Source organism: Corvus cornix, chromosome 3 (genome assembly GCF_000738735.6).
Source record: "Corvus cornix cornix isolate S_Up_H32 chromosome 3, ASM73873v5, whole genome shotgun sequence".
NCBI classification, from domain to species: domain Eukaryota; kingdom Metazoa; phylum Chordata; class Aves; order Passeriformes; family Corvidae; genus Corvus; species Corvus cornix.
In genome coordinates, this window is record NC_047056.1 from 4,724,625 (window position 1) to 5,807,225 (window position 1,082,601).

Sequence of the window (1,082,601 nt, forward strand, 5' to 3'; positions counted from 1 at the left end):
GTTTGTCCCACAGCTGCTTGTAAGGAAGCATTCCACACAGACCCTGGCACTAATTCCTGCTGGACACAGAATTATGCCCACGGCTGGAGCTGGTTTAGAAGAAACATGGCTCTGCTGTAATGACTCAGAGGAAACTCACACAAATTGTAACTGCTCGTGAGCTAGGACTTCATGCAGAGGTCACAGGCCCTGCTAATTAGATACAGCCACAATTAACACTGCCCTGACAGCTGTCAAGTTCTAATACTCAGTTTGACAGCAGGGCTGTCCCAGTCCTTCTCCCATCTCTGGATGGTCCATGTTGCCTCACACTTTATGTCACTGTTCTACCTAGGGACAGAGGCAAGTGGGCAGGGACAGTGAGGCAGCAGACAGCTCTAAAGCCTCTCTAATGGCTTAGTGGCCAGGTGCAGAAAAACCTGCAGCTTTTATTTCTCATGCCTCTTCTTGGGCATGTGAAAATCGTATGTGGAAAAGGTTAAATGTGGTTTGACATTCTGCTGATAGCCCAGGAGATCCATCCCTAAGTATGGAGGGAGACTTCCAACCAATGCTCAAGGCCCACTTAGTGATAAGACATCCTCTGAAGCTAAGCAACACATCTCACTCTGCCATGTGTCTCCCATCTGAGCAGCTTAGGCTACACAGCAGATTTAATCAGTTCCAGCTGGGACATTTCCTGTCTCCCCACAAGCTGCATTAACCCCTTCTTTCTTTCTTTCTCTGATTCAGAGGATCTTAGAACATAGATAGTTCTCCCAAGCATCCCACAAACAGCATTACCTCTCGTTCCTACCATTTTGAACATTCCAGTATCACTCATGGCTCGTGCAGCACAGGTTTAACCCTGATACTGTATAGAGTTGGGCTGCTAGAGGTGTCTGATCCAGGATGAAGTGGACTAGAAAAGAATCTTTCCTGCAAATCACTTAGCTACTAGACATTCCTTCTTAGAGATGGCCTTCTTTTTCTGGATTTATATCCAAATACGTTTTTTGAATTAGATGTCCCTGTTTTTCTCTAAGATACATCCCCAACAACAGAACTAGCCTATCTTAGTCAGAAATTCCACCCTTTGCCCACATCTGCTTCATGTTTCTAGGACCCAGTACTTCAACAATGTTTGCAAGACAGGACACCAGAGAAGTAGGCATACACTTCCTGTGTTAACTAGCCAAAAAACAAAGCAGGGCATAATCACCTCTCTGCTCCCAAGGCACATGTGACAGCTGGCATCCCTATAAAGCTGGTCCAGTCAAATCACACAGAGAATTCACAGGACAGGTATCCAAATGGAGCAGTGCATCACCTTTCCTGAAGTCAATATACCTTATGAGCCCATCTGGCTTCAGGACTAATATTAACAAGCTGTGCCACTCGTTCTGACCTCTCTATGACCACTAATTCCTTCCTATTCTTACTATCCACTCTTCCCAACATGTATTTGCCAGATTTCCCCCAAGCCGACAGGATATACAGAAGTGGTAATCAGCTCCAGCTGAGGTGCCTCCTGCTTCCTAAAGCCTGCCTTGGCTACACTGGTATTTGTCCCGGGGTTTATCCACATACCGAGGCAGCACAAACCCCATGACGCATTCCGACATCTCCGGCGGCTCCGCAGCCATGCCGACATCCCAGAGCCTGCAGAGGACGGCATTTTAAAATAAACACAACTTTGCTTACACTGTATCCTGATCTTTCACCAAGGGCTTGGGCTCTGCCCAGGAGGCAGACAGAAAGACTCAGCTGGGTAGAGAGATGGGCTTGTGGTTGAGGCCCTGGTCTGGGAGTTGACACAGCTGGGACTGGACCCTGCTCCCCCTGCCATCTTCCTCCACGACCTTGGACAAGTTGCTGGTTCCTCTGGGCCTCTGCTTTCTCCTCTTCAAAATGTGATGCAGATCTCTTGGTGCACTTTTCCTGTAGGTACTGACCAGGAATTTAAGTCAAAATGGCACTTTTAAATTGCATTTTAACCACAGTTCCCAACTTTTAAGCTGCACTAACTCATGCAGATCCTCTGGCCTAGGCATTATAACTTAGATGGATGACGTTGCTGCTAGAAGGGAATCTGCCTTGGAGGACAGGCTTAGAATTCCAAATTAAATTAATGAATTATGTGGCAAAAAACAATATCCAAGAAAATTCAGTAAGCGCAATATCTTTGCATGGAAGCAGGAATACTCATTTATGGCTAGAAGAAGAGGTAAGGACTGTGCAGAAGTGCTGGCTGCATGAAGAGAACCAGACTTTTGAATAAATAAAGCCATAACCATCATCCTGGAACATATAACCAGGAGTCAAAACCGTGAGGCATATGAAGTGCCCACTTCATTCAGCTTTTGCAAGACCTCAGCTGAATAATTACGCCCTGATTTGGACCATTTAGAGAAATTCCAGAGAAGAGTCATGGGAATGGTCTGAAGTTCAGAAATCATGAGCTGCCAAAAGAGACTGAGAAACTGGGGTTGCTTAAAGAGAAGAGAAGAGAAATGGACTGCTGAAAAAAGGGGAAAGAATTAATCCTTGGTGGTCAGAACAAATAGAAATATGATTAAGTTACACATATTCAGGAAAACACTGGAAGTAAAGGAGCAGTGAAGCACAAGAATGTTTTTCTTGGACAGAACATCCACCATTAGGAAAATTAAGGACAGGTTAAAAGAAAATCTGTAAGGAGTGACATAGTTCAGTTTGACACAGTCAGAGGATGCCCTAGAAGAACTGCATCCCTCTCAGTTGCATTTTTTTATTATTCTTTCATTTCTGAAGAGATTGGTCACCTATGGAGTACACACCATGGACACATTCATAAAATGGATGTACCTGAAACTTCTCAGGGTTTGGGTTTTCCACAAATCTGGTTCAAGACCCTCAGTTTTGAGGAAGAGTTTCACCACAAGCATGTTCAATATGGGTGTTTTACTGTTACATTACAGCCAGTTATTTTTAAATGTTCGAAAAAATAGATTTTATCTCTCAAGCACCCTTGGTCAGTAAGATGTGTATGTAATCTAAGATGATTTGAGGTATCCATCATATCCACAGGTGTGCCCAGCTCCTTTATTTTTCAAGGTCACATTAAATGCTTTGCCTTAGTGACCTCATGGTAAAAAACACTGCAGAAATTGGGTTTCATTCGGAACTGGCTGATGAATCCATAGAAGGAGACACTGGTTAGCGGGTTTGTAACACCTTTAGCAGAAATTTTCCAGAAAATCAAAGTTTTGGGGTTTTTTTTCAGGAAAACCTAAGTCCCAACTCACAGGCCAGACAATTTCATCATGTTAGCAATATTGAAAGACTCCAACTCAAAAAACAAAAGACTCCACATAGTTGGATCCAAGGAGGGAAATCTGAACAAAGACCTTGAAATTTTTTATAAAGATAGTCATTTATCTGAATAGACAAAAATTCTAGGTATTAATACCTAATACGTCCCCTAGGTGTGAATTTTGAAAGATAAATACATAAATAACCATAGCCCAGTTACTAAATTAGTGAAAGAGAGATGCCCATAGTTTCAAGCACCAAACCCAACAACTGCTCTCATTCAGCAAGTGGGGGAAAACAGAGACAAATATCATCAACTGTGCACTGCTAAGCTGCAAGTCCAGTGCCATGGAATAAAACCTTTCAAGGTAGGTATGTCACAGGGCCATGAGAAGAGATGGTTGCTTCTGCAAATACTTGAGGCAGGTGTCTTTATAAAGAGACAAACCACTGTTCCACATCCCTATGCCTGGGTTAACACAGCTGAAGACAATCATTCTACAGCCTGGAGAAAAGCTGAGTTGGGGGGCTGCAAATCTGGTTATTGCTCATATGGAATTTATATTCTTCCTATCAATGATCTGGTTACTACTCTACCCACTCTTACATTTAGATACTGTCATACATTTTAGGAGTCTATTGGAGAAATTGCTAGATTGAGCCAGAACAGCAAGTGATCTTTGAGCAAGTGCTGAGAACACATCTGTCTGCATAAGGTGCTTGGAGCAACAGAGGAAACCCTGTGATAAACCAGCATGAAAGAGTGTATGTGTGGAATGTTCCCTCTTCCACCAAGAGTCTTGCACACAGATACTGAGAAATGAACTCTCACTGTTAACAGGCACAATGTCACTGCTGAACAATCACTGCTCTCTCATTGTAACACTTCCAGCTTCCTCCTCTGCTCCAGCCTCATCCATAGTTTCTAGACTACCCAAACAGGAGGAGAAACCCTCCCTTCACAACCCCTGCAAGGCCCAGCAGCAGCAGGGAAAGCATTTCCTGCACTGTTGCTGTTAAACCCCATCTGCAGCAGAGTCACCTCATTGCACAAGCTCTGCCTCAGCATCTTAATCCATTTCTACATCAGTTCAGTGACTTTTGGGAGACCACAGTGCTTCTATTGAAACAGGAGAACCAAGAAGACACTTGGATTACTTTATTAGTGCCACTGTGAAGATTCCACAAGGAATCCAGAACAATACCAAACCACACACCAACGCATCTCGACAGCTGCAGCTGTATTAAGTGAGAGCAGTCATATTTGTAAAGCACCAGCAAGATGCCTTCTGGAGGCAGAAAAGAAACAGCCCTTTTAGATTCCAGTAGAGGCTGAAGTGTATATCTGGGAAGCAAGCAGAAAATCAGAAACACAATGAAAGAAGCATAATTTCCAAAGTAAAATAAGGAAAAAGGAGCAAGCACCCCCTTCTCAGGGCATCATAAATAACCACCCCTCAGTTCTGCCGCTTTCCTTCCCCATTTAAAAGAAACAAACATTTTAAAGTTGCAAAATGCAAACCAACCCTGCAATTAAAGGAGGGCCTGGGGTGCAAAGACTTGGATCAGGACTTCTCCCAATACAGAAGTTCAGGCAAGCTTGAACATTGGGGGATCATTTTTATTTATGTGCTTTTTCATTGCCCTGATCTTCAGTTCCCTGGAAAATGAAGGGAGCAGCAGCTATTTCTGGTTCTAACTATATGACTTAGTTCTCAGAAAAAGAGGAAAACTTTTGGGAAAGGTCAGTGCAAGGCTGTGCCTGCTCGGCTGCAAAATGCCTCTAGCCATTTATATGGGTTATATACAAATATTTACTGGGTTTTCAATCAAAAACAAATATTTACTATTCTAACTACAGCAGTACTTGGCAAACACGCTAGTCTGCAAATACAGAGCATCTTCCTAAGGAAATACATCCTCATCCACTGAAGTTAAGGAGGGCAAAAGAAAAGCCTCTCCTCTGAAGACAGGCTGAGAGAGTCGGAGTTGTTCAGTCTGGAGAAAAGAAAGCTCTGGAGAGACCTTAGAAACACTCCAGTGTTTAAAGGGGCTACAAGAGGGCTGGAGAGGGACTTTTGACAAGGGCATGGAGCGACAGGACAAGGGGGAGCTGCTTCAAACTGAGAAAGGGTAGGTTTAGAGTAGATATTAGGAAGAAATGCTTCATCATTAGGGTGCTGAGGCCCTGGCACAGGTTGCCCAGAGAAGCTGTGGCTGCCCCATCCCTGGAAGTGTTCAAGGCCAGGCTGGACAAGGCTTGGAGCAACCTGGTCCAGTGGGAGATGTCCCTGCCCAAGGCAGGAGGGTTGGAACTGGATCTTTAAGGCCTCTTCCAGTCCAAACCATTCTGTGACTTTATGAATAAGGGATGATTTTTATAATTTCATTTCCATTCCTGAATGTCAACCAACTCAAACAGAGTAAGATCTGTTTAGTGCATGCTGAAATGCAACTTTGACCGCATGTCATGAACTGATGGAAAGTTTTGCTTTCCCACTCTGTTCTCTATGGCTGAGGGCACAGAGCACACAGTAGTAGCTTCCAAGACATCAGTATATTAGAAAGGAAACCCCCACATGTTTTAATAACCCACAGCTACAAAACTTCACTTGAAATGGCAAGCGCTGTGATCCTTAATTGACCACGGCAGATTTGGAAAGCCGGAGAAAGTGCTACAACAGTCAGACTGAACTAAAAAGTTCAGCAGTCCTTTTTGTTCTAGCTAATATTTCAATACAGAGAAAAAACTTGAGAGCTCCTCCATTTACAACATCTAACAATTTTTGGTTATGGATGACTAAACTATTGCTTTCTACTCTGGAATACTTGATAATAATGTCTTTAAATATTCAATAAACAGTAAGGTTTAATTTAAAGTGAATACTTTTACATAAGTAATGGAGCACAAAATGGAAGGTTATAAAGAATTAGCTGCCTATACATATTCATAGTCATGCAGTAAGTGAAAAAGTAAATAGTGTTCAGCAACATATACAGACAGGTCCCTGATCATCTTAGTCCTTATATTTTGGGACACAATGAGGTCCTCAGGCTTTGAAAGCCTCCATTAATTCCTTTAGAAGAATGACCTGGACTCCCCAGGTAAGTGAGACAACCCTGAATTAAGGCATGTACCAACCTAATCAATAACTTTTCCAGTTGGTGTGCCCACAGCACATTATCCATCACCAGTAACGGAACTGTGCATAGAGGTTTGAGGCTAGACAGCCTTAGATTTCTTCCTTCCTTCATCTCACCATAGAAATCTCAAAAAACCTGAGCAGAGAGAAGGGGAGGGAGGGAGGGAGTTGCTCACTTTGAATCATTCATTACCATAAACCTGATGACTTGGACTCCAGTTTGGGACAAGTGTGTCATGAGACCTGTTGAAAAAAAGGTCTGTTTCAAAGAGACACACACCCATCGGGATGGTTCTTCTGGTTTTGTCTTCATTTTAGGTTTGGTTTGGCTCTCCTGGTGCTTGTTATTTCACTTTTCAAAAAAAGCTGCCAAATGTGGACAGCGGGTGTGTCCTTGTTGACATCTTGTGGTCCGCACAATATGTCCATTTTGCTGATTGTCAGGGCAATATGATTAAGACCTTAAAATCATGGGAGATTTTAGCCTGTGACATGTGTTGAACAGCAGCAGTATTCGTTGAACAGCAGCAATTAAGCCTCATTTCAACAGTCAAGGATGACCACCTCCATCGCTCTTCCTCAACCACCCTCCCTCAGTCCCCAGCTGTATCATTTGTCTGGGTCCTCCTTCGCCAACCATGATTAGGCACAGCTCCAGCCAGAGCAATACCAGCAACCAGACTGAGCTAAACCCAAGGTCCTTCCAGCCCAGTACCCTGTGTCCAGCCACAGCCAGGAAACAGCTGTTTAGGAACAGAAACAAGGCAAGTGAATTATCCTCCTTGCGGTATGGTCTCCAAGTAATCAGCAGTTTAAGGAAATATTTCCTGATTTCCAGAAGTAGACTGTTCCCACAAGATTATGTGCATCCAAGGCTTGGTGTTCCCTCCAAGCCAACTAGCAGAGGTTGGATCTTCAATCTGTCAACCCTGAAACACTGCAGAATAGGCCAAATTCTCTGCCAGTAAAAAAATCAGTGACATTTCACCAGCGTGAAAGATATTAACATTATATGAGTTCTTTGGAGTCCTATCTGAAAATGAAAGCATCCTCGGGCCCAGTTGTCATGTAGACAGAGGATCTTTAAATCATAATAGAAATAAGGAAAAGATTAGAAGCAATCTGGAATTTTAGTTGGCTGCCCCTGAGGAACCTTAGCCCAAGTTCGAGAGAGGTTTCATTATGAATTCAAAAGCTAATAGATAACCCCCAAACATTAATCTCCTTTTAAGCACCACACATTGGACATAGTACTAAGAAAACCAAGGTTTGGATGTGAATATATAAAAGAAATTAAATGAAAGTGTTGCAACTAACTATCCACATGGCTAAAGTGATTTACAGCAGCCATGAACACAGCCAAGCACTGATAGAAAGAGTAGTAAAATGATATGGTGTGGTATAATATTTATTAATCTTTTCAAGAATTATTTCAGTATAAATGACTTCAATGACTCAGAAAATCCCTGCCAAAGTTGTGTAACATATATCACACACCACACAGAGAGAGAAAGGGACCAAGGTATGGGATACTCTTATTGAAATCACAGAATATTTTAAGTAAGAAGGGACCGCTGGAATTCATCTACTCCAACCTCCAGTTCAAAGCAGGTGTAATTAGACCATGCTGCTCAGAGACTTGTCTAGTTGAGTCTTGAACATTTCCAAGGCCAGAAATTCCACAAAATTTAAATCATGATGTTAGAAAAATCATTCGATTTAAGTCGCAACTGTCAAACACCATTATTCCTCCATTACAGCGTGCATGTTACATTTACTACTTCCCACCATTTCTGTTTCTTATTGCTGTTCTGCTGAGACTCCAGAAAATTATTTGATGAAGAAATTCTTTGCAGAGGCCTCCCTCAGCTTCTGGAGCTGATATGAAGGGGAAAAGGACAGGTTCCTCCCTCAGCATTCGTCACTCGAGCCAAACCATTTGTTAGAAAAAGCATAAGATGAGACAGGATGGGTATATACACTTCTAGTGAAGGATTCAGAACTTCCCAATGGATTGCAGGTGTTGGGATACAGCACCATCATTCGGGAGGGGCACAGGAAGAGGCAGGCAACAGCTACAAGGCAGCCTGAAACTGCACTCCAGCCCACCCACAGCCTGGCTCACACCCGACACCAGAAGTTCCTCAGACCTCTACTGAGATGTTGTTATTGGACAAGCCCTCCTTTTTCTTCAAGTAGATTCAGTGATCTGCAGGCAGAAATGATCTCCTGCTCCAATCAGAGGTCTGTGCGACTCCATCTTAACAGACCACAACATTTTTGTGTAAAAGCAAAACCAAGAAAACCCACACAAAGTCCATCAAGAAGAGTTCAGGAGTGGCCAGAATAAGTCACAAAGTGATACACTTTGGATAATAAACCAGTTTCTAGACCCACATACACACTGCTCAGTGTCCCTGCTGATCCACAAAGCTTCAAAAAACTTCAAAAAGTTCTGGGTCGGATGAACAATTTCTATCCCCCTGTCCTGCCCAAACCATAACCTGTTTCAAAAGGAGGGATTAATTGCATCAGGCATCGCTCAGAGCAGGCAAAACATCCCTAGAATTTCCATTGTCCTAGACATTTGGCTGCACAACATAATTCCTAACACTCCTTGGACCGTGTTTCTCATCACTCTGCAAGCTCCACTGGTTGGGAGGGATGACTAAATACCAGTGGATAACAGCAATTAAATGGAACAAAGAGAAGGAAGATCCTGTAACTTTAAAATGCCTCTCCCATTCGCCTCAAACTCCCACCCCTCACTCTTACAATGAGGGGAAGGGTATCTATGAAGCAGAAGCCAAAAATTAACTTAGCAATGTATTACAGAGTTGCAACAAGAATCAGGCGGAGGAAACACATCCTCAGCTCAGTATGTGAAAGGCAGGGAAGGACTCTGGTGCCTCCCCAAGCACAGAGACAGGGAAGGCTACTCAGCTCATCAGTGCTACAGCCACCACCATCACTGATTTGATTACACAAAATTTTCCAGTCTCTCATTTCAGTCAAGTTCCCTAACACATGGCCCAAAGTCTTGCTCAGATCACAGATTTCACAGAATATCCTGAGTTGGAGGAGACTCCAAAGGATCACTGAGTCCAACTCTTCAGTGAATGGCTTGTGCAGGGATCAGAGATTGAACCCACAATGATCAGAGAGAAGGGACTTTTGCAAGGCAAAAAAAGATTTTTTGTGGAATAACAACCCATTGGCCATCACTTTGCACATCTTAATTAACCTGGGTAACTAAAGAAAAATGGAGTTTTACATCATAGAACAAAGGATTTCAAGCCATTCCTTCTGGCCACTAACAACAGCATGTCCCAACATCTGTCTTAATTCTTCAAAGCACAACAGAAACGAAGGTCAGGCACTTGACACTTGCAAACTCATCTGGACCAATAAGTGTCTGCAGATTTTGGTGAACCTGCTTAAAAAGCATGTCTAAGTGATGTCACCCTTTCCCTGAACCTGCAGTATCCCGGGATTTACAACATCCTCCTTGTACTGGAATCAAAGCACCACTGCTTGTTCTGATAAAAGCTTTAACTTCACAGACATTACCCCAACAACATGCCATCAGTTTAACAAAAGGCTCAAATATCAGACTGCATCACAAGACTCAGCCTCATGTTTCCTTCCTGCTCAGCTGCAGGCAGCACTCACTGGTGAGCCACAGGCAGAGGGCACACAGAGCCACTCAGAGCAGGCTGGCAGGTTCACCACAGCTCTGCAGGGGTTATGTATGATTATTTATGGACCCCCTTGTATACACGGGCATAAAATAAAGCCATCCAGTGCCCATCATCCCAGCCAAGGGATGATGCACTACTGCATACAGTGATATCATCCCAAACAAGTCTTGGGGCTCTAAGAGCCAATACAAGCCCCCTAAGGCTCACTCTCCATTCTGAATTACCTATTAGTGCTGCATCACTTCCAGGAGCTGAAGCAGATCTCATCTGGGAGCCATTTGTAGACAGGTAACAGCAAATGGCCTAATCAACACCCCAGACTTTCAAAAGAGCATTTTCTTGAGGAAAAAGCAACCTCTGATCTCTCACCAAGTCAGCAGGGTTTGGTTTCTCTCCTTGCTGCCTTCCAGTTGCACCAGGCAGAGCTTGCCAGGCCTCATTCCTCTGCCTCTGAAGACTCACTGGACAACCAGGGCTGTAATCACATTGTCAAGTCTTTCATTCTTACTCCTTGCTCTCAGTAGCCTCCCCTTTTCCAAAGGGGAGAAAGTTCTGAGATATCAAGAAACCTTGTGCAGAGCAGCTGAACTCCATTCCTCACTGCTTCCCCACACTACTTCCTCTTCCTCAGGAGGCACCTTCACAGCAGCAGCTTTCATCCAGGCACTACTCCTCAGTTTAACATCATCACCCCATAAAAAGGTCTCTACCTCAAGCTCAGAAGTGCTCCAGCTTACTCTCATAGAGCAGTATATTCCCAATTCAGCCTTTCCCCAGCTTAAAGCTCTCCATAAAAGCAGCATCAGCACACTACTTACACACCAGCCTTTCCCTACAAGCCCAGCTCCTTCCTAGTGCAGGTGTGGCCAACTGAGCAGGGCTGGCCACCCTTAAAAGGTGCAAACACCTCCCACATCCTAGCAGTGACTACAGGGGGTTTGCTTTCAGATTGCTCTAATACAGCTGCAATAAGGAGAAGGAAAAAAAAGTGTATTTGGATATGTTTTAGGCAGCCTTCTGCCTAAAAGAATCAAAATTATTTTTAGAATGTTCTTTATTTGAAACTGGAAAGCTCCTTTATTTAACAGCAGCAAAGAGTCAAGAACAAACATAAACAGCTGAGGGAAAATTAGGTGGTGATGAACACAGTGTTTTTAATTACATGGGACAGGGCTGAAGTAGCCTGTTGTAGCACTTAACTAAAGGAGTATCTTCCTCTCCTTGCAATGTGACCTGTTAATATGGCATTTGCAGACGAGATGGAGAAATCATGTGTTCCCTATTAACTGTACTAAGAGTTTTGATGGGTGGCATTGGAGCAGGCTAATCCATGTGCCCCAGGCCTGGGCTGCCAGAACTGCTCATCAGCCTTCTCATGGGCAGGGCTCTACCCTCAGGGCCTCCAGACAGTGACAGTAAGGAATTATTGAAGCCATTTTGCCTCTTTCTAGGAGGTTTGGCCACACCAAAAAGGTGTGGAAAAGGCTTTGTCACTCACAGGTGAGAGGAGTGGCACAGCTGAGAGGAGTGGCACAGTCACTGCAGGCTGCCTTAAAGTCTCTTCCCAGCTGTCAGACGCAGTCAAACTCCATACCTGCACCTCTTATCCCACCCAACAACAGCACAAGCAATAAAGGGAATGCTTGTGATTTTAAAGGATTCATTTCTGCTGGAAGGTAAAACAGGGAGGCAGAATTGTTTAATTATGGCACTCAAAACCAAGCTTAACAGGAGCTGATAGAAGTCTTCTCATTGACTTCACTTGGCAGAGAATCAGGTTCATCCTTAGACGAATTCCTTGTTTTCCCTTCAGATCCCTTAGCAGCCTTACAGCATTAGAATGATGTGTGTAGTAATATCTTTGCCTGTACACGATCAATTCATGCTGCCATTAAGGAAATGTAAATTAGGAAAGGTGACAGAAGAAATCAGACTTTCTGCATGTTCCATAACACAAATCCTCTCTGTAGCATTCTGTCCTTTTTCGAGGTAAGAACCTGGACTCTCCTATGGCTGCTTTTTCCCAAAAAATAGCTCAAACTGGCGGATCAGTGCCTAAAGTAGGACAAAATCCCTGAATACCTGCGTGACTTTTAAAACCCAGGCTTTCAGGGGTCATGGCAACACAAATGCTACCTGTGAGTACCATCGTGCTAAACCCAAGAAAGGAAAACATTTAAGGTTTTCAGTTTGCACAAACAACCTTCCATCATCTTGGCAACTTCATTCCATCTGGAACATCCTGTCTTCATATTTCAGAAAATACAGAATGAGGGAGGACAGGAAATATTAAGAGTTCACAAATGAATTTTTGAAAGTTCTTTGCATCAGAATGGAAATAATCTTCCCTTCCACTCCTTTTTGCCCCCTCTACCACCACATGCTACAGTATTTTCCATCTCATTGTGCTTTGTATTTGACCTCTTGGTGAAAAGTCAGGAAACATCATCCACCTAATTGTGAGCACCTGCACAGCTGCAGGTGTGAGGGGAAACACCTCATTGAGTGGGTCAAGGAACTCTCTGCTGATTTACAATATTAACACCCGTCACATCCAGAAAAAGCAGTCTGTGTTCATTGTTAATGCAGTGGAAGAGGGACATGTTAGAAATGCTACTCGTGGTAGTAAAGGTGGTAATGGCTGCTTCATTTCTGAGAAAGGAGGTAATCCTTAGCTTCAGGGCTGTCTGGTTTGTATTGTCAGCAAACTTTGTTCTCTTTTGAAACCTTCCACTTTTTTGCCTTGACCTAGACCAAGGGGAGTGCACACACACGTTCACTCTGAGTGCACGAGACACACTGCACTGCCCTCGGCAGGACTGACCATGTGCTGCCTATAGTACATTTGCAGGGCTTTTTCTGTTTAACTTTTAAACTGGACTCATATGAGACTCTCCCCAGCCAGACACCTCATTAAAGCTGACAGATTTACAATCCCCAGCTTGCAGTTTCTGGACCATGGGTGGCCTTGGCCAACTTGCGAAATTTTGCATGCCACCATTTTCCAGTTGTAGAGAAGGAAGAAGAAGAATCCTCCTTACCTCCCATACACAGCCTTGCTGCTCAGAGTAAAGCACTAATATTTCAAAGAGGACCTGCCTGTTATGACATGTCCCTCCACTGACTGTAACAATGGAACCCCAACCACAGCTGGGGCTCCTAATAAAAATAAATTAGTGCTGTTGCTGCAAAAACAAATAAATAACACTAATAACTTCGGGAGAATTCTGTCAACACAGATGATGGGCAGGGCTGTGACAGTATTTATTTACTATGTTTCCAGAACTTTGCTGTTGACCTTTTACCTTCTAGAAACAGCCATGCTACAGAAACCTCCCTGAAGAACAGTCTCTGTCTCCCCACACAAACAGCTGAGAACCCTCTGGAGAGCTGCTAGTGAGATATATGCACCGTCTGTCAGTGGTGAAGGAGTCAATTCAAGCCCACGATTCAAACAAATGCACTTTAAGAGCATCTAATGTTTATATTGGCTTTGTGTCTGCAACGCTATTTTGAGAATGGTCCGCCTAAGGCATTTTTCTCATTTCCAGACTGAAAGGTACTTTAATGGGGCCATGCCTGCAATGGTTTAGTTCCTGTGTCGGGCTCCTTGCCGAGGCTTCCACCTGCTTGTTTAATGGCAGAGCTTTTCAACTGCTCTGCACGGGGTGATATCTGGACTTTAAGGACTCTGCAGTGATGGTGCTGCCTGGTATCGTGTGCTGCACCCTCCTCCTGTCCCCAGGCTGAGAGCAATCAGAGCTACGCAGAGCAGGGAAGGAGTAAGAAAAAGCAATATTTACACAGTAATCTTTCCAAGCATTCAAGAGAGAATGGCTTGCAGATGTATATGTTTAAATGACATTTACACTCCCATTGTTTCCTTTAACTTGGTGCTCATCTTACTCTGGGTTTCTTTGGATGAAAAAAACAATACTGCTGAGAGCTGTGTTCTTAGCGAGAAATAACACCCTTCCCCTTCCCTCTCAGATGTACTAATTGCTAAGGAAAAAAAAATCAGCATTGTGGAATTGTGTGTTTAATGGAGAGGTCTCCCTCAGATATATGAGCTTAAGTCAGTTGGGTCCTTTTCAGCCAGAAGACTTCATGTACTCAGTACAAGGGTTCAGAGCAGAACATTTTAGATCACCCACTCCAAGGCTCCAGAGGGAAGGACAAAAGTAAGGAAATCTCAACACAATGTAATATTCAGGCCCATTTTCCCCTCAGCAAAGGCATACAGCTGAACCAAACTTCCTAGTATTTCTTTTCTAAATTGGGGGTCCAAGATTTCTACACTCTTTTCTTCCTCAGTAATCTTGGTCACATCAAGGCTAGGCAATGAAAAACAGCATCTTACAGCTCTGGTAGTCAGCAGACAAAATAAAAGCAATTAACTTCTTCAATTGTTGACTGCTTATTTTTGGAATACATCTGCGGATATGGGACACTGCAGTTATATTAAGTCACATCACCCTGACAGCGGGCCAAGCACCAGGAATCAGCACTGCAGGCAGCAATAGCTCATTACTAGAAGCCAGTGCTGGAGTTAAGCACTGTTTTCTTCCACATGTGCAGCAAGGAGGGCAAGGGGAAATGCCACCAGACACTTCCAGTTTCGTCTGTTTTAGTGCTTTCGTTCTACACAAATACCTCATGTGTGAGGGCTGACAATCAGCAAGTGAAAATCAACACTTGAGCAAAGGTCACTGGGAAAACATAATGCTACCTTTTCCATAAATAATTAGGATATTGTACAGCCACTCAAAGTCCAGTCTATCACTCACCCAAGCCAAGGACTACAGAGACTTTTGCAGGCTTTGCAGCACCCTTGCCATTTGTTAACATCTCCACAGAAAAATTCTATTTCATTCCCAGTGGTCTCTTCCCAGATGCAATGATACTTTGGCATCCCACTCTGCAACATCTCTATTTTTGATTTTCTGTCTTGGAAATTGGTTTTGTGGTTGAACCACATTTTTTTTTCACTTCCTGTGATTGACATATAATCTGAGCTTGGCTAGAGGAAAGGGACATTGTGCATAACACATCATCAAGAGAAAACCTGCCCCAGACAAGGAATTTGTATGGACTTGGTCTGACTGGTAAAGAAGGTCAGAATGAAAACAGACGACATGTAGAGAAACAGCCCTATGAGATTAATGTGAAGGCAGGAAGAGAAATCAGATGTCTATTGCAATGTAGTCCTGCATCTGGGGTACTTGGCACTCCTTGGGGCTTTGCTGAACTGGCAATCTGCACACCAACCCCATCTGAAATACCTTGCCAGGGGTCACCTGGGTACTGCCCTGCCCACAGAAGGTGACAAGTCACAGCCCACAGTCCTGCTCAGGCTCCAGCTGAAGAGTGTGAAATAAGGGCTGAGGTGTCTCCTCCCATGGTCACACGTGGGATCTGTCTGTCCTGAGATGGAGGGTGAGTGATTCTGCTGATATTTCTAATAAGCCAGCTCCTGATGCAGTCTGCTCCTCTTGGTGCCATGTTGAAATCATTGCAGAATTACATCACGGAAATCCAGAAGTACTGATTAAGTACATGTTGGTGCATGATTACAAACCAAAATACGACCAGGACCTGTAAAAGTCATTCCTTTCACAGCTGAGGAAGCTTTTTATTACTCTCATTCAAAATCAGTATCACACCATGTGGACCTGGATTACACAGTGCCAGTGAGGGAAGAATTGTGCCCTCTGAACCCAGCAGACCTAACCAGGACTCCTCAGGACTGCTTTTAGTACTTTTTTTTTTCAGATGCCTTTGCAAAATAGCAAGTACCTGGCACAAAGAAAGCAATAATATGCTGAGAATCAAGTTCAATCATTCCTGTGAAGAACTTTCATAGGTATGTATTTAATAAGCATCAGGAGGGAAAGATCACACTGGAGTCACTGCAGATCAATATTTCTGCACACACGTGAACTGCTGAAAGTACAGTGCACAACCCAACTGTGTAACACAGCAGAAAACCAGCTCCACTTGGTTCATTTTACAAATTCCAAATGTTATTTTTCACCAAAACCTTCTTCTTATTCTTTTTTTCTTTTTAAACGAAACTGTCATTCACTACAGGACTGAATGGAAATGATCAAACTGCAGTCACTGGAAAGACTTCTGTACATGTTGGATTGGATTCTACTGGAGTAGCTTGAAGCAAATGTTTATATATACTTCCAGTGAGTTTATTTTCTTAGGGTGAATGAAAATAGAAACTTCTTGGAGCAGGGAATGGAGAAAATCAGCTTTCCACGGAAACCACAGCTGAGAAGAATTTGATAACAGTTCAGAATAAGGAGTACTATGATATTTTAGTTTCACTAGAAACTTATCTTCCTTCAGAAATTTCTCACACCTTATATACTTAAAACTGGTCACCCACAGGTTGCCTTCATGTGAGCACTCTGAAATACTGATTTTAGCAGAGGTATTTTGATGTTTTACCAGCATCTTGGGAAACCGAGTCTGAGCTATTTCAGGCAGAAGTCAAAGCAACTTCATTTCCAACGCCTCAAGAAATAACAGAGCAGCCAATTATTTCCCTCTCCCCCTTATAGCACATATGAAATTAGCAATATCACCCAATCGCATGTCAAAGCCACAAAACCACTTTCTAAATGGATTCAATATTTAGCTAGGACTGCAAACATACCAGAATAAAGGAAGCTCAAGAGGACTCATGCTATGTCCAGCACTTTGCCCAGTTTCAATAATTCCATCATGTCCACACAGAAAACAGGCAGGTATCATGTGCTGTTGGCTGATGAGGAGTAAAAGATGTGTTCTGTGAGGCTTCAAGGCTTGATATAGAGGTTTTAGTGTTCCTTCCTAAACCTAAAACATCTTTTCACCCTTCCCTTTAAGGCACACTACAGCATCCTTGCTCAGTTCTTAACAATGTGTCCCTGACACAAGGAACCAGGAAGGAAACTTGACAATCACTAGACCAAACCCTGTTGTTTTCTTCCACTGAAGAGTTTCAAGCATTTGGGATTCCTCACTGAGAGGGACACAAAGAGAGGGTTCTACCTTGACAGAAGAGAGAGACATCAGCAGGAGCATGAAACAGTTGAGGCAATTTGGATTGGCCAAAAAACCAATGTCATCAGATGGATGTGAGAAAACTCCAGTGCAAAGTGAAAATTTGAGAAATAAGAAAATGTCATTGAAATCAGTTTATTTTAAATAAATAAAATTTATTTTACCTAAGACTGTAGAACACCTGGCGCAAATGCCTCAGTTTCTGTTACCTCTGTAACGACTCTGAATCCTGCTCTCATAGACTCCTTTCAGGAAGGGAATGTAAAACGCCTACATGTCCAGTCACTCCCAAACTTTTCCTTTGGTTCTCACTGAGAGGATGCAAAGTGCCCAGGGAAGTGACCCCCAAACACAGATGAGACCCATAAGAGTGACTGGAATCCAAGGAGAAACAAATCAGAAAACACCCCAAAGAATTTCTTCTCCTACTGAAAAATAAGCAGTAATGTAATAAGAATTACATTCTTACTATTCTACAGGAAAAAAATTGATTGCCACAGAATTCTCACAAGGAAAAAAAATTACATCCAAATACTTTTTTGGATGTCGATATCCATGTTGGTTAATAAATCAATCCCTTCTATGGTTGAAGGTGAATAGCTCTGGGTGTCTTACAGCATCCGCCTTGCTAAAAGCTGCTTTTCTTGCCACACCTCACCACTCATAAAACAGTGCAGTATCAGAGCAGCCCCTGCAGTGCAATTCAGACACCAGTCAGGTCCTGGGGGAGAGAATAAAACAGGAGAGGCTTGGAACTATGGGTCCCATGGGACAACACCACAAAACAGATGCAGAGATTTATTTCTGTTGTAACAAAATCCCATTTTCTGATGGGGAAAGATTTGGTCTGGACTGTCTTTTCTGGCCTCATTTATTGTTTGAGTACCAAGCTACAGGAGGAATCGCATTCATTTGTTTTAATACATCAGAAGCAAAAGGCAATACACCATTGGTCTAGTTTCATTTCATCTGTTTAAGAGAACTTTTTGTACTGTCAATAAAGTATCAAGTCTTGATTTGTGCCAAGTCATAATAAAATTGCAGACCGACAACACTTCTGTTTGGAAATAAGGTCAAAGGTGGGAATGACAGGCATGAAAGGACACATCCACAAAGTCAAGACCATGACTTGAAAAGCAAAATAATAAGTTAACAGCCCTGAAACCACAGCTCTCCATCACTTGTGCACAGTGTGTGGAAGGACAGACTGGTTTTGACTAAACTGCGTCACTCTGCCAAGGAGTTATTTCTCATGAAAACCCCTCAGAGCTTTTCAACCCACAAAAAAACTTCCATTATATTATCTTTTCATTCAGATTTGGAACTGAGACAAACAGCAGTTTGTCAGGCTTTTTCAAGATGGAAATTCTGGGGAAAGTTGCTCGGCTCTTTTTGTCAGCTGTCATGGAAGATAAATGATTGTCTAAGCAGAAGTATGCCAGGGCTTCCTCCGGGGTGCTTTGGCTGAGATCAGCTTGAGGATTGTCTTCCTACCAGGCACTGTCACAAAGCACCTTTGTGATTTCTGCTGGACAGCTCCAGAGGGCCAGCAAGGAGAGAGGCAAAACTGGGAAAGGTGCAAACAGTGGTACAGATCCACATACAGCCAGTTCTGCTGCTGCTAACTATGACAACACTGAGGAAATTCCTCTGCTTCCATGAGATCCTATAATGGCTGTGCAGCTTCCATAGGGTCAGGCATAATTCTGCAAACAGGCTTTAAAAAGTTCAAGTTGTTCTATGCATGCAGGTCACAGCCTTTGTAATTTGTTCATTTATTTTATAGTAAACAATATGTTTTCTAAGTTATTTACCAACAGTTGCAGAAGCTGCTTCTCTGTGCTCCCCTGCCTGAAGATCGGGAGAGGTCATCACATGTTTGTCACAGATTTTCTTCCTGGATTATCTGTAACACTCTGTACAGGCTTCCTTTGATAAAAAATGACCATACAAATGGGCAGCACAGAGGTGGCTTTATTGATCCATACTGCACATCCCTAGAGGAAATAACCAGATGCTTTTTCATTGGGATTCAGTGAAGGAGAACCATTCCCAGAAGCTTCACACAGCAGACTGGGTACTGATATCCAGACTGGATACTGGATACAGACCCTGTGCCTGTGCCTGCCATGCACACTGGAAGTTCTGCCATCAGAGTAGGCAATTCCTTTGTGTGAAAAACAGAGTGGAAAAAGGACACCAGAATCACTTGGACTTTGGGCGTGGTTCACCTCCAGAAACTGCTGTGTTCAAATTTGCCTTCTCCAGGATGTTAACCTGCCACCTGATCAGCAGCTGCTCCAGCTGAGAGGAGGATCATGTCTATTTATACAGAGCATAGCAGACACGTCTAGAAAAACACAGGCATGGCCAAAACTGCACATGCAGAAAGGGACTTCCTTATTCCGCTTCCCCCAACTAAAGATATCCCCAGTGTCAGCAAGCTAAATACTTTCTTATTCACATTGGGGACCTTCCTTAGACCTTTCTGTCTTCTTCAAAATTATTCTTCTTTCCCTTGTTGACAAACCCTTTTCTGAGGTTGTTTTTCAGCTGTGGAACAAGCAATGAGATTTACTTGTTTAACAGCACTGTACACAAACAAAACCCCAAGCCATTTGCACAGTCCCCCTTCTCTCCTTGAGATCTCCTTCAAAGTACCCCAGGCAGGGTACCTTTTTGAGAAGATGAGATTCCACTTGCAAAGCAGGATGCAAATATGGGAGGAGCAAAGCACGGCACCACTCTGTAATACCCTGGATAACACAACAATACTCTGGATAACACGACTGTTCTCCTTAACCCTCCCCCTCTACATCCACATCACAGCCATCTCTTTCAAAGTGCAGAGTTTAAACACAGCTGCTGCATCTGTCCTTAGGCCAAGAGGCTACATCTGGCAGAGCAGCTCTACATGTCTCTGATTTGGGCATTCCCAAAATAATGTCATCTCCTCTTGGCCTCTGTTCCTGTCACCACCCGAGTGCAAAAGCTCTTCTGTTTCTGTGTAACTCACAAGGAATCCTGGTATCAACTTCTCTTGTGATCATCACTCAGAACCAGGAATCCAGGCCATTCCAGCATCCAGCCTGGAAACTGACTTGTTACTAGTGACTGATCCAACTTCAGAAATAACTTTTGGTCTCTACTGTAAGTCCCAGGACTATTTTTCAAAGGATTATTTCCTTTACACACCCACTTGCATGCTGAGAATCTAACATTCCTTCCTATCAAAATCTGGGCTGGGCTCATAACCTTCCAAACAAATCATCTCCAAGCTCCTGCTAATCATTTATTTTTCATCTCTACCATAGAGGTTAGCCCTCCCTGGTAATTTGAACCTGGATGACACAGAAATTTTGAATAGATTTAATTTCATTTTTGCTCAGCAAGTGTCTTGTCCATGGCTGGTGAGAAGATGGGTGAGTTTTTCCAAAGTGCAAGATGTTACATACTCTTGTACTTATTTAAATGAGTGCATCCACTGATGATGCCATTTTCCCAGGATACTAGGCCCCTGAGTATTTATTTTTCAATCACAGATGTCCCAACTATTTGCATGGAACACACATTGTAGCAGGATGATCTCTTGGCATAGCTAGTGACACTGATTATATTTAACTATTTTTTCCAGTTCTTCCTGGTGGCCTAAATAGCTCCAAGCTGAAGATTTCACATGAAAAATGCAGGATGTACTTCACATAACCCTGTGAAAACATGATGCCAGTATCTGGATGCCTATCCAACTTGCCATTCCCTGAAATCACTAGAAGAGTGTGACAGAGTACCCCAACCCTCTAGGCAAGACATCACATGACAGATTAAATCCTTGTCTAGGGCAGAGAGCCACTAGGGAGGTTAAACTATTCAGACTGCTTTATAGCTATTTCCTGCCTCCTTCCTCACAAACTGACATGAGGGCTTTAACAAGGATGAAGTTCTGGAGCAAAGATGAGACCTTATCCTATACAAGAAATACGCTCAGAGTTCTCTGGTATTCCAAGCCTTCACTGTATTCAGTTGCCATGATTCCATCGTCCCATCCTATGCAGTAGCTCAGACACACTATTCCTCATCTCCAGGAAATCCAAAGGATATTGTAGAGGATGGATTTGTTGGCTGTCTCTCTTCCCAGCTCCTTCTGTAATACTGACACATTTTCAGCATTATTTCTGCCAGGGCTGTTACTCCCCAGCACGGGTTATCCTGTGCTAAGCACTGACACACTCACTGAGAGTCTCTGGAAAACATTCACAATCCCTGCAACAACTTACTGAACTCATATAAGCATCTCTTGAGTGACTCTAATGTTAAATTTCTTACATTGTTGTCTGTTGTCCTTCAGTCCTATTTTTGGCATTCCTGAAATATATCAATGTAGTGACACCAGAACTTACTCCTCAGTAGGGCAAATACTTCATGAGTAGATGACAGCACTGGCCAGACACAGTTGGCTTTGTACTTCCCATGAGATGCAAAGAGTTTCCCGGTTTGACTATGAGCAATAAGATGATACCCCTTCCTACCCTTCCAAATCAATCCCTCCCTTGAGAAGATCAGCAATCAGTTCCTCTGATCAGGTTAATACTTCAAACTGTTAATATAACCCTAACCATTACACTATCTAAAATTGCAAACCTATCTTGTCCTCTTGGTCTTTGTCAGAGGGTATGGATAATTATCCAACTTGCATTTAGTACCTGCAGTCCCTTACTGCCTAGGAGATTTTATTCAGTCTCAACATCACTAAAAAATGAGGTTTTTTACTTTTTTACTAAAAATATGAGGTTTTGCTCAAGGCGAAATTCCTAATGCTTTGGGCCACATCCACTTCCCCTTCTGCCAGCAATTGTCTTTGAATTCTTATTATCTCCACATACTGAACTACACCTCTAGGACACTTCTAAAAGGAAAATATTCATCTCATCTATTTTAGCTCCACCACAGCCAGAGGGGCATGGCCCAATGTCCACAGCAGCACTCCCTGCAGAGGCTATTTGCAAGATGTATCCCTTCCATGCCAACACACAAAGCCACATCCTGGACTCCTGGTGGACTGCTTCCTCACAGCCTTTCCATTCCTACACCCAGTTCTGGCCTGCAGCTGCTCCTTGCTAGTCCCTGCTGGCCTTCCCTGCCTCACTCCAGCCAAGTGGGAGGTGGCAGGAGGAGCAGCTGGTCAGGCAGCCACAAGGCCACTGCTGCTGTTAGCACAGAGAGCATGAGCCTGTCAGGCCCCAGGGAGGCTGGCACAGCCAGGGGCAGTGACAGTGTCTGCGAATGAAAAGTCATCTCACCCCCTGCCAAGCTTCCTGTGACTCTTCTGGAGGTGATCCAGATGCTGCCACAGCCCTTGCACAGTTCCCCATGAGCCAGTTACTGTCCCAATGTGGTGCTTCTGTGCTAAATCCCCATCCCATGCCAAGACTGCCTGAGCAGATTGCTCCACAAGCACGAGCTTTGCAACCCACACCCCACTGTGACTTCTCAGCTGCAACCACAGCCAGAGGTCACAAGCCATTGTACAGAGCCACCTTCCCCAGGGATCTGTCTCATTCCTGGAATCACTGTCAGAGCATCTCTTGCGTTAGGTCACAGCAGTTCAGTATGGCCAGCCTGAACGGGAGGGCACAATTTCAAGTGGACTAGAGAAAAGATGAGGAGGTGCTGTGGAAAGTGATTGGTCCCAGTCATGAGCACTTGGCAGAGTGTCAGGCTCCAGACCTGTGTCACAGCTTTGCGGTCAGGGCTGTGCCCCAGACAGACTGGTCAGAACATCAGAAGGTCACTTAGCTACGGTCCCCATTTGCACAGAAACACAAAATACACTCACTAACCCATCTGCCAACACTTGTTCTGGGCTGCTGGCAGCACTGCCCTGTGCCACATCAGGGCCACTGCTTGTGGAATCGCCTGCCAGCGTGGTCCATGCGGCTCCTCTCCTGACAAACCAGCTGTTCCTCTCGGGCAGCCATTTGTTGTGGCATTTGGTGCTGCTCTGTCAGGTGTCTGCTTGCACAGATATCACACATTGACCCGAAGTGGCATAACTTCCATTCTTAATCACAACAGCTCATAGCGTCTGTGAGACTTTTACTCTTCTGCACTAAAATTCTGCTGCCCACATTATCCGAATTAGTTGTAAAATGGCTTCTCTCCCACACCACAGAGCTGGAATACAAATCTGCTCAAAACATCACCCAAACCCTGCGAATTGCTGTCTGGCATCCTGGAGTGGAACCTTGATCCAGGTCAGAATCAGAACCCACTTTGAAGCTGTCCTGCTCTGAGCAAAAGGTTTGACCAGATGACTTCCAGAAGACCCCCTGCAGTCAACATAATTCTGTTGTCTAGACAAGAGAGGGGAGGGTCCAACTCTCATCTCTATTTCTGCTCACAAGCAGATACACCCATATGAGCACCAGGATGGAAAAGACAACATAGTTTTACTCCTGTGGTTGACAGTGCAGCTTCCACAGGATACTTCTGTCTCCATCTGGACAAGGAGATGCAAACTCACCTGCCTGTGCGCCAGGAGTTGTGACCAAGCACATAAACCCTCTCCCTTAGCAGTTGGACAGAACTGTCTCTTTAGGATACATGATATTTCACTGTCAGCCTTTTTGTTTAAACAGGCATTTGCATCACAAATTGTCATTTAGCTCTGGAAAACAAAAGCTTTCATTTAAATTCTGACAGAAGTACAACTTCTGGCTGGTTTTGCTCAAAATTAAGTGTAAAAATCAGAAACTGATTGAAACATCTTTGAAGCTGTTCTGGATCGGAAAAAAATCAGAATCTCCAAATTATATTTTCCTCAAAAATTCCTGTCTTGTCCTCTTCTTAATTGATTAGGGTTTTTTCAGCTTTTTTTTTTGGACTATAAGGAAAACAAGCATGAGCGGTCTCTCCTTTGTATTAACCTGGAGCCCACTGAAGATCATATCATCCTTCCAGTACCTGAAGGGAGCCTACAAGAAACGTGGAGAGAGACTATTTACAAGAACAGAGAGGAATGGATTCAAACTAAAAGAGAGTAGGTTTAGATCAGATATTAGGAAAAAGTTCTTCCCTGCGAAGGAGGTGAGGCTGCCCAGAGAAGCTGTCACTGCCCCATCCCTGGAAGTGTCCAAGGCCAGATTGGATGGGGCTTGGAGAACCTGGGATAGTGGAAGGTGTCCCTGCCCATGGCAGGGGGTTGGAACGAGATGGTTTTTAAGGTCCCTTCCAACCCAAACCTTTTTATTATTCTGTGATTCTATAATTAGAGAACCTGCCTGGAAGCTTAGTGGGTTCACTTCAAATGGTAACTTTTAAGTTGTTTTTGCCAAGAATACATGGGGATAGTAAAGGAGTCTGCCAGGTAAGTTTGTCAGGGACATTTGAACCTTAGGCAATACACAAGGGCAGGTGTGAAGAAAGAGCAGCAGATACACATCATGCTTTATGGTGATGGAGCTGAGTGAAGAGGTTTTAATTGCTACTGTGCTTGAGAAAACTAAGCCTTCTCCAAAGCCTGTGGTAAGCCTGGAGAGGATTTCACTTGTTCTTTTCTTAAATTACATTGCTGCCAGTTGATACAGTTTTCTCAGAACTTAAATATCAAAGGAAAACATGTTCCTGTCAATGAAGTAAAAAGCCATATTTAAAAAAATCAAGGCTTGATGTTCTGTGTTCTCACTTCCGCAAAAATCTGAGTGACTTCAATGGTATTTTCAATTGAATAAAGAACATAAACTAAAGCCCAACATTATTTGTGTGTGGATTTTTCCCCATAATTTTTTTGTTTGTTTTAAAGCAGTTGTTAAACATGTAAGACATTTGATTGATTAAAACTCACTTCCCAACAGCAAATAGTTTTAACAATCTTATTCTTATAACCTTGTTTGTGAGCTGAAGAATAAGATGAAACAAAAAAAATCTCGTGACAGGCCAAGGGGAAAGGCACAAATGGAATGGGATATAAAAGTCCACTAACACATTAAAGATGTATCAAAGAATGTGATAGAACATATCTGTGGTCAGTTGAAGATGCTTTGAGTGGAGATAATTTCCCTGAATTATTATGTGATAACATTCTTCATCCCAGTACACAAAGCTCAAAGTTAGGATTCAGATTATTTTTTTTTTCTCTGCAAAGGCAAAACATTTCCAGGCCTTTTAACAGCATTCAGCTTGGTTTTTCAAAGGAGCACAAACAACCAATTTGGTTGGAACAGGGGGATCAAGACTAGAACCACAAAAAGGATGTAAGCAATTAACTTCCATTTGACCTAAATTTTGTGTCAAAATTCATGGTCAGATGACAGCTCATCCCACAGGTTTGTAACACTCCGTTACCAGCTCCTCTGTGTGTCCAAATGTGTGTTGCCAACATGCATAGTCATGACAGTGACTCGCAGAACGTGTTGCTCACAACTGACACTGAGCTGGGCTATTTCTTCTTGGAAAATGCAACCAGAGAGGCTTTAATAGCCACACTTGAAACAGAGACATCAGAAAAAGGGCCACAGTTGGCAGAAGACTAAAAAGACCAAAGTCAGTGTAGAAAAAGCTGATTATTCATATCATCAGAGTTGCCTCCTTCACTGTCTGTGAAATACACTATTGTCCATCATCAGGCAGTTACTGCCTTGAAGTTCCTACAGTTTTCCTGTCCTATTTTCCCTTTCCACCATGAAGGCTTTTTTTCATGTCAATCGATGTGCACCAAAAAAGCTGGGAGGAGAGAAAACTTGCAGCTGGTCACTTCAGTCCCCTGGTTTGTGCAGCAAACCTCCACCTTTGAAAGGTAACCTGCTGACTCCTGGCAGCCATGGAGCTGATTTGGGATCAGTCTCCCGTTTGTATCATGATGGAGTTGAAAATGAGAGTTGGTATCACGGGCATCAACAACAAAGTTGAGCACATCAGAAGCACTCAGGGGAGAGTTCCTGCTCTAGAGGAGCAGTTCATGTCTTTCTCTGGCTGTACAATCACTAAGGAAAAGTCACGAGGTCAGACACCTCCTATGTTAGAATCAGTGGATTAATGTTGCTGTCACAAGGGGAAAACGGGACTCAGGATTCCACCAAGAAACCTCTACATCTCAGCGGGAATGAGCAGCTGCTAGTTTGGCCTTTGGTCTCAGTTTTATTGCCAAGCATATAAAAAGAAATGTTCCAATCTTTTATTCCTTTTTCCCCCCAGCTGCTGACTCAAGTAACTTCCACCACCACTATTCCTTTTTTGCTATCCTATAAAGCTCTACACAGATAATAGCCTGATCTATAAAGTGAGAGCAACCCCCCCCTCCCCAGTCACCCAAGTATCTTAAGAACAGGGCATTCAATACATTCAGCCCAGATTTAGTGAATTACGTTTTCATAGGAAGAACTGAGTATAAAGCAGACAGTGCAGGACAACAGCTGCACTAATGAAATCTTTAGTTACACCAGATGTCAGCTATGAAATGTAAAGGAGAGACACTTGCATCTTATTTTTTTCTTCTTTTCTCTGTTATCTGTGCCCTGCATTTTATTGTTTAAATGAAATTTCTGAATCATCAGGAGATTTTTGTGGTTGTATAATGGCTGGAGCCCGTTCCTACCACCCTTGAATTTCACTGCAGGCATCTGGCATGAGCAGCAGAGCTCTGGAAGAAGTCTTCTGGGTTTAAGACCACCAAAGAGACACAGGCTGTAAAAGAGACACAACTACAGCTGGAGACCAGTGAAAAGGAAATAGTATTAGTGGACATTTGTGAAGTCCTTTTTCTTCGGTCTGACTGTAAACCAGTATCAAACCTACTTAAGAAATGAAGATTTCAAAGTTCAGCTTCAATAAAACCAGCTTTTCCTTGGTTGCATTTAGGACAGAGAGGATCATGGAGAAAAGACCCAAGTTAGGAGGGTTCAATACGTTGTTCAAGTGTGAACAGTGTTTTAGCAGTCAGCAGAACAAGTAAGTTGCAATGGATAGGTTTCATTGGAGACACCTCCTTGGTGGCTTAGGTTGAAGGAAGTGAGAAGAAGCACAAAAGAGGTACTAACACAGGGGATATTCTCATTTTAGACTCAACAGAGAAACAGTGACTGTCCAAAGGAGTAACAACACATTTCATTGCAGACACGTAACCCAGCCAGAAGTGCAAATCCAAATAAGGTGCTTAAAAAATGTTTGTGAAACATTTGGAAGAGATGGCCAGAATATTTTTCACAGAGCTTTCCTTCATAAAAAGATACAATTCTGTTAAATGTTCCACGGAAAGAGATTTTGATGGTAATATTCCTAACATGGAGAAGAGCTCTCTAGACCCTTTCAGGAAAAAAGAATTTGATCAAAAACTTTGGTTTTTCAATTTGAAACAGAAGTCATTGTGTTTTGTGAAAACACGTGAAAGAGCCACTGGTTTGCATGGACTTGTCTTCATTCCAAGGCAGAATAAAGAGCAATTTCAGATACCTGGAAATTGTCATGAGATGGAGGTGTCATTGCTGGGACAAAGAAGAAATAACTCTTGAGAGCAAAACCACACCCTACCCCATGACAGCCTGTAAGGAGGAGCCCCATGGAATCCCTACTACTTCCCAGCCAACTTTACAGTTTACCAACTTCTTTCAAAAATTCACTGGGACTGATTTGTGTTTTGGTGAAATGCACAGTCATGCCCACACAGGTGAGAGAAGGAAGAAATGCACTTTTCTTTTTTTTCCCAACAAAAAATTCATTTTGAAAAAAAAAAAGGATAAAAAAGAAAAATCAACTTACAGAGGCTGCTGCAGTGCTTCAAAAGAATGGCAATGTAGGCTTATTGGTCAAAAACTATATTTTTTTTTTTACTAGAATATTTCAGTCTAGAAGTAACTATTGGCTCCAGAATGGGATACAGGTGTGCTTTTTAAAGACCAGTAATACCCAGTACATCAAAATAGTGATTTTCACAGGTTTTTCTGACCCTCGGAAGCCTTCATCTATGCTAAAAGGCAGCACTACAAATTTATCTCATATGAGTGAGAGCACAATAAAATAGATAGAGGAGGGTCACGGATGAATTATTCCTCAACAGGAAATTCGAGTGATCCTAAGATTAAGAAAATAAAGTCCAGCATCTTAGAAAAGGAGAGTACTCTTAAACAGCTTTTTTTAAAAAAAGTCCTCAAATGAAAACCATGTTGATAATAAGTAGCATGCTGGTGCAAATACTCTGCCTAACTTCTTCTGTGCAATTAAAGACTGTGTTGAAAAGCAAACTTCTGCTTTGCAAAAGACAGATAATTTAGACCATGCCTCTGCATCCACATTCCAGAGTCTTTGGCTTCTCCATGAGAATGTGAATGAGGAACAGCAACTGCAGAGGCAACTGTGACAGTAGTTGTACTGATAGATGCCTGGCCATGAGAAGCCCATTGAGTCCTCCACTTCTCTAAATCCAGGCCTTTGACCCAATGGAAGAATGCAAAGATCCCTCTGGGCCCTGCCTGTAAATATCACCCAAACATTCTCAAATACTTTTTCAAACACTGTTTTAAAAAACCTTCCATATTCTAAACTTATATGGGACAGCACTGGGTCTCAGCTCCAGTTCTCTAATCCTTAACATTTTGACGAGCAAAAGTTCTAATCCTGTACCAAAATGTAGTGTCCAAAAAGTTTTAAGCATTTAAGTTTTATATGTTCTTACAGTTTACTTAGGATTAATGTAAGCATCGCTTCTTATAAACATTTACATACTTTGGCTCTGCTAATAAAGTGTATCCTCGCTCTTTTTTTTTTTTATTGGGGACCTATAAATTTGTAGAGAGAGAAAAAGCCTACAACAACAATGGGGGTAGCGTGACCCAAGCCAAAGGAAATTCATATATAAGGAAACAATGGGAAGTTGGCAAAAACGACGTGAAGAAAAAAGGGAAGTTTATTGGATACACGCAAAGAAAAGACCACCCTATGTGTGTGGTATATATTTGTGCTAAGTCTCACATCTTTTCTGTGATATTTTTTTTTTACAAGGTTCTAAGCTGTTTTTTATGAGATGAATAAAACACACAAGAGCAAAGTCTCCAGCAGTTAAAGGGCAGTAGATGTCTCTGCTATGCATTTGCTTCTAATAGAATTCCCATTCACTTTCCTTGAGCAAATCAAAATTGTTATTGGAAAAAGTTCTTTGAAAACCAATGATCCAAATTATCCTCTCCCAAAGGAAAGAGGTATTCAAAGCTTGGAAATCTGCCTCCAAACATATACGCACAAATGCAGTGTTGAGCAAATGAAGTGCACAATAGTTCCTGACCAAATCCTGTATGATCCTGAGGCTCAAGCTGAGAGACTTCAAAGGGCCTCCAGGAGAAACATGCTCAAAATCCCACACTGCCTGCCACCATCCCATGGGAGTTTGCTCAGTTTACCTTGGAGGTGCAACATTCTCCCTCATTTGAGTCCAGGTAATTGATTTTAAGTCTTGTCAGCCATTTTGAAATCATGTTCCCCCAATATTAGTGAGAGGCCTAGCTCTTGTCTTGTTCTCTTCTCATACTATTTAGCATCTCAGATTTGAATCACCAGCTACATTCTCCAGCCCAACTTCTGTATTTTTCTCCTCTTCTGTTTTGCTCTCCTGCTCTCCCCTCTCTGTGAGGGCAGCTTTAAGTTATGCACATGGTGACGTTCTTCTAAGGATGTGGTAAATCCAACAGGCTTTGGTTACTTCTTGTAAGGCCTCGAAACCTGTCAGTGGTGAGGGAAGGATGCTGGCCTCCAATGTGTGGGAGAAATGACTAAAATTAAGCACATGACAAAAATTAGCAGAAGAAAAAAGGAAGCTTCAACACATGGAAGGAATTTTGGTGGAACAAATAAGATTTGCTGGACCCTTCTCATATGATTCAATGATTCTGTTGTTACACTGCAAGTTGCAGTAATGGAAAACAGAACAGTTAGAAGGTGGGAGGTAAACTGAAAACAAAACAATATGTTACCTTGAAATGCAGGAGAGGTGAGGGTTACATGTTTATGGTGCACTAAAATGCATCACTCATTTGTCAAGATAAAGTCCATCTTAAAACCCTTTCATTCTTGTTTTCTTACATTTAAGGTATTAGCATAATTCTGCATTTTACAAAGTAATCCTAGATTTACTCAGAAGAAAGGATTGCTGTCCCTCTTTGTCCATGAATCTTCAGATTCACAGAGTCTGAGCAGAAATTCAACTTAGGCAAATGTCTACAACAGGTTCAGGGTGCTGTAAACTCTGCTCCTGCATGGTTATGAAGAAAGCATGTCACCACATTTCCTGAAAGGAGGGTCTCAGCTATGAATGCAGCTGTAATTTTCTACAGCAGGGTTCGTTAGCTTTCATTTTACTACATTTGTACCACTTTACAGTTTACATTTCCCACCACCGTGTTAGGAATGCTTCAATATTTGTGGTTCTTGTAGAAAATATTTGGCTCTGTCAGTCAAAGACACTAAACTGCTATCAGACCTCTTACCTTAAAGGTAAATATTTCTAATTATGATAGCAGGAAAAATTTTAAAAATCATTGAGAACTGAAGATACAGGCACTAATTGGGCACTGGGGAAAGCTTGCTGTTCCTCTTATGAGGGATCCTAAATGCATCCAGTTCCAAAAGGATTAAAACAACACAGAATGAGCCACCTTCAAGTGAAATGGATGAGAAATCAAATTAAATAATTCAGTGGTAATACTGTGGTTTTCTCTTTTTTTATTTAGGCTGGCATTGCTAGTTAGTGAGCCTGGGAAGACAATTTTAGAAAAATACAGGATAGCCATTCTTATCCTGCTATGTTTGTGCAGAGCTGAGACCTCACTGGGCTCCTGTGTTTGTTCCTCTGGAAGCAGCTCTTCCACAAGTTCATTGTACTCCACTGAACTGAGTGTGCTGCAGTTCTGTGTCTGTTCCTGGCTTTCCTACTGCATTCCTGAGGCACCAAATCTGCAGCAGACACCCCTCCTGGCAGGACAAAACGTGGCAGTGAAAGCAGAAAAGCATACAGCTTGAAGAATCTTTCATCTTTGTCTTGGAGATGGACAAGCAAAACAAACAAACTAATCATGTTCTGAGCACAGTCTCTTGCCCGTTGTTCCTCTCTAATGTCTTTCTCCTTAGTGTCTGGACAGGCAGCTCAGACATGCTCTGAATTTGAGCAAGAGTATTGAGGAGTGTACACAAGTTCTTGCAGCTCATGGTGTCTTTAGCAAATAACAGTCCCTCGTTCTCAGTCTTCTCTGCCCTTCCATGGCCCCATGCTCAGAAGCTGTGCTGTTCCACAGAGCGGGAGCTGTGTGGGTTTGTTCCAGCAGGAATTCCATAAGGAAACAGCAGAGCTGGGCACCACTGTGCCAGCTGGCATTGCTGGTGCTGAACTCACGCCTTAGCTTCATGTACAGTGAAGGTGAGGGAAAAGAAAAAAGCAGAGCTCTTAACCTGAGATCTCTAAGAAGGCCTGTGCAAAGCTGTTAATTGGAGAGGTGTGTGAAGCCCTGCCTGAGGCTGGGTACTCCATGGACAGGTGCAGTGCAGCTCCTCTGTAGGAGCCAAAGGTCAGACTGAAGTAATTTTTTTGCTGTTACTTATTTAGTTCAGTGTTCTGTAAGGACTCTCTGAGTGCTCTACCTTAGCTAATCACTGAATAAAAAATAAAAAAAAATATGACCAAGCCCTGGCAGAGATGGTGTCTCTCATTCTTAGCAAAGGGTCTCTGACCCCTCCTGTGTGCTTTCTGATCCTACCCACTTGCAGTGCCTGGTTCAGAATGAACTGCAGAATGGCACAGAGGCTCTTGCATCCATTCAAGACTTAATAACCTACAGAGCCCACGTAGCCCACTTCACCCAGTGAAGCCTACAAAGGCTTTTCCACTGACCTCATAAGAAGCTGGAATAGCCCCATAGGAAAGGCTTCAGCACAGCAAATATAATTTCTTGCCATGATTGTACTTGGTTTGCCAGAGAGATTAATTCCAGACATGGTGGGTTAGTCAAAATTTGGATTTCCACCGCACCCACGCAAAATAAATGGTGAGAGGTTTCCTCCTGTTCCCCCTTCCCTGCCCAGCAGCACTGCCACCTGCAAGAGGACAAACCTTGAACTAACACAGACACAGTTATATAAACTGACATTCCAGTTAATAGCCACTTTAGAAATTCCCAAGCTATGAGCTGTCCTGCAATCTAGAAACTGTGGTTTCCAGACATGAGCTAAAATCCCAAACCACTGCACAAGGAGTCATTGCGAACATTTCTGTGTCATTGTTTCAAAACAAAGCTTGTAATATTTTAATGCCATGACCACAAGAGCTTGTCTGCTGCAGCATGTAAAGACTATCCAGTGAGTTAGGAAAGCACTCCGGCTTCCAGCCTGCTCCCACTCATTGACAAGTCTATTGGGAATACTGGGAAAAGAGTGCCTCAGTGGGCCAGCTACTGGCTTACCTAGAGGAGTAATGATAAATATGCAACGATGATAAAGTCTCCCAGGAAACAATACCTGCCCTTCTCACAGGTGACACCAGGATCACTATCTGCCCAAAAAGTGGGAGGCACAGGCTCTCAGTCTTCTTCAGTCTCTTGTTAAAGCTTGCATTCCCACTTAGCAGCCAGGATTAACTCTCCCTGTTTCTGCAGCCATGCTGTGGTGCAATGAACAATGTCAAGCTCTCTGGGACTTCAGGACAGTGAGCAGAAACACCACCTGTACAGCCTGCAGAGGGATCCTTGTCTCTACACTCTGAACATTTTCATCTCATCTTAAAACTCAAGAGGTCACAATTGTTCCCACCCAGAATTTTATAGCCACCAACTCTGACAGGCAGGTCTGCTTTGATTCCTTTTGCTATTTTTTCCTGTATCTCACCTTCTTCAGTGTTAAAAAAGAGCAGGTTCCACTTTGCCATCTGGAGTGACACCCACCTGAGACACAGACCGCTGTGACAAGGACTGTCACTTGGCTGCCCCACTTCATTCTCCTGTAACTCAGTGAACTCACAGGTTTCTTTCCAGAAATTCCACTCCTGATGTCTTCCCTTAACAACTGGCTTCCTAAACTGGGACCTCTGAGAAGCAAGGAAATGAGGACATTTTGGATGGCCATTTGAAATCTGAAGATCTAGCATGGATGGGTGAAAGGATCACCTATATATTTTGTTGCCTGATGATTATTCCTAGCTTGAGTCAGGAAAGCCAGAACCCTGCAGAATTCATACACCAAGGTAAAAAGGGAAGGGCCAGAATACAAGAAACTAATCCAAGAACAATTATTTTGTCTGTTCTTTCTGAAGCAATAAAATACAACTAAAATTTTCTCACATTTAATTCCACAGGAGAATGCACATGTCTGCAAAAGTAAAAATACCAAAGTATTTCAGCCCACAAAGATTCCAGGAAAGTGACAGGAGTTTGACTGAGTCAGGATAACAGAAACTATTAACTTTCTGGAGTTTCAGGACATAGAGAGAATTCCAAATTTTGCTTGATCAGCTGAAACAATTTAGGGAATAAGTTTCTGTAATTTTATTGCCAGAACTTTAGTGAAGAACTTCTTGTCAACATTAAGTAGAGATAGAGCTGTATAATAGAAGACATTATGAGTCCTCCTCCATGGCTTTCCTAGTAAGGTGATACCAGCCTTAGAGAACAAGGCATCTTTCAACTTCATAGAAATCTGGAGGCTAAAAGAATGCTAAAGATTTAAAATAGATTCAGGGAAAAAAGCAGGTTGAAACAGAAGCTTTATTTGTTTTCATATTAGAGCTGCTTTTCTCACTTTCCCCTTCCCAGGTTATTTCTTCCAGATCCGTTTGCAAAGCTGAATTAATTTTCTGCAGGGCAACACTTCCAACTTACGCCATATATTTTATATGCTTTCATATTGAAACGTATTTCAAAGACTTATGGCGTTTTTTCATGCCAGTTCATGATATTTATGTTTACCTGGAAAAAACAATTAAGATCTGCTTGGAGGGGATGGATGCTCCTGTTTCATTCTGTTTAACAGAAAGAACTCAGCAGCAGTCAAGTGAAAGAATATTGCACAGGCCAACTGTGCCTACATACAATGGTATTTGTAATGATTTGCATGGGGCAGTGGGGAGAGCTTTATATAAGTAATGTCACTATAAAAATGCATCACAAACTGAAGAAAGCAGATTTTGGCAAGTAACATCATCCTTAAGGAAACTTTTGCTGACTATGCACGGTCTCATTGGGATGGATGTGGTTGACCAGTACGCCCAGTCCAGTCCCTGACGATTGTCCCGGGTTGGAATCTGCAACTATTTAATTCTTCTTTTACAAAAATGACAAAAATGCTTTAAAGCTGGAGACTACAATAATAAAACCATGTAGGTTTCTACAGAGAAAGTGTGTTTTGGGGGATCCTTTGATATGCTTTGTTTATTGTTGCAAGCAGTTGCAAACCACAGTCTATTTTGGTTTTTGTCTGATCCGAGTTGCACATCTGGCTGTCAGGGTTAGTGTCAGCTTGGTGGGGGACTCCTCCAGAGATGTATGCAGGAGAAATATGTGTATCCTGCAGCATGGTGTGCAGGTCTGGGATTTCTTTCCTTCACCTTTCAACCTCACACTGAAGGAAGGCTCTTAAGTAAAGCACGGTGGCTCAGTAATGACATCCAAGGTTTCCAGCTAAGCCCAAAGCTCCCCAGTACTCACAAGACTTCCAGAAAAGCTAGCATGTTGGTTTGGTCTTTAGTAACCACTTTGACCAAAACCTTATTTGTTTGCCCATGTCCAATCAAACAGCACATTTTAGTGGTCAGCCCTACTGTTGTGTCCCCACAGGTCCTGTGGAAATGTCGGATGCACAGAGGGACCTGGAGTGTCTGAGGATTCGCAAAGGGGCACAGCCCACAAACAGAAAATAGTGAGCGGCACCACAGAGACACCAAGAGCTATTTCTAGAAAAGTAGTTACATCTTTGAAGTCTGGAATTCAAATCTGAGTCCCCAGCTGAGAAACTCATTTTGAGAAGCTTGCAATGAAGGTTGCAAACCTGCACATTACCTCTAACCTTCACATTGCCCTAAATTTCCTGAGCTCTCCCAGTGCTCCAGGAAGGCCGGGGACCCACACCCACCTCAGTGTGCCATGAGTACACTGTAATTCTGGGAACTCCTCTGCAAACAAAGATGTTGGTTTCTAAGGAGAACATTGTTGGTTTTGAAACCTGGGCTATTATATTCATGTTTAATACACGGATTTGGAAAATGGAATTAGACCAAAAACGTATTTTGAATGTGCTTCATTTAGTTTTGCAGCTCCCTGCAAACCACACAATCTGTTTGGGGTTTATAATACAAAATCTGACCTGAGGATCACAAAGTACTTAATACTTTGTGTATGCACAGATGAGCTGTAAATAGGCCCTTTCTTTCTGATGAAGGGTTCTTCAAGTGCTTGATACACCTTCTTTTTTACTTCTGTCAATATTTGTAACTCCTAAATTTTGGACTGTTAGAACTATCTTTTTATAGTAACCAGTAGAAATTAATGTCTTCTATATTCAGATATGAAAAGCAAAAGTAGTGACACATTATGAAAAATTTCAGTAATGCATCTTGAAAGAAAACTATGGAAATGGCAGAGGATGCTGGCAGCACCAATGCCAGGGTGCTCTAGACATCCCAAATTCTCTCCCATTGAGAGCAAAGAGAGAAAGGGTGCACAAGAAATCTCTGTTATCCCTTGGATACTCTGGTGAATGTTGTAGGAAGCTGGGCCTTGCAAAGACATCTTTGAGTACAGATTTGCCATCCCTGTGGCAAGGAACACCTCAATATCAAGCAATCACTAAATCACTCATTAATTAAAGCCAAATTAAGGTGAAATGGAAGTAATAGGATGTATTAATTGCATCTGCAATTGATTATGCTCTTAGATGTTTGCAAAACATAAAGTAGAGAAATGAGAAAAGAACTCTATTTAATTGACAAAATTGACTAGATGAAACCAAAAGGGTTTTTTACCCTTTAGGCTACTGCCAGTGACAAGAGAACCACAGAAACATTAACAAATAAGCCCCTTTGGTTCTCTCTTGTATATTGAACCTGTGACTGTCTGATTCCCTTGTTCCACCAGATGAGTTTCCCACTAATATTGCTGCCCAGGAGTATTTTGTTGTGAGCTCACAGTGAGAGACATTTAGGCAGAACAGAAGTTTCTCCCTACAACTTGGTCTTTACCCAAGGGGAGACCAGAAATAGGAATGAGACAGTGTTCCCCCTACCCTGTAAGAATTAAACATGATCCTCAGCAGCTACTGCTTCCCTTTGGAAGCCTGCTGCTCACAGGAAGGGAAGGCTGGTGGCATTTTCATAACACTTTTTGCACAATCTGTTTCCACTTCAGGATAGAGAAAGCACATGATGAAGCAGAATACTCCTCCTCATTCCCAGTGAGGCTACGAAGAATGATCCTGCTGCTCTGAAGGACTGCAGGTCATTGTCACAACCTAAGACTTAGATGTGGAACAAAAAAAGGTCCAAATTGTTTTGATTTTTCAAGACAGGAGTTGCATCCTGGGGAAGTGAATGAGTTTTCCCATCTGTGAAATTCAAGGAACAGAAACACTTAACAGTGGCAAATGGGTATTTGTCAATGCAAGATGAGCAGATGAAAGTGTTTGGTAAGGCATCTTCATTTAATATCATTTAAGTGCAGTGTGTAACAGACTTAAGTGACTTGCAGTAGTTTCTTGGTCCCTTTTGGATCTGTAACCACCCACCTAAAACCAGACCTGCTGAGGAGCAAATGCTAAGCAGAAACCAACAATTCCATTTTGGCATCAAAACCTGGAGACAGCATTCATCCCAAGGAACATCATTTGTCCAGGGATTACACTGCTCTGCACAAAAACCTTTGCAAAAATCAGCATGAGACAATGAAAGGGAAATGAAGAGAGGTCCAAATAAAAAACATTTCCTGAAACACTGGAAATTTTAATCTTCCCTAGAACATCACAGCTACTTCAGCAAAATTTTAGCTAAGAGAACAGCTGTGTTAAGTAAGACTCAAATTAGACTGGAACTTCATTCACACCATCAATTCTTTTTCCCCTTTAGTTTGGCTTTACCATCTTAAGACGTTACTTTTGCAATGTAAAGATGAAGCAAAATCCCAGCAAAAGTGTAACAGAGACATTGCCAAGCCTAGCAATGTTCAATGAATCCTGAAGCTTTTTCTGATCCAATTCCACCTTATAAATGGCCAAGGCTTTGCAAATTTTATGGGCCATCTGCAGGCCTAAGACAATTTATGTCCTCAGAATTACATCAGATATTTAAACACCATTTTCAGGAAAATAAAAATATGTATAAAATTTAGGCTTAGCAAACTTCTCATACCCAGTTATAGCAGCAAAATCAACAAAAGCAGGTGTCTTTCACACTTCCTAATATGTGGTGAGCTTTCACTGCTCCACAAAGCACTTAGGCTTTTTTAATGTTCTCTTCTCTGCCTCTTCCTAACCTCCTCTCTATCTCAGCAGAGAAGCAGTGAATAAGGTCTGTTCAGGGTACAGTAAGAAATGACCTGGACATTTATCCAAACCACAAGCCAAGATGCCTGTGGCTTGACAACGTCTGGTTAATTTTTTTTTCCAGGTTTTGACTCACATTGGAAGTAAAAGTGACAAAAAATCTACTGAGAGAAGCCCTTTCTTTTAAGATTCCCTTTCTGACTTTGTGCAGGTGTGAGCTTCAGATTGCCCAGATATCCTATGCACCCAAGGGTTTGTGTAACACAGCAAATAAAACAGGACACATCTTGTTTCTTCTGAAGTAATCCCCAAGGGGTCAAAATCCTCAGCTATAAAGCACAGTTTGTGTGCATTGCTCAGTACAGGCCCACACTCAAAATTCGCAATTGCCTCAACAGTACAGCAGTTTAGTTTTATCCTAAACTGGTAGTTTAGTTTTATCTTAAAATCAACAGTCAGAATGGAGTTTAGATTTTTGTTTTTCAGGCATGTCTCCCCTTTCCCTAGTGAATATTCTGCTTTCATGACTTGCTTTTGCTTTCAATTCCAATAATTTTGGTTAAAGGAATTGCAGCATGTAAGTGCAAAGAAGCCTCGTTCGGTCAAACACGGTATTTATTGGCATGAGGGTGCCACCTATTGTCACGACAATTGATGTGAGAAAACCTTCAGCAGACGTTTTTGGAAAGCATTCCCTTCCTACTTTAGATCACTTTCAATCCTTTAGATGATTCCATTTTGGCAAGATTATGTTTCTGTCTAACATGCACAGTCTGTACACACAGGGATTGCTTCTTCCACTGTGTTAATGCCGTGGAATATGGTGATTGTAAGATCATACAAGTATCAAAGTATAACTGTCATACTTGACCCTCAGGCATTGGTCTGCTATACCCATCACTAGGATAACAAATCAGGTCCCAAAAGCACCTGTATTTAGGATTTTTCAATACAAACACATGTATTTGGCAAAAAACATATATAGCACTTCACAGTTTTCATGATTGCTGAAGTCTTAAAACTTCAATATCTAAATTCTGTTAGGTACCCAGTTTGGGGAGGCCAGGGACAGGCTTAGCAGTGGGAATAGCAAGAGAACAGTTCTACTTAAAAACCTGAAAAGAGCACCACTACTCCACCTCTGGAATTTTAAAGTGCTTCCCAAAAGGATTGTTCCATTTCTTGGACCACCAGCAGTTTTTGTAACCATGCAAAGTGTAGTTCTCAGCTACAAAAGTGATGATAGCTTTCTATAATGCTGACATCATGACAATAACAACAACAACATACCAGTTTTCCTTTAGTCTTTTAACTTTGAAAACAAGTTCTCAGTTTTCCAGCACCTCAAATTATTAAATATTTCACATGGAAACTACTCCTAAATATGTAGGGAAACTAGAAGTTGTATAAAGAAGTGCAATGTATGAAGTGCAAGCCCAGGAGTTCACTTTTGTGGACACTCACCTTTAAGCAGTGGTCTTCAATTCAAGGTGTGGACACTCACCTTTATACAGTGATCAGAAGTCAAACCACTCAGCTGCTGCTTCAAGGAAGGAAACACCAGTTTCTAGGCCTGCTGTTCTGAGGCCTTTTATGTTGACAAGAAAAAGGCAAGATACACACTGTACTGTGAGTCAGTACATCTGTATCGGCTTCTTTTGGGGTTTTTTTAACACTAGCATTATCTTTAAGCAGATATGTGAGAACTGCAAAAGCACCAAGACACCATAAAGCTGGTCCTTCATATAAAACAGACTCACTGGATTGCTGTCCCAGGATATTCCAAGCTTTTGCCATTTTTTGGAGATACCTGGATACAGATGGATCTACAGATTTAATTTGGTTTGGTACAGATTCATGTTAGGTTTGAGTTTTCAGCTTAAGGCTTTTGGGTTTTCCCATCCCAAAGGAAACTTACCAAATCAGAAGTGATGCGGGGCTGTCTTTTCCTGGGCATGCAGGTAAACAGACCACCAAAGGTAGAATCAGCCTGGAAAATACAAATGGCACTGATGTTAACATGCTAGTTGAAGATCATTTGAGTAGACGTGACCCTAAAAGACCACAGCTCTCAGTTTGAAATGCCAAGTCTGTGATTTCTGTCACCACTTTTTCCTCCCAAATCTGAATCCCAAAGACCAGCAAGGCTTTGGTTCTTACAATGTGCCAGCTATAGTTACTGTAAATGGAATATTTGTTTCAGCTTCATGCCCAGTGTGCAAAGAAAAAGAAACTGAGTTAATCTTCAGAGTAGCAGGAGAAAGAAGAAAACACTGTTGTAATTTGGCTGCTGTTTGCATAATTGCTTTAGAATTTTTGAAGCCTTTTTACATTAAAAAGGGGGGGAAAGGAGAGTGAAAAAAAGAAATCCCTAGTTCCAAGTTCATGCTCCCTCCAATCCAACTGAAACTGGTAGAGATTACTGATAAACCATAACAATTTTTACCTGTGAGCTATACCATTTTCTTCACATACAATGGCAGATGAGACACAAAATGAGTCTGGGATAGGACCCTCTTCACAGTCTGGAGAACATTTCTAAAGCAACAAAGAAAAATCCTTTGTTTTGACTAAGCAGCAGCAAACACACTTTTCCTCAGCTGGTAACACCTTCAATGAACTTGCTGACTTGTCACTGATCAACACATTAGATTAAAGGCTTATTTGTTGTATCCTAAATGAGTGAGTTTAATAAAAACAGCTGTTGTAGTAACACACCAGAACCTTTTAATTTGAGCAGCTAATGGGACTCCTAAGGCAATGCCAAAGAACACATCTTCACTGGAGAAGCCACATTGCTTCTTTGTAGCCACCTCTCCAAAAATAAAACAGGGATTAAAATAATCAGATTGAGAACTTTGTCTAGGTTCCTTGGTGCCAACAGAAAAGCTCTATGCATGCTCTAAAGAGTCAAAAATAGATTTTATTTTTTTAAACCTTTATAGAATAAGAGTTTGTCTGTCAAATTCAGTCTTCAAAGAGGTTTCCAGGTTAGAGAAAAAAAAAGAGCTCAAAGATTCTGAGCCTTGTCTCTCAGCATCTTACAAGAAGGCTGTACCCATGTAACTGGTTTAAAGTTGTCTCCACAGTGACTCAAGCGGCTGCAACGGGAGGAGCCAAGGGAATTAAGACTGACTTATGTTGCTATGGGCAATCCTTTCAGGAAGAATCCTTCCAGAATCCTTCCAGCTGGTGTCCCAGGTAGAGACATAGAGAAAAAGGTCCAGTTCAGGTTCCCAGAGGCATCCAGTGTCAACCTCACTCTTGAAAATTGTGTAAGAGATGTGAAAGCAGATCAGCTGCCTGTGCCTACAACTTCACATAGCTCAAACATCTGCTGAAAACTCAGCAGTGTCCCCACTTTCTGTCCCATTTTTTGCTTTGACAAGTACTTGAAATTCCCAAAGGGGCTCAAAGAAAAGCTGATGCCACCTCTTTACACCAGTAAACTCACCTAGGTTTCCAGAAGCAGATAGAGGTGACCACAGTGTAGAACAACAGGAACAAGCATATTCCACTAAGATATTCCCAAGGGTCCCGACTCCACAGCTTTTCTAGAAGGGTCACAAGGTTTTCAAAACAGCATTGTGCATTTAGGTTTTAATAATCAATAAAGGTATATCAGCAAAACAAATTATATTGGAATTTATCCTGGCATAACTGGATCCACCTTGCTGAACTGTGGAGTTGTCACTGAAAATGTATGTGCAGAGAACATCCTAAAGCTGGGCTCAGTGGTAAGGCTTTATATGAAGTCCAACAGCACAAGGTGCTTGGTCAGATGGACCTTTGCTTTAGGACACTTTTCCTCTGTAGTATGCCTAGCTACGTCACTCCCACCACCCAGGAAACCACGCATCCTTTCAACAGAATTAAATATTCTTGGTGCTGCAGCTTATAATTAGCAAAAACATTGAGGGAAGGAAAAAAAAAAACCTAAACCAAAATAAATCTAGCCAGCAGCACTTGGTAAGAGATCCATATTTATTTAGCGTTCCCTTTGTTGGCAGCTAAATGCATATTATTGTCAGGTAGTGTCCATGTGTCTTTTGCTTTATCAGTACTGCCAGCTCTTTCTTTTCCCCATCCTAAATTCCATTTTCCTCTTCAAGAGAGCACGGAAAAGAACATACCAAGAAAGCAAACATGGACTCTGACTCTAACAACATTTCCGTCCCTTGACATTCAACATTCAGTTGTATATGATTGGGTTTCCGTTTGCACTTGAAGTTATTCTCTTGGCAAAGGCCAAGGAGCTGGCTAGTGAAAAATCTCTCCTTCGCTCTGGTTTGCCCACCTCCTTGCCTTCAAAAGCCAAAAATCACCATGTTCTGCACAAAGGGCACCCTCAGTGGCTCCAAGTAGCCTGCCTTCTCCATTTATTTGCACTGTATGTTCTCCCTGGAGGCTGAGCATGGCCATCAATTCCCCTCCTTGTCTGGTCTTTCTGCTTGACTGACACGGCAGCGTGATTGCCACTGGCCATTGTCCACACCAAAATGAACAGACATGAAACGACACCAGAAAGATGCCTCTGTCCAACATTTCCAACTAGAGAGGGGGAAAGAATGGCCTTATTCTTGCCCTAATTCCGGACTGAAAATGTGACCACAACGTGTCTGAAAATACGACCACAGCTTGTCTCTCATATAAATACCACTTGAGAGCTGAAAGCCACCTGGCTGAGAGCCACCTGGCCAAGGACCTTTTACAACCAAAGAACTAGAAAGAGTTGTAAATGCTAAAAATGCAGTAATAATCAATGGAAGTGACAATACCTAAGCATGTGGAAGCTGTAATCCTGGCTCCCTATAGCCAGCTTCCTCATTTCTGTGTGCAATAGTCACCCTCTGTGCTCCTTCCAGGTCCATGTTTAGCAATCTGACATGGGAGACAGATTGCTCCAATCTACCTTTGCTGGACTTGCTCCATGTCCAGGAGCCAGCACCGGGCCTTTGTGTCAGGTATGTCCACAGAGCAGGGCCAGGGGAGCACAAGTGGGAAGGGAGACAATAGGTACCCCAATATGGATGCCCATAGGGCAGAATAAACATTTCCATTGGGATGTCTGACACTGGCTGATTCTCCTGCTGCCTGGCAGCACTCAGAACCTCTGTACCATCAGGAAGTCATTCATTCTCACAGGGGAAGTTTTCCCTTCACAAACTGGAAGCAGGTTCTAGGAGAAAGGCACAGAGCGACACGCCGGTGTCAGTCCTGATTTTAGTAAAGCCTTTGTTTGTACTATTCACTGGATACTCTCCAGTGCTACTAAAGACAGCAGCAAACCTTCTTTTGCCATGCCCAGGTATTCACTCTGCTCTAAACTCACGTAACATCAAATAAAAGCATCCACACTGGGTCTGACTTCTGCTGCTCCCAAAGTCAGTCACAGAAATGGTCCAAACCGGAGGGAGAGGAACCTCACTTGGCAAAATCCCCTCTGTCTCTCATTAGGTATATTACAACCTTGCAAGACATGATAAATTGTCTTCACATAAACGGTGAATGATCTGCTTAGCAGTAACAACAAGAAATGCAAACACTCCCTTAGCCAAAGGCAGACTAATACTGTGCTGGCAAGCCCATCTCCCCACCTTAGTTTGGGAATGGTTAAAACAGTATTAAAGTGTAACACCAGTGGATAAAGCCTGTAGCACGCTGTACAGCCAAGAAGTAATATTTTAATTCATGTGGGGAAACATTTTTGTGTGTTGCAGAGACCAAAACTCAGCTCTAAAGCCCCACGGGAGAGCTGACCTGGAAAGGCTGGATAATTCTGTCTTCGTTGCCTCATGGAGCTGGAGTACAAACAGGTGACGTATTGTGTGTTCTGGACTTCTCTTTGGAAAACTGGGCTCTGAACCACAAACATTTGTACACAGTCTCACCCTCTCACCAGGGCCATCAACTGTTTAAAAAACATAAGTGCAGGAAATTTGGTGTGACAAGAGGATTGTCACACTCATGTTTTTTTGCTACTTATTCTGATACTGAGTGGGCATCTTCCAAAAAAAAGGCAAAAAGAAAAAAAAAAGGGGAATTTTGAGAATTTCAGTGTTCCTTTAGATCCACAGAGCTCTCAGTTCCTTTAATCCACAGAATGACAACGAAAAACTTGGAAATATGAACCCTAAGTTATTTTTGCTTAAAAGTATTTTATAACTGCCTTTACTTTTGAAGCCTTGGTTTGATTTGATATTGCAGAGATCAACTTGTGATTTAAGAACCCCTAGAAGTACCAAAACTGTAGATTGCTCCCCTGCATATTCCATAGGCTATGATCAAAAAACTACATTTATCCAACCCATGTATTATTTTTTATGCAATATTTTTTTGTGCCTGGAAAGAACTTTCATTTCTTTATCTGTGAAACTTTTTCTATAAACAGATACAGTGAGAACAAGAATTAATTTTAAAGACAAACATAATTTTCCTGGGGAATTCTCTGTTTGCTTGAGTACTTTATATAATTAGACCAGCCAGTTCAAATTGTGCAAATTGTTTTACATATACACAGTTGCCCTAGTGAGTAATATGGATGTAATTCAAGTTAGAGAGCACACTCAGTGCTGACTGACAGCCCAGTTTTCACTGAGTTTTGTTTTGTCGTGGACATTTGCCCTGTGTGAATTGCAAGCCATACACAGAAAGAACATTTGTTTAAAGTTGAGAAATTATCTGCAGATTTTTAACATCCCCTGTGGCTCAGCAAATGAAAAGACTCTACACGGGTTGTCTGGCATTCCCTGGATTTTGCAGTTTGTATGGAGTGCATTGCATCCTTCTCCAGAAAGTACCACACTAATGACCTTGCCTGCTCATTCCTGCCAAGTAGTAGTTGGCAAGTGAGGAGCACGCTTCAGTGAGCAATGCCTTTTACTGATGACATTTTTACCCTTAAAACTACATTTTTTACATGAATTGAGTTGACCAAACAAATCAGTATGGGAACAAGAACGTCAGTCTGGATGTTTCAGCGTAACATCACAGCAAATAGGGACCTGCACATACGTATCCAAGCTAAGTCTGGAGATTCTCACTTCATTCCTAAACCTTGTAAGCAGCTCCCAGCATTTAACACCTAACCAGCAAACCATTCCCCTTGATGAGTTAATTTCCTGGTTTTTGTAATAAGACTATTTTTTAACCACAGAAAGGGGATCACAGCCTGTGTGCAAAGGGATCTCTGAGACACCTTTGGGATCTGTGTTACCTGTGAGGCCCATCCTACATGAGCCTATACTGGAGCAGTGCTGGCAGCATGTGGATTACCTCCTTCCCATGGCTTTAACCCTGCTGTGCCATGGACTGGCAGGAGTCAAGTTTGAGTAGCAGGAGCTGCAAGAGTCCCTCCAGGTCTTGGGGCACAGATAAAGCTTCATTGAGCAAACAGTTCCACGTGTTTTAGGATTTTTTTATTGCAGAAGTGTTCCTTCAGGACACTTCACTAGACGTTACCAACATCTCTGTGATTATGAATACCTGCCTACATCCTCTGCTTCTTTCTTAGGTGGATGGAAATCCAGGTGATCGTGCCAGGTTTCAGTGGTACTTATCTCTTCTAGGCTGGCTGGATCAAAAATGACCCTGTGTGTATACCAAAATTCCATTTTTCACCTGGTCACACCAGCTTTAACAGGCTCCACCACTTAATCAAAGTCTTACTGTAACTGATTTGCCATTTTCTTCACAAATCCTCTGGCATTTGAGAAAGATGGTTATCTGAGCTTTCATTTCTGGACTTCTACCTTGAAATTAAAGTACACTCAGAAATTTATACGTATTTAGAAGGGAGAAAAAGCTCATGCTAATTTTGAATCCTGCAACTGCTTTCCCATCTGCTTGTATTTACTAGCGTGCCATTCCCTGGAATGAGTGGATTCCAGCAAGCTGGCGTTAGTGGCAGCAAGCTGAAGCCTGCTCCAAACTGTTTGCAGGATGAGGGCTTTCTCCTCCTGGAATGCATCACTGTAAAGGAGCACAGTTTTCAAATAAGGCATCTCCATTCAGACACTGACACTCACTGGAGACTCTTAAATGCTTCTTTTATGTAACTAAAGGTCAAACTGAACCTCCAAATGTGGAATTTCTGACATCCAATTAAGTAGCCCACATTAAAAATTGGGCCAGTGTTTAATTACGTCTGGAGAATACATGAGTTCAGCTGAGACAATTCACACTCACCTCATGTGTTTCTCAGTGTTTTCGATGGTGGAACTGAATAAATATTCTTTTGCTCCACAGATGCACTGGATCAAGGTTTAGCTTGTTACACATAAAAAATAAATCAGCTCATATTTCCTTGACTTCATTTTTCCAGCTTTGTCATTCTGTCTAGGAGCACACTGCACGGTCAAGCCAGGCATGGCTATGCATGTTAATAACCCTTGGAACACTACGGATATTTCTGTGCAAACCCCTTTTTATTTTTTCCAAATAAATAGTCAAAGTGCACCTGGTGAAAGATACTTTTCTCTCTCTTTTTTTTTTTTCTTACTAAAGCCTGTGTTTCAAAAACCCTAAGTAGAACCACAACTGTGGTGCTGCTTTTCAAATCAAAAGGACAGTACAGGATATGGCTCCCAGCCAGTTGTTTAATGCTTGTAGGTCAATATACAACCAACTCAGCTCCTGCTGCCTAATTGACAAACCACATATCAGGCACAGGAAGGTTAACAACTGAGCTTTCTTTCACCTAAGATCCTCTGTTGAGTCTCTGGGCCCTCAGCCCCCTTTTATTTTATCATTCACAAATATCTACTGTGAGCTCCCTCCAGGCACAACAGACGAGCTGCATACCTGGAAAAAAAAGGAGAGCCCTGGTAAAGCAGTGAGTGTCTGGTCACTCAGGAGCCAGCCTAGCTGTTCATCATGCTTCTCCATTCAGTCTGCCAAAGAGGTTTAGACCCACTGCTCCCAGTGTAAATTATTTGTGCATGAATGAACCAGGAAGAATTTCCTCCAAAATATTTTTGATTAATGGAGCTGTGACACCACATGTCAATGCATCACCAAACAGGCTTGATATAACCCAGTCCCCTACTCCAGCTTGTTTGTCAATTGTCAGTGTTTTAAGGTATCTCTGCAAAAACAAATGTTAAAAGTCTTTGCACAAAAATGTTTCCCAAAACACCAAAGAAGTAGCCTTCCTTTTACTGTGGTTTTTTTTCCCCTGGTATTATTCCTTGCCTGTTTAAAGGAAAAAAAAACCTACTGGTAAGGGAGTTTTTCTGGAGGGGGACACCTGAGAAGAGCAGAGAACACAAATATCTACCAAGACCCCATGCTCACTAGTGCTCAGGAAAATCCCCTGATTATATCACCCCCTCTGTCCCTCCACATCATGGTAGTCACACATAAGGGAAATCCATGGAAAAACACCAGGCCTCAGCCAACACTGCAATAACTTAGGATAATGAGATATATCCCAGACTAGATACATCAGCAATAACAGAGCATGAGAAGCTACTAATATTATTCCACTCAATATTCTTGTCCAGATTCTTGGGGATGCTACCCCTACCCCATCATCATAGTAATACCTCGTACTTCACTCTGACAAAGCTGCAGTGAAGTCCAGCAACGTAAGCACAGAGGTTTCAGCTCTGTCTTTGGCCATAAGACACCCTACAGTGACATAAAACATCTCTGTATGTGCTGATCCCAGTAACACTGTCATCTGGAAGAGAAATCACCTGGTGAAGGCTAGCAGCTACTTCTGAGTACAACATGGATCCAGTCCATGCAGAGTTAGTCCCTCAGGGTTGAGTGCTGATTGTCTGAATGACTAAACCCTTATATTTATCCATGAGTATGATGTGCACCTCCTTAGAAGGAGACACTGAGCAGATCCATTAGCAACACACAGAGCTGCTTCCACCTGCTTTTTGTTATGCTGTTGTTAGCTATTACTTTCAATGTTTCCAGGTGTTTCTGACCTTTGCTTGGTTTGATGGTGCTGAGCTTAAGTGTAATGACTTATTTGCCCATCCAACAGTCTCAAAGTGACAGACTGACCTTTCCCCTGTAGCTTGATGCCTTAGGTGTCCATAGAGGACACGGATAACTTTGCAAGGATGCAGAGTCTGGGTCTGCAGTTCTATCAGTCTATGTGAAATAACCTTCCCTGTGTTGTTTGTGAAAAGAAGATCCCTCTTAGGCCTCCTTTCTTACTCCTAGTGTTGGTACTACGGATGGAAAACATCAGAATGGCTCTGTCCCATCCTTCTGATGCCTTTTCCTGGTCTTAAAATCAAGAGTCAAACACGGTTAGAAGGGGAAAAGGGATTTTACCTTGGTATTTATTTTAAGGATCCTTAGGTGCACACGTCCAGGTCAAATGCACCAAAATGCACACTGCAATGCACACCCACAAAAGATCTGGTATATCATTACAGGTCTTACTAATTAGCATATCTATCAAAGATTCCCCAATGAGAGGCTCGAGTGAGCCCCCTCCCCAAGGAACCTTCCCCTGGATGGTTCTATCTTAGTTTACAGAATGTGTTCTGGAGAGGACCTTGGGGTCTGGGGCACACTGATCCCTAGCTACGAAGCTTCTCAAATGTTTAGTCTCTCAGCTTGACAAACAAGTCCAAGAATGTAGGCAAAAAGCACTAAGAATACAGAAGTTGTAAAAAGGTATAACAGGGGTATGAAAGAAAAGGCAAAAAAATCATCATGGCATCACTTCCACCCACCTCTTTCAGGCAAACCATCCATTTGTTACCCTCAAAGGCTCTTGAAGAACATTCTGAGGATATCACCTTCCAGCACAGACCTCCTCATGTGAGCAGCACAGGTGTGAATGTGTACCAAAGCAACAGCAGTAAGTCAGCCCATGCAAAACAAGGCAAAAGCAGATACAATACTGCAAAACCAGCACAAACCAATAACCACTGCTGTTCAAACACTTGCTGAGCAGCACACAACAGACAGACAACAGAAGCTGGGCTTTGTGTCTAAGCTTTTCCTTTATCTCAAGAGACAACCCCTTGCCTGCTTGAGGATGTCTCTGCTTCCCCCACAATTCCCAGTTTTCCTCCAATACGCAGAATGGTATCTTTAACCAGGTCTTTAACACAGTACAAAGGGCACAGATACAGGAGTTCTAACTTTACGTCACAATGATTTCTGGCAGGAAGATTACTTCAACTTTGGAAACACACATGTATCTTCAAAGATTTGAGGGCCAGTTGCTGTTTCTGCATGTTTGTTTCTTTCCCTTATGTGACACTGAGAAATGCAATTCCTCCTTTAAAGGGGGAAAATTCCAGTATCCATCATTTTGAAGGATTACAGTCAGTGCCATTAACTTGTGAATGCAGCTCTAGTCTAAATTACATTTTCTCTTAGGGCACTCTGAAAGTGAAACTGAGCATGAGGCTTGAAATTAAACTGGATTGGGAACAGAAAGCCTGGGAACCTTCCCCCTTTCTATAAAGTTGCTGGAGCCATTTTACTTTGCAACAGCACTGTATAATATATTTCCATTGGCCTGGAAGACAAAGCTCAATTTGTTTGAGTAGCTTGAAGAAACTGAATTGCTACAATTCACAAGGTTAAGTAAGAAGTTGAGTTTGATGTTCAAAAGCCAGCTTCAACCTCACTTAGTTTAATTTTTCAGGTCTTCATATACTTTTGAGCAATTTCATTTGCATAGGGCTGTGCTGCTTTTCTTCAGAATTAATCAGGTAGAACTGTCACATCTACTTCTGCACACGTGCAGGACTTAATACGTCTTTCCATCTTTGACATTTTTCACAGAACTGAGATTAAAAACTTACAGTTCCATTTTCAAAATAAACTGCAGACAAGATTTTCAGAAGTGCCTCTGTATTTCTGCTCCCACAGAAATCAACACTCGAACACTCAATTTTCCTTTCCTGTAATTACAAGCAAACCCATGAAAATGTAAGCTGATGCACTGTTATCTTCTCTAGCCTGTAGACAGCTTGAAACAATGTCTGAGGGATGTGAACTCCTGTCTCTCATCCTGGAGGAGTTAATCTGAAACCAGAAGTTGACAGTCTGTGTCAACATTGTTAATGCTTCCCCAGCAGAGGATGTCAGCAGAAATGCTCTGCTGAACTTCTGCAATCTCCGCCTTTTTCACTCAGTGCCTTAAAACACCCCAACCTAAAATCCTAATATGTACCCATAATCTGTCTGTGCAACTCTTTCAGGCTCCAGAACTCCTCCACAACAGCATCTTCCTCTGCCTTGTTCCTCTTCCAAGGTCCTCCTTGCTGCCACCATGCCTCAGGCTGAGGCATGAGGAATTCCAAATGTCCAACAGGAGAAAGCATGCTTCCAAGACCACAAAAACCTTATTCCATACCAATACCAAACTCCTAAACCAGACAGGAAATAAAAATAACTGAAAGACATTTATTTGAAGCTCTTCCATTTGAAACCAAGTTTAAGATTTATGAAAGTATAAGATACGACTCGGGGGGATATTAAGGTTGGCAGGACTGGATGCAGAACTGTTGTGCTGGGAAGGTACCACTTCCACAAAGGACAGCAGAGCTCTGACAAACTCTATTCAGCAGCTGAGCAAGAATTCTTGATGCTCTTCGTCAAAACTGAAATAGCTCCTAGTTAGGCCATGTAAAGCCACAGCACTGTCCTCAGACGTACTCTCCCTAGGATTTCAGAAGTTCACAGGTTATAAATACAATTGCATCAGGATACTTCCTCTACTTGGACAGAAAGCTTTGTACTCCTAAACTGCCTCCTTCTCAGATTGCCCACTTGACTTTTATGCCATTCTTGCTGCCTCTTACTCAGCTGACACAGTGCCACAATGGTAGCATTAGAAAGGCTTCTGCTGTCACCCTAAAAATAATTTCACAACTCCAGTCCGGGCAGATTTACAAGCAGTTAAGAGTCTGATCATTTCAGTGCATCACATACTTGGTAGGATTTTGGAAACATGATCTATTTGTTTTCATTTTAGCTTTTTCCTCTTTCGTTTTTTTCCGCATCATTTACTCTCACCAACACATCTGTTGAAATGTAAATCAAATCTATTTTATGTAGTAAGCTATTTATGTTATAGCTTTTGCAAACCCCAGCCATCAGGTAAATATTTGCAGATATTCTGTGGTTTAATTAATTGGCTATGGGCTGCTGCAAGTGTGTGCACAATGCTGGTCTATTTGCAGCACAACACCACTAAGGAATGCCTGCTTGTTTCTTCTCTTTTGCATACATAGTATATACCATACCTGGTATTTCAGATCAGGAATGCTGTAGGAATGGACTGATTCTGGCAATGAAGTTTGGAAGTAACTGTGTAGATCCTGTTCCTCACATGTCTGTGGTAATTCATGAACACTATGGCCAGCCTCAGTCAATTTATGCCATTTGCAAATGAAATGGATGTTTTTTTTCAAATTGCTGAAATCTGTTTTCTTTCAAAAATCATTTCAGAGTACTCAGAGAAATTCAGTCAACTTAATGAATGTCATTTAAAGGATGCCCAATGCAAACACAGTTATTCAGGGCCAGTGTTTCCATATTTGGACCAGTACCCCACTTCTATGCATTGTTCACTTCTACACTGATTTTGTAGGGGAGGGCAAGGGGGAGGAGTGGAAAGGCTGCTGTAATGAAATTTTAAATAACCCAAAGGTCCTTTGGCAGTTTCCTTATTCCCTGAAAAATTAGTGCATTGCCTGGAAAATTAAAAAAAACCTAATCTGTAACTCCAGTGGAAACCACTTGTCATATATTGTCCAGCTCTGAGAAATGTTACTTTTCCTTTTCCAGACATGCTGCAAGCAGAAATCCAGCTGAATGCTTTGCAAGGACTGGAAGGCCACTGGAGACCAAACACAATCATCTACCTTGGCTTCCTGGATGACACAAGCCATGGAATTTCAAAGCCTATAACTCCTGCTGTAGCAACAAGCATGGTCATCAGAAAGACATCCACTCTTGATTTAAAGACTTCCAGTGATGGAGATCCACAATGTTCCTGGGTAATTTTTTCCAACCTGGTTAAATAAGCTCATTGTTCAAAATGCAGCCTTACTCCTGGTTTGAACGAATCCTCCTCCTTCTGTTTGTTGGCTCCTGTTACACCTTCATCTGTCAGAGCAGAGAAAACTCCACAGGCACAATCTTCTGACTGTGACAAAACTGTACACAATGAACAAGGCACTTCTCAAAGTGAAGAGCCTGATTTTTTTCATCTTTTGATGCAAAGGAGTATTATTTATTTACACTAGTTTACCTTGCTCTTTAAATAGGGTATGGAAATAGTCTCTATACAGAGATATATGTGTCAAGCTTTACCACAAGGACAGCTGAGATCTGGTTCAGACTTTCCAGCCTTCAGTATTAGCATTATTATTATTTTAAGAGTTAAGAATGGTTCAATATTCTTCAGCTCCATCCACCATGCCATAACTGAGCAGATGAAATACCAGTAAAGGTCTCATTCATCAATACCAGAGTGACATGACACTTGCAAACATTGGATTTCACTTTCAGGAAACATCTTTCAATGCAGGAATACCAACAATCTACTTAAAACTTGGTATTCCATCCTGTTTGGAAATTAAAATTGCGAAAGCAAGAAGTGGCTGTTCATTTTCCCAGCCTTTTGGACAGGAATAGAGTTGAGCAGTATGATAAATTTCTTGGGAAATCTCCATCTCTTTTCTTCTGTTTGTGAGTAGCTTGAGATATTTTCAGATTTATTTGAAAAGACTTGTGAACTTGTTTTCCATTTCCCTCTCAAAATAACTTACAAGAAGTTTGCTGTTGACATTTTATTATTTAATTTAGGATGCTGCATTGTGTCAGTTGCTCACAAAAATTAGTTATTACCTTTTCTGTCCCATGGTCGGTTACTCTGAATAGATCTGCAAAGCTCAAATTAGGAGCTTAACACAGAAATAAGAAATGTTTCAGCCAGGGCTTGAAAAGCCACACAAAAAATGATCTTGTGAATTTTACAGGGTAAGTGCTACAAGAAAGATCAGAGAGCAGGGCAGATAAGCTTTGGGCTGGGACTGTAAGTTCAGGGTGGAAAGAGATGAGCAGTAGAGCTGCCTATGCAGCTGCTAAATAAATGAAACCCCACTTCCTCCAGCACCTTCCTGGTTGCTGCACCACCCATAGTTGTTACACTGTGAATACTCTTGCTGGTTCATGCACATTCATGAAAAAATGGATGCCAAGACCTTCTGAACAGGCCTGGATCGAAAGTCACCCAGATATCACCTGCTCAAGAGGGACAGGATGTGGAGAACCAGCCGGCACTTTTAGGAGCACCATTGAGCCTGACCTTAGACTTCCTAACTGACACCGTGGTAGCTCACACCCGTGGGACCAAGGGAACAGAGCCATAAATGACACTTTCTTCTGCTTCCTGAGAGTTTATAAATTGAGGGTATCACCCTGTATTTCTTAAGTAGAAGTACCCTTTAAAGATAGCACTCTTTCAACATTTAGAGCTTATTCTGGAACTCTCTTAACTAATGCCTGAATCCAGTTCAAATCCAGTCCCAATGCTGACATTTGTGCATGCTTCTATCCAGTATTTTCTCAGGCAAAACTCCATTGGCTTTCCAAAGCATTTTGCTTGAGCAAGAACATCAGGTTTGACCTTTCAATTGCACAGTGACAATTAATAACAGCTCAAAACAGAGATTTTTGTTTTGTTTTTTTTAAAAACACAATAAAAAAATCCACTCTATTACAGGATATTTGCTGCCTCTGAAGCTCTCTTCTCCCAAAACCAACAGAAATGAAGTGCTTTTTTCCAAAGCTGCTTCAACATCTCCTGAAGAGCCTCTACAGAGTTCAAGAGCTGTTAAATCAGCACCTTTATGAGTGCCCATGCTTCCATCAAATTCAGCAGCTGATTCAGTCTCTGTTTCCCATATATGTAAGTGCTACAATTCCTATATATATATATATAAATATATATATAAACCAGCTATACATACAAGTATGTCTGTGAGGGAGTGGGAGAGAGAGCTCAGTTCCCATCCTGTCCTCTATCTATTCATAAATGGTTTTTTCCCCTTTTAACCCTATGACAAGCATGGGATATGCTGTGGTTTGGAGTCCAGTATAATTTATCTCCTCCGTAAATCTTGTGAATTGCTATCTAAACAACTGTTCTGTAGAGCAAACCCTTTGACAGATTGGTCCCATGTGTCATAGGGCCAGGTCAGATAGGTGCCTCTTTCCTTACTCCATGAATGTGAGAGAGGCCAGCATAAACTTCATGCCAAATCTGTGTTTATTTAATTACAATATTAGCTACAAGTGACAACAAAACCTGCCACTGAAAGGAAGAAGGTGACATTATACTGTGGAGGAGACCAGGTGAGTAACTGCAAATGTATGAGTTACTCCATCATCTCATTCCATTCATTTATCCACTCACACTTTTTTTTTTTAGTTCTGACATTTAAGTCAGAATCCACTTTCCAAAAGCTCTCTCACCTTTCCAGTGGCTGGAGAAGAAATACTGAATTATGCCCAGATCACCCAGCTTAGCCCAGTGACTGCCTACACAGTTGAACAAGAGGCACTTTTCCTTCTCTTTCAGACTTGCCTGCTCTTGAGTTGTGGGTAAATCTTGGCCCCGTGGAAAAGAAAAATTCCCACTAATGTCATCAGAACCAAGGTTTCCATCTTCAAATGTCCTAGCCAGAAAAGCTTAGAAAAGGAGCAGTTCTGAGTAGTTTGGTGTTTCTTTCGATCTACATTCTCTTCCAAGCTTGCTAGTATTTTCTTTAGAGTGTGGCTATACCTCAGATGAGACCTCCACTCCAGAACCCATATCCTTGAGATGGTACTAGGGAAAGAAAGCTGAACCTGTGGAGAAAGTGTTGCCCAACACCTCAAGCACTGCTGGTAAAATACCTGTTTCTGCTCTGCTTTTTAATCTTATTTTCCTGGTCTATTTTATGATACCAAATTTTGGTAGCACGTGAGTGATACCCTGATGCATCAAATTGACCAGAATTGAGAGTACTCACAGTGCCCAAAAAAGACAGGTTTCCATCTGCCCTGTCTTTGGGAGTTACCAACTCTGCTTTGATAGAATTTTACCCCAAATGCACTGATTTGTGATTTTAAGATAGACTTCATGTCTTTTTGTTGCGATTTAGTATGAGGTAGATTGGGTTTCGGCAGGGTTGGAGCCTTCAGAGGACATGGTCATTATGGTATAAGGGTCACAAGTTTTTCAAAGAAACTTGTAGTGTTTCCCACTGATGGTCAGACCCTCTAATGCCTTTGGAAGACCTTGCATGGTCAGATCCTTTTGCCAAATAATAGTTTATTTTTCAGCTGTCTCTTCCCAGCTCCACAGTAATGCAGCTATAACTGCCTTTATTGGCTTCAAAATGAGCCCTGTGTGTCCACAGCCTAAACCAGAGGCGGTTGCTCTCCCTATTTTGATCAGCATCGCTTAGAGAAGTTACCAAAGAACAGACCACCCCTGTGTGCATAGGAACTGTCAGCACCTAGTACAGAAGAGCTCTAGAGACCATATCCTATTGTCACTTCTGTAAAGACATTGTTAATATTTTTTAAATCAAATCAATTTAATCTGATTATTTCTATCTCCCCTCCACACTGCACAACAGTGAGCTGGCAGTGGAAGAAAAGGGTTTTTAGAGCTAACAAGTGTTACAGTGAGGACAGGCTTGCTGGACTGATGGACTTACAGAAAGCACAGGGTGCCTAAAATATTGCTAAATCAACATCCAGTCTGAAATTTTCTTTTTGACTTTTCTACCTTCCACTCCAGACTATGTTCATCTTTATGCTTGCTGCTGTTCTATCTTTTAATCTTTTACCAGCTCATTGTAAATCTTGATATCATTCTAATAACAGAACTGAATCATGCTAAGACAAACATCTTGGCAGGACCGAGAGCTCCAAAACAGGAAGTCTTTAAGATAAGTTCATAGCTCAGAAAGTATCACACAGAGGCCCTAGTAACTCCTGAGCTGTAGAATTACCAGTTTTGCCAAAAGCAACAGATTTCCTTCTGATCTCAGAGCAACTGTTTCCACACAAATCACATGTGGAGACATTTTATAGGGGTTATGTTATCCATGCCTCTTCTGTTTTCTCCTTGCATAGATTCTTGTATTTTGACACTACTTCTCCTCCCATATAAATGACCTTGTAAATTAAATTTATAGCTTCACAACTGGGGTCAGATGAGTACAGTTTGTTCTAGTTTGGAATATGGAATAGGAAGGAGTGTTCTTAATGGGTTTAGGATAGACATTACTGCTTGGGAATGGAAACAGACTCCAATCATTAGAACAACAAACTGGGAATTGGGAATCCCTTATTCCATCTTGGCTGGCTAGGTGAACAAATCACGAAGCCTTTCTGTGGCTCCAGTTCACCCATCAGTAAAGAGGAAATTTGATCATTCCTGTCCTCTTTAGAGAGAACTGATCTGCATTAAGCACTGACGTATTGACATAGAAATGACTATAAACACATAAATCTAGGTCTCAGTGGTACATGGTAGTGGTTAAATCAACTCACTGTTCAGGAGAATGACTCTGAGGCCAACTCTCCTGTCATGCTCTGGGCATGCTGATCCTTACCTGTGCAGTACTTATCAGATACATCCTTGGGGCTGGCAGGCTTTGCTTTGTTCCCGCGTGCTCAGTGTGCTTTATCCATTTCCTACAGGGAACACAACGAGTGCTGCAGATCCTGCAGCATTGTTCCCTCTCTGAAATGGAAAAACAGCCCTAATAAAAGATTATGGCAGCCACTGTACGTGTTGTGTGCCAGCATGTAAAAGCTTCAGGAGAAGGGACAGAACTTTTGTCCAACTCTTCCTTAAAAAGATGGTTTGCCAAGCTTCAAATTTACACCCCTTCAGCACTTCAAGATGCCTGATTTCATATATTGCTACTGGGTGGTTAATACTATTTGTTGTTACACAACAATCCAGTAAAATATCTGACTGTACAGACACTACGCAGAGAGAAATGCGGAAATAGAGGGAGTGTGAGAAGTGAAGATGCACTAATAAAGTTGTTAGGTGCAGAACTCAACAGACAGAAACTGCACTGGCAGTTTTGTCACTGCTAGTGACAGATCCAGAAAATTACAGATTCATAAAAAGCTGAACATGCTTTTTTCTCGGTGTCTTTCTCAGCCCTGTTCCCACCCCAGACAATTGCAGCATTTTGGCTGCCATTTTCCTGCTACAGGAGGCAAAGTTTAGTAAGCCGGACACAGGATCAGGAGTCAGCACACTTGGGCTTTACTCTTGGCTATGCCAGTGACCTGCTTGGCCTTTTCCATCGCCTCATGGAAACAACCAGCACCTCTGCGAGTCCTTATTTCTGTTCCTGCACTTTGCAAGTCCTATGAGCAGAGCTGTCCCTGCATGTGCAACACGTGCAATGCATAACAAATCCCCAGTCCTGGCCAAGGGCCTCAAATACTAAAATAAATCAAATTATTGTTACTAAATGTCAAATAATGCACTCTCAGAAAAATCAAATGGTTGGCAGAAGACCTGTAAAGAAATGTCATTTTTTTCCATTTTCATTCCTCTCTTGTTCAACTTTCAACTTTATATGTTAATCTTACAAATATTCATCCAAAAAATAAGAGTCATTCATTGCTTGTCTTTCAGGCTTAATACTGGTGCTGTCCTAACTCAGGTAGTCGGTCCATTTTCTAAATTAATTTGCTTTTTTGAAGACCCCATCATTTTTTTGAAGACCCCATCATTCTCAGTGGTTAACAGATCATGCAATTTACACTGATAAAGGACCAAAACCAAAAAACCAGAGAGCAGTCCAGTACCTTACATCCTTTTAAGTGTTCTTCTCCTGCTTTCCTCTGCTAGGCTTCTTTGGCTCTTATTTTCAGTGCCTCAGAATAAAAAATGAAACACTTAAAACCTGTCTGAACAGAATGGCCAAAATAATAAGGAAGAGATATCACACGACTCATTGGAAAATTCAGTTTTGTGACAGTTACACCTAAAGCTCAAATCTGTCCCTAGCTCAAATCTGTCCCTAGAATATACCCTGCAACACAACAGGACTGTCTGGACTGTCTGCACTGCAGGAAGCTGTTGGCACTCCAAGCCAGGGTCACTTTGGCGCACATTTGGAAGAAAAAAGAAATCTTTGTTGCCATTACGATTGTTTTCATTAAATCTGATAGAAGTCTAGACATATTATAACTAACCAGGGGGAAGCAATAGGCAGAATGCAGTTAAATCAGTCAAGGGCTGTATGGCATACATTGATCATCCATAACCTTCTACATTTCATCACAGGGAATATGAATAATGTGTGTGTTCAATTCACAAACCGTATCAAATGGACAGGCTTGAGTCCTTCCGCAGCATGGAATGTGGGGCAGCAGCACCAGCACCCTGATCCCCAGACCCTGCCTTGTGGTTGACTCCTGGTTAAAGCTGGACTAGAAACAAACAGGGCTGAAGGCATCTGAAAAAATACTGTTCCTCAGCAGTGAGGTCATCTCCCACTCAATCTGCTAGTAGGTAAGTTGTGCAACAGGAAAATCCAAGCTGAAATGCTTCAACTGCCAAAGATTATGAATTCTTTGTTTTGCTTTGGAAACAAATGCACAGTAGAGACCAGAATCACAGAGCAAGGAAGACAAAACAAAGGCTTTGTTTGTAAGGGGATGGAACCACTGCTCTCTGGTCAGGGATGAGGTTGGCTGATGTGTTTTCCATAATAGTCAATTGAACAATCTCAGCTCTCACTCCCAGCCAAATACTAATCTGCTGAATTTATTACATTTGGGGTTTCAAATTAAAATTGCCATCTGTAACTCGTGTGGCAAACAGCACAGAACATGTGACAAGAGAAAAAAGAGAAAAAAAGCACCTCATGACAAGGTGGGCAAATTCCAGTTGGTTTGAGGAGCCCAAAGAACTGGGACACTGCACGATGAACATTTTCTTGCTGAGCAAAAAGTGTAGCAGTTTAATGAGGTTATTTGTTAAAAACCTCTCTGTTCACCTCGGTAATGGGCTGTGCAGCCCAGACCTGGAAATGTAGTTGGTTTGACCAAAGTGATACTATCAACTCAACAAAGCCAAATTGCAGAGGAAAAATGACATGGTAGCCAGAAATAATACGTATGTACATAGAAAGAAGAAAATCCCAGCTTGGGTCTGGGGGGCTTTGTTTCGAAGATTTCTACTCTCACAATCATAAACATCCTCAGGACAACAACAGCTGATTCAGTGTTGCAGCTACGCTGTCTGAGCTGGGTGAAATCCCAGGCCACGGAGCACAGGGTGTTCGGAGTTCTGCAGGCCCACAGTGTCACCCAGCATTTCTGGCCAATCAAGCTGCTGGAGGTGACTTTATGGTCTAATTCTTAGCAAGGCTGAGGGCTTGAACCTTTTTACTCTTGCACCGCTACTCTGAGACAAGTGAACTTTGTAGAAAAGCAGTCTGCTGAAAACAGCAGGTCCATTCATCTCCAGTTGAATAAACTACAAGGTATGAACTCCACTCAGGTACCCACCCCATTCTCTCAGTGTGACTGGTGCCAAACCATGTGTTTGATAGGATTTCTGTACAGAAATGCAGATGAGTCTGGGCTTAGTGGAAATGTCACAGGCACAAGCACACAGAGGTGCAAATTACCTGCAAAGTGATGCAGAGTAAAGCTGGCTTAAAAAAATGTTTTCAGAACAAGTCTGTTGCCAGAAATACTTTTTTATTAACCTTTGTCCAAGTGCCTGCAAATCATACTGATGAATATTTGAATTCCTTTTCTAATCAGGGTACCATACAGCAAGTGATCCTGTCTCACTAACCCCTGGAGGGTAGGAGTCTTAGGAGCTACTCAGATGGGGTGTTCTACCCCTCCCATCATACCATTGCTTCCAGTTCGTATTTCCCAGTAGAGATAAAACCAGAGCTGGAGCCCAGACATGCAAGGGGCTGTACAGAGAGTTCATGCTTACAGTCCCCTGTGTAGGCATAAGGCATTGACTAAGGGCATCACTCTCCTTGTACAGGTAAAGGAGCTGGGCACATTCAAATGACCTCAATGGGATGGGATGTAGGTGCTCACCTCTCTTTGCTCTCTAGGAAGATATTAACTTGGACAAAAACATTATTTTTTTTCAGTCTTTTAGGGTTTTAATGATGACAAGAGCTAGACAAGAAAAATCCAATATGTGAAGCTAACAAAAGGAGACTTCCCATCCTCATTCTGCAGAAGAGAATAAACAAGGCTAAAACAAAATCAGTCCCTTGATCAAAAGGGATGTAAAAACTTATTTTAAAAGCTAGAAGTCAAAAGTTTTTTTTTTTATAGTTCAGCCCTTCCTTCCTCATGGTGAAGTATGCAGGAAAAAGGCTCTCAGTGCTTTCCAGTAAACAGCAGTGGAAAGATATCATTGACTTCTTTCACACTTGGTAATTCCTGTCCATTTCTCTGGGAAAAGAACACTGTCCCTCTTTTCTTTCTTCCTGATTTAAGTCAAACACAGAAATCTAGGTTACTTTTCCAGTTTTCTTGGCATTTATTCCTCAAGACATTGTTTATGTTGTCAATTTCACTATGGCCTGATTATTCAACTGAGATTTGAGCAAGATTTGCAACCAACTTGACTTAATTCAGACAAGGTCTCAGACATTACTGCTTCCAGGCAAGAAGTAAAAATCATATCAGAGTTTTTAAGGGGAGGGGTTGTTCAGGTTTTTCCAAGCCTCTAATGTGAATGTTTCACACAAGTTTTTCTCTATTTCTGCATTTAACAGGTTAATTTTACATGCAAAATATCTTCAGATAAATATTTTTTCTCTATATAAACAGGAACATTAAGTTAAACAACTAACAAAACATTTTGGTGGTCTTTTTGTGCATTATAGTTTTAATTTCAAATTTTATCTAAATGCAATCCAGGATGATGAACAAGCAAATAGTTAGTAGGTAGTTAGTGAAATTAAATATATTCTTCATCCTTTTCTAATAATTCAAATTCTACCAAATTTTGATGGTTATGAGTCCTAATGTTCTGTTAAATAATTGCTGTATATACACATAGGGACAATACTATAACAAAAGAGGTCAGGACCAAGGATAAAATTTAGTAGAAATACACCAGTGAACATCAAACTTTGAAAGATTTAAAGGTAGATATGGAACAAGGCTGAAGTGGCTCATTCAGCAGGTTGTTGATCATACTTAAAACCGGAAAGGAGATCTCTGCCACCCCCTGCTTTCCAGCAAGCAGCACAGACTCTCAGGCACACAGCAGAAGTTTCCTGCCTTCTCAACTCCTCAGAGGTAGAGAAGCACCTCTGGGCATTTCTTCCTGCCCAAAAAAGAACCAGATTGAGAAAGTACAGTTCAGAGAGCTTCCAGTCTACACGTTTTCCTCACTCCATCTCTGGTGGTTTTTGATCACATATACAAACATAGTTGTCCTTCCTCTCTCATAAACCTAAAGATTTGTTCTCCCTTGTCTGTCATGCTGTTTCAAACATCTGCCCTGCAGCAATCACTCCCCATCCCAAGGAAATCTCAGCAGGAGTCAGAGGAACTTTTTCATTGCCACTGCCAGTATTTCACATGCTTTTGCTAGCTGTTGTTTGTTTGTAGCTGCTCTGTGGAGCAGAGAGAGTTACCGAGATTGACATTTGTGTTTTTAAGTTGCCGTTAACATAATGGAAATGGTGTGTAACTCCCATCTCCCCAGCCATCAAGGGGCTGTCAGCCTTAGTCAGTGTCCCAACGCCCTCTCACTCATCCTCCTTAAAAGCAAATGAGTGGTTCTGCGTCTGTTGTTTCTTCCAGAGGCAAGCCCGGCAGGGTCCTCCTTCCCTATAACTCGCCCTCATCCAGAGGTTTGTGTTTTAGTAACTTGAAACATCCTGTAAAATCTATCAGGATTAGTTTCCAGTATAGAAGCACTTGTACTTGATCCAAGCCAATCAAATGTTCCTCAGATACCAAGCCCCAAGGTTTAAGGGAGCACACCCAACATATTAAGCAAAAATGACCTTCTTAATGCGGCTACTACATTCTCCTTTTTGACCCCTTTTGACACAATTTTGGCTGAGACAAGACAGAGAGTTAAAGGCATTGTGAATGGGCCAAAAATAATATAGTAAGAGTGTCTCTGATGTCACCAGGATGTTATATGCTTAGACAAAAAAAGCAGTTTTTAGATGGAACTGGACATTTCTTACATATTAGTAAAAGGGGCTTTTTAGTAGATAAAATTTTGCTTTCAAACTCATTTTTCAGTCTTTCCCAATGAAATTACTAGCCAAACTAAGGGGTTTAGGAGCTCCCATTATAATAAAACACAAGCCAGAACTTACAAGCTGTGTATGACCTGGCAGTCCAGAGGTTATGGTGAGTAAGAAGGTAGACCACAGAAAACCAAAGAACAGGAAACTTTCAGTCTAGTGTTGATGGAAAAGCTTTGGATTACATGGATGCAGTACTGAGTAACTCATTTCAAAGCAAACAGCTGCCAGAAGTTTCTGCCCCTTTTATGGAGGAAAGGCTGAAGATGTACGATGTAAGAATTCAGGAGTTACATTAAGCTGCAAAGTCTTATTTTGAGTTACATACAGCAAGAACTGGGTTTACACAACTCCATGGAGTGACTTCCCCTTCTGCCATCCACAGGCTCCAGTGACTGACTGACTTCCTCAGTTTCAAACCCCAGTACTTATTGTTCCATCAAAGCTGGTTTGATGCTCAGTTCATCTGTATGTACAGGCAATTTAATGGAATTTCTGGAAGGCCACAGATATACAATACTTAAACAATTTGGTACAGTCCTCTGTCAAAATCACTCTTTCTGTGCAGCCATGGAAAGAACTTCTTTTTCCTCCAGTGGCAATTTCAGAAACATCCAGATGCTGACAAGTTCAAAAACCGCAAAGCTTTTCAGTGGGATTAAAATCAATCTAATCCAATATTTCCCCATTCTCTGGGAGAGGGCTTAAAACTGGAATATTGCACATAAGCATGAGCTTCTCTTGCTGACAGATATTAAGGGGCAATAAATGAATGGCTCAGAAATGCATGATCCCACAGTCAGTTATCAGACTGTGTGAGGCTGTGCTGCCTTAGTTTCAGTATTATCGTGGATCCAGGTAAGCAGGTGGCTAATTTTAATCCTGACCACTAAAATGCAACACAACTTGTCAAAGATAAAGGAGGCATGGCTAAAAACAGGAGGTGATTTCCTTGAGTGAACTTAGACTTGATTAGATTTCTGAAAATATAATGTAACACTAATGACAAATTTAAACTTTGACCGAGGTTAGCTCTTTAATTTCCACTGGAATAAAGGCAAACAGATGTCTCCAGAATAACACAAACAAAACAAAAAATGCTATAAATTTGACAAAAAGTCCAAATCTCACTGGGGCAGTTGTACATTCAGTTTCCATTAATATTAATTGTAAGCATTCATTTATGAAAACATGTGTCATCAGCTGCTACAGCTCAGCTGATGAGTGGCAACGTGGTGACTTGAGGCCAAAATCTACTAGAGGCAGCCTCTTTGTGCTGCCTGATGTTTAAAAAAAATGTGGCTTTCAATTAATATTGAGGGACTTAAAGGTTAAAGGTTAAATATTTAAAACAAAGCTGACAAAACTCAAGACACATTCATTTCAAGGAGCAGAGTCCTCACTCTTTCCATTTTGCATAAACCTGCTCTGGTTACCTTTAGGCTTTCACTGACCAGGCTCCTCATGGCAATGATGTAAGAACCCCAGCTCTGCCCTCTCTATGAGGTAGAAATGAGTTACCCGAATTCAAAAGAATCCAGTCCTATCTAAATCCAGACTAATATCACAGAGACATTTCAATCACTCCCACAAAGCTCAGACTAACACATGTTGACAAAACTGGGGACCAGGGAGAGATAAAAGAGGCTTCCACAATGTCTTGCCTGAGTCCTTATCACTATTTAACTTTCACATTCTTAAGAAAACTCAGTCAAAAAGACCAGACCACTAAATGGCCAGATGCTCTTCTGGTGTGAACTGGTAAAGCTCAAACCCATGTACTTTTTAATACATGGCTTTTTAATAACAATTCGGGTACAAGACATTTGAGACCTGATTCCTTATTCCAGGCAATCACTAGATCCATATTACCATATATTTACAATAATATCTTTTTATTTTAAAATATTTTAAGATTTTGGTCCAAGTGAAAAAAAAAGGGAGGGGGGGGGAAGTGTTTTTTAATTTTAAAACCTTCATGCTATTTTTCTGGTCTTAACTTTGTGGTTTTCTGACATGACATATATTCCTAGATATCAGACGCTGAGAAACATCAGATCACATTGAGAAGCAAATTAAGTTGATTTTCTTCCCAGATCTAGATCACCTGACCTGGACCACAATTACTAAAGCTAATATCCTGTTCTATCATAAAGGTCAGTATTTGTCGATTACACTGATTTTTGCCATATTCAGCCTACAAAACTTGCTTTAAAACCTCTGAGAAAACACACAGCTTGTTTGGAAACGTAGAAATTACATACTTGGCTGTAATTTCTCTGAGCCTAATTTATAGATTAATTCGAATATTCTGGATGACTCCTTGCTTAAAATCTTCATCAGAGCACAGCAATAGTGCAGGAGGCGTTGGGGTGGGAGAGACAGTTGGACCAACACCATGGCACAACTGAAAGCAACACAGGGTTATTGTTTGGAGGAGGGAAAGTTTAGTGCAGAAAGGGAATGGAGGGCAGCCTGGAACAGGGATTGGTGTCAAGGGGGAATCCTGCTGCGAGAAATGTACTGAGCCCAGAAACTGTCTCTGTTTTTATTACTATTTATCATTATAAATAAATGATGGTAAGCTTTCAAACTTTCCTTTCACAGCAAAATCCCAAGGTCATGGGAATCACCAATGCCACAAATAGATGAGTGAAATGAAAACATGAAGACCTGCCCTGAACAAGGCCCGTCAGCTACAGGCTCCCATTCCTTCACCCTACGTCCCTCTCCTCCCAGTGCTCCTCATCTCCACTGGACAAATTCACCGTAAGGTGGGCACTACCTCAACACTATGCTCCAGCAGCACTGGCAAATTTAAGAGTAAGCCCAGGTTCACCATGCACCGGGGCACCAAGCTTGCTGCTTCCCTGTGAGATCCTTTGGGTTAGTGCAGCATTCATTGGAGCTCCGCTCTCTGTGTTGACAGCGATACAACTGCAATTGCCGCGAGGCTCTCTGTCGCCAGCCGAGGCTGGGATGGGAGCCCAGCACAGACAGCACATCCTGACGAGAGCCGTGCCTGGAAGAGCACTTCAGCTGCGGCCCTCGCAGCCTCAGCGAAAAGGGGAGTAGGCCAGGAGAAAGAGACACGTCTGCTCTGAGTGATGGCAAGCAGAGAGAATCAGCAGAAAACAACCATGATTAGGACAGCTGGGCTTCCCTGATGGACTGTCTCCTTTGCTGCCCATCACCTTTCAACCCTTTTTTCCTGCAGATCCCAATCTTTTAAGATCTTCACATCTTACATCATTTGCACTCCAAGACTTCCCCAGACAGCCAAACCAACCCTTTCTCCTGCCATGTTCTGCTTGCTGCTGTCCTAGCCACTTCCTTTCACATCCACCTTCCTCTTTCTCTGCCAAAGGGAGGTGCAGCTGCCAGTCATACCACACATCTCCTGTAAGCTCTAAGGAGTTCTGTCTTTGCCAGTATTTAAATGTGAAAAATCATTCTGCTGGAAATTTGGGAACCATTTAAATTTGAATGAGAGTAAAAGCCCACAAACTACCTTCAAATCATGTAGAAACTCATATAACTTGGCTATGAATCAGTTTCATTCTTTGCAAAAACAACCAGAGCTTTTTTTACTGCAGGTCCTCGGCAATCACAGCTGTTAGATCACACAGCTCAATACAAGGTCTCACATTACAAGAGTTATTATAGATAACAGTAAATTTATTATTGAAAACAAGGTGTTCTGTGGCTGCTCCTGCACAGCACAAGGAGTCCTGGAATGAAAATTGCTTGTCTAAAAAATAATTTGAATTTGGACGGCTTGCAATGAACACAGCCACATGTCAATCCCAGGGTGCTCTGCCTGCAGCAGGATTACTGAAATAACTTCACTGTCACTTGGGAAGCTCATTGAAACACAGTTTCTTTTGAATGTGTGGAGCTGGTAGGAAATTTTCCCATTTAAAGCAACCCGTGCGTCCCTCAGTACGGTCCCCTCCAAAGTGGGGCTTTACTTTCCACAGAAAACTGCAACTTTTCATCAGAAAGGCTAAAATACACCCAGCAAAAAGGTTTTCAGCTTTTCAAAGGACAGAAGTTTCTCAGAAAAATAAAATGTTTTCAACATCAGCACCAGGTACAAATTGCCTGGAGCCCCAGGACTAACTGGGCCACTGTCTCCTGCTGTAGTCATTCCCCCTCTGGACCACTAATCCTCAACTGAGCCTCGAATTAAGAAGCTGTAACACCCACCACGAGTAAGCATTATAGCCGAGTGAAAATTTCCCTCAGCATTTGTTCCTTTGTACATGACTAACCAGGATATAACTTAAGGTATTTTTCCTACCCTCTCTTTTTACAATGCAGGCAGCACAGACAGTTACATTCTAGTGGAAACAATACTTAAGCCACTACCCTCACCAGTAAACACACTTGCTCCTTTCCTCTGATCTGTCCTGAATGGAGCCATTTACCAGCAGGTGCCTCTGATTATTTTGTCCTTGGAGCTGCATCCAGCTATGAACCAAAAACTGACACAAGTATCAGCACAACCACCAAATCCTAAGTCAGTATTACCTTCTGTCAGAAGGATCTCTCTAGAGAAAAAGTGCCAACGAGGTGCTCAGAGAGAGATTAAGGATCACCTTCTCAAAACTGTTTAAGCACAGGTAGGCACTTAATGGGGTTCTCAAAGGTCCCTACAGAGGTTAAGGATCCAAATCCCTTAGGTAACACAAACATTTAGAACACCTAGATCGCTACTGAAACAACAGTGAGGCCACAGAAGCATTCAGGAAGGCACGATACCTTTTACTGAAAGTAACATAATACTACTTAATCCCATATAACAAGGTCATATAGTTAAAAAAAAATAACGTAGATGTCATTTCCACAGGAAAAAATTATCTACCTTCTGTAATCTTGGCAGCCAATGATGCACAAACACAGAAAAGTAGTGTGATCTTTCTTACATGACCAAGAGACGCTCAACTCTTATAAACACTGGAACTCTGGAGATATAGAAAGTGGCATTTGCTGTAAAACTCTGCTGCAGAATCAAAGTTTATGATAATGGGGTTTTTGTTTCTGTGGCTACAAAAAAGCAGATTCAAAATGTGAACTGAACTCAGAAAACAATTTTCATTTTGTCAGGACTACAGATTTTGCTGTTTAATTCCACATTCAATGCCCAGTTGTAGCCAAAGAGAAACAACTCTGTATCTTACTGTTTGTGGGAACACGCACAGAGCAGTGAGCTATCTCTGTTCTTTCCTGTATCTGAGGTGCTTACTTCAGAAGCACCATTCTCTCCATTATACAACTAAATTCTCTAATGTTTTCCCCCTCTGTTCCTTAAAGCAGGGTTTGGAAAAGCAAGCCCCTAACTGTGCCATCCGCAGTGGAGATGCCATCTCAGCAGCCAGCCAGCTACACTTGGGCCAGGCGGCAAACACCACCTAAATGCTGCCTTCAAACATCTCTCACTCTATCCAGGGAGCCTTTTCCTCACACCAGATAAAATTCTGGGCACAGAAAGGGCCTGGCTGCGGGAGGGAAGGAGAAATAATATGGGATTTCCAGTTTCTTTTTCAGTTACTATGAAAATATCTTTTGAAATAACAACCTTTAAGGTGAAAAAACATTTTTACTACTCCAAGATGTGATTCTTACTTTTTTTTTAGTTTTTAAAGCAGAACAGAACTCATGTGTGCTTTGGTCATTTGTGAGCCCTGGCAGGTTTCAGAGAGGTTCAAACCCATGGAATATATAGTTTTAGCCCTGTGTCTGGAGGCTTGCTGCTGGGAGACCTCTGAGAGCTGAGGGGGCCTCCCCTGTGCCCTCATACACAGTCCAAGCACTGGAGTACCAGGGAACTTGGAATTGTGGATGCTACAATTAAATCAAGTTCTCACTTCCCAGACACACAAAGCCCAGCCACGTCACAACTGAACAGCCTGAATAAAATCTGTGCTTCTCAGACGACAGGAGACCTTCCTGTACAAGTACCAAAGCCTTAGTAGTGACTTTGTTTTTCTCCATGTCAGCCAGGAGCTGACCCATCCATTAACACAAAGGACACTTATTCAATGTTGATGGAGAAGGAAGTGTACCACCTACTGAGTCACCCATGCCACATCCTAACACCTGGCTGTGGCCTTGCTGGGCTTCCACTTCAACATGAATCTACCCCACGTACAGATGTAGAAAAAGTCTATAATAAAACCTCAAACCCCACGAGACTTTCCTGATGGGAGGGTATACTGTGATCTCCTCAAGCACACGGACTCCCAGAAGAAAACTGAAATTAATCTGCTTTGCTTTTGTCCAGTTTCAGGGGGAACAACTGTGCATGTCACATCCCAAAGCAAGGTATAAAATGAAGTTTCCTTGAAATCAGACACAAAATCATGGCTACAATTTATTTTTTCTTTCAAATTGACTGCACAAAACTATAGCAAATCTGGAAAGGTGTTAGAAGCCTAATCTACCACTTACCTTTACCTCTGAAAGCTCATCCAGCATTATCATCATTCTCATAAGACTTTTGAACACAAAATACAGGATTTTTTTAAAGCTAAACTACAGACATTTCTTACAAATTAAATTCTCGCCTACTGGGCAATGAATCACTCACCATCCACAGTACACCCAATAGTTGACAAACAAAACAGTATTTGCCACCCCATTGCAAAACATGGCACGTCTGTATTTCGGGAAATGATTCTTCACTAAAAAAACATTGTCCATTGCAGTACAATCCTACAAGAGTCCCACAAATATGATGCTACATCCTGCGACTGGCTCTGAAACAAGCGTGAAAACAGCCACGTTTTGGGGACTGGTGGAAGCACACTCTTTTCCAGGGAACTTCAGCTCACAGGTGGGCTCACTCACCTTTGGTCTGTCCTCAGTCAGACCACAACCCCTTTAACCCTATGCTGAGGAGCTCAGCCCCTTGGCAGCTCTCCCACAGGCAGGATGATCCAGCCCCCACCTTTCAAAGGCGTTTTCTCCAAAATGCTGCCACGTGGTTTCCCCCACAAAATCAATGTTTACCTACCTAAAGCTTCACGTCCTTCTGGATCTTCCACATGAAGAAATGAAACAGCTCCGTGCTTGAGCTCAGGTCCCAAAACCGTAAATGCGAAGTATGAGGGGAGGAAGAGGTAAGCTCGGGAAGAGAAGAAGGAGAGATGTTTCTCTAATTAGCATCCTTTTTAAATCTGAATTTCTTGCCTCTTTTAAACTAATGTTTGCAACGTTTAATTTTGAAAAACCTTGAGTGCTGGAAGTATCTGCAACAGCTGTGCTTCTTCATATACAGAATATCAAGAGAATCACCCAGATTGGTGCATCACTGTACATGAGAAAACACAGACAGTTCCAAAAGAAAAAAAACACCTCAGTTCATATGGCTAATAAAATTGCTACTAATGCTTCACTGAAAATAAACTTAGGTCTTCTGGGATACTTACTGAATTTCCCCATAACTTTCCAATTTTCTCACAGAATAATTATTTTTATTGTCACTCAGACAGCTGTATTCTGAAATATAAATGTGACAAGTTAAACAAATTATTTGTTCTATTGCACAGAGGTCACCTTCTTGAAGTGCTCAAGGCCAGGCTGGATGTGATCCTGAACAACCTGGTCTAGTGGAAGGTATCCTTGCCCATGGCAGGGGGGCTGGAATGAGATGGTCTTTAAGGCCCTTCTCAACACAACCATTTTATGCTTCTGCAAACCCTGCACATGAGGGGGCCCTGCAAGGACCCATCCTTTCACACTCTGATTTCCAGCTCCTCAAACCATTTGGAGTAGAGATACAGACAGGCACACTGTAAGAGGACAGAAAAATCACCTCACAAAAAGGTGCAAAAGGAACACCAGCATCCATTCCCACACAGAGGTTAAATCAAAATCTGCATCATACATCAAATCCAAGGGTCTGGCAAGGAGGAAAGGGTGAGATTATTTGGCAGGTTTTGTCTGAGCCACAGCAGGCACCTCCAGTAGGGCTGGCAGGCCATGACTTCATGAGGCTGCTTATGAAATCCACCTTCTACCTGCTAAATTAAAACATAAAGACTACAGCAGAGATCTCCTAGTTTTATGTTTGTAATAGGAATGAGCCACTTAAACAGCTCCATTTTCTCTAGGTTATGGACTAACTTCAGTGGCTTTGGATGCAAAGCCAGAGCAGCCTGGCTTCAGGGGAACTACTTCATGTTTCAGCCTGATGCCTCAGACTGAATTCAAGTTGAGGGGATGAGGCTATCACGTCAGCAGCACTCTTGCTTAATGTTTTGAGTCACATATTGTATTAGTCACAAGACACAGTAATTGTCTTGCCATCCTTTTTTTCTTACCAAGATGAATAACCTCTCTTATGGAGCAGGTTTTCCTAGGTACTTTTGATTAGAAACAAATGGGTCACCTTCCCAAAAAGCTACTGAGCAGATTAAAAAACCCAACCAGAACCCTATACACACACACACACACACACACAACTCACAAAGATCAAATAATCCTGCAGTAAAAAGAAAATTTTACTATTTACTTGTGAAAGGAATGTCAGCGGTCTTGGCCCTGGGAGCTGCAACTGCAGTGTGTGGAGCATCAGTGTGTAAACCTCTGGGTACAGCACCACATTCCCTGGATGCAAATCGCTCCAGCAAGGCCCCTTCTCTTGCTCCCCTGCTGTCCAGTAAATCATGCACAGGTTATCCTTCTCATCCCACCTCATTATTAATTCTTTTAACTAAAAAAAACCTGAGGGCCTTCTCACATGCAGCCTCCACACTGAAATAACCTCCACATTTTGGATTACAGCAATGAAAAGATGGGAACAGCCGGGTTTCTGTCCTCAGCTCAGTCTGGTGCAGTTCAGTGCCAGAGGGATCAGGGAAAAGGCTCCACACTCTAAGTGTGTTGTTGCTCTTCCCTTCCACTTCTGCAATATTAAGCCATCCAAAAAAACCAGGGCGGGGGGGGAAGTTCAATTTTACAGCTCGGTGGTATAACAAAAACAGCCGCGCAGGGTTGTCCTGTGTCCTTCCCTAATCTGTGCCTCCCTATTTGTGCCTTCCCTCCCTGCTGCTTGCTGATGAGCAGCTCCTCAAACCCTTCTTCTCACAGCACATCATGGGTTTACAGGTGCTGGTGGGACAATCTCACAAATGAACACTAAATGTTTCAAGAAGTTGCCTTTTTATCACATAACTCTTTCTATTAAAAATAAGGCATCACTTAGTTCACCGTGCCATGTTTTGCAGAGCTCCTACACGTGAGCATGCCCTGCTTGCTTATTGTCCTTGCATGTGTTTCTGCACCTCAGTCCAAATTCCCCATGGCTCTCTCCCGCCCTTTTTTTGGGAGGGTTTTCCTCACTATTTTCATCACAGAAGCTGGAGGCAGGTGCTGGAGGCAGGTGGTGGAGGCAGCAATTGGGTGGCCCTCAGCACCCCAAGATTCCTGCTGGGCTGGCAGCAGGGCTGGACATAAATTCACCATTATTTCTTGGGAGGTTGAGGTTTTTTGGTGGGTTTTGGTTTTTTTTGGTTTGGTGTTTTTGGGTTTTTTTGGTTTTTTTTTTTTGGGGGGGGGAGGAAAAGCTGGCCTTTACTTATGCCCCAAACACCAAGCCCCGGGCACGAACCCAGCACGGATGAAAGTGGAGGGGAGGGAGTCAAACATGGCCGCCCTCCCTGAGGGGAGCCCGCCAAAACACCCTGAGGGCAAAGCGCCGGGCCTCATGGCTGCCGTGCCGCCCCCACAGCCCTCCCCAGACACCTTCCCCTCAATCCCAAAGACCCTTCCCCACCAGAAACTTCTTCGGATATTTGGAAATAACGATGGGGACATTCGCCCACCTCGGGAGGGAGTGGAGCTGCACCGGCTGCGTTTCCAATTGCACTGGGCTGCCGTGGGGGGAAGGCGGGAAGCGGTTTCCCTCAGGGGCTGGAAGTAGCCAGAGGCAGCCCCGAGTAGATCTAGACCAGGTTTTCCCTTTCCAGGGAAATAAATACTCGGTGTATTGCAGCACCATCTGCTGGTTCTTGTAGGTGGGACACACAGGGATCTCCCAACGGGGTAGGAAGGAATAGAAGAAAGTTGAGAGGGGATTTTGAGTGGATTCTTACGCGTGGTCTTTTCCTGAAGATTTTCCTTCTTGTAAAGGCATTGAGATGTCTCTAAATAAGCAGTATGCGAAACGCCACCACCCAGAAAAGAAAGCGGATATATTAGTGCCAAGTTCAGGGATTTTTTTCTGAAGAAGTACAATAATCAAAACCCAGGTTTTTCCCTATTCCTCTGAAGCAGAGGGTGGTCAATCTGCAGAGCCCTTGGGGAAGGATTTTCTGAGGTGACCAACTGGTTGTGGAAGGATTTTCTGAGGTGACAGCTTTTATTTTTCCTGTATATCTAACTCAGGCTGCTTGCCCTTATTTCTTTATGTTTGCATTTCATGAAGCTCTAAACCTCCGACCCTGTGGTCCTGTGGAGGGGCTGAGCCCACCCGCAGCCACCATCACTTTGCTAAGCCCTTACTGCCTTCCAGTGGTTCCTTTTTCCAGCCGGTTTCCTTCCTGGGCTTGATCCATCCCAACGGTGAAGTCATGTTGGTGAGCTTTACTGAAAGTTGTTCCTTGCTGTTAATTTACAGCCTGGTGAAGGCAAAAGGAAGAGGTTGGGATTTTTCCCCTCTCAGTGGTTGATTTGAGATAATACAAATATTAAGAAACACATTACTTTGAAATTTTGTTATATAGAGAGGAATGGCACTCACCTCTTTTGCTTCTTTAAAATTCAAGTACAATACTAATTAAACCATGACTAAACAAAAGAAAACTGGTCCACCCTATAGAGTATTTGAAAAGAAAAAAACTTCCCTTTACAGGGCCCAGCAAATGTCCAAGGTTCAAACAAAGTACGAGGTGCTAACGAACAGTCTTGACAAACCTTGTTTTCCTGCACAGGGGCTCAGTATATAATGATTTCATTCAGCAGCTACTGTTCAAGCATGGAAAGTGTTGGTAAAGAAATCCCACAGAGATCAGACAACCATTTTCCTTACTTAAGCTTCCCCCTCTGCTCCTCCCCCGTTTGCCTTTCGGGCCTCTGCCAGTCATAACATAAATATTCATCAGCTGATATTTGCAGTAGCTGTGAAGTTATGAATGAGGCCAAACGCCTTTCTCTCCTGCCCCATCTGCAAAATGGCAGCTTCTGGTCTTAGCTCATGGTCAAATGACACTTTCCAAAATCCCCAAAGTGCACTTGCAGGCTTTTCAAATTCAGTCGGGCTTTTAATGCACGAAGCAGAAATGCTGTCTACCTAATATTTACCCTGGGATTACTGAAAAAAAAAAAAAAAAAATATATATATATATATATATATATTACTTCGCTATGCTTTAAACTTTGCGATGCCTTGACGTAATAGACAGAAGTGTTGGCAGCTCAAAATGTTGGTTGGTTTATTTCAGGGGACATGACTGCTGCAGGTTTCCTTTCTGAATCAAATACCAGACACTTGAACCATTTGTTGTGCAGAAAAGAGAAATGGCTTTTATTCTTAATGCTGGTTTCTTAACCACCTGGGTGCTGTCAGAAGGAGCCACATGCACTGGAAAACACTTTTAATAAGACTCCTTTAAGCCTGTCTTAAACCCTGGATCCTGAAAAATGGAATCCCTACTGCCTGTCATATGTGTTTTCTCTCTGCAGATTAGTGAGGGGCTGCTGCTTTAGAAATGTTCCATTCTCACAAAGCCTGGAATTATGCTCTCAAACCTACCATGGGTCAGCAAGACAGCGAGACATCTGATGTAGCTACACCAGCAAAGTGAAAAGCAGAGATGTCAGAGAAACAAGGTGACAGTGCAGAGATTTAATGAGTCTAATTCAGCAAGGTATCAACACTGGATTTTAGAGGATTAAAAATCCTAAATGCCCAGAGCCATTGGCAAGTCCTGATAAAGAGGCTCAGCACCAGTCAGGATCAGGAAACTGGAACACCTTTTTGTAACTTGGGTTGCACAAATCAGTCATGCAAACTATTCTGTCTTGTCTGCTTCTCATAGATTCAGCCATAAATAAAAAAAAATTACTGCCAAAAACAACACCTTCCTAAAGGAAGGTGATAGACTTAGAAAGTTTTAAAGATGTTGCAATCATCCCATTTGATTTTGACCATGAAAAAGCCAGAACATTTCAATCAACAAGTCTCCAATATCTTTTGGCCAAAATAGATCATATCTTCTCAAAAAAAAAAAAAAAAAAAGTTTCATTTAAAGACTACAAAGGACAATTTACCACATCCTTTGAGAATACTCCAACACTCAAAATCCTTGTTGCTAGAAAAAAAGCTCCCATGTTTTGCTTTTAATACCTTCAACTTTCAGCCACAGCACCCTGTATGTCCTTTTTAGAGATGAAAGAGCCTCAAAATCATCTCACTTGCACCTCCAAACCAAGACCAAGTACTCTCTCTATCTTTTTAGTAATCAGCTGTAATCACACTTCTTGGAATATTTACACGGGCAAAGGCTGCAGAGGTGTTGGGTCTTGCATGGCTTCCCCCTACAGGCAAGAGGGTTTCACCTCGGGGAAATCAGACACAGATTCACCATCAGGACATAAGTGAACTCCAAAAAGTCGTGATCAGGGCAGGAAAAATTATAAGGCAGATGTTGGATACACACCTTAGCATGGCTCCTCTGCTCCCACATACAGGTAACTGCTTGGGGTGTGACATTACACATAAGATCAAAAGGCAGCCCCTTAGCCAGACACATGAGCAAAGTTTTGTTTTACAGACCTAAATCATGTGCTGGAATGGACTTAGGATCACTTGATTTGGGAAGTTTAAATTCACAAATAGAAAACATTTTACTAGGAATTTCTGCTTTTGACAATAAACATCCCTTGAAGTTACACTCTGTTTTTTTGCACTACACCCAAAAATCCAACATTCTTACTAGGCTGATGATCCTGTTTTTATCAGCTTATCAGCTGTTTACATACTGCTGTGCTGCTTAAAAGCATTTTCTTGGGGCAACAGAAGTGTCTGTGTGACAGCACAAGTGAAGAGGAATTAATTGACACACTTCACTGAACATACAAATGTTGGGATGAGCTGTTCTGGCATTTACTGTGATGACACGGCACCACAGGATGGAATAACTATGGCCAGCACTGCAAACAAAAACAAGGGGGGAGGAAGGATTAATCACAGTGACACCTCCTCACACCCACTGAGGCAGTGGCAATAGAGTCTGTGCTAATTCCAAGTTGAAAAGGAAAGAGAAACTTCAAGGAATTTCTCCATAGCCATTTTCTCATGAGAGTGGGAAGGTGAGACTGAAAAAGGCTAGCTCACGATGGTCTCTCCTGCATTCCCATATATTAATATTCATAGTAATAGACATATTACTTTTCCCGTGTTAACAACCAAAAAGCACCTCAGAGGCAAAAAACATCCTCCAAGGTAAATATCCAGTGCACAGATTCAGTCAGAATTGAATGATTGTGCTACTGATGCCATGAAGATTTTTTTGCCTTTTCTTTCATACCCCTGTTATACCTTTTTTCAACTTCTGTATTCTTAGTGCTTTTTGCCTACATTCTTGGACTTGTTTGTCAAGCTGAGAGACTAAACATTTGAGAAGCTTCGTAGCTAGGGATCAGTGTGCCCCAGACCCCAAGGTCCTCTCCAGAACACATTCTGTAAACTAAGATAGAACCATCCAGGGGAAGGCTCCTTGGGGAGGGGGCTCACTCGAGCCTCTCATTGGGGAATCTTTGATAGATATGCTAATTAGTAAGACCTATAATTATATAGATCTTTTGTGGGTGTGCGTTGCAGTGTGCATTTTGGTGCATTTGACCTGGACGTGTGCACCTAAGGATCCTTAAAATAAATACCAAGGTAAAATCCCTTTTCCCCTTCTAACCGTGTTTGACTCTTGATTTTAAGACCAGGAAAAGGCATGACTACAGCCACAGCTCTAGAAATCATGGCAGCAGCCACAGTGTTGGCTGAGACACACTTTATGTTGCAGCCAACATCTTTGCTCATCACATAGTACTGAAGATTTCCAAACACATCAGTAAACAGCAACATGGATTAATAAATGAGCTCAGGGGCTGGATGTGCTCTACAGTTCCTTGTTCTTTGGATGCACTCTACATCCTCTATAATAACTTCACAATATGGTCCCATCCATATCAGAGCAATAATGGAAAAAGGATTCAGAATCAAAAGGAATCATTTTTTTAATCTTTTTATCTTTATGGTAAAAGGGCCTTTCTGCCATAGATCAAAAGTATGGTTTTGTGCTTGCAGAGGGGACACGTACACCCAAACCCAACACACTTGAAACTGATAAAAAGCAGAGCACGCAGATGGTTGAACTGTCTGGGTTGATGCTCATTAGCATGCCAGTAAATTATTTCGGGCGGGTGTGGTTTTGTAGTCTGTTATGCAGCAGTTACAAACCTACACATAACTACTTGCAAGTGACTATCCCTAGACTAACAGGAGATGATGCCAGAAGGTCTCCCCAGTGTCTCTGGCACCACTGAATAACCAGAACATAAGCTGGAGCTGGAACTATCAGAGATGTCTCTCAGACCTCCTGTACAGCTATGGCAGTCTTCCAGATTAGCAGGGAACACACAAAAAACAAAGGTTGGAAGGCTGAATCTGTTTAAGGTATAGTTTATGGATAAATAACACAGAGAGTGAAGTACAGAGATCATAAGATATTTGGGTTATTTATACATTAAAGTGTGCATGTCATACACTGGGGCTGTTCATCTTTCCGTTCACAAAAGATGGGTTGAGTGAAGCTCTGAGCAACCTGGTGTAGTGGAAGGTGCCCCTGTACATGGCAGGAGGGTTGGAACTAGATGAGCTTTAAGGTCCCTTTCAACCTAAGCCATTCCATGATTCTATGATTCAGCACCAACTCTGTAACAGTCTGGGAAATACCAGCAGCATTTAGAAGGTAACTGCACAGGCCTTGCCAAACTAAGAACGATCACCACAGCAGCCTTGCCACAGAACTTGCTGCTTTCCTCCAGCTGTGGCCTCAAAATTCCTGATGAAAGCAACCATCAAGCACCTCACATGACAGCTGCAAGTCCCACCAATTCAAATACTGTGAGCTTGACGGGATACACACAAAACTTCAAGTGAAACCTGTGAAAACTTGGGTGTCTCTTGGGAAGGTAGGGAGAACTGCACGTGTAGGTTCCCTTGAAGTTTGCCAGTCTCCTTTTTAGATTTCTTACCATGGCTATGGTGTATGAGAACCAGGGACTGGGTTCCTCTGCTGTGAAACTCAGTGCTTTCTCTACTGATATGTTGATGAAGCACCACAGGCCACCAAAGTCCCGCTTATGCAAGTCCCTTGTCCCATCTGGCAAACCTTCAACTTTAATCCGGGGTAGGGGGCTCTTGAAAAATGAAAATGAGCCCCTACCTCCTCACCAAAAGCCCCTCAGCAACATCCACACCTGTCCACGCCTCATTTCCAACTATTCCCAAAGGACAAAGACTCTGCCCAGTAGTCCCACGCATCTTTCTCATTCCAGGTTCCCTGGGAGATCCAACCCAAGGACGTCACAGCAAAGGCTGGTGTGGACAGGGCAGTAAACACGCAGGATGCGCTGAGGTGCAATGCCACAACCAAGCGGAGATGGATGCTGCCACCCCCAGTCCTGCAGCCATGGATTAGGAGCTGTGGAACAAACTCCCCAGTAGGCAGTAAGGAAATGAGGTGGATTAGTGCCAACTCTTTAATTGCAGATATATTCTGTCGGTCACAGTCTCAGGAAAGCACAAGTTCCCTTTTCCTAATATACATTTCTGTGTTTGTAACTCTTTCAAAGAGCTTGCCAGGGGAGTTTCTTGTATTAAGGGTGCTGCTTTAGTCTTTCCAGGTTCATGGGTAGAGACATAAGCTTGTTGAAAGGAATTTATACCAAATTCAGCGATTTTTGCTGCTCGTAACTACCTGAAGGGAAGGCTGCAGATGTGTAACTCCTAAGTCAGTAGCAATTTGTATTAAAATTATAATAGAGACCCCCACCTACACTCTTCAACCTGTCTCTTTGATAGGATATGTGCACAGACCCAGAGGAAGGAAGCTTAGATATGGGAGATGATCCTGCTGTTTGAATTCTCATCTCTGATCAGCATTCAGGTCTCACCTGTTAGGAAGACTTATCTCACTCCCATGCTAGGTTTCTGGGTCCAGTAACAGAACATGCTGAACCAATTTGCTGACCATTCCAAGTAGAGATGTGTACAATACACATCCTGAATTTGTGTGACAGCTCAGTTTATGCCGTGTCACCTTATTGAAGCATCTTCATGCCTTCCTTTGAAGTCTTTGTGACTGTTCTTGGTAATTAGACTCATCTCACATGAAATAAACCTAGCAGTGAATACCTGCTCTGTGGGAACCTTTTTAATGACAACTAAGTGTTTAAAATCCACTACTTCCAGTTCTCCTAAAAGGAAAATCTAATTAAGCACAGTGCACAGAATTGAAGAGGTTAGCATAGCACAAAAAGTGCTTGGGAAAAGTGAACCAAAATCATGTTATGCTATCGAATTTTAGAAAACCAGGGAGAAATAAGAAGTGTTCCATTCCCATACTGCAAAGCCACCACAATCAGATTTTACTTGGCAAAGTGGCGGAGTCTCAGTTGTATAAGGAGCTTCACCTTCAGCAAGGAAAAATACACAGGCTAAAGGCTCTGCTGTGCCCCAGCTCTACCTCTGCTCTGTTCACCTGTGGACCTTCCCCATGGTTGTTGAGTATTTGTGGTGTGCATTGTCCACCCCAGAGTTACCTGCCTTAGAGAGAACAGTGAATTAAGATAGTGGAAGGGAAAGTTAAAGGACTTAGCTGGGGGAATCAGTTTGTTCCTGCATTTTAGAGAGAGAATTTCTCTTCCTCTGCCTGTCAGTTTACCCTTCTGACTCTGTTGAGCAGAGACTGCTGCCTGCACAAAAGCATCTCAACAGGCACAGTGCTGCCTTGACCGTCACTGGAATTTAACAGCTACTGCTGTCATAAAATAATAACCAATATTAATCACTGTCAGTCTAGTTATGTGAATGTCTTCCCCTTGGCTGAATAATCCATCTGTATGCACCTCCCAGCCTTCGACACCATAGAGGTGCCCACTGATTACTCGGTCGGGGTAATTACCTGAGCATCCTGCAGGATTTTGACAGAGGAGATGTATTGATGGTCCCAGGGCAGTCCTACCAGGGTGCTCTCAGACACAATTCATCCTGCCCACCTGAAATGATGACTTAGGAGCTGGAAATCCCTAAGGGGGAATCAGATCTTTGAAGTTCCCCTGGGACAGCCTCTGGGTGTCCCTTGCAGAGCCCCAGGCCCTGGGGAAACACAGGGCTGCCCTCGAGGGTGTTCTTATGTTGGCACATAACCAGCGTACCTATGCAAAGGAAGCAGCTGAGCTACAACACAAAGGCATTTTGCATCTGGAGGACATGTTCTCAGTGCAGCAAAACATCTTTGTTATGAATGTAACATATGTGGTACTCTTCCTCTGTTTGGCAGGAGATAAGAAAAACAGAAGCAATGCAAAAATGAAAACAAAATGAAGCATATAAGCATCGTGAAGCAATTACAGTGCTGCATCTCATTAGGATCTAAATCTGGGATTGCCAGTCTTGTTTTAAAAACAGTTTTGTTCAACACCCAGTGACAGAATTTAAAAGCTGACATATCTTGCTGTAATTGTGGGCCGCAGTCACAGCTGGTGTAAATCAGTATAAACTAATGAAGTCAATGGAGCTTCTCTGATTTACACTAGCTGAGGTTATAGCTCAATAAGGTTAGGCTTGCTTTCTAGGAGTGTTCAAGGAAGCCAACTTCTGTGTGTCCTGTGATGAAGTGGTTATTTATAATGGCCTTCAGTGTGGTTTGGAGCCAAATTTCCACATCAAAAGTAGCTTTATAAGAGATATCCTTACAGTGAGGTTCAGTGCAAAATCATGACTTCAGAAGCCAGCTTTCCTCATGCACTCAAGTATTTGATTTCAGCCTGAAAACCATTTGAGAAGCCAAGAAAAGCAGAGCCATTCCTGCCTACTTCCCCAGCTCTGCTTCATCTTTGAGTCGCCTGCATATCCAGCAGGCCCCGACCTACACTGCCCATTTATCAAGGCGAGTTACTCTAAGTGTCTGTTTATTTATGTTCAGAAATTCCATGTAAGACAGACAAGTTTCATGCTTAACCTGAAAAATTGGGGAGGGGGGTGGAGTTCTAACCAGTTCCAGAGCTATTTGTTTGACTTGGCCACTGGCGAAAATAAAACACAATAACATGTCCCAGAGTCACAGCGAGAGGTGGAGGTCACAAGAAAACAGATCATGTCTTTCACAGCTCCTCAGCTTCAGTGCACTGAATTATGACTCCTATTATTTACTTACTGGATTCTCCACCCTGCTTGCAGGCTCCAAGCATTCGAAAAGCAGCAGGTCTCTGCTTCAAAGGACTGACAGGCAAGTGAGAGAGGAAAATCTGTCCTGAAGCTACAGTAACCTCCTCCTCCACGTTTGATCTGAAAGGTCAGATGTTCTCACAACCCTCGGCTGACTCCTGCCATCTGCTGAGCCACGCCTGCAGTCCTGCACCCCTGTGCTCTCCTCTGCTGAATTAAACTGCCAGACTCTCACAGCAAAGATGTTTCCAGCACAGCCAAACCTGCTACCTGCTCAAGGTGGGTTTTTCAAAAGGATATTGTTTTTTTTCTTAGGAGGGCTTTGCTCCCTGCATGTCCGTCCTCAATGTGATCTGTCAGCTGTCCAGAAAATATCACAGGCTCTTTCACTGACCTTATCACTTTGAAACAGATTGATTTGTTTAGAACTTAGTGCTAAAAATGCATGTTTTGAGTCCAGGTGTTGAGATCCCAAACCAGGGCTGAAGCCTCTCCAAACGTCCTGAGTGGTTTCTATGCATCCTCTGGAGAATGCCACACTCTTCCACACACTCTTCAGTGGGTTTAATCCTTCACTGGCACTAAGCAGACAACTTTGTGGGGATGCTTCCCAAAAGGGAAACTTCTGAACTGCCAGCAGCAGAGAAATCCACACACAGACTGAACATGAAACACCAGTATGTAAGAGCCTGCCTCGCATCTTAACCTCTTGAGAGGTACCACTTTCTCCTAAAAAGCACAGGATCCTCCTCCTCTTTCATACCCTCAAGGTTTTGCTTTTGGTCTCTTCTCTCTTCACAAAACATCTGATAAATGTTTTCTCATTAAGAGCTGCAATCTCCTTTTCCAGGGAAGGTTCCTGGTCCATTTTGGGAGGTGGTTAGAGTACCCCACTCAGATCACTTTCCAGCCTCCCAAACCAGATGGGTTTTTTCTCAGTACCAAGCACACCAGTTGACTGCTGTCTTTCTGGGTACAGAAATATCACTCACTGTTCTACCCTTGCTAGGTTTTTTCTATGTAGACATTTTTTCTCTGTATCTTTGACTTCATATGGAGCCAAGGTCAATACAGAAGATAATTTCACAATTAAACTCACCATGTTTGTTATTTGACATTTGGGTAGGCAGTTACATGAAAGCATCATAAATGCAAAATACTTCTGCTCCCCTCTACTTCTGTGCCTTGACTGTGACTAATTGTTCCTAAGAGTTTGTTGGGTTCACTTGTTGATTAAGACAAATTATTTTCTACTTAACCTATTTTACAAAGACCTATTTTTTTTTGTTATATTACTTATGTTCTTCTCAGAAACACTCTCACAAACCATAGAAAGATCCACTACCACCTGTGTGCTCTGTTTTTTTCTCAGCTCCTCCAGATGAAGCGAGTGTGAAGATAATTTTTTTCTTAGCCTGGACATTGTTTAGCTTTTTAAATGGTTGAGGGCACTCAGTCTTTATGCTTTTTAACCCAAACCAACAGAATTCCTGCCTTTTTAAAATTTAATAATTTCAAAAAGTAGTTCTGTTTGGCTGTCTCAAAATCAAAAGAAATTCTCTTCACTGTGGAATATTTTAAAAACAGAATTCTACCAAATTAATTTACTTTCTGTTAACAGTTTCACAGCCTGTAAGTATTTGGCTCTAATTTTGGTTTTTAATGCTTGTCTAGTCTTACTAGGGTTGAACTGGAAGGCAATCAGACGATTCTCAGATAACAGGCAGGAAAAAACAATGTAAACCCCTTATCCCAGAGGAACTAGAAACAGTGAATTACGCACAAGTAACGAGACCAGTTTCCTCACCATTGGAACTTCTACTGAACCACAGAGTTTCAGAACTTTCCTTGAATCTGATTGGGGCAAAGACAGGAAACTGCATCTTCTGAGCTTTAGAAATAGATCTTAAACACGTAAACATAAGATATTATGCCCCTATCTTTTAAGTAACATTTATATTATCTCAAATAAACAGTCTTGCCGAAGTTAGTCTGTAATTGACATCTGACACAGTCCACATTGCAACAGATATGATAAGTGCAGTAAACAGCAGAAATTATGCTTCTCTGTGCTCTGAGAAACATTCATATTTCCTTGCACAGATAAACTTTATTTTGTTGCTACGCAACTCTCACACAACAGACCACATTCTGCAGTAAATAAGAATACAGCTTTTACAACTGGAGGGCAAGCATGTGGCCTTTTGGGTTTTCTCCCCATTTCAAGTTCCAGCCCCAGCTTTAGTTCACATTATAATATTCCATCATTTCATTACAAAGCTGCCTCTAAAGCTCAGTAAGGGATATTTCAAACCCTGCAAAGCAGGAGAGTCAGAATGCACAAGTCCTTCTGAGGCTGATGGGAAACAAATGGTGGAGCTGGTGACGTCAGTGAAACCATGAAATTAAGGGTTTTTTCTCTTTTCTAGTCTTCTTTAAAAATGAACATTAAATTTTCACAGCATGATATTCAAAACTTGTGTGGTCTCTCCCTGCTCCCTGTAAAACTGCCATACCTGCAAGGGAAGTGAGACAGGTGAAGAGCTACCCTTGGTTTTACCCAAGATGAGAACAGTACATTCTTACCTCCTTTGTTCTTTACAGTTGCAAAATTTCTCCTGAATTCAATGGCTATTTGGATTGTTTAGAGAACAGAGGCACAGATCCTGCGTGTCTCTGCATTCTCATCATAAGCAGAGTGAAGAACACTAAGATTTATCTGACTTGAGGGTGTGCATGGAAACTAAATAGAGCCATTAGGCTCTTCCCAAGTCATGGGTTAATGCCTCAGTTATTCAAGTGTCCCTTTTGTACATGGCTGCAAATTCTACAAACTCTCTCAGGTAGCATCAGTCTTCCCTTGCCACCGTTAGCAAATCAACCCAGGTGAAAAATGTGACTTGGAGCTCCAGGTGGATGCAGGTAGCACAGTTTGGGCTACAGGGATTTGCATTACCTAAGGATCTGACCTACATCCAATGCACATGCATAACAGTTGCCTGATTGCAGAGGGGTTTGTGCTACTTAAACAGCAGAATTTCCTCATTTTTCCCCAATTTTGCTTTGTTCTTTAGTTCCTTACAACAAAGAGCCCCTTGGGCTCCTACAGCCTACGTGCCACAAGCCCAGATGCTTATAAAATCCTGGCACAGAGTCACTAGGGAAAGGACACTCTGTTATAGGAAAGCAAGATTTAATCTCTGCAATCTACAGTCCAGTTTCTCTAAACAGTGAGCAAGAAGTATCTTTTGCATTTTAAATTTCAGCATTTCTGTTTGCTATCAAAGCATTTGTGTTTATAGTTTCATTTTAAAAGCTAAATTAGTCCCAGGCATGGAAATTAATATCAGCATTTTTTGCAAAACACATTGAAGTTTCTACACTGGTCTTGTATAAAGACCCATCTCTAATCACACCTCCCAGTGGAGCAGCTTTCCTTAAGAGCCTGAGAGATTTGGAAACACCTGTAAAATTTACTTCGAGTCCTCTCTTCAACAAGTGACCTCCTACAGAGCAGAGTGTTCCCTCAGTCAGGATTGCAGGATGAGGCCCACAGAGGGAATGCAGTTGGATTTTGTCTGGAAGCACAACAGGCAATGCACAAGGCAAGAGTCTTCAGACCTAAATCTTGGAAAACAATACTTGATGTCTTCGTATCAGTGTCCTGCCAATTTCTTCTACTGTCCGGCATCCTGGAGGAGAAATTGCAGATCAGTTCAAACCCCTGATTTTCCAACCCACTCTAAGCCTTTTCTTTTTCTGCCTCATAAAAATCTACATTCTGTCAGATGAAATCCACCCCTTAGCAACCAAAGATTTGCCCCTACTTTTCGCTGGATTTATTGCTCTCCTTGTGAAAAAAAAAAAAAACCAAATAATTTTTCACTTAATCTACTCAGTTCTCCCTTTATAAGGCAGGGATAACAAGTCCTTTTCCCATTTCTCCACAGACGAACCTGTTTAGATTGCAAACATTCCCCTCATGCAAGTTGCTATAGCATCTTGCCTGGGGCAAATGAAAGCTCTGAGAAAATGTGATTACGGAGAGGAAATGTTGAGGTCCCACCTGTCAGTGCCATTGCCAGGCGAAACTCTTCCTTCAGCATCTGGAGAACTTCTTTTGCTCCTTCTTCACCCTGGGAGATTAGGAGACAATGTGAACTATTACGTGTATGTGTACGTGCGTAGGTACAGACATGTACACGTGTGCCAAGAAAAGTTTTATGCACAAACATAAATCCTGAGTGTTTGTCGTAGCAAATCTTACATCAGATGATCTGGATGCACACAGACACCATCACACACGCTCCTCTGCGCACACAGACACACATGTGTGCATATAATAAGGCTAAACAGTGAGTCTAGGGATCTGAATTTGGATGATCATGCATTTGAGCTTTTCCTAACTTACTTGATAAGCCAATCCCCAGAGAAGAGGTCTCCCAATGAAAACAGCTTTGGCACCAAGAGCCAGTGCCTTGAGAACGTCCGTGCCTTTTCTTACACCACCATCCAGGAACACCTCCACCTTCCCCTCCACAGCCTCCACGATTTCAGGCAAGACATCAATCTAAAAGAGAGAAACCAGAAATACAGCTTGGTTGCTCCTGAAACCCTATTACAAAAACCCTATTTATTTTTTGAATGAGTTCTTACACAGAGGATCCAAGCTTTACAGCAGCATAAGGAGCAGTTGCATGCCTAAATCTATACCCAAATAACACAGCTTTGTATTGACAACCAGCAGTGACTTTGCAGGGGAGAAGGTACATACAAAGGTCAAATTTATTTGGAGAGTCACATAAACAGAATGAGGATCAGCAGGGTCTCACAAAACGGCCATCTGACCCCATGACACATATCTGACACAAGCCAGTATCTGATTTTTATGCAGAATATGAGAAACAGTCAGCACTAAGGAAGCCTTTTGGTGGTGTTACCTCCCAAACTGCCAGTCTTCGCTAGTTTGGGGATGAAATTGAATCACTGTCCCTTTTTAAATAATCATCTTTGCTTCCCTGTTTAAATTTACCATTCATTTATCCTGAGGGCCAGCTTGGGAGCCCAGAGGCAGGCACTGTACCTATAGACAAGGAGTAAGAGAAACACATGCCTGGAGGAACTTCAAGTTGGCTGAAAAATTTTAATTAATGTATTTTCCCTTTGAAAATGCTTCTAATTACAGGAATGACTGTAGAGAAAAACGTCTTAATATAAGAAAAAAATGAACTTTCCTCTAAGTTTTGAGCAAGGTGGGAAATAATTTATTTTAATGCACATGTATGTTGCTTTCACCAAGCTCTGCTCATCCCCTTTCTCTGCTTAACCCCTACACCAGTGATACAAGAAAGGGGGGAAAAGTATTTTTACTGTTCTCAAGTTACAAGTAACCAGGGAATTAATTTCTCTTGCCATGCAAGAGGTCCCAATGAAAGGATGAGCCTCCTGAATTCAAGCCTGGAGCATTAATTACAGGGCAACTTCTCCTATAAGGCCACCTAAATAGTTCTTATTCATGAAAATCAGGAAAGGAACACCACCAGAAGCCAAGTATTAAGGAGACTGGAAACAGTGTGTGGAAGTAAGACAAAAGACACACAAATTCACGTCTTTCAAATACGGATGTAATTCATTTCCTTTCTAATGGATAAAAATGACTAGAAGATGGGGGAAGAAAACTTGAAAGTGCAGTTTGTTTTTAGATTTGGATTAAAATTTTCTTGAAGTTTGGCACTTGCTGTGATTTTCCCCCTCCCTTTGGTTTTGCTCTCTTGCCAAACATATTTTGGATCTATTTCTATATCCAGAGACCACTTTCTACATCCTGACAAACTGTACCAACATTAAAGTGCTCTAATAACTAAAGCATGATGCAAACCATAATTAAAACATAGATTTCCTCAGTGTGTAACTAGACACTAGAAATATTGACCAGCTTGGGTTCAGCTCACGATCTGAAACCCCATGAAATTGAAGCAAATTACTATGTTTCTAAATCAGAAACATTTAACATGATCTGATACAGATACATTATAAAAACAGCATTGTGAAGTGTTGTTCCTTGTACCATAAATCCAGGGAACGCATCAGCTTTAGCAGTTCTCCTCTGCCCTGTGGTGCGGCAAAGGAGTAACCCCGAAAAGGGAGTTCGCATATTTCTGTTCTGCTGCAGCTGTCAAAAATTAATTTGTGTTTCTTGAGCTCTCTCATTCCTCAAAATGATGTTTTTAACATCCTTATACATTGTTGCTGTTGGATTACCTCACACACAGGCTTGCCCAAGAGTTTTAAATACTCTCAGTGAAATTAAGGAATACATTCCCAGGAGGTGACAAGAGGACCTGTTCCCCTCTCCCTTCAGGGAACCATCATGGAAAACAGGAGGTTTTTCATCGAGAACATATTGGAAATACTCAGAGAGGCACAACTGGGCTTTGATTCTCCTCCCTTTCATTCTCTTTTTATTTGTGCAGCTTTCCCACACCAAATGAAGCAAGATGAGTGATGACTGGAATTTTGGGGTTTTTCCTTCATCCTGAGCACATACTTTTTCATTTTCCTTTACTTCTTTCTTTTTTGCCGACCAAGAAATTCTCAAATCCCTTTCACCTTTGGAAAAGGCATGGGGTAGCATGACAAGGAAAAGGAAAAAGGAAAAACTGTAATTTAACCACTCTCTCCCTTTTCCAAAGGTGAAAATATTTGAAAGGAGAAAAATGGAGAGTTTTATTCTGCCTTTAGCTGTTCCTTAACTGTAATTTTTCAGAAGCCCCCAAAGAACATTAAAAGGGAAAACTTACTCTAATACAACCTTCAGTGTGCTGCAAATGGCAAGAAGCGTTTTTCAAAAAGGAATGAGAAAGAAGAAATTAAAGAGGAGACTGGAAAAAATTTCTGAAAGATTTTCCGATTTGAAAGGAAATTTTCCAATTTCCAAGGAAAGGCTGTGTCTAACTCAGAGTACGATGTAACATACATAGAGAAGTGGAGAGAGGTTAAAGCATGGCTTAAAGCATAGAACAGTTACTCCAGGTTTTTCCTCCAGCTTCCACATGTTCAGAGAAAGCAAACAAGAAGCCAAAAGGCAGAGAAAATTAGAGATTACTGGAGTGTATTGGCATCAGGACTTACAGTAGCAGGGACCCCATCAAGCTGTCGTGCTCCGTGATTTGACACCAGGATCCCATTTACCCCAATCTTCACAGCTTCTTTGGCATCATCGTCTAGGAGAAAATCCAAACAGGAAATGCCTTTCCGTAACTGGGGGCTTGCAGACACCCCAATGAGGGAATCACTAAAAAAAACCACTGTCAGCTCATGCAAAGCCACCTTGGGGCTTCAGCCTTCCAAAGCCTCGCCTCAACACAGAAAAAGGTTTTATCTCTAAGTAATAAGAGCAGAAAAGTAGTTTGAAATGTTGGAGCAGAACATTTTATCCCTTTGGATCAGCCACTTCAGTTGCTAGCCTTTATTTTCTCTATTATGTTCCAAAACCCATCAATAAGAAATTCTTTTGCTGAACGATTTTGTCCACTGCAAAATTATTGGCATGATCACATTAATGGTGGTGGTGGTGGTGACAACACCAGGCACTTATTTAAGCAGCTGCTTCCACAAACATCTTCATTGCTGGGTTCCTAAGGGCGCTTGAGGAAGTGACAGCTCTTCCCTCGCCTTTCCCTGGGAAGCAGCAGCGCTACACACCCCTGAGGATCCCTTTCAGCACGATGGGCAGTGAGGTCAGCCCCCGGAGCCACTTGATGTCCTCCCAGTTGACACTGGCATCAATGGCCTCAGCAACGTACACAGCCAGGCCGCTGTTCTCTCCAAAGTCTTTCCCCGAGGAAAATGCCAGGTCATTGCTGGAAAAGTTTCTTAATCTAAAGTGACAAAAGACATAGAAAAATAGTCTGAGAATGATTCACTGTAGCCACGATCAGTCCCAAATGCCAGCATTCAATATACCTGAGTTAAAGCTTTGCTGCACTGCAGGGCAGGAGCAAAACCAGCCGATGCCAGCATGTGAGATCCCAGTCCTCAGTGAGCCAGAAGCTTTGGCTGGCAAAGTGTTTGATAAGCAGCATAAGCATTGGATCTTTAATGTCCCTTCCAACCCAAGCCTTTCTATGTTTCTATGATGGCTTTGTGATAACTTTGGGGCAAATTTCTCTAGCCCAAGATAACAGTCCGACTTCTACAGCAAAAGAAATAGGGTTGGGTTTTGTTGTTTTTCAAATCCAGGGAATTCAGCTATGAGAGGAATAGGGGATTGGGTAGGTAGAAGGGAGAAGGAGGAAATGAAGTTTTCTTAAGCTCCATGAGTTAGATGGATGTGCATGAAGCCTTGCAAAGAATTCAGAATTTTCATCTGTCCAATAAGGCAAACAGCCAGCCTGTCTACCTTGTGTCTCTTTTGTACATTTCCTTGTAAAATGTAGGGAGGAAAGGAAGCTCATGTGAAAACATTAGCTGTTATTTGAGTTTTTCAGCAGCAAAATCTCACAGGTTTTAGCACATCCATGTCCCATGTGAGACCAATTGCCCTGTTCTTCGGAAACTGTGTCCTGTTCCACATTGGGCTATTTAATACTCACATTTCACATTTTGGGAAGTGCATGAGTGTTTTTGCATGGAACCTGGCTGGTTTCACTGCTGATTTCATGCCTGCAACAAGCAGCATTTCACATGGCTTTTCTGTTCAGCTCCAGGCCCAGAAGCAAATGAGAAAGGAGCGGGCTCTCAGCAAGATCCAGCTTTTCAGCTGTTGGTTTGTGGAGGGTGGGGTGCCCAGAGAAAAACAGAACCATGGATAAGATTATATAAATAACTGTTGTTTTTCTTGGCCTGGGAAATGCAGATCAACACTTGGATGAATGTTGCCTTACATACATTTCGGAGCACAATGGCACCTTGTTGTTGCTTTGAAACTTTGTTGAAAACCTGAAGCCAAGAAAAAGTTATCACGTAAATGAGCAGAGCCCTGCGCTAGGAGAGTTTCACCGCGGCCTCTGCAACAAAGCGCTGCCCAGGCGGCGCTCGGGAATCTGCAGTGATTAATTGGAACCTTTAAGGATTACTCCAATTTCATATGATTTCATACGGTTCACTCGAAACCTTGTTATGGTTTGGGCAGGTGGGGTCAAAGTGTTTAAGAAACGCTCTCCCTCTTTCCTCAAATGTCTTTGGGTTATTGGACTCACATTCAAGACCTCCTCAACCCTAGGCCTTAAAATTCTATTGCCCCTAAAAAATAAGCTACTTAAATAATTGTTTGATTTTATTTTTAAGAGTAACAGGTCAGTGTATACTGATAATGCGTCAAACACAGATCTATAGCACGACTACCACACAGGGCATACACATCCCAGTGTGGTATATTTTCATGTTAGGGGCATAAGGGTTTTTTGCTTTCTGGTGCCTTCCTCCTAAAACTGTTCTTCAACACAGAAATCAGGGCAGAGTTGGGGTTGCTCTGTCAACCTTCATCTCTTAGCTTCAAGCACAAGTGCATGGGGGAGAGCCAACACCCCAGGCTCTGGAGGGGATTTTGCCAGAGAGTTAGAGAATGAGATTCACTGCAGAGTCCCAAGGCTCATCTTCCTTTTGAATAGTATGGAAATTAAGAAAAACCTCCAGATGTGATTCTTGCTAAGGGCATGTTACATACAATGTGTATATAGTGTAACACAACAGTCTGGAGACACAGGAAGAGCAATTCAATTCCATTGATAAAACTCAAAACTAGCTTTCACCCAGAACTCACCTCAAAGTTTATCTGCTTCGAAATACATCAAGCTGTCTTTTTTTTTTCTTTCCCTATCCATTTTTGTGTTCATTTGCAAGCTCTAAGTAATTTTAACATGTGCCATGGTAGACTGTGGTTGTTACCAAGCTCTACATGCAAGAATCTCGCAAGATTTTTAACTCCAAGTCCTGGAGTTAAATTATTCTTCCAGGCAGTCCTTGGCTGCTAGAAGTGTGCCAGCACTTCAGCCTATGTTTATCAGGGGGGTCTCTACAGTCTATCAATTTGTATTTACAAAAGGTCAGGCAAATCAGCACCCGTACAACCCCATTGTAAGGTTAAAATTCTGGTTTAACTCTGTTGTAATTTAATTCCTCATTGGCCCTGCAGTGTGGAGGAACTAGAATTAGTGCTGAAGTCAATCACGATGCCACAGATTCTGAGACATAGAAAATGTCCCAAAACACACTTTGGGGTAAAAATTGACATCATGGAGGATTTAGAAAGACTGATACCCATGTGCTTCTGTATTTGAGTAAAAGAAGAGTTGAAGTTGCTCTGAAAGAGGCTCCGCAGTCAGTAGCAACAGGGCTCTGGACCCAGAGCAATGTCATAGGATAACACACAAGGAACCATAACGTCTTTTGGAAGGGAGTTTTGGCCCACAAAGTCCAGGCCACTTTCAGAGCACAGCCAACTCTGCCACTGGATCCCAGTTCAACATCAGTCACTTCGGGCTGTGCACAGCTGAGCTTTGAAGGTAGCCAAGAATACATTAACACATGTATAGAGAAATGCCCCATGTCTCTTACTTCAGCAGCCTCACATTGCCTGGCACAGTACCTTTTAGAGCTTCGTTTTGACCCAAAGCAGATCCCAGCCCAAGCACAGCACGTGATACACACACAGATCCACGGAGCTGTTGCCCAGGACAAACTTCTCCCCCACCAGCCCGGGTGCCCATGGCCCTGGCACAGTCCCACGCCACACCCAGCAGCAGATGTACCTGAGGTGTGGGGGCAGCTGGAACTTGTTGCGCACGTCGGCGACGCGCCGGCCGAGGTACGGGGTGTCCACGGTGACGAAGATTCCTCTGTACCCGGCTCTCTCCGCGCGCCTCACCAGCGACTCCGTGACCTCCCGGTCCTTGTACACGTACAGCTGCAGCCAGCGAAGGCCAGCCGGAGCCGCCTCGGCCACCTCCTCGATGGAAGAGGTGGCCCAGGAGCTCAGCATCATCCCTGTCCCCACGGCCTGGCAGGCTGGAAGAGCACAAATTGATATTCTCTAAACAGGAGCATTCAAATAATGCATTTGAGGCTTCCAACTTTTTGAACATTGCCACATTGCCTCCCAAAAATCGCCCTCCCCAGGCTGACCTCATACAGATACATTTCTATGAATCTATCACTTACTCTTTTCGATATAATCTGTCACTTATTGTAAAATAAAGGAAAACATGCCGTAAAACTCCAAAATATTATAGAAAGCCTTGTTTTCCTTGGTCTACCACAGTAGGCATATTTTTAATGTAAATGGACCTCTGTTTCAAGACGTCATCCCCAGCCCATGGAGGAATTAAAAAGTGGTCTTTATGACAACATTTTATTAAGTAAGGATTACAAACCTCTTGGAGTGGAAACTTATGAACAGCTTATTCAAACAAATTGGTTACACCCTCCCAGGGCCACCAGGCAGTTTTCCCTCACTGGAAATACAGCAGCAATCACCCAAACCACTCTAGTTCGTAGCCATTCCGTTCCTCTCCTTGAAATTACTGGACATAGTTCCCTCTATATCAGGAATGAGCGGGAGGGCTGCGAACCCAGGAATTGCAAAACCCTCCCATCAGATAAGGGAGAAATGTAAATGTTATGGTTCAATCTGCCTTTAGGTATCCATTTCTTTCCATTTTTTCCTTTGATTCCCAAGTCTCTATGGCTGCAAAAGCAAAAATTAAGTTAGGAACTGCACAATAAAACATTTTTGGTGAAGATTTAAATCATGGTGTATCACCATCTCCTTTCAACTTAGCTGCATATGTAGCAATAGAGAAAATAGCGCTTTTCTCTTATTTAAGATTAGATTTAAGCAGTTTGGTTCAATCAGAGTTCAGCCATCCCAAATGGGGTTATGGCATTTTCATGCAAGCATGCTCACAAAATTCCCCTTGCCTCTCCTATAAAGTTCACAGCTCTCTGGTGAAGCACCAGCTCAACACACATAGTTTAGATCTCTCAGGCAAATCCAAAGTTCACAGACAAAATTTTTCAAAGTTTTGGAGATTCCCAGTTCCAGTTTTGGTCGATCTGTACTTGATCTTGATCATTTTAAAGCCTATTTTGACAATTTTCTAGACTTTTAAAACCATGAGATACAGAGGCCTGAAGTGCTGCCAGGTTTGGTTGGGGTTTTTCTTCTACCTCAAATTAGGTTTTTCTAAAAATACACTTCTCACACATTTAGCTGCAGTTAAAGAAAACAGAAGCAATTCATTTCCTCAAACAACCGTATTTTACACTTCACTTTTGGGGTGCTGCAAATGATTTATTATTTCAAATCAGTCCTACTACAGCCACATTCCCACAGGACGCTCTTGCTGCAATACGTGACATTTGCCAGTTTAAGCATCAGATGTTTTTGTAAACCAGCCTTTCCTCATGCCATTTCAGATTGCTTTTAGTTGTTTGTTTTTTGTGGGTTTTTTTTCCCAGGTCTTCTTTTAATCCTGAGCATTGCCCAAAGGACACATTCACCCTTGTACACCCTGCAGGCTCCTGCTGGGGTCCAGGGCAGCGCAGAGAGCACGGCAGGAGCCACACACACGGAGCTGGGGAAGTCCATGGGAACACACAATGGTAAAGAATCTCTTCCTCACATCTAATCCAAACCTGCCCTCTGGCAGTTGGAAGCTATTCCTTCTTGGGGAACGCAACTGAAGTATTTTACATAGCAACAAATGCGACAGGACCCACTTGGGAGCTTCACTGGGGAACAGAGCAGTGACCTTTTTTAGCCCTTTTTTCATCCTGAAGCCTCAGAGTATCCTCCCCCCATCTGATGGGGCATCAGCTCCTTACGTGGTTTGCGAAGGGTATGGAATATGTCCCTGTGGGCAAATCAGAGACAACAGACTTCAGGGAGGACACTGGAGAGGAGCCCAGTTCAAGCTTGCGTATTTTGTCAGGGTTACCTTGTATGGGAATGGGAACTCGCTTTTTTCCTCTAGCTGAGCAAATTCCCATCATTTCCCTTTTAGGGGCATCTCTGAAGCACAGCAGCCAAACTGCCCCACTGCAGGCATGTTTCCCTGAATCCACCAGTGAATCCACTGTCCCCAAGCTAAGGGCCAGAGGACACTCCTTGAGATCAACACGATGTCCTTTTGGCACAGTGGTATTTCTCAGGAGCAGCAGCCGTGTTCTTGGAGCTGCATCTCCCGAGAAACAGAGTTGTTTAAAGAACTTCACGTTACTCTCTTGACAAACCACACTTGGCTGAGAGCTCCCTGTCAGCCTCCCCTTCCTCAGCCCTTACAAAACCCTGCATGCGAGTGGTGTCTGCTGTCCTCTTGTTGACACAACATGTTTTGTCAGCTGTGCAGGAAGGCTGCAGAGGAAGGGACACGTGGCCAAAGCGGATCTGGGATCTGGCTGGCCCACGAGGGATGGCATGCCAGGCTGCCTGGGCACACTTGCAGCACAGAGTCCCCCTGCCACGCCGCTCTCCAGGGGGAATCCAGGCCAGGTCAGCCCAGGCCACATTGTCCCATGTGAATATTGTCCTGTCCATGACTCTGGATTGACATTAATTTTCATACTTCAAAATCAACCTCATCTTTTGATCACCACATAGGTAACAGGTGGGTTCAAAGTCCTGCGGTTTTCACTGAGCACAAAATGTAATAGGTGGCCAAATCCCTCCTTCCCAGTCACAACCATGTCTGATGGGGACAAGAAACCCACATTTCAGTGCTCAGCAGCATCATAGAGAGCAAAAGCACAGTAGCAGCCTGTTAAGAGCCAAAGGAACAAAGGTGTTGCTCCCTCTCTAGTGGGAAAGCCAGAGCTGCCAGAAACTCAACTAAAACGGGGGGGGAAAAAGGCTTTTCAGTGAATACTCCTGTTCTCCATTTGGCAAAGCAAACGGTGCAGTCACGTCGCAGGTGATGGTGAAACACTTCCTGCGTCAGCAGCAGCTTGGGGAGTGGTTTGAGTGCAGCTGCAGAGGGCAAACACAAAAACTTCAGCCCTGAGCTGAAGTCACTGACAGTTCTCAGAAGACCTGGCCAAGAAAACAGTCGGGTTCTCAGCCTGATTTGCAGCCATTGATGGAGAAGTCAGGTATTCCAATGCTGCTTTAGGGTGAAAACACGGGAGTTTGAGGTACTCAGTAAGTGCAATATGGAATAAGCAGGAATATAAACAGAAGAGAAATCTCAATAAAATAATGCTACAAGTCTGTTTATAATCAATTAAGGTAGCAAAAAATTGCTGTTTCTTGCTGTGCAGCTGGATGGTGCACAAGATTTTGAGTCAGTGTACTCGAGGTGGGTCCTGTTGACACGGGGATCATGTTGGTTTGCAAGCACAGCATGAAGTCAGGATGGTAAATGAATGCCTTGGCATGGAACAGTGAATCTTCTGATGGACAAGCAAGAAAAAAAGATCCCATAGAATCAGAAGGGTTCTGTTGAATAGAGAACAACCTTTTGCTCTTTAGTGGCTAAGATTATTCATCGAATTTGGCAAATATTTTTAGTCAAAGAGGTTGAAATTGGAGTGGGAAGGATGAGAAAAAAACACCTAAGTCAAAATGTCATGTGTTGATCTTTTCAAAATGGAAATGTTTTCTCCTGAGCTAACACTTTTGTTTCAAAACAGAACTATAGCTAAAAGCATTAGCCAGTAGGAAAATGAAATAAAACATTGTGTTTTGGATCAAATGAAACATTTCAGTTAATCCAAAACAATTTTCCTCCCAATTTTTCAGTTTCTACTGAACAGAAAATCCATTCTTTGGAAAATTGCCACATACACTGATGAACTACAACGAAAATGCCAGGGAATATACTTGAAGGAAGACCTAGAAAAACTGGGAAAACTGCCAAGGTGCATGAAATTGTTTCAAGGACAAGAGAGCTTTTTCTGTAAGGAAGGACTCCTGCTACATTCAGACATGTCAAAGAAAACTGAGCGGCAACCTTATTGCAGCCTGCATAGACTTTTTAAAAATTCATCTACGATTTTAAAGTCCAGCTAACCCGAGTACAAGTAAATCCAACACCTGGATTTGAGGCTGTGCAAGGTTTGACCATGACTGCAGTTGATTCTGATCAGAGTGGGGTTACTTAACCTTTGGAATAACTTACATTGTGTTGGCTGGCCTGTCACCAGCAACTCTTAAAACTACAAATGGATGTCTTTCCCAGGAAAGATCCTTTACTCATGCAAAAGAAGTGTCCATGAAGGGGTGTCTAAGGTGAGAACAGCCCCTGCCCTGTTCCAGGAAGGTGCACACTCCTCTCCACCAGCTTGGTTGCTGCGGGAGAGCATCCTTCAGGAAGCAGCAGCCCCCAAAAGGCTGACAAGCCCCAGAGCAAGGGGGTTGTGAGCACAGGGAGTTCTAAGGGACACCATGACATGCCCTTGCTCCTAGAGGGGACATCCACCCTACAACACGTGAGCAAACCTGCCAGGAGAGCAGAGCAGTTCCAAGCAAGACACTGTTGCTCAAGGAAGTTCCTCTGTGGGATCAGGCATTGTTCTCAAAACACCAGAAGTTAAGAGAAGGAGCTGTCATTGCTCTCTTCACCACCCTGCTCTGCAGGGCAGCGTGGTGTGAACCAGGATTATCTCTTGGGGTTCCAGCCCAGCCAGGCAGATTCGTGGCACACAGGGATGCTCCTCTGGGAGCTGTTCTGCCCCCAACACGAGCCAGGGCACAGGCTGAGAAGGGGCAGGACTCAGACCATGCTGTGCTTCTCAAGGATCACGACCACAGCAGAGACACCACCTCATACAGTGCTTCCTGCACACCTGAGCCAAAGAAATTCAGGCTTACGGAGCACGCCAGGCTTTGCAGAAGCCACAGGACTATGGATCAGACTTCCTTGGCTTGTGCAAACTGGTGTGGCTGAAGCAGAAGTTGAATTAAAGCAACCAACAGTTTGCTCACTTAAAGTCTGTGCTACCTCTGGAATAGAAGTTGGATGTGGCAAACCCCCTGATCCCGAGTGTCCCAAGTTTCAGGGAACCTTTAAGCCAAATGTGTACTTTACAGCTAACTCCTGTCATCTTATAAGGTCAAACCAAAAGCTTGGCACTGAGTGCCCCGCTCCACCTCTAACAGCACAAAACCAAAGTCATTTTTTTCTCCCCCCAAATGCCAATGGAATATAAAGTGTGTGATTTTAATACTGCTCTCCTTTGAAAGCATTGAAAAATTCACCAGCTCCAATGGATGTTTTTTACTGGACTGCACATTCTAACTGGTGCCAGTACACCGAGCTGTCCTACCTAGCTTGAAAACCCAGGAACACTAAATGTAATAATCATGTGTTAAAGTTTGAAAATGTAAGTGCACAAAAATCAGGAAATTCCAGAATTAAGTTATTACCACAACCATAACTCAGCCCTGGTACTCAGCCTTATTGTACCACTCAACTTTGCATGCCACTGTAGATTTATGCCTTAAAATGTGGCCAGGCTGCAGCATCAGTGGGAACTCTTGCTAAGAAACATTCTGAATTTGGTGTGTTTCAAATCTCGCTCTCACCATTGCAATAATGTGTTTGCACTTAACAGGGTAATGCTTCAGAGTTTCCTCCCAGCACAACCTGGCCCAGAACTGATCCGCGAGAGTTGCCAAAGGATGGGACAGCACCAAGGCCTCCCCCGGCCCTTCCCACACCGATTCGAGGTGCTGGAGCGCCATCGTGTGGAGCACCCTGGCACTTACAAATAGGCAAAAAAGCGTCAGCTGTCTGATAAAGCTCTTAGGAAGGGAGAAAACGTGGCCCCAAACATACTGTAAAGTTGGAGAGATGTGTTTTTCCAAGCTAGCTCTGGAGATGTGCTGTAACCCATCCCCGTGCACATCACAGCGATGAGAACTGAGAGCAGCTCCCACTGCAGGGCTGAGAATTCAACTCGCTTCACACCAGTACCTGCTGCATTGGGCATGTAAATGCTGTTAGATGAATAAGCCAACCATGCACAGGATTATTTTTTTTTAAAATATCACCTATTTAGGGTTTGTATCCTTCTTCTTTCAGTGCTGGAGCACTGAAATGCACAGCCCAGACCTCTTCCTCAGATTTGGTGCCATTCTGCAGCTTGAGTTAAAGGGGTAGGAGACAGTTCCCCATCTGAATTCTGGTTAATATCCTTCGAAGCAGCAGCCTCTGTGCTGGCAACATCTTTGTGCAGCTTCTAGCCCAGAGGGGCCCTTATCTCACTGCCTCCCTGGGATGCTCTCAAAGAATCCTCTCTTCAAAGCAAGGATTTTTCTCAGGCAAACAAAGGCCTCGGAATTTTTAGAGTCAATTCTCTAATAGGAAGACTGTTGCTGTGACATGTTTATAGTTATATAGAATGTATGGGTAGGTAGATAGATGTTTTCAATTTTCTATGTGACAAATTATTCCCCTCTTCCATACTTTGATTCCCACCCCTGTTTCATGGAGAGAGAAACCACGCTCAGACAAGTGAAATGGTAAAAAACAAACCCAAGAATCAACCTGATTACTCCGAGCAGCAACTCAAACTCCCCCCAGGAGCAAGAAACCAAGCTGGGATGCCCAGGCAGCAGGCACAGCGCTGCCCTGTCCCTCTCCACGCCCTGCAGGGGGACGTGGCTGGGCTCACGCCCTGCAGGGGGACGTGGCTGGGCTCACCCCTGGCGGTCGCCGTCTCTCCGTGCGGATGAGCCATGCGCTGCATCGCGGTGGCGGCGACGCACACGGGCATGGTGACCCTCTGCCCCAGAACAGAGGTGGACAGGTCCATCACCGACACGTCCCTGAGCACCCGGGGGTACAGCTTCCACCTGGAACACACACGAATAAACTGAGTTTCAAACGGCTGCAGCAGGGGCAGAATTTACAGTTCCCAGTAGGCAAGAGCAGGTTTTCTTGCTGTGAACGTGGTGAAAGCTGTGCTGGGGCTGGAACAGAATCCCACTGTGTGATCCAGAGCTGCAGCAAAACCCCTGCAGGGCACAAAATCTGGAGGGAGCAGGCAAGGAGGGGCCAAAGAGCAGGGAGGGTGAGGGAGGCAAAGACCCCCGGGAACATTATTGGCTGGTATTATTTGAAAGGAAAGACAGGAGCTGTAAAACAGTAAGGTTCATGGTGAGCTTCAGCCCCCTGAAAGCCTCGGGGCAGAACTGAGGGACAGACACTGTGTGCAAATAGGAAAAGTCATCAGCTACCCTCAGTTATTCCTTCGATGGACTAGGGAACCAAAAGACACGGGATTCTTGGATAACACAAGCCTGGCCTGCATGCTTGGAGCTCCCTTTCCCAAAGCAGGGCAAACTGAACCACACTTAATCTGAAATTACAGTTTACTGCAGCCAGGCTGGACACCACATGTCTGCACACACAGAAATTTATCTTATTTTTTCTCCCCCCACAAAACAGCATCACAAGATCATGATCCCTATCATGGGATCAACTGGGCACCATAACACCCAAGCCTTTATGAAGGGGGTTGCATTCCTGGGGATACCTGTGCCGTGGGACTTTTCCCCACCATCCAGGTGTTGTCACAGCACTGCCACCACTAGAAGCCACAAGAGGGGGTGCAATACCTGGGGCTGGCTCTTGTGAGCTCAGCCAGGCCAAAGCCTCACTGCAAGCACCAACCTCTCACTGAGGCCTGCCTCCCTCCCTCCAAAAGGGCTCCCATGGCTCCTGAACTGTAATTACAGAGAAGAACTAAAAATGTGTGGTCTAATACTGCTGAACCTGAGCAACTGCTCAGCCCCAGAATGCTCAAGACTGATAATATAATTACCAGCACAGAGGTAGAACCAGGGCCACTGCTACCCTCCGACAGGGAGTAGGGGTGAGATTGAGCTTGTGTATTAAAATAACAATTCAGGGAAAGAAAGACAAATTCTCTGTTTTATAGAAAGATCAAGAGACATTTCCCCAAGAAGCCTGGGGCAGAGCCAGGACGAGACCCACCTTTCCGAAGGCCTGGCGCCATGCCAGCTCTCCAGGCAGTGCTCCCCAGGGAGGAGAAGGACAGTTATGATGCTTGGAAGGAGATGTGTGGCTGTGGAAGTCAGCTGTGCTGCTCAGTGCCAAGACACACACGGCAAGAACATCTCCTCACACTTGTTTTCATGCCATTGTAACAGTTTGTTATTTTTCAGGGGAGGATGGGCTGAGGGTGGGACAAAGAAAACATGACTTCTTTCTCCCCCTTTTCTTCCTAATCCTCATTCTGAAGGCTTCCACTCTGCTCTGAGGCATCTTTCCCCAGCAAACAAAGAAAACAAAAATCCCTCTGTAACCTTGCCAATTAATACAGTCAAACCCAAAAGCATAAAGGCTGTGGAGCATCTCCCTCTTCCCCAGGCTCCTGGTTTCTCTGACCCGTCAGATTGTTACCTGCCACTGCCATGTCACAGCCAACCTGTGAGGGTCCGTCCTGAGGTACAACATCCCTGTGGTGCTTTTAGCTGGGAAAAGAGACAGGAAGAGGCAAAATATTCCCAGCAGTGCCTGCAAGAAAAATGATGCAGTCCCAAGCAGAGATACCTTATCAGGTCACATCCTCTCAATCAACATCCAGTCAGTGCTCCTGACCCAGGATTGACTGGTCCCACTACCTGAGTATCATCCTCTTTTAATAAAACCTGATCTTGCTTTGGAAACTCGAGTGTTTCCAGCTTGAGCTTGACAGACTTTGAAGCCAGGCATTTTCTGGATGAGCCATAGGGAAATGCCTTTATCAGCAGCAAGGAAACCCCACGGGCAGCGTTTCCCTGTCACCAGGGCACGCGTTCATTCGGCTGCCACACAGCACCTGCTTCCTCCAAGTCTTTCAGTGAAACATTTCCTGCATATTTTGGAAAAAACTTGGAATTTTTTTTATTTTAATTCATCATCTCATCACCCACATCTTTTTCCAGCCAAGTCCACGCTTGCGTGCTGCAATCAGCAGCTGAGAGTGAGTGCATCCTTCTTCCCAGCTGGAAGTGGGAGATGCCGCAGTGGGGAAGGCAGCGAGCACTCCCAATTTAGGCAACTTCAGCTAAAAGCTGTTTTGAAGGAAGGATTAAAGGAAAGAAAGGGGGATTAATCTTTTGGGTTTTTTTCCTTTTTTCTCCATGCTTAAAAAAATTTCTGATTGGAAATTATCTTGCAGTGGGATAAGAGGGAAGCACTGGCTGCTTTCAGCTGGGAAAAACACTAAAGTTTTCAAACTGCACCACATTTTCAAGCAGCTTTTCTTGTTCCTCTCTTGAATCCCCTTGTGCTGCAGGGCAAGCAGCACATTTGGGAAAAGACACACTGATCAGGCAATCCATCCAAACCCCAACCCAGTTTGCTGGCCCTCTCCCCTACAGCTCCACTTCCCTTCAGAAGGGGCAGGGGCTGGTGCTGTGCCAGGCTAAGCAAGAGCTGCTTTTCCTTGAGGAAAAGTGATCTTCCCTCCCAGGATGTCTTGCCATCCACACTCTTTTCGCAGTACCCTGCTAATCCGAGGTGAAAGACATCACAACAACGTAACGAAATTATTTTTCCAAGCATTCCTTTCCTTTTCTCGCCCACAGCTTTCCAGGTTGTCTGACCCAGTCCCACTCCCAGCCTTGCTTTTTAAACCAATATTTAAATTAATTCTGTGGCCATTTTAATGCCTTTAATTGCTACAAGGTAACACCACATTTGCAGAAAGCCTGTGCTGATGCTGGCACTGCTGAAGCAGCAGCTGCTGTGCCTTGCACACGACACAACAAGGCAGCTTCTCCCAAGGCCTCTGGGAATTCTGTGGCTAAGCACGTCAGGGCGGATTAGCAGGAGCCTGTTCCTACACACACCGATGTCCCCCTTCCCTGGTGTGCCAAGAGGGGAGACTCCAGATTGATTTCCTGAATGCCATCGAGCTAAAGGCATCCCAACCTTGTCACAAAAATCTGTTCTCCATTCAGGCCCCTCAGTTCTGTGACAACTCGAGAGGGGATTTCAGTGCCAGACAGGGCTGGGAGGACACTCAGCATTCCGGGATGCAGAGCAAACCCAAGGTGAAAGCAGTCAGACACCACAGGGAATGACATATGCTCTGACATCCCAAATCATCTCTTCTGGCCTTAATGCCTCACTTCTGCCAGGGCCATTTGAGAACCATGAATAAGAAATACTCATCCAGCCTCAGCAGGAACATACTGATGTCAACACCCGAGTGCTGGTTCTTTTCTCAGTCCTAGAAGAACTGGGAGCTGGGGGAGAGTTGCTGCACCTGGTGTTAAACTCATTTTAAACACTGTCCTTGTGGAGACAGTTTATACCCTGGTATCTGAAGATCAAAAGGCCAAGACATTCATTTTATAATCCAATTAGTATGAATTGTGCTGCTCCAAAAATGGCATGGGGTGTTCCAAAGATACTGTAGGATCCAGCAACACAACCATCCACTGGGGTTAGTTTTTAGTAACAACAATAATATTAGTCCTCAATAAGATCATCTATTTATTTCTCCAGAAATGAAACCATTTGCTTGCCAAAAAAACAAAAATAAAGGACTCAGGACTCACAGATGAGCCCAGCACTGGTTTTCCTCCCTCACACCTCACCTGAATAATCCTGCACCACACAAAGGTACAGGCTAAAAATTCCTGCTTCTGGTTCAGTTTTGTGCTTTCTCTGCCATTTAAACTTATACATATATAAATACTTAAAAATGGCAAATTTTTAAAATCAAACTGAACCCTGCAACTAAGCTTCTGACAGGGGAAATCAATGGGAAATGAAGCTGAACATATTCCTACCTTTCACAAAATTATCTGACTTGGTGATCTTTGTGCCTCGGGGGTGTAAAGTCCATCTGACTTTATATTTACGCACAAGCTGCACTCAGGAACAGGCAGAAACACCAGGACTGTGTGAGGGTCAGAGTAACAGCTGGGCTGTGCTTCTCCCCAACAGCATCCAAGGGAAAAAGAAAGGTTTTTCCAAGTCCCTTACATCAACCAGATCTTATAAACCAAAATATTGTCAAATCTTTATAGCAGGTTCTGGCTTTTAGAGATGTATTCCAAGGAAGCCATTGCAAACATGGTCTAATGACTGTTAATGGCAGGATCCCACGTGCTGAGAAAATGGGATCTTGTTTTATTTCAGATAAATATAAAAAGAGAGGGGGAGCAAAGACAGAAACACCCCCTAGCCCCTTCATCCCCACACTGCGGAGGGGCAGGAACCCAACACAGAGGGACTTCCAGCCACACCAAAATTTCATTGATTTCTTCTAATGTCTCAGGCCATTCAAGGCACTGCTAAATGAACATCTCCTCCAGTTCCAGGCTGCTTGCAAATGCCAGTTCTGAACACCTAAAACTGGAGGTTTTTATTGAAAATCTGATGGAAGATGCAGGAAAGATGAGGTAAGCCTGAACCCCACAGGCAACCAGCCCGATGTGAGGAGGTCTCTTATCAGAGCAGTCCATCCCTGTGGTGGGAAACAGCTTCAGAGCAGAGCTGCCCTTATCTCCCAGCCAACACCCAGCTCTGCTGATGGCAGCACAGCAAGGGACATGCCCAGCTCTTTGTTAGCCTGTCTCTGGCAGCTTTAGATCCAACCTCATCATGGTTAGTTCCAGCAGTTACAAGTAAAACGTTCACTGCTCCGCAGTTTATTGCCTGCAAGCATTTCCTTGGAGTGTCCTTTCCTTAATGTCTCATTTTGGTTTTATGAGGGCAAGTAGCATCAGAGCATCTGGAAGCATTAAAAAAGATACAATAAAAAGAGGTGAGCACTACTCCAACCCCTCCTGCTCCTATCTACTCCTCAGGGCAAGCTTTTGGCTTGTGTTTGAGCAGGGAATGGCAGCTTCTGCATGGAGCTCGGAGGTCTGGAATAAGCAGCGGAGGTGAGTTGTCTTCTCTTGACATTATAAAGCTTTTCTATGTGCATCCTTAAAATTAAGGTTCTGGGCCCATTTCTGCAATCTGACCTTTGAGATCCTGCTAAATGAATAATCACTGAGTTTTCTACAGCCTTCAACTTGCATGAGATTTCCAGCTGAATAGCCGATAGCCTATGAAAAAGCAACTGGAGCACTGAGTAGGATTGCTGCTCTGTAGCAGAAAAGCAAAGCAGGGAAGGAGAAAGACTAAAGATAAAATGGGAAAAATCGTGGTTTGGTTTGTTAGACTCAGAGGAATTAAAGACAAAGCCTTTGCAAAGACAAGTGCGGGGGGTTAAATGTCTGCACCAACACAGCCCTGAAGGAAGGAGACATCAGCAGCTGTTTGAGCAGCTCCATCGGGCTCAGCTGGGCTGAGGGGAGCAGCTTCCAGTTGCCTCCTTCCCTCTGCCCTGCTCAGGGACATTTGGGAGTAGGAAACCAACTGATGTGATGTGAGTTGTGACACTTCTAATGAATCCCACAGCAAATGCCAACTGACTGTGCTGACCTTGTCCTTCTGAGGCTAAGGGTGACCTGAGCCCAGGTTTTGACAACAGTTCAGGGGGTCAGTCTAAATCAAAACTGGTTTAGAACAGTTCCCAGCATTTACAGTTTCTACTGGTGAAGGGCTGACCTCCTGCTGGAAACCCCCTGAGCACAGCTGGGCCACCCAGGACTGAGCCCTGGCTTTCCTGGCTCGCCCCAGAGCTGGGAAATGCAACTCCTTCCTGCAGGGCCCTGCAGCTCTCATCTGGGAAGGCCACGGAACGTTTAGGAGAAATAAGGAAAAGGCAAAACTGACTCAGGACCTAAAAAGTAAAACCCCACCACAAGAACCCCTTGCTGGCACCATAACCCAAAATGTTGAAATTTCAGTTTCATTGGCTGATTAAATATTGGAGCTGAAGGACTCTGGAGAGAGTTTCTGTTAACAAAAGAACCCAAATGCAGGCAAAGCTAAAAAGGTGCTAATGGATTTTAGGGACTGCTTTTTGACAGAAAATGTTCAGTGGAGGAGTGAAAGGGGAGAGAGTTGTCCTGAAAATCAGTTCTTTGAGAGTCTTTTTGCTAAAATAGAAAGAAGTTGCAGAAAATTTGAGTTTCGTTCACACAGGAAAGTCTAAAATTGCACCACATCTACCAATAAAGCAGAACTGACACCCCCTGCCTCCCGCCCCAGCCTTCAATCATCCTCCTACCTGGAAAACGCTGCGACATTATCTGCCAGGGTTTCCTGGTCATCCGCTCCGGATTGGTAATAATCGTACACGGACTTGGGCAGAAAGGTTTTAGCATACTCCTCAAAATCTGCAATGCATGCTGGCTTGCCAGACATGTTTGCAGATCTCACTGGGCTAGTTTATTCCCACCTCCCACTCTTTTAAACTCTGGAGTTTTGCCTGTAAATCATTAATATGGGACCTCATCAGGACTCAACTTAACTTTTCCCCCCCCCCCCCCCCCCCCCCCCCCAAAAAAAAAAAAAATACACCAACTTGTGTCATACTGGACTTCAGCACCACCTTTTAGTTCATGTGGTCAAGGCCAACCTAGGACATAACAGAATAAAATATGGTAAAAAGAGAGAAAATGAGTAAGCAAGGAAAGAAATATGTAGTTAAACCTGCAATAACAGGAATGTACATTCCCCTCTGTCATCCAAAATATCCAGGAGACTGAAAGCAGAAAGAGTTTGCTTACACCCAAAAAGCAAAATCTTGATTTAGATGATTTCTAAAAGCAGGTCCCAGCCTGGACATTTAGGGTAACACCTAACACAGGTGAGACTGCAGTTATTTCCACTAAAATCCTGGACACCGAGGCTAGTTGCAGGGACCCAGCTGCCAGAGATCCTTGGGCAAACGGCTCCTGATTTTCAGGTAATTCCAGCTCCAGAACCCAGAGAGCTCTCGTTATTCTTAAAATGTTAAGGAGTCAGATGCACTCACCAGCTGGAAATAAAATCATCTTGTCCAAAAGATGACCTTCATCCAAAGTGTAACAGACTTAGTTAACACTTCTTGATTTCCACTCGTTTTCAATTTTAAAAAATATGCAGAGTTTGCAACAGGTTTACAGTAATTGCTTGACAGGGAGAACTTAAGAGTATATCACCTGTGTATAATTCAGTTTTCCAGCTGCAGACTGCACATTAATATCAATTTACACACAATTACACCACAAGGCATTTGTCACATATCAGTGTCAGAAACAATTCAAATGCAAACTGCTTTAACCTTGGCATTTCACCGCGCTCGCAGCAAAAAGCTGGGGACATGTCTGCTTGCATTTATTTAAAGTTTGCATCATCTGTGCTAAAAACAGGTATTTATCCTGGAGCCTGAGACAGAAAGTGCTGCATGATAGCTGAACATTTTAATATGTGCAGCTGAACTCAACCTTCATGAACTCAAAGGGTTTTCATGTTGGGAGGTTGCAAATATTTCTGGAGGCAACAATAGCGTTGCACCACTGTTCCCCTCTCCCTGTTCTATAGTGTCTGTATTCTTCAAAACTCTTCCCACCTTGGTACTTCTCTTTCCACTTACCTACTTCTTTGCCACATTCACAGGATATTGGTGATTTACTTTACTGGTCATTATTTGCCACTTGGGCTAAAAGTTCCTCTTCCCTCCCCTGTTGTAAGGTTGCTTACCCTTTATGGATCCTTCCAAATGTGCCTGTCACATCCCTAGGCCCCTCTGGGATCACTGAATTCCTGCTGCAATCCAGCCAACACACCTTGGGAAGCTCCACAGAGCTCAGGGATCCAGCTAGAACTGGAGCCTGCAGCAGGATCCACCACTTCCCATGCTGGCCAGTTGCTGAGCTGTGGTGAGGTGGAAGGTGCCAGGATCAGCACAACGGAAGCAAAGCTGAGGAAAACATGAAATGTAATGCTAAGGTCTCCCCAGCACACCTGACACCAAGGCACAGAGCTTCCCTCCAAGTAATTGGCTCCTCATTATAATGACTCTCTCTGGATGAGGTTTCATCTGGCTGCTTAATGAGGCATCAGCTGTTTGACCTTTAACCCTGGAGCCAAGGAACGACATCTGACTGAACAGCAAAGAGCTTGCCCGAGCAGCCACACAAACCTCACTGCCACAGTCGATGTCGAAAAACCCAACCAAGTCAGGGTAGTGTGAACATCCCGTCCCACATCTCCTGCTTCTGCCTTGTTCCTCTGGCAGGAACTACAAACAGAGAATGCTGTCACACCTGGAGCTCAGCTGAACCAGGCTCTGCAAAGGAAACTTTTCACTGTGGTTCAAAAAGGTCAATCACAAATTCCAGACGAAAAACCCCACAGAGGATTATTGAACAGAAACACAACTTGTGGCTTAGAAAGCTCTACTGGCAAAACCCAGAAAGACTTCAGAGGAAAACCACAACGTGCTTGTCCTGATGCCTGTTATTTGCTAGAAAGGGAGATTGTGCACAGCCTTCCAGTCTGGACCTGTGTCCTGCTGCAGGATCAGAGAGACAACACCAACAGTCTGCTGTCAGCACACTAAAACCTCTGCAGGAGAAAGATGACCCAGCTGGGACTTTATCCCTTCAGTTAACTGAAGTAAAGATTTACTGGAAAAGTTAACTGCAGCATAGAATTCAAATATTTTAATGTTCAAGCCATTGTCCATTCCTCAAGACTGTTGTGCAAAGCTGTTTTATCAAGTACCTTACATAAGTAAAAGAGTTATTTTGGCTTCCAGATTCCCCACAAACAATTTCTCCAAATAAAGTCATAAAATACCCATTTTCTAGAGTGGTTTTGGATAGCATCTCACATCAGTCAAAGCTGGACCAATTCACCTTGTCCCCTCCAAGTCAGTCAGAAGAACCAACAGAAAATATTTGTGGGGTTTTTACCCCAGCAGCCATCTGGCAACTCCACCATGGGAGTCAAAACCAATGGACGCTGCAGGGATGAGGACAGTTCTTTGGCCATTCAGCAGTGAGCAGGTGGCTGGAACAGGCCCCTGGATGTCTACTTTGGGAAGTCAGCCGGGAAGTCTGGAGGCTGCTGGGATGGCAGAAGAGTGGAGCATTGAGTAGAGGACTGATTCTCCTGGGAGGAGCTGGATGATTCCAAGTACAATGAAACCAGTCCATGGCAGATTCACAAAGAAGATCTGTGTTACTTTTGTCCCCCCAGCCACAGCAACAAAGACATAAAAAGTGCCCTTATCAAGGGTGATCTTTTAATTTCCTGATGTAGGACTGACACTTGGAATAGCCACTGTCCTTTCTGCATCCTCTGCAAGCACGTGAGGCACTGGCACAGCCTGTGCCAGGAAAATCCATGGTGCCCAGGTTCAGCTCCCACACTCCCCTGGAATCCAGATTAACAGATATAAAAAGTCTGAAGTACCAGCAGGCTCCAAGAAACTCTGATGAGCCACAAAAAAGCCTTTCCATATAAAATGGAAATTTAAGTTAAAATATTAGGATAACTAAATCCCCATTTGTTCCTGTATGTTTAAATATGGAGCTTTCCTTTCTCCTCAGGAAAGATGAAGTGAAAGTAAAAACTGAGTGTTTTAAGTGTTTTTCTAATGGGAGAGGAATGAAGATGTTTGGTTAAAAATAAGTAATCATTACAGTGCTCACTGAAGTGAAACACAACTTATTCCCCAGTAGGGAAGGGAATGACAGCACACACTGCTAGGCAGCTGCATTCCCAGAACTGGTCCAGTTCTAGACAGAAAAACCAAGCTTTTCTACCACTTTAGTTCAGCCACCAGACAGTATCTTCAGTATTTCCTCTAAAAACTAGAGCTTGGATTTCTCTGATTGCTTAACCAAAGTAATTTTCAAAACCTGATCAGATTTTGCCTGCAGTATTCCACGTGCTGTTTTCATTGAGAAGACTTCATATTCTCGCGTCACAAAAGAGAACAAGAAGCAGCTGATGAAACAGCAAACAAAATGCTCTCAAGGCTTCATCTGATACCATTCCAGCTTCCACTTTGCATTAGGAAATGAACACAGTGGAAAAGAAGGAAACCAAAGTGAATGGCAAATAGCCCAGGCCCTGCAGCTGCTCTGTTCACAGGGAGAGGCAGCTCAGGTAACTCACCTGAGCGGAATGAACCCAGGTGCCAGATCCAGTGGCAGGTCACACCATCCAAGGAGGTCGCAGCGATGGTTCCTGGCAGTCTCTTCTCCCTCTGGCACAGCTGCCCCTACAGCCTATTCTTGCAGCACTGCCTGGAATGTGAGCCACAACCTGAGGATGGCTCCTTTAGGTCTGTACACTTCTCCTTGCCGACCTCCAAATCCCAGAGGGAGTCAGCACAGCTTTGGCAGAGTTAGGGGATTTCCCAGGGATGGTAAAGAACTACCTCATGCAGAAGGTAAAGCCTTTAAGGGTTCAGTTACGTTGTTGCGCAGCAACCTAGCTACCTTGTGTAGCTCTAAGAGCCCTGATTACTGCAGGAAAACCCTCCAAAAGGAAACACTTCATTGATGCCCAGGTTACCTTTAAAGATTTTTAAGGAATTTTCACAAGTCACAACCTCTATGATTAATTGGAAGATCAGCATTATATAAAAAAAATACCTTTTGTTAACAACACAGATGAGCCAACTCCGCACCGAGGAAATGAAAATGACTCCAAGCAGGTCATAAATACAAAATTTATGTGGCATTTCAGTAAAAATACGCATAAGTATAAATTTGCAACACTTTTGTGTAACAGACAACCCTGTGTAACATTTCCAGGAAGAACGCCCACATAACACATGCCACCCCCACAGGGGCAGTAGAGACAGAGCATTCCAAGACATGCATAGAAGTTTCACACAGATCCCAAGGACAGGAGGTTTGGAATGCTGGATGGATAGCCAGCCTCTTGAAAAAGGAACATGCCAGATTTTTTTCATGACTTGCTGTTAAGAATTCCCATTCCAGTGGCAAGCAGCCCAATTGATATTTAAATTGCTTCTCAACAATCTTAAATTAATTTTGACACACAGCTCTAGTTCACAAGCCTTAAGGGCCTGTCCTTCATCAAAACATTTTGAACAGTGCCAGCAGCAGCTCCTCCAAGGCCCTTTTGTCTATACTGGGGTTGCAAGAACAAGTTCCATTTCTTTATGATTAATCCTTACAGAACAGAGATAACAGAACACCCAGATTGCACAAAAGGTTGATCCTGACTTTTTGGAAACACACCAAGTTGAATACTATTGTAACAGTCTAATTAGCACTACTCACATGATTCAATTAAAATGTGTTTTAGTGGAAAAAAACCTGATCCTGGAAGGTATATTAACATGACACTTCTACAGCTAATAGTTTTTCTGTTAAACACAAATTTAGCCTTTAGAGTGTTTGCTGCTTGCTGTTTTCCAGATAAACATTAGTCAAAAATTAGTATCTCCAGTACCACACTGCAATAATTCTCCTACAAATGTAAAATTAAGTCGGAGAGATCAGTGGTTGCACAGTATCACCTTTTCTATGCAAAGCCTTACTCACAATTTAGTGATCTTTGTAATAAGATACACCAATACATGTCAAATATGGTCAAACGCACTCCCTACTTTATTAATGAAAACTCAGGAACAACAACGTTCATCCTATGCTCAAGAACCCTCAGGAGCCTGACCAAGCTCATTTCCAGATTCCAGATTCTCCAAATAAAGACAGATCTACACTGCTGTCGCCTACTGCCTGCTTACTTAATCCCTGTTCATCAGTGATCTCACAGTTCAGTCTATCATGATGGAAAACCCTTCCTATCTTCGGTTTAAATAACCCAAACCCAACTGTGACAGGCAACAACAGAGGAAATGTGAGCAGACACTTCAGACACACCACACAAAGGGACTTCTGATCTCTCCCACAGAGAGATCCTCACGAACCACGCGCCTTGTAGGACAAAGTGCCATTTGTGGGTTTGTTTGCTTGTGAAATCCAAAGACTCCGCAGGGAAATCCAACTCTTGTGAGAACACCTTACTGTCTTCCAAGTGCACAGTTCTTCCCTTCACACTGCAGCGGCCACAGAGTTTTTTTGATTTTTGCAGATAGAAGTTTAGCTTTCAAAAAGCTGCTGTGTGCCTCACCTACTGCTGAGTTCTGCTGCCTGCCAGCTTTATAATTGCTCAGTTACACGGGACAACACCCAAACACCACAAACTATTCTCAAGATAGTGCAATGTATAGATATTATCAAGTCTGTGTTTTCACCTGTGTGAAAGCACATTTACAGGTGTCCACTATATGGAACTCAAGCTCCAGACTGGGAGTATTCCATAAGAAATTTCAAATTCAGGATATGCAGTGTAATTTTCTTCTTTGAGGAGCTCTAACAGACAAATGCAAAGTTTCTAACATAGTTTCAAAACATATGTGACAGGACATAGATGGGAAAGTTGAGCTTTCTTAGCAAGTATGTTCTTTATGAGCATTAAAAAACAACAACAAAACAGCTTTCAACACACATTGGCCCTATTAATCTCAGTCTCAAAGGAAACCATCATTTTGCACTTGCAACTTCTCTGCTAATGAGAGATGATCTCATCTCTGACTACTCTTCATTCTTGAAGAACAAGATGAAATTCATGCATGCTAGCAAGGTTTATGCAATATATAGGGTTTTTTTTTTAAATAATATCAAGATTAGGACACATCTTACGCTCGTGGTCATACATCAACAAAGCAGGAACACAGAGGATCTCACTGAGGGTACTCCTTCCCAAAAAAGACTTATATATTAACCCAAAGGAGTGATACACGAATATGTTTCATGACCCAAGTCTAACCACACCTAATGCTGTCTACCTGACAAGCCATTTTCACTTTACACAGTCCAACACACACACTTTTATTCTGATATAAAAAGCAAAACCCAAAGCTTCTCCCCACTACCCACATGTGCCCCTCTATTTTCCCAATGTGATGGTTCCAAAAGTAGAAAAGTGATCAAAGGTAAAAGCCTAAGTGCCTCTTCAGATAACATCACTAGAGCAGCTTGAGTTCTGCCAGAAGCATTCCGAGGTGGAAATGGCAGGACAGCACTGCATGTGACAAGCTTGGACTGGCAAGAAATATACAACTTCCTGACCCCAAAGTGAATATTTCCTGCTAAAATCTCCTGCTAGGAACAAATTACCAAAAGAAAAAAAAAATTTCCCCTGACCAAAACTATTTCCTTTAAACCTTTTGAAAGTTCCAACATATTTTAAACATTTAGCTGCCACTCTCTTTCTGCCTGAGGTTTTTAATTACCCCAACTCCTTGGCTCAAACAACTCAAGCTGCAAAGCCTCAGGATCACCAAAAACTGACACACCTGGGGGTGAGCTGCAGGATCAACTTCCAAAACAAACATGAATAGAAATGGAAGAGAAAGGTGCTTGAAAGTGATAAAAACAAACCCATGGTACACAACATTTTTGATAGAAGACCAGTAAGGTGCCCCCTTTCACTAGTGAATCGTCTCTGTGCTTCTGTGGCATTTGGGAACAATCAACATTCAGAACAAAAGTCACAGTCCTGCCAAGCTACTGTGGAGTTAAAAGTCCTGATCTTGCCCAGGTCAGTCTTTAGAGGGACACACACACACAGTGTTCATTTCACAGCTGGTGAACTGAGGCTGACACCCCCTTTTTCTCTGAGAGGACATGGAACAGGTAAGACACTGATTTTGATTGTCACAGCTAAAGTCACACAACACACAGCCAATGTGCTTATCAAAGAAAGTAAGCAAGTACTAAGCTTAAAAAAAGAGGAGCCTGCTGGCAGAGCAGAGCTTTGCGTAAACACCAATGACAAATCAAGTGTAAGCTCCAGCTTCAGACCCTGAGGGGGTCTGACACTTCTTTGGTCCAAGTGTACAAAATACAACACTGGGAAAACTATAGTTCCTTCTCAGCCCCCTGACTTTTCCGCTGTCTCACTGTGCTTTCAGTCTCTGATTCAGCTAAAGGTTGTTCACTTAAGTCTTCCATTTCTTCTTCCCCTGATTCTTTTCCAAGTGGTAAATCCTCCTCCAACTCGTCAGCACTTGAATTTGCTGCATCTTCTCCATCTGAGAGATCTTTCACATCTGCAGCCTCTTCCGCCTCATCTGCGGAAAGCTCTGCAGCCTCCTCCGGCTCTTCCAACGCCGCGTTCTCCACGTTATCCTTGGTAATTGCTTCTTCTAAACAAAGCAGAGACTGCAGTTAGACTGAATCTCACAACAATGCCTTTTAAAGTTGCATCACCAGGGACATACTCTGAAATACTGATGAACATTATTACTGATTAGGATTATTATTCCAACTGCGATTGGAACCAGATGATCCTTAAGGTCCCTTCCAACTTGAATCATTCTGTGGTCCTGTGATTGAAAACTTCTCCTTATCTTTCAGTTATTTCATTAAACCTTCAGTAGTATTTCTCCTCCACTTCCATTTATTTTCCTTGCGTATCGGGCACAGACAGGCTTTCATTTTGTTCCACCAAGTTACAAACCAAAGACAAACCAATTTTACTTGGCTCCTGGATTATTGGTACACGCCTACGGTCTGAACAGTGTATTGCCCTCTCTCCTACAAATTTACATTTTAAACTACAGCATCTCACTCCCTTAAGAGCTCTTACCAGGCGTTTCAGCTCTGTATTTTGACTTGGTTGGGCAAAGGCAGTCTGAAATCAAAACCAGGATCTGTGGAAAGGAAGAAGGCATTTATTAGCAATAATAAAAAAGGTATTTATTAGCAATTGCAAGAGTCCCTGCACTCATTCTTTTTAGATAGATAAACACAATAAAGTTTACAAAATTGTATTATCTTGCTTAGAGATAAGAGCTAAATAAAACCACAGAAAAAAGTGCTTTCTCAGTGTGTACTAACCAGCATTCCCTGCTTTCTACTACCCATTTTCTGCCTCCTACTTTCCTAAATTTATTCATTACTGACACTGCTTCCATCTGAAGAACAGTTCAGAACACAGCTGAGGATTTTTACTTTTTGAAAATCTATGAAAAAATATTGGTCAAGATTTTCTGTATTTTGGGATGTTATTCTATTCCTACCCCCAGCTCCCCTATACAGATGTGTGTTCCACCTTTTGTGCTTGTTATTTAACCAGCCCAGCACAGAACAAGGACACTCAAAATGCAAGGAAGACATTTGTGCCTCACTGTCACATGCTAAGAATAGTGCAAAGAAAAAGAGAGAGCTGACACCATGTGAAAGAAATATATTTCAATCATTGAAAAGCTTTTTGGAAAGAGCTGAGAGATTAACTTCACATTTTTTCAGGTTTTTCAGTTTGGGCATTTTTTAGTGAAGGAGTAAGAAGGAAAGTTTCTTTCAAAACATGATATTCACTTGCTCCTAGTTATACTAACTTGATTTGCACTCGTTTGGTGAAAATCTATCATCTAGAAAAACGCAGCTGTTGAAAATGAATAATCAAAAACATTTGCTTGTATACAACAATTCTGTACGCACATCATGTATAAAAATGTGGTTTTGCCTAAATTCAAATTTCAACTGCATTGAAATCACCCCCCAGTACTACTGAGAAACACTCTCAAAATTTTTCTTTATTTCACTAAGATTTGTGCTGAAGGGCAGAGATCCAAGTCCCAGAAACAAGCTTTAATCTTCCTATGAGGAATAGTGACTTAGCAGCAGGTTAAACCAGTAACTAGCAGAACTGTTTAAACCATTCTTGCAGTTGCAGAATGCACTTGTGGAACGGGCAACTAATCCGAACTTAAACCCCCCAAATCTTCAAAGCTTTAAAAAATATTTTTATCCTTTGACTTTGAGTAACAGAGTGGCAGCACCCTTACGTTGCTGACTCCTACAAAACCAATTCCTCTCTGGTTAATAAAACCTCCACAAAGCCTGTGCTCTTAGAAATTTGGATTCTTGATCCACTGACCACACACATTCAACCCTTAAGTAGAACAGTCGTAGATACAAAAAGGCCAATACAAGAATCACTCATTTTAGTGGATGGACGAAACAAATCTAAATTGAAGCACGGAGTTCATTAGAAGGTGACCTGATTTGTATTGAGGGCATTGTCCAAATGCTTCTTAACCAGTGACAGGCCTGGGACACTGACCACCTCTCTGGGGAGCCTGTTGCAGTGTCTGACCATGCTCTGCTTCCTAATGTCCAGCCTAAACCTCCCTTGGACAGCTTTGAACCACCTTAACACATTCTGGATATCAGGGAAGAGATATCAGTATTTTATAATGTATTATTAAAGCAAGGCATATTTAAGTATATCTTATGAGCAAAGTTGGTTTTATTTTTTTCACATGTTTATGCAAAGCAAGAGTTCTAGTTAACTGGAAAAAAAAAATAATGTGTTTTCTTACCAAACCCAGCAACAGGCCAATCAGTAAGGTAGCCAAGATGAAGATGGCATAGGAAACCCAAACGTGAACTCCAAGAGTGCCAGTGAGGTAGTTATGAATTTGCTGGAAATGACAAGAAAATACTTAGTAACTTCATACCTAAAACCACTTAGGAGTCCTACTGCCAATACCATTACATAAATTGCTGTCTGATTAAGACCTTTCATTTAACAGTATTTATACCGAAGTCTTCCCCTTTTGACACCATTAAATCTCGGGGTTTTGTACCAATCTGTTCACATTAAAAGGCTTTTTAAGCAGAGGATGCACAATTCCTTCTCCCTGAGATGCTCAGCATTACAGATGCCATACACAACCTTACTGCAGATGGGTGTATGAGGAGCCTCAGAGGTGGCAGGAAAGTATCACAACATCCTTGATCTCTCTGTGCCAACTCTTCATTAAGTAGAATTAAGCCATTTAGTTCTTACTGAAGCTTTTTAGCTCTTAAAAGGACCCACACACTCTAGGCATACACTGAATAAATGATTTCACTTCTAAATTTGAATATAACAATCCAAATACAGTATTAAGATTTCTTTCAAACTCTAGTCTGTTCCTCAAACCTACAAATTCAACTGGCTGAATCAAGCAGCACATCGAGTCAGATGAGCTGGTAGGAAGTCAATTATGACATTAAGTCTCTTTCAAAACAAACCGCAATCAACATTTACAAGAGTTTAAATACAGAGATTCCAAGAGTTTTCTTTTAAATGTCAGAACATCTTCCGGTATTTATCCAAGCATAAGACAGCAGAGCAGGAGGAATGAGGAAATGTACAGCTGAAATATTCAAAGTGGAAAGCAAATTACATGTTTCTTCCCAGAACAGTTAATCTTTCAGGAAGGAAACTACAGTGAAACAACACCAGTACTGAGCAACCATGGAAGAGAAACACCAGAAGTCTATAAAAAGTAAGTATTATCCAGTGAAAGAATCAAAGATACACAACTCAGAGCTCTGCTGTGATTCTGTGTTAGTTTGATGCTCAGTAGAAGTGATACAAACTGTTCTAACTCTCAACTACATTTCTTTTCTGAAGCACATTTTACAAGAATAATATATTTTGCTGCAATCAAATACAGTCTCTCAATCTCAGTGACACTCAAAGGTTTTAAGAGGATGTTTTCTGACCAAAACCAGAAAGGTCTGAAATTTCTCAGTATTTGGATGTCACGGAAAAACCTGGATAGCTCCCAAATGAAAGCATCTTGAAATATTTTAAAGTAAAATATGCTTTGATATTTTAAAGCACACTTCAGAATAGCTAGGCATTTCTCCTTTACTTCTGATAATCACTTTATTATCCAAATTCATCATGTTCCTGTGCAAATGGTGTTGTCAGTTTGAACCCCAGATGCAGAAATTATTACTAAAAAATAACCCCCTTGCCCTCCCTTCTGTGCAATACACAATGCAAACAAATTGCAGAGGAGCCTCATTCACAACTCTGAAAATGAACCTGGGGATTATCTTTAGCAATAGCATGAAGTAAGAGAACCTGGCAGATATTTAACATATTGCTGCTGTTTACAACCATTTTTGCAGCAGCTCTCAAAAAGCTACTTTATAGCCTTGAAGATTCTCTCATTCCAATCAGTATTTTCATCACGGATGACAATCTTTACAATCAAGCTGCCATAGTTGGCATAGAACCCTGGCACTACAGACTTAAGAGTGCAAAGATATCATACAATCAATGTGCAGTAGATGCAAGGCAAAATGAACTCTCATAAAAGGATAATAAAAATATTCAGTTATGTTTTGACTTTTAAACATATTATTATTCTAAACATAAAAAGGGAGTATGGGAAACACTATGCAGTTACTTACCCTGATCCATCCTGAGAAGTGAAACAGCCCTGCCATGCCATGCATCCTGGAAAACAAGGAAATGGAAGGACAGGTTCACAGTAGCCCTGTAGCTCGTCTCCCCATTCCTAAATATCCTACAGCTCTTCCTCCCTCTCACATGAAAAATAAGGACCCTCCTCTTTGTGAATTTACACATAATAGCTTCAGCCAGAATGAACTGCAGGCCACTCACATCTTTAGTTCATCCTGTCATGCAAGCTTTCTACACTATTTCTAAGCAAATCCACCTCCCTGAAAACAAATTCTTATGTATTCTGTAAGCACTACACTGTTTGGTATTCCAAAGGGGGACAAAAGACTCTCTTGTAAATAAATAAACAAGAAATCCTTAAAGCTGAAGGCTGCCCAGTAGCCAGAAGTCAGGAAGTAATAATCTACATAAACACACGCTTGATTCCAGGCCGCAGCAGATACTGGAAATGCCACTTTACATAATGCTCACTGGCTGTATTTTTTTTTCCTTAATCTCTTTTCAAAGATGACATAAACAAGCCTTAGCAAGCACAAACAAAAGCAAACGCAGAAAATAAACTGCCTTTAAAGGTGAGAAGCTGGGAATCAGGCTGTCAATAATGATTGCTTCTGCAAAGCCTGCAAGTCTAGGGAATAAAGGCCTTTTGTCTAAACTATCAACACAAGACCCTTAATGAATAATGAGCTACAAAACATAGTTCTTGTTAATAAAAGCCAAGTGTTACATTATAGAAGAGGGAGACTTCCATCCTGCTACAGGCTCCACAGCTTCCCATTTCCTCTCTAAGATGTAGCCTTGAAGATCTTCCAGGGTCCGGGAGCCGCGGTATCTGCGGAACACTCCATCGTTGGCACTACAAAACAAACTCCCATCAGCACAGACAGCCCCCAACCAAAACCCCCACATACATTATAGATTTCACTTGCTGGGAGCTGAAGGTTTGGGAACTGTAACCCATGATGGAAAAATCCCAGTTTTTAAACAGCATGAGCTTTTGCTGTTTATAAAGATGCTATTTTTCTTAAATATTCTCTGGCACTACAGTAAATGCAATACACTACACAAAGCACATGAGGTTAACAACCAAACCATTTCTAAATACAACTCAGAATTAAAAGTTTACATATATATGTATTTGTTTGTATATCTGCACGGCTCATAATGCTCTGACTTAATGAACAGTTCAATATTTTAAGGATGATATCATCTCATTGGAGAAGAGATACAGCAAAAGTCTTCTCTGATCCATTTTTAATTAGTATGGATAACAGGGAAACTTAGTAAAGTCACTTAAACTAAAGAAAAGCCTCAGATAAGGATTTTATCATGCAACCAAAGCTACAATAACCTGAGCTGAAATCAGAAGTCACTCTTCTTTCATGTTCCCCCACATTTCATTTACAGATTAAATCAAGTGACAAGTAGGAGTCAATAGCTGCAGTTTCCAGTATGACACACTTACTGGTAGATTGTAGGAAGTGTTGTGACAAAGAAACGACCACTCAAGCCTAGAAAAGGAAGAAGACAACACAAACAGATCAGTAACACTGAAATTTCTCAGCATTCTGACTTATCTATAAATACCTACGGATCCGTATTTTAGACTTGCGAGCAGCAGGCTGCACAGCTTTCACCACTGTTTTGTAAATACAGGTTAACAGTTTGTCTTCAGATATGCTACAAACAGGAACAGATACTAAATATTGGTAACAAATTAAGGAAGAATGTTTAGCTTGAAGAATGTTTACTGAGAGGTAGTTTTCCTCATCAATGGATTTGTCTCATCAGTATTTGCACCCAGCTGAAGTTTTGGACCAGCCCAGCATTAGATGCACTCAGAGTCCATTAGAAAGGGCTGAATTCCTACAGCCAGCAACTGCAATTCATATAAAGTACCAGTGTAAAGAGTACAGTTATTTAACTTTGCCTTTTATAAAATTCTGTGAAAATCTTTTGGGAAATGAAGGTCTTATTCAGCCTTCAATAAAGCAAACAGCTCTAGGCGCCAGGATTAGCCATGGAAAAGTATTGTAGCAAGAGGGTTTCTGCCTTTAGAGACAAAGATGAGCCATACTGAAGTAAGCCAGGTATTTTTAAAAGTTTCAGTGGTAATGTTTTCCCTAGTTTGAATTCCTCTATGGAATAGGCATCAAAGGGTTGTGGCTTTTTTCTCTGCCTTTATTGCTACGAGAGGCAGGGTGATGAAAAACTTTCTGAAACAGCTCAAAGTTGTGCCAGCACAGGGAGATACAATGCAAACAAACCCACAAGTGTAAGAGCAGAATGAATAAAGCAGACAGCACAGCTGCACAAGGAAAACTGGGTGGAGAGTCATAAAGAACATAATTAGCTTAAGAACAGAGAAAGTCGTGGGAACACTGACAGGCTCTCTGAAGTTCTTACAAACACCACTCAGGCAAAGGAAACAAAACAGCTCAAACCTCTTACCTGTGGCCTATCCTAGGGTGAACACCTCAGAAGCAACACTGAGATCTAAAAGTTACGAAATACATCTAAGCATCCCCAACGCTTTAGGTGGAGGTTTGCTGGTTATCTAAGGCACCTCCCTAGATTGGTAAAACCAGATGTGAGTCAGCTACAAAATTTAAGAACACACTGAATTGTTTTGGTGCCTGTTTAATGCAAACTTGAACTGACTACTAGTTCAATCTGAAATACAGTTAGGCATCTGTCTCTGTTTGCAAATCAAAAACTGACATCCATTATGAAAACAGCTAATCAAGAATAATAATTAAAAAAAAATCTTCTATTTGCACATGCACGCCCCCGAAAATGTAGAGAGAATAGAGATGTCATCTAGAACTCCAGCTGCTTTCAGCCAACTACTCAAAGAAGACACAGAAGATCCATGGAGTCTTGTTTCAATTCAGAGGTAAATGTTGTGATTGGGAGCTTAAAAAAGGCACCACAAATAAGCAGAACTTAAGGATCCAGAAGCATCTCCACTATTTGCTTGTTCCACACTGAATGTTTCAATGGAGAAGATGAGGCAAGAGGAAGCACTTTAAGGCTGGAACATCAAGTGACTGAAATCTGCTGTGAAGCCATTAAGGCTCCAGTGGGTTTATTCTTCAGGCATCTCCTGCAATTAAGCACCATGAATGTCCACTTTCTCCTGCCGGTTTGGAAGTGCAATTTTATGTAACTCTGCACTCATCTCGTGGTTTTCCCCTAATTTAACACATTTTGACTACTTTCAATTCAATTCAATGAAGGGGTTACATAACTAAGACTAATTAAAGTACCATTGTGCAAGCAAGAAAGGAGACAGAGCACTTAAAACACAACTGAAAGGCTGATGCAAAGCCCACAGTAAAAATACCTCAGTAACTTTGGAAAGCTCCATAGAAACTCACGTATCTTCCAAATTACATCAGCACCAAAGGTCAAATATGTAATAAATGTTTGATTTCCAGTTTGAGCATTCCTTAGTTTTAGAAATGCCTACAGCTTTCAGTGCTGAACTGGATGCTGTAGGTTTATTACATGAGCTTTGGTACAAATTCATGTTTTGGTCAGTCCTTAGACTAGCAGAAGTTAGCCATGCTTAGGGATCAGGACTCTCAGCAACATTAGAAATTCAAGTATTAAGTTTACATCTATTTAAAAAAGGTTTCATCTATTTTAGAAAGGTAATATTAAAACTCATCTCTTTATTACACTATATAATGATTAGTTTATGAAGCTTTTTGATACAGGATTTTTGTATACTTGTGAACTTTTAACAAGACATGAACCTACACAAGGTCTAGAACAGCTAGCATTTTCTTGTCAGCTTAGATTGCTGATTCTGAGACAAGGGTTTTGATACAGTAAATCTGTTCAACATGTTTGCAACTAATAAAATGAACACATTTTTCACACACTTTATAAAGCAAAAAGAAAAATCAGAAAAGCTTGGCCTTCTTTTTCTAACAACATCTCATCTTTCAGTCCTTGGATACTACTGATAAAATCCTTTATTCCCTCAAAGCCCAAACAAGCACAGAGCACTCCCAGGAGATGCAGAGGTTTATACAATATTAATATTGCTTGTACAAAGACACACTCAAAACTCTGAAAGGAGTCACCAAAGGAATAAATTAGATTGCACTCGTGCCTCTGTAAATAGTTAGGAGAAGTGTTTTTATAAACATATTTGCATATGCACATCACCAACAGGAAACAGCTTTCTAACACACCACCACAATTAAACCAGTCGACAAACCAGCACCATGCTGGAAACGGTTAAGGACTTTTAATTAAAGAAGGCTCCCTCTACCATACCCTGAAATTCTCCTAACGGCAGGCTACAGAATGGAATCTTCTGTGGACAGGTTGGAGGAATGAGACAGGCAACAGCTTCCAGTGAAGAAGATTTAAATAGAGAATAAGCCTCTTTTAATTCAGTATTAAGCCAGATCACTCCCTCAATTCTTTAATCCTTCAAATTGAGTTTATAAACTTCAGTTCAGAAATATGACTGTATGGAGAAGGAAAGTGTGGATAACATTATTTTGACTGTGAAGCCTAAGAAGTAGTACCTGGTACTTATATTGAATAATTGCTGTTATTAAAACAGTCTGTTTCATGCTATACCTGGTTCTTGAGTGACATCCACTTTTCCAACAGTGATCCCGAGCCGTTCGCTCTCCTTTGCAAAGCTCTCCCAGGTCGCCTCAATCTGCTGACAGGCTGGACACCAAGGAGCGTAACTAAAGGGGGAAGGCAGTGTAAATATTTTAATACTCTTAAAGACATTCAAATTGATTCATTGTACAGAGAAAATACAAACACATCAATCACAAAAGAAAAAAAACTACAGTTTTTCTTAATCAGGTCTACTGAATCAGACAATCAAGAAAGCTTTTTTATCAATCCCTGTGCTCTTCCCCATATTATTAAAACAAATCACAGATTTGAGAAATTCATATCCAAATTCCTCACCACTTGTGATTTATTCTGTTTACATAGGAAATAAAATCCATTTCCATGGCAGCTACCTGAATTATTGAACCCAGGCTGTCCTCTGAAGCAGCATCCCTCATCACAACATTTTGTATTGATTTCCCACACCTCAGAACTTCCCAAAATTGCATTTGCCTTAGCCCACTACTCCATACATCACAACATGCCCTTTTTGATAGCAGTCATTAGAGACTTAAAAGGAGCACACATCAAATTTCTACTGCTCATACTTACTGTCATGTTTTTTCCCAGGATTCATTTCAGAAAAACAGGAGTGCATGTTTCAAGAGCTGAATTTTCTACACTCTCAATCAGAATAATTAAACCAATTTTGCACCTACTGGTAATATCAAACAAGAAACAGAACAGCTAATATGAAAGGATAATAGCAGATAAAGCTGCTGATAAAACCCCTTTTGCCACTTTTATTTATTTTAGCCTAACTTGGTTGGCCAAGTCTGCCTCACACTTGTGCAGCTTGCCATGGCCTGTCACACACACAACAAGGGAACCAGGACTGGTAGGTACAGCCTGTGACTGAGCTGGGGCAATTGCCCATGCACAGACTTAGCCTTTTACTAATGAGGAGAGACCTTTATGGGCTTTAATCTGATTTACCACGGGGATGGAGGTTTCTAAAAGCAAAAGCACTGAGTCTAGTGACACTCTCCTTGTCACAGTGCTCCACAAATGCCACCACGCGTCCATTGCGAACCATAGAAACACATTCCCTCCTGGGCAGAGTCCAAGATCCTTAGCACAAAACCACCACTGGGAACCTTCACAAGGTTCTCTACTACTTCGGTTTGTCTGCCACCACTGCTATCTGACCTAGGGACTGGCAATTCCTATTCTCTGGCTGTCAGCAGGAATGCTTACTTAGTGGCTGCAGACTGAGATATCCCCAGCCACCCCCAGATGTTTCATATCAGTAAAGCTTAATGTAAAACAGGTCATTTCTCACAGAAGAGGTGGAATTAAATTTACTCTGAGTGCTTTGTACTTTTAAATACTCCTGTATTTAAAAAAATGAAATCTTGTCACTTGGCAGATAAAAGGACACAACTTAAAAATACTTCTTAATTTAACTGTACTAGAAATTCATTATTCTAACTGTGAAAGCCCATATCTTGTCTTTTTAAGTCAATATCATTCTGTGTGAAAGCATCTGAAAAAAAGGACATAAATCTTATCCTGCCAAGAGACAGACCCTCAGTATCTTTCAAAAAGATGCTGGAAACAAGTCTCACACGCAGCACTGCTCTCCATTGTGCTGCTGGCTTGTAGAGAGCTTTTAATATCAGTCTGACGGATACTGTACTTTACAAACAGGATTATTTTATTATAGGAGCTTGACCGATAAATAAGAAACTGCAAACATCCATCAGATAATGCAGCTGACGTTGATCTAAAATGAAAGACAGAAATTTGACTGTCTTCTAAATCCAGCTTCTCTAGATGTGTCAAATTCACACCATGAGATTTTTGAAATTTAATACATCCTTTAGCCTGTTAAATCTGATTTTGGAATAGAAATTTAGACCCCATCAAAATTTATATTTACATTTGACATGCATGAGAATTTCTCCCGAATGAAATTAAGTGGAATATTTAATACACGACTAACAGTCATATGATTGAAAATATTTCATTTAGTTCAAAGCAGTATTAAAATCTACCCACGTCAGAGTTTAGAAGTGACAGGACATAACACTGAACTTCACAAAAAGCTGTAGTTGTTGGCTGCCTGATTTTTAGTATCAGTATTGGGCATGGGATGGCAATAGATCCATACAATGCTACAAGATCCAGCCACTCCAGCTGAACATCAGCACAGACAATCAGGATTAAAATACTTGCTTTACATTCCTGAAATTACACATCCAATTCTTGCCAGCCGGGAAACAGTCTGTTCCCACATGTTCAAGAGAGAACTTGCAATACACATCAGATTTCTGCAAGAGTTACCACTGCTGTTCACCTCAACACCCTCACTTTCCTGAAGCTTTCATGTCTGCATTTGTTGTGCAGCATTTGAGGCATCAAGGAATTCATGACTGCCTCCTGGAAATAACAAAATTATATTACCCCAACAATTACCAAAGCTTAATTGTGTCTCTTTCTCAGTCTTAAAATGATGCAAAAGAAAGTGTAAGGGGAGGTTAAGTTACTGAAGATTAAAATACTTGACACTTACATCATCTTTATCAAAAGTTTCAAAAAACTTCCTGCACCCTGAAGGACTGAGGGAAGTACTTCATTTCAACAGGGTCTTCTAATGAATCCTTTAGAACTGTGGCTGATTCGTATTTCCACAGAAGTTATGGTACAACTACTATTCTTAAATTCCTAGAAAAAAAATATAATTGTAGGAGCAGGGAAGCAGACCCCCATGTCTGCGGTGGAACCAGTCTTTGCTACTTTTCAAGGCACAAAATGCAAGAGCAGGTCCCTGGCAAAAGCAGATGTAACCAAATTTCTTCTGCCATGCTCCAGGCAGGCCCGGAAACAATTAGCACTTTGTCAACACCACCAAATTTAGGGCTGTTACTCCCATTTCTTCTCTCTGTGCACAAGGGGGTAGCGCAATTAACTTGGAGGGCATAGGGTGCAATGCAAGCAGGCGTGGCAAGAAAAAAGGTCTTTCCAAGTTAAAAATCAAAGTTCACTGGAATTTAAATCAAGACTTGGGCACTCGGTTAAGGAAAGAAAGCTTTCAGAAGCCTGTTACACATTAAAAGGCAATTTGCTGATCTTCATCATTCAACAATCAGATTGAAAACACCCCAGAGCTAAAAGTGAGACCCTGCCAAACTATTCACTGCAAGCAGGTATTGTATATTGCTCAACACACACCTCATTCCTGATCCTTCCAGACCTCTTACATAGCACAGTTTTACAGCTGAAATGCTCTCACACACGATCAGCCCTCCATAGATAAGGCAGCAAACATCTATCACTGCAACGACGACTGACCTCAGTGAACTAAAATCACTATTTCCAAGTATCCAGGTGTTTTCTCCTGTTCCTACTCCATTACAATACCTAAAGCTTTTTGCAGAGGGCATAAAGAAAGCAATTGAAAAGCAAAGTTTGAAGCTCTCAGACACAGACTTTGCTTTTGACTTCTGTTTATCTCTGATCTAAAGCACAAAAGAACAAGCTTTGGATTTCGAATACCAACAACTTCACTGAGGCAATACAAAAAACCTCATTCAAGTTAAAACCAGTTTGAGCAAAGGTGCCATTCTGCCATATCACCCCGAGTAGATCAGTAAACACAGAACGACTTTGCTAAGATGTGCTGATACGCTGATACACAGTTTCCAGCTCCAAGCCACTTATCTCTCCTTGTACCTGGCTGGTTACTGAATTCACCAATTCACTCCTTTTCAAGTACATTTAACTGACTCTTTTTATCTGCCTTTTCACTACCATTACCAACAGTATCAGTGAACAGATGTAACACCGAGTACCATTCCACACTTTGCTCCAATGGCAATTTCACCAAGTTGCAAGAATCTAGGAAAAAGGAAAAACAGCTTACGGGTAGAGGCATGAGAGTATTTGCTGAAGAAAAAACAGCAAAACTTGCTTACCCTAAGCTGCTTGATGGAGCTCATATTGGGAGTACCATCAAAATTAGAGTGAAAGTGTTGAGACAGTATCCAACAGAATGGTAAAAGCAGTATCAGAATTAAGTTCTTATTTTTAGTCTTCTAAATAGTTTTGCCTTACTGCTACAGATTTCACAAGCATAAAAGAATGAATAAAAAAAAGACAGTTTCTCAATACAGATAGGTCTTGAGGCAGGATAGGCAGCTTTGTAATGCCAACAAAAGAAAAGCCCCGCATCAACGGTGTAGTTTTAATGACTTTTCAAGTGAGCAGGTGGCAGCCAAAGATACAGAAGTTGGTCCCTGTCATTTACCCAGATCTGTATCACCACAACACAGGCCCTGGAAGCTGACAAGGAGCTTCCTGCAGAGTGCCAAACCCCTCCAACCCAGACAAGCCTTTTTTTTTTAAACACGGAGAAATTATTTTTAAAATAGAAAGCAAACCAATCAATGAAAACTTATGTGAATTTTCAGAGCTTCAGCAGATTAAGCTCCATCATTCTACGTATTTTTATGTCCCCTTCTGCACCTGTTTTGTTTTGTTTCTTCTACAAAGGAGGGTATTTCACCATCGCATTTTTGCAATTTTTGTTCAGCCAATGCCCAGCACAGCACTCAGCTGTGTGTTCAGTTATTAAATAAAATGTTTGGTCACTTCCTCTGGACCCAGCCAGCAGAGCTGCAGAGGCTTCAAAACCAGAACAGAGTTTTGATAACTTGATTTTTATTCCCCTGGCTTTTTGGTTTTTATTGGGTTTTGGGTTGTTTTGGTTTCTTTTTGTTCAGAATAGGACAAAGAAAAGCCTGGATACTAACACGAAATAAGAGACTAGACACTCTTAAGTGACAGAAAATTCTCAATCTTATTCAACTCCTAACCTAACTTACAGCAATTGTTAAATAGTTTAGCAAATTCTTTGGGATTTTATTTACACAAAGTATTTCAAGCCATCTGATTAAAAGCATTAAGCCATCTAAATACCAAAACATTCAGCTTCATTTTAAACACATTCCCTTGAAACTACAGACAAAAGGTGGGAGGGCTGAACCCTTGCAATCAGCTGTCCAACGAGATAGTAGGGAAAGTTTAATGATAAATGACAATGAAAAAGTAAAAAGTATGGGCCTATACTATAAATATAACAAGCTAGCCTTGGAAACATGACTATTAACCTGTCTCCTGATTTTCACCTGGCTCGAATTAAAATGGACAATGAAGACATTCTTTTTCAGGTACACACAGCAGTAAGTCTGTGCTGAAACAAAGGGGAATCAGAACACTTAACACCCTATATGCGAACAAGCACATAAAGTACTACAGATGCACCAAGAGCATAAATAGTTTCTTTTGTAACCAGAGGCATGAAGACTACAAGTGCATTGATGGGCTGCATTTTTTTGTTTCTTTGCTTGTTTGAATTTACTTAAAAAGAAGAGGATGTTAAATTAAGATAAATCAAGCTCGGAACAAGTGTTGTTTACAACAGTAAAATGCACTTTTAAGTAAACAGACCAGAAATAAGTTTTCTGTGTTCCAAACAGACACAATATTAAAGACAAAAAGAAAACTCCTCATATTAATGAATCGTTATCTCACAGCGACAGACTAGAGATAAGGAAGTAGGGAAACTTTTTAACACAGCTCATTCCAGCATCAGACTCACAGCACTCCAGCCCAGACCTGTGTGCTGTGATAGTAACAACATCCAAAAAATGGTGCAATGTCTGGCAGATACAGAACCTTCTCCAAAACATTTTTATCAAGAAAATGCAGCAGCGCTTCCAGAGCCTGCAATTTTTCCAGCTATGAATAACCAAATATTTACAAAAAACCAGCCGAGTACACACACCTCAGCTAGGAGGGATGAAGGAAGAAAAATCCTATTCCTGCTACAGATCCCACACACAAGTAATTTCAAACTTAAGTTTCTCTATTTGTGCACCTGGGAACAACAACAAAGTGGAATTACACAGTGATTTTCCACCTTCCCAAATAGAAAAACTGGCATAAAACAGCATCTGTACCTGTTCCTACCAGGGCAGGAGGCTGCAAAAGAGCAGTTGATGAAAATAAATATTTTTTTCATGAAGATGCTATAGTAACAATTGCATTAATAAAAGCACTGCTTGGAAAACAAAGGTCTTATAAATAAATAGGAGGTTCTTCAAACAAATGAGGTTTTCTTGAACATTACTGCAGTCCTGCCAAGCAGCCTGAGACAGTATGGAAGGAATCCATGGACTGACATTCAGGATTCCTGTCTGGATCACCAGCTCTAAACCAGATACAAATCAGTGAAGCCAAAATCCACCAGCATAGAAACTGCTGCAAGAATCGGATTTGTCTGTGTTCGCTGTTCTCCTGACTGAAGCCACTTGGGCTGAAAATTCTCACACGGAGTTTCTGCCACAAGCCTTATCAGGAATATTTAGGCAAGAGGGAAGCCGCTACCGCCCATGGAAAAACTCACTGGCTGTAACTGAAAAACTCACTGCGTCCAACCCCTGCCCCAGCTTCACTTCCAAAACAAAACTGAATTTCCCCCCTTACTCCTCTCCTCTTAGAGATATTTTGAGGATGAGGGCCGGGAGCAGGGATGGAGGAAAACCCGGACCGGATTTCATCCGGAAAGCGGATCGGGGGAAAACCCGGACCGGATTCTGCTCGCAAAACATTAAAAAAAAAAAAAAATCAATCCTAGAGCTCAAACTCTCACTAATTCCACACCAGCAGCATGGAGTTTTCATCCTCATTAAAGACAAAGGCTCCTCCTCAGGAGAAAAGCAGAAAGCACCAGTAGTGCACCACAGGAAACAGCATGGAGACCCGAGGATCTTTCACACATCAAACACTGCATAAAATTAATTAAGAGTCTCATTTAAGCAATGCAGAAACACGTACCATGCCCAGCTAACACTAAAACCAACTCTGCCACCACCGCTATTGTCAGCTACCTCTCACCCTAAACCAAAGAGCAATTTTTCAAAAGGAGAAAAGGCTTCCAAATGATTTTAATTGTTTGCTATCCCAACCACTTCTGATTTCCAGTCAGTTCCTCTCTTTTTTCTTCTTCAGAGGCATGCACCACTAGTTATTTAAGTATTTTCTCTTAGAAATAAAAACCTTGAGTGGCCATAAATAATCTTCCTCCTTAAAACTCATCACCCTGTGTATGAATCAGTAACTTTTATACAATTGCTTCCACATTGGACTAAGATAGCCCAAGAGAAAAAACTTCAATTTAAAACATAATCTCGCAGTGTGAGAAAACAAATTTATTTTTCCCCCGCCTTTTAGATCACAATAAATGAAGTGAGACACAAAATCCATTCTAAATCCTCAACCTCAACAGTTGGTACACCTGGGTCACTATCAGCTGTTTCAAGATTGTTCCCACCTATTCACTGACTAACACCAGGGTCCAGTAGGATCCTGAGCACTAAAGCCTTAAGAGAATTGATAGTCCATCCTGCTAAGAAGAGACTAGAGATAAACAAAATACAAGAGCAAACCGAAACTTGAAGTAGCTAGCTAACTACTTAGGAGGGAGAGCGAGTTCAGATGTTCAAACTGTTTCAAACACTTGCACAGAGTAGCACATATGCCACAATAAAATCCTATTTCGTAGCTGCACAGCCCACAGGTACCACGTGACTATACTGCCTACTTAAACTACTTTTTTACTCACTGCCGTCTTAAAAAAAAAACCCACAAGCTCCTACAAGCAGGTGAGCGACAGTTCCAACAACAAAAAAAAAGAAAAGTCAGGCGCATTTCAAGAACTGTGTCATGGCACAAGCAAATCCACCACACCACTACAGTCAGTCAGAAGTTAATGAAATCTGATGCGTCTCCCTTGAAGGAGAACTCCGAGCTCAAGTCGGCTTGGAGTGAAGGCAGGCTAGGACATTATGTAATTCTGCTTCGGAAGCCTACTCCTGCGAAATACTCCGTACCGAACTCAGCCCTCTTGGAGCTCACACAGAGCCCAGTGCCAGCCCCTGGTGTGGGAGCAGGACAAGGAGCAATGCCGGACACTATTCCCAGTGGGGAGCTGGCTGGAGTGGCCCGTTTAACCATAGACACTCGGACAAGAACCTGAGGGACAGCTGCTTCACAGAATCACTGAATGGTTTGGGTAGGAAGGGCACCTTGAAGACCATCCAGTTCCATCCCCTGCCATGGCAGGGACACCCTCCACTAGACCAGGTTGCTCAGTGCCCCAACCGGCCTGGCCTTGAACACTTCCAGGGATGGGGCAGCCACAGCTTCTCTGGGCAACCTGTACCAGGCCTCACCATCCACACAGTACATAATTTTTTCCCCAATATCCAATTTAACCCAACTATCTGTCAGTTTGAAGGCACTCCCCCTTATCCTGTCATGACACGCTTTTGTCAATAGTCTTGCCCCATCTTCCCTGTAAATTTCCTTCAGGTACTGGAAGGCCACAATTAGGTTACCCAAAACCTTCTCTTTTGCAGGGTGAACAAACCCAATTCTCTCAGCCTTTCCTCAAAGGAGAGGTGCTCCATCCCTCTGATCAACTTGGTGGCCTGCTGTGGGCTCGCTCCAACAGCTCCATGTCCTTCATTCCATACCCCTCGTTCCCCTCTGCCTGGAGTGACCCATTTAACCTTGGGCACTCTTACCCACACAGTATGGGACCCAGCGGGGCAGCTCCTTCTGTCAGACAATTCCTTCCGAGCGCGGGGTGTGCCCGGCGGCTGAGGGCGGGCAGAGGGGACCACGGGCACCGCCCGCTGCCTCCCTCACGCCGTCCCCGGGCAGCCACCGCCGGGGCGGGGAAGCTGCGCGGCCCCTCTGCAGGGCGGGAAGGCCGGACCGGCCCCCTTCTCCCCACAGCGGGGCTGGAGTCACCGGCCATGCCCGCCCCTCGCAGGGAACCCCCCTCACCCCCCGGCCATACTGCCTCCGAGGCGGGCGGGAAAGCGACCGCTACTCACAACTCCAACATCCACTGGCCCTGCAACACCAGGCTCCAGTTGGAGCCGCACAGCACTCGCACGCTGCTCCGCGGCTCGCCGGGGCTGTAGAAGGTGGAAGACAAGCAGACGGCGGGACCCAGCAGCGCTACGAGGAGCAGAGCGCAGAGGAACGGCCCGCCCTGGCGCCAGCGGCCCGGCGCCATGTTCGGCCAGCCCGCCCTCAGGAAGTCGGGGCGCGAGCGGCCGCCGCGGGGGCGGAGCCTGCGCGGGCCAGGGGCGGCTCCTCCCTCAGCGGCCCCGCCCGCACCTGCTCCCGGCGCCCGCCCGCCCCTCACGGCGGGAGCCGCCCGGGCACAGGCCCTGAGCTGTCCGAAGCCCGGAGTCCTGCTCCAACAGGGCCTCAGGGCAGCTGCTCCGGCCACTCTCCAGTGCGCTCGGTCAGGTTTTCTGACCTTTCTTGTATTGGGGCACATAGCTGGGAGGCGCGCTCGCGGCGCCGTGTTGTGGGAGCCGCTTAAAAAGCGCTAATGGCTTCACTGGGGTGCTGGGAGGCACCAGCTCTGCGGGATCACGCTAAAACAAGTGTTCCCCGTTCCAAGGGCCTGCCACGGAATCACAGAATCCCAGAATAGTTCGGGTTGGAGCAGACCTCAGTCCAAGCCCCCTGCTAAGGCAGGGTCACCCAGAGCAGGTGACAAAGGAACACGTCCAGGTGGGTTTGGAATCTGTCCGGGCAGGAATACTCCATGACCTCCCTAGGCTGCCTGTTCCAGTGCTGTGTCAACCTTAACGTGAAGAATTTCTTCCTCATGTTGTGGTGAAACGTCTTGTGTTTTAGTTTATGGCCATTGCTCCTCTGTCCTGTAACTGGGCACCACTTCTCTGCCTCAAGCAGGCAGCCCATCCGTCCCAATGCATTCTTTACCCCATCCCAGGCACATAACTCTGTGTTTTCCTTGACTTCAATGAGATTCCTGTCAGCCTCATCCCTTTGGCTTGCCCAGGCCCTTCTGAACAGCAGCCCTGCCCTTGAGTGGAATGATTATACTGTCAATTAATGGAAATTAAGACAATCGACTTCTTTAGTTAGCCTGGTAAATTGACCACGTAAAAAAAAAAAAAAAAGAAGAGATCACTGTACAGGTCTGGGCTGCCGTCTTGTCTGTTATGAAAGTCCCTGTTCGGCTGGAGATTATCTTGGCATGGAAGTAACTTGTGCTGAACAATTTTCTAACAGTTACTGCAACACAGCGCTGATAAGTCCTGTTGGTAAAACATTCACACTTTTTTTTCCCTTCAGAAGAGGAAATAGTAGCATTTACCACCTGTGAATTTTGTTGCACTTTACCAGTTTATTTAATGAGGCTCCTTTACATCACTCCCATATTTCCCCATGGGATTCTGGGCTTGATCAAACCATTCCTTACAGCCCAAGTATTGGTCTGCCCTTTACTGGCACTGAAGCAGACTCAGGGTTAATATTTGGTAACAGAAGCAGAAGGTGCCCCTAGCACCACTCTCACTATGCAGAAATGGAACCATGACAGCAATTTTCCTCTTTTTTCACTCCTCAGGAGTAATGAGACCTCTCCCAGTGACTCAGTGATACTCTCATCACCAGGTATTCCAACAGTACCTGCCCTTACCAAAGAAGAGTTTTGCTGACAGCTTCCCAGCACTGCAGAGATCCCTGACTTTCTGAGCCATCTTGCCATTTGCACTTAATGCCAGCTGAGGATTAAATAAGTAAGACCCTCTCAGAACACGATTCTTGTAATATTTTCTGTGTGATACACGAACTCAGAGTCTCTATATTACAATTTTTCTAATCCTTTTGTGGTTTGTAAAAGAAAAAAAAAGTTTCTCTAATTTATCATTGCCCTTCCTAAATGGATAGTGTAAAATTGGATGGTTTAGCAATGTTTAGACCTGGGATGGGTAGTGAAGAGAAAAAAAAATACAGCAGTAGAAATTATTTGAGAAGACACACACTTGGCTGAAGTTCCCTTGTGAGAAGATAATACAGAAAGGACTTTTTTTCTGCTGCTGGTAAGAACTTGGGAAACTTGAGGGAAACGTGCTAATCTTTCTATAGATTCTCTAGGGAAGGAATTGGCCAATGCAAAAAGAGGGTTGAGATCTGGTGGAGCCAAATTAAGAGCATTTATGTGACAAAGAGCTGATGTGCAAAAGGGAAGGCTGAGGAACGTTTTATTTGGTGGTGGCACAGGGTGGTGAATAATTTTAGTTGTGTCATTAAAGAACATGCAAATGAAGGGGCTGGGAAGGAACAACATGTAAAATGATGGCTCCAAATAAATGGGAGTGTTCCTGTGAATTCTAAAGAACAAGGAAAGAAAAACTTACTTTGTAACTAATTTAGCAGTAATTTCTAGCCACTTTCAACATAGAGGAGGTTTGCATTTCAGGCAAACATTGATCAGGAACAAGGCAGAGTTGGTTTCATTCCTGAAAGAGAACAGAATGTTCCTAAACCAGGGGAGACCTGTCATGGAGCTGCTAATCCCTGTGAAGTAGGTCAGGCTTGCCAAGATGGAGAAGGTACAGCTCATTTGAACCTGGTTAGGAACATCCATTAGGAAATGGATAAAAAGAGAAAGCAAGGAGAGCCAGTTAGAGAAAACAAGTGTCTGGGCCAGACCTTCTCTTGCTTCTGGGATTACTTCAATCACTCTGTTCCTTACACAGTTTACTCCCCTTTAGCTTCAGTGGGCTTCTGTTAACCTGTACTGCTCCAACTTTGACACTGTATGTGTGTGGTGCTCTGTTGGCTTTGCACAAACCTTGAGAGCTACAGTTTTCCAATTGCCACACTCCCACTGCTCCTACAGAAGAGATTTAGGAATCAAGCTGTCACTTTAGGTTTCCACAGCTGTTGATAGAAGTGTAGTGATGAACCCCAGGTAAGTTTTAGACAGCATTTGATTTTAAAAAAGAATTCTAGTCTGTAAGTGTTTGTTTTCTTTTAATCTTGATTATAAAATGTAAAGTTCAACTACAGTGTGGAAAGAACAAGTGAATCTACATGAAGGGGAAAATGTCTTTCTCTTGTTCTGGGACACTCACCTCACAAATATTTCCGTGCTGGAATGATAATTTATCGTGGCGACCAGCCCTTGCTCTGTACAGAGGACACCACCAAAATACATTGTTTCCTGGACTGCCCCATCAGTAATTTCACTGTTTCTCTTGAAGGATGTGAGGAAGACAGGGCTTTGTGTTTTCCCACTATTTTCTATATAAGGAGGTTGAAAAGGTTCCTTCCCACTCAAACTATTCTGTGTCTTTGTGTTAACTGAACTAAAATTTTGCCTCCTCTGATAGTGTGGTTTTCTAATGGAAAAGTAGGGAGTTAAAAACTTAAAGAGATTTTAGGTGTGTGGTACAGAGGATGAAGTTGGAAAATTCTTTCTGTAACTTGGTTTCTATCAGGTTTATTTTCTACTTTATTGAATGTTGTCCTATTATTAGTTTGTGTGGGTGTCTCGTGGTAAGGAAAGGTATTCCAGCATTCTTGACATGTTTTCTTTCACTGTGTGCCATGATGGATTCATGACACTGCCTAGAGCAGAATAAATTACTGCAACACTCATTTTCCTAAAATACACTTGATATCACCATCTACGTAATTTTTTCCAGTTCTCTACTGGATTTCCAGAACTACCCTCCTAAACTTTTGGCATTTGTTCTGGCTGGATTGTTTGTAAAACTAGAAAATAAGAGGTTATCATCACACAGACAATAGCAATGTTGGTATTTCCAATTTTAATTTATACATGTGTCTAACAAAACAACACAAATAACAGTTGCAATATGCTTTTCACTATGTGAATGCTAAAAGAGGTTTATAACAAATAGTGTAGTAGGGAGTAAACAAGATGTGAGCAAAAATACATATTCAATGCATTTTCTCACATGGGTTTATTAATCATGAAGCTTGTTAAATTTAAGGAGAATGGTTTAGTTTAGAATAGATAAATCAATAAATACACAGCAGTGTAGCTGTTGGGAAGTCACCATGGCTCTGTCTTTGATAGACAATTAAAATGAACAAAAGCTTTTAAATAAAACTTTGACTTTTGACCTGGAATGTTCATATTTGTGCTTCAAAACTAAGACTGAAGAATTCCTTGGAATAGTAAAAGAATATACATAAAGAGCTTTCTTGTTCATATGAGCCAACTTAATGTGAATTTAATGACTACTCACCAAAAGGTAGGTATGCAATGACAGGAGGAAATCATATTTACAGGATACTGTCCCCATAATACATCCAGTTGAATGTGACATTCAAGAACATCTCTGACTAACTTTGAGTTTTGCTGTCCTCCAGAAATGTGAAGAACTAGTCCTGCCAAGATTTGGAGACAAGTTATCAAGGGCATTCAGCATTAAAAAATATATCTTATTATCAAAAACTATCACCTCTCACTTTTATGCTTGTTATACAGAGAAGCTGATGTGCACCAAGAGTTCTTCCCTACCTTCCTGAGTGGCTCTTCTTTATCTTGTAGTATTAAAAATCTGCTTTCACCTTGCCTGCATGTCCAGAGGTGGAGTTTGTCATCCAAAGACTGAAACAGAAGCGCACCAGAGTACAACAGTGCTCAGTGTACTTCCTGCAGCCAGAGGTATCCACAACCTCCAGGGAGCAGGGATAATACCAGAGTACACCTTGTCCAGGAAGCATAAATGCCTGCGTGGGAGCAAGAGGAACAGCTTGCTTGCTGCCTCTGGAGAGGTGACTGCTCAGCAGGGGAGCTGGCACAGAAAGAGTGAGTGTGCAGTCTGCAGGGCAGCCTGTTCCTGGTACAATGCCTCTGTGTTGGCATCTTCACTCTCTCCCAAGGTTCCAAAGGGAGGGAGAGGAAGTTATTCCCAAGCCTTATGTAACCTTCAGTCCTGTAAAGAGGTGCATGCTGGGGGCTCCCTCTCCCCACACAGCTCCCCACCATGCAGGCACGCCTCCACACCCTTATCTTTGCATAAGGCAAGAGAGACCTCCCACAAGATCATCTCCCACCTCTGCTGTGCATCTGTTCATTTTCTGCATGTCAAGCCTTTTCAGAATTTAAAAGATCTTACTAGAGATAGCAGAACAAGCTTTCAGGTTTGAGTGCATCAGATCTGGACAGATCTGATATCAAACGTGAATTTTTATTGCTTGGCTTGTTTTTCTTACCTTTTTCTTTCCAAAGTGGAAAAGAGAGAGAACTGCTGTGTAAGGAATTGTTGCTTGCAATATATTTTTCTCAGCAATAAAAATACCTTCAAGACAGGAGTACAATTCTCTTTTTAGGCTTGACACCTCCAAAGCCTGATATATGTGGCTGAGTTAGATGGAAAGGTATTATTAGGTTTTTATTAGATTATGATGCAAGCTCAAGCTGGCTAGGCTCATCAGGCAGTAAATCTAGTGCCAACAGCTGTGGCCAAATTCTGTTCCTGTACCTGTTGCTGCTTGTGGTCATTTTTCCTCTGGTTCCCTTCTATCAGTTGTGAGAAGGGCATGGGTGTACCAGGGCAGGATTTACAGTATAACCTGACATTGACAGAGTAATTGTGATTGCACTCCCTAATTAAATCAGAAATAATTCTATTGAAGGAAGAAGAGTTATTCTTCCTTACACAATACAGGAATCTAAAATTCAGGCTGTAATCACACAACTAAGACTTGTTAGATATGTCATGGGTATTATTTAGAAATGGCTTTTACTATCAGTGACTTCTTGTTTCAACAATAACCTTTTTTCAGCTCCTGTCTTGAAGCCACATGTGTTAAAGAAGTGAATCAAACTGTGTTAGTCAGGCAGACCTGGAGATCTCCTATTGCACTCAGCAGGGACTGCACAAGAATTGTGTATCCAAAAGCTGCCCTGGCTCCTGTGAACACAGCGAGTGCTGTTTCCATTCCAGGCAGTGCCACAGTCCCACGTCAGGAATGCCAAACTCATTTGAAGCCTGCTTGGACTGCTGCAGGAACTCAGCAGTGAAACAAAGGTGCAGATGGAAACCCAGGCCAAGCTCACAGACGTCCTGTGGCAGAAGAGCTGCTGTGCACTCTGTAACACACAGAATAGATGCTGTAATTTTAAAGGTTGCAATACATTAAAGCTTCCTGCAGAAAGAATTAAAGCTCACCTGACAAGACAGCAAGTTTGAGAGAATGAAAGCTGTTGTGTCCTAAGCCAAATCCTTGCTTGTAGTCAGTTTTTGGATAAGCATCTCAAAGACATATTGCAGCAGAGCCACAAATCCAGATGCCCACTGCATGTTGCTCTCAAGCAAAGCTTCCAAAAATCCCAACCTTTGCAAATATCCTTATTTATTTATCTGAATTTGTGCTGAATTAAGCAACTTCTGATGAAAGCAGCAGGGTATACAGGAAACAATATATATTTTCCGATGTATTGCTGTGTCCACACTACCTTTTCAGAGTGTGTAGCTATTCTCTCCCCCACTAAGAAAATATGTCTTCATCTAAAAGCAGTGAAAAATAATATTTCTGCCCCCCATCTGAACAATTAATGGATATTCTGCCTTGATATGTATTCCAGTCTTCTGAGGCTGCTATGGGGACAGTCTTCTCTAATAATTTTCAAGTTTTAGAAAGTAATGTTCATCTCCAGGTATTTCAAAACAGGTATAAAATCCTTATCCTGGACCTACTGTTTAACCAGATCTCCTGTTCCTTTCCCACTTACCAGGGCATGATGTGGACCAAGGACAACTAATGCTCAGCCTGTTTTTTTTCTTCCTGGCAACCATTTAAACAACGTAACAACTGCACAGGGTTGTTGCAAGGCACTGGAAAAACCTACCTGTACAAAGAAACTTCCTGAAATCCCCACTGGATGTTAGAAATGCAATTTATATAACTATATTGTGCCATAGCTTTGCCACTGTAATTCTCCTCACTCTCCCTTTCACAGAGACTGTTGAAAATAAGTTATTTGAAAGAAGAATTACATGCAATATAATCTGAGTTTAACTCAGCACTTATCTTGCATCAGTAGTGTCCAATAGACATTTCAGGCTATTTATTCTTGGGACAATGATCTCAAATTGTTCCTGAAATTTTAAGAACAAGATCATTTGCAGTTAGAGTCTAAAATCAGGGGGGTGATTTTATGATAAATTAGTTGAGTGAAAATTGGAGTCAATCAAAAAAGTTTTCTATACTGCAGTGTAAAGCAGGTGGAGTTCAAAGTTCTTGGTCCAGAAAAATAACTTTTTCATAATGAAAAATCCAGGTGAAAGAAGAGGCAGCTGAACAAAGGTGATTTTATTACCAGGCTGCAGAATTCCTATGAAATGGAATGTAAAGATTGCTTACACGTCATGGTAATTTATGTGGTCACAGAAATACCTCTGCTCCAAAAAGAGGTACAAAAGTACAGATTAATAAGCCTGGGCAAGGGTGCATTTATGAATCCCCTATGCTGTTAGTGTAATTTATGAGTCCCCTCTGCTGCTGGTGACCAAATGCCTCTCTACAGGTGCCAAGGAAAATGGGCCACTCAGACAACTGCTTGCAGGCCAGGCTCCATCTGGTACAGAACATTCCCAGAGCTCACTGGGCAGCTGCTGGGGCTGACAGTTGCCAGAGGCCCAAACACTGCTGCTGTCAAAAGACCCTTTTAGGCAGTTTGTCACCTGGGGTGGCACTTGTCTTTCAGGTAGTAGGACAGTGATCATGGGCCTGCTGTGGCAGTCCCTGTTCTGCAAAGCTGTTGGATTTGGCAGGAGTCTTGCTTGAGGAGTCACTGCTGGATTAGGCTGCAGATTGTTCCACTGAGAAACTGTATCTTGTTGCTGAGCCACATGAAAGCAGAAATATTTTAAAATGCAAATTGTCTGCAAAAAAAAGAAAAGGCTACTCAAACTTACAGGAAGGTGAAATTCTAGACTTTTGTTTGCCAAGGCCACAGAAATCTTCACATATACAATCAGCAACCCATAATTAAGTGCAGCTTCCAGAGTGTCCATAAATATTTAAGCCTATTGCAACTTTCAGACATACGGTTTGATAATTAAGGTGATCCCCACAAGGAAAATCATTGATTTCGATCTGGGGGCGTTCCTGAGCAGAGCACTTGTGATCCAGCCCTAGAACCAAGAGTCTCAGGCACAAAGTAAAGATAAGACTTTCCTTTTAAAAGAAAAGGAAAACCATAGACAGTGCACATTTATCTGAAGTGTGGGCTGATGATATGGGCTGATTTAAAAGTTTCTTTCAGAGCTACCCTTTTGCCAAAGAATGCATTAGCAGATATCTAGAAATAGCAGGCTTTATATGGAATATGTTGAAGTTGGTAAGTGCTCAGAGTGTCATTTGCCATCCTTCTCCTGTTAAGTACTGTTCAGCTCCACAAGTGGACAATGTAAACCAGTTCTAATAAGTGGATTATGTATGATAACAATCTAATGGGTATAAATACATAGTTTTATATGGCTTATTCTGGGAGAGCCCTATACTGAAAGTGATGGATATTCTCTAAGCTGATATTTTACGTTTTGTTGTCCCATTTCTGTGACTTTTTCCATGATAAATGAATAGGAAAAAATGGGAAAGCCTAAGAAAATTATGGCCTTCTCGGTTTATGTCTCAAATCCCACAGGCAGACGTTTTTCTTCTGTCTTGGAGATGCACTTGTGAAAGAAAACCACCAAGAGAGCAAACCTGAAGCCAAAGACATCTTGAAACAAGCCACGTTCAGTGGCTGATCAGACACTGACACTTGTAACACTGACAGAGCCTTGGCCACAGAGATAGGAAGATTACTTCCTGATTTGGCTTCATAAGGCATTGTACTTTTGGCAAGCTATAACTATAAATTTATAGTTTCATTTTGATTTAAACACAGATCCATACGCAAGAAACATGTCCTTTTAAATCACAGCTTCTGACAGCACTCCTGGTCCTCCTTTCACACTTGTTTAGGAAGAAGCGGAATTAAATGCCTCATTGAGGTAGAAGAAAAGAATACTCTGTTGCAGTTTAGAGAAAAGTAAAAAATATGTTAAAACTAATGAACCTTCCAAGCAATTTCTTAAATGCAACCGAGTGATTTCTGTTGCAGAAAGCAAAAAAAAAAAAAAAAAAAAAAAAAAAATAGCCATAAGGATCTGTAGGGAGTCAGGCAAGTCCCACCACACCCTAAGAAATGAGCTCTGCTGTCATTCTCTAAAACAGAGGGCTGTCAATTGGAAACGTAACAGACATTTTTGTAAGTCCTCTTAACTGTGTGCCTACCATTTGCTGCTACTTGTGGTTCAGTATTTCCCAGTAAAATCCATGCTGTGAACAAAAGGCCAGACAATTACAACTTTTTTGGCTGGTAACAGCTACTGGCTACTTCTTTTGCCTAAGAAGGATTATGTATTCTAGGCCCAGAATTTCTTTTGGGGTTCAGCACTATCCCTTAACAAAAATACCAAGCAAAATATCAAACCTTGGGGGACTGCAAAGAAAGTGTAACCTCTCCCTTGGGGTTACTGCAGGATCAATCTGCTATTTCTACATTGCATTCCTATTTTCTAAGAGTCTCTAGCAAAAGCACTAGATAGCTTTTAAATAATCTGTTTCTCAGCAAAGTAAGAGCCAGAACCTTCTTTAAAAAGAAAAAAAAAGGTATGCTACAGAGGGGACTTAAAATGAAACAGCAGCACCAGAGCCCTGAGAGCGCCAATCAACTCTGTTGGTCCTGATCAGCTTCACCTGGGCCCCCACCCACACCTTTCCCACAGGTCTTTGGGCCATATTTAAGCTCAAGCTTGGGGCTTGTGTGGTGACTGGAGTTGTGCTATAGGAGTGTTGGTCTCTGGCTGTGCTTTATATGTCTCTTCAGTGCCTAACCTGCAATTTTGTTTCCTGTTGCTTCTGTGATGATGGCCCATGTGTCTGGTTCATCCTCTTGATGTGCTTGAGGTAGGTGATGAATTTTGTGATTTTTAACTAGTATCCTGTGAGGTGTTGCTCTGGTTAGATCTATGCTGGGATTTTCCTCAGATCCTGCCTTAACCCTGCTCAAGGAGTTGCACAGCTTTTGCTGCTACCTACTGTGAGAAGAAGGATAAACAAGGGGGTCAAATGAAACTGTGGAGGACAAGAGTGTAAATTTGAAAAGCTGTTTTTCTGACATTTTAGTAACATGGGGAAGCATCTGCACTTGCTTTAAAATTTCTGGATGTGGGCAATTTGCATTAAGTTTTTTGTTTGGGGTTTTTTTAGTTTAAGGGGACAAAGCTTCTCAAATGGCAGCTGCTCCATCCTGTTATACTGGGATGTGTGCTTGTCACAGGCTCCTGTCACTGAAACCAACAGGATTAGAGAGTGGGATTTGCCTCTGTACTTCAGAATAGGCTGTTCAGAGGAACAGATTACTGCAGGCCAAACTAATCTTCTGAAAGAACCTACTCTCGGCCTGCAGTGGAATGGTGATTACTGAGGGTTCCTCAAGAGAAGAGAGCTGAGAAGGGAGATGTTTAATGCTGTCAATAGTCAGAGTTTCTTGTGTGTCTTGTATGTTTCCTCTAAAAGTATGACTGCAGGTGTCATATTCATCTCAAGCACCCATTTGCAGAGCAGCGAATTTCCATGAATTATCAGCAGGTTCCTGGAGAAATCAGATAAGGAATGTGGATGTATTAGTACACCTAGGCCAGATGCAGTTAAAGCTTCTGGAAGTGTTGCAGTTTCAGCATTCATCTGATTCACCCAGCTGCTTATGGTTGGATTCTAATTAGCATCACCTTGTATTTTTCTGCAGGGTAGCATAGCAAACCTGGCATATTTAATAAGATTGCCATGCTGCTTTCACAGCTTTGGCTGTCAACCTGCTTTTATTCTGAGGAAATGGAACGATTGGTTGGTAAAATACACTCTAGAAGGAGAGAAGTTAGAGAGGAGGTTTGGACTTCTGAGCTTTCATGAGGCATGAGAAAACAATGGGAGTGTGTAACTCTACTTTATATGGATAACTGCTCAGTAAAAATATTTCTTCAGATCAAAAATTTCCTTCCTTTCTGATTGAAAATTAATACCTTTCCCTCTGCCAGTGCCTCTTGCTGTTTTGTAGCAGTTTGCAATATGTCTTGCTATGTTTGAACTGCTTTGCAGTCTCAGTTCAGTTGTTGGTGTCTCAAAGCATCCAGGGGAGTGTATCATTATGAGGGGCTTAATGTTAATGAAGATAAGGGAAACCAAACAGTTTCTTTTGCAGCATCTGGTTTTAAGAGGCTTGAAAAGGTCCATTCTTGTACAAAATAGGCCTTCTTGTACAAAATACTATGTGCACACCCCAAATATACTGTTGTCCTGAATACCTCACTGAAGGTAGTGAAGCTGATGCAAATAGAGAATGACTGGTGTAGCCCAAGGCCTTCAAGCTTATCTGAGTAGAGCAGAGTTAAATGTGCTTCCTTCACTGGGTTGTTCTAACAACTCTGTTGTGTTTTCTGCATTTCATCTCAGTGCTTTATTCATTTGGACACAGCAAATACCTACTGCTCTTCCATTTCCATTGGCTAGTCTTCATGTGAGGAGAAATGTTAGTGTTGTGTTTGCTAATAGGAATTTTGCAGCCTGTTTTTTATTTGGAAAGATTTCCCTGACTGAGGCAGGGGGCTGGTTGGAGACACTCTGGCTTTTTAAAAGTTTATTTTTGTGTTCAGATGTACTTGACAAGCTGTATGACACTAAACAGAAGCTGAGGGATTTTTCCAGTATATTCCCTTTATTCCTACTGGTCACTAATGCTGTATGCATCACTGGTGCTTTGTACAGGTGAGTGCCTTTGAAAACATTTGTGTATCAGAATACCCTAGTGAGGAATGTTAATATTACTGCTGTACTAATTGGAAATTACAGCAAATACCCTGTGCCAACTCATCCTGAATTAATGGCGTTGAGAGAAAAAAAGTTGCTAAGATTAAGTGAGTTTGTGGAATTTTCCTTAGTTCCCTCTTAGGACTCTCAGACCAGGTTCCTCTTTCTCATCTGACTAAACTTCAATATAAGAATTGCAAGGCTGGATCAGACAAATTTCTGTCAAACTTAGGGTCCTGTCTCAATGCAGGCTAATAATGATTTCTTAAGGAAAGAGTACAAGTTTGGCCTGTGTGTAATATTTTGTAGCAACAGGGGTTTCTGGAGCATTTAATTTATCTTTAATTATCAGCAATGGACTTAAGTGAATTTTTTCTGTGTTTGAACTCGTTCGTAGTTCTTGGATCCTTTAGCAGAAGATTCCACCACTGAAGTGAGCTTAATATTACAAATGTAGTTCCTGCTTTTGCTTAAGATCTGTGGCCTCCTAGATCTAGTACTGCAAGAACTTGATAGCTCCTTTTTTTTTTTCCCCCCCTCCTCTCTTTTAGTATTTTGTTGACCAAGTGCTGCTCCACTGAGTGTGGTGGAAGCTGGGCTGATTTATGAAGTGGAAGTAAATTCCTGCTCTGCATGTACTTCCTACCCCTCTCCCAGTTAGCTGGCACTGTAGTATGTTAATGACAGCTTGGAGCAGGTGATTTCCATTTGTGTGATGAACCAGTTGTGTACTTAGCCTTTGCAAATGTGATGACAGATTAGGAATGCATCCAGCTAGACAACCCATGTCCTCCTCAACACTTGCTTGTGTTGGTGGATGCTGAGCTCCAGTCAATTAACAGTTTGTCAACAGCTGATTACAGCATGGCAAATTGAAGATAGAACCTCCTGCTAAGTGGATTTTGCCCCCCTTAGGCTATCAGCCCCCTGGTAATGGCATTCTGTTTTCAGGCTGAGCTTGGTTTCCTTGCTGGTGCTGCTAGAGAGCCACAGTTCAGATCCTGAACAGCAATTTTGTTGAAGTCTTGGAAACTCTGAAGGTTTTCTCAATTTTTCTTCAAAGTGACAGGGAAGCAACACTGGCATTGAAATGTCTTGGTGACAAATCAAGCCTTAAGTCACTGTGGAAAAATACTCTGCTTCAGAGGAGGTGAAGGGGCTATTTTAATAATTGAGTCATAGGAGAGATGAGGTGGGAAAGGCCCTCAAAAGTTCCAGCCTGTCATGGCAGAGGGAGCAGAGACAGGATCATCAAGCCCCTGTCCAGCTGCAGCTTGAAAACCTCCAGTGATGGTGTCCACATCCTGGGGGCAGGGGGGGGAACTGATCTTGGCTGAGCCTTCTTGTGTGGTGTAAGCTTATACGTGAGTGTTGGATGTGCTTCCTCTTTAGCAGGACTGTGGACTTTGGAGAACTTGCTTGTCCTACTCTTCCCAAGGCTTTATTCCCAAAGGTCTCTTTAACCTGAAGCACATCTATAGCAGCAAGTAGAGTGGCTGGCTCTGTCTCCTTTCACTGAGGGTTTGCTTCCAAATATCTGTTTAGCCATATCCATATTTCTAGAGACCCTTTACATTATCCTTCAGCTGTTTTCTGATGCTAAGCTGATGCCTGGGGGGGGTGGTTTCAGTATCCTGTGTTTATTTGTAGCATTTTAGGGTGAATCCTTACATTCAGTTCTCTGCAAGGTACAGGTACCAGGCAATTCATGCATTTCCTTAGCTTGTAATGAGAGACAAATAGAAGTGCAGAGTGCTTCAAGGGTAAATGGGTAAATAGTAATAAGCTTTCTTGACATTTCCATTTCTGCACTTAATGGAAGGCACTGAGAGCTGTATGGGCTAGTGCTATGGCAAATATATCTGTTGATGTGGGGGGGGCGGAAACACCACCAGGTCAGAAAGGCAGCATTCAGTGCTCACTGTTTCCAGGAGTGCATAAGTGCCCAGGCTTCCTGAGAGGATAATCAGTCTGGGAGAACATCGTTATCTGACTGTGTGTACAAAGTGAAGGTGATTTTCTCAACTTGCTTTATGTTTGAAATTGTAGGTCACCGGCATAAATGGAGTGCAGAGGCTCAAGACGAGATCACTGCTTTTCTACCCTGCCTCTTCCATGTTGCCAGAGTAAAAGTGGGAGGGAGCAAACTTTAAGCCTGGAACTGGTATGGCAGAGGAAGAGTACCCACAGAGATGTCCTCACTGTGAAAGGAAGGATCACAGGCTGGAGGCAGAATGCTGAACTTTAAGCATCACTCCAAATCATATTGTGGTTTGGAGATACTGCTGGAGTTCAGGCAGCCTCTCAAGGCCAAGTTGCCTAGAGAGCCTTTTCACATCCATCCTTTCATCTCTGCGAGGCTGAGGCAAGAATTGGGAATTGTCATCTGTGTGATTGTTTCCTTTCACTATTCATGTGCTTATCACCTTTACCTGACTTGTTCAATATAATTTGCACTCTGCTTTAGTTCGGGAGTAGTACAGGGAAGAGAGTCTGGAAGGAATGTTGAAGGGAAATATGCAAAGAGTTCATTTATAGTTCACAAAGTCTGACCCAAAGTGTTTTAAGATTTATTCAGAAAGCTTAACATGAAACAATTAAAAATGTAAGATCAAGATGCCTACATGAAAGTGCATTAAACAGATTTAAGTGTACTCTCCTTCAGGGATAAAAACCCCTAATGTGGGGCTAAACCTCTTTCAAGATCCATCAGCTCCAGAAAATACAGTATCATTCTAAGCATTCAGATATTTGACTTGAGTTTTTTAATGTTTGGAAATTTTCTGCCTTGACTTTGCTTTAGTAAGAGAAATGTGTGTTGGTGAACCTTATTTCACTTGATAAGTGTGCAGCCCAGTGATACTCTTTATTGGATACTTGAGTGGTGTCTCTCCCCTTCTCTCCCCCAGTTCCTTATGGCAGAAATCACTTCTACAACTTGCTTTAATGGGACTCTTCCAGTCCTGAGACAATTGCTATAGGACAGTGTAAACTTGAATGATCTGTCATGCTGAGTCCTTGATGAACTCTGTTCAGAGACACTTTACCTTGGCAGAGTTTCACAGATTGCAGTGGACTGGTTTCTAACATTCCCATTTTTAGTGGCATCAAAGCAATGGGCTCAGTATCATTATGTACATTAGACTTAAATTTTCATTTGGATTGGATACTTTTTTCTTTGTTTTTTTTTAAAACCACATGTGTTTTAAGAAGTTGGAACTTTAGGGGACAATTCCTTGTAGGTCTTGAATTGCAGTTAAACTTTGACTTCAACCATGAGGAATGTGTCTTACTAAAACTAAATAGTGTGTTAATAACCTGCTGTTTTTGTCTTGGGATATATTTGAGCTCAGTACTGGAGTCTTGGTGGCTGTTACTCCAATGCATATTTAGAGTTTCTTTTGCGGCTTCTAGAGAAGTAATCAACTTGTCACCTTGTGCCCTTGTATGCATTATAAATGACAATACAACCCGAAGTGAAACTATTAAAATTACAAACTAAATTATCTGCCTGCATCTTCAGCAGCATTTTTAGTTAGTTTTGAAAACAAGGGGAATAAATCAAATATAACAAAATGTGCTGTGTCTGGATTTTGGAAGTGACAGCTTTTGACAGTCAGTCTGCTCTCTGCCCAAGAGAAAATTCAGCTGTACATAAACATGGGAAATAAAATTACTTCTTGGAGGCCCTGGTGTTAAACAGTCTTTGTTGGCTGAAACTTGGCAGCATCAGCCTTTTCACCTCATTTATGGAAACAAGATCTGTCATTGTACTATATGAAAAATGAGCTCTTTCTGGAATCATCTCCATTAATTACCAGGTTAAGGATCAGATTTTCTTGCTAAAATGAATTTGGACTTTGATAATTACTTTAAAAGGAACAGTTCTATAGTCTTGTCTTGACTTTTCTTGTCAAAACACAGCTTCTTAATGCTTTACTTTTATTGCAGTAAATTGAAGGGGAGAAAAATGCTAAAAAAGGACATGGAAGTTGTGCAAGGCATGGTGACAGGTTGAGATTTTAATTATTGTACATTTTTTGGAAGGAGTGAAAATGCCTGTGTCACTCTCTGCCACCAGAGAGTAATGGATGCACCTGGAAGCATGGAAAAGGCATTCCTGCCTGCTTTTTTTCTTTTGGGGTGACCAGCCAGGGGCATGGAGAGAATAGGAACAGCCAGACCTTCAAATTGCTCTTTCACCTTCTGGCCCAAGAGTGGGTGAGCAACCAGGAAGCTCCTATTGGAATAAACTGTGGTTTTAAAATGCCCTGTGAATAATGAGCACTTTGTATCCTGCATCTCCTTGAAACTCAAGAGAATTAGGCTCTTTGCCAGGTTTAAAAAGGTAATCAGGCTGAGCATTGGAAATCAAATGTTCTCCTCTGTGAATTTGGATTCTGAATTTTATTTTTAAATCAAGCACTGTTGACTTTGAGTCTGTTACACAAGGACACAAAGGAGAAGGAAACATAAAAAAATACTGGAGACTTCAATAAGTTCTGAGCTGTAAAGCTTCTGCAGGCTACTTGTCAGGCATGTTCCAGCTGTAAAATAAGTGTTACTGAAAATATCTTAAGATCACTGTATAATTTAGTCAGCTTTGAATGTCAGATCATACAATGGAGCACATGTGCATGTCTTAAAAGAAGAGAACTGTTAAAATTAGCCTGTTTCTGCTGAGATACTGCTTGAAGAGATGCCTGCTTTGAGTTGGCATTGCCTCAGGTGCGTGGCTGGGTGAGGAGGAAGGGCTCTGCTCCCTTCTGGCACTCAACAATTCCCCTCACATTTGCTTCCCTGTCTGTAAATGGATGGAGGAGCACTGATAAAAAGCTTTCTCTAGAAGATAAATAAGAGAACTATTCTATACTCCTGAGGGTTTTACTGTTGTATTTGAATATTTTTTCATTAGGAAAGAGGGTTATTGATCAGCAATGACATGGCCACTTATCATTTTTAAGGTAGATACATATGTTCCTTCAGTAGTTGTGGTTCTGTGGGTACCATCCTAATTCAGCTCTCATTGTTCTTGAAATACCTCTATAAGAAGTTATTTTAAAAAGCTTCAGTACAGAGTAACTTTATTTCAATACTTGGAAAACTACCTTTTCTGTTTTGTTTTATTGACATACAAGTACTCAAAGCATCCTGTGGAAATTCATCATTTCTTAAAAGCAGCTTTCTCCAAAAACTGTGCTCAGTTTTTGGGTAAATGTAATAGCACATTTACTGAATGACAGTGTTAGACCCCATGTTTTCTGAAAACCAGAAACTCTTTGAAAGAAGCAATGAGTTTTTATTGCTTCTCTCCTGCAAATGGATGGCACAATTCATCCCAGACTGCTCCAAGTGATCCAATTTTCATTGTTACTAAAGACAAATAGTCACTAGTTCCCTTTGTGGTGTGTTCTCAGATGAGCAATCTGGGACTGATAGTCATGCTGATATGCTGGGTTCATGGGAGAAAAGAGAAATATCTACTCCAGTGAAATCCTGGATGCAGATGTTGAAATGAATGGAGTACTGAAAAATGCCAGTGCTTTCCTTTTAGACTACTTTTTGCATATTCTATCAGTTCTGCTTGATTTGCTGATGAAAACAAGTTCCTGCAATACACACTGTGGATAAGTACTTAAAAATGAATAAATATTGGAAAGAGGGATGTTGCCTCTGAACATCCAAGGAGAAATGAAAGCCAGCAATGCAAATCTGTCCTATCAGAGGCCTTGCTGATGAAACAAGAGTTCTTTTTAATAGATCACATTATCTTTAGAAGGATAGTGGAACTTAGGAAACTATATTTTAACTGTGACTATATTAATTTATGGGCACAAAGCAGTTGCTTAAATGGGAATATCCAGGTATTTTTTGTCAAATGTAAGTGAATAAATGCTTGTTTTTAATTAAGGGATTTGATCCCAATTCCATTCTGCCAAGACTGCTGTGTATTTTAGGAAAAGGAGAAAAGGACTCAAATGGTGTGGGAAAAACAAAACCCCATAGCACATGGAATAGATTTTATTTAATTCTTTGGATATTGGATACTTTTGAAGATTTGTGTGGGAGAAATAGGAGAATGAATTCTAAATGCTCAACAAATCTCAAGAGCCAGAGATTTAAGAGAAACCAGGAGTGGAGCATGAGGATAATGCAGGCAGGAGGGATCAGGGTCAGATCAGAATTCAGCATTGTATGTCTTAGATAGGAATTAAAGCATCCAGAATATATTTCCTACCTTCAACGTTTGTGTATCCACAAACATCAGTTTAAATTTTTAGCAGTTGCTACATTCCTGTGAGTTTCCAAAGATTTTAGTATTTTGGATGTGACTGACAAACTGCAGGTGATATTTGCAGCTCTGCCTAACTGGCCATTGCCCTGCCAGTGTTTTAGATTGCAGTTCACCTAAATAGTCACAATCTGCTAAGACTGAAGTGTGGCAGTCTTAAATGCAGTTTTTAAAGCTTTGAACTTGTAATCAATTAGACTTATAAAAGAAAAATATTACAGAATTATTATAAAGTAGTGTGGAGCTCAAAAGTGAGTTTTACTGGGGTGTTTTTGATTCAAGCAGAGATGATAATGATGAGCCTCTTAAAGTTCAAAAATTCCTTTATAGGAAATGTACAGGCTGAAACTATAATGATTGAAATTAGTGCTTTGAAGGTCAGTAAATTAGGCCTATCTTCACAAGGGAAACTGAGATTTGATAAAGGCAATTCATCCCTAGGTGACGTTATTTCAGCTATGAATTGTCATCAAAGTGCCTCAAAGTCATTTCTCCCTGGTCTTTTACATAATCAGAGGTGTGTAGTGGAACTTTCTCTTGTATTTTCATTTTGGGCTTACAGTGATCATGTTTCAGGCATTTAGTGCTTATTCAGAAACTGACATTTCTGCCCAAAGGTCTCTGTGGAAGGTTTCAATTAAAGATCTGGCTTTTCCTTGAAAACTTTACCTTCTGATGGCTTTTCTCCCAGCTCACGAGTCACAGCAGCTCTGTTACTTCTGGATAGTGACACTATTCAGTGTTGCATATTTTTGTGATAGTGTGGACTTTTTTAACTACTTAGGCCACTGCAGTTGGAGTTGAAGGACTGTCATACCTAAAAAGAGGAGAATGTTGATTCCATGAGTTTGAATAACAATTAGGAATTCTTGTATTTCACCTGCTCACAGTAACACATGGAGAAATGCATTCAGGATTGGACCTAAATGCTTAGAATAGCTCAGAGTGAAAGTACTAAGGCAAGGTAGCTCTGTGTGCATTAAAGGAAGAGAGACCACTGAAAGATGTCTTTTAGTGGCAGCTTCCCAGAAGGAAAACCTGTTCCCACTGGTGTGTGTGTAGCAAACCTGAGGGACAACAAGTGGTTCAAGTGGGCCAAGAAAAAACAAAGGGACTTAGAACTGGAAGCAGGCCAGCAGAATAATGGATAGCTCTGGATTAGTCAGTACATGGAAACATTTGGCATTCATGTAGTCTTGAGCCTCAAAGAAGAACCACAATGTTCCCTTGGGAGATTATTTTAAGATCCCAAAGAATGTATGTGCCGTTCCTTGGTATCGAGCAATTTCATCATGTGCTCATCCAGCCTGGGTTTTTTAATTTAGGAGCGAAGTGCAGAGCATCCCCTGGATGCAGAGCTACTGCTGTTCTAAGGGGGGAGAAAAAGAAAAAAGTATCTCGTTTCCATATCCACAGTAAGTTATTTTCCCTCAGGATCCATTTTGCAGCACACTACAGCCTTTGGATCTGTCACTTATTTTATAGTCATGAGCTCTCTGCCCCTAGAATAGGGAATCGAGATCACATTTGGCATAATGCCATTTAGAGGAAATTATTTTAGCTGCTAAATAGAAACCTAATTCAAATTAATTGTAAAACTGTTTTCAAGGTTAACTTTCAAATAGGTTTCTTGAGGCTTAACTTTAAAAAGTGGGGATTTTGCTGGTTTTGTTGTTTTAGGAATAAATTACTCGCATAATCAAACCAAAATGAGGTTTGAAGTGCAGCTGTACATAATGTTGGCATGTGGAGGTGAATATCTAGACATGTGATATGTGAAATGTCCCTTTCTTGTGCAATATACTTTCAATAACAGCTTTATAGCTAAATTAATTATACCAACAACAGTCTATTAGCATATCAAAACTACAGATTATTGTGGAGATGATGCAAAAATAAATAAATAAAATATTCCCTAAGAAACACCCAGAAAAGTTTGTTCATCTTCTTGCAGGAGTCAAATGAGATGTAGAAGCAAGCATTAAATGTTCCTCTGAGCCATGCATGTTGTAAGCATTGTTCTACCTTCAAATACGCCTGATTTCCCCCAAAAGGATTAGCAAAACCTTTAGTCCCCACAGAGCCCACACTTCAGTTTTGGGAGTTTGCCTTTAGGTTAAAATTTGGCAAATGCGCACACTGTTCCCTTTCCTTTCTCCACTGTTTGTTCAGATTTAATAACTGCCTGTGCCTTCTCCAGCAAGGGAGGGTTCCAAAGTGTGTGGTGATTCTCTAAGTGGCTGTATTTTTAATGTTCTACTGCTGTGAGTGCCAGTGGCTTGAGCAGAGGAATGGTGTTGTTCTAGGGAGGCAGTGCACTCCTCAAATGCAATGTGTGATTGAGATGTGGATGATATAATTCCAGCACAGCTGTGCTAATTTCCAGGTGCTGAATAAACTTCCCACTCTACATTTCAGTAGGTGAAGGCTCTCTATGCAGGACAGGTACCCAGTGGAGACAGACTGTTCTAATTTTTGAAATCATGAAAGGCTTTTGACACTTGCTCTATTAATTTTCCACTAAGGATAGTGAGTCCTTAAAATAACTGTTTAGCTAACCTCTGTGTGGAGGGGCTCTGCTTGTCCCTGCTAAAATTGGAAACACTCATTGTACTAATGGATTTTGGCTCTTCTCTGCAGCTTCACCTTTATCTCTAAAGTGTAGATGTTATTGTTTGAACACCGGTTTTCTGAGTAAAAAGATAAAATGTGCATTTTAAATTCATCTTTCTTATCCTCTCTGCTGTCCTTTTCCCTTACAATTTCCTCTTGGAAGCTCAGAAGTGCTGAATGACAGTGCAGTTGCTGTTGTGAGGTCCTGGCAGCTGAAACACCGCCACAGAGGCTTTGCCTGGCTTTTCCAACATACCTGTCCCTAGTCTGGGGCATATTTTAGTTTGATTTCTGCGTCTTCACTTTAAGGACATACCTTTATTAACCCAGCTCATAGAGTCCTCTATTGTGAATTATGGAGAGGTGTATGGGCTCAAAGTTTTGTGCTATCAGTGTATTACCAATTACTTCTGTGTCAAGTATTTTATCCTGTTTTGATTTTTCCATTCCACAAGTTGAAAAGCTCAGTGTGACTGCTCAGGGCTGTTTTGATGGACAAAGTTAATCATGTTGTGATTCAAGCCTCACACCTGATACATCAAGCTTCAAAGATGTATTTACTTCCCAACCTCAAATCCTAAAATGCTAACTGAAGTATTAACAGCAACCTTCAAAGAAATTTCCTGACTACCTAGCAGGGGGCAAAAATCAGTGCAGCTGTATACAAGGAAGTGAGCTGAATCTTGGAATGGTTACACATTTGCATGTGATTAATTTTCATCAGATTTAAGATCTCAAAGCTTTTGAAAAGCAAAAAGGTGGCCCTTCAGAATTTTTTAATAAAATTGCTTATCTTCCATGTGTCTCTGTGAGGGGGAGAACAAGTGTTCTAGAACAATCTGAGTGTATTCTCTGAAAAAACCTGTATGAAGCCACCCTAGCATGGCATCATTCATGCATTGCACTCAAAAGATAGATAAAAATACAGAGTATGAATCTGTAGTACTTGGATTAATGGTTATCTAAACTGTATTTTAACATCATCCATTTGGAATTGAACAATTTCCCAAGGTGTAGTAACTGATGAAAAAATCTGAAATGAAGTTAATGCCTGCAGTTCCTGGTGCATGCTCTGAGACTGTCTCAAATACTCTTAATGCTTTTTTTGTCCAAGATACCCACTTTGAAGGTGCTCTCACATTATGTCTGACAAGCTTTTTTTCCTCCCTTTTTAATGAGCCTTTAGTGCAAACAGTAATGTGAAAAGTGTTGCTGTTTCTGTCTATGTTGAGGCCCCATTTTTTCATTTGTTGTGTCACTCTGGAATTTGTCTTCTACACCTGGTAGTACTTAGACAATCAGCACATGGCTGCTGCCTGATGGATTTCAAAGTGTTGATATGAATCTTTTGGGGTCTTCTGGGCCTATTGCTCGCAGCACTGATTGGCTTTTACACGGTGCTTATGTATGCACCTGTAACATCTCTAGGTATTGCATACAGGACGTTCCCAGTTTCTGTGTGGATGGTGCTGTGATGACCCAGTGACTGAGGAATTTGCATTCCTCTTCTGGCACCCATGGTGATTTTGACAGCACAGCCCTCACCTTTGTGTGTTCAGAATTGTAACAGATCTGAGGTGACAGGACATTTAGCACTTGTTGAAACTCATGAAGACCTTTCCATGACTTTCAGTGGAGGTGATGCTAAAATCAAATGGGTGCCTATATAGGATTTACTGATAGATCCTCTGTGATTTCAAGAGGATCAGTGCAATAAAACAGGACTTGCCAAGCTGTCTTTGACCAGATTGCCACTGACAAAAATGCCTAATCTGAAATTGCTGCAGTATCTGGAAGGGGCAAAGGCTCACGACTGACTTATGTGGGCACTGACAGGGGACCCAGACAGAGGTCCCTGTGTAGATGCAGCAGGGAGCAGTGTTGGGATAACCTGGACCCTCTGGAGTACAGGTGCCTTGGCCATGGATTGCTATCAGGAAGTGGAGAGTCGGAAAAGCAGGTCCCTTGAGCGAGCTCCCCTCTGGCTGCTGTGAGGTGCTTGTCATCAAATCCTGCACTGTGTGAACAGAACCAATGCAATTTATCTGGGCTATGAGGGTATTGACTTGTTTTAGGTGTGGAATGAGCTCTCGGTTTCCAAAGTGAATTAGAGTGCGTTTCAGCAGTGGTAGGCAGTCCCTTACACACTATTTACAAAGCCTGCAGCTTCTGTGGTACTCTCCACTGTTGACCCCTCCTTTTAATTGTGCTTTCCCAGCTCTTCTGTGATAAGCAAGAGCTGAATATCCACTGTTCTTCCTGGAGTAGAAATCATCTGAGAAGGTTGCAAGCAAACTGCCTAAATCCGTGAGCAGGAGAAAAAGTACTACTGGCATTGAGTAAAGAACTGCTTGACTTTTCTCGTGCACAACATGTTTTGAGAAACTTGGTTAGAAAGGCAAACAGAAATGGCCCCATTACAGTGCTATTCATTCTGAAAAACTCTGCTGTGACCCTGATGCACCAGGAAGAGCAGCTATTTTAGAGTGCCTTGCCCACACAACTAAAGCTAATGGAAAGATGGCTTTCTTTAGAATAGAACTGCTGCTGCCTGCAGTTCAGATGGTTGATGGAGTGGATGTCATGTTTTGACTGCAAGTCACAATAGCTTTCCACTGGAAACAAACCCAGCCTCCATGGTTTTGTTCTGATAGGAAATAAATTTTAATTCTCTGTAAGTTTTAATTCTCCAGGTGGATATATTAAGATGCTAAGAGTTGCAATTGAGCTACTATTTGATTCTCGAAGTTTAAAATCCCAATTAAGAGGTACATGCCTTTGCTCCTTGGGTAGCTATACATGTCTATATAGCGTGCTTTTTAGTTTTCTTACTTTGAGATTTTCTAGAACATTTAGGAAATGTCTATTTCCCAGTACATAAAGTTGTCATACAGTTACTAAATCTAAATATCAAAGTGCAGTGTGGGCTGATGGCTGCCTGGGGAACCAGGAGCTGCAGGCTCTGGGCATTCCTTGTCAGCCAGGCCCTGCCTGTCCCACTGCCTCTGAGGACGTCAGGTCCCTCTGGGGTCTGGCCAAGGTCAGCTGGGATGTCAGTCTGTGGATCAGGGTTTGGATCAAGGGGATCCACAGCCAAGAATGGGCATGGTCGTGTGACACAGCTGAGACAGACCCCAGGCAGGGGGTGAGGGTGAGAGCCTCAGCTTAGAAGGGAGCTGAGGGCAGGAAGGGGGGGAGGGGGGGAACCTCTCCCCAAGATATCTTAGCAGAGCTACTGAGGCAGCTCCAGCTTTATTCACAGAGCTGATCAGCCTTTGGAAGTTTACGGGGGAGGAAGATGCTCTGGGTCATGACATCAGGGACCTGTGCAAATAGGCAGAAAATAAGAAGCAAGAAGATCCCTGGGATTCCATTGTGCTTGCTCCTTGCACATTGTGCAGAGCAGTCATTAATCCAGTGTTACAGGCACTTGGGCTGCAGAACTTTGCTTTGCTGGCATTTACTGTACACTAATAATTGTTTTAGTTGCACTAATGAGCTGCTTAGTTCATTAGTGCAGATAAATGAATTAATTAGCTGCCCAGTTGATGGCGGCAGCTCACATGGCCTGGGCAGCACATTGACTTCCAGGATGGCAATCCCATTTGCTTCAGGGATTGTCGCAGTCAGAGAGGCTGGAGGGGAGCTCAGAGTGGCAGTGACTCCTAACTGATAGCGGTAGGTATGACCGGGGTGAGAGGAGTAGGAGGGGTTGGAATTAGCACATCTGACTGGTGATACAGCTGTTGGATAGGCTGAATGGCTCCTTTCAGTGGGACTGTGCTGGAGCCAGGAAGGGAGCTGGAGCCTGACTGCATTTTATCTACACTTCCCACCATATTAAGACTATTTTGTGTTTGTAGACCACACAAGTGTTTGACAAGTGTGTTCTCAGGCAGTACATCTCAAAGTACACAACTTTATAAATAAATGTGCCATATGGTTTGTCAGGAAGGTCTCTGCTGCCTCTCACGCATGCTGAGTCAGAAGGGTATTGCATGCTACCCTTGGCACGTGACAGGAGAAGCATCTGCTTTGTGACATAAAGTCGTGTGAAATGTAAGTAAATCACTTGGGTTTGTATTACTGGAATACCCATTGGCCCTGTTTGTACATTGGAGCTGCACTCTGCCAGGCACTGCACAAACAGAACACAGAGTTCCAGACCCAAGCACTCAAAAGTCTCTCCATGCTGGATGGGAAAATGTACCAATATGAAAGTCTGTGTGTAAGGAAGAGCCCCTTGCATTACTGCACTGAGATCAGCTCAGAGTGCTATAAAATACTCAGATATTCTCATCTGCTGCAAACCTGGCTTAACTCAATTGAAAGCAAAGCTATCACAGCAAGGCTGATCTCATTAAAATCAATGCTTTATTCTACTGTCCAACCTCCTCTATGTTGCAGCCAGCAAGTCTGCAAAAAAATATTGAGAATCAGCCTTTCCTTAGTAAGCCTTAAGGAAGCAGCACAGTTGTTTTAGATGTTATTTATTAAATATGGCTTAATTAAAAACTGGTTTAGCTGAGTTTGGAGCCTAAAAAAAATTCCCATTAATTCCTTTGAGAATATTTTATTCAACTTTATTAGCAATTAAATCTAGCCCTTAACCCTTTGGAGACTGCCAACAAATTGCATATTTAGGGAAAGCAGCTTAGTATTCATTGGTCAGCTGTCTGGAGACTGCAAATGTTCCAAGGATTAAATAGACACTTTTATTTTTGCCACTGGGCAAAGTTGTCTGCCAAGTTTTCACCAGATGCCTGTTAAGCTGGGATTTATAAACAGTTCTGATGAAGGGATCAGGGCAATCTGAGTGACTCAGCTGCTCCTCTTAGCTCTTATTTGAGCTGAGATGCATGCTGTAAGCAAATTAAAGTATTATTTGATAGTCTTCCCTGAAAATAGCGATACTCAAATCCATTCTCATAGCTGACAAGAGGCTCATCTCAAAGGAGCTGTGTAGTTGGCATTACCTGACTTTTTTGGGAATCCTCAGTGAAGCCAAGGGCCAAATAGTCATGAAGGATTAATTGCCTTCATGGCAGCAGCAGTGTCCAGCTCAGGCTGCAATGCATTGCCAGCAGCAGATGGGAGAGGTGGTGTTCCTGTCTGCGGAAGGTGCTCTGGGCGCTTGGGGTGACAGTAATGGGGTGAACATTCCCTTCGGAGCACAGCAGTCAGGCTCGAGTGGCGTTTCCTTTGCTAATGGCTGCAGACTGACAACACCCTGCAAGTAGCACCAGCCAGCTGAAATTTAGCAAGAGAAGGATAAGCCTGAATAATTCTGAGACAGATAAGCCTAAATTCTGCTCTTAAGGTTTGCCACCCTGAGGCTGAGCATGTAGCAGCTGTTAACTACAGTTACAAACAGGGGAGCAGGGAAATTTAGGAGGTGTTCAGGTTCCTTTCCAGCCCATTTCTCCTGACAGGACAGTAAATGAGCAGGTGTGCATGGGGTATGGAAGGTAAGGATGGGAGGAGGACTCCTGTATCCTGTTCTTCCTTTTCAGCACTCAGAATGCCTGAAATTCATGAGATGTTAAGTTGTAGTGGCAAAGATGAGCCTTCTGTGACTTTGTGCTCTTTTTAATACCGGTGTGGATGAGGGTCCTAGAGAACTATCACTCATGGGAAGTAGTCCAGAGCTGAAGCAAAGTCAAGGAAATCTTCCCCCAACTCTCCTGCCAGTGATAGATGCCCAAGAAGAGAAATTTAAGTTGGTAGAGGAAATACTGCTCCTCTGTGGCTCCACAAATGTTTATGGGCTTATTTTAGAAATGGAGTCCCTCCCAGCAGCCAGAGTTCTTATTGTCTGCAAATATAAACACAGAAGTTACTGTGCGTGATTGAGGCACCAGATTTTGTGTTATCATGCAGGTGAAATAAAATCAGGGCTTCCAAGACTATGCTTCCTTTCTTCCTGGACTGTTATTTTTTTTAATTGGCCTTGATAGTCCAGGGAGCCCACTCCTGGAGACTTCTTCCCACAAACATTTGTGTGCCTGTTGCAAATCCATTCTGGTGTGTTTTGTCTCCTTTACTGCTCCTCCACTAAGTTGTCTGCATTTTTAATGCTAATAGCTACGTCCTTCAGAGCGATGTGTCTCCATGTGACCATTGTGGAGATGTTAATTCTTGACAAATCACAAGATACAACAATAGCTGTATCAGAAAGGAAATCCTTTTGATAAGAGCGAGCTGGAGGTGTGACTGCTAAACAGCAATTTATGAGACTGAGTGTGTTTCTAGCGCAGTCTGGCCCTTTATTTCATCTTGGGCAATTTAATTCACTTCATCATTTCTTTTTGCTCCTTGCAAGTGTGGGGATAATGCCCAATCATGTGGTAACTTGTTAACTCCTATATGGTTCTCAAGCTGTGTTGTTACATAGTATTGAAGTAGAACTTATATGATCAGAACAGCGTTATTACTCCTATTATTAACTATTTTTGCATTTTGTCTAAACTGAATGAAAGCCAATTTAGTCTTGCTGCATGTGAGCCTTTCACAGTTCATACTCACATAATGCATAATTCATATATTAAAGAAGCAGCTTTTATTACCATGCTAAGTGCAAGCAAAGATAGGGGAGAACAAAGATACATATTTTACAACCTATTAATTCTGGGCCATTTTAGAGAGCAAAATACTGAGTGGATTACTTAGGCCAATATCTGTTCTGCAGGCTGCTCAAGGTCATATATAATGGATGATGGACCTTTCTGTGTACAGTATGCATTATGCATAGTTTTTGGACAAGTTGTAATCAAGTCTAGGAATTATGCCAACTCATTATTGGAGAAATTTATGGCATTTAGCGCTTAGGTAGCATTTTACACTTTTCAAGGGGAATTATAACTAATTAACCCTTGCATGTCTGCAGAGTACAACTGTCACAGGTGTGAAATACAGTTACAAGAAGTCATTTTTGAAAGTTAATACCAAAATCAGAATTAAACCTCAAATTGTTTACCATTTGTCATGTGATCCATTTAATAGGCCTTCCTTTATCTCCAAAAAGGAGCTCCTAAAATAAGGAGTGGGTTAGTAGAATCCAAGAGTATTCTGGCTTATTGGAGGGCTTGACTCCCTAGATATTAATATGATGCTACAGCATCATATTAATTAGGTGAGCAAGTAAACTTTAAATGGATGCATCCTGTCATTGGGTCTTACACTAAGAATACCCTGCTTAGCAAGGACCCCCACAGCTGCCAGGGGAGTGGGGGGTTATTTTTTTATAGATTTACCCCTTTTGATTGACTTGTGGACTCCAAACATGAGACCATGAACTGCAGGTGGCAAGAGTGACTAGTTGGAGGCTGCACAATGTGTAACAGAAAGGAGGGATGAAAGAGGTATAGAAAGTTTCTTGGCTAAAAAAGTTGTTGTTATGAGTCATTATTGCCTGCGCTTGCCAAAATGTTCTGACAGTTTTCTGTTTGCTAATTACCTATGACTGGAGGAATGCACTTCTTATAAAGCCAGTTTCTCTTCTCTTTCCTGGGAAAATAAGAGTTATGGACTTACTGAACAAACTTGTAGTGCTGTACTACAGAAATGAGAAAGAAGAGCTTTAGATGAGGATCCTTGATGCTCTATTTTTCTAGTGCTCAGCACTAGCAGCCCTGCCTTTTTAAAGGAGTACATGGAATGTTCTGAAAACCCTCTGGAGCTTGTTGCTTAGCTCATTTCTCCAAAATGCCCTACTGTAGGACTGGCATGGCTGTAAAAATCTGACTTTTCCCTCTTTGTATGATTGCACTTGCCAGTGGCATTACATTTTGTCACCCTCTATTTCTACTTGTTTGTAAATGCTGATGTTTTATCATTTGTGGCTGCTCTGATTCTTCTTTTCATCTGTGAAATCATGTGAGAAAAGAGCTTTTAGGGAAGACTCTCAAAGTCTTTTTCACTTTTAAGTCAACGTATCTTTGGAAAATTGAGGCAGCACAAACCAACTACATTGGGATCTATTTCAGTGTTTTAGTGAGACAGGCACTACTTCACTCTGGGAGGACATTGGATAAATGGCTTTTCTTCATAAATGCTATTCATTCTAGTCAACATGGCTGTGGCTATTCCTATTCCCATTCAAGTCTAATTCCTGTTTTCTTACAGATTACATTTTAGAGTGAATTGTATGGGCTGAATAAACCAAATTGTAATGACAGCCAAAAGGCTTAGGTTCTGATGTGCATTTGAGGTCACTCTAACCTGAGGTACAGATTTCAAGCTTGAACAATGAGAGAATGACAGGGTAATGTTACTGTGAGAGCATAATTCATCTGGATATCTTTCAGTTCCCCACACTATTAGGCCTATTAGGAATCTGAAACACTCTGAAGAGGCATTAAAAACTGTTGATGAGAGAAGTTCCTATCAAAGTCCATTAGCATAAGTGAGTGGTCAGAGTAGCTGGGCCTGACATATTTCATATTCTTTTGCTGCAAGAGTAAGTCTGAATTTCTGAAGAGCTTTCAGGCTCAATCTTATTCAAGATGATCTCACATGGCACTTAGCATTCCCATTGCTTTTCAGGCACTTGTGTGAGGAGCATGCATTCTGAGAACAAGGCATGCATTCACTTCAGTAGATAAAAGGAAGGTGGGGGGAGGGAAAAGACCTGAAGCATGGCTGCAAGGGAAGACAGATTCCTGGATGATCAGCTTGGCATACAAAAGGACCTCAAAATGGTCACTAGATATTCTACAGAAAAGAAAGAAAAGCTCCCTTTCTGCTGTCAGAACTAGTAATAGATCCTTGGGTATTGAAACACCACATGGATGCAGGAAACATCAGAACTTTGTTGTTTAATAAATCTGATATTAGGCATGGCTAATAGCAGTTCAAAGCAGGCTACACAGGTCACTGTGGAAAATCTGTAGCTTTTTAAAGAAAAAAATACAAATTAGACTAACCAATCATAATATTGCCCATTCTTGCCTGCAATATAACCCACCTCAACCAATTCAGCTTTGTTTATAAATGTCTGTGTCCACAAAAAGTTACAAGAACACGGTGTTCTGGCTCAGCCTGCCCATGGCAAACAGCCTGGATGCTCCACCTGCCAAGGTAGGAGCAGCACCGTCAGTGGGTGTGTGGCTGGGCTTCCCAAGAGAGCTCAGAGCGCATTAGTCCCAAACTGCTTTTCTGGAAGTGAGGCAGCATCCACTCAGAATGACTGGGAGATTTCTGAAATAAAGGCTGGAAAAAACAGTGTTTAAACAAAAGCATAAAAACTTGCAACAGTGTGGAAGAGACCCAGAACTAGATTTGGCACTGCCAGAAGCTTTCTTGTGGCATCAAGACCTTCCCACCTGTCCCTGGCCAAGCATCCTCTGGTGGGCACCAGGAATATCTTCCAACGAGGTAGGGCACTGTCAGTTCAGGGTGTGGCAAGTAGAGATGCTCCCAGGTGGATGTTTGCACGTTGGGATGTGTTCAAGTCCTGCATTGTGGTGTTCTGGTATCACCAGTGAAAACACAGCCACTGGAATGTGGAAATCAGGAAAAGTATTTTTAGAACAATTCAGTGCTTTAAAGCAAATTTAAGTTGAATTGTAGCTGCTTGTTCTCATCTTTGAGGTGGGTAGGATGTTAAATCAGATGTTGAATAGTTTATTTAGCTCCATTTTCAAATAATAGCTCAGCATGTAAAGCAGAGTTGATTTCTCCATGCAGTCTAGGGCATGGAGAAATCTAGTTAAATATCTAGTTAAATACCTAAATACCTGGCTGTGTTTTCCTTTGGATATTTTGGCATTGAGTGTTCAGGAAGATGTGGACCCTCCTAGGGGATCCTGAACTGAGTGTCAGAGGTCTTGGGAAAATCTTGGTCAAATCACAAGCACAGGGCATGTGCTGATGCAGTCCAGTGCTTACTTAATCCCATTTAGCTACACATTGGCAGATCATTATTTTGAGCTGCTTTAAAGTAATTTCAGCAGGTTTTGTGCTTATTTAAACCATGTGAACAAATTCTAGAGGAAAATTGTCTCTTTAAATAGCATATAAATGGATTGTGAAATCAATCTTTTACTTTTTGTGATATAAGTTTAGAAGTACCTAATCTAAAGAAACAGTCAACATTTAACTGTGTATTTAAACTGTTTATACTCTAAGCAAATGTTAAATGCTTACTTGTAATTACGTATTAAAATTATTTGCTTAAGGAGGAGAAAGGTTAAATCACTGCTATATCAGAATACATTACTTATTCGTGTCAGTGTAAAAATGCAAAGTAGGGAATAAAACTGTATCCTTGATAGCTGACACCAGAACAGGATCATCTGTAATGATGCTCACATTTCTTTGCCAGTTGGTCATATCATTCTGATAAATACCATTAAACAGAAGCAGTATCTTCTATGGATTAGCCACTGACTAATGTCTCACTATTCCATATGAGCATGGATCCTTGAGAGACATATTCTGCATTTTCAAAGGGATGTCATAAAAATGACAAAAAAGCAATATCAGTTACCAAATGTTGTTTCAAACTAGGATGGTCATCAATATAGATAGTTTTTCTTTCTATGTTAACCTAAATCTCTAAACTTATGTCATCGCAGAAATTGTCCCTTCAATGGTTCTGTAACTTTTAGTGTGTGTTCTTCCAAATGTAATAAATGAGTAAAAGATGGGCTAGAACTTGCCTTTATCTCATCCTTGGTCACTGTTTCCCCTTGCATCCAACAAAGGATGGAGATTCTCCTTTAGCATTGCTCTGTTGCTTTGTACCAGTTCATATCACTTGGTTGGGTCTTGGTTTACTCCTAAGTGGCAAATTAATGGTGAAAGATCTAACATATTACAGGAGGAGGACTTGGGGCAAATGCTTGTCCTCTCACCTCTTGCTTTCCTCTCTAAGAAATTCTGAAGGCTGTACATGCAGGCATTTCCTAGACATACTTTTTCCATACATCTTTGCTCTTGCCATCTCACAATCCTGCAAATTGTGCAAACTATTGTCCTGAAAGTAACTGTTCCTTTTGCATGAGTTCTATCTCTACAAACACCATTTTTTGTCATTTCCAAAATACATGTGTCAGGAGTTTGTCATGTGAAGCCACTTGGGGTACAGCCTGATTAAACAGTTAAGAAATCTGTACTGTTAATGGAAACAAGCTCTGGTTATCCATCTTTTTGTTCTCACTTCACACTTCTCCTATGTAAGACTTGTCTGCTGTCAGTCAACAGGCACTTAAGAGTTTTCCACAGCAGACTTGTATTAGCTTCTGACTGTGTTTTCCTTAAGGAAGCTTTCAGGAGAAAGTGATTTATGAAAAACACCAAGGCTGAACCTGGAGTAAAGCAAATGTGTTGTAAGTGCAACCTGAAAATAATATATGTTAGAATTACCCTACAAAGACTTTGATTTGAGAATAAGCTTGACTGAAATGCAGGTGCCATTGCTAGGAGCCTTATTTCTGAAATACACTAGTAATAATTCCTTTTATATTTTAGGAGTATGCTGTAATTAGTAAGGGTCTTTTTCTTTTACTCTGATCTATTTTGCTCAACTAGTTATATGTGTAATACAATAGTTGATGAATATTCATATGTGACTCCTCATAAAGTTCTCTTAAAATCAATGCTAAAAGGCTGAAATTGTTTGAGAGGTGGCAATTACTGACTGCAAGGAAATTATTCTCTACTGAACACTTGCAATAAGAATCACTGCCAAAATGCTGCTGATGGAAAGAGTATTAAATAGTGAGTGTAAATCACAAAGCTATTATGGTGGTTTATATAAAATAGTTCACTAATGGATCACAAACCGTGGCAGTTACATTTATAACAAGCGGATTCCTGAATTTAGACAAATAATAGGGTGTTTTATTGCATGAGGGTTTGAAGATCACTATATTCCTTTATTACTGGGTTATTTAACAGTTACTAGTAAGCCAGTGAATTGTCTTCACTGCATGAATACTCCCTTGCCTTGGACAGTACATTTGACTGTGTTGTTAAATCAAGCACATCCTTGAGACTGAACTCTTGGGGGTCTGATGCAGCAGTGTCAGCTGGATGTATTTTTAGGAATGCACCAGAGCTGTTTGGGCACAGCCAGCCAGAATGGTTTAGGGGGCCTGTGGGGCAGAGCTTCCAAATGCAGCCTCCCATTTATCTGTGGACATCCAAGCAGTTGCTGTGTGCTGTGGTGGGTTAAACTGGTACAGAAGAACATAAAGGTTTCTCTTCCTCACTGATGTGAGGACAGGCACATGGAGGTGTGGGGATGCTACACAGTTTCCTTTAGAGCTTCTGGCAGCATTCCACATGCACTTTGCTTTGTAGCCTCTCTTTGTTCTATGTGGGATTTAGCTGTGTTGGAATGGTTGGCTTTTATATTACAAATGGAGGTGGAATGTGAGTGTATTTTGCAGGCAGTCATATCTTATCTGCAAGGTTGCATACCTGAAATATGAAACCATTTTTGACTCAGATGTGTGACCCAGGTAAAGGAAGCAGAGCTAATCAAGAATGAACAGTAATGCCATGGGAAATGAAATTGCTATATTGCATTTGTGAGCCTAGTGTATCTGGGGAAGTTCATTTGTATGCCATGGCACAGACAAAGCACCCCTGGTTTGCCCCTGTGTCAAACTTAGTTAGCCCTTGAGAGCCTTCATGGATTAAATACTGCAGTAGAACAAATCCATGGAGTGCAGGATGGTCTCTATGCAGGTAGCACACCCATTTCTGAAAGTCTGCCTTCAGGAAAGGTACAGAAATGTCTGTGTTTATTGCAAACAACTAAACACCTAAGATCAGGGAGTTAGAAAGAAAACATGTCTAAAGACATAAGGGACAGCAACTCCATTAGCTCCACAATGTCTTCAGTAGATACAGTTCCCTTTGATAATGTCATTATTTTTCATGCACAGCTGATCTTGCATCATTTGGCATTAAGGGACACATAATAGCCCTTTAAATATTAAAGAGTATTTTCATATACTGAAACCTGTTGGTGATATTATATATTATGCATAAAGCAACCTTTCCTTTTTCATTCTCTACCTCTAAAGATGTTTTGTACACGTTTCCCCCTCTCGAACTTGAAATGACAGGTTTTTTTCTGAGTAGCTGTAGATATAAAATACCTAGCAGCAAGATGGCTTTTAACTCATTTTTATAGCACTGCAAGGCAGTATCTTCCTAATAGCCTTTTCTCAGACACAGAAATGCTGCCATTAGAGGAGGGCTGTGGCTGTCTCTCTTAGAAAGGAGGTTGTCTTTCATAGGGGTTAAGACTCTTCGTTAGAGTATGTAACTTTATATATTCAAGCAAAAATGAAGTCCTGTCTGTTTTCTAAGCTATGAGATATTTTAAAGAAAAACGTCATGCAGAAAAGCCTCTTGAAGCTAAACTGTTAAAAGCAGTATGGGCCAAACCCAAATAGCTGTTACATGTGGTAGGTGCTACCCAAGCACAAATCTTCCACTTTTGCCAAAATGTCAAGTAACTCCAAATGCATTTCCCGGTTATCTTAACAGGCAGCCTCTCACTCAGACTTTAACTTGATTGGAGAAACAAAAATACCTTTATTTGGGAATACAGGCAAAACTTTCCAAATAAACAGCTGTGCATTGCTAAGATGAAAACACAACCTCCTGGTGACTTGGAGAGGAGCCTGAGAAGCGATAGGTGCAAGCCACAGAGAAGAGGGGGCCATGGCAAAGGGTTAATTGCTGCCTCCTGACAGCCAGGAGGGAGTAAAAGAAGAACTGATGAGTTTTATTTCATTTGGGAGGTGGTGGCTCGTGGTTTCCTAAACTAACAGCCTCATAAGCTGCTCTCAGCTGTGATTTATCTACTGGTCTGTGCTGCAGTCTAGCTGGCTGGTTCTTTAATGGCAGAAATGAGTTTTAAGAGGTTGGCAAAAGCAGCTATAATTGGGCTTGAGGATTTAAGTGTTGCAGAGAGGAAAATAAGTGTTCCTTCTGTTGGAAAGGGATAATGTTGCAAATAGCTTGATTTAGAAAATGAAGAAAAATTTCAGTGAGATGTCTAGTTTGCCAGGAAGAATACTTGTATGTTGTGCTGCAAACAACATTTTTAGTTAAATGTAATTAGGCATGTGTACATGAATAGATGACATACCTTTAACACTTATTTTATCCATGTAAAGGGAAAAAGCCTACCAATTCCTTTTCTCATATCTCAGAAAACTCCACACCCAATGTTCTTGTAAAATAACTAACAACACAGTATGCTGAGAAAATACTGTCCCAAAATGCTTACATTCTTCTTACATTCTAAATTCTTACAAAAGATGTGTGCCTGAGAACAGCAGATTTTAAAAAAAATTGTTCAGCCACCAGCAGTGTCTAGTTTTTTTTGAAATGCTTTTTATTTTAATGGAGGAATAAACTGTATTTGTCAGATAATTACACTTTTATCTTTGGTGGAACTAGATGGTATTTAAGGTCCCTTTGAAGCCATTTTATGAATCAGAAACACACAAAAGTAGATGAGAGTACAGAATACTCTGCTTTGCCAGAAACAAACCATGGGTCACACTGGAAATCTGCTGCCCAGGCCACTCAGTGCCTGCAGACCAGTGTTCCCTAAAGCTCCTCAAATTCAATGCCCACCCTCCCAGAGAGACAAAAGGCAAATAGCAAATGCAAGTAAAATGTTGCTCAGGCTGGTGCAGTACTGAAGAACAGTGATCTGCCCACCATGTGAGAATGGAAGATTTTAAAGCTCTTCCTGTTGAAATCTCTGGAGATCCATTATATTCCAAAACAGTTCAGGAAGGAAATTAAGGAGACTGGCACCCCTGTGGCATATTGGAAGTCAGCCATTTCCTACCAGTGAGTGATAGGATGTTAGAGCACTGCTGGATTATCCTCCTGGGGATCTGAGCAATTTCTGTAGTCTTGGATCTTTGCAGTTTGGTTTGAACTTGCTAGGTGACTCCAAAGGTTTTCCATGCTCCCACACAATAGCTGGAATTATTCCCCTATATTAACAATCTGGTATTAAAACACTTCTATCACAAAGTGAAATGGTCTTGTGCCAAATATTGGGGCATGGGCTGAGGTGTACATGAACTTCCCCAGTGTAGGAAGGCGATGAAAAATTAAGTAGGGAGGTTTTGGTGTAGAGACTTCACCCACAGAAGAGACAAGGCCACAGAGCTGATCCTGAGGGCGTGGAACCTGAGGATTGAGTTCCTCACCTTCCCACTTTATGTAAATGAAAGGCCTGACTATTTCTGCTAAATGATCAGAGGGAAACAGTTTTCTACCAGGGAAGCAAACTAGTCCCAGATCAATGCCTGTGTCTCCACTGCCAAAAGTCGCTGTGTTTTTATATTTTTCTACAATAAAGCTGGCAATTTTTAGCAATATTCTATGGTGCAATTACATATTCATTACAGCTTGCAAGATCCTTATCAGGTAATAGCCATGTCCATTTTTTAGGTGAGTGAGGAAAAGCTTTTCGCTGATGAACAGCGGTAGAGGAAGGCAAGGAGCTCTGACTCCAAAATGGCTGTTTCACAGACTGTAGAGCCTACCTTTGTGAGGATACAGTCATATGGCAGCATTTTGCATCTCCTGAAAAAAATAGATTCCAATCATTAATTTGCATGTGAAAAGGCCCATGTGAAGGGGCTCTTGAGTTCATATGTCTCATTTCTGTCTGTGAAAATCACCTTTTCTGAACTGATCCTGAAAAGAAATCAGTACCTGCAGCTCAATGGAAAGCAGTGAAGTGCCAAGGAGGATCAGTGCTGTGTGTGATCAGGCACTTGGATTTGAAGCAAGACTGACACTGCTCTGGCTCTGTAGTGATGAGCTCACATTATTGAATTTGTGGTGACTTTGTTTGAAATGCCAAGCTGAAGTCACATTGCTGTTTCCCTTCTATTTTAGGTGGTATTTCTGAACTAGTCTGCAAGGCAGCTATGCTTTAATTTAAATCCTTCTTCAATAATAGCTCCTATTGTGCTGGCTTTGAGATGGTATCAATGACTAGAATTTTATTGACGGACTTGGCACCAGTATATATTAAACACTAATCATTGATTGATATTTATATAATGCTTCTCACAAGATCCTTTCCCTACACTGCTCTGTTGATTCTTGCTATTGTATCATATCTAAAGCATCTATTTGGGTTTTTTTATCAGTGTTGAGGCATGGAGGAGAACAGAAAAACACTACTTAATTAGGTTTCTTGGAAATGTGGACTTGGGTCTCAGCTTATCTAAGACTTCTTGTAAGATCATGGTCTCTTAGGGCAGTGATAATCCTTGCTCTGAGCATGCTTCCTTTGTGTCACTGAGATGGTAACAAACAGTCCAAACTGCTAAAAATGTGTGTGCAAAAGGAGGCTGCACTCTTGCTTGAATCCCTCGCGTATTACAAGTTTAGTAATCACTTAACATCTTCTTGGCACTGTAAAAGCAAATCATGTCTATTATTCTTTCTTTTCTTAAATGAAAAGATACTTTAATTGGCATCTACATTCAGATTAATTTTGTAAGCAGACAATCTGCTTGTAGATGATCTGAGATTTCACTGTGGTAACACTGGTGGGGGAATGGTAATTCAAATGAGCACCTGTGCCAGGTATTCCTTATGATTGCTGCAAATCTCATTGTGTAGAGAAGTCAAGAGGTGTTTTTTATTATAGCCTGTGATGCACTCAGCTTTGTTTTGCTCGTAGTTCTTTAGCTGCTGGCTGCTCTGAAACATGAGGTCTCCTTACAATAATTGCTTTTCCTTATTTGAAATTATATGTCGTGACCTTTTATGTGTTTACAAGACTACTGGGAAAATTAATATTGAAACCTAGATTCATCATCTGCTGTTTCATCAAAACTGTTGCATAATCTCAGAAGAAAGCTAATTGCAAGATAATTTATTATTTGCTTTCAGAGGGCCTTTTTGAACTTGCACCAAAGCCCATGGATTGACTTCAACCCAAGTATGATTGGGCCCTTTCAGTTTGACCTACTAGTCCTTTTCTTCTTACTTTTCCTGGAACAAGAGGACTTTGGGTATTGTGGAGCTGAGTATCTGATACAAAATGTGAGTGAGGCAACCAGCACTTTGGTGATCTTGCAGTGCTATGGAATAGACACAGCGGCTGTTTCTCCCTCTTCTCTTCCTCCTGGCTGTGTTTCACTGATAAATATCAAGATGTAGCCCATGGTGGCCTCATAAAAGGCATTTTTCCTCCCCCATTTAACATCCTCCCTTCCTCTGACAATGTCTCTGTGCTTCTAACAATGTCTCCTGGTTGGGAGGTTGGTAAATGTTGTTTCTGATTGCTCAGCAGGCATCCTGTTAGAGCAGATTGCTTCCCAGACAGCCAAGTGCTGTAGTTAGTGCTTTCCCTTGCCACACAGTGACAGGGCCATCAGCACAGCCATTCCTGAACCTGCATTTGGAGCTTTCTAGCTCTCACCTCAAATCCTAGAAAACTGTTAGTTCCTGTTGAATGGTACTCTATTTTTTTTTTCTAGAGAATGAACTATATATTGGAAAATGCTTATTGTAAATATTAATAAGAGTATAAGTTTGGATAGGCCATAATAGCTTTCAGTTTATTTGGTTCAACTTGATGATTATGGAGGACACTGTCCTTTGTTAGACTGACACTGGAAGTTGGGCTGAGGCAGCGCTCAGACTGCAGGAGACTGAGTCCTTTCTTCCATTAGACATGTTATTAGTGACCAGAGTTTTATTCAGATGAGCAATATTAAGAACTAAATTAGATTTAGACCAGCCTCTCTGAAATGTAACTGGGACTTGGGGGGTTTTTTTGTTGTTAAGAGTTAGGATTCATTCCAAGAGGTGGGGCTCAAAGACCTACATCACAAGAAAATTGCTCCAAGTTTTAGAAACACAGTTGAAAGCAAGTGTTTTCAGATATGTAAATGGTGTTCTAGTGCTTTGTGAGTAAAGTTTTGTCAGTTGTGGAATTCCACCCTTTACAACTGCAGGTTCTGTAAAATAGCCAGAATGGTAATGAAAGTGTGATGGTTCAGGAGAGGGTATTATAAGAATACTTCTGAAATGAGCTTAGAGAGAAGTGGTAGTGGGCAAGGCATAAAGTTTCAAATGAGCTGCTTCAAGGTAAGGTCTACCATCAAAATCTTTTTGGATCAATTCAGGAGTATCAAGAGATAAAACAGCAATTGGGAAATCTAAAAATTCAAAATATGTCAAATTTCCTATGCAAGAAATTCAACACAAATTTTCTCTTTAACTTTTAGCATCTGAAAGTGTTATAAACTCTTTTCTCTAAATGTTCAATGGAAATGAAATACACCCAATGGTGTATAGACCCTTAATTTTCAGAGTACTTAAACCAAGCCCTGGTGATCTCCAGAATCCAGGGTATGTGTATGCTGGGCTCTTTGCCTTTAGCAATGAAATGGGTGAGAGCCATCTAGAAGGACCTGAAAGATGAATTTGTTTGAGTTTAAGGAAAGGGGATTGGGCCAGATCTGGGAACAGAATTCACTTTTTCAGACTCATAATCTCCCATCTTTCTAAAGACAAACCATCCTGCTGACAGCTTTAATATATATCTATATTTTTAATTGTACCAAACTTGTAAGCTAGGCCTAAATGAATTAGCTACCATGGGACATGACTCCACCATGATAATGGGAAATACAGCTGAGAGCTGTTAGTTAAATATTGCTTTGTCATAGCAATTCATGCAAAAGCTTTGTGGGAATTACGGATGGGAATCCAGAGGAAGTGTATGCTGACTCTCATTGTGCATGCTGGGCATATAACTAATATGGAAACATCTTTGTGCCTCTGAAAGATACCATTAGATGTCTAATTTTCAGACACTGCAAGAAAAGCACAAACCAGCATTCTTCTCTTTGCATGAAGCACAGAGGTCCCATTCATGCAGCAGCTACCTCGTCCAGAGCACGTAATTTCTGCTCTACAAAAAGGATGGGGATTTTCAAGGCAATTCCTGCTTTGCAGCCCATTTAATATTTCTGTCTTTTAGTTCAACTCACAGCTCAACTTGGATGTAAATTAAAGCAGGTGAGAGAGTCTGCTTTTGAGTTGGTTCTAATCTGCATATACAGCTGGGACAAAAGTTGAGCTAGAAGAGAATAAAAAAAGGCGAAGGTGCATACATTACACTGGGACAAACAAATGCACAGCTTTGAAGTCAGTGGACCCTTGGCAGTTTACCCCACATGTGATTTAACAGACCTGGTAGGCCATGAAATCGTTCATAATTAACTTCAACATTCTTAAATGTGTTCTATGTTTTATGGACTGGTTTTAACAATCTGTAAAAAAATATATTATGCTGTAAATTTAACAGGGAAGCAAGAACAGGTTATAGTACATAAAAGGTGACTTAACACTTCCTAGGGAATGCATTAGCTGACTTTTTAACTTGCCATTTTAACTGTTGCAAGTATGGCAATAACTTTGTGTTCTTCTGGTAATAGTTTGGGGTTTTTTTTAGCAGAGGTTAAGTAGGCAGAGTGTCAGGGCTCCCTGGTGGCCTGGATGCTGGGGGACATGAAGAGGGGCCCATGGGATGAAGCCGCATCAGGGAAGGACCTCGCAAACCAGGGCCCATCCCCAGTGAAAGAGCAGGGTAGGAGGGCTCAGGTCTCAGTGAGGGAGGAATTCTTTTAGCAGCATCTTCTGTCCAAACCATCAAGGGTTCATTCTTCCTCATGCAGGGTGTTGTCTGCAGCATTGTGGACTGTTCCTGGTGACATGCGGTTCCACAGGTGCCAGCTGTACATCAAGCCAATCCATCCAGAGTAAAATATGGTCCCAGTTGAGTGTAGCAGTGACCCAGCCACTTCATTTACACAAAGACGCTATTTGTGTCATAATTTCCATCATTGTGCGTTAATCTTTATTCTCCCAGTATTTTGGAGACATTTGTGATTCCGATGTGAGGGGAAAAATTAAAATTATTTCAACAGGAAATGGACTTACGAGATTCCCCTCCCCTTCCAATTTCTTTCTGTGCAGCAGCTGCTGTTGCCAGGCTGTCTTTGTTGCTATGGTGGTGGTTTGTGTGCCAGAATTTTATATTCACTCTTCAAGAGTCACCTGATTGAGTGGCTGTGTCACATAAGTTATCAGGCTCACTTGTAAAGATAAAAGCTGTGTCTGACTGCTGTTCTGTATGTATGACATGTCGTAAAGGGAGCAGATCAAACATAAACAGATTCCAATGGCCTCTGGCCATGAGTTTAGGGAAGAATTAGCAGATTAATTCTCTCAGTAAATGAGTGGCTACTGCATTTGGAAGGTGTCATCTCTTAACACACAAGGCAGCTTCACCACACCTTGTGGCACTGCTGTCGCATTGATCAGGTGTGAGCTTTGCTGTCTGCATGATGTGAAAGGAGCTTTTTATCAGAAGGACTGATCTTTTATCAAGAGATAGGGTCACATTTTCTATATTTCTTTTCTGGAGTTGTTCCATAGAATTTAATGATCCTGCTCCCACTGATAATTGAAGTATAATTTGACCCAATTTAAAATGCAGTTAGGATGATATACTTCTGGTGAAGCTGAGTTTATCTTTAATCCCAAATCCTGCAAACACTATGTTTAACTCTTAGTATGTTTCTCCCTCTTCTCTTCCTCCTGGCTGTGTGTGCTCTTCACCATTGCAGTGAAGCATTTTCAAGGCTGAGGCGACTGCTTCTTTTCAAAAACTAAAATTACACCAATAAACTCAGGATAGCAAGTGAAATAGAGTTCTCATATATATTTCTCTGAAACCAAATTTAAAATAATAAATTTAGGTTTTGGTGCATTTCTGATATCACTTCATATACAGTGTTTCTGTGTAGCTTTTGCCATGTCTTCATTTGACCTGACTTTGGTCAAAGCCATCTGTTATTTAAATCAGTTATTGCTCCTTTCCTGATTTGTTTACACACATTTCCAGATGTGTATCTAAAACATCGTGTATTCAGTCATTCCTCTGGAAATGAAACATTGGTACCTAAGCCCCTTGTATAAAAAATAATGCTTTATGGGTATATTGCATTCAAATAATGTGTATTATCTATGCAAGGCAATCACTTTACTGTCTAGGCTGAGATTTTTGAACCTAGAGAAATGAAAACATCCTGAAATAGTTCTTGCAGCAACATGAGACCAGTAGGTATCACATCTGATTTGTATGATTTGGAATAACTACCTGAGTAAGTCCATTGCTGAGGTGTTTGTTTTTTTTTTTTTTTCCTAGCACCACATCTTTCCTTCACCCTTGGAATTGAAAGGGGCTGAGAGGAGAAAAAATAGAAGATAAGCATTTAGATGTTTCCTGAGGCTTTGGAGGAAGGTGCCTGGTTCTTCTTTTGCCATGCTTGGTCCAATCATTTAATGACAAGACCTTCATACTCTTTCTGGGTGTAACAATCCTGCTGAGTGTAGATGGTTTCCAGGTCACTGATCCCATGCTTCATGGAAAAGGAACTAGATTGAGACACACACTGAATTTGTTTACAGTATGTTCTAGGTACCAAGAAATGTGCTCCTTGCTGGAGCAGATGCTAGTTAAGCAATAGCAGTAACACATGAGCCAGCTATCTGGGTTGAAACTAAAATTCCCACTGATTTCACAGAGCCCAGGATTTCAGCACAGGCTGAATCATAAGCACTTTCCAGAGCTGTTGTTTAAAAGGCACAGGCATAATGCCACTTCCTTTTGTGCTGCTTCTTCCTTTTGATGCAAAATCCATTAGATTTCTGCCATATAAAAGGGGTGTTTCTTTTCAGACAAGTACTATCAGATTAAAATAGTCAAATCTGAAAAACCACGAAACTGCTCCAGACAAAACTTCATATCTGAAATGACAGGGACCAGTATCAGAGCCTATCCTAATCCATAAGCCCGCCTCTTCCATGTTCAGATCAATGGTTGCTGGGAGCCTATGGCATCATCAGGAATCCTGAGATATCATAAATTGGGATTTGTTTTTCCCTAGCAAAGACTCTAAATGAGGCCAGGCCAAGTGAAAGTGGATTGTGGATTTGTTGAGAACTGCCACAGAAATGCCACCATCGCTGGCAGGTTTACATTTTCCCAAGATCTGATTTTAGTAGGCTACTGGGAATGCAAGTACTTAAGGGATCATGAGTAAGTATTGTAGCATCAGTATTCTCTGCTCTTATTTTCTGGGGATTTTAGTATTATTTTCATTCTTCTGCATGCTATATGAAATGAGATGAAAAGGCAGTTGTGAAAATGGTCTTGAAAATCTCTCCCTTTTCCCCCATCATGGAGCAACCCCAGGCATCAGTGCAGCCAAACTCAGAATTGGTTATTGGTTAAGTCATGGCAAATGGCTGGGAATTAAAGCACAGCAGGGAGAGAACAGGCTCTCATCCTGACTGATGCGACACCCATGTTTGCAGGGAAGGTTAATAAGAACAAAAAAAAGATCAAATGGGTTAATTGACCTTGAAATGCGTATGCTGCGTGAATGGGCTATCGTAAAGGAGCAGATTCACCTCCCACTAAAGGCAATCAAAAGTTTTTTGTTGAAGGGGAAGAATCTGGAAAAGGACCAGAGGAAAAGCTTTAGCAACTCTTTATAGTGAGAGCAAATCAGCGATCCAATATGCCAATTTTGTAGCTTTTTAATTAAAGAAACAGAGCCAACATCTCCACTCAGATTGAAGAAAAAATACTTAGTTTGGAGGAATGATATTTCAAAATTGTACTAGGTTAAAAATACATACAAAGACACTTTTTTCTGTCATTTGCTTTGTCTGTAGCAGAAGTTTGGCCTGCTGCTCCTAAATCCCAAGGGTCAGTTGGAAACCCGTACAGAGAAATTAGAAATCTCATGCACTGTGTCATCTGATGCTTTATCTCTGTGACTGCACAGAGACTCTATCAGAGAGAAGGTCATTGGCAGAGCACATATAACTCTGTTCTTCAAAAAGATTCCCTTAAAACTTCTGGATTTAGAATTTTGCTGGGTGAGAGGACGTTTTGCCATCTTTATGCCTTTTGAGTTGAGTATACCTAAAACTGACTTAAGGTCACATGCCTTTGTTCTGAGGAAGCCTCTTCATCTTAAAAAGCTGTGGTAAAGCAATTTCTGTGTATTTAAAGCATGAAGCTTTGATGGGAATTGTTTGTGTCGCTCTTTCAATTAAAAGTTGTTCCTCTTTTGGCATCACTGTGCAGGCTCAGTGCTGTCCCTCTGCTCTGCTTTTGCCATAACTACTCCCTCAAAACTAAAACTAAAAGATAAGAAGTTGCATTCAACATGAGGGAGAACTTCTAATGTTGAAGGTGGCAGAGCACTGGAACGGCTGCCCTAGAGTTTCCCTCTCTAGAGACATCCCAAACCCACCTGGATGCGTTCCTGTGTCACTCCAGCTGACCCTGCCTTGGCAGGGATGTGGGACTGGATGATCTCCAGAGGTCCCTTCCAGCCCCAACCATTGTGTGATTCTGTGCTTACCCCCTTTGCAGCCCGAGAGACCTCTCCTGGTCGCGTCTCTCAGTGGGACGAGACGCGTGGACACTCACCCTCGCTCCCTTGGCGGGCATTTCGGTGCGGTACCGGAGCCCCACGCGTGCTTCCCGCGGAGGGAGACGGATCTCCCATTCCCAGCGTCTCCCTGCCGTCCTTCTGTCTTCCGGAGGAGCCGAGGCGGCTGCTCGGGGCTTCGCTCCGCGGAAGGCAAGTGCCGGGCGGCGGTGGCCAGGAGCAGCGGGCGGCGGTGGCCGGGCGGTGGCGGTGGCCGGGAGGTGGCGCCGCGGCGCCGCCGGCGCTGCCCTGGGCGCGGGGGAACCTCGGGGGCCGAGCCTGTCGGGGCGGGAGGAGGAGCGGCGAGGAGGGAGGGAGCGGAGCGGAGCGGGCAGCGCCGCGGCTCCGTGCCCTGCGTGCGTGCGTGTGTGTGAGAGGAGCGGGCGGGCCGGCGGTATATAGAGGATGTGCCGCCGCATGGCTCGCCCCGGCCGCTGCCGCGCCAGCTCCTTGGGCCAGCGCCAGTGAAGCCTCTCGCCCTCGCCGCTCGGGCAGCCGCCTCCTTGCCCGCTCCAGGCGCCTCTGCCGGCCTCTCTCCCGGGTTTCCGGCGCCCCGGAGTCCCTCCTGCAGCGGCCGCTTCCCGCGGCTCCTCCGCGCCGGGGCAGAGCGAGCGCGTCCATGCGGTGCAGATGGCCGGGGCACAGCCAGGGGTGCACGCTCTGCAGCTCAAGCCCGTCTGCGTCTCCGAAACCCTCAAGAAAGGCGTCAAATTCGTCAAGTGGGACGATGTGAGTAGCCCCCGCTTCCCCCGGCAGGGGCACGGTGGGGTTACGGATCGACCGGGTGGGAGGGCTCCGGGCCCTGCCCTGCTCGGTGCGGAGGGCAGGTGCGGGGCGGCGGGGGTGGCGACAGATGTGTCCCCGCCGTGTGCTGCCCGAGCCGAGCGGCGGTGTTGAACCGGCGGCCGTATGCCGGGCAAACTTTCTCCGAGGGCTCTCCTGTCTAATTGCGCTTGGCCGGTGCGAGGTGTGTTGAGCTGGCTCCTTTCGCGAGCGTCTTCTCCCGCCTCCCGTGTTTTACTGTGCGTGTTGCCACCTCTGTAACATAGTTGTTTCAACCTGTTCTCTCGTTCTATCTGCCATCTCCTCCTCCCAGCCTCTCCTTTTCCTTCTGGCTCCTGCTCCTCTCGCTGTCTCTCGTTTTGGTGGGGTTGTCAAGCCCTGGATATGTTCTCCCAGGGCTTACAGTTAGGATACCCTTGGTCATCTTACTTCCTCTGCAGAAGACACTCTTCTTTCTTGGCTAATTCGGGCATGAGACTTGCCTCAACATCTCATCTGCTTTCCCTTACTACTTGCTGCTTCCCAGCCCTTTACACTTGTGTTGCCTCACATAGCAAAGGAGTGTGGTTTCCACCTCACCTTTGGTAGAGCAACTATTCGGTAGCTGGGATTTCTTTCTTGGCATGCTGGCTATGCCCGGGACAGTTTGAGAGGAAAGGGAAGCTAAACAGAAGAGTCGCCTTTTTCAAAGCCTGCTGTGCTGCAGAGAAGGAAAGCAGGATGAGTGCTCTGCTAGCTTTTGCTCCGGCAGTACAACACTGGGTGTTGGTGTCTCAGTTGTGTGTGGAGGAGCAGGTGCCCCAAAAAGTATGTCTGTGCGTGGTGTCTGGAGGCAGAGAGGCATCGTGACACTTGGGCTGTGGTAGAGAAATGGTTGGGAAAGAAGGCAGGCAGTCTGAATATCAGCAGAATTGTTGAGAATGACTTGTTTTCAGAGCTGTTGTGTTTTTGCTGTGAGCTTGGCTGTTAAAGACATCCACAGCAACAACTGGAGGGACGGCAGGGAGGGAGAAGGAGCAGTTCATGTGTAACCACTGTTCTTGGCTTATGTCTCTCTTTTGCCGTTGCTCTCAGCCTGTCCAGCAGCCAAATGTGTGAGCCTGACCCCTGTAAACCTGCGATAAACACTCTCAAGGAGAGAGAGAACATCAGAAACCAAACAGCTTGTGGTGTGAAGTTTTATTTACAGTAATAAGCTTACACATATTTTTAATAGGCTCGGCAAACTGACCTTGTCCGCAGTACCAAACAGTGGCTTGATACATGTTATTTATGTTCAGGAACTAGGCTTGAATGACTTCCCTGAGAAAATGCTTTCTTTTGGTTGACATTTTCCTTAGGATAGGAAAAGGCAGCCTTGTCATTGCAGTTATTGTTTTATTTTTGGTAAGCTACCAAGGAGTTTCCGTGTGTATACGCAGAGGTCAAGTTAATGATGATTTAAGTCTCCAGACTGAAAGTCCAAGCCATCAGGCAACAGTTTAAAATTATTAGTTTGACTGCTATTTCCCGAATAATAATCATATAGATAGAATTAGAAGATGAAGAGGTGTTCTCTATGCACAGCAGATGTTCACTGGATAACCTGTCTGCTATAGGCTAGTTGGTAAAAAGATTGTATACCTAAAGTCTGCAGTAATAAAACATGGCTAAATTCTGGAGAAAGACGTGCATTTTAGGTTAAAGGTGTTACTCAGCAGGCCACAGGTGTTACCTGGACTGTGTGACTGAGATGAGTCCTGTCGTGTTTGAGTGCTTTGTTGGCAGCCTTGTGAAAGTTGATGCCTATTTAGCCCCACTGTGATGAAGAACTTTAGTATTAACTCATTGTTGACTGTGCATTGTGTGTGTCTGCACATTTCCCACACCTCAGCTCTCCTGTCTTGCCTATAATGTTCTCAGCAGTGGAAGCCCCACAAAATCCAAGGTTTCAAGGGAAGTGAGTCTCTCCTTTGCCACTCTGGCTGTATGTAGGCATTCAGACAAATGCATGTTCAGTGACTTTGAAAAGCATTTGCCATTGAGTAGCCATTAACCACTTCAGAGTCTTAGTTTTCTGTGAAATTAATCTGCTGGAGAGCTTTTAAAAAGGATGTTGCTGAATGTGAACCTCTGTGGTCTCTCATGTAAACAGGCATGCACAAACTCGCTAGCGAAACAATAGGCTCTAATAAGGAGTAGTAAACTACAACATGTAACAGTAAAACACAATTGACCATAATGAGCACTTTGGCTCTGCTGTGCTACCAGGGCTCTTCAGAAAAACACTATTTCTTCTCATGTTGTGTGAGAGTGGGAGTTCAGTTCTTCCACATTGCCTGTGCACTGGGGCAGCCTCTGTCCTCTCCTTGTTGGTCCCTTCCATTTTGTGTTGCAGTTTAAATATGGTCCTACTGACTTTTGTTTGCATTTTGTGAAGCAGAAGTGGTTGTTGTGACTTTTTATGACTTGTACCAAGTTTCAGCCCAAAGCAAAATTTTTTCTAGCTGAGCTTTAAACCACAGAGAATTTTAAATGGGAATGCTGGAAGCATTTAAACCAGAGCCTGAGAGGCGTTTGAGGAATTTCATGTTGTGTAGAGTAACGTTTGTTACAGAAAGTATTTGCCAGCTTTGAGAAGGAGACTGTCACTAGGTGGGCAGAGCAGTCTGACAAAAGCTGTGGTGATACAGACTTGAAAACCAGTCCATGCATGGACTTCCCATCCTGAGGCTCTTGTAGCTCTGTACCTGATCAGCAACTGATGTGCTAATAGCAGATGTGGTACAGACAATTCACATGGACCCTCTCTCTGAGGAACAGCACTGACATCTGCTGTGTGTCACCCGTGAGCCTCATCCAGTGCCTGCTGCCCCTGCACTTGGGGATGATCCAGCTGGAAAGAGAAATGCGGTGCCTGAGCTTGGGGAAGTGGAGAGGAGGAGGTCACATCAGCTACTCCAGATCACATACAGGCAGGTGGAATTCTTGGAATTCCATTTCCTCTGCAGACCATCTTCAGTTTCTAAACTGAAGAAGCATTAAGAATCAATTAAGAAGTTTTGGCTTTGCAAGACGAGTCACTCTTTTGTGCCTTTGGATTGGATGTAATACTGCTCCCACCATCCAATGCCTAATAGCCTGTTCACAAATTCCATCTGGGATCAGGGTGTAAAGCACTAAAGTCAAAGATTATTGTTGTCCCGTAACTTATGCTTTGTTTTATTCTGTAAGAGTATTACAGGTCAGAAAGCAAATATTAGAATGATATGTTGCTCTTGATGTGTAGTTTTGGATTCACAAGGCACTGAGCAGAAGCAGAAGTAGCTGCTCTTAGAATCTGTGAAAGATAAATGTGGCTGGTTGCTTAGGTCTTTTTTTGTGGCTGTATCCATGTGTGTGCCTGGTTTCAGATGGTGGTTGGCAGAGCACTGGCTTCCTCAAGTTGTTTCTTGAGTTGAACCTCTATAGCTACTTCTCCTTGACTGCTGGGAGAGACTGAGTCTTCTGGCTGCTGTCTGGCTTTGAACAGCTGTGCTCTCATACTCCTAGACAGAAGTGAGAGAGAGGGAAGGCTTGGGAAGAGCTGGCTTGATTCCCTCTGCTGTGGTGGTACCCAGGTGATAGCAGCTCTTCCTGGTGGGAATTTTAAAGCAGTTTAATAAAAAAAAAAAGGATGTAATTAAGTCCAAAGGTGAAGCCTTTTTTGGTAGGGGGTTAAGCTTAATGTAGCAGAACGTGTTTCTAGGCTGAGAAGGGGAATGAAACCTGAGTATAAAGAGCAACTTCTCCCAGGAATTCTCTCTCTTAAGGGCTGAAATCTGCCCTGGCTGATTTCTTTGTTTTTGTCTGGCCTGTAGCGGGAACAAGATAGACATAACGGAGTCTTTAAGTAGCTCAACAGCCAGAGCACAGCTGAGCTGATATTTTCTGAGAGCTGTAATTGGCACACCGTAACAAGTTAATATGGTGGCCTATGTTCACAAATAGGTTTGTTTTCATTTCTTGCTTAAAGGCTTTCTTATCTTCCCTAGTGATAATATGTACTATGCATAAAGATTTTGACTGATCTCTCTGTGCCTCACACTATTTACTTTCACTTTTAAGTTAACTATATTGCTAAGGTGAATTCTACCTAAATTGAGGGTCAGGATTCCAATTTTCTAGCCATGTGTTTTTTTGTTTTTTTTTTTTTTTCCCTAAGCATTGGATTAATGCAGCAAACAAACCTCCTGATAGGTAGCATTGCTTAGTGGCTACAGCACTTCCCCAAGTGAGCAGCAAAAACAAACTCAGGTCTTTTAATTTCTCTTTGAATGACTTTCTCTTAGAGCACTTTGTCTTAATAAAGCATTTTTGAGCTCAGAGTGAATGCTTTGGAAATCTGCAGGCTGCTTTGTTTAGAATTCTTTTAAAGAAGATTATCAAGAGTATCCCCTTTGACCTTACAAGTAGATGTAACAGAGTATCTTTATTACGGATGAGCTGAGATGAAACAAATAAACAACTTGGAATTTTTCAGAAGTTATTTTAAGTAACTTTTCCCCCCCTGCCTTTTTTGTTTGTTTTTAAGCTGTGCACAAGCCTGCCACTCCAGTACATTAGTGAGGACATGAAAAATGAGCAACTGTTGTTCTGTGTATATAAAACTAAAACAATAAGCTGAAGAGTTTATTTTTTTGTGAACACTTTCAGTTTGGAGGGAAGAGGTCAAGTCCGACGTTCTAGAGTTTTTGTTGTTTCTTCTTTGTTGCTAATCTTTATGTAGTAAACAAGTATCAGCTCTGGGCTATTTAAAAGTATTTTATTTGAATGAGTATAAGTTGTGGTTTTGGTCTTTTGCAACATAGGAGACTGAGTTTACCATTTTAAAGAGTTAATATTTAGTAAATGGGAAAGCCTGAACTTGGTTAACTCCATTGGAAAGCTCTTTATAACTTAAGGGGGGGGTGGGGGGCAGGAATAAGATTTGGATCTGCTGCAGATGGGTTAGATGCCTGCCTGGGAAGCTCTGATGTTTAAGTCATAGATGACATCTCTGTTAGTGTAGTTTTGGAGCCCTTTGGAGTGTTGGTGGGTACCTGGGAAAGTCAAAACCAGAAAAGAACTCCTAAATAAAAGAGCATTCTTTGGGAAAGGGAAGTTTGACTGTGAATTTGGGTTGTGCACTGTGTGCTTTCTTTGCTTTAGTGTTTGAATGCTCAAGACTTTATTTTTAATGAAAGCTGTATTGAAATAGTTAACACACAGTTAACTACTCACTGTGGAGTCTTTTATCTATTATAAAGTAACTGCTTCATAAGCACTTTTCAATTTATTTTCACAAGGCCCATCTTTTGTTGTGAATTTTGACTGCAGCTGTTTCTAAGAAGCATCATCATTATCTATATGTGATTTATTAAATGACAGAATGCTTCCAATTGTACTGTTGTTGGTCTTTTTTTTGGACCTGCATTAAAAATCTGCTAACTTTTAATCTGTGATTAGATAAGTTGGACCTAGTTTTCAGCCTGCAGAACCATAGAGTCAGATGTTCAGAATGCTTCCCCAGTGACTTAAGATGAGTTTGGGCTCAGCATCTCTGAAAATTAGAAAATGAGATGTGGAAATATAATTCCAACGTTCTCTCAAAATCAGAATGCAGCATTTATGCTGATGAGCAGACTGGTTTAAATGATTTTCGCAGCATCACACAAGAACTTTTTGGCCAAGATAAAAATCTTCCTGGCTGTCATTTGGCTGCTTTTGCTCTGAAGTTCTCCCTTTGTTCTGTCTTTCTTGACTGTTTAGCTTGCCACATTTAAGGACTCAGGCAGTAAGAAGATCCTCAGCTTGAGTGTGGGGACATCCTGAGAAATGGGTTGGGGTAGGACAGACTTCAGAGAAACAAATCCCACTCAAGGTAGATCTTTGAAACTTGCAGTCTTTGATCAGCAGGATGATGACTTCTGTTCTGTGGTGCCATCACCAAAATTTCTTCAGGGTTTAGCCACTCTGATAGTGAAGGATATTTTCCTGCATGTTCCTGTTGAACAAGTGGAATTTCATTTTACAGTTCTGTAAGATCAATTCAGTTTTGATTTTTTTGGTCCTTCCAGCCTCCAGCATTCATTTCACCTTCCCCAATGCTTTCTTCTTGCAACCTGTTAACTTATGTGGCAGATCTGGTTCCCCTGCCCTCAGTAAAATTCTTTGCCCTTCCAGATTATTTCAGGGGGTCACTGCAAATGGGATGAGAACTTTCTCCCTTTCACTTATAGTTCAGCTGTCAGCCTGAAGAAGTTCATAGTTCTGATTGTTTGGGTAATCCTGTTTAGTTCCAGTCTGAGTACACTCAGTGTATTATGGAATTTACAGCTAATGTGTCTGCTGACCCTGTGGAAACTGCTATCCCTTCTCCTTTACTCCTTCTCTGCTTCCCTCAGGCCTGGAATCCACCTGATTTGTGGGGTGGCAAGATAGCTCTTTTTAGGGACTGTCCCCACATCTTACATCATTGTTCAACCAGAGTTCAAGCCCTTTTCCCAAAGTGAAAGAAATGCTCAAGAATATTTTGCCTCTGCCAGAAAGAGTCCATATTTCTTAGCTTTGTGTTTCAAAGCATTTTGGCAGAAATTTTCCAGAAGGTTCAAGCAAGTGAAATAATGATGTGTAAAAGTTTTCAGGTTATATTTGGAGATGTTCAGTGTCTCTGAAAATCCGAGGTGAACCAAGGAAAGAACAGTCAGCCTTAATAAGGCAGTGTCATGAGCCCCATCTGTCAGAAGAGCTGAGGACAGAGGCTGCTCTGCTTTTCTTTTAAAAATCTTTTGATGTGAATTTTGACTGCAGCTGTTTCTAAGCAGCATCATCATTATCGATATGTGGTTTATTAAAACACAAACTTATCTGGCTCATGCTTAGTAAAAGGCTCCATCTCTTGTGCACAGCCAGGTCATGGTGGTGCTCTGATATATCAAGTCAGAAAGGAGCTAAACCAAAGTTTTCACCCTCTTCATTGATTTTCTTTGTTTGATCATCTTTATGGGTCAGTAGTAATGAAATGGAGGTGGCACTTTTTGCTCACTGATGTTAGGTGTAGTCTGAGGGACCCACTCTTAAAATCAGACCTTGAAGTAATTATCTGGCTGTCATTTAATTATGGACTTGTCCATTGGTCCTCTGTGCTTGTGTTCTGCTGTGCCTGGCTGGTAAGGATCCCAAAGTTCCTTGTGGCCCTTTCTGGGCATAAAGTTGAAGCCTCTTTGTTTAAAAGTATAAACCAGAGAATATTGCTAATGCAGGATCTGAGGTTGGACAGCCAATTAAGAGGCAACTTAATGGAATAAGTATAGAACAGCCACATTACTCATTTGACGCTGTGATATTGGAGGAAAGTAGAGAATTGGCCTGAAGTCAGCAAATAAAAAAGTGGAGGACTTTTAAAGGTGAAATTAAAAGCCCTTCAAGAAAATTATTCACTTAAGCTGAGACTGGTATGATACACAGCACACCAGGACTGTCAGGTTAGGGCCACTCTTTCTTTCAAGGAATTTGCAGAAGGAATCTCTTGGAAACCAAGCTGCTGCTTGGCATGAGCATCCACAGTGGCATTTAAAGAGTCTGACAACCCCCAGTCATTTGCATGATTGACTGGGATGCTCTCCTTTTTTTTTTTTTTTTTTCCTTCTATCCCTTCTGGTCACAGCTGATTTTTGCTTTGGTCATCTCCTCCTGTACCTGTTTTGTCTGCTTGGAATAGCCCCAAGAATCTGGCCTGCTGCTCAAAGGGCTGCTTACTTTGTTGATATCCAGAGGAATGGGTATAGGATATAGGCTGTACTCCTACTACACATTTAAATGTGTTAATTTCCAAACCCTTCAGCTTTAGAGATGGGCAACGCATTTTTTTTCCATTTTATTCTCACTTTTGGATCTGAATGGGTTAGAGGCGATACAAAGGTCTGCTCCTGATTTGTTTGTCCTTGAAGTTTTGGGTCTTTTCTTTACTCCTTCTCTACTGTCTCCTGTCCATAACCCTCTTCTTCAGAATTGTGTGTGGTTGGTCAGTCTGTTCAGGAGAGTTATGAGGTCAGCTCTTTGAGTGAGGGAGCTGAATTAATGGACTTCAGGATACTCATAAATGACTGCAGGTGTGTATTATGGGTCATAAACCACAGCTATTCCCTTATAGTACAATAATGTTTGTAAATAAATGCACCAGACGATTGTTGGTTGAAGCAAATTTCTATTTCAGAGCCTTGAACTGCTGCTTTTCTTGAATGCATATTCCAAAAAGGGTTTTTCAGGTGTCTTTTTGATTGTTTCCTGCCTTTGCAAGCCCTGACTGCAGAGTAGTATAAAAGCAAGAGACCTGTTCCAGGTGACCAAGGACTCTGCTTTACTCTGGAGTAGGGGGAAGGACTTGCGGAGCTGACTCAGAAAGTTTCTTTCTATTCCTCCACACCCAGAACGGAGTGTGGCATTTGTCAGGGATCTACAAGAGTGATAATTATCTTGTAGGACACAAAGCATTATGCATGTGGCTTTTATTGCTGCTGCTGACTGCATGGAAGAGTTCCTGAGACACGTGTTGCACAAATACATGTACAAAGTTATTCTCAGATCCTGTGACAGTGTGGGGTTCTCGTGTTCATCAGCACATTAATTGTGCTGTGCCTAATGTTAGAGTAGTACAGTTAATTAAAAAACCAAACCCAACCAAACAAAAAGCCTAACACAACCAAACAGCTTTCTGGAGCAGAGATTCCCAGACTAAGACTCATCCTGTCATGATAAAGTTTCCTTTATGCCACCTCATCCTCCGCTTTCTTGAGTCTGATTTTAATCAACATTTTACAACCCACATCTACAAAAGTATTACTCTGATAGCTGTATGTCATCAAACACATGTTGGTTTGAAGCAACTGATTTGAAATGATTAACCAGCAAAATTAGCTAATCCTAAAGCATAATTGCTTTGTGTCTGTTTTCCATCACTTCCTTCTCTTTCCCCCTGAAGTTGCTTCTATCTCTTCCAAAGGTAGAAGGACACTTATTCTTTACCTTTCCTCATTTTGTATTTTCACACACAGGCTGCGTATGACACAATGAAATAAGCTAAGAAAGGAGAGTTTTATTTCCAAAACAGGGATTTTTCCTGTTTTTGAATGGTGGAGGTCTAAGAGCCCTTTTGTAGGTGCTTGTGGATACAGATTGATTTCTTCAGGACCTGATATATTTTAAAACCAAATTTGCATGTTGTATCACAGAACCCAACGTTCAGGTGTCCAGGATGCTAGAAACTATAGAGAAATGAGAGGAAAATAGATTCTACAAGTTCTACATGTCTGTTCTCTCAGGGAAGGGCGGTGTTTTAATGAAGGGTCAGTGGTGCTTTATGACAGCTCTGAGCCCACCTGGGACATTTCCATGGCACTGGCACAGCCACACTTCCTAGCCTCTGAAAACTCCTGTGACACCATTTGGGTGTCAGTGCACCTGTGGACAGATCCAAAGCCTGGATCTTCCAGTTACAAAAAGGCCTTCTACACTCATTAAAGGGTTTGATCTTGTATTTTCTCTTTGTTTAGAACTTGCCCTTCAGTATGTATTTCTCTTGTGCTGAGATAAAAATATGCTTGATGGCATTTTATTCTTTCACCTTGTTCTGCTGTAGGCTCCTGGCTGGTGCAGGGCCTGTCACTGAGCTGCTTTGGGTCTCATTTTTTTCCTAGCTGTGAACTGGGAGCAGTTCAGCTTCCCTATTTCAGGAATGCCAATTGCTGGGAGTGCTGTGTCACAAAGGATTGTACTGATGACATATGGACAAGTGTACTTGCATCAGAAATGACACTTAGAGAAGTTAAGTTTTATTTATTTACAATAGTGTCACTTCCATCAACTTTCCTTGCACTTAAACTCTGCACTTAAATATGTTTGATTTAAATTTGAACCTATTACAGCCCATTTTTTTTCCTCCAAGCAATATAGACTGACCTCACACATTACTGCTTTGGAAAGAAGTGAAAGCTAAAGCTGTAAAATACCTTTAGCACTTCAACAGCAATATAAATCCTTTCTGAGGAAAAGCTGTTTAGCCTGGGTTTCTGGGGAGCTGAGGCTTAGGCAATTTTTCTGTCCCCTTGTCTTTTTCCCTTTTGTGCCCCTTCCATAACTTCTAAATTGAGTCTGGAAAATGGGTAGAGGTCTTGAGACAGCAGTGTCTTTACAGATGTCATGAAAAATAGAAGAGAAAGAGAGGAGAAATCCTATTTAGGAGCAGGCTGTGCTGGTGTCAGTTATTGTTAGGCACCAGGGAATCCTGATGGGGAGAGATGTGATGAACTCCCACCTGCAGAAAAGGCTTGGCTTAGAGCTTGTGTCTCCAGAGTCAGGAACTGCTGTCAGTCAGAAGACATGAATTTGTAGGTAACAAGGCTGCCTTACTCAGTGTACTAAGAAATGTGCCTGGTTTTAAGTGACTTTGAGCTATGGATGTTACCAGACTAGACAGGTTTTCAACCAATTTGAAAGTGAGGTGGAATATAGACATACTCCCATTACTAAAATTTTCATGGTTTGATTATTAAAAAAGTTAAATTCTAATGGAAAGTTACCGACGAAAGTCTTAATGTAAAGAATGCTATTCGTTGTTTTCTAGGCAAGTTCAGCCTTTGTAAAAGTAAATTTTATAGGTATTTAGCTCATGTTGATACCTGAAATTGAAGTCACGTTAAGGTAGGCAGCGGACTCCTGCTAACTAGAATGCTTTACTGTGTGGGCTCTAGTTTGACATTCAGGGTGTTATGCCTAACTTCATCTACTTCCAGCTCCTCTGGATTAACTCCACATGTTGTCAGGTCTGGAGTTATTTGGTGCTGTCTCCACAGTAATGGAAATACGTTATGTCAGAAAAATGGAGATGAGGCAGGTGATACTAAATTCTTTTAGTGACATGTTGCTAGTGATACCTTCAGGGTAATTTCTAGATGTTGCAATTCATTAACACGGATGGCAAAGCAGCTTGTGCATAATTATGTGTTCTGTGTGCTGACATGGATTTTTTGTTTGTTGTTTCTCTGCCAGGACTCCACTGTTGTGACTCCAATTATCCTCAGAACAGACCCACAGGGATTTTTCTTCTACTGGACAGATCAAAATAAGGTAAGAGAAAAGCTTCCAGCTCCAGAATGGTTCTTTCTTTGTGGTGTGACATGCAGTCCTGGCACAGCAGACAAGCATTTTATCAGCATATCTTCCTCTGCTCTTCTGGAGAGCAAAGGCAACAGGCCTGTGGCTCATCCCTGGTGTGCAAATCTTGGTGAGATGGGTGGAAGATTTGGTAAATTCCAGCCATGTTAATGCTGTGATGCCCAGTGAGGTGTATACTTGTCCTGGCAAGGACAGGAAAGATCCATTTGGGATGCTCTTGTGGTTCATAGTTGGCTTGTGGTTTCTCTTGCTTTCCACAAGAGGATTTTGTCTGTGGTGCATGACAGGCCCAGAATTCCTGGAGGCCATAGCTCCCTTTGAATTCTTCCTCCTTAATATCCATGTGCTCCCTGGCCATGCCTGGTGGGTCACGTCACCAAGTTCTTACTAATCCTCACTGGACACTTTCAAAAACATTCTGGTGTGCTGAGCTCACTGCCGTGGCTGGGGAGAAGTTGGGAAAGCTCATGGCCTGATTCATCGCTGCTGTGCTCCAGTTCCACATCCACGTCACCCCTCAGAACCACCGCTGTCATGTTCCCAGCTGTTGGAGGCTGGAAACTCAAGGAAACACAGGGAAAGAGGTCAGCACCCTGAGCACTTGGGTGCAGTTTGTTTCATAGACAGATTTATAATAGAGAATTAGTGTTGCAGTCATGATAGTAAAACACTGCATCGAAACTAGGAATTGAACCAGTTTCTGTTTTCATACAGATGAATTTTCAAGTACTTATCAAGTAAGTGCTTGTACTGGCTCCCTGTTGAAAATAGTGTTGAAGTTGGTAGTGCTTGAGCTTTGGCCTTGTATGAGAATCTGCCAGAAAGACTAAATGTGTGCTTGTGGTATTCTGGCTGCAGAAACCTGGTTTACCAGTTGTGTAGCTGTTTTTCAGGAGTTCCTGTTGATTTTATGTTTAGATACTGGGGCAAAAATAGCTCGAGGAGATAGCAGACATGAAATGTGCAGGCTGAAGAGGCAATTTGCTATTACGTTAGATCGTGTTTATCTTCCTATGTTTGCTTTTGAGAGGAGATGGAGCACAGTTTTGAGTGAGTATATTTGGAAATCATATTGTGGAGTTTATAATGAAAATCTTGTCTTTGCCTGTGCTTGTACAAGATTGTGGTGGGTAATAGCGAGTTCATCTGTTGACAGTGCAGAGTTGTTTTAAATTACTGCCCAGAGCAGCCAAGTGAGTGCCCTCAGAAGTTGAAGGCTGTGACTGATTTACACTGACCCAGTGGCTGTGCCAGGATGCAGTGCAGCCTTTTGGCTTGTTCCTTCCCTTGCATAAACTAATTGTATAAGCTAAAAAATAATGATGAACTCTGTAAGAATAAGTGGAAACCCAGAGTTGATTGGAGAGTTTATTTCACTTTTAATATGTTTGGCACTAAGACCTCCTTCAGTTTCCTACTGTTGTCTGTAAAAACAATGTCTTAAAGCAATTCTGTGAAGAATAGCTATTTATAGAATTGTTGTTCTCATATTCATGAAGAAATGTATTTATAATGCTCAGAGCATTTTTTTTAAAGGTTGGGTATTTATGCAAGAAGTTTAAGTGTTAGTTTGATTTTTAAACTTGCAAATCAAGACTCTGTAAAGAACAAGAGGGATTTTTCTGGTTAATAATTCATGACAACTAGGTGAAGCTTGTTTCTAAACACCATCCTAGCAGTGCCTACTTAAAGAAAGTAAATGTATATCTGCTGGGGTGCTGATAGTGCAAGGACTGGGAAGGAAATGCCATTTTCTGCTTTTACAGAGTATTTGGGTTCATGTTTATTGTGAAATTGCAAATACATGGAAAAAGGAGGTTATATAGGAGATTCTCTTTAATATCCTTCTCTTTGTGTGAAGTGATCCTGTGATGATAGCAGAACTATGTGGAGAAATACGAGGACAATACAACCTCTGTGATCACTTTCTCTTTTTTCCCCATGTTATTTTTTTAAGCAATTGCTTTTGTCATGAGTAAGGCCTGTTATTTTCTGTGTGTGGAAAGATAAGCCTTGCTAAACAAAGTGATGAACTGGGAGAAGCCTGCTGCCAGCTTCCTTGATCAGGCATGTTTTCCTGGGAGCTGACTACAAAAGGTGTGGAGATGAGGCCTGAGCAGCAGCCATCTCTCAAGCCATTTGTGTGTCCTGTTTGCCACTGTGTGAAACAGTAAATGGTGTGGTGCTTAAAACAGCAATCTGCCTCCTTTGCCTGCTGTTGCCTTATCAGTAAAGTTACACAAAAATTACATGAATCACTGGGAGGGAAAAACAAAACAAACAACCACTCCCCTGTGTTAAATTTTATTTAGCTTAGGGAACTGGTGGTTGTAGCTCTGCAGCTTTCCCGAACTCATTGGCTGGTTGAGCTGCTTCTGGCATTGTTTTCTTGTTCCCTTCCTTTTCTGTTTCTTCTCTGTTGCAGGGAAAGGCAAATAATCTGTAGTGTCTGCTGTCTAGCAGTGGGTCTGGACAGTCCTTGAGATTGCTCTTTGTGCAGTCAGAGCCCAAAGCTCTGGTGAAGATGCCTGTGGAGAGCAGCCCTCCCTCGGTGTCACTGACCCCATCTTGTAGCTCTCCATGAGCCGCCAGTGCTTGCAGGGTTTGCAGCCCCGTCAGTGAGTCTGGGTAATGCTGCAGTGGAGCAGATGAGGCTCCAAAAGGCTGCTGAGGGTCAAGCTTTATATATATGACCAGTGTGCACTGTTCACTTGCTTTCACTTGTAGCTTTCTGATAAGTAAGTTAGTACCAATTTCCATTGTAGTCTCAGGAGCTATGTGCTCCTCATAAACAATCCAGGATCTGTAGTTTCAGGCTCATGGAGATCCTTCCCACTTAGGATATGCCACACGTGAAAGACTAAAGGGTGGCAGTTTTTGTGGTGTGAAGGTCTGTTAAGTAATTTCATTTAAGCTCCAATCTTGCAGTTAGGTAATAGCCGTGTGGTATCCTGCATTTTGACACGCTCACTGTGTATTTGCATATTTCAGCTTACATTGCTGTCATCAGGAAAGGTAATCCTCCAAAATCAAGGCGTCCATAGCATTTCCCTATTTTCTGATAACAGTGAGAACGTTTGATACCTTTTGTTTTTAACAGATGGCAGGACAGCTTTCTGATGTTAATTGTATTTTTCAGTATGAAATTTTTTTGTTGCTGAAGATACTGGAATATTTTCTTCATCTGTGTGCAGAGTGCTGGCTGATTCCATATTATTACTTGAATGGTTCTCAACGTGGGCTTTAAAAAGAAAAATTAATGTGATAAGTTTTTGTTACTTACCTTATTGTTTAGGTAATGTTTCTTAACTACAGCAAATCCAGACAATATTCATTGTGGTGTTGTGTTTTATGACCTGACTGAAACAGAACTCAATTTCTTGATTTTTTTTTTTTTTTTTTTTTTTAACATGGAGTGCAGTTTCTTCCATTTGTTCTTATTTTGGTCGTGAGCATGGAAGAAAGATAAATCAAAATTTAACCAGGTGAAGAGAGTCTGCTGGAGTAAAAAGGAGTGATAATCAAAAGCATTTCTCAGGAGATGAGCAGCAGCTGGAAGCATTTGGTGTGTTTAGCCCAGCTTGCAAAGAAAAGCCAGACAAAGACTGGTTTCTGTCTATGCATAAATGTATTAATGGATGCATAGGCAGACTAGGAGAAGAAAAAGATATTGTCAGGCAGTTTGTGCGTTATTACTCCTGCATCCTTTGTCTGGAAGTTGTTATGCAATCAAAAGGATGTTGGGAGAAGGCACTTAGCCATTGACTCAGTGCAATTCTAACACTGCAAGAAAAGGAGGGAAAGGAGGAAAGCAGATACTGCTTTTGTGGTAGATCCATTTAGGAGTTTAAAAGTCTGAGGATGGTTAATATGCTGTCCTCTCTCTCACTAGCAGATACTGATTTATTCTCCTTTATTTTAAAAGCTGGGCAACAGCAGTGACATGGCAGCACACAGAAAACACAGAGGATGCAGACCCAGTCTCATCTGCTGCACCACAAAGAGATTTAACAGTCTGTGTTGTGAAACACAACGTAAGTGCCCAGTTCCTGGGAGTCAGCAGCAATTTCTAATGCCTGTTGCAAACAGATGTTGATCTTGTTTGTCCAAAGGAAGTGTTTGTTGAGAAGCTACTGGGAGTGCTGAGATATCCTCTGGGAGGGAACGTGAGGCTGGAGGTTCCCTCCTCAGCCCCTTGCAATTTGAGCAGCAGCACAGCCCAACCGAGGGCTTCAGCTACAGGGAGAAGCAGCTTCAGGGAGTGCATGGCACCATTCCTACCTCAAGATTTTAAATGTATTTGAGAAGATGGGGTGGTGAAGCCACAGAAGTACTCACAGGCAGCCATTCCTGGCAGACTGACAGGCTGAGGGTATCTCTATGCAGAGAGACTTGCACTGTACAGTTTTTTAATAACAGTTTTGCAGTTTTCAAGGGAAAGAGTGGGGTAGTTTCTCCTCTTCCAGGGACAGGCCTGTTTCCATGTATGAACATCACTGACCGTGACACTGATTGTGCTGTAATCAAACCCCTCCTGATGGGAGAGTTTTTAAAGTCCTTGCTAGGGGTTCCAGAGACAAATGGGACTCTCAGCCTTTGCTGCTTCTTGATAGTTGTTTATTAAGTCTTATCAGAAAAGGAGTCACTAGTGTGATCCAGACAGCGCAAAGCAGAGGATACAGGAGAAAGCTGAATTATCAAGATTACATGGCCTTTTTAAAGGTAAATCAACCAATGGTTACTAAAAACGTACATTATTTTTACTCTTCTACCAGTTATTTAGTAACACAGCCAGGAACTGTGGACTTCTTTGTCCAGTCATCCCAAACTACTTTTACTGCAGAATATGGAGTAGTAGAAGGAGGTTTGGAGAACAACAACAATCCTCCATTTTGATGTTTTTTTTGCTTTTATCTATTTACTACATTAACAAACCCAAAACATCTAAATTTTTTGCCCTGTGACAATCTTACATAGTAGTCTATCACCTAATTTACACTAGTGTAGTTTCTAGCTCTTTTCTAATAGTAGGCAGTTTTTTCCATGGACAGAGGTCAAAAGCTGTGTTGTTCAGGGGGGTGAAACCCCTCAAAACAGGCAGAGAAATATTCTCTGCACTCTGGGTTCCCACATGACAGAACTGGTGCCAGCATGCTGCAGCTCAGCCACAGGATGCGAGCTTGATACAAGAGCCTGGAGCAATAATCTTGTGCCTTGAGCTGGAGCTCTCTTGTGCCATGCGAGTGCATGAAGTGGCTCCTTATGATAAAGATGAGAGGATTTTTCTGGCTTGGAAGGTCCTCTCCCTTCTTGTGTCCTGATGTGGTCCTGAGTTCCTTGGGGCCTGGAAACCCAGCACAGATGACAGTGAATGTGGGCGGTGGAGCCCGTGGGCTGTAGGTAGGATTCGGGAGGATTAGGTTTGGCTTCAGCATATCTGTCAATTCTGTGGCAATCCCATTGCCCTCATCCAAATGGAAGATGATGTGGCATTTTTCCAGCTGGTGGGAATTTTGCCTGTTACGTAAGAGTTCTTTTGTGTCTCTTTTGAAGCAGAGCTTTAAAACAATTGGGTCAGTATTTGTATTGCCCTATGGGTCAAAAATGTTTACATTAGGTCTGTATATGCTTTACAGTACATTTGACAAGCATACAATAAAGACCAAAGTTAATATATCAATATGTGAAATACACCTAGTAATTTAATGAGAATGGAATATTTACTAGCACCAGGTTTAAAAATACCTGCTCCAAACCTCAACTGTGCGCCTTAATTTATTCAAGAGCAAGGTTACTCAGTTGTGTGTCTCAGCGCTGAAAACATCCAAGAAGTGCTTCATTAAACATGTATTCACACTTCCCTCTCTGGCGTGTAAACAAAAAAAATGCCAAATAACTTAAACCCTTAAACTTGAGACCATAAATGCAATTAATTGAATGAGAAAAAATAATGCATAGGTGTCCTTATGAAGGAGTATTTTAGTGTGTGCAGTGAAAATCTCACTTTTCCTGCTCATTCTTGTAGCATCCTTATAATTTCATCAATCACCATCCCTTTCTGTTAATTCTGTTTCATAATGAGGATTGGGCCTCTATCACGTTTTGCCACATGAACAGGTTTGCCTTTGCTTCAGCTGTAGGACACAGGAGTTGGAATTACTTGGGTCTGTGTCCTGGCATTCTACCAGGTGGGTTTTTTTGTTGCTGCCTTTTTTTATTCTGTATGAGATGCCTTGTGTTCCCAGTGCTCTACTACTTCAGATGCTTATCCATGGACTTCTGCAAAAAAACCCAACAAACTCTCATTTGCGTCTGCACATTCTCCAGCGTCAGACAGGCACAAAGGGAAATAATACGAAAACTGGGGAAGTTTTATATCCGTAGGACCCTCTGGATATCAGATCATAATCCTCTCCTTCTGAAGGGAAAGTAAAATGGATTAATGAATGGTGTTGCTCTAAACTTGCTCTATTCCTTTATCCTTTTCCTGCATCTGTGAACTGAGTGTGAAGCTGAAAGTGGATTGTCCCTGATTTTTGAGAGCAGGGGTTGGGTTGCTTGTTGGATTTCAGTTGGAAATGTAAGGATAAGGGGTTTCAGGCTCTGGAAGGTGGGGGTGGTCCTGTGGAGGTCCTGCTCATCTTTTCACTGGAAATCTGGATGAGGACTTCCCTGGGACAAGGAGTTGTGGTGATGTGAGGTTTTGCTTCTTAATGACACTGGAAATTGGGAGTGAACCTGAAGCAGACAGTAAAGTAATAATGGTGGCACAGCAAATAATCTGGGTTTTGCAGTCTTTGATTCATGAATTTGAGGTGTAGCATTAGGAGGCACCATGGTGGCATTAGGAACTTGAGAACAGCTCATGTTTTTTTCCCAACCACTTAAAAATCTGCATGTGAGCATAATGAAGAGACAGGGAAAGTGGTAGGGAATTGCCACAGACAGCCAAAATGGGAGGAAATATTTCATGGAGGTCAGCTTCCCACCAGGCTGCTGATTTAAAGGAAATCTCTCTGCTTTCAAAACATGGAAATTGTTCAAGGCCCATTAGGGAAATGGTACTACATCAAACACAGATCTCTAATAAGCATTTCCCAATGCTAAATATCTCCCTTCTTGTGAGGGAGGCAGGAATAGAAAATGAGGTTTGTGGTTTAATCCACAACACAGGTCCAGTTTATGAAGTGAGGAAGCCAGAGAACCCCAGAAAGTGAGGATGACTCTGGAGTCAGCCGAATTTATGTACTGCTGAGTTCTTGGGCACTAAGAACAATCCTAACCTTTTATATCATGTGAGAATATTATCCTTGCTGTCTGTTGAGCATGGGTTATGACTTTCCCATAAAGATGAGATTTGTAGGTTGTCTTTTGTTTAAAAGGACTGAGACTTTGTAAGCTTTGGCTGTAAATGGGTGTAAATGTCAAATGTTACAAAACACTGAAAACTTAAATTTTTATGCAAGAAGATTTTTATGATCTGCCTGCTGGAGACTGTTTTGCTGTTACAATTTTCAGTTCAAATATCTCAGTAAAGAAAGCTTGTGTCCAAGTTGACCAAAATCCACCAAAGTGCCTTCCTGGGCTGGTGTCTGTTTTCTAGCTGAGCAGGGCTTGCAGTAAACAGAACCGCTGGTGTGTCATAAGCCAGCCTGCAGTCTCTTTGTTGCCTCCTTAATTAAAAAAAGTCTCTTGTGTTCGTGCCTGCAGCTTGTACATAGATTTGGTTGAATGTGCAGCATCAGCTTTGCTGACTGACCTATTATTAGCATAGTTCAAAAATTGGCTCCTAGCACATCAGCCTTTCTGATCTTTGGAAGGATAGCTGATCTCCTGGTGTGCCTGTTGGATTGACTTCTCTGTAATGCTTCATATCCTGGCTGTTTCCTCTCCCTATTATGCTTTGAGAGGTTTTTTTGTGTGGTTTTTTTTTTTTTTTTTAGCTGTGTAGAGATAGTGCTTCAACAGTAATGATCTTTAAATAAGATATATGCTGTCTCCATACATGTGATCTTCCCGTGTGAACATATGTGCTCCACTGCTAATCAGTACTATGGGGGAAATGGGTTAGCAATTTGGGGCTTTTTTTTATTATTTGAGGAGTTTGAAAGATGCTCTAGAAATACAGGAGAGTGGCAATAAATGTCAGTTTTGCACTAATTCTTGCCTTGTTTACCTTTAGGCTTTTTACCACTAAAAAAGTGAACTCGACTCTGCTTCCCCCTCCTGCCTGTTCCTGCAATTTTGGCATTTTACACACTCATGCTTGCAGCTGGCATCACGCAGAGCAGAACTGCCCCTGGCCTGGATGATCAGTGGTGACAATGTGCTCCATTGTTCACTGCCTTCCTTTTTGGTTTGGGGTTAGTGTGTAAGGACAGAAGGCACTCTGTAGCTTCCTTTCCTAGGGAATCATCTCAGTTCTGTCTTTTTTTTTTACTGACAACTTGTAGTAACCCAGCATTGGGCAAACACAGTAACAGCCTCAAATGCCACAAATTATAAAAGTTTTAGGTTCACTGTGTGTGTCTTTTTTGAATAATTCTAACTGCACAGATGCTGTTTGCATTGCCAGTCTCCTGCAAATATTCCACTGGATTACAAGGGATGTAAAATCCATGGGCAGACTCCTGGTCTTTTGTGCTGCTGTATCTCCTCCCTAGGCAGCAGCTGTGCTGCTGAAACTCTGAGCAAGCTATGGAGGGTGCCAAATCCCCAAAAGAGGGGGGAGACTGTGCCTTCCCCTGGCTGTGGTTTGTGTAGGTGTGCCGTGTGTGCTGCCAGCAGCAAACCTCCTGTCTTGCCTTTCCACAGTGAGGGCTCTACACCAGGCAGCAAGTGAGAATTCATCTTCATTACTGCTTCTAGTTAATCTTTCCACATAGGCACGTTTAGCAGTGTAACGTGACTTCCTGACATCCATCCTTTACTTGTGAACAGAAACCCCAATAACAGGGGCATGTTCTCACCTCTGAGACCCAGTTTGTGATGTCATAGCTCTCTGATGCTGAGCTGTTCCTCATGCACTCAGTGTGGGCAAGGAGCAGGGGCTGCAGTGTAGAGGATGTAGATTTGTCTTCATTCATATCCCAGGAACGTTTGCAATGTCTGGATTTTTATTGTGGAGGATGCCACATGCCCTTATCCAAGGTGTACTCTGCATCATGTGAGGGGAACGGGGTGTTCTGCTGTCCCAGAGAACTGTTGGTGGCTGGAGAATGCCTGTAAATCCTGACTCTGGCGCATGTCAGACCCTGGGCTGCCCAATTAACCCAGTGCAACTGGGAGTGTATATATAGCACTGCTATTTCAGGGCTGCACTTAGTGAAATTCTACCCCAATGCCACATTGCAAAGAGCTCTTGTGCTGTCTGAGGCTGGGGATTACCAGAACCCTCCCCCTGATCCCAAGGCTGGTCACAGTGTGCCTGCAGAGCTTTACTGAGCCTTTTGCCTCTGCCTGTGCAGGTACCATTGGGGTGTGACATCCCTGGCTGCCCTTGGACTGGGGTGTGACATCCCTGGCTGAGGGGTGACATCCAGGTGACAGAGCCTACCCCAAAGCTGGAGAGCTCTGTGGGTTGGGAACTGTTTCAGGTTCTGTTTATTGACAGCCAACTCACCACTGACTGAGGTGAACAAACAGTGAGAGTTTTAATGTGGTTACTGCACAATATTTCACACTTAAGAAGCCTGTGGATAATTTGGACAGGTGCTTTACTACCCAGGGAGCTGGTTATCTCTGACTGATAAACAGCAGTAAGTGCTGTAATGTGTCATAATAAAAATATTGATTAGCAGGGTACAGCTGCTTGGTACTGAGTGATGCTTGTTGAAGCCTTGTTAAAACCATAATGAAATTCTAAAGGAAGCTCTTTTTCTTTAATTCTAGCTGCTCTGTGTTTGCTCAGGACAGTTAGACATCGGGGCTTATTTAATAAAAGGTATTATGAAGTGGAACACTAATGCTTGGAAGTTAGGTATGGCCAAAAAGTATGCAGGGAGTGCCATTAGAGAAATTTAGGTAGTCTGTCTTGGCACTTTCAACTTTGAGACTAGGACAAATAAAAATATTCTGTAGTTAAGGCAACTTTTAGAACAAGACAGTGATGGCTTTGTTCTTTAACCTCCCTAAAAATGGAGATAAGTAAAATAAAGGTGGGTTTTCTGCTTTGAATCCAGATTTGCTTGCTAACTAGTAAAGCCTAGGGCCATGCTGTTCACATAGAAAATTCTTCTAAATTAAGGTAACACCGCAGTAGAGAACCAGGCAGAATCATTAAAAATCATAAATGCTTTCCCTGACACAGGGTTATGATGATTGTGAAATCTGAAGATAGCGGAACTTTGCCTTTCAGTTCCCTGCTCTCAGGGCTTTTCCCCTGAAGCTGAGGGGTTTTTTTAAGTGCAGATCCTCAATTGCTCTTTACTTTAAAAAAAGCATTTCCTTAAAAGCAATGTGATTTGTTATAATGCTCCGATGGTCTGTAATTCACTGAGGTGTTTGATGAGTAGCTGGTGCTTGACAGCAAAGGAAAACGCTTTAGCAGCTGTTTTAAGTGCTTCGTGTCTGTCAGTGCCCTGTGAAAAGGGTGTTCAGAGGAGCTTAGCAGGCAGAGTGCTTTCTGTAGGGGCACAGTGCATCACCACGCTGCAGTGTTTGGCTTTGGGTTGGCTGGAAAATCCATGTTGCAGAGTAAACTGGATTGTTCACATAAAATGTTATCAATAAGTGTCATGGTTTAAAATGATAACTCTGTGGCTTTGCATCATTTCCTGTTGGGGACACCTGAAGACACAAACTTATAGACATTTTTGCCAGTGAAAATTATTGGGAAGAGCTTGTCAGAGATGCTGCAGTAGGGCTTTGTGAGCATAATGATGTCATACGTGCTGGATGGGTGAGGTGAAAAACTCCTCTTGTTAGACTTGCATGCAGTATATTTTAAAATATGGAAAAATCAGTTTGAAGAGTGGCACTTTCTCCTGCCAGAAGTAGATTTTTTCAGTGTACTGACTGCAAATTTATCTTGTCACTGACAGCTCATACCAGTATCTTTTGCATATCTGTGTGTTGCATACCCAGATTTAGATCCCTCTTTCACATATATTGGACTTTCAATCAGTGTTTCTACTGAAATCATGGACCCAGGAAGGGGGCACAGATAAGGTAAAGAAAGCTGGAGATCAACTCAGCTGTTCTGACTGGCAGACTGAAATATTTGCACTTTCCTCTGTGGTGTGCCTACATTTCACCAAATTGTTTAGACTTTGCAGCCTTTGTGTAAAGGGAAAATTATCTCCCCTTTTGTAGTCACAGTGTGTGTGTAAGTATCTAAAGGCTTATCTTAGTCCTGTTGCAAAGCTGATTGTTGAAACAAGATCTCTTCCTTGAAAATGCTTTTTCTCTTGCCTGGGAACTGACATAAGGCATTTCATAATGCTGAATGAAACTTTTTTTTTCTTCTCTGCCTCCACTTTTCCCTGGCATTTCATTCAATATTTGCAGGAGTTCAGGCTAAAATTGGGGGTCCTTCTTCCTCTTTGCCCCTCCTACCTCAAATTCTGCTTCATACAGAACTGACAGGATTAGCATACACAGTTCTGTCTGGAGTGATATCTGAGTTTCCTGGGCATGCCCTGTATCCTCGTGAAAGAATTTTGCCACTGCCAAAGGATGGCTTTTGGCATTCTTTCATTTCTGGAGTTGCTGTACAGTGCACACAGACTGTGCCACTCTGATACATTCATGTTATATTAAAACAGCTCTTCACAAATTACCTTCAGAGCAGGTTTAAGATGTGACAGAGACTTGGGTATGGTTGGACTGGCAATTACAAGTGTAACTGTGTATGGCATGTCACTTTGTGTCACCTTCTTTGGAGTGCTCAGACACATGAATAATATTGTGACTAAAAATGTGGGCCTGAAAATAACAATGTAAGCCTACTACCAGTGAAGAATGTAGGAATTTAGCCCCAGCCATCACTCCAAATCCTTTGGATTTATGCTGGTACTTTGTCATGGCCACTCAGCAACTTCCCTGGATTTCTGCCAGGAAGATGGCTAATGGAACAATCTTTTTATGATCTGTTTCGCTAAATGGTTATAATAATGTGGGATATTAGAGTTACAGATGCTGTTGACCATCCTGCAGTAGATCAAAGTTTGCATATACAGGAACTATGCACTTCCTCTCAGAGTCATGCATATAATTTGGAGCTTCTCATTTGTTGCCATGGTATTATATTATCAGAACAATGAGAAACAGAAGTGGTGATTTTAATGAGCCAAGTCAAAAGTGCCAGTCTGCAACAGTCTCAGCTCAGAGCCTAAGGAATGGTTCTTGTGTGCCAGTAGTAACACAAAAGGGTGCTCTGTAGGTGGCTGTCAGACACTGGTGGCATCTGAGGATTTCCGAGGCTTGAAATACGAATCCAGGCTTGCTAAAACTGTCCAGTGTCATAAGACTGGAGATATGTTTGGCTCATATTGCTGTTGCAGTTTTATGTGACCTCAGACTGTGGCCCCTGAAGGACAGGTGGCCAACACCTGGAGCTGGCATTTGCATCCTGGGATTCATGGGCTTGAGTCATTCAGCTTTACCTGGCCCGTGCAGAGCGTGGTGGTGGCTGGCAGGTCACTCACATCCTGATTCCACAGTGGGCTTGGAGGTGAAGAGAAAAGGGTGAGATGGAAGTGAAGCATCCAGCTGGTGACTCTGACTTGACTTGCTTCTGGGAACCTTTTCATGGAGACAGAACAAGGTACTTTAGTTTTCCTGTTGGTTAAAATAAGTGTGACTGACCAGTGTGAGATCACTCAGCATCTGGAGAGCCTTAAGCCCCAGTCTCCCTCTGCCTGATTCAGAAGAGGGATTTGAAGCACATCCATATCTGAGATTGGTGAAACTGAGCTGTTTCAGACTAATTTTGTACATTTGAATTTAATCTACGTGACAATGACACCAACATGAGGATAATCTGTGAATCATGAGGGCATTATAAGTTGACAGTAAATTCCCTAGAGACTAAAAAAATGCCGATTATATGGGCATGACTCAAAGAATAAGATCTAGGGGAATAAATCACACAGTCTTAATGGACTGTTTCAGAAATTGTAAAATCTACTCCATTAGTGTAATATCCTACTGGCATTCAGTAAGTTGTGTAATTGGCTTGGCTTTGTTTGGAATATAGACTGTTGGGTGGTCTAAACTGTCATATATTGGTATGATTAATTATGGTGCACATGATTTACAGAATTAGCTTGAGAACGTGGAACAGGCTGTTATGACCTAATAAAATTATATGCCAAAAAAAGAGAAAATGGCATCATTTCAAGTCAAAGACTCAAACTGAAAAGGCAGCTTTTGTCCACCACTGAAGGTCTAGTGTGGATGTAGGACACAAACTTCATATCATTTGAGAAAGGGATTGCTGAGTGAAAGCCTGGCTGGCTTTCATCTGTGTTTGTTACCTGCAAAGGTGGAGAGCTCTCCTTTGGCTGGCTGGGCAGTGAATGAGCTGTTCATAAACAGCCTTCTCATGTGTGGACTTCAAGGGAATTTACCAGGCTTGTGTTGCTACGTGAGTAACGAGGACAAGGGACCAGGCTTTTGTAGCTCTGTAACATCTGGAAAATGTCAAAACCCAGATATATTCCCTTGATTTCATAGCTGGGGTTTTTTGAAAGTATTTTTTAATACTTGATTCTGTAGGTATGTATAAAATAAAATAGGCGAACTTGTGGAATCAGACTCGTTACTCTGAGCTAAGGAAGCTGCCTTGCCCCAAATGGAGTGCTTTTGGAAGTCCTGAATGTCATGTTTGACTTCAGTTATAGTCATGGGGAGTAGGAATAGACATTAGTATCTGCTTACTGTCATGTAAGGAGAATGAGCAGTTCTGGTTTCAATCCGAACTTACTTGGATTTTGTTAAAGACAAATAGGATGTTATTTTTATCTTCATCTGTACTTTACCCTGCACTGATCAGTTCAGGTGACAGTGCAGTATTCTAACCTGAATTTGCCTGAAGATACAAGCCATACTCTGATGTGGATTAATAAGTTTATGTTCTGTTGACTCTGGAGATCAGTCATATCTCCTGTGTCTAAATGTGCCTGGTTTTTTTTTTTCCCCCAGAGGCTGTCTAAAAGGAGTTTCTGGAGTTTTAAATGTGCCACAAACACAGAGCTGCGTGCATGTGCTTTACTTTTTTGTTGTTGTTTTTATTTTCCCCCCATCCTGAGCTCCCAAGAAGTTAATATACCTTGAAATGTGTGATCTGCCAGGGGAGGCCTGAGAGTGTCTTTGACTGATATTGTGATAGGAATGGCAGTGTTTGCTCCAGAGACTCAATTCCAGTCAGACAGCTACTGATGAACAAACCACTCCACAAATCAACAACGTGAGAAAAAATGCAATATATTGCAAGGTCCTGTGTGATCTGGAAACCTTTAACTGTGTGTTCTGTCAAACTGATGTATGCTGATACCAGAGTGAATGATGTGCATTGCTTGTTGTGTGTGCAGAATCTAGAAAAGCCTTTTCTCATGACATAATGGTTTCTGGACCTCTCTTCTTGAATGTTTTCTGTATCCTTGTGGGGTTTTTTTCTATCTTACTTACAGAGCACGTGACTTAGTAATGGTGTATCAGAGATGCTTCAGTAAGTCAGAAACATGTTGGAGTTGTGGAGTGACACCTTGGTGCAGTGTTGGACTGCTGGTCTTAAAGTGCTGGTGTGCAGTGTGGAGAGTGGGAGTTGGGGATGGAGGAGCCCTGCTGCTTACCTGGCAGCCTCAGAGCTGTAAGCAGACTTCTGCTTTCCAGTCACTTCAAAATGTTACACTGATGATAAACAGCTTTTGAAATGGAAGCCTTAGATCAGGAGGCAAATAACTAATGAATATTGCATTAAAGTGAAAAAAATCCTCTCTCTGCAAACCATGGGGAGATAGCTTAGAGCATTTCGTTTGAACTCCAGAATCTTTTTCACTTAGACCATTTTCTAAGCAGTCAAGCTAAACTGTGTGGGTTTTAGACTTCAGAGTAAGTTACACAGCTGGGCATTGGAAATGTCCTTCACTGAAGGAGGAAAACATGTTTGTTCTTCTTTAGTTTTATTTATTTATTTTTAGCAAGAAGCATAACTTTGTCTGAAAATTCAAAATCATGCAGCATTTTTTAAAGTGAGTTCATATTGTGCATGCTGTCAAGATAGAAAGCAAGCCAGTTATAAAGCTCGGTCTTTGAAGCTAAATTGATTTTCAGCAATGAGCTTTTATGTGTTGTCTTAGCTTTGTGCCCAGGGAATTTTTTTCTAGCAAGATACCTTCTTAGGAGAAGATAACTTAAGTGATAATTCATGAGTATCCACATCACCAACACACACTGGGATAAACATTTGGGTCCTCAGGCCTTTAAGCATTGTCCAGCCTTCTGTGTAAGTGAGAAGAGTCACATTTGGGGGCTTCTGGCTTTTGCTGAATTTGGGATGTTATTTTGGTGTCCTGGCACAGTAGGAGGGTTCCTGTTTCATGGTGATTGTTTTTATGAAGTTTACATGGGCTGTCCCTCCTCTCAGCCCTTGCTGATGTCTTCCATTCTGTGAGGTGTTGCTGGTGAGCTGCTGATCCTTCAGCTCATCTGTGCAAGTTCATTCCTGGGGCTTGGGGGAAGCCACCAAGTGCTTCCACCAGCAGGCTTTACTTCAGGGTGACCCTGAGGCCCAAACAGCTCCCTACAAACTCCCCTGGGGTATTGGAGCTGGCAGAGGGAGAACAGCCTTGGGTGATGCTGGCTCCAGAGGAGGTGACATGAGGGAGCAGGGAGACTGTGTTGGTTCTGTGACTGTCTAGATGTGCTGCTATCACATCCACAACGGGTGTCTGATAGGTGTGACACTCTAAAATGCACTTATTTTCACAGGATCACATGGAATAGTTAGGGTTGGAGAGGGTTTTGATGTAGATAAAGTTCGAGGTGAGTTTTTAAGGGGTCTCATACATCAGACAGGTGGTGATTTCTATAAAGCATTGTGGCTGTGCTGTGCCACACAGAGCCACCTGGGCTAGCTCTGATCTGACAGAGCTGAGCTGCAGTTAAGCAAGCTCTCCTGAGCACCCTTTTTCCTGATGGTAGGAAAAAGTAAATCCTTCAGTGTACAGCTGTATAAAAGCAGGATTTAGTGCTCTTCATTGTTTGGAGAGGGAAGAAACACTTGCTATTTGGTGCCTACTTTTAAATCCCACATCTCAAGGCATTCTCTGCAGTGTGCTTACCCTGTGTGTGAGCGAGGCTGCTTCTTGTTGGCTGATACTGTAGCTGCTGTTGGTTTAACTCCTGCCTCTGTCAATGAGGGGGGTTCTTCTCTGGATCTGTTCTTTTGACAGCGGCATTTTGCTCCTTGATAATTTAAGAGTCAATTAAAAGAATGAAGATATTGATGTACATTTCCTCATCACCTGTAGCTGCCTAATCCTGGAGTGACAGATTAAGTGGTGGCCTAAATAATTTGAACCTTCCTAGAATAACTCTCAAAGCAATGGACTAAACTTCTTTCCTTCCTCGTAATCCTACAGCAGATGTAGCAAAGGGAAAGTCTGGTAAGACAGTATGGAATGTATTTAAATATTGGTAGGTTATTTCATCCTGATTATGTGTTTGGTAGGCTTTTTTTGAGTTTTCTGAAGTTAACGTAGTCATTTGGGAGAAAGGTGAGATGGGCCACCAGGTAGCCTCTAAGAGAATTCCCAATTTCTCAGCCAGAAGCTAAATGTAGTTGTTTGCTGGTGGCATCTTCTAGGAGACAGTGCTTATCCTCCTACCAAAGAATTTCTGTAGAGTGAAGCTTTGTCCTACTGTCTGCTGTGTCTGCACAGAGAGCCTTCCAGGCTCCTGGGACTGGGAAATGAGATTTTCCTGGGATCTCAGCACCAAGTAACTCTTCAGTGTCACTGAAGGTACTGCTGTACCACTGCTACAGGAGCAGGCAGTGTTGAATAGTCTGCTGTGAGCACAGTTGCTCCAGGCCCTTGAAGGGTGGGTATAAATGCACTTATAGGAAGTGGAAATGAAGTGTGTGCTTGGGCAGTGCTGGTCTGAAGCCGTGTGAGGCGCTGATATCTTCCTAAGGGGCTGTGTTGTTTGACAGGGTCTGTTTCCTGGCCCTTTCACACCTCTGTGGATAATCATTAGCTGTGTCTGAATCTTCTCCCGAGGGCATTTGGCTTCCTGTTCCTGCAGGTGAATAGCAATGAGGCATGATTGAGCCGAGGAAAGGCTTGTTGCCAGCTGTGGAGAATCCACACCTGTTGCTACAAGTGTAATCATTAGCTTGGCCTTTTAAAGAAACTGGAAATAATTATCAGGATATGAGGTGCTAAGAAAACTTCCAGGCTTCTTTTGGAGTGGTTGTGTGGCTGATTGTGTGTAACCCTTGAGAGGCGTTGAAAAATTGTGTATTGAAGGACTCCGAATTTTTCTCTGCAAGTGTGAAAGCCAAACACGGAATCTTGTAATCCAGAGACTGACTTCATCTGGTTCTTTGTTGTTGTTGCCAATACAACTTGCTCTACAGTTCGGACAATTTCCTTGTGTAATTCTTTGCCCTCTCATGGAAGGTGGAGTTGGGGAGACGACAAAACGCACAAGCTGTTATTGCATGACCCTTGTTTGCAGTGAGCAAAGTGAAGTGTTTGGACGGGGGAGTACTGCAGCCTCTTCAACATCCACGTGGAGTTGCATTTGGCAGTAAAAATGTGCTGAAGTGATGCCTCTCTAGCAGAGGTATCTGCTGATGGTTTGTCCAATGAAATAATGCTGTATTTTAAGCAAAACTAGCAACAACTCAAAATTTTGAAATAGAAGTGTAGCTATAGTGGAAGATGCAGTGATTGTAGCTTTTCTGATGTCATGGGGAAAATAAAAAGAAATGTGGGAAATGCCAATGAATTTTTATTGGGTTGTTGTTGTTTGGCATGTATGATTACTTTTTTAAAAACAGGGAGAACAGGTTAAAATTCTGGGTTGAGGTTTAAATTTTGTTCATAGTTTCCCCTCTGTTAGTATGAGGGGAAAATGACTTAACTGTGTGATTACAGAAGCAGTTGTACTTGCTCAGGATGTATCTACTGAAGGAAAACTTTGGAATTAATGAGTGTACTTGCTTATTTTTTTTAGGAAGAATGACCTGTTACTTTGCTGTGGGTAGGGATACTAAAACTGAAGCTGCCTTCTGGTGAAAGGGAAAACTGTTTGAACTGTGGAGAATTGGGAGAGGAGTTTTGTGAGTGAGCCACATCTTGCTGGATTCCACCTTTTCATGTCAGTTTGGGACAGCATCAATTCTAATAACCAAACCCCAATTCTGGGCAGTGCCCTGACATGTAGGTCACAGGGCATCACTGTGAGATTGGTGGTTTGTGTTAACTTTGTGTATTTGGAGACAGTAATTTCTCTTGAAAGCAGACTTGTTCCACTGCTTCAATCCATGTATTCAGTGAAGATAAATAAAAGTATTAGGTAGAAAAGTTACTTTTTCCTTTTTGATTGACTGGAGTAATTAATAAAAATAATTCTCTAACATTAAAGCTGACAGAAATGTAATCTGATGTCTTGTCAAGTTCACTGGCATTACTTTGCAAGAGTGATTGACAGCTCTGGGGGGAAAAAAGCTGTAATTTTATTCATATGGAACCTACAGGATTTGTCTTTAACTCATCAAGCAAAAGTTACTGAAAATGTCCATAGACCTTTCTACAACCCTTAAGGTTGAAAGGTTTTTGTATTTTTAAGGTAAAATGTCAATATAAAGTAATTTGTTATCTTGGACATGCAAAAGTGAGAGAGTTCATGGGTGCAGCTGAATGAAATTGAAATTCTTCAAGGTGCTCACAGAATACAGCTATTGTGGCAGATGTCACTGTGTCCTTGTGAAATCTTAAAGCTTTGATAAATGGATCTCGAAGAGGTAGAGCAGCAGAATTGAGACCCTCTGCTTTTTGAGGTGAGTGTTGTTCTGATATTTGCAGGTGCTTCAAAAGGTAGGAAATGCTTCTAAAAGCACCCCTTTGATTTCAGTGTGAGTTATTCCATTACTGTGTGTTGGCTGCTGGCTGAGATTTGGGAAATGTTGGATTTGGGCTGACTCCTTCCCTACTTTGTGACAACACAGACCTCAGGTAACCTCAGGTGACAGACCTCAGCTCAGTGGTACAGCACTGAAGAATTTAATATAGACATTTCAGAGTATTTTTAATAGAAATAAGTGTTTTGTAAGATCTACTTTGTGTTCTCAACACCAGTGCTTTGAAATACTGTCCATTACTGTAAATTTCTGATTTTTAATGAAGTTCTGGAAAATTCATTGCTAACCTTTACTCAGCAGAAATAAGATGGAGCCTGTCCCTAATACAGGTTCTGTCTTTCAGATGAAATATTAAACCAATGTTTCTCTTGATGTAAAGAAATAGTCCCTTTGGAAATGGGGAGTGATAAAGTTGGTGGATGGGCCAAAAGTCCCCCTCTGTCAGGTTGTAGCAGTCAAGGCTGCCTGACAAATAATACAGTGCTGTTCTGCTGCTTTCTTCCAGTTTCAGCCCTAAACTAATTGGGAGAATGGGATCCTGACCTGTGACTGGGCATCCTGCAATCCCAATAATCTGTTTTTTTAGCCTCCAGTGTGTTTAATACTTGAATCCTTAAGTCAAATGTAAAAATCTCCTTTAATAGTTGTCCTTTAATAGCTAAATACTTTTTTGTTGGCTGTTATGCTACTTCTCACTAGACATTTAGAAACCAGGGTAAGTTTAGAATGAGGTTTGTATTTTTAATGCCTACCTGAAAGAAATTCAGTAATTAGAAGATGTAGTAGTGTATGTTGTGGGGGAGAAACTTTAGGACTTAGCATTACTTCACTGATATTCTTTGAAGAATGAAAGTGCTTTTGCAGTTCATGCAAGACTTTTTCCACTCGATTCAATAGCTATTTCTGATTGCAAAGTATGCTCTCTTATTTTGCACATAGAATAATAGCAAATAAATTTCTGTTGCCTTCTGCTGTGTATCATCTCTGAGTTTCAGCCATTTGAGCCCTCAGCTTGTTGTATTGCATGCATTTGCTTGTATTGAATGTGTTCCAGCTCTTCATTTCCCAGGGCATGTGAAATTGGTGAAATTCCATGGGAAAGGATTGTTTTGGGCATGTAAACATAGTGTCAAGACTTTTTAAAGCTCGGGAAGTGCAGGCACTTAAAAGTTGTGGGAGTTAAACACATCCATGTATTCTCGTGCACATTTCTCAAGGCAATGTGTTGTGCTGGGACATCAGAAGATGGTGGTTTTTTTTGAGATTTAGATTTCCCCCAAGAGTTTGATCCATGTAAAGGAAGTCGGGAGAAAACAAGCCTGCTGTTATTTCCTGGATTATATGTATTTACCTCCTAGAAAAGTTATGCAATAAATAAAGGCTTGGCCTGGCTGAGGTTGATGGAAAGTTCCAAAGGAAATGTCTGTGCATGGTTAGTGCTTTTGTTGAAGCTCTTGTTGCACTTGCTAAAAAGAGAAGTAGACCTGTAAACAAACAAGACAAGCTTAAGTCAGGCTGAACATAGAGATTTATTTCCAATTAATCAGATGTTGTTATGAAATGTGTAATTTGCAAGTCCTTCTTGCAAGACAAACAATAACGGCTACAGAAAACAGCGGATTTAAGTGTATTCACCGGCGTCCCCAAACATTGTTTCCCAACTTGCATCCTGTCCTTCAGCCAGTAACCAAACCTTAAAGTGATAATTGGAAAATGTTTTGTCTTCTCCCTGTTCAGCTGTTCCTCAGTTTGGCCGAGCCAGCCCACGTTTTTCCTGTGAGTCTTTTGCATGTGGCTGTCCAGCCAAGCTCTGTCTCCAGCCAGCCCCTTCAGGCATGAGCAGGTGTCCCGTGGGTGGTTGTTGAGATTTCCACCGAAATTCTCAGTCCCAAGTACTTGAGGGATCAGAAGGGAAGGATCCTTGTCCCCGAAGGCTGGATCTGTGACTGACAAGCAGAACAATTTAGCTTGTTGAGTTGAGGGGCTGCCAAATCACTGAGAGAACAGGGGTGGTATGTGATGGTGGAGGGATTATTTGGGTGTAGAGGTGATGGGCACAGGGGCTGTTGGATTGTTTGCTTTGATTAGTGGGGGAAGGGATTTGCAGGAAGGCAGTTTGTCTCACAAAAAATTGCTTTTGCTGAGAACCCTGTAAGAAATTACCATAAAAGTCAGTGTGCTGTGAAGTCCTCCTCCTTCCCACCATCCTGCTGCCACTTTCTTATATTTATAGAGCCTTTCCCAAGAACCTTTTTGTAGTCCCACTCCTGTGTGTGTAAAAGCGCTGGAGAAGCAGCACACACTGCTTTTTGCTTCTGTACCATCCTCAGTAAGAAAAGGAGTTTTTTTTTCATGTGGCTTTGATAAGCTTTGGGAAAGTTTTGTCCTTGCTGGTGTCCTTTAAAATATTTTTTTCTGAGGGAGTGAACTTTGAAGTAATTAATTGGACCTTGAAAATCAAGCGATTATCTTCCAGATAGCATGTCTGAGATGTATGTCTGTGTTCAGAGAGCAAAGCCTCAGATGCTTAACATTTCCAAATGCCACTGTAAGTAAACAATCCTTGGAAGTGTTTGCTGGAGATGTCACTGCCAAATTAAGGTAAAAATTGTGGAATCATGGAACAGGAGCTTGTGGAGTACCATGAAGAGGGAATTTCTTCTGGAATGTTTTCAGAGGGTTCAATAGGCTATATAGGGATTTTCTGGGGGCAGGGGGAAGGGTGGGTTTAACAGGTAGGATAGCATAAAAAAAGTTAAAAAAAGAAAAAGCAGAATGCATAAATAGAGATGAATGGAGGCTGGGATTGATCACTGGAAGAGCCCAACACTCCTAGTGTAACTTTCTCAAGCGACAAGGGTGGGGAAATGAAGTGACAGGTGACAGAGTCCTGACATTTTGCAAAAACTTGTGTTTTTGACCAGCAGAAAGTGCTGTTTGTCTCTTGGGTGGTTTGGGGACGTGTCAGATCTGTGCAAAGAATTTCAGCAGGTATTTTTAGAACAGCCACAAGGATTGATGGCAGAGCTTTTACCTTAAGATTTCCAGGTTACTTTCCATGTCGAAATGGTAGAAATAATTCTTTAAGACAAAATTGCTGCTATTCTTTTGACAGCTTACTCATGAATATTTTTGGTCATCTGATAGCTCAGGTTAGAAACACCAAGGCTTGCAAAGCTCTCTTACTGCTTTGAGTTGTCATTTGTGTCTGTAATCCTCAACAGTGCCAGAATCAAGTTTATAATATGCATCCTCAAGTACTTTGAGCAATGTTTGAGCTCTTATTTACTGGAAGATAAGTGCTCCTTGAGTGTCTCCAAACTTGGACTGGCTGTGGAGTACCAGATTTAATGTGGCCTTGTACCAACACTAATAATGTTGTTGAACTACTGGGCATCAGCAGAGCTCAAATCCTTGCTCGTTCCTTTCCTGCTCTCCCTACAGCACAGTAAATGTCAGGAATTATCCCCACATTATTTTAAATGCCAGTGCTAAGGCCAACTGTCTTTAAATGCCAGTTCTACTTAAACTTAGATATTGTCATTATGTTTAGGCTAGAAGGGATTTTAATGAAACAATGACCTGTAGCTCCATGAAAGCTTAAATAAGTGATTTTCTTTGCCAGTAACAGTCTCATTTACCCTGATGTGTGATTCCAAAGAAATATTAATGCTTGCATTACAACTTTTAATACAAGTTTTGTGCCTTTATTGAGGTGTCTATTATATAGATGAGAAAATAATGATTTAGAATGGTAAAGTCAAATCCTCCAGGTATTTTAGAAGTTTCTTTCAAAACTGCCATTCTAAGTTTTAAAAATAAAACTATTGTTGTTGAGGAAAAAATAAGCTAAAATAAATCCTGAGCAGAATTATGTGGGAAGCAAGCCATTGGCTATGTTCAGTCATCTGTCTGGTGCCTTTGGTCTATCCAACAGGGTGTTGCTGGAGTATTTCCAAATTCTGGAAGTGTTGTGATCTTTTTCTACATGAAAAATGCACAGATCACTTATCTGTGTGTGCTGCTTTTCCTCAGCCAAAGAGGGCATGACCTCTTCTAGTGGATTGGGTGATTTCATGGGATGTGTAGGTTCAAATTTAGGAGACAGTGCTTTTAGGGAGGAAAGACAGGTAGGGTATTTGTTTTCTTTGGGAATGTGGGCCCTGTAAGATGCTGGTGAGGTCACAAAAGAATCCCCCGTTTCTGAGGAGCAGTAGGGATGGAAGGACACGTTCCTTTGGTCATAAGGACAGCTCTGCAAGCTCTTGTCAGTTGGAGCAGCAGTGTCAAAATGCACATGGAAAATGATGTTGGAATTTGTGTAATGTAGTAACAGGCTGCAGTGCTTCTGCTTCACTCAGTAGTCAGATGCTTTTGGCAGAATAAAATAACTTTCCTATCATTAATGTTCTGGACTAAAAATGTTATTACTTCTTCAGCAGCAAGCACTCTCGGATTTTTTCTATATACAGTCCAGGTGATAAGGTGGAAGAGGAAGGAAGAATTGGCACAAAATGTGGAGTGTTTGGTGTGCTGGTAAGGCAGATGTGTCCTGCATCTTACCTGATAAATTTGTCTCCTGACTGTCACAGATACTCTCTAGGCCAGTCTACATTTGAGTTTCAGTTTGTATTCTCAATTTCTAGGAACTATTCATTCCCTCTGGACACAGACCAGTCTTGACCTTTTAAATGTAGCTATTTTCAGAAATTAAGTTTTCTTACTAGTTTTTCTTTTTATTTGCTCCCTGGCCTACCTGGCACTTGTAGGCCATAATTTAGTTCTTTCCTGTTTTAGCAAAGAATCCAAAGAATGACAATGTTCTGGATGTGGTGTGAAATCCTCTGCTTTCTTTTGCAACTGCAATATAGGTAACACAAAGTCCTCAATTATATCAGATTGATGAATTCACTTCCACGATACCATAATTTTAGATGAGTCTGATGCCCAGAGGAAGGACTGGAGAGGCTTGCAAATTTGGTGTCCAGTCATTGTGTTCAGAGGGATGAGGTAAAAGTGTTCTCAAAACTTGTGAGGTCTTGGCAGGGTGGTTGCATGTGGGTTTACTTGGGCTTGCTTTGCTTGTCCCCATAGGTTCTCAGAGCAGCCACATGGCTCATAATGGGCCCTGGGTGTCATTAGTTCATTGCCCCAGAAATGCCTTAAAGGACATTTTGGATAGGGACTGATGACAGCCCAGTGGCATAGCAAGAACTAGGTTTAAGCCTGACCTAATGTAGTTTTAAGCACAGGAGGTCATTTGAAGCCAGTGCTACAGTATATGTGTCCATTGCTTCCTGGGATCGGTGAAAAGTGACGAGTTCCTGGTGTTGCCTGTCATGAAGTGCTTCTTCCTGTGCCTTACCCTGCAGGGAGCTGATGTACCTGTGCAGGGTTCAGGGTCTTGCTGCTAGGGCCTGACAAGCCCCTCACCCTCAATGAGGCTTTTCTGTTCTGAAGCTGATTTCCACACTGAGTTCAGCAAAGAGAAAACCCCTGAGTTCCTTTACTGCATGTAGAATTCACGCTATGCATCCAGGATCCAGTCCAGTTGCTTCAATGGCATGTGCTTATCAAATTGTTAATTGTCTGATAACTTCCAAAATGCTTGCTTCAGAGGGAAGTTACACAAGTAGGGGATTACTTCCACGAGTGTCCTTCCTGGTGGCGTGTTGGTATTCATTCTGTTTGCATCACTCTGAGAAGTGACTGTCTTCTGAGCCACACACAGCTCCGTCCTTGAGCTAAAATAAAATGTTATTTCCAGAACGTCTGCTGTACTCAAGGCTTGACATCACCAGAAAAAGAAGTTTGCATCCACAGACCTAAATATTGGCTTTCACCTCAGTTACATGACATATCACGTGAATGGTTTTATGCACTGAAATTTGTTCTGCTCCTTGGTGCTGACTGCTTAAAAGATCATTTCATGACATTATCTAAATCGCTTTTCCCTGTTGTCTATCCCCAGCAGACATGCATTCTCTTGCTGAAATGGCATAAAGGTCTGAGGGGGAACTTTTGAGAAGGCTGGAAGGAGGATTTGTGCTGGTAGTCTGTATTACAACTGTTCTGTCTATCTTTGCTTTGCAATGATTAAATTGACAGGCAACAGTCAGTCAGCTGACTCGGCCAACTAACGAACATCGTACAAATCGCAAAAGCTGAACTGTTTGTTCAAAAATTCCAGTTTCATGTAACATCAGCATGAAATTTGCTATTGCTGTCTCTAAGGTTGAGTGCACCATGGATTTCAGACGGTACTGGCAGTAAGTGATCATCAGAGATTAAGAAATATTTTTGAAGTGTGACTGAATAAATTCCTGCCAAAGGCATTTCTGTTATTTTGTGGCACTTCTGATCTCTGCTTAATTAGAAATACTGAACTGTTCTGGTGTATTTATGAGCAGACTCTCATCATGGAAGTCTCTTTTCCTGACATCTATGTTCCACTTAGTGCTGTTGTCTCTGTAATATAAGGAAAATTGGTGTGAGAGCAGAACTGGGTTTCAGTGTTTTTCCAATTTCTACTCTCTGATACATGCTGGTCCCTCAGGTATGTAGTAAGTCACATTCCTTATAGCACAAGAAATAAGTAGTGTATTAACCATTAATCTAGAATTGCAGTTGAGACATTAATTGCCAACTATGAGGATTATTGGATACTTCTTTTAAGCGCATCAAATATTGTCCTGTTTTGGCAGGAAAGACATCTTTCCTTTGTATTGTGCACAGCCACTATAGCTGCAAGGACAGTGTAAAATCACATTTTTGAAATGTGCTTTAACTCCTGTAGCTCACACAGGCAAGGCTTTCTTACATACTTGCAGTGGAAAGTATCTGTCGTGCTAATCTGTCAATGAAACGATTATTAAAATGCCCTGTTCGATTAAAGACATTCTGATTTCAAACCAGTGTTTGTAAAAATAAGTCTTAGGCGTGGAGTTGCCTCCAGATCAAGAAATATGAGCCCAGAGTTGGTTTGCGAGAAGCTGACTTGAGTGATTGTTTATTTCTGTGAAAATTGCTTTTTCTATCCCATAGACACAATTAAAGCTGCATTTATTGGAATGAACAGCCTTGCTGCCGTACAGGTGGAAGACAGATTATAAAGACATATGTGATACTGTAGTGAGGCCCCCGAGAATGAACGATCTAATCAGGATGAAATCAAATTGTCTGGGTGCTGTAATGAGAAGACTTGGGTTTGCTTTTATCCCTCCAGCTAGCTGGGAACACTCTGGGCTGCATTTTGCAAGGGAAGATTGTGCTATCACTTGGAGATCATTATAGCAGCAACAAAGAGAATGTAAGCTATCTCCAATTTATTTTGGCCCACTTAGTCCAGCATTTGATATATCTGATACATTGTTTACACTGTGAAGTTTAAATATTTAATCTGTTACATTTAAATGAAAATAAACAGCCTAAAAGGAGGGAAAAGGCGTGATAAGTAAATACTTGGGGGAAAATATTCCTCTGTTCTTACAGCACTTCAATAAGGAAGGAAAAAAATAATGCCTGTAATGCATTCTTGAGATGTTTCCTTTATACTTTTTAGCTCCTCTGAAGAACAAGTTAACACAGTGCCTAATTCTAGAATTCTACAGCCCATGGATTAGGGGAATACAGGATTTTCCATGCTCTCAAATGGATTTAGCCTACAGCTGTGACAGTCCTGTAGCACACGTGTGGGCCTTTTGAAATGTAGGTGCCAGCTGGATCCACTCTGCTCCAGGAGCCTTTGCAGGTCAGGGCCTTGCTCTGCCTTTGCTTTGGCAGGAGGGCAGAGATCTCAATTCCATGGCTTCAACATGGAATTCCTGCCTCTCAACATCCTCTGGGTGATCCCAGTGGCTGGCCAGGCTCTGGGACCTCCTCTTGGCCTGTTCAGCTTCTGTCCCCAGGCAAGGGGGATCACATGGGGCCAGCCCTGCTGGCTGTGCAGCTTCTGTTGTGAGCCAGGACAGAAGATTTTTAATTGCTGGCTGTTGACTCTGGAGGAACTAACATTTAACGGCTTGCACTGTAGGAATATAAAGAGAACTCATGGAGAACTTGGATATTTGTACTCTTCACAGCTTCTGAGAGTTGTAACTTTCAAACAAGTTCCTTTCTTTCAAGATACTGAATTATAAAAAACCCATCCCATCTAGTGTTAATGTGACGTATTAGCTAAAATTTAAGCATTTAAAACCATCCAGGACTGTCATATTGAGAATTCTCATTTAAGTTAAAGTGTTCATGTACTAACCCTTAGTTGTTACCATTTTCCATATAAATTTGTGAACACATGAAACCAGGCACTTAAAAGGCAAAATGAAGTCTGGATCCTGAGGTTGTATGGATGTAGGACTGCAGCTTAACGTTTTGAGATAAAATGTTACTATTTTTGGAGTCACTGCACTTTCCCAGAAGCAGAAGTTATTTAGTAAGCTATGAAGCCATCAGGTTTATAAGACTATCCAAATCCAACTCCAGTTTTTAAATACGCTGTTTGTTCAGCTAGAAAGGCTTCAGACTCTACTGGGAATACTGGCAATGGCTTCAGTGCCAGGCGGGCATGGGCTGAGGTTTGCCTGGGTATTTCATGCGTGGCCTAAAAGCCTTCGGGGTTTTATGTGCTTGTTCATGGCCCTTAGAAGCCTGTTGGATTTATTGCTGCCAGGTTCTCTCTGGTGGAGTCTTTCATACCAGGCTTCTGGAAGACATCATGCCTTTTTCACAACAGATTTCAGAAATGTGTGAGTAATGTCTGTGGTGCTGAGCACCACTCTTGTCTCTAGAATTGCCTGCATACTTTTCTGAGGAAAAAGTGTTATAATCTTCAGAAGCCACATGTCCCTCAAGCTTGGAAAGAAATGGCTGATTGCAGTGATGGGTTTTGCTACCAAAACTTCTAAATACCTGCAGACCTCTCATGTGTGAAAATACTTGGAGCCAAACCCCTGTAAGTCATTCCAAGTGCTTTCCTCAGTGAACCTGGCTTGCTTTTCTTTTTAAGACCAACATCAGCCATAACAGAGAATGAAGTGCGTATGTTTTCAAATTATTGGATGGATAATTTCTTCAATGACTGTTAATGAGCAAAGTGTACTTAACATCTGATGTTCAGGCTGCGTTGGATGTGTAGGGCCTCTGTTTTGTAACTGTTCTCCCTGTTCAGGTGAATAACTCCTGACACAGCTGGGTTTTGATTCAAAGACTTGCAAGTTCAGGTCTCATTTTCAAGAATCTCCAGCAATATCACTTGAATTCAAGATTTCTGTTCACTTCAAGGTATATAAATCATTCTCCTGAAGTGCTCAGGGAAAAGGCAATGAAGGCAAGTTCACCCTGGTCCTCTGAGCTTGAGAGAAGAGTGAAGGGTGTATTCTTGCCACGTGGGCAGATGAACACGGGGAATGAGTTAGAATTAAACTTCATAGTATTGCTACTGCTAAGGGATTGTTGCTGTCATAGACACTTTGTGGTGCAGCTCTGGCAAGGTGATGTCTGCTCAGTCTTTGAGTTACTCAGAAGACTTAAACTGTGGCTGGCTTTTGTTGAGCCTAAATTAATCAGCATCTCTGAGAGACACCATGTACTTGCCTGGGCTGGGTACAGCACTGACAGAAGCGAGCAGGATGCCCTCTTGGGAATGCTCTGGAGGCTCTGTAGGCATCCCCTCATCACTGACCTTCCAGGAGGGAGGAAGGAACCACTGGGGAGATGAAACACATCTTTCTGCTCTTTGCTCCTAAAGCTTAGCAGACAAATTCAGTGCAAATTCATGTTACACTCTGGAAGACCTTGAATGAGTCACCTCAGTTCTTTAGCTGATGGTATTACATAAGGATGGGACTTGGAATGGGACTTGGTCTGATTGTTGCACAATTTCATGCAAATATAGAAGTTTGTTTTGATTTAGCATCTGTTTCTTTTTATCTGACACTCTTGTAAAACATTTATCTACAGTTACTTCAGTTTTCTTTTCTATGCTTGGTGACTGATTCCAGTGATGCTGCAACACTAGAGCAGAATTGTTTTCTGGTTGACCCTCTTCCCACCTGCACTTTATTGCTTAAATAATAGTAATGAAAATGCCTGAGCATTTGTATAGTATTCTCTGAGGAACAACTGGTAGCTTAACACAAGATCTGGGGAGTTCCCATCTTTTGGAAGGATGTAGGGATCTGACTTTACCTTGCAGGCAATACTTGAATGCAGGAAATCCAGGCTGCAAAATGACACAGAGTGAATAAAAGATGAGTGCTAACACACCTGATGGTGTTTGACAGGCTGTGTTGTTTTTGTGCCTGGAGAGGGAAAGAAAGTAAAGACAAAGTCAGAAATGGGCTGCAGTAAGTAAAGGACAGCAGAGTGAGTGATGTCTGTGATATCAACGCACATCTTGAACTTGTTTATTTATAGCTTGCATGTGTCACGTATTTGGAAATAGAAGAGCTATTTGGTCCCAGCCCTGCAGTGGCGCATGCTTGGCAAGGTGCAATAACTTAGTGCTTTTATTTTTTTTTTTAGTATTTATTACTTCTAGTAGTTTATAGCAGTTTATTAATTTGATTCTTTGAAGATGAGTGCCTCTATCAAGACTGGCAGTTGTATACCATTTCTAAATCATCCAGACACAAAGCTATCATTCTTAATTTTCTGGCCTAAACTTGAGATGTGTTTTAGCTTTGGCAAAGGGATAAATTCTGGACTGAGTCCAAAGTCTCAAGATTTTACCATATGTGGATGTCCCCTTGCCTGTGTTTGTTCTCCTTTGGCTTTCATCTTCCATCAGCTCACTGGCAGCAGTGCTGAGGGAAAGGCCAGTCTGAGTGACAGACATGGAGTGTTCTCAGTCAGGGCTCCCTGAAGGAGCAAGTGCGACTGTTCGCACTGGAAGGTTTGCTTCCCAGAATTTGCTTCCTTTGTTTGGAGAACAAGAAGGGTGGTTCAGTGGCTGTGTAGCTAATTAGAGGCAACTGGGGCTACCCCAATTCAGAGCTGGAGACAGCTCTCAGTTGCCAAGCGAGTTAAAACAGATTGTTTGCCGGCGCTCTGCTGATTTGATTAATGACCCGAATCAGCTGGCTTGGAGCATATCACTGCCAGAGTTTGTTAAACAATGAAAACAGGAAGCTTATGTGTCTTGAATCTCTGTGCTCCCGTGGTGTCACCAGACATAACAAAACGGGGGCTTTGCTGCGTGTGGGGAAGAGGAGGATATTTAGGAACTGATTATGCCCCAGCCACACCCAGGCCACGGACTGCGCTGGGATGTGGGAACTGGCAGTGGCCTCTGAGGAACCACCTGCTTCCTTCAGATTGCAGGGAGAGATCTCAGCTCCTGCTCTCTGCCCCAGCATGTGTTTCCTGCTCTTGGGTCTGGGCCTGTGAAGAGAGTGTGGCTGGAGGAAAAGGAATTTCAGAGGTGCCCTTGGAGTGTCTTGAGCTACGTATCAAATGTGCAGGGCAGCTGGGCTCCCTTCTTCTGCTGTGCCAACAGGGAGGAGAAGGGGAATAGAACGTAACAGGAAAGTGCCCTAGTTGTGGCAGATACTGGGAACAAGTGGCAAAGAGGAGGAGGAGGAAATCAAGTGTGATGGGGAATATTCCTTATAATTTTGGTTGTGACTGTGTTAGAAAATTTGCACTAGCTCTTATGTAGGCAAACCTTTTGTGAAGCATCCCACTCTTCCCAGGACAGCGAAGGGTGTTTGCCTCCTCCCATGGTTGCTTCACAACAGAGAATATTCAATGTTAGCTGAAAACTTTTACCGCTTTGTTGTAAGTGGCTGAGACTGAAGTTGTTGTCGTCCATAGCTATGGCTTTCACAGAGAGCTTTTGCAAGGGTGATGGAGCAGAAATGAGGGCGGGAGACGACCCTTCTGATCCCTGCAGCTCAGCATTGTCGTGGTGCTTTGGGATGTTTGCTTCCAGCTTTATTTGAAGTTGCTGTGAGTAGAAGGCAGAGGATACTGTGTGTGTGAGTGGGTCCTTCTTTATCTCCTGTGATATCATTTTCATCTGTGTTAAACACTATCACCAGCTTCTATAAAATACTTTCTATTAAAGCACACTACTAAATGCAACAAGGGTAAGCCTGAGAAAGTTTAAAATTTTTGTCAAATAAACCAACATACAGAATTAATAAATTATTCTTATGTAAACATCTGAAAGTAAGACAAATACAAACAAGTCTGCCTGCTGATAAGCCCAGACCAATGAATTAATGAAAGAACTGCTCAGCCTGTTAGTGCAAGTACACTGAGCACTTTCTTTTCCCAGAGGAGTCTTTTTGTGGGACCAATTCACTGACTGAACTGACCAGCATTTGTCTTTCTGTGCACAGTAGCAGCAAGCAAGGTAGCAAAGTTATTTTTCTTGGTACCAGGCTGCAACATAACCAGGTGAAAAAGTTTTATTTCTAGGCTTTTAAGCAAAATATTCCTCCATTTTAAGTTTTAAGTAAACATTTTCATTTAAGCTTTAATAGGCTTACTGTTTGGGGTTTTTAGCTGAATAAGTGGGTAGTTTGGATCGGTATTTTGCTTGGATACATGTGGCTTAAATCAATGAATGTTTTCTAGTATTCATGTTGGGTTCAAGAGCAACCCAGGCAATAAAGCAGATTGTTGTACAGGATCAGGTGGAGAAGATTTCCCCATTCACTATTCCAAAAACACATTCTCACAATTCTCCTGGTAGATGTTTTACAGCTGTGTAAATACTTAGTTTATGTGCTGCTGCTTATCTTGCTTGCTTGCTCCATTTTTAAAACCATAACATTGCTCTTAATTCTGTGTGTAATATCTTCCTACCAACTCAAATAACTCCTTCCGCTGGGTTCATGTTTCTAACTGCAGCTTTAGATCAACTCTCTTCAATGTAACATTCTTTTCCTTTTGATCTTGATGCTGCTTCAAACATGTTGTAATTAAATATGCATCTGCCACATCCTAAGCATTCAGTCTGGAGAACTGCTATAAAGCTGAAATTGCTCTCTGTTCTTAGTTCGGTGAGCCAGGAAGGTCTAAAGAAAAGCTTGTGAGCCACTGATTGTATTCATACTGTTATTTGAGGTGTTACAACAGTTTTGAGCCTGCTAGTTTTGTTGTTTTAAGAGCTATGAACTTGTATCAGACTGTAAGGGAAGTTATGAAAGCGCTTAAATAACTTGTGGATCTATCCAACAGCTTAGTTTTGGATGTGGCTGTTATGTCAAGATGTAAAGAAAATGCGGAGTTGTGGGATGTACCTAATTCTGTGCCTCATTTCTTCATGATGCATGAGTGCCTGACTGCAAGATCTTCATCCCAGTAATGGTGGTTCTGGTTGTGTTCTTCTGGGAGCTGGATGTCCTGATCCAAGCTGTGCCTGACTCCTTGTTCAGGAGTGCAAGGAGTGATGGGGAGTCATTAACTTTTTATTACGTGCTAAGACACCTGAATGTCTGCAAAGCACTTGACATATTCTGGTGCAGGTGGAGATTGACAGATGCACGTGGTGCAGTAAGGTACTGTAACAGGCATTTATATGCTCTGCATGCTTAAGATCTGTCCTGGGAAGAGATGTTACCTTTACAACTCTGCTGAGAGACCTCTCCATCTTTAGTGCGATGGTGTCTGCAGGGTTTCTGTGCAAACGTGGCAGAAGGGCTGAGGTTTAAAGCTGTCTTGGAAAAAGCGATACTTTTGGAGTGTTAGAGATTACCTGAGATGTTATTCTGGATTCTTCATCTTCATTCTTTCTCTGCCAGAAGGAGTTATAAAATCCAGTGTCTTGTCTTGAGATAGTACATGTCAAAACATCCTTTCATCCTTACCTGCCTTGTCTTTTCCTCGGAGATGTTTGATAATGAGCCATTATTGTTTGACTTTGCTGAATTGGTTTGTGTGAAAGGCTGGATAAGATATTAGAGGTCATTTAGAGATGGGAATGTGCTTTATATATGGATCATGGAGTGTTGTATATGAAATATGTCTCTGCTAGTGAAGTTACTTGGCTTTAAAGCAAAACCAAAAGGTACTTCAGCCCCCTCCCCCTTCCCACCCCCTCAGATGCTGCATTTGATGTCACTCACTAAATTCTAAAAAAAAGGGTTTTTCTGGTCCTTTAGCATAACTCACTTAGATGCCACAGTAAAAATACTTTCCTCTGAAACTGGATGACTTTTCCAGGGAGCTCATTTTAATTTAGTTATTTCTTCACATTAGCAAGTAGAATGCTGTAATATGAGAAAGTGAAATTTCACTTAATCAGGTTAATAGTGTTATTAAAACTATAGCCTTACTAAAGGGTTAGTGAATGGAAGAGCACATGGGAAAACTAATAGAAGTTAATTTTTAAAGCAGCTTGTTGCACTGCATCAAAACTGTGTGGGTGCTTTTCTTCACCATTAAAGTGACCTGATTCAATTAAGTTTACTTCACTTCCAAACGTAAGTAATGAAATCATATTAAAGTCACTTTCCTTCTGAAGGAAGGCATCCACGTAGAATTTAACTAATCTTCTTTAAGTCCTATGTTAAACTAATGCTAGTTGACTTCCCAAAGCATCCCTGCAAAGTCATGTCCTGGGAGCTGGAAACCTTGTCTGAGAGCTTCACTCAGCTTCAGTGACAATTTTATTTCAGATAAATGAGGCAGTCAGGCCACTCAGTATAACTGTATAATGTGACAAAAATGCAAATATGTAGTTAATTTCTACCCTGTAGATATGCTTGCTATATCCTAATTTGGTTTAATACTGAGTTAATGAAGCTCTAAAGGAATGGTTTATAGTAGGATGTTATAATTTGTTTCATCATTATGCATATTGACTATTGCAGCCTTTTGAAATAAAGACATGCAAAGTATTTCAGGTGCACTTTACATTTCTGTTACAGGTGAGAGAGGGTACCTGTTACTGGTTAGAATGTAAAAATTGGGATTGGTTGCTCTAAAGTAGCTGTTTCTATGATTGATTCATAGGTTTTAAAAATAAAATTAACAAATTAATAAGCATGTTACAGGCTATGAGATACCACTTAATAAATGCACTCATAAATATCTTCTGCTGGTAGAACACATTGTGTGATTAAGTCATAATCACATAATTATGTGATACTATAACTTTGTGATCCAAAGTGAGAAGCTTTTTCCAAGTATTGGTACTGATGTCCCAGAAATTTTTCACAGAGGACAAGCACAGGTTTGTATCAAAGTCATATGCAAGTGTTCAACTTTTAGTGTTTTTCCTAAAGTCTGGAGCTGGAGCTTAACAAGACTTGCATTGACCTCACTGGTGTTTTTGAAGCAGACCTCAACCCTCAAGAAAAATCCATATGTTTTGATACATTCCTTTCAGCAGACTCCAGAAGGAAATAGCTTGAGAATATCTTGGCAGATAAAAATGTTAGAGGTACATAGAATGAAGCCTCCAAGAAATCCTGCTCCGGCTGAGCTGGCATTCTGTTTGGCAAGCAGGAGTCCAAGGATTCACATATTCTGTGTGCCCTGATCCCAACCACTTCCGACAGCAGCTATAGTTGGTCTGGTTTTTTAGGTTTGCATCATCCTGTGTTACAGGTCCCCTCTTTAAGATTGTTGCAAGTGATCATCAGAGGAAGGGAAGGGTGCTGAATTCCCAGATTGGAAATATTTACAGCAATGTTGCCTCTGATTCAGTGTGCTGGGATTGGGGCTGTGTGTGGAAGTCAGCGTTTGCGAGGCACCAGTTGAATTGGCCCATGAGCTACTGGTGCTTCAAGAGCTCAGGGTACTTCTGTTAACTTGCTGACTGTCCAGGGCAAACACTGGCAGTGAAATTGGTGAATTTGGGCCCTAATTTACCATCTGGGCTGATTTGTGAGATGTTTCAAAAAGTGAGAGACTATCCTGGAGATGAGTATGTGGCTGCTGTGTGCCGCAGGGTTTGCCCAGTCTAGAGGCAGTCATAGCACTTGATCTCTGACCTGAGAAGAGAATTTACAGCCTATTAATATGTGCTAATTGCAAGCATCAGCAATTGCAGCCACATCCATAGGTGACATGGTGGCCTTGAAATCCTGAAATGGGTCAAGAGCTGTGTCACATAAAATTGTCTTTGAAAGTGCAGAGCTGTCTGGGAGATTTACCAGGCAAGTGGGACAGAATCAGCATCTCCTCCTGACTTAATCCACCCGTGCACTGGCTTATGGGTTGGAAAAGTCTTTCCTTTTTTAATAGGTTGGTTACCTTGACCAGAGCAGACCTGATCCAGCTCAGCCCTGTCTGGCAGCTACTCCTGCTGACAGTCTTGTCATCTCTTTGAAGAGAATCCTCTCTGTCTTGTCATGATGGGGATCCTCCTCCCTGCATTGCCCCATCTGTTCATCACACTCTCACCCACAGATCCGTAATTTTGTTTGCTTGTTAAAAAATTGTTCCGGCGTTGTCAGTGGAGAACTCACATGTTTTATTACTCTTGGAGTTGGTCAGTTGTTTCCTGATGTGGATGGTCAGACAACAGGGACTCTTTCAGGCTTATACAAGCCTCCCATTTCTCCAGATTCTGTTTCCTGTGTGCTTGTGCTTGTCGTGTTTGAAATACCTGTTGTTTCCCTGGGCTGTTAATGGTGCCATTGGCAAGACTGGATGCCAGAGTGTAATTCCTTGCTATTAGTGTAAACGTGCATGATACTGGTATTTTGACTTCTAGGGAGGTTGCGTTTCCCCGTAAAATAATGAAGGGGAAGAATGTTTAGCAAGTGATTCATCCTTTGCCGAGATGATTATGTACCTTCTCTTCTTCAAACTCTTTATCTGTTGTGAGGGATTGTCATGCATCCCTCTTGATGAAAGAGGAACCTTCCTAAAATAAAAGGCAAAGAGCTAAAATTGTGCACCTTCAGAAATGTGCTCTGCCAGTGTGGAGGGGTTTGGTCTTGTGGGTCAATCCCTGAGAGAGCTGAACCGACAGCCCTGTTTTCATTTCAGCTGCAGAGCTTTGGCCTTACCTTCAATTCACTTTATCTGTGGCCTTTTTCCCAAGAGGGGAGCAAAAGTAACACTTTTTTCCTTCTGTAATTCTTGCTTTGATTTGTAAACTCCTCAGGGTAGGGGGCTGCTCAATATCCCACCCAAGTCAGCACTTGCTGCATTTGTCTCATGAGACAGAGATAGAGCACAAGGATCCTTGACTCTGTTTTATCTTATACTGATGAAGCCCTGACAGACGTTGCTATGCTAGCTTAAAGATGTTTTGTTTAGTTTTTCTTGGTACAGCTCGTTTTGTCTTGCTGAGTTGACAAAGCTAACCCATAAATAGTTACAATAAGTTTGTCTATAATAAGCATATTTCTTGATGAGTTGTTGTGGCAAAGTTTATTAAATGTAGTCTTACTTCATTCCCACATCTACACAGGGCTGAGAGCAATTAAGCTGTGTCGTGGGCAAAGCCTTATTATAATAACATAAAATCCTGAGGCTGCTCTTGCCTTTAAAATTGCACAGCCATGCTGAGCGACAAATAATCCACTACTTCACTCCAGCTGAGGTGTTTACCCAGCCATCTTCCCTTCTCCACAAAAAACTTTTTAATGTGGATGTGCTTTGCAGTCTGCCACCAGAATTGACACAAGCAGGAGGTGTCCTGTGGTGCGAAATGCGGAGGTAGTGGGTTCTCCCTGAGAGCATCGTGCTGGCAGCATGCTCTGCCCTCTGTCATGCTGCAGTCCAGCTTGGTGACCTTTGCTTGTGCACAGACAGGAGTTTAATCACATCTAGTCTGGTCCCAGCTGGTCACATCTCTAAATAGTTGCTTAGTGCTTGGCTGGAAATAGTGCTGTTCAGAAAGGAAAAGTTGTTTTTTCCTGGTTCAGTGGGACACTTGCTGAGACACCAACCAGATTGTGGTGCTGGGAGCTTCTGGGAACAAGACCCTCGGGTCAGGCCAGCCTGTGCTGTTCCAGTGCATTCCCCAGGCAGCTTTTCCTAGCTGTAGCCCAAAGATTGCTGTGCAGAGCTGAGGTGGAGGCTCTGGATATGAGCCTTGGAGGTGACTCCAGAACACAGCAACCTCCAGGAGCTGGGAGCAGGCAGATGGTGTTTGTTGTGCTGGGAGCAGGCATGGATGTGACTGGTGGGTCAGTGGAATGTGACACAGGACTCTTGTTAGAGGCAAACAATCTCATGCTTCAGCTGGAGCCTTCACACATTTTATTTAACAGTACCCACATGGGAGGGGAAAGTGCCATCTTTTGCTCTCCCATACTGCAGAGGGGAGGTGGAGCAATTCTGTGGGTTTACTCGGAGTTGTTCCTTGTCTGTGTGGGTGGTGCAGACAAACCCCCCCTGCTTTTGAGGTAATTTAAATTATTTGTTTCCGCTTTGTATCCAAAGCGGAGAGAGAAAAGGCTGTTAGTACTGCTGGGAGAGCATAAGCAATTTTTCATAGGGCTTCAGTGCTTTCTAGCTAAAATTTCTGCTGGAAAATTCAGTGTGCTTTAAGTAGGTCTAGTACTAAAAAGAAATTAAAATGTTATACCAGGGTAGGAATGTTGGTTTTTGTATTAGACAGCATTATTGTTCCTCACCTTACAAAAGCCTTTGGAGTTAGTTCTGAATTTTCTTCTGTGCTTATCTACTGCATTCAGCTCACCAGAGCAATGCTGTGCTCTCGTTTCTAAAATTGGGCTTCACTGACATCCCTTGGAGTTCCTGCGTGTGCTGCACAATTAGCTCAGCAATATGCAAGGCCATACTTTGGCTGGGAGTATTTTCTTTTCAAGAAAGACCTGATAAGATCTAATTTCTTTTATCAAGTCACAAACCACTATCTGTTTATTCATTAAAAAATGAGCAGAAAAGATTGAGGCTGAAGGCTTGGCTACATGACAAAACATCCCGTACAGAGAAGGTAGTGCCTGGAGCATCTGCCAGTTTATTGGGAAGAGCTGGAGTCCTGAATGCCTCAGGGCTGTTCATGGGTTTCTGGAAACCCCTGGCGTTCAGAGGGGCTGGGCTAACCCAGTCTGAAGGAAACAAATCCCTGACCTGGTGACTGGATAGAAATGCCCTGAGCTGCCTCTCCAGTGTCTGCCCCCCATGATGGCGTTTTCTCCTCTAACTGTACCTCTCTCTGTGGCAATGCCATCTGCTCTAACCCAGTTTGCCTAATGGAAACAGGTGGAATTCTTTCTTTAACGTGTTTGGCATTTACATTTTTGAGTGGCTAAATAATTTCTGTGGCTTAGGGTTTTTGCACGATAACTACATGGAATCTGACAATTACTGTGCCCAGTGTAACAGACCCCACGGCAGACAGACCACGGTGCTTAGTTCTCCTTGAATGGGAAGCTCAAAATGATAATTTCAATATTGCACAGTCTTTAAAAAATATTTATTTGGACTTAAGCTTCAAAGTTGAATAGAACACGTGTGAGTGCAATGCATTTATGCAGTAGCTTTGCTTTGAGAGGGTGATTAATGCTAGATTTGTGGAAGGAGAATGAATTCTTCCAGTGGCTTGACTGTAATAACTGAGAAGAATAAATGTCCTAATTTAATATTTATGTAGGTGTCTCAGTAATAGGCATCCTACATCCTAATTATGTAAGAAAGAAAAGTGTCGGTGCTGACATGAGATCATACATACTTGTAGGATAAAAAAGCACAGATAGATTATCTGTCCATTATTTTACCATCTTTCATTAAAACATCCTGAAATGAATTAAACCTGGTTTATGATGCATTAAATTACGGTTGTTTTGTTAAATAAGAGTGGGGTATTTGTTCTCAGCATTTCTCAGATAGCTCACAGATTGCACTGCCTTTCTTCAGCCCTCCAGGCTATTTTTGGAGAAAATACTTATTCATCAGGAATTTATCTTAACGCAGCTTAATTTTGAAACTCTGATACTTTTGGAGTTTTGTTTCATGTTGGATTTATTTTTTCTAATTTTCTTAATTTTACAATATTTTTGATAGCCAGAAAATAACTCCCATCCTGTATTTATGGATAAACCAGAAAATAATTAGCTATTTTCTATTGATTAATTTTGTACACTAAGTTTGAGAAATATTAGACCTCTCCATCTGTGTAGGAATGCTACTAACTTCAGTGTTGTCCAGTAAACTGGAAGGAGCAAGCATCTCTAGAATTAAAGTTCTAGATGTAACTGGGCATGAATTCTTAAGTCCTCCTGAATCAGAGATCTTTTGAACTTTATTCATTGTGGCCATTTGTTTTAGGAAGAAATTTTTCAAGGCACACATGGCTGTTTTCTAGGGAGTGCAGGCTGTTTAAATGTCCTCTTGTGCCTTTGAAACCTCTGCTAAAGTTTTTATGAAGCATAAAACAGAGGGAATGCAATTAATTAGTGCAGTCTCTTATCATTCAGTAGCAAAGAGGAACCATTAAATGCTTTTAGAGCACTACATTATAATAGAAAATTATTGTTATTCTTTAATACCAAGCTGACAAATCAGAGAATGCAAGGACTAATTATGAGGGATGGAAAACAAACACACTTTACCAAGCCTTTGTTCGTGGCACAAGTTTGCCTGTCAAAGCAGACAGGAGAAAGCAACTGAATTATGTAGAATCTTTTGTGCTCTTAGTCACCATTTTTTTTTTTTTTGGTTGGAAATGGATGCTTCTTTGTGATTCAGATAATTCCTTTAAATCTCAGGTGCTCTAAGAAGTTGTCTTCCTTTTAAGCACTGCTTTGCAAATTAAAGTCTACCCAGTGGTGCAGAGCAGCTGGAGGGTTTGTTGCTGTTAATGAAAATAGGCAGAAATCTTAATCAGGGGACAGTCCCTGTCTGAGTAAGGGTTGATGCTTTGACTGTTGTGTTTTTAGAAACTGTGATGTCCTGATTCAGAAATACTTTCCAATGTTGGGGTGTAGACAGAAGTTGTAATCTGTTCAACGTGTTCCTGGGTAGGAATGGAGTTGTATCCGTGCATTTCCCTGGGTACAGGCTGAGAATGAGGGGAATACAATTCGCTTTAACAGGTCCATGTAATAAGCCAAGCCCATGTCACATGGAATAGTTCCAGTGCATCTGTTTTGCTCACGGCTAAATTACAATTGTAAAAGAACAAGCTAATTTGTCTCAGAGTTCTTTAGCAGTAACAGTAGCAGTTGCTTTCTAAGCCACGTCCATCTGTTGATTTTGGAGGAGCTTTCAGGGAGGTAAGAGATGATCAAATGCTGCTCTGTAGCTCAGATTCTGATGGTGCCCCAGTCTTTGTCAGTGCTGAGAAGTTCCTGAACATGCTATAAATATACTCTTCTCCCATGTATGCTTTTAGCACACCTAGACTGCAAGGTTAATGCTTTGGGTTGGATGAGAATAAAAATGAATGACAATAAAAAGAAACTGGGAAATGTGGATGCATTAGGGGTAAGGTCAGGCTCTATTCAAGTCAGTACCAAAATTCCCACGGGCTTTTCTGCTTTTTGTTCACAGTACTTCATGTGCACCTTGGTACAACAAAACTTGGGGCTGAGACAGGAGTGTTTGCATTTTAAATAATTTGTGACCAAGTGGGGCTTTTCAGTTTAAAAATGCAGTGGATATGAATGATCAATGTCAGTATAACATATGAAGGGCAATACCTTTTCATAGTGGAAGGAAGCCTTGAACAACTGTTCTCAAGTGGGACTGTGGTTCAGATGCCCAGCTGAGCTCTGTGTCACAGTGGCTGAAAAAGAACTCATGTTTGAAATGTTGTGCTCCAGATCATTTGCTTTAAACAGTTTTACCTTTTGAACCAGCTGTAATCCTAGCTTGGACAAAAATGAAATATACAGTTCTCTCTCCTGACTAATTTTTGTGAAATTTAATGTTCCTGAATGTGATGTTCTGTACATTTGAAGAGCTTTTACTGTGAGGTTACTCTGCCTTTAGGGGAGCTGGTAGCAGATGTTTTCTCCAAGTGTTTAAGATGGTAATTCTTTTTAATAGTGTTTGCTTAGTTCATCAAATAGCTTGTATAAAGCACTTCTGTTTTCATAAGAAATATGTACAGTTACGCTGGAAAACATGGAGCTCTTCCTTTTCTGGCCTGCCAAAGGGAAAATGTTTCCTTTTTCTGCAAGAAAATATTTTTTTTATAAAAGCCTGACAGTGTGTTATTCCTCACCAAAATTTCCTGTGAGAAAAATTCCTGCTCATCAACTCTTCCCCTAACCCAGGGAAGGGACTTCTTGTGCTGCAGCTTCTCCTTGTGGGTGCAGCCTGGGCAGAGATGTGGGCACGTGGTGGCCACTGAGCCATGGTGATGTTCTCCTTTGGAAAGCAAAGGTTTGTTTTGGCATGTTGGGAAGGGACAGGCTTTTTGGGGCTAAGTTTGCAGTGACATCTGGCAGTGGAATAAAAGGGTATGGTTAAAATCCACAACAAAGGATGTAGTTGGTTTAGGAAGGGTTTGGGGTTTTTAATTTTAATTCTTGTTTTAATCTTTAGCGCTTTCTGATCAGAAATGTGCTTTTCCCATCTTTCCCTTTAAAAAAGACAAGGGAAGAGCAAGTAATTCACCACCAAATCACTTTTTTCCATGCAGAAAAATCTGTTTTGTTCTTGCTCTGACTTCTTTATTTACATAAGAAAATAAATATGGGATTTTATTATGGCAAGTGCAAAACAGAATTTTTTTTTTTTTTTCTTCAGATGGGTACTGGCAGGTTATTGTTGGGTGGTGATGTTGAAAATAAATATTTAAAATGTAGAAATAATTTCTTTTTAAAAGTTTGCTAAAAGTTTTATGGTCTAACTTTGATTTTACTTTAAAATGTCTTTTGTTTAGATGTTCTCACCCAGGGTAGGCTGGTTTGGGCTGCAGAAAGATGGGGAGAGTTGTGAGGGAAAGGCTGATGCTGATTTTCCTGAAGAAGTTTATTTGGGTTTTGTGAATTTGTGTTGCTGACAAGATAGTTACCTACACTGGGTATTAGAATTGTATTTCACATCGATGCCTTCTGGGTGTGAGAGCTATTTAAAGCCCGTGGAGCTCGCCATAGCCAGGCTTTTATGTGCTGTCTGTAAATCTGGGTATTAACAAAACAGGAGGTGGCTGATGGATGGGCAGAGGGCTCTTTCCCAGCCCCCTGAGCCTTTCCTGCTGCCAGGGAGAGAGAAAGGGAGGCCCAAGTCTGTAGGCTGGAGGTTGACTCTTCTGATTCTGTTTGCTAGCAGGAAGAATATTGTCCTTTTTTATTTTTTTTTTTCCGCTATTTTGAGTCCGAATTCCTGTGCACTTCTTGTGCTGCTTGTTCGTGGTTGGTTTTAGAGATCAGTCTTGTGAGTGCACCTGAAGAGCTGATGCAGGGATGCTCTGGCTGCTGATGCTCTGTGTTTTGGACAGGTTCTGCTGCTTTGGAAAGGCTGGAGTTACCTGGCAGATCAGGTGAACTGCATTTCTCAGCTTTTCAGGTGAAGTCACGTTGTTTTCCTGTACTTTAAACTATTTTTTGAACCTATTTAATGAAACTAAAGTTTTGTAAAAAGCAGTTGATGGTTTTTGTTTTTCATTAGGTGAGGTAGTCCCAAAGGGATGGGGAGAAGCGGAGACAGAAGCTGGTGGCTGTGAGGAGAATGAGGAATTCCTGAGGAGTATGATGTGATGAAGCCTAGATGTGCTCTGCTCTGAAGATACAGTTTCACAGGCAGCTGTAGATTCCCCTCGAAATTCACATCCACTGTAGTTACTCAGATGCTGTCACTAAAACAGTTTGTCAACAATAGGCCACCTCATGGAGTGCAACATGTAGTTCCTTTATTTTTTAACATTCTCTTCAAAATGCCGCCTTGAAAAGTAGTTACTGTCTGGTGTTCTCCATCCCTCCATATATTTTACATTTATCCTTCTATTCAGAAGCAGAGACTGGGACTGAGATCATTGTTACGTAAGTGGCAGTCATGAACTTATTTTCAGATGGTGCCTATCAATAAGTCCATTTATTAGTAGACTGCTTGAAACTGCAGAACTTCAGAGATTACTTCTGTCTATTCCCTTTCTTTTTTCTCTTTTCAGTGTACAGCAGAGCTTGTAGGTGTTTAATGGCTTTTTATAGTTTTTTCTTTTTAAATGTACTTAGTATCTTTTTTAAAGAAGTGCAAGGGAGTATAAGCAGTGAAATTGCTGGAGTGTTTGGAGCTTTTATTAACATGCTCCATCCCACAGATGAGAACATGTCTTCAAGTTCTTAAGTTCAAGTTTAATCTGGGCATGAGACCAAGGACTTCAAATTTATGTCCAAATCTTGTATCTGATCCTATGTTAAACACATCCAGATGGAAGGTGATATTCTAATGTTAACAATCTGCTTCCTCTCCCTCTGCTGCCTTTCTAAGAAGTTGCTGACAAGTCTTTCTGACAGTCTTTTTTAAGTAAATGAGATCAAGTATGTTGAAGGTCTTTTATAGCAACAACCTCTGAGAAAGATTAGACTTTGCAGTAGCACTGCAGAATGTGGATTTGCTGATATTCTCCCCGAGTCCTGGATGGCACAGCTCACCTCAGGGCTCCCAGAACTTAAGGCTTATTCTGGTCCTTCCCTTCCGTGCATCCCATGCAAATGGATACCATTTGTATGCTTTATTGTTAGGAATTTGTAAGAATTTAATAGATAAATTTTAAACTTTTCTTGATAAATCCATACAGCTTTTCATCTGCTCTGTTGAAAAACAGATTTTTTTCTAAATTGTGATTTTTGGGTCATCCCGGACATGATGTCTTATGCAGCTTAAGTGATGTTAAAGTTGTTCATTGAAGGATGTGGAGATTAAACATTTCTCCTTTATGACCAGAATAGAAGAGATACAGTCTGCCTTTGACAGAGGTAATTTTGTTTTCATCTAATTAAGTGCTGATCTTGCTGCATTTCAGCTCTTGAATTCCTTATGTCTCTGCAGTTAATGTGTGTTATATTTCCTGTTCAGAAGAATCTGATATGTAGATGCATGTCAGAAGAGCTGCATTGGAATTATTTGGGATCACTCATAGAACCAATTGGTTCTTTGTGTGTAGGATCAGTCTGCCTCCCATCCCATCCAGATTCATCCCACTGTGCAGTTACAAAGCCTCACCTATCCTCATCCTTCTTGCTCTGCAAGTCTTCAGGAATCCTCTTCCAAGAGGCAAACAGTGCTTGGGTGGAGGTTAGGTTGGATGAGCCTTTGCCTGTTTTTTGACCAGCTGTGCTAAAAAGCATCAAACCCCCTTAGGGAGTCCATGTGAGATTTTTCAGAGCTGATATCTTCTGCCTTCACTGAAACCATTTGTAATGCTGCATAAAAGCCCTTCTTTACCTTGCCAAGCACCATGTGCAGTGCTGTGAAAGCAGTCCCAGTCCTGAGCTGATTGGCTGGGGAACCATTGTGTGCCTCCTGCTCTTATTTCTTCTGGAAAGAAATATGTGGTACCATTAATCTGTAAAAGTACCAGAGAACAGATCCTGCAAAGGAACATTTATTAAAGTGTGCTTCCTGATGTGTAAAATTTGCGTTGTTGTGTGGGAATAGAATTCCGAAGGAGTTTTTCCAGTTGTTTTATAGAAATATTTAGAGGTGTTTAAATCGACTCGTTTTAAAATGGCACTTTGCATACCTTGGAGTCTGACTTGAACTTTACAAGTGGTGATGCCTGGAAGTCTGCAGATGCTTCTTCACTGCTGCCGGACTGTGTCCAGCTGTGATTCTGGCTGTGTCCAGGGTTTCCATCCAGCTGGAGAAACAAACACTGATGTTGGCATGGGAGCAGAGCTAAGAAGCAATTTGGGATATGCCCTGACCACTTTCAGGCATTCAGCAGATCCCAAGTCATTACTGTAACAGATGCATTCCCTGGTCAGAGTGTAGAACCTGCCTTTATAATCCAAGTGCAGGTATCTCCACACACACAAAATATTTTAACTTGACAATGTATTTTGCATAAATAAATAGACATCTCCCTGCTGGGATGACATTCTCAATACGCTGCACATAAAGATGTCGTGTCGGCAGCAGGGACAATGCATCACGTGAGCTGGAGATCTCCTGCTTTTACTTTGCAGCCTGAGCACCCTCTGTCCCCAGACTGGCTCCTGCAAACCATGATGTCAGGCCAGCAAAGAGTTAAAGGAATAAGTGTTTATTCATTTCTGTCCTCCCGGGGTGAAATTGACTTGCCTGTTCAACTAACAGCAACTTCTCACTTTAGAACTAATTTGTATTGATTGAATTTCAGCTTGGTGCTGTGGTTGCCTTGTAAAGCTCAAAAGCATGCTAGAACTCGAGAATGTTATGCTTTCATGATGGAATACAGGCAGTAGGTAATGCCCAGGAATTTTTTGTGATCATTAGGGAGAATCTCACAGCTGCCAGCACGCAGAGCAGTCTGTTTGGCTCCTGGGAAGGTGGCTGCACTTGCACAGGGCCCTGAAAGCTCTTCAAACTAATTCACATTACTGTGATCATCTATCTAATTGTCTTTCCTTTAACTTTCATTAGCAGGTTCTGCATCGTTCCATTTGTCTCCCTGAACAAAGATGAAGATAAATTCAGTAGAGTTACGACAGTGCAGCAAGAGACACAAGCTGCATGTACATGATGTGGAGAGATGATGATTTATTGGCCTGTGCGGTGGCAGGAAAGGGTGTGCTGGGCAAGGGCCAGAAAAAAAATGCTTAAAAAGATCATCTCAACCAGCTTTTTCATCTATTCCTTTTTTTTCCTGTGTGCATCTGCACTCTGTCTCCTGCTATGAAAGATGTGCTGATTTGCCTGCGTGCAAGCATCGAACTAAGATTCCTGTAAGCTTTTATTAGTTGGAAGGAAGTCTGTTTTGTGACTAGAGGCCGGGCTGGAAATTAGGAGGAGACTTGGACTTGTCTTCCAGGCTAGATACAGACTTCCTGGGTAAACAAAGAAGGTTCATTTAATCTTCCTTTACTTCAGGTCTGGATCTCCAATGTGGGGATTAATAGTACTTCCTTTGTCTCTTCCTGAATATCCACTCTGTTGATACCTCTTTGAGATCCTTTTGATGATGTAATTGAAAATATCTTGTGGGGTTTTTTTCATTTATTCCATAGTCTTAGGAAAAAATTGTCCTCCAGTTGTTGTGGAGAGGTAGAAAGTTAAAGCAGGAGCAAGACAATCTGCACCTGCTGCTGTTCTCTGAGCTGTGGCTTGTTTTACTGATGAAACACAGAAATCTGGGTAAATAGAGGCAAGAGAATTTCAGATATGATACCAAGGCCAGCTAAAAGGTGATTTGGAGCAGATGCTTTTGATCTGCAACACATTTGAAGAAGCCTTCAGGAGGTTTTGAGGATGGAATATGGCTAATGCAATGCTGGCATTGAGCTTTAATGAGTTGTTGACAGCTATGATAGGAGGAGAGTGAGAGGCTTCAGCTGCTGCTGGTGAGAGTTCCTCTGCAAATGCTGGCAGCTCCCAAAGCAACATGCCTGGGAATGTGCAGAGCAGACAAATGGGGTATTTTGGCATCTTGTGTGGAGAGCAGTGTTGTACCATGCTTGTACTTCTGGCTTCTTCAATATGCCAAATTCACATGGGTGTGAAACTTTCTCAGCAAGGTATAAGCATGGCTGGGGTCTGCATGATGATGCAAAGGGCTAAAATAGTTTTTATTGTGTTAAACTTCTCATTGCTGGTTAATAGTGGTATTCTAGCAAGGCTCTGTGTCTGCTGCAGTTCCAGAGCTTCATCCCATTGCACTTCTCTCCATGTGGAACTCTCCTGCCTTCAGAGTGGAGGTAATGCTAGACAACCTTTGTCAGAAGTCACGGTGTGTAAAACAGCAGTCCTCCTGGTTCAAACTGATACATGTGGAGAGGGAGGTGAGGACTTCCTCCCTCCCATGGTGCTGCCTGCAGCACAGGAATGTGGAGGCTCCAGAGGAGCCATGTAATTCAAACCACTAGCAGGTAGCAGCACGGTCTGCTGTCAACTGCCCAGGCTGGATTAGCAGTGACTGCCTGTGAGCAGAAAGCTCAGTGACTCATCTTCATCTCTTGAGCCTTCTGACTTCTCACCGTGTTCCTTGCAATTGGGCTTAAATTAACTGATCATAATTATTTCAGGATCTTTCCTTCCTCTGAAAGCTTGCTTTTACCTCTGCAAACACACCAACAATCCTGCGTCTTTAGAATCTTCTCCAGTTTACTGGAGAGGAAAAAGGGTGAATTCAAAGTGTTTACTTTAAATTCCTTCCATAACACCCCTCAAAGCATTATTTTTGTCTTTACACGGTGCGTTATCTTAAATCCTTCTTAGAGGAATCTGTCCAGTGTTTAATTTCCCTTCCAGTTCTGAGTCTGAGGTGGAATAAGATTCACTTAGGCTCAAATTAGTGGTAAGGGTATAAAACCCCAAGTATTAACCAGAATCAACCTCTGCTGCTGTCTGTCAGACCTACAAACTAGTCCAGCCTGAATTCTCCATGAGATATTCCTGCTTCCTTTTCATCTGGATAGCACTTACAGGTCAGTGGTGCCGTGTGGGTTAAATACAGGCTGTGAGTGAGCCCAGCTCAGGGCAGGGGTTGTGTGTGACCACTGAACACCATGTCACAGCTGGAAGGCAAGGACTGAGCTACTTGGTGCAAGGACAAAGAGCCACTACCAGAAGCACTCGAGTTTCTTCCAGTCTGCAACAACCAGGACATCCATCAGCCAAGGTAATCCATCCTCCCTGACTTTGCACACTTGTCTCCTCCTTTGGACTTTGCCAAAGTGCTGGCATAATACTTCAAAAATACTTTGCGCTGTGATCAGCAGGATTGAGGAGAAGCTGTTTGCCCCTAGCTCTCCTTGTCCTCTCGTGTCCTTTGTCACCTGTCACAAGCAATCAGTTTGCTACAGTGATGAAGTCAGGGCTGAAGATGCTGAAGGCTGCACTGGTTGTCTAGGGATAGAGGCTGGATAATTTGCATCCTGCCAGGTCACTCTTACTGGCATCTACTGGCCTGACTAAGGTCTCTCTCCAGAAGGAGGTATCTTAAAGGTTTAGGAATTGAAATATAACCTTTTTCTTCTGTTCTTTTTTCTTTAAATACCTCCTTTTAATTCCTCCTATGCTACCTGAATTTCTGCCAAACCATTTCTTATTAATTCTGTGGAGTATAGACAATCTTGAGAGGTGACATTTCATTGCATATTTTAAAAATGAGATTCTTTTCGTGGATTGATGGAACTTCTGACTTATTTCAGACTTGGGCAGTCACCGGATTTGCTGAAAGTTGTTCTTTTCTTTTTTTCCTTCTCTGTCCAGTGTTTCTTGACACCATGGCTACATTTGTTCCATTCATAAAAGTGACATGGTGGTGTGCTGCTCTCAGTTTGCAAAATTCGGGTAATGTGTGTATTGGTGATTAAACAGGAAATAACTGAGGGGGAGAGAGGCTCGGAGAAAGCTTGTGGTGCCAAATCAACATTTTACATCTCCAGAATTTTGCATTCCAAAATATGTAGGCTTCGTATCTGTTTAAAGTGATGCATCAATCTGATGGTGCTTGACTGTGTATAGGAGCTTGGTTGATGTAGGATGGTACTCAGTCAGTACAACCAATTCTCCATTGCCTAGCAGTCTGTGTTTTTTAAAAAGAAAGGAGGATGACTGTGAATCTCTCACATTGAATGTCCTTTCATGCTCCAGATTATTTAACTGTCTTAAAGGATGAAGGTAGGAATCTACAGCCTTGAAGGATGTGCAGATCTGGGGCTCTTTATGGTGGAAGTTTTTGATGCATCACCATGGAGTTCAGCTCACACCAGTGACCCCAGGCTGTGGAGGACTGTGGCAGGACAGGAGTGGTTCAGCAGCAGTGATGGAAGAGGGCTGGTGCAGTTGGCAGCTGCTCAGCACGGGCTGAGAGTGCCTTTGGCACTGGGGCAGAGCACAGAGCTGCACGTTGTTGCTGAGCAGGCTCAGACAGATGGGACACCTCCAGAAGTTGTGGGGGAATGCTGAGATGAGGAGCAGAGGCACCAGCAGCCAACACATTGTACTTGGGTCCCTTGTATGGTCATACTCCTGAAAGTCTGTGGAAGGCAAATGTGGCAGTAACACAGGAGGTTCTAGGTGGAGATTTGGGCTGGTTTTTTCTCAAAACTGCTCTTTCTCAGGAGCTGGAGGGAGCTCCTCTCTCAGGGAGTTTTCGTGTGCTCCTATGTATACCCCTGCTGCACTTCCCTGCCTTGCAGATGCCTGTAGTCCCCTTCCTTTGGACTGAAAAGTGCTAAGAGGGCAGCTCATCAAAATTGGCATTTTTATGGCTGCATGGCACAGCACAGAGCAGTGTCACAGTTTGCTTGGTCCCCAGCCTTCCCATGCTCCACTCTAGCAGTGCAACTTGGAGTTTTGAAAGGAAGGAGGGTTGGGATGCCAGAAATCCACCTCTGCTTCCCATGCAACTTTTCACTGTTGTCCTGTTGTGCGACCCTGTTCCAGCCTCCCCGTGACTGAGTGATTGCACCGTGATCTGGTGATTCATGGGCAGAGCCATCCTATACCAATAATTGCCTGGCCATCAGTGCAGTCACGTCTGGCCTTGGCCGATGTTTTCATGTCAATAGCCCTAACACAGACAATGAGTTCCTCCACCAGTTGTGCAGGGCTGAGATGAAAGGCTCTGACTTGGCTGTGGTGTGTGGCGAGTTCCCGGTGTTGCTAATGGAAGCTGACAGTCTACATCCCGCTCCATCTGCTCCCAATTTATACCTCAAGATTTATTGTCTCTGGAAAAGGTAAAATAAAGACTTGTGGAACAGAATTAGTAGTTCTGAAAGCAGTAGGGGGGGGTGTAGCATGTCTCTCCTTCTGTACTTTCAAAGATAGAAAGAGGAAGAAAGGCATTTTTAGATCAAAGCAAAGCTCCCTCACAGGGTTTCCTGGGATGGACCATAACCTGTCCCTCAGGGTGTGTAGCTGTCATTTGGTCCATGCTTGGCTTCAGCAACAGAGGGACTTTCAGGTCGCTTGTGTTTCTACAGCCTGAACTTGAGGATTTGTTTACAGCCATAAGAGATGCACGAAGTCTCCTGGCCAGACCCAGAAGCCCAGATATTCTGGGGAAGATGACACAGCTCTCATTTCTTTGCCAATTCTTCTCCCAGAAAGGGCTTGAGCCCTGCAGGTATGGAGTGATGTAACATCATACCGTCCTTTATGTCAGTAAGAGCCACTGCCCTTGTTTGGGGTCGAAGGAAAACCTTGCAGTGGTCTCTGTCAGGAAACAGCAGTGCTTGGAGTCTGGCTCCTGTAGCTCTGGAGCAGAGTCCAGCCCACTGTGGACTTTCTTTTTGTCAAGAAAAAGTTGATGGGACCTCAGCAACAGGGTGGGCCCCTTGGGAAGCAAAGCAGCTGCAGCCAGGAAGGGTGGAAGCAGCAGAGGCTGCTTCAGGGGCTACTCATGGATTTGAGGGAAATGGGGGGGGGGGGGCTGAAAGTTTGCTAGAAGGCTTTGATGCTCTTGGCAGGCTTATACTTCTGCAGGTCACCTAGTTAGTGCTGGTTCAGCTGGGGACTTGCAGATGTGGCAGTCACAAAGTGGGGGAAGAAGCTCTTTGGTGGGCTTGAAGGAGTTGTGCCAAACTGCTCCAAATTCTGCTTTTCCGGTGGTGCAGAGGGGGAGGGAAGGGCAGCATTAATCATTGAGGACAATGGACATAACAAATGAAGCATGAATTGGCGTGTCAAGGGAAAAGATGACATGAGAGAGGTTATTGTGAAAGTTCTCATGAATCTCACCTCCATTTTACCTCCTTATCTGTGTGGTTGTGCTTGAAAGTTTGATTTGTTGTGCCTTTATAACAGAAGAAACAACCTAAAAATAAAAATCTGTCAAAGCCAAAAAGAGAGGGTAAAAAAGAAGAAAATGTTGGAGTAACCACTTTTGTGTTTTTCTCTAAAAATCAAAGAAATCCAAGAGGTAGCATCTGGGTTGTAGGTATTTGCAAGTAAAAGCTATTGGTTTTTTGCAGCCTTTTGGGATAGTTCAAAGACAGAGAATTGAGGATATGGGTATGACAATCGTCAGTTGTAGAGAATGAAGCTGAGAAGTGTCACGTTTGCTGCTAATGTGCCTGGAAGTTAATTTATTCATTGCCATCTGAAACACCTGAGGCTGTCTCCTCTCAGTGCAGGGCTTGGGCATTTGGAGAAAAAAGCCTCAGTAAAATTACTAATCTACAGCTGCTGAATGACCAGGGAGGAAAAAATACAAAGGAGGACAAGTGTTTGTCAAAATTTCTGATTTGTAGGAAATGTCAGAAATTTGCTGTTTCTATCAGAGCTATGTGTATTCAGCTCTGTTGAGCTGCTTGTATTGCATTTAATGTGTTTATACTAATAATTGTCCATTATTAAATGGCACAATTTAAAGTTGATCTATTCTGCTGTAGGAAGTGAGCAAAGTTTCTATAAATAAAATGTTAACATTTTTATTGGCAGAACAGCTTAAACTTTTTTTTCCTCTAGAAACCCAAGTGTTAAATGTGCAGCTCTGTTTTTAAAACCTCGGGACAGAAATCTGCATTAAAAACATGAAGCTTCTTTAATGGCTCTGATCACAACTGATTGATAGCTTTTCCAAACTCTGTGGTATTCCAGGTGAGATAGATGTGTTTAGTATTCTTCCTTGTAAAAAAAATCGAGACTGTCTGACTTTGTTTGCAAATAGAAATATAAAGTTTGTTATTCTTAGCCATGTACTTTTAGTAACATGGAAAATACCTTCAAATTTTTCTGTTAAACTGAGAGATGTGCTACAGGACACACTTTCTTATCATTGAAGAGTTTTTGAAGAAGTGATGCTTTTGGAATGTAACTGAGAACAAGCTGATACTTTATTTTCATATTCATCTTGTGGATGAGCAAGATCATCCAATTTACAGCTCATATCCATCAGTAACATAGGAAGTAAGGAGAGTGCTGGGCTTCTCCAGACCAGGCAGCCTGGTTTTTTCAGGAGCATCCCAGCTGGGCAGCTCTTGGCCAAATAAGCACTGCTCGTGTCTGTGAGCTGTGAATTACAGAATCTGGGAACCTTGGGCTGATAAAGGCTGAAATCACTTTCCGTTGGCGTCAGGGGAGATCTGAATCAGTCCTATAGTGAGAGCAAAACAGGAAATCACCAATTCAAAAAGCCAGATTTGTTGAGTAATGATTGAAATTTAGCCACTGGTCATTTCACTGTGTACTATATAAACAGAAATGGTTAAAAGCCTTCTGGTGCAGTTTTTAGATAAACATGTTATTAGAGAGTGTTAGGAGAAGGAGGAATGTAGCTCAAGTGGCAGCATCACCCTTTTCTTTTGGGTTATGGTGAAAGACTGGCTTTCTTTCTTTTTTTCTTATTGGGCTGCTATAATTTGCAAGAATAGAGAAAAGGGAGGGGACAAACCTCATTCACAGAAATGGAGGTTTTGACACAAATACTTGTTCAGGACCACATAATGAAAATGCCTTCATTTTCTTTTGTACCATAGTTCTTCTAATTACTGCAGGTGTGCTCTGGGGTTCCCCCCCTCCCATGCTCTCTTTTGTAGATCATTTTCAACACCTGCTCCAGGTAACCTCTGTGACAGGTGCTGTACCTGCAGGATTTCTGGGTGTTTGTGGGTCAGGTGTGCTGGAGCCCAGCATTTGCTTCCCTCTGGAGAGCCCAATACTGGTACAGAGTTGATGTCTGGGTTTCCTTTGGCTCCTTTTTTGGCCATCCAAAGTATTACAAGTGTCCTTTGGAAGTTGAAGACAGTAAATGTCTGGATTGAGTTGGCTCAGATTAGACGTTTTAGGAAAAAATTCTTGACCGTGGGGATGGTGAGGCCCTGGCACAGGTTGCCCAGAGAAGCTGTGGCTGCCCCATCCCTGGAAGTGTTCAAGGCCAGGCTGGATGTGGCTTGGAGCACCCTGGGACAGTGGAAGGTGTCCCTGCCCATGGCAGAGGGTTGGAACCAGATCATTTTAAAGGTCTCTTCCAGCCTAAACTATTCGGTGATTCTCTATATATGCAGCATCTAATTTGAAGACAAATTTTCCAAAAACATAAAAGGCTGAGTCCTTTAGGAATTCTTACCACCATGCAATAGCACTGGTAAAATAGCAGTGAAAAAGCTCTGAGAGGTGTTATATGGCTGGTGTTATGGCTAGTTTCTCTGGTATTTTTGGCACGTGTGTGTTCATTAACGTTTTAATGGTGAGAAGATTGTGAAACATTATCAAATAAATAAGGCTAGACAGGCTGGATTGCTGCAGCTGCTGTGGGAACCCACTGAGCTCAGAGCGAATTTGTGATGTCTCTGTACTGAAGTGGCACAGTCGGGCTCTGGCCGATGTCCTTCAGGAGACCTCTGTGGCTCAGGGCCCCACTGATGGCAGAGCAGGTGGAAAGGCTGCTGCAGGTCAGTCTGGCCTGAGACCTAAAATTCATCTTCACCTCTGGCTTCAGGCCCTGGGTTGTGCCTCGAGTGTGGTGTCTCACTCCTGTCCTCTATGCAGTGCCCTGTTAACCTCCAATGGAGCAGACATCTGTGGAGAGTTAGGTCTGACGCATCCATCGCATGTTTCACTGGAGAACATCTGGCAGAGCCCTTGCCTGCCTCTTCAGCATATGCTGCCTCTTTATCTTCACTTCCTCTCTATGGTGTTTACCCCTCTCCCGTTCTGATGGTGTTCAATGCATGCTTTGCAATGCCGAGCGTGATCAGAAGCGGGGCCGGATGATGGAGGAGCAGCATTCCCTGAAGTTGTTGGTCAGATGCAGGAGACAGAAGCAGATGTTTGCATCTGTGTGGAGCTGGAGAGGGAGGCTGTCCTGCTGCAGAGTTGTTTGTAGATCTGCTGCAGAGGATACTGTTTCCAAGTTTGGGAACAAGTGGTTTGTCTGTTATTAAGTTAGGGCAGTAGTGCAATCCACAGGCTGCCCGTTTTCTTTTGCTGGGAAACAAAAAGTATTGCATAGGAAGGTGTAAAATTACAGGCTATAGGAAATAAGTAGAAATGGCTGTTGAAGTGAAGAGATAAAGCTAAAGCTGAATCCTTTATTTCTCCAGCCTGCAGGTCACGCCACCAGCCTTCGTGTTATCTGTGTGGGCAAGTGATAATGTGGTGGCTAATGATGAAGTAACACATTTCTGTCCAGCTTTTTAAATACCATCCTGCAGTATTAATGTGAGCTGCCCTGTGAAATGCAATCTGTGTCAGTAATCCTGCTGACAGCTGTTTGCCCCAGCCCTCGATTCACTGCTCATCTGGTGACTGCCGATTGCCCATCCCACCGCACTGGCATCTCTGTTTCCATGGCACTGCTTTGCATGTGGAAGCAGTGCTGGAGTGTGTGCCTGGTGCATTTTACTGTCTTAATTGTTCTCATCTGGGGAAGAGGTATCAGCTCAACTGGCTCAGTGAAGTTTGTCAGAAATGAGGTATGAATCAGTGACTGCAGCTACCCAGAAGCCTGATGCCGGGGGCTGAAGACTTTGCTGCAGCATCTCTAAAAAAAGTGAAAAGTAGTTTTGTCTTACTATGAGCCTTGTTTTGCTCTTTCCTACAGTTTGGGGATTAAGCTGTAAATTTTGGATAATATCTTCAAGAGTCTTGATGGCTTACAAGAGTAAATTCCAGTTTTAAAATCGATTTTTTTTTTTTCCTGCCAATGATTCAGAGTGTTGTCTGTGGTGCTTTGATGAGAACAGCTGCTGTGCTGGTGGGCACATGCAGCAGATAGAAGGGGATTAAAACTTCCTAGGGAAGTATTTGCCATGGATACTTTGTGGCTTATAAGTGGACCCCATGTATTTCATGTAAAGAAGGACAACTGCCTGACTACTTATGAGTCATGTTAATTGTCTTGAGATGGTTTTACCTGGCAAACCTCACTGTGGTGTCAAAGAGAACCCCCACAAAGATTTGATCTCTGTTTACTGCACTGCTGTCATGCAGGAGATGTTTCCACCTCAATTGCATTTTAAGAAAGTAAGGCACAAAGTAAGGAGGCAGAATGTGTCCCTTGACTTTGACACCTGTAGGTAGGATTATTTTACAGGTGTCTTGGTTTGAAAGACTGTGAAGGAAGGTGGGAACCTCCCTTGGAATAGATAATGTGAGCCCTTTCCCTCTGTTATTATAACTCCAAAATTACAGGGCTTTCAGGCAAAGATATGGGAAAAGGAATGGCAGTTCTTTACTAATACATATATATATAAAACAAGGCAAACAAACGCCACCAACTCTGGCAGCAGCAGCAGCAAACAGAGCAGCAGCCCAGCACCAGCCTCTCTCGGCTGCAGGCGGTTTCCCCTTCGGTGCAGTTCCGCTCACAGCCGGCAGGGGCGCTGGGGGCTCCCGGCCCGGGCAGGGCGGCTGCGATGGTTCCCCGCGCCTGCAGGGGGCGCTGTGGCGCGAGGTAATCGCCTCACTGGGCAATGGCGGGCGGGGTGGAGGGCGAAACGGGCTGTGGCAGGAACCTCGCAGTGACGGCCACAGTAAGGAAGAAGCAGGACAGGGCTGGGCTCTGGCGGTGGAAGTAAATTCTCCCCTCAGTAAGCAACAGCTCGACCGTTCTCCTCCGATGCCGACAGCGAGAGGAGCCGAGCCCAGCCCCTCAATGCCCCGGCCAAAATCTCGAGGTATTTCTGCCTTACCAAAGAGAAAATCCCCCCAGGTGAGAGAGTAGCCACCTGCGCCCTTCCCCTACCTTGGCCATTTCTTTTGTCTCTCTTAAGTACTGGTCATTATTGTCTCCTATTAACAGATGGGACATAATTCTATGAGAGAAGGAAACAAAAGGAAAAAATCCTAATCCCTGACAACAGGCTTCTTGAAATTAGGCAGCATTTTATATGCTTCAAGCACAGTTACCACTGATTCTAAAGATACTGGCCCTGCAGCAAATCGATGTTAGGGGTTCCTGCCATGCATCCTCTCCCTTTTCCCTGAAATGGGGAATGCATTGGAAGCCTTTTGTGCAAGGATCAAAGCTCCCTCATTGCAAAAGTTCTGGGGTGTTCGGCACCCAGGCTGCAGGGCTCAGATGTGCTGAAACCCCCGTGTCTTAATCCCTGTGCCCCTGAGGGTCTCCATGGTAGACTGAGCCCATGAATGATGGGATAAATGCTCACCTTTCCTAAACACCAGGGAGACTGGGGTAATGAGAGGGCTAATGGATGTCCCTGCTTCTCAGGGGACTGGGTACAAGCCAGAATGGAAGTGGATTTTGGGCATGTGCCCATTGTGCTGCCCAGCCAGCTCACCAAGGTCACACAAGGGTTGTGGGAGTCAATGGGCTGGGGACCAGCCTCTGCATACTGGGCTGGAATAGCTTGGGTACCCAGGCCTACCCAGAGAGACTGCCTGGCTGCTCCAAACAACTCTGGAGAAAAGAGGACTGCTGAGGGCAAAACTGGGATTTTGACCATAGGACTCTTGCTTGTCTTCCTGTATTCCCCGGCCTAATTTCCCTGTTTTCTTTGAATTCCCTGAATAAATGAAGCACATATCAGCAGCTTCTGTCAACTGCACATCCCCTGGGTACAGGGGGTCTTTTTTTGGGACAGTCTGGTTGGCAAATCCTCCAGTGCAACCTGTGCCTTTTGGGTGACACAGACGCACAGAGCTGTGCTTCCATAGGATTTATGGGAATTGGTCAGGAGTCTTCAGCATCGACAGAAGAGTTTGTAGTTACCCTCCTCCCCCCCCCAAAGAAAGGAATTTGTAGAGAAACCTGTAAGTAGTGTTCTCTTCTCTAATCAAAACTACTAGTTCTGCATTAAAAATGTATTAACACAAGGAAAAAAAGGCATTTGAAATGCCTTGCTCTCCTTGTGAGATCGCCCTATAGATATGGTCCACTTAATTGCAGTGCTTAATTGAGACAGCCACTTTTACTGGGACATCTCCCAGGGAGCCATTGTAGCCTAATGATTATCAATGCCAATGGTTGTTGCCTAATCAGGTCAGTGCCATAAATCCCTCTTAACAAGAATACATTCAGTAAGTATCAAGTGATTAAACAGTGTTTAAACAGGTGTTAAGTAAGTGTGGGAGGCCATGTTTAAACACAGGGAAAACCAGAATAAAGTGGAAAGCAATAGGTGTGAATCTCAAAAATAGTAAGTGCTATTTTTGTCCTTTCTTTTCATTTAGTGCAGGGCTTTCTCTGATCAGTCTCAAACCTCACTTGGAATTTTTCATCTTTTGTAATGGGATGAAGAGTCCTGTGAATGAAAGTTGGCCAGAGGCTTAAGGAATCAGCACTAACTCTGCAGGGCTTCCCAGAGATCCTTAACTACTCTAGGAATTTCTGTACATACTCTGGGATTGATTTCTTTTTTCGGGGGGGTGGTGGCGGGGATGGGGAGTGTTTTTTTTGATAGTTGATACAGCATAGCTGTAAAACAGAGTGATAGAGATGCTGCTGGGACAGCTGAATCCTTCTGTTGCTATTGATTTACCAATCTTAGGATAATGTAGAAAGCCAATAGTGTGTGTGAGCTGCCAGAATGCTTGTGGTCGCTGTGTTCTGCTGCTGTTCTGAATACAAATGGCAATTGTCCACCTCCCTGGCCAGAAAAGCACCTCCTTTTCCTATGGCACAACTTACCCTGTAATGGGAAGGTTTGCTGTGTCAGGATTCTGTTGTGCAAGTTGTGCTCTTCTCCATTTTTGATCTGATTATGTGCCCTACAGTCCCTATTGATTTATAACAAGATCCAGTTGTGACATATTTGATGAGCATGCAGTGCTGAATTAAATTTGGGAGAGAAGCTTAATCAGCTCTCTCTGTAAAGATCAAGAGGTGTGGGCATTTTCTAACAGAAAACTGCTATTCAATACCTGATAGAAATGTCATGGCATCAAAGTGAAGCCTTTGGAGTGTGGGGAGCTTGCTGGGAGCCTGGAGGCTGAGTCCATCCCACTGGGTGCCATGTGAAATCCATACAAGTGCCCTGTGTGCCCAAAACAGCTGCTGACAGCTGCCTTTTCCTCATACTGGTTTTCTAAGAAACAGGTCTGTTTTCTGAGCATTTTCATGGCCCTGATTGCTCTAACATTTTGTTTGCAGACTTCTAGGTTTTCACAGCTGTTTTCCTAGCAACCGTGTGCTTGAGAGAGGAGTCATTTCATGTTTTGTTCACTTGCAGTGCAGGGAGAATCTTTGGAACCATTGCTGCAGGTTGAAAGGCAACTGTTTTGTTACTGTGTTTATTTTGGCATGAGGTCAGATCCCAGTGCAAAAGAGCTGTAGTGCAAAGTAGTACCAGCTCTGTTCTCTCGATGCACTTCCTATTTATTAATCAGCAGCTGGAGTTCTGCTCCTTTTGTGGAAATTTATTTTATCTTTGAGTCTGGTTTTGTTTTCTGCTTGGCCTTCAATAATGTAGAAAATCAGAAAACATTTGTCTTTTACCGCAGAACAAGTTTTATGCATTGAATTGCTCTGCTGTACTAGAAGAACCTTTTTTAAATTCACAAAAATGTCATCTGAAATTTGACGTAAGGTTTGGAAAATTTTTTAAAATTACACTCTAGCTCCTATTGATGTTTCTAAAAATAAACAGCAAAAACAACACACTTCCCTTCTCATGCCATACCTTCATTTAATGGATCATTAGGAGTTTGAAATACAAATAGCCCTGTGTTTTGTTACACAGCAAGCTCGATGTCCAAAGATATTTTGGAACTCACAGGAAGCATGGCTGGCATTACAGCAGCTACTTGATTTTTACAGTGCTTCTCCAGCTTTGCACTACACAGCCACCAGATGCAAAAGGACAGGTTGTGATAAATCTTTAATTAGAGCCATATTTAATATTGCAGAACTAAAAACTTCCATAGAAATGGTAGAGTTGTTACTGGCACGTATCTACAGCATCAAGGTATGTTCCCAAACTGGGTGAATTTCCATTCCGGCACAAAATTGAAATCTCTGTTGTTTAAAGTGTTCTAGTAAAGTACTGAGATATGCAGCTTCTTTTGAATTTTTTTTTCAAATTTTGCATTATTTTATTCATTCGTAGATAAAGTTCCAAACAAGCATAGAATTTAGCCCTTATTCTGGAAAAACAAACAGGCAAACTCATAAATAACAAAGTAAAGTCTGGAACAGAAGAAAATACTATTATTATCATTTTCATCCTGTTAAAGTGAGTCTGAAACATAGTGGAAGTTAGTAGTCTGGTGATGGTCCTACCAGGGCTTTAGCAAGGACAGAAAATTAATGTCAGTCTGAGTCTTAGTCTAGTGCTAGAAGTATAAACCCAGCCTTCCTTTTGAACTGGAGGTCAGTGGGAGTTAAGGTGTGAGTGCTTCAGGAGAGCTTGTCTGGCACTGCATCCAGCCCAGCTGCAGAAGTACAGAAGGGAAGGCCATCAGAATTCACTTTTGGGGCCCCAGCCTCCTTGCCAGCCTTTCCAGAAGCACTCTCTTCCTTCCACAGCACACCCCACTAAACTGGACATCCTTTGCCTTCCTCTGTGCTAGAGCCCACCATGCCTCAGGCCCTGCAGGAGCACAGGAAGGAAACTTGCAGAACTTGGCACTAAGGACAGGCAGTCCTGTGTTTTTCTGTTCTCACTTCATTCCCAGTACAGTCATTCCTCCTCTCCTCCTGCTGTGCCCCAGGTCTTGACCAGCAGAAAGTCATTCCCAGTCTGCTCCAGAGCAATGCAGTCATTCTTTATGCATCAAAATCCTCCTTTCCCTGTTCCCTCCCGCAGTGCTGGTGTACAACAGGACTAGGCTGGGTTAGACCTGTCACATCCATTCATTATGAGGTGACCACTGAGGGACTGTGTGATGGGAGAGGTGAAGATTTGGGAAAGACAACACAAACCTCCCTGAACTCTGCTGCTACTTGCACAAGCCACAAAATAACCTCTTGAAATATGCAAAAAGGTCAGTGAGATAATGGAAGGATTCTGCTACCTGAACACCAGAGGCTGTGCTCTATTAAAAAGGAAATAGGGAGGGATGGGTAAGCAGTTTGCCTTGGCTCCCCTCCAGAGCTGGAGCACACATGAAGTGAAGGAGAGAGCAGTACTAGCAACTGGGAGAATGACTGAGGATGTGAGACTGGGAGCAAAACAGCTGTGAAGGAGCTTACAGGGAACATTAGCAGAATGCATATTGGGCATAGCTGAAAGATGAGGTTGAGTCAACAGACTCAGGAGAGAGGCAGAGTAATGGCAGAAATATAAATTAACACCAGATTCTTCTTAATAGATAATAGCGTAGCTCACTGCCACACGTCCAATTCTTTGTAAAATTTGGCTACTTCCTTTCTTGCCCAAATGGGAATTAACTGAGCCCTTTTTGAAATTTTGGTCCCAGTGATGAGCTGAATACTTTTGAAGTAGTGGATGGGATCAAAATGCTGTAATTTATTCCGAGTCTGAACTCTTTCCTTGGAAGCAGCTATCCTTTGGGGTATGGCTGACTTGTTTTATTCCCCGCCATCCTGCTGGTCCCTTGCTTTTCTGTATTAAGGCTGGTTTGGTTTGTAACTTATTTTAAGGGCTGGTTTGGGCTGTTATTTGGTTCCCGTCTTAGAGGATCAATGCAGTTAATCCAAATATCAAAACCTATTTTTTTCTTGGCCTTTCCTCTTTGTTTTGTTTTGATTTTTTTTTTTTTCCCCCTGTATGAGGAATCAAAGAGATCTGATGACACTGGTCTCCCACAGCAACATTCTGTTTCTAGAGCAGGAGAGAGGTGATTGAAGGCAAAACTCAAATAAACCAGACAAAGCAAGAACAAATCCTCTGCCCCCAAACCTTGCAGAATTTCAGGGCTGTATGCCTTGGGACCACGTAGATAAGAGAGGAAAGGCACTTTTTATTAAAGGAAGGAAATCAGCTGTTTGGATGACTAAAATAATGCCAAAGAAAGCAGATGAAAGGGTAAACAGAAGAAAGAATAGGTGCCATTGATGTGGAGGAGTAACAAATCCTGGGAATAGGAGGCTGGAGGTGCTTGGTGGAAACAAACACAGAATGAGAGGAAAATGGAGAAAAGACAGTTTTCTCCCTTCCCTGGAGCTTGATGAACCTTCCAGTCTGTTAGCTGCCTTTCAGAAAATCTAGAAGGATTTTGGCACCCAAATTTAAGGCTGGATTTTCAGCATTGCTTCCCTGGCATCCCAGGTTTGCCTCCATGGCAGCTTCTGTGAGTGGCTCAGCGGCAGTGGCTTGGACATGAAACAACTTCAGACCAAGTTCTGTCCTCATCTAGACCTACATCTCCCCCCAGCACCAGGCTCCTGTCCATGTCAGATGAGGCAAGAAGAAGGTAGGATTTACAAGTTGTAGTCGTTAGTGGGTCCCACCAGCTCCAAAATCAACATTTTCAGAAGACCTTGGTCTGCTAATGGGGAACACACCTTATGAAAATAATCTTAAAATTAGACCTGAGCTGTTTTGAAAGTAGCTTTTTCAGTTAGGATCTTGTTGAATTTGTGTATTTGAAGACTGGTCTGAGCAGGTTACAGGTTCATAGGCATCTTCTCACAGTGCAGATACTCATTGTTTATTGAAACCAGTGCTCTTTATAGACTCAGTGTTCTGAGCCGTGTGTATTTATGTACCAGGCTTTTGTCTGTAGCTCCTTGGACATATTTTGACATTGTTCTGTGCCACTGACAATGTGGAGACGTGTGTTTGCTTTGTTCTCACTTGGTGCTTCCTGGTCAACAGAAATAAAAAGCTGGTTGTGTTAACAGCCGACAAGGTAAACTGTGGTACAGGGCCAGCAAGCTGGGTGTTCTTCTCTCCTGAAAGGTGTGCTCCACAAAATGCTGGCTTCAGTTTTCTCAGTTCAATCCCTTCCTTTTCTTTTTTCAGGGAGAAGTTCTTGACTTGCACTTATGAGTTTAATTGCCTTTGACAGAGCAGTTGTAGCTCTCTTTTCTTGCCAAGATGGCTTTTTGCATGTGCTTTATAAACCGAAAACTGAGCAACCCAGCTGGAGATGTAGTGAATTCCTCAGGAGTGTCTGTGTCACAGGAGGGGAGGCTCGAGGCAGAACACAGCCGAAGCCTGGTCTTCTTGCTGGCAATGCCATGTTTGGAGGGAATGTGGAAAGGTGTAGGAGAAAAGGGGGAGGGGGAGAAAACAGGTCTCTGGGTTAGAGGTGAGAATTGAAAGGAGCAGGAAGACTCACTGCTGGAGCTGGTGGCCAGATTCCACTTTCATAAGGTGCAGATTCATCTTCCCTGTGTTTCAATCTGGATTAGAAAAAATCTGAACAGTGTTCAACATAGCCCTGTTCTTCCTGCATTTGAAACAATTCCCTTTAATGGGGTAAACAGCAAATACAAATCAGTTGTCTCTTTGGTGCATGCTTAATGCTCTGCCTTCCAGAAAGCCTTTCCATACTTACGGTAGCAGGTATAACTTATTCTTAGCCATGGAAAACCAGAACTGGGAGGCTAATGTCATCATCTCTGCAGTTCTTTCTGTATTCAGTTTCCTGCTTTTTCAGATCTGTTTCCAACCTGTCTGTCTCCAGATACTTCTTCCTAAAATAATTCTTTGTGAAGTGACAGGCACACAGGGACCTGAAAAAGAAAGTAAGCTGAGGATGACTGAAGGTGCTGATGAAAGGCAATCAGCTGGAGAGAGCAAAGCATCAGATGTGATCTGTCTGGCATGTGCCTAATTATCCTGTGCCTTCAGGCATGCAGCCGGGCAAGAGCCGGGAAGTTCACTGAGCAAGTTCACTTCATTTCCCTGCGCTGCTTTTCACACATAGGAAAAAAAAATGTTCCTTAGGATAAGCAACAGGACCATAAGAGACGATGTAGAATGGAAAAAGGCTTGACTGGTGTAGTGAAGCATATAATGAGGTAATTAGAACTGTGAAAATTTGACAAAGCACTAGACCAAGATGAATTGCATCCCCCACGTGCTCAGGAGATGGGCAAGGAACTAGAGCAGCCTCCCCAATGAACTTCCACAAGTAGTCCTCATTACTGTTTTTGTCCTCTTGAAGTGTAGAGCTTCTGTGGGGCTGGAGGGGGGTTGGCATTATGCACACAGTTTACAATGAAAACAAGGAGTAAAAATAATATAGATGGCTTTGCTAACAATGAGGAAAACTAGGGAGGGAGGACATTGCTTCAAGTTGGTGGCAAGATTTATTTGCTGGGAGTGGTAGGGCTGCTGTTGAGGTAGCTATAAAGTCAACATTTAAGTAAAAAATATTTTCATTCCCATTCTGTATCCAATTGGCAGCGATTAAATGAGCATCCCTGTGATTTGTGTCCTTGTGAGGAGGGTCTGTCCTGCAGCGTGTTTGTGTTAGACCCAGCCAAAGACAACATTGATCCAAATAATAACCACCCTGTCCATCCTTGCAGCTTTTCCAGATGTGCTTTTGGTCTGATGCAGCCTTCCCTTCCTCCCATCGCCTTGCCATTATTTAGTATAAAAACAAGGAAAGCTGTAAAACAAACCGGTTAAGATTTATCTGTGGGGATGCTGCCACTTGCTGCCCTTAAGTGAGGGTAACAAGAGAACACAGGAGTCCTTTGTTGTAGCCAGAATCCCAGTTTGTGTACCTGTTAAAATCCATCATTTGTAGAACTTGTGTGGAGGAAAGCATTGTTTCCTTTATTTTTCCTTCCTGTAAATGGGTGCCTGAAACTTACCAGGTGTTTCTGCTTGGAAAAAGAGGCAGTTTCTTTAGCTTTTCTTTTGAATACTGTATTTCAGTTTCCTTACATTGAGAAAATGAATAGGGCTTTCTGTGACACTGGAACACTGCACTGCCCTGGAGTTCTCTACACGTATCCCATGCATGCACATGCGTTCTTGTCAATACCTGCTGAGGTTTTTTTGGATTTTGTATGATTAATTTAGTTTGAAGATAACACTGAAAAAAGTAGAGTAAGGGACATATGTCATTGGGAAATAGCTACATAAGGCATTTCCATATGAAAATATCCTCACTGGTTGTGTATTATTTTCTTCTGACCTGCCTAATTATTGGTGTGCTAAATTGTCCTAGGACTCCTCTAACGACAGCAGATACTTCTGTGAGGCAGAACTAGTGGAGGGTTTTGCATTCTGGCATTACAAAAGTTGATTCAGGTTCATTAAGATGAATAGAAAGCCTGCCATTGATTTTGGTGGAGTTGAATTAGGCTCATATCCTCAATCTAATGAAAAACATTATCCTCATGACTCTCATTAACTCTGTTTGCAAAACAGACAGTGAGATATGACTCCAGATTTCTTCTGAGACATATGATGATGATGATCCTGTAGAACAGACAGAACCTTGTGTTTAGAAGAGAATGGCTGCCTGAATTTTGCCTGAATTTGTTGCCATTGCACCTGCTTTGTGCTCAGGGCTTTTTCATGTGGTGAAAATGATCTTTCAGGTGGCTGCTGTGGAACACCCTGTGGAAATACAGATGCTGAGCTGCTGCTTTGGGGGTCAGCACATCTCCCTGGCTGTGCGGGGTTGTGGTAAAACGCAAATGAATCACCTGTCAATTTATTTTTAAATCAGAAGAGTGACCAATGTATGCACTTTTGGGAAAGCTACTGCAATACTTCATTGTGATGTTTGTTTGGCAGTAGGATATCTCATTTCCTTGCATTTTTTTTAACCTTGAAAACTAATTTACAAATTGTGGCTCGCAAAAGGAGGGCAAAATGCCAAGGCATAATCGACTGACACAAAAGAAATTAAGTTTGGGCAGGCAGTATAAGAACCTGGTCCTGTTGAAATCAGTAGTGCAGTTCCTGTTGTTATTTTTACCTTTGGTTTCACTGATTCCTTTAGCTGTTCATAGATCCTCTGAAGCCTAAACCTCACCATGTTTGGTGTTTTGTTAGAAGTCTTAATTTCTACAGTCCCATCATGACATGACAGATTTTTTCGCTTGTTTTGAGAAAGGAATTTTCTTGCTCTTGTAGGTGAAATTTTTAAAGTAGGTTAAAAAATGGACCAAGAGCATGTAACAAAGAAGCTTAAATGCATGACTTAAAGAATCTTATAACACATAAGCTTGTTTAAATTTGTTGTTGTTGTTTTGGATCACTGGGCACACCTATAAAACACAAGGTGTCAAGTACATGATGTGTCATTTGTATGCACATGCCCTGAATGTGTATTTTTTGATGATGTGGAGAATACCCAAATCAGCATTATTTTTTCCAGGTAATCTAAATGGTATTATGGAAAATTTAGGTATGACTTGCCGACTTTAAATACTGAGCTACAATTCAAACAGCATTGAATGTCTTTTGAAGATGGCAGAATCTGTCAACACTGTAGGTCTGCAGACACACACACACACACACATGCAAAAGCTTCACTGGTTATTTTTCTGCTGTTGATGGATCTCTTAAGTATCACAGCAACTCTCAATTTATTTCTGCAAAGGGAGGAGATGTATGGGCTGCATGTCCTCGTTTGTTATTTTGAAGTGGTTGCCAAATGTTCTCTTCAAAGGTGGTACATTTTAAGGAATTTTATGCTTGTTTGGTTTTTTTTAATGTTTATTTCCTCTGGGGCTTACTGTTTGTTTGGTTTTGGGTCTTCTGGTGTGTGTGTGAGGAGGAGTGGGTCTGGAGGAGTGGAGGGGGGGTTGTTTATTTTTCATTTTTACTGCAAAAAGTAATAACTTCCTCTTCTCCCTTGTGGCTAAACAAGCCATCAAAGTCTAGGAGGAATTGAAGCTGATGATCCTTGACATGCGCTGTTGGTTTAAACAAACCAAAAGTATGTTTCCATGTATATTTTTAAACACATGTGTGATTTAAAATTATCCCCCAAATAATTTTGGCTTGCCTGGTCGTGGGAGGACAAACACGGTTTCCTTTTTTCTTAGATTCCAAGTACAGGCACATGCTGTTGCTTGCTGTAGGCTACCAAAGACAAATTTTGTGAGTCAATACCTATTATTTCTGCAAGATAGCAACTGGAAGGAAATTAGCTTTAGAGAGGCAGAAAGGAGAAAACAGGGTTAATTTTCTTCTTGTAGAAAGTGTTTAGTCAGCATTAAAAGCAAATGTCTCAATATCTTTATTTTTAAATAAAGTCTGCTTTTGCCTTGCCCTACCTGTTTTCCAAATGAATGTTCTGAAATCAGCTTCTTTTTCTTCTTGCTCCAAACTCAACCCAAAGCAGGAACTATGGGAGAGGGCAGGTTTGGGAGATTGTCTTCCAACAGCCTTGTCTTTTGTCTCTTCTCCCACGTGCTGGTCAGTCAAAAGCTGTGCTTGCTACACCTTAGTGTGTAAACATGACTTTTGAATAAACCCCAGGCACTTCATTATGGCCAGAGCAACCATCCTGAGCCTGAAATCACAGCATGTTGGGGATTGCACGAGGAAGGAGATGTTACTTGCAGGAAGAGTAGTTTGTGAAATCCTACCTTGCATGGATGACCCCAGGCCGGGCTCCATGCAGCCAAAATTGCTGGCAGAGAACTTCACTGTGATGTATGGAGTGATGATGTGAGGGCTGCCAGCAAATTTGTTTGGCTGCTGCACCAATGTCTCCACCTGCATTTGGATAGCCGAGCTTCCAGGCTTAATCCAGTCCTGTGAAATGTGTGAATTATGCACAACCTTCCCTTAAACCCCGCAGGCAGCAGCTGGCTCCGCCAGCTAGTGCCGTGTGGGGACAGAGGACGTGAGTGAGCAGGAATAGCTCAGGAAAGAAGAGTTCCCATGCTAGCAAGTCAGGCTGATGCTACAGGCAGCACTGAGAAGTGTGTGTTTGTCTTCTTGCTGTCCCTTTGTGTTGTCAAGGTGACTTCTACAAGAGGTCACGAGGTCGCTTTTGTAAATGCACAAAAAGCTTGGAATAGACAAGTGGTGGCTTGGCAGGGTTAGGAGATGGCAAGCCTGAGGAGGGGATGCCAAGACAGAGAAGTCTTTGGAGGAATGAGAGGAAAGGATGGAAGAGAGTAAATAATATCTGAGCAGTTCTGCCGGTGGCAGTATGGGCAGCATCTCAGGGATGCTGTTAGTCAGGAGGCAGAGCTGGCAGGGCTACTGGAGTTGGATAGGGAATTTAGTCTTTTTGACCCTTAGCATTTTCTCACTATTCAGCCTTCCTGCAACAAGCCCAGAAGTATTTTACCTTTTCTTGGTAGCTTTTTTTTTTTAATACTCCTATGCAGACAGCAAAAACTCAATGAAAGGAAATGGTGGGATCTGTCGACTTAGCATGCCAACAAGAGCCCGCTCAAATGCTTCTCTCCCTAGATTGTGTGAACTTTTAATTTCTCCCATTGGAGTGGGACTGAGCTCATCAGGTTATGTTGCCTGCAGAGGCAGGGACAGGGGCTGGTGGGTGCTCTCATCCGAGCTTGCAGCAGAACTGGCAGCCTGTGGGTGTGCAGCCACTTCTTTCCCAGCCTGGATTAGGTGTCTTGCAGCCTGGCTTAGTGGGAACATCAGCCTGGGTCTGCCATGGCTGCAGGAGCTGGTCAGACATGGCACTGGGGAGACACACGTGAACAGAGCAGGAGTTCCATGCATCACTTGTTCAGCTTAGGAGAAGCAGAACTGGTACAGGGTTTGTTGAGCGATCACTGCACTACGTCATTCCTGTGCTTGCTGAGGAATAGGGTTTTTTTCCAGTTTTCCTTCCTATAAATCCTTCATGAACAGTGCATGAGGCACTGAACTCTGCTGCCTCTTGATTATGTAGCAATCGTCAAGTTATTTGTGTTGGTGTGTTAGTCTGCAGTGGTTTTGCTCAAGGATTGCAAAAACTGGGCAATACCTGATCCTTCATCTTTTGTAGAGATGTGCAAAAAAAAAAAGTGTTGAGAGGGTTTAGAAGTTATCTTTTGCTTTTTGGTAGAGTTGCATTTCAGAACAGAATGCACGCTGTTGTGTACTATATTTAGTACACAGCCAAATTATATTGCTGAAGCTTTTTTTGGACTGCCATTGTTCATTTGCACTAATTTGGCTAGCTTAGAAAGAGATGTTAGAAGTGTAGTTTTGCCAAAGCTCCTCTGTCCTCCAAGAGTCCTAACAGGATAGGTAATTCAGACAAGCTCTTGTCTCAGAGGAACCATTCTTGGCTGCCCTCCTCCATTAGCACTGCTACTGCTTATACCATTTATTCCAGGGGGAATTGAGCAACTCCCAACACTCAGTGCATTTGCAAATTCCAGCCTGCAGCTTCCTCTTATCACTTGCTAGAAGATGCTCACAAAAAGGAGCGTGAAAACAAGGGAGGGGCATCAAGATATGGTTACTTGCAATGAGCCCTGAAAGCAAGTACAGACAAGAGTGTATTTTGTCATGTGTTTGATATTGAAACTCCTGTGGCTCCCCCCTGCCTCTCCTTTCCACCTTTCCGTAGAAAATATCTTTGCTGTCCCAGGAGCAGAAGAGAGAAACTTGGATGTAGCTGGATACTGCTGATCTGCCCTCAGCTGTTCAGAGGGAAAGTTCAGGACCTCTGGCCATTAGATGATTTTGTCACATGATAAATTTAATCAGCTTTACAATAAGTTTATCACTCTTTTGAAATATCACATCAAAAATTTGTCAGCTGAAAGAAACTCCATAATCTGCTCAGCTGAACTGAATCAAGCTGAGTTTAACTTTTGAACTGTAGCTTTTGCTGGCAGCAGGTCCATGCTTACACCAGGTCCTGTTCCCCAGCCAGGAATGCCATCCCAGGAACATGGGATTTTTGTTTAAAGCATGGGTGTAGGGGACTCCAGTTATGTTGTGGGTGTTGTCCTAAGCAGGATCTGTGCTGTGGGGTGGTAGGAGTGGGATTTTGCAGTGCAGGTCCAGGCAGCTGCTGGTCACTACAGATCAGGAAAACAAAGGGTGTAGAATTACTGAAGGAAACGTGAACAAAGAAGGGGCTTAGCAGAGGTTTTTTTAGTGCTAGTTTATACGTTCTGCTTAGAGAGATGCATTGCAGAGTGCTGTTAGGAATGTAATTTCATACTGGTATTACTTTCCTCCTGTGTCTTCCATCCGCATCACTTACTAAATGCATTTTGAATAATCATATGGCAAAGTCCTATCTGGACTTGACAACTGGACAGAGATACTGCAGCAGAAACACACATACAAAAGCATAATTGTAAATAATGGATATTGACTGGATCTGCCAAAAGTTGCAATAAAAAAGCCTTGCCTCAGGTCAATTGTTCCTGGCATATGGATGAAAAAAGGAATCCAGAAGTGTGTTATAACATGAGCGGCTGTACATCAACATTTGCCAGCCAGGCTTTTTTTTCCTCCTTGTTTTTTAGCTTCTCATGGCGCTCATATCTATGACAAAGGTAGATACAAGCTTTTCAAAACACTCTACACTTCTGTACTGCTTGCTTGTATTGGGGTTTTTTAGTTGGTTTTTTTTTAATAATGAAGAGTGAGTAATAGAGATAACCAGCTGACACTTGCTGTTCATCCTTCTCCTGAAAATCAGAGCTTTGTTGTGACTGTTGTTGGTCAGGACTGGTGTGTCACCCATAAGGTTACACCTGAATAGGGAGGATCTCTTCACAATGGATCTGTGGAGCTCTACAGGGCAGGGACACTTTCCCCTTCACATCCATAACTCCGTCCCACAGCCAATCCTTTGCCACAACAGCTGCATCCCAAAGACCTGACTGCTCTCAGCTGCTTGCTGGGGCTGAGTTACACTGTGGAATCAGAAGTTTTCTAATGAGGAGCTATCCTGTCATTTCAGCTGGGAATTGGCCTTCAGCTTCTGCTCAGACTCCTGATGTAGCCAAAGGAGAACAAAACTCGGAGGAGTCTTGCTGGCTGTGCGGATTAAGGCTATCATGAGCTACAGGAGGTTTTGCAATTGTTTATGCCAGTCCTTGGAGAATAAGTGTGAAATTAAGATCGTGGTCTGATTTATATATATAATTTCCATGATGTGCTCCTGTGATGCTGCAGAGCCAATTATAGATAACTACAAATATGCCATTGGGAATCTTTTAAACATTTATTTTAGCGCTTTTGAGGAAGCCAGTACTAAGTTTAATAGACTGTGGTGAATTATTGACCGAACAAATTATAACCATGGACTAGAGTATGGTATTGACATTAGAGATTGTACTGTCATCTTTAGGAGTTGTTACAGGATTTAATTCAGGGCATGCTGAACTTTGAGATTTACACTGGGTGGGATATTGACTCCATAATGTGAGAGACATATGTTAACCTGCATGCATAGCAGTCCATTGTTAACATCTATTCCATAAAAGCCATAAAAATGACATAATAAACTCAAATCAGATTTTCCCCCCATCTCTTTATGTTCAGGGAGCTGTAAATGCAGATGTAGGAAGGTCTGTGGTGAGTGGCAGTTACTGCCATAGAAATACATCCATTTTCCTATCAGGTATTGAAAAAAGTTTTGGGTTTCTTTTTTCCTTTTTAAATAATCTAAAGCATTCTGGAAACTAATTTTGGGATTGAAAGAGAAGAGAAATAGGGACTTGTTCCATGCACATCTAAAGGGAGAAATGATGATTATGCACAGGGCACATTTTATTACCCAGTGGGGGTTGGTTCCTGGACTTGTAAAGCAGCAGAAGGCACAGGATGTGTTTGTTTCCCTGTGCTCGGAGTCTTCCCAAAGGCTCGTGGCACTGCAGGGAGTCCCAGCAGGAACGAACCATGGAGCCAAGTGCAGGCACTCGGCGTGTGCAGCTAACAGCATCTGCACTTCCTTTTTCCACGCAGCGGGGTTTTGTATGGGATGGCTCGGGAGGAATCCCTGCGTCCGGTCCTGAAGAGAAACCTGTTCTGCAGCAGCTGCCAGAGACACAAACATGCTAAGATGGTCCTGAGCAGCATTTCTGTATTCCAGGGAAACTCTAGGAGGGCTTATGTAGCCAAAGTAAATGTTGACTCTCTGGCTATTTCCAAAGTTTCCTTTATAAATCCATTTGGGAAACAATTTTTCCTGTTTCTTCACAGTGTCTGGTGTTTAGTTTGCTTTGGAATCTGATGGAGCAAAAACCCCCTTCAGAAAGCAAATCCATCAGGCAGTCATGGGTGTCGAAATCTATTCCCTACATTGGTGATGTCTTCCCTTGGGATTTATTGCTGGGGGGAAAGACAACGTGCAGATTCCTGTCCCTATGTGGCACGTGCAGGAAGAACAAATGTCTCCAGTATTTCTGAAGTGAACAGAGTCGAGATGCCCAGCTTCATTATTACGAATTTTGGAGGGAGGGAGACAATATGCCATCAATTGAGTAGTAATAGTTCGTTATTTAGGCTTCTGCTTGGTAATGGACCATTCAAACTCTTCTGAGAATCAGAGGTGAGCAATTATTTATGAGATGATCAAATGTAGATTCTATATCCAGGGCAATAAAAGTCGAGATCAGTTGATTTATTTGGTGAAGGTTGGCTGTGCTGCTCAAATATTGATAGGATCTTCCTGAAGCACAAATGAGTCTCTTAAACTCATAACAAAAGTTACACAAAGTAGTGGAAAAAGTATTAAAATATAATTTCTACTGGTGCTTTCCCAATGCCTGAATGATCTGTATTCCTCCTTCAGGGCCAGAATTACAGGGACACCCAGGATTGTGGCTGCTGAGGAGTTCTCCCATCTTGGGCACGTACTTGTTCAAGAAATTAATCTCGTGTTTAATCTGGTTTGAGACTGTATCTTAATTTGTTTTGCTGCTGCAATAATTGGCTAAGGTTTGTTTATCCATAAGGGTAATTTCAAGTTTAGTATAAAACCCCAGCTCCTTCATCTTTTTAATTGGTCATATTATGTTCTTCTTTAATTGAAGTGGTAAACAATCCTTTTGAAAGACTGAGGCTGCTGAGAGACACTAAGCCTCTGCCAGCCTAAATAAAAACTTATTCTAAAAAACAGATACCCATGGTTAGACTGTAAGAGGCCTTTCTGTACAGAAAAAGGTAAACTTAGATCTGGGCTGTCAGTAAAGCCAGATTTTCAGAGAAATTAAAGCTGTATCTGCAATTTTTTTTATGAATGGAAAATTTTATTTGCTGTGGGAAAGGAAGTGGGAATGCCATTACATTGTCATATACCCACTGTCCCAGAGCTGTTGATACACAGATTAGTGTCTTGAATCAAGTTTGGAAGATCCTGGAGATAATAATACAGACTGAAAAAGAAGTATAAAATATTACATCATGCATCTGAGGGGGGATTTTCTTTGTTACAGAAGAGAAGTTTTGTAACAGGAATATATATAAAGGTGTGGAAGCAAAAGGGTAACAAGTTCCTGTGTTTATTTGCTTGTTTTTGACAGAATTGCACAGTTTCTACCGGTTTTGTATTTGCCCATTATTAAGTAAAACATGTTTGTTGTGGTTACCCTGACCCTTCTATGAGATGCTTTGTGGATTTTCATATAAAACATCCTGCAAAAAGTAGGGGAAGGTGGTGAAATGTGACATAAGAGTTTGCTTATCCTGGGAAAGGATAATGAGAATTTGAGAGTCTGGTTTAACTGGATAAATATTTTTTATTGGGTACACAGGCCAGGAGATACGTGCCTAAAAAAACTTGTGTGTCACTCTACACATCCCAATCTATGTTTAATCCTGTAATTCTCATACAGGACCTTGGACTCACAAATACTAGTAGGGGAAAAAAAAAAAATCACCAAATATAACACTAAATATCACAGTTGTCATTATAAGGCTGCAAGGGTTGACCACAAAACATTACAGACATGACCTTCTAGCAAGTTCCTGTTTATTTGCTCTCTCTCCACCATGTGTCTTTTACCAGGCTTAGCTGTCAACCAGGTTCTAAGTTTGAGTGTCTTGTCATCACCCCTCCTGTCCTGACTGCCTGGCTGCATCTTGTAGGAGGGATTTTTGACAAGCTCCAGTTAAATTCTTATCCGTAAAATCCTGATCTGACATGTCCATGGCCTAAAATCATAGTCAGTGATGCCCCTGACCCCAACATGCGCCCAAATGCTGCTCTCCTTGTTCTCCTAAATAGATTTTTCTCATTGTTGGTTTTCAAACCACCATTTTTCTGGGGGAAAAAAAATTAAAAATGTTGTTTTTCTCATTTTCCCCTGTTTACTTTCCATAACTTGAGAAGTCTCTTTGAAGATGCTGACAAAAATAGCTGTTTCTCAATCCACGTAATTACGGAAAAAGCATTCCTTTTTCTAAGTGTGTGAGCCTTTTTTCCCCCCGAACTATCATGCTTTTTACTCAATAATAGCACTTTCTGGTGTTGTTTTAGAAGCAGCCTAGCCTGCTTCAAAAGACATGCTAAATCATACCCTTGATTCCTAACAATAATTTCATTACATGTGACATTTTATTTAGAGAGAAACGAGACACTTGTTAAGACATTACTTAGGCAGCAAACTTAACCACTTAAATGTTATGAAATGCTAGACTAAACATTTTAATTTCCCTTATGCATTTTGAGAACAGTATGCATATATATTCTGGGTTTTTATGTTCATTATTGAAAAGGAGATGTTTCAGTAGCTTGTCTGAACTTGGCTGTAATCTCACAGATGTGGTAGCGACAACCTTACTGACTGTTGAAATCCGAAGGTATTTTTCCAAGCAGGAAGGCATTAGATCTTCCCACATACAAGAGTTAGTTGGTATTTTAGAGCATGCATGGAACATTTTCCAAAGCATTTTAACTCCCATTCATCTCCTTCGCTAGGATGTGCCTTATTTCAGAAATTGCAGTTTCATTTGAGGAAATTGGTGAAATCACCTTGGCTGCTACGTTAAGAATAATAACAACCAACCCACCCCAGCCCAGGCAATCATCCAGCAGGATTATTTCATGCTGAGTGGTTCAAGTTTGGAAAAGAAATGCAGAGCTGACATCCAGATCGTGTAAGGGAGAGCACTGGAAAAGCGAGACTATCTTTCTGATAGTATGAGATGCAAATGATTCACACCAGCATGTCTGGGTGTTAAATACCCTTCAAGCTTGAAGGTTGGTTGTGCCATGAAAAATGCCCTTGAGGTTTTTAAAAATTGTGCATCATACAGGCTTGGGGGACCTGCAAAGTATTTAGGTCCTCTCCTTTTGCATTTCCCTGCCAGGATTGAGTCCTTCACTACTTTCTTCAAGTCGTGTTTCAGTCACCTTCAAGAACACAAACTTTCTTTTGGAAAGTCAAGAAGTCTTGGCGTGCTGCTGGTGGGGAAAAGGTACTTGGAATAATTATGCTCCAGAGAACAGAACTGAGAACATTTCTGAGGGAGAAAACAGCAACTGCAGTCAAACAAGCTGCTAAATAAGGAAACATCATTAGACAACAGGGCTAACCTTGGGTTTGCTGCCTTGCTTTTTAGTTCCACATAGTAGGAGAACATATAAACAGGAAAGAGCCAGAGTGCCCTGATAGGAGAGAAAAATATCATCTTGTGCCTGTGCTGCCAACGAAACAGAGTTAGCAAAAAAAAATCCCTACCTTGTAACAGCCCCGAAGTGTTGGGTTCAGGCAATGGAATAAGATGCAAAGTTTGGAGTGTGCTGAGTGTAGTGCTGAACACAGCCAACTATTGGCACAGTTCAGGTGTTGGCTGAAGTGAGTCCCTGTTAAGAAGAGTGTGTTCTTTAGCTTGATGAACGATAAGAAGAGCTAATCATCCATCTTTACAGGTTTTTTGCTGATTTACAACTTGGTTCTGTTTTGTGTATGTGCCTTTGATGCTCAGAGCAGCTGGCTCCTGCAGGAGAGAGTAGCTGGTAATTGAGGCTTGAATGTGGTGTAGGGCAAAATATTTTGGGAAACGGGGCTTGGCAAGAATTCAAGGTCTTCCAACAAGTTGCCATTGACTTCATCTCTGTTGTGTTTGCAGAATGACCCGTATTTCCTCATTCAGTGTAAATTCCAATTTCAGGCACAGCTGCCAAGACTAAAAGAATCTGAGGCATGCGCATGCAAATACTTCAATAAAAATAATTTCCCAGCTCTGTCTAGAGATTTATAAAATTATGGTGAAGAATATTATGCATTCAGATTAATAGCAGATGAATGTAAATTAAATCTGTAGAGACTCACCCACTGATTCTGATCTGGGGATTCTTTTTTTTTTTGCTTTGATTTTTAAGATGCACTTATCCATAAACCCTGGGAGCATGCAAAAATAATAATGATTACATCTTGTAAGGAATAAATTAGCAAGAAATTCTTACTCCCCTCTAATTAATTCCCCAATAAACACCGAACAAATAACTGTTTTAAACTCACTTATATTTACAAGGTAAGCAGCAAATAGAGCTAATAAGGGAAATTAAAGTGACAGCAGCAGGTGAAGTGAAAGGGGCTGTGGGAGGACGGAGTGAGAGTTTGTGGCACAGCACAGGGAGAAGAACATGGGCAACTGCTGCCAAGTTCCTGCACTAAGGACTGTGCATGTTTGAAGAAGCAAAATATGATTTCCCTTGCAACAAACCAGTGCTTCCTTCCAGATCTGTTGTGCCCTCACCTGAATGTTTCTCATCTCTTTGGTGTGTGTGGACATCTTCAGCTGATGCTGTTTGTGGGCTTCATCCTCCTTGAGAGCAGCAAACAGTCAAGGATCTGGCTGGGAAAAGCTTTTCCAGCTGCATGTGCAGCTTCTGCTGTCTTTTTCTGATGTTCATATAAAGAGCCTGGAAGTATAAATCTCCAAAATTGTTGGAGTATCAACACCTGCCAGATAGGTCACTTACAAATTAGTAGTTAATGAGTTATTCTCTGAACTATCCAGTGGTAACTTTGTAGATAAAGCTGCGGGGTGGTTGGAGTAGTGAGAACTCAAAAATTTAGCTGTAAATAAATACAATTCCTTTAGATCACTACTGTAGAAAAATGTTTTCTGCGCTCTATGTTTATGGATATTGTGTAGTGCATGTATTATTTTAGTATTCAGACACACATCAAACCCCTTTGTAAAAGTGATTCTTGCTTTCAATATCTGAGGAAAAATAGTCCTAATTTTGCCCACACTTATTAGAATCCATATAACTCAGTTCTTACTTCTTTCAAGATTGAATAGCTTCTCTTCCTCTCAGCTGATTATACAATGCATGTATTTATAGACAATAATCATCCCCCTCTTAGCTGTTTGGTGGAAGCCAAGCTCTCTGAGTCTCCTCTAACAAGAGCCTACTCTGGAATCTGTGATCGCTTCTGGAACCTTCTCTGTAGCTCCTTAAAGTTAAATTAATCTCTGAGTACTGGTGACCAGAGTTTGGGATAATGACTTGTCAATTCTGGCTCATGTCATTAATCAAAATTCAGGCAGAGAAGATCTTCAAAGTTTCCTGTGCCAAGGAAAAAAAAAAAATATCAGCTTAGGTATGATCTGGCTGGCAAGCTCATGTGGTCTCTTATTTTTTTGTTGTTTTACCTTCATGTGATTAATACTCCTTTCATCATCTTATCCAAAGCTGTGCCTATCCCACTAATGTGCCTGCAGCTGCTGGGGTTATTTCTCCTCTCTTTTCCTAAATTGTAGATATTTTAGGTTTTTTCCAGTCTCCAGGTTTTGCAGGTTTTCAGCTGTTGTTGTTAGTGCTCAAGCATCATGTTATAGCTGAAGTCTGCAGTTGGATTTGTGCCTGGACTGTGGATTTTCCAGTTAAGTAACACATGCCAGGGCTGTAGCTAGAGGACTTGGCAGGGGTATACATTCTGCTTCCATACAGTTTTTAGTTGATTCTCTTTATCCATCCATGGAAGTGGCAGGCGTGTAAGTAGGGCATGCGTTGCTGTGTTTGTGCCTTAACATTAAAGCTCCCTTTGTTATGTGGGGAGCAGAGCAACTCCAAGGTCCGAATCTCCCAGTTGTCGTAAACTTAGATACATAAAGAGCGTTTATTGTTTTAATATAGACAAGCCAAAAGCCCTGTACTGTTGACCTGAATTTGCAGTCTCCAAATCCCTCCACAAAACCCAACTAGTTAGAAGGAAAACTGTTCCAGAGCAGTGGAGTTCTGCCAAAAACACCCTCACCTGCTGAAGTAGTTTCTAAAATCATACAGCCAGAGCTATTAATGTGTTGATATTTGTTTAGATGCCTCCAGCTTATGCTGCATGCATTAAAAACGGACTTTTCTAAAAGTTCAAAAGACCTGATCTCATTCAGTCTTGGAATAACCTTCTATTGATGGACAGATTTTCCTGAGGAGGAGCTGCACTGTCAGGTGTGGTGGATGCAGGGGTTGTACAGTGCTTTTCCACGTGGGATGAAAGGCTCTGCTCCAGCTGTTTTCTGTTTGGGGAACTCTGTGGAAAATAATACATTTTACTTGCTTCAAAGGAAAAACCATAATAATGCTCTCTGTGTAGTCTGTGATCCCATGGCAGTGGAAAATAATGGCATGAGAACATCACCCCCAAAATATGGTATGTTCCTTCTTGGACAGGCATTTAATCATCATAATCATACATGTTGTGATTCGAAAGGAGAAGTTTCTTAATAGAAATACTACTTTTTTGTTGTTTTTTAATATACTGCTTAAAACTTCAGTTCACTGTATTCTTCCTTGTGACTCTAAGGCTACAAATTGCCATCTTATTCTCAGTTATGTGAATAAAAATCAATCAAGTACCATTATGAAGGCTGCCTACAAGGTGCTTTTGTATTTTCTTCTGGAGCAGGTCCTCCCCCAGCTCTTTTCATTTTTGAATATGGCTGCACCTCATGAATTTTCCTTTTCCTCCTATTCTTCCCTGCTTGTGTGAGTGGGACGAGCAGCGGTGTGAGAGCAATTTTAGAAGAACCAAACCAGTTCCAACTAGGTACATTCAAGGTGTTCCTGTCCATACAGTTCCCACTGCCAGCTGCAACAGATCCAAGTTGTTTGGATGAGAAACTTCTGGGTTTGAGTGTTCTTGTGGTGGAGCCTTTCCTGGAAAGGAAGAGCACTGGCAAAGGCAGCAGTGGGACAAGGAGTCACCATGTTAATGGGTGTGGGATTAGGATAGGGAGGTACTTCTCCAGTTTTGCCACTGTTTTCCTCTGTTCTGCTGGGAGATCACAAACCCATTGTTCCTTTCATTCACTGATTGTCTTGTGTGTGGAGGCTGTAAGATTAAGGATTGTGGCTTGTTTTTTTGAGCATGTACTGACACTGACTAACAGAGGTAGTAATGATTTTTACATACCAGGCTGAGTTTATACCCTATCAAGCACTGGTGACTTTGGATTAGACCTGTAGCATGGCTGAAGTCTTACCTGGTATGGAATTTTTTCCAGTGCATCACCTGGGATGATGGCTGATCATAGCACACTGAGTCTTCCCCATGTCCTTTGCCTATTTGTGCAGGTTAATTTGCTGGGATGGAGGCAGGCAGCAAATCTTTACTGTGTTCTTCTGCTTCCTGTTTCTTTGCACTAAGAGTTGTATTGTTAAATCTCTGTGCCAGTTTCTAGACTGCTCAGCCACAGCATCTGTAAATCCAAGCAAATGAAATTTTCCTTTAATGAAGCAAAGAACTCTATGCATAGCTGCAGAAGAATTGTTTCATTTTCATTATTAAAAGGGCACTTAGCATGAAAATTTCTCCTCATTTTTTTCCTAATAGCTCAATGTTTTATGCTTTATGTAAACCACAGATCATTTTCCCTGTACTAGAAAATGTTGCTGTTCTTACAACTCCAGGGATACATTGAGAGACTCTGTGTTAAGATAGCCAAAATTTTTCAGATTGGGGCTTATTCTTCCATAGGAATGCCTCCTGTAATGGCCTTGCAGAGAACGGATGTCATGCAACTTTGCTTGCAGGTTCTTCTTGAAGTGCCAGGAAACCTTACAAGGTGTTTGGAGCTCATTCCCAGAGCAGCCGAGTCAAATCATAGATGCTGCTTCTTGTGTTGCTAAGATCCTTCAAGTCTTTTGGAATTAAGAATAACTGACCACCCAGTAAAGTTTAGCACAAGTTCAAATTTACAGATAATACATTTTGGGTAGTAAGAAATCATTCTGTTCTCATTCTGTTCAAGCGATTTTTTGAAAAATTTCCATTCCCTGTAATATGAAGCCCCATGGTTTTGCCAGTTGTTCAGAAATGCTGGTCCAGGCCTAGGGAGCCATGTGGTCAAGGCAGTGTTTAAACCCATCACTTCTTGCTTTCCAAGTGCTGCTCTGTGTAAGAGGAGCACATATCTGTCCTTTCTTCCATCTCTGTCACTCCCTGCCTTGGGAGATGTCCCGTGTCACCCTCAGGGGATGTCCCTTGTTACTGCAGGTCACAGAACAAATGGCAGCAATGCTTCCCGAACCCCATGGGGAGCTGTAGCGGTGCTGACGACAAACAGTCTCCTCTGCTGGACCCTCCTCTCTGGGGGTTTGGAAATTCCCCTGAGTGTGTGGTGAATTGTGCCCAGCCTCATGCTCAGAATGGGGCTGGTGTGGATGAGGCTGCAGTGATTTTCTGCCAGTGCTCATTGGCCAGAAAGGAACAGCTGGAAAATAAGTGATTTTTGAATGAAGCTGTGGAGGCAGCAGAGTGTTTTCTGTCTCTCCTGCCCATCAGGAACAGCTGTGCCTCTCACCCAAATTTTCATTTCATGTGCCAGGATGGTGGATTTGTTTTGGGCTTTGAATTTTGTAATAGATGTTTAGAACGTGGAGAATTCAGAAGCCACTTTAACCAAGTTAAAATTTTGTGTGTTTAATTGACCCTTGAGAAGTCAGTGGCTACTCCAGGAATATAAGAGCTTAACCTGAGCCTTTGTTCCATCCTTTGAGTGCCTCGCTGCTGCTTTATCCATCACCTGCAAGGAGCTAGAAGGAGGTCTGGTTGTTTTGGGCAGGTTGGCAAATTTAGCATTGATGAAAAAATTTTTAATGTTTTTTCTTTGAGAAGGATGGATGGGAAGGTAACAAAATACTTTGAACTAGTGAAGGACGACTGTGCAGAAAAAGACTTCGCTGCTGTTGAGGAGAGTTCTCCTGTTGATTTGAGGTGTATGTGCTGTTCTGCTGCTGCCTTATTGACACAGCCCATAATTTTGATGCCCGATAATTGAATTGTGTCCATGCCAGGAGGAAGCATGGAGACAGCTTCTTCAGGGACTCTCTCTCTCTAGTGGGATGCAGCTTACCAATTATATAATGGGACTTTTGGGGAAGCACAGCACTACTTTAGCACAGCTCCAGTTACAGTCATTGACAACCTTGCTGTTCCTACCTGTAGCTGTCGGTGCAGGTTTCTGTTAAATCAGTCTCGCCAGTCCTCCACGGTTTTCCTTTGGGATGAGAAGACAAATTGCTGTGTTTCATTCAATTTAGTCTTAATGATAATAAGGAAAAATAGATACGTTCTTAACAGAGGAATGATACATGACATCCTCTAGCTGTGCAAGCAATCTTTTGGAACTGGTACTAAGGATTTACTCTCACATGGAGATTTTAATCTGAGTGTGGCTGATGGATCACTGTCAAAATCCCTGAAACCTGAGTGAGGTGTATTCCATAGATGGCTGTAAATTGATGAGTTTCCATACATATTTACTCTGAACCTATAGGGCCTAAGGTAGTTCTTTAGCAGAGCTTGCAATTTCTTCATAACCTGTAAATTCTTCACAGAAAGGGTGATTTGACATAGGAATGGGCTGCGCAGGGGGTTGGGGAGACACCATCCCTGAAGGTGCTTCAGGAAAGACTGGAGGTGGCACTTGGTGCCATGATGGTATTTGGTCAAAGGTTGGACCAGTGATCTCAGAGGTCTTCTCCAACCTAAATGATTCTGTGATTCTGTAATTGTTCCCAATCAGTTTCAAATATTGGTCTTAATATTTTCTTTCTAGCATGTTGTTAGGACAGTAGTCCTGTGGTTTTATTTAAAACAACACTTTTAAAATGCTGAATAAAAATAAGTATAGCACAGAACTGCATATGTTTTTTTCTTCCAGAGATATTCAGCGCTTTCATGTCCAGAAATGATAAAATAGTCTTACTATATTAAAGTACCATTTCATTTTGATTAATTACTCCCAAGAGAAAATGTTGTTTGAGTCTCTGTTTGGAGTTTTTTCAGCAAATTGGCCTTCTCTTTGAAAACTTTGACCAGATGTTGCCATCCAGTAGCACTAAATGGTGCTTGTTTAGAAAACTGGCTTAGTCTTCCAAAGTTTATTTTGCTAGCACTGTTGGGCAAACCTTGAAGGCAGTCTTGTGTCTTCTACTAGACTGACTGGCAATATTTAGAAGAATTAGATAAGCTTTCAGCACACAATTTCTTCTTCAGATTCGAAACTGTGAAGCCACAGGTTTTCCAGCTAAGTGGAAAATGAGTTTACAGAGTTTAATTGGTTAGAGCGTCTCCCAAAGTGGCGCTGGCTGAGAGCTGTGCCATACATTGGGGAAAAAAGAACATCCAGCCAGAAGGGACATAGAAATGGAGGTTGAACAGTTGAGGTCAGTGCAATACACGACTCCTCAGCCACAATGAGTGCTTGCAGAAGAGTGGAATTATTTTTGTTAGGGATGTCTGTAAAGCAGTTGGCTCTCTGGACTAATCCGTGTAGCTGTGGCAATGCACACCTGCTCTTGCTGGGTCTCCTTGACACAGTTTTGGGTGGTTCTGTAGGACAGCTGATCCTGCTCTCAGCCTGCCCTGCTGCTGATGGCTCTCCAGCAGGGCGGGATCCATGAGGATTCCTGCTTTGTAGCTGGGGTTATGTCACAAGCACATTCCCAAGGCACCATGACTCAGTTGGCATCATTTTGGGCAGTTTAAAATAGAAGTGAGCCAGGTCCTCAGCTGGCATAAATTGGTGTTATTATATTAAATTCAGATGGGCCTAATTATAAGTGCTCTAGCAGACGCTGAGGGTTGCACAATCCATTGCTTTTGTGCGTGTGTGCTCACCCATAAAAGTGAGATTGCACAATGCAGCCCTCTCTGAATGCATCTCTGTCTCAGCTGCTAATTGAAACCAAACATAGTAGGATTAATAATTCACTGCTCCGGAATTCTTGTATTAGAAATTATTGGAGGGATCTATCTACCACTTGCATTAAGAGATGTTACTCTATTGCAGGACTAAGTCTCAGCAGCAGTGACCGGAGGTCTCTAAACAGGGAAAAGTTGGACTTGCAGAGGGTTTGGATTTTTTTCTTTCCCCCCAGTTGCTATGGCTTCTGTGCCTCCTGCTACACAGGGTGCATTTTCCAAGCGTGCATGGAGGAAGACGTTAACAAATCTCCTGTTGACTGAGGTGGGGGACGGCTTGGGCTATTTTGCTGTGCAGGAAATGGGGCATTTCTTTGGCCACTGTTCAAGTGTATTTTCCCTTTACAAAAATCGACCCACATTTTGCAATAGGGAAATAGGAAATTGTATTTCCTCTGACTTCCAAGGAAGTTGATCTCTGCTCTCTTAATTAGTTGTTTGAAAGATGAAAGCAAGTGCCTGGGGTGAGGGAATTCCAGGAGGTTTTTTTTGAATCAAAGTACTAAGAAATGGCCCATTATGAATTCTGATTTATCTAAACCCCACTGAATGCTGCCTACAGAGGCACTTCCATGGATGCAGGTCCTGCTCTTGTTTACTTACATTAAATGATGTTGTCAAACACGGATATAAAGGATTCTAGGGATAGGATTACAAACCCTGTGTTCTCTGTCAGAAAGGTAACAGGGCAGGAAGGCCATGAGGTGCATGTTCAGGGGTCAGCCATTCCTACAGCCCTGACAGCTGGGCTGGCCAAGTAGCCCCACAAAATTCCACTTTCCCCTTTTTCTTAGACTGCCCTTGCCATTTCTTGGGTCCTCAGGTGGTCACATTTTCTGCATGTGGCTTGGTGGCATGCAAGCAGATTGAAAGTAGTAGTCAAAGCTCCAAACCAACCCTATACCTGCTCATCCTCCTCCATCTGGGAGGATGCAGAACTAGGCAGGGTTGTTCAGGTCCTTGGGAGTGCTGGTCATTGCCTTTTCCTTTTCTTGTGTCTCTTTTTAATGTGTGTTATTTCACTTAAAAGGGTCTTTTTGTGTTTGTCTTACAGAAGGTCTAGTTGCACTTTCGTAAGTGAATAAATTACTAATTCTGTTTGTTGTTCTTCTCTTTTTTTTAAAACCGAAGTACCAGACAAATAAAATAAGCTTTGAAATTCACTCTGTGTGGCTCAGCATCTCAGTGCAAGATCCATTTTTCTTCAGCATATTTAATTTCCCTCATGTGTTTGCTGTTAAAGCCTTTATTTTTAGTGCTTGTTAGTCCTTTCAGTTGGTGAAATCTGATTTTTATGACATGGTCTGCATGTGCCTGGAGCTTCTGTGGAACATTTCACAGTGGGCTTGAGACCAGTTCGGGGTGTGGGTATTGTTTGGTGTGGTAAATATAACTCCTGTTTCCCACCTGAGTTCTTGCTCTGAGTGTGATAAATTCATGTGTAGCTCTGCCATATTCCATTGTTTTCATTCCTGCCAGGATCTTAATGGTCACATGGATTAACACAAAAGGACTCAAAGCCCTCCTGCTTGTAATTGTAATTTTTTTTTATTTATTGTAATTAATTGTAAACTGTTTTTATTTAAAGTTCCACCTACACTGTCAGAAGAGTGCTTGTGTCCATATGCCCTGTATAGTGGTGGAGTTTGGGTTATTTCCACCTTTTATCACCCTGCCAATGATTCTTTCAAATCTTGGCAAGATTTGATACCCTTGTACTCTTTCAGGGAAGTAAGGGCAAAAAATAACCCTCTAAAAAGTGCGAGTTTCCCTAAACAGGCCACATAAAGAGGGGAAAATTTGCTCATGGACTTCAGCAAGTATTAGAACTGGAGGAATTGGGATTCCTAGGCGGGGGCAGAGGAGAATGTGATGAATGTACAGTCATATGAAAACTGGTTGGTAGAGCTGGTCTTAGTAGAAAACAAAGGTCTACGGAAGTTGTGCAGGAGTGGGTTCCTTAAAAGGAAAGGAAAAAAAAAAAAGATCAGGATCCCAAGTAACCCTTGGTGAAATAACACGCCCATCAATTTATTTTTTTCTTTATTCCTTGGAATTAGAAGAAAAGGAGTAATGGCTTTGTCCCGGACAAAGATACCAAGTTCTCTGCACAGCATTTGCAGTTACTACTCTGGAAGGCTGAAATGCTTGGAAGTGGTGTGGCTCTCCCTGAAGTGTGGTCACACTGCTGCTGAAGTATTTCAGACTGCTGTCGGCAGCTGGGAGTCACACTGGTCCCATCTCCAGCGTCCATTCTCCTTCCAAATCGTCAAATCAGGGAAAGGGGATTCTTCATGTTATGTGTGTGTAGGGGAGGGCAGGAATTTGCCCAGCAGAAGCTGTTCTCATGTGCCAGTTTTATTCCAAGCATGGCATGTGTTGTATAACCCCGTAACTCAAGAGTAGCACATGAACTCTGAAATGCTTGTCAAAAAGTGCATGTTGTTTTACTGAGTCACTAAAATTGTTGAACCTTGTTATCGTTATAGATACAACACTTTGGGGGGTTTATGTGCACTTCCCAAAGTGTTCTGGCAATAATAAAGCAGGTTTTCTATTGCAGAGGCAGGGTTTTCTGATTGTAATACTGCCTTTTGTCACACTATGACAAGCATCAAAATGCTAAAATTGTATTAAAAAGATTAAACCAAAAGCACAGCACCTGCTACTTAGCAATCCAGAAAATCAGCTTGACTCTTATGGCTCCTATATATTATAAATATCCTAGGAGACCTGCACAGCATTGCTGTTGGAATTGCCTGGGTGTACCTGAGCTCTCCTTGAAGCTGATCTTACTTTGGACAAACAGATGTGGGAAGTGGGACACTGATAACACAACAAGGCTTCTTGAATAATGTAATAATAACTTGCGTTGCAATTTTTCCTTCTAGGAGACTGAGCTGCTGGATATCAGCCTTGTCAAAGATGCCAGATGTGGAAAACATGCCAGAGCTCCCAAGGTAGGAATTCTTGCTGCGTGCTTCCCTGTTACATTGCTGACCTTGATAAAAAAGAATGGGAATTATATGCAAGAATTGAAAGGAAGAAAAAAAGTTCCCATCACTAAGTAGTAGTATTTTGCCTTTTCTTTGTTTAACACTGTTTCTGTTGAGAAGTGTTGGGATTGTTGAGCCGTTGTCTTTGGATTCTGGGTGTAAAATCCTGCTGGAAGCTCTGCTGGCAGCCCAGGAACAGAAGTCTTGGTTTGTCAAGGTACGCTTACAAGTTTTTGGCTTCCCTGATGGCAAGGGGCTGATAGTTGTTTGAGTCCGTGTTGTATTTTCTGCTGGTGATTTTCCTCTTTCAGTGCCTCTTGAGGCCAGAAAGAGATTGTTTGGATTTTTTTTTGTTATCGGAGAGGTTGGGATATCAGCTCCCTTTGGGTTTGCCCTGATGTATTGTGCACTCCTTTATAGTCTCTACAGACAGTAGGTTGTAGATGCAAGTTCTCTCTGGTGTTCTTGTTTGGGCAGACACAGCACATCAGAGGAAAAACCAAAGCACTCAGCTCTGGAAGCAAGAGAGTCCCTCAGGGAATCCCAGGAGCGATAGGAAAAAATGAAATATCCCCGGGGGCTGGAAAGTGTGGCCCCGCAGCTGCTTAGCCCTGGTTGAACAGACCAAAAGAATGTTTCTCCTCCTCTCATCTTGGGGAAGGAATATGCCTGGGTCTGGGTGACCTCTCTTCCTTGCAGCCAGCCCTGGGCCCAGGCACTGCCCCAGGGGCTCCTCAGCCCCCCCCCGTGGGCAATTAGGAATGGAAAAGGTTGTTTTTCTGTGCCAGAAAGCAGTTGTAGTTATCTCTGAACAGATTATTCACATTTGGTTTTCAAAGCTCTCCATGTAGTGCTGGCAGCATTTTAAAGGCTGAGTTATAATTGAAATGCAACAGAAGTACTTTATGACATCCACATTAATACCAAATGAGTTCACCATGATTAATGGTTCTATGATGAATAGCAATGAAGTATTAACAATGTCTAGAACATTATTTTAACATGCTACCCGCTTTACAGAGGACATTCATGTTCTTCTAACAAAATGTTTTTAGCTAAAATTTATGCGTAGCTATTGCCTTGGTGACTTTTTTTTATTGGGTTACGTAAAGGCTGGTTTTGTTACAGCACGTTACAGATTTGACAGCAGTGGCATTAAATGAAGGGTAGGAGAAAATCCGGGCTCTCGGGGTGGTGAAATGCACCACCTGTGTGAATGAGTTCGCTTTTTGTCATTGATTTGTGTGTGGGCAGCAGGAAAACAGCACCTGGGTTGGCTGCTGATGGCATCTTGCAAATGGTGTGAAATAAAAGGCTGCTTTTGGGGCCATTTGTACCAGTTTGCTTTGATGCATGTTGTAGGGGTGAGCAGAGGAGCATCGGCTGCAGGTGAGCGGCGTTGCAGAGCCCTGTGCACGTCACTTCCACAGAGGATCTACACCTCAGCTTTAGGAGGCTTGGCTCCAAGTCAGGCAGTAGCAGCTGGGATTGCACAGAGGTTTCCAGTAAAACCCCTGGGATTTTGGCTGACGAGAGAGCACTGGGAATGGAGGATACTCACCAAAGCTTTTCAGGGGCTCTTTTCCACAGCTCTGCTTCCAGCTGGGAGCACCCCTTGCTTTCACTGTAAACTAAGAGGCTGAGGTGATCTTCTCTACATCACCCCACCACCCCTCCTTCTGCCCATAGTTTTGCACAATTTTTATATTGGGGACTTCTGCCAGTTTATGCAAATTTTTAAATCTGTTTTCAGAATTCTGAGAGTAGATTTCACCCATGGGTTGTCATTACCAACTTAATGGGAATCTTTAAACCTCATTTGGTGTATTTCTAATCTACTGCTGCTTTTTGATAGAAATAAGTGTCTTTTTTAATAAGCCTTAACTTCTCCATTAAATAAAAAAGCATAATTCCTTTTTATTTTTATAGAAAGCTAAGTTTCAGTGTCATTAACTTCACCCACGGTAGGCTACCAGAATGTGTGAGGTGTGCTGCTACACAGAGCCACCAGCAAGTAAGGATTTTAGAGGACTGTAGGCAGTCCTAGTTTCCAAAACTCAGTCTGTTCTCATGCTGCATTCAGTGCACTGCCACGAGTATTCTTCATTTCTGAAAAAGGACTGAGAAGCACAAGGAGTTTTAAGGTTTCTCTTTTAGCCTTTTTGGTTGATACTCAGTTTTCGTAGTACTTTTCTGTAAGTCCAGTCCCATATATTTTGTGATTGCTCTTGCATGTTTTTTGCATCTTCCTGGGTTTCTCATCCAGCTGGTCTGGTTGCTTTCTCCATTCCCTCAATGTTTAGCCTCAAAAGTTCCCTTGAAGGCACAGAAGTGCAGCTCTCACCCTACAGTCATCATGTTAAGGTAGCACAAAGAATGAGCTGAGAACACACTTTTGGGTTCTGTAATGAATTTGTGGCTGCCCCTGAGCAGTGCTGTTGTCATGTGGGCAGGAACTTGGGTTTCTAATGATGTAGAAGGGAGTTTTTAGTGGATACCAAGGCACTTGATGCTTGGGAGATGAAAAGCAATCTACTCAGATGACCCTGAGTTTCTGAGAAGCTCCAGCATCGCCTTCTTTTTGCACATTGTCAGGGATGGCTCCTTCTGTCTTCAGCTGCTATTTTCAGAAATGGTGACAGGGTTTTCCATCTCAATGCAATATACGTGCAAAGGCTGATTCCTTGGTAGAAAGGCAGACTCTCAGGCAGCACAGAGCATTGCAGCAGAGCTCTACGTGAGAAAGAAAATGAAAGTCATGTTCTGAAGGGAACAAGAAAAGACGCATTAATTGTGTATGTCAGGAAAAGTGCCTCCATTCAAATGAAATTTGTAAAGAAGTGAAGGAATTATAAAATGATTATCAGGACTTTGCCTTTTTAGTTGGCATTAGAATCAGGTAGGAAAGGGAGCAAGAGGAATTTTGAGAACAGGAGAAAATCATTAGTTGTGATGAAGCAATGATTTATTTCCCTTTATTCACACATTACCTGGTAACCCGAGCTTGGTTTTTATGTGCAGACTAAGAGACATCTTTTCCCTTGTAAAGTTCAGTGACGAGGTCTGCAAAATAACACAAAATGTGCTTTGGTACAAGGAGCCGTAGGAATAGCTATGAATATTCACATGCCTTCTGGAAAGCATGGAAGTGCCACTCAGCAGAGTGTCTGTGCTCTTTGAAGGGAGCCGCAGCTAAAAATGTCAGGCACCAGTAAATACTGGGAAATGAATGGTCAGGTGGTGAAAATCTGGCAGCTGCAAACATGCTCACAGGACTGGGGAGGTCACACTTTTTACCATCTTGTATTTACTTTAGCCAATAACAGTTTCTATGGAAACTAAAATCTTTAGCAACTATATAAATGTTTTTACTAGTGAGAAGAAATATCAGGATGACTTGACAGGGAGAAGGAAATAACCCCATGGTAAATGCTCATATTGAAAACTTTTGATGCATTTGATCAGTCTATTTTCCCTCAGCATCCTGTTTTCCCTCATAAATCATTCAGCAGGAAATGAATTTCTTTAAATAACATATACTGTGAAACCTGTAGGAGATGAAATTATGAATGATAGAATCGCTCTCATGCCAAGATGTGTTTAGAGAGTAATCCCCAATTTTAAAAAATCTCGTGGCTCCCCTGCCCCAAATTTTTTCACTTTAACAAGCAAGCTCTACAGAGAAAAAAAATTCAGACGTTTGAATGTCACAAATTTGCCAAGACCCCAACTACTATTTTAATATCAGCACCAGCCTCTCTGTATTTAGTGGGTTTTCTTGAAATGCTCAAGTAGAGTGAGATGATTTTGGACCTATCTTAGTTGTACTCCAAAAGCTGCTGTGGAAGGTTTGCTGGCTTCTAACACATCTCTAGAGGAAAAGCAGCATTTCCTGAACTAGGTGGGCTCAGGAACTAAAAGGAAAACTAGCAAGGAAAGACTAAATAATTCTTTAACTGAAAATCAGGGGATTTGGGGGGAAATGAGGATGTGCAAGTCTGTTTGAATTGTCAGAGCTCTCTGGAGTGCAGTGTTTGCTGCTGCACTCCATGGCTCTGACTGAGAGTCAGTAGGACTGACAGCAGGGACATTTAGGTTGCCTTCAGTAACACCCTGGTTAGACTGCCTGTGGGAAATGGCAGATTTATTGGGTTTTTTTACTTTTTGTCCACTCGGTCCATTCCCCGGAAAAGCCAGCTGTGTCCATGGATGGCACAGGACAGCAACACACCTGCTGCTCTCTGCAGCACCGACTTCTGTTGCTCTGCCCGTCTCAAACGCTGCTGTTGCTGTTATTTTTGTCTGCTGATAGAAATGCACGCTGCTTTCCCTTCAACAACCTTGATGCTAAATTAGAAAATGTAAATTATGCCTAAGCACTGTTCTATTTCTGCCAAAAAGAAATAAAAATGGAATGTGCACGCAGCTCACCTTCTTCCCACTCACCTTGGGGGATAGCAGCAACAGCCACAAACATCCGCCCCAAATGTGTTTGTTCTTTTACATAACTGCTTTTTTTTTTTCATAATGATGATTGAGTTGCATAAAAATTTTGTCTAGGTTGAGTTTTACTTTATTGAGGAAGGTTAAGATGCATTTCTTTGTATGGTATTTGGCCAGTGCTCATGTGGAAATGGAAGTGGTTTAAATTCTGCCCAGAGTGTGGGCCCTGAGAGTGAGGGGGCTTTTCCTTGGACCCTTCAGTGGCCCAAATTGGTGATTTTCTTCAGAACCCCTAATGCTTAGGGAACTGGGACCTTTTCAGCAGTGTTATCCACTGTGTAACTCACCCCTGTCTGGGCAGCTTGTTGGAATCACGATTTACTAACATTCAGGGCATGGCAGAAAGCACAGGGTTTTTTCTAAGGCTTTCACTATGAATCATTGCCAGGAGGATTTAATTTTTTTTTTGTTCCTACTTGCTGACTGTTTCAGTTAGCTTTCTGAGCTGGTTGGTTTTATACTTTTCTTTGTTGTATTTATAAAGCCTCCATCTTCTTTTTGTTTGCCAGAGTTCACAGTGCAAAGCCTGTAATAAGAAATTCCATATTTTAAGAAGCACAGAGGCATCTTACAACTGTAATTTTAAAACTTGACATTTAAATTTGAAAAGGTAGGCACTGCTCAATTAAATACGTGATATTTGAGTTCCTGAAACCACCAGAAATTATCGGTAAAGCCGTGCTTTAAATGCTACTGCTGCTGGTGCTTTTGAATAAACCTGTGTAGATGCACGCTTCATTTTTTTTCCTTTGCCCCTTTTGGTATGACCAATGTTGCTGCCCAGCAATCCAGGACAGGGATGTCTTATTCCTGCTTTCACAACTAATGTTAATGATGTTAATGAGCTGAGAGTGCAGCTGGGACAGCATGTCCCGCCACGGCTGTCACAAACCCCAATGTTCTGTCACTTGTGATAAACCTCAAATCTGACAAATGGCATTTTTGCAGTGGCTGGTACAAAATTTAAAAATTGGTGGGATGACAAAGTTATTTTGGAGGTACTTTTAGCATTGCTAAGATGTTGATACTGCCTGTCAATGTCCAATATTATTTGTTTGTTACCTTGCAGATCCATGTGTTCTTTTGACGTGCACCAACATCACAAAGTCTTGTGAAGTACAGCCCTAGTGCAACACTAATACAAAAACTAATAAATAAAATGTTGCTATCCATAAAAATAAGGAATGCTTCATTCAGCCTGTGTCATGAACGCTCAGTGTGGAAAGAATTTCAAAGTTTTTCACTGGAAAATGTAAAGGTTCTCAATAACTGAACCCTGCTCGTCTTCCCTTCGGAGCCATAATCTCCATCTAGAAATAGTTCATAAATATTAATGCACGTATTTTAGCAGTAGAGTGGAGAGATCTGACGGTAGTGCAGTACCCTGAAGCTCCAAACGTAGGATCAACAGGCTCAAGTGAAAATATCACAGCAGATGCATCTTTCTGCAACTGTTTAGAACAAATGATTAAAATTTTCCTCATTTATTGGAATCCAGCTTGGTGATTTGTCATTACATCCCTCAGCTTGTAAACAGCCGTTTGGTGAAAGCTGTCAGGTTTTAATCAGTTGCAAAGGTTTGATATGCTTGTTATCATCTGCATATCAATGGGTTTTTGGGATCTCGTGATGGAGCTGTGAGGCTTTTTGGTCTGTGTGTGTCCCAAGGTGTGGCTGTGCCACTGGCATGCCCCAGCTGCACCAGAGACCTTGTAGGGACACAGGTGTCCTGCAAAGAGACCTCGGCCGGTATTACAGGGAAACATTTTATTAGGAATATGAGAGCAGGACTTAAAATTCAGCTACAGGTAGGGTCGGTAATGGGAACAGATGGAAATAGCCAGAGGTCCATGTGAACTATGAAGTAGCAGAAAACTACGGAATTCCAGGGTAGTGACATCAGTATATTCATGTTAAATCCATGTTACCATTTTTCCAAAGCATCAAGCAGAAATGAGACTGGCTTCTTTTGCTTTGTCTGCAGTGGATGTGCAAGAAAGTATAGGCAAGGGCATCCAAATATCCGATAGTTTGGGGTTTTTAATACCATAGGTTGTTTCTGAAACCAAAACAAACCAAGCTCCCTTCCTATTTAATTATGAATAGGATTATGCTACCAAGTCAGACATACAAATACTTCATTCTTAAATAAATCCTGGGCAGTATTTCTGTGGTGATAACAAAAAACCTTACAGCTGTATTGAGTGTTAGTTGCCTGTCTGTGGCTTTCTCAGCTCCGTTACCTCCCAAACTAATCCTAGTTAAATAAACAAAATTATCAGCTGTTGCCACTGGGGAATTCAGATGCTCTTCCACTCCTGGGCTGTTAATGAGCCATTCGCAGGGGTGTTCCTGAAAAATGCATGGGACAGGGAAGCAAAATGGTTCTCTGTAGGCCCGCGCTACTAGAACATTTTCTGAGGGCCAAAGGTTGGCTTAATGCATTTTTCAACCCATTGTGATTCATGAGACTAAAGAGCAGTATATTTCTGGTGAAAACTGCGGTATGTTAAGACTGATACACAGCTATACATGATTTAGCGAGGTTTTTCTTGCTGTGGAGTGCATTGTGGATTGAGTCTTTCCAAAGAGAAGCATTTTCACAGCTACACACTGGCTGAGTAAAATTTGCACAGCTGCTCCTCGATGTGGCTGATCTGTGCTAGCATTGCACAGAGACAGAATTAGGAGCAGTTTTCTGCATTTGGATCTTTCCTGTGGTTAATAGCATTGGGAGTGTCCAATATCCTTCATAGTTTGGCTATAGATGGCAAAAGTCAGGTATTCCTTCTTGAGAAGGTTGATCTGCAGACGAATCTTGTTTGTGAATGTACATACGTGTCATTCTTGGTGAACAGAAATTATTTTAGGGGCTGGGTAAGAAAGCAGGTGAATTAAACATTTCCCATGCTTAGCTACTCTTGAGTATGAGCTTGCCTTCATACCCCTCAAGTGTAGGTTGAATTATTAACCAGCCTGAACTGTGAAGACTCTTACAGCAATACTGGCAGAAATGTATCAGTGCTCTGGGACTGTGGCGTGTCCCAGAAAGAGCAGGTGCAGAAAGGGACGATTTCATGCTGATCTTATGCTAACGTTCAGGTAGCTCTGGATTTAGTTGGTACCACAGTCCTGAATTGCCAAACAACACAGAAGACTCCTGAGTGCGTATCTGTAAAGTGCAGCAATCTGTTGAAATGCAGGTTCGCTCTTTTAAAGACATGCTCCATATGGTTTAGGTTTGTGAGCTTCTGAGTGACACTGCTTATTTGGAAGAATTTGGATGAAAACACAATAGCCTTACTTTGGAGAAGAAATCCCCTTGGCTGGAAGTTTCTTAGGAAATTCTTGGCTGTGATATTTTGCATTATCCAGTTTCTTTGTTGTCTTCTGGAATCAGAGTGAACTCTGAGGTGTGATTTAGAATCAGGCCTAGATGGAAGCTGATGTTTTCTCACCCTTTTGTGTGTTGTCTTCACGTCTGGGCTCATTCCCATCAAGGGAGACTGGTTTCCACATACCAGACTTCCAGTGGTGGTTAATTACCATAACACCTGTTAAAAGAACATGTCTTTTCCGTATTATTTCCAGAAGGAATCATGAAACAAGTGCCAGTATGACTTGCAAATACTAATATATCACAATCTGGGTTGTTGGAATCCATGAAAGTTGTGACCAGTCCTGGTGCTTAGGACAGTGTTAAACATAGTTTACTGCAACTGGTAAATAATTTGATTTTTTAAAAAAACAGGTCAGAGGAAGTGAGATCTTTCTGTTGTGTTGAAATGCAGAAAAATTATTATTATCAGTAATTTTTATAAAAAATTACTGTGGTGGAAGGTTCTGGTAGTTCAGGGGAGCTGCACTGGTGGTGGGTCTGATTTGCAACGCATCCCATGCTTATTTTCTCTTTTCTGAAACACATCCTATATTGATAATGCCATAACTGAAATTACACAATGATTTTTTTTGTTGTTGCCGCTCGGAGTTAACCTCCTTCCTCCAAGATTAATGAAATACATTTAAAATAATTTATATGAGAGATTGTGTGCTGTAGTTGGGAATGTTTAGTGTAAATGGCTTCAAAATGGTGTTTGCTAATGAAGTGGCAGAAGCAGAACAGCCGTGCTAGGTAAGGTCATGGTATAAAGGGGAAACATTAATCTCAGAAATAATGGTTGCAATTTGCATGTTGTTAAAATGCTTTAAAAAAGGACAAAACTGAATTCAGGTAAACTAAAGCATCTGTGTGAATGGTTACCTGCATGTTGAGACAAATAGAAGCTAATGTGTGTGGGGATCATTGATAGAGCTGTGGCAGCAGATCCCAGCCCTCCAGGGCAGGGGGACTCTGCTTTGGCTGTTGCAGAGAACCAGACTCCCTTCAGAGGGTTAAAGATCAAAGCCAACACAGGAAGGTTTTCTGCAGCAGGTTTTTGGTAAAAATTTATAAACCTCAAAATGGTTATTTGGAAGTTTGAGAGGGAAGGCTGATTTTATGCTATCCCAGTTAGCCCAGATATGCCTTGATAAGAACAAAGATCCCTTTCTGCCCTTGCTCCCAAAGCTGGCTCTGGGGATCTGCCCACGCTGCTGCTTCCATGCCCAGAAGCCTTGAGCTGCAGCCCAGAAGTTTTCCCCCTTCCTTCTCTGTGTTTACACACCCCTCGGACAACACTGGTTTTGTAGGAGAGACTGTCACCTTCTTCTCCAGAAATACTTATATATGTTTGGTTAGAACAGTGGTAAAGTCTTTCTTTATAGCCGTGGACTGTTGCTACCAGGGTAAACGTGCAAGGTGTTGGAGAGAGGAAGGGCAGGACAGGAGCTTGTTGAGGTCTCGTGGTGTGTGTGTGTGTGTTTTACAGGTGAGTCCATGAACATTTTCAGAACTGCTGCAGGGCTTTGGGTTTGCTTGGTTTTGGCTGAAAGAAGAGGAGAATTTCTTTTGGAGTTGCTTTCATACTGTCCTTCAGAGTGTTTGTGCAGTGGCCCAAGGCTCTGGGGTGCTTTGGGAACTGAGGCTGCCTCATGGTGTAGAATGAACTTGAATTTGAGGAAAGTAGAGTGTTCAAGGCCAGACTGGATGGAGTTCTGAGCAACCTGTTCTAGTGGATGTCCCTGCCCATGCCAGGGGGGGTGGAACCAGATAGTCTTTAAGGCTCCTTCCAACCCAAACCATTTTACAATTCTCTGATGTCCTTGGTTGCAACTTCTCGTAATTGAGGTGTTAATCATTGAACCATGTTTGTCCCTGTACTGCAAAGTGCATGTTTCAAAGGAACTATTGCTGCTGTAAATTCTTCTAGGCGACACTTAATATTGTCTTGCTCATTTTTCAGACGCTGGTAAGTTTGTGGCAGTATTTCAGTTGTGGGAACTGATTTCTTTTTTTAAGACTGTTTTGTTGGTTTTTTTTTTCATCCTGCTGGAGTCAGGAGAGTTTCAAACGGTGGGAGGAAAAGTGGAATTATTTAACTGTTACTTACATAATAAAAAAGGAGAATTTGAAAGCAGTGCTTAGGTCTCCTCATATTTTGATGATGCTCAGCTTTTCCTTTTGGTTTATATTTAAAGTGTTTTCTCTGAAAGCATAATCACTTGATATTGCTAATTTAAATGTTTGCATGTGACACTTGCAAATTATGTAATTAAAAGGAACCCTTTACTGGTGTTTTTAGGCATCAGATACCAGCTTGATTAAGAGCATTTAAATGTTCCTGTGTTTGAAAGGGAGGTGTACCGTGTTTTTCTACTTCCACTGAAAACTTCTTTGGGCAAATTACGAGCGCAAAGGTAAAATTTATCAGGCTGTAAACAAATGTTACACAATCTCTGTTAGCTTTCTGTCATCTGGCAAAACCCAGTGATTCTCAGACAGTCTTATGCTCTTTACAGCAGTGCTGTGCTTGGCAACAGGGAAAAAGCTGCCCACAGCTGGCAGTGCTGCCAGGGGAGGAGAAGGTGTGGTGGAGGAGACACAAGTTCTTGTCCTCTGAATCTCTGCGTGGATGAAAACAAGCCCTTATGCTTGAAGGGGATGGGGATGTGAGGTTCCCTCCCCCTGCTCCCAGACCATATGCCTGCTGCTGGCACTGTGGGTACCTGCCCATGGCTTTAGGAAATTTCATTTTTTTGAGCTGTTTGAATATTTGGAATAATCTTCAGCTTATCAGTTCAATATCTTTAAGCAAACTGAAGAGCTTGTGCAACTCCACAACAGGGAGGACTAATGTGAGCACCCCTAGTGCTCCTATACAGGTTTGTTCACCTTTATTTACAATTCCTGTAATAAACAGTATCCACTGTGAACTCCCTTCCTGATGGGAGCCAAGGAGTGCGGACGGGGAATTGCCTGAGCTGGGATTGCATGTCCCATGGAAAGGAAGTGGATTCCTGCCCTGCCTGTGGAGCCTTATTCATCAAGGCACTTGGCATGTGCTCCAGAAGCCTGTAGGAAGAAACCCTGCAATGATCAAGTATTTGTTTAGCACATCCAGGAAAGGTGTGATCCTAGGATAAGAGAACTGGGAGACAAAGCATCATTTGAAGAGAGTTCTATATTAAATAGCCCAGAATTAAGACGAATGATGAGAATGTAGAAGTGTTGTCAGCAGCTTTCCCCTGAGTAGGAACTGTGCCTGTTAGTCATGCCATTTATCCTGATGATAAATTCAAAACTATTTGCAACATTATTTAGAGTATGAGGAAGAAAAAAGCATTTTCCTTTACTCTTTGAGCAATGTCAAATGTAATATAAAACTATTTGATCTAAATTATTTCAATTGCAATTGAATATTAGAGACATACTTAGAATTCTAATGTGCTTATAAACCAGGAAAAAAGATGAGATGTTTTTATTTGCATGAAAATACTGAACCCTGATGTCGATGCAGATGGATATTTTTCTTTAGGTGCACATTGTCTATTGCTCCTGGGAGTACAGAATTGAATTGCATGAATACATAGTTCAATCTGGCCAGATGAGCGTGGTACAGTTGCTCTACCTGTTGCAAAAAAGAGAACTGGAGGTAAAAAATTTAAGAAATACTTGTGTTTCTCTGCTTTTCTGCATGGGATTATGCTTGAGAATTGCAAGGACCACCGTGCAAGTGCTAATATAGGTTCTGTGGTTTTGGCAGCATGGACACAAAATGCAAAAGCTAATGGCACACAGCAAAAGCCCTGCTTGGAACCCATGAGCCTGCTTTTTCAAGGAGGGCACTGAGGAGTGGATTTCATCCTCTCTTGCACCATGGAGACAGTTGTTTACACAACCAAGCTGTTTCAGAGTAGTGTTTGTCACAGGCTTTTAAACCTAGAGCTTATTTACATCAATTGCTGCAAATCAGAGCACTTGGGCAAAGCCAAAATCTCTTTATAGGTCACTTATCAGTACATCTCGTGTTTTCCAGTTCCCTCAATGGTGGAGTGAGCCCACCCCCCAGTGAAATAAAGAAATGCTTTTCTAGCTGGGCCTGTGAGCAGAGGCAGCAGAAACACAAGGCTCCGTGTGCTGCCTCCAGTTCTTCGCTCTCTCATCAGTGGATGATTGCAGTTTGGGGGGGTGGATTGATTTTGTTTGGGTTTTGGGAAGTAGAAGGTGTAGAAATTGTCTCCAGGAAATGAAAAGGTAATCAACAGGCAAATCACCAAAGGAAAGGGGGGAAAAAAAAAGCTGTGTTTCAGTTATTTATTCTTGAGATGTGCAGCAGGGTTCTTTAAAATTCCCATCACCCAGAGGGAGCTGATTGGCTTCCTTCTAAATTTGCTTCAAATAATAAAATCTTAGTTTGAAAAGCCAACTTGAGTGGGCTCTGCTCATCCAGAATCTCTCTTTCCCAAGTTGCTCTTGATACTGATTAGTGGATATAACAAAGAAAAACCTCATCACATTGCAAAAAACTGGGCTGGCTGGTCATGTCCTGTAAGAGAAAATAATGTTCAGGCTCAGAACAAAAGCACTAATGTTTGAAACCATGGCTGGGAAAGAAATATGATGGCTTACTGTGTTTGAAGAGCTTTCTTGAAATGCAGGGATGAGTGATGTGGGCAGCAGCTGGCTCTGGGTTTAAATTCTTCTGCAAACTCTGGGCTGGGAGGGCACAGTTTAGTCTGGGCACACAGAGCGAGCCGGGCTGGTTTATTCTGCTGGGTTGGTTTGGTTTTCAGCATAATTTAATGTGTGCATTCAGATTTCTTTGTATGTCTGCATTGGGAGCGTCATTAAAAGTTGCATTTTCACAAATATAGAGTAAATTTTATTTCTTACACATGAGACGGGAACGGTACAAAAACAATTCTGATGAGCTTTTCTAGCAACCAGCAGTATGAGGGAGACATGGAGGAAAATTTCCATGTAAAATCATATTTAGTCTAAAATTCCATATTTTAGAAACAGTAGTTATTTAAACTATTAATTTAAATATTTTGCAAATATTTCTGCTTGTTTTCTCATTTGAAATACTTGATATCAGTGGAAATCATCTACATTTTGCTAGACCAGAGATAGATTTCTATTAAAACAAATAGTTGTTTTCTAAATTTAAAAAAATCACATAACGGGTACAGTTGGAAGGGACCACAGTGGGTCATCTGAGCCAAGCACAATCTTTTCTATTTCTAACTTGAAATCTGTTTCTATTTGTTGTTTATAGATACATTACAGATAGGAGTGCTGTTACAAAGCATGAACTGTGCTGTCTAAAATAGACTCCTTTAGAAATGTGGGAAATGCTTTTGTCTATTTTTTAACGTGCTGGTCATCTGTTAAAAGTGACTTTTTCTCCTGAAGGGAAGAGCTGGGTGGTGGTCACATGCCTTGTCTGGTAGGAATGAAGTGTCAGCAGCTGACTGCAATTACATTGTCTTGGAGAGGCCACCACAGACCAGCCAGAGGACATTAAATTGGAGTGACTGTCAGCCAGGGGAGGTGAAATGTGAAAATAAAGATCCCAAGGAGAGGGGCAGAGCTCTGAAATCACATTAGGATGTTGTGAGTTGGTGCCAGCCCCACAGCACTGCAAGCACTACCTTGGCCACGGATTCTCAGCCCCGTGCCAGGACATGCTATAAGCAAAGGCATGTGAGCATGGGCACAGAGCACCAGGGAACCCTCAGGGTCTGGGAAGCAGGAGAGATGTCTTCTCCAAACAGCATCTGGCAAAGCCTGGACAAGATGTGGGGGCAAAGAGCTCCATGTGCAATCTTAGCAGCTGTTTGGTTTTTGTTGGGAAACAGCTAAGCCAAGAAAAAGTCCAATAAGCAGCAATTAGTAATGCTGGTGCAGTTTTAGTGCATTGATGTATTTATTTTTCTACTCTTTCTACATCTGTATTTACTTAACTCCTAGTTGGAACCCAAACAGTTGCTCCTTTGAAGGGGTTTGAAGTGTTGTGTGAAGCACCTTCAGTTATGAAGTTCAGCTGATGTTGGATTATTTCAGAATCACAGAATCATTGCAGCTGGAAATGACCTCTGAGGTCATTGAGCCCAACCTGTGGCTGAACCGTCACCATGTCAAGCAGACCAGAGCACTGAGTGCCACATCCAGTCATTTCTTGGCCAGGGATGGTGACTCCATCACCTCCCTTGGCAGTCCATACCAATGTTTAACAACCTTTTCCATGAAGAAATTTCTTCTGATGTCCAAGCTGAACCTGGTGTAGCTACACCCAACCCAGCAAAGCATTTTTACTTAGTGATATTTCATTTTTAGTGCATTTCTCCCTTTTCTTTCAGTAAGTTTCTTTGCAGTTAGTCTTGTTTCTTGAAAATTGCATGTGAAGTCCCCCTAAACCAGGAGCTCAGTTCAGTGATATTCAGCCTGCACCACTGCATGTCTTTGGTCTGGATCCTGCAGTAACCTGTAATCAGTTTAAAAATGGTTTATAATCTATTTAGAATTCCATTCCTCTATCTAGGGCATGTTTCTTTGAAGAAGAAATTGCATTTGACAGCACACTTCATGTTTGAGCATTGAAATCCAATTTGTCTGATCCTAGAAAGCTGGCTCCCATGTTTCTGTTAATGAAAACCCTCACGTCATCCTGCTGTCCAAATCAGCAGGAATGACCACTAACCATCCATTACCCTCGCTCAGCACGTCACAGCCAAAGCACCAGACAGGTGGGAAGATGGATATAAACAAATCCCTGACCTCCTGCCAGTCTGATCTTCTCTTTCAGAGCATTACAGTCTAATTCCATAGATATTTTCACGTTTTTCTCGGTGTATTTAAAGCCCAAACCGTGTTTGCTTCTGTAGCTGCAGGGCTATTTATTGACATTATTTCAGGGATGAAAGAGCTGACTTAAAGTGAAGGATCAAGATACGTTATCTGCAGTACTATCAGTGTAGCCTTTTTGCTGTGCTTTATAATGAGCTGCAGGCTGGCAGGCACAGCATAGAGAGTGTTTGCAAATGTGTATGTTTTGTTTAAAAGCTGAGGAGCAGAATAGTTATTACTTTGGGATCTGTGCCTAATGCAATTTTCCAGTAGTAACTAAATCAGACAGTGCCCTCAATATTTGTTTGCTTTTTTTGCAGTGAAGTAGGAATAGTGTGGATATTGTAAAATGGGAGTGAAGCACTAAGCAGGAGCAGTATTTACAAAGGCATTTGTATTTGTGTTATTCAAGTATTTCTTCTCCATTACACTTCACTAATGACCTTTCAAGTCCTTTCCAAGTTTACATTTCTTCAATTTTATGAATCTTATTTATAAAAAATAAGCTCTCATTCATTCTTTCCTCCAACAACCTTTAAATTATGGAAGAGTACTTGTAATTCTAAGTAAATGTTGGAATAGTAAATGGTTCTAAATTGATGATCTGGTGTAGAGCTTAACCTTGGTGATCAGTGAGGAGTTTATGTAACATCTCATCTGTTTCTCCTAAACCTGGGAGGAAGATCCTGACAGCCTTGTCACATTTGCTTTCCTAACCTGGAATATCTCAATCTAATTGTGCATCTCTGAATCATCAGTTACTTTTTTTTTCTTGGAGAAGCAGAGATTGTTCTTAACTGTCAACATCCAGGGAAATGAAACGGGAAGACCAAAGGTTTCTAAAGCTATGCAGGAGGCATAAGAAAGATTATCTGAATAAACTTTCTTGCTATGTGCATGTCTGATAATTGAGGAAGATGCATCTGCTGCCACTGAATTGCTGCTCTTGGTTTGCACGACTGCTTGGCTTTCTGTTCTGAATTGCTTGACATCAAATATAGACATCTTGGAAAAAGGGCTGGCAGGAAGGCAACTTCCCAAAGGCATTGCCTGACATGGGAACACTGGAGTTGGTGCTGTTCTAGTTCCAGCCTCCAGCTCTGAGGATCTGCAGCAGCTGGAGATAAGTAAATGGTGCAGTGGTTCCTGTTCTGGCACCGAGGAAATGAACATCATGTAAAATTTGTGTCACTTTATCCAGAATGTAAAATATTCTGGAGCTTTGCCTGTTACTTAGTTCATGCCTGGGAAATTGTATTAACACAGAGATGCTGGATTTTCTGCTTAAAAAAAGATGGCTGAAAAGAGGCAGAGTTGAAATGTATTTCTGGAAAAGACACTGAGTGAAGTGGACTGGAGCTCAATTGCCAACAGAACAGAAAACTCTTGAAATCGTCAGCCTGAGAAGGTGTTGGACATGGCACTGTTATATTATTTTCCTCTCCACCTTCAGCTTACTTGGTCCTGTCTTGAGCCTCCTTTCCTTGGTAGAGGTCTCGGCACAGGTGTAGAGTAAGTGTCTTCCTCCAGCAGCTCGACTGCAGCGTTTGTGGGAACACCACCCTTCCTCGTCAGCTGAGACCACGTTCCTTCTTGACAGAAGATCATAGTGCCTTTAATAAGCCATCTCAGTTGAGCTGTGAAGTTTAAAACAAGGTGATGAGACTGTACCTGGAAGCAAGTTACAAAAGGGTATTTCAAAACCTCTTGAGTGAAACAGTGGCTAAATAAACACTGCCCTGGGCATAGAGTTAAGGGCAGTAGAGAGAGTCCTTTCTGTAAATGCTTCTCTCTCTTCTAAGGTGCATGGAGGCAGTTCCCCTTTGTATACCTGGGTAATCTCTGACTGAGGGTGCTGGTAATTAAACAGGGACTCTCTGTTCGTGAAGCATGTGCCATCAAATGCTAATTGTGCAGGAATTAGCAGCAGTGGAGGAGGCCGTGTGGAGAGCATGTCATACATAAGGTTACACTGCCTGGCAAGAATAAAATTATCTGGTGCTGAAATCTGAAAAGCTGAGCAAGTTGTCGAGAAGCAGGTGGGGTCTGAAGAACCACGTGTGGAGATTTGATTTACAGAGAGAGGATGCAGCAGGAGTTTCTTCGGGAAATGACAGCAGCTCTCTGCTTTTGATGAGCCGTTCCAGAACATGGGAGATGCAGCTGCCTGGCCCCCTCTCACATCCAGGCTGTTGAATCACAAGCAGTTTAATTTCTCTTGGTGCAGTGACTCTCTGTGTTTTAAAAGCCAAAGACACGAAACATCAGCACTTTCAACACAGCTCTGATTGCATCCTTGCATTTTGTTCTGCCACGGTGTGTTCTCCTTGGAGTGCAGTTCTGGAGCTTTGGAGTTTAATTGCTTTTAATTGTATCTAGAAATCAAGCTCTTAAAGTACTAATAGGTTGAATAAGAGCTTCTTTTTTTTTAAATTTAATTTCAAAGCACTTGTTTTTCCTTACTGAATTTTCATGTTAATGGCTGGTGGTTTAATGAAAAGATCTTTGCTAAGATTTACAAGCAAGCCAAAGTTTATCATGGAAGTTCAGATAAGCAGCTGAGCCACAAACTTTGGATAAAATAAATGCTTACAAATCAGCTTCATTTTGTTTCTGAGCCCCTGTGCCAGCTACAAGAATTCTCATCAAAACTATTTTAACAGAACTCAGAGCATGACTAATACTTAGTGGGAAAGATTTGTGCAAACAAAAATGGCCCAAGGAGTTCAGATCTGCAACAAAATATTTAACAGAATAAAATCCCAAACTTCTCATGCATCAAGTTACCTTTTCCCCCAAGGAGTATTATGGCTTCAGTGTAGAAAGTGCAGCACAGCCTTTTTGAAGAACATCAGTGACCAAAATGTTCTACATATTGGAGACATCTACAGGGAATGTATTTTTTTAAATCGAATTATCTTACTCATGCAAACTGCTTCTTCCAGATAAACAAAACCAGACAGGCTGTAAGCAGATTATTAAAATATTGGACAATTAAAGCAAACTCTTGGAAATACAAACAATTTTGTGTGTTCTCAGTTTTACCTAAAGGCTGCTACCATAAGTATATGTAAACCAGGCCTTGTAAACACCTCAGCTACAAATGTTCTAGTACCCAGAGGCAATTACTCAAGACTTAACCTCGCATTAGAATAAGGTTTCCATCTAAACTAGATTGAGGACTGGGAGCTGAAGTCGTTCTGCACCTAGTCAGGAGCACTCAACATCATGGAAAATCAGTGCTCCCAAGCAGCTGAGATTCCATGAGTATATTCCTTTAATCACAGAGGTGTTTTCTCTAGTTTATGCATTGTAAGGAAGCCAGAAGGAGAGGAAGTAATGGTTCTGTAAGTATCCAGTGTCAGGCTCTGTATCCAGCACTGTGATGTGTTTTGAAGTGGATATGGCAGATAATGACATAGAAATAGAGTCTGCCCAAAGCACCTTTATAGCCATGTTCATATGAGCTCAGGGAAGGAGGAAAGCAGCACTCCTGTGGGAATTTATTGTATAGAGGTATGTCTATTAGTCTGTGGGATTTGCCCAGTTGTATTTTATCAAATCATCCACATTTCTGTGTAGCAAAGCCATTTCTTGGGGTTTTTCTGTCTGTATAAAGTACAGGATTATGATATAAAACAGTGCTGATGCAGTTGGGTTTGTTGCTTGATTTTGGTTTTAATAGAGACAATTTAGGCTTTGCTCTTGCTGTTATTTTGGCTGAATGTGTGTGCGTGTTTATGCTGTCATTCCCTCTGAAAGAATTGGTTTAATCTCAGTTTGCCGTGTTTCCAGGACTTAGCTGGAACTATAATACTGCTTCTCGTGGTGCCATTATTCCCACCTGCTGGGAATTGCAGGATGCATGACTCCACAAGTGGCTGAGCCTCATAGAAACAGGGAAGTGAGTGTGCTCAATCCTTCATATACCATTCCTCCAAAAAGGAGTTAATGCTTCCCTGTGGGCATGACAAAGGAGCTGTGGAGTTACATTTGCCAAGAGCCCTGGGCTTGGAAAAGTTTCCCCTCGGGCCTCCCTAACTCTCAGCCCAGTAATTCACCTGGAAGCACAGCTCCTCAGAAACCAGAGGGGAGATTCAGCTCTTTGGAGCCTGATGTACTTCTAGAGGTTTTGTACAAAAACTTGAGTAGTAAAAGCTCTATTACAAACACAACCGTAGAAGCAAATCAGTTCTTTTACTGGCAGGAGCTTGTTTTCTTTGGTGAAATGGTTTTATTGACAACTTAATGTGAGCATGAAACTGCCTGCACTGAGATGTCTGCTGGTACCTTCCAGTGAGGCTCAAAGATTGGCAGACCTTGAGTTTTGGGTAGGGAAGAGCCACCTGTGACTGCTGAGTGACAGGAACTTCGAATTAGTGTTCCCAATATACAAAATAGGAGGTTGTGATTGATTGCTGCTGTCAGTTAAATAAGGAGGAAGATTCTGCAATCCACACTAATGGACTTGAGATACTGAAATTAAATTTAGGAGTGAAAAATGCCCTGGCTCATCCACTCAGTTGTAATTGTAACTTGCAATTCCTTCATCTGGACTGGACCTAAAATAAGTACTTTGGTGATCAGATTAAATGAAATTTTAATGATCAGCTGGGGTTATACAAAATGCTAATTAAACCCAGGGAAGTCTATTAATATAATTACCCTTGAGACAAAACAATTTAAGAACTGGAAACATTATTTGTAGAGTCCTGTCATTTCCTAAGTACAATGTTTGAGTCTGGAGACAAGAGACAAAAAGTGGAATTCTTTGTGTAGAACTGAGAAGGGCTGAATGTATTTTTTACATGTTTTATACTTCCTGGGTGTCTTTAGTTCACTCTTGACTTCTGGCACCAACATGAAGTAGCCCTGTACGTTTTAAGCAGCACAAAAAAGAACCCCCATGACTTGGTTTGAAGAAATGCCCTCTTCACCAGCAAAGGTGCCTGGAAGTTGAGTGGACATTGGAAAACAAAAGAAGGACTCAAGTACCATTTGGATTTATGTTTAACTCTTCTCCTGTCAGATTATATGCTTGAAAAAGAGCTTTGTAAAGCATGGGGAGAACTGTTTGTGCCTTTTCTGGACCCCTGTTTTTAATGTTGGTTGGATTTCCTGTCCTTCGAGGAGGACACGTCAAAAGCAAATTTGTATTTACTTCATCCTATTTTTTATTCTATGTTTTAGAAAACATTTTAACTTTCAAATATCTAATGAAATAAAGAGAAGAAAATGCTGGATTCCTTGTTTACTATTACTTTGAAGGCCTGGTGGAGGATGAATTTGTCTTTTTGGGTTCCAGGAGTCGAACACAGGCTCTTTGGTGTTAAAAAGAAAATCAATAATTTAAAAAAAACATTAAAAGGATGGTAAGACCAAATAATCTTCAGGTGTCCCAGACAGCACTTGCAAACAGGTTACAAAGCTAGAGTTTAAACCTGTAAATAGTGGTTTTTTTTCTTCTACAGCTCTGACAGATTTGAGGTCACCCATCTTGTGACATGGCAGGCATTTCTTTCTGTCAGGTCAATACCACTATGAAAGTGTTCACATAGCATCTTTAAACCCCTTTGGTATCTTCTTCTGGTCTCTGATGCAAAAGGCAAATGCATGAGGCATCTTATCTGAGCTCCTGCAGATCATTATAAAACATTTTATTTTAGCAGTATGAAATGTTGTGTCCTTAAATATATGTGTGAATTGTACTGAGGCAGTTCCGGTCTCTGTTTTTAAGCTGAGATGATTCAAATTGGAAAATTCCATTTTAGGAACTTCAGATAAAGTTTGAAAAGCATAGAGTTACTTGCTTGGAATTCACATTTTGAAATTGAGCAGAATGTAAAGATTACTCCAGGATTAACGTTATGAATTCAGAACAGAGTATCAGTGAGAACTGGTGTTTTTTTCCCAAATTTTTCATCTTTAATACCTCCATTAGATCTCATGGTTAATTTAAGAATTCTGTCTTTGTAAAACAGCTCAAAAATGTCTTTTAATGAGGGCATACAAGGGGAAAACATCCACAGCTATGTCAGTTCCACATAAAAATTAACACTGTTTTTACACAGCTGAATTATTTTCTGACTGCTGTCCCTCTGCTAGTTTTGGTTTGATGTACAGGTTTGCATTCTGCACTCTGAAGTGCTAATGAAAGAGTGAGAAAGTGAATTTTGGTTTCTGTTACAGACTGACTTCAAACCGTGTGATCCGTGTAAGCCCTTTCTTTGTCATTAGTTGACCATAGGATGAAGCTGCAGCAGCAGAGGAGCTCCGTGTTCCTTCGGGAAATAATGCTGGACAGGCACCCCTCTTTCATGGGGCTTTGTAAACATAGCCAGGACTTTAATGGAGATGCTTGGTCTGGTTAGCTGGTGATTATTCATTTAAAAGTAACTAAAGTTGAATCTCAGAGACGAGCAGCCACAGAATCAAAAATTCACCAGGGGTCTTCACAGCAGGGTGAATAAATGTGCAAAACCAGCCTCTTGTGGAGGAGTTTTGTGCTCTTATTGCTCTACCCCACCAGGAAATGCTTAACACTGTTGAACTGTATTAAAGAAGTGTATGAAGAAATTAGGGAAGTTTAAAACCAAACAGAAAAGGAATGAAAAGGGATCTCCTGAGCCAGATGTGTCTGTTTATATTGTAATTGCTGGATGAAGATTTGTGACTTAATATAGGTTCTGTTCTTAATATAGTAATTGATTATTAAATTTGCCCTTTGTGGAAACCATTCCTAAGGGAGGAGGAAAAAAATAAATCAAGACCATGCTCATCCTCTTTGAATATCAACAAAAGCGAGTTTGAGCTGTCGGAGTATCTGTGCCTGATGTTCTGGGGACCCACCATAAATATATATATTTAAAAGCTTTTAAAACATATTTTTGGTGTGTGTTAACAAGAAACCACTGGCACAAGAAGACTAAAGCACTTGTTCTGCAAGGGCTCTGCTGCTTCTTGTGATGCTTTGGATTTATTATATTAAGTGTAAAGCTTGGGAAGGGTTTATCATTTCTCCTGGTCACCCAGGAGCTGGAAGCTGCTGCTGTCACCAAGGCAAAAATAACGGTACAAGATGGATGAAGATGGTACCAAGAAGATTTTTCATGCTTTATCTTCAAAGCAATGATTGGCATTTGCCAAGAGTTACACAAAACTTTTGTAGGTTTGTTGCGCAGAAATTAAACATACAAGATACTTAAAATGGAGAAACCCCACCAATTTACCATGCAGGTATAAGTTTAGGTGCTGGTCAGCATGAAAAATTAGTTGGTATTAGGATCAGGTTAAGCAAGTCTCTGAAATTAAAATGGTAGGTTTTTTCTTTGTACTAGTAGTAATGACTAAATGTTGAAACTTGTTTAAAAAGGATGTCAGAGAGCAGTAATTCTGAGAAAAATCTGGAGGCTACAAGTCTAATACTGCAAATTGTAGGTGTATGTGACTAGTATATCTAATGTATAAGCGTATATATATATCTGTAGTGTTAATGGACGCACACACACACTATACATTGCAAATTAAAGGGAGTTTGGGGAAGTACAGTACAAATTATTACAATGGTAGACACTGCTTTATGCAGAAAGCAGGAAATACTTCCTTTTCATTCATCTGAGTAATGGCCAAGAGCTGTGACAGAGCAGAGTTTATAAAACAAGAAGAAAAACAATATCCTCTGCAGCCAAAAGAACCCAAAACACGCCTTATCTTCCCTGCCGGGTTCTGGGGGAGAACAAGTGGCAGCAGCCATCAAAGTAGGCAGCGCTGGCTGTGGACAGGATGTGGGTGATGAAGCGATAATTAAATCCCTTTCTCTGGCTGCCTGAGCCTGCTCTCAACTCCACAACACAGATAAAATGTCTTGCCTTTGCAGAAGCTCAGCCTGGTCTCTGCTGTAGAAACCCAAAACTTTGTTGCTGTGAAAGCTTTCTTTCCCAGACAAGTCTCCCAAGTAGTTCTGGTTTCCTCATCTCCCAGCTGCGGATGCATCTCACTGGTGCTTCTCCTGACTAGCGCATGAAGACTTCAAGCCAGTCAGCAGCAGTTCCTTTCTGTCTGCAGGCAGGTGCCCAAGGACCTGAAAGTCCTTTACCCAAATTAGCTGTTACCTTGAGATGCCCCAGACGTCTTCGCTTGCTGCTCATCCAAGTGAGTTCTTCCCTAAGCAATTCCTTTGGGAATTGGAGATACCAATGTCTTCCCCTGGACTACATAAAACATGGCGTAAGAAATGGTTATACAGAAATGCAGTAAATCTCACAGTTTTTTGTATCTTTCATGGTTTTATTTAATTAAGTGGCACTATTCTAATCATCAATTAACTGCCTGAAGTTTGGATGGTACTTCATTGACTCAGGGCAGCCTGGTGCTGGTTTTTTTTATGTTACAAATGTAATTGAAGTTTTATCATGCAGAACTTAGTTCTCTCTGTAAGGGAACATCAGGCTGTGTGCTGAGCTTTCTCCTGACATTGGTCCCAAGAGAGTTTCCCTGGACTGGCTGTCCTGAGTCACTGCCATGTGTTGAGAATTCTCTCAGGCCCAGCTCCAGGAAAGCACTCAGGCATGTATAGAACTTGTGATTGTAGCTTCAATTGGTCATTGACATCAGTGGGAATACTGACGTAATAAAAATTATGCACATGATTAAGTGCTTGGCTGGGCAAAGGCCTGAGCTAATTCTCTTTTGTAAGCAGATTTGGACACAAATTGACACTACATTTCTGTTTTCTTTAATTTATTATAGGAATTTAGGGTGAAGATAATTTAATCTCCCATCAAAGACTTCAGCAAACACAAGCATTAGAACAAAACATTTTAAAGTAATTATAATAGAGCTTGTCAAAACCATTTAGCATCATGTAGCTAAGATGTTACTGGGCCCAAGCTCTCTTTGTTTAAGTTACCTGAGACCTCAAAGGGGTGCTTGAAAGCAGATGATTAAATATAAAATAGCACCAAAAGAATGCTTTCTTATTTCTGGTTATTAAATTTAGGGAATAATGTATCTGCATGAAGAAGCAGAACTGTACTCACATTATCCATCTACATCACAAGTCTCTGTGTACCTTTGTGATCAAATCACCTTTCCTGGGTTAGGATCAGGTGTAAAACTAACCCACAGCTTTGGAGCCAGCTGAGGGTTTGCTATGTATTCTTTACTTCTGTCTCTGAAACTGCTGTGCTGCGTGGAGCTTTTGGCATCTGAGTGAAGTGTTGGAGCCTGGATTTAAACGTTGGTGCCCATATTTGAGCTGACTCCGATTTGCTCCGTACGTATTCCGGCAATGTGAAGGTGTTGCTGGTGGAGGGAAGGAGGAGATGCCTGCAGATTTGATTCAGTGCTTTGTAAAATGGCCACGTTGCTGTGTCTGATTGCTCTGTGCAGGGTTATGATTGTGTCTGAGATGCTTTCATTTATTAAATGGGTGTGAGCTAGCGTTTATAAAAATAATATCTGCGTGACAGGCTCAATTTTCAAGGCATACAGGCAATAATTCTGTACTAAAAAAAAGGCTGGCATGGCTGTCTTGGGTAAATGCTTATTACTAGAAAATGCTAAGTGAACTGGTTGGCTTTCTTTCAAAACTTAAAAGCAGTGGTGGTTTGTATTGAAGCGGAACACTTGCTAAATGATTTTTCCTCTGTTTCACTGATGGCGAGAGAAACAAGAGCTGTATTCTCTCTTCACATCACTTCTGTGAAGCTTGTGGTATTATTTCAAATAGGATGTTTTTTGAAAACGGTGCAGTTGAGGCTTTCTTTGATTTTTTTTTCAATAAATATGTATTTTAAAGTTGCCTTTATTCATGGTATCATTTTTTATTTGCCATAATTCCCAGTAGTGAGTTGTCCTTCATGCAATACAGGAAGTTTTCTGGCTACCTGAGGTGGCTGGAGCTGGTGTCATGAGCACCAAGCAGGTGCCTCATTTAGCTCTTTTTCTGTTTTGGTACTCTCACTTCATCATACACCAAATCACAGAACTGTTTGGATTTGAAGGGACCATAAAGACCACCTAGTCCAACTCCTCCTGCCATAGGCAGGGACATCTCCCACTATCCCAGGTTGTTCCAAGCCCTGTCCAACCTGGCCTTGGACACTTCCAAGGACGGGCCTATCCGCACCTTATCTGGGCAACCTGTGCCAGGGCCTTCCCACCCTCACGGGAAAGAATTTCACCATTGGTTTTGTGAGAAGAGGACATTTAAAAAAAAAGAAATCTATTTCACAGTAGTTTTGTAAACAGAAGTATAGGGTGAAAGGAGAAGCTATTGACAATTTCTACCCTCTAAAATACCTGATTGAGCTTTATACCCCAGTCGGTCCATCCAGTCCGTTGTAAAGTCTGCTCTGCTGCCCCAGAATTTCTCCAGAGTGCTCTGGAACTCAGCAGTCGTGGTTCTCCAGGTCCGCTCCATCCATGTGGTACCACAAGGTGCTCTGTGAGCACCTTGGTGGTGGGAGCTCTGTGCTGTTCATCCCAGGAGGAGCTGTGGAAATCCGGCCCACAATTCCCCAGCCAAATTCACAGTTGAGGTGGATTATGTGTTTGAAAATTAGTTTGAAACTGAGTTAACTCAGTAGCAAAATTGTCTATCAATATTAAACTGAGGAAGTTTTGGTATTTGTGCTCGAAGAATGGATCGAATCCTTGAATAAGTCACTCTGATGGTTAATTGCCTGCAGAAATAAAAGGCTGTGACCTTTTCCAGCTCTTGGTTTAGCTTTGCTTTACAGGCAGTAGTTCTTGTGTAGGCTTCTGTTTGGACAGCTCTTGCATTTTCTCCCAATTAATTCCCATCCGGGTTGCTGGAAGTAATAAATCAAGCTTTTGGAAAACCAAGCAATATTAGTCTTTTGGGGAGGAATGAATAAAGTGAGGTGGTTATTGGATTTACAATACAATTGCTATCTATCTCCTGCTCTGGCACATGGAAAAATGAGCAGAGAACCACATTTTTCTATGTAGCCTTGTAAAGCACACTTAGCCTGAGTACATGAACTTTGGTGGACCCAAAAGTTTTGGGAAAAGAAGGCTGTCAGTTCTGTACCAGACTAGCAGTACCTATTAGTGGGAATATAACCAGCTCCAGAGCTTGGGTCAGCACAACTGGTTTTCATCTCATTTCATGGAGCAAAAGCCATGTGTACGTTCCCGTTGGAGCTTTTGATTTTTTGGAAAATGTTCTGTGCTTTGTGCTGTGCACTTGCTGTTGCTTTTTTTTGAAAAATAGCAAATAGCAAATGTGGTTTGAAAAATTGCAAATAGCCACATTCAATCTGTGAAATCTCTCTGCTTGCAACAATTTTATCATTATGTCACCTCCTAAAGACTTAGTTGTTATTGACAGCCAGAAGGACACAGCCTTAGTGTTACTTGGGTGATTTTGAAAATGAGATATTTGTTTTTTTAAAAACAAAACACTTTTCTAACTGAGCTCAGCACCAAACACAGATTTTATTTGCTACTTCAGTACAGAAACAGTTGCTGTGTTTGCCGGAGGACAAGATTCATCTCAAAGATGCTGATTATAAATGAGAAGGACATTTTGTTAAATTGGGGAATGTTTTTTTGCTGATGGAAATATTACACACTGTTGTCAGTGGAGGGAAGACAGTTCGTGTGAGGGAAGGAATATTCAGTAATAACTTGAATCCCCTTGGGGTCAGTTGGAATATTTTACAGTACAGAGGTTCTGACCCTATCATGAAAGCCTCAGGTTGCACTGACTTTTGCTCATATTTCTCAGCAGTAGTACACAGAGGTCAAAATATCAGATCCTGACCTAATTACTGAAGAACAATATTACATTTTCCCCGAGGTACCTCAGGATCAGCTGTGTAGTTTTTAATGGGCAAATATTTCAAAGAGATGCTAAGTTATAAACTTAACACTACTAAAAAACCACCCAGGTTTTCACACAGTGCCTACACTGGGGCTTCCAAGTGCCTGAAATTTCTCTTTAATTGGTGTAGTGGCAAAAGCCTGTGGTTCAGGGGAATGTGCTGCTGCATTGTGCGACTGCAGCTAAAGTTCATGGAGAATTTTAATTTGTTTCTTCGTGTTATCTCCTTGCTTGGGTTTCATATGACCAGCTCTTTGCCTGCCCAGAAGTGTGGTTGTGCTGGACTTACTTTCAAACTTTAAAGCTTATGACCTATGTACTATGTTAGCCTGAATTCAGCTTAAATAATCAAAATTGTGCTATTTAATACAAGACAATAATTTGTCATAGCTCTTTTGGAGTAAAAACTCCCAATAATTTCTAGAACAGAGTTACAGAGAAAATGAAATGTGCTTTTTAGGCAGGTAAAAAAAACCCTGTGCGATGTTTTCTCTTCTTTGTGCTCCTGGTCATGAGGTGGAGGTGGGCACATCTCAGTTTACAAACTCACCACTGTCATGAATCCATCCAGCCTTGCCACAAACATGGACACAGAGTCCTTTCTGGATGGAGCAACACTGTTGTCAAATTCTGTATAAACAGCCTTAATGAATGTGAGTCACTTTATTCTTGGAATTCATTTCTGTGCTGCAAATGGACATAATTATGTGGCTAAACTGAGAGGAGCCCTAAACAAAACAGAACTGTCAACCAAGTCCTGCAGGAAGCGATGGGCTGAGAGCCTCACCACTGTCAGCTTGTGGAAAAAGGGCTGCCAGGAGAGTCAGGGGAAGCAAAGACGGGATGGGGAAAGACCATCTTGGGCTCTGTGGGCAGGGTCAGCAAGGAGGAGCTGGGGCAACAGCAGCTGCCATCCATGCAGGAATGTAATGGGCCACCTGCAAGGCCTGCAGCTCCATGTGCACCTTCAGCCTATGGGTTTTCCCTTGCCTTTACTCCACAAGTTCTACCAGGAGATTCTCCAAGTGGGTGCAATTCTGCCTCCCACATCACAAGGGTTTGGTCAGCATGTCATGGGATATTCTGGAAGTGGCTGAGGCATTTAGAAACTCAAATGCTGTTTGTTGGTTCACCTGCTTTACCTGAGCGCAGAGGTTGCTTTTTAATTGCATCCTGTACAGCTCTGTTTTTGCAAGGTGACTTCAGCCTTTTCATGAGCTTTCAGGGTGGCATCCAAGTGCTCAGTGTGGGTTGTGGGAGACCTTTAAACTTGTCCCTGTACTCCTCTGATAAATGCAAGAGGGCAGGGGACAGGAAGGTGTGATAGAAAAAAAGCAGGGACAGCTGAAATTGGGATCCTGTTCTATACTCCAGGATCACAAGAAAAAGGAGATTTGTCACTTTTAGGCAGCGGAGCCCTGCAAGCAGAGAAAGCAGTGCTGCTGAAATGCCTGTGCAGTCCATCTCAAACTTCCTCTCCCCAGCTCCTCCAGCAGCTCAGAGGAGGCAGGGCCAGAGTGTGGCATCTTTCCATGCATTTATCTTTGCATGGCCTCTTCCTTCATTTCCTTGGATCAACATATTGGCAGCGGCCGTCACTCATCCTACCCCAAGCTGGCACTGGCAGTGCTGGGAGGGCAAAGGGGCGCTTGTGCTCCCTCCTTCCCACCAGCTCCTCTGCCAGGCCGGCATTCAGAGCACTACAATGGGATATTGTGCCGCCGGGATTGCGTGCTGCTGTTTGGATGGGGTGGGGAAGGGGTCATTATTTTTTTTGTACAGTGGGAGCCAGCAATCTGGAACAAACTGCTTTAGAAAGCGCCCAACGTGCCTTTCATTATTACCAAAATAAGAAATGCATTATCCGGCAAAAAGACTCCATGCTGCTTATGTTGTGAAGGGGTTTTTTCTTCCGCCCTTTTGGGATATTTTTACCAACCAAAAAAGGCTCAGGAAACCCTTTAAGGAATGTTAGTGTTCAACCTTTTGTGGGGGAAGGATGTGCTACTAATGGTTGGTAATTATACCTTTTTTTTTCCAAGGAAATTCACAAATTTGACTTCTTTTTCCTTGGGAAGGCAGCAGTCCCTTTGTGTGTGGTTAAATGGCTGTTTTGCTTCAGAGCAAGCCTGCAGAAACATTGTTTGGAGCCAGAAAGAAGTGAAAGGTGGCAGCGTAATTACTGAGCTGAGGTGCCTCTAGAGACAAGTGAGGTGCCACATAGCTTTCTGAGGGAATCAGCCCATTTAGTTCCAGGAACACTCGGGAACATTCAGTGAAAACAGAGATATTCTAGAGTTTGAGCAATCAGAAGAGGAAAATCAATATTGTTTATTAAGGATACTATCATAAGTAGCAGTGAATGGTTGTCAGGTCCTGCTGTGCAGTGTTCCTGTATCAGCCAGGCTTTGGCTGGGATGCCAGCAATGTCCACATCGGGGTTTCCAGTGCCCAGACTTCCCTTCAGAGTGTCCAGAACTGATGGTGCAATTGACCCTCGTCCTCCCCTCCCACCCCTCCATCATCCCCACGTGTAATCGCTTCAAGTTTCCTCTGGCGAACTCAAAGAGGAAGCAATAAAACAATTCCAGCACACCTTGACCTTCGACGGTCACACAGCACAGATTCACTGTTGGGGTTTTGTCTTAGTAATTGGCCTGAAGTTTCGCAATAACTGTTGTGATACAGGGGACTTGGTGTAGCTCTGTTTCAGACATGTAAATCAACCCTCTAGTTTTTTCCCTTCCTAAATTTGAGATATTCATGCATTTACATAGTTTTGATTAATCTTCCAGTGGTGTGACTACTTGGTCTCTGGCCATGGAGATTTGAGAGAAATTCTTCAACATCAGCAACACTTCAGATAGTTGTTTGTCCTGTGTCATTTTAGGAATGCTGTAGTGCCATTTCACCAATCTTTTCTGTATGTTAGTAAAACATAAGTCTTGTAAATATACAGAATTGTGGCATGGTAATGGTTCGGGATTTTTTTTTTTAATGTTCGGGGTTTTTTTTTTTCCTTTTAACATTACAGACAGGTGTCCAAACCCTTTTAGGCTTTTACGAGCTACGTTATGCTCTACAACAGAGCCATGTGTTGAAGCTGTTCTCTGTGCTGCCCATCACACAAGAAGCCAGGAAAGGACAGAGCTCAGGGGAGGCTCTTCTCTCTCCTGGTCCTGCACCCCAAGGCAAAACATCATTACGATTTCATCTGAGACTCAGGGAAGGAAGTAAAGAAAACAGAAATAGGTAATTTTGACATGTTTTTGACATGTTACATAAAATAACATACTCCTGCGTGAGCTGCCAGGTTTGCACTTGTCTTCTCTATATTCAGCTCTTTTTAAGAGCAACTAAGTGTCTCTGAATGCTGAACTCCTGCTGGCACTTGTTCAGGTGGGCCTTTAACTTTCCCTGCGCGCTCTTGCATTTGTTTGTCCGTACACATAACCCAGCGTGGCTCTGTTTGCACACCTCGGTTCCTGCTGCCCCGGTCACCCTTAAACATCAGCACACACTTCCTTTGTGTCTGGGTAGGGGAACTTCTTGTAACTCCAGGTGTCAGGTGTCACTGGTTCTTGGCTGAGGGGGCACCTCAGTCTTGAATAATGCTGGCTTTGTATTGGCACCTTGGTTCGCTGCTCATTCCCTTGTTCTCCAGAGCGCTCCCATTGTGTCCAACTCCATTCTGCCTGCAGCCAGCAGCCTGTGCTGCACAGGATGCTTGGCCAGCTCCTGTCGTGCCAGAAGAGGCACTCTGTGTGCTACAGGAGTGTTCTTTTGAAGCAAACCTCCCATTTCACGTGGCAGAGCAGGTTTAGCATGCTCTGGGATGAATGGGATGAAATGGGATGAAACTCAGTTTGGAGTTGTGCTTCAGGAGCATGCTAATGGACTCCTGTTCCTGAGTGCAGCAGATCCACTCCTCACCTCTGACATACATCAGTCAGGTTTTCAGCAGCAGCAGATCTGCTCCTGCCATCCTCACTGCTGCTTATGTACAGGAAGCCAGGGATATCTTAAACTTTTCCACTCCTGATTTAAGTTATGGCATCCTGTGCTGAACTTGTGTAGTAAGTGATCTTAATCTCACTGACAGAGCCTGTATCTTTTTGCTGGCAGTGTTAGACACACTCAACTTGTAGTCACTGGACTTTTCATTTAAAGCTACTTCAAGATTTATTGTGCTTGACCTGTGCTTCGTGGGAAGGTCGAGTTGGGAGGGATTTACCAGGTCTTTAGGTCCTGGATCCCCTGGTCTCACAAGCTTTGTCCTAAAATCCTATTCAGAGACTTCTTAAATTCCTTTGATTCCCCAGTTACTCTATGAAAGGATTTAGGTTGAGCTGCCCAGTTCTCCATCCCAACCCTGACTGGCACTGAAGTTTATGGATGTGGTGTTTTGTCCAACTGGCATCTGAGCCCTTCACACCATAGGCAGAAATAGGGAGAGAGATGGAGGTGCTTCCCATAGAAGTGAAGTGCCAGGAGAAGTGACTCTTGATTTTGACATCTATTTTTCCTTGAAATGTTTGTCTTTCACTCCATAAGCACGGAGTCTTTTGAAGAAACATGGTAGTGAAATATTGAGCTGGAAAATTGAGCTGGAAGTGCAGGTTGTGCCAGTGGATGGGTGAGCCCTGCCAGAGTTCAGCCTGGACCTCTCCTAATCAGATGTTCCCGTTGGCTTGGGAGGATCTTGGTCAGTCTGCGCAAAACTCTCTTTATTCCTGTGGAACATTATACCACTGGCCAGTCTTGGAGTACTGGGAAAACCATTTCTTTTCCTCTGTCTCGCTGGCTGCTCTGCTGGTATGGAGGAGGAGGGGCAGATCATAGATTTTTTTTCACTTTGTGGGAGCATTATGATTTGGTGCCTGTTGGAGTAATGAAGATGGCATTGTCTTTTCCTGGATTTATGCTGACATGGGATAATTCCCTAGGCGGCTTCTCTGTCAAACCCATTGCCTTTAGAAGTTCTTCCCTGAGGAAGCCCAACTTCCCCCAAGTAGTTCTGTGAGCTCACCAGCCTCTCTCATGTCCCTGTAGATGTGCCATTTTCCCATGGGTTTAAAACCGCTTTTCTCCTCTCCATTTGCCAGCATGAAATAATAGGATTGTTCCAGTGGGAAAGGAAATGTGTTTTGACACCATTGTGTCAGAGTGCCACTTTGAGGGTGATTTGTTTAACTTGTGCTAAGTTCCTGTTGGCATTTCTTTGCGGTTATTATCATTTTGTAAACATTACAGAGCAGGCTGCAGAGTGCCAACTGCTTTATGTTTTCTGTTAAATCAAACACAGAGAGCAGCCTATTCACATGACCTAATCCCCTGTGCCTGAGTTGTTTTGCATCTCTGGGACCAGATCTCCAAAAAGAGTGACTTTGGAATACAAAGCCATAAGGCTGAGCTCATCCCAGCAGAAACGCAGGTCCTGACATCCGCAGCGACTCAGGTTGGCAGAGGAATGATTCCCTCTCCTTCCATGCAGATCTGTGGCTCAGAGTTGTAAAAAAAATAATAATCAGGAGTTAGGGAATCCTTGGGTTTGTGTTATCCCACCCACTAGGGGCTGCTATCTTCAGGTGTTACCTCAAAGTGAGAAAATCCCTAATTTTTACATTTTTAAAAATAATGTACTTAAGTTTTTCTTGCCCATAAACACATCCAGTATCTATAGTGAATGGTAGGGATCCCCGAGCATTCCTTTTCCCACCCTGAGCCCCAGCAGCAGCAGCAGCACTGGGCTGGCTCCTGGGTGGACTCGTGGCCCCAGGCTGTCCTGCCCTGGGAGGCCCCTGCGCAGCCGTGCTGGGCAGGACAATGCTCACTCCTGGAGTGCCAGGGCTCCACGTGAGACATGTGGGAAGGTCACTGTGTGTCCCTGTGCCAGGAGCTGCCCAGAGGTCACATGCCACGGCAGTTAGGATCCCGGCAGGAGGGCAGGACCGAAAACGAACCGTGCCCAAGTCATTGAGCATCAAAGCATTTACAAGGTACCGCATTTTCCGCTGGAAAGCCAATGTGTCCTAAGGAATGACAACAGGCAGAGGAGGTTATTTTAGTTCTGGGTTTTTAACAGCTGTCCCTCCCTCTCTTCTTGTGGTGGTCAGCCTTTTCAGCCAGATGGACCATGCAGCCCTTTCCAGAGGCAGGGACACGCGATGCTCTTCTCTTGTCCCCTGTAACTTGTCACGCAAGGCTGGCAGCTTTGTTCCTGCACACTGAATCCAGTGCTTCTGGGAAGCTTTGGACTGAGATATATTACGAGCTCGATAAATTAGTTCTGCCTCCCCCCTGCTTTATGTCATATAATGGTGACAGAAAAAACACCAGTAGGAAAAGGCTGCTATTGTTAAAATAATTAATCTGGCTGATAGCCTCTTCCTAAAGGGCCCTTGGGAAAGAGGACTGCCAAAAGTAGGCTGCAGCCTGGGCAAATTTGCATAGTGTGAAAGGTGGGACATTTAATAATAAATCTGTATTTGTTGTCTTGGCCTTTTACAATGAAATGGAAGTACCGCCAGCGCTTTGACGTCCAGAGTAAATACCCTACAGTATTTACTAGGCAAGGCTGAAATAGGCTTTTGTGGGGAGGTTAAAATAAAAATGAAAAGCAGAGTATTGTGAAGTGAGTTTTGAAATACTTAAAATGATGAGTTTCTCTGGTTTGGGTTTCTGGAACTCTTGAGGAGATTAGCATAAATTTAGTTACGTGGAGGATAAAGCCTGTTGTTAAAAGTGGTGGCAGTGAATCCAGCACAGCATAAATTTAATAATCTGCTTCTGCTGGTTTTCATCTTTTTCGTAATGTTTCCTTGACAGAATTATCTGCTCTGAATTTAAGTCTAAATCCACGGATTTTACGTCTGTCACTGTTTTTTGAGCATAAGTGACCATTTAGAAAGGTACCTAAACTTCTCGTAAAAGTGCTTAACAGTGGCATATCCATTGTGTCCCGGGGATGTGACTAAGTGCCCCTGAACATTCAGTATCATGCCATTTATCACCCATGAATGCAAGCTTCATCTCTGGATAAATGCTAATTGATGATTATGTCGTGTAATTAAAGTTATTCTTTACCAGTAGCTGGGCTACTCAATCTAATGGCTTTTGTAGCTAACAAGTGACATACTGTGAGCAATAGTTTTAAGAGGCAACATTGCCGAGCTGGGTTAATGTGGTTCACTTCTTCAAAAATGCAATAGCTCCAGTCTCCTGTTTTCCTGCAAATGAAGCAACAGGAAGGTGGCTGCCAGCAGCACATCTGCTGTCAGCACAGGGAAAGGTGAGCTTTCAGCACGCAAAAAGATACTGCTGACGTGGGACACTCTGGGAAACAGTTTTTCCTCTCCTCCTGTCTTCTGAACTCACTGAAGCGTTGCATGGAATGCTGGGGAAGGTGCTTTGTTTAAATTTGAAGCTTTCCAGTGCTTGTGGTGCTGTGGAAGCTGCTCTGTTGCAGTCTATTAACTCCATATCAAGTGCAGGGGTTGTGGTGATTACACCAACAAATGGTGTGCGGAGAACAAGCAGAAACCCAAACCATGGCTGGGGATGGCCACCCCCAGCAAGCACGTGCAGGTCTTTGGGAGGATGCCCCAGTTGTTAGCAGGGATGGGCTGATTCCCAGCCCTCAGCCAGGTTGCCCAAGGCCTGGTGCCACGTGGGAGGAGCTGGTCAAGTGCAGCACACAGAGCGTGATCCAGGCATCAGGGAGGTGGTTTAGGACTGGACTTGTTCAGCCAAGATGCCCATGAAAATTGATGTCTTAAAATCTTATAAAGGCTTTATCCCACTCTTCAGAATATCCACTCTCTTGGTTTCAGCAGTCACCAGCTGTCCCTGTCTGCTGTAGGGAAGAACAGTGGTGCTGACTCAGCCCAGATGCTTAAGCACAGTTTATATACAGGATCTGCAGCACAGGGTTGGGAAGGGAGGGCTGTAACACAGCTTTTGGTGCAGTAATGCCGTGCCTGGAGAGTTATCAGATTGCTGTCTGCTTTCCTGCTTGTTTCTTTACTTACTGTGACTTTCCTCCTCCTTTCCCTATCCTCCTGTCCCTGCAATTGCCCAACACGTTGTAATTATCTTGTGATTCTTCAGAATCAATGCCATCCCATATATATGTCTGTGGTTCCCTGGCTGGCTTCACTGGCAGATGCTTAGGGGTAAATCTTCAGCTGGTAAAAATAGAGCTCCCTGCAACTGTGATAATTTACACCAGCTGACAATTGGCCACTTGTGCTCTATCTTAAAAATATCCATCTCTGAGAAGCAATTTGTTACTTAATGAAGAAAATGCTCCTAGTCATCTATTTCTCATTTCCAAACGCCATGGATATGGTTGGGATTTTTTTTTTTTCTTTTTCGACTAGGCTTTGTTTTTAATAGCAGCAGTGTTGTGTAGTCTGGACTGTAACACATGTTCATGAAAGTGTCTTTCAAATATACATTTTATTTCTTCTTAAAATACTTTAAGAAAAGCATTCTGTATTTTGCTATGAGATATATAAATGCTACATACCTGCCAAGTCGTTCTGTTTGGGAAGTATCCGTTCCACATTTTGGCAGGAGAAGTGTCGTTCTCCCCTGCCCTTTTTCAAAGTCCTCTCTGAAGCCAGCTTATTTTTCTGACACAAAACATATTCTCCATTTTAAAATGTTGGCAGGTGAGATAATTTTGTATTGTAATATCTCTTCATAGAAATTAATGGATAAAAATACAGCCTGCAACTCTATTTTATAAGCCTCCAGTGTCAAGGAGTGGACTATAGCTGGAAGATCATCTTCCTGTTAATGTGTGTGTGCTGTGGTTCCTCCTTGTTCCTACGTGTTCAAATCAACCCCACACCAAACTGCAAAGCTTTTTTTTTTTTAGAGTAAAAAGAACTCTTTTTTTTCCTCTTCTTTAAAGGACAAAACATTTGGGTGGTGGCGCTCCTTTCCTTTCTTAAACTTTGTTGGAGGAAGCTGTAAAGAGTGGGAGAAGTTCATTTTTATTGTTTAAAGTAGTACGGACCCCTGAGGCTGACCTTCCTTTAGGACCTTAAAATGCTCAAAGTCTTACACTCCACAGACTCTCCAGTGGGGTTCCCAGTAACGCCCAGTCTCTGTGTTCATTTGTTATCTGTGTAAATATGAAGAGATCATGTGTTTCTTTTAATACCTGGATTGCACGGTCATATCTTTAAAAATATAAATAGAGAGGCCTATTTCAAGTAGGAAAGCTGTAGAGTGAGATAGTGGAGAGATGGATTTGGGGAGATTTGGTACTGTTCAAGATGCTTTTATTGCATTAGGTGATGTCTGGCCTGCTGCATAGTGCATTAGAGCTGCCAGGCTTGCTGCTTCCTTCCAAGGCATCTAAATTGTGTTTCAATTGCTCTATGGAGATAGAAGACTTTCTAAAGTGGGAGAAGTTGCACTGGTTTCATTGCAGTTTAATTTGGGGGTTTTCTGTGAAGTTTTTCATTCAGTTTTAGGGGGTTGGATGTTTTTATTCCGTTTGGTTGGGGGTTTTTTCCCCTTTCTTTTTTTCTTTTCCCCACAGCAGTGAGTTGCATCCCTCCATGAAAAGCAAACGCAAAAAAAAAGCGCAAATGAAGCACCTCAATGCTGGATTTTCCAAAAGGGTGATTTACAGGATTTCTCAGCATTAGCTCATAGAAGCAACACTGGGAATTGTGCTGCTGAAAGAAGAAAGGAGAGGAAGTTGTTACTGCTCCTGAGTATGATGAGTGACAATGACTGTTGTGTTACTTTTCGTCACTGCTTGTTCCAGCTCATTCAGACCTCTTTGATAACTGTAGTTCCTTCTAAGAGAGACCCACCCAGCTATCACAGCACCGGTGAGCTGACTGCAAACCTTCTCTTAGAGCCCGCTTGTATTAATTCAGTTACTCTTCAGATTTAGCATGCACGTGGGAATCTGTTTTAAATGCTTCCAAGGTTGATTTCTTCATTTTATACGAATGTTTCAAACAGTAGCTAATACAAATCATTCACCAGTGAGCTACAGAGCCTATGATTTACTAGAGACTATTAGAAATTATGAGAAATTTGAAACAGAATAGCTCTATTCCAAAGAACTGCAGCATGGACAGCCTTCTTTTCTGGCTCTGGCACCTGGCTACAGGGATGTAGCCGAAAGGATTCCATGAGCTCCCCACTGATTAAACAGGGAGGAAAAGGTAAAATTACAAAAATGGAATGGCTCTTAAGTGTTCACTTTTTTGTATGAGGTAAGGGCAAGGTATAAACCATTGTATGAACACTGTCTGCACTCTGAGGTGAGGAGAGACCCCATAAGGAAAGACTCTGTCCTCTCCTTTTCCTCCTTTCTTACACTGGCCAGAATTTGCATCTGACTGGGTATTCTGCAACAGGTTATTTAATTTATTTCCAGCATTCATGCAAGTGGAAAGCTATTTCTAGGCTTCCCTTTGCTGAAGAATAGACGTCTTCTGGTCTGATGATCTGACTGCAGCAGAGAACAGTCCATAAGGTCTGGCTCCTGTTCCCAAGTGCAAAGCTAGTGCACTGAATGTGAGCGTTGTGGTCAGGCAGGTGGTTGGAAATCAGGTTGTTATGGAGTCAGTGCCTGAGTTGTATATGACAGTCCCATCTTGGTGTTATTTTGCTGGGCATCATTAGCATGCTGGGCATCATTAGCGTGCCAGCAGAGAGCTGGGAGGCAGCTGGGGAGCATTAATGGACAGCACGCAGCCATCCAGCAAAGCAGCAGCAGCTTCTGAATGGAAATGACGGTGTCTAAGCCATTTGGTAGGAATTGTCCCGCAAATGAGAATGTCTGGCAGAGCAGGCAGGACGTGATGTCTTTTTCACAGGAGAGGGTTTGCAAAGGGTGCTGCACCTCCTGCATTCGGCATTTCTTCCTCTCCTCTGCTGAATGCTTTTGTTGCAGCAGTCTCTTAAGTCAGTTCTTTGAAAATGTCGTTCTAAGCACAGAGTGTAAATTCCAGGCATTTAAATGGAAATGGGTTTGGTTCCCTTTTATTTTTTGTCTCACATGGAGTACGTATGGTTTTCTCTCATTGATGCTGAACAAATCAACATTTAGGCATTACTATACCAATAAATCTACTGCTGTGTCTGTTCTTTTCTTTCAGGTGTGCATTCAGAAATTGGCTAACGAGGCTTGTTAATTCATAAATTCAGCGTGTGCAGGAGCTCACAAAGCCAGAGAAATGGGTAGTTTTGCAGTCTGTTGGAAAGACATTGTGCATTCAAATGAATTGCCCAATACATGTGACCCAGACAATTTTCCTCAGTGGTTTTTTATTTGAGGGGCAGTACAAATGATCACATTCTTAGCCTAAAAGTTGCTGAGGACAAGTTCCTGAGAAATGATTGAAAATGGATTCTCTAAAGATTAGCAGCAGTAGAAATATTAGGAGAACAACATTTCTTTAATGATGTTCTTGTTTACTGGTGGTGTCTGCATTTCTTAACCCTTTGTTTATCAGACTAACACTTGTCCCAAATCATGAATAGTAGTAAATAACTACCTAACAGTGTCATCAGTGTGTGGGACTCAAGTTTTTAAATCAAATTCAGATAGGAACACCCAATATCAATGCTGTGCTTGCTCTTAGGGCTCTGGTGTCAATCAGTTTAAAGTTGTGTTACCTAATGTAAAACTTTAAAGTTGCTTCTGAAGCTAAAATGCCAGGTTTGCATCTTGTGAAGCGTTGCTCGGGCAGAACTGTCCTGCAGGTGAGATTGTGTAACTGGGCATCTGCACCTTGTCTTGGCACTGAAAATAAATAATTAAGTTGTAAATAGTAAATAAAGAGAGAGAACACACCCATTTAAATCCTGGATGGCCCTGCTGCAGTAAGTGTGGAAGTGCTCTCAGAGTGCAGTGACTGATTGCAGGACTCAATCCTTAATTTCCTAGTGATGGTCCTTCTCCCATCCCAGTGAGGAGTCAGGCAGGGAGGCAGGGTAAGGAATTAGCCTCACAGTTGGCAGCTGTGGTAATGCAGAATTCAGCTGCAAACCTCTCCTCTATACGTGTTAAGCTGATTCAGGCCAGCTCACTGCAGCAGCAGGACTTGAAATAAAAACTGCTTGCTGCACTATATAGGATTGGTTTAGTTGTTTTCTCTGGTTGTTGTGGGAATAATTGTCACCTACTTGTGTTCTCTGTGCTGTTCTGTGATGTTATTGACCACTTTCCTAACATCCATTTCACTTCCAAGCTGCAGACTTCTAGACTTGGAGTTATTTACCTACTGTCTCTTCTGCAAAACTTGTCTCAGACTTTTCCTTCTAGTTGTAGTGGGGAGTTTCGAAATTTTAGTCTTTAATTATTTAACATCTTAATTTTAATATGCATAATCTTTGTTTCTTGATCGTTTTGTTGACAGTGATTTGACTTTTCCCTTTCAGAAGGTAAAACCATTCATTTGCCATGTGAATATCAAAAATGAGACTTACTGATAACACAAAAGGGGAACTTACTGGAAGAAACACTGCAACTTTCTTTTAAAATTCTTTCATTTGTATTTTAGTATTGATATTACATGGTGTCATAAATTATACTGCAACCTCCTTTCTTTCCTTGCCCACACAGAACGTTTAATAAAAGAAAAGAAAATGTCACTGGATCTGTGAGTGTCTATATGTATTTGTCAGAACACCACAGCAGAGTGGCATTGTGTTGAGGGCCCAGTCAGGGTGGTAATTATTCTCCCAGCAGTTTAAGGCTGTACCTGTTCCCTGCATTTTAAGTGCCTGCGGGAGAACAAGGCACCGCAAATTGATTAAGTATTAATTGTGACATTGAAATTTTCTGTCACGTGGCGTTGAGCTGCATTGATCTGTAAGCTGCATTTAAACACCGTGATGCAGCTGCTTGAATACGATGAAAGTGTACAAGGTGGCTTTTTATGGGAAATCCATCTACAGCTGTGTGGAAAAAGACGTTTTTGCCTTTAAGGGTGCCTTGGGAAATTGTTCCATGTTAGTTCTGCATACAGAAGTAACGGTGAGGTCAAATGAATGTTTCCAGACTAAAGGGTTTATCTTGTAGATTAGTGGAATTTTGGTAAGTGAGGCTTTGGTAGCCTTCACAGGAGGATTTTATTTTGATTACAAAGATGGGTCAGTGCAAGGCCTCTGCAAGAAAGAGTGTGTAAGCTGCCACAGCCCATCTCCTGTGCTCTCTGAGATGCCTTTTGAAGCCATTTCCCTCCTTACAGAGACACAGTTTAATCAATAAAGGATATTATCAGGATTTGTACTCTGTTTACAAATCTCCACGGTTTCTTACCCCTGATGCTTAACATACCACAAGTGCAGTCTCACACCAAAGGAGATATTTGCTACCCCTGGTAAATCACCACAACCTTCCTGGTCTTCTGCAGCCAGAAATACTCCAGCCTGCAAGGGGTGCTCTGTGCTGCCTGTGTGTCTGCCAGGGACACACTTTTCCTTTTATTTAAAGAAATTCTCTGAGTTTTTGGTTACTGCAATGACACAGATGTGGATTTCCTTTCCGCTGCCCTGCAGCTCAGTTGCTTTAGGAAGTCCTGGTCCCTATGCATGAGTAACCAACAACTCCTCCACTGTGGCTGCTCCTGAGCAGGCTGCAGGTGTGAAAATCTCCATCCATCCATCACTCAGGCACCTTACCCAGGCTCTCCAAGGGTATTTTGGATTAATTTTCGACTTGTACTTTCCCAAAGTCGACAAAGTGCATATTTAAACCACAGCAATCATCAGTAATCAGTTTACTATAGATTTTAATGGATGCTAATACAGTTTTCCCTCCAAGTGGAATAAAAATTACTCTTAATTTGATCTTGCCATCAAAAAAGCTTTCCAATGTTTTGATTTTATTTGGTATATTTTTAATCACTTCCCATTTCAAATGCATTAATATACTACTGGGGAACTTGTTCTGTCCTAAAAGCATTAGTTGTTTTAATATTTAAGTGTTTCACTTGGTGCATTTCCACTGGAGATTAAGACATTTCTCCAATTTTGGCACGTTTCATACTTTGAAAATCCTTACCTCAAGATGTTTTCCTGCTTTGTTTTCTCCCCTGAGGCATTTCACGTGATGAAGGGAATCTGCATTTTGTGAATTTTTAAAATGCTCTGTGAAGATTTGGTTTGGAAGCTCCAAGATGGGATAGCTGACAGACAGGTGTCTGTGTGCCTGTGTAAATATTTCACTCATTTCCATCTTCCTGATCTCACATTTAATAATTACACAGGCAAAGGACACAATATAGCTGTGAGACAGAAGTGCAGAAATTCAGTGCTTACTCCACAGTATCTGATTTGAAGTGCTGACCCTTCAGTTTTGCAGTGCCCAGTCTGTTTAAGGTACAACCTATTCTGCAGCCCCAGCTCCCTTATTCCCAGTATTCCATTGATTTACTTCCATCCTTTTCCCATTTGGTTTGAACTTCTAGTTTAAATGTCACAGCTGAAGTTTTAAAGGCCTGCCCTGTTACCTGGTTTGTCGTCCTCACTGCTGGAGCCTCACATTTATAGACCTGCCTGTTCTCTCTGTAGGTTATGTGGCACTCTCTGCAAAGGTACAGGAAGGTTTCAGGGGAGGTGCTGGGTTTTATTCCTTCCTCATCTTCCTCTGGATGTGCCTCCACGCCAGCACTGCTGTAGCCTTGTTGGTGTTTTACAACAGAGGCCCTGGCGGGAGGTGACAAGATCTAGGGGAAATCAGAGAATATTCTCTGCACCCTTCCATGTCATGTCTTAGTCTTTCCTCAGCTGCCCATTTTCCACTGTGTTCCCTCTTCCCTAAGTGTTGGTCTATTCTCTGGAGTGGGGAATAAAGGTGTGAATTGTGTGGTGCCAGCTGAGCTCCTGAGATAAGGAAAAATGTCCATTCAGACAGCTGTTGTGGATTCAGCAGTCGGGACACGCAGCACTCACCTCTTTTATCACCTGATTTTGTATTTTCTGTGACTGAAGCTCTCTCAGCTGGCCAGCAGCTTCACCCCTTTCTTCTTGTAGATGGTCTCTGCTTTGCAGCTGCCCAGCTGGCCCTGGCACATGGTGGCTGATGGTTATTTTGTCTTCACTTAAGGCCAGTGACCCTCCAGTTGTTCTAGGTGTCTATTTTATGCAGCTCCTCAGCTGCCTAATGTAACCTGTGAAAGTTAATACTCTCCTTAATAACTAAAATCCTCCTGTCCAGGATGGGATTTTCATAGGTCAGTGGTGCTACTGAAGTCATCACTAAAGCTTTGTTGTAATCTCAGCTTGTACAGATAAAATGCAACTTCTGATGAAAGAAGAAATATAAAAATAAGCTGTTCTTCTGTTTTCTTATCACCTCTTTTTTTTATTTGACTAAAACTGGATGTTTTCACCCTGTGTCTCTTCCGTTCTGCCAAAACCATCATCAAATCAACTACACAAAAACTAAACCCTAGTTTTGGCAAAGCAGGATAGACCTTTTATTAATTTAGTGTTCCCAGGAGCTAAGAACACGAGAATATGATAAAATAAAACTGGTTTGGGAACCAAATTGGATACTGAAGTTGCTCCCATATTGGCTTGTCTTAACTGAACCAAATGGTTTACCTAGTTTGCTTCCCATATTGTAGAATGTAGAGTGTACTTTGTATTTTCTTTGATTTTTCAAGCCTGTTTTTTTGTTTTGTTTTGTGTTGTTTTGTTTTGTTTTGTTCCTGAGGTGGTTATAGGGGAAATGACCCTCAAAGAACTAATTTCTGGACTTTCTTCTGACTGCAAAGCAAAAAAAATTAATTTCTTCCCTCCCCCCCCCCCCCCCCAATAGATGCAAAACTTTTGCTGTCTCATCCATGGGCTGGGCTGATGTCAAGCAAGACGTGGACCCTTCTCTGTTCAGCCCAACTTGCTCATACAGGATCATCCCTTTTCACTGCTCTCTGGAGAAGAAGCTTCTTGCATAGATCTGCCCCTAACGTGCTACTAAAAGTAGGGAGAAGACAAGGAGGAGACTCTGAGTAAGAAGAGCAGTGTCTTTGTGTACGGCCTAGAAGGACTTTCTCATAAATATTAGGTGCTTCCGATGAATTTCCTGCCTGTTTTGTTGGCCTGTGTGGAACAGCTTAGAAATTACAGCATAAGCTGCAAATTAAAGACAGTTTAAAAAAAAAAGCTGGTTTAGAGCTAGTAGAGCATGCTATGGTAAGCCTGAATTAGCCTCACTTTCTAGACTGATATTTGCGGATTATGCTTTCGTGGCTCAATCCTTGAGCTACTGAGCAAATCTGGCTTTATCCACTTAGGGCAGGCTCTGCTTTAGCACGTGCGTGGTCTCCAGAAGTGCGGTGCTGTTTGCTGGAGGGTGTTGGTGCCTGTGTCCTCAAAGCCTCCTGTGACACTGCAACACTCATCATTTTGTAGTGTCTGACATCAGCTGAGTGACTTGATTCATTTAGGCTCCATCTTTCAAATAACCTGGGAACCCAAAGCGTGGCTTTTAGGAGAGAGCTTGCATCAGGTACCTCTCTGAATGCCTTCAGCAGGGCCTTATTTCTATCTAGGATAACTCCAAAGCTTCTCATGAGCTGCAGCACAAATCTTTGCTGTTGTAGTTTGTGTCCACTGCTTCTTGCATGAGGAGAAAAACTACTCCTCTCTCACCCCCTGTTTATTCAGTTTCCTTCTTGTTTGTCTCTCCTTTAGTATCAGTACCCTCAGTCCACATCTTCAAGTGCACTCAGCTGTGACTCTGCAGAGGTGGGTGATTGCTCTGTGGAGGCTGTGGTCCTGTGTGTGTGTCCCAGGTCGGTGTCTGTCAGCTTTGCAAACAGCACAACAACGTTCAGCTCCTGATGCCTTCAACAAACAATGAAACACTGAGCTCTGCCTGGTGAGGTTCCCGGGAGATGGAGGGAGCCAGGAGAGGGGCTGGAAAACTCAGGAGGAAGCTGAGTATGGGCAGGGAAGATGTTTCAGGTGCTAATCCTTGATCTCTGGCACCTCTGGAGATGCTAAATACCCTCACCTCAGCAGGATGCTCAATAAAAGCATTCACTGGAGACTAAAATACCATCAGCTTAAGAGAGGGTGAGCTGGTCACACTCTTTATGCCCCTATTTGTAGTTGGTAAACTGATTGTATTAAAAAAAGATTAGGAAAAAAAGGGAAAAGGTGACTTTAAACCAAAACTCTGCCTTTTTTCCTTGCACTGGATCCCTCCTGAAGGCCCCTAAATCCTCCCCATTCCCCAGGCAGGTATTGAGCACAGCCCCCTCCAGGCAAGCCCTGGGCCCGCACAGCCTCCCCCAGCAAGTGTAGCATCCTGGGACCACACAAAAAATTCCTCCCCTGCACAACCCGCAGCTTTATTTTGGCACAAGAATCCCAAAGTGGCAACCCAGGGGGAAGAAGAATTCAAATTCCAGCTTCCCACACGACAATACGGAGACTTACCACTGAGTCACCAAAGCTGCTTAAGAATATCGTTATAATATTTCCTGGAAACAACATTCCTACCTGGTAAGCTGCAAATTGTTCAGGCTTTATGAAATTCAATTCCCTGCCTAAAGTGTCCACATGCAGCTGCATTTTTTTCACTGAATTTAAGAGACCTTGTATCTCCAGTAAAGTGGTTTTCAGCCAGAAGGTGTAACTCAGGTGGAAGTTCATTTTACGGATCAGCTTATACTCAAGCTTCAGGTGCTTGAGAAGAACAAGTTACAAAGCAAAAAGGCTCTGTTTAATCAGAGGACATTTAGTTCATACGGTCTTTGCAGGACAAACAATACTAAAGAGAGTGTTTTGTTTGCATCTAAGATGGAGAAATCACAGCATACATTATGCCTCATCCTGGTATCACTAAATGCATTTCATATGAATTCAAAGGAAAAATTTAAATGCTTAATTTCATTGTCTCAGAAGTTTCTCAGGGTTTGATTAATGTAATGCATTTGTTTTGTGTTTTGCTGTGCAAGAAAAAATACAAAAATGGAGCAGCGTCGAGTGTTCACTGTTTTCAGCAGTTTAATTGTATTGTGCTATGAGATCTGGGGTGGTAATGACTGATAATAGCAAATCTGTACTAAGAAGTATCACTTGGATGTTTTGGGAATGAGCCTGAAGATAAATTCCCTCTGGTGCTCTGAGCTAGGACTGTCTATAATGAAATAGAGAAGATGGTCCAAGACATTGCTGAAATACACTCAAAATGAATATCATAACTACTCCTGCAGGAATCAAAGACTGTGCTTAAATGTTCACAGGACTGATGCTTTAGCTCTTAGGCAAAGTTCATCAATATGCCTGTTTTGAAGGTATGGATCTCTGAATATTAGAATACATAAATCAGGAATCCATGATTCTAATCTTAAGCCCTGGTGCAGAAAATTGTAGTTTGCAGCTTCAGACATGGGCATTGTCAGTTCCAATCTGTGCCAATGTACAGAGAAAATTTTGAAAGAAAAGGGTGGGGGGAAAACAAAACGTCAAGGAATATTTTGACTAAATCATTAATTATCAGGATTTCAGGATTTGTGTATCTGTGGGGGTTTTTAAAACTGTAGTTCTTGCTGGAAAAGCCTTTACATGTTCTCAGAGTCTCAGAATTCTTTAGGCTGGAAAAGATCTCTGAGATCATGGAGTCCAACTGTTCCCCCCGCACTGCTAAGGCCACCACTAAACCATGTCCCCAGGCGCCACATCAATTACATACCTCCAAGGAGGGTGGCTCTGCCACTTCCCTGGGCAGCCTGTGCCAGTGCTTGGCAAGCCTTTCTCCTGTTAATTTCTCACTGAAGTTAATTTTGCCTTGCATGACTGACCTTTATCTCTGAGGACAAACACATCCAGAATTTCCATCCCACTTAGAACTGGATTCATTGAATTAGACCTAGACCTAATTGCACCATGAATTGCAAAACACAGCTCTGTCTATGAGATGCTTTCATATTGTGGCCTCATTATAATAAGGTGTTAATGGCACAGTGCATTGAATTGATCTTAGTAATTACATTTCTGCTGTTCCACAGAATCTTGCTGATTTTTTAGGCAATGCAAAGCAAGCTAGTAATGAATAAATTTAAACTGTGTAGTAATAATTACATTGCTCTTGTATGCATGTGATATTTGTACTTTACATTGGGAAAATGGAAGATTTGTAGTGTTTTGTTCCTATCTTTTACCCCATGTTTTCATATCATCTTCCACTGCCAATTATATAACTCCTTCCAGATCCCTAACAATGATCTCTGACTTTCCCAGGTACCATCTTTTCACAAAAATTGAAGAATAATGTGTTATTAAAGCTAGAGTTCATATAACTGAATTTATTTATAAAAAGAAATTGGATGCACATATCCTTGGATGCCATGATTATAGGAATTGCTCTTGGTTTGATGGAAGCAAGCGCAGCTGCAGGTGTGGAAACAGCCGCTCTGAGTGGGTTTGATTTTGTCTGTTTCCCAGAAGTGTAAAAGAAATTCTTTCCTCTTCCATATCTTGGTACCTGACCCACAAGGGCAACCCTGTGGAGCGTCAGGTTTTGGGTATGGAGATGATTTGTCTAAAGATTAAAACCTAATATTTTCAGAAGATCCTGAGGATTTTGCGTGCTGAATTCCACTGAGATTGTGGTGGAAGTTGACTTCCCAAATCATTAATTCTTAATTCTTTATCATCTACATAGTTTGTTACCAAACACAGAGGTTATGGTCACGAAACAAGTTGGAAAAGTCAGAAATGCCACTTTTATGATGTTTATTGAGCCATGTTGCTGACATTCTCCTAAGAAGTAAAATGATGATTATTTTAGCACTTCATAATTTAACTGAATCTCACTGAAATTCCATCAAAAAAGTGTGAAATATTTTTGAGACTTAAGGAACATTTCCCTACTTTTTGTGGGAAGCTTTATGCAAGTGATGGAGAGCATCAGTACCTGGAACAGATTCCTGTAATTCGCAAAATAGGCTCCTCCTCTAACTGGAGAGATTCTGGGGTGGTCCCTCATGGTTCAGCCACATTTATAATTCTGCAAGAGCTGGCTATTGCAGCAGCTAAATCCAGGGAAAACTGTTAATATTTTACATGATGAAAATTTTAGGTTACTCTCAAAATTTGGATTAAAAAAACTAAAATCAGTTGAACTGTGAAGAAGCAAAGACAGGTCCTTTGTGGGATGAAGTTAATGATTCCCCTGTGATTTCGGGGGTTGTACAGTCATTTATAACATCTGAGGGATTCTAGCCTGCAGTTTTTAGGTAGTAAACTTGGAATTTTCCTTATATTTGGCTGCTCAAAGGGTGTAATCTTAATCAGGCTGTACATCAGTGAGCATGTGAGAATGGGAAAATGGGAGCGGGGTGATGCTAAAGCAGGGAGTAGTGGTAGCTGGATTTACGGTAGTGCTCCTGTCCTTGAGGAACTGGATGCTTGTGAATGTCAAATCTCTAAGTAATTGTCCTTCAAATTATAAAATAATTTTCTTTTTGAAGTGCCTTATCTGCCTAGCTCTTCTTTGCTTGCTTTGTGTGACAGAGATCTTTTTTTCTTGCCTGTTTCAGGGAGAAAATCAGTCTGCTCTTCTTTAGGGATTTAGTGTGTTAACTATGATTTCATGCTTTCTGTTGGAAACTACGCTCTCATGCTCTCCTGTGCAAAATAAATGAGTGAACAAACCAGAAATTGCCTAGGGGCTGAGCCTTTTTGGTTTTATTTTTTATAAGTGTACTTCTAAACAAATCCTGTATGCTGGTTGAGAGACTTCCGTGGCATCCCTGAGGAACTGCTGGGATTTCTCTGCCTGTACAGGGCAGGGAAAGTACCAGGCCTGAGGAAAGTTACGTAGCAATAGCACCATTATTTATCATTATCTGTAGGAGTGTGGGACCTGGATCAAATTGTCCTAAACTCTGGCTCAAATGACCAATGTGTTATGTGGAAGCAAATGAAATGCCTGGAAGTTTTTAAGCTGCTGACAGGATGCTCTCTTTTGCCAGGAAGTTTTCTTGCAGATGAGCTAGATTTATTAGATGAAATTAGTACATACTTAGGTAGCTTGTTTTAGATCTGTTTTATCCCATACAAGCTGCAATAGGGCATGTTCTTGGCAAGGCAGTTGCCCTGCAACTCCTTGTGTCCCCCCCAAATCTCCAGGCAGACTCCAGACATTTCCATGGCGTTGCGCAGCGGGTGACATTAATGTGTCCTTCTCTATCAAACACATCTGAGCATCAGTGAAGGGAAAGGCTTGTAGATAAAACAGGCAAGCAGCCACCAAGCAAACTCATGTCTTAGTGGGCTTTTGGCTGTCTAATATTTGTATCAGGGAAAAAGGTATTTAAATGTTCTCAATTTGCTTGGCTTTGTCTTGGCTGTGAGGGTTGTTTATACTGTTCTGTAGAATCTGTAAAGGTAGTATAAATGTGCCAAATGGCGCCTGTGGCCCCGTTGAAGCTCTGCAGGTTTTCCTGTTTCCTACTGGATGTAGTTCTTGGATATAGAGTGGGCAGGTATCTGTAGAGAGGAACAGTAATACACAGTTTTGCTTAAACTGTCATTTTTAGGGGAAGATACTTGGTCAGCATTAAAAAGGTCCTATTTGTAGAGATTAAAAAATAAAATCCATCAACAGAAAGGTGACAGTCCTTCGAGGCAGAATGGGAATTACAGAGCCAGAACCACCACAGAGAAAGTTTATCTTAAAAACAAAGTGCCACTCCTGACCTAGGCTAAAAATAATAAATGTTTTGTAAAAAAGGATCAAGAATGCACATTTGTTTTGTTAATGCCATAAGATACGTGGTCCTAATTGTCATTTTGCCTCCTGTCTTTATTTTCTTTTGAGACAAGTTTCTTCACTAAGGCCAATTAAAGACTGAACCTTGCACCTGGACTCCTGTTTTTCAATTATACCAAACAAAATAGGTTTGTAGAAGAGGATGAGACAGTGGAGAAGGCAAAAACTCATGTATTTGCATGGGTTTCTTCTGCTTTTATTACATGATTTAAATATTAAATTTGCAATTCTGGCTCTCCTTGAATATCAAAATACTGATAGTGGCAAAGCGATGGAGTTTACGTTTTGCCAGAATACCAGGTTACAGCAGAGGGGCTGTATACAAGTTTTTCTTTGTTTAATAACCTTAATGAAGTTTTATTGAGGGGAAAGAATGAGAAATAGTTGAAAAAATCAAGAAAATTATATGGCATGCATTATAAAAAGATTAAGATTGAGAAGGAGATAATAATTTTTTAAGGAAAGTGATGAACCTTCCCATGGTGGTTTGGAGACCATCCGTATTTTATATGAAAACTTGAGATAGCTAATTTGGAGTCTTTTATTTGCTCATTTCAAATTGTTATGGTGCCACTGAAGTTTGTGAAACTGCTTTGCCATAGATCTTCCAAGAGATTTTATTGGTTGCGGGTATTTTTTTCATCTCACTCACCATATGCTCCTGCTTTGCACTTGCTGATTCAGCTCCGTTTTGAACTTTACATGTATCAGTTGTTGAGAATGGTCCTTCAACATAGGACCTTTCTAAATAAATAAATAAATAAATTTGCAGCTGACAGTCTTGAAAGACAGCCCTAGTTTTCATCTGGGGTGTGCACAATAGGAACTTAATGATTTAAGTTGACTCTCACGCCCAGGGTTGTGTTGCTCTTTGTGCTGCATTACCCTTCTGTCTTACAAAAACTGCCTGGTTCTCTCATCTATTTGCTGTAGTTCAAATAATCCATAAAGAGTCCTTTCTAAAACTCTTGTGTCTCTGCAAAGGGACTCCTTCAAGCCGTTTCCACGACCATTGTCATACATGGTCACAACTGCAACCCTTAAAGAATTAAATTAGTCTTGGTTAGGCAAATTTCCCACATTGTTGATATGGAATGCAGATTTTGATAAAGCGTGTTATCAAATGTGATGGTTTGGATTGGGTTTGGCAGTAATTTCTTGCACCCAGGTTTCTAAACTGAAGATTTTAAGTAAGGAAAATGGTGTTATCTCTTGTAGGACATCTTTTGGGGTTGTGTAAGCAACAAGAAGGTTGGGTGAAGCGTCTTGCTGATGGGTTTTTTGCCACCCTCAGGATTCATTATCTGAATTTTAGACTCTTTCACCTTTTTATTTCTACTAATAGAGCTCAGTAAGTCTGTACTTCAGGCTCCTTCTTCAACTCAAAGCAATTTACTTTTATTTTTAAAATTAATGCAAAGGCTGTCAAGGAGCTGGGGATGATGAATAATTTATTTTTTGAAGTTTAGAGCCACCGATAGCAGAAGATATAAGAAAGCTTTACTTACAGGGTTGTGTGTGTGCTTCCTTACTAAAAATGCCATCCATTTCCAGGCAGTTTTTGTTACTGCAAATATTTCACCCATCTAACCAGGAGAGTTTGTAATTTCTTGTCATCTTTTCCAAATGTCCAAGTCATTTCCAAGCCATGGGCAGGGGTTACGTGCTTGTAATTGGCGAGAGTTGTCAGTATGGTCAAGTAAGTTATGTGAAAATTAATTCTGCTTTTTTAATCCCTTTGTGCTGAAGTGTTGGAGCATTTGAAGCTTGTGGAAAGCAGAATGACCCTATGTTCCTGAGAAAACAGAATTAGCAGGTCTTCAGCATGAGCTTTGTTGCTAGATGGATGAGCAGCCCTGGAATCACTGGAGCTGTGCTGAGTTATCCTGGCTTGAAGGTCTGGCCCTTGTGGTTTTGACTTTAATATGAATTGGTGAATACTTCTTGTGTGGACCTCTCCCAAAGTCCTGGCAGTCTAGAAATAATCAGGAAGGGTTGCTCAGAAACTAATGTTATAAATATGCACGTGGCAACAATAATGAAGCGTCTATGGAGAAACTGAGCTCCAGCTTACACATCTCAGTTCAGCTTTGCCATAGTTTAAGAAAATATTTCCAGTTATTACGGGGCTGCTAAAGAATAATTAAGAGCCAGTTGACTGAAGTGGTTCAAAGGTTCAGTTTTGCATGTAATCATTAAATGAATTAAGTTCTGGTGGCTGAATAATTTGAGAGCTTTAAATAATCCAACTTCCAACAGATACGTAGGTAAATGAGAGGTAATCTGCACTTTTAATGCAGAAAGAAATTAAGCTAATTTCTTATGAATTTGGGAGATCATTCGAAAGAGGGAATAACTCCTGGGAACTAGGAAGGAGTGTTGATGCATTACTAAAATGAACATATGTGGTTGTTCTATATTTCAGAGCCAAATAACCAAAGAAGTTGAGCTGAATTTGGATCTTTCTGGTGTTTTATTCTTCTGGGGAGAAGGCTGGTGCTCGGAGCCATTCTCACAACATGTGTCTTATCAATTACAAGGGTCCTGATACTGAGGGTTGTGGGAAAAGGAAGGAAACAGCAAGGTGGCTGTGCCTGATCCCTGTGCCAGGAGAAGGGATTTCTCCTGGAGCAGGTGGGAACACAGGTGTCCGTATGCTCGCACAGTGTCCCAGGAACTACAGGCTGCTTGTATAGCAAGTTTTCCAGCTGTTTTTCTAACTTCATGCTGGGATTCAACAGGATTTGGCCCCTGATGCACACAGAAGTTTAGCCATGGTCTTGTCTTGTCTTTTCTAATAGCCATTTGTGATTGCTTTGAAAAAGTGCCAGTTTTTATTTGTCTGACTCTGCCAAGGAAGCTTGATCTGAAAATCTTTTAGCTGAGATCTGGAATCTTCTCTTTTTCCTTCACCCCCCACTTCCATGATCTCCCACATTTCACAATGCTGTGTATGCCATCAGTTTGAATATTTTTCTGATAATGAGGCAATTTCTGCCTTGCTGGAAAGCTGTAATCATCTAGACACATTTTGAAAGGGATGCATAGATGGCACAATGTAAAATGTGCTGTATCAGACATTTATATCCTTTCCAACTGCATCAATTATTCTAATAAACAATATTATTTTCCCTGCAGACCTTGCATGCCTCATATCTATCATGGCTATAATTATATTAAATTTTTACATAATCATAGAATCACTGAGTGCTTTGGGTTGGGAGGGACCTCAAAGCTTATCTTGTTCCAATCCCCTGCCATGGGCAGGGACACCTCCCACTATCCCGGGTTGCTCCAAGCCTCGTTCTGCCTGGCCTGGGACGCCTCCAGGAATGGGGCATCTGCAGCTTCTCTGGGCAACCTCTGCCAGGGCCTCACCACCCTCAGAGTAATTTTTTTTTCCCTAATATTCAATCTAAACCTACTCGCTGACAATTTAAAGCCATTTCTCTTGTCCTGTCACTCCAAGCCCTTGTGAAAGGTCCCTCTCTAGCTCTCCTGGAGCACCTTTAAGTACTTGAAGAAGCTCTGAGGTTTCCCTGGAGCCTCCTCTTCTCCATGCTGAACCACCCCAATTCCCTCAACCTGTCTGGGAAAAGTGCTGCAGCCCTCACCCCATCTTTGTGGCCTCCTCTGGTTTCAGATATTTCATTCAACCTGCTTAAAATTCTTCCTTGGTTTTCATCATAGGGTGCTATTTTCCTCCTGTCCAAACTGCATCATCACCTGCTACTCCTCTGTGTGCAGCACCATCAATATTGTTTCCTGCTGTATTGTGGTTTTGCTCAGCCCTGGCCCCGTGGCACAGACTTGTTGATTGTTTGGCAGAGCGTGGAGCAGAAACTGTGAGGAGTTTTCAGGTCATAAATAAAAGATGCTGCTCACTCTTAGTTAAGCACCCCAGAAAGGCTCTCTGCGGTAGGGAGAGGGACAAGAGAAACTGAACCACTGAACCACTTGAAAGCAATGGGCAGCCTTTCAGATTGACAGTGATTTCCATAAATTTGTTTATGGATACCTGACTTTTTCAGAGGAGCAGCATCCCCTTTGGAAAGTGCTCACCCTAAGCTGGGATCTGGTGTGTGCTGCTCTCAAGCCCCCATTTGCAGACATTTTGGAGACTGCTGTTAGTGCTGGCTGAGTCACACAAACACCACGAAGAAAGAAAACAAATCTTCCAGAGACTGTCTCTTTTATTTTGTCATTCACATTTCTGGAGAAGGGAAATACCGTCTAGTGCTCTTTTTGTTTCAAACAGAACATTCTTTTTTGTCTAAATAAAGTAGTTGGATTTTTTTTTCCTATCAGTGAGTCATAGAAAACATAGAGGAAAAGTTACCTAAAATGATATAAATGCTGCTGGGGTTTTACTGTTTTGGTAGTCCAACTCTAGATTTTGAAATATTGTTTTCTTAAACTGTATAAAGGTCTTTTAAATTTCTTGAAATTTTGCATGCACTGGAGGTTTTTCCTACTTCTCTTTTAGTTCTGGAATTTGCTTGATAGCAGACCTGTAATGCAGGTGGAGAAGGGACTAGAAATTGTTTCCATCTGGGCATTGTCGGCTCCTATGAAAACAGGTCCTGTTTACTCCATGGCTGACTGTGTTCTTAAAAGCTTTATCAACATGGACCTGTCACTTGAAATCCGTTTTAGTCAACTGGTATGAGGCAAGTGGAAGAATTTCACTGAGTTTAATCATAAAACTCCTGATTTCTCATTTTTTCCTTATTCCAGTGCAGAGTTTGGAGCATAAGGCAGAGTTCTACTGTGAAGTTATTTAATGCTTATTCTGCCTGATTAACTATTGATATCTTGGGTTTACAAGCACTTTTTGGAGAGTAGTACTTTAGTCCTCAGGAATAAAGAAAGTTACATCATTAGTAGGAACATAACGAAAAATAATAAAGTTTATTCTTTGGATTAGTCACAGAATTAATTTGGTAGACTATTCTTTTTAAAGTGCTTTATAGTAGAATGCTTTCATTCCCACTTTTGATACCTTATTTACAAACTAAAAAGACAAATCCAGAAATGCAAAGAATGATCTTCATATTAAATTATACTCTTAAGAGAATCAAAAAAACCCCCCAAAATAATTACTTTGCTTGGTGATTTGTTAATGAGATTGTAATATATACACTACAAGGAATATTAATGAAATGTCCTGTTAAAGCTCCATAGCTCTTTTTTTCCAAAAGCTAACAAGTCATTTTCTTTTTTCTGGGTTTTAACAGTGGCAATAACATCCTCATAAGGAGTTTGTCTGGAAACCCTCAAAGCTCAGTTTGAGTTACGACAACATTGCTGAGAACTCTGAACTTCCACAGTCTCCGCAATAAAAACACAATGTGAATTTAAGCAGAATAGTAGTACTTTTATGAGTAAAAGTGGTAGGAAAATAATCCTGTTTTGCCAGGTGACAAAGGATTTACAACTAGCAGAGAAATGTGCATTTTATTTTCAAGCTCCTTAAAAGCTGCTACACATAATGAGCAAACCCACCATGGATGGAGCAGGATTTGGCACCAGGTGGGGTTTAGGAGTTCTCAGTGGGGAGGAACTGCTGCTTTAAGGGACTCACAGTCCCTTAATTAAAGTGTCATATCCTGACGTCGTTATTCCCTTTGCACTGCCATGCCTTTCCAGCTGGGTAATAAAGGGAAAGGGTGAATTGTTGCCCTCTCTCCATTGTGCTGGCGATGGAGAGCAGGCAGATCCATGGGCCAGGGAGCTGCTTCTCCCCCTGGCTGGTGAGATCCCTCTACATGCCACTGTTTGGAACAGGGATGGGTCATTTCCCTGTGTTTTTGAGCTAAATTCCAAATTCTTCTTGGTGCTTTGTGGGTGTTCAAATCTTCCTGCTGCCTGTTTTTGCAGTTCCTGACAGTGGAGCAGAATGAGCTCCCAGTTTATTGCCTGTCAGCGAAACCTCTGTTTTTAGTTGAATTTCTATTGTTCTAGCTGGGTAAACAGGACACAAGTCTCTTACAAGATTTAAAGCTTGCTTTATATCTACCTTGAAAAAAGACAAACAGAACTTATTCCAAAAAAAAAAAAAAAAAAGGTAGATATTTTTGTTGTTGAAATAGTTGTGGCAGGCTCAAAACAACTGTCCTAGCTGGAGACTGGGGCTTGAGGCTCCGGAACTCTTGTTTTTACCATTTCCAATGGAAGGTGCTTTAGGAGCTCTGTGTTTCCAGAGACCCTGGGTATTCACACATTGTCCTGAGATATGTGATGCATCCTGAACGGTGTGATTCAGAGTGCCTAATTCTGGAAGGCTAAATTCTCCATGTGTCAAAGAATACACATGACCTAGAGGCAACCTGGGCCATGTCCCTAAAATGAAATCAGGATGAATTATCCCACCCCAACAGCTAAAAAATGCCTTCATTGCTCATTGGTTATTTATTTAGCTGCTTGGAGGGTTCACAGGACTTGACACACGTTTTAAAAATACTTCCAAAGAGTTTGGGGTTTTTAAAACAAATTTCTGTTCCACTGTTTTGCTTTCATAGGCTTTTAAAGCTAATTGTCAAAGACCTATTTGGAAAGAAGATTGGCAGCACCAAAACATCCCCAGAAATTCTCATCAGGAAAAAGCCTTCCAATCCTTATAAATAACACTTTTAACAGAAGCAGCGTTCCTCAACATGTGAGCAGCAAATCTTTGCTGCTCTTGGAGTGATGCACGGAGAAAGCAAGAAATAAGAGGTGCAGGCATGGAGGAGAGAGGGAGGAAAGAAATAAAAATAAAAGCTATTTTAGGAATAGACAAGGCCACAGTTGTGAGCTGGGGCAGAGGTCCAGGGACTCAGAGTAAAAGTGTTTATTACCAAGTTGCACTGGCAGAGAGGCACTGAGAAGGTTTTGCTGAGAGCATTTTGAGTAAGGGAAGGAAGAGGGAAGAGAAAGACTAATAGGGGTGTTTGGCAGCTGGGCAAGAGCTTGCCATTCTTTTTGCCTACTGACCCGATAGGATTTTGGAAAGGATGTTGGAGGAGAGGCAAAAGGCTTTGAGCGGGGCTGTGAGAGTAACTGGGAGAAGGACTTGGCTGCTGAAGCCAAATTTGGGACAGGGGCTGCAGGAAGGGGATTTCTCCAGGTGCTCCTCTCCAGGAGAGAAACGGTGGCTCAGACCAAGAGCACAAGAATTGGCCTTTGTTAACAGGGGCAGGAAGGAGAGCTGAGTTCACCTTGCAGTGTTTGTTGGCAGAAAAATTCCCATACTGAGATGTCCTAGGCACAGTCAGGTGACTCCCTACTGTGACTTTTCCCTTTGCCCTCTGGAATCCTTGCTCTTCCCCCTGCAGTGAGTCTCTCCTACCTCAGAGTTAGAGCCTTGACCATCTTTGCAATATAGGGACATTCAGAGCACACCACCTACAGAAATGGTACCTGTGGAAGGCCTCGTTTTACCTACTGATCATGATGGTTTTGTACCATCACACATTTTGTGTCTGATTCCAGTGTAAGCACCACGATGGTTCCCGGTAGTGCTTTATTTACAAGTGTTTTTAAAAGTGTCTGAATTAACTTAAATATGAAAAACTGCAGACATCATTCTGTATCATACACTTCTGGAATGAGCCCTAAAATATGTTTTTCTCCCACAGTTGAAAAGGTAGGTTCTGCAAGGCAATTAGGGCCCTCGATTCAAATGCATTTAATTGCAGTTGACATTACTATTGCATGGCTAAGTATCAGCATCTTAAATATTGTCCAGTGACTTTGAAGCTTCCTCAGCTTGGCATATATGGTGCTATTAAATCCAGAGGGAAGCACATGCCTGATCTTCTGTTCCCACAGCCAGCAGGTTTCCAGGCTGCACATAGCCAGGATTTTAGTGTCCTTTGGGACATGAAGAGCCAGTGTGCTCCCCTCTTTGGAGAGTTCAGCCAAAAGTCACTGACTAACTTACTTTGTCCTTGTTCCCCATAAACCTCCTGACATTATGAAGGAGCCGCCACCTTTCACCACCTCTGCACCTTATTGTGTGAAGGAAAAGCCAGGAGAACTGGATATAGTCCCTGCAGGGGTGTGGGACTTCGAGAGAGAGGTGGTGAGGTGAATATGTTCTGCTTTTAATGACTGTGGATCAGTTCAGGGACACATCTGGCACAAAGAGAGTTTTGGAAAAACCCACATGGGTGTCATGAGCACAGCTTTAGAGATACCTTCAGCAGCCTGCAGCTCTGCAAGGTATTTCACTGAGGCTGTGCACAGCAAAACTCTTCTCCTGATTGCCACCAGCTGTCAGGGGATGTTGGTGAGGAGGAGAGAAGTTCTATTCACCCTTGCCCAGCCAGACCTCACTACACTCTCCTCCTGGCATCCATTCCCTTTTCAGCCTTCACGAGGTGACAGCTGAGGCAGCATGAAAAGCAAAAGGATGTATTTAATAGAAATTTTCTGTAGAAAGAAGTAGTGCAAGGCTTGCTTTATATTTTTCTTTGGGAAATCCAGTTTTTTTTCTTCTTAAAACTCTCTGTACCAATAGTATTTATTTGTTCTTTCAGCAGCCTTACATCCTGCAGCTTCAATATTACCACTTTGTGGCACTTGCTTGGTGGTTTGTACCCTTCTAGCTGCTGGCAACCATCAAGCTTTCAATATATAATAACTGAGCAAGGTGGTTTTCTGAAAGAAAATAAGCAGATGTCAAGGTTGCAGTTGATCTTGGGACGACAAGTCCCTGGTAATAAGCAGTTTGTTTCAAAAGACACACTCAACAGTTCTGTGGGAAATTTTAGCATTCAGCCTTCTGTTATGAGTCACAAAAGCTTTTGTTTTACCCGAGACAGGCGAGCTCAAAGCTGTGTTATTTCCTGGGCACGGCACCAGTGGGCTGGGGATTATTCGGGGGTTTCAGGCTCGGGGCAGTTGTGGGGGCTGAGGACTCCATGAGGTTGTCATTTCCAACTCCCACCATCGCCGCGGTCTTTGTTTGCTGCAGCACTTTTTCTTTGCACCAAATCCTTCACTGATGTAAATTAGGGAGGTTTTTGTAGGTGTCATTGGTTTGTGCAGGTTTTTGTATTTTTGCTGGTTTTATTCCTTTCAGAAGTGTCCAGGCTGGGGTTTGGGGTTGATACCTGGGCACACCCAGAGCCGGGTGCTTTCATCTCCTCTGGATTTTGGAATCAGGACAAAGACCCTCAGGAATTACCTTGGAAGAGCTTTCTTGCTGTCTCTCCGTTTCTTCCCACATGTTCACCCCTGAGCTGCCTCCTCCCTGTGTCTTCGTCCTACTCGCAGCCTGTAAATCTTGTCATGCTGTGTGTGTGTCTCAAATCCCACACAGCCAGAGCTGCCAGCTCCGCATCCCTGCCCTGCCAACGGCAGCATCCCCTCCTTCCTGCGGCTGCCAGAGCTGGATCCTTCCCTTGCAAGCAGAGAAATCTCCTCTTAAGTTACAACCCAGCGCAGCCTTCCCCCCTCCAAACATGGCAGTACTTACATACATACTTTGTTGGGGTGTTGGTGAAGTTGTTTTTTTATCAGCATCCATTGTTTGGCTTCTTAGGAAACATTTACAAAATATTTTATGCGTTTTGGAAAGAAGCACTGAACAAGATGGAGGTTGTTTGGGGATTTTTTGAACTAAATACAGAAAATTCAGTAAAAACTGTCGGGGGGGCGGGGAAAGACATTTTTCATTAAATAACTTTTGGATAAAACATTTCAGCAAGCAAGTTTTGTGTATTTTTTCCAGATTCAGATATGGAACTATGACAGGACAGGCTTTTAGAAATCCCAGCTGCGTGTCATAGGAAAGCTAATTTTAGGAAAATAGACAATTAGGTACACACAGGTAAAGTACACACTGTTTTCTAACATACTTGGCAGTCAAGTGGAGTAGTTTTCTTCTTTTTCCAATATAATTACGCCATAGGTGAGTGTCATCTTTAGCACTAGATTCTCACCTGTCCTGTAACAGTGTAAATCCAGGGAAAACCTGGATGTGATCAGTGTGGTGGAAAGTTGCTGTACTCCTATGAAAAATTGTCTCTGCCTCTTTCCCTTTCTTGTTCCTCAAAAGGGTTCCTCCCCTTAACAAAACCTCTAATGAAGATCCTAACTCCCATATCCCTAACTTTTTATGAAGATACCACATTTCTCTGTGAACTTTACCTGTCACTCCAGACCACGTTCCCAGTTCCGAAGGATGGGTTTGAGCCTGAAGGATGGAAAAGCAAACAGGAGACGCAGTCTGTTCAAAAGAGGTCACTCACTGTAGATCTGTCATGAACCATGTTGGTTTGGAAATAAGTCTGAAAATAGTTAGGAAATAACTCAAGGAAATAACTCTCAAAAGCTGGCCATCCATTTCTCGGCAGCAATTTGCTGTAGGTGAACTTTAAAAAACTGGATTAGAATTGCCTTTTAAAAGGTAGTCAAATATCAGAATTGTTACTCTGTGAGTAGGGAGTTAGATCTGATTCTTTTTTCTTCTTGGCTGGAGGAAAAATGCAAGAATACATATTAAATTTTTATATAGAGAGATGAACTACTTTTTCTTTGCATTCTCAGTTTATTAGAGAGATGTTTTCACCACTGTCTGATCTGAGCATGGTGTTTTGGTCTGCTAAAATGAATCAAACTGTTTAAATATAATTTGTTATGAAATGATACCTTGGTAAAAAAAAAAAATCTTTCTGGAGCCACAATTTCAGTGATTTTAGAGGTTACCAACATGTTCTCAGATAGTATCATGAAATGATTCATTCTGAGTTTCTTCTGCTATTAAGGCAAAAAAATAACCTTCTGGTAAAACCCTGTTTTCCATCCAGATGGATTTATGTGCTTGGGGGTTTTCACTGAAGTCCACTGGACAAAATAGATACCTTTTGAGCTAACTGGTCTGAGAACAGGGACTTGGGTTGAAGATGTTGAGACTTATATATAAGTACAGATTTCTTTGACTATGGGTGTGGATGATGAGAAAAAGCTGGGTCCAGCTCTTCCTTTTCTCCATTTTTGTTTCTCTGATTTAAACTTCAAAATACAATTGATGAGGGAGAGAAAGCAGGTGAGTCACTGTCCTGGAACAGAGCTTTGTAGCTCGAATTAACATCTGGTGGTTTCTTTGTCCGCGGTGCCATTTATCTGAGACCCCGTCATAGACGGAGCCATTAACATGCGGGGAGCTGAGGAGCACTAATTACTTTGGCAGTGCTAGGATTGGGAAGGGTAGTTCTGCAGAAGACCTCCAGGATGCAAAACCAGGAGTAATTGCCCATTTTCCAGCTGGATTCACAAAATGCTGGTGCTGCAATAGCTCTTTCAGAGAGCTGAGAAGGTGCCACCATCTGCTTTGTTTCCTGTGAACCTCCTCACACTGCTTTCCTTCGCATGGTCTGATATGAGCAGTATATCCCACACATCCCTCTAAGTGATTGTGTATTTTGCTGATTTGACAGTGCAAGAACTGGCAGGGTGGGTGCTTTCTATTATAATTTCAATTATCTTGGCAAAACTTTCATTGTGCAACATGGTTTGTGACATTGGGGAGTGATGTTTTCACTTCTGAACTATATTTTAGATTTCCCTGCTTCTAAGCAACCAATAAATATGTTAAATAATTTCTGCCCCATCTGGAGACTACACTTAATGCTCATCTACATCAAAACCACAAGACACCATCACCTTTCCTTGTGCAGTTTGTTTTGGAGTTGGTGAAGCCACGATTTGGGATAAAGTTCCATTTAAAGTATTAGAGCTTTTCAGTTATAATTGCAAAGCAAACCAGTCCTGCTGACCTTCTTCTGGCAGATGTAGCGTGTAAAGGATGTAAATGTTGTTGCCATCTGTGTTGCCTAATTGCTGTATTTGGTGGGAAATTGACATGATTCAGGTTTGCAAAGCTGTCAGTTGTGTGCTTAAACAGAGAAATCTGTGAACGTTGAAATTGTGAAGTTTTATCCAGGGAATACAATATTGCAGTCAGTGCCTTGTCTGGGCTATCCTGGGACAAAAATTTCCCTCGAATTTTCACTGCCTGCTTGTAGCAGAGGGGTGTGTGATGCATTACCTCTGTCAGGAAGCCAGACATATAAAAGAATTTGATTTTAAAACTTATTGGGGTGTGTCCTCAAGTTTGAAATAACGTTACTGATTCATTTGTGCACTGAGAGTAGAGACTTAAACTTGTCAGTGTTATCAGGTGAAGCACAAAAGTAATCCTACTTCCCATTCCAGATGGGAACACTGGGAGCATGAAACTGTGTTGTCTAAATTTCCAAGGTTCTACAGGTGTTGATTTTTTTTTTACTTTCAGCTTTCTGAAGAAAGCTTGAGATTTCTTAATAGGGCTATAGGGTTTCAGACAACAGATTCATATTGTTTTAGGTGATGTATGGAGAGACTGCAACTGAAAAGTTCCTTTGGGAAGAATTACACAACTCTGTTAAAACCAGGCTTTCACTCTTTGGGGTTTAAAATCAGCCAAGAAGCTGAGGAGAAAGTCTGTGTGTGGAGAGGATGGGGGAGCACAGTCAGTAGGAACACAAACTGCAAGTACTTTGTGCCATTTGGAAAAGTCCCTTGGCAAGCTGGCATCTGCCCACCTCCCATTGCTCTGCAGTGGAAAATAATCCTCCTGCTTCTTTTGGTTATGATTGTCATCACAGTGCTGCACATTTATCACCAGCTGAAGTTTTGTTACACCTTGATTAATCTATGACAGCGTTCCTACATCCGTTTGGGTTTGTGGGGCTTTTTAACTCCATGTGAGGTGAATTCTTGGATGTAAGTGAGCAAAATGCAGCGATTTTGTTTAGTCAGTTCAGCCACTTGCTTACAGGTACTTCTGTGAATGATACTTAATGGGATTGATTTCCTAAAGGACTTCAATTGGAAGGGCAGAAGTCAAGTTTCTCTGACTGATCTATATTTAATGGAGAGGTTTGGGTCAGTCATCTTCATCTTGCTGCCTGAACTCTGACGTGCAGAGTGACATTTCAGCAGGTGAGATTTGTGTTAAAAAAATGCCATCAGTGTCTCCTCAGAAATATCAAAAGCAGTATCAAAAACATAGTTAATGAGAAAAGATCAGCCACTTATAGGGAGGGGCCTCTCCCCCTGGCCTCACTCATTTGCTTTGCAGGTAGAAGATTTATCCCAAGGCAGCAAAAAGCACGGCAAAAACGTGTGAAAAAGGACTAGGTCTCTTGCTGTGTGGTCAGAAGAGGTTTGAGAAGCCCTGGAAGGAGACACCCAGGTTTGTTGTGTCTTGAGAAATGCTTTGCCTGTGGGTCAGGGTGTTAGGCACTAAGGAGTGGTTCTTACAGGGGCACACTGCCTGCAGTGGAGCTGTCACACCAACCTTGTAATTCTGTGCCTCTCCCCAGTTTCCAGGTCTTACTTCTTCCAGAAGAAGTGACAGGGCCATAATGTAACTTTAAGTAACTTCAAAGTGTATTTTCAAGACTTCTTAATAACACAGTAGAACTTATTTAATGCTCCAGTTATAGAGGAGTTACTATAATAAGAACTGTTCAAATGTGATTGTGCTCTGTGAAGTATCGTCCCTCTTAAATCAGTGGTGTTATTACGGAAAAGGCTTGTTCGTACACCCAGTGCATTACTGAAAATTGCTTTTATAATTCAGGTTCCAAGTAAATCTACCAGGATGGAAGAAAATTATTACTAATTTCCTGATCATAAACACCACAAAGCAGCGCAGTTCCGCTTACCTGCCTAGTTCTGTAGAGGTCCATGGAATACTTTAGTATGTAAACAGAATAGGGGTTAATATCAAGTCTTCAATATGTCTTAGAAATGATGAGCTTGGCCATCAATGCTGTCATGTGGTTTATAGTGTGTCAATGTTCTTGATAGATTAAGTAATGCACAAAAGCAGTTCAAATTTGTTTTTACTTCGTGGAGTTTAGAAACCTGAGCTACCATGGTACAGCTGAATGTGAACAGCTTTTCACTATCTCATGCCAAGGTGATGTTCCTGGATCTCAGAGCACCGTAAAAGTTGTTGCTTTTGGTTTAGATCCACTTGGATCTGCTCTTTGCTGCACACACAGCTTGCTGGAGTTCCTTCTCCCCTCCTTGCCTATGCCTGGCATCGCAGGGCAGCCTGTGAGATCCATTCCCAGATCTGTTTTTTCAGGAAGAGGAAAAGAAGACAAAAACAGAGTGCCTTTTCCTGGGAGGAATTGAAAAGTCCTCCCAACAGCACTTGTCACTGGAGTTCTGTTGTTTTATTACTTTTTTCCTAGTTTGTCTCATAGAAGAGATTGTTACATCTCTTCCTTCAAGAAATGGAGAGGTCAGTAGGCCTGCCCTGATTTCAGAAGACATCACTGCTGACTGTGCCAAGGCTGGCTGTTGATACAATGGTGCTGGAAAGCCTGCAGTGGCTGTGGGGACGTACTCAAAGCTTCTGCAGCCTCCCAGAGGCAGGTACAAAGGAGCTGTTGCCAAACAGAGCCCCAGGACACTCTGGCAGAGCTTCCTTAAATGTCTTTTATCAGATGCCATCCCTGTTACATTTCCAATCATTTGATGAGACAGGCCAGAATGGTTTCATTTCAGAAACCATTTCAATGGTTTCATTTCTTTCATTCCAGAATGGTTTTCATTTCAGAATTTCATTTAATTTCATAATTTTTTTTGGCTGTCCTTCAGCTGATTGTGATTTGTGGGGCTGTAATTTCATGTGCCTTCTGAGGTTAAACTTTTTAAGTACTGCATTACTGTGATCAGCACTTAGTGTTGTGATCTGTTGTTTGGGTTTATCTGGAAAATGATAAGGAAAAGGACCTTGTCTATCTTCCAGCTTCACTGGGATGAGTGTTAATCTTCACTAGAAGCTCATGAATAAATAAATGTTTTTTGATGGTGCCGTGAAGAGCACATAGGATTATTGGAGCAGCGCTCTTAACTCGGAGGGCATTGTCATCTGTTGGTGCTGTGTGGTAGATGGGTGTTACCTACTGGGAATTTTGTCAGCCAACCTTATGCAGGCCATTAAAAAGTCAGGTTTTGTCAACAGCTGACAGCACTCTGGATGAAAGAAAAAAAGTAGTGATTTTATGTAGGAGAGAAGCTGTGAAATTTTGTAACTTCCATTAATCACAAAATTTACCAAAAACTGACCTCTCATTACTTTTGGGATTCTTTTGCTTTTATGTGCAGAAATGCATCATGAAACAATCTATATGTAAGTATAGGACCCACTTCTCTGGCTGGGAGCAGCATTGAGACGTGTTTGAGACACATTTCCCCCTCAAAAAAAGTGCTTAGAAACTCCAGTTTCTAAATGTTTTCTCTTCATTTGCATTTGTGCAAATTTTGGCTGGGGGGGAAGATAATTTCCAGAAGAGTTAGAAGTAAAGGTAGATAAAAAGATTATTGAAGGTGATGTTATGTTCTTGATGTGCATGGCTGAAGATTTGTATTTTGGGGGCTGCAAACTTTACATGGTGGAAGCTGCTGGGAAAAAATAGCTATAATTGATAAACTGGGTTGCCAGGTTGACAGAGAATACATAAAAATCACTGCATGAATGGAGTTGGAAGAGACAGGAAAAACTTTTTATTAGTAGAACAAAGTATCATTTGATTGTATGTTTGGCTCCATCATTAGGATCTTTCTATTTCCCAAGATGTATTTAAATTGTTTACTCCGTTGCTAAAAAGTCTTGTCACTTGATAGCTCTCAAGGTCAACATGACCTTTCACATCAGGCCTAATCCTTTATTCATAGCCAAGCAGTCAAAGATTGAATTATAAATGCATTAAGCTCATTGGGTGCACGTTAAAGTGAACAAAGGACTATATTGAGGAGAAAAACTCCAGTTATCACTGTACAAAAGAGCTCCTTGTTTATGATACCGTGGGGTTTTGCTGTCCTTGCTTGTGTCCTCATTAAAAAGTTTTTGGTCACTCTTATGTTCCAGGTGTTACAATAAATGGCTCTTCAGGCTGATGATAAAGGCCTTGATTGATTTTGTAGGACCTGAATGAGTGACTTTGTTCAGCTTCTCCAGCCACCATAGGTGTTGGATTTGGTGTAGCCTGAGCAGCAGCTTCCTTTGCTGCAACAGGATTCTGTAGCCTCTGATGGATTCCTTTCCCTGAAGAATGGCAAGAAGGAAAAGAAAGCAGGGGGAAAGGGAAGTCCACTGGGAGGTGCCCAAAAAGAGAAGAACAGATTGTAGGGGCTGGATGTAGTCTGCTGCTCTATCAAGGTGTCTTGTGAGAAGGGATCAGTAGAACAAGTAGGCAACAGGAAAAGAGATAAATGAAGTAGGAGAGCTAAATCAGAGCAGAACAAGGTGCTTTGGAAAAGTCTGAGATGTTTTAGAGTGGCCCACGGCAAAACACATAAATTTATTATTACTATTATTATTATTATTATTAGTTTGGACACGGAATACCTGGAAATGGGAGAACAGCTTCATAACACACTGTCCCTTGATACAGCAGGTCTGTTACAGGGGTTTATGCTTTTGTACCTCCTCTGTCCACCTTTGTCAGAGTCAGGCTAAGAAAGCAGAGCTGAGCTGCATAGGGACAGAGAGGAGGGAATAAGAATGTTCCCTTTCCTTACCCAATTTGCTGCCTTCAAACATTGCATTTTGAAAGCTGAGAAAATATCATTTAATAATTTTTGCTTTCCTGCACATTTCCCAAAACACTTGTTATTCTCTCGAGGCTGAAATAAGGTTGATCATGTGGAAAAGGGTAAAACAGAAGTGTTTTATTATAGCTTCTTCTTTTACTAGCCCATGGAGTGAAAAAACCACAGTGAGAGCAACTGAAATACCAACTTAAATTTGTGTTTGTTCTTGGCCTGGCACTATTTACAGGAGAAATTGTGATGTTCCTTTCTGAACATTCTGGTAACTATTACCATGAAGGATCATGGACCTCAATTAATATTTGTAAATTCCTGCTAGTAAGTAAAAATAGCCAGAAGTTATTACTGTCCTCGAAAAACAAGGTTATTGACGTCAATAAAAGATGTAATAACATTATCCAGGAGAAATATAACATCCCACAGGCAGAATGTCAGTGGTGTGAGCAGGAACCACAAGTGAATGTGTGTGTTTCTCTCTGTGTGTTAGAAGTTAAGCAGCCTCAGTGCATGTGCACACAGTGAATGAATTGTTGTAATGATTGTTATGGCTTGAAACCTTTCTGGTCTTGATAGGCAGATTTTTATGGTTAGGTGTCTGTAAATTTACTGACTTCTCTGCAATTTTAGAATTAGAAGATCTAGGCTGCTTTTACACCTATTCTGGTCAAACACAGCCTTTGCAGGGGAGCTGCCCAGGACCTGCTGAGGGAATTCTCCGGTTCTCTGCCGCTGCCACTGGAACTGATGGCATCAGATAATCCCTCTGTGCCAAAACCAAACAGCCTCAACAGTAGTGCAAGGAAAAACGCTCCCCAAAGCCTATGAGGAATTGATAAAATATGCTTTTAAAACATAAAAGTGGAAAAGGTGGTATTTAGACACTACTGTTGTGATAGCTGAAGTCTTAAGATGTTGGTTTGGATCCATGCTTTACTTGATGGGTTGGTGGCTTTTTTTTTTTTCTTCTTCCCGCCCCCCCCCCCCCCCCCCCATCTTTATTTTCCATTTTCAGTATGACTGGCTGGCACTGCTGTATTTTTATACAACTTGAAACATTTATTTTCATTTTATATTTGTTAAATTGTGACAGTTTATGTACCCTGAGAACTTAACTCCATCTTGTACATCACAAGGATTTCTTACATTACTCATTATATCCGTTGGGATTTCGTGGCACAGACTTTTACACTTGGCAAGTTCTCCTTTTTTTTTCTTTTTTCTTTTTCTTGTTTTGGTAGGGGAACAACTGTGAGTGAATGGATGTTTAGTGCTAACAAGTGCATAATAGCTTTTTCCTTTGTTATTTTCCTTACTTTATTTCCATCATCGCCTGCGTTTTAATGGCCGTACATCTCACAAAGTGGATTTAAGCTCTTAATTCCAGCTTTTACACATATATACAGCTGTACATTATATTGTAATCCTGCAAATACTTCTATGCCCATTCAAGGTGCAGAACTATAAAGTGCCTGTCACTGCGGTGATAGATTGCAGGGTCAGTCATGCAGCTTTTTTCAGGACAACAAGTTGAAAAATAAGGAGGAGGACAATGGAGCCTCTGCTAACATGCAGGCACTAATGTGAAGTTATCCTAGGGACACCTTTAGTTTTGGAGACTTTCTTGGCTTAAACTCAAGGGATTTTTTTCCAGACACAGCAAAACACAGCACCTGTCTCGAGTGCTATCTTCTTCCCTTCATGGCTGGAAGTGTTACAGCCACCTGAGCATCACAAATTTATAACATCAGATCCTTTCAATATTTTTCTGCTTTTCTGGACAAAATCCCCGAAGAAAAGGAAAACCTATCTGTGGCTCTGGAGAAGGTACAGCCGCTGCCAGAATGTAGCAGGAAACAGAGAATTTGGTAATTCAGTTTGGTGTCATGGGAGCATCTTTAGCCTTGTGGCATTTGGTACACCAGTAGCAAGAGATGTTTCAAACAGGAATTCATGTTTCACTTACCAACAACACTTTCTCTCCTATTTAAAAACATATCACGTGCAGCATTTGTTGCTAGGTGCCTGCTTGGCCAAGTGCTGGTTTCTAAGCATGCTTTTATATTTAACTAACCCCTGCACAGCTTGTGAAGGATTTTGCCCCATGAGTTCTAATTTTCCCTTAGCTGTTTTCTGTATTTTTGGGTAAGGAAAATTCCTTCTTTCTCTTCATGAATTTAACCGAGATAATGTCTCCCAGCTAAATATAGGAGATTTACATCTCCTCCTTGGAACTAGAGAAATTGTCTGCAGAACTAGTACAGCTGGATTGGGGCTGCTATCAGAAAATATTGTGAAAAAAAAATCAAATTAAGCATTATTTAGTTTTTGCTCTGTAATTTTTAGTTTTGCATCACTTAAAGAACTTTTAAAAAAAAAGGTAGAGAATTTATTGCTATTTGCTCATAATTGATGCAAACAAATTCCACAGAGATTCAAGGGAAAATAGTGGTAACAGAGGGTCACAAAAGAGGCCATGTACCTTTCCATTGATTTAAAATAAGCACGAATTAGATCAGAAGTTCCTTTAAGTTGTTTAACCAACCTCCCTAAGAGGGGTCTCCCTTCAGGGAGTTGTTAATTTGGGTCTGTCTCTGCCAGCACAGAGTGTTCAAGCAGATGCTGAGGTCCTGTGGGAGGGAAATGCCCATGGTTTGTTCATAGGGATGGAGAGCCTGACTCCTTCTGGGGCACTCCAGTTTGGGGAGGAATGACATATTTCCGGTTGCTTTGCTTCCTTGCTGCTTTTTGTGGGTTTTTTTAATCAGAGGGGGGAAGGATGTTGCCTGAATGACACATAAAGACACTCCACTTACTCTGAAACAGCAGCAACTGAGAACTATAAACCCACCAACCACACCTGCCAATTTTTCTTACAGAGGCTGAAGAAAAAGCAGAATTGAGGACAAAATGTTGGCATAACACTCCGAAGCTTTTGAAGTTGTTCTGTCAGCATTGTATGTGTGACATATTAGCCAAAATTCTTTGGGTACTTCTGGGCTTTAGGGGCTGCCCTTGGAGTGTATCTGCAGCACTGAATTGATCAGATTGTATTGCCAGGATATAAAGGGTGATCAGAGAAATCTCTTCATACCTGGTATTATGCTAACAACAAGGCCATTTCATTGCTTTTCTGTAAAGGAAAGGATATTTTAACAAGGGAGAAGAAAATTTAGGGGCTGAGCTTTCCTATTTGGAATTACCATGAAAAGTTGGTTTCATTTCCCCCAGCAGCACCAATAAAATCAGGATAAAAAGTCAATTGCTTTTACTGAAGCAGCAACAGTCTGAGTAAATTGTTTTACTAAACTTCTACTAAAATAATTTAAAATAAACCCAGATATTTACTCTCTGGAGTTCGTTGTAACAAGATTCTCATTTAAGGATAAAAAGTGGTGCTAGTTATGCAGTGGGGGATGAATCTGCTTGACTTTCAGTGTGATGTGCTCTGGAAATCGTCACAGAGTGTCCCCAGTTATAAGTACTGCAGGCAGCTAATTCTTGTTCATTACTGTGATTTGTAGCTGGTGCTGGAACAGAAACTGCCCTTTCCTTGCTCTGGTCCAGATCAGATCAAACTGTAGTAGCTACATAATTAAATGTGAGTACATGTTAAAATGGAATTTACCTTTGCTTCCATCTCCCTTGCTTTTGGTACAGCATGGAAAGCTGGGGCTGATTTCTGTGGTCTCATTACAGCACTTTCCCTGATGTTTATGGAGATATACTGACTTAAACTAGCTCAAAATGTTCTTCTGAGATCAGCTTCTTGCGTTTGTCATTGAAAGTTCATACTTGGTCTCCATCTCCTATTACAACATTTTTTAAACTTTGACTCTTTCTGATGAAGTTACAAGATACGCTGTGTGATTACTGAAGGATGTAGCTCACTGCCATTTACTTATTGCTCTGAAGGAGAAATCTGCTGAATGCGATATATATTGCAATTATTGTAGTCCTTTTATTCTAATTTTCTCTTTTTTCCCCCCTCTTCTTTTTTCTTTTTTGTTTTCATTTTCCTCTTCTTTTCCTCTTCTTTTATTCTTCTTTTCTCTTCTTTTTCTCTCCTGTCTCCTTTTTCTCTCCTTTTTCCCAACTTTTCCCCCTCCTTTACCCTCCTGTTCCCCCCTTTTTTTCCCTGCTTTTCCTCTTTCTTTTCCCTTCTCTTCTTTTTCTCTTCTTTTCTTTTTCTCATTTTTCTCTGCCTTTCCCCTTTTCCCTCCCTTTTTCCTTCCTTTTCCCTTCCTTTTTACTTCCTTTTCGCCCCTTTTTTTCCTCTTCTTTGTCTCTTTGTTTTTACTCTTTGCTCTTGTTACTCCTTCAGGTATGACCACGCCTCTGTTACATTTCACATGTTTGCAGTCAGAAATTGTGTATGTGTGGAATCAAAAGTGAAGCCTGTGCCTCACTGATGGCAACAGCAGCATTTTGGTGGCATAAGCAGGACTGAGATTTTATATCACAGGCCACTTGTTGCCTTTTTATTTGACCAGCCACTGTCAAAGGAACACTGTAGGACTTTCTCAGCTAAACCAAAATCTGTGTGGAATACGCAGTAAACATGAATGAGGAGTTAAGGAAGAAGAGAAAGCCACCTTTTAAAATGCTGCAGCTTTTATAACTTGAATAAATTTTCTTTATTGGGACATGAATTGTAACAGATCCTTCCTTCACTCTCCACTGTTGAGAAGGACAGAATTTTTTTCAGGTTTTAGCAGAAGTAGAGGCTTGAGCTCTCCGTCCAGTGTTGCCATCTGGAAATATTTTGAGGCTGGGAATATTTGGAGAGTCTGGATTTTGCCAGGAGGCTCCTGGGTCCTGCTCCAATACTTGTGGTGCTTGTGTATCTCCACAGCCATGGTGGGGCTGGTCTCAGCCGTGGCCTTTCAGTTACTGGAGACTGGACAAAGGCCACTTTTGTGAAACACATTAAAAGATTCTTGCCTGTAATTTCTCCTGAAAGTCTGGAACGTGTCTTGGAACACCAAGGCATCCAAGCCTTTCCTCATGTCAGAGTCCTGTTCTTTCTAAGGTTAAAACAGTGTTTTTGGAAAGCGAGATAAAGCTTTTCATGGGTCCACACATCAACTGGCAAACTGGAGCCAAGTCCCTCAGCAATATAAACATTAAGCTGGACTCAGCCAAGTTCCCTTTTACAAGGAGAATATTTGGCTCATTCCTCTGTGTTTCCCAAGGCCGGAGCTGCCGGGATTAACTCACGTTCCGATTTTGTGCCTTGGCCCTTGCTCAACTCCTGCTCATGCATGGAAACACTCAGCTGGGAAGGGCGAAGCCTGGGATAACCTGTGCAAAAGTGGATTGTTGGCTTCATTCCAGAGTTCTCAGGGCACGCTCAGGCACGTCCTGGTTCACTATGCACCGTGCATACTGGCACCTTCACTGGATTTAAGCCAATTCTAGGAAAGGCCTCTGGACTTTAGGGTATTAATAAGAACAAGGGGATGTTTAGAGAGAGTTGTGCCCCGGGGAAATGGTGCTGCTTCATCCTTACCCGGTCCTGACCGTAGCCTTCCAAATACCTGAAGCAGGCATGAGGAAAAGTCTTTCATTTTCTCGAAAGGAGCAAGGCTGGAGTTTTTTTCCTTTTCCCTCATTGCTTTGTGTGTTCCCTCAGGGCTTTCTTGGTTTCCCTTTGGGAGCTTCGTAGCAGTTTTTTGGGTCAAGCAGTGTGGCACTATTATCCAGACAAACTTTGCAAGAAAGACTGTGTAACACCTGAGCATGTGTTAGCTTGGCAAAGGTGCATCTAAACCCCAATTTCTCAGTTACCTACTGCTTCACTACATAAATAATGCAGGATTCTTTCCAGCTTGCATCACTCTTCCTTATTTAACCTGGAGGGAGTTTGGGATTGAGAATAACACTGATAGGAAAGATTCATCACCATGGGTAACTGCAGTATGTTAGAATTTCATTTCTCATATTTCCCAAGACTCAGCTCTTCCTGAAATTTATACCTGTACTATTTGGAATGTATTAGGAAGAATGAAATTTTACATTTTAAACTATTTGGGCTTAGCAAAGAGAAAGCATCATTTGTTACCATAAAATAGTGCTCAGTTTTAAGTCACTTGTAAGAGCTGTTTTCACCTGTGAAGCCAAGATGATTTTCAGACTCTTACGTCTATTCTGATCCTTCCTGCTGATACAAAACCTGCTCATGTCCACTCTGCTTCAAGAGCTCCACATTTGAAACATCCTAATCCAACTGACACTGTGTGGTGTGTGGTTCAGCATGGGGCTTCACCCTCAAACCATGAATATAAACCTTTCTGTTGTATGAGATGCTCACGAGGCTTTTATATCTGTCTGCAAATAGAGAAAAATAAAGAATAAAGCATGCAACTCGATGTTTCGTGGGGAGAGGTGTCCTTCCAGTGGTAATGGAAAAATAATATTTGTTGTGCCCAGGTGTAAGCAGACAAACAAGGCTTGTTAATGTCCGTGCCTGATTCATATCCATGGTTCCATCTCTTTGTCCTGATTATTTCAGTTCTGTTGCCCACAGATTGTTTCCACAATCCCTTTAGTGATAACACCAAATTGCAGATCTCATAGGATCATTGTTTTGTATGTTGATGCACATTTTCTTGGGGAAGAGTCAAAGCAGTGCTCAGGTAATTTGTTTGCAGTGCTGTGTATAATGTGAGAGCTGATACAGGCTTTGAAGGATAACCTGGTTTTAGTGAGACTTGATTTGGCTCAGTCCATAGGAAACAGAAACACCACCTACAGCAGAACTGGCACAAGGCTGAGGTTGCAGTTCTCTTCAGAAGGCAGATTCTGCTGAATCTGTTCCACAGCTGCTTGCGCAGTTTTCAGTCCAGTAAGGCTCAGACATTTCCTCAAAAATACTCGGTACACAGAGGTGTGGTTCAGCTGGGTGGTGGGCAGCTCAGCTTGCATATTCAGCAAGATTGCTCAGGATTAAATATGTTTTATTCTCTTAAATTAGATGGTACAAGAACCTTCATCAAAATTAATAAATCATACATTGTGTTTTTAAGCCAAATGCTGCTGTGTTCACAGCATGCTTCCTTCTTCCTCCCCCTGGGATGTTAAGCCATTAAAAGAGTCCAAGATGTGTTTCCTTGTATTCCTTTAGACTTTTTAATGCTTTTCTGTGTATGCAATCATGTCACCGCAGGCAGGTAATCAATTACAAGATTACACCTGAAAAGTGTATTAGTATTTGTTATTTGTCTGGCCAGAAGGATTACTGTCAAAAGGGACCCAGCACTGTTACATGCCTGGAGAGCTGTCATACCCTGTTGTAGATGCACCCATGACTCCACAGTGGTTTAAAGAGCATGTGGAGCATTAGAGAGACTTGGATGGTCCTGAAAAGCTGTTGAGATGCAAACCCAAAACCATACACCTGGGTGCCTTCATAATTGTGTCTGCCAGATGTGCCATGGTCCTGACCTGCAGGCAGAGAAGAGTTTGAGGGGATTGGGAAAGTGGGTGCAAGGAGAAATTATATGAGGGGATGGACCGTGACTCTGCATCTGTTTGCCTGTAGCCTCCTCGGTGAGGTTGTGATCATGTGCTCCAGCCCACAACCCTCAGAGAGCAAACAGAGCACCTGAACTGAGGCATCAAGCAACACAAAATAATGCAAAAGGCAATAGATGAGCAGCTTACTCTGCTTGGTTTTCTTCCAAGCTTGTGCCCCAGCAAAACAAGATGTCATTTTTCTGCTGTCTTCTTGGTCCCTTTTCTGTGCATGGTGTGTCTTCAGCAGAAACACTGCTGTCATAGTGACACACTAACCCACTTCAGCCTCAGGTCCTTTTTATGTGGGGTGGGGAAAAGCACAGACTGTGTGTGCTTGTGACAGTACTTTGTGATAGAGGGGACTGTGTCTGAGCCTTTGTGCAGGCAATCCTTGCTGAGAGGGGTGTCCTTAAAAATGTTAAATATATGGAACAGGATTTTGTTAATCATGGATCTGAATTGCCTGGCATTCCTCTAAGGTTTTGCAGGCCTTTTATAGTCTACTGAAAGTCTCGTGCACATTTAATTAACCCCACTCTGGGTTATTTTGCACAGCATAAAGGTATTTCTGTGTTTCTAACAGATGACACCTGGGTGAAGCCTAGTCTAGACACTCCTTAAAATCTTATCTTTAGCAAATGGGTTTTCAGCTTGAAGTAAAATCTCAGTGGAGACCAGGCTACTTGTAGACTGAGCATATATTGGCCACTCAAAACAAACTGTCCTATACTGTGGAAGAGATTAAACATCTGAAAACCAGAAACTTTCCCATCTTCACTAGGCTTTGATCCTGTATCAAACACCATGTATTAGTTAGCTGTGTAAAGATTACTCCTTTAATTGCAGGTGTTTATTCTGGGTTGCCTTTGTTCATGATTTACTCTAGAAATGAGTAAATTAGGTATTTCATTTGGTGCTTTACTTGGATAAGTTAAACACAGGAAGCAGTCTTAGAGGAAATCTGTTAATATTCAAAAATTAATTCCTCAAAAGTGTGGGAAAGGCAGAACTAAGGCTGGCTGTGCTATCCAGGCATATAGGAGAGGTGGGAGGAGATGGTCTGTGTATGTTCTACCCCTTGCCCTGCCACTGTGAATGTTTTTAAACTGCTCAACAGGAAAGGGAGCCTCAAGAAACTGCACTGCTAAAATTACCTGCACTTCGTTAGTAAGCGCAGAATCCATCTCGCAAAGCTCTGGCTTTGCCGGAAAAGATGTTCACAGAAAGAGCTGGAACTGAACCCCAGCAAAGTAGGCCAAGACTAAGATCCCAAGCCTTAGATGACAAATGGATTGGGTTCAAAATGATGGCACCAATGGCATATTCTCAAGAGGGTCCCCACACATGGCAAATTTGAGTTCAGATTTGCTTGGGAAGGAGAAAATTGTACTCAGGAGAGCTCAGGCACCTTTTCTACAACGTGGCACCTTCCTCCTCCCTCGGTTCCCATTACGCCTCCTCACTCTGACAGACAAAACCTTTGTTGACGTTCAGGCTCACAAAATCTCCCACTCCTTTTAAAATCAGAAGATTGTTACCTCAATGGGAGAGAGCCAAGTCTGTTAAAGCAGCAGCACAAGATACCTGTGAAGTCCCTGGTTTCATGCTTGAGTGCAGTTTCTTCCTCAGTATGTCCTGCCACTCCAGAGGGAGTCAGTGCTCCTTTATCAGACATCCCTGGCATAAGATCGATCCTCTGAAGGTTGTAGCATTTTTAGAGAAGCATAAATGCATTGCTGAACTGACAGCCCCTTCCACAGTGCAGTATATGGCTTTCAGGAAGACAAAAAATTGGCCATAATGGAAAGATCTTCCACGTCCAGCCAATTCCCTGATCCAGGTCCCTTAGAAAGGTGTTAAAGCTAACAAGAAAGGTGTCTAACAAGATAATGCCTAACAAATGTCTAACAAGGTAATTCTAAGCCACATATTTGGTTTACTGTATGTATGTGTATATTGTATGTGGAGAGTTTTAACTGGTTATTTTAATCCACCATGACATTTGCTTGACTCTAGAGAAATCATACAAGCTTTGTATTTGGGCCATTCTTCCTCCTTCTCCTCATTGTCTTTCTGGATTTCCTTGTTCTTTCATCCTATGATTCTTTTTTTCTCGAGGTGTGTTTCTGTGGGAGCAGTGGAAGGACATGTAGCACAAGTTGTCAGCGAGCTGCCAGGTTGTTTATCCCGTTTCCTTCAAGCAGTGTCATGGGTTGTTTTCATGTTTGGCTCAGTCATGCCAATAAACATTTGCAGATCACAATGGTGTTTATTCAGAAAAGATGCCAAAGGTCTCAGACTCAGAACATAAATAAATGCAAGGTCAGTGTTCTTGTGCTGAGCCACTGCTTTCAAATTCCTATGAATTATTCTGGATTTTTTCCTACTTCGGTTGGCTTCAAATATCTTTTTGAACATATCTATTCATCAGCATCAAATCAAAAGCTTGGCAGCTATTTCTTGATTAAATAATTATTCCCAAACTAATAAACATCACAGCAGGGTTTAATTAATATATGTCAGTCATACGGCTTTTTTTTCCTCTCTCTTTTTTTTTTTTCCTTCCTAAAAATACCATGTTCTGAAATTAGTATCTGCAGAATAAAGGTGTGGGCTTTTTTCTGCAGTGAGCCGTGGGAAAGACAACTAAAGAGTCTGTTGATTGCATCCACTTCTCTTTCTGTTTGGGCATGGATGTCTCATTTTTGTAAGTTTCCTGCTAGAAAAGCTGCAAAAAATCTCATCAGAAACCCTCCTTGCCCCTGTAGGATTGTTATTATTGTAATAAAAACAACTCTGCTGCAACTTTATCTTTTATGAAAAATCTTCCACTAACAACTCAGTTTTATTAACCACCTCCCAGACCAGAACCCATGGAGAGATTGAGGCAGTACTGGGGATAAAACGTCGTAATTTAGAAATATTAAACCCCAACGGCTGCCCAGGATTGTGTGTGTTGTAGTTAGGCATTTGAAGCATCTGAGCAGCTCTGGATGTGCTGCCTAAGGATGTCAAGTGTGATGAAAAGACATTGATGTCTTTGACCCTAGATGAGATAGCAGCAATTAAAAAACATAATTGCTTGTTTTTGTATTTAGTTCTTCTTTTGGTGTTGTTGGTAATGAATCTCTCCATATGCATGAGCTTCAAATTAACTTCAGCTACTAAGTGAAAAGTGTGTTTTAATGTAAAAAAACAGACAAAACTCCTTAAATTAGCCTAACGAAACAAACCAGCCTTTTAAATTAATGGGTTCGATGTAGTTTTCCTACTTAACAACCTGGTAGTTTCAGCATGTTCTTCGTGTTCACACTTAGCAGATACTTATGGGGCAATATATAGAAATCAGGCTTTAAAATGAGCAAGCAGTCACAGTCCCTCAAGTGGATCTCACTGCCTGACCTTGATGAAATGAATATTTCTAATGTGCTGAAGGGATGGATAATTATTACCATATTTTGCAAGAAGTACGGTCTGCTTTGAAGTTGGCAGAATCTTTTCCTGGGGACTTTGTAGGATTAGACTTTCTACATGAGCAAAATTGCTTCCTTTAAGGAATGTATTTCCAGATGGAGCGATACTCGGCTTGTGCATACTGGGATGCAGAATGACTTCAAACAGCCATGAGATATAATGAAAAGTGATATTATTCATAACCTCATCAAGAACTGCATCCATGGAGATTATGGAACGACCTCATCTTTTATTCGGACCATGTCACATATTCTGCCTTCAACAGGGGGCCCTGGTGAAACACTGGCTGAGCTGATTAATTTATTTTCAATTTACAGGAAGTCTTCCATGCTCATAAATATTTTGAGGTACATGCGTAACTTTGCGCTTAAGTAATCCCTTTGAAGGGAATTGGAGAAATTATTAGTTCATTTTGTTCAGGAAAGAGTATTCATAAAAGTTTTGGAGTTTAATCTTACTGTACGGCTTCTTTGGTTGCCGAGTCCTGCTTGCACTGCATCCTTTGTTCCAGTGGTTTCACAGGTCTAATCTTTGAAGAGGGGAATATTATTTGGCATTCTGTGTATGCTTCACTTTATATAAATAATCTGTTTTGATTTTGCTGCTATTGCATTACTTGAGTACTTAATTAATAGCAAATGTTCGAAAACATTTGATTTCTTCCCATGAGGAAAATAATCCCAGGATTTTAAGAAGACTGAGTTTCCTATCTCCTGTTGAATATGCATTTCCAAGTGTGCTGGATGGTTGACTGATGTGTTTTTAAATGAATACATATGCTTTATGACAATTAGATAAAATTTGAACAAAAAAATTGTCAAACAAGGAGGGCAGCGAGAAAATCCCTGTGTTTGTGGTAAGAATTTGCTGCCAAACTTCGTGATGTGCTGAAATGCCAGGAGAGCATCTGGGCTCCAGTGATGTGTGCCTTGCTATTGGGAGAGACCTTGGTGCCTTCCCATGTGGAGGGGAGATTTCTGAGGCATCTCTAGAGCAGCCCAGCTCCAGGGAAGGCGCTGCCTGCCTCGAGTGTCCTTCAGGGATTTATGAAGTTAGTGGTCAGGGTAACTCCTGTTGGGCAGTGCTGAAAGTTCCACTGTGGAGACTGGTGAGACCTTTGGGGATGTATCTGAGGAGGTTTTTACCTGCAGGGCCACGGAGGAGAAGCTGTGCCTGAATTTACAGCCAGGGATTCTCGGCCAGCTGGGCCACTGCAGCTGGGAAAGCCAGGGGCCTTCAGGAAGCCTGAAATCAGGAGTGAGTGCAGACACAAGGGAATGGTGGTGTGGCTCTGAGGCCGCAGGAGTGGAGCTCTCAGCACTCTGTGCCCCGCAGCCCCAGGGAGGGGCTGCAGCTCGTGGCTGGGCCCAGCCGCTGTGCTGGGTGTGTACTGCCAGGCAGGGCTGCACATGGAGCTGTGAGTATGAATGAGCTGCTTCTCAGGAGGCAACATCTGAAGAAGCTGAGGTCTTATTTAACCCCAGTCCTTCCTCCCAGGAGAGGATAAACTCCACCCTGCTGAATGCAGCATTGTTCTCCTCGTGGCCAAGCTTTATGGAAAACCCCCACAGGACAGCTCGGCTAAGCTGAGGGCTGGGGACATCTGTAAGCCTATTGTTCCTGGTCTGAATTCCTTGATAAAATGTCTCTCTTGGGTTTGCCGTACACAGCTCTCAGCACCATTTCACTGGCAGGGGATGGGCTGAATTTCTCAAGCTCTTTAAGTTCTTCACAGCTTGATCCTGGGATGATTTTTACAAGCAGATAGAAATGTTTGTACTGGCAGAGAGGCACAGATCTGATAGCACATCTTGCCTCCCAAGATTGTAGATCTTGACTTGCTGATCAAATGAGTTTACCTGGGTGTAAGTTTGGGTATTGTTCTGTATTTTTTTCTCTGTAGTAGTGTGGGAGACTCTGTGTTCAGTACCAGCCATTGCTGGTCAGTGTTAGGGAAAGTCCAGCCTGGTTCTCAGGAAAATGTGTGGCACTGGTTTTCTTTTTTGCTGTAACCACTTTACTACATAATATTAGACAAAATTCTCCAGGGTGTGGTGTGTTAAAGCAGCGTGAAACCCATTGACTTCCTCTCTTCAGAAAGTATAAATATAGAGACAGCTCTCCAAGCAGAGCACTTTTCCCAGAGTAGAAATAGATGAAATACGAGGGACCTACACTGCAGAGTGTTTTGGACAGCCTTTAATGACCAGCAGTCATTCTTGTGCTAATCTGTCCCTCTCTAGGAATATTTCCAGTTACTCTTCAATTGCACAAATTCATTTTATTTTGTTCCCTCTGCTGTCAGGCTGTTGCTTAATATCAGCCGGCAGGTGAGAGCTCTCAGGGCTGGGAGGCAGCAGAAATTAATACTCCACTGGGAAGGGAGACAGATGTGTGATCACTGCGTCAAGTTAAGGAGGGCTGGGGAAGAAGGTGTCGTTTACAAACACCATTAACTTTGCAAGTACTTTCTGCTCTACAGGTGAATCTGGACGTTTTCATTACATATTAGACAATGAATTGGGTCAGCTGTGTAATACAAAAACATTTGGGAATACTTTAAAACATTATCTGATGAAAATTTTTCCAAAGAATAAAAACAAACCAGATCCAAAGAGCATTTGTATGAGCCATTCTTCATTAAAACAAATAACATTTGTCTCTGTTCAGAGCCAGAGGAGAGAGCACTTTATTTCCTCTTTGCTGATGGGGATTGTCTACTTTTCCCTGCTTACAACTCTGCTGTAAAATCATGTCTTTTCTTTCAAAATTGTCACTGTTGTAATAGGTTATCCAAAAAAGTAATTGGTAAGCTTTCCCTGCTCAAAGCCACACTGTGAGTAAAATATGAAAGGGCTGCTTTTTTAATATAATTTCTAGTTACTATTTTATTAAGCATGTCAATTTTAGCATTAAGCAATTTTTTGTTGTATTTTATTATCATAAAACTCACAGATTGTTATCCATGTATAAAAGAATAGCTAGAAAACCTGAAGTTTAAGCAATCCTATGGGGATATAGGGCAAGTCATAATAATGGCACAGTTTGCACTCTCTGCAGCTCATACATTACAGTATTAATGTGCACCTGCAGCTTTTATTCTAAAAAATGATTGTGAAGGCAAGATTGCTACACTCCCTTTACACAGGTGCCTGTGGCAGTGACTGGATATGGTTAAATGTCCCTGCTGGGAACATGAGCATCAAGAACTCACTTATATTCAGCTATGAAGCGTGGCTTTTCTTATTTTAATGTTTGATGGCACAGACTGAAATAGATGCGTTATGTAATGCTAAAATAGGAGAGAAAGTTGAAGCAGAGTTGAGAATCCAGCCACCCCCACAACGTAGGTGTCTACGAGTCTGGGGTTGCATCTGAATCAGATGATCAGAGCCTGAAGTTTTCCAAAATGTCAGAAGTCCCAGTACCAAAATTAAATGCAGACACACAGAGGGACTAAGTCAAGCATATGGGGGAAATGTGACCCTGGAAACTTTATTCCAATTTAGAGCTTGGAGAGTAGATCTGGAAAGGTATTTCGGTGGTGAAGGGAGGACGTGCTTGCAGGAGTCCCAGCGGGCACCTGTGGGCAGATACAGATTTTTGTAAAGCCACCAAAAGTCCCTTTAGAAAACGTTTATTATTTCTTTTATCAATTAGAAAGAAACTTCTGTATATGAAGCCTGTACCTGATCTATCAGGTGAATTTTAGTGCATGAACCCTCCTCAATGTAAAACAATAATAGCAAAAAGTGATAAATAAAAGTATCTGATAAAAAGGTGAGGAGGCAAAGCAAGGATTCATTCTTGTGGCTGGGTCTTGCTTGAGGTGTGGTTTGGTTTTCTCCAAGTTGCTCTTTTTCTGTCTCTTAATTGATATCCCACTTTGATTAACTCATGGAAATGCAAATGCATGTTACATAGGATGAAGATGTTTCACCAAGAAGATTAATTCATTCCCGAGGCAGCCAATTAATAGCGCTGACTACAAGTACACAGAGCAAGAGATGGTTTATGTGCAGGATTAAACTGCAGCACCATATCCAAAGTGAGACACACTCTTGCAAAGCCTGTATCCAAGTACACAGACATCTCCAGAACAGAGCTGGACACCGCTGCTGTTCAGAGAAAATGTTCAAGAGAAAATTCATTAAGGCATGTCTGTTTTGTAAAAAGAGAAATCACATTGCTTTGGTGTTGCATTTAATCTGCTTTTGGCTTCAGCCACAATTTTCTTCATAAAAGTAAAATCCTGTCAAATGTTACTGTGGCTGCCTGACTGATGAAATGGTGCAATTCCCTGCCTTGGAGCTCTTCCCACTCTGTTCTTCTGGAAGCAGTAGCTACCTCCTTCTGTTCCCTGAATGTCTGATCCTAAATATTTTTTTAAGCCAGACTTTCAGGTCTTGCTCTCTTCTCTCAGCTTCACGGGCACTGAGGTTGCACAGCTGGCAGTCGGTGCTGTGGGATCAGTTTAGCACCTGACACAAATTAGGCTCACGTTTTAGTGCTGCTCCTGGTGGAAAAGGTCTTGCCTCTGTCCTTAGCTCCTTTGAAACGTGCTAATTGCTCCGTGGTGTTCAAGTGGATGCAGCGGGTGAATGTTGCACCTGCAACCGGGCTGAATTTTCTCCCCACTGAAATCTTCATACATTGCTGCAGAGCAGTTCCTCCTGAGCTTGATTTCCAGTTATCAGTGGGGTTTTACTCATCCATAAACTTCAGGATTGCTTGATATTTATGCTTTTCAAATGACTAAATATTGAAAAATACTTCACACATTGCTATGCATCACAAGCACACCTCATGAATATAATCTTGTATACCAGAACAAATAGAGGTAGAACAAATAATTTAAAAGAATTTGAATATGTAGAAAGTTCATTAGGAGTAAAATCTCATTTTCAATGTTACAAAACAATTCAGTGTCATTAGTGTATTGTTTATACGTACTTGTGAACTTCCATCAGATATTTATATTGGCTTAATTTGGAGCTGACACTCAGAAGACTTCACTGATTATAGCAATGAACCCAGGTAAATAATTCTAATCTAGTTGTATGAAAATTCATTTCTGTAGTTAACTATTACTTTCCCTTGAGAATTTTGCTCCAAGTTTCAGTGTGGATTCCAGCCTCCTTTTGCTATCTCTTCCCTTTCCTAGGAAAAGTGTGGAAGGTGCTGTTACCATGTCCGTATCCAGCACCAACTGTTTATAGTTATGCTGTAATTTTAGTTTCTGTGAGCAGCTCTGGGTGTGTCTTCAAGCCCTGCAGATATGTTTTACAAGATGAAAGCAAAGCATTTTCACCAGAATGCACCCTGGTAGATGCACAGTACCCTCCAGGGCCTGCCTGCCAGCTTGAAGTGGTAACAGTTTGTATAGAAAGCCACATTGTTATGCTTTTAAATACTCATCTATGTAGTTGTGTTTCAAGTAAGACTTAAGTTCTGAAAGGCGTTTGACATGGATGTTTGCTCCTTGAGCTACTCCTGGTTGGACTCAAAGAGCAAAAGCCTTTCTGTAGCCAGATCCACATGTGGGACTCAGGTCTCCGTCTTCGTGTCCTGGGTTTTAGCATCCATCCTCCTGCTTCGGACCCAGGGCTGGAGCTGCTGCCTCAGCACAGTCCTGCTTTGAGGGACTTTGAAACGCAGTGGTTTGTGGTTTGTTGATGTGCCTGTTAGTTGTGAAACACATCGCTCTGGTTTATCTGTCCCCTCAGGGATCTCTTGCTTATCATCCCTGCTCCCATTTCTCTTCTGATCTTAATTAATCTCTGTCAAGCGAAGGCACAAATTACTTGTCAATGACTGGATTCCCCTTGCTCTGCCTTGGGCTTTCAGGAAGAAAGGAAATCACTTACCCTGGGTGGATTATCAGAGTGGATTATTGTGGGTTCTGCCACCAAGAGGAAGGAAAATCTGATCTGGCAGCTGCAGGTCAGTGTATGCTTTATATTGAGCTGTAGGGAATGAAATCAGCTGCTAAAGACACACTTGAGTTTGGGAGGTAAACAGGAGTCTGAAAAGCATCTGAGATTCCAAGCTGTGTACTTTTTTTAGGCATTTATAACCAGTTGCACATATTAAGGCTTTGTCAGGCTCGGGAAGTTGGTGCTCAGGATATCCAGTTTATTAAATTGGAGTTTATTGAATTTCCTCCGAATTCCTTTGGTGATGTAATGTCACTCTTGTGCTTATCGTGTGTGGCTGGCTGTGTACGGGGGTTGTGTGTGCAGCAGGGAATAAATGCTGTGGTTTGGGTGTGTTGTTCATACCTAGAGAAACACAAGAACATGAAGGAGATGCCTAAACATTCATCTTTGGGAAGAGGTCAGGCACAGTAGATCAGAGGAAATAAGAGTGAAGGAAGGCACGAGTGGAGGTCTGCAGGGAACATCCAAGAGCTTGGCTTTGTTCGTGTTATTTGTAGCCCTCACAGGAGGGTAACTTGGTTTGCCTGTATTACTCCAAGATCTTGGTCTGAAAAGATCAACAGGATTTTGGAACACTGTGAAAGCTTTGTTGCTGTTGTTGACTTTAATCGCTGCAGCATAAATTTCTTGTCCCTGGGGCAGAATTTCTGTGCAATATCTCTGTATTTATTGCTAAAAAGAAAGATTCTTAAGTTACCGGTTATTAATTCTGTCGTAGGCACTTGCTGCAGGATGGAACTGGAATTTAGCAAGGTCTTGTCTTTGAAGTGTCATAAATGTATTTCTGCTACATTTTATTAACCTTCCTCTGTAATTAAAAAGGTAATGGCAGCGAGATCTGAGAGTGAGGTTGGTTCAGGTAATTTAGCTTTCTGTTTTTGTAGTTAGTTCTGATTGGTATTGAATTTCATTGCAGATATTTGTAGGATTCTTCCTACGCTTTCCTGGGTTTAACCAGATGTTTATTTACAAAGGCTCAAGGATGAACTCGGCAGAGCTGTTTGCTTCGTCCTGTTCGTACTTCTCTGCTGTGCCACATGTGTTTTGCATTTCTCAAAGTTTTTTCCCTGAAAATAAATAAATTCCACTCACTTTCTTCATGCTGCCAGCTCCTCAGGATTTCTTACGGATCTTGGACTTCTTGATAGTTGCTAAGCCAGTGTGTTTATTTTATAATACTTTGGATTGACATTACCACTCTCTGCAGGTTGTAGGAGCTGCTACAGCCTCTTTGTACTTAAAATTGCTTCCACTGACATCAAATATTGCTATTCATGTTTGTTACTGCCTCAGTTTAATCAGACAATATCTCTTTAAGGTCTATTTGATTCCTCTTCTAGTCTAAGTAAGTTTTTGTTCTCAGTCATAAATTTGAGCTGAAAGCCTTCCCCCCCCCCCACCCCCCGCAAATATAAGCATTATACACATTTTGGAAGGAATTCAGAGGTTTAAAGATCTGCCAATTTTCAAGGCCAGTTCCTTTTCTAATATTACAGGTTACATCTCTCAGTGAGGATCTTCCAAAGCACTAATGCTAACTAGGCACTGTTTTCCCTGTCAAGCAGCCTTTCAGTAGTTCTGCATGCAGAGCACTTCCACCAGTGAGCTTTAATTTCTTTGCTGTCTGAGAGTTGTATGTTGCAAATATGCTATTAATTTCATTACCAATATACTGCTCGAGAGAAGGTTCTCCTGTTTGCAGAAAGCAGTGATACTGCATTTTTTTTCTCTAAATTTTACCTTTTATTTTTAATTTTTTTCCTTGCACTCAGCAGTCACTTCTTGGGGAGCTGACAGTTTGTTTTGTAACCATGGGGGCAACTGCATCTGAGTTGGGATTTATTCACTGGGAGGGAAGGGAGTAAGAACAGATCATGAACCACTGCAAAAACAAACAAACCTTATCCTCTCTGTGTGGGAAATCAGTCCTGTGACAAATGTCCTTATTGAGGAGGTCTTCCAGAGGGCTGTGCTTGCTGTGTCACCACATCCCCATGGCTTTGGGAGCCTGGTGAATGGCTGGAGCAGCAACAGCCTGGAAAGAGTTTTGACAGCAGGATGAGGCCTACAATGGGAAGTCCACTCCCTGCTGATGCTTCTGCTTTACAAATGAAACCCTTTATTTATAGGAACAAATCTGGGAGGCTTTCCCTTAACCATCCTTATGAAAAGCTGCTGAGAAGCTGCTGTCAGCTTGCTGATAGAGCCCTAATCCCTGCAATGCAGCTCCAAGCCTCTCTTTATCCTGAAATCTGGTTTGCCTATTAAAAAAGAACTTCCCTCCTCAGTCTGTGTGCTGAGGCACAACTGTCACACTGGTTTAGCAGCAAAGTTTACAGAAATAACGATCTAATGTTTTTATTGCTGTTTGTATTGCTTTAAAGTACCTGATTCGTGGCCAGTGGACAATTTTATGGCCTTCTGTGAGCTTTGTGTCTGAGGCAGAATGGTTTTGTTATTTAATGGTCACTGGTGATTTTGGGGAAGCACCTCCCTTAGATGTTGTCCTACTAAAAGAGAACAATCCCTTAAAAAGCCACAAGGGTCTTAACTCTTGACCTTTAAGACTTGATGGCCGTGGGTCCAGGAGTGCCCAGGGACTTGAGCCACTTGGCAGTGGCATGCCAGGAAAACTTCAGCTCCGATCTGAAGTCATTGGAGCTCAGAAGTGAGTGTGAGATCACCCAGAAGGTTGTTAGCTTCTTGTGCCTTTCTCACCTCAGCTTTAGATGTGGACTCTAAAGGCACAAAGAACATTGTTTTGGTAGTTGCAGATGCTCTCGGCACTTCCATGTGCATCTCCACCAGGCTGGAGCATCTCCACAGTGAAATGACAGCCAAACTGTTGGAAAAAGCTGAGCTGTAAAGTGATGCAAGACCCAGCATTAGTCAGGTGTTGCATGGACCATCTCTGACTGGTTTTCCTCTGTATTAATTGTAATTTACTTACCTGAAGCCTGGGCACCCAGCCAGGTTGTGTCTCTTGGCACAGCTCCAGCAGCAGCCATCTCCCTCTGGAAGTGCCTGTCTTGTTCTGTTGGCCAAGAGAGGATTTACACAATGAGTTTGGGCAAAATGCCAAACTTCTGCTTTTGGGAAAGTGTGCTGAGTTGAAGCCCCTCGCTGGATTTTTGTGATGGTTTTCCATGCAGTGTCCCAGTTATTATTCCCATGCTCTTTGGTTCTTCACAACCAAATACTAAGCCAGGCCACTCCATTACTCTGTCTTTTTGTAGACAGAGTAGACCTTTCCTTGTCCAACCTCTGCGTAAGGCCCAGGTCTTCACAGAAAAGGGAAATATCATCTTAAGTTTCACGGAAAGTTTCTTAAAGTCCATTCAAGCTTCTGTAGTTTGCAAGCACGGCTGGATGGAAGAGTTGTCTCTCCATGTGCTTGTTGTAGTGGTGAAACAGCACTGGGTGCAGTGAAAATAAATGTTTGCTGGCTGTGCTACCTGGAATGAGCAGGTGTTTGTATTTAATCCAGGTCTCATTTTCTCTCTGGAGCGGCCTAGCATTGAGCTTTGGAGGGAATTTGCCGTAGAAATGTAAGAACAAAATGATGTTGGCCCAATGGGGGATGTGTTTTACATCTGGCCTTCTACCTCTGTTAGTTTGTACTGAAACATCATCATTATCAAGGGGCTTTTTTACCTGCTGGGAAGCATCATAAGTAGGGGTCATTCTCTGTGTGTCTGTGCTGTTTACAGTATACCTTGTTAGCCCGTATTTAGAATTTAAATGAACTAATTTAGTGCAGGCAGCTCCTGTAATTGCAAGGAAGCAGCCCCGGTGCTGCTGCTTGTCATACCTGAGGATCAAGACACTGAGAAATTATCTCCCCACTCCTTTTCTCTGGTAGCTTTAATTAGCTGGTATTTTACAGCCTGGGCTGAGCTCGCTGGGCTCACAATTAGTAAACCCAGCAGAATGAACAAACAGCTTGGAAATCTGGTGAAGCAATAAGTGCGGAGCCCTTCATGTATCATGGGAACATCATGCTGCTGCTAAATCCAGGGACAAAGCCTGGGCTAGAAAAACCCTCGGGAGGCAATTTCCACAGCCACTTAAAATGCCAGTGTGTTGGACTGCATCCTACTGCATGTGCCATGTAATGACCATGGGATTGCCAAAATCTGAATTGAGTTATAAAGTTGGAATAAAGTGGGTTTGTGAACTTGGGAAAAGGAGAAATGAAAGAATTCCAGTCAGAATTAGAAGTGGTGTCAGGATTGTCACGTTGAGCTACCATGTACAATTTAAAGTAATTTCTTAAAAATGGGTTATTAAGGGGATATTTGGGGGAGCAGAAATGTTCTTTTGCATCCCATGAGGAAGTGAAATGATCATCCACGGACAGAGCCAGTATATAAGGAGTTGCAGGTTATCTCTGGGATTCCTGAATGGATTGGACATGGATTAGACCTGAATACTTTACAGATGCCTCTGGCTGAGAATCTGCCTGATGTATCTAGTGTGGTTTAATAGGAAAGGACTGGAATTATTAACAGGAAAGGAAAATAACTGTAGGCTAACAGTGAATCGGATTTTGTTTTTAACATTGAAGCCTCTTCTGCTCTAGATCAGTGTCAGGTTATATCAGGAGCTACTGTGATTCAAACAAGATGAGATTCTTTGATCACAGATGTCCTTGTCATTTAAAATGTGATTAATACAATTATGGATTAGGATGTGATTGTGCACTAAGAGTATTGCATGGCTTTTTAAAATAAACAAAGCCACTAAAGACATTCTGAATTAATAAAAACTTCCAAAGCGGATATTGCAAATTTAAATTTGTTTTTGTTCAGATCAAAAATTTCCAGATATTTCATTGGGGGAAAAAAAAGAATATTATTGTCTTTTTTTTTCTTTCTCCAGGAAGTTCCTACTAGCCATGAACTGTGGGTTATCCCACGGGGAGGCACCCTCAGCCAGAACAGGGCTGCCAGGACTGGGGTGTTCTGGGGTGAAGCTCTGGGAGGTGGCAGGTGACAGGGCTGCATTAATGGCAGCAGGTTGTACAGAAACAGCACTTTTGCAAGTCCAGGTTCGATCAGGCTTTGGTTTTCCAAGCTTTCAGGAAGATGGCTTTTCTCTTGAGTTTTATTAGTTGTTTGTTTGAGGTTTCTTGTTTTCTTGTGTTCTGGGTTTTTTTTTAGTTGCAGCAAAGTTACAGCTTTTCTGATAGCAAGGAGTTTGTAAGTTGAAAGCTGAGGAAACATCTTAGTTTGGGGCATTTGTGGCTCCCATGGACCAAAAAGGTGATGATTTTGGTGAGGATTTTTCAGGAGTTGTTGATCAGAGCCTGAACTTACAAGATGCTCTCCAGACTTTAAATAGGAAACACTTGTGATTTCTGTTTTGCTTCATAAAATAGTGGTGAGGGTCATCTTGCTAACATTTTCAGAGGGGAAAAATCCCCCAGCCAACAAGAGAACAAAATAACACACTGTGATTTCCATAGGCTTTCAGGGCATAACATTATTTCTATTCCCTAACAAAAGTGAGATTTTAGAGACTTTGCTTTAATCCTCATATTTTTTCCCCATTTCTCTTTTGCCTCAGGAATGTGCTTAGCAATAGCAGGACACACTTTTTAGTATTTAAAAATCAGCAATTATCTGGAAAGGCATCCTGCCAAGGGGAAGGGAGGCAGCGTACAGGCTCCACACAAAACCTTTTCACCGTTCAGGAGTTGAAATTTATTCTTACAGTTTGATCTCAAGATACGTCAGCGTGTTAGCAGGAGAACAATCGTTTGTCCGGGATAAATATTCCTGAATTGCTCACTGGAGCATTTTTGCTGGCAGAAAAAGTCAGGGCAGCTTTTGGTTACCTGTAAAAGAATAGCCTGTGTTGTGCCAGATGCTGATGAGAACTTAATCAGCTTTTTGTATGGATACAATCATTGCTAAAAATAAGAGATTAGAGTACAATGGAGGCATAATTGCTGTGCTGGGGAAGAAAGTCTGAGAACTGCACCTTGGATAATTTGGTGCTTGGCCAGGTATTTTTAGGGACATATGGTTTACTGAATGAAAAGTTTCTTGTTCTTGTGCTTGTGTTGTGGGCTGTCTAATGAGGAATTCCACTGCTTAATTTTAATGCTGTTTCTCACACCAGAGAGACATTTGAATTCGAGAGCCTAAATTTCCATTATTTAATATATATTGCTGTCACCTATATAGAAAAAGCAGCATTTCTGTAAGATGTCAAAAGCTAATTTTGGAATGGATCCCTAAATATCTTTATGCAAAATCTGAACAGCAAATCATTGCAGTAAAATTGCTTGAAAAAAAAAGCTGTGTTTTTCTCAAAGTCTTAATTACCTGACTTATTCATGGTTTTTGTTCATATCTGGCTTTCCTGTTCAGTGTTTTCTGTAAACATGAGCAAAATTGTACAGGTATGGGAAACTTTCTGGTGCACAAATTGTGCCTCCAAGTTCTTTTTCCAAGGTTGTTAAACATTTGAGAACTTCAGTTCTCTTTTCCTTGAAATTAAGTTCGTCTCCTATAATTTTAGCTGTCCAGCAGCTAAACATTGAGCCCAGGGATATAATCCAGGCTCTTTCAGTAGCATCAGTAGCAGTGATCATGTATCTCCTGGATTTTAAGCAGCTGTGTTCAGTGAAAGGGAGGTGACTCACGGCTTTTTTGCCTACTTGGGGTTGACAGTGTTGTGAGTATGGAACTACAGGAGTGTTAAACAAAGACTGAGCGTGGATAAATAATAGCAAATGGCATTCTAACAACTTGGTACACTTTGATGGAGTACTTCAAAATTCATATTCTCCTTTTAGAACTTCGGTAAATGTACTAATTTAATCTGATAGTGACTAGGAGCACTTAGCTGCTGAACCCTTCTTTATCCCATGTAATGGCTGTACACAAAACTCATCTTTTGATGCATTTCTGTTTTGCAGAGCTGAACAAACACTGCATTATTTTATCAAAAACAATTACAAGCCTGTTAACAGCAAATAAAACCCAAGCTATTACACCCGAACAGTTAGGACAAAGGAAAACTGGAGCATATGTAGGCTGATTAAATGGTGTATATTTAATTTTCCTTTCAACCAAAGAAAATGAAGGATGTCAGCTGCTGAAATTCACAGAAGACAGAATACAGTGAGAGCCACATGGGCTGAAACAATGATCCAGGGAAATCAACTATGTGGGGGCTCTTAAAAGAAATTTGAAGGAAAAAGAACTGAAATACAGCAGAGTAGGGATCTCTTGGGGGAAAGAAAAAAGAAAATGAGAAAACACATCACCCTGAAAGCTTTAAATTACTGATGTTACATCCATGGTACCGTAGATGATGGTGTTATCTAAGATCTACCACTTTCTCTCATAAGGTTGATTTCAGAATTGATATCTTTTGGCAAATGAGGAATTTCTATGGCAAGAAGTAGTGATACAGAAAGAATAATGGAACGAAAAGGTCCAGAGAGATTGAGAAAGACTTTCAGGTAAACAACTGGCAGCCACTGTAAAAAAATTACTCTTGAGAAATGTCCTAATTGGAAAAACTGTCTCAGGTGTGTGAGACTTCTTCTCCATCCCCTTTTCTGCTGCTTTCTTCCCAGACACCGGGGGGTTAACAGAAAACACTTCTTTATCTCTTAGGAAAGACTTCTTTTTTTGTGTTATTTTGGGAAAATATGGAGAGACTTCTTGCTACTTTAAAGTCTGAATACATAGAAAAAGGCTTGGAAAGGGAAAAGCAAGTGACATTGTCTACATTGTCTTATAAATATCAAAGCCACTTACTTGTTTTTTCTATTGCCTGAAGAATAATCAGTTTTTTAAAGTATTTTGTGCCTCAGCAATAGAATTCTTCAAAGATTTTAAGGGCTTATTTTCAGCTCCTTTTGAATCAGAGCTCTTACAAAAATCTATACCCTTCTCTAAATAGCATTTCTTTCTTCATAAGCCCGTGTTAAAATGTCACACCTTTCCAAAAGAAATATGTCAGAAACAGGTGCATTAAAGCAGGAAAAAAATCCACTTCTTCTTTTTTTTTGTGAAAGTCTGTAGTGTAAGGAGTAAAAGTAATTGAAGTCCTTGTAAAAGCCCAAACAAACCCAAAGTGGAGTTTCTGGGCACGTTCCTGGTGAACCTACAGTGCACTGATTTTACCAGGGCTGCTCAGGTGCCTCAGGTCATTGTCTGCCCCAGTGTTTTGCTCCCACCATGGATGGGAGTTAGGCCAGAAATTTCGGGGTAAACTGCAACCCATCCCACTCATGTCTTGGCTCATTTCCCTCTTCTGCAGAGCTCCCACTAAAGATCACCAGAGGAATCAGCTCCATGGAAGCACGAGGAGGAAGGGGCATCACTTTGCTTCTTGGTGGCTTGATTTAGTATTGCCAGATTAATTACTGCAGTGTCCACGGGCAGCCTTTGCCCCAAGGATATTTCATTAAAGCAGCCCACACCTATTTAGCTCCTCCTGTATTCAGTGAGCATCTGCTTTTCTTTGTTGTCTTGTGGATGTGGGACTTTTCATGCTACAGTCGATGGGATTATTCACAAAAGGAGGCATTAACATCGTGTTCCCGGTGGCACAGCTTCTGAAAGAGCAGCAGCAGAGCTTATCCCAAATGCTCTTTTACTCCCAAAGTCCTGAGCACAGCCCTTTCTGTCTTACATTCAGCATCTCCTAAGTCTTTTTGCATAGTGCTTCCATTAATGGCACTAATTCAGTGTTTGGAAGCTTTTTAAAGCAATCTTCATTGTAGAAAAGTCTGTCCTATTTTGCTTTTCTTTTTTCCCTTTTTTTGGTATGTAGCCATAGGGGTTTTTTTTAAGGGAAAAGAGAACTTGCCTGACACCTGATCTAATAAAATATGCTCTGGTCAGGTATTTGCTCTGCTGCTGCTGACACTTGGTCTGAGGGGAAACAACATGTTGAGCTGCTCTGAGCTTTAAAAAAATAGGATCTTGTTTTTCAGTATTTGTTTTTGTACTTCATTGGGCAGGATCTTGCAGGGGGCCTCAAGAGAGGCAGCAGCAAGCTCATGTTGTTGTGTCCATGGAAGTGTTTCTTCCTTTCCTCGTTTTTTAAGGTGTGAGATTTAGGCTTTCTGCTCATCACAAAGTTAGCTGAGATCCGTTCCTAGTTCCTGCAGGACTTCCTTCTGGAGCAGCTCACTCATCCCGAAGGCAGAGCTTGTACTGAGTCCACTAAAAAGCAAATAAATTTGTTGTGCTCTGTGCTTTCCTTATCCATCTAATTAATTCCTTTCACTGGAGCACAAACGTGCAGTTACACTTCCAGGTTTCTGAAGGAAGGTGCAGGATCTCCCTCCATGTGTGGCACAGTCCCCAAGAGGGACTGATCTGAGCCAAACCTCCTGAACCCAACAGGGTGTCCAGGGAATGGAGGTCATTCAGATATTACCATATAACACTAAATAACAGGGAGAACCCTCTCGAAATTCCATGCCTTGTGGGTTGTGTGAGTGTTCCTCTCACAGTCTTAGACCAACAGCTGAGAACCGGGCCATGATTTTCTTTGACTTGTAATATATAATGGAGGATAATGTAGGTGGATTTATTATCCCAAACATCAGAAAGGCAGAGAGAGATCCAAAGAACAAAGCCTAAAGAAATGGAAACAGCAGTTAGAAGAGGCACTGGCAGGAAGATGGAGGAGGGTATTATTAGATACTAGATTTGTCAAGAAGAGTGGAGCTTTGCCTTGGAAGGTGTCAAAGCCAGACTGTGGATGGCACTTTCCGGCTTTATGAAGATCACAGCACCCCTGACAGAAGATGTGGATATCATCAGATGTCTTCTACACGTGGAAGAAGCAAGAAAAACTTCAAATGGCAGGAGAAAAGATCAGGCACTGAGGCAAGAACTCACCCAATACATGGAAATATTATTTTATTGAGGGCGAGCATAGAAAAGCTGTATCAGAGTAGGGTATAACCCCTCTGATGGTGCTAAACACATTAAGGTGTGTTTGATAAAGATCCCAGAAAACTGATTTGAGAGCAGTAAATTTATTTGTGTCAATTGTCCTTTCTATCAACTTTCTATATTTTTTAAAATTTTCCCCATTATAATTTCTCCATTCCTTTGTATTAACACTGAAAATCCCAGCAGTAGTAGCTTGGGGGTCTTTTGGTTGTTGGTTTGGTTTGTGGGTCTTTTGTGGGTTGTTTGTTTGTTTGTAGGGTATTTTTTGTTTTGTCTAGTCTGGTCTTTAAATTTGATTTTTAAATCCATTTGAATCATGAGTGCAATTCTGGTTGTGGACAAGCTCCTGTAGTATCTCATTAGAGCTGCAGTTCAAGGTCTTGTAGGTCACATTTCTGGGTAGATAATATCCACTGCAGCCTGAAAGTTTCTGTCTCCATAGTGAATTTCCTACCATTCAGGAGAATCACGCCTATTCAGTAGCCTGGTTTAAAAAACTGATTAGAAACTTGATAAGCCAGAAATAAATTTCTGCTGGGAATTCTGCCCAGAGGGCTGCTCAAGCACACTTCCATTCACCGTTTGTTTTATTGGCACAGGTGGTTTTTCCAGGGGAAGGTGTAAGGCTGTACTTTTATTCCTGCCCAAATTGTACATTTCCCTATGTTACATTTATCCCTCTTTCAAAACATACTGTTGTTCCCTTCCTCCAGGAGCTTAGTTATGAGCTGGGATGAAAACCAGAATCAAAACAGACATGCAAAAAATTTACTGAGAATTGATTCCCTGTTGTCAGTCGTGCTTGCACAGCCACAGAAAGGGGCAAATGCCACAAGCACCACCACCATGTACAAAGAGTAAAACCAGATGGTGGTGCCAATATAAATTATGTTATAGAAATATAAAAAATTGTATTTGTTATTTTATATATATATATATATTATGTAAGAAATGTGCTGTATTCTCAAAGGATTACAGATTGCTAGACAGGATTTTTTTCAAATAAGCCCACTGAGCAAATAAAAGAAATCCTAACCTACTGAAGTGTCTAAATTATATGGAAAAGAGGAAAAAAAGGTCCATAGATGACTTTGACCCTGTGTTGCTCACGCTCTGTAGTCTCAGGTAGGTGCCAGTGTATGCCACGTGGCCTTGTCTTGCTGCTATTTTGGGGAATCATTAATTTAAGCATTCAGGCTGACTCCAGGCTCTATTGATCTCCCTATTTATAGCACCAATCCATTACACACAAGGTTTTTATCTGGAGGGGACTCACACTGGTTTGCAGGGGTTGGGGGTCACTGTCAGTCCAGGCAGCTTTGCTGGGAGGGTCCCATTTCACAGGCTTGGGAGATTTCTTCAAAGCACTGTTGGGATTCAGCTTTCTGTAATAAAAACAGTTGAATACAGCAGGGAATTACAGAAAGCCTCTATAGGCATTTCGTAGCTACAAAAAATATATATATGTATAATAAGCCATTCCTTGCTTGCTGTGAAACAACAGGATAATATTGAATATCCCACTGCAAAGGATAGAAAGGCAGTGCAGCACCTTAGCTCTGAGGATCCATTTCTTCACAGTAATAAGGCTGCACCAGAGCAGCCCAAATGTGCAATTCAGTGCTGCAGTGATTGGAGGCCCTGACCTGGGGCAAGCAGCTGCCATCATTTAACACCAGCTCCTTGGCTTTGTATCCACTCCGTGGTCAGCCACACACATCTCCACAGAGCTGAAACTGGCATCTTCATAACTCTTCAAAGGCTGCTGAAATGTTCAGCAGACCTAAGGCACATTGCTGCTCCCAACAGAGGAAGGCAGGCATCACCTGTGGATTGGCTTGGGAGACATTATACATTGAAATCTAGAGGGAAAAATTATACAGCAACACCTCAGTGACAGTGCTGGTAGGAGAGGCTGCTCTGGAGGGGGCCGGAATTACAAAAACCCCAAAGTATAAATATGGGTGTAGATGGCATGACAGAACCCCTGCAGCTGCTTGGTGGGGGATGGCCAAACTGCACCCTCTGCTCCCAAACTCCTCCCAGACTCCTTGCACAAGTGGCCAGTGGGAAGCTCTGCCATGCCGCCAGAATTATTACCCAGGGGTATTTGATGCTTTTAAATTCCAGGAGGTATAAATGTGTAAAGGGAATCGTGCCATTTTCTGTTGCAAGATCTCCTCCTGCTGTAAGCCAGGATGGGGGGATGGTTCTGGTGGCTTTTCAAAGCAGCATCTCAGCAACACAAGCAGGCAAGGAACGGAAAGTCTTAAGTCTGCTCATGTGAATGCAACGAGGTTTTGTGCTTCATCACTTCAGAGTTTATTCAGATGTCTAAGTATGAAGCATACATTTATTCTTCCTTCTAAAAATCATTCAAAGGCAAAAAACCCGACTTCTGCTGTGTTAACACTCTCAGTGAGGCAAGAGCACTTTATCAGAATATATGAAAAATGAAATTCAGTAGAATTTAGAGAAGAGAGAAAAACTCCGTTTACAGAGGGAGGAAATGAAGAAACTGAAATTCAGGATTTTTCACCTCTCTTATCACTAGAGATGTCCAGGTTTTGTCTCCCTATTTCCCATTAAAGGATAGCAGGGAGGGGAAAAGAACTCAGGAACTGCAAGGTATTAATGCATCTTTATGTGAACTGTGTATTTAAAACCCAGTGTCAAATGATGTTGTTTTGGGACAGTGACATTTAGAATATTCTCATATTTGCAGAGTATCCCTTTCCAAACTGCGTCCATTATAACTATTTGTATTCCCAAGGATATATTGGAAAGGATCCAGTTGGAGGAAGTGTACCCTCAGTGCCATAATCTTATGTGCACAAAATATTTGTAATTCCCTTTTCAAAAAACACTGAACTTTGTAACCTTTCAGAAATATTTTGGTCAAACCATGGAGTTCATAGTTTTGCTAAGTCAAGTGCTCCACTGGGGATCTTTGGGAAGTGCAGCAAAGAGGGGGAGCACAAAGTGTGGCCTGGAGTTTGTGCTGGACGTTTCCAGCCTCCTCTACTCTTTTCTGGTCTCCTTTCTCCTGCCAAACCTGTTTACTCAACATCCCCCAGCTAAATTTTGATTTTTATAATTAACTATCTGCTTGGGTAGTTTACACACATCAAAGTGTGGTTTATTTTCCATTGCCTTTAACGCTGTTTTATCCTTCAAGCTGGAAAACTTCTTATCTAGATGAAACAGCCTTAAATGGCTGGATTTAGTTCATTAAATTCTTGGATAACTGGGAGTCTCTCTGGCACTTAGCAAGTGAGATTTGGAAGAGAAGCGCTGATCTACTTTCTGAATGTAAGAAATTGGATTCTTTGTAAGATGTCATGGTTTGTATAAGGTACTTCAAAAACAATTAATGACTGTTAAACTTCCTCTGCCACTTTTTGCCCTTTCTCAACTCCTGTAAGCCCAGGTGAACCTCTTTGAATTGAGGAGAGTTGTTAAGTTTGTGCATTAGTGCAGAATTCCCGTTATCTCTTGATTTCAGTGCATCACCTGGTGTCGGTGCTTAGTCAAGTATCCTGTGAGGTTTTGGAGTGAAAAATATCCTTTGACTCCTTGCACTTTCCCAGAGTTTAATTATTTCTGCTGTGGAAAAGAGCCATCCATGGATATCAGGGATGCAGAAGTGTTCACTGAGAAATGTCTGCTGTTTAAAGAGCAACACCTGCTGTCCCTGTTGCTTTCCCTATGAGCCACGAGGAAAGCTGATAGAAATGGAGAAGTTTGAAAGACCAAGTTTGCTGTAGTTGTCTGAGTGTTCTGTATCTGCAGATGTATAGGCAGAAACATGTATTTATGAGTGAATTTTGGTTCTAGAACACATGTGGATAATTCAGATGCCCAAAGCTGCTCACTGAAAAGTTTGCATCTGGATTTTTTGGGACCATTTCCATCACTTTCTGCTTGAACTGATCTTTCCTCTCCTGTGTCTCGGTATTCTCACATTGTTTGGCTGCTCACAAGTATGTGACACTCAGGATTTTCATCAGCAAGTTGATGTGTTGTGTTCTTCGAGCCTGATTTAAAATTGATCCAGCCGCCCTTTTTATATTCCCTTCACCAGTTAGTTCTCAAAACAGTGGAGTACAAAACCAAGGGCTTAAAATAATGTCCATGGCATCCCTTGAAGAATTCCTCTCTGCAGCTGCTTGCCGAAGACATCAGTGTTTGCATGTCCTTTTCCTAGCAGTGACTGAATGTGTTTCCTCTTCTTTCACAGGTGGTGAAATTGATCTGTCGTTAAACCACCCAAATCCAGTTTCTGCATTTATTCACTGTTGTCTCTCTCTCCTCAGCCAGAAAAACATATTTGTGGTTCTTACTCATACTCCTTGTAGATTTTACTACTTTTGTTTTCAGTAGTCATGTTGTCTTCTAAACCAGGAACCTATTTCTGGTCATTTTTTTCTGTTAGATACTTATTTTAAAAGTTAAAACGTACTTAGAGAAAATCGTCCTCTCTGGAGTAAGTTGAAGCTGACCAAGTTTTAAAACAGAATTTTGGTTTTTTTATTCTATGTTACTATTTCTCTATTAACTTCACCATCCGAGGCAGTGATATCTGCCATATGATTTTGCCATGTGGTTTTTAGCTGATTTTATGGATTGTCAGAGTCAAGTCCCTTGGCTTTGTGGTATCCTGGCTCTGATTCCCATCAAGCTGTGTTGTCACCAGGAACCAGGACAACTCCATCAAGATCTGCAGGAAATAAGTTCATCTATGCTGGCTAATTTGGCACCAGTTTGTAGATGTCAAGTGTCTGCATGTATTTCTGCTTCTGAATTGTATGTACTAAGGAGCAGTGAAAGTTTTGTGACATGTGACAGTGCAGGACAACTCGTCATTAGCCATCAATAATTAATTAGATGTGCCATTAAGAGCCTGTTCTGAGCTCACGGTCTGATTTGCAGGAGCTGAGTAGCTGCTACAGCCCAAGGAGGAAACAATTTCAACTCTTGTTGCATCATCATTGAAATGGTTTATTTTTCTTTCCTATGCTGCAAATGAGTTTCCTAGAATTAAATACTTAAAGGTAATGGGAACAGTGAGTGTTTACAATAATTAAAATCAGGTAAATTGAAACCTTTAGCATTAAGCATCCCACGTGACTTTGTAGTTGAAAAAAATGACACCAAAATGCATCTCTCAGACAGGTAAGAGAGAACAAAATACTGCTGGCATGGCATGCAGGCTTTTCTCTTGTTATTTCTTTGGTTTTTTTCTCTGCTGATGAGTGTGTCTGAAATGTTGCAATAATAAGCAGCTCGTTAGTCAGATGTTTTCAATTCTGGCTTTCCGTGTTTCATCTGTTCTGTTTGTGTGGGGTGGGTAGTTGGTGCATTCAGCATTTCAGGCCGTCTGGATGTACACATTTCCACCAGCTAAAAAAAATAGTGCATTAAAATGCAAGTGATTGTACTGCAGCCCTTGTGGAGCACTCCAGAGCAGCGTGGTGGGATTCCCACTATACTTCTCATTCAGCTTGTTTCAAGCATCTCAGATTTTTACAAATGCCAGATAAATGAGGAGCTGATTGTACCTCAACCTCTGAAATAACCCTATTAAAATAACTCTACACAGCAATTCCGAATTGGAAGAACAATGCATGTGAGATTTATAGATAAGTGAAAATTAAGCTGCTGTTCCAGCTATTCCTGCCCTTAGGTGCTGTGCAAGTTGCTGTAGAAATCATTTAATTTAAAGACTTTTTATAGGTTTTTCAATAGCCTCGTACAGACCAAAGAAAATGAGTTCATAAAAGTCACATGAAAATGAGACAAGTTTCTTTTCGCTGCACTCTGTTCATCTCTTCCTTTAAAATTAAATTGAAGAAAATCTCATGGAATTTTGAGGAAGGAAAAGCAGAGAAAGGAAGTGTGTGTATTTAAAGGTCATCTTTAAAATAATGAGCCATCTGTAGCTGATAAAAATTGGTAAAAAATGTTCATGAGTTAGCAAACACCTAGAGGAAGGTTCTGAACGGTTGTAGCTGCTTCGTATTCGTCACCTTTTTAGAGTTGTCATAGAAATTAAGATTTACACTGTGACATGTAAAGTTTTTTCATGTTAATCACTACCACAGCCAAAAGCACTGAAAAACACCACATTTGGTCTGATTTTACTTAGATGGTTTATACTGTCACTTGTTTTTTGTTAGAACACACAGTCTTGCAGACAATTTAAAACTCAGGTACCATGAACCTAGAAAAAAACATCTTGAGAAATACGAACACTAAGATGGAAAACTAAAAAAATATCCAGGCTGAATATTTGCTTAATGTTCTGTCATGAGAGCATGAGAGACCCAGGGAAGCTGGATTTGGATCACTTGAACTGTGAGAAAGGTCAGAAAAAGAGGAATGAGGTGGTCCTGGTTTTGTCCCTGGCTTTTCCTCAGCACACACACTTCATTCTCTTTGTATTTCAGAGAAAATCCTGGTTTCACTGTATATGGCATAGATATCATTTGGGTATCTCTCTCCCTTTTCACCCAGAAATCGATCTGATTATGTACTGTAAGTAGTATCTTCACCAGAAGTGGCACTGAATATCCATCAGGGAATTTATAGTTCTGGCTCCAGTAAACTTTTGCAGCACATCTGGTACAGAAATTGTGGTGTCATTGAAAATTGCAGGTTGAAAGAGAGCTGTCAGCCTGGCTGCCCAGCACATCAGCTGCTGCCTCCAGCTTGGTGTGCTCTGTGAGCTTCCAAAGGATGTGTTCTGTCCTCCTGGTGTGGTGGCTGACAGAGGACTTGATTTTTTTGGGGGGGGATGTCCCTAAGTATTATAAAAATACTGATTACTCACATTTTATGTTTTTAAATAATCCATGTCTTGCAGTGTGGGTATTGTAGAAAGCATGAATTCATCCTGCATTTTCAGAGCTCGCAGTTGGAATTATATTTGGAAATGCCTATTGACATAGTCCTCTCTTTTCCAAAGTTCATTTGTACAGGCAGAGATTTGCTCCCTGTTATTCCTTTGCCAAAGAAAAATATGTGTTAAGCTGGCACATACTCTCTCTTCCTCAAAAGTTGTACATCACAGAAAAAGAAGTATCTTTACTCTTCCTCATAACCTGATCCTGGTAAACTTGAGGTATTGATGCTCTTACTTCAAGCATGGAATTGGATGAAGCTATTTTAGGGCAAACAACCGTTGTTCTGGACTAGGTGTTTCATGGAGAAGGTTAATCAGCATTGGCTGTTTGAGGTGTGAGTTAGGGTCTCCTGTCCTCCCTGACAATATCTGTGGGAAGAACAGATATTTCAGTTTCATCTGAGGTATCTGGGGTTGCTGCATGTACCAGATCTGCAGGAGTCAGTGGATGCCTTGGATCTCCTTCCCTAGGGACTGACTAAAGCATTTCTGACTCCTTTTACCTCATACTGTGTTATATGTCAGAAATATTCCACTGTACTAACTGAGCAGATGGCCAAATTGAGACCGGTTCAGATGATTGAGAGCATTTTTTAAAGAAAATTCCTCTTGTTTTGTGCACACTGACTTGCTTTGCACAGAAATGGTGCCTGGATGACTTGGGTGTTTAAACAAGATCCTGGCTCTATTTCTGTGGATAGGTAGCTATGGTGATATCATGACAAATTTGGAATCCATTCTGAAACCTTAGAAAGGAGAAGACATTTATTTGCAAATATTTTGGTTATGTATTGATCTGATACTCTTTTGTGAGATGTGGGAAGACATTATTTGCAATAAAACCATACTGCAGCGTTTATTAGGCGAAATATATTTCTGGTTTAATGACAACAATTTTGGTAAGGATAACTCGATATTAGTAAATCCATTTAACTATCAAGCTTCCTGTGTATTCTGTGTAATGAAAGAGAGTTTGGAGAACACTGTTTGGAATATCTTTGATGTAGTAATTGGAGTGTATTCATTTCACGTGACTGTCATTAAGACAGACAAAATCTTGTCACTGAGTTTTGTCGATGTAGTTCCCATGGATGGATATTCTCCTTAATCAGTGAGAGGGATTGCTGAAAGATAAACTTGAGAGTTTTGTATTTGTTCTCAACAAAGGAGGGAGAGAAGAAAGATTTCTTTGAAGGATGAGTCTGTCATTGCACTTGATGGGAAGTTCTTAGTGATGTGTGACACAAAGGGTGTTGGAACCAGCTGTGAAATCTTCGTGGGGATTGTTAGCAGTGAATTTCAGCCAGTTAAAGAAGGACATTTTGTTTCTGAGGGTCAGGCTTGTGCAGACACAAAGATGAGAAGCAACTCGTAGGTATCATCATGGACCTAAGAACTGTTGCAGACCAGAGCTGCGTGCTTCAGGTACCACAGGTAGTACAAAATCATTTCGAGAGCCTTAGAAAGCAATTCCTACCTTTAGTAGTTGTTCTGTGCTAGGCAGCTTGCACTGAGGAGTTTGGTTGGGTCAGTGCAGCAGAGCTGGGGCTTGGGAACTCAGCTGGAATCCTTAGCTAGCCACAGGGGTAAGTGGTTTGATTTTAGGAGTCACTCAGTGTTTCCTATTTTACTGCCCCTAGACCAGCAACTTACCTGGTGCTAAAAGTGTGAAGAGCTGGTATTTTGAAATCTGGGTCACATCTATGAGAGATCCATGCAATCTATATATATGCATGTATTTACATTTTTGTTGATAAACACTGTGATAAAGAATTCTTGAAGACAAGACGTTATTCTATTTGTAGAAAATCTGTGGGAGTTCAATGGAGTCACAATATAAAGTCCTAATTTAGCAAGGTTCTTTGTTTAATTTAAGCCTCAACCTCAAGTGTTTCCTGGAAAACTCTTTGCATATGTAGCTATCTAATTATGCTTCTTTCCTCCTCTATATTCCCTCTTCTGGGATGCATAAAGAGCTAGAAAAGTATAAATGCATTCTTGAATGCTTGGAAATCTCACTTTGATGAGCAGGAAACTAAGATGAAAGTCTGTGCCATTTTTGCTTCAAATCTCTCCTGAAGTTATCAGACATAAATACAATGATTTAGGATCATGATAGTTACAGGTATTCATACAGGCTTTGATAGTAACAGTCTGGAGAATTCTGAAGTACCCTTATGGCTCTGTAAAATAGTTTTGAGAATATTTTGCATTGTAAATTAAATGTCTTCACCAGAAATTTCCGATATTTAGTTGCACACCTGTTCCAGCAACCCAAGTTGTTCCGATTCTCTTGATAATCATCTGGTTTGGCCATCACGTTTTCTTTAACTATCAAACCCCGAGGAAAATCTTAATCTTTAGCATTGCACAGATTCCTTTCCTTTTTAAAGGGATCAGAAGCTGCTCTCTGAGATGGTGCTGCTGCTTTGAGAAGCATCAGTAAGAAAAGGGGCCTGACCTGCTGCTCCCTGGTGTGATGAAATCAGTGTTGAGTGCCACAGAACCTCATGGCAGCCTTTTATAACTGTGGATGAAAAAACCAGAACATTTCCACAGACAGATGGTGTGTTGCAGGTTTTCAGAAAAGAAGAAAGTTTAAAGAGCTGGTGATACTAATAAAAGATGTTACGGTATTTGCTGAGCTGTGCAGAGCACACACTAATTGGGATTTCAGGGTTAAGACTTACATTTTAATAACACCAGTCACAGTGAAAGCAGAGATTGTAATGTGGCTGAGGTGCCTCTCTAAGTTTATGTTATTCTTAAGATTGGCAGCGAAAGAGAAATACAGCGGGAGAAAGTTTTGGAAGTCTGATTGAAATCTGTTTTTGTCCATCTGTCTACAGGACCCTGGTTTCTAACAAAAAGGCATTATTTTGCATTTGTTTGTGAAAATTGTAGGAATTCCATAAGCTTTTATTTATTTCAATTTTTTTAATGTTTCTAGTGAGTTTTTTTACTATTCTCTATTTCCCACTGATTTAAGGTATATTTTCTTGGATAAGCCAAATAGGGAAGGTTTTTTTTCCCAAATGAGCAGGTAGTCCTCTAGCCAAACTCTAACCTCAATTTAACATGACTAATTTGATTTTTGATAGATTTTAAAGCTCTTTGTGCTGCCAACACCATCCTTATCACCACCTCCATATTTGCCTGCTCACAAATTCCATCTCCCTCCAGGAATTTAAGCATTGTCCCAATCAAAACACTGATTTTCCTGACCTGATCCTGGGGCAGTCTTCAGGCACTTCCAGTGCATGAGCTGAAGCTCCTACTGGACTCCAGTGGAAGGGGAAAACCAAGCTGACCCCTGGGCCTTTTGACTGGAAGAAGCAAAGGGATGGCTCCTTTGTCAGGAAACATGAAAGACTTAAAATGTTGAGCTACAAAGGGAACTTTGATGAGTTATGTGGGTATTGCCAACAGCTGCTGTTTATTGGCCATCCCATGGGCATGTTCCCAAACTTCAGTAGCTCAGGTGTTCCAGAAATTGCTGTGATCAATATTAAATAGGTGTAATTCTTCTGAGTGTCCATCAAAGAGCTCAATATGTTGCTAATAAGGCCCCAGTGTAGCAAAGAGCTTATCCCAAGCCACAGCTCGAAACAGCAGCAGGCTTTTAGGTGTCATTTCCTAAAATGGAATTATCCAAATCAAAATAATCCATTTTACTTAAAAGAAGCTAAATTTGGTCTTGCTGCTTGGTTTGGCTTTTTTTCCCGTGTGCTTTCCTGCCATCTCCACAGGAAAACCTGCTGACATTTTAAAAAGAGCTTTGATTCATAGAGCACTGATAGTCTTCAAGATGTTGATAAAAGGATATTTTGCTCATCTCCTTAGGAGTGTTTGCAGCAAAGGGTGGTAACAAGGGAGCAGAGCTGTTCATGAGGAATGTGGGAGCTGGCAGTGGGCTTTGGTGTATGAGAACTTCAGATCTAAGGACTAATTATGACCTAGATCATCAGCTAAGGGCGAGGTTGTCACTGACAAGTGCATCTGTCACCTCTCAAGGGAAAAGACACCCAAGGCAGGGGTCAAAGAGGGTGTGAATCATGTTAACATCAACATTATTCTCCTGCACTGAACTTAAAAATATAAAATCTAAAAAATATATTTGAAACCAGCTATAAAAATACGTATTTTGAGTCTATGGAGCACATAGGTTGCACTGAGACAGCCCAGGACATGTGGTGTATTCCCTTTATTAACAGCTGCTGGATGGTGGCTGGATAATGCACTGCAGTAATGGACTGTGTGCTTCGAACTTTGCTAGACAAGTCTTAAACAGAAAGAGAAATTCAATGTTTGTCATTCAAACACAGCAACCCAAAGAGGATGGTCTGCCTAATTGCTTGCCTGTAAAACCTGGTGAAAAAAGTCTTTGGTTTGTAAAATCAAATTCATACTCACATTGCTTGATTTGCCACTTACTTTGCGCTTCTACAAACCTTACCGAGCCAGAGCTAGATAATTTCTCTTTTGATGAATTTGCTTGGAAAAGGCATCTCATTTCAAATATGTTTCTTTTTTTATTCTGTGGTGCGTGGCTAATGCGTATCTTAGTCTAACTGGGGTGTGATTCATCACTGAGACATCCCTTGGCCGACTGTAAATACGAAAGAAAAAGGTTATCTTCTCTCTTCTTTTGTTGCTACGATTGCAGTTCATCATCCGGAGTGAAACTGTGAGCAGGAGGTTGAGCCAAGGAGAGGGAGAGAGGAATGACAATGATGTGAAAGGGAGTGAAGGCAGATAGACAGTCCTGTTCTGTCTGAGCCCAGAAAGAATGATGCTGTTCCCAGACAGGCCCTTGAGCAGAGGCATTTATCTGTCTGATTTGGGGGTTGAAACGGTAGAGGGTAAAAAGGAGATGGATTCTCATCTCCCGGAGACATAAAACAAAGCTTTGTAACATCCAGCCTGTAAATAAAAGAGAAAGTAACCCATCTAGTAATACACCATGACTGACTTAGCAACTGCAGGGCATTTCTTTAGCTCTTCTCCTAGATCTAAATGATACCATTTCTTTGTCTTTCTCCTTTGAATCCTCATCTCTGAAACATAACTACTATTTTTGTATCCCTCTCTTGTTTTTCTCTCCTGTGAAAGCCTGTGATTAACTTGTTTACCCACGAAAGCATCTTTGTCTCAGAGCACAATGATATTCCATTTACAGAGCCCTTAAATAGGATTATTCTGTCTGTTTTCCTGCAACATTTGCCATCATACCAAGTGTTAAAAGAGACTCACATTTATGATAGACAGCCTTGTACTTTCTTTCCAGTTTCTATCTCATGCTCCAAAAATGCTTTCCTAAACTTGGTGAAGTGTTTGATGAACACACATACAGCTCCATTGCCTCCAGGAAGATATGATACCAGTCAGGTGATGCCCTTTAGATTGATGTCCTGTTGGTACAGGATTTCCTGCAAGATCCCTGAAAATTGGCCCTTTTTGTCATCTTAATCTTGTTATATTAAATTTAATTGGTATCAATTCGTGGAAATTCAGACACTTATTCAAAAAGTTATTAAATATTAAGAATACCACAAACACTGAACATATACAGGCAGTGGGGGGAGAAGGTTCATGGGAGAGTGAAATGTAAACTGCAGTAGATTTTTGTGTCAGTTTTGAAATAATTTGATCTCTACACAGAATCTGTCATCCCCCAGAGATTCTGTTTGCTGGCCATTTTTTAGTTTTTGCAGGAGACTGAAAAGTCTTACCTTCTAGGAAACCTGAGCTTTCACATTATACGGGCCCTTCTCAAAGGACTGAACCCAGTCATGCAGGGCAGCTTTTCATCTGTCTTTATAAACTTCACCTCGAGGCCAAGGACCAAACAGTTTTCTTAGTTTAAAACACAATGAGTGCATTTCTGGGAAATGGTGCAGTCTAATAGAACCGAGGAGAGTCACCGAATAACCTGAGGGTTTTACTCACAGCTTAGGTTGCCAATGAAGCTGAGGTTCAGGCTGTTAATAGCTGATAAAAATCATTGAATGTACCTTTCCTTCACAGAAGTGTTAGTCATTCTTCTCTCGAGGCTGGAACAAGGTGCCCATGGGAGGGGCTGAGTCAGCATCCCTGGAGGGGTTTAAGAGAGGTGTAGATGTGGCATTTGGGGACATGGGTTAGTGGTGGACTTGGTAGTGCTGGGGGAACAGTTGGATTCGATGCTCTTAAAGGTCTTTTCCAACCTAAATGATTCTGTGATTCTGTATTAGATATAAACTGGGGGGAAAAGGCTAAAAGCTAAATCTAAATGGAATCTAGCTAATAATTTAAATAATACATGACCTTTTGAACATGAAGAAGAAAGAGGAGGGCAATGCTAAAATTCCATTATTCATTTCATAGTGTTTAAGAAAGTTAATTCCAGAAGTCATCTTTATTCCTTAGGAAAAACTGAGTTCTCATTTTCAGTTTTATTTAAAATTCATTAAAATCACAGGGAATCTCTCTGTTGAGGCCAGTAGCCTTTGGACAGATTGTGTTGTTCTGACAAGCAACACAGTTTGTGTTTGCTTAACTTCTGAGGCAAAATAACTGAAAATAGGAATGTGCAGCCATCAGCTGGACAGCTCTGAGTCTGTACAGCACCAATATAGAGCTCAAAGGCTTTGAAGGATTTACAGCAGTGATTTCCTTTTTATTCTGGGTTAATAACTGTAAATATTTTAATGAGCCATTAACTGGATCAGAACCTAGTGCCGTCATGTTGAAAATGTTCAAAATAACACAAGTTTTCAAAATGGAAGTATTTGCAATTTTTGCACCTCTTTTAGTGTAATACATTTGCAAAAGGTTTTTAATTATTTCGTCGTTATTTCACCTGCAGGATCCGAAGCTGCGCGAGCTGCTGGATGCTGGGAACGCAGGAGGTCGGCTGGAAAATCGGATGATAACTGTTGTGTATGGCCCAGACCTGGTCAATATATCCTACTTGAACCTGGTGGCATTCCAAGATGATATAGCAAAGGTAACACATCTTCATCTGTCATATCAAATTCGGGTTTGGGAAGTATTGTTTCGAGATACGGATAAATGAGATGAAAGTGGGAATTGCTGTGAAGTGAACTGCAGTTCTCTTCTGGAGCTGTACCACTCAGTTCCAGAGAAGAAATGTGCAGTCTTTTTGTGTTTTGGTTTTTTTTCAAGGAGTTTATTCAGCAAGATTTATGCCCCTGATAAGTGTGCTCATGTTCAGAATGTTGTTTGTGAAGCCCAAATAATCACTGTGAAAATAGTGGTGCACACAAATTTTAACTTGGGTACGAGATGTTACCCTGTGGCTCCCCAAACACACATCAATATATTTCAGTAGTAGCATCCCATTTTGCCTGCTGAGAGCCCTTGATAAGACTTGCGGAGTCAATCATTGCCTTAGGAAAGTACTTTTTCCATGCTGGTCCATCAGGTCCCTCTTTCCAACTCACAACATAAAACAGTGGTGCATGCCACTACAACGGAGATTAGTACACATTTTGGGCTTGGGTTTTTTCCTTCTACTTCCAATTTCTCTAGAATTCAGTACTGTTTAATGAAGTGGGAGCTCTTTGCTTTATCTATTTCAAACAGACATTCCAAAGCTTCTCCTCTTTCTACTTCCACTCATATGGGTATGCTCTGATCCCAGCCTCCAGACATCCATGCACAGAACACTTTCCTACGGGCATTTTTACATCCTGGAGTTCACTAGCTTGTGCTAAAAAGAGATTCTCTGCAGCCTGCTGTAATTTAACAACAGCAAGGAGTTATTTTGTCACCTCACAGGCAACAAGGATTGTTAGACCAGGTGCAAAAAGGTCATAGGATGAAAGCCTTCAGCTAGGAGGGGACATTTTTGCTTGCCAAATTTCTGTTTCTGCTAATCTTCTTTAGCCAATTGGACAGCTTGGCACAAACATGATTTCCAATTTTTTTTTGACATGGAAGAATAGAAACAAAAAGAGTTTGTGGTGGTCCATGAACAGCTGAGAAGGAAGTGCTGTCCTCAGACTTGAAAGTGCACAGCTGTACTCCACAGGGGTGGTGAGAAACCTTAACACTGCAGAAATGAAAGTGATTGAAATAACTCTTCAGGAAAAAAAGGAGCTATGTTTATGGTGGAAAATGAAAAGGTATGCTAAAGCTTTACCAGCAGAAATTGTTGTCCCTTATCAAGGAGCAGGGAAAATCACCCAAATCAGAAGCTTATGTCCTTCTTTTTCACTTTCCTGTCTTGCCAGCGGTCAGTGAGCCATAATCTATTTGCTAAAACAGCACAGAAATGGGTATTTTAGGGCTATTTTCTGTTTGATAATGGAACCTTAAAATACAGTGGATAAAATCATAAAAGCTTGGCTGCTCTAAATCTTGAGTAAGTCCTACCATCCGAGTAACAAAAAATCTGAGTCTTCCTTTTTATTTGTAAAAGCAATAGAGCAAATAAATTAATATTTGATCAGTTGGGCACTATGGCCTGGGGATGCAGTTTTTAAGGCATTGCAGATTAACTGTGCTTGCTTTGAGGTCACATTAAGTGTCCTGATTGTTTGAATGAAAACAGTTTTGATCACTGTTGAACACATCTAAAAATTCCTCCCTTTTTAACCTGTTTTCCAACTTCATATGACCCAGAACACAGAATCTGGTCTTTATTGGTCTTTATATTGAAGTTGTAATAAGCACATCAGGCACAAATCATCTCTTCAGGGAGCTCTGAGGAGGAATGTCAGTACAAGACGTTTTCAATGCCACACTTGCAAATTTTGACCCTTCTGATGTTCTAGGGAAATCAAGTGCCAATGGAAATCTCCCCCACCTTTCCTTCTCAGTGCATGAATATTTTTTGGTTAGCCTTTCATTTGTGATACCTTATTCAAGTTGTGTGGCAAATGTTGACCAGACCTCCCTTAAGGAGAAAGGCAAAGTAAACTGTAATGGTCTTAATGAGGCAGTTAAAATTACTCAGTTATAGGGTTTTCTCCCTTTGCAGAGGGCTGCCTTTTCTGCTACAAACTCTGCTTGTCACATCCCCTGGCCAAGTTATGGGGAAATTAGGAAAATGCAGGTCTTGGGTTATTCAGCTTGCCTCAGATGTGCTCAATAGAAATGTCAGTGTGCTGGTTTCTGTTCATTCCTCCGGGAGAAGCTAACTGGTGTTTAAAGCACATCAGTGGTGAGCTGAAGGGCACCAGGTTTGTTCAAGGGATGCAGCTTGAAATCCATCAGGCACTGGTCTGAAGGGCAGGCAGGAAGGTGTGTCCTGATGGGGAAGAGAAGCAGCACTGAGAGAGCGCTCGCTCATTGTCATTTGAGAATGCCTGTCTGGGGTAGGATTTATTTGTGAGCATCCACAGAGTGCTAGAGAAGCAGCAAAGGTTTATTCTCAAACCCTACTCTGAGCAAATGCTCTTTTTCTCTGTCTCCATTCCCAGCATTAAGAAGTTTAACCTATCAACCTCTGTCTGCTCTAGAGTAGTTCATTCTCTTCCCAAATCCAGTAGCTTCAAAAATGAACATCTTGTTTTTCCCATCTCTTTCCTCTCACTCTCTTTCATGCTTCTCGTGCCAGCTCTCTTCTTTCTGCACTGCCAATCCTGGCCATACAGGCCCCTGTCCAGAGCCCAAGGAAATCTGTTTCTCCTCGGTTTGATGAGCTTTGGGTAAAAGGCATCACTAAGAGCTGATGAATTCCTCCATAAGTAAAATGATGTCATCAAGGATGATTCACAAGTCACGCTATACTATTCTTTCCAGCATACATCTTTATTTTTCTAGCTTCCCCACTGTATGTAAGAGCTTGATCAGTAGAATAAAATGCTAAAGCAAGCCACATAAATTCACATCCATTTGATACGGGGTTTTTAAAATAAAATTCTGAAAGTTTAGAGTTTCAGCAGCTTGCTTTGTTAACCTCCCACCAAAAAGAAATGTGCGAGGAACATTGCCTTCACACATAGTCAGTCCTGATTTGAAGGAAGTGTTTTCAAGACTGTGCTGCCTTTTCTTATAAAAAAGGTCTCATCTCTTCTGTTGCACTGAGTGTTTTATGGAATCCTTATGCATGCAGTGGAAGAGGGATTACTTCACTGAGCAGCACATTTCCAAATGAGCTGCTGCTCATGTGCTACCTGCCGAAGCACAGAACAGCTGAATTATTCGTTAGCAAAATTCACAGGAATGATAGAAGATGAACTGGCATGACAGGACGGAGCCAAGAGGGGATCAAGTTCAGGAAGCTCTTATCATGATGGATGTGACTTGCTCGGAGTTGAAGATCAGAAGGCTGGGTCCTTCCGCTCCCGGATGGGATCAGTGCCGGGTTTGTTGGCACTGCTGCAGCCCTGTTCCAAAATGCCACATTTATATTTTCCCATTGTGTCACATCTGTACAGAGGCTGCAGCGTCGTGGTGATCCGGAGGCTGCTGTAACCTTCCCACAGTTGGCTGTTTTCTCTCCACACAGAGCAGCTTTCCATCCCTTGGAGTGCTCTCTGCCAGCGCTGTCTGCTGGAATCGCTGGTAAAGAGTTGGAGTGTGGGCTCTGCTCTCTGCCATGCAGCAAACCCAAGGAAATGGAGCCATTTGGTAGCTGAAGCAGCAAGGCACATCTTGACTCTCAGCTTGGTGAGAGCCCATCAAAGTCAGTCCCAAGCATCTCTCTTTTTTCAGCTCTGTCCTCAAGGCTGTTGTTCCCCCTCCTGCCAAGGGTTCAGATCAGCGGCTGGAAAGATGATGTGATCCTTGGCAGATCTTCTGATCTTGGCTTTTTGGCTGTGGCTCTGGGGTGGCTGGACCCTAAAATGGGAGAGACAGTGAGCAAGTGTTGCTCGTGACCTGGTTAGAAATGGCTCAGCCTGCAGGTAGCCCTCGGAATATTTGGCAAGAGCGATGGGATTGCCTTGGAGATCCAGGAAAGGAACAAAATGGAACAAATGGCAAGACTGCTTATATAAATAATGTGTGTGACAGGCACATAATAAGCGAGTTCCCCTTACATTCCTGTCAACAAGCATTCGGACAAAGAAAAGGAAGAGCTGGGCCTGTGGGGTACTCTTGAAGCGCCCTGCCTCTGTTTTATACAAAATATTTCAGCTTCAAGCCCAGCAGAAGCAGCGAGATGAAAACAGTCTTTCAAGATCTGTTAAAAGCCAGCGTATTTTCAATTTCTAAATAATATTTTGTGTTGCTGTTAATCTCTGCAGCCGTTAGTGTCACAGGGAGAAGTTTGAGCAGCTATTATTAGTGCCTAAACAAAGCAGTGTTTACAAGATGAGCCTATTTTGAGCCTGGAAAAATGAGTTGCCAAGAAGAAAAACAGATGCTGCACTTAATACGCTCTCTGTTCCAAGAGTCACAGCAAAGCAGTTGTGCTGCTAACAAACCGGACTCCTCCTCCTCTGCCTTCTCACACTCCTGATTTATCAAACTAGACCTAAGAAGGAAAAACAATTTAAGAAGAAAAATGGCAGTGGTCTTGAGAAGGTGGAGGGGAGGACTATCTCAGCAGCACTGATTTGCCTCCAGAACAAGTCTCTGTTCGAGGGAAGAAGGCTTCTCTTCCAGAAACACCAGCCACAGGAGAGGTGTTATGTCAGCTGCTTAGGGATGAGGTGGTGGAAGGGATGGACTTCAGGATCCGAGAGCTGAAGGATATCAAAGGCCACTAAAACACTGGGCATACAGGCAGCCTTATCTATTCCTCCTTGGGAGCAGTGGTGCGAGACCAGTTTCAGGAACAAGGTCTGATAACGTCAGGGAAAAAACCTTCGCACATAAAAACGATGGAAAAACCCCCCAGCTTCTGAACCTCTCTCAAATCAATCTCCTGGTCATGTGGAAACATGAGGCTTTTTAGATAAAACAAGCTAATAAGCTCCAGAGAGACACAGGAACGTTTGTTTCATTGGAAGTCAGTGCTATTTCCCATCCCTATCCATTTTTGTCAGAATGAAATCTTCCTTCTTTTTTTTTTTTTTTATTTTTCCTCAGGAAAAAGAAAAGCCAAGGAGAAGGGAATACTTCCCAAAGAGTGTAGCAGTGGGAATCTTGGATTTGGACTGTTACGAAAGGAAGCATAATTTTAGTTTGGAACAAAACTCAGAAAGCTTTGTCAACTAAAACAAAAAAATCACATTGTTTGCAAAGGCACTGCTTGTTTTCTTCCCTTTCTTTTAATGGGGTGAAACGAAGCCAAGCCAAAACTGCAGTTGTGATTAAAAAGATTTGCAATTAAAGATTGTGAATAAGCACCGACTCAGAAAGGAAAAATGCACTGAAGTTGTCAATGAAAAGCTGCAGGAGAGACTCTGGGAGTCTAAACTTTGCATTATAATCATGGATCAGCCATGCTGGGACCCCAGGAAAGGTGCAAGGGAAGGAATTGAGCAATGTGAAGCAACCTGGTCTAGGGGAAGGAGCCCCTGCCTGTGGCAGGGGGTTGGAACTGGATCCTCATGGGCATCCCTTCCAACCCAAACCATTCCATGATTCTATGGCATTTCTTCCCTACGTTGGGAAGAGGGAAAAAAATTTAGTGAGGGATAGGACCACAGTGTAAGGATGTACAATCAGGGGGAAAGAGCTCTTTGGAGCTGCATGTTCCTTGCACACCAGAGTAATTGAAATGTATTCCTGTATATTTCTGCTGGTTGGGAGTTCTTTTAAGCTTTTTTCTTATGTTGGCTGGTAAGATCTTGTATAGAGTCAGTACTTTAATTTGTAACGGCCTTCATTTTTTTTGCAGCATGAAAGAATCAGGTCTCACAAATGAGGAGGGAAGCTGTAATTGGAAAAATCAAGTTTAGGTTTTAATTAGGCCCTTTTCTTTGAAAGCATAATTAAAAAAAATATTTTGCATTGTGTCAGTAAATATCTAAACGGAGCCTCATTTATTCACTTTTTCTCTTCATAGGAATGGTCAGATGAAGTGTTCAGTTTGGCAACAAATTTGTTGGCACAGAACATGTCAAGGGACGCGTTTCTGGAAAAAGCGTAAGTGGCCCTCGCATGTCACGCTGTGGGTGTTGCTCTTCTCTCTGCGTCATTTTCCTCCTTGCTTCTTACTCACCTTGTCATCTATTGTTTCTGCTCTGGTGACTTGTCACTTCTGTAAACACAGGTCCTTGTTCTTACGGTTTTAAAAAGCCTGTTATCTAGAAGTCATCTAAACAAAAATCCTTTTTAGGGTTCTCCTTGCAAACTTAAATCATTGCAAAGAAACCCAGAATTAAATTCTCCCTGCCCCTTGTATAGTGGTAGCTTCAGCTGTGGGTTGCAGATCTCCATTTAAAAAGAAAGAATATTCTGGACTGACTTGCTTCTGGTTTGTTTTCCTTTTTGGATTTTACTGATAACAAAAAAAAGAGAAATGCCAGAAGTCCCTTTTCCTCATTCCGGTCTTTCTGATTTCCATGTGATCCAGAGAGAGAGAGGCTGGGATTCCATTCCTCTGGATTGCTTGGCAGAGTGGGCAGATTCTGAGTTGCTCTCTATGAGGTAGAAAAGCTGTTTGTCAGAATGTTTGGGGTGAAATACACACCTAAAAGGGAAGAGAGCTAAACTTGAGGTTAGCAATTCTCAACTGATGAGAAGTGTGTGGGCTGAGGCAGTTTTGTATAAATGACAGCTTTGAGAGCAGCGTGGCAAAGCCTGCCGGAAAGTGCTGGTGTTGAACTGGGTACTCGCTGGCCTTTCGGGGTTCTAAAAGAGGGGATGCACCTTCCCCAGCTTAGGAGTTAGCTGCTTAAAGTCACCTTAGTGTGTCCCCCTAACACTTTTCCCTGCTCACAGGCAGGGGCTCAGTCCAGCTAAATACTAAACTTAGGTTCCTAAAAGTTCCTTCCATCCAAAAAGCAAGTTAACGCCCCCTTTTCCTGGGCTTTGTGAGGGTATGAATGGCTAATTTCATTAGCTGCACCATAGTTGGTCAGAGTGTTCCGAAGTGCTTAACTTTAATCCCACAGAATCATAGGTGCCTGTTCTGGGGAGGAGGGATGTGCACATGTGGGTGTGTGTTTCCTTCTCACAGCGTTTGTCCTGGAGCAGCTGGAGTCCACAGAAATTCTTGAGGCAGCTCTGAACAGTGGATGTGGCTGGAACTACAGCTTTGTGTCTGATAATGGTTTATTGGGACAGCAGGGATGTATTAGGCAAACAAAATCCCAGATGGATTGGAACATTTAACATTTCCTAATGGCTCTGCATGTTGGCAGTGGGCGATGCGCTCACCTGAGCAGGTGACTTCCTTCAGCTCCATAGGTTGGAGATGGGTTTTAACAGTGATTTGGTTCTACAATTTCCTTGCCCCTCAAATCCGCAGGTGGCCGCAGGGCTCTGCTGACAGGTCTGTGGTGGGGAGGGTTGGGGCTGTACCTAATGGGCCTTTTCCTGCCCAGATCGGAGCAGAAATGTGTCATCACACAGTACAGTAGAGCCAGTTTTGTTTGGAGCTATTCTTTGGCAGTTTTTCAAGCCATATTAATTAAAGATGAAGTCACTGGACACACTGTGTAGATTCAGTCGCAGGCAAGCATGGCATTCCTGTCTTTTTCCGCTAATTAATAAATCACTTGGAAACTGTAACATTTCCCAGCTCCCCTGCACAGATGCAGTCACTTAAGAAATCTATGACTTTGAAGATGAAATTATTTCCCCTTATATGTAGTGTACTAAGCAAAGGGTTGCTTGGAGTCCTTGTCAGAACCCTTTTGTTGAAATAGAAAAACAAATTGCATTAGAGCAGAGTGAAGGGTTTTTTCTTTATGACATTCAGTTCCTTGGAGCATTGGAAGTACAATAATAAACAGCTTGAGAAGCTTTTCCCCATCTTCTGTTATTTCTAACTTCCTTGGCTGTAGAGGAAAACACTCAATGTGACCAAAATATAGTTAAAATTTTTAAAAAACAGAAGGCAAAATAAAAGAAACTTCTTTTTTTTTTTTTTTTTTTTTAAGTAACTGCTGTGACTTTTTTGTTTTAATCTGCCTCAGTGCTGGGAGATGTGTTCGGTGACACAGTAGCATGAAAGACTTCAGTTTCCAGAAGATGAATGTGAGGAGTCAAGGATTTGGGGAAATGTTCCTATCCCAGTTATTCTAGTATTAGCATGCACTTTGTCTTTGAAGTGGTTGCTAATGGCATTTTCTGCTGGGAAGAAAAGGAAAGTTTATTAGAACCATGCAGCTTCTTCTTCTTTTGGCAGACCAGTGGGTGAAGTGAAAAAGCTGAGTTTTTTAACAAAAAACCAAAAAATCCTCTTAAATATTTAAGTGTTGCCACATTTTTTACCAGATGATGTTACTGCAAAACTCATTTACAGTTACCTCAGGACAGACAGTTGAAGGTTTTTACTCAGCAATGATATCCCAACAGATTTTCATACTGAGAGAAGGAGCTGAGTGGAACTTGCACATGATCAGAGCACTAGCCCTGAGCTAGAAAGGTGGAGAGGTACTTCAAAATGCTGTAAAAATAAAGCAGGATGCTTTTCTCTCCACAGCTACACAAAACTCAAGCTGCAGGTGACTCCAGAGGGGCGCATTCCTCTGAAGAAGTAAGTGCTGGTCCCTTCCTTACCACGTGCTCTCTGCTGACTTTGGGGTGTGAATATATGCTTGGGATGAGCATGGGGCCCCTGTGCCTAGAAGAATAATTTTACCATCTGTTTATAGCATGTATTGCAGGAAAGAGTGGCCAGTGATACTCAGGATGTCTCTGTTCAAATGCCCTTTGGGCACAGACATTCTGCCTCTCTGCCCTGGTTCCTTCCACTTGTGAAAATAAAAAAAACCACCATAATTTCTTTATCTCAGGGACGTGTTGTTGGGAGGATAAACAGATTGAAATTGCATGTCACTGGTGGAATGAAGAGACCAGTGATAGCTGAAATAAATACCTGCTGAGATAGGGGCTGGTGTGGGGTCGAGTTAAAACTGTGAGCACTTTTTAACTCCCCTCTGTTACTGAGCAGCCAGCAAATGGAAATACATAGCTAAAGATATAATAGGCTGCTAAGAGATACTCACTCTTTGAGCCACATGGGCCATCAAGGCATGTCTTTAAGCCAAATCCCTCTGTTTTGTCCTCGTTTTGCAGCATATACCGCTTGTTCTCCTCCGACAGAAAACGGGTAGAGACTGCGTTAGAAGCCTGTAACCTTCCTTCTTCCAGGGTAAGCATGTGCAGATCAGCACTGCTTGGATTTTGTGCTGTTTCCTCTCTACTGAGTTTGTTCAAGGCTGATCCTGCTGTGCTGGCTTTGCTGCTGGATGGGTCCTCAGCAGCAGCTCTGGCTTTCCCACACAGAGGTTCCTGATACCCATCTGAGTACCTTTGATTTGAAGTTGTTCAGGGACCAGGAGCACCTGGAAGAAGCCTGAAAGGATTCAAAGAAAGGGCGCAGAGTTTGTGTGACCTGTCCTGGAGGAATCCTGTGAGGCTTTTTAAGAATAGGTGACTGTTGCACAATTTCCAAGGCATGATTTCAGAGCAGTGTTAGCCCAAGGTGTAGCTAATGATCTACAGATGGAGATAAGTGACAGGCTAAACCCACCATGGCTTATGTGAAAGGTGCATGAAGTCAATGTTGAAATGCTGTGGTGGGAAGCTGTTAGCACTGCAGGGATGCAGCCATTGCATCCTGCTAATCCAGGAGCTCTCCTCAGCCCCCAGAGCATTTCCAGGATGGTACCTCACCCTCAAGAAGGCTTTTTTTCAGAAGAAATGAGCTCAAGCATATGATTCCAGTTAACGCTGGAGTCACAGAATCACAGAATAGGTAAGGCTGGGAGAGACCACAGTGGGACTGTCCCACTTCCCTGCTCAAGCTGGGTTTTAATCCCAGGAAAGCTTCTTGCAGGATAATTCCTATGTTCAGGGGTCCAGGAGGTGGGGCAAAACTGTTCCGTAGCAGAGGAGAGCCTGCATCTCCTGATCCCTCCCTCGACTTATACAAAACTCTGTGCTGTGAGGTTTCCTCAACATTTGCTCCCCCAGTGGTTTAATAGAGCCCATTCCTGCAGCTCCAGAAGAACAACGGAGCAAAATCTTCACCAGCCAAACCTCAGACACCCCTTACATAGAGACTTTCCTTTGTAGGTTTGGGAGCTTAATTCCATAAAATTCCAAGGAATGCCGGCAAAGTAGGTATAAAATACTGTAATAACCTTACCTAAAGTAATATTGTGAGGTTAGAAACATGGAGAGAATAAAGATGAGTTTCCATTTAATTGACAGCATACAAGAAAAGGCGTGCAAAAAAATCTGAGATGCTGCTTTCTGAATTAGCTGATTTATTTCTTCCGTTTACTACATGTCTCTGAAAAGAAAATTTAAATATCATTTGGGTCTTTGGAAGAAACTGCAGCCTTTTTCTGCTATTTATCTAAGTAGAGCCAGTTTTACATACACACTGCTGGATGCTCGTTGCTGGGATACCATCTTGGAAATTATTCGGAGTATAAAGTAGATCCTTTCTTTGCTTGGGACGAAAGAGAAATACGCTGCATGCACCAAAGAAAACTGTGTTGATCATCTTTGAAAAATATTGCAGAAGGGCAAAACTGAATCTCATGGAGGTAACAGAATGGAATAAAAGCAGAACTTCAAGTACGGCTCTTTTCCTTTGTGTTCCTGTTTATTTGAACAAGTGAAATTCTTAGCTTCAACTTCCAGCTTCTCTGCCCTATTGTAGTGCAGGACAAATGGTGTTCCCATAAAGCCTTGGAGCAACAATAGACTCCAGCAGCATGCAAGGCATGGATATCAGGGAGTCTTGCTCAGCAAAACAACACTGAATTAGAGAATTCATGAAAGTCTCTCATGGACATTACCAGTTTAGGTTCTTTGGTTCTTCATATTCATGCCTCTTGAAGGTCCTCTAAAGATTTTCTCCTCGAGTTTCCACACTTCTCCTTGCTCGGGGAAGACACAGAGCTTGTTAGCCATGAGCTTCACATGATGTTTTGCTGCAACTCTTGGAACTTGGGAATGAATCTTCAAGCCTGGGACAGTCCCTCATCTGCCTTTTGCAGTGACCTGGGCACAGCTGCCAGGGGAGAGTGTCCCTGTGTGGACTTTTCTGTGACAGGACAAACACCCCCATCCCTCAGCCCCGCTCTCCGGGGAATTCTCTGTGTATGTGTTTGCTGGGAGACCTCGTGGCATGACATGCAGGCACTGCATTTAGTTCAAGAGGAGGAAGAGTTCTCACTGCCTGGATAATTGCTTTCATTCTGAGGAATAGCACCAGAGAGAATCCTCAGAGTTGCTGAAAATAATTCCTTTATTTCATATTTAAGGATCTTAATAAGGGTGGATTCTCTGCAGTGCTGAGCGCTCCAGCCCTGATTCAGCCGAGCAACAGAGCATGACCACAGTGGGATGACCCATGGACCTCAAGTCAAGCACTTTTTCAAAGCTTAATTAATAGCTTTATTTAATCTCTCTCTTTCTGGGTCAGAACTGGCCTGTGTAGAGTCTTGCAGGACCAAGCCTTGATTTTTGGAACAGTTGTCATCCAGCAGATCTGAAAGCAGGGGAATCTTCAAATAAATGTTTAAGCAAACTTTTAAAATATGCCAATGAATTTCTGAGTTTGCCATCTGATTCTCCTATGATTTTTATTAAAAATCTTGTCTGCTTTCTGGGAGTGGGGTTGCCTTTTTGTCATTGTTGGATATTTTTGGGGTTTCTGGGTTTGGTTAAAGGTACCTTAAATAGAATTTGAAAGGTTTATTTTAGCTGCCCCTTTGGCTGTTAAGACTGGTTTTTGCCTTCCAGTTAATGTTGAGGTTCACAATGAAGCACCAGGGAGTTTGACTGTTAAAATAAAATAACCAGCTCTTGAGTCCAGTCTGTACAAATAATCTGAATTAGCTCTTGTGCTGCCAAATGTGTAACAGACTGGATACAGATGTTATAAAAGCAGGCAGGTTACCAGGCAAATGATAAATCAACAGTGCTTGAAATTAGTAGAGAGTCTTAATCACAGAATAAAATTGAATGCCAGTATAAAGCCAGGCTGGAAGCGAGGGATGCTCTCGTGTGGTACAGGAGGTTTGTGCTTTGTTCATTGGTGTCAAAAAGGAGATGAGCCCATAAGGTGTGTGGGTGGTTCCTCTGAAATGGGGATGGCTCAGACCAGGCTGAGTAAGGGGGCAGCATATTTTAATCCCTTTGGGCAGACAGGCTTTTGGAAGCCAAATATAGTTATGTGAGGTTGTGCCTGAGGCAGCTCTCAACTCCCATCTAGATATTTGTGTTTTGTAGCCCACTGATTATAATACTGGTAGGAAATGCCTGTTAAAAAGTTCTGTATACTTACGCCTGAAGGCTCATGTTGGTTATTCTCTTTGCAGTGGGTGTTTGGAGATGGGGGGAGGCAAACCGAGGTCTCTTAATTGGATCTGAGTGGCAAATCTGAGCCTGGGTCTCAGGTTATTGGAAGAGATCCACATTTGTTCAGCTGAGCACCTTCAAATCCCCGTAAAGCAAAAAAAGAGTAGCTTGATGGGGGGCTGTAGTTCTGTGGTAATTAGAGAATCATTGAAAAGCCCTTGGCTGAGGAGCAGCATCCTGCTGGACAGGGTTATAAGCAGAGGGAGCAGGGGAGGGCGGGGTGCCAGCTCTAACCAGAAAATTCCCAAGCTTTGAGAATCCCAACCTTAAGGAAAACACAGGTAACCTTACTGAGAGCACCACAGCTCGGATTTATCGAAGTGTTGTGGGTGCAGGTTCAGGGTCACTGAAAGGAGGTATTTCCATCTTCTACTTTCAGCTTCCCAACTTCTCCATCCACCCTTGCACTGGATTTAGCAGCTGTGCCATTGGCGAGTTGCCTGGCTCAGGGAGTAATCCCATGTGAAATACCCAGGGAGGTTTTGGCTGGGGAAGTTTTGAACCAGTTCACCCTGCAGCCACTTGCAGTTTGCCAAAGAAAGGAGGGCTCACCTTAGAATGTTGGAGTCTGGAGATGGTTATCCAGGCAGAGGAGAGCAACAGCCCAGCTTGGTCAATCTGCTCTTGTGGACAGAAACACAGAACACAACCGTCTCGAGCCTCTGCGGGTTTCAGATGAAAGGAAACAAAGCGACGCCTGTGGTATCATTTATTTATTGTAACCTAAAGCAGGAAAAATATAGAAAAGTTTCCTTGTGTGTGACAAAGGCTTGAATGGATGCTTCTGGTTCCCTTGGCAACGGTGTTAAACAGGCAGAATAAATACAAGCACTGATTGCCCCAGCAGCAGCTCGCTTCCGAGACAGCCGGGTTCCAGAGACCTACCCAGCAAACAGCTTTGTGCCCAAGTCACAATTTTCCTCCTCTAGTTCATTGTATTTGGGAGTGTGGAGACGCATCCTGTGGGCCCGTGGTGCTCCCAGGGACCACATGTCAGAGCTTTGGATGAAGGACTCTCAAGCTTCATGTAAAGGGCTTACCCAGTCCAGTAATTGCCTCCAGTAATTTGATTTTTTTTCAGAGAAAAATGTAGTGAGGATGATGAAATTTTCATCTAGGAGTTGGACTAAATTTTAATTGCTCTAAATTGTAGAAAATGTAAGGAAGAAAAATCCCGGCATGTCTTCTGCAGGAGAGCATTTTTATCAATTCCTCTAGAAGAAATCTGATTCCCAGATGTGTTACACTGAGTGTTTAGGACAAAGATGGATGGAAAAGCTGTGCTGCTTGAGTCTTGCCCAGAATTGTGGCATCTTGAACATGTATCTTCAGGAAGGAAAAGACAAAATCGCTGCTGCTGTCAGGGAACAAGTGTATTAGTAATGACACAGTGACCCAGTTTGTTCTCCACTTGTGTGGCAGCTTTGGAAAGATGAGTGACATCCTCATCCTCTGTGATGCTGCTGTTCTGCTCGCTCAAAAACACAGGCTCAGCACTGCTGGGGGTGAGCTCAGAGGCTTCATCAGGACTTACACACCTATTTCTGCTGTAGGTGAGGGGGTTAGATGGGGAGCTGTCCCTTCCTCCTCCTTCACAGGTGCTCAGAGATGAGATAACTGTGCCTTATGGAAGCTGATAGATGTGTTCGTATGTGTTTTTTAAGGATGTACTCTTTAAGCTGCTCTGTTATTTGGGGGAATTTATAATCCTGCAGAACCTGGGCTCCTCTAGATAGCAGCGAGGAAATCAAAAGCAGCCAAAAAGTGAGTGATCTGTTTGCAAAGAACATATAAAAGTGTTGTATCTCTCTCTCACCGTTTTTTCCCCATTTCACAGAATGATTCAATCCCTCAAGACGACTTCACGCCAGAAGTGTACAGAGTGTTCTTAAACAACCTCTGCCCTCGGCCTGAGATCGACCACATCTTTTCCGAGTTGTAAGGAAAGACTCTCATTGGTTTATTTATTTCTTTTTCCCATTCATTGATTTTCTGGGCCAGGGATGGCAAAGTAGGTTATTCATACTATAGCAGCATGCAGTGCTTGCTAGTAACAGATTTAGATGTCAAGCAGAGCTGTTATTTAACCTTGGATCAAGGGTTCCTTCTCTCCCAGGCTTTTACCTACACTTCTGATGGCTTGAGTTTTAAAGGAATTTGTTCCTAGAGGAGCAGAACTTCCAGGTCTTGTTTTTCTGTATTGATCAGGATAGTTTAGGCTTCTAAGAAAGTAAAGAAAGAAGAATAATAAGCAATAACAGCATGGAATAGGCTTGAGAATATGTATAAGCACCCCCGAAAGCTTAATTAGGAGTTGCAAAAAAATGCAGTAACTTTTAGGATTTGTGTATGATGAATTCACACTGTGAAATGAAATTAGCAGCCTGCTACGACTGATTTCATACATTCAGTTATGAGCTCTGTAACTGCTGGTGTTTCTACCCCTTGCAGCAATCCTTGAACTTCCAGTTTCAGCAGAGCCTGATCAATGGAGTCAGAACGTTGAGCAATATGAGAGGAAAGCAGTTTCCAAAATACACCCCACGACCACCAAAGCAATTGGTGAATGTATTGTAGCAACACGGCCGTGCTCACAGTCCCCTTTTGGAGTTGCTGTCTCTAAGGCTGGGGTTTCAGAGGAGCACAGCCCTGTCCCAGTTTGCTCTCACTGCACACAAGAGAGGCTTCCCTATTGCTCCCTGGCAGAGCAGAACTAGGCCAGTCCTGAGTGCTGTAGACAACCCTGAGCTCATCACCTGGCTCGGAGGCTTCCTGGATTTCCATCTGGGCACAGCTTGTACCCAAACTCAGCTCTTTTACTGACTCTCTGAATAGGCATCTTTTTGCTTGCATTACAGAGGGCCTCGCAGCTTTTAGAAGGTTTATAAAAAGAAGACCCACACAAATTACTAGAATAATGAAGTCAGGGCTGCTGTTATTCAGGAGTAAACCCAAATAGCTGGGCCAGGAATGCTAACAGTGTTCGTGGCAAGCTCGGGAGTGAATTCCACGGTTGTTTTCTCTTTTTAAAATAGCTGAATTTCAAGAATGCAGAGGAATGAAAGGCTTTTAGCATTGCTTTAAATCTTCTATTGATGCTTGTAATGCTGAACATTGTCAAAGATCCTCCTAGATGTCTGATGAAGAATCTTTGGCAAAATAAATTAGTCCAGAGACACAGTGGAGTGATGTTTTTGTTGTATGACAGTTTGAATCTTGTTTTGATTTCCTTGGGAAGTTTCAGACATGGAACAAGGTTTCAAGGCAGTGTATTTAAATGACTTTGTTGTTGCTTTAATTTTCTCCAGTGGTGCCAAGAGCAAACCCTACCTTACTGTGGATCAGATGATGGACTTCATAAATTTGAAGCAACGGGATCCACGATTAAATGAGATCCTTTATCCACCACTCAAACAAGAACAAGTTCAAGTGCTGATTGAGAAGTACGAACCCAACAGCAACCTAGCAAAGAAAGGTCAGTGGTTTTCACACTCTTGCTGTACTCAGTTCCTGATTTGAAACAGTAACTCAGTTATCCTACATGCTAAAGCAAAATTTGGTTCAAAATCCAATTGCTTTCCCAGCTCTCTGCTTTTTGGATCATACAGGCCTGTGAGCTGTCATGTGGTGCATTTTTAAATGTGTTTGGTTGGTATCAGGTTAGGAAGGATGGGGCTGGTTTCCATGTTTGCTTTGCAGTGTGTGTGATTGACAGAAGAATTGCTCTGGTATGTGACCCTCAGCAGAAACCTGACTATCACAGTGGCTGTTTACCAGCATCTACAATGTAAAATTGAAAGAAAAAAGCCAGGGACAGCAGAACTAAGAGCATGATAATTCTATCATTTAATGATACTATTAAGTCTAGCCCTCTGCTTTTGGATAAAGTGGCATACAAAGCAAGATGTGAGATCAGCTCACTGTATTTCGTGCTATAATCACAGAAAATTCCCTTTTGAACATCTCAAGTGTTGTGACTTAGCTGGGCTTTCTGCCAAAACCAGTGAAAGAACTCCTGCACAAATCTCTGCAGGTTTTTGCTACCACCACAAGTCTTAAAAAATAGCATTCTGTTTGTGTCTGCATCCTGTTTTATTCCAATCCACACTTCCTAATGATTAGCCCAGGTTTTAATGTGCTTACACCTTAGAAATTTTAGAGGCACGGGAGTATCCTGCAAAACAGGTCTAATATGGAAAAGATTGTTTGGTCCAGAGACTGTGAATCAAAAAAGGCACAAAAGTCTAGAGCTTAACTGAAGGCAGTCCCTCACTTCTCCCTGGAAGCCTTCGCACCTTGACGTCTTCCTGAAGGAAATCGATGTCACGGTCAGTGTTGTCTCTCAAACACTTCTAATTTTTCCCTTAAGTCTTCTTATTTTTCTAGTCCAATCAAACAGAGTGTTTCCAGAGCTTTTGCTGGAGGGTTAAATCCTGCTTCTTTGCCATATTTATGCAAACCATCTTCTGACGTCAACAGGAACAGTACCTTGAGTCAATGGAAACACGTTGTGACCTCCTTTCTCATCTGTACAAATATTAGAACAGTACTCTGTGCTTACCTTATTTCTCACCAACAGCAGGAAAGTCTGTTACCTAAAAGATCATTCTTGTTACCCAAATATTAGCACTTCATATAAACCAAATAAAGGATTTATTAGAAGGAGGTGTGCTGGTGTGCCAGAGTCAAAATGGAATCACCTTCTGACTAGCAATAAGGAGGAAGCATGAAACAGAGCCCAGGAAGAAGGATGCTGTGGTGGTGTTTGCTACCACCCTCCAATGGGATTTGTGGGACACCTCCAGCTTTACCCTGTTTACCTTTCCTAGGTGCCTCTCTTCCTGGGTGTGATTTATCCTGCTCTTAAAGAATCAGTTCTCTCCCAAAATGCTGACTTGAACAGGGGAAAGGCAGATCACAGAGAGTTAATTCCTTTTGTGGGATTGTTGTGGGGTTTTTTTTCCATTTTCAGACTTGTGCACTGGGGTCCAGCTGGCACAAGCTGAGAACCACCTCTGTGCTGAAGACACCACCTCCCTGTCTGGCAGCTGAGTTGCAGCAACTGGCAGCAACTCCAGTGTAAATCCCAAGCTTACTGCCTTAAAATGACAGGAATTGGCTAATCAGGAATGACATGGGGACACAATATTTTCTGTACATCTGCTCTGAGTTGGGAATGCAATTCACTGTATATTCAATGAAGTGTAGGTGTGCATTCATTTCTACACTCACAGAATAATCGTCAAAAATGCTTCATGTCTATAAAATGTCACCAAAATGGAACCACACTTTTAAAACAGTGATTTAATCTTTTAATATGGTGTCCTGTAAAAGGGATGATCACCCAGGCTTCCTGCTGCCAGAAAGGGCAATTCCCGGGGTTGTTGAAGTGAAATTTCCAGACAGTTTCTGGCCAGAAACGTGAACACAGGTACCTGGGCAACTTCCGAAAGTGTGCTGCACATGCTTCTTAGCAAATAAAATTTCATGCATTGAAAAATTCTTTTAAATAAAATCAGGGATTTTTTTCCTTGAAAATGTAAATCCAAATTCATAAAGTGGAAGCTGTGTACAGCACCTGACTCCTTGCTCCATTTGGACAGTTCTAGACCTTCACTCATCTGATGATTGTTCCTCCTTATTTCCTGTCTGTGATGCCTTGAAGTGGCTACCTGAAAACAGAGGCTAGACAAGATGAATAAAAGCAGGTATGTATTTGAAGGGCCTTCAAAGGTGCACCTTGGGCAGTCAAAAGTCTCTGAGGGCCTCCACCCAAAGTGGATGCTGGGTCACAGGTTTTTCACACTTTTATAAGTTTGGTCCATTTGCATATCAGGGTGAATTCTCCAATTATAATTTCAGTTAGTGATGTAATTACCCCAAGTTTACTCCTCCTGTCCAGAGTCTGAGTTTACATATTTCAGGACCTGGGACAACAAAGTGTCCTTGAGTCCAGGCCCAGAGAGAGTTTGTTATGTCTAACCAAAATGTGAGAACAGTAGCTAAGAGGCTGTATGAAGTTTCAGAGTTACATACTAGGCAATACAGGATCTGAAAAATATAAAAGCTAAAACCTAAGACATCACCTGAGTTCATTGTCTGTGCACATACACCGTACTGCAATATTCTCTTCTAATTATCCTCTCATAGCTAAATAAATGAATTTCTAGCAAGGTGTTGTGCTGTCTCTTGACTTTCACAACACTATTCAAATGCTTCTGGGATCTCATTAGTGCTCTGGTCACCGTCATAGCCCTTTTGTTGTCCCTGTTGCTACTCAACTACACTATTTTGAACACAGTAAGCAAGAGCTGTCCATAATATTTTAAATTTTTGCAGCTCCTCAGGTACCTGGTAAAGTCTAACATTGGTGTTGTTGCTGGTGAAGTTCCTTAGGTTCCAGAGTTCTGAGAGAAAGGCTGCCCATGTTCCTGCTTGTAACTGATTTATTTTAGGTGTATTTATTGCTGGGATATGGTGGAACTTCTGCACAATCAGCAGATAGGTGGGCTTGACATCTGCATAGGTTAAGCATCTGGAGTAGTGTTTTATTGTGGTTCAGGTAAGCTGCTGTGATTAATGCTTTGTGTCATGCAGTGAAGGAGATTAATTCACTGTAGAACGTGCTCCCTTATCAGGTGGAAGCAGGAGGAAGTCCCTGGTAGTGCTGAGCAGTCTCTCCCTGTCAGCAGAAGTGTGCTGGGGGGCTGTGGGGGCTGGAGAAGACTTTGCCGTATATACGTTTCTCCCATTCTGCAGAAACATGCTGGTTCTTCCTCTACTTAATGATGCAATTCATTTCTAAAAGTTTCTGAGTTCAGAAGGAGCTTTGAGAGCTCAAATCCCAATATCTCAGTTTAAACATTTCATTCTGAAACCAGGTAAGTGCTCTGGAAACCACTGAGCCACAGCCTTGGCTCTGGGGGCATCCTGTGTCACTTCCACATCCCAAGCATGCAAGAAGAGCTGTACCCATGTACCAGACTAGAAATGAAAGCAGGGAAGAACACAAAACCAAGGTCTGCTAGGGAAAGGAGGTGTGAAAAAACTGAAGCTATAAAATCCATGCTTCCGCCATTGTCCTTGGAGGGAGCCGTACAAGGGTTAGCTTATTATCAGCCTTTATTTTTAGAGTGGTTTTTGTGGTGGAAGATTTAAAAATAGAATGTGAAAGTGCTTTAAGTAATGGCATAAAGATGTTGATTTTTTTTTTCCCTCTTAAGGATGCATTTATTTAAATATTATCACTGCTTATTTAATTTTAAAGGGCCAAACCTTTAGATCTGCACAGAGGAAAAGAACTTTGGTCCTATATTTCACAGTGTTTCTTTTTCCAGATTTTCTCTGTTTCTATTCTCTGTGTGTCAGCTTTGGTTAGACATGTACTGAGAAGGAATGTAGAGGAGCTGATTCCCTGACTCTGCCCATGAATTCCAGTATTAATTCTGTTTTGCAGTGCACATCTATTGGTAGTCGTTTTGCTGAGTTTTTCTTAGGTAATAAAATAAATTAAGCAATTATCATTAGATTAAGAGATATTTAATTTTATACAGCATCTATTGTATGTGTTTTTCCCATGGCAGCCCTAACGCCAGGCAGTATTCACTCCAGCATAAATGTGTTTTTCCTCCTTTAAACTTCTATGCAATTTAAACATTTTCATCCCACTGCATTAAATTTGCCTTTTAGTAACTGCTTAAGAATAATTACACATTGGATTTCTTTGATGGCAGAAGGGGGTCATTTCCTAGGCAACAGATTTTAATGGCACAAACAAGCACTGTGCAGCCATGGCTCTACTTCTAAGACATACTTCATAATATTTAAAGCATAAATTCTGATGTATAAATCATTCAGGCAAATGGTCAGGCTTTCTGGCATGAAACATTTGTAGGAAGTATTACAAAACAGTTGAAAGTCTTTGGCCTCCCAACTGTAACACTGGAAAGTAAGCTTACTTACCCAAAAGCCCATTGACTTTGGGATTGTCAGTGTTTTCCAGTATTCCAGTTGTACAAGAGGAGAGTTCTCTGCACTGTTTCCGTCTCAAATATTGACAGAACAATGGATCCCAGTACTGATTTATTACTTTTTAAAATGTTTAAGCCACACCAAAGTTGTAGTCTAGCCCAGGCTGTCAACAGTGAGTGCTAAGTTGGGTAGCTTACCAGAAAGCCTTCTTAAAAAATTGTTTTAAAAAGTATATATATACACATATATATCTCTATTTGTGCACCAAATGTTAGTATGGATAACGTGTCAGCATAAATAACTTAATGGAAACTGTTCGTCAAAAGGAGCGTGTAAAATACATTTCTGTAATACACTGTAGGTTGTTTTTTCTAGTTAAGCTGTAAAATTAATTTCAGATCTTTCAGTTATTTGGAACATTGCACCTCAAGTGCAAAACTAAATATAAAAATCTTCTGGAATGGAAAGTCCTCAATTATAAGGATTTTTTGCATCTGCTTTACAGGTAAAGTGTGTCATCTCTGTGAACTATACCAACTGAAACAGTGATGTGGACTAGTGATAATGGATTTTGCAACACTGAACACTGCTGTTGGCAGTAAAGTTAATGAAAATACCAAAAATATATTTAGGGTTCCAGGGAGGTTAAGTTTCGTGGTCTTCTGTGTATAATGCAGAGACTTTGAAAGAAGCATGAGCTTTGCAGAAATCCATTTTGGAACCGGTATCTGATACCAGGAATAGCTCCACTGGTATCAGTGAAACAGTGCTGAATGTGAAACAGCCCAGACTTACTGTGGAATTCGTGTCTTTAGAGCTGCAGAGCATAAACTAATAGTGATAATTCACGTTCTGTAGCCAGCCCAGCCCTGTACTATCAAACATGGAAGTCACCACACCAGTGACTCCTGTCCCACAACCTGGAATCCAGAGGGACCACCTGTTGGGCCCTGTGCTCAAACCCTGCAGGCAGCCTTCAGACCTGTGTCCTAACACTGAAAATGGGTGAAAAACTTGGGGTGACAGGACCACAAAGCAAACATGGTTTCAGAGGTTTTAGAGATTTGTTCCCTCCAGCTGGAGCCTTTGCTCAGAGATAAGGGACTCTTACGTCAATACTGTGTTTATGGGGGTTATGGAGACGTATTTTTCTGCAGTTGTGTGCCTGTATTGTGTTTGACTTGTCCTCAGACTATCAGAGCCCATAAATAGAAAACTTAGTCTAACAGTAAAACTGTTTCTTTTGTGCTTGTTGCTGCCTCTTCCATGGAGCACAGGGAAGTATTCAATTTTAGATGCAGGATTTATTATTTGAAGATGATTGTTAGATAAAGTTTACTTCTGAAAATATAGAGGAGCCTGGACTCAAGTGCTGAAGGAAACAAATGTAGATAAAGTTTGGACAAACATGGCATGTTATGACTTGTACAAATGTAGTGCTTTCAGCTGCAGAGGGCCCCTGAGGACAGAGGGAGTGAAGGCTGCTGGGATCCACTGGGTAATATCTAGGACTGGTGGCAGAAGAGCCACAAATGGGCTCGCTGCCATTGGGCCATCCCCTTTTGTGTGTCATTTTTGGGGTTTGCCTCATCCTCTGGTCAGCTCAACTCAACAGACAGTCAGGAGTTGAGGAGCCAGCCCTGATCCTTGAGTGTTTTGGGATGTGTGGTATCTGTCAGAGCAGGGCTCTCAGCAGTGCTGGAGCCTGAGCACTGCTGGAATGCAGCATCCATATGAGGAAGTTTCCCTTCTAATGTCAGATGTAATCATCTAACAATATCCTTTAGCTGGAATATGCCTATAAATACAGCGGGGTTAAACGCTAGGGAGGCAGAAAGAAGTGGTAAACTAAAGGACAATGTTGGCACAAGAACACAGAGGGGTCAAGTGGCCTTGAATAAATTTAGGCTGGAAATTAGGAAGACTTTCCTAACAATATGGTCCTGGCACAGACTACCAGAGGTAGTAAAGAGGGCAGAAAAAGCAATTGTTATTAAGAGAGAGCTCAAGTTGTTTATGAAAGGGATTGTCCACTGCAGTGCCTGCAGCTGTAGAACCAAGTTTAAAGAATAGATAAGGAAGGCCCTTTAAAGGGACTAAATTCCCTTCTTTTCAGTTTGTTTGCACTGTCTTTGCAGTGCCACCCCTTTATTCTTTTTCACTTCTCTTTAATATTAATCTTTTTTCAGCTGCAGGAGTTTCTGGAAGTAAAAATGTCACCTGTGATTTTTCTCTTTCAGATTTTTTTCACCACTTCACAGCACACTGACACTCTTCTCTTATCTCTTCCCATTATACTACAGGACAGTCTTTTTGGCAAGTGCATTAATAGCTTATGTAGAGAAGAATCACTTAGCAGAAAAAAATATGTATTCTTAGATGTCTTCTAGTGCAACTTAGCAATTGGAAGTAAGCCAGCATTTAACATTATTCCTTCTCTCAGGATCACTCTGAGGCATTCTACAGAGGATGTTTTTGAGAGGTTTGGCAAGACAGTGACATATTCCAGTGGTGTCCCTCTTTCTGTCAGAAATAACTGTAGTATTGCTGGGATGAATGGTGTTTTTATCTGTCTGACTGAAATCCTTTCCACTCAGCTGCCTTAGGAATCTGCCATGTTGCAAAGTGCTCATTCCACTGCTACCTAGGGACTGGTGTGAAGGTGATTTTGTAGTGGTTTTGTGGATTTAGTCTGAACTGTCTTCTGATATCCTGTAAGGGATATCCTGTCAGAAAGAATTTCTACTACATCTCTGCTGAGAAGTCAAGAGCAGAGAATGGGCTCATGTCTGTAAAACCCTGCTTCAGTCTTGAGACCTAGGAGAGATTGGTTGCTTGGGGTTTTCCCCAACTCCTTAACAATTACTTGTTATTCAAGTTTGTATGTATCTGCCTGCTAAAGTTTTAGAAACTGTTCCAAGACTTGTTTTCCTTACCATGAAACCTCTGCTTACCAGAATCCCTGAACTGTGACCATGCATTGTAACAGCAGAAGGTTTTAAAACTGTTGCAGACATTTAAAAGATCAATATCCATCAAAATAAATGTGTTTCCAAGGTATAAATTTTGAGGAAGAGAAAATGTTGAGTGTTTAGAATCTTCCCTGCTTCAGTGTGTGTTTTGCTGTTTTCTGCCACTACTGGAAAAAAAATACATCCTTTTCATAGGCCGTGTAGCCCCTGTGGGTTAGAGCCCTTCCTTCCTGGGAACTTGAAAAGGGCTGAAAAAGCCTGTGACTCCTAATAAAATAAATTTAGTAAATAAATAGTAAATAAATACCATGCTCAACATTACACAGTGGCTTTAAGATCTTGTTAAACTTGGATGGTTCGTGCCTACAGGCCCCAGTGAGATTTGGAAACCTGTTTTTTTTCTCGGGTGACACTCCATCTTCCTTTCTCTTTGGAGATGGCAGTGTCCTTGGAATGCTCCCAGAGTTTTGATTCTGATTGAAGTAGGAGATTTGCTGTTTGGCATGGCTTGCCTGGAAGCTTGTAGGAAATATTTCCTCCCTGGAGTGAATTAAGTGTCTTGGGCTGCAGTGCCTCATCTTGATACTTCAGAGAAGTGGTTTTCCATCTGAAAATATTTTCTTGCCCCCCTCCCCCCCTCAAAAAAAGGTAAATAATTGTGTCCACTCTTGGTTTTCTCTGTGCACTTGTACAGATGATGAAGTGGATACGATAGCTTCATTAGAATGTCAAGCATTCCTGATTCAGACATACTGAAGTCTGCTTTACTTGGTTGATGAGCCTTCCTCTGCTCAATGCTCTGGATCTCGGCGTCCTTGGGCATGCGATATTTCCGCGTGGATTGACGGATACTGAGCAAGCCCTTTCATGTAGGCTCCTTAGGCACAACGTGTTTGCCTTCCCGTGTTTTCCCTCACCGACTGCTTGTCATTCTGTAAGCGTTCATTCTGATCTTGTATCAGAGTTACCATTCTCTGTTCACATTCAGATTTCCCTGTGTCTTATTACACTGCACCCATCGAGGCTGGAGCAAGGAATCTTGCTCTGTTCCTTTCTTACTGGGTTTTCCATTTCTGTTTCAAGAACATGTTACCAAAGACAGCTTGTTTTGGGTTGTGGCCAGGTAACTGTCTAATTACAGAAGGTATTTGAGTGAGTGTAACTGAGGGCAGAATTAGATCTATTATGTTTCCCTCCAAGTTGAGAGAACGGAAATAAGATTTGAACACAACAGGATATTGTCCTGCTTTGATTTTAAAGGATTTAAGCAATGAGACAACCAATAAATCCACTGCATGACTGTTTCCTAGCACAGTTAGTTGAAGCACTGCCAAGCTTTTTCAGACACTCACCCCAAGTTTTCTAATGCTTACTCTGATCTCATTACCTGTTTAATTCCTTTTTCTTCTGCACCTTTTTTGATGCAGTTTCTTATACAGATGGATTGCTGTTCTCTGCATCTCATCTGCTTCTGATAGATTTCTAGGCATCTTCTTCCCTATTCACCTCTGTATTTTGGGTATTTCTTTGCTCTAGTGATTAGCTACGTAGCTGGAACTATTATTTGTGTGGTCTCATTTGATTTGTGTCCCACATACCTGGTTCGTTACAGCTTTACCCTCTTGTTTTGCTAACAGCAACCAGAGAACTGTCTGTTCTTTAAACCCTGTGTTGTTGATTCTCCTTTTTCACATTATTAAGGACTTTATGAAACTAGACCTACTGCTGATCAGTGTTCAGCCTCTGAACTTTTTGTGCAGTTCAGCTTTCAAATTCAAAGAAACCCTGATCTTTTAAGCTGACCTCAGTTTATTTCTATCTATGCTTTTTTGCAGATTAGTTTTTCCAGTTAGGAAAAATGTGAATTTAAAACTTCATTAAATGCTTTACTGATATCCAGATGTAGTAATTCAGATATATTGCTGTTCCTCTGCTTATTGACTTGATAAGGCTGTCTGGCTAGTATGAATTTTTGCCCTTACTGATCATTGAGAGAACTGCTAAAATGGAGGAGCTATGACAATTTCTGCATGTGGTGTGTAAATGGTGGTTGGTACTTTGATATTTTGATATATCTGCAGATCCTGACCTGAGGCCTGAGAGTCTTTGGCCCTCAGTGTTTTTTCTAAAGCAAAGCAGCACTGAGATTCCTGGGGTAAGGTCTGGTGCTCCAGTTGTAGGGTTGGGGGTCCTTTCAGTCTGGGCTGAGCTTGTACCGTATTCTCTCCTTGTGATGACTTCACTATTAAGAGGATCTCCTTTGGACAGTGCAACAGGACAATTGTGTCCTGCCCTGGTTTGCAAAACTGAATACAGACAGAAATTCCAGTTGCCCCATAGCAATATAGTAATAGAACATGTGTCTGGAAAGGCAAGCAGATTTCAGCATCACTTCCCAAATCACTAGGATGCAAATGCTGCAAGTGCCACCAGAGCGGCTCTGGCACATTGTGTCCCACACCGTGTGATTTTATAGAAATTCATCTTGTGAGCTTCTCTGCTGGCTCACAAAGCTAGAAAGCACAGAGTAGCTAATGTGTGCCCAGTGTCAAGAGACACACCAGGACTATGTGCATCCTACTCCACACTGTGCATGAAATTTTAATACCTAATGAGCTGTAAATTGCTGTGCTGGTTTGTGAGAGAAAATTCCCAATGAGACACAATTTACAGATCTCTCACTGGATTATCAAGTATCTGCTTTACGTGTCGGATTCTTATCTTTGAGTTGAGAGGACTGCTCAGTTGTGTGGGATTGCAGCAAATGTGATTATTGTTACAGATTGCGTTGGAATAGACCTGATTTCACCATCAGACAAAATGCTATTGTAATTCTGTGCTGCTGACTGGGAGATAAAAGGTGCCAATTAATTGTCTCACTTCCTTTTTTGTTTGTTTTCTTTTTTTGCTTTAATAACAACTCTTGGCACAATCGTGCTTTCCAGCTACATTATAACTGAGTGGATAACAGCACGGGTGTAAACAAATGGAAAGCACTATGAAGTTTGCAAATATTCAGAAAGAAGTGTTTAAGATCCGTGTGGCCAAACCTGTTGACTGTGTACAAGTGAATGCACATTTTAAGTGTCATACAAAACATCCACAACTTTTAGGGGACAAGTGAAGGCTGTTGTTAAAGTTGCAAGACTGAAGTGCAAAGAAAAGTGGCAACATAAGTTGTCTTTTCCGCTGGCTGCTGTGCCTCTCTTGTTTTCTGTCCCAAGACTTTTCTCAGAGGACTGGAAGGCTCCTGGGAGCAGGCTGGGCAGACCCCAGCGAAAATTAAGTAGCTGCACATCCAACATACCAGCCAAAATAAGGGGATGAAGTTTAGATCAAGCAGCTGTTGGAGAAGTTCTCAGGGTTAGCTTCACTTTTACATTTCCACCAGACTACTGCAGTACTGATATTTTGGTCTTGATCCTGGACCTCTGCAGGGGGCACTGAACGGGGGGAGAAGCTTCTTTTGGAAGCTCGACCCTCCTTTGAACTTTCAGCAGGTATTGAGTAAGCGGGGGTTTGTTTACACCCTCAGGTTGAGGAGCTGGCAAGCTCCCAGGGACACAGGAGCATTTCTACATCCAGAGCAACATGCTGGTCATGCTGGCTGCTAAAAGGGTTGGGAAAGCAGGATCTTGTCGAGTTACCTGCGTCTCATTAGGCAACGGGAGAAGTATTTCTGTGTCGTAAGCAGCCTGTGCTTTTTCCAGCTCTGGAAACTGCATGGGAACAGTTTTCCATGAGGCTGTTACTTGTGTCTGCCCCTGGCGCTGTTACACGCCCCGTGCAAGAAATATGCTGGTTTCTCTGGATTTGGTCAAACAGGACTAAGAACAGCCTTGTGATAACGCAGTAAGTCTTCAAATACAGGAGCCTCTGAGAAGTATATTCACAAAGTACAGTCTATCCTATCAACCATTTCAGCTGGCTGGAATTCCTGCTTCATGGTAAATCTGTGGACACCATCTCCCAGGAATGGGGATATTCCAGATCACATAAACTGCAGAAGAAAACATTTTGATTGATGAATCCTGACAAGGTCTAAGAACCATAAAAAAGAGGACTCACTTTATTACCCCTGTAAATTCTGTGAATTTTCAATAGATCATTTGCCAGAAGTATGTCACTTGCCTGAAGACTGCTTCCGGGAAAAAGGACCTGGGATAAAACAGAATACAAAATACAACAGAAGTGACTTCTGTTGTTTTTAGAGCTGACTAATGTTGACTAGAAAAGAGCCTTGATACTTGTGGACAAAGCAACAGTTATATTTTTATGTGGTTTTCTCTGAACCAGGAACATAACAGAATCACAGAATAACAAGGTTGGAAGAGACCTCCAAGATATCGAGTCCAACCCATGTCCTAACACCTCAACTAGACGAGGGCACCAAGTGCCATGTCCAGTCTTTTGTTAAACACATCCAGAGACGGTGACTCTACCACCTCCCTGGGTAGACCATTCCAGTACTTTATTATTCTTTCTGTGAAAAACTTCTTCCTAATATCCAACCTATACCTTCCTTGACACAGCTTGAGACAGTGTCCTCTTGTTCTGCCAGTTGCTGCCTGGTGGAAGAGACCAACCCCCGCCTGTCTACAACCTCCTTTCAGGAAGTTGTAGAGAGTGATAAGGTCACCTCTAAGTCTCCTTCTCTCACACATTCATGTGTTTGATCCATTGTAATAGATCTTGAAAGGTATGGGATGATGCAGCTGGAGTTAATAAGGAATTATTGTGAAATGCATAGAACTTGCCTCTTCATTCATGCCTTTTTTCTTCTTTTTCCCCTCCCTTGTAGCTATTTTGGAACAATCAGGTAGAGCCAGGGATGCAGAAAAAGATCAACCTGCACAAACGCTTCCTAAATTTCATATAATAAAGCTGATCACAGTCAGGAAATTCAATAGAATCTCTCAACGTATTACGCTTCTAGTAGGAAATTACTTCTCCTTCCTACCAAATTTTAATGTAAAAATGCCGAATACGGGTGACTTCACATGGTTCCCAGTGTGGTCGTTCTTTTTGATTCTGCATGAATTTCACCTCCCTGAAGGTTGTATGGAGCAGCAGTTTGAGGTGTTCTGTGGAACCATTTGCTAAGAAACTGCTTCACACTTTCCTGCACATGTGTACAAATGGAGAGAGAGGCATAGAGAGACATTTCCAGATTTACAGCGCCGTTCCAAACTCTTGAAAGTTTTTAATTCAGGTACATTTCTAGAGTTAGATCAAAGTCTATATAATCTTTACCCAAGTGTGCAGCTACACATTTCTAATCTTGAGATATTGAGAATGCCTGTGACTAAGAATACATTAGACACTTTTATATTTCTCGTCCACACTTGTATTTTTCAGGCCCGTTCCAATGCACATTAAAAACATTAAAATTGATCTGTTACTTACTTGGCTGGCACCAAACTTTAGCTGGCCACTTATGCGTGCTTTGGGAATCGAGTCAAAAACGTGCAAAGTGTGAGGGGAAAAAAGTGTGGAGTATGAGAGAAAAAGAACAGAAGTGCAGAAAGAGAGAGTGCAAAGTGAGGGGAAAAGTGCAAAGTGTGAGGGGAGAAAGTGCAGAGTAATGGGAAAAGTGTGAAGTGTGAGGAAAAAAGGGCAGAGGCAGGAGAAGTGCAGAGTGTGGGGAAAAGTGCAAAGTGTGAGGGGAGATAGGGCAAAGTGTAAAGGAAAGAATGCAATTGAAAAAGTGCAAAGTGTGAGGAGGAAAGTGCAAAATATGAGGAGGAAAATGGAAAGTGAGAGGGGAAAAAGTGCAGAGTGAGAGAAAAAGGGCAAAGGTGCAGAAAAAAATGCCAAGTGAGGGGAAAAGTGCAGTGTGAGGGGGAAAGTGCACAGTGTGGGGAAGAAGTGCGAAGTGTGAGGGGAAATGTGTGAAGTGTGAGGGAAAAAGCAAAGTGAGAGGGGAAAAAGTGCAGAGTGTGAGAGAAAAAGGGCAATGGTGCAGAAAAAAGTGCAAAGTGAGGGGAAAAGTGCAGTGTGGGGGGAAGAAGTGCACAGTGTGAGGGGAAAAGTGTGAAGTGTGAGGGAAAAAGGGCAAAGCGAGGCAGGAAAAGTGCAGAGTGTGAGGGGAAAAGTGCAAAATGTAAGGGAAAAATGGAAAGTGTAAGGGGAAATAGAGCAAAGCGTGAAGGGAAAAGTGCAAAATATGGAGAGGAAAAGTGCAAAATACGGAGAGGAAAAGTGGGAAGTGTGGGGGAAAGAAGCACAAAGTGTGAAGGGAAAAAGGTTCTGAAAGTGAAGGGGAAAGTGCAATGAGGGAAAATGTTCCGTGTGTGAGAGAAAAATGTGAAAAGTGGGAGAGGAAAATGTCCAGTGTGAGGGAAAGTGGACAAAGTGAGAAGGGAAAAGGGAGAGGCCTGAGGGAGAGAGGAGGATGAGGAGCTCTTGCCTTCTTCAGCGGGAGGTGTCTCAGTGGCACTTGAGTGAGTTGTGTTGAACATTTAAATTGGCCAGATACCTCAGGAAAAAGGAGGTATTTTTATGTTTGGCTGATTTTAAGTGTTTTAGTAAAGCACTACCGTGTGACCCCATAGGGAGGGAAATTGGAATTAATCAGATAAATTAGAGAAGAGGTGTTTGAAGGGGAAAAAAAAAAAATTTCTTGTGCTGGCAAGAAAAAAAGCCCTGCAGAGAGAAGGGTCTCACTGAGGGCTGTAGCTGCTGACATGCCTTCTGCTGTGCTTATACAGATGTGAGTTCCATCCCAAGAAGAGACATCAGATCAAATTTAACATGGCAGTAGTGAGTGAAAAAGGCAAGCCAATTAACTCTACAACTTGAAGTATATAAAGCATACTAGATATTTTTGGAAGTTTCATCAAAATTTTAGGGCTAAGGTAATTTTAATTTAAAAAAGCCAAAAAAAGGAAAGGAAAAAATGTGAATTTGTCATGTCTCTGTGTGTTTGCATTATGTGTCTCTTGTCTCTCTGACTTTTTATGCCTAAACACATCATTAAATCTTTCTATTATATATCCAAGATAAAAGATGACAACTGTAATGGAAACAACTGATCACATATTACTTTTTTCTTGCCAGTGTCTGTGTAAATGTGTAATATGTTTAAGGAAACAGAGAACAAATCTTAGCACTTAATTGAGGCTATTTTTTTTTTATGACTGTCCACCAAGGATCATCCTCTCTGCAGTTGGCCTCAGAATATCATTGACATTGGTCACAAACAATCTACTCTTTTAATATCCAGGACACAAAGCCCCTTTGACATCTGCCATCTCCGTTCTGCAGACAAACTCTCACGGGTGCAATATAGGCTGTAATTGAACTTGCTAATTGCTTCACTTTCTGAAATGCTGACTGCTTAATTGGGATAGGGGAAATAGCGTTCCAGAGCCATGGGCTCAAGCAAGTGTGTAACTCAGAAGCTGCCTAATTATACGTGTGAATAATGCTCGCTGTGATTTATGATAATACCAGTGGCAATGCACAGGAGGACCGTCTCCATCAGAAAAACAAGGCCCCTGTTTGTGAGGTACACTCTGAGGATTGAACACACAGAACACTTTGAGAACCTTGAAAGTGACACCTGCATGAATCAGCCTATCTGTATAACAAAATGCAAGTAGCAGCTGTCCTGTTCGGATCTTAACTGTTCTTTCCTCTGTTGTTTTACTTGGTATGGATAAACACCACATGCTCTGCCTAGTCCCAGTATACTTGGTGCAGAGTGTTCTCTTAGGTGGTTTATAGGTCAAGCTAACTCCATTATAGCACCTGGTACTGTTGGCATTCTCTGGTAGATTCATGCGGTAGAAAAGTTGTTCCTAAACCTTTAGTTTCATGAAAAACCTCAGTGGTGGGGTTTTCTTCCTGATTTTCACCTACTTGCATTTTTCTTGTGGAAAGGAAAGTACATGGGCCTTCATCTCTGGATGATTAGTTTCCCTGTAACAAACCAGCTGTGGATTGCCCTCATATTACAGCCTTAAAGTAGTGGATGGACTTGATGTTTTTCTTTCCAACCATCTTACAATTGTTGTCATAAGAATGAATGGTAACTGCATTGCTCTGTATTGTCACTGCCTTTCTTGTCATATGAATAAGTTCTTTTAGTGCTGCCAGCCTTGGGTTGTTATGAAAATGAGGATCTGCACTTAAGACTGTTATATCTTTTCCTCTCTGAGCAAGAGGCAAGTCAGGTCCAAGCACAGATTTTAAGTAAATGCTTTACATGCAATATTTGCATCATGTGATTACAAGCTTTAAAAAAACAAAAAACAAAAAACAAAAAACAAAAAACAAAAAACAAAAAAAAAAAAAAAAAGAGCAGGGTTGTCTGCTACTTTTAACATGCTAGGAAAATATGTGTAAGTTTGTATGTTTTAGTATAAAAAGGGATTGATCCTGAAAGGAAAGAGTAGCAGAGTCAGGAGTAGAACTGAAATCTTCAGTTTTTCAATGCTATCAACAGGCAAATGAGATTTTGCTTTAACTGACTGTGTAGAATATTTTGGGTTGGGCACAAGAGGTATGAAATTCTCATTGTTGGGAGTCACCAAACATGTACGTCAGAGATACAGAAGATCTGTTTTACTGTAGGCAGGAGCTGAAATAACTAAAGATATGTGGTTGAGTAAATCAACAGATGAAACCTAGACAAAATAGCAAAAACTATCAGGCAAAGAAAAATGTCTCATATTTGTTCAGTTAAGCAATAATCTTCAGTTATAGGCTACCGGATTTCTTTTTAGTCTAAATGTACAAATTGACACCCTAAAGTCAACTTTGTGCAGAAGGCTTGACAGCAGAAGTCCTCCTGATGTAATAAGAGCAGCTCCACTGAGATCAATGGGGATATTTAAGCTGAGGATAGGACTCAGCTTTCTAATTTGACAGCAGCATATGAAATGATCATTTCTGCTGGCACTCCAATGAGATATGAATTAGGAGACAAATATAAAAATTACAAAGCAAATCTAAGTTCCCACTTGAAAGGTAGTTCATACACATGCTGAACCAAACTCAAAAGAGATCAGAGTTACCTGTGTTTGTGGCCCTCTACAGGTTTCTTGGTTCCCTCTGGAAAGAGTATTTTGTTTTGTCCCCCAAAGACCCCTTTCCTTGATGGGCTTAGATTTATTTTCTCTGTTCTTTCTGTAATTCTGATTCCCCCATGCCCTTGATTTTCTGTAGATGCTGATTATGAAGTGATTTATCTTTGTTACAGCTAAAAGGCTATGTGTTACCTGCAACTTGAATGGCTGAAAATGAGGTAGTAGTAACAAAAGAGTATTTGCATAACTAGGTGAAGGCCAGGCTGATGATTATATGCTCTTTCACATGTGCTTTTGTGTGAGTGTGTATTGAATTTATCTGCATGTCACAAAATCTGCAGTTGAAACTAATTGGTGCTTTCCCTGGGTCTGTGTTTCTCTCAGGACAGATATCCGTGGATGGATTTATGCGGTATCTGAGTGGAGAAGAGAACGGTGTCGTTCCACCTGAGAAACTGGATTTAAATGAAGATATGTCTCAACCACTGTCACACTATTTCATCAACTCCTCACACAACACCTACCTCACAGGTACAGCAGTGTTGGAGATATCTAATTTCTTATCTTACAGAAATTCTGAGCATATTTTCAGTGGTAACATAAAATACACTAAAAACATCAACATTAAACAGATGATGGAGTTTAGTTTTCAGGAAGACAAGGGTGGCACTTGATTTTTGTTGTAGCTGCAACACAACTGCATCAAATACACTTTTTTTAACAGGTGAGCAGCAGTTGCATTATTCAGGTAAGGCCTGGTCAGAAGCCCAGTGAAGTCGCTGGAAAGTTTCCCTCAACTTAGATAGGATTCCAGATTAAGGTCCATCTTTAGGGAGGAGAATGAACATTGTACTTTTTATGACAACAAAGATAGCCAGACAAGTGTGCAAAGCAGAATACGGGAAACATCTCTGTAGCTCATAAATTTGCCCCTAAACATTAAATCTGGCAGTTTGTTGTGCTCCATGAAATATGCTTTGATTCAGAGGTTAGGGAGGTTCCAACATGGCACATAACTTTCTGACAGCCCATAAATGCAAGGAGTGGAAATCTGTTCCCTGACACTATCTAACATCTGAGCTGAAATTTTTAGGTGCTGTCATGTTTTTAAAAAGGCTGAGCACCCAGAAGCTCCCGTTAATTAGAGTTACAGTCTGAACTGTACTGACTGCACAGCAAGGTTATCAATGCTTTAAGACTCAGAAAAAGCCAAGGCAGTTTATGAATTCAACTTTTGGCATTCATTTTCTAGTCCAAGGTTCTGTTAACTTGTGAGAAAATAATTGTAAATTTACTATTTTAGTTTGGTTTACATAGGAACAAATGTTTGGGGCAAGTAGATGTGCACAGGGAATTCTCTCCTGTTTGATTTGATGTTTGCTTTGTCTTGTCATGTTTGCTGGTGACTTAGCATTATGTTGAATTTTAAAAAATGATGCTGCACTGAGTGCTAAAAATGTGGCTTATGCATAACGTAGGCTTTTTAATGCTATTAACAGACTGGCCTTAACTGACCAGCTCCTTCAGAAAGCCAGCATGCCGAAACATAAACAACGGCAGGCAGTGGTGATGCCCAGTTTAAACAGACCTCATGGGAGTTATTTTCATCTGCTTTATGTTTGTTACAGCTCTTTCTCCAGCACCTTCGCGTGCTTTCAGGGAGTGAATGAACTGTCATTGTTTCCATTAGACACCATTTTTCAAGGGTTTATATCTCGGCTGTAAAATGTGTTTTGTGCTAGAACTTGTCACATAAGTATTTGTTTTGACAGCTATTTTCTTTCTCTGAATTAAAAGAAAACAAAATCAGTGTGGTCGCTTTTAAGTTATGATTCCAATATGCAGAAATTTATGCTCTTTGGTGGAGCAAAGACATGGCCAAAGCTAAAGTAATTTTTAACTATGATGTTTTGCAGACCTCTTACCTCCAATATGGACTTCATTCTGTCACTGAGTATTAGTTGGTGCTTAAGCCAAATGCTGCAGCTTTATACAGATATTCTGGAAGAAAACGGTAAAGCTGTAGTACGAAAGTGAGAAGCACAGGCCCACAGGAGGTTTAAAGACAATGCAATTTAAAGTTGATCTGAAGAGATAAAAGACTGCTCTCTCCTCTACCAGCAGGAATTTATAGCCAGTTCCATACTGCAGATTTTTATCAGGGCTGGTCAGGACAGAGATGTATTCCAAAGGTCTGGAGGCACAGAAGCCAAACCCCAAAGAATTAAGGATGGGAATTCATGATTAGTCCAACCTATTCTGATTTTTTTAACTGCACTACGAGTGACCTCACATGCTTAATTATTTACCTTGACACTTGCTAAATTTGCTTTGACTTGTATGTGAAAATCTGCAAATCATCCCAGATTGCATCTACAGGTTTCTTTGCCTGCATTTCCAAGTAACTTCAGAGGCTATATTTGGAAACATGATCTTCAGTCTTAATTTGACAAAATATTCCTATCTTAGTAAACTGGGGGGAGTAAAGCAGGGTAAACTCAGGAAAGAAGTTTGAAACTCTTTCCAATTCCTTGTCAGAGTGCATGTTTTCACATTTACAGGCACAAACCACAAGCCCTTCCCTTTTAGTAGGTTCATTATCTTCAGTGAATGTGTGGCAGCTGGCTGACAATGGGATTAATGATTTGATTTTTATCTGTGCATTACAAGAACTGAAAGCCTTGGATTTTGCTCTGAGCCTAGATCAGATACAGCAATCACATTCCCATTTGCTTTCTTCCAGCAAGGAAGTAAAATTAATAAAATTAATGGTGACAGGCTATTCCTTTTCCCCAAAAGACTTTGAAGGATCTGCTCAAGTGCTCATGGCTTTGGAAGGGAAGCCTTGGAAGCACCTTTGCCCTGATTGAGACCATGAAATAGCAACTAGTCATGTCATAATTACCAGGACAATAAGAAAGCCATTCAGTCTGGCAATACTTTATGATTACTGTGCTTAATGCCCTACCAATTATCTTTCCCTTTGTTAGTTTTTTTTAACCCAGAAAAAGCATGCACAAAGAAGCAACATTATAACATAAAAAGAAACATGTGCACACTCTCAATTTATTTTTAATTATGCTGATCATTTTCCTAGCCTTTAGTAGAAACCCTTGGCAGTACATCAAGTCCTGATTATTTATTTAGAAGTGTTACTGCTTTCTTTTTCTTAGGGAAATGTAATTTTTAAGACCAAAGGTAAAAATCCACAAAGAAAGAAGTGATTTGTAGCGAACCTGGGCTAACTTAAAGAAATGTCATCTTTTAGAAACTTTTTTTACTGTCTGATCATTTTTTCTCACAAGTATCATATTTATTTCTTTTTTCCCTTGAACGCTTAAAGTGCAACTCTGCTTTTTTCTGGCATCTCACCTCCGGTTTCTGCTGTGGTCACAGTGCGGAGTGACTTTGCAACATTTCTTTCAGCAGCACCCAAAAGTCAGAGACAAATGATGACATATCACACTCAGCCTTGCATACTTTGCTGGCTGTGCAATTTGCTGTTGTATATGGGAAATGCAAAATATGAAAATCACACGCCTGTAACACGTTTGGCTAAAAGGAACAATGATATCAGCAGTAGGTTGCTGAGGTATCCGCTGAGCACACACAGCCAATGTGGGACTATCCTGTTCACCCTCAGCATGTGCTTCCCTGCTTACAATCTGGTATTTCAGTTCTTTCTAGTCTCATGAGGGGCATGTTCTCTTTGTTGCTGTCTGTGACCTCTCATCTACCATCCTCCAGCTTTTCTGTTCTCAGTGATTCCTCAGTCCTCACTGTTCCTGCTTATTATCTGCATTCAGCACTTCCTTGAAACCTTCTTCACCTCCAAAGCTTCCAGAACAGTTTCCAAGCTGACAGCACCATATGGAAGGGATGGATGGCTGGGTGATACCATCGTGCTGCCGGGCACACATCCTGCTTTGGTCCAGTGTAAAGTGTTAAAAACAACAGGCAGGGCTGAGAGCCTTATTCTGACTGACATACAAGCAGGAGCAGAGTATGTCACAGTGTGGGGTCTGATCTGCTTGGCCTGTGCATGGTGAAATAGCTCAGGAGGAAAATAAATTCAGATAAATGTGCTGTGTGTAAAACAATCTCAGCTGCCAGCACCTTGTGTGGCTGCAGGAGTGAGGAGCCAGGCTCCCAGCAGTTTGGGGCTCTGAGTTTGCATACTGCAAACCCCAGTGTATGATCCAAGGCACTGATTGCTTCTCCAGGACTTGCGTGGAGAGAGGAGATTCAGCAACTCATGTTTGTGCATGGCAGAGGGAGGATACAGGCACCTCATGCTGGGAGAAAGTGCTGGGAGGGAGGGAAGAAGCAGCCTCTGGTTCTAGAATAGTGAAGAGTCAGGTGATTCCAAATACCTGGATCCAAAAATCCCCCAGTTGGGGAGGAAAGATATCTTAAATAGATTGCAACTATGTTTTAAGTCCTTGTATTTCAAATAACTTTCGCTTGGAAAAACAGTGGTGGATGAACCCATCAAGGGTGCACTTCCTGAGAAATGAGCAGCTTAAAGCTGTAGAAGTGTGGAACTGTTCTGTGTGGGGAAACATGGGTCATGTCCTCAGCTTAGATCAACCAGCACTGGCACATTTTGCATAGTATCCTGTCAGGTATCATTTGGCCAATTATATTTTTCAGAAATGTGAATTTTTCTCAAAATGCATTTCTCCTTAGCCCATAGAGAATGATGGGATGCAAATGTTATCTATGGTATTACTGTAGACACTGCTTGTATTGTAGAAGGGAATACATAATGCTTTCAATTTCCAGTATTAAAAAATTGATCTGTACTCAGGCTATTAAAAATAGACTGGAAGTGTTCCCTTTGTGTCTGTGTTATCACATTTTGGAATACAAAAGGGGTATTTTAAAATAAATGCAAATAGCAACTCACACAATGGAAATTTCTAAGTAATATATGCAAAAAAACGTTTGAGGGAACATTCCTCATATTCTGTATTTCAGAAAAACAAGCTGTTGGGACTATTAAAACATGTGCTAGCATTTTACACTCTGCCTGGGAGTCTTTCTGAAGATTTTATGGTTCAGAGGTTGAATATCCTCTTATCCTTTGCAGGAATCCTTCCAAAACGTCTGAGCCTTATTAATAAGGTAGTGTGGGAAGTGTCATATGGCAAGTGATGCATGTCATGATTTTCTTAAGCACTTTTGAAGGTGAAGGATCTTGGAGCCCAAAACACTTAGCAGTGATAACCACCAGGAGTCTCTCAGGAAATAGAGTTTGTTAATCATAGAATAGTTTGTTAATCCAAACTCAAAATGCTCTGAGGGAAAAGAGAGACAACATTAGAACAGTTTTCTAAGTGAAAGTGATTTTTTAGGCAGTAGAGTTCAATGGATCCCTATGAGAGCCAGGATTTCCTAGGCAGATGCTTAGGGATGAGTACATGGAAATGTGAGTTGTTATTCTCTGATCCATGCTTATGCTTGTTTGCATCCTGCAAAGAAAAAGAGCCACTACTTAACCCAGACATTGGAATTGCACCAAAAAGGCTTTTGTGTGAATAAAGATAATCTTCCATAACCAAAGGTGAAACAGGAAAAAGCTAAATTCCAAAAACAAAAAAAAGAGACTCGTCACTTTGCTGACTCCATTTGGATTTTCAGAGCTTTCCAGCACTGGCCAGTTTCTTCTGTTATTAACAGATATTTGCCATTGGTTCCAGCAGAAAGTGAGAATTCTTATGGATTTCAACAGGAGTAATGTTAATACCTGGTGGAGTATGTATGATTGCTCCAGCTCATGTATCAGACAGAAACTGTAAACAGGGATTTTCAAATAAGAACGGTTCTGTTACAGTTTTAGTACAAGGTAAAAACAGAGCAAAGGCAGACAATGCTGTTTTGTGAAGCAAATCCCAAAATGTGTATTTCCCAGCATAAAACCTAAACATGGAATCGCAGAGACAATAAAATGAGGATTAATCTGCATAATATTATATGCCAGTCTAGATGAAGTATTTATATGTCCCCAGTCAGCAAAGAATCTTTGCTGTAAATGAGCTCACTGCCTCCTTAAAAAGAAAATTAATTTCCTTCAAGAAATCCGGGAAGATCTTCTCAGGAAGTCTGCTAGAAGGCAGGAAACTGCATCCATTTTCTTCACATCTCATAGAAGCACAAAGCCATTCTTCCATACTGTTACCTCTCTGCTGCAAGAAATTTGTGTCTGAAGGACTGGAATCAAACCTGTTGCAGCAGATGAAGACAACCTGGCTGGATATCCTTCCCTGAATCCCACTGGACTTCTTTGTTGGCTTGGGTTGAGAATTTTTTTTTTATGTTTCTTTTTTAATACTTCCCAAGCTTGGAAAAAATGAATTTTCCTTCTTAATTTTTAGATTTACAATATCTCATTATTGGAAAAGGACAGTTTAATTGAATTTCTCTCTACATAATACAGTATCACATCAGGAAATTTAACTGACCAACTCATTGCAGTGGTTAGCATATTAAATATTGATTTGAGACCTAATGATGGTGCCATTAGTGTCTGCAGGGGGTTTGTTTCATCTTGTACTAAACTGCGTTGCATGTTGTGAGAAAATGTGGTCTTGGTCTCCTGAGTTGCCTCTGAATTTCACACTGCTTGTCAAGGGATAAAATCTCATAGAACTAAGCTTTTTTATTATTATTATTTTATTTCATGTATTTGATGCTGCTCGTCAGAAGCTTTTGAGCTGGCTTCAGCTGGGTTATTTCTCTGTTTGACTGAGGGCAGGATCCGAACCATGACACTGACTGTGCCAAAGTAATTTCCGTTGCGTCTTTGTGTTCCTTGGAATGTTACTCCTCTCAGCCGAGGGTAAAAGCTGCTGTTAACTCTGATTATTGTTAGATCAGTTGTATCTATTCCTGAGGCCCAAAATGACTTCCCTTTCTTTGTGTTCTGTCCCAGCTGGACAGCTGGCTGGCAACTCCTCGGTGGAGATGTACCGGCAAGTGCTCCTGTCGGGCTGCCGCTGTGTGGAGCTGGACTGCTGGAAGGGACGCACAGCAGAGGAGGAGCCGGTCATCACACATGGGTTCACCATGACAACTGAGATATCCTTCAAGGTACAGCACTGCAGCACACTGATGTAGCTGGTTTAGCTGGGGAGGGCTCTTTTTGTGCAAAACTATCACAGATATATCACTGCGAAGGTGGGAGGGGCAGAAATGTGAGGGCAAAAAGATGCTGTAAGAGGAATTTACAGAGCAGCTGCAGACTTGTTGGAAGAGAAGAGAAGAGAGGAGAAGAGAAAAGAGAAGAGAGGAGAAGAGAGGAGAAAAGAGAAGAGAGGAGAAGAGAGGAGAAGAGAGAAGAGAGAAGAGAAGAGAAGAGAAGAGAAGAGAGAAGAGAAGAGAAGAGAAGAGAAGAGAAGAGAAGAGAAGAGAAGAGAAGAGAAGAGAAGAGAAGAGAAGAGAAGAGAAGAGAAGAGAAGAGAAGAGAAAAGAGAGAAGAGAGAAAAGAGAAGAGTTGCAGCATTTGGACCTTGCATGGGGAGAGAGGGTCCTTGTGGTCATGGCAGTGTGAGGAAAAGGGATTATGTGGTGTGATAGCACTGCCATCTGGGGACTGGGCTCCATGCCCAGGTCCATGGTTCTGTGCACGTCCCTGCAGCAAATCTCACAGGGAGAGAACCAGCCAAGGCCAGAGCCAGGACTGAAGGACCAGGCACAGCCACCACAACTGGTTCTGCGCAGAGACAAATGGGGGTGTGAAGGCATTGTTGGGTTACATCTCCACAGGACAGAGCTGGAGGCCACAGGATTTGGACAGCAATAACCAACACATCAGTTCACTCCTTCTCTCTTCTCTGCTTGGTCACTGGGAGTAGGAGGTGAAAGTCCTGAACTGAGGCAGGAAACAGCAGCTAGATCTCAACAATTTGCAAGCCTTTAAATTCCTGTGGGCAGAGAATATGGTGCTCACGGCCAGATGGGCAGGCTCCATCCACAGGACCCAGACACTCAGCATTATATTTAGAAAAGATCAATAAGTGTATGTGCACTGTTATCCTTATCCCTGGTACTTGGGATCAGATCTGAAGCACTGGAGGGTGAAAAGGAAAAATTAGTATCTTTGGAGACTGTGAGGGGATATTTGTGTCTTGCAAACCCTAAACAAGTCATCTTTATTATTGAATTCCGTCTTCCATTTCCTTTTCTACAGTATAAGGTAGAGACCTTACCCTTAGCAATAACCTTAGATTGTTATCATCTTGTTATTCTTAAAGATGTTTTTGATCTGGGGTGTTAGAGGAGCACAATGGAGGTGCTTTCCTGTAGTGTTAGGATTGGTAGTCAGCACAGCTTATAATGATACATCAGGAAATAATTTCTGAAGTGTGAAGAAATAATTCTTCTTCATCTGAGACACTAACTCACCATGGAAATACATTTCTAGACTTAGCCATGTGCAATAATATGTGGGAAAATGTTCATTACTGACTTTGGTTATGTTGCAGGGATTACGTGTGGCTTGTGTGCCAGCTACAGCTTTGAGACATTTCTCCCATACTTGAAACCTGTTGTTGGGTGGTTTTTCTTGCCTTCTAGTGCCTTTCTTCAGGGAAAAAAGCGAACAGTTCTGCCACAGACAGAACACCAAATTTCACTTGTACCAGAACACTCCTTTTTTTTCCAGTTTGCTTTCTCTATAATTCTTCCCTGATTGAGTTAATCACAGAAACACGTAAAACAACTTTCTTGCACGTTTGTTACTAACTTTCCAGTTACGTTTATGTGAAGCCAATTATGTTTACAGGCATGGGGTTTGATTGCTGGAAGTCCTTTAATTAAGGAAGATGGCTCTCGACTGCTTTGGTCATGAGCAGGAATTTAAAACAAAATTAATCTGATTTTTAAAAGGATTATTAGCAGGAACAAGGATTATCCTTGGTTATTTAAATGTTCAACCCTTGGCACTGTGCTGGCAGGAGAGATATTGGGAGGTATTTTAAACCTACTCAGGAGTATTTCATCAGTCATTTCAGGGCAGGCATTTTTTAATCCACACAGAAAAATGTGAAAAACATCTCGACTGCCGATTTCTTTTCACCACTCAAAAGTGTGCTGCTTGGCTGGGGAGGAGCAAAATGGCAGTGAAATAATGTGTCAGGAGTGTGAGAATCAATTCATGTCTTGAATGCTGAATCATTTATCAGCTCACACTTTTGCCAGGACCACGGCACAAGGATTCTGCTCAGTCTGCCAGCTTTCACAGCCTCAGACAGATTTCCCGAAGTGCAGAGGCAGCAGCACTGTATGCTCCTCATCATTATGTTCCTGGGGTTTTTGGTTCCTTGGTTTTCCCCTTGCTCCATGTCTCAGAAATCCGTAAGGTTTTTCTCAGCTGAGGCTTGTGAGCTGCTGCTGGGGGGGATCCTACAGGGAACAGCCATATATGTCATGGCATACCCCGGAATCTCTGTGTGTGTAACCATATTTACACCTTGGAGACCGCTTCAGGTGAGTCATTCTGCAGCTGGAGAGAAGTATGGAACCTGCCAGCTTGTTCCTCTCTGACCATGGAGCATTTACCTTCACTGAACCAGTGTCTGAGCTTTTCATCCTCAGATCTCATCACTTCCATCCTAATTCTACTCTTCCAGGTTGTTTTCCCCACTCATGCAGGATTCCATCCCCTTTTGCAGTGGGAAGGCAGTTGAAATTAAATGTGCCAAAAGAATGTACCAGAGGCTCAGTTTTTGTTTTAGGAAGTGGATTTCTTACTGATACACTTCTTAGTTGAGCCTCTAAAGTACAGAAAATGAACAAGAGGAATCCCCAGAGAAAGCTTGTTTAAAATAAATACGTCTTTTAGGTTTTAGTCATCCTTAAGATTTGGCATGGCAGAGACTTATGGGTTCTTAGAAACTCCGGAGTTTGCCAGCAATGCATATGAAAAGTCTTCAGTGTTTTTTGTTCTTTTGGAAGAGAGATTTGTTCCAAGAGGGAAACATTTCATTATTTGTAACAATGAGTGCATTTATTGTGCACCCCACTAAAATCATCATTATCAAATGACTTTTTTACTGGATTTAGGGTTTCCATTTTCCATAGAGCTGAAAGGAAACTTTACGGAAGTTTCCTTTTCTGAGTCCTCTGATAATTACCACAGAACCAACTGTTTTAATTAAGTAAAGATGTCTTTTTCCCCTTTTTTTGCTTTAAAGGGATTTCTGTTACCCAAAAAAAAAAAAAAAGAGAGGGAACTAAAAAGTGAGTCAGAGGAGCTAAGGATTTTATGGATACGTGCTTGTGCTGATGATGTTTAGAAGATCTGCCTTTGTCCGAGCATGTTTATTATTGCACAGAATAGCACATGAAAGCCATAGCTGCAGGCATGGAACAACTCCACACAAAACCCAAGATTTACATTTAAGCTATTGATTTTGGCAGACATAGGTCATTTCTTGAGAAATGTGGTGCTTGAGACTCATCAGATGTTTTGGAGATTTGATCATAGTTCAGGTTGAAAAAAGTGGTTGTGGCAAGAGCACATCCAGAGCTTTTTGGGATGTTTGGGAAGGAAGGTCTATCTCAGGGAATGATTTCAGAGCTCACTGGGTCTTGCCTGTCTTCAAAGAATAAAACTCTCCTTCTTTAGAGAGGTAAATTTGTAACTGTGTTTATTTTGATTCTTTAGGAAGTAATAGAAGCTATTGCTGAATGTGCATTTAAGACATCACCCTTTCCAATCCTCCTTTCCTTTGAAAATCATGTGGATTCGTAAGTAATTACCACATTTTCTTGTCTGATGTTTCATTTTTGATAAGGTCTAGGCCTGGAATTGTGTGTGTGCACTTGTGACACAAACAACAGCTCTTATCCAAAAATGAACTTGTACCAGCCTCAGTAACCGCGATGATCAGAATGAATTGGGCCTGTTCTTAAAAACCTTCCTGAATCAGAACCTCTTGTATGAGAGAGGAAGTTTGATTGTGAGAGGTATTTTGTTAATGTTTCTGTCTCAGTGTGTCCTGCTGGAATGCAGCAATACTCCAAAGAAAACGAGGCAGTATTTCACCTGCTTGTGACCCTATTCTGTGCTATAAACATATTCAGAATTTGGTCTGTGTCTTGTGTCAGAAGCAGAGGCCAGAACCATGGACTTCCAGGATTGCAAAATAGGTGGCATGGATGGCCAGGAACTGTTCATTTCTGCCAAAAAAATAACAGTTTGCATAAGTTTATTTCATTTTTTTTTTTTTTAGTTACAAGAAAAGTTACAATTTTTCCATGTAAGAAGAGAAAAATGAGAACACTTCTAGCTTTGTCCCAGTGATCTATTTTATTATTACAGTTCTGATTTTTTTTTTTTTACATTAACTTTGGTTTTGAATGCAGAAACCAGGTCTGCATGTTTCAAACACATAACATGTGCCTTAACTTGAATCGCCTTTTCCCCTTCTGTGTTTTTTTTGCTGTGAAAAAATTTCCAACACTTCTGGAGGCAGTTTAGACTTAGAAACTAATTTTTGGAGGTTTCTTGTTTTGTTTTGGGTTTTTATGGTTGGTTTGTTTGTTTGTTTGTTTTGTTTTCTTTTTTAATTTTTAAATTTTTTTTTTCAATGTAAAATAAAAATATTCCTTGGGGCAGCTATGAATGTTTTTATACAAATCAGAAAAGATGGCACTTTTGGCACTTTTGTTTCTGAAAGAGGAAAAGGGTGAGGGCTAGCTGCTTTTCCATTGTTTTAAGAAGAACATTCTCGTCATAAGGGAAGGAACTGGTAGAAGAAGCTATGTAAGAATGGTTTTAAAGAACAGATGTGACAATACTGATCAAAAATTATGTAGGTAGAAAAATCTAAAATCTGAGAGCTGAGGTCCACTACCTGTATACCTCAGAGTGTAAATTTACCTTTTGTGGGCAAATATGTGTTTGCTCTGCACACATTTCGAGGCCACATGGTTATGATTCAAACAGCTACCTCTTAAATCCTGCTTAGTTATTCCTGTCTTCCTCTGAAAGACCACACAGATGCTGGGTTTAATTTCCTTCTCTAATGGCTCCCTCATTTCTTTTTGGTGTATATTGTGTCCCTTTGGACTTGCTTGCACTCACCTACTCCTGTAGGTTTGAACTCACAGTGCTTCCAAATGCAACTTCTGGCCTTTAGGAAAGATCTCAACCATCATTTTTGAATGTATTACATTTCCTACTCATTCTTCTGGATTTATTGTAATATACATTCACTGTGTTACTATAAGGCAAAAAAAAACCCAGCTAAATTATTTTAACCACAAGGGTTACATTTTTCTTCCTTTAAAGTCATTAAGACTTAAATCTTCAACTGTTCCAGGGTGATCTGTTCTATTTTAGGAAGATAAAGAACTAAAAAGATTTATGAAATAAACTCCTGTCAGATGGAAGTTATATACAAAAGTGGCTTTAAAATTATAAGATGAAACAGTGTCAGAATTAAAGGCTGTGTGACACAGCAGGAATGTGACAGAAAAGGAGCAGAGTTCCTGCTGCACTACTCTGTTATTTACAGTTTGCCCCACAGAAGGCATTCGACCTTTCTCTCCAGAAACCTCCAGCCATGGAATAACGGATTAACCTTATGTGTATTCTCTGATATTCTTTTCCACACACTGCTAAGACACAGCTTTTTAGCAAAGCAAGTTTGCAAAACCACTACCAAATGTTTTCTCTTTCTGAGGCTTTCCTGCTAGTGATTATTCTCTGCTATAGTAGATGATCAGATTTAATGGGTGTGTTTTCTGATTTTGCTTTGGCTGAAAATAATTTCTAGTTATTTTACCAACTGCTACAATTATCCCTTCATTCCTTCACTAGTTGCTGCAGAAATCTGCGATTAGTCATGCCACTCACAGAAAACTTCACCTAATTTCATGGAATGCTCCTTTTGTCTTTTCATTTACTTGGAATGTTGTTTTTCTCCTAGATCTTAAAGCTGGGATTTGCCCTAAATGTTAACAAAAAATGCTGATGTTTTTATAGAGTTGCTGTCAAACAAATCCTTCTTTATCAATTCCTACTTCTAGAGGACCAAACATTTTTTCTGATTTTCAAGCTGCAAGAGTCGTTTGTGAAATTCTCGTCCCCTAGAAATTTTGGCATTGGCTTTAACAAAAATATGGTTTTAGCCTGTGTTCTGTATTCCTGGCTTTTAAACAGACTGCAATTATCAGAGGTAAATATGTTTCACATTACCACTGTAGAGATGACAGTGCTAATCACCACTGGACTTAAAATGCAATTTTTCTTCCTTCTGGTTTATGTTCATGAGAGTATTTTGGACACTCTCTGTCCACCTAGGGGAAAAATCACTTACTAGCACATTGTGTAAATCATCTCATTTGCTTTCCTTTGGTGTTTTTCCTAAAAGGGCTCCTCTCCAATATCTTTATGGCACATTAAGGCTTTTTATTTTCTTTACTATAACTCCACTATTAGTGTATTCTTTCTTGTCTGTTTATATGCAATAAAAACTTTCGAAAAGGAGCAAGCATGTAACTTTTAGACAACATAAAATATTATGTGTGCCATCATTTATAGTGAAGTCAAAACGTGCACACTGAAAAAAAGACCACTAAGAAAAGCTGTGGTTCTGTGAAAAAAACAGAGAAGTGGCCTGAAAATGTTGAAAAGACCTCAAGAAGACCTTGACGTTTGAAATGGGGCTTGCAAGACGATAAGCAATCTGCAAATCTGAAAGCAGACACTCTATAATTAGAAATGCACTGATGACATAGCAAAAAGGTTAAGTGATCCTTGAGCAGTATCCATATAAGATTGCTTCCAAGATTAAATTTAATTACAGTTATTCATACTGCTGGTTGCTGGCTGGAATTGTCGCTTCAAATATTAACAGGATTTTTATCACTTTTTCATCCCACACTTCAAATTATTTTAGACTCTTCTGGGAAGCATCTGTGCCTTTGTCTTATGCAGGGGAAGTATCTCTGCAGAAGTGATAAAAATGTAATGTTGGGAGCAGTAGTTGTGCCAAAGAGCCTCTGTGGTTGACCTTTGTAATAGGCACGATACAAACACAGTAAAACAAAGTGCAAGCAATACAATAATGGTAATGAAAACATTTCTTAATCTTCTTTATATTTCTGTATCTCCAGGTATCATGTTCCCCCTCTATCTCCCCTGGCACATTTTGGGGGCATATATAATTAGTCTCTGTGCTACCTGTCCATGTCCACACAGGGAAAATCATAAAGCAGATAAAGTCAGCTCTTTTCAGACAATCAATTTTCACTACAATGCATGAATGCTGAGAGAATTTCTAGTAACAGTAGATGTGGACCAAGAAATACCTGGGTTTTGACTTCATAACTAAATTGGGGGAATGTACTGATTTAGAAAATTTGGTATTTCTGTTGCTCTGGTTCATAATTTCCAAAGAATGGAAAATAAAAAAAAAATTGGTATTCCAACTTTTTTTAAAAGACTTCAGTAGGGCTATGGAATCTGCTGTTCCTAATGATCTCTCCCTTGCAACAATACATACATAGATATGTATATTAGGGAGAGAGAGAACACAAAAATCTACCACACAGTTAAATGCTGGTACTCCTAAATATTTTTTTATTCCCTCTTAGGAGCTTTTTAAAGTATCTGTACACATAGTCCACTTCACAAATTCAAGTAATTTTGTAATGTCACGATTTTCCTCCTTTGGCCTTGTTTAGTACCTCAAGGGTTTTTTATGGTATTAAAACCCATTAGTTTTTCACGTAATTTTTCTACTTTCTGCCTCTGGGATGCAGTGACACTGGAATTTATACGCTGAACCAACATAATGTTGCATTTCATTTTTCTCATTTGCAAAAATGAAAGTTCACACTGTGCTCTCTTTGAGGTAAACATGTAATTAAACACAGAAGATCAGAAGAATTTGTTCTAGCTGTGGTAGTAGCTGGAAATTTATTAGGTTTAACTCTTGCTTTTTATTTTTTTTAATTCCTATTGAGAGTTCTTTTTGGAGTTGTGCCCATTTAAGGATGATGATGTCACATCTAATTACTATGGTTTCAATAAGTGCACTCTTTTGATTCAAGGAGGTGTCCTTTGAACTTTCTGGGTTCTGAGAGCATGGATCTGTTCAAAACACACACTGGTGGAGAAGACTGAAATAAAACTCTTCCTAATGACCCTGGATTTATGGCACATCCACACTCTGCTGGCTGGAGTGATGCCTTTATTTCCCTTCGTAGCTGAGGGTTGGAAATATCCAACACAATGTCCGAGCCTGATCTGTTCTTCCATCACCTTCTCCTGTGTGGGTTCTTCATTCTGCTGCCTTGCTTGTCTTCGTCTTTATTTTCCATCCTCGGCTAAAAGTGCCTTTTAGCTGTTGTGCAGAATTCGCTGCATGCAAAAGACAGCACTAATGAAATGCTGTCAGCATTTAAACTGCATGCAACTCTTGCTTTGGGGAATAATTTAAAGCCTCCTCGCAGTATTTTTTGTCAGTGACTGAGCTAATGAGTGGTTTACCCCCTATCTGCTTCCAGGGGCATCCAGGATGCTGATCCCAGGGAAATTACATTTTCTGAGTGAAATGTCATTTGGCCACCCAACCTTTATCTCAGCCCTGGTTTGGCCACACTGACCCTGGGAGATGGTAACCACTGACCAGTTGGGCACAGCTGGGGTTGAACTCCTGATTTGCAAGAGAAAAATGAGCATTTTTTTTCTTTTTTTTTTCCTCAATACTCAGCTCTACTTTGTCATGAAAAGTAGCTCCATGGTAACATAACGGCTTATAGCATCCCTGTCTCTTCCATGATATGCAGATCCTAATTAACAGAAGCTGAGGAAGTTATATTAAGCTATATAAACCTGTCCTTTAATCGAGACTTCCCAACAGAGTGTCAAAAAAGGAAACTTTGAACGATGCCTCAGCTCAGATGCTACGCATTTTAAACAGGCACATATAACAAAAATACTCCGTTTTCTAAAATTAGAGAGTGCCTGTGGTACCGAGCTGCATTTTGAGATGATTGGAGTAATATTTCTGAGCCATATAACCTATCTGCAATCCTAAATCTTCCATCACTGATATGCAGGAATTATTTCATCTTTTGGTTGCACTTCGGGAAAATTGGTTATAAGCAGAGTTTGCCGAGGTTCAGTTTATTTACAGAGGATGTTGTGAAAACTGCTGTAGTGCAAGCAAAATGCCAGGCACATGTATAAAGTGACATGAGGGGGGCAATATTTAAATTCCGAATAAAAGTACTGCCTGAAAGAGGCAAATTCATGTTATGGTCATTTCACTGTTATTCAATTGACTTATGCCTTTACTTTTTGTGTGTTCCTTTTGATGAACTCTATCAGAGGAATTGAAATAATTGCATGATATATGTAGGTCTCACTGAAAAATTCACACAATTGGATCAGGAAATTATATCTAGTTTAGGGCTATTAGATACTCCGTTACTGCTGCTTTCACTCTGGAGCATTAGTAGGACTCATTTCTTTCTTTCTTTTCTTCCCTTCAGCCCTAAACAACAGGCAAAAATGGCAGAATACTGCAGATTAATATTTGGAGATGCACTGCTTATGGATCCATTGGAAAAATACCCGGTAATGTGGCTTGGTGTTTATCATATCACAAATGTCTGTGTCAATTTTTATTTAAGTGTCTCAGTCCCGCCTCATTCTTCATGTAAAGCCTTTCAGCCTAAAGGAGGGAGTTAAGCAATGTGAGCTGTTGGTGACTTAAGCATCATTTCTGATGCAGAGATTGCCCTGATACAGTGAATTGTGATCTTCTAAATGCAATTGATCCTCATAGCTGCCATTTTATAACGTAGAGTCTCATATCTGAGCTAATACTTATTTTGGTTATTACTGCAGACATTTCATAAGGCATTTTTCTTCCTAAGTGCCCTCAGTAGCGCTGTTTCATTTACTGTTGACATTGCCTCTTGTGCAAAATCCATTTCATTTTAACAGGGCTTACAAAGGTTACAGAACTGTCTTGTACCATGTGGTCCCTAAGAAACTGCCATAAGCTTGTTTCTTCTGTTCTAACAAATCTCTCCTTTTTCTTCCTGTAAGCTGGAAGCTGGGGTTCCTCTCCCAAGCCCTATGGATTTAATGTACAAAATCCTGGTGAAGAATAAGAAGAAGTCTCACAAGTCAGCAGATGGGAGTGCAAAGAAGAAGCTCTCGGAGCAAGCTTCCAACACTTGCAGTGATACATCCAGTATGTTTGAGCCTTCCTCTCCCGGAGCAGGTAGGACTTGGATCTACTGATATTCTCCTCCCTCAAGCACAAATGCTTAATTACAGCTCCAGTCCCATCCAACTGCAGTGCTCCAGCAAGGTAAAGGTGCACCAGTGCGGGTTGCTCAGCAGGAAACAACGCGAAGTGTCATTCATCCAGGCGTCTGTTCTGTGAGGGCTTGTGGTTGAGGAATCCTTAGGGAATGACCCAAGGCTCACTGATGTGTGCTAACATTTGTCTGCACTGCTTATTAAGGAGAGGGAGCTGCCAACTCCTCCACCCTTGGCTGCCTTTCCTGTGTGCCCAAGCCCAGTATCAAACATAAATGTTTTCTTTTTCCTGTCGCCTCTGGGCTGTGCCTGCCATTTGGTGCCCTTCCAGACAGAACCCATTGCCCAGGAGAGCTGCAGAGGGTCTGCAGTGCCTTAAGGTTTAGGATAAAGGGATGAGATCCCTGTTCCTCAGGCAGGGAAGGCTCAAACTTCTATTGTCCTGCATTAGTTGGGAACATGTCATGGACCCCTATTTAAGGTACTATAAGATGTTTTTCTGTTCCAGAGATGGAAACACACAAAACCAACAAAATCTGTATATCCTGCTGTCTGTTCCCTGCACTGGAATTTCTTCTCCTACAGAGACTGAAATTTTGTGTTCTTGTAAGGACAGACATTTATGCCCCAGCAGTAGAATACTGACAGAGTAAATTGGAAGCTCTGCTGGAATATAAGTTCATTGCCATTTGCTATTAAAAAGTTTTTTCCCATTGGTTGTAGTTTTTTCTAAACTCTGATTAACTGAGCTGAAAATTCTCATCCTGGCAGTTTCCCCAAGCTGAATTAACAAGAAAGAAATCCTGCTTCATTTGTGGATAACATTGTTTATCCTATTAGCAGCAAAGAAAGAGTTTTCAACTGTTGTTTTTAAGAAACTATGAAAAGGCCACGCTTTGGAGTAGGCTTTGGATTTCAAAGGAAGATTCATCCTGGTGTCAGGGATGACTTAATACTATTTTATTGATTTGCTTTAGACAAATCCCAAGCAGGAGAAAAATAAGTGTGTGTTCCAGCTGCCTCCTTTCCAGCATTTGAAATCAGCCCTGGGTTCCTAACTCCCCATTTTTGTTATGAGCACATGGTGAGGACAGTGGCAAAGAACACGTCCTTGGCTTTCTGAGGGCCTGGGCTGCATAGAGCACAACAGCTTTGTCTGTCAGGAGCCCTTCTAGGAGCTTTTCTAGGAAGAGACCCGGGCTGTGAATAAAGATGATGATGATGATGCAAGGCAGAAGGGTCAGTTCCATAATGGAGTGTGTAATTCTACCAACTAACTCTGACTGTTATGCCTGTATCACCTCTGTAACAGCCTCTGATTATGAAGATGAGCACTTACAAATTAGAAAATGCTGGAACTGAGGTTGCAAAATTGCTGTGGTCACTTGGTTCATCTGTGACTGCCAAAACACATTGCTTGTAATCCTTGTGTCAGCCTCTGTTTCCCCTTTAGGACTTGTGCTTCTTTCTGAGAATGCAATTAGTCAATATTTTTCCTCTCTCTGTCATTCAATACTTGATCCTAGATAGAGCATCCTCAGTGAGTGTCTGTGGGGGTATCCAGGCTGCCTGTGAGCTCCTGACAAACAGCAGTGAATTTATCTGAACAATACCTGTGGGAAGTGCAATAATATTAAGCCAATTTAATCTAAGGACAGACAAATCTGACAGAACTTAAGAACACTTTAGGGATGACTGACGAGGAGCACCCAGGATGTCATTTTTCTAGAGTACTTTGAATTTTTAAGCATTCAGAGCACAGCTCCAGAGATAATAGCTACAGCTTACAGCTATGAGAATGCAGCATTTCTGTAAATGAGGTGTCAGTTCTCTGTCTGCGAACAGTTAAAATTATTCACCATATTATAAGAACATTGTGGTAATGAAGAGTTTCCACATGGCAGAGCTCAAGAGTCACCATGACACCCCTCCTTCTCACATCTCCATACTGGAAACATGTGGTGCTGGAGCTCTGCAAGCCTTGTGCTCCTCTGCACCCAATACCAGTTTCTTTGTGGAGTAATGCAATTAATCATAAGCCTGATTCTTAACATTCCTCAAAATGAAGTGTTTCAGTACTCCAACGTTAATATAATCTTTACATTTAGCAACTTGGACATATTTTTCAAACTACTCTATTGGGTTGTATAGCTCCTGTCAGAATGGCTGCTGATCTCCAGGAGAAAGTTGTGCTGATTTAGCCTTCTGGGGATTCTAAATGAGTTTTTCACAGCAGTGCAAAAAAAAAAAAAAAAGTGGAGATTCATATTGGCATTGATATCAAGCTTTGCTGTGTCTTAAGCTGCTTGAGGTCAGATTTAAACCCAAATAAACCCATGTTTTTGATATATTTATAAGACCATATGAAAGTGGGGTGATGGTGAAATAGTAGCAATAATTAAAGAAAAGACTTCTGAGCTTTGTGGGATGCCTTGCAGGATGCCCATGAAACTGATGTAGGAAGTAACTTCCATACTGGTCAGTGGAAAAAACCTTCTCTAAAAGTAGACCAAAGCTGACAAAGCAGAAGAATTTCTGAGATAACTCTTGCGAGATAGATTGTAATTTTGGTAAACAAGCATCTTAGACCTGGCTGGTTTTGCACAATGAACAGAAGAAAACAAGCAAGATTTCCAAAGAAGTTCCATCGCAGTGCAGAAGGAACAGCGGCAGTTCTGCTGGGATGTGCATTTCACCAAAAGCAGGCCCATACTGAAAGGAGCTAAAACTGGCTGATGGAGCAGTATTTAAATATTGTTCAATAAGCAAATTGTTCGTTTCTCACTGATAGGATGATGTTTTTGTCAGAGCAGTGGGTGCTGCAAGGAAAGAGTCATGGGAAGACAGAGAGAGAGGGCAGAATTGGCTCCATAGTTTCATGATGTCTAAAAAGAAAACTGGATAAAAGGTTTTAGGCTCAGTGTATGTAACTGCATTAGTACATGGCTGCTGATGCCAGCTGAGGCCGTGGCTGATTGCTACAAAGGGCTACAAAGAAAAATGATTTATCAAACTGAATAAAGTTTATTTTTCCCTTTTTAAAAATCAGCAAGTGCTGATGTACAGTGGAAAAAACTCAAAAGGTGATTCCCCCCCGGGATGCTGCTGGCTGCCCAAATGTTGCAGAGTTAACAAGCTGCACCAGCAAGTACCACATTCATAATTCATCCTGGCTGTTGTTTTGAAAGGGTCTGAGAAAGCAGATTACCAGATTCCTCTGAATTTCAAGCACTGTCTAACCTTTGCTTTTATTAGGCTCTCAGTATCTGTCAGGATGATGAAAATGGATAATGTTTAGCATGCTGCTTCCTCGACCCAGGGATTTGGCTTGTCATTCCTGATTCCCCTGATCATCCTCCATTCAGTATTACTGTGTTGAACCCTTCTACCCATCTGCTGGGATTCAGCCTCCTTTGTCCACTCCTCATTTTTCCCAAGGAGCACTTTCATGCTTCCCCCACACTGCCCCACTCACCAAGGACTGCTCCTTGAAAACATCCTTAAAGCTGCCCTGTTGTTTCACTGGAGTTTCCTGTGCTCTTCTGTGGATACAATATTGCTGCTAGCAAGAATTTTTCTTGCTTCTTTCCAGTGCCGTGAGATACTTTTCTCTCTCAGGGAAGATACTAGTAGAGTTCTATAAACTATGAACACCTGTGACCTTGCAGAGCTTTGTTTATGGTGCAGTAGAAAAATATTTTGACAATGGATGTTTTAGGATTTTAGCCAATCACCCCCAAGGGGTGGCTGATCCTTTGTCCAATTAGACTATGAAGAAAAAAGTCCATAAAAGAGTTTGTAAAATAATTAAATAAATCAGTCTTGCTGCACAATTCCTGCCTGTTGGATCTCTCTTCTCCTCCCTGCCACTGTGGGATATCATAATATTCTTCTGCCTGTGAGTGGTTGGCAGTATCTGTTTCATCTTGTGGTCAGGAGCAACATCCCCTAATTTCTCGACACTCTTCTGTCTTTCTTGGAGAAGGGCTCTATTTTCACTGTATTTGTGTGCCACATAGCATTGAAGAGGTCCTGTGCTGACCTGGCCTTGTAGTCCCATCTAATTGCAGATAGTGATGATGGCATTACAGCTAATTGTCCCTTAGACAGCCTCAGGGTGGCTTTGTGTCCCTGCCATGAATCAGGGAGAGAGGGCTGGGTGTGAGCACAGGCTGTGCTGCTGAGGGAAAGGCAGTGCAGATGTACCACACCTCCTGAAACACTTATTTTGATTCCATGCTGGCAATCCTGTGTGTTGCTTGTTCTGGTTTTGCTGTCTGATGCAGAACTTGAAAATGAGATTTGATCTCCTTGGGAGTATTTGTGTTAAGTGTTTTTAAATAAACAAACTGTGTGTTGCATACTTTCCTCTCTGGACACTTCCAGCAAGAACAGGCTATCGTGTACCTCTTATCTCAGAAGTGCAAGCTGGCCAAAATCTGCCCACCTCCCCCTTCTTGTGGACTTTGCAAAGTGTTATTTTGCCAGTCTGGTTAAATCAGTTGAGAGCTTCCCATCCAAAGATTGTCAGTGCAAATCCTGTGAGAGCTTGGCTGGCTCTCTGCATTGTGCTGAGGCTCCCTGAGCCATCCCTTGAGCTTGTTGAGCAATCATGTTATTTTCTTCAATGAAATGTTCAGGAGGAAATGTGTTGATGAATAAAAGCTTGACATTTCAACATCTGCATATGGAAGGAAATGCAGGCTGGGTAGTCATCGTTTGGTTGTGAAAGGCACACTCGTGTGTGCTCTCCATTCTCAGAAGGGGCTCACTGGGCCAGATTTGAGGCCTGCTGGAACAAAGAGGAGTTTCTTTATTGACTCAGTGGACTTGGGAGGAACTGAGACTGAATTACCATTCTCTGGAGAGTTTGGGAATGCTGCACAATAGTTAGAATTTTGAGCTGCCACTGCTGAAGAAAGCTGGAAGGCTTGTGGAATAACATCTTTAGGGAGAGCTGTCACTCTTACAGGTGTGGATAAGTGACCGCAGTACAAGTAAATCTTCTTTTCCAGAGTCTTAAGATGCACAGGGTACACTTTGTGACAGCCAGGCCCACAGCAGGAATTTCTTAAGTCAAAGATAAGCTTGATATTCCTTAATGGTTTAATTTCAGATGCAACCAAATCAAAACACTTTGGAGGTGAGGGGAGCCCTTCGTTAATTAACGTGAAGGAATTTACGTCTTGCCCGTCGAAATTTGATGAGCGCACTGCAATTGGGAGCGAGGCAGTAAATGTGTTTTATTTGGTCCCATTTACTCCGAGTCCGTTTCCAGGGAAAGGATGAGCCTTAGGCATCTCCTCCCATTGTTTGGTTCGCACTGCCCTCAGCTGGCGCGGCTCGGCTCAGCTCTGCTCCAGAGCCCTGAGCGAGGCACCCCAAAGTGCTCTGCCAAGGGAATTGCTGTGGAGCTCCTGCCGTTTGGCTCCTGTCCCAGACCCTCCCAGCTGTGCTGCCTCAGCGACACATCCAGAACAGATGGACTGTGCTGAGCAGACCTCGGTAGCGCAGCACAGGAGAAGCTCACTGATTTTGATCGTGGTTTCTTCACTCTGTGCATGCTGTTGCTTCCTGGAGTGGGTGAGGCATTCCCTGGAGGTCCTGCATGGATCCTGCAACAGCAGGAGTTTGAACTCACATCTCCAAACCCTGGGGCTGTGTCCCAAACTCGGGAATATCTCTCAGAGCAGTCTGTGATACTCTACCCCACACACTGAGCACACTGCACAGTGCTGATTGCCAAAGAATAAGCATCAAGCAGCTGCAAAGGAAGAGTTCTTGTTTGGTTGGGCAATAAGAACTTAAATCAATGCCGAAAATGGATGAGTCCCTCGAGAGCAGTGAGTTTGATTGGTGCTGTGACAAAAAGCACATGTACAGTGCAGGCTGCTCCCAGCAGTGCTACTTGCATGTCTTTCTTGAATTTGTCACTGGTAATTGTGACTGTTTCCTCAGCCAGTAACTATTTTCTGCTTGAAACTTCTCAGGAGAAGCAGAGATGGAGAGCGACGATGATGATGACTACGATGATGACTGTAAGAAGTCGTCGATGGATGAAGTAAGGGCGGAGATGTGTTTTTGGGGATTGGGTCGGCTCCAGCAGCTGCGGGTTCACGCGCGTTACCAGGAGTGGGGCTGCCATCCAGTGGAGAAAGGGAGGCAGAGCGCCGGGAAGCACAGCACCAGCTTTTCCAAGTTGGTTGTTGGTCGGTTTGGAAGCACATCTTTGCTTTGTTTATTTATACTTTCATTTTCTGAAGATTAAGAACAAATAGCACCACAGCAGATCAGTTTTAGGCAGCTGCCTGTGGTGTTTTTAGCATTGTTGGAAGAAAACTTGACATCAAAAACGTAGAGCTTTATTTATTATTTGTCCAACACTACTGATAAATGTGCTCAGCGCTGTGCATGGGTAGAGGTAATGCATTCCCTTCCCTGGGAGCCACGTAAAAAGAATGAATAGAGCATCAGTATAATATAAACATTTACATCTTACAGCCCATTTTGTTCTTTCCTATGTGACATTCCCTATATGAAGCATTGCCTTCGCTAGCCAGGGGCAGTGAAAGACACCACAACTGATGGAAAACTGGGCTTTGGTATTTGTGGCCTCTGATAGACAGACCCAAACTGCAGCATTTTTCCTTCTCTTCCCTAGGGTACTGCTGGAAGTGAGGCTATGGCCACGGAAGAGATGTCTAACCTGGTAAACTACATTCAGCCTGTGAAGTTCGAGTCATTTGAAGTATCAAAAAGTAAGTAAGAAACATACTTAAAATTACCTGGCAGGTGTTTGGCAGAGTTCTGCAGGAGTGTTGCTTGGCTTCCTCTCAGTTAGATACAGGCACACAGACAGAAAATGTTCCCTTGGTATCCAGCCAGATAGATCCATTTGTGTTTTGAAACCTCTTTTAGTCTAAATATCCAACTTCTATCAACAGTAAATGTGCTGACATTTCAAAAACAGTGTTGAAAGTTATGTGCTTACATTGTCTTTGTTGTCCATGACTGAAGAGTAACTTCAACAGTTTGAGAAAGGTGGTCCTAAATATCCCTACTTTCATTTTGCCTCTGGTACTTCTACAGAAGATTCAGGGCAAGCAGAGTCTGCCCTTCTCCACATGCAAATTCACTTTCCTGCCTCTCTGTGTTGTATAGAAAGGGCCATAATTTCACCCCCTGCTGGCTTTTACAGAAGATGCCTTGCTGGGATGCACTCGGTGCCATCCTCAGTGAGCACTGCAGCATCTCTACCTTCCTTGATGCACACCCCCCCACTGTTTGCCTGCCCTTTTTCACTTTGACAGGTTTTAATGTGCTTTTGGAGCTTTCTTAGTTAAAGAAGTGTACAGCATTTTAATTTATTCCAGAATTGTGGTGTCCTTGGCAGAGGACAGGTAATTGCTGCCTAAATCCATGTCTCTGTACAAGATTTGGCATTTGCTTGTGATGAATAATAAACATGTAAGAAGTTCCCCAGTGTTCATTTGTATGTGGGTATTTATACAGATACCACACATGAGCAGTCACAGAATCATGCAGGGAGCTGTGCTTGTTCCCTGTAGTAGTGTCCCTTTGGGTGTTTATAATCTCCTCCAGCTCTAATGAGAGTTACAAGAACACAGTGGGAAGGAGATGTGCCTTCTGGAAAGGAAGCCATGTGAATCCTAGCACTACAAGTTGATGCAGCTGTTATAAAATTGTCTCATGTAGGGTTTTTTTTTTTTTCCTGTTCACATGTCTTTGCCTTTCTGTGTTTTGTTTTTTGTAAAGATCTGCTACTGTCCAGAATTTTCTCCTAGGTCTTGATGTGACCTTTGATCAATAATACTGTTTCAGTGAACTCATATTGTTAAGGAATTAAAATTTTGGTGTTTGTGTCAAAAAAAATCAGTATGTGATAAATATGTCCCTAGGTGGTAAATGTTGCTGGCTGGCTAAAGCATGACTTGGGTGTTCTGGTCTTAGTCTTGGCCTGGACTCACTGCTGGATCTTCATTAAATGAGCTGAATAAAGAAGGGATTAGATGAGGATTAGTTTTCAATTTGCTTTCTATCCAGCTGTTTCTCAAAAATTTTATTTTTGTTCACTTCACTTTCTTAATTATAGAGATCTATACTTGTCTTTTATACAGTTTTATTGTTTCAATGTTATAGCACTTTTCTAATATATAATTTTTTATTCAGATTTTTTTTGGATTTGTGATCCAGACCTCCATGGTGATAACAGTACCTCACCACTTGTCATTCAAACGTTCTAAAAGTGCATTTTCTGGTCTTGCATCCAAGTTGTTAACAGAAATATTAAATAGCCGTAGATCTGTACCAGTCCCCTGACAGCCCTCACCAGAAACATTCCCTCTCTCTGGCAGCAAGTAGCTGTAACTGTACTTTTCCACGTTTTTCAGACAGCTCTCAATGAGTTATTTGTTCACTCTGCTGTAATTTCCTCCTGATAAGGTAGCAGGGTGTCATGTATCACGAGGGAGAAATGTCTCTCCTGCACAGTCTTTTCTTCAAAAGGCAGGTCCCTTAATCCTCTCCAGATACTACAAGGAAATAATTGTTCTTATTTTAATTATGAGTGTGATTAAGCTCTGGACAGTTGGTAACCAAATCCTTTAACACCTACCAGCTCTGGTTTCCTACAAATACTCTCCTTTAAGACAAGGCTGTGAGATAAGAGTTTATTACTACAAGAAATACTAGCCCCTACATTCTAAATAGGATAAAAGCAGTATACATGTGTGTTGCTAGTGCTGTGCCATCAGTAGGAGGGTAGCTGGAATAAGAATAATCTCAGTGTCTTTATGAGAAGCTGAGATGGAGGTGAGCCAGCTGGAGAAAGAAAGGATATTTTGTGTTAGAAAGGAAGAGGGAGTGGTAGGAGAGCAGCCTCTAGGGAATAACAGGAATCTCGAGCCATTAGGAGATAACAGCTGTGAATAACAGCAATAGCATGATGGTTGCTAATTAGAAATAGGGACCACCATAAGCTCTCCTAGAGGCAGAGGATTACCTTTGGAATCCCATGTTCATCCTCTGACTCTTCAGCATGGACTGAGAATGGTTTGTAGTTCCCAGGCTGGCAGCACATTTTCCTCTCACACTGGCCAAAACAATCTAGTTCCTCATTTCTTTGGATCCACTGCTTCCTTTTTGGCTCCCTGTGAGGACAGTGCCCACCTGTTTCTGTCCTGCTCCTCTCTGCTTTTGTTCAGTTTCATCCCTCTCCTGCAGCTTCGCAGTTGGACTTTCGGGAGCTGGCCAGCCCTGCCTCCTGGCCATCTCTGGATTGCTGCAGCACAATTATAATAATTTCTAAACCTCGATGAGGTCGGGCCTTTTCTCTGCCTTACTGTTTGCTTTCAGTAAAGTGATGAGGCTGGAGAGATCTTGCTCCAACACAGGCACTGATCCCCTCATTTTTAAACAGATCAGTGCTGAGTGAGTTAATGGATTTGACCTCCAGGGCTGTGGCTCCTTCTAGGCAGCCACACGGCTGATTGGGGTGAAGTGGGAAGCTGTTTACAGAAATCCTTACCTCTGAACAGAAGTAAAGGTACTGAAGCTTGCAGGGTCTTGACTTAGGCTCTCTGCTGCATCCTGATGCTTGGATGCATTAAACGGCTGTGCCCACATCAGGCAAAGGTGAGTGACAAATGGCGCACAAATTAATGTTTACTCCAACCGCCTCAGACGCGGAGGAGGAGCTGTTCACCACTGGCAGATCAGAGGTCATAAAGGCTTCCTGTCATTTGGGAATTAGGTCTGAATCCCTGCTGGGACACTGGGAGTGCACCTTCAGGGGTGATTGGATAGTGGTGTTTCGTGGCTTTGACAGCTGTGACCATACCCTGATGTACCAAGAGCCACTGCAGGCACAGCACTGCTCACTTTAATATGATATGGATATCGGTTATTGCAGCTCCCAGCCCACACACCTGCCTGCAAAGACAAGCCAGAGATCCAGCAGTGCCCCCAGCAAGCTGCTGCAGCACCTCTGTGCCACAGATGGGATCTCTGGGCTCACCTTCTTGAATACATCCACACAGTGTTTTGCACTGACCATTGCCTGCAGCTGGTCCAGCATCAACCTCGGGCAGCACCAGTGTGGGCAGTGCTGATGTGAGTGCAGATGGAGCTTAGAGTGTGTGCAGAGTGAGGTCACTGCTGTCAGCAAACCTGTGTGTAAATTCCTTGGGATGAGGGTGAAAAGAGCTGGTGAACTGTAGGTGGGAGAAGGGGGCTGGGACTAAGCCACGTGAGTTCGTGCTCTAACATGTCACTGGTTTTATCTCCCCTCTAAACCTGCAGAACGCAACAAAAGCTTTGAAATGTCTTCCTTTGTGGAAACCAAAGGGCTTGAGCAACTTACAAAGTCTCCTGTGGAATTTGTGGAGTATCCTTGACTTTCAGGAACCTGCTTCCTAAGTCTTGCTATATCTGAGATTTGCTACAGAGCTTTATTGTAATTCAGAGACAGGAGCTGGGGAAATAGGGAACCCAAATGAAATTTGTAGATTTGACTGTCTTTCTAAATGAATTAATTGGCCTGAGTTCTGATGAGCTAATTTAAAAACTGGCATGAATCCTCGTGCTGTGGGCTAGGACTAGAGGGAATAGGCATAAATGACATATTGAAGACCTAATTCTTTGTATTCTGATTGTTATATTTATCATCCTGTATGGAGTGGTAAGAGTTATGGTGAACAAATTGTCAAAATGTGGCTGACTTTTTTGCAAAGTTACATGAGAACTCGCTTTCCCATCATACCTCTACTTCTCAGAGCACTGAGCTGGTTTATTGCCACACAGTTTCTTAATTTTTTTTTAATAACTTCTAAAGAAAAGCTAAGGAACATTCTGGTTAGACCTTTTGATGTTTCTCAGTATGTCTCCTCATGGCTGCAGTTAAGAATGAATGAGATAAAATAGATAAACAGATAAAACAGTGCCTCAAAGGAGATAAATGGAAAGCTCCTTCCACAGATCGCCTGCAGCACGTTCTCATCTCGGAGATTCGTAGACTCAACCGTAAGATGTATACAGTCATCATTTCTGTCCATGTAGAGGCCAATTCCAATCCTCATTCCAGAAAAACACTTTTTAACTGAACATCTCTCCCTGCTTCAGAGGAAGGTTCACTGTTTGCAGGGGGAAGATTCACTGTTTACAGCCAACTGGCTGTAAACATTCTATAAATGTAATCCTAGGAAAATCCCAAAGTAGGAACCATAAAGATAAATGGCATTTTATTAATATGATCTTCTTAATGCATCTGCCAGTGCTCTTTCCTTGCTTATTCTGAGTACTCTATGCAGGAACAAGCAGCACCTTTAATTGCCCCATATTTATCCTATCTCCTACAAAACTGTGGACATCTGGAAGTGTGATGGCTACAGAAATCCAATGAGGAACCCACTGCCATTCTGTAAACATCACCTGTGTTTAACCCTGCAGTTGCACTTCTCTGCCAGGTGATTTTTGTCATATATTCTATACCTTAACTACTCACTGTTCAGATACAACAAAATGCAGCTGAGCCGGATTTACCCAAAGGGAACACGAGTAGACTCTTCCAACTACATGCCACAAGTCTTTTGGAATGCTGGCTGCCAGATGGTTGCCCTCAACTTCCAAACCGTAGGTAAGTTATGCTGTTCTCTGGGTTTGGAAAGCTGTACATGTCCACTTCTCTGATAGAGTTGCTGATTCATAGGTAGGAAAGGTTTTATTCATCAAAAATTATCTAGGGATTAAATTATACTATAGAGCTGTTAATTAAAATCTTTAACCCAGGCTTGTACTGTGGCTGTTACAGTCAGTATGAAATTACAGTATTTGTTTTTTTTTTTATTTTACTGCTTTTTGAAATTTTTATCTGTCCAGAAGATAACTCTTACCAATATTTTTAACATCCAGATTTGTCTATGCAAATAAACATGGGAATGTACGAATACAATGGCAAAAGTGGATACAGGTTAAAGCCAGAATTCATGAGAAGGCCAGACAAGCACTTTGATCCATTTACTGAAGGAATAGTGGATGGAATAGTAGCCAACACTTTGTCTGTCAAGGTACGTATGTTGCTGGTGGAAGTGCTCTCATGGCAATGCCAGAGCATGGATGTATTTGTATTTCTGTGGTGCAGTGGCCTAGAAAATGACTATATTAAGCCAAGAAAATAAAATAAATTTCATTTCTTGGAGTGTCATTTAATTCTGCCTCATGTTTCATATTGTAGGATAAATCAATATGTTTTTATTGTATGTATTCTTTGCCATAGAAGTACTGACAGAATCACAGAATTGGGAAGTGAATGGATTTAGGATCAGTTTGGCAGTGTTTTTAGAAACAAAGAGCTGGATTTAAAACATGCTGTTGTGAAGTGGGAGGTTGGACTGGAATAGCTAGAACTCTACATGCTCAGTATAAATACATTTTTCTGGTTTTCTGAAAGTTCTCCAGCAGAACTGTGGAACCATAAATGTCAGCTGCAATTCATTGCCAACTTGTTTTTTCTTGTTCCTTTTTAAGGACCCCTAATGAAGTTCAGGGACTGCCAGGAACTTGCAGATTGAGAATTACCTGTGTGAGTGTTTAGGGGGATAAGATTGCATTGGCTGTGACAGGGGGACAAATTCACTTGGTGTATCTCCAGCTAGAAAACCATAAACTTCCTGGAGTCCTGCTACTACTTTAATGGTCTTGTCCATTAGAACAGCCTCTGTATTATAGAGTCCACCTGCAGAATATCCTCTGTTTTCACTGAGGGAAAACAAGTATTTCCTCTCAGGCTGCAGGCAGAAGAGCAGCAGAGCCATGCTGGGAGGGATGTGGATAAAGGAATAGTCTAGTGACATGCACAGTAATAGAAGAGGATGTGTGGGGTGACCTTTCATGGTGACCTGCAATCATGGAAGCTTTCAGGCCCCTCCTGTGGGTTTAGAGGCACTTTCTTCTGCAATTAGAGCAAATGGAGGTGGAAGTCGTTCAGCAGCTATTAGGAGATGCACAGCTTTTAACAGGATGAGCATCCAGGAGTCAGCAGACAGCTGTCAGAAGGCAGCTGCCTCTGCCTGCTCAGGGAGGGCTCTGCTGGTCACAGTGTCAGTGCTCACACAGGCAGAGCTGGCACTGGATTGAGATTTGCTGTAGGCAAGCCTCAATTTGTTAAGGTACAGTGACGCTGCACCACTCCTGTGCTTCTTCAGCGTTCTGAAGTAATTGCAGACCTTTCTTTCATTTTTTCAAGCTGAGAGTTGTGCTGCCTGTTAAAAATAAGAACTAGGAAACATCAGCTATTTTACAATTTATTTTCATATTAAAACTCCTCTGTGAAGAGCCTTTATTAGAATACAAACTTTTAAGATTGTTTTCTCCCTCACAGCTAAAAGCGTATATGTCATTTCTCTGCCATTTAAACCTCTGTTTTTTCAAGCATTTTTTGAACCTGTTGTTGAGACTAGATAGAACTTCAGAGTTCTCAGGAAATAGGCATACAGATTGAGGAAGAGATCCAAATGAGTATTCCTGCTGAGGGAAGGGCAGCAGCATGATCTCAACCACATTATCGCTCATGGGGGAATTCAGGACCACAGGGTCACAGGAAACCAGGCCTCACAAGTTGTTTTTCTGTGTCTGCAGTTAAATATTGGGGGGGGGGGGGGGGGGGTTGGTGTCTGTTTATTGTGGGCTTAGTGTTGTTTTGGTTTTATTTTAAATGCACTCTATCTGATCATTAATGAGAATTATGCATCTGCATTACAGCCACTTCTTTCCTAATCCACCACAGTGATCTCTAACGATGCTCCTTTGTTCTTTGGCTTTAGATAATTTCAGGTCAGTTCCTTTCTGATAAAAAAGTTGGTACCTATGTGGAAGTGGACATGTTTGGCCTGCCTGTGGATACCAGGAGGAAAGCTCTGAAGACCAAGACCTCTCAAGGCAATGCGGTGAATCCAGTCTGGGAAGAGGAAGCCATAGTGTTTAAGAAGGTTGGTGTAACACTTGCTTCCCAAAAGGGCATTGTGCTTTTTTTTATCCCTGTCCAATGGGGTCTTTCCATGGCTTACTGAACTTTGCACTTGTTAGAAAGCAGGAAAAGAGATTCTGAATAGTTATTTCATAGTTCAGCTGCTTTTGCTGAACTTCGGCTGCTCCAGTTGTGGCAACTCCTGCTGAAAGAAGTGACTCTGAAGTCCCCTTGGTTGTTTCAGTGGCACAGCTGGAAGCAGCAGCCATGTGGCTGGGATGGACAGCAGGCACAGATCCCAGCAGCAGTTCAGTGGAATGGCCATGGCACTCTGCCCTGGCTGAGCAGCCCTCCCAGGAACCTGAGACGAGGACAATGGAAATGCAGCTCCAGCAGCCTGGCTGGCTGAGCTGGCACAGCCAAAGCAATCTGCTGTCCCTGCTTATCCCTAGATTGGGCTATAAAATCACTGCCCAGGTGATGAAGACACAAATCCCATCCATTTGAGATGAGACATAAACTTCTGAGCTACTCATGCAGTATTACTCAGACTCAATTCTCTAAGCTTCTAAGGGGGCAGAAAACACGGAGCACATTTTAGGACCATGCATTGTGAATGTTTTACTGCGCTTTGCAATACACCTGCAGCCAATATTTGAACAGAACCTCTGGGTTTTGCTCACTGAGCACCTTGGTTAGGTATATCCTGAGTCCAGGTGCTCGTGAAACAGTTTCTTTCAGATTTCTCTGAGCAAGTGTAGCTCACAAGGATGTTTATACACTTGTTACTTGCAGCAGTGCTCTTTTCCCTGAATACTTGGCCTTCTGAATGGCTTTCCTTTGGCAGCCTGCCAGAGCTTAAGTTTGGAAACATCACTAGCATTTTTCTTCTGTAATGAACTTGTAATTAGTGTACTTCGTTTCTCTATTTAGTTAACGATAGTGCCTGACTGCCCCCATGCTCAGAGAAGCACAGGTTACTATTTTTAGTAGGTTGAAAATAAATCAGAGAAGCTCTTAGGTTTGGATTGTTGCTTTTTTTTTTCTTTCAATGACTAGATAAATTTTAGCATGTATTCTGTGCAGCCTATGGAGCTGCTTCATCCAGAGCTGAAAGTTAATAATGCAACAATATTGCCTTCCAGGTGGTTTTACCTTCCCTGGCCTGTTTGAGGTTAGCAGTGTATGAAGAAGGAGGGAAATTCATCGGCCATCGGATATTGCCGGTCTCAGCAATTCGACCAGGTAAAACCTTTATCCCCATCCAGACAGACATTGTGTGGTTAAAAGAGACAGCAAGGCAGAATCTCAACTGCTCTAAATCAGCAGCCACTCAGCAGCCTCATAGCAACTGAGGACTTGAATAATCTATCTTGGGTTCAAAAAAGAAACATACCCTATTTCACCAGAAATTTAAGTTTTTAACCATCCAGGAAAACCAATGGAATTAAAGCATTGGAGGCATAGTTGGCACTTCCTTATCTCCAGTACACTGACTTCATGCTCACAGGTTTATGCTAAAAAGTGCAACTGCACACTTTTAAGAGGAAAAAGGGCAGCAACAGCCAATTTTGATCTGTCATCTTTGTGAGAATGGGATGTGGCTGGGAATGAAAGCAAAATCTGCTCCTCTCAATGTAGTTTCTACATGCATGAAAGACTGACCTATCTCTGTATATCTGTATATAGCTGTTATATCTCTGTAACACCTTTAAATCAATCCAAAATTACTTTCATTCTCCTTGCTGAAAATTAAAAGAAAAATATCAGTATTGGCCTCTTCTAAGTCATACTATTTCTGCTATAATTAGTGGCCACTTAAATGAAAATTGCTTTGTGCGACAACTCCGGCCACATTTTCCAGGCCAGAGACTTGTTAGAGATCCTGCTTCAGAAAGATGCAGTGACATTGGCAGTTTGAGCAAGGGAAGTGTTCAAGTTCAGTGCCAGATTTTCCAGTGAGGAGAGGAAGCTGAATTAGGGCAAGCATATGGGCCATGAACATGCTCCCAGCTTCACTCGCAGTGGAAGAGGAAGAATATCTGTACCTACCCTGTGCCTTATCCAGCCCAAAGCTCACATGTCCCCATATCTGACAGTTGGCCAAATTACTCCTGAAGAAGAATTTCCACACCTGTTTCATGAGCAAACTCTGTTTATCAATCCAGCAGAAACCTTTTTTATGCCAGCTGCATTTTCTGCTGGATTAATGGATATAGCTGTTTCCTGGAGGATCTGCTGAGTGCCAGAGGAAGGTAGATGGGTGATGGGAGAGGAGAAGGGGGTGGGAAGGATTTCCCTTTTCTGGTAAGTGCAGTCTTCTCAGAGCTGTTCCCCACAGGCCCATTCTCTGTCCTTGTGGCTCCAGCATCATCACTTTACAGCATGTGATGGAGAACAGCCTGCTGCTCTGAGTTTGTGTCCATGCTGAAAACTTGCTGGAGGATGTTGAGAGAACTGAGAACCATTTGTAATATGTAATTTCTCTCTTTTCTGAGATGCTATTGAAAGTTATATCATGCTGTCCATCCGCATACTTGTCACTATTCCCAAAGCAAGGGTTTAACCATTACTTGGAGAGAGAGTTGCTCACATCAGCCAAGTGAGGATTCCCCCAGATAAATGCATCCTGCTCCTGACTTGGATCCTGACACTTCCCTCATGTGTGGCTCCCAAACTGGACATGGCACTCAGTGCCACACGGTGATCAGTCAAAGGTTGGACAGCCAGCTTTCAAAACAGTCTGGAATTTTTCTTTTTACAGAATTATTTCTAAGGATGGTCACACAATAGGATTTATACACACAAACACACTCTGTAGCCATCATGCCACATTGTGTATTTTTAAAATTAGATCCTGTGTGTGGATGGGCTGTTATATCTCATTTTACTTTGGCTGTTCATATTGCTGAGTACTACCAGAGTCACTTTTGAAAATGGAATAAGATCTACTAAACTAAAAAAACTCCAGACATAGGTAATAAAACAGAATACATGAAAAATTTAAATAAATTACCATTTTTAGCATCAGTCACATATGTAAGAATAAACAGAACATACTGTTTTAAACTACAGTGCCATGTGCCTTTCCAGCAGTCTGTACACTTATCCCTGAAACCCTTCAGGTAAACCTTTCCCTCCCAGAAGTCCCTGGAGCTGCTTGGTCAGTTGGAGCCACACTATAAATAACAAATGATAGCAGAGATGCACTGGAAATGCCTGTGGAAGGGTTTATGCTGTGAACTGGTTGTTCCTTACTTTGCAGGCTATCACTACATCTGCTTGAGGAATGAGAGGAACCAGCCTTTGACACTGCCAGCTCTCTTTGTGTACATAGAGGTCAAAGACTACGTACCTGACACTTACGCAGGTAACTCTGTAGTATGCAGGTAATCTTCCTACTGGGGAATAGAAAGGCTAATTGAAACACAAAATGCATGGAGTGTGGATGACTTGCCAGGCTGGGATAACAGTCCTGTGAGCAAAGGTCTGCATCTGATGGATCACTCTGTCTCCTCACTCCTAGCAGATGGCCTGATCTACAGTGACTTGCCTGAGGCTTAGGATTAGGTCCAACTCTTACTTGCAGCAGACTCCAAAGGAGGAAATACCCCAGGCATTTGCCACTGGAACACAAATGACACTTTGCATGCAGGACACACGAGTATGTAATTGTTTCCTAGGCAAAGTGCCATGCTCGAGGGAGAGAAGTGTGTATAGCTATTGGCTCTTAACAAGGCTAGGTTTAAATGCCATGCAGTGAAAGACTGTCTTCTGTGAAAAACACTGTTCTGCCTCCTTCTTAAAACCTGAGGAGTGCTGCGGCAATAACACCAGGGCTTTGAAACTGAAATATTTGCCTTGTTCCTAGATGTGATTGAGGCCTTATCCAATCCAATCAGATATGTAAACTTGATGGAGCAGAGAGCTAAGCAGCTGGCTGCACTGACTCTGGAAGATGAGGAAGAGGTCAAGAAAGAGGTAAGGGAGGTTTCTGAGTCTCTGGAAATCATGCTACAGTATTTAAAAGCACCTACTTTGCTTAGAAAGACAAATATTGAAAATCCCTGGGGACTGTACATGTTGATTACGTGAACACCTGTAAACATCTCACCATGGACGAGACTGGGGCACACGACACCCCAGCAGCATTGCACTGTGAGTGTGGTTTCACTGAAGGCAGCGTGGTGTGCATTGGGCAGGTTGCTGTTCAGGGGTGAAAGAAATGAAAAACTGTGTTATGTGTGTGCTGTGCAACTTTGCTCTGTAGCAACTGAAATCTTTGTGAGTCAATGCCTGTTGTTTTCCAGTGTGCTACTGGTTCCCCTTGTTAAAAAGACAACTCTGTGTCAGGAGCTTTTCCTGAAAATACTAAAAATTTTACAGAATTTCTGACTGTCTCTGGAGAGGTCATTCTGTTGAGAAACATTTGTGTGTCTCAGTTTATGGTGTCTCTATAGATTATCTGTGAGCAAACATGTCCTAAAGAGACACAGGGTAATCATGCAATAATTTAGGTGGGAAGGGGCCTCTGGAGTTCAACTCATCCAACCCTTCACAGATGTTAGAAAGAGCAATGAAGAGGGAGGAGACCATGGAGTAAATAAATGGTCAGGCCTATTGTAGCTGAGCTGAAAGCTATTGGAGCTACAATTTTAGTTGTTAGGTATCTGGATTTTACGGTTACCTGCTGCTGTGAACCCATTTTTCTGTATGATTGAAGGTGGTGTGCACTGAAATGCACAGATGTTCTGAGCATAACTGGGTTCAGCCGTGGCTTCTGATGGACTGTGCACGCTCAAACATTCAGTCTCTCTGTTCCAGACACTCACTGGGGCTTCCAGCAGTGTTTGAGAATATCAGCTTTGTCTGTCTAAGGTGGCTGTGCCAGGTGTTGTGCACACCAAGTGATCAGAAGGCTCTCAGCACAGTCTCTAGCAAAGACAGAGAAATGCTTTTTAATCCTAAACTGCCCTCTGCTCTGGTGCCTGCCTTCTGCAATTCTCAGATGTGCAAAACCTCGCTGAACTAGATTTTGTAACCAAGAATACATTCCCAAAGCAGACCAGATGAGTGAAAGTCATTACAATTCAGTAGCCAACAATTTACTCTTTGTGCAGTGTCACAAGTTCTGCTGAATGAGGACACTGAAATGCTCAATAGTATCTTAGATATTTATCTAGGACACGCTACACATGAGATTCTATATTAATAGCAAAGCCTTTTTTTACCATAATCCTTTAAATACCTTAGAGGTCATTTTTACTTTTGAAAAACTACACATTTTCCTGGTATGTACAGGCTTATTTGTTAGTTAGAAAAATTCTTGTCGTAGAGTATCTTCTGCAGTGAATGGAAGATAGATTACTCTGTCGAGGGGCTTGGAAGCTCATAGAATAAAGGAGCTTGTTTTGGACAAGCACAGAAATACTTTGTAAAAGAAAACGGTAGTGATCATAGTGGTGCTTTTGCTAAAAATATGTCATGGTTGAGTTAGCTGCAGCACCAAGGTACAGGGACAAAACTGCCACTGGAAGTGTCGTCAACCTGAATTCACCACTGTTACCTTCTATTTTAACGGCACTTTTTGGGTAAGATATTTTGGTCTGTACTTGGAAATCTTGAATTCCCTGACCATGTCAGTCTGTTTTCTTCACTTTTTTTGGCCCACGACAATCACACCAATTAATAATTGTAAGTACATTCACTGGCAACACAGCTGAACAAACCCAAGTGTGTTTGCCAGAAATGAGCACCTAATTGCACCTGGATTCACATTTCCAATGCCCAGTTCAAGCTTACACACTATAATTGATTGTGTGCGAAGCTGAGCTGTCTCCCAGCACAGATTCCACTCCCCATACTTCTTTCCTTCCCTTCACACACATTTCTGATCTGAGCAGCTGTCAGAGGAAAACTGAGAGGTTTTTGCTTTGCTTTCCTTGCTGTAGAAGTTTAAACTCAACCTCTTTAGGAAGTTCCCCAGGCTTCTCACAGAACAACAGTGAAGTAAGCTACCTAATAGTGAATTGTTTTGAACAAATAAATCAGCCTTTCTTCAGGCTTCACATTACTTTGTCTGTTAATGGTCAGTGTAATCACATAAACAAAGAATGCTGAAGAACCGACAGAAGTTCCAGCATCCTTTCTGGATTTATTTACAAAGTTCCCATCATAAATATGACAGGAATTCCTACCTTAACCTTTCTGGTCGGTTCTTGCTTTCCAGCCTGGCCTGAGAAGAGCTGGTTTTGGGGAATGCAATGCCTGCAGCGTGGGTTTTGCACCTTTAAATGAATACATTGTAAATCTCCAAGAGCATACAGGTAGTGAAGGTTGCCCTCTCTTCCCTTGCCTGCTGTCCTTTACAGACAGGAGGAACAATCCAAAGAAATTGGCAAGGAGTTCCTTGGTAAGAACTAATCCCAGCCTGAAGTAGCATCTTTTCTCTGTAGAAATAAAAATAGACCATATAGATTCCTCTGTGGGTATGCATCTCTCTGCTTAGTAAATGTACTGTATTGCAAAAGACATGGCAACGTGAAATAGAAACCAGTTTATGTGAATATTAAAACTCTAAATTAGAAGGCTGGGTTACATCATGTTTTAAAAACAGCCTGAAAGGAAAAATCCTTTTTTTAAGGAAAAATTGTGTTTATTTTAGCATTCTTTTAGCATAGTAGGATGAATTATGGGAAGAGAAAGTGCTTTTTAATGAGATTAGATTGCTTGATGTAGTGAAAATTATTCCATATTTACTTTGTGATCCTGCCTCACATTTCTGCTTCAGTTTCTGAAAACAGATGTTTTATGTCCTAGACTGGCAGGTTATATTAATAGTTCCTCAACGAGCTGAGATGCAGCATCTCACAGCACATAAAACCTGGTCTCAAAAGAAGGTAATACCCACTTTCCATGCAGTGGGGCACAGTGATGCCAGAAGTTAGGAATTCTGCCTTTATTTGTGTTAACTGTTGATGATCTGTGTAGCAAACGTTGTTTTTATTAAACTAATGAACTGCAGCTTGTGGAGAGCTGAGAGGATAACCACATCTGTGTGTGTTTGTCACAGCTACAGCTTTTGCCTGTCACATTGTTCCTCTGTCAGAAATGTTGGCTAAATCATGTTTTTCCATATTTTGTTGCAGTCATTCCTGTTTGATATAAATGAAGTTGTTGGCATTGGTTTTCGATTGCATCGTGTTTCTGCCTACAGTATCTCCCTCCTGTAATTCTGGTAGGAATAGGCTGTTGAGACAGGAATTGTTTAGCAATATACAGTGTAGTGTCAGGGTCAGGCTGAAGGAAATCAGCGGCAGGAGCAGGGCAAAACAGTTGGATCAAAATGCATTTTGCCTCTATTGATGCAGCACAGGCTGATATTTTTCAAGTGGGGAGTAATCACAGGGCAAAAAAACCCAACAACTGTGGTATCCTGCCTCTGCATGTAATGTGATTACCATCAAAGAGGGAGATGGAAGCAGCTGAAGGAACAAATCCAAAACTTCCCTGGGACACCATGGCAACTGGCCCCTTGCAGGGACAGCAGGAAGTGAGGCCTGGCCATTTCAAAATAAAAATTGCTTTGAATGACCTTCTGTTTGCTGAGTGCCGGGTGCCTGCTTAAAACCTGATGGTCACAGGGACCATTTCAGATGGTCAGTGTGTAGTACCATGCACGCTGCAAGCCTGAGCCTTGAGGAGACTGGAGAGAGGGAAAAGATGGTGGAAAATGCTTAAATCTTTGGATACCACAGATGTGTTCATGCAGCAGGATGGAGGTACTGTTTACATATTACCCTTGGAGTATAGTTACAAGAAGGTAAGATCCTGGGAGTCAGAAGGATGTCTCTTCTGTGAGAATGGTGGAAAATGGTAGTGCCGTGTGTATCTGTGAAATTTAGAAGCAATTTTGTGCACATGTTTTGTTCACAGCAGGGATTTGAGGAGCATTCTCCTGCCAGCATCTACATTATTTCTAGAAAGATTTTGTGGCTCTTCACTAAAATACAGCCTTCACATCTGGTGCAGCTAATATATATTGTACTGAAAAATGTCCCTGATGAGTTGTATCTGCTTAAAATACTTTTTCAGAATAATACATGCTCTATTTCTGCCTGAAATTTACCCTGCACAAAGGAGCCACCTGGGTTACCACAGCTCCTCAGGATATCTTCTTCTGTTGTTTTCTTTTAGAATGATTTTTAGATACAACATTTGCAGAATTTTACATTTAAAAACCAGGCTGAACTGGACCTGCAAATAGATTAAGTCTGCTAGTTGGGAAGAATAATGTGAATTATCATGTGGTTTCAGATTGACCACGGGGATGCACCATCTGAAGCTAACAATGAACCCAGGCCAACACCAGCAGAAAATGGGGTAAATTTCACTGCCTCCCTCACACCGAAACCAGCAACTCAGGTTGTCCACAGCCAGCCAGCACCAGGTAAAAAAAACCAAACAACAAAACAAAGGAAAAGAAAAAAAAAGTCCCATCTTTTTAAAATAAGTCTGGATAATAATTTTTGAAGTGCTTTGTGTTTAAAGAACAAAGCTGGGAAGTTGTGTGTGTTTGTTTTGTTTGTCTAAAATAGGTGGAAACTTTCCCACCACTTTTCTCTGCTGTTGGGGCAAATCTTCAAATATACAAATATCTGCTACTTAACAGTTGCTCTAGTGGTGGAAATGAAGTTCATTACAAGCAAGAAAACATGCTCAGGTTTTTTTGTTGATGTTGTTGCAAGTGCAGGAATCTTTTGGAATTGTTTTTACAGCTGTGCCTAATTTATGCATGTATTTATACATCTTATTCCACACACGAAACACAGGCTTAGGCACTTCTGTATTTTGTATTGACACATATGCTAAAGGAAATGCTTGTTAAACACAGTGTTTATAATTTTATGACTGCAGTCTCTATAGGCATGATCTGACTGACTTCCAAGGAGCTGGATTCATCCTGTGTGCAGGAATTTGGCACTGACATCATAATACGTAATATAGTTGTACTGTCAGCCTAATGCCACTCAAATGACTTGTGTGAGTGGTTCAATCCTCCTTATAAGTAAAACAACACAGCTCAGGTGGGTTTTTGGAAGGTCACCTTTCTGTGTTGGGTCACAGATGTTTTCCATGTTGCTCCTCTCCTGCTCAAAAGATGCATTTTCTCCAATGAATAACTGCCATGTCAAGGTGTGTCCTGGGTCACCTGCCATGTTTTAACCCTCAGTCAAGCAGCACAGTCATGGCTGATGTTTTAAAAGAATTGGAATTGAACATCTCTTTTACCTCTAGGTTCGGTGAAAGCACCTGCAAAGACAGAAGATCTTATCCAGAGTGTCCTCACAGGTAATAAATACACAGGTTACACTGCACAAATGATAAGCTTTTTGTCAAGAAAAACATCTTTTTTTTATGAAATAGGCCACCTGGCTTAGGCATTTCTTCCAAGGATTAGCACTGCAGTAACTCCTAGAAAATGCACATGCCAAGTGTTCTTCCTCAGGTTTGCAGTATTCAATGTTTGGGCGCATTTCATGAGATTGGGTGCCAACAGGGAATTTTTAAAAAATTGTTGTAGTTTCACGAGCTCCAAGTTACCATCTAATGCAGAAAAAAGAGCAGCATTATTGTGAGAACAGAAGCTAAATTTGTTCTGAATATAGTGAATAGTAGAGGAACCATTTTATCACAGTGCTTTCTATCCAGTTAGCTTATTTCAGGTAAAACTACTCAGTTAGTTTGTGCCGTATTCCCTTTACCCACAGTAGACAAGCAGGTTTTGTTTCATTCCTGCTCACGGCAATCCCTGGCTCCTCTGACTGAAATCCTACACTGCTGGAAAAGTGAAGTGACTTTTGTTATTATCATTGCAGAAGTGGAAGCACAGACCATTGAGGAGCTAAAACAACAGAAGGCCTTTGTGAAACTTCAAAAGAAGCACTACAAGGAAATGAAGGACCTGGTGAAGAGACACCACAAGAAAACCACCGACCTTATCAAAGAGCACACGGCAAAGTACAACGAGATCCAGAACGACTACCTGCGGCGGAGGGCGGTGCTAGAGAAAACTGCAAAAAGGGACAGCAAGAAAAGGTGGGTTAAGCACAGCCTGCCTCAGCAGTGTGCTGCTGGAGATCTTTACTGGGCCTTCCCTTACCGTAGAGAACTCATAGGGAGGTGACAGAGCACAGAAAAAACCAAAAGCAGCACATTCCTCGTTAACGGTGGATGAGAGTATTGGCTCCCAGTTAGAGCCTTGGAAAAACTCACACTACGGTTGAAGGCATCAGGTGTAGAATTAGGGGAAAGAAACACCTGGAGATTATAAACATCTGACTGCTGTTTAAACCATGAGTGATCCAGAACACTTGGGGATCTCTTAACGACTGCCTGGCTTTGCCTCTGCATGAACACCCCTTCTGTGCTTTCTCTTCCCAAGCCTTGCACCCTGTCTCTTTCTCTGTGCTGATACAATTTTTATATTATTTATTTACTAATTATCTGTTATTATCAATTTAAATGCAAAAACGGCAATGACTTCTTACTACCCTTTCCACAGTTATTGCCTTGTTCCTATGGTAAGGAACTGCATGTTAATAAAGATCAATTCATAACTCCTGGCAAAGCATATGCACACACAGAGCCAATCAGGGTCAGATACTCTTGCAATTGAACTTTTATTTCTCCCATTGGTGCATCCTGTTTGTCTTAGCATCATTTATTTTTTAAAGTAACTAGATAAGCACAAAAATCCTCTTAATTTTATGTGAAATTGATGCAGCTGCAGTTCTTAAATACGATGATATTGAATGAACTTTAAAAAAAATTACTTTTTGGTAGGAGATGATCAGAGAAAAAAGCTGCAAGCCTGCTCTGGCTGCCACCCTTGTTGATAGTACCTCTAAATGTAAATGACTGGGACTCAGGCCATAACTTGTCCCTGGGCAGGAGCTTACTCATTTATGCTTTCCTGATGACAGAATGTCATTTGGCTTAATAAGAGTTTGACACTCCCAGTATATCTGTGTTCAGCTGGCTTAAACTGTTGCCAGTTTTCAGGCTTCCAGGTTCTGTACTTGAGTTTAACAAACTCCCTTAATGACTGGCTGTCATCTGCAAGCACAAGGATATTTTATCTGCAGTGTTTTCCATCACCAAAGCGTGTGACAGACAGTGGCAGGCAAAACAACAGCACATTTCTGTCTTTTCTCCTATTCACATTTAAGCAGAAAATCAAGCTGAATAAATAAAATGACTCACTTGTTTTTGAGCAAAAAAGGATTTGGGTTTTTTACTGTGTTGTGATCTGACTGCAAACTATTCATGATGTCAGGCAGTAAAACCCTGCAGTCTCCTACGTGGAGCTGCCACAGTGGTGTCGGAGATGTGAAGTTTTACGTGCACATACAGACAAAGTCTGGAGGTTGAATTTTAAAAAACGCAGGAATATATTTTCAAGGATTTTCAAACTTGCAAGTACATATTATCTCAAGCAGCAGACTTCTAATAGAACACTACATCCCAAGGAAAAAGGGGATTTTTATCATTTTAAATTATTGCTGACACTCTTTGCTTGTAACTGCCAAGTACAAATCACTACTTCACCGCAGTCCCTGTATCAGATGGCCATAAAAATGTGTTGTCTCTGGTCAGGAGCAATCTCTGCTTTATGCCCTTGTCTAAAATTGAGCCAAGATTCAGTAAAGCCATTGTCTACAGGAAGGTTGAAATATTTATTTATACACATGCACAAGTGTTTTGTTGGTGTTGCTCTGAAGTTTCTTTAATGATCATGTTCCATAAAAAGCAGTCAGTATTTTAGCCAGTGCTTAGAAATAGGCCTGATTTCTTTTTTCCAGAAATACAAGAGAAATGTCAGCTTTAAAATATGTATTGTGTAATGGCATCATATGCTGACTGTAATATTCATTAATACTGTCTTCTGGCTCTGTAATATTTAAATTACCTTCACCCATCACACTGACACCACTTAACCTCTTAGCAGAATATTCAAATACAATAAAAATACAAGAAATAAAACAAGGCTACCTTGGGATTCGTGTCCTCTGATGGATGAAAGCAGGATCACATTATTTCGGGTGAAGTAACTCTAAGTGACAGCAGCTGCACACTTGAACCTGGGAGAGAGAAGAGAGGCAGAGCCAGTTCTCTGCATTGTAATCTCGGCACATTTCTGAGGAACAAACTCATTTTTCTCCCCATGCCAACCCTCCCTATTCAAGGTTTTGTTGTTTTGTCCATCTCCTGCGCTGTTCTGAGGTTTCCCAGGCAACTGATTTAGCACCTGAGCATGGCAATAAGCACAGCAGCAGAGCAGGGACAGAGCATCATCTTAGTTTTTAATGTATTTTCCTTGGGTTTGGTTTAGTGTTGGCTTGAGAGTGATACTGGGTTTATTGCTTATTTTTCTCTTGAGCAGTTTAGTGTCATCATATCTCCTTTCACAGTTACATCCATCCTTCCTTCTGTCTTAAGAAAGAATAAAATAGACCCAAGCTGTTCCTTAGAGTTGCTTTTTAGCTTCCTTACTGCGTTTCTCCCTTGCTCCTGAGGGTTGCCTCCCTGAGGTTTGCTCCCCACTGGGGTGTGAACTTCCCTTCTGAAGTCAGCAGCCCATGAAGCACTTTCCTGTGTGTGCTATGCATGGCATTTCCTGAAGGGGGGACAAAACACCAAATAAAGGGATGTTCCTACCATGTGCAGCATTTTGTAAGTGCAGATGTAAAGTTAAGCTCTTAAATTTATTGCTGAGTGCGTGCAGGGATGACTCGGTTTCCAAAATATTCAGCATTCACCCTTTCTGCTGAGAACTGTGCATCTTTGAAGTTCAAGTTATGTCTGGAAGTGGGTAAACAAGTTCCATGAGCATCTGTTCGTGGGAAATCTTGGCTGTTGCATTTATAGCTCACTTACACTAAGTCTGGTTGACATCACCCTGGTGGGTCAGTGAAATGAGGTTTAAAAGCAGTGGCCATCCCATTAATAAATTGCTAATAATTTTGAAAAAAATTAAATTATTGAACTTACTAGGGCTAAAATCACCTGTCTTCTTGCTCTGTGTGTGGTGCTGAGGAATTTATTAATGGACTAGTTATAAATATCTGACTTAAAAAGGCAAATTGAAATAAATAAAGGCAGGGTGCAGATGCCGGGTGACTGAGACCCCTCGGGGTGTGCTGTGTCCTTGCAGGTCTGAGACGAGCAGCCCCGATCACAGTTCTTCCACCATTGAGCAGGAGTTGGCTGCACTCGACTCCGAGATGACCCAGAAGCTCGTGGAGCTGAAGGAGAAGCAGCAGCAGCAGCTGCTGAACCTCAGGCAGGAGCAGTATTACAGTGAGAAGTACCAGAAACGAGAGCACATCAAGCTGGTAGGTTTGTGGTGTCAGGGTCGGGGTGAGCACTGACGGCACCAGGACAAATTCTCATCACCTGGGGCTTTCTCCTACTTGGAGTCCCTTTCAGAGCTTCACTTCCCTGAGTTCTGCTGCAGCTTCAAGGGGCTGTTGTGTCACTTTGTCACTAACACTTCCAACAGCTTGGAAGGCTTTGGGTGGAAGGCACAAAGGCAACAGGATTACTGCTACCTTTGGTTACATAACTCTGGCTTTACTGCAGCTTTTGGATGATGTTCCTGTTTTGTTCTGCCACTGTTTCCAACCTGAAACACACAGGGAGGCAGGATTAGCCAGAAAATGAATCGAAACACCATGAAAACAGATTCAAACGTTCCCCAGGACAGAGGGTTGTGCCAAAGAGTGCTCCTGTGGCAGATGAATGCTTTAAGGGGACGCAGGACATATTCTGTATATGGTGAAGAAATAGTTCGCATTCATTGGTCCAAGCCAAGCTTTGTTTTTACAGCTGGAGTCTGGCTGACAACTACAGCATGATCATAGGCCCTCTAAGCTGAAATAGAGGAGCTTGGGCAGATGGAAGCTGATGCTAATGGATGTTCTTAGGCAGGAATGACATTTTTAAAGGGTGTTATGGGAGTGCAAACTCTTCCTCAACTGCAAACAACTCCCTCTTGCATTTTTTTCTATTACCTGACATTTTGCTTCACTCCCGTTGGGTGAAGTGATTTTTCTCCTCTGCCCTGCCACCCAAAAAGAGCAGGTCAGAGGAGTGATTTGTGTGTGGATATTGCTCAGCAAGGCCTCTGCACAGATTCATTCCTGTGGATCAGCACAGAGCTGCGGCTCCCAAGTGGTGCCATGTTTTTCCCCATCCCTGTGTGAATCACAGCTACTCCAGGGTGCCTGTAGGGACACAGTTACCTGCACCACAGGGGGACAGTCCCCATCCCAGTAACAGCTGGTGGCTTCATTTCAGAGATTTGAATTTTTATAAAAAAGAACCATTTTAGACCCACATAGTTGGGCTTATCTTGTGAGGTAACTCATTTCTCATTCCAAAATGGGAAATGGCATTTCTCAAAGCAAAGTTACATTTCTGGCATTATCCAGTTAGGTGGTGGCAGAGCAAATTTCATTTTTTAGCACAGAACTTTCAGGTAGTTTTCTCTCTGAGCTGTGCAGGAGTTAATGTTGCAATTAAAATTTGCCTTTCAGCTGAGAGGTTCGTTCTGATGGCTTTCTTTTAGACAGGAGCCTATTGTTGGTACCTCTCTGCTTTTATCGAAGGAATGAAAAGTTGGATCAGACCAGCTATGCCTTGTTATACATTCCTGGTTCATCACCCTGAGAGGGTGATTTTACAAAATCAGACTTAAACTAGAAGGGTGATCAAACTGAATGGGTCCCATTTCCCACTTCATTCACTGTTCATTGAACTGGCACAGACGCTCTGCCCATGACTCCTCTCCTGTCAGCATCCCCACCACAGGTGTGGCTTTTGTTACTGGTTTGGGCACAAAAGAGATGGACCCACAGCAGATTTCAAACCAATGACTCAGATCTTTTTCATTCTGTGATCAAAATGTAGGTTATGCTTCTCCGTGCTTGGCTTTCATAGCTGTCATGCCTGAATTTTCAATGTCCCCCTGACCACCCTGAAATCCAAACCATTCCTTGTAATAATCCTCATTACAAGAGGGATGTTTTCAGCCCTCACAGAAAGCCTTGAATGTTCAGTGACACAGGAATTCAGTTTGCAATTAGCATTGTGTAAATTCAATTCGTGACCCCTTATGATTTATCACAGGCATTTTCATTCCTAGCAAAGGTAAAATACTTGAAATATATTTTGGTTTTACATTTAATATTGTGAAAGTGTATCACCTTGATGTACAGAGAAGTAGCAGTTTCTGGGTGAGTTGGATATGCACCAGTCTGGCTGAACTCCACAAGTTAATAATGTGTTTACACTGATAATAATGTTTACTGACTTTTGATCGTCGGTAATTAATCTGGGAATGGCGTAACACTGCCATCTCTGCTGCAGACTTTTGAGGAAATTTAGCTGCCTCTATGATATTTAGCTGAAAATACGTTTTTTTTTTTCTTGGGATTTTTTTTTAGCTAATTCAGAAGCTGACAGATGTAGCAGAGGAGTGTCAGAACAACCAGCTAAAGAAACTGAAAGAAACATGTGAAAAGTAAGTGCTGTTCCCTTTATCATTGATTGCTGTTCCTTGTGAGATTTGTTTAGATACTTTTTGAACTTCCCTTTATATTTTATATTTTAGAGAAAAGAAAGAACTGAAGAAAAAAATGGACAAGAAGAGGCAGGAGAAGATCACAGAAGCAAAGTCCAAGGATAAAAATCAAATGGAAGAGTAAGTCTATCCCTAGATCCATATCCTTATACAAGATTTTTCACAGCTGGTAAATCAAAGGAAGGCGTCGATGCGAAATACAAGGCAGGCTTTAGTCAGGCCTCACCAGAGTCCTTTCCCTGATAATAATTTCATTCCCTGGGGCTAATGCAGTCGCCTGTTCCATGAGCAGGGAGAGCCTGGGCCAGAAGCAGAGGTGCTGCTGTGGGGAGTGGGGATGTTCCTGGGAGCACCTGATGGAGCAGTTCCCCAAAATGCTGTTCATCCAGGCACTGTTCCTCTAAGTACAAATAGCTTTAGTGCTCCCGTTCCCGCGGGGTTTGATTTCATTTTAACTTGGATTTCTATTTGTGAGTTGTCTTTCCTTCTTAACTCCATTAAGGCTGCTCTCCAGAAGAAGTGGCCACACCACACTGGGAGGTTCACTCTGCTTTTGGGATAAATTCCCCTCAGACACTGCTAATGATCCAGTGACAGTGGCACTCTGGGGGGGTGACAGGGGAAAGCTGAGCTCTGAGGGTGCAGTGGCCCTGCGCAGGCACAGCAATGCTAATTCCATTTATGCACCGCCAGACAACACAAACTGTACTTGTGCAAGTTGATTATGTTCTTCCCAAGGGCACAGGATCTCGGTTTGTTTGTCCTCCTTCATTTGTTTTGGCAAGCAGCTCCAAAAGAAAATGGAGCATTTTAATCTTGCACTGCTATTCTTGTTACCAGTCTTTACTTTAGAGCAGTTAAAAATACAAGAGAAACAAACAAAACAAAACAAAAAAAGAAACCCTCTAATGTTTGAGGTTTACCATGTAACAAAGGCATAACTGTGTTTGGTTTTCTGCAGGTAAAAGGGTTGATAGAGGTTTTGGAGCCTCTCAAGAGAGAATCTGTGTATTTGGTAACACTGAAAGGAAATCACACACACAGTGAAGTGTTTCAGGTAGTTTAAGAATCAACACATTAAAAATTTCAATAAACATCCTATTAAATAAAAAAAGACGAGAATAATTTATTATGAAAAAGAGGGAGAAATACTTAATATGGTTAGAGCTGGTCAGAGGGCATGGAATTCATATTAGAAAAAAGCAGTTGGCCATTACGGAAATGCTGCAGCAGTAAAAATCAATTGCAGTAGGAAATGATTTGCTGAGAGGTAAATGAGGCACTAGTGAGAAAGGCTCAGGGACAGACAAGTAGCAGTTCTTTTCTCCTTTCCTTTTCATTTTTTCCCTCATTTTTCCCAAGGACTTTCCTCTGTCAGGCTTTTCAAAGAGCTCTTTGGAGAGGTGAGATGGGAACTCCATGGGGAAGTCAGCTTTCCCCCTGTGTCTGTGACACAGCTTGTCCTCACTCTGGGAGTAGGGCAGAGAGGAGTGAGACCTTCTGGTGAATCCCTTTTGAATCACTCTGGCTACACTGTTGTTCATCTAAAGCTTTTACACAAATTTGGGAAAGAATATTGCACAGAGATAATAATCCATTGTTTTAATTGTTCTTACTTAATGTTTTTACACCCACCCAGGGCTTGCCTAAACCCACGTGATTTTAGTGCCACCTGAGGAGCAGTTCACTGGTCTTGGCTGAGGCAATCAGTGATTTGGAGTAACTGTCCTGCAACTGGTTGACTGAAGTAGCCACAAATTGTTATTTTATGTGCATTTACCACTTTGGGCGTCTTGTGTTCAGCCTCTGACCGATGGTTACCAAAGAACTGGCTCAGAGAGTGACATAAAGTTCCATTTCCCTGAGTTCAGCTCTGCCTGGGGGCCAAGCCGTGCCTGCCCTGCTCCTGTGGGAGCTTTGTCCCTGCATGTCACCAGCAGTGCCTGCTCTGGCAGAGGCTGTTCCTCTGCCACACCGTGGCACTGTGCCTCTGCTCATGGCGCTGCAGCTCCCACACTGACATTTGAGACTTTGGGAACACCACCAGCACTTGGAAAACGTGGCATTACCCTGTGGGAAAAGCCTGCTGGGGGAAGAGCAGGGGGATGTTGTGCAGTTCATGGGGAAGTTTGAGCCCTTCATGTAAGAAAGGTGTGGTCTGGTACAAGGACCAGATCAGAGAGTGCAGAAAAGTTAATTAGGTGGGTCCTTAAACATGGCCTTGATTTGGCAAAGAGTTGCAGGGGGTTAAAATACATTGGTGTGATGTTATCGACTCAATAACTCGTGGAATGCTTCCCCCAGGGAGAAGACGGAAATGATCCGGTCCTACATCCAGGAGGTGGTGCAGTACATAAAGAGGGTATGTCAGGCCAGGGGTTTATTCTGCACCTGGGGGGATAAAATGTCACCTTTCACCTTTTAGATTATATTCAACTGCAGATTCTAAGCTTCAGCATAAAGATTCCACACCTGCTGACTTTTAGCAGATGCAGTGTAGACTTTGCTTCACATTCCAGTTAAAGGAAAACTGGGATTTCAGAGAGCTCCTCATTAATTGTTAGTCAGCATTTGGGGGATGGTGCTGAGCAGGGCAGATTTTAATACAATTTCATCTCTGAATATCCTGTGTGTATTCATGGAAAATGCACCCATTTTTTAAATGGGCTTGCTGCTGTGTGCTGAATGCAAAGATTGCATAAGGAAAGTCAATGAACTTTTAATTGCAGAGTATATTTTAACTTTAATTGCGTTTGAACAGTTACTGAAATGTAAAAAGCATTCTGTGAGTTCTGTAAATACAAATCAAAGAATTCCATTACAGTTGCTAGCTTTTCTGCAGCTGCAGGTGGCTCACACTGGGCTGAAATTGTGCACTGCAGTGCTTTGGAGTGTGAAATCACTATGGAATGTATGCAGCCACTGAATTCTCCTCTAAATTTCAATGCAAAGGTAGTTAGGTTCAAAAGTTGGCCCGTTTTTGCTTAGAAAAGCCTTGATTTAGGAAGCAACCTTAAGAATTAGCAAATTAAGTAGGTTTTATGTCCGAGTGCATTATTAAGTGAAGCCCAAGATTTATAATTTAATAACATTAGAAGTCTGCAGTAAGTCCTTTAGGCATTTCTGATCCTCAACCTCAAGTATGAAGTCTGAGGTTTCATGTCCACACCCAACTGTTGAACAGTCGTGCTCAGTGATGCTTGAGGCAGTGGTGTGTGATTTTATATTGGAATTGTTCATAGTTTCGATGATAATGTTTTAATTTTGATGGGTGGAATGTTTGTTGGGTAGGAGGTGGGAGAGTGAGGATGTGCAAGCTCTGAAAAAAGATTCTCTGCTCTTTTCTGACAGCTAGAAGATGCTCAGAGTAAAAGGCAGGAGAAACTTGTAGAAAAACACAAGGAGATCCGTCAGCAAATATTGGATGAAAAGCCTAAGGTAAAGAGTTTCTGAACATATGTTACACTGCTAAAATTGTCCTTCAGGAGAGAAAGAGCTCTTGCAGCAGGTAGGCTGATGTTTAAACATGAGAGAATCCATTGACAGCATCAGAGCCACGCTCACTGAGACTCAGGGCGAGAGAAGTCAAGCAGCAGCCTGGTGTGGGCACCACATCAGGTCCAGATGGGGGATGAGGGTTATTTTTCAGTACTCTGGTTGTTCAAAAGCTCTCAGTGTAAAAGGTGCTGTGGCCAGCAGAGTGTGCCCTTCCCTCCCCTGTGCCTGAGCTGCACAGAAGCAAAACACAGTTCCCACTAAAGGAAAAAGAGATATCTCCTTAGCATGCTGTCCCCAGGTCCTGGTGTCCATCCAGCAGGATGGGTTTCTGTGGGAAACATGCACTTTTTTACAATAATAGTGCTTTATATTCTACCTTGCTTGCTGGATTTCCTCTATTTGATTTAATGCACTGCATCTACACGTAACATTTTGGAATGCATGTCTTGATCCTTAAGCCTGGGGGCTCACTCTTGCTCCAAGTGGAGCTGGTGGCAGTTTTGCCACCAACTTCAGTGGAGAAGGTTCAGAGTCCTGCACTTGTTCTTGATCTTCCTGTAGGAAAACCTAGGTATAATCAGACTTCCACATGGAGGGAGACTTGTTAGCAGCAGCGTTCCAAGTGTAATTCTTCACAGCCCACTGTGTCATGTCTGCTTTCATTTTTTCTGCTCTTGCTCAAATGTGTGTCCTTGGCTTCAGTTCTCATTCCTTGTCTGTGTCCACAGTCCCGATGGTTCTGTGCCTGTATTACAGCTTGAATTCTAGCACTGGCTGTGAGTTAATCAGTGTTTTCATGTCATCTCTGTGAAGTAGCCAGAGAATAGATTAGGCTAAGGGCTGAATAGCCAGAAGTTTACAATAGTTTGGGAAAATAAAAATGTTTGCACTTCCAATTTTCTACTCATCTTTTTAAAATCGTGTTTATAAATAAGCTGGAACTTTTTGATGTTGTGGGTGTCTGGGTGTAAAGACTATACATATTATTATGTTTTATCTTTGGTGCTGTAGGATCATGCGTTTATCAGGCTTGTGAACTGGAATTTAAACACTGGAATTTAAAATTCCAGAGAATAATCAGTTAATGCTTCTAACACCAGCTTGTTTGGGATCCTTGGGCTCTTGGTTACTTCTTTTTGGCTGTGTCCTTTCTTCTTTTTTTCTTGCTTTTTATTTTTAATTTATTGATGTACTGAGGAGTAGCATAAAGTACTGGAACTTTGTCACTGAGGACTAGAGCTGAATTTTGGAAGGTTGTGCTGGGCCAGCTGTGTTTGACTCTTCCATCAGTTCTTTCTGCCTGGCACGGAGCAGCTCCAGATCCCTGTCACCCCCTGCCTCTGGCCACAGTGCCAGCTCCTCACCCTGCCCTCTCCATGCCTCCTGAGACAGCCTCTGCAGGGATGTGCTCACAGGGCCTGGCTCCAGGGCTTTTTCCCTTTCCCACACACTGAAACGGGCACTGTGCTGAATTTATGATGTTAGTGCCTCCTGCTTGCATGAGAGGGTTTAGGGAAAACATGATTACTCATTTTATTAAGTCTCTTTTTATGTTTTGCTCTGTGTCCATATTTCATACCCATATTTGCCTCCTCAGTGACGGGGTGGATGGTATAAAATAGATCAAATGATTTCCCAGCTGAGCAGAGCTGATGTGTTTTCTGCAGGCAGCAGCCTTTCTGGGGGCTGCTTTTTCAACAACCCAGGCTCTCCTGCTTCAAACACCCACTGAAATTTATGCTGGCTGTGTTAAAAGGCTTTTCTGGCAGCCTCAACTCGGCCCCAAACAATGAGTTTAATATATTAAGAGGGAAAGAATTTTCAGTATTCTCCCCAATAATTCCACTGGAGACAGATCTGCTGTCATCCATCACTGCCCTTTCGTTATTTATTCGTGCCTCACAGTTTGTTGTGTTCTGACTCTGTGCACAGAGCTCTTTCCCAGCCAGGAGGATATCGTGTCACCAAGTGTTGCCAACACACTGCCACAACCTCTCACTGTTGGCTTTCCTCAAAGTATGAGTTTGCAGCTTCCTCTCTTGTGGTGTGCACAGGGCACCAGGAGAAATTTTGCCTTAGAGTGCTGTCATTTTAGACAACAGGTTTTAGAAACTGCACACACTGGATGCAAAGTAGTTCCCTGTCCTGGAGGCTTTTCTGTTTTGTTTTGTTTAAAATACCATGTGTTTAGCTGAGAGTGCTTAACTCAGGAGTGATTTAAACCCTTAAGCTCTGCCTCTCCCTCACATCTATAATTTCTTTCTAGTGTTTGCATGTGAGACTGTTCTGCAGCTTTTATTTGCAGGTCTATTGTATTAGAAAAAGGTTTTTTGCTCCTATGAGAGTTGGAGACTTCCTGAACTGATACTTCTAGGCAAAAGGTTGGAAACAGCTTCTTGTGGTCCTGCTGGAGTTAGGGCAGGCATTGGCTTTAGTGGGCCCAAAAGGTCGTTCTGTGTCTGTGTGGGTGATGACAATATCTTTGTGACAAACTGAGTGTTACAACCAGGTCTGTGTGTGTAGGGAACCAGACCAGCCCTTCCCACAAACATGCTTGGGGGAGGAGACTATCACCTGTTAAGAAGTCAAATGCTGCCTTGACTCTGGGTAAAAACTCCCTAACTTGCTATTTTAGTGAAATCTTAAGGGAAACAAAGTTGATTCCCTCCTGCTGCTTTTTCCTAACAGCATCATTACCAAGCTAGGCCATACTGTATTTTCTTTTCTCTCACTACTTGTTTTCTCCTACATTATCTACTGGCAGCTCTATATCAGCAACAACTTGTATTTTCATTCTCTCCCATTCTACTGCTTTGTCTCCTCCTCTTAGTCACTGATACACATTAAGCTTGTCCTGTCCTTATCTCCTTCCCCTTGGGCATCTCTCCTGCCTGCTGTGGAGGCTGCTGCAGACAGCAGCTCTGTGCACTGCATTATGTCAGAGTGGGGTGTGATTTTGGATCCTGCACTCCAGCACGTCTGGCACACGACATCAGAGCAGAGAGAGTATCAAGGATGGGCATGGCCATGGCATCTCAATTGCTTTGTCCTTGACAGCTTGTGCATCAAATTAAACAGGAATCAAGTGCCTTTCCTTCCCCCTGCACCCTCGCCTCCAGTTCTGTTGTAATTACAAAAATCAATACACGTGAGACATGACAAGGAATTAATTATTTTTCTGAGAATCGACTCAGTTACAGTAAATAGACCAAAGCATCCTCTAATTGGAATCAATGAGACTTTTGTTATCCATGCTCGTGGGTCAGAGCTACACTTAAATCTCAGTGTAATACTGAGACTCCTGTGCTCTTGCGCCCAGCTCCTGCTCTCAGCTGAGTTGTCTGGATTCTTTTGGCTCCAGTGGACCATGTTCTTACAGCCCCAGTTGCCAAGGAAGGGGTAACTCCTGTGGTTCCTCAGTTTGCAGCCCATGTTTCTGCTCACAGCTGCTCCACTCTTCACAACCCCAGTGTAGCCAAGGCCTGCCAGGTGGTCTGGGCTCCTGGAGGGATGTGGGAGATGGCACAACGCAGGGTGGGGCTTTGTGGGAAAAGGTCCCACAGATCTACAGAGGCACCAGGAGCTGTGCAAACTTAGAACAAAGTGTTGCATCTCTCTGGTCTTTCAAGTGAATGAAGAGAATATACAGCCTTAAGGCATGAAATTCCTTTTTCTCTTCAAAAAATGGAATGAAAACAATTTTTTAAAATTATAAATCTGTTCTTGTTAATGGAAAATACAAGCACCTGATGCATACTAACTTTTATACATTTATTTTCTCCCAGTTTGGCACCTGTTAATAATTGCACCCTGTGGGAGTTGACACTTCCACGTCCAATCAAAAATTAATATTAACACTGTACCTGAAAAACAGAATGATACATAGTCAAGTTGCAGAGCAAATGAACAAGATGCTGATCTTTCACAGCAGTAGAGCCTCTCGAAACTGTGAGGCTGCAGCTTTGGTGCTTTAGGTGAAACTCTGTGGTCACCTCGTGCAGGTGATGCTGTTGTGCAGGAGGGTCAAACAGCAAATGTGTCCTGCAGCACTTCTAGAAGGTATTTCAGCTGCCCTCAGCACTCATCTGGAAGGGAGCAGCCCTTAGGAACTTTGATGAGTATTCCAGTGTCGCTTCAGCTCCCTGTTAACTCACAACAACAATGCTCTGTCCACCACAATCCCCTTTTTATCCTTTACACCTCTGCAGGAAGCCAAGCTGTCTTTTGGGCAGGCTGCACTTAATTCAAACACTTCCAGATGCATTCCAGTTCAACCACAGGCAACTCTTCAAGAATTTTGGGGAAGGAGTTTGGAGGAAAAGGTTATTTCAGTTTACTGGGTTTCATGGGACTTTGCATTGCCTGGATTTGGACTGGACAGGGGAAAGTTGTCCTCCCAAAAAATGAGTATTCAGACTCATTGCAAAAAAAACCCCATAAAACTGATTTGATAGCCATTTGAAAAGTTCTTCTTTTATTTTCTCCCTGTTTAGGTACAATTTTCTTTTGTTAGTTCATTCAATTTTAACATTTCCAAAGTTTAAAAAGAAATCTGTCTTCAATCTGTGGCTGCTAAGCTAGAATGACTTATGGCATTATCTGCCAAAAAAGCAGAGAATTAAGAGGATTGAAGTAATTTACTCTTTGTTCCACCGTTCAGCTTTGGGTTTTGGTGCTTGTGTATTCATCAGAGAGAATAATGAAATACTTCTTTACCACATTAAGTGGGCAACAGCATGGAGAAATGAATGGAATTTTCATAGCCTCAGTGACCAAGAAATATTTAAAAGAAAAAAAATAAAATACAGAGTGAGATTTACAAATCTTCCCGTGACTTGATCTGGCCTCTTCCCACTTGTGGATCAGAGCTTGTGTTTAAATGTTGGGATGCAATATTCATGGCCCATTCCCTGCAGGATCTTGGCACTTTGCTCAGCACCTCTGAGCATCCAGCTATGACAGTGAGCCCAAACTTTGAACAGCTGAAGCGCTGATGGGTTTGTAACTGTATTGGTGCAGTTGCTAAGCAGTGCCCAGTTGCAGAGTATTATTTTGGGGAAGTTAGGGTGGTCCCTTTTTTTCTGTTTCTCCCAGTGGGATAAATGCTGCACAGTGCACTTTCAGCCTGTAAACTGAGTAGTAAATAATGTCGCTTCACTCGTTAAAAATAAATAGGCTGACCTTTATCCTATGCCAGTTTTATAGCAATAAAACTTCCTTAAGTTCTCTGAAGTGACTGACACGTCACAGGCCTGAGATCAAAAGAATTCAGTCCAGTAACAGGGTGCTCAAAGGATTATTTTCGATTTAGGCCTTGCTTGTTTACGTTTTTCTTCACAAATCCACATTTTAAATGGTTGTTTATTTTTTCCAGCAGAATAAATGTTGCAGTGTGAGAAATGGGTATCAGGTCACAAAAGATACATCTAACAATTTGAGGTGATATTTATTGTGTTAATTGAATGTCTTCAGTGTTACTCTTACACATACATGTTCTTGGAAACATTAACTTTTAAATCAACAGCATCACTTTCCAGTGTGAATATGCAGAATGCTTTTAAATTTTTTTTATTGAATTCTGATAGCACTTTCTTTTAAATAAAAATGTCACAAGCTCAAGTAGGAAGAATGTAAATGTAAAGAAATACTTTGATGAATGGGACACATGGAAAAATATGATAAATTTAAATTGGAGTTTATTGGTAGAGGGAGAGATTTTTCTCACATGGGTCATGGAGACCGGAAGCCAGAGAAAATCCTGGGTTTGCTCTGGAGCTGCCATAAAAGGGAAAATAAATTACTTGAAAGGGCAAACTTCTTTCAGTTTTGCAGTCGTGTAAATCAGCAGGAACATGACCAAGTTACCAGTGTCACTGGTGATTTAAAGATACTGGTGAAGGCAAGCGTGTGGTCCGTAATGAAGGGCATGTGGCAGCCAGACCTGGTTTGTGAAGGTTACTGAGACGTTCCTGGATAACATGCTAATAAATGAGAACTGCGAGGGTGGTGGTGGTTTGGGGTTTTTTTAAGAAAAGTGATTTTAGAATCCAGCTATGCTCTGTGGACAAAACAGCTCACAGAAAATTACTTTTTAAAAAAGGTAAAAAAAAGGTGAGAATTCTTCCTGCAAAAAAAGAAACCTCACAGATTTTTTTTTTTCTGATTTGCAAAAGTGAATCTGTTCTGTATTGTACCTATCTCAGATAAGCACATTTCTCGTGTCCTAGGCCACTCTGATTAGTTGGTTAATTGGCCTTCCTGATACAAAAAGGATGAAATCCAAAGCGGAGCTGAGACTCTCCTGCATTCCCAGCTGTTCCCCAGGGTGTCCAGCTTTGTGTGACACAGCCAGCACCTCGAGAGGCCCCTGCTGCTCAGGAGCTCCCCATGGCTGGAGGCAAAGCAGAGGGAACTCCCCATTCCCAGAGTCAGAGGCAGCATCCCCCGGTTCTCTCCCCACTCAGCAGAAGGTGCAGCTGCAGCCGGGGCAGTCCTGCCTTGGGACAGTGCAGGGGTGAGAGGCAGAGAATGGGCTGGGTTGGAAGGGACCTTAAACCACCTCATTCCACCTCCTGCCATGGGCAGGGACACCTCCCACTGGGCCAGGTTGCTGGAATCCAGCCCGGAATCCAGCTTTGCATCCAGCACCGGCCGTGGCAGCACAAGGAGCGTATCCACCCTGCTCCTCACCACCCCTGGTGGCTTCTGCACAGTCCTGGAGGTGCTGGGTGGCAGCACACATGAGCCCAGCTGTGTGTGACTAATGAGCAATAAAGGAGTCGTTATTTACCATTATGCAGATAAAAAATGTGTGTTCCCAGCTCATGAAAGCCCAGTGCTGTGAGGACGATCAAACTGAGGGAACAGACCCTGTTCCCTTGGAGCTGGGTCATTGTTCCAGAACAACCCCCTGTGCAAACAGACCCACTTGTTAAAAGCAAGGGAAGTGCTTCATTTGTAGGGTAACAGATTTCACAATACTGCACTACTTTTCTAATTCTTAATTTGAGTCAGAAAGCAGATCAGTTAAAAGGAGAAAAGGGAAGTTGTGAATTGCTATTAAAATGATCAGCTGTGTAGTAAACACCAAAAACTGAAAACTACCTTTTCTCCCTTTGTAACACAGTCATAGAATGGTTTGTGTTGAAAGGTTCCTTAAGGACCATCCAGCTCTAACCCCCTGCCATGGGCAGGGACACCTCCCACTGTCCCAGGTTGCTCAGAGCTCCATCTAGCCTGGCCTTGGACACTTCCAGGGACCCAGGGGCATCCACAGCTTCTCTGGGCAGCATCCAAACTTCTCTGGACAAGTATAATTTCCATAAGCAGACCTAACTTCTAATTTTAACATTTGTGAATAGCTGATGCCTCTAAAAAAAAGTGAACTTCCTATGCAGAGAGCAGTGCAGTGTGTGTCTGCATAGACTGAAGATAAAACTGGGGAAAAGGTGTGAAAAATGAATATATAGCTTCTTTCTGCAAAGTCGAGTTCAGGATGAAAACATTCTTGGGAGAGCACGTTTTCTCTGCAGAAGATGCTCCTCTAGGTACTACGTGGTTAAGGATGACAAGAAAATGCCACCCTGGAGTGAACAGTGTAACGCTGAAAGGCCCCTTATGTCTCCTCTGTGGCCTCTCAAATGCTTCCACCTGCACTGTCCCATTCCCTGCCCAACCACAGAGCTCCTGTGTTGGGGTTAGGGCTGAATGCCAGCTGTCACTCAGTCCCTGCACTCCTGTGACCCCCTCCTGCCCTCCCTGTCCTTCCAAATTGATTGCTTTCCACAGCAAAAATTCCCAGAGCGGCGACAGGTGGCCAGCCAGGTAGAACTGCCTGTGAGAGGAAAGAGCACAGAACTAACTGGTGTGTTAACATTGTGGTCTCTGAGGAGAAAACAACTGAAAGTGATGCTAAAAAATTTAAGAAGCCAGGGACTGCAAACGTTTTGTGTCAGGTTGTTTAGCTTAGACTGCACAATATTTAAACCTGCCCAGAGAGGTCTGTGCTGTGGAAATATTTGTGATTCTGCAAAGGCAAGTGCTTTGCATGCTAAATCTCAGGGAGCAACAGGGCATCACAAGCTGTTGATTCCCCTTCCTCTCTTCATGAGCTAGGCTGGCACTCCAGGAAAACCCATGATAAAACACGGGCTGAATTATGCATGGGGTGTGCACAGATAGTGTGTTTGGAATGCATGGCAGCACACAGAGCCACTTCACAGTGCACACACAGCACCATGGACACGCTCATCGCTCTCAGACTGAGCCAGAAACGCCACAGAGGCACAACCAAGTACTCCTGTGCTCATCATTACAGCAACAGCAGCAACATATTTCTTAATTATCAGACCTTCAGTGCACCATGACAAATGGCACGAGATTCAGTTTGACACAGCTAATAGAAAAGTGTTGAAAGAAATATGAATGCTTAGTATGTGAATTCATTAGAGAGATGTTTTAAAATGCATGAAATGGGGGGAAAAATGTGTTCTTTAATGAACAGAGAAATAAAACCAGTGGTCCTGCAAAGCTTGTAGTGTACGAAGAGCTTTGTGTATGCAAGTCATTTGTCAGGAGAGTGGCAATGTTTTTGTGCAGAATCACCCTGCAAAGCAGAGGCACTGATGAAAATAATGCCGGGTGTCTGCACAGGAGGGAGTCGTGCAAGTCGCTTTAACTGTACCGTCCTGACAAGGTGGGTGATGGGTTCATCTTACACTGAGACCCTTTAGGATGATAAATGTACTGTTAGAAAGGGTAACAGAAATAAAAAAAAAACTAGTGCTAGAGTTTCAAAACTGTACCTGATTTAAAGAGTGTATTAAAAATCAAGTCTAGCCTATTTTGGGGAAGGATTTTTCTTTTTAGAAACAACAAAAATAACAACAAGAAAATGCTGTTGTTTTGAGATGCAGTCTTTTTCCCAGGAGGTTAAGAGTACTGAGCTTGGTAGGGGAAGCAAGCCCTGCACATTCAGAAGGGAGAGAAAGTGGCAGGGAAACATTTCAGCCCCGTTTCCACGTTGTTTCCCGTGCTGCGTGGGTGAGCTTTCAAAGGTCTGGCAGCCCTCTGGAGTCAGTAGCAGCATAGCTGGGAAAGATGTTCCCTGGAAAGATTACTTTTCATTAAATTTCTCCTGTGACTCACTTGCAACAAATCAGCATTTTCTAACAGAGGAGTTCCACAGGGTTGCTGCAGTTGCATAATCCAGGAGCTGTGGGTGATGACAGTCCATAGGTTGGACTGGAGTGACTCAGTAAACTCCCATTATTCAGCCCTTGTTTGGAAGGAGGTGTTGCCAAGAGAATGTGGAGTGTGACTAAGCACCTCAACTGCAGCTCTGTACCTGAAAATGATCTCTTCTGTGGAGTCCCAGAGATATGTAAGCTTTGTGTGGAGTAAATGGATGTGCCTGGGAAGGGGAGGCCTAATCCAGATGTGTTTAGATCGGGAGCCCCGACTCCAGAAGGGTCAAGGCAAAATTTAAACTTTTTAACATTATCTTTTAACATGGTAACCAAGTCTTGTAACACTGAGTTCGCCAAGTCATGGGGGTGGTGAAAATTCAAGATGTTTGTTCTTTTTACCTTACTCCCTAAAAGAAATGAAAGAAAAAGCCGTTTTGATGTTCACGTGCTAGAAGAATTCTTCTTTTTAAACTTACTGAGTATGGGCCAGGAAATCTCAACCTTGGTTCATTCAATCAACTTTGCAGCTCTCCAGATTGGCTCCTGGTTTATAGAAATGAAGTCATTCACTAAAGAGGGTTATCAGGCATAGTGTTACCCTGCTGATAATGGAAGGAGGTTTCTCAGCCTTTTTTATTTCTCCTTTTATCTATTTCCCCACTTTACTCCACTATTCCTTCTCTCCTACTTGTCCTTCTCTACCTTGCATCAAGCTTCTTTTCACAGTATGTAATTTCTTTCTCCTACTCTTTCTATAGGCTTTATTTACTTACGCTTCATCCTCCCTCTTCCTCTTTGCCATCACTTGCTGCTATTAAATTTCAAGGAGTATCTCCAAGTACCTGTGGGAATGGCGTCTCTTTCGGATTAAAAATCTCATTTGAAGGAGCAGCCTGAAGGGGAGAGGTGTTAAAGAGGTGCTATGACGTGGTCTGCATATTTGTGAGCTTCACTGGGGAAATCTTCCATCAGATAAGAGAGATGATACACAGGTTACAAAGATGTGTGGAAAATATCCCAGGCATAGAACAGCTCTAGTTCCAGAGACAGGGAGCTGCCTAATCCAGATCAGCCCACTTCAGAGTGGCTGGGCCACTTTCCCACTGCACAGGAGGCAATTTAGTCTCATTAGGCAGAGCCCAAGCTGAATATCCTGGGCACAAAAGCATTGGGAAAAGGCTCCCCACTGCTGTGCTTTTGTTTTCAGAGGGCCAAACACACACAAAGGATGTTTAGACAGTAAAGACCGAATTTCATCGAATGCAAAACTTCTTAGTTTATATTTTCAGCATGCCTAAATCTAAATGTCTTTATATCAAAATCCTTCACTGTATATTTGAGGTTTTTTTTCCTTTTCAGACCTGATCAGCCATTCACACAGTCTTATTCATCATCAAAGACAGTCTCCAGTAATACTCTACATTTCCTTTGATTTCTTTCACTCATTTCTTAAAGCAAGGTGACTGCTGACAAGCAATTGCATGCCAGTTTTAGTGCAACAAACATCCTTGATTTATACATCAAGGAAGCCCAGACCTCACTTGGCAACAGAAACAGCCCTCAATTAGGAAGAGATAAAACGAGGAAAGCTGATTTCTGTGGTACCATAACATCATCCACTTTCTTTTTCCCTTGCAAAATGTGCTCTGCAAATGCACATTATAGAACAGACAAAATGTGTGTAGGAATGTGCAGATACCCTAAAGCACATCACAACAGCAAGGTTTTACAGTGCATCCGATAGCCAGTTACACTGAGAATTACATCTTCAAAGGTGCTGAATGGGCCCTCAGGTTTGTGATCCAGGACACTGATTCCTGGTCCCCACAGGGCAGTTCTGACATCTGAAGATTAATAAATGGAGCATTACTTAGGAGCCAAGCTGTTACCTCAGTAACCCCTCCTGGCCAGCGTGAATTTTAGTCATATTAGGAGGAAATGGAATAGATATAATCCATTTGTTTATGTCGATGAATAAATGTGGTTTTACATATGTAATAGTAAATGTTTGATTATGTGTACATATGTGCACATGCTCACTAGCTAAATTAAGGACACGCAGATGCTATAGTTCTAGAGATTTAGTTTGATATGTACATTTTGGATGCATCTGTTAAACTACAGTTATTCACAGCCTTGCAGGATGGAAAATTCAGTATCATAAAATTATATTAGCAATTTCCAAACTGGCATGATCACCTCTCTGTTAATTATAGTGGGATTCAAACCTTTTTTTTTATTTTCTTTCTTTTTTTTCTCCTGTCCTGTAAAATTGCCTGCTTAATATTCTGGTTCCCTTCTGGAAAGACAACAAATGGGGAACAAATTTTGCCTGCCCGTTGGGAGCCTTCCTTGGCTGTGAATGCAGCAAAATGGCACAAGGAAAGGGACCTCAGGCAATTGATGGGAATCAAAGGTTTGGTCAAGAGAAGGCAACACAGAACACTGAACTTGCTTTTCACAGCTCAGGAAGGAGCTGTGCTGGAGCATGTCTGGGGTAGCAGCTGAGCAGTGATTCATGCACTCATCTCCTTCCTTCCACCCTGTAGAAAACACAGAGTATCTGTGTACCAACCTTCCAGCTCCAGTAACACGAGTTACCATCATCCCTGCTTATCTCTCATGAAACTGCCCTCATGCTCCTTGAATTATATTAGGGCTTTGTTAGGTTAAGCACACTGGAGGTTTTGAGGTGTTCAGATAATAAGGGGTATATAAATGCAAATTAGACAGTAAATATAGGAGGAAGTTATGGAGGGTTTCACTGAGCATTATTTGCTAGATAAATTCTCTTCTCAGCAAACTGCAGTGGCTCTTCCCTCCAAGGAGAGGCTCTTTGCAGTGCTTAACAGGTACCTGCTTCTCAGAAAGGGTTCAAACAGATTTATCTCCTCACCCCAAAGATTAACACATCGTCAGTAGTGACAGATTGCAAAGCAGAGAGATGGATTGGCAGGAGAGAAGACAAGTGAAGCATCAAAATGTCATCCTGCATTCATTATGTCTGTGGCTTCCCAATTAATGCAGAGAATCTCCTCTCTTAATGGAATCGTTACCTCTAGAGCTGCATAAACCATTCTGCCTAACACTGTTTATTTTTTCCCTCCTGTTCATTGTGAAACAAATGTTCCCTTTCTCCCCATCACATTCCTCTTCCATTTTTCTAATTGGAAATGACATTTTTAATTTGCCTTCATGTTTATTATTCCAGCATTCCTGCTTCCTGGGATTATCTGGATGCCTTTGTCTCCCCACCTGCCCCATCTGGTGTGGGGGATAGGGAAAGCTCCATCACTGAGAGCTTCTTGTACCAAAGTTGAGATTAACAGTGATAGTTTCACAGTTCCTCACTCTTTGTTGTGTTGATACAGTAATGAAACATTTTCTGTTCCTGCCCTGAGTTTTCTGCTGTATTCTGCTGTATTCTGGTGGGCAGCTCTTGCTCGTGCAGACAAGATGTACTGACTGCTTGCTGCCCCCGTTGCGTAATTACTCTGTATCCACCATCCCTTGCTCAGCTGTAGAGTTGTGTAAGTACACTTACAGACTGATCAACACCCTCCAGTGATTTGAACTCCTGTGTTTTCCTTTGATTTTTATCTTTTCCTGAAGGGCACCCTCCCAACATTTTTATGTTCTTTACACATGGAGTACAAAAGCTTCGTAACGATCACCTTGGCTGTAATGCTGCTGTGTCAGTGCTCCCCCAGTCACCCCTCCCTCACCCATTTCAATCAGATTCACTCGCTGTTTGGTGTATCATAAAAAAATAATGTGACTTTCTAGCTCAGACAAATTGTTACATTTAGAGCTGATAACATATTGTGAGAAAATACATTTTGTATTGGTTTGTTGGGTTCATTGTCTGCCTCGCTTACAGATGATGTTATTCATTGTGCAGAGGGCACTGAGGAATGTTCTTTCTGTCCTGACTTGCTGATTGTTTTCCACCGAAAGCAGTGTTCTCCAATAACTTTTGTGGTGGCTTTTCAGGTCAAGGCTTCTGTTTCTCCCTCTGAGAGCTGGGCAGTTATTGTCTGGTGCACAGGCCTGTGACAAGATGCAATATTAATAACACAGCAGGGAAAATCAGAAGTGTATTATTCATGTCATGTGAAGAGTCACAGCTTGGCCTATGTTTTATATGAAAAGCTGCCTTCAGAGCAGTAACTGATCCCACTCCATCTTTTGTCTTACCAGATTTACATTTTCCTGAGCAAGTATTTGGATAAGATGATCTCTACTATCCTATACTCTGTGCAACCCACTGTTACTGTGATATGTGAACCACAAATTGCTCTTATTTAATACCTTCATTTCCCTCTCAGGAGTTCCCTCTCAGCAGACACAGGATTCCACTATATTCCTCAGCTGGCCTGATCAGCCATCCTATGCAATCCTATCTTGCAGCTCTTGCTCCTCTTCCTGTCACTCACACTTGAGTCCTTCATCCACAAACCATAATTTTCCTGAGTGCCTGTGCAGTCCTGGCTCGTTAGTTACTACAAGGGTGGCTCTTGGGACACCAGCTCTCAGGGGAGCCTTCCCCAGCATCCTGTCAGGCTTCCCATCCCAGCTCAGGAGAAAAGGGAGCAATATCCGGCAGCAGTTCCACATTAAGCATTTCTTACTCGTTCCACTTCATAGCTTTTAGAAATGTTTTAAACACTTAGCATCTTCTGTTGCAGTTATGGGGGTCCTTAATATGCAATTAGATGCAGAATTTTGGGGCATTCTTTGTCTCTTGAGCCTGTTAATTAGTAAAGAAAATTTCTAACCCATCTTTTAACTGCCTCTTTTAACTGCCTCTTAACCAACTTTTAACCCACAATTGTATCATGTCTCCCCTCATTCTTTTTTGCCCTGTGTGTTGCACTTCCCTCTTTGATTCAGAATACAATGTTGGAATTTACACAAAAATGTTGTCCTTCACCTCCCTGTGACTCCTTAATTCCACTGAAATTGCATACTTGTTGTTGTTGGGTTTCAGTTTCTCTTATCCATCTGTAAAAACCTAGGACTCAATTCCCTGGAAGTGACATCTGGGGATCATTTCTGTGGAGTTATGTTCAGTTATGGCATTGATCCCTAGCAGTCCATTGCACATTGCAATGTTAATACTTGGGATCAGCTTGTGGCCTGAATAGAAAGTAGTCCTTTTTGGGGGCTCACCACTGAGACAGAACGTGGTAGTTTCCCTCTTTCCTTTACCTGCTCTGCAGCCATTTCTTTTCCAATGCATTTTCCTTAAGGATTTTCTGTCCCTGGCCTGTGCTTCCTCAGGACACTTAGCCAGAGGCACCAGACCACCCCGGTGCCTCAGTGAAGCTGCTCTGCCTTGTTCACAGAGCTCAGAGCAGCCTGAGCTTTCCCTGGATCTCAGCCCATCAAATGAAGCAGTTTCTCTTCTGAGCTGCCAGAAGTCAGGCTTTCCCAGTTTCCACTTTTTCCTTGTCCTTCCCCAATTTGTACTTTTTCACTGCCAAGCTCTCTTGGCAGCTCGAGGAGAAGTGCTGTTGAAACATCTCTGTTGTTACAGGCCCCATGGAGTGGTTTGGGTTTGCCTCTGTCATAATGCAGCAGCAGAAGAGTTTCAATCATTTTCAGGGTGTTCTTGATCCCTGCAGCTGGTGCTTCCTGTCTTGCAGGGATATCTGAACAGGCCACAGGGATTTCTCAAACAACAGTAACAGGGATGTGCCCACAGGAGAAGCAGTGTGAATGATGAAAAGCTGCTGGAACAAGGAGACTGGATAAACAGCTCATAAATGGCAGCAATTTCTCCTGGTTTTTCTATTTCTACATAGAATATTTGATGGGGAGAGTGTTAATTTTTTTTTAATTAGTATTTGGAGATAGACGTTTTATCTTTTTTACTTTAAATCGCTGATCAAGCGCAATAATTTTCAAGCTGGTATCTGTCCTTTTAATACACTGAGCTTTCTATTTGTTGGTTTAGGCTACTATGCTTTAAAAACATCCAACATAACAAATCAATCTTTTAGAATAGTTGGGTATTTGGGCTTATTTAGACTGAAAATTTGATTTCTAACACCATAAACTAAAGAATATGGTGCATAATTCACCATGTAGGTCAGGTGGTCAGAAGTGCTTTGTTTTCCTAATGAATCCATCCTAGCATAGAGACCTGTAGAGTTCCTAAATAGAGAAAGGTAAAATTCTAAACTCAAACACCATCTTCGAAGTACTTCACTGAGTTTTGCCCTTTTGGAAATGTTACCTATAATGACGTCCAGATTCTCCATGAGGTGTTACTGTAGTGTTCTGGATGTTGAATATTCACCTTTTTTATAATTCGAAGTTCAGCTGGTGTCATAAACAGCAGACAGCTGTGGGATGTAATCATCCCATTCTGCATTTCTGAAAGGTTTTATTTCATTTTAGTTAGTGGCTGAAATCATGCCATCCTCTTTTTCTCATTTTTTTTTTAATTTGGTGGCATTCTTGGGGCACTGATAGACATCATCAGTGTCTTTGCTGAAAATGGCTGTTATTTAACGTGTGTTTTTGTGCCAGGGTTTCCTTCAGCTTCCTTTCTTGAAAAAAAGGCTGTTGCAACCTCAGAGACCGAGTTTTGGTATAAAGATAACATTTCACTGCCTGGTGGGGTTTTTGGGTCTCAGTCTTGCACTTACATGGAAGGGTAGAGTGTTCTGCAGCTCATTTGTTAAAGTTTAATGCTGCTGCTAACTGGCAGTGCAGGAGTATTGCCATCCAGGGAATACTTCACCCTTTTCACCTTTTCCTGCTTTTGTGTGGATTTGTGCAAATGTGATGAGTGCCACCTGAAGGACTGGTCAAGTGGGATGCTCTAATTGCATTTCCTCAGACTTTGCATTTCCAAGACTTTCATCTTTCCACATTGCTGCGCTGTTTAATTCACTTGAATTAAATGATGAGTCCTAAAGTGAATTTTTATTAATTAAAGGGGCCATGAAATAATGGAACTGAAGAATACTCCAAGGGCAGTAGGTGCAGGACTGGAGGTAAGGCTCATCTGCTCTGAATTTAGATACCTACAAGAAACCTGGGCAAGTCTCAAGTCCTTCAGGGGAGGGAAATGGTGCTGGGGAACACTCAAATAACCCATTTTTTTGTGCCAGCTCTGTGAGAAGACCAACACAGAACCCACAGAGATTCCAGCAGGACCTATGGCACACATTTTGATTAAAAATTAGACTGAGGGTGAGGGTTTTAAATGGTGTCATCAGAACTGACCCGAACTTCTCTAATGAAAGAGACAGGCATTACATTTCTGAAGCAAAGGATGAATTGAGATTAACTCTTCTGACAGGTGTGAAGCTTTCTTGATGCACGTGAAAACAAATATGGGATACACTCCAAATTGCTGCACCTAATTTTTGTCTGTGAGATGGGTCTCTTTAGGAGAGTAATTCTTGTGGTTTAGATTAGCTGTCAAAGAAGATTCTTAAATGGCTCTTTACAACAAAAAAAGTTATTTATCTTGGTTTTTGTTCTCTAAATGAATACAGTAACACTAGATTGCAGTAATTGCAAGCTTTTCAATAAACCCCACAAGGCTCTCAGCCTCCCCTTCTAAATGGCCACCTAGCTCAGGTTTAGGCTATTCCACAGTAGCTTCAATTACCCCAGACTGGTGAATCTAAAGTTTAAGTAAGATTTCTGAGTGGCACTGCGTGCCTTCAAATCAGAAGGAGTAATAGTGAGTTCTGCTGCATTCATTGCAGATGCACATAGATCTTTATACGCATATTTAATAACAAAAAGCAAGGAAAAATTGTGAAAGTTCAGACTAAATGTTTTACATTTGTATTTCATTAATTCGGGAATGTTTTTTTGAAAAACTAAAAATTTAAAAGAGAAATTTAGACTGTAATCATGATGATAAATTATAAGCCAACCCTCTTTTAAAGAGTGAAATTTGACATTCTAGTAACCACTCATCTGCAGAAACAATAAGTGAATTTTACCTTGTGTACCATCAGCTGAAATTACTTTATTTTATGAGACTTATTATGAGAAGAATGATTCCATTTGCACAAAAGGCTCTTGGGTATATTGAGGTGTTTCCTGACAGACAGACAAAGGTTTATGCTTCAGATGTGTGTTTATTCGTTCACATCTGAGCTTTACTGATGGCCATTTCTATTGCATTCCTTTAGCATGGAACAGCTCTGTTTTTGATCTCTACTAAGATTTTAAATCTAAAATTTGAAGAGTAACTAAGTAGGGGATGGTAGGTTTTATTGTCAGTTATTGTCAAGAAGAAAGGCAGCTTGTATTTCGTCTGTGGTTTTGGTTGTGAAAACAAGTTAAAGCTAGGTATAAATTCAAATTTTGCTTTTTAATGCTGTAAGAACAAGGTTGAGTTTGTGTTGCTCATTGTCTGCTTCACCTATAAACTGGATGATGAAGGTTTTACTCGAGGGAAAAAAAGCAACTAAGAAAAACTTCAACTGCCTTTGCTGCTAATCCATGGAAAATTGGGTGGCATCACTTTACCGGCAAAGCAAAGAGAAGGGCTGGGATGTGGAAGTATAAAATGGCACATGGACTGGAAACTTGCTCCCAGTCCTCAGAGTTTCAGTTTCCAAGCAGAACAGGTCCATCCCTGGCAAGAGCTGTCCTGCAGCCTGCATGGTACATTGGACAGCGCTGGGACCTGCCGTGGGTCCCTCCCCGCGGGTCCCTCCCTGCTGGCCCCGTGGCTGTGCAAAGACCCAAATCAAAGCCATTCTCCTTGGCTTGTGGAGAGAAACATTCCCTGCTTCCCTGAGCAGAGCTGTGCAGGGTGATCCATCACCCCAGCTCACGGCTGATGGGAAATGACAAGGTGTGAGAGGGGAGGGAAGTGTTCTGTGATTACAGGTGAAACCTGCCTGGCGCTGGTGCTTACAGGGACGCAGTCACAGCACTGTCAGTTCCCTGGGAATAGCAGAGAGACAAAGCAAGAGGAATCTTAAAGTAGTGCTTATGACTTAAAAGAATCACATGGTACACAGGCCACGTTTTTTGGTTCTATAACCATTACAGAGAGAGGAAAAACTCCTCTTGTTGATCTTCCCACTTGCCTTCATCCTTCACTATCCTATGGTTTTTAAGGATTTTTTGCAGACTCACTAAACGATACTTTTTCCAGGCACATGCTCCCAGACACTGGGTTTGATTGTGTCCTTGTTCTCAGCCATTTCCAAATTGGGAACTGTTTGAAATTCCTGCTACTCAGCTGTGGGACTTTGGGCACTTTTTTTTCCCCCTTTTGGCTTACTCTTCACTATAACCCTAAAAGCACATCCAAACTTGTGGTCAGGGGAGCAGTTCTGAGCAGAGCTGGCGTCAGGCATGACAGCTCCGGAGCAGTTGTCACTGGAGTCAGGAATCTGGGAAGAGCTGTTTATCTCCAGTGTGATTAACAGGGTGATGCTATGGACTGCATGCCCAAGCAAACGTTTTGGATACTATAAATTTTTTTGCCCCCGTGACTTAATTTAGATATTCCATGTGGCACTTCAAAATAAAGAATTCCCTAGAGTACCATTATGGAAACAGTTTCTCTTGGCCTTTGCCCAGTGTTACACCAAGGGATCATTTTTAAGGACATCTATTGTAGCTATTGCCTAGAAAAAGCAGTTCAGCTGTAATAGGTTGGTTGTGTACGCTTTCAGCAAACCTTTAAATATTTATACTTCCTAATTTATGGTGTGTGCTCCTTTCCTTAAATAAAGAGCTATCCTGAATATTATCCATCTAGCTCTTCCAAAAACACAAACTGGAGCACTAACCCAAACAAAACTCTTCAATTGTTTTGCTATTCTTAGTTTACCCCAGTTCCATACTATTGAAGAGATTTTTTCCCTTTTGTGATTGTTCAGTGCAGGCGAAGCAGTTGCAAACTCCTGTTTGAAGGATCTAAAGAGCACGCAAGGATGAGTTTTACTAAATTTATCTCTTTTCTTTAGAAGACAGACTTATCCCCCAAAAGACCTTTTTGTTCAAAGTATTGTTAACGTAACGGTAGCAGCTTGTGTTTTCTATGAAAGATAATTAATTCTTAAGTTGAACCAAAGAGAAAATAAACATCCATGGACTTGACAGCAGAAGGATCAGGGGATGTAACTTCTAGTGAAGCATCTCTGTTTACTTTGTTCTCATTTAAGGAGGCTCTCTTCAATTATGTTTGGTTTTTTGTGGCATCTTGCTTATAAACTGCAGGCTGTACCAAGAGCAAACAATTTCCCAGCACAGCGCAGTGTCACAAGCACCTTTGGCCCCTTTCCCACACAACAGCAAATCAAACAGACACTTTGCCCCCTCCCCAGACTTCAAAGTCAAAAAACAACCAGACCCAGCAGAGGAGGGGGATGCTCTCTGCTAAGCAGCCCAGGAGAGCCTCTTTGATTCACTCAGCGGGTGCTGTCAGGGCTGGGATATGTTTGTGATGCCACCGCTCAGCCCTAATGGACACAAGGCACTGGGCATTTTAATCCAGTAAAGTGTTATGTATCCCGTATTATGGTGTCCAACAACTGGAAAAGTAATACTGTGTGCTTGCAATAGGGCTGTTCCTGCAGCAAGGTCAGGTCATCTCTGGTTCTCATCAGAGTCTCTGTCTCTGCAAAGCTGTGGGAGCTTCGCTGTGGGCTGAGGGCAAGAAGGGACCTTAAATTTGTAATGGGGTTACTGCCCCAAACCAGGCTCCAGATGTGCATTTGGTGCCTGTAAGTGACGACATTCGGTACAAAAAGTTTTACGGGGAACAGGAGCTGTGGAATCAGGTCCACCAGATGGACATAGTGATGGAGTTTATACCTGTACCATGAGGATCAGCTTTTCCCAGAGTCTGAGGCTGATTACTGCTCAGGACAAACACTTGTGTCTGGTATGATACAGTACTCCTAATATTATATTAAACTTCACACAAATACTTAGTAAGTGTGTTTAGAACAAGCTATTGTTCTGTGGATAGTAAAAGCTCCAATTTATGCATGAAGATTTGGCTTAAAATCTATGTTTGAGCTTCCTTTGATTTAAAAGGAAGAAGGGATTTCTCTGATTTTTCTTTTTAAAAAGTGGTGCTTGGTATTTTTTCCAGAACTGTTGTGCTTTCCTCAATAATGACATAAGCACTTTTTTTTTGCTACTTCCTTTGGATTATTTTGTCTCTCCAAACTTAATTTATGGCAAAGGAACAGAACTTTAAAATATATCACTTTCCGATGTAGATCTTTTCTGTAAAGCATAAAAGAGAAAGTAACAGAAACTCATGAGCTTTTTTCTGTTTGTTTGTTTTGATTGTAAAATATTTCTGTTTTCTGTTCCATCCACAACTGGAATATCCTCTCTAGTCATCTTCCCAGTCCTGGGAACTTCTTGGTGAAGATAGCACCATGGCTGGCACAGAGATAATGCAATGATATATCCTGAGTGTAGCCCTGCAAGTCTTTATTCAGTAATAAAATATTTGGTTTTGTTTTTTTTTTTTTAGTCAGTGTCCTGCCAGTTATTTTCACTTACTCTGCTACCTATAATCACCTCATTAGCAGTGCCTACACTATGATACAACTGCTTCTCCCTGTGTTTGGCTTTCCCTTCTCATTTCCTCCCAAATAAATAGTATTAATATGTGATGGGACCATTTCCAACCAGGATCTGTCACCTCCTCCTCAGTGTAAAATATGTCAGACTTGTTTCTCTGCAGGCTTTTTGGGTTCTGTTTTCTCATGGCCGGAAGGATTTGTGTTTTAACAAGCATTCTGTTTTCATTTAGGAGAGTTACTGAGTTGTGTGTGCCCAGATTCACACACCACTGAACTCTCTGAGGGTCTGGTGGTGAACTTTCACAAGAGGAGCTGCTGAGCACTTGAGACTTTAGCAGTTCCACTTCATTTATTGGTGCCAAGCCCTTGAAAAATCTGTCAAAAGCTGAGGAGATTCAAAATGGGATTGGAGACCACTTCAGAAATTAAATGGTTTTGGCACTGAAGTTTTTGTTGATTGATACTTTGACAGGAACTCAAACTTTGCTAAAACTCAAGCTGCAGGACTTAGGCCAGGGTTCAAGTACCAGAGATCAGGACGAGGAAGGTGTGCTAGAAGGTGGGAGTTGTTTTATCTGTGTCTGCTCTAGAACTCTTTTTCCTTTGGACAGCATCTAGTGCCAGCCAAGGGCAGAGGCAGGGTGCAGGTCTCAGTCAGCCGTGGGTCTGAGCCAGCCTGGCAGTCGTGGCACTCCGAAAGCCCTTAGCAATTTGGGGAATCTGGCCTACAATGACCAGATGTCACTTCCATTATTCTCACATGCCTTCACACTAGAGTTAATTATTGCAGAAGTTCTGTAGTCCTGCTGATCCTGTAAATATATATGTGACTTTGAGCACGGACAGAGAGTTTCCCCGTGACTTTCCACGGATTTGATTAGGAACCCTGCGTGAATTTTGTCTGTATCGTGTCTTTATTCTCCTTCTCTAGAGCAGACACGTTACTGCCGTCACTATTTCTTTATGTGGTGCCAGCGTGAGAGTGTCTGGCTCTTCATTAGCTGTCCATATGTAAACCAACAACTTGTAATTACTTTTGAGAGTGCCTTTAGGAAATGAGGAAGTGACACTTACACATTCACAGGCCCTGTTTCAGAAGGAAGTCGGAGGCATCACGCGACTGCCCTGCTGGAGCAGATGTATCTGGGATACAAAATGTACATGCCACATGTGGGCCAACTATGAAACAAAATTAAAATTTTAATCAAAGTCTCCGTGCATTTCCCAAGTATTAGGCAGCAGATTGTTGGGAGTGTAAGTAGGTCACACGTTGTGTTGAGCGATTGTGCTTTGTCCTTTGCCATCTGGCAACATGAATCAACGTCAGCTGGATGCAAATAGAACTCTGCAAAGGTGACCTTGGCAACAGGAGCGGCCCGCTGAGCCGGGACTGCAGGAGGCTCACCTGCAATCACAGCAATCCTGGCAGGGGGAACCCAAAAGGAAGGGGGGGTTGGTTCTAGGAGCTCTGACGGGCACTGCTGCCAGTTTGGGAGTCAGCTGTTTGTCAGTGGAGCCCATGGAGTTCCAAGTCATGGATTGCTTTAATCTCTCCGTGGATACTCACATTTCAGTGAATGGCCAACAATCCACTGGAGTTCAGAGCAGGTGTAAATGAGATGGAAGATGCCAAAAAACCCCTGGTCATTATGGTCAATTATTCCTAGAAAGAGAGATTCCAGATATTTATTACCTTAGGATATGTTTTTGAGGAAACCTAGCTTTTGAAGCACCCTGCTTTTAGAAGTCTCTGAAGCTTAACCCAGCAAACAGAAGATATTTGTAGCTCAGTTGAAATGACACTGTCAAGACAAATTCAGCTGTGAGCTTTAAATGTGTGCGTCTGAAAAAAAACCCAGTAGACCATTCCAAAAAGGAAAACGTTGTATGATAAAACTTCCTTGTGGTGCTTCCAACTCAAACCAGTACCACCTTTTTGTGTATTGAAGGCTTTGTTTGGTTAACTTGCATTTGGTGCCTTACTTTAGATGTCGGTGTTTGAAATCTTTGGCTTAAGCATCTTTCAGAGCAAATTATCTGCATGACAGAATTAGAATCCAGTTCTGATGGTTCCCAGTCCTGTTTTGAAACCACCAATCCCAGAAAGGAGGTTTGTGGTCTACTCTAAGTTTTCCTAGTTGACTGCATTAACAATGAAGTCAGAGTTTCCCCTGTATGGAAAACAAGAAAGGGGAAAGGCAGATTTATGGATTCCCAGGTTCCGTGCTATCTGCAAAATGGATTTAACACATGCCAAACCTACAGCAGAGAGGTTCCCTCATACCTTGTCCTGGACAGAAGCAGCACTTTTCCTCTGACATGAGGAAATGCTGTGGAGCATGGAAGCCATCAGGTTTCCTCAGCTGCCTTCCCAAGCTGTGACTCATGCGGTTAAAAACACCACTACAAAATCAGAATACAATGCTGCTGTCTGCACACAAACACACTAATTTAAAATGTGTGGGGACTAATTGTCTTCAAAATCCAGAGGCATTTGGTTTCTCCAGTTACAGCCAGGCCCTACTGGAGTTTATAGCTTCTTTTGTTACCACTGTTATTGTTATTATTATTATTATCATTATTATTTCTGAAAGCATTTTATAGGAACATAGAAACTACTCGTCTTGCACAGCAAATATATCAAAGCACATTTATCTGTTTCTCCAGTACTAAAGCAGGGCAAAGGGCTGCTTAAAAGTGTGCTTGAAGCTGTTGTAAGACAGTCAGGATGTGAGCAGGAGGTAGCCAGGTGTTTATACCTGCTAAATATATGGGAAATATATTCCCATGTATTTTCAATATATGAGAAAAAATGGTATTTTAGTACTGAAACTGCTAAGAAGTACATTCATCTAAATTACTGTGTCTCAGAGAAAGCTTGCAATAACTCACTGCATATGTCCACAAAATATGGGGCAAGTAGAACATCTAATTTTGCTTTAAGCTTATTTTATTTTTTATTTTACATAAGTATTATAAATTGATCTGCGACTCCAGGCTGCCTTGGGTATATCTAGATTTGTGATCAGTGCACAGTGTAAGTTATTTTTAGATGTGAAATGCTCTTGCATCCACAAAGAGCGTGGTTATTCACTGCCATAAATGCGCTGGGGAAATAAGTAATTTCAGGGCTTTAAAGTGGTTTGCAACCATCTTCTTTGACTGTATTGGATTTAAATATTTTCCCAGTTCTCGTGAACTATTCAGTGGGGTGAGTCTGTTTCTAATTGATCACCAAGTCAGACATGACAATGTCGTCTCTAGGTTCCAATTCCTGTGTCTGGTTTAACTTCAAAGACAGAGTTTAAAAGCCTTACACAAACTTCCTTAAGGGGATTCAAGACAAAACCGTGGTGCCTCCTGAAACTGTGAAATCTTTCTAAAGTTCTCAGTCTGAATGGCAGAGGTTTGAATCAGTGCAGCAGCAGGCATTTCCTGGGATATTACTGAATTCTTGCACAAATTCATGAAGTTGGATCATGGCGGAGACTCTTGTTACAGTTTCATATTCAGAGCAGAGCTCCAAACTCATTAAAGCCCATGGTCTGAAGTGCAAGCTTCCATGGGAGTGTTTGCTCACAGCACTGTCTAACAGGCACCAAAGGGAGCAGCAATTCCCTAAGAATGTTACAGACTTTGGAGCAAATGTCATTGTTTCCAAAGCAGGCAGGAAAGGAGCAGACGTTCGGAATGCCAGACAACATCTGTAACACCTGGAGAATGGAAGATGGGCAACATTTCTGATCTGGCTTGTGTAGGCGTATTCTCAGTCATTTCCCAGAACCTATTCATTTTGGGGGGTTTAGATAATGCTATTTACAAACCAATTGAGTCTAACTTTTACTTTTAATTAAGAAAGTTAATTGGAAAATGTCCTTAGAAATTAGGTTTCTCCCTTGACATGCTGTAAATAAATAAGTTATGTTGCCAAACAAGATGAAGATAAACAAAGGGCTGTTTCAAGCCTGCAGAAAACAGGAGCAGCTTAGTTCTCTGAACAACAAAACTACATTTCATCATCTAAATATCAACACATTAATATTTATATTTATCATTATTAATTTGATTGCATTCTTTTAATAAGAAATGCAGATAGAATAAGTGTTCCTGCAAATATTTGCTTGCATTCATATCACTTCCCATTATTTCTGCATGTTGTCAGTGGTTTGTGCTGCTCAGCAGCTCAGAACTGACCCCAGTTGGGGCAGCTCCCCAGAGCCTGGGGAAAGTTGTCATTAAACAGCTTCAGACTTCCAGCCCTTCTCCAGCAGGGCTCAGGTTTGCCCCAGGGGGAGGGAACTGCCCCGTCACTTCATAATTCCCTTTTTGACAGTATCAGCACTGCTGGTTTTATCAGCTTGCCAGGCAGGTTGAACTACTGGAATAAATGAGACTGAAGGGAACCAAAATGTTGCTTTTTGGTCAGAAGTGACCAGCAATCTGCGGGTTCTGATTCTTTGATCCTCAGAGAATGTGTCCCAAGCTTTCTGCCCTTCCTTCCCCTGCAGTGAGATAAGTAACCCCAGCTTTCTTCCTATTTGTGGTCCTGCCTGTTAATGTAAATTCCACTTGGCAGCAGATTACATGCATGCACTTAATTAATTTAAGCTACAGCAGCTAACAAGCAGATGCAGAATTTGGTCAGCCATGCCTGCAAGAATGGTATCATCTTGAGGAGAGAAAACGAGGATTGCTAAGGATGCTGTCTGCTTTTGAAGTGAAGTCTGCCATCTGTAAAAAGCTGGGCCCTGAGTCAGTTGGAAATACAAGAGCATTTCAGCCTCCTTATATTTTTCCAGGTATTAGTAGGACTCCATCTCTTCAAGAAATGATAATGTTCATGAATTTGCAGTAGCTCAGTGCAGGAACAAAGACCCTAAAACCCTCGGCTGGTTCTGCAGGGGCCTCTCACAAACAGTCCCTGCCCAGTTGCTTCTTAAGCACAGGTTTCAACCAAAAGAATTATGTAAACATTTGAGCAGGAATTAGACACTTGTACAGTGAAAGACAACTTGAAGTACTTCTCACTTATTAAACGTAGTGAATAGATATTCAGCACAATTATTTCATTAATTATACACCTATTCTATTTTTTGCAATGTTATTACTATCACCAAGTACTGTTTAAAAAAATAATCGAACTAAGAAATGAATAGGAGACAGACTGGGAAAGCTGTTTGAGTAAGTATTCTTGGGGTGTCAAAGAAAATGCTAGTAACAGAGTTGGACGCTCATAACTGCTTTTGAATGTTACTTCCAGTTCCAGAATGATCTTTGGCATCTTTCAAAAAATGGGAAAACAAAGGATAACATTAACAAAAGTTCATGTTATTTTTCATAGTAGTTAATGGTTGGAGTTTAAAACTGTGCCACATGTGCAGTGCTCAGGCAGCTAACTTATCTGGGGGCATGAAGTAAAACTTTAAAGGAGGTGGATCTGTGTCTCACTGAGGTTTTGCTGGATTTGGTGTCAATAATGAAGCATTTGTTGGCACCTGGTTTGCCAAAGTTCTGGAGAGATGCCTGTCCTGAGGTCTGTGGGGCTTCTTCCTAGGCTTTTACCTTTCTTTGTCCCTTTTGACATATCCTAAACTCAGACTTCTGGGTGGAAACGCAATCCAGACTGCTGTGAGTGATTAAATCACCCAAGATGAGCCTGAGCAGATTTTAGGCTCTTGGAGTGGGAATGAGGCAAAGATTTTTGGAGGAAAAACAAAGAAAGGTCGATTTATTAATATGCATTTTCTTGCTGTAAGTGCATCTTCTGTCAGTTTATGTGGATTAGGGAGACAGGGATGGCACAGCCCTTCTCCGTGCCCTCTGGAAGTTTGGTGTCACGATGGAGCCCAGCAGGTGCTGCTTTCCTGGGAACTGTGCAGTTCAGGCAGTCTCAGATCTCAGGGACGTGAATGCTCTGGAGCAATGTACTGAAAGCATGGGGTGGAATCGTCCTTAATTCAGGACCACTCCAATATTCCCATTTTTCATAGCTGTTCCCAAGCTTGTGTGCTTTCCTGGCTGAACTGTGTTCCAGAAAAGAAAGAATTGGCCTCTGTCTGCCCAGCACAATCAGTTGAAAACAGTTTTGTATGGGCCTGACAAGAGAAGTGTGGGTGGATAAGGTTAAGCCCAGATGCCACCTGCAGATATCCCCTTGGCACACAGCTGGAGTATTATTCTCTTCAAGGCCGGAAAGGGCTGGAATTGAGGCAGAAAGGCTGGGTGGTCCCCAAATTTAATGTGCCAAGGGAGAGTTCAGTCTGTGTGCTCTTGGTACCTCAGGGTGCAGATAAAAGCACAGCTGAGCCATTCTGCACTTCATAACGTTGAGAAGACAAATCTCAGCCATTGTTTCCTGGTTTCCCTCCTCACCTGACCTCCCTCTGGCTGATTTGTCATTCCTGAGAGCAGTTGTTCTTATAAACCTCGGAATAAGGTGGTAAATCTAGATCTAGTGCCCCAGCTGAGTCAATAGCACACTGGGCTGGAGCTAATTTTTCAGGCTTATATGCTGTTTGGAACAGGAAATCCGTGATTTTAATTAGCAATAAATAGGAAATAGTCTGCTGCGAATTGATCTTAAACAGGTACTGCTGTACTAAATTAGTTCAAAATAAGCAGGATTTTCCATTCAGCAAATTGATATTAAGACATCTCGGGTTTATTAGCAGCAGCTACATTATCTGTCTGAGGCTAACTTTGGTTTCAGAAAGGAACGAAGCTGAAAATCTGTTCTTAGACACAAACAAATGAGCTTGTCATAGAGTACAGAGCATCAGGACAGAAGGGATTTCCCCCATGTAGTCATTTGAAGAACTAATTGTCATATGTATTCTGTCTTACCAAGTAAATGAAACTAATAACAATTTGTCAAAAAAAATCCCAACATTTTTTGCTTGTGTAATTCACAGTCATTTAATGTTTAATGAAATTTTGGGAGATGGCGTTTTCTTGATGTGTTTGCGCAGAAGATCCTTTCATCTGACACTTCATTAGGGAAAGGATTTGGATTTTGAATGTTCTTAGGAAATATATCTCCTTTTACTGCAAACTGTGCAATCTGCTATATTTAATACAGAGAAAGCCCTAAAATTGCCTAAGCTATCAGGCTTGTCTGTAAGACAAGACCATGCTATTGCTTTCAGAGTCTAATAGTATTAAAATTTGAACCAGTAACTTGTATTTCATGCAGTTTTGCAGATAGGACAGTTGAGAGGTGAAATGGGTTGGGGTAAGTTGCAAAGGAGATCAGTTTGTGGGTAAGACAACTAAACTATTTCATTTGTACGAGGTGCTGAATCAGTGAGATGTCCGTTCTCAGCCTGATGCTTATCTCAGTTGCTGTGGCATTTGTTCATAATCTTTTCAGAGATGTTACTGGAATCACTTTGAATAGGTACTGATGTAATATAGAATGATATTTTGGGATAGGATGAGAATTTTCTTTAATTTGCAGCCCTCCAGTTTTGAGTATCATTTCCAGAAAGGCAATTTCTGAGACAAGGAGCTACTGGAGAGGGTCCAGTAGAGGCGACAAAGATGATGAGGGGTCTGTTTTGAGGAGAGACTGGGCCTGTTTAGTCTGGAGAAAAGAGAACTGAAAGGGCATCATATGAATCCACATAAATATCTCAAGGAGGAGCCAAGGGAGGTGCCAGACACTTTTCAGTGGTGCCCAGTGACAGGAAGTCATGGCCTTAGAGGAGTGATGGCCTTGGACTGAAACACAAGAAGCTTCACCTCAGTGTGAGGAAGAACTTCTTTACATTGAGGGTGGCAGAGCACTGGAACAGCTGCCCAGGGAGGCTGTGGAGTCTCCCTCTCTGGAGACACCCCAAACCCACCTGGGTGCGTTCCTGCGTCACCTGCTCCAGGTGCCCCTGCCTTGGAAGGGGTGTGGGACTGGATGATCTCCAGAGGTCTCTTCTAACTCGAGCTGTTCTGTGATTCTGTCTCACCATCAAGATCAGAGGACCAGGTCCTTTACATTCTCTCAAGATAATTTAATTTCGCAATCCGTGTTACCACTTTACACTTTAAAGCACTGAAATGCAGTGGAACATTTGCTGAATTGGGGCAATAAATACGTTTCACTGGAAAACTTTCAGGCTTTCCTCCCTGTGACCTGTTTACTCTGAGGACACAGGGAAGGGGGAGCATGGCAGGACACTGCTGCAGGCTGTGTTCTTGCAGAAGTAACTGGGATAGCTCATGCTTAGCTCAGCCATCAGACAAGCAGCTCCAGCTTTGGGTACTGGGTACCTTATTTTAAACTGATGCAGTGTATGGACAGAAGGCTGGGTTTAAGGTGGAGCTGAGTTGATCTCTCCTTATTTTATGGTTCACCTCAGAGGCCAGAGGTCCTCCCTGGTCCCTGCTATGTTTTTGTACATATACATATATAAATGTCTTTGTAACACTCAAATGCTGAGTGAGAATTTGGCACTGCTTACCATGAAATATTGAGAACCTTCACCTGTATCAAAGGAATATTGGAATGTGTGCTCTAGACATTCCGAGGCTTTACGAGGGGAGAAGTGTCCTCAGTAATGCAGATTCCTGCAGGAAGTCTGGGACAACTGAGTGCTGTCCTGTGATGAAGCAGGTTTGGCACTCGAGCTTTACAGTAACGGGGCCATTATAGGACAACTAAAAGGTTTCATTGTCATATAAGGGAGCAGTCAGTAGTTCCTAAAGCTCTTGGTGGCTGTGTCCCCATGGCCAGGGAAAGAACTTTGCTTATTTTAGTGCTTACTGAATTATAGCAAAAAATGTTTCTGCCTAGTGAAAATACAAAATGCTTCTGTGTTGCCTTTCTTTCTGTAGCCTGCTCTCAGTGGTAACCTAAGTCCCTTTGATTCCTTCATTCCCTTTAGCTGACCAGATTGGAAGGCCTGCTTTCAAAACTGCCCTAAAATAATCCCTTGCCAACCTGAGGTACTGGATTAGCTGTAGAAATATTGGCTCCCCTTGCGTTCTTTCAATTTTTAAAGTAATTTTTACTCCTCTGATGAGTAGCTGATTGACAGGGGTTGCTGAGCTACATCTCAGACAAAGGCAATGTGCCGAATGCAATGGGGAGCAAACTTTTAATATGCTCTGACTGGTATCAATAGCAAAATTCAGACTGACTTCAGTGGAGTAAACCTGTGTCCCGAATGAGTAAACCTTTGAGACTTTCAATTCATGTCCTCCAATGAGACTTCCACAAAAATCTGGTGGCCTCATAACCACAGGGCATTAACTCTTCCTGCTGGACCAGAGGAACACGAACTCTGGGTAAGAGTCCCAGACTGGACTTCTTGTGTCTAACATTCATTGTATTAATGGAAATACATTTCTGAGAAATAAACTCCATTCTCTTGATCTCTGTCTAGCTTACAAGTTAGTAAATGCTACACTACATATGGTAAAGGTGATAAATAAAATTTCTTGTACAGACATAATTTCAGTGATGTTCTGCTTGGATCTTGTATTGAGGTTTGGGAGTTCTGTTTTGAGCTGAAAGATGCATATTCTGGCTTAATCTTCTGGCATTTATGAAGCTGCTGTATAATAGTTGATTTTTTTTAAAAGGTTGTATCTAAAGTAATCCATAGGAAGCAGGAATGGGAATGTTCTTTGCCCAGGATGAGAAACAGGAGTGTATCTGAAGACTGTTCTTGCTGCAGTTGGACTGTGTGTGTGTAACTTAAGGGTGGAATTGCACAGGGATGGGTTCCACACATCTGTGGAACCAGTGTTGCTGTTAAACCAGTGATTTTCACTGACATGCAGTAGAATTAATCTGAATAATTTTTTTTACTGGTTCACTGACTAAGATCAAAGCCAGGACCAAGCTCTTCCTCCTGCATTTTTTCCTGTGCCTACAACACAGTCAGTCTTGGATCGACTGATCAGCAAACCTAGATCTGTGTTGTCTCTGTGATAGGGACGTGAAGGATCTTTTCTGGTCCAGGGAAGATGAGACTATAACTGGATTTCACAGCTTGCAAAGTATGAATACAAGTTGCTGCCTTAAATGTTTTGCACTGTTTCTGTGTTGCCATGAGGTAGATTTTGTCCTAAGTCTCTGTTAGTGCCACCCTGCTGTAGATGATACCCATGGGAAAGCACATCCCCTGCCTCTGGCTTTTCTGTTCTCTTGGTCTGGCAATTCATCTTCTGTTAGTAGATACCTAGAGAAAAAGAGCCTAAAGCACATCTGGCATGTTCTATTGAAGATGAACTCCACAACATACAACACAGCTGGAAACAAAGTTTGAAAAGGAGTAATGGCTTAGGAATTTAGGCCAGGGCTGCTTCCATAAAGAGCAAGAAAGTTTTGCTTGGTCCATTGGAGAGAATGTGCTGTTTTCCAGAGGGCCTGGGCTTTCCCCCAGTTTAGTGGCCAGTGAGCACTGCTTGCTTCTCCTTCAGCTGGCCAGAGTGTCAGAAGAGTTGCCCTCAGAGAAGAGGAATCCTTTAGTTAGCTGGACCCTTGGTGAGAGCAATACAGTACAGAAAAAGGAGAAGGCACTAGGCAGGAATGCTTCATTTCTAAAAATCATAACTCACTTTGATTGCACCATTGCTTAAAACTTTTCCATTTCCCCTCAAACTATTCTTACAAATCTTTCCTGCTCTCTCTAGCGTGGTGGCTTTGTGCTGCTGTGGTCTCAGAAAACCCTGTGTGTGTCTGCCAAAGGCAGAGCCAGCAGCAGCACCACGTGTGAGTTGCTGAACAGCTGAGAGGTGTGTGAATTATTGAAGGAACTGAACGATGTGCTGTGAGGCAGCTCCTGTGGATAAGCACTATTGCCTTTTTCTTGTCCCTGATACACATTTCTTCATTGTGGTTTTAAAGGTTCAGAATGGGTAATTGTGAAGAGCAGTCATGTTAACAAGAGTTGATTAGAGGTGTTAGAGCAGCATGATTTATTGTGGTGATTGACAAGATTCTATGCCCCATTTCTATGTGCCAGCAAGAAGAGAAATGCTGACTAATTATGCTGTAGTTCTTTATAGGAATGGCACAGTAACTGAGAACACAACACAGCTTTTTATGACAGCTTAGAAACCAGAAATACGAAGTGCAGCTTTTTTTGGTGGCCCTTTGCACAAGTGAGGACACGTCCAGGACTATCAGATAAACCAGACTATATTCAACTTCAATATTTTAAAAGCTTAAACTTTTACTGGATTGATTTCTGGACTTTCTGGCGTCTCCAGAAAGCTTCTGGGAAACCAGCATTAGGTAGACAGTGACTATGAATAGCAGATAGTGTTTTAACACTCCTCCCTGCCATCAGTGTTCTACAGTCTGGTTTCTGTGTGTGTCTTCCCTAAAATGTTGTCTCAGCACCAATAAAAGCAACAGATACTTGGCTGCTTTATGATTTGCGAACGTGTATGTATTTTCTGTGTTTTATTATCTCTGTGTTAGAGATTTCACAAAGAGCTGCTTAATGCAATGTCTGTACAAACAGAAAGATTCTGCTCACACTGGAATCAAGTTGCTCAGGCATTTTCAAAACCATGCAATTCCGGAAGTACAGTCATGACCATCAGAATAGAAAAGAGCTTGAAATTCAGTGTTTGTTTTAATCCCTGTGTTTCTCTCTGACTTTCTCTTTCTGACGCTGCAAGGCCATGCCTGGAGCTCCCAAACTAGTGAGCACCCGTGTGGGAAATATCTGACAGATGTCTGCTGCACTGCCACCATTTGGATCGGGAGCATCCCAGTGGTGCAAGTGCACAGACTGTGTTGTTAAAAGCTCAATAAAAAATACAGGTTTTGAGTGGTGCACACCCTACTCGCAGCTAAGTGTTTGTATCTGGTAACCCTAATTTCCTCTGCCTGTGGGATTCATGCTACCCAGATATCTCTGTTACTTTCCATGGACTGTGTTTTGATAAATAATCAAGGAGAAAATCCTCAGTTTGGTTAAGTAGAGCGGAGTTTGTTACCATTTTTGAATGTTGCTTTTGTTGAAATGTTTACTTATTTCTGATGTTCATCCTGCAGGTAGGTAAAATCTGGATACTGGCAAATGTGTGCCTCCTTTGCACACCTAAATCCTGGCGTGTGAGCACAACACGCCTCACACAAAGTACACACACCTCTTCCCAAACCAAAACGTGTCCTTTAGCAGGGAGGCTGGCTAAAAACGGTGCCAAAAGAAAGGAAAAGTATTCGTGTTGCACAAACTGAGGAATCTAGCAAGAGGATGCTTAGTAGTGTTTTCCAAGACTGGTTTTAAGGGATTTTTTAATCAAATCTTAACCGGCTTTCAGTAGTTACAAACCTCACTGAAGTAACTAGGCCAACATCTCCAGCAACAAAATGTTTGTGTGCTGCAAACTTATATGTAATTTTGTAAAAATTGCCAATTTTCTGTGAGTTGCTTTATCTGATTTGTCAGTCAGTGGGAGCACAGAAACTGAAGTACATAGATCAGAGGGACAGAAAAATGAAGTTTATCAGGAGGAGTGATAAGGAACTATGCAAAACAAAGTAGCTTTCTTAATTCACTTTACATTTCACCTTCTTGCTACTACCTTTTTGTCTGCTACAAACTGTCACCCTCTGCTTCCTCAGCTAATATTTTAGGTTCATTTTGCATGTCAAGATGGTGCAAGCTGCCACAGCCAGTGGTACCCATTCCCTGAGCCCCACATGTATCTCCTAACACCATTTGTGACAGTGTTAATGCTGTAGCTTTACAGCCCACTGCTGCCAAGGTGAGAAAGAGAGAAAATAAATAAAATTCTTCAAGGAGAAAATAAATAAAGTTCATTTCATTCATTTGCTGCAATCCATCATAAGAAGGTGGCATAGGTTCCCTTACACAGCATTTCAATCAAATCCAGCCAGTTGTTAGCTAATGATATTTTCTGCCTGCATTGTGACTCAATTAGAAGGCCTTTATGAATCTGCATGAAAGTAAAATGAGGACACAGTGCTCAGACATATTGTTCTGCTTCTTCACCCATTACCAAGGAAGTGACTCAGTAATTGTATTCAGTTTAAGAAAATGCTTTGAGGAAATGTTTTGTAACAAATATTAAAAGTACTACCTCACTTTCTAAGCTATTTCATCTTTACATATTAAATGAGAAGCTTTATTTTGTGTTATTGTCTGTTTCTATTTCTTTTTAAAGGTTTCCATTTTCCGTTTCATTTGTAACAAACCTGACACCTAAGACAAAGCACAGGTTACCTCAGTGAGCTCACATGCAATTATTCCATGGCTGGCTGTCACCTGCGTGTCACCTGCGTGTGACAGGGGATGCCACTGCAGCTCTGGCTCCTGGACAATGCAGATACAATACTGTCCAGAATACATGATAAAGTATAAAGTAGATGATGTGGGAAGTGTCAAGATTTTGGTGGCACCAACCCTGTCATGACAGAACTGTGATTTAACTTCTGCAAACAGAACCAAGTTCAGCGATAGACTCATGCGATTGCTACCGTATGGAGCAGTAAATCACTTAATGCTGAAATAACATTGATTTTACAGTAAGACAAAACAGTTGCCACACTAATTTAACACAACAGAGAAGGAAACATGCTGCAGCCACTTGAAAAAGGCAGGGCAATGATGTTTAAGGACTGCACTTAGCAACAACCAAAAAGTCACCCATTTTTTTTACTTCTGGGCTATAATTTCACAGCCATCTTCTAGTAACTGCAAAAACTAAGGAACAAACTTAGGTCTTTTTGGTTGCTGCTGGATTACCTTCAGGACTTCTCTGCTCCAGACCTTAGACCTCTCCAAGAGAGAGAGTTTGAGTTCAGGGTGCTCAGAGCGGTGCATGATGCTGTCCCAGTGAGTCAGGGACGGCACGTCAGGGGCTTCGGGCCAATCTGACAATCCTGGAGCACGTCAGGGGCTTCAGGACAATCTGACAATCCTGCTGCTCTTTGAACTGCCAAACACAAGTTTCAGCTCCAGAGATAAACAGCAGCTCGGGACGAAGGCGAGAGAACAGTGGTAACACCTCCAGGAGCAGCGTGTCCCTCACATTTCCTGCTCAGGTACTCGTGCAAGACTGACTCCAAGAGAATAGGCTGGAGCAGCACCACTCCTGTAAGCACTTGCGGATGTCCTTGGAGGTTTTCCATCCAAACTGCCCTGAGTTCATGACATTAGGCATGATTTCAGTCTAAGGCCAGAGGTATCTCTTCCAGCTCATACTTCAGGTGGCATGGCTGATGCTCATTTCTTCCTTCAGACATGCTTCCTTCCCTTTCCCAGAAAAAAGGTGACTTTTCTTGCAACCTGCGTAAGCTGCCACTTCAACTAAAGCTGGATCTCCTTGTAACACAGTTGAAATATTGTCCTCTTGTAGCATGGAGTGACAGGTTGTGATAAATAGACTGTTTCTCTGACTAACATGTACCTAGTCAAATATTAATGAGCCAGCACACAGAAGCATGAAGTCATCTTTTGTTTTTCATTAAGTGCATAGATTAAAGAGATGTTGCTTTACTGTAATGCACAGAATTATGTCATTTCAGCTTAGAGTAATTGTTAATCACCTCAAATTGAAATGATCCTTGGTTTTGTTTTAAAGAGCATAGAAGAACAAGAAGTAGAGGAAAAACAGAAGTAGAAATGGAATGTGAGACTATAGTGAAAGTGAGTGAAAAATTCCCCTTTTTATCTAGTAATGCTGATGTTGTTTTTATTTTACATGTCAAAACCAAGTCAGGATCATCCACAATTTACTGCCTGGTGGTTTTTCTGAAATCCTTGAGCTGTTCTAGCCCTGATTATTACCTGCTAGCTGCATTACATGAGCTGCCACTGACCATTACATCCCTTCGATACCGCGAAAGCAATTTGTGCCTTCTTCGGATCATACCCCACCCCATTGTCTCCCTGCCTGTTTTACTTATTGCTGCTTCTGCCCCACCTCAGTGCAGCCATTAGGGGCTGCGTGTAACAGCATGATTGTCCCAGCTTTCTTGCCACAGCCCTCTGGGTCATCGGGATATCCTCTGTTCTCTGCTCACAGTAGCTGCAGTACTCTCAGATCAGAACACCAGGCACTATGAAATTTCTCACTGAAGTGGTAAAGAAGATTGATTAATGTGGGGGTAGGAATTGAGAGCATCTGAATGTAGAAGTGGGAGGTGGGGAAAGGTGTTGAAGGTAGGCATTCTGGGTACTTCTGAAGATTAAGCTTACCAAGTAGATAAATTAGGGTTTTGTCATCTGGGACACCAGAGTACGGGATAAAGAAGGGATTAACCAGGGCATCACAGCAGAAGGAAGAATTGGGGTACAAAGAGAAAGAATTGATGAATGTGGATCAGTAAAACAGGATTAGTGAAGCCTAAAGGGGAAGATTTAAAGGTAAGAGAGTGAGTTTTTCAGGGAGGAGGAAGAGAACAGAAGACAACTGGGGAAAGGCAGGCAAAGCCTAGAAGAAAGATGAAAGTAGAATAAAGTAAGGGAGTTTTTTTCACTGCTTTATGGAAGGGCCAATGATGACAAGATGGTGATGGAATGAAGTACTGTTTCAGGTGTGTCTGCTATCAGGAGACACAATTATATACAAGTAAACTTCTGTATCCTCCTGCAAACACAGCCATACCAGAAGGTCTTGGGCTTTCATTGTCGAGGGGGTAGCAATAAGCCACACACCTTTGTCACTAAATCAGGGAATCCTGCTTGCTTTGTATTTTTATTTACTATTTCACCTTCTACTCCTTTCTTCTGGATTGCTTTGATTTGCTTTGCATGTTTGGGGAGAGAACCGCCATGGTTCTAAGTGAGGGCTGTATTTGTTCTCTTAGCCTGTCTGGGGTGGTTGTTTGGTTTTTTAAATACTTATCATGTCTTTTTCCATGGACATGCACTGGCAAGGAAGAAGGAACCAACTCTGGGTGTTTGATCAGTGCCTTGCACAGTACAGATTGACTTCTATGCTTTGCAGAAAGGCAAAGTTTGATTTATGAAGTGGCTGTAACTTGGTTTGTCAGGGTTTTTTTGCTGTGAATCACCTGCCTCTGCTCACACAGACCCCAGCATATTCCTCACGTATCGATTCACATCATTACGTGCTTACAGTTTATTTAAAGGTTTTTGCTGTTGCATAGTAAGTGAACACTTTTTTCAAATGCTTGTTGAAAATAACACAATTGCAAATATTGTTTAATTCTCTTATTGTGGCAGGGTTAGAGATTAAAACTGAGGTGGGGCCTTGATTTCATGAGTGCTGTTTTCCTCTTGGACACAGCAAGGGAACTAAATGTGTGTTTCCTGAGCACAGTGGTTGTGACAAAAGAAAGCAGAGCCCATAATGAATATGTTGGCACCTCCACAGTATTCAAAGGAGTGACTTACTGAAGATGGCAAGATTAAACTGGCAATTGCACACTAGGGGACTGGGATTTCTTTGTTGTTTGTGTTTAAGTGACAGGAGAATATCAATTTCTGTTCCTGAGGGATGTGCTGTCTTCCTTTCCTGAAAAGCAGGAGGATGGGAATAGAGATGAGCTGCCTTGAAACAACTCACTGAACATTCGAAAAAACAAAAAAAACTTGTTTTAACTCTGTTCTTGTCATACATCACTTACATTTTAAATAATAAATATGAGGCCAACCTTGTATCACCTGCCTGGGTCAAGTTAGGATATCTTGGGAGGATGCTCGGAACCTTGGCAAATCCAACTGATCCTGCACAGTTAAAAGGAAATCAGACCCCAGAGAAGAACCTCCCGTGGTTGCAAGTAACCACTTTGACACCACTGGAATTATTCTTTCCTTGGCTTCATCCTGCTCTCGGAACTTGAGCCTCACAGACTGTGTTAAGGGAGCGGTATTAGGAGAAGCTGTGCGTGGTGGAACTGTGCACCCTACCTGTGCATGAAAACTGGGAAACAAAATGAATTGGCACTGAGTACTCAGGGAGTTCCAAAATGGGTGAAGGAATCCATCACTCCAAAGCAAACAGGAGAATGATGCGATGTGAAGAAACATTTGTTTTCACCCCTTTCTGCTCTCACTGCTGCATCCACAGGACAAGGCCTTTGGAATGCTCTGAAGGACCAGGATAGGGCAGGGCAGGCAGAGCAGAAGGAGAGAGTCAGTTTTTCCTGCATGCTAGAAAGGAGTATCTCAGCTCCTGCTCTGGTGGAGTAAACCGCTGGCTTTGGGCTGAAGAAAACTGATCACCTTAGAGAATATTTCTGCACAGGAGAGGCACAGAATCCTTCTAAGCCACAATAAAAGCTATGCAGAAATCTAGAAAAATTACATACATTACAGCTTCATTCAGGAGCTGTTTGAATCCTCTAGTGACTAAATGTTAGATAGCTACAGGAAGAACTCCTATGTAGTTCACAGTTTTGTTTGTCAGCAGTAGATAAAATTTTGAAACAGAAAGGAAAGAATGTAGACTTACAAGTCCAGTCTTTTAATTCTGCTTTTGCACTAGGACATTTTTGCTGGATAGGGATGGCTCTTAAGAACTCTAAAAAGTAAGACCTAAAAGCAACTGCTGCACTTTTCCCATCCTTTAAGCTGTGTTTCAAATGGACACTGAAGTGGATGAGAGAGTTTTTCAGTGAGGCTTCAGCCATATGCAAGTGTTGTCTAGGATCAAGCTGTCCTTTTTCCTAAACCTGGAATTTTGTAAGTCTTTTGGTAGCTGTTGCACACATCCAGAATTCTGCACAGTACAACTTCAGCCTCCAGGTTCAGCTACTGCATGGCCTGTGGGTGTGATACTGCACCGTGGTGCCTCTCATCCTGACAGCTTTATTTTCACAAAGTAGGCGTTAATGCCTGAATAAAACATATGGCGTGGAGCTTATAGGGCAAATTATTTCACAGCCTGCTGATACTGAAGGTTAGCATTTCTAGAAACAGCTTACAGTCACTCATCTGTGGTCCTCCTCGAGATTATTTCTATTAGGAGATGTAGAAGTGCTCAGGTCAGGGGTCAGGTTTATTCTGCAGGGTGTTACATAGGTCGGTGAGATCTCAGTGTAGTATTTCTGCTCTCAAAATGCTCCTTGCTGCTGAAAATTTTGCAGGTTCAGTTTTCAGAGCAGAGGTTGAGTTTCAGAAGTCGGTATTCCTGATGGGATTGACTTGCAGCAATTAAATGTTTCCCTGTTATTTCAGTAATCCACCTTACTCCACATAGCCTGGATGCTGCTGGAGGTGGGAGAGACCAGCCTGTAATGCCAAGTGGCATGGAAACTATAGGAGCTCCTGGGAATGATAACTCACTGTCAGTCTTTCTGTCAGGGATCACTGTAATTCTGAGCAGGAGCTCATGCTTTCCATGCCATAAAGGAATAAATTCTGCGGTGACTTCTCCCCAGTTCCATGTCAGTGTTAACGCCTCCTCTTGGCCTGGAGTACCCTTCATTCCCATTTGTATTCAGACAGGCACTACTGCAGCTCCCACTTGAAAATACTAATTGGTTGAAAATTAATTCCAATTTTTAAATTATTACTTAGCTTTTTTACTTTTGAAGTGATCTTTTTTTTTAAGACTGGAGTTAATTTCTTGTAATATCAGCTGCCATGTAATGGTTGCAACTCATAAGCAGATTTAATTCAGTGATATAAACCATGTTTGAGGATTTACATAGGCCAGGATCCTCTCTGTTGGCTACTGCAGGAATTGATTTAATGTGGAAAAGCAATAAACCTGCTCACAGGTCCACATCCTTTATGGGAAGAGATGGCTGTTTTCCCATCCAATCACCAGTAGAGAGGACAGATTATAAATATGGATGTTGTCTGCTCAGAAGTTGAAATATTCTGTGCCCTCCTGAATTCCTTTCTGAAAAGTTTTCTGGGCAAGTAAGTACAGCTTCAGCACGCAGTCATCCGTCAGAGTGCCCAGGGTGTGTTTTCATGTCCAGTTCTGTCATTGCCCTGAGACCCTGGGCAGGTCCCTCTCCACAGTGTGCTGGAGATCACAAAACAATACAGGTCTTTGATAGATACCTCACCAAAGATCCTTTTTGTACCTGTCCTCCCTGAACAAACTGCATCTTTTGTATGAATATTTCAGTACATGATTTTTTTCCCACAAAACCCATGTTTATGTCAGTGGAGTCATTATATTGATGTACTTAAAAATATTCAGATGTCTTCCCTTTTTCATGTGTGTGTATAGCATCCACAAGCACACAGACCTGTCACAAGAGGATTGACTCAGTATTCACCCTTGTGTGCTCCCTATAGCTTATTAGTATCAGGAGGAGGATGCTCTGCCTTTCCTTATTTAAAAGTACAATTAACCATAGGATGCAGGAGACAGGGAACTGCAGGTGGAGCTGGCAGAGGCTGACAGGGAGTGAGCTGCTGATTTAAAGAAGTCTCTCTCCCAGCTATAGTTCCCTCCATCCGAATATTTCAGCTGCTTTTATTCTAATTTCTATGGCAGGAAGATGCCATTCCCAAGATCTCTTTGAACCAGCTGACGTTATCTTTGGCTTCTCTGCGCTGCAGGCATGGAGGATTTAGGAAAACAACACCTACCAAGGAATGGCTGCACTTTCTAAAGTAACCCCATTCCCTTGGTCAGTGCTGCTGTGCCAGACATGGCAGTTCCTGCTGGGCCTCTGACAGGTGCCAGCAGGAACCAGCCCAAATGGGACAAATGCCAAAGTGTAGCTTCAGTGTGTCCATGAAGCAAAATAAGACCAGACAAGAGAAATTCAGTTGTCCTTAGATCTGCTCTGCAAAGACTTAAAAGCGTGGGTTGGAGGCTTCTTGGAGAGCCTTGAGCCATAACAGCAGGGGAAATTAAAATTGGTGTCTTCTCCTGCTGTATGGCCCAGATATTCCTCTGCAGCCTGCCTCCCCCTGACTTCTGAAAGAGTAACTTAACAATTTAAATTCCCCATTGGTTGCATTTGTAATTATCCTGTGCAGAATCTCCTGAAGTAGCTCTCCTCCAGATTCTGTGTGGTGGCTGCCTTTCCTTTGCATTAATCATGGGAGCTCTTTTCCCTTTTGCCTGAGAGCAGCCGTGCCAATCGATCTGAAAATGGATGCACTGGAAAAGCAACACTGCAAGTTCAACACAAAGATTTTTAAGCTTATGGCTTCCACAGTCTGTGTCAATGTGTGACAGGAGAGAATTGTAAACTGAGAAAGAGTTCTCCTGTGAATTCAGTGCCCCCATTATCTCCTTCTCTATCCGAAGGGCTGAGGAAATCTTTTTTGTTAGCCAAGACAGCTTGGTGCTCCAGCTTAATTTTCATTGCATAATTTTAAATACAGATCGTGCCAACAGTGCTGCAATTAATGGATAGCCTAAAGACTTATTATTTCAAACTAATTGATATGTAAGAAAGTTTAAATAACATAAGTGATAAGAATTTTTTAGGAATAATTCTGTAACTAACTCAGAATAATCTTTTTACTGTTATTTAGAGTAGTAGATGACTTTATTATTCACTCACCATCACTAAATCTAATGTCTGTCTGTACTTCTCTAGTTCTAAATAGATTTCCATGAGATGGGGAAAAGATGACATTTTATAGTCCTTGTTCTAAAAGTTGTTTCTGCAAGTTAATAATCTCATTCATTTCCGATACCATAATTTGAAATAAATACTCCCTAAGTTCCAGATGAATTTCTGTTATCCCCAACAGAGATGTGTACTCTACACATTTTTAAAATAGGGCTCTAAAGCGAGAAATGTGTGTTTTTAAAGTACTCTTCTGCTTCTTCACATCACTTGATCACTTATGAAAGGTCTTTATTTTTCTAGTGGTTATTAAACTTATCTTCAACTAGATCGTGATCAGAATTGGCATCAGAGAATACACTCTAAAGCTGTAAGACCTCTCAAGAACTTTTTAATGCTTTTGGAAGATGTCAAGTACCGAAATAATAATAAAACACTGATAGAGCACTAAAAAGATAAGTTCTTGTAATGGAAAGAGGTTTTGTTCTACTGCCAATGTTTTTTTCTTAAATAAGGTTTTGCATGGTGCAAAACTTTTCCAAGAGAGAAGCTACTGATAGTGATACCCATAAATGAAATCAGATTAAAAACAAAGTGGAGCTCATGGGGGATCATGATAGACATTTTGATGGCATGCCTCTCAGTGGAAAAAAAAGCAAAGGGCTTAGTGAAGTTCCATGAGATTCATCTCAGTTCAGGCTTGACCTTCTGATGAACTCGACTTCGATGAACTGTATTAACTTCAGGAGGAGAGAAGCCAGGGACCAGATCCAGCTCACAGTGGAAAAGCTCATGGTTCCTGTAGTGGGCTTGAGGCGTGGGGGAGGCCCCAGTGTGACCTTCTCATGCATGAGCTCGGTGGGGACAGGAGGCACCAGAGGAACGCATTCTCTAGGTAGCTTTAAGTTGTGGTGTCCCTTACCCTCCTGTCTCTGCTGGCTTCTAGGGAATTAGTGTATCCCTTTTCCTGGCAACAGCAAGGTCTGGCCACAGAAGTCAATGGCAGTATCTTTAAGAGATATGTTCAAGAGGACTTTCAGATGTCCGGCTGCTTGGCAAGATGGAAAGTGTTCCATGGCACAGACACACACAGGCACTGTGACACACATTTTCTGTCACAGTGGCTCACTGAACATATCCCACCACACCAGAGAAGAGGGTGTGAGGCTGCTTGGGCTGCAGCATGAGCAGGGTGGCAGTTCCTCACCCAGAATAAGCATTAGGAGGGAAAAACACCCTCAGCAGTTTCCTTTCCTCATGGAGCTCAGGTGCTGGACAGAAACCCAGATCAGGTTGTACACAAAGAGAGCAAGGTCTGGATGTGAGAAAGACATCTGCCCTTCTCTGTGTGAAGTTGTTACCTCTTGTCTGTTGGAGCAGGCTTGGATTTTAAGCAGCAACGTGGTCCCTTTTCCTAGACTCCTTCGCGCCTTGCAGTTTGCTTAAATTGAAAAAGAGAGTGATTTTCAGGTGAAAACCCTGAGCCACTGAAACACAACTTCTGCACCACTTATTTTGAGGCAGTTTATTCCCAGATCTCTGCTGGGTGAGGAGCAAGCCCTTCATGCCCTTTTGTGCCAGCAGTTCCTTCACTTGATCTGGTCAGTTTGCATCTGTACTTGTGTGGTTGTAGATCCAAACTGTAGGTCCAAACCCCATTAAAGCTAGTCACTGTGCTGTAGACTGAAGTGAACTTTGGGTATGTGCTTTACCAGGCATGAGTTCAAGCTGCTCTGGGCAGCAGTGGGATGGGCTTTGTCCTGTTGGTCTGGCTTGATGAAATTACCTTATATGTCAATTTTTGCATTGTGGGATGCTTGCTGAACATCACTGAAATAAAGTTTTCTGCATGGGTCATTTAAACTTGATGGGTAATTAGAGAGTTGCCTAAGTTTGCAGCAGTCAGCATTAATATGAACTTTGGAGAAAATGTTTAAATGAAAACAACTGAACTGAAATATTAATCCCTTGAACTTCATCATGAGGATGGCTCCATTAACCTCCCATTGCATAGTACTGCCTAATCCAGTAACAGCAGTACAGACAACAAGAGGAGGGTTTTCTCCTTTAAAGCTCGTTGTAGTATCAGGAAGTAAAAACCTTCAGGCTGTTTTTAATTAGGTTGAACCTCTGGGCAGAGTCACTCTTACGTTAAGCTCTAAAGTTTGTAATAGTTGCAGTTAAAATTCTACACTAACTTCGCTTCTCAAGTAAAAAAAACCAAGTGTGTTGTGTAATACAGCATGAAACAATGAGAAGTGTGGATATATGGATGAAGTCATGGTGGAAGTAGAGGGATAGGAAGATAATCACAGTATATAAACAGAGAGCAGCCATGAACTTACCAGACTCAGAGTCCCCAGCAGCAATGATACATCTCCATTTGATGGTCATTAGATAATAATGAACATATACATCAGCACGTAAGTTTGAATTGGGTCCCAGCTTTTTGTCATTGTTAGCCTCAAAACTTCCCTGACACTTGGAAGTACAAAGGCCAAAATACTAAGCCATCATTTCTGGAAGATGGAAAATGAGGGATAGCGGCTCTGTCTCTGCTGTTAAACATCTGCCAGGTTCTGAATGGATTTTTTTCATTAGCCTGGTATGTTAAAAAATAATGGGTCAGTCACTAAAGTGGCTCATTATTTGGGGAGAGTCAATGCAAAAGTCCCTGCAAATAGTAAAGAGGAAGCCAGGTTCATGTTGTTAATGAGTTAGGAAATATTTTGGAATAGCCTTCGTTGTTACAAGGGATTACAGAACTGCAACTACTTGAAAAGATTTTCAAAGAAACTTCTAAGGCTTTGATCTTTATTCAGAGTGCGCTTGCTTTCTAGTCTAAAAACATTCATTTTTAACAGGATATTAGGAGAAGGACTGGCTGCTCAGTAATTTTCCAAGCAGACTTTTCAGTGAGGCTCCATCCTGCAGAGGCTCTCTCGCATGGAGAGCTACAGTCACTGCAAGGTAAACTTCAGAGTTGCAGCAGAGGCTTTATCAGTGTGATTATTTCTGAGCTAATGATGGCTTGCTTCTAAACCTCCGTGGAGCTCCCTGACAATTATCAGTGAATTACAGTGAGTGTGTACCTTAAGAAAGGTGCTGTCTCAAGATGCACAGCCCTCAGTGTGTGTTTGGAGCTCTTATTACTCGAAACAGGCTCGAGAGTCGGGGCCGAGCAGGAAGGGCAGAGCAGGGTATGGCAGTGAAAGGAGGTGCCAGACTTAATCACAGGGTGAACTGTTCCTTTTCCTTTGAGGAGCACAGTGATGCCCCTGGAGGGAGACAGAGAAATAGATTATTTACTTCCTTTTCATTGTCGTACTGGAGGAGAAATCTCTGTGCTCAGAGGGAATTTTCTTAGATAATGATGGGACCTGTTAGAGATGTCCTGCCAAGAGTCAGACACAGGCAACGCTGTAATTATCTATTAGCAAGGTGGATATGAGAGACTGGACAGTGCTTTGTTAAACTGAACCCAGAGTTCAGTTTAGGTGAGGATCCAAAAGCTGTGCTGGGAGTTCCACCACCTTCTTTTTCAGATCTGTACTTCAGCAGCTCCTGAGCCCTCACACAGGAGGCCTTAAGCACTTGAAACTTTCTTTTCTTGTCTCTCCTCTTTCAAAAATAACCAGAATCTTTCACTTTGAGGGACAACACCACTTTTAGGCAAAACACAATATATATTAAGTGGCCCTGCAGATTCCATGGCCCGTTGGGGACATCCTGCTCTGCTGCCGTGGTGCTGCACAGCTCCGAGTCCTGCGTTCTCTGATCCATACGGGGTTTGAAATATTTCTGGAATATATTGTTGCTGTTGTAACCTCAAGATGTCATTTGAAATGAGTTTCCAAGGGACTGTCATGACCTCTTGAGATGACAATTACAGTACTGCTACTCTTGGAAGGCCTGTGCTGTTGGACAGTCAGCTGCCTGTTTACAGGCTGCCTTGGAGGCATCGTGGAAGTGGAAAAAAATCACTTGTTAGACAGTAATGGCTGCACTGATTTTTTTTGTTGTTCGTTTGTTTTGCAGTATCCAAAATATGGTCAGCACTTTAGGAAAGGACCAGTTAAAAGCTCTCTTTGAGCTCTGTCACTCCAGCTATTTACCCTGGATCCACCCCAATAAACTAAGGGCAGTATCTGCCGATAGATGAGACTTCAGGGGAATTTCTCTGGATTTACTGCATTGAAACTGAGGAGATTCTCCTTTGCTTACAGTGAAGATAACTTACTCTAGTGATGATGAAAAAGAACAGAATCTCAGAATCTAGCCTTAAAACGCCCATAGAAAGGGGATTTTTTTCCTGTTCATTCTAGCTCAAATTATTTTTATTCATATGCATCATGAGGTGCACAGGTCACACATTTATGGAATCACCTAAGAGCCACTTGACAGCTTAAGAAAGCATTTTATCCAAAAAAGCAAACTGTTTCATGAAATAATCATCAGAACAAGGAGTAATTCCAAGTATGCAGCTTACAAGGCACAGAGCAGGGCTTTGCATGAGAATAAACTACCGTACTTTTGAAGAAACGGGAAACAAGAGTTACTGTGAAGAAAATCCTCCTACAGAATTCAGAATTTCTTTAAAGAAATTGCAAGAGATCTGAAATTGCTGCTAATAATACAATTGCCAGAAGGAAAAGATCACCGGTTTAGGCTTTTGCTGTAAGGACCTTCTCTAACCCAGAAGGTTTCAGCAGATATACTGAACAGGTGTATATGTGTATAACCTGGGCAGCACTGATGGGCATCTCACCACCCAAACATTTATTTTGAATCAGTTATTGGAACAAATGTTGGTTTTCTATACAGAAGGTAGATATGAGTTGCCTTATGAGAGTGTTAAAATCCAGGAGCCCGGGTCCCAGGTTTCCTCGCGGTCCCATTGGTTTAATTGAGGTTGCAGTTAATAAAGGCGGAGACACAGATTGATGGAGGCCCCAAGGTTACAGTCTAGTGCCTTGAGACAGCAGATATTAAAGGGACTCATTTATGTGGGGACTTGTTGTACCCTCGGGGAGGCAGAGCAAATCACCTTTGCTTTAATAGGAAGAGACACTGAGCTGAAACATGGCAGATAAGGGAGGCAGTGGGAGGGGGAGTGTCTGTACAAGGGGAGATAACACAGGATGTGTTATCCTCTCCGTGGCTTGTGATGCACTTCAGGTGATTGCTGGTGATTTTTTCCAAGGAGAGTGTCTGGACTGTGCAGCTTGTTGGCATGGGAAGGCAGAGGGGCAAAAGCAGATCAGTCAAAACCATGGCTGAGCCAGCATCCCTGGTCTCAGGAAGACAGCACGGAGACTTTGTGGGGCGGAGAGATCGGCCTGATGGGTTTGACCTTGTGGGAAGGGCTAGGGGAGCATCACCTTCAGGTGGGGAGGCAGAGAAGGAATCTGGGAATTGGTGTGCCTGGTGCCTCTCATGGTCTGGAAAGTAACCATTGTTGGAAAATGCAGAGATGTCCTTGTCTGAGGACAGGAGTCATTAACCAGAGCTTTCCAGTCAGCATGAAGACATTTCCTGCTGTTGTTTACCTGGTGCCGTGCTGTTCCTCATGCCACCTCAGATACCAAGTGCCCTTAGGCTCTCCTTAATGATTCCGCACTCCCACATCTCCTGAGATAAAACCCTGTCTGCCTGAATACAGGGTTAGCAATGTTGTCCCAAAGCTTTGTTAAGCCCAAATGTTAACATGGTGGCAGGTTCCTTTATGCACTTGCTTGATGTCACTGGGAGAAAAAAGGAGCATTTAGGTGCCCTCAGCACATGCAGAATTAACTCCTTTCCCAGGCCTGGGCAAACAGCCTCCCGAGGACCTGCTGTTCCCAGCTGCTGTCTTAGGGCCATTCTGACAGAGGGCAGAGATGGGCATGCCAGTTGTGGCAAGGTCCTGCAGGGGAGTCCTGGGTCCCCTCAAGCCCCACATTCTCTCCTGAAGTCCCCGTCTCCAGCCAAGTGCTGCAGAGGAACTGTGGCCTTGAGGCATGAGGACATCTGAGCAGTGGTTACTCCTTTGCCTTCCCAGCACAAATCTGCTTAGTGGAGGGAATAACATGGTCCTTAATAAGGAACTCCTACTGTTTCCAATTAAACAAAAATTGCTGCCTATAAATCACTTGATCCCTGAGCTCTGTTCCTCAATTTCACTCTCCCTGTTACTGAGCCTCCATCTGCTTTTAACAGTTCTTGCTACTCATATGTCTTGTAATGCTGTATCCCTCCAGAATGGCTTTCTAATTAAGTAAGCTCTGAAAATGAAAAGCAGAAGAACAGCAGCCTTTTTACTCTGTACCCTTAATCTGGGAGTCCTCTATGTGCTATTTTGGAAGCTAAATTGAGGTCGCTGACATTATGCATATTTGTTGTCTGATGCAGGCTTAAAAGCCCCAAATCCTCTATTTAAAATTATCTTTAGGCACATGGGTCAAATATTTGCAGGAAGAAAAATAAGTATTTGTAGCTTTACTAGATTTAGAGAAGGAGGGGAGGAGTGAGAAAGGGGCCCCAATCCCAGCCCAGTGTTGCTTTTGCAATGTGGATTCACTGCCCACTGAAAATATCAGTGTTGCTGGTGTTAACAAAATAAACATTTCCAATGACACGTGATAAGGAAAACGGGAGCTTTGCTAAACAGAAATTCCCTGGAGAGGTCGCAGCCCCCCTTTTGTTACAAATGGTGTAGTGACCAGTTACTGCCTCTTGTCAAAATACATTCTGCTGAAATTGCACAGAGGAAATGAATGCAGTTGAGTTTCTCATCAGGAAAACAAAAAGAACAGGCACTGTCTATGTGGAATTAAATAATATCCTGCATGTGGGTAGTGCCAGAGTAATTATAGATACAAACGAGTATCACATTTCAACTGGTGAATAAATGCAACAATCAAATACCAAAAAGAGTAATTTTTTATATATTCTGCTGCGCTCTGCCCCAAGGGGAAATAGCACAACTTTAAAATGTCTCACATTTGAAATCCTAACTCAAAAATAGTGCAAAAAGCTTGAGAATAAAGAGTTTGCTGTTGGAAATGTCAGAGATTGTTGGAGATACTGAACTATTTAGTCCTCAGAGTCTATTTTTACCTAAATTGTTGAGCCAGGATATTTGAATAATTTTCCATTCATAATTCACTGCATCATTCAGGGAAAGAAAGTGATCAGGAAAACAAAATAAGATAAATTTAAAAGGAGATATAACAGAAACAAAAAACTCAAATGCTGCCCTTAGAGAAAAACTCCCAGCAGAATGGAAAAATCTGAGACTTAAAAAAGTGACTGATTTGGAGCCATATCAAATTTTTGCAGTGGGAGAACTTCATCAGAACAAATAGGGCCATAATTAATGTTTTTGATTCAACAAAACTGTATTTTGGTGGGGTTTTTTCACCAAAATGTGTAACCAGTTGTATTTCGTATATAACTTTCTCAAAACATCTTTGGCTGAAGATTAATTCTCGGGATGCTTTTTAAGTAGTGACCCTTACATTATTTTTGAATTGCAAATATATTTTTAAAAACCCATGTGAGCTGGAATGAATCCCAGTGCGGGTGGAAGTGGGTTGGTTTTGCATCAGATAAGATGTTACAGCAGGAGAAGGATGCTACGAGGCCACAGGCCAAGCATGCGGTGTCCCAAGCTGTGTGGGGACGGAAGAGAGGGAGAACTGTTTGGAAAGGCCTTGGATTGGTGACTTCCAAAAGGCCACTCTCAGGGTGCAACGGGAAGGAACAGCAGCGCTCACAGTAAGGACTTCAAAGGTGTTGCAGGAAGGGAGGCGGGCTGGACGTGTTTCCCCCCAGTTTCCCTTTCCCTTGGGCTGCTGGAGTGCGGGGAGGAGGTGAGGGGGAGCCGGGGCTGTGTGGGCCAGCGGGGTGTCCACCTCTTGCCTTGAAGCCCTCCTGGTCGCTTGTGCTGGCAGCACGCCGCGTTTGCCACGTGACCGCTTTATTTCGGTTCTTGGTAGAAACAGAAGTTCATTGGATCACATTGTAAGCATGCGAGAGTTTACAGGGGCTTGGTCAGGAGTGTCTAAACCCACAACCTCTGCTGCTGTAATCCTTTATTGATCACAGTCTGCTTTTAGTGCTATTCATGCTGTTCATTTGGTAGTTCTAATAATAACAGCTAGGTATAAATATAAATGTAAACAGTTTTAATAATACCATCTGTTTTCTTTTCTGAGTGTGTTTTCTTTGCTTTAAGCTGAACAACCATAATAATTTTCCCCTCCCACATTCCAAGGAAGGACTGCAAGGCCTTTCCCTGACTGATGACCCTTTTTGGAAGGCGGCTGTAGCTGAGGATGCTGAAGAGCCCTTTGAATTGGGAGGGAACGTGAGTCCATGAGCTGGGCAGCTGGCTGGCCACCAGGAGCCCTGCTCACTTGTAAAGCCCTGCTCATGTCCTGCCCCTCGGCTCAGGGCTGTGTTGGCTGTACTCGAGGTGCAGATGGTGGTGTTTGTCCAGGGCAGTTTTTGTGCAAAGCTGATGTGAGCATCAGCTGGCATTTTTTAACTTGTGCTGTCAGGTAAAAAATTACAGGGCAGGTAGATGGAAGCACACATTCAAGAGCTTCTGGCCACAGCCATCAAGAGTGACTGACACATTCATCTGTCCCCAAGGACCCCACTGCAAACACCTAATGATGGCTCTAAATTTTAAAGTATTAACTCACTGCCTGTCACTAAAGTACATGGGGGTGAGATCTATCTGAACAAGAAATAGTGTCCAACTGTGGGACACTAAAGCTACACGGAGGTGACATTCATGTTGTTTTTGCTGTGGGTTAGAGAGAGGACAGAGGATCTATAAGAGGGCAGGTAGTGAGATAACAGAAGGGAGAAGGCTGTTACATGTTAATGAGGACAGTGGTCCAGATAACAATCTGCCTGTCTAATCATCGGTCTCATTCCCCCCCCTTGTGTGACTCCAAAATCCTAACAGCAAGTGTAGGTCACCTTGAGTAGCTAGAGAGCAGAGGAATTGGGGTAGGTGGACTTGTGATGGGAAGCAACCCAAGAGGACAGGAAACTGAGTGGGAAGGCCACCCTGGGGTGGAGTCTGGTGAGGAGCTGGTTGGGCAGAGAGGTTTTTACTTTCACACTAATGTGGCACCTTGTCTTGCCATCAGCAAGCCACATGAGAGATGTGTGTGGCTACTGCTGCTGCTGGGAGGGCAGCTTTCCATTCACTGCCATGAACTGTAATGTCCCTGTAAAGCCACAGAATAAATAGGATACTGAGGCTTTTAAAAGAAAAACAGCTGGATTTTTTAGGCCAGCTGGTTTTAAGCAGTCAACCTGTTTCTTTAACCTTGTGTGGTAGCTTGGGGGTCAGGGAATGGATGGGATCTGAGGGGCTTGTCAGACGCTGAGCAAGGGGAAGAACTGACAGTGCCTTTGGAATCGAAAAGAAAACTAATTTTTACACACTGATGCAGTTTTAATCAACCCTCCTTGTCTGCTGTCTGCTCCTGCTCAACTAACTTCAACCTTCTCATGATTAGATATCTATATAGACTGACTGTGGAGACAGAAAGGTAGCTCCAGATTCATGTCATTTCTATAAAATGCTCGACTTAGGGGGGATTAGCCACTGGAGGCACTTTAGGAGGAGAGTATTAGACACAATTGTTATCTAACAACATGCTTATGGTTGCACTGGGTTCAGATAACATTCAGTTTCTGAGGGATTTCAAGTATTTCTTTTGCTCTTAAACCTAATTAAGCAAATCGAGATTCTGAAGGAAGTTGAGAGCCATGAGACTTTTTCCTGACTTACATTACACAGCTTCTTCTATACCTGAGGTGTCTAAAATTCACAAATTCAGTAATGCCATGTACTACAACAAGGTGGGGGAAATGCAGCAGCTCATCTCTGGCTTGGACACTGCTGTTTTTTAAGCAGTGCAGGTATTTAGCCATGAACTGTAACCCCAAGCACGACTGCACCATGAAGGAAGACCTGTTGCCTAGAATTGAATCTTTGGGTTTGCAGTATGACCTATGTGAGTGCCGTGCTGCCGACACTCCAGCCAGTGTGGATGTGATCTCTCAGGAGTGAGGAGCTCCCTGGGCAGCAGGAATGGAGTCCTGGGGCTGTGGTGAGCAGGGCAGTGAGGGATGATCAGCATCATTTTTCAGTTTCCTCCACCAGCCACCCTATGGCACTGTTCCTCTGATGATGCCTGTACTTGTGGAAGTGTTTGCAAAATGGAGACAAAAGGAGGATCCCTTTAGAAATTTGTGTCTAGACATAAAGCCAGGACTCAAAGGGGTTCAGGAAAAGAAGAAGGGTGTTATGATAATGATTAACTACCACAGTGACAGTGATGTATTTCTAGTTGATAGAAATACAGATTTAGAGGCAGGGTGTGTTTTAGTGGAACCATTTGTGCCTCAGACCTGGTTTTTATCTGAGGTAGAAAACCAAGGCCAGGACATCAGGAAAACTGCCAGAAAGAAGGCAGGAAAAGAGCTTTAGCAGGGAAGCCAAAAGGAAAAAGACAGATCTTAGATCTTGAGGAAGAAAAGCTGCAGAATTTGTCTAATTAAGGAATGTAGAACTAGACCGGGTGAGCTAAGGACATTGATTTGCACATCAGGAGAAAGGAGAAGAGGCCTCACAAAAATAAAGTCAGAGATGCAGGATGAAAACCAGGACAGAAGCATGGGGAATGGGATTGGCAGGGCTCAGAGGGAGGGGTACTGATAAAGTCACATGGTGTGTGTGGACAGGTCAAGGATGGTAAGACTAGGATAGGACCTAATGTGCAAGTGAGAATTTGTGTTGCCTGTTGAGAGCTGTTGCAGTGGGGTGAAGGAGACCTGAAACTGCATAGGATAGACTCAGGCCTAGAGCTGAAGGATCAGAATTCCTAGCACCTTTATCCTGGAAATCCTGGAAAAATACATAGCTGAGAACACAACTGCCTAAGAAACTATTGCAAAACTGCTGCAGCTACAGTTAGCAGAACCTGACTCCCTCTTTTTAAGAAGGTGGGTAGATGGATGGATGAACGGACAGACGGAGCGGGTCTGGCTTTGGAACTCACCCTTTTTGCTTCCTGCTGCCCTCATACTGGTCATGATGAAAAAATTGGCTTTGTCTTCAGTTGAAACTTTCATACACATTAATGTTTTTTAAATAATGGATCGTGCAGATCCTAATATGGGCACTAAAAACAAAGGCTGTACAAATAAATACTGGGAAAGGACCCACTGCTTCCTGAAGACTGATAGCCAGATTTCTTTCTGCATGCCTTTTGCATCCTGTTGATGATATGACACTTTTTCCCCAGTAATGTCCAAGACACGTTCTGCATTAATCCGATAATGTAACTTTCCATGATCTAGCCCTAAGAAATGCAATTTAACTTGTTTTCCCTCCCTCTCTGACTCCCTTTGACAACTGACTTTTTCCTAATGGTTTCTCCAACCCAAGAAATCTGGCAAAAGTTGTTTTATTGTTCTCAGAGCAATGTTTGTGGTGTGTTTGATGTGTGATTAACTACCTGAAGCTCAGTGAAGGCCTTGCTCTTTCAAAGGCTTATCCGTGATCCATACTACACCTGAATGGGGTCTTGTCAAAGCCAGTGGGAGTATGGACACCAGTACGGTAAAATCCACATGTATCCGAAGGATTTGGGTACCCAAGGATGGTACCCAAAACCAGCCTTATGACTGCACGTTCCTTCAGCTTTGCAATGACTGCATGGAAATTAATAGGCACTTTGGATGCGTGGTGCCAATATGGGAAAGAAGGGAATACATTCTTGAATTGTGCAGAAATGCCTTGTGATTCCCCTCCTGCCTGGTGTGGTACTTTCCCCATCCTGTAGCGCTGGTCACATTAGATACACCTGAAGACAGCTTTGTCTCTTTTGTTGTAGTTGCAGGTGGAACTTGATCAGGAATATCAAGACAAATTCAAAAGACTGCCTTTGGAAATTCTGGAGTTCGTACAGGAAGCCATGAAAGGGAAAATCAGTGAAGATGGAGACCACAGTTCTGCCCCCTCTTCCCTGGCATCTGACAGTGGAAAATCAAATCATAAACCTCCACAAAGTGAAGAGGAATTGGAAGAAGATAATCAAGAAAAAGTGTTTGATACTACTTTTTAACTGCCCAAGAAACAATCAGTGCGCCAGGGCGCACCATTCCCAACTGCCCATCTCTGCTCTCCCGGGGTCAGCTGCCACCGGAGCGCTTCGGGAGGCAGGAGGAATCTGCATTCAAGTGCACATTTCCCCAAAGGAGCATTTTATAAAAAGTATTCTGCAAAGGTCTTCATTCTCATTCTTCATCTGATTATTATTCTAAAGCTTAGTGCAGTTGTAATGGGAAAATTAATACCTTACCCTCCCTCTTCTCTTTATTTTTCTTTTTTTGGCTTTTTTTTTGTTTTGTTTTGTTTTGTTTTGGGGTTTTTTTTGTTTGGTTTGGTTTGGTTTGGTTTTTTTTTTTGCCAATTTACAATGGGTAATTTTCTGGCCACGTTCACTGTTAAGAATGTTTAATGAAGACCAGTGTATTGTACAGAGACAAATGTGTGCAGATTCCCTTTTGGAGTGCCAGTGCAAAGTGCTCCAAACTTATAGAGATCCTGGCGAATATTACCACAGTACTTACTCATATTTTGTTTCCTTCTTTATAACTGCACCTTGACAGCTGTACCATCCTTTTACATTTGCACTGAAACATTGGATCCTTTTTAGCTCCGCAAGCACTGGTGGCTTGCTGTCTTGAAATTATGTTTATCACATGGAGAGACATATATTTGCTGCTGAAACTTCTTGGAACTGTGGGGACGAGAGGAAAACGGAGCGAAGAATCCGCGTGGAGGTTGTCGGTGTCTGTGTACGTCTGTGTCTGTTACGCTGTGTGAGTGCATATATGTTTGTATATATATATATAGCTATATGTGCACACACATCTGTCCATATACACACACAGCATGCTTCTATTTGAAGTTGATGTGGTCTCTTGGCCAAATGGAATGTTTCAGGGATCCGTGAGTAGAGAGAATCTTTCCGAGAGCTAACATCTGGGTTTTACTGCTATAGAATAATCATGGAATCATAGAATTCTTTTTGTGGTGTTAGTGTTGTAAATCAAAGTAGTTTTAGAATATAAATTTGATATATATTTTGCAGACTCGAAAGTATTGATTTTAAGTATCATATTTTAATCTTACTGAATTTGATAGGATTATAAAATGTTTAGGACTACAGTATTTGAAATCTAACAGAATCTTCCATTATTGTTAAGACTGATGTTCAGTTTTACTAAGGTCTAAAATTTAAAAGCAAAGTATAAAAACCTGACCACTGTTATTTAAAAATGTGTATGAATCTGTTTAACTGACTTGTTAAAGTAAGAACAATCAAAGTTAGTGTACTGTATGATATGCATGAGAGAAGTAACAGCACATTCTGAGAAATTTCTATCAGACGACAGAGAGACGTTGTGAAAGTCAGGATATTTGAAAAGGTAAAGACATGCTGTTCTCTGGATTCCCATCCCAACAGAAATAGGAGTTATGAAACATCTCAGATTCGGATTCCTACTGGGGCCAGTGCACGATCCTTCCCTCGGCCGTTGGTGGAGGTGCCTTAGGGCAAAGGAGAAACCAGCTCAGGAGCCCCAGATTGGCCTCAAGACACTTGATCCTGCAAAGTTGTGTTTTCCTGCACCGCTGGGCTCAGGAGCTGGGCTGGGAGTAACATTCACATTCACATTTGCAAGATCGGGGCCTTACTTAGCATTAAACAGCAATCGGAGAAAGCAATCAGTTAAGAGGGAGGCATCTTAACACATTGTTAACAGTTACCTTACTTCCATTCCCTCAGGATTTTAGTACTTAAAGTAACTTATTTTATTTAAATTTAAGCAATAAAATACAAACCAAGGTTAAGTTTTCAGTTGAATAATGGTGTATATATATATAAGTTCAAATCTTGGAAAACAAGCAGTATTTTGATGTTTCCTTTTTAAACTTAGAGCAGAAAGAAAGAAAAATTGCACACTGTTTGGAGATCATATTTTGAATTAAACTGTTCTAGTTTATGATGATGAAATCAGTGCACATGAAATTCAAAAATCTGACTTTCATCTTAACGCTAGGAAAGGTGACTCCTCTGCTAATCCTAGTTTTGCACTTTGAAATCAATCTTAATCACTCATTGAAAATGTAGAGTCGAGATTTAATGCTGCATTTTATAAAGTTAAAATGACGTATTGTCTAAATTATTACGGGAATAAACTGATAGCAGTGTTCATGCTAAAACTGAAACTATTGCATTACAGAAACCGTTGTACAGTGCAGTCTTTTTGGTAAAATCGTGGCTCCTCTGAATCTCAGTGCGACGTTCCTGTGGACTTCAGGGGAGCCAGGACTTCGCCACAGTCTTCAAAGAAACTTGGGCAAATAAATACTAATTAACCTTTTATTTATATTTAATAAGAAATAAATATACTGGTTGGGTTAAATATACTATCAGCTGTAGTCATTTTACAGTACGTTTGTATTTGACCATTTCCTGTCCTCACATTTTTTTATATCTGTACAGTGCCACTTTCTGCAGGTGTAAGGTAGTGTGTAACCCTGTACATCTTGCATCGTTCAAACTATTTCAGTGAAACCGTTATCATTTAATATTGATATTACTTGAACTAGAGTAAGATAATGAAAAAAGGGTCTTTATGATGTGCAAGTCTTGTGCCTTTTATGTATTTGCCTTGTTCCGTGTTGAATGTGTGGAAATGCTGTATTGTGGACTTTCTGCTGTATAGAATAGAGCTGTCTATATTAAACTAGGTTGTGCACTTCAGATATCTTTACACTACTGAAAATAGCTTGGTTTTGGCAGTATAAGCAGAATTTTAAAAATTCTAATGAAGGCCAGACATTTTAGATTTAACATGTTCATAATTATGTTAATTAATGCTCATGTATTAGCTAAACATTCACTGACAGATAACTAAAGGGACATCATTGCTTGCCTTTCTTTGAAATCAGTGTTGCTCTTGTACATTGTATTAATAGTGTCTGTGATTGATTAGTCCTTGATGATTTGCTTTCAGAGTAGGATGAAATATTCCAGTTAACATGTACATATTTTTTCGGTTCCTCAATCTATGATTGTTTCAGAGGCATAATTCACATTTTTGTAAAAATTCTATGCAATTTTGTGGCATGATGTTTCTTCCACTTGTAATTTTATGTGCTTACATTACAGATCCAAAGGACAAATAAAAATTTCTTAACACAAGACCAGTTTTCTCTGTTCATTGACTCGAAAACCTCAGTTGACTCGGGAGACCTTACCCTGACCCCTTCGCTGACGGGAGGGGCAGTGCCGGGAGAAGGCAGGGAAATTTCCCTGCAGGCTTTTGTGTTCACACCAAGAACAAGAAATGGCACATGCCTGTGCTTCCAGCCCCTGCCCCTCCCAGAGGCACAATGTGCATTTGCTGGTGCTCTGAAACAATGGGAAACAAAAAGCAGCGTGCCAACGAACTGGTAAGAAAATGTGTTGGTTTACAGGAAGCCTTTTGCAGAAGAGCTGGGAAGTGATTTCCAGCCATACCAGTAAACTGCCTCGACAAATTACAGCACCTTGATTTCTGTTCCACTGCCCCAGCTGCTTCACTCATCATCTGTTCAATTATATATGTGCTGTGAAATGTACCTTTGCAGGGCCTTCCACAGAGAGCACTGAAAAATAAACCTATTCCTTTGGCTTTTGACTTCCCTTCCCCTATTGAATTTACAATGTACAAAATTATCTCTGGGAGAAGAGATAAGCAGGTATATTAATCCACTGTACTGAGGGATATACCTGTTAAAATAAATAGTCTCCGAAGCAGCTGGAGTCAAATCACCCACTAGAAGGGAAACGGGGTCTGACACACGGGATGAGGGCGGGCAAGGAAGGGAGGAACAGGGCTGAAAGCAGAGCCATGAGTCTGACAGACTGCAGTAAGACTGGGATGGAAATGGAGAAGTGGGGGGAATAAAAAAAAATTGATACATTTCCTTCCCCAAAGAGGAGCAATGGGGTGTGACATCAAGAGTGGGTTTGCGGAGATGGTGATGGTGATGGTGAGCACAGAGGGAAAAGCCAAGCCGCCACGGGAAGGATTGGGAAACAACCCTTGGCTCCTGCAGGGCTCAGTGAGGTAGGATTCTCACAGCTGGCTGAGCAGGCGACCTTGGTGCTTGTACTTGGGCCACAGAAGGCTGACTTGGCTGGGAGAGAGGAACAGGTTGGGATGTGTGGAAAAGCTGTTTGGAGGCCGAGCACAGGGAGGTTGATGTTGCAGAGGCCAAGTAGTGGGACCTGAGCTGCTTTGAGAAGCCCAGTGGGCTGTTGAGCTTCAGGTGGGTTCTGCGAATGCTCCTGGGTGATGGCCAGAAGAAAACTAGTCCCACCACAGCAGCAGAAGCCTGCTACTGCCAGGTGGGGAAAGTGGCTGAAGACTTCATTTTGCCCTCAGAATTTATGCTTTGAGAACTAGTGCTAGTGCCAGGTTCTGCCAGGAGTAACTCGGCAGCTTCCTGACCTTACACTGTTTCCTTCACTGTGGGGCAGCTTCCAGGAGAGTACCAGGTCCAACTGAGATGTTGGAATGAGCACTGGGGAACATTGCTGAGAGGGGCAGAAAGAGTTTGGAGTGGGTGAGCAGGCTGAAGGGCTGGACAGCCAGGCCCCCTAAAACCTGAGCATGCACTTGAATCCAAGGAAGTAATTTTGAGGTAAGCAGCCGTGCCTTTGAAAGACGTGAGCGGGTGTTTAAAACCCCAAGGACTACATCATACCCTTGGATTTTGGAGAGCCCTGTGTGCAGGAGCTGCACGTCAAATCACCCAGCCTAAACCCACACAGCAGGATCTCCTGGCCGTCACCAGACTTGGTCCCTCCTCAGAGTGCTGGCCCTTCCCTTACTCTTCAAGGGCTCTTTTTTCAAGAGCTGCTTAGCAAAAGGGCCAATGCAGGAAATCAAAGCCATGTGCAAAAGGCAGCAGGTGATGGTCACTAGTGAAGTTAAGGAAGCCAACTGCAATAAGGCAATCTGGGTTTAAAAAGGGCCCTCTAAAGAGAAAGTATCTGCCAGACAGCTGGAAAGGCTTGGGGCTTGTGCTGCTTTCCCAAGTGTAGCTCCATTGTACTTTTTCTCATTGGGACAGTTTAGAGGTTCCTCAGGATCAGTACCACGGGGGTAGCATGATCAAAAGGAGGATCTGAGGGAAAAAACACTGAAGAAATGAAAGATCCAAGTGTTCAGCCTGCAGACAGTAAAGAAGAAAATACGGGAGGTAATCTATTAACTACTATATAATTGATATGATTCTGTAAGGTTGGGGGTTTTGGAATGATGGGTTCCAAAACACAGTGGGAAGACTGTGGCAAGAGGTGCTAATCCTTATGGCTGGATTGCCCTCCAGGTAGAAAGGCTTTAAGTAGCACTGGGGAAGCCAAGCTCTAATTCAGAACAAATTGAAGCCTACCAGATGAATATGAATGTGAAGAGAAGAAATGTAAAGCCTGCTGCTGTATCAATGGAGGAAGCCTGGCTAATGAGTGGGAGAGCTTGGCGACTTCCCCTGCTGAGAACTGTACTGTAATTAGTGTCATGAGCTGCTGTGGGATAATTGGCCTGTTCAAATAAGTGATTACAGGCTGGGTAAGGGGGATCAAATAGTTTAAAAAGAAAAAAAAAAAGCAGGGAGGGGAGAGATGTGAATCAAACTTTGCTCTGTTCTTGGGAAAGATGAAATTTAGCTGGCAAGTGTTGCTGCACTGATCTGACCCACGGATGGCAGAGGCTGTGAGCAGGGCAGGTGAGTTGCCTTCAGCTGGGAAACACCTCGTCCAGGCTTTGTACCACATTTTCAGGAAAATGCAGAGGAAAACTGGCCCTGTACAGTCCCTGGGCTACAGAGCAATAGCTGAAAGCTGGGTTTCAGAGGAAAACCACCAGAGGCAGGTGGAAAGGCATAACACCAGCTGCCAGATGGACACTGGAGGCAAGAGAGTTAGAGACACACCAAAATCTTCTTTATTTTCTCCCTTTCTGCATATGCACAGCAGAGATGATGGACTGTAAGCACTGACAGGAAGAGGGGATGGTGCTGCACGGGATGCTGCCACACCAGGTACTCGCACCCAGTGGTCAGTGTGGATGCCACAGAGTGGACTGTGATGGACAGACCAGACCAGATGATCTCACAGCCTCTCCTGGCCTTGAGATCTGTTGCTCTTAGTATAACATTCTTTTCTTCGAGGGTTTTCTCCCCCCCCAGGAGGGCACTTTCCCATGTGATCACCCAAGGCTGTGATTCCCTTTGGAAAGGCTTTCTAATGTCCTCTTAATTGCCAGGGTCAGTAAAGTAACCCTGAGCATGGTGATTCAGCCATATGGGATGTCTCCCAGAAAACGAGTCACCTCTCTCCAAGGGTGTAAATCAGTAAAACTGTGGCATCCCAGGAGCCCTCAGCAATAAATAAACTCAACCCAAGTGCTCTTGCAGCTCGCCACCAGCTGAGCAGAGCAGATGAACTCCCTGGCTGGAAGCAAACCCAAGCTGTAAAGCCTGTGGTAAGATGTATCCCTGACTCATGGAGTGCAGCCTGTCAGCCTCGGGGCAACAGCTGGAGACAGAGCTCCAGCGAGGAACAGGCAGTGGCTGTGGTGTGCCACGGCTCCCATCCAAAAATGCAATGATCTCAGGAGAGAGCTCAGTTCCTCTAGCTAGGTGAAAAGCCTCTCCTGATGAGAAGGGACTTGTAGAAGTAGGAAACAGCCTGTGTTCCTTTCAGTAAATAAATATTACACTCTGCTTTCACTTTGCTGCTGCAGAGTGCTCCCTCTGATCGTTAAGGCCGAGACCGCAGCCGGCCGTCAGCAGGGCTGTTTGCTGCCCTGATTTATGGGCTGGAAGAGACCACAGAGCCCCTTCATGCCACTGCTGCCTTCCATGCCGTGCTGAGAAACCTGCAGGCAGCTGCCAGGCCCAGCTGGAGAGGAGAGGAGGGGAGGGAGAGAAGTCCTTTCCTGCACCCCAGGAAGGGTTTTCCTGCACCTGTGGAAGTGCAGGGCTGGCAGCGAGGCTGGGCACCCCTGGGCAGGGCTGGGGGTAGTGCAGAGTGGCACACGCTGTCCCGTGTAACCTGGCTGGTACCACACGTGGAGTGATGCCATGAAATGCCACCGTGCTGTGGCACCCCAGGCCTCTGCTCTGCACTGCTGAGAAACCCTGCATGGCCTCTTGCACAGGACCTGATTTAGCGTTCACCAGTGGGTGTCTCCTACATCTTGCTGCTATTAGCTCCTTTTATTATATTAGGGGACTAGAAATAGGAAGAAAACACCCTGGTATCACCTTGGTAGCAACAAAATAATTGCTCTGCTTTCCCTGAGGAAATCCAGCTTTGGGCATTCGCTCTCACTTTCCATAAAAAGCAACTGTTTTCTGTTGCCATAATTTAAAACCCCTATCTGGCTTTACAAATTCCTGTTCCCTCAGACCAGTGACAGACTGGGGAGCTGTGATAACTTTCTTGTGTCAAGGTAACAATTGAGAAGGAAATTATCTGTCTCTCCATGGAAATGCTGCTGTTCTCAGCTACTTGAGGAAAGCTGCAGCTCCTCACCTGTACACCCATACCGGGACTGGCTGTGGACAGGGGCTGCCAGTGGTGCCAGACAGGGTCCAAGGCACAGGGACAGGCATTTCCTGATGGTGGTAAAAATCTTGGGCTTTAATTGGCCCTGCTTCGCTATGGGTTAAGGTGAATTTGGCACAATTATCATTTTCTTGCTTCATAGAGTTAATACAGTTAAAGATCTCTTTTATTCATATTCCAATCACTTGCAAGCACTGAGATCATTGCAGCAAAGCCCTGTTTGTCAGAACACAGCACTGCCTTAAAAACAGTTGTATGAAAACCAGCACACGACCTGCATGTGAAATGAGGAGTTTGTTTCTATACAAACTGATTCCTCCAGCAGGTTCCTGCCTTCCCCTCGTGTTGCACTTTCATTTTCCCAGCCTTTCCCACCCACTGGCACTAGCTGCCGCTCTGCAGCAGCCTCGGCAGACACCAGGCTGGAGGGGACGCGGGGCAGCCTGGCTGTCCCCAGCAGAGGACAAGCGTCAGGCAGGACCAGACAGATCCAGTGGTTCCCGGTCCTGCTGTGCCCACAGGCAGAGAATCCACTCACACCTTCTGCCTGAGTGGCTCTTCTCAGCTCATCCCAAAATGCATGAGAGCTGTCTGGTGTTTGATCTCCTCTGTTTGCAAAGCCGATGCACAGTGCACATCCTATTTCTTCCCTGTTCACTTGGTTTTTCAGCACTCTGGAGCACTGCCAGAAGTAAAGAACCAGCTCTACAAAATAACACTTAGAGCTTTTTGTTCCAGAAGGCAAGTTCTTCAATATTTCTCAAAGAAATACAAAGGGTAGTTCTTGAGCAGTCTGTCTAATCCAATGCACATATCAAGGTGCTCTCGATCCCCTCGTTAGCGCCACAGCAATTAGTACACAGTTTTGTGACCTCTTTGTGCTACAAACTTCTTTAAGTGTCAGAATTCACTAGCCAGGTATTAATATTGACTTTTAGCCTGTGTGGAATAAAGAATGAAAAATCCAATACTGTTTTTTATGAAGAGCCATTTCATACTTTCATAATAGACGTCATAAAATTCCATCAATTACTGGGGTCTCTTCAGGGGAGCTAATTATTGTGCTATGCATACCTAGTCTGAAAACTTAATAATATCTCCAGATGCTGCTAAAAGTCCTTTGGAGGTCTTACATTCCACGAGGGAACCCTCTGCTCTGTTTGGTTTTTTTTCTTTCTTTTAAATGAACGATCAAATGTTCAGTGAGGGAGACGAACCGGAAACACTGCATTCACACAAATTCAGGGTGGTATTGTTCCTGTAAGGCAGGGAGGGACAGAGGGTATTTATTTTATTTCTTAAAAATGAGATCATCTTGGATTTGCCTTAGGTCAACTATTTGATGGTGACTGCCCAGTGTCACACGCTCAGGGAACTGCAGATAGATCCCTCCATTCCTGTAGGAATTGTCACTGCTGTAGCAATTAATAGGCAGTTTTGGGGTTGCTTTTTGGGGGGGAGAGGTTATCCTAGCAGAAGGTGAATGCCAACAGAGGCAAAGCTATCTTAGTCACTCCTTGCATGAAAGCAACAAGATCCTGGGGGAGCACTGGGAATTTTTTATACATGGGACTGCTTGACAAATGCCCAACAGAGCAGCAGTTCCACCCCAGCACAAAATCATTTTGGATGATTGTGATCACACTGGGTAAGGTGTTCCTGGAGTATTCCCCTCTTTCAGAGCTCCTGGCACAGAGGCCTGTTGCAGTCCATGGCACTGTGTCTCAGAGAGAAACAGGAGAGGTGCAAGCTCCCAGCACAAAAGGCAGCGCTCAGCCCTCTGCAAAGGCCAAGGTGACATGTGGCCCATGAGAAGACAAACCAGAGCCACGGAACAAGCTCCCATCTTCCCATTTGCACATCCAGATGGCTGTTATGAAACAAGGAAACATGATGTGCCTGAGTCTGTCTCAGATGATGAAGCCATGCTGGTGGATCACGCTAATCCCTTCATGTCAGAACCCCAACTTCTCTTGGGTGCATTACTCATCCCTGGCTCTCCGAAGAACTAGATTTTCCTTTAGATGTCTGATTTTGCTGAAAGATCTGAGAAGTGCTCAAGGGCATAAATTATTCTTTTCATAGCCTATGATAATGTATGATTCTTAAATTGCCACCAGATCTGCCTCCGTCAGATAGTGGAATGAAAATAATGCTGTGCTTGCCCCGAGCCAAGAGGAGGATCTGGTCCAAACCACGTCATCTTTCAGCAACCCAGCAGCATCATGGATGCAGATGGTACAGACGCCTGGAGAAATGCAAGTGTTGGAGGATCAGAATTCAGTATCAGCCACTCAAATTAGTTTCTTATACCAGTCCTCAGAATTGGGACCAGGTTTGCAAGGATGCTAAGTCTGTCAGCATGGTGTAAATCAGTGTAGCATGTATGCTGCGGGGTGATGAAGCACTGGTGTCGACTAGGGCAGGAGTTGGTTAGTTGGTTTGTTCCTCTGTACTACCACCCACCCAAAACCTAAACTGGGACATTCATAAAGTGTCATTTAAATAAAAAACTCATTTTCATTTGTAATTATAAGAATTATCCTCACTAATATTACTGGTGCTTACAGCAGTTACCAGTTGCATGCATGCACCTTCCTGATGTGAGGCCCTTCCTGAGCTGTGAAATGGAAACTTTTCACATGACCGAAGGAGATGATACTTCCAAAAAAAAATCAATAAACATCATAGCACCTGCAGTAAAATCAGAGTTAGCAACCCTAAATCAGTGAAGGCTGCAAAACCACTAACACAGGAAGATGTAGAAGACAGGTAACTGATTTAAAGCATGCAGTATTTATATAAAATGGGGGGAAAACTAGTTGGAGGATGTTTCTATACAACCATTCTGGGTTTTATGGCTAACATTCCTTACCAGCAGAAATACAGGCATCAGCCAACAGCGCCTGATCCTGCTTTTCCTGGCAAAATTGCAATTTGCCACCAGTTAGAGAGGGAGCGGGACTCGTCTTACAATAGAACACATCCATTTCCCAGGCAGCTTTCTATGGGAGCCCCACTGTGGCTTTGATTGCAGATGGAGCCTATCCAGGCACACTGACAGCCAGGCACTCGTGATCACGGTGGCTGGATTCGGGCTAAATCCCTGCTTACCCTACAGGAGACTTGTAAGGCAAGAAGCACAGGCATCAACACACACTTTAGGCACAGGTCTGCCAAGACCTTTCTTAGTGCCACAAGGATATTTCTGCCATATGTGAGCCAAAAAAAAAAAAAAAAAAGCATATTAATTTAATAGTGGAGTAGTGATTGTACCCACACTCATTTATTGTAACTGATGAAAAGGCTGTAATGCAAATTGTTGTGCCAAGTTGCCTGTGCTAGCCAACATTTTGGCATGTTACATTCCTATCTAGGCAGCTTTTAATTATTAATCATTTCAAGTGTTTTGAGAGTTGAATTTCAGCAGATTTTAACTGATGGGTTATCATGGATATTAAACACTGAGCCCAAGTCTCAGTGTGAGGGTGTTGGCGGTGATCTCGCACCGTTACTTCCGGCTGTGGGTGGCTGCAGCGGATGACAGCTGAGACTGCAAATGTGAGAAACTCTTGAGTGTGTATCCATATGGGACAGGCCCTGTGGGTTCACATTTGTGCTTTGCTATCCATTACAGGAATTGACTCTTAGCCAGTGTCCTAGGTTAGAACAAAACGTCTGCTTTTCCCACGTTCACTTGTAGAGGTTTCGAGATGTGTGCACGATCATTTCCAAGAGTTTATTGTTGTTGGCCAAGTAGGACTTTCCATGGATGAGAGAAGATACAACTGGAAACAGAGAGCTCCTCGTTCAACATGAAGTGATTCCAATAACATGGGTTAATTTCAAATGGATCTCAGTGTGAGTTGAGCCAGTGATCCCGTGCCCGTACCCTGAGACAGTGACTGATCCGAAAAATGATACATCCATGTAACCCTGGGATCAGAAGTGTTTGCATGGACTATATTTTGAACTGTTTGTCCAAGCTGAACAACACCGGCTCTAGCAACTATTGATAGAATATGATCATTTCAAAAGGGAAAGATTTTGCAAGTCTTTTATACATGCATTAATATTAAATCCTCTGGAAAATTTCAAAATGTGACTTTGCACCGAGTCCCCCGTGACAGGACATCCCCCATGAGAAAGAACGAGAGGGGAGAATGTAGCTCAGCAAAGCTGACAGTTTAAACATCCCCAGAGAAAAATATAACCATGGAAATTATTTTTGTGTATGTGCTGGGCTTGGGGGAGGAGGCTGGGTTTGTTTTATTAAGCAAATGACCCATGGCACTTCTGCAAAGAAGAAGGCAGATTTTAGACAGCAAAACTGTGCATCTTTCTTGGAATCAGTGGTTTATCAAGACTGTTGGAAGTTACCACTTTTAGAAGATGCTTTGGTCCTGTGTTCAGTCCAGCTAAATGACTTGAGCAGTCAACCCTGGGACTTTAATGGATAGATGGATGTCGTGAGGAAGAAAAGAGCCTGGACTTATCTACAGAGACTTGGAACATTTGGGGCAAGTGTTCCAAATTAAGAAAGAAAACATTCCATGATTTACGTCAAAACTATAAAAATAAGCATTTTGCACAGCTCATGCTCTGACCGAAGTCAGCATCCAAAACACGCAAAAATTACTTTTAATTACTCCAGCTCATGACAAATGAAACTCTCCTTGGTGTTCCATGGCTGAAATACCTGTCTTGTCTTGATTTTTCCTGTAGCCATTCCCAGACACAAGAGGTGCTGTGTAGAGATTCAGAACAATGCCATGATATCCATGGCAGAGGACACAGGAGAGGGGGAAGGGAGAAAGCAAAAGGCATTATTTGTAGTTGTTACTATATTAATACAGTAATATTAATATATACTATGAGCCTCCCACAAAGCTCCAGCTAAGCCTGTGGCCCTAGAGGACTAAGTGCTGCCTTAGAAATAGAGGACAAAAAAGGCAAGGAAGGGACAAGGGCTGTTCCTGTGATAATGTCCTTGTGAATGTGCTGTTTAAGCACTGAAGTACAACTGCTTGTATCAGTACCACTACTCCAGCTGCAAAATGTGGGCTTGGAAGTCAAAAATGGGCATTGAGCCAACACACATCTGCAGGCAGCTCCTGAGGCCACCTGGTGCAGGGGAGAATGAGTCAGGTGGGACAGGGTGGAAGGATTGACCCTCATCAGCTCCAGATGGGTACAGAAAGGCAGCTCCAAAGCCAGGGTGTGGTCACCATCCCAAGGAGAGGTTGGGCTGTTTTGCAGTGGTCATTTGTCCTCCGTGGCATCATGAAAGCTCCTGGATATGCAACCTGGATGCAACCACACAGCCACATTAATGTGTGGTTTTCAAATAAATGAGGGTAAAAATGAATGAAACTGTGTTTTGTTTCAAACTCAAATCACATTCTGCTGGCATCCAGAGTTGTTACAGTAAGATGCAATGTTACTTCCTACATCTGATCTCCTGTGCAAGTGTTTAATGGTATCACTGGTTTGTAAAAGGAAGAAAGAGAGCGGGTATGTCAGTCTGTGTGGTAGTCACAGCTCCTCGAGGCTGCCGGTGAGGATGTCTCCTGCCAGCAGTACTTGGGTGTTGCTCCTCAGGCTGAAAACTTTCCCTTTTGCTGCAAGGGCTCCTCAACAAGAAGTGCCAGGTGCAGTGAAGCCCTTGAAGGCATTCCCTTGACAGAAGGGTGATGCTGATTGAGAGCACAGCACCAATTTGCAGTGTACTGCCTAAGAGAAAAGGCACTTCAGCTGGGAGAATAATTTGCAGTAACGAGAGTGAAAGCTAAACTTTGCAGCATACCTCTTGTCACACAAAAACATACCAGAGTCTCAGTGAATTTCTGGAATACTTGACAGGAATTTCTTCTGGGTAGGGCTCCATAACACACACACACTTCACAAGCCATTTGTTTTGCCTTGCAAACTGTCAGTGTTGAGCTAATGCCACCAGAAGTTGGAAGGAAACGTGACTGGAGCTCCTCCATCAGCACTTCTAATTTCCTTCCCCAAGGTGGGAGGAGTGGCACATAAAGAGAAAACTTGTGCGTGTGTCTCTATGGAGAACGCCAACGAGGCAACACAAATGAGCAGGATTGTTTGTGCTGGGTTATCAGATGGTGTTGCTACAAAGTACTGTGTGTGGTTAGAAGAAAAAAAAGAAGAAACTTTATACTGAATTTTTGGTGATGGAGTGGCTGGGTGTATCTGCTCCTGGTGTGTTGTAGGATTAGGAAGGTGCATTCCTAGCACCCACAGGTATGCAGAGCAAAGACCTCTTCTGGTGCCCAAGCCCTCGAGGTGATGCTGCAGGCTCCTGAAGGAGCAGAGCAGTGGGAACACGTGGCTGGGGTCCCAGCAGGGCCGCCCTACTGCAGCTTGTGCTGGGCTGAGTGCACGACTCTATTTGCTATTGCAGAGGTGACTCCAGAGGTCCATCTCTTCCGAGGGCTGCTGTGTTTTCATATGGGATGAGCCTTGGCCTGTACAGGATCTCACAGTTCATTAAACCAAGAAATGCACCTGCATTCCCAAAATCCCTCACTGAAATCCGGGCATGGACACGCACAGCAAGCAGCAGCTTGGATTTTGTGTCAATGGCACCCGGGGTAGGAAATCACTGTGGTATCTCCGACAGTCTGTACTACTTCATGTGGATGCAGAGTTGCACCTTAGCTCTGAGCACAGCTAGTGATTCCTGGGATAAGTGTCTTTGGCTTTTCCCTAAGAAAGGCAGCTTGAGAAAGGGCTGTTCATCCCTTTGCCTCAGCTGGGGCTGAGATCTGCATGCTTGTATGAAAAATGAATTAATCTTCTGGGCGAGAGGGCTGCTTTGAAATAAACATCAGATGCATCACCCACACAGACTTGAGAGGACAGATAGTGGTTTGGGGGCGAACAATAACCAGCTGTGGCCGAAGAAAGAGCCGGGGAAAGATCCCATTGCAGATCTTCACTGGCATCCCACCCTCTAATGCAGTGAAAGCTGGCATATTGCAGGACAGATGATTTCCCTGCCTATTTTTTATAGTGCTTTACACTTCCCAGGAGTTGTTTCTGTATGACTGTAATAGAGCTGTCAAAATAACAGCTTGTGGTGGAGGATGCAGTCGCACCTCTCGGCTCCATGCTGCCCTTCTCCTGCAGCACCTGCTTTCAGTGAATGGCTGAAGGACGCTGCCAAATGAAGGTGACACTGGCTGTGGGTGCAGGACATGCCTCAGTGCTCATTTGGCTGACCTTCCCAGCAGAGCCATGGCCTCAGGCCTCTCCATGCCTTTTGCACTGTAAGCCTGGCCCCTACGATGGTCTCCTTTGCCCCATGACCTGTAGAAGGTATTTTGCACCTTCCAGCCTCACAGTCCTGCATCCTGCCCTTCCTGCCCAGCATTTTTGATCTTACCACACTGTGCAGGCAACACATGGAGCACAGCCCCAGGAGCAGCCAGCTGATGATGTGGGGTTTGGGCAAGTATTATTCCACTGCAGCTTGACAGAGCAATGAGGGTGGAGATGGGACAAGATCTAGCCCCTATCCACTGCAAAATGGCTGTTGAGTAGGCTATTGGATATATCTCAAGGAGGAATTGCCTTAGGACTACCTGGCAAGGACTGCCTGGAGAGAGGCAGCATCTTGGTGCTGGGGTAGTGACAGCTCTGCCATGCCCAGGGAAAAGAGTGTTAGGAAGTGTCCAGCCCTGGTCAGTCTGGGAATAATTGTGTAAAGCCAAATGGGTGGCAATATCAGAGCAAAACATTAATGAAGGGACTGGGGTTGCCATCCATCAATGTCCATTTGCTTGGAGGCATCAGCCTTTTTCTCCCTTCTTTTATCAGACAGCTTCAGTAACCTACAGGTGCCTGCTTGCAAGGTCAGCATTTCCTATGCATGAGAGCAGTGGCTCTGCAGTCTGAAGCTGAAGGCTGCATAGATCCAACGCACCAGCTCAATCAGATGTTTAAGTATCTCTGCAGGAATGATCACTGCCATTTAATTTGCTGATTAGTGTTGTCATATCTATTTGTAGAATACAGTATAATTTATGGTGAGATCCCTGGAGGATCTTCAGCAAATGCTACAAGTAATTGAATCTGCTGATTTCTAAAGGTCAGGTGAAAACCGAGCATTATTATAACGCAGATGAGGTGATGATGACACCAGGTAGCATTACATTCCCAATGTAAAAACTTGTATTTACTGATCATTGCTGTATCCCATCACTGTGGAAGATGAGTGAATAAGACAATCAAGAACCATAATGTCCATTTTCAACCCTGTCAGTAAAGCAATGTAGCTTCTGAAGAGAAGAAAAGGGACTTCCTTTTTCAAATCAACGGGTGGGAGGGGGAGAAGAATTTCAGAGAGACGTGATTAGGGAAGCATCAGGAAATTGTTTGGGTGGTTTTACTGAAGAAGTGGCTCACTGATGAACTCTGAGGCTGAGTGCTGCTATTTCCAGTCCTGGCTGAGAACAAGCCCCTGAGCTGGCACAGCTACTTCCCGTCTCTCTTCCAGCAAACAAGCGGATTTCCCTTATCAGCAAAACTAATTTTGTCTGGCTGACAAGTTACAAAAATTAAGTCTTTTAATTTGGATTGTACAGTCTAGAGTTCATTTCTGCAGAAATGAGGGAGAAACAGAAGGAAGGTGGTCTGGCAAGTGGCAGGGACAGTCAGACTAGAGCAGCTCACTGAAGAAATGGTTTGGCCAAAGAACAAAGCTGATGGAGGGCACCAGTAACACAAAGCTCAAGATGGGGTACTGGTTTGCACTAAAAAAATCTGTGTGCTGATAGTAAGTTGAGATTTTTTCACACTGAAACCAAACTTTTCTCTGTTTAAAGAAGAAAAGTATTTTTTCAGAACTAGATTTTTGTTGTCAGACTTGTCTGGGCCCATTAGAAATTCCCCCAGCCTTCTGGAATAACACTAGTTCTCATCTGCTTCCCTCAAAGCAACAAAGTCAGTGGAGAGCTTGGCAGGAACCAAATTGGCAAGACAAGGAGTAGGTTGACACAGTGACTAAATTTGGGATGTGTCTATCCCCATGAAGCTACTGCTAAGCCAGCACCCTGTATGGTGTCTAGCAGGCATTTATAGGCCATGCACCACTGACTTCTCCTGCAGCAACTCCTGCCTACAGGTGCTCTGCACAGGGCAAAACTCTGCTGAGGCCATAAATTTTGTGGCTGAAATGCCTAATAAAAAGGGTAAATGCACATTTACTTGTAAAAGCCCTTCCCCAGAATGGATTAAACAAGTTATCCTGTGCTTTTTCACTGCAGAAATATGTGTATGCTGCAAACTTGCTTCTTTAACTGCTCTGTAAATCATCAACCTAGAGCACTGCAGGCTACAACAGCTGCCAGGACAATAAACTGAAGCTTTAAGCCCAGGAAAGACTTAAATACCCACCTTACTTTACATAGCCTGGTGACAGCAATATGGATGTGCCTAAGGCCAAGTGCTCCCATGCTCCGATGGATCAGGGCCTAAATACACATGGACATTTCAAACAGAGGCATCTGTCAGCAAAAACTTCCTCTCCTCGGGAGGAGGCTTCTCTCACGGCTCCTGCGTGGGTGCTGGGGCACATAAATCCCCCAGACTTTGCTGTTCTGCCAGCAAGCAGGACAGGAGAGCAGTAAAAACCTGCCAGGTCAGTTAGAAACAAGCTGAGTGATAATGCTGCAACAGGGCCACCTGAAAATAAACAGGCCAACAATAAAAGATGCACAAGGGCCAAGTCAGAAGCCTGACTCTTTGGGTGGGTGCAGGTTTGTGTGCTGCAGTGGCTCTGGGACTGTGGATGCTCCCTCCTGCTTCCCTGCACACCTCCCTTTGTGCAAACCCAGGGCACTGGCAGAGCTGGGTACCCCATCACCTGCCGTGTAGCACACAAGTGGAGTTGAATATTTGGAAAAATAACACCAGAGCAAGGACCCTACATGATACCTTCAGCATGAGCCCTTTCCCTCTGTCCCCAGCATCGTTTCCCTTAGGGTGACAGCGGGCACCACTGATTACAAGGGTATGCCAGCCCACGTGTACCAAATGGGGACCCGTTAGGTTATTTTGGTGCTCTCCGGGGAGAAAGCGAGGGCACGCAAACATGGATAAATAACCGCTCCCGGTTCTGGGTCTCTTATATAAGGTGATGATTATAGAAACTACGGTGTATGAGGGGGTGGAAAGGGATGCAAAGATCAGAGTTTTTAAAGGAAAGTAGGTCTGGCTGTTGAGGGGGGAAATGGAAATTACCAGCCTTCCTTGAGGTTTGACAAAACCAAAGAAGGTGGTGCTGTATTGTACCGATTCCTTGGGCGCAGACAAGACACAAGCGTCCTGTGCTGGGGAAGAGCCACGCAAAGACTTTATATAGATCTTCTCTTCGGGATGAGCTGATGTATGGGACTGTCAGCTGAGCACAGTGCTGGGAATAAATGATTTAATAGCACAAATGGAGCTGGGAGAGCATTGTCCCAATGTAACCAACACTTCACGTTCCTTCGCAAGCACAAACGATATTTGAATTATCGCAGACATGTAGAAAGCAATTTTGTAGTCATCCTGACACTAATGTTGGTTGGTTGACTGGTTAGTGAAGAATTTTTCACTATATATTTTCCTTTCTTTTAATCTTCCTGAAAAATGCAGGACTTCTGATTACGATACTTTTTAATCCTAATCAGAAACGAAGCTGCTTACAAACTAGGTTTAGGCACCTTTAAATCCTTATCGTAGAGGGGCTGGGTTTGGGCTGTGTTAAGGCAGGCTGCTACTTTATTCATAACTGTTTGGAGAAAAATAGGGGAGGGTTTCATAAAGCACTAAACATTACACACAGCTATTTGCCATCTCCTCTTTTAAATACAGAGTGTAACTCGCCAGTTCCCTATGCTGCAATTTATTTTCTTACAGCCAGGTTGTGAGAGCTGTGGGAATGGAAATGATCCATTGTTCTAATCTGTAATGAGAGTACCAAGCCCCCCTACGTCTTCAGCCTGATTGTGGCAGCAACATGTGCATTTACAGATTCATTGGTGAGTGTCTGGAGGTTACTCTTCACTGAGTGCTCTTTATGATCTGATCAGAGTCACACGCTAAAAAGTAGACATCTTGCAGCAATGTAATTCTGAGTTACGCTTCCTGAGCTGCGTTTCTCTCCCTGTTGGGTTTCTGATTGCTGTACCAGAAACAGCGTCACAACTTCTTTCATGAAGTAGGTTTTGGTACATGGTCACTGGGAAGTCTCCTTTGGAAAAATCGTTGTGCTAATGTAAGACACTGGCTTGAATCAGGGCTGTAACACAACAGGCTGGATCTAGGAAAATAATCAGTGTACCGCACAATAGGGATATTGCCAGGATGCCATTCAAACTTCGGTATCTCTCATTCCTAGCACGTATCCATGTTTGGCGTATACTCCACAGGTGAATTCACACAAGGACGCAATTCCTGCCCTGAGAATCCTCTTGCATGTTTTTGGTACATCCCTTCCTTTGGGCCAAGCCCGCTCTCACTGTAATTAGCAGGAGCTTGTGTTGCAGCTCTTGTGCGTAAGCCTTGCTCAGCCAAGCAGTCTCCCTGACCTCAGCGGGCCTCCTTGTGTGCCTAATTTAGGGCTGGAATTTGCCAGTGGGTCGGCACCCACCAGGATGCTGATAAAGTAAGACCTACTCAGTCTATAGACCTGCTATTTTAGATCACCCCAAAGACTGCCCCTGATGGGCACTGCCAGCGGGAGCCCACAACACAAACCAGCTCCAGATCTGCTGGATTGTCCCAGTTGTGTGGTGTGCCCCATTCCCTGGGCATTTAATGGGCCAAAGGGGCATTCATGCTTCTAGTGACAGCATATAATGACTGAGAGATGAACCTGTGTTTACGGCACATGTGTTTATGGCAAGAGGCAGGATTGATAAATGAGAAGCAGAAGTCTCTCTGGGGCACAGGCAGAGGTGCACTGACACTGGTCTTACAGGTTATGGGTTGCAAGGACCCTGACTGTCTCCCTTCCCTCCTGCAAGGCTGCAAAGGGAAGAGCTAAGGCAGCAAATCCTGCTCTTGTTTTGACTTCCTTCACGTGCCTGCTAAGGCGTTGCTATGTGAAAATCCTGGCAGGGGGTGGGAAATGCTGTGTCTCTTGGAGCTCAGTAAGTTCCTGTGTGTTTAGCAGTTGTGGCGTCCTTGTTTGCTCTTTCTTGCCAGGCGTGTGAATGGAGACCTTTGTACACCAGGACATGTGGTAGTGCCCAGGTACTCCTTGGATATAAAGGAATATTTGTGCAGTGGCAGCTGAGCCATGGAGATGGTAGAAGCAGGTGCCTTGTCTACATCTCATAGGAAAAAGGAGTATGTTTTATTGAATAAATCAAGGCTTTGTTAGCTAGGCCACCTTATTCCTGCAGGGAATCCGTAGGAAGGATTTATATTAAATGTTCTCTGATGATAATGATACTTTTAAAATAGAATTCAGAATATTATGCCACCTAAATCTTGATAGCCCATTCCTTCAGCTCAGAAATACTAATGCAAGGTGTATCTCATACTCCGTATTTCGTGGCTGTTCCAACTTCTTTTCTTTTTGAGCTATGTATTAAAGTGGAGTTAGAGGCTTTATCTCCACAGCTACACAGTCCCCCTCACAAGCCTCTCCAGACATGCAATTTAGCAAAAAAAAAGCTTGCTTTGTTCCTAAGCATTATATGGTGTAATCAGAAGAATGAATAGAGATGCCAGAAAGATTTATGACTTGATTTTTTTCAGAGATGGAGAGGACAACTAATACACAATATTGATTTCATGAGAAACTGGGGATCCTCAGATCAGAGAAGCATTTTTCTCAATATCCACTTCAGAAATATCACCCTAAATGAAGTGGGGTTTTTGAGAAACTAAAGGATTAATAGGAAAAATTTTCAAGATGGATTGCTTTTTTCTTTTTCAAAACATGAAGAAATGCTTCGATAATCTAGAATACAGTAGGATTTGGGATTCGTGGAAAGTCCTACCCAATGTTAATCCGTCTTTCAGAAAATGTGCCATAACCTCACTACCCCTGAAGCATCATTTCACTGAAAATGTTGCAAAAACCTTTGCTAGATTTCACCGACTTTTTTTTTTTTTTTTAATCACCTAAAAGTGGAGCATTTATGGACACTCATAAAACAAACCAGAACACAGCATTTCAGTTGCAAATCAAACTTGTACCTGGTTTAAACTCTCTCTTTCAACAGTGCAACTGAATACAGTTTGGTCTTTCTAACTATCCTAAATTGAAATGCAACCACTTAGTGACATCTCTTTTTTTGGCTGGGTTTGTGATACTTCTTGAGATCAGCTTTTGGTTCCAAAGGGGTGGTGAGCTTCTCTGCTCTCACCCCTGAGATACTGAGCCTGAAGTCTAATTACGCTCTTTCCATCTTTCTTGGTTGTTCCCTGTTACACTGGTGACAAATTTAGCAAAAAACCTCCAGCTGTGCTGAGACTGTGGAAGGAGTTGAGGCTTGGAGTTAGATCTTGAATAGCATGTAACCTCTTATTTTCTACCCTGTCTGGCTCTGAATGGCAGCTATGCAAATTATATGCGTGAACTTTCTACTGTAGGTTGGTTTTATGGGGGCTTTCACTGCAGTAGATGAACTTTGAACAAATAATTTTAAGCTGGTAACTTTACTCAATGCAATTTTTTCTCCTTTTTTTTTTTTCCTCGTAAACCCAGCTTCTTTGTTGTCTCTTATAATTCAGCACTAGTTAAATACTGTTGGTTTCCTAGGGAAGATCTGCTATTGTTTAAATCAGAAAGGCAAATACAAATATAGTGCAATATCCTGTCTACCCAACGTGTGGGACGTGCAGATGAACAACTCGTCAAGCTTCAAATGCAACTTAGTCTCCCATTATTCTTTGAATTCCTGGAAAGAAAGATCTGCACAAGAATGGGGCTCTTAAAATCCCAGTCTGAAACCAGTTGCAATGAAAGTCAGCTACTGTTCTATAGCTCTGGACCTCTGCGCCTTCAGAAATTAAAAGCTCCAGTCCTACTGATTTTTTAAAATTAGTATTTATTAATAGTAAAAGCATGATTTCCATGTCAGAAGAGGGGTTCTTCCTAACGAAATCTTTCTTTTGATGCAACTCGAGGACTTGCCTGGATGCTGCCCAGAGCCATGGCAACACCATAGGATCCTATAGCATCTCCTGGCTTCTGGATCCAATTGAACCACTTGTTCTCTCCCTGGTTTGTGTGTCCTGCATACACCTTACCCAGCCTCATATCCCAAATCCTGGGGCACCCAGCACCAGGGAGTAAGCCAACACACCTTTGTCCCCCAGTCTAAGCACAACCATAATAATTTCTGTGGTTTATACCTACTTTCTAAAAATATAAATAACTGCTATCAGCTCCTGGGTCTACAGGACAGCACAGCAGAGTGCTAATGAGACCTGCGCCTTGCTACTAGCTCAGCCCTGCGTGGGCAAATAGGTGCTAAACTGAATTTTAATCTGCTGGCAATGAACATCGTATTATATAGCTGTGCCTAAGGGCTCAGCAGGTTTGTGCACCACACACAGTGTGTTCAGGTGGAAGCTGCGCTTGTGGGTGAGGATTTAAGAGAGAAAAGACAATTCTCAGCTTCTGTTCATTGCCAGCAATGCAATGGACACCGAAGCTCTTTTTCTCCACCATCTACATGTATACGTACTACCACTCTTCTTGCTGGGATGAGCACCAGCTGGAGGATATTTCTGTTTGGATGGAGAAGTGGAGAGAAAAAGAAAGAAAGGAAGTGCCAGCCCCCAAAATGTGCTTCGTAAAAATGTGCATACAGCACACACACCAGATGCTTGTACCACAAACTGGTGGTCCTGCCAGCTGTGCTTTGCCATCCCAATGATGTCAATTTGAAAGGAAGATGCAAGGGACACAAATTTTTCCTTTTGTTGCCTTTATCAGGCTTATTTTAATCTGCTTGCCTAAATTAGCCAAAGGTGTTGTTAGTCAGCAGCACAACATCAATTTCTGTGAGCAGGGCCTTGGGGCTTTCTGTCCTTTATCTGAAGAAGGGCACATTAGCATGAGAGATACATGGAGTTTATTAGATACTGATACTTCATGGTTCTCTCCCAGCTCTATCAGTAATCCTGTCACCAGCTCCTGTCTCTCCCCTTGTTCTACAATTTCACACACTCCTGCTATTGTGTCTGCTGCATCTCTGATTCACAAAGCTTCTTCCTTCAACTTCAGATCACTTTTGCAGAGTAACTCCTGGTAAGGAAATCTTTTTAACCTATTTAATAAGACTGTGGCCAGTGCAAGTGTGGGGCAACTAATGTTTAAGGGGAAAGGAAAAAATAAAGTTTCAATATAAAGAGAACCCATCAAAGGTTCTTTAAAAGCAATTGTTAAAGATGTTGCACAACTGACTTACTGTACACTTCTGTGGTTTTTAAAATTGTCTTTTATGTTTTTCAACAATATTTCAATTAAAGCCTTTATTAGCAAGTCCCTCATTTAAAATGACTGCCACTTTTTATTATTTTCTACTTCATAATTTTTACAAGCGACTTTCTACAAATGTTTTGCTCTAAAAAGGTCATTCTGGAAGAAAGCAAGAAGGAAGTAACTGTTAAATCAGTCATGCAAAAGGTGTGATGTGAGACATAGCTTGTTGTAATGAATTTTGTTCACTAAGTGAGTCTAATTTCTGGTCACAGCAATTTTGGTGTATTGATTTCCAGCCCCACACTTGCCTGGTAAACAAGATCTCATCACAGGCCCTGGTTTGTGTCAGTAAGTCCTTTCTGCTCAGGCAAATCAACGATTTTAATCTCCAGGTCCTCACAGCTTTTGTGCTCGATTGCACGCAAGCCTCTAAATGCAGAGGCTCCAAGCTGCAGATGCAGGGCTGGGGAGGGCAGAGCCTGAAGGTGCTCACGTCCCCATTAACGCTTGGGAGCTGCTGGCTCCTTGTCCCAGGTGCCAGATGTTTGCAGCTGCACAGCGTCTCCCTTTGCACCTGGGCAGTGTCAGCCTGGGCTTGTGCCTGGGCTGTGGTACCAGGGGGCAGGAGAAAGGCTGGCTGCAGCAGCAGGGTGCTCAGGGCAGGCCAAGCTGTGTCCTAGTTCCCAGGCTGCTCCAAGGATGGCTCTCCTACCTCCAGCTTACTCTGTGCTCACACCTAGGCTGCTGGACTGATGAAGTTCTAGCCTTTGCTCTTTCACAACACTCTGAAGACTTTATATAATTTTCAGACATAGCAATCAAGCCACTGAGCAACTGGACTCAAAATTTTAAATTTAGATCTGATGGGGAAGCAAAATTCTGAATACAAACTGCCTGCCACTGCTTGGTTGCTTGTGGATTTAGATTGCTGTCTTTAGGTGTCTTTGCAGGTCACTCACAAATTAACATAAGCTATAAGAAAAACCTCCATACAACCTCAACAATAAGAATAAGCTCATGTTGTGCCCAGTTTAGCCCATCAGTGCTGCTGATTTACCATCTTGTGGACAGCTGTCCCAATGACTATACTGTGTGTACTGAGCCAGTACTGATGTCTCAGCTGTAAGTAACGCCCAGTAAGGGAGCACTGTATATATTTAAAGTGTGTAAGGACCCAGCAGATGTTGTGCCAAGATTAGCATATAACATTTTTGTGCCTATCTGAGATCTCCTCCTTGGAGGATTTGTTCTTGAGTGTTGTATAACACCTTTCCTTCAGCACTGACCTCTGAGATAATGTGCATCAGGAACGTCATATTGTCAAGAGAGCCAGGCAGCAGCTGGGGAGTTGGTACAAGGGCACATGAATAATGGCATTATTTCCAATCAGAAAATTGCTAAATTTAAGTCTGTTACTGAATCCAACAGAACACTGTGCAGCTTGGCACCTTATGCAGGGTGTGCACCTACATAAGATTATGTTCATAACAGGAATCAATAAGGTCCAAAGAAAAAGCTGGAAAAAATCTCCATGAGCATGTGGAAGGGAATACGAAATGTTTAGTCATATTTTTAGCTGATCTCTTGATTTCAAAGTTCTTTTTACTTCAAATATCCTTCCCTAACAAAGTGAAATAGTAAGCTACAACCTGAAAAAAACCCGCAGGGATGGGAAAAATTCATACCAGGTTGGAGCTGGGCTTGTCTTTAGCTGAGATGTTTCATGCAGGGAAAGGGGAGCTCCTTACACCTGCTAAAGCCATAGACCCGTAACAGAAAGGGACAGACGCAGTCCTTTATTTAAAACTAAGCCCTGTGAGGCTATTGCCATGGAGCAGTTGTGTGCAGCTGAACATAAAAGTCCTTAAAATAATCTTTCCTCACACAACTGCCACCAAAAGTACTGCCAACAGAGGTAACTGCTCTGCTGAGGGGAGATGGTTCCCTCTTCCAGCATCTGTGAGTAAATGTGGCATCACTGGGTCTGTTGTAAGCAAGCCTGTCAGTACCTGTAAGGTGACTGTCTGTGCCTTAGAACACAGAAGCAATAACCTGCAAAATTAAGACAGTGCAGATCCTAACATTTCCCAGGAGTGTCTGACTTTGCAGCTTTAGCAGTGCTGGTACAAGGCAGGGTTTTTTTTTTTTCTTTTATGGTAATATATTTGATTCAGCATTTACAATCAGGAAGTTCTAAAAGTAACAATGCTAATTCACTATCAGAAAAAAAAATTAAAACGGGGCTTTCCTATCCAAACAGCAGGAAGATGAGCCAAAACTAATAATGATGGTGGTGGTTTCTATCTTGTGTTTCTATGGTCAAAAACAGGAAGCTGTCTGACATTGATAAAACTGCTCTTGAAAAGTTGTCATCAAAGGTCTAAATTATTCATTTGAATGCATCGTTACTAAACGCATACTAAACAGGAGCCAGGCTCTTAAAAGACAAGCTAAAAAATACTGGGTTTGCATGTTTTCTCTTTGTTGATTTTTTCTACAATGGAGAGAGGAAGAGTAATGATGTGCTGGTTTTTACGCTGCATTAACTAATTATAGACATTAAAGGCGAAAAAACACCTATTATTTTATTTAAATCTTCCCCTAGCTGTTGTCACGGCTGACAAATCCACTTCTCTTTAAACACAGTTTTGCAAACTGCTCTTTCCTTGTACGAGCATGCTTCACAGGACAAAACCACCAGAAAATAATGAGTAATGGAATTCCCTTACCTGTCTAGGCCATGTGTTCTTGCAACTTCAAAGGTCACTGAGTTGAGAGATCCTCTGTGGGTGATGCTTTTATTTACTGTGAATGTAGTTTTCTCTCGCTCTCGTCCGCAAGCCCCTCTCCATCAGGCTTCTCCTGTGGCGTCTGCAAAACACAATGCATCCAGCGTGAGCACATGCTGTGTTGCAAAGGTAGAATCACATGGAATCACCTGGATTTTGTTAAAAGAGGAGTCCAAGTAGACTCACAGTGATAGAACGCTGCATGTGTGAATGTTTTCGCTTTCGGACTTTACACACTGTGCCAATATTGGGGGGTGGGAGGTGACAAGTAATATATTTTTCACTATCCCAACTGTTTCAGCTCTAAAGGGAAATCACGCAAAAAGCAGGCTAGCAGAAGTCACTCACTGCATGAAGGGTATGGAATAAATAATATAACATACTTAATTACAGCATCAAGAAAGGGCTTTTTATATACTAAAATCAAAAGAGGATTTGACCTCAGTCTAGGGTGATGAAACCTGAGCGCAGATTTCACTAAATAACTGAGATCATCATATGTGCCCATTTGTATGTTCTCAGGACAATTATGCCCTGATTCCTGCATGTGTATGCAGCTTTCCTGAGGCAGCAGGACAAGATGGCTGAGAGCAACAAGGTCACCCAAGGCAGCGAGGGAGGTGATCGCTCAGATTACAGGATTAAAACCTGACTGAGAGAAGGGTGACATCAACTATTTCCCAGTTCCCCTCTTCCTTTTCAAGTCCCAGAGGATGAGTTTCTTTCTAAGGGTCAAAGACACCCTAAGACCAGTTCAGACAAAACACCTAAGTCGACAGCTCACACAGCCTGGGGACTCATTTTTCCTTTTTGCAGAGTCGATGTGACCTTTTGCATCCATCACCTTGGGTAACGAAGGGCTGAGATTCACCCTATAACTGAAGCACCCGACTGCTGGCAGCCTTTAGGACTAAAAGCAGGGAGCACGTACAGAAAGCTTCAATAAATGCAAACAGGCTGCTCTGCTCTGATGAGAAAAAGAAATCTCTGAAGTATTACTGCACCCGAGGTTCCTGAAAACGCTTCTTGAAACTATTTACTTGGGCAAGCATGTGGTTGCTTAAGTGAAGATGACACATCAAAGCCCAATTTTGTCAGTTCTTGACTTTTTAGTACCTAAGAACCCAGGATGAATTAATACTGTAGTAGAGGAATATGACTTCTGCAATTCTGTGTTTCATTATGTTAGCATAGCATTAAAAGGAATTATTTTCTGGTTTTGATTTTGGGTGTACTCCCTTGTTCCCATGTAAACGTGAGGCAGAATTGCACCATTTAATGGCTAAGAAAAGAAAGGCAACACCAGGAAAGCTGGTTTCTCACCTATGTCTGATTGCTTGGCGTTCTAAATTAATTATCTCTCTTAAGGGAAAATGGATGTTGAATAGGGAATAAAGCACGGATGTTGAAGCAGAGTATAAATAGGAAAAGGTTTTAGAGGGGGGAAAAAAAGGTGCACTTTGAGCTAGACAGACAGATTGGTAAGGCAGCATTGCTCTTGGATTTGGACTATCGGGATGAATTCAGCACTGAGATAATGGACATATCAGGGCTTGGGTGAGATGCCATGGGATAACCCTGCTGTGCAGCCCATGGGACTTCAGAGAGCAATATCCCATATGAACACATGTATGTGGTTAGACAGATCATTACTTTGATAATATTCTTGGACAGCTCTTTTGGCACTGTATTGCTCCTGTTTAATTTCAGTCAGCAGCAACCACTTAAAAAGTCTGTATAGTTCACCTGAACTGAATTAAAACAGGACTTTTTCGTTCTGGAAAAATAGTCTTTGTTTCTCTCTCAGTATCTCACTACTCAGAGCATCTGAATTGCCGCATGAGAAAAGAATCAGATGTGGGCCAAGCAATTAGCAGAGTTAAGCAACGCTGGATTCTTCAATTTATGGCTCCCCAGATATGATAAAAGGAGAGGGGAAGTCTCACAAACAGGGAAAAATGATTTTTTTTTTTTTAGGCATGTGAAGTTTGGAAAAAAAAATCTTTTAAGGCTTAAAATAGTCCGAGAATATTGTACCACTGAGTTTCTTACTAACTTCTGAAGCAAGTAGAGTTTTCAAAACTGGAAAAGTTCACATTGTTTGTATGTGAATGTCTCCTTTCCTCTCTGTCTCTCCAATGTTTGCTAATCTACTACCCACCTTAAAGAAAGCTTCCTGTTCCTCCTTGGAATCTAAGCAGAAAATCAATTAACTATAGTATTAATGAGGCCTCATTACAGATTTTCCCCTGCCTGTTGTTGTCTTCACCTCCCTTTACTGCCATTACTTAACTAGGAATTCCGGGCATACGAAAAATCTTATCTATTCCTTTCTTTCACCAAACATTGCTGATTGGAGTTCCCACTTTTATGACTTCCCTGATAAACATAATTTTAGATTAGAGTGTTTGGAACAGGCCAGCTTAACTAGGAACTGCTGGGACAGAATTCCGTACTAGCACTGTCAGTGCTCATTAATGGTGTTTATTCAGGATTATTTGTGATGGAGATAAATTCTAGATTCAGGGGGTTCCTTCTTCCTTATTGGCATACAAAACATCTTCTGTGATATTCCTTCGTGGGATATGTGAAAAAGAATGAGGTTTCTCTCCTTAGTGTCTTATGAATCCAGCATAACTCGAAGTTGTCTCCTGGGGTCAGATATCCGAGCCACTCCTTTACTCCATCATGTGGTGGTACCACTTTGCCTTGAATGCCAGATTGGCAGCCTTGTGGCACCTGCTTGGGAGGGAGCTGGCCAAGGCTGCAGTCTGTTTCAGGCTGTCATTGATCAGCTGCAGCTGCATTACATTCTTGGTTCAGGAGGTACAAATCTTGCTGCTTGACCTCAGGTCTGGCATCTGGACAGTAAATTGTCTCCCACGTAGAAGATGGTATTGGGATGATTTGGGTTATCTATCCTCATATACAGGTCCCAGCCTGACTAATATGAATTATCCACACTTTATGCCTCTGGCAGTCTTTCTTCTGCTGAAGGCACAACCGAGTGCCAGAATATCTATACAGGTTGATCAATAAAGGCTTTTGGCACATGAACAGGCCCTGGACAAAGAAAGGAGAGTGTTTGTGCTCTAGGCAAAGCCATCCTCTTCCAAACTTTGTGCACATACCCAGGTCTTTGACTGGAAAATAGCTAAAGCCTGGACTAACAGGAGGTGTTAGCAGAGATTTGGACCCCCTGGAATAGCTGAAAGAAGCATGAAGAGGAGCATGGATGGGGAAGGAAGGGGGCAAAGGAATATGTACCAGTACATGAGGATTTCAGGTTGTTTCTTTAGGGAGGCCAGCCAAAGGAGGCAAGCCAAGCCAGCCTGCTCCTGCTACTGCTTCTGAACTGTGAGCTGAAAACCCATGGCATGGGTTTAGGCTGGAAAAGGGTGAAGGACTGAAGAAAACCTCAGTGTGAGCAGTATTGTTCTGGCTTTTTGGGACAGGGGCATCTTTCAAGGCTGTAATTCTGTCACTATTCAAGAACTGAAGCAGAAGGCAAGAAAACAGGGAAAGAAGGAAAATATCAGAGACCAGGGATGCTGGAGGAGGAGGAGAAGGCTGAAGTCTGATGCAGCAAGGCTGGGAATTGAGCTGGGAGAGCTCACCCTGGGCAGGAATTACAAGACATCCATGCATTTCCAGAGAACAAATAAACACAATTGCCACCACCCATGAATACCAGCACTTCTTTTCTTCCCCCATGGTATAAAGACCTTTTGCAACTCTTTAATTTAAACCAGTGAAATTGGAGCAACATAAAATTAATTTCTCTGGGTCCTGTTCTGTAAGCATCAATTATAATGTCTAATCTACATGAAGTGCTGCTAAGTTTAGTAACCAGCTCTTTATTATGCAGCACCCAAAAGCATTCAAATATATTCACATTAAGATGTAAGATCATACAAACATTAATTGTAGAAACATCCAAATGTTAACAGTTGGTTTTTTGCCTCCTAAGGCTATAAACAGCTATTTTGATTGGATTGCCATGTTCCTCTAAAATACACACTCTCAGAGAAAAATGTCTCAATCGGAGCTTTGACAGTGGGCACAAAGCAATGTACTGTCAGAAAACAGAGAAAGCTTAGAGGACTAGCCTTTATTTATGACAATGGCATTGGAAATCAAGGTTTGATGCTTGCTGTGGAAGAATTTCACTTGGTGGCAGAGGAAGGAGGGAGGCAGTGCTGTGAACATGTAAATCATTTATGCTCTCAATTAAAAATTTACTCAACACCTACAGTTTCTGCCTGAGTTATGGCTGGGAAAAAAACCCCTGAAAACTGCTGCCTCTATTCCAAGGTCATGTATCTTGTCATTTAAAGGAATATTCAATTTTGTCCTATATTTGACACTTTATTGGCCTCTCAATTGGTTTTGGAATAAAATTGTGTATTCTTCTGACTTCCTTTTCAGTTTTCTCTGCAGTCCAATGATTTTCTTTCCCCTATAGCAGATTATTGTGTACCTTTTTCTTCAGTATTACAATTTTTGGCATCTCTTATTTTTCACTGTGTGTTATCTTTCTTTCTTGTCATTATTTCTTCTTCTGTGTCCTTTCATTCCTCTGCTTGTGTTGATTTCTTTCCCACAAAAGTAATCTTTCCTGTCACAGCTCACTTGTTAGTCTCTCTTTTCATTCACTTTAATTCACATTCAATTCTCCTGACTCTATTTTCTTGCTTAGGTGCCTCAAAAGGACCACTAAAACAAATCATAACAACAACAAAAAAACCCCACTGTCCAGAAAATGAAAGGAATAATACGGTACATAAAGTCATGTCAGCAAGAATAAATAATTAAAAAAAAAAGAAAAGGTGTGAACATGGAAGAAATAACCTAATCATTTACTTAAAGCAGTTTTGATTTTGTATGAAGGCAGAGCTGGCACATATTGTAATACATAATGTCATAAGGTACAGTGCACCTGGGCCAGGATCATGGCATATTGCAAAGGATTTTTTCAGAAGGCATTTTTTATCACTATCTCTTTTTCTTTTGATGATTTGACCTTTTAATGTCATGGCTAGTGAAGCTGCCTCTGTCTCTTCTTTTGTACCCTAAGGTTATGACCCTACGTCTCTTTTACAATTTGGAGACAAGGGAAAAATCACATTACAAGAAACTATTATGCAAAGAGCACTAGGAAGAAGTAACGGGTTGTAACAGTATGGACCATACCTTGGCATAACTACAAACCTCACTCATCATTCAGGAATCATTTACTTTTCATAGTGTGCCTTCATCTATTAGTTAAAACTCATGTTGTAACCTAAAAACTTTAAAATTAAATAAACAACTAAATTACCCTTACAGTACTGGAATAGCTGAATTGCAAACAAACAAATGAGCAAAAAAAGACTCCAAAGCTTTCCAGATGGCTGGTTCCCACTGATGTACATTTTTTCTCTGGAGCTTCAAAACATGTTTAAATTATGAAATTTGGTGTGATTACAAGAACTTGGCAAGCACTCATTAAGGTTTTAGTCTGAGGAGTGATACTACAGAGCTGGAGAACAGAAGATGAGCAATTACGGAGCTGCATGGCTGTTCTTGTGTGTGCACAGCATTGCTAGTGTGGCTTGTAGAGCTCAGCTCTCTGGTTCCCAGGGTCTGACTTTTTCAAGTGCTGCCCTCCTGCTGCTTCCTTGGGCCAAATCCATCCTCAGTAGAGCTGGTGAAACTGGTGAAATTGCATTAATTTATTTGACTTCATTTGCTCAGAACTGCTTGCTTGGTATCCCCTGTGCTCTATCCCCAGCTTCTGCTGAGCCCTGATGACTTGGTACCTGTCTCTGCTCCTCACAGCCAGTGAGTGCCTGGTCTTGTGTCAGTGGTTGAATGTCAGACCCAGACCAGCAGGGCACCTGAGTCGTTTATTCAAAGGAGTGAGCTGGTTTTATCCACCTTTCCAAGGCACACTATTTCCTTACATGGTGGGACCTATCCCGTGTGGCCACATCAGCAACACACTTCATAAGGGTCTGCGTGTGACACCTCCTGGCCCCAGGGCCCGGTGCAGAGCAGCCTCAGTGTGCCGCCATGTGCTCCTTTGTTCTGCCATGTGCCTCTGCAGGCAGGTTTTACAGCTCACAACCCAACTCTACCTTATAATTCCCCATAATTCCCCCTTTTCTGTTTTATACAATTAAGAATTATGGTAGTTATCAAACAGATAAAACTTTCAGAAACAATGTAAAGTTGTCTAAAACTTTTACCATCACTCAGAGTCTGCAACTGCTGGAAGGTCTTGTTTCATAGTGAAGACTTAGAAAGTCTCTTCTAGGCAAGACTTTCAAGTTTACTTTGAAAGAAGGTCCAGCTTTTTTAAGATCAAATTAGCAAGTCAAAATGACTTGATTACACTTTTAGGGCAGAAACACCTGGGTCTGATGGTATAATTCCTTAGTCAGCCAGGGCTAGGGCTTGGCCAGAGCCTCAAGCCTTGGCTGAGAAGGTTTCTCTAAAATACCTACAAAATTGCTTTAAAACTTTATTGATATCATTCTGAATACAACTGAAAAATTAAGAACATATAAACTTCTTTACAGTCTTTTTGCTGGGGGCACACCCTATCTCTGCATCCCCCCCTTTTCTGTTTTAGCAATATGTAACACGAACATCTTTCAATTTACTAAATTCAGGAAAATGTGTAAGATAATACGCAGTTTTCTTACTATGAACAGTAAAATAATACATCTAATAAAACAACAAGCACTCACCGAGCAAAAATAAGCAAGGTAGTTATCTTCAACTGCTTAAATACTTCATTGTTTCACAGAATACATATAAATCTAGGTCTTGCAAAATCAAAATTATAGTAACATTAACTCTCTAAGTGGTTTCAGAAGGTTTCAAAAGGTAACAAGTCTAATTCCTGCTTAAAAAACTAGCTTACAGACTATAATTATTACAGGAGCATTTCTAACAAAAAACAATTAGAACAATGAGGGATCTAAATCTAGGCACTGGAAAATTACAATCAATGTGGCAACATTTTGAATAACGAAAACAGAGTTCTATGGACTAGCTGCAGGAACAACATGCCTAGCTTGCAGCCATTCTCACACAAGCTGGTGCAAATGCTGTATGCTGCAGCTTCCCCCAGCCTTCTGGGGAAGGGCTATTGGTCCACTTAGTCTTTTTGTCTAGCACAGTATCAGCTCTCGAGAGTCCACAGTGAACGGGGGCCTTGGCTGTAACAGTGTGGGCCTCGCTGGCTCGCCTCTTATGCAGAGCCCCTCACAGCCTTCGCCATGAGCTGAGCGGAGCCCCAGCCCCCCAGCTCTCAGTGCTGCTGATCCCGCCCATCCGCGGTGTGGGGGCGGCCGCCGGGAGCGGCCACGGCACAGCTGTGCCACGTGCTCGCGCTATGGCTCGCTGCCGTGCGCTCACCGCCGTGCGCTCACGGCTGCAGCGCGGCTCTGCCGTGTGCTCCTCGGCGGGGCTGTTCGCCGGCGCTGCGCCCTTGTGGCACCGCACGCTCTCCCCTCGCCGTGTCTGCCGCCGCCGCTGCACTCTCGCAGAAGGCAAACGGAGAGGGAACACGCTCCCCCCGGCTCTAGCCACTCGCTGCGACCCAGCTCCAGCTGATGCTGCATGGTGCAGCCAGCACGAGCTTTTTCACGGTACTGTCCGGCTTCCCTCCAGGGTCAAATGGGTCGGGGCACGAGGGGCCATCTCTTCCCACAGCCCCAACAGACTTACTGTCACTCACTGGCAGCGCAGAAGGGCTCAGCACGGCTGCTGCGGTGGCACAAGCGGCTTTCTTTGTCCGGTCTCTGGGTGCCGCATGCACTGAGCGCCTTACACACAGCCCTCCACGGACACAAAAGCTTTGTCAGTGCTGCTTCTAAAGCATCCCATGTCCGAGGATCAAAAATATTGGTCTTATCTAAAGTTGAATCACAGTTCTTTGCACAGAACTACAGTCTGATCAAATCTGTAGACTCAGCTTTCCTGCCACGTTTCTTTAAAATCTGTTTTAACGTCTTTGGAACATTCTGTTCCTGGGATACTCTATCCCCTACGTCCCCCACGGCTCAACTTGTAGGGGATTATCGCTGGCCAGCGTTCCTGCTTCTTGCAGCAGCCCTTCAAGTCCTATGGGGCTCACCAAAGGACGCACAGGTAGGCGTATAATAAACCCCTCACACAGGGCACCATTTGTCAGCAGCTGAATCTCGGACCCAGACCGGCAGGGCACCTGAGTCGTTTATTCAAAGGAGTGAGCTGGTTTTATCCACCTTTCCAAGGCACACTATTTCCTTACATGGTGGGACCTATCCCGTGTGGCCACATCAGCAACACACTTCATAAGGGTCTGCGTGTGACACCTCCTGGCCCCAGGGCCCGGTGCAGAGCAGCCTCAGTGTGCCGCCATGTGCTCCTTTGTTCTGCCATGTGCCTCTGCAGGCAGGTTTTACAGCTCACAACCCAACTCTACCTTATAATTCCCCATAGTCCTGCTGCTGCAAATCCCTTTGTGCTGCTGAGGCAGACCCACCGCTCCACAGGGAGAGCCCCTGCCTTTTCTGGGAGAGCAGAATGTGGGGAAAGGCTTGTGGGAGGCTGCAGTAGCAACAGATGATGGGAAAGAAAGTGAGGGGGAGTGGAGGATGACAGAAAAAGAAAGACAGGAACAGTGTATTTACTATCTGTTTTGAACAGTTCTGAGGCTGGCAGAGCTGAATTTTAATGAGTCTTTTCCACCCTCCAGCTTGGGGTCAAGCTGACAAAGCAGGATCAGACCTTGTGCCCCAAGTGCAAGGAAAACACACCCCAGTGGGGCAATGGTGGGGATGAAGACTGGTGAAGATTGTGCCTCTCCCAGCAATTTGAGAGAAGCGGGAACATCCCTTTACATGTCAGGTCCTCCTGGCAGCAATCACAAGAGCCTCTTTCCAGCTCCTTCAAGCCCATCCACTGCCAGCTCTTTAGGGCCAGAGGATAAAACCCTGTCACACAGCCTGAGGAGATATCCAGCACCTCCCTATTGCATGCCTGAACAAAGCTGTTAGGAAGGACACCACATTTTTTCTGATGCAGCTTGTTGTCCAGGTGATGTTTGAAGGATGTTCCTTACTAGCCTGACCCTAGAGACTGCTCCCCTCTTTATGGCAAGGGCAGGTTGGTCAATGATACCTCAAGATCCACGGGTATGGGCAGTATTAGTATAGAGAAGGGAGAGAGCAAAGAAACCCCAAACCAACCAAACCCAAACCCCAAACGTGGCTTTGTGGTAAAAAAAGTTACCCCGAAGTTATCAAGAACATTACCCCATTGTTGTGTATTGTGTGTTGCTGCAGTCATCCCCTGCTCAGCACCAGACAATAGACAATCTGAATAGACTCTGAATAGTCTCTGAATTATTCAGCTGTAGTTTAATTATTCAAGAAGAGGATGTGGCAACGTTTCATGTCAAAAGGAGGGAGGAGGAGGGTAACTGCAGTTCCCTGGCGCTAACCTGGTGGACCTTGTGTGATCCTCACCTCACTGGTCTCCAGGGTCTGGCTGCTTTGGCAGGGCACTGATGTTGCATTCGTGCTGCCTGACTAAGTGCGTGCCCTGCAGCAAGCAGGTACATAAGCATTCAAGTGACCAACCTGCTCTGTACCTATCAAAGTGTGGTTTGCTGTCTGCTCCTCAGATTTATTGCCAAAAGACAGTTCCTTTGGGGCTCAACCAGCTGCTGTCTTATGCATTTGTGGACTCCTGCCATGTGTCACTGTCAGTATATGAATTAAAAACAAATGCTGGAAGTACAGTGGAGAGATAAATAACAGCATAGCAGGAGGAGATGTGCTTAAGCCCACGCAGTGGACTTGGTGTGACTCCTTTCTAATAACTGACTGTCCATCAAGTCATGTAATAACCTGCAGACGGCTCAGCAGTGGGCGGCATTAATATCCTTGGGCCCCTCTGGCACACAAGTGCCATGCCCTGTCCTTCCACCCTCTCCTTTCACCAGCAGACAGCCTTGCCCCTCATTGCTGTCAGGTGAAGTGCACAACAGGAACTCACTGTCACACAAAACACAGCTGGCTTGCTCCCAGGGGGCTTGTCCCCCTCCCCTGGGTGGGGAGCAAAGACAGGAGAGTGCACCTGACTTTTTGCAATGGTATCAGAGCAGAAACATGACAAGTGGCAGAAGAATTGAAATATCACGGCTATTCAGACAGTGTGCTGATGTGATTTTTTTTGTTTGTTCACTGTTCTAACCAGAATCATGGTCTGACTACACACACTGCCTCTTTCAAGGGCCATCTCTGATGCTGAAGCAGTATGGAAAGCCTTTGGGTACTACACATGCACTTTAACTTGCATGGTACAAATACAGACTCAGGTGACATTGAAATACTTACTGCACCTTAATAAGATAAATTGCATCATCCAACAACTCCAAGAAGTTTTGAGAAAGATAAAACAACCTGAGCCCTGGAAAAGGAAGAACAGGAACATGTCTGTAGGAGGGAAACACACAGAGTAATGTTATTGGTTAAATTACTTTTCCTAGAAGATCTAATGGAAAATACAGAGAAGCAGATACACAAAATGTGTACAGACATCTGGAAGGGACCTTCCACTGCAAGCACTGTGTCATACAATCCACGATAAAAACACAAACCCCATAAGCTGAAGAGTCCCTAGATTTCACTGTTTACATTGAAGGGCTAAGGCAAGAACTTGCTGCTGATGTTAGAGAGCACCTTTGGACTTCCCACTGAAATTCACTGATGGTGAATTTACCTGCATCATTATAAACAAATCACAAGTGGTTAGACACTAGGAAAATGGGTGTTGAAAAGCATCTGATGGGACTGAAAACAAAGGATTGTCAACTAGTGAACTAAAAGTCACAGAAGAAGGTTGAGGGGTTGGACTGCTTTTGTCTTTTGCAACTTCTTTAAAGTCTTTCTCTAGACAGAAAAATCCTGAACTGAAAAATTCTTGCATTTTGCATTAATATTTAAAGCAGAGTACTTCTGAGTGAGCACAGATTTGTTACAGTTTATTATTAAGTTTTCCTTTACGATTTTCAAAGAGCATTTTTTACATAACCTGCTTGGCTTTCTAGACATCATTTACAACACTGAGTGCTGTTGTTTCAGCCTGGTTGTGCCGATACTCTCATGATTTCCTTGCAGGCAATGCCAATCCCCTTCAGCTCTCCTGAACACTTAGACAAAAGTCAACTTGATTTGCACCCCTGCAGACACTCAGCTGAGGAGGGGGAGCAGAAGCAGGTTTGAGAGCTCAGCAGGCAGCCTGAGTCTCATTGGCCATGTAAATACATGGAGGGTGAGACTGGAGGTGAAATGCACTCTCCACACACTGGGTGAGTGAGGCTTTGTTCTTCTACAGACAGGAATGAGGAATGAGCTCTCAAAAGTGAGAAAGGAGCCCCAGGGCTCCCTCCTTGGGCTGCTGAACCTAGCACGTAGGCACGTCAGGCAGCAAGAGATCTTGTTCAGGTCATGGAAGATGGGGACAGGGATGCTGATGAAGGACAGAGCCCCTTGTCTTGCACACATAAACCCCATAAACAGTGACTGGCTCCTTGGCTGAAAAGTTGAATAGTACCGTGCTATTTTTGCTATGGATGCCATTTCTTTGGAAGGTGGAGATACTGGTACCTTAAAAGACAAAAAAGTATTGTTCAATGCTAAATTTAATTTCTTGTCATTAAACCAGGCAAAGAAACTGAACCTTTTTTTTCCCCTCTAACATCCAAACGGAAAAACACAATCTTATTAGCACAGCATTACCCTGAAAGCTCTGTTTTCCTCCCTGCTGCATTATGCAGCTTCTGGAGGAACTCTTCTCAAGCCTTGTGCTTCTGTGGTGCTGCATTCAGAAGACCTGGAGCACAAGCCTGAAGATAAATATATCCCAGCATAACAAAGAGACTAATTAGCATCCTGAATAGATCCACTATGGCACTCTTGATTAGTAATAGTCACTCCTTTTAATAAGAAAGACCTCAAAAATAATAATTGCTATGTCTGTCATTAATATTATATTGCGGGCAGAGGAAAAACATTCCCTTTGCTCCCACTCATTCCTATTATATCAATCACTGTATGTGTAGCTCCCTGAAAAGCCTAGGAGGAATCTAACAGTCTTTTTGAAAGATGATCACAGATCATTTTATTTTATAATGAATCAAAGATCTGATACTGGAGGTAATTTTGCTTCTTCAGAGAGCTGGCCTTCAGTAAGGTAACCTCAGCTTTTCCTAAATCAAAGCATTTGATGGGATTTGGGTGCACAAAACAAAGGCATCACAGCTGATACAAATGATTGGGACCATGAAGGTCTGGAACAGGATGGTATTTACAGGTGTGGAAAATTAAAAACCCTGGGCAAAAAACCTACTAAAAAGGACAGCTTCAAGACTAACATCTCTTTCATTTTGCTGTGCCCTGCCTAACCAAAATATTTGTGTAGCTGAACATTTTGCAAGGGAGAGCTGGTAGAGAAATCTACAGTTAAAACTGCCAAGACATCCAGTATTTTGCCAAAATTTTAACTACCAGACTAAAATATTCCAAGCTTGCTGTCTGCCTCAAGCTGCAACAAAATAGCCCAGCAATGTCCACAAAACAGTTATGAAAAAAACCAGAAGTATTTTTTATCAAAATTATTTACCCCAGCTCTTTTTTTAGAAGTAGACCTGAAATTAAATGTCTGTCTACTTCAGTCTGCAATTTGCCCCTTGAGTGACCATTTGACTGCCTTTTTGTATTGCAGATACTCAGACCTGGCTGCAGTGTGAGACCTGGAAAATCACTGCTCTAAGTGGATGCTTTGCTATCGACTCTGCTGATCCCAGTGTTTTCCCCATCAATACCAACCGCAGCACCATTAGTTGCAGATGATAACACATCCAGCAGAGCCTTGTGGCAGCAGGGACAGCAGCCAAGCTCTCCCTGGGGAGAGTGTGGATGTAAGTCCATGTAGCTACATGCACTGGAGCTGCTGTGTACAGCACCTGGCCCAGGTTAATAAGCCACACTTACAATGTGTATAACGCACGTGAAACTTACCTTAGTATTCAATGTCAACATATTTAACTAGAACCATCCGTGGTGAGAAAAAAAAAATCAATGGCCTGACCAAGAGGTGGCATAAATCAGTGAGAAGCACACACAGGTTATATCAACAGAGAATCTGTCAGAGATTGTCTGTGAACTAATGGCATAGAACCACAGCTTCAACATTCTCACTGAATTTTGCAGGTTCAGACCCCAATACCTACCATGTTTCTGTGCCTATTGCCTGCTTTCAATCACTGCACATGCTGATGTCCAAGGAGAATTTTGCCTTACACAGCCCGAAAATAGACCACTGAGAATAAACTCCTTTGGGTGGATATTCTAAGACCTAGTGGGGCTGTGATTATAAAATGTCCTGCACCCTTGTATCAGAGAAGAAAAAACATGGGAAAATCATATTACTTTACCAAAATTTCAATGTCTTTGGAAAAATATTTTTCACTCTGAATATGCTGCAGCTTGAGTGGGTTCCTGTGAAGGCAGCTCCAGTTTGTTGCTGACTATCTTCAGGTGAGGTGGCACTCTACCTCTACGAGAGGCAACCATTTAAAATGCACCAGGTTTCAGCCGATCGCTGCAGAGGTTAGGATTGTTCTGCTGTGTTTCCTGGGTCATACTGTTTTCACCTGACATGAACTGTTGGCACGGTTCATCTTTCCCTAAATCCTTTTGCTAAGCCATGAGGGTGAAATCTTTAGCATTTGCATACGTTTGTATTTACTGCTCCTAAAGCTATAACTACCAAATGTCTTGTTGGAAGAAAATGAAACAGGACTGCTGCATGTTGTCCACAGCAAGGCAGCAAGTCAACCTAAGAAGTAGCTGGAAAATAGGAGGTTCTTGGATTCACTCCTTCCTTATCCTAACAAGCTAAGTCACACTGACTGCTGAAGTCAGGACGGAATCAGTGGAGAAACAAAGATCAAATTGTTGTCAACAGTTATGCTGTGTTTAGAAGGCCAAACAGTATAAAGAGTCGTACCACAACAAAATTCACCGAACTGGGAATTAATCTTGATATGGGGCCTGACCCAGCCTTTTACAACTGTGTGGGGAGTTTCAGACCCTTTGTATGGCCCTACTTTCCATGACTTCGAACACCTTCTAGGGTGAAGTACCCTTGCTGTTAAAACTGACAGTGTCAGTAGCTCTGTTTCCTCGCAAACCCAGGGTCCTGACACGGGTTCCTTCGATGACTGCCCTTCTTTCAGTGAACAAGCCAGGTCAGGGAGTGACAGCGGAAGGGGAAGGACTGTCTGCGAAAGAACAAAGAGCAGCTTTTTCTAAAGAAACTATACTTCCACTAATTCTGAGATGCCAATATTTGCCTGCATTTCATGCAGTTACCCAAACATTTCAGGTCCCTACATTTTGCTAAAACTGTTTTAAGAACAATAACGAGGATAATAGGCCTAGCTTTACCCTGGAATAAAATCTCCTTGCACAGGCACGCAGCCATGACCTACAGTCATGTAGAAGCCATTTTTGGTGAAAGGAGATAAGAAACCATGGGAAAAGCCAGATAGAGTTATGGACCAGAATAACAATGTCAGTGCTTACAGACTCTGCAAGCTCTAGACGTCTGAAGAGAAACCACACAGGGATTCCTAAGGAGAATCCAATACTGTTTGCTAGCGAGTAACTGATTATGCCTCACTGGAATTAAATATTTTTTTGTTACTACTTATATAATAATTTACTTAATTTACATACAGCCCAATGGCAAAAAGAAAAAACAAATTAAAGGAAAAGAAAGCAATGAAAAGGACGTGGAACACTTCATTTGTGTACCCACAAATGTATCCATCTCCCATTCATTTAGAAACAAACACTTTGGAACCACAAACAAAAAGCTCTCCACTAACCCCCCTCCATCTGACATTCAAGCTGATACCCTCCATCTTTAATGGCTATAATTGCTGCTCCCATATCCTGTTAACTAGATCCCTTTGGCCCTGCCAGCAATACTGGCCTTCATCCAGCTCACGTGCTTCTCATGCAGGTTCCTTTGTTATTTCCTTCCTTCACCTCCTTTGGCGTGATACGCCCACCCTAGCCTTCGCTGCAGCTTTGCTGCACTTCATGGATTTCTAAAGCCCTGCCACCGTGCCCATGAGAAATTTCTACCTGAGGAGACATAAGCAAACACAAACATCTGCTTAACACAGCACTTGCCTCGGCACAGGAACCCCTCAGACTGCAGGTCTGCTCTGCTGACAGGCTGTCCCTTGAATCACGTGTCATCCTTGCTGTTGTTCTCAGTCCCCATTTGCTTATTTCTTTGATAGAAGCATGGTGGCAGCTCTTGAAGGCAGAATATTTTTTTTAATCACATCCTAGTACTGGTTTCGGGATGGGGGCTCTCATTCCAAGCCTGGATTTGTGCAGTTTATGGTATAGGATAATATAGCCTGAGATCTTGGCTACTGCATTACTGGCTCGAGTAGTTCATGGCAATGCAGTGCCCTTTTTATGACCAGCAAAACTGTTTCAGATTTTCTTCCCCTCTTTCCTCAACTCACTCTGGATAAGTTTTTATCTGTAGCTTGCTGCCTGTCTCGACACCAGCTCCGGTGTCCCCTCGGAGCGGTCCCAAGTGTCCAAACTCCGCAGTTCACTAACAAAGTCCAAGAGGGCGGGCTGCAGGTGAACAGGGATGAGGAACCTGCTTCGGCTGTAAAGCTCAGCACTTCGGGTTTGTGGGCGTTTCACGTTTGTTTCTTAACGCGGGGGAAAACATATCTCGTGAAATCATTAGGAGAGGGGGAAAGCTGAGACCGGGCACATGGTGGCAGAAACAGGGGAGCACAGGGAGGGCACAAGGCACAAGGGCAGTCATGGCAGTGGTTTGTAGACAGTCATGAGCTGTGAAAGGGCTGGTCAGGGGATATCGGGAGAGGGAATCCCGCGCTCCAGACCGCCCGTGCTTCCTGTGCGCTGAGCTCCTCCACAGCTCACTCCAAATAAAACTCAAGGAGTCCAACTGTCATTTTGAGACGAAAACTGCGAGACTTTGGGAACCCTCCAGCGGCCTCCGCAACAACCCCTTTCTCCCGTCGGCTGCGTGAAAAGCAGCAGGCCTGGCGGGAGCCCGGGAGCACATGGGGGAAGGGGGATTTCCTCCTCACCCTTTTCCAATACGTGTAGTAAACAGAGGCGCGCCGGCGCGGGCATCCTCCGGGGGCACGTGTGCGGTACCTGCGGGTGCCGGCCAGCGCCGCGGTGCCTCCGCGCCCGGGGCCGTGCGGGCGGAGCTCCGCGCCCGCGGCCCCGCCGCCCCACTTGCCATGCGCTGCCCGCAGCCCTGCGCGGCGGCGGGGGGAGCCGGCGGCGGCCCGGCGCGGCCCGGCCCGGCCCGGCCCGCCCAGCACAGGCGGCGGCCGCCCTGGGGTTTCCCCCGTCCCTGCCGCGTCTCTGGGCGCTGCGGGGGTTGAGGCGGGCGCGGCGGCGGGGGAGGAGGGAGGGGAAGGGAAGGGAGGAGGAAGGAGGAGTCGCCGCCGCTGTGGGGCGGGCGGGTCGCGCACACACACATACACACACATACACACACGCGCACACACACACACACACACACACACAGAAACACTGGCACAGCGTGAGGAGGAGGAAGGAGGAGGAAGAGGAGGAAGAGGAGGAAGCCGCCTCGGCGCCTGAGGTAAGATCGGCGGGGCGGCCACCACTGAGGCGGGGGGGACGGGGGGCGGTCGCGGGTCTGTCCGCGGCTTCGCGCCCTTGGCGGGGAGCGGCGCTGCCCGGCCCCCCCCGCGCGGGCCGTAACCTTGGGCTCCCCCGGCCGCGATGGACGCGCGCGATCGTGTGGGGCTGTCAGACGTGTGGGGCTGTCACCAATAGGGTCTGTCACCGTGTGGGTCCCTCACATCCGTGTGGGGCTGTCATACGTGTGTCTGTCATACATGTGGGTCTGTCGTACATGGGTGTGTGCCACATAGGTGTGTCTGCGTGTCACACATGTCTGTGTGTGGCATACATGTACGGCTGTGCACACACGAATGTGCTCGTGTCACATTCACGTATGTCTGTGCACACACGCGTGTCCGTGTGCTCCATGTGTGGATCCCTGTGTGGATCCTGCTGTGTGTGCGCCTGGCGATTGGAGTCTTCCCCTCATCCTCGCTGCTGTAGTTTGTGAGTGTATCCGGATTTTGTCAGTGCTGGGCGGTATGACAAATGTTTCTGTGTAGTAAAGTATAACTTTCTTGCAGCGGGATTTTTTTTTTTTCTTCCTTTTTTTTCTTTTTTTTTTTCCTTTTCCTTTTTTTTTTTCCCCTGGGAGGAAGGCAGGCTCACCTTTGAAGATTGCTTGTTTTCTTTCATATATATCCAAAGGTTTCTGGGGATACAAGTGCTCCTGTTGCCTCTGTCTGTGGGGTTATAATTTACAAGACGCTTTTAAATCACTTAGTGGTAATTTTCAAAGCAAGGTGTAAAAGCAATGTTTCCATTTCTATTCCATAGCCATTCCAAGACTGTGCACTGTATTCCATGCACGGCTTTGAATTATGTGCAGTCAGACACCTGTTACTTAATCCTGCTTATCCTTTCCAGTTACAGTTATCCAGCCTTGGCTTCTTTTTTTTTAATATCGCAAAATAAATTACAAATATTCTTTTGTGCTGGCATCTAGTAGAAACCCAGGAATCTAATGCGCTTGTGAGGTATTTAGTGTGTGTTTGTTAGGTAATACTTTCTCAAACGCAGATGATTTTAGAAAGTTATGGAATAATCTTTATCTCAGGGGGAGTTTATATAATGTTAAAGTGTCCATGGGGATGGATCTGTAGGAAAGGTGGATGGTAGGGGCTACACAGAGTCAAAGTCTTACACAGTATAAATCTTCAATAAAGTGTGCATCATCCTCTCTTAATACGTCACTAACATTTGTGTTTCTCGAGCTTTGCTTGCTGTTGCACCATGGAAATTTCAGTTTAATAATTGGTGCTAACGAGGGTCCTCAGGAAAACGTCGCATTTCAGATCCTGTGAGAGGATGGAGAAGATTCTTTCGTAACACGTTTGTGTTCAGAGTTGTATTCTGTAGTTTACCTGAGCAGTGTTAGCAAGCTGATACTACTCACTTCAGGTTAATTTCTCCAACTTCTGAAAGTGTTATGGCCACTGTACTTGCAGGCTTTCAGATCAAGGGTACTTAATAGTTCCATGTACCACAAAATAATTATTGTTATATAGAGCCGAGCAATTTTGTGTTGTACAGAGACAGTTTCTAAATATGAGCTGGGAACAGATTTATTCCTCCCTGCAACTGGTAGGTTCATGAAGTAATTAAAAATAAATTACAGAGCTCTAGGATGAGAATTCTCTTCCACAATCATTAATACCATTGTGCCTTCACGTGTCAGTTTTGATTCATCTCGTGATGATATTGCTAAAAACCAGGTATTGATATGAAAGTCAAACCTCTGGTGAAAATATAACTGTGTAGCTGTCAAAATAAAATGTGAGGATCTGATTTGATTGCTGTCTGTGGATATGCACTTGGTAGAGTAACAATGCCTTTTATTTTAAAGACATGCACCCACGCACAGGAGCTTTGTTCTAAAATAGTGTTTTCTGTCATGAATTTGTGCATAACTTAGACTCTCTGCTTTTTCTTAGAATGCAGGGAAGACAGAACCTTGAAGGGGAAGAGAGAAAGACCAAAAGGGGCAGGAAAGAGAAGTCATTTGAATTTCCCTTACTGACAGAGGACATACTTCTTTGTTGTTTCACACAAAATATTGTGCTGTTTTCACCTTTTCAAAAACAATGGCGAGTTGTTTGGGCTTGATATACACTGCTGACTTCTGTTGCAGACTTTCGCCATTTGTTCCAGTAATATCTGGCTGTGATGATGAACTTGGGGCCATGCTGGAAGTCTGTCAAGTATTTGTTACAGCTGTGTAGGAACTGATGGCTTCATTTTCACCAGGCTTAGGTACACTGTGTTGAAAACTTGTAGGGGTATAAGTTTTGTGCTTACTGAAATGACTTGGTTTATATTTCTTTTTCATTTTTTATCTTGTCACTTTTTGTGGTCTTTTCGAATTGTTCAGTGGTTTGCTTTCCTTGGTGGTTTTAACAGCTCAATTGCTGTTCCTTCCTGTTCATAATTTGCCAGAGACTGAAGTCTGAAACTGCTGGTTTAATATTTTCCTTAAAATTGAATTAATCCCTTTTCTAGAGGAAAGGGAGGAAGTAACAGAGGAGTACTTAGGAGAATTTTAGAAACGAGAACCAAAACTTAATGCAAGCATCTTACCTAAGAGAGACTACTTACGAAAATTGTACCTCACTGATTTCAGAGAAGGCTGGTTTCCTCTGTAGTTTGAATCATCTGTCCCATTAGATTTTGGGAAGTGTTGTAAATTAGTTTAGAAGTGAAATTTTCCAAGTCATAAAACCTCTGGTTGGTTGTTAGTGGAAATCATTACGAAGGGTTGCATAAGCATTATTTGTAGGATGGCTAATCAGCAGCCCAGGCTTAGTTCCATTCTCTAATAAATAGATGCATTGTGCTACTTCAAAAATTGCAAAATTGATGGCTTGAGTACATTTACTAATTTTGCAAGATACGTAATGCATCTGGTTTGGGGAAGACTCTTTGATGTCTGCAGAAGTTGCACACGGTGGAGGTGTTTATGATCCAGCCTGTTAGCTCCTCAAAAGTTTTTTGATTATACTGTTTAGGACATCTTATTCTTATGAAAGATTCATGCATAGCACCACATTAAAATTACCTATGTGCATGCATCAAAGGCTCAGATAAATTTTATTTGGCAGGACTTTCTGGCAGCAGGTTTTGTGGTCCTCTTGCTTCTGCAGAAACAGAATGTGATTTTTTGGCTTTGTATTCTGAAGAGCTGACCTGTAGAAGGTTAGAATACATGGGGATATCAATGGTATAATTACCAAAGATACTGTGCTTTGGCATTAACTATCCTGCTTTGCTTATGTCTTGCCCTGTGAACACTAAATTATGAAAATCTATCTTGTTGGTCTTCACCCATCTTCTTACGGTGGTAGTGGTTTCTGGAAGTTTGGTAAATATGGGTAAAGAGGCTTGTGAAACTGTGGAAGAAGACAGATTCTCAGCCATTCTGGAATTAATTAATTAGGCCTAGTAGTAAGTTCCTTGTTCCAGAAAGGCATGCTAATGTATCTGAGTGCCTGGAACAGGGTGGCACAACATGGGAACAGCATCAGGCCAACCCTTTTGGTGCTGTCCTCGGAGCACTAATGCCAGAAATCTGCAGTTTTCAGGGGAAGATGCTCCCAAGCAGCTTATGCGAGTCACAGGGATAGATGTTGTAGCACAACTGTGGCTTTAGAGATTCCTCTCCAGCAGACTTCTGGGTGATGGGCTGCTGATATTTTCCCTGCGAGGGATCTTGGAGGAAAATCAGTACTTGCACCCCTCCTTTTGAAGACCAGCATCAGCTTGTATGAGGTAGTGAAGTGCTGTGGCTTCTTTTGTCAATTTGTCTTGCAAGTCATTCTGCGTATCAGCCACTGAAAGAAGTACTTGTTAAAGTTGTACTTGTGCAAGAGCAAAAGAATCTTGATTTTTTGGATAAGAATGAGACAAAACCTTCATCTTCCTCTCCTCTGAAGAGCCTCCTAGCCTAATATGAAGTCATAGTGTCCTGTTTCCCGTGTTACTAGTCTTGGATAAATGGTATTTGTGAATGGTTATAATGTTTCATTTCATCCTTTGAGTTGTAGGAAGCACCAGTCAGTCCTCCTGTGAGAGAGAGCCTGTTCCTGGGGAGCAGTGCGAGTGTCACTGGAAGGTTAGGTTGCCCTACTGTAGTGTACCTGCTCATGAAAAGGGAGAAGTACAAGGTATCCAGCTTTTAAGGCCACTTGCCTTTTGCACAGTTGAGGGTTCTGTGGCAGATGAGGCTGTTCCTTTGATCTCTTTGTGGTTTCCTGTTCTATTCCATTGCCAGTCAGTGTTGTTAAGCTCAGTCGTGATCCTGTCCCACCTATGACTGATAGCTGGTCATGGAACAGACACCACTGATCACAAAGACCATGGATATGGCGTGAGGCATCCCTTGTCCTCCCCTGTTTCATGACCACCTCGTAGGTGAATCCATAATCTGACTTTATGCAATTGCTCCATGCTGCCGGGTAAAAAATCTATAACCCACAAGTGCTCCTAATTCCTCATAGTGTGTCTCTCACCTTTCTTTTTGCAATAGCCAGGGATCAAAATGTGAGTTAAGAAGTTGGTTGGCAGCTGTCATATATCCAAAGTTAGAACCTTGCTTTCAATTTTATATGGGAGGTATAATTGTACCACTATGAGGCCCTACACCTGGAGATCTGAGAGTCCCTTGTTTGATCTTTGCTCAGAGTAAGAGCCTGTTCTTTCCTCGGTAACAATAACTGGGAGCTTTAGGCAAATGAGGTGAGACAACCTGTGTGGAATGTGCTCTATTGTAAGGTCTGTTTGCAGAGTGGTGGAAATCGGTGTTGCTGAAGTAACCACGTGCCTTTGCCCTCTCGATTCTGAAGAAACTGGTTCTGTTCAGTTGACTTTGGGGCTCTCAAATTGTAACTTCTTTGTGAACCAGCCTTGCAACCTAGAAGACCTTGAGAAGATGTGTAACATTACAAATGCTGGCTTAAAAAGGGACTGTTCAAATTAAATCCTGTTCCTTCTCAGATGTTGTACCAGTAGACCATTTACTTGAAGTCTTAATCTAGGCTTGGTGTTGCTATTCTGTTGTTTTTATGCGTAACACCTTTTGAAATTATGAAGAAAAAAAATTTACAAATGTCATCCACCTATCAAATAGTTACATAAAAGTAATTTAGGTCTGCAGTTGGTTTAGCAATATGCCAGCCAAGACAGAATATATTCAGCTTCAGAAATGTTTGGGTGCACTTTATTAAGGAGGAAATGGGTATGAGAAAGGTGTTAAAGAGCAGGCTCTTTATTCTTGAAGTTACAGATAAATTTCCTTTTCTAACAATTTCTACATTCAACTTGAGCACAGTCCTGAAGACTGGAAGCAATCAGCCAGGAGGTCAGTAACTAATAAAGGGGGCAAAAGAGAGTAAGGACTTGAAAGGTTAATGAGGAGCATCTCTTGGATTCCAGCGATCTAGGGTTTCCATGATCCTGTGAACACTGGTGATGTGGAAAATAACAAGTAATAAGGGAGTTTTCTGAGATAAGTTTTCTGAGATATAAGCTGTGGTCTTGAACAAGATAGGTCGAAGAAAGAACTTCTCCTACCAAAGTGGCATCTTTTTCCTCCTTGATCTTGTAGACCATTCCAAAACTCTACAGCTTTTTCTGTTTCCATTTTTCTACTTCTTGAACATTTTAATTTCCCATGCCTGAAATTGCCACATCTCTCACATTTGCCTTTTGGTTTTCTTTCCCAAGCTTTTGGGGATGTTGCTGCATGTGCTGTACTTGTTGCACGTACAGATGTTCTGTACTCTCAGCTGAGGCTGTGTGCTGGATCCAGGGTGCTTGTCTCCATCTCTGCCATTAGACTGCTGCTGCCACTGCTAAAAGGAGACAGAGGAAAGAAAGGAGTTGATAGCTGCAGTGAGAGCCTGTTTGTTTTGAAATATACAAATTAGGATAATTCATACAGAATTCTTCTTGGTGAAGTGTGAGTTGAAATGGAATATGAATGCCTTATTGGGAAGTAGGAAATAGAGCCATGGAGTGGTTTCTTTGGCAAGGCTAACGTGATCTGTTGAACCCAACAGAATTGGTGTAATTTTTTCTATGAAGGACTGTGATCATGGAAATAAAAGCATTGCTGAAGAAGGCGGGGAGAGAGGCTGCTGAATTCTCTGTAGGTTTGTTTGCAGAGATGAGAAGGAAGCACAGATCTGTTAAAAGAGAGGTTGGGTAGCATGGTGACTGCAAGGCAGGCAGGGGCTGTTGGATGCTTTGATTTTACTATTTGTTTTTCAGATATAGTTCTTGAGGATTAGTGCAGATTAATTGGGTGCTCTGGTGGATTTGGAGAGAGCTGTGCTGCATATCTGACATCAGCAAAGAATAGACTGAGTAATTACTGCTTTCTGGTCTTTCAGCCTGTGTTATTTGTGTGCTGCTTCCCTAGCAAAAGATACTTAGAAATAGTTGTCATACATTAAATGCCAAGGGAAGATGGAATGTGGTTGCAGGTATATCAGAGCAGATTGCAAATGAGGTGCTGCAGTCTGGCACAGGAGCTGTGAGTTGCAGGTAACGTGGATACTTTGGCACCCCTGCTTGGCTTGTCGTTTTCACACTGGAAATCTCCTGTATCCGTGGATGCTGCAGGTGCGGCGAAGCTCTCGGAAATTCCCCTCAGCGTGTCTGCCATCCCTCACATGATGCGCTTATCTGCTTTGATTGGAGAGTTCCCGGGCTGGAGGAGAAGGTGGGGGCTTCGGGGGGCGGGGAGCGGTGTGACCTGGGAGAACAACAGAGGGCTCAAATAGGGCAGCCCGGGCGGGAGGAGGCTCAGCTGCGGCTCGGTGTCCCGGGGGTGCTGCCGGTGCCATATTCCCCCAGGCACAGCAGCTGGGGCTCGGGGACCCTGGTGGCCTCCTCTGCTTGGTCTGGGGCTGGCAAGGAGCAGTCCCCGCTGTACATCTGCGTTTGCCCAGGGGAAGGTCCTGGAATCTCTCTGCTGCAACTGAACTGATACAGAGATTCATTTCTTTTTTTCCCCAAGCCCTTCAAATCTGGCAGTATGTAGCAGAGTCTGGCTCTGGCTGTTCTTTTTGCTGATGCTCTCGGTTTTGGCTCTGAAATACAGAGTAGCTTTTTGATGACCTGTGCCTGTACCAGGTGGCTGGGAAGAGATAGTGCTTCTGAGAAGACCTTGGCCCAGGTGAGGACAAACAGCAAAGTTTTTTTCAGTGGTACAGGTTGCTGCTCCTCTGCGTTCACACATCACTGGTATAATTTTGCTTTTCTCAAGCAGACTCCTGTCTACTTGGATGCGTCCTGAAGTATTGTGTATGTTTGGCTCTGCATGCTTTTAATTTTTTGTTTGTTTTTCTTTAGAAGCTGAGAAAGTGCTGGAATTGGCATATGTGTCAAGCCTGGTAAACAGATGTTGATAAAATGGTCTCCTTTGAGATATCCTAATGAGAGCATGAGCTTAACTAGAAAAGCCATATGAAAATAGTTTGTGTGCCATTTCATCTGTGTGTCTTTATGCAAGAAAATGTCTTAAATTAGTCTTTGCATCAGGTAGTGGGAGTATTTGCACTGCTTTTAAGGGAGTAATACTATCTCTTCCCTGTGGAATTAATGAAGACTGGCACCTTGGAAGAAGCATATGGTACTTAACTGGCCCTGCCCCAGGGAGAGTTAATAAGTTGGTGTGGTGCTGGTGGGATCTGTGAGCTGTACTGGTGCTTTTGTGAGTGGATGTATGGATTGCGTGCTTGGGAGACAGTACCTCCAATGGCACTCCTGTGACCTCGGCTGCTAATGATGATCACAGAGATGCCTGTGGATCCAGCAGGGAGTGAAGATGCATAGAGGCTTAGAGAGGTAGGAAAGGATAACAGCAGGATCAGTCCCTTACATTTTGCCTTTATCTCTCTGGAGAGCTGGGTGATCATTACTGTGGGGAAATGCTGGGTGTTGTTCCTATTGCATGTTTGTGTTTGCTGGGTATGGAAGGGATAAATCTTCAGCTCTGCTGGTGTGGTTGAGTTCATTTGGAAGAATTCTTACTAATGAAGTTTGTACTGCAGAATTGTGGTCCCCATGTGGATAGAGGAATCACAGCTCACATAGACCTTTATCTGGTAGTCCAAATCATGTGAAAAAACTAAATATTCTCTGCTGCATCTTCATTTTAGGTGCTGATTCTTTGAATTGCAGTCTCAGAAAAAAGATGATCTTTTGGGTTTTGGCTAGAGTAACAGTCTACCAGTTGATTTATTCGGGGTTTGGAGGGACATATTTTTGGTGGGTTTTTCTTTTTTTTAAAGACTTGAAAAAGTTTGTTCTTCTTATTTGTAATGATTTTTTTTGTTTGTTTTGTGTGGATTCCTGTGTATTAGTTTCTTACAGCTTTTTCCATGATGAACTAAAAGCCTCATGTAACCTAATTGCATTTCCAGATGTGGGAAAATCAAAAGTATATGTTTGCAGTAATTCTTTGCTGTACAAACACATGTATTTATTTTGTAAATGCTTTTTGTATTTTAAAACACATGAGGTGAAAGCAATACTTTACAGGAGTAGCTGTGAATTGGCATGAAATAGGTTACTTCTGAAAAAAAAGGTGAGCTTTATTGCTGGGGATTTTTTTTTTAATGAAGCCTGTGACACTTCAGTTTTCAAAACTGAAGCAATCTGCCAAGAAATACATGCTCTGATTTATATACCTTTGATTTAGTTATGCTCAGTTTGTATACAGTGCCTGGTAATCTTCCCTGATCTCATCCTGCTTTAATTTCTAATTTACCCTTGAAAAGACACTACTCACTTTAATCTGGAATAACCACCTCCCCTCCCCACAGTGGAACAACTGAATAATAATATTGTGAAAACAAAGACCTAAGTGCAGCTCTCAGATACCTGACACATTAAAAACATCAATTGAATTGATCTGAAATTATGTGGAAAAACATACAGGTATGTTTTCAGGTAATTTTGAATCATCAGATGATTGATTCCGTGAGTGGTTTTCCATGATTCAGGTGCTGAGCAATGTGGCAATACTTTTAAGGCTTTTGAAAACTGGAAAACAGTTTTTGATTCTCACAGGTAGAAATGGCAGAGGAAATTGCATTGCTGTGTTAGCAGTTACATTATTTGGTTTTAAGGAATTGGCTCCATCCCACTATAGTTTAGTGTCAGAATGTTTGCTGGGTGTTTTCATTCTCTTGTTTTTAAGTGGAATTGTTTTCTTTACAGAAGACAATAGTAGTACAAGATATGAGACTTTTTTTTCTAGTTGTGTGAAACTACGTTAGCCTTTTTGTGGGTTTCCTTTTTGAATTATTTAATTTTCACAGAATCTTTTAGGTTGGGAAAGATCTCTCAGATCATTAAATCCAACCTAGGACACAACACCACTGAGTGCAACGTTGAGGCTCTCCTTAAACACCTCCAGGGGTGGTGACTCCACCATGCCCCTGGGCAGCCTACTGCAGTGTCTAATCAGCCCTTCTGTGCCTAAACCTCCCCTGGTACAGCCTGAGACCATGTCCTCTTGTCCTGCCACTGGTTTCCTGGGAGAAGTGGCCAACCCTCACCTGGCTACAGCCTCCTTTCAGGGAGTTGTATTCCCTTAATATAAAAGGATGCATCTAAAAGAATAGTCCATACCTTTAACAGCATTTAAATGCTCATGAAGACCTTCATGAATAATTTGAAATTTTAACCAAAACTTGCATCTTGAAGGTATTGCTTTGTCTGGCTCCTTTAAAAGATCTGTGGAAGTATTTCTTCAAAGCATTACTGGAAGTAATGATCAGAGCAAGGTGTCAGTTTTGTGCTTGTTTTTTGAAGAGCTATAAAACTATATACCTAAAAAGTTTTAAAATTGTGGACCTATTTTTTTCAGGTAAGCTACATCTCCTCCTTAAAAAGTGATTGTTAATTTAAATTATAACCACTTTTCTGGTAATATTTCTTGATTTCATAAACTATTACCTAAAATCTTTCAGTTACTGAAAAGCCAATTTATAGTTTCAATTAAAAAGAGCTTCTGTATACATGCATAACACATTAATTACACAAATAAATTTCTGGCTGCTTTTCTTCTTGTAGAAGTTGATGAAAAGATAATGCTTCTCAGTTAATTTTAAATCATTTAAAGCAAGTCTTATTTAAACATCACTGAAAGTGGATTAATCCTTTTCTTCCTTCCATCTCTTCCTGCTATCATCACATCTTGGGTTTTAGAAACTAAAGAATGTTGTCTAAAGGGCTTTGGCAGGGAATGTTTTGCTTATCTCAGTGGTCTTCAGTCCAGCTGGTAATTAGCACTTCTCTTAGTGACTGAAGCATAATTTTAACAAGATTTGGCTCTTCCTTTTCAGCACTGTCTATTGACAGAGCGTGGGTGTTGCAAGCAAGTAACCGGAGTTCATTTGAGCCTTGCATCTCAAAATTCAATTCAAAATCATCGTGCCTCATCTAAGGGGCCTTTTGGATGGTTGTTGAAATTTATCTATTCTCTCTTACTGTAATACTGTTGACTGGGTTTGTGCATCTGCAGTTTTATCAGGGATGATTCATAGGCCAAAATGGTGTTTGTCCACTTAATGGTTCATTCCTTCCCCCTTTCAAAAGGAAAATAATGGAAAAAAGCCATTCTATCTGATAGATAATAGCTTCTCTTTTATTGTTTGGCAGTGTGTGTTTTATTTTTTTTTTTTAATCTTGAAATTTGACCTGATGAAAGAAAGGTAACGAGAATCCAAACAGTGTCAGGACTTGGCAGGGGAATATGTCATGTATGAGAAATAAAACTGACCTGAGTACAGCACACTGCAAGTGCACAAACCCTTCAGTCCTTCAGAGCTGGAGATTGATTAAATCAGTCTGTAGTTTTTGCAGGTGAAATAGTTAATTTGGCTTCAGAACTTTATTTGTTCCCTATGGGCTACACATCCAATGGGGCTCCATCTATCCCTTCCAAAACAAAGTGTATGTCTACAAAGCTGGCCCAAGCCTTCTTGTTTGTAAGATCAGATGTCAAAAGATTTCACTTTGTCAGGATGGAGAGATACTGCTGGAATGCTAGAGGATCACGCTGAGCCTGATATAATTTCAAAACTAATTTTTAGCTCAGTTTCAGGAGAGCATGGAGCTGCTGTTAGGACACATTTGATCCTGTAGGAGCAATGGTAATATTCCTGGGTTAGAACAGGTAACCCGTTGTGACACAGGAGGAGAGGGGCCCAGCCTGAAAGCTCTTTATTTGTTACTTGGTATTGTTTTGGTAATTCCACCACCTAGTCCCCTTTCCCTCTCCCCATGTCTTTTGGGCATGGGCAGAGCTGGTTGTAGTGCCCTTTAAAAATCAGATTTATTTGTTCTAAAGCTCGACTTGGGTTAAATACAATAAGACACAAACCCTCACCCACAGTGTTCTGATTAGGTATTTTTTCAATATCTACCTTAAATGTCACGATAATGCCTGACATGAAGGCTCATTGTGAACCACGAGATCCAGAGCAGCTTTCAGCAGTGCACATCAGAACAAGTGCATAGTTCTAGCCTTGAAAGTATGAACTGAAGTACAGCACAATGTAAATGTCAATTCAGGAATGTTAGGTAGGTTTCGTATGATCCCTTAAGGATTCTTTGTTCATGGCCTAAATTGCAAGGTTTCTGGGGCAGGGACTATCCTTGCATTATTTATTTTATGGCATTTATTACATTGCAGTCTTTATTATTTTTTATTCAACCTGGCTGGTGCCCATTTGCTGATACTCAGATGAGAGAATACACTGCAACACAGCATTTTTAATTAGAATATATATACAAAACTGATTTATGCAGATTAAAAAGAAATGGCATCCATGTTGTTCAGTTCAACATGCTGAAGTATCTAAAGGTATAAAGCAGCTTTCAGACAATTTCATCTCTTTGTACTCCAATTGTTGATACCTTTTTTAGCGTGGTGAGATGACTTCCCCAAAGCCTGCAGCCCATGTGTGTTAGCAATGGGGATCCTGGTGAATTACTTCTTGACCTTGACTTGGAGATCAGAATGTAGCAAATCAGGAACATGGACACGCTCTACCTGGATAAACTCCCAGGGGTGCAGGTTAATGTATGGAGCAAGGCATTGCTTACACTGCTCCCACTGATGTGCCATGCAGTCTTAGAGGCCATTATCTTTAATACCTTTGTTATGCAATAGATCCAGTTTTGATTTTTAGCCCAGAAAGAGCAAAGTTTCAGTTTTAGAAGCACAGTCTGTTACAGGATATTTGTCAAGCAGTCTTTTTGCTTATGGACATTGACAGCAGTCTTGCAGCAGAAATGAAAATGTGTTTCTTGATGTTGTTTCTGAGTTTGAGGATTCCCTATTTAAATCTTTTAAGTCAGAACATATCTCAGGAACACCTTTTTCTTCTTTTTTTTTCTTCCTTTGGCAATGGTATGGACACAGTCTGAATCAGCAAAGCTGGCTTAAAGGGACACTCAAGTCAAAACCGTATGTACATATAAAAAGGAATTTTCTTTTGCAAAGAATCAAAGTAGCTGCGGACATCAGGCCTAACGTTGAATGTTTTAAAACTAATTTATATGGGTCGTGTAATTTCTGTTTCCTCCCTCTTTCTTTGTGTTCTGTGAAAGGCACCAAACAGCAAACCCTGAACAAGCTCAACTGCACAGTTGGATGAGAAAATAAATAAAGAGGCTGGGCAGAAATTGCAATCTTACAAAGCAAAGACCTAGAAAGATGTTTCAGCTATGCTAAAAATTATTTACACTTTGCAGTCTTGAAGCTCTCAGTGATCTAATAGTGCTTCTGGAATCTCTTTTTTAGGCGTTGTACATATTTGTTAAAAATGCTCCTTCACCCAAAGAATTTATTCCACTCGAATAGGAGGAGCCAAAAGCTGAACACAGTTTTTTGGTATATAAGCAACAGAAAAGAAGTGTGAAACATTTCCAGCTACATGTGGTTAAGATCAGCCTAAAAAATCAAGCTGCATGTTTTAATAATTTTTGATCAAGTGGGACTTCAAAGATTTTGACTTCCCTTTAAAGTGTAAATTTTTGCATTGGACAATGTAGCACAAACCAGCGCTGGCTGCCATCAGATGAGATTTGCTTCAGTGCAGCCAGCAGCATCAGGCCCAGGATGTTTGTACAATGAGGCTTTGTAAACCTCCACTGCAGAGCTGCAATGCTTTGATCTGTTTACTGGACAAATCAAAATTAAACTGATGTCTCCCTTTTTTTTTTTTTTTTTTTTTTTTCTTGGGAGAAACTAGCACTCAGGAAATCTGGCTGGCCATATCAGATTTTGCCCCAAGAAATTGCATTAGTTTAAAAAAGAGGCATTGTACTCACAGCTTAATGTTTAACCTCAGTGTCAAAACGTTGGGGCAGAATAATGCACACCGATAATGCAAATGGTTTTCTTGGGTGGGTTTCAACTCCTGTGCTAGTATCTGGGAGAATATGTTTACTTTCTTGCATTGAAATACCACGCTATTTCCATCACGGTAATGCCACTTTCAGCTAGCTGGTTGCAGCCAGGTTCTGAGATAAGAAATCAAAATTGTTTTGAAGTGTATCTCTGTTTATTACAGTGTAACTTTTCTTTTATACTTCATATTATCCAGTGACTAAACATGTTTACTTTAAACCGGCTATGTGTTCCAGGTGGGTAGAAGCAAAACAAAAGTGCATTTGAGCCAGTTGTAATTAAATTTCAGCTCTGTACATTTTGTCAAGACAAGAAAAGCTGCTGGCATTTAAACCTTGCAATGCATTATGGAGTGACTACCAGTCAAATCCTCCTATGGAATTAAAACAAATTGGAAAGCAGAGTGAGAAAGGGGAAGAGAGGTTTGTGTGAATTAAATGACTATGGCCTGTGGTTTGCCAGGCTCTCTTGCTTTTGTCGATGATGTCTGGTTATGTAAACTTCTTCCCACCACTTTCTTCTTGAACTTGCAGCAAAGCAGTTTTGTGTGGTGTAACATCTGCTGGCATAAAAGTGGTTGTAAATAAAAAAATCTTTACTGTGCAGCCCAGTAGGAAGGAAAGAGAGTGTGGAAAGGAGCATTCTCTAGAAACACAGATGGCTTTAGATATTAATAATGTTTTGTGAAATAATTTTAAAAATATGATTGCCAAAAGAAGGGGATTATATGAAGAAGCTGAGTGCATCTATTTGGTACATTTGGAAGAATTTGCTGTTAAACTTTCCTGGAGGAGCATGCCCAATGTGATCAGCCATGTACTCTCCCAAGAGTGATGGGACCAAGAGGTTTCCATAGAATGACGGGCCCATTCTGTGTTATTTTGCACTGTGCAAAATAATCTTGTATTATAGTATGGTATGTAATTATCTCAGTAAATATGCAGGGAGAAAAATAATGCTGCTTAATCCCTTTCTCTTGCTGTTGAGGAGGATTGGGATAATAAAAGTGTAGATCACAACATGCTATGTTAGAGCTGCTGGCCTACATTTCAGAGCGAGATTGGCAAGGAGCAGGCTCCCAGTTTCTGGAACACGGAGTACATCCCAAAAAGAATGATTAGGCTGTGGTAGGATTTATGTGATGATGCTGAGCTTTCCCTGGAGACATTAGATTTTATCTTAGCGATATGAAGTGCTGGCAGCTGCTGGCTTGCTGGCCTGAAAGGAGTATCCATCCTCTTCCCATCTTTTCACCTGCTGCATGTTCCCAGTGCCTGCATTAGGTGTCCGGTTTCTGTTTTGGAGTCTAGGATTGCTCTTTCCTTTCTGTTCTCTTTGAATTATGGTGAGACACCCTTAAACTTTACTCTTGGTGGGAGTGCAGGTTTTCATGATAATAATTCATTTCATTGGCCCAAGCAGAGTAAAAGCATTTACCCATAATTGACCTGGATTCCTTGTAATGCTGTAAATGAAGTCCTTGGATTGTTAATACTTTCATCAGCAGTGAGTAATTTCATAGATTGAAAGCCTCTTAAACTGCAGCATGATGATTTTGGTTCCAGAGAATTATTATAGGTGACTAAAAATTGAGTACTTTTTCTTCACCCCCCCCCTAGAAAAAAGAAGAAAAAAATAATAACATTCCTAAACCATAGGTAAAATTCCCTGCAGGAGCTGCAGGATAGTATATAATTACATCCAAGACATACTGAAATTCTCTGAGTCAAATTGCAGATTGTGTTTCTTAGTTCTATTACATTTGCATACTGATAAGAGTTTGTAGTAACTGTTCTATATTGCACAAATGCTGCTGTTGTTTATTGCTTGGCTTAAATTATGTGGGGTTTATCTATAGATATAACTCATTCTCTGTACAAAAAGGTCTAAAAGATTCTATTATCTAGAAATTGTTTTGGAGGGTGCACTTTATTATCAATTGATATGCTTTTCATGAAAGAGAATCTCTGGGCTCCAAGTACTTGACATCTCTGTGAAAATAGTCTGCCTGTTTCGGGAGTGCAGTGTCCTGAATCTTGCTCAGCAAACATCAAGGAGTGATTTTACCTTTCAATTTAGTTATATGCACATTGATCCGGAGTCAAGAACTTCCTTGACTCATGACTTCATGGCTGGAGGCAGATTAGGACTTAAGGGTCAGTTGTATGTGGTATTATTAGCAGGAGGCTGTATGCTCTCTTTGATTAATAAGTTTCTGACTTAGTGAAGCTGAATGCAACAGCCCTTGAGAGAATTCTGTGGTTTATGAAAGTGATTTCCATTGTGGTATTCCTATGACCATTAATTGTGTTTAACTGTGTGTGGTTACCTGCTTTTTTTGTCTGTTTTGGGAGTCATACTGCCAAGGTTTTCTTTACTTGGGATAAACAGCCATCTGTGCCTGTAGTCAGTGCCATCCAGGTCAGAGTCAGTGCAGAAAAGGTGCAGAGCTATCTGGTAGCTGAAGATGCTGCTGATCCTGTGAGTGAGTACATGAAATGTTCCAGAAAGACATGCCAGAGGCTCAAATTATGTAATGCCTCGAGCAGGAAGCCACCGAATTATGTGTGGAGTGTGTCAGCAGCAACAGACTGATGTCCCTGGCAAGGCTCCACTCCAGGAAGGAGCTGGGGTTTCTCAGAAGCCTCACATGAGAGCGAGAGATGTGGCAGTGAGGCCCTGGCTGGAACAGCCTGGCCCCTGGAAGGCAGGAGCTGCTGGGAGGCAGGGTGCTGACACCACATCACTCAGTGTGGTTTCCTGTCCCCAAGTGCGAGAATGACAGGGAATTTTTCAGGTTTTCCTTTTGCCTTTGCGTGTTTGTGGCTCTTCTGTTGTTTTGGGGTTTTTTTTCCATACTCCTAGATCCTGAAAAAAAACGTAAAAAGAAAGGATCTTTTTAGAAACTACACATCCAGACTAGGGATATACAGGCAATTCATGTCTGAAAAATGTTAACAGTTGTGTGTCTAAAATTACCTAATGAACTATGGTTGAAGTTCCTTTTTGGCACAAAATGAGTGAAGGTTTGGTAGGTAATGATCATTTCAGTATATCGACAGACTAAAATTGTCATGTTTAAATTAAGACTCTAATGGTGTCCAATTTTCTAAACTGGGCGCTTGTACTTCGCTTTTAATTAGAAGGAGGCAAAAGGTCCTTATTGGAATTCTAAAGTTATACTCTGGGTTAACTCAAGGAGGTGATTATCTGTAACCAAGTATCCATCAATGGGAAAGTCACAGACTTGCAGAAGTGTGTTGCTGTCAGGTCATTCTCTCTGAGCATTTCAGAGTGATAGGTGACAAAGAAACTTGAATGTTAGATCCCTGTGGATGAAAACTTGTCTTCTTCTTGAAAATAAAAATAAAATTTAAAAAAGCTCCACTGACAAGCCCAGAGTCTTGATGAAGGTTGTCCATCCTTTTGCAGGATCATTATGATTTAGCTGGGTCTTTTGCAAAAGTAAGTGCTCTCCTGGTAGGTTAATAGGGGGTTAAGTCATGAAGAGAGAGGAAACCCATGGGGTATATTTAAGGTGACAGTAAAGGTCAGGTGACAATTGAAGAAACACTTCATGCTTTACTGAACAGTAGTGAAGAAATGTGTGTTGTGGCCAGAATGAACACTGGGTGCATCAGAATTTGATGTCTCCACACCTGCCTTGGTGTTCAGGTGCAGCTGAAATCTTGTGATACCTGGCCAGGTGTCCAGGAAGTGAGGAACATCAAATTAAAGATCCTTTACAAAATAAAGCAGGCATCAAGGTACTTAAGACCAGTTTATTCACTTAAAAAAAAAATTCTTTTTCTTTAAAACATGAGAAAAATGAAAATTGTAGGGTTTTCTTTATTTTAGCATTTACACCCAGTTGTGGAATGAAGGACAGACCTGAGGCTGCAGCTGCTGTCCATTCCCCCATCAGTTGTTCTGTTACTGTGAATTACAAGCTGCTCAGTGTTTCTGTAACTGAGGCTTCACTCTGGCTCTAAGCATTTCCCTCAAAGAATTTACAGTCTCACTGAAAGGGCCACTGGAGATTTTGGACACAAATAAGCTTCTGAAGAAATACTTAACTGGTGAAAAGAGAGAGAGAGATTTTTTGGTATTTGCATGACTAGAAAGAAACTGATTTTCTTCATTAAATTTATGAGATTGTACTCATGTGTTTACATGGAACATGAGAGATTTCAGGGCCCAGTGGCCATTCTGCCCAGAAAGCTGTAGATGATTAAAACCAGTTGGGAAGCAGGTTCTGTTTCTGTTATGTGCATTAGGCATGGTGGGATGCTTCTGATTCCAGTGGAGCTGGGCTGGATTCGGTGCTGATGTAACCGTGTTGAAATCTGACCGCAATCTGCAAGACAACAAAAATGTCTGAGGTGTATCTTCTATTGCAGACTAACAAAGTAGTTCATATGCTTGAAAAGATTCTTGTCATGACTTTGTTTTCCCAGCACAGACTGGGAGTTTATTTTAGCATTAAGTTGGCTCTAGCTGACCCAGAAGTAAGTGTAAGGATGCTTTTGTATGAAGCTGACAAGTCCTGGAGACCCAGTGATGTCTTGTCATGTAATTATGAGCTGCTGAGGTCAGTCTGAAAGTGCACCAGCAAAATGAGAGAGTTTGAGGCATTAAAAAAAAATTTAAAAAAATAATGGAAATCACTGTGTAGTCTCTTACCAGAAGAGCGTGCTGTCAATATTTAATGAGAACAAAGTATGTAGCCATCATCCTCTCAGCATTGCTATTTATGATTTGGAACAACTTCTGTTTTAATAGACATTTTTGGCAACTTTGGGCGGATTAGACAGAAGAGGAAACTATTTTCTTTAACTGCCCTCACTGCTGTAATTGTGATTGCTGTGGTTCTCAGTCCCTCTGGTCTCGTACTCAGGGTGTTTTATGCACTGTGAGTTCTCAAAGCAAATGCTAGACCCACAACATGCTCTGGCTTCCCTTGGCTGAGACACTTGTTTTCTGCAATCTGTTTCTAATATTGAGATTTTTTTCGTTCTTTTTTTTTTTTTCTTTCTTCTTCTCATAAAACTTAAACCTCATAAAACTGAAAAGTAGCAGGTTAAATTTAATTCTGCGTATGCACCTAGTGCATATTGAGATGTTCTCAACTTCAGGCTTCAATTTATTTTTTCTATAAAGGAAGAAAGAGGAAGCTTGATGGAAGAGAGAAAAATACAGCTTCTGATCTAATGTGCAGGAGCTCTTGATAGAAATTCATTTGAAAAAGCAACAGTCAATTTCATATTATTTTCAATAATGCTGAAGACATTTGTTGGGTTTTTTTTAAATAAAATACTGTCTCTTACAAAACATGGATTTCTAATCTGAATTCAGATTTGACTTCATTTTTGAGCACTCTTTTGTCATTTTCATTCCTGTTTCTGTAAACCTGCTGCTTTGCTTGCTGAGAGACTTTTGTGCTCATGGAAATCAATTGGGTCTGTGCATTTTAAAAAAAGAGGGGTAAACAGTAACACCCCCAAAGCAGCCCTGCCCACTTGTGCTGCTCAGAGGTACAGAAGTGTTGGATACCCCTGTGCTGCTCCTTCCCCTCCAAAGGTGGGGAAAGACAGAAGAAGTGGATGCTTTCATCCTTCCAAAGTGTTGGCAAAAGCAATGGAGCAAATATGTTTTAGCACTAATAACAATGGCATCATTTACTTTTTACCCAAAGCTGGGATGATAACGAGACCTGATTATATATCTCAAAATAAAATATTTTATTTTCCCTGCTCCTGACACACTGCTCCATCCTTGGTCTCCATTGTGTTGCTTTCCAGTTTTAAATGCTTGGAAGAATGGGTACCATGTGTTCATTTCACCTGAAGCTATGATGCTTCTGCTTAAATAACAGGACTCTCAAAATAAAATGAACTTCAAACAAAAACCCACTGAGCACACAAGATTTATTTGCTATAGTGTAAATATTCTGATCCATAAGGAGAAATTATTTCTGGGGGAAAAAGAAGGTCTTGAAGTAGTTTACTGTGATTTTATTAGGTAATTAAATATGAATATGCACAATTAAGCCTTTTTTTTTTTTTTAGGGAAAGGAAGACATTCTCTACAATGTGAATTTCTATGGAGTAATCTCTGATTTTCAAAAGGTATGCATTTTCTGTTCTTTGAACATTTTAATTCTGTTTTTTTACCAGGTTATTTACTTCAAGTTTAAAATACGGTTTACTGTTGCAATGCTGCACTGTCCGTATTAGTAGAATGAAAAATGTGTTCTGAAAAAGCAGCAGTTGGGGTTCATTAGAGGAGTGAAATTATTAGAAATTTAGGTCATAACTGCAAATTCAGAGGGTGCTGTGCTCTCCTGAAACCAGATATCCTGACATTAAGGAAGCATGTGTGTGTGAGGTTGATCAGACACAGACAGATGAGGATATTCAAAGTTCTCAGAGCCCTTATCCTTTTGAAGTCTAACATTCTGGGAAGTGTGGATGAGTAGAACTTGTGTGTCCCCCAATCAGGCCCAGTAAACTCCAGTGATAACCATTCCTAAAACAGCTGCAAAGGCAACTTAAGTGCTGGAGTTTGATGTGGTTCCAGCAGATTCTTCTCACCTTGAATTTGTGGAGAACAAGTTTTTACTTTTTTTGAGTACTCAGAGATGGGTCACTTGCACACCAATTTATATTCTCTTCCTAGTCTGAGTGAAGTTTTATCCATCCTGCTGGCATAAAGGATTCTTACCCTATTGGCTTCTGCTGTCTGAAAACTACTTTTCCTTCAGAAGCACCAAGCTGGCACAAAATCCCAATTGCTTTAGCAATCCAGGCCTTGAGCAGGCTCAAAAGGTTGTTGTGGCAAATGTTAGTTTCTGGCTAATCCTGACTGAGACCTCAAGCTTAGCTTAGGTGAATTCTTTGATTCCTGTCCTACTGCACAGGAGCAGAGCAGGACACAGACCTCATGCATGACTCTTCCTACTGAAATTTTTGGAAGTGATAATGATGAGATGGTGTATTTGCTTTTTGTTGTTCATCTAAAACCATACCTAAATTTGCCTGAAAATTCTGCGATGTCATCTGCAATGAAATCACATGAGAAATCTCAGATGAGGATTCCAATTGCTGATGGATCTGCTTTAAAGGGATCTTTAGTAGGAAAATTTCAGTGCAGAAAAAGTCATTGACACCAAAGGATATGGTTGTGGTGTTGATCTAGAATTGTAGAATTAGAAGTAATGGTCCAATGGTTGTAGGCAGTGCTTTACCTATCCTACCTTGGCATTAGTCATTAAAACACACTTGTTTTCCTTGTTTTTCACTCCTGGATTGCTTGTTTATCCATGTAGTGTATGCCACAAGCATTTGGGAATCTGTTGCACTGTGACCCGGTGTTCTGTCACAGTTGGTTTGTTTATTTGTAACTGACAAAAATAATTCTTCTGTGGGCACAAGTACAGTTTAAAATAATTTAAAAAGAAGAAAATAAGCCTACGTTGGCCAGAAATAGCTTTCTTGGAAAGTAGAAACTTCTGTAAATATCTTCTTAGAGCAATGGTCTGGAAATACAGATAGGGCTGACTTTTTATCCAGGTGCAACAATAGAAATCTTACTAGTAAGAGACTTAGAATGAATTCCCATTAATGGCAGAACTGTTGGTTCATTTGTTAAAACTGATAAAGGAATGGGAGATGAATGAGTTTACCTAGAGTGTCTATTACATTTGATGCTTTCAGAATAAGAGTTAATAATAGACGGAAAAGCCACTTTGGAATTAGTGAAGGAAGTTAGGGATGTTGCTTTCTATTTTCCACTGGAACCCTTTTTTACCCATTTAACCATAGCATGCAGAAGGATGTGCCATAGGCTTTACACACCACCCTGAAAGTCGAAGACCTCAAAAACTTTGTGAACAAAGGAATAGTCAATTCCAGAATTTCTGAATTTTTGAATTAAGTAAACATGAGGAGAACTTGGCTCAATAACATAACAAAAGTAGCCCCAGGCAGTCACAATTTGTACAGCCAGTTTTAGGGTCTGTGAACAGCATGCTGCAGTTAATACTGGTTGCATTGAAGATGACTGGGAGAGGTTTTCTGGGTAGAAGCCTGTTAAAATATCATATTGTTAAAGATTAAGTGAGGCCATTCTGTGCTATCCTGTGTCTCATTACAGTGTGATTCCAGGCAGTATTTCTTCAGGAGATGAGGTCAGCCAGTGCGTCCTTAAAGGTTTATTCTGTTTACACAGTGGTGGGTGGGAGGACAGGGGTGTGCAAATGGGAGATGGTGCCTTTATCATAACACATCATTTACCTGTAATCATGTTCCCCTTAGGAGAGCATTAGTCATGTTATTGAATAATCAGGAGCTGCAGGAACTTTGACCCCTCTCCTACTCTGAAAGAGATTGAGCCGAAGAGAAGGCTAGCCAAAGAAAATCCTTTAAATAAACTATGGTTTCCAACACCGTTTAAAGGAGGGAGGGCTGAATCCCCGTTCAAGTTTGTAGTGTAAGACTGGGCATGATGTTCACTGGGCATTCCTGATTGGAATAATAATTAAAACAATGTACTGCTCATCACAGTTAGCTCATTGATTTTATTCATCAACACTTCGTAGTTGATTTTTATGGAAGTGAAATAAGATCCCTGTGGTATATTTACAGAATTGCAGGGTTTTTTTGTAAAGGACAGAGCCTGAATATTTGGCATGTGCATTTTTGGTCAAATTACCTGTGCCCTTGTGGGTACTTGTGTGTCACTGTATCTCTGAGTTGGAGAGCTAAGAGCAGCATTCCTTGGCCAAACCTTGATGAAGTTCTCTCTGTGTAATCTGCCTGCTACAATCACAGAAATATTTTGCACTTGTTTTTCTTGTGCCAGTGTGGAACTCTCACACCTGCTGAGCATAATTTAGGATGAGTTTTAGTCCCAAAGTATTTGCTGCCTGCCCATTATAAGGGGCATGGTAACCGGTCCCAAAATGGAAGTGGCACTTTGTAGGGAGGAATAAAGAAAAGTTGCCCTTCTTGTTAGAGATCAAGGCCATTTGCTCAGATTGCTGTTGTCAAAATAAAGAGGTTTCCACTCCTAGCTTTAGGCTGTGTCTCCACTGGATATCTTCTTACTGTCCCTGATAAACACAGCAATTAACGTATTTTGTGAGGGTATTTTCTCACTGGGCTGGATTTTCTATCCATTTTAGCCATGAATCCCTTGTTCTCTTAATCAAGTCCATTGAATCCTACAGCCTATCTGACCCTTTATCCATGTTATCTGTGTCTTCTGGAAATTGAGTTCTTTTAGTCTGAGAACTTATCTGCTGTTCATAAGCAACATGCATAGCTTACTTAGGTGGGGTATACACGGAGTTTCCCTTCAGATGGCCAATGTTTTCTTTATAATAAAGTTCTCTTATTCTTAGCACATTTCTAGGTCAGGAATGCTTAAAATATCTTCGGTCATTAAAACTTGGAGTCAACAGTATAAAACAAAAATAGAGAGGCAAAAGAAAAATAAATGAAGCTTACTGCATTCAGATGAAGTATTGTTTTCCAAATATTCCCTGCTGCTTGTGATCATGTTGTTGTCTTTGTGCTTTCCTTTGGAAGACTGTTCTGTTTAATTACAGCTAAATCCAGCATTGTGCAGACCTTTATGGTGAGAGAGGTGAGCATGGACAGGGCAGAAAATGCATGTAGTGGCAAAGGTCTCAGCCTGAGAAAGGTTGTTGGTTCAGAGAGGAGGCAGAGCTCTGGGAGCTAAAAAACAAGCGATAACAAAAGGATACTGATAATTTATGGCAGTTGTTACTGTCTCGGTTGTCGGGTTCTCTGCAGTTGCATGTACATTTAAACTGATAAAGAAAATAGAGGCTGGGAGTGAGACTGGAGACTAATTTCTTATCCCTGTTCACACCAATAGCCTGTGTTAGGAGTGAAGCAGGGACTGAGCTGGCCCAAAAGCAGACCTGATAAATAACATTCCAAAAGGTCATTTCTGATCTGGAGAAGAGAAGGCTCCAGGGAAATCTTATTGCCACCTTTCAATATTTAAGAGGGTGTTAAAGAAAGATGAGGACAAACTTTTTAGTAGGATCTTTTGTGACAGGACAAGGGGTAATGGCTTTGAACTGAAACTGGTTATATTTCGGCTAGATATAAGGAAGAATTTTTTTTACAGTGAGGGTATTGAAAAACTGGAACAGGTTTCACAGTTAAATTGTGGGTGCCCCATCCCTGGAAACATTCAAGGTTAGGCTGGATTGGTCTCTGAGCAACCTGGTCACATTGAAGATGTCCCTGATCATTGCAGGAGCTGTTGGACTAGATGACCTTTAAAGGCTCCTTCCAACCAAAAGTATTCCATAATTCTGTGATTTTTTTTTTATCTGAGTTTTCATTTTTTCTGCCAGAGCAGACATTAGTGGTGAAAGAATGAGTGACTGGTGGACTTCTGGAGAGGACTCCAAAGTTTATCAGACTGCTGCCTTAAATTGGTCTGTGGTAGGTCTGTCTTAAACCACGCCTGAATCATCACACATTCTAATGCAGAAAAAGGGAGGAAACAAATCTTGGCTCCTGTAAATTTTAGTTGTTTATGATAAGAGTTGTCTTAGGCTGAGAAAGGTTGTTTTCTTTGTCTGTGTATTTCTTTAAGTGACTGGCTTGTAAAACTGTCCCCTGAAAGATTTATCTGCCATTCCCTTGGAAGGAAAGACTATTTGCTGTTTTTTGAAAAGGTTATGTAAAGAACTAAGTCATGGTGTTGTTTTATTCAAAGTTTCTGTTTTATCAATGCCTGAAGTTAAACCTTCTTCTTTTAAAATGTGTGAAGACCTAGGTTTGTATCCAAAAATGCAGAGTGCGGGAAGAATGGATCAGAAAATGAGAGGCACAAAATGGCACCTTGTACTGTTTGGCCTCAAGAAACCCTGAAGGAAGTGAAGTTCTCGCAAACCATTTTGTTCTGTGCAGGTTTAGCTCTCTAAAACATGTTGGGGTTCTTTATGGCTTCCCCTCTCCCCCTTCTTTTCTTTTTTTCTGGTTGTTTTCTTAGTGGATTGAATTGGATCCAGGAGCAAACCAGAGCACAAGAGTCTGCTGTAATTATCCAGCATGAGTGTGTGTCTGGAAATGGAGAGAGTAGAATAGAAGGGAGTGGAGGAAGGAAACTCTTCCCTTTCTTGTTTCTCAGCCTACACGAAGTTGGCATGACTCAGTGCCCAAGCTGGAGGGCAGTGGTGGCAGAGATGGTGAGTGACATTCCCATGTTCCCGAGGGATCCCTCTGCAGATAGATGAGTGGGATTTTTGCCACTGACTTCAACCGAGGCCAATTATGAGAGAAATGGAGAGGGAAAGAATAAGCAGAATGAGCTGAAAAGTATGGGGAGAGCTGCGAGATGAGGGAAGCAAGGTAGCAAAAGTGGGAAATGTAATACTAAAACTGTCAGATACAGGAAATACTTACGTGGTGGGGAAGAAAGCAAGAGGTCATGTGCACAGTTGAGTTTGGGCAAAATGTTGAATTCATTTCTGACTCTCTTCTCCTGTTGAAACTATCTGCCAAGACCTGCTATTGATACAGCGAGATTACTGGCCTGTTGGATGCTCTCTGTTAAACTGATATGTCTTCTTATGTCACATTAATAGTGCATTCATCTTTAGCCCTTATTGTTTTCTGGTGAAGCCAAAAAGGAAAATTACTAAATTATTGCCAAAAAATGCATTGTATTAAGAAAGATTTTTTTTTTTTTCCTTCTGGCATCTTGAACTACTCTAAACCCTAAAATTGTAGAAAATTTCAGAGGGATGTTTGCTCTAACTGCTTTTGTGGTCTGATATGGAGGAGCAATGTTTGGTTGAGTGTAAAAAAAAATAAAATATCTGTAAACAGATGCTAATGGAAGGCAAAACTCCACAGTATCTTACGGCTTTTCCAGAGCTTGCTTTTGTTCTACTGTTCATATCTTATCTGTTGTAATTATGTTCTTAAAATGAGTATTGCAGTAGAGAACAGGGAGTGTGTGTGTGTGTGATGGAGTCTGCCCTACTGCAGCTGTTTACCCAAACAAGTCCCTTTTGATCACAATACCTGTGAAAACTGCAGTCTGAGAAGGTGGCATGTGCTGTTCCACATCAGAATGATTTCTTGGAGGTAATGGAAATACCTGTGGCAAATCGAATTTACATTCAAAACTTCATTTGTAATCATTGCTATTATGATTTCCTCTCTCTCTGTGCACATACTTTGGATCTACTAAGTGTAAATTTTCCAAACTCGACAGGTTGCATAAGCCAGAAAAGTAGGAAATAACTCTCAAAAGAACTGCTGCCAGATCTCTGAAGCACGTATTGAGTTGTTTGATCTGAAACACAATGTGTAAAAGTTGCTGTGCCAAGTTTTGAAAGGTACAGTATGTGGAGTGATGAGACTGCTGTCTAGTTATTTTCTGTACCCAAAGGGGAAAGACAGACAAAGAGGGAATGTTGTTTATTGCTTATTGACACACATGCCACTTTTCAGTTGTTTATATTTGAGCTGTTGTTTCTTCTTCTCAAAACTAATAAGACTTGTTAAACATCACAATGAAAAGCAGCAAGTAAATCTACTTAGATTTCATAACTGCACCTTTTGCTCTTTGATCTGTACCAGACTGAAAATTTGGATCGTAAACAAGATCACTATGAGGTCTTTTGCAGTCTGGGTTAGCAGTTGGGAGGACATCTCTGGAGCTACTGTAGATGCTACAAGTATTTCTTGTGTTGATGTATATACTGCTTTTTCGAGATCTGCAGCACCCTTATCTTGGGCATTTGTACAGTTGGAAGACTTTGCCCATTTATGCTGGGTTTGCAGTGGGTGTTTTTATAAAGGACCTGATGATCAGATTCCTCCCTTACAAAGGAAGCAGCCCTTCACTCACCTCATTAAATCAGATGGGCAGACGGTTATCCAGCTCCTAGTTGTGAACACTTGGTCACACAAGCCCGTCTGCAAGTCATCTGGGTCCGTCTGCCTGAAAATTAGTTGGATTCTTTTTTTTTTTCAGTACAGGCCTTTATGGCCTGCTTTTGTGTCAAGGCATTTGTTTTTAAGGATGTAGTAAGCAACTAGCTAGATATTCTGAAAAATCTAAAAAATAAACTTCGTGGTTTTAAATTCTTTTTTTTCAGGCCCTTTTCTACATATCTTAATTGAACAATTTGTTGCCTGGATTCTATAGAATATTTTTTTTTCTCTTTAAGTTGTGTTTAAACAGAGTTGGTGAACTGAGAAGTTTACCCTTTTAAAATGTTAAGCAGTTTGAGGCAGTTTCCAAGTGCATGTTTTGAAGGAAATCAAAGGCTTTCCCCTGTTCATCACTGATATATCAGCATGGAGGCTATTCTGTTGTCACATACAATTTGGAAAGAGATTTTTCATTATCAAGACTTCTCTTTTCAGTGTTAATTTGCGCTGAATTTGCTGTGAAGGTGAGGCTGTGCTGGTGGGAGGGCAGTTGTTGTGCCTTCTGCCCAGTTAGTGTGTTCAGCAGTTTTGGCTTGGCTGTGCTTTCCCTGTCCCTCCTTCTCCTGGCAGTGCACGTGAGCTGGCAGCAGGTGACACAGGACAGCAGGTGACATGAGAGCAGGAAATGATGCCATGGAAGCCACTACCTGTTGCATTTGTGGCTGCAGCAGAAGATGCTGAAGTCAGTATTATAAACCCAAACCCCAAGCTCTTTGACAGTTTACTGCTTATCTTTGCTGTGCTTTTTATTTTTCCTTAAGGACCGTGTCCAGAACATGAGGTTTGTTTCCTTATCTTGAGTATTTTTGCTGGCACTTGATGTGACTTGATATAAACAATGTGAATTCAAGTCAAGTGGTTAAATGTTAAAACAGCTTCCCACATGTGTTGGTTTACTGTCGGGGAAAGAAATACAGCAGAAATGCTGTGTTTGACCACTAATCAAACATTTATTATTGTTGAAAGAATGACCTGACAAGGATAGAGCTGGACTAAAATGTACAGGTTGTATTCCATGGAAGTGAAAAGCTTTATTAATATTTGAGGAATGGCTTTAATTAGTCTGACTGTTGGTAGGTGTGTTCATTTTCTCAATGTACATCTGATATAGCATTTTTCACCAACTTATAATTGGCAGTTTCCCATAGGAAATAATCATTATTGGTATTATAAAAGCACTTTGTATCTATCACATTTGGGAAATGAAAGTTTTGCAGAGGTCAGAATAAAGTGTGCCCCCAATTATGCTAATAACTCATACCAGAAATGATCCACCAGAAGGTTTAATAGCTTGGTAGTCCTCTCTAGATTTTCTGAGAACGGGAAGAATTAATATTACGTTTTGACACTTTACAGAAAGGTGAAAAAAGTAATCTTCCTTCTCTCTAGCTGTGGAAGTTTGTACCTGAACTCTCTCAGTTGCTTGAGAATCTTGAAGTGTTGGGTGGGTTTCAGCTGGGATTATTTTGGGTTTTTATTAAGAATTCTTTTTAAAAGCATTTTGTTCCTCTTCACACTGAAGTCGGTATCTTTTTTTAATGATCCCTTGGTTGCAAAAGATAGCATGTTTTGACATTTGGAGTTGTCTGTAAGTTTGATTTGGAATTGACAATATAGTCTAATAGACTGATTCTTTTGCTAGATTGCTGAAATAATTTAAAATAATAACTTGATAGGAAATATTAAAAGTTGTTAAAAAACCCTCTTCAAAAAGAAAATTTTACTGCAAACTAAATTTTAATTTTGCTTTACACCTGCCAAAAAAAGAAGAGAAAATTTCCTTTGAGGGGTATTGCACATCTGCATTCAACACCAAAGACTGGAGTAACTAAATCATCCAGAAGTTTTCCAAACATCACAACAAATGTTCAGGATATAATTAGTTAGAAATTATTGGATCCTGGGTTCTCTTACTTGTGTAACATGTCCATCAGACAGATTTCCTTAGAACCAGGAGCTATGTGTTGCTTGAAATGGCTCTTTCTGTTTGTCATTTTGAGGCTAAAACATTACTAAAAGGCTAGATGAAATAATTTACTCCTGAGAGTGATTATCCTTATACATCCACAGTTCCTGTGCATCTCCTGAGTTGTTAAAGAACCCATTAGGAGGGCAGTCTGAAAGCTAACATTTACAAATGTCTGCAAATTGAATTATAAATGTGTCTGGTAAACAAAATGTTTGCTGCACTGTGTCAGCTCCACTTCGAGGTCTGGCTGTACCAGGTACGTGTGTTCTGTAAGATACTTCGGGAAGATATAAAAGGCAATGCAATAAATAGCTCAGATCCACTCATCTCAGGAGTTTTTTTAAGTGTAGAAACATCTTTCATGGCATTCTTTACTTTAAACTATTGTCCCTTTTGTAGTGAAGTGTTTTCTGTAAGCTTTACTTAAACAGAGATGCAGATGGTTTATTACTCCTTTTAGAGGAGCCATAAATGGGGAATATTGGCAAGTCTGGCACTGAAATAGGAGGCTGTTAGAAATTTGCCTGCCCTGATTTTATGGGCTGCACTAGGAAAGCTGCTGCTTCTGCTTTACTGGAGGTGTTGTTTTGCTGCTTGCAGCCATTAGGGTTATAGCAAGACTGCCTTCATAAAATGTCTCTTACGGGAATGTTCCTTTAGGACAATTTTTCGAGAAGCAGTGCCAGCAAGGCCTTTCTTGCACAAACATTTCTGTACTGAGGGTGTTCTGGTGCAGCTGACCACGCGTGTAAGTAAAGAGAAGGACAGGAGCAGGCTCTTGGTGGATGTTAAACTTCAGTCTTGGTTTTGTCCTCCTGGGAATAGTTTCCTGTTTTGGCATTTCTTTATTTTTCCATTGTCAGTTGTGATAAATGCTTAATACTAAGTGCAAAGACCCTTTGTCTCAGCTGGCTTTTTATACTCAAGTTCTCTCTACAGGCAAATTACTCTTCTTCAACTTACACACCTCAGTTCAGTGAGGGGACATTATTAACTCCAGTCAAGCTGTCTTTACCTAGAAGATTATTTCTATGCAAATGTTGTGAAGGAGGGATAAAGGCAAATTTGTCAAACTTACCTGGTAAAACTCACACACATGAGATTCCATGAAGGATTCTGTTTTTCATAGCCTGCACGGTACAGTCCAGAACAAGTTTCCCAGAGCAAATCCTAAGTTGTGAGTATGGGGCACGCCACAGAAGGTAAAGTTAAGGCCCAAGAGTATTTTTATTCAGCATATGTAATGAAGTACATGGCAGTATTTACATTTGATTAGGTGTGCACTGCTCTCCTTACTCGGCTATGGTTTCATTAAACATTCAAAATGGTGTGGGTTTTATTCCATAACTGTGTGAACAATTAAATCCTCTGAAATTTTTCTGACTGTCCTAATTATTTTTTCTTCCATCTGAAGCTTTGCTAATGCAGGTCTCATCACTGTTCACTCTGCCAGAGAGTCAGGTATGTCTCCTGATGGTAGTTGTGCTTTTAGACCAATGGGGACAAAGTGATCCAGTTTTTCTTTCCTTCCAGGTACAATTATGGGTCCCAATATAATAAAAATAAAATGATTGAATATCTACAGAGGTTCATATGGCATATTTTCCATTTATTTTAAGTTGGGAAGCTAAAATATCTTAATTGACAATCCCATAAGGTTTATTTTTTATGAGCTCTCTTTTCTCTCTGTGGTTCTATATTTTCAGGGTATTGCTAATTCTGTAAATTTAGCTATCAGAGTATTGTAATTTAAGGCCAAATCCTTTTCACAGTTGAAAGAAAAAATTGAATGGTTTTATTGGAGTAGAATCAGATTTAAGGGGCAGAGCCTGAATAGTTTTTAATTATTCTAATCCCTGGACAGCTTTTCAGCCAGGACACTTCACAGGCACTAATAACATTTTCTATCAGTTGAGTTCCCCCTGATGTAAAATATAAAGATCATGAGTTTGCTGTATAGCCTGCTAACATCAGTGGGACCGGTTTTTCTAGTTGCATTAACAGGCTCTAGGAAAGAAACCATATAAATTTGTATTGTGGTGGTTTTGTGGAGTTTTTTTGCTTGTTGTTTTTTTTGACCTTTCTTTCCCATGGGTCACTTCAATTTATTAACTTAGTTGGCGACTGTTGATATGATCAGGTCTTTTCACAAAGTCTTGCAGCTCCTGTGGCAGGTTGTGGTTGAAATGCTTTATTTTGGTGCCTGAGTGTCTCGTCTTCCTATCTTGTACTGATGCAGGAAAGCAGAGCATAAGAAGAGTGATGCTGGTCAATCACAGTGATGGTTTTCTTCTTAATAAGTAGTTAATTCTTTAACCAGGCAGGTGTTGCCATTCCCACTCCAGTTGTACTGAGCAATTTCAAAAAGTGGCAAAGTTTTGTTCACCAATCAGCAAATAAATATGAAAAGAACTGTGGTAGAACACAGTACTGTGGTAATGGGTTGGGCGTTTGTGTGACTCTAACATGCCAAATTAATATTTCCATTTCTTAAAAGACATGAAGAAATATGTCTCAGGATCTTATCTTGAATTTAGCGTGGTTGCAGATAGTCTTGCCGTTCTTTTCTCCATTTGGCTTGAATGAGAAGAAATACTTATACCCTGCTTTTGTTTAAGAGAACCCTGAATTTGCCCTGTAACAGAAAACACCAATAATTGAGGAAGCTGTATTAGGTCCTCTTATTAGGTGGCAAAGGAGATTTTGTTCCTTTCCATGCATGTGCAGAAGGACAAAGAGAAGTTCCTTCCCTATGGCTTCTCTAATGAATGATAAATAATGCTGAGCAAGTCAGAATTTCTAAACCCTGTTGAACCAAGCAAATCATGTGGTCACTTCTTTTTTACTCTATTCTGCTTTTAGCAGGGGGTACAAAAGTAAATAACGTATTTATTTGCTACTACGACAACAGATAAAATTCCTGATCTTCTTTTAACGTGAAGGGGAGCATTGCTCTTCTAGTTTGGCATGCCAGGATTTCACCAGCTGTGCCTACTGGCTGCAGAAGTTGAACTAATTAAAAGCTGATTCTATGTTACCATTGGGCTGGTGGTGCTGGAAGTAGTACTTGGCCTTGTCATGGATAATGTGCTTTTCATCACCAGTGGATTCTGCTCTCTCATTTTTACTGACCACGTGCAGTCACTGCTGCTACATGATGGTTGTTCAGCCCTTTTGCAGCGAGGTGCTTTCCCATACTGTATGAATTTGCTTTTTGAATTATGGGAGATATTACAGGCCACTCCCAGGGGTCAGTGAATTAAAGCATTCCTGCAGAATTGCTGAATAACAGGGTAGAGCAGTGTGTAGGTAAACATCTTTTGGAGTCACTGGGGTAGATGTGTTGGACCACAAGAGTCAGTGTTCAGAGCTAAATTAAAGGTCAGCAAAACACAGAGTTCCTTCAGAAGTCCAAAGCACCATGTGTGTTTGAATCTGGTTTTGTTTCTGGAGACATAAAAAGAGATGCTCCACACCCAGAAAAGTAGCTAAGAAACAGGATTTGCCAGCTAAAGGGTGTGAAGGGGAAACGCATGTATCTTACACCCTTTTATTTTGATTTTTGTGCTGATATTAAACATACAAGTGATTATGATGTACAATCTAACCATGGCATGTACTATTTTGTACAGAGGAAGGAAACATCACTTTTAATTTTTTTTTTTTTTACTGCTAATGATTAATGTTTCTTAAAAATAACTCAAACCAGAATACATCAAGTCTAAAATGGAAAGCTTTGAATCTCTTGAGTCGGTTGTCTCAAGTCCAGTTTCTGTCTCACAGGTAGGTCCATGTATATGTGTGAACAGCAGGTAAGGAAGGGCTGAAAATGAAACTTGTGCATCCTTATTGATGGAAGGAATAAATGCTGGTCTGCAAAGACACTCTTTATGTAGATCATAGGAAGAAGGAGGTTACATGATGTAAATATATATGTATAAAAATGTGCTTGTGACCCATGATCTGTTTTTTTCCTCAAGTCCACAATGTGCATCTGAGCTTTTGTGCGTGGATAAGGGCCCTGGGGGTTATTGTGGTGCTGCTACCATCTCCTTTGCCATTTCTCTCTTTTCTGACAGATGGGAACATCTTTTTCTCTCTCCTCAGTTTCCCTTTTCTTCTGCAGCAGCATTGAAGAATAGAGTATGCTCTTTTCACAGAGGCTTCTTGGATAATGTGAGGCTGAAGGATATTTAATAATCAAAGAGGAAAAGCTGAAAAGTTTTACTTCAAATAGTCTTTGGCTAATATGGAAGAAAATGTGTAGTGCAGGCTTATCCAACGGAAGGAGCTGTAGCTGATCAGTTGTTAGGGAGTTTGACTTGGTGACTGATGGTTTCTACAGTATTTCAGTAGTTTCAAGGTATGATTTCTTAAGAACTTCATTTGGCAGCACTTAAAAGTTCCCCCTTATAATGCGTGAGAAGACAAAACCCTCTTGGAGGCTGGCCATAAGGTTTATTGTACACTTTTCATTTAGAAAGAGAAGTAAATTTGTCTGACACTATAAAAATCAACTTTGTGTGCTGTAAGCTGTTCCCTATTTGGTGTGGATGGAAAATTCTCAGTCAGTGGCAGGTAAGGTCAGCATGAACACAGCCTGCTCCCTAAATAATTTATCATTGATATGGTGTTTAGTTCTGTACAAAAAATAAACAGGGACATTCCTTTTTGTTTACATAGAGATTTAGAAATAGTTAGATTGCCCTTCATTCTTCTAGGTTTTATTAGAAAAGACATTGAAGACAAATAGAACAGTGACAAAGCTAATAATAGGTCTTTTATGGAATGTGACTTATTCTGCCAAACTAGAGCATTTTTACATCCTTGTGCTTTTAGGCTGACTCTTTGGTAAAAGTGGGAAAAGGGCAATACAGCCATTTGATTTAGATTTTATTTCAGCTGTGCTGAGTCAGAGCTGCTTGTTGTTTTCTGTTAGCTCCATGGATAGTTTTTATTGTATTTTTATATTACTTGTTTTTTTGGAGTTGAGATGAACTGCTGCTTCTGCTTTTCCTCCAGTCATGAAACAACCCCAGAGAAGTTCTGTCCAGTTTGCATATTTGCTTTCTCATTGTTTGTGCTTGAATATGTTTATGTGCTCACCTGCAGTCGCAGTTCTCATGTCAGGTGTCAAAAGGGACTTGGGTGTCCTGTAAACCAACAGGCAAAATGCTGGAGCCTCAGGAGCTGGGAATGGGGCCCACTTGTGCCTGTTGCTTTACCCTACAGGGTTTGGTTTATATCCTCACTTGCGTTATGCTCACACTGTGTGTATGAGAGATTTCACACACAAATATTTGCCTAAGCAATTTTTAAGAGAAAGTACTTCCAAGGGCAGGATGACAGCTCTTATCTTCAGAGTCCCTCCAGTGTTCCTTGCACAATAGGAACATGGAGCTGGCTATGAATAATTGAATGTCAGCAATTAGAACTGTTATTAAAATAGGAAGCTACTGTGACTGTGTTTTCTGCTCATTGTCTCTGTGCTAGCTGTTGATCCTAAAAGCAGTGCTCATGTCTGACAACTGAAAGCTAAATCTCTCTTGCTTCCTTTTGGTATTATATTTCATCCCACACAGCAGTGGCATCCCACAAACAATAATTGCATAGGTAGAAATGGTCTGCAACAACAATAAGCACCAAAATACCTATCCCCAGCCCATGCAGCTGTTTGGGAATCCTTGCAGTATGGTTCTGGATTGCCTTCCTCTCATCCTCATGAAGGAGGGATTCACCTTTTCAAATATAGAGCAGTAACCTTCTTCTCCCTCCTTCCACTTCTCTCAATTATCAGGTGTGCACTATATCTAATTCTAAATTAACTTGTCACCCTACATCCCATCTGTAGGGGTTTACAATTTTAAACCAATTGCCTTTGAGGTGACTTTATATACTGTTCCATTAACATATACATATCAATTCTAGGGCACTTACAGACTACGGAATAAAATCCCCTCCTGAGCAACACATCTTCAGGGAAAAGAAGCAGCTTGCATTTGATTTGCTGTTGAATGAGAGCTGTGATGTGTCAAAACCTAACATTGAGCAGGGCAGCTGAATGACTTGAATAATTGTTTTAATACAAGACAATTTAGGGTAATCTTAGTCTGGATACTAAGTAAAAGATGGATTTTTTTTCTTATCTTGGGAGTGTTCCATTATCCATGGATATTTTAGTACAATGTAGGAGAGAGTGAAACTGTACTTGCCTGAATTTGTGAGCATATGCATGACCACCCAAGGTATTGAGTTGTCCATGAAAGCCTTTCTACATTCATTTTATTAAAGAATTCCATCCACAAAATGATGGGAGCTTAGATTGTATATGGGACTGTTAAGCCCCTCGATTTTGTGTTGGGTATCAGGTTGTTATCAGTGGCATGATTCAGAGAGTGGCACTGCTGGGCTCACACTGTCTCAGCTGCAGGAAGTGCAGTATTCCCACTTGGCTCATGGTCCAGAGGCTGCTGTCACCTGGGACAGGAAGGAGCTTTCTGTGGCTGGAAAAAGCACTGTTCAATTTTATAGTGCAATCCAAAGTCTGTGCTTCATTCTTTATCCTGAGGAAAATGGCATTAGTGGTGTGATACAGAAAAGTCACTTTCCTTGAGAAAAGACATTTTTCTTCCCTTTTCATGCTGCTACAGTTGTATTCCTGCCAGCAAAGATGAAGTGATTTGGCTTTCCAGAGGTTGTGACATAACTGATAGTTTCTTTTATAGCAAAGGAGAGCCTCCCTTGCACTTCTGTGACAGAAGAACTGAGACATGAATAACATGAGTACCAAAAATCGGCAGTCTCTAGCCCAGTCCCATTAGCCTGCAGGCATCTGCCCCTGGCAGGCTCCCTTTTAAAGGAAAGGCAACTCAGTGCTGAGGGGTCACTTGGAAATGGCAGCCAGGAATGGGGAACTGCAACAGAGGCAAGGAGGAGATGCTTGTGAGGGAAGGCAGGGAAGAGATGAAAGCGTTGGGCAGAGTGAAGGCAAGGGCGATGGCAGCTGCATCAAATACCTGTGTGTTTGGGTGGTAAGAAGACTGGAAATGACTTACCCCAAAATAGCTACAAGGACCTGAATGCAGATCAGCCATAATTTGAACATAATTTTCAGGAATTTATTATGCAGGCCTTATTTTCAAAGACAAATAAAGGGAAATGCTGTATCTTGGGATCAAAGGGAGTAAAGTGCAGTGAAATGTCGGGTTATTGTCTCAGAGAGAGAGAGAAACTGAGCCTCCAAGGCAGACAGACCACGCAAGGTGCCAGAGGCAAACCTGCAGAATGAACTCAGGGAGGCTCTTTAGCTCAGTGATGGTGGAGTATTTTCCACAGCTGTGCCGTAATAGCTGCAGTGTGGATCTGGTTTTATTTTGTGAAGGGATAAAAAGGCAACCAGGAGGTGGCAAAAAGAAATGTAAAAATGGTAGAGGAAATAAAGCTGAACTATTTTAGAACTCAATTTTTTTTTTCTCTTTTCTCCTTTTTTTTTTTTTTTTTTAAATGTCAAGAAATAAATCAAAATATTCTTTCAGTTAATTGCAGTGTGTATCACCCAGCTCCGCCTGGCAGAGAAGGGTGGAGGTCTGGTAAAACTTTGGATTATGGCTCAGCTCTCCTCGCTGTTTCCTACCTGATTGCTATGCTGCAGTCACTAAGGCTTTGTCTAAAAATCCTTTCTCATGCTATTTCTTTGCTTATGGCTTAAGGAAAGTAAAATCTCTGACCATACAAATGTGCTCCACATTAATCCAGTGTGCACAGCAAAGGCAGTCAGTGAGAGAGAAGTCTTGCATCCTTGGTATTTGCTTATTTTTAAGTAAATGCATCTCTTGGACTGGCATTCACCTTTGTGCTTGTGGATCCAAGCAAAAATGCCAACTCTTCCATGACACAAGTGTCTGTAATACTTAAACTAATAAAAAAGCCAAACCAACAAAAGGTTCTAGAGTATATGTTGCTGCAATATTTTTATTTTATTCTTCCTGTCTCTCTATCTCAGAAAAACCTTAACAATGAAACACATGCTATCCATTGAAAAAAAGGGTTCTAAAAAGTAAATAACTCCCACCTTGGTTTGATTTCCTGCCCTACTGCCCTGAGTTGGATAAGTTGTATGTTGCCTGGATGGACTACAAATGCTTCATTCTAGGAGGGAGAAGGAAAAATATACAGAAATTTTTGTTACATCTATCTGTGTTTTCCTTGTGTCTGTCTTACCTGCAAATAGCACCCATCCATATGGGTATATAGAATATATAACTGTAAACAACACATTCAAAATATTTATAAAATAAAATTATAAAAACTTAGATAAAATAAAAATTACAAATGGGGACTTGTATAGAGTTACGTGCATAGTCGTAGAGGTACCCTTCTAGAATACAGGAAAACCCCATCTTCAGACAGGAGGGAACAAAAAAGAAAAACCCACCAAAATATCCAAACAGCAAATAAGCAGTTGTTCCATTTTAGAACAAAAGTAGTCTGAGGAGAATGTAATGCAACAATTCCAATGTTTATTTTTAGTAGTTTCAAGATTGAGTTCTCCATGCTCAGGGACTGAGGTGAGCTCTCCCTATTGGAGCTGCTGAATCCAGCCTGGGACCTGGAGGCTGTGCCTGTACTGAGAGGGACCACTGGAAACACTTTATGGGCGTTGGAGGACACCAGGCAGGTTTGCTTTCATGGGAGGTTGGTTGTTAGGCACATGAAAACTGTGCTTGAGGCAAAACTTGCTGACATTGACTTTTTTCTATAAAACACTATGATTTTTCAGGAATTGTCACGTGACTTTGGAAAAGTATCCTGGTCAGAACACACAGTGTGGATTCCATGTGCAGCCTTGCTGGCTGGATGGGCTGAGAGAGACATGACCTAGCCATGGTTTTCCTCAGCTTCTGGAAAACTGCAAAACCTAGGAAGCCAGTAATGTTTCAGACCAAACTGATGAAACCTTTTATTTCTCCTTAGTAACATTTAACACACTGTAAGTCCCCTTCCAACTGGTAGCTTTCAGCTTTGCCCTTTATATTTATCAGAAGGCGACCACAAAATAAACAGTGGTATTTTTTCTGTCTTTCCCCGGTTTACTTTGTGCATTAGACAGTGCTCTGTAAATTATAGCTCCACTTTTTCTCTTGAACAGTCAGTCAGGCGTGTTCCCATTTCACTTGTGCTGGAGATCCGTTTAAAGGTTATTCAGTCCTAGGAGAGAGAAGTATGTGTTAAAAAAATAGAAAAATGAAATAATAAAATGAATTGCTGAGGGAGAAACAGGGAGAGGACAGTAAAAAGTTTCTTGGCTTTGTTTTGTTACTTGCTTTCAGATCGGTAATGTTCTTGTTTCTGATGTTTTGTCCATGTCACTTACAGCTTCATGGAAAGTCATAATGAAAATAACATGAAATTTATGCTGGATCTAAATGTAAGAAATTACTCCTTACTGGAATAGCAGTTTGGACGGAAGGTGAATCCTCCAGTTATTGGGGGCTGTGGTTAATTAAACTGGGTCTTAAAAATGCGGTGTCCTGCTTAGTGGGATGCATTATTTGTGTCCTATTTCAAGAGCTTGCTGCTTTTGTTTCTTTGTTTTCTTTCCCTTCCTGTTCTGTTGGGGTGTGGAACTGAATCAAGTTTGGGGATAACTTTTTGGTAGCAAATGGAAAACAAAAGGCTGAGATGCTGATGTGTTGTCTGAGGGAAATGTGAGAAATTTGATTTATAAAGGTGGGTTTCCCCAGGTGCCAGAATATAGTTTGGAAGGGGTGTGAAATACCTCAGTGCAAAGAGCTGGCAGTTCTGTGTATTCTACAGATAAATTTGTAATTATTTGTAGGCAGTTCTTCTGTTCAATAAGCAGAGTTGAAATCTATAGAAAGAGGAGAAAATAGATATGGGAGGGAGCAGCGTATTCCAGCACAGGAAGATGTTTTGAGGTGTTAGCAGGTATTAAGCCTTTTATTCCTGGTGCTGCCACACAGCTCTGTGTAAGGAACAGTTCTGATTTTTCCCTCTTCCAGTGAATTATAGTGCAGGCTTTAAAGGATAGTTTCTTGGTCATGACCTGTAACATTTTTTTACTGTAAAACTGAAGATTAATCTTGGTTTATTATGTGGGTTTTTTTTCTTTCCTTATTAGTAGTTTAAATTTTGGAAAGTTGAGAGGGCATGGAATTTTGCCAGTGTTAATGAGATACAGTTTTCTATTTTAGTTTGGGAACTCAGCAAAAGCAATTCATGGAAAAATTGTGTTTTGTAAGTATGAATAGTGACTGTTTTGCATTATTTAGATGCTGTTTCATACTGCCCAGCTCAAGGAAGGACTCAAATAATAGGATTAGCAGTAGATTTATGGAGGAAAAATTGCTTCTTTTAAACATATAAACTTGTATAAAAATGAAAATACACATCTCTGAGACATGCTTAATATTTATTGTACAATTACATAAGTTTAACATTATATTTATTTGTTTGCTTTAATAAGATTTGCTTCATATTTCTTTGTACTAAGATGTTTCTCTTGGATACATCAGCTCTTTTCATTCTTCTTGAGTAAAAAAAATTGCTTTTCTGATAGCATGCTAATAAGTGATTCTCTTTTTGATTTGTTAAATGTAGTAATGTACACTATAAACACCTCTACTGTCAATTTAAGGTTGAAAAGAGAACAGATGTCAAGGTTTGTGACAGGTACATGCAGCTGTATAGTTTCACTTCTTGTAAACCTTGATTGTACTGCAGCACAAATGCTTTATGAATATTTATTAGGGCACTGTTCAAGCCTAGCCAGTCGTATTCCTACACTTTGTACATTTGTAGGATATAGGAAAAGAGGACAAAAAGATCCTTCTCAATACATTTCTGTATTAGTGGAGTTACGTCAACTCAAGTTGATGAATGTTTAGTTTTCAGCTCTTCGAGAGAAGCGTAGTTTTTCCCAGATCAGTGTTCACAGTAGTTTATTGGTTTTTAAAATAAATAAATACTAATTAATCTCGCTAACATCAAAACGTAAAGTATTTCATTCCCCTCAGAGGTTTTAAAATAGGCTCTTAAATGTATTTTGTTCAATGGATGATTTTACAGGAAGAGGATTTGGTTTGTTAAATGTCATGCAGTGTTATTTGTGGGATTGTTTGCATTAATGGCGGTGTGAGTAACAGCTTTCCTGAATTTATTCCTGTGTTTGCTTTTGCTGAATCAGAATTTAATAAGCTCAGTCTGTGGAAAACTGTTGTCAGTCTCACTTTTGGGCTTTGTTAAGGAGCCTGTGCTTATGAAAATAGAGATAAACCTTCTGTTAGTCAATGAGGAACATTTGGGAAATGAAGTATGCAGCAATTTTCATCTGCTCTTTTAACTATGAGCTAAAAAAAGTAGAATAGCTCTGAAAAAGCTTTAAACTCGTACCTTTTAAAAGGACTACTGCAAACTCCGTCTTCCCTCACCTTTACTGAGTCCATGCATTTTGCCTTTTGAAGTAAAATGCAATATATTTTTTTATTATTTTGTCATTTGTAATTTTATTATCTTTTATTTTTTTGTTATTTTTCTTTACCCCTCCCTTTTCTACAGTGAAGGGATGGTTTTGTTCTGGTTTTGTTTTTTAAACATTGATTTTCAGAATTTAAATTCTGCCTTATATTTTAAAAACAATGCTACATGAAGGTGGGAATTCAGTGATAACCTGATATAACATAGTTTATATCAGTAAGAAATATAAAAGAAATGTGAACTGTAATTGCAGTCATCAAGTGCCCATTGCCATTGTAGAGGAAGAAGAGCTGGCACAGTCTTTGCTGAGAAGCTCCCACAACTTCTGACAAAAGGCTTTTCCAGAGGCAGGGAGTGTTTGTTCTGTGGTTCAGGTCATTCAGCTGTTCCTTCTCAGTGATTAACTCAGCTCAGTCACTGCTGAGGAAGTTGATTGAGAACTGCAAACCGTACCTTGTTTGACCTTTGTGTTCCTCTGTGTGAAAGGGAGGCTTTAGGAGAGAGCTGAAGTTACGCAGCTGAAGTTTTGCAGAGCATGGTAAACAAAGCCATCTTGTTCTGTTCCTTCTCCCCAGCTAGTACCTTTTTTTTTGGTGAAATCAGCTACATCTCATCTATAGAGTAGAATACCTGCTGCAAATTTAGATCATCTAAAATCAGTAGTTCCTGCTAACTCCCCCAAAACAGAGATGAAAAACCAGATACTGTATCTCTCAGTTCTGAATTTAGCCCCTTTTTTGTGTTTTTTTTTTTTTTTTTAAAAAGGGGCTCATTTTACATGATTACTAACACACCTATGAAGACCAGCCTTTCCCAGGTTCTGCTCATGCAGTCTGATATAGGGGATGTAGTTTTGTGCCTGCTCATGAGGAGGAAGCTCTGTGCAAAGGCCAGGCAAATCTGCCTTTGGTTAATCAAGCTGCCCTTGGTGTCAGGGCAGCAGCTGTGCACTGGGACCAGCAGAAGGCATTTTTGAAATACTTTCCTCGAGAGCCTCAGCCCTGTGAAAAGGAAGGTTGCTTCAGCTGCTTTGTACATGCTTAATGTCAGGAAGAGTTGAGGAAATGCTGTGTGACCAGGGAGGTAGTAGCCTGAGAGCACTGAATTGTTCTCTTATTTATATCTAATATTGTTGCCAGTCCACGGGTGCTCGCACTGGGCTGCTGTAACACCCAAGTAGGTCGCTTCTTATACCTAAACTGCTTAACAGCCTTTTTAGGGTCAAGTCACATTGGTTGATGTAATACAAAATTACACCCTTCTTGGTTTAAAGCAACAACAACAACAACACTACTACTACTACTACTATTTTTGAAGTATTTGCTTATTAAGGAATATATTCTTTAATATCTTTACTTTTCTCTCTCCCCTTAAAGCAAAAAAATGTTAGCCCATATCTTCAGATGCCATAAACTTCAGTAAAATTTCTAGTTTTCATCAGACATGCATCTGTTCTTTCCCTTTTTCCTACTTATGAGGGAAGATATTTATTCTAGCTGTGCTCTCATATAATTACATTTTCCTGGTATTCAGTGGGTAACAGCAGCTGCCAGTGATCACTTATAAAATGTTCCATATGAGTTAATTTCTGTAGTTAACTTACATGGTGATTTTGTAGTAATTCAAGACCTTATACTGTTTGCTGGTTTTATTTTCATTTGACTTTAGAAATTATCTTTTCATCTCTACTTTTGGTTGAATTGAAGAATGGCACATCAAGGGAACATAGTCATAAGAGCTTAAAAAAAGCCCTAATCCTCCACTCTCCTGAGCCTTCTGTAGTTCTCTCCCTACATTTTTGTACTATTTAGGAAAGAGCTGTGACTGATAGTAAGCTTTTTGTGATTAGTGACATTCTCAAGTACTCATTGCTGCACTGATTGAATTTTGTATTGTATTTGCCTTCCAGTAAAATGCAGTATTTCTAATGATTTTATAATTTATTACATTGGGGAAATGAGGTGAAACTTTGCTGGAACAAGTTAATTAACATGTGTAAATAAAAGCTCTCAACATTTCTTTTTTGGATGCAGAAGTTTTTTCATTTTATAAAGTAAACTTACAATGCAGTGGATGTTTTTAAGAATCCCTTCAGTTTAAGGAGTATATTCTAAACTGAGGTTTCCACAATTTTAAACCCCAAAGGCACCCTAAAACCTCAGGAGCTGCGAGAGAGAAATGGGAGAGAAAATGTTTGCAGAAGGTGGCATAAAACCAGAAGTTGGTTGGTGCATGAGTTAAGCAGAAATGAAGTATTAAGTTGCCATCCAGAAGAAAGGGCACATAAATGGCGATGTTTATGTGCACAGAGAAGTGTAGATACAGTTTTAGGAGATAATGCTGTCTAGCTCTACAGGTAGGATTTATCTTGCCTGGCTTTGGCTGCCTAAAACAAGGCATCTGTTTAAACTGTTGTTTTGGCTCATGAAGTCACAGGAGAGAATAAGGCATCTTTGGGGGAATGATTCATCTGCCTTGTTTCAGACAAATACCCTAGGACGTTATGACTTGTCCTCTGGAGGTGTGACATGGTGCATTGATTAGAAAGCCAGACAGATAACTCAGCTTGGGCACAGAGCTGAGGTAGGGGGGAGCCATTCCAGCTGCATTAAAGTCGTGTTCCACCTCTCATTTTCTCTACAAAGCTAACCCTGCAGTTAAAGGGATTTGTAATTCTTTGTTTTTACAGTTACCAACCTTGTGCTGTTGTCCAGGGTTTACAGAGAATCATTTTTCTCTTGTGCTGTTGTTTTAGTTCAAGTAGTTGCTTTTACAACTGTCAAGTGCACAAAAAAAAAGTTACTTATATTGAGGTGATGCAGTGTATGATCTGTTACTGAATTTTGTTCAATGTTATATAAGTTAACACCTTGTGGTTTATATAATTAGCGAATGGAAATAGTAGGTATTTATTTTAGTTCTAGAATAACTGGAAAAGACTTTATTTGATTTGGTTTTTTCTAGACAAGCAGATAAAACTAACTGAAAACCACACTAACACAGCTTTGTTCCCCAGTGACAGTGTCTGCAAAAATATCCATTTGGTCTTTATCCTCAAACATCAAAATATCATCTGAGGCTATTCACTTGTCTGTGGCCTCCATAAATACTGTAACAATGAAGGGGAGAGAGCTCTCTGTCATGTTCCTAATGGATTAAGAATTTATCTCAGTTTTTTGATGAGAAAGGTCGTGATTACTCAGATTGAACAGAAAGTCATTCTAAAGGTTACAGAACAGGAACCAAGTCTCAGCAATGACACAATAGTCTCTTTGGCCTTTATATAGTTTGTAACCATGTCCTGCTTATTGACCTTTGCAGATTAAATTTTATTTTAAGTCTCAAAAATTAATACCTTCTTTTTATTATATAAAACTGTCATAAATAGAAGACAGCACAAGTGTTATGCCTCACACAGTTTGCTGATACGGAAGGAAGCTTTCTTTTCCCTCCATCCTGCTGCTCTGCAGGCAGCTGTCCGCTCATTGTGGTGGGTCTGCTGAAGCCTTTCAGCCTCAGATGGGTGGGAGGGGACCTCGGTTCTGCTGCACTGTTTGAGTGCTGGTCTGTGTTCAGGATCCACAGCCCCTTCATCTCCATCCCATCTTCCTTGCCCACCTGTGGCCTGCTCGGCCTCATCCCTTGTTTTTAGAGTGGCCCATTGGGATGGGAACAGAGAAGTGAAGGCCATAGGTTTTCAGCTCCTCCTCCCACCTAGCACCACATGAAGAGCCTGGTCCATCTCCTCTAACACCACCGTAGGTACTGGTGGAGCTGCTGTTGGGTGTCCCCTACCCCACCCTTCCTCCAAGGCAGACAAGCCCTGCTCCCGCAGGCTCTGCCCCCAGGGAAAGCGCTGTAGTCCCTGGCACTCTCGTGGCCTGTGCTGGGCTTGCTGCAGCTGGTCCAAGCCTTCCCCGTGTGCGGTCCCAGATGTGGCCTAACAAGCACTGAGCAGGAGGAGGTAAAACCCCTGCCCTGCCCTTTAGCTGTGGCCAGGCTGCTGCTGCTGCTCTCTCCTGCCAGAGCACGCTGCTGGCTCGTGCTCTTCTCGCTGTTTGCTGCCAGGACCCTCAGTCTTTTCTGGGAACTGCTGAGCCCAACCACCTCGTTGTTTACCCACCTAATTGGCCACTTCTCCAGATGTAACATCCCAACTGGATAGAAGGAGTGGGCCCAGCTGTTCATTAGCTAATAAACTTTGATTTGTTTTCTCATATTAGCATTAAACTTGTGCAAGCCTTGTTTGACAGTGAAACCTCATTCTTGCTTATTCATCACTCCATTGTAAATGGCTGAAGTAACCCCCAGTTACAGGTGATTTGCTGATATTCTCACAGCCTCCTGACTCCCATGAGAATATGGTACAGGTGTTTATGTTCTTTCCATGCCTATATCCACAGCCTGCTGCAGACACTGGATTTTCTCTTGCCCCTCTGACAAGAACGGATGAAAACTTTGCTTCTCAGGAAGAAGCTTTTTCTCAGTGTATGTTGACCATCACATTCCTGTGAGCAAAGTGAAATCAATAAGAATCCTCATCAATTTCGGTAAATCTCACTGGTTTCTTAAAAGCAGTTTAAAAGCTAACTGATTTTTCAGTCTTTAGTATTCAAGATTTGAAGTGGAAAAGCAGTTATTTGCATATTGAGAGGGTGCAGCATTTAACTATAAATGGAAAGGAATGAATTGCTGATGATCACTGCTAGCATTTTTAGTTGTATTTTTGTGTTGAAGGCAAACTATGCTCATAACAAAAAAAGCTGAACTCAAAGTACTTTGCTTTCTCTTGAAATACAATGCTGTATAATAATATCAGGGTTTCTTTGTCTAACTTTCTCATTTGGTTTTCTGAAACTTCAGAGACTATCTGAACAGGGAGAATTTATTAAATAGAGCATTCTGTACTGAGGTTTTTAGTGCAGTGCTGCACATCCATATTGGTATAATCTAGAAGGGTGTATCTAGATGGGATTGTAAAATGGAATAATTGCAGTAGTTCAGAGTAAAGCCATTGTTTTGTGAAATCAGAATAAAATAAGGGCTGTATGATTTTCATGTGAAAATCAAGTCCCAAAGTTTGGTTAGAGGTAATATGGGGGCAACCCCACCTCCTTCCCATCTGTCATGAGAAGCCTTTTTTTGGAGGGGAAAGATGGCAATCCCAAAAGAAAAGCCCTTTTTATACAACCACTTTCTCCTTCTGCAGAGAACTGATTCCACTGTTACTTTATTGCTGTTACCCCCTTCCATCTAGAGGTGGAAATATTTTGAGCCCTCTGCTTGTATCTACAGATACTTACCAACTCTATTTTTTCGGCAAGGGCTTTTTCAGAAGCATTGAGAGCTCCTAAAATTCCGTCCAGTGCTTAACATGAGAATATTCCTGTTACATTTATTGGAGCTTTTAGATACAAATAACTTAACCTGTGTGGGAAAGTCAAATAGGTTCCTTTGTCACAGAGCCTGAGATCATCTGAATAATTTGCACAACCTTTTGGATGTTTGTGTGCCCCACGGGTTTTACATACATGACACAGTCTGGCGGTAATTGATGGGAGTGCCTGCTAAGGGCTGTAATGTACAAGAGTTGTGGATGATAGTTAAAATAGTGCCATAGAGCTGAGGAAGCTGAAGTCTTTTGTGAGCAGTAATTAATTAAAGCTCAAACCAGTCCCATGAGATGACATTATCCCCTGTTTTACAGATGGTGGAACACAAAGGATAAGTGTTTTGTTCAAGGGTGGGTAGCCAGGCGTTGTCAGATCAGAGATTAAACCCCAGACCTCCTTTTTATAGGACCATGTTCTAATCCACTTTGTGCTTCCAGTGCTTTGAAATTTGCTGATACTTATTCTGTAAGGCAACTTTTTCATCTCATTTGATCTCTGCTGTATGAGATGATTCTTGGGAAAAAATGGGGCATTCCATCGATCTGCTTTTGTTGTAAGTCTCCAAAAGGGATTAGGTTATAAATTCTGTCCCTTTAGTACTGTCCAGGCTAACTCTAAATGTAAGCACATCCTTTTCTCTCAGATCACAGTATTTTATGCTGGTGCTTTGCCTGTAAGAACTAGAACAAGATTAAAATGCCACATTTTCTTCTTAGTGTGGCCATTAGGGATGGGGTGGGAGTGGGTGTTCTGCTGCTCATATAGAGACAGCATCAATGGGGGAAGATGGGAACAGAAAGACTTTTGAGCAGTTCAAGTGTCATTTTAAGCTATGTTGCTACTTAAAACTTCTGCTCGTGGTTGTATAAAGAGTTCCTCCTGTTGGAGGTTGAATGATGTCAAAGACTTTATCTCTGTTTTGGCATGGGGTATCACACAGCAGCTGAGGCTCTTTGGTTTGTGGGATTTTTCCAAGTGGAAGAGGGAGCACATGTTCCAGTAGGAATTTCAGCACTGGCGTGTGTTTCCTCTGGAGGTGATGAGGATGTCGTGTTGCGTCCGGAAGGCAATCTGGAATGCTGCCCTCATTGAATTTCTTTGCAAGTCTCAGTGAATGAAATCATCTGCTTTCTGTCAAAGGATCTGAGGGGAAGGAAGAAAGTTGGGGTTTTTTTTTTTTGAGTAACAAAGTACTGTGTAGTAAACTCATTGACAAAATCCTTGTTTGGCTTTGTACTTGTTTTAAAAGCCTTCCTAAAAACCTTGTCTCTGAAGTAGTCTGCAATAGGTTAAAGTATATTAAAGTATGCTTCCGTGTGAAACTCTTCTAACTTAACTGAGTTTGCTGACAGCTGTCTAGTGCATCCACAGAACCAAAATAGCATCACTCCTGAGAATTCCACTGAGTGAGATAAGCCAAGAGGGTCATCTGTGTTTTGCTTTTATTTGGAAAGAAAACATTTGACAAATTTCCTTAAGCATTTGTCTTTGGGTGTTAGGAAATAACCTGAGGACTAGTGAAGCTGGTATTTCCTGTTTTAGTGTAATTTATTGCATTTTATGTTACTTTTATGCACATCAGCTTTTGCAGAGTGTCTTAGTAAGGTGGACTGGAAAACAGCTGTGGTGACAGACTTGACAAAAGTTTTCACGTGGATGGATGCAGTGTGTGAGGTGCCAAGCAGACAAACAAACATAATGGATGCAGACTCCTCACCCAGAAATGTGTGAAACTAAGCTCATCACAAGTTGTTTTCCCTTCAGAAAAAAAGTTGGGGTGATAATATCAGTCTGATGATGACAATCCAAAAACTGAATCACTGAAGAGAATGGGGGTCAGGCAAAATTTAATGTAATCAAATACATGTTTTCCATAAAATCTCAGTTTTGAGTGGAAAACTTTAAACCAGCCCTATTAATAATCTATGTGAAAGTAAGAAAAGATTGAGTGAGGAAGAAACTATGCAAAGAGTAAGTGAATTTAGCTCAGAGTTAGTGCTGGCTGCTGGCTTTCAGCAATTTATTACCATTTCAAGGTAGTATGGTCAATATTGTTGTTTTGAGAGTGAAGAGTGAAAAAGGTGAGTGGCAGAGAGAGAAAGAGAGTGTGTAATAACAGAATGTTGATGGGATAACATGGACACACAGGGCTTTCCTGAAGGGTGTGACAGCTTGCTGGTAGAAACAGGGACGTAACCTGGATTGCTTGCTCTCCCATGCAAAATGAAGATAGGAAGAGTTTGGTAGGGCATTTCCCATGTGGTTGGAGTGTAAGGGGAAGGCTCATATTCACCCTTGCTTCAGTAGTGTTGGTCCCTGCCCCATCCTTTCTCCTTACTGTGATACTTCTGCTATCAGGTAAGTGTTTCCATCTGCTGAGACAGGGTGTAAAGCTGGGAGCAGTAGGAGGTTTTATGTCTGGGCCCTGTGGTCTGGAATTGCCCTGTTTGCTCAACTGCACTCTCCGTGCTCCAGTGAATCATGTCCTTCTCTTTTGAGATGACAGCTTGCTTTACAGAGCAGGTTTCCTGTTACAGAGCAGAAATTAGTGGAGGTGAGGGAACAAGAAGCTCTGCTGCTGGGATCCTAATGGTCCTAACTGTGCCTGTTGATTACCCTTGCTGACTTTGGAAACTCGCTGTTCTACCCTTCCCGCTCTGCATGTGCGTCCTCTGACTCCTGAAATGAGTCACATCTCCCCTACTTTCTTTAACTTTCATTCTTGCACTGTGTTCCCATAACTGATGCCTTGAGAGGCCACCTAGAAACAGAGACTAGACAAGAATAAGGGAACAAAGGTAGGTATTTATTTGAAGGGCCTTCAAAGGTACACCCTGGGGAGCCAGAGGCTACTGCCGAGATGGACCCCAAGATGGACGACAGGTCACGAGTTCTTCAAATTTTATAGGTTTGGTTCATTTGCATATCAGGGTTAATTCTCCAATTAAAGCTTCAGTTGAATGATGTAATTCCCCTCAGCTTTCCCCCCTCTCAGAGGCTTTTGGTTTATACTTTTTGGGCCTAGGACGGTCTGGGTGTCCTTGGAGAGCAGGCCTGGAGAGGCTTTGTTATGTCTGCCTAGCACGAGAGAGCAGAAAGTAACAGGCTACAAGAAACTTCAGAGTTACACACTAGGCAGTACAGGATTTGAAAAATGTAAAAGTTAAAACCTAAGGCATCATAACTACATGTTCTCTATCTTCCCCACCCTCCCATGAGCTCCCACCTGAGGTGTAACCTTCTCTTTGTGCTCTCTGCCTCCTTCACCTCCATACCACACCCCCTCCCTATGTAGCCTAGGAGCTTTTACCCTTCATCTCAATTTTTCCTGCTCCACAGCCACAAGTTGCCACAGCCCTGAGCAGAGAGCCTGGTTCCTGCCTCTGGCTGGCACAGTGTGTACAGCAGGGGGAAACCAACTGGCTTCACAGGGCTGAGCTGCCAGCTTCCATTTTCACATGAGGCTGTAGCAGCAGCAGCCGCAGCTCTAGACCTTGCCTTACGTGCAGGATCTCGCTGGGGGCAAGATGGACTTTGTGATTCCCTATTACATTTTGTGTATGGAAAACTCAGGAACAGCCTGCACTGAAAATTATCAACATAGCTCTCTAAGAAGGTTTACCTGCCAGATTTTACCAAAACTTAGTTTGATAATGTTAAAAATTAACCTTTTCTAAACCTGTCTTAAATGAGCACTGGAAGTGTCAGATTGTGAACTGATTTAAATCCTTTCTCTTAATCTGTTTTTTTAAAATTTTTTTTTTATTTTTCCTCTCGAGTCAGTGGGTTTGGTTTTCATGAAGGGGTAGAATTCTTGAAGTGTTTCAAGTCATTAATGCAAGGACTATCATAATGGGCAGACACAGGGCATGGGCAACAGTTTGCCCTCCAGAGCTGCTGCTGAATACTCAGAGACACGCTAGGAGTCCTTGTGGGTGTTAGACACACATTTTGTGCTCTGAGCTTGCGGAGGCTCCCCACACAAGATAACGTAGCTGAGACAGGCTTTTGTTTGACTGCCTGTTAAATAAATGCATTATTTAAAAAAATTAGTACTGTTTTTTTTCCCCTGATATTATACGATAATTAAACCCAAACATTATTTTTTTTTCTTGTGTTTCTGCTGAAATGACTTGGCACTAGAATGGTAATTCTTGTATGTCTTGGGCTTTAGAAGTTGAGACCTGAGTTTTGTCAGAAGTTCTTAATTCTTGACTCTTCCCTCATAAGTAATTGGTGAGATTTTGAGAAGCTTCCTGATCCCTAGTCAAACAAGTCCCATATTTTCAGGACCATTCAGTATCTAACAGTTCTCACTACAAACAATCAAATTATTGAATGGTGTTGCAATCATTTTAACAATTGAGTCACGTAGTTGCTAGAATTTCACAATAGGTATTTAGTTCTCAAACCATTAACAGGCAATGCCTGGAAATGAAACCAGCCTTCCCTTTTTTGTTGTGTAGAATGCTTTTTGAAAGCAGTATATTCAAAGCTTTCTGCTTTTTAGCTTAAATGTTAACTTGAATATGTTATGAAAGGTGAATAGAATTACCTGTTGCTATTTTGCCCTCCAAGGCCAATGGCTTCTTCATGCTTTTGCACTTCATTGCTAAAATTCATTTTTATTAAAATGAGTATGAGAAGTGTATTAGGAATGGTGATAACTTGCATGTGACAGAAGGAGTAACCTGAGCACAGACAAGCCACTGGGTTGTCTGCCTAGCATGACCCAGGGTGTGCGTAACCCTTTGAGAGATACAAGTCCAATGTACAACTTGAATTGGATATGAAGACCTGAGACAAAACCCTGTTATTGCAATGACTGAAGAGAAACCATGAAGCTTGAAATCTCCTGTAAAAACAACAACAAAACTCTCAAGATGCCAGACTCTGCCCTTATCTCAGGTTCTGGTTTGCCGGTTCAGTTTTCCCCTGGACTCTTCCATGGTTACAGAGCAGGAGCAGAAGTTCTTCTGGAGGTGTTGCTGTTTCAGCTGCTACTGACACCCTGTTCTGCTAAAATGTGTGTGTCAAGTTTGTGAAAGATCAGATGAGTTGTTAGTTAACATGGGGCTTTCTGATTTTTCCCATTAGTGAGGGGTAGTATATTTGGATCTCTTTATATGGAAATGAATCCATGTTCTATTTACAGCCATCTAGTAAAGACTCATATTATGAAGAGAAAATTGGGTTCTGGGTAGCCAGAAAGATTTAATTAAAAAGCATGGTATAAAATTAATGCAGGCCATCTTCAGCTTCGTTGCAATCTGAATAGCTGTAAACACGGGGCTCTAACTGGCTCTGCCAATGGATTCACGGAATTAGTGTGCTCTGTCTGTTTTCCAAGTATTGACTGAGTTTTGAGTTATGTGTCCAGATACTCTCATGAGAGCTGTTCCCATGCCTGAGGGCTAGAAGACTTGAATTCTTTTTTTCCTCCAATTTGCAGTGCCCGTTGGGGCCAACACACACTCATATATTCTTAGTATTGCAATTTTTTTCAGTTGTGCTTGTCTCTAAACACAACAGTAAATCGAGACATCTCTATTTTCAAGGGAAGTATAATCTCCTGGAATGCAGCTCATTTTGTGGGGCTGGCAGTGGCCCTTTCTCCATAGTAGCAGAGGGATGGTGGTGCCATAACTGCAGATTTCTTGCTCTTGGTATCTGAAAGTACTGGGGTGACCTTGGTTTTATTTGGTTTAACTTGGAACCAGGTCTTTGCTTTCTCCTCAGGGTTTTCATCACAATGGGACCTCTGTGAGAAACATTTTAACTCAGCTTTTATTATGTACTGAAGGGGCTACTTCAACCTTTTATCAGTAGAAGTACTACACATCAGACTTACTGAAGGCCTGTATTAAAAGTTTGTTTTCATTCAAGGTTTGTTTTTCCTTTCTTTTTTTTTCCTGGTAGTGCTGACTACGCCCACATTTACACCTCCCAAATACTATTTGCAAGGCTGGTTGTTTGGTTTTTTTTTTTTAAATCTTAAGCTTTTACTGCTTTGCTAACTTTTAAAAACTGTGTGTCATTCTGTTTGACAACTCTTCAGTCTCTGTGTGTCACCAAGTACTGTTTGAGTAGTAAATGATGGTTCCAAATGTAAGAGCTTCAAATTAATGACTAGTGTGAAGCAGCAGAATATCTTAAATGAATGAAAATGTATCTTGTATTGTCAAGGTGTGATTGAAGAAGTAGCTAAAATTATGTCCAAACGTGAAAAGAAGTGGAATAATTTGTTAGTGCTCTGTTCCCTGTTCAAAAATTTAACTTCTCTCAGCCTAATGAATGAGTGGTATCCTGGATACTCTGGTTTCAGTAGCAGTGCCTCACTGCTAAGTGTGTGTTACTCACGATTTGTTTTGGTTTGGGTAAAGGTTAAAGCTGGTTGAGTATAAACTGACAGTAGGACTGGTTTTTACCCCCACCCTCAGCCCTCAAGGCTGAGCTGTCAGTCAGGATCCATGGTGAATGTCAGCATTTCAGGAGAGGTTCCATCTCAGGTGTGCTGTCACCAGAACCTGCTCTTCTTGGTGTGCACAAGGGTTTCATGCTTTGTGTGCTCATCACCCGTGAAAAGTAGGGATTTTGGGGTGTCTGAGTGGATCTGGTTCTACTTATGAGCACACAGTGTGTATTCATCAGCTGTCCTGTTAGACACGTTAATGCAAGTCTGTGTAGAAAGCTGAATGTATTTTAGCTGGCAATCAAAAGAATCAATCATGTTTGGCCTTATTTCTGGTGGATTTTTATGAGATAGAGCTTTTCTTTTGCAACTTAGTCATCTTCTCACCTCACTTTTGTATTGCAGCTATCATGAATTCTTTCAGATTGAATTACTGTCTTCATTTTAAACAAATGAAAGCATATTTCAACGTTTATGATTTGTTGAAGCAGACAATTGGCAGAGGGAAATTGAAGTTTTGGGTGTAAGTTAGAAGAAGTTGGCAGGCAGAATGCTCCAATGCAGAACCCAAAGCTGCAGTAGAGGTAAATATTCACAGAAAAATGTAAATTGATTGTTTGCTACTCTTCCATTACACCAGTAAAGATTTAATCAGCTTCAGGTGAGATTTTATCCATTATAGTTTTATAGTAGTGGTTTAAGTAATCAGGCCGGGCTGAAAATGAGATTTTAAACCTTTGATACTATAAGATATTTTATCCTTCCAGGCACAACGTTTAATTATACCAGCCAGAGTTTGCTTTGGCTTTAATGAACAGCTGTGTCTGGGTAGACCAGTTGGGTTTAAAGGAGAGGAATTCACACAACTGCCCCAAGCTGGAAGAGCACCTTCCATGGGAAAAACCCTTCAGCCTCTGTGGCCTGCACTTCAATCTGTGACTGAAAATCCTTTGTGTGAGGGACAGGAGTAAGTGATGTGGTGGTTCTCAGATGTGACCTGAGGTGAGGGTGTGGGAGGGGGAACAGCTCTGCTGGTGTCTGCTGAGTGCCCTTTAGCACCAGAGCCCTTTGGTGACCTTTGGCAAATCACATAAGCTGTCTGCACCTTGTCTTCTGTGCAAAGAGAATTGCCTTCTTCACAGTAGTGTTTTGAGACCTAATTAAGATTTTCCAAGCGCTTCCAGAACCTCAGATGAAAGGCATGCACAGAAAGCATTATAATTAACAGGAGCTTATCAGCTGAGCTTTACAGAATTAATTCTCATAAATATAAAACTAAATGCTTTGTAAGAAGCTTTTCTCTACGTTCCATCCCTAAAAAGCATCATTTGTGGATATGATATTTTAAGATTAGTAAAAAGAAATGTTTATTTTCTTGTACTGGGATATTCTTCTGAGTGCTCTCATGCCTTATTGTGTTAGGGATCTTGAGAATTGGGAGTGTGTGCATTGCTCCAGGATACATCCACATAAGGAGAAAAATTGATTAGACTGTGTTTGCAGATAGTTTCCCACTTCTGCTATAAACACAGGATTGTTGTCAAATTATTTTCTATTTCTTGAAGACAAAACCTCAACAAGTTAAAAATTAATCAATTTTACTGCTGCTTCCTGTGGATTTTCTTTTTCTACATTTGGCATATTCAAATACTGCTGCTGCCAGAGGGAGAGGTGGAGCTGCTGATGACTTGTAAGGCCATTTTGTTACTCCATCTATATGGTAAACATAGGAGTGACTGGACCTACATCAGAATCTGGATGGCTGCATGACTGGTATTGGAAGGAAGTTGAGGCTCGTGCTGTACCACTGGTCTGCTGCCAGTACTGGGTAGTTACAGCAAAGACAAAGCAAGGAACAGGAGTGGTGGGTGCAGTCCCACTGCTCCACAGTGCACACTAACGAGTACTGAGTGTTCGTGTATCGGTGAGCTCGTAGTGATTCTTGTCCTTACTTTAACGTTAGCATAAGGCCCAGTTCCTGCTCTAGACAAACACGGAATTTTACAGATTGGGCCCAATCCGTGACGACTGTGATTAGGATTTTTTACTCTCTGGAATTTAAACCATAAAAATTTTGTTTCCAGAATGGATCTGATCTGCAAATGTTTTCAGGGAACATGCAGTAGAATAGTGTTTAGTGATCTGGGTGGTCTGCTGGGCAGGGCAGTTTTGTGTTTGTCTATAAAATCTGTTACCAGCCGTTCTTCCACAGTAGTCTGTTGTCTGGTAGGAAATGTATGTCAAGCAGAATCAATATTATTATTCCTTTTGGCTTGTCTCTGCTTTTAAGGATAACTGGAAAATAGTCTGTGTGGTGGGGCACTGAGACTGTTTGTCACAATGCTTTTATTGTCCTGCTCAGCTCCAGTGTAACATTCATTTAGTGCTCTCGGAGCGTGGCATTTCCGTTTGCAATGCAGCACAAGGGAATTCTGATTTCATTTCCTAGAAGATTTTGGCAAAATTAGTAGGCAAGTAACTTATCTTTGTCATATTTTGGCTGGATGTTTTCTTTCCTGTTTTCTTTCTTTTTTTTTTTTTTTTTTTCCCCCCTTGGATCAGCAAAATGGAAAACAACTGCAGAGGCAGCACTGGATAATTTGGTTTCTTGGTTAGGTGGTGTTCAGGAGCAACAGGCAGTGATGATCCGGTGTCATGATGATGTTGTGATGATGCAGACACAGGTACTTATTTACATTAAGCTGTGATTTATCACAGTATTTTTCTGTCTTGAATTTAGCACTTTGCTTGCAGATTTTAGGCACAGCTTAGCCTGTCTTTAATGCAGAGACTGTGCCTGTTAAAGCACTATTGGCTTGCTTAAAAATGTATCGAGAGATGTAGAAAGGGAGAGGGTTAGTGTGGTAGAATGGCATGTGGTTACAGTCATTTCCCAGGGTTGCAGCCAGGGCTAGCTGCGTGCCAGGAGGGCAGATACGATGGATAAGGAATGCCCTCTGTTTCCAAGGGTCAGCCTCAGCCAGAGCAGAGACTGGCACTGGATCCACAGGTGGAGCTCCTTGGTAAGAGAGGACGAGGCGCAGAAGTGCAAGACCTTGGGGAGGCAAAGAGCAATGAATTTTCCCTCTTTGGCTTCTTTCCTTTCCTCTCTTCTAAGGACAAATGGTTCTGGCATAATGATTTTGTCGTGGCCAGCAGTCTAGGGTGTATCCTTAGGAGGAGGGTTGGTTTCCCACAGGGAGAGCAGCACCATCAGAGCTATGCCCTTGCTGTGGGTGTGTCGTGCCCATCCTGTGGCATCAGGAGCTGTGTTTGAAGTGGCTCAACCCGGGGGTAAAAAAACAAGCAAACCTTTACTTACCCAAGCACAAATTCATGTAATTAATGGTTCTGTACGTTGCTTTGTGCAACTCAGACGTCTTTGGATAAGAAATATTCTTTCAAATTTAGTTTCTGGTTGGTTTTGATAGTTACGATTCAACTCTCACCTGAATTCAAATTGTATTGATTCTGATTTTGCCAGCTAATATTGTAACACGTTTATTTATTTTACTGGCTAATGCGATTGAACCAGTACAAGCCCAAGGGTGAAAGCAGCCATCTTAGTAAAAATCGATTCATCTATTCTACAACAGGATATGTTTTTGTATCTCAGTGATGCAAAACTGATAGAGCTAAGGTAAATCAATCTTCCACTGCCCATTAGGCCTCAGGGTGGAAAAAGCTATGATATTTGAGAAATAAAAGCAGCAAAGAAATATTTAAGTTCTTTGAAGAAGTATTTTAACATTTATGGCACTTTCCTTGTTATCAGACTCTTTTTGCATCCTTCAGAATATCTTGAGTTATCTCAAAGGTTTACAAGGCTGTTTCAAGCACTCCTGGACTAGCATTAATATGCTGAAATTGAAACACAGCAGAAAACTCCCAGTGAATTACAGAAGATTTTTACCTTTACACTGGTTAACATTATTTTTAAGGTCTCCTTTATGCATTCAGTCACTTAGGACCTGTCATCCTTTATGAGCAGTTGCACTGTGTGAAGCTGTACTCTTGGTCACTTTTATTTTTGTTATTTATTTGTCTGATTTATTTTTAACTGGAGAACATTTATGGGAGTGACAGTGGAATTTTCTTTCACTCACGCAGTAGCATGCAGGAACAGCACAAGGCATTGGAAAATATTGCAATAAGATCAAAAAAGAGCCAGCAGCTGGATAGATTGAAGCTGTAATGATGGGACTGTTATTGTTTTATTTGAAATGCATCAGATTCTAAGTCAGCGGTATCTTCCTGAATTAACAGCCCTTCTAATTAAGGGAGAAGGGTTAAATTGTGGTCTTGCAGTGACATAAAGTCAAAAAGGTTTGTACAGATGGGTGGAAGGCTGCAGACTGCACGGAGAAATGGGTGATATGAATGGATGGCACGGAGCTGCTGGTAGGGGTGGCAAATTGATGAAAAGCAAAGGTTCATCAACTTAGAGGCCGCCTGGATGATTTATGTTAAATTAAGGTGAGTGCAGTTGGGGCATGTGTGAGACATTTTCCTTTTTAAACATAAATGAAATAAACCATGTACCAGCTGAGTTGCATTAATCAATTGTGAAACATTTGTATATTCAGTTCTGTTTTGTAGCACTGCAAGTAAGATGGGTACACATCCACAAATAAAAGCAAAACTAGACTAATACACAGTAATTCATATAAAGCACCATTTTAATTTGAAAGTGCAGCTGGAGGATGTCTTACCTGTCAGATAATAGCTTACATTTTCTTTTTAATTGATTATGCACCTAACAGATTCTGACTTTTTGGCAGAGGATTTGTTGGCTTTCTGTGCCACAGATTTATGCCACAGACTATTACAGTGTAGAAAATTGGAATACTGAAGGATTTAAGAGGCTTGTTTTCTGTAAGTTCTTTCTCTTCACTTCTGAAAAAAAAATTGCCATAAAAGTGCACAGACTGTCAGAAATGCTGTCAAATGTAACAAAATACCATTTTTTCTTTTTTTAACTTAACCTATAGAGTGAAATGAATCACAGAGTGACCTGGGTGGGAAGAGACCTTAAAGATCATCTTGTTCCAACCATGGGCAGGGACACTTTCCACTACACGAGGTTAATCAGAGCTCAATCCAACCTAGCCTTAAACACTTCCAGGGATGGGGCAACTACAGCTTCTCTGGGCCGCTTTTTCCGGTGACTCACAGTCCTCTTAAAATGAGCAGAATGGTTCAAATACCTACAGAAAAGTTATGAAGTGTTGAAGAACCTTTTAATAAATGCTAAGAACAGAAACTTTACATTCAAAGCATGCAACAGAATCTGGTAAAGCATCCCCTCTTCAAAATTCCCTGTTGGAAATTTACTGGAAGCAAAAGCCAGGGATTTGCGTGAATGGGAAGAGATATCCCAAGAGTGGGGAGTTCTTTGTGAGGAACTTCCAGTGTAAATGACCATTTATGTCTGTGGTGTACGGAAGGCTATCCCATGGAGCCTGTAAATCCAGACAGGCTCCACTGTACAGCCAGGGATAGCTCTGGGATTAAATGTGCTGCTGAACCGAATCACGCTGGGGATCTCAGCTGCCTATGTGAGGTCTTGTGCTGACCAGGAAGCCCTGGATATCTGGTATGGGATGCTCAGGTCTAGTTCTGTGGATAATTCCCTTTTCTCCTCTTTTAAAGCTCTTTAAAAGCATCTTTCATCTCCTATATTCATGATCAGATGCTTTGAGCCAAGAAGCTCTGTCTTTAAAGTGTCAAAAATACATTCTTTGTATAATTTCCTGTCACTCCTATTTCCAGACTTCATCAAGTCAATCATTTTGACAGCCTGACACCAGCCAGATACACTACTGGTGAAAATTTACATATAGGAATGTTCCTGGGTTTGCATGGTGAAACAACTTATTAGACTTTCATGCCTTTTAATTTTATTATTATTTTAATAAAAATGTTATTTTGTAAGGAATTGAAAAAAACTGAGCTCGAGTTTATAGCAGATACATTTTGGAAATATGGTGAACCAGGAAGCTGCTAGACAATTTTCTGGTTCTTTCAACAGTCAGACTGTATTTCACATCACAGTTTACATTACGGATAATGTTAAATAGCATATGGGTAACATTCTTCGGATTAAATCCCAGTTCTTCCTAAGTTAGTGACAGAATTCACATCGATTTCAAAATTACACTCATTGCCTAATTCATAATGAATATTCTTCCAAAAAATGGTATCCTTGGAAGAAATTTTCGCCTGCAAAAAGCAGGAATGGAAGTTGTTACTAGAGTCTTGTGGAGAAAGCAGAGAGTGAGCAAGTATTAACTATTTCCTGCTGAGCAGTTTAGCTTGGCCAGTAAAGGCTCAGAGCTCAGTTCGAAAAAGCTGGTTGCAATTCTGCAGCTCAGCTGTGGTTTTTAAGCTGTCACGATCCATCTGTTGTAAACAGTGACAAATATGAATTCATTGCTTTCTTTCAGTATTCTTAATTTTTGGCATACATAAGTGATCAGAGAGAGATTTGGTTGGCTTTAAACAAGCAAACTGATGCAACTGGGTTTGTGACGCTCTCGAACCGCAGAATAACAGTACTGAAAATTATTTCATGTGTTTTCCCTGAGCTCATTCCATCCAGCTTTGTAATTAGGTCCGTGAGGGCCGAATGCAGGCCAGATGAAATCACTTGCATTCCACCTGCCTGCACTGGAGCAGACTTTGGACTATATATAATATGTGGGAGTAGGTGATAAGATCACCATGAATAGTCCCTCTGTTCAGTAATGATCATGGGGAATTCTAAGAATGTCTGAAGAGAAGCATCTTTCTTTTGGAAGGAATTTATTTGTAGCTTTAGGAGATTTAGGTTACAAGGAGGTTTTAAAGTGCCTATGCCTATGCGTGTATTTTTATAAGTAAAATAAAACCCCAAATTGCTGCTGTCAAGCTGTTTCAAGTGGAGCATTTCTTTCATGAGTGATAGTAAATTTACTTTGAAAAGTATAAAAGTGTGCCTTAAAATTTTTCCATAGCAAGCTTCATTGAAGTGAGCACAATCCCAGGATTAAATATGTGCAAGATGAAAAGATCAAGGCCTTTCTGGATTGGGGTGCAACTTTACACAACCTCCACGTGGTCTTCATAGAAGTCCTAAGTGAAATTCTCATATAAGCCTTTTGTTTTGAGAACGCACTGAGCTGACAACATAATTTCAATCAGGATGCTTTGGACTGATAGTTTTTTTATTTCTTTTTCCAGTGTCAGTTGGAAAGAAGTGCTTGACAATCTACCTTTTTTAAAAAATTATGTTGGGTAATCTTTTATATAAAACTTCACAGAAAATCACTGTAAATAAGAATGATCCATGAAGTTTTGTGTGGAGTTTCATAGGAAACCATTACAAAATTAAACAGGGTTAGCATAAAGTTTGATTGATTATTTAAACACTGAAATTGATTAGAAGATTTAGGTGATGAATTAAAATCTTTGCCAAAACTGTCATATTAAACAAAATCCAAATTCAACTGTTTACATCATATAGTCCAACCACTTGGATGAATGTATATGCTTGTCTCTCTGCAACTTTGCATATTTCCTTTATATATTATTCTTGTTTATTTAATATTATTATCTATTACATCTCTAAATACATCAAATTTAAAATGTCATCATAGTTTTTTATTGTTTATACTAGAAATGCTTAATGCTTTTAAGACTGGAAGGTCTTTGCTCCAATCCTGTATTAAATGTCTGTATATGTTTTTATTCACTTCTAACCAGGATCATTTGACCATAGTGAGATCATGAATATTTGTGCATGTTCATGAACTTTTCTTTGGATAAAAAGTTTCCAGTGCTGAAACCATTACCATTCAAATGACGTGCAAATATGCAAAGCTCATTTATCATGTATAAGCTCCAACAGGAATGGTTTTTAAAACGGGAAACAGCAGAAAGTTTAGTGAGTTCCATAAGTCCTGTGTTGCTATAGATGCATCTTGGGCCAACAGAGTTAAAATGAAAATATAAATAGGACAGCACAATGTGCCTGTACATGCACACGTGTAGATTCTCCTGGCACTGATGACCCTTCAGCCACTGGGTCAATAACAAACTTCAAGTTGACTTGAATAAATCACCACCTAAGTGGTTTTAAAGGACAAAAATGGACACATACAGCTCTCCAAAATCCTTTATTATGGACCCAGAGAGTTGTAGTGAGTGTTACAAGTTATTATTTTTTCATTTATGTTGGTGGTGGAAAAGGATATGGAGGAGATCTGTTTTGATCAGTTTTATGAAGAAAAAGGAAATAACACAGAGACACTCAATGTAAAATATGCTACTTGTTTTATTGAGATTATATTATTTTGCCTTTATTTATTTATATTATTTTATACTGCCAAACTGTCCCCATCTAAAAAACACCATAAATAATTCTGCAGCCATACTAGGGCCACCTTTTTCAGTTTTCAGGTTTAATCCTTAAGAACACAAGGTGAAAGTTTTGGGAATCATCACTTGGTATTTCTGCTTGCTATTTTTCCTTTGCAGTCCTTCACAGAATTGTGCTACTCGGAGCCCACAGCTCTCACCAAGTATAAATAAATTTCTCTTTCTATTTTCTGTTTCTGTTCTGTTTTCACTGGTTGCAGACTAGCTAGGGTTTAGCACTTAATTTCTGTTCCGTGTATATATCTTCTACCTTTTGAACCCAAAACTTGGGTCCATTTGCAAGAAATCCCCGTGTGTTTTACCGCTTTACGACTTTCCTTTGTGTGGCACTCTGGGAAGGATATCCCTGGAACCCTGCTGTGCTTGGGAGCCATGGAAAAGGTCTGAGGGCCTCCCTAGTGGCATCTTCTGAGTGTGGAGAAGGGAGTGCATGTCCAGTTTTAATCCCCCGATTTTGGCTGATTGTTTTGGTGCAATGATTTCGGTGTTCCTGCTCGGCAGTGGCCGGTTTTTACTTCTCCTGAGCCACCGGGGAAGGAACCAGGGATGCCTCAGAAGCAAACTGTGTGTTCCACCAGGGTGAATGAGGCAGTTACTGCTGGGATCGAAGTATTTTCTTAGGTTTTTCCCTCTGTTCCTGCCACAGCCTGTTTTACAGAAGGTTTTTGTTTGTTATCTGTGGCAACCATGGGCTTGTGTCAGAGCATTCTGCAAATCTTTGCAGCTGGTGTATGGGTATATGTTGATTTTTTTATTTCTTTATTCCATTAAATGGCTTTGTGGGTTTGGAGATCTTCCTTTAATATTCTAAACTTGAACGGGGGAAATAATATAAAAGGTTGAGTGCTGTGGGAAAGAGGAGTGATGTGTAACTCTGTCATTTCAGCACGCAATCAAAATCTTATCAGATACAGAATCTCAAAATTTGGAATACTCTCTTCCCCACATCAATTTGGACATGGCTTTTACTGCTCCTCTTACAACCCCCTGTCGACAACAATGTTCCTTACAAAAGCAGCTTGAAATCATAGCCTTTACATCCCTTAAAACATTAATCCCTTGTTCCAACACGTTGTAAAATGTCAACTGCTTGTTAGCATGATGCAATTAAAGCAGTGAAGAAAAAGACAAATGTTCTGACCTGCATGATACAGAAACAGAAATAGAAATGTGAGGATGCAGGTCCCTGTTGTATTGTCCTGGGTATAAAGTTGTCATAGCTTTCTTAGTTGGCTGTTCCCTCAGCTGTGCTCGTGTTTCTGCTTGTCAATCCAAACTCAACCCTCATCACTGAACTCATAAGGAAAAAAAGAGGTTTGGTTAGGGTTTTTTCCCTGTTAAAACAAAGACGTTGTAAAATGTGTTTGCCACTGGGAAATTGCAATGGGCAGCTTAAATTGTAGTCCTTGTATGAGTTCTGTGGTCCCCGTGCAATCCGTGTATATGGTTTGAAGGCCCTAATGCAGCTGTTTGCACTTGGATGGACAACCCCCCCACTTTCCCTACTTGATTGCTGTGGGATTTTTAGGAATGTCTCTAAGAACATGTCTTCTTCCTGGTGCCAGAATTAGGATGAATTGATCCATGTGATTTGGCCAGAAGCATTTTGTGGTCTAAAACCTATCAAGACAACTCTCCAAGAAAAAAACAACAGTACTGCTCTTCCCTCTCCCTCTTTGCTGTATCCCCATGTGAATGCTGGCCTTCTTATTTGTCTTCCAAATGGTCTAGCAGTCCTTGTATTAAGGCAGAAATTACTGCTCTGCCTGGAATTCTACTGCAGTGCTTCCAGTCACAAAGTTTTTTGCTACAGCAAGAATAAAATATTTCAACTTTTAGCATACTGTACAGCTGACTATCCACACTGGGCACCAGAGAGGTTCATACTGTTGGCTTTGGCAGTTGCTAGATCTAAATATTGCTCCATTATTTTTTTATTGTGTTCTCTTATAGCAATTGAATGTTTGAGTTGTTAGAAACAAACAGAAAATGTTTGCTATCCCCTCCCTTTGGGGTTCCTTTTCCTGGCGGTGCTCTCGCAGTGCCATTCATGTGTTAGCTGTGTGTGGAACCCCTTTGTTGTTGTGGTCTCTTTGCTGCCCAGGCTTCAGGAGCAAGGTTCACTGAGTGCACAGGTGCAGAGGCTGTGGTGGGAGCAGGACATCTCAGGGGCAGCTGTGCATTTACTTATCATGGATTTTTTCCTTGGCTGCAGCTTTAGGTTAGAGGTAGACAAGTAGAATTGAAGCAAAGGTGTGTGTGTGTGTCCCTGGTACAGCAATGGCGAGAGGGGATTTATCCTGTGCCTGTCAGGGGTGCATTGCTGGGGTGCAGTCCATGCTCAGCTGGGAGTGGGGATGAATCCTGTGCTCTCTCATCCTCTCTGTTACTCAGCTGCTACACTGGAAGCAGTGTCTGGCAGTGGTAGTTTCTTTTCCTGTGATCAGCATGATCGTTGGTGCCATTTGTGGCTTTGCTATGATGCTGATTTGAAAAAGATAACATGTAAAATTGTTTTAAATAACAAAGGGCTTAACCAGCTCTTCCGCGTTGTAATTTACATCTAGCGTTATATTTCTATCAAGTATCAAGTAATTAGCATATTCCTTAATAGGCTTAAGGGCCCAAGAACCATTCCGTGGTTTCCACTGTGTCTGGAAATTAGTTGAGTCCTGGCATGCATGGTGTAATCAGCAGGTTTCAGTGTGGTGATTTATAAATTACACAACATGGTTTAAAGCTCAGCTTCACAAAAATGAGAGAAATGGATTGCCTGATGTGCAGCAGGCCAGCAGTGTGATTGTACACTCATTTCTGTGGCTGCAAACTGAAACTCACCCAGTACTTCAAGCCTGCTATTGTTGATAAAATTAATCATATACTTTGATGTATTATCCTGTAAGTATGCACAGAATTCCCATTTGACAATCTATTTGATAGCTTGAGGAGGCCCTGGACTCCAATTAGCACCATGTGATAGAGTTAGGCCTCAGTGCCACCTCTTCTGAATCGCTAGTAAATGTTGCCAATCAGCTGCTTATATATAAAACATTCCTTTTTTTTCTTTTTTTTTAAGTTAAGACGCAAAACTGGTAAGAGCAGATGATATCTTTTATCAGGCTGACTGCTGAGATCAGCCACTAAGCTTTTGGACACAGGCTCTTTTCCAGGTCTCTGAAAAATAGCTCTGATAATGTCACCTCATTATGTGTATGGTCTTGCTCCGAAAGATTTGCAGTGCTGCTATGGAGGTTCCAGTTCTTTCCTTGTAAAAAGGTGACTGGAGATGACTTGTAAAGTTGTGGGAGGAAAAAAGAATTAAAGTTTATATAAAATGTCCCTTTTGTTGCTTGTTCTCGCAGGAGTGTTACTGGGATCTTTCTTCAGTGAACAAGGCTAGAAGCAATTCCATTTTTGTGCCTTAGTTTCCTATAAGCCTGAACTTGCTTCTTCAGAGGATGTTCAGAGAAGAATGAGATGTCAAAGCCTGTCCTAGAACAGTTTTTAGATCCCTGACAAATGAAGCTGTTCTTACGCTTGACAGGCTTCACTGCGTGTTGCCTAATACAGGAATCCATTTTGTGCAGGACCAGAGTTTGGTTTTTTCCTGTTTACAGAAAAGTTTCAAATAAAATTCATAGTTCCAGCTGGAGTTATTAGAGTTGTCCAGCTTTGTTTGGAATCTGGATATGAGGTAGGGCTTGTGTTGGTGAAGTCCATTTATAGACTTCCTCATGGCAATAAGAGTGATACCAGTTGTCTCTGCAGATCTTTTTATACATCACTAGTGTTCCCTAGCTCTTATCTCAAAGTATTGCTTGTTCTTTCCAGAGATCAACAGGCTTCTGATAACTAATTCATTTTCTTAAAAGAACTCAGAAAATAGTATAAAATTTTTGCCTGTGCTTCTGTGAAAAATTTCCAGATGGTGTTAGAATGTAATGCAGAATGCAAAGTGTGGAGAATGTGAGCAACCCCTCTATGAGGTTGTTAAATCAGGTGGAGTTTGTGTTTGCCTCGTGCTTGGCTGATCTTGGCAGATGGTTGGCAGCAAGCTGGGAAGGATTTAACTTGTGCTAGCCATGGGCAGTGTTGTCTTATCTAAAGGCAGGAAAAAGAGTGACAAGGTGTTGCAGCTCCTTCTGCTGACATGGTATGGCTGTCCTACTCCTACAGACTCAGCTCTGGTGGGTTGTCTATCATGACTTTACATGAAGAAAAGGCTTTGTGCCTTCATTTTCAGAGTCGCTATTTTAATTAGCCCTTTAAAGGTTATTTTTTTCCTCTTATCTCACAGCTCCACCTACTGTTGGTGCACTTGGTGATACTTAATCTCTATCTTTGGTTTTCTCTTAAACTCACACACACAGTGAAGAGCTGTTTTCCCTTTTGTGCACTCTTGGACTTCAGTACCTTCTTTGTCCTCCCCAAATTTCTCTGTTGCTTTCCTCTTGCCCCTGATTTATTGTAAATGCTGTGAGCAACACGGGACACTTCTCTGAGTGACAATTTTATTAGTTATTCAGCTCTTTGGTTCACGGACTGAAGACTGCTCCGTGAGGGGGTTGCATGGCAGATGGCTAACATCTGCTGGAAAGGTCTTATCTGTGCACACATCTAATTGTTATGTTCCTGTTACTGCAGCAAACTTGCCTTGATAATTGCAGTCTTACTTCACCATATTGAAATGGTTTCATGGGTTTTTAGCCTCTCTCTCTCCTGGCTTCTTGTATGTCAAACATAAGCTCTCCTTTCGTACTTCCAGGGCTCTTCACCATGATTCCTGTGACCCTTGCTGTTTCTCTTGCTAGTAAATAACATACTCTCACCTCTGATCAGTCCAGGACCCAACCCTTTGTTGTTCATTTTTTCCATTCTCAACTCAAGACCTATATACTCTTTTTGTGGCCTCTTGCAGCAAAAGATGCCACCACAACATCTGATGATCTGCCTCATTATCCTTCTTCAGTGCCTCATCTAAAATCTCTTTTCTGTAAGCAAGGCACAGTTTTGAGGCTTTAGAGCAGGAAGTTTCCTCCCTGCTTCCAAGGAGCCTTCAGTTTAGCTGTGTGTATCTCTGGCAGCACTTCCCATGAGCTCTTTGGGACATGGAATAACTCTGGCTCTGTTTTGGTACAATGCCAGACAGAATGGCATGTGGCCTGACAGTGGTACTAACATGCCCTTGCTAAACATCTGAGTTGCAGTAGGTGAAGCCTGGCCACATGGCAGGCAGGATGTTTAGAAACCTTAGGAATGGATGTGCAGGAGGATTATTATCCTTGTATTTTGTAGCTCTCATGCTGTACTCCTGTGCTAATGGAGCTTGTCTGTTACTCATTCTGGAGTGAAATCTTCCCAAGTTTATGTTGCTCATCTAAGGAAGACATGAAACACAATTAAAATCAGCTAGCATTTATTCTGGGAAGATATAAATGTGGCAGCACTGTTCAGCTGCTCCTTTGTGATGATTATTAATCATCATTCAGGATGCTTTATGAATGTTAAAAGCTGTCCTGGTGTGGTGCAGTGGGGAATGGGATGCTTCATCCACAGCTTCCAACACTCCCAGCTACAGCTAAACCTCTGTGCAAAACATTTCCCATGAAGGATTTAGCAGTGGCATAATCAAATCCTGTTCTCAAGTGTTTGTCTGGGTACTGTGCTTTTGTGGACTATGGGAGGGGTGTTTTTGCAATATCGAGATCTAGCAGATAACACCAGGTCTCACACTGACCATCTTGTTTTGTTGCTTCACAGAAGGAAGAGTTTCCCAGCACATCAGTCTAATTAGACCATTGTTTATCCACCCAGTGCAGAACTCCTTTGTAAGTTCCTCACTCATGAATTAGGGATCACAGCTGAGTAGCATTTGCAAATGTGGTGCTAATGGAGACTCTCCCTCTCTCAATGCATCAGTTTAAACTCGTGCACAGATACATATATGTATATATATAGGTATATCATTTCATATATTATCCTGTAATTAGTATGATGAAATTTCTGAAGAGTATCACAGTGCAAAGTGACTTACTTCAGCATGTAGTTTCTAGGTTTTATGTGTTTCACAGCAGTATTGGCTTACAGTGTTTCAAAACGTCAGCCTACCACCATTTTCATTGCTTTCTGTGGAAATGTCAGGCTGTGAACCTCATCAGGAGCCAATTTTGTCCTTAAGAACAAAAGGAAAGATACATTTTTTTTGTTCTGTGGTGTATTCACTGCGGGAGTATTGCAGAGACATGAACAACTTGCTGGTGTTGGGAGGGAAGTCAGGGAGCTGGGAGTGCCACTGAAGTCTTTGTTAGCTTAAGACAGCCAAGACCCAAAAGAAACACCTTTATAACTGAGGAGAAAGCTTAGGGAACAGTGGGGAGCAACTGTAAGGTGTGGGGTATGGGTTGTTGCTGCTGGGAAACTGGTGTTTGGTAAATTCGGAGAGAAGGGTGTTATTTCCACAGTTAGAGCCTGCTCAGTTTGTGAGGGAATAGTCAGGGGTTGTGATATATAAATGACCAGCTTGTGAAGAGGAACTCTGGGGAGAAGCAGTTAGAAACTGCTTCTGTGCAGCAGGGCTGCCTAGGCAGCTCTAGGATTTCGGAAGCACTCCCAAAGTGCAGCTTAACAAAGCCTTTTGGACTTGCCTCGCTCTCTTTGGGTCCGTGCTAACCTCAGTAATTGTCATGACAAAGCCAAGCCAACAAAAAGATCAGCCAAATGCTCTGTGTAGTTCTTGCTCTCACTAAATAGGAGACTTCTTCATTGTTGAATTTTGAACTCTTTGGCAATGGATGAGTGTCACACAACACTGGCAACTGGAAACTGCTGCAAAGCCTGCAGACTGGTAACAAATATTGGAATCAGTGACCCACACTGAGAAGTACTTCTTTTTCATCCAGAAAATCCAATTTTTCAAGCCCTGTGGGAAGTAATTATTCCTGCAAACAATTCCTTGTGGTACACCTCTGGATGTCTTCCTTCTTGAAGCCTCTCTGTGTAGTGTGGGTCTCTAACCTGTTAAATTCTCCTGGAGAAATGAGGGTGGGGTTCAGTGATGAACTGTGTGACAATCACTACAGAGTGGCCAGTCTACCTAAAAGCTGTCATCTCCTGGGCCAGTGTCACCAGGGGCTCTGGATTACCCAAGCGAATCTCATAGAGGGCAGTTGAGAATGTTTCAGTCTTTTTCTCTGCAATCTCTACTACGCAGAGAAGTCTACACATAGAAAGCAGCGAGGGAGAAGGGAGTACTACCTTCTACAGGGATTACCTGGAATTGCCTTTTTCACTCATAAAATGGGTTTAGCTCCAGGCCAAACAACTCACATTGTCTCATCTCACATTCTCAGCTCCATGTTCTCTCTGGATATACCAGAGTATTGCTGTATCTTGGCTTTCCCCTTTGCCATTGCATGTCATTCAAGTGTCACTGATTATCCCTAAACTGAATCTGTTTGTTACTAGTAATAACCAGTGGTTAGAATACTTGAAAAATATTACCATTTCCCTGAAAATAAAGCTAGTGCTGGGCAGAACTTACTAATGCAAACTTGACAAATTGTGGGTGGATTTTGTATTCTCAAAGGGTGAAAAATAGTTGACAATAGCATGGCAACTGATAAACAGCAACACAAGTCATTTCTGGCATTCATATGGAGCCAAGGAGAATACATGCTGTTCAGAAATCAAGTGGATAATGAAGTATTTGGCTATGGCAGAACAATAATATCCAGGCTGTCCTGGAGTTCAAAAAGCATTTGTAATGTTACAGAGCTGCAGTGGTGGTTTGGTGCATGTGGATGCTTATGTGTGTGTGTATCCTAAAAAAGAAAATGAGTCTCCAATTATTTAAGATTCAAAATGCCAAAAATGATTAGGTTGTGTTTGGACTTAGTTTTAAGGTGCTCTTTAAGAAGTATAAATAAGCATTCATTTTAAACCAAGCCAAACTTCAGCATTGGAATTCAGTGCCTGACCTGTAACAAGATTCTGTGACCCATGAAGGCTCATCTTCACCAACTGCATTTGCTTTCTGTAATTAAACCTTATGATGGCCTTGCTGGCTTTCCATATTTTTTATGTAGCTTGGAAGCTTGTTTGATCCTCTCTTGGAGTCCAGTTTTTCTCACAGCAATCCTGAAAGTAAAAACCTGCACTTGAGGTCCTTGAAATAAATGGTATTAGAGAACTTTCTCTTATTTTAATTAAGTACATAAGATTGCACAGTGGATGGGATCTGCACAGGAACTTGCTGGAAATTGTGGGAATGAGACCTCGTATTCAATAAGCAATTTTTAAAAAATACGGGGTTTGTTTAAAACATTTCAGCTGTTGTTGTGTCTGGTGCTTCTATGTGTAATAGAATGACACAGTGACTTTACAGCAATTAATAAACTCCTTGTTTTGATACTTGCTGGTGCTTCAGTGTGAGCTGCTTTGCAATGTCAGGCTGCTGGTACAGCCTGAGCTTTTGCCTCACAAAGATAATACGTCACCTTTGTCAGATGTTGCCTCTTTTGGTCCTCAATCTGTTTCATAAGTGCTTGGAAGTTCAGTTGTCTTTTGTGGATGTCTTTCTTTCCTTCTTCTCCCTGCTGCTCCTGTTTGTTAGAGTTAATTGTTGTAAGACCAGAATGAGGCACTTTATTGTGGAGAAGATGAATAACAGACGCAACCAGGACATGTTGTCTTTACAAAAACTTGAGGACCCCCTTTGTGAAACTTAACATCAGTTAAAAAAAAAGAAATTACTTGCCCTTTCATTTTGTTCTTCAAGTATTTCGTACCTTGATGTTCTCTGCTACAGGCAGTGTTTTGTATTCTGTTTGCTGAGCTGGTGGAGTCTGAATGTTTCATAAAAGCCTCTTTGGGAGAAAGAACCAAGCAATTTCCCCTTTATGCGAGCAGCAGGATTATGAAGGCTTCATAACTTCTCACTCTCAGAGGCAGAAGCCAGAGAAAAGGAAGGTGGGCCAGACTTTCAGAATTAGGGAAAAAAATCCCCCACAAGCAGCAATTTATTACTTTAGCTCTAAGCTAATTTACTGAGTCATTCTTCTGGTTTAAAGGTTTTGTATTCTCATGCTGCACTGTGATTCCATGGTTCTGAGGTCATCATAAAGATGGAGACCTGGAAGAAAATACACAGAGGCATAGGCAGCAATCCTACTGCTGTTTCTCCTTGGACACCCGTGCCTGGGCTTTTAATCAGAGTTAGCAGATCAGATTATGTATCTGTCAGCTTGGTTTCCTGTTATTTAGAGCTTGTTTTTATGAATTTAGTAAGTTGATGGTACAATGAAAACTCATCAAGAAAACCATTTAACACCAAAATACTGCTTACAGCTCAAAGCTCCTGAGAAGCAAACTGCAGAAGAATATTCTGAGAACAGTGTAGTTGCATGCTTGGTCTGATCAGGTATGGCCCCCTGGGTTTCACCTCATCGCCACCATTGGTGGCAGAGTCTTTGACTGTACTTCTTTAAGAGTTAAACTCCAGTGTTTGTTGCTTCCCTTCTTTTTGAGGCAAAAATCCAAACTGTGCAGGTGCTGTTACATTGTTAGCAAGTAAGTGTGTAAGGCACAGCACACGCCGAACTACAAGAACTCCTGGTGGGAGCAAAAGATGGGGCTGTCAAGCGTTTGCTTTCCTCTCTTGTTGTATTAGACAAGCTCTGCTTGTTGGCATCCCGTTGACTCTATCCCTGTAATAAATACTGAGCACAAAAACAGGGGAGTGTATTTTGTTCCTCCACAGTGAGAGAAAGGTAGAGCCTGCTGTGCCACATGCTTGTAAAGCTGGCGTCATTCAGGCTTTAGGTATTGATTAATTTGCCTCTCTTTCCCCAGGATGTCCCCCAGTAACAAGGATGCCACCATGCAGTTGCCTTGTTATTTCTTCTTGTTATTTGGAGAAGGGTCAAAATTGGGAGTGTGTGGCTTTGAACATGTCAGGTACAGCCTGAAGGTCCCAGTCCAGGGGTGTATTTATGTCCCCTTAGGAATCGATGTGGACTTCTCTGCAGTGTGGATCTCTGGAGTTTCACTTAGCAGCTTACTCATTAACAAATGAACTCCTAAATTCAGTGTAGATGGTATCAATAAGTCCCCGGCCAAGTTCAGCCAGTTCTGCCTAGCACACATCTAAATGCTGCTGAGATAAAACAAGCAATCAAACAAAAAAACCCAGACTCAACAGTGTGCCTGGGTGATATTTGCCATCAGCAGTGTTACTCAAGCTGGTGAGACTGTCAACAACCCCATGCTAAGAAATTTCTGTTCTACCATATGACAGCAGTAGCTAAAATAACCCAGCCGTACAGAGAGCCCCAGGACTTTATTAGCTTTGAAAGTGGACAAATATGCAATAAAACAAAGTTTCTGCAAGAACAGAAATAAACTCTGATCATGGAGTGACTTGTAAGAGTTAAACTTGGGAAGATCAGATCTGAGGAATTAGAGATTTCTTGTTTGTTTTTGTTGGGTTTTTTTCTGGAAATATCTTAAGTACTTGCAGCTGTAAGTGGAGGCAACTCCTTTCAAAACTGTTGAAAATGAATAAGTACAAATCTTCATATACTATTTTAATTCCCCCCTTTGTTTTCTTTTGTCTCTGTCTTTGTTTTATTTCTTCCATCTCAGAAAAATGTATACAGCAATTTGTTAGTTAGCTCTAGAAATTCATAGCAATGACTGAATTACATTCAATAAAGCAAGTTTTAGTGCAGTGTGACACACACAACTGTGCAAGTCTCAAATTCCCTTTTTCCAAATGACTTTCTTAGTTTTGGTCTACAAGAAGCCAAATTATTTGTATATCTGTAAAACATATTATGCACTGGTAGACACCCAGGCAGCATGTTTTCCTTGTAGAACCAATTTGTGTACAGGGCTTCTTGCCAAGAAAACAGCTTTGCTGACATTTAGTGAATCTCTGAGTCAGTTTAACTCAGCTTGCAGAGGACCTGTTAGCTGGGTAGAACATCTCTGAGTAACTTTTCTGACCCCATGCTGGGGACAATAAATCAGAGAGAATGGCTTCATTGGTATGGAGAAGGAGAAAGAAAAACCCAACATGACCCATCTGGTTGCACTCCACTTGAAATAGACATTTAAAATAGACAATTTCTCCCAAATGTAAATTTTAATAAATACCTTTAGAAAAATCTCTTGGCTTTGCCCTGCACCTTTCTTGCAAGGGGATAATGCTGTGCAGAGATATAGAGAATTTTTAGGAGCCTGCTCTCCTAGCTTTAGTCATCTTGTAAAATTCCATATAGACACATCTTTTGGGGTTTTTTCAAGTCTGCATCTTACTCTAGAAGTAGGTAATCTTTGAATTTCCGTATCTCAGCCTCAGCTGAAAAAATAGTTCACTTTATATATGTTCTGATTGTTAGGAATGAAAGCTCTGTTTCAGAGTGGCTGCAGGAATTATAACTCTTCAGCTGTGCTGTTCACTGGTAAGAATGTACAGCCAAAAAAATGAGATATAAGATCTTTTGCTGGACTACTTTTGAGTTGATCTGGGATGACAGAACCTATTTCAGGCCAACAGTTATTCTAAGGTTTCCATGGAGATTAATGATGTCAGAGGAGCAACATCTGAGTGCAGTTTGCTAGAAAACAAGGCTGTAATGTAGTGGAGAAGTCAAGTATTTGCATTTTAGTAAACTCACAGAATAGTGAAGCACGTTTTCTCAACGGATTGCAGTTTGCTTTTGATTTGTGCTGAATGTGAGCTGAAGTCATGCTTTTGCAGTGTGGCGTAAGGGAGGATTTCAGTACTGCCTCATACACCATCTCTTAGAGCTTCTAGTGCTGTTCTCCTCACCTGCATATTTTATGTATTCTCGTATTACTTCATTAAACCCTGGCATTTTCTGTCTGCACTGAATTGCCTTGTCTTAAGGGTGATGCCCACGTTTCCCTGAGAGTATATTTGCAATGGATGAGTGAGTATCAAAACTAGAATAAGTTACAGCTCTGCTGAGTTTTCTGAAAGGTACAAAGACAGTGGAAAGTGGCAAAGCAGGAAAATACAAAAGGTTAACAGAGGCACGAGCCTTAGGAATTTGAAAATTGTTACCATTATAGAGACTAAAACTGCACTGCAGAGACATTGCTGCCCAAGGAATTGACTGTGTTAATAATGAAGGTCTTGCATTTTTGCACAGGGCTCTTGCAATGGGAGGGATTAGAGGACTTAAGGTGCCTTGATACCATGGAAATTCTGTAGCTTTTTAGCAATTCCTGAATGGGAACCAGGCTCTGCAAGCAGTGCTGGTTCCCTGTTATTACCTAGTGTGTGTTTCAGTTCCATAACTGCGGTTTTGCTATTAATTGTTTAAGGGGTTCTTACAAAGATGTTTGCCAAAACAGAAGTCAAGAAGCAGTACTTGAATTTGGCAGAATATGGGGGAATAAAGACTTTTTCGGAAGTAAAAAAAATGGAGGGGAAAAGTTTTAAGATTTTTATGTATAAGTTGAATTCAGTTTTATTACTAAAGCACTTGTTGCCTCTATAGAAGCAGCTGTCTGTAGAAAGGAGCTCATGCATAGGTGCACATCTATTGCAGAACAGTCAGAAGAAGAGTAATGATAGTAAACAATGTCAAGTCTTAGCTTTCCCTGTTTTTGTCAGGGGATTATTAAGCAGAAAGCAGTCTTTTCTGGAGCATCTACTGTGTTTCACTCAGTAAATTTGGCTCTTGTTTCTTAACTGTAACAACAATTGAAACAACTTTGGTGTACAGGATAGCGCCAGACTATAGAAACTCGCTTTTATGACTTGCAGAAGTTATCAAAATGTACTCATATTTTAGAGAACTTTTTTTTTTTTGGAAAGCAAAGTGGCAAAGCATCTCTGAGCTCGGATCCTTTTATGTCTGAGTTCAGCAGAGAAGGACTTATTTTTTCCCCCCAGGCCAGTTTCTGAATTCCTGAAATGCAAAGCTTTCGCAGGAAGAGAATGGCCTACTCTGATACAAACCGACTGACAGCTCCTCCTGAAAATCAGGACAAGTTAATACATTCCACATGTTCCCTGCCCCAGTTTTGCAAATTGATTATTTTGAAAAGCTAAGTAAGCCTATCTTTATTTTGCAGGAAATGTTTGGTGCCATTAGGCAGCAACGCTGTTGAAAAGAACAAAGCTGGAACAGCTTTTGATAATGTCCTCTGAGAAATGGCCAATTGCTGTACAAGTGATACAGACAGGACTGTTTGTTCTCACTGGGTGCTGAGCACTTGAAAGTTCACACACTTCATCATGAGCCTGAAAAGGAGTGAGATTCTTTTGAAGCCTGCAATACTGGGCCATTTTGAAAATCTGCCCCTGTGTCTGTAATCTGCCCCTGTGTGACTGTTCTACAGTAATGCAGTTCTAAGTGCTTGACGATTACCTGGAGGGTGGCAGCTCTTGTGCATTACTTGATTTCAAAAAAGGGAATATTTGTTATGGGATTATGTCCTATGAAGCAATAGTCTTTTTGCAGGTCTGGGCATAGCAGGTTAGCAAGTTTCATACACAGATAGCAGGAGTTATCTCAGCGTGGGAAGTGAAGCCTGGGTGTAACAACTGCAGGCTGTGATCTTGTTATTTCCTGTGAGCGATTAAGGTTTAATAAAATGTTCTGTAATCCATAACAGTGTTGAAGCACCTTTATGTTTGTTAAATGGACAGAGAAAGTTCAGAGTAGAGGGAAGTTACTGAGAAATATTATTGTTCCATATATTTTTAAGCACATTCCTTCAGGAGAATAATCTTTCACATCTACTGAGTCATGCAGATGGTTGCATAATTGATTGATGTGTTATATTCAAGTATCCTCCCATCCATCTAAATTTCTCCCTTCAAACAATGCCTTTTGACTCGGTTCTGTTACTGTCTAACCATGTTTGGCAATGTTTTGGTATGCTGAGTTTACTTGACCAAATACAAAGTTTACTTAACCAAATATAAAGTAACAGCCTGACAAACACAGAGATAAGAATCACTAAGCTTGCAGCAGTGCATAACATCTTTTTTAATATTGCTGGGGGTTTTTATACTTTGCTGTAAAAAAGAACAGTCAGATGTCTGCTTCTATCTCCTTATCGTCTGATGACCTGTCACCCCTTCTCTTTGCCCATTGTGCCAGTGGTTTTGGCAATGAAAGAGCCTTTTGTAGATAACAGGCCTCCACTGGTGGACTGTTCACTAGTGGGAGGCCCCACCCACTGTTGGCAGCAGCTGATCTTGGACAGAAAAAGAAGAAAAGAGAGGGAACTCCATGGCCAGGTCATACTTAGCAAATCCTTCAATGCTGCTTTTTGTTTTTAACAATTGCTTTCTCTTTCCCCCCAAACTGGAAAGGCAGATGCATAAAGCACAAAGTAAAAAGGAACATCAGACCACTTGCTATGAATCTGTAGCAGTGTCAGATCTTGGTTGGCAGAAATAATTGGTCTAGGAATGAAGGCTGGGACTTCTACTGGTGGATGTCTCACAGTATGAGGCTCATCATTTCAGTTTTTCACTGCAGGGATGTGAGTGTTGTGCCCTTCAAGCCCGGCATTTCTGCATGGAAGTGGATGTTTGGAAGTGCACAGTTTGCAAATAGCTGCATGGCTGACTCCTTGTTTACCCTCAGCATGAACGTCTGCATGCAGAGTCCTGCAGGTGCAGCCAACACACAAGCAATTTTCCCACGCTCTGCAGCCATCCCATCATTCTAGAACAGGGCCCTGTAAGTTAATATCTGATATTTTGAAACTTTGGGGGTTTTTTTAATCAACTCTGCCACCATAACACTGTTCATTTGCTGCAGGAGTTTTCACTTTTATGATCAAGTAAATAATTTGGTCCACGATTTTTGTATTGTTTATGTCACAGAGAATAGCAAAGACTAAAAAGTTGCCAGTTCTTTACATATTCCTAAGAAAATATTGGTTTTAATTAAGTGTTGTTTCATTTACATTTTGGTGTAGCAACATAAAACATCCTGATGTGTCTGTGTTCTTCAGTTTATAAAAATGAGTGTTTTGCTTCTGCACAGGAAAAAACCCTGAAGTTAGTAAAAAAGTTACTGCTATAATTCTTTCCATGTTAAGGGCCTTGAAGGTGCTCCATATTATGCAGACAGAAAGGTCTCTGGCTCTTACAGAAGAGGGAGATTTTGGGGGGGGGGGGGGGGGGGCGTGGGAGGGGAAGGTGGAAGGTGCAGTGAGAGCACCAGGGGCTTATACACACAAAGCTTGGGAAGAGGAGAGGAGAGCTGCCTTACATAGTGACGTCTGATAACAATGATTGGAAAGTCGTTTCCATCAAGCTGGACTGGTGGTTAATCACAGAAGAGTTCCAGCAGTTAAGCCAGAACATTCTTCTGTGCAGCTGTTTTTGACGCTCTGGAGAATTGCTTCCTTCTTCCCTGGGATTGTGGGGGGTGGCTGCAAATGTTGTCAGAAAGATCAGAAGATCAAGGGGAAAACAATCCCTCTAGCTTCAACTTTGCTATTTCTGTTTCAGTCCTAAAAACATGGCTCTGTGTCCAAAGCTTGTCTGTTTTCTTTTCAGCTCTTCTCATTTAGTCACTGGGTAATTAACAGCTGTAAACTTGTCTCACCTAAAGTGCTGTACTAGTTTTATCACTGAACCTCATGCATAAAATCTGGAACCTTAGAAACTGGTAGAAATATATAGCTTTTTTCCTTCTGCAGTGCATGTTTTTTAAAATTTATTTAAAATCCATGTGTAGACTTTTTTTTTTAAACTCTATGGGAAAACTGAAGAAAACAACAGGGCCATGTGAGGGAATTCCATATTTGCTTTTGGCATTTGATTTCCATAAAGAGGAGGATCCTGTTGACGCATAACATTTCTTTTTTTTTTTCTGTTCCAACTTGCAAATGTTATGAAAGCATTAAAAGTTAGTTCCTTGTTGTCAGGGTTCCAAGATAGATGTTTGCATAGTAGATTAGATGGAATATTTGTGGAGCTTTGAAAACGGCATTTGGGCTCGTGTTTCATTAGCAGGATATGAAGCTGTATCATCAGAAAGGGTATTAATTCTCAAATGCACATTTCATATACAAAATTGATGAGATTATAGACAGATAATGTACCACAGTGATTGCAGAGCCATGAGCAGATCATTAGTGGTGTAAAAGCAGAGGAATGTGCAGTTATAACTTGTTCTCGCTGTTAAAATGGTTCATTGTACCTGAGACCTTACCGTGTTTTTACCATTGCAAACCTTGGAATGAGATGGCTTAAAAATGGAGTTTGGGAGGGTAAAACATTGAATACAGGGAAGGTCGTTTGTATTTCAAAATAAAACCCCGACCTCTACTATCTGAAAATCTGTAGAGATAACATTTACCACTTGTAGGTAATACCATCACAGCATCCATAGAGCCTCTGTGCTGCTCCGTGGCACCTAAAGCCTTGCCTGCCCTGGTGTTTCTGCTGGTCACAATCCCGAAGATAGCTGGATAAACCCAGGAATAATGCCAATTTTCCTACAGGGATACTGAAGTGAGGGTTGGATTCACTGCTTCTCTTGATCCAGCTTTTGCAGTCCCCTTAAATGGGACAGTGATTAGACTCTTTGTGAGGAAATTGCATATTTAACTGTCAAATTGCAGAGATGGAGCTATTTTCAGGCACCCAACTGCCCATCCTTGTGCAGCTAAAAGTGGCTTGTCTTGCCTCAGACAGTGGGATGACAGGATGTGTGCAGGCCAACGAGCCAGTTGGGCAAGGCTGTCTTGTCCCTTCAAGATTGTACTGCTGGAATTCTTTTAAATACTCTTCAGCACAGAGTTCATGTAAATTAGCTAATTACCAGCCTCTGCCCAGGCTTCCATGAGTGCTGAGTAGTGGAACAGAATGATTTAATTTCCCTAACATATTCTCTTGGCACTTTTGCATGCGGAATATGTTGCTCTAAAGCATCCCTTGATACCAGATCCTTGGCAGTGCTCCAGAAGGAGTTCAAGTTAAAAACCATTCAGCATAATTCCAGGGTTGGCAAACCTAGAGTTGTCACCTTCCCTGCTTCCTATAATTTTGCCGTCTGTAATGCAGGTTTTCCTCTTCTCTCGCGGAAGATGATCTTGCGTAAGTGTTTAAACTGTGAATCAGGGATTACAGCTGGCACTGCTTATGCATATGATATTCTCTTGGGAGAGTAATTAAGCTGAGGTGAAGTGATCACATGAATCTTAATATTTGCAAATTCATTACACTTAAAAAAGGACGGTAGAGTTCTCGGTTACATTGGCAAATGAGTGTGATTGCCTTCCACTGTAATTTTCAGCTTTGCCTTGTGCTTACTCTGAAATGTTTGCTGCTGTCAGAGGCAGGAGTAGCGTATTTTAATTTCCCATTGAAATTCTTGTGAAAGAGTTTGTCTCTAGGGTACAGGAACATTTTGACTGGCTGAGTGTAAATTATTTAAATCCCAAAAAGTTTTGGGATGTGGCCAGATTTATGCTAACAGGAAAAGGAATTTGGTCAAGGTTCTGTTCCTCCTCAGTAGTTGGGTCCAAATCCTGGAAACACTCTCGGTATGTGTTCACTCATTAATTGTACTGCAACTATCAAATAAATCTAAATATAGATGTAAGTACTGGCAAGTATTAGCCAGCTAGTTCTGTTAATTGAAACATGCTGATGTCATTGAAAATTCCTTAATGGTAGCTGCATTCTTTAGCTGTCTAGATACCATTAAAAAACAAAACATGTTTTAATCCTCAGACAGGAGGAGTAGTGTCTACATCTTATTTATATAAGCCTTGGCAATCAAGAGGAAGTTGTAGATCTACTAATTATGTGTTGCTGATTGCCTGTCTCTCATCTTACTACGGTGTTTCAGTGGCCAGAGATACCACCGTTTCAAACTCAGAAAATGGATTTCATTTTCATGATGCTTGATAGTTAGACAATAGCGTTTGCTCCCCATAAAACGGCAATCATAGAACAAAAGTACGAACTGAAAGTTCTGAAGATCAGTGTGTTGCACGTGTTTCTTTGCTCAGTAGAGATTCCTTTTGCTGTGTCTTTCCAAACTCATGGATTAAGGCTCCATTTTGATTTATTTCAACAGCATCAGTCTCATAAATACCAGAAGACACCCCCCTCCCATGACACAGAGTAGATGCCGAATGAAGCTAGCTGTAGTCAGAGTCATTAACCCTTTTTAAGTGTTGGTAGATCACAGGATTGATGTTTCAGTTGGACCTTGCTACTCACATCTCTTTTTAGATGGGACAGCATGGAAATCTGTCTCAGAAAGCTCATGTTGTTCTCATTCTTCCTTCAGTCCTTGCATCTTTTTAATCCAGGATTAAAAGAAGCTGGATTGAAAATTTAAGGTAGTAAATCTCATGCAAGTACTATAATTTGTTTTAGTGACCTAAAAATGGTAACAAGGATTGTGTGGAAATGTGCTTTGGTCCCTCATTTGTTTTCTATTTTAAGCAGCTAAAAGCAGCAGTCTGGCATGAAGATAAAATCCAGTTTATTTTGCAACCCTTAAAGATCTGTGTTCCTATTTACTGGGCATCCTTATTTTTGTAATAATTAATTTCAAATTAGACTAAATTGACAGAAGAAAAGTGTTTCAGAACTGTGTAAACTGGAAACTATGTAGCAAAAATATTTACCACTTTTCTTTCAAACTTAAAATGGCTTGTTCTTTAAGCAAAGTACTTCCAGCCAAATTGCATAAGTTGGGAAGCCTTTCAGGATCACTTCTGTCCACTGTCCATGGGCTGGTATTTTATCTGTCACATCATGCATGTTTTGTCATTTGTCAGAGTCTGCACATCTGAATTCCTGATTATAGGTCATAGTGGAAATCAGTATTTTTAATTACTGCTTGTATTTCAGGGAAAAAAAAAAATCATTTAAACTACTGAACTTGCCAGAAATCTTAAATTAATACCTATTACTGAGTTTTCAAAGAGCCTAAAGGGAATGTAGCTTCTCTAGGTGTCTTCAAGAAATGGATATAGGTTTTAATGCAAGTCCAGCACTAAAGCTAAGTCATACCTGGTGTGGTTTTGCTTTGGATTGGGGTTTTTTATTGTAGTCCTCTCCCTGGCTCCTGAAGGAATGGTAGTTACTGGGTTTTGTGAGCTTTGTAATTGTTTATGGCAACAAAATGCTGTGAAGGGTTTGGAGTACCCAGAGCTGGGCACACAGCCTCAGGGGAAGTGTGATCCCTGGACCACCTGGTCTCTTCATTAGTCATCTTTTACATCAGATCATTTTATCAGCTGAGTAGCTTTTAGACAGATTACAGTTTCCAGGATTGATCACTGGGAAATTGATCATGGCTTAACAGGGGCTTTTAAAATATTTGAGAGGTTTCTGCAAAGAGAAAAGGGAAAATCCGTACGCTGTGGTGTCTGGGGTAAGAAATATAGAAATCTTTGAAGTAAAGATTATTTAGAGTTGGAAAATCTTTTCCAGGGCAAAGGACAGTGAAGCCCTTGAATAGGTTGCCTGCAGAGCTGGTTGCCTCTAGAGCAATAAAGGTGAAAATTTGTCACATGTATCAGAATGGAATGGATTTGACCCTTCCAGGGCCTGAATAATGGAGTACATGACTTTTATGAGACTCCTCCAGTTCAAAGGCCTAACGTTGGGTTTGGGGTTTTTGGTGGTTGTTTTGTATTTAGGGTGGTTTTGTGCGGTTTCGGGTTGGTTTTGGTTTGTTTGGGGTTTTTATCTGTAAAGATGCACAGACCTTTTATGAACATCTTTCATGAAGCTAATGTCGTGATTTAATTTAAGAAAAGATACTGGAGTTATTGTACATTAACATTGAAAACTGCTTGAAATCAGACATTTACCAACTTACTGTGATTTACTCTTTCAATAATTTATTAAAGCTAACATCTATGTCCCTCTGCACAAGATTTGTCATCTTTGAATCCTTTTGAAACAATTAAATTTTGCACAAAAATCTAAATATGTTTAGCTAGCAATGAGGTATCTCAAAACAGTCTCTGTGCATTCAAAAATGTATGTTTTATATATATATAAACTTTTTGTACATATGTGTACATTTGTGTGCACATATATTTAAAAATCTTAAATCTTAATCTTAAATCTTAAAACCTGTTAAAGCACAGGTTATTTTGAATGAGGTTGGCAGCACATCAGAAGATTAAATTTTCCTGGTTATTTTGGATCTTTTAGTCACTAAATATTGAATTTAGAACAGCTTGCTCATTTTATAGAGAGAAATAATTTGAAGTAAAACTACCCAAAAGGCAAGATCTTATCTAGTAGCGAAAGCTGTGCTTGTTAATGTTTCCAAGCATGTAGAGCACAGCTGAAAAAAAATCAGATTAAAATGAAGCCAGTATTTATTCTGAAGTGGAGTTCACCACTGGTCACACCTTTTGCAGCTGCCAGTCACTCTGATGTGCCACTATACTTGATGACATCCTCATACTGATTTTAGTCTGCCCAATCTATTTGTATTGTTTCCCTTGTGTTGAGGGATCACTGTGAATAGGAGTCTTGGTGTCTTTAATATGACTGAAGCCATAGTTTCCAAGAAATGACCATTCTGGTAAAGCACTCACAGTAAGAGTATCTAATAAAGGTGATTTAATAGGGGGAATTACAAAACTAAGCAAAGTTTAAGTCTTACTATAAATTACAGATTCCTCTGCAGCATTTAGTTTGTGTATATTTGGAATGTACCTCAGGGAAATGGTTTTGGATCCAAGCATATTCAAAGCATGGAAAAAAGAACAAAAAACCTGCAAATTAACTGAAAATCTTGCAGATCCTACATGATGAGGTGATAAATTTTACTCTGGCTCGATGACCATTAGAAATGTTGCCAGCTCTGATTGAGGAACACCAAAATGAAGTAGAAGCAGGGTGCTTATTTCATCATTAGCTTGTGTGGCAATGGAAATCTGGTAGAGACTTCTGTGGGGATAATTCTCAAAATAGCTTGGGATAAATCCCGTGATGACAAGAAGCAATAATGCACATGTTATACTTGGAATGAACTTCCAGGCTACCCTGGAATAGTTTGATAGGTACTGTGGCAGCATGTGACTCTGTGACTGTCAGAAAGCTGACCTTACAAACAAGTCAAAAATCATAGGAAAATTATTAGTGACCATTTAGTGATGTTCAGAGGAGTGGACTGGGAGATGCAGGTAGAATTTTGACCCCAGGGAGAAAATGCCTTCAGCAGAACCAGACTTTGAGAGACTTGAGCTGTGCTTTGACTTCACATGTTACTTGGACCAAGTGTGCAAGTGTATTTAAACATTTAAATGGTTCTCTGGAGTTCACAGAAGGGTGTGAGTTAGCTGAGTCTCACAGGTGTTTCTGCCCACATCAATGAACATTTCATCATTATATCCCCCTGCTCCTCTGGAGTGTCCATGGCTTTCAAAACCTTGACTTGGAGTAGCTGAGCAAAGCTCTCCCATCCCACCCTGTTAGGATGTTAAAGCACAAATGTAGTCAATTGTGCAATGTCAAATTAGATGTTCTGGTGAAAACTGACCTTTGATATATAAAATTAATACCACTGCTCATCTGGAGAGTGAGAAATGCAATTATTCTCTTAGGTCATCTCTGTTTTCTGTCATTCATAGCCTTTTTCTTGTCTGTGAGAGAGGTCTGTTTTTCTGGGGAGCTTTCCAACCATCTGATAAATAATGCTGTGTACAGCCAAGTGTCTTGCTGTACTAGAATTTAATTTTATAATCCTGAAGAGATGTAAAGATGAATTTTCCCTTTGTACCTCTTCATATTTGTTTTTTTTAAAAAGACAGTTGTTAGATTATATAGCTGAATGTATGTACAATATGCTGGAAATTAAGGTGAAAGTATCAAACAGTGCTCTTTTAATTCAAGATCATTGATCCCTCCAGATGTACACAAAAATTTTAACTTCAAGAGTCTGATTAGCTCCATGTCAGCATATATTAAAGAAAAGTAAGATTAGCAGTCTGTGAAAAAGGTAAAATCATACCATTTACTATAAGATTTTGGTGGAGAAAATGTTGTTGAAGTCATATATGCTGTCTAATATTTTCTCTTCAATTTAGTTTTGGGGTTTGGGGGTTTTTTTTTTTTTTTTGCTTTACCCCTTTTTGCCATTGTCAACCCATCAGAAATCTATTCAGTGTTTTTTCAATAAATAAGTACAGATTTTGTCACTATGTATTGCTATGAAGCAGAAGAATGTTACGTTTGTTATACAGGAGTAGGAAATGAAACAAGTTGGCTTTAATTTTTCTCCCTGCTTTCTGTTCTGATGTAGTGCACAATGCACAGAAACCTTCCTTAAGTATTCTCACTTCCAGTTAATTCCACCTGTATCCCTCACTGTTCTTCTGGTTTTCTGCCTATTTAGGTGGTTAACATTGCTATTAGCAATATCTGTACCTGTTGCATGCTCTTGACTACTGGTTATGTGCAAGAAAATAGCTCCCGAGGTTGTATTTAGCAGAAATAGAAACTCTAGGAACTGTTCATTTTGAGGTAACATTCTATTGCATTCATCCTACACAAAACAGGCAATGCAATTTAGAAAGGCTTGCTAATAAACATAAATTCGAATTCATTAAGCAGGATGCCCTGGAAGGAAAATCAAAAGTTAGACCAGGTCACCTGGTTCTTCATCAAGGTGTATGTCCACTGAGTTTGTAGTTTCTGTCATCTTTTAAGACTGTTTGCTTGTCATACTTGGGTTCAGCATCAGAACACTATTTTTAAAGTATTTATACTGAAACCATGCAAAGACCTTTAGAAATGCTGTATAATTAAGAGCTGAGCAAAATGCTCACAGCCAGACAAATGACACTGGCTAACCTTAACCTAAAGATTCCCCAGGTTAGTGGTTCTGGATCCAGCATCCCTCTGCCCTGACTAGATCTCTATTTTCTTTTTTAAATATTTTTTCTTTTCTAACCTATAAACTCTTCTGTGGGATTCATTCTGCAGCCATCTCAAACATTTGGCAAGCACCTTTTTTTCCTCCTTCTCCAGCAGAAGATGAGTAAGATACAATTCTGCTGGTGCTTCAGATGGTTTGTATCACTCAAGACACGCAAGGTGCCTCTGAGTACATTACACTGATGAGAAATGTCTGTTCCTGCTACAGCTTCAAACCCTTCCTGCAGCCATGGCTCCCTGGAACTGTGCACACTGACTGCCCAAGGAGTATCCAAAAGGAGCAACTACATATTGTGTGTTTGCATTCAGTTATTTGTCTCCAACCTTAATGATGTTTCAGAGAAAACCGAGTCACATTTCTAAGTTTTATTTGTGTTTCTCAAGCTGCACCAGGGGAGGTTCAGGTTGCACATGAGGAGAAATTTCTTCACAGAAAGAACGAGTAGACATTGGAATGAGCTGTCCAGGGAGGTAATGGAGTCACTGTCCCTGGAGGTGTTTAATTGCAGACTGGATGTGGCACTTGGTGCCATGGTCTGGTTGACACAGTGGTGTTCAGTCAAAAGTTGGACTCGGTAATCCCAGAGATCTTTTCCAACAGAATTGATTCTGTGATTCTCTGTGGAAGACGGATGCAAAGATTCTTGTTTAGCCGTGTGCTGTCAGGGGCTTTGGGAGAAACAGAAAAAGTTGTGAAAATTGTGATGAACTTGTGTGTCTCACACAGGGTGATACTGGCTGATCCTCTGCCAGCAGAATGCCTGGAGCTTGCATCCTTGGCATCTCCCAGGTGTCCCACCATCCCACTTCTCTTTCCCACTGTTTACAACAGAGCCACTGGGCTCTTCCCCGAAGGCGACACAGCAGTTTTATGTCATCCCTGTATGTTCACTGTCACCATTTATCATTGTTTGCTTATGTCTGTTACAGAGTAAGAACAAAATAGGTTTGACATGCCTTTCGAGGTGTTCTTGAGATGGGTCACTTGAGTCCAGCCAGTGGATTGTTAACATTGAAGCACTGCTTGCAAATTCTTGCAAATGCTTGTGGGGTTCTCTTGGGTCCTTCCTAAGCAGTGGTGCATAAGCTGAGCACAGGTCAGAGCCGGTGGGGAAAAATGCCCTTTTTTCCTGGTTCAATTTGCTTGAGTTTCCTGAGTTTCAGTTTCAATGTAATCCTTAAACAATGGATTTATTGAAGAAAACTTTCAATTTTAAAGGCTAGAGTACAAAGCTGGGGTTTGGATTTCACCCATGCTTGGGCTGTAGTAATCTTACCTTTCAGTGCACCTGCTTGCAGGGGCTCATAGTTGGAAGACAGAAATCTATTAGAGAGCTGTGTTTTCAGTGCCTTGCTGTGTTACACCGGAGCAGGTATTCATTTGCATTCACATAATCAGTATTAGAGCAACAGAGTGATTTATGGAGGTTTCAGTATCTGCAGGCTGTTCTTCAGAGCAAATGTTACTGGAGAGTCTTGGAGAATAGCAGTCTAAAATCATCTCTGATTGCTTTGTGATATTTTAAGGCTTTCAGCCAACCTGTTTTGGGTGGCTGTAAATGCACTGCGGAGCAGCGTTCACACGAGTGTTGCAGCAGAAGGTATGGCGGCCCTACATCCCATAACGGGTAGAAATTCCCAGGATCCATGGCAAGCACTATAAATGAGCTGAAAGCAGCTTAGCTGTAGTAGCAGGCAGCTGTGTGTGGCTGAGGAGCTGCCTAAATCAGCAGGCACAGTGAGGTGGTTCTGACACCCCAGAAAGCAGGTAAAGCACAGCTGGCTTGGAGCTAACTCACACATCTGCATGGCGTAAATGTGCCTGCTGAAGGTTTGAATAAAACATTCCTGAGCTGCTGGTTCCCTGCTACCAGCTCATGTCTCATGTGCACCTGGTCTTTGACCAACATTGGCACTCAGGGACCGCCTCGTTCCAGCTGGAAACATCACTTAATTCATGCCAGAGGGTTTCTGTGTGTGAACAGAATGGTGGATTGAGGCGTCAAATTCTCCAAGAATTCTCTGTACTCTTGATGCAGGAAAAAAGGGATGTCTCTTAATAACCACGTACGTAAAACAAACCAAAAAACCCCTTAATTTTTACACTTTTTGTTTGTTTGTTTTCTTCTTTAAAACACTGACTGAAATTTTAAAGATGTAGCACATGATTTTTTAAGAATGTTTTTGTAAACAATATTGAGTACACTGGTAAAGCAGGTCTGTGGGGGCATGCCTTGACTCCAGCTGCAGGTATGATTGCAGACTGGGTGGCTTTGCTCTGCAGTGTAGTATTGCTGATGGAATTTCCTGATGGAACTCAAGTTCAGTTTGTGGCACATGCAGTCAGAGGGGTTCAGGGAGCATGTCTGGAGCTCGTATTTACAGCTGTGCCTTTTTGTTAGCTTTGCATCAGGTAGTTTTTATCTCTGTGTATCAACCTGGTTTCTTTCCTGGTTCCGTACTTCTGCTCCAAAACACAGCCACAGCTGAGAAAGGCAGGTTTGGATAGAGATAATGTTATCTTGTGTCTGTCAGGACCAGGTCTGAAAGCAAAAGGAAGTTTTATTTCTTTAACTGTAATGGAGTACTGTCCGTTGCACAGCTTGAAAAGAGCAGCCTTTGTTTCCTAGATCTGATTGTTCTGCCACAGTGATAGGTTTGCCTGAGTAACTTACTCTTCTTTATCTTGTATGTGAATTTGGATTTCCAATGAAAAGTGTGGTTTCCCTGCTTATCACATCCAGCACCTGCAGGATCTTGTATTCAACCTGATTTTCAAGTATTGCCATTCTGAACTGTAACATCAGGTAGTTGTTTACCCATAGCTTCAAAAACAAACTAAGAATCAATTTTTTCCATCTTTTTTCTGCTCAATAATTCTGCTGGTTTTGAGTTCAATTTATTAATAAATAATAGGATTTATTAATAAATAAATAAATAGGCTCTTGGAAATGTTTCAGCTTACCAGCTGTGGTAGTGGTTGGCTGTGGGTTTGCTTTTTATCATTACTCTAAGCAAGTTCTTGAATGGCTTTGTAACCAGGTCTTAAAGCCAAGTTTTCAGTATGTTGTAAAATTTAAGAAGTGGCAAACTTGCTTTCGGATTGGGAGATTAGATCAACACTCCTGGCAAAATGGGCTGCTGAGTATCAAAGCTGAGAGAAATTATGCTCAAAGTCAGCCAGTTTTCAAAATCCTAGTGGTCTTTCCCAGTAGTGTGTGTGAGATGCAATTTGCTGCCACCTAAAATTCGCTCCTCTTGCTTCTGTCTGTGCTGCCAGTCTGTCCTTTGTGCTGGTCACAACGTCACTCTTGTGTGACCTGGTCACTGCACGAGAGCAGCAGAAAATACCAAGGACTTTCCACCAGTGTGCAGCTGTGACCTGCTTGAGATGGGATCACTTGGGCTAGCAGGAATGGGATCATCACAAAGGAAGCAGAAGCAAGGGGTTAGGACTGCTCTTTTCAGTGAGAGAGAGTTGGACTGGCTCCCTTTCTTGCCCGTGATGGCTCCAAAGGGGCTCCATTTTTGCTGGCACTCTGAGCAAGCAGCTGTGTGCTGCGTTTGCCGGGGGTTTCTGCAGGGAGGTTACTCCGGTTGCCCCTGATAAGGGGTTGTCTCCAGCACACACTGGTAACGCTTAACCTGGGGACACTGGTGTCCACTACCCTGCCTGTTTACTGAGCCAATCTGTGCCCTTAGTGTGGTTAAACCAGAACACTCAGTTCACACTCTCTCACACACAAATCTTGGTGCATGTTAGTTTGCACCCAGCAATGAACAGTATTATTGGTTAACCCTTAAGGAGCCCATGCTACTGAGATTTTGGAGAAAACAGTAGAAATACAACGTAGAAAGGAAAGCTGTAACGATGAAATCTGTTATTTCTGTTTTCATGCCAGCCACTTCTGTTTCAGGAGGAGCAGTATCCTCTCCCTTCCCTATGCTGCTTTTATCTCCCATCCAAAAAAGCTTTGCCAACAACCTGGTATCTCGGTTAAGCACAGCCTGGTTGCCTATCTTCAGGAGGCTGCTGCCAGCTGCTCGGCTTAAAAAACTTGCAGACCACTCTCAGCGTTCCTGGGGATGGCAGGGGGCTTTCCAGAGAAACACCAGCTGGGCCTAGTCCCTTTTCCCTCCATGTGCCATTTCACTCAGGTACCCAAAGAACACAAGCATATATGGAGCAAAGAAGGGATTTAATTCAGCTGTGCCGTGACTGTGCAAAGCACCCTCTGACATGGATGAGGACTGTACAGAAACCAAGATTTCAGGAGAGTGTGCTGACAAAAGGAAAGATTTATTGATCTAAACCCTATATTAAGAAAGCAAGCAAACAACAAACCCACAGCGTGCAACCTCCCTGGTGCAAGCTTTCAATTTGTGCATGTAGTTATTTCGCAGAAGATTCATTTTAGACATTGACATCTTGCTTGGTCTATTCTCCACTGTACAGTGTAGCTGCATAGTATCCAAGTGCTCCAAACCTAATGAAATCACCTTCCCTGGTGATGCTGAAAAACCACATTCTTTCTTTTAACAGAGGGGAATACTATGACTTACTCAGGAAAAGTGGTATCTTAAGGAGAATGGAAACCAGAAATGCTCAGTCCTTACCTGTACTGTACAAATCCTTTTGCCCACGGTTTTTTGATGTGGAAAAACTGCCATTTTCCTCCCCTGAAACAACCTTCCCATAGATATTCCCAAGCCCTGAGTTGTTTTCTTGCAGAGTGTGGTCAGTTGTTTCTTTTTCAACTCCTTTGACTGGCAGTGCCCTTTATGGTCCGATCACAGAGAACAAGAGTTAATTAGGATCTTCGAGGGGGATAAAGAGCATTTTAAACAAAAAACTATCCTCAGGATGTTAGGACTGCTTTGGGAACAAATAGGGTACAGGAAGATGGGAAGTGGGACTTTGATGCATGATTTGACAGTCCAGTTGTGACCGGGCCAGAGTGATGTTCCTCTCACATCATGTTGTCCATTAATTCTTTTGGCAAGGTTTATTTCCTATGGGAGTTGGCCACGATGAGTGGTGTCCAGGGACAGTGTTTCTTCTCAGGCTTTTTCCACGGTATGCAGCTGATTTTCCACCATGCAAGTCACACGTGCTGACAAGAATCAGATGCACCTGTTCCTTGACCACAGCCCTCTCCACAGATGCAGATTTAGAGCCTCTGAAAAGAAAGGGCTGGAGGGTGTGGACCAGTTGAGCTGGGTAATTTCACTGCCAGAGGTATTTTTAGTATAAACTGTGTACTCGCATCTAAGTTTAGAGTGATTGTAATTATGTTAGAAGTTTTGTTATACAAAAATAAACAGCTGCTGGAGACTGAGGGCAGCTCGGGACCACAAAGCATTGAATGCACTGATTCACACGTGGCAACGCTTTTTCTAATGTGCCCATTGGGATTCCTTGACTAAACTCTACTGCCTGCTTCAGCAAAGTGTTTTACTCTTCATCAATTTCAGCAGAGCATCTTTGGTTATTTTTTGGGGTTTTTTTTGCTGTGAGAGGTGCTGTCATCTTCTCCTCAGCAATGCCTGTATTTGATGATAAACAGCAGATTTTTCCTTGCAAAGAAACACTATATTTACATATGTACTATGTTGTACCTGTATGCTTCGCATTTCCCTGGGCTGGCCTCTCAAATCTCAAGATTTCTGAAGATGCCTGCAATGGATTTATTGGATGTATGCAGGAAGTGTGGGCTGCAGAAGGACAGCATTCACTTTATTGTGCTTACAAGGAGTTTGCTAGCCAAGGGCAAAGAACGCTCTTCCTTAAGCTTTCAGTCAAAAACCAGTCTAGACATTTTTATCACATTAAACAGTCTGAAGCATTTAATAGGTATGTGACAGGAAAAAAAAGCAGTCTGAACTAGCTGACCAGTTTTCTTGTGGGAAAAGCCTGCTGGGCTCAAGTTTTTATTCTTTGCAATGGTAATTATTATGCTGGAAATGCTTAACAGTGATGAAGACAAAGCTGGTTTTAGACATGTAAAAATGTTACCTTCACTTTCCATGGGGTCTGCTGTGCTTTGGGTGTGACACTGCTCTTTATTTTGATGGGCTTTGCCTTTCCTGAGTCTGTGTGCCACTTGTTACTGAGCAGTAGGAGGCCAGAATGGATGGTGGCAGCCATAGTTAAGCACCACTTGAGAACAGTTCATCCAGCCAGTGCAAATGGCAAAACATTTCCTTTTTGTCTCTGTGAGGGTCCCTTTATCAATTTTTATGGTGTAACTGGTTGCATCTGTTGATTCCCACTGCATTTGCTGGCTTCTTAACAGACTGCTCTTTCTTTGACCTCCACCCTCATGTCTAGAATCCGTTCTTTCACCTTTCCAGGCTTCTTCCCCATTAATCCCCTGGTCTGTCTGCAGCATGGGGCAATACTGAACTCCTCACCACCAGGAGCCCTGCCATCCCCACTCGTGAGCTGTCACAATAAATGACCCCCCCTCTGCTCTTGCCTGGAATGTTGGCAGTGTTCTTGCCACTTCTCTCCTTTTCACCCCCACACGCAGACACCAGCGTTTTCTTTTGTTGGTCTTTCTTAGTGTATATTCCACCCAGTTCCTTCCTTTCCAGCCATACTTCAGTAACCCAGCTTCATACTTGGAATAATCTCTAAAAATAGCCTTGTCTGTGCTGTCCCAAATAATTTCCATTTCAGATTTCCCAGACTATCTGCTGTTCTTTCCTAGCATGGTGAAAATGTGGCCATCTTCCCTTTTGATTTTAGCTGTGTTGGTCTGCTTGGGCACTTAGTCATGCTGTCTCAGCCCACATCAGTGCCAGACACCCCATCCTTGCTTCCTTTATCTTTTCCTGTTGTTAGTTCCTTCCTCCTCTTTTCAATTCTTGTGCTCTGCCCCACACATCCGTTTCACTTGTTTCTGCCCTGTTGGTTGCCTGGAGTCAGGAATGTCCTCCTGTTCCAGCATGATGTGCATGCTCTCACTTTTCCAGGGAGAGAGGAGAAGGTGCTGCTCATCTCCCTGCCTATGTGAGTGTGTTCCACATGTACCTGTGAAGGCAGAGGTATCCTCTGCTTGTGCTACATGTGTCCCTTTCCTCCTCAGCAGCAGGTGGCAAGAAAGAGCATTGATGAGGAGGAGGAGGAGTTCAGAGAGGTATCAGTTCCCCCTCTCCTTCCCTGCTGCTTGACACTGAAATTACATCTCAAAGTTAGGAATTCAGAGAAAGTGAGTCCCCTGGCTCTGGTGTCGCCAGTTGGTCCAGAAAAATCTGAATAAATGGAAGTTCTCAGCATGCTGTAAATCCTGCTGTTTATTAGGAGCTGTCAAAGAAGTGTTCCAAATGGGCTGTGAGGGCCAGCAGGCCATACCAGCACTCCTGACTGGCAGCCTGGCTCTCCTTTCCGTCTCCATACTGCACAAATAGGCTACATACCAACACTTTTATTTTTATCCCTTTAGGAATACTGTGTCAAATCATCCACTTGGAGCAGTCAAAAACTGAGATGCCTTTCCTTCAGAAATTTCATATATATATATATATATATGTATATCTTATGAATAGTTGAACAAGCCAAAATGCATCCAGCGGGAAGATTTGGAGAGGTTGCTGGCTTGGAGCACTCTCCCACCCCTCTCTTTAATAGCTGACATGCCTGGTTTTACCCCATTTCTTAAACAAGCCATACATTAATATTCAGAGGGACATTTTAGGGGTGTTGTTCTTAAGGTATGTAAACAGCTGAATGCCTCAATAATGACTATATTAGCACCCTGAACTGTTTCATCAGATAAAGTTCTGAGTAGTCTCACACAGCCTCCCTTTACCCCAAAGAGACAACAGCTGTCAGTTCGCTAGCGACTGCTGTGACAGGAAACAGAGCACAATGTCAAGAGAGTTGTTTTAATATTTGATTAGTAGAAATGAATATGCAGATTGCACAGGTTCTCTGAGGCAGGGATTAGTGAAAGAGACTGTGATGCCATGTTTTTTATGCATTCCCATTTTCTGCTTGTGGTTAACTATGAGCTGACCAGCTCAAGGACTGCGGGTATTTTTTGTTTATCCTTGCCCACATTATCTGCACAATCTTTCTTATTGTTTTCAGAGCTTCTGGGCAGTGGCACAACAACTATTTAAAAAGAAATGTGGCTGAAACAAACTGGCAAGAAATGCTTACTCTGCCACCTACCTACCATAATGAAGGAGCAATAACTAAAAGTTCAGAACCAGTTGCTTTTCCTCTTGCTTCTGTAGAAATTAAAGATATAAACAAGTGATAACCCAGTATATCTCCAACATGGCTGTCTGTATTTGTCCTGCTGGAAAGAGGGATTCTGGATTTTCAAATTATACACAGCAGTTTATTTTTAGCCTTGCCTAGTTGTGATACACTGTGTTTAGAACCGGGGCAGTCTCATCTTCAGCAAAATGCCCAGCTTGTTAATGAGTTAGCACTGGGTGTTATTGGTGATGAAAGGTGTACTTAGCATCACTAAGTCTGTAATTAAAACAAGTCTTGCTAGCCTCATTCTTCAGAGGGAGGAAGAGGAAAACGGGAAATAGCAAAATGTCCATCCAGGACTCCAGAGCTGTCTGGCTCACCACCGCCTGCAACCTGCATCCCTTGACTCCTACAAACCCCAAAAGGGATGTGTTTTTCCTGAACAATTGATGATGAGTGTTGGTTTTGCATACAACAGGCAGAGTGACTGGGGGTGAGGAGAATAGACAAGTTGAATCTCTGCAACAGTGTTAAGGCCAGACAATTGCTATTATTTTTTTTCCCCCAATCCATTAAATGTCATTCTGATTCCCAGATCTGTTTTTTGCACAGGAGTGTTGAAGTGCACACTGTGAGCCTCATGTAGTTTCTTTTCCTGATACTGACTGGGAGACTTTTTTCTGTGATGTGAACTTGAAATCTTGGCAGAAAAATAAAATGAAACCAGCCAACTAAAATCTCCATGGGGAGCTGCAGTCTGCTCCAGCCACACTTCAGCAAGGGCAGCTCACAGCTCTGCTGCTGTGCTTACTTGAGCCTGGGTCTGTCACAGAACTGAGTAGACAAAAAAAAAGCTGCACCTAGGAATCTCTCCTAGCCAGGGTTTGCATTTACTGCTGGCCTGGGCAGAAGGACAGTGGCTAATTTCCATTCCAGCCAGCTGATAATGCCCTGCCTGCATTGCCCTAGCTCTGAGATGTGATTCAGGGGTGCTGATAAAGGGAGATGAAAACAAACAGGCTGTCGGGTGTGAGGAAGGAAGGAAGGAAGAAAGGAAGGAAGGAAGGAAGGAATGCACTGATCAAGTGCAGATGCCAGGTCTATGCTTCTTGCTTTTCATTCCATATTACCTTCTCCAGTTTAAAGAAGGGAATGTGAAACCCTCTGTCTCTAGGGTGGAAGGTGGGTGCTGAGATGGAATCTGAGCAGCTTACATCTTCTGATGTAATGAAGATTTTGATACCAAAATCTTCTTACCAATGTCATGGGTTAAACTGCACAATGGCAATCTTAAAAGTATAAATGGCCCTGTGCATTTCCATGGTGACTGTAGTTCACAGGCTTTATCCAGGTCCCAAGAAATTTGTAATCAGTTTAAACTTTCAACAAATACCTATTTTTAACACACTGCCAACTGTCAAATAATGAACGCAGCTTTTTGATATTAATGCATTTTAGACTGCTGGAACAATTGCCAAAGATCACCTTAGCTTTGTCTGAAATTTTAAGCCAGCAGTGTGGGTCACTCTTGTTTTCTCAGAAATCATCCAAAACCCAGCAAATTATAATGTCACTTTCCTAATTTTAGATTTTAAAGTAACTTCTATGTTCCTCACAGCTTATTAGTTTTTAATATATCTGTATATTTTGAAAAAGATCCTAATAAATCATGTCCAAACTTTAATAAAGTTTAGTTTGAACTAAAGTACCTGACCATAGGAGGGATTATTTCAAACACGCAGGGATTTAGAAGTTATTACGAAAATATGATCTTGACCTTTCATTGCTTTTTATTAATACAAAGTCTGTGTCAGTGTTTGGAAACAGACAACTGTGTCCTCAGGATGTGGTCACGGAGCAGCTGATAGCTGTAGTTTGTTTTATTTTTGTTTAAGGTACTATATTGTGTTCTTTCCAACACTTTTCCTTGCACTTAAAAAGGAAAGACTGCTGATATTAATGTCGTTTGGAAGTTTGTTTTCATGGTATTTGTAGCTAATAATTCGGTCTTAGAATCTTGCAGTTGTTTTATGTCCTTGGACTCCCAAATTCTTGAATTTGTAACAGGAGTGATGCTCACTTAAGGTTGTTTGCTGTTTTTCTGTACTCCCACCTGAACTCTTGCTAGAATTTTAATTACAAACATGTATTTATCTCTTCCTATCATATTAAAATACAGAAATCACTTCTGCTTAAGACCTTTTAGAGCACAAAGCTCCAGAATGAAGCTAAAAAGTAGAGACTGAAGTTCTAAGTGTCAAAATTGCCCATGATTTTAATTCAAATAATTTGCACAAATACTTTGTACAGGTGTACCTAAAAGTGAGAAACTCTGCTCACTGACTTAAGATGTCTTGTGTTACCTGTCAGCAGCAGATTAAACAACAGCAGAAATTAAGTATGGTATTAATTGCCCAAAGATCATATTGAAAACTTGTTTTTTAATAAATCTCCCAAATCCCATTCCTTTGAGGTTCGTTGCTGTAATGATACAAGGTGTCAGAGTTTACAAAACTGTAAAGAGAGAGTCTGGGCTTCAGTAAATCAGAAAATACTTGAGATGTTTTGCAAGTGCTACGTGTTGGTTGCTTTGTTCATTTGTTTGATTATTCCATGAGGTCGCCTTTGCTTTATCATTGCTTTCTATTGAAAGCCCAGAGTGAAGTAATTAAACTTAATAAAAGTCACTGCTGGTTAAATCCAGATACACTGTATGCATCTATCACGTGCTATAGCAATCCAGAAAGGATCTTGGCAATGATTACACAAACCATTGTTTTCATCAAAGTCTAATTTGCTCTCTATTACTACCTGGGGACGAGATGGGTTCCAGGAAATGGGACACTTGACATTAAACTAAATAAATCCTGAACACCTCTAAGACTTCTCCTTGACTAAAGATAAAAATGTAGCTTCTTCCACATTTTTAGACAGCTTAATGTTTTATATGGTTAGTGTTTATTATTGGAATGAGACAAAACAGGGAAAGTTCTCGGGAATGGTTCATCACATGCTCACGTTACGAAATGAAGTTCACTTGACAGATCAAAAGCAAAATGGTACTGTTAGATGCATACTGAATAATAAGTGTAAATGAAAATCAGTGGTTATTTACTGTCTTTTGATGAGTCCGATTGCTAAATCCTCTGTACAATTCACAGCATTATGAGTATTTTCTCTCCTGAAATAATCCCTTGGGAAGATCTCTGCCTTTCCCTTTGCCTTTCACCTCTGCTGTTACAAAATCGAGAATGTGAACACCAAATTTTCTATCACCAGAAGGAAAGAAAAGTAAAACCAACTTTCTTATTCAGTGAAGTTTGTAGTTTTCTATGTATGGTTTATTATTTTTTAATAAAAAATAAACTTAAGTGTTTAGTAACTTCCAGTTATGATAGCTCTGCGTTGTGGCTCACTATTCAAGTCATACCTTTTTCTGGGAATATGTACAGATTCTCTTAGTGCTTTAGGAGTTTCTTTGAGAATGAGTAAAATTTTAGCTTTTTTTGAACACTTTGGTATTGAAATTGCCGAGTTACTTTTGTTTTTCCAGGCATTTCAAGTGGCATCTATCTGAAGGCTCATTTTAGTCAGCAAGTGAAACTAATAAAGTTGGTTTACAATGGTGGCACACAAGGACCAATCCCAATCCTATCAACACTGTGTGACAAGTCCAGATGACTTTGGTGATCCATTTGGATCCATTCAAAAGGGAAACTCTGCTCCAGTGTGTCTGTATTGCTGCTGAGCAGAGAAATAATTTGCTTTCTTGGGACTACAAGTATCTGTAATTTACAACTTTGTGAGGAATTAGACCTGAGTGAATCATCTGAGAAGCTTTCCATAATGGCTTGATTTAAATGTATTTCTCACTGTCAGAACAGAGTCTTGTTGGAAATCTACCAGAGTAAGTTTATTTACAAAACCAGCATATCTCTTTATACACCATTCACTTCTCATAAAGGCAGATGTTCTCTCCTGAAAAGGATGGGTGGTAAGCACTTATGTCAAAAAATGAGAATGTTTTTGAATGAATAGGAAGCCGGGGGAAAACTCTAGATATGAACAAACTAGGAAGCCATTAGGACAAAAAGAAAAAAACGTGAGGAAGCTGGGAGGTGCTGTTTGAGTCCTGTGTTTTATCCTAGGAATTACTTTTTAGAAACAGGCTGTCATTAGAGGAGGTGACTGAGGCAGAGCTGGGACCCGAAGGCAGGACCAGGAGCGGGTACACTCATTTCTGAGCCCTGCACTGGGCAGCCTCACTGAACTGGGGGAAATGCTCACAAGATTGGTTCAGAACAGGCCCCTTCTTGTTGTGGTCTAACCCCTCAGCTGCCCCTGCATGCCAGTGCATTCCAGCAATTAAAACGAAATGGAAAAGGAGACAAAATGGAAATTGAGACCGCTGCTAGACGATGCATGCTCAGGCGCCTGTTGTATGTCTGTTGTTGATCCTGGACCTTGTTTTGGGGAGAACTGTTTTAAGTTGCTTGCATTAGCTGTGGGAATAATGGGTTTAAAAATAGCCTGCTGAAAAAATGCACTTTTTAAAAAGGGGAAAAAACCCAACAAACCAGCAAATTTTGACTGTGGAAAAGCCTGGAGAGCTGTGAAATCTTGGAATTGTTTTATATATACACTGCAGAAATTCAGCAGTGTGGCTCTCCCTGTTTCTTTTAGGATTCACACTATAGTGGCTTTTATTTTCTTAAAACTTAGTCTGAATTTTAAATTCTAGTGTTGAAACCAAAGTTTCAGGTTTAAAAAATACCCTGCCTCTGTGTTTTGCTTATGTTAATGTCACCTTTATGACCAAATGAGTTTGACATTGAGGAGTAAATATATGAAGATCTGACTTTTCTTCAGGTTTCTAGAAACTACTGTAGTATTTGAATATGAAAGTACTTCAAAGCCTCAATAAAAAATGAAAGGGGCTTTTTTGTAAGAATTTCTGTGCTGCAGTGCCTGTTTAGTCATGGACAGCTGGATGTTCACGCCAGTACACAGCTCTGCAGGTAAACTTGCTGGACTGGGATGAACTCCATAAAAAGACCCCAAAAGTTAGAGAGGTCTGCTGATCTAGATCTGGTTGTCTTTGTTATGAAGAATCTTGTTCACTGAACAGGAGTGGTGGTGAAGGTTATATGTACGTCAAGGTGAGAGGAAAGAGTGGGAAATAGCTTTGTTTTTTGGGTTTTTTAGTTGCTTCCTTCTATCTGTAGGAAAACGTATGTTCCTGGGCAAGATTACTGAACTCAGCATAGTGTTGAGTGGGTGCTGCACTTGAAACCCACACAGACAATAACTGGAGCAAGTTTAGGGAGTGTAATTCAAAGAGGTAAGTGGTGAAATGGCAAACACAGACTGCAGAGCTTCCTCACCTCTCACTCAGCAAATAGGGATTCATTCCAGAGGGAAAAATACTAATTACTAAAAAAAAAATTGACAGGTCCTGTTACGATACTCGGGGCTAAGCGAACTGTGGAAATTATGAGTTTCTGTGTTTGAAACTGGGGGGATCAGCTCTAAGGAACTCTGCTGTCCTTTCCAGCAGTGTCTCAACATTGACAGGATGTTTATGGGATCCAAGGAGTATCCTATCCATCACGCTAGCCAGCCCTGGGGATTAGTTTAGAATATCACCTCTTTCCCCAAACATTTGTCTCCTTCGTATTAACAGAATCCTTTCCTTCTCCTGTTCAGCCACACCTTGTCCTTCTTTTGGTCAAAGAATGAAAAAACCCAGGATTTATAGTCACACACCCCAGATTTAGTTTAGTACAGCCAAGCTTACAAAAGAGGAAGGCTTTTGTGTTCATTAATGCTCTTCTGGATATGGTTAATTTTGTGTCCTCACTCTTTGGATACTCCAGGTTAATTCCATGTGATCCAAATCATGCCTTCAGGCATAAATCAGTGTTGAAAGAAAGGGAGATACCTCAAAAGGCATTCAACTACTGCACTTCACAGTGCCTCTCCCTTGTAGTCATTAATTAAGTCCTGAGGTGCATTTATGAGTGTTCTTTCTGCTTTTGTGAATGGTATTCAGAGGAGTTGTTTTACTTCAAGAAGTCTTAAGACAGTAAGATTTGATTTCAGTTTTTAAAGGCGGCATAAAAGTTTTCAAATGAAAATTTTGCTGCCTTTAAATTTAGTTCCTTAACCTTCTATGTCTCCCAGTTGAATCTTCACACTTTTCATTGTTATTAAATGTCTCTAAAGAGAGTTAATTCTTGATTCTCATCATAGTGAGGATATATGCATGCATATATTTGCAGCCATATGAATGCTACAATGTCATGTTTGTTAGGATTTGCTGGTTGGGATTGGTTTTGGTTTTCACTCTCTTCGAACTACTAAAAAATTAATGAAGGTTAACAGAGATCCAAAGAGTCACAGGGGAATATTTTGTATTTTATTTTGGCGATCTTAAAAGCTAACAGCGTTAAGAAAAAATGGATTTTTGAGAGCAGTGTAAGAAATGTGAGAGACTGAAAAGAGCTTTTCTAAAGCCAGAGAGAATTTTCCTCACCTTCTGCACAGCTGCCAAAGCATACGGCTTAAAAATGTTGTTTGTTACAATTCCTCCAGCTCCTCGCTGTGTGTACTCAAGCTGTCTTTCCCTCACACTTCATCTGTCTCAGTTCATCTGTAAACTGAAGTGACCTGAGAGAGCAGAGCTAGAGAAGAGATTGGTAAGGTGGTAAATAACAACGAGCTGGAGTCCCCGAGACAGAAGTTGATTGCTTGATGAGTTACGAGCAATCGGGCGTGTTTTCTTGCGGCTAAACGCGAGGTTATGCAAATAAGATGAAAGGCTGTAACCCTGGTTCCTCTGACAGGGGGTGGTGCTGGGTTACTGTGTCCTGGTCCAGACCCTTGACTTCAGAAAGGCAGCTGGAAAAGTGGGGAGGGCTCAGGCTGACTGCAAGGTTTGAAAAATGCGCGTTGCCGCAGAAACTGAGGAGCTCTTTGTATTTAATGTCTCAGCGATGAAGTAACAAGTTCATCAGACTGTGTGAGTACCAGATAAGGAGAAGACCCCTGTGAAGGAGGGATTTTACAGAGCTGTATTTCTATGACTGGATGGTGAGCTGAGCCAAGCTAACCAAGTGCACGTGTGTAGTGTTAAGGTAATGAGTCTTTCTGAGAGTTAAGTGTCTGCTCAAGCACTCTTTACATCCAGGTTTCAGAGTGCCAGATGCTGGAGGAAGCATTAGGATGTGTTTTACATGGGAGTTCAGAGCAGTTGAAGAACTTGTAGGTTTTCAAATCTGGGTTTGTGTGGGCTTCAGTGCCAGTATAAAAGGCTAAAAGCCATTTATATAGGTTTGGGACTGTGGAGGAGTATTCTCGACAGCCTTAAAAGTGCCACCACATTTCTGATGTTTTAGCACAGAATGTGTCAGCTTTTCCCAGAGGGATGGGAGCATTTATTGCTGCATGAACTACCTGTTGTATTTGAAGGAACTTTTCTTCTTGAGAACATTCTGATAGTAGAAGACATTTAAATAGATAGGGGAACAGCCACCATGCCATAAAAGTAGTGGTTGTCACTTCAGGTGTGTATGTTTTAAGTTTCCTTTGCTCCAAGAACAGCCCCTAAGTTTCCAATTTGTTGTGATTATTCTGAGCTAATGTGTGAAGTCCATGAGCCGTATAGAACGTGACCCCCTTGTGCTACTACAGTGGGGTGGCTGTCCTGTTATCCACCTTCCCTCATGAAATGAGGGAGAAGCAGCTCTAGGCTGATCTAAACTGGAAGACACAAGAGAATTATAAGCATCTTCAAAAAAAAATAATAAAAATTAGTAATTTGCCACGTTCCTTGAAAGGTTCTCAAAATATCTCGTAGTCCTCATGAATAAGATATTATTCCTTGTTTACAGAGTGGCAAGGGCCAAATGCACAAGACTGGCAAAAAGAAAGGGGGGCTTTTGATAACATATTGGATACAGATGGTCTGTTTTATTCAAAGTATCTCTTCATTGGGAGAAAAGAGGTACAGATGAGTAGTTTAAATATCATTTAGCTTTTTTGTTTTTTAGATTAGGAAGCAGAGCTATTATTTTGAATTTTCATCCCATTTTCAATGAGAATGAACACTTAATGGTGACATGTATTTATAATTTCAAATTGTATTTTTGATTGTTGTAGAGAGTGAATTCACTTATCTTATTCCTCAGGCTTTGGAAATGTGATATATACTTTTGATATTTCTGTATCAATGACCAAAACAGGGCAGGAGATGGGTTAACATGAAGATGTGCTTTGCATCTTTTAAGTAGTAGGGTTATTTTTTCAGTAGAAAATTATCAGAATAACTGTTCTTAAAGCCAGTGTTGGACAGTGACTTTTAGCAGTTCTTTTGTTCTCATTCTTTTTCTTGTTAGAAGATGTTTTATGCAAATGAAAACAAGACAGAGGAGGGCAACACTACAAAGTTCTTGAACTTTTTTAAGCACTTGCATTCATTCTGGGTTTAAAATTCAGTCGAAGAAGATGTTTCTGTCTGCGTGGATTGCCCGGGCTGTCATACTCTCCTTGGAGTTTCACGTAGGCTCTTTATTCTTCTCGCTTGGACAAATTTTTCCAGGCCTTGTGCCTGTGGTGCAGTGGATCCGGAGCTGAGCTGGTCACACTTAACTCGTGTGGTGCCTCTGGGGACAGTCAGGAGTGGCTGAGCATCAGCAGTTGTCAGGGCAGGGCTGGGACAGGCAGGACAGGGTGAGGTCAGTGGTGTGGCAGTGTCCTGCTGTCACCCGGGCTATCCCATCTCGCAGGGTGATTTCCTGACATCCAGCACTCAGGCTTATCTTGCCTTGCTGCTGCCAAGGGTAGTCCCACTCTTTCTGCTCCAGTGTGTAAAGGGATAGTCAGGGTACTGTGTGTCCTGAATGGCATTATGAAGCAGGAGCAATCACTTCAGATTAAATGAACTTCAATATTTCAGAGTGTTTAGTTGGGGCATTTTCTGGTCTAAAGTTCAGTGTAACTGGAAGACGTTGGAAAGGTACTGGATAACTTGCTGTCTTTATTGTAATGTCCATAAAATATGACTTCTGTGTTTTATCTTAAATTAACAATTTTGTTCACATTTGTTCTCTTGCAGAAGTGCACAATACAACTACCTAGTTTTATTTAATGCCCTATATCTCCAAACAGTATTTTTCCCTATCAATTTTGCCATATGTATTATTCATATCTCGAGGTATGGATAAAATATGACTGAAAATACCCTGGACTTCATTTAACATAAATGAAATTTGAAACATAAAATGTATTTTGCCTATGTAGCATACAGTTTAGGATGTTAAGAAAAAATGCAGTCTTTCTCTGTATCATCTGATGTTTCCCAGCAAAAAAAGAAGCACTTATCTGTGTTACAGGTTGTGGTATTCTGTCACCTAGAGCTGGGTTAATCGCAGCCTCATTGTATTCTAGAAGTTACAGTGCAAGTATTTTTCAAATTATTAAGTCCCTACACACATTTTACAAGTGTTTTGCATTTTAAAGTACTCCTAGGAGGAAAACACTTGATTTGGAAATGCACTGTGACTTTTTAGTACTTCTGTGTGAAAGGAAAAGCTAAAAGTCACCTTTTTCCTGCTTGGCCTTTGAAATACTCCTTTTGAAGGACAGTAATTGAACTGTGCTTTTTCCGTTCCATTTCAGGTTTTTCTTCCGTAATCATGGCAAAACCTTACGAATTTAACTGGCAGAAGCCAGTTCCCTCTTTTATGCAAGATGGAGCTGTGTTTGATAGATATGAAGAGGTAAGAGGCCAGTTGCCTTTCATTTGCTATTCTTTTTTAAATATGCAGAAGTTCTAGAATATTTCATGTTTTGCTTTCATTGTACACAAAGAAACTTCAATTTTTTTTCTGGTAATACCTCCAGAAATGTCTGTGGGGAGGCAATACCAACACGCTTTATTGCTATATGGCTTTTTTTTTCTTTAAAAAGAAATAGCTTTAAAATATATTTAATCCCTCTGATTTGAAATAAGCCCTGAGGAAGAGAAAAGGAAAATTGGATCAAAATATCTGTAACGTGAATAAAACTCTCATCTTTGCAGATTCATAAAGCACTTTATTGAACAAAGTGAATCCGTGAATTTTTTTGTGCTATCTATCAAATGGAGGGAGGGAGAATATATTGCTCTTTTATTTTTAATGTATAAACTGAGGACCTGCCTATTACAAGTGAAAGTAAGAGAACACAGAACATTTATATTCTGATTCAAATGCATCATTTGAGATCTGGAGTGGTTTTATCTACTTTAGAAAATCAATCTGCACTCTATCTGAAATATGATCACTATGATCCTGCTTTCAGCTGTGCTTTAATCCACATTTATTAAAGGAATGCAAAACAGGGCATTTTACACAGGCAGCTGAAATAAAGTGCTGAGAAGTTTACCTTATACTCAGCACTGATATGCTGGTAAGAATAATTTTATCAGGATCTATTTTTAATCTTGTTTGAACAGAAAATCTCTATAAGTTGAAGGTAAGTGCCTTCAGGGATATTCATATTTTCTTATCTTTTGAAATATAAGTAAAAGGTATTTTTTATCATGAGGCCTGCCAAGATGGGGATAGTTGGTTTACCCTGTATTTCCAGATTTGTGGCCAGATAAATGAAGTAGATACTGGTGGACATGGAATTCCTTAGAAGGGCGGTTCAGAAAAGCTGTATTTTCCCTCAGCAAACACTGCTCCAGAAACAGCCTGTGAGGAGCTGCGTGAGGGAGCACGGCCTGCGGTCATTCTCTTGCACCTTCAACGAGAAACAGAGAATGGGCAGACACAGGAGTGAGTTTTTAGTGCTCAAATATTCGGTGTGATACCAGAGACGCTCGGTGGGCACCTGGGCCTTGGATGTCATGACAGGGACAGTATCAGGCACGGTTTGTTCTGTTCTCAGCAGGCACCTCTGTGAGACTCTGCAATCCTGGGCACACGTGGGGTGAGGAGCTGGCACCAAGGTCTTGCTCCTTTGCAGCTGAATTTGCTGCCCTCCAAAACCCCACACAAAGGGGGTCCTGCTCTGCCCCTGTGGAGCAACAGGCTGTTTGTCCATCCCATGATCCTCTCCTGCTCCGAGAGTTGCTGCAGTTTATTCCAGGTTTTCTGTGGCACAGTTGGGAGCCTGGTTTGTTTCCTCACAGAGGACTCTTCTCACAAGTGCTCCTTGCTTTTCAATTAAGGAAGTCAGGAAGTTCTGGATCCTCTTTTTCTTGAAGAAGTGATTGATTCTGCACACTGTTTTCCTGCATTTTAGCTTAATTTATGATGCTCTAATTGAGGCTGGAGGTGTGTGGAGGAAATTTCTTTTTAAATTCAGCTAATCTGATTTTTTGCCTTGCCTGGTCTCTTTGGAATGCCATTCTTTCCTGATTTCTTCTACAAATCAATATCCTTCAAGCTCTGCTTGTCAGATACTCTGGCTGCAAAGCACTCACAGCATGTACACTGCCATAGTCCAACAGAAAAGTGCTTCCCAAATTCTGAATGTTAAAAGGAAATGTGGCTGTTTGATCCCGAAGGTGGCGTTGGCAGATTATATATTTTTCACCTGAAGGCATTTAATTTTCAGTAATTTTTTTGAAGATCCGTTTCATTAAGATTTTTTATTAGGTAAGAATCACTGCTTTTATTAAATAAAACTGCCTCATAGTTGCAATGAGGTAGGAAAATATTAATTATGTGCATTCCAGTGTCTCAAGCATCAACAATAAGACAAATCATTAAAAATTATCTCTTTTTTAGAAGCCTGCCTCCCTTGTTTCTGTTTTCTTGGGAACAGCAAATTCTGCAGGAGGGTCTTTGGGAAGAAACAGAACAATCCTTTATTTTCAAATGATAAATAATTGATATTTGTCAAACTGACTAAAATAATGGTCTGTATTTTCTTTTCTATAGGAATCTTTTGTCTTTGAAAGCAACTGTCTCTTCCAAGTGGATGAATTTGGGTTTTTTCTGAGCTGGAAAAGTGAAGGAAAGGTATATTACAATTATGTCAGGAGTGTATATTATGTATTATTGCACTTGATTTATATTCTGGTTTTCAAAGATCTAAAATACTGTGTTAGTTTATTTCCAAAACTAGTCTTCATCCTATTCTTTTAGAATTGACAGAAGTGAAGCATTTAAGAAGGAATTAACTGATATTAAGGGGAACTATACTGCTTAGTGTTTATTACCAGTGTTTGCAAATAAAATTCACTGTTTATTTTTGCTGAAATTCCCAATGGAACCCTGTCTCAACAGACCTTTGAACCTCATATCCTTTTTGTCATTTCAGGAGGGACAGGTATTAGAATGCTCCCTGATCAACAGTGTTCGTTTTGGAGCTGTACCAAAGGTACTCTATAGTTACTTTAAACTCTTCATTTCAACAAAGACTATTTAAACTGAAGGTGAAATGCAGGATGGCATTCATTCCTTTAAATAAAACTAGTAACACAACTTTTATTTTGCAATCATAGCCTAAAATGTTAGGTTTTGAAGTGATTTGTTGTGATTGCAGTGGGAAGGTTCAGTCATCTGGTCTTTCTGACGTGCTGCGGGATTCAGGATGCAGTGAAAGGTGAACAGACATTAAGAGCACATATCAAGAGTTTTTAATTATCTTGTAACAGTGTATTGTGATACTTGTTTTAGGGATCTGGGAAAAAATGTTTCATTTTCCAAATTTTGTTCCTATCTGTTTGAATTTATTTTATCTTCTTGCTCCATTGGCATAAAATGTAAAAAGATTTGTTTGCATCCCTCTTTATGCACATAGGTGCTCAGAGAGGGCAGCTGGTCACAGTCTGCCTTTTTTAAGAGTATCAGCAGAAGTACTAACTAGGAGTTCTGGAGAACCCCAAAACTTTGGAAATCTGCTCAGTGGTATTCTTCAGAATATGTGGGTTTTTCTGCAGTGATTTGTGGCTCTCCCTCCTCCAGGCCGTCAGTTTAGAAGATTTGTTGTGAACTCGGCATTTCCACTTTCATGTCTTAAGTGGTTTTGTGTTGACTGTAGGTACCTGTCTCTTAGAAATTCTCTTGGGAATCCACAGAGCGAGATCTGTGCCCCACAGAGAAGGGACATGAGATGTGGTGATGCAGACAACCCCATGTTCCACGTGCTGACAGCCACACCAGTGTGCTTCAGACTTCAGCTCTGTCTTTAAAAAATATGCCCGTTAAATCTCTGGCAGCAGAGACAGCAGCTTGTGTGACACGTCGCTAAGAAACAGCCAAGAAGTCACAGAGATCATGACTCTCAGGAACTACGGACTTAACTGGATTGGAATAATTAATTTAGAGATTAGTACTGTTCCTCTGTTTCCAGTGCTTGGAGTGATTAATTTGTCTTTTTCATGATGAAAATATGGGTTCCCACAATCATGTTCCTAACTGTTAGAATATATTGTTATTTCAGGTTTGCACACAATGTTTCTAAGTGAAAGCACTCATTTAAGATGACTGGCAAATGTTTAAAGGTGTCAATGTAAAAGGAGGTGAAAATGCATTTTTACCATGGTGCATTGCATAACAGAAGTGTTGCAGATGTAACAAGTTCTTTATTCTGTTTCACAGGATCCCAAAATACTAACTGCACTTGAGGCTGTTGGAAAATCAGAAAATGAGTTGGAAGGACGGATAGTGTGTGTTTGCAGTGGCACTGATCTGGTCAACATCAGCTTCACTTTCATGGTAGCGGAAAACACAGAAATAGCCAAGGTATTTCACAATTAAACAGTGTGTGGGAGTTAAAAAGGAGCTCATCAGCAGTGCTCAATTGTTTTTACTAAGTCTGCCTGCGTGGCTGACTGAAATACCTGGTTTTGTGTCTGCTGCCTGACTATTCCAAAGGACAGCAAACATGCATGTGGAGCATTCTGTAACAGGTCTGTGTGCTGCGGTGAGAGGAAACAGTGATTTTATCAGCCTGTGCATGCCCAGTGATTTTATCAACATTAGACACTGAGACCATTATACAGGACAGAGCATTCCCTGAGCTGCTCAGTGTCTCTGTGTGGGGCTGGTTCAGCAGATAAGGTGGTGATGGTGCAGTGGGTCTGTGATGGGGATGCTGAAGGGAAGTGCAATTGCTGCCATTTTCCTGGTGGGTGGAGTTCAGCCCTGCAAAATTCTGTTCAGCAATAACCTAATTGTACCGTGTGGTTCATATTATTTGAAAAGACAAAAGCAGGGAAGAAAATTCTCTCCAGTTAAGGGGATCCCAGTGCACCCAGGTTCTTTTCTGCTTCCCGCTGACATGGAACAGTCTTAAGGAAACAATGGTGCTTTTTTACATGTCATCCTTCCTGAGAGCTTGAGATTGCAGTTCACATTCAAGTTCTGGGCTCCACCTGCCCTGGTACTACTCGGCTGTAAACTGCTCTGAGAAACCTGATCAGAGTGCTGATGGTACACTGCTAGCTGAGATCCAGACATTCATGGGCTTTTAAAAACACACACTCTTTCCTTTTCTTTTCTGATTGGATGTATTTAGGATTATAATGTTTTGCCTGTGAGATAGGTATTAAATAGTGATCAGTATCACACACCTGCTAAGTCCCCTCCTTTAAAACTGTTTGCTGAATGCAGCATCACTAAATCCGTTGGCAGACATGGTTTATTCTTCATTGTTTTGGATCCATATCTTTGGAAACACTGGCAATGCTGAGTAAACTCCTTTATAGGAGAAATACTTTTATAACTTACATGGGTACACTAAATTGATTTTACTGTGTGTATTTTCAGCAGGCTTTAAGGGAAATAATGTGTCAGAGTTATGTTTTGAAAGCATTTGAAAAAAGAAGCAAAGCAAAGGAGATGTTGGCAGCATTCACTTTTATACTTAACCCAGCAGTGTCTCTGACTTACTGTGAAAACGGCTGCAGTTAAGTTTCTTAGGCACCTTAGATCTCAATAACCTGTATTAGACTAATTGGTTTGTGAGAATGTTGGCCTATTACACAGACTGTCACAAGAGATGAGCTAATTATGCTGTCGAAAAGATCTACTGCTCATTAACAGCCAAGCCTTACAGAACTGGTGTGTCATGCTGCAGTGGGCAGGCTCTGAGAGCCCATGGATGTCAGAGTCCTGCATTTGGGAGCCTTTCCACCAAAACATGTATCCAGAACTGTCAGCAGTGATGATCCACCTCATCTGATATGATCTGTTTGAGGCACGAGGGAGAGGATAAAGCAGATCAAGCCAAAAAAATCAATGTAGAGCTTTCTAAGTTGCCTTCACTGGGGAATTTGGCCCGTACTGTGTTGACCTTTGGTATATGGTAAATACATCAACTTGCTACTGTACTTCTGTGCTAAAATAGAATTTTCTAGGAGTTATCTGCACATAGAAGTGCTCCTGTTTAATTCTTCCTGTTTTGTTCAGGAGAAAACATCTTTCTTGTGGGACAGAGTAAATCCCCTCTAGAAGAAGCAAGCCTTTCCATGGCATTAAGTAGCTGTGCAGCTGCTAACTGCGGTTTAAAATAGGCCTTGATTTAATCCGTGTTCAAATATAAGCCCCTCCTTTGAAATGTCAGAGGCAAGAGCTAGGAGGAGAAGGGGCAATGACTGAGGCTTAAACAGCCCTGGTATGTGTGAGGGTTGTAAAATAGGTGTAAGAAACCTGAGGTTTCTGCTGTTCCCCACTCTCGCCATGAGGAACAGAGCATTACTCTGTCCCTTCCTGAGATAAACCAGGGTCAGGATTGATCTGTACCTGATTGGAATACTTAAAAATGAGGGATTTGAGTGGCAGATTCAAACACAAAAGCTCAGAATCTTTCTGCCCAAAAAAGTTCTGTAGGTGATAATTTACAGCTGGAGAAGAAGCAATTGTTACTCCCTGAAGGATGGGTTAAAATGGGACTGAGGAACCATGACAAAGAAAATTGGTGAAAATTCCTGGCTTCTTCAGCCTATCCACGCAAGGAGTGGTACTGGTGGGAAGCAGGTTCTGCCAGATCCCTGGCACAGGGTGGCAGAGCAGGACAGTCCCTGGGGGTGCCCCCGCTGTGGCAGGTGGGCTGGTGCCTGCCGTGGGCAGTGCTGAGCCCTCCAGTCCAGGCCCATCCCAGGCTGCCCATTGTCATTCGTCATCACCTGTGCCCAGCGGCAGCCCCATGTGGCCCTGGTGCTCAGCAGGTCTGTCTGAGGCATTGCTGAGCTCCAAGTATAGCTATTCCAACAACAAGAGTGTGTTTATTATCTCTCCACTTGTCTCCAAGCTCCAACTCTGGTATTTACATTCTATCTACTTAAATTTTATTGGTGTTTTCAGCTGAGAAATTGGTTTTCATTTCCACTCTTAAAACAGCCACAAAATAGGGTGTATTCTGTCTCTGATTGCAAGCAGCTGTCGTAGTCCACTCCTAAAGCAGCTCCACTGTGGTAGTAGGGAGTAACTGTAAAAGGTGGAATTTAAAACCTGATGTTTGGAATCCTGATTAAATCAGGCTATATAAATTACCCTGAGCTAAAATTAAAAAACACACACACATGCATAGTAGAGATGAGAGCGTATGTGTGTATTTTTCTTTTTCACTTCCCAGATGGACTTTCTGTGCCCTAGTAACTGGATAATCTGTTTTCCTCAATCTAGGATATTTGAAAAGGCCAGTGAATATTTGGGGGTGAATTTCCTTAGGGCAGAAGAGATGTAGTGCTGATGTGAGGCCTCAGCCCTTGGCATGTGGGCTGCCTATCCAAAGCTGACATTAGTCCGATAAAGCTGCTGTACTTCAGTGACCCAAAATCTCGACTTCTTGTCTTCTTTGCTCATCTACTCTTATAATGCATTAAGGAGTTTAGCTTAAAAGATGACCCTAAGTCATCTTCTTTAACATTACTTAATTTTAGTGCATATCAGGGGTAAATTTGCCCTGATGGTTGTACTTTCCCAGCTCCAGTTGTTTTGTTGGAAAGGACCATCTCTCCAGCTCATAGATTTTGCCCTTCTGCCTGAAAGTACTGTTCCCCATGCCCTGCTGGCAGAGGAGTTCAGTGAACACTCCTAATTCAATTCAATTCAATTTAAGGAAGAGCCTTAATGTTAAAATCATATTTAGAGGCAAAGCTCCCACCAGTGTTTAAGATAATGTGGCTTTGGGAAGTGCTGATGTACACCATTCCTCTGGCAGTAGGTCTGGGATAGGAACAGCCACAGGGGAGACAGGGTGGGAAGGAGAGTGGAGCAACCTTTTACACTGGTTTTACACTTGTAGTTGGATTTGATGGAAAATAGATGTATTCTGCAGGTGTGTTACTGAGACAGTGGTTCACACACTGGTGACTTAACCTGTGAGGCACCAGAATGAACAGAATGTGCTAAAATGCTTAATTACACACTGGCAAACAACATAAAGGTAAATGCAGGCTATATCATACAGCTAACAATATTCATGGCATGGCATTTTCAACTGCAGTTGAAAACATTTCATTTTGACATTGTTAAACTTCCCAGCTTCTCAGCTGGAATGAGAATTTTTTTTATTTTTCAGTTTGTTTAAGATGTTCTGGTAAGACGAAGCACTTCAGGTTGATCGTTTTTGTTGGTGTTTCTACTAATCAAGCTCGTTTTGATTTACAAAGAAAAGTTCTGTTTCATAGAATCATAGAATGGTTTTGGTTGGAAGGGACCTTAAAGACTATTCAGTTTGAACTCCCCTGCCACGGGCAGGGACACCTTCCATTAGACCACGTTACCCATCCAGCCCGGCCTGATTGACCCTGATGTTTTTCCCCTGAAACAAGGTATTATTTGCCCAAATCATATTGTTAAGAGTAGTAGAAAGTAGCAGAAGATTCCCATGGGAATAATCCACAAATACATTACAGAAAAGTTCTGCTTTCTCAATGCTTTGGTTTGTTTTGATGTTTCAAAGTAAAACTTTTCAAGGAACCTGCAAAACACTCTTGAACAGATCTCTAGAAGCCTCCCTGCTGTTCTCTGTGTCCCACTGTGGAAGTATATGGCTTATGTCTCTTAGCCCACATGATAAACATTTCTATCTCATCACTGCCTTAAATATATGACCACTGCTTACCTGTGCCCAGGATGTAATGCCCTGTTCTCTAGAGAAATCTTCATATCCCAGCCTGCAATTAACTGTTGGGGCTTTGCATGTGCTTTTCTGCCTTTTCATGGACGTTCTTGGCTATGCCACTGGGGAATTGTCAGTAAACTGACAGCTTTAGCCTTGGTTCTCCATAGCCAGGAGGTCGATTTCACTGTGCAGAGCTCCGCTGTGTTTCTCTTAGTTTGCATACAAAAGCAGCCAAAGTGATTCTTCCAGCTCCTTTCAGAGTAGGCCCCTCCAAGGCTGGAAAAGCCACTCCAGGCTAGGAAGCTTTGTTGCAGTGTGGTAGCAGTCTGGACACATCGGGCAGCTCCCAGTATGGAGCGTGTGAGCCTCAGCTTTCCTGATGGAACATTTGAAAGTCAGAAGGATCCCTTTTATTTTTGTGCCAGTATTTTCACAGCGATATCCTGCAAAAATCAGCGCTGCGGTCAGTCAGGTAGGGAAGAGGTTTGGCACTGCCACTCCTCAGGTCTCCTTGCTGTGGCTGGCTGGAGTGAGAGGAAGGGTGATTTTCGTGGAGCAGAGAGGAGTTTTGAGATGTCTGCATTGAGAGAAGAGGGACATCTGCTGGCTGAGGGCAAGTGCCAGTGATTCCTGCCAGCCCACGGCTGTCTTGGGAAGAGGTGGGAGACAATTCTCTGTGGGCTTTCTGAGCCTTCAAGCTACGGAGCCCTTGGCAGCCAGTCCCAGACACTGAACACCAAAATCAGAGGGCAATGCCTTCTTGCCTCCCTGGCTTTCCTGATGCCTGGAATAAGTGGAGTGCAACTCTGGAGAGGCTGCACTGGGCAAGGGAAGGTAAAATCTCAAGAGGTCTGGGTAATACTGACCCCGTCGATCAATAAGCCATACATGGCCTTGTCTGGGATTTCATGAGCTGTAGGCCATGGTGATTTTTAACCTTTCATAATTCTTGTCCTTTTCAACCCTGCCTAAATGAAAGGTTGATGGCTAAAATAGAGCTGAAAGGCCAGACTTATTTGTGCACCCTGCCAGTGCTGCCCGTGTTTCATCGGTGAACCTCAGCTAACACAGGGTCACTAAGTGCCTCGGAAGCATTTCAGTCCTACAGCAAAAGCTAAGAGAGTGCTTCTTTGATTGATTTTTCTTGCCCCTTCTCCTTCTAGAGATGTTTGACAGTGTTTGATCTCATCAGAGAAAAACAACATGCTGCTTGTTCCAGCCTGCAGCATAGATTTTGTCCTCTTCTGTCAGCCTAAGGGTCTGAGCTTAGGTGCGCTGGTGTTTGTTTCTTTTCATGACTGTTGATTTTCTAGGATTAGATAGCAGGGCCCAGATCCCTCTGTGAATCTGGAATAATATTTGTATATAGGGAGCCATTCAAGAGCTACCTCGACAGATTAAAGGTACTGAATCATATTTTGAAAATTGGAAATTATTCAACCCTAGCGTCAGTGAGAATCCAACATACCCTGATTTCTATCAAAAACATTTTTTTTTCTAAGACCAAAATGTTTCCTATCTACCTCATTTCAGAATTTATCTTGTTATAGGATTTTCCTCCTTTGCAAAGGTAGTGATTTGAAAATGCTGAGCGTGAAAGAAGAGAACTGAGGGTCTTTATCTCTGTTACTTACATAGATTTACAGGTCTTTCAGCTTCATCTGTAAAATAAGGAGTGCTGTCATAGAATACAAGCGAGGCTGCTGCTGTATTTGTCTGTGTGTTAGTTGAGAAAAACCTGAGCCCTTCTTTCATCCCTCCTGCAAGGTCATCAGACAAGTGTACATTAAATCTGAGAATGTTTTGTTGAAGGAAAGTAATATATTGCCAGCTTGACACTGAATTTTGTGAGTATCTGTGCACTGGATCACAGTGCCTTAAAAGCAAGTATGAAGACAGTTAATTGGAGACTATTCTGGCTCAGATGGACAAAAAGTCTGACTGCATTGAATGTGTTGTTGAATTTGGTTTTTTGTTGTCTTCCTGGTTAATGTGGGGCCAGCTGATAGCCGTGGGCAGCATCTGATGAAACGCTGCAGAACCTGCTCTAGCCCCAAAGCAAAGGGCAGGCAGCCAGATGCTGCACTGTGGCGTGGAACAGATGGGCAGACGTGGCTCTGGAACTGCCATGTCCTGCCCAGGGCACATCACGCCAATGTAAAGATGATTCTGAGCTGGACAAAGGCTCTTGGGTCCCTCTTTTGCTTGCTGCCAGCAGAGATGTGATGCTTTTGTGGCTCATCAGTGTTTGGTTGTAGGTTTGTGCTCTTTTGCTCCAAGGGAGTGCAGTTCCTGATTTGTCAGCTCTGTTAGGGAAGGGCATTAACACTGAAAAAAGGTTAGGGAGGCCTCTAAAGTGGGAACCATCAAGACAACTCCTGCAAAAAAATCACTTGGGAAGTGCTTAGTGTATTGATTTCTCTCTTCACTTTTTTTTTTTTTTCTTGCAGTGTTCCTTTTTGGCAGCTTTTCTAGATGTGCAGAAGTAACTCCAGAGCTGAGTGCTGGCAAACCTTACTTTTAAATGTTAGTTTTTGTTGTATCTGGTATAGTCGTAATCCACTGCCTTCAAATCAGAAGGGATCTGTAGGTGTTTAGTTCCAAATGAAATGCTGATATTATCAGTACTGCACCAGTGGTGGTTTTTGGCAGAGAAAAAAGGGAGAAAGACTGCAGTTTATTCACAATGTGCATTTGGTGTAATTTAATTTTGCAAGGGCTTTTTGTTTGCAGTGAATGTGCCATTGAGTGGTTGGGTCAGTGTTGGAAGGCTGGGGAGTTTGGAAGGGGACAGACCAGTGCAGACAGTACGAGGACAAATGTTTGTATACCTGTGATAGTGTTAATGCAGCAGGAATGTTACAAAAACAAGCACCCAACCAAACAAACCAAAAAAAACCCAACCCCAAAAAAACCCCACAAACCCTCAAATGTAGGTAGTTGATAGTAATTGAATTTCTAAAGTTCTAGGACATGGAAGTATACATAAGATTTGTTCAGGCATTTAGCATGGAATTATCTCAAGCACCATTCCTTTATCATCTGAGGTGAGGGAATATTTGTAGGAAAAGATAAGTGTTTCCTAAATCCGTCAGTAGCTTCTAGTTATATCAGTTCTAATAAGTAATATTATCTTAGCCCATGAACCTTGCTTTCTTTATCTCCCTAGGCAGTTCCTTCAGCCTATGAGTACAAAGCCATCTTACTCATGCAGCTGGAAAAAGAGAGATGGGAGGGCAGATTCTTACTGGGAGGGTGTTTTCAAGCCCAAAAACACACCTAAGAAAACCCCAAATACTACTTTTCCTCATAAGTGAGAGTTCTGTTTTTCAAATGATTCCCAGACAGACATTTGATCTATTTGAATCTTATGCAGTACTTATTTAAAAGTTAACTTAAAAAAGAACACTTAAATATTAATACATATCTTAATAAGTGACTACTTTTCCTAAAGCAAAACAGATTTAATATTTCATGAGTACAAGGGTCTCCTTAAGTATGTTGTTTATCTGTTGAATTGACACCTCAGACCTTGTTTTAGCCCGCAGGGATTTGCTGCCTGCAGTTTACAATATGCCATTTCCCAAAGATGTTAGTGTTCCTCCAATATAAATCATGATTTTTTTCATCTGTCTTGCAGATGTACAGCACTCATTCATGAGAAGAAAAATACACTCATCTCCATCTATTTATAAGTGTCATATTCTGGATCCTGCCCAAGTCAGCTCAAGCTGCATGCACAGCATTTGGCCAGAAGCAAAAAGCTCCTTTATTCATAAGGTTAATGTTTAGCAGTGGACCAAATCCCATCTCTGTTCCACCAGTGTAAATTATCTGTTGAGTAATCCTAGTGTTACAACGGCATAATTGAGATTGAACTTGGCTGGTAGCACTGCCATTTTTTCCTCTTCCCATGGCTTTTTCCTAGCAGGATTCTTGCTGAAATCAGTGAGTGTTCATGTTCGGGCCTAAGCCTTAAGCTGCTTCTCTACAGTTCTGCAAAATCTGGGTGCAGGCTACAGCAGAAAAATAGTTCCCTAAAAGAGGAATTACATAAATAAGCGCTGTCATGCTGCTCTTGGCTGGAAGTTATCCCAGTGGTTATTTGGAATGTTGTGCATTTTAAGGATGAAAACAAGAAAACCCAGCAGGACTTGACTACGTAGCAGGGTGTGAGATGAGGTCAGCGTCACTGAGCAATTGTTGTGCCTCCCCGTGGTTTGCTCTAGAGTATTAATATTTCATTTCATTCCTTTTCTAAACTGGACCAGTTAAATATGTCATCACCCATTGGATAATGGTGCTCAGTGATAGTTGACATTGCCCCCCACCACAGGAAGGGAGGCAGATGTTCATATGGGGCTATAAATGGAGGGCTTAATAAATCAGTCAATGGATCACTTGCCTCGGCTGGCAATAAGCTGATTTATTAGTGCTGCTGATAGCACGTGTAGCATTTGGAAGAGTGGAAAGCACAATCCCTTTGTCCAGTGGAGGATGAAATAGTAATGGATAAAATGTGGCTGGACTTTTCCATGGTATGGGCTGTGAAGTGGGTAGTTTTTTTCCTCAGCACAGGTTATTAATATTATCCATGGCTGCAAGGAGGAGCCTTCCCCCAAGACAAACTTTCCTACTTCTTCCCTCTTCAGTTTCCCTGATTCGGTGTTTCGGTGTTTTTGTGTTTTTCAGCAATGGGTAGAAGGGCTTGGATCCATCATACATAACTTTAGAGCTAACAATGTCAGTCCAATGACGTGTCTCAAGAAACAGTAAGTTACTTGCTTTCCTCCCCTTTCTCCTTTATTTTCCTGTCCTTGTATTTTCCTTGTTGGAATTGGAAAAAAAACCCAATTGTTATTCATAGTTTGACATTTACAAAACAGTGTCATAAAGAAAATGGTGTTAAATGAGTTAAGAGTTTGTCTTTCATTGAGATCAAAGATGTCTCAAGGCTATATTTGGCACCTGCCCAGGAGAAATTATAGGAGAATTTGTAACTGCTCATTTGATTTATCCTAGTGTATGTTTTAATTATTGGCTGGTTTGTTTTTTCCTTGATGCATATGCAAGCAAAATCCCATGAGACTTTCTCATCTTCATACTTGTGTTAATTGCTGTACTGATTTTTTTGGGCTGCTTTTTGCCTTTACAGTTAAAGAGTTGCTCTGTCTCAAGCACTAAAAGGTTACAGAAAAATGTTTTTATTGCGGAACAATGATTTGTTTGTACTCATTTTGCAGACATGGCAATAAGTTAAACTTAAGTATCTAGACCTCAATTTTAATAAATAGTATTTTAAAAATATTTCATTCCTGATTTCAGCTGGATGAAGCTGGCCTTTCTAACAAACACAAATGGGAAAATTCCAGTTCGGAGGTAAGCACAGTTGGGGAGCTCTAGGTTTTTTCAGTTCCTAGTTCTGTAATTTTAATAAAATTCTGTCACCTAATAATGGAATATAATATCCATTTTATTACTAGTATGTATGTAAGAGTAAGTACGGAACTAGGTATTCTTATCTGACCTCCTTGGTAAGCTAGGCAGGACTTCTTATCAACCTAGTAATTTCTTTATTTTTTTGCAGTCCATTGTAATGAGGATATGAGTTCTTGTAATAGTTTCCAAAGTCACTTAGAGTTAAGAGCATCAGATTTCTCAGCCTAACACTCCTCAAACCCTGGGATGGGTTTTTCAGTTGTAAAATTTGATAAAATACTTTAAAAAAAGAACCATAAAAGCTTGCAGGCCAGTAAAGTAGAGGACAAAAAGGTACTTTTAAGCTGTAATTCCTTGTTAAAGAGACATATATGTGCCTGCCAAAAATGCTTCTGCTTTTATAGGAACCCCCAGGACAATATTTGGGTTTGCCCACGCGGTAAATGAATTGTTGGGTTACTTGTTGTCAGGAACAGCAAAGCCAGAACAGTATCTTTCTTTCTGTGCAGCTATTAACTATTACAAGTTACTGATTTTCAGTCCTCTCTGGCTAGGCAGTAATACTCCCCCCTCCTGCTCTAGAACTTCAGTCATGCTCATACTTGAGCTGCTCTTCTCTTCATAAAGTACATGCAAACCACATTTTTGGGGCATGCTGGTTTTTCATAAATAGAAACTGGCAGAAGGGAGCAAGAGGAAGGACTTTGTAAAATAAGCCTCACACAACCATTTTTTTTCCAAGGGAGGAAAAGAGGTTTTTGCATCTATAGAATGTGCAGGAGGACAAAGAGCCTGCCATGCTGCTTTCCATGTTTCTTTAGTTTCATGACTCAGGTGATGCCTTGACAGTGTTAAAGCTGCTTCAGTGTATTAATCCTCCAGTTCTCACATGGCCAAGTCCCTGCTTCTCTCTCAAATTCAGCTGCCATGAAGCACCTCCTGTGCAGAAGTCCCAAGAGGAATATCATTAGCTGGATGAGGGAACAATACCACAGGGACAAATTGATTTTCAGGACTTTACGGCTTTGCCTGTGTTCGAACACAGAACCCTATTCCACAGTGTGAATTTATAGTGTGCTAGCTTGTCTGAAACAGTTTCTGCCTTTAAATATTTCAGATCACATTTAGTGAGGCATAAATTCTGTTATGCTCCAGCACAGATTTGTGTATGCAGACAAGCCTGTCTGTTGCTTAAAAGTCCAGTTCACTGGGTCCACTGTATTAAGTCTTTAAATTTGAATTTGCACTATTTACAGGTTAACATAAATCAGTCCCTAGCAGTTTAATTTATTGTGAAAGTAGGTTGCTTACAAATTCATAAGGGATCTACTATTCCATGGAGCTGAATCTCCTTTACATCTGGATACTCCAAGGAATGTGGTATCTTGGTGTGAGTGAAATGTGGAGAATTTTTGGGGCTCACACGAGAAGTGCTGTGTCACCCACTGAAAGGATGAGGAGAGGTGTCAGTGAGGAGTGTGAATGGGGGAGAGAAAAACTCAGTCTGCTCTGCAGAGCTGCGTTGGAAAAGAGGGGGAATCATGGCCCTGATGTAGGATGGCAACACCATGGGATTGGCCTGGTCCAGCAGGAGCTGCTGATAATGAAGTGGGACACAGGCACCAATGGGTCTCAGCACTGGGCAGCCTGGGATGGGGGGAATTTCACTGCTTCCCCCTTTCGTCCGTGAACACTTAGTGCAGAGAAGGGAAGTGGAAAGAGCAAAAGGAAACAGGAGGAGGGAGATGCATAAGGAGAGGGACATGTATATGAGGAAGGCAAGCCAGGGAGCACTGGGAAATGTGAGCTGAATGGCTCTGCTATGCAAGGGGCACCAAAGTTTCACATTTCCTACCCAAGCTTCTCCCCCAGTACCTCTTTCACTGGTTTAAACCACTGGTGCTTCCCCTCCAAGTGACCTTTCCATTTTACCTGTTTTAAATCCACTGTTATTTATTCAGCCCTGCTTCCTCACCCTCCTCCTGCTGCCAGGGGCTTCTGTAGCAATTGCTGTAGCTCTGGGGATACAGATGGGAAGGTTTCTCTCTCAGAAACAGAACGCCCAGCAGGTCTGTTCAGCTGTAGGAATGCTTATCACAAATGCTCCTGTATTTCATTTTTACACAGAAGTGCAGTAAAACACCGAGGGAAAAAAAAATCTCCTCTGTAGAATCAGAGCTCCTTGCACTTCCTCCCAAGTTTGAAACAAATTTTGCGGCTATCACATTCTTCATAGGGAATGATCAGCCTTGAGAAGGTGACACTCCTCGGGCTGTTGGTGGTAAATGCCATAAATATTTGTGACTCTTGGTTGCACAGTTGGGAGTTTCAAAGTCACAAGCATTTTTCTCGAGCTACTTTTGGATTTTAATGTATTTTGGGGCATAGGTCTGTTGCTGTCGATGTACTGTGTTTGGGAGAGAAGGAATTCTGGCAGTTAGCAGTGTGAAAACCTTCAGAGAGTAGCACTTTTGCCTTTTGGGCTTTAATAAATTTTAGCAGTCTGAGTCTAGAATTACATTTACAGATCTTGCAAAGACACGCAATTTGTAAGTCATTTTGTATGTTCAGATTTTAACACTGCTGTAATAGATGAGTAAACAGGTCAGTGTTTGTTGAGAAAAAAAAATCTACTTGGTTTCTTCAACTTTCTGTTGGCAGAAAATAGATTTTCTATATGAGCGAGTTGCACTTGCTCATTTAGAGCCTGGTTGGAAATTAGCTTTGCTCAGTCTATGCTTGTCCCTTTGTATAACTACATTTTAAAGGATTTAAGCAAGTTTAGGTTCTAACTATGAAAATGTATAGGAAAAAAAAGGAAAAGCTAAACTATGACAAATGAAGCTTAAATCTGTTTTGTAGTATTTTAATTAAGTGAATTTGAAAGTAGAGGTTTTTTAAGTGTGTTTTGTATTGATTACTCCAGAGTGTCTGGAATCTGTTTCAATACTTCAGTGTTGGTTGGAAATCAAAGTTAGATAATTCCTTGTACAGCGTAGGCAGTACTTCCAGGTCAAGCCAAGCTGATAAATTCAGTGGAGCCATGGCAGAAGATTGATTTCTACAGGTTGTGCTGGCTTGATTTTTGAAGTAATGGTTGGAAAGTGGTGCAGGTCTGAAGTATCCAAGTCCTTTAATCCACCAACAAACACAATAGAGTCATATGCCTCAGTTCCAGAGTCGGGAAGTATTTTCAGTATTTATGAGGAGGTACACTGGCATGGAACCATAAGCCCCAAACCACTGTAGGTGCAACATGAGGAGTAAACACCTGTAGGTGTCAAGATGAATGTAAATCTGCTAGGATGAAGTCTCTTCTGAGAGAGGGAAAGGCAGTTTTATTTGCAATAGCCTTAGCAAAATGAGTGTGTCACACTGTATTTTTACAATCTTTTTTGATTCATGCAATCTTCTTCACACTGCTGCTCTCATTACAAGTTACTGCTATGTTTGCTGTCATCTTTTGTGAAAGAAAAAAATTTGTTTGGCATCAAAAATAAGTTCCCTACAGCCATGGAATCTTGGCACACATCTGATTAATTACTTACACCAATATTACATGTTTTACAGGACATTTATTATTGGAGCCCGATTCATTACAACAGACATATAAATTTATAGGGCTGGAAATAGGTTGTAAATTGTAGAGCTAACATTACTCTGTGTTTTAGAATTAGCAGAAAAATAGATGCCTGAGTATTTTTTAAAGAAACAAGTGCCTGAAGTTAAACTCAGTCTATATTTTAGTGAAAATATCTTGGTACTTATCAGCTTTGGAAAATCAAACAGCTAACTTAGATGCCTAAATAGGGACATAGAAATCTAAGTGTTGTAAGGAGCCAGTAAGAAAGAAAAAAAAGGCTAAGTTTTGTTAAAATATTTTTTTATCATTTAGATATTTCACTTCCTGATCTTAATTTTATTAGTATGAAAATATTTTTATGGGCCGTTTAGAGTGTTTTGGAGAGCAAAACAACCGTGAATTGCTATGGCAACAATTTGTTTCACGTCTCTTGTCACGTGCAATTATTTATTATGCATGAGATTAACTAAAAGTCTCAGCAAATGTTTGTCTCACTTGATGATAAAGAACAACGAATTCTTATCAGTGTTTCCCAATGTACAGCTTTTGTTAGAAATGTGTATTGGATACAGACTTCAGTTTCTCTCACCAGACGAAGACACCAAGACCAAGGGGTTGTGGGACACACCATTTTAGCTCAAACCCTAAGCAGAAGGCAGGAGAGCTGTCAGGTTTGGATCCCTGTTTCCAGAGCCAGGGGTTATTCAAACTCATCTCAAATGGAAACAGAACTAGACCAAACACTTTCATATTAATCATATGAAATAGGTACATTTTTGTGGGATTTATCTCATTCCAAGTGAAACCAGTTTGTCCGTTATATGCATGGTGAAGTCATGCTTTGGGAAGGACAGGATGCTCATCAGTTTGGTGGAAATATTCCAGTGGCAACTGAGGCCTACTTAAAAGGATTTGTGTGTAGTATGACTCGGACAGGATATTCTCACTGGCTGTGAGGTGAGGGAACATCCAGAGGGAGGGATGTGCACCGCAGAAGGGAATGGGATTTGGCATGTGGCTGGGAGTCTCTTGATAGCAGCAGCTGCTTGAAAAGGAAAGAGGAAGGAAGCTGCCATGGGGAACGGTCCACACCTACCTTATGGGTGACCTGGGAGGTGCAGGTTAATGCCTGGAATGGAAGGGAAGTCGCCACAACCAGTTAGGACCAGAGATACGAGTCTCCTCACTTGGAGAATCTGCTGCTTTCTAAACAGTCATTTATCTCAGCACACAGCTTAAAAGAGCGAAGAGAAGAATGCTTTGCATGGCTCTGTATCCCAGTGTATTGGGGGAAAAAACCCCCCTCTTTTGTTCTGTTTGCAGTTCATTATTTTGATGTATTTTCTAATGGCTGGCTTGCAGGCAGAGCAGCGCTGCTCTGTGGAGCTTAGAGCACTTCTTCAACTGCACTATTACTTGGAAGCTGCTTACATTCATCAACTGAAGCCAGGGGAGAATGTTGGCAGTAAAAGCAAGAGAGAGAGAGAACTGACTGTTTAAAAGCGACTAACATTTCTCTGATTTTTTTTTTCTCTCCACTGTTTTTTGTTTTAGCATAACCAGAACCTTTGCATCAGGTAAAACAGAAAAAGTGATCTTTCAAGCACTTAAGGAATTAGGTCTTCCCAGCGGAAAGGTATTTAGTGGTTTTGAATGACTGTTTTTTGTGTACTAATAAATTGATGACTCATTCATGTTTGGAGCTGTAATCTAAGTCATTTGCATCACAAAAAGTGTGCCTATTGCTTGTTACTTACTAATCACTGGAGGTTGTTTACTAGAGCCAAAATGTGATTAAATTTGTATGACACAGGGGTCCTTAAGCCTCTTAGAGGAGGCTTCCCTTCTTTTCTGTCACAAACTACCTTTTGTTCATTTATGCAAAATATATAAGCACAGAATATGCATGTAATGCATTTTTTTTTTTAATTTCTTGTCTCCTTCTGCTCTTTGCTCCCCTCCTTTGGAGAGCTGCTCTCCATCTCTGTCCCACTTGCAGCGGGAGCCCCTGCCAGCAGCCCCAGAGAGGCGATGGCTTGAACTACTTGAGTTTGGGGATTTTTTTTTTAATGCTTCAGAAGAAAAATAGACTGTTTTTCAGCTCTGTGTTTATGTAGAATTAATGTTACTGTGAGGTTAGAATACGAGCACATCAAACTATGATGAAGGTGATTTAGAATTACTTTGCGAGAGCACAAAAGACACCAGGTAAATTTATACTTGTTAAGGAGCTAAACCAGTTCTCAGTTGCTTTTTTCTGATACAAAATAATCTCTTGGGAAAAGAGCACATAAGCTCTCTTGTCTGGATAAATGTACCTTTGCATTTTGTTGCAGAATGATGAAATTGAGCCTGCAGCTTTTACTTACGAGAAATTTTATGAGCTCACCCAAAAGATATGTCCCCGAACTGACATAGAGGACCTCTTTAAGAAGATGTAAGTTCAAATTTAAGATAATCTTGCTTTGAAGACATTTTGCTGTGTTTTTAGTCCATAACTAATAGTGAGAGAACACTGTAAAATTGATCTACCCTTGAATCTTAGTAGCACCAGCAGTACTTTAGCACAAACTCCAGTCTGTGTTTTACCCCTTCCTCCCCTCTCAGACTGTTAATGTAAAAGTTCACTCTGTATTTTAGAGCAACTTTTACATGAGTTAAAGGAAGCACCTGGAACTCTTTTTTTTTTGCATTGGCTTTACTAACTACTGTAATTTTTAACTTGCTCCTCTAGGTGATTAACACAGTATGTGAACTAATTAAATTAAGTAAGGAATTGGAAGTTTGGAAAGTTTCTTCACTCAGTTTATTCTCAGCTGGAGGACTTACATGTTGTTTTATGGAGTCATGTTTGTTAAGTGATAGGAAGATATGTTGTGGGAGATATACTGTGCCAAGCGTAGACAGCTAGTGTGTTTTCTGTGACTGTTCATTGTGAGATTTTAGAGCTCCTTTACTATAAGTAGAAAATAGTAGGTGGTTTTAAAAGTATCAACAATGTCAACATGTAAATCATACCTACTGTAGCATCGTGTATAAAAACTTACATTCTCTAATAAATTTCTTTTCAGCAATGGAGACAAAACTGATTATTTAACGGTAGACCAATTAGTGAGCTTTCTAAATGAAGTAAGCTTTTTCATACATTAACTACCATACGAGTCTGTCTGCAGTGGCTTGCTTCTTCCAATCTTTCCATTGCATGTCCCATGCCATTATTTGCTACGCTTCTGATCCGCTGATCTTTCCATTATGGTAACATCCAGGTGCAAAAATCAGCTCCAGCTGTGTGTGGTGTTGTGCTTTCTACGTGTTGGCTTTGCAGTTGCATCTGTTGATTACTTGCTGCTGTGTTATGGAGTGTGTTCTGTGTGTTTTGTATTTTTTATACTGTTACATTTGAGCAGTTTCCACTAAAATACACCCAGTATTTTATTGCAGGCAATTATTTCACCTGCAGGCCCCAGCTAAATATATCTGCTAATCCTTCTAGAATAATAGAAAAACTGAAGTAGGCTTTTATAAACAGGGATTTGATTCTCCTCAACACTATTACTTCAATCTGTTACAAATCTAAGAGCTAAGAGGATATTTTAAGAGTTTGTATATGATTTTTAAAATACCATGTGTGCAGAATAAGAGGAAATATTTTTATTGCTGTATTTCCAGAATGCAGTTGTTGGCAGAAGTATTTAGTATTCCTTAAAAGCATCGTGAGTGTGTGAAGTAGTTCAATAAACAGTGTGGGGTTGGTTCTTTTCTATTCCTAAAGCACAGTAAGTTATAGAAAACTGACTCATTTGGAATTCCAGCAATAAATGCACTATGTGGATTTGACAAGAACACACCCATGGAAAATAGACACATCCTACTTGGTTTTGTACCAGTAGATTATTTTCATCTGGAGCATGGGAAGCTGCTGGCCTCACTATGTGACATTTTTGGCTGCATTACCAAAAAATATCTCTATCTAAAATTGTTTTACTAGTTACAGTTCAATTTTATGTATGTTTTTATATATATATGTTTAAATATTGGATACTTCAGTATGAAGTCCAAGCTTTAAGTTTCCTATGTACCAAATTTAGAATACAATTTCATTTTTCAGGACGGAATGTGTGCCTTACTCTTCACTAAACCTGAATTACGTGTAGAAAGGGTATTCGAAAAGAAAAGACAGAGGATTAACAGCTTGATTACATAATTGGGTTACATACTTGGGGTTTTAGTTCATATCTAGTGGCAAATTGAAGCACAGGCTTGATCTTGCTGCTGTGAGACATCCTTTTATCACAGCTAGTTACCCAATTCAGTGTCTAAATGTTTGCAGGGCTGGGGTCAGAGCTAAGGCTTGTCATTTTTGCTTTTCACTGGAGAGAGAAAGGATAGTGTTGTGATTTAAATTATCCCTTTAAAGCACCTCAGCCCCCAGTTCACCTGTAGTGATAGATACACTTCAGTGCTTGAAGCGCACAGCCCTATCCCCCACCTTAAACCATGTTAGCTTCTGATTTTTTTAATGTCCGTCTTCATTTTCAGGTAAATTATTATTTTATCATTATTTTAAATTTGATCTCTAATTGTTTTAGTTTAAAGTGTAGTTCCTTGGGCCTAAATTTCTGAAGAAAAGCTGCCAGCATTTGTAAGAACCCCCTATCTCCAGTAACTGATTGAAAAATTAAAATTGAGTTGTTGTGCTCTCAATTTTGTGCTGCTTTTGCAATTCTTTTTACAGAATTAGGAACCTTATTTTATAGGTAGTATTGGGGGGAAATGCATCTTGTTGGCTATGTTCATGTTGAAAAAATACATTTTGGAATTGGAAATCTTGTGGTTGGCCCTCTAGTTGGTGACCAGAGCTGGGAAAAATGACTCAAGTATTTTTTATAGAGTAGGACATTTATTCTGATGACTGAAACCAATGCCTTTGGTCTGTGCTGGAGGTCTTTTGGTTTCCAAATAGAGCTTAAAGTTTTGGTCATCATTTGAAAAGCACAAAATGAAAGGCCCAGAATGTGCCTCTTGAAGGGATCATTTCTGTCCCCTTGGCAGCTGGCCAGCACTGCAATTAGCAGTGGTGTCTAATGCCGGCAGATAGAAAAACATTATTATCATTAGACAGGAGAGGGGAGTTACTTGGCAGAGCAACTCTTCATGAGACTCTTTAACTTAAATTATTTTGAAGTAACCTCCAAGGCATGCTGCAGAAGCCCTAAGTGTTACGGGTTTTTAAGAGAGCATGAGGACATGTTACTGGGTATGAGAGGAGAATGAGCAGCTTTCCTGGAGTTTTTCCAAACTCCTGTCTCTATTTGACTTTTAAATGCAGCTGGCTGACAGATGATTTAATTGTGCTTTAGTATTAAAGCTTTTGGGAAGTTTTTAGGAACTTAATTATTGTCGTGCACTGAGTATTTTGTCTAGGTCTCCTATTTTTAAAGCCAAATTTTGGGGGGGGAAAAAAGGGAACTATAGTAGAAAAAGGACTGAAATCACACTGAGATTTGCTCCTGCAGTTCATTTACAGCAATAAAATAACAAGGCAAGGAACAATTAAAATGGAATTTTCAGTAGTCTGACCAGGACTCATCCATTCTTTTGGGAGGGAGGTATTGGGGAGATCCTTTCCTCTTCCCAATTCCTTGCTCTTCCACCCTCTCTCTCTCTTCCACTTGTTTCCTCTCCCTCCCTCCTTCCCATTCACTCTTCCCATCCCCCAGTTGTTCATCTCCCCAAAAGGACCTTCTCACCACTCCCAGGGCAAATTCAAGAGGCAGAACTGGTTTTAGCGCACTTTCAGCTGCTGCGTGTCTCAGTCTGTACCCACTCCAAGGTGCTGGAGGCAGGCTGGGGAGGCTGAATGAGCTTTTCTCTCTTTGCAGAACCCTCTGGGCATCATTTCTCCTGATGTTTTTAGTCAGTTCACCCTCACATGGTTGGGAATGCCTGCTGTAAGGGTGTCCTGCCTGGCAGGGTAACTAGAATAACCAAATACAACTTCATGGGACATAGGCAATTAGCCCTGAAGTTAGTCTTTCTAGATGCAACTTCACACTTCAAATTTTGGTCTGCTTTTGTGTCACAAGTTCCCTGTGCCACCAAGCTCCATGGTGCAGAACATTTCCCCAAGAGACGCTACAGAACATTCTCACTTTCTTAAAGTAGATCTTTATCAGTTGCCAACTTTCTTTTTTTTAAAAAGTGAACATAATGACACACTTTTGTTCATGTGGAAAATTGATAATCAGCAATGATCGTTGCTGATAGAAGAATATTTTGGTCTTAGCTCCTTCTAATAACTCTGGGACTTTTTCTCATGAGGAGACTTTTTGCTTTATCCCCATTTATTTTCTTCTGTTTGCTCATGACTAACTGTAGAAGAAAACAAGTAGGGAAGAGCCCTTTTCTTGAGTGAAGAACCTTCCCTGCTATTTCTTACAATTCTTTGAAGTGGTGTATTGTCACTAATGGTATAAAGCCTTGTCATTTGCCACCGTGGAACTGTTGCATGCCAGTGTTGTAGTGGTGTTGGTGTGTGCTGCTGAGCAAGTCATGTCCTGCATCCATCTGCTCTCGTGTCATGTTTCATCTGAGTTTTACTGGGGCATCCCAACAGCCGATCTGGCCAGAACAAACCTGCTGTGTTTAGATGCTGCAGACTGCCAGAAGCATTACTTGAAAGATCCCGCCTTAATTGCATGACTGAATTGGCATTGGTTGTAATTTCTTGGAGTTAATTAAGTACATGCACCAATGGATTGGTTGTAAGAAAAGAGATTGGATTGGATATTACTGTTCTCATGGAAAACAAAACAAAAAAGGTCAAAAAAGTTTCCACATAAGGAATTACAGCAAATGCTGATAGTGCTGTGTAACCCGTGTCTACACCATCCTGTCCACTCCAAATTATTGATGGCCAGTATGGGGGTGGCCTGTTACATCTCTGAATTCTGCTGAAACTAAAGCTTGGAAACTGTGCACCTTCTGGGGTAAAAGAGTGTTTTCATAGTCATATTTATTTCTTTGTTTTGTTGCATCTGCTTACATGCCACTACTCCGTCAATTCTGGTTTAAATTTTCTTTTAATGGAGAATCAGGCGCACAGTGTGCAGCTCTAATCCAGCACGGAGAAAAACCAAAATTACATAGCCCACTATAAAGTGAAAACATAAAAATTCTGGATTTTATTAGTCTGTTAGAAATCACTGCTAAATTGTACCTAAACATTGCATACATTATGAAATCCTACTATTGTAAATTATTGTGAGTTCAAGAGATGATGCTGTGAAATTTTTGTGTATATTTCTTCTAAGAACCTGTGCTGGTTTTTGAATAGTTAAAAACACGATGTTTCCACAATTCACAAATAATCATCCAGTGCTTCCCTATTTCTAGACCCAGATTTCAAAATCTGTATTTATAGTATAGCTTTATTTTACTTTTTTGCTTTGTCTGTAGATATTCTGTAAGACTTGCATTTTTGCAGAGGTGGTTACAGTGCCACCAGTCAAGTCTGTCAGTTTACCAAAAAAAAAGGATTAGAGAGAGAATTTACAAAGAGACATTGAGCTATTTATTTTCAGCATCTCATTTGCACAGATGCCACGTGCAGTCATTATTTTCATGAATAAGCAAGAGTATTATCAGTTATATGATTGCATTGGATTTTTCTTTTCTAAAAATATTTTTGTGATCAAACTGCCTAGGTTTCCTATGAAAGATAAAGTTCATTTTCTACCTAATGCTGAAGTTGCTGTTGAGTAGTCTGTAAGTTTTAGGGCTGCTTTTTTTATTTTTTTTTTAGACGTCCACTTCTTTCTTTCTCATCTGCAGTAATGAAATGCTCTTGGATGATAGCCATGCACTATATATTGTTTTGCTGAATTCCGTTGTTTTCTAACCTTAGCATCAACGAGATCCTCGGCTCAATGAAATTTTGTTTCCCTTTTATGACACAAAAAGAGCAATGCAGATAATTGAGACATATGAGCCAGATGAAGACTTGAAGAGGAAAGGTAAATGGGGGAGGGAATTCAGTATTCACTGGGTTTAGGCATTTGGGGAGTTTGTTGTGGAGCATCCAGACTTTTAAAAGGGAGTTTACAGTCCTTGTGGGTCAAGCACTTGTGTGGCTCCCAGGGTACTGGACCAGGAAACTACTCTGCTGAAAAAAATACCTCCCCTTCAAAATCAGATAATTTTTTAGAAGGATTATTTCCCTGATCCAGGTTAGAGTGTGGCTACAAATCCTGGTAGAAGAGGGAGAGGCTGGGATTGAGTAAATACAGAACAACACCGGAGGCTCCTTGCAGCAACAAGGCAACGTGCAAGTGGCTGTGGTCAAGGTTTCAGAGAGACTGCAGAGCTCTGCAAAGTACAGATATTGTGCAAAAACTTCAAAAAATTGCCATATGCATCCACCTTCTTATAGTATAATCTCTCTAGTGCTTGAGGGCAGCAGCCTGGCACAGAGCAGGGTATTTTATGTGGATGGGTTGAAAAATGTTCTCTCCGAGCAAGGCTGCAGGAAGTACCTGCAAGCCATTCTTGGACTGCTCATGTCCTGAGCTGCTGTGAGTGTAGGAGGTGACAGTGGCTGAACTTTGTTCCCAGTTCTTACCCATTTTGCTGCAGTAGCTGTGTTGGGATCAACTGCAGAAATGAAAAATGTTGCTTTCCCCATCTATGTTCCCTGCCCTTTTTGCTGAGATTTGCTGTTGTAGCAAGCAGAGAGGAGACTGCAGCTTTGTAAAGCCCATCCTAACAGGAATCCTCTTTCACAGACATTTAGGCTCATGGATCAAGGTAGAAGTATTTACACATCCAGCAGAGCTGCAGCCTCTGCGCGTGAGTGATGTGCAAAGCAGGCAACAGAAGGAGGCAGCATCTAAAGCTGCCCCAGTAAAGCCTGAGGCTTTCCCTCCCTCTCCACATGAACTCTAATTATTAATTACTTGAATTTTTGTCAGCTCTATCCCATTTTATTTATCATTTTAAAGACACTCGTCTTTGATTCTTGGTGCTAGTGCATTTTAAATATTTTTCAACATGAGGAAGGCACACTAATAAGGTGTAAAAACATATTTTCTGAAGGTGGAAATAAATCTAAAATTGAAAAAACAAAAAATTCAACCTTGGCTAATTATTTAGTTTCTTTGATTTTTGTTTCTATCAGGTTTTCAATAAATGCAGAAAACCTCTTGCAGGGATGGGGTTATGGAGAACAGCATCAAAACAGCAGAAGTCCCATCTCAGTGTTCCTCCAGGGATCTCAGCAGTGGCTGTTCTCTTCAGCTTCTTTCCTCTTCTTAGATAAAACTTTGCTGTTGAGCAAAATACTTGAGGACAACCCTTCTTTTGTGTGTTTTCTTGCTAAATGGCGTAGTTTAGGAAACAAGGCTGACATACAAAAGGCAGTAGCAATAAGCAGCTGACTCTTCCTCAGTCACATTTCAGTGACAGGAGTGAGTAAAGCTGAACAAGTTAATGCTGGGCAGTTCAGTAACCAGAGTGTGCTTGGGAACACTACAAACCCCAATTCTTCCACCTGGTAAGTGCAAGTCAAAAACAAACACTGAGCTGTTGAACACATAGAGAGCTCTGCTCAGTTGCTGAGGTTTCAGCTGTGGTCTGTCTAGAACATCCATCCAGCTGTGACATTTTTCCACAAGATGATGCACTAGAAGTATGTATCATCTGAGATATGCTGCGCTGCTGCTTTAAAGTACTTGGTGATAACAAAATAAAACCATCCTTCAATTGAAAATTCCATTTTGTCGCCTTTTGTCCCCTTTCTTTCATACTCAGAATCAGCTGAGAGGACTTGAGTAAAACATTCTGGAACAGTTCACCTCTGGCTGACACCAAGCACAGAAAATTTAAGCTCCAGTAGAGGATTTTTTCAGAAAGTTAGGAGTAGAATGGAAACTGGATTTCATTTCTCTGTATAAGAGAAAAATAGACTTAAAGAAAATAAAAATAGGGCTGCTGCAGCCTTGCCTTAACCATAGCTGAGTGTTCATAAATTACTTCAGAGAAAGCAATGTCAAAATTAGTGCCAGGTAACCATTCCCTGCAGGAGCTCTTTGTGAGTAATCCTTTCTTCGCTACCACAGATCATTTTCATTTTTCAGACTTTTGACCTCTTAAAAACCGATATTGCCATACTGATTATTCTTAATTTGGTTTCATTAAACCCCTTGATTTGTATTTTTTATACTTTGTTGAAGCACAGACCAGCAGAGAGATGAGAGGTGTTACAAAATCTGTGTTCTGAATTCCTGTATGTTCCATGTTCATTGTAGATTTCTGTTTTCACTTACAAAGGTATGAACCTGCATTTCAAACAGTAAACTGTTAGGTATGTTAGATTTTCCTAATGTTTTGTAAATGAACCCATGCAAACATTTTTAGACACACATCCCCATGTTTTTGTCAGTGGGGAACAGTCTCTGTACGAGCTGGTTGACAGTGATGTAGCACAGGACTAAATATGAAAGAGGAGAGGAAAGGGCCATAGAAGCCTGGTCCATGCAAGCTCACAATTCCTGACTTAAAAAGTCCCAAAGATCGAAACTGTTGGGAATGTTCTGAGGAGATGTCACTACTTATTTGCCTTCTTCACATCCTTTTGCTGCCTTAGTTCTGCTGATGGTGAGTGCTGGGCATCAGGTGTTGAACTGGTGGGCACCTGATTTGTGATCTGGTTATTTGGGAACATAATGGCACATTTTGCACCAGTTGCTGGTCAGCCTGGAGCTGAGGAAGGGGAGAGCTGTTAGTTTGCAGGAACCTGTGTAAATAACAGGTTTTGTGCTAGGATTCCTACTCTGTGGGATGGTTTGATTTCTGATGACTCTAATTTCTTGTAGTAATTTACCATGCCTTCTTCTTCCTTCTAGGTGTCATATCCAGTGATGGGTTTTGCAGATACCTGATGTCAGATGAAAATGCCCCAGTTTTCTTAGACCGTTTGGAATTATATCAAGAAATGGACCATCCTCTGGCTCATTATTTCATCAGTTCCTCTCACAATACATATTTAACAGGCAGGCAGTTTGGTGGCAAGTCTTCAGTGGAGATGTACAGACAAGTGCTTTTGGCTGGATGCAGGTTGGAAGCAGGAGATAACAAATATTTGTGAATCTGATACTTTAAACCTACTTAATATACCTTGCTGGTGATATATTGTACAATTGAACGTATAAATACGTTAGTGTGGTAAATGAAAACACATTTATTTGTTTATGAATCTTATTTTTCTCACAAAAGTAATTCCAGGCAGTGGAATGTAGAAGTTGATATAAATGAGAGAAATTTAAGATAAGTTTGATCTCAAAATGACAGCTGGAGAATTTCAGAGGGCTTTCTGCTTTATAATTACGAAGTTTTATGTTAATGAGAATCAGGAAATTTATGAATTCCTGCTTAATTTCTTGATTTACTAGAATGAGAGTAAGAAGAGTGGCATAGTGCTAAAGATGATGAAAACATGTTGACCCACACATGCCATGTTTAAGGTAGTTTATCCAAAGGTATAGAAGAACCCTGAAATAATACATGTACAGCTTAGAAAGAGTTCTGTAATGCCCAAAACTGATTTGCAACTTACTGCTTTGACCATCACTGCTAAAACATGTCCCAGGTAGCTCACCTGTAATGAAACACTAAGTTAATTTTTTTTGATCTCTAGGTGTGTTGAGCTGGACTGTTGGGATGGCAAAGGTGAAGACCAAGAACCAATAATAACCCATGGAAAAGCGATGTGCACAGACATTCTCTTCAAGGTAAGTGCCTGGCCTCTACACCTGGCAGCAGACCCCAGGAGAAGGCCTGGACAAGAATCCAAGCAGGGCACCCTCCCCTCCTCAGCACTGGAATGCTGCTCCCATATGATGGACTGACATGGGCAGGATTTCTGGCCCAGACCTTGGGGTTAATTTCTGACTTGCATCATACGCCCCTGTGCTCCATCTGCCTTTCCACAGAAACTGCAGGAAGCAGGCTTGCTGCCTGGGGCTCTTTGCACCACAGAATTAATATCTTCTTTGTTGTCTGAGAAGTTCCCTTACTGTGGAAAAAGCCTGAAGATGCAGGAGTTTCTCTGGGAGTAGGAATTCTCCCTGGCAATAGGTGATAGCAGCAGATCTATTGATGGTTGTGGGTGAAGGTGCCATCCTGCTGCAGGTGCAGGGAGGCTCCTGTTGGGGAGTCTAAGTTCTTGTGGGGCATGAGGAGCACACGGTTTATTCTGCTTCTCTCTTCACTTGCACATTTAAGACACAGCCCTGTGTTTCTCAGGGTGGGGTGTATAACAAATCCCTTTTGTTACGCTTTTTATTTGATCCGCTCTAACTTGAATCCCATTGTTGGATTTTTATAGGATGTAATTCAAGCCATTAAGGAAACAGCATTTGTTACATCAGAGTACCCTGTCATTCTTTCATTTGAAAATCACTGCAGGTATGTAGTGCCCATTTTTAATTTTTAAATTGTGCATTGTGTGAGAAAATGATATAGTTTAAAATACTGTGTTATGATACTTGAAAGCTGGGGGGGTATGCAGGCATACTGAATGTCACTTAATGTACTATTAATATACTAATCAATCTTTATCTAGCTTAATAATGGCAATATTTTTGTCTGTGATAAAGCTGTGAAATGTATTTGGATGTTCCATTAGCTGTGTGAGATTCAGTTATTCTACTTTTTTGGTCTTGTTAAATTCATCTGTGTCAGATAATAGTCTTTTATTGACAGTATAATTACAGTAAAGTAATACTTCTCAGTTGCAACAAGTGGGCAGTATATAATTTGGGATGTCTACATTACTTAGTATTATTCTTTTGTGCTGAGTGATAGTGATTTCTTTTTTTATATTTAAAAATTAACTGACATCATCTTTTCCAGCAAATACCAACAGTACAAGATGTCAAAATACTGTGAAGATCTTTTTGGAGATCTCCTGTTGAAGCAGCCTCTAGAAACACATCCAGTATGTTTTATTCTGCCAGTCTCCTTTTTTTTTATATTAGCTTTATTTAAAAGAGATGATAAACTGAGATCACCTTTAGTGCTGTTCGCTGCCAGTCCTGTGCTTTCAGAATTCACTAGTGGTTTTGGGTGGCTGTGCTTTTTGGTACAAACTTTTCTTTATCTGATTTGTTTAATCTCTTCTGTACAGGGCTCTGGCAGGCAGCCTGGGGAAATGCCCCCCCCTTGATGTGTGATGTAATGTTGGCACCTACATAAAATACACCACATACATTGTCTTTGCAGGTCATTCCCCACTGAAATTGCCAGTCACTGTTGAAAAACAATTAGTCATAAATTGCATTGTCTCAGCTGAAGAAACCTCTTCTTTCAGCTGCACGTTGCATGTTTCATGCTCCAGGTCAGGTCCTGCAGTCTAGGTGGCCCCACTACTGCATTAAGAATCAAATTAAGCACCAGGAGTTTCCTGCAGTCTCGTTTGGACTCTTGAGTGCACTGTAATCTGCATGCACTTCACTCTCCTGCATGGCAGGAAATAACAACAGACATTCCTTTACAAACACAGTATTTGAGATTTCAACAGCTCGCTACGCAGCGCCTGCAACTCCTCCTCCAGACCTTCCTTGCTCCTTACAATGAGCTCACTGTGTGCCAGCAATAACCTAAAGCTTGCAGATGCTCTGTAGTGCTGTGGGGGACCACAGCAAGGAGGATTCTGCCTTTCCTTTCAGCTCCATGTGACCCTGGCAAAGGGGGCTCCTGGCATTAGCATCCCTAGAGCTTTGCTTTTCCTGGCTTTCCTTGCATGTTTCAGGGGCAGCAGCACACAAGGTTTGATGAAAGTCAGGTGGTTGCCCTGAAAAGTGCATCCCAAAGAACGAAATCTGCAGTGTTGCCCTGTGATGTTTGTAGCACGCTGCCACATCCCTCACAAAAAGGTGCTTCCAGCAGCTCTCTGAGAAGCCTAAAATAGAGCTGGCCAAAGGCTGCCGTGCTTCTACCTCAGGGTGCAGTATTTAGCCTCAGCTGCCTGTGCTCTGTAGCACTGCTGAGCCTTCTGCATTTTGTGTCCTTTCCTCCTCGTGGGTGAATTCAGCCCCCAGCTGCTCCCAAAGCAAACACTGCAGAGATGGCAGGAGGAGCTTGGAACGTGTCCTTTGCAAGTGCTTGGATCTGGATAACCTGGGCTAGTGACTGACGGGGACAGACTTAGGAGAGACATGGTGCTTGGCTGAAGCAGATTTGGTTTTAAGAAAAAAGCAAATATTTGTCCAAATGGGCATCCAAGTATGGTCTTGTTAGGGGATACAGCCTGGCATCCTGGAAGCCTGGCATAAATGAGCTCTGCGGCACTGACATCTAGTGGAGTTACAGCCCCAGTTCTGTCGGGAGCAAATGTGTTCTCTTCATCCAACTTGCTTAAACTCCCTGCCTGAGCCAGCCTGGTGGGTGTGGAGAATCCTTACCCTCCCACAAGGAGGTTTGCACCCATTCGCCTGGGGTTGGCTTGATATGGGTTTGTTTTTTGGGTTTTTTTTGCTGGGTGGTTATTTGTCACCTCTGCTGTTTTTATTTGGTTTCAAGTCGTGGTGCTTTGTTTTTTTGTTTGTTCACCGGGAATGCTGCTTCTCTGCAGCTCAGATTTGGATTTAGAGATAAGAATATCTGAATAATTCTTGTAAGAATTGTCACTATTTATGGAAGTACCTTCAGCTCCTTCATTTAGGCTTCACTGAAAAACCCCAGTCTGTTTGGTGCTAAGAATGCCAGGTTGTGGGTTCAATCTGTGTAAGGGCCATTCACTTGAGAGTTGGACTCAAATGATCCTTTCGGGTCCCTTCCAACTCAGAATATTCTGTGATTATACCAGCAACTGCCTGAATAATATTCTTATCAAGCCTGAGGTGGAGAGGGTGCTAATTACCATACCCAAGTGTCTGTTTTGTAGCCTCAATGATGTGATGGGGCTTAAATGAGAGGATTTAGTACTTTTTCTCTGCTCTCAATCTTCTTCTCCTTCCCCACGCTGGAACAAGCTTTTAGTAGAACTTCCTTGTGTATGTGAAACTTGCCCTTTGCCTTTCACAAATACTGAATTTGTGACCCTGCTGGCAAACCCAGTCCCCATTACGTAGCTGAGGACTGGGTAGTTTTCCATTCCCCAGTGCCAGTCCATTTCCACTCTCCAGGCGTGCATGGGCTGCCTCACTTGGGTTACTGCAGCTTGAGGGGACCATAAAAGGTGACTTATTTAGAGATCAACTGGTAACAGGCTAAGCTGTGGCTTGGGCTGTGTGAGCCATAGGGAGGGAGGGAAAGCAGGAATTCCTGAGATGAGGAGCTGCAGGTCACATCCACACCCCCTGCTAGGCAGGAGAAAGGGGAAAATGTTTAGAGCAGTGCAGCAGGGGCTGGCACAGGCTGGGGACCCGAGTACTGGCTTCATCCAGCAGCTTTACCTGAGCACAGCTTTCCCCGGGGATAGGGGAGAAGCAGAGGAAACTGTGTAACTGCAGGCACACAACCTCCTGGGGTTGTGCCTGAGGTGGCACTGCTTGTTAACTGCCCCATAGTATCACTGTCCTACAGTCCAAATCCTAAGCAGGGATACAGAGAGGCCAAATAGCTGTTCTCATCAAGCATTTTCTTTGAATTGTTTTACAGCTTGAACAAGGTAAAGCCTTACCATCTCCTAATGACCTCAAAAGAAAGATTCTCATAAAGAATAAAAGGCTGAAACCTGAAGTAGAAAAGAGTAAGTAAAGTTTGTCAAACAATAAATAAGTGAAACTCCAGATCACTACAAACAGACTTCGTTACTAGAGTTTCCAAATTGTTTGTACTTTAGTGTTGGAAGAATATGAATTACATGTAAATAACATCTTGTTTGCCCTGGTGTTTCATGTGAGTGCCAGAGTCTAGGCCTTGATATCAGCATGCTGCACAGGCACAGACAGACCCAGAAATGTAATCCTGGGACTTTATCAAACTGCTGGTTGAGCTAAAATATAAGGCAGATAGAATCTCTTGTAAATTCTGCCTACACTGGTCTGGTTGCATTGCTGTGTTTTTTCCAGGATAAGCATGAAATGAAATGGAATTTCAAATTGCTCTTCTTGCTGTTGTTGCCAGTTCTGATATTTATCTTCTTTTCAGTAACAATAATGTTGCTGTATTAGTTTCCAGTATGGCTGTAATGATAAACCCTGGTCCTTCTCCGTTCAAAGATAAGCACCCCGACCTTGCACTGGCTTCAGTCATACGTGGCTGTGCTCCTCCTGTCTAACTGAAATGCCCATGGAAACACAATCGAAAATCCAAGCACTTTGCCTCCATTTGCATGGATCAAGCACCGAAGAGACAGCTGTCTGTTTATTCTGTGAGCAAGTAATGTGCTTGCTCCAAAGACCTTTGAAGTTTGTGGAAATTTAGGAGGAATTTCTTCACGGAAAGGGTGATTAGGCATTGGAGTGGGCTCTCCAGAGAGGTGGTGGAGTTACCATCCCTGGAGGTGTTTAAGGAAAGACTGGACGTGACACTCAGAGCACTGCTCTGGTTGATGAGGTGGTGTTGAGTCAAAGGACTCGATGATCTCAGAGGCCTTTTGCAATCTCATTAATACTGTGCTTCTGTGAAACATTCTCCTTAACTTCAGTGAGCTTTGGATACAGCCCTTACTGACCACTTTTCATACCTAACATCAGTCTGTGTTTAATGATGCTCCTTGCTCTGTAAAATTTTATTACTAATTGAAAAGTCAGAGAACTCATTAAATAGAAGTAGATCTGAGGCTCGGAGAATCATTTGTGATGGTTCTCTTGTATTTCTTTGTGCTACAAATAGTTCATGTCACGACTAATTTGATTTTATTTTTCATATTAACAGAACAGCTTGATGCTCTGAAAAAGATGATGGAGGCTGGGGAAACTGCAGCTCCTGTAAATATCCTGGAGGATGATAACGAAGAGGAAATAGAAAGCGGTGAGAATTTCCTGGAGAAGGGCTCTCAGACATTGCCTGTGGTAGATCAGTGGGTTGGGTGCACCTTACCCACGTGCCTGTGGTCTGTGGCAGCAGCAGCATGTCTGGGCTCCATGCAGGACCATTTGTACAGACCCCAGCCTTGCCACTTCATCCCAGACAATTTCAATTTCCATTTACTGTTCAGAAGTTATATTAGAGCACCAACCAAGTCAGATTTTCATTGTCTGTGAGAGAAAGACTAAGAAGTTGTGATCTTTGCTATGAAAACACATACTGTCACTGTGTTTAACACTTGTGTCAACATCAGCGGGGATTATTGCATTGTAGTTTCTAAGGATAAAATGAGGAGTAGGGTTTTTCTTGCCAAACCTCAGATATCTTCAGTGTAAATGTCTGGCTCTGAGCCAGTGATATGGCCAGCAGAGAAAAATACACCTGTTTAGGGTGTGATCCACCCTGTCTGTTTTAAATGTCCAGCTTCAGAAGATGTAAATCATGTGCTGTCTGCAAGTGTCTGAACCACAGAACTTGTCTGTGACCTCTGTCATAGTGAATGTCCCAGCTTTAGCCTACCACTTGGTCTTCTCATATATTTTATATTTTTTTTCCTTTACTTTTTAGCTTCAAGTACTGTAGGTTCTAATGGAGAATCACCTTAAAAGCAAAAGAGAACAATTCCCTATAGTGGGGGCACACAAGGAGTCTGACAGTGCGCACCAGAAGCCCGGACACTGGCATCTTCTTAGATCTTTGTTTAAAGAACTCTCTCATCAGTTCTTGTTATTTCCCCAAGGCTATTTGCTTTTTTTTACACTTTTGCTAAGCAAGTTACTGATTACTTCAAAAATACAGCAAATAAGATTTCTCTTACTAACCATCTCAGGCCTTAGCTGTAATTTACGACACTTGGAAACAGTTAACAGTAACTAACTCTTAGAAATCTAATACCCTCAATTTTATTCCTGTTTCTAAAAAATACCAAACCCAAACCTGTGAATTCAACTGTCATTTGTTTCATGCCTTGCAAAAAAACCAGCAGTTGCTGTGGTTTTTGCACTGATCCTTTTTGTTTTCTGTGCAGCTGACCAGGAAGAAGAAGCTCATCCCGAGTACAAGTTTGGAAGTGACCTTACTGTAGATGATTACAGTCAAAAAGAAGCTGTTGCCATCAGTGTCAAAAAGGTAGGATTGCTTCTTTCATATATATTCTTATGAAAACTTTCCATGGAGGTTGTTGCAAAAGTCACTCTGCTTTTTGGAAACATCAGAGCACTTGTTGTCAGAAGATTCAAACCTGAGATCTTCACCAGGTGCCCCTTACCTTTAGGTTCATGAGAACACAAAGCTTTGTAGCCAAAAATACTCTCCCCTTGTTCAGACAGGATATACTCATTGAGGAAACAGAATCAGTATGTAGGAAACAGCATACAGGTGGGGGGTTTAATCAAAAATACTAATTAAATGCAGCAAGCAGTTTCCTGCTCCAGCCTCTGATATTTTACTTTGCATCTCAGGTGCAGAATCCTAATAAGAGGTGGAACATCAGCTTCCTTGCTCAGCAGTATTTTTGCGGGGCTGCATTCTGTGTCTTCATTGCAGGGTTTTCCTCCATTATTTTTTGTGGTTAACCCTTAGGGTAGGTTCTCTCTTCCACCCACAGCAGTGAATGCAAAATAGGACAATAACTCCCATTGGGGTGGTGTGGCAGGGGGGCTCTATCAGGCAGCCAGCTGGCAGACAGGGAAAGAGTTCTCTTTATTCCACTCATACCTGACAATTGCAATTTATCAGTCTGTGCTCAGTAACTTGAATATTACTTGATGGTAATTAGATACAGAATATTAGAATTCAGAACTCAGCTGCTCTGGCAATGAAGGCATTAGTGCTGCTTGCTACAGAGAAAACCCCACATGTGAGGGCTAAGGTACCTTAGCAGATCATGCTCCTCTGTCACTCAAGTATTTTGGCCACTTCTTCCCTCCTGCTTGGTTTCCTTTGGATCTTGCTCCAGATAGAAGTGTAGGTGTGGAAAATAGCAGTGTGTCTGTAGCAGTACCAGAGACATCAGACCTGCTTTCTGTGTATCTCTTCAAGTCAACATCTTTGCTTCTTCAGGACTTTCATGGATCCTCCCACTGAAGTATCTTTTCACTTCTTTCCTTCTTTAGGACTTCCATGGATCCTCCCACTGAAGTATCATTTCACTTCTTTGCTTTAGGGCAGTTTCATTTACTAAGTCAGCTGGTCCTTAACTATCTGGATGTTTTGGGGTGTTTTGGTTGGGTGGGGGTTTTTTGTTGTTGTTTTGAGGATTGGTTTTTTGTTTCCAGATTAGTCCCTCATCCTCAGCACATGTCCTTGGGTAACTTCTCTGCTTCTTTGCTGATCAGTGACTTGATCTTTATTCTGTAGGAATGTACATTCAGTGCCAAGACAATATTTATCTAAGATTCTAAGTAGTGGTAGCTTTTAACTGAAAGCAGACATCAGACTGCGCTGTTACAAATAACATCTTGAGACAGGCCTTCTCCAATGTGGACATTTCAAGCACAGTTTACAGCGCTCTTAGCCCTTCAGTTTTCAGAGCCTGGCAGTTTGCACATCTAGATCAGATGATCTTTATTGTGGTATCGTTATCTGGGTGTGTTATTCCTTCATTCTTCTCTGAAACTTCCTGTCCCCAACATCTAGTGATAGCTCTGGTTTACGCTTACCTGTCTGGCATCCTTCATCCTATTCCCATGGCTAGCCAGCTGTTGAGTTTCATTCTTGTGTACCCAAATTTGGAAGAGACTACAAATTTTTGAAAGTGTATGAGGCAGATGAGCCATGCAGGAAGGTGGAAAAGGGTTTACTTTTTGCTAAATGCATTCATTTTTTGAGGGTTTTTTTCTCCGTACTGTGAGTGTTTCCTGTTGCTTTTTCTTTGGGTAATGTATATATATTTTTTTTCCCTTAGGCTGTTGAAGATTCTGAGCAAGAAAACAATAAAAAGGTGACACAGGATGTTATGTAGTTTATTTTATTGCTTTATATTTTATATATAACATGCATATTACTTACCATGCATTTTCAGTGGTTTAACAATTTTAAGCTCAGTTTCACTGCACCTAGTTTTGAAAGTGACTCTATCTCCTTTTGTCCTCTAGGGTTTCTTCTGCTATATTTTTATACTGGGGTTAGGGCTGTCAGAAAATTTGGGGACAGAGAGGAATGCATGACCTTTGCCTGCTTAGAAGTGTCTGATCTCAGTCTCCGGTGTCATGCACTGGGAACCCAGTTCTCTGAATGGTGTTGAGATGTATCATCCCTGCTTTATTTTTTCCTCTGCCCTTACCCTGACTGCACTTTGTTTTCCTCTCTCTTTTTCCTCCTTTTGCTTTCCCTTGGGACTTCTGCATTTATCTTCTCCCAGGAATCCCTTCTGTAAGACTCTTCCCACCTCTTTCCACTCTCCTCCTCCTCCTCTTCTCTCATTCAAGCTGCTCCTGTTCCTAACCACACTTTGTTTCAGTCTGTGTTGTTTTCTAAGTGGGTTCTGCTTCTTTTCTTGAGGGATGGGGAGGTGTAAATAACATGGAGATCAACTTTTCCCTTTTGTCTTCTCTATCCCCTAACAGGGTCGTGTGCTGTTGTAACCATTCCTTTGTTTCTGTAGGCTTTAAGAAGCATTCCATCCTTTCCCCTTTCTTAATTCATAGTTTTAAAGTTGTGAACAGGGCAGAGTATAGCCCTACTCCAAAAATGAAGGGTCTGCAAGTGAGTAAGATAAAATCAATGGGTAGTAAGTACATTGTCTTGGGACACTGTCTTTTGAGGCAAAGTGTCGCTGGTGCAGTCATAGAGCTGTACCTGCAGGCTACCATTGCCTGGGCACTGAGGCATCATAATCCCTTTGACTCCCTTTTCCCTGTGGTTCCTTTAGGTGTAGGTGTGGATGGATCAAGATAGGCAGATTATGATCAGCTGTTCTGAGCAGTCAACAGGAGGTACATTAAAGAACCCTGGGTTTTAGAAGATGGGTGGTCAGTTCTTCCTGAGTTACTGGCCTTTCCAAAGTTAAGATGGTGAAAAGAACTGGTTTCATTGAGTAAATTTTGCCTGAATTTGACCTAAGTTCTAGTAACAGCTATTGACCTAGCAACAAAAAAATATGCCTGTTTTCTACTAACACAGGGATGTACCCCTTGGCATATTTTGGAATCAGATCTGTGAACCCTCAATATGCACATTTCTGAAAAGCAGTTGGGTTGAGCCCTGATGATCAGCATTAAAATATGGTGTCAGTTTGATTTCGTGGGCTGCTGGAAGTTTAATTCCATCTAAAATGCACATACAGCAATGTGTACCTGGACTTGTTCTGCTAGCTCAGTAATTCTATGCAGTCAGAAAATTGTGTTCCTTGTGACTATAATCATCTTATCCGAAGGCATAAATGGTTCCACTTCCCATGGTTTGCATTCTTTGAGATGTGTCTGCACTGTCTGGCAGGCAGAGGTGCCATAATGCTGGCAAGTGGGTTCATTTTCCTTTACTCTCCCATCTCAGGGAGTAAACGAGTTGCTGTAGTGTAGGTTCTGTGAGCTGCATTATCCTCCAAGCCCAGAAAGGGCTTGGTGGCACTGCCTCTTACTGACTATTTCCTGAGACAGTAATGAGGGAGAACTTGCTGGCAAACACGAGCTGCAGTCTGAAAATAAAAAGCAGCACTGTACAAATTTTTGAATACACTTCGTACTTTCCAGCAGAAGTTCACTGTCAGCCTACAGTCAGATTTTTTTGGTCACTGGTTCACTGGTAGGAGAACAACCAAAAATGCATGTGTGGGAAAAACATGAATTTGCAGAGATTGCTTAGCTTGACAGAGATTTTTTGTTTGCTTTTTCATTTCAGTGAAAAGAATGTGTTTCAAACTGGTTTAGGGAAAGGAAAATGTTGGACAGGTAGATCCAGTTAAGAAGTGCTTCCTGATGTGGGTTTCTAGCAGATGGGATACTTGTAGAAGACTTGAAGTTCTATTATAAATAAAGTGCATATTTGTATAGGTGATGGATTCAGATTTTTATCAGTTGAAGTGGATAAGAATATGAACTTGGTACTGTGTCTCTTGTTGGTCTTGTGACATCTGTTTGTCCAGTGAAGGATGTCATCTCTACATTTTGGTTTGCTTCTGTTAGTAAAGTTTAATAGCGGAACCTTATTTGTGTTTTGATGTTGAGGAAGTTCTACTGAGCGCCAAGTATACACAGTTTCTATTAGAAAATGCTTATTAAATCACAATTTTTTGGAATTTATTTGACAAAGATGGATCGTTATCTCCCAGCGTTGTTCAGTCTGTTGGAATATTTAGCTTTTATCCCAGTGTTATCCTACTAACTTCATGTAATATTTACCCACTGCTTAGGAGCTTTTCTATCATCAGCCCTGTTGCATGCATCCTGTAACATTGAGAGTCTTTTATCAGCAAGAAAATAAATCTTAACTTTTCACACTAAACTTCCACTTGTATTAATTTGCACTGTCTTTAACCTTCTGCAGATTTGGGTATAATTTTGTCCCACCTTTGAAAAACCCAACAACAGTGTTTGCACACAGAAATGGTGATTGTTCTTTTTAATGTGTTTTCAGGGTTTAGTAACTGTGGAAGATGAACAAGCGTGGATGGCATCTTACAAATATGTAGGTGCCACAACCAATATACATCCATATTTATCAACAATGGTCAACTATGCTCAACCTGTAAAATTTCAAGGTTTCGATGTAGCAGAAGGTAACATAAAAGGTTGAATGAAATACAAGTATTTGCTTAACCTAGGTAGTTTTTTAATCTCTACATTTCTTGAGTTTAGAAATAAAGGCATAAGAGTCTTTTATAGTTTAATGACCATCATCAGTATGTTTGTAGACCTGTTTCCTTGAATGTAAAGTTAGCATGTTATTCCATTAGTCATCCACACGGAGTCGCTAAATTACTGGGAGAATATGAAGCTGTTGAGGTTGGCTCTATTCCGTGGGCCTTTCCAACTAAGATGCTTTATTTTTAGTTCCTCTTTCTCTGCAGTAAGGTGAGCACGACTGTCACAGTGATCAGCAGTGAGCTGATACTGCACACCAGACCATTTATCATTCGGTTTGCCTTATCTACCACACAATGCAGGCTCTGAATAACAATCTTGTCCTAAACAAAAAATGAAAGTTTTGTTGGTTTCCCAAGAAGTGAAACAGAAAAGCAAGTCAGAAATACTATGAAATTTCTCATCACTGTAATTTGATTCTGCAAAATTTCTTATCACTATAATTTGATTCTATTTGATAATGGAGAAAGAGACCAAAAATATCCTGCTGTTATAGTGCATGATTTTGAGTTTTGATTTGTCATTACAGAGGTGTTTTAAAATGTCTTGTCTTCTCTTTCTAGAGCGCAATATTCACCATAACATGTCCTCTTTCAATGAATCAGTCGGACTAGGGTATTTGAAGACTCATGCCATTGAGTTTGTGAAGTATCCTTTCACCTCCTCATCCCACTTTTCTACCAATCCTAAAATAAACCAGTGCACCTTTCTAGATTTGGTGTTGCATGTCTACAAAGGAAAAGGGGAAGTACCTCATGGAAGGAGAAAGAGTAAGATTAACATAAAGAAGTGTGTTTTGATGTTGAAATACTGAAGATACCAGGACACGACTCTACATTTCTATGATGTTTTTATTTCATTTTCCTTGATGAATTCTATAGTTACAATAAACGACAAATGAGTCGGATATACCCAAAGGGAGGCCGTGTGGATTCCAGTAATTACATGCCTCAAATTTTCTGGAACGCTGGCTGCCAGATGGTCTCACTGAACTATCAGACCCCAGGTACGCAGCAATGACCAGTGAACCTCAATCCTGAAGAATGGCTTGGGCAGTAACTCTCCAACAGATGCCATGGATTTGCTTCTGGCATTTTTTGAGGAAGCAGACATATGGCTAAATAATACAGTGGGGTGGAATTACAGAAGCGTAAGACAAGGAGCAGTAAAACCAGCCATACACAGAAGGAAAATTCAGTCCCCTTTATTGAAAAATAATGGAGTACTGCATCTTCTCACAGAAATGGTTTTTATTAACAAAAAGTGTTAATTACAGGGAAATCAGTGCCTTCGCAAGACAGAGGTCTGGCACAGTTGGGTGCATGTCCGCAAAGCAAAGATGGAGTGCAGAGATTAAGATGGTAAAGAGTAATGACTGTGTGACAAATGCATCTCTAGTCCAGTTATTGGGAAGTGTTAGGAGTCATGTGCTCAGCAGCAGAGGATGGGGTCTGAGATCCCAGTTGAGGGAATGATGCCAGGGAATGGGAATGCCTCTCCGCAGGGTGGTCTGAGAGGAGATGCATTGTTCCTGTTCAATGAAGGTGTGAGTGTAGCAGGGCAGGCTTTTTGTTGTTTTGATTGGGTTTTTTAATTTATCTAGGAATGTCTTGAGTCATGTATATGTAACAGACCAGTTTTCCATTGCCTTTTTCTGGCTGTGGCAGTGCTTTTGTGCTTGCTTCCCCCTCCCTGCACTGTGTCTTTGGTACTGCAGACACTTCTCATGGCCATACCCTGAGTTCTGTCCTCCAAAGCTGTGCCCCAGTTTCACCAGCTGAAGAGGGAGGAGAAGGGATACACTAGAATACACTGTTTTAGAGCACTCCACTGGACATGATAGGGAGGCTGGAGCAGAAATACAAACCTCACTCTGCTCCCAGCACTGCCTCCACCTACTGCATGTCATTTCCAACCCCTTTATGTTGCAAATTAAGAGTAGTAATTGTATAAGTGGAAGTGAGCAACTTTCCTGTACTCCTCTTTTGTGATCCAGCTGTGTTGTCAAGATGAAGATGATTGAGGAAATAAAAACTACAGCTGCCCAGTAAATCCAGTAATAACTGGTATAGGCATATGACAGTCTTGTATTTTGTGTATCAGAGAACCAACAGAACAGATTTTGTTCCCTTTGAAGGTACAGTCCATTGGGCAGGAGAAAGACCTGTTTTATTGCTCTAGTGTAAGTAGAAACCTGCAGAAAAGCATTTATTTTTTACGAAGTTCTGGAGAGGGTTGGATGAGAGGGAGGTTATTACAGGTTTATTATACGTCTTGCTATACAAGTGCCGTAACAATGCACTCACTAAAACTCACATGCTTTAAATGTTGAAACTAAGCAATGCTGCTGTGATCTTTGTGGGGTTTTTTGTGTGGTATTTTATTCAACTAAGTCCACAGAAAACCAGTGGGATATGCATCTCACTTTCTTTAAAACAGGATACAGACAGCTTCATCAGAGGTAGTGGTCTGTGGTCATTGTGAAGAAATACATTCTTCAAAGATGTCTCCTCTAGTATATTTTTTATTCTGAGGTTATTTGTACTGTTAAGGCTCCTGTATCCCTCTGTTATGCAAAGTGATCTGCAGTAATGGAGACATCTGTAGTGTAGATACCAAAAGTTAGATGATGGAAATCACATCCCGGGCGCTTAACATGCCCACAGTCTGTTGCTTCCCTGCTTGCCAGGTGTGTTTGAATTCAGGGAAAGACTGTTTCCTAAGCACAGCATGGACTTCAGAGTGCTTGGTAAAGCTGTTATTCCTGTGAAGAAATACGAAGTTTTCCCATTGCTTCCTTTTATTTCTTGGATGTGTTTTACATGCATTAAATTTATTTTTTATTTAAACTGATTTTTCTGGACAAACAGTCTTATTTTCTGATTTAGTTTGTGATCTGCGTTATTCAGCAGGGAAGTTAGTAAATTTTCTCTCTTGGCAGATTTAGCAATGCAGTTGAATCAAGGAAAATTTGAGTACAATGGATCGTGCGGGTGAGTGATATGGTTTAAACTGTTGTCACTGTGTATCACAGTCCTTTACGAAGGTTTAATAAAATTTTGTCACTACTAATTATGTGTTGCAAAAGGAAAATGGGATGCTAGGTGAAGAGTAGAAATTAGCAGAGTTCAGGGAGAATTATCCCCCATAAGGAGGTATTCTAATGAAACATGCTTTTAAGTATGCCCAGTTTTTAAATGAGCAAGAAGAGGCTTTGCATTCATATTATGAAGATCATGAATACACAGTTATTTAAATACATCTCCACCTTCTGTTCTCAGCCTTTCTTTGAAGATATGCCTCTGAATGGAGATTCATTGCACAGTTCACGGAACTGCCAAATTTGCTTGGACAAGTGGAGTCTGAATACATAGGGGACATTTTTTTAGTCTGTGTACTCTTAATTGGAGTACAGATTTCACGGAGAATACTGAAGTGTTTCATCTAAGTTCTTGGTCATGATTTTTGCATGACAAAGGACGTTCAAGTGATGCTGATGGATTTTTCTCAAATGTTGAGTATCTACCTTTATAGGACAGACTGATCATTAACATCAGGAAAAAAGGAGAAGTTTCATAAATCACAGGAAATGACAGTCCAGAAACGTGAAAATCTGCAAACTCATCCTGGGAAGGAGCTACTCTTTTACTACTGCAGATCTTATTCAGAAAGACATCTGAGTAGATGAAGCTTGGTAAAATTCCTCATTTGCAGAATGGGCACACAGTGCTTGGCCATTCCATGCCTTTATTGCAGTTGTGAGCACCCCAGAAGAGGCTCTTAGGGGGGCTTTGACAAAGATGCAGTCTCTCTAATTTCAATCAAAATAACAAGAATAGAAGAAAACCAAAGCTTTCTTCTGGCAGAGTTTGGTTCCTTTCTTGTTGGACCCACCAGCTTAGTAAAAGACTACCTGCTTGCTTTGGCCAAATTCTCTGAAGGACAGGCAAAATTATCAACTAAATTCCTGGATTCTTACATCAGTTTTTTGATACTAAAGCAGTGTAGTGGTAATGCATGGTAATATTTTAATATGCATTGGAAATGTGGTGGTGTTTCAGTCACAGAAAGGAAATGAAAAGCTGAACATTTCCTTCTGCCTGTACTCCTCTTTTCTCAGACCTGCAGCTTTCGTGCTGATGAAACAAGATCAAGCCACACTGGTTTCAGCATTTTTTTATTTCAGCAGGCTGAAAACAGAGGCTAAGGATGTTTCCAGTAATTGCCTTCTGCCCCAACCTACTTTAAATTAACAGAATACTAGGAAATCACATTCCTAATGGAAGAAAAACATTTTTAATGGAAGAAAAAGGAGTAATACTACTTTCAAATAGAAAGCATGTTATTACAAAACGGGAGAAAACATTGACATTCTTTCCACTGGAATTTTTCTAGCACATTTTAATTCTGAATTCTGTCTAGGCCTTTATAATATTGTGTACCAGTGATTCACTGGAGAGACTAAGGGTGGATAAAAATTAATCTTCCAGCAGCTTTGTCTGTCAGGGTTGCAGAATTAGCAAGATTTTTCTAGTTACACATTTTCTTCCATGAGTGGAAGGGAATGTCTGTAACGTGCAGCTTTTCTGTGATCAACTGCTGTTTCATTTTGATGGCAGAATCCTTGGGTTTTGGTGCATCAGAGCACATATTGGCTTCACTGATATGTTGATCTAGTGTAAGGTACTCAGGGAGGTCTCGTAAGTGTTATTGTGGTGGTACCTTTCATGCTGCTATAATTAACAATCTGTCAGCACTGACATTATCAGTTGTTTCCCCCAAGGTTTCATAACCACAATGAAAAAATTAGCTTCAAGCTGAAATTCAGTGTATGAGTCTTGAACTCTAAGGAACTGCTTCACTTGGAAAAATAAAATTGAAAAATTCCTCTGTGTTTTTCCAAAGTGTTAAAGTATTAAAACAAATGAGACCATCTGTGTTTTATTATATGGTAACTCCCTGTATATTTAAACTGTATTATTCAGTTGATTTGAAATGTCCTTGACTGTATTACATTTATTTTTATCTTAAAATCCAGGCTTGATTTCATCTCTCAGTAGCTGGTAATTCAAAATGAAGATTAATATTTATCCATGTTCCAGACAACCATAATACTTCCTTTTACTTCCTCACACTTGCAGCTGGGATGAGTCTGTATTTTACAGTGCTGTAGGAGAGTTCATTGTTTAAAGGCAGAACATCCATTTCATTTGTATTTAATACAATTTTAATTTCCACTCAAGAATAATCTCCTTTTTTTCCTTGAAATAAGGTATCTACTAAAGCCAGATTTCATGCGTCGACCAGACAGGACGTTTGACCCGTTCTCTGAAACTCCTGTAGATGGTGTCATTGCTGCAACATGTTCTGTCCAGGTAAAACAGCCACAGACAGCTGTCATCACATCCAAAAGCACATTTAAAATCAGCAGAAACAGGACATATACAGTGAATGTGCTTGGGCTGTGTAGATTTCAGCAAATTGTTTCCGCTGGTTTGTTTTTTTTATTGCTGGCTAAGATGCCTTTGTTTACCTGATCTGAGTGGAACATGATAGAATTAGAAATTATGTGTTATTACACATTGTCATATTCTAACAGCCTTCATGGTCTTTTTGAAATATATGAGCCCACACTAATGGATAAAGGAGTGAAGTTCATTCCCATGTACAATGTGAAATTGCACAACATCACTTGTCACCACAGAGCAGGGAGGAATCCAAGCACACATGGACAGGATTCTTTCAAAGTGAGTAGAGAAAAATACTTGATGTGAGGCAGGCCCTTACTTTGGAGTTATCTATGAGTAACAAAGTCCATAAAGCTCCTCTTGTAGTTCTAAAGCACGGTCAGGTATCAAATTTTGGAAGGAGACTGATGATTGTAAAACCTGTTTTGTGAGCAAGAGACTTCAGCTTTCATTTAGCATTTTCCATGTGCTGCATTTGAATGTCACACCCTCTGTGGCCAAGCATTCCTCATGAATTCTAGATGTTGAACTAAGTTCCATTTGCGCCTCTAGAAGAATAAACATGTTTTATTAATGCTGTTTTTCTTCAATGGTAATGAAAGCACAGTCCCTCCAAGAAGGAATCAGATAATTCCTGGGCCATGTATTTCGACAGTTACTTTTCTTTTGTGACTAAAACTAGTATAAAATTCCATATGAATTTTGTAGTTAAGTAGTTGACCAAAAGCCATCAATGATAGCCCTCAGCCACATAACTCTTCAGATCTATTATCCAGAGTGTTCCCTGGAAGGATGTTAGGTCATGGAAACAAAAGGATTTGGAATGAGCTTAGGTCTGTGAAATCATGTTTCAGGTTTTTTTTCTTCCCTCCTTGATTGTAGTCATGAAAACAATAGCTGTATTTTTAAGTAATAGATCATCTTGATGGAATGAAAATTTTCCCTGGAGTAATCACCTGCTGTGGCTAGATTAATCTTGGAGCGAAATGGCAACAAATTTTTATATATATAGCAATACAGAGGAATCGTGTGGGTTTTTTTGTTTTTTCACTTTTTAAGCATCCTGTACTTTCCAGACACATTCTATGGAGTCAGACTGACACATGATTAGTTTCAAACCCTGAGTGAAAGCAGAGCAATAGTTTCCTTTCACCTCTTGTGGTCAAGATGTATAATAGAAAAAAGTGCTTCTGAACAGAATGTTTGAAGTTGTGGAATAGCAGTGCCAACTCTGGTTGTTTTCTTCAGTGTTTTCATACAGTGAATGCATCTGTGAGACACTGGCTGTTTGGGATGACTGACAGCTGGTAATACCATAGCACAGTCATTTCAGGTGAAGGTTATATTTATATATCTGATCACAAAAGCTTTTCTAAAGAGGTGCAGTTTGAAATACACCATTTTCATATGAAGAACTAAACGCATCTGTTAGCTATAAACCATTTCTCAGAGTGATGTCAGTGAAAAATGACCACTGTTTCCAATATTCTTTCTTTGTGTTGCTTTTCCTTACTCTGTTACTGTGTTGCAGGTGATATCTGGCCAGTTCTTGTCAGACAAGAAGATTGGGACGTACGTGGAGGTGGATATGTACGGGCTGCCCACGGACACGATACGCAAGGAGTTCCGCACACGCATGGTGATGAACAACGGCCTGAACCCTGTTTACAATGAGGAATCCTTTGTCTTTAGGAAGGTAGGATACAGGATCTCTGGAAAGCAGTTTGTGGTTTGCCAGCACTTGTGCCCGTGAGCTTCCCTGCCCTCCTGAGCCAGCCCTTCTTGCTTCGGCCTGACTGCTCACACGGATGAGTGCTGCTCCCATGGAAAAGGGTTTGTAGGGCCCCTGTTTACTGCAGTAAACAATGGAAAGCTGAAATCAGCTTTCAGGAGGCTGCTTGGTTTTGGTTTGTTTTGGTTTTGTTTTTTTTGATTTTGCTTTGGTTTTGTTTTTCTAATGGATAACCTCTGTAGCTATCACATGATTTTTTTTTTGTTGTTTTTGTTTCCATTTGGCTTTTCCCTCCCCTTTGCTTCCTCCTCCCACTTGGAGGTAGCCACCTCCTCTGTGACCATGCCTGTGTTCAAGGTATGCAGTCTGCTCAGAATGAGCCCCGCTGGTGGACACCATCATTCCCTGGAGATTTCTTCTTCCCTGCCCTGGCAGTGGCTGCTATCTTGCACTGTTCCTTCAGCCCAGAGGGCAGGTGAGATGCTGCATCCAAAGCTAAGGTCAATGTCATTACATGGAAAAGTTGGAAGGGTGCTGTGTTCCTCAGGCGTGTTGCCAGCTCCCTCCTTCAGTAGTCCATGTGCATCATGTACCTTTTTCTTTTTTTTTTTCTTTTTTTTCAATAGCAAAAGAAAAACACTTTTTTTTTCTTGGCGTGGGGGATTTAAAGAGAGAGATAATTTGTCCGTGTTCAGTTTTTATCTCTCAGTCTTTATATATATATGATACACACATATATATATTTATTTTTTTCTTTTGCCTGGAGTTCCATCCAGACTACATGTGTTACAGTGCTGTCTTTGATAACATCTGTTTTGCTTACACTTGTTTTGTTGTCATGCAAAATCGTTGCTCTTTTATTCTAAAGCTCCGACTTCTATTGCAAAGTTCAGACTTTGCCGAGTGGTGATAGCACTTCACACTTGGGTATATTACACACTTAATCTGCTTTCCTAACAGCATAGCCAGTTTTTAATAGAAATTTAGTTGATGCAAGAGTTTTTTCTGAACTCATAGTCTGGAATGAATGTGACTTCAAGTGCCTTTCTCTGTGTATGAGGAGGCACAGGGAAGATGCTTAGGTACAGGCAATTCTGCTGCCTATGGCTTGCTGGCCATATGACCAGCATCTGCTGCTGTCTGATTTCTTACATCAAAAGGGCCATAAATTCCAGGGTGCACAGCTCCAGTCTGAAAGGGGGGGTACCTGTGTGTTGGGACGTGGGTACAGAGGCTGATGCCAATATTTCTCATTACTACTCTGCAGGGAGCAATCACATGGTCACACGTTCTCTTGAGCTCTTAGGTCAGCCAAGAAATTATTTTTCTTCACCTCAGGCCCTTGTCATATCTTAGCATTGTAATTAATGTACATTGAAGATCAAGCAGGTGAGTGGCATAAACACGGAAGGAAGGATTCCTCTAGCTGGAGATACTGAAGGCACAGTGCTAAAATGTCATGAGAAGGTGGAAGTGCCTACCAGACCAAATTAATGGAGAGGGAACAATAAACTTAGTCCCCACTTCTGCTCCCTGGCAAATCTATGTCAAAGACCATCATGTAATGAAAGATGTGCTGATCTGTGACGTGTAGGGGAGAGATCTTACCTGCCCTGTTTGGGTTGCAGTGTTCTCCTCAAGCTGATGGTTTACCCTACGCAATTGTTCTCAGGTACTGTGTTTGATTGTTCTTCTGTCATGTTTTCTCGTTTTTATTTTAATTAAAATAAAGTTTCAGTCATTCTAACCTGGGTTCTGTGTTGTCCCTCTGTTGTGTGAGGGGAGGAGGGGGTAAGTGCTGGTGGTGACCTGTGCTGGGAGCGCTAAGCTGTAGTCGAGTAGAGCAGGATATCCGTGAACTGCTCACATGGGTTCAGAGACCAAAAGCAGACTTTATTTTGTGCTCCCCAAGGCTGAAAATGGAAGTGGCAGGGGGAAAGTCTAAGGAAGAAGGCAGACACAGTTTACTGAGGTCTTCTCTTTTGTCCCAGAGCTGTTGGTGAATAGCACCAGGTAGGGAAAGAGTGGGAAATCTTTCCCAGCGTACAGTCAAGGTGGGCTGGCAGTGGAGCTGCACCTCTCTGTTAGTCTGTCTCCTCCTCACTGCTCCATGCACAGAGGCAGCACCTTTGCTTCAGGGAGGGCAGGAGATCTCTTTGTTACTGTTCTGGTCAGCCCAGGTGGGGACTGGCAGATGCAGGGGGCTGCAGCATCCCTGCTCCCTGTGCATGCCTTGAACCCCCATGTCCTGAGAGCAGCACACCCACCTCTGCTGGCAGCACAGCATTTCAGCACCTCAGACATCCCCATCAGCCTGTGCTTGCACTCTCCTTGCCCTTTTGGATGCATCCCAAATCCCATCTGTCTGTCATAATTCCTCCTGATCCAGCACTACCTGCCCTTTGATTGCTGCTGTATCTGTCATTTCCCATGCAGTATTTACCTGCCTTCTTATCAGTGTCACCAGTCTTCAGTAATGAAAAATAAACATGCAAAATATTTAGCTGGTGTAACTGTGAGCTGCAGGATTTACATAATCTGAAATCTACCCGTTATTTAGGGTGAAAAAAGCTTTTCTAGGAAAGATTAATTTTGAAAAGTGGGGTTTGCAGGGAATGACCTGATCTTACAGTGATGATAGTTTCTGGCACACAAAGTTCACACATGGGAGGCGGGGTGGGAGCTGCTGTATCAGTGTCATTGAATGTCTGCATTTTGTGGCTTTCCAGGTTATCCTCCCTGATCTTGCTGTCCTGAGAATAGCAGTGTATGATGACAATAATAAGCTGATTGGTCAGAGGATCCTGCCTCTGGATGGGCTACAAGCAGGTTACAGACACATTTCCCTTCGGAATGAAGGCAACAAACCACTCTCTCTTCCAACGGTTTTCTGCAACATTGTGCTTAAAACATATGTGCCTGATGGTTTTGGAGGTGAGATAAGCCTTTATCTCGGTGTGCGAGTCCTAAAGTGCTTCAGTGTCACTGTGCCAGCCAGAAGCACACGTGCAGTGCTGGAGGATGGAAAGATTCAGTATCTTAGCTCCTTGGAATCTCTGGATATTGAGTTAAGAAATCTGCTTTTTGACCAAGTGCCTGCCTCAGTGTTAATGATAAAAGCATATATCTACTAAATAACAAAATACTGTGGAAAATAATCTACTACTACTTAGCTCAATTTGATTTTCTCTGTTGACAGTTTAGAAAGAGTCTTCTTTTTGCTTTTTTTATTACATGTTGTTTGATATAAATATCTGTAGGGTTAGGATGTACTTTATATTGATGGGCCTATAAGTATAAAAAACTATATGCAGAAATGTAGTTTTTTCACACAAAACCAATTCTACATTCTTGGGAATATTGGCATATTGTTAGAAATGGCCAGTGAAATAATTCAGCATCTCTGCATTTTTCTCTCCCGATTTTGCATGGTTTTGGTGTGGTTTAATTGGTTTTGGGATCTCAGGACAGTTTTTTTTAATGTGAGCCATTTCCATGATCAGCTGTGGTCATTTATACTGTGGCAAATTGCCACGTGTGTGTGTGTGTGGGAATAAAGAGCTGAGAATAATGACTACACCACTAAAATCAGTGTACTGGGTGAGTTCCCCCTGAGGGTGTGCCTCAGGGAAAGGGCTTCTTCACCCCCGATGAAATTTGCTTGTACATCGGAGAATACATGAACAATTTAAAACTCTAAAATAGGAATTGCACTAAATGTTAGTGCTCTGACTCTGCAGAAATTACCTTGGGGGCTATTGGTGAAAGATTATAGATCAAACCAGTGTTTTTCTCTTCACAACACCTATTTCAAACCTGCTGCCTATGCAAAGAATGGCTGCAATTCTCTGAGTGTGATCTCCATGGTACAAACTGAAGGAAGGGAAGGTTCTCCTAACCTGTCTTCAAGTCTGTGTTTGCTGGTGTTTATCCAGACTTTAAGAAATCAACAGGCTGAGACTTCAGGAACAATATTTTGTGGGAAAAAAGTGTTACAAAAGCATTTGTGTTGTTCACATGTGAAATCCTGGTTTCTGGCAAGGCAGCTGGAGGTTTGCCACGGGCCTTGGAGCACCACCATGCCATCATGCAGCACGTTTCATCGACAGTATTTAACGGCAGGGACTTTGTCTCAAGAGAAACGTAAGCTTCTGCTTAAACTTGAGATCCTCAAGGGTAATTGAGCCATCAGTCTAAGAGACACATTTAGGAGTGTCCTTTAATTCTTACCTGAACTGAAGCTTTTGACAGTAAATGACTCAGTTAAAATATTTTCTCAGCTAAGGACGTGCTCCTGATTTGGGATTGATGTTTTATGATACCAGACTTTTTCTAAGAATAGAATTTAAACTTAGCACTGAGTTTGATGTGGCTTGAGCTGCTGAGTGTGCTGGACCCATAAGGAGAAGAGATTTTTTTTATTTTTTTAAACTGCATTCTACACATAGAGAAGTGAAAGACTTGTTTTTCAAAGAGAATTTCAACAGCAGTTTAGAATTTGCACATTGTGTGCTACACTGTCAGCATTGCTGTAGATGGTGTATTTGATAGAGGTAGGAAATCATTGCTACCCCTAAGTAACAATATTGTTACAGTAAAATGCTGCTAGAACGAGAGAACTGGTTGTTGTCGTTTACTGCCAGCAGTGGCAAAAACAGACTCCATATTAATAGGAACTAAGTGAGTTCAATTATAGTTCTCCTCTCCCTTCCCACATAGGTTGGATGTGCCTCATGTATTTTCCTCATTGATATAGAACAGCAGCATGATGAACAACTGGGAAATAACTTCTGAAACTCAGGTGGAACCATTAGTATTCTGCTGGCATGTGGTTTTTAATTACTTATCATCTGCAGTGAACTTCTCATTGTTTTATGAGCTATCATTAGGATCTCCATGGTTGTTTTAACAAACCTGTAGGAAGGTAGAGCTCAAGTCAGTAGCTGCCTACTTTCTTTTTTCTCTTTTTTGTTCTTTTAACCTGTATGAATAAAATTTTAAAATGTGCCCTGAATAATAACTAGAATGGGTGATGCATTGTAGGCTTTAAAAGATGTGTGTTCTTTTTTTTTTTTTTTATGGCTTGGTAATTTCTTGTGGTTTATTTGCATCAGCCTCTCTGTTCCCAATAAAACACAACAATGGCACAAATTGATGCAAATGAAGCAGCAGTCTCCAAAGAGAAGCTTCTATAATAGAAATCTCTAGTGAGTAAGCCTGGCTGCTCAGGTTAGTGGTTGGTGTCCTCTGTAATGTACTCTTTCAGTGATTCTCAGAGTTTTATATTTAATTGCAGTTCTCCCACAAAATGCTGCTCCCCACCCCCAGCTCAGCTCCCTGGGGAGAAAGGGAAGCGTAAGCAGAGGACAAATGACAATGTGAGAGGCAGGGATGAGTCACATCCCCCTCAAAAGTGCTGAGCCTTTGGTGATGTGCTTACTTAGACAACGCACAGAGGTCCTGCTCTCCCAAACACGTTAGTCATTTCTACCTAGAAGCTCGTGATAATCAGGTTCAGTTTTCAAGTGACGCATCGTGCTGGCAGGGTAGCCCTGGGTTTTCATTGAAAAGTGCGTGCCAAGGACAAAAAAGACATCCTTAATGAGTTAGGGAGAGGAGAAACAGTCGGTGCTGAGCCACAATCCATTGCCGTGGCTAAAAATAAATTCTACATGGCTTTTGTGAATGTGAAGTAAATTTCAGAAGACATCAGTGGGTCACAGCAGATATTGGAGATGACGTATTTGTGTAGATAAACAGAGCTTTCAAGGGTAGTGCAACTTCTGTGGGAATGGGAGACCTGTCTGTGCTGTGGCTTCAGAGGAGCATTCCACAGAACAACTCAGGTTGGGAGGGAGATGATACAGCCCAGCCCCTACCTTGCACAAGAAGTTTCTTGCCAAAACTTTTAATGGGTTGGATATTTTCACTTTTTTTTGACTGTTGGAGTTAAGCATGGAAAGGGATTATTCGATATGCAGGTAAAAAATTCCTGGGTCTTTGTCATCCTATGCTTGCACATTTATCACTGCATATGGAAAACAGATTCAGTAATCTGTCTGGTACCCAGGGCTGTGATACCACTGGTGGTACTGTGTCATGTGCAAGATTCAGATGCTGCTCTTTCTTACAAAAGCCATTTCACAGCCTGTCATGTTCCAGACATGGAATATCACAAAGGCCAGTGAGAATAGATTTACCTGATTGCTTTAACCCACCTGAAACTGCTCTTTAGCTAGGAAATATAACAGCATTTTCTGCAATTCCCTGCACTCCCAAGTCAGTCAGCACCCCCTCAAATAACCAAGGGACAAAGTTAGTGCTTTGTGGCTCAGGAGATCCCATTCTGGTCTCAAATTCTACGGTCATTAACTGAGAGGAAGTTAGAGCAGCTTCAGTCTGATGGAGTCACTGGATTTTTCCTAAATAAGGTACCTAGATTAATACCACGCCTTGGTGCATTATGAACTGATCCATGTTCCAGGTGCTGTGGAAATAAGCACTTCCAGTCCTGCCAAATTCACTACAGAAAGCTGGACTCTTGTTGCGAGCCATGTCTCAAAATAACGGGGACAGAGTAAAGTTTTTGTAAAATACTCATTTCCAAATGCCTCCAAAGCTCACAAAAAGTTGATTTTTTTCTTTCTTCTTACAGATATTGTGGATGCTTTATCAGATCCAAAGAAATTTTTGTCTATCACAGAAAAAAGAGCAGACCAAATGAGAGCTATGGGTATTGAAACAGTAAGTAGAATCAATGACAAACACAACCCGTTTATGTCCATGCTGTGTTTTTTATTTAAATTAAACTGGCCCTTCTCCATCATTTCACTTTGTCATTTCTCATTTTCAAATATAAGCTTCTTTGTCTTGCTTTTGTCATTTACTGAAATACTGGCTTTTCATGGATCACATTAATACATCCTTTAGAAGGAGAAATTTCAATAAATGGGGGCAGAGTTGTATTTTAGTAAGTAGCTATTTGAAATAGGTTACAAAGGATTTCCTACAGTGTTGTTTGAAAATACGTTGCAATTATATTATGTTTAAAGTAAGCAAGTTCAGAAATTTCCCCAACTTTTTACACTAAAGGTAAAAGAACAATCAAGTAAATATGATGTGGATGTTTCTTTCAGAGTGATATAGCTGATGTACCAAATGACACTTCCAAGAACGACAGAAAAGGAAAAGCCAATAATCCCAAAGCCAATGTAACACCTCAGAGCAGCTCTGAGCTTCGACCAAGCACCACTGCAGGCTTTGGGTCTGGGACTGACGCCAAGAAAGGTACACAAAAACCACTCCCTCTGTTCTGAAGTGATTCAGACAGTCACAGAGAAACACTGATTCAAGCTTAGTTTTGTAGTTGTATTCGCTCTTATCATTTTGCCATTGGGAATTGTCTTCGTCTAATTGCAAATCAGTTTTGTCTATCACTAAAATGACTGTATAAAGGTAAAACAGCTTTATTTCACCAAGTGACCTCTTTCTGTAGCTGTACACCTATAGTGCACAGATATATTGTTTAATATATATGTATATGTTACTTATAGCCTGCATGACTCTGGGAATGGTTTACTAGTAAAGATTCCTGGAGGAGTGCCAACAGGAGTGACTGTTATCTGGCATAGCCCACAGAAACACTTCTGCTTTTTTTCTTCCCTCACAAATCCCTTGGCAGAGTTGCAGATTTAAGTAATTAAAGGTATTTAGAATTCACTCGATTCTGTAGAGATTTCCCAACAATTAGAAATGTTTTCACATTGTGGTTTTACTCTGAATAGTGATTATGGAAATGGCATGTTTATTGAAAAAAAAAAAAATTAAATGTGCTCATTTATAAGGAAATAAGTATTTTTTCCTAACTCTTCACCATTCACTCTACAAAGTCATTTTATAGAGTCACATGGGATTATTTGTTTCTCCCATGTCATCCCAGGTAATGAAGATTAAGTGAGAAAACAAATTTGTACAGCTGAATGAAACACAATAAATATTTCTTCTAATGGGCCACAAGAATTAGAACGTGGTTCAATCACTCATCCACCTTGGCCCAAAGGGAAAAGGAACACGGAGGGCTCTTGTTCTTAAATTTAAGCACACATGGCTGAGTACACACTTGTGGAGGGATCTCTTGAGAACCAGAATGCCATTTCTCTGGACTCACTTTTGGCAATGAATCAAATGTTCAGGTTGTCTCTGGCACCTGGGCTCTTTCTGAAGTTCTTCCCTGGTGTAAAGCCCAGGTCACTTTATGCAGCGAGGTGTTTTCTTACTTCATGTATCATCACCAAGATGCACATGTGTTGGTTTTATTGTGCATTCATTAGGTGTGAAAGTTGCTGGGGTTGACAACTGATTCCTGGTTGCCATGGAGTCAGACCTGGACAACTGAGGAGATGTTCTATGTTGTAGTTCTATGTAGTAAATGTTTTAAAATAAAATCTTCAGAAAGTCTGTTTAAACACCACAGCCTGATGCAAGCCTGCTCTTAAACTGAGATTTCAGTACTTAGCACTTTCCTGTCTGCAATTTTTATCATTATTCTTGCATGTTATAATAGAGCTGTTCATTTTGATATCCCATGTAATGATTCTCATTTTGTATTTCTTACCTCTATGATTTACTAAGATCTGAATCATTCTACCACTGTTAAAATATGCAACTCATCTTGCTATTAGAAATTACTTACCCAGCAAAATGGGGAAGGCTTTCAAATGCACAAGAATGTGGGGGTTTTTTTGGTCTCAGATTTTCAGTAAGAGTTAAATCACTTGTGGTTTTGAAAACTTCAGCCTCTATCTGTGCCTACATCTGTTCCTGTCTCATTTGCTAGACTAATGTTGATTCCATATACTTGAGCAGCATCTTATGCTTCTAAGAAAAGAAAAAATTCATATTCCCTAAGGAGATTGCCTACCTCTTCTGCCCCTTTTTTTGTTTCCTTTTTTACAGTGTCTGAGCATTTTCCAGTTAAATTCACCTTAAAAGCCAGAAAGTCCTTTTCAAGGCAAAGGAAATCTTATAGTCCACAGGCACTATTAAGAGCAGTTAACTAAATATCTTTGCAGTGTGTTTGTACACAGGCAAACATTTCTGTGCGAAACCTCAGAAAAGCCTAAAAATTACAACTCTTGTGCCATTGTATTGGCATTTTTATTCACACTTACATGTAGGATGTGCTTAGTTTTTAAAAACCCCTTAATATGTCACAAAGCTTTTATTAAAGCATAAACATTAAATGGGATCGGGTTTTGTTTGCATTGCAGTTAAAGTGATCAAAACATATTTTCATTCATCTACATAGTACTGTTAAGTCTTGTGTCATTGAAATTTCATTAGAATTTTCACTTCTTTTGGTTTTCTGTTTCCCCTTCATTTTTTAAGCTCTCCTTTAGTCTTGGAGTGCACTTCTGCTCCTTTTCCCATAACCTGGTATTAAGCAAAATGCAAGTTTTAGTTTTGTTACTGCACAGGCTGCAGGTAAATTTTCTCTGCTGTGTTTTTACCTGACGAGAAGCACACCTAGCCTCAGATAATCCTTTTGTAGTCATGTAGAACCCTACCCAAGAAACCTCCCCACTGAAAGAAGTGGTGCCAGTGCAATCTCCAGCTCGGGACCAAAATTCTGAAGTTGTTTAATATTCATAAATTGTTTGCTGTGTTTGCTGAGAAGGAGCTTTTTTTCAGTTCTCAAATTGCTGTGTTTTGACACTTCAGTCCAGAACTGTAAGGGATTAAAATACACTCATTGATTCCGTTCTTTTTCCACAAGGCAGTTGATTGAAGAGTGCATGGGAAAAGGAAATTAACTGTATCTTGATAAATAATTTTCTCATTAACCTGTGATTTTTTTTTTTTAATGTCGTGAAAAACATTAATTAATTGTGAAGTTAAATGTAGGTTGCTGTGGTAAAACCCAACTTTTAAATATGAGATATACTAGTATGTATGAAATTTTACATAAACTGTATCAATACCTTCCCAGGTATAGACCTCATTCCTCAAGTGAAGATAGAAGATTTAAAGCAAATGAAGGTAAGTATTGACACAAGCTTTCCAGGGTGTGCTCCTAATTTTTTTGTTCTAAGTAGCCAGGATTTTACCTAGTTAAAGTCAATATGGCCACAGAAAAATTGATCCAGCTTCTCTTTTTTTTAGGCTTATATAAAGCACTTAAAGAAACAGCAGAAAGAGCTGAATGCCTTAAAGAAGAAACATGCCAAGGTAGGATCATTAAGAGTTCTCTGAGCCTAACTGAAAACAGTTGCTCACTAGCACAGGCAGTTCCTAATTAAATTATAGGGAAAGACTAAGGAATGGTAGTTGGACTCCCAAGAAAGGCATATATGTTTAAAATATACTGAAATATGCTGCAGTGAGCACATTTTCCCTGTGGCAACCCTTTGTATGTCTGCCTGAGACTCAGTGCACATTTGTTTGACCCATATAAACATCCAAGGCTCACCTTTTTCAGGTAATGATTTTATCTTGCTCCCTCTTATTATAATATTATTATTATTGACAGGTAGCATGGGAAAACAAGGCAGTAATGATGGGAGGTGGTGCTGCACTTAGGGCAGGCACTGGAGAAACTGCAAAATCACCAGAGAGGACTGGGATGTGTAGCTGAGAAATGAAGTGTCCTGGTCCTCCTCGTTTATATCTGTGTTACAGCTTTTTCCTGGCACTGGTACCACAATTACATACAACACTACCACAAATACACTTCATGTTAGAAAATCACAGCCAGTTTTCCTCTGCCCTCTGTCATTAGAAAACCATTACTCTTGTTACAGAATGAGTTATAATAAGAAAATACCTCAAGTTCTGAATTTTGGCAAACCTGTAAATCCATTCTGGGCTTTTGGGGCAGTTGCCGCCTTGCTGTCTTTGCTTACAAATTTCACTGCGGATCTCATGTCATGTGGTTGCCTGGGCATTTTTAATATCAGTCCTTGTTTTTATTTTCATGGCTGTTGTTTGGGCCTGGGACTCTGTACAATGAAGTATGGAGAAATTACTTTCAATAATTGGCACTTTTGTGGGGCTCTTAGTATTGAAAGCCATATAATAAAATCAAATAGTTACATTTCAGCCTCCTTACTGACTCTGTGCAGAGGGGAAACGAGTGATTTCTGCACTTTTGTGTTGTGTACAAAGCCCATGCTCAAAGAAAAAGTGTCTGTCACCAACACTTTTTGATATCAACAGTTTCTAGACCTTCATAGGGTCAATCTTTTGGAGAGCTTCTTATTTTTAGACACTACTTTGTCATTTCATTGGCCAACAGCCAGCAGTTTGCTACAGAAATGGTCCTGTGGTTATGTAGAAAACAGACATATTCAGGGGTGTCTCTCCCTCAAACACGTGACCCACCGGATATCTGAGCCAAGACTGTGCTTGTTAATATTAAAAAAAAATGATCCATCTCTTCAGGCTTGCACCTGCTTCCTCTAATCTGAGGAAAAAATTGCCAGCCATAATCTAAAAACACCATGCGCTCAGAAGGGCTTTCAGCATTAGCTCAAGCACAGCTATTTTATGTCTGAGCCAGCCTGTGTCCTGCTGGTCCTAAGTACAGAGTGCAGGCCTGTCCTAACAGCAAAGTGCCTGCCTGGGGCATGCCTGCCTAAAGGCTCCAGTAAGGGCGGCTCCTGGAATTCAGAGAGTCTGAGCAGGAAAGTGCAGCCATGTTAGCTCAGAGTTGATCTCAGGGCAGTGCTCCTCGCTGTTCTTAGTGCATTTTATCAGCTGGGATGGAGCAGGAGAACTCTGCAGTTGGTTATCCATGATCAGCCTCAGGAAGCCTGTGTTTGAAGCAGACGGAACCTAAAAGCTCCAGAAACAGGCTGGCTCTCATTTAACCATAGACACTCCAGAGATCTGGAGGACTAAGTAAGCAGAAGGGAACTGTTCATGATGCTTATTAAGGAAAGAAAAGTCTAATGCTTTTCCATCTAAACTTGGCTTTGGAAAATGCATTATGGAGAGCAAAAATTAAGTGGTGCCAGGCTTCCCAGCACACAGCACTCTGTCAGTGGTGTTCTTTGATGTTACCTTTCATTTATTTACTTCTGTTCAGCATCTCAGCCATTTTGGCTCCAGCAGCTACAGTAGCATTCTCCAAAAATCCCTGTGTTGGGATTGCTGAAGAGCAGATGATTACTCTTGGGAGTGAAGAACATGATCCAAACCTCAGTCCAGTTGGAAGCTATCAGCCTCTGGTGCTGTAGTATTCCTTGTGTTTGACTTTTGAAAAACAGTGGCAAATTCATATACTTGTCACCATTTAAAAAAAACTCCTTGTTAGGAATAACTTCTCTTGAATCTTAGCTCTGGTAACCTGTGCTTTTGGTAATTTTAAAATAATATGTCCAGTCACTTCTGCAGAGTGCAGAAATGCTTTTCTTAAACAACACATCCATGAAAACACCTGCATTTGGCTGCTTTTGAGGTAGAGTATTTCCTGCCTGCATTCCCTGAAGTAACTTTAATCTCCCAGTATGAATATTACTGTGCAAGTGCAGAACAGCTGATGTCTGAATGATGTCCTGTGGTTTATATTTCTTCTTTATCAAGTTATATCTTGAGTACTGTTAGGTGAATGATCTGGGGTGGCATCACAGGCAGGTGGGCTGTAAGGGCAAAGGACATATCTCAGTCACCAACTTCACCTCTTAGCAGCCTGCTCTTGTGGGTCCCTGCTTCACTTTATTATTTTTCAGGGCTATCAGGTAGTGTCTGTGCTTTTTGGGCTAGACAGAAGAGGAAGGATAGTGAAGGATTACCTTGATATATATTCTCTACCAGCCCAGCAGCACAACAGAGGATTGTGGTGTACAGTTCTGGAGTTTTCAGACACGACAGGGATAGTTGCAAGTGCCCCTTGAGGAATTTCATATGGTTCTAGACAGTAACCAGAGCTGCATAATTAATATAAATCCCCAAATTCATCTCCTGCACTTCCGTATTGACATTGAAAATACTGTTTGGATTAAAGCCTAGTAAAAAAGAACATTAAAAAAAATCTTCATTTCACAATGCAAAAGCAAGAGTACAAAAGATGATGGGGCTGTAGATTAATAAAGTTCTGCAAAATGGATTTTTGAATTGGAAGTGTTAGTTCCTTTTTTTTATTTCCTCATCCTTCTATTCTGTAATAAGAATCCTCCAGACCTCAGTTTTCAGTTGTACACAGTATTTGTGTTGCTTTAGGGAGATACCAGGCAGGAATAACAGTTTGTATAATGGGAATTTATTTCCTCTTCCCTTTAATAGACTGAACTGTGATTTCTGCCCACACACACACCCCAAAGGAACAGTATATGACTCTTTATTCTTTTCCCATGGATACTCTTGCTGTGATTTGAGTCTTTTTGTACCAATTATGTGGCTTCTCAGAACACTGGCAGATCTGTGGCTTCAGTCTGTAATGACATGTAATTTGTGAATGTATTCATGGAAAGGTGTGCAAATTCAGTGGGATTGAGGAAATCATGAGAACCTACCTGAGGGGACTTTTACCTGCAAACATGTTCTGAATCAACCTAAAACACGTTACCAACTGAAACTTTGCATTTGAAAACAAAAGATGCTACAAAAACCCATTCATATTTCTTAGAATCTTGACAGATGTTTGGGGTGCAGTATCAAGGTGTGATGGATTTTCTTTTGAGCACAGACAGAAAATCAAACTTGTATAGCGAGGAAAACCAGGGAAGGGAATGAGGGGATATGGTCCACAATATGTTTCAGATGCAAGACTTTCATATGAGCAGGATGTAGCAGTAGAGGGGATCTGCAAAAGATTTCAGTGTCACAAAGACTGAGGGCTTAAATGATGGTTGTTGTGAGGGAAAAGCAGGAATTCTAGCTCTGCATGATGTGCCTTTTTAGATCATGGAGTGGGCAGGAGTCTCATGCTTTGCAGAATTTGTGCTTAGTCTTTTATGGCACGAATTGGACAGTTCTGCTCATTCAGAGGGGAGTGGGTAGTTTGAGAGATGCTCTCAATCACTTCACCTGTGGCTGGCTGGTGCTGTCAAGCTTGAGTCATTCTTTTCACTGCCCCTATTTTTTCCCTGCCTGGTTAGTCAATGTAAACATCCCCTGGTGAGGCTGGCATGTTTTAATATTGACAGAGTCTATTTGTTTACCTTTAAATCCTCTGTGGAAAAGCAAATTCAGTTCCCCACTCTGAATACAACACTTGGAAGCTGTATGTGTTCCCTAGGGAAGTGCTTGGCAGATGCTGGCGTGCTGGGGTACAGCCCAGTACTAGATTTTTAAAAGCATTGCAGCATTTGTATTAATGTTTTGGTAAAAGTGAGTGTAAAAGTATTTAATTAGCATTTTTAGAGGAAGAAACAGTGATAAGGCAAAGGTGTGTAGAAAATAATAATAAAGAGCAGTAGAACAGCAAGTGTAGAATAGATGCAAAAAGAGCTGTAAAAAAATAGAGATAAAGTCCTGGATGAAGCCATATTAATTAATGAGGTTCTTTTTGCCACGATTAGATAAAATGCAGGGCAATTGGGTATTAATAAAATAACATAAATGAAAGAACCATTTTTCCTACTGTAGTGTAAATTCAATATTTGGTGCTCTCCGTGCTGGTCAAATATTTGCATCATTATGAGCTGCTGTTCAGATAAAGGAGAATATAAAGTTAAGTTGTATTGCACAGCTTGCTATTGCTTGCTAAAGGAAAAGCTCTGCCACAAGGTGGGATTTCTTAATGATAAGAGTGCTGCAGTCACTGGGGGCCATGGGCCAGGTCTTCAGAATTGCACTTAAATGGACATTTACTCCAATTTATTCCATTTATTCCTTCTTTTCCATCATTACTTTGTCTCAAAATGTACCATATTTTTATGGTTCACTGCAGGTTTTAATTTTTCTAACAAAGAAGAAATGTTTTGGTGCTTGTGGTGGAATACCTGGAATGTTTAATACCACACAGCTAGACCAGATTAAATTCCATTGTCAGAGTTGTCTGTTCATACATACACTGGTATTTCTTACACTGATATTTCTTTCTTATAAGAAAATTGAACGTCAAAAATCTAGCAACCTAATGGTAAGGTCCTACTGTTTTCCAGGAGCACAGCGCCATGCAGAAGTTGCACTGCACACAAATTGACAAAATAGTGGCCCAATATGATAAAGAAAAGGTATCATACGAGAAAATGTTAGAGAAGGCGATGAAGAAGAAGGGGTAAGAGATTATATTAAATTATTTTTCTTTAGACTTGAAATAGATTTGATATCTTATGCTTTGTGGTTTGGAATAAAGCATTCATAAAAAGCATTCATTGCAGCTTGAGTCAGCATCCTACATCAACCTGAGAATGAGCCTAGCTCATAAATATGGGACTCACTCTGCCTTTCTCTAGTCTTCTGCTATCAGAATTTTAAAATTAAAAGCGAAGGAGTTGTCGCAAATTTTTATTTCTGTGGTCTGATCTGGTCTGGTCTCACTGCACTCCCCAGGGAATGTCACTGTCGTGTTCCATGAGAGCAGAATAAGGTCCTCAACAGCCCTAATGACCAGAAAGCAGCAATGATTTGATTTTAGGGGAAAAGCTGGCTTTTAAATCTTGAATGTTTGAAAATAATAGACTTTTGCCGTGCTGTTGAGTTGAAGTTTCTTTTTGACAAAAAACCTACAGATGCTCAGGTGGGATAAATCAGTCTTACTCCTTTGACTTGAGTAGAGCTGTTTTGATTTGCACAAGCTGATGGCCTGGGATATTATCTGTGTGGATCTCCTGCTTGTCCCAGAAAGGTTCCTGGAAGATGCTGATGACTTCAATAAAATGTCTAATTCTAATTTGGAATTAAGTAGCAGGACCTGCTGTTGCCTTGCTGCTCATCTGGCAGCAGTTTCTCCTCTCCACCTTTCACCCTGTCACTGGAATTTCATTGAGACAGCAGGAATTACTTTAGTTCCATATCCAGCTATGCTAATAGTTGCTCTTAATTTCATATTGTTGTCATCTGGCAACAACAGCTGGCAGCAACTCACTCACTGAATACTGAACATAGCTGCCTGTTTGGCCTTGAATCTTCCAAGACTACTTTTTCTGTAAATTATTTGGAACGGTGGTGGGTTTTTGAGTGTGCACGTTGCAATCTGGCAAAGGAACAGAAACAGAACTGTCAGAAGTAAACAAGGAAAGGAGAATTCTCCTCACTAAATTACTGAAAGCTCGCAGTTCATGCTGTACTTCTTTTTGTCCAAGACAGGAGAACTGTAAGCACACAAATACTTCTAATCCAAGGAGCTTCTTCCAGAAAATTACCACTACTCCAAACAGAGAGGGGAAAACTGCAGGACTGATAGATTTAATGTGGCTTTGATTCAATTTCATAGAATACAGCACAGCAGAACGTTACTGATATAGCTGGAGTTTTAATTACAGTCAGGTTATTTATTCCAGGGGCAGAGAAGTGAACTCTGGGCATTGCACCATAATTCTTGTGGGGGCAGAAAGGTTTCCCTGTGCTCTGGTATTTAAGAATCTCAGTGCTCCTGTTGGCCTGAGAAGGAGCCAATGCCTCTGCCTGTCCAGACTAAACAGCCAAGGAAGGTGTGCCAGGAAGTTAAAGGTGGAAATGGCTGGCTCTGTGCAATAAATATTGGGAAGCTCTGGATAACAATGCTGGCCAGAGTACCCCAAAATGGGACAAGTATCAAAGCAGTTGATAATTTGATTCCCAGTTTGAGGTCACTTCATTGGCTACTTGCAGCATCTTTTCTTAATTTTATAACGCTTCTTCCATGGACACCAAAGCCTTTATGATAAGTTTCCTGTTATGAGTTAAAATTGGAAATGACCACTCCAGAAGCAGCTCCAATGCAAAGCCAAATACTGTTCCTTACCATGGTTCCATAGTTTCCATGGACTCCAGAGCTCTTAGTCACCTGATGGCTCTTCAGTGTTACAGGACTACCTTTTGGCATCTAATTAGCAGCCAAATCAAAATCAGTATCAACACAGACTTCCTGTGAAAACCCTTTTTAATGCCATAGCAAAATATTTAAAGGGCTTCCTTCGGGGTGAGCCCTAAAAGCCCACTCTGCAAGGTACTTATGCCCACCCTAGCTGTGCAGTGTGTTAAAGGACATGCGTACAAGTGAACACATTGGTTGACATTTATAAATTTTACTGAACTTATTAAATGCTCTGATGAAGCCAGAGTCCTGGGTTCAGTGAGTACAGGAAAAGCTCCATTTCCTTGGCTATCATTCCGGAGCATTTGCAAGCAATAAAAGTTTTAAGAGAACTTGTTAAACGTGTTTTCAAGGCATTCATATTGAAATTGTCAGATTATTTCCTGACAAAAAGGCCTTTGATAGGTGTAAAGACAACTTTCTCTTCTGATCTTGTCGTGCAGGTTTTTTTGTGGTCCATTTCTGCCACATGGTGTGACAAATGCCAACTGCATATTGTTCAGCAAAGTAGGATTTTTTAATCACATGCTAATTCACTGACAGATGGACAGGGTTTTGCTCCCTGTGCTATTTCTGTCATACACTTCAGATGCTTGCAAATCTCAGAGAGGCATATGGGGATAGGTATGGTTGTGTTCCCACTCTGAATTAAAATCAGGGCACATAAAGATCCTTCTGATTTATTGGGACTGTTCAGAAATCCAAGTGTATCTGTTTGTGTGAGCATGGGTAGGTGACACTGGGCTGGGCTGTCCCTGGGTATTTGTTCCCAGCTGTGACTCCATGGTTCAACCATGGACTCTGCCACTGCAGCTGGGGGCAATTCCCATTATGCCCAGTGTCCAAACTCGCTGGAAGTTGCCTTGGGATATGATGAAAGCTGCGTTTCCAGAGAAGGGATCAGTTTGGATGTCCGGTATTCTGAAGAGTCCAATGATTGAACTAATTAGGCTATTTTGGGATAAAGTGTGTCTGATTCACGCCAAAGAATCAGTGTCTTTCATACTGATCAACAAATCAGATATTGCATTACAGCCGCACCCTGATCACAGTGTGATCAAAGAACACATCTCTTTTAGCTGTTGGGTTTTTCAGGCAGTGGTAACAGCAGTCAGAACCTCTCTCTCTGACTTTAGATTGCTTCCAAAGTGTCAAATCAGTGCTAGAAACATCTACACAATTTCCCTTGCTGTGGCTAGAAAATAAATGACTGCTGGACCTTGGAAAACAAGACACACCACACTATTTTCAGTAAGGGCTTTCCTGGTGTTGTTTGATGGTAAAATTTTCTGCTAATTTCCGTAAGTTTAGCAGTACTTTGATATGAAAATAGGATTTAAACTTGTTAAGAGTTTCATAAATCTCCTTTTCTGGAGCAAACATGGATTAATGTTCCTGCAGTCAAGCAATGACCTTCTTATTAGGGCCAGCTGCAGCTGATAAATGAACGTGTCCCTGTCCAGACAGTGGAGCTGCATCACTTTACATTAGTGGATAATCCAACACAAAAACGTTACAGTGGTGTCCAAACAGAGGTCTCTCAAGATACTGTTTTATTCCAGGCCCCTCCTTTGCAGCCCATTCACCTATTCTCACAGAGGGACACTTACACTTTCTATAGGTGTTCAAATTTAGTACACCCAAATCACCCTGGGAGGTAATTATTCAAATGACTTTGTTTCCTCTGCCTCCAACTAAATATAAGTAACAAAATTACTTTTAAAACAGAGTCTAAAATCATGGCAAGGCACTGAATAGGCCTGTAAGTTTTCAGGCAGAAACTGGTTTCTCTTGGCAAGGTATTTTAAGCCTGGAAAAGGAACCGAGTATCATAAATGGAGATGCCTGACACATCCTCAGCAACAGAATAATTGCTGGGCCAATCTAGAATTAATCATGTGGTGTTTGAATTGAATGATCATTAATCCAACAATATTTTGTAAGTTGTGAATGAATTGCCAGAAGAAATAATTTCATTCCAATACTGTGCAGCACTTCAACTTTGATTAACATTTTAATTAGTAAGAGCTGACTGAATGGGGAGATGTTTAACTTGTGGCACACATTTGCGATTTTCCTTTTGTTTTTAGAGGAAGTAATTGTGTTGAATTGAAGAAAGAAACGGAAATTAAAATTCAGACACTAACATCAGATCACAAATCTAAGGTAAGCAAACAGCCAATTTTAACACATGCAACTTCTGAAAGAGAGATTTGAGACCCAAGTGGTAGTTAATTTCCTTGGAAGCATATGAATCATTTTCAGCAATAATAACATGTTGAAAAGAATGGGAGTAATTGAGTGTCTAAAAGTGTTCCTTAAAAAATTTTTTTAAAGCAACACGAATTTCCTGCTGTTTTGAAATTTTTGAAGAAAGAGTCGTATTTGTGCCTCGTGAAGTGAAACTGGTCATTTGTGTCAGCTCTAGTTAAACAAAGAGAATGTGTGTTATATGAAATTTGGATGCTAAATACATTCCCAAAATACATACATAAAGAAGCTTCTATTTCATTTTCCGTCATTGTCGCCGTGGCCTTGGTAATCTGTTTCTTAGGGAATGAGGACTCCAAGTTGCTCTTGAGCCAAATGCCTTCTTACTTCTAGTGGGGATTTTTTTCCCCATTGCTTCGTTGCTTTGTTTTCTACAAGGTCCTGGAGAATAAAAGTGCCCTGGGACTCAATCTCAGCTAATTTGGAAAAGCTGGTCTCAAGGTCATGGCTCACAGGAGTTGCTCAGAGCTGTTTCCTCTGTACTTCCATCCCACTACTGTGTTCACTGACTCCCTATTTCCTTTGGAAGTCTTATCCAGGACTTTTTGACATGTTTTTGAAAGCTATCCAGACTAGAGGGTGGCCGGGACACCAGAAGGCTCATCCATGTACAAAATCATCTGGAGAGAGGGCAGTACTGGAGACTGACCCCAGTGAAATCTATAACCTGTAAAAAGAATCAGACGAGAACAGAAAATTCACACAAACACAGCCATCTTTGAGGCTAGAATAACTTTTCATCTTGCCTTCTTTTAACTTCAGTCTTTGGTTTTATTATTTCATGTTTGCGTTCTTGTTGCTGCCCTCTCAGTTGTAGATGTAGCAACCCCACCCCCAGGAATAAAACCTAAAGTACTGTCTTATTCTCCCTATCTTCTTCCCCTATGAAAAGTCCAGAACCCTTTCCTAAAATAAAAGTTAACTTAAAAAATAAAAAATTTATTCCTCTCTCAGTGAAACAAACTCTCTGAGGAGCACTGGCTCCCAATCATCCAGACATAAGCTCCAAAACTCATTTGAAGTTACATTACATAGAAATGTCTTTGCTCTGATCTCTCTCTCACCTATGTCACTCAGAGTCTGGAGTTAAGTGTCATTTGTACACAAGGAACATCCAAATGTTCATTAATCTTCCAAATCCAATAAATGTGACTTATGTTCTCCCTTTCCACAAATATATTCTGTTTCTGAGCCCTGTTCCTTTCAAAATCCTGCTTTCAAACTGGTTGCCTTCAATTTAATCCATACCTGGAAAAAAAGATTGATTTTCTTGTCCACTCCCATGTCAGGTTCTAGGATGACATCTTGAAAGGAGACTTAACGGTAAGATTTGAACTGTAAGACTTCAGTGTAAGACTTGAAATTCCAAGCTTCTGATTATTGGATAATTCCCAAAGAACTCCTCTGCAAGTCATCCCCCTCTGAAGCTTCCTCTAATGATTTTCAATGTCCTGCTCACTGTGGTTCCATCAAAATTGCCCAGATTATTTACCAACCTCTTTTGTTTCAACTGCTGTGTGTGGGCCCTTGAATTATTCCTGGAGATCATTCAAAGGTTTGCAAGCAACAGGTTGGAAAACAGTGCTCAAGACCATAGGGAAATTAACTTTTATCTTAGATGAAGGTAGGTGCAATTAAAGTAGATTGAATTCTGAGATGCTGAATGCATTACACTGATATACTAGGAGTTTGATTAATTAACAGTTGTTCAGCATTTCTCAGCATTTGGCCCACTAATTTTGATATCAGATTGGAACATAATTCATCTTTAATTACAGCTCATGTCCTCCAGTACAGCTCTGTGCCACAATGTGCCTGTACACACCTTTGGCACCAAAGAGACCTTTTCATCTACAAAACTCCTCCTGTCATGAGGAAACATCCAGCCCGAGTTTGACATAGAATATTGAAATTAAATCTGAATGTCCCAACGTGTACTTCACACACAATTAACCTAGCAAATGCAAATTACTCCCCTGCATTAGGAAAGTAGGTCCCAATATCAAGCAGGCAGAGGATGAAAAGAAAATAAAGGAAAGATTACTTCAAAGATCATTCCTGCTTGAATTTAGTTGCTAAACAAATTTCTTGCATATATGCTGTGCAAAAGAAGGTTCCTTATCAGGATTTTAATTAGTCTCTTAGGCCCAGTGTAGGAACAGATGAAAGGACAGGCTTGCAAAGACAGTCTGCAGAACAGGAAAGAGAGAAGTTAGCTGATGGTTATTTTTCCTATCCTTTAGGACGAGCAACTCTGCCTTAATAGGAGAAAGTAGGACAAGAGTGCAGCCCAGTGAAAATTAAATAGTCATTTCAACTATGCTGCTAATAAATCGGAGAAAAGCAGAGATATTCTCTGAATTTACTACAGCTGAACTTCGAAGTGTATCACAGATCTGCAGCAAAATTGGATTTCAGATGATTTAATGGCCATGAGTTCTAAGCTGTTCGGAATCTGAGTCAAATTGGGTATTTAAAGTCTGTTGCTGGTGTTTGGTACATCCCTTACAGCCTTCTCATCAGGTTATATCTTGCTGTACCTGAAATGAGACTTCTGCCTTGGTGGATGTGTAATAAAAGAAACCTTCTCTGTCCCTCACATCCCTAGAGAAAAGCTCGTTTTACAAGGAGGTGTATCTGCTTCTTAGACGGCCTGCTGCTTCTGGAATTAGCAGCACATCACAGCACATCTGTCCATGAACACAGGCAGCGTGTTTTTCTGATTATTACTTCCTTCTTAGATTAAATACTTTATCTAAGTATTACCACACTGTCACCTTGCAGGGTTTTTCTTCGGGAATTAGACTCAATAATTCTATGAGATGTTACATGATTCTTTGGTATCAGTGTACTTGAGAGTCAGAATTCCTGCCTTCAAGTTCCTCTGTGGTTTATAGCATTCACCATTTAAAAACAATTATCACATTATTCATTTGCAATGTGCCCTTGAGTCTTTGTTCCTCTGTGTTTGTTTGGGCTTTGTAAACTCTTTGCAACAAAGTCACAAAATACTTGCTTTCACCATGGCTTCCAGTATTTATTTCACTATTTTATTGTCATGCTTCGTCTTTCATGCAAAGTTCATTTTGCATTTTCTCTACAGCGTAAGGAGGCTTTAAATAAAAGCAAACTCTTCTTTGTTTCCTGGAATGCCTGTGGTGGTGGTGAACACTTGACCTCCTGCTCCCTGGGCCACGTCACAGCACTTGTCTTTTTGAAATATTAATAATTTCTAACACTGTGACTGTGGGAGTTTTCTGAAGGCACAGTCCCTTTGCTGCTGTGCTCCAAATTACACCCAGGATTTTGGACTGATCTACCTACACCATTTTTTATTCAAATTGTGGATAGAGCTGACTCCATCTGGAAACTCTGCATTGAATATAAATAAGGAACGTGTTTTCCTAAAACCTTCAGCCATGACTTCTAGCTCTCCTAAGTTCATCCTAGGTCTCCCTGGGGGTTGGTAAGCCAAATGAGGTCTCACTGTTGAGAGGAGATTCATGCAGCCTAACTCAAGTGTCTTGGTGCTTGAGGCCCTGCAGATATAAGAGAGGCAGAGAGTATCTAAGTGATAAATCCTGCTTTGGAATTGCTCACCTTTTCACACCCGTGGTTCAAGGAGCTTGGGCTAAACTTGGCCCAAACTAAAGTGCCCTAGGTGGTGCCAGGGGTGAGCTGGAGTGTCTGTCCCTGAGCCTCTCAAAAACTCCACCTGAAAAGTTAGTCTTTCTTCCTTCACAACATCCAAGCATTTATTTTTACTCATTTTAAAACTGAATCCTCGTATTTTTCTGGCTCTGAAGGCAGTACTTACGAACACCTTATTAAAAATACTACTCCCACAAACTGCACCACATCCTTCATATAATTTCATAGTTGACAGGCTCTGGGCTTAGTAGTATACTTCCCCACATGCACAAAAATAAGCATGGCTCATTTTGCTGGAGGCACACTGACTCTTAAACCCCCTGATGGAATTGGGCCTGTCTTAGTCATACCAACTTCTGCCTCACAAGGCTTTTGTTGTTCTCTGTAGAAAACTCCAGGTTGCTCTCTATCAGCTGCATGTATCAGTTTTGATATGAGACCACAATTTAGCTATAGTTAAGTGCAGATCTGGCTTTCAAGTAGTGGTAGTCATCCTGATCTGTTCCAGAATTACTCACTTCTTTATTTCATTAGATTCCCTCTTTATTAAGCAACATGAGCTTTAGGTAAGAGGCATCTCAGGCATCACCTTCAGAGGAGCCTCTCTGGGGCAGAATGGAAAATGGGGCTGATAAAATCTCCACTTTTTTCACCTTCACCACTGTGTGCAAGACAATCTGTTCCTCATTATGCAAACCCCAGCTAAAATACTGGCATCATTCTCTCACTTTCTAAGCAAAATTATGGCAATTTTTGATAGAAAGGATCCAGTTTGCTTTCGCAGAAGATGACCCAGATGTTATTGGTTGCAGTTGAAATGAGTGCCTGAAAATGGATTTATTGGGGGGCACATTTTGTATACCATTTATGGAAAAGTAGGATAACATGTCAAAACACCCAAAGATAATTATTAAAGGTTAATAAAACATATCTTTCTATTAGCTTCTTTTCAAAATCAGTGAGTGTGATATATTATTATAATAACCACTCTGGTGATTTAGACTTCTTAATACTGTCTCTTGGGAACATTCCAAAACTTTAATCTCATTATTCATGTGAGTCTTGGGAGATAAGCAAGAGAAGAATACTTGTCAGATTCCCTGCTGACTTAATGAATATAAAACAAAGATACGTAGACCATCTTCAGAGTCAGGTTGTACTAAATACAGGATTTCTCTGGAAACGCTCTGTTTGTGAAACTGTCTCCACAAAATCAAAGGCTATCTTTAAGCCCTCAGAGAAATCCTGCTCACTAGGTTTTGCCATTGTTAAGTTCAGTACTTTTAAGATATATATATTTCTTGGCAACAAAAGTGTGAAACTGTTTTATTATTAACTCGGTGTTAGAGAAGGTTTTAAAACAATGGTAGTACAGTGAAGAGCCTATTTATTCAGACAGTCTATTCAGGGCACTTTAGATAATAGTGTCCTAATAGTAGGGTTTGGTTTACATCTGTTTTTTATACCACCCAGCAGTGTCCTCAGTGGCTTTGCTATCTGTGAAGCAACTTCATTTATGCAACTTCCTTTTTCATAATTTAGCTGTGTTCTTTAGAACCGTTTCATGATTGTCTTTACATCACCTTCAGCAGCAGGAAGAGCTGCTCCATCTGGGAGCTTCTAACAAAGCTGGTGTTACCTTCCCACAGGTCAAAGAGATCGTGGCTCAGCACACCAAGGAATGGTCGGAGATGATCAACACGCACAGCGCCGAGGAGCAGGAAATCCGCGACTTGCACTTGAACCAGCAGTGTGAACTACTGAAGAAACTGCTCATTAATGCTCATGAACAACAAACCCAGCAGCTCAAATTTTCCCATGACAGGTGAGCAGGGCAGTGCTGCCTAATAATGAGGGCTTGGTTTAGGTTTGCTCTGTGTAATGCTGTAGTTTTTTGCATTGACAGCTCCTGTACTGCTGCCAAAGGCACTGGGCTGAATGCACGATAGAAGTAAAAGAAGTGACCATAGAAGGTTTAGGTAGTGTCCTGGTTTGAAAGACAGGTGTCTGCTAAGGAAGGTGAGAACCTCTCTTAGAACAGAAAATGTGACCCCCTCCCCTCCAAATTATTATAACTCTGAAATTACGGGGCTTTCAGGCAAAGATATGGGAAAAGGAATGGCAGTTCTTTACTAATACATATATATACAAAACAAGGCAAACAAACACCACCAACTCTGGCAGCAGCAGCAGCAGCAAACAGAGCAGCAGCCCAGCACCAGCCTCTCTCGGCTGCAGGCGGTTTCCCCTTCGGTGCAGTTCTGCTCACAGCCGGCAGGGGCGCTGGTGGCTCCCGGCCGGGCAGGGCGGCTGCGATGGTTCCCCGCGCCTGCAGGGGGCGCTGTGGCGCGAGCTCGGCCGCATCTCCCTCATGGGGTAATGGCGGGCGCGGCGGTGGAAGAGATAGAAAAGGGGCTTCCTTTATAAACTCACGGTGGGTAGCTGGTCCCGATGCCCCTCCGCATGGCGAAAATGAGCTGTAGCAGGAACCTTGGAGCAGCGGCTGGAATGGCAGAGGCGGGCACACCCGGGGTATCAAAGGGGATGTATCAGAAACTCCACAGCTGTAGCAAGAGCGGTGGGGTGTCCCGGCAGGCAGGGGGTGCGGTGTTATAGTGTAGCCAAAAACCCGGAGCAGCGGCAGAGAAGCAGCGGGGCTGGGCAGTGGCGGGAGGGGCTCAGGGTCCCGGGTTTTCCCCTGAGGCACCGCAGTAGGTGGTGAGGATCCTTTCTAGTGAGATCGGGTGTTCGTAAGGTCCCAGTGCAATGGCCGCTCTTACGAGCGGAGCTTCACTCATGGTAGGAGAGGACAGTAGGAGACGGAACCCCGCAGTGGTGGCACATTCTCCCCACAGCAACCACAGCCTGTCTCCCCTTTGATCCCAAGAGCGATAGGAGCCAAGCCCAGCCCCTCACCCTCCAGCCAAAATCTCGAGGTATCTCTGCCCTTCCCAAGAGAAAAGCCCCATAACTACGAGAGTGCAGCTGCACCCTTCCCCCCACCTTGGCCGCTTCTTTTGTCTCTCATAAGTACGGGTCGTTATCGTCTCTTAGCAACAAATGGGACAAAATTCCCTGAGAGAAAGAAAAAAAAGGAAAAATCCTAACCTCCAACAGGTAGATGTAGGAGTGGGCTTCTTAGCTGGTTTAGATCATCTGAACCTCATTAAAGGCAGCAGGGGTGATGAAGCATTGGTAGTTTGCACTGGCTTTACCCAGGAACTTCAACTGAAAGGCTGGAAACTGAGAAGTATCAAATACGGAAATATCCTTTGGAGTTGCTGTCAGCTGTGGACTCATGTTTATAGCACTGGCGGCTTATAAGACAGATCCATGAAAAGTGAGGTCTAAAGGGTTTGCAGGATAAGCTACATTAGACTGATGTGTTATCTACAATATCCTGCCATAATCACCCAGAAGATGCTACATGACACTACTGCTTTTGTAATTAACCATCCTGCCTATTTGAAATCAAATAAAATTAAATACACATCATAGTCACAGTGCTGAAAGTGGTGGTAAGTAGAGGAATCATTTTTTTGTCCTATATTCTATTATTCAGAGCAGCCTAAAAGCGTATGAACATAAAATTTGTGCATACACATATATATTCATACATATGTAGATTCATAGGTAATTGTCTTCAGCACCTTTCACATAAAAAGCATGGGGGAAAAGAAATAAATAAATCACATTTGAAGAAGGAATTGAAATTATTTTTTTAAATTCCTGAGTGAAAAAACAGCTTATCTTTGCATCAGAGAGAACACATGCTGGGACCTGCAAGCTTTCCATCCAACAAATTGTCCCAGCAAAAGGCTTGTACTGAGTTCATCTTTATGTTAATCTCTGTGTTAGCCTATCTATTCAAGCTGACCTGCAAAACACATCCAGTCAAATATGAAGTCCAAAAATTAAATTTTTAATTATTAAATTATTGTTAAAATTATAATATTAATTATTGTTAAATTATTATTAAAATTTATCATTCAAAAGTTATTAGCCAGAGGAAGGTGCAGTCCTTGGTGCTGTACCTCTAAATCATACTTGGCTGCATCAGCCCAGGAAATCACATCACTTTCTTTTTTGAGTCTTTTTTTCTATCCTACTGGAAATTCATCAGAATGCTTGGAAGATAATTTACTAATATATGGCCTGGGAAAGTAAATTTTTTGTTTTCCATATGTATTTCCATGTTCTCTTAACTTTGCTAGAAGCTGTCATTAGATATACATTAAGGCAAAACTTACATTTTTTTATAAGTTTTTTTTCCCTCACAGTTTTAGTATTTGGGTGTAGAATTTCTGTATCTGTATGTTGTTTAAACAGCCCTCCATCATTTCTTGTCTATGATTCTTATATTAGCAATGGATTTTGCTTTCGTATTACAAATCATCTGTGTTCAGTCCATATATTGCTCTGTGTTTAAAGCTACTAAGAACCAGATCTGAAAATCTACATCCTGATAAATCCTGAGAACTTCTTTTGCTCAGCTGTCCCAGGAGTAACTACCTTCAATGTTCTTTCTGCTTTATTCATTGCAATTTAGTGTGTTCCTGCTTATTTGGGAGTTTGTGTGGCAGTCCTAAATGTGCAGACAGGGGACTTTCCTGTTTAAAACTAATTTAAGACTGTGTCTGAATCTATGAATATTTTAGGAGCATTTGGACTGTGAAATACTGACATGTGAATAATAATGCCCCAAAGAGACTTCACACTTCATAATTTGCAAACTTTTTAATGTAATACGTTGTGTGTAGGAAGACATAAATGCATTTATCTGTAGAGGCCAGGAGACAATTCAGGTATATCCACAGGAAAAAAGGGATCTGTGTGAGGGCAGTGTGGGAGGTGGAGCAGGCTCTCAGCAGGCTGTTCTTACCACTTCCCTCTCTCTGAGCTGGGTAATGAGTTGGATATCACAACAGAGGGCACAGGGCTGGTAGCAGAGATCAATAATCTAAAATGATGCAGTTGCCTGCTGTAGGGAAGGTGCTTTCCCTCCATGTGCAGCACAAAAAGCAATTACTGTCTGTGCTTTGAGCTCATTTAAAAACAAAGCAGAAGGCAGCAGATACTGCTAAAAACCTGAAGCTTATTGAGCTCCAGGGGTGCTGAGCCCCCTGCCTCCCCAGCCTGAGTTACCTTGACTGATCTGGATGTGGTGATCCTGCAGCAGTTCAGAAATTGGGGACATGAGGCTGTTGTTCACAAGCATTATGTACTCCAGATAAAATAACCTGAGAGAGAGAAAAATTGTGTAGTGGGTTTTTTTAACAGAAGAAGAGATTTCTATTTATTCAAACAATACTGGTGTCAGAAAATAACATGTTAATGCACTTCGATGTCATCTAAATATGTATATATAAATTCCAAGGATAGACTTACATGCTTAAAGTTAAGTATCCCTTCAAAATACATGTTTGTATAAATTTCAGAGGTGCAGTCACTATGACCCAGTGGGGAATCAGCAGCTAAATCTTGCAGTGCCACAATTTCAGAATCCTTTTTTTCTTATTTTCTTTACCATCCTGGCTTATCCACTTCTTCCAGTTACCTCTGGCTCCAGGAATCACCACTGCTTGTGGGAGGGAGAGTGTTTTTCCTGGAGACAATGTGATTTGTTGGCCCTTTCAGCCACCTCCGTGGCCAGTGCCTCATTTCTAAATCATCAGTGATGCACAGTAGTCCTCTAATCCTCTTAACTTCTTTCACTCTAAAATTGTATCTGATGCAAACAGGCTAAGTCAGTTTGAACACCTCCACCAACTTTTTTCATATCCTTCAGCACAGTAATCAAAATAAATTATTTCAGCACTCCTCTTAAGACAGTGTGCCTGAAAATCACTTCAATTTCAGTATAGAAAATAAAAGCTTTTATTTGGAGAAAGAACTGTTGGAATGAAATGTGCTCTCAACACATCATTTTTTTAGAACCCAGACTAATTTTTGCTGTGATACCACTGCTTTTAACTCTGTGTTCAGGAAATGCTTCGCCTTATGAACTCTTGGAGGCAAAAAACAAAAAAGGCATCACACTTCTTTAATAAAAAAATTTAAAAAGCTCTCTCATTTCACAGAAAAGGCTAAAAGGTTCACTGAGCTAGAAGGAGAAATGAAACACCAGCCTGACCATGGCCTAAATCACTCTTTTCAGGCCCAAAGGGCTCTCCTCAGGCCCAAAGTAGAAGATTTAAAAGGAAGTCTGTCAGCTCATAGCACAACTAGCAAATATTATTACTGTTGATACTGCTGACACCTTCTGAGTGCAGGATTTGTAAATTTTTTAGGCAGTTCTAAAAGATAAATTGCATTTTCTCAGTATCTGACAGTAGCTCATATTAGGACAACGTGTATAATAGGGAGAAAAGAGAGTGGTTTATACCCTTTTACTATATTCAAAGTGTAAAAATGCTTTAAATGGGTCTTTCAGATTATATTCCCTGGAATAAATGGAGATTTCTGGATGCCTGCTCAAGCTGTGTAAATTCCCCCCAAAGGAAGGGAATTTTCATGTTGTTTGTTTTTTCCTCTTCCTTAACTCGTCAAGGAAAAAAGTAACCACAGTGTAGAGGAACCCAACCTCCACAACTGTTGTATCTTAAGCATTAATGACTTTGTTTGGTTTTGCCCAGGGAAAGCAAGGAGATGCGTGCCAACCAGGCTAAAATATCGATGGAGAACAGCAAAGCCATAAGCCAGGACAAATCTATCAAAAACAAAGCTGAAAGAGAGAGGTGAGTATCATTTCCTGATAAGGGAAGTAATGGGTTAATTCTATTAAAACCATGCTTTTATGTATGGAAACAAGGTCTAATGACTGTGCTGGATATATTTTTAGATGACAATTTTAGGAAAAAATGGTGATTTTCTCATAGTTATCCTTTTAATAACTCTGAGGCCCAGAACATCTTTGACTAACTAGAGTAGGTCTAATCACACTATTACATTTAAATTATTGTACTTCAAAAGCATTATACTTTCCTGCTTTTTCAGTGAAATGAGGGCCTGACTGAGAAGGGAGTAAAAGCAGAATGTACACGATGATGTCTCATAAGCCTTTGGGGTTTCCCCTTCACTTTGGCCTTGCCATCTGGCTCATTCTTTCCCTTTTTACATCCCTTCCTTGGCACTGGGCTATTTTGATACCAAAGCCTGAACCTGTTCCGGCTGAACCAAGTCCCTTGAGTGCTGCACACTCCCAGCTCATCAGGAGGATGAGTTGTCAGAGCCCTTGGTAACTGTTTGCTTTGTTGTGTCAGACCTCACTAATGACTCCAAGATAAATCTGTTCCCAGATCCGAAAGCAGTTCTGGTTTGCAGGCTGATTCAACTTTTTGAACTGTTTTTGTTCTCTTTCATGGCAGAAATCTTAGGAAGAGATGCTTCAGTTATTTTATGTAACTATTAATTGTATATTTATATTTTTGCTTAAATAGCAGCTTTAAGAAGCTTGCAGTATTGATATGTGTAACTTTGCTTGTGATCATCAGATTATTTTTTTCCATTACCACTCCTAAGACACACAGCACTTTTTGTATTCCAAAACTGACAGCAGAGTGCAGCAAGGGATGCACAAATTAATGAAACAAAATTTTTTGACGTTTTCACCACCACTCTTGAGTAAGGAAAGCAAACTTCATTCACAACAGTCAAGTCTTCAGTCATACTGCTAATTTACTTGGAAATCTCTAAGTGTAAAGTTGTGTAGCCAGGGGAATGTACAATTTGCCATTAGTCCCACCTGGTGCAGATAATCAGAAGACAAAAGACGCCTTGAGAGTTTGTGATTCTCTCTATTGTAGCTTTTGGGTTTCTTTTTTTCCAATGAGTCTTCATGGAGAACGTTTGCATTTTTTCAGGCGAGTCAGAGAACTGAACAGCAGCAACACAAAAAAGTTCCTGGAAGAGAGAAAAAGGGTAACTATAACTTTGACAAGTCACTGAGCACTGTTTCTGCATATTCTTTTTCATTCCTCTGTGGTGAGAATCCAGCTCTAGTAGATTTTTGTCTTTGCTTTGTTCTACGTACTTGTAGCATAAAAGATGTGACATCTGTACAAGATGAAGCTATTTTGAATTAACAGAATTACTGTTCATTCCTGTGTGTTTGCCAAGTCTGTGTGTTATGTGCAATATGTATATATCAATTAATAAAGAATTAGTATTAAGCTTTTCTTAAGATTGGGTGGTATACTAGGTGTCCTCTGATGTTTCATGCCATCTAAATGGGGCAAGACACCATATATGTGTGTATCTTCCAAGCAGGTTTTTATTTTATTTGTTAATAATGTGTTATATTCTCTCCCCCCCCCCCCCTTATTTTCTCTCAATTACAGCTGGCAATGAAGCAGTCAAAGGAAATGGATCAGTTGAAAAAAGTTCAACTTGAGCATTTAGAAGTCTTGGAGAAGCAGAATGAGCAGGTATCTTGTTTTAAAGGCTTAAGAGAAAAGCAAGCTAGAGAAAACAGTAACCAGAGTCAGACTGAATAGAATCCTTCTGAATGTAAGTCTGTACCAAAATGGGGACTTTTCATGATCACTGCCTACTTTGGTAGTCAAAATGAAGAGATGAGGTGGCTTAAATGATGATACAGCACCAGATTTGTTTCAGCTGAGCCTGTGGGAGCTGAACTGCTCAGCCAGAGTGCCCTTTCAGCTGTTTAGCCACACTGATACTCGTTAGCTGGATATGACAGTCATTAAGGACCCAGCATATCCATTTTACTTACTCCCCAAAAGTAACTCAAGCAAATCAGTTTCCTTCATTTTGGAACTTACATGTCTAGTACTGATTGAAAAATTAGAGGTGAAACGTACCCAGAGCATCCCTGAACTCTGAGAGACACTGAGTTTGGACTGAATTCTAAAGATGTACGGTAGCATGGGGAGTTTTATCTGTACTAGTACACCCTTTCCTAATTAAAATATCTTATTATTTTCTGCTAGTTTATAAGCCGTTTTTTTTTTTTTAATTGAAAAACTACTTGGCAAGGAAAGGAAAATTATAATCTTATTTCTGGTGGAAGCAACACTCTGTTCTGAGCAGATCCCTTGCTGAAAGGTTGAGCCAGAAGAGCTGGAATAATTGCATGGACTTGCAGTACTGCACTTAAAAATGTAAACTGCAAGGGGAATATAATATACCCAGCAGTTCAGTGAGGTGAGAGAGAAGGGGAGCATTTAATAGCCACTACTTTCTGTTTAATACCCATTACTGTCTCAGGTTATATACTCACTTCTTTGTTTGTTAAATGTTCACAACTTGAACTCTCTGGAAGACACCATAATACAAATTAAAGCCATCTTGCAGAGGGGTAGGAGCCCCTGGTCAGCCTCGTTCCCCATTGGTTGGTTTGTGTTCCCCTGCGCAGGCAAGGACCCTCGGGTCCCGTGATTGAGCAGCTCCTCGGCAGAGCCCCGGCCATGTGGCTGGAAAATAAACATCTCTCTGAAACATCTATCAAGAATCTGTCCATATATATTTCTTTTCCACGGGCCTCGTTGTCTGATACACGTGTTGCAGTTTCCCCACTGTAACAGGTAGGGAAGGGAAGAGTACAGGCAAATCAAGTATTTCCACTGTCAGAAGAGAGTCCTACAGGCCCAAAGCTGCAGCCTGGGTAACTCCCAGGGGATGACAGCTCTGTAAGATCTCAGGTGGCTGCTACCACCGAGCCCCAGCCACCACGGCTCTGCTGATCACTCCACCTCCTGGGAAACAACCACAAGTCCCACTCTGATCCCTGACAGGGTTGCTGTAGATGCCATCTCCAACATCCAGCATGAATGAATCACTCAGTCAGTCTGCTCCTGAGCAGCATCTAAAGGCAGGGAGGCAGGATCTGGGGGAGGCAGGACCTGGGGGAGGAAATTAGGTTATGGCAGATCTGTAGCATCACTGTGATAGCTGACAGAAAATGATGGGCTTGATCTAGAGCTATGGTGTTATTAGTTCTTTCTTTCCATTGGCTTCAGAGAGCTTTGGATCCATTTTTTAAAAACATGCAGAGAGGAGAGAACGATTCTGGTTGTGCTTTTGACCATAATGTGATAACCACGTTCTGTATAAGGGAGCTGGGATAAGTGTGAGTCACTGAAGGGTCACCTCTTTGAGCAATTAGATGCTTCCTCACTTGGGCTTACAGCTCTGCAGCTGAGGGATGGCAACAGCCTACGTGAGTTTGCTCATTTGTCATTTGAGTCAGCTTAAATCATCAGATATTAAATGGAATAAGCTTCTCCATGTGCTGGTTATCACTTCTGTGTGGGCATGTGGTGGCCTCCGCCACAGGGGTTGTCCTTAACAGCTTTTTAACTCACTCTAATTTGATCCATCAGAGCATGTATTTCCATGTGTGCTGTTTGGACCATTTCCTTGTAGCCCCAAAAGTGCACCATTGCAACCCCCAGCTGGCTGTGGTTTCATTGGTATATACATTGATGTATCAAAGTTGCATCCAGGTGGTATTTGTTTAATGAGAATTTCAAAAAGCTTTTTTTTCCTGATCGAACAAGGCAAGAAAATTTTCATACAAATATACAATGGAGAAAAGTAGAATTATGTGTGGAAACAGCCTTCAGTACAAACTGTTATGAATTTAAATTTGTTTTGTTTTATGTATGTTTTCCTTGCATTAATTTTTCAATCTCACTTCAGTTTTCATTCATTTAATTTGCTTCTTGTTGTATTACTCGATTTTGACATTTTTATTTTTGTACAAACAGCTTTTGAAATCCTGTCATGCAGTGTCTCAAACACAAGGTAGGATGGACGTATAATAAGCAAATTATTATTTCAGTGTGCTTTCCTTCTAAATTAAATCATTATCATTGGAGCCCTCCTTGTAAATGCAACCATTGGGAAGTGCCATTGACATAGTGAGCACAGTGTTAATCTTGTTTGCACACAGATATTTGAGCCTGACACAATATTAACAGTATTTTGTGCTTTAGCATCTGAAATTCAGATGAATATGAACAGCAATGTGCAGAGGAAATATTTAGAGATTAACTTGTACATTAGTTGCTGTTACTGGAAGATCTGGTTAGGGTTCCAAACTGTCTGTGAGAGTGTCTATTGATCTAAAAAAAGTAGTTTAGTGTTAACACACATGTTTAACTGCTAATGCTGATAGTCAGACAAAGGGTATCCACATATTTTAGTATGGTAATAAAATAAGTAATTCCACTCTGAGAATAGCGAAATACAGAATAGATGGCTGGAAATAGCTACCTAGTGTCTGTGGAAGAGCACCTTAAAATTCACTTCAAATTGCAACACGTTACAAGCTCTGGCAATTACACTTTATGATGTGGCTGTGCTGCTGTAGCTTCCTAAATAATCGTTACTCCAAGGAATCTGTATTAACCCCTTTCTTGCCAAGGGAAAGAGCTGCACTGGGCTGGAACATCCCCTTGTAGAGCACTGCCTGATCTGAATTACTCCCTTGAATTGGTAACATCTTGCACCACTGACAGCACCCACTGTAACAACATTTATTTATTGACACTAATAATGAAAAAAACCTCTCATTAGGCTAGGGAAATTTTTTTTTTTTTTTCTTTTACTGTGTGTGTTTCCTAGCCTGTCTGAGATCTCGGGAGAGCATCCTGAAAGCAGAGTCCCTTGGCTGCCCCTGACTCCATGGATCCACTGTAGGTTCCAGAGGCTTGTCCTGTTGCGCTGGTGCGTTCATGTCAGAATGCACTGTCTGACCCAGCCTCAGAACGGCACAAGCAAGATCCTGCTCCTCTGCTAGGTGCTAATGTGGTCTTTGAGGCCAGGTTCTCTAAAAGAATTCTGTACACAATACACTGGGACACAGAATATTTATAGGACTCTGTGCCTGTAGTCAAGTCACAAGCCTGAAACGTGAAATGTGTGAGTCACTAAGGAACAACCACAGGGTTTTGTTTTATTTGGATGTTTCATTTCACACACAGGCAAAATCCAGCCAACGTTTCAGAAGAGGTTGTCCATATTGATTTATTTATTATGTTTCCATATTTTCATGTTAAAATTATTTCTTCATTACTTTCAAGCTTTTAAGTCATTTAAATGGAGAACATTGATTAATTTTTAATCATATTTATGATGGTTGCTTTGCTGTTATCATAATTACTTTTTTTCCCCAAAAGATGATGAGGATGATTAAGCAAGCGCAGGGCTAGATTTTTCAAGAAGGCAGGTATGTTACATCTGCATAAATCCACATTTATCTTGCAAAAGGAGTAGAGGTGCACCCTCATTTACTTTCAACCTACATCTGCCCATTTTCACTGATGCAAATGTGTTTGCACATCCAGAATAGGTGACTCCATAAGTAGCAGCTTGTATAGCAAAATTCCCTGTCTAAGCAACTCTTACAACTTCTGGGGGAACATAGTTAATATAAATCAAGTCCCCGAAGCATTATTCCCTACATGATGGATATACAGCAGTTAAACCAAAGAAAATAGCAGCTTGGATTGTCTCTTCCTGAAACTTGTCCTAATGCTCCTGAGTTTGTATAGATGGTTAGATTGCCCTCTGGGTCAATTTATTCAGGGTCCTTGGGGAACGATTTAAATAACTTCCCAGATTGAGAGCCCTTGGGGAAAATGGAGATGCTGACTCTCAGTTGCTTTAAACTGCGGAGTTTCACACCAAAACATGCTAACAGGAGAAGAGAGTGTGGCTGTGTGTGCATCAGAGAGGAAGGGAATTTAAAAAGTGCCCTCCCCTCTGAGAGGGGATTCCCAGGTCAGTCACCATTAACACGCAGAGCTTTAACTCTGCCTGCAGAGCCCGAGGCAGGCAGAGTTTATAGTGAGGTCTGGCATGTATTCATTGCTGAATTTTGCATAATGCATTTGGATACAGTTTCAGGTGCATTCACAGTGTGTGATTCCATGGAGCATATAGCAGTATTCTAATCCTGAGGTGAAACACACTCGCTCTGTAATCATAAGGATCTCCAGATCAGACAAAAATTACTTTTTAAAAAGATACTGTTTTTTTAAAAATACTGCTTAAAAAAACCTGCCTACTGCAAGGAAGATGTTATACTGGTGGACTTTAGTCATTCCTTGTCTTTATGAAAGAAGTAAGTCCAGATTATAGATGAATTTCAGGCATTAACACATTGCAGTATTCTCACAACAGCAGTAACAATACATTCCCAGATATTTCCTATCTGGAGAAACAGTAAATTGGCATCTGCCTAGCTTCTTCCCCAAAACTGGGGCTTCTGCATTTTACCACATACTTCTTTAGAAAGTCAACCCATGGCTCCCAGAATAGAATAAAAACACATTTCCTAAGAATTTGTAGATACAAAGATTACATCCGATTTTGAAAAAAGAGTGACATGGGGTGGGGGGACGAGGAGTGTCCAAATAATGTTGTTACCTATCTCTTCAGTGTGTTTTGCCCATGTTTCACTCAGACGCTCTCATGTGAAACGTGCGTCATTGGGAACAAAAGGTCTCATGCAACGCTTCATGCGGTTATTTTGGATTGCAGGCAAAGGAGATGCAGCAGATGGTGAAGCTGGAAGCAGAGATGGATCGCAGGCCAGCAACAGTGGTTTAAAGCCTCAACAAGCAAATTGAAGTTGGAGAGCACAGCATCCTTAAAATGAGAGCAAAATTCAAAATGACATTGCTGAGGTTGAAGAGTGGGATTTTGTTTTGATTTGGTTTTGGCAGGGGTTTGTTTTGGATTTTTTTATTCTTAATATCAAGTGTAGCTACGGACCACCAAGTCTTAAGGTTTGCATTGTTTCTTTTTTAACACTGGGCACTGAATTTCCTTTGTTGGATTTCCATAAGAATTTCCTTTGTTCAGAAAAACCCTGACCCAAAGATGAAGAGTTTTTTAAACCCCCTCCTGTTTTCCTTTCTGTATCTCACCAGGCACATTGCCTATGTCAGAACCACACAATCAGAGCCTTGAAACACAGAAGATACCTTTAATATCATCTCAGATGGCAAAAAAACTGTAGTTCAAGTCGTGTAATTTCCCATTTGTGTTCTCATGTGTGATCTGCTGTGCAGAAACCCCACGCTGCCAGACACCGCCACGCCACGCCTCGTCAGATGCTCGGCACCTGATGTCCCTGAGCCCACTGAACTGGACCTTATGCCAAGTAATAGTTAAGATAGTAAGGCGTTTAGTTTGGGTGATTTTTAAACTGTGTTTCAAGTGGGGTTTTTTTCAGGCAGCAGACAGCAGGCAGTTTAAAGGTAACTGCGTATATTCAAAAGTACAGTGTGTGCAAAGTCATCGACTAAATTCATCAGCTGCAGCAGTAACTTGACAGGGTATTTCTGCAGCCTGATGATGTCCTTCACAAGTGCCATATCAACTCTATCATGTCTGAGGGGAGCCAGTATCCTGTAGAAGTTACTGCAGTGGATAACCTGAGGGAAATACAGTGTATTCGTGCCAAAACTGATCAGTGCTCTAAGGAATTATGTGTTAGGCACTTTAAGAAAAGTTTACATCCTACATTGCTTGTATAGAAATTGCATTTTGATCCTGTTGCTGCAGATCCCGGATACTACAGTTCATTTTAACTTAAAAGATTGTTTAAATGGCTTTTGGCAAAAAGTTTGTAACTGTGAAAATGTAAAAAGTATTTATACACTTGGGAAACACAACATTGTAGAAAATCACATACATGTTGCCACGTGATAAAATTAGTAAACAGAAATGCTAAGAGTATGTTTGCATGTGATACAAATGCTACTAAGGCTGTAATGCCTACTATATGACCACAGTCATGCTACTAGCTGGTAAATACTGAGTAAATGTATGGCACAGAATATTGTTTGATTAATTACAAAGACTTTTAGCATTACAAGGTCTCTATATATATGTGTGTATATTAATTACGTGGGCATTCTTGATACTTGTAGTAAAAGAGAAGTACATAACTAATTTAATTTTACACAGAAGTATTTATGCAGATTTTCAGAATTTCATATCAGGAATAACCTTTTTATGTCCATTAGATATAAAACCAATTTGCTAATGTGTTAATTTGCATGTTTCCAGAGCTTGCTGTAGTTATATTGCAAACAATGCATGTAAGCATTCGGCTTGAAATTTGTCCATGCTGCCAATTCAAAGATGACTGCATGGAAAACTGGTAGTTTAGAACAAATCAGATTCCTGATTTCAATGTACTAAGCACCAATTACTTTGTTGTATATGCTTGTACAAACAAATTCTACATATTCCTATAAACAAAATAAATGAAGAGAGATAATTATGTTATTGTCAGTCCTGAGATGAAACTTTCAACTTCTCTAATAAAAACCTTAAAAATTCAAATCCTTTAGTTCTGACTGCAGTGAATTGCAGGGTGGTGGCGTTATTAATTGCAAATTTTTAGCAAGTTGTATTTCCTGTAAAAATGCGCATAGTGTAAATATATTTCTATCACAGTTTATTTAGTCAAAGGAGTCTTTTTTTTTTTTTTTTTTTTTTTTTTTTTTTAATTTTATGTAAGTGATAGAAGCACAATGCAGCGCAAGAGAACTGCCCCAGTGGAGTGTAGCAGCACAACCTGGAAAAGCAGCAACCTGAGTGCAGTTTAGCAGCAATGAGACAGAGGTCAGTGATTCTTTAGGTGTTTAAAGCAGGGTTCAAACTTGTGGTGCATACTCAGAATTCCCATTCTGATGCCACAGCCTATGGAGGCATCTCCTGGTCCTTGATGATCCATAATGTTTTAAAAGACAAGTTGTGTACTGAGAGCAACTCCCCCTGCTCTCTAAGCCTGGCTCAAGTGCTGGATGGAGCTGGGAGCAAAAGTGTTTCCAGAGCATGCTGCACAGGACTTTTATTATGATTTTTCCTTCAATTAAAAATGTCCTCTAAAACACAGCTGGTGGAGACAGTGCTGTGAGCTGGAATTTCATACTGTTGCCTACTGCAGTGGCTTCTAGCCTGCAAGGAGAAGCAAATGACAGACCAGGTATGGAGGGAACTGGCTGGTGAAGCATCTTAGGCTCACTTAGAGCATGGCTGGAAAACCCTGCACTACCTGTTAAAGAAACCACTGGGAATGCAGGGCTTGGGTTCAGCCCACGGCCCTCTCCGAGGGAGATGAAACTTGCCTATTTAATTCCTTGGTGAGCATTCCAGCCCTCAGGGGAAAACACAGGTTTTTGGAAGGCTAGAAAATACTGTCCAGAGCCTCTGTCTGAGTCTGTGCTCCCTGCTCATCCATCAATTCAGAGAGAAAAATGGGCTTCTGTGAAATGGCCAAGTAGGAAACGTCAGCTCCCAGGCTCAGCTCCCCACATGGATATGTATTTCATCCGCTGACAATTTAGCATAAAATGCAGGCAGTAATTTGAAAGTAAGTGATGAATTTTGTCAGTTAAGTGTTTTGAAATACTGTTTAAGTAGTATTTGATTCAAAAATTATTTGAAGTTTGGCCGCTAATGTAATGAGGTGAGAATTTCCATTGAGATGAAATAGGCTAATCAATTTGAACATTGATACTGAGTTAAAGCAGTTTAAAATGTCATTGCCTGCCAGGGTGATGGATTTCACTTCAGTGAAATTTCATTGAGGGAAGTGGCAGATTCTTCCCCTCTGAACCTCGTCAGATAAATTCAGCTTAGCTGTGATGGGGAGGGTCATGACACCCTGGCCTCAACAGGCAGCCTGCTGTTCTTTCACTTCCAGTAATTTGGGGGTTGGTCATTAACTTGACTGTTTCCAGGTGGGGGCATATTTAACCCCTGTACCACCTGAGTGCAGTTAAGCTGTATCTCCAGAGACCCAAAATACCCTTCAGGGGCTGATCTCCTTGCAGACTTCAGGTGCTGTCGCCCAGGGGCTGCCTGTGACACCAGCTGCAAGAGGCAAACACAATCAGCTGGAAAGCCCCGTTCCTGCTGGATGTGCCAGCAGTGGTCCTGGCTGTCACCGTGCTGTGTGCTCCTTCGAGGAGGCTGGTAAGAGTTGTTACGTCTGGTCATTGGGGGTAGCAAGGGGGTTCAGCCTTCAGAGATACCCAGGCAGTCTCCGGAGCTGGGGGTAAGGGCAGATGGCAGGGCTGCTTCCAGGTGGTCTCGACTGGGACCATAAACTGTCCCTGGTGACAGCATTTCAGGGTGGCTGATGCTGCACTGGCTCCCTCAGGTGAGACCTTTCTGCTCTGTCAGTGTTTTGGGGGTTGTTCCGTGCTAGAAAATCTTGGCCCTTTCCCTTTTTGTGCCACAGAGAGCAGGATGAATGCGGCTCTGCAGGCTGGAAGTGGCAATTGTCACTGGAGCTGAAGGCTTTGTTGTTGTACTGTGCAGCTGGGGGAGCACAGTTCTGTGCCGTGGAGCTGTGGGTCAGCCTTTCCCCTGTCTTCAGTGCAGCTGCTCTCTCTGAGCTGCTCCCTAGACCCTCTTGCACAGGCTGGATGCATGGGCAGCTGCTCAGGATCGTGTATTTCAGGGCTTGGAATCCACCTAGAAGCCTCAAAAAGCCAAAAGCCTCAAAATTTCCAATGAAATAGTGGACTAGAGGGGGAAATAAAGGGTAGTTAAACACTGAGCTCATCAGTGTAGGACCTGAGAAAGCCAGGCACAAAAATCACCACAGAAATACAGCCTGTTACAAAGTTATATTTTATAGAAGATGGTGTTTTTTCCTTTGTATAGTTCCCTGAAATTATTATCATAGGTTAATCCTGTATCACAACCGACACAATCTGACTCTATTGGGGGGTGTGCAGGAATGGCTTTTTATCATGAAACAGGAGAGAGACGAAATGGTCAGAATATATTTAATAGTTAAAGAAAGTAGGAAAGGAATTTCAACATTACAGTTACAAAAATCAGTATGTTCCTTCAGTATCAGCTTTTATTATTTAAAAAAGCCATTTCCCAGCAAGAAAGCTCCTCTCTGCACTTGTGTGCCCTGGCAGAGAAAGGGCAGCTGCCTACAATCAAAACTCACCTTGCAGTATCTTGTTTTGCAAAACCCTGGACGTTTCCTCTAGATGCCTTTTCCTGAACTAGAAATGTGAACTGGTAGTGAATCCACGTAATGCCATCACGGATCGCTGCTGTCCCTTTGGCTTTTTACCAAAAAAACATCCTCAGTGTAGGGCTCCTCATCCCCGCTGCTCCTGGGACTGGTGTCGCTGTAAATCACAAATATTTGGATGTGCTCCTGGTCCCGGGGCGAGAGTGGCAGCGCGTTAAAGCTCCAAGAAAAGGTCCCGATGAGAGGTGGGAAGAAATATTTCAACGTCGCACCAGGCGGAGTGAGGGAGCAGCGCAGGAGTCGGCCGCGCTCCCACCTCGCAGCCGGGCAGGGAGCGGCAGCGCAGCCGGCGCTCCGGGCTGGGAACGCCCGCTCCTCCCGCAGCCCCGCTGCCGCCAGCCTGCCGCCCCTGCCCCGGGCTGAGAGCGAGGGAGGCGCTGGGCTGACGGGGACTTGAGGGCCCCCGGGCAGGGCAGGGGGCGGGCAGCCCTCCCTGCCCAGGGAAGGGGTGCGCTCTGCTCTCACCCCGCCTCGCAGCCCACTCTCCGCTCAGCGCCGGGCCTCGCTCTCCCGCATCCTTGACCCGGCTAGGAACAAACCCCCGAGTGCCCTGGCTCAGCTGGCACCTGTCCCACCTGCGAGGGGCAGGGACAAACCCCCGAGTGCCCTGGCTCAGCTGGCACCTGTCCCACCTCCGAAGCGCACCCCAGGTATGACCTCCTGCCTGTCTCCCCTCAAAAACGCCCTGCACAGGCACGGCCGATGTTGTTTCTGTTTTAATGCACCCAGCTGGGCCTGTTGGGTTTTATGTTACGGTGCGTGTTGTGGTTTGTCACGACATCTTAGAGCTCAGGTGTGTCGATGGCCGTTCACAGAAGGAGGCGGGTTTGCTTCTGACCTTGCCACACAAAAATAGCTGCACATTTCTTCCTGAATTAACACGCGGAGCAGCTGTTCGCCTTCACCGAAATTAGTGACGCTCAGTGAGCAGCCGGCGCTGGAATAGATATCCCCTCCTCCACCCCCCGGCCTCTCCGGCAGCGATGGACGGCGCGACCCCGGGGCGAGGGGATCCCGGCCCCGCTCCCAGCGCCGACCCTGCCGGGGGAGCGGGAGCGCTCGGCGTGAGACCCGCTGGGCTCCAGCGCCACGACGGGCGGCCCGACGTCCCCGCAGGGGATCCCCGGCAGCCCCTCCGCGGGTGCGGCGGGGCGCCGGAGGGGGGGAATCCCTCCTTCCCGCCTCCCCGCCCGGCTACGCGTACGCCCGCCCCGTCCCTCGGCGTGGGCGCTCCATCAGCTCCGCCGGCATCTCCCCTCCTCCTCGCACACCCACACACTTTCCCCGTCCCTCCTCCCCGCCACTCCGCAGCAGTGTGCTTTTGCAGCCTGTGCGGCTCCTGAGAAACGAGGTGTGCGGCTTTTTTTTCATCCTTTTTATTTTAATTTTTTTTTTTTTTCTTTTCTCCGGAGCGGACCTTTCGGAGGAACAGCTGCAGCAGCCGCGGCCACGCCGGGACCGAGCAGGGAGGATGGCCGGGGGGCGCCTCCCAGGGCTGCTTTTCATCTTGCGTGAGTACCTGGGGTGGCGAGTCGCGACACGGAGCCGTGTCGCGACGAGGCAGCCGCTGGCGCTGACACAAACTCGGCGCTGTCACGGCACCGGTCCCGCATCACCGCCACTGGCTGCCTCATCTCCTTCACCTGCCTCTGTCGCGACAGGGAAGCCCCGTCGCGGTAGAGTCGCTTACTCCAGCGGGCTCGGGGGTGGCGGGGGGTGTTAGGGTGGGCGGCACAGGCTCGGGGCGCCGGGCCCGGGGCTGCCGGCTCTTAGTCCCGCTGTGCCCGCAGATGCCGCGGCTCGCCTGGCCGCCGAGCAAGAAGTTGAAAACCTCTCCGGGCTCTCCCCTAACCCCGAGAAGGACATCTTCGTGGTGCGGGAAAACCGGACGACGTGTCTCATGGCCGAATTCGCCGCCAAGTTTATCGTCCCCTATGACGTGTGGGCCAGCAATTATGTGGATGTGAGTGGGGGCCGAGGGCGGCCCGGGGGGCACACACACGCATCCGCAGATACTTTTGGAAAGTCCTTTATCCCCTCCGAGGATTTTCAGCCGGGGCAGTGGGGGGCCCGGGGACGCCCAGGGGGACCCGGGGGTCGCCTCACTGAGCTCCGCTCCTTGCTTGCAGCTGATCACGGAGCAAGCCGATATCCCGCTGTCGCGGGGTGCCGAGATGAAGGGCAAGTGCGGCATGAACGAGTCGGAGCTGGAGCTCTCGTGGCTGGACCAAGCGTACACCCTCAAACTATCCTTCCTGAAGGTATGGGCTCCCTGCACGCCGGGAGCTGGGGCGGGGACGCGGCGGCTTCGCGGGGTCCTGACTAGCTCTGCCTCGCCAGGAGGGGCACAACACGTCCCGGGGGCCGGAGGCGTCCTGGAGGCTCAGCCGGATCCAGTTCACCTACGACACCTCCGAGCGCACCTACTTCAAGGATGCTGTCAGTCGTAAGCGCCCGAAGTCGGGATTTATAAGGCAGATCCCGGAGGGCGAGCGAGCGTGATGCTGGGCTGGGAGGGGAGCACCCCCGGGCTACTTGCTAAATTCAGCTTAGGGGAAAAAGGAAACCACAAACACACCCGACAAAGCCCGGACCAGCTGCCGGCTTTAAACCGCGTATTATTTTTTTTTTTTTCTTCATTGTTTTTTCCTTGGTTTTAATCACCGCGGTTGCCGTGGGAGGGAGAGCCTAGCTCTGCCCGTTTGCTGCGCTGCCCGGGCTGTCGTGTGGGACCCAGGGCCTGAGGGGGTGGGGCAGGGAGAGACACCTGGGCTGGAAAAGCTTGTTTCCTTTCCTGTGGGAGATTGGTTTTAAGGTTAATCCTGATGGTGGTTGAATAGGTGGGAAAGCAGCAGTTTCCCAAGATAACTGAGATTGACATCAGTATCATACCCCTATACGCCTCCACAACCAGCAGCCTCCTCTTTTCTCTCTGGGTTTCCATTCTTTTGGCTTTCATTTTGTTTTTATTTCATTTCTGCTCAGAAATGTGTTGCCTTGAATTGAAAAATGAAATACTGTCGTTTGCAAATCATTCTCCCTCAGGATTTTCCAACTCTAGCGAATAGGGTGTTTAGGGTTGTTGCCATAAGACACACTGGTTTTGGGGCTGTTTTTTCCACTGGTGTTTCCACTGTTTGAGTCCCCAAAACACAGTGGTGGCTGTACCTCATCAGCCCCTGCCAATGCGAGGTACTGATTGCCTTTTTGTGCTGCTGGAGGGGAACAAAGGGCTGTAGAAGAGCGGGAGGTGGAAGATATTCCTCATTCCACCTGGCTCAGCCACATTTGGCCTTTGCTTGTAAAACAAGCTTGGTGTGATGGGAAAATATTTTCTCGTAATTTATACTTGGGTGAAATGGTCATGTTATATTTTCAGGAAAGGTTTTATGGCCTGTCTTGCTTTGTGGTGTGGTCCCCGATGGCACTGCTCCTTCCCACCTGGACTGAGAGCCCAAGTGCATCCGCAGAAATGGTTGTTTCCCAAATGTAGGGAGTATCAGCACAGTCCCAGGCTGAACCCTGAGTCTGTATGAATGGGAACCATTTCTCCGACATTGTGGACTCCAGGTGCTGTGACAGGAGCGGAGCTGGTGGCAGCAGAGCCAGCTCTGCCCTTTGTGCCGCAGGACCGTGTGCTGCAGCCGTGTGTTCCTGCTTGCAGGAGGCAATCCCGGTGTGGGACCTGCCCTGGCTGTGTGGGGTGTCACACCAAAAGCAGGGTCCCACCCCGGGAGGACACTCCAGAAGCAGCTGGGCTGCTGCCGCATTGCACCCCAGCCCGCGTCACCCACACCGTTCGGTTCATTGCCTCTGTTCATGGAGGCCCCTCAGTGCCTGGGGCCGGGGCCTGACCTGTCTGTGTCCCCTGGCCAGCCGGGAAGCACACGGCCAGCTCGCACCGGCTCTCAGCCCTGGTGACCCCCGCTGGGCGGTCCTACGAGTGCCAGGCGCAGCAGACCATCTCCCTCGTCTCCAGCGACCACCAGAAGTCTGTGCAGCTCCTGCTGTCGGAAGTGCGGCTCCAGCCCTTCGACATCCCTGCGGATTTTGTCTTCAGTGAAGGTAAGGAGCAGGAAAGGCATGTACTGCATTCCCGAGGTGCTGATGCTGCTGCAGCCTTTGGGGATGTTGCAATGTACTGAAGGAATTTGGGTCCCACCTTTTTCAGAGCAACCTTCCCCTCATTCCAGCCTGTTACCAGTGCTCCCTGCAGTCCCTCCAGCCCATTCCTTGCCTCTGTGGTCCCCAAAAAGGTTTTTCAAATTCAGCCCAGCTACCAAAACGCGGGCTATCTCATTGCATGTATGTTGGCTTCTGTAAGGACTTGTAGAGTCAGATTGCCAGCAAGCCCCAATGCAGCATCCCTGGGGAGTCCTGTAAGGCTGAGGTGTCTCCTCTGCAGCACAAAAATGCTTCAGCACAGCCCCAGGGTCTTCTTAGGGCTGCTGCACACTGAAAGAAGGCTTGGGGCTGCAGTGGTAAAAGACGCTGGGGGTGCATGTTCCTGGCTTCAGTTTGATTAACGCTCGTTGTGAGGGTGAAGGAAGCTTAACAGGGACTTCAGTGAGGCTACTTGAGCACCAAAAACATGGGATGCCATTCCTTTTCTGGAATTCTCCAACATCCGTGGTGGATAAAAGAAAACCTTAGGTGAAACATGCTGTTTGTGTCAAAGGGTTGCACTGGAGTCAGCAGCTATGCTGCTGTGGGACAGGATTCCTGCAGTTTTAGCTTCCTTCGTCCTGGGGAACCCACGGTGCTCCTTGTCCCTGGCTCCCCCTTGGCTTTCCCATCAGGTTGAATGAGGCAGTGTAAACATGCTCATCTGGATTAGGTGAGACCAGTCCCATCTCATAGTGCTGCCTTAGCACTACAATTAGTCAAGCCCTTTGTTGTAACCAGGTGCAAATAAAGTGTATAATAGCCAACTCTTTTAATAATGAGTTAGAAAATGGTGGTATTGAAGCTAGCATTAAAATTGTGAAGCTTTATTATTTTGCATGTGGGAAATATTTTGGAACACAATAAAAGCCAGCAGTGACTGCAGAGCTGAGTGGTTGCACTCACGACTCGCATCCTCTGACTGATGTAGTAAATTCATGCTGTTGCATGTGCTGGTTCTGGAAGAGCTCTGCGTGGTTGAATTACTCATGGCAAGGCCAGTGTAACACTGAGTAGGTTTTCTCTGTGGGCAGAGTTTTTTTGTATCAAAGTAGTACCACATTTTTTCGTAGATTTACAGGGAGAAAAAAGTAGATCCTAATAGTTTGGTTAATTTTTTTTGTTGGCGTATGTTTACCCTCTCCTTTCTCCTGTGGATCCAGGATTCCTGCACTCAGGGTTTGGGTGGGCAGAGCTTAGAGGCTGAGAACAGCATGTTTAAAATATGCAAGTCTGTGTCTCTGTGATACCAAATTTGTGAAGTCTGAGAGCTCCCAGTTAAAACAACCAAACTCAGAGCTCATTGTCAAAGGAATCTACCTGCTGTTTTCATGATATGCTCATTTCTGTCAGGCAGTAAATTTGTTTCTATTTTGTTTTCTTTTTGTTGCTGTAGTTGGGTGGTTTTTTTTCTCTAGGACACAAAGAGTTGATGTTGGTTTAGCAGTTTTTAAACACATGGAGGGAATTCCTCCTCCAGAGGACAGCATGGCTTCTCTCTTTGTTAAGCTCAATGGGGTTTTTTGTTGTTGTTGCTCTAAGTATTCAATTACACTCCTTTTTGTTGAATTCCACTGGAAGTTAAGCAGCAGAGAGCACCTGGAGAGGGTGGTCAGAAATCCTGGGAGGTGATTTATCAATGGAGCTCTATCCAGGGCTCTGCCGCTCTCCCAGCGGCATGTCCCCACCAGCCGAGCTCGTCCTTGGCACACACATGGCAAAACGGGATCCTTTGTGGGGTCTGAGAATCACTGCCAATCTTAAATTATAGTAATTAGCCTTCTCCTTTTTGGTTCATTAATTTCCTATTAGGTAAAATTCCTATTAATTATGAACAAGCTGCAGAACATTTTAAAATATTTTAGAGTAGAGAAAGAGACCTGCTAGAGCAGAAGAATCGCTGAGACGCAGGAGGATCGAGGCCCTTTTTCCACAAAGAAATGGGGAAAAGGTTTTTTCATTAGTCCTGACACTGTCCTGGCAGGGATAGGTTAAAAAGCTTGTAGGGAGCGATTGGATTGTTTTTGGGTTTTTTGAATGCTTAAACTCATGTGCTAGAGTATTTTATTTTTTTTTAAGACACTGCTTTCAACCTTCACAAATCCATATATATATATTTGCAATTTTATTTTTCAATACAGAAGCAACAGAAAATTTTTTCATTCAGAGATCACAAATTTTTTTAATAGGGAAATTGTGTGTATATTTTTCAGCTTAGAAGATGAGTAAAATGAGAGCTGGTTCAAGAGCGTGTGAGATGATTTAAACTGACAAAAGAACTCCAGAGAAACTGTCAGCTCTTTTGATTTTATAGGTAAATATCTGAATATAAAGCAATATGATGAAAAATACAAATACAAAGGGATACAGTTGAGAATTAGGGACTCTGGGGTGGCTCAGAGTGAATTGAGACCTCCCAGCTGAGGGCCACATTTTCTCAAGATTCCTTTGAACCAAACTATGTGGCCACTTTTAAAAAAGCACCTGATGTTTCTTTTCTTAATTTTTTTGGTAAGCTATTTACTTATAAACACCAATCTCAAAATCTCAAAAATCTTGTCATGTCAGACACAGCTGAGCTGTTTTTCCACCCCTTTGGACAATCGCTGTGCTGATGCTCAGGCTCGTGCTCTTGCCGGCGGGAGGACACTGCTTTTTGCTGGGTTTTTTGCCGTGTTTGCTCTGCAGAAGGATTCTGGAAGAGGAAAATGAGCTCTTAGGTGGTTTCACAGCCTGGTACTGGAATTGGACGAGCACTCACCATAGAAACCGTGGCAGTACACGAGTCTGGGAGGAGGCACAGCACAAAGGAACAGTAAGGAATGTACCTAAACACCTCCTGTGTATCTGTCGGCAGTTGGGGTTCCATGGGGCAGGGACTGGGGGTGACACCGCCCTGGCAAAGGGGTGACCCCGCCGTGTTTGGGATGCAGCAAAACTCCCGGCATCACCTGAACTTTCCCCTTTTTATCAGGGACCTTTTTGCTTCCCTGGACTAAGGGTAAATCCCAGCAATTTGGGAAATTCTGAGATGCCTGCGACCTGGAGTGAAATACTGGGGAAAATTTGAGAGAGAGGGCTGTTTTCCTGCAGGATCATTAATTTTGAAATCGTAGCAGTTCCCAATGCTTTCATTTGTCAAGCATCAGCCTGCCCGTACTTGATGGGGTTCAATGTCCAAATTAGTCTGCCATGGACATTATGCAAACCCTTCTCCCCTCCTGCTCCCCCTTTGCCTTTTCCTGTGCTGATGGACAGGAATGATACCAGCTGCCTGCCTGCCTCCCTGCAGTGTTGTGGACCTCGGTGCCTTTGCTTTGAATTCTTGGGGTGAAAAATGCTGTATAAATGTTAAAGTACATTGTTATCCATGTGAAAATATTTTTGTCATAAAACTATGTGGTTTAATATTAATGTTAATGTTAAAATAGAAAATTCATCCTCCTAGCAGTCAGCACCCAGAGAGCCTCACTTCTGCTGCAGATGTGTTTGTGCTGAGCCCTTCCCAGTGCTTTTGTGCTGGGTCCTCCCAACCCCATTCCCATTCCCCCTACATTCTCCAAAGAACCCAGGCTTTGGTGTCTCCTCCAAAAGGAGAAAATGGATGTTTCTAGCAAGGAGAAAGCGTGGGTAGGGCAGAGGCAGCTGCTCTGCCTGCGGAGGTGCAGCAGGTCCAGCTGGATTTGGGGTTGTGCTGCTGGAGACTGACAGATTTGTTTGGCTTTTTCTTTCCTGTTGGCTTTATTTATTTTTTAATTTTATTTTAATCCTCTTTTAAAAAGTGTCAGGAAAAAGAACTCTCTTCTTTGGCTGCTTGCAAGAATTGACACCTTTTTGAGTCATGACACAGACACTTAAACACAGCCGTGGCTTTCTGTGGACCCCGGAGCTCCGGCCACATCCTCTGGTGTGTTTTGTGCCCTGCAGCTGGTTTGCTTTGGCAAAAGCTGGTGCAATTCAAATGTTACAAGTGGGGCTTCAGAGCTGGGTCTGTTCTCTGCACTGGTGCTTTTAGCTTTGCCTTCTCCACTGGCTGCAGCCCCCCACGTCCAGCCCGTTCTCCTGCAAACGCTGGATCATTCCTGTTTAGGGAAAGGTGCACGGGCAAACCTGGTGTGTTTGAGCACAGGGGAATCCTCTCAGTTGGGTTTCTAGCAGTTTCTTTCCATCTTCTATAGGGTTTAAGCTAAGCCACTTCCAAAGCAAAAATCTGTGTCCGGCCACTGTGATCTGCTCATTGGCACCTCAGCACACTGTCTGTGGCCATGTGGGAGGGTGCACAGGAGCTCCTGGAGCATGGATCCTTCCCGTGGGAAGGGTGCTGCTTTGTACCAGTGGGGAGTGGGGTCAGAGCAGCCCTGGCCCCACAGCACTGCCCTGTGCGTGGCTTTTCCTGCAGTCAGCTCAGCCTGGGCTGTGTCCCTATGAGCTGCTCAGGCCTTCATATCCTTAACTGGGAACCATTCCACAGAGCACTAGAAACCCAATTTTGGGAGCTAAATAATAATCAGGATTTTTCCCCCCCATTCTCCTTACTACAAACAAACAAAACCCCTGCATTGCAGCAATTGCTGAATCGCCTGTACCACAGTCCTGGTGATTAATCACTCCTCTGGTGAAACAGTGAGCAACTGGAACTGAAAAGGACATTCTTTTGTGTTAGACTACATTTACTTTTGCTTTTTTTTGTTTCACCTCATTTACAGCTTGAAATGTTTCCTTATGGCATCGCTGTGAGCCTGGTGCTGGGAGGAGGCTGTACTCCAGGACGCAGTGAAGCTCCTGGAGGTGCTGGCACCACTGGAGAAGTGTCCCTGCTGTCACCTCCTGCCTGGGCCTGGGGGTCTCTGGGTTTTTCCTGCTCTTTGCCACATGCTGTTAGATTTGTGGAGCATTTGCTCTTCGTGATTATTGCAGATCTCTGCAATCAGCTGCCCAGGGAACCCATCTGGACAGTCTTTACCAAGGGGGGGAATTCATGGTGCTCTTTGTGTTCACTCACCTAATACACAGCCTTTCTATTTTCCATGGGTTTTTTTTCCTTAAACTTGTCATTGTTTTCAGCACATTTCTAGTGCAATGAAGAACATGAGCCAGAGAATTGTTCTTCCTGTATCATGTAACCTTTTATTTTTTCTCCAGAATAGGCATTTTTCTTCTTTTTAGCCTGGCAGCCCCATCTCAGCAGCATGGGCTCTGCCTGTCCATCAGCATGGAGAAGCAACAATCCTGTGGAGAAAAAAGTACATCATGATCCTGTCACTCAGGCCTGCAGTAGACTCTGGGAAGTGTAAGAGAGCTGAGCCAGGATTACCAGTGTAACACATTTCATGACCTTAGTGGTCTTTCCAAGCTCAATAGAAAAGTGTTTTCCCATTGTATCGCTATTTTCCAGCGGTTTATTAGGCTAAGGCAGACTCATCAGCCAGAGAGAAAAACACTGGCACAGCTCATGTTGCTTCTGCTCCTCCTTTGCTGTACTTGATGGACCATGTGGGCTGCTGGGGTGCTGTGTGACCCTGTGCTTTGCCAGGGCTGTGTTTGTGGGGAGCTCACAGAGAGGGGGGAGTGATGCTGTTGGACCTCTGCCAAATTGCAGATAGAGGGGAAATCTCTGAATGATGTGCTGGGTGACTCTGGTGCAGAATTAAAGACTTACTGATGCTGAGGCCTCTACAGGCTCTATAACTGAATCAACAAAGCAGCCCTTCAGTCAGTCAGGAAACCCAGGTTTTGGCCGCCCCATTCCCAACAAGGCCATTGATGTGTGGCAGAGAGGGCTGAGCTTATGGGCATGAAAGTGTTTTTCCAGTGCGTGGGCTGGTTTGATGGATGTTGCCTCTCCCTGCATCCCTGCGTTGTGACTGATTCCACTTGCTCCAAAGCAATTGATTTTCTCCCCAGGGCTCCGCTGGCGGCTGCTGCCGCTCCGTCCTGCGTGGAGCCGTGTCTGGGGAGCCACCACGGCAGCAGCTCAGGCTGGCAGCGTCTCAGTCACGTCCCTCTTTCCCCTCTTTCTTTCTCTGCAGAACACAAGTGCCCAGTGGACCAGAGGGAGCAGCTGGAAGAAACCCTGCCCTTGATCCTGGGACTGATCCTGGGGCTGGTTATCGTGGTCACTCTCGGCATTTACCACATCCACCACAAGCTGACAGCCAGCCAGGTGCAGATCCCTCGGGACAGATCTCAGTACAAACACATGGGATAGGGAGCAGGACCAAGCAACCCGAGTGTTTATCAGGTAGAAAAAGCACTTTTTTTCTGTGGGCGAGGAAAGGTTCTGGAGGGGCAAGAGATGGTATTCACAGCACCTAATCCTGAGTATTTCATGGAGACACTCAAGCTGAGGCTTGGCTTTAACAGACTCTGTAAGGAGACTCGGTGTCTGTAGGTGGTTTGAATACCTTCTTAAGCAGCTGGGCTGATCATCTGGAAACAGAAATGCTTCACATGTCAGAGTTTCACACTGGGAACAGAATTAGCTTTTTTATTTATTTTTTCCCTTTTTCCCGTCTCAAGAGATTCTTACCTCCCCCTGCATCACCTTTGGAGCATTCAGCCCTCCACGTTCCTGTCCATGCAGGAAGCAGGGCTGGGAGACAGAGCCATTGCACAGGGTTCATTCAGGCCCTCTAATGAAGGGACTCAAATCACATCCTTAAGTTTGCACTCATGTTAGGAAAACATGGAGGCAAATGCAGGTGTGCTTTGAAAAAAAAAAATAGAAATTCAAGGTCAGAAACTCCAATGGAGCAGATCACAGCTGTGGAGCTGACCCCACACACTTGAGACTGAGTGAAGAAAGTTTGTTTTTGCTTCTTGAGCCACATCTGAACTAAACTTAAAAAAGAAAAAAAAAAGAAAAAAAAAGTATTGATACACAAGTTATAAAGTGCCGTGCTACTGCAAGTCAACTGAGAAATGCTTCTGGCTGGGCATCCTGCACGTATTGTGATTGTGGTTGAGATGTTACATTGCTACCTGCAACTGATAATTTTCAAAACAAAACAAAAAAAAAAAAAGAGAAAAAGAAAACAGTAATGTTAAAGTTACTATGCAGATTATTCAGGTTTAATCTAATGTAACAGAAAAATACTAGGGAACCCTTGAAATCTATCCTTAAATGTAGGTGATTTTTAAAATTAATTAAAACATGTGTATATATATATAATACTTGATTTGCCTTCTTATTTTGAAATGATGTAATGCTTTGCACTCACTCCATGGTACCAAATGGAATTGGAGCACAAATACATCATCTGAGTGGATGTTACATGTAGGATTTATTCCAGCAGTGGTTTTGCTGCAAATGGCTTGGTGAAGACGTGGTGGTTCAGTATTCTGTGATTTGTTGGTTGTTTCTAATATTCTTCTATCTCTTGGTTGCTTTTCCCGTGTGTTGTGTGGGCAGTGATGTGTTTTATTCTGGTACCGTCCAGTTCCCACTGAATCCTTTGACTCCCCTTGGCTCTGGTGTTACCTCAGCAGGATTTAGTCCAGGCCTTGTCTTAATTTAGGGTATGGAAAATACTTCCTTGCTCTTAAACTGATTTAATTCAAACAGAGGCTTGACTGTTTTCTTTCAGCTTAAAACTCAAGCAAAGAAAAATAGTAATTTCAATGTTGGGAAAAGGCAAGAGAAGTAACTTACTTAAATGTTTTTTAATGCTGTAGTTTCCTCCAAACTGTATGGGTTTTTTTGATGAAGGTGGATGCAACACAAGCCTTCCTTCAGTCCTGTCTTATTTCTGGTCTCATTTCAATGTTATGCTCAGCTGTTTCCTCATTTGGATGCAAGAAGCAAAATTATGGCACTAATGATGATTGTGGCTTTGCCCTTTTCCTTTAAAACTCCAGAGAAAGGGTCTTAGGTGAGCTTTAGGCTGACCAAGTGCCACTGTGTACAATGAGCTGATAATTAACAAAGAAATAGAAAGGTTCTTTTAGAGGCAGTTAGAAAAAGCCAGAGGTATCAGGAGGGTGAATAAAAGGATTAAAGGTTCATCCTTAATAGAGAGGAGCTTTGTCCTGCCTCACCCGTGTCTGCCCAGGGGCCAGGAGGGCTCTCCCGGCCAGCTCCCATCAGCCTGGCACATCTGCTACTGTGACATCCCAAAGAATGATTAAATAAAGAAAGGAAGCCGACAGCTGAGCTGCAGATGCCAGAGGAGCCCCTCCACTGTCATTTGTCTCCTGGATAGGACATTCTGGCAAGGTGGCTGTGGAAATGATGGGAGAAATTGCACCCAACTGGAGCCATCCTGGTCCCTAAGAGGATATTCCCACCTGGCTGGCTTCCTCCCTTGGAAGAGGGGCATGTTCAGGGGGTTCACATGGAGCTGTAAAAGGCAGCAGAACCTGGGGCTTGGCTGAGCTGCTGAGTATTAGTGCAGGATGGGCAGTAGCCAGGGACAGAGCTGCTGCCTGGACACCATTCCCAGGCTGCTCTGGGAGGTGGCTGTACCTTGTCCAGGTAAAGCTGCTGGTGGGTCTCAGTCCCTTGGCGTTGCTTCTTCTGTTGCACCCGTGAGCAAGACCTGCCTGGTGTAACAGGGAGATGCTCCCAAACAGCTTTGTGGATTTAAGATGGAGAAAAGGCTCGTTTATGGTGGACTCTGTGAACTGTTTTTAATTCACCCTGCACTGACCCTGTCAGGGCACTCACAGAGACTGTCCTTGCCTGATCCTGGTGCCTGTGCACTGGCCAGAGCACTGAGGTGGTGGCCAGCGGACGGGGACAACCCCCCCGCCCCCAGAAGCTGATGCAGGTCCTGTGCCCACAAACTTGAAGGACATTTGCTGGTTTTCATGTCAGATGAGGGTTTCCCTTAGGAAGCACCTGGCATCACCTTCAGGGGGCAAGTGTGTCTGTAAGCTACTAGGGACTGGAGTTCCAGGAATAAAATAATTAATTTCTTGATTTTCTGAACTGACAGAAAATATTGGTTTCTTGTTGGACTGAAATGTTTTTCCTTTTTGGGGAAGAAAGGAAAAAGAAACAATAATTTCAGGTCGGTGAGTTCGTGTCCCAAACTGATGTATCTTGGTTGAAAAAAAAAAAAAAGTTATTTCCGGTTTTGGGTGAAAACCCTTTAAGTCTTTTAATTCTTTCCATCCTTTTGCCAAAACTTACTGAAATTGACCTGATTTTTCCATTGCTTTAAGCTTTTCAAGTCTATTTATGAAAAATTATTTATGAGAGAGATTATGTCCAGCTTCCCTCCTGCCTGTCAAGCTGCAGCAGCATCTTGAGGACGGCAGCACTTTATTGTGATTTAATTTTGTATTTAGCTCTCATTCATTGATGGCTTTTTATGGGTGAGTTGCAAATTGAAAGCTTTGCTTTATAGATGTTTATGAACACAGCAGTAGAAGGTGGATAAATACACCTTATCACCCTACTGAGCTCTGTAAGAACCTGTAATAATTAAGCACTTACTAAAGCAGCTGCTAATGACTTACAGAGTACTTGTGATTAGAACTTTAATTATAATTTACTGATGTATTGCTGAGGAGGGGGCTGACATAGTCAGTAAATGTCCTGGCCTCTGCTACTATGAGTATTTGGGAATAGTTTTAGAGCTGTGAGCTCAGAAAAAGCCATCATTCCTTAGTGACAGGTGGGAATATTTCATTGGAATATCCCACCATACCTGGAGCACAGCCTCAGCTTCTGAGTGATTGGATGCTCTTAACATGCCTTGTTTGTTTGTTTGTTTGTTTTTAGGTGATGGCATTACATTTTTTCAATGTATTTTGAAGTATTTACTGACGTCAGCACCCAAAAGTAATATAAATCCTCATTTGCTATCTTCAAGTCTTACAAATAACATTGTAGATTCATCAGCTGACTGATGCTACTGGGGGAACGGGGAGGAATTGCTCTCAGTAGGTGTGAGAGATCAACAGCTGTGAGCTAAAAATTAGGGATGTGTAAGGCAAAAAAAGAAAGGGATTATTTAAGGGGCAGAGAAAGGAAGGTGGAAATGCACTGACACTTAGAAATCACTTGAGGCAGCTCTATAAATCACTGTTTATATACATGTATCTATTTATTTATATATGTATGTGTATCATATAGATATATAAGAACACACTTTTTTTCCTTGTTATCTGCTTGGTCCAATACTGTGGGACTGAGTCAAATCTATAAACTAGAAAAAAGGCATGGTAAAAAAAACCCACACTGAAACTTAAAGTGTTTATTAATTAATTTATTTAACTTGCATGTGCATTTGTCTCACCAGTAGCTGGTGTTCACAAAAAACCCCCTTCAAAATCGACAAAACTCTCAGTAAACTCAATGAACACTGTTTAAAGTATCTAATGATAAGAAAGTTGCAGAAAATTCTTCACTTGTACAGCCTAAAATGTGCTGAATATTGAAGAAAAACCCCCCACCAACCCCATTTTTTTATTCAAAGATGGTTAAAAAAGTTAATTTTGTGGCTAGTATTAAGTTGTGCCATATGCCATTGCCTGGACTGGTGCAGCCTGGTTTCCTGAGTTGTCAAGACTACAAAAGAGAGCCCTGGGAGGCTGTGGGTGCTGCTCCCGGCCGGGTGGGCTCCGGGAGCTGTGGGGCGGCGGGAGCCAAACACATTTTCTTCAGTGTCTTCTTAGAATGTGCAAACAGGGTTGGGAAGAGAGAGCAGTGGGGATAAGACACAGATGTAAGAACATCTATTCCATGTTCCAGCTCATCTTCATCTCCTTTTTTCTCTCTTTTTAAAATTTCTTCTCTCCCTCCAAATACTCTTTAAGTTAAGGGCAGAACTAAAGGAGCTTCTTTACTATTGGCAACTCTTTTCTTCCAGAGGAAGATCTTTAAGCAACAGCTCCTGCCAGGTTTAGATGTTTGGTTATAATTTACTACAATAAATAACAATTTATTAACTATGAAATTCCATAATAAGAAAGAAACTGTGTTTTCACAAAGTTGGCTTTGTGGTTCTTAAAGATACCATAAAATGAGGTCAGTAAGAAAAAAAAAAACAAACTTGAAAAACATGGCTTTTGTATTATACAGAATTAAGAACAACTAATCATTTAATAAATAAAATTAATTTCTCATTGAAATAATTATGAAGCACTTCTAAAAATTTTAAAGGCAAATCTATTAGGCCTACAGTTAACATGCAAAGTCATCCAACAAATAACACAAAATTGTACCGCAGTAGTCAACTGTTGCATCAACATTCAGAAAGGTCTAGACAGCAGCACGACTTCTCCTCTACGGCAAACGCCTGGCAGCGCGTCCCATCCCCTCCCATCCCCCGGCTCTGCTGGAACTCCAGGATCCCGCTGGGATAGGAGGAAGGGCTCCTGCCCTCCCTCTCCACTGCCAGAGCATGACAGAAATAGTGGAGGCTTCTGTGGTGGCAGAACTGGCTGTGTGGTGGCAGAAAAAAAGAGGGATCACCCCGGCCTGGGAGGCCCCTTGGGCCAAGGGGGGAAAGGGGAGCCCCTGACCACAGCTGGCCCTCAGCAGAGCAGGGACTGCCACTGGCACCCAGTGCCCCAAACCAGGTGCTCCCACCAGCATCAGTGATCCTTTGCTCTTCCAGCTTCTGTGAGGGCGGGATGAGCCCCCTCCTCACCCCATGGGAAATCTGCAAAACCTTACAACTTCCTAAAGGTGGTTGTGGTTTCTTTTTTTTTTTTTCCTGTTTTCAAAAGGGTTAAAAAAGTAGGAAACTTCATCTTCTCAAATTCTTGCTAAGTTACACTTATTACTTCAACTAACACAACAGTTACATGACAAAGTACTGCAAGTTATCAAAACGTACTGTACAGAAAATTACAAACTTGTTGCAAAATACATTGCGCTGCTCTGACTGAGATAAAAAGTGCTTTGTTTTGTCAGAAAAGTGTTCTTCTAAAACAGAAGTGCTGTAGCCTGCACTAAAGTTCTGGTGTTTCGCTCTGGCTGTGCTCTCCTCTGCTAAAATTACCTTTCCAACGTTGGCATTTGGTGCCTTCTGCCTGGATGGCCCAGCAGACAGCAGTGCTGGGAGCCTGGCCGGGATTGCTCCCTGTCCCTGGCACACAGGGAGCACAGAGGGCACTGCCTGGGCTTTGGGGTTCTTTAAACACCACGTTATTTCCGCAGGGCTGGTTTCCTTCACAAGGTTTTCCTCCTCCCTGCCTGCGGATCCCACACAACTGCTGGCATTCCCACATGGCCATGAGCCAGGCTCTGCACTGACCTCTTCCCAAAAAGCTTCAGCGATGCCTGTGCTGCCTCATGAGGGGCACAATGCAGGAGGGGGGCCCAGCCAGTTTGAGAAAGGGGTGTCTCAGCAGTTCCTGTGCCGTGGCTCTCTGCGAGGGCTCCCGCACCAGCATCGAGTCCAGGAAGCCCCGGAGGACCGAGGACACCTGAAACACCACACTGGCATTAGGGGTGGACAGAAACACCCAGTTCCAGCTAGGCTAGCTCTGTGCATGCTGGTTTCTTGGGAAGACAAGGGGACACTCTGATCTTCCCTATGGCAACAGCTGTGCTGAGCTGAAGGGCTGTGGGTCTTTGATGTGCTGCTAATGTTTGAAGTATTTGGGTACCACTGGGGTACCCAATTAAGCATTAAGGTAGGCTGAGGGCTCAGGTCTGATGGAAACAACACCCAAACTGGGAGGTGCCCAAAGGCTTTGGCACAGGGCATGGATGTACCAACCCACCTGCAGCAGGGCCGATGAGCTGATGTACTCTGGTCCCTGGGCAGGGTGGGAAGCACAGGGAGCATGAGGCTCTGCCTAGCTCCCTTTGCCACCACTGGCTGCAAAAGCAAAGCCAGAGTCAGGCAGAAACAAGGCCATGACTAATGGCTTTGGCCTCACTTCCTCTCCACAGGAATCCTGTGTAGGATCCCCGGCTCAAGGTGGGGCCTTAGAGATCTAAGTTATCATTTGGGCATGCAGATGTGTGCCTGCAGTGTTCCTGAAGACGTGACTGTGCAAACCCCTGATCCCCACAGGAAGCCTGACCTTGTGCATGTCCTTCACGCGGGGTGGGAGGTTGTCCCGGATGCGGCGCATGGCCTGCAGCGGTGGCTCGTTGAAGTAGGGGGGTTCCCCATCAATCATCTCGATCACCATGATGCCCAGGGACCAGATGTCCACCTGGAACACACACAGGGGCCATGAACACTGCTGGCAGAGCAGGGGGGCCAACAGGCTCAGCACATGGGACCATGCAAACCCCGGAGCCAGCTCATGCTGCTGTCTGCTGCCAGTCTAAGCCAGCAGACTGCAGAGCCAGCACCATCCATCTTTCTTTTTTAACCAGCCAACCATGATTTTCCTTTGGAGCACTGAGTGCCTCGACAAAATAGATTAGCAGGGATTTATAAACCTGGGTCTGTAGCTGGTTTAGGTGCTGGCCACTGGAAGCTCTGTGCCTTGGAGAGGCTGTGTCCTGCTGCCCTGCATTCCAGTTGCACTGATTTGCACCCACTGAACACCAACCCCAGGCTGGCTCTGCAGCTGCTGGAGAGCTGTGAAATCACTTTATTCCCCTGAAGCTTAAAGACTACAGGAACTCCGTTCAAGACCCCAAGGCAAATGCAATCACTCACTACACCCAGGCCTGTTTACAGCCAGCACAGGTAACACAATATATAAGAACTCTGGAAAGTGATTCAGCTCCAGCTCCAAAAAAAAAAAAACAAAAAAACCCAACTTTTTTTCTTAGTTCTGGCCTGCTGCAGAGCTGCTCCAGAATCCCAATCCTCTGTAATTCCTGTCATTTGCCAGCCCAAATACAGCCAGGGCCACTTCATTCTGCTTTTGCTCTTTTGCCAACACTATCCTTTAGCTTTAAATCCTTTTTTTCTTTCCCTTCTGGTGGGGAAACTTAATGTAGCCCTAAGTTCAACCACTTCCTAATCCTCCCAGAGCTATTAATGGGCTAATAATAGTTGATGCTATTATTCCTGGAATGTCTCCTACAACAGCACAGAGCAGTGTGCAGAGCAGTGCCTGCAGGGTGCTCTTGCTGTGCCGTGCCAGAGCAGCATGAGGATGGAGCAGCTCCTGGCTCAGCTCATCTCCCCTTCCCTGTGTGTATCTGTATTTCTATATACCTACACTCTATATAGGTATGGATATGCGTACCCGTGTGGAAACATATCCGTGTTCCTGGCTCTGTCTGCCTGGCAGGGTCGAGCTCTGCAGCTGTTCCTCTCAGCACTCTCAGGCAGCAGCTCTGTCCCCACACAGAGGAGCAAAGGCAGCCGTGTCCCCGCTGTGAGTCACTGTCACGGCTGAGCGCGGCACAGGGGATTGCTCTTCCCAGGCTTTGCAGGGCAGGAGTGTCGTGACTCACAGCAGCCTAAAGGATGGGGTATGGCACTGCAGAGCTGCCGGGTGGCCACACCTTGCTGGACTCCTCTGAAGGCTTCCAGTAAAAATGTGCACTTTGCCTTTCTCAGAACATTTGGCAGCGCTTGAAATAGCTCCCACAGAAGCGGTTTTCCTACCCCTGTCTCTCAGCTAATGACAGCCATGACTGCAAGGAATGAGCCCATGCGGAGACCAATCCTACCAGAGAGGGTGGCAATGCAACCCACCCAGCTGGCCCTGGGGTTTGGGACCCTACAGGACCTGTGATTCTGCTGGCACTGCTGCAGAGGAAGGGAATGGCAGGCTTTAGCTGGATGAAAGCAGACTGGCTCTATGCAAATGCTGATGTGACCGGGCTGTGCAGGGAGGGCGTGTGAGGAGGCTGCTGGTTTGGCACATGCAGGTGTGCACACCTGTGACCAGCTCCAGCCTGCAGGCTTGATATTAAAGAGCAGCACAGGGCCTCTCACAATGCGCAAATGAGGCCAGTTTCCTTTACTGCAGCACCCCAAACCGAAGTATGTAAAGGCATTACACTGCTCAGAGCACTAAATGGAGTTGCTAAATGACTTCATCTTGGGGAAATAACTTTCAAACCAGGCGAGATGTAGCACTCGGGGGCAAACGTAATTGCTGCTATTTAGCATACCTGTGTAAGTGCTTCCGAACTGCACAGCTCTGACAGAGCTCCATGGGGCTGGGATATCCCCTCTGGCAGTGCCCGCTGTGCTCACCTCGGTGCCACAGGGAGTTGGGATATCCCCTCTGGCAGTGCCCGCTGTGCTCACCTCGGTGCCATAGGGCAGGCGGGGGATATCACCTCTGGCAGTGCCCGCTGTGCTCACCTCGGTGCCATAGGGAGTTGGGATAGCCCCTCTGGCAGTGCCCGCTGCGCTCACCTCGGTACCTCGGTGCCATAGGGAGTTGGGATATCCCCTCTGGCAGTGCCCGCTGTGCTCACCTCGGTGCCATAGGGAGTTGGGATATCCCCTCTGGCAGTGCCCGCTGTGCTCACCTCGGTGCCATAGGGAGTTGGGATATCCCCTCTGGCAGTGCCCGCTGTGCTCACCTCGGTGCCATAGGGCAGGCGGGATATCCCCTCTGGCAGTGCCCGCTGTGCTCACCTCGGTGCCATAGGGAGTTGGGATATCCCCTCTGGCAGTGCCCGCTGTGCTCACCTCGGTGCCATAGGGCAGGCGGGATATCACCTCCGGTGCCATCCAATAGGGTGTCCCAACCAGGGACTTCCTCCTGGGGACCTCCTTTGACACTTGGGCGCAGAACCCAAAGTCGGACAATTTTATCTGCAAAGAAGAAGTAAAAGCCCCTCCTGAATAACAAGGCAAACTCTGCCAAGACACACCTCAAGCTGCAGCTGGAGGGACAGGGCTGGAGCTGCAGCGTTTTCCTGGGACAGGACAGCAGCCCAGCTCTGAAGGAATGTCTGGAGATGGGAGCACAGCCTGGGGAACATGCAGCTCATTAAAATGAAGGCAAGGGGAGATGTAGGAGAGTGGCAGAGCTGCTCATTCCTGGTATCATCTGTCACAGCCCATTGCCTCTCCACCAGCAAGGGATGCAGAGGTGATAAATGGCTTGTAACACTTAAAAATGGAAGGAAAACAAAATATTCCAAATAGAACCCCCATGTTTGTAGTTCAACATGTGATATCCAGTAATACACATATTCCAAGTGAATAGGTGTATTACCCCTCCCACTCCTTGTTTGTACAATCTCTGAGTTTGCCAGAAAATGTGGGAAACAAGTGGCATTCACCCCCATTCCCTTTTACCACCCACAGAAAATAAAACCTCTTCCAATGGTTTGTCAAGCCCAGGACCTCACACTGTGGACTATCACTGAAGAAGCTGCCATCTCTGTGTAGCAGGAGAGCTAAGGTGGAGAAGGCAGGGAAGGGTACAAGACTCCTTGCAAAAGACTTAACCTGTTCCCTTTGCTTGGGAACTCAGGAATTAGTACTGTCCTTGAGTAGCTGTGGCAGTGACCTGAAATAGAAGTAATGGGATACACAAGCACTCCAGAGAGCAGCTCTTGCTGCATCATGTGCCTGGCTCACACTTTTATGACAGTTTTTTTTAACAACAAAAATTATGGAAAATTATCACCTCCCCCTCCCTGTCGCTGTACAATGCCAAGGTGAAAATTCCTCCAACCTCCAACCACAACAAGCTGGTCTGAGGATTGGTGACATCACCCACTTCCAGAAACAGCTTGTTTTCTTAAGGCTAAACTATTTTTTTTAACCCTCTGAGTACTTACTTAGAGGCCTGGAAACTACCAAAGGGATTTTCCTGGACATTTTCCTAACCCCCATCACTGCACAGTTCAGTGGTTACCCATGCCCAAGGTCCACAGGCTGTGTATCCCATCAGTGCCTGGGGATACAAAGTGAGCCCAAACAAGACAAGTGGAGTGGGAAGCTGCATAAATCCCTGCATTGTGTAGACTCACTGTCAGCACTCACTTATTTTCTTTTGGATTCAGCACAGACATTACTTTTTTAAAAGTTATGGGTATTATTTTTAACAGAATTATGAAATGATTGTTGGTACTTCTAAAACAATGCCAATAATAGCCAAGTTCTCCCTGCTAAATGTATTTTTCAGTTTACACGATGAGGAATGGAAGAAATAATGCATATTTTGGAAGCAGAGCCCAGTCTTCTTTTGTGGGAGCACAAGAGGTTTTGCATATCTATTGCTCATTCGAGTACATAAAAGACGACGATTTTCTAAAAAAAGATAATTGCACAACACAGCCATGAAGAAATCTGCAATGCAGATAATAAGGGCTGGAGTAATGAGTATAATGAGGCACTGTATGCAGATCCCGAGCGCAGATCAGATGTTATTTCAGCAACATGAACTGAAATCACAACTGAGAAACTCCTACACACGTGGGATTTTCTTTCCTTGACAGGATTAACAGGAGCAGCCTGTGACTGCTGCAGGAAGAAATTCCCTCTCCCTTGGTGAAGTGGGCATCAAAGTAGACAGACAAGCCTTTGGCTCAAGAGTCAGACCAGGCCTGGGAAGCCAAGAGCTTTACCTCTGGAAGGGGAAGGTCTGGATCTGCTTCCAAACCAAAGCTCTTGAGTTTGGAAGCTCAGTCCAACCCTCCACATCTTGCCTTAGACAGGTGTGTACTACCAGTGGAGCAACCCTTATTTTTTTATGTGCAAACTACATTTTGTTTACTGAGCAAGTCACGTGCAGCATTTTGTCCCCTTCTCCCTCTGCTCATTAACAACACAAAGACACAGCAAGTCACAGGCAGCAGCATCTCATCCAAGTAAATGGAAGCGTGGGACAGATTTCATCAAGCATCTTGGAAGTGTGAAAGCTACTCTCACCATCTGGGGAGGGTTTCAGCAGTAATGCAGATTATTTGCTATTTGCATAGATTGATGCTGGCCTCCTAAGCAGCTTGGAGAAGCAGAGCACATGTACAGAACTAAGTATAGTAAAAAGGAAGTGTTTTTTGAGAGGCATCAGAGTAGGAGTGGTGCAGCCCAGAAGGTGGTCTCCCATCACCTGATCATCACCCTTGCTGCATGGTTTCCTCTGCCACTGCCTTCTGACAGCTCCAATCCCTCCCCAAGGACTCTGCCTGCAGCACAGATGTCAATCACTGGCCAGACCAGGCCTGTGTTTTTCAGATTCAGCTCTCAAATTATTCACAGGTCACACCCCATTCTTTCCCCTGCCTGGATTCTTTTTCTCCAGGCAGTGCCACTTTGTGCACAGGTATTGTCCTGGCAGCCCTTGGGGCTGGGAAGGCCGGGTGCTCACCCTGCCGTCGCTGGTGAGCAGGATGGAGTCGCTCTTGATGTCGCGGTGGATGACGCCCTGGTTGTGCAGGTAGGACAGGGCTCTCAGCACGGACAGACAGACCGTGGCGATCTGCTCCTCGTTCATCCTGCAACAGCAAGGGGAAAGAACAGCTGAGTGTTGGGGAAGACAGGGGAAAGGGGATGTGGAGAGGCACAACTTCCTATTCACACCACAATACAGGACACCTTTTAGGCAGTGGCTCTGTGGGGTGAATCTCTGGTCCTATTTCTGTCAAAAAAAGGGAGATGAGGAGTGGGGATCAGCTCTGCAGCAAGCTCTGGATCAGTCTCCCTGCAGCACTAAAAAAGCCGAGTGTGCCATGTGCTGTAGCCTGTTTCCCTCTGGGAAATCACGGAAATGCCTTATTTACAGTAAGCTCACTGCTTGCCAAGCAGGGCAAATCACTACTGGGATGGAAACAGGCGTGGAATAAATATGAGAAAAAACACCCTTAATTCTGTAGGCAAAACATCAGGCCCTGGGTTGTAGCTCTTTGAGAGCACTTTTATGCCTTCTATAAAAATATTCTGGGTATTTCAGCAGAAAAATAAGCAGCAAGAGTTCTCATTCTGTGCACAGTTGAAAAACCCCATTCTGGGGTCATTCTATCAGCTACAGTGCAATGCCTGGGATGGGCTGTGCACCCTGGTGCCACTGTCCCATTGCTGATGTCCCCAGCATCTCTTTTACCTGAGCAGTAAAACACCCATGGAAATTTCTGCTTTAACTTTGTGTGCCATTTGCAGTATTTTAGCAAAATCTTTGAGGGAAGGTCATGCAATGTAAAAAAAACACCCCAATGATAAAGAAAAGACTATTTTGAGTTAAAAAATAGATGACAGCTCTTAAGAAGTAGTGTCCTGGGAACATCTGTTTGCTGTTAAACTTCTGTCAGACACATCTAAGATAGAGCTTTTAATGGTTTGGCAAATACTTCCAACATTGTGATTTATTCCAGCACGTAAGCTAAGGTAACACTAAAAAATAAAACATCTGTGTTACAACTCTTGGTAGGATCGAAGAGCATCATTAAACTAGGAGAGAAGACAAATTTTCTAATTTATAATTCCTTGCTTTTGTTCTTGTTCCCCTTAAATACTCTCCCACTGGTTTGGTGTGGAAATTTTAATTTTCTTTCATTCAACAGGAAGAAATTAAATAAAGAATCCCATTTTATCCAGCTTATCAGAAGCAGATGAGCAAAGAGCAGATGTAAAGAGGGCTGTAAAATACAATGTCTCCCCTCAGAAGAGGTAGAACAGTTCCATACACTGCAGCTTTTGTGCTGGCTAATTTCCTACTGTGTGTAGGTGTGATATTAACTGAATGTGCTCCACCATAAGCACAAATATTCTGATATAAAAATACTTCTCCCCATATGTTTTAGGGTTGGTTTGCAGATAACCTTTGTGAGGAGAAATTAGCCTTACAACAGACGTGGTTATGACAGCAAACCCAACAATACAGATCACCAAACAGGGAAAAGAACTTTTTTTTTTTGCCATTTTAGGACTTGTGTTGCTGCTGAAGTGCCTCCTAAAGTGTTAGCAAATCCCCATCTACCAGCAGGCCCTCTAGGGTATTGCTTTCCCTTTGGTTTAGCGAATGCTGGTATCAACAGGAGTTCATCTGCAATTCTGGCTTATCGCTGATGGCAAAGCCAGCATGATACCTGTGGGTTTAACTGTGTGTACGCCTAACATACGTGGGTATCTATTCTCCATGCACGTATCTTTTCTGCAGTTTTGTGGTTTTCTCTCTGTATTTTGTACACCCCCCCCAGCCCCCAGCCCACCTGGTGTGAGTCACGATGTCTGTGAGAGCGCCGCCCTCCAGGAACTCCATCACGACCCAGAGCTCGTCCCCGACCAGGTAACTGTTGTACATGTCGACCACGTTCTCGTGGTGGTAATCTCTCATGATCACAACCTGCAGAGGCACAAAGGGACGAGCTGGGAATGCTACAAGCCTTATCTGACACTTGTTTTGACCTTCTTTTTCACTGTACTCTTCTCCTGGTGTTTAGGAAAGGTTCTGCGATGAATCACATCCTCCCTAATCCTTATGCCAGCGCATAAACAAAATCAATATATTTACATAAAAATATCAGTCATCATAAATGCATCAGGAGGAAGAAAGAATCTCTAGTTGATAGAGTATAAACAGTAGATAATTGCTTTATTTCAGCCTGCAGGAACAGAACTATTTATTTAATTGGTTTTTTTTATTGCCAGTTGCTTTCAGTACAACAGATTTTTTTTTTAACCTGATTAATTGCTCAACGCATCAAAGTCATTTTTATCACGTACCAAATGGTGCTTTGCACAGAATTCCGTCAGAATGCTGGAGGAAGGCCCCAGAAAACTCACTCAAAGACACTTGTAAAAGGCTTACTGTTTGTTGTGTACTCTGAGTTAGACACACTGGAGAAATACCGACAAGTTATTCTCAAGAGGTCAAACAACAAAAAGCTTTACTGGCAACTGGCAATCAGAGAACTTCAGCAAAAGGCTTTGTGCAACATTGAATCCATGTAAAACACTTCTCAAAGCCCATTAACTTGGCCCGTTCAACTTGGCAAAATCTAAGCTTTTAATTTGATTTTAAGTTCAATTTTAAGTTACTCAAAAATTCTGAGAAGAGGGAATTAGAAGAAGGAGAAAGAGAGAAAGATAGAAAATATATAGAGAAGGACACATGCAGCCACCAACCCCTGGGTTCCAGCACAGCTCACAGAAAGTCCAAGAGACAGTAGGGTCAAGACAAGTGCTTGCCTCATGTTTGGCCTGAATACCCCCTGGCCTTCCTAGGCCCCTCCTCTGAGTGGGATTTACAATCATGTGGCTACTCTGGGGCTGGATTAGGGCTCCAGGGGCAGGTGTGGAGCACTGCTCCCAGTGTGCCAGGAACTGGCACCATGCCTGGCTCTAGGGGGGTATGGAGCAGGGCACTGCCCCTTGTCAGGGCAAGGCCCAACGTGCCCCTGCGTGCACACAAATGCACCCCAAAATGTCTGGAGACATCAATCTCTCCAGTCTCTCACTGCTGGTGATACAGGGGATGACTCAAACCCTGCACCTAAAAGGGACTGCACAGAACTGGCACCACAGTGAGGGCAGCCCAGCCAAGACAGTGTCCATGACCAAAGGGTACTGAGGGGTGTCAGAATGGCAACCAGGAGAGGGAACAACAGCCAGGGAATGCCTCATTACAGACAGAGGGATTTCATCACTGCTGACAAGGGATTTTCAGATGACACGAGTGACTGGAGCGTGTCAGGGAAGCAGCTTGGTCCTGCACAGCACGTAGGACCTGCTTCAAGATGTTCCTGTTCAAGAGACGCTCGGTTAGAGCCAGCACAGCCTCCAGCAGAGGCAAAGCCAAGCCCAAATAACCAGGACAGTCATGCACTGGGTAAAGAAGAACTGCATGAAGTTTGTTAAAAACGAATATTTTAATTTAAAAGTGTTAAGTTTTTAAAGGTTTTAAAGAAATCAGTCTGTCATGTGCTGAGGGAAGACCAACTTATAGTTAGAACACAGGAAACAAAAGGTAGAATTAAAAGGTTCATTTTCACAGGTTTTCCTGGGATCCTGCAATGGTTTTGGTATTGATCAGGATATTTACAAGCGATCTCAAAAAGGGAGCACTGAACACACCCCATCAGCTTCTTTAAGAGAGGTAGAAATTAAATAAGGACTAGCTCTTCAAGGTGCAGGAGGTACTCTCATCCCCAAACAACTGAGTGAAAAAATGGCAAATGAAAATGAGTGTTCTAAAATTTAAAATAACGTACATGGGGAAACACTCTCCCATAAACAGCTGTGGGCTTTGAACTGGCTGCAACCATTCAGGAAAGGAGATGTGGGAATTAACACAGACGGTTCCATAAAAAAGGGACTACCAGCTCTTAGCTTAGTAACCATCAAGAAAACAAAGGGAGTGCTGGTGGTTAGGAGAGGAAGAAGGGAGGAAACAAAAAGCACGTATATGCCAGAATATAGTGCACATGCTTCTTGAATAGTCTCGTTAAGTTTGGATCCTCCCTCTTGGAAGAATAAACTGTGTCAGGACAGTCAGAAAAAAGCAGCTGGGCTATGTCTGAGCACCTGATACACTGCACGGACCAGCTCACACATTTCTTAGCTGTTTCCTGGGACAACATAATAGTTTAAAGCCAGGAGGAGCTGTACCTCACTTGAAACTGGTCTGGCTATACAGTATTTATACAGCATAGATGTGTGTGGGACTCACCACCTCTTTTAGAAAGATTAATTTGGCTCTTGATGGTGGCATTTGGCCCATGTCTCCTGTCAAACCTGCTGCCTAAAAAACCTGTTGCACCACCCAACCCACGTACCTCATTGAAGAGCAGCTCCCTTCTCTGCTGTTTCCTGAGGTCCATCTTCTTCACAGCGACCTGCTTCCCCGTGTGCTTCTCGGTGGCGATGCACACGATCCCTGTGGAGCCCTCCCCGATCTTGATGAAGCTGTCCAGGTACTCCCGGGGGTCTCCGGGGCTGACCACGAGCTGCAGGGCAGCTCGGAACTGTTCGTGGGACACCCTGGAGGGCTGCTGGTCCGAGGAGGAGCCCCAGCTGGGGGGAGGATAAGCACTTGACGTGATACTCGGGGAGCTGGGGTAGGAGGCGGTGGAAATATAGGGAGAGCCGGGCTGGAGAGGCGGCTGGTGATAGTGGGGGCCTTTGTGGTAGACCAGGGGGTACTGGTAGCTGCTGCTGGAGTAGCTGACTTTGCTCTGACTCTGAGGTAGCTTGACTGGGCCCCGGGGATAGGTGTCTGACCCCGAGAGCGGTGGGCTGACAACCAGCTGTGCTCGGTCATAATCCATCTGCAACACAAACACAGAGGGTGAGGCTGAGTGAGCAGCACCTTTGTCCCTGCCCCTCCACTCCGTTCGTTTCCAGCACCGCCGGAGGACCCAGCAGAGCTGGCACAACGTGCTCCCTCATTGTCCCCGTTCTGCTCAACGTGGCACTGCTGCCCCTGTCTGGGCAGGGATTTTCCGACCACTGGGCTCCCGTGCCCTCAGCACCACTGACATGAGGCCGGGGAAGTCCAGATCTTTCGTGCATCTCAGGTGCATTTTTCTGTCCAGGTACCTGTTTGTACATACAACAGTCTTTGCTGAAACGTAGAATGGCCCTGGTTGGGAGGGACCTATGCTTCAGGAAATGTATTTGCTCTGCATCTGCAGTGCCCTGCAGGCTCTCTGGGCCATTTCCTCCAAGAATCTATCCCTGTCACATCCAAGGATGTGATAAAAATTTGCCCTTTGGCAAATTCCAATTTGTGTCTTACCAGTACCTGGATTTTTATTCTCAACTTTTAGCCTTTTCTTATGTTTTTCTCCAGCAATTTAGGGATAACCCACCAACCTCTTCTTGTGGAGGTGGTGGTACCCTAAAATCCCTGTCATCTCTTGTCTTGCCGTGCTACCAGCTGTTGTTTGAGTGACTGCTTACGTGAATTTGATGAGGAGCCTAATTCAATTCAACATTTCTTAAATCATTTTCCACAGCGACACACTACTTAACTGCAGTGTCACAAAACTGCTAATTTTCATCTGAAATCAGAGAAAATCACAAAGGAAATTATCCCAGTGGGAAGCCCTGTTCATTTGTAGGTTCCTTTCTATTTTTTTATTTTCCAAGCTTCTCTAAGCTTCTTACATTGAAGACTAACGAATACTTCACATTTACAAACATAATAGTTTGCTTCTATCCACACTAAAACCCCCCAAAAGATGCAGAACAAAAAAACCCACCCCAAAATTATATTTATTTCCTCTGGAAAAGAACATCTTCACATTTACAGTATGTTGCTCCTGACGATGTGTGGAGCATCTCGGAGCAGGGGGTGGTTTGACACAGGCTCATCATGTAGCACAATTACAAATAATTATGGCAATGAGTTCATTTAATCAATCAATTTCAGTGGCAGTGCACAGGGATGGACAGAGCAGCAAACTCTACACAGCCCACGGTTGCTACTATTACTGCTGGCTGCCGGCCAGGAGTCCCTGATCCATGTTAGTTAAATGCACATTAATCTGAATTTGGCAGTGTAATCAAGGACCCAACTGAACTGTGAAATTGAATTCTGCGGTGGAACATCATTTGACCATTTTATGCTAAGACTGCAAAAAAAAAAAGAAAAAAAAGTCTGCCGCAGCATCGATTTATCACCATGGGCTCTGCACAGCGAGGAGGAGTTTGGAGCTGGAGTCGCCTCGGTGTGGGCAGAAAAGCCTCCAGTGCAATTTTATGTTGGCGCTTTCCCACCTCCCGCGTGAGCCAGCGTGCCTGGCCTTTCATTCCACAAGAGCTTTAGCGGGGAAGAGGGAATGCCTCTCCAGAGGGGCTGCTCAGAGGCTTCCCTCGGAAAAGCTGGAGTCTGCTTCCACGCGAGGCTTGCACGCTGCCAGCCACCCGCCATCGGGAGCATCCGGCGAGCACGAACAGGGCTGTACAGCCGCCTCCCAGGATGCCAGGATTGCTTAGGCAAAAATCCACATGATTACAGCCATCCTTCCCTTCCTCCATCAGGCAGGGGCAGCCATAAAATAGAAGGGAGTCAGAGACATCATGAATTTCATGAAGGACATTACATCTGCCAAACTAATTAATGCGGAAAAGTGCTCAGATGGTTTGGTGGAGGGAGGGAAACTCAATCTAACCCTGTCCTATATATCCATGTATGTAGAGGCAAATAAATTATTGCTTTGGCTGAAAATGCACCATTTTCTTTATAACCACTGAGATGGGGAAAACCTGGTCTAGAAATTCAAAATGGATAAATCCACGCCAATGAATTATTCGAGGCTTCATCCATGTCTGAGTATGCCCTAAGCTTAACACACTGGCAAAAGAATATTCTGCAGTGAAATTTTAGAATGAAAATTCAGGGGTTCAGTGTGCTTGCTAAGAATTTTTGGAAGCTTTCTGAGGTTAGCATTGCTGTACAATGTAAACCCACTTCCTGAATCCCAGGAAATGTTACAAAAAGTCAGGAGCTATAATAAGTAAATCAGCTGAAGCTCTCCTCCGAGGCTGTGTCCTGACGCAGTGCTCCACATCACAGCAAAATCAAACATACTTTATTCCACTAATAATTCTATTTCTGCTACTGAATGCAGTCACCTACTGAAAGGAAAGCTTTTAAATACTACAAAGGGAAGAAGAAAACAGTCCTGCGCTCATTCAGGATCAGGTCAGAGGAGCAGCCGAAGCTCTGACACAACATCCATCATGGCACAGCGGCATCTCCCGCATCCACACACGGCCACATTGGCACTCGGGTCTTTTCACCATTAAAGCATGGACGTAACACCGTGTCTAAACTCATTTTACTGCAAGCAGAGGGAACACCTGCTTGCTCCTGAGGGGTCCCTTCCCTGTGAGGAGGCTGCCTGGGCAGCCTTTCAGCCGAGTGGGTGTCCCCGCACGCTCTGCAGTGGGACTGCGGCAGAGCCACAGCCGCAGCCCTGCGGCCAGAGCCCACATCCTCGAGTCCCGGTGGGATGGACTCGCCCCTCCGTGACATACAGTGGATTTCCATTTGATCAGGTTTCAGTTTGCCCAAGTCAAAGGTATGGAATGGATGGTCTGTAAATCCCAGGGACATGGCAAAGGCAAAGGTTACTGTCCGGTGCTTTGCTGGTGGAAACCCCCAAGACTCCCTGTTCCACACACAGAGGTGGCAGGCAGCACTCATGTACAGCTGCTGGCATGTGAATGGGAAGACAGGGAAAAAAAGAGAGAGTTCCTGACAGCAAAGGCTTGGCCCTGCCTTTGCCAGGCTGGAAATGTCCTCGTGGTGCACAGGGACACAGAGGACGATGGTAAGAGACACTTCTATGTTACAGCAGTATGAGGTAGCAAAGGGGAGAGCAGACATCATGGGCCCTTGGAGGAGGAACAGGAGGGGGTCACGGAGAGCTCCTACTGGAAAACAACAGGGAAAAGAGTTTTGAAACAATAGAGCTTGGTGCCAGAAGTTAAGAGGGCTGCCTGAGATGAAGAGGAGGCAAAAAAAATCCCATGCAGTACAGAGTGGCCAAAAATAAGCCAACCTGGCATGACAAATTCGGTATTGTGCGACAATACTGAGGTGGGACATCAACTCTGTGTGGTGAGGGTAACAGAGCAGACTCTGCAACTCCATGCCCTAGAGTTAGTGTGCAGGACAGGAGGGCAGGTAGGTAACACAGGGGTGGGTCAGAGGGTACCAAATCTGAGCCTCTGGCTTCCTTCACCTCCACGGTCCCACTGCACAGCAGTGGCCAAGCCCAGGGCAGGGCAAGTCGTCTGATGTAATAACTCTGATGTCACTGATGATGAAACAGGGCAGACATTTGATTTATCTGACACCTCTTACCTGCAAAAAACACTGAAGTCAGTCATGTTTACAAGCCAAAATGAACATCCTTGTTAAACGAACTTCGATGCCACGCATTTTGCCTGCAGATTTTTCGCTTACTTTTTCACCCCTTTTAATTATACTTTAAACCCAATCTCATTTGTAAAATATCTGACTTGAGATCTGATTCTCATTTAGTAAGCCCATTTGATGAACCATTATCTTACTAATGCCTCCTTGAAAAGAGGATTCTTCAGCAATCATCCAAGACAAGAAACTCCTATTCACTTCCAGGAACTGTGGACGGGTTTGGGAATTGAACTGCTGCATTTAACAGTGAATCATCAAGTTTCAGTACACCAAGGTTGTAGGAGTGGTTTTGATGCTCTGAGGAGAGGAACAGCTCACAATGAATCTTGCATGGAAGCATAATTTTTTTTTTTTTTTAATAAAAGTTGTTACTGCCTTTTAATGGATATTTTTCAAACTGCTGGAATCCTGTAAAAAACACCTCTGTCTTCTTCTGCCCTACTGAAAGGTGTGAAACTGGCAGAAGCAGGTGCTACCAGGCCTCTGAATTACTGCATTTGTCCTTCTCCTTTCTAAACGCTGACAAAATGACTGCTTTCAGTAAAGGAAAGGGCAGCTACCCCATCCCAGATTTTCCTCACAACTTCCAGAATCCACACCAAATGCCACACCAGCACTCAGTTAACTACCACACACACTCCTCCCACCACACCCTGAGCTTTGGAAAGGCACCTACAGAGACCTGTAACTTTTCCACTCCCCCCAAGATTTCTCCTCAAGCTCCAAAGCCCAGCTCTGTGCTTTAATGCAGAGGGATGAAAAATGCATCGCTCATCCTTCCCCATGGGTCACTGCACCATGGTAATGGCAAAGCAGCCAAAACCTAAGGAAGCACGACACACACAAACCTCCAACACCGGGGTATCAGGGATCTGCAGAGACCTGGGACTGCAGCAGGACACAACCACGTTCTCAGAGCACACGGCCAGCAAGCAAATGCATGTTCAGGTATCATCAGAGAGCAGAACGGATCTCACCACTGATAGGCACCTACCTCAGCACGTGGAACGTCACATCAACCCCAGCCTTGGAAAAATGATCATCCCGCTGCTCGTTGCTAGGGGAACTCAGTGATGTTCAGTGCAAGCTACACTGAAAAAGCATCTCTTGCAGAATATTAGATGCTTAAGCAGGTCATCATGGTTATGTGACTAGAGGTGTGAGAAAAGCACTCTGAACTGAACTGAATGAGTTCAGCAAACTGTTGCAGGCAGGGCAGGAAAGCTTGTGTAGGTAATGTACCTCATGTGGCAGAGCAGGGACAGATTTGTGTAGAGGAGCTGCCTTTAGATAACATGGCTAAAAAGCTTTCTAGCACATCAACCCTTTTTTTAAACTACATCTAAAATGCCTTGGGTGAGATCAGCTGCTTTGATTTAATTTCAATGCTTAAAAACAAAGCAGAAAGGGGTAAAGCCCCTACTCTCCTTCGCAGTGAAGAGTTAATAAACCTTGTACTATAAAAATGGCATAAATACAATATAAACACTGAAGCACAGAGGTTTCAGCCTTGCACAACAATTTGAACACAGAAGTATCTGATATACAAACCAGACCAGCGTCTCACCTCCTGCTGAGATCTTCTCAGGCATACAGCAACCCCCGAGGATACAAATAACTGCCAAAGAACTTGGGCTTGTTGGGAATTTCAAATAAAATCCCCAGAAGATGGGCATCTCCAAACCTGCCTTTTGGTAACTTAAACCCCCGGGTCCCTGACATCCATTTTCATACACCCAAGTAGAGCAGGTGGGTTTCCACACCTGCCAAGGAGCAGCCACACAACTCTTGGGGACGTGACCAGCCATGTTTGGCATCGTGTGCCCAAGCATGGCTCCTTGCCCTTAAGTTTTTACTTTTCGCACTCCCCTTCTGGAGAGGCTGATCCCTGCCCTGGCAGCACTGTCCCCAGGCAGGTCAGGTTACCTTGGGAATGCCTGCTGCAGTTTCGGACAGGCGGGGGTAGGTGTAGGAGCTGTAGGAATGTCCTTGCTGGTGTGCTTTGAAGGCGCTTGCTCCGTAGGGCATGGCCGGCTCCTGCAGGCCGGAGCCTGACCTGGACCTCTGCCTCATGGCTGGCTGAGGGCTCGCAGGGTCCACATAGGATGACTTAGGCCTCTTATCATAGTCATCCTTGCCCAGGCTGTGCCCCCAGTCACTGTCACCGTACTCCAGCCTCTCCTTGGGGCACTCGCTCTGCACTGACGCTCGCGACGGGGCGTAAGGGAAGGAATCCCTGTAGTCCAGGGAGGATCCGCTGGGGATCCGCTGATACTCCAGCTTTAGGCCGCCATATTCCAGCGGTTTGGGCTTGGCCTCCAGGTGTGCATGGTAATCCGGGAGGAACCTGGAGAGGTCTGACTGCAGGGGTGTCACTTCTGAGTAATAGATGTCCCGGGACGTCACCTTCATCATGTGCCCGTTCTGCTTGGCGGCGTAGCTCCCCTTGTAGTACCTGTCCAACTCTTCCCCATACAGAGTCTTGTCCCGATATTTCTCCACGACATAGTCTGTGGTAGTGTCTGACTCGCTGGAGTACTGGGAAAACGTGATGTAGCCATTTTCCTCCTGGTGCCTTGGCACATGGTTGGCATTTCCTTGGTGGTGGGTGGGAGGACTTTCCTTCCGCAAGGAATTGGATCGTGTCACTGAGATATTGTCAAACTCCTCCAGCAGGCCGTTGATTGAAGTATCCTTTCGAGGCTTGTTTCCTCGAACAATAGTCTGGGAATAAAAACATTGCTTTGATTAAATACTGATTTTTGTTTAGTATTTCACCAAAAAAAACACCAGAAAGGAAAAAAGTCTGTGATTCAGCCAGAAATACCAGTAGCAATGTGTTATGTTCTTCAGTCATGTATCTCATTGCTAAAAAAAAAATCTCAATAAATACTTACAGTAGGACATGAAGAAATGAAGAAACATTTAAATTCAGTGTAGATCGCAAGCTGGGATTTGACAGGCAACCCCAAGACACTCTCAAAAAGCCCAGTTTCAGAGGTGGGTGTTCAGCAGCCAACAACAGAGACATTTAAACCCACTACTTATTTTTTATTTGTTGTTATTCAGTTGTCTACATCAAGCCAAACTGGTGGGCTGAATCTGATTTACAGGGCATGGATAAGCTAAAGGAGAATCATTCAGTGGTGACTTCCATGTGTTATTTTAACAAACTGCTGGAATGAAAAGTTAAGTGCACAGTTAAGTAGGCACTGAATTTTTTTTTTTTTTCTTTTTTTTTTTCCACAAAACAGTATGTTCCTGAGTAGCAGAATCCCCACTGAGGATTGCCTCTTAGTTAACTTAGCATAAAAGACACTCAGGAAAGACGGAAAAATACTCAACTCCATCTCCTTGCAACGCACAGCATCCAGCAAGCCACAGTGCACAACCCTGGCTCTGGGACACCCACATCAGGGATGCCAAGTGCTGGCCCTGTTTGTGTCCCACGATTGCAAAGCCTTCCAAAGATCCCCCTGCCCATCCCTATCCCCTTCTGTGCAAAATACCGGTGCTCCCGGTAGGATGGGAGGTGAGCAGAAATCTTCAAGAAAGATTTTATTTTTTTAGCCAGTACCACCTGAAGGCTGTAACACGTGGCTGCATCCATTTTTCACCTGGGGACTGCCATTGAGCACCACTTCACGTTTACAAACACCCGACAAGAATGAGATGTACAGATCGGTGGCCAGGGCCATAAATCAGCCAGGCTCTACTGAAACCACATTTGCTTTGCTGATTTACTTTGGCTAAATATCTCTGGCTGCATCTTAACTCACTGAGCTTCTCAACGGAGTAACTGTGGTCACCCCAAGGAGATTTCCCTCTGTGGGCTGCAGCCTGTGCTGCACACTGACCGTGGTGTATCGGGAACCAACCAGGCATGTCAGATGCTGAATGTGGAATACTGAACACCAACCACGGCATATCAGATCCAGGCCGGTCACTGGCCCTGTACTCGTATTGTTCCAAGCATGGTGAGGCTGCTCAACCCCTGCTTGAAAGCACTCAGGGGTTCAAACTTCGTCAAAAAAAGCATTTAATCACTAGTAATATCACAAAATTAACAGGAATGTGCCTCTCTGTCTCCCAGCAAAAAGGCAGCTGAGAAAAAGCAGGTGAAAAACAAAGCAGTCCTGACCTCGCACTGCTCCCTGCTCTGATTTATGTCCGTAATTACTCGCCTAGTTTGCTATTTTGAAGCCAGTGGTACTGAAACAATAGGACAGCAAAAATAAGGGACAACAAATAGATCACTCCTTTCGCCTCCAAAGCCATTCAGCAGGATAAGAGGAATTGGTTTCATTCTGCTACAGCCTCTTTGGCAGGATGACTGTGCGATCATTCACATTTAATTATCACATAATAAACCAGCAACATTCAACAATGAAATGCTTATAATTGAAAACAAGATTGAAATACCCAACTGCCACCCTGCTCCCCTGTGCAAATGCCTGCCGAGGAGGAAAACGCCAATTTAACACTCCCCACGGGACTGGCCTTCACAAAGGAGGGGTTTCCTGGAGCAGCCACGCTGGGTCTGCACAGAAGGGCCTCAGAGTCACAGGGAGCCCCTGGAGCAGAGTGGCCTCTTCTGTTACAGCAAGAGGAGTTGTCTCTCTGCTCCTCCCGGCACATGCTGTCTGGAACCAGGATTTTCAGACACCTTCAGAAGGAAGATTTAGAAGAATGCAGCTGAGTGTTTATATGTTAGGGAATTCATTGGTGACAAATCCCTGCAGTTCAGGGATTTTCTGCAGACAGGTGCATGCGTGGGAGCAACCTTTTTGATTTATGAGGATGTAAAAATAGTACTAATAGTAAAATGATCTTACAGGAAATTCTGATTTTTCAAAAAAAGCATTTGCCACCAAAGCCCCAGCCTGATGAAGCTGTCTTAGATAGCTCTGGGACCTCAGTGCTGTCTCATCCTGACTGATGAAGTTAAGGGGATTAAGAACCAAACCCCTTTTCTTTTATCCCAGCATTTTAAGGATGATCACTGGCAAACAGTGACTTGCAAGTGTGATGGCTGCAAATCCTACTGGCTTCAGATTCTTTTCCATGAGAAAATGAAAATGGCCAGCACAAAGGGAGGATAAAACTTACCTATTCCAGAGGCACATTTTCCACTGAATAGTCAGTGCTTTGTGATGAATAACAATTATTAGCAATTATGACACTTATTTATTGCTAATAACAACAACAATATTTCTATTTGCTTTGGCTTGTTTTAAAATTTTGCATTTCCCTTATATGGAAGGACATAGATTTGGTGAGATGCCCCCTGCCCAAATCAGCCAGCCTACACCAGGCTTGATCTTTTCCAAGGAAACATCTAGCACCATTCCTATCAAAAGAACTGCAGTGTCCCTGGAGAAGAAAATTTGGGAAGTGTTCCACCAAGACCCCGTGCAATACTCCATATTGTCAAGTGTTTTGCTATCTGGATAGAACTTAAGATGTTTATACACAATTCTGAAGTATACTGTGTAACTCCCTGGTGGGCAGAACCATTTACCAGGCTGAAAGAACAAATGAATATCCCAAAGAAGGATTGGTCTGAAGAAGTAATAGAAGTAATTGCTCTGTAAGGATGAGCAGAGCATCAAAATTAAAAAATAAAATCAAGCAAGATGTTATAAATAAAGAATAAAACACATGATGTACCATGTTAACTTGTCCTGAAGTGATTTACCAGAGAGAAAGTGTGTGCTGGGGGCTCACCAGCACCCACAGCTTTCCTGGGAAGTACAGTATGTGCAGAAAGAAGCCTGAGATTGGGAGCTGCCATAACCATGGCCCAAATTCCCAAACCTGAAAGCCTGCAGGGAGTGAGTGCCAGGCCCACAGGGAGTACCCAGGTATTCAATTCCAAGGAATGACTTCAGTGGAAAAGCTGGACTTACAATGTGGGGTCTTGGTTTGGGACTGTGGACTCCAGTTACTGGGCACTGTATCAGTGAGCAGAGGGAAAACTTCATGGGACAGAAATACAACGGGAGGAATCACAAATGATGGGAAATTCGAGCTCTAACTTAAAAAGCAAAACAAAAACCTTGAAAGAAAATGTAACAGAAAAAGGCTACATGGAAAGTGATATAAACACAGTTATCCTGGTCATTAGTGTCATAGGAACTAGACTAGTTTGTCTAATTTTAAAGGCTTTACAAACTGAAAAAAGTGTGCTTCCATAGGAGGAGGAGGGAATTCTCTCTCTGTACTCTAGACACATTTACAGAGATTGTTTTCTGAATTTTTTTTAACCACTGACTGGTCTCCATATTTTTAAACTTAAGGAATTTTCAAAGCTGCTGCAGGCAAAGCAGATAAAAGCAAGGTATTCTTTGCAAAGGTTGATGGGCTAAGATTTCCGAGGCCTTTGTTCTGTCCGTTGAGATCATGTAATGGAAAGCCGTACAACACCTCGGCACGCATGGAAAACCGGGACCGAGCCCTTCCGCGGGCGCAGCTCCCACAGGGCTCCCCAGGGCAAGCTGGCCTCGGTGCTGGTCGATACTCCATGTTTATTAAAGGACGTTTTCCAGCGCCTTGGGCAATTGAGGAGGGATCAATGGGTCCGCAGATGAAGGAGTGCCGGTGAATTTTACGCTACCGTTCCCCTTGTACATTAAATCAATGGGGCGCAGTCTCCGTGAATTAAGGCTGGAGCTGCAGCTCCCATTTCACTGCCACCGCTCTCTGGACAGGCTGGGCGCCGGCTCTGGAGCCTGCTGACAGTAGCCATCCTTCATGGCGCTTCTGCAGCGGCCTGTCCTGCGGTGATAAGCTATAATGGATCTGTCTGTGAGAAAGGCTGTCTCGCCTTGTTTCCAAGAGGAGATGAAAAACAGCTCCTGCGCTCAAATACTGTATTAACCTTGACAATAATGAAGTGGGTAATTAACTGTTTTGCCCTAATGTGACCTTGCATTTATTGTCTTTAGAACTACTATACTTTACACACTCGTTAAGAATATATCATCCTTTGTCCTCCCGGAGCTGTGTTTTCAGGAGTCAATGAGGATTTTAAATCTCTGTGATGTGCAGGGTGAAAGAAAAAAGGAATTTTAGGGAAAGGTCACCCTTATAAACAGCCAATCTAAACTCTGATTTTGCCTCTAGCTAGCTTCTCCGCTCATTTGCATTATACATGAACTAAAAGCACAGCCTATGCACAGCTGAAAAGCAATTTTTTTTCTTAAGAAAAGGTGCATAAAGCACAGATGGTCAGAATAATCTGTGATGGATGTGTTGGTAATTTATTTTCTTGTGTTTCAAGACACTCAAAGTATTTGAAGCTGTGTTCATGACACCACATTTTACTCCTCAGTGTAAACAAATATGAACGGCACTTGGAGAGAAAAAGGGATCCTTGTCATCACTTCAGAAGGAAACTCCGGCTTCCCTGTAAGTAAAAGTTTTACAGCTGCAGCCAAAGGTGTCAGGGGTCTGCATTTTACTCTTACCAGAAGCAAAAGTACCTAGAGGAGGAAGAATTTGCTGTGCAGGTGCCCACACAATGGAGTACACTGCCCAGAGAGGCTGTGGAGTCACCCTCACTGGAGATACTCAAGAAGTGTCTGGTTGAAATCCTGCGCCATGTGCTCTGGGATAACCCTGCTGGAGAAGGGAGGTGGGACCAGATGACCCACTGTGGTCCCTTCCAAACAGACCCACTCTGTGATTCTGTGACCCCAAAATAGCTGGAGTCTTTTAAAACTCCTGGAAAGAGACAAAAGCATGCAGCAAATGCCTGCTTTTTCCAGCAGCCCAGGGCCAACATGAGGTGGATCCTTTCCCTTGTGTGTGAGGCTCAGTTTAAGCCTGAGGTGCCATCCTGAGGGCTGACAGCAGGACCAGGCTCAGGGGGGAAGGTGGGAGGTGAGAGATAAAAAGACCGGCCCATGTCTCCAATGGCTGACTGTACATGGAGAAGTAAAAGTGGTGCCAGGGAGGAAAAAGGATGGCAGCTGAAGGCCCAGTGCCCGGAGAGCTCAGCCAGGAGCCGGGACTGTTTCTCTCAGGTAAGCAGCTCCACTGGGCACTTAAGGCTTTTCCCTGTGGAATACTCACTTGAGAACAAGTTCAAACCTCTGAGTTGCTTTTCCAAATGACAGTGTCAGAGTTATCCTCCCAATCCTTCCACATTCCTCAGAACTCATAATGAGTTCTTAATTACATCTGAATGGAGAAGCTTCATGAGAAAGGACTGAAAAAAATTTCTATACCTCCATCCCCTCTTTCCCTTAAGTGAGAAGTTTACAGCACTTGTGCCATACAGATTAACCTGGAAACAAGCCTTTTCGACAGCAACTCATCAGACACATAGTGAGAAATGATGCTGGATGGGGTAAGAGGTAATTTATCACTCTGCACCCTCCAGTAGTGTCCTGTGGGATCTGCTCCAGTTTTGATCTACAGCCTGTCTACAAAACAGCTATTACTCAGAGTTAGTCACAAGGAATACACAACAGACAGGAAAGTGTGTCAGAACATCCCTTCCTGAAGCCTGTAATTTAGAGCTTGGTTTACACCTGGAAGCCTCAGAGTTTATATCACTTCTGTTACGAATTCCTTCCCAATGCTATAAATTCTCATTCTCCCCATAAAAACAATATTAGAAAAAAGTAATAGTTTTGGTATCCCACAGGTCCTTCCTTGGGGAAGGCATTCTGCAGATTGCACTGGTGTTGGATGACTCAGCTGGGCCAGGGTTTTGGGTCTCTCCTCCCTGGACCAAACATGCACTTTACACCACAGAGTCCTGCCCAAAGCAGGAGTGGGAGATGGTGTCACCTGCCCCTTGCTGGGAAGTGTCAAAGCACATGAGCCACAGCCCTGTCCCATGAATTGCTCTAATCCCTTTCTGGGAGATCCATAAATCCCGGTTTGGGACAGCTCTTAGACAGGACCTTTCCCCTGCACAGGAGATATTAAAGAGAAATGCAAACCCCCAAAGTAAAACCCAGCCAAGTCAGCCTTTGGGAGGGCAGAAGCCCCCAGACAGGAGCCCATGGGGGCTGCAGGATGTGCCATGTCTGGGACGTGCACGTCGCCAGAGCTGACTCCAAATCACTGGATCAAAACAAAGGTACAGCTTCAGAGCAGTCTAATATGCTTAACAACACTAGTGCCAGCTGTTTAAAATTCTTCAAAAGCAAAATAATGGAACACTATAAAAAAGGGCTCACCAAAACGGCACCATGTAATTTCTCACCCCGCACAGCAGTTTTAAAAGTTGGTTTCCATACCAACAAGAGTAACGTTTCATTATAATCACATTCACCGGTAATTCTTTTGACATTTTAAAATACAGCAACTTTAACAAAACATTTAGTTTTAAAATATCACTGAAATATCTGCATTCTAGTAACTTTTCCTTTTTTTTTTTAAATACACAAAATGCTTGTTATATGTAACTTGAAATGCTATTAGAGAACATTAATAGTTAAAAATAATTACTCTAGGCCTACTTAAACCACATCTGATCTGTGCAATTTTATATGTAATACATACACAGATCTCTCAGACACACAACAAATGAGTGAAATGTGACTTACAAGCTTTAGTTTGAAAGAGAAAGTGTATTTATTACTGATGGGTTAAACAGCACTTCAGGGAGAGGAGAGGAGAGATCTCAAACCAAACAATTTCTCCTTCATAGGACTTGGGACCCTTCAAAATTTTCTTTTATCCAAAGATGGAAAGGAAAAGCAAAATGTCTCACAAAATTAAATTCCTCAAAAACATTAGCCACAGGAATGTTAACTGCCCTCCTAGTAGTGCTGCATTTTCATAAGGCTGGTGGCAATGTTTTCAGCACAACAGTGCACAGAGAGGACCAACTAAACTAAAAAGCTGTATCAAACCATACCAAAGATTGCAAGATTGTTTTGTCCAAATTCTGGAAAAAATCTGGTCATCAATGTAAAATTTTCCTGTTTTGTCAAATCAACATTTTCTGGCAGGAAAAGACAAAGATCAGTGACCTGGGAAGCCTGATCAATCAGCAGGACCAGGTTCTCTCCCTTTCAAAGCCATGTCATCTGTCAGTGCCTCTGTGTTAGAGGAATTGTTTAGGGATTTTTTTTCTCAAGGAAGTTGCAAAGCAAATTCAGTAAGATTTACTGTGGTACAGCTGTGGTCAGAAACTGCTGGTGCGGTTTCTGCACCACACAGGATCCCATGGCAGTGATGGGGGAAACTGCAGCAGCACCACCAACAGCTGCACCAAGAAAACACCAACAAAGCAGCAGCTTTCCAACTGGGCTGACTCCAGAGCCAGCTAAAAAACACAAAGCAAAGTTGGGGACATTTGGGGAAGATGACAGAAATCCCTCCCTCCAAGAAACACAACGCCACTTTTAGTTTTGTAACACCAAGACAGAAGCAGACTGGAAGCTCATGACAGGTCACGGGTCCAGGACCAAACTTTGCCACAGGCGGGGCTGTGCGTGACTTAAACAGGGTTTTGTCCAAATAAAAATAACAGAACTAAGGGCAGTTCATATAAAGCACTGAGGCTCCAGTCTCTCTGGTACCTCTGAGATCTGGGCCTGGGAACTGGTTTGTGCCTCAGTTACTGGTGCACTTAGGGAAAGAACAATGCCTTCTGTACTACAGCTGCTCATCCTCAGCCACAATGCAGACAACAGGAGACAAAGCAAGGGCTGGTGGCAATCCTGATGCCTCTTTCAGTTCTGGCATCGCCACTTTCAAAGGAAAATGCATCGCAAAAATGTGTCTTAAACCAGGCATGAGCGGACTCTGCTGCCCATCTGAACTTGGTGCAAGCACTCCCCAGGGAAACTGCAGGGAGGTGGGACAGCAAGAGGGGACCATGGGGGCCTGGGGCTACCCCAAATGGGTGCAGAGTTCTCTGCAGCCACATCACAATCATCATCAACCTTAATGTGTATCAGCCAGTCATCCTTACATCTAATATCTGCAGCCTAGACTGTTATTTTGGGGGGGTTTTACATGGCGGTGATGTGAGGAAAACAAAACCCCACTTTTCTCAACAAATGCATGAGGAATTGCAAGAATTAAACAACACTTCACCACCTGCTCCCCAAATACTTCAACTTTGATAACACACTGCTTCACTCCAGAGCAGCCGTGGGTCTCCCACACGGTGCTGACACTGAGACACCCACTGCCACTGTTTTTAGGGCACAGAGTCAGCATTTTACACCTACACATGATTGCTGCTGGGAACTGGTGGGGCACAACACCATGTGAGTCTTCCCAGGGCTGACAGGCATTTAGAAGAAGCCTTTCTACAACCAAACCTCTATCACAGATTTTATTCTACAGGCCACAAAAGGGCCGGGGTGGGATTTTTATGGGGAGAGGAGCCCTGCTGTAGGGTGGGTGGTGTGAAACCCAGTGCCCCACCTCGCAGTCCTGCTCAGCTGTACATTTACCATAATGACCACCGTGGCACAGGCCACTGCACACGGGGAATGCAGTCTGCTCTTGACCAGCAGCACCAATTAAAAAAAGCTGAGGAGAGGGACAGCCTGTAACTCACAAAGTCGCACTGCAGCATAAACCATCTTTGTAGCTCGGATGAAATTTCCCTGCATGAGGTTCCCCTCGTGCCCTAAACATGCCCATTAACAAATGCAAGGTTGATGGAGCATTAACCCAATTAATGATCCCGGTGCTTTTTTTCCTCAGTGAAAGATTTTTGTGGCTGCAGTTTGATTGATCTTTCTGAAATATTTAAGTCAATTCCAGTGTGATAAAATTCTATGCTCGGGAAGTAATTGCCTTCATCTGACAGCTCTGACAGTGGGGCACTTGCTCAGGAGGGCAGAGGCTCTTGGGTCACTCCGCTGTGGTCACGGTCATCTCCTGCTTTTAATTAAAATGAGGATTTTGACAGTTTGTTAATTTAGAAGAAACAATTTGAACTGTATTACTTTTGGCTGCAATCCGCCACAGCAAAGGAAGCTTTATACACAGCAGATGCTTGAAGACAGTTAACATTTCTGTTTCTGCGTGTGTGGGGCCGGCTCGAGGAGCTCCTGGTGTTCTGCAAGCCGTGGCAGAGGGTTGTGAATTACTTTCCCACTCCATAAATCATCAGGCAGAGGAAGAGAGTGGAAGATGTTGGTGAGAGCTGAGTGCCTCAGTCCCCAGCACTGCAAATCGATGGGGCTCGCTGCCCACAAGCCCTGCTCGTGGCTGGGACAGTCCCTGCAATCTCAGCCCAGAGAATTTGGGATTAACACTCTGAGGAAGGGCAGGATCATGTGTGCAGAGCACTGCCCATGTTGGCAGGGAAGGCACTACCAAGGTACAGTGCCAAAAAATGCCTCAGTCCCATGGCCTTAAAACAGTCAGAAAGTTTCAAGGTTCTTCCTAACACACTAAAATTGTGCATTCCTGGCCACACACATGCAAGGGGCAATTTTAATCTGGCTGCTCTCTCTGACTACTTTGGACTTCTTCATCCTCTCCTGAAAGCTCACTCCTTAATTTCAGGGAATCCAGGGATTTGTACTGGCAAAATAAAAACACAAAATAATTTCATCTGCATTGTAAATTGCAGCATTCTTTCCTTCAAGGAAATATATTACTCTTCCTTTTCAAGGACACTATCAGATGGGAAATGCAGCCATAGGAATGTTCTAAGGAAGTAGGACTGACTCCCACTGAGTGGTTTTCACCTGCAACCATGGACATGAAGCAAAAAGTGCTCCTGTGCAGAAATCTAATGGGTAGGTCAAATTTACAAGGCAGGTGAGACAAAAGACACGAGGAGCTTCCTCAGCTGACATTTTAATTATTCCCTCTTGTAAAAGAGAAGTGCAAATCAAACACCTTCTTGATGGGAACAAAGCGAGGCAGGAGATTTCAGAGGATGCTCTGCAGCAGAGGTGAAGCCCAGCCCAGCATGACAATCTCTCATGTACAAGAAACTGCTCAAACATTTCTAGGCTAATCTCGATTTGATTCGATTTGCTGGGCTGCGTCGCCACCAAGTGCACTCTGTCCTCGGCGGCAGATTGGTCCTGACACGCTTAATAAATTAATCTGCCTGACACAGAGTGGCTCCCTCCCCCCTCCAACCCCGCCAGACAGCATGGGAAGTCAGGGAGAAGGAAAAGGGCAGTACAGATGCTGCTAATAAGAGAGAAACAGGGCTGCTTCCCCTGGCCTGGGGTGTGGGAGGGAGTCAGACCTCATCTCCTGCTCCAGAGCATTTTCCCAGGGCGGTTCATTAAAACCACGGTGTTTAAACTAGATTTCTACACCTATATATGCCAACACTCCTGGAAAATGCTACTTCATATGGAAGCATGAGCCTTAGCACTAAGGATCTTCAATTGCACTGTGCTCAGTGAGAATCATTAAATGCAATCTAGGACACAGATACCAATTACTGTTCTGCCCAGACTACAAAACTGTAAAATTCAGTAAAATTCACAGTCTCATGCTATCCTTTTAACTGTGCGATCCTGATAGTTAACTACTAACATCTGTTGGATCTCAGCAATTTCTGCAAAAAAAGCAGAAATGCTCATCCTAAATACTTCCCTTTCGTTCACTTTTCTCTCTCCAGAGATCTGTATCTGAAATGCCCTTTTTTTCTGCTGGCCCACACAGTTCATCCCACAGACAACAGAAAAGGCATTTAAAAGTCTCTGCAGGTAAGTCAGTGCTGTTCCCTGGTAATACATAGCACTTGTCTGGTGTAATTGGGTCCTGCATGAAGGGGAAGACAAGAAAGAAAGCTCAGCAAAGCACTTTCAAATTCTTAAGAGAGGCACCAAAGCCCAGATCTAATCATGTCAGAGCAGGAGATAGAAAAAAGCACATTTACACCTGGAGCTTTGGCTCCACAGGTAAGTGAGCTGCTTGGCAACATTTTTTTCCCTCTGATTCTATGACTGTTGAACTAAACTGCTGGGATTGAATAAATGTGGCTGTTTGGTTATAATTATAGAATCACAGAATGGTGTGGGGACCTTAAAGATTTCTGTTATACAGAACACAGTTTAATGGGACTGTAACCTGTCTGGCTTCTGTTCTGGACTACAGTGGCTCAAACCAAGTTCATCAGCAGACCTAGGGACAAATATCTCACTGAGCTGTGCAGAATGTGCAGTGACTGAACAACTGCTGTCACTGCATGGATGAATGAAATGGAAGGAGCAAGCACCCTCCAGGAAGGAGGCAAGCAGATGTGGACTGCAGATGCTGCAGGACCAATTTTATGTGGAAATCCCCTCCACAGACCTGTTACTACGTGGACTAAAGCATGTGCCTTAAGCAAAAGCCATCAGGATGGCCAAGCAGATTTCTCATTACTTCAGCTGTCAGGGTCCGCCTACGACACGCATGGATACGGACTTCCAGAGATTCCCTGCTGCCACCTAGTGTTTCCCACGGCCGACCACCGATGAAACGAGCAGAGAGTTTTCTACCTCAGCTTTCGATTGAGGGACTTCAGCAGCACCACTGGAGGCTCGGCCAATCCATGGAAACAAGGTATCTCCCAGCGTACTTCACTCCATTTTGGCTTTCTCAGCTGAGCCAAGCGGGAGCTCGCTGGACTGTGTGACTGATCTTGGTAAAACACACCCAGCCTTCCCAAACATTCACTGGGGAAAGCATTTACTGCTTACACTTCCCTGTTTGTCTTTCATGCTTTGCTCTGGGGGACCATGGCCATGGAACAGGTTCCAGGAGGACCCCGAAGCATCACCTCCACCTGCCTGGTCCTTCCCAGGCCCAGGCCCTGCCCCTGGCCCCAGGGAGAGTATGGTCAGTGCAGGGAAGGCTTTGGAGTAAAATGCTGGGCTGAACAAATGAGAAGGAGCTACAAACCATAACCACATCAGCAGTGATGGAGGCCTCCACCTCCAGGCAACAATCTGGGAGCATGGCTCATTTTTCAGGACAGGCAAGCCAGCCAGAGGAGTTCCTGGAACAGTGTCCTATAGATTTGTCTTCAGGGACCAACTTCCATGTTAAAAAAAGAACGTGATTATGAGTGTCCTTGCTCAGGATCTAACTCCTGGCTTGTTCCAGGTTATAAAGTGCTACCTGGAGAGTATTCCCAGTCTGGTGTTCCCAGAGGAGAGCAGATTCAGTTTCTGAAATGCTGACACAAGAGTTTGAACCTTTAATGCACAGACCAATAGGTTAACGTGGGTTTTGAGCTCTAAAGGAGGCTGCTCTGCTTCAGCAGCTGTAGACTGTGAACTTTATTTAGTGCACTGCAAAGTTCTGCTCACCCACATAACCTTGCCCTTGCAAGATTCCTCCAACACTAAACATTACTTAAAATCTCAGTGCTGATGCATTTAAGAACATTCTTTTACTAATTATATTGGAGACAATTTTTACCCACAGAAGTCTGTAATCAATAATGATCTGTATTATTGTCTGTGACTGCTGCAGACCCAGGTAAGTAACTCCTTTGTCATGTGAGTGGACCAATTCAAATCAGGACTGTTGTATGGGCAAAGGTTGCTAAGATGATAAAGGATTTCTGAAGAACTTCCTTGGATCTCCTCACTGCAGACAGCAAACTCCAAGACTCAGGGAAGCACTCAGTGAGCTCAGAGGGACTGTGCAGGTGTAGGTGTGAGCCTGCCTCCAAGCGCCTGCAGGAGGAGAGTATTGGCAGCACAAGTTCTTCTGGGGATGTCAGGGACCTTTCAAATGAGGGACATGATCAGCAGGCAACCAATTGTCACTCCTCCAAGGCAGAGGGGCAGAACAATGGATTAAAGGCTTTAGTGCAGTGCTGAACTTGTCTTCACAGTCCAGAGCAGAGCAAAGTGGAGTCCCACACCCACTGTCAGCTACAGCTACCACCTCTGAAAACCACATTCCTGCAGGCATTGTTCCTGCTTCATCTGAGCACATTTAAAGGACAGTAGTAAGATGGAATGTGAAAAACCTTATTTTTGCCACTTACAATATTTACTCTGTCTTCTAGGAGAGGGTTTTTTACTGGCAACCTCAGTGTTTCTCTCTAGGATAGCCAGGCCCTGCTTGTAAACCCCGGTGTTGGTGTCCATAGTCCAGCTGCAGACAGACTCCAAACGTACCTGGCTGAACCTGGGGGCTTGTCATGAAGAACTAGTATCTTGGTCAAAAAAGGTATGTGAATAATTCATTTTCTGGTTCATCAGTTGAACTGAAAAACTGAGGAATATCCTGTGTTTTGAGTCAGTCTGAAATTATGATGATGCTGGTTTTGATTCTCCAAATGAGGCTCTAGAAAAACAATGTCAAAATCAGGCTGGATGAAATGTTTCAACAGCATGGAACACAACTGAATGAAAGCGAAAGAGCTGCTGATCAGGAACTCTGTTGTTCAGAAAGCCAGAAACTCAAAACTATAAAGAAGCAGCCAGAAACTGAAAACTATAAAGAAGAACTGAGAATGTATCAGTTAAAGCATCATGGGGGAGGCGCTTCCTTTAGAATGGAATGGAATGGAATGGACTATTTCAGTTGGAAGGGAGCTACAAATCCAACTGCCTGACCAATTCAGGGCTGACCAATTTAAAAGCATGTTATTGAGGGCATTGTCCAAATGACTTTTAAACACTGACTCTATTGCTGAAATCAATTTCACAGGCAACAAAAGTATTCTTCTAAAGGACTTACATAAACCCTATAATTTTCTGAAATCAGACAATCCGAAATAAGCCCGAAGTTTCCTCTGTACAATGTAGAACATATGAGAACATATTAACCTAGTGATATGATTCTAAAAAACTTCTGAGCTGTGTACTTCTTGCACTGATTCATACTGTGGCTCATTTCTATTTGTACAGTGATTCATGTCCTGCAAGATTACACAGAATTATTTGGTAACTTGGCTCTTCTCACACCGTTAGACACATCGATGGACACTAGATGGCATATTTGTATTATATCTGTACAGGGTGGAACAGAGGAAACTGAAGTAGCCTTGTCACTTATAGACACATAAAACAAATGGCACTCAAGGGTGAAGCATTATCCCTTTGAAAGGAAAGCTTCCACTTAAATGTGGAGCAGTATTTTATTCCAGGAGCACGTAGCAGCAAATGCATTCCTGTTCAGTGATCAAATAAACTGCAAGCGGGGCTGCCTTACAGGACAATTGCAAATCTGACGACGATCACTTGCAGATGAAGATAATCACAGGAGAATGTTGGCTGGAAGGGACTTCTGCCTCCAGTGCACCCTCCTGCCCAGAGCAGGGCTAACATCCAAGTCCAATCAGGCTCAAGGGCATTGTCCATAAAATTCTGCCCTCTCCTTTCCAAAGGCTGACATCCCACAGTCCCCCCAGCTGCTGTCCTGCTGCTCAACCACACTCCTTCCACCCAGAACGTGCTATGCTGCAAGCTGCTGGCTCCTCCTTTCTAGAGACAGCCCCTCCACCCTCTCCCAACTGAGCAAGCACCAGACCAAATGTGCCATTGCAAAGTATGGAATTAAGAACCAAGAGTGACTTTACATGATGTGGTTACAAGGAAGGCCCACAAGATGTCAGCAGCCTTCCAGGTCCTGTCCTGGCAGATGCTATCAAGAAGGAGAAGTAAGAATTTGGGAGGGTGAGGAAGATGGGTCAGGACAACACTGCTTTGTCCATGTGCCCCCATGCAGCGGGCAAAGCCTTTGAACAGCTCTTTATTCCCTTTTTCCTGGTACGGCAATTCCACATGGGAGGAGAGGGCTGGGGATTTTCTAATGAAATCTGGATGTTTTTGACTGCTCAAGTCCAGACAAGGACCCTCATTCATCTCCTCCCTGAGGTCTCTGACCCCTCAGCATCACTGTGCACAGTACCCTCCATCCAAGCAAGGAAGCATGTAAATGTAGGAAAAAAATTATGCCATAAACCAGGCTTGAATGTCATTGTTGGGAAAATTTAAGAGGCCAAACAAGATGGGGAAGAGAAATACTTGGTTTTTTTCTTCCGTCTTCATGAAGAGTAAACAAAAGCTTTGATTTTCATGTCAGAGCTATTGAAAGGGCCACAACCAGTAACTCATTTTCTGATTGTTTGTTTCTCTCTGTAGGAGAGAGGCTAAAATGTATCAGTAGAAACTTTGAAAAGTTTTAAAAATTAAAGCTGACTCACCAGGATCGAGGTCAAGGCTTGAGGCAAAAATGAGAAAAGCTAAAATTTTAAGACAAAACATGTAGACCACTGAGATATGAGGGTGAACGGCTGGGAGAAAAGCTGGCAACCCTGTGGTCTGTCCCCTACAGAAATTGTCAGCTCTGCAACACCCGTGTATTGCAGGACACCAGGTAAATGATCTGCCATGGGTTAATGGCACAGTCAGTGTGCATCTCAAATTAATGTGCACCTCAGCTCAGACATGGGGCATCCAAGAGCACTTTGGTGAAGGGATGGAAAGGACAATGTTTCCTCTGCTCTGAAGGCAGCCCAGCCCCCAGGGCACAGAAGAGGCTCCTGCCATTTTCCTGACAATACAGCATCGATGTCAAGCTGAGGATCTCGCTCTGCCTTTGCTGAACACTCTGCATCACCCCTCTGTGCTAGTGCTCATCTCAGAGCATGGCAGACACCACGGGGCAGCGAGAGCCCTCATCCCCTTAAACCTGTGTTTCAAGGGAAGGAAATGGGGGAGAAAATTCAGGGAAAGTGAAACTCCACCACATGAGCATGGCTGGATTTACTGCAGTGTGCTCAGGGGAGAAGGTCATGTGGAGGTCCCAGCAGACAGAATTCTGTTTTCTTGAAGTCTCTACATATTTGGCCACTCAAACACTGACAGCTGCCTCCCTCCTTTCTCAAGGACAAACCCAGCACTGTATCACCCTGAAGTTGGGAACCTTGATCTTGCTGAAGGTGTGAATGGATGAAACTACCCAAAGCACCAAAAAACCGTAGCAATGGAGGCTTGATGCATGTAGCAGCACAGACAACTAAAGAATAACCCCAGTACGGTGGTTTTTTTCATGAACAAATGGCATTTTTCCCTCCAGTAACTTGACAGAAGTGAGGATGCTCAGCTGTTCCCTGCACTGGGAAATACGGGAAGGGATTTTAACAAGTCTTCAGTGCCACCCTGCTCCCACTGACAGCAGCAGGCATTCAAGAATGTTAATGGAGCATCTTTACAAAGCCAATGATGAGCTCTTTTGGCAAAAATCCCCAGAATAAAGGTTCTGGTGTCTGTTTTCCTGGTACTTTGAATGGAGTGGAGATGCATTTGCTTAGTTATTGATTCTGAAGCTTTCCAAAAATCAAAGGGTGGTAACAAACTGGAGCTTCTGTGTAGCATACGGGTGAAGACGAGCCAAGCATATTGTGTGCTGAGAACCAACAGCAAACCATGAGCTCCACGTACGCATGGAACAAGTACAAAGTACTGAAGCAAGAGGACCAAGAGGCCTGGCATCAGGATGTCAGACTTTATGAAGCCTATTTTAAGTACAGGCAGACACAGACTGTTCACATTTTTCATGCAGGGATGTTTTCAATGAGAAATCAGCCTTTTTTCATCCCCTCCTTGTCTCTACTCCTCAAACCTATCAAGATCACTGCTGTTCTATTTTTCATAAAGTTTTCTGCTGTGCTATACTTGGGCTTGCACCTGAAATACACAATCCTCTGCTGGTATCTGGGTCAGCCACACTGAGAAGGGAAATCCCATTATTGTCTCCCGTTGTTTTTGAAATGAATGAATTTGTACAGCCAGCTCAGGTTTGGATTCAAAGGCTGATACTTCCACGACGAGCCGCCGCTGCCACCCGTGTGCCAAAGCACGAGGAGCCTTTCATCCCAGCCAGCACAGAGGCAGGGGGATGACATCCCCCAGGATATCTGAGAGCCGAGGGCGCTGCCTCGTCATCATCACTGCTGCTGCTGCCGCCTTTGAATAGGGATGGAGCAGCGAGAGCGTTTATGATTTACTGGTTTTACCCAAAGGGATACACTGCATACCATCAGCTCTGCTTTGCAGGCTGAGAAACAAGCAAACACCACTAACTGAGAAATCTGCAAAACCTACAGAACTCAGAAAAAGTCTTTGCCTTCCTCTGCCTCAGCTCTGGTGAAGTCTAAAGCAAGCAAACACCAGTTGTGTCTCAAAACCAAGAAATGGTGCTGTCAAAGCTGGTCTCTCTGATCTGTGCTACTCCTCAGTCACGAAAGAGCACCAATTAGGAGGAACACTTCTGCCTCACACCACAAAGACAGTCAATACTGAGGGAATTAAATGGAAAATAAATTTTGGAGCACATAAGAGCAGAGTTACAGAGCTGCTGTATGACCTGAAACCACAGCATGAACTAACTCTGGCCAAATGCCTCAGCCTGATTTAATACTGTGACTGAGGGAACAACCATGAATCTTCTGCTGCTACACGTCAGTGCATTAATTGAACTATCAGCTGGGTAGAAAAGAAAAGTTGTAAACAATACCAAGATCTCAGAACCTTTGGTTCCTGTCTTCATGAACTGCAAATGCATTTTAAATCTTCCATTCTCAGTGAAGTTATGAAATCCTCAGTGCCAAATACCCTTTAAACACTAAAGGTACTGGTGCAAGTGCACACATAAAAAACTTGTCTAAATTAAATGTTTATGCTGAACTAGTTTAGCAACATTAAATATTCTTAATTTTAAAGTGACTGCAACTCAGCTTCTCTCTGTAGGTTAAGATGTATCAAAACAAAGCATGTTAATTCTTAACAAATATACAATAAAGTGGTATCTAGCAACAGAGACAAAAGCCAATTCTCAGCTGATAGTCAATGCCTCTTAGTTGCTATTCAAACTTTCTAGCACTATTATGGAGGCCCATTTCAATTAGCACACATCCATTTGCAGGCCAAGGCCCAGAGTCATATCCTTAGAATGCCAAGAAAATTAATGCAATTTAAAACTTTTTAAGCTTATGGATTTATGGCTCCAGAACTGCAGGAAAGAGAGGTTATTTCTGCAAGATAATAAACCTATTTTTTTTCTTCCCCATTTTAAAACATCTTCATGTATTCATGTCAAAACACCCAGAGATTTTTTTGGTGTTAAGAAGGGCTGTGGAACGAAGTTGCTCTCCTCCACTAGCAGGAAAAAGATTACCTACCTTTTCCCTCATTATTCTGGGCCACTATTATCAGTAAGATATTTTATTACAGCAAAAAAATGAAGACCTTGGTTTTATCCCCATTGTCCTGTAGCAGCACCCAGCAGAGCTGATCAGCAAGTGATGAGTGCCCTTCTGGAGCAGGCAGTAAATGTAAATTTGGCAAAGAGCACTTATCAAATATAACTAAAGGGTCCATGCTCTCAGGATTATCTGATTTTCCCTTGTTGCAGAAAAATCCACAGGCAAATGAAATCCTAAATTTACTCTGCAGCTGCATGGCAGGGAGAGGTGTGTGGCTGGCAGGGTATAGGCCACCACCATCGCACAGGTGCGATTCACTTGGATGTCAGGATGTGCAATCCCAGACAAAGTGCACAATCAGGGTCAACTGGTCTATCAGAATCCTGAGCCTGGAATCCTGATGGCTCCCTGTCCAGTGCTGCTCTACCCTCTAAGTTTTCTTCCCAGGTGTCCAGCGTGAGCCTCCCAAGCCATGACCTGGGGCTGTTTCCCCTCATTTTCCCACCCATCGAGGAGCTCAGCTTCATCACCATGTCCTACCCCTGCAGGCAGTGGTGGGTGGCAATGAGATCCCTCTCTGAGCTCCTTGCCCGGCTGAACAAGCAATTTAATTTCTTTCCTTTGGTGTACTTTTCCCTCTCTCCCTTGCTCCAAACTGCCTTTGCCTAAAGCACTGTTCTTAAATTAATTATCAAGGAGCTTTATGCTGCAGAGGAGCAGCGTTTTGGGCCTCCACTGGGACTTGTGGCTTTTTCTTCTGCAGCCCGGGAGCGCGAAGGCTCGGCCCCTGCCAGACCCGTGACTCGCACTCTTCTGAGACACTCCCACAAGTTTTACACACAGAATTCCTTTTTTCCTTGCAGCTCTGCTGTTAAGTGTTTGGATTTGCAGCTCCCTCCCAGCCGTGCCTGCCTCCCGGGACAGCTGATATGCAATACCCACACACTGCTGGCATTGCCTCATTAAGACGACATGCAATTCAAGGCAGTCTGAGGGATTCCAAGGGACTCTGCATGGTACCTTCATAGGAGCCAGCTGGATGGGAGTGATGCATGAGGGATCCACCATGGGCTTCGGCCGGTTGGCCGTGTCTGCCAGCAAACTGTGCCACTGCTGAGGCAGCCCCGTGAACTTCTGCTCCCGGTGGTCGAAGCCAGTGTGGACCCGGTGCTCGAAGTTGGAGGGCCCGGAAATTTCCAGCCGTTTCTTCTTTTTCCCGAACATGGTGGAAAGATCTGGAGAAGTCATGGGGAAACAGGGAAGAAAAAAAAACCACAACTTTACACTCTGTTGTAACCCTCAGCCATTCTACTTCATAGGGAATTTTAGTAGATGTCCTTAGCCAAATACCTGTATGACCTTCACACACTGAGATCTATGCGAGGCAAGCATTTATCTGACCTCCTTTCTGGGAGAAGATTTTAAGAAATTAACTCAGTCTCTTACTATGTATGCTCATAATACTGTATGAAACAATGAAATTCCCAGGAAAAAAGCCCCAGGTCCTACTTTCTACTCCTCTCTCTGCTCATGCTGCAAGCTGCACCCCCATGGAAGCTCCGAGCCCAGAGCAATGCCAGCAGCAGTGGATGCTTTGGTCCAAGGACACAACTTGGGGTAAGTGGTGAGCTGCGCCCTGATACAAGAGGGGAGCAAACGCACCTACATCTTTGCATCCTAAATCTATACCCCAGATCCTGGACCGAAGACAACCCATCTCCCAGAGGAGAGCCTGGCTCTGCTGCGGTCAGATGTAGGTCTCACACAGCAGCAGCCAAAGGGGAATTCTTCCTGAGCCGTTTCAGCGATGAAAACAAAGAGCTCAGATGTAATTCTAACGTGGTCCAAGTGCCATCATCTGCATTTGTGGAGGGTTCTGCTTAAAAAAAGCAACAGGTATCAGCTCCTATAAATATCATGGCCTGACTTCTTCAGGAGAGAAAAGATTTGCTGTGAGAGCCACATGCCTAAAGCACCTGGGTTTATGCCCAGGTGGGCAGAGGTCCCTGGCTCCTGGCCAGCAGACTTGGGTGGGATTCATTACATCATGGCCCTACTCCTTTTAAGGTCCAGGAAGGAGCATCAGCTCTTTTGGTTTCTGTGCAGGTGGTGTGGAGAAGAGAGAGGAGTCCCTCCACTGCTGTACAAGAAAGGAGCTGGAGGCTGTTGGAGGAAATGTGACCTTCCCAGCTTCTCCATCACTGGATTGACCTGGCTGCCTGGTAAAGCTAATTGTTACAGGTCCTGCTCTACAGTAAGCGAATGGTTTTAGTCCATTTAGGTAGGAGTGGGTTGATTTACCTTCCTCCTGTCTGTTTTGCCCCCCCTGAGAAGGCAGGAGGGTTTCAGGGCACACAAGAGAACATAGGCTAATAGATTAGCTGGAACAAGAGAAGTTTCATTGGCAAGGTGAAAGGAGGCATGAGCTGCAAACTGAGAGGGATAAAGGTATTTGTTCACTCTACTGGCTTAGGAAATAGCCAGTACACTCACAACCTGCATTAACCCTTGGGGTTGGTGGGTCCCACCTTAAAACGAAGTGCAGCCTGACAGTTCTATTGAAGCAAGTTCAGAACTGATTTTCTGGAGCACTCCAGAAATCTGCTGTGCACGGCAAGGACAAATTCCTGGTCCCAGGGAAACAGAGAGAGGTCCTGTTGCTTTTCAGTGAAATACTGTCCTGTCTCAGAATAGTCCTCCACCTTGCTCTCTGGGCCATTTCAAGCAGGGCTGGCTAAGCACTTGAGCAGCACCTGTCTGAAATAGCAGTGGGGTGAGGAGGCTGGCAGCTGTGTAAAACCTCTTCTATCACAGCTGTAAAGGTGCTGCCCTGACTTTGATTCAGGAGGCAGAGAGGAGAAGCTCAGAGAAGAAAATACAGTTGTGTTACCGCACCAAAAAAAAGATGGGGTGATAAATCAGGTATTTATTCCACCCTCATTGCCTTTTACTAGTTTGTCTAAAGATCAAGTCCATTATTTGAAAATTGATTGCTGGCTGCTTTGTAAAGCACTCCCCCCCGTGTACTTGTAGGTGATTGTCTCCCTTATGCGTATTTCCTTTAGACAAGGCAGACTTGCTCCTGTTGGCCTCTCTCCACGGGTCTCATCTTCCATACACCTCTCTGGCTTTCTACCCTACTCTGAACTTCCCAAAATCTCCTGCTCTTTTGACAGTGCCTCTCCAGCTCTGTTAACTTGGATATCTTCCTCACCTTCCTCTCCCAAAACCTCCTACAATCACTTTGATATGTGGCATTTCTCCTTTTTCAGCATCATAATTGTTTTATTTTTCTTTGGTGCATTTGGGTACCTTGTGGCATTCCCAAACATGCTTCCAAAGCCACCACGGTTGGTCTCTGCTCAGAGACTGTCCATTTTCCAGGCTCAAATGGAAGCAGTCGCCAGGTCAGGCAGTAGCTCCCAACCAGAGCTCCACAAATCGCAGCCAGCTGCAGATCAATGGCACTGCATCGATTTCACTCACCCTCGGGGATGGGAATCCATGAGACTATTGGAGTAACATTTTAAACCATCAGCTCTAGACATGTATTTTTTCCTCTGATCAATGCCAGGGTTTCCTGCAGGACTCGCATCCCAAGGCAGCTGCTGGATGCTTGAAGTCCTCCCGAGCTCCAAACAACATTGGATAACTAAAAGCACATCAGCTGGCACAGTGCACATTGCTTTTTAAAATGAACAGCACATTCACTTGACAAGACACCAGTCAGCCAGTTACCTCCATTTCACTGCCAAGCCAACCTCCCCTTAGCACAGTCCCTCCAAAGAACTGTAACAGACACAGCAGTCACAAGGAAGCTTTGTTTTCCCTCATTTCTCCATTCTCAAGAATGGAAATGATGCTGCTTGTTTTCTTCAGCTGTCTGAGGATGGGGGTTTGGGGCAGCCAAGTCTGTGAAACTTTTTGCTCTGGGCTTGTAAGCGTCCTGATTCAGTCCCCACTGCTATGCTTGTACCTCATACCTCATAAAAAAGGGAGATGATTTAATTTTTCCCATAGCTCTACTGATATGACACAAAAAATAAAGGACTTATTTAATCAGGTGTGGAAGCAGAAGATATCCTGGGTAAGTGAATACATGTTCTCCAAGACATATAAAGCTCTTTTAGGAATAAGAGGTACCTAAGTGCTTTGAAGAGAAATGATGGAGCTTTCCAGAATGCTGGATAACGTGTGTGTAGCAGAAAACTTACGAAATTTGTATCAAGAACACAAAATGTATGAAGTTCATTCAGGCACCTGCCCATTCACACAAAACAGCAATCCTCTCACAGTTATTAAGAACCCCTAATTTCCTAATGGGATTACTTAGGAAAACATCCCACAGACAATAGGGCAGCCTTTATCAGAGGCACAGGGAGCTGGGAGGCTGCGGGGCAGCTCTGCGGAGCTGCCTCTGTGCCACCCCCACGCCAGGGCACTCACCCTTAACTTAATTCTTCCTGACAGCTTCCAACGTAGCCCTGACTGTGCCAGGGCTCTCAGCAAATGCCATCTCCCTGTGCAGCTCCTCCTGTGCTCAGCCCCACAGAAGGAGAGGAAATGAGAGGTATTGTACTCGTAATGTGTTGCTATTTTGGTGGGATGATCACAACCAGGATGTCTGTCCTCTCCCTGCACGTGCTTTGCCAAGGGATAGTCTGGCTGATTCCAACACCTCATGCATGGCACAAGGTGACACTCGACACAAGGGGGCTGGGGAGCCTGTGCTAACAACAGCTACTGCTGATGGCAGGGGGCTTGAGCTGGCTTTGGGGGGAAGAGAAAACAGAACTCATCATTTCATTGCTTCAGTGGGGCATTTCTACAGAAATATTTCCCCTGCTCTTACACTGAAATGATGCAGCACATTAATTTTGGGCTTCTAAATGTGAGGTCTGAAGGAGGCAGTCCTTTAGTGACAGCAAACAATGAATTCAGGAAGCAGGACAGCACGACACCTAAAGCAAGTCTGCTCTTCAGCAGGAGAGCCAGGAGCTGAGTGTTCAGCTCCAGGCTGCCATGCCAAGGTCTCCTCAACCCACAGTCCAATTGTGGCACAAGAGTTAGAGATAAGGGACTTTCTTTGCCAAAGCCATGGTGGAAAAAAGATGGACATGACACTTACTAAAGGAAAACACAATACTGGTGGGGAAATTCAGACTATTGCACCACCTCTCCTCCTGAGCAACCCACAGCAGTGCTGGTCTGAGATGCGCCTCTAGGGAATGGGGAAGGAACAGGGACAGCAGGAGGAACGTGTGAGCTGCGCTCTGTAGATACAGCAACCCGAACACTTCTGTAATTGCAGTGTTTGTCTTTCTTTGTCTCTGCCAAGAAAGGAGCAGTGCCAGCTCTGCTGGTGCCTGCTGAGGAGCCGTAACACAGCTCCACCCGGCTGCTGCAGGCACGAGGCAATGCTGAGAGGGTGCTATCAGGAGCAATCACTGCTTTTGCTCTTAATGCTGTTTACTGTAGTGCCTAACAAATCGAATTACATGCTAATCAGCACACCCTGCCTGCTAGATCTATGCCAGCCCTGGCTCCTTTGCATTGCACTCCTTTCTGTGCACAGCAATAATTCACTGAGCATCACAGTGCCATAGGCTCCCAGGCTGGTCCAAATTTTAACCATGTCCCTCAAGGACAGATCAGGTCCCCACAGAGGAAATTCCCTCAGATAATGCCCATGCAAGGTGTGTGATGCGGACCAGCAAAGTAAATCCACTCTGTCAGATACTGCACTACCATTGTGCCACCTCCCAGTCACAAATGAAGGGGTTTTTCCAGCAAGAAGTATCCTACAGTCCCACACTGGAGCCAGGAGGGTGGCAGTACTATTCTGGGTGCCAGACTCTCCCATGGTGGTCTGTGCTCAGGATGGGATTTCCAGCAATAGCCTTCCCACAAAAAGTTAAAGCCCTGCCAGCTCACACCCCATAGCTCACACAGAGGTCACAGAGCTGTTCACTTTCATAAGTCTGGCCCCATCCTGGGGTTTTTATGAGTTGTTCTTCTCCTGTATGTGACATCTGGGGACACTCACAGACTGATGAACTGAAAAGCTGAAAGTCCAGATGTATGTTACTGCCCTCAAAGAACAAATTTTTGCATTTACAACAAGTAAAATCCAAATTAGGTTTTGGAATAAATTGGAATAAAAGGCAAAAAAGGATTACTTCAATCCTAAGGTTAATAGTATTCTGTATCTTTTATCATATCCTAAGAGAAATCCAGTCAACCTACTAAATAAGAGAGAACTCTGCTTAACTCTGCCCCATTTTCTGTTCCCAATAAAAAAGTCAGAACCATTTTCTGCTTCCCCTCCAAATAGCTGGTCTTTTAAATTAAGACTAAAAAAGTTGGAAAGCTCTTTCCTATTTTGTAATCTTGAAAACTACCAGAGTCCCAAGTGCATCCCTTAAGCAGTGACAACAGCCCTTGCCATCCCAGATGTCCCCAGATAACCCTGAGCAAAGGTCTGTGAAATTCTGCCACACATAAAAACATACAATAACCTTACAAAGTTAGTACCTAGAATAATGAAGTGGAACTTTTAATGACTCTGTACTATAGCTATGTAAGCCCTATTTTTTTTACTGTGGTATTTCAGCAGCCAGATAAAGTGTCCCACTACCCTCAGGAAATCATGTGTGGTCACCATGACCCTGAGCCACCCTGGGAAGCCTGCAAGGATTGCTTACACACACCTCACTGCTGCTCGAGCACGAGCTGGGCTTAAAATATTCCCTCAGGAGGGGCTCCGTGCTGTCTGCCTCAGCCCAGCAACATGTTTGCTTTCAAACAACCAGCAATTAGTTCATTTTCAATTAGGAAGTGTACACTGCATTAAGCCTGTGAGCCTGTATTTTCTGCAGGGATTCCCTGTGGCTCCTCAGCTGAGCAAGCAGGAGCAGAGCCCTTTTCCCCTGGGGATGGGCATGTTATTAGCATCTAAAAATTGCTTTCATGCATGCTGAGTATCATCTGTGAGCCCAAAGTGGGGGGCAGCAGTAAGGGCTGTGAAAAGGTCCTGTGAAAAGGCACATTTCCTCCCAGGTCAGCCACACAGCCAAAAAACCTGGTTACAGGCAGGAGCTTTAATAAAATACTTCATTTTTAAGAAACCTGACAGAGACACAGATTGCAAAATGGGGAGATGGGTGCAGGTCGCTTTCTTTTGACAATTTTTACTTATTAATAATAGTTTTCTGTAACACAAGGACCTCAATTATTCCCCTCCAGAGCAACCCAAATGCAGTAATACATCATTAGCTTTGGTGGCTTCTGTTCCCCCACTCTGATTAATTGTAACCTTTCCCAATATTTGATCGTAAATGAGAGAGTATGAATTGAGAAGCACAAATTAAATTAACGTGTCAAGGCAGCCTGCAGAGCCAGTGCTCCAGACAAATGTGAGCTGGGCTGAAACTCAATCTTGAGGAGAAAGGAAATGTCTGGGATGGACTGATGGCAGCATAAATTGCTGAGAAATCCTCCCTCCTCTGTGAAGTGAGAGGTAAAAACGATGTTGGTTCTCCTTCAGCTCACACTGGCGCAAGTTCCTGCTCCTGAGGCAAGTGGAAGGAGACCAACACATATCTGTGTATCTATATACCTAATATATATTTAACAGATTTACTATATTTAATAAAACTATTAAAAATGAGGAAAACTGTTTGGTTTTTTTCTTTAGCAAGGAACAGCAACAGCAATAGTTTTGTATTTCCTTTCTGTTTAAGGATGGTTCTCAGCTTCTTGATGGGGACCCTCTGCTGGCTGCAGTCAGAACCTGAGTTTCTTTTGTAAAAAAAAAAGAAGCATGCCCTGACTGCAGGCTTACATTTTTAAGAAGAATTCATCTCTATTTTTAACTGAAAACACAGAGAGCACTACCCTGTTTTTCAGGAGATAAAACCAGAAGCTATACCTGGAAAAGCAGAGTGAACTGAATGAGAAGACAATAAAGTTCATGGAAAGACTCTTAAAAACCACGCTGGTTTCAGGTCAGGCCTGACACACTACTTGACAAAAGGAGAAATCCTGTTTGACTTTCCAGAGACAATATTCCTAAATACCTTCCTAACTCCCAGGGTATCATTCTGGATGGATAAGATGGAAACAAATGGGAGACACCCAGGAACCAGGGGGCAGCTGCCTGCAGAGCATCTCAAACCAGAGGTAGGTGAGTCCTCTCTTGTATTTATTTATTCATTTACTGGTGTTATCTACAGGGAGATCTCATTACTTCCTTAGAGACAAGGTTTTTGGTTTTGTCACAGGAATGGACAACACCCCATGCAGGTGAATACCAGGTTGGCTCACCTGTCTAATGAGAGACCCCATTTCCCTTGATCCCTGCTTATCCCTCTGCTCCTAATTATGACTTGAGCATTTCGATTTGGGAACAATAAAGTAACACCTTGGAAAATGTTCTCACATACTCTGCTAATGATGATTTTAAACGTTGACCCTCTGGCAGCATCAAAAAGGACCCACAAATCCTGAATAAACCAAGTCAGCTCACATTTTCAGTCTTTCACCATTTTGCTAAGCTCTTCTGCACACAAATAATGTACTGATAGAAATTAATCACCTGTGACCACATCATTTTTTCCAGGGTATTTTTTCAGTTCAACCAAAGTACAGAAATACCATTTTCAGTGCATGCCTGTATGAGTTTTAGAATGAAAAGCTTGATGATCAATAGGATTCAACTTACTAGCATGGATTTTCAAGCTGTCTGGTATTTTTTTTTTTTATATGGGACAGTCTTGTAAGTCATTTAACCACTATTAAAATACATGCCTTAATCATGGAAAGAGAGGTACTGATGGACTAGTCCAACAAAAATGCCTCTTTCCCAAAGCCCCTCATTTACCCTGCAGCATTCTGCTCATTTCAACCTTAGGTGAAATCAGCAAATTGCTCTCAGAGTTTCTGTGTCACTGTGCAATACAATAAAAATACATTTAAACAACTACAAAGAGTTGTCATTGTCCATGACTCTTTTCAATCCCACAGTACTTCGTTTATGGTTGAAAATGCCTTCATTTGTCACAGCACAGCGGTGTGTCTCTTGATAGCTCGCCCATGAGACATATTTAATAGAAATCCACAACTGAACAAAAGACAGGAAAAAATAATAACAAAAGCCAATGTATGCTTCCAGAGAAATAGTAAAAGCTGGTACAGAGTGGCCAAACTAGGATTGATGTACTCCAGGGAACAATACTCATTCTTCTTATTGAAAGCTACTCTTGTACAAGGACTCATTTCCACACACTGACTGACATGTGCTTTCCTAATTTAGAAGTCTTGTGATTCCCAGTGGATTTTAATGCTCAGTAATTTTCAGCTGAGTAGCTTAAACGCATATATTGTAGTCAGTCACTCTCTATTATCTTATACACATGCACACATAAATAGCAACATGGACACGGAGGTTCATGCAGGGAATTAGTCTGAAACAGCTCTGGGCAGATTAAAGAGGAAACCCCCCCTCAGCCCCCTGAATCCCTGGAGATAACTCTAATAATTTCTATCCCTAGCAAGTGAAAAGATTCCAGATTTGCAGAAGCAAATAGTCCTCTGGGTGCTCAGCCTGAGATAATTAATGGTATTAACTTTGTTAGGAAATGCTGGACATCCACAGGGAGAGGGGATTAAATGAGACACCCATTAAATGAGACACCCTGAGTCTCAAGTTACTCCTGGAACTTCTGTTGTAAATTCTTTTTTTCTGAGTTGATATTAGCACTTTTTAAAGACAGCTCTATACTGTTCTACACCAATGGATGCAGGTACTCTATTTCTGTGTTTTCAATTAGAAAAAAAAAATCAGTAAAAGGAAATACTATCAAGAATGAAAGTGATGATACATCAGTAGAGAAGACAAAGTAAGCAGAAAGATCAGACAAATCTGCAGGAAATACCAAAACCAGAACTGTGAAACAGTATATAATTCTGAATTTTAGTAAATATGGACATTCCTATTGGTTAGGTAACTGCAGGATAAGAACTGCAAGGATATGAAATTCTGCATTTATCAAAAGACTTAGCAAAGTGCTTGAAAAACACTTGGAAAATTGTTCTTATCAATCGTGCACCAGGTTACACCTTCTTTGCATTCTGGGCACCTCAGTGGGGTCCACTGGCAAAGCCTCAGCAAAAGAGATGGACTGGCCCCAACTGTAGCACAGCACAGGGGACACTAAAACATCTTGGGTTTACATGTAAAGCTTTAGTTTTAACTTTCTGAAACTGAGTTTCCTCCCCAACACTTGATGGTAGCTGCAAAGCTGGCATTACAAACATACAGAATCCCAGAATGAAGGCTGGAAGACACCTTCAAAACCATCTAATCCAACCAACACTTCCAGAGACGGTGACTCCACCACCTCCCTGGGCAACTTACTCCAATGCCTGACCACTCTTCAGTTAAAACATTTTTTCAAGTACCTAATCTGAACCTCCCCTGGTGCAGCTAAAGGCCACTTCCTCTTGTCCTTTCAGCTGAGATACGACAGAAGAGACCAACCCCAGCTCACTACAAACTCCTTTTGGGTAGCTGTAGGAGTAATAAAGTCCTCCCAGCCATGCCAGGTCCCTCTGCCTCTCCTCCTAGGACGAGTTTTCCAGGGCCTTCCCCAGCAATGTCCTTTCTGAAGCGAGGAGCCCTAAACCGAACACAGCGCTTGAGGTGCAGCATCATCAGTGTGACCTCAACAGTGACCAAAGCACGGTATGCTGCAGTAGGGATTTCCCACAGCTCCCTGAAGGACTTATCCCAGGACTGCATGGTTTCTCACAAGTGCCTGTAATTACTGTGGATGTATGCTGATAATTTTTAATAGACAGCTTTCACTTGGAAAAAAAAGGAGGCAAAATGTTTTCTAGGTCTAGAAACCAACTGATTTTCAGCTGGTTGCATCCATGAACACATCAAAATTGCATCAAGTAGGGGCTCCAGTGGGGCGCCTGCCCCAGCACAGATGATTTTACAGCCCCCAGAGAGTGTCATAGTGACAAGCACGAATGGGACTGGCTGGGGACACACCCCTGTGACAGCATCACGCGCCACTGGAACAAGGTAATGACACCGGGGCTCTGGAATCGACCTCCTGCCACAACTCCTCACTGGTATGTTTGCATTCAACACACTTCATTTTCCTACAATAATAATCACTGCATTTCTTACTTTACTTCTAAAACAGTACAGGCTGTGCTGGCTCTGAGGAATTGCTCTGTTACCATAACATTTGTAAAAAAACGTTGCTTTCCAATGAATGATCAACAGCAACAGATGCTTCATTATTCATTCATTATTAATAGCAAGCCTCTCATAAGAATATTCTTTAGGATGAAACACAGGATCTGACCTGTGTTTGCCAAGAAATGGTGCAAAATCAGTTTATTTGGAATGTCAAAATACCTTTAAAATGCAAACAAACATATCTATAGATAAATGTATCCACACCAAGTGCCTGCAAGATGAAAATCATGCCTGTTGTTATCACTGCAGGTTCCCTACCTTTCTGTCTGGTTTTACTCTGCATTGCTGTAACATGTAATTGAAAGGAAATATTTCCACAGTCTACAATAAATCACAAATGTGTAGAGTCTACCTTAAGTTTTTATTCCTTACATTATTTTCTTGTCTTTTTTTTTCCCCCACACTGCATTGTGCTGGAAAACTGGTCTGAAAGTCAATTCTTACCCTGTTACCTACTGAGTTGCTGTCAGGCCATACTGTTTCCACATTAAAAATGAGAACTGATCCCTTGAAGAGTTACTAGAGCTTACTATTTATTACCTCCTTCAGGAAGTTTAACATAAGCTCTTTATACAGAACATGGAATGTTTATAAAGCAGTGTCTGCTCAGTCCTCCTCCCTCTGGATCATCCCCAGCAATCAATAATTGCATCTGAGGAATTCCTCAACACTGATTTTTTTTCAGAGCTAAGCGACCCTGCCATGCAGACTTTGTGTTTTCCCACCTTCAGACAGCAGTTCGGAAATGATGGGTCTCACCTGCCCTCTACCTGGGAGGTAATGAAGACTCTTTACACCTTATCTCTGAAGCTTATATCAAAGTTTTCAGACCAGCCACAGAAAAGCAAACCAAAACTACAGTAAACTGAATGAAAGAACCCACACGTTTTTATCTCTGGGAAATCAGTGCAAATCCAGAAAGATGAATGATACTGGGAGGTTTTTTATTGTTTTCCACCTTTTAAATACCAAAAATAGAAATGTTTTTTGACTGCAGGAAGGTTTTGAGCAACTGGAGAGGTTACTGCATCTCAGATGGCCACCACTGCCATCCTCCTAGAGATGCTGCCTGCTACAGGAGGTGGCTCCCATCCCTTCCTTCCGAGGAAGGATGCACACACATGAATCACTACATTTTGCTGGGCCCATCCATACCCTGTTTCTGGGAAGGGCCTCTCCAGGCCCTCTCCAGGATGAGGGGTTTAATCTAAAATGGTCCAAAAGGACACTTTTAGCCTCGCAGAAAAAACAAAAAACCAAGGAAAAGAGTTTGCCAGGTGAGTAAGTGAGCAGCTAAGATGACTCCCAGAAATCTTGCTCTGGAAACAGCATGAGAAGCTGCCATGTGACTTTGTGTACGAGCTGATTCAGCTCCCAAACTTTTAGACAATTATGTTAAAAAGCCACTTCTCTCCCAGAAGAAACACTTCTGCTGGAACAACATGGCATCGTCGTTCCCCAGTCTGCACTGACTGATTCTACAGCAGCTCTCAAGGCTGTCTCATCGGGAAAACACCATCATAACAAGGAGTCTGTGAGAGAAGGCAAGATCTTCTCCAAGTAATTTCTGATAAATCTTATTTACCACTCAGGGCAAGATGCTGAGGCTACACAGCAGTGAAGAACTTGGCCATTGTCTCTCAGCAATCAATGGCTCACAGATCCCCGAGGTTCCCATCCTGCTCGGTAAAATGGCACCAGTGACCCATCAGACTCCAACCCCTCTGTTTATACTTAAATATATACATGTATATTTAAAATTAGCATATTTAGATCTGAGATTGCAAGTCCTTCTTGAAGGCTCAGCATCAAAAATACACTATCAATTAGAAGATAATAATTAACAGAAAAGGACATCTCTGCATGCTGACTCTGATTGCATCCACTGCTGTTTCCAGAGGCAGGGAGATTCATTAATTCATTCATTCCCCACTTCGTTACGGAATGACTCCAACAAAGCTGCTGATACAACTGGGAAATCAAAAGATGAGCCAGGAAAGTGACTGCAAAAAAATGCATTAAGGGAACATGTGTGGTTATGTCAAGTGGTGGGGCCAGAGTCAGCACTTCAGGAAAAAAGGGACTGCAGAGTTGCTGGCTGAGAGGAAAATTAAATGTGCAGAAGGAGTTCAGATCCTAACAGAAATATTTTCTTACCAGAAAAAGACGATGGTTTCTGTTCTAATGAAATATGCTATCCTACAAAATCTCTCATTTAATTTTCACCGTTTTCCTCTTGTACTTAAATACGGAATCATGTAAAACTCAAAAGCTATTTAAGATACAGTTAACCCCCCAAAATGTCAATTTAGGCTTTTTCTCAAGTTTTGAACATAAGACTCAATAAATACCCTGGTATTTTCTGTTTCAGCTGATCTGAAGGTTGTCGTGCTCTAGGTGGGCATCTGAGATGACTTGCTGTTTGCTTCATGGGGCAATAGAAGGGCTTCAGAAAGATGATTTTAGAACAGCCATGAGACTCAAATTGCTTTGAGACACCACAACTGGATGACCAGAACATCTTTTTACACCCTACCCCTGTAATTCAGTCTCTCCACTCCTTGCATCTGCACCCTGTGCACCCACCCCGGTGTGTGTAACTGAGCCTTGAGCTCAGCCATACTGACAATCCTGGCTTTCTAAATTATTTCTACCTTCTTCAGGATAAAGGCAGGAAGATGTCCTGAACTGCTTTTAAAATGATTATGCAAAGCACAGTGGGCTGTATAATACCTTTTCCAATAAAACTCCCTTTTAGTACTCTGACAGCAATCAGCTGTGTTATTATAACTATTCTTTCTCCTTGTAACACTCAGGCTGAATGTTTTAAATGGAAATTACATCATCTTGTCCCCCCGTGTTTCTTACTTGTTGCGTGTCCTTGCAAGTAACCAACGCCCAGGATGCCAAAAGCTGAAGGCTCAGCTCGCCCACGTAAGAGATGTGATATGAATAAATCAGTGCAAAGTCCATGTGAGCTCCTTCTCTCTCACTAGCAGGGGCTCAGGCTGGAAGACTTGATATGCACTGGAGCTGCCATGCAGCCTTTAACTACCCATGGTACCATTTTAAAACATCAGTTCATTCAGGGTATGGATTCATTTTTTAGAATAGCAAATATGCAGCTGCGTACCTACAGTGAAATGAAAAAAAGACTGTATTTACTGGGGTGGTGTGACACTTCTTTTATAGGGTTTGACTTACTGGAAAGGAGTTTTGAAACTCAAAGGAGATGCCAGAATGCTAAGAGTTCTATTGTAAGTGTCACTCTCAGCCTGGTTAGGGCAAATCTCACTCCTGAGCACCTGGATCACAATCAAACCCAGAGCAGAGCTGGGCACCTGCTGCTGTGCATTTCATATCTCCCCAAACTCATCTTCAAAGCTCATCTGTCTTTTCCCCACTGCAGAGCTGTGTCATCTCAGTCTCGGGCTTTCTGGAGCATCATTTGGTCCTGATGCAACTGCTCTTGGCTTCAGGGGGAGGGAGAACTCTGACCCAAGAAATAGCCACTTTTTCTCTGTTTCCCTCTCCTAAGATAGGAACAATTGAAAAAATAACCCTCCCTGGTGGCAGTACACCCAAGAGGAGGGGAGGGGGCACACAGCTGACTTTATTTAAGAAAGCCTCTTTCCTGCTCCCTTTCTTTGCAACAGAGGCCAGAGGAGATGTGGCTTCCCTCCCTCTCCTTTGCTGCCACTATCTCCCATTTCCCAATGGAAACCAAAGTGCCCTTTTATCAATATTTCCTAAGCCAAGATTTTCTAAAGCTGGAAAAAGACTGAGCTTCACATTATCTGGTCTGAATCCAGCAAGGCTTATGCTCATCAGAAAAGGAAAAGGAATCAAAGTTTCCGACTTGGAAAACCTCTGAGCCAATATTTGTAAATAAAGTCTAATTTAATTACCAATAGATGTATTTTTCAGCTGTCCAACTCAGAGAGAGCACAATCCCACTGGGATGAAGCAATCACGCTGTTTAACATGCAAAATCACTGCTCGCCTACCAGCTTATTAATAGGCAGTTTTCTAATTCAGAGGAAAAGGCAAAGGAGAAGGACAATAATCTGAACATGAGCATCTGAAATGATCCACTGAACTCTGCTCCAGCAAGAAAAGACTTTCTTCTTTTTCTCCCCCTCCAAGGACAGCTTTCCAGTGCCGCTGGCATCCATCACGTGTGCAGAGGCAAATGCTTCCACACTTGGTAATAATCAGAGCAAGGGAATTATGGATTGGAAGGAGGAACTGCAGGGTTTCTTTCTCTTGGCTAAAGGCATATTTCAATCTCAAAAGCTCGAAGGGAACTCAGTAGTAGCTTCCTTCTCCATTTCCACTTTCCAAGCAGAGCCAGGACATTCTGCAGATCTTCCACATCACCCATTTTTCCTGGGCTCTCAGTTTTGCCATGCTTCTGCTCCATGTGCTGAGCTGGGGCTGGCTCCCAAAGGACTAATTCCATCAGCTCCTGCCTATCCTTTCCACACCACTCCTTCTTTCCCTGCTTATGCAAAATAACCTTCCAAACTTTATCTCAAATCCACCTTCATCACTAACTCTGTCCCTACCTACATTGTCACCTCCGGCTATCAAAAACAAATTTATCCCCCTTCTCCCTTATTGACTCGCAGAGTTTGCTGGAAAATAATACAAGATCTAAGAACTATCCTCAACTGAAATTCCTCATGGTAGCAGATAAAAAGGATTTTCCTTAATGTAATCATGAACTGAAATCAATAAATACACAGCAAGGCAATACAGAGGCAAACACAAACGTAAAAGATACAACCAGAATAGAACATTAATAAATGATTAACATGGCAGGTTTTAGGACAAGTGTTACAAATTCTGTATCTCTATAAAATCAGCTTTTGAAAGTCTAAGACATTAAGGCTTAATCAGAGTACATTGTTTTACAGATGAGATATCACCAGTCAGTTAAATTGCAGGAATGAAAGTGGGGGTTTAATTCAAGCTTCCCTAGGGAAGAGATTTGTTTGAAAGAGGTCAATTAAGCCTTCCACTCCAGTTAATCCCTTCTGTTTATTTTAAAAAATTGGGAATAAGGAAAAAAATTACAATAGGCCAGCAAAGCAAAATTTTCCTATAGATGCACCAAAACAAAAACCTGCAGGTCAGCTTGCTTTCAGCTGGGAGAAACACAGGCAGAAATTGCAATCAGTCTGCATTTCATATGGATGCATCACGTGGAGATGATTCAGACCGAATTATTCTCCAAATTAGCTTTATGAAACACTCTCCTCCAAGGAAGGCAGCAGTGCTTGAATTGGTTTTGGTAGAAGTTAATATTTTAACTTACAAGTCTCTTTTGGAATGAGTCTCTGTGGGGAAGGACAGAGGGCAGAAGAGAGTGGACCCTCAAAGAAACTATTTCCATTATTTTGCATTTTCCTTCAGAAGTCAGCAGCCCCTTTTCCCCATAGCCCTCGAGCTGTTAATGGCACTATTTACATATATTTCCCTTAAGCTTCTGAGTCACCACTGGTCATTTAGGTCAATATATTTGTTTTGTCTGCTCTTCTGAATATTGATGAGTTTCAATCTTTTTTCCCTCTTTCTTTGGTCCTACTGCAACTCCTTTCTGAGCTTCCAACAGCAAAGCAGCAAATGCCATGGAAAGCCCCACACTGTGCTGCCCATCTGCTTCCCGCTGCTGCCTTCCTCCTCGCCCCGTGATCCATCCGCTCCGCAGTGCGCCTGATCTTTGTGCAAAGGCCTTCTGTATGTTGAACACTATCTATGCTGCTGAATCAGAAAACAGGAAAAGCAGCATTATCCCCTCCCAGAGCCAGCACTCTAGGGCTTTCTTCTGTGCTTTACCAGCACCAGGCTCTTTTTCACTGGGCAGGTGAGGAGCCACCACCACACCATGACATCCCCCAACCAGCAAAAGCATCAATTTCCATTTCCCTGCCGAGACAGCAATTGCACGGAAGGGTGCTCCCAGCGCTGAAGAAAAAGCCCTTGTGCATGTGCCTGTAATAAGGATGCAAGGAATAGACAATCCCTACAGGGAAACCAGCACAGGTCAGCAGCGTGGCAAGGAAGACAGGGGCCTGCAGTGGGAAATGCAGGAGCAGTGAGGGCAGGGCAGGAGGCACAAACACAGGAATAGTGTTGGGTTTCTCTGGGAAGACAAGAGCAGCGTGGAGAAATCAATGTGAGTGGCTCCTAGAGGAGGGGAGGCTGAGCCAGAGGGGACAGCTGCAATAGAAAATTCAGCAAGGGAGGAGAGGCCAGGTGAGAAGGAGTTGAATCAATCGAGCAGCTTTGACTTGATTCAGTATGGAAGAGGAAAGGCAGCCCAGCATCTCTTAAAGCGGAGGGAGGAGGATCTGATCAGCCATGAGGTGAAGTGATGGTAGCACAATTAGTGTGGCAGCAGCTGCAGGTCCCCTCTGCTGTGTCTGCCCTCTGTATTTCTCCCAGCAGCCTGATCACTCAGAATGAGTTAATTAGACACAGACCCGTCAGCCCTCTTCACAAATCCATAAAACTCCTTTGGGGTCAGCTCTTTACCCCTCTCTCTTTTCCCATGGAAGCAAGACTTTATGAGATCAGTTACATCCCATCTCCATCCATTGCCTCAGAAACATCTCATTTATGCAGGAGCAATTAAAGGGGTTCACTTTCTGGTAAAGGACTTCCACCCCATTAGAGTACATGTGCTTTGTCCCAGGCTCTGCCTTCTTTAAAAGGAAAAATCTGCTTTCACAGCTGCCTCCATGGAAACAGCAACTCTGTGGTGCTGGCAATGCTCCAGGCTCGATGGGCTTGGTTCAAACGTGGAAATCTGCATTTCTTGATTGCAGAGTGCCAGGATCCCAGAGCCCAGCCAGGTCTCCTCTGGCTTGTTGGGCAGCACCAGTGAGGTTCCTGTGGGCCAGATCTCACACTTGGCAACATCAGTGCAAGCCTACTGCTACGGAATGCTTGGGAGAGAGGAGGAGTAGGCAACGCTTTTAACGCACGTCTGTCTCATTACCTCTGGCAGTGCTGATGTGGATCCTGGACTACTGAAGTAGCTCACGGCGATGGAGGTAAGTGCTCAGCTTTCCTCCTGTAATGGCCTTTGCGACTAAAAACCCAGTAAATGTAAATTAAAACAAAATTCCTCCAATTCCCATTTTGAAAAACTTGCTTCCCCTTGTGCTCTGCTGGACATCCCATACCCTGCTGCATCCCCCAGCAAGGTCACAGCTGGTGGCAAACCGCAGCAACACCTACTGCACTCCTGGGCTCCAAAGGAGGATAAATTACTCTTCTGGCCCTCTGAATCCCCTAATCTGCAGCTTTCAGACTATCAAAGAGGATGCACAGCAGCTGCAGGTAGAGAAGAGAGGATTTGCCCTCTGGCTTGGGAAAATTGGTCCCCGTGTAATAAAACACATAGCTCTTCTATAATCATTTGTTCAGCTCCATAAATCCCAGGGTATAAATCAGGCTGTCAGGAAGAGCAGCTGTGAAGGAATCTCTGCAGAAGGAAAAAAACCCGAACCTCTGTGACCACATCCAGCAACAGGGCCCGTGGCTGGGGAGCCGTGCCGGGGGCCATTCCCAGTGCTCCACGAGCTCCACGTCCCTTTGCTGCCTCTGACTTCAAAGGAGCTGCTCAGTCGTAGCTCTATAAATACCAGCAGAGTGGGGCTCAGTGGCAGCTTGTGGTGAGTATCAGGGAAATGCAAAATTCAACAATCCCTAATTGCCCTTCAGTCAACAGTACCTGTTTAAATTACTGTTATTACGGCAAAGATATTGAAATTGCTAACATAAACACAACTGAGGGTTGCAGATGCTGTAGCTTTCCACCAGTGAACATTTTACTTGCTGCTAAATATTTTCCCTTTCAATACAGGAACAACACCCATGGTGGCCGATACCCAACGATCTGGGGATTTGCAGGAGGGTACCCTGCAAGCAAGGACAGAGCTGGTGAAGGAGGAAAAACTCATACAAAGGCTCCTGGGAGCTCATGAAGGAAAGGCTGAGAAGGGAATTCATCCATTCTGCTAGGAATGATTAAAAACAATTACAGAAAAGATGTGAAGGGAGACCAAAAGAAACATCCTGTCATGAGTCAGATGAAAACTGAAATATGACTTTTTAACAAAAAGGACATGGCACATTTATCAAAAATACTGTTTTGGAGAACATGAAAAACAGCTGGAGCAGAAGAAGCAGGCCCAGAACTTTGCAAGGTCTTATTCAAGGCAGGGATTTAACAGAGCATCTTTAGAAGTCTCCTCACCACCATCTCTAAACACTCCTGTATTGGTGTCTCCCAGCGCCTCCTCCAAACACTGAGATGTGCACACAGACCTGGGCCAGCACAACTCAGGTTTTTCTTTCCTTCTCTGCCAAGAAAGCTGTCCATCCTGCCCAGGTTTGTTGCTTAGAATCCCAGACCCAGGAATGGTATTGAACGCTTCCCAGCTGCTAAAGCCAGAGGAAAGAAGAGGTATCTCCAGCAGCACCACACCCAAGGGACCCTTAGCCGTTGGCCAAGGGGAGGTTCAAGACCCATCCTCACCTGACACTGCGCTGGGTACCAGGAGCCCTCTGCATCCCACAGGATGAGGCCCCATGGATTACTCCATGGCATCCTGCCTCGGGGACTTATGCAGATGATTCAGTCCCATCAGCAACAATAAATTCAATGAGCAATGGTATTTCCACACACAGGGAAAAACTCTGAACGCGTGGTAAAAACACCACTTGTGCAGACAGGGAAAAGATCTTGTGTCGACACAATGCTTCGCACATCACTGAAGCCCAAGTAACTGCAAAACCTGGCCCAGAATACCTTTTACTTGGCTATGTCCTGGTATTGCAGAGGATTTTTTAAAATACATTTCTAAACCAGACATCTTAACACCACCAATCCCAGCTCCACTTCAGGAACTATGCTGATTTAACTCTTCTGAGGGGCTTTGTCTGAATTTTCTTTAATGGATGCCAAAGAGCCAAACTCATCCCAGTTATTACAAAGACTGCAGGGTCTGCTCCCGGGGAAGATCTGCATCTGCTGCACATCCAATGCAGTCCCACCCCGAAGGACTTGCTGCCTACATGGAAAAGGCAGAGCAGGGAAACACCGAGTGGCACAAGCCCCATTCAGCTGCAGGGTGAAGTGATTTGCCCACACCACCCCAGGAGCCCGTGCTGGATTTCAGACCTTTGAGACCCCTCCTCATCATGTGAGCATTTCCATGGGAAATCACAAGCCCATAGGTGGAGACACAGATCAGGTCTGATGCTGAGGGGGGGTTTAAGCCCTGATCCTACACACACACAGGCATAACTTTATTCCAGCTGTTTGGTCTTAAAAGGTTTAATGAGGCTATTCCTGTACTCAAAGCAAAGCAGAGTAAAGTTTGCAAAGTACCAAAGTTTGCAGGACCAAGGTCTGTTTTTCCTCCCTGAGGCAAGAAGTTGCTTATTTTGCCATTGGTTTTCCTGGAAAAGTAATCTTTTTTTTGGAGCTGCCCTTTGCTGCAGGTTGTAACTATTTTGAACCTTTTCAAAATGCCACTGCTGGAGCCACTTTATAAAGCGCCAATAAAATTAATATTAAAAATGACTTAGCGCATAATTCACGGCCTCTAGAAACCATTTCTTATTCGACTGGCAAACCAGCCAGTCATGCATTTTACATTGCTTTCTCATTTTCCTAGCTGTGACGCACTGCTTTAGGAGCAGCGGAGCTGTGCTGCACGTGCCAGTCAGACAACACACAGGAGACACCCCAATGCCAACATCAATCCAGCAGAATCACCTGGGACAGGATGCAGCCGTTTGCTAGCTCACATCGGGGGCAAAGCGGGCAGTTACAACAGATTTACCATCAGGCTGAACCAGCCCAGGGGACAACCTCTGTAGTATCCGTCCAGGTACAAAACGTTCTACTTCCATCTTCCTATTTGTTTCCTTTGGATACATTAGCCTGAGAATTTATGGCAGCAATGTTTGAAAAGCAGTAGATTTAATGCAAGTATTAGAGAAAACCCCTGGGAAACATTTAGCAGAATAAACTCAAGAAGTGGTACCAGAAACATAACTGAGAAAGCTTTTGCTATATGCAGCTATGGTATGAGCATCCACTTAAAGGAATTAAATTAAAGAGTTGAAATGTCTCATAAGAACTGTCTACAATATGCCACAGAGGAAGATACATAAATCAAATTAAAAAAACCCAGATGAAAATCTAAGTCTCATAACTGTTCAATCCTTTCAAAATAAATACAGGTCAACATTATATTTTATACCAAATTAAATATGTTCAAGTTGATTAAATCAACTCAGTCAGTTCTGAAGCCCCTGGTTAAAATAAGAAGGACTTTAATTTTAAAATATTGGTTCAGACAGCCTATACTACCTAATTTGTGATTTATACCACGCTTGTGGACAAGGTCTCACACAGAGAGAATTTGGACGAGATATAAAGAGACTCCTGAAACCAGAAGCTTGAAGGCTATTCTTAAAAACAGGGGGAAAAGAAAAAAGAAGGGAAACCAGCTCTACTTACAGGTTTTTTTTATGGCAAAGCACTGCCCAGTGTCTCCATCACTTCAACTTGAACACCAGGCATTACCAACATTCCCCTGAAGAAACCAATAAGCTCTATCCCTCTTATTCAGCTTTACAAAGTTTAGTCAATTCTCCTAATGTAGGTTACACCAGAAAGGGAATATTGTAATTCTTTCTCAAGAGATTTGAAGAATGGAAGCACAGAGTAGTTTAATTAATGTTAAATAATCAAGTTCAACTTCATAGAATTAAATTTAATCATCTATCAGAGTTAATAGGCCAAAGATAACAAAAGGCATGAGAAGAATGAGAAACCCAGTGCAAAAGGTCCCAGCGTCAATAACATGCTTATTAAAGTACTGAAGTTTGGCATATGTGCCAGTAAGAAAGTGGAGTATTGAAGACCCACACCCTTCTGAACAAAAGGCTACCAAGGGTACAGCAGAAAAAGCAAGACAGTAGAAATTCAAGCTTCAAAGACTTTCCAAGCAGAAAAACATCTAACTTTGGAAATTTCTATTTTTTAATTAATTTCATGAAGACTCAAGGGTGAAGGCTGAAAGCAAGATTCCTGAAGCAAGGAAGAAAACACTTTGGAAGCCAAGGATATAATACGATGTGCACATAACAAAAGGCAAAACTGTTGATAACTGATGATGATTTTGCTGGAGTCACGCAACATATCCCTGATGACTACTGCAATGAGAGGTCACCGTAAAGAAGTTGGTAGAATATATCAGAGAAGCACATGTAGGGAACCTCAGCTCTTAGCTCAAAGATCCCAAAAGATACAAGAGGCTAAAAAGAACAGAGAAGAAGAATGGAGGCACTTGACAGTTTTGCTTGCTGCCTTTTTGCTGATGTTACATGCCATTTCTTTTAGGGTATTTTAATTCTTCTTGGAGTAAAGCAGTGATTTAAATGGCCAGAAAGTATTGTTTACAGTAGGCTCAGAGTCATGTCCTAAAAATTAGAAACAAAATGTTGTAATCCTGCTTATTAAAGGTTAATTTGTCTTCTTTTCTGCAGTATTTTTACAATTATACACTGACATGAGACAACCTTTGTCATGGCAAACGCTGACTTGAAACAGAAGCAGAGCTTATTCCCACTGAAACCATAAGACACAGGTATAAACTTCAAACTTAAGACAAAAAAAAAAAAAAAAGCTATTCGAGATAAGCAAATAACCATTTCCAACTCCACCTTCCGGTCTCAAATGCAATCATTTTTGGAGAAGGAATGTATTTAGCATCCTCAGCAGCCCGCAGCACATCCTCCTCCTCTAAGTAACTGTACATTCCCCAAACCGAGCCCGAGTGGCAGTGGCCGCAGTGGGATGCTCCCCTGTGCACCTGGACGCAGCCGCCGGCAGCGCCGCTCCCAATTCCCCCCACCAGGGCAGATTTAATCCCCACCCATCTGGTCCCCACGGGGCTCCGCCGGCAGAGCCGCTTCCCACCCTCCCTGCGGGAGCTGCCTGACAGATGCGCAGCGGGGGAAACGGAGCCTCCTCCTGCGATTATCTCCTGCTCCCTGGGAAGGATTTAGTTCATTGAGGCTGCTGCTGAGAGCGCTCAGTTTACACGAGCTCCGTGCTCCTGAGATACGAGCCGGGGGTGTGTGTTTGTTTTGAACTCGGGTCAGGTGAGCCCGCGGGGAATCATCCCGTGTGTCCTCAGGAAAAAGGCGCAAAGCATGAAGGACCTCACAGGTTTTGGATGGTGACAAGATCTAGTTTAGCTGTCAGACTTACTCATCTGCCCCCCAGGATAAGGCTCCACGGGGGGGTTCTTTTAGCGCTGTATTCTCAGTCTTGAAATTAAAATACTGACTCTCACCCTGCCATCAGAAGCACACAGTACATCAGCCCACGTGCCCACAAATAAATACCTATACACACACGTAACAGCACATACATGTAGGTACATACACTCATGCATGACTAGATACAGCTTGAATCAGCTTTCCCTAGCCTGACCCTGTGGCTTGGCTTCATTCAACATTTTCTCCAGTGCCAGAAGTGCATAAAGCCATTATGAAACCCCAAAATCAGAGATTCCCTATCACTTCATTCCAAGACACAGAGCTTCAAAAAAAAAGCCGAACTATTGTGACCCTCATGATTTCTCACTGTATGCTCACAGTGCAAAAATGAAAATGCAAGTTTTTCTCTGTTCCTCCCTAACATTGCCAAATTTTGTGACACTGCAAAGCCCCTTTCCTGTGGTGATGTCCCCTCCACCACAGGCAGGTATTTACAGCCAAACAGCCTCTCATATGGCTGAGCCCCACCGAAAGAGGAATGGGGGGGCCCTGTGAGCCCCAACACTGCCAAGGCACCTCTGCAGCAGGAGCTGCTCCTGCTGTGGCTCTGCAAAAGCAGCAATTCCCACGGCTGCTGTGTGCCTGGGTGCCTGCAAGCCCCTCCCGCGGAATTCATGTCTGATCAGCCATGAGCTGACACAGAAGTGCTTTTTTTCAGTGTCACCATTTTATCTATCTCCAAAAAAAACCCTTACAGCCTTACTACCATCAACACTTTCAGCTGATAAATTTGGCTGATCAGGGCCCACGGGTTCAAAAGTTCTCCAAGGGAGGGATGAGGATATAAACAGAGCACTGAGCACTTAAGCCTCCTTAGGAAGTCAGGCTAAAAAGAGATATGACTTTCTAAAGTGCCATGATACAGTCTGGTAAGATGGTTTCAAGACATGGGTGCAGGGCAAGTAAGGGGATCACCACCTCTGTCTGAGCAGCAGTGAAGGAACCCTTTCACTACATAACCTGCACAGGGCTTGCAGAGGAGCACAATTAAAACATTTTAAGATGTGGGGAAAGGTGTCAGGCCGGGCTGCGGGGATCTCCACAACTTTAAATCAAGCAGGTTTAAACAGACTGGATCAATGGGTTGAGGACAACTGTGTGAGGTTCAACAAGGCCAAGTGCCAGGTCCTGCACCTGGGTCACAACAACCCCATGTGGCACTATGGGCTGGGGAAGAATGGCTGGAGAGCACCCAAGCACAAAGGGACCTGGGAGTGCAGCTTGATAGGCAGCTAGATATGAGCCCAGATGGGCAAAAAGGCCAAAGGAATCCTGGCCCCTCTCAAGAATAGTGTGGCCAGCAAGACTGGGAAGCGACTGTCCCCCTGTACTCAGCACTGGTGAGGTCACATCTCAAATCCTGTGCTCAGTTTTTGGGCTCCTCAATTCAAAAAAGACATGGAGGTGCTGGAGCAAGTGCAGAGAAGTAAAACCCTGGAGAAAGGTCTAGAAAACATCTCCTGTGATGAGGGGTCGAGGTAACTGGGGTTGTTTAGTCTGGGGAAGAGGGTGCTTGGGGAGGGGCCTCATTCCTCTCTACAGCTACCTAAACAGAGGTTGTAGTGAGGTAGCATCAGTCTCTCCTGCCACGTCTGACGAGAAAGGATGAGAAGAAATGGCGTTATATTGTGCCAGGGGAGATTCAGATTAGACATTAGAAAAAATGTTTTCACTAGAACAGTGGTCAGGCATTGGAAGAAGTTGATGTGGTAGTTACTGCCTTTGGAAGTATTCAAGAAGCATCTGGGTATGTCTGGTGGTTAGGGTCTGATTATGGTGGTGTTAGGTGAATGTTTGGACTAGACGAGTGATCTCAAAGGTCTCTTCCAACATTGATGATTCTGTGATTCTGTTAAGCCAGAAAATAGTAGGAAAAGTATTAAAAATTTTAAAAGGTGATTCTGTAGCCAAGAAGTTCCTATGGATTGAGAGAAGGCTCAAACACCCTCAACATGTTGGGGATGCCAAAATTCCAGATTTCTGCACTAAAGAGGAATATGCTTTGTTACCCTGCCAGTATTTTATATTCTTTCAGCATTGGAGACTTATTGATTTAGTAGCACCAGAGAGATGTTAAAACACAGAATAATACAGTCAAGCTCTGAGAAACCAATGTCCTGATGCACACTGTTTACCCCAGTCCCCCTGCACATGAGCAGCACTGTCCTTTCCATCAGGCTTGGGATCAGGTGCCCTGGGAGGGCTCCCTCTCTCCAGCAGGGCTGGGTGTTCTCAGCTTCAGCAGGGAGATGGCTCTCTGCTCTCCTCTTCCACACAGCACGGAGGGAACGAGATGAGAGCCATGGAATTAAGTGAAGGTAAACAGAGGATCCTGCTGGGGACCAAAGCTTCGACCTGGGAGATGTATCCCTGAGGTGGTGGTGCCTGATGAACCTTGGCTGGGTCTTCCTCAAAGCCTTCAGTGATCTCCTGGACAACTGAAACAGGCAATAACCCCCCAATTTCCACTGCGAAGATGAAGACCACTGCAATATGCGATGGCATTACCCAGTCCCCACCTGCACTCCATATTAGCCACAATAACCCTCCATGCTGGCTTCAGGATGCAGCACCACTGGCATCTCATTTCCCTCCTCCTCCTGGTCTTATTTTGTTTATAGAACCAAGTTTGCACTCCCTGGTGCTATTTTTGCACTGTTCTATGACTCCTTCCTACCCAGTTATTCACATATTTACAGCCACCCCAAGATTATGTTAATGGTTTAAGTACCATGTTGAAACACAGTGAAAACAAACTGGAAGCTGGGCACGGAGCGTTGCCTGTTTTCCCCAAATTAGAGAACAATTCTCTACAATTACTATGTCCCCATCCCTGTTGTAATTAACACAGTGCAGTCAAAACCAGCTAATACAAATGGTGTTAAAAAGGTCTAATTTGTCTAAATAAGAGAGTCTATTAGTGAACAAATTACAAATTGCCCCTAGGAAACAAGACAACACAGGGGAAGTTGCTATAAAAGCATTTTCTGAAGACTTCAGATGTTACCAATCTCAGTTCAGCCCCAGCATCAGCTCCCAAGCAGAGACCGAGGATGGGTCTATCCATCCACAAATAATGTTGTGCTTGGCTCAGTCTGAAGTCTTGGTTTCCACCTGTCTCCCTTGCACTCCTATAGAAACAGAAACCTTTTCTTGTGAAATACTGACAGAAACAATGCAAATCAGGCAAAAAGTTTGGAGTTTTCCTCTGGGGGGAAAAAACCAAACAAGCCGAGGTAAAACCGAACCAAACCAAACATGGTCAGCTGGGAAAACGTCTGGGAACGCCAGGAAAAGCGACTGCTCTTAGAGAGTGCTGTGTGTCCCCAGGCTGCCAAGGAAGAGACAGCTAAGCAGTATTTGCAGAATTTTCCAGTTTTGGGGAAAGCTGGATTTCAAGCAAGTCCCTTTTTCTTGTAGGTGCATACTTAAAATAGGGCTAGTGCTTCCAGTGCCTCCCATTAAGGAAAGCATAAGACCATCCCAATGGAATTGATTTTTTATCAGCCGAGTCAGTGAAGCCATAATTATTGCAGCCCTCCTGGGCTGATAGCTACCAGCCATTTATAGGGCAGCAGGGAGATAAAAACAGCATTTACACATACATATAATCACTTTATTTCTCTATTAAATATTCATTTCCACAGGATTTACAGAGTCCCTGGGCAGCAGCCACTGCCCAGCGCCCGCTGTGCTGCTGGCAGCTCCCACATGGATGCTGTGGGCTTCACCCAGCACTTAACACTCCTCCTGCTTCTGCCTTCCTGAGCTTCCAGAAGTACTTATTTTATTATTACTATCCTAGCTTTCTTCTTCTACCTGCACAGCGAACCCACTGGTGCTACGATTTTGCATTTCTTTATCCTGAATATCAAAAGTTTTAACGCTATTTTGGCTGTTTCTTAGCTTATGGTGCTCTTGGCCCCATGTTTCTTGGCTGTTGCCTTTCCAAGACCGCTCAGGATGAGTGACAAATGCCTAAACGCCAATTGCCACTCACCGTAATGACCACATTTGTGCTTTTATGGAGAATGCAGGGTATGGCATCACATCCACACCAGTGGGAAAACCCCTTTAATTTCCAGGATGCCACCAGATACCTTAGCAGATGATATCTCACCAGATGATATCTCAGAAATCATGTTTGCCCCCAAATTGCTCTGATCCTTTTTCATAGGAACAAAAACAGACTTGCAGCTTTGGCCTAAATTAACTAAGTGGGATTTATACACAAGCTCAAGAACAAATAGTGATTTGCAGCACGTTGCTAAGCCAAACAGAGGGACATTATTCTCATTATAATAACAAGCTTCTTCAAAGCACAGGAGTCAAAGCAACCCTCGCCCCAGCATTTTGCAGCAGCTGGCTTTGCAGGGATAAATACAGCCTCGTGGGCAGTTCCATCTGCTGGCCCACCAGAAATGGCAACACTGGGAAAAAAAACCCATGAAAACTCCCCAAATCTATGTTTTACTCCAGAGATGACACATTCAGCTTCCCAGCTGGCTTCTAAGTCACTCAGCCTCCCAGATTTATGTGAAATAGCACTTGAAAATACTTTTTACCATTAGGTGGAGGGGGAGAGGGGACAAGACAGCAAAAGAAAGAGCATTTGCTCTGAGACTACTGAAAAGCTCAAAGTTTACTGCAAAGGGGTATAAAGAAACCTCACCAGGTTACACAGCAGAATATCCTGACAGCCTGAGAACAGTATTTTACACCAGAAGTCTCCTTCTCTGAATCCAGGCACTGGATGTGCAGCAGCTCAACACAAATGCCCGAGTCCCTGGTTAGGAGGTGGCTTCAGGTGAACTCAAGAAACATCTGCAACTTGGTTTTACACCACTGACAAAGCCCATGAGAACACCAATCTCAGACTGCCACAGAACCCATGCGACTGAAGCACCCCACAGTCTTTACATACGATATTGTACAAGCGCCCAATAAGCCTTTTTCTCCCTCTTCCCAAAAACAGGAGAATAATCAGAAATGAGGTTTTGAAGGAAAGAAATGTTTCTGGGATGCAGTGAAATTAAAACAAAACCAACTGCAAAATCCCTACATACGTGTCTGGGTTCCCTGGAAACATCACTTTTGATTTCAACAGTTTTGGGGCAAGGTGCAGCCTGTGCAAACAAACTTTCTGCAAGCAGGCTAAAAGCAGCGGTTAAAGGTGGATGTTGCTGAGCTCTGCCCTCTGCGGTTGCAGCCTGGCTGCAAAGCATGAAAACATGCACATTAAACTCCCCAAATGTTAAGATAAGCAAATACTTATTTGCCACAACTCTGAAGTTACTGCCAAAACCTCTGAAGATGGCTCTGCTGAAAGCATGAAATCCCTCAACAGATCCTGGAACAACTCCGGTCGTTTTCTATAGCTGCTGCCCTTTTCCTATGAAAGCATAAATTCTCCCTTAATTGAATTTGACAATTGAAAAGTAAAGAGATTTAAAATAACAAATGGTTCCCCAGCTCTCCCTGCAGCAAGGTTAGAGACACTTAATTGAACTTTAGCTTAGCTGCCAAACCAGAAAACCAACAAATAAGAAAGCACTGGGAATACCTGTGTTTATTAAGTCAGTAACTCATCTTTCTCCAGGAACAGCTCTGCACTGTGAAACTTTTTTCCTCTTTTAATCGCAAAAAAAATCAAGGAAAACACAAAAACTCTTTGGCACCACAAGAACTGTGGATGTACCTACAGAACTGGTCACAGCAGCCAGCAACAAAATGCCTCTGTAAAAATATCCAGGAGACCAGAGCACAACCTCCCTGTGTGATGGGGTATTCCACTTGGGCCATGTCCACATAAACTGGAAATGCAACACGTGCAAGCCAGAAGGCAACTTCAACCCCATATGTCACAGTTGATGGGATGGATCCTGGAACAGCTTTGGGGTCAACCTTGGCACGATGATGTTAAAAACTGAGAAGGATGCACTAAAAATTACTGGTGGGAGAAAAATCTCTTTTAATGAGAAATGTGGAGCTCAATCTGTTCAGCTTGTCTGAGAGGTAACTTGATTATAGCGTAAAACCCCCTTCACAAAGGAAAACACAGCGCCAGAAAAAGGCTTTGTTATCTCTGCAGTAACAAATAAAAGAAATCACTGGCTGGAAGCTGAAGACAGGGAAAAGCCAACAAGGAAAGTATTTTTACAGCATGAATCATTAAACTCTCAAACAAGCTATGAAATAGAGCAGAAAACGCTTAAATTCTTGGAGATGCCGTGCGAAGCCTGGATCTCTTCCTGCAGAGCGAAGTGCAGTCAGACACTGCGTGCCCTGTGCTGAGATGAGCAGGTGGAAACAGAGCAGCTCATGGAACACCAGAGTGAGGACAAGGATGACTCAACAATCCCTTCTGGCTTGACTTTCTGAATCACTGTGAAGCCACTAACCCAGCATCTCACATGGACAGGGAGCAGCACTTATGTAGTGCAACTTGCTCAGCCACAAGGAAATGGAATAAATCTTCCTTTTGACAGCCAGTTTTCCAAGAAGTTTGGAAATATGAGTAGCATCAAGACGTTCTGATTTTGTTTGAGGCTTTCAATGCAGCTGAAATTATAACAGATAATACAGAAGAGTGTGCAGACCCAGGTACCCTCACAAACCCCTCCTCACACTGTTGGCTTGGTCAGGCTTTTGTCAAGGCAGTGTTAAGGGCAGTTGATTCCAGCAATTTCCCTTCTTTGCTTTCCCATTTGCAAAGTAATTACTGAGGGATATTAAAACACATGAGGGAAAAAACATTGGCACTGAATTTTTTCTCCTCCAAAAATCAGACGATGTTTTCCCAGACAGGATCATAAAGAGCATCTCTTAAGCTACTTATTAATGTTTAAACATGTTTATTTCAAGTGATAGCAGTGCTCTTTGATAAATAATGATCCAGGTAAAATAAAAATAGCTAACAAAGGAAAACAAGATTGTTTGGCTGCTCTTCTGTCAAGCCGTTCTCAGAAGTCCAGCAATTAAAGGGGAACATATCCTTGCTGGAAAAGCTCAGCAAAGTTAACTTAACTCAGTTTTGAGTTAAGAAACCCTCGGAGCTCTGTCCTCCCCCCGGCCTTGGCACACGTGTTGCTTGGTAATTTGGGCAGCAGGTTTGCCACCAATGCCTGGCTGCAAAGGAACACTGATCTGCTGAGCCTTTCTTGGGAACAGCAGGGCCACACTCCGTGCTCAGCTCCAGCACTGCAGCACCAGGATCTATGTTTAGAGATTCCCTTTAAGAGCTCATTTTGTAAAATACTTGCTCATTATCACCAACTAACCAGTGATTAAATTATCATATACTTCCATCTCAGATCCTGGTCAGACAGCTTCCTTTGCCTGGTCTCTGAATTAAAGGGAGGTATTTTCCTACACTGGGCAGCAGCTTTATGGAACCAAGAAATCACATCGAGCTCTCAGAACGCACTGAAATCTATTTTTATCTTCCCTCAGCAAGTCTCAGCTCTAAAAGGTAGGTGGCTATCAGGTAACAGTAAAACAGTTTACCCAGTGTAGTTCATCCAAATTTTATGACAGAAACAAGGCACTTTGCGGAGGTGGCTTAAAGCTATGGATGCTTGTACTGAACTCCTGCAATGTTTGCAATGATTCAAAATGATTTAATGACACATCTGCTTTGGGTTTATGTTTTTCTGAGCAGCAGGATGTTGGAGGAGCGAGTGTATCACACTCCTCTTGTACCTGGAGCCCCACTTCACAATTCCTATGCCAAGGGCAGGCTCAACCCTAGAGAGGCACAGGAGGGAGGGAAGAAGGGATGGATGGATGGAAGCTCTCCAACCCACCCACTGGCCCAACACAACGGGTTTTGTGGGAGCTCTGGGAACTCCAAGAGCATGGACTGCTGATGACAACCAGTAAGGAGGCAAATATATTAACATATAAATATATTAATATATCACAGTGGGGATTTCCAGAGAGCCCTACAAGAACCAGATCAACCAGAACTGAATCTCAGCAGAAGCTGGAAGTGCCCCTAAAGAAAGATCCTGCTGGTTCTGCCAGCACCCCACTGGTTCCCTTAAAGCTCTGAAACAGGGACCTTGCCCCTCTCCCTGCAAAGACCAAGATTCCAGCAGTAGGGCAAATGGTTTAGGAACAGGACTGTATGAAGATTTTGTCTGTAACCACTAACTCCAGTACCAAGTGGTGCAGGAAGGTTTTGTGGAGCACCTTGTCTTCTCCCCTGTCTATAAAGGGAGCCCACGTCCTGACACAGCCCCTCTGACACGTGTTTAAACTCAGTGCCCAAAGTAGGCAGTGTTAGTCCTGTCTAACTATTGCAGACGCTTGTGCTTTGCCTAAGGCTGATTTAAGCCCACTAAAGCCCTCAAACAAAGCTTGAAATACCATTGCTGCTGCACACAGGATTAATGCTGGTCCTTCTGCAGAGGGGTGAATGTCATTTGCAGAACTGTGTTAATTCCTGATTTGAATTTAGATGATGTTTTTAAATAAGAAACAAACCCAGAACATCTGCTGGGAATCTGTGACTTGGATAAACCTTACTAAGTCACTAAATACAAGTTACTATTGGAAAAGTGCTCAGACTGCAGTGCTGGCTGTATAAAATTAATAATAATAATAACAATAATAAAGGAAGATAGGAAGATCACTTCTAGAGAATAATGGTTTCAGACTATTATGGGCACAGCTGATGTATTCAGAATGGTACAACAGCATTAATAAGCTCTAGATCAGCGCACTTGATCAACAAAAGCTCCCTTTCTTCAGGAGAGGAGGAAGGAGGAAAGGAGGAGGCTCTACCTGGAGTTAGGAGAGGGAAGTCCCTGGGGCAGACTGGATCAGGACAGCAAGGGTAATGAGACAGCAAAATCCCGCTGCTGTTTCAGCCAGACTCTCTCAGTGCTGATACTTGGTGTCATGCGCCCTCAGCAATTCCTCCTGCAGTCCATGGGTGGTAACAGAGCTCAGGGAACACCAGATTCCCCAGAATTTTGGCATCCCTAACTTGCCAGCATCTTCAGACTAAGCCATCCCGCAGGGTGATTCTGCAGCCCCAAGTGAGTGGTAACTGGAGCAGTAACTCCAACAATACCCATCAGTGATGAGCAGTAATAGCAGCATCCTGCCACAGCTCCTGGCTGCCCCAGCAGCACCGTCAGACCATGGGACTCTCTCACAGGTCCTGGGTTGTTCTGGATTTTTTTTTTTTTTTAAGTGCAGGCAGCACTACATATTTATACTGGAGGAAAAAAAAGAAACCAGATGATTTCATACCATCTTACATTGATTACATCTATTCCAAAACAACATGAAACCTTCACAATCATACTTTTCCTTGCACTGAAACGATGAATCTCCAACAAATCTCCCTAAACCAGTGCTGTGTTAAAATAAAAGACAGTTCTACATTTATCTGGAAGGTGGTGGTGGGAAAATCTCTGAAGAGTGGAAAGGAAGTTTGGAATCTTAAACAGGATTAGCACCCAGCCCACATCTTTACATCGCTCAAAGCACAAGGAAGGCTTTCCAGAGAGAGAAAGCAGCAGCTGCACCAAAGAATTAAATTTAAAATACATTTACTTTCAAAGTGGGCGAAAAATGTCTCTTAACTCCTAATCTTTCATATTGAGGACTTGAGTAAAATGGATGTTCTTTCCTTTTAAAAAGTCATGCAGTTCAATGTGATCCTTCCTTGCAGCAGGCTGCATCTGTTTTAAATGTTTGCTTTCAAAATGTGAAACCACTCCCTCCTCCCCCTTAATTTTATCTAGAATAATGAATACTCCATTTGCTTGAACATATCCTGAATAGATGAGCCTCAGAAAACTCAATGTTAATGTGGGACAGTCTTCTGCATCCTTTGGGATACATCACATTTGGAAAATGCCACAGAGGGATTCGGTAGCTACAGTCCACCCAGCAGCAGCAGTATAAAGAGGGAGAGGAGCCTGCAGGCAGAATTTAGGGCTGACATGTGATTTGGGCTGTTTTCCATGTTTCCTGCTCATCCACCACAGTAAAATTCTCTGAAATGCTCAAAACATAGATGAGTGAAGAAGTTCAGAGCAGAAGAGACTCAAGCAGAATCCTGGGGCAGATCAAGCCTTGCCAAGGAAGGGCAGCATACCCTAAGGAAACTGGGGCCAAGCTTCTGTCTTGGAAAATGCAAATTAATACAGGGAAGTGTTAAGAGCAGGAAAGAAGGCAAGTCAGAAAGCATATCTCAGGGCAACATTACTTCTGGGGGTGGAAGCTGTAAAATTCTGCAATTTCAAAGAAAAGAATTTAGCAAGATTTCTAAAAAGAGACAGTCTTTTGCAAATCCCACTGAAGAGGGGTACATGGAAATAGTACAGCAGACAAAGGTTGAATAGATACCTATTTTTAGACAAATGGCAGACCACCCCAAACCCCAGAGATGATCAGGAATGTTGAAGAGCAGCTTACTGCTACAACTGGCTACAGATAAAGAAGTACCGCCCAACGTTTTCAGAGGAAAGATTAACAACACTGTGATCATACAGAAACACAGAGCAGGGACAGAACTGGCTGTCAAAGACAACTCAGAGCTGGAGAGGTAAGTGAGCTAATGGTACCAGCATAACCCCAGTGAGTTGCAACATCATTCCCAATTCCAGGCAGCACGGCAGAGACGTGCCAGCTCAGCCGGCTGAGCAGCGGCTGTGATCCGATCCACCTCTTCCTTCACAGACAGCAGGACAGAAAACCCCAATGACTCCCTGTGACTGAGTGATGATCTTGATGGCCTGTGGCTGTAGTGCCTGAACTTTCTGACACTGGAAGTGACTGAAGCTCAGACAAAATTGCTTTTAAAATGTCAATTTAAATTCAGTGCTGGGAAACACAAAGCCACTCCTAGGGCAGGGATAGCAATGTTCACTCTGCAAACACAACAATCCTTCAAATAACTTGGAGATCAGGAAAGAAGTCTTGAAAGCCGTATGAACAGTTCCCTGTAAACATCAGCCTTATGTTCTGCAATAATTAAGATGAAAATATAAAAATAAGAAGTGTTATGAGATGGAAAGGGAGAACAAAACCAGCAAATAACCGGATGATTCAGACGCGCTGAACCCTCGGCCAAGGGTCAGGCTCAGGCTGCGCCTCCCTGGGGCTTTGCTGCAGCTCGTTTAGCTGTACCAGCAATTTTCTATTGGCCAGGTGCCTTATCCTTGTACATAACTGTAAGGCTTGCACAGAGAGTAATAACAGGCAGGCATTCTGTGGAGAATGAAATATGGATGATCCCAGTGCCATTGGGTGGAGCACAGAATGACAGAGGAGGGCACTCCCAAGCAGGGGCACAGACCTCACAGAGAGGGGTGCTGGTGTGGGAAGACAGGAGGGGGGCACAGGATAGTCCTGGACACACCCAAAAAAATCTCACCCACAGCCACAGAAATGCAGACATTGACAAAACCAGTTTAGGGCTAACAGAATTAGGAGCAAGTATCTGATGCATTTAACATGCTCCATGTACAACAAAGACAGCTACAATGTGCAGACACTGACTTTAAGAAAGAACATGTAAAAGCATGCTGGAAAACATATTTATTATCCCAAGTGGATCTTAAAGTAGAGTGGAAGAAACCACCAACCTCCACCTCCTGCTTCTACCAGCAGGAAAAATAAAAGCCTCCATCAGCATCATACCCCTCCTGAAGGCAGCACAGGACACAGATGACTCACTGACTTTTTTCTGTAGATGTTTTTAATATTAAGAGCAATCAGGAAGTAGAAATGCTTTATTGCAGAAAAGGCATTTTTGCATTTATAGAAGGGTCAGTAAGGCTAAAGGGAGCTTTGAGTGGACAGTGAGGTGGATTGAGAACTGACTGAACAGCAGAACCCAGAGGATGGTAATCAGTGGCACAGGGTCTAGGTTGGAGGCCTGTCACTAATGTCCTATACTGGGCCCACTATTCTTTAACTTCTTCATCAGTGACTTGGATAAGGGGTAGATGACTGACCCCTACTCCACGCTGGTTTCTCCCAGGGAGCAGGGGAAGGGTGAGAAAAGAAAGGCATGGATATTGGGATTTTAGGTGTTTAGCAACAACTTATTGTGAAGAGTTCTTCTGCAGCAGGACTTTCTATTTTCTTTTTCTTTTTCTATAAAAAGTAGAGTTAAGCTAACAATAACCACTTCAAGTGCAACACTACACTAGTTAGACTAGACTTACAAAACATTTAGATTCCTCCACAAGCTCAGATGGCATCAAGGGTGATGGCCTAAGCAGCAGAAGAGCTGCAAGTCTGGAGATTTCCTTATTTTTCTAAGAAGGACACAAACCTCATTCCCTGCACTTCACTTTCATTGGTCACAAGGAAAAAAACTGCACTGAGTGCAAGAAGAGATACTGAAACAAAAGAGAATACAATTTCTTAACCCCCAAACCATGACTGACTACACAGGGAGCCATCAGGGATGAGAGGCAGACTGCCAGTGTGCCGAGAATGAAGTTCTCTTTCAGGAGGGTATTTGCAATAGCACTCAAGGACTGAAGCTGGGAGATTAGCTGGCTATTTTATGTAAGAAAGATTGCTTGAATAATCAGTTTTTCTGATGTTGCCATGTCTTTTCATTTGTTAGTGTGCAGCATAATTGCTTCTTGTAAAGCTGAATGACTTTAAATTAGATGGAAAGATGGTCATTGCAAAGATAATTTTGAACATTCCCTTTCAAAGTTGTAGGTTTAAAAATATTAGTTGAAATGCAACAGAATAATTAATCTGGCAGCAGTCACTTAATTTGTCCCTTTTTTTTTTTTTGTTTCTTCCTTGCTACATGCTTTTAAGTTACCCCAGTATGTTCATCCATGGAAAATGAATAGCAGGGAAATAAATATATTTATCTAATCAACCCCTTACTGGAGCTGAAAGCCTCCAGTACAGTCTAAACTGGTGATTAAGTCCAGATTACATTAAAACAAATTTGCCATGTCACTCCTAATACTTCCACTTGGCAATGACCCAAATATTTTTGTTTTGATCGTCTCTCCAAACACAGACCAATGTCAGACTCACCCTGGCTGGAGGGGCTTCTGTGCTCATGGGTTGCAGGAGGACCAGGGCAGGTTGCTCGGGCCTTTGTCCGGCTGCGGCTTCAGAACGTCCAGGGGGAGGCACAGGATCCGTTCTTCACCCACCTACAAACTTTCTACATGTAAGTGCTATTCATAACATTTCTCAGAGTCATGGTTTGATGACTGCAGCAATCAAAATGACTTTTTCTCACGAAGCTGATTCAGCTGAGCTTTATCATCAAGCATTTCTCCTCTCTCTGTTTTACCCCTTTCCAAAATTCCTTGCTGTCCCTAGCTCTTCTCTCCCTACCAAAAGGGTTCCCATCTTCCTGAAAGCACCTACCACCCTGACTTCAGGAATTTTGCAGTTGGTATTTACATACCAAGGTACTCAGCAGTGCTTTTTATCTGGAAATGCAAAGCCGCTCTCGTTTTAGCAGAGGCCCTGCAGAGCCTGAGGGATGCACCCAGCCAGGAACAGGGAGAAAGCTGCCACAAAAAGGATGGAGGAAGCAAAGAGAAGAGACTCCTGCGTGCCACCTTTGATCGGCAAAGAACTTCCATCCACTTGAAAACTTAAGGAGGGTTCGGGGTCATTTCTTCTTCCCCCAGTGTGCTCTGCTTTCAGCCCGCAGATGATGAGAGCACTGCTGACGAAGGTGACGCATTGGGGAGAGGAGATTTTAGTAACTGGGGCGGAGGAGAAGCAGCAGCAAGTGGTGAGAGGGGGAGGAAAAGGAGCCTATATAAAGCAGCAAAATTCAAAAACATTAGAAGAGAGAAACATAAGAGAGAAATGTAAGAGAAAAGTTCAGGGAATTTTGGAACTGCCAGGTACATCATAGAAGCAAACTGAGACCCAGCCAGACATTGAATCAACACTTATCCCATGGATGAAACTCAAAACCAAGATGTGTCCATCCCACCATCTTTCTCAAATGTATGAGAAAATTTTCAGGCCCTCGTCCCACTATCCAGTGGTCTCCTGAGGTCCGAAATTCAAGAAAAGTGTTTGGAGAACTGGGGTCAATACAGAGTTACAAGATAATGCACTGGGTGTCCCCAGCCAAGTACCAAGCTCTACTACAGCTTCTGCTTTTCAAACTGCACCAAAAGAACTAAAACATCACCATATCTTCCAGCACGGCTTTCAGAAACCTGAAAAAGGGGAAAGACTTAACTGTGGGAGCTGATAGATCCAGGAGCCCTTCCTGTAAGAACACTCTGTGGTCTGGGGACTCCTGCCTTGCCCAGCCAAGGCACTCACAGTTTGCACCAGCAGGTAATGAGACATAATAAATGCAGAAACAACTGCTGTTCAATCATGTGTATGAAACAACACACATAATTAGAGCTGCCTATATATGCAAAGGCACAAAATTAAAAGTCAGCAACTTCCAGTGCTACTTTTTGATTTTGGCAGGCTTCACTTTCCCACCTGGCATCCTTACAATGTCTTTGGTAAAAGCTAAGATAACAGTCTCGATCATCGAGCACTTGTTTTTTGTAAACACTCATGTGCGTACATCAGATAAATAATCCAGTACCTGCTGAACATTTACTCTCTCTGTGACTGTGCAGAGAATTTTCCCAAGTCCTGCAGGGCCCTCAGTCCCTGCCCCTGGACCTGCATCCCACTCACCCCAGAGCCTGCTACATGCTGGCTCATTGTTCGTGCTAGCGGCTTGTTTTCTCAGCCATTCACACACAGCTTGCTTCCAAGGCTGGCTTTTCCTGGCACAGAGCCCCAAAATGTCTTCCCAAACACATACACTACTGCTAGGAAAGCCATCATGACAGATAATAGCGCTCATGCCAAGTACAAATCATCTTTAACTCTTAAGTTTGTTTTCTGCAATTTTGAAACATAACCAACCACAGGTTCCCAATGTCTGCCTTTGCAAGGGAAAGGCGTGGGGGGAATCTCTTGGATTCATTAAGGCACAAATGTACACACCTCTGTTTAAATCAATTTGACTATTTATGCTAAGCTAGACAGGTTCCTCCTTTGATGGGTTACCCTCTCACCTGTCCCACAGTCAAATCTTTTGGCTGTCCCAAAGTCAAATCTACATTAGCTTTCTGTTTTCACTGTCAGCATTCTGCAGTGAATTCTCCCAAAAGCTATGCCATCCATCCCAAACTTCAACCTAACTCAGATACCCTCAGTCCAGGCACAACTGACTTTGCACACCATTTCCTGAGAACCCCCTTCTCTGGAGCAGTACAGGTCTAATGGGAATCAATACTCTGCAACTCTTTAGGAAAAGTACAAGCTACTCTGAACTCTTAATTAACCCAAAAGACTCACTATCCAAATCCCCTCCTCCCAGGCTCCCTCACCGAGGGACCTGCTCCTCATCATACACCAAAGACCGGCTGCTCACTTGCAAATTCAGAGCTATCAACTTCTACAGGAATCTGACCTGAACTGAAGTCCCCCCTGACTAAGAGATGGAGAGCAATTTTAAAACACATGTGATTACAAATGCCAGTAAAAGCTAAATTCCCATTCCCACATAAAACTCCCATTTCACTTAAAATAACTGGGGAAAAGGGCATGGCTTTTACATGGCCTCACTACAGACAGTAGCAAAGATTTACTAGCAGAGGACAGTAGTGAAGTCTTCTCCTTCTAAAATTTTATTGCTCTTACATAATATGCTATCATGCATTTACTAGCACGCTGTGAAGCGCTGTCATAAATATTTAAACAGTGATGACTAAGTAAGAGAGCTGTCGGTGGCTCCTGCGTTTCTGGTTTTCTCTGCTTGCTCCCTTGGGCCCACAGTGAGGGAAGAACTGATGTGCAGAAAATAAAAGTGCTACATGTGAACCAAACCAGATGCATGTACCTGGTGTCCAGCAAAGCAAAAGGGACTTTAACTTGTTACTAAAAGGTCTTTCTCCACCAGGGCTTCTTCTGTCATGACGGCCAAGCTCGTCACCAGCGAGGCTCCCCTCCCCACACGCTCGCCTGACTGCATTAGTTATTACATTTGATAGCTTTATAGCATTATTTGAAGCTTGCTATTTACCCAGTTACACAAGGCCCAGCAGCTTAGAGCCCGCTCTCTGCCTGGGCTGCAAATCTCTGCAACTACCTCCAAAATAGCCCAGATTTTATGACCCATTAGGCTTAATGATAAATCCTTGGATTTATGTTCTGGGCTAGCAAGCGATGAGGATCAAGGGCTAAGCTTTGATTTATCTGCGGGCCAAGGGAGATGGTTATTTCTATAATTTTATTTTTCTCATCATTTGCCATAATGACTGCAATGCTTTGCTATGACATCATGACAATTTTTACTGTTATCTGCATCAAAATCAATACTGTACTTGGTCCTTTCACAGCGCTGGCTCTGGTATTTCCTCTCCCAGCAGGATGGGAACACTGCTGGAGCAGTTTTCCATCCCCTGCCCAGCCTGAGCAGCAAAGCCTGCTACGGATGCTAACTTCAGAACCTCCTGGGGCATGAAAGGCAATGGTTTTCACCTTGCAAATACTGCTGGAGGTGGGGCAATGGTCTGGGAATGAAGACTGTTCTGCTTTGAACCAGTTTGGTACATTTGTGGTGCTTTACATGCAATGCCAGTGGTGCCTGGAGTTGAGATAAATTTTGCTTCATTGTGCTTTAAATCCAGAACCATAAAGAGTAGCCAATACTTTGGAGAGATGCTACTCTCAGCAGGTCCAGTAACTGCATTGATTACAAACCTCCTGTTTTAACAGTTTCTCTGAAAACCCCAGGCTTCTGGAACCTGGGGAATGCAAGAAAACCTCCAATTTCCTCTCCAAATCTACTTTAAAAGAAATAAAGAGAAAATTAAATGCCCTGTGTTATAGGCAAAGTCTTGAGAAATGGCCTATAAGGACCACAAATGTTCATGCAGCTCTGAGTTTCACACTTGCCTGGCTTTAATATGCTTATCACAAGGGCAGGCACCGCACTTTTTAGAGCAGGCCCAAGGCTGGTTACTGGTTTCAGCAAGGACAGGTGGGTGCACCATGGAATGACAGGGAGAGAGACTGGAAAAAGGCTAAGGAATACCATGATACTACAAGGCTAATCACACCTCCAAGTTATTTTCTTCAAAGATTATTACATCCTTTTGACCATGCTGTACAGATACACTAGGACTACTTGAGTAATACTAAGAAAGGACAGAAAAAGTAAACATTAAAGGGCAAATTTTGAGCAGCTCAAATTTACAGAGTGAAGCAGATGCCTCATATAATAAAGGGAACTTGTCAGGGAAATGGAGCATTATCCAATATCTGTCTTGATTGACAGCTTGACAGTCTTTCACCCTTTTAAAAAAAAAAGTCTTTAAAAAGCATTAGTTAGCAATTATCACCAATTTTCCTATTAAGGAAATTTTCCATGGAAAAATAGCTAGTTTAATTTCTAGCTAAATCAGGACAGTTGACTGTTTTTCTTCCTCACACAGAATTGGAAATTGAAGGGAAATAGTGAGATGCTGTCAGATCAGTACCAGAGCGAAGTAAACAGGAAAGGAATAAAAATGGCAAAAGCTTTGGAACAAAACCCCACAAAACCCCTTTAATCCTCAGCTGAAGATCTCTCACAAGAAGCAGCATCAGGTTGTTGTGCAAAAAAAATTGCAACAACAAAATACTGTGGACCAAGTCCTACCAGATGCTGAGGAAAAAGTCAAAAACGCTCCTTCAAACAGAAGTTTGTTATAAATGTGAGCCACAGAGGTACCAGGTTTTTCCCATTACACACACAGTACTAGGGATCCATTGCACTGATGAGGTCCAAATACAGACTGGATTGTCCAAGAAGAAAGAAGCCCTGGCTTTAACTTGAGTTCATGAGAAGAGAAGGCATCTGGGTGACCTAATTGGGACCTTCCAGTACCTGAAGGAAGCCTATAAAAAAGATGAAAAGAGACTATTTACAAGGGTATGAAGTGAGAGGACAAGGGGAATGGCTTCAAACCGAGTAGGTTTAGATTAACTGTTAGGAAGAAATTCTTTACTGTGAGGGTGGTGAGGCATTGGCACAGGTTGCACAGAGAAGTTATGGATACCCCATCCCTGGATGTGTTAAAGACCAGGCTGGATAAGGGCTCTATCCCAGGGCCCTGAGCAACCTGGGATAGTGGAAGTTGTCCCTGCCCACAGCAGGGGAGTTAGAACAAGTTGATCTTTAAGGTCCCTTCCAGTCCAGGTCATTCTGTGAGTCTATTGCACCATTCATTACAGCAAACATTTCTCTTGGAAGGTAGCAGGCCTGCTGACAGGCAACACATTCCATATTCCTCTCCCCAAAAAGAAGAAAAAACATCCACTTATTGTTAGCCTGTTAAGAGACTGTAAGTCACTTTTCAGCTAGCAATGCTTCTGAACTAGTGTTTAAATTATTTACCTCATGCCTTGTACTTCTGAAGTACTCAAAAAGCCCTATGTAGTCTCCCTGTGAATCTTGACAGTGCTAAGAGTTGGTCCTCAAAGAGACTGGATAGAGCAAGCACTGATGTGGGATGGATGTTGCATTTTCAGTAGTTTCAGTACTGTATCTCTAATATAACAGAAAATGAGAGACATGCTTGAGTCCCTCATAAAAGCCCTGCCTCAGTAAAGCACTTTCCTTGCTTTCCAGGACCAAGACTCAACTCCTGTCTCCACCCAAGTGAAGGCTTCTTCTGTCTTACCCCTAGGAATAAATCCTCCGCGGCATTCAGGCACATGGTTTTGCACGTGTTTCCCCAGGCAGTCTTTAGGGTATGTATTACACCATCTGCTTTAAACCGAGCCCTGTCATCAATACTCTGTTTTGGCAGGAGAGCTACTGGCAAAAACCACTTTCCTTCATTGCCAACCCCTCCCTGACTTCCAGTAGGACAGGGCTCTTTCCATCCAACCACATGATTGTAATAACAGACATCCATACATAGGATTTTTCTAATTTGTTTGCGTTTCTACTTCTCATCCTTCATTTACTGTCCTAAAAATGTCAGAACAGAGAGCAGAACTTAAAAGGCAATCACCACCTGCAAGCATTGTAGCAACACTAAACTATTTTGGCAGCCAGGCCTTTCTCAGCACATGCTGATGGGGCCTATATCCCTCATGCTGGGAAGATGCAACGCAGTTCCCAGCTTTTGGCTGCTTCATTTCAAGCTCCTACATAATAACGGGAGCACCCTTTTTATTTCCTAGGTTTCCTAGAGCAGCCAATGGCTTAGATTACAGTCATTGCCTTGGCACTGGAGCACTTTCCAGTATCACACTAAGATTCATGTTTCCAACATAAAATCCCTGATAATGCTGCTTCCCCAAACCCTGTGGCACATCCCATGACATGGATGGTGCCTCTCACCCAGCCACCCCACTGACAGCATCATGCTCCACAAACTTCTTTAACATTCCAGGCTCGACTGCAGCTCAGCCATGGAATTCTCCACCCTTTGATTATTTTTTCCGTGTGACAAAAAGCTTAAATAGGAAGAAGGTCTGTTCTTTGGAAGGGAGGAGTTCAGTGTGTGGAACACAGACAAATTCATGTACCGTTATTCTTTCCCGCATGCTTCAAAATCTGGGATAGAGGCACAGCTCAGGGTGCATTTACTTTGTTCTCATCTCACTCTCAGGGAAACCTTCCTACTTCTTCAGCCTAGAAAATCACCCTTTACTGTAAAACACAAAACCAAATACCCTCCAAATCCAAGTGAGAAATGCTACAAATCTGTTGCCTTTGGGTCTTTACACGCAAGTGAGAGACAAGTTTAATACATGCAAACCCAGGTTTCTGAGGTCTTGGCAGGATTTGGTTGAAAAAGTAAATGATTTAAACATTCTGACAGTTTACCTGCATTTCATGAAGTGTCCTGTAACGACCCTTTTGAACTATACCTCGTTTCTGTGTCCTTCAGTTGTATCTTAAGAGTCCTTCTGTGAGTAGTGTATAAAAGATGCATCAAAAATCTTTTACATTTATTTCTTTACATGGCCCAAACAAACAACATGGCATTAAGAATTGTTTTCAAAATCCTGTAAAGTACTAAAAGCCTCCTGAGACGGATCAAGCCTCTCCAGCTCAGAGAGTTCTGCACCTTCGGAAAAAAATTAAACTAAACACCTAAGGTGCTTTTCAAAAGCAATTATCATAATCCCTGCTGTTACCCAGAGGGAAGCAGTGGCACACAGAGGTTAAATAACTTCTTGGAGGTGGCTCAGTGAGCAGCACAGCTGGGATTAGAGCCATCGTGCCTCCTGACTCCCAGCTCCAGGCTCAGCCCAGCACCTTAAATAGCTGCAGTGCAAGTCATTAGCTCAGTCCTCTGAGCATGCATCTGGCTTGGGGAATGGGAAAGCTGGAGTTTAACTTAATAATACAAAACTTTCTATAGAGAATCCCCAGAAAGAAGCCTTAAATTTTAACAGCTCTGACCTGACCAACCCGTATGAGGGAGGAGGGAAAAGCCGCTGGGCAGATTTTACTGCCACCAGTTTGGGATGAGTGAATTACTCACATGCAGCAGAGCGTGTCATAATAAAAGGTTTATAGGGGCTATCAACAGGATCATTCTTATGGCATTTATTCATTCCAGTTTTCATTTGCTGGCATTTCTTTTGTCCTCCCCTTTGTCATCAGGATTCTCTCCACCCTTCCCTTCCTAACTTCTAAAAAAAACAACAACATTTCTGCTGAGAGCGGTTTAGTGACATGGCACATTTTTATTTACATTGTTATTTTGCATTTCTGTGTACTTCTACAGGGATAGCTGAAACATGTGGTTTTCCCCCATCAGAGGGGACTGTGTATGTCTACTTCCACTATTCCCTTGCCTACAGCTACAGTATCTCTTTTATTTCTTTAGCTGCCTCCAGCAGGGGAACAATAAATCTAAAACACAGTCAAAAAAAGGACAGTCAGAAAAAGGAAAAAATCTCTGGTGCTATTTTTAGCATCTAAGTTCTTTGGCTTAACCTATTTTTGGAAGAGCATCTTTGTTCAGCAAATTCAGAACTCCCAGCCCTGTGACACCGGGGCAGCGTATCCCGCTGCAGGCAGAGCCGTTTGCTGGCGACAACCTCTAACGGCAGAGCAAAGCCAGGAGAGCCCAGAAGGAAAATGATGGGAGACAGGACTTCACTTCAACTCTCCATCACTTTGTGCCTCTGAGCAAGTCACACCACCCCTCTCCAGTGCGCTCTGGCCATGCTCATGCCGGCACACGGCATATGCACAAACAGGATGGGTACACCCTGTGCCGTGGGCTCCACAGGGTGAAAATAAGGCTCGCTACCTGCCCTCACAGCTTCCAGCCCTTCCAGGACCCCAGTTTTGGTGGTTCATTAAGTGTAAATATTAACTGGTATCTACAACTCATGTTTTAGTCAAAGCTTTGCTTAGGAGATACGGAAGGTCGCAAATAGGAAACAGCAGGCCTGAAGAGCTAAACTTGATTCACGTATTTCTGGTTTGGTTTCAAAAGATATTCAAGCTCTGTGTCTGGAGACAGTTATTACCTTTGTACTTCCACCAGCTGCACCTTCCAAAAGTGGCAGCATTCTCACATGGCCCAGGGGTAAAAAAAAAAGTTGGAAAAGATGCAAAATAGCTGAGTTGGTATGTTGTGGCTGGCTCTGCCTGATGCAATGGGAGCACACATTTCTCACATCACTGCACTCACAGGCACCACTCGGAAAGGGATAATCTTGGAGCCCTATAAGGCATAAGACTTGGTTTAAAGCTGGAATTTTGTGCCAGGGCTTTCAACAGGCATGGCTGAACCACAAGAGAACCAAACACTGCAGCTGGTTTTAGACCAGAAGCCTTGGCCACAGTCCTGCCCTTTGAGTTGCTTCTCTCCGGGGAAAAAAGCAAAAAGGGCAGAAGGAAACATTTAATTGCAAAGAAAATACTTCATTTTCTTTGTCACAGGGACAGCCCTCCAAAGGCAACATTGAGTCCTCCTGGGCTCGGTGACATGCAGGCTGAAACGTCAGCACTAGCAGCCAGGTCCCCAGTGAATCTCTGTGGCCTAATGGATTAAAGGCTTAATTAGAGTTACCTGAACATTAAATACCACTAAAGTGCTCTGAAATTTGCTCCAAATGGGTGTGTGGGGAGTTGCCTTTTAAACGGGCTCAGAACTAACTGGGATCCTGTGCACAGTTGTTAATGGTTTTGAATCATTCCGCTTTTCAGCTTTTCCCTGATAATAAAGCCAATACAGCTGTGCATCAGGCAGTGCTCTGGCACACCTCATCACCAATCACAGCTGAATTTAATGGGGGGAAATTATCTTAAATATATCAAGCTCTGTATCTAGAGACAAGGAAGGTACTCTATGAAGCTCCTACTGAGCAAGACACAAACCTGTATCAGACACTGGAGAAGCTACAAGGGAAGATGCAACTAAAACCAAGGCTCTATTGGTCATGTCATCCATTTTTTAAGCAAATAGTTGTTTAAAACACATTTCAGGCTTCAAACAGCTACTGAGGACAGCAAGACTCTATGTTTAAGAGAACAGAATTAATGGTAAAATTAAAGAGTATAAGTGGAAGATGGTAGAAAGTGTAGGCCCTACAGGTGTGAGGGTATCAACCACCTGAAGTCTCCATCATCCTTTCTCTAGTTTCACCTGGCTGCAATCACACACCATTCCATCCTGACAACACAGGTTTTGCCCAGCTTTCACCAAAACCTGGAGAAACCTGGCCAAACCCTGCAGCAGATCCAACAAACCAACTCCACTGACTTCAGCAAGGAGCAAAGCAGAGACAGCCCCAAAAACGCTTCCAGGATGGTCAAACAGCACCATGAGTCAGCAACGCTAATGCCAGGAGCAGGATATCCCGAGGAGGTATTTAAAAGAGAGGTTTTGTTTGAGATTTATGATTCTGAACCTCTTCAGCTGTTGTACCCACACACACCTGTTGGCAGTTTCAGCACATGCCACACGACAGACTTGTGTTTGTAGCTTTTGCAAAGTAAACCAGTAAAACCATAGCCAGTTTATGTATTTGAACAAGTAGATGCCAAACACTTCAGATTCCTAATTGGAGCACCTTCAAAGCAGTAAATGGATTTAGGTGTCAAATGTGAGGGTGATCAGAGAGGAGAAGCAGAGATGCAGGCACTCTTCTGTTCTGTCTTTCCTGTTCTTTTTTCCATACATCCCTGAAATAGCTAACACCTGTACCCCAACAGATCTGTGCCAGCATCACCTCTTGGGTTTCTGCCACATGAGCTGGAGTTCTCCGTGATCTCAGCTTTAAACCCAAACTGCAAGCCCCAGCTGATGTCAATGAGATCAGTACGTCTCCCCTATTTCAGCAGCAAATCTGGGGTCAGAGGCAACACCAGTGAGATAAAGCAAAATTCAGCCTTGTGAGTACCTACCACAAGAAGTTTGTTCCCAGCTGACAGACAGCAGGAGCTGACGCTGGGGAGCAAATTTCTTACACAGCATTGTACTTCCCAAATTGGCAAATAATAACTGGGAAGTAAAACGTTTTGCAGGAACTTTGCTTGTTACGCGCTTCCATCTTATAATCAGCCACTGGGATGCCGAGAACTCACTGAAAGTCAAACACTGACTTACTGTGACTATTCATGATGGATGAAGACGTCCAGGAAAAAAAAACCCAACCCAAACAGAAAAGCCACTGGGAAGCAAAGAGAGGTGCCAAAGTAATAAGGGAATCAAACGAGCAATGGGATTTGCTAGGTCTGGCTCCACAGGGGGGTGCCAAGGGAATTTGCTGATGACTCGTAACAGGGCTCTCCACAACAGGCCTGCTGGGGTCTCTCTGTGGCACCGCTTCCCGGTGCGGAATGACTCCTGAGCCGCTCAGTTAGGCACGGTTCAGCAGTCGCTCCAGCTGAGGACACACACACGCCGTGACTGGTGAGCCCTCGCTTCCTCAGAGTGAGGCTGAAACACTACAGAGGTGTGTAACAGCACCCAGAGCTCCTGCACCACGGGGAGGTGGGACTACGGCAGACTGGTCTCAAATCATCTGATGAAAATTAATCTCAGCTAGAAATCATGGTCTCACTGAGATCAAAACCATTTGGAAAGATGTTTGAAGCAGGAGAAAGGAAAAAGTTTAGCTTCAGCACTCTCAACATGAGAGTCTTTCCTTTGATTAAAACAATGCTTTTACTCAATTTATCTCAAATTAATGCATTTGATAGCATAAATACACAATTCCACACTGAACAAAGACCTTTCATCAACCTAAAACGACCTACAGCCAAAAAAAAGTGACTAAAACACAGAAATAGGCAATAAGAATAAGGTGAATCACAATAAGTAACTCCCAAAGCTTTACCTGGCACAGCAGCAGCTCCGAAACCAGTGCCCTGCCCCAGGCAGCCAGGTCCCTCATTCCCACCTGAAAATCAGGAGAGCAGCTGCTCACCACGGGGGGATCAACACATTTGTAATCCCCACGTAGTAGAAACAGCAACGCATCAGCAGGAAAAAATGAGCAACGCAAAGGACCATTCTGTGAACCTCAAACTGAAGCAGAGGAGCTTCTACAGCTTCTCAGTCTCACTCCTGGGGGTGCAGACAGCAAGGGAGCCCAAGAGTGGCACTACATCCACTCGCCTCCTCAGGGAACAGCCGGAGCCATCCCCCAACACCTCCAGATGCACCTCCACATGACAAGAGCTCTGTCCCCGGCAGTGGCAGCGATGCTCACAGCCACCAACACCGGCTGTCACAGCGGGCAGGGGAGCACGGCCCCCTGCTGCAGCCCTGAGCAGGTTATTGGAAGTCTCACGGTACAATAAAGGCAATAAATTTGGAGCAATGATTCCTTAAGTGCTGTCTGGGCAGCGGGGACCACCGAGATCTAACACAGGTACCAACTCATTTCCTTCATTTTGCAAATGCTAAAGCATATAAAATTTTTTTTAAATGAAAGGGAAAGGCTACTAGCAGAGTAGTCTCGCTGCTGGCCCCTCTCAAGTTGGTGGGAATTTTATCCTTACTGGCAAAGACAGCGCATTAGATCTAAAACTGAATATTTCTGGGGAAAAAAAAATCCATTGTTTCTTTATGTTAGCAGAGGGCTGGTACGTAACAAAGAGGAAGAAAGGCAGCCCGCGTGCTTCTGGCGGGTTGGTAAAAAATTCTCAAGGTCTGATCGATACCATGAAAAAAACACCTCTCCTGGCCTGAGGCTGGAGCGTTATTCAAGCACGGCAGTCACTGTGCAGCTCATTTTCTTTAGCTACGATGATCCGACGCTCATGAACACAGAAAGAAGAGCGGAGTCGATTGCAGGCATTTCTAACCCTTTATGAGAGGGAAGAAAAAAAAAAAAAAAAAGAGGGAGCAGAGGTATAGAGGCGCGTGTAGGAGCATTTCCAGGAGCGGCTGTACGGCTCTCTGGGCACCTGCTTCCTGAGGGAAACCCAAAAGCACATCATATTCACGGAAAGTTGGGAGCAACTTCTGGGGGGGGAAACGACAAAAGGCAAAATGTCTCTTAAAAAAAAAGAAAAAAAAGAAAAGAAAAAAAGAAAAGAAAAGCCATTGTTGTGGGAACCCCCTGCTAGCTATCTGAAGCAAAACCACCTACGGCGACCCTCAGGAGAGGAACCCCGGAGCCCCTGGCTGCCCTACGCCAGCCGCCCCTGGCAGCGCCCGCGGCTGTGCCCGCTCCGCACAGGTGCGGACCGGGATGCCCGGGCCGTGCCTTTGTCTCCGGGCACCGGCCGCTGCCAGGACGCACAGACAGCCGGCCGCCCGGGCCGGCGGGCAGCGCCGCGGCCCCGCAAGGTCGAGCGTCCGTCCGGGCAGGGGCAGCCGCCGCCCGCTTTCCCCGGGCGGATCCCCGCGCCCCCGGCCCCGCCGCCCCTACCTCGGCCGCCGCCGTCACGCCGCCCCCAGCGCCATGTTCCGGCTACATCCGGGCCGCAGCTCCGCTCCGCTCCGCTCCGCTCGGCTCCGCACGGCGCGGCCGCAGGTGCCACCGCCCGCCCCCGAGCCGAGCCGAGCCGAGCCGCGCTGAGCTGAGCCGGAGCGGCCGCGGCGCCGCCCCCGCGCCGGGCCCGCAGCCCCGCCCCGCCCGCGCCTGCCGCCCGGAGCGGCGGGGCCGGGCTGTGCCGGCGAGCGCGGAGCGGCAGCTGCGCACCTGCCCTGACATCTGCCCTGGGGCTTTGTCTGCCCGACCACCCGCCCTGCGCACCGCCGCCGCGCCGTGTCTGCACCAGCCAAGGCACCTGCGCACCCACACAGCCGTGCCTGCACCAACCAAGGCACCCGTGCACCCCTCCACCCATGCATGCGCCAACTTGTGCACCCACCCGCGCACTCATACATCACCCACCTATTCCTGCATCAACTCGTCACCTGCACACCCACACGCCCATTCCTGCACCAGCCAATGCACCCCTTCACCCATGCGTGCACCAACTTGTGTGCCCACCCACCCACGCATGCATGCACCCATATATCACCCACCTATTCCTGCATCAACTCATGCACCTGTGCACCCACACACCCGTTCCTGCACCAGCCAAGGCACCTGCGCACCCACCCACTCATGCACCAACCAATGCACCCATGCATGCACCCACCCATGCACTCATACACTCATATATCAAGCCACCCACACCCAATTCATGCACCGCTCCACCAACCCATCCACCTGCCCATGTACCAATCTACACTCCAATCCACATCCATCCATCTACACCCCAACTCTGCAACCACCCACCCACTTCCTTTTGCACTTTGACTTCAGTTATTACATATATATATATAGATATATCTTTTATATAAAAACAACTGTGCCAACATGTTTTGTTACCTGAAAGCTCTCCCCAGACAATGGCCAGGTGCTATGGAACAAATCTGGTTAAGGCAAGTGATGGAAGGAAGCAATCAGAGGACAACAGACAAACCCCATCTATCCCATCTAATTTTGGTGTATTACTGCTGGCAATTTGTGGCTGCCTCTGAAAGCTGCTCTAAGCTTACATTTTTATAAAATGTTCCATAAAAAAGATTAAGATTGCCTTTAATAAAGGTAGGTACCCACCCTTCCACATGCTAAGGGAGATGACAGTGTGTGCTCATGAATGACCATAAACCATCCCTGTCAGGAAACACAGAGCATGGACAGCAAAGTGCTTTTCAGAGGCACCTGCAGCAGAAGCTCTCTGGGAAGAAAAGACCCAAAGCCAACTTGATTGATTCAGCCCTGCACGGGAGAGGAGTGATTTCATACTTAATGATGTTGAATTGCACATCATTTCTAGTTTCTTTGATGCTGTTTGCATTAACATGCACTCTGTATGGCAGGAGCAGAGAGGATTCGACAGGAACAGCTTGAAGATAAAGGTGCATTGGAGCTGTGTGGGGTGGATGTGCTGGGCCAGGCAGAGGGAGGTGCAGAGACTGAGACTTTCATGGCACTAAGGCACCTGAGGTCTAAATAGGTTTTTGCACATATGAAAAAACCTACATTAACAACAGCAAAAAAAAAAATCCCTCAGAAACATGCTCTTCCATTACCCGTAGTGTTTGCTTCTACCTTCTTTATGCTCCCCTCAATCAGTGCTCTACATAATGCTGTGATATGAAAGGAGCTCCCTTGGTTCTTGACAGCACATGGTGTCAGTGTTTGCTGGGATGGCAAAGCTCCTGCTCCAGCCTCAGCACCTGCCCACGGCACCTGTGGGGCAGCACCAGCACAACGAGGGGCACTCTGCGTTCTGGGAGGGAGATTGGGCACAGACAAACCTAGCCCAAAATACGGCATAAAGTTATTCAAAAGGTCTGGACCATAATTTTGACCTTCTAGATGTGAAATTCAGAGACAGGCTGGCTGGGGTCACCCTGAGTGGGTACCACTGTTGAAGTCACTCTGTTGCTCCTGGTTTCCATTTCTTTGCAGTGGGTTTTGCAGCCAGAAGCATCATTTGCAATCAGCAGCTGCTGAAGAACGTTTAGGCTTCTGGTAAAAATCCCAAACAACTCAACTCTTCCCCCCAAAACCCCAAGGCAGGCTAAAACTTTAAGGAAAAATCTCCAACAACTTGGGTTTAAACTTCGCCACAAAGCTGAAGCCTTTCCCTGATGCATCAGACCAGAAATAATATGGGATAAGGCAGTGAGGGTTCCCCTGATCTGAGTCAGCATGAGTGACGTGTGTCTGTAATGCAAGGTGTTGCATGTCACATCTTGACATGATATGTATGGCTTCTGGCAGGGGAACAAAAAGAAATCAAGCCTTTGCTGTTTTGTCTTTAGTCTCAAGTGTGATTTGGAGGAAACTGTCTCAGTGAATTGGCAAAATGGGCTGATGGCTGCCAAACTACAGCACCAGGAGAGAGGCACTGCACCATTCCAGGAGTGACAAGGGAGGGAGGGAGGGAGCAATAACCCCTCCATATCCCATGAGGTGCTGGGAGAAGGGGTGGCACAAAGGTTCAGTAACAGGGACCTGCTGAGACTCACACTGAAGGGAGGTTGATGCATCCATCGGCATAGGAAAATCCCATCCTGTGTTTTCCCAGAGAGCCCTGGACTCTCTGTCTTCATGGTTAAAGCCAACAAGAAACGAGGTCTCTAACTTGGACACTAGTTTCTGCACTGAAGTCAGCTGAATTACCTAGGGTGAATTTGACTATCTAATCCCTTCAATCTGAAAAACAGATGTGTATATGCACAGATCTACCCCAAAGCTTTTCAAAAAAGGTTCATTTTGCTTTTGCCTTCTTCTTACACACAATGGTAAGAAGCAGAAATATGGCTCCTCAAGTCATTGCGGCTGCCCTGAGCTAGAGTTGATGCAAATGAAAGGCAGATAAAAATGTAAAATATCCTTTTTCCAGAAAAATCAGAGCATAGGATTGGGGTTTTTTAAAATTTATCATTATATGTTTAAAATTTGTGCCAGTGGCACTAAACATTATGGCCTAAATTTCATTGTAATACTATATAATAAATAGCAATTAACCCCTTCAAATTTTAGATTAAGTCAAGCCAATGCAGTGGCTGAAGTGTTTGCTGAACCAACTGGATCAGGAGATTCTTGAGACTCTAAGCCCATTTCCTAGAGACCCATTACTTCTCAGGATGCACAGGAAGATGTTCTTCCCTTCAGTTCACTCCAGTTTGAGAAAACCTTCAGGGATTGAAGCCAAAGAGGGAACAGGAGATGGCACTTTCCCCCATATGAGTCTTTATAAGGATTTGGTGATTAGGAACACCCCAGCCTGCTGCCAAAGAGGTAATATTTCCTGTGTTCAAAATGTCCATTTCAAATGCAGAATCAGTTTTGATAACTGTGTTCTTCCCCTTGCCCCATCTGTCCATCATACTTAAGATTAGCATGTGATTTAAATTAAGAGCACAGTAACTAATGTATGTTACTTTTTTCTGCAGTGCACCTTAACACAAACATTAAAATAAGTCATGGAGTAGAGGCATCAGGCATCAGTTTGGCACATAAATGAAAATTATTAAGTAACTTTAAACTCAATATGCAGATTCTTAAATAAATATGGTAATAGCTTATCCATATTTTCATGAGTGAAAAAAGAGTACCAGGCTTCAGTGAGGAAGTATCAGTTGTTCCTTAGGAAAATAATTAAAAAGTACAAATGAAGAACAAGATTAATTTAAATAATCAATTTTGTGTTTCCTGCTAGCTGATTTAAATCATGATGAAAATTGTTGATTAAAGCCCCTTATTTAAATCTGTGCCCATTAATGAGAGTGCAAGCCTATGAACACAAGCCCATAATAGTAATAAAAGACTCTGTAGAGAAGAAATAACTTTCACAAGAATACTTCCAGGGCTGGAAAAACATCATCCATCCTTTGCATGAAGAAATACATCTTACCCAGCCAAGCAATTCTTCTCCCCTAAGCTCTTAACCCCATAAAAAGAGCAGGGATATGGCAATAAGTCATAGGATATTCACAGCCACATTATGTAAGTACAACTGAACTGGTGATCCTTTTCACTAACGGTTGGAGAGGAAGATGAAGTATTGCTGGAATAATTAAAAAGACAGGTTTGAATTCCCTAAATAATGCAGACGAATGCCCTGTCCAGCTATTCGTCTTGGTGGCAGCAGCCTTTTAAGGTCTTGAGCAGTTGCACAGGGAGGATGGCTGAATGATGCTGGGTGGAGCAGGCCTGTGCCAACCCAAGCACCATGTGCTCCTATGCAGCCCCTGGCCTTGTTCCAAAATGCTGTTTAAGGGCCACTACTCTGGTACCAGAACAGTTACTCTCATAACTACACCTCAATTCTCCTCTAAACTTAAGATGCCTTTGCTTTCCTTGTCAGTCAAAATCCGAGCACAAAAGCATCCATTATGAATTTATAGCAAGTGTAGACAACTGCCTTTCACTGAGGGCTATACGTGTATCATCAGCCCATACCGGTATTTTACATGCCCACCATCCACTGAAATGGCTCTTCCCTGTGGTCCTATAATCCACATTGCTTTTTAGTCCTCTTCAAGGAATTTGGGAGTGCAAATTCAGTAAAAAGTGCCATGGTACAGCCCCATGGCCTGTGTCTCTATTAGCAAGGGTGACAGTAATCTCTATTTCTGTGCCGCTTAGTCCTCCCTCCTGCACTCCCCTTTCCTGGGCTCCAGTGGTGTCTCCCACAGAGATATCTGCCCTTTTGGGAAGTGTACCATGGAATTAAAGCCTGAAGGCATGACCTTCGCTGTACCGAAATCAGTCACCAGATGACAGAAAAAGAGAATAGATAAATTTCATGAAGGGGGTTTTAAAGTTATTGTATATTTTTGAGGTATGATTTCTGGTATGCCTGGTATTGCTACTGCCAACATTCTTATTGTTGAATGATCAAAAGATACACAAAGATCTATAAGTGGGGATATTTACACAGGCTTATCCTCACACACCTGTGATTCTCCCCCTTCAACTCCTATTTCTGAAGGCAGCAATGGGCCCCAACCCTGCAAGGCAGAACACAAGATGCTCGGCAGTTTCCACCTTCCCAGGACGCTGGTTGCAGGATATGGCTGCTCCAACTCCACGGATAACTCTGGGACCATGCAGGAGCTTCAGTCCTGTGATGTGTCCTGAGCATGGTCCTGTCCTGCCTGAAATGATGGCAGTGTGGAACTTTATCAAGCTCAAATCCCTGTTGCCACCTGCCAGAGCCTGCAGGTCCCGGCAGCAGGATAGAGGAGCCCTGCTGTGTCTTATCTGTGGGTGCTGAGCAGATACTGGTTCAGGGACTTCTTGGCCTCTGTGATAAAGTTATAGGGATCCATGAACAAATTCATTTGCTCCTTTTTCTCCCCAGTATTACACTTCTGTGTCACACTGCCCTGCAAATCTGCTTCCAAAAGGCTGCCTTCTTTCTTCAAAGATAATTTCCAGTGCTAAGCAAGATCTCTCAGAGCCCTTGACTTTGCAACTGGCAAAGTTTACAACATGTTTACAATACCCTGCATAATTTGGATATGAGATAATGTGTAGTATAGTTCTTCAGTGGTGCACAGTGGGAAAAGAACAAGTGCAAAAAAAAAGGTAATGCAAAGCCAAGAAAAACAGATGGTAGCGAGCTCTCCAAGGGGCAAGAATGAATAAATAACTGCAGATTTTTTTTTTTCTGAGGAAAAATGTATTGTCAAATCAATAACAGTTTTTAGGAAATGCAAACTAGATCAAATGTGCATTTTTTCAGTATTAAACAATGGCACTTCATCAGGACTGATGGTCTGCACTGCACGTGTTTGCCTACATGAATCAGAGACAAGTAAAAATAGCATTGCTCCAAAAAGTTCTTATTTGACCTCAAGGTTACATTTCATACTTCCTGGGAAGTTCTGCTATAGGTAACAAGCCAAAAGTTCAGGTGGAAATCAGAGTGCCCCAGCACTTACTGTGCCCTTTAGCAGCATTGCATCTTTGATAATCTTAGTCAGGGCTGCAATTCTTAGAGAGCAGAACCTCTTGACAATTTTGGGAACTTTCCTGTGCCTGCTGTTAGGGCCACAGAAAACTATACTTGTTTAATACATCTGTGCACACTTCCAGAATGATTAACTGATAACTTTTTTTTCTTTTTGACCACGTCAGGTCAAGCTAGAGGGGGAAAAAGAGATACTTAAAAAAGGCCAAGTATACAAATACTCTCATTCTTCTCCAGCAAAAGATTTTTTCGCCTCTCTTAAGTTGCCCAGATGAAGCTAAGCAGCATATGGGATGCATGAAAGTTGCTCTCTGCAAATCTGTCAATCCGTTTTAGCCACGCTGTGCCTCAATCCCAACTCTGCTCGGAGCACGGTGTCCCTGCGCAGGCGCTGCCAACTGGCCCACACTCAGCTCTTCACCAAGAGACAAACCCGCTCCTGCCACAGGATCCACGGGCCCAAAGAGCAGAAGCTGGAAGGCACCAAATCTCTCGTGCTCTCTCTCTAGCCATGGTGCAAAAATAATCTTTGTAGCATCTCCAGTGCTCGCTGGGCTACAGTGATGTGGTGGGCTGGGGAGAAGAAGGAATCCCAGCCTGGAAGGAGCTCTGACAGTGGGCAAAAACCTCTTGACAAGTAGCTGTGGAAGAGGCTTGTTTGCTCAAGTTTCCAGGCTGAGTGCTCTGGGCTTGGGGTCTAGCACAGACCAAGCCCTGCAATCGTGGAGGTCTCCTGCTCAAGCTCCCTGAGGAGTTACATCTGGGAAGAGGCAGCCACAGCCCCAAAGCAGAGAATGAGCAATGACCAGAGCTGAGCTCCCAGAGCACCACCACACAACAGCGCTTTGTTTTGTTCTAGAAGTTTTGTTCTAGAAGTTTTGTTCTAGAAGATCTGGACTCACAGGGTTGGCTGATGGTAAAAATTAACTGCCCTTCCCCAGCATGTCAATAAATCAAAGTGATGGGGTACTTCTGGGAAGCCAGAAGCCAGCAGAAGTGATCGGAAGAGTCCCCTCTTCATCTGACTGTTTTTTGGGAGGCGGCGAATGCTCCGTTATCATGCCCACAACACCTGTGATAATATTTTCATTCAAGCTCCATTTTCTGTTCTGCCCATGCAAATATGAAGAGCAAAGTCACTGCTACTGCCTTAGTTTTTTTCTCTTTCTGCTGGGAGCAGAACCTGAGCTCGTTAAAGCCATGTACTCCTAAGTTCTGGAAGCAATCACTTCTGCTATGCAAAGGGAACCCTGTCTCTAAAAATCAGTCTTTCTTGAAAAGCAATAAGCCCACAGATGTACCTCCCAGCTGCTAAAAGCCCTTGCTCCCCACTCTGTAGGTGCCAAGCCCTCCTCTCTCTAAAAGCAACTCCAAAAGAAAACCAGGCCCCAGGGATGTCCAGGGAGCACCTCAGAATTTACAGAGGTGCAGTTGGGTCCATGTGCCTGTGGGAGCTGCTGTGAAGTCGGTCAGATGTGGCTCCTTCTGAAACAGGACATGTTCCAAAGGGACACGAGCTCTCGGAAGATGCAATCACTGAGAACACCTCCAGCTCCATCCCCAAGCTGCAAACTAAAGTACTTGCTTTTGTTAGAACATACGGCAAAACCCTGCATCCTACACGTGTTTTAATGCCAAGAGTGACTCTTAGTTTGGCATCCTACATGGCAAAGAAGCCAGCAGGAGTTTTGTCCAACAGAGAAGAGGGATGAAAGCAGGCAGTTTATCCCACTGCCATTTCAGTTGGTCTTCATTTCCTGGTCTGCATCACATCCCTGGGTCAGTCCACCTCTGTCCATTCTTGACTGTTGTTGGTCCCTTCACCTGAGAGAATGTGTTTCTGTACCTGACCCTTATATTGCAGGCTGCAAAAGACTCCATTGGAAGTACTTTGTAACCCAAAGCATTTTTCTATCACAAACAATCCTTTGCAGCAAATTCTAGGTAGGTTGGTATTGTAGAGTAATGTAATTCCAATCACCTGGTAGAATACTTTTCTATTGCTCCTTTACAAGTATCAGTACCCAGCCTATATTCCCTCTCATACTTAAGCCTCCAAAATTACTCTGATCAAAGCAACCTGCATTTATAAACTGATGTGCTCCTGCATTCAAGAGATTTGCCAAGTGCTAAATATAAGGTTTCTCACTATAGTCAAAATCAAATTCGAATTCCAGCTGCCTCTCTGCTAATATGCAGCAAAGGTTTAGCAGTACAAAGCCGTGTTTTAGAATCAGACACCAAAGATGACTAAATAAAACTGAAAGGGGAATCAGTACAAGCCTGGAATTAGCTTGCTGAAGATACCAGAGTTCATTTCCTCCCCCTGACAGAAGGAGCCACCTTGTGACCTTTAGTGATCAGAGCAAATAGGATCATGGCTTTGCCAAGTCTGCCCCCCTCCATCCCCAGCAGTGCCCTGACTGAAAAATCAGCTTCAACCTCCACTGGCCAGGGCAGGAGGACTGCAGGAAGCTCAAACCAGTGCAGCAGGTTCAGATACTGCCCTCACTCCCATGGGCTGTGATCCATCTCCTCCCTCTCAGTGGATGCTCTCCAGCAGTCCAAGCACACATTGAGATCTGAAGAACAACTCCTGGGTTTACCTTGTGGTCTCTGTTCAAAACAAAGGACTCTTCTTTGTTTGATTTGACCAAGATGGTAAAGCCAGGAAGGTGCCCGAAGTTGGCAGGGTGAGTTGATGAGATGTTGAGTGCAGGCAGGAGCAGGAAGGCATCCCAGGGGTGGGCAGGCAGTTACTTCCTTGGCTTTGCTAACCTGGCTCTTTCAAAACAGCATTAAAATTGCCAATGAAAAAAAAGAATTCCTCACTTTGGCTATAGCAATAAAGTTGAAGGGATTTAAAGCGTATGGCAGCAATAAAAAGTTGTTCATCTTCTCTCTCCCACCCATCCCCATTAGCTGTAACTCTGGGGCATTATCTCTCTGAGCACCCTGGATGCTACAATTATGCTGATGGCTACATGAGAGAGATGGAAAACAACCTGCTGAAAACAAAGACTTCTCTTGACTATTACATACACACGGGTTTGCCAAGACACCTTGTTCTCTCCCTGCAGCCCTTCTGTTAGTACCATTCTGGGTCTCCTCTGAGCACAGATGGGACAATACCACCAGGTTGTTTGCTGTTCTTGCCTTGCTAATGTCAGTGACCTGATTTACAAATCAGACTCAGACCACTGCTCCTGTTTGGTGCATGGCACAAGCTGGTGCTGGTCCTCAGAGACTTGCACACAGTCAATTTTCAACAACAGAAAGGATTTTCACCCTTTAAGAGGCGAGGGCTAGCACAGCTCCTTGGCAACGTATAAATTGAAAGGATAAATTGTAGGAGCGGGTATTCCAGAGCAGTGGCACAGTCTCTAGTAAAAACCCCTGCTATCCAAATTCAATTAGACATAGCCCAGGAGGGAAAGAAAAAAGGCAGAAAACCCCACAGTTGTGCAGGTCTGTCAACATGGAGTATGTGGCACCTCTCCCAGCAGCATCAAGTATGGGAGTGGGTAACTTGCTGATGGAGCTTCCTCTGCCAGACAGCACCTGGGTGTTCCTCTGCTGTGCTCCAGGGGTAGATGTGCCCTGTTTTGGGCAGAGCAGACTCTCCCAAGACTGGGCATTGATGGTACAAGAACAAAAATCCCCCTCTCCACCAGTGTGGCTGAGCAGGAGAGGAGAGAACACCAATCCTCAATTCAGCAAAGGGAGATGATCATATTATACTTGAAAGCCACAGTGGCTGATGGGCTGCACTTGCAGGGCTGGGATAGAGCAGCACCAGCCCTGTCAGAGGGCAGGGAGGGGATCCAGTATTGTCCAAAGCGAACTTTTAAAGAATGCAGGCAAGAAGGCAACGTGCAGCAGGACCTGAAGCTCCAGTTGCCCTGCCCGAGGTGGGTTGCCTGGCTCTTGCCCAACTGCTCCACCCAGCTCAGCTGAGCCTGGACATTGCCACAGAGCACAGGCCATGCTCTGGGCACCATCAAGCGTATCACCATCCTTCCTCTTGACTACAGAGGATGCAAAAAAGGATGCGAGGTTTGCTGCCAGAAAATCCTGTCTGAATAAATAATGCTGTTTTAAATTTGAAATGGTGAAGCTTGGGGAGCTGATCCTCACTGTGTTTGAGGCAACTGCCTCCTGCCAGATAAACGCACACACCACCGAGTTCATGAGCTGCTGCAGCAGTACCTAAGGCCGGTTGGAAAAGCCAATATGGTCTATTTCTCCTGCAAGATCTCCCAGGGGAAATATGCCTTAGCCAAGCTAAATACTTCACTTGCGCTATATCTGTGTGTCAATTGCATGTTTTAAGGTTTTGTTTCGAATGAGAAAGAAGTCAGACCTTGCTGAAAAGACTGGGTTTGGCATTCTCAGAGAAAAGCAGTGCATGGTCCTGCTCCCTGACATCTGAGCCACAATAAGTAACAAATGAGGGCCACACTGCCACAAACTCTCTTTTCCAGGCTTCCCACACAAACAAGGCACTAATTATGGGTTTTCTTGCATGGCTGGAGGCCAACACGCCTCCAGGCAGCATGGGGACAGCCCTACACCAGCTAGTTTCTGTTGACTGACAAGCATCTCCTCCTTTTCTTCTTCTGGCTAAAGGCTGACTCAGTTTGTGATGGCAGAAGCCTTGCAAGAGCAATATTAAAGGTGCTTGTAAAAACAAAAAAACAAACACACCACACCTCTGCCATCATTTGTCACCTGCCCCAGACATGTTTCACACACTTCTCACTTGCAGGAAATCATCCATGACTTGAGGAAATGCTCTTTTTGAGGTCTTCATCTCTGTGAATTTTGTGTTTTTAAGTGAACCTGTCTAAGACACAGGCCTGGGAAAAGGAGCTGCAAACAAGGGTGAGGACCAACCCTGGGGTTGGCAGTGCCACGCTGCCCTCTCCTGCCAGGCTCCCCAATAGGTGCTAATCCACTGTCTGTGATTACTCTCTCTAGGATCTTTAAATCCTGGCTTTGGGGATTAAGGAGTCCCCCCCTTCCCTAATGAGGGAATTCTCCCTTAATCCATTCCTGCTGGCACAACACCACCAGGGACAAACCCAGCATTTTCTGGGAAGTATGGTTCTGACTCTTTGTATTTCGAGCCCTTTAAGGACTACCACACCACACCTGTGCTTGAGAGTTCTTCAGCATCACATCTGACTCTGGTTACAGATCACACCTCATTACCAAAAACCCTTCCGCTCTGCCCCTTATGGCGTTGTGGTGGTGTTATGTGGGGTCTCCCACCACGGTACAAGCACTGTAAGCCCTTCTCAGCTTCACTGCCCCGGGTGCTCTGGAGACAACCTCTCCACAAAGGATGGAGCCTTTTGGGTTTGTTATCACTGCTCAGCACTCAGTGGTTGAAGCAAATAGAAACAAGAACTGAGGAAAAGTGCCAAAACACAGTCAATCTTTAACCAGCTCAAGGAAAATATGGTCTCACTTGTCCTTATTCAGCGTTCACCTCTCGGCGGCTTTCACCACTTTTAAGCCACTTTTCAAGGCTGCCAAAGCCTGCACAAAGCAAGCAGGTTTGTTTTATTGTTGTCTTCCCCCCAGTCCTCCAGTGCCCAGCTGCTTTTCCACCCATGCTTGCAAGAACCCCCTTCTTTCTGGGAATGCTTTTGCCAGGTGACCTGTGGACACCGACACCAGCCACACTGAGCCCATCCCACAGCAAGGAGCACGTCCCACTTCCCGCTTTGCCTCATCCACAGGGCTGTGCTCACCCATCCCAGCTTTTCACTCTATTTTTTTTGTTGGCAGGGCTGGCTGAAAGTCTGCCTCCCACCCTGTACTATCCCTGTGCCAGCCCTGGTTTATGGGACAGCTGATGGGGGAAAGGATAATGGACATTGTAATGCTCTGTCACCCTCAACCTGAAAATTCAACCGCCAGCTCCCAAAGTAACCTGGCTCCAAGAAAGTCAGATTTTGTATGTAAAAACCTTAAAAAAAAAATCAAGATCTATATAAGCTGTTTACAACCTACATAAGACTAATTTACCCAGGGAAAAAAAAATGTGACTCTTCATAGATCTAAAAAGAAACAACCTGTCTGCCAACATCAGCTATTAAAAGCATCCTGAAATATAGCCTGTTTCCATCGTTCTGGGGTCTGACTCGGGAGGGCTGGAGCACGACACGGCGCTTTTGCCGTCTCAGGAGCTCCCTCCAGCGTGGCGAGCGGCAGCTCCGGCTCGGCCCGCGCTCCCGGACACTCACACCCACAGCGGCTCTGGCCGCTGCCCTTCTCGGCCCGCTGGTGCTGCAGATCCAGCACGCAGAGGAGGGGTCGGCGCACACCCGGGCCCCTCGACCGTCTTTGATTTAAGCCCCTCATTAGCAGCGGCGAGCCCAGCCCTGGGGCAGAGCACCCTCCATCTCGCTGATTTATACCCTCTTCATCTGCTGCAGCAAGGATGATTTTTCTTTTTAATCCGTTTTCGCTCTGGTGTGCTCCAGCTTAGCGCGAGCTTTGCTGGGGGAAGGGAGGCTGGATGTGATTTGTGCCAGGGCCGGGAACAAAGAGGCAGAAAGCAATCGCCTTCCACTGCTCGAAGCCCGAGCAGGGAAGGGTCCGCGGCACCAGCCAGCTTCCCCCCCGCCCATTTATTTTCCCAAGGCTTTGCCCAGCTCTGTTAACGCGTGGCACTAATAAGCTTTGGGAGGCAGCAGCATTGCTTTAAGCTTTGAATTGCTGTTCACAAAAAGAAATGTTCATCCCGACAGGCTCATTGTCATGGCAACGGGAGATTCCCCTCCCCCCCAACACCCCCCTATAAGGGTGCCGCTGCCGGAGAGGCGATGCGCGCCTGGCTTGTCCCGAGGGATTTAGCCCTGCTGAGGGCAGGTATGATGGGAGCCGCGGTGGGAGGTGGATGGAAGCAACAGGAGAGGCACATTCCCCAAGGAGCATCTCTAGAGCAGGACATCTCCAGCGTACCACAGACCCAAACGAAAGATGGGGACGGGTGAAGTTTAGCTGGCTCTGACATAAGTACATAGCAAAGGGGGGATGATGGAATTAGGACCTTGGGATAATCCTAAATAATACCTGCTCCCTTTAATGAGTTACTTGGATCGATAATACTCTTCTGTGAATGACATTTCCATGTAGCCCCTGCTGCCCAGGCGTGGTGACGCTGCACCACTTGCACACTCTGGCACAGGGTGAACCCTGTGCTAAGAGATCTTAGCAGAGCCATAAAATTAACACATTTGCTCTTCCAGTCAACAGTGGAGAACCAACGCAGAGCTGGTTTGGTTACTTGGCTTGCACAGAAAGCTCTGGAGCCCTGATTGGTTGCAGACTGCAAAAGCACAATTTTACAAAGGTAAACTTTCAGAGAGTTCAAACATTTTTGGCTAAGAGGGTGTTTGCTAGGACATGTTTTACACCTGCTGTGATCACAACAAGCAAGCAAACATGACCGTCACCTCCTACAGCAAGTGCTTCTCCCCTGTGCCACATGCCAAGGCATTCATCAGAGCAAGCTGGACCCCAAGAGTCATGAGGTGAGAGTGGGAAAAGCATTACAAAGGAGTTTGAGCACTGTGGCTCTCACCATGAAGGCCACCTGCTGCCCCCAGGTAATGCTCAAAGAACCCCAGAGTGACTCTTTTAAGGATGTTGGTGGTATCACTTATTGGCATTTCAGTTCCTGGAGGACTGATCTCTCCAGAGCACAGGCTGACAAGGGTACAGTTTTGCTGGTGGCATGTAGGTGTCCTCGAGAAACTCACACAGAAGAAAACCTTCATGTAGAGAATGCACAGACAGCAATCCCTGCTCTTGGGAGCTTCCAGCTCAAAACCTCGATCCTTTTCATGAGGAAGCCAGACAAGGACCTAGAAGTAAGTTGGGAACAAATGCTACAGCAATGTTCTTCCTGGAAAACACACAAATACACCTGGCAATGCTAAGCACTGAATGGAATCAGTCACAATTTAAAGTCTAACATCGTCGACTCTAAATGAGCTCCATGGAGAACACAGAGCAAGAAGAATCTACTTTCCCAAGATGGGAATGACACTCAGTTTTTCCTGGCCACCAGCCTTCAGCTGGAGCAGGAACCCACATTCCCAGCACTGCCTAGGCCTGGCAGTCAGCCAAGGTGAGAGCCAAGGTGACAAATTCTGAGTGAATTAGAGAAAAGCCATTTTTTGCTATAGATGCTGCTTTGATTTTGGATGGCAGAAGCTCACCTGACCCAATATAGACCCAAGAGGTCCTTTCCTTTTGGAAAACCACTCAGAATGAACATGTACTTTTCTTTAGTGGACTGGCTGCTGTCATCTGCTCGTCATTGTGGAAATCTTTGCAATGCCACCTCTAGGCTAATAGTGGGAAAGCAAGAGCCGCGTGTTCTACTGTTGGCTTTTTTTTTTTCTGTCACAACATGTATCATCAAACGAGTGCTGAAATGCTGCCCATTTCACACAGAATTACTGCCTGTAGTAAGATTTCGTTAATTGCAAACGAGAGCAGGACTTGGCCCACACAGTGGAAGTAATAGATGGTCCCTACAATTAAACATTAAGTGTACATCCATTGATTTACCTGCAGTACTTCAAAATAATTAGGCTGGCACAATACATCTTAGTCTCTGTGAATTTAATATCCCAGAAATCATTTAAAGTCTTTCTGATTCTACCTGCTTTGTGAAATGCTGTATTTCTCCTGTGACTCAGTGCTAAAGCAAGGGCAATTTAGTAAAATCCAATGAGGCATGCATTGCATGCTAAAATACATTTTCTTTTTCTGTTTCCCAGGTGAAGAGTTTTCTTTTTCCATATGGTTCATTAGATTTACCTTCCTAAAGAATTTGAATTTTTATTCATCCTTTGGAAAGTCCTTAAGATGGTGTAAACAAGAAAGGAAACTTTCAGGAAGACAGGAGAGAAAGTTCTCAAGAACATTTAAAGCACCCCAGAAAGTCAACATCAATTTCCTTGGTCTCCATTCCCAGGCTATTAACTACAGTGCCACTGTGAATGATTAACCTTTTCTGAATGTATCTGACTTCTGCCTGTATAAAACCAGCCTTTAAGAATCCTGCCTCAAGGAGGGAAAAATAAAGGGGCATCTGATATGCCTTCAGGTCTGGAGCTTGGTGAAGTACAAGGGACTTGCAGCAGATACAGCATCTCCTTACTTTGCTGGTTTAGCTTTGAATGAACAAGTAAATCTGAAGCTGGAAAAACAAGACACTTATTGCCAGTAACTGAAATGAGGGACAAGGCAGAGAGCTGCTGGTTATAAAAGCAGAAGAACACGGAGGCCATAAACCACTTCAATTTGCTGGCTTCGGGTAACATCAACTTGCTAACACAGCAATGAATACAAAACATGTTTGATAAGCCTGGGTTTTGCTTATGTATCCAACACACTTGATAGTATTTCATTCAACTGAAGTCCACTTCTTTGCACGTTTAATTGCATTCTAGTTTCTACCCAAGAGCTGTTGACTCAAGTTGCTAGGAAAACAAAGTAAAAACAGAACACACGACCCAAGGAAATGCTAAAGTTAGAGCATTAGACACTGAAAAGCCAACATAAATACCATATATACTCAGCTCCAATTGCTTACCTGTATGTGAGGTACCCTTATATTTGGTGGAGAGGTTATATTTAATTACAGATGGACACATTTGAAAGGTTAGCAAATAAAAACCAGCTTTTTTGTTAGATGAATACCAAACTCAGCCAAAGAATCTTGGTTTAATATCACCAACAACTGAGTAACACCTCCCTCGCACCCCCTAAAATCCACTTTCTTACAAATGCAGCGCTGAAACTGAGCCTCTTGCATCCAGGTCATTTTGCAAAGCTCACTGAGGCTGCTGGAGAGCCGTGTTCAAAAATTACCAAATCCTTGCACAGGGGAATATGCTGAGCCCTTTGCCCAGCTTACATCCTAGGCAAAGGGCTGGGAAATACAAAGCAGTGATTTTGCCTGGCTTTCAGTCAGACATTATATGGAAATTTTGGATCATGCCTAAACAATCTTTAGGGAACATAAGAAGTGCTAAAAGAGCCAGGAGAGCCTGGTCACTACTGTAACTCTGCTCACATGTAGCCAATACTAAGACTGGCCTTAACAAGTGTCTACTCGTGCAATGGCTGCTCTGTGAGCGACTGTAATGATCTGCTGTCACTGGTGCTCAGCACCAGCTGAGGCAAACAGCAAAGGCACAAGTTAACAGCTCAGGACTGAGCAAAACAAGGACTTTGAGTTGTGTGTCCAGGAGAGCATCCAAGAGTTAACTGGGGACAGCCTCTGAGTTTGCCTTTCAGTTTGGTGATTGAGGCCATGAAGGACTGAGATGCACTGGCTTGTGGAGAAGCTGACACCTCTGTGGGCATGGACACAGCCCGGCCAGGGCCATACCATGTGCTAAAGAACAGCCTTGATGCCAGCTGGGGTAAAAAGGAAGGTGGAGGAAGGACTTGGGTTCTTCTGTCTCTCTCAATGCCCTGATGTCCCTCCCTGCCCTGACACAGCTGCTGCATCTTTTGCTACCAAACCCCATAAATCCTCCTGAAATTGCTACAACTTTAGCATCCCATTGCAGGCTGCCGGGGCTGCACTGCTTTGGGATTCTCCGTGCAAGAGGTTGTTTGCTCCCAGCCCAGCTGTATCAGTCCTCTCTAATATTCCCCATAGTGCCAAGTCAGCTGGGTTACCTCAACACCCCTTTGCTGGGGTGTGAAGTGGCTGGTGCTTTCTCTGAAGTTCTTGATGTAGGCCAGGTTTAAAATCTTTTGATATCAACAGAAGCCTACCCGCTGAGTTCTGTATACTTTGAATTAAGCACTGTGTACATAGATTTTCCACTTAGGGCAATGAAGGGCTTGGTTATTCTGTCCTCATTAACACTGATGGGATCTGGGAATCCAGATTGTTTGTGTAGCTTTAGAAATGCCAGCCATAAAGCACAATATACTCACGTACAGCATATGTGTCCTTTTCTTTGCTGGAATTCAGCAGGAGCTGTTTCTGGTTATAAAAAATAGTTATTGGTGAAAACCGCCTGCACCCCAGAGCAATGATGAGACAGTGGAATTTATTCCATCGCATAGACCTGTTGATTAAAACCATCATTCATATCACTGAAAAATGAACAGCCACAGAGACAAACTACCCTGGAGCTTGCTCTTTCATTCTATAGTAATCATTTCACACAACATAATTATCTTGAAAAGTTGCTGATGACAAGTCTAAAATACAAAAATATTCACAAGTATCTTCATGAACAGTTTATTGATGTGCTTGCTAAATTTTCAGCACATACAGAGGTTGGAAGAGGTCTTTGCTTGTCTGCATTAACATTTGCATTTGCTGTTCATAAGAAAATATGGGCTTGATGATGTTAATTGCAGCTCTTTCATCTTTCTGCTTCAAGCTGTTTTATAACTGACCTAGCTTAAATCTGCAGTACTAAAGGGATCCAGAACCACAGGGATATACTCTGTCTCCTATCTTCTGTGATGTTCCACAACATGCCCTCCAATCTGAGCTTCAAGGCAGCTAACACACCACTGCCCAAGCTCTCCTGTCTAAAGGCAGTGCTGGGTAATCTGGGCAGAAAAAAGGATAAAGAGACCTATTTTACTATAATTCTCCTGTGAATGGCACAGTCTCAGATGGAAAGCAAAGCTTGTGTGAGGTTCCAGGGGTGCTGAAAATGCCCATGTAGGTTGTACCACAGCTGTGGGCAGCAGTTAAGGACTGAATCATGAAGCACAGAGGCAGCTTCTGTGGTTACAGTTATCAGCATAATGTTGTGGCACAACATCATGAACTGCCTGAACAGGCAGGGGAGGTTTGCTTTGAGCGAAATTCAGGCAACAGAGAGAAGTCGAGCTACTCATTTTGGGTGCAGTGTAATTAATGAAAGCCATGCTGGGAAATGCCCAGGTCAGTTTCCCATGGGCACAAGGCACCAAAGTCCAAACCTGATGCACTGCAACTCAGAGCGATGCCAGGCCTTGCACCCAGATGGAAGGAGTCTTCTGTCCCTGTCTCTGCTGCACTTCCCAGACAGCACTGTGAACTCCAGACACACTTCAGGAGCAGTGGAGAATATAAAAGGCTGAGGAGAGCTGGATCCTTACAAAAAATGTGAAGGACTGGTAGATGTGGCTCCAGCAGCCCTTTTCCTGGGAAGAGACACACCAAGCAGTGAAGGACGGTGGCATCGGTGTGGTTAAAGCCTCTCAGTGTGCTCTGCTTTACACTTCACCCTTCTCTCAGATGGAGACCAGTGACACAGGAAGGGAGATAAAGAGGCCTTATTTCTGACAACAGCCTGGGAAAGCCTGGCTTTGCTGCAGGTCAGGAGCTGCACACTGGGCTTTCAGGAGTGGGATTTGTGCTCCTTGCAAGAAGGAGGCAGTGGAGCAATATGTTTTTAGACAGAAAATATCAAAACAAAATGAAAATACATAAGCATTTGTTATCTGAGGCTATGAGCTGTATCTTGCAGATTCAGGGAAGCAGCTTGGCTGAATCCCTCTGGAGGCAGCAAAGCCTGACTGGGAGCAGGGCCAGAAAAATAAGTGCTTGGGAAAACACTGCTGAAAGATTACAGTTCATCCATACAGGAGCAATTAGGATTTTCCCAGTGAAATTATTAAGTCCAGGCAAGTATATATGGAAAAGACACACGATGCCTTCCAGAGGAGAAGGAGGTTGACCAGCTGGAGTGATGCCAGTGGAGGGCCACCAGGCCGGTTATGGGCACTGACTGGCTACACCAGGGCTGTAGAGTCCAGAGGAGAGGGAATCTCCATCCTTGGGATACTGAGAAAGAGGATTTAAACCACAACCAAACCCTTACAAACACCATCTTCACCAGACCCTAATCTGCCGCTGTCAGACAGGTCTCTAAAACTGACACTTTTGGTGCTTGCCCAGAATGCTTACCAGAAATGAAGGTAATTCAGGTAAAACATTGGATCATCACAGGTAGAAAGGACACCTAACACACTTGCAACTGGCTGATGTTATTAGAAAGGTATTTTGTATGGAAGAATCCTCTGCAATGGCTTATCTAAAGCAGGGTGTTTGTTTTACCTGCTCACTTCCCTGCAGGGTGCTTCCTTTGCTTTTTGGCGCAGACAAATCTCTAACAGAGATCGCTAAATATTTCTGATTTATGCTGGTACACAGAAATAGAGAATGTGTTGACAGGCAAAAGCAATTTAATTGCAGTCAGGTTGCATTTTTAAATCCTCAGCCCCTTCAGACTTCAAGAAAAGTCTGACTACAGTGAGCACAGAAAGCACATCCATCACTGTGCTGGGGAAAAAGAATGGGAAGCCAAAAACCAGAGTGTGTCCATTCTGAAAATTAGCAGTTCGTATTTTTGCTCTGCATTTAATAAGCTTTTGATTAAAGAAGATTTTCAGGGTTTCCCAAATACGGTTTCTTCTCTGGCTTAAGTCAATTTGGTATCTGAACACTCAAGAAAGCCTGTGCGTTTAAGTCAGAAAATCTGCATTAATATTGATGTTGAACAGGAAAGGAATTTGGGAGTTGGACTATTTGGCAGTTCTAAGAAATGTACTCGAAGGTGTGCTTAACCCAAGACATAACCCATTTTTGTCATCACCCAGCAGTTTTAAAGGACAAAAAGAAGTGATGCCACTGGCATTTTTCCAGCATGGGAAGGATGCCACAAATGTCAGGGCCTGACTGATTATGCCAGGGCACCTCCACCCTAATTGTCACTCCAACACAGAGCTCCCTGGTGGCCTCCATCAAGTAATTTCTCCTGTCTGACCTAATTTTCTCAGCTGCAGAAGCAGGATAATACTGACTCATAGAGGATTTATGATGGGAAAAGGATTTATTTTATCTTATAAACCACAACTGAGAGATGCCAGGACTTAAAGGCCCAGTGTGGCAGCAGTAGAGAAATGCGGGATCTCTCGCATTAGGAATTTGGTGTTTAATCAGCTGGGGCTGACCCAGGGAGAAAAAACAGCACTTGCACTTCTAAAGACGGAATTGTTGTTCTGATGGGTTATTCTGTACTTCATGTATATGTTTAATTTTAGTTTTCCATTCATCCAACTAAGAGACTATGGAATAATCTGTGATTTTGTTAAATGAACAAATTATATGATGAATTTCGTACTTTTTTTTTGCTTATAAGTATGACCCATTTAATTCCACTTTATATACTGGCAATTGCTGACAGGGTTGCATAAAACTTTGAGAATGTTTATGGCAGGGACTTATTCCACTGCTCAGGTTTCCCAAACAAGACAGATATGCCAGGTACACACGATCACCCTAAAAATGTGGAAGAACTTCTGCCTGTAGCATTTCTGCTGCTCTCAAGACCTGTGCCAAGTCTCCTGGTTTCATTAATGTTCTCCTGTCAAGTGAAACTTGATAAATCTCCACTGGGGGTCTCTGTTCTTCAGAGTTTCCAGGTTTCAGTGCCAACTCAGTGCCCTGAGACTGACTCGAAGTTCTTCAATGGGAAGGAGACCTGAGAGCCTCCATGAAGCACAGGAGGGCTGTGGGCAAAACTGTGCTGACTTCCCAAAGGGAGGTCCTGACCAACCATCCAGGTCAGATGGTTTCCAGAGAGCACTGGAAAGCCCATTTTGCAGCACTATTTCATTTTTCCCAACTAGTCCCCCTTTGGATTGTTACCCACTCACATGCAGGGAATACTTGATAGCCATGACCACGATCCTAAGGAATCACAGAACAGTTGAGGTTGGAAAGGACCTCATGAGATTCCCTAGTCTAACTTGCTTGGTCAAGCACAGCAGCCAGAGCAGGTTGTCCAGCTCAGTACCCAGCTGGGTTTTGAATGTCTCCACACATGGAGAGCTTCTAAGACCCACAGCATCGCTACTATAGTAAGTTGATCACAAAACTCCTGAGAATTGAACCAGCTCTGAGGAGACTGAACTTAGTAGTCCAGCAAAGGTTCCTTCCAACCCAAAGTGTTTTACAGGACCATGACAACCAGGTCCATAATTCTGGCAAGATGCTTTGCTGTGTTTGAGAAGAGCTTTCACAGCTGTAAGGAAACACTTGAAACACTGGCTTCTAGGCCCATGGATCAACCTAGAGCTGGAGTTCAGAGAAAAGGAAAAATGCAGATCTACAAGTCATTAGGGGACTGCAGAGGATGCTCCAGAGGAAGCCAGGGGTGGATGCCAGAACACTGGAGGCAGATTGAGTCTCTGGCTGGAGTGAGGATCAGCCTAGGGCTCTGTCCTGAGGAACACTTCATCTACAGCTGGCCTTGGAGGCTGGGTGTTTGTGTCAGGGTGCAGCTCAGGGCTGAAGCAGGAAGAAAGGCCAGAGGTACAACTGGGTTTTCAGAAGGCCAGGACCCAACTGAAGCAGTTTCTGCAAGCAATTGTGCTTCAGCAATAGCTGACCTTTTCAAGGATTTGAGACCCAATACAGAAACATTCAAAGAATGTGCATATACAACATTAGAACATTATTACAAGTCCCCAGTGGCTACGAAACCCACTGCCAAAATCTGAGAGAAGACAAAAGATATCTATTTTTGGCAATGAATTAGTCAAGTTAATTAACACAGGACTTTGTTATAACTTAAGGGTCTCAAACTGACTGATAATATTTGTGAAGGTTTCGAAATTATCTATAGACCATAACTTTTTTTTTAACCTTAAGAAATTATATGGAAGACATAAAAGAATATTTTAACTGAAAAGGTCAATGCTTGCAAGTCAACAAATTAATAATTTAAAGTTGTCTGTGGGATATAAGTTTGACCCTGTGATACATGTGCCCTATAATGATGTGCTCACACACTGGTTTTCAGGCACCCAGGGCTGTGTACCCTTAAACTTCTCATGCTGCAGCTGTGTGACATGGCCACGCTGTCCACACATTATGCACCTCTTGTTATTAGCTGTCTTTTCCATTTTCTCCTCTTTGCTCCCGCTCCACTCAATTAGCAGGCTGTGACTGAACAATGTTTAACAGAGAGCAAGAAGCCTCAAGTGAAAGGAAATTTGCCTTTAGAAAAGAAAAATGGGAAGAGTACCAGAGCATCTAATGAGATATATACATAAATAGGTCAGTATTTTATTGAATCACAAAGGAACATCCTTTGTAGAGGATTTAAAAAAAAAAAAAAAAAGGAAAACTGGTAGTTTTCTTCTTTTACCAGAATAATGAAGTGGTGTCAAACATCGCAGGACATTTGGATGCATCCATTAATAAGCAACGGGGAGCTTTTCTAGGAGTCAGGTAGGACTAAGCTGCCAGATAATTAGTGGAAGAATTATTTTATTGCCATCGACTGTTGCTTCTGGTACCAAACTGAAAATTTCAAAAGCATTAGCTAGTCATTCTTTTCACTTCACTTCAGGAAGTCTGCAAGAGATACAAGATTCCTTACTCAGTGTACCAATTCTCCAGACTTACTGAACTGCGATCAAATCAGCATCTCAACTTTTCTAACAGTAAAAGTTTTCAAGAAAGAAAATGAAAAAAATAGCAATTTTTATTCTCCCTCGCTCCTTCTTTCAATTTTTTCTCTTTTTAAGTCTAATTTTACCTCTTTTCATGTTGCTACTGAAAAAGAGAGAAAGGAAAACAAACACAAAGGGAATAAAGCAAAATTTAAACCTCTATACCTGCACTTGGGAACAAAAAAATGCTCTGTGGTTTTAAACAACAGTTTTCATTCAGTGAGGAACTGAATTTCCTGGTGATCTTTCATGCAGGTGTAATGTTTTGGAGTAAGGATTGCAATCAAACAGAAGGGGAGAAAGAGATGCAGCTGTTTTGTGAGAGCTCCCACAGGCTGCTGGAGAGCCTGCAAAGAGCTGCTGACCACCAAAGAGCCTCTGAAGGCCCTCAGTACACTTACCTTTGAGCTCTCAAATCTCTACAACTCTCCTGAGTGCACTGCAAATCACAACAAATGGATTTGTGCCTCCACTTCCCTCAGCAGAATAAACCTGAAGTGTAGGGAAGCCATTGTAAAGCTGACATCAAATTTAGCAATATTGAAATGATTTAATTTATAAACATTATTAAAATTATTTTGTTTGTAAAATTAAAATGCCCATGGTAACGCAGGCAGCAAAAGGAAGGCTAAACAACAACTGCACCGACCTCAAACCTGGATCCACAGCAAGTGCCTCAAAGCCCTCTGGTGCCCCTGTAAAGCTTCCAAGTTTCCTGGAGGTCTGACTTCAAGGATGTGGTTTCTAGGAAAAACATTGCTTTTTATTGCTCCTTTAGTAGCACCAGGAACACAGAAAATTAACAGAGCTTTAGGACCTGCTTGAAAGAGGTTTAAGGTAAGGCTGTAATTATCAGGCATTTTGAACCACGTGGTCAAATCAAGCCAATGTTGACAGACACCAAATCTCCAGTGAAGGTGTGGAAACCCTTGGAAGAGATAGGTTTGTAATTGTAGTGCAAACCCCAAACTGGGTGACAGCCAGCAGAGGAGCCAGTGGACGTGTCACTGCTGCCCCATGGGTCACCTACTGGCAAAATAGATTTATGCTTGTGAATATGGTAATACAAAAACCAGGGCAAGCCTGAGCTCTTGACTGTTCCCAGATATTACAGTAGTGGAGATAGAAATAAAAAAAATTAAAAAAAAAAAAATCACTGCTTTTGAAGTGTTTTCTTGACCTGCACTAGCACCTCTCATTTTAATATTGATTCATTGACTAGGAAGAAACACTGAAGAGGGAAATCATTCCTTGGGGAAAAAAAAACCCCTACAAATAAAATAATTTTCTCAGTGATTCTGGGTAGCTGGTGGTTCATCTTTTAAAGCCAGAGCATTTCTGGGGAAGGTAAGAAGGGTCAACCTAGAAGAAGGGTGGAAATACTGACATCCCCTATCTCAAGAGCTGCTAGTGTCGGTATGGTGGGGGAAGCAGCTGCTGCTGGTTCCAGTGCGGTCACCCAGGGCTGCGGGTCCCCCAGAATGAGGGGAGGTGTCACCCAGGGCTGCGCCTCCCAAAATATGGGGGAGGGCGGTGCTTTGCCAGCCCCCGCTGCTGCAGCCCCGCTGGCGGCCAACAGATGGCGTCACTGCATTCATGATAAATGGCATTTACTAGAAAAAGGCAAGTTCTGTAAAATATCCCTGTCTTTTTAAGCCAAAAGCCCAAGTACTTCAACTTTTTTTTTTTTTTCCCTAGAAAAATTACCCCAGATCTGAGGCGAAACGTCGACCTTCCATGCAGCCCAGGAAGAAACACACTTCCCCAACTCCATCACCAAGGAAGCACAGTGAGGAAATCAATCTTCCGACCGGTCTCACCGACAGGCAAAAGCCCAAACACCCGAGGCCAGCGAGGGAAGATTGGAGCCAGTGCCTCCATTCCACTTCTCCTGGGTTTGGGGCTGACCTTTAGTCTCCAGTGTTTGGAGGAGCGTGAAGGCTTTTCACGCTCTCTCAGCACACCTAACAAGCAGGGCGTGCAAACTCATTGTTTACAGAGGCAGTGCTTGGAGCTTTTCCTTTCTGGCAGCAAAAAGGACCATGGACCTTTTTTGGCCAGGACTGCAGGGATACAGGAGGCTCAGGCTGCCAATTCAAAGCCTGGCAGGTATGGCCTCATCAGCCTGCAGACAGGAGCTTGCCCTGCTCACACCTCAAGCTGGCGAGACACGCCAGTCTGGCCGGGGCCACCCACTCCTGCTGATCCATGGGTGGGGAGGGCCAGTGCCACCCTCAGGCATAGCACCCACAGCTACTCAAGTTTGCAACTCACTCTCCCTGCCAAGCCTGGCAGCAGGGCCAGGGCTGTGCCGTCCTCACCAGTGGGGAGGGAATCAGGTGCTTTCCCAGCCCAGTCAGCACCAAGCACAGGCATTTGCAGTCATGGCTCCTGTGCCAGGAACAGCAATGACACCTCTTTCTGCTAAATAAGCAGTGCAGGTAGTCCTTTTGCACCACAGACACTTTGCAGGCCATGTCCTGCCCCAGTCTTCCGGCAAGAGGGGCTTAAAGATTTTTAAAAGCACTTGGTGAGTGAAATAAGCCCCCCAATACACACAGCCCTGCTGCGTCTTGCTGCTGCTGCTGAGCCACTGAAAGGCAAATTGAGTGTTACATCCCCTTGTCCACTCCAAAGAAAGCTCTGCATGTTTGTACACATGCTGGGTGGGGTGCACAGGGTGGTTTTGGGATGCAGATGACAGCAGCTCTATCCCAAAAGCACCTGGAGCTGGATGGCTGCGATAGCACAGCACTATTGATCCACAAGATGGGATCTGCACGTTCGCATGGAGGACAAACGAGAAGGACCAGTAAAACGTGTGTGGGTCGTGCTGACAGCCAGTCCCACGCTCCCAGTGCCTTTCCAGTTCAAACAGGGAATGAACACAACTCCCACCTGCAACACAACCACACCTTCTTAGGGGGGACCCTTTACATGGACCCACACCAAAAAGAAATAATAATAAAAAAATTGTATTTAAAGAGCAGGTTCTGATACCAAGGGTTTAGTGGTGATCAGCAGCACTTCCACCATGACCAAGAAGGGAAAGAAAGGCCTTGCCTCCAACTTTGGTGAGAAAGCACAAGGAGAGCTGGCAGCATCCCTCCTGACCTGCTTCTGGAGGTCAGCTGAGTCTTGATGCTGCAGCATTTACCTTTGCTGGTCTCACTCCCAAGTCTACTTGGCTCTTCCCAATTCTGCAGAGGCTGCAGCTGTAGCAGGAGCCCTGCTCTGTGCCCTGCAGTCAGGATAACTATGCCCTGTGCCAGGGCACTGCTCTGCCTGCCTGCCAAATAGCAGAACCCTCCCTTAAATCTCTGCTATCAATAAAAAAAAGCTCTTTCTCTAGCACTCAGCTTGTTTCTTGTCTCTGATGTGAGTGAACCCCCCTGGACTGGCACAGTCCCTACAGCACAGTGCTCCCAGTGTGGCTTGTTTTACAGCACAACAAGAGCTGCTTACGCAGGGCAGGGCTCCCACTTCTGTGCCCACTTGGGTCCCTGCCCAGACTCACCAAAACCACCTGCGTTAGAGCAATAGGAGAGCGGCAAATTTAAGAGCCTCAGAGTGCCAAGCAGATATGGGGATTATTTCAACTTCATGGTTTTCCAGTTCCACGCACACACTCCTTGAAGAAATCCCTTAAAACTGTCTGCTTCCAAATAACCTGTATACATCACTGGCTCCGAAGACGACACATGATGAAATAGCCTTACAAAACAAATCCTTATATTTCAGCCCAGCAGAGCATCCAAGTGCACAGCAAAGCCAAGACAAACACCGCACTGCTTTCGCCTGGAAACGTACGTGGCTTGAAAATCCCCATTGTTGCTCTATCCCAGAAAATGATTCATCCTCCCCACGGGGTTTTGCCTTGCCTCCGCACATTTCGCAAGGCTCCTGGCTTTATAACAGTGTGGTGCACGCGGTGACTCCTGGCAGATTCCTCGGCTCGCTTGAGAGCGAGGAGGCAGCAGCTAATCCTCCTAACGATGATTTTCCTCCTGCAGCATTTCTTCCTGCTGGTCATAGACTTACTGCTCGCCATGACCCTTTCCTGCCTCTTTTATGCCTTCGCGTGCATTTCCATTGTGTTCCTGACCTGCTGCATTATCATCTTTTCCTTCATCACCATGGAGAGGAATGCTGATATGAAAGGGAGAGCAATCGTAATTCTTGTGTCCAACAGTTCCATTGGGAGGACGTTTGCAAGGAACCTGAATAAAGCAGGTTTTGGGGTGTCTGCTGCACAATGGCCTGCTCAAGAGAAGAGGACAGTGACAGAAGAATGCTCGTCAAACAAGGAGGTAGCCCAGCTCCACCTGACTGAAGATGAGTATCAGAAGACAGTGAAAACCTTCATAGAAAACCACTTATCCCTGAAAGGTAACTTTTAGGGCAAACTTGTGGATTGTGCCTACTGTAGAAATTAAAATGCACAAGATTGTGAGATTGTAGTTCAGCAAATGAGGAAGGCAAGAATGTTTTAGAAAATGGTAATAACACTCTAACTGCATTACATTTTGTTGTGCAAAACAAAAATTTTGCTTTTTCCAGGGGAAAGACCCTGCTGTGGCTGTGAAAGGCCCCAGTAGACCACAGTCCCTGGAAGAAGGCAAGGTAGGCCAAGGAAGGAGGGGGAGAAGGTCCTAGCAGAGGGCTGGACTTGCCCTGAGAAGAAAACACAGATGAACAAGGGGGAGCAATGCCCAGACAGTGACCTGAGGTGAAGGAATGTGTCGCATTTTTAACCTCTTCTGGATTAAAAAAAACCCAACTGAGCTCCCTCTTGACTTTTTGGCTGTTGTGAGATTCATAAGAGTTAGGTTAGAGCTTCGTGTGGTGGGCTGGGACAGTGTCTCTGAACCACACTGCCATCGTTTCTGTGGGAATACAGGACCAAAAGCAGCTGGCAGAGCTCATCTGGGATAGCACAGGGCAAGTGTCCTACTGAGGGGATGGCTGTAAGCACTGCTGGGGAATCCCCCTGGGTCTTTCTAGGTGAAGGGTGCCAGTGGGAAGACTGGCTTATGCCCTGCTGAGTAACCCCTGCTATCCAGGAGTCTGTGTCTCTACAGCCATAATTTTACACCTATTGGGAGTGACAGAAAATTCAGCCTCAGCCATCAGGGCTGCAACCTCATTGCCCGCAGGGCTACAGGGTTACATGGGAAGAGGCCAACCCCTCTCCTCCACTGTGAACCTACCTAAGGGCCCTCTGAGCTGCAGAGCTCTCTCTCGTTCCCCATACTGCCTCCTTCTTTCTCCAGCTTCTCTGTCCCTCTCCTCCTTGCTCTTCTCTCTGTGGTTTCTCCGAGGCTCCCTTTGAGGTCTCCCCAGGGCAGCCTCTCTGCTTGCTCACACCAAGATGAGATCTCAGACAACATCCACATCTCCCCAGGACAAGTAAGACCCTTTGCACTGCTGCCCAGCACTGAAAGTTGTCTTTGTGCTCCCAGGCCCTGAAGAGGAAGGACATTTTGGAAGTCAGAGCCCGCACCATGAAGCCTCCCGTACTGCAGACACCCTAGGGTAGGGAACCCTAGCCAACACCTGCTGCTGGCTGCAGCTATTCAGGACAGAGTTCTCTCCCATTGCTCTTCTCCTCAGAAGCGCCCAGAAGACCAGCAGTGCCTGTGCAACTCTGCATGGCCCAGGATACACCCCCCAATTCACTGCCTGCCCACAGGCTCCAGAAATGGGTCCCTGCACACCAGCACTGGGTTTCAAACTGAGTGCTCAGCTCCTGCATGAACACTTAGGCTCACTTACCCTGGGAAAATTAGTCTGGTGAAACCTTCCTGTGTGGACAAGGCCTAGAAGCTCCCCAGGCTGAGTACCAGCATAATCCTGCTCTGGAAATGAACAACAGAGGCTTTCTTAACCAGTAATGATCTGTGGGAGCTGGTGATTTCTGTGGGCCTGTGCTGTTCTAATCAAATGAGACTCTGGCACAGTGATACCTGTCTTTTTTTGCTCTTGACTAGTTTGGTCCCCATGCTAGTTAAAGGCTTTTGCAGGTGTCATGTTTTTTTGACAGAGTGATCTGTTGAAGGATCTGTGAGGTTTTACATTTAGGATCTCCTGCATAATATTCACATCACAGATGTGGATGTTGAAATGTATTTCCCAAGTGCTGACCCAATTGCATGGCAGATCAAAGCAGTATGTTGGGAGGGGAAAAAAAAGAAAAATAAAAGAAAAATTAAAAAAGAAAGAAAACCTCACTGTTTTCTTAGATTTCTTTGTTAACAGTTTTGAGTGAGTGCTGGTATCCATTCTGCAAAATTTACTGTAAGGTGAAACATGAACACTCACCACCAACTGACTGATAAATGAAAGAATTTAAAGCAAACCAAAAGCCTGCATTGGTGGGTCCCCACATGCAGTTTGGTCAGCAGGATCCAGACAAGGGCAGGAGAGAGTTTGTGCCGTAGGGCAGAACCATTACACAACCTTCTCCATTTAAAAACTTCTCTTACGCACTTTGTGTATGCAATTTTTAGTTTCTAAAGAAAGAAACCTCTGCTAGTTTTTATGGGGTTTGTTGTTTTTTTTTTTTTTTTTTAATTACTTGTCCCCATAGGACATTTTTACCATTATATCTTGCTATTGTAAATAAAAAGATACTTGTTCTAAATAATCAAATCTTTTGAAATTCATCCTAAATGCCTTTTGAAGTAACACAGTGAAGACAGAACCCCCCAGTCATAGTTCCTTCTAGAATTAAAATACTTAAGACAGCTAAAATAATCTGGTTTTCATTCTAGTACAGGCCCAGCAACCCAAATTTCCAGGAAGGTTAACACCTTTATTTTGCAGTGAATGTACAAATTAATAAGGTGCTATCAGGCCTAAGGAGAATGTAACAAAGATACAGAGAAATGCAAGTCAGCCCCATTCCAAATTCTTCCTTTGCTGTGTGATAGCTTAACTTGGTTCATAAAAAGCCTTTGGTGCCTTTAGATCAGATATTTAAACTTCCTCTGTGACCAAGAGGTCAAAGAGACAGAGGGAAAAAGATGAGAAAAGGAGTTTTATTGCTCACCTCCAGTAGCTGAGCTTGTACTACGAGATATTGCAAGAGCTCTTGGCATTGTGTCCGAGTCCTCTGTGATCCAGCTGCTTGACAAACTGCTGTGCTGTGCTGCTCTTTGGGCAGGAAATGCTGGCAATTGCTTCACGATTTTCAGGATTGACTGCAGGGAGGGTGGGGTAGGGCAAGCAGGAAAAAATGTAGAGATGGGCAAGACCCAACAGACAGCCACCTGACCTGACTCAAAAAGAGTTCCGACAACCAGCTGCTCATCTGGTTAACTGCTGGAGCCTCTGCTCTCACAGTACCTCGGGGTTCACCTGATCACACACACAACAGTCACAGGGCTAAGCAAAACCGGCACTGACTGTGCCAGAGGATCCCAAAGTGGTTTGGGTTGGGAGGGGCCTTAAAAGCCACCTAGGTCCAACCCCAATGCCATGGGCAGGGACGCCTTCCATTAGACCTGGTTGCTCAAATCCCCATCCAGCCTGGCCCTGAACACTTCCAGGGATGAGGCATCTTCTGTAATTCCTCAGGTTCCCACAGGAGAGATATGAACAGTGCCTCACACAGCACAGTGTCCCTTTCTTCGTTCAGATCTCTGCTATTCTGAAGTTGTTTGCAAGAGTCCTGTTGGTTTTCATTGGGTCAGGATTTCATTTCTTGTACCTGAATCTCAGATAAGACATGACAACTGCTGGATTCTTTGGTACTTACCACCTTCTCTCTGTCCCTCTCTTTCAAATAGGAAGGACAAGAACTTTTACACAAGCAGAGAACATTATTAATTTGCACCAGTTATTTAATTCCTAAATAATGTTAGGACCCATGTCTGAAAGACTCTCTCACCACCACACTTCACCATGGTGTTTCAGACCAGTTGGAAGTGCACGTTTCCAAGCATTGCTCTGCAGGCTCCAAAGGACCTGGAGAGAGCTCCCTATGCAGACAGCTAGGCCAGTGGGAGATACTGGACTGTCATCCTTGGCCATCTGTCCTCATCTCTATGTTGCTGTTGGCAAAGTAGCTCTCATGACCTCTCCCTAAGTTAGGGCAGGCAAGATCACCTTATCATTTGATCAATTTAAACAGGTGTGTTAAATAATGTTAATCCAGCTGATTACTTTCTTGTGTGCACCATGGGACACTCCTGCAATCTCTGTGAGCAGAGCTGTGAGGGCAGTCACACCAGCCTGGGCAGGTACAGCTAATCCTAGGCAAAGAAAGGTGTCCACTGCTGCTGTGGCTTGCTCGAGGCTGTGTACTGAGATGCTGCCAGAGCTGTACAGAGCACTGAGGTATTGAGGCTTCCAGCAGCCCCGTAGCTCCTTGGACAGTCTCCACCTCTTCCAAAGGTCAGGCTGCTTTTGCAGCTCTGCTGTGCAGCAGGTAGCAGTGGTAGATGCTCTCCTGTTACTTCCCCTTGCCTTGTACCTCTCCTTCAGCATCCCCAGACTTCAGTTTGCCATGCAGTTTAGTCCAGGAAGGCACTCTTGGGACAGAGATCCAGAAAGAAAGACCCTACAGTGAGCCTGAGCAGGAGACAGAGACATTGGAACTGCTGCCTTGTGTGGTGGACACACCGTAGAAACTCTTTTGCTTCCTTAGGATGCCAGTGTGGTTGACCAGGTTATTTTATTAGAAGGCAATCCTTACTCACTCTCCATGCTATGCTTACCTTAGGATAAAGGCAAGGCCATACAGCCATTCCTACACTCAGAGCAGAGGGGAAGCTCAGCTTTCTTTTGGAACAGTATAGCTTAGTGCGTGGCACGAGCAGCCGTTCCCACCAGCTGCAGAGATGGAGTGAACAGATGCAATAATAATTGACTGCAATGAACTACAAGGGAGTAAGGATGAGTAAAGCAAACAAAATCACACACTCATGCAATTTTAAAGAGTACTGCATTATTTAACTTCACTCAGCTACAACTACTGCAGGCCACCTTGGATAAATCAGCCCATTTTCCAAGCTGTAAATGACCGTGCTTGGACTTAAGAGTGAAATGAATAATTTTTGCAGCAATGCTTTCGTGCCTTTAGTGGGGGTTATCCAGAAGTCTTTGAAAAACTGGCTTGCAATTATATTACCTTCCTGTCTCTTGGGGATTTATCAAAACAAGAGAAGCACTTTGATACAGCAGCATCAGGGCTATGAAACAACCCAGAGACAGGAAATAGGTCTCATTCTGAAACTATAGGCTGGGAAGAGTTATTTATTTTAAGATGAAGGGGAGCTCCCCAGTCAAAGCTTCTTTTTAAAAATAAGGATCTGTGCATCATCTAGAGTCAAGTTTTCTTCTTCCAAATGAAGCCCTGCCTCCAGTACCTACATTTTATGGGAGGCCAATTTTCACTTCCTTAAAGTGGTTTTGTAATTTCTTGTTTCGACAGACTTCTCTGCCAAGAGCCGAGCACCCAGGACACACACATAGAACCTCACGATTAAAGTGTTACACAACCCAGAAAAGCTGCAGCAACACTTCTCCTCTGTCCCCATCCCTCACTCATTGCCAGTGGGCAGAGCCCATTTGGGTTCAAAACCTCCACCCCAAAGCTTTGGTTTTTTGCTTGTTGGTGGCTGGAGAATCACTGCTTGCAAACCAAGATCTTTAAGCAATAATTAAAAATGCATGTTGGTCTGCCCTATGTTAAAAAGAGGGTTATTTACTGGGATGCATTCAGAACACGTTGCCATGCTCACCACTAAGACCAGCCATGAGTACAATGTGGAAAGAGAAGGAGGTGAAAGAGTCATGTGCTCCCAAGGCCTTTTTTATCTTTCTTCCAAATCTTCTGTTTGTAGACAGGAACAGAAATGGATCATTGCTCAAAAAGAAACTAAACAAAGCCCAGGCAGCTGGATACTTATGTTATACTGGCTCCTAAATTCTGCCAGAAGCCATTTTTAGCATCCTAAAACAGTACCCTCCTCACACTGCCCCCGCTTATCTCATGTGAATTTTGGTCCTAAACCATAAGTTTATCTTACAACAACCCTAGACAAGAGTTTGATTTCCAAGCTGCATCAATCATTAAACCACACAAGACTGAAGAGTACTTTTAGAGATTGCCAGAAAGATATCTATATTTATGATATGTCATTCTTGAAACAAGTGATCAACACATTTTCATGCAACTGCAGTGGCAGGATTAGAGATGCAAAGTAAAATAAACCCAAAAGTATCTGGGAAGCTGTTTATTTACCACTTATGCATGATGCTAAACTAATCTCTGATTCTGGAAGGCATTGGAAATAATCACAGGTGTAGCATAACCTCTACACTAAGTTAAAAACTTCCCAGACAAGAGCTTAGCTTTGCACCAGTTTAGAGATACTGTCTTTGATTAACCAGAGTTGGGCAGCTTCTGACCAGAAAGTATTTTTGAAAAATACCAGGATTAAAGCCCAAAGAGTTCTCCAAATCAAAATAATGCATTTTTTTTCAGAAAGTGTGTCTGCACCTGTATTTTTTTTACTCCACCCCTTACCTCAGTCCTTCAGAAAAGTTTTCTAGAGGTCAGTCATCCCAGGGAATGGGAGCCAAGTGAGAAAAAGATACCTGCAGCTCTAGTTTCCCATGTTACTCTGTTTGGAGACGGAAACTGCTGAACAGTTCTAACACATATGCTTAGAGACTTAATTTGAATTATGTGGTAAAACTGAATATGCATAAAAATTGAACACTTCTGTATATGATAATTAAATACTTCCCTGGTACAAATAAATTAGCTATGATTACAGAACTTCTGAGTAGATTATTTATTTTAAATCTACTCTTTTCATATTTCCCATTGAACAAACTGTTTTCCCAACACTTATGCTGCAAACTCCAAGGTAACACACAAGGATTGTGTGGCATTTTCAGAAGGAAAAGGGGGGAAAGAGCAAACTCTTGTACAGAGCTCTCCTTGCAATAGGACAGAGGACTTGGCCAGGTCGATGGTCAGCTTAGCCCCTGGAGCTTTACTTTGGACTATACCATTCTTCTGCTTTCCTGGGGAGGTCCTGAGGGGAAAAGTCTGGCAGGTACAGCCTGTGGCACTAAAGCTCTTGAAAATCCCAGCAGAGAGCTGAATTCCACCCCTTGGTAGGCTGACTTAGTTATACGGACTTCAAAAGAATGGCTTAAGTTTAAACTAGGCAACCATCTGCCACCAGAGGGTTAAAAATCAACCTGTTTTTCACATCTATTGAATTATAAATGCATGTAGTGAGAACATTTTAGACCTGATGCTTCATTATCATTAGGCAAGTTATTTGTTCTATGTTATCAAAAAGAAGGAGTACCTTCCTTCTGTTCTTAGGTGCTTTTTCCTGGTTTCTAGAACTACATTTATTCTTAAGTATTCACTGCTCTGCTTTGGTCAAATAGCTTGAAATCTATAAGCTGTCTGATAAGAAATTACCCTGTCAGGCAGCATTCATTTCTAACCCCTGACTGGATGTGAGTAACTTTTTAAACCATCAGACTGAGGCACAACAAATAGTTATTTTCAATAATGAGTAGTATTCATATTTCCTCCCATAAAAATATTTATCACCAGAGAAGCATTCCCTGTGGTTATTCCAGACATTTACACCTGTATGTGTCTATTTAGCACACCACCTGACTGCTCCTCCAACAGGCTTTTCCCTCTAGGTCTCAGCATTAGTGTTTAAATTCCATTCTGCCTTGACTTCGAGGTGGAAACACAACATACACACCAAAGAAGTCCATTTAAACCTCAGAGCAGTGCCAAAATCCATTACCCCAGAAAGTTTTTGGTTTTTCTTATCCTGTTCTGGATTTGAACTGCTCTTTTCCTGTAAGAGTCCAAGTGCCTGTCCTTCATTACAGCCTTGTTTTCCCCACACCCATTTTAAGTGGTCGTCATTAAATTAACTGAGATGTCACCAATCTAAAGCTAAAACCCCTTTCAGGTTACTTGCCTTCCTCTCCTTTCCTTTGGCCACCTTTGTGGTTTCATATTAAATATACTAAAAATGCATTTTCTCTCTTTGTTGCTACCCAAGACTTGCACAAAATCGGGAAAGCTTTTAGTCTTCATCAGAGATTTGAATTTCCATCCTGTTTTAAATTATGGAGCACATTTTCCAATGAATAAACACACTAATGGAAAATTCCCGAGCAGTTCCCATAACCATACATACAACATTAACTAATTTACCAGGTATCAAACTGCAAAGTGAGGGACCAGGTCCTTCTTATCCATCCATTCCACAACAGAAAGATCCAGAAAATAAAAATACAGGCAGAAATATGAGAATAAATTATAACCTTAAAGAAAAAGGTCTATAATAATATAACAGAATCAAAGTCCCCAAATATTTGGATGCTGGAAACAGAGGTGACAGAAGGAATGCTCCTGTCATCCATTTGCTCTCTGCATCCCTCTCTTTAGACCTCTCCAGCAGATTTTTTATTCATGCCACCAGCTCCAGGGCAGAGATCATGTCTGTCTGTGTCAGTCATGTGGATACTGATGCAAAACAGGTCGATGCATTGACTCTGCAACTCAGACATGGGAGCAGGTAAAAGGAGACTTTGACTCTTAGCTCTGTTTTCTGAGAAGCAGAGAGGCAAAGTGCTGAGAAGGACAATTCATTGCCAGAAAAACATCACCAAGAGTTTTCTTGGGATCTTACTAGGACACTTGGGAGGTATTTTCCTTCATACCTTATTCTGGCTCTCTAACCAAGGCCAGGCAGGGCACTTCTTTCCTCAAGCAGGAAGTCTCCTCCAACAGCACCCAGCCTTTCCCCTCTCCCATGGATGCACTGTCTGGAGACAATCTGGAGCAGCCACCAGGTTTTATGGAAATATGGCTCCCAAGCAGACACTGCATTCCTATGGGTCAGAGCCCTTTGGCACCCTATTTTGAAGTTACACAAGCACACAGATAAAAATCCTCTCTCAAAGGTTGTTCACTACAGCACAGACAGAAAGGCCCCAGTTCTAATTCATTTGTTCTACAGAGTAAAAAATTTTTGTACCTGAATATGCCCCCGTGTGATATTTGGACATAATGGCTTGGCATTACAAAGGGAGTAAGCGCCTTGAAGAGAACAGGTCTCATTCACTGATGGTTTCTAATAAATGCCATTTGATTTTTCCTCAAGCATATTTCTTGGAAAATACTTCCCTTGCTTTGGTTCTAAGAAAAGCAATTTGCTAACATTTGTCTGATCATAAAATTGATTTGACCTTCTGCAAATAATCTGACTTTCCAATGGGTTGCTGAACTTTTTGAAGTGCATTAGGTCGTTCATAGAACACAGCTTTCTCCTGTTTATACTGGACGGCCTCTTCATATGATTGATGGAAACACTTCCAAAGCTTTTGTAAAAATAACTTCAAGGAAATGATTAAAAAAAAAAGATTTGAAATTCCAATGGAATATGTTATTACACTTTTCAGTGGACACAGGGAGGAATAACTGAACCAGCTCTATTTCTAACACTGTGAATCTTGCACACTATGGCCCCCTCCTCCCCAGCATGGATCGCTGCTATTCAGCTCATTACCTTCAGGTTTTTAATTAGAATGAGTTGCAAGTGGCAAGATTTCATCTGTACTCCTATGACTTTGGAGAAACATCACCACCCAATTCAAGAATGAGCCGGGTGAGTTAACTTAGCTCGTACCCTGTTGATTTGGCAGGCATGTATGGGAAGATGAGGAAGCCGTCGATCCTGATATGGGATGAAGGGGCACCAGACACACATGGGTTATGTGAGAGAAAAACCTCCTGTGAGGGGAAGAAGGCTTTCAAGGCTCCACGCAGGAACTGCTTATTGCAGGCAGGTACAGCTGAGCATATTGCATTTCTCTGACAATGTCTAGACGAGGGGCAAAATGTCTTTATAATGTTGCAGCCAATATAGGGGTTTTTTTCTTAATATTCTTTCCAAAATATCAAAAGCAAAGCCCTTGTTTGTGGCCACTCTTCACCAAGGCTGGTCATGGACAGCTTAAAATGTGGGTTTAAAGGTTTTAGCTAATGTTCTGCAAAACTCTTGCTCTCTCAGACTGGACTTTTAAACAAGACTACCTGGGTAGGACAGAGCCAACACATGCAAAATCAGCTCTCCAAAGCTCCCTGTCCCAGGGACCACCCGAGTTCCCTCCTCCTGACATGGAAAATAAAACCCCATGGTTCCCATCAGCAAAATTTAATTCAGTAATTGGCAGCATCGGGCTTTTATCAGATGGCAGACATTCTCCTCCTGGTTTGCTCTCCCCATGGAAAATTCTGCTGCTTTAGCATCCACTTGGAAGAGGTGTGTTGTCAGGGCTAGTTGTTTGCAGGAAGGAAGACTTCCTGATTAGAAATAACCCTCTAATTAAAGCATGGCTTTATTTATTTACATGTCACAGTCATTTGTAGTTAGTTATTCAATTATAAATTACAAACAACAATATTTAGTTTTAGCTGCATGTGAAATCTCCTCTGCGAGACTGTTGCCATTTGAAGGTGCTCTCTGGGCTTGTAAGAGCCTCCACAGCAGAGGCAGGCTCTGGCCCTGGGGAAGGGATGACTCTGGCTGTAGTGCCCCAATGCACTTGGCAAAAGCACAATGACAAAAACAATTGTAAGATCAGGCAGCTAAGCACTCCTTCATGAAATAGCAGAAAAAAGTAGGCATCTCCTCCTGTCCCAAGTGGTAAGCATTACATGCAGAATATATCCCAGAAAGATGAGGTAAACCATCAAGAATTCTCTCCCAACTGCCTGATTCTTCCCCTCTCTCCTTACTTACCACAAGCCCCTCTGGGTCCCAGGCAGCCAGCGCTGGGAGGTGCAGCACAGATGGTCACCCTGCTAAACCTCCTGCTGCTGGCTTCCATGACCCAGGTCACATTTGAGGGGCCCATTTGCACAGTGTGGAGGGAGCTCAGCCTGTGAGCAGTCCTGGTGCAAAGGGCAGTGGTAGGAGTGGGACAGGGAGCAGTACCTCCAGGCTGTTCACTCTGGGAATCCAAACCCCATAAAGGCTGTGCTGAAGATACTTTTTTTTTGACACATTAATGTTGTCTTTTGCTGTTGAGTGGTTAAACAGCATCACTTTTCTATTTGCAGCTCTCTACTTCACAGTCCTCTTTCACCCACTGAACTGTGTCCTGACTCTCCTGAAGAGAAGCCCACAGCTGCTTGTGCCTCTGCTGAAGTCCAAAAACTGACAGGTGAGGCAGCACCCTCACAGCTCGGTTACCTGCCAGGGGTAACCAGCACCTCCTGCACCAGCAGCTCTTACCTCTGCTGGGACAGGGAAGGGGCACCCAGGTGGTAGGGAGAGGGCTGGGGAGGGCTGGGAGAGCAGCCTCCTGCAGCACTCTGACACCTGAAGGCTGCTGCCTTTCTGCATCAGTGTGGCCCTGAGGAGTCCAGCCCGGGGCACAGCAGTAGATTCAAATCAGTAGCAAACAAAGACCAGCCAGCTCAGTCTCCAACACCAAGGTAGAGCATTAACTGCTCTCCAGCATCTTAATGGATTTTATGATGAACAATAGCTGCTCTTAAAGGGCAAACCCCAAAATATCCTGTCTCTTGTTCATTGCTGGATCATCTCCCCCCAGTTCCTGTATTCTCACTGCTGCAGGCTCTGAAAGCTCTTGAATTACTCCAGCACATGGCTATGAGAGCAATTGAAATGGTGTTCCCCAACATCCCTGCTTGAGAAGAAGCACCTGGAGCACCCTATGATTCTCTGGTCCAAGCTTTAGGACTGGAGAGAAAACAGAAAAAACCCCTAAAAACAGAAAATAAAAAGCCAGACAGCTCATGAGACGACCTGCCAGTGTCCCCACTGGTCAGTCTAATCTTTTCTTGCTAAAGGGGAGAGGGTCCCGGGCTCTCTATCTAACAGTACCACAGGTGCCAGGTTCTCAGTAGCATCTTTAACCTTTCTGAGTGTTGGATCAGGGCCATAAAGCAGGCTCTGGATGCTGCATGGAACACAGAGGTGGATACAGCCTGTTAGCCCCTGCCCTGTGTCACCAGTGGCCACTGCAGCAGCTGGGCCGAGGTAGGACATGCAGCCAAACAGCAGCAGGAATGAACTCAGTGAAATGAGTGAACAGCACTGAAGAGCTAAAACTCTTCTGCTGTCTTTCAGCCAGGAAGGAAACCCACAGAGCACTACACATTAACACTGTCACACCACAATGAAAAAAAAGGAGCACAGCTGGGATCAGAAGTGACAAACTCCTGGCAGCAGGGGATTAGGAGTGGTGACTTCAATTGCAAGACAACAAAAAACTGTGGATGAAGACAGAAAACATCTTCAGAACTATGACACAGGTCTCCAGCTCCCTTGCAAGTCTAATCTGTAAGGAAGAGAACACCAAGACACTGAAATTTTGGGTTGTTCATTACAATGCTGTACTGTGCACACTGGGATATGCACAGGGGGAAAAAAACATCTGAGGTGAAGGGAAATAAAGGAAGATCTCTGCTGGGAAGAAAAATGCTAGGGCTTGGTTTTCATTATCTAAAGCCACAACTCAGAACTGCCTGACTGATGATAAGAGATGTCACCCACCCAGGGAGCTGGATCCAGGGAGGAAAAGGAAAGCTTTCAAAACAGCTTCTGTAAGACATTAAACCAGCTTAATATCAAATCAGACCAAAACCAAACATTTTAATTCTGTAACATCAAAGCACTGAGAGAGAACATGCTAAAGCAGAAAATTCCTGAATTAAAAGCTTGAGATTTTAGTCTTTACACATTTGGCAAATAACCAGTTACATTAATAATGCCAAACCCATATATTCTGCAGAGCATCCCAGGAAATGTTTCCTTTAGTCAGAACCCTGCTTTAAGCCAGTGTTGTCAACTCCCTCAGTGCAAAATCCCCTTCTGTGCACGTAACCCTGTACAATTTCAGCTGATAACCATTATTTTCTCCTCCAAAATACAGCAGGGGACATGTGTGGGCTGCTGCATGGCTCTTGCTTCTCTCCCAAAGTGACCTTCGAGCAAGGGATGCTGCCTGCTTGTATACACTGTAGTATTCACGGTCTGAAATTAGACACATTATGTGAGCAAAGCTCCTGAAGACCTCAGTGGAAGTTTTGCTGGCCTGAGGACTTAGGAATGGCCTACATTTGTTTATAAAGCTTTCCAGTCCATTGGGAGGCAGGGAACTACTGTGTGCAAGCATAAAATTATGACTGTGAGGCAATACCACCATGAGATACCTTATAATACAACTGCACTTAAAAAAGTATGTTTAACACCAAATTAGTTCTATCAAACTAATACTGAAGTTATATACTGCTGAAGCTGACTAAGGGATCTGAATGCCCAGATGCTTTTAATTTGAGTGGGAATGAGGGATTTGAATTCCTTAAATAATGTTGAATGTTTCATCACTAACATACGACACAAAAAAATTAAAGCAACTGGCTCTTCCAGCCTACAAACCTGGCCAAAAGATTCTGGCAACATCTTGTTAGACATATCTCCCCAAACATAGAGCCATTAAAATTAGAGATTCAGAAATTCCTGAAAACATTCCAAGTCTTGATGAAGGTTTTCAGAAAAACCCAGCAATTCCAACATGTTTTTCAATAGATCACTTTGATCCATTTAATAAAAATGTAATTGGGCTAGAAGAGTTTGCTTAAAGAAAAATAGCTTTAGCACCAAATCCTGTGTCCTGCAACTCAGAACAGAAACAACTGATCATCCAAGACCTGTTCTTTCACCTCAATCTCAACTGCAACACTTCCATTTTTTAACCTATTTAAGAAAGCATGGAATTACATTTCAAATAGAACAGATTTTCCTGGGTAACACTGTAAAATTATTTCCCAACAGAACCAAAATGTTAGTGGTGATGGAGAAGCAGAGAGAAGCTGGTTACATGAACACATCCTTTTAGCATTTAAAACTATGTTAATAACTAATCTACAAGCCAATATTATTTCTTTAGAGATGTCTGCATGTTTGTCAAAAGATACTAAGAGACCATACCCTTGGGTTAAATACTCTCCGGTATTGACACGCCCTTAGTAGCAGCCTCTCTCTATTTTGGGGGCACTGTTCTCCTGACGTTCCTCTCCTGAGCAGGGGTCAGCCATAGAAACAGCTCCACTGAAGCCAGAGCAAGCAGTACCAACCTCCACAGTGGATTTTGGGAAGTGTTTCAGACAGCTGGAGGTGAGAAATTTCCCTCCATGTGTTTACTGTATTCAGGGAAGGACAAAGAGGGAGGAGAAGGCAGGAAAGCAAAATAATGATTAGTGTAATGGGATTTGCTATTCTTGTTAATGGTTTAATCAATATAAACATATACAGAACGCTCTTGCGTGACTGCCATGCTCAAGTGTCTCTATATTTAGCTCAACACTCTTAAGCCATGGTTAGTATCACCTGCATCTCTACTACCCACTTCTGCAACAACAACAACAAAAAAAGGCAGGACTGGAATTTCCTGTGTCTAAAACTCAGCCATGCCCCGGTGTGTCCTGGATGTGCTGGATACTCCAGCACACCATATGGAGGTTACAGGTCTTAGGACAGGTGGGACTTGCTCAATATGAACAGGATAATCTTATGGGTGCTGTGCTTCAAGGCGCTGCTTGCACCAGACTTGCAGGTGGAGCCACACGTGCTTCTGCACTGGAGACAGCCCAGTGTTGCAGTGCTTGGTTTGGTTTAGCAAGCCACAACCTTCCCGGAGAGCACAGCGGGGCTGCTTAGGGCAGGGCGCGCAATCCGCCCTCCCGTAGTGCTTTTGCACGGCCCCGAGCTCCTGCTCCCGTTAGCTGGGCCCGCAACACGGTGACAGTAAAGGAGGCCAGAAGGGTCTCTCCATCGGGAAACTTCATTGTTACACGTTGCTCCGCTGGTTCCCAGAGGCAGCGTGACCGAGAGGGACCACGCGGTCAGGGAGCAGGGGGGTTTTCTCGGAGCGCAGGGGCGGTACATAGGCGGAGTTGGGGTACAGCAACCAATAGGGAGGACCCGAGGGAGCGGCCAGGACTAGGGGAAGGGGCGCCCACGTGGAAGGGGCAGACCTTTAATAGGAAAAGCAGTGGGGAGAATGCAGCCCCACGGCCCAACACTTCCAAGGCTTTGCAGACCAGACACACTTGGATCCTGTGCTTGTCGCACAGTTTTTGCTTGGAGGAATAACTTAGCACCAGCCCCTGACTTGAGAGTTCATCAATGAGATACTGAAGAGATGCGAAAGATAGGAAAGCACACAGTCACAGAGGGACAGGGCAGAACTGGTCCCAGCACCCAGAGGCTGGTGGTGCCCCACTGGCTTTGCCCAGTTCTGCCCTAGAGCAGTTGTATTTGCTATTTCATACTATGACACTTATGGGATATTACTGGTGTCATTCCACAGGACACAGCATGTGTTCTAAGGAGCCACAGGCCTTCCTTACAATTCTTTACCTTGATTTTAGGCAGAGAGAGAGAAAGTTTGCCTTAACTTTTGCTTTCATCTCTCTAAATAGTGCCAAAAGCATATATAAACATCCTATTGGTGTATCACTACAAAGCTCATTTAAAAGGCTTAAAACTGACTTTGAAATAAGCTGAGACAATCTCCAAATTGACAAGTGCAAGGTGTGTGGGGGGGAATAATCTCTACTAAAGGCAGCTTTCCCTGCGGAACAGCTTTCCCCACTGCCAAGCTCAAAGGGAGGGGGCACTCCCCCATTCAAAAGCTGTCCCCACAACCTCACAAGAGGGAAGTTGTGCCATTTATAGTTGCTCGTCTGGGAGCAGGCACATCACTGAAACAGCAACTGCCACAGGCAGCTTGTGTCCGAGGAGCCTGGATTCCACGTCCCAGAGCACAGGAACTCGGAAACGTGAAGTCACAAGATTAGTTTGCTATAATGTGTCTGATTTATTTTGGCATTCCCTAGGGATCCAAAAAAAAAAAAAAAAAAAAAGCAAAAAATAACTATGGGCAATGCTGTTGTATCAGCTCTGAGAAGCATGAAAAACCACAACTGCAAGAAACAATGTCTTATGGGTAGGTGAGTTATTTTGGCTTTTCAAATTTTTTTTTAATAAGAAACAACTCACAAGTTCCCATTGTGCCACTTGGATACACTTTGCACTGCACTGTGTCATAGGTCAGCTCATGCCCAAGGCAAAGCCTGAAATACCATTCCCCACTGGAGTGCCAAGACTGTCACCACACAAACACATTCAAACCAATGCAAATATTGATAACTCAGCAATACAGGAAAAGTTCCACGCTTCCAAGGAGTAGTTGAATAACAGTCCTATCCTGCCAAGGGCCAGCAAAACAAACCTCAAACACTGATCAAAACTTTAAATATGGCTGAATCCTTGTTTCAGAAGAGGTCTCCCACTCCTCTGCCTCTTTTCCAATGGATGTGAGAACCTGTTCCCCTATAGAGACAGGGCAGTGAAACTGACAGGAGCATTACAGAGTGTGACCTGGGGAAAAGAGAAAGCCAAGGGGTCTGGACTCCTAATCCAGTGTTCCAGGAGCCATTTATGTGCCAGACAGGCTTTGGATAATGCTGCTGACCAGTCATGTCACAACATTTGAACTTGAACATTTCTGTCAGATAAATCTTAACATTTTCAAGGTTTGGGTTTAGGAAACTGAGATCAAGCCCATTAGACATTGGTTGTCCCACCAATCAGTCAGTTCTCCTAATGAGGAGAATTCAGTGAAACTGCTTTATTGGGAGCTTGTTTATAAAGCAAGTTCAGAAGCCAAGCAAAAATTCCAGTTACCTCGGTTATTCCTTATTTGTAGTACTACTGCTGCTGCTTGGAGAACTGTCAGAAACCTGTTCTACATTACTGCTCTCTATCAGCCTTCAAAACCATCATTGAGGGGCTGAGGCAAAGTGGAACAAAGTCAACAACTTGTACGTAACACACTAATTATCAAGTGAGTTTCAAGTTAGATAATGTGATTTACTAGTTGCTGCATGCACCCTCCTACCCTGTTCTTACATTTAATACTTGTTACACAAGTAAGTTACACTTACATGTTTAATACTTCTAAAATGCAAAACCTCTGGATAACTAGATCTGCACTGCTGGGAAGGCAAGATTCCCTTTCCATTGATATGAGATTACTGGCTCTGACTTAGTTAAATAAACCTGGATTCATGCTGTTGGATGAGTGTAAATTAGCCCTAGTAGAACCAGAGGTCTAGAATGGATTTCCAGAGGTTATTTAGTCCACTGGCCTGTGTAGGGGAGGACATGCATAGACCATTCCTGACAGACTTTAGCCTATTTTGAGAGAGTCACAGACCTCTCCCAGGGAATCCACTCCAGTCCTTCACACTCCCTTAGTATCAGATGAATTAATAAAAATAAAGTGCCCCAATTTTCCCTTGAAGCAATTTAGCCCAAAGCTTCTTGTCTTAACTGCCAGGGTCAGGAAGACCAAATTATTGCCTTTCTCCTTTGCAGCAGCCAACAGTGTTTTGGGGAGAAACACAGCCTTCCCCTCAGCCTCCCTCTCCTAAGGATGAAATCCCCTCCATCTTTCCTAGCAAACAGAACCTTTTGGAGCTTGGATCAGTCTTCCTGCTTTCCTTTTTATGCTCCACCCAGTCCAGCTCAACTTTGAGGTACAGTAGGCAAAAGCAGACACTCCTGCTTGCTAGATTATTGCACTTGCCACAGGGGGAACAGTTCTGCTCATACACTTAATGTGCCCTTTTCTGTAACAACGTGGTATTGTTTATTGATGATCAGCTTGTGAGCCATCAGAATCTTCCATGCTTATTAATAAGCCAACTACACACATAGCTGTTGGTCCCCAATCTATCATAACTATAGAATAACCTATATGAAGAGTTATTGCAATACACAAATCTGTATCAGCAGAGGGACAGTGCACTGTGACAGCTGCATGGCAAGCTGCTTTTGGTCAGGTTTTCACCACCTATCCACTTGCAAACATCATACTGAATTCTAACCCTGCCCAGGGTGCTCACAGCCTTTCCAAAGTGTTGCCAGCTGCAAGTTTAAACTGCGTGTTCTCTCTTGCATCAGCCATTCTACAGGTGTAAACAAAAGACAGATGCAAACCAGAACCCTCCTCAGACACATCCCGATCAATTTTCTAACCAGTTTTGCATGCAGATATTTTCATCTATGTCATCATCGTAAGAGCACATGTGAAGCAGCTTCAGAACTCAAACCTTTGAGTCGTGTGTCTCAAAAAAATTATGCTGCATTTTACTCATCCCCTCCATTTCCTCTCGGTGCTCTCCAATAGTTTGGTTATTTGTTTCAGTGTTTTTCCAGGAACTGAAGCTAAGCTGACAGGTCTATAACTCTAGACCTGTTTGTTAGCACCACTTTTGGACCTACAGCTCAAACCTGCACTCCTGGGCTTTGCTCCAGCAGGCCACTTTAGCACATATTTAATTAAGAGGGAGAGACATCTGTGGCTGTAGAGGGGTTGAGTCACATGCTTATTGCTACACATGTGCTTGGATGTTTCTCTGGTTTCTAAGAATAGATACATTTAAAAAATCCAAACAAACAAAACCCAACACACCAAAACCAAGCAAAACAGAGATGTCTTTTCATACAATGCTTATGACTTTAAGAATGGAAATGCCAACAAATACTAAACATTGATTTAGACTTTTCACTCATCCTAGGAAATCATTCTCCAATACCCTGTGATCATCTCCACTATGGTGACTTCTTTTACTACTGTGCTGCTTCATTCTCTTGTTTTGTTAGATCTCTCTCAAATCCCCCACGATACCTATTACATTATGCCTCCAGCACATTCTTCAGCCTTATTAGCCCTTCCTTTTAGGGAGATAAGGAATTGATTAGATGTCACTTAGCCTGTCATGAACTGCTACTGACACCTCTTGCAGCACCTTTCTGTGTATTCCAAGGGTACTTCTATGCTTCTGAAAGACAGAGCAAGACTAATCTCACTCCCAGGCCAGCTCTGCCCAGACCAGCTCACACCAACAGAGCAATTACCTCTCCTGACTTTAGGATTACCTGTAGCAATATCCCAGGAGGAAGCAGCACACACAATAGCGAAGCTCACCTAAAATTCCCCACTACCACCTGCCAGCTCAAAAAACCTCTCCTAACCTCCCCCTAAGGCAGCTTGGTTAAATACAGCCCTGGATCTGATGCTGCTGCTTAGCAAATGAACCACTTAGAGCTGTGAAGCGGGTGGGACTCCCCCCACTGGTAATCCCTCAGCTCTGCCAGTCCAATGGATAATTGTCACTTGAACAGAGTCACCTGAATCATCAGGCGCTGAGCCCCAGCCCCTAACTCCCATCAGCTTTGCTCTGCTACATTTTCCCTGTTCCTTTCACTGCTTGTTCCTCGCTTCCAAGTCCAGGATGGATGTGGTCAGTCAGGTTTTCTTCCACACCTCTTAGAATTTCTTCATTCTCTCCATGTGAATCATTTCCCCAGATCAGCAAAGAGACCTCAAAGCACACCGCTTATTCCAAACTAAATTTATCTTATGCATACAGAATTGGGGAGGAATTCCAGCTACCAGAGATCTCTTGCAAGCTAATTATTCTTCAAAGATGTTTTAGGCAGTCCCAGGGAGCATCTAACTATTGATTTTCTACTCTGTATAATTTCCCTGCAAAATGTAATCATTCTTCTCCTGTCTCACACCATCACTTGTCTCTCAGAACAACCTGGGAACAATAAAAGAGTGGAATAGAGGGCACCAAGAAGGGCACCATCAAAAATATATCTCTGTACAAGCAGAGTCTGTAAAAGCAAACCCAAGAAATATCTGTAGATCTTGTTTAATATTCATCAGCCAGTGTAGTGTATAACTGATACCCAAATGCAAGTATTATGAAAATTCAGGCTAGAAGGAAATCAAATGGAGACAGCATTCTCAGGATGCTGCCATTTCAGAGTTTCTCATTTCTGGACTTCTAGCATAAATGTACCATAGAGAGAAATGTAGCTTACAAATGGCTACATTTTTATATAAATTCACTTCTTGTAAAAAAAAAAAAGAGAAAAGGATTTGGAAACCAGAGACTCCAAGGAACTGGCCTGGTACAAATCTATTCCTAACACATGATTTTATGGAACAACAAAGTAAAAATGGAATTGAGACCAGCACATCTTAAAAACCCTGTTGTGCAATATTAAGCTGAGGTTTTTCCTCCGCCTCCTTGCACAAGAAAGCCCTTGACACATGATTAACTTCATGAACATTAAGACTGCCTTCTGGCTTCAGAAATTTGGCACCTTTAAATATTCCTGTAATCAGAATATTTAAGCAGATACTGACTTCTATGCTGCTGCTTAATTCCTGTGTGTTTGCTATGAGCTCCAGCCTACTTAAGGACACCATCGAATCATCCTTTGACACTGCCCAGTGAAGTGCTTGCTGAGGAACAGGCAGGCTCTGGAGGGGCCAGAAACACCTTTATCATAATCAGACAACACAGGCAGGAAGATAAGGGCTTGTTAGGAGGGAACAGGGAGAACAGGGTAGAACTGCCCACGTCAGTGCTGCCAAAATTCAGTGATGTAACTTTAAGCTACTCCTTGAATGTTTAAATCAGGACAGGGCTGCACAAGGCCGGCTCCATGAGTTGCCTTTGGGTCCCTGTTGACCTTTGTCAAGGATTTGCTCTTCCCTCGTGGTATGGCCATGACAGGATAAAGAACTGATTTTGATTTCTTCCATGCCTAGGATTAGAACTTTGCAGAACCTGGGACAAATGTTGGCTCTGAGGCTGTGCCACCCAGACTCGAGCCTGGTTTAATGAAGTTTTGTCATCCCCTTTCCTCTAGATGTCCAATCACAGTTCAGGAGGGAAAATGAAATGCTTTGGAAAGTAGAACACACAATTACCATTTGTGGCAGGTTTTTTTACTCATTTTTTTCAGAGATTTCCAAGTCTTTCCTGTTTCCCTTGGGAAAATAAATTCTTATCAGAAGCTATTTAATGACAGAAAAGGAAAAGCTATTATCAACTTAAAGAAAAAGAAAACAGCTGAGAAAATTTGGGTAAACTGTGTCCTGCTGCTGCTGCTGCCAGGCTGAGAAGTTGGTGCTCAAAATAGAGCTCCTTTTGTATGCCAGCACTTAGCTATGCATCCTGGAATTCATTATTTACCAGCCTCCATGTGACACAGGACTTTCAGAAACAGGATATTCTTTAGCAACCTAGATAAGAACTCAGCCTCCAAACGTTCCCCGTGCTTTGGGAATGGCTTTGATTCTCACTGGTCTGAAAAACAACAGTGGTCATCCCTGTGCACTGCCAGAGCAACACCAGTGGGCTCTGCTTGAAAGGAAGCTGGTTTGAGGTGGAAATGCCATGACAGAACTGGGCTGCTCTGTGGCACATTGTGTGAATTGAGTCAAATTCCTGTTCCCTGATTGTCTGGCACCTTTGAAAATCTGCCAAAATTAAAAAGGAAATGCAACACCACCAGAGGAAGGGAATGGCCAAAACCCACATGCAATGTTTATCATTAAAACCTTAAACCCAAAGTTCCAAATCCAAAGGCTTAAAGTTCTGCTTTGAGCCCCGTGTAAGAAGCATTAAAAATGACCCAGTTTAGAGTGACTCTGAGCAGCTGGAGCCCTGTCAGGAGGCCTTGAACATTCCCTGTGCTGCTGCAAAGCATCTCCCTTACATTTGGGGGTCCATTCAAAAAGTGGGTATTTGCACAATGGCAGGAAGTACCCTGGCAAAATCCCTTCAGGATTTAAAATACATCTATTATCACTTTCCCAGCATTAACAAGAGCACTGTCTTCTACACCTTCGGGCATCTGCATGCCAAGAAATGAGGGCAAGATGCACGGATGCTGCAAACCAAAGGAGAAGACAAGCTGGGAAGAAGCCAAGCTTCACCCAGGAGCAGAGTGACATTTCAGAACATTATGCTTGGGAAGGTGCCAGTCCAAACGATCTGTGCACTGCCTGGGCTGGAAAAGCGAGCCCCCATATTCCTGTAATGGTGCAATTGCAATTTCTTACCAGTGATGCAACTGTTAGGGGAGGCAAAAATCCAGTCAGGGAAACTGCTCAGCTCAGGGGTATAGGAAAACACCAGCTTCCCAAAAATGGGTCCTGTATGTTCTCATAAAAGTAGGACTATATGAGGAGGCAGGGAAAAGGGCTTAGAAACTGCCCTAAACAATAACATTTCCATCCTGTTATCCTCAAAGAGCTGGTCCTGCCAGCCATGTAGTCCCCCTTTGAACCCAGAAACTGGCGGTCTGTGCTGTCCCAGTGAAGGGCCAAGGAGGTAACCCCCTGCAGCCGGTCAGAGATGTCAGGCTGGACCGTGCTTCTCGCAGCTGGAAATTCAACTGTGTCAGAGAAACCAAGCTTTCTTTTCTGTGGGCTTTCCAGGAGGAAACCAGACCTATTGATTAATTCCTTTTGCATAATGTAGGTGAGGTTTGGAACCAGGTGCAGGTGGGTGAGTGGTAGCTGCTGGCTCTTGAGTCACCCTCTGTGGGTCTCAAATTGCATCAGTGAGCTTAGCAGCAAATTTCAGTATCTCTGTTTCTCCTACTCTCTGCTGTCTATGATATGGCTCCTCTTGCACCCCTCCAGCTCTACAATGGAGTTGACTTTTAACTTCTATTTTAAAAAATTCTATTTGACTTCTATTTAAGAAAATGCAAAACTTCACGTATTTCCATCCTGTGGGCTTTTACCTTTTTTTTTTTTTTTTTTTTGAGGGGCAACAGGGTCTGCACACAGGACAACTCAGACTTGTCCATAAGGAAACCAGGCTTCTCTGTCACATTTGTCTCTGATTTGATCTGTTCTCTTGGACCACTTCTCCTGCACTTCCTTACCCATCCTTGTGCCCTCACTACCAGCTGATACACTGCTAAGGAGAGGCAAATGATAGTACAAAATTGCACAGTGATTTCCACAGAGCTAGTTCCACTAGAAATTGGTGCCTTGGCTCCTGCAGCCTGGACCAACTAGCAAATGATGTGCCACCTTCTGGGCTCTCCTTGAACACGAGGCCAATAGGAATGTGAACCACCCAGTCTCTGATTTACACCCTTAGCTAGAGAGGGATGACAGTAAAATTATCCACACCTTCCCCTGTTACCAGCGTTCTGCAGGATGACAGACCTGGTGCTTTTCAAGCAGACTCCTGGCTGTGCTGGTCATCACCTCAAAGCACAATCTGCCCTTCACATGAATGTCACCTTACTCTAGAAATATGCAGCGATCTGGGGTTATTCAGCAGCTGTATCACCACGGGCTCTGTCCAGGATGAGCAAGCACAAGCCCTTCTGAGGCCTGTAAGCTGATGGCACCACAGAGCGGAGAGAAAAGATGCTGCTTTATGCCAAGTCAGAGAAAGAGCAGCACCCTCCTGTGCTCATGTGTATTTATTGCACTGCAAACTCAGAGCTCTTTTGCTGCTCATCAGCACGAAGTATTTTTTGGCCATCTGCCTCCTAGGTCTCTTTCATTGCACCCCGCTCCAGACTGTATTTTCAGAGATGTTACTTTCCCGCTATTCCTCTAAATCATCCCAGCCTGCCTGGTTTCTCTGCGGTATTTCCTGCTTGTCAGTGTGGCTCACCCGCTTCCTGCCCATCGGATCCTGCGGTGCAGGTGAGGGCTGGCACGTACACTCGGCATTATCGGAATCCTTAAACCCGGCGCAGAGGGTGCTGCCCGGGGCTGCGGGGCAGAGGCCACTTCTGCCTGCACAGGGAAGGTGGAAGGTTTTCAGGGCCATCCTCTTTTCCTGCAGGTTTCTCCCGCACAGGCTGCCACCTCGTGGGCATCGTCTGGCACGGGCGTTTTCCTGGAAACAGCAACTCCCAAGTGCAAAGAACTCATTACTGTCAATACTCTGCTCTGATGATCCGAGGAAACTGCAACCCTTTGGGTCCCTGGCTTGAGAAAGTTGTAGAAGTGTAGAGATGATAGAATTGTTCAGCTTCTAACACGGTTGGTGGGATAGATTTTCCATAAAAATAAGAGCTCTAACAGGCAAATCTATAGGTGCCACGGTGGAATATTAGTCAGAAACAGCAAGATTGGCACACTTCTTACTCAAAAGCTGCCTCATTCACTGTAGGAACTCCTTTTATGAGTCAGATTTCACATTTTTATCTCTTGCATGGTGAGAATCTGCAGTCAAATCAATGTGAATATGTCCTCTGCTTTTTAAGGCACTTACTTTACAGCATTAATCAGAATTCCTGAAAGTTAATTCTGGGCAGACTTGGAGTGGGATTTTTAAGGCCTGTGTAAATTTCTTTTAAAATTGGCTAATGCTTATGCTGGATCAGTTTATCATCATTGAACTGATTTTGTATCTACTCTGACACCACCGGAATTTCCCAACATGTGACAGTGTAAGGGCTTTTCATCTTTTGGGAAGAGCCACTGTGTTTAAACACATGCTGTTTCTCAAACAAAATTAACTTTTAACCAGAGAGAAATCCTGATTTCCTAATGTTGTGCCCCCTTTTCAGTAATCCTCAGGTTCAAACAGTTTACCTGATGAATCTGTGTCTGCACTGTGTATCTAAGGTGAAAGTATGTGTTGGAGGAGACCATTTTGATTTCAGCACTTTCCAAACATGGTCACCAGGAAGAAAAGGAGACTTGATCTCCCCTCATCCTTATCCTCCACCTCCAGCTGAAGCTCTGAGTTTGCTATGTTGAGGTAATCCTTCCATGATAGAGATGGGTATTAGTCTGTGTGGAGAAGCAGTCCAAGCATTTTTATTTCCTTTGGATCATTTTGCAGTAGCATTTGGAAGTCAGAATCATCCCACGTTTGTCTCACAAGTCACAAATGAGATACAACAGTGTTTAATTTTTTTGTTTGTGTCTGGAATGCATTAATTGGAAGGTATAGGGTGTCCTTTCACATGCCACACTGCCCGTGCATGAGGATACTTCAGCTGAACCATCTGTCCCTGAGCCAGGGGTGTTCCAGTTGAAAAAGGATCAGTCGCTCCAGGTTAGAGAAGATGGCAAATTTTCCTGCTCCTAGGAGAATTTCCTTTCCATCTCTCTCTCTTTCTTTGCTACTACTCCAGTACTCCAGTACTCCAGTACTCCAGTACTGCCAAAAAGGACTTAATCCTAGGGACTTAGTAAAATAACTTCTGACAAACGGAAGACTTAATCTCTGGAATAATCTGGACACTGTATGCAGTGACAAGTAGTTGAAAATATTTCATGGGTAGAGATATTCCTGTCTTGACTTTTAAATAGAAGATGTCTCCCTTTTTTTGACACACTGAGCAATACACGTGGTATCCTAAATCTGTTTTGTCAACTGAGTCCAGGGTTTTTAAAAATATGCAGCAAGATTTTAATACAGCTCACCACATTATACAGAACCAGACATCCTGCTTAGGCTTCAAAGGCTTGATATTCCCCATGCACAACCCACATGCTCCTGCCTAATTACATGGAATGACAGCCTCCCATTGGCTCCTTTCCTTTGACACCATGGCAGAGCCTTCTCCGGCTGAATCCCGAAGTAGGACGCACAGCTTGCCAGCTCTAAAAACTACAAGCATTTCTATTCAGGCTGTCTTTGGCTGATTAACTGCACCAAAACCCCACTATTTTGATTTTCTTCCTGGAAAGCTACTTTTCCCAGTCCTGAAATGCCTGAAGATGCAAATTCAAGGTCAGCTTTTGGATAGTTGCAGCAAGCAGTGTCATTTGTGTGTTAGCATTAGAAGTAGGAACTTATTTTGCTGAACTTCTGGATGGGCTGGTCAAGATGAGTTTTATGATTTTTTTTCTGTTGGATAAGCATAATTTTCACCAGTATCAAAAGGTCCCAGCAGCCTGCTATGCTATTTACTGTACAATAGCAAGAGGAACACTAATGGTTGGGGGTCTCAGCTGACAAGACACAATGGATGGCAAAGAGAAGTCGCATTCGTGGTGAATTGTGTGATATAGCCAGCTCCTAGGGGTCAGAAATCCTTATCCTGCTCACTGGAAATCATGAAAGCTCCAAAAGCATAAGATTGTTTAAAAAAGAGGTCTGTATTTATTGTTTTCTTGGTTGTTTGGAGCTTTTAGGAGGCACTCTTGTCACATTCTTGGCATTTTTCTGAAGCTTTGACCAAGAGGCGCTCTGCGCCAAAAGTGATTCATGTGAAACCAAGGATGGCTCCACAGTCAAAAGACATCAGAGTTTCATCTTTGCTTCAGAACACAAAAATAATAATGACTTCCACATGATGCTGGAGAGTTGAGGCTGTAAGAAAGACATCAAAGATCATTACTCCTCCTACCCACTGCTGAGAGTGGGCACCACTGAGCATGGCAGATGGCAAATTTTGAGACAGCTCCAGTTCGCAATAAGACTGCCAGGAGGGGTAGAGGGCTGAGGGCTGAGGGAACAGGAACGAGAGAATGGGTAAAATAAGAAGAGGTGAGCAGATATAAGAATAGGGAAAAATGTAAGAAAATGATTAAGAGCAGAGAAAAGCAACACTGCCTCCTCCCTTCCCTTGCAGCTTGATTTCTACTGGAGCTATGCTGGACAAAGATCTGTGCATATTATTTAAATGTCCCACAGCAAGCTCTGCTACTCACAGCCACTGATCCTCTGCTCAGGAACTAAGCAGGAGTTAAAGGAGGTTAAAGGAGATCTGTCTTCCCTGAAATCAAACTGGAAGTCCCGGGGTGCTGTGGAGGAGCACAGCCCATCCCAGTTCTCCTTTATCCTGGTCCTTTACAGAAACCTGACAGTCCTTTAGAAAAGCTGTTTGTGTTTTGAGGGTAGGGACAACATGGCAACACAATAACAAAAAAAGATACTATGATGCATTTCCAGAGCAACTTGGTATTTCACACTGTGAAATTTACTGGGTGACATAGAACAAAGCTTTAAGCTTTGAAGTATAAACGGCACAGGTTGCTATTCCCAGAAATTCTCTCAGGAAGAGTGGAAGATCCCTGGGCATATTGTGGGAGCAGAATTGTCCAGATCCCCACAAGTGTCAGTCTCTAAGCGTCTTCCATTTCCTCATCTACTTCCTCAGGATCCAAGCCTTTGCTTAGACTTGCTACAGGTGAACCACAACTAGCTGGAATTGCCTAAGGGGTAGAACAGATTAAGATAGAGATAAAAACTAATGATTTTTTAATTAAAATAAATTCTAAAGATGAGAAGGACTTCAAAAACTAGAAAAAGCTGAGTCATAAATTCAAAATGCACATTATCATATTTGAGTTAGGAACAGAATACTTTAAACCAGAGGAAAAGCATTCCAACAAATAGATAAATTTCACTGCAAATAGGCTGCACTGTAGACCTAAGTGGCCTCATTTCCTGGATGAGGTCGTCATGAAGTTGTTTCTAAGGAGGACACAGTGTAATCCATAACTTTCAGCCTAAATGACTCTGTTGCTCTGACAACATACTGTTCCTGTTCTCAGATGGCTGTGTGTCACATTTGTGTACCACCTTTTCAATATCTTTTGAAGGTTTTTTTGGAACAGAGCATAAAATTCAGAGGTTAGTTGGGTCACCTCTTAGTCTTCAGGAGAATGGTTTTGTCACTGCCTGTGATCCTCGTGTTATTAATGGACCATAAAAGCTGAGAGAGGAGAGACTGGCAGACATGGATGAGAGGTGGGTAGGAGGTATGGAGAGGAGGATTTGGAATCCCTCCCTGTCTTTTTATGCCAGAGGGAACCAGACAGGGAAACTGGCTGGAGGACAGGCTGTTATCAGCTCTCATGATTTTGAGGGTTGCATAATTATTTTGTTAATGTCAAGACAAAGCTTTGTGACTCATGTAGTTTCAGAAGACTGAGTGATCTTTTGAAGGCTAAAAAAAGGCAGCATCCCCCAGTGTGATGGAACATGATCAAATAAATCCTACTGAGGACAAATATCTGTGTATCTTCTTTGGGGTTTACCATTCCATACCCTACTTTGTCTCCCAGCAGCAAAGCATAACCTCCTTTCCCAAGCCACTTGAGGTTTTGAGTCCTATTATGTAATGCCTGTGGAGAGCTGAGCAGTGCAGAAGAGAGGGAGAGTATTGAACAACTTAAAGCTAAAGTAAACCTAGGCAGATGTGCAGCCAATGAGAGTAAAAACACAGGAATGCCTTGCTCCCTGGAAAAGCAAATTAAACAATGATTATTCCCTTTCTCCTTAGGATGTAATGAAAAACCCTATGTTAGTATCCCCAAGCAAACACAAAACACAGCTGACTGCAGGGACCACATCATTTCTGGAGACTCCTGGACAGCAGGGCAGCACCAGTTCAGGAACCCGTCTGCCACAACCAGGTACAGGTTGTTCACTAAATATGAACAGGGCTGACTGGAGAGCCACAGGGATGTACTTCAGGCAAATATTTGGGACCTTCCCTGTGTGTGTTAAGACCTGCTGCTTCTTCTGCTGCTCTGTATACGTCCATGAATGACTCTGCCCCCTTTGTATTCTTCACAAGCCAACTTTAAATCACAATTAATAAAGGCATCTGGTTCTTTCAATCATTTCATTTTACTCAGAGTAGGCAGATATGACACAGTATCCCTTTCAATAGCTGCTCAGAGAGTTGCTCAGATAAAAGAAAGGGCAGAGAAAACACTGCCTAATCACGTTTCTCCTATTATCGCAGCTCTTGGGGATCTTTTTTCCTGCAATGTATAACTGTCACTTTAACCTACAAGAAACAGACATTTTCCTTCACCGTGGGATAATGTAGGCACCCTTGAGATAACAACAGTCATAGACCTGGGCCATAAAAAACCCACATCAATTTAATACTGCGACGTAATATATAATGTAAGATACAGCAACTATAACATAATAATGCAGCTGTTTTAGAAATCCCCTCCTAGAAATGCTCATGGCTGCTTTCATTTGTGCCCTGCGGCCAGTCTGTAGCGGCGGGACGGTGTAAACTCAGCTGAGCAGCGAAGTTGAACTGTACATACTACTGGATCTCGGCATAACCCAGCTCCCTTTCGCCGGCGCAGCTCCAGCTGACCACGGCACGATGCTTACAGCCTGCGCTTTCTTTTTGAAACGAAAAGTGGGAGGAGACCCTAGTGGGGAGAAACCCCTACCGAGCCCCGGGCTTCACCGGGATGCCGCCGCTCGGAAGGGCCGGGGACCGAGCGAAGCGCGATCCCGGGCTCCCCGTACGCCCGCGGGGCGTGGGCGGTGCCTGCGGGCGGCCGCGGCTCTGGGGAGGAGATGCCGGGCTGGGAGGGCGCTGCCCGCGAGCTTCCATTCCTCCATCACTCCCTCCCTCTCTCCCAGACGGCGCGGCTGTGGCGGGGCGGGCGGGATGTGGGGAGCGGCCCCTCTCCTGCTCCTTCTGCTGCTGCTGCTGCCCCTGGCGCGGCTGTGTCGGCGCGGGGCTGCGCGGCTGGAGCCGGCCGGGCGGGCCGTGCTCATCACGGGCTGTGACAGCGGCTTCGGGCACATGCTGGCGCTCCGCCTCCACCGCCTCGGCTTCACCGTGTTCGCCGGCTGCCTGTGCCCCGGCGGGGACGGGGCGCGGCGGCTGCAGCGAGAGGCGGGCGGCGCCGGCCGCCTGCGCGTCCTGCCGCTCGACGTGACCCGCGCCCGCGACGTGCGCGCCGCCAAGGAGCTGGTGCTCAGCCACCTGCCCGAGCGAGGTGAGGCCGGCGGGGCGGGCGGGGCGGCCGCGGGGGGCTCGGCTGCTGGCGGCGGGAGGGACCGGCGGACACGGTGTCGCCAGGACGGCGGCTCGGTTCGCCCGGAACTGCTGGCAGGGATCTGCCTCAGAGGGTCAGCTGGGCTGTCACAGCGTGAGGATAGGGAGCACCGTCACTGAGGGCGCTAATTGAAGTTACCGCTATTGGTAATGATCAACAGTATTTTATTAAAAATCCCTTCGTACGTACACGGACTGGGGCCCGTCCGAAGGTGCCGACAGTGGAAAGCGGGTGAGCTGCTCAGTGCGCCACGGGGGAGCTTCATCTTTCCACCGGGAGAAGAACTCCCCGAGTGGGGCTTCCCTGGAGCCCCTCTGCAGGTACCCAATAGGAGGAAACGGCAGAGAAAGCGCAGAACAACTGTGCGGGCATTGGAAGGACGGGGATGTGATGCATTTCTGGGCATGACTTGTGACAGAGGAAATAGGTACAAGAAATGCAGCCAGAGCAGCTGCCGTGCCATACCAAAGCAGCTGCTTCTTGGAACCACCTGAGGTTTGTCAAGCTAGTCCCTGGAGAGGTTACTGAAAGGGAAACCTGTCAATTATGCACCCTACAGGGACCGTGCACCCAGGGGAATGGAGAGACTTAGCTTCAGAATAATTGCAGACAACCTAAATCCTGAGTTATCCCTTCAGCACGTGTGACACGGTGCAGGTGATGGGGCCACAGTTACCTCCTTTCCCACTGGGACTGCAGGGTGAGAATTAGCCACTGTAATTCGGGGATACTTGGTGCAGAGCACATTTTCTCAGGCTCAGAAGTGAGATTCCCTCCAAATCACAGACAAACACTTCCTGCACACGCAGGGAATAAAAGTGAAGAATGAGGCACACAGAGCAAAAATGAAATGCAAGGCCTCTGCCTGCTTAGCTCATTAGCTCATTGGGAAGGGGGTGGAATGAGAAGTGAAGGAAGAAAAAGCCTAGACACTGCTCACTAAGTATGTGTATTTATGGTTGCTCTTGACCTTATCTTATTAAGAGGCAGAGCCTTTCCCTCTCAGGCTTTTCCTCAACCTACAAACAAACACAAATGACTCCCAGAAGCTCTTAAAGGCTCCTTGGGGACCGGGTCACTGGAAACACTGGGTTTCACATGGTTTATCCTGTAATTCTGACAGCTTATGCTGTCCTGCAGTGGTCATGCTCATGCTGCTGTGTAGCCCCTGGAGTCCAGAGTCAGCACTAAAGTTGTGGGTTGTCCTTGCTGCTCACAGATTGCAGATGTGCCTTCAGATCAATTCAAGGCCCATACAGACACCAGGGCTTGCTGGAGGGGGCAGGGAAGACACTCAGCACGGCTGGGGTGAAATGCAGCAGGCACACAACGAGTGCACAGTGGTGTTCTGGGCTGTCACTCAGGCCCTCACACCTGGGACATGGGGCTGGGCACGCACACACAGAGCACATATCTTATGAAACCTTTTTCCATGGCTGGACAGCTCTGCTGCTGCAGAATTTTGAGGGCATTCTGCAAGGGCAGAAAAGAAAAAGTAGTTTTATAGATCCAGGTAGCACACAGGCCATTTGGGGAAACTCGCATTTATCAAGTATTCATCCTTTTATTAAATAAGAAGGAGCAAAGGAGTTATTTTAGTGTCTGATGTTAATGGACTAAAACTACAAGTCTTCTTTGTAATTTCTAAAATAGAGGGGCACAAATATTTTTATCTCAGTTGTAAAGAAACTGTGACAGTACTCTACTTATGTAGGCTATAAGCAAAAGACTTCGGTGGGAGTGCTCATTCTTGGCACCTCTGAAAAGAGTATGTTGTTTTCTTTGGTATTTTACCTTTATAAAAACACTTCCAATTTTATGATTAAACAGGAGGTTAGCTCTCATATTAACCAATTTATTTGTTAAAGATAGGAATTGTAATTTTTTCATATTAGGGCCAAAGATTGTTTTTAATTAAATTCTTTTTCATTTGGAAAGAGAATTCTGAGCCATTTGTAATTGCTTTTATGTTCTGAAAGTACCTAAAAGATAAGAAAAGTATGTGACTACACAGAACATGTTACCTGCTACCCAAAGGGTAGGCAGTGGAACATGTGCATCAATGTCCCACCAGTTAAAGAACCCTCAGGCATGAAACCTTAGGAAATTTTCCCTGGTGGATCATGGACAGCAACATCCAGGGCCTAAAGCAGAGGACTGACCAAAGTGGTAATCAAATAGTGCTCAGACATTTGTAATGAGGACAGCAAAGAGTGGGTGGTGAGTTCAGTAGACTGTTGTAAATAAGTGTTGGACAGATAAAAAGTCTGCTTTTGGTTTTTGCACAAACAATTCAAGCTGGTGTAGGAATCCAGTGGATTGTGCTGAAAGGTAACAGCAGATCACGCATTACCTTGCTTAAATGCTGTGAAAACATCCATCTTGTAAGCAGCTGCTGGCAGTGTTCTCTATGTCACTGTTGGCTTGTAAATACTGTGGGACAGTTCTCTCTCTGTCTCTCCCTCTCCCTCCCTCGGAACAGGAGAATTCTGTTCAGCAATTCCCCATAGAAACTGGGAAGAGGAACCTATTCCTGAGAATCACTAGGTTCTTGCTTAGGGATTGTTTCCTCTTTTTTTGCCATTTTAACTATCATCAGTTTCACACAGGTATGAAAGATTTTAAATACATCATATTGGTGTGCTGGACTTCTAAATTCTGATCACCAAAACATTCCTGTATCATTCCAAAAATAATCACTTCAATAATCCCAGGTCTAATGGTAAGTGTGCACAGGCCATGGATTCCAAATGAAACCGCAGAAGCTGGACCAAAATGAAGAGAAAGCAGTTAAATGATGGTTGGTTTTTGCATGCCTGTGTTTAAATAGTTCAGAGTAAATCCTGGTAAAGATTAAATATTCTTTATGATTACAGTATCATCCTTTCCATGGACTGTGCATCTCAGACTAGTAGGGCTTTCTAGCAGATATGCTGTCTTTTAAGTTACCTTAATCTGCCTTTTTCCTGGGCCCAGGATAAGTAGACTTACAAAAGACCAAAAGAAACTTTCTACTTTAAGTAGACTATTCAGTATAAAATTTACACAAAAATGTGTAAAATATGAGAATAAAATGAGAATATCAGGAATAAAATACAGTTCTCCCTACACCTTCAATTTATGCTGTAACCATAAGTAGCCCAAGCTCTGCATTATCTTCTCTCTCTCTGTTATGCAAGAGTAGAAATCCAAAGCCAATAGGAAGTAGAACAGGACTTCAGAGCATTGCAGTGATTTGCAATTCTGTTAGGCTCTACAGCAAACCTCAGAATTTTTCTGATTTTCTTCTGTTTCAAACCAGAACTTCTCTTCCTTTTCTGGCCTGTTGTGAGTGGGTGACATTAGCTAGCTGGAATGGAGGGATATTAGTTTTAGTCCCACTTCCTACTCAAATGTTATTAAGTACTCTTTTACACTTAATTATGATTTTCTATTCATGGAATTCACCCATGGTACAATATTTTAGTCCAGACTCCTTATGGAAACAGATTATCCTTACAGTGAAGACAATTTCAGCGTAATATTCCAAGCAAAGGATGGTGACTCATAAATGGATGTAAATATAACTCAGGAGTCTCATCTGGCCAGCTACCACCTTGCATTGCCACAGACAGATTGGGTTGTTCCCTCTCTTCATCCAAAGGAAATACAAAGGAACTAGCCAAAGGAATAAGGTAAATCACACTTTTCTTCCTTTGGCTAGTTTCCTTTAGTATTGGTCTGGAATCTGTCAGGAAAGAGCCTGTCATTTTCACATGGGCTTAAGCTTAGAGGAGAAACTCCAAAGATCAGTGATCCCAAGAATATGTGTTGGAATTTAGAGAGTGTGGCAGAATTCAGATATTACCTGAGTGTTGGCACCAACACAGAAACAACCCGACTTTCAAAAGGTTTTGCAAACCTTCAGCTGGATTGACCTCAATAGGAAGAGGAATTTTAAGAGTTTCTGGAAAAAATATCAGGTATCTTTTGGGCCTAAATAAGGACTTTGGATACGTGCCTTTTGGTCAAAATATTGTGAAGCAGAAATTACTGGGGAGCTTATGTGAGAGCTACAGTTCTCCAGAAAGCCTCACTAATCTTAAGTTAGGTTTCCTAAAGTGATTCTTAGATTCATGGCTGTATCTTTTAATCTTTGTCGTCAGGATCCATTTTCCCAACACAGATCAGTGAAAATCTCTGTGACATCCAGTCCTGCTTTCCAGTTTATTTTTTCCCTGCCTGCTGTAGCATAGTCTAACACCTCTCTTTATAAACTGTGTTTGGACTGAGTTCTGTTTTGACAGTCTGACACACCAAACATCAGCTGCTTTTTCCAAATGTGTCTCTGCATGGACACTGAGGAAATGCAGCATCACTCTCCTTCAGCTGTTCAATTCTTGTGCCTTGTCCTTCAGGATTTCCATCTGTATTTCTTAGTTTACCTGAGCTGCATTTATCTAAGCAAAATTATAATATGTTTTATCTGCACATTGATGGCATTTTTTTTTACCACAAATATTTCAGGAAAGAAAGACCAAAGCAGATTCAAGTACCCTGAATACAGAGCTGGGCAAGTTGTTTCTCAGAAGGCAGGAAATATTCTGAGAAAGTAGCATAAGGGAATAATGAACTGTTTGTTATTGGGGTAGAATTTTGTGAATTGATTCAACTAAACAAAGTGTCAGGAAACATTCTGGAAAATATCAGAACATTTCCCATTTGAGAATGCCAAAATGTTCTAAGAAACAGTATGTTTTGCTTGAGGGCAAATAAAGTGTTTTGAGCTGACCGGGTGCAAAGTGTTTTTATGTTTAACTTAATCTTCTCTTTAAAAAGTCTGTTTCAGTTTGACTCAGGCCAATTATTCTCCTCTTGGCTTTTGATTTGGGCACTGCACAGAAGGAAGGAGCCATTATTCTGTGAGCTCTGTTGATACACACAGGCTGGCCTCACCAGCAGCCACCTGGAGGCTTTGAAGCACATGAGGCAAATGGCTAAATTTTGTGTTTCACAGTTTAGAGAAAGAGGAAGAAAATCAATTGTCTAAAGATTAATGGCTGTATTTCTGAAGGCCTGATGGAATCAGGGGTGTGTGGAGCAAGTGTTCTTGCTGTGCTGCACAGGGTGCAGTGGCAGAAGCAAAATTACTTTTTTTTAATGAGAAAAGGTGAAGCTGAAAAGATCAGGAAACAGCTTTTGCAGTGATGCCAGCCTTTAGTTTGGGTTGTGTTAGCTAGGCTATGTAAAATTAACAGAGTACAGAAACCTCCAGCCTTGAGCAGAAACACACGGGGTGTGCAGCCACTCAGCCCACCTGCAGATCACATCACATGCAAGTACAAAAATATTGATAATTAGCTTCTACAGAGGCTCTCTAAGCCATTGATCTGGAAGCATTTTATGGGGAGGTAAGTCCCATGGGGCTGGGTTCCATTTTAAGATGGAGAAATAAAGCCAGAGAATGATGGAAAGACACAAAATAATAGGGCAGTGGCAGGGCGAAGAAGGAAGTCTAGGATGCCCAATTCAATGGCCAATTTTTAAGTCTATTTCCTCTCCTCTGTCTGCTGACATTTGGGGCCATGGAAAAGAAGTGAGTCCAGAGGAAACTGCTGCATTACTAGGGCAGCAGTCTGTTTGCAACCAAAGTTGTAAGAGAGGTCCAGTGTCAAGGATTGCTATGTGACAGGCTGCTGAATAGTGATTGATTCTCTTTGGAGGATAGAGTTATCCAAGTTCTGGGTGGTAAATTCCTGATTTTGAGCGGTTTGCCCTGCAAATGAGACGTTCATTAAAAGAAATCAGTTTCTTTCTCTGTTGAAAGACCAATTTCATTAGGTAATACAAGTAGTGTATATATGTTAGAAAAGCTCACAGAGGCCTGCTTTACAAACTAATCCCAAAAATATTCTGTTTCATCTTTAACTATTGTTTTGAATGAAATCTAATATTGGCAGTTCTGGGCAGGGCTCTGGAAGGACCAAGATACCATGAAATTATTGCAGTAGTTTTGTCAGAGAAGATCAGAGAAAAGGGTTCAGCCCAAAGGTTTCCGCTGTGCCTTCACTTGGGTGGTCAAATGTCCCCTGAGAATAACTCTGCTGCCACAGGTACAGGAGGCTACAGCTGGATCAGCATCACCCCTGCCCCAAACTCTTGTGTCCAGAGGGACGAAGAGTGGCACTGAAACCTGCTCTGCCCAGAAACCCAGGCTTGGAGGTCCTGTAGAAGGCGTGGCAAAATTTGCCTTGGACACCTACAAGGATTCTTTAAAAGAAATGCACAAGCAAAATTGTCAAGGCTGGCAGAACTAAGCTGCAAATTCAGCTGTTTCAGTGCCAGTCAGGCTGCCCTGGTACTCCTTAGTTACGCTGCTGGTCCCCCTAGAAATGCTGTCAGTCAGGAGTGGAGGACAGAAACAGGAATGTTTTCAAAAGCACTGTGTCACTCCCTGCTTTGCTGTACAGCCACAGTTACATGCTGTGCAGGCAGGAACAAGTCAGCACGGCTTAATCAGCATTTAGGCGGCGTGTCAGCTCCAGCCTGCGAGCGCTCCTCACTCCAACATAGCATTCCCACAGCTGAGGCTGTTAGCACTGCACAGGGCTCACATGAGACCTGCTGTGGCTTTGGGCTAAAGGGCTTCAGCTTCCTGTCACAGAGCTCTGACAGAACAAGCTTTGCTGCCAATACATTTCTGCTTGCAAACCCTGAAATCTTGCTGTGTGTCAGGGGGTAGGCTCTTTAGCACCAAAATCTGTCATTACATGGGGAATAAAGTTGTTCAAAAGTATAAAATTTATAAAATACTGTAGCCACTTACCTAGCTTGATTGCTTTACCCAATGTTGCACCCATGTATCTGATTCTGGCTGATTTCAGAATGAATCAGAGCTCAAATCTTGGAAAAGGATGCAAGACTTAGGCTCTTAAATTAGTCAGGCACCTTGAAAATAGTACCCCTTAGCCTTTAGACTGCTTAATATAATTTTCACAAAGCTGGTCATAGCACACAGTGGGATTAAAGTAATTAAAATATCATGGTGCACCACACTGGCAGTAAGATGTAGTCTCCCAGATCATGTTATTCATAAATAACTTATGACAAGTATAGAGTGAGCGATTATTAAATAGCACTGAGACTTATAGGAAAGGTGTCCTCCCCAAGGGGGGGGCAGGGGCCGGATAGAACTGGATGGTCTTTAAGGGCTTTTCCAACCCAAACCATTCTAGGATTCCATTTAGTCCAGATTATGGCCACAATGGCATTCCTTAATTAAACAAAACATGCCTGCACTTTTAAGTAGAAAAGACAGAAATGTAACACAGCTATACAGTTTCTTCCAGGGCCCGAATCATGGTGTTGCTTTGTTATCTGACAGTGGTTGTTTTGCAGTTAAAGATGCTTGCTGAGTCATTTCTCTTCCATAGGTTTCTGGGGGCTTGTCAACAATGCAGGAATATCAACATTTGGTGAGACAGGGTGGCTGCCTATGGAGACATATGAAAAATTTGCAGATGTGAATCTCCTTGGGAGCATCAGGACAACCCTGGCATTTCTTCCCCTTCTAAGGAAATACAAGGGTAATGCTAATCCACTGTTATTTAGAGTTGTAGAATAATTAGCTTACTATAATCAGGGTAATGTAGCATCTATAAAAGAGGCTTTAATTGTCTCTCATTGAACTGAAATGACAGCCTCCTTCTGTGTGGCCTGAAAGAGCAACTTGATCCTGAAGAGGGTGAAGTCATAAGGAGAAGAAATACCCTTAAAGATTCTGTCTTTGCAGTACATAGAAAAAAGTATTTATAAATAAGGATTTCTCCCAGTGTTTGATTCAAAAAAAAGGAAAAATGTTTGCAGTAGATTATTAAGCACAGGCAAGCCTTTTAAAGCAATGACAATCAGAAAACACAAAGATCCAGTAAATGGCCTAATTTTATTATATAGGCTCTACAATTCTACTGTTTGGCAATTAGGAGAGAAAGAATGACCCTACAGAGGTGAACATTAGAGACATCCAGCTATCCAGTTCCAGCTCTATGGAGCCTCTGTGACCTTGGGCAGGAAACTTCAAGTATGTAGTGGTGCATGGGTATCCAAAGGGATAAACGCATTTGCATGGACCTCCCTGTGCCTGGGCTTTATCCTTCCTTCTGAGAAGGAATGGTTTAATAGCTCTCTGCAGCATGGCAGCATGTCTTGGGTGCTTTGCAGTTTGTTCCCTACCTGTCTCCATCTGTATTTGGGGAAGAAGATACCCTTTTCCTTGTTTGTTCTGGCTGTAGGCTCTTTAGGATGAGGATTTGTGCTCTGTGTGCAGCATCAAGCCACAGGAAGGGGTAGGTTTCATCTGGAAGGCCCAGGTGTCACTGCTACACAAACCCTTGGTAAGATAAAAGTGTCCCTTTTTTTTGGCTGTTCTGCTTCTTTCTGCTTGGCTACCTTTGGTTGATGATATTCTGACACAAGAAAAAAGAAACCTTTAAATACTGCAAGGTGGATGTGTTTTTGCAGAAGAATGTGCTATTGTATGCATCCAGTGAGTGTGTTATGTGGCCTTTACACAGGGAGACATCTCTTCTCCCTGTGATGCCCTACTTACTGCTGAAACTCTGTGATGCTGATCCACCAGAGGCATTTCTCTGACTCCACGAATTGCACAGGGTTACTTTGAAGCAAAAGGGACTAATTGTGCATGTGATATTAAGCACATGCATGGACCTTTCGAAGGTTTGGGTCTGGATGGCTGCACACACACCTTAGCTCAAAGGAACATTTCGTGTCTCACTCAGGGCTGTCAATGTTTCCTTGACTAACTCCTGCGCTCCATTTTCAAGTACCATCTATGTAGGAGAGGAGGCCAAGGCACTTCTAGGAAGAATCCTAGATTTCCTGTCTCCTTGCAGGAACAGGGAGATAGCTAAAGCTATCAGGATAGCTAAAGCTTATGTGTTTGGGGGCAGCAAGTGACCTCTCCAAATGAAAAGCTTGAATTACAGGCATTAGAGCATTCTCTTGGGGAAGCTGGGTTTCAATTCCCTTAGACACAGAGAGAAGCTAAGTGAGGTGTCCCACATCCTGGGTGTGTGCCCCACACCGCTCAGCTACTGGGCAAAGGAGGCAGAGGTCACCCTACCCATGGCATACTGCCATGGATGTGCACATATTCCAAGAAACACTTCAAAATTATTAATACAATTATTAATACTTGTAAAGGGAGGTAATGCCCTCCAGCCTAGAAGTTAAACATCCTACCCTGAGAGGAGCAACATTTCCCCATATCTTTTCCAGCTGGCCAGGCCAGCTGATAGAGCATCTTGATCAGCAAGGTGGTAGTTATTTTTCTCTTACTGTATACAAGATTTATTTGGGACGCTGTGTAGGAAGGCAGGGAACCTAATTCAGAATGACAGATTTCACTGCATTCCCATGATACCTTTTGATATCCCCCAACCCTATTCCATTTGGTGAGATCTGGGGCCCAGATATTATCTGCACCTGTGGCAGCAACAGGAGTGCAGCTGTGTTCTCTGTGTTGTGAGGGACAAGGCCATCTTCTCCCTCACCTCTGGTATTTGTATATCCACACTCACACATTCCTTACCCCATGGTAGGACTATGTGACAGAAGTTTACAAGGAAACAATGAAAATGCACCACAGCCCTGTGCCTCAAATGAGGAATCTTTGCTATTTAAGGTATGCCTGCGCTCAGCAGGAGTTAGAAAGGAGGAACAAGCAGCACAGATCAGGGAAAGCATTCTAAGGTAGTGTAAACATGCACACATTTTGTAGAGTCACATTTCCTTGGTGAAGTTTATCACTGTAGAGTCTGGCTTGGACTTTACATGCACAGTTATAAAGCCAGGTCTCAGTGCAGAGACATCATTAGCACAGAAAAAAATGGTATTAGTAACATATATCCACCTCAGGGAAAATCATCTCCCCTTTCCTCTGTGGTCCTTCTCCTCTTACTAGCACAGTCTCTTGCTACTATTTTTCAGTCTTTAGGGCACTGCTTTGTTTCCATCTTTTTCATCCTATCTCAGGCTCAGAAGGAATAAGCAGGACACTGGGAATGTGTTACACTTTGTCTAGTCCAGCATCTGTCACTAGGTGGAAGATTTTTGTGTGAAGTTTTCCACTTAACAGAGCTGAGTGCCCTTCTGTGCTGGGACTGCACACTGACACTGCCCAGTTTTGGCACAGTGTGCAGTAGAACAGCCTCCTGCTAAACACCACATTATTAGCAGCTCAGAAGATTGAGATGAATCAATTCCATGTTAAAGACTGGGAATGAAGTTATGTTATTTGCACTGTTTTCTTTCCAGGACGTATTGTTTTCATGTCCAGCATCATTGCCTATTTTACTCTGGGAAATGGCATTTATTCTATGACCAAGGCAGCTATTGAAAAATTTTGTGATGCTTTAAGACTGGAAATGAAGAAGTTTGGTGTCCAGGTAAGTGATGTAGCAAGAACCTGGAAACCAGGTAAGTGATGTAATGAGTTATGTGAAACAAAGTGACAAAGATAAAAGATCAGAATTGCATCCATGGGTGCAGCTTCCCTTTGGAAAGAGGTGGTTTCTCTGTGGCTAATCAGTCAGCTGGAAAACACTGGGAACAGCAGTCCTGGGTGACGTTTGCAGTTCCGAGAAGCTGGTGGGTAACAGGTCTGTGTGTCAGCACTGAAACTTCCACCCTTTCTCCACGTCCTCTGCAGTGGAGCAGCTTCCTGACACAGGCCTGCCTGAGCAATGCCATGCTCTACACAGAGCTCCCAACAGCAGTGAGGAACCCAAACGTTCCCTGGGGTGGCTGCAAAGAGCCCAGACGCCGAGGGCTGTGCAGCCAGAAGGAGGCTTGTCACCTGCCTGAGGGGTTCTTTCTCTCCTCTTACACCACCAGTGCTTAAAAGCTCCTTGCTTTTTGTGAGAGCAGCTACGCTGCAAGAGGCGTAACTTGTGCAGAGTAGTTACGTTTTTATTCTCTTAACCTAAGAGGCTCTAAGAGTGCTCTTAGTGCCCTGTCTAAGCAACTCTAATAGTCAAACCTGAAGCTTAGATCACTAAGTAGCTTCACTAGGCATTTTCCTTGGAGTCACTCTACTGCTGAAACATTCTTCTCAAATACTAAAAGTCTTCCCTGGTACGTTTGCATCGGGGCACTGTTTATTTACAGCATTGTTCATAAGCTTTGTGTTGGAAAATATTACAGCTATGCATCTGTTAAAGACCCCTGTCGGATAAATATGACGGGCTATAAAATGCAAGTGAATTTACACATCCTAATACCACACAGCACAATGAGAATTTCAGCTGATTAGCTGAGGATAATCTCAAATGCATGGAAGGGCTTAGTTTAACAGGTTAGCTACTCTGGTTGGTTTGGTATTTTTACTGCTGCACCTCTGCAATAGTCCCAGCACACAACTGAGTGAGCCAGGTTGACAAACATTTCTGGAGTATCTTTGAGAGGTATTTTTCTGTCTCTCATTGTATGCAAGATGCTGGCTGGCATGTGCCTGAGAACTGACTTAGTGAGAGCCTACAAAATACACAGTCCCTTTTTCCTGTGCTCCCTTCCATTGCTCTGTTGTCCTCTCTCTCCTTTCAGAAGAAAGCTGCACAGAGGTGGCAAGGAACAGATGGAGCTATGGCTCTGTCCCACTGAACTCTGGCCAGGCAAGCTGACATTCTACAGAAAACAAAATGTTTGTCTTAGAGTAGAAAGGCTACAGAAAATGTGAGAAGGGAAAAAAAACCAAACCATCTCTCCTTCTCTCCAAGCCAACTCCAAAAAAGGAAGCTTTCAAAACCCCTTTGTTAACAATAAACGTGGGACGTTTACTATTGGCATTAGTGTGGCTGACACCAAACATGTTTCTAAATAGCAGCAGGAAGGAGGGTTCCCGAGGTTGCTGTGTGACAAACCTACCTGAGGCAGCACAAGCTGTCCCAGCTGTGCACACCATCCCTCTGCTGGAGTTTGTCTGCATCCCTTCCTTCTCCCCAAGCACAAGACCTACACCCCAGTCCTCCTGAGAGCAGCGAATCCATCATCATGCAGGCCAACAGGCAGGCACTGACACAGGTGGGAGCCTCTGCTGGGTGGCAGAGTGGAGACATCAGGGTTTCATAGCACCACAGACTTCCCAGAGAACGCCTGTCAGATCCCCAAGTCTCTGACACAGCTCAGCACGGGTTTTCCTCACCTTGTGTGGCAGTCTCTAGAAATGAGGTCAGTTAAATGCCATGGAGCTTTTAATGTTGCATATCTACAAATAGTTTGAACAAGGCTGCTGCTAACTGATGAACAGCACATGTGCTGTGAGTGCTCAGCCTGCTCCAAAATTCCCTGGAAGACTCGGAAGGGAGCAGAACAGCAGCAACACACAAAGAAAACGTGGAGCAGCGAAGGACTTGTGTGCTTTCCACTTAAATCTATGTGCACAAATCTACAGAAATTTGCTAATGGCTTAAGTGAGAGGCAGAGCAGGACCTTTGGTCCCACTGTTCTTCACTGACAAGACCTACTTTACTTTTAATTACACATACTTGGGGAAAACAGCACTTCTTTCCCTAGGACCTGCTAATTTTCTTTGATATATCCTTTTGTCCCAAATTGGGTCAAAAATTATCCATTGCAGGATTCTCCACTGAGTAAAAAATCCAAAGTATTCCACTTTGGAGACATCAAAGTCATACTCCAATGCTTTGTCTCAGTCTTGTCAAAAAATTTATACCATTAAGCATTCTACAGAAATCAAAGATGCTCTATTGCATTCTGTGAGGGTGTGCTGAGTAGTCAAAACAAGAACATTAACATCAGAGTGAAATGAGGAAGTCAGAATAAAGCACCTCTGCAATCTTAAATATTTCACAGGATTATATTTGATTTCAGTCAAGTTTCCAGGGTTAAAATTTCAACAAAGCAGCATTTTCTGGAAGAAACCTGTTGGCAGGGAGCTTTTGATCTGTGTTACTGCCTATAGTATTTAACTGAATTCACAGTGACTGATTGCACCTTGATAAATTTTACATCTTGCTTTCAGGTCTGTATTATCCAGCCAGGAAATTATGCACCTTCTACAAAAATTCAGCCACCAGTCAGTGCTGAACAGATCTGGAGCGAACTCAGTGAGGAGGAAAAGGCTGTTTACAACAAGGAGTATGTTGAAGAGCGGGCAAACTTTTTCAACAGAATCCTCAGTGAGGGAAGCACTAATGGCAACGAGGTTGTAGATGCTATGGTGGATGCTCTAACATCTCCTGCACCCAAGGCACGTTACATGGTGGCGAAGCTGAAGGAAAAGGCACTGGTGTTTGTGTGCGCCTTATTCCCAACTGTTGTGATGGATTCTGTTCTGTCTTATGCTCTGAGCAAAGTAAAACTTGCATAGCCTACATTGGTGCTATTCACTGACTCATGTGAGGCAGTTTATGAAATGTGAAAGTCAGAGCTGAATTTAATGCCCCCCTGTGTCACTACAGTGACACCAATTAACCAATACAAACTTTGGAGAGCCTCCCTAGTCAGAACTGTCACTGATTCCTAGGGAAAAACATACAGGACCCTGTGTGTAAAATTAAATCATTTAAGTAACTTTATCTCTCCCCTGTGGAAAAACCCCATCCACTTAAGCCACTTTAGTTACTACCTAGAAAATTTAATATGTCTTTTTCTAAAGCAATAGCAGGTTATTGTGTTACAGACATGATGCAGGCAAAATTGAGCGCGTCCTACAGGGCAGCTGTACACCTGAAGTCATTACAACAGAGATGAAAAGACCTTTTTGTAGAAACTGGAGTAGCCATTTATTTAGGGGTGCTAGGAAGAGGTTAATGGAAAAGTCATAGAAATGAGCATTAGACCTTGAAATACTTTGAATGGAGTTAAATGGCTGTAGCAAGTTAGGAAGTCTTGAAGCTCTGAGCAACCTGGTTTAGTGAAAGGCATCACTGCCCACAAAAGGCGAGGCTGGAATTTGATGATCTTTAAGGTAATTTACAACGCAAACCATTCTATGATTCTATGAATAATAAAGTTGTAATATGGAAACATTGTCTTGGCCAACTACAGTCCTTTTTAAGGTGTTCTGGATCAATCTGAAACAAAGCCAATATATCACAGACTTTGGAAAATAAGTTACATATTCCATTGATAAATGAGTATTTAATCCTAAATAAACTCTATCTTTTATCTAATGTCTGGATTAATCAATGTGTTGACCTAAAGTGTTGCAAGAGAGCTAAACACCAAGGAGACAAATACCAGTATACTCAGAGCTCAGAAAAAAACATATTCAGTTTTTGCTAGTATTGTAAGGAATAAGGTCTGAAGAAAAGAATACCTACTAACATGAACAGGGAAATATTAGTAACATTTATCTATGAGAGTAATTGATCATGGTAGCTTCATTAACACTTTCCTACTAATTGTTGTCAAAAAGATTGCTGGTTCACACATATACAATTTTAAATTTGACTTGGTTGTGGTATTGCACAAAATCCAAGAAATCTGGGGCGAAAAGATCCCAGAGGAGCTGGGAGCAACTGTGGTGGCACTGATAGATGCAGGGCAGCAGCACTGAGCATGATAGCCTCCCCCATGCCAGGTCTCCCATATCAAACCAAAGACTCTGCTGCAAGTTGACATAGTTAACTTCCTCATCTGAAGCAGACATTGCATCCTGTACCTGGGAGGTCTTTCCTAACATATTTAATTAATTACTGAGAAAATTTATGCTCTCTCCTGGTGGGTAATTTGGGCAGTGTGAGTCAGGAACATAGGCGAGATGAGCCAACAGAGTGACAATTCCAGCTTCTCTCCTGGTACACTCCGCAGTGGAACAGCCACTGCACCTGTTGGAGATCGTGGAACATGTTATTTCTCTTTCCAAATGCTGAACCCATCCCTGGAGCTGGCATTGGCAAGAGGACAAGCTTGGGCTCCCCACTGTTACACAGACTGTCAATAGCAGGATAATCAGATGATTATCATCCCTCTCCTCATTTAACCACAACTGAGCAAGGCCAAGCAAGGGAACAGGAATGAGGCTTATTCCAACTGAACCAATCAATTTCTTGTATAGGAATTCCCCCTGCTTGACCTCAGGGCTTTCAGCAGCCCTGCATTGCTTTGGAAGCGTTGCTTTCATGCTCTTAGCTGTTCTTTGTGCAGATTACCCTTCCTCACAGTAAGTAGCACTGGACTCCACAAGCAGCTTTGAAACCCAGATGTTTCTCCATCAGGCCCAGGGTACATGTGCTGATCTCTGCCCCCAAACCAATGTCACTTTCCATTACACTGTCTCCCTTCTATTTGCATTTCTAAAAGCTACTGCACTAAGTTGCTGAGAGCCAGCACCACCAGACCTGCCTCACAGACATGAAATAACTTCCAACTGGAAATTCCTCCTTTATTTGCCATGTACAGGATGAAGCATGAGATCAATATTTCAACAGCCTCATGTAACATCAGATGAGAAAGACTCCAGAACATTTATTCCTTCACCTTGAAAACTGAGAACTTGCAGTGCATAGGATTTTAAACAGGATACAATGACAGAGTTAGAACTGATGGGACAAATGAAGGCAGTTTGTATTTTTATTGCTGTCTAACCATTGGCCTGAAAGCTAAATGAAAACCAGCTACAAAACTATAATCTTTATTCCTTCCCCTCAGCTTTTTAATATTATGATCTGCAGATAAAGAACTAATCCAGAGAATCAGAGCTTGTTATTAACAGAACATCCCACTGAAGTCATCTGGAATCCTCCCACTGAGTTATATGTGTTCTAAGGCACAGTGTTAGACAAGTAAACATAAAAATAAGTAGCAGGAATGATTTCAGAATCCCTGGGCTTAGTAGAAAAGAGACCCTCACAGGAAATGGTGATGGAAGGGGTGCAGCATTCCCTCCTCCACAAGTTCTGTAGGGTACAGAAGTTGCGGGATCAAAACAGAAGGTTTTAGTGAACAAGCCTTGCTAACCAAGTGAGTGACAAACTGAGGACCCCCAGAGCTGTCAGCTCTTCAGCTGAACTCCTGCCCTGCTCTGTGGCACTGGAAAGCTCCCCTGACTCTAGGGATCCCAGCTCTCATCCTGCCCCATATGGTACCTGGGAGGCACATGCTGGGAGGGCACAGTTGCTGGACTGCCCCACCATCCCTTTTTGCTTTGTCACATCCCTGACTGAGGAGTGCCTCCCTCTTCCTCAGTAACCCTGAAATCCCCTTTACCTCAAGTCAGGTTGAAGTGCAGGGGCATACAAGAAGCCTGTATTTACAACATCCAAAAAAAGAAACAGTGTTTTAGGAAAAATTTAGGTGACAAAGATAAAAACCAAACAACCCCCACCCAAAAAACCCCCACCCAAACCTCTATTTACATTACTCATATCTGAAATGCCCCTCTCCCAAAACCCAGCTAACTTGCTGCAGACCCTTTCCTGGGACTGTTTTTCTATATAGCATTCATCTCAGTTGCATTCAACAGAGAACTTCTTGGCAAAACACTTCAGCATTTATCACTATTTGTCTTTATAAGCCCTGCTGACAATTTGGGATTTTTTTTTTCCCCTGAAAACAACCACCCCAAAAGAAATGCAGCTTTCCTCCCAAGTCTCTTCTCCAAGGATAGAGTATCAAGGACTTAATTAATTTCATGGATTTTCTCCTTGATGAAAAGGCCTATTCCTAAGAATGCATATTAATTGGTAGAAAGGATGAATGTTGGTTTTGACATTAGGCAATTAGAGTATAAAGAAGGGTAAAAAAAGCTAAACCAGTTTAGTTAGTTGTACATTGATCTGAGTGATACCAACAGCTTCATACAGTGGCATCAAAACCAGAAAGAGAGCAGATCCCAGGAAATACAGGAGGAGTAGCTGGGTGGTACCTGCCAGCACAGTTCTGAGGTGGCTGTGCTGCTGCATGAAATAAAGATTGTCTCAAGGAGGAGACTATTTCCCTCACTTGAGAGGGCACAGTTGGAGCAATGCCCCCACAACAGCTCCCCAGATGACCTTTCAGAATTAGCCAAATGTGTAAATTTGTGTCATTCTCCCAAGCTGGCAAATCTGAACAAGGAGATTTTGGGTGGAATGCACCACACAGCAGATTTTTTTTGCAGTAGCATCATGTCATAGGTTAGCAAGCATAGTCCCGGAAGGGACGTCCTTGCTAAGGGGTGCTTACAGTTTCCTCTGGGAACTGATAGAACCTATCAGCTGGCCAGTTTGAATATGGACAATTCTCTAAGCCACTTAAAGTTGTGATCACCTCTGTTATCCACATTTAAGAACAGGCAAACTCCCCCTCCAAGCTCTCTCTCGTTTCCGGCACTGGCACAGCTGGCTGCAGGGCCCGAGCAGGGCCCAGTGGGCCCAGCCAGGCCCTGCTTGGGCCGGGCCGGGCCGGGCCACGGCCATCCTGGAGCCATGGACCTGTTCCAGCCGTGGAACCCCCCCCCACTGCCTTGCCATGGGCAGCTGGAGCGGCTCGGCTCTCCCCCCTCTCCACTGCGATAAGAAAAATTCAACATTCCAGCTTCAAAGCTGCAAGGCCGAGGTGAGATTAACCCTTTTTATTGCTGTGAAGAGCTGAAAACCTGAGGGAAGAGAGAGAGGAGATGCTTAAAGCTGAAATTCTGTTGTGAAGCTATGATATATCAGAGTATCCTGTTGTAATTTCATGAAGATATGGGGGGTGGAGTGTTCAACTCGTGAGCAGAAGCACCTGCGCTGAGATAGGCAGATGCTGACGCAGCTGTAATTTCATGAGAAGTTTGGACAGGGAGAGATGGACCAGATGAGGACTTTTGCTCCAAACGGGAAAGGAGAAAACCTCAGTCCCTAGAGATGAACCAGATGAGGACTTTTGCTCCGAACGGGAAAGGAGAAAACCTCAGTCCCTAGAGATGCTCCCAGAGATAGTCCTAAAGATGAAGATGAGGAAGACCCTTTGCTCCCAGGGAAGGAGAAGGGCCTCTGTTTTTGTTTCTGAACGGCTCAACCTTAAAATTGTACCCCAAAAATCTTCAAGAGTGGACCCTCGAAAGCAGTTGCGGGAAAAGCTGCAAGTCGGGGGAAAGGACTCACATGCGAGCAGAGAGACTCCTCTTCCTAAATGGACTGAACAATATTTGGAAGTGGGCGGCTGTCTCGTTGTGATAATGTTTTCATAGCACAAGCAAGAAGAGACTTCTCTTTCTAAATGGCCTGAACAAGGTTATTATGGAAGTGGTAAACAGACTGAACATCTTAAGGGTTGTCTTTGAACATTGTCAGTGGGAGAAGGGAGGAAGGTGGGGGGAGGAGGAGAGTTCTGAAGGTGGTATAATTTTTTTTTCTTCTTTTAGGTCTGTTAATAAACTTCTTTATATTCTTTCAAGTTTGGTGCCTGTTTTGCATTTCTCCTAATTCTTATCTCACAGCAGATAAACAGTAATGAGTATTTTGGACCAAACCACTACACATCAGAATCCTGAGAGATGAATAACAGTGATAATTACTTCCACAATAAAAGGCTTAAGTAAAAACCAGGCAATCCTCAAGCCCACCTTGCAGCTGAAGTCAGGCTGTCACCAGCCCAGCTCCCAGTGGTAACAGCAGAACTCCAGTGCCATCCAGCCTTGGTGCCCTTGTGGTGCACAGCCTCCCTCCAGAGGTCAGCTGTGGGACAGTTGTAGCATCCTTGTGCTTTGCCATCTACAGAAAAAACCCAGCTCAATACAGGGACAGCAAGTGGAACAGAGGATGGTGGCTGGATTGTTCCACTTGTTCCAGGAGGGACTGTGTAGTGCTCTCAGCCTGGCATCTTCTGCTAGCACAAAAAAAACCAACTTCACAGCCTTTGTATTTTGAATATTTGGAAGCACCCGTTCAGCAGTGAAACATTTTCATGTGTAATTAAATGATTTTGGAGCTGCACAGTGAGCATGTCAGTAATGGGGGAATTACATATCATGGTGGAGAACTTGTGTTGCAGGAACAGTTGAGGTTAATGCTTAGGAGTGTATAAAACATGAGGAAAACATATATGCTCCTCAGTAAAAAAAAAAAAAAAGTTCTTTGGAATAATCTTGATTTGGAAATGATTTACTAGTGGTGATCTCATTATCAGACTCTCATTATTTGCCACACAGCGGGCAAAACCTATCTGCTGTGGGCTCCACAGATTGCATTCATCCAGGGAACTACGAAGCCAGTGGAACACCTCTCGGATGGTCCCACAAGCTCCTTCCTGGCTGTGACAGATGTCCCATGTGGGAAGGGAGGGGGCATGCTTACAGCATCCAGGACAGAGCAGCCGCAAGGCTGCCCTAGCTCCCAGCACATCAGAGCTCTGGGCAGCACTGCCCTCAGGCGAGGACTCCGGCAGTGACACACCTGGGGCTGTATCAGAGCACGTGGACAGTGTGCCCACATTTGTGCTGTGCCGTGTCTCCCAGGTTTGCCTCTGGGAGCTGTCAGCTGCAGGGTATGTTCAAAGCTCCGGGCAGTTTACACCTTTCCTTCCTTAGTGCAGTCAGTTACATTTTTACCAGCGCCATCCCACTTGCACTCCTGCAGTAGCTTGGCACTCCTCCAAAACTGAGCTGTCAGCCAAAAAGCGCCCAGCAGCTTGAGGCTTCAGACCTTGGAATAATTTTCTCTGGTGAGCTTTATTTATCTCTATAGGCAGGGAATACTCTGAATTTCTCTAAGAGGATTTTAATCCTACTTATTTTGGAGATGTTGCAGTACCCTAATACCAGAGCAGCACCTCTGCTCTTGAAGCCACGTTGCTTGGAACAATCCAATATGATGTTCAGCTGCTGAAAAAGGATGTTTTGCTTCTTGCATCATGAATCCTCATTATCACTCTTAAAAACCTCATGGAAAGCTGTTCACCATGAGAAAATAAATCAAGCATAAAAATTAAATATGTACACATGCACTTTCATGCACATGCACATTTGGGGTAAAATACCAAGTGCCCAGACTGGTTGTAGTCTGATTCCAGTGTTTCCACAATTTCCAGAGACAAGGCCTACAGGTGCTTCAGGCAGGATCTTCAGTTATTTTCATATTGGACTAAATTTCAAATTACGTGTGCTGGCTTTTCTAATGGGAATTTAATGTGTGCTGGTCAATAAAGTGAAAAAGGAGAATTTACCCCAGGCCTTTGACCAAGACATGTGACTCCTTATTTGTGGCAACAGCAAAAGCAAAAATCTTACACAGAACAGGTGGGGAAACATTTTCTACTGTGCCATGTCTTCATCAACCATTTAGTGCAACCAAGGAGAAAGAGAAGGCTCTGGATGCTACGTTTTCCGAAGAGGAAAGCAATCCACCAAGGCACTACAGTGCATCACTACCAATCCAGCCAATTTGCACCACAGAGTGCTAACACAAAATAGCTGCTGTACAAATGGTACTCCTTGCAGGGTAAATGATGAAACTTTATGCTAAAACAATGTTTTCTCTTGTTGTGACTCACCACACAGTCCCATGGCTTTCATCAAACGCCTTTCCATGGTGTTGGACATGCATCCAGCTGCGTCACCACTTCCCTGGCAGAAGAGATTTTACATCAAAACCCAATTTTTTTGAATTTCCTAATTGTTGAGGTGATTTGCAAATAATTCAACAGCCAGGCTTGGGCAGGAGCAAGACAGACAGTGTGGGTGCAGTTATCCCATACATGACTACTGAGCCTCACAGGAGCACTGAGGGCTGGGTTGTGGTATTTGGAAATTTGGCACTAAAGGAAATGGGCAGAAAGGAGACACAGAGAGCTTGGGCAGTCCCAGGATTAGTGCTGTTACCTTTTAGAATGACTTAGGCTTCACTTGACAAGTTTTGAGTGTTTTTCCCCATTCATTGGCGTTTTTGTCCTGTTAATAAACAGGTTTCTCTGTCCAGTCTGGACTGTGAAGGATCACATTCCCATCCAAGCTCATTTACATTACTGTGCTACACAAACCCTGTGGGGAGAGCTGTGCAGTTGGGTGATACACAGACCTTGCCACTCCATTTTTGTGGCGACTCCAGTAAGGTCTGGAGGTGAAACAACCATACAGCGTTGCTTCCCATGGGGGAGGAAAAGGAGGCTTGGCGAGTAAGTCAGCAACAAGAAAACGACAAGCCCACGACACCCCAGTCCTTCCCGTGTGCCCGCCTCACCCCCGGTGCCCTCGGAGGGCGGCGAGGCGCTGGTCTGTACCGAGCTGAGGGGCCCCGCCGGCTGAGGGGATCGGGGGCACCACGGAGGGGCCCCGCCGGCTGGGGGGATCCGGGGGCACCACGGAGGGGCCCCGCCGGCTGGGGGGATCGGGGCACCACGGAGGGGCCCCGCCGGCTGGGGGGATCCGGGGGCCACCACGGAGGGGCCCCGCCGGCTGAGGGGATCCGGGGGCACCACGGAGGGGCCCCGCCGGCTGAGGGGATCCGGGGGCACCACGGAGGGGCCCGCGGCTGAGGGGATCCGGGGGCACCACGGAGGGGCCCCGCCGGCTGGGGGGATCCGGGGGCACCACGGAGGGGCCCCGCCGGCTGGGGGGATCCGGGGCACGGAGGGGCCCCGCCGGCTGGGGGGAAGCCGTGCCTCCGCACGCCGGCCCGACGCCGTTGCAAGGAGATGGCATGGCGGCCATGGCGGCCGCTGCGGCGGGCGGGGGTCCGGCTGCGGGCCCCGGGTCCTCCAGCGTCCCCCTGCTCCTCAGGTGAGTGCCCGGGGCTGCCGAGGGTCGCAGCCGCCCCCGTTGCCGAGCGTGGTGGCGAGAGGGGCGGCGGGGCTCGGGACGCCGCCTCGCCGGCACTTGCGGAGGGGTTGGGGCAGAGCCGACGGGCTGTGAGGGCTGAGCGCAGCCTCGCCGGACACAGATACGGCGCACATCGCCCCCCTCACGGCCTCACCTCTCGCCGCGGGCAGTTACCTCAGCTCGGGTGTCAGCACGGTCAGACCAGCGCGCCCTTGGCAGGGAACACTGGGTCATCACCAGCTCGCCAGCATCCTCCCCTTCCAGCAGTTTCTCTCCCGTTAAAGCCAGTCTCCTCCACAGACTGCCCGTTCCTCCGAGTCGCAGCCCCCGGAAAATAAACCAACACCGTATTTATCTACTACCTGGCTTCTCCAGGGCCCTGGGCAGGAGTGGTCGCTCACCCTGTTCCTTGCTCCTGGGTGCAGCAGCACCTCATGCCCAACTCCCCAGAACTCCAGAGGCTTTCCTGGAGTCCAGCTCTGCTCCTGGCTGAGGAGCCACCTCCCCTGAGCCCCCGTCCCCGCAGGTGTTGCTCACAAACCCAATTCCCAGGTGCTGGCTGGCCCCGAGGGCTGCCTGCCGCTGGCAATTTGGGCTCGATTACATCCCAGTTGGGATGGTCGCTGAGGTGACTGGAAGTTGCAAGGCAAGCTGAAGACAAAAGGATGCACATCTTTTGATCCAACCCAGCCATAACCTTGGGCCTGCCTTTACAGTGCTCAGGCTGGGACCTGTTTCCCAAAGGGCTGGATCTGGGCTGAGATGTCCACACAACATTGAAACCTGCTCAGTTCAGACCTAAGTGCCCATCACTGTGCTCAGCTATGCTGCAGCCCAAGGCAAGGCATTTCTGGAGAATTAACACCAAAAACCCACAGCATTGTAGGCCATTCATGATACTGGAATTCAGTTTTAGGAAGATTTTGCTGCATCACTCCTATTAAACATTAGTCACAGCCAAAAATTCAGTGCAATTATTCACATAAAGCTGTAAATATAGCATGGCACTGTTACCATATTGGTTCCTTTTATATTGACATATAGGGCTCATGCTTATCTCTGTGCCCAGCATGCAAAGGGATTAAATTTAGAAAGTGCTCAGCTATTTTCTTTCACTAAAGATAAAACACATGAAAATTTTGTTTACTGGTTTGTGAATAGTGATAATTAAAGGGATGTTTTCAACTGGAAATGTTGGTACTGAACTTAAAAATGTTGCAAACTTTAAAGGAGTCACAAGTGCTTCCAGCAGCAGTCAGGCACCAAGCTTTGAGTGGGAGACAGGGAGTGAGTTCACCAGCTGCTAGAACTTCCCTCTCTATCAATCTACCTCCATCACAGCTTGGAAAGCTTTGTGGGAAAACAGGAATCTGACTAAAACGATTTTCTTAATACCAGGTGTACCGAGAAAAGGATTAATCTGGATTTGGAATGAGTTCATGCTTTCAATCAAAACAATGACACAAGCTGGCAGAATGACGGTAGCGAGTCTCTTGATGTTTGTCAACAGATAAAATTGTTGCTAAGCAAATGTTACAAGCTTGGGATTTGTCATCATGGCTTCATGAAGCCCTCCCCAGAGCATGACTGTCTCAAAGCCACACTAACAATCCCTCATTTTCCATTAAACCATCTGTTACATGTGAAGTGATAAAAAAAAAAATCTATGAAGTACATAGGGTTGGTAGTATTAATAAAAATTGTCAAGATGCTGCAGTTGTATTTTCATTTTAGAAGCCTTTTCCCCTTGCTTATAACTTTACATGACTCTGGGTAGAGTTTTTTGTCCCACCTGTCTTTCTTTGATTCTGCTACTTTAGAAGCTTCTAATAAAACTTGATCCAGTTACTTTCAACAAATGCTGCAAAGAAATATTAACTGTAACAGTTAAAATGTTATGGTTGTTTTAATGTAAATTGTTGGTTCCTAATGCTTTGAAGCAAAGACTTTAAACAGGGTAAGGTCTCGGTGGTGGTTGAATTGTGATAACAACAAACTTCACTGTTGTGATAAAAACAATTTCACTTATGTTCATGGAAATAATTTTATTACTGTGCATGAAATATTAAAAGAATACTGTGGTAAGCATCTCAAAAGCACCAGAAAAAATCTGATCAGGACTCAGATTGTACTGAATTGTGGATTACACTGGGAGCAAAAATGAAAGTGTACAGTAAGTGTAAGGTATGCCATCAATCTCATGTCCTGCATGGGGCAGAGGTTATAGGGAGCAAGTACCTCAAGGAATCTCCAGGATAATCCATGAAATAAATCCAAATCCATATGCACTGAACATTATATCCATTTGTGCCTTCATCGAAGGTTAGTTACTAACAGGTTTTTACCAACTGCAGTTCTGCTCATGTTCTGTGGCATTACTAACCTGTGTCCAAAGAGAATGTCATTTCTTCAGTATTTGCAGCTTCAGGGGGAGAAAGAAGGGGAGAAAATGCAAGTTACTCCTAAATGAGTTCCTGAAAAAATGCTGTGCAAAATCCAGGTGCAAATGATGAATAACAGTGGGAAGAAAGTTTTTGGAAGTAAACCAAAGTTCCTTACAGCTGCAGGATGGTAGGAAGTGGAACAAGAGCATGGGAGAACATTTAAGCTTGTCAGTTCCATCTAAGTAGCTTTAAAAACATTTCTTTCAGTGAATTTCAGTGGTGTAAGTACTGTAAGAGCCTTTCCTGCAGTACCTTCCTGCTGCTCCTCCTCACAGCCCCTGCAGAGTTTACATCACAACTTTTCCCTATACTCAGAAGCCAGAAAAAAAACTTCCTGTATTGAGGATTTGCTCAGAAATTCCTTCCTAAGGTTTCAGGCTCTAAAAGCCAGGCTCTGTGGGGACTCTAGTGTTCACTTGTAGCAGGGGATTACTCTGAAGTAGCCTTATTTCTCAGCTCTAAGCTTTGGGACGACAGGGTTGCTATAGGTGTAACTCCTGTCAGCAGGATAAAAATGTCTGCATTTATTCCCTTTCCCTGGACAGCATGCCACAAGAAGCACATCATGATGAGGGATGAGGGATGAGAATGAACAAGCCACAGGTGACAGATTTAAGTTATTGCTGCTTAATTATTTCATTGTGCAATGTAAGAACATACTTTGCATATGATCAGGATGAGGGTTTTGTAAGACCTAAACAGAAAAGAATTTATGTAATGTGATGTTTAAATGGACAACATCTGAGAGCAGCTGACCTATTCAGACCAGATTTCACTGCAAGGAGAAAGTCTTTGCATTTGAATACCCACTCAAACACTTCTGCAAGGGAGCAGCTTCTAATAACAGCATATTCTCCCAGCATGGCTGTATGCACAGGGAGGGAGCTGAGGGCCTTGTCTGGCAGGGAGAAAAAAGGGACAACTCTCAGGAACCTATCAACAGTAAACTTGACCCCATCTCTGTTGTTCCAAAGCAATGCTGGCCACGGAACTGCAAAAGAAATGAAAGGCAATAGCTACAGAAACTACAACTGGGATGTTATACCTGTGGTACAAAAATTACCTCTCTATCCATTCCCAACATGATTCACCTTCAGTCCTCTTTTTCTGCTTTTCCTGCAGTTTTCTCTCAGGCTTCCTTTACAGAATGGAAGGTCTTGCCTCAGAAAGTCTGTTGGAATTGTTCTTCATCTCTCTCTTCAATCTCACCTTCTCATGGACATCAACAAAGCACCCAGCAGAAGCCAGGGAGATGCTGCGTGGTCCTATTTACAGATTACATTGCAATAAATAAACCCAAACAAACCAAACCCTAAGTATTCTCTAACAGATGTTCCTCCACCTGATTTTGTTGCATGTCCTTTAAGAGTTCTGGAGGATGGGCTGACCCAAGGCTTGTTGAAGCTGATAGGAAGTTTCCCATCCACTTAGGCAAGCTTCAGAAATGGTCCCTATAATGTCTGACCCTCCTTGACCCTCCAGCCACGAGTGCTGAGACTAGCTAAAAGAGGCTAAAAAACCTAAAAGAAAAAACCCAAAAAACACCCAAAATTGAGGCAAGAATTGAGGCAAGTTCAAAGTCCTGCACTGCATTTTTTTCAAGAAGCATGTGATGCATGACCTGGAAGAACCTTTTCCCAGACCAGTGCCCCACTATCTGCATCTTTTTTTCCCCAAGGTTTTTGTTGCAGAGATATTCTACTTACTCTTTTATGTGCATAGGCTGGCAGGAAGTTCATGCATCAGCTACCAAAAAAAAAAAAAAAAAAGGGAAGATGCTCAGGCACTGATGAGGTGATGTTAGTATCAATTTTAGTATCAATTTTGTGTTTCAGCAAGTGCAGAGGACACAGTGTCTTGCGATTTTTTTCCAGCTGAAAATGACAGATGAACAGCCTCCCCCTAGGCTTCCAAGTAATTGTAGATTATAACAGGTCTTTGAATGGAGAGCAGTTACCCTACAGCTTCTTAACTTAATTTTCTCCTTGAACATTTGGGTGTTCTTCAGAACATTTGGATGACTAGACAGGAAAATCTTGCAAGGTGCTGCTTGGGTTTATATAGTCTCTATATGTGCTGTCCATAATAAAAGATAAATTAATTCAAAGCCTAGTGTTCTGTCAAGGTAAAGTGGGTATTTTCATGCTGTGAGTATGGTCTGATTCCTGGTTTTACTGGCATGTCATTTAATCTCATCTCTGAGATTACATATTTTCTTCTCTCCCCACACAGAAAATACTTCTTTGAGAGAAGACAGTCTTCCCTATCCTGGGATGTTACCAGTAGATAAAAGACTTCTAAAATTGCAGATCTACAAACTTCTTCAGTGTGTTCATGAGAAAGACAAGAAGCAAATAGAAAATCTCATCCAGAAAGGATTCCCAGATCTCATTAATCACACAGAGCCTAAGGAAGGATATAGTGCCTTTCACTTGGCCTCCATGAAAAATGACATTGAAATGTGCCGCTTCCTGCTGGAACATGGAGCTCATCCAAATGTCCATGACAAGATGGGACGCACTCCAGCCATGAAGGCAGCTGAGCTAGGCCATGAGGTGGTTTTGGAATTATTAGCAAAAGCTAATGCAGACATGACTGCTGTGGATAATGAAGGAAAAGGTGAGTGAGAAGGAACCTTATCAGACCAGAAATACCATAAAGTGATCCCTTAACTGTGTGACACACTTACTGCATATGATGTGTCCCACCTGTGGAGAGAAACCACAGTTGAGGGAGATCCTTACAGCCCAAGAGAAGCTGTTGGCCACATGGAAAGCTGTTGGCTCTGATGGAAATGAAAATAATTCTCCCTGAAGAGTCTAGGCCTTTAAATTATAAGTCTTCCCAGTACAGATCGGAGAGGTAACTTACGATTGAGAATCACATTCCTCCCATGACCTGTGACATACTAAACTCTGGTTTACTCCCCAAGTATAGACTGACTCTGAAGTAGAAGCCTTTTTTGCATGGATATACCCTCAGTGAAGGGGTCTCTGTTGCAGATTGTTCTGCTGTGAAGCTCACACTCTCATAACCCTTCTAGTAATTTTCTTTTGCACCCTAATCCCCACTGGTTTCCTTTGCAGGTATTTTGTTTTACTGCCTTTCACCCACAGTACGCCACTCCCACTGCCTGCGAATTGCCTTGGAATATGGTGCAGATGTCAACAACTGTACTACTACTGGGAGGTCTGTGCTTCTACAAGCCTGTGAGAAAGCTCATGAGATTAAAGAAATATGCCTGATTTTCTTGGAGAAAGGAGCAGATCCCCATGCAAAAGACCCGGTATGAGCATTTCTGTAACTAAGAACAGATACAGGAGTATAGAATAAATACCAGATGAGCAGAGTACATGATCTAAAATCCTCACATTAAAATAATAAAGCAGTGAAAATCGCTTAACTCTGTGGCCATACCTCTTCCTCTCTTCCGTACCACCCCTTTTTTTGGAGGAGGGGGATTTAAGTCTTCTTTTAGCTTTTTGTAGGTTTAGAGTGCAAATATTTCCCCGAACTTAAACGTAACTGGGCCAGCTCTTAGGAGCTGCAGTTCACTGTACTTCAGTGGAGCAGTGCTGATTTGTAATTTGCCTTGATGTGTCCTTAGATTTTCAGAGTTGAAATAATATTCACTAAAAGGTAAGTCCATTAGGAAAAACCTGATGAGCAATCAAGGCAGGAACGAGGTATAAGAATTGTTTTTCTCTTTTGTATGTCTTAATCGCTTTGTTTGCTTCCTTAATTTAACAAATACCTGAAAGACTGAAGCTCTGTGCTGTTGACAAATCAAGGAGCTCAAGCCTTCCCTTTAAGGGATAATCCATTATTATCTAGAAAAAGACAACATTATTATCTAGAAAAAGACAACATTAATGTTTTAGAGTGTGAACTTTTCCTCACAGAACCGTAGTGAAATTCCCTGGTTGCTTTGCCCTCCCCGCAGCACTCCTCCAGCAATAGCTCCTTATGCTCCTTCTTTCATAAGATGAGGTAGTATTTTGTGTTAAATGTTGTAAACATGCATGAGAACATGCCCACAGAATAAAGGATTCCTTAACTAAGGAGTTGATTTTCACGGGCATTATTCAGGAACTCAAGCTTTCAATGTACTTGACTTGCTGGGATCTGGCTACTCTACCTTAGCAGCACTATGACTGGATTCTGAAAGTTTTCCTGCAAGTATCTTTGAAACTATTAGGCTTGTCTCCTTTTCCCAGTAATAACTAAAAGGAGACTTCCAGTTTTATGCCGGCCTGGAACGGTCAGATGCTACTGTTCCAGCCTCAGCACACGGAGCAAATTCGGAGTTGTTCTCGTGCTCCCCTGCAGGCCACGGGGCGCACAGCCGTGATGGAAGCTGCAAGGGAAGGAGCTGTCGAGGTGGTGCGTGATCTGCTTCAGAGGGGAGCTGACGCGAACCTGTTTGACTTTGAAAGACACAGTGCTGCGCATTTCGCAGCCAAAGGAGGCTTTTTTGAGGTATTAACATTTGTGGTGCTACAGCATTGCTGCAAAGCCAAACTTGGGTGGTTTTTTGTTGTTGTGGGGTTTTGTTTTGGTTTTTTGGAGTGTGTTTTTTTGGGTTTTTTTTTAGTCCATTATCTCAGCTGATCAAAGCATAATGATCAGTAATCAAAAGCAGATTCTTTTTAAGTATCAAAGGGAATCCAGCAGTGATAGATAGACCACACAGCGGCTTACAGTGAGCTGTCAAGAATGAAGATTTTCCTTGGGTCTACAACTGTACAAGGTTGTACAGCTAAATAAACATAATACTATAGAAAACATTAATGTTATATGTGCATTGACCAGCTGGACATGGGAGAGAACTTCATTATTAAAATGGGAATGTAAGATATTGCATTTATTTGTAAATCAATCTCACATTTTCACATGTTAAGAAACAGACAAGATTTTTGGTGGGACTCTGTTTGTTTTTCTAGATTCTGACGATTATTTCAGGTTATAATGCAGACTTGAAACTGATTGCTATGAATGGTAACACACCACTTCATTATGCTGCGGAGGGAGGATTTGCAGATTGCTGCAGGTATATAGGACAAAGAGGTACATGAAAACTAAGTTACTTTACAACTATTATCTATATTCTATTTCTGTGCTAAAGGAAAGATTTCATTTGGATATCTCTGAAGGATTTGACTCTTGGGTACCCTGTGGCAAAATTCTCATTCAGAGGGGCCTAACAGAGGCTCTTATCTATTGTGGATGAGATTCTTAAAGCAGCAGAAGCACCAGGGATTTGTATGACTTAGTGTTGGACAGTATTAAGTGGTTCTGGGTTTAGTTGGTTTTAGATGTATTTGTATTGAAACTTCCAATAGAAATAAATTTTTGATTTGATGATCATTAAAAAAAAAATCTCTGCACTCATGAGGAAAACTTCATGCCTGTGGGTATTGAAACATGCCCTGAAGCAGCTATGATCCTTTCCTGACTTAATCAGATGATCATGGCACTTCAAGGCTTGATCCAAGAGGACCATGCAAAATCCCATATTCTGTTCTTGTTAAATCAAACATTTAACTAGTGGTCCATTGCCAAATTGTAATGTTCAGGTATAGAAATAAGTAACATTTTAATCTTAGTTTGCTTCTTCTTAACCTTGCTCACCACTTTAAAAATGTGAAGTCTCCTCTGAACTTCTGTCTTTCTATACATATTCATGAGTGGATGAATAAATAGAGCATGGGTTGCCCAATGCTTCTCCCTTTGGGAAGCAAATATGGACATGTGGCTGACCTTCCAGTCTAGGATCAATGATGTGGTGCCACCTACCATTGCTATTTATAGCTGAAACAGTATAAAATTGAAGGCCTGTGGCAATGAGTTGCCTGTGGATTACAAGTTTCTTATATTACATAATTAGGAATTCCACTGCACTATCAGCCAAATTGTGTCCATATTTCTAGGTTGTGATCCTACATGGACAAACTTGGCACATATGACCCCCAGGGAGGCTGCCAAGAACGCTGGCTTTAAAGCAGCAGCGGCAGTATTGCGCAAAGTTGAAAAAGCCTTTAAGAAACCAGATGAGACCCTTGCCTGGTACCTGAAGGTGTACGACTGGTCCTTGCAGCACGAGGATGCCATCCGCAAGGAGTTTGAGATTGATGAGGAAGGAGATGGGATGGTATCCAGAAATGATTTTATATCAGTTATTCGGAAGCACTGGGGCACCGTGGACGAGGAACAACTAGAAACTTTTGCTAAAAAGCATGAAACATCTGCTGACAGGATCAGCCTTGACGATTTTTTTAAAGGCTCAAAATACTTACAGAAAGCCTTTCTGCTCTCATCCTTTGGGCCCAAAGCAAAGAAGAAGAAGAAGAAGAAGAAACCACCAAGAAAAAAAGGCAAAAAAGGCCTCCCTGTCCCGATTTGTGTAATTCCAAAGAGTGAACGTCCACTATGGGAAGATGGCTTCCCTACCTACATGGTTGAGGCTGTTCCAAACATTCCTGAAGAGCAGCGTTTCAAACGGGACCAGCAATCTGCCCATCCCGTGCTCGATGACCGTGCCTGGTACGTAGACGAGCCAAGGAAAACCTACATGGATATCAACTACCTTGTCAGAGCGGGAGACTTCGTGTCTCTGCAGAAAGCGTTCGACGAGGGTGTGCCAATAGACATCAAAGATAAATATTACAAAACGCCTTTGATGCTCGCATGTGCAAGTGGCAACATAGTTCTTGTGGAGTTTCTTCTGGAAAAGGGGTAAGATAATTTCAATTTAATTGCTATTTTGGGAATAAATAATTGCTATTATTTATTTCAAAAGCGTAAACATCCAGTAAATATTTGGATGCAAAAGGCTATGGTTTGGTTTTTTGCTTAAGTGACATTTAATATTTAAGTTAGTACCCTAAGATCCCGAGCCACAGGGCGTTAGTTTATTATTTTTCACATTTTAGTAGCATGGAAATTGAAACAACCGAGAGGCAAGTTCCCCAGAACTGAAATTTTTGGCATCTGGACTGTTGACATTTAGTCAGCTGCAGAGTTCATACCCATGTTTCAAGTAGTGAATCCTCACAACCAAACTCTCAAACTGGTGAATGATTTTGGGGAAATCTGACTCAAAGGACTTGCCTGAAACCATCGAGGTGATCCTGGACTTTCCTGTTCCACATGCCTGGTTTAAGCTACCACTTCCCTCTGCAGCTGAGGCAGGCTGAAGCAGCAGGATTTACATCAGAAGCCCCTGCTACTAATTAGTCTGTTCCTCATTTTAGAAGTGCTTCAGCAATTTTGTAGCCTGCAGACACACTTGTGAAAAATCTCAATGACAGCTTAAAAATGAAAGCAATTTCAGAAAGATTCAGTCATACTTGTGTAATAGCATAATCTTATTGTCATACTGCTGCAGTCCTACAATCCTTCACATAAATGCTTAAATGAACATTTTTCAAAGGTATTTACGTTAACCTTGTCCTCTCTACCCATAGATAGAATTCATGTTAATATTAATATCTCAGGGAAAGTGGCTGCAGTCATTGCTCTGGTTCCTGCAAAGACTAACAGCACATGGATCTTTACACACCCTGGTAATTACACTGACATTCCTGGAGCATATGGGAAATTGTGTAATGTGTATAGTCAGGTTTTCCAAAGGTAACGATGTAAGAGCTACCAAATTAATCCACCAAATTAATCTCTACTCCTTTTATCAGCCTCAATAGACAGCACTGGTCACATCATATTTAACAATTAAAACCTAGAAACATAGTAACTTAGCTTAAAAAAATAGTACCAGTTTTGAGATTTTTCCAATTGACAGAAATGAAAATGGAGAGAAAAGTTATCAGTAGCGTTTAGGTTTGCATCTCTCAGCCTCATGGGCTTGCAGTTTGGCACGGGCATTCAAATACCTTTTACAATATAACCTTTTCAGTACAGAACCACAAATACATATTGAATAGAAAACAAAACATTTAACCAGATAAATGTTTAACATTTATTAGGTTTAAAATAAAATTTGTGGTATCTACTTTCTATCTTCCTCCAGAAAGAATCAGAAGTAAATGAAATTTGGTCTGACGGGAAATTCTGTGCTTGATGGGCAGAAAACGCTGAGGAATTTTTAAATTAGTGCTGCATTGTCCCTGTTCCCATTGATTGGTTTGTTTCTGCTAGAATGAAGTTAGGAAAAAGGATTCAGGGGCAGACAGAGTCTGAGTACAGGCAAGGAGGTTGGGTTGAGAGAGAAAGTGAAATTACTGAAGGAGCTTATTTTAATGAGAATTAAAACACAAATGAAAACCGCATACGAATAAACCATAATGGCTTAGTGACTGAAACATAACAGCAATAAAAGAGGTAGGTCAGGGGAATTTACTGTGCTGAGATCTCATCAAAGGTAGAATTCTGAAAAAGATTAAAAATTTAAACAAGGAAAGAAGAACAGATTAATCTATGCTTTTACCTAGACTTAATCACCTGACCTGAAGAGCAAATAGTTATCCCTGGAAGCAGCTTCCTTCATAATTTTTCTTCTTTCTCCTTTCCTCCTTGTCTTTTGGGAAGACAGCATCTTTTTGTCCATAGAGTAAGTGGGACAGCGACCCTAACTCCCTTCAGGACCTCTAGGGCTGATAACGCTTTTCCTCTCAGCTTCATCCAAAGGCAGCATATTGCAAGAATCTCCCCTGAACTAGCCCTTGCTTTCTCCAGAACATCCCAGTTTTAATTTGGGAGCAAACACAGATCCTAGTCCAGCAACACAGTAGCTGAATAGTTTTTTCAATGCTCAGATTTCCAAGGCAGACCTTTTGTAACTCATTTGTCAAAGGGAGAAGCCAATGCAGAGAAATGAAGCAGGCAGAGGGCAGCAACACTGGAAGGAAAGGTGAACACTTTCCTCTTGTGCAGGCGAGCTCTGCAATGTTGCCACATATTCTGCAGCACCTGTTCTTGGCCCAGAAGTGTACTTTTTGAATTCCTTAATCTGCTTTCTGCCATTCTCAGCGAAGCTGGAGCACAAACACTAGCAGCCTTTTACAGGACTAAGGTGTTCAAATGCCTGGGTTTTTTCCTATACCCATGAAAAGCTCCATGTAAAGGACACTGATGGTTTAAGTGGGGGACATGAGCAGCACCCAGGCACATTCTTACAATTACTATTCCATGACAGATTCAGAGACTCAAATGGTTTCAGAGTAGCAGTAGCAATATGAAAATAGCTATTTACATTGAATATGCCATTGCAGCACGGAGTTCCCACTGATTGCACTTGGAGCTGGGGCTGTTACTGCAGGTACTCGACAGCTTCAGCTGCCACAACTGCTCTTACTCCTGTGCAGGGCTGATGTAAACGCAACAGACAATTTCCTGTGGACTCCTCTGCATCATGCTTGCTATAATGGACACCTGGATATCGCTGAGGTGCTCGTGAAGGCTGGAGCAGCAGTGAATGCCCCTGCAATAGGTGATGCCACGCCGCTGATGAGAGCCATTGAGGCCTCCAGGCTGGATATGGTCTATTATTTAATCACTGCAGGTGCCGACATCCAAGCTACAAACAGCAATGGTAAATAGCAATGTCTCCAAAATAGGCTGTTTCTTTATTAAAAAAACACCTGGAACACTTTGAGAACTGTTCTGCATCTAGGGTTGCTGTCAGGACTGGGATGAAGGTACCAGGTTCAGTTAGTTTTCTCCTGTGTGGAATCATTATTGAAAAAGTCAGCTTTCTTGGGTTTTATGTACCTAGAAAATGGAGTAACATAATTACATGAAGTAATTTAATTACACGATTCAGGACACTGTTGCTCCTCGCAAGATACATACAGAATTATAAGTGGCTTTAATGAAAACATTCTATCTAGTTGTTATTATTCTTATTTGAGAGAAAACTAAATTTCAGCTGTGGCCCAGAGAATAGTCTGCCATCCATTTAGGTGATTTATTTTTAGGCACAGGCAGCCCTGGTTAAAAAACCTCCTTGCTGCTCTACATGTAAATATAACACCTGAGAAAAAAATACTTAACAGAAAACCAAATCTGAACTGGTACTGAAGTGTTACCTCCTCACAGCAGATCCCTAGTTCAGTGTTATTTCCTCTGTCTCCACAGTAACTTAAACAGTTAACATGCATTGCCTTTTAAGCTCTTGCTCTAACACAGGAGGCAACACTGGTACACCATGAGACTTTCCTTGCCAAAATGCCTAGTAGTGAAACCCTGCTTGTAGAAGGGACGTGTATTCCTTATTTCTGATATCATGTGGAGTTCTGATTCACACAGCAGTCCAGTCTCACAGATACTTCACAGCCAGAGTTTCATAAGAACCAGGACAGACTTTTTTCCTTCATTAAGCACTGAAGCTGTTCATTTACATCATGGGGCTTTCCCTTGCCAGCCACAGAGCAAGTACAGGAAGAAGGAGAGGGCTAGCTCAGTACAGGATTAGGAATGCAGACCAAGTAGCTCCTAGTGCTAAATGCTCTCAGCTCTCAGAGATCAAAATGACAACCTGCAGGACCAGTGTATTAAGCTGCAAATGTCAGAACACTAAGAACAAAGCAAGTAATCCAAGAATTCCTGCAATATTGGGTTTCAAGGCTCATTTCTGCCAGGTCTTATTTCTGCGAGCAGTGCTGATGACTGCTGGTCCTCACACCAATGTCAGGTACACTGCTGGTATATGGGATGGTTAATAAAATAGTGGCCATATTAAATTCAGTTGATTGTACTGTCATTATCCAGTGGCAATAATCCAGTGCCAAAGTTAATTTTCATGTTTTACACAGATTTTTTTTTTTTTAAATACAGGAAAGACTGCTCTTGATCTTGCTCAAGTATTTGAAGATGCTACAATAATTGCTCTGCTCGAAAATCAACTGCAAATTTTGGCAGAAGAACAAGAAAAAGAAGAAGCAAAGCCAGCAAAAGGTGGGAAGCCAAAACCAGCAGAGCCACCGAAACCTGTGAAAAAAGAGGTATGAGAGATGGTAACAAAGGACTGATTTGCTAATAGTTAGCAGGGAGCTTCTTTCTTTCCTTTCTTTGCCACCCATTTCTCTCTAACGCTGTAACTCAGGCAGCTTTGTTAAAGTGAGATGCCAGTACTTGTTCTTGTCAGTATTAGAACTTGTTCATCAGTTGAAATTTGTCTTGCTGATTACACAAACTTCATGTCTTCCCCAGACACACATTAAGAGTGATGTCCTGTATCACTGACAGGACACAGAAAAAGATTTCCTTTTCTTTTTCCCTCCTCCTGAAGTATATGCTCATCCAGCTCTGTTGTGGTAAACACTGAACAACTGGTAACCATAATTTCTTAAAGGAAGCACCTTTTTTTTTTTTTTTTCCACAAAATAAGAACAATACCCTTCAAACTGATAAAAAGGTTATTTTATTCTCCTAGTTGAATTCATTGAAACTTGCTAACTTCCTATTTTCCATCTTGTCCCATATCCTTCCTCTTCCACTATTTACCTGAGTCCTGTTTCTCAAGTCCCACACTGATGTTTACCTGTTTTATTTCTGAATGCTTTTCCTGCACCCTCTGAGAGCCTTCAGCACCTCAGCATTGCCTTATCCCAAGCTGACATCAGCCTCCATGACCACATCCTGGTTCTCTTATTGTGGATGAGACCTTCCTGATTCAGCAGTGGTACTTGTTAGTCAGATCCAGGATGCTATTTAGGCAGAAGATGCAGTTGTATTTGCATGGCTAGAAGTGTCCTCCAGCTGCCCTGGATGGTGTAATAAAGAAATTCCAGTACCTAAATGTTGGCATCCCCCTTTCACAAAGGTTTTGAATGTCCAGGAAGCGCCGGACTTTCAGAGGCGGGAGGATGACAACCTTAGGTGCTTGTTTATTCCTCACCTGGAAGAGGATGGGATCACCAGTGGTACAAGGTGACTGTCTTGGGAGTCACAAAGAGCAGCTAATGTTTTAGTGCCCAAGGAGGAAAGGTGCCTTTTACCTTTGAAAAGGTTGGCCCTTGCAATTTTTGATTTTAAAAATTCAGCTTTAAGAAAAACAGATTCTGAAGGGATTAAGAAAAATACTCCCCCAGTAAACATTGTAGCAGAGTATCAGGAGATGCAGGATGCATGCCTTGCTTCTGAACATGATGAATTGGTATAATTGGTACCTTCTTCCCCTCCAGTCTCCAGATGTATCTCAGCCAGCTGAGGAAGAACCTGTTCCTGAAAAGATAAAGCGTTCCCGTAAAAACAGTGCTGCTTACTGGAAGTCTTTGGCAACGAGAGAAAACAAAAACGACATCTCCTTCAGACCCAGAAAAGTAGGTACAGCAGCAAAACATGAGTGCAGTTTCATGGTAACTTAAAGGTAGACCTTGCTGGGGTCAAAACCCAGAACAACCCCATGAAATTTCCACCATTCAGCTGTCTTAGAGATGATGTGACACAGCCTGGAGAGGCTGCCATCAGACAACAGCAAACTAAAGAGTTCATGGATGTATATTATATAATAACACATATATTTATATAAAACAAATTATTGTGGAAATAGAGCTCTTATCGAGTTTTAAAATAGGATTAAAGTGGAGCCACAGTAAAATAAACATGCAACCACATTTATGATATGTATTTTTATTCTCCTGCTTTTAAAAGATAGGAGTGTATTTGCATAGCATGAGCACCAGTTTCTAACTTGCCCTCTTGATTAGTTATCACACGATGACTTATGTCAGTGACAGTTACTGAACAAGATGTATCACAGTACACTAAATATTTGCTTCCTAGAGTTGGAATAGTGGAAACATAACTTCTCTGTCAGGGTCTTGTTAACACTCGCTTAGAAATAACTGAGAAACAGAACAAGATAATCACAGTGAGGTAATTTTTGTAATATTTTTTTCTCCCTAAAAAGGAAAAGAACACCACTGCTGGCTGAGCAGTTGTGTTAGGAGTTTGTTTATAATTTCCCTAACCCTGATTTGTGCTAGTTTCTACAGTGGTCTCAGAGGACTGAGGCTACATAGCTGATGACTCTACAGCTAATTACTATTTTCCACTCTGAGGATTGTGAACCCAACTCAGTAATTTTAAATAATTACCTTAAGATCTTCTTTCCCACATTATCTGTAATCAGAGCCCATGGCATGTTATAGATTGGAAGTGACAACAAGAGAATGCTCTGTTTATACACACACAAACTGTTGACCTATCTTCTGCTGGGAGGCCACACTGCTCCTTTTCTATGTCTCATGGTGGAAAGGAGCGCTAGAACATGGCTCTTTTCAGCTAACAGTATCTTCTTAATGCTTCTGTTGCAAAAGTCACATCCAAATTAACTACAAATACCTTTATTTTGTAGATATGGAGCCCTGATGCCACAGCAATAGAGCTTGCAAAAAAGAGAGAATTGCTCCGTGAACAGGCTACTCTTTATGGTCACCTGGAAGAGTTCACAACCCTCTTCGACAGAAAATTTAAGAATTAAGCACAGCATCTGGAAAAAGCTGCTTCAGCACATATTTTGAGGAGACAAAGATGTAAAAGGCTACTCCTTTGCAAGGCAGGAATCGTGCAGTGCTCAGTAAATATATCTCAGTTATGATAAAAGAAAGTCATATCAAGGTTTTCTTCTATAGATTTTGTTGCTTACACAGGATCTTTTGTTGAGGGCTTAGTCTGGAAAAAGGTTGATTCTCATGTGATTCTAAGTCTTGGAGCTGGCTCGGTGTTCTTCATGGAATAGCCACTGTTGTGTCACACACACGTCCTTTGTAAAGGTGTGGCTTTATAAGGCTTTCTTTACCTCAACACAAAACTTCTTCCTGGAAAATACATTACCCTTCCACTCTAAATATATCGATATGGAGGTAGCATTCAGTAATTGGCTAAGACAGCAGTGTTCTGGGTTGTCTATAGAGGCAACAGAGAGTTCAGAATTTACAACCAGGACTATCACTGCCTAGTGTACTTCTTTCATGTTCTCCCATTCATTTGCACAGTGCATGTGAGACCTGAAACCGCTTCCACCCCACTGGGCACATACTCATTTCCTTCTGATTTCTTGAAAGGATAATAATCTCTATATAATAATCTATAATCCATTTGCCATGTCTCTCACAGACTCTTGTTATCTCTCAGATGAAGGAGGGGATCTCATAGGGGGTGGTGATGGAGACCTGCACTGCAGAGTTCCAAGCCACTGAGATCACTGAGTCTAACTTCTGACCACTGTGTCAACCAGACCATGGCACTGAGTGCCACATCCAGTCTTTTCTTAAACATCTCCAGGGATGGTGACTCCACCATCTCCCTGGGCAGCCCATTCCAATGTTAACAACCCTTTCCATGAAGAAATTCCTCCTAATGTCCAACCTGAATATGTATCTCTTCATCCTCCAGGTAACTTTTCCTAAGCTTTTCCAATCTGCCAGAGGGGGTTATTAACCAACACTGTTCTGGGGCATCCTGTATTGATGCCACATTCATTGTTCCCAATTTTTTGCTTCTAGCTTCTTTCTAAGAGATTTATCTTGCTCCATCACCTCCTGAAGGGCCAATTGAAGCAACTGATTCATTTTCCATTCCCTCTGAACCATTTCTGGTTCAGCAGCTCTCTGTGAGCATTCCTGAGAGCTGCAAAGCTTTCACCAAAAGTGACCCTCTGAAGGTTGTCCTGACATTTTTCCTGGAGAAATATGTTCCAACAGTTCTGGACCACACCAATCACACCACCACAGCCAAGGGATCCTGTCTGTGATACCAGTTTAACATTATGACCCACCTGTGAGGCTGGGTAACTGAGGTTCTTGTTAATAGATCCTTTGGGGTGAATCAGAGTGAAACGACACTGAATGACCAGTGTGTGATTTTTATCTGTCAGCATAAAACTTCTGCTGGCTGCAGATGATTGTAAATAACAAAAACAATAGTGCTTCAGATAAGTCATAGGAGGCAGTGCGGGCATGGAGCTCATGAGCAATTGTAAATGAAACTGCATCTCTGAGAGAAGGAGAAGCAAAGGGGCAATTTGCTGAACAGTAGCCATCAAAATAAAACCAAGCAGCAGTCAGAAATTATATTGTAGGGTAAAACTGTGTTTCTGGCAGAGTTCTGTCATGGAGATTACCTATGACAGCCTCCACAAGTTGAACAAGGCTTTTCCTGATTCTTAGTATAAGGTTGAGTAGGACACCATTCCTTGTGGGATCTTCCACTACCTGTGTCAGGAAGGGATCATCAGAGCTTTCCAGGAACCTCCTGGACTGTCTGTACTTTGCTGTGTTGCCTCTCCAGCAGCTGTCAGGGTAGTTAAAGTCCCTCACAAGAGGGAAGAACCAGGACCTGTGATATTGAGGCTGCTTTGAGCATCCTGCATTGTGGCATCACAGTGGTGTTGGAATTAGGAGGCCTGTGCAGGACACCCACCTCAGTCCCTAATGGCTTGAGGGAATAGGAAAAGCTGCTTGGCCTAAAGGAGGCAGAGCTACCCACAGCTTCCCTCACTATCAGACTACCCTGGGACAGTGTGACACAGAGAGCACCACTGTGGGCACACAGCCCCTCAGCCAGGGACAATACTTGAGTGAGTGACATCCCAGCTGCCCCTGGCCCAGCAGGCCAGGGACAAAGGGCACAGCAGGGCATCCCAAGGCTGTGATGTGCAGGTGGGGTGCTGGCAGAAGGCTTGGCAGGTCAGGGAATGCCCTGTCAGGGGCCTCAGACTTGGTGAGGCAGAGGCAGACAGGTCAGCGTGTTCTCCCCCTCCCTACCCACCCCGTGGGCCTGGGGACATGGGGACAGTGGGCTCAGATGGGGCTGTCCTCACAGGGCAGGTGGCAGCTGTCAACATTGGCTACCACGATGGCTGATGCTGAGCAGCTCAGGAGGGCCAAGCTGCATGTGGAGAAGGCCATTAAGGTGAGGGGTCTGATTTCACACCGCCCCGAAACGCCACGCACTTGCATTTTTGCAGCTGTGGCTCAGGAGAGCTGAGCTGGAGCACCGGCTGGGGCAGGTTGAGCTTGCTGCTCTCTCTGCAGGAGAAGAAGATCTTTGCAGTGCAGGGCCCTTACCCCGTCATCCGCCGCCTGCTGCGGGCCCGGGGCTGGGTGGAGAGGAAGCTCCCCCGCAATGGCAAACAGCTGAAGCAGCAGGCTGGCAACCAAAAGAAGCAGCAGGTGGAGAAGAGAGCAAGTGGTGGTGATGGTGATGGTGATGGTGATGGTGATGGTGATGGTGATGGTGATGGTGATGGTGATGATGATGATGATGAGCTGGGGGAGGCAGTGCTGAACCCACGTGGCGGGGCACAGCCTTCCCTGGGCAGCACAGAGCCCCTGCACCATCCACAGCCACACAATAAGAGGAGCAAGGCAGAAGGGGAAGATGAAGACAAGAAGGAAGAAAAAGAGCAGTGCAGTGAGGACTCTGATGACCTCCATGACCTCATGGTTAGCTGAGAGGGCTAGGGCTGAGCTCTGCCACAGCTTCCCACGCCCTTCCCCTGGGACCCTCAGGGGCAGGGCACAGCCTGGAGCAAGGGACTGGGGCAGGACGGGGGCTCTCTGTCTCACCCCGGCCCACTCCCTCCTGCAGTCCTTCCTGGTGCAGGACCAGGTGCCAAACTTCCTCTGGACCATCTGCCTTAACACCATTGACCAGGAGCTGCTGCAGAGGATTGAGGTGGTGAACCGCTATCCCCGGCTTCACGCCCTTTGCACCAAGGTGGGAGCATGGAGGGGGGCACAAGAGGTGGGGGTGTCCAGCAGGGGCTGACAAGCTTCTCTAAACAGGAGGGGCTGTGCCAAAGCCTGCAAAACTTGTCCTGGTTTGAGCAAGTCGACCTCAACACCTTTTTCCCCCGGTGCTACCGGCTGGGGATCATGGAGGAGCAGGAAGCCTTCATCGGTGAGCTTGGGGCTGTTGTCTCCTGTCGCCCCTCAATGCTCCCGTCTTCCCATGTCCTGTGCAGGACTGGCGAGGTATGACTCCTCCCTCTTGCAGAGGATTTCTGCCTGACGGCAGCTCGCAATCTGCTCAAACTGGCTGTGGAGAAGGTAGGGGACAGGCTGGTGGGGACAGAGCAGCCCCCAAAATCCAACAAGGTGCCAGGTGAGTGCGTGGAGCTGGGTCCGGTGGAGGGGGGTAATGAAATGGGGAGTTCAGGGCTAGGGACATGTCTGAGGGTTCAGCTTGGAAGCTGACCCTCTGCTCATGGCTGTGGCTTGGGATCCCTTACTCCGTCGGCTGCCCTAGCTCCAAAGGCACCCCTCCCACAGGGAGGCTCAGTGCTTTGGCCCCAAGGCTGGCATAGGAGTCACGTCTCTCACTCCATGCCATCCACGGCATGGCCAGGCTCCCCCCTGTACCCCCACCTGGTGGAGGAGGCCTTGGAGGTCTGTGAGCAGCACCTGGGCGTCCTGGGGCACCAGGACATCGACAGGGAGACCCCGTCGCCCTGCCGGACATGCATCGCCTGGGACCACTTCCTGCAGGAATACTACCATGTGGCACAGTGAGTGCTGAGGGAGACGGGGGCAGGGGGAAATGGTGGCGGGGTCGGTGCTGAGCCCCCTCTGTCCCCCCACAGTGAGGGGGCCAGGCTGGTGCTGAGCAAGGAGCAGCGGGAGCAGTGCCAGGGCGTGCTGCAGCGCCTGGGGGAGCAGCTGCCGCAGCTCGGCATAGAGGGCAACCTCAATGTCTGGATTCTCAAGCCCAGCGCCAAATCCCGCGGCAGGGGTAAGGCTGGGGGAAGCATGGGGCACACACATCCCCACGGAGAAGAGATCCCACCATCACTGTGTTACCCAGGCATCGTCTGCGCGACGCGGCTGGAGGAGGTGCTGGAGCTGTCGCGGAGCTGCACGGCCCCCGCGGCGCGGGTGTGCGAGTGGGTGGTGCAGAAGTACGTGGAGCAGCCGCTGACCATCTTCGGCACCAAATTCGACATCCGGCAATGGTTCGTGGTGACTGACTGGAAGCCGCTGACTGTCTGGTTCTACCGAGACTGCTACCTGCGCTTCTGCTCCCAGCCCTTCTCCCTGCGCCGCTTGGAGCCGTGAGTGCCCCCCCCGCCCCCCTCGGCTCGCACTGCCCAGCCCCCCGGCACCCCCTGACCCAGCCCGCTCTCCCTGCCCAGCGCCAGGCACCTCTGCAACGTCTCCATCCAGAAGCGGTACAAAACATCACAGCCGGATCCCCGCGTGCCCCTCGACAAGATCTGGTCCAACAAGCAATTCCAGGCATACCTGGCACGGCTGGGGAGGGCGGATGCTTGGCACCGGGTGATGGTGCCTGGCATGAAGGCGGCGATCCTGAACGCCCTGCGCTGCACCCAGGACCAGGTGGGCTCCCGCAAGGGCAGCTTTGAGCTCTTCGGGGCTGACTTTCTCATTGGGGAGGACTGCCAGCCCTGGCTGCTGGAGATCAACTCCTGCCCCACCATGAGCCCTTCCTCGGCGGTGACCCGCCGGCTCTGCGCCAATGTCCAGCGGGACACGCTGCGCCTCGTGCTCGACCGCAAGGACAATCCCTCCTGTCCCATTGGTGCCTTTGAGCTCCTCTACAAGGAGGTAGGCTGGGGACTGGGGGCAGCTACACCCCAGACACCCCGAGCCCCCACTCCCCCTTGTGCCTTCCTGCAGGCAGCCATGCCCACATGTCTGCATGTAGGGCTGAAGCTGATGGTCGAAGGCTGTTCCCTGAAGAAGCCCCGGCCGGCTCGATCCCAGGACAAGCCCCCTGCACCCTCAGGGGACAGAGCCACCGAGGTCCCCCGGTCCAGAGCGGCACCGGGAAAGCTGTCTCCTCTGGGGCCATGGAGCAGCTGTTGCCTGCCCAGGTCTGACCTTCCAGCATTGCCACAGCCCCCGGACTGCTCTGCTGGGAGCCAGGAGTTGCCATGGTTTGTTCACCTAGTTGGGCAGCCCGAGGAAGCTCAGCACCTGCTCAGTAGCTGTCCCATGGATAGAGTGCCTGGACCATTGACCCAGGGAGCCCCCAGGAGCCCCTGGCAACCCCCAGGCTACTCTGCTGGAGACCAGGAGCTGCCATGGTTCCTTCACCTGGTGGTCGGGCAGCCCGAGGAAGCTCAGCCCCCGGAAGATCAACCCCAGGCAGCTTTGCCGCCGATCACTAGCTGTCCTCTGGTGCCTCTGCCACCACCCCGGGGACCCACCAGGGGTCCCTGGCGACCTACAGGCAGTTCTGATGGGACCCAGGAGCTCCTTCACCTGGTTGGGCAACTCGAGGATGCTCAGGCTCAGGAAGCTCACACCCAGGCAGCTCAGCCCAAGGCAACTCCGCCCTCGATCACTAGCCATCCCCTGGATAAGTTGCCACTGCTCCAGGGAGAGCGCAGGAGTTCCCGGCGACCCCCGAGATGTTCTGCCGGGAGCCAGGGATTGCCACAGCTGAGTCAGCCGGGTGGGCAGCCCCAGGCTGCTTGGTCCTGTGCAGTTCTGCCCCCGATCAATGCCCGTCCCCCGGTGAGGGGATCTGTGCCACAACCCCGGGGAGCACCCTGGCGACCCGTGGGCTGTGCACCGGCTCCTGCAGGACCTCCAGCCAGGCCAGCACGCCTGCCTGCGCTGTAACAGAGCACCGGGACCCCGGCCCCTGCCTGGGACTGAAGAAGCCTACCGTCAGCTCCCAAGAGGATGCAGAAGACCAGGGACACGCGAACGAGAGGAGGGTACTGCGCCGCGGTACCCACCTCAACCTGCACGCCTGCTTTAACAGACTTTTGTGAGAAGGAGCCTGGCTTGGATCTTCTGTGTGTGGGAGATGTGGACACAGCTGGGGATGAGGCTGGAGGCAGGCACTGGGGCTGCCGGGGCAGCTCCTCTGCTGGGATACAGAGGAGGCAGGAAAAGCTGCCTCCACTCCTGCCTGCCTGCGGTCACCCCTGCCGGACAGAGCTGTGGCAGTGGTGACACTGGTGCACCCCGGCACTAGGAAGCAGGTCAGGAACAGGGTGCTGGCAGGGCTGGTGCCTCCTGCAATGCCAGGGGGATGGCAGGAGGAATCCTATCCTTTGTGTGTGCCAAGAAAAGAAGTGGGTGCTTGAGCCTGGCAGCAGATGGGGATTAATGGGCTGGCAAAGGGGAGTCGGGTGGCCACAGGGGTCCCCTGTAGGCATTAGGGCTCCTGGGGCTGCTTGGATGTGCAGGAAAGGAGGGGGGGGGAATGCAAAGGGGGCCCTGGGACAGCACCAGCTCCTGCAGGTTCCTTCTATGACAAGGTAACCCATCTTGTTACAGAATCACAGAATGGGTCAGTTTGGAAGGGATCACAGTGGGTCATCTGGTCCCACCTCCCTGCTCAAGCAGGGTCATCCCAGAGCACACAGCACAGGACTGTGTCCAGACAGTTCTTGAATATCTCCGGAGAGGGATACTCCTTAGTCTGTCTGGGGGATCTGTTCCAGTGTATGGAGTGAGTTCTTCCTCACAGGTGGAACTAGAACTGCCAGGGCAGCTCCACTGCTGGCAGAGAGCAGAGAGGACCCCATGGCTCCCCAGTGCTTGTGCCCTCCAGGCACCAGGCCTGTGCCTGCTCATGTTGCCTGAGGATGGCCGGGCCAGGCCCCTCCTGCCCCTATTTGGGCTGGGGAGATGTGACCAGTGCATGATACATCAGCTGCAGAAAAAGACTCTGGTGTTTCTGGCAGAGTTCTGACAGAGATTAGCTGGGAGAGTTCTCTGCTGTTAGAGCCAGTTCCTGAGGCCTCCTCTCTGCAAGAGCCACAAGGTTCTCCTCACTGGGAAACTCCTGCTGCATTAAGGTACAGCCCATTTTCTGCTGGCTGCGTTCATCAGGGCCACTGTGAGCAGGTGGAAGAGAACCCGAATGCAAAGGGAAAGAGCGAACCTGGCCAGCAGCAAGGGCCATCTCCTGCATCAGTTTGGATCATGTACCCATAGGCTTGTTGGTGAGTAGCCCCTGAAAATGTTGTTTGGCAGAGCAAGTACTGAGGGGGGACCATCTTCTGTTCCCATAGGAAATCCTTATGGGCATCATCCTTGTGCCTTCTCATCCCAGCCAGAACAGGCTGCAGACTCTCCCAGTCTTCACACGTTGTTCCACAAAAAGAAAGGGAGAAGAGCTGACTTTAATGGTGTTTTGATGTCTACCACTCAAAATCCAGTGCTCAGAAAACTTTTTTGCATGACTGGTCAACTCATTCAGGTGCCAGTGGCCCTGAGGCAGAAATAAGAGCAAAGAGAAGGGCTTGGCTGGAGCCAGGAAGAATTTTCCAAGACTGTCCTCGAGGGTGGCCATGAGAATGTATTTAGAGACTCCCCCTTGTACATCAGAAGTGGAATAGGAGAGTCTCTTGTAAGAAGCAATGACAGCAGCATAGGAAGATTTTAGGGATCTGAGAGCAGGTGTCACAAGGAGAGTCAAAGGATGAAACTCCAGAATTTAAAATGACATCTGCAGAAAGAAGAGTATTGAACAAAGAGCTGGCAGCAAGCTGTGAGAGAGGGAAAGAGACTGTGCTAATGGACTGGTTATGGAAAAGCTGAGTGATCATTTGGAGAATGGTTTTAAAGGGGGCCAAGGGATAGTCAGAGAGAGAGAGACCTTGGTAAGAGAGAGGAAAGCTCCACTCTCCGAAGTGAGAGATCCTTCTAGGAAGCTGAATCAGTTGTGTGCCAGAAAATGTACCTAGAACAAGGAAATTTGCAGGTAGGAGTTCAAACAGATTATTACTGTGACTCGGTCTCTTGAGCTGGGTAACACAACCAAAAAATAAAGCAAACGGTGCAGAAAAATTAAGCAGACAGAGAGCAGCAACAAAAAAAGGAAAGGAAAGATGAACTCTGCATGTGTACACAACCTAAGGCCAGAGGAGTTGTATGCTAGTACTGGTTCACAATCAGGCTGTCATCTAACCTTAGTCACACTTTGTGATTTGCCTTTGAAGTTCAAACACTTGTGAAGCCCTCAAGGATTGTTTCAAACTAACACAAGTGCCTCGGGCTGGCTGCTCTTGCCACCTCAGAGTGCTTCATGTTCTGCTGGCTTCATGCACACACCTAATTCCCTATTTGATCTGTGCCCCTACCCAGGCAGCCCTCACATATCTACCCGATATGCAAACATGCACAATGAGTCCCTTTGTGTGTTTCCTTGTTCCCAAGACTTCCCTAAGCCTCCCTGGACTTTCCCCAGCTTGCCTCTGCTATGGCTGTTCAAGAAGGAAGATGTGATCACAGTTACCTCATGCTAAGCAAACAAGACATCAAGTCATCACTTTGATACCACAACAGCTCCAGTAAAAGCCACAAAATAACACACATATAAAAATTCCTCTCTCTTCTGTCCTCAGATTAATCTTACAGGCGTCCCACATCCAGTACATGTATTTTTCCCAATTTATCATATATTTCACTAAATATGTATTTCTGACTGAAATACAAGAACCTGCTTTTTCCTCCCCATTTAAACACATTTACTATTCAGCTGGGTTTTTCTGAAAGGCAACTTGCAACACAAATATTGTTCTAGTCCCAGTAATCTGTGTTCATATGCTAATGCAAAACAGACAAAAATTCCACAAAGTGGAATTCTTGGGCTGTTGTGGAGCTAATAAATACATTTACAGCTTAGGACCTTTGAATGGCTCCTGAATAACCCAGCTTTATCAATTGCTTGAGACTGAATCCCAGGAAATTTAGTTTAGCATTACTACTGCCACAAATCTCTTGCCATAGCTCCAAGGAATATCTCATTATAATAACAAATCAGGGAAGAGTTTCAGCAAGAGGAATTGTATTGACTTTAATGGACTGGAGGAAGGAGGATTTCCTCATCCTTAAATAAGGGCTTCACTTCCTACCCCCAAAATTAACTTGACTGGGGAAAGGCTAAATCATGGTGCGGTGGCATTATAAGCCGTGGAGACACCCTGGAAGAAAGCAAGGTGGGGGGGAAGTAAAATAAAATAGCAGAGTATTTGCTGAGTGTGATCTTACAGAAAGATGGGGTGAGTAAATCCTCTCCTACTACCAGCAGTGCCTGTACAACCCGGCAACTCTTCTCCTGTGGCACAGGGATTGTGGGGAAATCAAACACTCTGGAGCTGCTACAGCTGCTACAGCCTGTGACATGCTGCTTACAGGAGAAACAGAGCCCAGGAACCCCAAAGGCAGAAGAGCTGTAGAAACACAGAAAGCAGTCTATAAAAACGGGAATCTGTTAGTTTTGTGCAATGCAGCTCCTACCTGGTGACTAGAGATGCCAGAAGAAGCCTGGCACATCACAGAGAATTGCTGTTGTGCTGTGCAGCTATTACACAGGACCAACAGAAACATTCACATGAGCCAGAAGTAGCTTCAAATTGCCTATTAATTCTGGATGCCTGTCAGCAGTTGTTATCTGATGGGCCAGCATGAGCTGGCATCTTCTACAGAGGAAAAAAGAAATCAAATATAACCATTACTTAAAAGAAATAGTTGAAGAGTCCTTTCATCATGACTTTCATCCCCTTGTGCCTTTTAGACCCCCCTTCACAATGCCTGATTCCTCCTGGGAGCACTCCCCTCTCAGCTTGCTGGAGCTGCTTGGCCCTGTTCTCCCCACACCATTTTCCCCATCCCAGCCCAGGGGGTCACACCTAAAGGTTCAGGGCCCCCCTCCCAGCTGGCTTGGCTTGAGCTGCCTGTGAATTGCCAAGAGCTGGGGGTATCCCCTCCCAGCCCGAACATTCAATGCTTTCTCCTTGTCACTGTGTGACTCTGAAAGCTTTAAAGCTTTCCTGGGTGAACAGATTTTAATTTATCGGTAAACAAGGAATATTCCCCTTCTGGCAGTCAAACCTCTGTGTACTGACAGGCACCATCCGCATTTGAAACACTGATTTGCATCTCTTTATAAGTGAGTTTGCTGAGGCCAGGCTTGTGCAGTGTGCTTTCAGTGTGGGAGGAAGCTTTACCTGAATATAAAAACATTCAGGGAAAATGAATTTCAGAGATTCATGTTGCTCTGCTTACAGAAAGCAATTTTAATGTGACCCTTCAGCAGTCACAGCAAGATCTGAAAAATGCTGAAATATGGTCCTTTTAAATAAAATTTTCATGGAGTATGTAATCAAAACATAAACTGACCATTTTCTGTCAGGCTCAAGATAGGGTTATAAATAAAAAAACCAAAACCAAACCCAAAAAGAGAAAAAAAAAAGAAACTTCATCTTTAATATCTCTGTTCTAACAGACTTTCGAGACTTACCGTCAATAGTTTTCGCTAAAATGAATAACAGCAAATGTGTGGGATTTGGGCAGTTCTGTTTCCTTGACTATTTGCATGCTTATCCAGTCAGGGAAGACAAAACAATTGCTTGTGACAGGTCTGACCCATCACCACCAAATGCCTCAGTTGCAAGGCTGAATGTTAACTACTGTCTGTTTACAGGGAATGCTTGCAGCAGTCTCAGGGGCTTGGAGAGGTTGGATCACTCCAAATGGTGACAGAACCATCGGCAGAAGACTGGGTTTGGTGTAAATTCCCACAGATGAGCTCTTTTTGCTTTGGTCCTGGTGCTCACTGGGGAGCCTTGGGGTGCCATTACACATGTGCTGGGAGCGGGGTAAAGCAAGATCCTTGCTAGACTCCTAGATTTAAAATCCTGCCTGAACCTTCAGAAGAGTTTTCTGAGATGTCATAAACGCCATTCAATCCCACATGCCTCCCAGTTCATTTATCTCATACTCTGTACCTTGGGGCCTGGCTTGGTACCATGGAAAACACGCCTGAGAGACTCTCCACAGCCCTGTCTTCAGTTTATCTTCAGCCACTGACACTTGCAGTCTGAAACTCAACTGCAGCAAGAAACTGTACTAAAGAGGGTCCTGAGTCCAGTTCTGGTATGGAGCTCGTGATCCGTCTGCTTGGGAATCTTGTGTTAAAAAGGCACGAAAAAACCACAACTATGTAGGTCAAGCTTTAGTATCACATCTCATCACCTGCCTCTCCTTCATGCTTTGAAGGGCTGCCCATTCCCTCCCTGCACCTCCCTTCCTCCTAATCAGGAGCACTGCAAAGGCCTCCTAAAAAAGCGTGGGAGAAGGAAGGATGGCACCCTGGCAAGAACCATCATGGCACAGCAATGCAAAAAGACCGTTCTCCTTTCTTTAGTAGTAAAAAGATGCCTTGTAATTCCTTGTAAAAGGCGTACACTACAACAGCTGAGACATCAGTACTATTTCACTGTGTTCTCTGCCCAGGGTCCTGACAACATTCAGAAATTTGCCTGGAAGCAATAAACTACGCCAAAAAAATTACAGCACAAGTGAAAGGCACAATTGAAAGTCACATCCAACCAGGCAAGACACGGTGCCACAGTGCTGGGGAATATTTAATCCTTCAAATACATTCCACATACTTACCTCCAAGTCTTCAGCAGGCAGCTTTGCTTCAGTGAGGGGTTCACTCTGAAGAAAAGCAAATGTTGGCGCCTTCCTTCCACTGGAGCTTCTAATAACATCAAGTTAAATAATTATTTAATACTAATAATTGCAATACAACGCAAATAATTGGATCCCTAACAATCCTGTTTTGGGGAGGCTGGAACAGCAAGTATCTCCCCCATCCATAAAGCTGAATGAACTTGGTGAGGAAATCACCTGTGTTTGAGGTCTGCTCCTGGGGGCTGGGAGCACGGTGGTGGCAACGGCACAGGGGGCAAAAGGGACAGTTTACCCGCATGCCACGAATAAAAGTCACTGTCAGGGGAGAGAGATCCCTCCACAAGGCTTTTCCCTTGGCTGAGCAAGAGGGACCCAGCATTTTGCATGCTCTATTTTCTTTCCAGCCCAGAGCAGGACTTGGGGCACAGACATCAATCTGAGCTGCTTTTCGCCTTCCTTGCAAATATTTATCTGCTACATTTTCCTTCTGCCAGGCAGCTGACAGGAGAGAGGTCCTGGTGCAGAGCACAGGCCAGAAGGACAGAACGCTGCATTCCTCCAACGCAGCAGCGGTGCAGGGCCGACCCTCGGCACTTCCCGGCTGGCGAGGACTCGGGCAACACGCACCCACCTCTGCCCCCACCCACCACCCGCAGGCTGCTCACGCGAATGGAGTGGAGGAAGATTTTTCTCCCTGTTTCTGGCCACTGCTGCAGGATTTTCGCAGCAATGTTTTCTTCTGATCTCTGCTGCCCTCTGGTGATGCGTAGCCGAGGCAGAGAGGAGAACCCTTCTGAGGAGCCAAATCCTCAGGTTTTGCAGCAAAATCTCACTCTCACCCTCATTAAAACCCCAACATAGGCACAGCTGATTTGAGTCTTCTTTGTCCCCAGCACAGACCCTGTGTCACTCGGTGAAGGGTTTCTTGTCTAATAGCACCACGGGGAATTTACTGAGAAGTTAATTCATCCTTATTGCCTCACATCAGGTCAATACTGGTTTAATCAATTTACAGACGTCAGTATTAATTCAAAAAATTAAAAAAGATAGGATGAGGGTTAAAGACACTTGAGTTTCTCTCTGCTTTAGGAGTCATTCTGACAAACTTAGCCCTGCCGCAACACTGCTGCTTACAGCCCCACATTTAGATCAGGCATCTATTTCCCATTAACAATTTAGGGAAGGGGCTACCTCTCACAGGGTCTTGCCCAGACCCTGTGTGCAGGGCTCTGGGGAAAAACGCAGGGGAGGATATTCTCTAATCCCTGCCTGATGTGCTTTCCAAATAAGTTAAGACAAAAGCTGCCTTTCTTTGAGAGATAAAGCTGTGACAAGCAAGCAGGGATGGACTCAGACTGGTACATATTCCAACAGGCTTCATTTTCTCCCAGGCTCCGCTGTTCCCATCACCTGCTGCAAAACAGATATTTAAACTATGCACAGACTGCTCTGCCTCTGCTGCATGCGCTGAGAGGAGAGGAAAGTTGAGAGGAGAGAAAAAAAAACATTAGGCAGGCTCCTGGCTGAAGAGGCAGACCTGCTTTGAGCCTGCTCCTCTGCTGCCTCTCAGCATCTCCATGGCTTAGCGGTGCTCCGCCGGGCCCGAAGGGAAATGCTTCCCTAAAGCACCCACCAGAGAGCTGAAAAGTGCCAGCAGGCTATTCCTATGCTGCTTCACTTGGTCACGGTAGGGAGGCAATGCAACCCTGTAGATAACACACTGACCCAGAAATCCAGACCCTTGTTTCTCTGCTGCATCTCTAGGAATGGTTGCTCCATTCCTCGATGCTTGAATTTCCGCCTCTGCAAAGCGAGGGCATAATTTCCACTGTAAAGCAGCGTGAGAGCTGTTGGTAACAAGATTTATGATTATTGAGGAGTTATTTAGTACAGCTTTTAGATCCTGCTCCATTGATTTTGCTACACAGACTCCGTGGCTCCTGCTGCTATTACCGGTTAACTCACACCGGCCCTCCGGTACCTTCTGGCCGCGGTGTTTCTGGAGGAGGATCTTGGCATTTAGAGCTGCAGAGAGAGGAGCATCAGCCATGATCACCACGGGAGTTACAGTCTAAATCAGATCTTGAATATAACCTTGTTTCTTTCTTTTTGTGTTATCCCCTTGGAACGGGTGCTTGCAACAAGCATAAACCACAACCACCAGTGTCATACATAACTCATGTGATACTTAAGAGGGTGAAAAGCCCTGTGAAAAGTAAGAGGTCAATGTAGCTTCTAAAGTAGGTTATTTCTCATCAGTCCTGTTGCTTCTATGACTTGTGGCCCATCCAACACCCCTTGTGAGCTCTGCTGCCCTGTGCTGTCCCACTCAGCGGTCCCAGGGAAGTGATGAGTTATGCAGGGGAGGGTTTCTCTGAGCTGATGCATATTTTGATCCTTAATGGGTCATTTTAAACAACTGTGCTGCAGGGCAAAGAGAAGTGCCTTGTCCAGGTTATGGTGTTTGGGTTTAGGTGTGTTAATAGCAGGTAAATGCACCTTCTGCCTCCAAGTCTCTTCTAGGTTATTTGGATATCAACAAGCAATTTTCCCCTTCAGTAAAATCTATACCCTTTGGCTCAGTGGGATTAACAACCAATAATTAAAAAAAAATTAAAAAGCAAGCCAGTGTGCCAGAAGCAGACTGCCTGAACATTCTTTGTGTGTGGATGTGTCTGAGCACATGAGGGACAAGGGCCTGAGTCACGGCAGGGGAAGGTCTCAGGAAGCCCATGTCAACATCATTCAGCAGCACCTGTGCTTTGTTTATGCAGTTGTCATTTGGCTACAGTCACAAAACCAAGTCTCCCTTCAAGGAGCTGAGTTGCCAGTTTGTGGTTCAGTATGAAACAGCACAAACTCAGGGTCAGCGCTGCCTGTGCTTTGCCTCCCTGGTCCCCCATATCTGAATTAAACTGGGTAGGTTGGGAGGCAGTGCTGCAGGATTCTCCATTTCCTCATCCTAGCAGAGTCAGCAAGTTACCCCCAAATTCATCATCCTACCCTACAGCTGCTTTTAAACTCAAGTTAAAACCCAAACAGGAGGTCAGTACTCCAAGACCAAAAGCCAGGTTTCCATTCAAACACTTGTTTTACCCCAAATCCCATTCGAAAAGCCACACTGGGCAGATGGTGTCTGCAGAAAGGAGACATTAAAATGCCTTCACCATGAGGGGAGTTTGTGGACATTGGAGCCTCTCTACAGCACCACTGGGCCCTTTGCTGTTCAGGATGCAAATAATCATCACTGAACTGCACTGACAGATTTGGATTTTCATTTACTTGGAGAGAATGGTCAGTTCTTAATAAGGTAATTAAAGGTCCTCTTTAATAAACCAGTACAAGACATTTTATGTCTCCCGGCTAGTGCCCAATGTAACTGAAGTCCAGATAAACGCACTGACAAAGAAACATCCATTTTTATCTAATGTTTATTGACCAGCTTTTAAAAGCAGTAGGCTGCTGCAGGAATCCTCCTGAGAACTCCCTGCTGCTGTGCTGCTGGGGGCTGGCTCCACATTTTGGCTCGCTCTGCTCTGCCGGCATTCAGCGAGCGCCTTCACAGCCTCCCCTCTCTCCAGTGCGAGATCGGAGCTTCTCCAGCTTTCCACCTTCTGCTTCCATCCCTTACTGCGACAGCGGCTAAGAGCTCAGTGTGAGCCAGCCTGCCTGGAAACACACAGAAAGGCTCGGCTTATCGCCGCTGAAACACAGTGCTCTGCGCTCCTCATTAGGGTGCTGTGCTAATTAATATATCAGAGGGGGCTGTCAGGAGCGCACGCCGATTAGCTGCCAGCCCAGCGGAGAGGGGCTGGGGGGAAGTGTGGTGCTGGAGCTGGTTTCTTTATTTAACTCCAGATCTTTTTGCCTCCCTACAGCAGCAGCTTTCTGCCTGCACTTCTCTAACGTTCTCTGTCACAGCCCCAGGCACCACAACAACTTTGATTTCTTAAAGACAGACACAAACTATATTTGTACTGAATTATTTTTACCCATAGATATCACAGATGTGAAGACAGTACAAGAAGTGAGAGTGTCTTAAAACCAACCCGCCACACTCAGCCCCAGCATGTCAAGATGCTTGTGAATAATCTGGAGATTTCAGGTCAACCAAAAGGCTGACAAATTATATCCATGAGGATCTCTTTCTGAATTTTTAGTGCAGCTGGATGGCAAAAGCACAGTGGCCTCTCTCCTGCTGTCATTTTTGCTGGAAAACAGTTTCTCGGTTTCTGCTATCTGCTGTCATCCTTCTTTTGACTTTGCTTTATCCCTCATGCCCTCTGCCTCATCACAACAACTGAAATCTATTTGGCCTGCCTTGTTTCACCTCTTTTCTGCATCTGTCCTGCTCCCAAGGCTGCACCTCATCCTGGCTTCCCCTTCTGTTTCCCGAACAGGCACTGTGCTGGTTTTCTCCTCCACTCTAAGCGGTTTTCCGCTACATCACTTCCAGCTCTGTATGCTTCTCCCTCTTGCATCTGCCTCTTCCTTCCCATGGTTATCTTCTTTTTTTGGCCCTCCTTTCACTAAAACAGGCAATATTTCCACACTGGAGGAAGTGCTTAGTGCAGTCCTTGGGCATGGTTTTGAATTCCCATTGCTCACAGAGTCTCCTTCAGTTACCCAAAAGGGAGCTCAGCAGATAAGTTTTCAGCTGCCAGAGAGCAAAAGTCCTCAGGAGGATTCTCTATTTCTGTCAAGAGCTTCTCCGTTGCTACAACCACATACCCAGATCATATATCCTAATATTTTTCCATGGGAAAAGACAAGTCAGCCAGCTTGTGACTTTCAAAAAGTGATCACTGATTATCTCGCAGTTGCAACCAGGAACACCTCAAAGAAACTTGTACTTCTGCATGCAGCCAGGGCACACGCAAAGATTTCATGTTGGCAGGATCTGCATTTGTGCTGCCAAAATGCAAATGCCCCTGCGGGCCAGCTGAGAGCACACCAGTAGCTGCAACCCTTTAAATAATCCAGATGGGTGAGTGACTGGTGTTGCCCACTTTGTATGCTGGGTTCACACCTGCAGGTCAGACCAGCAGGATGTAGCTGGAGTTTGTGTCAACAGCAGCCTACACACATTTAGCAGGGGCTGCTGGAGCACAGAAGGAAGCAGGTTTGACAATCACCCGCATGCTGTATTTCTGAAAAGTCCAACACCACATGCTGCATTTCCTTTGGGTAGTTTAAGAGCTCTGATCCTTACAGCTCCACCAAGCACTGGGAGGTGGGGAAGGGAAAGCACAGAGAACAACAAAACCATCCATCACTGCTTGTGCTGGTGCTACATCCATTTTGACCTGCAGCTCCTTTCTCCTGGCTCTGGATTTGACCATGCTCTGCAGACATGAGGGAGCACAATGCTCCAAGGCCAAAAAATCAGCACAGAGTTAAATGATCATGGCTTCCTGCTTCCAAGGAAGCTCAAGACTCCCACTTTTGTAGGTGGCTCCCCAAGGTCTGTGATCTGCAGGGCCAGACCAGCTCCATCACAGGGCTCAAAGCTGGTTAGATTTGGCCCCTCCTGCTCTCACTTGTTGGCATTGCCAAGATCTGTCTCCACTTTGTGCCCAGCACGAGAGGACACAGAGTTCTGTGAGCTCAAGTGACCCCCGCGGCCAGCAGGGTGCAGGTGAGAGGCTGGAGCGTGTGGCAGTGTGGCAAGCCACACACAAGGACTTGGCAAGCCATGAGAGCACAGTAACTTTAGCTGGAAGTTGCAACACTCCCTTCCAGTGGAAGGGTGTGTGCCATGAGCATTTACCAGAGCTCTGGATCTCCTCTCTTCTGCACTAACAGCTGCTCCAGCCTGTGCTATAAAGTGAAAGTCACCACAGAGGAAGGTGCATCTTTGCAATCACCCCCATATGCCCCAGCTTCAAACTCCCTTTAGGGAAGGTGTGATCCCAAGGATGACAAGGATAACAGACATCTCGAAACTGCCTGGGTCAGATCAGGCTTTGTTTGCCCAACTACGTACCATGAAAAGGTACCAAGAAAATCCCTTCTCGAGATTGGGTGCAAACTGCCATACACATAATCTACATTTACATATACGTATAAAAGCTTAATATATATGTAAACTATATTTGCATACAAACATATGTTAAAGCCTTTGGTAGGGATGAATGATCCCTACAGGCTGAGCTGCTTGAATTTCTCAGGGAAAGACTCAGGCTGCACTAGGGATGTTAAGCTTGAGATATTTAGATGAAAAAAAATCTTATTTTTCAATAGTTGAAATTCTTAAGGCCTTAATCAGGTTAGAGGGATTTAGAAGTTAGATCAATATCTCAGCACACAGAATATAGAGGGTTTTTTTCTAACTGCCTACAATAACGATTTTAAAAGGAAAGAAAATCATACCATTTCAGCTGACTTCTCCTAGTCCACACAAGACACACTCTGGCAGCCGTGTGCCACCCTTCTGGTTTCCAAGAGCTCTGTGGCATTCCAAGGCATTACTGCAGAAAACAGATGTATTTTTATGGTAATCGTTTTAACACCTTTGACATTGTTTTGTAACTACCTTGGATCCCAATATGCTTCAGAAAGCTGCTGAGAGAGGTGAGGGCTGACGAGTCTAAATTTAAGGAGCAGGAAACCTGACTCACTGCTGGCACTGCCAGTGGCTCCCTGCAGGAGCGGGTAAATCATCCGGGGTGTCTGTGCAGCACCTCAGCCTCACCCAGGAGCCTTTCTCCCTTCAGCCATGTGCTTCAGGAGACATTTCCAGGGAGTGGGTGAGGATGAGAACGCTGGTGGCATCTGTGAATGTCTCCATCACCTGCTGCAGTGTGTCCTCACCCACGTTCCACACAAGGAAGTGTGATCTTTTGGTCAGCCTACGGGTGGCCAGGCTGACAAAAGATCAGCGTGACAATGTTGTGTGGGCGGGCCAAGCCTAAACTTCATGCTTTGCTTCAGGCAACCAGTTCCAAATAATAGTGAAAACTAACCCTTCAAACAAGCAAATAGCCCTTGCAACCATAATTAAAAACCTGGGGGCATTTTTAAGTTTCTGCTCCAAGTGTTCTACATTTCTGATGGTAAACTAGGAAAGGGGAGAGTATAGAGATACCTGGGTTTTGATAAAGAGTTGTATTTAATTTTCAGAGATCCAGATGTTTAGTAACATCTGAAAATATGTTGCTATTGGAAATGGAAATATTTTGATGACCATTTTTAAAAGACCATGAGAAATCTAGAGGTGCCTTTCCTCTGGTCCTGCCCTCAGGTGGGACAATCCCTGGCTGCCTGGGGCCAGGAGAGTTGTGGAGCATCACTCTGCAAGCAGCCACAAGAGCCTCTGGATCAATGTATGTCTCAGTGGCTGTGTTTGTACTTGACAAATTCTCTTCTTATGAGACCCACATGTCATGGTGACCCTTTCCCATGCTACGAGCAATCATCAGAGAGGCCTTTCTGGAGGGAGGAAACTGGTGGTGAGTGAAGGATAACATCTGCAAGGTGATGTTGCTGCTAAGGTTTCTGCACTGTGACTTCTGCCACATCCAAAGCCAGCAGAGCTCCTTGGAGACAGACTCCTCCAAAGCCATCTGCTTGAGCGGGTGATACCTCACACACCTCGGAGGGAACAAGCAGAAATCCACCACAGCTCCCCTGCCCCCCTGGCCAACAACCCAGAGCCAATAAAGGCTAAGCCCAGCCAAGGAATTAAATATCATGCTGGAAGACCAAAGCCCTCACTCCCCTGAAACAGAAGGTAAATATCTCTAGTATTTACAGTACCAAAGTTATATTGGAGAACGCTCCCACAGAGACACTGGTTCAAAGGAAAGTGTTGCTGGGGCTTTGGCTAGCACATGGATTTAGTCCCAGCTGCAAAGCCATGTCCTGAGGACAGGAGGGCCTGGGACAGCTAGGGTCACACAGCCCCCTGGCTGCCTGGCTGAAGAAGCAGCGGAGCATTACTAAGTGCTGGGGGGAAAATAAAAGAGAAGGATAAAAAGACTCAGACTCCATTTTGTCATTAATATAAAAAAAATAAAAATAACCAACATTTTGTCCTTAGTACAACATGACCAGGTTATAATTTGGGGGTGCACCCCTGCTCCATCAATCCCACCACTCTCCTGCTGCCAAATCCTTGATATACTGGAACATCCCTGAGGCACAGGGCCTTGCCACCTCAGAACAGGGATTTCCTTGGGAAAATCAGCTTTGCTCCAGAAACAGGGTGATGGCTGGTTTGGATTCACACTTCCTTGCTGTCAGGAAGCCAGGTCTGTCCCACAGCTTGGCTGAACATTGGACCTGGAAGCAGGAATGATCTGAGGCTGAAATGATGCTGCTGGTAACAGAGGAAAGCAACAATTTTTGTTGCTCAGTAGCTACATCTCCAGTCCTCTGCTACCCTGTTTTGCTGTTGCTCCAGGCCCTGTGATGGTTTAAACCCCTGTGGGCTACCATGAAGCTGCAGGCACTGCAGATCTGAGCATCAGATCCGTATTTCCCAGGGTGCTCCTGACTCAGTCTCCGGATGCAGCACCAGGCAGACAGAAGCTGCCTTGCCCAGCCCTGCAAGCTGCCTTCCCTAGGAACCTTCTCCCAAACTATGCAATTCCTGAATCTCTTCAAATAATCAAACTTCAGGAGGAAAGTGAGAAAGAAATGCCTTGTGGGGCTCACTTTGTTTCTGGGGAAATCAAAGGCAGCAAGGCACCAACAAGACAAATCCCCTTCACATTAGCATGGAATTCTGCTCCGCACTCAGAGCCCTTCCCACAGCACAGCTCATCCCTGGTGATTCTCAGGAGCAGCTGAGGTTGTGCAGCCTGTCCCCTTGCTCCCCTTCACACAGAAAGCATCCTGCCCTCCCCAACACCTCAGCAGTTTCTTTCACCCCCTTACAATGTAGCTGAATGTTTTCAGTTGCCTGTTTCACTGCAGTCCTCCAAAATCCTCTGCTTGCAGATCTCGACAGCTCCATCCTCCTCTAGGGCAGGGGTTGCCTGCTGTTGCCAGCACTGCATCTGCACTTTCTGGATTTTGGCCTTGGAAGAAGCACAGGACAGTCTGAACCCGGGGGAGTTCTTCCACCAAAAACTGGGAGCAACAGCCTCAGACTCTTTTTGTATCCCCAGTTCCCCTTGCTGGAGGGGTGCTCCATCCTCTTTTGCCCTGGAATGCTGGCTGCAGGAGTAGGGCTGCAGGGGTGGTGGTGAAGTAGCCCAGCAGGGGAGGTCCTCAGGGCAGTCACCAGAACGGCATTCCCACCAGTGCAGGCAGAGAAGAAAAGGGAAAGTACTTCTTTTCCTTCTGAGATTAAAAAAAGCCTTCCTAGATTTAGAGCTTCTTGACCCATTTCACTCCTTGGACCCACTCCAGAGCTTTCAGCCTCTCTTTAAGAGCTGGAGTCCAGCTCAACCCATCTCCAATATCCCTCATTTTTGATGGCTTCTAATCATGTCCCAGCAGCCAGTTCATCCTACATTGGATGGAAAGCCATGGATCCCTTGACATACACACACCCCCAACCCCAGGCTCTGCCTTCCCCTTCTGCTACTCAGCACATCTGGTCAGCAAAGGAGCCCTTTGGGCTTTCCCGTTTGGTATGAAAGCATTTGATTTGTGCCTCATTTTGCTGCAGAACTGAGCGTAGGTGATTTCTCATTGCCAACCACCCCCTCAGCCTTCCTGAGGGGATATTCCTGTCCCCTGAGCCTGCTCTGTGCAGCAAACCCTCAGACACCAGTGGCAGCCTGAGCATTTGACATTAATAACATGATTTCCTGGGGATTGGAGAGGGAAGATAACCCAGACCACCATATGAATAAACACAGCTCTGAAATGATGAATCAGAAAAACAGGCACTCATTAAATATGTCAGGTCTCACTGTAACAGCCTCCTTTAAATCAAAAAAGCAGCTCTTAGAGATTATACCTAGCCTTCCTCTCCACCCATAGAGAGCCAAGGAGCCTACAAGTACTGACCAGGGCTGGATTCAGAGAAACTGAAGATTTAGTCTTAAAAGCTGCCCCTTTTATGGTCTTCAGTTGTATTTTTGCCTACAGTATTTTGGCCCAGAGCTGTCTGACCTCCAAGACTTGCAGCAGTATCTGAACCTAACCTCCCTTCACCAGACTGAACATGTGCCTTGGGCAGATGGAGATGCTGAGGGGACAGAAGCTGCAGCAAAAGCAGAAATGTTGCACTGCTTGAAAATCATTTAGCTTCCAATAACTCACCAAAAGCAGCCAGACTGCCAGTGAAACCATTCATCTCCCTTGCTCTTCCAGAAGTATAGCAGCGAATAGCTGCATTTGATGTTTTTTAGTTGCTCCCAGCCTGAAAGCTCACTTTCTGAATTCCAGCCCAGAGAGAACTTCCCCTGTTGAGCAACAAACCCTGAATTGGACAGTGAGACATGTGACTGCAATAGAAACAATGGCACTGCTTCGACTCAGAGGGGACAGGACCAGAGCTCATTAATACCTTCAAGGCGACAGTACATGAGAAGGCTGGAAATTATTCATAATTTTAACAGAGTTGGAGACAGAGCATTCACTTACAGGTAGTAATGAAGGAAAATACCTGCACTTGGGGAAAGTTCTTCGCAGGAAAGCTGTAGAGAGCTCAGCAATGAGAGAAACTCATTGGAGAGAAAGACACTCTGCCTGGCTCAGGCACAATCCACATTCCTGCGCCTGTTTGCCCTTGCTCAGCTGATATAAAGGATGTCCATGGGCAATGAGGTCAGATCCCTCATGGCCACACCAGAGCTCAGACTTATAACCCAGCAAAGCTAAAGTACAAAAGAAGAGAAGGCCACGAGGTGCCCAAGTGTTTTCACAAATACCATTAACTTTGTTCAGCTTCTGACTAAAGGTATCAATACATGTGACCAGTGAAAGTTTGTTTTTCCTCCTCCATATAGAGCAGCAAATGCATCTCCAGCCATTTCCAGCACATGAAGAAACTGGAGGGGCTGGAGACTGAATGGCTGCTGCTAATTTATTACAGTCAAATGAACAGCATCCCAATCTGTCACTGCCTTTGCAGGCTGATGGAAGAATAGGAAAATAAAGGGGCTGATGAGGGCTGTCAGGCATTTCCTTGGTAAGCTCTGCGCTGCCCCACTGCTGCTGTTGGACATTCTGACCCATGCAAACCTTCCTCAGCACACAAACATGCAACCCACACGTGTTGTGAAGTGCTGGCACCTCCCTGCCTCTGGGGAAACATTAGAAGAGATCACATTTCCTTTTCGTGACTTAAAAGGTTCCTTGTATTTCTTTACAGCTTCTGCAGTTTGCAGCTGCAACAACAACAGCCTTCGGCAGCAGCACAGCAGCCTCCGGGCCCAGTCCAAATCTATGATTTCCTTCAGAATTTTCCATGGCAATGCTTCCTGCTGTCAGTTTGTGTCTGCATCCCCATCATGATGCACTGGGCAGGACAGAACAGCTGGGGCAATATTTCCAGCCGCCCTTGGCTTCCCAAGGAGCTCTGGGATTGCTTATTTCAGTGATGCTTCAATGTTTCTCTCCTGTTTGAGAGTCTCAGTACATGATGCTCTACTTTGGGTAATTAATTTTTAAAGAAGTTGTGTATATTAATGCAAATTCTATTAGCGATGCCTCTTGGCAGCCCGGGTATTAAATACAATGCCAGTAGCATGACAACACTTGACAGTCTCCACAGTGGTAAATTACATATATTATTTTATGCCACTTTTAATGCTTTTAAGACACATCCTTAAAATAAACTGGAATTGTTAGTATGCTTGTACTAAAGCACAAAAATATTCCTTCTTAATTTAGCCAAGCGTATGTTCCTATTAGAGCTGGAGACGCCAGATAAAGGCTGGCACACACCATGTGTGGTGTGAAGTGGTGGAGCTGTGTTGCCTTCAGAGGGATTGCAGGGGCTCATATCAACGAAGGCTCTGACTTGCTATTCCTTTAGAGCCATAACTTGATATTCCACACTGGATGATTATCGTCAAGGGACAATCACAGCATTTGACAGCAAGCCCAACTACTCTGCAAACTGTTCTGGTGATAGAAATTCATAAATCTTTGCTCATGTGCTGGCCACTAGAGAGGGACAGAGGAAGACGCTTCGGAAGTGCAAATCCCTGCTTGGAAGAGTTTATAATGCAGAGTACAGTGGCAGCACTGTCAGCGTTGGATTCAGCCTTTACATGAGGAAGGAGAAAAATCTGCTGACAGGTTATATTCCACAGCAAATAAATTGTGCTGACTGTTCACAACTGAGTAGGACTTGGACACAGGAAGGGCACTGTGCAGGATCTAAGCAAAGCTGGAGCTTGCACAGCACGAGGTATTACAGAGAGAAAGCTAAACAGGGCCAGCACATAACTGCCTGACCCAGGTGTCCAACAGTTCCCTGCTCTACAAGTCCATAAAGCAAGGTAAAGCTAATCAAAAGGTCTCAGCCCCACGTGGGTGTTAAATGCAATGCCACGAAACAGGACAGATGGGTTTCTAGTTCTTTCCCTTTTTTTTTTTTTACAGCAGCACACGAGGCATGGAAGCAGTTAAGCTCTCAGAAGCTGGGATGCAGCAGAAGCCAGGCTGTACCAGTAACCTGAACTCAACATTATAACAAAACCTGGAGCTGGCCAGTTGCACTCTGGTCCTGGTCACAGCTTCATTTCACTGTGCAGGAGGGGCAACGTGGCAGGAGCTGATGTTCTGCTCCAGCAAACACTGTTTTCCATCTCTTACCCTTGACTCCATAACCTCAGCATCCATCAAATGAAAGGGACACATCCACTGATAAGGTCAGGCTGCTCTCTGCCCCCAAGGTATTTACTGCTGCTCAGCTGAGTTCACCTGGGTATCTGCACAGAAGGGAAAAGGTGCTGGCTGACGAAACCCAGTCAAAAGGCACCAAGTGCCCTCATGGAAATGATTTGTGACTGGATAGCATTTTGCCTGTGTCAAGAGCTGGCAAGGCAAACTAGATCAGTTCAGTTTCATGGCTGAGTCCTGCTACAGACGGGACCTTGTGAAGATGTTGCTGCCTGCAGACATCTTGGGCTCTGCACATGGTAGCTTTGCTTCCCTCTGCAGTGCGTCAGCTGGGACAAGTCACGTCTGCAAACACCACGATGCACCAGCCAGGGCACGCACACTGTGCCACCACCGGGGTAGCTGGTCTTGCAGCAGGGAGACTGCTGGGAATGGCCACTTCTGTCCATCCTCCCCTGCACATTCTCCAGCCCCTTCCTCACTGAGAAAGTCAAACAAAACACAGGCTTTGATATGTAATTAGGCAGCAACAACAATGCCCTTCTTCACTGATGACTCCCAGAAGATAAGCACCAAGAGGCCTAGTCAGTCTCTGGTAGAAAACATCCTTGAAGAGCCCCAATATTTCCTGAAGTCTGCCAGTGCCCCTTCTTGTAGGAGCCATGAAAGAAGCACCGGGCATCTCTTGGGGTAAACCTAACACAGCACCACCAGTGCTCCAGTGATGCTGGGAGAGGCTCATGGCCTCAGGCAGCTGCCTGTGCTCCCCCGCTTAAGGAAGGGTCTTTTCAGACTCTGATTTCCATCAACTAAAGGCTCAAAGCAGCTTGGGGGTAGTGGTCGCTAAGGAAAGGGTGGGGAAGGTGTAAGGGAGCAATCCATCGCTTAGGGCTTGGGAGTGGCTCTCCCAATTTAAGCCTCAGGTCCCAATTCTGTAAATGCAGATATTTTGTTCAAGGTCAAAAGCCTTGTTCAATCCCAAAAAGCTGTCCTCGTGTCCTTCCTCACCCATGCCTTCATTCCTCCAGAAAACAGACAGAAGGGAGCAGGGGGAAAAAAGCATTGGCACAGCTCTGCCCTGGACTACCATATGCTCCTCTGAATCGCCTCTTGTCCTCTGAATAACCAATTTCTGCTCTCTCCATTATCTCACATGCAGAGGGAAACATCCACACTTTTCTCAGCCACATTACCCGACATTTGAAAACCCATCCCCCTGGCACTTCCCTCACCCTGCTGGCACAGACCACATTTCTCTTCCCCACTCACTGAGATTTGGTTGGTGGTGAGGAGAGACTTTGGCAAAACTTCCTATTCCAAAGCACACAGCATGTATGAGAGATCAGTGGCAATCATCCCATTCCCAACGTCAGAATCTAAAGAGAGATTTAATCCTGTGATATTGGAAGACTTCACAAGAACAAGTTCCCTTTTTTTAATTAGACTTTGGGATTTCCTGTAACAGAAATAACAATCTTCAAATTATCCTTTCCTGTTGGAAGGAAAGCATTGCTGTACAAAACACACAGCAATGCCTCAAAGCACTTACCTCCTAGGAACAAAAGAAAAAGTGCAGGAAGCAGAACTTGCACATTGCAAGGATCAAATGTAGGTCAGCCCTGGCCTGCTTTGAATGTTTCTTTCCTCTGCACTGAACAAAGAGGTTAATTCCACCCCAGGCCAGACCACTCTGGGAGGGAGAGTGGCTCTCCTCCACCTCTTGGCTCCTCCCTAGGCTTCAGTTCAAGCCGGCCTCAAGAACCAGCAGTCAGCAGCATAACACAAGTGTTTATAAGATCTGAGGGAGTCTTGCTGGCTTTTTAATAGGATGCAGGGTAGGTTTATCCTTGATAATAGTAGTGCCATTCTCACATATGAACTGGAGCTAACTGGGACATCAGACCTCTGGTTACAGCTCACACATTATACTGCAGGTATCAATTCCCCCAGCAAAGTCAGCTCTAACTTCAGTGCACTGAACTGCAGACTTTGCCCCATTCCTGCAATGAAACAAGCTTTTGACACTGCAGCAAGAGACCCCAGGGACTCACCAGGCAACTTCTGCACCTCCATACAGAGAGAGGGATAAGGCTTTAGCAGCTGCAGTCAGGAACACTTGCCAACAGCCCATCCACAAAGCCCAAGAAGCAGAGGAAAAGCTTCCACTGGTATTGAAGTCAGCCAGTGTCAACTCTGATTTACTAAAAAGCAGGTGAGCCTTAAAGCCTCAAATGGCTTATGGGGAGAGTAGTCAACAGGTCTGATCCAATCCTCCACTCTCTGAAACCATCTCGTACAAAGAGCACAGCAAGCCACAGCTCCAATGGTGCAGGAGCAATTTGCTCTCTAACAAAAGGCAGGGAAACAAAAAGACTCCTGTAAAATACTAAAGGGAGAAGGAAAGAACATAAGACTTCAACAAACTCAGCTTAAAATCCAAAGAGAGTTACAGGAAACTCTCTAGAAATGAAAGCAAAGGAAAAAGCAGCTTTCCTGGATGCCAGATGTGACTTCAGGGCAGGGAGACTTGTGGTTTTCCAAGAAGGAAAGGATTTTGTCTTGGCAGGACAGATCTAAGGACAAAGCAATCCCACTTATTGTGAAATCTCACCCTGCCATTGGTTCCACCCTGCAGGTGTCCAACACCCTCTCTGCAGTTAACCTTGGTGCCAGTCACTCCAGGGGGATGAGTCTGTTCCTGCCAGACCTCAGGTGTGAGAGTCCCCACCTACCCTGTTCATCACCAGAGATGATACAAGTGGCAGAGGGAGAAGGCAACTTCCTCTTCAGATCAAAACTTGTGTTAAAACACATTTCCTCTTGTGATCAAATTTGGAACACGACCTGCATAAAACCGAGTTCCACTCGGGTATCGCCAACTCTGAATCACCAGGCTGTGCTTCAAGGTGCCATCCCTGACCTTTCACGCACTTCAGAATGTTGTGTTGGTACCTGTCTGCCACAGCCACCAGCCATCCTGCAAGGCCTTTCCCTGCTCCTCCTGCACTCTCCATGGCACACACCCCAAATGTGAACATGGACAACAGTGGCTCAGTGCTGCAGCACAACCCCTCACTCCCAAAGTGCTGATGGACAGAGAGGGAAAACCCACTGTAACCTGATCTTTCCAGGTGACAACTTTCCTCATTCTGGCAGTGCCCTCTCTGCTCAAACCTCACTGAGCCTTCCCGCGTGTCTGTCAGCAGACAAGGAAATGTTTCTTGAAGTGCAGCTTACAGATTGCTGCACAAAAATAGTTTATTTGCTTACGGTGCCAGGGATGCAGCATTAGGGATGCTCTCAAGTCACTCCAAGCATAGTATGACTACAATACAAGCTACTGGAGCAGAAAGCCTGGAAGGGGGAAGGGAGGCCAAGAAAAAGAAAAATATTTTTTCAGGCTGTCTTGAACGCTATAAGCTTTGCTTTATTTTTTTCTTTTCCTAATGTGACACAGAAAGCTACTGGGAGCCCAGAGAAACAAACGGTTCCTACACGGCCCTCTTTATTAATGAAGTATTGATAAAGGCAAAATTAAAACCGCATTTGTAAAGCCCAAATAATAAATGCTGCTTTGCATTTATAGCACAAACCTCAAGCTCAAAGATCTTTTTTCATGGCTGTCTTAGTCACTTGCAAAATGGCTTTTGAGGAAGGTTCTAGATACTATGCGAAACCCCAGATCATCACGAATTAGGGCTGCCTACATGGTAAAATTATGCTCATCAACTGAGTCAGCACTGGAACAAGTTTAGCAATAACAACACTTGATAGACAATAACAAGACAAATTTAAGGTACTGCAAAAAGTTTATTACAGTGTAGCTGTTCTGTGAAATGGCTGTCACTAGACAAATTACTACAGTATGTAGCTAATAGCTAATTTTCAAAAATGTTTTGCAGCAACTTTGAACATTCAAATGAATAGTGGGTGTTGTGAAAGTGAAAGCATTTTAAGCCAAATTTTGCTCTTAGACGTGCTGTTATTGCAGCTCCTAATGAGATTTCATCTTATAGCCAAGAATGAGAGCAGTAACATGCAATTATTTGTTTGGGGTTTTATTTTAAACTGAAATAATGTTGATTCAGAGCTTGGTGAAAGAGTCTAGTTATATAAAAGGTTCTAGAATTTTTAATTTATTTTTTTACACCTGTATCTTTGCAGCAGCCAGGCTTTCATAAAATAAAGCTGTTGTTAAATCGAGCAGTACCTCTTTCCCTAAGTGACCCCCTGCATCACTCCCTCCCACACTTGCCATTCAGCTCCTTTCTCCAAAGCTGCACCATACCTTGGTAGTGTTTTAATCCAAGTTTAGCCATATCCTATGTGGCCACTGACAATCAGTTCCCCAGACTTCTCCTGGCAGAGCTAAATATGTTTGCGCTATAGGAAAAAACAACACCATATGGCAGTTGTTTGATCTCTAAGCAGAAGCTGTTTTTTTGAAAACTGATGAGCTCCACCTGTCTAGAAAGTTTCATTTCCCTCCCAGACACTGCAAAAAGCTTACTTGCACACTGCACATATCCCCAGCACTGAGGATAAGGAAACCTTAGAGATCTCTTCTAGGCTGTCTAGATCAGGACTAACTCCTGACAATCTGCAGTATCACTATTGTCTTCAGAGATGATAAGGGATTGGATTTCCCCTACCAGGGACATTGCCAGTCTTCCATACTCTGACACTGGCAGCTGATGGGACTTTCCTGTCCATTTCCTGGGGTGTTGACCCCAGCTGCAGCCCCCACATTTGCACATAACCTCAGGTACAGATATCCAGTTACATAAGCCTGACACACCACATTATCAGCCTGCCTTGAAGAGCCTCTGACATTATCTTGGACTAATTCCGCAGGCCAGTAAGTCTTGTTCAGTGTATCTGTGACATTTATATCTACTCTCAAATCACTTCAGGACATAAAAGGGTTCAGACTTTCAGGGGACACAAAGTGTTCATTCTGACCTGCAACTGATGCCAATAAGAGAGCAACCAATATCTAGTTTGGCACATTCCATACATTGTGCCATGATGTGGCCTGGATGCATTCATAGGGGAAAAAACCCACAAAAACCCCACCCCAAAACCGTAGGAAAGGGGCATGAAGAGGGGGAGAATAAGCATGATCTCCCTGTGCAAGATGCTGGCTCTGCTTTCTTTCTTCATGCTGTGAAACTATTTGCTAAAGGAAATAATTTCACTCCACTTCCTTCATGAAATTACTCTTTAAGTGCTGATTCTCCATCTGGTGCACAGCTCCAGATTTCAAAAGATATTTAGGGATCTAGCTCCCAATTTCACAGAGATGTCTGACATGTTTAAAAATTCAAATTTCTGTCTTTAGGTGCAACAATACACAAATGTAACCCTTAATTTTTAAGCTGGGGGAAATGAATTGTAAGGGAAGAGTGAATTAAGAAAACCACACTTGATCTTGAAGCTAGATGCAAACTTTGATGTGAAAGGAAGGTTATGGACTACATCTGTGTCTCACACACAGCAAAACCAGCCATGTGCCACACCAAAGAGTTTACTGGTTTGTAATAGTCTCTCAAGTGTGAAAATAAAAGTTAAGCTTTCTTCACATCACACACACTTCAGTAAAGAGCTTACTTTAAACCCACTTGCCACTAACATCTGGCTCCTGGGGAGCTTGGCAGGGACCCCTACATGAGGTGCCTGCTTCCACACCATCTAACCAATGCCTCCTTCACGGAGTGGAGATGGAGAAGAGTCTCGGTAAGGAATTTTCCTCCTGTAGGGAACTGCTCGTCCAAGCTCCAGAGACCCAGCTATCACATCGTGGGGGTCAGGCGCAGCACCATGAGGGCAGGGCAGAAAGGGCTAAGCAGACTAAGGCAGCACTCTGATCCTCAACACGGCTCCCACACCTCCACCAACCACCACCACCTCCACTTCAGTCCCCTGACCCCTCTGCAAGCCTCAGATGGGAAAGATGCCCTCACAATAAATAGTTCCCTTGATAAGCCTGAGCTGCTGGCTGCTTGCACATTTTTTCCTTGTTGGTAACTTGAAAACTTTGCACCTTTGCTATTAATTTTCCTGGATTGTTAATTCTTACATTGGCTTTTTTTTATCCATACACTCACACCATACTGAAATACACATTTGCTTTTTTTATAGAATCCTTCTGATTTTCTCATTCAAAGAAAGTTATTTTAAAGACGCTCTAAAAAGGAAACTTCTTGAGTCATCCACGCCTAAAGTGTTTTCACTATGATGAGTCTATCCACCAAGGACTCCAAGGGACACCAAACCCAAAATGTACAGCTATCCTAAAACCCTTTTGAGTTATAAGCAATAATTAAAAACCAACCTGAATTTTTTCAGTCTAGGAAAAAATGCTGTATAACTTATTTGAAATGTGAGCCAGTCTCCCAATAGATGAAGGTTTCAAACAGCTTTCTTGGCTTTTAGATAAGCACTAAGCTAGGACATCATGGCCAAGATAATATGTTTAACACAAGACATGTAACAAATCAGTTTAAGTCAGTCATATATTCTACTTTTCTGTCAGCATGGCATCTTCCAGAAAATTGTAGTCTTGCTGGAAAATCTTGCTTAGTGTTTCATTTCTCATTGCAGTGCCAACAAATAGCCAGGCAGGTGATACATGAGGGCTACAAATTCTCCACTGTGAAGTCAGGGGCATCACACCAACTCAAAGCAATGGTAAGTCAAGCCCATCTTTCACACTGTTTAAAAATTAAGGCTCAGCACACTGCCAAGTCTCCTTCTTAGACACGCTGATGTCTGAGAAGTTTGCTTCAAGAAACAATTAGCTGTCCCATTCATCCTGTGAGCTGTTCATTCAGGAACCAAATGACTGCCCTCCTTTGTATTAGCCAAGATTCCTGCTCTCACATCTCAGGATAGCACTCTGTAGCAGCCTGAAGAACCACTTAAAGATGATGTATTCATTATTCATTTCCAGAGTTCATTAAATAATCTTTCATATTTGTTTTCTTTGTATTTTTGCCACAACAGAGTGCAAATAAGCTGACTGCTGGGTCTCAGAGGAGAAGATCAAGGATGCTGATTACCTCAACATACAGCCTGTGTTCTGCTGGAGTTTACAGAAGAGCTTTGCTGCTCCTGGAAGCCCCAAAGCATACCCCGGGTAAGCAGCAGTCACTGCCTGCAGTCCACATCACCTGGGAACATCACCAGTTTGGGAAGGGCTCTGACCGCCCTCACCAGGGCTTTGGCAAGAGTGGATCATAAACCATAAACCAGCACTTTCCCTTGGAAACAGGCACTCAGGGAGGAAAACAAGAAGCAGGCAAACACTATCCTTAGGGAAGGCAGGGAACCAATACTCCACTCAGGGGAAACCATCCCCAGAGAGCAAAGACTACAACTTCCATCACAAGGACCAGGCAGATGTCTTCCTGAAAGCAGCAGAGAACTGACTGATGAAGAAATCCTGGTGAGGAAGAACCACTGCTACTGGAAATAATCAGAGTTTTAGGTTAAACGATTAGCCCTATCTTGATGGATTTTTCAATCAGAAAGAGATCCTTGCTCTTCTCACGCCCATTTCTGTCACAAGATGGATGAATTTTGCAAGCCCGGAAAGGCGAGGAGAAATCCATCCCACTTACTGGCATTTGATGCAGGACCAGGCAGTTTCCAACCGAGCTGGAGCCTGCTGGCCACTGCACGAACTGCTTTCATACTGCTGTCCTCAGAAGCCTGTACGTAGTCCCTGCATCTGCTCCCTGGGGCTCCGGGGGAGGAATAAGCAGCGTCGGTGGCCTCAGGGACTCCCACAGTTGTTTTGCAGAAGCTCAGACTTTTATTTAACTACTGCATCCCCAGATGATAGACTGAGGTTATGGCAAACAGTAGAGATTCACAGTTGCCAGAAGGGCAGTGCTGCAGGAAAAGCAGCCTTGGCTTTGACAGAGCAAAAGGGGAAGGAGAGGGCTGAGACTGCAGTGAACTGTGCTGCACTGCTGGCCTCAAAACACTCTCACGTGTCAGTGCCGTGGTGGCCCTCAGCGTCTCACAGGATTAGCTCCTTCCTGAGAAAGTACTGCACTTTGGAGAGAATCAGAAAATCCCTAAGGACAGGTAGCATCTCCCCATACCTGATGTCTAAAGCAAGCTCCTCCTCCCCCTCCAGCTGCACATAATTTCCCCCCAGCACTAGGAAAACAAAATTAATCAAGTGCCCACTGCTGAACACAGCACCAGATCAAAGAAGAGTGCAAAGGAGCACTGGAACCTGTGCCAAGGCAGGGCTGCAGCAGATGCTGCCACATGGCAGGGATGTGTTGATCCTGGTGCTGTGTGGGCTTCCCAGCCGTAGCAGCATCAGCTCTGCTGATATTGATCTTGTTTTTCCATAGGACTCTGGTTCATACAGCTTTAAATATTTTTTTGTCCTTCTTAACATGGTTGCTCAGAATGAGGCAGGTGAAAGGAGACACAGAGGTCCTGGATGTATCTGCTCAGATGAGCTGTGTTAGCAGGGTACATTGCTCCTCTCATAAGCTGCCTCCCACCTCATTTCCTTCCCCCACACAACAGCCCCTGTTTTTTAGGCACTAATGAAGGCAGCAAAATGGTTATAGGACTCTGGGGATCCTTTATCAGGAATTCTGTACCTATTTTAAAGGCCCATTTCATTTACGTACATAAGGATTTCTCTCCTAAGGATACTCCTCAGGAACCAATCCAGTTGAGAGAAGGGATGCAATGCAGGTAAAAAGTAAGGTGCTGTCTTTTTCTGAATTACTACAAAGAGATAATCAATATTTACCTGCACACTTTCTCACCACACTACAGGACAGCTGCTCCAACACATGGGCAGACATGAGTAAGGGTGCAAAAAAAGGAAAAATATTGCTAAATCCACTGCCATCCCCTTAACAGGGCAAATACAACTATTAAAAAGGCAAAAGGGAAACTCTCTTATAAGTGCAGTTGTAGACAAGTGTGTTCACCTGCCACACGCACCATTTACCTGGACCCAGGTGAGCAATAAGGGCATTGCTGAACTTCACCCTCAAACCATCAGTTGGAGCAGCGTAAGGTTGCTTTTGATAAGACATCTTGTGGACACTTAAGGAATTTACTGTGACAGTAGCCTTTGGCACTCTGCTTCCTGTAGGAGAGTCAGATCCTCAGAATTTGGGTAACTTCAGGGGACAGCAGTTACATCCACATACATACACCAGCACTTTGAGAGCCTCTACCAAACTAGACCCAGGAATAGACACAGCTATCTTGAAGATTTGAGGCTCCAGGCTGGTTGGAAAGCTCAGCCTCACTGGCCCACCATGCCTGGGGATTTGGTTGCCTCAGGCCCAGACAAAGCTGCAGATTTATCAGTCTTGTCCTCTGAAAGAGATGTCAAACATTGATACTGTCACTCTGCTGGTTCTCAGGACTGGTTTTGGTCTGGCCTAGGGGCTAAGATCTGGTTCAGCAAGAGGAGACTGGAGTTCAGCTAACCTGTGTGTAAACACAGGGCCCTGGTACCCTACACAGCACAGGGGCTTTCAACATCTCTTCTGACACAAGTGAGGAGCCAATCCACCAAGTCTCTTCCCTCAGAGACACAATATAACCCACCTTCAGTGCCATCTATGCAGCTCCTCTAAAGCCAGCAGACAAACTATCCCAGCATTTTCATTCCTCTTTTCAGTAGGACGCCAATATTCTATACATTCTATGCAGTCATAATGTGGGGGTGCTCTGTAAAGGGAACAGTTGTTGAAAGGAGTTGGTAACAGGAGTGGGATCATTCACCCATGACAACACTTTCAGCTGTCCAAGATCATTGGTGTCCATTCAGTGATTGATGAAATTATCTGAAGGTTATTGAAAGGCATTCACACCACACAAAGATTTGTTACCAGCCCTGGCTGGCTCTGGGAGAGGCCTAGTGCTTAAAGGGAACTCTCCTCACTTCATGAATTGAGAAGGACTAGGATAAGACACGTTGGCAGTGAACAGTGACACAGAAACCAACCCCACATCTCTTCCTCAGGAAGGTGATCATTCCTTTCCTAGGCATCTTTTTGTCAGTCTGTCTATATCCCTCCCATCATCAATACTCTGTGCTTTGGAACATCATCTGAAGGATTAAAGGGCTTCTTTTGCTCTAAGAGGGAACAAAGCAATGGGCTTGTTCAGACCACACTGCTTCCAAGGACTCTGCAGCTGGAAAAATCCATGTGGTCTGCTCTGCTGGACCCCAGGGAACACAGACACCTCTCTTGGGTACCCCAAGAGCACTGCAGAGAAAAACACGAACAAATAGAAAGCTGCCAAAAATAGAGGTCACATAAATAGGTGCTGTCATGATGGATTTTCCCCAGAAAGTAGACTTAAGTGTGATTCTGTCTCAATACCAGTTAGCAACTGCCAATAATAATATCAGTCCCCTTCATACTGGGTTGAAACCTGCAATTAAGAATTCATTCAGGGTCAGGCCTCTAATTGGTTTCTCCCGTGTTGTGTATGCCAGGAACCGAAGAGGACTCCAGAAAAATGATGCTGGAGGAAGAGTCATTTGGGCTCTCTCCTGTTGGGGCAGGAAGTGCAAGGGAAGAAAAGGAGGAAAAATACATGCTCCATCAGAAGAAGAGATCTTAGGGGTTTTACACCTCATATTGACTGGTTTGGCTTTTTGAAATTTGGCTTAATAAAGATAGGCTTTCTGAAGCAGCCAGTTGCTGCCTGCCTTCTCCCCCACACCTATACAAAAGCAATACAGAGTGGGCTAAGTTACTGCAGCATATTCCCTTGCTTTGTTTTATTTTTAACTCTGTGTCTTCCTTCAGTTCTCGGAACAACTCCTGCACAGCCCTGTCATTTCAGACTCGTTTCCCCCAGTGGATTTCAGATTCTTGCGGTATTTCAAGTATCCATAGATGAAATGTCAGCACAGATTATTTTTCTTGATCTCAGTACCCCTTTCATTATTTATTTTCACTAGGCTTCTGAAAAGTACTTGTTTCTCTGAAAAAAAATGAGGACAGCAGGGCCTTCTTGTACACACAGTCCTATTTCTTCTGACCTGAGTTTTGGTGCTGGTTAGGCCATGCTGCTACAGCACAAGTTACACTAAAGCCAATCCCTTCCCTTAACACAAGTCAACAAATCAGTCTTGGCCTACATGCTCCAAGAATGGCAAATATAACACACTTGGACTTCTTCCATCAAATAAATCATGCCTTGGAAGTGAAGAGGAGATAATGGGGCCAGTTACAATTTTTAGCTCACTTCCACCTGGGATTTTTATCCCATTATCTACTGTTTATATCATTTCTTATTTGAGCACCCTTGTGTTTTATGAAGAAGTCAGCATGTCCCCTGAGGCAGGCTTCAAGATATTTTCAGTATAATATTCCTAGTTGGTTTTGACTCATGGAAGAGCAAAATGCACCACCTGAAAACAACAAACCTGCCACCAAGCAACCTCTGCTCTCGTAAGCATCACTGCTGTGTCTCACACGTTTCCCTGGGGCACTGTAGGAAATGTGCTACAGTCCCTATCAAACACCAGGCTTCAAAGCCTGGATGAAAATGACATGGAAAGACAACAGCAGTACCCACAAGTCCCAGGCTATGCAATGTTTTGCCTTTTAACCATACTGTGTTCCACGGGAGAGGAACAGCTGTAATAACTCACCACAAATACATCCTTTGAATCTCTCCAGCCTCCTGCTGAGGCAAGATGAGACCATTGCTGTACAAATTCTCCTTTTCATGGAGGAAATTGCAACCTCTGCCCAAGCAGGACAGTCCCTGTCACTGTGCTCTCTGATATGGCAGCTCAGAGAATTCCTCTTCTCACAGATTTCTCTGTCTCAAAAGTTCATTAAACTGGTGGAAGATGAAGACTAAATCCCAGGTTGCCATCAAAAAAGTAGCGAGTCCAGATGGTAAAAAGTCCCCTCGTGAGTTACTGCCTTCCTCTAGAGAACAAAGCAGTGATTTTTACCTATTTTTTAACGTACCACTGTACAGCCAAGCTAAGATACTTGTTCTGACCAATCTCTGCCTCCACCTTCGAGGGGTAACACCCAGGTACTCCCCCTTTCCCCAAATTCCTTCCCTCCATGAATGCACCATTGCTGTTTTTTCTTTAGATCTGAGGATTCCACAATATCAAGATACTTTTTTTTTTTTTTTGCTTGACTTCTAATGAGGGCTAAGCAGACAAAACCGAGCATGTTCCTGCTTCACCTGCTCTCTCCCAGATCCCAGTATTTTTCTGTACAAAAACCACTGGACATGAACATCCAGCTCCCTACCCAGAAAGATACTGTCACATCCCCATCCAAAATTTTCACATTTCACCTTTTATGATACACTTCTGTTCTCCACCTTTTTTACATTTCCTAATATCTTGGGATATGTCAAGAGCTCTCATCTTTTGCTGTACAAAATAGAAATTGAACTGAGATCCTAACTCAAACTTTTTAAAAATTAAAGACAAAATAATTGCTGTGTCCACTGAATCATAACCAGCAGTCCTGGGAGAACAGAAATGGAAACTTTGCAGTACACAAGTGGATTCCCCAAACCAGACCTCTGAGTTTCACTTGTACACAGTGATCGGATATTTCATCTTCCAGTCAAGATGTGCAGAATGATGAAAACAAAGGCTTTAGATCTCAAGAGAGAAATCTAATCACCGTTTCTCAGATCACAAAAGGTAATCCACATATAGGGAGATTTACCTGCAAAGCTTATTGCAGCAGAACTGGAATCTCATTGCCTCATTCCTCCCATTGCCCTGCAGTTTCCACAGAGAATGAAGGCAGTTTGGACCTGTTTCACTGTCTCAGGAAGGGAGCCATCAGAAAGAGTTTGTACTTTATTGGTCTCAGTAAGCACTGAGAATTCAGGGGTTCATTTACATTGTTTGACTACTCAGCACCCAAACAGGTTCATGTGAAAACTGCCAGACCTAGCAATGAAAAATACTATACAATTAGGAAAAAAATGTTAGATAAGTGAATAACAGTTTGTCCTGCCAAACCAGGTTCTTGGAAATTGTTTTGCAAACTGTGAATCAAGCTCATGCCTTTATTAGCATGGGCTTTTCCTACAAAAAAAATCTTGCCTAGTTTGGCTGTTGTCTTCCCTTCCTTTCCCTCATCTATGTTAACCTACTGATACTTCACTGACACAGACTTATCTACACAGAGCCCAACCCCAGTGATCCATGTAAGCAGCCTTTTGGAGCACCTAAGTTGATAGAAAAATTGATCATGACTCTTGGCACAGGCCTCCCAGTCTGCACACTGGCTCAGAGTTGCCACAGCAAAGTACTGTCACTCCACAGGTTTGGGTTCTGAAGCCCATGGGTTAAATCTGATGTTTTAAGTTCAAGGGCCATTAGGAGATTCCTCAATGTTTCTGTCCACTGCCCAAAATCCATGGTGTTTATTGTGTGACCTGAGCTATTGCCCACCACAAAACTGCTTCTAATTGCTATTTTAAGCCCTATTCTGATGTGCTGCTGCATCTTTACCCGAGGGACTGCCCACATCCTGGCTGGTGTCTGCAAGGCCATTTAGCAAAGCAGTGGCTGCACTGTCCTACCACATGTGCCCAACACAGGACATCTATCCATACCATACTGGTGGCAGCCCTGCCCCAGATACCAAGGAGGATCTGAAATGAGGAGGCATGCACTGCTTTATCTTCCCATCATCTCCCCAGTTAGGCAGTTACAAGACTCTCTCAAGCAAAGAAAAAAATCAAGATCAATAATTTCTTCCTCAGAGAGAATCTGAATTATGATCTGAAGCACATCAGTTTAAATTTAAATACCTCCCAGGTCTCTTGGATTAATCATAACCATTACCTTGCACAGTCTTGGAGTTGTCAACTTACAGGGAAAATTTACTGAAAGCAGAAAAGCAGAGACCAGAACTGGCTACTTCCTACTGCCTTTTGCCAGTCTTGCCTATTTTAGACCACAAACTCATGGGGGCATGAGTAGCTTCATCATTACGTATATTATATAGCACAGGAGAAGATGGGATTTGTCTTGCTTTAGGCACTGCTGCCATGTTCATTTCTAATTGACAGTGTTACATTCAAATTATGATGCACCCACCACTGCCAAAAGCCCCTCCTGGAGAAGGCTATATACCAGGAAAGAAAAATATAGGATTTCTACAGAATGTTTAAAAAAAAGGAATTTATAAAACTCAGTAGCTGAACTGTAATGCAAAAATTCAGATTATGGCCTGCAACTTCTCCTGCATTGAAAGAGAGGGAGAACTGTTTCACATGCCACTTCTCGTTACTCTTCAGATGCCTGCCCACAAGCACTGCAAAACTACAATTTAGCTCTACAGAATGGGTTTTAAAAAAACCCACAAAAACAAAGAGAAAACAAGAGACTTCTAGCAGAAGTTCTTCCCTGCAGTCTGATTTTCAGTGCAGGCAGGTGGAGCTGAGGGCTCCAGCCAGCACGCAGCATTCTGCTGGCTGGGGATGCAGTAGTCTGCACAGTGATTGCTCAGTGTGCAGAGAGGGATGCTGGCAGATTGGTTCTGAAAGATCTTTAATACAACCAAAAGGATAGACTTCATTTACCCAGAAAAGATAGAAAAGGCCTTTTGCAATAATATCAATAAAATCTCATTCAATCCTTACCCTCCAAATCCCCACTGCAAATTTAAGTCTGATTTATCATCAGCTGGCTGAGACAAGCAATTAAAATAGAACATTAGAGGGGACTTAGGTGAATTCAGTACCGTGTGTGGATATGTGGCAATAAATCTGTTCCCTGGCAGTGTGTGGGAGAATTCCTCCCTACTGTGGATTCATACCCAGTATCAGGCAAGGCCTCACTTGCTTATTGCCAAATAAGCAGTGGGACTGCTGCATAGGATGGCAGCATCCCAAGCTCTGTATGCGGGAAGAAAACAGTGCTAGGGCTGACTCTTCGTACAGGTAAGTTCCATTTCCACAAGGAAATGTCATGCCAGATATTAATACATGCAGGCTGCTCCTCCCTTCAGCCTCTGCTAATTATTATCTGTTTACGGAGGAAGATAAAAACAACAAATTGTACAGAGCCTTGACCCTCCCCCCAGCAAAACCAATCAATGTCACCAAGCAGATCAAGTGAAAGAGAAAAGCTCCAGTACCTTTAGCACACCCAGAAGTTTCTCCAGCTTTCAATGTGAATAAGGCTGTGTTATGAATGGTCATCTATGTAATAGAGTAGTAAGAGCTGGAAGTTTTGGATGGCCCCTGGGCCAACACAAGAGGGCACAGCAATGCTGCCCTATCCATGCAGGGCCACATTCTGGCTCTTATCAGAAGCACATGTGTGGGGAGCAGGGAAAAAATGGAAAATTCCTGGGAGGAGCCTCCAAAGCTTAGGAGGCAGCATATGATCCAACTCCCCCGACACCAGCAGGGCAGCTCCTACTCTGCCAAGCTCTGTACTGTGACAATCTCTGGTCCCTTTTCTACCAGCTGTGGCTGGAGGTGTAAGTGCTGGAAGCACAGCTTTCACGTAGCTGAGAGCTAGAAAGCAAATATGTGCTCCAAAGGGATTATTTTTAATTTCCCTGAGTACCATGTATTTGGGGCTGGACTCCCAATGAATTCAAATAGCTGAGATTACCAACAAGCCCAGTGCTGCTAAAATCACCCAAATGAAGGACTCCTACCTTGAAAGGACCTTGGCTCCAGCACAAAGCTATTTCTGCCTTAGCATGATCGATTCTGCCAACCTGCTGGGCTTTTTGTGCAGGACAGCTGGGATCAGCTGAAGGTTCCTTCTACAGACAGGCTCCAGTGCTGACACAGAGAGCATCACGGCCACGTGCCAGGTGACTCACAGGAGCAAGGGGACACTCAGAAACCAAATCAAATCACAGAAGCACAGAGTATTCTGAGTTGGGAGGGACCCACAAAGATCAAAGCCCAACTCCTGGCTCCTCACAGGACATGCCCAAGAATTCCACCTTGTGCCTGAGGGTGTTGTCCAAATGCTCCTTGAACTCTGGCAGCCTCGGTGCTGTGACCACTCCCCTGGGGAGTCTGTTCAGTGCCCCACCACCCTCTGGGTGAAGAGACTTGACAGTGAAGAGCTTAACTAGCCTCTGTGGGTCTTCCCTGCAGACCTTTCCAGCTCCATGAAAGCTCACTGCCTTCCAAGGATCCTGCCCACTGGGAACAGGAACAGCTCTGCTCCCTGCTGTTCTGCCAGCCAGAAGATCTGCATCACACTGGGGCGAGGCTGGGGAGGCAGGAGGAGCATCCTGACTATTGAGGAATATGTTCAGAGCAGGTAGCTCAGGGTGGAGCTGCAGATTGAGCTGAGGAGGGCAGGAGCCTGAGGGCAAGAGGCCCTGAACTGGTGCTGACCCCTCCAGAACTCAATCTGCAGCTTCACCCTGAGCTACCTGCCTTGAATGTATTCCTCAACAGTGGCACAAGCAGGCACAAAAGACAAGCTGCAACGAAGCTATTTTCATGTCCAGACTCATCTTGCATATGGCTTTGGACATTGCTTGCCTGCTTCTGGAGCAGGCAGAAGCCTCTCCTGTTCCTTGAACTATTACAAACAAGTCAGATATAAACCTCAGCACATCTTGATCTTGTTTGCATGCATGCTGTGTGGTTGAAAACACCCCAGGAATAATCCACTCCCACAAAACACTTGGGTGGCTGCTTGGGATCCCCTGACAGGTAAGGGCTCACAAAGTTTGTGGCAAGGACAAGGCAAATGCTGACAGTGGAGCACATCAAGTGAGGCAGCATTAGCACCCCAGTCCCTGAGCAGGTAACACACACAACCCCCTGCCCAACCACTGTGTCATGGCAAACACCATAAGAATTTTCCTGACTAGCTGTCCTTTTGCAATCAGACAGACCTCACAGCTTCAACTCAGTTGCTCATACAGGACTCTGCTCCATCCTCAATTCTTCACCTCTTCCTGCCTCTTCTCAAATGCTCTCCTGCACAAACCTCAGCCTGATACAAGCAGCCAAGTCCCAGCAGTCTGTCACCCAGAAGCCAAGAATCAGCCTAGACATTAAACCTTACTTTTGGCCTTCCTTGAGCTGTAGAAAAAATAACTGGTCAACAGCCATACTGCAAAGGCTTAACCTCCATCCTCCAGGTGCAGGAAAAGTCAAATAGCAAACCATGAATCCAGATCATGGTGAGGTCAGGTGCAGGAAAGAAGCTTCCCGGCAGCTCATTGTGCCTTGGGGGTGCTCCAAGGCCCATACAGCCCCTCTCACTTGCCAGGTGATCAGCAACAAAGGGCCACACAGTCCCTTTTCTAACCCTATACCACAGGGGGACATCAGCTCAGTTTACCTTGCGCCTTTGCTTCCACCAAGGCTCACACTGCCTGCAGAGAGGCACATAGGAGACCCCATCTCCTCTGCTCAGCCTCAGCCAAACTAAGAGCCCAGCTGCCAGCAGAGCAATCCTCAGCATCTCTTGAGACCACAAGAGCAAGAAGAATGCCAGAGGCAAAGGCCTATTTTAATCTTGCTGTTACCTGGATCATCCTGGTCATGAGGAACACTACATTGTTTCAGCTGTAGCAGCCACACTAAAAAAAAAGAGATAATAAACAATTAAAAGAGATCATTATTTCTCTAGTCATCTTTTAACTCCATCCCTTCACCTTGGAAAGGTGCAGGGAGATCATGAGTAAGACCAAGTCTCTGGATATCTTTCAAAAGCATTTCTGACGTGAGTCAGAGACAAAAATGCCACAGGCCTGCTCTGAGGCCCACAGCAAGAAAGGAAGCACTGCTGTAGGCACTGAGAGGATCTGGAAAGGCAGATGAGCCTGATAAGGGCTGTAATGGGCTTAACAGAGGTCCCAGGGTAAGTTTCATCCTCACCTGGGGGTGTTCAGTTGTGGTCTGGGCTGGCTCTGAGGGACTCCTCTTAATAAAGGGTCTCTTTTTTTGGCAAGTGTGAGAGCTGCAGTCTGACTGGTGGGTGGGTTGCTCAGACAGTCTTCCAGTAATGAGGATTTTTGCTGCATAAGAGAGAATCTCTAGGGAACTATTTATAAGTGATCCAACAGGAATCCATATCATCCCTCAGTCCAAAGCTGCCAGCAGACCTGTGTTAAAGCCCACAGGAAATTTTGGATCAGGTCTCCACATTCTCCAGTGCTTTCCTCTCATGTTCTTACACTGCAAGAGCATACCTCCATCAGGCAACATGAAAGCAGCTCCTCAGCATGGCAACACACCCAGGCCTGACCCATAACACCCCCTGCCACACCAGGACTGGGCTTCACAGCAGTGCAGGTGGTCAAGTGTTATCACACTCCAGTGTTCAGTACTTGCATGAAAAATGTAGATTCAGCAGTAAACTGACATCTCAGATGCAGCTTCATATTATGCATATACCTCATGTGAGAGCAAGGCTCACTCATTACTCAAGAGGAGACCATAATTGTGCATATTTTAGAAACAGGCAGGTCAAAGAACACTCCTTAGAACACCTTGAAAACATCAAGGGCAAGAATTAGGCTGAGAAGCACTTTTCTTCAGAGGAGCACTGGTTTCTCAAAATATTTTGAACATTTGTAAGTGTTTTAGGAGAGTGAAGGAAGAAAAAACACTCCACATTCAGAAGATGGGGAGTCCTTGACAGATTTGTTTCCCTCACTTGTAATTTTCAGCAAGTTTATCAATTTAAAAAAATATAAATTATCTGCAGAACACTAGGAGGGGAAATCGAAATAACTCTCAGGAAGTTACCAGGGCAGTTTTCACTCCCATTTTAGAGATATATGAAGACATTGACCCATAAATCCTCAGAGAGTATTCCTGTTAGACCAAGGATGCATTAGACTCCTTTTTGCTTCAAACAAGGCTGAGGAATACTGCCAGGAGCAATTTTAAACCTACTGCAATGTACATGGAATCTGAGGAACAAAAAGGGTTAACACCTTAAGCTACATATTTGGTCTATCTTAAAACTCAGTCCCATTGTACAGAATAAACCTGGCCTCCTTTGAGTCACCTGAATTATTCCAGATGCACATCCATGTGACAAAGCTGACATCACGGCCCAGAGGAACACTTGCCATTTCCCCTGGAGTGGGTTCCCTGTCTGATGCAGTCCCTTTTTGGGCAGAGATCAAACAGACACATCAAGCTTTCCCAAGAGCCCTTAGTGACAGAAATGAGTGTCTGAAAAGATCAGCAAGCTTATACCTTCCTTTTGCCTAACAAACACAAACCTCCTCTCCAGGCAGTTGCACTGGTGGCTTTCCAGGCTCTCCTTGGAGAGATAGATTACAGAGGCAGCACCAAGTCCCGCTGGGCAGATGTATAGTAAACAATACATGAAGATGGAAATATTTACAACCTTAATAGGGAGGAAGAAGCAACAGGAAGAGAGGCAGAGACAGATTCAACCCCCGTTTCAATAGGGGAAGAGCATCATGTTCTGAGAAACACCATCAAGGACTGTGCCAGGCAGTGCTCACAGGAGGGCTGATGTTTTTGTAGCTCAGCCCAAAGCACCAATTTTCAAGGTGGAAGTGACTTTTTCCAGAATGGTACAGCTATTCAATATCCAGGCTAGGAGCAAAACCGAGGTCCCTGCCCTTCTTCTAGAGCTTGGCCTCATCCTCCACTCTGCACAGCAAATAGCAAGAGGATTGGCCAAGGAGAGAGAACATTTTCTTGCATGGCAGAGTGAAAACTGGAGCAAAAGGTGTTATCCAAAAGTCAAAACTAAAACCTACAATAAGATCTTGTGATGGGCAGTAACACTCATGGGCTCTATAAGGAAAAGCAATCCCATTTGTCTGACATACTCCATATTAATTATCCATGTGGTGTGAAAGCTAATGGTGAGCAGTACAGTCCTAGGATCTGTAAACCACGGATCTCAGGAAAAAAAAAATAATAAAAGCATTATACCTGTCTGCCAAAGGCCTCACCCTCAGCTACTGAGGCCCTTAACCCTAGAAATCATCTAACGCCACTCTTGGAAGCAGGCTCCAACTCTCTCCTCAGAGAGGGACTCAGCTTAACATTAAGTTTTTCACTGAAAGCAGCAGATAATGGCCCTGACAAAATGAGGCCTCAGGGGCAAAAGTATCCCTGGGACTGTGCCTACATTAAGAAAAAAAATAGAATTGTATGCTTGACTGGACTGCACATCTCTTGTTTTGTCTAACTGAGGATGATCTAAAGTCCTGTTGTGTAGCAGGCAGATCACAGATAAAAGACTTAATGAGTGAGGAAGCCTTTCCTTCTTTTTCTGAATCACTCCTATGGATGCCCAAGGTTATTGCAAATTATTGCATCAACACTGAATCACTCCCTCCTTGGCATATTTAAGTACGATTAATCCCCTTCATAAAATTTTTTCATTCCATTGAACCAAAAAATGTATAGAAGGGAGAAGAAAATGTGCAATATGCTTACTTTCAGCATCCCAAGTCACTTGGTCTCAACTTGAATTTTACCTACACAACCAGACAGCAGCACTAGTTATTACATCAGGAGTTTGGAAACAAAGGAGAAAGAGCAGGTGAAGCAAGCCCAGGAGACATCCAAAAGGAAAATATCTTTAAAGCGCCCCTGAATTAGTGACACTTACCTGTTTGTTCCATTTTGTGCCTCTGGGTTTCTCTAAAATAGAGAAGAGCAATTATGAAGTGACCCACTTTCCTCCTGTTTAGTGTAAGGAGGAAACAGGGGGAAGGGGATGAAGGGGAGGAGACGGAGAGTTGCAGAAGGGTAATATCAAAGGGTAGAGAAGGAAAAAAATCCCAAATCCTTACAGCAGGTAGGAGGGTAAATTGTGATGACCCAGTTTAACGGAAGAGCAGGAACTAGACCTACTAACAGTCAACACCTTCCCACGCACTCTAAGGAGAGGAAACAGCAAAGGAGAGAAAAAAACTTGGTGCTTACAGCTCCGCTTTGAGCTACAAACTCATTTCTCCAGGACAAAGTTTGTGCAAGGGAAGTTTCATGACAAAAGAGCAGCTGTCTCTCACCAGCCCTTTTACCTGTGTAAGGGAGGGGTGCAGCCACAGCCACATCCTGGTCGGGATGGAGCAAATCAGGTGAAAAAAGTTAAGGTCAAAAGAGCTCAGCCAGTTTTCATTAGCTGAGGCTGCCTCACAGGTGAGGGTGGGAGACACATCAGGATGCCAGGGAAATGGCCAATGTTTCTCCTTGTAAAAGACCCAACTCGTATCACATGTGCTAAAGTCAGAGGAAGTCACCATGGTGGCATGGTCTGACATGACAGCTCTAGCCTTCATTTTGGTGTGGGCCAGCATGTTCAGGAGATCCTCATCTGTTGTGGCTTTCACCATGTGCCGTGACAGCTAATGGCCCAGAACCAATACCTCTGTAGGGGACCCTAAGAGCTGTCTGTCTTATGGACAGAAACCAGTATCTGGGAGGAGAAGGGGCGTTCTGGTTTGCTTTACATTTTGCTTCAAGATTAGTGAGGTTTCTGTTTCCCTTCTTAAATCCCATTTACCTCGCTCAGTATAATCAGGCACAAGTGGAATGAAGTTAGTACTTGTGTGCCACTTCACAGCATTCAAAAATGATTCAATAAATACTGTAACAAACACACGTATTGTGCAGTTGGCAATTATAACCATAAAGGAAGGACCAGCCATACCCTCATCTCCAAGTGGGTTATTAAAAATCACAAGCCAGCTTGTTGAACTCACCACAGCTCCACTGATTTCAGAGCCTGCACACAAAGACAACTGCACTTCTCAGTTCCAAAATTCCCAGTTTTAAATAGCCTGTGTTTCCTGTAAACAAGCAACATCCCCCAAAAGCATAACCTCATTAAAAACGTGAGTTAAACCAGCACCTTAATTTGCACTCACTTAAAGATTAATGGTCAGAGTACATGGCTAAAATCATATGGGGAACTGCAAGTAAATGACATTTTGTGCTAATACATAGGTGTGTGCCACTGTGTTTTTGTGCTCACGGAAAAGTTAGGCAAAAGAAACTGGAGACTGCATCACAGAACAGCAGTCAATTTACTCAGCACGCTGTAAAACCTAACAGTGGTGGCACGCTGAAAAAGCCCTAAAAGGCCAGATTGGAAAATGCATATTTTGAACTCTTGTCCCACATCCTTGTTCTTGCTGTTCCTACAGGTGGAAAATGCCTCTGTTGCTCCTCCATGTGCCCACAAGGCACCGACTCGCTGTGGCTGGAGGGAGCTCAGGCTCCCTGCTCCAGCCTGGCTCTGCAGCCCATGGCCTGAGGCAGCCTGAGCTGGGCTCCAAGGGCCTGACATCTCCTTTTCCCAGGCTTGAACGTAACTCCTGGTTGACCACAGCTTCACCCGAACAGGCCTCACCCAGCCAGTGCCAGCAGAGCTCAGAAGTGCAGCTGAAGGAGCATTGGGTGTTTTGTGATCCCACAGAAATGGCTGGTGCTTTTAGATGCCCTTGAGTTTGCACAGCAGCCAGAAGGAGTTGTAACATGATTTGATGTTCACATCTCTCAGTTAAGCCTGTGCCCTGCTTTGTGGGACCTCTGTCCTTTCTTAATTCAGCTTTTAGGCAGGTTTCTGAAATGATTCCCAAATTAAGGTTACATGCAAAGGAGGGGAATTAAAATCTGATGATGGTTTATTTTACTAAATCAGGATTGTTTCAAATTAAAAATTGGAGTTTAATCCTTACCTGCTGTCTCAGTCACAGGAACACAGAGAAAGCTGTTTCTATTCCTCTTTCCTCTATAAAATATAGATCATATGGACTTACTCCTTCTTCCTCTGTGTCCAATACCTTTGTAACTCTTGGGCAGAGCTTTCTCCTCATGAAAGCTGAGCTGGGCCTAAAACTCCTATTGTCAAGGTTTCTGGAGACCTCAGACCAGTCCTACCTCCATGCTAGATGATAATCCTCAGAGATATGGTTATGTTGTGACTACTTCTCCTTAGCACACGGGATAATAGATGTTAAAGTCTGGCATTGCAGGAAGTGACACAGTTATGGTGCAGCTGTGAGAAGGACCCAGCCAAGGCAGGGGGAGGTGGGGGCAGCAGTGGAACCCAGACTCACCAAAAAGCCCTGGTTGATCTTTAAGCAACTAGTCAGGAAACAGGTACCAAAACACCTTTGGGGATCTGGCGCTGCACGTCTAAAAGAGTGATCAGGAAATCGGTGGGGACTCATCTCCGAGGGTTTTTTGTTACAATCGTATTTTAAATCTCTATTTTTGAACATAAGTCTCAGAGGAATCTTGGCTTGGCCTAAACTGGAGCACCTGATCATAGACAGGTCCTTAAAAAAGCCCACAGCTTAACTGCGTATCTAGAGATCCTGAAAATGCAGGCAAAAATTAGGCCCAGCCATTCTCTCAAATTTAATCAGAAGTAGCCTGGGGCACACAGATGCAAGCACTGTCGATGGTCAAAATTCAGACTTACATAAAGAGCAGTGAATGACAGAAGGTAATTAGGAGTTCTGCATAAAGGGCTCCATCCCCAAACTGTTCTTATTGCACAGCCCGTATCAGACTGGGGCATGCCTTGGCATCTCAGCCTGGGAAAAGGCAGAAACCAGAGAGGCTGGGAAATGTTCAGTGCCAAAGCAGGTACATTTTTCCTCTCTTATTTGCTTTATGCTTAGTTCAATTTCTTTCCCAGTCACATACTTGAGGCACAGATGAGCAGCACTTGGATAAACCAGATATTTCCCTCTCTGCTGAAAAAAATGAAAAAAAGGAAATGTTTGAGGAAGGTGGAGAAAAACAAGGCAGTCTTTGTGTTACAATTGACTCTAAGAGAGATCAGGAAATAACATCCAGGATCGGGTGGCACTGTCAGCATTTTGGTGTTTCCCTCACTTGGCTGCCTCAGAGCCCGGCTTTGCAGCACACAGGGGTGTTAGCTGGAGGCTGAAGGTGATGCTCTGAGCAACCAGAAAGCTTCCACTGACCACAGATCTCAAACCATGGACAAAACAAGGGCTGCTCCATCCCCCTCTAAACCTGCTGCAGGCTCTGCCTGTTCTGCCCTTCTCTGGCTCCTGGCCGGTAATGTGGGAGCACACATCATGCTGCTCTCATGCAGGAGAGCATGTTCCCTGCCTCATTATTCATGGGCTGTGCCCACAGGTACTGGTTGTTAAGCCTGCTGAATGTTTGCCTGAATAATTAAGAAGGAGCTGAATCATTCTTAGACCAAATCCTGTTTTTCTCTCTCCTCCTACTTCATTTATAGGCTTTGCTTCTCACAGGTCCCTTGTACACAGTGTGAAATGAGTGTTCAAGTACTATCAGATAGAGTCAATAAACTCCCCATGTGCTTTTTCTTTCTTTTTTTTTTTTTTAATTATCCTCAAAAGATGCTAAAGAATCAGTTAAAATTGCTTAGTAGCACTTATTGCGACAGAAATCCTGGCGCTGCGGTGCAAAAGCCTGCCCCCCTCTGCATCTCCCAGCATAGAGGCATCCACATTCCTGAACAACACAGGATCCATCCCTTCCCTCGCTCATTTTCAGAATAACTGTAGGAAAGGTAGTTTTTCCTACTAAGCTTATTGGACAATGTTTGTGATATATTTAATGATCCTGCCCTATACTGTTCTATTAAACTATGTGATTTCTGCTGCAGCAGAGCTGGAAAACGAATCTTAAATTGAACCCAGTTTTCTCACTGGAAAACTACCTCTTATCCTCCTCCCACTCCCTCTCTGCTTTCTCTTCCTTTTACCATTCCTTACATCTCTTTCCCCAAGTTATGCCGCATTTTATTTTGCCTTCACTGCATTTTCCTCCCTAACTTTCGATACAAGGAGCCGATACAAGGAGCCAGATTCATCCCTGCTGGTATCCAATGGACTGAAATTCTTCTCCGAGGTATTATCAGGCTGAATCCAAACCTAGCCAGCATTTTGCATTGCTGGTGGCTTAGCCAAAACAACAGTTTATAATCTCTCTTTTCCTTCCCTTATCTACCGTTAATATGAATTATTAATAAGTACTAGTATTGCTCTCTCGAAAATCACACTTATTTCTAAAGCACCTATCAGCCAAGCTGTCTGACTGAGAATTCCTTTTTAACTTTCCATGTGTGCTAGGAAGTTGCACGATGCCTGCGCACGGACAGCCCGGATTCCAGAGCGGGGCTCACTCTGGGATTCCTCTTGCCATCTGCAGTGCACACCTAACCCGAGCGCTGGGCACGTTTAACCCGTGCGGGAGCCGGCCAGGAAAGGTTTGTTTTCCCAAACTGCCATTTCCCAATCAGGCTGCTGTTCCAGATCCCTTACCTGGAGCGGGGATGTCTGCACAGTGTTAATCTCAGGCTGTGTTTACAGCCCGTGAACATGACAGGTTCTCTCCTTCCCTGAGGTTTCCGTGTGCACAGCTCATTAGATACTCCAGTGCAGCAGGAAGCCCCTCTCGACTGAGAATTCCTTTTCGTATATTTAGCAAACTTTTGACTGCTTCCTTTCAAAAGAGACTGAAGGACATATTTTCGTAGGAAGAGGGTGAGACTCACAAAGCACGATCTACTGTCACGTTTTTCTGTGGGGAACTACAGAGCAGGGGAGGAGGAATCACCCGCAATTCTCTCTCCTTCTCCCCCGCGCCTCCCTCCCTTCCCCGTCCCTCCCCCACGCCCATACAACCATAACACGAGATGAACGCGCTCCAAAATACAGCTGCATCGCCTTCGCTCTCTTCCGGTTTTCTTCGCCTTGGCAAAAGGGGGGGCAAGAAGAGAGGATGAGGATGGAATTATCGCTAATGTGGAACTGATGTTTTGACTCTGTCATCTGCAAACTGTTTGGAAAAGCCTGCACGCAGGGTGTCAGAGTTAAACACAGGCAGTGCTCGCTTATTGCTCGCAGGAGAGGCTCAGACAGGGAAGAGGGAGGCATCACTGCTCATCTCCTGGTCTGGGTGGTTCCATAAATGAAAGCACTAAGGCTTGTGGGGTGAAAGGGAAAGGATGACTGAGGTTATGAAAGAGAGCATTGCACTTCGACTGCAATCCCCAGCCTTCATTAAGATCCCCATTAAGAGATAAATTTTACAAACATACGCAGTTTTGTATGAAATGAAAGGATTTCCTCCCCATTAGAAATCACACTGGAGACAGCTCCATTTACTCCAAATTAGGTACGCTCAGAATGAATATTTTAATTAATTCATGATAAATAAGCCAGACACTTTCCTGGAACAGAGTTACCGTTTCCTTCCTTGGCAGCAGTGGGATGTGCTCACTGTGCTGTGTGTGTATTCATATACATGCCTAGGCATTGTTTTTAATTTCTCTCTCTCATTTTTGAACCTGTCCCTCAAATGATGAGTTAAAACACACGTCCTTAACCATGGATTTCCTTGTGTTTGGCTCCTCCGACTTAGGAGGGGGGAGGGAGGAGAGGGAGAATAAACAGATTAACACACCTAGACCCCTGGCAGGATATTCTGAGAATAAAAAGAGGGGAGAGAAGGAAGAATTCACACATAAAAATAGAAGCCCACGTAGATTGGCCATATATGGAGTACCGGGGACTTCAGAGGGATACCCTCTTCGGACCACCCCTTTGGCGGAGGAAATCGCTGCTGCGGGAGGGCCCCTGCCCCCCTGCCCAGGCAGCTCGCCCGCAGCCGCCCTCAGCCCCCTGCCCCGACCCCGGCCCCGGGGAGGCGGCGGCGGGGCGGCTGCGGGAGGCGGCGGAGCCGGCGGAGGGAGCGGTGCGGCGGCGATGACTCAAACCCGCCCGGCCCGCTCTGCCCCTCCCGCTCCCCCCGCCGGGGAGGGCTATTAAAAGCTGCTGACGTAGGAGCGGACGGCCATCTTTGATGAGGGCACGGCTCCCGATCCATTGAAGAAGGAGACCCGCGGAGGTCAGCAGTCTCCTGTCCTTGCCTCCCATCCAGCTGCAGCACCGACCCACCGACCCCGCCGCGCCGCGCTCCGTCAGCCCAGGTAAAGGTGGGAGACCACCGCGGGCCCCGGCTGAGCAGGGGGAGGGGGCGGTATTGACGAAAATGAAATGGAAAAATGGATATATTTAAAGTGGGACCCGTTCGGCTTTTTGTCTCCAGCCTCTGGGCTGCTGCGGGGACAGAGAAAGGCAGGGAGAATGGGGTAATTTCGCCGCCAGCCTCATCGCCGGCTGGAGCCAGCGGAGGCAGCCGGGCTGTGCCTCCCGGCCGTGCGGGCGGCAGGAGGCCGGCGGAGAAGGGAAGGTCGGAGGAGAAGGGGAACCAGCGCCATTCCCAGCTCGGAGCGGGAAGAAGGGTCTGCGGGCGCTCTGCGCTGCTGGGCCGGACCGGGCTGTGCCGCCCGGAGCGCTGCAGCGCCCGCACCGCGCCGGGCTGCGGCGGAGCATCAGCACCGCGGACAGCGCCGGGCTCGAGCGGGACGGGGAGGGGACGTGTGTCTGTCTGTCTGTCTGTGGTGCGTCCGCGTGTGTGTTCAGCACCGCGGACAGCGCCGGGCCCCGCGCCGAGGCCGGGGGGTGAGCGGTGTCTCTGTGCGTGTGTCTGTGTCTGTGTCTGTACGTGTGTCTGTCTGTACGTCTGTGTCTGTGTGTATGTGTATGTTCAGCACCGCGGCCGCGGGAGCCGTCGCGGTGCCCCCGCGGCGGCAGCGGAGGCGGCCGTGCTGCAGCGCCCTGCGGCTCCGCGCCCCCCGCCCCGGGGCTGCCCCCCGGACACGGGACTGGGAAGCGATTCCCGACTGGCAAGCAGCGGTGCTCCCTCATTCCAGGACAGGACCGCGGGCAAGAGCAGTTGTGGTTGTGCAGCTCAGAGTGAGAAGAGGGAGAAATAAAATTTAAAAACAAAGAACAAACAAACAACATAAAAAGGCAAATAACATCAGTTCCTGCAATTAATCGGCGTTTGGCACTATGGTCCCTCTCCTTGGAGAGGTGTTTGTGTAAGGAAGGTGGGGGGGTTACATAACGCCCAGCCCGCGGGGTCCCCCTGGGCCGGGCACTGCCCGCAGGGACCACCGGCAGCCCCCGGGGCTTCCCCGAAGCCGCGGTCCGTCCCGCTGGCGCCGCTGTCCCCCCGGGCGCCCCGGGCACTGCGTGCCGCGGGCTCCAGCGCCGCTGTGCCGTGACACGGGGGGCTGAGTCCGTGCCGGCCCCCCCGCCCCGCTCTCCGCGCTGCGGAGCGGTGCGGAGCCGCCGCCTTATGTAACGCGGGCTGCCCCGTCACGGCTCCTGGCCCCGGCTCCCCCGACGCCGGCGGTGTTCCCTCCGCCCGTCCTTTCCGCTCCCCGGCACCTCAACCCCCCCAACCCCTCGGTGCGGCTCCAAGTTGGTAACTTCGCTGCTTTTTTTTTCTGCGGGGCGAATAAACAAGGGGAGAAAGGGGGATTGGGCTGCGTGTCCAGACACTGCGCTGCGTAGCTGCGTCAAACCGGAGCCGCGGGATCTGCCAGATTTACGTGCTTGGCTTGAATAATTGCTGCTGGTTTCGTTCCCAGCTGAAAACGGAGCGGGGGGAGAGGGGGGCTGGTCTGCGGCGGTGCCCGGGGGTGGCAGAGCAGCCCCACACCCCAGACCTGTCTGCTTCCAGCCCTGGACGCAGCACCCGCAAGGACATGCCCGTTCCACACCCCCACCTCGTCCTAGCTCTGGGCATGGAGCAACTCCCCCATTGATCAGCACAAGGGTGATGTGGGGCAGCCAGCCCTAGGAATGGCAAGGGAAGGGATGGAGCCATGGGGGAGAAGAGTGCTCCGGTGGGTATGGCTGGGGAAGTGACTCTTTCCTAGCCCCCCAGCCCCCTGCACATCCTTACAAAGAAGCTAATCTAGGAAAAAAGCAGCAGTGGTTTTCCATTGCTGCTGTGTCGCGCAGAACAGGTCAGCCAGGAGGTGACCGCTGAAGAGTTGGATTCCTAGGATGGCTGCCAAAAAGATAACAGAGGTGACCAGACCAAAGATGCAGGCAGGCCTGATTGGCAAAAGCAAAAACTTGAGGCTGCCTCTGAAGTCAATAGGAGTTGCAGAAACTCAGCACGTTACAAAACCAAATGCAGCTAGATAGCAACCCCCAAATAAATGCAGCCGAATTTTCTTTCCACAGCTAACTAGAAAATGAGAGTGGCGTTTCTGGGAGCTCTCGGGACCAGGCTGTGTGTCCATTGAACTCATGGGGGCAGTGAAAGAAAGAACAGCAGAATCCAGCCAGTATGAACCCTCAAAATACATCTAATGAGATGCCGCTCACTTCGCAGATTTATTGCACTGGAGGTGGGAGCTGCTTTTCAGGTCAAGGGAAAGCTTTTCATTTTTCTCCCTATGCTTTAGGTATGGCAACAAATAGCAAGATTAAAGTGCTAAGGCGGATAAAGCATGGTGTCTACCTAGTGCTTGCACTGCTTTAACTGAGCGAGGTAATGAAACAAAACACTTTTCCTGTCAGTGTGAACACAACTTCAGCGATTTTTATGTCTATGTGTCACAATGCTACAGCTGTTGCTTTTGTAGCAATCCTCAGGAAAAAATAGAAAGTATATGGCACGGTGTAGGGGTCACTTTGCTAATGATTTCTTCTCTCAGGAACAAAGAGCACAAACTGTTTTCCATTTACCTTGGCTTGTTGTCACACAATTACTCTTTTTCTTGCATTTTTTTTTCTCCAAATCTCTGTCATGATGTTTTACAACATAAGGAGGGTACATATTTATATATACACACACACACACTCATTTAAGAGGTTTCTAGGGTTCTAAGCTGGGTAAACCCACAACAGATACAGGCTGACTTTGCAGCATTCATTGGGCAGAGTGCATTTTTCTGTCTGTAGAGTTTCATGCCCTGCTACCAATGCAGTCACCTTTGGGCTGGGCCAGTGCCAGGCAATCTGTAAGAACAGACTTGTTCCAGCATTTTAGAGCTTTAGAGTCTAAGGCAGACAAGAATAATGTGTTGCTGGAGAGCTGCTGCAGGATGCACTTCCCAGGCAGATCATGATTACCTCTAGGAAGCTGGACTCGGGAGCAGGCATAGGGCTTGTGTATCTACTGGGAATGCTGCATATAGTTTGTGAAGGCTATAAGTTGTCAAATAATCCTTTATTTTTTTAGCTTATTATTTTTGAGCCTCCAACAATGTCTTTTCCCTTAGTTTCAATAAACTCTGGCTTTCTCGCCTACTGACCTTGCAGATTCAGCTTGCTGCATTGTATTGCAACGAGCCCTTTCTCCAAAACACACAAGTTATATTCCTAGTTCTTGTCTGTCACCCCTTTGTTACTCCCTCCACAAATACTTAGACACATACAAACTCCCACCAGCAAAATCTGTCTCTTATCTGATCATGATTTTCAATATGCTCTCCCACATCCCACTAAATTTTCTAGGACTTTCCACCAAGCACAAAGACAAGTCAACTGCATAGGTTCAAAATTGTTCTTTCCTGCTTTGTGATGGCCCCAAAGCTGACACTGCAAGACCCAAAAGTGGATCTGAATGGCCTAGAGGAAGTGTTTGAACCACTTGCCCTGTTGTTTTAGAAGGAAATTTGGCTTTACTTTTGCATCTTTCATCTTGTTCACTTGCTATTTCCTCACACTTCATGCTCAGCTACAATCCTCTTTTAATTCCTGCTAAAGATCATCAGGATGAAAGAAACACATTAGGGGCATGAGGACCCTGATGCGAAGGGTGATGAGTGTCGCCTTCTGATTTTGATTATTCCGGTGAGTCTAATCCAAAGTCAGTTGAAATCAAGGAAAATACTTCCATGTACATCATTTTGTGGTACTTGTAAAAGAATATTTAGCAGTTTAGGTTTTTGAAAGGGAAACAAATGCTGTGTACGTGACCCCTGTGAAATATACTGGCATGCTGTGATTCTAAAGAGGATGTAATTATTGCATTAAACCTTTTCCTCTTTTTTCTTAAAGAATGAGAGACACAGTAGCTTATCTTACCCACTGGAGAAAGCTGAATTCTACTACAGGCACAGGGAGGAGAAGAGGGAAACACTAAGTAATTAATCATGGCTGTTCCTGGCCTTTGAGAGCTGAATGTTAGTGCTGACCAATCTGTGCTCTCTCTGGCTGTCTAAGAGATTTTTTTTTTTTCTTTAGAGCTAACAGTGCTCTATTTCACTTTTTGGATGGGATTTAACTTATTACTGGACCCCATTGTCAGTTGGTGTGAAGTGGCATAACTGAGTGCTCTGCTACTCTCCCGGCCAATAATCTTTCAAGCTGGCACTCCTTGTTTATGTTTCAAACCAGAAATGGGTCTATTCGCTGAAGGAGCAGCTCTTCCAAAAAAAGAGCTCATTTTAAATGGTGCCCTCCCATATCCCATCCCTATTTTTTACCGGCCTGGTCTCACTGTTGTAGACCCTCATGGCTGAGGCTCACACAGCCAGGCTGCCTCAGAAATGATGACAAGGAGCAGTTATGAAGCAGCAGAGGAGGAATCCTGCACATTACGCCTCTGTTTCAGGTTGGGTTCTGCTGCACTCTGCTGGTACATAACACCAGCAGAACTTGTATATGCTGTAAAACCAAGGACGCAGCTGAGCTTTTCCTAAAGGCACAGTTGTGTGCAGAAAAAGTTGGAAATTCCTAGCAGCAGGTATTCATTTTTCTTTCAAGCTGGGAAGTACTGTGAAGTTTTCCTGCATTCCAGTAAATGCATAGAAAAATTATCCTTCTTTCATCAAGTTTTTTAAGGCAATATTCTTAATGTCTGAGACATAGTATTGGTAGAGTTGAAACACGGAAGAACAAAGGCAGTCAAGTCTCACTGTACAAGTGTCTAAAACTGAAAGAGGGGAACTGTTTTTACATGTTTTCACTATAATTATTGTTTTCCTTGTGTGTTTGATATGATGAAGTTATTGTGCCAGCATTCACTGGTAGAGTCCATGAGCAAAATGAGAGTTATCATAAACTATGGCAGTGCTAACAACTAAAACTGATATCCTAGACATTACAAAAGGATGCCTCATGTAGGTGATTTGTGAAATTAATGCAAGGTTTGCTATTTCTTACTCATAACCTACCAATTATCAGGGAGCTGCACATACAGGGCACTGCAGAGTGCTTGGTAGGGCACATTTGTAATTTTGCATTGATCTCTTCCATCTCCCACATTTTCTCAGTAGCATTCCCTTGCTAAAAATCCCAACAGATTCCCTTGTTAAAAATCCCAGCAAATCTTCAAAGATTTTCACTATCACTAGTCTGTGAAAGAGACTAGAAGTTTAGATTGAAAACTAAAGCTCTGATCACTTCACAGCTTGGTGTTTGTCATGATGTATTTATTTGTTATACTTACTCTCCACCCAAAGGAGAGGAATTCTGTTTCTGAATTGCAACACAGCCGTAGAAGAAGTAGTAATTTTTTTTTTCCTTTTGTATAAAACAGTTATTTGGAAGATGTGCCAACCTCTCCTTGGTTCGTTTTCCCACTCCTGAAAATTATAGCTCCCAGAGGAACTGTGCAGATGCCAGTTCCTTGATCTGTCTTACAGAGGTAAATATATTTCCTCCAGCTACTCTAAAAAATTTCACAAAACAAAAGCATACTTCTTCAGAAGAGCTCATCTGTCAAAATAATGTTACCATTCACTGATTCTTTTTTAAAACAGGAACAGAAGTCTTCCATGCATATTTAAGCATTTTTTAAAGTAAAAGGTACTAAAATTAGCTTCGCTATGCTTTAGATGCAAATTAAAGTTTTCCTTTTCCTTCCTGCACGGGTATATTTTTGTTCAGTCTGGTCCCATTCACATCGTTAGGCACCTCACCATTCACCTCCGAGGGATTTAGCCAAGCTTGCATTTCTGCAGGCATCAGGGAATTGCTGTTTGATCCAGCCCAGCGCTGCTGCCTCCTGGAGCCTTTGCATCCTGTGCACACACGTGGGCACAAACCTCTGCGAGCTCAGGGCAGCCTGTGCCCAGCAGCGCTGACCCCGCCAGCGACTGACATCGTTAGGAGAGAAATTTCTGTTCCCTGTTTATTAGGCACAGGCATCTCGTAGGGATAATTTGTTCCTGCAGAAAACAGTAGGAAAGCTCTAGCAATTTATTGGTATAGAGATGTTTGGTAACATCTGAACTTCAGATATTGGGGGTTAGGTATTAAAACACTGGGGCTGCACATGGAATATCTGGATTCAGGTGCAAGTATCACACATTAAATAAATGTAACCTTTGCCAAGTGCCTCCATCCATAAAAGAAAAATCTCAGATTAAAATAACTTCCAGTTTGCATTCCTCAGCTTCAGATGAAGGACAAGAATCCCGTACCTTTGAAAAGATATTTTTATGAATATTAGGGCATAGCAGTTTCCACTGCCTGGCGGTGGTGACCTAAAATTGATACCCCTACAATGCAATCTTCTCCCAACAAAGGTGGTTGTCATTCACGTCGAATTTGACAGGGTGTTACCCATGATTGCTCCCTTCAGGTTAGTAAAAGGCTTGGTTGGAAGGTGCCATATAAATCCAGATTATTACATTCATGATAGGGAGAGAAGAAAGTGATCTCAGACCAGAAGGTGGATGAAACATTCATGCATTTGCTCGTGCATTACATAAGACCAGGACTTTGCCAGAGCTGTGTGTTCCTCCAGAGTTGCACTGAGCTGCTGGGGAGAGCAGAACTGAGCCCTATCCCTTCAGCAGCACCAATTCCAAACCAGTAACCAGCTGAATATACAACCTGGGTATGTTCTGTGAATATTTGAGTATTTCAGCCAAACATTTGCTTTTCTAGAGAGCATTCACCTAAGTGATACTCGAGGATGTGAAAAGCCCTCTAGAAACAAACCAAGGTATGTGAACCCAAGTAAACTGGAATTCACTGCCGACTTCCAACAGCCAGTTCTCCCCAGAGAAGCGTGTGTTTTATTTGCTCAGCTGTATGGAGACAGGTATTGGTTGCAGAGCCTGCTGAAGGATTTCCTGCAGCTTTTCTGCCATTAAAAACGTGTTCTTGGGATATGGAATTTGCAATTCCTGAAAATATAGGTCTTTTATTGTACCAATGGCAGGAGCAAGAGGCAGAAAGACTAAGAGCAGCAGAGGGGTTCAAGATGCTGCTGGATGAGTGCACAAAGGGGATTATATGGCATGGCTGGTGGTGGTCACAAGAGACTGGACTTGATAAGGCAGCGAGTCTCTTTAAGTCTGATGTTCCTAAGAGGTTTTCTTATTTAACAGAAGAAAAGAGAGGAGGGGGAAAAAAGGCCTGGATGGTTCTTTGCTGTCGGTTTAGTTCATTTTAGAGATGAGCACGTCAAGAGACAGTGGAAAAACCCCTCGAGGCGCCAGGAATGCACTAAGTATAATTGAAAATGCTCTAGACCTCCTTTGTAATGCAACAGTAGGGCCATCTGCAGGCTTTAGATTTTCAATATTAGCAAGGCATTTTAAAATCATTGTGTCGTCTCATTCCCTTTTTCTTAATTAACTGTTTTAAATAGTACAAAATAGTCTGCTCCTGAAGCAACTTGCAGGCTCTGAGGATCATTTTCTAAGCCTGGTAAACAAGAACAGGTGTGCACTTCTAACAGGCTGGCAAATAAGAATGCAGAAGAGCTGTTGACGTCACACAAAAGGTCCCCAATTTCCAGATTAGTGCCCAGGGCACTTAAGGTTACAGTATTAAGCAGGCTGATAGAGGGTAGCATGTGACAGAAGAGCTGAGCAGCATCTCTCATCCTCTGGAGGCCTCAATAGCTGTGCTGCCTTTCTGTTTCTTGGAGTTTGGGGTCTCCTCCCAGTCCTATGTCAACTTCTGCAGCCTCAGCTCCTGCTCTCATCATATTGCCCAAGCGCCCTGGGGGAAACCACCCTCTAAAGAGAAGGAGATGCAGAGAAAGACCCCTTTCAGCCCCATTCAGGACAGGGGCTCGGTGTGCTGGTATGGACAGACAAGGCATTACAGGCAATGGGCCACCCAGATCACAGAGGGACAACAGGGAAAGAGTAGGAAGGCAGGAACACAGTGCAGGTGGAGATGAAGAGCTAACTCTCTCTCAGCTACAAGGACCCCAGTGCTTCCCTCTCCTTTGACTGGGTTGTTGAGTAGGAGGCCAGAAGAAGTTACCCATCAGTGAACTGAACCCCCTATAAAACAGGACATCCCACAGGTTGCAGTGCTTCTCCATCTTAACTGCTTCTCCAGCAGTACAATTATCCAGTTTTGCTTTCAAAAATCGCCCACAGTGAAGAATGCGACAATATATGGTTTTTAATTGAACAGTGAAATCCAATAAATTCTTTATTGTGGATGCAAGCATTTATCTGCAAAGTTATTAAACTGCTATTTAGATTGATGAGCTGCTCTGCTGCTGCCATACTGTGATTTTCCAGTGGTTGCTCCTGTTCCTTTATGGAGTAATGTTTGCTTTCCTCTTTAGAGTTCATATTCTTAAGAGCTCCATTCTTTCCCAGTGAGGATCCCGTATTTCTGTCCTTCCCTTGCCTGCAGAAAGCCTTTACTTGCATGTAGAAGTTTACCCACAAAACTTTTAAAAGACTCCCCAGCCTGCAGGTGAAGAGATAAGACACTGATCCAAAGGCCAGGGCACACTCCATGATGCTGGAAATTAGATGTTCAAGCACAGAATGAGAGACTCCAAAGCTGTTTAAATTTCAATTTCTTTACCTTCTTTTTGTATTCAGTCTTTGTGGTGACATTTCCAAGAAATGTGTTGTACACTTAGCTGTTCTCCAGCCAGAGTTCTTCCATTCATGCCTGCAGTCAGAATCTATTCCTCGTAACAATCAATTTCCCGCAGTAGGGAGGTCAGAGACCTTTCAAAATTTAACCAGGCTCTCCAGTATTGTCAAACACAGTAGGCCAATTCCTGGGCTTAGAAGAGTTATTTTATCTTAACCAAAAAATGATCCACTGTACCAATAAGGATGAGGAAGGGGACAAGAGGATAAAAACCAGAATGAAGTAACTAGGGGAATGGAACAAAATCCAACAAAACACCAACCCAACCCCAAAAAAAAGACAAAAGCCAGCAGACTAAAATAAGAGAAAGGACAGGATGGGCTTTTTGCTTAATTCTCTTTCTTGCTGTTCTTTCCCTATGAGCGCACCATTGACAATTCCCTAGACTTAAAAAGTAAATTCCAATCCTCAAGTTTTTGATAGAGTCCTTTTAAAGGTGTCCTGAAGTGTTAGGTTATAAAACACTCACTCCTGGTTCCCAGTCTGCATCCCTGCAGCAGCCACAGCCTTCTGTTCCACCTTTGCATTTCACAATGCAGAGGGGGTGCAGAGGTGCATCCTTACTCCTAATCTCAGTCTTACAGGCATGTACAGACAGCAGGCTGGCAGGATTTGTGAGCAGTGTCCCCTGTAGCTGGTGTCTCAGAGACAAATAGCAGAGCAAAAGGATAACGACTGCTACCCACTCACTGCAGTGTTGGAGATGTGCACTTGCTCTGCAGCACTTACATTGACAATAAGAGCAAACCAGTGTTTGTGATATCACAAGGCAGAGCCCAAACATTTTTCCTTTTGCTAGAAAGCCTAAAAAAAGGCCCTCTTTTCAAGTGTGTTAGAAATAGAAGCCTGTTTCAGAAGAGACATGAAGTTATCAGTGCAAATTAATAGCGCCAGATGGGGGGTTAAATTGCTGCCTCACAGCTGAAGACATGCGAGTGAATGAAAGTGGTAGACTATAAAAAGGGTATCATCAGAAGTGATGAGATCCTGCTGCGAGGTGGGATTTGTGAACGTCGTGCCTGTGCTTGTAAGCAGTTGCTCAGATGAATGCTTTTATGGGCCAGAGCGAGGCGGAGAAGGGAACAAAGCCACGGTCACTTTGGAGATCACGTCTCATCATGATGATTTTACTGCTTTTACCCAGGACAAGCTGTCCAGCAGGATGAGCTACAATTGAGTATGGTGGAGCTTGGTCTCCTGAGGTGGCACACAGGAGACAGGGAGCTCGCCAGAGCAGTCAGGGCAGTGTGGCTGTGTACTGGCTTTGCGTGGCAAGGTTTTGGGGGGGATATCAGGAGGAAATTCTGTGAGAAGCTGCCAGAAACTTCCCCTGGATTCAATGGAGCCAGTGCCAGCTGGCTCCGAGACGGACCCGCTGCTGGACAAGGCTGAGCCTGTGAGTGATGGTGGCAGCGCCTCTGGCATAACAGATTAAAGAAGTTGGGAAAAAACCTGCACAAGAGCAACTGCATCCAGAAAGAGGAGTGAGAAAATGTAGGAGGAACAGCTCTGCAGACACTAAGGCCAGTGAAGGAGTGGGAGGAGGTGCTCCAGGTGCTGGAACAGAGATTCCCCCACAGCCTGTGGTGCAGCCCATGGTGAGCCAGCTGTGGCCCTGCAGCCCATGGAGGTCCACAGGGGAGCAGAGATCCACCTGTAGCCTGTGGAGCAGACCCATGCCAGAGCAGGGGGATGCTTCCCATGAGGGCTGTGACCTCATGGGAAGCTCACACTGGAGCAGGCTCCTGGCAGGACCTGTGGACCAGGAAGAGAGGATCCCACGCTGGAGCAGGTTGTGATCCAGCGTGATCCTGTGGGGGACCCACGCTGGAGCAGCCTGTTCCTGAAGGATTGCATCCCATGGAATGGACCCACGCTGGAGCAGCCTGTTCCTGAAGGATTGCATCCCATGGAATGGACCCACGCTGGAGCAGCCTGTTCCTGAAGGATTGCACCCCAGGGAATGGACCCACGCTGGAGCAGCCTGTTCCTGAAGGACTGGACCTTGTGGAAAGGGCCTGTGCTGAAGTAGTTCATGAAGAACTGCAGCCCATAGGAAGGACCCAGTTGCAGAATTTATTGCAGGACTGTCTCCTGCTGGAGGGACTCCATGCTGGAGCAGGGTAGGAGTGTGAGGATTCTCCCCCTGAGGAGGAAGGAGCAGCAGAGTCAACGTGTGATGAACTGACTGCAGTCCCCATTCCCTTCTGGTGGGAGGAGGTAGACAATCGGGAGTAAAGTTGAGGTCAGGAAGGAGGGAGAGGTGGGGGGAAGGTGTTCTAAGATTTGGGTTTATTTCTCATTGTCCTACTCTGATTTGATTGGTAATAAATTCCATACCTTTCCCTAATTTGGGTCTGTTTTGCCCACGAGAGAAATTGCTGTGTGACCTCCCCATCCTTATCTTGACTCACAAGCCTTTTGTTACATTTTCTCTCCCCTGTCCAGCTGAGGCTTCGGTGGGCACCTGGCATCCAGCCAGGGCCAACCCATCACAGGCTGCTGAGCTGGGACAGCATTAACTGGGTCGGCTTCCAGAGCAACAGGGAGCTTTGTCAGGAATACTCCAGGTTTAAGGGTGTTGTTCCTGAAAGAATGGCAGTTCTTACACTAAGAGAGCAGCGCTTTAATACAGGTATTTCTCAAAACATTTCAGTGGAAGAGGAAGGTCTGTTTGGCCATAATTAAGCCCTTTTTAACTCTCTGGATACAGTAACAAAGGAGCCTATTCCCAAAGCAAATGTCTGGAGTTCAAAAACTTCAATAATGCATAGCTGCATTACACAGAGGACAGGCTGTGGACCTGCTCCTCCTTTCCAAGGGATGTGCAGTGTGCAACTGGAGCACACAGGGCAGAACAGAGGCTCAGCAAGCCTTGAACACCATTCTTCATGTGCCCCAAGAAAACAGGGCTGCAGCTGTGCTCTTTTACCCCCCACAAAAACCAACAGCACCACCCCTCCCCGAATCTCAGAGCTAATAGCGACTTAATTCTGACTGAGAAACTCGGCAGAAAGTTCCATATATACAAACATACTGTGGTTTGTACAAGGCAGGAATGTACTGTATTCTAGAAAACCCTGAATCAGTTGAGCATAATAGGAATTTTGCTGTGAGTCACCATCTGTCTAAAGGAGAACGTGGTCAGGTCCTCTCTCCAGCACAGCAGAGAACTGACTCACCTCTACTGAATCAGTTCTTTAAGTCCAAAACAGAGGCAAGGCTGAGAAAAGTGGCTCATCAGCACCTCAGTAATCACGTGGCTGAGATACGCTCAAGGTATGACGCACTTGAAGAAACCAGAGAGCAATTTGCAGCAAACTAATTATAGAGTGAAATCCCCATCATTTTCTGTGTTCTGGGAATGCTCACCATGAATTTTGATTTTCCTTGGCTTCCTCTTCATCTGAAATGATTTGATGAGTCTTTTTTCAGAAAATAATCTCTGGATCTTCAGACTGCTCACTGCACACATTCGAGGCTTTACCTGTACTGCATTCCTTCCATTTTGTCCCAAGGGCTTCCTGCTCCCTTTCTGAGTGTGCAAGGGCTGCAGATGTGGGAAGGTGTGGGAACAGTGAAAAGCTTGTTTCAAATCCAGAATTTGCTCTCTATGAATATTCCTAATTAAGTATTTCCGAAAAATGATGTTTTGGCAAGTATTTGTTCCTGTAATTTTATCCACAAGATTTTTTGACAGAAATCTTAAAGAGGCATGTGAAATAACTTTGTTTTGAGGCTATTAAAATGCAGAATTGCACCTGGATGTACGCTGGTCCCAGTTCCCCAGCTGAGCTATCACGTTCACCTCTGCAGAAATAGCAACTGTCACAGCAACAGGCACAAGAGATGCAGCCCTCAGAGAATCACACTGAGCAAAGAAGAATATCTAGGACAGTGATTTAGCTTGTCTGGATTAAAATGTTCCTCGTAGATGCTTTAGGATTGTTAGAAGTCATCCTAAAGGAAGATGACAGGCTGTTCAGGCCTGCCACGAGTAACACAGAGGAACAAATAGTTATTGCAGGAAGGCTAATACAGTATTATACATGGAAAATTCTAAGCAAGTTCCTGGGAACGCTGAAACAAGAACATTTGACCTGAATTTCAGAAAATCCCTTTCTGTGCTAACATATGTTGGAATACGGGGAAAAGACATCAAACTGGTTCTGAACCAGTGTTAAGAGGTTTTTGTTGACTGGGTGACAGTCTCATTTTCACAAACTCGTGGTCACTCTGAGATGGGACATAGCAAACAAGATGCAGGGGATCAGAAGAAATGTCCATCTCAAGCCAAGAGTGGATTATTTTGAGCTGAGATAGAGACATGTGATTATTTAAAAATTTTTAACAGAACTGCCAGGACCTGTCTGTCTTCAAAGGAAGACGAATGCATGTGGACTTGTGAGGGTCTGCAGCAATCTGGCATTCTTTGGGCAAATGATACACGCTGCAGGACTGCCAAATACAGATGGACCAAAGGGAGATGTCCAGATGTAACTGCAGATGTCATAGGAAATTAAGCCACTCGCTTGTGCTTGTGATTCAAGAAGTTCCATTTCTAGGTCAGATGACAGCTTAGTTGGCCATTACTGCAAACATCTCTGAGTTTTCTTGAAGTTTTCTGCCTAGAACCCATAAAAAAGCAAAGGACAAGTGCCATTTTTACAGGAAGCACATTGTAAAGCCATGTGAAGAATTAACTTTATGGAGATTAACAATGAACTAAGGAAGTCAGTTGTTAAAGGATGAAGTTCTTTAGTACTCAATAAAAAAAGAGACATTGACGAAAAGAGCTGCAAATATTTGTTGTCACTGTGAAAGCCAGTATCGCCAGTTTTGCATATGTAAAAAGGTAAATATTTGTTCTGGTAAACACAAATATTATTGTTTGTGATTAATTAAGTTTTTGACTAAACTACCAGTAAAGTTTATTCATCTGTTCTGTTGTAGTGTCCTGTTGAATGATGTCCTGGTATGGTTGTGAAATATGGGTCACTGAGAGATTATTGTTTGTTTAATAAATCAGACCAGCAAAGAATATGGAAATACTGTTTAATCAATGCTGTTGAAATGAATTTGTTTCAGAATTCAACCACCTCACTCTGGATAAATGTCTCCATTACTGCTTAAGTTAATCAGTATTTCTCACATGAGGACATTTCAATTATATGGTAAAACGTGAAAGCTCAAAATGCAAAATATTGGGGGAAATTCAGTATTTTAGATTAGAAATGTTATGCATTTTGTACCTATTCCAATTCTTGAGAGAACAGTCCTTCCCTCCAGAAGTAAGATAACCTATTGCCTCTGTTCTAGTAGCTGGCTGACTAAGTGTGTGTGCAGAATGTGTGACAAGGTAGTCAGATCCCCAGGCAGTGAGAACAGAACTTTGATTTGCTGGAGGAAAGAAAAGGAATCATTTCTGTCAAAGCTTTGAAAAAGATGACAGTAATTTTTAGAAATGAATACTTACGCATTTTTTTCATTTTCTGCAAAGCTTCCATTTACGTAAGAAATGAAGGGTTTTAATCTTCTTAGTAAGCGTTTTGATCATTATTTGATTAGTTTATAAAATCTGTATATTGCACATTTCTAATGAAATGGGAAACTTTTTACTGTTTCTTTGCTTACTTGTGTCAGTCTCTGTGTCTGGCACGAGCCTCATTCAGCTCCTGCCAAAGAGTCTCTGCTGATGAATGACATTTGTTCTATTGTTTAGTCCCAAACCCCCTAACACACTTACACTGATTATAGACTTCAGAGCCAAGAAATACTGACATACAATCAGAACTGGGGAGAGAAGGGGACAAAGTTTTTTTGTTTGTGCTTTGAAGATGCTAAAAAAGCCTTCGCAGCCTCATAACTTTAGCGACAGAAATGTAATGGAAGTGGGAAATGTTTATGTCTCATTTTTGGATGAGATGAAGCAGGTGAAGAGTGATTTGGGCTTCTCATGGCCCATTCATTTCTGGAGATGTTGCATCAGATGTCTAGGATAATATGGTAGCTGTGGCTGGCAGCCTGTAATGCAGGCTCCTGTCTCTTCTGGAAATAGCATTAAACAAAATATATGGCCTTGAAATTTATATTGTTTGGAATAGCAGGTGCTGTGCCATGGATCAGAAAGAAGGAGCTCTTTTAAATCAACAAATGGCTGGAGAAATAATATTTTAATACTGGTGTCCTACTGAATTCTGTATTTGTCTCACAGCATACACATGCATTGGATCCCTTATGGTACCTTCTGGGCACCTTCCCAAGTCTCAGTCTCTACAAAATTCCCCCCAGAACAGCTGGAAAAGCTGAACACCATTCTCCTTTCCCTGGCTTTGCACACATTCTGTGACTCTTCTGCTTGTGTGCCTTGGAGTGTCTTAAAAGAAAACAAGCTGATAGGAGCTGCTGTTCCTTAGTGGCCTTGGACAGGGCCACCCTAGGGCCTGAGGCTACCTATTATCCTGTTATCCTGGGAGGTTTGCCAAGGCGCCTGCTGGGAGGTGACTGCGGATATCTGGAAGGTTCATATTCTGTGATCACCTTCTGTCTAACTTTTGATTGGGTCATGTTTAGAGGTTGCCCTTACTCTGGGGCTGGATGACCACTGAGGGGCAGAGAAGAAGTGTCCACTCTCATTCCTGGGTCTCTGTGAGCAGTTGTTGATGCCATGAACCTCCGGTGCTTTGCCCACAGACCTTTAGTGTGTGACTCCCTCTGCTCCTCAGTGGTTATGGTCTTCATGTCCAGAGGAGCAGGCAAATCCCAGTGGTGGGAAGGCAAGGAAAGGGAGAGTGCACCTAACAACTCATCATTTCTCTTCTTAAATGGGGATAAGCAACACAACACTGGTTTTGGATTTTTGAGTTTGGTAATTTCTTGGGCAGAGACCCATAAAGGTTCTGTTAATGATTTCAGGAGCCAGGCTGTTCTGACAGGCCATCTTCACATCTCACCATTGCTGCCTCTGCTAACCAAGGGCAAGAGTTAATCAGCAGTGGAAGGAAGGAGCCTTCTCAGCAGCCCAAGTGTGGCACATGCCTTACCTAGTCAGGTTTCACTGCCTCGATGACATTAATTTGCTCCTGACCTAATGCTCCCAGCGCTGCAGTTCAATATGTTTATTAATTCTAGGAACAAGCTTTCAGATGAATTTTATTGTTGCACTGAGACACGACGAGGTGAAGATATGTGGGTTTTCTATTCCATTTTCCATATCTATGCCATAAAATGTTGCATTTGTGGCACCTGTATTATTTGTGAGCTTGCATTAGTGCTTAGCTTAAGGCCTTTTGAAATGTCCTGGAAATAAAATAGCCTCATTAAGCTTTGGGGTAGATTTTTAAATTCTTGTTCATTTTTCAAGTCAGAGGAGTAGCAAGGCTTGCCAAAGAACTAGGATCATGAAAAGTTTCACTAGCCTGGCTCAGACACATAAAACTACTGGGAGAAATTTGGATGATCACTCCTGATATTCATTGACTTCTAACAGGATTCATGGGTTGATCTATTGTTTTCCATCTCAGGGAATTTTACATATTCCCCAGAAGAAGATGGCACAGATTTTTGTGGAGACAGGTGCCTGTATGGAGTGGACTTGTTTTGGGATGTAAAATAGGAAGTGCCACGTTTCAGTAGCAGAGCAATTTCTTCTACTTGGTCTTGACCAGCAGGGGAAAGCTCTGCTTTCAAAGAACGATTCTTAAATATGAATAAATATTGATTTTTCATTACAAATAAATATCTGCAGTCAGACAAGTTAGTTAATATGAGCTACTTTGAAATTAGCCTTATGAGCTAACCTTTGCTACCACTGGGTTCATAGGGAAGATTCCATTGCTTCAGTACAAGAGAGATTAATGCCCCTGAGAAAGACTCTGCAGGAGTTTTCTTTCTCACCTTTGCCTGATGGGAAGAAGGATTTTTATAGTTCATTAAAGAGAGTGACCTGTTCCAGGTTCTTAGGCCAAGTCCTCAGAAAAGACAGATTTTAAATCCTTCCCTCAATGAACTCAGCGCTAGTTTAGCTCACCCAGCTCAAGGCACTTCGCTGCTTTTCAGCGTTCAGGCAAAAGAGGCATTCAGAGCCCTTCCTCACAAGCTGGTGGGTTTTTTATTCTTAAATACAGAATTAATCTAAAATTAATTTCCCACATTTGCCAGTTACAGCTACAGCTACAGTTATTTTCATATGCCAGGACAAAGTTTTAAATCAGGATCTGTATTTTGGGGTTCCTGAAATTCAGATGGGAGATAAATTTGCTTCCCAGACTGCTGGCAGCTGTCTTCTGGGCATTGATGACGGTTTGTGTTCAGCCAGGGCCTGTCTGAAGCTTCAGACAGTGATTACCCTTAATGTCTAATAAAACCTGAGGAATTAATTAGTCTTTTTGTGACTCTGCTATCCTGAATTACTTAACCTGGATTCAAGGCAGCCTCATGGGGAGGAGTGGGGAATACAGGGAAAAGGGACGGAAATAAATAAACTGTCAGTTTGTTGTCGTGCCTCCCTTCTCCTGGATTTGAACAAACATGGGGCAGAGCACAAAGCCTCGCCAACAATTGCACTTCTCCCTCCTCCCGAGGTTGCCACAGCTGACCCCTCTCCTCACCCAGGGAGCCGTGCCAGGGTCTGGTTCTGCAGGGCTCAGTGCTGGATCCTGCAGCAGACTGCGCACGCTGCAGCAGCTGACGGCAAATCCCCGAGGCAGAGGCTTCAGTGCATCAAACAGCAGAATGGATACTGCAGCACCCCCTCCCTGCTCCACTCCTGCCTGAATTTAACACCCAGCAAACCTCCTCCTCAGCATCTTCACTGCAAGCTTGGGAGGAGCACTTGCAGCAGTGGCTCACTGCAGAGACTGCAGTGCCCTCTGGTTTGCAGGAACCGGGGGATGTTGCAAGGAGGGGACACCCTGGGAAAGGAGGATTTATGGGTCTGGCTACGACCAGTGTGGGAGGGTGGGAAGGGGAAAGGCATCCCACTGTGTTGGAGCAGAAGAATCCAGTGAGGACAGGCAGGTGCTGCCAAAAACATGAGGGCTCACAGCATCCCTCTGAGGAGGGGAGTGCTCCTTTCTCTCTGGCAGCCACCCAGGCCCAAAGTGTAATAAACCCACAAAACGGATTATTTTTCTTTAAAAATAGACCATGCCCCCCCCCCCCCTCCCCCCCCCCCCCCCCCCCCCGGCTCCTTAAATAAATCCCTTGCCCCTGTTCTCTTCAGCTCAAGGTCACCTGGAAGCACAGCCCTTTCACTACAGCACTGGTATTTCAGCACATGAGCGAGAAGAGCAGCGAGCCCGAGGGGCCACGGCCACAGATGTGCTGCCTGACTTTGCCCATTGTGTGTTGCATCTGGGCTAAGCCTGGGGAATTTTTGGACAACAGTTTGGCTGTCAGTCACAGGGGTCTGAGCTTACAAGTGCTGAAGTGCAGTTACAAAGCTCTCTTAAGCCATTAACTATTGTAAGTGACATAAATATTCCCCTTTTCCCTCAACAATGGGTGTTTTTTTCATTTGCTGGAACAAGGGGCTTTTAGTCTACCAGATGGGTCTAGGCTATATGTCCTCCAGATTTGCTCCTTAGATGAATTTTCAAAGCTTACAAGGATAACTTCATTTAAATCTGTGGCCTTCAGTCTACCCTTGGGTCAAGTGTGAAGACAGCAGCTGCACTCCAAGATCTCTTACACCACATGTATTTTCTGCTGTATGTGCCACTGGGGCTTCATGAAGGAAGGAGTTATTTCCCCCTCTTTATTCACTTATTGAAAAATATTGTCAGCATGGTGAAAGCAGTTCAGTCTGAAATACCTGAACTAGGCAACATTGCTTACAGAAAACAAATTCTATATCGGACACAGAATTGTTCCCACATTATTCTTAGGTCAAGAATGAAGAACCACGGGTTCTTCAGGAACTTAAATTACATAAAATACACAAGCAAACAATGATTGCTTTAGATTTAAATTGGATTACATTCAAATGAAGTTCATGCCCCATCCTGCTGTCTTTACTTACAGGAGTAGTATTTATAAATATATAGTAAAGCACGTCAATATTCTTGATTGGAACTTATTTTACTTACAAATGACTTCATTAGCAAGTATTGTTCTTGTCTTCAAAATGCTTCCATTTCGAAAAATCCTCATACATTTGCAGGAGGGATAGAAGTGATGAGAAAGCTCTCCAAACTAAAGCCAGCTGAAAAAATAAAGGGATTTGGGCTCATACTGAAAGACCAGAGCACTTCTACCCAAACCTGAAAAGATGGCTCTGTAGTGGTGGGTCTCAGGGGAGAGAAACATCTACTGTTCCCTGAACAGCTGCAGCAAAACCCTTGGGTGCACCATCTGCTTGAGACACCTCACCTTGAACACTGATGGCTTGGCCACGTAAAAGTGTAAAAACGCCTTGTTGGGTAGAGTATTTTCTAATGCCTGATCTCACAAGTTTCACAGCATTCCAACCCCTAACTCCCTGTTGGGGACATCTCCAGAAGCCACCTACCACAGCTGAACACACCTTTTGGGAAGACGTCCCTCTTGTTCAGACATTTTCTCCGTGTCACCGGCCGTGCAGGGCCAGGTGTGCTCAGCGTGCAGCCCCAGCTCGGTGCCGCCGCGGGCTGTGCCCTGCGGTCCTTGTCACACTGCAGCTCTGCGAGCCGTGGTGCCTCTTGCTCCCAGCCTGGGTGAGTCATCCCTGCGATGCTCTGGAGGCAGCACTGCTGAGAGTCCCTTGTCCTTGGGACAAGCTGTGCTCTCCTACAGAGGACTGGAAAAACAGCCTGTCTCAGCTGATACCCAGAAACTCTCTGGATTTACACTCAGGTGGATGAATGCAGATGTGCCTAAATAAGTGAGAGTCTTCCGAAGGTGGAGACGTTGGAAGGCAAATCCTGTTTTTCTGATGCAAATCAAGCACTGTTTTAATGTTTAGAAGAATCAAATTGACTGTCACTGCTCATCCACTGCAAGGAATAACTTATTCCTTCATTTTGGCATGGCTTTTTATAAAGCCTCTGGTCTTAAAGACCCCAAGTCACCTCATGTGGGTCCCAGCAAAGGCAGAAAAAGGTTTAGGGATTTAAATGAAAACAGAATTAGAGCTTTCATTGCCCAGGCAGCGAGGCAAAATCCCTTTGCCCTCAGCTGTGTGCACACACTCTGCTCCCCAGCTTGAAGTCTGGAGCTGTAGGATATTGACAGGAGGACTGTGGGAATATCCAGGCACAGTTCTGGGAAAAGCCTCTATTTGCTGAATTCTGTGACTTGTTTGTGACCAGACTTTGCTTGCTGTCAAATGTCAGCTATTAATTTTTTTTGCTGAGTTTATTCTTGATGTTTCTGTTGTTAGTATGTGAATTGCTCTTGTCCCAGCTCACTGCTGTGGTTCATCATCCAGCAGCTGAGTGAGGGGGTCGATTTTGTTTCAACACGTACTAGAGCCAAAGAAACCTCTCGGCCATGCTTTGTGTGGACCTTCACATTTGATCCTCAATCTCTGCAGCTCCAGGTGTGCTTTTATGTCTTAGATGGATATAAGGCAGTCTGGTTTTCTGCTCTGTTTCAGGGTATTTTGTGTGCACCCTCTTGCCACCACCAGTACCTGCATAGCTCAGGGATCTGGGCATTGAATCTTAAGGATTTCAGCAGGAGCTCCCATGTACCTCTATGTTGCAAACAGTTGCTTCCCAGGAGCCAGACTGCTGAGGCCAATAAACAGTTAATTGTTGTTTATTTTATTTACATGATCAATTTTAATCTGTTGTTTTATTGTTCAGCAGAGCTCTGTAAATCTTGTGTGACCCCACAGGGCTTACCCAGCTCCCATCTTTCCCAAGCCTTTCCCCTGCAGATTGTATCACAGCCTGTTTCAACGTATCCATCCCCCTTAATGAGAACAAGAACTACAGCAGGGAAAAGGGGGAGCTCTTTCAAAATGTTTTAAATTCCATCCTGTCAGGGCCAGCATCTGTGGGTTGATGAGATTCACTTGCAATAATAATGCAAGTGTAGGAGCCGGGGAAAGGACAACATTCCCATAAGGAACTGGAAGACTTTCTACTCCCAAACACAAATAGAAAGGAAAAGGTTAAAGCCAAACCAGACCATCTTGCATGCCCTTGCAGGCCTTAATTCCTTCACAAACATGTGCAAACTGAATAAAAAGAACTAGCTAAATAAAAATCCCCATGCAAAGAGAAAGATTTTGATCCTCTGTTAAAACAGTTTGAGTGGAAAGGATTTTGCAGCCTCTCTGTTAATCTGCTGATCACGTGGTTGATAGCGATGCCCTTGAGGCACTATCAAGCCTGTTGCTGAATTGATTGGTCAACAAAAAAAGAAAGGAGAAAAAAAAGAATTGAAGTTGTGCTCTTGTATTAGTACAGCTAAATCCTCGCCTGCAAGTCTGGGTAATCTTCACTGGAGGAGCATGCTGGGGTTTTTTTCATCAGCCTGTGAAGGCTGAAATGGACTTCTGAAGAAAGAGAGGTTTCTAAATCAGCCTTCTTCCAGTTTGTATTACTGATTCTTGGAAAATGAGTAGCAGCCAGGAATTAGTTGTAGGTGTGAATCAGAAAGCAGCAGTGGCCTTTGAAAACAAGTGAATAAGTTTGGCATATCCGTGGGCTGCTATTATGCATTCCTGTGGCTAATATAATTTGTTATTTAGCCTAGAAATGTCAGATGCCTTCAATATTTGACTTGTACAACTCTAAGTGAATTGTAGGTATCCACCTTACATGGTTGTTCTCAATTTATTGGTTTTGATACAAGTATTCTCCAGTAGCAAACAGTGGATATGACCCAAAGATCTTCCCGTTTAATCTTCCAGTTGTGCCTAGGGAAGGGAGCAGCCAGATCTTTTCCCTTCTCTGAACAGCATTTGCAGCGCTGCAGGGTTTTGGGAATGGGTCTGGACTGGTCAAGGGTCCAGCTTCCGTTCAGGGAGATGAGCTGTTTGATAGCAGCAGGATTTTTGTTACTGTGGCTCTACGAAAGAGCCTTGAAATAATAAAATTTAAACTTGTAAAAGGTTTAGTGGTTTAGAATTGGGTTCCCAGCCCTTTTCGTTACATAAACTGCATTTAAAAAAGATACTCTGCTGTGTCCTTAAATTGTGCCTGCTGCATTTTATATACTCACACGTCTATCTGTGTGTCACCTGTGTATAAACAGAGAAGGAGGGGACTTAAAACCTAAGTAGGGTCCTTTCTTTTTATAACACGGCTGTAGCTATTTCTTTTTTTCTTGAAAGGAAGTAAGCTTTTCAAAGTTCATGAACTCTTCTTCAGCTTTAAATCCTGCTTCCACAGTTTAAGTTCCCAGTGGAGACTACAGCACAAAGGAGAGGAGAGAGGAGCCAGGGGTAGGAAGTGGCAGAAAGCGAGCCCTGAACCAAGAGTGTGGCAAGGCACAAGACATCCTCGGGGGTCACCCAGAGCACCCTCAGAAAAGTCAACCTTTTTCTTTTTGTTTTGCTTGTTCTTTTGAAAAGCTCCTTTGCCTTAGAGAAAACCCACTGGCCATTGTGGGGAGGTGATGGAAGACTCATTTTAGATAGCAGTTCCTTGAGGTGGTGGGCTTTGACTCAGGCCTATAACCTCTTGTGCCTTTGCTATTTCACTTATGGTGTGACATCTTGACGTGACAGTGCCCTCACCACAGATGGCTGCATGCACACAGGAAAAAACCCAAGCTGGCAAATTCCCTTCCTTGCTACCTGCTTCAGATGCTGTATGATACAATGAACAGGCAGCTGGGCACACAGAACATGGACAATCAATGATAAACAAGACAGTGAGATAATTTCTTAAATATCTCTTTTTGCTTTCCCTCGTAGCTGGAAAAAAATCGTCCTTCAGTTAAAAAACCAATTCTACAAATAACATCATCAGCCCAGTTTCATAATGCTTATATTTTGTCAGCTGCTGATTTGACTCTGACGACTTAGTTAAAGAAGATTTCTGCTAAAAATATATCAGCCCGCTGCTTGAAATGCTTTTACCACCAGGCAGAAATGAAAGGAAAGGATGAGTATTATAAACATAATGAATAGCTTTGTTTACCACAAATACATGTCAAGAGGGGAAATGTTGTCTATTTACATTCCTGATGCCCTCACGATTGCAGTGTATTTTACTCGCCTATTAAAAGGTTTATATTTAGCAAGTGCTGCATTAATTAAATTTCTTTCATTTCTGTGGAAGGTCCTTCCTGGTGGTACACAGCTCAGGGGCAGGGGTAGGTGTGAGTCCTGGGCTGCAGAGAAATCTTGCAAATGCAAACCATACAGAAAGAAGTGAAATGTCAGCTGAGTGTGCTGACAGCCCGTAACAAACAAACCGTCAGGGGAACACCTTATTCCCATCTATCACTTAGAAGTCAAAGCTTTGACAACACTGTTGCTGATGGGGTTAACTGTGTCACTGCCAATCTTTTACACTAAAATACAGAATTATTGTTCTTTCACCACAAAATGCTTTTCCATATTTTTGCCGTCTATCAAAATCACCAGCAATTCCACACTAAGCTTGTAAAAGTGCTGCTTAAACTCACAGCTTGTCTCATCCAGTCCTAGAAGGACTAGTGAAGGTGGGATAGCACCAATTTTTAACATACAAATGAAGAATTTCACATCTATTTTACTGGTTCTGTTCAATTAACTTTTAAAAAAATCACTTTCAAATTAAACAAAGTTACAACAAAATTTCCTCCTGACTTGCAGAGTTCCAAAAACTGCAGCAGAAATGAGCTCTACTTTGTGACAGGCCAATGCAAATATGCTCACTTTTCTTACTGTAATACTCGTGGGTTTCCTTTCTATCATCCATTTAGCCTAAAAATACCTTTTTGCAGTTTGTGGGTTTCCTTTTCATCATCTATTTAGCCTAAAAAAAAAATCTTTCTCCAGTTTGCGAGTTTCCTTTCTATCATCCATTTAGCCTAAAAAAATCTTTCTCCAATTTGTGGGTTTCCTTTTCATCATGCATTTAGCCTAAAAATGTCTTTCTTCAGTTGTCAGTCTGCCTTCTTGGATCATTTTAAGAAATTCGAGGATGATCTCTACTGGTTTGCGTTTGCTGCCATTGATTTGATCAGTGTGTAATAGAAGAGTGTGGAACTCTTCTGACCTTTTGCGTTGACTTTGCAAAGGCAGAGAAGACGTAGGAAAGGCTGAGGCAATGTGGAGCGAGGCCTTTTGAACAACTACTCATTTAATGCTCTCTTGCAGAAGCTCAGCTCCATTTCTCTGTTGCCACTGGGGCTGCTCCTCTTGGTTTGTGAAGGTACAGAAGGAGACTCTTCACCCATGGATCATTATGGTTTGGAATGCTGAGGGATGATGATTAACTTAAACCAGGAGATCTGGAAGAGGTTTGGATGCGTGTATGGAGTGGGGGCTGGACCAGGAGCTCTGGCACTCTTGAGAAGACTGTGCAGAGGGAACAGCTTCTTTCTACAAACCTAGGAACAGCAAATGCAGCAGGCCTCATGGAGCCTGGTGGGAATGCCCCAGGAAAACTAGCCATGCAGTTTTCTTATTCCTTGCTGTCTCTTGAATCCCTCAATAAATGTTTTGCAATAATTCCATTTTACATTTCTATTCCATCTCAGAGAAACAGAAGGGAGCAACGCAGAGCCCCAGGAAAATCTGGCAGAAAAGTATTTAAGATGCCACACACTCCTGTTTGGTGTTTCCACTCACACCTGCCCTTCCACACACTGCTGGCCTCTCCCAGCACCGTCGCCGCTGGCTTGTAGCTCTACCTGCAATTCTGACCCCACTAATGGCAGTGGCGACACTTCCTCCAACTTGAAATGGGGCGTGACTTTCACCACTAGCTTCTAAAATTGACCATTAATCAGATTTAGTGGCTTAGGAACAGTGTAAAGAAACCCAGGTTGGAATGAAATTGAAGAGAGGCTGACTGCTCATTTTTGCTGCAGTGATGGCCAGTGAATATTTTGAAGACCTGAACAGATTTAGGGTTTGAGTTCTACTGGCAATCATGACACAGTCAGAGATCTCATCCTCCAGCTAGGCAGATGCCTTTAGTTTTTCTCCAAGATTCTGGCCTGAGAATGCAAACAGCTTTGTCACAAGTCAAGACGTTTTCTTTAATCCCCTCTACTAATACCTGGATTTCTTGTTCTGAGCCATCTAGATCCAGCTATGCAAATGGCAAGTCAGGTTGTAGGATATTTTGGAGCAGGTATATCCTGGAAGGATGGGGAAGCACTAAGCCCTTTGAGCAAAGCCCATACCCTCATTTAAAATACCGTGTGAAAGGCCAGCCACCCTTTTCCAGAGAAGACTAATTCAAATGGAACTGGCATAACCAAGAGCTGGCAGGATGACAAACAGTCTGTCTACCCGGAAGGGACTAACAGAGCCCATCTTTCACGTCATAAGAAACGCTGGGAAAGGTTACAAGTCCTGTTTCTGTACCTCAGAGAGAGAAAAGGAGAGAGCAGGGAAGAAGATAAGCTATTTAAGCCACAGGACAACACCAGCATAGGAACAAGCTGCTGTTTCCTAGCTGGAAATCAATTAGTGCTAAAAGTAAAATGTTTTTTTGGTACTGGAGAAGTGAGGGTCTGGACTCAGAACTAGTGGAAATACAATAAACTTAGTGAATCATAGGACATAGCTTGTTAAATTATAAATGAAGCTGCATGAGACAGGGAGCTGCAATAACAGGGAATTTCACTCACAGCAGCCTATTCTGTCCAGGTCTGTGCTCTGTGCTGCCAGCAGATGTGGTGCCCACTCCCCTAAGAAGGTTTCTTTCTTCACCCTCCACCTCTCTGGCTGGTCACTCTCCCGGATGAACAGAGCAAACATTTTTGCCTTGAATGTTTTTCTGTTTCTGTGGGAAAGTAAAAAAGAAAAAAAGAAGGAAAAACGTGTGGGTACATAGGTGTAAAAATGACTGCAAAGAGATAACACATTGAGAGGTTTATTTTCTTTTAGCAGTAAAATGGATAGAAAGTCAAGTTTTTATTACTCTGAGGTGATATTGTTACAAAATGGCTGGTCTGTGCTTTCATTTTTTTCGGTGTGGGAGCCTGGTGAAGCGACAAGCGTGTGTTGGAGGAGCCTCATGGAGCAGCCGTGTTGTCTGACAGCTGACAGGACAACAGTGACTTGCCTTGTATCGGGGTGGGGTGGCAGAGGTGCAGTGGGAGAATACGACACCATGCTCACCAGCACTTATCCCAAAGTCCCAGCTGTCCTGGACCCCAGGCAAGGTGCCGGTCCATGCCCTGAAACACCTGCAATTGAAGTAGGACAAAACAAGGGCAAGATAGGAAGGAAGAGAAGGATTTTATCTGTGTTGTGTAGAGGGGAAACAGATTCAGCTGTTAAACATGGACAAGCAGTCCCATCAGAGGGTATCCAAGACACCTGCACGGTGCTGATGGATAGAGCCAGCAGCAGGAAATCAAACACCTGTAGCACCTCACACAGCTCTAGAGACCTGTCTTCAGGCAAGGCAAGCAAGCCCTGAGAGTAAAATAAGTTGCCTAAGGCGATGCAAGAAGACAGGAATAAACTAGGAATTACTGGCTTCTCCTGAATTCAGATTTGCAACATCTCAGCACCTGTCTTTTCCAAAGTCACGCCCTGAAAAGCCCTCACCAGTAGCCATTACTCTTTACTGAGTATCAAGCAAGAATGAAGTGAAATTGGTTATTATCACTGCACTCTGTCAGTCTGGGCTGTGGAAGTGAGCCCGAAGGTTTGCAGCAAAATGCTGTGGGACAGCAGCAGGAAAGAACTGAGGTGTCTGTGCCATGGGTTAAGGCTGACAGACCTTACAGAAGCACAGCTCCAGCTTTTTGGCTTAATCTGTAACACAAATGTTACAAAGGTGTTTCCAAAGGAATGAGAACTTTGCTGAAAATCTTGTGAATAATTTAGATCCATGCAATAGGATGTGCTGAAGAATTGAGGCAAAAGGCAGACTTTCCTCAAGACTTTATTTCAAATCTATTTAGAATTTAAATATAAATAACAATCCTGACTAATTTTTCATTGTTGCATTTTATGCTACAGTGTAAAATGTTGAAATAGGATTTTTCATTACAGAATTATCTGAGTTCTTCTCCAAGTGCTTTCAGATCAGTTAAAACACAGTAAGAGCAAAAGCAGGGCATGTTTAATTATAGACAGTATTAATTGTGGTAAGCTCTGGGTCAAAGAAGATGGAGATGACAGAAGTCATAAAAGTTGGAGCTTGTGAGGGCTGTTGCTGAGAGCCCACAATCTATAAAAACTATGTTCCCAACTCCCTAAAATGTCTCACCAGCTGTTGCCTGTCACACCAACTGTGGGCAGCACACACATGACTTTCCTGGCTTTCTGTTGGGATCTGCCTTCCAACGCTCCATCCTCAACACAGTTTCAGAGGGAGCCTGTGGTGTCAGTAGCACACACACAGGTAATGGTTTCTAAGCATCCTTTTGCAGCACGTTCACACTTTCCTTGTAATTTCATTCCCTGCTGGTGTTAGCAGGCAGTTCCTGGTCTAGACTGAGCTTTGGGGTTAATGCCAGTGCATTTCCTATAATCCAGCCACCAGGAGCCCCTCTCAGAAGGCTTGTGAAGGCGGTGAATGACACAGCCAATGTGCTGGACAGGTGAGCTGTAGAGAGCTCCCCACTGGGCAGTGGTCACTGTTGAGGAGGTCCAACAGGATAAAGAATGTGTCCTGTGACAGGAGGATCCTACAGAGCCCCAGAGCTGCCTTGTGCCTGACCCCATAGAGGCTGAACACCCCTGGGATGGCACACGGGAAGCCAAATGAGGGCCGACACCGGGGAGCAAGGATGACCCCCTTCATCTGTAGCTGCGTTTCATCTCCCTCTTTGACAGTGCTTCTTCTACCAACAGCCAGGCAATAGCAGCAACCCAAATTCCACCTTTAAATGGCCCGCCCAACATCCATCCTGAGACACTTGATTCAAAGTGTCTCTCCTTGGGTTTTCCGTGGCTCTACGAACACAACGCCACCATGGTAACGCTTTCAGTCCTACAAGAAAGAGGCACAAAGAGTGGGATGGATCGACTCTGACTTTTTTAGTAAAATACGCCAATGCAGTCGTCTTCTGGCTACAAATATCCATGGGAAGAGTAGATGTGTCCTTTAATAACAGGGAGAGTGCTTAAAAAAGAACGTTATATTGCTGCGTTGCCTTCTCCCCAGTAAATTGCGGCATTTTCATTTTCCTGTATTTATTGCATTGAAGTGTTTATATCACTGTGAAGCAAATATTTGCTTTCAAAGGTCACTTGCTGTATCTCTCTTCTTCTGGGGATAGACATAGGTCTCTCTGACCCTTCAGTATAACTCCATACGGATTATATAATGTACTTGCTATAGGATTCTTCATTGCATCTTAGCACTACTGAAATAGCAGATGCAGAATTCGAAGAATAATAGGAAATGTCTTTCCATTAGCCAGTCTCTCTTTGTACTTCTCTCTAACATTCAGTCTGTTGTGCTTCTGTACAAGCACTGGCATAAGGTAGGAGACCATCTGCAGGGAATTTGATGTAAATCACCCAAGAGCCTGGAGTTACTTGCATTGTGTAGGAGACAGAGCACAGCCTGGAACATGCTGTACACAGTATTTTGTAGCCATGTTTGGCCTTTTTTTTTTCTTTTCAAAGAGCACCGTGGATGTTTGTGTGTGAACCCAGAGGATTTCCTTTCCCTTTTCTGAAATGGGAAAACCAAGATCCTCGTGAAATTTTGAGGTTGAATTTGTATAGGCAATTACTGCAAGTATAAACACAAATTGAGTGAATGCAGTGCCTGTAACTTCTGTAGCAACCTTTTCTTTTTTTTTATCAAAGTTTCAGATCTAAAGAGCATAACATATTACATCCCTACTTTGGTTTTCTGATCTGTCATCTCTGCAGGGACTGTAGATAAAATAAAATGTAGTTTAAGTTAAAAGTACAGAGTACACTTTGGAGAGTTTATTGTAGTTATATTAGAGGTTCCTAAGGCAATCATAGAATTTTGATATTTGATTCAAATTAACTTGAATGAGAACAGAATGCAAAATACCAACTAGTACCAAAAATATAAATTCTGCAAGGAATTTGTTATGCCAAGTCCTCAATACTATCTTAGGCCTGTTTCTGTTCTACTAAAACAAGAGCGGGTTTCAGTGGGCCTAAGCCAGACCTATGCTTTTGAAAGTCTGTCTAGTATCAGTAAGATAAAATTCATCATGGTTTAACTTTCCTTGACCATTCCTGAAATAATTCATTTTCCATGTTTTTAAACTTCAGGAGAACTATAGGTGTTCCTAAGAAACAGCACAGAGGGAGAACCATTAATTTGTACTTTAGAGCAATAATTCCCTTTAAAACATAATTCTTCTCTCTACAGGATTTTTATTGATAACAGGGTTTGTTGTTGGAAATTCATGACAGTGGAATGGCATTTCAGCCTAAACAGGACTTTTCAAGGAAAATCCTATCTCTAATCTGTCCGATTCCACATTATAAATTGCAAAATCTGAAAAAAAATTAAACTCATTCCCTGCCATCTACAAAATGTATGTAGTTTATCATATTGTGTGCAAATCAGTAACCTTTATTGATTCTTGGGCAAGGTTTTCTATTAAATAAAGTTGAATCAGCATAGCTGCGGGACACTTCTGTTTATGACTAAAACTTGATGTAAAATGACTTGTCTGGAAGAACGCTTTTTGCTATTTCTCAATACATTCTAAGTGCTTTACAAATACCAAACAATCTCAATAAACCTGTCAAGTTCAATCACTTGCTGCACAACATCTCTCCAGTTACAAGCTCTGACCCTTTTTTTAGCTTGATGCAAAATAAGGCACGTCTGTCACTAAGATGCCAACTGATGGTTCTAACAAACCAAGAAGGGTGACTAAAAAAAGCCCCACAAGAGCATGGAGTGACAGGACAAGGGACAATGGCTTCAAACTGACAGAGAGTAGGTTTAGATTAAACGTTAGGAAGAAATTATCAACTGTGAGGATGGTGAGTCACTGGACCAGGTTGTCAAGAGAAGCTGTGGATGCCCCATACCTGGAAGTGTTCAAGGTCTGGTTGGATGGAAGTCTGAGCAACCTGGTCTAGTGAAAGGTGTCCCTGTCCATGTCAGGGGGCTGGAATGAGATGATCTTTAAGGAACCTTCCAACCCAAACCATTCTGTGCTTCTGTGAAAGTTTCTCCACATTGTTTCTTGTTTTTGCACCACCCATCACCACTGCTGGCTCATGATCAAAAAATTAATAAGGAAAACATCAAAAGTCGTGCTGGAATCAACCTGAGAACAGAATTTTCTGTGCAGTTTTTTTTTGTATCTGCAGAGACTGACCAACAGTGAATACATAAATTGCTCTTGTCAGTAGAAGCCCTCATGTCACCTCCACTCACTTACAGGTCTGTAATTATTCAGCTCACACTGGATAAGCTTAGAGAATGAACCAAATTCCCTGTTAGCATCCCACCCTCTCACTGATGCATCACCTCCCACTTCACAGCCAGTGAGATGCTACCACACAGACACAGCACAGAACCACTTTCCTACTCCTCAACATCTATATGTATTTACCAATTAGATCAGTCTCAAAGTCCTAAACAAATTATCCTGATTTTTGCTAAAGCTCAGTGCTGCTATTCTGCCAGTGCAAGTGTAGCAAGGGGTCCAGGTAGAGGAGAATATTTTAACTAGATGATCCAAAACTAGGTCCACAGGCTTAATCTTGGTGTTCTGGTACAGAGGCTATGCCAGAAATATTTCAGTGCTGGGTTGTGCCTCAGTCTGGGAAAACCCCACAATTTGTGAAGCAGTGACCAGTGCTAGAGACAGCCTGTGCCAAGTGGGACAGGAGTTTGGAGCATGGTTCTTTACTAAAATATCTTCTTTTTATCCTACCTGAGCATGCTCCATTTGCTGGCCAGGAGAAGTGTCTTCCTGGCGCTGCATGATGTGATATAAAGGGCACACACACCAGCACAGCAGCAGGGTGGGAAGGCTGGGGTGGCCTTGAGAGTATCCCCACATTTTCACATGCCGTTCAGGAAGAGACCAGTTCCCAGTTTATCTTTTCCTCCTAAATATCCAAGTGCACCATTTTTTTGTAAAGCTTGTTTCCTGCTGTTTGTGAGCATCCTTGAAGTGTCCAATATCAGCCTGAGTATTAGCCATGAAATTAAGCTCTGCCTTTGCATCAGCTGGGGCTGCAGACAAGTTGCCTAAGCTTGGTCCTTAACACTGCTGTGACCACGCAGCTGGCAGGACCAGGTGGCCTCCTTCTCCAGCAGACATTTGGGCTCCTACACATGGTGTGACCCATCACAAAATGTCAGCCTCCCTCTGACAAGGATGTGGCGATGTGCTCAGTGATGAAAGTAGAATGCCGTGCCAGTAGCTGCAGGGCTGACTCTTCGAGATGGATTTTTTCCTGCTGTAGCTTCAAGGAGGAAAAGCAACCGTGAGTGAGGGCACAGCTAATGTGAAGGCATGAAGGTCACATATTCCCTCTTAGATAAGAAAAGCAGCAAATCTGTTGCTGAAGCTGCAGAGGAAATGCAAGGAGCTGCCTGCTTTCCTTACACCTTTCTAAGCAAACAGGGTGTGATCCAGGAAATGTCACTGCCACCCAGCTGTACCTGCTCAGCCCAAACTCCTGATGTCCTGATGGAGAGCACCATCAAAGTGAGGAATGGTTTAATCTCCAATATATAGTAACTTCCATTTAAACAGAGTTGTTATTGCTAAAATTTTAGAGCCAAGCTCTGCCCTGAATTATTTTGTTTCATAAAGGATGCACATACCGCAAAGACAGGACAGAAAACAGCCCCGGGATCCTGCCTTCTCAGAGCAGCTTTGCCGAAAGGGTCTGCTTTTGTCCTCTTTCTGTAATTGAGCATGATGGCATCTGCTTTATGGCTGTTTACTTGCAGTCCCCCACAACTTCCCCACCTGCTCTGCACCTGCAATTAGGTTTTCCTGCAATGAACAAATCTAACATTCAGTGAGCAGTAATTTGCAATGTGCCGTGCTTGAATCAAGCAAAGAAATAAGCCAGTGTTGTTGTTATAAAGACCTGACAGATGGTAGGAGGGCCCGCCTTTCTTAATCAAGTCATGCTCAGCAATCAGAGCTAGCTTGAATTTGTAACAAGAAAGAAACCCTACCCAAATGAGCATTAATGGACTGCATCCTGACCTCTGGTTAGGACGAGCACAGGGGTGTCATTCTGTATCAAGAGGAATAACCAAGAGCAGGATCTGACCCACTTTGTGGAGAAGTTGAAAATACCAGTAGGTCCTATCGTCGCTTCCCCCAAAATGAAGGATTGTCCCAGGCAGACTTCTCCCGGTCTAGCTGTAAATATCATTTCATAGTCTGAACTATATCATGGTGGACAAGTCATTAGCTGATAAAAATCCTCAAAGTTTCATAGTCTTTAATTTAATTGCAGATGTGTTAGCTGAGCATCCAGCCCTCCAAGCAAGGCAGCTGAAACATAGGACTTGAGTGGCATAGGCTTGACCTTGACCTGCTTCACATTAAGCCTTTTAATTCTAGAGAAGAATGAATGGGTTCCAAGATTTTTTCTGGCAGCAAATAACATCTCCTGAGTGTCCAGCTTCCATATAAATTGCATTTGAAAGGTTAAGAAAAAAGGAAGGATTTGCTCTCTACTACATAGGAATTACTATCCAGAATGAGAGTTTGGGTGAGGACACTGATGTAATAAAGGCACTTTTGTGGGACTAACCTTTAAGCACGGCTCCTAACCACACTGTTTCTCTTCCTTTTCATTGTCTTTCAGGCTCACAAAGCAGCTGAGTGCAAATCCTGATCTGCGGCATCCCCAAACACCCCCACAGCTAAAATGGCGGAAGACGCGGATATGCGCAATGAGTTGGAAGAAATGCAGCGGCGTGCCGACCAGCTCGCTGATGAAGTGAGACCAGTAGCTAAACTGGGAACTCGGGGCTGGGGTTGGTGTGAAACACACAGCCAGAAATAGGAGATGATCCGGCAAAGGATTTCTAGAGCTCTTTTCTGTCAGCTTTACACTGAAAGCAGAATTGGAAATGAAATGAGCTGGGCTAAAATTTAATGTCATGTTTAGTCTAGATTAGGGCATTTATTGATTGTGAGTTTGGTTTAGGTATTAGACTGTGCATCAATTTGACTGGCGTCAGAGCAAAAGGCAACAATTTAATATTTTCTGAGGATTCCTTCGATTTGTCAAACCTATTAACTGTTAGAAGTCACCAATTAGGTCTCTGAAGAGTCTTAGCTGAAAACCACAGGCTTTATTTTTAAAGTGGAACGCCTGCTGTTCCGAGCAGCACCACCGCAGTGTGTGAGCAAGGGGGGCACAAGCCCTGGAGACTGCAGCTGCCTCGAGGTGTGCTGGGAACTGCTGCATTAGCCATCCATAGAGATGGAGAGATCACCAGTGCCCTGCTGATGGCCAGATTTGGAGGGGAGGGAAAGAGTGCAGGAAAAACGTCCTGTCAGCATGAGCCTACATGTTAGCCTTGGAAAGCGTAACTTGCCAAATCTCAGTGTTTTCTCCTGGTTTTTTTCAGTCCCTTGAGAGCACCCGTCGAATGCTACAGCTTGTTGAAGAGGTAAGGACTTGCATTTTATTTGCACTTCCATTGTGAGCAAAAGTGATGGAGAGTGTGACAGTGGAAATGTTTTTTTTAAAACTCATATTGGTAGGGCCTTGCCACAGCTTTATGTGCCACCGTCCCTGCTCATCCCTACCCCTCAGTAGGACCATGCAAGACACTGTTCCCTGGATGCCAAGTGCAGCCAAGGCACTGGTTTGCCCATACCTGAGGATTCACCGAGACAGGATTCTGGAGATAAATGAAGGAAACGGCCTCTGAAGGTGACTTGGAGTCAGGGACAAGTGGCTGAGTTTGCTGCAGAGCTCTGGGTGCCTCGTGTCGGCACCACTCTCATGTCCTTGGCATAACAGTGCAAGAGGGGAAGGTGAGAAGGGCCCTCGATCCATTTTCCCAGTCTGCTTTAAATACTTCCCTCTCCATAAACACTTGCAGTTATTTATAGAACATTGGTCAGCACAGCATGTAAATGCCATTTCTTTATGTATCTCTGAAATATTTATCAGGATTTCAAGGCTCATGAGATGTCCTAGATTGACTGCTTTGGAAAAGGAAGCACTCTGATTTCCACAGTGCTAAGGAAGGGGTTGCTGGCTTGGTCCTCACAGCTAATACCTGCCTGGAGGGAAAAAACCAATTGAATCAGGCTGTATTTCACCCTCTTCACAATAAAGGGGTTTAAAATTTGGAAAATCTCAACTCAGTTTAGTTTTGAGTGTTCAGCCATCAGGTGGCGGAAAACTTTGCTGCCACCTGACAGGATGCATTATTTTCAGACACCATGTGAGCCCTGGTGCTGGAGTTGGTGACATTTTTAATCAGGGTCATCAGCACTGACAGTCCCAGTACTCCTGACAACCAGAGGAGTCTCCAGCAGAGACAATGGGAAGAAAATTACATCAGGTCCCGTGTTCAGGAACAAGCACAACCCCAGCCGTAGGCTTTATGGCCTTGAAATCAATCACCACTGTGAAGATCAATGGAGTCCAGTGGAGAAAAAATTAAATTTCCATGTACAGACAGACAGACAGGTCATTGAGCATAGTCAGCATCACTTTTCCTCCACAAACACTTCAGATTGGGGCCCCTTGCAGCCGTAAAATGCTCTTGTCTCACGAGCAATCTGTCCGTTTTTGCTGCTCAGTTCCCTGGACACACCATTTCTAACTACCACTTTACGTCAACTCTGTGCTGGATGCAGCTCCCGCTGAAATCAGTTCAACAACATGGAAGAGAGTCTCATATGAGTACCCCCACAACACAAGGCAGGAGAGCCTGCTGCCCCAAAATGCCTGGGATCTAAATAGACAAGGCAGATGATGAGTGGGAAGAAGGAGAAGCGCAGAAAGGGAAGTGATTTGCTTGGGGCCAAGCCATCAGTAAATATCAGCCCTGTCTCTCCTGAGCCGTATTTGTGTGGCCTATGCACTGCTTGAATCTTCCTAACATATTGAACCAGCATATTGTGAATGCCACTGGAATTTCAGTATTAAATCACAGCAAATGGCAAAGTGGGAGGAGAACTGGGACTGCTGAATCCACCAATGAATTTATGTAGGTCTATAGCGCTTCTTGGAAGAGCTCAGCATCTCTCTAGACCTGGCGTTTATTCAGATGCCACAGTATCTTCCTGTCCAAATAGAGAAGTTGCTAAAACTAGCACTGAATAGTCAAGGGAGTTCTTCTAAAATGAGCTGAATATTGTATTCACTAATGTGACTACAGGAGACCATTAAAATTCTTATGTGGACTAAACAACTGGTTGATTATTCCAATCCCCTTTCCTAGGTACTTTAAAAAAAAGAGAAGCATTTAGGAAGTGAGAGATTTTATACTGAAAAGACAGATGGTGAGAGTATTTGAAATTGAACTTGCACTGCTCTGATTTAATAGACCCCAAAAATCCAATTAGACTTCCTCACCTAGCAGAACCTAAGTCTAGTGGATGGAGACAGGAAATACTCAGGGAAAGAATGCTTTTTACTCTGTTCTCTTCCTTTCTTAGGAAAAGGATGCCTCCATGTTTAAGCATTATTACTGTGTACATTTGTATGGATTGCTGTCAGGAAATACAGAATAAACAGACTGACTGGACTCCATCCTAGAGCCAGAAGAGTGCTGTCCACCCAGGGAAGCCCCGTAGCCGTGTAAGGCTGAATTGCAGGTCATAGCCTGGGGACAATGGGGGGACAATGGGGGAACAATGGGGACATGCCCTCCTTGTCCCAGAGGACTATTCAGAGATTGGAGATGAAGCCCTGATGCTGCTCCCAGGGAACATGGGCAAGGAAAGCCAACTATGTTATTGCTTCTTGATTTTATAACCCAGCTTTGCAAGAAGCTGATTTTCCAGTTCTGGCACAACAAGGGAAGGAAGAAGTGTTACAAAAGCAGCCACGGCTTTGCCCCAAGGCAGCTCTGTACTGGAATGACAGATTCCAAACCCCAGTTTGCTCCATGGTGCCCATCATACCCAAGCAGTGCAGCTAATCTGCACTGACCAGCGCTCTTTTGAGCCACTCAGTGCTATAAATACCTGTATTTTATGATGATGCTGTGCAATGTTTGGGCCAAAACATAAAATGAAAATGAACTGAGGCAGAACAAGTGAGACTAAATACAGTTTGTAGCTGACCTTCTTATTTTTGCGTTCCAGCTTTTTACCTCTGAGGCAACATTATGCAATGCAGAATATCACGTGTGGGAAGAAAAGCTGGGAGTTTGCTCCCATCTTTCAGTGTGACCACTATGGCCTTTGAGGAAAATCAATTGTGGTAGTATGGGAAAAAAAAGATGGTTTGTAGCTATGAAGCAGCAAGGAAAAAATAACAAGATCAGTAGTGCTAAAAGCTCAGAAGAAAGCACTTAGGAATGTACAGACAAAAGGGCTGTTTTGTACATTTAAATCCAGGCAGGACTATCTTCTTTCATATGAGGTTAGAGTGAAGTATCAAAGGTGAAATGGTGAGCTATAAATGTTTGATAACTGATGCTGCCATACGCAGGACACTGAACACAGAGAATGCCATTTTACCAGCTGTGAGTTTACCCTGACATTTATTATCACAGGCAAACATTCCTTAGTTTGAAAAGTAGAAGAAAAAGTGTTCTATTAATTTAGAGTTTGGCCCAAACCTTGTCAAAGCTAATTTGAAAAATCCCTTTGACATCATTAGACCTATTGGAACTACTGAACTATTGGAACAGTTCCCCTCAGCAAAGTGTTTTAACCAGTGTAATTCCACAGAAATGCGTATCTGGCACAAAGGAATGTGATCCATAACTCTGGTCTCACTTCCTCCAATGCAGGATTAGACCCCTTTGTGTGGGTTAACCAGGGGGTAGCAGATTCATGTGGGCTGAGGATCTGATTTAACAGGTGGAGCAGCAGTGTGTGGCTCTTTAATCAGGCACAGGGAGACATCGGAGCGTTAACAGGGTGATAGGGAACCTGGAGCAGGAGCTGAGCAAATTCATTACTATGGATGACTGAAAAATGTTTCTTTGACCACATTTTTGTCTTTAGGCTGTTGGCAGCTCTCTTTAATGTCTGTGGGAACTGCTAGCCATGTCAGCCTGTCCTGGTACATAATTGTCTGTATTAGTTCATTCAAAGCAAACTCTATAATTTCTGATTAAAGCAAAATTCTTCATCAAAGTGGAAGTTTACGTGTTCTTCATATAACTGAGAGTGTGTATATATGTTTTTCAGGATATCTCCTGAAATGCAGGGAAACTGATTTCCAGAATTTGGATTCTCTACCTAATACATCATCCTCTTATAGTGTTAGGAAAATATTCCCTCAGGCTAAACCAAAATTTGAGTAGCTGCCTTTGGTAGGATAGGACCCAACACACCATGTTCCTGGAGGGACTGATGAGCCCTTTGAGAAGTCATTCCAATTCTCTTCCTACTTTTATTTCCATCTTGGGAGATTAAGTTATGTAACGGCAATAACAAGAAATGATACAGCAATGCAATTCCCCTCCAAAGTGCTGGGCAAATTTGGGTGAATGTTTTGTTGCTGACTTGTTTTGAGTGAAACCCTCACCAAAAAAAAGCAAAAAAAACCAAATAACCAAAAAAACCAACCAAAAAGTTTTAAAAAGCTATTACTGATGACTAAGGATAATGGATATTAAAGCCTCCAAAAGGGTTCCCAGTTATGCTGTTAAACTGGCTTCACTGAAGCACTGACAGACTAAAGTATCTATGAGTTGAATTAAGCCCAAGGGTTTAAAATCATACTCTGGTTCTTTGATTAATAGCTTTGCCAGTGGCCAAATGAAGAACCAGGGCATGTGCTTCATATAAATGATGCAGAACCCAAATCAGCACTGCTTGTTTGTTTGCTTTTATTTAAACATTAGAGCCTAGATGAAAGATTGAAAGACATCAACTTTCCTAAAATCTACGGGGTCTGTTTCACCTTATGTGATACATTTTTAAGTTGGAAGTGTTGGCTTCCTGCTCTGAAGGGTCATCTCATGTGCAAAATTATTATATATATATTATATATTTTACCATTTGCAGAATATCTGCATTATGGATAAATAGAGGAACTCCAGAGCTGCCAGTTTAATGCCTCAACATAAGCAATTCATGCTGTGCCATTTTCTTCTAAAGGACAAGAATGTGAGAAGTTTGCTGTGTCTTGACAAAATCCAGCAGTCCAAATTCTCCTCTCAAGTGCAATGAGAAGACAAAGAGAGTCAGAATGTGTTCTGGAAACAGATGGCTGTTGCAGATTTAAGAACTGGATGAAAATGGCATGTGCTCATGAATTCTGTAGGGTCTTGTGAAAGATGCATTTTTCATCTCTCTGGCCTGACCTACCCCTAAGCATTTCATTTTTTTGAGAACCCTTATTTTGCTGCAAACTAAACAGGATTGCCTGTACAAGTTGTGGAGGGTCTGAACACATTCCTCCATTGCAAAGGAAGGAAGAAACCTAATCCTGGCCAAGGTGGAACTTTAGCACACAATTTCAAACCATGATGGACCCCACTAGTTCTACCCATTCATAGCTTCCCACACAGGATGTCCTTGATGTTGGAGAGCACTGGATGTGGGTGGGAATCCTTCCTGAGCCCTCAGGACCAGAAAAACCCAACATAGCCACTGGGCCCATGGTGATGCGAGTCTGTCATCAAGGATTCAGGGGCAGAGGTTGTAAAACATATTCTCCTGGACTGGCACTTCACAGGAGAGCTTTCATCACCTCCTGTTACACACTGTCCCAGCAACCAGCTCAAGTGACACCTGCTCCGCTGAGACCAAGGGGAGTTTCTGTGTTTGCCCCCCAAACACACTTGTTTGGCACATTTCTTCTTCTATATTCCTTTAGCTGAGGTTTTGTACTTTCCAGAGATGCCTCAGTCTGTTGTCACTGGGGGTCAGTCACCGAGTGTTTCTCTCCTGCTCAGACATCTGGATGATGAAGACATTTTTAGAATAGTTCTGTCTTACAGACAGGTTGGGGTTTGAGCTATCTAAAATATCAGTCATAATGGAAATACTGAGCTTTTCTTTTTTCTTTTCTATTTTAAATGCATGAATGTGATTTATTTTTTAATTGACTTTACACATTTAATTCTTTCTGTGGAAAAGCTGAAAATTAATGCTTAATAGAAATTTTGAACAGAAGGAGATTGTCACTTGATGTCTGAATCACACCTCATCCTTTTCAGTCACCACCTCTTTATTAGCTTCAATATGCTTTGGATTAGACCACAGATGCAGACAAGTTTATTCATTGCAGACCCTTTAAAATTTTCACATTTGTGTTAATGCCGTGGCAGGCTGTTCTTAAGAGAGATACAGTGTTGCCTGATAAAATTAAAAGGCACTGATGATCAGGTAAATAAAAGAAAATTTCACCTCTTTCTCTCTGTGTAAAGATTTGATATGAAATACAAACCATAGGGTTTAATTGCTGAGTTCATCTCTCAGCACGTCTTGTTCAGGTCACTGGACATCTTAGCTGTGTAAAGGTAGTTTGCTTAGATGTTAAACACAGTAGGAAAATAAGGGTTAAAGAGCAGTAAATGTTTCTCAGCCTGATTATGTCTGATTCACCAAAAGCCATCAACTATCACAGCACCAACTAAAGGTTTCTGAGTTCAATATTTGGAAGGGTCCCATGTCAGACTGCACCATATTTACTGAAACACAGGGTGACTCAGGACCCAAGCAGCCTTCTTGTGTTTGCATGAGTATGTTTGTTAAAATACATACAAATCTGGGGGGGTAAAACCTCCCTGGGTACCAACAGTATAGAAAGACCCAATAAAAGACTGTTGCACAAGCAGTGCTTAAGAAAATATAAGATAATTAAGGTGGTTTCTTTATTCTAAATTGGCAAACCTAAGATAACCCTTGGACCCTAAATTTCTAAAGGCTGCAAAAATAAAAGCTGGTTGGGATTCAAGTAAATGCAGTGTGAACTTGAAGGGAGAGAGAGCAGTGGGTGCCTGGTAGATGGCTGACCCGAGGGCAGCAGGCTGCAAGCAGACCATGGGGAGAGGCAGGAGGCCTTTTCTGTCCATCTGGCAACTCACACAGGGACATTCTAAAAAGAGGAAGCAAACCAGCCTGCACACATCTGATGTTTTTCCCAGTTTCTGCAGTGATGTAGACATTAAAGACAAGAATGGGAGTGCAGGGAGAGGTAGAGAAGGGCACAAGAGGCACCTCATGTCCCTCTTGAGCTGAGCAGGATCCTCAGAAGTGCAGCAGAGAAGCACCAGCTGCACCAGGCAAACAGCCCTGAGCATGGCAGGATTGGGCTTGTGGCTGAACCAGTGTGGGCTGTGGGAGCCTGGGAGTGCCCTGTGAGCGTGGACAGGGCAGCTGATGGCCAGAGACACTTTTCTGCTCCCACAAAAACTGATGAGCAGTGAGCAGGGCTGCTGGCTGGAAGGATAACATGAAGTCCTTTATTTGCCTGCAGGAGTGGGAGGGTGGCTTGAAAAGCCAGATGGATGGTCAGGACTTTAGTTTTCTGTTCCTGATGTAGCCGTGCAACTGTGGGCTTCTCCCTGCCCTCTGCGAAATCGACACCACCACCTGGGGTGGTCTTATCTCTTTCACAGGAGCATGGATAGCTTTATGATCATGGCAACAAGTGAATTACTGCTGCACATGTCCAGGTAGTTCTGCTGTCAAGCTGTCAGGCCACAGAGGACTTACTGCATTAGTTATTGACATGCAAGAGTCAGGAGATCATTCAGGCCATTAATTATTCACAGATGTTATCACTGCTCCAAGCAGAATGGAGCTGGTTTCCCCTTTGTAATTAAAAAGGAGATAATTTGATGTGTGATATAGCTCAGTACCACAGCACCCAGAAACCGGAGACACCTGATCACATCCCAGAGTGATGATAACGCATACTAAAAATTGTACTTGTGAAAGATGCCCTACCACTGGTTTAGGCAGGTGGGAGCTGTGAATGGCTCAGCTTTGCTCAAACCCTGTATCCAGTAAAGGCAGTGATAAGATTCCCACTAAGCTGTGGGAGCAGAGGCAGATTCAGTGTGTAGGTGTTTTGAAAATCCTACCTTCAAGCCCAATTCAAAGTCCATTAATGCTAAAGGTGTCTGTTGACTGTATTAAAACTTGGCTCAAACCCATATCTATTAGATCACTGAGCCAAAAAATATGGCTTAATCCTATTAAATATTAGCCTGCTTTAAGATGGATTTCCTAAGTAGGTAAGCCTTCTGACTTCTGTCAGCAGCAAGAGCTGTGCACAAACCACTGTGCCTCCTTCCCAAACATGTTTGTGTCATACCTGTTTTCCCTGGGAATTTCTCCTGTGAGATTAACATCCACCTACAATATCGACACCCCCATCCTCCCTTCTCCTGCTTCATTTAACTCGGAGATGAATCTTCTCCTTTTAGAAATTACTCCTGTGCAAAGTGTTTATTTTAATCGCAAGGTCCATGGCTTAGTGCTTTCTGCAGAAGTCCGGTATCCCAGTGAATCCAGGAGACTGATGGTACAATGGAGAGTACCTGGTTCCTTATACAGTGTCCAGACACATAATGTCTTTGGACTGTGCCATCAGGCCCCTGGTCATTCCTTTCACTGTTTTTCTTGTGTCTTCCTATGTCCCATACCAAGGGCTGAGTGTTGCCTCACTGATCTCTCTTTCTCTCTCTCTCTCTTCTCCCCCTCTCTCTCCTTACCTTGCTACCACTATTGGGATGTAGAGTAAAGATGCTGGTATCAGGACTTTGGTTATGTTGGATGAGCAAGGAGGTAAGTTCAGATTGCTTCAGTAAGGAAGTATAACCTTTCTCAAAGTGCTGTACTGACTGTGTGCAACCCTGGAAATGAGGGACAGAAAATACGTGTGGTTGTGCATGAGAACCCAAAACCTCTTTGCCTTTAGCTTTGTTGTCCAACAGAGAAAAATGTACAACAGCTGCCTGAGAGTCTGTACTTCTTTTGATCTGCTTCCCATTAATGTCAAAGAGAGCTGCAGGCTGAACTCATCCAAATCACCATTTGATTTCAGCAAGCTTTGGGTCAAGATCCAGATACATGATGAGAAGATTTGTCTCTATAAGTGTAAAATCCAGCATTATTTATGCAGGTGCTACATAATTTTCCCACTTGTTTAAGTCACAAATGAAAGACATGCAATAAATGCAACCCAAGAAAAGGTAAAACAGGTTTAGTTTGTGTAAAATTCAGTTACTTTTTGTACAGTAGTGAGGTGGTGGGGATGACAGAATTCTAGCATTAAAAGGTGTGACACAATCAGTTCATTACAATTGTCCAGGTTTCAGGCTTAGACTACCTTCCTGTGGATGACAGTGACAAAGACAGAGCCTGATATATTCAATACATTCCAGGAAATTACATTTTTGCCCTTCATAATACTACATAGAAAAGGTAGCTTTCTCTCCCTCTCAATATAACTACTAAGTCTTCATTTGCTGTAGCCCCACAGCCCCAGCAAAATGGTGGCTCCAATAAATCAACAGAGTATAAATTTCTGCTACTCTCTATCAGACCAGCCCCCCAAAGGCCCCTGTTATTATTTACTATGTGGCATGACACAAAATTATTATTAGGAAATGTTTTCTGCAGAGGTAATGCTGTATTACTCATCAAACCCAGATGATGATAATAAACAAGGGTATGGAATTGTTGAGAAACGGACTGCAGAACCAGACAGGTCCTTTCCAGTTGTAATGTCCCTTCCTCTCTGACACTATAATGAATGAAAAGTAATAACAAGACCTAAATGGAAAGTATTTTCTTCTATTTGCTCTTTTATGTATGTCTCATTGCTTTCCCCCAACATCCCCTCTTTAGGGAGGAGAATTTAACCCAACCAAATTTTGTCACATCGATTTGTCTTGACAAGAAAAATATTACAGAGAATATTTTATTGTCTTCAAAAAAAAAAAAAAGGCAGTAAAAGAACTACCACTGAATACAAAGAACCAGAAATTACTTACGTTGAAACAGACATGGCACCTGTCTAAATAATGTGGTTTATTTCAGAAGTGAATTATACAGTTGTAATAAATCACAAATATTGTCAAAGAAAGTCTGGGAATACCCAGGTGTGTCTTGCAATGTAATTCACAGGCAGAGCAGCAGAAACTTTAGTGGTTTCTGGGAACATATGTTTCTGTTCTTTAACTGCTATTTTCCCACAGAATTCTAGGGAGATTTATTTTGATTTTAATCCTGAATTTTGGTAGGTTTTTTTTACTTTGGAATTCTACTATTGCTAAACCCCTGTATTCAGTATGTCTGATTGATTCACTCTGTAGCCATGACAGGAAGGACAATCTGGGTGAGCCAAGGAGCTGAGGCTGGACACACTCACCTCTCTGGAGTCCAGGGAACTCAGTCTTAAACCCTTATTGACAGTGAGACCTGAAATGCTTATTGTACAGCCAGAGATGCAGTTAGTCAATACCTGTAGGAAAGAATCAGACAGTTTTGAAGCCTCTTTAAATTGGTTATGGTCATGCCTTTAGTGGTTCAGTGAATTTAGCTTATGACTATACAGTGTGGATTTCTCAAGGAAAACAGCCAAATAATGTTACAAACCCTACAAATACTGTAACCTTGTACTATGCTAAATGTTTAATTAAGTTTTCTCCGTTTTAACCATATGTAAGTGCAGTAATTGCTAATTTTTTTATTTCATTTTAGCAATAAAGGACACTACTGGGCAAAATACACTAATGATGACTTTGAACCCTCTGTAATTAGTGCAATGTGTGCAGCTCACGGATGTCTCAGCAGATTATCAGATTAAGGACATAATTTGCTAACACTGCCATGTGATCTCTCTGCAGCTGACTGCACAAGTCACTTAAGATTATTAGGTGTTAAATATACAGAAAACATGACATTGATCTTTCCAGTGGGCGGCAGGTAGAAGATCTAATCTCTGCACTTGCTTGAAGCTCCATTTCTAGGTTTCCTTACAAAATTGCTTGTTTTGAGGTTAAACAGACCTTACATGGAAAAACCTTTCTGAGCTGATTCAACCCAAATACTGCAAAGCAGAACTATTTTCTGGTATCAGTAAGCAGTAGTCTCTGGGATCATAACAGGCAATAGGTCAAGGTAATTTCACAGTGCCAGGTATTGTACACAAAGCCAGCCTGGATAGATGCTGTTGCCCGAAGGTTTAGCACAGCTGGCTGCACAGCAGGTTACAGAGTCTGTCATGACCCTCGGAGATCTGGAGCTTCACAAGAGCTTTCTGTTTCACAGAGAATGGCACTCCCATAAAAACTAGAGACCTCCTCCAGCGTCCTTTGTAGAATGGGAACCTGAGTAGTCCTTCTGCAATATCAAGAGTTATCATTTTTTGGGTCAGGTATTTGTCACCCAAACCAGTTCAACACAGTTCTTCCCCCAGAGAGCCCACAGGAAGGACCTAGGAGTTTAGATTCTCCTTGCTGGGTATTTTCCCTCACTAAGAAAGCCTTTCCCAGCCCCCATATGTATCCATAATGCTTACATTTTTTTAAATCTGGCTTTGAGTCAAGCTCCCTTAATTAATGATTTAAATAAAAGTATGTATAGAAGTCTTTAAACAAAAATACTTGTATTTACATGAAAAAATTAATGCTGCAAAGGATTATTGAGCAATGGCAATTCCTCTGCTTCTTTAAAGCATGCTAAGTTAGAAAAATGTTAATATTTGGATGCATTTTGGTTAAAAACAGACTGTACAAATAAACCTAATAGTACAAAGTAAAGATATGAAGGTAAACCTGAAGTGTTAACACAGAAAAGGTCCCAGACTGGTAGCTGTCTTCATCCAAAGGAAACTCCCATCACCGGGGCATATCAGCATGGTCAAAGATTTGGACCTTCAAGGACATTTTTTGTGTAATGATGTCCTCGTGCAGTTTATTACAGAAGAATTTTGTTCCTGTATTTCAAATGAGGTGGAGGGGAGAAACTTTTCCAATAACAACAGTAGCAGCACAGTCATTTTTCATCCAAGACAAGATAGAGGAATAGCCACAACTTTGATAAGACACTAAGAAAATGTCAGTGCAATTGGAATTTTCTCCTTGCACCACAAATGCACAACCAGCAATGCCAGGGAACAGGGGGAGGAGATTAACCTACCCAGCAGATCTTACTCCAAATCAAGCTTAAAAAGGAGATAAAACTTGGAAATAACTGGGCAATCCTACAAACAAAAGCACTGGTACCAGTTGATGGTACCCATGCAAGCTTACCTCCACTCCTTTTGCAGGAGTTGTGAGTTTGGCAGTTTTGTATGCTATGGCTAATTAGCAAAATAAAAAGGAACTCACAACTACTCCTGATTCCACAGGGGAATTGGTATTAATTACGCTGAAATTGTAGCACAGAACAAAAGACAAATGAACCCACACAAAGCAGGTTGTGCCTTTGTCTACTGTTATTTTTAGCACAGCTACATGTGGGCTCACAGCTCTCCCCTCCAGCTTTCTTCCATTGGTATCTGTGCCCAGCAGTGCCTTTCAGAGCACAGCTAGGTCAGGGTTCAGGATTTCTGAAAAGGCTGTCCCAGATACATACTACGCTCCAATATGATTCTCCTCTATGGAAAATGGGATCATGGCGTAGCATTGGACATAGTTAATCTGCTGACTTTCAAATGAAACCCTCGTGTACGCAATTATGATTACAATGTGTTCTTCAATGTGCCCTTTTTCTTTTCTTTTTTTCTCCAATTAAAATTGTCCTTAGGGGAAATTGCTTCACTGCACAATACTCCAGGCAAAGGAGCAAGTTCTGATCTCCACAGGCATTTAACTGACATTCAAGCACAGGCCCCAGATCCTGGACATCAGTCAAGGAATATTTGTTATACATTACAGATGGGGATGCAAAGGTGAAGCAACACCACGCTTGCTCTGTGCTGGTCTTGCTACCAATGCCTTGTAAGATGTTTTTGCAGCTGTTTTTGTTCAGGAGACCACAGGAACAGCTGAGGGATGCCCTTGCTACAGCTTCCCTGCCCCAGCCACTTAACCCAGATCAGTCACAGGATGGGGAATTGCCAGGATGTTACGGAAGATCCTGGCAAAGACCCACTGGCAAATGGCCACAATGCTGTGATAAAACTAACAGGGCTAGCTTATGGGCCCTCAGTTATCTTACAGAAGTAACTCACAAATAGAATGATACAGGTAAAAAACTGTTCTTGTTTGTGTCCTTCCGTTGGTTTGCTGTAAGATCTGGGAGAAGATTTATGGTCACTACCTTGAAATGAAAGTGGTGTTCTCAGACATCAATATACAAAAAGGGCTAATAATTAGCAGAGTTTTCCAGAGGGAAAAAAAATGAAGGAAATCTCAATGAAACTTATCTCTGATGTGTATTCTGCTTCCAGCCAGCACCAATTCTCTTACGTATATATCATATATCATACATAAACATATAGATGCAGTTTATTCAAATAATATTGCAACAAACTGTCAAACGATGTTCAAACGCTGACCTTGAAGGGCTTCTCTAAATGGAAGACAAAAGACATTATCTCTTGTAGGCGTGAATTTGCGTAGGTTCATGGCAGTATATGCAAACTATCTTCCCTAAAACCTTTAATACAGCACAGAACGTTGGAATAGGGAAGATCTACGGAAACAGACATTAAATTAACCTCTCAATAGCCATCTGATTTCCTACCAGCAGTGATTCATTCTGGGCCACATTTTAATAGCAGTTATACCAAAACAAATCCAGTGTGACCTCATTAAGTTAATTCCACTATAATATTTATGCCTCAATAATTGTGGTTAGACTCATGAATCTATTTTCTTGCCTGTGGGACCGGATCTTTGACAGGTATAAATTGGTGTTGCTCCATGAAGCCAGCATAACTATGCTGATTCAAACCAGTTAATAATCCATCCCACAACATTAACAGCTACCAAGTGGTTTCAGGACCAGCAGCCAGCTGTCTAGACTTCTGGGCTACAAGTATGACATGGGGTTTTTTACACTGATGAGGTTTCCATTAATGGAAGATAAATTAGTTGTGGCTCCCTTTCCTATTCAGAAATAGCTCAGGCATCAAACACAAATTCTGAAGCAGGATAAAGTCAGGATTCTAGAGAGGGCTATGATTTAAATGGAAGTCTTTGAGTTGTGTCAAATATACTCTTCAATACACATTTATTTAGGCAGAATAGGAAACAGGTAAAGAAAGTTCAAAAGGCCCTTTTACATACATGGCTTCAGACAATGTGCATGGGGGCAAGGAGAATTGCTTAGACTGAAAGCCACCAGTGGTACCAGATCTAGGACTGACCCATGCAGTGTTAACCTGGCTTTTTCCACTGGACAGACAAGGTTAGAGAAGCACTAGCAGGAAAATCAATGGAAGAAAGGTCAGTGCCTCTCATTCCCCTCAGTGTCAAAATGCACATGTGGGTACAGCCTTCTTTTAACTGAAGAGGGGCTCTGCAAGCACAGCTCTCGCAAGCAGGAGCTCGGGGTCTGTGAGAGAAGCATAGCAAATCCCATCATGCTGCATGAACCAGCATAAAAGCCAGCTCCCACTCCCACAGCTGCTTCCCAGAGCGAGAGTAAGCATTGCCTAATTGCAGGAGCAGGCAGGACCCGGGGTTAGTGAGGAGCAGGAGCACAGGGAGGGGTGTCCCCTTCTACCACAGACTCACATTTCTGATAAGAACGACAGTCTGTGCCTACGGACACAAACCAAAGCTTCTGCTGAAGCCTAAATTGCAATGTGCATTCAGGCAATCCAACCTTGCATTTCTGGTTCTCAGCTCAGCTGTTTATCTGGCAGAACTTGTGCAGTCTCTCTGTCAGGTTTCCTTCTTAGTTTCCCAATCCTTTGCTTACACAATATGTGCCCCTTTTAGAGGACAGTGCCAGGTAACTCTGATCCTCTAAATAAATCCTTGAATTTGGGATCAATAACTCCCCTGGTATCAGGAGAGAGGCCCATCCAATGAGGAGAATGAGAACCGACAGCTGAAAAGCAGATGAGTCTCACCAGACTGACATGGCACCTCTCCTTCTCAAAGCCCAGTCTCATGCAAAAATTAAACAAAGAGCACAAGTTCAATACTTGAATTATTCCAGCTTGAATAATTTAGCCCAGGATTTTCTAGGCTCTCGAGGGGTTAGGTTCCTGTTTCCCATTAAAATTAATTAATTTTAATGGGAACTGGGTGTCTAAACCCCCCAGAAAGCTTTGAAAAGCTGAACCTCAATTGTTATTAGAAACCCAAGTAAGAAATTAGGCTTATTCATGTTCTCAAAGAAGTCAAGAAGAGCTTTACACTGACGTCAATATGCATATGATTTTTCTTCTAAAATGCCTTTTTTTCCTGGATAGGACTCAGTTAATGTCAGGGATGACATTAAATTTCTTCTACAACCAGTGCTTTTAGTTCCTTCCTCTACAGTCTAATTCTGTTTTTTTTCTATTCCATATGGGGAATAGGGAGGTATTCATGTTTTACTGGGATTGCTTTACTTTTCCTTGTTTAGGTACACTTACAATTTTTAATGGATTGAAATGCTGCTCCAAGTAACTTTCTGATCCTGGGTAGTATTTGAGTTTATCCTTCAGGAACAAATGGTGTAAAATGTAAATCCCGTGTAAAATGTAAATCCCATATAAAATGCCGTCCCTACTCCAGACTCCACACAGGACCCTTGGTCCCATTGGATCCCTATCTGTTTACATCAGTGGAGAATCCATTCCTACACTTTTACATCGTGGCATTCTGCTCCTCTAGGACATTTTGCCCAGCTTTAAAAGTGAAAAAAATTAACACATTAAGTTATTCTGAGCCACAAGGTCGCTAAAAAAACCCTAAACCACCACCAGCCTTAGGTGGAAATATGCCAAATTCTGTTTGATGCCAGCAGAGAAACAGGGTCTATATATGGCTGGTTTCTGGGCCTGGTGCTTCTTAACTTGCCCTGGAGCAAAGCAGAAGTGACCCCACTGAAAACACGAGTCTTCACTCAATGGCTGTTTCCATAAGGTCCCTTGGGGCCAGAGACAAGGAACATCACAGCTGGTGACCCTCTCCCGGAGAGCATCAGGCTCCTGGAGTGGTTTCAGTTGTTCCATGTTCACTGAGGTTACTCCTGATTTGCAGCACCCACACCAGGAAGAAAACCAGCCCTGAGGCCACACTCAGATTAGAGATCAATATCCAACGCCAGTCAAAGTGGCAGGTCTCAGTTTCCTCAGCCTCTGGGAGAAAAGGGTACCTGGATACAAGCCCTTAACAGCTCACTCCATTTCTGGTGCCATTAACTAGCAGCTCTCTCACTCACTAATCAAAGCAATTGTGCTGCCCAAGTCCACCTAATTCCAAGGCATTTGTAAGCGTAAGTAACTGAAGTGTTTTCCATGGAACGACATATTTTCTCTAATATTAACATACATAAATGCAAAATAATAACTCTTTCTTTCTCCTGGATGTCACTGTGTCATAGTAAGTTGATGTATTGTATTATGTTTCTGGACCTTGAACTTTATAACCCTTCCTTTCTACATCATTACGTCTTGTTTATATTAATATATTTCAAATAAATTCCTCCTTTGTTTTACTCTTCCCATACTAGTAAAAAAAACCTTCAGCATCCAATGCAGCATACATCCTTTCAGCAATGCATCAGCTCAGATTAATGCATTGTAATGTCATTATTAACTCAGTTCTACATGGTCATTTTTCATGTTCTGTTGAAGACAAAATCAAACAAACAAAAATACAATTCATTCCACACTGTCATCCCTTTGTCCTGACCAGAACAACTCGATCGTGTTGAAGAAGGCATGAACCATATCAACCAAGACATGAAGGAGGCCGAGAAAAATTTAAAAGATTTAGGGAAATGCTGTGGCCTTTTCATATGTCCTTGTAACAAGTAGGTACTGGGTACCGGCTCTGCTATGTGGTGTCCAGTTTTTTGTCACAGTGAATGTCTGAAGTTTTTGTCTTTTTTTTCTTTGTCCTTTTCCATCTGCTTCATTCTGTGGGGATAAAATACTTGTGTTTAATCAGAACAACTGGAACGCATCGAAGAGGGAATGGACCAAATCAATAAGGACATGAAAGAAGCAGAAAAGAATTTGACGGACCTAGGAAAATTCTGTGGTCTTTGTGTCTGTCCATGTAACAAGTAGGTGCTGCCTGCCTCATCTCTTTGAGCACTTAAGGCTGATCCCAAAGGCCTTGTGAAGCTCATCCTTGCTAGGCACATGGACAGGATGAGCATGTGGCATGCAGAAAGAACGATTCTGGTTCAAATGCATTCATCTCATAGCATAGACAACTGACTGGGAATTACTGTAGATGCATTAAAATCAGGCATACTGCAGTGAGAGCTTCACTGTCGACACCTTTTAATGGTAAAAGTTTCAACATTTTACACAAAGTGTACTGAGTGGTTCCATTTTCCAGTGAAAAAAAACTCTGGGGCTACCTTATTCCTGGACACCCTAAATTTTGAAACGTATTTTCACAAACAAGTTTCATAAAGAAAAGAGCTGAAAAATGCAGAAGAGGTCATACTAAACATTGCTCAAAATTGTGAATGAAAGTCACACCTTTTTTTGTTGTTCAACAGAAATAGTCCTCGTTGATATCTTGAAAGAGATGTGACATTTCATAATTGGAAGCCAACTTGAAATGGTTTTCGTCTTGCCACAGGCAACAAATTTGAGAAAACCTCAACATGCCAAATTTGTCTCGTTTGGGTAGCACGTACACTAAGCAGAAATGTTGAAATCAAATTTGCTTGCATGCCATCACACTTGAACGAAACCGTCCTCCAAGTAATGCAAAGCTTGTTTTAAATGCCAAATGAAAATGTGATGTGCGGTTATGTGGGTGTAGGAAATCGGGGACAAAGTGGACCAATCCCAAGTCCTTGCGGAATGGCAAATCCAGCATGCAGTGAGTAGTCATGAAGCCAGGTTGCAGTGAAAACATTCCTAAATGGTTGGCCAGAGACTGTGCAGGAAACAAAACAGAGAATAGTGTTGCTGTAGTATTAAACTCCCTTTCTGGGTGAACTTTGTTCACAGCCAAAGCCAGGTCCTACCCTGGTTATCAAGACCAAAGGAAAGAGAGGTGTCATAGAGTTCAGGGGGTATTTTGTGAAAAATCAGAACATCAGGACTGGGGTTTTGCCTTATCAGTCACATTTATTTTGAAGTTAATTCCCTTGGGACACAATGCAGATACTGCCTCAGGTTTTTTTTTTTTTTTTAAATCTATTTTGCTTCTTTGTACCAAGCCCTGAATACTTTTTTCGGGTAAACATTTTGCCCAGAATTATTACTGCCTTGAAGAGCAATGGGAGAGAGGGCAGGAGGAATGGGAAGAGCTGCATAAACCCCTTTTGCAAGTGGTATGAGCTCTGACAGGCTTTAGCCCTGCTGCCCTGCACCAGAGGAGCTGGTGCACAAGAGCTGCAGGTATGAATACAGCAGAAACTTTACATCTCCCACACTGTGCAAGCTGTAAAACTCAGAACTGACAGCCAGACATGTGACAGGGATGGGATTAGCACCTGGCATGTGGCACTAAAACATTTGCCACTTTGCTACGACTGCAGCGTCATGCTGCAAGAACAGAACGGTTCTGCAGGTGCTGTACGGGGCATTAATTTGTAAAGGTGTCTCTTCCCTTCTCTAAGGCATTGTGACCCTATCAGTCTGCAGACTGATTTCATAGGTCAGCATTGCTAACCAGTGCTCAGAGTATGGATGAACAATGCTTTCAGAGGCTGTTCCCTGAGTCACTAAGCCAGGACTCCACTGGTACAGATAAGATGATGCTCTGAGGAGTGGAGTGTGGGAGAGAAATCCATACAGTTCTGGGCATCAGAATCACCATGATCCCTTAATGCTCTTCTGGCTGGTGGGAGATTAATGGCATATATTTAAAAAAGATTAACATTTCACATGTAACTCTACCCTGATATATAGTGAAAGTACAGTTCTGTGAGCCCTAAAAATATGTAAAGCTTGATCCTACATTCTCAGGAGACCCAAAATGCCCACGGCATGGAACTTTGACCGGGTTGCATTCAAAAGGACAATTGCTATTGACCATGAGCAGATCCAGACTCCGTCTGTTGACTTTAATTGGAAGTCCACAAGAAAACAAGAGATCAGATTCTGGGTGTCTAAAGTCATTTACCTTAAACACAGAGACTATCTCACTGCCAAAGTTGCACAGGTCTAAAGAACAGGCAAAACCCTGTAAATGTATCTGCAGCAAGAGAATTACTTCCACTCATTTCTAGAAATGCCAAAGCTGATGTATAGCTTCAGAGAACTAAAATTAAACAAGCCAACCATAATCTTTTTAAGTCTTCACAAACTTTAATAGGAAATAAGCAACAAAACAGATGAGTAGGAAAGATCCTCTTTTAATCTGCATTTTAATTCTGTATTGGAGCATACAACACATCTTCAGGCTCATTTAAAACTGAGCTGCTTCAGGGGGCATGGAGAGAACACAACACCAGAAATGGGTTTGCCATGTCCTTTCCCAAATCCCCCAGAAGCACCTTCAGTTCCTCCCCCAAAATCCAAGCCACAGGGCTGTTTATAGGACTGATTGGAGCTGACCACGGAACAGCAAAACCAGAGATATTTGCAGTTCCCTGTGGTTTTGTTGGAAGCTGCCCCATTTCCAGAATAATATCACAAACTTATACCTGTGGACCCCAAACCCTCACATTCCCCTGTTAAAATGTTCAGTCTTGCCTGGTGACCCCAATGACAGCAGCCCTAAATAGGCTGCACGTCAGTCTGCCACTCTAGGGGTGCCTGGATTTTAATTTTCTATCCATGGCAGCTCAGTTAAAAATGGCTCTCTGAAAGCTAATGTGACTGCCACAAAATACAAATATAACAAGTTGCTAGGCTGTTTTTGAAGTCCTGTGGTTTAAAACTCCTGAAGGAGGTGATGATCCATTTTTGCCTGTGTCTTGCTTATTGTGAAGGCTGTTACTGCTGATGCATTAAGGGTATGATGAACTATTGGGGCAACTGTGCTAGTGAGAATGCTTTACTTCTTATTCATGCCTGTAGCTGGTGCATGAAGAAAAATGTAGAAAAATTTCCCTTTCTGATGCTAGATTGCTCGTATCTTTTATTTTCTCCTGCACTCATTTCACTTCTGCCTATTTTACTTTTTGTCTCTGTGGACAAAGGTTTGTACATCAACTGTCGATGTATGATTACTATTTTCAAGTACCGATATATTATTTGAAAAATCTAATGAACCCTATGATAAAATCATCCCCAAATCACCTTGGGAAAGATCAGTGGCTTTAAATGCCTATTATGCCACATACATATTGAAAAAATATCAACAGAAGCCAAATATTCTGCATGGTAAAATGTTAAATTCCAGCCAAATCCATTTTTCTCTAAGAGGGTGTGTTGCTGTGATGTGATGTACACACTATACTTGGCAGTTCTGTTTTTATGTCTGTCTGCCAGTACGTTCTCTGTGTTTGATGTCAAAACATATGTGTCACTGAAATGAAACAATGTTTTCTACTTATCTGTATTTCTTCTCTTCTTTTTTCTTTTTTCTTTTTTTTTTTTTTTAATTTTCCTTCTTTCTGGAAACTAAGTCAACATCCAAAAACCTGTGTGCAGTGTTGTAGACCTGACAATTGCAATTCACCCTATTGGAAACTAAACCTCTGACCATCACTGTTGTGGCAGTAAAGTAAAAAATGAACAAAAACCCACCCCCTCCTTTTATTCAGGGTTATGATATATCGGTATACAACCAATGACCCTCTATCTGAAAATTCATTTGCTTGATTCAGCTTTTAGCTTGGAGAGGTAAAGAGTTTTGCATTTGTCCTTGTGCACTCGATGCTTTTTTACTCATCATCTTTTTCGCATAGGCTTAAATCAAGCGATGCTTACAAAAAGGCCTGGGGCAATAATCAGGATGGTGTTGTAGCCAGCCAGCCTGCACGTGTCGTAGATGAACGGGAGCAGATGGCCATCAGTGGTGGCTTTATCCGCAGGTGAGCCTTTTTATCCACTGTTTTCTCTCTGTTCTCCTTGTCACTGATATATTTAGATTTCTTCCATATGGTCATGAGTTCTGTGGTGCTCATTAACTCCTTCAGAGGTGCCGGGTAATGTGATGGAGCCAGGGTTTTCCACCAAGCGGTACTCAGATTCAGGCTGATGGTGATTAAGACACGTCCTAAAGGTTTGCTGCATCTAGTGACTTCTCCTGGCCCTGAGGGTCACCTGCGCTCTAGTGAAAAGAATGGTTACCTTGCTGGAAACCCTGGAAGTAAGGGTCTTGGCCCTGAGAACCAGAAGATGCTTGAAAACACAACCCCCAACCTTCCTCTTTGAGACTGCCCAGATTTGGGCAATAATAAACTATAAATAATGTCTATTTATTTATTTCACAGTACACTGTGAGGGTGCAGACAGCCATGGCCAGCCAGCACTGTCCTCTGCACTCCAGCTCCCAGTGTGAACACTTTTCCTGGAGGCCTTATTATGGGTCTCACTAATGACAGTTGTCAAACGCCTTAGAAATGAAGTGTCAGATAAATACTAGCTTATTGCCATTATGTCTCAAGGCATGTAGTGCCCGTTATCCATCCTTGCCAGAAGATGTACCAAAGCATCAAGCAGCCCTTCCCTTCTTTGCAACAACAAAAAGGCCTCAGGCTTCCTGCCAAAGCTTAGAGCCAAGCGCAGAACTTGAAAAATGCTTTAAACTAGAGGTGCATCCCTCCCCTGCTCATGAGTATCTTCAAAACCTCACTGCATGGGGAATGATGCCCCATTCCTCAGCTGCTGGGAAGCCACAGCTATGGAGAAACAGTGGGAATGCCTGGGCTCTCAAATGAAAGCCAGTCTAATGCACACAGCTATATTAATGGCAACCGCACTGCAAACTTCCCACATCACATAGGGATCCAGCACAAAGCACCTACTGATTACAGTGCTTATGGGGCATGTATTTAGATGACAATGCTATCAGCATGGATAACAGCATACCAGTAGGCAAAGCTTTGATCTCTGAAGATTAAGGACACTAGATTAATAAGTAATTATCTTTCCAAAAACTATTATCCACTTATTTTTTTGGCTGCTGTGATAAAGGGAAGTCAGTGTGATAGAAACAATGCTGTCATACAATCTGGAGCGTGGGATGGAGTTGCCATTTAAGTTTGATGGGTCTGCCATTCACTTTTTTTTTTTTTATTTCTGGATGGCAGCCCCACCAAAATGAAGGCTGGGGCATGATAATAGAATAGCAATGAAGGAAGTTATGCTACACCATAACTGTTCTGCAAATAACCGGGAGCACCCCTTGGGCACCTACATGAACACAAATTGTGTAAGAGGCTCAAAGTAGGAATTTTCTGAGTGGGATCCATAGAGTTTGCTTTTCCCAGCATCAGTCACCACCTGTCTCTTCAGTCATTGGAGAGTTGATCTGGGCCTTGGCTCAAGCACAAGCTTTTTCTTCCAAAGAGCAAGCAACTGCAAAAGATGGTGCTAAGAATGAGAGATGAATGATCTTTACTGAAGCCAGTAAATCTGAGAGAAGCTGGTTCTGTCTTTCACCAGAAATACAGTTAATTAAATAGGATGTTAGGTCAGGATTTTCACAGCTGAAGCACCTCTTCCCCGATATCTCTGTGAGCCCCAAGCATACAAGGACTGCACAGTATTCATTAACTATCTGCAGTTCAAGGAGGGGAGCTACTATAGCTGTAATTCCACCACCTTCCAGCACTTCCCATGAATACTAACCACACACAGATCCAAATGGAGCACCCTTTCATTCTTTCTTTGGGAAGGATGATCACTGCAGAGAGGTGCAGGATGTGGTACATACTGCCAGCTCAGACAGCAACACTCAGTAACAGCAGACATGAGCAGTACAAACAGAGCACTGATAACCCAGATAACTGAGCCCAAAATGCAAAAAATAAGCACGTAACATTTTTCAGGTTATCAACTCATTAATCCCTTTTCTTCAAAGCTGAGCACAGCAACCTGCTCCTCAGGTGACAAGTGACAGAGGATGCAGTGGAGGTTTCGGGTGAATCACGGTTTCAGGGGGAAATCTCCTGTCTCTGCTTTAAAGAATTGGTGTTTTGCTCCCAGGGTAACAAATGATGCCCGGGAAAATGAAATGGATGAGAACCTCGAGCAGGTCAGCGGCATCATTGGCAACTTACGTCACATGGCCTTGGACATGGGCAACGAGATCGACACACAGAACCGCCAGATTGACAGGATCATGGAGAAGGTAAGAGCTGCCATTTCGAAGAAGACCCCGAAAGGGGCTGTGTTTTCCTTTCTGCTTGGAGAGGACAAGGGACAGAAATAGCTCCTCTCTCCTCCCTCCAAATCCTTGGGCCAAAGCAGAGCTCACTGCTGTGAATCTGCAGTAGCCTCCAGTGCAGGTGGGGTTGAACCCAAGCTGTTGAGTTTGCCACACAACTGCAAGGGGACCCCTTGGCTGACATCAAGGCTCCTTCTGCAATTGCTCTGAAAAAGGACAAGTGTCCTGAGCTATGCGGAACTGTGGGGCATGGATCTGACTGCCCTGGAACTTCCTGGAAAGTTTTAAACCCTCCTGGGCTTTTCCTTCCTCTGAAACTTCATGAGCGGCTCAGGATTAGATCACCTGCTTGGAGGACCAGTCCCCAAAAGAGGATGGGGATTTATTAAGCAAAACTTTGCCATATGGTAACAGTGCAGCCAGTTTTGTTGTGCTGCTTAAAACAACATTAGGACAGAGATCTACCTGTTCTCTTGGGGGAGGGTGTGTGTTTATGTATATATATATATATAGTTATTTATGCATAATTGGGCCCTGCATGGCCCCAGCGGAATAAAAAAGCTCAGCATTAGTTCTGCAAAATCACCACCTAAAACGGCATTCCTGTGCCAGACCTGCACTGCAGATTTCTGAAGCAGAGAGCAGCCCCCTCCAAGCCTGGCTCGGAGCTCACTGCCATCCTTAGATCCCAAGATCTGCAAGCCATCTGCATTGGTACTGGCAGAGCTCCAGGCACAGGCAGAGCCAGGCTGAAGTGACATAAGAGGCTAGATCTTCATCTGGTGTAAAATCAACACAACTCTGCACTTCCGCTGAGATTTACACAACCTGAGGGTGTAACCCAAGGACTTAGACATGGTGTTTAGAGTTAATTCTGACCTCAAGCGGTAGAGCTGGTGCTCTTGAGCCTTCTTACACATGCAAGCCTCCGCACACAAGCAGGATGTCCGTCCCTGTTTTTCACATCAGTTAACTATATCAGAGCCTAGTAAAAAGAGTTAAGGAAAATACTGCACTGAGGGATTCACTCCAAGAGCTTTCCTTATTGGAGGTGGATTCCAGAGAGAACTGGGTGAAGTACACATTGTCTGAAAGGTGGGAAGATCATCCCTGACAGAGAGGCCATCACCTGGCACTGCAGAGCACGTGGCTTTGCATTGGTCAAAAGTCTTGTTTTATAAAGCTGCATGTGTTTGACTGTATTGGAAAATGCACAGTATTACTGGGATGCCATTCTGCACCGTTTCATATTTCTGGGAAAACTAGGAGCATCAGGGGAAGGATTTACTGCTGCTATCCATATGAAAAGAACTAGAAAGCAGCACATCTCTCTATACTGTGAGAAGGGACTGGGAGTCTATACAGCCTACACCATAAGTACCTTTAAACAAGAAGCCTATTATATACATTATTTTCCCAAAGCGATGAGGATGTGCACTATTGTGTTCCCACCTCCCCTGTTCATGTCACAGTGGCAGGAGATGTACCCTGTGGATGGAAATCAGTGGCATCCTACCTGTGCCTGCAGGATCCTATCCCAAAATACAGCAAGCCCAACAAGTCACTGTTCTCCTACCAGCTCAGGCTTGCAAACATCTGGATTTTGAAAACATTGACCAGGCCCTCTGTGCACATAAAGCACATGGGCCAAACCTCTAGGCAATGCATGCTGAGAGCAGTGAGCTAAGGGACCAGCCTTCCAAGTCTACATGGTCTTCTTACAGACCTTGGCATTTTGTACAGCAATGGCAAAATAACATTGGCAGTGAATGGGATTCATAAAATCACCCAGGGCCCTTGGCTAAGGAACAGTGACACATTTGTGAAAGATGGATTTGCATTGTACACAGAGGAGTTGTCATGAGAGCAGCACAAAAATAAGACAGTCTTCAGTCTTAGTGAAAAATAAGCCAAATTTCCCAGAGTAAAGACACACAGTAATGAGGTACTAGAAAAAGAACACAATGTATTAATAAAACCCTCTATAAAAGTCAGAAATGATGGTTAGCTGGATAATAGGGAAACCACAACTGCACGCACATCCAGTCTGCAATGAAATATGCCAACAGACCCTCATTCCCCTGACAGCATTGCCAGGCCTGTTCTCCTGACCAGCTGGGGCACTGTGCTTTGGGTCAGTTATGATCATTAGAAAGACTCTTGGCTGGCACAGTTTGTGAAAGCTGGGGTACATCACAAAGCTAACCCAAAGTACCCCAGAGTGCATCACAAATGCTCCTGAAGGATTTACCTTAAATTAGATGCATGCACCCAAACCAGAGCAATCTCATAGTGCAGTGATGTAATCTGACCTATGCACAGTAATCAGGACAGCAATGAATAAAAGGCTTTATTTATCCTTTCCTCAGATCAGAGAGAAAGGGACAAAAACCAAAATGAGGATAGGATGAGTAGGTCAAATGGCACAGAGATCATCACCAGAAGAGCCTGGCCCTAAAATCTATCATAAATGAGAGGCTGGGAGGAAAGTAGGAACGGCTCAAAGCACTCTGTCTTAAGTGGGAAGGTCAGCACAAGACTCTCACTGCCTTCAATGCAATGTCATTCACCAGATACTAAGGTCTAAACATCATTAGGAACATGATATTTTGTCACTGTTCAGTGAATATTCATACATTTCATGACAAAGGTAACTGCTTCCAAACCCATTAACTTTTCAGGTAACCTTTTGGCAAAAGCACACAAAATTGTGGTAGACAAGGTCAAACTCATGGCTAAAATAAGGGACTGTGGCTTGCAATGAGTAGTTTTGTTGATTTACCTTTGTTGAGGAGCTGGCACATGCTGCTGCACTAAAAATGCACATCTATATAGCATTTTCCAAAACAATTATGGAGAAAAGCCCATGATATTTCAGAATGATTTATTGCACATCAGTATAAACATTTTTAAAGGATTTTTAAATGCATGTGGGAAAGTTGCTTCACCATTCTGTCTTTGCAAATTGGAGATTTAAAATAAATCTGTACAATTTGGATACACCGCAGAGATGTGGGAACAATCATCAAAGCTAACAAAATGGAGCCATCAAACCACAGAAAGAGTTTGCTATTGGGGCCCATGCTTTTAAAGCAGCAACACAATTCTCACCTTTCCCACAGGTCTGATTTTAAAAATTGAAACCATTTTCTATCTAGTGCCTCTGCTAGAATAAGTCGGCATGGCAACGTGGGGTTGAGTGGAGCTTTGCCAGTTTTTGTCAGCTAAAACAGTGTCTTTAGTCTCCAAAACGAACTTCAGCAGAGCTACAGAAAGTCATGGTCGAAGCATCTTCCCACTCAGAGAGAACTCCCAAACCTCCCAAGTGGTGCCATTTTATTAATGGCATTTAATAATCACGACAGGTGTTACCCTAGGGAAAACAGTGCAGTTAATGGCTCAGTCTGTGCAGGACTAAATTCCAGTCTGATTGCTTCAAATCACAGTAGAATCCCAGCCTTTCCTTAACTCCTGTTTATGCTGCTGCCCAAGGAAAGAGGCTACTCTGTCTTGCAACTACATTGGTGAACTGTGGAGTACTGGCATCATTCCCACATATTCCTTTCCTTTCACATGTAGACCAAAGATATTCAGGCTGATCTTTTCAAAGAAATTTATCTTTGCCAGCATTTCCTACATCAGATGATCCAGCTTCTCTGCTCCTGCGAATCTCTACACTGACCAAAATTTTAGTTTTGACTGGTGCCTGATGATCTAAATTAGACCAGAGTCCAGGTCCACTGAATCTTAGAGGTCTCTGAAGCTTTTCCCCAGCAAAATGCAGATGCACACCACCAGTTCTCATGCTGTCATCCATTACCATCAGTACCACCAGTGCTATTATCAGCACCAGCTACAGATCTGGCACAGCATTTACAGGAGTTCAGCGGAGCTGATCACAAACAGAAAAGCTCTGCTCAAAGGCTACATGAAGTGTCATGAAACCAGTAAATCTCCTTTTGAGTCCCTAATGCCACTATAAAAAGCAGCTCTCCAGTATTTTCAAGCTTCATTTTTCCGTAACCTAGCCAAAATTATGGAGGTACCCACAAAGAATTGTCTTTCTTCCCTGTACTCCTTTTCTCTCTCATACTCTCTTTCTTCCCTGTACTCATCTTTCTTTCCTTTGTGTTTCCCCAGGCTGATTCCAACAAAACCAGGATTGATGAAGCCAACCAGCGTGCAACAAAGATGCTGGGCAGCGGTTAAATGCAGAGAAGTGCATTTCCTTTTAATGCTGTCCAGCAGGGCAGCACCTTCATGCTTTTATCATGGTATTTATCTACTAGGTTTGCACACATGCACATATCAGCCCCATTGTAAATGTTGTCCTGTGTAGTTTGTCAGCTTTCCAAAAATGATACTTGTAATTATTTTTTTCTAGATATCTTTCTTTCCAAAGGTTGTACATAGTGCTGATTTGATGGCTATAGCTCACTATGATGTTTTTTGGGGTTTTTCCTTTCCTTTCCTTGTTTCCATTTTGGATTCCTTTCCTTTTTTTTCCCTCTCCTCATTTTTTTGTTTTTTTAATGATGTTTGCTGAATGACAACACTGTTGGAATGCTAAACGTGCTGTTAACCTTTAAATATACAGTATTGTTCTTGTAAAACTGTGACATTCCACAGAGCTACTGCCATGCTCCTGTCTTTGGGTATCATGATGTTTAAGCACTTAAACCTGCTGTCTTCAGTTCTTCATTGCCATTATCTGTTGTTATGATTTCATGATTAGACAATGTGGAATTATATTACTATAACAAGCATTGCACTAAAAAGTGATGTGATTTATGCATTTATGCATGAGGAATAAATAGACTTTTAGACTCCTACTTAAACAAGAATTTTCCCATGGCAGTAGCACACCAACGATGACAACAAAAGCATGCTCAGTATTCGGACTCTTTTGGGACTATGTTATACCAGCAAGTTTGCAGTTGTGCCACTTTTTTCTTGTTGATATATATATAGTTATTAATCATGATCATTTTTTTTAATTATGAAATAAAGAGGGATTTGGCACTCACCATTTAGCCATTGCCAGCAAAATAAAAGCTTGGCTGAAAATATGTCAAAGACAAAAAGAAATAAGTGTAATATATTGGGTTTGTCTGCTGCTTTTGAAGACTATCTTTTGGAGGAAACAACTACCATATGAACTGGTGCAAAGAAATGTAATTTTTATAAGGCTCTCTCTTACTAGTCGCTATCCCCATGTGGTTTGTTATCGGTACAGTTCTCTGTTGCTTACCTAGAGCTATGCACACCAAATCGCTGAGATGTTTAGTAGCTGACAATTAAAAAATAATTAAAAAACCTAAATGAATGAACTCTAGATAAACTGTGAGATAAATATCATTTACAGCATGTAATATGAAAATTCCTTATGTCTCCTGTCAGTTTGTGAAGTGATTGACATTTTGTAGCTAGTTTAAAGATTATTAAAAATTATAGATCTCAGAATCCATGCTTGCTTTATCCATTTGTTGCCCTACATGTCAGTGACAACTACTTCTGGGACAAGAAGTGCAAAGTCTAAAGACTCTTTACAAACTACTTTTGTATTGTATTTAGTGGGAAACTAAAGATTTTGGTTTGCAATACTGTAGAAAAGTAACTACACTAAAAATAGCACTTGGTACATTCCAAGTGACTATTATTTTCAATAACCTGGCTTGAATTGCCAAACACTGAATCAAAATATTTTTCTCTTGTTCAAGGGAAAGAAAAATTGAAATAAACATTATGGTACAGAAGGGTACAGTTCCTTAGTAGATAAAATCCATTCCTGTAGTGGATTTAGTCATGTGCTAATACATCTCTTTTTAAGAAGGCTTTGACCTACAGAATTTGGATAGTCTGCTAACAATGATTTTCTCAAATGACTAACAACAACTAGGGTTTGCTGCCAATGAAAAGTGTTATCATGTTTTCCCAGGGTTTTTTCCCCTATATGGACAAATTAGAATTAATTCTGCATGAGTGACAGTTCACTCATGTGTCTCACATGGCCATAAGTCAAAATACACAAAGAACATATATGCTTGCATAATTAAAATTGCATGATAATGCAGACAAGCTACATTTTCTTTAGCAGCTTTTTATTTTTGGCATCTATTAAAAATTCATTTATGCAAATATTTCCCCCCACTACTTCAAACCAAAGAATAAACTTCAAGCAAACACTTTTAATCTGCTGACCATTTCCAATCGTGTCTGTTCGGGCATTCCAGTATTTGTGACAGCACAATCATTCTGCAATGTCAAAGCCTACTGGGGGAGGGCAATAATCATATTGGAAAACGCATCATGATGGGAACATACAAATGCAAGGATATTTGCAAAGGGGAGAAATATATAAGAAAGGAATGAAGATATTAATGGAGGTCTTATTTTTTGTATTTGACAACAATGCACTCTATCTGAAGAAACTCATACTTCCAAAAGCCATTAAAGCTGATCAAAAATATAACTGTTGCTGTGAAGGAACATGTTTTGACATCTGTTTTTGTCTTGAACAAAGATCAAAACCCAAACTATTGGAACGTTTTGCCAAGTGGGAAGCTTAAAGGACAGAAATTTTGAAATGTTTTATTGCAGCTGTCTTTGTGTCCTCCTCCACTGCATGCAGGGTCTTCAATGAGCTGGCTGAAAATTACTTCAGTAAATATGTTTAATATATTGCATTTCTCTGATATTTTTGAAATTGACTTTTCTAGGATTAATTATTCTTGAAATAATGCAAGGAAAGCTTCAATATCCTGCAGTTTGTCATTACAACAATCTGCTTTTGTTTGTTGAGTTGTGTGCACCCCAAATCCCTGAGGTAGCAGCTGACTCAAAAGAGGGAAACCCCAGATGCTTTAACCAGAACACTGCCTCAAATGCAGCATTTCCCTTTTTGCCCCCTTTCTCCCTCTGGTTGGCTCCTGGGTCCCTGATACACTGCAGCCTCTCTCTGAGGCTGCACAAGCACAGTGCAGAGTTACCTGCTTGAGGGCAAGGCTCACTAGAGGGAATGGGACACACCAAGCAGCTGGAATTAAAACTCCCCTGAGATAAAGAGGCCATATTGGAAGACACAAAGTTCAATAAAATATCACTTATTTCTAGACTTTTAATGCAATTTCACCAACGGTTTGTAGGATGGCAAATCCTCATGTTGGTATTGGTTTGAGGTGGTTACACAGAAAAGGTTTTTTAATATTCACAAAGGGCATAGCTGAATAAACCACTCAGCTGGAAACGTTGAACAAAAAGGACAATGTCTGTTGAGCTCTAAAAATCCACAATTAATAACTTCTTTCATTTCATGCATTCTCCTCCTTTCCTAGCCTAGGTGAGAAATGGCAATATAAAAGTAACCCCAAGGAAGGATATTTGAATGTTATTCCTCAACAGAACAAAATTCATAACTAGTGTAATACTCATGAAAAAAGAAAAAAATTACCTTCATCAAATATCTGACCTGATTTCAGCGGGGAGAAACTAAGAAAGAATATTGAAAAAGGTAAGTAAAAATCAAAGCAGGTTACCTCTAAGAAACCTTAACACTTTTAGGATGTTAATGGTTCCCAACCTTAGGACAAACACAGAACTTTTGAACTCAAGAGAGTGTGTTACAGCTTTCTGGATTGACACAAATGCAAGAAAAGAAACTGGATAACACTCAGCATGTTGTGGTTTGACAGAGCATGTGTTATGAAAAGTGAATGGATTTGATGCAAAGTTAAAGTGATATATAACCGATTATTATTACTGAAGATTTGGTGATATTACTGCATATAACAGAAAATTATAACTAAAAAAAAAATCCATGAAGCTTGATTTTAATTTGTTTTTAGGAAAAGTAAATTTTATTAGCTTACATGCACTAAATGCACCCTTCATTTCTGAAGAAAACTAAATATGCCAGAGTCTGCACAGCAAACTGTAAAGCGCCCCCTGAGAGAGATGCCTGTGCCATGTGACACACTTATTATAGATATACTTTATATCTAGAAATACAGATGATAATTATTCTCCAAAATATTCTGTGTGCCACACTAACTGCTAACCTCCACAGGCTTTGGATCTGGACCTGAACATGCAGAGATCACCAAAGACTTATATTTAAGGCATCTGGAAGCAGATGAACCAATCCACAGACATTTTATTTTCCTCCTCCTCCTTTGTGTGCATGTGCACATATAACTCTTTTATTTTAAAGGCATTGAAAAGGGAAGAGATACGTACTTGATAATATGGAAAATTATGTGTGTTAGAGACAGCTTAAGTATGTGCACGGCTGCTGTGTGTGCCTGTGGGCGTAGGTGTGTAGGATGTGACTGCTGTCTGCTGAGCCATTTAGTTGCCTTTCTAGAAAGAGGACAGTTTGTTTGGAAGTTAGTGGAACACAGAGTATTTTTAAACCTGCAAACAGCTACACAAAATGCAGGCAGAGGAGAGAAACCCTGCTGAGAAATTAGGGCGTTGGGCTGGTTGGATGGGGTTGGGGGGGGCAGGTTCCAGATGATTTACTCTGCCAGTGTTGGATCCCTCTGAAACAGTATTAAGAGGGATTATGTTTGTGTTGTAAAGTACCAAACAGTTTTGAATGTTGTTTTGTAAATAAAAAATACCCTCTCCCCCTTCAAAAAAAGGAAACATCCAAAAAAAAAAAAAAAAATCAAACCCAACCAAACCCTACAAGATGGTGATGAGGGAAATCAAAATAAACCATTATGTGGGACCATGCTGATTCCCACACAATTGGGATCTATTCCAAGATCACTGCTGCCCATGCAAATTCTGCACATAATGGGTAACCAATTTGGTCAAGCAGTGGGTAGCAGATGGAGGGGGGCTCATTTGCCTGGTGGGCTTCCCAGCTCCTTGCTGAATGGGAAAAGTGGTGGCTGGGGGATCAAGCCATGCTTGCCTTGCCAAAACACAGTGCTGTGGGCAGTCGTTCATGGCTGAGTTCCAGCCTTGCACTGCCTTTGCTCCACACCTTCCAGACCACAGCTCCCTCCACGCTGCTTCTGCTCCAGTGCACCCCACACCTCTGTCCATCTTCCCGGGCTTCTCTTGGCTGTCCCCACTCCCTCCTTCACTCCCAGCACCCACTCAGCTGCTTGTTCCCTTACTGTTCTTCTGGTGCTGAATTCACCTGCCTCCACTGCTGTCCCTCATTCTGCTCACTTCTCGTCCCTCCCCCTGCATGTTTTTTACCCTTGGGCTTTCAGTCAGGCTCTCTCCTTCATGACTTCATCAGGAGAAGCTCCAAAGAAACAAACAGCCTCTGGCTTTTCACTCCACAGCCAAACACCATGCCAGTGTCATGCTGGAGGATACCTGCAAGGAAGTCTTGGCTCAGCCCCAACAGTCCAAGAAGCCAGAAAATGCATTCTGCCAGAGGAGTATTTTAGACAATCTATCCAAAAAAGTCCAGGCTGATGCAAACAGAGATGTTTGGATAGCTGAGCACAGACAGGCAAGCACTGGGAAGGTATTTCACAGAAGGGCAAGAAATGAGAGCCCCTTCAGCTGCTAAATTTCATGTCTCTGTTCCACAGCACAAGTAGTGTTTCTCCATGAGACAGCTGGAGAATCTTTCCTAACAGAGGCAGAACAACTCACTTGCCCTTCTTCCACAAATTTCATTCATTAAAACTACCAAGACCTCAGTTTTTGGTTGGTTTGTTTGTTTGCTCTCCTTAGGGTTTTGTGGTTTTTTTAGTTGGTTGGTTTTGGGTTTTTCTGCCTTTTTTAAAATTCTATTTTACTGAAGCTTTTAAAACCTGTGCTTTTAAAAAGCAGGTAGAGGAAGTAGATTTCCCTCACTCCCACCTAGGATAACTATCCAGTGCTGGGTTTATTTAATCTAAATGCAGAACACCTCAAGTTGGCATAAAAAAAATACTGTATCAGAAATTATTTAGTAAACTTTGCTATAGGCAGTCCTAAGTTAATTTGCTAAATGCTACCTTAAATACAGTAAGTTCTACTTACAACACAGTAGGTTTTCTATCCAAATTCTGATCAGAAGTTCATTAGAAGGAACAAAACAGTTCATTTCCACTTTCATGGGGGGTTGATGAGACTTCCAAAGCTGCACAAATGCACAAATCCCACTGCACTAAGGGGATCTTTAGGTATCAAAACCAACAGGACACAAACTTGAGCAAAATGTTTTTAAGAAACCTTACCTATTTTAACTTCTCTGTACAGGATTCCTGGACCTTACCACATCAACAATAGTAAATCCAGCTGATGACAGGATCCCAAAAGCCTGGGTTGCTTTAGAGTCAGTTTATAAACTCCATAAAAACACATGCTGAAAAGTTAATTTTGAAGAAACAGTAGCTATCATTCTGACATTTAGCCTTAAGCCTTTATCTTAAGCCGCATCTTCAGTGCCTACTGCACTTTTCTGTTTCTTGGATTAAATTAGAGTATGAGGAGAACTTAACCAGAAACATAACATTTAATGAACTGCTGCTTTTTTCAGGCAACCCTTACAGCCTTACCCTCAGAAGTCAACCCGTATTAATTGACTTTCTGGGCCTTGAGGTTAAAAAGAAAGTCTATTTGACCTCCAACTAATGTATAATTAAGTTTTAAACCCCTAAACACCCACCAGAAGCACTGGTAAGTCAGACAGCTGGAGAAGAGGAAAGGGCTGGGGCTGGAGGAGGGTGCAGAGGAGAAGAAATCCAAGCTGAAAATGGATACAGTAAAACACATGCTGCAAAGCAGAGTGGCTGCGGTGGCTGCGATGGCTGCGAGGATGCAGAGAGAACCCAAGGCACAGCCCTGGGACATTGCTCTGCTTGCAGTGACCTCATTTAAAGGCACAGAGAGAGAACAGACAGCAAGGACTGGATAGCAGAGACCACTGTAAACACAGAACCATAGAATGGTTTGGGTTGGAAGGGACCTTAAATATCGTCGAGTTCCAATCCCCCTGCCATGGGCAGGGACACCACCAACTAGAAGGTCATGTCTAATTACTTTAGTGAGCAAAGACTTGAGTAAGATCAGGGCCTCAGCTGATACTCAGTTGGAGACCTATAGATTGCAGATTACTGTATTATGACATAACTCTCTAATTACTTCTGATTATGCTCAATGGTAAAAATAAAGCAAGAAAAGCAATCTAGGGGAGGGGAGAAAACTCAACCAAAGTATCTTGATAACATATTCAAAATATTTGCTTCTGACTCCCTTTAAAATATGCGTGTTTAAAGCGAAGCAGGGGAACTAAAAAGTCTTAATTCAACTTCAGTCAGTAGCAGTTTATTGCAGGGAAGGGCCTGACTTGTTAAGCATGAGGTGCCAGCCAGATGTTCTCCCTGCCCATCAAATGCTCTGCGCAGCAGTGCCTGTGTCACAGCAGCACCTCCAGGCTCCTCCTGAGGTCAGCATCCTGCTGGTCCAGGCACGTACAACCCATCACTGCCCCACGAGCTTCAGCCTGAGCAGGCAACAGGCAAAGATGCAGTTGGGGAAAAGGAACTGTGTGTAGGCACGTCTGCTCACAAGTCAATATCCTTACATCAGGGGGAGAAACTGAAGTGGCACAGGAATATCTTCTTTCATCCGTCTCTTAACGATAAAGGTTCATTTTAGTTGAGTCTGGCTGGCAAATGTGTTGACAGGGCAGAAGCCTGAGTGAACGCAGTTCTTTTTTCATGGCTGTCTCGAGACTCTGCCGTAATACAAGACATCCTACGCCAAACAAAATCCACCTGCTATTTATGGTCAAACACACACACACACACAATGTTTCCGCAGAGTTTTAAAGTGAGAATGGCTGCTGAGAATGGAGCTCATTGTTAAAGGAGTGACATACATAAAAATATATCATTGCTGCATACCGGCTTTGATTTTCATCCCTTGTTTAACTGTCCGAAACAACTAAGCATGTTATTAGTCATTTGGAGTTCAAGTCTGATAAAATACTAAGGAAAACCTGAGAAATGATGAGTGGGATTTCAGCCACTGTAAAATATTTGAGGTGTACTCTGTCTCTTGCTGGTCCCTGTAGAGCACAGCTTGGAAATGTTCAGTTCTATAGGTCTTGCCTAAGATAAGCTCCTGAAGCTGTGAATGCCATGAGGTGTAGCAATCACCTGAATACAATTGCAAAGTTATTTCCACAAGACCTTTTGAAATACAGAAAAGCTTTTTAATGTACAGAAGGCGTAAGATGAGGGTGATGGTATTCGAGATTTTATGGGTTTTGTGAAATTGTGACAGAACGTTAAGAAGACTATTTGTTCTCCTTTATTTCACAAGTCTTCTCACAGAGACTGCTGGGCAAGTATTTAAAACTGATCTAGCACAGCCAACTAGGTAGTTTCAATATTAAATTTGAAATTCCAATAGTAAAGCGGAAATTGGATTACTCAATCCACTAATTAGGACACACGACTTCAGCCAATGCAGTGTACAGGTAACAGCAAAATTAATCTGAAAAGAAAAGAGGGTGCAGGTCCACACCAGCATCTTTTAAAAAAATATATTCTGAATAACTGTCAGTGTCCTGGGAAAACTCTCTAGGATTAGGAATCTACTTAATGTGTTGTATAACACTGTGATACAATCAGCTTTTTATGAAGTTGTGACTCCCAAAGCACACAAAGTCAACGCATCACGCAGGTTACAAGAATTAGATATGATGGAAATTTACAAGTGGTTGAGGGATACACACGGGGAGTGACTTGCTGCCAGTGAGTTACACAAACATGGGGAATGGTAATGACTGAGGCAAGGCAAAAAAACCAAAAGGCAGAAGGCCAGGTGAGGAAGGGATAGCTCTAAACAAGCCCTGTCCATCTTTTCACTAAGATGTGGCTGGCAGAACTTCAGCCTGAACTGAACACTGAAGTGACAATACAAAAACTCCAAATCTCTTGGGTCTGGTATAGTCTTTGAGCTTGGCCCATCTCTTACAGAAAATCCTTGATATCCTTGTAGATACTTCTATCCCCTCACCAGGGGTGGTACTTTATAGAAAGTCTCTTTCTACTTACTTGAATGACCAGCCACATTAGATCTATTTTTACACTAAAGAAATTAATTCCTTTCAGCTATTTGTCTTCTTGAAAGAAGTATTTCCCCATGAAGAATTTTCATTGTTCTATTAAAACAAACAAAACCCAAACGGAACAGTTTATTTAGACAAGCCTGAAACAAAGTCTAGTAATTTCAAAACTTAAAAGTACCCCCCCTGGTTCTTGTTCTTTTGTCTGAGCTGAATTTCAATGCTGACAGGGGATTTAATGCCATGTTGGTGTAGTCATAAATAATAGGAAGTTCTGTGGGATAAAAAAAGGCTTATCCTCAGGGAGAGAAGAGGGGAAACAGAGTGTGGGAATGCAGTGGTGATGATGGAATGGGGAATGAGGAATAAAAGCAAGCAAGCAACCAAACAAAACCCTTCTAAAACCAGGAGTCCAACACAGCCCCAACCCAGTGTGTGTGCCAAAAAGACCTAGACAGCAACTTCTATGCAACAAAACCCCAGCATTTCTGGATCAAATACTGTTGTGGGATTTTTTTTCCCCTGTAAATTTTATCTCCTGTAAATTTTATTTTCTAAGTGAATTAAACTTTTCTTTCAACTTCAAATTTTGGGATTTTGGGCAGGAAAAAATATTTTATTTTTCACAGCGTCCCTCAATTTTTAGTTATCTCTGTCTCTTTAGAGACAGAGCCAACACCTGCAAAGGCACATACTGCAGAGTAACTTTAGCAAAGAGGTTGTTTTACAGCTCAGAGTACAGAAAATATGCTGTCAAGACAAACTACAGCTGTTTAAATCACCCCTCTGTGAAGCAATGGTTTCCCACAGGGAGAAGTCCCAAAAGTGTGTTTGTGCATCTGCAAATGCCTTTGCTGCTCCTCTGCCCAGCACAGCGTGGAGAAAGCCGAGAAGATGAAGTCATGCTTCCACAGCTTGTGGCTTGGGTTGTTGTTGTTGCTGCTCTTTGAACAAATACTTCAGAAGGGGAAAAAATATTCCTCCCCATCTCAAGCATCCCCAATAAAATCAGTGTATTTTAAGTGGCAGCAGACTGTCTGGCTGTCAATGTGTTTCTGATGTTGACCCCCACATGCTGCAGCATATCACAACCATGTGGATGTAAGGATAATTAACAGCAACACTGAGAAAATATTTAGGGATATTGCATCTAGTTCTGCTCCAAGGGACTTTGGTGCTTCGACAAGGAATACCTTCTGGAGATCCATATGGCTCTGAGCCAAATCCTATTCAAAAATGCCCTAAATTGACCTGGAGCTGCTCCTACAGCAGACAGAGTAGGGCCGGGATAGCTTCTGCACATCCTTATCCACGGCACAGCTTTATGCCAGGCTGTGCTCTCTTGACTCTGGGGACATAAGATCACTGAATGGTTTGGGTTGGAAGACGCCTTAAAATCATCTCATCCCAACTTCCCTACCATGGGCAGGGAAACCTTCCAGGGTGCTGAGAGCCCCATCCAGCCTTTAACACTTCCAGGGATAGGGCATCCATAGCCTCACTGGGGAAAATGTTCCAGTGCCTCACTATGCTCACAGCACCATCATCTCCATCAGAGCAGTCTCAAGACAAAAATCAGACCTAAAATGTTTGTATTTGCCAAAACAGAAAAGTTAAAAGTAATAAATTTCTTTTCTTTCTTTTTTTTTTTTTTCTCAGGCAGGGCCAGGATGTAGTCTTCTACCTGTCCCTGCTTTCCTGGTATAAAGAAAAATTCAGTGAGGAATAAGGACTTAGGGGGAAATTAGGAAAGAAAGCACCTTCAAGTCTGTAATTTTCAAGGAAGAGGTGCTAAGACCTGTCTGTAATAGCAAAAGAAGAGTCTCTGAAGCCATAGCTGGAAATTCAAGAGTTACTGTGGGAGTACAGCTGAGGCCTCAGCTCCAGGAGCTGTTCAGGTGTCCACTGCTACTTAGGAGAGCTCCCTTTGTCCAGGTGCCAGGAGGCATCTCCTGACAGCACAGGTATAAAAAACCTCCAAAAGTGAACAAAAATTCCCTCACCTTTCACCCCCCTGCCCCTAAACTATACGTTTCCAATTTGCAGAAGTTACTGTAATCAGGGAAACAAGCAGGAGCTCTGGGTGGGCCTTGGATTTGGCTGTGCAGGGACACGAGGACACAGCAGGCACCACAGCCTGCACTCCCCCAGAGACATGCTCGTCAGGATTTGTTTCGGAAGTCACTGATGCAGACCAGGGGCTCTGCCTGTCTTGGCACATCAGCTCCTGGCTGTCAGTGCCAGCTCTCCCAGGCACCTCATCTCCTTGAGCTGCTGGAGCCTGCCCTGACAGAGGGATGAGGAGCATGTCCAGGGCTTCCAGCCCTGGGGGCTGCATACACCAGGGAGAGGTGGGGACTGGTGGCTGTGGCTCTGCACTCCTCAGCCTGACCTCCTGCGAGCTCCGGGCAGTGTCCAGCGGATCCAGAGCTGTCCAGGGCTGAGCTGGAAAGGCTGAATCAACACTTGTTAATGCAGCTCTTGAGGAAAGTGGTGGATTAGCCCGGATTAGCAGCAGGGCATTGTGATTGCACATAATGAATTATGTAAAATGGGCCTGTTAGTGTAAAGCAGATGTATGGCCACATGACTTCAGCTGCAGGCACAGCCAGGAATAAAACAGAGTGGATTCAGTTAGGGAAGGATAAAAAGGGGGGGGGGGGGAAGGGAATTTCATTTATTTCCCAAAATGCACTGTGTCCTACTGCTTTTGCAGTGATATTTGAAAACAACACTACAGTGATTCCAGCATGGGAAGCAAGACCGAGTTCCCCACTTACAATTAGGGGAAACCATTTCTCCTCTGCCTCTCCATTCACAGTTACATGACTCAGGAAATACCATATGAGCCTCCAGGAACAGCAATCAGCTACAGCCACTCCTGAAGAGATACTGAAGATACAGTCTAATCATTTTCCATTTAAACAAAAATGCTTTCACCTAATAGGATTAGCCTCTGCATTTTGATAACATGCTTCCCTTCAGAGTTTGGTCTTCTATCAACTTAAATGAACCCAGCTGCCAATTAAACAACTAGCACAGAGACAGTCACAAGCCAGCAAGGATAAATATGGGAAAATTAACCATTGGGAAGAAGGAAAGACAGGACATCTAATGTTTTCAAAACAAATATAAATGAGATTAATTTAGATTGAAATGTGGTCAACATCCCCTTTAGATACTACACAGGAAAATGCTAATTTTGGATAATATGAACCAGAGCCCAGTGATATCAGACATTTCTTTCCATAGGCAAACTTCACACGAGCAAGTGCTAATTGATGTAAAAATACACAATTAATAATTTGTCTGCAGTGACTTGGTAAAATGGAAAAGGCAGACAGACACTCTGTACAGACAGGTAAAAATCATATGACTTGAGCAGTCAGAGAAGACCCCTTTCCTTCTACTTCCAGTTTTGGTAGATGGACTGGTCACAGGGACCTCCCCAGTTTCTGACCACTACTGAGATTTCCATTCCTGAGCAATCTCACAAATGATCCTGCCAAAGCACAGCCACCAGTTCTTGTAAAGCTTGTACTTTTGGTCTGCCACTGCCTAGGTTTAGGTTAAGACACAAAACTGAGCATACGTTAATGGACTGTCAGAGGAAAGAAGACACACACCCATCTTCATCTTCTGTGAAGCTCCTGCACTATCCAGTGGCAGGAAAAGTAAGAACTTGCTGTGTGTTTGCCAGACACAAGTGGCAGGGCTTTAGGGGAATGTACAGAAGTGGTTTTAGCCTTTCTGGAGAGATTCCTCTCTGTGAAAGGATGCACACCCTCCACTAGGAAATTCAATTACTGATCACACCAGAATCAAACTTCTACCTGCTCTTTCAGCACTTACATTCAGTCACTAGAAGAGGTACATAGACTGAGACTCCACTGCCAGCCATATGCACACATTCTATTCTTTGGGATTATACAATTTACTGCTGCTGCAAGTCTTTTGTTTTCTGAGGCTGTTCAGAAGAATATAGAATTGAAACAAATGCTTTCTTTGTTCCATTGCGCTTCATGTTGATAGAGATATCCACAAGAAGCTCTGGAGATTTCATCCCAGCCTGGCTGATGGTTTAGACATGATCACACACGCTCTGCCGTGAGTTTATACCCATTACTTTCCACCATACTATGTTAGAAGTGTAACATGGCAGCAATAAACTAATGGCCAACCAGCAGGGAAAAGAATGCCAGCATCAACACAGCAGCTGCTTAACAGCCTCCTGGTTAACAGCAATAATCCAATAATCCTATACTGCTATCACACATCTTTGACAATTTTGACACAAGCACTGCAAAAAAAAAAAACAAGATCCAAAGGAAAATGCTCAACAGCCTGAGCAAGACAAAGACTTCATAGCTGTCTGTATCAATAAATTGTGACAAAGTTTTTCTACCCCTTCTAAACATTAGGTTTTGGATTTGGTTTTTGCCTTTCAAATTCACTGCTTTCAGAAAAATGCATTTTATATTTTCAAAGAAACCAACATCCCCTGTATGAGCATGGAAGACAAAATAGAGTATTATGAATGCTGCTTAGTTCAGAATCTAGATATTTGTCTGCAAAAAATAATAGTACTTTGATTGAGAAAAGATTTATGAACAAGCAAATCAAATGGCACGGAAGTTGCCGGGAAATGTGTGCTGCAGCATTTTCTATTGCAGCATTTGGAGCTGCCTATGAGCTCTGTACATTTGGGTGATTTTCATTGAAATTCAGCACACTACATTGCAGGCGGGGAAGTCTGCCAAAGATTTTATTTTTAAGATGCAGCAGCTACATGACCCATTTTTGCCTTAAACATCTAGCAACTTCTCCCTCAAAAGAAAGAGAAGACTTAAAATCCAGTGCAGATTTGAGTACTTGTGTTTTGCTTTCTCCCTTGCCACAGAGATGATGTGGAAAAGCAGCAAGGATTGACATTGGACAGCTACTGAGATCTGCCTGTTTTTCTTCCTTGTTCTGTTTTTAATCTCCTCATGTCCAGAAGAAAACGTGAAAGACTACGTGCCTGTTATTTGCTGAGGCCCTAAGAAAAACAGAGCTCTTGTCTGAGAGCATCAGGGTAACAACGGCATTTGCCATCCCCTCCAGAACAGCAGGGTCCTCAGCCACCCCCCCACACAATCCAGTTCCTGCTTTGGCTGTGTGTCAGTCAGCTGGTCCTCTCACTGCAGAGATGGCAGAGGTCTCAGGAGCCCGGTATTTATGTAACACTACAGCAGAGGAGAACAGCCTGTTCCTCAGGCTTCCTATGGCTCACACTTCCAGGAAGAATTGGACTCACTGCCCATGGAGAGGAAAAAAGTGGTTTGTCCAATTCCTCAAGCTGGGATGGACATGGCAAGTTTGGAAAGTGTGAAGTGGAAAAAATAAAAAGAATTAAAAACCCCAGAGCAGCTACAGCGCAAATAGATGTGGCAGTGCTGTGTCTCACTACACATCAGTGGGGAAAGAGGACGTGCTCCTTATGCCTCACTAGGACAAAACTCATCATGACTCCCCACTTGAGTCCCCCAGCACACACACAAAATCTACCCACAGCTTTAAAACCAATGTTAGTCATGCCAAACCTTTAAGCTCCCTCCAGTGCCCATTTCATAATAAGGTAGAACAAAAGACTGTTTTTGTAGTTACAATGTTTTGCTTGCTTGGAAACTGTCAGATTCATATTTTCAAGCTTCTCTGCACTGCACTCACTACACTTGGTTTTTGTGTATTTTTTTTATTTTTAAACCGAAAACTGGGACTCCAAGTATGTGTAACTGAAGGAAGAAGCCAAGCTCACTGAATTTTTTGCAGGAAGTATAGGTATGTCTATTTCTACTGCTTCAAAACAGAAATCTTAAATGCTGTGTATCCCAAGTTAAATCATTCTATCTGATTATCTAACACTGCATTAGATCCATATTCCAGAATTCCTAGACAAAAAGAATGGAAATCCGCACCATGGTTTACAAGCCATTAACAAGATACAGAATAAAAATGCCATCAGAAGGTGCAACTGCTTGTGGCTCTTCATGCACGCTCTAACAACCCAGAGGACACTCAAGATCAGGAAACAGGCATGAATATATGTGTATTTTAGTAACTAAGGTTACAGATTATCCAAAAGATAGGAATTTGGGAAAGATTTCTTGCTGTATGATAGCTGCATTTACCCTCTGTTGCACATACAATATCCTTACTATAATTCTATTAGTTCCACAACCACACATGTAAAGGAAGACCTTGTTTATGATCTAAATATGTCAAAAATATCAGATTTTTTTAGCAGATTAATAAAGGAGTACTCATTTGAATCTCTGCTGTAGAGATGATTTGTACTCGCGATCAACATTTCCTGATCACTGCTTCTCTTGACTAGAGCTCCAAGCAAAAATCCAAAAAACATTCATGTACATTTTTATACATGCATATATATAAAAACACAATAAAACAAAAATTAGGAAGGCCACTGCAGTGGATGACTTCCCAGAATGCATTTGGCTGATGTTGTGAAGACTGACAGGACAAGACGAAACATAGGTAAAGTAAAGCAGTCCAACTGAAAAGGAGGGAATCCTCCTAACTGAGAAGAAAGAATTCAAATTAATTCACTTGTTACTTCTTTGAGGTTGATTTGGATCTTTACTATTAGTTTCTATCATTTAAGCAATCAGGCTTTTTACAAGTTTACCTCCGAGTATAGCAGCTATGATTTTTTATTGCGGTTTGATTCCAAAGTGGAATTTTCATAAAGAATAGAGAAGCATCTCACCCAAACTCACAGATTTCCCAATTTTCTGATACAGATCTCAGAGGCTCAGTGTTCATTCTTTATCCTAACTCTCAAAGCAGTCTAATGTTCAGAGGCCTTCTGGTGGTTCATACTGCACAGTCACAGCCAAAGAGGGTCGTTTACTGCCTCAGATGTTGTTGTGTATAAAATAAAAGTTGCCTGCACACTACTGCCCTTTTCATCAGACTTTTTCAGGACCTTTCTGCTGTGTTTGCCACCACAATGGTTCAGAGGCCTCCCTAGGAATAACAATGTACGTGCACAACGGGCATCTGAGAATCCAGAGAGACTGAACATCACTAGAAGCTGTTCCCTAAAAACATCAAGGGACAAAGATGAGTACAACAGGGCTTGGACTAATAATAGTCAAGCCACTACTGGGATGAAGTGAATCAGATCTTCATAGAGATCTAAGAATGTTTTCAGGCTTTCTATACTTCTGAATATCTTTCACAAAGTCAGAACAATGTAAGGAGGGAAAAAAAGAAGGGCGCTGACTTTGGATTCAAGATGGGAACTACCAAAGCCTCAAAATACAGACAAAACACCTTAGTTATTTCAGAGAAGAAACTACAGGATTTAAAAATATGTCTAAATTCACAGGATCACTGACAAAGAGTAGTTTTGAAATTTTTACTTCAAAAGGTTGGATTAATCTGGATAGAAAGCAGCAGCAACATTGGTAACCATTTGTAAGCAATAAAGACTGAAGAATGCTCAACAGCCATTTCTCCAACAAATCACTGGGCCAGAAATCCTGGTAATTTATTCTGTGACTGCCTGTTTTTGTATTCCTGAGGATGCAAGCCAAGGAATTTTGTGTCTTTGTGCACAGCAGTCTGAACAGAGAATTCCCCCTGTGTTTGTAAAATATCTGTATTGAAATGTTTAATATTTTAAGATAAAATAACACAATAAGTCAATAGCATAGACTGTGGCAGAGGTTACTTTGGTGTTTTTGGTCTCCAGCAAACAATCCCACCCTTGTTTAGTCTGGCTAAGCCTAGAACTCTTTTGATCAATTCCTTGACCAAGCACATTAGGGAGTCCTGTGAAAGGTAAAAAAATGAAACCAAATCTGTATCCTGCAGTTTTTGATATTCCTTCTAGTTCTGGTCTCCACAAGTTTCTTACTTGAATTTTAAACAGAATTATACCAACACTTTCCATTAGCTTCAAATACACCTATAGAATATATTTCTTAAAAATCCTTGTAACTGGTATATATTAATTTAGGCAGCCACTTAATGCTCTCTATCATATTAAGCAACCTTTAATTTAATGAGCCCATTCACAAATCTAAACACACAAATTACAGAACACCAGATCTTTTCCTCAAAGCCCCTGCAGTAATCCTATTTTCTTCATATCCTTGGGTGATCAAGGAGTGTTTCACTGTATTTTAACCCAGAACACAGTCTGAAGAGGCAGATATCACAAAGCAGTAGTCTCAAATGGATCCAATCAAGTTCTGCAGTGAAGCTGGTTTAATTAATGATTAATTTAATCTTATCTATATTTTCTTTCATGTTGAACATTCATTTGCTCTGTGCTACTAAAACAGCAGCAACAAAAAGGATTTTGGTATTTTGTTTTACTTTTTCTTTTCTTCTTTGTGCAAAACTCCCTTGTTTTCATTACAAGAACACTTCAGTAGCAAAAATACATCTTTTCCCCAGAATTTTTCCTTTTAGCAAGCAGATTATTGACTATAGCATTGACTTCTGAGAGCTGATTGAATAGTTGACTTTTGTCAATTCTGCCCTCAAGATTCCTATATTCAATTAACAAAGCTGGTTGAACAAGATATTGAGGGAAAACATAAAGACACTTTTCTTCTTATTCCAATGAAATTCTGCTGACACAATGCACTGAGACAGAAAACACTAAAGACACCCAAGCACTGGATCAGCTACAGTGATAAGACACCCTGGCACCACTGGCAAAGGAGAAGCGCACAAAGAAAACATGCAAGAAATCGGAGAGTCGGAGTGCTTATTTTTTCCAGAGGAAACGATGTGTTTCTGGCTCTGCCAGCTATAAGAGAACTGAGAAAAATCAGTAGGGACAGCCTGTCAGCCAGCAGAGAGGCTGGAGCACACAGGAACCTCAGCAAGGACAAAACAGCCAATACCTTCCCTTTCACAGAAGGCTCAGGATGAGCAGGGGCCTGTGCAGAGCTTCCCTGGCTTGCCCTGCTCAGAGCTCACACCAAGTAACCAAACTCTGTCAGAACCAAGAGCACTGCCTGGATGTGGATTGACAACAGCACAGTGACACGTGTAGCTCTAGGCCAGGCACAGAATCATTCCTGCAGTTGAGTCACAGCACCAGAGAGCTGTGAGTGGGTGTGAAGCAGTTAGAAAACCACAAGCCTACCACGGGATGACTGTCAGAGATGACTGGTGATTTTTGCTTTGAACCAGTTTGTGACTAGCGCAGATGCCTGAATGCTTTCTTTTAGAAAGATAATGGTTGGAGCCTTTTGGAGATTGTGTCCCTTTGGCTGTGGCAGGTGGCTGTAAAGTCACAGTCACTTTACCTGTGAAATACAGGAGGTCAAAATGACTCAATATGAGATGAGTTCTGATGTGACTTAGAGTCCATGGCCAGCTACTGCCTTTGTGATCAACATGCAAATATAAAAGTGTTGAACCACAGTAACAAGTACCTATATTGAAGTGACCCCAGACATTTTTATTATGGAAACATGCACATTAAAACAGGAAAAATGATGGGTTCCGTGAGGTGGGTTGTTGTCCAGACTGGAGAAGGTTCCAAGCAGACTTTATACCAGCATGTCAGTACCTAAAGGGGAACTACAAGAGAGCTGGAGAGGGACTTTTGACAAGGACATAGAGTGATAGTACAGAGGAATGGCTTCAAACTGACAGAGAATAGGTTTAGACTAGATATTAGGAGGAAATTCTTTACTGTGAGGGTGGTGAGACACTGGAACATGTTGCCTAGAATAAGTTGTGGAGGCCCCATCCCTGAAAACATTCAAGACCAGTTGGAAGGGGCCCTGAGCAATCTGATCTAGTGGGTGGCATCCGTGCCTGCCCACAGCAGGGGCTTGGAACTAGATGAGCTTTAAGGCCCCTCCAACCCAAACCATTCCATGATTCTCTTTACTGGTTTGCTTGAGCCAGGAGTAGTGAGAGGCTGCATATTATACGGCACTGCTCCAAGGCTGAATTATTATCCTGCATATGACAGAAGCATTGAACACTCACAGAATCACAGAATGGTTTGGGTTGGAAGGGACCTCAAAAATCACCTGATTCCATCCCCCCTGCCATGGGTAGTGACATCTTCCACTAAACCAGGGTGCTCAGAGCCCCATCCAACCTGTCCTTGAACAGTCCCAGGGATGTGGCATGTAACTGTCTTCCGAATGTCATGACATTCTTGATGGTGCAATTCAAATAAGTATCAACAGCAAGCATTAAAGAATAAAGTTTTTCAATTTCTCCAAGTACACAAAGCACACCCCTGGATAGTGCTGCTGGAGATCACTCCTGTTAATTTCATGGAATAGCAAGTAATTCCCCACACACTCTACCCCTTGCAAAGGCTAGGACAGATAAATAGGTGAACCAAGAAAATATATTAGAAAATAATTGCATGAAAACACTTTCAGACATAGTCCTGGACACAGCTGCTTCTATAAGCAAGGTCACTTTAAAATTTTGTCTTTAAAACAGAAGACTTGAGACACGGTCATGGCCAGATATGGAGGGAAAACAGATGCTTTTGGTGGAAGATGCTTTATACACTGCATTTAAAATAAGTTAAACTTGTTAGATACTCATTTTAGATACAAAACTTCAGGTGAAAGAAATAGTGCCTGTCATCCAAAAGTAGTAGAACCTTAGGAAAAAAAGATGGAACTCATACCACACTGTCATTAGGAAAAGAGCTATTTGCATTCATACTGGACAGACCAATGAAGTGGGTTTCTATCTTCTCTGCTTTTAAAACCATGGAAAATACATGCTTTTTGAGTAGATCTTGGAAGAACATCTGGATACACTGTGCATGACTTCATACATTACTTTCACCCTTTTCAGGCAAAAAACCCTAGACATTTCACAAAATGTTTTTCATCCATCAGGACTTGCTTGAGATGCGATTTGTTGAAACATATGGCATAACAGTACCTCCTAAACAGAGGTATTTATTAAAGAAAACAGTTATAAATATAGAGCCAAATAAACAGCTTTCAGTCAGAAAGGCTGTCCAGCTTTACCTCCTTTGTTTATCCAGGCTAGATCTTCCTTCAAGCACAGCGTACCACACAGATAGCCAACGGCTGAGTATTAGTGCAAAATATTAGTGTCATTATGGTTTGCTTAAAACTGACTTCATACTGCTCTGGCTCCTCTTTTCCAAAAACAGTCCTTGGCCAAAACAAACCAGCAAAGCCAATAAAACCCCACCAAACCAAACCAAAAAAAACCCACAACCACTGAGAACACAATTGTTTATTCCAAAGGGGAAAGATGAAGGACAGACTGACTGCTGGCATGGACAATGGCTCAAAGACATCTGTTCAACAGCTGACTCACACCCACTACACAATGGACTGAAACATCTACAAATTAGCTACTGAAATCCCCAGTTTATAGCTCAGTATTGTTTTAGTGCATTAAAAGGCTGTGGGTTAAACTGTTGGAGCTCAGCAATGAAAGCACAGGGACAGACCAGAGCACCAGGGGTTCTGACCTCTTTGGTCTCACTATTCCCACCCACCAGCCAAAACTAAAATATTTAGAGAACTCAAGTTCAACAGCCGTGTTCTGTGCATTTAATATTACCAATATAAGCAATACAGAAGTGTTTCACTGGTGTATTGGGACTGAGGGAGGAACACTGCTAAGGCCTAAGCTGCTCTGAAATGTCCAGTACCAAGAGGACTGTAAAATGCACATTTGCAACCCAACTTTACCAGCATTCCAAATTTTACAAGCACTTCATGCAAATTAAACCAAAGGATTGGGGCTGAGGTCCCAATACAATGAGGGCTGAGGTTCCTTACCACAGCAGCCTGCCTGCAGTTCCGTGACAGCATTGCAGCAAGCCAGAGTAATGGATGACTTGGCTTTATCATAGCAACCAAACTCTTCAAATTCTTTTTTTTTTTTTTACTAAAACGAGATAGGGTTTGGAAGGATTGAACACCTGCCACTTTCTCTGTCCTTCACTTACTGCCCATCTGCAGCTGACAAAAGTGTTAAAGGATACAAATAGAAGAGGGAAGAAAAGCAGAGCAGCAAATCTTTTCTTTGATCTGCATAGTTTCTCCAGGCACAAATTCAGCAAAAGGCACAGATTTCCTCTCTAATGGTTTCCCTAGTCAAGCAATTTGCAAAAGAAGCTAAGTCTAGAAGAATGGAATCTCTCATCCTCGATATCACGGGCATCTCAAAGGTTTCAACCTGGACTTCAGTATTAACTTCACACACAGGTATAGGAGAACTGTGATATAAAGCTGCCAAATCCCAAATGCCCAGATCAAATGAACACTTACTCTTTAATGCATAAGGACGTGGATGTAAAGTAGAAAATTTCAGGCCCTCTGTAGGCAAGACATGAGTTTAGGACTCCTGAGACAACAGATCAAATACCACCTCTTCCCGCGTAAGGTGTGACCTACAGCATCCTAAATTAGGCTTCCTCTTCCAACCCATCAGGAAGCCACATCTCCCTACACTTGCTCTGTTGTGGGGATTATCTAAGTGAGGGTCACTGTGCCCCTTTTCTTTTATATGCAGACAGTTCTGACTGAAGAGTATTTTTTGTTTCCTTTTTCTTAATAAAACCCAGAAATAAACATGTATGTCTTCCTCTCATAAGGCTCAGGTTGGAAGTTAGGGTGCTCCCATGGGCTGTGGGATGCTGCCACGGAGCACAAGGATTTTATGCGTTATCAACCATACTCACTTCCTTCATGCCCATTAAAAAAACCAAACAAATAGGGCTTATTTTACTGTATTACCATGACAGGAAACAAGTCCAAAGTTATGTCTCCAGTGTGGGTTAAAAGATGTTTTAAATTCAGGTTGTGGTCTTTTACTACTGACACTCCCATTATGAATGATTGAAGGCTGCTCCTGCCACAGAGGTCACTACTCCATCACAGGTGGTTTGTCCAGCCTACGCTGCACTTGGCAGTCGTATTTTTTAATCTGTGTTTTGCATGCTTGTAACAACTCACTGTGTTGGTTTACTCAGAGCAATGGGACCATTTAGACATCAGGAACATAAAACCACTTCAAATATTTGCTATTACAGAATAACCCCAGTCTGGAGTGCCTGCACTATGAAGAAAGTGCCCTGGGTAGCTTCACCTGTAAATCTCTTTTTTATTTTTAAGTAATTTGTATTATGACTTACCATCTGATTCTGGGAGCTCTAGAAGAGATGGCATTGAGCCTGGGTGGGCAGAACAGGGACACTGAGAGACCTCAAGAACAGGACATGCACATCTTTCATCTTTCTTTCCCAGCTTTCATACAATAAATCTCTCTGGCTCTCCAGCTCAGCCCTCCGCTCTGTCCCTGACGCAGATAAAAGTGACCTCCATGAGCTCATATTCTTCTGACCAAAACAGAGCCTGAAACTCTCTCACTAAAGTGTGATCCAGGGCCTCAGAGACAGTCCATATAAACACTTCGGGATCTCATCCTGCCACATCTGTATTTCACTGTGTCTTTTAGTCACTGCTCTTAAAACTCACACAAAAAGGCTCAGCCCTAGATATACTCCTTCACAGATCTGAAATATCAGTTCAGGACTTGATTGCTTTGTCCACTTCTTTTCTTCTGAGCCGGATTTTAGTTGCTCCAAATAAAGACAAACCTAAAGAAATTCACATTTAGGCATTACTGAGAAATTGTCCTACGAGTGCCTATTAAAACTGACAATCCAGATGTAGCCTGACACAGAAGTCCTTAAATTGCTGATTGCTAGAAGATAAAGCAGCCGTCCAGGAGAGTTCTTGCTGTTCTTCCCTCAGCACTTAAAAGGCCACTATAGAGAATGACAATAATTCTATCTCATAAGTGTCCTTACTTTGTGTCTCATCATCACTCATATCTTTTGAGGGCAGAGAAAATGGTCTTTTTGGTCTGTATCTTATTTTGTGCTTCCTGTATTCAAACACTGTCAAGAAACAGACCAAATTTTCAACATGGTGGTGGGGAAATGACACCTTTTCATATCCCGGAGCAAAAAAGAAACAGACATTCCCAGGATCTGGCCCAAATTTTGAATATTCCAATTTTTAAAAAATGCAATAAAATCAGACTCTCAGGTTTTCTTGCCTTACAAGTCACTGTAATCCCACCATTTAATGAAGAGGAGACAAAAAAAGCTTAACGCAGACAATCACAGTAAAAATAAGCACACTATTTGAAAAGGATGGAATTTCATCAACTCCAGCTCCTCCAAGCTAAGCTGAGTACTCAGCACTATGACAACAACCTCCTGGCACACTGTTCAAGGCCAAAAGAAACCAGTGAGTGTTTTTGCGGTCTCTGGGAAGGCAGCAGATCCCACACTCACCATCTGGCTGGAGCTCTTTGGAAGCCAGGCACTTCCAGTAGAAAATCTCCAGGTTCTCCATTCGAGGTCGACAGGCAGAGCACAGCCTGCCTCACTCTGACAATAACCAGACCCACACAGACCTTCAAATTCATCACACCAAGAACCTTCTGTTGAGATAATTTCGTCAACTCTATTCATTACCAACATGTCCCTGAGGATTCTGCCAGGAAGAGGCTGAAGCACAGCATTTCTGCTTCTGGGTGTTTCATTATGGCACAAGTTCTCATCTAAGTGATTTGCCCCTAACAGAGATAAACATTGTGTTCAGCTGGACTTCTGCTGATAGCCAGAGCCCTGGGTAGGGCCAATCTTTTGTTCCTGTGACAACTATAGAGAGCATGTCTGGGTAGGAATTCAAACGAATTCTTGATTAAACATTACTGAACACAAGGGACAAGCATATGGGACAGAGTTTGCCCATCTTTACCCAATAAAGTTCAAGCTTGTATATGCAATACACTGCGCTTTTTTTTCAGGTATCCATTCTACTACACACACAGTTAAGACCGTAGTATCCTTGCCAAACTACTCTGTGTTTTTTACTACCTGAAAACATCAACCTAATTCTCCATTCAGGGAGCCTTACTACACAATTATGACAAAATTGAGTGTTTTCTTTCCACCCTGTAGAGAAATAATCTCTTGGCCCGTGGCTCCAAATCCACTCTCCTCTGTGTTTCATGGCTGTTCTTTAAACCATATTTGTTACAGCTATGGAATTGATTTTGTGCCTTACAATTACTGCTGCCTTTGCCAGTCACGATGCCCAGTCATCACTTAGGGTGGCAAATACTCTCTATCTGAAGCTATAAATATAGATAAGTATTTTATTTTGAGTCCTTTAATATCACCTACCTGGCACCTTGCAGCAACTGCTAGGTATGACCAAAGAATCGTGGCAAATAAATCTCTATTTCCCAATATTGCAAGTCATCCTTGTAAGACTGGTATGCACATTCAAGAGACATTCATATTAACTTGTTACAAAGATAACTATCTGCAACACTTTTCACTATGCAAAGCTTCAAGCAAAATGTCTGTCAGCAAAATGTAAATTCACCTCTGCTTTTTTTCAGAGGTAGAACTATTCCTTTTTCCCCTAAAATGCATTTTGATATCATAAAACATTTTTTTCTTTTCTTCCTCCAATGTAAAAATAACTTTATCTTTGTTTCTCTACAGGCACTAGATTCAGACAGATGTAGCTCTGGATGACTTTATGCCAGTAAGTCATTAGTTTCAAGCAACTAGAAGTAATCTATAATACAGAAATAATCTTGCTTTCTACTCTAGTGTCTTTAGGGCCAATAGCGAGGTAGGTTTTAGATCCCCTACCAGTGTGCAAATCAAACCAAAACCACATTCTTAAGATTGCACTGAGTACTCACAGAACCTACTATGGCATTTGTGGATGCTTATGTTTCTTTTTGTGCTCAGGAAACTAATTTTGCTACCTTGCCATGAGATTTTTGGCCCACATTTTGCAACACAATACATATAAAGTCATATAAAATGTGCCTGTTTCAATCAGCACTACTTCATAAAACTTAAAACTTTCATTCTGGGCTCCTACATGAATTTAGTATAAATTTAGCAATTGTTATGACCAAAGTATGAACACTGAAACAAACTGCTCCTTCAGACTATTTGCTGTAGTTTGCTTAAAATGAACTTAATTATAATATAACCTTAAAACACTTAGATCAGTTCAGGCATGCAGCTGTATATTTTTCTCAGTTAACAGAGAACCACGCTGTTTTAACCATACTCCATGCATAAGGCATGTGTTGTTACTCCTTGCCCACAGCTCTTCACAAACTGGTTCCACCCCAAGCCAGCATACACAGCTCCAAATGGAGACACTCCAGAAACAGCATTTCTCTGGTATTTACTCCAGCAATCCACAGTTAATCTCAAAAATTCTGTGATGTATTCCATCTATTCCTTAACACACTATATTAAACATAAGCGATAATGCCATGCATGAGTTATTCTTGCAGTGAAGCAAATTCTTCTCTGGCCCCAGCATAAAAACTGGAGTGACATCTGCTGTTTCACATGCAGCTTTAGTAAGATTTTTCTTTTAGCAGCCATTTTGATTAAACAGATCCTCTTAACACCTAAAACCAGGACACGTGCACTCACACTCCCCTCAGAATTTTTCCCTTCTGTGGAACACTCATATAAAGAACTCCTAGAAGGGATTTTACATTCACAAAGACATCACGTGCATACAGCTTTTTAAAAATTTTATTTGATGCTATAATATTTTCAGTACCCAAAGGAAGATTTTGCACAGCAATTTATGTTATTAGAAATCTAAACTAATTTCTCTGCTGCTTTGCTTTGGAGATCAGTTCTTTATTTGGAAAAGCTCACACTATACCAATAAAAAAAAGAGGAGACCAGATTATTCAATACAGGGTTCAAGTATTCCACTTTCTTAGCATTTTGTATTATATTCTTCTAATTAGTTAATTTCAAAGATAAACAGCAAGGTCATCTTCAGCTGTCTTAGCTACTACCCAAATAACCATGTTTCAGCGGAGAACAACTTTCAATTAGAAATGTTCCCAGCTGTGGAACATCAACACATCTGACTGGCCAGACCAAACAATTTATGGAACAAAAAAGAATAATTTATGCACAAATTCACTTTTGCAAGTAAAGTATCATGACAGGACAGTTCAAAACCTGATTCAGCAAAGATATCTGGGTCAAACACAAAGCATGGAAGTCAGTGCAATGCTGATCACAACTACATGACACTTGAGTGATACAGGGACAGGCAGTTTCAGGTCATGCTTTCTAGGATCATGATTTTAAATACCCAAAAAGAACTCAAGTAAAAACTAAAAATCTAATTTTCCTTTCTTTGCCTCTGCTAGTGATCCCAAAGAAGAAATACAGCATACCAGGGTTAAGGCATGTAAAACCAAGTGAAGAATTTGTCCTGCCTTTGTTAGTTACAGGAGAAATATGTCCTTGCTTGCTTAAAAATGAAAGGCAAAAAAAACAGAAAAAAGGTTGGCATAGACAGCCAGCCATGTCACACAACTCCCTGCTTAGCAGGCACAGTGCTGGTGCAAAGTAAATGTAGAAAAACTCACTTTTTGGAGTCATCTCATGGACTGCAGCACACACGATGATGGAGGGGCCGTGGGTCAATCCTCTGTCTCTATCCCATACACATTTGTATCCTCAGACCACTCCTGAGAAGGCCTTTATGGGTGTGGGTAGGTGGTCTTCCCGTCTGAACTCGCTCATGAAGTGTTGCTGGGCCATTTCCCTTCCCAAAGATACTGGGAAGTGATCTCAGAAATGCCCACGTTCTGGAAGCTCCCCAGTCCTTATGCACACCATCGACCCTTGTTTCTCCACAGGTAGTTCCCTGGGTTCTGTCTCTGAGGGGAGCAGGGCAGCTTGTCACAGGAGGCCTGGAAAAGAAGCATCAGCAACCACAGCTTTATATCACCCTCGTCAAAGAGAAGCCGGGTTTTTCTTTGCCCCTGCCCATTATCTGAGGTCAGCTCTCTGGCTAGCTGATCTCTAGGGGTGCCTATCCCTCCTCAAGTACTCATTGAACAAGGAAAAACCCCATTTTCTCAGCACCTCCCCCAGGACTAGGCTTTGCTGACAGCTCTAGTGCTCTTCCCTGGCTCCAGGTTTTTAAACGCAGCCATTTTCCCACACCCTTCAGCAGCCTTCGTGAGGGCTCACAAAATGGCTCCCTGTGAGGTACTTCAGGAGCTCTGAGGGGAGCAGGGGGCTCCCGCCCAGCTCCAGCAGCTGCACCACCGGGCACAGCCCAGCCCTCAGCCCTAGGACTGTGGCAGCTCTGCTTAAACACATCTAAAAAAGGGCAAAATGCCACTTGGCAGCGAGGAATTTAGAGGAAAAGTGTGGGAAAAATGGCAGGAGAGGTTTATCTTGACCCAGGAGGTTTTTCATCCTGTTTTCTCCCTCTGTTGAGGTGAGGGGTGAGCAAGCGGCTGGGCAGGCACATTGCAGGAAAAATATTGTTACAAAGATTAATAAATGAGGGGGAAATAGTTTTGCTTATGGCTCTTAAAGTCACAAAGTCTTCCAAGAACTGAAAGTACCACCATCCCTACAATTCCCTGAAAAAACCACTCAGCCATTGCCCAAGTGTACCATCCATCAGCAAAGCCTGCACAGCCCACATGCAGATGGTGACTCAGGATCCTTCCGAGTCATCACCACAGATTAGGGAACTAATTTTTCCCAAAACTCACATTTTTTTTACCAGGGATAACATAACAGTCTACCAATATCATAAAGCCTTAAAGAAAAAGACTCTAGACTTGATGGTTTATAAAAAGGTTACCATGAGGAATAGCTGTTGACATCACAGTGCTGCCACACAAATGCTTAGCAGACAGCACGTAATAGTATTAAAATAATAAGCAGCTAGTATTTAATGTGTATTTAATGTGTACCTGAAGAGAGCTGATGTTGTCAGGACAGAAAATAACAAGGACACCAGTAATCAGTTTGCACAAGGCAGACACACACAGCTGGGGCCTTCCAGGCACATGATGAAAGCTTGAATAAAAGCTTTTCATGTGCAAGCAGATTTAAAAGCACAAGTTTATAGAGACGTTTGCAGTAAGGTATGAAAATAAAATGTGTTTAATGGTTAGGTCAAGAATAACGGAAGTCAGCAGAGTTAAACTACAAAGTTCCCAGCCCAATCCTGGAACCTATTCTGCAATTAATTTTATTGGTGACTGGAATAATGACATGGTGGCTCTACTTACATACACTGCGACTACATTTCTGCTTCTGCATAAAGAATAAATTTGTATATGCTTTTGAACTTACTATGTGCAAGACTAATTTAAACCAGGCTATGCATACAGACAAAAAGTAAAGGTATTTCTTAAATGAGAATTTAAGATCACAGTGTTACCAGTCAAACAGTTATTAGTACTGTGCATCTTGTCTCTGCTGGCAAACATAGAAATAACCCATATTTACAATAATGGATAAAAGCTACTAATATTCTAGAACTAACCATTGTAATATGGCTTCTCGAAAAGCCTGGCTGGCAGATTGTGAGCATGCTGGAGGCAGTCCCTTTGCAATGAAGTCCAACTGGTTCTGCATCTTCAGAACAGCAGTAAATGCAGATCCAGTTAAAGTTCTTCCTACGACATTGACTGACTCAAAGATATTGATTTTCCTGAGATTGAAGAGTGTAATACTTACATGACTCAGTTCACATGGCACTGCTGAAAATGTGAGAAATACCACATTTTGCTAACCAGCACAGCAACATAAGGGCACAAGTAAAATTCAAGAATTGAGGTTTCAGGTAAGGTGAATTATTTTGTACATGCTCTACTGTGCTTGTGATATTCTGGGCACTATTTTCCTTACAAGATTTGACAGCAATCAATATTCTCTTTCCTTACTGGGACAGATTAACACTGTAAACGGCTGGTCAGCCGAAAAAGCCCAAACACTTGAATTAAAAAAATAATTCAAGGTTATAAACCAACAAACCAGTGTTACACTAACAATATAGTAAGGTTAGGTTTCCCAAACTCACAAATCTGTTTCTAGCCTGTCTGACAGGATTAGCATCATTTGAACATCTACTCTGAAACACAGAGCACAGACTCTGAAGACACGACACAGTAAGGATTGCTGACATGTCTGACATTGCTCATCTTGAATTCCAACCATATCTGCACAGAGCTTTAAGGTCACATTTCTGTGTGTGTCTGTACTGAAGATGCAAAGCAATAAATCATAATACTGGTAGCAACAGTGATATACTGCTGCTGGAACTTCAGAGAACAAGAAAATGCATCCAGGTTCAATATAAAAAAAACGTGGTGTTTTACCCAGCAAAATAATTTAAGGAGTCGACATGAAATCCTAATCAAAGCTCCCTTAATGAAATTACTCTAATATTTTATCAAGGATTTGAGTTATTTTAAAATATCTTTTTCTTTGTTCCTGTGCAGCAAGTAGTTTTTCACTTTACATCTGGATCTTAGAACTCTTCACCCACAAATCTTTGTTCCCATTTTATAGATAGAATAGACAGGAAAAGACTTTAGATATGGCTCAGAGTGACTCTACAAAGTCACAGAAAAGAAGCAGAATCAATGAAAAACAGGCATGCATTCTTAACCAATGCCAAAATAATATTATTTAATGGTGCATCTGCTTGAAACAGGTCACAATAGTAGGAAAAAAGATCCCTTAATTAATCAGCATTTTCAAGTCTTCCCTTTGAAGTTTTAAGTATCAAATGGGAACTGAAATAGCAAACAAATACTGAACTGAGGAGCAGCTGTATTACACTGGCATCTTACTTAAGTATGTTGACCTGAGTGATTATAATATCGGCACTCCTTTATTTCTCCTTCTAGCCTGGAGCACGAACACAGCTGAGAAGGCTGGAAATGAACGTTCATACTTCTTGTGCATTATCAGTAGAATTACTGAAGTTTAAATTAACAGCCTCTGAGCAATCTGTGGAAATCAGACATGACTGAGGTCATGATCAGAAAACACTTGTCTCTTAATACTTATGTAATGCTAATATTTCCCACTGAACAAACTTCAAATATCAAGAGGAACAGGAATAAAACCATAGTGGCCTCTCAGAGGCATTATACTTCGTTTTGTCAACTTTAAAACACAGGGAGAAACCCAACCATTTTTGTACCCAAATTTTATCAGAAAACATGAAAGTTCAAAAAAGTTACTTTATGTTGCTGTATATGAGAGACAAAATTCTTTTTACTTGGATTTTAAAAAGTATCCGAAGTTGTACTCCTCCTATGTTACCCCTCAAAGATGAGGCAACACTAACCACTAAAGGTTCAAGCATACTGCAGTATAACTAAGAACTGTCCACAAACAGCACAGCAAGCTGCTT

The 1,082,601-nt window shown here is 42.8% G+C and overlaps 10 protein-coding genes and 5 long non-coding RNA genes across 43 annotated transcripts; 9 read left to right on the plus strand and 6 right to left on the minus strand.

Moving 5' to 3' along the window:
- Positions 1-39,579: 39,579 nt before the first annotated feature.
- LOC120411682 lies at positions 39,580-41,203 on the minus strand. The gene is made up of 3 exons (XR_005604161.1): positions 41,118-41,203; positions 40,110-40,201; positions 39,580-39,653 (listed from the first exon to the last, which is right to left on the minus strand). It is a non-coding gene; the product is annotated as an uncharacterized LOC120411682 (long non-coding RNA).
- A 37,168-nt stretch (positions 41,204-78,371) lies between these two features.
- Positions 78,372-104,652, minus strand: HAO1 (hydroxyacid oxidase 1). Its single transcript, XM_010403022.4, has 8 exons — positions 104,489-104,652; positions 98,044-98,195; positions 91,153-91,408; positions 88,106-88,281; positions 87,533-87,624; positions 84,813-84,971; positions 84,468-84,537; positions 78,372-84,093 (listed from the first exon to the last, which is right to left on the minus strand). Exons 1-8 carry the CDS (start codon positions 104,623-104,625, stop codon positions 84,023-84,025), a joined length of 1,113 nt encoding a protein of 370 aa, XP_010401324.1. The 5' UTR covers positions 104,626-104,652; the 3' UTR covers positions 78,372-84,022.
- Positions 104,653-108,913: 4,261 nt separating this feature from the next.
- TMX4 (thioredoxin related transmembrane protein 4) lies at positions 108,914-130,291 on the minus strand. 2 transcript variants are annotated; one of them, XM_039569355.1, is made up of 8 exons: positions 130,071-130,291; positions 121,114-121,229; positions 117,977-118,022; positions 117,239-117,367; positions 116,499-116,544; positions 114,626-114,727; positions 112,888-112,951; positions 108,914-112,444 (listed from the first exon to the last, which is right to left on the minus strand). In XM_039569355.1, the coding sequence occupies exons 1-8, from the start codon at positions 130,253-130,255 to the stop codon at positions 112,158-112,160; spliced, it is 975 nt and encodes a 324-aa protein (XP_039425289.1). In that variant the 5' UTR covers positions 130,256-130,291; the 3' UTR covers positions 108,914-112,157. The 2 variants fall into 2 exon arrangements, with proteins under 2 accessions (XP_039425289.1, XP_039425288.1); XM_039569354.1 differs by lacking the exon at positions 130,071-130,291 and adding an exon at positions 129,756-130,010.
- A 3,530-nt stretch (positions 130,292-133,821) lies between these two features.
- On the minus strand, positions 133,822-174,541 carry LOC109145098. The gene is made up of 3 exons (XR_005604300.1): positions 174,345-174,541; positions 148,865-149,012; positions 133,822-136,135 (listed from the first exon to the last, which is right to left on the minus strand). It is a non-coding gene; the product is annotated as an uncharacterized LOC109145098 (long non-coding RNA).
- Positions 174,542-174,634: 93 nt separating this feature from the next.
- Positions 174,635-516,217, plus strand: PLCB1 (phospholipase C beta 1). 2 transcript variants are annotated; one of them, XM_039569804.1, is made up of 33 exons: positions 174,635-175,074; positions 186,175-186,252; positions 271,148-271,216; positions 376,826-376,966; positions 382,886-382,965; positions 385,472-385,525; positions 386,068-386,143; positions 391,208-391,308; positions 392,679-392,845; positions 409,730-409,876; positions 416,280-416,437; positions 420,015-420,097; positions 425,858-425,942; positions 426,420-426,597; positions 432,629-432,699; positions 433,300-433,396; positions 436,959-437,043; positions 438,167-438,291; positions 438,567-438,721; positions 440,477-440,641; positions 441,765-441,864; positions 443,885-443,989; positions 444,491-444,600; positions 448,936-449,068; positions 449,917-449,970; positions 450,498-450,717; positions 453,836-454,016; positions 456,129-456,205; positions 456,296-456,385; positions 458,570-458,627; positions 459,617-459,703; positions 495,054-495,118; positions 512,835-512,923. In XM_039569804.1, exons 1-32 carry the CDS (start codon positions 174,976-174,978, stop codon positions 495,090-495,092), a joined length of 3,468 nt encoding a protein of 1,155 aa, XP_039425738.1. In that variant the 5' UTR covers positions 174,635-174,975; the 3' UTR covers positions 495,093-495,118; positions 512,835-512,923. The 2 variants fall into 2 exon arrangements, with proteins under 2 accessions (XP_039425738.1, XP_039425737.1); XM_039569803.1 differs by lacking the exon at positions 495,054-495,118 and having other exon boundaries at positions 512,835-516,217.
- On the minus strand, positions 451,828-555,175 carry LOC120411763. The gene is made up of 5 exons (XR_005604282.1): positions 555,073-555,175; positions 538,815-538,956; positions 482,059-482,154; positions 453,673-454,306; positions 451,828-452,762 (listed from the first exon to the last, which is right to left on the minus strand). It is a non-coding gene; the product is annotated as an uncharacterized LOC120411763 (long non-coding RNA).
- A 249-nt stretch (positions 555,176-555,424) lies between these two features.
- On the plus strand, positions 555,425-742,214 carry PLCB4 (phospholipase C beta 4). Of its 9 annotated transcripts, none has more exons than XM_039569012.1 (39): positions 555,425-555,599; positions 575,138-575,197; positions 656,567-656,667; positions 658,819-658,899; positions 659,201-659,260; positions 660,484-660,627; positions 669,647-669,726; positions 670,280-670,333; positions 675,531-675,612; positions 676,313-676,413; positions 677,048-677,105; positions 681,883-681,991; positions 684,878-685,088; positions 685,669-685,762; positions 686,359-686,438; positions 686,886-686,970; positions 689,634-689,724; positions 690,855-690,950; positions 692,035-692,135; positions 693,913-693,948; positions 696,582-696,723; positions 697,372-697,456; positions 697,690-697,814; positions 699,750-699,801; positions 702,081-702,183; positions 703,808-703,972; positions 706,738-706,942; positions 710,664-710,752; positions 711,145-711,295; positions 713,997-714,046; positions 714,170-714,235; positions 719,113-719,228; positions 723,059-723,134; positions 728,540-728,715; positions 733,526-733,627; positions 734,753-734,810; positions 735,230-735,316; positions 737,621-737,657; positions 740,400-742,214. In XM_039569012.1, the coding sequence occupies exons 3-39, from the start codon at positions 656,584-656,586 to the stop codon at positions 740,486-740,488; spliced, it is 3,621 nt and encodes a 1,206-aa protein (XP_039424946.1). In that variant the 5' UTR covers positions 555,425-555,599; positions 575,138-575,197; positions 656,567-656,583; the 3' UTR covers positions 740,489-742,214. The 9 variants fall into 9 exon arrangements, with proteins under 9 accessions (XP_039424946.1, XP_039424949.1, XP_039424948.1 ...); XM_010403024.4 differs by lacking the exon at positions 555,425-555,599 and adding an exon at positions 562,455-562,817; XM_010403025.3 differs by lacking the exons at positions 555,425-555,599; positions 575,138-575,197 and adding exons at positions 641,451-641,455; positions 645,666-645,668.
- A 3,353-nt stretch (positions 742,215-745,567) lies between these two features.
- On the plus strand, positions 745,568-756,834 carry LAMP5 (lysosomal associated membrane protein family member 5). Its single transcript, XM_039568881.1, has 7 exons — positions 745,568-745,586; positions 746,349-746,447; positions 746,727-746,899; positions 747,066-747,197; positions 747,277-747,382; positions 748,813-749,001; positions 755,130-756,834. The coding sequence occupies exons 2-7, from the start codon at positions 746,408-746,410 to the stop codon at positions 755,306-755,308; spliced, it is 819 nt and encodes a 272-aa protein (XP_039424815.1). The 5' UTR covers positions 745,568-745,586; positions 746,349-746,407; the 3' UTR covers positions 755,309-756,834.
- A 2,459-nt stretch (positions 756,835-759,293) lies between these two features.
- Positions 759,294-846,545, minus strand: PAK5 (p21 (RAC1) activated kinase 5). Of its 13 annotated transcripts, XM_039568871.1 has the most exons (11): positions 846,429-846,545; positions 844,887-844,949; positions 833,568-833,689; positions 797,903-798,117; positions 777,697-778,494; positions 771,659-772,150; positions 769,094-769,227; positions 767,257-767,383; positions 764,232-764,747; positions 762,088-762,222; positions 759,294-761,481 (listed from the first exon to the last, which is right to left on the minus strand). In XM_039568871.1, the coding sequence occupies exons 4-11, from the start codon at positions 798,104-798,106 to the stop codon at positions 761,326-761,328; spliced, it is 2,562 nt and encodes an 853-aa protein (XP_039424805.1). In that variant the 5' UTR covers positions 798,107-798,117; positions 833,568-833,689; positions 844,887-844,949; positions 846,429-846,545; the 3' UTR covers positions 759,294-761,325. The 13 variants fall into 13 exon arrangements, with proteins under 13 accessions (XP_039424805.1, XP_039424806.1, XP_039424803.1 ...); XM_039568872.1 differs by lacking the exon at positions 844,887-844,949; XM_039568869.1 differs by lacking the exon at positions 833,568-833,689.
- LOC120411683 lies at positions 771,710-781,432 on the plus strand. Its single transcript, XR_005604166.1, has 2 exons — positions 771,710-771,796; positions 779,025-781,432. It is a non-coding gene; the product is annotated as an uncharacterized LOC120411683 (long non-coding RNA).
- LOC104691522 lies at positions 814,851-819,724 on the plus strand. Its single transcript, XR_752203.4, has 2 exons — positions 814,851-815,218; positions 816,034-819,724. It is a non-coding gene; the product is annotated as an uncharacterized LOC104691522 (long non-coding RNA).
- Positions 846,546-872,929: 26,384 nt separating the features above from the next.
- LOC104691521 (D-beta-hydroxybutyrate dehydrogenase, mitochondrial-like) lies at positions 872,930-916,925 on the plus strand. 6 transcript variants are annotated; one of them, XR_005604163.1, is made up of 7 exons: positions 882,764-882,852; positions 884,129-884,232; positions 901,197-902,673; positions 910,146-910,298; positions 910,695-910,792; positions 913,048-913,178; positions 915,773-916,098. XR_005604163.1 is itself a non-coding variant. In XM_010403030.4 (6 exons), exons 2-6 carry the CDS (start codon positions 882,751-882,753, stop codon positions 916,118-916,120), a joined length of 834 nt encoding a protein of 277 aa, XP_010401332.2. In that variant the 5' UTR covers positions 872,930-873,390; positions 882,709-882,750; the 3' UTR covers positions 916,121-916,220. The 6 variants fall into 6 exon arrangements, 3 of the variants coding, with proteins under 3 accessions (XP_010401332.2, XP_039424813.1, XP_039424814.1); XM_010403030.4 differs by lacking the exons at positions 901,197-902,673; positions 910,695-910,792 and adding an exon at positions 872,930-873,390 and having other exon boundaries at positions 882,709-882,848; positions 915,773-916,220; XR_005604162.1 differs by lacking the exons at positions 913,048-913,178; positions 915,773-916,098 and adding an exon at positions 911,004-911,105 and having other exon boundaries at positions 910,666-910,792.
- A 7,461-nt stretch (positions 916,926-924,386) lies between these two features.
- Positions 924,387-940,804, plus strand: ANKEF1 (ankyrin repeat and EF-hand domain containing 1). The gene is made up of 10 exons (XM_039568878.1): positions 924,387-924,433; positions 929,149-929,535; positions 930,003-930,202; positions 931,246-931,395; positions 931,860-931,983; positions 932,847-933,651; positions 936,237-936,463; positions 937,708-937,874; positions 939,057-939,194; positions 940,232-940,804. Exons 2-10 carry the CDS (start codon positions 929,190-929,192, stop codon positions 940,355-940,357), a joined length of 2,283 nt encoding a protein of 760 aa, XP_039424812.1. The 5' UTR covers positions 924,387-924,433; positions 929,149-929,189; the 3' UTR covers positions 940,358-940,804.
- A 1,928-nt stretch (positions 940,805-942,732) lies between these two features.
- Positions 942,733-946,985, plus strand: LOC104691564 (tubulin monoglycylase TTLL3-like). The gene is made up of 11 exons (XM_039570078.1): positions 942,733-942,789; positions 942,912-943,061; positions 943,224-943,322; positions 943,468-943,596; positions 943,665-943,779; positions 943,876-943,983; positions 944,227-944,386; positions 944,462-944,610; positions 944,683-944,929; positions 945,011-945,443; positions 945,516-946,985. The coding sequence occupies exons 1-11, from the start codon at positions 942,733-942,735 to the stop codon at positions 946,464-946,466; spliced, it is 2,598 nt and encodes an 865-aa protein (XP_039426012.1). The 3' UTR covers positions 946,467-946,985.
- A 44,739-nt stretch (positions 946,986-991,724) lies between these two features.
- On the plus strand, positions 991,725-1,053,718 carry SNAP25 (synaptosome associated protein 25). 2 transcript variants are annotated; one of them, XM_039568792.1, is made up of 8 exons: positions 991,725-991,983; positions 1,024,584-1,024,718; positions 1,025,356-1,025,397; positions 1,033,621-1,033,669; positions 1,041,694-1,041,811; positions 1,045,826-1,045,951; positions 1,048,071-1,048,215; positions 1,052,392-1,053,718. In XM_039568792.1, the coding sequence occupies exons 2-8, from the start codon at positions 1,024,647-1,024,649 to the stop codon at positions 1,052,458-1,052,460; spliced, it is 621 nt and encodes a 206-aa protein (XP_039424726.1). In that variant the 5' UTR covers positions 991,725-991,983; positions 1,024,584-1,024,646; the 3' UTR covers positions 1,052,461-1,053,718. The 2 variants fall into 2 exon arrangements, with proteins under 2 accessions (XP_039424726.1, XP_039424725.1); XM_039568791.1 differs by lacking the exon at positions 1,041,694-1,041,811 and adding an exon at positions 1,041,949-1,042,066.
- The last annotated feature ends 28,883 nt before the right edge of the window (positions 1,053,719-1,082,601 follow it).

Excerpts from the sequence above, each read along its gene's own strand:
- LOC104691564 (XM_039570078.1), top strand. The coding sequence starts at position 942,733 with ATGGCTGATGCTGAGCAGCTCAGGAGGGCCAAGCTGCATGTGGAGAAG. Across the intron at positions 943,780-943,875 it reads GGAGCAGGAAGCCTTCATCG|AGGATTTCTGCCTGACGGCA; the intron begins GTGAGCTTGGGG and ends TCCCTCTTGCAG. Across the intron at positions 944,930-945,010 it reads TCCCTGCGCCGCTTGGAGCC|CGCCAGGCACCTCTGCAACG; the intron begins GTGAGTGCCCCC and ends CTCCCTGCCCAG.
- ANKEF1 (XM_039568878.1), top strand. The coding sequence starts at position 929,190 with ATGTTACCAGTAGATAAAAGACTTCTAAAATTGCAGATCTACAAACTT. Across the intron at positions 929,536-930,002 it reads TGTGGATAATGAAGGAAAAG|GTATTTTGTTTTACTGCCTT; the intron begins GTGAGTGAGAAG and ends TTTCCTTTGCAG. Across the intron at positions 937,875-939,056 it reads CGAAACCTGTGAAAAAAGAG|TCTCCAGATGTATCTCAGCC; the intron begins GTATGAGAGATG and ends CTTCCCCTCCAG.
- SNAP25 (XM_039568792.1), top strand. The coding sequence starts at position 1,024,647 with ATGGCGGAAGACGCGGATATGCGCAATGAGTTGGAAGAAATGCAGCGG. Across the intron at positions 1,033,670-1,041,693 it reads TATGTTGGATGAGCAAGGAG|AACAACTCGATCGTGTTGAA; the intron begins GTAAGTTCAGAT and ends TGTCCTGACCAG. Across the intron at positions 1,048,216-1,052,391 it reads TTGACAGGATCATGGAGAAG|GCTGATTCCAACAAAACCAG; the intron begins GTAAGAGCTGCC and ends GTGTTTCCCCAG.
- LAMP5 (XM_039568881.1), top strand. The coding sequence starts at position 746,408 with ATGGCCGGGGGGCGCCTCCCAGGGCTGCTTTTCATCTTGC. Across the intron at positions 747,383-748,812 it reads CTTCAAGGATGCTGTCAGTC|CCGGGAAGCACACGGCCAGC; the intron begins GTAAGCGCCCGA and ends TCCCCTGGCCAG. Across the intron at positions 749,002-755,129 it reads GGATTTTGTCTTCAGTGAAG|AACACAAGTGCCCAGTGGAC; the intron begins GTAAGGAGCAGG and ends CTTTCTCTGCAG.
- LOC104691521 (XM_039568879.1), top strand. The coding sequence starts at position 902,340 with ATGTGGGGAGCGGCCCCTCTCCTGCTCCTTCTGCTGCTGCTGCTGCCC. Across the intron at positions 902,674-910,145 it reads CAGCCACCTGCCCGAGCGAG|GTTTCTGGGGGCTTGTCAAC; the intron begins GTGAGGCCGGCG and ends TCTCTTCCATAG. Across the intron at positions 913,179-915,772 it reads TGAAGAAGTTTGGTGTCCAG|GTCTGTATTATCCAGCCAGG; the intron begins GTAAGTGATGTA and ends TCTTGCTTTCAG.
- HAO1 (XM_010403022.4), bottom strand. The coding sequence starts at position 104,625 with ATGTCTGGCAAGCCAGCATGCATTGCAGATTTTGAGGAGTATGCTAAA. Across the intron at positions 98,196-104,488 it reads AATGTCGCAGCGTTTTCCAG|GTGGAAGCTGTACCCCCGGG; the intron begins GTAGGAGGATGA and ends TGTGTGTTCCAG. Across the intron at positions 84,094-84,467 it reads CCTGGCAATGGCACTGACAG|GATGCCGGACAGTAGAAGAA; the intron begins GTGGGACCTCAA and ends TTTCTCCTCCAG.
- PLCB1 (XM_039569803.1), top strand. The coding sequence starts at position 174,976 with ATGGCCGGGGCACAGCCAGGGGTGCACGCTCTGCAGCTCAAGCCCGTC. Across the intron at positions 175,075-186,174 it reads AATTCGTCAAGTGGGACGAT|GACTCCACTGTTGTGACTCC; the intron begins GTGAGTAGCCCC and ends TTTCTCTGCCAG. Across the intron at positions 386,144-391,207 it reads GTAACCTTCCTTCTTCCAGG|AATGATTCAATCCCTCAAGA; the intron begins GTAAGCATGTGC and ends CCCATTTCACAG.
- TMX4 (XM_039569354.1), bottom strand. The coding sequence starts at position 129,991 with ATGGCCGGTGACTCCAGCCCCGCTGTGGGGAGAAGGGGGCCGGTCCGG. Across the intron at positions 118,023-121,113 it reads GGATGTCACTCAAGAACCAG|GCTTGAGTGGTCGTTTCTTT; the intron begins GTATAGCATGAA and ends TTCCTTTTCTAG. Across the intron at positions 112,952-114,625 it reads TTGGCCTGTTGCTGGGTTTG|ATCCTGGTTTTGATTTCAGA; the intron begins GTAAGAAAACAC and ends TCCTTTCCACAG.
- PAK5 (XM_039568868.1), bottom strand. The coding sequence starts at position 798,106 with ATGTTCGGGAAAAAGAAGAAACGGCTGGAAATTTCCGGGCCCTCCAAC. Across the intron at positions 767,384-769,093 it reads GACATCGTGACTCACACCAG|GATGAACGAGGAGCAGATCG; the intron begins GTGGGCTGGGGG and ends TTGCTGTTGCAG. Across the intron at positions 762,223-764,231 it reads GCCTGCCCTATGGCACCGAG|GTGGACATCTGGTCCCTGGG; the intron begins GTGAGCACAGCG and ends TGTGTGTTCCAG.
- PLCB4 (XM_039569012.1), top strand. The coding sequence starts at position 656,584 with ATGGCAAAACCTTACGAATTTAACTGGCAGAAGCCAGTTCCCTCTTTT. Across the intron at positions 719,229-723,058 it reads AAGGCGATGAAGAAGAAGGG|AGGAAGTAATTGTGTTGAAT; the intron begins GTAAGAGATTAT and ends TTTTGTTTTTAG. Across the intron at positions 728,716-733,525 it reads CTCAAATTTTCCCATGACAG|GGAAAGCAAGGAGATGCGTG; the intron begins GTGAGCAGGGCA and ends GGTTTTGCCCAG.